At 37.9% G+C, this 1,153,433-nt stretch overlaps 4 protein-coding genes, 1 non-coding gene and 1 pseudogene across 5 annotated transcripts; 1 reads left to right on the forward strand and 5 right to left on the reverse strand.

The window, feature by feature from the left end:
* Nucleotides 1-9,488: 9,488 nt before the first annotated feature.
* On the forward strand, nucleotides 9,489-807,816 carry CNTNAP5 (contactin associated protein family member 5). The gene is made up of 24 exons (XM_055316368.1): nucleotides 9,489-9,660; nucleotides 190,726-190,830; nucleotides 208,920-209,113; nucleotides 350,874-351,021; nucleotides 373,690-373,893; nucleotides 388,170-388,354; nucleotides 404,550-404,693; nucleotides 434,919-435,183; nucleotides 452,234-452,383; nucleotides 455,188-455,359; nucleotides 485,371-485,477; nucleotides 533,270-533,389; nucleotides 559,832-560,032; nucleotides 658,655-658,811; nucleotides 674,172-674,299; nucleotides 674,469-674,639; nucleotides 684,395-684,613; nucleotides 702,063-702,302; nucleotides 710,055-710,276; nucleotides 754,742-754,872; nucleotides 762,767-762,854; nucleotides 795,972-796,190; nucleotides 797,899-797,970; nucleotides 800,539-807,816. The coding sequence occupies exons 1-24, from the start codon at nucleotides 9,579-9,581 to the stop codon at nucleotides 800,733-800,735; spliced, it is 3,921 nt and encodes a 1,306-aa protein (XP_055172343.1). The 5' UTR covers nucleotides 9,489-9,578; the 3' UTR covers nucleotides 800,736-807,816.
* LOC129503899 (elongation factor 1-alpha 1-like) lies at nucleotides 539,961-541,381 on the reverse strand. Its single transcript, XM_055316369.1, is given in 2 exon segments — nucleotides 539,961-540,586; nucleotides 540,589-541,381. Coding segments are annotated over 2 exon segments (1,386 nt in total). The 3' UTR covers nucleotides 539,961-539,993.
* LOC129504047 (U6 spliceosomal RNA) lies at nucleotides 541,553-541,657 on the reverse strand. The gene has a single exon (XR_008663284.1). It is a non-coding gene; the product is annotated as a U6 spliceosomal RNA (small nuclear RNA).
* A 38,156-nt stretch (nucleotides 807,817-845,972) lies between the features above and the next one.
* LOC129504004 (protein disulfide-isomerase A3-like) lies at nucleotides 845,973-965,437 on the reverse strand (annotated as a pseudogene).
* A 5,136-nt stretch (nucleotides 965,438-970,573) lies between these two features.
* On the reverse strand, nucleotides 970,574-972,000 carry LOC129503816 (elongation factor 1-alpha 1-like). The gene is given in 2 exon segments (XM_055316243.1): nucleotides 970,574-971,763; nucleotides 971,766-972,000. Coding segments are annotated over 2 exon segments (1,386 nt in total). The 5' UTR covers nucleotides 971,968-972,000; the 3' UTR covers nucleotides 970,574-970,579.
* Nucleotides 972,001-1,133,785: 161,785 nt separating this feature from the next.
* On the reverse strand, nucleotides 1,133,786-1,134,031 carry LOC129503876 (40S ribosomal protein S27-like). Its single transcript, XM_055316337.1, has one exon. The coding sequence runs from the start codon at nucleotides 1,134,029-1,134,031 to the stop codon at nucleotides 1,133,786-1,133,788; it is 246 nt and encodes an 81-aa protein (XP_055172312.1).
* Between the last annotated feature and the right edge of the window lie 19,402 nt (nucleotides 1,134,032-1,153,433).

Below are 1,153,433 nucleotides of genomic sequence, written 5' to 3' on the forward strand. Positions count from 1 at the left end.
ACTTTGTATTCTGCTTCAGTGTTGCACCTAGTAGACTCTACCAGGAGTCAGTAAAGAGTCATCCAGTAAATAATTTAGGCTTTGCAGGTCATATAATTTCTATGGAAACTTTTCAACTCTGCGACCATAATGCAAAGGCAGCCATAGTAACATGGAAACAAATTATTATGGCTGTATTGAGAGAGAGAGAGAGAGAGAGAGAGAGAGAGAGAGAGAGAGGGAGGGAAGGGAGGGAGGGAAGGAGGGAAAAAAGAAAGAGAAGAGAAAGAAAGAAAGAAAGAAAGAAAGAAAGGAAGGAAGGAAGGAAGAAAAGAGAAAGAAGTTATTTGTAGACACTGTTTATAGACTAAAACTTTATAGACGCTGAAATTTGCATTTCATGTAATTTGAAGGGTCATGATACATTATCCTTTGTTTGATTTTCTTCAGCCATTAAAAAATGTAAAAAAACCATTCATAGCTTGTGTAGTATTCAAACAAAAACAACAGGCCAGATCTGATCTATGGGCTAAGGTTTCCCAAACCCTTGTCTCTATCTTTTTTGTTGCTGTTGTTTGTATACCATCAATCCTCTTTCTTAAATTGTATAAAGCTTTTGAGCCATTACTATCTATGTAACCCATTGATCTAATTATGCATTGGTAGATTTATAATAGAATCTCAAATAGAGATCTTATGTGAATTAAATCAAGACATATTCCACTTAAATGAATTCACCTGACTCTTACTGCAAACATCCCTATTTTAACCATTTGAATAGAAAATGTCTTAAGTCATACTTACATATTATTTTGACCTTTAAGATAGAGTTTCTTTTATGCTAAAACAAAGGAAAAATTGTATTTACCACGTAGCAAGTTTTCCTGCAATTTGAAGGCATTTATCTTCGTAACTATGCCACAATTTTCTCGAACTCACAGATTATCCCTAATTAAGCTAAAATGTGCAGTTTCTCAAACAGGGCTAGAAGAGAGAAGACACTTAGTAGATAGTGACTGACGTGACTTGTAAAGAAAATAAAAATGGGGTTATACAAAAAAATACAGAAAAATACATCGTCAAATATCTATATCATACATAAATGAGACACGGAAAACATTTTTCTACATTGTACAACTTCAAGTGATTAAAAACTTTAAGTTTTTCATCAAAAGAGACAGGTAGCATATTTATTTTTAATACAAATAAAAATAATTAAGATAATAGATTTCATTCATTATGTTTGATCATAATCTTGGTCATGCATGATTTCTCAATGGACATAATGCCGGAGTTGTAAAGAAAAATTTAGAGTAAGTCATCAACAGATTTGGTTTTGTTCCATTACCCTCTTCAGCATCCTCTCTCCACCTTCCCCTAAATGAACAATAATTCAGCAACCTACAAAGTTTCCCACGCTGCTGCTTCAAATCTGCTCCGGTTTTTTTTTTTTTTCTTCCCAATAGTCAACACACCCCCTGCTGGCTCTAGGCTAACATTCATTCCACCTTATTAAAAATGCCAATAAAAAGCAAATTGTAGATGTTTTCACTGTGTTTCCTATGCTGATTCAAATGCAAAGAGGACAAAAGGATATAAATGCTAGGGATTAGGTTACATAATGAAATAATCCTTTGAAATAAGCTCTTTCTCCTTTCAAACAATTTATTTCTGGAAAAATATACCTTTGGAAAATGCTAAAATTTTGTAGAAGAGTTTTCATACTAGTGGTTACCACAGATCTTATGTTCAGATGTCAGCCTGACTTAAAGATCAGGTGTGTACCTGGCAATGAAGAGATTACTGCTGCTCTTCATTAATTTTCGTAAACCAAGTTAATAACAGCAAGTTGGCTTTAGAGACAGCTATTCCCTGAGAGACAGAAGCAGGGCAGCAGTAACCCAAAGAGATTTTTTATCATAGAAATCAAGTTGTTGGTAATATTGGAGATCAAATGAGCAAGTTAAATACACACAGACACAGAAGATTAATAGATGTATTTCATTTCTGAGTATTGCGGCACTAGAAATGGCATGATAAACCAAAACTCTGGAATCAGAACCTCTGCATTTCTGCTTAATAGCTTTGTGCTTTGGGCAATGTCACTTAAATTTCACGAGCCTCAGTATCCTTATCTGCCAAATGTAGCAAATGATACTTCCCTCAGAATTTTGTCATGAATTCTAACGAGAAAACAAAGTCACAATGCTTACTGCAAGTTGGTATTTAATAAACGTTCTGTTTTCCTCTAGAGAACCTAACTAGCAGTGGCTTAAACAACACAGACATTTATTTTTCCAGAGTAGAAGTAACTCAATACTCTCATTAATGCCCATGAAATGTCTCTGTTTTTGGCCATGTCATTGTCCTGTCCATCCCCTCATATTCTCAAGCTGGCTACTGGCAGTACAACCTTTATGCCCTCATGAGATATTGACTGTACTGTGGGGAAAGCTGCAGGGACAACAAGATTTTTATTTATGCTCCTATGCCTTTTCTGAGAAGAAAATTTCTCCTTCCCCTTGAGTCTTATTGGTCAGAACTGGGCCACAAGGCAAGCAGCAGATAATCACTCTCAAAGGGAAATGTAATTGTAAAGGCTTAGTCAGATCATGATTCTTTCACCAGCCTATTCTGCAATCAAGGAGGAAGTTGCAAATGGTTATTGGTCAAGAACCCAATAATGTTTGTCACTTCAATGAATTTGGAAATCTTAGATTTAGTGGTTTCTCTCCTATCAGCATTCATTACTTATGTTTGCATACACTATCTCATCTAGAAATTGAGAGCAATCTAAGAACCTTGAAGATAGGACTAGGCCAACTCTTTCTATGGCACCTATTTAACCAAAAGGAAAGGATACATGTCTGGGTACGTTAGTGTTGCTCAATCAATTAATGTTGGTTGATTGAGTTATTGTGATGTCTTTAAGTAATGAATTATGTATAATTCCCATAGAATAGGTAATGTTTTTAGATACTTTCTCCACAGATGAACTGGCAAATAAAATGCATGAGAAATCTAGTGATTAGAGAGAGACTGGATAAATTGTCTTCTTTGGACTAAGGCATAATATTTATAACCTGTGCCTCCATAGCAAAAACTCTTTTAGTATGGTTCTATTCACTATGCCAAAATACCTAAGCCAGAAATTATCACAATTTACAAATGTGGAAGCTGAATCTCAAAATTATTTACTCAAGGTCTCATTCCTGGTAAGTTGCAAAGTCAAGGCTAATGCTCAGGGTTTCTGATTCTAAACTCAGAACACTTTTCATTAAACCCCAAACAGCTTTGTCCTGAAACATGGTATATATCACAAATGACTTCTCAGTGATTGTAAGGAGGACTCCCCTCAGAAAAAGTCAGAAATACGTGAAAAAGAGAGATCCTTTTCTTGACATATGTTTCTGGACTTCATATGGCTGGGATTGTACAAATATAATTACATAAATACTTTAGAGGGTGAATTCTCCCCAAAAATAAATCCAAGTATTTGAGAAATATCTACTTAGGAAAAAATAAACTATAGAAATATTAACCTAAACTGCATTTGCATTGGTTTTCCATGTAATTGACACCTTGATTTAAAAGGTAAATAAGAGTAAACGCCCTCAAAGGAGCCTCTGAATTCTGGTGCAATGAGTGAACAGGGGTGAAAGTGGGGGGTGGGGGGTAGATGAAGCCCTGTAAAAAGTTGATAAAGTCTTTTTGTATCTAACACTATTCATTCATCACATATTTTTTGAAAGCCTACATGTATGCTGAAGACTCAGAATTGAATGTTAATTGATAAATTACTCCTGAGAAACTACTCAAGGTTAGGAAAACATATGTGAACAGAAGCACTGCACAGGAATCAGTAAAGACTTCAAGAGAGATGTGGTAGCTGACTTTGGAGTGGAATGGTGAGTGAAAATTAGTCATTCGGGAAGAAGTAGTCCACAGAAGGAAGAACGAGTAGTATGCATAAACAGCATGACATATTACCAGCTAAGAAATACGTGTTTCTGGTAAAGGTATATGAAGGGTTGTTCTATTTGCAGGAGATTGATGTTAGAAGATGACTAGTTTTGATGTCAAAGATGAGTATGGTGGTGACAGGATTGAGTTTGAGGTGAAACAAGGAGAGAAAAATAGTGGGGAAAGGCTCATGTGAAACGTTCTGTTTGGCTGAAGTCCATTTCCCTTAGTAGAAAAGCCCATTCTTCTGTAAAAGTAGAATTTTGCCTGCATAACCCTAAAATGTGACTTCTTGTTAAAGCAAAGATACCTGATCTAACTTGACTTGAAAACAATCTTCATGGCCAGGGTGACTTAAATCCCTTTACCCCCAAAGAGATAACCACTTCATTATGCCAACTGCAAGTTTTCCTTCCCAGAGGAAGCAATCTTTGTCAACTTAAAAAATCTTATAGCACTTATTATCTGAGCCATTTGGCACTTAATCACATGCTACCTTGTATTGTTACCTTAACTTTTTAATGTGTTTACATCATACTTTCCCAAATCATTTTTAGCTCCACAAGAGAAGAGAAGCATTTCCAGTGCCCTACAGGTATAGCATGTTACTGGCCACATGCTCCAAAGAGGAAAAAGAAAAAGAAAAAGAAAACATTTTTTTAAAAGAAGGATGAAAGGAAAAATATTAAATTAACTTTCTGCCACATGAATATTTTTAAAAACTGTATTTTAAAGATATGAATGGCTGCAGAACCATCCTTCCATCTTTACAACAAACCTTGAGGCACTTGGGTGACTCAGTCAGTTAAGTGTCTGCTTTTGGCTCAGATCATGATCTGTGGGTCCTGGGAGAGAGCTTGCATCAGGCTCCCTGCTCAGCAGGGAATCTGCTTCTTTCTCCCTCTCCCTCTGCCCCTCCTCCCTGCTTGTTCTCTCTCTCCCTCTCTCTCTCTCTCTCGAATAAATAAATAAAATCTTAAAAAAAAACCACATAAATATGTGAAGCTGAAATAATCCAAAAGCACTAATACAACAGAGTAGCCTATTGTGATCAATGCTGACTCTTCTTCCATACAGGCTAGGTACCCATATGTTACAGTGAATTTTATCTATTAGCTCTCTAAATATAAAGGAAAAAGATGAGGGGGGGGGTTCATTTAAAAGTGCCAAATGGGTTGAGCCATTAATTCTGTATGATACTTAACATGTCAATATCTGTCTCCTCTTAGGATCTCATCTGGAAAGACCAAATGCAGATTACCATACATACCTACTACATACCTCACAGAAGGATTACAAAATCAATGAGGCAAACCACATGTTGAATAGTCCAAGGCTAAGATTCCAGTTGATGAATGATTCTTTCCCTTCTGCTCTTTTAAAGGGAAAGAAGTAGAAGGGCCTGAGGGAAAATTAAAGGGACATGAACACTGAATCCTGTCCACTTCATTCCTTTTTTTAAGATTTCAGACATAAGTTTGTCTTGAGAAGATGTTCAGATTTATCATTCTAAATATGCAGGCATTTGAGGATTTCAATTATCCATTTTCCCCCATTTCCTGTTAGCAATCAATCTGCTCTATCTATGCATAATTTTTAAGCTTCTTGAAAGTAAGGCACTCTGCAAGGATGAGTTCTTCTAAATAAAGCAACATGGGGGGAAATGGGGAGATTATTCAGCTTCTACTTCAGCATTTGAAAGGTGGATTTATCAGACTAAAAGGTTTACAAAAGAATTTCTAAAGGTAAATATCAATCTGGCTGGGAACAGTTTTAACAGTGATTAATATTCTACAGCTAATAAAAACTTGTTGGCAAAATGCCCCCAGAAGATGGCATTGTTTACACTATTGTCTAAGAAGAACAGCTGTTTACCCCTCACTCTATTCAGAGCTGCAGTATTCTTACTGAAATGTTAACAAATCTTAGACAAATGTCTGCTGTTTAAAGCTCAAAGTTGCTCTGAGAACAGGTGTATTTGAGAGAGAGGGAAAAAAGCTACAACTGTAAATAGGACTTTAAATTAGGTGCAATTTATATAGTATACACTAGGTTTGCATATGGGCATCTAAACTCAGAATTCCAATATTTACTAATATCTAGAAGATTATTCACAGTTTGGAGGTTTTTTTTTTTTTTCTTTTTCTTTTTTCTTTTTTTTTTTTTTTAGTTTGGGGGTTTTGTGTAACAATTTCTCTGATTGTCTTTTAATATATATTTCAAGCACATTTTATTGACACAAATACATGCAATTTAAGTCATTGTGAAAGGAAATTAAGCCCACATCTTCCATAATTATATATAATATATAATAAATATTTTATTTATCTAAATATTTTTGGATTGGTGCAGAAGGTGGGATGATATTGTAGAGCATTAAACTCAGTGAACAAAAACTTGTATTCCCTGGATATCATTTTCCCATATGTAAAAGAGAGGCCTTTATTGGTAAGGCTGTGGAGCTGGGGGGAATCTCACACACTGCTAGTGGGGGACGGGGTGTGAATTGCTAACATCATTTAATAGAGCAATTGAAGAGACATACTAAAGCTGAGGATAAGCATTCCTTATGACCCAGAAATCCTACTCCTAAGTTCATATTTGAGAAATACTAAGGGACAGGTATAAGAGTTTATGTTGAGAAAAAAAACAAAAACAAAAACAAAAACCTGGAGGGATGTCTGGGTGGCTCAGTCAGTTAAGCCTCCAGCTCTTGATTTTGGCCCAGGTCATAATGTCAGGGTTGTGAGATCCAGCACTGCATAGGGCTCTGCCTGGGGCATGGAGCCTGCTTAAGGTTGTCTCTCTCCCTCTCCCTCTGTCAGCCACTCCCCTCTCCCCCCATTGCCCAGCCCCCACTTAAAAATTAAAAAAAGGCAAAGAAAAACAAATTTGGAAATAGTCTGTAGATTCATAAGCAGTAGAATTAATGAATAAATTGTGGCATATTTATAAAATGAAATATAATACAGCAGTTAAAAATGAAAGAATCAGCACTACATGTATCCAAACACATAAGTCTGAAAAATATAATATTAAGTAAATTGCAAGGTGCAAAATGAAACAATATGGTATCATTTATATATTGATTAAAGATAGTCAAAGTGATACCATATATTGTTTAGGTATGTAAATATGTGTAGATGTATAAATGTATAAAAACATGATGTATCAGAATGAAAAAAAAGTACTTCTAGATATGGTAGGAGATAAATGGGATTAGACAAGAATGCAAAAGTAACTTAAATTATACTCGTAATTTATAATCTATAAAAACGGCAGGGATGCAACGTTAAACAGCTATTTTATTTCTTCTAAAGAATGTCCAAGTGTTAAAGAACATACAAAGATGGATAATGGTGCATATTTTTCCTACACTCTCTAGTATGATTAAACTACCACATAGGTGTTTTTAAACCCGAAATGCTCAAAGGCCACAAGATGAGTGGCAGCCACTTGGGGCCCTCAGTAGGAAAAGCAGGCCTGATCAGCTTGACTTTGAACACTAGGCCCCTCCTTACTCAGACCCCTGCCACAGGGTCAGTTTTTTGAATCACCTCTGCTTTAATCCGTCGTAGTACACCATCTCCTGGGATGGCCTTTCTTCCACAGGTAAAGCCTATGCTGGAGAAGTCTTCTGGTTGCACAAGAGACTAGTAGCTAACATGATTATTTTCGGTGTGAAGCTTATAGGCAAGCACCGCTCAACCACCCCCCCCCCCAACCCCCAATCAGGTCAGGATCCCAGGGTTTTGGGATTGAGCTCCACCTCCCTGTTCACCAGGGCATCTGCCTGTCTCTCTTCCCCTCCCTTTTCCAGTATCCCCCCACCCCGCTGGTTCTCTCTCTCGAATAAAATCTTCAAAACGAAGAAGAAGAAGAAGGAGAAGAAGAAGAAGAAGCAGCTTACAGACAAGAGAGAGGGTCATTGTAAATTACAAGTGAAAGGCCCCTCAGAATTCTTTATTTTTTTTTCCCTCTAATAAAGTAATGGTCTCGCAAATCCAACAGTCACTCAACTACCTTTTAGTATTCCAATGCCCTGAGTCCAACCCTAACCAAAACCACAAGGTTCACCTCCGGATTCCTGCAGAAGCTCAACCTGCGGTCCCCGTGCAGCTGAGAGCTGAAGACCAAGGCTGTTGTCAGGAACCTACAGCGTGAAATCAGTCGGCCTGGACGCTGCTGCTGGGGGTGGTGGGGAGGGAAGAGGAGGCACCAACATCCTCTGAGGTGATTCTGAGCCTCACTTGATCGTAAGCCTCACATAGGAGAAGTCATTATGGTCCTTCATTTTGTTAAGGTTTGGCAGCTCTCCGACAGCTTCCAATAAAAACAAAATAAATTGATTTATGGTAAAGCAGGAGAGTCCCCAGATGTGAACTAGAAGCCGGAGACAGAACCAGAGTTTCCAACAGGAAGCTTCTAGGAAGAAGCCACAACTCCTCCCCCCACCCCACCCCACCCCCCTTTTTAAGCTGAAATCCCTCCGCAGGAGCGGAAAGAGGGGTGTGCGCGGTGGGGGGTGGAGGGGGCGCTCGGGTCTCCAACCTTAGAAGCCAACCAGACCCCACCCTGGTTCGCATCGTTACCTCCCCTGATTGGTGACCCCCCCCCCCGGGAACCGAAAGCCCTGCAGTGCCCGCCCCAAGCTGCGTGCGGACAGCGGGGAGGGACGCCTGGATGCGGCCGCCCCGCGAGCGCGAGCGGTGGGAGCGGGGGGCGCGGGGCGCGGGGGCGCGGGGGCGCGGCTGCAACGCTGGACCGAAACCCCGGCGCCACCGGTGCCCGTCGGCCTCGCATAGTGGGAACAAACACGGAGGGAGACCTCGCGCATCATTCAAGGATTCAAGTCTTCCCTCTCCTCTCCAAAAAAAAAAAAAAAAAACCCAAAAAAAACGGCCTCTCGTTAGCTCGCTGCCAAGCTGTCCCTGGGAAATTCGCTCCTGCTGATGCGTTGCGTCTTCCAACTCCTTCCAGCGCCCCTCGGGCGGCAGCGTTCCCGAGGCCCCGGTGCAAGCGTGGGTGCCTCTCGGCGGTCCCCCGGGCGGGGGGAGGCAGGGCAGGGGAGGGAGGGCAGGGACGGAGACGGCCCCGGCCCCGGCCCCGGGCAGCGGGGGCGCAGGGCAGCGGCGCGGGGCCTGGAGCCGGGGCGCAGGAGCGCGCGGAGGACCCGCCCAGGCCGCTCTTATAGGCGAGCGCGGGGCGGGCCTGGCCGGGGGCGGTGCCGTGCGCCCCGCTCGCCTATAAGGAGCGGCCGGCCCGGGTGCGGAGTCCAGCGCCGGCGGCCGGGGTGCAGGGGCGTCCGCCCGCTCGCCGCCGGGGTTGCCGCGGGGCTCGGATCTGCACCGGGAAGCGGGGGGCGAGGCGGGCGAGGCGGGCGAGCGCAGCGAGAGGCAGGTGCGCGCCCCAAGCCTCAGCCGCAGCTCCGAGGCAGAGCCCGCCAGGTTTCGGTGACCCGCCTGGACCCGGGATGGAGTGAAGCCGCCAGTGTCTCTCCTGGGGGGGTGGGAGGGGGTCAGGCGGTGCCGAGGACAGAGGGACACACACACACACACACACACACACACACAAGAAGCCGCGGCTGGAGCCTGCAAATTTGGGATTCGATCGGGAGGGACCGCTCACTCGGGGAAATGGATCCTGTACCACGGCTGACCAGCGTTTTCACTTTGCTGCTCTCCGGCTTGTGGCATTTGGGATCCTCGGCGACAAACTGTGAGTACCCGGGGCCGGGGGCCGGGGGCCGGGGGCGGGCGGGCGGGGTGGGGACGCGCAACTGTCCGAGCAGGTTCGACCGTGTCTGCTCCGAGCGGAGGAGAAGGGGGGATGCTGACTGGTGAGCTTCTGCCGCGCAAACCCTCCCAAAAGTTGGCAGAGCTCGGGGGAGCCGGCCCCGCTCAATTTCCTCCCCTTCTCCCGGAATCGCAAAGTTCGGGGAGAAGGGAAGGTTCTCCTCCCTCAGCCTCACGCCTGGCCTGTCTGGTTTCCGCCAGAGCCGTTCCCGAGCAGGGCCCGGCGTCCGGATCGCACGCGCCCAGGGTTGTGCTTCTAGAGCCAGGGATGCTCCCAGCCGCTGCACTCGGTGGCAGAGGCTCATCCCCGAATGCGGCTGCCGGGGGTCTGCGCTATGCCCAGTGCCTCGTAAGGCAGGGCTCTCCGCTCTCCCCTAGGCAGAAGGCTCCAGTTGGGGTATCGTGCAACCAACTGGCACCGGTTTAATAGGATTGGGAGTTTTGGCCTAAGAGTCACGGCCCAGTGTAGTCAAACCACAAGATCAATGGCTGCCCCTGTTACAGGAGGAAGAGCTCTGATGCACACTCCACCCCCAAAATCTTTGTGCCAAAGAACACATAACGAGCATGCACTAAGTGTGCACTCCGTCGTCCAAGCTCTAACCTCAGCAAGTGCAGGGCATTTAATTTAATAGGCAGGAAGGCTGGACACCTGGGGATCCGCCACCTGCACTGTGTATTTAAAGAACCGAGTTCGTCAAAGTTGAATAAATCGCTAGAGCCATCGGAGGTTCAAGCTCAATTGCTCAGCTGCCTCTCTAGGCGGAGAGAGGGAAGTTTTTCCAGCTTGGAAACTCCTAAATGAGAAAGAACGCAATTAAGCCATCTGTGTTGTTTCCAAAGATGGTTTATCAAGGTTCCTTGAGTTTCTAGGCTTAACTCCCCTGTCTGCTACCCACCCACCCACCCAGGAACCTCAGAAATGCTTATCTATATTGGAACTCATAGCATCATTCTTAGAGAAAGATAGGAAGACGACTTAGTACTTGTGGGTCCTCCTCCCTCCCTCCCCACCCTCTTAGGTTCAAGAGGACCTTGAGTGAGAGATACTCAACTCAGAGTTGCACCTCAAGGGAAGACAATTAGACAAATGTTGTTTACTGAAAATGATCCAAAGCAGAGCTAGTGTTTCTGTCTGTGATTGGAAGTTTTGGAGATTCAGAATCTGTAGTTAGTGGTAATGCCTTATCAAGATTTTATCAAAGTTAGTATTCTACTAAAGGAGTGCTGAAGAGGTCATCCTCTCAAAAAGGGAGGGGCCAGAGGGACTTGGTGTAGAAATCATTTCAGAGAATAGGTAGGAAAAGGTTACAATCTGATGTTTCTCTTCTCCTCCTCCTCCTCCTCCTTCTCCCTCCCTCCCTCCCTCCTCCCCTCCTCCTCCTTCTTCTTTTAAGTGAAATTGTTCCCATGGTGCTTTAGAAAAACATCTAAGTGGTTTAGTTAGAGGAAGTTAGGCATGGTGCTGAGCTAGCCTCTCTACCTCCTAAAACACTAGAGGTCAGTATTGTCCTAATGATGCAAAGGTACAGCAGCAAAAGAGCTGTTTTTCCTTTAGCGCATTTACCTATCTGGAAATAGTGAATATTTTGAAGATCCACAAAGGTGGGGAGAGGAGTAAGGGTAAAATAGATAGAACATACTCTATAGGAATATGGTTGGGGCTTCCTGATGTAGCACCTTTTCTTAAGAGTAAGGGAAAAAATAAATTGTAGAATGCCCATTTCTGTAAATTAATTGAATTATGGTTAATATGTTGTAATAATGCTCATAAAACCCAAATGGCGTGGATTTAAGGCTCATGCTTATCATTACTGATGCAGCAATAAAGCTAATTTTCAACATTTAAAATGGAACTTTGTGATAATGAGCTTTAGTATTTCATCAGTGACAGTTTAATTTCCCCAGTTTCCAATCAACATTTCAATTGAATGCACGCTCCTTGCTAGATATTTGGGGGTCCATGTTCTTAAAGAATAATGATAATTTTTTTATTATGCTGAACAAAATGTGTTAATACAATAGCATGACAGCAGAAAAGTACTTCTCAACTCAGTTTATCTTGGTGGTCTTTAGAACCTGTGATGCAGAACTACTAAGGAAAAAAAAAATAATATTGCGCAGTTCTTCCAGACTTCAACTGTCCACATACTTTATCCATTAAATTTAGGGATCTGGTTTACTATTTATATACAATCCATTAACATTTATATGTACGTATTGGGGAAGGTAAATCTCTTTTCAAATAGTCAATTTGTGGAAGTTTATAGATTATTTGATAATTTTTTTCAAGATTTTTATTTTTTAGAAATAACATTTTATGTCATTTGTGAAAGTAGCCCTATAAATGGGTTATTTGCCTGAGACGCTCCATGGTATCAAAGTATGCTTCTGAACTTTGTTCAAATAAAAACAACTTTTAATTGATCGTATTATTCCAATAATAATATTTTACTATTACATTGTTGCATGTGGAATGTATGTGTGTGTGTGTGTTTAGTTTTCTCATAATCTGACCAAAACTCGGGCATTTGTCTGCAAGAGAGAAATGAATGCTTACCCGATTATAGATTTTATAAGTTTCTAATTAAACAAAATTAAAGTCAGGTTAGAAGGCCAGCTACAGAATAGCTATTATGAATCTGTGCAGAGACCATAATTACCAACCAGTAATAAAAAGTCTGGAAATTCCCCCATTCCAGATTTTCAGGATATTAACTAGCTACAACATTTCCTTTGGGTTTACCCTCAGGGAATTAGTTAATTTTGAATGTAGCTCTGATAGGCCAGTGTTAAATGAAAAACCATTTTACATATGATATCAACTCCGTTGACACAAGAAGAAACAACGTGGCTTGAGAGCTGGTTCAAGTGAAACTGAGAGTTTGAAATGCTGACCGGTTTTAGCCCTAGTTATGCCACAGCTGACATGTCAAATGCCCGTACAGTTATGGAACTTTGCTGTGCTCGCAGGCTTGGGTATAAAGCAGCAATTGAGATATGTATCTTCTCCCAAACAGAATAGCAGCTCAGTATTTGACTGAGGAGATTCTTCAAATATTAAGTGTGTTGGAAGACTGTGATAATGGAAGAAATTGCATTCAGGAGATCAGAGCAATGCATGGGGTACTTACAGGGTCACTCTTTATTTTGGCCAATATTCAGATGCTATGTGGTTATGACAGCCTTAATTTTGACCCAGCAAGTCACTTTGAATGATCTCCAAGCATCTTAACTGTTTGGTGGTGCATGTCAGGTTCACAGAGATAACAGCCTTGAGAAAGAAAGAAAAAACTCTTTATTCTGTGACGATGCCTTTCAGCACAGACAGAACTTCATCTAAAATATACGAGGATGTCCATCATATTCATAAACACCGTTAAATAAAGAGATGCAGTATACCCGGAGTTATCTGAAGCTTAGGCACAAACCCAATCAATAGGTAATATTATAAATAAACAAAGATCAGGCTGATTTTTTTTTTTTTCAGCAGGAAAGTGCGGTATGCTTTTGTGGCATTTACCATCAGCAGAAGTGAAGGAAGCACTATAATGCTCATTTGAAAGAGTCCTAAAGGTTTTCCCATGGTTGAACAGGCTCATCTTTGACAATCCATGTGAACTCTCTTTCACTTCGATCCCTCATAGCCCTCATCTCCAGACCAGATTGGTATTTCCACAGTCGGAACAGGTAAATGAAAAACTAGAACAGTGTCCACACTAGGGTACAGAATTGTGAGAAAATTAGTTTCCATTAGAATAACCTCACCCCAGCCCCTATTCTCATTCAAATGAATAGCTGTATTCTAACTTGAACTTTTCTTTTTTTTCCCCCTGCTCTTCCCAGTAGCCTCTCCTTTCTTTTATTTGACCTAGTTTGCCTTACCTACATCACTTTACTTTTCTGTGCCCATTTGTTACGAAACAAAATAATGTTACATCATTTGAAATTTTCCTAAAAGCTTTAGTTGGTGATCCAGAGCTCTTTAGTTTGTATGCCAGAACTCTGCTGAAATATGGCTTGTTTGCACAAAGCTAATTATCCTTGTTAGTTAGGAAGGTGGGGAGAAAGTCTAGTTACCACAAAGATCATAATACAGTAGTCATTCACTCAACGGAATTTTGTTTGGAAGATTCAGTGTACTCATTTGGAGCCAATAATGACATTTTTAATACATAAGGGAAGCTGTCTTCATTCATCAAAACTCTGACACTTTCCGGAAAGTATCCTCGTAGAGGTTATCGACTTATCTTAATGATCATGGTGTGTTAATTGAAGGAGTTGGATCAAATAGTTATTCAAGGCCCTATCTAGTCCTAATGTAGTTTTGCCTTTCCTGATGTTGCCTACTGGTCATTCCATTTGGATACTTCTGGGATGGTCGTATTCTAAATTGTTAAGCAATTATATTTAGAATAGCAACATAATTGGTTTGAATTCCTACTAACTGCTGTGCTCTTTGTATCTCTCACTTCATATACCATGTCTGCATAATTTGGCAAGGCAGTACAGCTAGGTAGACTTTATTAAATTCAGTTTACAGATGAGTAAATTTAAGGTTAACAGGAGTTAATAATTTCCCAGGATCATAAAGCTATGCAATGGAAAAAAAAAATCAGGATCTGGGCCTCTACCTATGTCCAAAGATCAGACTTTGCAAGATATGAAATCAATTCCCATGCATGCAACTGGGGGCTTTTTGAGCCTGCAAGTTGTCTTAGGATCCCTAAAGTTAGTCTCTATACCTCTATCCATATCAAAGGGCAGGGAGGTAGCAGTTTCCACCAGAGCCAACTCCTGAGTTAACCCTTACAAAAAAAAAAAAAAAAGAAGAAGAAGAAGAAGAAGAAAAGAAAGAAAGAAAGAAAGAAAGAAAGAAAGAAAGAAAGAAAGAAAAGATAGATTTGATGTAAGATGTCTGACATCACTATGGTCAAAGATAAGGGGCCTCACATTGAGATGAGCGCCCAGACACTTTAGTTTTCTTTTACAAGTTTCAGTAAAATACTGGATTATGGAAGACCATAGCCTTGATGAGGACTTGTGACCACACACACACACACAGACACACACACACACACACTACAGAAGCTACCTCTGTTGGCATCATGTCTTCTAAGTCTCTAGATGTTAGACCAAATGTATTAATTAAATAGCAGGTATGAGCCCCATCTCCCTGTACAGGTCTATTTCTGATCTGGCCCTGCCTAATGCTCTAAATTGCATCTCCACCATTCCTGCCCTGTCCCCTAATTTCCAATATAGGGAACTCCACATTCTACAAGCAAGCCATACTATCCTGCATCCCACTTGCATTTTTTTGTATATTCTTTCTGCATGGTCTAGTTATCCTTTTCCATTTTTTACCTGCTCTCACTTTCTCCAGTTACAGAGGTATGTGCATGAGCACACGCGCGCGCATGCGCACACACACGTGTGCATTTCCCGCACTAGGCTAAGTGCCTCTGCATGACTTACGGTATTTCCATAGCACTTTCTTATAATCCTTTTCTCCCCAAGTAGATGCAAAGCTCCCTGATTATCATATTTCATTTCAGTGTCTATATTCAATACCTAAAACATTGAATGAATGAATGGATGAATCAGTGAATGGTTTCCAACTAAGAATTTCCATTTCTAAACAACAAAAAATATTTTTTATGGCCCTGTTGTAGACTTTTTAATTATATTTGATTTATTTTTTAATAGAAAATATTACTTATTATTGTCTTAGAAATGCTAAGAAGATCTGACCTCAGTACTACGTTTGATCTCATTTTATTAAATTGCTTTTGCAATTTTAACAATCACTTCCTATGTAGCTGAAAATACACAAATATATAGCTATGAAAATCTTTCTTCATAGCCCAGAGTTCAGTATAAAAAGGAAAAGTTTGAATGCTGTTTAATATGGCTTTAATAGTAAATTACTGGAAAGACTGTATTTTATTGCAAACCGATAACCTGACCCCAATGACACCATCCTGAACCTCTGGTACTCTCTCTCTAAGCTGTGGTTGGAAGTTTTATATATCAATAGTTTGTGCGTGTTATCCATTTGAAAAACTTATTGAAGAAATGTGTCCCAAATGAAGGCTCTCTTTCCTAAACTCCAGTTTTTCTAGAAACAGGAGAAATAAAGATAGATAAGAAGAGATCATGGACTATCCATGATCTCAAGAACTTTAAACACGGATAGCCAGAAAAATAAATCTTTAATCACGTCAAAGTGATAAATGCTGTAACAAAGAAAAGCGCAAGGTGTAATGTGAGGCACAAAATGAGCACCTCAAACTGGCTGGGGTGTCACTGCAGGCTCTCCAAGGGAAGCAAGATGGAAGGCAAGTCTTGAACAAAGTCACACTTCACTCACTGGAGGAATGGGGGGAGACTATCACAGGTTTTTTTGTGAAGGCTTGAGAGTGAGGAGTGTTGTAGTGACTACTTTTGGGAGGGGCTAGGAAGCAGAAGTTTAGAAAAAGAAATGAGGGAAATTGGTAAGGAGGGGGTGTCTTATTTATACTGTTCAAGCTATGAAGTTTCATTGAAGAATTTTGTGTATATAATTAGATAATACAGAATAAGATACTTGTTTTTTTTATTTTTTTTTTTTATTTATTTATGGTAGTCACAGAGAGAGAGAGAGAGAGGCGCAGAGACATAGGCAGAGGGAGAAGCAGGCTCCATGCACCGGGAGCCCGATGTGGGATTCGATCCTGGGTCTCCAGGATCGCGCCCTGGGCCAAAGGCAGGCGCCAAACTGCTGCGCCACCCAGGGATCCCAAATAAGAGCCTGAAGAAGGAAGTTTCAGAATCTGCAAAGGTCACAAAGAACCAGAAGGAAAATAATGGCCAGGAACATTGAAAACGTAGGGATATATGAACTAGTAAACTCATAGAAGGCACAGATTTGTGGTTAAAATGTATTCTATAGCTGCTACCATTGTTTTTGACAAATGAGAGCTATAGATGCTAGAAAAGGTGCTCTGTTCTCTGAAATGAAGTTCTTCTCTGGGAATACCAAACGACCATATTCTCAGAGCAGTATATTTCATATTTGCATGACACTATATAGCATACGCTGTCTGTATCCATCATTCTGATGCATCTTCTAGTCTGTAAATTATACCGATTTTTGTCAGCAGAGTGAGAACTAGTCATTAAGAAATGTGTAATTAAACCTCAGTGCTTCTGTTCTGGATCCCCTTCTGGCGGGGGGCAGGGGGGGGGTGGTAAGCCAGGGATCATTTCTACTATCAGTGGTTGGTCTTTGGAAAGAGAAACAAGGGGCAGTTGGGTGTGCCACGTTGATTTGCTATCATTGGTAATTGATTTGCTGGCATATATTCCATGTCTCTACATTTCTAATTGCTTTTGTGCATATTCTTGGGGGTTGATTAATGCCATCTGTTCACTGGATCAGCTGAATTGATTGAGTTTTAAAGGATGACAACAGTAATGTTGAAGTTAGGGGGAAAAATGAAAGGGAAATGCCAAAACACACTCATGATGTATATTATTTTTAACTATCCACCTTTGGAAGCAGAAATATCCCTTTGAAGACAGTCCAAGGCAAATAGCAGTTTAACGAAATTCGCCTAACAGACAGATGCTTGTAGGTGTTAGTCTAGGCTAGGCCACTGTTTGCTGAATATACATGTTCAATTCTCCCCCTCTCCACCCCCTGCCCTGTCCTCTCTCCCTCCCTGTGACTTTCTGTCCCTCTCTTTCCCACTTCTCTCTCTGTCACGTGGCCGTGTATTTTTGGTATTGCCATTGGCTCTTCCCTGAGCTCATGATTGTGTTCAGATGTGAGAGGAGGGGAAGAAAAAAAAAGTCTGTTGGATTCTAGTGTTTCCTTGTTATAAAGTATGTGGGCACAGTCACCAAATGTGAAACCTCCCATCGAGGCCTATTCTAAGGGTAGGCCTGACAGGGATCTGCCACCCACAGGACACTTGGGAAAGCCCACTTGATTCCAACACCCCCTATCCATCTGTCCCCAAACAGCTCTTCTGCCAACTTCATCAGTGCCATGAATCTGTAAATATGGGGGAAAGCATGGAGATAAACCTGGACACAAAGCCCCACTGGGAGAGAGAATACAGGGATGTATAGGCATGTGGAAGTATTCTTGACTGAGAAGAACAGACCTTTTCCAGAAAAAAAAAAAAAAAGTTAATGGAAGAGATAGTGCTGGGTATCTGAAGGAAAAGAAGAGAATATTTTCAATGGGGGAAGGGCAAAGAATAGGGATGTTCAAGGTGTCTAAGACAAGTGTTGCCAACTTCTTGATTTCACCCAGGACCCTCCATATTCCAAGCAGGTGGGCAATAAGTTGATGAAGAAGAGCCAAAAGGGCATCTGTCACACAGTTGTGAGATTTCATTCTCACTCAGCAAACATTCCCTATGGGTACTAACATGGACCTTGTAAACCTAGTATGAGGAGAACATGAATTACTCTGTATACATAAAATACATATGATGTAGGAATTAAGAGTTAAGCCTATTACTATAATTGCTATGAACCTCACCATGAATTCTCTCAAAATCAGTTATGATACAAGTTAGGGCAAAGACATTTCCATTCTCAAGCAAAAGGAGAACCCACTCTCCCTTCAACTGGGTGAGCAGACAGCTGAGTGATTGCCATGACAAACAGAAATTTGTTCTCATTTTAACTCCAATTTCAGGGGGACTGTGGGCAGAATCAGTCTCTACCTGACAGAAATATGATTGTCTGCATACCTCACTTGATTCCTGAGCTCTGTGAGAGTATGACCCCCGCTTCTGGGCTGTGGACCCACTCGCTGTAAAGCTCACAAAGGGAGCCTCATAAGTGGAACAGTGGTGGTAATCTAGAAGAATAAGCTCCAGAAAAGTGAGCAGACCCTTGCAGATAACATCAGCATTCTGGGGGCAGCATCCTTGGTCAGACCTTGAGAAAATCCAGAGAACCTGGGCAGGAGTATGTGTGCAGTGTTCCCTGTGTCCAAAGCCCTCCATTTGCAGGAGGCTCAGGCAAGAGTTTGGGAGAAGGTTTCTCTTTTGCACCGCTGACCCTATGTTGTGTAGATAAATAATAGACATGCTCTCATTAATGTCGAGTTAAAAATCAGGTGCTTGTACAATGATTAGTGTATTATAAGTGTCTTGTCCATTTGCAAGTGAATCATTCATTCATTCACTGCTTCAAAAATATTTGTGAAATGCCTGCTGTGCATTCATGTCTGTGTGCATTCCTGAAGACTTTTGTTCAGTGACTATCCATTGTTGGGGGATTCGGGATCCCTGTCCACATAGCCCCAGGAACAACAATAAAGCAGAACAGTATCTCTTCAAAACATTGCCAAGGCACCATGGCCCCTCCGCTCTGTTCTTGATCAATTTCTTAAGCCGCCTTTCCTGTTTCAAGATCGTTTTTCTCTGCTTCCTTGTCTTCAGTGTTTCTTTACCTTTGCGTCAACTTGCCTGCTTCCTAATGCTCCCTCCTTTTCTTTCCCCTTGTTCCATCCCTCTCTTCAAGTTCTTCTACCTTTTCCTCTTTCTCAGTTCCTTCTCTAGCTCTGTCTCTCTTCCTTCACTTGGCCTGCCTCAATCAACATTTCATAAGTGACTTGGTTTTGTGTGTTATGGCCAATGCTAATACTTTTCTTTTTTAAGAGATTTTATTTATTTGAGGGGCTGGGTGGAGAGAGCACTCCTGCTTGCACAGGAGCAGGAGAAGGGGAAGGAGCAATGGGAGAGGGAGAAGTGACTCTCCCCTGAGCAGGGAGTGCAACTCCAGGCTCATTCCCAGGACCCTGAGATCATGACCTGAGCCAAAGGCAGATCTTAACCAACTGAGCCACCCAGGCACCTCCTGAAATTAACCCTTTTCAAACATTTTTATTGAAATGCCTCTCACCAGGGGAAAAAAAAAAAGAAAGTTCAGGAAAGCCCAGAGGATTCTCAATTCTCCCTCAAGTAGCTACTGAAGCATGTAATTTCTTGAATTTTTGTCTTAAGCTCTCAGGCAAATTTACATTCTGCTCTGCATTATAGCCATGTTTATATTACGATAAGAAAAAAGCTTCCCAGGATCTCCAATTAAAAATTGATGAGCAAAGTTCATTCACTTAACCCATGGCAGAGGGCCACATAGGCCTGGAGGTGCAGGTCTGAGCTTTTTGGCTCTGTCTCCCTGCCTATGCCTTCTAGGGTTCCTGTGTGAAGGAGAACAACTTCCCTGTTCTCCTCTCACCTTGGAACAACAGCTGCTTCATTTGCCATCAACTGTGACTGCTCTGTGAGCTGCACATTACAGTTAATCAATAATGGGAGGTGAGGGTTGCTTATCAATTCGCAGGAGGGAAGGAAACCCACAAGCCTGCGAAGTGACTAGAAATGTCACTGTTTGCAGGGGCTGTGGGCAAGAAGTGCGCGCAGCCCCCTCCAGGTCCGTGCTGCACCCCACTGCAGTCCCCGGGCTATGTGTGGCCACATGTATGAGGTTTACCTTCGAGTGAATGAGCTCTGCCGGGTGACAGGATTGGGGTCAACAGGGCAGATTCTTTCTGATTGGAGACGGGCTGAGCTCACCAGGATATTGAAAGAGAGATTAATGCCTCTCATTCTACAACAATCAGGAGCCTTTTGACACAATCAAAAGAAATGAATCCAGCAGATTAGAATGTTGGAACACTGGAGATTAGAGATAAAGTTAAGTAATGTGTTTCTTCATTGTCAGGGCTTCCAAACCTCCACCTGGTGCCAGGGGTGGTACCTGATAAGGTCTCAGTCTATTCCTAACCACAACCATCCTCCTCTCCATTGGCGACTGAGGATGTACTGGCTTGGATGGTCAGGTTATTTACCCAATATCAGAGTGAGGAGGTAATCACACTGGCATTATAGTCCATGTTTTGCTGGCTGCAAAGTCTGTCCTCGCTTTCCCTCTGCTTGCTGTTTCCTTGAACCCACAGCTAAGGCCGAGCCATCCTTGAACTCAAGCTGATGTTTAACCTTGCAGGCCACCCCTTCTCTCTGATCCAGGGTGACAAAACCCTTGTCTGGCTAGACCTACCAATTCCTCCCAGTCCGGAGGTAATCTTTTCCTAACTTCTCAGTCCTTTCCCCCACATCTAGAAGTCTCTGTGGCATATAGCTCAAGCTATATGTAAAAGTTGACTGTGTTACTCCTTAAAGCTTGCACCATCAAATCCCTGTGGCCAGGCTCCACTATCACTAACAGCCTTGTGGATTCCATGATCAATGCCCACTGTCAGTGTGTCTGCTCCTATTTCAAGCTCCTTTGGGATCTTCCTCTGTAAGTGCAGTATTCTTTTTTTTCTCATCTGCATCATACTGCACTGCTTCTAGAATTTTCTAGATGTGTGTTCTTTTTTTTTTTTAAGTTTGTGGTAATAAGAAAAACCCTATTTGCAATACTTAGTCACAGGTTCAAATAAAACAAAGATTGGATGGCCTTCAGATCTGTTCTGCATCTTTGAGCTACTCTCTTTGAGAGTTCGTCCCCCACATGGCCCCAAACCTCCTTTCATCCAGTGGGTATAGATGGGAGGGCGAGTTTAACAAGTGTGTACCACATACCATTATTCTTTGCCATGAACTAGATGAGGTGATGAGCATCTGCCCTGCTGTCCTTGCGGTGTTTACCTGATAGAAGAGGACCAGCCCATGTGTGAACTTATGTTTATCACATGCTGTGTGGAAAGCCAGGCCACGCAATGTTTTGCTTTCTTCCTCAGCTCTGCTGTGCTTGTCCTTGCGATCTGGGCTATTGCTAGGCTCAGCTGTAAGCTATGTCTTCGTGTGTCTCCTTTGTCCTCTTTTTCAGATATTTTCTTGTCTCAGTGGACCTTCTTGCTAGGGTTTAGAGAGGCTAAGTAACTTGGTTGTTGGCTGGCACCCTGACAAGAGACTCTTGCCTTTCTTTCTCTAGCAATGGCTGTCCAGAAAGGAAACAGAGAATCTCAAAGGAACTCACGTGGAGGCAATTCACAGATGCTGTGTTCTAGCTCTCAGAAAGAATCAGTGTTTCAAAGAATAAGGCCTTAAATATTAAAATGTATTTCAGGAGCAGAAATTTTTTGCTTCCCAAATGAACTCTTACATTGAATTTCTGTATGCGAAAGAAATGATTGCTGTTTTGGAGAAATGGGACGCTCAATCTCCTCTTCTCTTTCTGATTCTTCGTGGAAGTACCATGTGAATGAAGCCTAAGACTTAATTGCAAGAATTTCTAAGTTTATAATTTTATGCAAAAAAGTGATTAGGCAGAGGAAAGTTTTGAGGAAGAGGGGGATGGTGCCCTCCATGGTGGCCAACATTTGGCTGTGTGCCTGCAGCAAGTCCACCTGGGTGTTTACCACCTGCACCTGCTTTGCAACACTTAATTTGTTGTTGAGGTTATGAAATATGTTAAATATTATCTCTACCCAAGTGCCTACTTTTAACCCCTTAAAATCTATTTTCTGTCCTGATGCTATTTTATATGTCTTTGGACAAGAGAATCTTACTGGCATCTACGGATTATAAAAGAGAGTAGCTTATCCAGGGTGTGTCTCTTCATTTGGGTCTCTTCAGTGAATAGTCAGTTGCTCTTCTTAAGGATATATTATGTTGTAAAGGCCTTTGAGCTATCCACCTTCATCCCTTCTATCCCAGATATTCCCTTGGGACCTTCTCAAAAGAAGGTATTTCATGTTAGCCACACAATGAATAGAAAAGTAAACTACTTGCAGGACTGAATTAAAGCACAGATACTTTACGTAAAACCCAAGTGCAGCAGTGCCTCAGTGGCTTAGGCAGTTAAGCATCTACCTTTGGCTCAGATCATGATCCCGGGGTCCTGGGTTTGAGCCTCACATGAGGCTCCCTTCTAAGCAGGAGCCTGTTTCTCTTTCTCCCTGTTCTTGCTCTCTCTATCTCTGTCTCTCTCAAATAAATAAATAAAATCTTAAAGCAAAAGGAAGTGCAGATAGCAAGCCTGCATAAGGGACAGGATGGAGGCAAACCCTTGAACGCTGGCACGCATTTCACCATGTGTTAAAGGAGGCATAAGCTCATGCCTCCACCTCTTAACTTTTGTGAGAAAAATAGACCTTCTGCCTCCATCAGTGAAGTCCTCTCCATGTGCTCCCTCATGTTAATTAATGAGGCTAGCAGTGGTAAAGGTGTACCAATTAAATAAAACTGTTGCATGTCTCCGATTCAGCCTTGGTTCCTGATGCTGATGCTGGCTAGACTGTCAGTTGTAATCACATGCTTATAGGTTTGCTTACAGTTCCATGCATTAGAAAATCATATTGCATTTAGATCTGCACTGTACTTTTATAAGAAAATAAAACCCCTAGTGAACTCCAAATGCTCTTGCTCTGCATTCTTAATAGAATTTAATATAATAAATAATGTAAGATAATATATGCATACACATATATATATTATATATTTGAGTTTTCCTTCATAGTTAATATACCAGGTAGAGTTTTACATGTGTATACACTCTTTGCAAACTGCTTATTCTGGCAAATGTCAAAATTTATTATCCCCCAAGGTCAATATTGACTTGGGTGTCACCTTTGTGAATATTTACCTCTGTAGATAATGAATTGAAATGGGCATTTGGATGGAAATTAATATCTATTTATTTTCTGAAATCGAATATGTTTTGCCAAGAAGTTGGATAAATGCTGGGGGAGGCACACAGACATGTCCCACTGTGGCTGCTCTGTTTCAGGGTAACGTTCAAGCAAGTATCTTTTGCATCCCAATTTAATGTCGTTATTTTTTTTTTATACTTCTTTCACGAATTCTTTTACCTAGTGGACAGAATGCAAATCTTCTAATATATTCAGCTTGACATTTCAGTAACATAATTGGGATATGATGATACTTGAGCATATGGATGAGTATACATGGGATTAATAAGCACCTTGGCCTTGGAATTTATTTAGGCCAAGATACTACTACGTCAAAAACACAAAGCTCCTTCAACAATGATCTAATTACATGAAGAATATAGGAAGAGACATAAAATCACAAAGTGGTTCTTTTGGTTTTGAGCCATTGAATTTTTGTCTTGAAATAACCTTATGGCATGTGTTTTGAAGCCTGTGTGTGTGTGTGTGTGTGTGTGTGTGTGTGTATGCAAAGTGCTTGCTTCTTTATTTAGAAAAGTTAGTACCACATGTTTTGGCACTTTTTAAGTATATCAAACCAGCTTAATATTTTTTCTAAAATTGTGAGTCTACAGTATAAATATTTCCTGTTGTCCTTGTCATTACTGTTTTATTAATCTGGGGTACTGAGTTATCGAATACATGCTTATACATATATTTATACACACACATGCACACACACACAAAGTAATGTTCTGCCTTAAAATGAATTGATAAGACGCTTAAATGAAAGTATAATTGTGACAGGTGCTATGTGCTGTCATATATGTATGGAATATAGATATGCTTTTCTGTACAAATATTCACACACATTGCATTCCTGATTTTGTCCTTTATAAATAAGATGGATTAGCTTAGCTGTCATGTAAGCAAATCTTTTCCTGCTGTTAACGGTCTGATAAAAGATCTGGACTTAGGAAAGAATATCATAATTAAACACAGGCCATGGCTTAGTAGTCAAGGGAATAGACCACTGTGAAAATTCATTAGTAAAGTTAATCCAAGACATTGGAGCAAGTGAAACAAAATCAATTTAAGTGGAGAATGTATAACTCTATTGATGTTCTCAACCTTGTTGATACATTGTTTGGGCTAAAGATTTCTATGTTTTCTGTATAAGTATCAACTTTATTGGAAAATTCAATTTGATTTATTGGGTTCCTATAGCTGAGCATTTTGTGGCTTCATTGGGAAAATCATGTCATTTTGTAAATGGGGAAATAAAAATACCTCACTTGGTGTCCAATGAAACTCTCATGTTACACACCTTCCAATTCTTGTTCCAGATTAGCAACCAAAGCCAAGGTGGCACTTCTGCTTTTTTGTGCTAGTAAGATTTAATTCCTAGAAGAAGCCAAAGGCATTGGGAAGTTCCTTTGTCATTGTTTACATGTGTTTGTTGTGCATACATGCCTATACAAGACACATATGTGCTCAATGTCAACTAACTTAGTTTGTGCTTCTCTTAAAAAAAAAAAATCAACCTGGTAGTATTAGATCAGTAGTTCTCAACTGGAGGTGATTTTGCCTTAGGAGACATTTGTCAATGTCTGGAGACATTTTCAGTTGTCACATCTGGAGTCTTGCTACTGTATCTAGTGGGTAGAGGAGCCAGGGATATTAGTAAGCATGCAATAAGGCACAGGAACATACACCACAATAGACAAGCAGATTAGTATCTAGCCCAAAATGTCATGGTAACCAAAGTCTGAGAAACTCTGTTTAGATCTGTCGGTTATTTATGGGACATTATGTGTTAATTGAAAAGACAACACACACACACACACACACACACACACACACACACACACACACACCAAGCCTTCCTTCTAACATCTAGTCCTTAGGAAAAGCCTTAGAATAGAAGAAGAAATATACTGGTTGTAGTGGCACCTGGGTGGCTCAGTGGTTGAGCATTTGCCTTTGGCTCAGGTCATGATTCCCGGGTCCTGGGATCGAGTCTCATATCAGGCTCCCCACAGGGAGCCTGCTTCTCCCTCTGTCTGTGTCTCTGCCTCTCTCTCTGTGTCTTTATGAATAAATACATAAAATCTTAAGAAAAAAAAGAAATATCTTGGTCCTGATTTCACTACTAACTGGCAATATGACTTTTTGCCCATCATTCCATTTTTTTCCCAAATAAGGGTGATGATAACTCCCCGTAACTACCTGCTGTTGCAAATAACAAATGAGATAAGGAGTGTCTTTGGAGAAGCTGCACACACATTTTGATACATTGATATTTATTGTATTTTTAATTAATTAATTAATTTTTAGTTTTTGGAGAAATAATGATCTGGCTATACTGTCCTGGTAGACTTTCAGCAAACAAAGAGTAACGGGGAGATGTAAACACAATGTGGAGAGGGATGAAGGAGATGTATCTTGGACTTGGAATAGCAAGATAAATTTCACACTGTTTTTCTAGTTACTTTGTGGTTCAACTTTCAGTCTTGTTTTGAAAGTCATTTGGTCATGCCACCTTAGAGTGCCATGGTGCTCACATGCAGTAGTGAAAATCTGCTCATAGGAAAGCCTTTTATCATTACCTGTCTTTTTTTTTTTTTCTTTTTATAGCACCCTCTTCTAGCATACGCATATATTTGGGACATTTGGGAAGAAATAAAAGATGCCAAAGTGGTATATGTGAGTGCTTCCTGACATTCAACAAAGGCCATGAACCAGTCTATTCAGATGGCATCTTCTACTTCATCTAGCAACTCAGAGATCAGTTAGATAAGGATTCTGGCTTTGATTGCTTATCTGATCCAATTCAATCTTTAATTTTTAGAAGCAATTAAAGCAGATATACAGTATCTAATTTGTCTTCTCAATGGAAATGGGGTGATTGGCCTTGGCCTCTACTGGAGTTCACTTTCTGAAAAAGGCAGGTTATAAAAGTCAGAAAATGCAGAATTGGCAGAGACCTTTGAAGTTAGGTAACCCAGACATAACTGTGTAACCTATGTAGATCTCCACATTACTCAAAAGCATTCCGGACAGTTGGACTCCACCATACTTCTTATAAGCACGGAAATATGATTTCACATTTCCTCTAACTAAATCATTTTCTCACTTTCCTTCTCCAGAACTATAACTAGTAGGTCATCCTTTCTTCAAGCTTGCCTCCACACACCACCAAACCACTATCCTTAGCTCTGCTCACTGGGACATCTCAAACCCAGTGCCCTCCCTCTTCATCATGATTTTTCTGCAAATCCATAAGGACAGCACCCCCATTTGTCTTGGTTTTCTAATCTAATCTCTTCTTTTCCTTTATTTTTCCTATGACATGATTCCCCCTCCTTGTACTTCCCACCATTCACACTCCCTTATTTTGTACATATTCTACTTTGTCAGTGCTTATACTTACAATATAATGTCCAGGGGAAAAATAAAATATAATGTCCAGAATAGAATGCAGTCACTCCTCCAGACTTATCTTACTGATATGTGAGAGCCATGGTATGATGGCCATTAGGAAACCTGGAGTGCAAAAATTCAGCAAGGTTTGGCAACAGCATAAGGCTTTTAGTAAAAAATGAGTCAAGATGGCAAGCACCAAGTAGCTGTGTTGTCTAAAGGACGTTGGTGTCATTTTTTTCTCTCTCTCACTGCTTTTACTTAATTAACACTTCATTGATATAAATGGCTTCATTCTGTTCAAGGGTATCTTGGAAAAGTCTTCTTGTCAGTTTCTCCTAAATTGAGTAAACTAGAAACTCATCTTAACTCCTATCTTCAGAGATCTCCATGGTTCAGTCCTTGGCCTCTCTTCTCTGTACTTCATTACTGTTGCTTTCTTCTAAACCTTTAAAACCTATATGATATATATTACATCCTTAAGCTCTTAATTATATACTGCCTTTTATTGGCCTTAGTATTTTCTATTTATTCAGAATTTGTCTGATTTCAATTCAATTTTATGTAGTCTCTGCTTATAGTGTTAGTAGCTACCATGATTGACTGCTTACTGTCTGCCAGGCCTTGTCATTAGCATGCATCACCACTAATTGGCCCTACAACTTTATGTGGTTAATGTTTGTTAAGAAACTTAAAGAGAGGGCTGAGTAATCTATCCATACAACCATTAATCAATTGACCTAAAATCCAGTGCTGGTCTGTGATTCCTTTTTTTTTTTTTTTTTAAGATTTTATTTATTTAATCATAAGAGACACACAGAGAGAGAGAGAGAGAGAGGCAGAGACAGGGAGAGGGAGAAGCAGGCTCCCTGTGGGGAGCCAGATGTGGGACTCCTTCTGAGGACCATGGTATCACAACCTAAACCAAAGCCAGCTGCTCAACCTCTGAGCCATCCAAGCATCCCTGGCCTGTGATTCCATAGCACTGTGTTTTTTCCACTGAAAAAAGAATTTTAGACACTTGGTAGGAGCTGAGGTTCTAACAGATTCTCAATATATCATTCTGGTTTACTGGAGGAAATTACATTTATTTCCCCCCAGTTTTTGGAATACAGTTCCAAACTAGAAACTGCTTTTAGCTTTTGGTGAAAAAACACATTCAACTTCTGAATATAAACCATGGCTACTTTGGCAGTGGAAGACAGAAAGTCCCACCAGCCTGGGGTTCTGCTCTCCCAAGGCCATCTTTATGAAGATGGTATCTATATCAGCCCCTAGGCAGTAGCCCCACTGTGATTTTACTCCTGCTGAAATTTTTCCTAACGCCGTATGGTTGTTCCCATCTCCTCTACTGTCATGATGATGGATGCTAGGAAATGATCACAGCATGTTTGGGGAGACATATCATTCGGGGTGACCTCATCTCTGAATCCAAGCTTTTTAACTGTAGCTTTAGCACTATTCACACCACAGAAGGAAGCAATGATAATGAAGTAATACACTGACATGGACACACATCAGTTCATTCCTGGAGAATCAATTCATGCAAAGGTTAAGAAATGTACATTATTTTAATATTAAAGAAAATACAGATATGTTCTGGAGTATGATATAAAATATCATGGAATTTTCAAATGAAACCTAAGATGGCAAACTTGTCTCTGGTTTCAAAATGTGTATCCAGTCAAGGCTTATCGATTGGTTCACTCTTCTCTGACTTCTGGACTCCTCAGGAAAAAACTTGATAGAGTTTTCCTGAGTCCATTTCTCTGGACTAACATTAAGCCTTTCAGTTTGGCCTCCAGTTGAAAATGTCTTTCTTGAAACACTTTCCTGCTTTTGAGACAGAGTTATTAGTTTGTGCTTACTTTCTGTTACCAAAAAAATGATATTTTATTGTGTGTGTCTGATTTCTCCTCACTCTGATAAAAAGGCACTGTATGGGTAATACTATTAAAACTCACTTTTTATTCTAATATCAATTTATTAATATTATTTTTTAAATTTTTTGAATATTTTATTTATTTGAGAGGAGCCGGAAGAGCGTGAGCCCAGGGTGGGGGGTGGAGCAGAGGGAGAGGGAGAAGCAGACTCTTTGTCAGCAGGGAGCCAGACTCAGGGTTCAATCCCAGGATCCTGAGGCAGATACTCAACTGAGTTATCCAGGTGCCCCTCTAATACCAATTCTTAAACATACCTCCACTACGGGCTTTTGTGCTGGGAAAGAAAGTGGAACAAAGTGATATTACTAAAAGCCCATATTTCTGCCCCAGTCCCCCACCAATCCTAACCTTCTCACAGAAAGTCTGGCCTAGACTCTGCATTAGCACTCTTCAGGATTTCCATTTTGCGTTTAAGAGGTGCTGCGAATCCCCTGAAATTGTGCAAGAATTACTGTGTTTGTATATGCATCTGTGCATTTTTCTTGGATAAAGGGTTTATATTTCACCTGATTTCAAAACACGTCCATGACCCAGAAAAGATGAAGTGAAAAAGATTTTGAGAGCCTCATTACCCTGCATGTCCTCAGGGAGGGGAGGAGGGGAAGGTCTTATTCTAGATGCCAGTGATTGTGAATTTTTTCTAAATGTGCATGAGTGACATGTTCTTTCCCAGCTTCTGACAGGATGAGTATGAGCTCTGGTGGAGGGTGACAAGTGGTCTGAGAAGAAGCCCCTCAAAGGGGAAAAGCCATACAGAAACTAAAAGACAAAGACAAGAAAGGGAAACTTTGAGATTTCACAATTTTCCCAGTGGCCCAATATACACATGGCAAACAAGCGGAATTTATACAGATGAACATTTTTATTACAAAGAAAGGAGATTTTAAAAAGAACTTATTCAGAGCCTGTCCCTTTGTCTTTTCCAACCCCTCCCCTATTATCCCTTCATAAAAGAGGAAAAGACAGACAAGAACAGCTTAATGTCTAGCATTTGCAAGTCTCTGAATATCCACCTGAAAACAGCTGCCCCCCACAGAGAAATCACTGAATCTTAATCATTTTCCATTGCTTGAGAAGAAAGATGGCTGAGGTATCCGTTTTTTCCTTCAAATGTCAGGTGCCCACAGCAATTAACTAATCACACTCCTACTAGGTCAAGTTACAGGGTGAGGTACATTTCATACAAGAAAAGAAGACATTTGGGTTGCTATGCTAAGGGAACTTTCTGGAGAGAGAGAAATGAAGAAAGATTTTTACAGTAGGCGAAGGCTCCCCGGGAATGGCTTGACATCCCCTGAGTAATCCTGTGCCTTGAGACTCAGAAGCCAGGAAATAAGGGTGAGGTTGGGTGTAGCCTTAGGCACACATTTTTATTAGGTTAATAACTGGAATGGCCTTTAAAATCTCCAATGTCAGAGACTTCTTTGATATGGAAATCTCAAAAATCCCTAAGACTAAGCATGGGAGAGCCTGCTGTTCAAGTCATCCCCTTCCACGGTATCTACTGTGGCTGAAAAATTGAGTGTTATTATTTGCCAGCAGTAATAAGAACAAAGAGGGTGAGGATGGCCTAACATTTATGAGACACTTACAAGACCAAAACAATCCTGTCCTTTTCATTTGTTAGCACATGATCTTTGTAATAACCCTGCATGCTAAGTATATGTCTAACCCGAGTTTATAAGTAGGGAAACAGAGGCACAGAGAGGTTAAATCCCTGTCACATAGCTGGAAAGTGAAAAATGTCAGCTCAGGGAGTCTGGCTCCAGGGCTCAAATCTTTTTGTCGGAGGTTGGCATTATGATCCTCATTTAAGGAAGGAGAAAATGAAGCTAGGTCAGGTGAAGAAGCTTACCCAAGGTTTATCACTGCTTCACACAGAGCTTGGCTTTGACCTAGGTCTGTCTGCCTGCCCGTGCCTTTTTCCACGTATTCCTTCATAGAACCTGCTTCTTGCATATCATTATATGGGAATTCAGCCCTACGTGAGATACTGGGCCCTAACTGCTAGCACCTGATTATGGCCAAGCAGACAGTCCGTAGCTTAACTGGACTATGTTAAGCCGATCACTGTGGAACTCCTGAGTCTCTTGTACATACAAGTGCAGTCAGGGACTCTGCTATGAAAGGTTTAAGATAGAGGCTTCTTATTCAGAAATGTGAAGTCTTCCACAAGCCAGCTACTCTTCCTTTTCAGCCGTATCTTCCCACGTACGTGGAATCTATCTACTAAGAGTCTATGGTGTGCAGTGGTGGTAAAGAACCAGCCCTTGCTGTATAACACTGTAAATAAGACAAAATAATATTTCCTCTATCTGTCTAGGTTTTTGGCTAACCCCTACACCCCATAAAAAAAGATTAACATGAGTAAAAAAATGCAGAAGTCTAATAACATAACCTCATGTACCCATGGGAGATAGTGGGGAAAACTGAGTAACTCCCCGAAATGGCCAAGTCTTCACCTTAAATATTTTCTTTAGCTAAAGATAAAAGAAAGGTATTTGGGTGGGAGAAGCCAATTATGGGGGGTGGGGGGGCACCAGGAAAAGCACAGTAAACAAGGGTTAGATGGTAGTGCGGATTTAAGTCTTTGCCATCTTCATTGATAAAAGTTCCTAGAATTTTAGTTCTCTTCTTCTTCTTGGAACAGAGAGGGAGACACCCTTACAAATGGGGATTTTCATTATGAATGTGACTATCTCTTGCAAGGGGGTAACCTCTATTGGGTTTCCAGAGCTTCTCAGACTGTGTCTGCTGTTTTCTTAAAAATAACCAGCTCAATATAATCCTTATGCCAAATGATGTATTTGGGGTAGGCATGTTCTGCTCCCTTTAAGCATGTACGAGTCAGGATCAGAGAGGCCCAATGGGGCTGTTTCTCATGCTGTCATTGCTTTCATACTACTTACTGGCCCTGCCTAAGGTGAGTGCATGCACACATATTTGTGGGCCGTCTATACTGATCTCAATCATAGCCACTCCCAAGCCTATGCTGAAACCTTCATTTCTCTGTTTCTGAGTCCCTTATGCATTTTTTTGTCTGTGTTTCTAGTTTTCCTGTCTTGCATATCTCTAATCTTCCCACCCAATAGATTGTTCCTTGAAGCTAGAGACACTTATTCATCTTTGTAGTAGTGGTCATTGGCCCCCATTAAACAGGCAGCATGGGATAGTGAAGGCATTCTTTACAGTCAGACAGAACTGGGGTCAAAACCTAGCTATTGTCACCTTGGGTAAAACCTCTTAACTACCCTTTTCCCGTCAGTAAAATAAGAATTCTCTCCCCACCCCCCTTATATTTATTGAGCACATTCTTGCCAGATATAATACTCATATGTCATTTAATGATAATTCTTTCTCTCTCTATCTAATAAGTGTTCAATAAAGAATTTTACTGATTCTTCCTAAGGTACTGATAATGAAAGTTTGCCTTTAATTTCTATTTAGGGGCTTGTTAGCTGGGTCAGCATACAGAGATCCATTGGACGTCGGGGCGGGGGGTAGATGTAAACTTCCTTACATTATGTGTGAAGTTATTTGTGTGTACTGTTGAATTCATAATACTTTCTAATGTGGAGAAGTTAAAAAATGGTGAGGCTAATAAGCCTTTTTCTGGAACCACCACAGACTTCTGGGTTTATCTGTTCACTCCCTTTGAATGTCCTGTAGTGACATAGAGGGAACACAGTAGTACATTTATTATCACCAAGAAACCCTCATCTTGTTCTTTGGAAGCAAACAATGCCAAAGATTTCAGAAGATACGTTGCTTTGTTTGCATCTCATGAAGCAAGCAGAAGTGGTGAGAGCTCATATGTAAATCTTAAGCTAATGTTCAAAGAATGACTCGGTACTTATTTTTAACCTGGTCAAAAGTTTGGTGTGTAGTGTTCACCCTTCAATGTATAGACCTGTATTTTTCAAACCAGAATAAAATAAGTCAGGCTTGCTGTCCTTTCTGCTAGAGGAAACATAATTATAAACAACAACAGAAAAATGTTTGGAGATGAGTTGAATCTGAGTTTAAATGTAGGCTGTTAGATTCTCTAGACTGGGAACTCCCTGAGCTTCATAGAACTAAGGAGAGAGTTAAAGAAACTACATTTTACATTATACTTTAAGTATGGTGCTTAACATCTGGTAGGTGTTCACATAGTGAGAGATATTATTGGCTTAAAGTTCTGTGGGCTTAACCATTAGGCTGCACTGCCTTACTTTGAGAGATATTGAAAAAAAAAACTGTGATTATCAAGAATAAATAATTAAATTTTGTTAGTAAGATCTTGGTAAAGAAGGTAGGTTAGGGGTCACAATAATAAATATGTTTGTGAGTTTGCTGGGCCTGTCCTGACAAATTCCCTAGTGCATTTGGTCACCTTCCATCTCCCCTACCTTTATGCACTGCTCTTTCTCCTGATATGAGGCCTTTGGCAAGACTGGTGAGTAAAGAGTTTTGGGTCCCAGGTTTTTCCCAGGATTTTAAGGCACAGCTCTGGGCTTTGATGAAGACTATTTTTGAATTAGTTTCGATGTTTCTGAAATATCAGTCAAAATGTCTGCACCTTTGGTTATAGTTGGCACCCTCTGCTCAGGCACTGCCAAATACTGAAATAAAATTTATAGAAGGAATCAGCTCAGAGACACAGGCTCTCTTCAGAGTGTGTTATTTCTGAATGAAATAGGCAACAGGAGAAAATCAACAGTGTTTAATCTTAGGCATGTGGGAAGTTCTCCCAAACTGTAGCATGTTAAGTATCCATGGTCAAAACCTGAAAGAGAAGTGTACACAATTTTTCAGTTAATCTAACATTACAGATAGCTAAGGTGGTATAGGAACACATATAATGGCTTGTCACAAAGTGTTTCCTGGTGACATTACAGCCTATGTACATCTACAATAGTTGGAGCCCTTAACAATTACAAAACCTCGTTTTCTTTCTCTCTTCTCTCTTCTCAAAACAAATGTGCACACAAACACAGTCCTTGTAGATATAAATGAAGGTCCCATTAGACGCAAAGACATGATTTGAAATATAATTGTTTCTTTTTTTTAATAAATTTATTTTTTATTGGTGTTCAATTTACCAACATACAGAGTAACACCCAGTGCTCATCCCGTCAAGTGCCCCCCTCAGTGCCCGTCACCCATTCACCCCCACCCCCCGCCCTCCTCCCCTTCCACCACCCCTAGTAATTGTTTCTTGATAAAGACTTGATGCAAACACTACCCTTAGTAGAAGCTTTGGACTGCTTCTGAAAAAGTCCTTCACTTTGTTCCTCCAGAGTACTTGGTACTGTCTTTCCTTTACATCTAAAGCAGGGGCAACTCTAGGGTGGTACAAGTTAGCCAGAATATATTGAAAATCATTATTGCCTCTGGTGCTGTGCTGTGGATTATGGACATTCTTTTTGGGTTCTTGGACTCAATTCCAGATTTCTCGGCTGGAAATAGCATCAGACCCTGTGGGTTAAGGGTTCAGTTTTACAAGACTGCCCTCCATTCCCTTCAGATACCAGTTGCAAGCCTCAGACTGTTACCTGTGTTTCTGGCTGATGGTTACAGGTTGGCAGTTCCAATGGCTTCCTCCTCTGGTTTGCTTGGCTTACTAGAGTGGCTCACCAAACTCAGGGAAACACATACTTAGGCTTATCAATATATTAAAAGGTATGAATCAACTTCCAGATGAAGAGATGCATGGGGTAAGGTATGGGAAGAGGTCATAGGGCTTCCATGCTTTCTCCAGGTACACTACTCTCCACTATATCCATGTGTCTACAATCTGGAAGCTCTCTGAGCCCAGTCCTCTTGAGTTTTTATAGAGATATCATTTTATAGCTATGATTGAGTGTCACTAGCCATTGGTTGATTCAACTCCAGCCCTAGTCCCTTCCCTGGAGAAGGAGAAGGAGATTAGGACCCAAAATTCCATCTCTGACCACATGGTTGACCCTCCTGGCAATCAGCCCCTGTCCTTGGGTAGGGTCTAGAATTCCCCTTCATTGGTAATAAGACACACATTTTACCTTCATAAGGCTCTGAAATGTTTTCAAGGGCTGTGGGTGAACACCAAATATAAATTAATGTGCAAATATATATTTCATATAAATCACATAGCTATTTAAAATGGTGTGTCATGTGGGCCCTGGTCTTAATGACCTTTCTATATCTTGAAGAAGCTAAGCCTAATTTTAGCAATAAATTATATACTTTGTAACAAGGGAGCAAGGGGTAATAAAAAGAATATTGATTTGGGGATTGTATAGATTTGAGGTTGAATTCCAACCCACGTAATCTGCATAAATGCTGCCAGCTATGGTGGTTTCATTTGCAAAACGATTATAATAATGTCCATCTCGGGATCCCTGGGTGGCGCAGTGGTTTGGCGCCTGCCTTTGGCCCAGGGCGCGATCCTGGAGACCCGGGATCGAATCCCACGTCGGGCTCCCGGTGCATGGAGCCTGCTTCTCCCTCTGCCTGTGTCTCTGCCTCTCTCTCTCTCTCTCTCTCTCTCTCTGACTATCATAAATTAAAAAAAAAAAAAAAAAAAAATTAAAAAAAAATTAAAAAAAAAAAAATAATGTCCATCTCACAGAGCCTTGGGAAAGGTCAAATGAGACATCCAGTTTACCTGCCTGACACATAGTCACTCAGAAATGTTAGGACTGTTTTTGCTTTATTTTATTTCCTTATGGCATTTATTTTGCAACAGAAAGTAGAACAAGGTTTCTCAGACTACCTGTGATGAAGGACAAGTTCCTCCTACATCTCTCCCTCTGGTGCCATCCATAAGAGACTGATACTTTTGTAAAACACAACAAAATGGATTACTGAAAAAGTAGAATGAAGACAATATCAAGGATATAAAAAAAATACAAGCCAAGTTTTTACCATTAGATTCCACGTGGATAAAATTATATAGCCAGGTTCCTATAGGTTTCTAAATGCTTACAGTGAAGTTCTGCACCTATCCCATCTTGGACTGGTGGCAGAGAGTCCCTGGGCCTGACATGGTCAGCAGTGTCGTCTGCAGATCACACTTGGAATCGCCCAAACTGAAAGACAAAGATGCTGTCCTTAATGTGATTAAGAGTAGAAATCACCGAGTTACTCTGATTGAAGGTTTTTTGTCCTGCCAATATCTACAGAGAGACCAATCTTCATTTGAAAGTGAAAAGAAAAAACCTGACCCAAGGAAGTAACCATGCACACACAGATATCAAGGACTGAAGCAGGAAATGCCTCAGGAGGACAGTCCTCAGGCACAGTACAAGAAATGAAGGCATTAGAGGCAACCTGGGCATTCCTCTTAGTCCCTTTCACCCAAGCTTCCCAGTATTCATAGCACAGAGGAAGTAAAAACTAATGAATGTGTTTTGATGTGTAGAACTTTTCTTGTTTTATAGATTTTTCATTCTAAAGTTTCCATTCAGTAATTACTAATGATCCTTTTGCTTTCTGGAGAGGGTGGAGATCCCTGGGCCTGTAGTGTGAGCTTCCACTTCCAGCCTCTTCCACTTGAATTCAAATGATCTAAATTCACATTGATCTGTACCACTCTCCTTTGTGCAGCTTCAAGAACCTGAGGCCTGATTTCCGGCTAACCTCAGCTTTCCTCCCTACCTCTGCACTAGCCTGGCATTCAGTGTTCTAATTGTTCTGAATTCTTGGCAGTTCCCTGTCTGTACCTCGTGCCTGCATTCCTTTGTGCCTTCTTTTTTTCATGTTTTTTCTACTGTGTATCCCAGCCTCACCCTCCTTGTCTGGCTGACTTCTAGTTATCCTTCAAGAATAACTTCAGATGTCCTCCAGAATGTCTGCCCTGACTCTCCCTCCCTCATTCTGAGTGAGATGTCCCTGCTCTGTGGGCCTCTACTTTCCTCTGTGTACCTTGACCGCTGAACCAACCACATTATTCTGCAACCATCTGTTTGTCCTCATTTCTTATTCATCGACAAATGCCCAATAAATGTTTGAGAAGTGACCATAACTGAGGTAGCTGTCATGGCCATGTTGAGAGGCACTCAAGGATAGACCTGCATACTGATAAGCCAAAAGCCGAATTTTATTGCACAAATTTGGCTGAGGCAAAGCAGAACTGAAGATCATCAGATTCACTCATCAGTTAAATATATAATCAAGGCAATCTCTGGATACAGCCCTTCGTTTCTTTGCCCTGATTCCCCTTTGATATAAACTCAAAACTTGTACATACATTTTAAGCCCAATTAACTGAGCACCATCAGCCATGAGTACAAAGGTCTCCACTTTGGGGTAGCAAAGAGCATGAGTGATGTTAAGCTCTGTCTAGAATAATGGAGAGAACCCCTGGGTTTGTTTGGAATTTTGACCTTGCTGCTTTCAAACGCAACAGATTGTTGACCTTCCTGAATCCTCTGTCATAGGATTATTTTGAGGGTTAAGTGGCATAATTTACGTAAACACCTGGTACAGTGTCAGCACAATAAATTGTAGCCATTATGATTACAGGTAACTGTTTATAATTTATTTTACAGTTTGATTTATGCTACTCTTCTATGTAATTCCTTATAGTCTAATGTTGCATTGCCAGAAACAAAGTTTAGGGGGAATAAACTCTAGAAGACCCATCACAGCATATCTTTACTCTTCTTAAAATCTTCCCTAGAAATTATAACAAACATAGAAGCCTAGGAAGTATTTCCTAGCCTTTCTCCTATAATGAAAATATTGGAGAACCTGAGTTTTACTAAACGTGGAACTCCTCTGGAGGAACAAGGATGAAATGAAATGAAGGCAAAAAAAAAAAAAAAAAAAGATGCCAAATGACTTCCTGGAGGAAAATGGCTTCATATTGGCATCAGAGAGCAGTATAAATTAGACAGGGATCATGGCTATAGATACAGATACAGATGTCTCATCTAGCTTAGAGGACACTAAAGAAGCAAGAGGACCAGTAAAACTTCTCCATTTGTACATAAAAAAGAAACATGTACCCTTCGCCATCTCCCATGAAACTATGTGCTTTTGGCTTTTTGTTCAGGTGCTTGGATTGGTTTTCTTTTTTAAGCTATGTATCCAGGGGGAGAAGGGATATGGGCATTTGGAAGTGGGAAAGTAGGGATGCCTGGGTGGCGCAGCGGGTAGCGTCTGCCTTTGGCCCAGGGCATGATCCTGGAATCCAGCTAGGATCGAGTCCCATATCAGGCTCCTTGCAGGGAGCTTTGCTTTTCCCTCTGCCTGTGTCTCTGCCTGTCTCTGCCTGTCTCTCTGTGTCTCTCATGAACAAATAAAATCTTTAAAAAAAGGAAGTGGGAAGGTACCTTTGGTTTTTCCAGTAATGTGATGGGGTAAAAATATTAAACAGGGTTAAAGATATTAAAGAACATGTTATAGCTGATGCAGTAGAGTCCTTGGGCTCCTGGGGCCCTGTTCTCCAGACACAAAAAAAGGGTGAGCCTTTATCATGCTTCAAAAGGAGCAAGGATCACAATGACCTGTCCAAGTAGAGCAGTTGGCTGGAAGAGTGCAGACAGCTCCAATAGCCTGACTGGAAGTTGCTGGAAGCAAGACTCATGAAAAAAGAAGAGGCAGACAAAAAATATAAAAATAATAATTTGTTTTTTTTTATTTTTTCATTCAATTTTTATTTTTTTATAATAAATTTATTTTTTATTGGTGTTCAATTTACCAACATACAGAATAACACCCAGTGCTCATCCCGTCAAGTGCCCGTCACCAATTCACCCCCACCCCCCCCCCCGCCCTCCTCCCCTTCTACCACCCCACTCTCGTTTCCCAGAGTTAGGAGTCTTTATGTTCTGTCTCCCTTTCCGATATTTCCCACTCATTTTTTCTCCTTTCCCCTTTATTCCCTTTCACTATTTTTATATTCCCCAAAAGAATGAGAACATATAATGTTTGTTCTTCTCCAATTGACTTACTTCACTCAGCATAATACCCTCCAGTTCCATCCACGTCGAAGCAAATGGTGGGTATTTGTCTTTTCTAATGGCTGAGGAATATTCCATTGTATACATAAACCACATCTTCTTTATCCATTCATCTTTCGATGGACACCGAGGCTCCTTCCACAGTTTGGCTATTGTGGACATTGCTGCTAGAAACATCGGGGTGCAGGTGTCCTGGCGTTTCACTGCATCTGTATCTTTGGGGTAAATCCCCAGCAATGCAATTGCTGAGTCGTAGGGCAGGTCTATGTTTAACTCTTTGAGGACCCTCCACACAGTTTTCCAGAGTGGCTGCACCAGTTTGCATTCCCACCAACAGCACAAGAGGGTTCCCCTTTCTCCGCATCCTCTCCAACATTTGTGGTTTCCTGCCTTGTTAATTTTCCCTGTTCTCACTGGTGTGAGGTGGTATCTCATTAAAACACTAATTTGAAAAGACATATGCACCCTATGTTTATTGTAGCGGTATTTAAAATAGCCAAATATGGCAACAAACCAAATGTCCATTTATATAGATAAAAGGATAAAGAAGAGTGAATATACATACAGACATCTATAATTCAGATATTAAAATGTATGAGATTTTTGTCATTCGCAACAACATGGATGAACCTAGAGAGTATAATGCTAAGTGAAGTAAGTCAGAGAAAGACAAATACCATATGATCTCATTCATATGTGGAATTTAAGAAACAAAACAAATGAAGACAAGAAGAGACAAGCCAAAAAAATGGATTCTGAAATATAGAGGACAAACTGTTGGTTGCCAGAGGGGAGGTGAGTGGGGAAAATTGATGAAATAGGTGAAGGGGATTAAGAGTACATATCAATATGAGCACTGAGTAATGTATGGAATTGTTGAATCTGTATTTTGTACACCTGAAATAATATAACATTGTATGTTAACTGTAGTGGAATTAAAATTTTTAAAAAAGGGGGCAGAGTGGATAGAAAGCCCAAGGAGAGAAGGATACACAAAAGAAACTTAAATATCTTGGGACTTTATTGTCGCTCAAATCTCAGAATTATTGCAGTCGATTCTGGCCTCAGGTGCCTTGGTAGTCTCTGACTGTTCCTTATAGCTCTCAGGGCTATGGAGACTACATAACACATTTCACCAAAGTTCTTTCTTTCCCTTGGTTCATTGGTAAAATTACCTTCCCACATCTAGGTGAAAGAAATATTTGACTTTTCTATTTTCCTCCCTACAACTGCCCCCAGGATTTATTCCTTTATTTTCAGAAATCATTTCTGGCATTAGAACAAAGAGAGTAGCTCTTCTTGTTGTATAAGGGGCTCTAATTAGAAAGTGACTATTGATGCTTTCTCACTAATTATGTAGCTAAGAGAGTTTATGGACTGGAACCAAATTGGTGGGTGGGAGTGTGGACTTGGAAGCCTCTGCTTCCTACTTGTGTGACCTTGACCAAAATGGGCATAATCACTACCTATGTGAAGACTAGATATAGTGTGTATAAAGTATCTTTCCAGCTCAGACAAGGAGTTAACCATTTTTTTCTCCTTTCCATGACATCATGGGATATGCCCGAATATGAACCTCTCTAAGCCTAAAGCAGTGAAGCCAATGGTGATTTTCTACTTTGGAAATACTTGACAAGGATGAAGTTCAACTTCTTCCGCTAGACTGGAGGTCTTTTCAGAAACTAAGAATCATCTAACTTTACTGTCCAACATCCCCCAACAGTGTCCCTCTCATCCTCAAATCTCCTTCAACACTTTCGTGCTAATCTATAGCCTTCAAGCAATGCCTTTCCACATCTTGTGTTGCCCATTCCTCTTGCAGTGTTTTTCTCCAGCGCCCCCCAACCAGTCCATATTCTATTCAACTTTTAAAGTTTCACCCCAAGCCTAACCCTTTCATGAACCCTCTCCAAAATGTCCTCATGCAGCTATTTATTTATATTTTTTAAATTTTTTTATTTTTTATTTTTTTATTTTTTTTCATGTAGCTATTCTTAACCAGTGGTATGTGATCCTTCTGCTGGAACACAGAGCTTGTCTAAAGTGGACATCAGGTTTTGCCACAATTTCTTGAGAGTTACCTGAACGTGGAAAGTGAGAGCAATCCCCGTCCTTTGGCCACTTCCAGAACTGGACCATTTAAACTCCTCGGCCTTATTTCCATATGTACTTGCTAACCCACCACTCTGTGTCCTCTAAGGGGTTATTCACATTTTTATTTCATTTTATTCCAGCTCCTATTTTTACCATCAGATCTCATTATTTTCAGCAAATGTCTCTAAGTCAGTAAGAAAATGGAAAAATAAAGGCCATCTCTTTCGGGAGAACTTGCTGAATTCTTCCTCTCCCCATCTAACAACATACTGATTTGTATCCTTTATTCCTTCTCCTTCACCACTCAAATGTCTACTGCCATAGCTCTGAATTCCACTCCCCCTGTGACTGTAAAAGTAAGACACTATGTATCTCTCCTATACCTTCATGTCCTCCTTTTCTACTGGCTCTTCCCCTTTGAATGGAAACATACTTTTATCTTTCTTTCTCAATTTCACATCCCTTCATCTCATGTTACTTTCCCTTTGTTTTCAGACACAAAGTTTTAGGAAAAATCACTGATGAGCAATGCCTCTTGTCTATCACTTGTTATTCACCCTTCTTATTTGACATGAGTCTCCTGACATTTCCTTCACTCAAACTTCTAGGAGGGTAGCATGTGATAGAAGATAAGCTTCCAGACTAAGCAGAGGTGAGGCTGAAGTGAGCCTTCTCCTCTCACAGGCCATGTGAATGTGGGCAATTTATGAAGTCTCTTTTGAGTCTCAGCATCTTCCATAAATCTGGTGCAAGTGTCCTGCCATGTAGTCGAGGTGAGAATGTGAATGATAACATCATCAAGTAGAACATAGAGGCTCTGGGCACTCTGAGTCTTTATGAATCTGCCATCCCCCAAGGATTTTCACACTTTAGAAAATCTTTCTTAGAATTCATTTTACTTTTATTTTTTTCAGTGATACCTTTCTCCTAAGTTTTTTCCTTTCTTTTCTTGGTTATTCTCTCCATCTTTTTTCCAAGTTACTATCTTCTATCAAACATTGCCTTCTCCAAAATTCTGTGGGTGCCTTTGTTTTCCTTGCTTTTTTGTGTTCTTTACTCATCCAGACTCTGACTTTAACAACTATTAATAGTTTGACAATTAATAGGTGCTCGTGTCCAATGTGTTGTGCCCAAGATTGCGAATCCGAGAAACCACCAAGGAGCCGACACCGATGCAAACACACGAGGGTTTATTACAAGCTCGAGCCTGGGTCCAAGTATACCCGACACAGTGGAGCAGGGACTTGGACCCCGAGACTAAGAGGCTTAGCAGCTTTATAGGGGCCAGTGGCCCATGGGATATGCAGATAGTTGCACCGTCATTTCGGTCCACACACAGGTTGAATTACATCTTACCCTATAGTATCCATTTGAGCTGGCCTATTACTTCGGTGGGCGCACAGTTTTGGCGGGCACAAGGCGAGGTTACATTGTTATGAGCCAATTTCTGATTAGGGTGTGCCCAGCGGCTTGACTAGGGTGGGGGAGAGCCCTAAGCAATAAGCAGGTCGTGTGGGGGTCATACAGGAGGTGGCAGGTGCAGCACAAAATGGAGTTAGTTCTGCTCTGCTTGTCCAGGGGTAGGGGATTTTTGTTAAATTTCCTGGGTCCCACACAATGCTGATTTCCTAAACTCTGTTACATGAACTGACATCACAATCCGGAAGAAGCACAGGCAAAGAATGCTGACTCTGTGCTCATCTTTCCCTAATCAAGCTCACACATTGTCCTGTCTTCTCTCACTGCAGAATAGCACCAGTTTTCAAGAGTTATCCTTGAATCTTTCCTTTTCCTTATCTCCTACATAAATGAACAAGTTCAGCCTTGCTTATGCATGTGTCACTTCTTACCTGGATTATAGCAATAACCTATTAAGGAGTCACTCTCCCTCCCATTTGCCTCATGTTTTTTTGGGTGTAGAAACCAATCTGGAATTTACTTAACCAGAATGAAACTTCAGGTGGATGAACTTGGTCAATTCTCCCAGTTAAAAACTTTTCAGTAATTCCTGCTCAATAGAGGATTATGACATTGGAAGAAATGTCATTGGAAGAAATAATATAACCTGGAGTGATTGTTTATAATGCTGACTTCTAAATTTAAACTCACAGTATTTCCTGGCTGGGTGATATTTATGCCCATTAAAATTTGGGAACAACTAACTCCAGGATAAAGATCAAATCCCATAGAAAGTTTAAAAAGGCTTTGGATAATCTAGCCTCTGACTCCCTCTCCAACCTCACTGCCAACCATCCAGCCACACCATTTGCATGCTCATCACCTGGTCTGATCCTTCATATCACTATATCTTTGCATAATGCCAGAGTCCTGACACTCCTGGTTCACCTTCCATACGTGTTTATCTTTATAAGACTAGGTTACATCAAGTATCTCCCCCTTAGGAAGACTTCCCAGAAACTCTTTACTCACCACCCATTCAATCTGAGATAACTGTCCATTTTCCATGCTTCCATATTCCAGGGCATTATTAAGTCACAATCCCTTTCCTTCTTGTGCTATCCCGTAAGTCAACAATATTTTTACACATATATCACTGTCATTAATTGTCTATTTGCCTGTTTTTCTCACCAGCCTATAAACTTCCTAGCACTTGAAAAAGATGCATGGCATGTATTAGGCCCTAAAATATTATTCATTAATGAAGAATTTTCTCTTTAAATCATTCTGTCTACCGGCTGCTCCTCCCAGTCCTGTGGGCTAAATCTTGTCTATCAGTGACCTTCTGAAATTCAAGTAGTAACCTTGCATGGAAGGTTTTCATCCTCCTGTCCAGTCCTGCTACTTCTAAGCAAGTGCTTTTGCAAGCTGCTTCCCGCTGACCCAATCTGCCAGGGATATTTAATTGGCCTTGTGCCTATTCCCCTGGTATTCTGAAAAGTAAATTATTGTCCCACCTGGTGATGGAATTACTTCTTATTTCACAGGTTTTTTTTTAAGTTATAGAACTAAATTATTATCAGCAATATTATTGCCAACACTGTTATTGAAATTTTAGTTACTAATGTATTTATTGTTCCTTGTTTATGTGGTAAGTCATGGAAATAAAATGTATTTTCAATAACACTAGTGCATTTTTTATTTATTATATTCATTCTTTACTCTTACCTTAAGCAGTAAAAGTTGCCCTTAGCAGTGTTATTAACATTTTCGAAAACTAATGGACTCATTAGGTTTGTTTGTTTGTATTTTAAAGTCATGACTATAAAATGGATTCACTGGTTATTAAAATGATGTATATACATCACATCCCTGTGAGCAATAAATAATATAATGGAAAGCTTCTAATCCTATGAATGTCCTCAGAAAATTATGCTTTTGCTTTTTTCTCCCCAAAGGAAAGCCATGCTACACTTAAATGAGCAGAGCCTTTCAAATCAGACCAAGTTTGGGTCCTGGCTCTGTAAGTTATTAACATGATCTTCAGATTTTCCTTCTATAAAATGGGGGTAATGATATGAACTTTGTAGGGATAGGCTAGTAGAGGTAAAAATAACCTGGAGTGCTTATTGTGATACCTGGCACATGTCAGGCAGTCAATACGTATATTTTGTGTCTTTTTATCTGTTTTCCATCATGGTGAGGGGCAGAGGTGTTTTTCATAGATGCATTGGGAAGGAGTTGACAAACCACTATTCTCATGGTTCTGGCACTGCTTGTCACTCTGGATTATCCTCTGACATCCCTGTAAAATTATTCAATGTCCATGTGACTCTGGTCTCTCAACAAGATACAAGTTTGTCAAGGACAAGAGCCTATGAATGCCACAACAGAGTGTGCTCAGTAATAAAAATATCAGATGAATGCAATTTTAAAAATGCAAAAATGGCATTACATAAGGGAAGCAACATTGTGCTTAAAAAAATCTTTTTTACAAATATGGTTTCCTTAAAATAATGAAGTTACAAATGAAGATGCTTCAGATATTTTCTAATTCTAATGGTCAGTTACTTGTAGGACTTTTTCTGCAGTTGACTGAAGTCCATAATGTTTAAGGCTCAACACATATGTGTAGCTGAAGGAGAGTTTTATTGTGTGTAAGGTGGCCCTTTTACCTATCCTGAACTTAAGCACAAAGTGGAATTAAAGGCTGAGAGATGCTGGCACCAGAAATCCATCCATTATGAAGACATCTGTCATGATTAATCAGGCTAAGCAATTCTCAATAAGGAAAGCATGAGTGAGTTTGTTTTGCTGCAAAGGCATGCCCTGATCACATTAATTTGGGAGGCAGCTGGAGGTGGCAACCTACCAGGGGAAAACAGATTGGGGGAACCTATGAAATTATTCAGATGCTTATGGGAAACTCCTGTAATCCTTAGGTAAGCCTATTCTTATAGCTGAGAAGCAGAGTTACAGAAAAGTCCTGTCAGAAATTGTAACCCCAGGTGGTCAAAAGCGTAAACTGTAAGGAGCCTATGTGTGAGACACCTGTGTAAGTGCCTGCTTTATGGGCTTATGTGGATAGGGAATGGCCTTCAGAGGACAGGAAAAAAATAATAATAAAATTTAGCATAGGGCAGATTTTGGTTTGAATCCTGACTCTGCCACTTCCTGGTTATGTGAGCTTCTGGAAGTCATGTGAATTTGGTATTTATATCTCTAAAATAGAAACAATAAGCCATACTTCATATTATAAGGATTAAGTGAGACCAAGTTCTTTCACATGTAGTTAATAAAAAGAAAAGTCCTCACCCTACCCACTCCTATTTCTAGATGGTTAGGAATATGATTTAATAAATATTTAAAAGTTATTTACAAAATCATCTCCTTCATAATCTTACAAATGCCAGAAATTTTCACCATGGTCATTTTACTCTTATGGTTAAAACAAGGAAGCTCCTTGTTAAAATGCAACACTCCCCTGAGGGGAGAGATGACATATTATAACATAATAATCTTTAAATTCAGATAAACATTTTGGTAGCATCTGGACCTCCACTGGTTCTTCAAAGGCTTGATTTCAATGATGAGATCATGTGATAAGGTGATGAGGGAAGAAAGGGCACCTTGGTAACATAGGGGATTCTCTGGAAGCTGCCCCAAAAGTCAAGACTCCAAAAACCATAGAGATTTGTCATCCAAGATGTGAGAGTAATGAGATTTGTCTTGCTACACTGGAGGTCTTGCTTGCTTGTATGGGTGGCCATATGCCACCCTCTATATCTCCAGATTAGGAGTTCATCAGAAGCATGAAAAATTTCCTTTTCATCTTTATTGCCAGTGTCTAGAAGAGAGCCTGATACAGAATAAGTCTTCAATCACTATTTATAAAATTAGGTCAAAGTGAGACTTCTATCTAGAAGAAGAGTCCAGCAGAGATCCAAGGACCTTTATTTACTTTAGAAAATGAAAATCACAATTGAATGTAGTATTCCTCAGAGACTACAGCAATAGACTTTCATCTGGAATCTCATGGATGACGTTTTTCCATTCTTAAAATCCTCTAGACTTTGGAAATCATGTATTTTAATATACATCAAGAAATACATCCTACAGCAGTACTTCACACAATGGGTCACATCATAGAACACAGAAAATAAAAATATGAGTATGGCCCCTTAGGTAAAGGCAAAGGCAGCTCTTAGTCATAAACAACTGGCTAGAGACATGGTTCATCCAGGCCCTGCCTTTCTACTCAAAAAAATGAAAGAATCAATGCTTTGGTCCCTCTGTGACCCAGTGGGGGCATATTGACTGCTAGAGTGCTCAATGGCTGTGAGATATACCTCCCTGAGAAAGAACACTGCTATTGGGAATGCTGGATTTTGCTTTAAGTTGAACAGTCTTCCTCTAATATCATGAATCCTTGTTTGGACTTTCGAAAATAATAATAGGAATTAAGTTTAATTTCTCTTACAAAAATAATAGGAATTAAGTTTAATTCCTCTTACAAAAATATATTTTCTAACTTAAAAATGAATGATATTCTCTCAAGATGCTCACCCCCTTATCCTACAGTTGGATGCCTACTATGACTCTATAGTCCCTCAGCTGACTCAGGAATTCCACAGTTAGTACAGAATCCCATGTTCACTCTAAGAACCCTGCATTTACTCCAGACCCCAGAGTTACTCCAGAATCCCACAGACACTACAGTTTCACAGCTGCTCCAGCCACACCTTATAAAATTCAATTTTCAGACCTCTCACCACCCTGGCCCATTTTCCTATGTTTACCATGCATACTGCTTTCTCCTTGAATAGAATATTTATTGATATAAGCAATTATTATATGGTCCAGGAGTGTATCTGGCACTACAGTAACTTCTCTGTAACTTCCTAGAACTGTGTATACAGTATACAAAAATGACCTGCCTTCAATGTGAGTCTCTATCCAAGTATCACCTCACTGATAGGTGGAACCCCATTTTAATCGATTGTTTTCACTAGAGTACTGATTATAGTCTCTAGCACACAGCGGATGCTCAACAAATGCTTTCCGAACACAACTGAAAGACTTCTTATAGCATGTGACATGGCTAAAGATGAGGTGGGGACCATGGATTTAGAGCTAGAGATGCAGAAAGTTCTACCCTGTCCATGTAGGAAATCTTAATACTGAATTGAGGCCAAGCTGAGTAAAATCCAAAAAAATATAGAGGCTTCTTTCTTCTGTGGAGATTTTTGTTTTTGTTTTGAAAAAACACACAGAAGGTTCTTCTGGCATTTTTCCATTGGAGAACTAGCATTCATATTTATATCTTCACATTGGCAGGAAGGTCTCTGGGAGGATGTATCACATTTACTTATTTGTGAATCCATCTAATGACTAAAAAGAGTTCTAATCTTAATGATGGGAGATGTAGGTTGTTTTGGGGTTTTGTTTGTTTTGTGATGCTTTTGTTTCTTTTTCTGGGTTCTGATGATTTTCTCTTGATGGTTGTGTTGTAGTAAAAAGGTCAAGAGAAGCTTGAGATCAGTCATATCTGGTTTTTTAAATTCCTCATAAAGCCTGGGAAAATGATACAGCCAAAGTATGAACTCAGAAGTATTAATTTATAAATCAATAGAAATCACAACACATAATAAAGGGTACTATGACATTGTATTTGGAGTTAGAAAATCAAGTTATATTTCCAGCTTGGTCATACCCAATTATGTCATCTTAGACTAGTTAGTGTACATCTCCAAGTGTAACTTTCCTCTGTCTTAAGTAGGAATATTGATTTAGATAATTCCTAATACTTCTTACAAATTTGGGATTCTGATTCTAAATTTTATAATTCCAGTTTAGTATTTTCAAAGTTATTTACTGAAACCTTTATGTTTAACAAAACCAGCCACAAAATAAGAAGTTCTAGTTCTTGTTCTTACTGAGTTATCATCTGGAAAGGGAAATCTAAAGTGCAAGAAACGTTAAATGAGAATTATGAAAGTACTTAGACTCAGTTTGATTTACAGTACTCAACACATGTTTCTCACATTCAGCAAACACCCTTTAAGTCCTTTTATATGCCAGGCACTACAATAAGTGACTGAAATACAAATGAAAAAAAAAAAAAAGCAAAGTCTTTGTGTATAGTAAACCAAACAGACGATTATTCAAATAATTGTTCATTTCAGGGACACCTGGGTGGCTCAGCAGTTGAGTGTCAGCCTTTGGCTCAGGGCATGATCCTAGCATCCTGGGATTGAGTCCCACATCAGGCTCTTTGCGTGGAGCCGGCTTCTCCCTCTGCCTTTCTCTCTCTCTCTATCATGAATAAGTAAATAAAATATTTAAAAAAATAACTGTTCATTTCAATATAAGCCACTCAAAAATATAGAATTCATAATAAGTATAAGATATAACAGGATTATTAAGATAAGGCTGTCAAGGTTACCCCTGTTGTACCTTGTGTGATAGGATGGCTTCTTTTCAATAAGGTGAACTAAAAATCACAACGAAAAAAATAATCAATTTATGCTTCTTTTCTTTTTCCATTGGCTGCAACTTCGTCTCATGCTCACTTCTAGCTATAATATAGACTTTAGTTGTGTAAGCCATGTGCCCAGATGAAACTAAACAAAATCTACTGGAGGTTTGGAGAGTTAATTATATCACTGACACAAAATGGTCTTAGGGAGTCTCCATGAATAAAATCTAGGGCTATGCAGGATTCATTGGTTGAATAGAATAGGGATAGAGGTGGGAGATATGTAGACAAATGAGTTTGAGGATAGCATACTAGTTAGGGAGCTATCAAAATCATCTAGCTAAGAGATAATAACCTTTGTTATATGAAAGCCATTAGGATAGAGAACAAGGTCGAGATGCAGATTCTGATCCAAGAAAGAGTGAGACATAAATGGACTCAGAGGTCTAGGTTGAGCAGAAAGTATGGGAAACCCTCATTTCCAAGGTTGTTAGACCTCACATCTCAATACGTAAGTGAAGCTATTGAAGTAGTAGGATAAATCTGGGCATAGGGCATTCTACCCTGGGTGAATAGTTTAAGGCCAGCATAGTATTTCCATACAAGTGCTAGAGATTTTGTTCAGGAATGAGTAGTACTATTGTTCATTTGGGCCAGTTAGATGTGAAGTAAAATCTGCCATGTTTTCTGGGAAAGAGAAGTCAGGAACTTTCTCTTTCTGGAAGTGACAAGAAAATATGTTGCTCCCACTGCTGCAAGAAACCATCTTACAAACACTTACAAAACCAGGTTTAGGATGAAGCTGATGCTTATAGAAAGAAGGAGAGCATGGAAAGAAACTACATCTCTGATGATATAATGGAGTGGCTAAATGAATTAGCCTTAAGACTATTCTCCCTTTGGTTTTCTGGATATCTAAGATGAATTCCTCTGCATTGTTCAAGCATTCGAATTTGGGTTTTTACTACTTAAAGTGGAAAGAATAAAACTGACACTGTGAATAGGCCCCAAATTGATATTAAAGGCCAAAAATTAAGAATACTATCTGATAAAGATCTGTAGGGTTAAATAATTTGTTTTAGTCGAAGAATCCAGGCAAGGATCCATAGGCCTTCCTTTCTTTCATTCAACATGTCCAATCAGTCACAAATACTGTCAATTCTGTGACCCTCCTGTGTCTTACATACTTTGCTCTGTATCTAATGAGGTCAACCAGTGCAAACTGCCATCTTTGCACACCAGGATCACTACTCTGCTGCAGGCTCCTTACTGGTCTTGTACATCCATTTACTTTTCACCCCTCTACTTTATTCTCTACCATACAAATCTGATATTATCATTGCCTGGCTTAAAGAACATTTTCAGGAGTAGCTCATTGCTCATTGATAAAGTCAAAACCCTTTAAAATAGCTTATGATGATGTAAATTGTCAGGTTTCTATCTACTAATCCTACATCATTATTCACCATTCTTCTATCTTCCATGACCAGATTCTGTGTTTCAGCCATCCTGAATCTCTCAAAATCCTATTAATGCATGTATGTCCTCACATGCCACTAATCCTCAGGCATGGTTTTCGCAGTGAAATTCAAGCATGTCATGCCTTTTTGGCAGTCTGACTCCTGCCATTCTTCAGGTTTTGGCTGCAATGTCAGTTTTTTGTGAAAGTTCTCTTCTAACCCTAGTTTAGATTACTTCCTTCTGCTGGACATTCTCATAGTACTTTATACATTTTGTCCCATTCTAGTATAATTGGTTGTTTGTTTCTATTCATTCTTGTAGATTCTCGTCTGTCTTGTTCACAGTTGTAATCTCTGGTGCCCACCTATAGTGAGTATTCTATATTTATTGAAGAGATGAATCATATGAGGCTGTGGATAATTAGGTGGACAGTCCTTAAGAAGGCAGTCAGGTTAGGGGAAACACAGACACTGATGATAAGTAAAATTATATTTCAGCTAAAGAGTAACAATAAATTACTCAATATTCTGTCCTAGATTGAGCAAATGACAAGCAATATATATATATATATATATATAATAGTTTCTTTCCCTGATGCAGACCCTGAGCCATGTCTTACTCGTAGCCAATTTCACTCCAGTGGTCTAACCTGGTCCCTGAAGCAGAGGTAATTATTCAACCTAATAATGTGGGTACTAAGAACAGGAGATCTGCTCAAAGTCAAAGAGGAGCCCACAGTGTCAGTATAGAAATGAATGAATTACAAAGAGCTGGGATCAGAAGCCAACATGACCAATTTCAAACTCTGTTACTTTGGTCAAGTTCTAAATCCCTCTAAGTGTCTGCTTCCACATCTTGAAAGTGAAAGAATATTAATTCTTCAAAGAACTGTACAAATGCAGACTTTGTATGCATAACAGAAACTATAATGCACTGAAAAATGAAACTTGTCATTATAATAACACAAAGGATCCAAATTTAGAACACTAGAAGAATGGCAGTAGCAACCAACAGAAAATAGGAATTCAAGTGCTGAGCAATAGCCACTTCATCTCATGCTTGGTGTTCTCAGTTTAACATGGTTGAGCTACAATCCACAAACTAGATGACTCATGATCAAAAGTAAAAAAATCCAATTTAGTTCACAGTGTTGATACTAATGTTAGTCTCCCGTCTGGAAGTTTATCAGCTTAAAGTCCATCTGCTTTATAACACTAAAAAAGGACAATGTGTTCATAGCCTGATTTCAGTTTCAAATTGAAAAATACTTTCTGAGGCTATGAACAGTAAGTGGATATGCTCTCGAGGTAGAATATCAAAGTAGCCACTGCAACAGTTAGAGGAATGTTTCTCTTTTGCTGCCTCAGAGCTTAGATTCCAAAAATCTAAACTCAGCTACCATGGGAACTGCAACAGGCAGCATGTGTGACCAGATGCTGGTAGGGGAATCCCCTGAGAGGTGGGGAGCAGCGCAAAAGACAGCCTTTCTTCTCCTCCTATTCCTTGAAGAGGGTTATGGACAATAGACACTCTTGCTAAACCTCTCGAATGCTTATGTTTAACCCCAGTGATTTCACTTTAGCTTTGAACGGAGGATGAAACCAATTTACTCTTGGAAAATTACCACATTTATTGAAATTTAAGAGAGGCTTTGTTGTAATATCTCATTGTAGTATTTCATTGACATTATGATACACATTTTTAATCTAGTGATGAGGTTTTTTTTTTTTTTTTCTCTTTGGATACTATTATTAAATTAGTGACACCCCATTTAATCAATGGCATCTGAGCATTGAATGAAAATGGCATATACTGTTCTGGGTGGCCAAATCTCCCAACATTAGGAGAAGATATAATCCTTTTATTGTGCTTGGGGCCTTCAATGAGAAAATATGTCACGTGGTCAGTGTTCCAACATCCTTCCTCTCTCTTACCTTTTCATCCCAAAAGTACCTTCTAATGCACTCAACCAAGACAATTTTTAATAAAAATTGTTTTATGATTATTAAAAAAATCTGTGCATTGGCAAGTATAAACAAAAAGCAGATGAAAATAAACACTAGAAACCCACTACCCAGAGAAAACTATGAATCATGCCTTGGATCATATACTTATTTACATTTTTTATACACTGTCAAAATTATTTAATGGTACTGGGTTTTTAGTATATCAATATATGTGAAGACATTTCTAGGTCAATACATTGGTTTACAACCTCATTTTAAATGGTCAGATAATACTATACAAATATGCTACCATTTGTAACCAAGTGCTAGAATTTGAGTGATGACACTATGTTGTGACAGTTCTATTCACCTGTTTATGTAGTTTATGAGCATCTATAAGACAGGAAACTTATTTTATTCAGATTTGTATTCCAGATGCCCAATACTTGTAGGTACTCAATAAATGTTTTTGGATTTGAATTAACTCTACAAACAAAAGGCTACTCGGGATAATATGCAAAACCTAGGAAGATAAGGAATTAGTTTCCAATGGCTGCTATAACAAATGAGCACCAACTTGATTTCTTAAAGCAACAGAAATCTGTTGTCTCACAGTCCAGAATTTGAAAGTCTGAAATTAGTATCACCTTGGCCAAAAATGAGGTGTCAGCTGGGCAAGCTCCCCACTGGGGCTCTAGGGGAGAATCTGTTTCTTGCTTCTTCCAACTTCTGGAGACTGCCAGCTTTCCTTGGCTGTGGCTGTACCTGTCTGCCTCTGAAATCACACTGCCTCTGCCTCTACTGTGTGTAAAATGTCCTTCTGCCTCCCTCTTATTAAGAATAATATGGTTGCATGTAGGTCCCAGGTCTCAGTTCCCAGATAATTCAGGATAATCTCTCCAACTCAATATCATTAACTTCATCACATCTGTGAAGAGTTTTTTGACCATAAGGAAAATTTACAAGTTCCAGAAATTAGGATATGGATATCTTTTTTGGGGGAGGAAGGAGGGTGTTTTTAAGCTCAACACTAATAGTACACAAATTCAGCAATAGCTTTTATCATAGATTATGGTTTTTAGGAAAAAAAGTTCTTAATATTTGTTATGTACTTGTTATTGTTAGTATTGTTCTAAACCTTCATTCACTGTGGGAAAAGCACTTTACATAGTTCATCTCACTTAGTCTTCAGAGCAACATAAACACTCCTTTTGTCTGTGCAAACTGACACGGTATAAAGCAAACTCAGTGGCCAATTGTTCTCTGACTTTTATGGTTTTATTTTTTATAAAGATTTTATGTATTTATTTTGAGAGAGAAAGAAGGAGCATGCGCACAAGTGGCCAGGAAAGCAGCATGTAGCCCAATTAGGGGCTAAGTCCCAGGACCCTGGGATCATGACCTGAGCTGAAGGCGAAATTTAACCGACTGAACTCCCCAGGCACTCCTGTTGTGTGACTTTTAAAAATCACTTTCAAGGGGAATCCCTGGGTGGCTCAGCGGTTTAGCGCCTGCCTTTGGCTCAGGGCATGATCCTGGAGTCCCGGGATCAAGTCCCACATCAGGCTACCTGCCTGGAGCCTGCTTCTCCCTCTGCCTGTGTCTCTGCTTCTCAATCTCTCTCTCTCTCTCTCTCTCTTTCCATCTTAAATGAATAGATAAAATAAAATTACTTTCAAACATTAAAAGATATTCTCATACTTGGTTTTAAATATATAGGGATATGAAAAAATAAACTAATAATTACTTAGTAAACTTTAATTTGAAATACTAGAGACACAAGGAATCAGTGTTTCTTATTTCTCTGCAAAAAACTTGCCAAAAATAATTGGAGCAGTGCTTGCCTTCTTCTCATTGTACTGATTACAATATGAAACAGGTATCTTTTCCATGCCTTGGTGAATTGGTAAACTCCTTTCTCAGTTTGAATCAGCTTTTACTATTTAATTGTCCTTTCAATGTCGTGAAATATCTCTGAGGGTCTCTTATTTATTTATGTATATACTGAAGTATAGTTGACACAGAATGTTACATTAGTTTCAGGTGTAGGACGTAGTGATTCAACAAGTCTATGCCTTATGCTGTGCTCACCATGAGGGTAGCTGCCATCTGTCACTATTCAAAGCTATTAGGATATCATTGACTATATTCCCTACATGGTAGGTTTTATCCCTGTGACTTATTCGTGCCATAACTAGAAGCCTGTACCTCCCACTCCCCTTCATCTATTTTAGCCATGCCCCTGCCCCCTTCCCTCTGGCAACCACCACTTTGTTCTCTGTATTTATGGGTCTGTTTCTGTATTTTGTTTATTTGTTTGTTTGTTAAAATTCCACATATAACTGAAACCATACAGTATTTGCCCTTCTTTGTCTGATACACTTCACTTAGCAACAGACTCTTATGTTCTCCTTAATGTGGCTTTTTCCATCCTTGTCACTTCCTCTGGAATATCTTTGTGTCATTTATCATGACACCTTTTTTCATTTATGTTGATAAGTTTCCCTGGAGTCTTCTGGCTTCATATCGAGTCTCTTGAAGCGCAGAATGTCGACATTCCCAAGGTCAGCTCTTGGCTTATAGTTCCATTTACATTCAGTTTGTATTTCATTTCCAGTGTCAACACTTTTCATTTCCTTATTGCACTTGCACTTTTGTTGCCCAATTCCCTCTTTCAATTACCCACATTTCTAAGATGTTGCCTTCCTTGTATCATTTGGAACAAGGAAGCAACACAATCCTGTGCTTGGCTCTCTGCGTTTAAACTAAATAACAAACACAGTGACTTTGAGAGAATTGATGGAATTGGCCACTGACCATGATGACCATCTTTTATGTGTGTGATGATGTGCGGACTCAGAAGCTAGCAGCCAAGTTTTGACCCTATGCAGCTATTTGCACTTAATATATCACAGAAACTGAAATTTGGACCATGTCATTGGAGGGCTTTGTTTTTTATACATAATTGGTGTTATGTCAAATGTGTGCATGTCAGAAACATGCAAAGTGAGTTCTGCTTCTACTCTGAAATGGGGACTATTATTTTTCCCGTTTTATGAAAGAGGAAATTGAGCCAGGCTAGATTAAATTATTTATCCAAGGTATTAGGGAGAGAAGCCAGAATTAAAATCCAAGCAAACTCTCCATACCACAGCTTCACCTTCATGCTTTTGGGCTTTAGCCTGAGTCCACAGCTCCCTAAACAACCAGATGCATTGTGATTGCTAATCTCAGTCACCTCTGCTTCTTAGGGATGTAGTTCATTCTGCAGCAGCTCTATTTCAGCAAAGACTCTATCTTCTCTTACTATCAGAGCCACCAGCTTCTTCATTTTCCAGAGCAACTATGAATGACAATGTCCATATTTGATGTTCTTTCCTGTATCCTCCACCCCTAGACTATGCCCAGTTGTTTGAGAAATTCAAGCTTGTCCTTTATTCTCCTCCTTTGGTTAGCTGTATTAGACCTAATGTCAACTCCCTTCTGCTCTTGCTTCCTTTTCCATAAACACCTTCTTGGTGCCTTTGATGTTTTCTCTCACTAATTTCTGCCAGCAGAAGAGAAATATGTGCAATCCTCTTTTCTTCCCAAGTAGTTCCTTTGCATTTTTCCATTTTCATGAGACTGTGACAACCCTCATTCTCTGACTAAGGGATGGAATAAGCCTGAGTGTTTGGGACTGGAAGGAACAGAAATAGTGTACAATTGTTGAAAAGGCTGAAAGAGATAAAGCCATCTCTTCTGTTCAAATACCTAGCATTTACTCTTTTCATGATTCTAATGTGACCACTTCTTCTCTGCTTTCATTACCACTTTCCAGAAGGAATAAAAAACTAAAAAGATTAGTGCTTGCTCCAAAGTGGTGATGCTAGAGTTAGAGCCCGCATAATCAGGTATGAGATGCACAGACCAGTTCCATCACCTACCATGTCTGTGGCTTGGGGAAAGGCTGAGCATTTCAAAACCTCGTCTATAAAAAAGAAAAGCTCAAACTTTCAGTACGAGTGTCAGTAAGAATTAAAAGATAGTTTGTGTAAATGTCTTATTATAAGGACTTAGAAGGGTGGGACATAGTGACATATATAAGTTATGTACAATTATTTTTCATTCATTCATTTAGAAATATTTTGTCATATCCCCCCAAATCTGCACTACAATATTTCTTGTGAGCAAAGTTGTAGACTGATTTATTAACTATCTCCTGGGCAGCATGCTTCAAAATGACTGAATATATCCTCTTCAATTTGACAGGTGTAGCCGGAGAACTTTAATTAGAATTATAAACTTTGTTTGGGAAGAGGCACTTGGCAGTAGATTATCCTTCTAAGCAAAACTCTTTGACAAACCACAGGTAACCTCCCAAATTCACACTCCAGCACTAGTTTCCTGACATTTATGTTGTCATGAATTATGTAAGCAATTATTGCTTTATGAGAGAATATCTTATGTATAACTGTAACCTGATAACAGTGTCTGATGAGTATACATAGGTAAGGGTATCTTGGCATAGGTTCTGGCACTGATAAAACCCTACAGGTTCTGCAGGAGCCCTCACATTTTGTCACCCAGGGTCTGACCCAAAGCCTTTGTCTGTGTTATTTCAACTTTATATCTATGTTTAGTGTTCTCTCAAATGTCATCATGCCTTTGGTTTGAACTGGTTCTTCTGACTCTGATTCAACAAATGAATAAAATGAGATTTTAGAGCTCTGATACCAGCTTTAGAGAAAGTAGATAGAGTCAAAGCAGATACTCTCTAGCTTGTAATACAACTTGACTTGAATCAAGCTTTCTGAATTAGGGTTTGACATTGCTCTAAAAGGATTCTGACTATACCATTGTGATATTTTGAGGGTATTCGGTCATGGTTTTCCATTTCCTTACAAAGCTTAATGCAAGATTGCATGGGCAAAACCCCTAGGAAAAAAAATCTGGATTAAATTCTATAATATTGAGGAGGGGCAAGATGGCTGAAGAGTAGGGTGCCCAAGTCACCTGTCCCCACCAAATTACCTAGATAACTTTCAAATCATCCTGAAAATCTACGAATTCGGTCTGAGATTTAAAGAGAGACCAGCTGGAATGCTACAGTGAGAAGAGTTCACGCTTCTATCAAGGTAGGAAGACGGGGAAAAAGAAATAAAGAAACAAAAGGCCTCCGAGGGGGAGGGGCCCCGCGAGGAGCTGGGCTGAGGCCGGGGCGAGTGTCCCCAGGACAGGAGAGCCCCGTCCCGGAGACGCAGGAGCTGCACCAACCTTCCCGGGCGGCAAGGGGCTCGCAGGGAGTTAGAGCAGGACCCAGGAGGGCGGGGATGCCCTCGGGCTCCCGGGGACACTAACAGACACCTGCGCCCCGGGGGAGTGCGCCGAGCTCCCTAAGGGCTGCAGCGCGCACGGCGGGGCCGGAGCAGCTCAGAGGGGCTCGGGAGCGGCTCCAGGGAGGGGGCTGCGGGGCGGGAGCGCGAATCCCACAGCGCAGGCCCCGGAGCACAGGGCGCCGGGACACAGCCCAGGATCCGGCCTCCCCCGGGACAGGCAGAGGCCAGGAGGGCCTAGGACAGCAAGGACGCTCCTGCCCCGAGCTGAGCAGATCAGCGGCCCCGCCCCGGAGCCTCCAGGCCCTGCAGAAGGAGAACCGAGAGCCCCGAGCCCCGTAGTTCCTGCGGAGGCTGAATCCAGGCTTCCAGAGTTGCCATAGCAACTGCGGTTGTTCCTCCTGGGGCCTCACGGGGTAAGCAACCCCCACTGAGCCCTGCACCAGGCAGGGGCAGAGCAGCTCCCCCAAGTGCTAACACCTGAAAATCAGCACAGCAGGCCCCTCCCCCAGAAGACAGCTGGACGGACCAGTTCCAGGGGAAGTCAAGGGACTTACAGTATACAGAATCAAAAGATACTCCCCCGTGTTTTTTGTTTTGTTTTGTTTTGCTTTGCTTTTTGATTTCTCTTTGCTTCCGACACCCCCCTTTTCCCCTTTCTTTCTTTTTCTTTCTCTTTTTCTTCTCTTTTTTTTTCTTTTTTTCTTCCTTTTTTCTTTTTCTCTTTTCTTTCCTTCTTTCTCTCCTTTCTTTTTCTCCTTTTCCCAATACAACTTGATTTTGTCCACTCTGCACTGAGCAAAATGACTGGAAGGAAAACCTCACTTCAAAAGAAAGAATCAGAAACAGCCCTCTCTCCCACAGAGTTACAAAATCTGGATTACAATTCAATGTCAGAAAGCCAATTCAGAAGCACCATTATACAGCTACTGGTGGCTCTAGAAAAAAGCATAAAGGACTCAAGAGACTTCATGACTGGAGAATTTAGATCCAATCAGGCAGAAATTAAAAATCAATTGAATGAGATGCAATCCAAACTAGAAGTCCTAACGATGAGGGTTAACGAGGTGTAAGAACGAGTGAGTGACATAGAAGACAAGTTGATGGCAAAGAGGGAAACTGAGGAAAAAAGAGACAGACAATTAAAAGACCATGAAGACAGATTAAGGGAAATAACACCCTGAGGAAGAAAAACCTACATTTAATTGGGGTTCCCGAGGGCACCGAAAGGGACAGAGGGCCAGAATATGTATTTGAACAAATCCTAGCTGAAAACTTTCCCAATCTGGGAAGGGAAACTGGCATTCAGATCTAGGAAATAGATCCTCCCCTAAAATCAATAAAAAATGTTCTACACCTCGACATTTAATAGTGAAGCTTGCAAATTCCAAAGATAAAGAGAAGATCCTTAAAGCAGCAAGAGACAAGAAATCCCTGACTTTTATGGGGAGGAGTATTAGGGTAACAGCAGACCTCTCCACAGAGACCTGGCAGGCCAGAAAGGACTGGCAGGATATATTCAGGGTCCTAAATGAAAAGAACATGCAACCAAGAATACTTTATCCAGCAAGGCTCTCATTCAAAATGGAAGGAGAGATAAAGAACTTCCAAGACAGGCAGGAACTGAAAGAATATGTGACCTCCAAACCAGCTCTGCAAGAAATTTTAAGGGGGACTCTTAAAATTCCCCTTTAAGAAGAAGTTCAGTGGAACAATCCACAAAAACAAGGACTGAATAGATATCGGGATGACACTAAACTCATATCTGTCAATAGTAACTCTGAACGTGAATGGGCTTAATGACCCCATCAAAAGGCGCAGGGTGTCAGACTGGATAAAAAAGCAGGACCCATCTATGTGCTGTCTACAAGAGACTCATTTTAGACAGAAGGACACCTACAACCTGAAAATGAAAGGTTGGAGAACCATTTACCATTCGAATGGTCCTCAAAAGAAAGCAGGGGTAGCCATCCTTATATCCGATAAACTGAAATTTACCTCGAAGACTGTAGTGAGGGATGAAGAGGGACACTATATCATACTTAAAGGATCTATCCAACAAGAGGACTTAACAATCCTCAGTATATATGCCCCGAATGTGGGAGCTGCCAAATATACAAATCAATTAATAACCAAAGTGAAGAAATACTTAGATAATAAAACACTTATACTTGGTGACTTCAATCTAGCTCTTTCTATACTCGATAGGTCTTCTAAGCACAACATCTCCAAAGAAACGAGAGCTTTAAATGATACACTGGGCCAGATGGATTTCAGAGATATCTACAGAACTTTACATCCAAACTCAACTGAATACACATTCTTCTCAAGTGCACATGGAACTTTCTCCAGAATAGACCACATACTGGGTCACAAATCGGGTCTGAACCGATACCAAAGATTGGGATCGTCCCCTGCATATTCTCAGACCATAATGCCTTGAAATTAGAACTAAATCACAACAAGAAGTTTGGAAGGACTTCAAACACATGGAGGTTAAGGACCATTCTGCTAAAAGATGAAAGGGTCAACCAGGAAATTAAGGAAGAACTAAAAAGATTCATGGAAACTAATGAGAATGAAGATACAACTGTTCAAAATCTTTGGGATGCAGCAAAAGCAGTCCTGAGGGGGAAATACATCACAATACAAGCATCCATTCAAAAACTGGAAAGGACTCAAATACAAAACTTAACCTTACACCTAAAGGAGCTAGAGAAAAAACAGCAAATAGATCCTACACCCAGTAGAAGAAGAGAGTTAATAAAGAGTCAAGCAGAACTCAACGAAATCGAGACCAGAAAAACTGTGGAACAGATCAACAGAACCAGGAGTTGGTTCTTTGAAAGAATTAGTAAGAGAGATAAACCATTAGCCAGCCTTATTAAAAAGAAGAGAGAGAAGACTCAAATTAATAAAATCATGAATGAGAAAGGAGAGATCACTACCAACACCAAGGAAATACAAACGATTTTAAAAACATAAAATGGGGCAGCTCTGGTGGCTCAGCGGTTTAGCACGCCTGCAGCCCAGGGTGTGATCCTGGAGACCAGGGATCGAGTCCCATGTCATGGTCCCTGCAGGAAGCCTGCTTCTCCCTCTGCCTGTGTCTCTGCCTCTCTCTCTCTCCCCCCTCTGTGTATTCTCATGAAAAAATAAATAAAATTAAAAAAAATAAATAAAAACATATTATGAACAGCTCTATGCCAATAAATTAGGCAGTCTAGAAGAAATGGACGCATTCCTGGAAAGCCATAACTACCAAAACTGGAACAGGAAGAAATAGAAAACCCGAAGAGGCCAATAACCAGGGAGGAAATTGAAGAAGTCATCAAAAACCTCACAAGACACAAAGTCCAGGGCCAGATGGCTTCCCAGGGGAATTCTATCAAACGTTTAAAGAAGAAATCATACCTATTCTACTAAAGCTGTTTGGAAAGATAGAGACTGAGTACTTCCAAATTCGTTCTATGAGGCCAGCATCACCTTAATTCCAAAACCAGACAAAGACCCCACCAAAAAGGAGAATTACAGACCAATATCCCTGATGAACATGGATGCAAAAATTCTCAACAAAATACTAGCCAATAGGATCCAACAGTACATTAAGAAAATTATTCACCATGATCAAGTAGGATTTATCCCCGGGACACAAGGCTGCTTCAACACTCGTAAAACAATCAATGTGATTCATCATATCAGCAAGAGAAAAACCAAGAACCATATGATCCTCTCCTTAGATGCAGAGAAAGCATTTGACAAAATACAGCATCCATTCCTGATCAAAACTCTTCAGAGCGTGGGGATAGAGGGATCTTTCCTCGACATCTTAAAAGCCATCTACGAAAAGCCCACAGCAAATATCATTCTCAATGGGGAAGCACTGGGAGCCTTTCCCCTAAGATCAGGAACAAGACAGGGATGTCCACTCTCACCACTGCTATTCAACATAGTATTGGAAGTCCTAGCCTCAGCAATCAGACAACAAAAAGACATTAAAGGGATTCAAATTGGCAAAAAAGAAGTCAAACTCTCCCTCTTTGCCGATGACATGATACTCTACATAGAAAACCCAAAAGCCTCCACCCCAAGATTGCTAGAACTCATGCAGCAGTTTGGTAGCGTGGCAGGATACAAAATCAATGCCCAGAAATCAGTGGCATTTCTATACACTAACAATGAGACTGAAGAAAGAGAAATTAAGGAGTCAATCCCATTTACAATTGCACCCAAAAGCATAAGATACCTAGGAATAAACCTAACCAAAGAGGTAAAGGATCTATACCCTGAAAACTATAGAACACTTCTGAAAGAAATTGAGGAAGACACAAAGAGATGGAAAAATACTCCATGCTCATGGATTGGAAGAATTAATATTGTGAAAATGTCAATGTTACCCAGGGCAATTTACACGTTTAATGCAATCCCTATCAAAATACCATGGACTTTCTTCAGCGAGTTAGAACAAATTATTTTAAGATTTGTGTGGAATCAGAAAAGACCCCGAATAGCCAGGGGATTTTTAAAAAGAAAACCATAGCTGGGGGCATCACAATGGCAGATTTCAGGTTGTACTACAAAGCTGTGGTCATCAAGACAGTGTGGTACTGGCACAAAAACAGGCACATAGATCAATGGAACAGAGTAGAGAACCCAGTAGTGGACCCTGAACTTTACGGTCAACTAATATTCGATAAAGGAGGAAAGACTATCCATTGGAAGAAAGACAGTCTCTTCAATAAATGGTGCTGGGAAAATTGGACATCCACATGCAGAAGAATGAAACTGGACCACTCTCTTGCACCATACACAAAGATAAACTCAAAATGGATGAAAGATCTAAATGTGAGACAAGATTCCATCAAAATCCTAGAGGAGAACACAGGCAACACCCTTTTTGAACTCGGCCACAGTAACTTCTTGCAAGATACCTCCATGAAGGCAAAAGAAACAAAAGCAAAAATGAACTATTTGGACTTCATCAAGATAAGAAGCTTTTGCACAGTAGAGGATACAGTCAACAAAATAAAAGACAGCCTACAGAATGGGAGAAGATATTTGCAAATGGCTTATCAGATAAAGGGCTAGTTTCCAAGATCTATAAAGAACTTATTAAACTCAAGAGCAAAGAAACAAACAATCCAATCATGAAATGGGCAAAAGACATGAAGTGAAATCTTACAGAGGAAGACATAGACATGGCCAACATGCACATGAGAAAATGCTCTGCATCACTTGCCATCAGGGAAATACAAATCAAAATCACAATGAGATACCACCTCACACCAGTGAGAATGGGGAAAATTTTTTTTAAATAAATTAATTTTTATTGGTGTTCAATTTACCAACATACAGAATAACAGCCAGTGCTCATCCCGTCAAGTGTCCCCCTCCGTGCCCGTCACCCATTCACCCCCACCCCTCGCCCTCCTCCCCTTCCACCACCCCTAGTTCATTTCCCGGAGTTAGAAGTCTTTATGTTCTATCTCCCTTTCTGATATCTCCCACACATTTCTTCTCCCTTCCCTTATATTCCCCTTCACTATTATTCATATTCCCCAAATGAGTGAGAACATACACTGTTTGTCCTTCTCCGATTGACTTACTTCACTCAGCATAATACCCTCCAGTTCCATCCACGTTGAAGCAAATGGTGGGTATTTGTCGTTTCTAATGGCTGAGTAATATTCCATTGTATACATAAACCACATCTTCTTTATCCAGAGAATGGGGAAAATTAACAAGGCAGGAAACCACAAATGTTGGAGAGGATGTAAAGAAAAGGGAACCCTCTTACACTGTTGGTGGGAATGTGAACTGGTGCAGCCACTCTGGAAAACTGTGTGGAGGTTCCTCAAAGAGTTAAAAATAGACCTGCCCTATGACCCAGCAATTGCATTGTTGGGGATTTACCCCAAGGAGACAGATGCAGTGAAACGCTGGGACACCTGCACCCCGATGTTTCTAGCAGCCATGTCCACAATAGCCAAACTGTGGAAGGAGCCTCGGTGCCCATCGAAAGATGAATGGATAAAGAAGATGTGGTTTATGTATACAATGGGATATTACTCAGCCATTAGAAACGACAAATACCCACCATTTGCTTCAATGTGGATGGAACTGGAGGGTATTATGCTGAGTGAAGTAAGTCAATCGGAGAAGGAGAAACAGTGTATGTTCTCATTCATTTGGGGAATATAAAATAATAGTGAAAGGGAATATAAGGGAAGGGAGAAGAAGTGTGCGGGAAATATCAGAAAGGGAGACAGAACATAAAGACTCCTAACTCTGGGAAATGAACTAGGGGTGGGGAAGGGGTGGAGGGCGGGGGTGGGGGTGAATGGGTGACGGGCACTGAGGGGGCACTTGACGGGATGAGCACTGCGTGTTATTCTGTATGTTGGTCAATTGAACACCAATAAAAATAAATTTATTATAAAAAATTCTATAATATTATTCTAAACTGCAGAGGGCTATGGACTGGCCTGGGTTTGAATTTCAATTTATTTATTAGCATTATGATATTTATCCTTAGTTTCAAATTATTTTTGGCTCCAACACATAAGTTTTACCCTGTACACTGTGATAGAGTCTTCAACTACTTTATATTATTTGATTGATTATCTGATATGTACTAGGTTTTCCACTAGAGGTAAAATATACTTGTCATTCAGTCCACAAAACCACTATTAAATCTGTTTTGTTTCTCTTAATTCATATTACACTGATGGTAGAACCTGAGACATGTATTTGGGTGCAGGTACTTTATTTGTGAAGTGATTTCAAGAAGAATGAGTAAGGGAATGGAAAGAGTAATACAGAAAGGAAGGGGAAGTCAATATGAAGGACAATGGCCTGGTAGCTTCTATATGCAGTGGGGATTCACTTCTGTTGGATCTCTGTCAATAGAGTCGTTTCCAATTTGTCTGTTCTGAGGACAGGAAATTGGGGGTGTATTTACCAGTCGAAGATTGCCTCTTTGGGCACTAATTCCTCTGAACATCCAAAAGCTCAGGAAAAGACACAAGGCTGGACTTAGAAATGAGACTCCGTCAGTGTAAGTCTGAGCTTAGAAAAATCTTTCCCCTGAGCTGTGGTCGAACTCGTAAGTAGAATGTGGTTTCCAGCAGCAAAACCATCCACTACATTATTCGAGAATATCAGACGAGATCCCACAGAGATTAATTATTTTCCTGAGAATACTTGGATAATAATTGGCAGATACAGTTTTCAATTCTAATTTCCTGGCTCCTAGTTCTTCCCATCATACCACATTGCCTCCAAAAATTGCAAGAACTTATGCTTGTGTGGAAGCTCTAGGAATTCTGCTCTCCTCCATAGCTTTGAGCATACAATAGTGGCTTGCCCTGAACACCATTCATCCATCTCTAAATCTCCTATAACCTCAGGACTTGGATATAGGGTCTTCATCCTTTTTTTCTTTTGCAAACCCTAATTTCCCACATAGAAAAGATAGTGCACTGTGCATTTTATTTCAAGCAGTAGTTTGCAATATATTGATGGATTGTGAAATTAGCTTAGTGGGCCTTGTCTAGAATTTAAAAACTGAAATAGATGAGAAAAATATTGCAAGTACGTGACTTCTAGTATTTCAAAAGTGTTTTCATTGTGTGTGTGTTTGTGTATGTGTGCTTGTGTGTATATGTTTTAGATATATATATATATATCATATAGCTTATCCTGGATAAGAAACTTTGAAAGTCATTACTTAGGTGCTTGATAATGTTCAAAACACCTGGGGTGAAATCCTGGTGCCACTACAAATTAGCTGGATGTGTCTTATTCTTCCTATCTATAAATATTACCAACCTGAAGGATTTTGAGAACAAATGGATTACTATATATAAAGAACTGTGAACAGTGACACTTTAAGATCAATAGATAAATGTTATTATTATTGCAAACATTCAATCAATCCATGAATTATAAGTTTTTGTGCAATCTTTGTTCAATATGGAACAAGGGAAAGGAAAATCACTAACATTTTCAAGGGTTTGGACAGACTTATTATTGGAATGGGATTAAAATAAAGATTTTCTGAGGCTCTGGGATGGCTCAGTCAGTTAAGCATCTGCTTTTGACTCAGGTCATGATCTACAGTTCCTGAAATTAAACCCCATGTCTGGCTCCCTACTTAGTGGGGGGATTGCTTATCCCTTCCCCTCTGCCTCTCCTTCCTGTTCATGCTCTCTTTCTCTCTCTCTCTCTCTTTCTCAAGTGAATAAATAAAATATTTTTTAAAAACTAAAAATAATGTCCTTCAATTTTCTATGTATTCTCTCCTAACTATTCCTCATTAGCAAATGTTATAGTCCTATATACACAGTATTTATTAAACTGTGAATACCTTAAGAAAATTAATATAAACATTTTTCATTAGTAAGCTAAACTCTATTAAAAATATGTATTTTGTCCTGTATCCTAGAGGATAATCTGTATAATATACCTATGCTATAAGTAGCCTTGCAATCTAAACAAGTAACTCTTAAATTGCCATAAACTAAAAGAGAATTATACCTTCTAGCTCAGAAGGAACACTATAAACTGGACTTCTTTACTGTGACCTCAAATCACTGAAAGAGTGTGGGTGTGTTCCGTTTTAATAACCTAGAGTAGTCGTTCCTGAATAGAGTGTCCATCAAACTCGTCTAGGGTATTATTAAAAGCACTTTCCCAATTGCACTGGACCAATTGTATAGGAAACTGTGAGAGAGCCCTCAAATCCATTGTGTAAATAGTATTCCTGGGAGGTGACATTGGATCCAAAAATAAGCAGTTTTGAGAATTGAATTCACTGATCACTCTTTCCTAGATTGAAATAATGTCATTGCAGTTATTTTTAGTACATCTTCAACAATTATACAATAAGTTGATTTCCATGGGTCCTTCAAAACCAATCTCAAAAAATCATGGATCTGAAGATACTGAAAAGTCAAGAAAGGATCTGACCTTTTCTAGAAGGTCAGCTCTAAGAACCCTTCTTCCAACATCTTTGATGCTTTTTTTTTTTTTTTTTTTTTAGGTCTGAGTGAAGACTTACAGTGACAAATAGGTATGTGTCTCTAGTGAAAACCCACAGTTTCCTTGATAAACAGCCTACAAACTAGTCAAAGTCATGAGCTATCTATATTTTTATTTACTTATAGTTTTCTTTAAAAAAGAAGTCTTTTAGGGATGCCTGGGTGGCTTAGCGGTTGAGCATCTGCCTTTGGCTCAGAGTATGATCCTGAAGTCCCAGGATTGAGTCCCACATCAGGATCCCTGCATGGAGCCTTCTTCTCCCTCTGCCTATGTCTCTGCCTCTCTCTGTCTCTCTCATGAATAAATACGTAAAATCTTAAAAAAAAAAAAAAAGGTCTTTTAAAAACTAGGTCCATTTTTAATAGAGAATGTATACAACCTTTAATAAGTGAAAGATTTGTATTACTAGATGTACTATTTTCATTTTTCTAATAATAATAATAATAGTCTGACAAATATACAAATGAGAACATAACATTATTATTATTTTTAAAATTTTATTTATTTATTCATGAGAGACACAGAGAGAAGGCAGAGACACAGGCAGAGGGAGAAGCAGACTCTATGCAGGGAGCCAGATGCGGGACTCGATCCAGGGCCTCCAGGATCATGCCCTGGGCCAAAGACAGACGTTTAACTCCTGAGCCACCCTGAGAACGTAACAATTAACATGAAATATGTTAGTTCTTACACCACCTAAAATCATCTGTGTGAACCACCCTTTGGGAAACACTCTTTATATGTAAGAGGAAATAAGCTTCCATTTGTCTTGCCTAACAGCCCTTCAAATACATGTATCTGCTAACATTTCTCCTCTCCAGGCTAAATTTCCATAACTTAACTACTCCTCATATGAAATGACTTCCTGACTACTCTCTATCCTATCCACCTTTTTTAGATGCTCTCTGGTTTATCAAAATAGCTTTTAAAATGTAGAAGTTTCTCTAAGGTGTTAATTTATGACTTGTCTCCGGAAAATATAATTATTCCACTATTCCACTATAGCTTCTTTTCAAGCACTGCAAACCTAAGGGACTCTCTTCTGGAAGGTGTAAAGGAATCAACGGAATTTCTTACAATGCAGTAAATTTCTCTCTGTGTTTCTTTATTAGGAGATTGGATAGTGAGAGTTTGCCTTTATATGAGGACATTGGGCAAAATATCAAATGTACTTTTTTCCCAAGGAGAACTAGCATAAGGCAAATGTCCCATGCATTCAACATTTTAAACATATTTTGGAGACCAGAAGTTTTTAATCTGAATGAAAATTTCTGATAGCTGGGTAGTGAGATCTCACTGTGGTTTTTTAATTGTTTCTCAAAGACTGTATGTATGTATGTATGTATGTACGTATTCATTTGAAAGAGAGAGGGCAGCCCAGGTGGCTCAGTGGCTTAGCGCCACCTTCGGCCCAGGGTGTGATCTTGGAGACCCGGGATCAAGTCCCATGTTAGGCTCCCTGCATGGAGCCTGTTTCTCCCTCTGCCTGTGTCTCTGCCTCTCTCTCTCTCTCTCTCTCTCTCTCTCTCTCTCTCTCTCTGTCTCTGTCTCCGTGTCTCTCATGAATAAATAAATAAAATCTTGAAAGAAAAAGAAAGAAAGAAAGAAAGAAAGAAAGAGAAAGAAAGAGAGAAAGAAAGAAGAAAGGAAAGAAAGAAAGAGCAAGTGACCACAAGCAGGTAGTGAGACAAAGGGAGAGAGAAATGGAGAAGCAAACTCTCTGCTGAGCAGGGAGCCCAGTTCAAGGCTCCATCCCAGGCCCTTGGGATCATGATCTGAGCTGAAGGCAGATGCTTAGCCAACTGAGCTACCCAGCTGCTCCCTCATTCTGGTTTGAATCAGCACTTCCCTACTGCATAATGATGTTGAACATCTTTCATGTCCTTTTTTTGCTATCTGACTGTTTTGTTTGGTGAAATTTCTTTGCCTTGCCCCATTGTAATTTGTTTACTCACTATTGACTTTTGAAAGTTAGTCGTATACTCTAAATACTCTTCCTTTGTTGGATAGGTGGATAGGTGGTTTGAAAATATTTTCTCTTACTCGGTAACTTGATTTGCAAAACCAAGTATGGGATATTTTGGAGACCAGAAGTTTTTAATCTGAATGAAGTCAAATCTATCTTTATGAATTATGCTTTTGATGTGAGGTCTAAGAGCCCTTAATCTTAAATTCTGATGATTTTCTGTGTTTTTCGAAAAGTTTTATACCTCTTTGCTTATATTTAAATTTACTTAGAAAAATAATAAATAAATAAATTTATGATCCATTTTGAGTTAATTTTTATATGCAATATGAGAATTTAGTCAAGCTTATTTTATTTCATTTTATTTTGTCTATGGATACTCAATTTCTTCAGCACTCTTTGCTTACAATATTATTTTCCTTCATTGAATTACTTTTGAGTCTTTGTCAAAAATCAGTTAGGCATATTTGTGTGGGTCTATTTCTGAGTTCTTTTTTTTATTCCATTGATTTATATGTTTATGCCTTTCACGAATGCTATAGGTATAACAAATCTTGAAATTGACTAGACTGATTCTTCCCACTTTATTCTTTATTTTGCATGTGTGTCCAAAATTGTTTCTACTATTCTGATTTCATTGGTGTTCTACAAAAATTTTAGAATAGTCTTGTCCATATATGTACCCTCTCCAAAAACAAACAAACAAACAAACAAAAAACTTGCTAGGCATTTAATTTAATATAAATTGCCCTAAATCTGTATATCACTCAGTTCCATATATTTTCAGTTTTCTTTGAAACTTCCTTTTTTGACCCTGTGGATTATTTAGGACAATGTTGCATAGTTTCCAAGAATTTGGAAATTCTCTTGCTTCTTTCTGTTGCTGATGAGTTCTATTCCATTGTGGTCAGAAAACAGGCACTACTTGATTTCAGTTCTTTTAAATTTGTTGAGGTCTGTCTTATGGCCCAGTTTATGGTCTATCTCGGAACCCGAGAAGAATGTATTTTTAGCTGCTGTTTTGGATGATGGTGTTGTGGAGTTCTATAACTTCACTGATACTCTGTCTCATTGTTCTATTAATTATTTAGAGAATTGTGTGAAAGTGTCCAACTATAACTGGATTTGTCTATAGTTCCTTTCAGTTGTGATGGTATTTGTTCCCATATTTTGCAGTTCTGTTGTTTGGTACATACACTTTTATGATACTGTATTTTCTTGATGCATTGACCCTTTTATCATCATATAATATTCCTCCCTGATTGTGGCAATTTTCTTTGCTCTGAAGTGTATTTTATTTTTTTTATTTTTTTTAAAGATTTTATTTATTCATGAAAGACACAGAGAGAAAAAGGCAGAGACATAGGCAGAGGAAGAAGCAGGCTCCATGCAGGGAGCCTGCTGTGGGACTCGATCCCGAGACCGAGGATCACACCCTGAGCCAGGGGCAGATGCTCAACCGCTGAGCCACCCAGGTGTCCCTGAAGTGTATTTTATTTGATATTAATATAGCCCTTCCTGTTTTTCTTTGATTCATATTTTCATGGTATATCTTTATATTTCTGTATATGTTTATATTTCTATATGTTCTTTATGTATACATTATATTTTCAACCTACCTATACTGCTATAGCTGTAATAAGATTTTGGAAACAGCATAGTTTCACAATGGTGTATAATCCACACCAATGATCTATCTTTTGATTGCTATATTAAAACTATTTATATTTGATTTTAACATTGATATATTAGGGCTTAACATTTAACATTCGTTTTGTGTTTGTGTGTGTGTTATCTCTATTTTTCACTTCTCTGTTTACATTTCTTGTCTTCCTGTGGATTACTTGTACATTTTTTTTAGAATTTCATTGTGATTTATCTATAGTGCTTTTAAGTCTATTTCTTTATATAGCTTTAATAGTGGTGCTCTAGGTATTATATTATACATAAGTAATTTATTTCAGAGTCTATTGGTATCATCCTTTTACAAGGGTAAGTGAAGCATAGAAAGTTTATTTCTTTTTAAGACCCTCCTCCATTTATAATTACTGTATTTCCTTCACATACATTTTTTAGAACCACATCAGACAGTGTTAAGATTTTTGCTTCAATTTTCAAAAATAAATTACAAAACTCAAGAGGAGGAGAGCCTGTTGAATCGACTCAGTTTTGCCATTTTTCTCAGTTTTGTTATTTTTTCTTCTCTTTGATGTTCCAAGGTTCCATTTTTTTTATCATTTTCTTTTTTTTTTTTAATTTTTATTTATTTATGATAGTCACAGAGAGAGAGAGAGAGGCAGAGACACAGGCAGAGGGAGAAGCAGGCTCCATGCACCAGGAGCCTGACGTGGGACTCGATCCTGGGTCCCCAGGATCACACCCCGGGCCAAAGGCAGGCGCTAAACCGCTGCGCCACCCAGGGATCCCTATCATTTTCTTTTTATTTAGGTAACATAGTATAGCCATTCTTTTAGGGTAAGTCTGCTGGTGACAAAACATGTAAATTTCCCTTTTTCTTTATTTCCTCTTGATTTTTTATTTCCTCCTAATTCTTGAAGAATATTTTTGCTGAGTTAAGAATTATGATTGACAGTTTTCTTAAGCATGTAAAAAAATATGTGCCACTTATTTTTTGGCCTCTGTGGTATGTGATGAATAAAATGCTGTCACTCCAATTGTTTTCTTCTTTGTTGATAAGGTGTCCGTTTCCTCTGGCTACTTTCAATGATCTTTGTCTTTAGTTTTGAAGTTTATTTTTTTTTAATTTATTTATTTATTATAGTCACACAGAGAGAGAGAGAGAGGCAGAGACATAGGCAGAGGGAGGAGCAGGCTCCATGCACCGGGAGCCCGATATAGGATTCGATCCCGGGTCTCCAGGATCGCGCCCTGAGCCAAAGGCAGGCGCCAAACCGCTGTGCCACCCAGGGATCCCATAGTTTGGAAGTTTAAATACAATGTGCATTGATATGAATTTCTTTGGGTCCACCCTAACTGAGGTTTCCTCAGCTTTTTGAATCTATAGATTTATGTCTTTGTCAAATTTGGGAAATTTTCATCTCTTATTTCTTTGAGGTTTTTCTCACTTTCTTTTCTTCTGATACTGTGATGATACAGGTGTTAAATAATATTCATAGCTCTAGGTCATTGAAGCTCTGATTTTTTTCTTTTTTCAATGTATTTTCTGTTTTTCAGATTGGGCAAATTTTATTGGTTTTTCTTCCAATTTTCTGATTCTTTGACTCTTTTCCTTTTAAGATTTTATTATTTGTTTGTTTGTTTGTTTGTTTGTTTGTTTATTTTTAAGAAAAAGAAAGAGAACAAGGGGAGGGGCAGAGGGAAAGAATCTCAAGCAGATTCCATACTGAGTGGGAAGCCTAATGCAGGGCTTAACTTCAAAACCCCAAAGATCATGATCTGAGCCAAAATCAAAAGCTAGAAGCTTAACCTAATGAGCCACCCAGAAACACCTCCTCTGTCTGCTGAGGTTATTCACTGAAATTTTAATTTTCAATAATTCAGTATTGAATTTTTTGGGCTTAATATTTTCATTTGGTTATTTTCCTATCTTCTATTTATTTGTTGATAACTTTTTTGCTAAAGCTTTCTAATTTGCATTTGTTTTAAATGTCTTCATAATTCATGATTGATCATTGAAATGTGTTTTATCACAATTGCTTTTAAATATTTACCAGATAATTCTAACATATATCATCTTGGTGTTGGCATCTACTTTTTAAAAATTCAGTTTAAGATCTTCTTAGTTCTTGGTATAATGAGCAACTTTCAATTTAAACTTAGATATTTTCATAGTCTGTTACGACACTCTTGATCATGTTTAAATTTTGTTTTAAGTGGCTTTTTGTGACACTGTTTTGTCAGTCAAAGGGAAGAGCACCATCTCATGTGAATGCAGAAACCAAGGTTTCTCTACTCAACTTCCACTGGCATCTGACTCAAGGGCTTCTCATTACTGCTAGGCAGGGGTAAGAATTCTGGCTCCCAAGGTGGTCTCCATCAAAACTGTGGGTAAAGAGCTGTTTCCTGACTGGGCTAAAAGTCTTGGCTTCCTACCTGGCCTCTTTGATCCCCCCTTGGTGCTCCATTACAGTCTGATTAGGGTAGAAGTATAGTTTTTCCACTCAGCCTTTGCATGGAAGAAATGGGACCATTGTTTTTAAGTGTGGTGTTAGACTAGAACAAAGTGGTTATTGTCATTAAGTTTTCTAACTTGCTACATTCTTCTTTTCCTGGTCCTTTGCCTAGAGAGAACAGGCTGCTGTTGGGGTTTTGTCTATCACAATAGGGATTTCCATGTTGCCGGCTTCTTTGCCTCCGTGTTTGAGGTATGTGAGGCAAAAAGAAATCTCAGGGCACTCACAACTGTGTCCTTCCTCAAGTCAAGTTCCCTAGCTGGTCTGATTTTTTTCTTTACAACTTGTTTTTATTATAATGTCCAGAATTGCTCATTTTAGTTACTGGGAAGAGTAGGGAAAAGTACGTCTACTCTACCTTGGAAGCTGAATACCCCCAGTCTTTTTAAGTAAAAAAGAAGAAAACAAACATTTTTGATGGATTACTATATCCCAGGCATTTGGCTTGCATCTCATTTCATCTTTTCCCTACTCTCCTTTTGATTTCCCAAGTGTACATATGAAGTATTCAGGTTCCAGAAAGTGTAAGGAACCTACCCTAGGTCCCACAGAGGGAATAGGAAATAGCTGGAATTCGGGACCCTCGTGTCACTAATTTACCAGTGTATGTTTTACTTGCTATGCTTTGTGCCCTTCTTCAGTGCTCTAATATTTCCAGAGTAGCATAAGCTTTGTAAAGCTTAAGTTTAACAGAAATCATTCTGAAGTGTTATAATGACTTTGTGGAATCAGAGGAAGAGTTATTAATTAAAATTATAGAATTTGAGAATAAAGAAACCTAAAAGGTAATTTAATTTCTCCAAAGAGGTAATTGTTTAGGTTCAAAATATGTTTCATAATCCAGATCTCCTTGATCCATGATGCACCTTCTGCTACAACAAAGGGACAGTGAATTAATCAATTAATCCAGTTATTGCATTGAACACAATATAGTTGAGTACAGCTCTACAGAGATAATAGAATGATTACAAAGGCATTGGCTTCCTGGAATGTTCTGGACCCACTATCCCAGCCTTTGAGTCCATTCACAGTCATCCTCCAGGCTTTGAAGCATTACTAGAGCCACCTTTGTATATATGTCATTATGATGGTCATCTCATACTGCTGTGGCTTCTCTGAATCTGCATTTCCTCCTGAGAGCAGGGTCCTTGAAAGAAAACTCAAACTTCATCTTTACAATCCTAGCACCTATACTGGCCTTCCATCACATGTTAGGACCTCAAGAAATAATATTGATTGAATATATGAAGAAGGCAAAGAAAGTATAATCAGCCCAATCATATATTTGTGAAAGGTATTTTGTGATTGTTTTAGCTAGTAAAAATATATTGCCCATGTTGAAAAATAATTGGAAGTGATTGTAAAATTACAGAAATTATTAGTCCCCTCATGCTCTAAATTTCATCTGATCCCCCCCCCCAAAAAAAAAACAAGAACCAATTACTTTTGATGAGAATAGTTGTTTTGTTTTTCTGGTAAAAATTCAAAATTCCAATAAGAATACTTGCAAAGCAAAATAAAATAAAATAAAATAAAATAAAATAAAATAAAATAAAATAAATAAAAAATAAAACTTGCAAAGCACTACCTGAGGATAAACTTTCTCATAGGATTACTTGATTACCTTACCTTGAGTTGAAGTTAAAGCTATTGATTCCCCCCTCTATTTAAGAGACTGTACTTAATCAATATCAAATATTTTATTGATTAATTCCTTTATGTTCAACAAAATCCTAAAATCTAAAGTAATGAAAGAAGAAACATGCTATATGGTTCTTTCTTTCATGTTCTTCACATTGTAGTTTTATGGTTTCTATCAGAGAAAATACATGTTTCCTATTGGAAAAAAAAGTGAGATGAAAGAAAAAAATAAGACTGGAAATGAAGCACTGAGTTATGTAGAATATGTTACATAAACACAGTGGTAGCCTAAAAAGAGAAAGAAGTAAATATGCATTAATTGCCTACTATGTAGTAGCCATGATTCACAACACTTTAAATGTTATCCCTCAGAAAAACTCTTTCAAATAGATATTTTCGGTCTCCTTTTATACATACACGAAATCTGAGACGTTGGGGAGCTGAATAACTTGCTTAATGCTGCACATTAACTGAAAAAGCCAGGATCCAATGAGGTTTGAAATAAAATCTGTTCTCTGTAGAACACATCAAGCCCATTGAAGCTGAATAAGCAGTGAGAATGTAATAAATATTACATATTTTAGAAATTAAAAGAAGAATGATCAGGAGAGGGAAGAAAAGAAGTCTGTATGGAGGACTAACTCTGTATGGAGATTAAGATGTGTAGGGTTTGGATGCATGGGGAAGAGAAGACTGAGGGAGAGCCTGGCCAGAGGCATGAAGAGATCCTTCAAACAGGGAAGAGCAGATATGGATAGAATGCATGGGAAGTGAATGAGGCCTCTCCCAGGAGAGTCAGGTGATGAACAGAGGACTATAAATTGGATTTGCTAGAAATAGAACTAGAAGGACATCAGAGACTTTCAGTTAGAAGAGTGGTATAATGATGGTATGAATCAGAGACTAATCTTGCAATTAGGGCAAAATGGATCAGAAAAATGCATACTTCCAAGGAAGAAGAACAACTAGGGATGGGGGCAGCTTCTCCAGGCCTGGATTCAGAGAGGAAGGGGGGATTGTTGCCAGGAAAGATCGTCACCCTCCCTGGACCACCTCCCCACCCCCCAGATTTGGGTAGGGACCTCATGAGAGAGGAAGACAAGAATTGGCTTGCATAGCTCATGCCTGGTTGTTAGAGCAGGAGAAGCACATGGTGGGGAGGATGCTTGCAGTGGTGACCTCGCCACATACTAGTTTGTGATCTGAGAATCTTATTTCACTATTCTAAACCTCTTTATGGGTTCTTCATCATTAGAATAAATATATATAAGACCCACTCCACAAGGCTACTAGGGAAATTAAATGAAATAAAATATATACAGGCTCCCAACAACTGCAAGTTTATATCCTAGGATGGATGGTATTGTCTTTCACAGAAGAGGGGACAGAAGAGGAGTGTGACTTGGAGCCCTGATGGGTGGTTGTGTAGAGAACCCACATGGCTTTGGAAGGAGACTCTTAATGTGGACCCTAAAGTAGACCAGGGCTCTTAATTATGAAGTCAGATTATTGCTTCTGTGCCATAAGATTCTTAGGTAAAAATAGCACAGAGCTGTCTGTGCCTGTGATACTGCCCATGGCTTCTGATGACAACCCAAAATAGGTCTCATATATACCACACCAAATCCCAGCAGAACGTGGAGCCTTCTGCTTTGCCTATGGCATGTCCATGGTTTCTGAGCCATTTCTTTGTCAATCTGGACTAGTGCCCTTTCGAACTTCGATAATAATCTTTACATCATTTTTTATTTCTTTTTAAAAAATATTTATTTTAAATAGAGAAAGTGTGTGTGGCAAGGGGGAGAGACAGAGGGAGAGGAAGAGAGAGATTTTCAAGCAGAACGGGACTTGGGGCTCCATCTTATAATTCTGAGATCATGACCTGATTTTCTACATTCTTAACAGACGTCAGTGTCAGATCTAACTTCTAGGTCTGGCAGCTACAGGGAATAGACCCCTTTGCCCTCTGACTTTTAGCCTCACTACAGCTGTAAGGTTGGAGATAATGAGGAAGTTTGGGGCAGGTGGTGGCCACAAGAGCATACTCCCACCCCTTGAACAGTGTGACATAAGCCTGTCCCATTCAGCTTCTGGTCTGAAGAGTTTATGAGCCAGACCTCATCAGAAAGACAAGCTTCAAAATAGAGAAAGAAGGATAATCAAATTTTGGCCAAGCCAAAGCCTTCCACATCAAAACTATTCTTATCGTGGGCAGAGGCTTCATGACCACTCATTATTTTCATTCAAATTACCAAATGCACTGCACACAGTGGGTACCCAATGCGATTGAATTTCTTGTCCGTTCTGCCCTGATGTCCACCCCTTCCCAATATGGCTGAGGATTTTCAGTGTTTCAAGACAATATTTATTGAAGTTTTTACCTAGTCTGGTTGACTGTCCATCGTCTTGCTGTCTGATGAGATGAAGGCCAATCTCAAGTTGATGAGGCCCAACATGCACATCTAGAAGCATCTGAGATGTTCCTCCTGAGTCTTTGCCCTGACGTACATACAGTTTCCTCCTCTTTCCCTGGCCTGCTTCCTTCTCAGGGGACATTTATGTATTCCTTCTTTGTTCTGCTTTCTAAAGCGAGGTGCATTCATAATCCCTTATCCTAGCCCAAGATACTAACCATTTGGAGCCTGTCTGTCCTCTAAGCTCTCATTTTCCAGGTACTGCTTTATCCCATCTGCTCCTTCTCTGAACCATAGTCCTTATTTTACATTCTCCATCTGGATATCTTGCAGTTTCTTGAAGACCTATACTTCAAGTTATGCTGTGCAAACAGGCTGGGAAAGGTAATTGGGGAGCACAGTCATTCCTTCACAGTGGATATTTAGTGAGCACATTTGGGGATCTGGGAATATAGTGGCAAACAAGGCAAGAACTAGTGATCTGCTTATAATTGTAGAGAGCACTATTTATTGAAGTATTTTCATGCTTGTACATTTAATTATCCCTCCTATCAAAGTAATGAACTAATGGGGATTTGACTTTCACTTACCATTCCAACAACACACTCTCACTTCTTTGGATAGTCAGTACCCTCTGTTCCCATTAAACACTGTCCTCCAACATCTTCATGACATTCCAGGATATTTGCAGTGCAACTTTATTTCCACTCATAGAATGGGCATTATCACTTGCCAACATAATCCTCGTTAGCAAGTAGGAATAGGATTAGGGAAAGTAGGCTTTTCAACACAGCACAAATCCAGCTTATACAAATAACTGGATTTTACGAGATCTTCATTTTGTTCATGTTTTTTATTTCATAATTATTATTACATTAAAAGGCTGATTTTTTTTTTTATTGGCCAGACCATGGCCTGTGGAAATAGGCAAGCTCATGTTGAAATCTTATTTTGGTGTATTCTTGCTATGTGGTTTTGACAATTACCTTGACCTTTCTCCTTCTCCATGTCCTTATCTGTGACATGAGAAATAAGAAGAGCTACCCTAAGACATGTGGAAGGAGAGGTAAATAGATGAGAAGCCTCTAGTCAAGGCTAGCATGTGATGGATATTCAATAAATGGTACCTATTATGATTACGTGCTGTAGAATTTTGCATTTTGAAGGAGTGATGATTATTTCAGCATCAGCAGCTCAGTACTGATTTGGTATCAGAAGAATGCTTGATGATTCTCTGTGAATGCCTGAATATGAATGATTAGAGAGTAGATGTTCAGGTTAGTGGAGGAGAGGATGGGATCTTTTCCTTTTAAGGAAAATGCACGCCCCTAGTCACATTAAAAATTAAAGAACACTTGACATTGTAAAAAGCAAAGTGTAACAAAGCCACAGTTGGTATTTCATCTTGCTAAATGTCTACTTTGGACTTCTTATTTTCACACTCTCTCTAATCTCTGTGCTCTGGTATAAGATAGGGGGGAAATAGCTCATGGGATATAGACCACAATGATAATCACATTGCATTTACATGTCAGTTCAGTGGGGGTGAAAATAAAGATGTTTATTTCAACTCAGCATTATCATGCATGTTTTGTATTACTGATATCACAGCTCCAGTGTTCAAAACCAAGCTTGGAAATTTGCAGATGCTACTAAATTATGAGAAACAACAAATAATGAGGTACAGTGCATTCTGATGGAGGAGAAATTTGCTCATTTTTCACACCTTTGGCTAGCAGAGAGCTAATGGATAGCAAATACTGTTTGGTGTAGATAAATGTTGAATAACGAGTTTTGAACACAGACTAAGAGAAAGAGAGAGAGAGAGAGAGAGAAGGAATGCCTAATTAATTGGAACTGCTTCCTTACAATGAATCAGAGAAGGTTGGTGAGTTACTAGAAGAGATGATCTTTTTTTTTTTTTTTTGAGGGGATGGTCTTAACTGAAAGCTCAAAGTGTACCCCCTTTGCAGAGAATGGCAGAAGTGGTCACGGGAAGGAAGGAACACTTTGGCAATTAGCATTTCAGAGAACAGAGAAAGCAGGGACTTTGAGTTAGGCCTATGTGAATTTAATGTCTGCCCTGTCATTTTCCAAACTCATATGATTTGGGACAATTCTATTTATGTAGCTGAACACTATTTCCTCCTGAAAATAGGAATAGTAATATTTACCAAAGCTGTTAGTATGGTGTTGTCAGTTGAACACTGTACAATATGCCTCAGCTGAGGAGGCATTCCCCACATAGGATGCAAGATAGGTTAATATATTTATAGAACAATATTCTTGCTCCAAAACTTTATGCTTTTTAAATTAACCTATTATAGGGATCCCTGGGTGGCTCAGCGGTTTAGTGCCTGCCTTTGGCCCAGGGCGTGATCCTGGAGTCCCAGGATCGAGTCCTGCGTCAGGCTCCCGGCATGGAGCCTGCTTCTCCCTCCTTCTGTGTCTCTGCCTCTCTCTCTCTCTCTCTCTATGTCTATCATAAATAAATAAATAAATCTTTAAAAATAAATAAATTAACCTATTATAAAGCATTTAAAATATATGGAGGCATAGTATGTTGAGAAGGGATGCTCTTTTCCTAAATTGTCAAAGATACCATAGGAAATAATGGCAGCCTCAAAAATTACATGGTTCTAGGGTGTGCAGAATTCCTTAAACAAAGAAGCACACAGTGAGGGGCCAGTTTGGAAGTAAAATGTGGGCACAATCTCTAATGGTCACTCGTTTTGGATTGACATTGCTCACCAATAACATGGTGGCCTTGCCAGGGATTGTTTGGAACTATGGAATATTACAGGGTAAATGAACTCATTGAGAGTTCATCACCACCAATCAACTGGTGGGTACTGCCCCTGTTCTTCACAATCCTACCTTTAAATGCTGTAGTGCAATTGTCAATTTAGCTGTCTGGTCTTTCCTTGAAGTGTGAAATGCTTGCAAGGATGAGGGCAAATCTCAATGTCCCTGTTTCCATAGGAAAGTGCCTGAATATATTAGATACTCAGTTCATTATTTCCAAATCAGTCATGAGTGAATCCCTCTTCTGATGTCTTCCATTGAAAATAAAATTGTATTTCTAAGGGTAGGTTTTTTTTTTTTTTTTCGTTTTCATGTGTACCTTTTTTTTTCTCTTCTTTATTTTTGGTTTTATCAGCTTTTACGGAGTGATAGTCTTTATTTTAAACACTTTTCAGTCCTTATTTTATTCAATTTAAACTTTAAAACAAACTTATAAGATAAACACATCAACCCCTTTCTCCAGTTGAAAAAATTGAGGCCTAGAGGGGAAAAGAGTAACTGCCCAAGGACGCACAATGAGCAGATATCAGAGCAGAGATTCAAAGCTGAATCCATTTGTCCCCAGACTGCTCAAACCCAACTCCTTAGGATATATAACAGTGCTCTACTCTCAACACCTTGCTCTCCAAAGTTACGCTTATATTTTCTGGTTAACATTGACCTACATGTGTTAAAGTATTTTTATCTCACTTCATTCTATTCCATTATATCACTCCCATACACACCCAGTGCCCCGTGAGTAATTCAACTTTCACTAATTGTCTTTAGTTCCCATTCATGTTTAGATGAATAACCTACCTAATTGGTCTTAATTTTGTCCCATTTTATATCTGCTCATCAAAACATTCATGTGGGCCATCTGGGGGCCCTGCTAAAAGAATTACAAGAGGTTCCCGTTGGGCAAGAGTTATGCATGAGAAAATTGAGTTTGGTTTCATCACTCCCATGCAAAAACTTCCTATCTGCTGATTTTACCAGTTCCATTGCTTGTAAGTTGGGAGTCATTCCTTTGGGGTCTAGACACCATCTCCAAGTATATTTCTTTCATAGCCCTTGACATAAATTCTTGTGTGACCCTCCCTGATTAGCTTATTTCAAGGATAAGAAGTTTGTACTATTCATTCCAATGAGCTATTTGGTGAACTTTATTCACTAGTCTGCATGAATTGTCTTCCTCTCTGTAATTCAAATAATGGATCTTCTCATTTATCCACATTATTGCTCTGGTATCCAAACATGATCCGTTCCTATGAATAACTAGAATGTGGATGTTCTTTTAGAGCAAATGAAGCATGTTCATGTATATTATCTTACCAAATTTTCACAATATCCCTCTGAGGAAAATATATATTAATTATTTTTATTTTTCAGATGAGACATGTAGAGGTTAGGTGATTGGCCCAAGGATTGCCAAACAAATGAAAACCCCATGTTGGTTTTCTGACATAGATATTCTGATTCTTAAGTCCCCCTTTTGCAGTTCTGCTCATGCTGCCTCACCCTGGTTCCATTTGTACCATGATACTTTTGTTTCTAACCACTCCTCCACTTGACTTGCGCATCCTTTGATGACAAAGACAAATGTCTTCTTCAGCCTACCTGATTGTCATGATTGTATGAACAACCAAATAAAGAGCATATATGCTTTGCAAACACAGATTAAAAACAAGTCCCTTCCTTGCTTATATTCTCCCACCCTCATGTTTTTTAATCAAGCTCTTCTTTAAAGGCATTCTGGCAAAACCAGAGCCTGTGTTGTCTTACTGTGCCAGTGGCACCTAACACACACCACCTTGCAGTGAATGACTGGGTCTGTCTCCTCCCTTTAATCTGTGCTTTACCTAAAGAACAAGGGAGACAACCTAAAGCACAAATCCCAAAGTGGGAGGAAGATCTGCATAATTTAAGCCATTAATAGCAATTAAGTTTAGTGACTACTTACCATATGCTTGAGATAGCTCTATATATCCTGTGGATTGAGTCATTTAACCCTCGCAGCAATGCCAAGAGGCAATGTACTAATTGTATTCCCATTTTGTGAATGAATAAACTAAAGCGCAAGTAAAAAATACTTGTCCAGAGGCAAAGCTAGGAACTGTGAGGGTTGGGATACATTTTAAGACTTCAGTCCCTTGGAGGTCTGTGTTCTGAGTCTGTCTGTGCCTAGGATAGGTTAGAATTGGAAAAGTAAGAAACAAAAACCAGAAAAAAACTAGCAAGATGTCAGCTTGAATAATGGCTTAGAGCTCTAGACAATCTGACTTTATTCCTTTGGGAAAAGTCAGGAAGGGGTATAAAGTGTCAGTAGCCTTATGGAAGAGATTTCACATGTGCGAGGGAATCAAGCTTGTGTCAGCAACATCAGTCTGAGGACAGTACACCAACTGCCTATTAGCAGAAGTAATAATAATACCATCTAACATTTATTGACTAATTTCTATGACTCTCGATGTCTCCCTACTATCTATGAATAAAGCCCCAGCTTCTTTGTGCAGGCTTCAAGAACCTCCACAATACAGGGCCAGCCCACTTTTTCAGACTCATTCTCCCGCTTTGTCCCTGCTCATGTTGTAAACTCTGATAAAAACACGGGATTCATTGATCCCACCGCACCCTAAACATTGAGGGTGTTACTTATGCTCTTCTTTTGCCAGGAAGGACTTTCATGCTTTCTGTACCTGAACAGTTCAGCTTCAATCAACCATAATCCAGTCCAGGAAGTCTCCTCTGGGCACACAGATTAGAGAACAGGTATCTTTCCTCTGGCCTCTAGAGCACCAAGTCCTCACATATGTGTGGACATTTACTTATTATAATGACTTCCTCAGTTTGTGTAACTGTCATTAACTAAGTAGCAGGATCCTTGAGGGTGAATCTCCTGTATTCAGTTTTGTATCCTAGCATCTAGCACAGCACCTGATACATGCTAAGTGTCCAAAAGCAACTGAATTATGCATCAGACCTGAGTATGGTTCCTGAATTCAGATCTAATCTCAACAGAGCCTCATGAATTTGACATTACCAAGCCAACTTTACACATGAAGAAACATAAGCTCAGAAAAATCAAATAGCATATGCAAAATTGCATCTAATAAGCAATATATATAATATGGAAATGATAAAAACAGGAAGGGCTCAAACTCAGCATGATTCAGAGTCTGGCATTTGTTCCCTGGTTAGCACACTGCACCACATTGACTTTCTTCCCACAAGTGAGACACTATGGGGAACTGAGCAAAAGAATCAAGAATCATGAGACTCAATAGAGCTGACACACAGAATAGCTTTTGAAATACCTTAGGCATTCCCTTCTTATCACCCATGGCTTAGCTAGAAAGGGATGAGGCAATAGAACTTGGCCAAGCCTAAATCACAGTAGTAGGGAGGTAAGAAAGCCCTGAGATGGGTCACATTAATGATGTTGCTTATGAAAATGATAATAATTGTAGCTAATATTTTCGATCACTTACACTGACATTGATGGTTTTAACTCCTTTACATGTGTGATAGTTTTCCCTTACAAAACAAGTACTGCCTTGATTTATTAAATGAGAAAACCAGGAGACTTATTAAGATTTACACATACTAAGCGAAAGAACCAGATTCTAAAACTCAAGCTCAGACTGTCTGACTTCATGTCTTAAACCCCCGACAAGAATCCTACACTGTCTGATGGGGGTTGACCTCCAAGGAGGTGCTGACTCTACGGTATGTCAGAATCCCAGACAAGGGCAAAGGATGATGCCCCAGCATGCATTGCAATTTCCTTTTTAACAAGGGACTTGACTTGGGGGTAGAGGTGCTAGGCAAAACCAGATAAGACATTACTCTGATTACAGAATAGATCTCAAAGTTTAATTTGAAAGCTTAGTTAATTCAGTGATTCACTCACTCCAGTACTTATAAATCCATGGACGGGATTGTCTAGGGACCGTGCCAATACACCCTTGATGTTTGAACCAAGAAAGAAGCAGCAAGTCAGTATTATCATGAAGTACTCAAATGGCCACCCCACATTGATCACATATTTGAGGCCTCTTTGCAAATAGAATTAGGTAAATTGTATTAGACATGTGCTTTATTTAACGTGGATCAGTAATTCTGTCTCAAACCAAACATAACTTCCTTATACCTTCACTCTCTTACAAACTAATGGGGTCCCTGGCAGCATATCCCTGTCAGACCACTGCCAGCTCCAGAAACTCTTGCTTATGTCTTCTCAGACCTAGTGCACATATTAAAGACAACCATGACCTCCCTGTAAAATGAACTCCTTCTAAACACTGAGGTTTCCAGATCACCACCACCTGAATCAGAATTAAATATCAAGGAAACAAAATGCATTGTAGTTTTTAGAAGTGACCTTGAGTTCTCTTTTACAAATTTTAAAAACAATGCCACAGGCACAGAATCACATCCCAATCTGTTGGGTCACTTTTCAATGAAATAACAAGTAATTAAGTCACATGAAACAAATGAAGAAACTACAAAACTACTGGCAAAATGGCTGAATAATAAAAAAAAGAAATTTAAATCATCCTCAGGGGATGATTATATCTTGTACTCTGGATGATTTTGTAGATGAAAAGAGTATAAGGCAACAAGTAGAGTGACCAGGGTCTTCATCCCAAGTCTGCCCATCCACTGGCTTTGTGGATGCACGTCAGGAAAGCTGGCCGACTCTTTGGGGTTCAGTTACTCTTCTGCTGCAGAGAAGTGATGACAGCAATAGCAGTCACAGAAGCAAACCTGAAAGCATGGGAAAGCTAACTAGTGTGTCCCTGTCTCTTTATCCTCATTGTGTTCATTCAAATGGAGACCTTGCCCCACTCTCCAGTGCCAAGAATCGAGTCTTCTGATGAAAGTTGATCTCGACATTGATGGTCTGGAAACTGACTCTTATCTAGCCTTGCAAAAATCTAGCCTGGGAAACTTACTGAACTTCTCTGAACTCTGTACTGACTATCTGTGAATTTGGGTTTAAAATATTACCTACCTCATAACACTGTTGTAATGATAAATGAGATAAATCAGGTAAAGGACTTGAAAAATGCCTGGCATATTCAAAGTACACAGCAAATATTAGCTTTTATTGTTTCTGGCTCTTCTTTCTCCACATATAAGAAACCCCTTCCCCCTGAAAAAGAAAGAAATTTCCAGGTGTCTGTCATCTTAAATATGTATATATGATATTAATATACTGTGTCATATATTCTTTAACTATTACATAGTATTATTAAAATATAAGCTGTGAATTTTTTTCAGATTATATATATAAGTAAGATTGTATAGTATTTGTCTTCCTCTGATTTATTTCACTTCGCATAGCTTGTGGTAATCGTTTTGCGATATATGCATGTTAAGTCATTATGCTGTAGACCTCAAATTTTACAGTGATATATATCAATTATAACTCAGTAAAACTGAATAAAGACTTTATTTAATCATAATAATAAATATGAAGGATATATACCTTTACGTCTATGGACATTTATCCTCCTCTAGCTACTAGCTACTTTATTTCTCAACTTTCTTGTATTGCAAGACTTCTTTTCCAGTGTTGAATGTTGACAATCTTTGCTTCTTTTTCTATTTTTTATGATAACATAAAAATATAATGAACCTCATGTAATTCTTACTCAGATTCATCAATTATCCACTCATGTTTCATCCACTTGATCAATTTCTATCTTCGGCATCATTTCAAGCGAATTACTAACGTCATATAATTTGTCCCCAAATGTCAGTAGATGTCATTGAGAGGATTATTGTTTCTATTTTTTGAATTTCCATTCAGTCCTTTACAAGGGTACACTTGTCCATATTTCTTGAGTCTCTAGAAAGTAGTGCATGGCCTACCTTTCTCCAATGTGTGATTTGGCCATTCTACCTCAATTGCTGCCACTTTCTTAAAAGTTCTATTTATTTTGGTTTTCGTTTCTCCAAGCAGGATACCTATGGCTTTCACATTGTCTGGTCTAATGGGAATTTTTCTGTCCGAACTATTCTTGATTTTCATTTTAATACTTTACAGTGAGATAGGGCTAAACTAGTATCAACATCTGAGATAAGTTACCTAGCCTTGTTAATATACTTTTTTAAAGCTTTAAAATGGAAGAAAGTTATATTATAAAGCATCATATAACATAATTCTTACTCTATGAGAAGTAACATTATTAATATTATTTAATTTTCCACATGGCTTCCATGGTGCCTCACCCACATTGTTTACTTCCTACCCATCATATCTTCAAATTACTTCACAGCCACAGATCTTGTCAAGGTTTTTGTATTAGCACTGGAATCTGGGCCTTATTTCTTGGCATTCTACAAAATTATCTTTGGAGAGCTCATAATCATTGCTTTAGCTTCCAAGTCTATGTATATGGCCTGATTATCCTTGGATAATGTTCCCCCTTCATTCACTGCCCATGAATACTTCCAGTTGGGTAATCTCACAAACTTCCAGTGTTTTAAAAAAAGATTTTATTTATTTAGAGCCTGACACAGGGCTCCATCCATGACCCTGAGATCATGACCTGAGCCAGAACCAAGAATCCGAGTCTTAACTGACTGAGCCACCCAGGCATCCCCACAAGCTCCCACGAAATGTTCTTAAATAAAATTTGTCACCTTTCACCCCAAAATTCTCTATGAATTATCTCAGTTATTCCAGTAACATTGCTGACACACACTTGCAGCATTTTTTTTTTTTTTTGTTAGTAGAAAAGCCAGCTACACTTGAAGATTGGGGATGAGAAACAAATATTACTTTTATTTTCTTGCTAATAAATCTCTGAGGAGGACACAAGGTATTTCCACACCATGTTATTAATCCTTCATCCTACCACAAGAGCATTGCTTGTGCTCAGTTGTCCCTGTACGTTTGTATGTTCCCTCCCACAGACTCACAGCTCCTTCTAGAAAATGAATCTTTCTTTTCTTTCTTTCTTTCTTTTTTTTTTTTTTTTTTTGAGTCTTTATTTTCTGTAATCCTAGTCTCTAGCTCAGTGACTGGCACACAGTTGAAAGTTAATGCCCATATTAGATTTTTTTTTTTTATATAATTGTCTGAAGCTGAGACCCCACGTGGGGGAAAAAGTTCAAAGTCTTGTTTTTCTTGCTCTTATAGGGGTGAAAAGCATTTGTGAATGCATGGATTAATTCCACTTTTAGGTAAAAGTCAAAAGAAGTGATAAGGCTAGATGTACTGGTTAAAGAAGGAGTAGTTACAATTTTAACATTATCATCATCAATCTTCAATGAAGAGAAAAAATATGTTTATACATATTCATTTGCTCCTTTATTCTCATAAAACTTATTAAATTGTGTAGATTCAACTCATCAAAGTACACATTAAGTATGTTATATTTTGTATATCAATTAAAGCTTCAGAAAGCTGTTAAAAATAAATAAAAGAATGGTGATAAAAACTCCACTTAGGATAGGAAAGCCCATTAATTGCAGTGACAAATGTTAACAAAATTTTCTCCTCCTCTGAAGAGATTTAGAAACTGGAAGGAGGAATGAGATATGCATATAAATGACTATATATGAAAAGCACCTCGTGCGGAATGATAGGAGTGGCAGTTTTCAGGCAGTGGGCAGAGTATCAGATGTACAAATCAGGGGAGGCTTGCAGAGTGAATATGAACTGACTTTCAGGATCAGCAGAGTTGGCAACATGCAGAAATAGGCATGGTGGGAGTAAATGTGAGACTCTGTGTGCCAGCAATAAAATGAGAAAGCAGTGGATTCAAGGATGCATATATGTTTGCCAACAAGGGGGTATTTTGGTATCACTGGAGTAGAGGAGGATCCATATGGAATGACGTGGATGATGAGTTTCAATGCGGAGATTGCCTGGGCTGTGGATGGTCTTGGGTACCACACGAGGGATGTAGATCTTGGACGACTATGGAATATGCACATAATGTTTGGGAAGAAGAGTGACAGTTGTGATATAAGAATATTGTGTACCGGGATCCCTGGGTGGCGCAGCGGTTTGGTGCCTGCCTTTGGCCCAGGGCGCGATCCTGGAGACCCGGGATCGAATCCCACGTCGGGCTCCCGGTGCATGGAGCCTGCTTCTCCCTCTGCCTGTGTCTCTGCCTCTCTCTCTCTCTCTCTGTGACTATCATAAATAAATAAAAATTAAAAAAAAAGAATATTGTGTACCATTTCCATGTATATAAATGCCCAAAATTAATAGTGGTTTTCTTAGCTTTAGGAAACAGTATTTCTCAGAATTCTCTACTCTATGGTATACAGTTATCTATGGCAATATTCAATAATTTTCTATGATTTTATTTTATCCTCTCCACTGTACCCCCCAGCACAGGGAGAGTCTGAGAGGGTCTGATACTTGGTGTAAATAAGAAAGGTTTTAGAAGTTATATTTAATTTCCCAGATCTGATATGAATTCTAGTCTATGATTTTCTCAGTAAAAAAAAAAAAGAAAAGATAGTTGCTTATCATACTAGTCCCTTTATTTTGTTGGGAGTAGGGCTATTGTCCTTATTTTTATTTATTTTTGAAAAATTAATACAATCACGTTGTACACTGTTAGAAATATATATAAAGATAGGCAAATAAAATTCTCCCAACATACCTATCTCTTAGAAAACCCGGTCCCCTCCCTGGAAGCAACCCATTTCCAGTCTACTATGTATGGTTCAGAGATATTCTACAAGTATACAAACACATATAGATATTTTTAATACACACATATTGATATAAAGATGAACTATTTTGCATCTTGCTTTTTTCACTTAACATATCTCTGTGATTCCTTCAGATCAGCACATCTGGAACTTCATTCTTTGTTAGGATTCAGAGAATTACCTTGTGTAGGAGTATGCTACTTTCTTTAACCTGCCTTTCACTAATAGCCTTTTAGATTGGGAACCTACATCCATTAAAAACAATGTTGCTATAAATAACTCTGCACATTCCACAGTTTGCAAATGTTTGAGTACATGTATAAGAAATTTCTAGAAGTGGAACTGCTGAGTCAAACATGTGAACACTTGCTATTTTTAGAGATAGTACCAAGTTGTCCTCTAGAGAATTTGTACCAATATATACATTCCTAACAGCAATTAAAAGAGTGGCTTTTTCCAAACACTCTCATCAAAATAGTTTTATTAATCTTTCTGATCTTTCAAGTCTAATTAATGAAAAATGGTATCTTGGTCTAATTAATTGTCATCTTCTGTCAGCTTTGCTCTCTCTGGATCCTTTAAATATTAATATGTTTCGTGTTCATGATTGTTATTTTCTAGATATTCAGCTTTTTTAGTATTTATCGTTCACTTTTTAACTTGGGAGTTTTTTAGCACATTGTTGTCTTTTCCTGTTTATTCTTGTTATTCGGTTTCCGAGGGGTTAGTTGATTTCCTAGCTTTTCTATTGATTATAGTTTTGCTCCACTGTGATCAGAGAGTATGGTCTGAATTATTTGTTCGAAAACATACTGATAGTTTCCTAGTGGTCATTTATTTAGAATGTTCTATGGATCATCTGAAAAATATTTACTCACAGTTATCAGGTTACAGAGGTTAACATAGATCTACTGCACCTGCTTTTAAAAGTATATCATTCCAGTCATCTATATACTTATTTTGGCCAACTTGATCTTTCATTTCATGAAAGAGGGGAGTCACATTCTACTAACAATTTATTTCTGTTTATTCTTCCACATGCCATCCTTTCTTTTTCTTCGATAAATCTTCTTGTTATGGGAATTAGGCCTACAAATGTAAGAAAAGCTGGGGAAGTGAAGGGCCGCAAGGGGCAGTGGGAGGCTTAGAAGATCAGAAGGTGCCCCCATGGACCAGCCTCATGAAACACCAGTGCAGAGGACAGTGGAGACTTTCAGACACCTCTGAGGAGCCATCATGTTCAGCAATTGAAGTTGGACCAAAATGGGAGCTCATGGAGAACAGAAACAGATGCCTTCCTATACTGAGCACCTCCATAGCCAACCTGTGGTGATGTGCTTGGGACCACTGATAGTCAATAGGGCTAGTGGTGGGGAACAAGACCCAGGGTGGAGGACAGTCAGGGCAACTGGAGTCCATACCACCTGTCTATCTTTAGACCTAACCATGAAGACCTTCCAGAAGACCCCTCCAGTCCACCTCCCAAATCTGCCTTATGTGACCTCTCTGACACTCAGAGCCATACAGGAAAGGGAAATCTGGAGAAATATTATTTCCTAGCTTAACAAGTTTGGCTTAGTACAATACAGCTCATTTTGTTCATAATCTTATTTTTAAATTCTAAATTGTTTATTATAGATGTGTCTCTCATATACAATATAAAATTGGGGTTTGCTTTTGTCCAATTTTGGCATGTCTTTTTTTTTTTTCATTTAATAGGTGAGTTTAGCTATAGACAATTTATTACATGGGAGAGATATTTTTTGTTAGTTCCTCAAATATTTTCCGTGTAATTTTATTCCTTATAGCTTTTAAAAATACTTCTCCACGTAGTCTATATGTTCTTGGCTTTGATTGATTGATTGGTTGATTATTTATTGAATTGAGAGAGAGTGAGAAAGAGCATGAGTTGAGGAGAAAGGAGGAGAGGGTGAAGCAGGCTCCTCATTGTGCAGGGAGCCAGACATGGGGCTCAATCCTGAGGAACACAACCTGAGCTGGAAGCAGATGCTTAGCAGATTGAGCCATCCAAGTGGCTCTTAGCTTTGTTTTAGTGATGTATCTGTGTGTGTGTGTGTGTGTGTGTGTGCGCACGCACACACCTCCTATGTGCTCAGGCATGGGACATAGAGTGGATATTTATTTTGAGTAATTTAGAAGACTAATATCCTTTCTGTAGTAGTTAACTTTAGAGAAGTGATTTTACATGATATCCTTCATCCTCTCTTTCATTAAAGAAAGACCTTTGCTTATGATCTGATTAAATTAAATTTACCTCTAACTTGCATTTACCTGTCACCACCTGATCTTAATGTATTACGTGGTCTTTCTCAGTATTTACAACATTAAATATACTTATTCCCCTATTACTTCAAGCTTTAGTGTCTTAACAACAAACAGCCTGTAAAGGATGACTTCCTCTCACCTCTAATACTTTTGTCCTCCTGAAGTTTCTCTTTTATACCATTTCTGTATTGTTAGTGTTTGTAACATGGTTTGCATTAATTTTTTTTAAAAAAAATAATTAATTATTTAGAGTGAGTTGAACAAGGAACAGAGGGAGAGAGAATCTCAAGCAGACTCCACATGGAACCCAGAGTCTGACGTGGGTTTCCATCTCACGACCCCAAGATGACAACCAGAGCCCAAATCCAGAGTCAGTGCCCCACCTAACCAAGCCCCAGGTGCCCCCATAATTTGCATTTCTGATACTTTGGTTCTTAATGCTTTTATGTCCTTTCTCAGGAAAGAAGAGGAACTGCCTACTTCACTCTGTCATATGCACATTAGCTGCACGTGGGTAATTTTTAATATAAAATAATCATTTTTTAATCATTAAATGATTAACAATTATTTTTTCAAAATAAATGATTCCCAATTTTGATCCTTTAGATGGTATTAAAACCAGTTTATCTGCCACAGAGCCTGCTGCTTTTAGTCACACACAAGTTTGTGGAAACCCCACAGTGGTGAACCACTATTTCAGTACAGATATAATAGCAATTTCCTTAATACATTTCAAAAACCAAAAAGTAATCAGAAAATGTGTTTTCAAGTTGAGGTCATAAAGCTTATGCCTTGCATAAGAGATTTTCTTAGTCTTTCACTTCAACTGGTGTCTTCTTTATGTGCCCACAAGTCAACAAACCAGATTATTAGCAAGCTCCCAACACATTAAAAGCACAGAATCAGAATTTTTGAGAACCATATTGAGTAAAGCATACCTCTTGGCAGAAAGCAAGGGAGATTACAGGAAATATAACAACATAAGGTCATCAGGACCAGCTTCATGAGTATGCACCAGTGTGTTCACACACAGCCCCATGCCCAGAAGAGTTTCTACTTGGGCACCCTTGAAATTATTAATAATTTTACCTTTGAATTTGTACTTTGTAAGCAATGTCCAATGGGACAAAGAAGCATGTGCAGGGGGCTTAGAAACTCACATCACAGATGGATTTTTGAGCTGCCAACTTCCCCACCCACTGATGCTCCAGGCTTTTACTCCTGGCACCCATATAGGAACAGCTGCCACATGCCACTCATGGCAGGACCTGGGCAAAAGCATGGAAGAGAGTTAGGAATACACACACATTTCATGGCATTTCAAGGTAGGGCATGACAGTGCTCTGCCTGTGCCAGGTGGGTAACACAACACCACATTAGGCAGGTGACTCAGTGGAGGCAAACCTCTTACTCTACTCACTCCCAATTCAGATACCAAGTACATCCTGGAACAGACTTCCCAATCCTTTAGAGGTTCCCTACCTTCCATAAATTGGCATGCAGGCCCTTGGGAAGAGAACATCGACTTTCCTACTAAGGCCTGGGCGTGGTGCATCTGTTGGGTAGCTGGCAGGAGGGTAAACTGACAGCTGATGAGCCCACAAGCACCTGTGAGAGTCTTCACTCACCTAGAAATCATCCCTTTGCCTGGCAGAGTGTGGCATTAAATAAAAAGACACCATAACAGGTCAAAGACACTAGGAAAAAAGGAAAATATATGTATTTTGTGTACTTTTGATGGCATTTTTTCTATTTATTTTTTACGGAATGGGCCCAGATTTTTATATTCCAATGGGCTTCTCAAAGCATGTACTCAGCCCTGCAAGTAATTTAGGTACATGACAAATTGCTGTACTAATGGTTCTTTTATTGCTTAATTCCATGAAATTATAGTAAGTGTTCAAAAACACTATCGCAGGTTATACACAAGACACTGAACACATGGAACAGTAAGAATCAGGGTTTTGTTGTTTGCTTGCTACGGTAAATCCAATCATTTGCAGAATTCCTCTCCAGGTTTTGATTTTCTTGCTGTCCACTCAGTGGAAGTGTCTAGATTCCTATCTGCATCATCTTGCAATTAAATCATCTGTACACATGCATGGACTTCCTCCATGGAGCTAATAAGCTCAGGGCTTCCTATTTAAGAGTGGGCACTATATGCAAGGGTAAGTAATGTGATATGTAGAGATTCCACTTGTGTAGCTCTCTGTGGGCTCCTACTGTCAGTGAGTCCAAACACATGTATCTGGCACTCTGTCTGGTCCCAGGAGTGGGGAAGTTAAGACAATATGGAACTTGGAATCAAACTGACAACTAAACACATATGCACATTAAAGAAAAACAAACAAAAAGCATAAATACATTCATGATGCTGCCAAATGAGCCATGCCATCAAAGAGCTATAGGAAAAAGAAAATTCCACTTTTGAACTTTTGGTCTACCTGTGGTAGACATGGCACAGTGCTAGAATTTCACATGTGTGACTTCATGTATTCCTTCCATCCATCCTGAGAGATGGCTTTTGGTATCCTCATTTTATAGACAGTGCAACTGAGTCACCTATAGCTAAACTGTTCCTCTGGGTCATGCAAGTGGTTGGCGTTCAAAGGCAGATCTATGTGACCTCAAAGCAATCTACTTTAAGAGCGGGCCTCCCAAGGACAACCATCTCTATTTATTCAGTACATTTACCATTCAAAGAACTCATCATTTATTACCTCATTTGATCTTCACAAAAGCCCTTGATAGCTCACCACCAGAAAGGGGAGCCGGGGACACAGAGGGGGTGAAGGACCCAAGTTCATTATCCATTCACACGTGTGGCTCCTCTGATCTCCCATGATCTCTACTTGTCTGGTAAATGAATGGACTGAAAAATGACTGTATAATCAAAGTGCAATTTGTCCAGGGTGGTACTGTATGAATAATTTATGTAGCATAAATACTGCTGGATGGAGCACTTAACTAAACCCTTGATCAGATGCCTGTTATTATCTGGCTGGCAGACAATCAAAAAATGAAATGAAATTTGGGCAAATTCCATACACACTTGGGAAAGGCCACAGAGAGCAAAGGAAGAACAGGAAAAATAAAAGCGAGGGAAGTATTGAGAGTTTAAAGTGAATGTAGATTTCTGGGACTGCTGAAAGCCCATTATGAAAACAGGCTAAAGCATCACAGAATATCTTAGAGTGAAATTATGTGCAGTGAATGTGATTGCAGATCAACCAGCGCCTCCTTTCTGGCTATAAGATGGGGGTTGGGTGTCTCCTACCTTTTCTGGCTGTAGCGACTGATTGTGACATTGTTCACGGGCTTCCTATCATCTGTATGCTGATATATAGGAATCTGTTACAATGTATATTTGACAATTCATGGAACATAAAATTATTGATCTCTCCTAGACCCTCCAATCATTGTACCCTCACCGCATGCTCCATGAGTGATGTGGATACCTTGGAAACAGCATCTCATGAAGAAATTACTAGGTGTCTGAAACAAAATCAGGAGGGTAGCTATAATAAGAAATACTGAGTGTGCAAAACTCTGAGGCCCTGGGAAGATGATACATTGGGGGAGTCATGAAAATTTATGTAACACCACATTGTCTTCTTTCTGGCCTTTGTCCACATTAATCATAGAGTGGGTCTCCCTTCCAAGTAACAGCTTTCGTTTCTGACTTCACAATTTCTCCAAACCCAAAGCTCTGAGTCACCAGCCTGTGTCAGTCTGGGGATTTTTCATCACCATGTAGTCCAGCATACCCATTGCTATGGGGCTGCTCAGGGCCTTCTGTCCCATCCTGAGAGATATCTCCTCTGATGGGTGACAATACCTGTAATGATTTAGCCCTCAGTGAACATCAGAGTCCCACCTACTGGAGTTTGCTGGAATCTTGTGCAGCTATGAGTATAATAGTAGTATCTGATGTGTCTTCCCAAGGAAATTTAAACTTCTTGAGGGCTCACAGAGTGCATGCTTTTCCCATTCAGGTTTTTTGTATATAAGCCTTGCTTGTGCAGTTGTCAAACTAAAAGAATGAAGTGATACCTGTCACTGGCTGGCTTCCTTAATATTCACAAGAATTATCTTCCAGGTCACTCACTGTGGTTTGTCATTGTGTGATATTATTTTTCCTAGTTCTCAAAGACACTGATTTCCCTTTCTAGCTCCTAGTACTGCCTTAGATTCTCCTTGAATTGACTGTGTACTTTGGCCTGATGTTCAGATCGGATCCAGGGCTCTGTCTCAAACATGAAACATTGTCCCCCCCCCCCTGATTAGAAGTCTCAAAATTCCATCTATGAGATGTTCTGACTACTTGCTCTGCTCTAAGGACCTATGTCAACCAAGCCAGCTTGTCACACTCCTCTTAAAGAGGACTATTAAATTAGAAATCCTCTTTCTTCACAAAATAAAAATGCTTAACTTAATGATATTACAAAGTGTTACCTGTATAGGTACCATTTCATATCAAGGAAAAAAAAATATCGCCACCACCCAAAAGCCCTTGATTGGGCCCCCGTACCAAAAAGACAACTACTTCCTACACTGTTGTAGTAACGATTTTCATGTTTGTTTGTTTTTGTAATTTTATCTCTGGAGAAAGCATCCCTAGGCACCATACATTTTTAACTCTATAAATAGAATCATTTTGTGTTTGGCTTCTTTTGTTTCATATTATTTTCTTTTGAGATTATTTCAAGTTGTATTTGTAACTATAAGTTCATTAATTTTGAATAGCAATTAGGGAAAAGTACACTAAAGAAGATTGCATATTCAAATGACAGAAGGTCTAAAATTTTTTTTAGATCCTGACAATATCAAGACTAATAACATCAGGTGTTACACTGTCAGGGGAATGATACAGACACTTTGGAAATCAGTTTGCTATTATATACTAAAATTTGAAATGTGCATACCCATGGCCTGTGACTCAGCAGTTCTATACCTAGATATACAATCCCCAGAAAGGCATGCACAATTTGATCATAGAAATACACAATAATGATCATAGCAGTGTTATTCATAGTATCAAAAACTAGAAACATTCCAAATGAATCAAGAGTAAGAGATAAATAATTACACTCATACAATGAATTATAATGTGTGAGAAATATTTGGGGTTTTTTGTATGGCGCCCCTGGGTGACTCAGTTGGTTAAGCACCTGCCTTCCATTCAGGTCATGATCACAGGGTCCTGGGATCAAGGCTGGTGCTGGGCTCCCAGTTCAGCAGGGAGTCTACTTCTCTCCCTCTCCCACCCACTCATGTTTTCTCTCTCTCTCTCTCTCTCTCTCTCTCTCTCTCTCTCTCTCTCTCATAAACAAATTATAAAATCTTTTAAGTTTTTTGTATACTTTTCTGTACTGGTGTTATATTTCTCACATTTACAAAGAGGCTTAAAAATAAAACAACTTTCATTTAACAAATTTAAATACAGGGAGCACCTTACACCCCATTCTGGATAAATGAACTGATAGATCTATTCAAGCCTTCTGCCCATTTTTCTATTGGATCACATACATTTTTTTTAATTTATGGGAATTCTATTTATATTCTAGATAGAAGCCCTTGGTCTATCCTGTGTTGCAAATATCTCCTCCCATCCTATTTTTTATTCACTCTTTTAATTAAGTTCAAACAGAAGTTCTTAATTGTAGTGATTTAGTTCAGCAATGTTTTTCTTTATAGTATCTTGTATCTTATTTAGGAAATCATAAGATAGTCTATCTTCTACAAGCTTCATGTTTTACCTATCACATTTGTATCTTCCTTCTGGACTGTATTTTTGTGGGTGATGTGGACTGAGGTCACATTTTCTATTTTTTCCAATTGTTCTAGCATTGTTGAAACCATTATGTTTCCACAGCTCTACTGTGTCACTTTTGCTATACATCATTTGTACAAACAGATCAAATGTAGGGGTGTATTTCTAGGTTTCTGATTCTATTCCACCAGTCTGTTTGTCTAACCTTGAGCCACTATCGCATAGTCCTAATTACTGTAGTTGTAATAATTCTTGGCAGATGAGTGAACAAGTCCTCCCACCTTATTCAAGAGCACCATTAGCTCTCCGTGTCTTTTGCTTTAAATTTCCATATAAATTTTTAAATCAACCTATCAAGTTCCAGAACAAAATGAGCTGGAATATTGCTCCCAAACTGAGTCAATATACTAGTTTGGGAATAACTGACATCAGTATAACATGAAGAAATGAGCCAATATATTTGGTTTGTCTGTCTCTCTCTTTTCATTTATTCAAGTCTTATTGTATATTTCTCTCACTAATAAAGTTTTCTACAAAGAAGAGACCATATCTTTTATTAGATTTATTCTTAGGTTTTATATTTTCAAGGCTGTTATAAATTGTATATAATTTTCAAATATAATGTCCCAATTATTTGCTCCCAGCACATACGAGTAAATTTATTTTAGCAAATTGACCTTGCTAACTTCATCAACCCTAATCAGTCATCTATGGATGCATATTTTCTATACATGTAATTCTAGCATACATGATTAATGGCAGTTATATGTTTTCCCCTCTGATTTTAATGTTCAAATAATTGTTTTGCTTTATTGCATTCGATAGGTCCTTTAGTACAATGTTCAGTAGAAGTGATGATAATGGACAATCTGTTCATCCTTGATCTCAAATAATAGCTTTCAAAATTTCATCAGTAAATATGTCTGTAGATTCCTTTTATCAGATAAAGAATTTCCTTTCATATATGCAATATTCTCTCTATATATATGTAATTGTCAGATGCTTTTTCTGCATCTAAGATATTTTCATTTTGTTAATATAATTAATTACATTAATTTTCAAATATTAAGCCAACCTTGCATTCTGAAATACATCCAAACTGCTTATGAGAAATATATGTAAAATGGAATGTCATGATATTCTGATAATAGTATGTGATCATTATAGTGTTATGTCATGACATAAAATCAAGTTTTCTATATATACTTTTTAGTATTGCTAATTCAGTTTTTAAATCTTAGTGTTTTATTGAGGCATGACAAATATGCAGAAACATGCAATAAACCATCACAGAATGGATCACAGAATCAACATATCCACAAAATTAAGTTTGCTAATACTTTGTGTCAGATTTTACTAGATTCATGAATCTATAGCATTCTCTTAAACCATGAGCAAATTATGAGTTGCATGATTTCAAAAATCAGTACACTTAGGAAGCTGAGACTTGAAGTCAGAGGGTTAGGAGTAAGGATCTTGGCGTAAAGCTTATTGACATTCTACCCAACTAAGAACTATCCAGGTCCCCACCTTTTGGATGAAATTGAAAAGAATAATACATTTTGAAAACAAATAGAGTGAGATTGGGGCAGAACCATAAGGAATCCTTAAGGAAGGAAAAAATCAAGGACTCAAGTCAGATGGATCTAGGCTTCCCATAGCTCTTTGATTTTTTACTAATTGTGTCACCTCGGGTTTGCTTTCTCTAAAATCCAGAGGCCTTGCTGATACAACCAAGAAATGATAGCTTTATTTACAAGCATCTCAAGGAACTAAACTGTGCTAATTTGTAAAGTACAGTGCTTACCACACAATAGACGCTCAATAATAATTAATTTCCCTCTCTCTGCATCTGTTCTCAACACATAGCCAAAATGATGAAGAAAAACGTTGACTTATTCAAAGGGCTGGGTCTTTTTAGATCTAAACTAAGAACTGACAAGAAGGAAAATGCGGGAGCAATTACTTCTGAAGGAAGGTTCAGACCAGACTGTATCTTAGATTATGGGTCCTCCCTCTGCTTTTAGAACAGGGATAAAATGGGCAGCAGGCATTCAAACTAGAAAATGATGGACAGGAGACACTGCCTATGAGGGTGTGGTCCTCCCACCTCAGCCCCCACAGCAGGAGCACATGACCTGTTACTTTCCTCAGGGTAGCAGGAGGACCAGAGGTGATTTCTTTTCTGCCTAGTGGTGACACAAAGGAATCTGAGAGAAGGGAAAGGGTGACAGGAGCTGTGCTAGTAGCTGGGCATCTTCAGTTTATTCAATTTTATCCATGTACTGGGTCCCCTGAGTGAGCTTTGCTGTATCTCCACTTTGGTGGCTTAACATGGGCTTCCTAGCTGTGCAGGGATCACCACAGATACTTGAGTTTTCTCAAGGTGTTTGTGCTCTTCTTACATGAATTTCAGTGCGTAGCCCAGAACTCCTAGACATTTTTGGCCATTTCCTATATGAATTTTGCATTTGTCTATTAATAACTTTCAAGTATCTGAGTTTCTGTTAAGACTACCTTAAATTAAAGGGGCACCTGAGTGGCTCAGTGAGCATCTGCCTTTGGCTCAGATCATGACTCCGGGGTCCTGGGATCAAGTTCCACCTCGGGATCCTGGCAGGTGACCTGCCTCTCTCTCTGCCTGTGTCTCTGCCTCTTTCTGTGTCTCTCATGAATAAATAAGTAAAAAAAAAAAAAAAAACAAAAAAAAGACTACCCTAAGGTTGGCCTTTCTTTCTTTTTCCCTCTTTCTTTCTTTCTTTCTTTCTTTCTTTCTTTCTTTCTTTTCTTTCTTTCTTTCTTTCTTTCTTTCTAAAAATTTTATTTCTTCTATCTGACAGAGTGTGTACAAGAAGGGAGAGTGGCAGGTAGAGGGAGAGGGAGAAGCAGGTTCCCCACTGAGCAGAGAGCCCGAAATGGGACTTGATCCCAGATCCTGGAATCATGACCTGAGCCAAAGGCAGGTGCCTAACTGACTGAAGCACCCAGGCACCTAAGAATCTCTATGTGACATTCTTCCTACATCATACATCATGTGTTTCAGTGTTGCGTGCATTTCCCCATCAAACTTGGTTCTAAGTCCAATACAGTTTACTGCAACTGAACTAGAATCTCAGGTGCAAGAAGGCAGGCTAGGACTTAGAAGAAAATGAAACATGGTTACAATTTTAAACCTAAGTCTTTCTGTCTTTTGCTAGTGTTTCCATTTTATTGACCTTAAAACTCTTAAGAGATTTCTTGCATTACTTTCTCCCCTACTTACTCCCCCAATGAGTGTGCCAGACTAACAATGTCAACATAATTCTCAAAGTATTGCTTCAGCTTGCCTTCTCCGTACCTCCTTTTGATTTTCTGGTTTGGCTTTCAGGGGATGCAAGCCAAATCAACAATTTCAGTCCTCTGAGGACTGAAATCTGAGGCTGACTCTGGCCACTTTATCTAAAGCCTGACCTCTTCTCAAAACTTCCTCATTCCACTCTCTCAGTTGATATTTCTCCATCAGTATTAACCTACTATATATTTTAGTTAATTAATGTGTCTCTTCTCATCTCTCTTACCAGAATATAAATTATATGAGGCAGGTATTTGACTATAGGTGTCCTGATGCCTAAAACAGTAGTACATGGCATCTATAGCATGTATCCAATAAATATTTGTCAAGATAATTATCTCAATTTCAAACAAAATTCATTGAATTCTAAATTATTTAGGCTAGTTTGGGATGAGGAGTTAGGTTGGAGGATGGGAGAGAGAAATATTCAAACATTCTGTAATGAAGCATACTGATTCAGTGAGTACTTAACAGTAATAAAATAGTACTCTCATCCCAAGAAGAATTTGTCCCAGAGAAGTGAGGTTCCTTTCGTAATACCTGTTCCTCCAGGAATTCTTACTGATCTAGTCTCCTGTTCTGCACTCAAGCGCAGATATGACTAAATTACTGAGACTCAGGATCCTCGAATACAAATTCCAAGGCTCTGCCCCAGGGTGACTAAACCAGAAACCCTGGGTGTGAGATTCTGAGCAACATGGGCTTTAGGCTCCCCAAAGGGTTCTGATATGTGCTCCAGTTTGAGAACTATCAGTCTATGTTTTCTTTAAAAAAAGAGACTACTGTTTTATCTTAAAATCATCCTGTTTCTGTTCTAAGAGAGGATTTAAAAAAAGAAGATAATGACTATGCAAGACATTCATATTCATATGTATAGGTATATGCATATTAAATACACACACAGGCATTTAAAAACCAAATGTACATCCTCCACTCTTTTGATAATTGAAGAGCATTAAAAGCCATGATACCTGCCTCAGATGGTTATTTGTGTAAGCTACATGTCTTGCATTCAACTTAGAAGAGCTGACAAGTTATTCTCAGACCTATCCCTTCTAGAGGATGCCTCTGTCATGGGACTGATTGAAGGGATAGTAAAGAGGGTGCAAAAATAATGATGCTTATTTCCCAGGAAGGAAGTGACATGACAGTAAGCCAGTTTGCTTCTTAAATCATCATGACCAGGTCTGCTTGGGGGAATTCTGTGCTTTACACAGAAGACAGAAAGAGTATTTTGGAGGGGAATAAGGGTAGTGAAGGTCAAGGAAAAATAGCTCTGTGATAGAGCTCATGCTTCTTCATCCAAGCTGCCTATTCTGTGACTTAGGGAAATCTGCTATTGCTACTTCAGGGAAATGAGTGAGGTGAGGAGAATTGACACGGCTAAGTGTTCACTATGGATCGAGTGTTTACATGTGTATCTCAATCTTTATATGACATACTGTCTAAAATTATATCTCCATTTTAGAGAAGGAAACTGAAGTTTACAGTGGCCATGTAATTTGTCCAGGATCAATAGATCTAGTCAATGGGACCATTCATCAACAATTACTGTACACTTATTGTTGAACATTCTGAAGCAGTGATTCTCTAACATGGAACTACCTCAGAGTTTTCTGATTTAATTCTTCTATAGAATAACCTGGGCATGGGGATATGAAAGGGGCCTCAGATCACTCAACTACACAGCCAGTTTGAGAACCTCTGCTCTGGGAATAGAGCACCAACTTTAGTGGATGTCAGAGTCTGAAAAAAGTAACAGATCCAGCAGTTATGGTACAAGGCCAGAAGTGGCATCTAATAAGCACAGTGACCTGAGGGTGCTTTGGAAGCACAAAGTAGTCGGTGCTCCTCAACCAGGCTGCTTGTCACTGCCTAGAATCTAAGTAGACTTATGAAGAACAGAGAGGCAAAAAAAGAGAATGGACATTTATGGCAGAAATAGAGTTCACATCAAATGGGGAGGAATAAAGATAAGCTAGAGAGAACTGGTTTGGCATCCTTGGAGCATGAGGAAATGAGAGGTGAGGGAGAGGAAAAAAAGCCATGTCTGGGCATGTATCTTTGAAAGACTTGAGGTGTAAGTGGTATCTTAAAAGATGGACAAAATATGAAGAGCCTTAGAGGAAATAAGGCTAGACTTAGGCAAAACTAGAGTTATAAAGTGTTTAGGAATTATCTGACCTGATCAGCTCATTTTACACCTGAGGAAACTGAGGTACAAAAATGTTAGTCAACTTGTCCCAAGCCAGCAACTAAAACATGTCAGGGCAGCGTCCGCATATAGACTTGGAGACTTTCAGGCAAGTTTCAACCACTAAAGTGCCATCAGAAGTTACATTAATGAAAGCAGAAAGATCCTGAGTGAGAATACTCATTTTACAGAGAAAAGAAGACACCAACTGAATGGAGACAAATATACTTCTGTTTGGTTGTATGACCTCAAAAAAGTCCCCAGGCATGTACTCACCCATACTCTGGTCTTGTTTCCAAAGATGCTCTTCATTTAAAATAGTTGTCTGAGGACGTCTGGGTGGATCAGCGGTTTGGCACCTGCCTTCAGCCCAGGGTGTGATCTCGGGCCCCAGGGATCGAGTCCCACATCAGTCTCCCTGCATGGAGCCTGCTTCTCCCTCTGCCTGTATCTCTGCCCTTCTCTCTCTGTGTGTGTCTCTCATAAATAAATGAATGAATAAATAAGTAAATAAATAAATAAATAAAATAAAATAAAATAATTAAATTAAATTAAATTAAATTAAATTAAATTAAATAGTTGTCTGTGAGTGCAGTGTACCCTCTGTGTCTTCAGTGTGGTATAAGTGAGTAGATTTTGGAGTAGCAAAGGTTTGTGGACTAGTCATGGTGCCATAGTGAATTTGGGATATTTAGACCATCCAATGTGTTCCTAAACTTGGCTACCTCCATCTTACCAGCAGTGTCTCTTCACCCTGAAAGCTGAAAGGATGGGAGCTTTTGGTATTAATGCTCCTTCCACTCCACACACACACGCACACGCACACACACACAGATGTGCACATACATCCATGGCCTTTGCTTTGAATTTGAAAGAGTTTTCATAAGCCTCCTGTGAGTATCTTAACTCAGTCTGCACTCGGTACAGACTGACCATTTCAAGCACATTTCATCAATGAAAACCATTGATGAAAAAATGCAACACTTCCTCCCCAGCTGGTTTTCTAGCACATTTTTACATTTTCCTTCCCTGCTTCCCATATTTATTTTCATCCCTGAAATATTTCAGAAGCTTTCTCCTTTCTCTGTATTTTGGTTTCATTGAAGTCTGCACAGTCAACACAATTACTGCTTATGTCTGGCTTCCAGGACTTTCATCATTATTGAAGAGAAATGCAAAACCAAAAGCACATGCCTTTGTGGTCAAATGCTGAATTGGGCTTTAAAATAGTCTACACGCAGGAAAATTCTGGCATATTTTGAGTCATACCAGAGGAAATGAGCTAAGGAACTCATTGTCTCTATGCCCCAACACAACCTGAATTATCCAGCGCACCAACTTTTACAACCCCCATCAGGACCTGAAGCTTTTCTTAGCACTGCAACCCACATGTTGATCTTTCTCTTATATGAACATCAGCTGAGTTTTATACTGTGTACCAAACAATTTAGCACTTAGCGCTAATTAAATGAGGTTAAATAAAATCACTTCTGTAGAAGTGCCTGCTGTGAACTGTAGTAGACAGATGCATGGGACTATTACCACCATTAATTAGATTAATTGCCTTTTGTATGTTCATTCTTTTTCCTCGACTCTTCTGTAAGTTTTCTACTGGAAGTTTATATCAGCTAATTCATGGTAGAAGATGCTAAATAGCTGTGGATTGATGAAAGATGGAACTTCCTGAAGGGTCTGATCCATGGCTTCTTATAGAAGGTAGTCTCATTTCTTCCTGCCACCATTTTCTCCTTGAAAATTCTCACTCATCCCTGCAAAGGGAACAATGCCAGAATGCTAGCCAGCTATATTTATACAGCCAGAAATGAAATAACTGTAACATGATTGATAACCTTAAGTCCAGGGAAATGATATTACTAATTAAATCGTGAAACATTAGGCAGGCTGTCAAGCACAGATATATTTAAAGTCGTAACAGCTCTTGCTTATTTTTAAAGTGTTTGCATATTGAATGATTCTGGTAAAATTGTTTCTATTTATCAGACCAAGTATAAAGTGCTCATTTCCATGGTATCTGCAAGCATAACAGGCAACCTAAGAGAAATCTGGGTCCAAGAAAGTAATGTAGAGATCCCATGAATCTGAGCCTTACTCAATTTTGGAACTAGAAAATCTAAAAACTATAATTTCTAGAAGCAAAGTGTGTGGGTGAGGTGAGGTGGAAGGGAAAGATAGAAGTAACCAAGCCTCAATATACTGAATGCCTATTTTGTGCTAGACTCATCCACAGATTTCTTACCTTACCAGGCCCATTTCACAGATGAGAAAACCCAAACACAGAGATGTGGGAAGAAAGAAAAAGCAGACAAAGATCATCTTCCCTGGGATGCCTGGGTGACTCAATGGTTGAGCATCTGCCTTCAGCTTAGGACATGATCCTGGTCCCGGGATCCAGTCCCACATCGGGCTCCCTGCATGGAGCCTGCTTCTCCTTCTTCCTATGTCTCTCTCTCTATGTGTATCTCACGAATAATAATAATAATAATAAAAAGATCATCTTCCCCATATGGTTCAACCAACAAGGGGCAGACTGTGCTTTGAACTGAGGGCTCTCAGAAGCCAATGTCAGAGTTCCTTCTTCTAGGTGAATTCCACTTCCTCTAAGGGATCTTCCTTTCTTCGTAAAGGTAAAACCCTTAAGTTTGATGATAAGAAAGGCTAAGAGTAGGTGAAGGTATAATTCTTCTTTAGAAATGATCACATTCGGGCAGCCCGGGTGGCTCAGTGGTTTAGCTCCTGCCTTCAGCCCATGGTGTGATCCTGGAGACCCGGGATCAAGTTCCACGTCGGGCTCCCTGCATGGAGCCCGCTTCTCCCTCCTCCTATGTCTCTGCCTCTCTTTCTCTCTGTGTCTCTCATGAATAAGTAAATAAAATCTTTTTTTAAAAAAGAAATGATCACATTCATGAGTTAAATCTTTTAAGAGATAAATCTCTAAAGCCAGGGAGGAGTGAAGAACACTTGTTGGGCTGGTCAAGCAGATCTTATGTCCCACTGGCAGGTCAGACAGAGGGTGGTGTGACCACTGACATACTACTCCTCAGGAGTAGTCAGTGAGGAGTCCTCGCCCCCTTCTCTAGAATAGGGTAATGATACCTATTTTGGGTTTAAGATTTAATGTAGATAATTGTAAGATACCTACAAGATGAGAAAGAAAGGGAAAATGGGGAGAGAGCAGGACATCCCAACATTTCCAAAATTACATTCCTGTGAATGTTTGCTTATTCTCTGTTTAAAGATGGCCTTTGATATTGCATATTGTACAAAATTTGGCAAACATAATAGGCATATCCTGCTCCAGCATAAGGTATTATATTGGGCATAAAAAAATGTGATTTAAGATTAAAATACTGAAAATCATGTTAAATAGGATAAGGAAGCCTTAATTGAAGTTCCAGCATGATTGCTTTAAAATCTCTTTATCTAGGTTTGTTATTTTCCCATCTGATTGGGAGGGAAGGATGACCCTAGCTGACCTATCATACATTCATTCTAACAGGCTTTCTGTCACTGTTGCAAATGAGTAAACAGATACTGTCCCTAATCCTGAATGCTGCAGAATCACAGTGAATTACATGCACAGACGTAAAGAAAGAGGTAAAGAAAGGTCTTTAAATCCCAGCCTGGGACCTCATCTTCATTCCATATTGATTGCCAACTTGCCAAAATCAAGGCTACAAGCTATTGTTGTAATTAGACTTTGAAAACCTTCTTCTGATTTCTCTCTTTTTTTTTTTTTTTCTGTGACAAGGATTTGCTACTTACAATTATAAATTGCAAATATATTGCCAGGGTCTGGATCTGATCATCTTTCATTTCCTCCCTAAGCTCCAAGAAATTGCTTTTATTTTAGGTGTTGAATTTAGGTGGTTTTAAAGTGCTAATTCTAATATGAGTGAGCGGGGGAAGGAATGAGAAGGAAGTACGGACCTTTTCGTCCTTGGGCAGCAAGGGTTATTCCCAAGACCAATGCTGCATCTTTGGCCCTACTGACTCTATGCCTCAATATCTACAGCACTGCTGCAGACATCCACCCAGCCACCTATTCCCTTCTTTCACCCAAGCTGATTGTTTCACATGAAATGACTGCCTTTTGGCCTATCCATGCAGTGACCATATACCTTTGAGGGTGAAAGGAACACCTAATTGTTATGCCTGAAAAAGATGCAAAAACTGAGACTCATCTCTGGGCCAGTCAGGGTATCCTGGTCACCCCACCTATGCTACCCTCCCTTTCAGTAATCTCTGAATCCCCCTAATGTTAATTGTGAGCCCAGGTTCTTTTTGATATTTAATCTTTTCATTTTGCATGATTTTGTTTTTTAAAATATTTTGAATATATACATTATCTCACCAACTAGGCTTCTAACTTCAGCATAGAAATGCTCCTCCTTTAGTGCCAAATAATGTATTATGGGATGTTCAGAGTAGACATTCAAATGCTAAATGAATAAATACACATCAATTAAAACTATTTGGATGGTTTTCTCTTTTTTTAAATAGGAAAGAAAAAGGTGGTCCTGATATAACAGTAGCAGTCCCCAAGAGGATAAAAATGCCAAGAAAAATATTCTCGTAAACATCAGTAGCAGCAGCTGCTTTGTGAGTTTGATTTCTTTAGAAAACAAGTAGGGTACTAGTTGACCTGTTTTCCATTAATATGAGTGCTTGTGTTTTAATAAAAGGAGCACTGGACATTTGTTGACTTGTATTATAGTCCTGACTCTGATGGAATGACTGAGTGACCTTATATGTGTCATTTCAAGTTGATGGAGCTCTACTTGTCTGATTTCTTTATTGGGTTAAGAGTAGATATTTTAATAGCAGACCTTTTTTCTCTAATTCACAGCCATGTTGTGATGATGCATCTGATATATGACCGTAAAGATCACATTGTAAATAGGAGATGCTTTATCGTTCAATCTGTATAGGGATATCGTAGAGTGTTTCTGATACAGGACAATTAGTTCTTCCTAATCCCACTCACAGATAAGGAGGTGGAGATGAAGGGTTAAATAAATTGACCAAGATTATAACTGCCAGAGCTGGGATTCAATCTCAGGCTCACTGGACTCTGTAATCAGGAATTGAATTGTGTCATTGCTTCAGCAAACCCAACAATTTCCTGATGGGTAAGTGATTGGGAGGTAATAGATTGGGAATTGATCTCAGGATTCATTTAACTGCAGTGGTTCCATGCAGATTCAATCCAAATGTGTTTTTGTAGGTACAGCTGCAAGACATTGCTTTTATTTCTCTATTGAGGGAAGTGGGTGGTTTCTGTGCAGAAGCTAAATGAAAGCCTTTTAAAGGGGGGGAAAAAAAAGGTCCCGTCGGTATGTTACAAGCATTCCTTTGTTTACATACTTTTCCTTCCCACTACACAAGTTTTAGAAAGCGAATCTTTCTCTCATGAACCCCCTCTTTTTTAGATAAGCAAGGGCAAGGATAAGGTTTCATTTAGCTTTCTGTTCTGACACTGTGCCTCAAACATAAGCATGTCCGAGTTGTGTGTAAAGAACGGATGAAAACCAAGGGCCTGACCCTCTCCAGGGAAGACATCAAAGAGGCATGAGCAGAAGTATATTCTTAAGTATCTATTTAGTCTATTGAATGTGTTCACTTTCTTTAAAAAAAGAAAACGGGAGGTATCCTGTTCTACCTTGGTGGGATAAAGGAGAATATTTAAATGTGCTATATAGGCAGTGCCATTAGGCTTAGAAGGAGCCTGTATTCAGAGCACATCTGAGCAGGAGAGATGTTGACACACCAACAGGTGTTGAAACCTTTCCCATGGCCATAGTCAGAAGAGATGCTGCCTTAGAGCTGAGGTCTCAGAGAACATGGAAGCAGGGAGGTAAAGCTAGAGGGACACAGGACAGCAGCAACCCTGCTGAGAGTTGGCCTAGAAGGACTGGGGCTGTGTCAGTGATCTACCCTCAGGACCTAAGGAAAGAGGCAGGCATCCAAACTGTGAAGAGACCACACACTGACCTCAAATGTGCGCTTCCTTAGGCTGTGTAACAATTATCTTGTTCCTGAGTAGATAGGCCTGGATACTTGGGTAGAGGCTATTCCTTCTCCTTTACAGATTGCTGACTGTAGGAGCCCTCAGCCTTGCAGGTACTGCTCGGTATAACGAATGGGCATGGTTACTCTCAACAAATCCTTCAGTTGGCTTCAGGAAGTGCAGAGTTTATGGCTTATGTTATTATAGTTAGATATTTGAATATAGTGAAACATGCCCGGCTATTAGACTTAAGATTTTCTTGCACAAATAGCTCTTCTCTATGGAATATGGTCTTACTGTGACTTGCATTTATCTGGCCATATTACACAATATATACTTTCAGGTGGGTTATCTGACTTTACCTCTCAAATAATTCTATGAGATAAGTAGAATCAACCTTCCTGACTCCATTTTATAGATCAGTAGCTTGGTTAATTATTATTGCTCCCAATGATACCCAAATATTCAAACCATATGAACATGAAGTAATTATGATAAGATAGTAGTAGTGCTAAAATAACAATGTTAACTAACAACTATCTAATGAGCACTCACTATGTGTCAGGCACTCAGCTAACAATTATCTTCATTTCTCATCTGTAAATGGAGGTAGAATTACTGTCCCATCAATTTCACAGGATTGCTGAAGAATTAGATGCAGTAATGCATGGCCAAGTGCGTTGGCATGTTAAATGCCACTCAGTAATAAGTGTTCACTTAACAGCCTGTCAACTGTACAAACACTCTCCTCTCTGTCCCTCACTGTATCAACTGTCAGTTCTACTTTTCTCAGGCACCTCTACTTACACGTCCCCCTTTAACTCTGACAGAGAAATAATAATAAGAAGGATAATAATAGTGCATTTCTTCCATTGTGGAAGCCTATCTGGTTTACAAAGCATTTTATATATTTGACCTACAAACCACCCCTGTGAAGAGGATAGAGCAGATATCATAATTCTAATTTTCTAGAAGAGGTAGCTGAAAGTCAGGAAGACTAATGTTTCTAATTCATGTCAGTAGCAACATGGGACTCACACCCAGAGTTTTGTCATTCTCCTCCACAGCTGTCTCTGCTTTAAGTGACTATTCTTCTCCCTTCCAAGCCCTTTTTGTCTGGAAAAAGTGCCTGGAAGAGTCCCTCAGCCTCCTTCAAAGCTTCTTACATAACAGCTTCTGCAATGTTAACTTGCCACCCCAGGTGATCTGAGCTCCCAAGCAGTCTGGAGGAGGCTCTCCTGCAATGATCATTTCTTGTGCTACTCCTCTCTGGAGGGCCTGGTCACACAGATAGAGGTCCTGGGGTCACAACGTTCTCTCTACAGGAAATGCTTTTACTGTGCCTATCTCAATGGAGTGTTAGAAGATGCAGCTCAAGTGTCTCCTCTCCTGTGAAGCCTTTGCCAGCACTCTTCATCGAGCACTGCTCTCCGTGTGTGTCCCTTTTGTACCCAGCTCCAATTTCCAGTGAAACTTGGCCATGTCTTCCTTTCTCCATGTAGTCATAGATCTGTCACAAGGGGCACACTGTGGTATGAGGTGGTACTGCACCTTGGCCTGTCGATGTGTCCATACTCTAGCACACTAGATGCCAAAGCCACAGTAGATTTTTGAATGAATGAATGAATGAATAGAAACACACATACACACACACACACACACACACACACACACACACACCAATACATAAAACCTGTTGCCCCGTGAAAGGGCAAAGTATCTGTTGCTGTGGTAAAGCCGCTGTGCTCTGACAGGAGCTGAAGTGGCTGAAGCAGCCCCCTCTTTTGTCTTGGCCCTTAATTGCTGCTCTTCCCTGCAACATTACCAGTGTAATGTGCTAATTCTTCCTATATGTCATCTAAATGCATTTTCAAGTGTATGTGGAGCCTAATTCTGATTTCACTCATTTGTAAAGACTAAAGGTGAGGTGTTGTGACAGTTTCACCTCCATGAATCAATGAGTTTCTTTGGGGTTCATTCCACGGGGCCATTAGTTACCTACTCTCACCCTCATTCTCATCCTGTAGTGAAAAGGAAAAAATTACAAGGATAATGTGACTGTCTCCTTTAAAGGGAAAGAGAAGTGAGACAATTAAAAAACACTTCCCACACTAATTAGTGCAAGGAAAAGAAAAGGGGGGGGGTAAAGTTTTCCTTGACATTTACATTAATGAACTGGGGTTTCAGACAGTAACTGTGGAGTCTATTAATAAAAATTAGTTTGGAAACAACATTGTAGTGGGTTCTTTTATATGGCAATCTCTTTTTCAGAAGCTTGCTATTAGTAAAATACCCTCAGCAAGGGGTCTGGCACAATGATATTTCTATCTTATAAAATCCATATTGTCTACCTCTAGTCAATAAAACATACTATCTAATGAAACTCAATTGTGCATGGCCCGGGGACACGAAAATCATGTGGATAATTGAAATGAAAGACACAGAAATACTCTGTCTTTCAAATAATCAGCTGTAGTCAACAGTTCTAATCATCTGCCCCACTTGGTGTTTGAGATATACCTGCATTTCTCACCACTCTTTCCTGATCTTAGCTGTCAGTATTCTTTATCAGTTCCCTTGACGTGACCCACCGTGAAACTTCATCCTCGTGGAAGACATGTTATATTGCAGAAAGAGCACTGTGCTTCACAGTCAGATCCACTAGGCTTCACATTGTGATCCTTCCTTGTCCTGGTTGAGTGAGCTGGGATTTTAGGCAAGCATTTAACTTTCTTCATTTGTATAATTGAAATAGAAGTATCTAGCATAAGATTATTGGGAGAATTGAATGAAATTGAAAGGGACGGGGTGGGGGCATGCCAGGATGACTTACTCAGCTCCATCTCAATTCCCATTTCTGTCCCTTTGAAGCAGAGAGATCCTCAATAGAAAGGCAGAAGGGACAGGAGTAAGAACCCAAAATCTTGAAAATTGTATAATTGTTCTCTGTGTAAGCTAACCAATGGCCAGGCTTCTTTTGAAGCCTCTTTTGAATTTCCCAAGAGTTTATATCTGCAGGAGAGCAGGGCATTTCCCAAGCTAGTTCTAGTGGAGGGTCAGGTTTGTATCCAGAAAGCAAGATGAATGCTGGCGGCTGATGATTCAGCTTTGCATCAAAGCTCAATCGTGGGGAGGAGGGAGAACTTGGGCAGTCTTATGCCTCTGTGGGCTTCAATCCTTCCCTATATGAAGAGACATATGCTTAATGGCCTCCTTTGCTGTGTGTTTCTACTACACATGTCTACACAGAGTTAGGGTGGGCTTGAAGAGAGATAAGAAAAGAAAACAATTAATGGACAGTTCAAAGGTTCCTAAAAAGAATTTAATGCATACTTTATAGACATTGAGGATTTGGCTTCAGAGCACCACAATTAGGTGACTATTGATATAAGGCAAGTCAAAAAAAAAAAAAGATATAAGACAAGTCAAATGAATTTTTTAGTTTCCCAGTGCAAAAGTTCTATTTATACTTTAGCCTATTGAGTGTCTAATACATTTACTAATCTATTAATTATGTGTAGAAAAACAATGTACACATATTAATTAAAAATACTTTATTGCTGAAAATGCTAAGCATCATCTGAGCTCTCAGTGAGTTACAATCATTAATCACAGATCACAATAGCAAAGATAATAATAATGAAGAAAGTTAGATATATGGCAAGAATTACCAAAATGGGACATAGAGACTCAAAGTAATCAAACACTGTTGGAAAATGGCACTCACAGATTTCCTTAATTGAAATATTGCCACAATCTTTTAATTTGTAAAAAAAAAAACAGTATCTGTAAAGTGCAGTTAAGTAAAGTACAGTAAAATGAGGTGTGCTGATATATTTGTCAAAGAGATGTCTGTTTCCCAGTGAAGATTCAAATGTGAGTCCCTCTACTGGAGACTTTCCACTCCTGAACCTTTACCCACATCCATATCCATGTCACCGTCTTTTTCAGTATCAAAAATGAGGTGTGGAGACCTTGGTTTTATTGGTTCATTTTGTTTTGTTTCTAAATTGTTAAATTGACTGTGATTCTTGTGTCTTGTGATTCATGCTGCTTTTTTCCCAATAAACTTCATTCTTATATCATCCCCTAAAGCTAGGACAAGCACAACCTCTTTCATAAAGATGTATTGATAGCCTTGATTTTTATTTATCATGCAAATCTCTGAACTCCTACATAGTGTATTATGGTGGTAACCATGAACCCTAAATCTATATGAACTAACATTACATTAGAAGTGTTGAGATTTTGTAGTAATCTGGGGCATGTGGCCTTCATACTTAGAGAATCTGATGCCCATTTTCAATTAAATACACTTTCCCATTTGTTAAGGGTATAGAGATATGTAATCTGAGGCTTCGAAGAATCGGGGCCATGGGTGTTCCATCATAGAGAGCTCCATAGCTCTAGCTAAATCAGAAAAGCCTGAAAAATGGACTCAAGCCTTCATGTTTTGAGCCTTTCCATAGCTGCAGCCATAGCGTGACTGGAATGGGAAGAGGAACCAACAATAGGGAAAGAAGGTGAAACAATGAGTGCCAACCAGAGGGCAAAGATATGCGCCTGTGCAGGCTTGTGTATGTGTCTGTGCTAGAAACATACAGAATCATGTTGGAATGTTGGAATTGCTGCCTGGGACCAGTGGAGATCTTCTATACATATCAGTTAGATTAACTATCAAGTCCTCTAGGAAGTGTCCCTTCATCAGGAAAGCTATAGCAATTGTAAACAACATGCTTTTCTTCTTACATGTTCTATGTTCTTTTGCCATTGTATATACTATACTATACCCCCCTTTGAGGATGTCCTGTCCCAACCTCTTTAGGGACGTAGGCATTGCATCCTCTATGAGGGGTGACTCATTCTAATCTAGGTTGGATAAAATGTTTTTCCCCTGGGTTATCCTATCTCTTTTTTTTCTTTAGCATGACTTACATTGCATTCTATGTGCACATCTGTCTTCTTCACCAGGTCATGAATTTCTCAAGAGTTAGATGGCGCTTTTCATCTGCACATTTCACCACCTAGAACAGGTTTCCCCCTCAACATTGACATCCCATCTGTGTTCTTTGAACGTGTGAATGAATGAATGAATGAATGAGTAGGTGAATAAATAAAGCCACCTATTACACATTCATGATGTTATTTTTTTTCAAATTTGCTCTTCATGTTAATTTTAACTAGATTTTATTTGTACATAAATGAAAAAAGAAAGGAAAGAAAGTAAAAGTTTGATTCTGGCTGAATCCCCACATGGCTTGGTATAGAGAAAAATCCCAGTGAAATCTATTCACCATGAATAGTAATCTAACACAAACTCTGAGCCCATTCACTAATTATGTAGCTTTAATAGCTCAGAACCAAATTACATGAGTAAAGTCTGATTCTAGAGAAATTTTTCTTCATCAGTACTCACATGTTGGAACACACACAAGACATTGCTCTTTTGGATGCTTTAAGGGAATAAAAGATTTAACTAAAACCAGTCTCTAAGTTCAAGAAGCTTATGCCGTAGTAAGGAGAATTTGACAGGTATGTGTATATCAATGCTGCTGCCAGGTATAGAAACATTGTCCAAAGCTGTAGAGATCAAGATCAATTTGAGATTGCCATTGACGAGATGGAAAAACACAGGGAGAAGTTGGTGGCCATTCTGGGTTAAAAGCAATCACAGGATCATGGTAAACAGACAGTTGTGAGCCTAGAGCCCAATGTTGTTTTGCTGAAGTAAACAGCATGTAGAGAAGGGTACTGGGGTAAAAAACAGAAGATAAGCCAAGGGGATACCTTTCCAAGGCCTTCTCTGTCCCACTTGATCCATACTTGGGGGCTGAATTCAGTTTTGCTGGATTTTCTGGGAAACCGCAGCAGGGATAGATTTCCTCAGTGAAAAACAAATAATTGAAAAATGTTAGCTCAAAGAGGAATGTTAGAGATTATCCACTGTAGATGAGGAAGCTGGGGGAGGGAAGGCCAAAGGCCCTGTATGCTTCTTAATATCAGTATCTCACGGGAGCTTGTGATTAGAGTTGAGTAGAACCCAGGTACTGACTAGGGATAAAATATCTCTGCATCTCTTTTCCCTTTGCCTCTTCACATGGTCTTTCCTATATAGCAGCAAGCAAGTAAGAGCAGAGGGGCAAGCGTATGCCAAGGTCTACTGGTTCCTTAAAAACATTTGTGTCATGATTCCATATGGAGCAATTATCAGTAACTTTTTTCATTCAGAGTTCTTTTTTTTTAAAGATTTTATTTGTTTATTCATGAGAGACAGAGAGAGAGAGAGAGAGAGAGAGAGAGAGAGAGAGAGAGAGAGAGGCAGAGACACAGGCAGAGGGAGAAGCAGGCTCCATGCAGGGAGCCTGACGTGGAACTTGATCCCGGGTCTCCAGGATCAGGCCCTGGGCGGAAGGCGGTGCTAAACAGCTGAGCCACCCGGGTTGCCCCACTGAGAGTTCTTAAAATCAGTCAAAAGTACTGCTCTAGAGCATCTTGCATTCTTAATGGGGCAGTATTGAAAGAAGTTTTGGTACGAAATAGCCTTTTGTATCACATACACACACAGTCACACAAACTTTTAGAGATAAAGTACGCCTTTTCATAAAGGCCTTAGTATATGCGCTGCCGAAGCAAGCACACATAAAGGCCTTAAACTTTGTTTTTTTCACTGAAGGGTTTCTTTGAGATTCACCATTTTATCCCTCAACTGCCATACATTGAGGCTTCAACATTGAGGCTTCTGGCATTCTTGGAATATGTGGGGCTGTAGAGGAAGCCGGGCTCTACTCTCAAAACCAAATTGAAGAATTAGTCCCTGAGGTTGAAAGAAAACCTATTTAATTTGATTATTGACACAAGAATAAGCGGCTCTGTTACTTCAGCCTAATCTCCTTAATATGGCATATACGAACCCACATGATTTCTCTCCAGCTGCTTTCTTCCCTCCAGTCTTTCTCTCTCAATACACGCACATATGCACACACACACAGAGAGCTGTGTGTCAGCTCTCTAGATTTACTCCTAATTCTACAAGTAGCTCTGTTCTGCCCACCACAGCAAATGTTTCCTCTCCAGAACAGTTTTTGCATAACCCCTATTAGTCCTGGGGGATGGCATTAGGGTGCTATACACTGAGATGGATTCCTCTCCACTTCACCCCTGCAGCTCTTCAGACTCCCCTTCATCCTGGAAATGAACCTGTCATGATCATTACTCATTAACTTATTTTATTCTTTTTTCTTATTAGACTATGAGCCACTCCTAGGTAAAGGCCATGAATTTATCGTGAATCAAGAAATCCTAGAATATTTCTAACACAACAAATGGTGTAGAACAAAGCATTTAATGTAAAAGTTTCCTATCACTGCACACCACAGCACACAGGCATACACACACACATACACACACACACACACACACACACGAGTCCCAAGAGTTGAAGAACTCCACAAAATGCCAGCTGATCATCTGCATGCCATTGAACAAAGAATTATTGCTGATTGAGACACACTACAGATAAGTTAAAACAATCTCCTGAAGTGCATCCAGCCCCTGAAAAAGTAGCAGGGTGGTATGCACTGTGACATTGCTTGTCTTCAGTGGAAAAAAGATGAGGTCTCAGTGTCAACGCTCAGAGATAGTACACTTGTCACATGAGGAGGGCTTCAATTTGCTCATGTTCTTGGTTCTCTTTAGAGTGGCAAAGGAGACTCTGGTCTATAATTATCTACTTCCTTCAGTTTCTCATTAGTACTTGGTGTTGCTGAATAAAGATAAGTCTATTTTAGAGAATTTTATGCCCAATCATTGTTATTAATTATAGGGAGGATTTGATGTTTTTAAGTATCTTTAATGGGATTTTGAGCGTTGGATTTCATGGGAAGAATTGAAATTTGATACATGTTGCTAGTGACTGTAAATAGTACACAGCTGACACAAATTTCCATTGCTGGTGTGTTGAATAAATAACACCTTGCAGTTGAACAGCAATTTTTACTTTAGGAGGCCTTTCATGAGAACTGCTTTATCTTCAGAAGAGCCCATTTAAGGCAGGAAGGCAGAGGTCACCATGCCTATTAACAAGGAGAAAGGAAAACACAGAGGAGGAGAGAGAAACAGGTATTTGCAGCCAGGAAGCTGGTGCCAGCTCTCTTGACACCTGGGCAGGTATACCTTCCACTGGAAGCTGCCACTTCAGTTTGCCTCCTCGTTGCTAAGTGCCCAGATCTGAACGTGCCCAAATCACTCATACTGCTAAGTTTTGTTCTGAAACATGTGCACACACATTCAGGCACACACACACCACACACACACATGAACAGACACACAAAACCCACCTTTCCTTTTATTTTTTTTAAATTAATTTTTATTGGTGTTCAATTTACCAACATACAGAATAACACCCAGTGCTCATCCCGTCAAGTGTCCCCCTCAGTGCCCGTCACCCATTCACCCCCACCCCCCGCCCTCCTCCCCTTCCACCACCCCTAGTTCGTTTCCCAGAGTTAGGAGTCTTTATGTTCTGTGTCCCTTTCTGATATTTCCCACACATTTCTTCTCCCTTCCCTTATATTCCCTTTCACTATTATTCATATTCCCCAAATGAATGAGAACATACACTGTTTGTCCTTCTCCGATTGACTTACTTCACTCAGCATAATACCCTCCAGTTCCATCCACGTTGAAGCAAATGAAAACCCACCTTTCCTGATCTTTCCTGAAGCAGGGGTAAGACTCAAGAATATTAGAAATTTTTCAAGTCAAATTCAATTTCTTTCAATGCTAACAAGCTTAACACCCTAGCCCGTTAGGTAGGAGTCCTTCTTCTAGAAATCTACTCAAATAGATAGAGACATGTGAAGAGTTTTCGATGTTCATCTCAGAATTATGAAAGCAAATATTTGAAAATGAGCTCCTACATTAGAAGAATACTTAAATAATTTATATTGTACCTGTATGCCAGAATTGTATTAAGCTGTTAAAATTCATACTTACCAAGAATATATCCCAAAGACAGGGAATGCTTTGTGATTGAACCTTAAATAAATCAAAAATAAACAAAAATAGAAAGATACATCAAACTGTTATTAGTATCTTGTATCATAGGATTATGGATGATTTTTTATTCTCTTATTTCTTTGTTTTAGTTACAATATTTTAAAAACCTATCATTTGACTAACAAATATTTTAAGTTCTATTTGTCAAAACAATAAACTAAACTAATAAATTCTTTCATTTGTTGTGTTTTATGGAGTTCCTTTTATGGCCAGATACTCTTCTAAGGAGTTGGGGTACACTAATCCCTGCCCTGTGGAGCTCACATTCGGGTGGTTGGGAAGTAAGATGTGCACAATTCAGATAATGAGCAATAAACATAGCAAATGAATACCATAGCATTTCTTTTTTTTTTAATTTTTATTTATTTATGATAGTCACACAGAATGAGAGAGAGAGGCAGAGACATAGGCAGAGGGAGAAGCAGGCTCCATGCACCGGGAGCCCGACGTGGGAGTCGATCCTGGGTCTCCAGGATCGCGCCCTGGGCCAAAGGCAGGCGCTAAACTGCTGCGCCACCCAGGGATCCCAGCATTTCTTTATTTAACAAACATTTTATACTGCTTTCTCTTTGCCAGGTGCTAGTAGTACCAAGTAATTAGGTGATATGAAAAAGATAAGATACAGAGTTTTCAGGAGAAGGGAAAGTTGCAATTTAAAAAGGTGGTGATCAGAGTCAGGCCTATCATGAAGAAGGTCGTAAAGAAATGAGGGTCTTAGCCAAAACACAACCCCATTATTTGAAACCTTGGCAACAGGCTTGTTTTCAGAATTTTTTAAAATGTGGAGAAAGATTTCAGTGTGTGCGCTGTGTACTCACTAACACTCCAGTAAGGTCTAAGGCATTACTTTTGATCAAACACATTAATATTTCTATAGGAAAATGTATGAATATCCACACAAAGTGAAATAAAGAGTTTGTTAGCCTACATTAGTTCAGGTTAGGTTTCTTCATCAAATTAGCTATGGGGGGAAAAGTGGTTTAATTTCAGATCTTTTTGGATTTCAGAAATGAAGACTGGGCTTGCAAAATTATACCACACAGAGTTCGGTTGAAGCTCTGCAATCTGAAATAACCTTTCATAATTATTGCCATAGAAGCATTCTATTTTGCTCCAGATGCCTTTCTGAAAACACTGCAGGCCTAGGGTATACTTGGCCATAGCTTAGATCTTAGGAGATGGAGTGAGCTCCTTACAACCTATGTTCCTGAGCTGCTTTTCCTCTGGAGCCCAAGTGGGCCAGACTTTGTACCAGAGAGAATTCTTGCTTTGCACAGAGGCTTGGGCTAGCTTACCTCCTTGATTGTTCTCTACTTTGAGAAGATCCCAGTCCATCAAGACATAAATATACTGCATAATCTCTTGATGCCTGTCTTCAACAGTGACTATTCCAAAGGGAGTACCTGGTGGCGCGGATGCTGGAAAGATGGTGGGTAAAACACACCATTTGCATTTGTGAACATGATCTTGATACATGTGAAGGATTCAATAATTATGAGTTGAAAGGATTTTTGAATAAATGAAGATGCCTGACTGCATGCACTTTCACCCATGCTTCTCAAGCCTTGCCTCACCCCAGAGTCTCCCAGGTTAACTGTCTCATGTCTTTTAGGATTGTGGGCTACTTCAATATATTGTTTACTCTTTAAGTCACTCTAGGCAGCATGCTTTCCAAAATTTCGAGGACATCGCCTTATTTGAATATTCTCACTTAGCTTTGGTTTACATATCCCAAGAGCTAATTCAGAAAATAATTTACCATGGAAATGCCATGAGGTGGGGACTTGTGTTGTTTTTGTTCCCTGTTATACCCTAAGCTCCTTAAACTATGCCTATAAAATAGTATACATTACATACACACTCACACACATATATACACAGAGGGAATAAATGAATCTTATTAACAGTTTTTCTTGAACATATTGAGTTCTTTTAAAATTGTGGGCAAATATAGTATTTTTAACTTTCGTTAATCTTATATATTGTTTTTGTGGAACCCTTCAAGGCTTTCCAGCCAGACCATATAACTTCCTTCAGTTTGTCTGTGCACATCTCCCTCTCTACTCCACCATTCTTCCAGTAATTACATCATTTTGAGTCCTTGTATATTACATTTAATTTTGATAAATGAGTAAAGAGAGAATGTGGCCATTTAGACATTAAATTTCGATGCTTGCCATTACAAAGAAGACTGAAATGCAGGATGGAGGGGAAATAGGAGTTTGCTACCATGTAATCCAAGGAAGTGCCTGTCACTGAGGAAGCAAACTCAGAAAAAGAACTTTATTTGGATGGTAGTGAAAATAGAGGTTGATACCACAAACAAGCCAGTTTTATGTTTGCATTATTTGGATTCAGAACTCTCTTTAAGATGTGTCACCAAGGGGGTGCCTGTGCCGTTGTCTCAGGTCATGATCCTAGGATCCTGAAATAAAGAGCCCTGTCAAGCATCTTGCTCAGCAGGGAACCTGCTTCTTCCTCTCCCTCTGCCTGCTGCTCTACTTACTTGTGTACTCTCTCTCTTTCTCTTTCTATCAGACAAATAAATAAATAAAATCTTAAAAAAAAGATGTGTTACCAAGGCAAACAGCATGATTTTCTGCATTACTTCTCCATGGCTAAGAAATTTTCTTCAAATAGAAGGAAAATATAAATGAAAAAAAAAAAGAACAATTTTTAAGGACAATTGTGAGTTCTGAGAGCTGCATGGGATGAGTAGTGAGAATCCAAGGGAAAAATCATGGCATCCAGGTGGCCTGCACTCCTTCTCTTTTTGTGACCCTGACTACAAAATAAAATCCTAGAGCTTTAGCAGAATCAACAAACATTGGACAACTTACATCTGGCCAGGCTACCTGTGCATCTTTTGTTGCTGCCAAAACAATCCCCTTGTCATTTGTGAGCAGCAGGGAGGCAGCCTCTTGGCCCTATTGCTTGTCCAGGTGTTAAGCTCTGTGCTGAAGATCCACAAGTGAGTTCCAAGTAGAGGACTTGATCTAGGAGGGGATGTCCTAGCTAATACCCTAGAGTGGGACAGAGAAGATCATATATCAAGAGCCATAGGAAAGAGAGCCTACCATTGAAAGAATTCCTGGGTGACAAATAGTTCACTGAGTACAGTGAGGAGAAGCAGTCCATGACTCAGGGTGAACTGGACTGAGAACATACCGGAAAGCTTTATGGCTAGTATCAGGAACTGGGGCTGCATCTTAAGAGCAATGCTAAGCCATGGAAAGTTTCTAAACAGAAGTGACAGAAACTTATTCAGCCTTCTTGTTCTTCAGGCTCTTCCTGCTTTGTCTGCTCACATGGTCACTGTCCCTTCTCTGACCACCCTCCTGAGCGAGTGGTCTTACTTAGTGCTGCTAACTTTGCCAGGATTTGCTCAGTGCTGCTAACCTGCCAGGAGGACTTGGAAGTATGATGAACCAGGTTTAAAAATCTGTTCTGCCACTTACTGGTTGTGTGATTTTAGACATTGCATCACTAAGATGTTCTTCCTTAATTGGACCTCCTAATGGGCTACTAATTAAGTCTATGTTTCAACACTTTAAAAATGTTCTCCTCTGTTGTCGTTGTCATATGAATTTCAATTAAATGTCTTAACTCACTGGCCTTAGGCCCTTAAGAGGATTGCCAAGATGAATTCATTTAAAACTATGTATATCTACATTTCGAGACTGCTGTGTCAGAAAGATAACCCAAGACCTAGCTTTATGAAGTTGCCTCATATAGATGATGATCCTCCCTTGTCTCCTCAGCCTAAACAATCTCTATTTATCCTCCTGCCTAGGTGGGCAAAGCCCTCAGACTCAGGGATCAAGAACATCTACTGTTAGCTTAGCATGCACATGCTCTGCATGTGGTCACACCAAAGGTATATGTATCCTTAGTCATATAACAATGCATTAATTATCTGGTGAACATCAGACACTTATTGTTATTAAGGAAATTACAACTTTGTAAAGGGAAGAAGATAAGTGAGGCAAGAGAAATAAATGCATGGGACATCTACCAAAAGCACCATAGCTGGTGCTTCCATGTAATGATTCATTGGGTTAAACTCGATCAACGTTATGTGAAGTAGGTGATGGCAGAATGTGCTCTATCTTACGCAAACCTGTGCACGTGTAGGAGAGTCATGAAACAGAATTTGTCTGACTCTCCCATTCGTGCTCCTGATGTGAGTGTTCCCTCATGAAGAGACCCAACTATGAAAGTGGATCCTGATTTAGCTATTTTTTACTGAATGTACACTACATGCCAGGCACTGTGCTAAGAAATCCTGTCCACTATCCCATGAATCCCTTACCACAGAGATGGTCAGTTCTGCTGTAATACAAATTTTGCCGATGAAGAAATTTGAGACCCTGACAAATGAAGCCAATAGCCCAAAGCCTCAGGAGTTAAGTAGCAGAGCTAGAATCACAGACCTGCCTTTTGCCAACTTCTCTGTTCTTAAGCACAACAACATAATCATTATATACATTGTATGGAATTAAAATCTATATATCCCCCAGAATTGATCCCTGTTAATAAGGCTAAGAGGAGATTTTGTTGAGGGAGAAGGTGGCAGACATGGAACTAGTAGCTGGAGAAAATACAGAAAGGCAGAGGAAAATGGAGGTCATTCCAAGAAAGACAGCATCACAAGGCAGGGTGTGGGAGAAGAACATGACAGATTTGAAGGACCTTGAAGAGAACAGACATGCTAGAATCTAAATTTCAGAACAAAATAGCTGGTAATCCTATCCTATAATAGCATATACCTCTCTGCTAGATAATCATATTTCATATTTCTCCTCTAGCTTCCTATTAAAAGAAAGTTGTAACTCAGAGACAGGCAAATCAAAATCATCCTCATTTATCAACTTTGGTTGCTATGGAAACTATTGGTGAGGCTCTGTACAAAATTCTGGAATCAAGGTCATCTAGACCATCACTGGGGTTAATTCCACTTAGAATATTCCAGGAGTGATTAGCCAACCTAAAACTACCCTTAGGCTGAGGTTGGAGGTTGAGGTCAGGATTACTGACAGATCTATAAAAATTTAACCCTTCATACCATAATGACATGATTTAAATAATTCATACCATCCATTGATTTTCTGAAGAAGGGAGAAAGGATAATGACATTGATCAAAAACTAGAAAAAATAGAAAACTAGACAAAAATATGAAGACAAAATGTGGGGAGGGTATGTACAATAAATGCTGCTTAATAAATATTTAAAATGATAGACTCTATCATTTAGAGAGGACATAAAATTCAGGCTTAGAGTATGACCCCTGGTATCAAATTATGCTTGACTCAGATCCCAATTTGGCTACCTGAGAAGAGTGTAATGCGGCAGCTAGGTAACCTCCAGAGCCTTCCATTTCATCTGAATATTTAGGATATGGTCCCTCTTAGTTACAAGATTTGCTCACTGATTGGCTTTCCTCATTGTGATGTGAGCTCCCCAAGTCTGAATGAGCCTGGTTGGGATTCCCTCAGAGCAGACTCTGTGATAGTTATTCAGCTGCAAAGAATTTGTTTGGGAGGTAAATGAAAGGAGTTTGTAGGGTGCCCAGAAGTGAGGCAGAGAAGAGAAAGAAGGTATCACAAAATGGGTGTTATTGGCAAATGGAGGTGGGGAGAGGTGGTTGGACCTTAATTCTACCCAAGAAACTGTGAGGGCCAGTGTAGAACACACGCCTCATATTTACCCATCTATGGGATGAGTGAGTTCCCATTCATCCTGAGTTGAGGTATACTTCCAAGGAGGAATGATGCTCTGGCACTTCTGTCCTGCTATGGGATGTGTAAAGAGGCCTCTTACAGGAAGACAAAATCTTCATATGATGAAAAGCAGGTGCTGCAGTGAGAAGTCTGTTGTGTTGAAGTGTTAGGGGTGAGGGGTACTAGTGTGTACCACTAGCATCTGCTACTTTCCCTTCCTCAGTGCAAAGAATCAGGCCACTGGTATTTGCTCCATCAATATCTGTCAACAGAGTGAGGAATAAAATGAATGCCTTCCCTAGCCCCATGGTTCTTTATCTGGTTGCACACTGAATCAGATGGGGAGCTTTTATTTTTTTTTTAAGATTTTATTTATTTATCCATGAGAGACACAGAGGGACACAGGCAGAGGGAGAAGCAGGCTCCATGTAGGGAGCCCGACGTGGGACTCTATCCCGGGTCTCCAGAATCACACCCTGGGCTGAAGGCGGCGCTAAACCACGGAGCCCCCTGGGCTGCCCAGATGGGGAGCTTTTAAATATCCTAATGTCTAGGCTCCACTGTGGACCATTAAACCAAAATCTGTGGGGTGAGGCCCCAGTCTCAGAATTTTTAATAGCTGCATCTGAGAACCACCACCATTGTTCAAATAATGTGTGAATTCTTTCTACAAAATCCTTGACAGGTAACCCATACAAGCCTCTTTTTGAAATTACTTCATGAGGAAAGACTTTACTATTCTCAGAAGCAAATCATTTCCTTTTTTGATAGAACTAATTGTTTCAATGTTTTTCTACTTTTGTTGCCCAAACTTGCCTCTGTACCTTCCATCAGTCATCCTGGCTCTGCACTTTGGAACAATGAAATGAGTCTATTCCATTTTCTACATGACTGCCCTGTAGATATTCAAAGGCGGTGATAATGCTGCAACTTGACCTTCGTTTTTACACTCTGAATACTCTTAGCTCTTTCAACAACTGCTATTCAACCTCCTCTAATCATATTTGAGTTTGCCAAAGCACTTTTAGCCTTTGGAATTCTCAAATGAACCTATGGTCTATGTCCGCACATGAAAAGAAAGATCATGAGGTAAATGAAGTGTGTGTATGTGCATGAGCATGTGTGTAAAATGTTATCAGTGATGGGTCAACTTAAATTATATCCACTTTAATTGGCTTATTAGGAAACAATAGGATTTTCACTCTTTCTTTCCCTTCTCCCAGAAGCTACCTTTTCTTACTATGTTTATTTTTCTCCCTTGGCTAATTTGTTTGTACACCTTAATCCTTGCATTGCTTTTCAGGATGGTGCAGATATATTTTTAACATGCATAACTAGGATAGAGGGGAGCGGAAGGGTTTATGCTGAAGTCTGTTATGAGCCCTTTTGGATTCATAAACTCAATTAATAAATAATTAATTAATGTACCTTTGAGAGAAAGAGATTAAGTGACTGTGGTACTCCAGGGTAAGCCATTGTTAGCTCAGTGACCAAGTCCACTGAAAATTTGGAGCCAAAGCAGTGAAGTGTCTTCTGGACACATGCAATGGAAAAAGCCTTTGCTGCTCTAGAGACAGTGTGCATGACTGGTCACGCCTTCCAGACACAAGACTTCAGCTGGCTTTGGAAAGTGCTTCTAAAAGAAGGTTTGAGGAAAAGGTAGATCTGTGCCAGTTGATGTAACATGATCTCAGAAAACACAGACAAATTGAACTGGCAGATGGCTGTAATCAGCAGTCTCAATCAGTAAATAGGATTAAGACTTGAAGACGCTCATGGCCAAGTCTGAACAACATAAACAGGTAGTTTGGTATATTGGCAAAGCTGAGGGGGGATCGTAGGACAGTAAAAATGCCTTGAGAGCAAGAGGAGAGACTGGAATCAGAGAGGCAGTACTGTGACCCCACATCCGCTACAGATCATCAGAATGACCTGAAGGTGATCTTGCTATCCAAGCCTCAGTTTGTGCATCTGTGAAAGGAAGGAAAATAATCATCATTAGGCTGAAGTCCAACCACAGCACAACAATTACTTCCTGTAGGAATGGCAATATCTAATGTCTGTGTCAGGCCCAGAGTAGAATTCTTTGAACGTGAGCATTTTCCCTAATCCTTAAGTGTCTATAGACCTAGAACTACTGGGTGTGGTAAACCCTAGCTCCATCATGCACTCAGCAATGTGATTGGTCCAGGGAAGTCCCTTATCGTCTCTGTGCCTCAGCTACCTCCTCTGTAGAATGAGATCAGAACAAACCCTACCTTACAGAGTTATCGGGAGGACTGAATGATCTAATATGTATGCAAAGTTTATGGAGCAGAGCCTGGTACATAATAAGCATGCAAAAGACTTAGCTAGTATTTAAAGATCTGTCCCTAAGTGTTCCCATTAGTTCAAAAACCTTTGAGGCTCAGTTTTCTTAAGTGCGAAACAGAGAAGGGCCATTACAGTCATTTTTAGTGATTCTCTATTTATTGAAGCATTTGACAAGTTGTGCTGGGAATCCTGTTGCATGTTGGGTCTTGCTCACAGCTGCCTTTTTCTAAGAACAGAGCCTGGGTGTTACCTTTCTACCTGAACAGGGCTGGCATTTGGTGTTTCTTCCTATCAATAAGGTGAACCTGAATTGACCGTTGTAGGTGGAGAGTAAGTGTTCTGGAGGTGTGTTGCATGACCAGTAGATTGTATGTTGATGACTAAGGCAGTGAGCTGCCTTCGGTACCCACAGGAATTTTCCAGTTCACCCCCACCCCAATACACACACACACACACACACACACACACACACACACAAGTCTCTTCCTTTCAGTAAGAACTCCTTAGTGGTCAGCACAGACCTGAGGGAGAAAGTTTATGTGAAGTGACTCAGAGACACGTATGTTTTATGGGTTTTACCACATGCTTTACACAGTCCTGTCCCCTAATGGGAACAGCTACCTTTAACATTGACATTTCACTAGTGACACAGTGTATCTCTTGGGATATAAAACTCACTGCAGATGAAAAAATGTTAACATTGTTGGTTTGTTGGCTTTTCCACTCAGATTAAAAAAAGAAAATATTTGGGTGATAGCTCACTTCATGAGTTGGAGTTTTGGAACTGTTCTTGATCAGGGGTTCACAAACTTTTTCTAAAGTGCCAGATAGTAAATTTCTGGTGTTACAGACCATATGGTCTCTGTCACAACGATTCACTCTGCTGTTGTAGCAGGAACATCATAGACAATATGTAAATGAGTGAATATGTCACTGTTCTAATAAAATTCTATTTACAAAAATGAGAGGCAGGTCATATTTGGCCTGTGGGTCTTAGTTTGCCAACCTTTGTACTTAGTGAAAAGATCAGTGTTCACATTTTGTTCCTGTTTTGTCACTAACCAACTGTGAGACCATAGTGAAGTCATTTAACCTTTCTGGATTCCAGTGTTCCTCATTGAAAATGAAGGTACTGGACAAGGTACCCTTACGTTTCCTTGTACACCTAATATATGATGTTATGTGACTCCAGTTGTGACACTTCAAAGGCTTAGCTTAAAACCAAGCAGGCAGGCAAGGATAAGAAGGTTATGGTCTTCTTTTGAAAGCCAACTGTCATATCTGAGCTCATTATCAAATATCAGCAAACAACATGTCTGCCTGTATGAAAGAATCAAGGATTCTAGGGAATCCACAAGGAAAAAGAGTTCATCCAGGTTTTGAAGGACTTCAGGGATTCTTATCTGGAGGGATGGATACATTTGAAAAATGAAGATAGGAGAACCTACCACTTATTTAGAGCTTCCCAAACACTAAACTGTATTCCTATTCTTCAAAGACATTGTTTACTCTTATAAAGAGCCTATGAAAGAGGTATTAGCATTCCTATTTGAAGAAGCTGAGATTATGCACAGTCAGGAAATATACACCAATCACTTTATGCCAAGTAAATGGCAGAGCTTTGAATCCACATCTACTAAATCTCATCTTTTTACCATGTCAGATTTTCCTAAACTAATGGATAAAAAAGACAGTTACTGCCACCAAGGGAATGAAAAAACCCAACGCTACAGTGGGCAGGAGCAGGCTAACATTAGGACCATCAAATTAATAGGCTGGACCCCTCTCTTCCCCAACAATCAATTTTTCGGTGGTAAATATCACATGTTTTAGTCCTCTTCTCTCCAATGGTTGCTGTCTCTCTCTCTCTCTCTCTCTCTCTCTCTCTCTCTCTCTCTTTTGAGCCCGAGAGCAATTGACCATGGTACATAAGCAACAAACTATAAAAACTGAGCATGCAGGTGAGAAGAATAGTGGCATAATCAAATAAAACTTACAACAGAGTTAATTTGACACACACCTAGTGATATACATAATGCAATTTTGAGGCATGGTAATTAGGTATAAATGGTAAGCTGTTGACATAAATGAGTGCAATTAGTATTGCTTCTGCACAGACAAGCCCTGTGTTAAATTTTACATTTCCCACTTTGTTGGTTCTTTGGGATTTATAAATTATCATCATTGTTGACAGAATTTAAAACTGGAGAATTTGAGGCTTTGGGAATTTGTGGCCAAAGGCCATATTTATTTGTTTTATTTTATATGTTTGCTTATATTGTTTGTTTATATTATCCACTGCCAGTTTCACAAAGGCTTTGTGGATTATCTGCAATAGCCATTTACAGTGCAACAGGAAAATATACTAATTCAAGATAAACAGAAAAGCAAGATCAGAGGAAATATCAATGAGAAAAAGAAGGTTAGACCATAAAAGGGGCTAAAAGTTGACTATGTTTCTTGAAGCAATAGAGAGATGATAATAACTTTTGTAAACTGAGGGCCTAGTACGTCAATTTATTTCTAATTATCTTAACAACCCTGAAAAATAGATATTCTAATTCCCGCTTTACATATAGGTCAGATAGACAAAAATATGTTTACTAAGTTCATTCAGCTAGTAAATTAATAGAGCTGAGGTGAAAACTCAGTCTGCGTGAGCTTAGACTCAGTCTACTCTGCTGGGTAGGAGAATAAGAGAGGGGAGATGATGCAGGCAATGATGGGACTGAGATTTGGAGGAAATAACCTGAATCTCAGCATCTAGAGTATTGAGGGAGACAGAGAGGCCAGAAGTCAGATGCTTTGTGAAGTCAATGTACACATACACCGTAACTGGAACCGCAGGAAGAGCACTCCTGGAGACCACCAGAACTTAGCAAGTACTCAGCGTTTATTACAGTGATTTATCAACAGAAGTGAATGTCAGTAAATTCAAAAAGGTATTAAGTATATGAGTTCAATTTACTAACATTATTATATGTTCATTTTAGTTTGGACCCCTTCCTTACTTTAAAGAGACTGCCACACTTCAAAAAAAAAAATCTTGAAAGGAGATTTCTGTGCTTATTACAAATGTACAGGGGGAAAAAAAAAAGCTAAAGCAAATGGTAACTGCCCTACATTGAAAAGAGCTAATAATATCATGGCCTATGACCACTCTCAAATTAAAAAACAAACAAAACACCCCCCCAACCACATATTTTGATAATTAAATTCCAGGATTTTAACAACTTGAGCTCCCTCTTTTTATCTTAAAATTCGAATGGTAACATTTACCTTAGAGAACACTTGATTTCAAAGTGCTCTGGGTTAGTGGTATTTAGCAATGTGAGGAGGTACAAGGAGGAGTAGAAGCCATGGTGGCATACATAGAGTGCATCCTTGAAATACACTGTGGTACATTTGTGATTATTATGATTATTGCAGTTACTAATCCATATAGTCATATAATAACCAAATAATTCTTAGCTTGGTTTTCAAAATGGGATCAGTTAGTGTTTCTGAAGAAACAGAAGCTTAGAAATGGCAGTTACCACTTGCTTTAGCTTTTTTTGTTTTCCTATTTTCTTAATTTTACATAAAATCCTAGGAGGGGGGCACTAATGATCTTATCTTTATTTTGATTTCTACTTTTCTCCCTTCACTTCAAATGATGGATGAAAGTAAGACAGTTTTTAATAAACACAGAGAATCATATTTCCTCAATTTTAACAATAGCACCAACATTCCCAACTCAATGATGAGGGTTTGTATGTGCCTAGTCTAGACAGCTTATGGGGAGAGGTGTCTAATTTTGAGGGCTGTCATAAGAGGTGGCAGCTTTTCTGTAGTACACATGAAAGGGAGGGAATCCCATTGATTTCAAAATGGGAGCTTTAAGCAAAGTCAGCGTTGCTTTTATTGACCTTTAAGAAGGTAAGGTAAATAGAGTGGGCTTGGCTAGGTTCATGTAGAATGATGGGCCCTGATAGCCAGTATATCTGTCCTGAAGAGTCTTCATGTAGATAAGATTAGACCCCTCTCCCCATTCTCTTACCTCTGTCTCTCATCTCATTTTCCAGCTTAAGAAAAGAGGCAAAGAAAACAGCATTTATTCTTCTTCCATAAAAAACAAATCTCTTTCTTTTAACTTCAAGTTATTTTCTCTGCATGAATCTTTGAAAGAATTGAAATCTCTCCTAACAACATTCACAGGTTAATTATTTTGATTCTCTGTTCTAAGGTCTATGTTCTTCACTTACTTAGTTGGAACCCATCAGACATTTCTTACATAGCATTTATTCATAGCATTTGTTTTCAGTGGATTTAAAAACATGACTCTTCTCCTCATATTTTGGCTCTGAAAACATCAACACACATGCCAAATTTTTGAGAATGTACCTGGATCCTTGAAGTCACTCGGCCATTCATGAAAAGAGATTCATGCATGTCAGACTTATTCAGACACTGTTCTAAGTGCTTAGACACCTGCGAATGCAGCAATAACCTTGCCTTCATGGAACTTACATTCCAGTAAGGGTGATAGGCAATAAGAAAATACAGATATAATTTTAGATAATTCTATGTGATAAAAGGAAAAACTCAGTACAGGGACTCATTTTATTTTTATTTTTATTTATTTATTTTTAAAGATTTTATTTATTTATTCATGAGAGACATAGGGAGAGAAAGAGAGGGAGGGAGGGAGGGAGGGAGGGAGGGAGGGAGGGAGGGAGGGAGAGAGAGAGGCAGAGACACAGGCAGATGGAGAAGCAGGCTCCATGCAGGGAGCCTAATGTGGGACTTGATCCTGGGATTCCAGGATTATGCCCTGGGCTGAAGGCAGGCACTAAACTGCTGAGCCACCTAGGGATCCCTATTTTTTAAAATTTTATTTTAGATTTATTTATTTATTTAAAGAGAGAGAGTGAATGCAAGCAGGGAGAGTAACAGAAGGAGAGGAACACAAGCAGTCTGCTGAATGGGGAGCTCAATGTAGGGCTCAATCCCAGGACCCTGAGATCATGATCTGAATCGAAATAAAGTCGGATGCTTAATTGATAGAGCCATCCAGGCACCTTCTTTTAGATAATGATTTCTAATGTTGCCTTTTTGAGGAAGTGATATTTGATCAATGATATGAGGGCACAAGATTTGGAAGAGGAAAATTCTCACTGGAAGGGGCAGTCCATGAGACTAAGATACCCTTGGTTAATTGGAGGAACTCCACAAATGCCGAGGTGACTGGAAAGACAGAAAGGATGGTGGAGAGGGAGAAGAGGGGTAGGCAAGGACAGATTATATAGGGCCACATAAATCCTATGAAAGAATTTGGATTTTATTCTGAGTGTAAGGAGAAGCTACTAGAAGCATTGGAGCAGAGATTTAAATGACAGTTTTTTTTTTTTTAAGATTTTATTTATTTATTCATGAGAGACACACACACACACAGAGAGAGAGAGAGAGAGAGAGAGGCAGAGACACAGGCACATCTGGCCGAAGGCGGCGCTAAACCGCTGGGCCACTGGGGCTGCCCTAGATGACAGTGTAATGTTCTCAAACACACCTAGGCAACCCTGTAGAGAGATTTTACTGGGGAAGAGTGAAGCAGAAGTTTTGTCTTAAGCTATCAGTGGGTAGGAGGGCTGAGGAGTGAGTTTACACAGGGGAAGTACTAGGGGACTGTGCAGCATGAAGCTCGCTGGAGCCAGACAGGATTGAGCTTACACATCAGATTGCAGTCTATGCTTGGACTGACTTAATATCTATACACACTTGGACAAGGAGCTTGACCTCGACTGTGAGCATACTCTGTAGGGATATTACAAACCATCATGTTATAATATAAACAGAGCATGTGGAAAAACAATTCTTGTTATTAGTGTAACAGGCATGTTCTTTTGAGTCAACAGACCACGATTTGAATCTCAGCTTTAACTAGTCACTTGCTCTGTGGATGACTATTTTGACATTAGCAAGACTTAACCTCTCCCTTGAAATGTGTGTAAAATGATCATCTATTTTGCATGTTCGTTTTGAGAACTAAAGCCATGTGTGGAAGCACCTAAAGTAAGGTGAATTCGGTTTAGTAGTTGCATGATTTTAGACTTATTCTCTTAATTTCTCTTTCCTACAGTTTCCTCTTCTATAGCTTGGAATTGCCTGATATGTTTGTGAAGATCAAATGAGAGAATACATCTGTAGTGTTTACCAGAATGCCTGGAATATCATTTGCATTAAAAAATACAAGATAATATAATAATTATCACCAGCACCTTTCTCTCACCCCTTCTTCCACCCCATGCATATGAAACAAATTTTCTTGTTAAAGATCTGGGATATGAATGGCTTTCCATGCACAGCCTAATGGATATCTGCAATTCTCTTCCTCTGCCTTTACATCACTAAAACCTTGAGAAGTGAAATAGCATAGGCTCAAGGACACTAGACAGAAATTGAAATGATCTCTATCTGCCCCTGTCAGTACCTACCTGCCCATGGAAGAGTCCCTTTTCATGTTAATATCATTACACCCATTGGTATCTTTCATTCACTTATTCCACACACATTCAAGGGTCTATTCCATTTCAGGGCACTAGACAATGAAAAAGATGCCAATAATAATCACAATAATAACAATGGTATGAGTAAATAATAATAATAATAATAATAATAATAATAATAATAATAAATGAAAGGATTTGTGATATCTATTCCTGAAATATACACAGTTCAGAGCAGAAGCCCCAAACTAATGGAATGGGATGGTCCCATGCATAAAGATGTTTTATTAGCATTTCCCAGACTTAAAAATCTGGGATTTTTTTAAACATTAGGAGCCCCAAACTATTGACTTTCCTTTGTAAAAATATGAATATTTTATAACAATTATATGCAGCAATATAGCAGCTGGCTCGGTCTGTGAGGCATGGCCCTTCATTAAGGCACAACCCCCTCAACCCTCAGTTACTTTTATATCCAGCTCCCTCATTCATCCATATTACCCAAAGGGTACACAGGCCTATAAGTGTGAAACCCTGGTTGACTACAAGAAAGAATATGGTCTAGACATGGAGACTCTCCAAAACTTCAGGTCATAGAATTCATTTCTATGATTGAAACATGAATGTTAATATTCCAAACAAAAGTCTCCAAACAGCCAATTATTTGGGCTGTGATTTGCCTGCTTTGCTTCATCATCTATCATTCCTATGGCTTAACATCTGTGAGTTTGTAAACAGGACATGGATTGAATTACACAGACTGTTGTTTTGTTTAAAACTGATGTGCCATAATCCTGATTAAAGCATCATGTGGGAGATTTTATAAAAATAATTATATGCAGTTCTCATTAGAGCAAGTAAGAGCCTAAATCACATTTAATGATCTAAAGCTTGGAACTAGTTACACTTACTTACCTCGGGGTTTAAGTACAGGAAGCCCATAGATGAGGGAATGGACATTGCTGCCTTGCATACTTAGGTTTTAGGCAGAACAGCTTAGGCCAGTTCATAGGAAAGTCTTGTCTGGCTTCATTAGCTATTGTTTATTTTTATTTATTTTTTTTAAGATTTTTATTTATTTATTCATGAGAGACAGATAGATAGAGAGAGAGAGAAAGAGGCAGAGACACAGGCAGTGGGAGAAGCAGGCTCCATGCAGGGAGCCCGATGTAGGACTCGATCCCTGGACTCCAGGATCACGCTCTGGGCCGAAGGCAGACGATAAACCACTGAGCCACCCAGGGATCCCCTCATTAGCTATTGTTTAGCTAGTTTTTGCCAGTTTTCCCTTTAACCTTGTTCTCTTACTGGATTCCATCCTTGCTATTCTAAATGGTGGTGTCAGTTCTACTCCTATGCCTGGAATCCAAGCTAATTAACAAAAGCCACCAAAGGAAAGAAATGTAGCCCCTGGGGTTTCTTTCCAGGCAGTGTTGGCTACTAGGAGAAATAAATGGGACACCTGGGATATATAATTAGAATATTAACATCGACAAAGACTACACCATTGAGAGCCATGGGGGATCTACAGAATCTAAGGAATTCCCAAGCTTGAGACACAGCCCCACTCTCTTTGTCTTTGGATAAAACTTCCTTAATTTCCTCTCCAAATATTCTCCCAAGATGGAATGGGCAGGTCAAGTACTGCTGAGTTCCTATTCCTGTTCCTTTGCTTTCCAAACTTGCATATGGCAATAGCCTATAACCAAGGAAGAAAGACCATGGCTCCTGGAAAGTTCAATTCTAAGACTTTAGTTCCACGTAGTAGAATTAGAATGCTGGTGATCTTTTTTTTAAACTACCTTGTCTTTTGTATTTATGAAGATAAAAACTCTTCATTATTCTTCTGCCATTATATCGTGTACCATTATCTCCTTTAAATTCTTCAAATTAACACATTCCATTTCATAAACTTTGTGTCATATCTCTCTTTCAAAATAAAATATTTTTAAATTATTACACAGTTTAATTTCTCCACCCACCCAAAGATTCACTTTTATGTGAAGCTCTATAGTTTATGGAAACCATGCACCATTCAGAAAAAAAAAAAATCTTGCTCTTCAAAAAGAGTTTGACAGGTGGTCCTTTGTTTAATACATTTCCATATGTGATTGCAGCATGATGATCATAAGAGATTTAAAAAAGTTTCTCTTACACTCTAGAGCCCATTTTTTCTTGGTCGTTTCAACTCTACTTATCACTTAGAGTTGTCGAGTTAAAAACAAAAAAAAAGCTTTTTTTTTTTTTTTTTTTTTTTTTTACGAAACAATTTTTTTAAAGTTTCTCACTTTTCTCCACACTGGATAAAAAAATCCTGAAAAAAATCCCCCCACAATTTTTTGTCACTTTTTTTTTTTTTTAATATAAACACAAGGTAGCAAGTTGCATGTGGAGAAACCGATTGCATTAAACATGTAGTCTTCACAGGATCCGAAACAATCACAGGATGGTAGAGAACAGATTATGTCTTCACATCTCCTAATTGGCTGGTGACAGAGAGCTTATCTAGCCTGGACCCTCAAGGGCAGGTGAGCTGCTTCCTTGCGGGATCAGAGCTCCTCTGCTGTGCAAGTGGACCAGCCCAGGAAGATCTCAAGAGTCCAGAAAGATCAGATACAGGACTGCTTTCCCCTTCTGTGTACTGGCTGCTCATCTGAGACTTGAAGAAAGAGAAGGAAAACCCCAAATGGTGCAAGGCCAGAGCAGGCAGTCAAAACACATCTATGGCCAAAAGAAGGAAAGGAGGGAGAAAGGAAAGAGGGAGGAAATATAGGGAGGAAGAGAGGAAAAGAGGGCCAGCAAGGAGAAGATCAGAAGCATTCTAATTCTCAGCCTTTTCTGGATGTGTGATCTGGGGAGAGGCAGTTCCTTGCTGCAAAAGAGGTAGAGGAGCTCTACATTTATGAAAAGATCATTGGTTCCCTTCTTCCCTCCTGAAAAAATATTCTCATTGTAAATTATTAATGATATGCAAGAGCAGAAAGTTGTTTTTTAAGTTATTAAATTATTATTAACTATATTCCCATGTTGCAACTTTTCATCCCTGTGACGTATTTATTTTATGACTGGGAGTTTGTACCTCTTAATCCCCTTCACCCATTTCACTGACCCCTCACCCCCTTCCTTCTGGTTCTCTGTATTTATGAGTCGGTCTCTGTTTTGTTGGCTAGGGCTCTTAGGTTTACAATACACAATACAGATCCATGGGAATCTAATAATTCCCTCAAAGTTTATACAGAAACTAGGCAAAGATTGTACACAGCATTCAGGCTCTTGGAGAACAGAAGGGAAACTCTTGACTGTTAAAACATTGTTTCAAATTTTCACGATTTTCTTAATATAGGCTCTGTTTGGTACTAGTTGTGACAAATGTAAGCCTTAGTGTCCCTACAACCCAATCGCTCAGTTTATTGGGCAGAAAGTCCTTTTCCTACTACATTTTTAGGTTAGGGTTGACAGAGCCCTTGGAGCAAATCTATCTGGATGTGGTAGAAAGAAAGAGTAAGTTAGGGGGATCCCTGGGTGGCGCAGCGGTTTGGCGCTTGCCTTTGGCCCAGGGCGCGATCCTGGAGACCCAGGATCGAATCCCACGTCGGGCTCCCGGTGCATGGAGCCTGCTTCTCCCTCTGCCTGTGTCTCTGCCTCTCTCTCTCTATCTCTCTGTGACTATCATAAATAAATAAAAATTAAAAAAAAATTAAAAAAAAAAAGAAAGAGTAAGTTAGAAAAAAAAAATATCTCGATTTTTCTCCAAAGCCTGCCAGAAGATCCCGCGTGGGAGGAGGCTTTACCTGCAGAGGGAGAAGAGCAGACAAAGGAGCAGCAACTGGAATTGCTGAGCATCATCTGTATTGTAGGAGTATCAACACTGATCACCAGCTGCCTCAAATCCTCTGTATAAAAAGATGGAGTGTAAATAAATACCAATAGCAATTATTATCATCATTACCATTTAGTGATGCACATTTCTCACCGAAAAGCAAGCTGAGCATTTATATGTTTGTAAAGACCATAAATTGGGGATATAGACTCTCTAGTGCTTTGAGGTGGATGCAAACTCTAATGGGTCCCAGAAACCTTCCCTACCACCCAAATCGCACACCTGACTACTCCACCCTCCCCAACAGGGTCCAAAGAAGCCCCTCCTCCCCAAAGGCCCAGCTATTGCTGTACTCAGTGTTGCCTCCTTCCCCTTTTCTTCCTCATTTTCTTCACTGTTTTATTTATTATTTTTATTTTTTTTTAAGATTTTATTTATTTATTCATGAGAGACACACACAGAGAGAGAGAGAGAGAGGCAGAGACACAGGCAGAGGGAGAAGCAGGCTCCACGCAGGAAGCCTGACGTGGGACTCGATCCCAGGTCCCCAGGATCACACCCTGGACTGAAGGTGGAGCTAAACCGCTGAGCCACCCAGGCTGCCCTTCACTATTTTATTTACATTCGTGTCTTCTTGCCATCAGGCTGTGAGCCTCCTTGAGGGCAGAGGCTGGACATTTTTTATCATGCCCTTCACAGCCCTTACTGTTCCACTGGTGAGGATGAAGGCAAAGCACACCTGGGGCACCTGGGTGGCTCAGTCAGTTAAGTGTCCGCCTTCAGCTCGGTCATGATCCCAGGGTCCTGGAATCAAGCCCGACATCAGCCTCCCTGCTCAGTGGGGAAAATGCTTCTCTCTCTGCCTGCCTCCTGCTTATGTGCTGTCTCTCTAAAATCAGTAAATACAATCTTAAAAAAAAAAAAAAGTCTCTCTTTGAAAGAAAGCTTTAATATGGGAGAAATTTCTATAAAAACCCTTGATTTATAAATAGAAACCACAAAGACGACATTTGTTGTGAACTTTCATGGAACACTGGACGAAATATAGTTATTGCTTTTTAGAAAAATAATAACTAGTAACGCTGTGATGCACTTTTAGCAACATCTGCAGGAAAGCTCCATTTCTAAGATCTGAGAACCTCAGCCCATTAGAATTACAGTGCCCCAACAATTTAATTATAGTGCCTAAATATTCCTATTTTGTTTTTGATTTTAGGGTGCAGACCAAGATGATGGGGTCAGGCTTAGGCTCAGCATAACTCTGCAGTTGATATGAAGAAGAGTCATGGGAAGGCCATAGTATCTAGTTCTTGAGCTGAGTGAGGGCCAACACTTGTCATAGCACAGAGATCTGGCTTGTTTTTTTCTGGTGGTGGGCAAAAAGCCTGGTCAGGAGCAGCACCAATGAAAAAATTCTATCTATAGCAAAGGCCAGACTGACACAGGGGGCATTTAAGAGAGCCAGGTGATATCTTCATGCTTTGGAAGGAGAAGAGGCAGGGCAGCAAACCAGGATGGCACACTCATGAGTGTCACAGGACCTGAGGACCAGAACGGAGAGAATATGGAAACAGTTAAGAAGGAGTCTACTTTAAGCCTTTACATGACTAGAAAAAAAAAAAATTTTTTTTTTCTAGAAAGGGTTAACTTCTGTTTCAGTCACTGACTTAACCTTTACTTTTCTCTCTGAGAGTTACCTTGGGAGAAGCCCAATAAGGATCTGACTTGTTCATTTGGCATGATTTAGTACCTGAGTTAGCTTTTCAGAAATCTTGCCAATATTAGCATTGTGTGCAGACGCTTCGCAAATGAGTGGCGCCCTGGGACACTAGTGGAGATGGCACTATTAAATCATACAGCAGTGTCCTCTGCCACTCTGAAAGGCAGACAGTGGGGCAGTGGCTTCTCAATGCCATCCTCTGGGTCAACTGCGTGGACTCGTAGCACAGTGTCCTGGGTAGACTTCCACAGCGGTGAGGTGCTGCAGGGTGAGCGCGGGGCAAAGACAGGGCATGGTCAGTCAGGGTGGCTGTTCTGGGCCACAGTGAGCTGTGTCAGCATCTCCCACCACATGGGGATGCCCCCCTCCATGGCAGAGTGCGACCGTGGGCTGAAGTAGACAAAGGATTGATGAGACAACTGTAGAAGCAGGAGCAGGGGAGGACGTCCCCCCCTAACATAAAATGGAATAGAAAAAGGGCACAGTGGAAGGGCAGAGCTCACAGACCTGGCCTGCCCCTTCCAGCTGAGTGACCTTGAGTCAGTTGCGCTGACCTTCCTGAACTTCAGCCTCAATTCTCTCAAATAGGTAACCCAGCAGATTTCTGTGGCCATGATCTGACCCATTAGCATTTGAGAAGCCCCTTCCTTCCTCTCTGCCTCCCTTACCCCACCGTCTCAGTGAACTTTTCCATTTCTAAGTTGCTGAGGACTATAGTAACAACCTCATATGGCTGTCACTCAGATGGGCAGAAAGTTACTGCTTTTTCAAACCAGGATAGAATTACAGCAGGGATATAAAATGTTGGCTTCCATCAAGTAATTTCAGATGTTGTATTGGCTCCTCTGCCTTCCACAAATGCTCTTTCCCTGCCCACTGGCCTGACGCTACCTTTTTTTGAGCAAGGTCAGATAGAGGAGCTGCATTTAATTCATGTTTTTTATTGAACACACAAATTACAGTATTCCAATTTGCTGGCTGTAAAATGTCCTTGTACAGTTTTTGATCACTGGGGGTGCTGACATAACAAGATCCCCACCACCCCTCATCACACAGCTAATTTGAGCCCTTCTTTACATGTGAAAAAGATGAAGGACTTGTGACAACAGCTCCTGGCTGGATTCTAAGAGTCACTGGAAGGCAGAGGAATGGTAGTGAAGACTGGCCTTAAACAGGCCTCACCAGAAATCTTGGGATCGAGCTAACTAGAGCTGTCCTCAGAGGCCATATGATCCATACAGTTTCTGCTTTTATCTCAGACTCTTGACCTTCTCCTATTTCTGGTTTTGGCATTTATTGTTTCCCTGGAGTCGAGGCCTGTCTACTAGAGTTAAAGACAAGGTGTCCTCACCATGGTGGTCATTCAGTAGAGTAAAGGTCAAGCTGTTCTGGTACATGTGGTAAATGCTGAAACAGGCCTCTCTGAGGAAATGGTCTAGAAAGGTTTTCTGTCAGCCAAACTTGGTGGTGGTTCATGTTCTTTATCAGCAAAGAGCAACACACTGACCTCCTCCACCTATGGGCAAGACGCAGTCTCTGTTGGCCAATTTATCAGCCCAGTAGCTAGCTATGTTCATTTGTTGTTGTGTGCAAAGCTTGGTCACAGCATCTGCCATTAAAGATACCAAAATGTGTCATGACTGAGTAATTAATGGTTAACAGTCCTATTTACTTTTCTCTGTGAGGATTTAATTGAATATAGTTTCCTTTTTTTCCCCCTAAGCAGTATCGTAAATGTTCATGTTAAAAATAAATTATCTCAAGGAAGGCTGCATTTCCCTCTCAAAACAGCAGGGGAAATGGTAGGAATTCTTAAAAGCAATGGGAAACACACACACATTAAGATGGGCATTATTTACTACTACTACTATTATTATTATTATTATTATTATTATTATTATTATTATTATTTATGTGGGATAAGTTGTTAAATAATGTTTTTATATTTTTCAGATTATAAAAGTAACACATGTTCAATTTAGAAAGTTTATAAATTACAAAAAAAAAAAATAGAAAATACAAAAAACCTGTAATGGAATTCCGGAGGGCTAATGCCTTAACATTTTAATTCTGTGGCATTTATTTTGCTATGTTTTGAAATGCTCTCTCATTCTCTCTCTCTCTCTCTCTCTTTATACACACACACACACACACACACATAAATATATAGAGTTAGCCTTGGAATATATACTTGTACATGTAGCACAGAAATGGTAACTGCATATACATATGCATATGCATACATATACATGAGAATTCATAGAATTCTACATATTTAAAATTCAGTATCCTGATTTTTTTATATTTTATATTATGATCTTTTCCCTTGACATTAAATGGTCTTCAAAACTATGCTTTTAAAATGTTTTTAATTTATCATAATGCAAACTCACAAATTTGAGACCTTGAGGCTGAAAATTCTGCATCCATAGGAGAGTTTGTTATGTCCTTCCCATTCCATTCCCCCAAATCTCTCTTTTTTCTAATCTCTTCATTGCCCACCCCCCATCACTGGTCTAAAAGTATGACTGTACCTGCCAGCATGTGCTCCGATGAACTTCAGTCCCCTAAAACACAACAAATGGTCATTAACTGAGAGATAATACCCCTGGCTTCACACCTCATTATTGAGAGACACGAATTAATTTGTGTGGCTGAATTAAGGGGAAGGAAATGCCACTTACTGAGCTTAATGATGAAATAACTCAAAGTAGAAAGCTTAGAGCTCTGAAGAGGCCTTCCTCTCAGGGGTTTTGTGGCCGCCAAGCCAGGCAACACTCGTACCTAAGAGACAGACGACAATCTAATTTCTTCAGGAAAGCTGCTGTCTTCTCTATCAGCATTGGATAAGAAAATAGAGGCGCTGAAGTCAGATAGCTTTGAATTCAGATTTTGCCCCTTCTGCTTGGAACGTGCATCTATACATGTTATTTCTTCCTTTTTTGTGTCATTTTCCTCTTATGTAAAAAAAAAAAAAAGAAAGAAAGAAAGAGAAAGAAGAAAGAAAGAAAGAAAGAAAGAAAGAAAGAAGAAAGAAAGAAAGAAAGAAAGAAAGAAAGAAAGAAAGAAAATGTGGCAAAACCTGTATTTATTTTGGAGTTTGGGGCGGGGAATAGAAACTTTGGGTGTGAATAGTGATTGGCACATGGGAGTTATCAGTGTTCATTCTGTGTGTGTACACCTGCCCAGACATACTGCTCTTAGAACCTGACAGCAAGGAGATACTTAGGGTACGTTCAATAATGCCTCTGCAGTGGTGTATTAAAAACTCTTCCTACTTATTTATCAACTATCAGACCTTTTTTAAGATTTTAATTACTTTTTCATGAGACACACTGAGAGATAGAGAGGCACAGACACAGGCAGAGGGAGAAGCAGGCTCCATGCAGGAAGCCCGACGTGGGACTTGGTCTCGGAACTCCGGCATCATGCCCTGAGCCAAAGGCAGATACTCAACCGCTGAGCCACCCAGGAGTCCCGACCTCATCCATATTCTTGATATTATCATGCAGTTGCTGAGACTGCACACTGGACTATCACTCTATTTTTTTAAGATTTTATTTATTTATTCATGAAAGACAGAGAGACAGTGAAGCAGAGACATAGGCAGAGAGAGAAGCGGGCTCTGCGCAGGGAACCTGATGTGGGACTCGATCCCAGGACCCCAGGATCATGACCTGAGTCAATGGCAGATGCTCAACCACTGAACCACTCAGATGCCCTGGACTATTACTCTAAAGTAGAGTCTGGTCACAAAATTTAGGAGTCAAATGGTGTTTTCCCCCATACTGAAATATCCTACAGGTATCCTGACATCTTATTTAATGTTATAGTTTTAGTATTCCTTGTATACCACCATGTAGCTTGTGTTCCACTAAGACTGCTGAGTCTACTTTGGTCTCAGTCCCTCCGAGGCAATATTTATTCTCCATCTTAGATTTGAAATGCTTTTGTTGTTGTGATGGTAGTGGTGGTAGTTGTTTTTGTTTGTTTTAACTCCTGAGATAAAGGCAAAGTTTTAAGGTACCTATATTTTTACATTTTAGGTTCTTGGAAGTTTGCTCCTTATCATAAGATTGATATAATTTAGAAATAGATCTCTGAATCAGTTAGTTTGAATAAGGAGGAAAAAAGTATTTTAGGGCTTTCCCAAGAAAACCCGTGTCAAAATTAGTTTCTCACCCATCCCAATGCCCTCTCGCACTTACTTGTGCTCCTGGCCTGGCACACATATGCATCTGTACTCACTGTAGCTTTAATCGGGTATTAGGGTGCTATACATCACAAGGTCAATTTGACTTAAGGGAATATGCACATTCTTTTATTTCTTTTTCTTTTCTTAATCACAAAACAATGACGTTAGCGTGTTTCTTAGAGTGATTACATTATTGTCAGAGACTGCATTCTACAAAATCAGGAGTGATCAAAATTCAAGATGAAGATGCTTCCTTTAATTATATGAAATGTCAGTCTGCAAGTCACATGGAGGGGAAGGGGGAGTTTTATTTCAATTCACTCAAAGACAGATGCACTTCCAACTTCCAACTATTAAAATCCAAACCCTGTGGCTCTAGCAGAATTAATAGGATTTTGATGCATTTCTGATAGGTTTGACTTTTAGATTTCAATGGTTGGCCCCATGCCTGTGCTTGACGCTGCTCATCTGCTCATTTCTGCTCCCCTAGGACAAGGCTATTTCAGAGTACACATTTTATATTTCCATCAAAACCAGTGAGAGTGTCTCTGAAAAATAAACCTGTGGTATTTTTTTTTTCTACCAATGTGATTTGGATGATTCCACAGTAAATAAAAGAGATGAAAAGACATGATTTGAGAAACATTAAGATTATAAATAAAGGGGGAAAATGTTTAGCTTCTGGTATCTTTTCCAACAATTAATTTCATGAAAGAGTATTCTGATAGTTTACAAACAATGCATGAAAATGCACAATGGTCTTTGACAGGACTTCAAAAAGCCTGCAGAGCTGAGATGATTTCCATCACAGAAAATCAATTTCCTGTAAATGGTGAAGAAGCAAAGATTTTAGGCCAACATCAGATAGGATTCTCGAGAGTCTATTTTCTGCTTGTTTTCTGGAAGCGCTCAATGAAAATTTGAAATAGATATATTGTACCATCATTTAATTTCTTTTTTCTTTCCATCATATTCAGTGATATCAAAGTTCATGTTTTATGTGTATTTTTAGACCTAGTTTTCTTCCATAAAGAATGTACTACAGTTAAATACATATTGGGTGTTTCCTGTTTATAATCTAAACATAAGTTCTAGTGAGAGATGGAGAAAAGATAAATGTGCAGTAATAAGTCCCAATTACCACCCCCTTCCAATCTGCTGATTGTCAGGAACTCAAAGCCTATATCTATACAAATTGAAAATAAAATGAGAGATTTATAAAATCTTACCCAAATAAGGTTAAAATTGCATTTAGGAGCACCTGAGTGGCTCAGTTGGTTAAGTGTCTGACTTTGGCTCAGGTCATGATCTCAGGGTCCTGGGATTGTGCCCCAGTCAGGCTCCTTGCTCAGTGGGGCATCTGCTTCTCCCTCTCCATCTGCCCCTCCTCCCACTTGTGCTCTCTCTCTCCCTCGCAAATAAATAAATAAAATATTTTTAAAAATTGTATATAAATTCCAGATGAGTTTTATTATCACTCATTATAACTAATCCCAATAGCTAATAGAAATCATTTTTAAAATTACAAAACTGATGGTCATATGTTACATAAAAACGTATGGATAAGAATTGTTTCAATTTTTTGGGCTCTGGATTTCAGGAAATGAAAATTTCCCCCTTGTTAATTCCAGTGTTGCTGTGTAAGTAACAGGAAATGCCCTCCTCTGCCATCTCATTTCCTCTTATTGTTCATTTTCAAAGGGCCCCCTCAGCCACATTTTTGTGCCACCCTCTCCCCTCAGATGTATCTAGCCGGGTAAAAACCAGCAGCTTCCACTGGAAAAGAGCTGGGTCAGAGATAGGCAAGAGCATGATGAATTTCCCTTCTGTAAGAAAAAGTGAAGGGTAATTGTGGAGAAGCTAGAAGTTTTCATCAAGCAAAGTCCTGACATTTAGATGGATACCTTAAAGAAAACAAAACAGATCTTTTAAAAACATTTCAATAAAATTTTATATTTGATTTCACTTTAATATTAATTTTGTATTTCTATTACTTATATTTAAAAAAAAATTTTTTTATTTATGATAGTCACACACACACAGAGAGAGAGAGAGGCAGAGACACAGGCAGAGGGAGAAGCAGGCTCCATGCACCGGGAGCCCGACATGGGATTCGATCCCGGGTCTCCAGGATTGCGCCCTGGGCCAAAGGCAGGCGCTAAACTGCTGCGCCACCCAGGGATCCCTATTACTTATATTTTTAATGTAACTATATTTTTCGGTAAAGCCCTTGATGTTTCTTTGAATAGTCATAGCAATTAGTACAGTATCTTGCTTTGGGAGCCCAATGAAAAATTGTTGAATGAATGAAGATAAAGAGTATAAGAATTTCTGTGCTCCAAAAAGTGATTTTATTATATTTCTGAGTCAAAATTTATAGTATGCAGGAATACCTTCCTTTGTACATAATCAAGGTGTGACCATATAGGATAAAATTTAGCATATTGAGCATCATGAGGATATTCTAGGAATATGTGTTACCTATATGCAAATAAACCTATATCCAGGAGTTCCTTTTCCCTTCATTCCTTTGTTGTTGGTTTTTGAGCTAGCTACCGTCTATATCTCTCAATATGTTTTCATTCTAGAAGCATTTGAACCCTTTATCCCACAAATGGTTCGATGGGATCAAGTTACTTCGTTTTATGTGTTCTATTCTTTTTTTATGTAATGAAAGTCACATATCTGCTGTCTGTATCACAAGTGTGTGGTAGGGAGCAAGTAAGATTATCAATGCATTCAGAAATGTAGAGAGTGCCTTATACTTATATGATGGTATTATTTATAAAATAGTAATAATAGTATTAGTTAAATGGTAGACCTATATTAACAAAGAGATTAGGATTCTCTCTTTCACACCTTCCATCTTAATCAAATCAGTAGCTGTTTTGGTTGTAAGATATTTTGAGTTTTGAAGTTGGCTATGGGACAGGAGGGTATGTTTCAATTCTAAAAAGAAAGTCAAACAGCCTAGTACAGTTTTGATTTGGCTGTAGTTACCTATAATCTAGGTAAAGTAGATTCAAGATTACATTTTTCTAAGTATGATTTCTTCCCTAAAGAATCAGATTTAGGAACACACTTTTGGTCATTACATTTTCTCTCACTCTTTGAGTGTGATATTTTGAAAAGTCAAAATGTGTTTGTTGCTTATCTGCCAACATAGTATTTATTTATAGAAGCACTGTTTATCTGCAGTGGAAATCACCCTCACATTCTCCTCAAAGGAAATATAAGGAGATAATATCTCAAACACAGTTATGTGTTCTTTGTTAAATGTAGTGGTTGATGACATTATAAACAGTATCCCATTTAGTTCTCAAAGCGTTTTTCACAGGGAAGATTACCCCAGTTTTACTGATGAAGAAACTGAGGCTCAGCAAGAGGAAGTAAGTTCCTGAAGCTAAAAGAAGCTGTCAGGAAACTCCAGTTGGACCCCAGGTTTCTCTGACTGCCAATGCCACACATCTTTACTTCTCTTTTCTCTGGGAAGCTTAAAGCTTGTATCACTCAAATCAAGCATGTTGACTTTGGCACAACAAAGTTCTGGAACCTATTTCATCCTACTGACAAATCCAGGAAAGAATCCTTCTATCTCATCCCTGTAGTTCTTTAACCAACCATATGTTTTTGTCTGGTTTGCCAGTTGTTTAAAATCATGTCTACCAAAATTCTCTAATGTGTTTGCACTAACCAAGAATCTGCCATTGCAGCACTACCTTCACATTCTTGCCTTCAAATCATTCTTTGTCTCTAAGTACTAACTTTTCTCTGCCCTCTTCTGTCTGTGCCTTGAGTCCCAACAAACAGACTCAGCTGTGCTGTCTTTTCTCTTTCTGTCAGAAGCTTTCTGCCATTTGTTCCCTACCAGCAAAATTATTTCGCTTTTGCACTTCCAAATTCTCTACGCTTAAATTTTGCCTTCCTTACCATGAAACCTCTGCATATTGGATGCAGAAATTTTGCTATCCATTCTCATAAGTAGCAAAAGAGTATCAAATCAATCACTTAGTATGGAAGATGTTTCACATTTTGCTTATTAATTTTTGTGGCTTGTGCTGGCCTTTCAATATTTGGCTTAGACAGGGGTGCCTGGGTGGTTCAGTGGCTTAAGCGTCTGCCTTCAGCCTAGGTCATGATCCCAGGGTCCTAGGATAGAGCCCTGCATTGGGCTCCCTGCTCAGCCGGGAGTCTGCTTCTCCCTTTCTTCCTGCCCCACTTGTACTTGCTCTCTCTAGAGCTCTCTCCCCCATAAATTAAATACAACCTTTAAAAAAATATTTGGCTTAGACATCACTTCCACCAAAAAATCTATATGATATATGACCCATAGCATCAGTCTGATTTAGTTTTTTTCTCTACAGTCATTTATTTCTGTATCCCTACCATGGATATAGTGATTGACGTTTTATAAACAGGCATTAATGAAACAAATAAGTGAACATTTGAATGAATGAATGAACTATACGTTCATAAATGAGAGAGTTATGTCACCTCCTAAAAATTGTATTGTCTGCTAATTATTTTATGGTAACCTTGAAACCCTTGAAAGATTTTCCTTCTTAACTATTTTCAATAAATAGTAAAAATGTCCATTTTTCTTTGAAATATGTTCAAATCTTCTGAAAAGTCGAAAATGAAATGTACATTCAATGTGTTGTAATCCAGTACAATCAATTGATATTGAATTTGTGTCACTGTGCTTCTTCTGGGTTGAATAGCTTCCTTTCAGAAACCATCATCCATTGCATTAATCAATCTAATCAAATAGTAAATCACAGTCAATCCTTTCTCACAAATGTAGAAAACATAGTTAATGTATTTCACTGCAACCCACACATGGTCTATTTCTAATATTTTTTTAAAGAAAGGTTATAATGAGGCTGACTTAATTTATTCATACATTCATTCAAAACAATTTTTTGGTGTAACATACAAGTATAGGAACTTTTCAAATGCTGAGGGTAAAGAGATGAAAGATAACATCCACCCCTCAGATGTTCACTATCAAGGTAGAGAGGTAGATAAGTATATAATTACAACAAATTATGTTATTGGGTTTAAGATGGATAGGTACCTAGGACTTTATGACAAAGAGCAGAAAGAAAAGCCACACAGATCAGGGAATTTGAAGGATTCCAGAGGAAGTTATATTTTTGTTAAAGATGAGAAGATGCTGGTAGGTTATGAAAGTGGAGGAGGTTGAGGAAGCATTTGAAGAAGAGAGAGCAAGCAGTTTGTGTGAAGACAAATAGACAAGAATGACAAATGTGTTCGGAATAGAAAATATATCGGACTGCTGAGAGGAACATTGAAATTGCATATCTGAGAGAAGGGAAGGCAATAAAGCTAGAAATAATATGCAGGAACTCCTTCAAAAGGACCATCTATGCCCTTCCCAGCATTTTAGAGGGGAGGGAAGGAGAGTTATACAGAGGGGCAGTGTGATTCAGAGGAACGCTTGGATACAGCGCTCTGGTGGAGAGTTGTCAGATAAAATATGATTAAATTTCAGATAAATAATGAATAACTTTTCAGCATAAACACATTCCAAGTATTGTGAGGGACATACACTAAAATGCTTTTCATTGCTGACCTGAAATTCAACTTTAACTGAGTACTCTATATTTTTACATATTCAATCTGAAGAAAAAAACAAGGTGAGGAGAACCTGGGTGGCTCAGTGGTTGAGCATCTGCCTTTGGCTCAGGTTGTGATCCCAGGGTTCTGGGATCGAGTACCACATCAAGCTCCCCACTGTAGTCTGCTTCTCCCTCTGCCTGTGTCTCTGCCTCTTTTTCTGTATCTCTCATGAATAAATAAATAAAATCTAATTTAAAAAAGGAAAGGAAAAGGAAAAAAGAAACAAGGCAGGAAGGACAATTTGGGGAATAGGTAATTAAAAATCTCAAATTACCCTCTGAGCCACAGTGGCAATGAGGATGGAGTGTGCTAACTTTCAGAATGTGGACCACCTAGTGATGGTTACTGAGACTCAGAGAGGTACAGCTTGAGGAAAAAGTTGTCCTTAGATCTTTAAACCTTATTTGGAAGTCAGTGGAATTTTTGGAATGAGTAACATTACTGGCCAAGGTTGACACATTATCCCCTGGGGGGAGGGTGGCATGTATGCATGTCTGCCCTGAAGACTGAGGTGACATAGATGTTCTGGTAAGAAAACCTAGGATACAAAATACAAAGACCCAATGTGCTTATCTTGGTCTCAGGGAAATATTCTCAAAATGTGCCATATTGATGTTTGTATGATGCTTTGAAGTTTTCAAAATCTCTCACATCCATCATCTCACATCTATACCCAATGGTCTCACAGTCAGGGGTCAGTTATTATTAACCCAAATTGGCAGATAAGGAAATGTGCACATGTAAAAGGACTCTACCTTAGCTCTCCTTTGCTGTTCAAATTCCAGCTGAAATGCCACATTTCCCATGAAAATTGTCATTGTTTGCAGTTTACTCTCCCTGCCACATACAATGTCAGCATTACTTTTTTTAAAGATTTTATGTTTTAAAATTAATCTCTACACCCAGCCTAGGGCAGAAACTTAAAGCCCTGAAATCAAGAGTCACATGATCTACCGACTGAGGCAGACAGGCACCCCAATGTCAGGATTATTACATCCAACATAATGCTGCTCTCCGTGACCTTATTTGATCTCACCTTATGCATTCATATTGCCAGCCACTAGACCGTAAGCTGCCAAAAGACAAGGGGAATGCTTGCATGTATTGGAAACTTATATAGTCTCTTAGTGAGTTTGGGCATTTAAAAGGCTCTTAGTAAATGTTTCATTATCAGACTAGCATTGGCACAGCCAGAAATAAAAGTTCCTTGATTCTCAGCCTTTTCTTGCTTATCCTCATACCCTTTTTTGTTCCATCATGTGCAGAACCAGGCAGAGATATGTTTGTGAGCAAACACAGAAACTGTAGGCCAAAGTACTATTCAGAGGATATTTCATTTGCCCCCCAGACATAATGCAGGATTGGTCTCAACTGCACTAAAGGGACAGCGTCTATATAAATTGCACGATGGTTCAGGTTAGCAGAGTGACAGAATGAGAAGTCTACACCTGTTGCACACTTACCCTCTTCAGGTGGCTTGCTCCAATTCTTGGCTCCTTTCCACAAACATTAGAGGTGTGACTTCAATCCTTCTCAGTCACAACTCAGATTCTAGAAGTTCTGAGCTGAGAAACAGATTGTGAGCAAGGTTCCTCTGCATGCCAAAGGGACCATGCAATGACTAGTTGACCCAGCTTTAACTAAAGGGCAGTTGCTTTACATTTGTGACTATATTCAAGTATTTGTTTTATTTATTTGTTAGCATAAGAGTATATGTATGCACATCTATAAATAAAATATGTGCAAAGTACATTTACTATATATTCTATAGAAAGTCATTTTCATTCTAAAGTGTAAATCAGAAATCCCAGAAGTCTTGTTAAGACAAACTTTCTGAATCTCAGCGTTTCCGATTCAGTTAGTCTGGGTGGGGTCTGAGAATCTGTAGGTGTAACAAGTTCCCAGGTGATACTGATTATACTAATACAGGACCACACTTTGAGATTGATGGGTATAGAATATATAGTCTTATATTTTTTGTGGATGTGTCTTGTACACATTGGTTTGCATATGCATGCATCTCTTTCATAGTTGTGTATTATGATTAGAGACAAATTAGTATACATATGCTTATCTAAGTACTTAAATATACACACATATGTAAATATATATAAATAATATACATATTCATAAAGTTGTTTATATGTGAATGTAAATGTATATAAATGCATATGCGAATGTATAAGCCCAAATATATAATGATATGTATTTATATACATGCACACATACATTTTATACACAAAAATATGATCAAAAATATGTTTGTAGGTGATGCTTACACTGTGCATGTGCATGTGTATGTTATCAATGTGTCTTCTCCTTTTACACAAAAACCTTAGTCAGTCAAACATACAACTCAATCTCTTATGTTAAACTCATCATGAAAAGCATTGGTTAAATGTTCCAACCTGAAGCAGAGATATCTTCATACTGGTCTTGCTAAACTTTATTAGTTAGATGATCTTCTCAATTGCTCTGGAGTCTCTTCTACATTTGCCATATTTCACATGTGCAACTACCGAATTAAACAAGTTCCATGTTCTTCTAGAACCACGAAGACTGGTCCTCCTGTGAAGTCAAATTTTGATTTTTTTTTGCCTTCCCCTTAAAAGATAGTGCAGTTTTTCTAGCATTTAACTTGCAAAATTAATGAAAATGTAATACAAACTCAATGTGCTATGTGTTCCTGGGTCATATCTCCCCCTTGCTGCTGACAGCGTCTGTTTTTTTTTCAAAGGCAAACATTGTCTCTAGAGGAGGAGGAAAGGAGAACCATCAATTTGGGACCTGATGCTTAGGAAGACAGAGGTAGAAGTGAAAGAAACAAAGGCTACCTGGTTTATCAGGTTTCATGGGACACTCAGGATAGTAATAGCTTATTTTTCTCTCTTCTCTCCACTCCTATCCTCCCTGCTCCAAAGTTCTTCCAATTCATTTTTTAAATATTTTATTTATTTATTTATTTATTTATTTATTTATTTATTTATTTATTCCTGAGAGGCACACAGAGACAGAGAGAGGCAAAGACACAGGCAGAGGGAAAAGCAGGCTCCATGCAGGGAGCATGAGGTGGGACTCGATCCCGGGTCTCCAGGATCACACCCCAGGATGAAGGGGGCGCTAAACCACTGAGCCACCGGGGCTGCCCAAGTTCTTCCCATTCAATGGAAGAGAAGAAGGAATAACTTAGAAGAAGAAAAGAAAATGCAGAGGGAAAAGATTTCTCATGTTTTATGAATGTGATCATGGTCTGCTTATATCTCATGACACTATATTGTAGTAAATATTGTCCTTGGTGTAGAACTATCTGAGCTGAGCTTCAGAGTCTTTTAGTAGCATGCTCAAGGACTCTCAACTTATAAGTGGGAGCCAGAATTTGAACGAAGATCTGTCTGATTTCAAAGCATAGAGCCAGAACTTTTGATTAAGGCTTTCCTAAAACAATATGCAAGAGAGGCCTGAATAATAATTCAACATCCCTAGGAATTTATCAAAGTACACATTTCCCCATGGGATTAAAAGGACTATCAGGAGACCTAGTGGAATTGTGCATTTTGAAGTAGGAAAATAAACCTGTGATATGCAGGATAGGAGGGCAGGTTTATGCGGTGGGCTGTCAGCAACACGGTTTGTCAAATACAGTGTGGTGAGTTGGTCAGTGGGGCTCTTCTTTGGTGTGAAGTATGAGCTTCATGTACTTTTGTGTCCCTAGCTTTTATTGGAGTGTCTGCCAGTGGTAAATTCACAACAAAAAAATCATTAAATTAATTGACAATTTGAGTTGGCCTTGCTTAAAGGTAGTCTTTCCTTACCTGTTCTCTTTTAACAAGGGATAAGATTTTATTTCATAAGATGAGATCATGTGAATGTAAATAATGCAGAAAGAGAAAACATCGACTCAGCATCTGAAAATATAATCAATGGAGAATCATCTTCTGAGATTATGGTTTATTAGAGAGATAAAAAAGGACACTGAATGTCCCATCAGAAGTTGGGAGAGTCATAAAAATGAAAGAATCTAGTGGTATTAGGTAAAATGTTCTGATCTCACTAATGTTTTGGGAAGGATCTGATATTTTGAGGTGACTTTAGACAAAAGAAAGGTGAAGGGAGGCTTTTGGAGCAGGGAAACCCCATGAACAAAGGCTTTCCTGGCAGTATGTCTATCCTGGTACATTGGTTTTGGAGTCACCACTCAGGCAAAAAGGATATCTATCATTGACCATTGTAGAAACAAGAGATCCTGAAGGTAGAGAAAACACTGAATCAGCCACATCAGTGTTTCCAATGATGTTTGGGGAAGTTTGGAAATCAAACCATCTAACCAAACCCAGAGTAAATTCTCAAAATAAAATAATTATTTGAAGGATCTATTCTCACACATATGCAAAAAGGAAAGTAAAAAAGACAAGGAAAGACATAGAATTATTTAAATACCAACCAGAATTAAAGAGTGGCATCTGCCATGCTTTGGACTTTCTGCTGTCATGAAGAATAAGATGAATCATGGCCTGAGGGATTTTACATCTGGATGGATTAAAGTCTAGTCTAGATGATTGAATTCAAGACCATGTGGAATAGGATTTCAGTATTTTGAAGATTAAGACTATTATGGGTTCTTCATATGTTTTCTTCCATCAAGTAATCAAACTGAAATGAACCAAAATGTTTATGAAATGCATATTCTAATCATGCACATCCTCTGAATGATTAGGAAGTGTCATTTTACATTTTAATTCCTGTTGTTTATACAAAAAATAGTTGTTGAGCACTTGTGTCAGGTACTCTTTTAGATGCTGAAATACAGCAGTAAACAATGCAGAAATCTCTGACCTTGTGGACCTTATATTCTAGTGCAGGAAGATAAGCAAGATAAATCAGTAAAATATGTAATAGTCTGGATATTGTTGAAAACCTTCATAAAAGTCTTCTCCAGAGCCTTGTAGATCACGATGTCTCCAGGAGCCATTGTTAATCTTGAGAGAAGTAGAAACCATGCAGGCTGGAGTGGTCCTCATACATCTGCTCTGCAATTTCCTAGTCCCTGGGCCCTGGACAGATCACTGATACACCCCAATCCTCAATTACTGCATCTCCAGTATCATGGCTATTATATTTACCTTGAAATTTATTGTGAGTTTTATAGGAGATAATATATGTGAAAAAATGTGAATGTAACTAGTGATGAGAGAGCCCTGAGTAATTGTCATTAACACACTTTTGTTAATATAAGTAATTCAGAATAACCAAGGAGAAAATTTCTTTTTGTTTTAGTTTATCGCTGTTGTTGCTCTTGTCGTTTTGTCTTGTTTGTTTGTATTTACTGGGCTGGACAAAGGTCTATATCATAAGAATTGGCAAGACGTTTATCATTAGATGGCTGATCAAGTTCAAAGCACCTTGTGAGGTCACAGGATTGTTACTCTCTCTATATAAGGGATAATGAGTTCATCTATAGGACAGAGGGTGAAGGTAAAGGAGGTTACCCTCTGCACATGCCCTATGAAAGTCAGTGCTGTAGAGTAGAACAGGTACCATTCCTCTACCTGGCTTCCATCTGCCTTTTGTGTCCTGTTGCACATATCTTTTAACCCCATCAAGGTTCTTTTGCATGTGGAAAATTAGAAAAAAAGTATGAACTGGCCTATTTCTGGGACCTTAGAAAAGAGCCTTCCAAAGAGAAAAAAAAAAAAAAAAAGATACAAAGGCTTCATGCTTGAATTAAAAAGGACAACCTTCATATCTTTGGTTAGACCACTTCTCTTAAGTGCCCTTAAGGGTGAACTTCCTTCCTCTTTGTTCCATAATATGCAGGTTATTTTAAAAATTTATTGAAAAAATTATTGCTTTGGTGATCTGAATAGGGATAGGATATGAGCCACCACCAAGCTAACAATTGGTAGCAATGATATTTATGAGCAAACTTCAAGAGTAGTTGGAGAAGTCTAACAGTACCTGTTTCATGAGTTAAACACAACAGTGATAGTAACCAAGAAAATCTCCATTAATGAGGAGGAAGAGATTAGTGTAGTTTCAAATAACACACTTTCCCCATGTGTGAGCAGAGAACCCACTCACACCACACGGGTCCCATGGGACACTTACAGGATCAAGGACCCTGAATTTTAAAGTCGGATATATCCCATACTAGCAAATAACCACTTCTTAGTGTATCAATTTAATAAAAAATGCGTGTAGTAAAAGAAAAAAAATCTCAACTAATCTTGCACTCCTTGGCAATGCAATTCATTACAGGATATCCAATTCTTTGGAGCTGCCTCTTCTTCATGAAAACAGAAATGAAGGTGTAGCAACAGATGCCCATCTCATTATTAAGATCATATGATATCTAATAATTAATATCATTGTTAATAATATTATATATAAATATTACATATCTGTGTGTATATATGTGTATAAATATATGTAAATTCCATGTCTGTGAAGGGCTTTGTTCTAAACTTTTTCTCCAGCTTTCCTCATTTGTAGAGACTGTTGACTATGTGTTATTTCCCATAGCATCATGTTTTTTAAAGTTTCATTTATATATTGAGAGAGAGGGAGAGATAATGAAAACATGAGCAGGGGGAAGGGCAGATGGAGAGGGACAGAGAGAATCCTCAAGTAGATTCCTCACTGAGCATGGAGCCCAAAGTCATATGGCTTGATCTCAGGATTCTGAGGTCATGATTTGAGCTGAAATCTAAAGTCTGATGCACACCAACTGAGCCACCCAGGCTCGCTCCATTCCCACCCTGCTGTGTACAATAGGTCAGGTTTTTTTTAATTCTCCTAATCTGGGATGATACTACTCATCAAGGTGTTTATTTTTCATCCTGCAAAAGTAGGTGCCTCTTCAACTATTGGATGACATAGTACAAGCTTAACTTTTTGGGACATATTTTAATGGAACTCATAAAGTTGAATCCATACTTTTGCGTTTTGTGAATTATGTTTTATTGGTGTTTTTGGAGAAATGTTGGTATCTCTCGAGAGCAAACACTGAAATCTATCTGGGTTTTCTAACGGCTTGAAAAGGACTCTCTGAGTCTTTTATTCTACCCATTTACTTAGGTCAACAGATATGCATGACATAGACCTGGTCTTTTATATACATACATATATAAAGTTTTTAGGTGTGTGGAAAAAAAACCTCAAAGGGTGGGGATTTTATGAACTGCCTTTGTTGTGCATTTCAGTTTGTGCTTGTCCCTTTGGGTTTTTTAACCTCCATGTTTCCACATATACTTCTTTGATTTAAGAAGTTTTACTTGTGTTCTTTTTTCTCTTTCAAGTAAATTTATAAAAAATGCTTCCAGTTCTTGAAAAAAAAAAAAAAACTGTTTTTAAGTAGGTTCCACACCCAGCATGGAGCTCAATGCAGAACTTGAATTCACAGCCCTGAGATCAAGACCTGAGCTGAGATCAAGAGTCAGACACTTAACTGACTGAGCCCCCTAGGGTCTCCCAGTTCTTAAAATTCTTGAAAATATTCTAGTTTATTTTCAGTTACAAAACTGTGGCATTAACATTAACTGGTGTATTAAGAAGGATAAAAATGTTTGTATCCCACATCAGTGATCCCAAAATCTTCTCTAACTTCCATCACCCACTTTCACTCCTCTCATGTCAGCTCAAGTCAGAGACTACATGGTCTAATGATTATTGATTATTGATAAATAAATTATTATTCTTCCATTTAGAATAATTGAGCTCACATTAAATTGACCTTTTAAGTTTAGTTGCTTTTCTAGTTTGAAAACACAAGACCACAGACTGATAGCCCAAATGTTCTGTTTTCCAAGAGAAATATAGTTAAAAGGAGGGAACTGTCACTAACATCACGTGACTTGTTATACACAAAGCAAGGGATCATTGATTTCCTCTCTCTGGCCTTAGTACCATTACTGGTTCTAAGACAATTTTCGGTCTTCAATTTTTTTTTCAAATACATTACTAATAATTTGCTCTTTATTCCCCCTTTCTTAAAAAAAGAGGCATAATCCTCCAAAATAAAGTTGTATTAGTATACTGTTTAGAGTAACTATATTTTTTGGAAAATGTTGATGTTAACTGAAATGGAAATCTCTAGGGAAATCTGGCTTAACAAGTTAGTGTAAAGGGCAAGTGTGTATATTAATTTGAATGATAATTGTATTCAGACTGAAAAACAGATGTCCTCCTTTCACCGTGGAGTGCCTTGATGTCATGAGAATCTAGAGGTTAGTCACTATTGATAAACTAGAGTTTCTGGTCTTAAAATCTGGATAATTTGAGTCAGTATTCTTAATATTAATCACTGCTCTGAAAAGGTTCTTTTGCCTATGTTGCTTTTCCAAGTTAGACATGGTAATGAACATAGACTACATGCTGATTTAAAGGCTATTAGCCAGATTTATAAAGACAAAAAAATCCCTATATTTTTTCTTTTATTTCTTCTTATAACTAACATTTTTTTCCTGAAGCAAAATAAACAAGAAGAAAGTATTAATTAGTACTTATAAATCAATAGCTTTAGCTCACACATTTTATTCAGAATAAAATTTTTTTATGTATCCAGATGTATAATGGAAGGTCATATTTAACTGTTAAATCAATATATTTTTATAGAGCCAAAACTAGACCCAAAACTTGTTCTATTTCTTAATCCTCTAACATCTGAGTGTCCCCAAAGAATAATTTTAACTCTCTATAAATAAAATTATTCAAGTCACATCCTACTTTTGAACCATTGTTGAGGTTTAAAAGACTTTATTTCTAGGTATGAATGCATGTATCTCACATGTTTTGCTATATTTGAACAAGAGTGACTCAGGTTTACAATTGAAATTAATTATTTTTAAAGAAGCAGAAGAGATAAGGCATTTTATATTTAGACAGTGAAATCTCCCTGTTAGAGTTAACCTCTCATACTTATATGTAGAATAAAAGAAAAAGAAAGGAAAAAAAATACTTTTGCAAGCATTCCATAGTTTCTTTGGAGGTCCTAATATGTGAGGAAATATTTGAAGTCACTTCAGATGATACTACTTGGAAGAAAGGTTTAGATTATTTTTGGGTCCTTCATGGGATAGAGCATAAACAGGATTATGCCCTTTGAAGGGAACTACAAGGAGAGTGGAGACAGAGCTAAAGGATGTTAACTCAACATTTATACATTCATTCAACAAGGGGGTATGGGTGCCCATGACGCATGAAATCTATATGAGAGAAAAAGATGAATATGGATTTCATCAAAAGGTAAAAAGATATAGACAAATACATTTCTAAATATGGCAGTATAATCCATTAGATGACATTGGCAATCATAGGGAAGAACCTCAGAAGAACTCCTAAACAGACTGGCCTGGCACCGGAGGGTTTAAACTCTTTTGGGTGACGTGGTGGATGGAAGAAGGCCCCCTTCAACAAGTCCACAGGAGGTGGTTTCCACAGGCTCCAATCCCTCCGCTGGCCTCCAGTGAATCTGCACTGATACCTACCCCCCTCCCTGCTCCCACCTCCTCTCCTGGAAACATGGTCTCAATGAAAAAGACTGAGCAAACAGTACCTGCTTGGGATATTGAGGAGATATTCAGGTGGAGAGGATTACTGGGATTTCCAGGAAAAAGAACAACATTCCAAGGCCAAGGAGGCAGGAAAGAACTGGCCCACTGGGATAATTGAAAGTTATTTGGTGGGGAAAAAAAAAAGGGGGAGAAAATGGAGACATCAAGCCAAAGAGCTCAAGAAGGGCCATAGTTGATGCCATAGTTGATATACTAAGGGTTTGACCTTTTTTAAAAGCTGTGAAGAGCCATTGGTGAATTTTAATGTGAATTACATGAAAAGACCCAAAAAATAAACTACTAATTTGTCACACAGGGAGATTACAAAACCCCCTTCTTTGGGGTGCTTTGATAAGCTGCAGTCACTTCATTTTCAGACCTTCTGTACTTGTGTAGGTGATCGACCTATGATGAGGAATCTGAAATTCTTCAACTGCTGGGAAAACTAGCTTAGGTGTTGAGGTAAATGCTTTTTGCTGACTCTGCATATCCACTCTCCAGCTTTCTCTGGCTCTGATCCCAGGGGCCTAACTTCATCAGTTGGTGTTCTTTTTTTCTGGCTTCTGCTGGGATCTGTTCTGGGTGGCATGAGGAGGAGATCCAAGGGCTGAGGGAAAATGTGGTCAGAATGATTATTGCGCAGTCCATTCCTGTTCCCTGCTACTACAGCTGGCTGCCTGTCCTTAGAGAAGACCCTCCCCTCTGCCCTTATTTTCACTTCCTGCTGTATTTTGCAGCCCTGTTCCTGGCCTATGCATGCACACTTTCCAAGCTGACCACTTCCACTAGGAATTATTCATGGTACTCCGTGATCATGCATGGGTTTCTCTTCACTCTTCCCACACTGCAAGGACAGTCCTTTTGTTACATCCTTCTCCATGCATATCCAAGTGCCATCTGCTTCTTGCCAGCACCCAAACTAGATAATGATGTTTAGTAACATTTGAGATGTCTAAAATATCAAGACAGAACTCCATAACACTCCACCTGTAAGCATCTGCATCATCTCACTTGTGGCAACTCCATCCTTCCAGCTGTCAAATTGAAAACCTGAGAGCCCCTCACCCCAGAACTACCTTCTTTTTTCCTATGCACCCCATACAATCTGTTAGGAAATCACATTGGCTCTATCTTAAAAACACAAGCTTGCCTCTCCTCATCAACCTCTTGGATGCCATTCAGGTTTGAGCCACCATAGTGCCTTGCCTTGATTAGTACCTAGTACCTCCCATGGTCCCCTTGTCCCCTTGTAGCTACACTGGCCTCCTGAGAGCTTATGCCCAATAGAGTAACTGTACAACTGCATTAAAGTATGAAATAGATCATGTCACTCCATAAAACCTCCAACCACTGGCTCCTCTCCCACTCAAAGTGGCCAACAAGGCCCTCATGATCTGGCCCATGACTGCATGGACAACTTGTTCTACTTCCTTCTTCCTCAGTGTTAGCCATACCACCTACAATTTGCTGGACTTTGGTCCATCAATTCCCGTACCTACTTATCCTTCACTTAGATATCCTCTGGGCTACCACCCTTAACTTTTGGTGAATGGTATGGTTCCCAAAAGTCCTACCCTGACCATACTAATTAGTACTGTACCTCATTTCTTCTTTCCCCAAAAGCCCTACTCCTCCTTATTTTGCTATCTTTTTTCTTTGTTTTGCAGCATTTATCATTTTCAAGGATTTATGTGGTATTAGTTCCCTAGGGCTGCCATAACAAATAACCAAAAACTGGGGAGCCTAAAACAATACGAATTTATTGGCTTACAGTTCTGGAGGATGAAAGTTCCAAATCCAGCTATCAGCAGTGCCATGCTTCCTCTAAGCCTCTAAGGAGAGGATCTGTCCATCCCTCTGCTAGTTTCTGGCAGCCTCAGTCCTTCCTTGGCATGTGGAAGCATAATTCCAATCTCTGCCTCTGTCTTCATGTGGCCATATTCTCTCTGTGTCTTTGTGTTTTTTGTGTTATCATATGCATTTTTCCTGTGTGTCTGTGTGTCTAAACATCCCTTTTTTTTTTCCAGAAGGACATCCATCATATTGGATTAAGTAAGGTCCATCCTCCCTAATTACCTCATGTTAACTTGATTAAATTAAATCCACAAAGACCCAATTTTGAGTAAGGTGGCATTCACAGGTACTATGGTTAAGATATTTACTAGATCTTTTCTGGGGGGAAGGAGGGGTGGAGGGACACAATTCAACATATAACACATAATTTTCTTATTTATTATGTGAATTGTTTGTCTGTCTTCACGGGCCAAGAGTTAGATTTCTCAGAGTAGTAATATTTGTTTCTTTGTTCACTAATTCTAAGTATCAAGTCCACTGATCAAGTATCTAAGGTTGTGTGGCCACAAAGTGTTGAATGAAGGAAAAATCTGAGTAACAGGCTGTTTTAGAGATAAATGTGAGTGGAACTTTATGCTGAATGGAAAAAGAAGTCTCTGAAGCTCTGGTTTGACAATCTTAATTTTTGAAAAGCAAAATACTTTGCTTAAGATTTTAAAAGATACCAAACCATGAATCTTTTCACTTGGAAAGCAATACCTCCCTGACATGGAAGATCCACATTTTATTCTCATGATTTATTTCCTGTATTTTACAACCTATTCATGCAATTTGAAGCACTTATTTTTAAGCCGATTCATGTTATATCCTTTGAATTTCAGACCTGGGATGTGAATCTTCAGCAGATGGTTGATATGTACATTGGGGAAGAAGGCGTGGTAAGAGGGTGGAGGTGGAGATGGGAGGTACGAATCTCATCTGTAAACAAGCTTTAGAGATAAAGGGGAGTGAGATGTAGCAAGACCCTGTGTGGCACTGGCCTCATCACTGTCCTCTAGCTCTGGGTCTTAAGTGGCTTAATCAAGCTTAGTCAGGCATTGCTCTGCCTACTGCTCTGTGCCTATTTGCTGCACATGGATCTACCTCTCACTCCTCCCGGGCCTGTGACTGCATTCAGATCCTTTCATGGGTTCCAGGACACAGCTGTTGGAGTATCTCTTCATCTTAAATTGCTCCTAGTCCCTCCCCCATTTTGTTCTTCTGGGGGCTACTGAGCCTTTCCAAAACTTAATATATCAGCACGCTCTTCACACTGTTCCTAGATGATTCAGTCAGCTATGGAGGAGTAGGAGCAAACAGCTGTCATATATATTAGTGAAACCTGAATTGCTCATATTGCAGATATAAACCAGGTCCCTCATATACAGGTATGTCATATCTTTACATAACCCCACGGGGCCTGGATTCTCTAGTCTTGAACATGGGGTCATTTGACAAAGACGTATCCCCTAGGCCTCCATGTGCTTCCTAAAGTAAGTAATCTCAAATATTTGAAAGTAGTTCATATCAATTACTGAACTAGGGGAAAAAAATCTATATTATTTGAAAGTAAAAGCAGACCCATGAAAAAACTTAGAATATTTATTATAAAGTTATAGCAATGACATGGTAATATATAATATATAATATATAAGTATATACTATGCAACATATATAATGTTATATATAACAGTACACACAATGTGATGGCATGTATAATGCAATTCTACATGGGTATATATAGCATATAAGATTGTCACATTATAATGACAACTCCATCAGTTCATCATTAATCCTCCAAGAAAGGATTTCTTTCCAGCATTAGATACAGTAAGATAAATTAATAAATGAATGACCAGTGGCAGTAGTTATTTGAAATGTCCCAATTGAGTAAGGGATTGTTGTCAAAATACATAAGGGTTCCTACATACCAAAAATAATGCCTGGAAGGACAACCATTTCAATAGAGATAAGCCAAATATAGACCATAGTTACTTTTAGAAGAAATAACTCAAAAAGCATAAAATGCTTCTGAAGAGGAACTCAACCTTTTTAATACTCAGTAATGTATATTTAACCAACAACAAGACATTACTTAACGTCTATTATTAACCTGGCAAGAAACAGACACTTGAGTAAGGTCAAAAGTTGGGTGGACAAGGTGGCAATGGTAGTACGGGCTAGTGTGATTGTGCTGGGGAGCCAGCTCACTCCACTGTGGTCCCACATTCTGGTCCTGAGCATGTGCTCTAGAGAAAGTCTCACTCAGGCCCATGGAGGCATGCTCCTGAAAATGTTTGTTTAGTACTTTTTAGAGTTTGGGGAGGAGGTGGCAGGCTCAGCACCCTTTGCTGCAAAAGTGGATGCGTAGAGTGGTCAACAAACAGCCTAGAGCAGATGTAAGCAAACTTGTTCTATAAAGGGTCTGGAAGTAAATATATTTGGCTTTGTGAGCCAGAGGGTCTCTCTTGCCATTGCTCAGCACTGATACTATGGCATAAAACCAGTCCCATTGACATGACCCAAAGGAATGGATAAACATGTGATCTGTGAAATAACATTTACAAAAAAAAATGTTTGGACCTGGCCTGGACTATCGTTTGTCCATTCCTATATGACTAATTCTGTTTACAAAGATTGTGTTAAATATACCTAAAAAACAATTAGCAAGACTAAATATAATAAAAGATCCACATTAATCACATAATAGTGACTTCTTGTGGTAAATGGAGAAGGGAATAAGGATGATATAGCAAAGAATAAGCAGTGAAGGAGTGATGAAAATGAACTTAGAAATCAGGATTATAATTAACTCAAGATTTTGTACTTATATTTAGTTTAATTTTTTTCTAAAGAAGGGCAAACAAACTACAGTTTTGAATAGGGGCTTTAATTTGCTCACAACTTCCAGAACTGAAGTACTATGTGAGTGCAGCTGAGTGCCTGCTGTGGGTTAACACGATGTGTGGGCCACTGGTTTGATGTTGTACCTAAATATGGCAGGGAATCACGATACTCTGTGCAAAGTCATTTTTAGTGCCCTTCTTTTGAAAATAAGTGGCACTAGGTAACAATAGCAGCTTTTTTTTTTCTTGATCAGGAAATAATGATTTGAAAAATGCCCAAGAGGAGAAGAAAATTGTCAAGCTGCATGTACAATGGCTTAAATTGTTCAAGGTATTACCTCTGATAAAGAAGAAGTGGAGCTCTGTGTTATAAGAAAATCGGTCCATATGGGAGATGTAGTAAGGGATAAGTATGCAACAATGGTTAAAAGCAAGGGATGGGAGTAAATTTTGGAATCGTATCCTGGATCTTCTATTTTCTAGCCAAGTTACTGAAACTTGGTTAGTCCCTATTTCCTCATGTTAAGATAAAGATACCTTAAAGGGCTCTTTTGAGGCTGAGAAGCTCAATTTAAAAATAGGATGGGCACATAGGAATAACAGAGTAGTACTCTTATGGGAGATGCCTTAATGGTTTGTATGAATAGCAATTCCTCATTTCTGTGTTTTTCCAGGTTTCCATACAAAGATTATAGGCTCATTAGCAGGGAGATGATCATTGCCACAAAAATATAGTGTATTCTATGGAAGAGCTACTAATGTATTGTCTTTAGACTCCCTGAAGCATCTAGAAAGCATCCCAGGTCCCATTGTAAAATACTCAAAAATATTTTTAAAAGAGATAAACTCAAAGGAAAGGCCATGTTAATAAATTAATTAGAAAATTAGTACAATGTAAAGGATCATACCATGATAGGCAAAAGTCATCCAGGTTCATCCATGATACTTCTATCTCAAAAGCCCAGTAACAAGCTGCAGAAGACCCTCTTCTCTGCTTTAGTCCTTTCCAGGTTGCAAGACTTGGAGATAATGTTGACTTTTCTTAAAGATTCAGCCCCAGCCTGATTCTCAGCATTTTTTGACATTGACACCAAGTGCCACCAAGCCTCCAGGTGAAATGATAGTGGTCTGGATAAATGGCATTTATGTAGAGTCTCATGTTTCCAAATCAGTTCTAAATAATGTATATACTCCCGTTCTCACGTTAATTTATTTCACCTCTACAAATCTTTTTTAAATTGAGAGTTTATTACAAGATTTTTAAAATGTGTGGAAGATAGGACTAATAAACAGCACATACATATCTATGTGCTCACACCTTAATTCAGGGAAAATGACAAAGTCATCATGTGAGAATCGGCCTGTGGGCCTCTCTCCAGACTTTCTCTTTCTTCCACATTTGCCAATATTCCATGTCCTGAAAAGTTTTTGTGTTTGTTGTTCCCTTGTTTTCCTTTAAGAAAGTTTTAGCACATACAGTTCTATTTTTAGTTTTTGTGATTTTAGACTTCATATGCATAGATTAAATCACTGTATCTTCTATGACTTGGCTCTTTACTCAGTATTACTTCCTTTTGAGTTTTGTAGATGTTTTTGCAGGTAGCTTTAGTTTGCTTTCTATGTAGAATGATTTTCTTTTGTAACAATACATAACAGTCTATTTATCCCTTCCATGTTAATTGGCATTTGTGTTCCTTTTGGTTTTCTGCTATACCATGATGAATAACTTTGCACATGTCCTTGTGCACTTGGGACAACATTTGTTGAGAGTATGACTCAAGCAAGGGGATTTTTGTGGTCATAAATTGTGCATGTCTTTAACTTTATTAGCAGTATCAAGTTATTGTCCAAAATGTTAGTACCAATTTATAAGCAACTTGTAGGTCTTCCAGTTGATTTTTATCCTCATCAAAACTCATTGTCAAAAATTTTGTTTTATCTCAAAATGGAGAATGTGAAATGGTATTTCATTTCCATTTTAATTTCCCTAAATACTAATGAGATTTTTTTTTTTTTTTGGTTAAACATACGAGCCATTTGAGTCTTTTTTTTTTTTTAAGATACTCTTCATGTATTTTTCATTGTACCATATGCCTTTAAAATTTATTTGTAGGCTTTATTTATATATTCCGAACTCTATTATTTTGTCAGTTAGATGGTTGCCAAAATTACCTCCCAGTCTGAGGCTTGTACTTTTATTCTGCCTCTATTTTTTTTAAAATGAACAGAAGTTATTAATCTTTATATAGGGGATTTAATCCTTCATTTCCTTTATAATTTGAATTTTCTGTGTTTTGTTAAGAAATAATGTTCTACTTCAAAGTAAAAAAAAAAAAGAGTTGTCTTACACGGTTTTCTAATTTTTTCGGTTTTGTCTTTCACATTTAAATCTTTAATCCACCTGGAATGTATTTTCTATATATGGAATGAGAAGAGGTTTGTCCAATTTCATGTATTTCCACATGAATATTTTTTCAGCATCATGAATTGCAAAGTCTATTCCTTCCCTACTGACTCATAGGACCAATTCTATAATAAATCAAGTCTCCGTATATTTCAGGGGCTGTGTCAGTTTGATTGATTGATTCTTGATTTATTTGTTTTTGAATTGGTGTTATTCTATCTCATGCCAATACTCGTACCGCTTTAATTACTACAGATTTTTAAGTAATATTTATCTATACAAAGCATTTTTACTCCTTATTTTATTTTTCTTATTTGGGAATATTTCAACTTTTTGGCTCTTCTAAATAAATGTTAGTATTGGATTATCCGAGTCACATAGGAAAGAAGGAAGGAAGGAAGAGAGACAGGAGAGAAAGAAATTCAGATATGACATTTAAGATTGATGTTTCAATAAATTTCTAGATCTCTTTAGGGAGCAATACAATTGCCAGTTTTACAATACCAAGTCTTCCTAATTTCTCTCTATTTACCTGGGTCTTTTAAAATGTCTTTCAAATATGTTTTATAATATTCTCACTGTTTTATTAGATTTATTCTAAGCTACTCAAGACTATCATAAACTTTGTTCTTAAAATCTTATTTTCAATTATTTGCAGCTGGTGTGTATAAACACAATTGATTTTTTTACATTGATTTTATGCCTAGCTACTTGAATGTTCTTATTAATTCTAATAATTTCTATGCAGATTGTTGACAGTTCTTTTCTTTTTTTTTTTTAAAGATTTTATTTATTTATTCATGATAGTTACACACAGAGAGAGAGAGAGAGAGATAGGCAGAGACACAGGCAGAGGGAGAAGCAGGCTCCATGCAAGGAACCTGACATGGGATTCGATCCCGGGTCTCCAGGATTGCACCCTGGGCCAAAGGCCGGCGCCAAACCACTGCGTCACCCAGGGATCCCCTTGACAGTTCTTTTCTAACAATTTTTACGTAGACTGTTTATGGGTTTCTAAGTATACATTCATCTTACAGGCAGATGATGAGGGCTGTGCTCCATCTTTTTTAATGATCAAAAATTCTTTTTCTCTTTCTTGCCACATTATGCTACTGGCTAGGCTCTGTGTAGAGTAAGAATTGTTCATGATGGGCATGTTGTTTTTTTTTAATGATCCTGGAGAAATGCTTTCAGCAATTGATCATGAAGGATCACATTTGTTCTAGGTTGGGCATACATACCCTTTTATTCTAATTTGCTACAAGTTTTTGTCAGGAATAGATGTTGAGATATTTTTATTTGGTAATGAATTTGGTATTTCCTATCTATGAACCAATCACATAATTTCTCTTTTTTTATACCTTAGTTTGGTAAGTCATATTAAACAATTTTCTAACATGAACAGTCTTTTTTTTTTTTTTAAGAGTTTACTTATTTGAGAGAGAGAGAGTACAAGCACGAGGAGGAGAAGAGGGGGAGGGAGAAGCAGGCTCCCCGCTGAGCAGGGAGCCCAAGACAGGGTTCAATCCCTGGACCCTGGGATCATGACCTGAGCCAAAGGCAGACACTTAACTGACTGAGTCATCCAGGTGCCCCTAACATGAACAGTCTTGTCATGTTGACTATTGCTGAATTCTCTGTAGGATTTGCTCTATTCGATCAATTTCTGTGCTCTCCTTAGGATTTACCTGATGTGGCCATGCTGGTGATCTTTAATACATTGCTGGATCTGTTCCAGATTCTTACCTCAGTGGTGATGAGACTGGCCTAGAACTTTCTTTCATGATCTTTGTTGAGTTTCAGTAGTTTCTGTCAGTGTCAGAGAATTATTGTAGAGTTACTTCTTTATTTATGCTCTGAACAGATTTATGGAAGGCTGGAATGATAGGGTTTTTTTGTTTGTTTGTTTGTTTGTTTTTTGGGTTTTTTTTTTTTTTTTTGAAAATTTGGCACAGTTCTGTTAAACTCTCTGTTACACACACGTGGTACACACACATGTGCACACACACATTTCTTCTTGAAAGACCCCGGATTATGTAATATTTTCCCAAGATATTTGCATTTCACTTAACAAGTTTACTGGCATAATGTTGTTCAAAATATCTTCTTTATAGCTTGAAAATCCTTTCTGCACCTTCAGTCACACTCTGTTTTTAATATCTAGCTTTGTTCAAGGGCTGTAGGCATTTCTGTCTGATTTTGAATTTCTCACCCTTCTACCTAGGTCCTAAACTTCTTGTCCAGAGGCACAAATTGTCTGCATGCTGGCTGCTATCAATCTGCTTGTTTAACATCTACCTGCTGACCAAAACCTAGATTCCCTGCTGCTTGGCTGTGCTCTCCATCTATCCTCTTGAGTAGAGTCCTCTTCAAACTGAATCTTCTCTGAGGCCCACAGGCCCTCTTGACCCATTCCACGCAGTATCAACACCTTTCTCAGCATCTATTTCATCCACAGGCATAGGTGGTGACCTGCTACGTTTCATTTTCTCCCTTTCCTGGACTTCTCCTTCATGAGTGCTGAGAGTAGACAAGGATGGCTTGGAAATAAAACTCAATCCAGCTATTATTCATTTTCTATGATTTACTCAAATGGTTTTTAGTACCAGTATGGAACCCTGAGGCATATAGTACTGTCCTACCTACAAGTCACTCCTGCTTCCTATCTCTGTCTGGATTGTTCTGCTTTTCCTAGTGCTGGCAGATTGTGTTTGAAGTCTGTGGACCATTGCCCAGCCTCCCTGCCCATCCTGGCCTATAAGTCTTGAGAAATGAAACACCTGGGGATGCCTTGCAGCTCCTTTCCTCATTCAGGGAGTGAGCATCCTTCCACAGATTTCAGAGCAGTAGCATGAAATTCCAAAGCTGGAACTGCCTAAACCCTACCTCTTCTGTTTTCTACTCCATTGTCTTATTCATAGTTAACAGAGAAGTAAACTGTCTTGAAGGCCATATTTTTGCCCATTCATGTTATTTTTTTCCCATTTTCTTTCAAGATGATCTATTTCCAACCCTAAATGACTGAAACCATTCCACTTGCCAGGACCCCACACCTTCAATGGAGCCATCCTCCCCTACCCAAGATCCATCCAAGTTACTATAGCTCTGTGCAGTCTGGACCATCCTTCCCCACCACACTGTCTTCTTAGAATTCTCAGAGTCCTGTCTTCCAGTCAAGAAATATATCCCAAGTCCCCCTGAATGATCTTCTGTCACTTTTCACTTGCCCCAAAGTTTATGTTGCCATTACTCAGGTATACACTTATTCAGGGCATGCTTAACAGTACCTACAATGTGACCAATCCTGCATTAAGCACTAGATGAAAAAGAATTGAAGCCTTCAGTAGATTAAGCATGTGGTTGCGCTGACAGACAAGTGTACAGTCACCTTTCATCCTTGGAGTAGAAATGTGTGTGAGGACAGTGGAAAGGGACAGGGGAGAAGAGTAGCCTCACAGGGACAAGGTGATTCACAGGGAAGACTTCTGGATCATATGAGGTCAGGATGAGGATGGAAAATGGGAAAAGCTGAACTGAGAAAGAAGATGATAGACAGCAGGAAAATCAAGTAGCATTCTTGTCAAGGTTATGGTGAGAAACTCAGGTTAAAACACAATTAGCCTGAAATCTGAGAGGAATGTAAAGTTTAGTTTAACACAAGTAAAGACTGGGTAAAGATGCTATAACTATATAATGTACAATTTAGTATCCAAAATATATGCTAGATTCCTAAAATCAGTAAGAAAGCGAGCAACACAATGAAAAAAACCCAACTCAGCTGAGTATAGACATTTCATTCAAGAGGAAATTTAAACGGTTAACAGAATATTAAAAAGACAACCCCTCCTCATAATCAGGAAAATATTGTTTACCTAGCAAATTACCAAAGCAAAAAAATCTACAGTATCAAAGTTTGAGAGATATAAAAAATAAAGTCATATTATTGGGGGTGGGTGCAAATTGATACAACTTTGAAAAATAATATGACAATTTCTTCTAAAAATGAAAATGCGCATATATTATAACCCGGAAGCTTTACTTCTGGATATATTCACACATGTACACAGTGTTGTTTATCAAAATGTTATTTGTAGAGGAGGGGCAAGAGGGCGGAAGAGTAGGGTCCCCGAGTCACCTGTCCCCACCAAATTACCTAGATAACCTTCAAATCATCCTGAAAATCTACGAATTCGGCCTGAGATGTAAAGAGAGACCAGCTGGAATGCTACAGTGAGAAGAGTTCGCGCTTCTATCAAGGTAGGAAGACGGGGAAAAAGAAATAAAGACACAAAAGGCCTCCGAGGGGGAGGGGCCCCGCGAGGAGCCGGGCTGAGGCCGGGGCGAGTGTCCCCAGGACAGGAGAGCCCCGTCCCGGAGGAGCAGGAGCTGCACCAACCTTCCCGGGCGCAAAGGGGCTCGCAGGGAGTTAGAGCAGGACCCAGGAGGGCGGGGATGCCCTCGGGCTCCCGGGGACACTAACAGACACCTGCGCCCCGGGAGAGTGCGCCGAGCTCCCTAAGGGCTGCAGCGCGCACGGCGGGACCCGGAGCAGCTCGGAGGGGCTCGGGCGGCGGCTCCGCGGAGGGGGCTGCGGGGCGGGAGCGCGAATCCAACAGCGCAGGCCCCGGAGCACAGGGCGCCGGGACACAGCCCAGGATCCGGCCTCCCCCGGGACAGGCAGAGGCCGGGAGGGCCCAGGACAGCAAGGACGCTCCTGCCCCGAGGTGAGCAGATCAGCGGCCCCGCCCCGGAGCCTCCAGGCCCTGCAGACGGAGAGCCGAGAGCCCCGAGCCCCGTAGTTCCTGCGGAGGCTGAATCCAGGCTTCCAGAGCTGGCCATAGCAACTGCGGCTGTTCCTCCTGGGGCCCCACGGGGTAAACAACCCCCGCTGTGCCCTGCAGCAGGCAGGGGCAGAGCAGCTCCCCCAAGTGCTAACACCTGAGAATCAGCACAGCAGGCCCCTCCCCCAGAAGACCAGCTGGACGGACCAGTGATACTCCCCCGTGTTCCAATACAACTTGTTTTTGGCCACTCTGCACTGAGCAAAATGACTAGAAGGAAAACCTCACCTCAAAAGAAAGAATCAGAAACAGCCCTCTCTCCCACAGAGTTACAAAATCTGGATTACACTTCAATGTCAGAAAGCCAATTCAGAAGCACTATTCTACAGCTACTGGTGGCTCTAGAAAAAAGCATTAAGGACTCACGAGACTTCATGACTGCAGAATTTAGATCCAATCAGGCAGAAATTAAAAATCAATTGAATGAGATGCAATCCAAACTAGAAGTCCTAACGACGAGGGTTAACGAGGTGGAAGAACGAGTGAGTGACATAGAAGACAAGTTAATGGCAAAGAGGGAAACTGAGGAAAAAAGAGACAATCAATTAAAGGACCACGAAGACAGATTAAGGCAAATAAATGACAGTCTGAGGAAGAAAAACCTACGTTTAATTGGGGTTCCCGAGGGCGCCGAAAGGGACAGAGGGCCAGAATATGTATTTGAACAAATCCTAGCTGAAAACTTTCCCAATCTGGGAAGGCACACAGGCATTCAGATCCAGGAAATAGAGAGATCCCCCCTAAAATAAATAAAAACCGTTCAACACCTCGACATTTAATAGTGAAGCTTGCAAATTCCAAAGATAAAGAGAAGATCCTTAAAGCAGCAAGAGACAAGAAGTCCCTGACTTTCATGGGGAGGAATATTAGGGTAACAGCAGACCTCTCCACAGAGACGTGGCAGGCCAGAAAGGGCTGGCAGGATATATTCAGGGTCCTAAATGAGAAGAACATGCAACCTAGAATACTTTATCCAGCAAGGCTCTCATTCAAAATGGAAGGAGAGATAAAGAGCTTCCAAGACAGGCAGGAACTGAAAGAATATGTGACCTCCAAACCAGCTCTGCAAGAAATTTTAAGGGGGACCCTTAAAATTCCCCTTTAAGAAGAAGTTCAGTGGAACAATCCACAAAAACAAGGACTGAATAGATATCATGATGACACTAAACTCATATCTGTCAATAGTAACTCTGAACGTGAACGGGCTTAATGAACCCATCAAAAGGCGCAGGGTTTCAGACTGGATAAAAAAGCAGGACCCATCTATGTGCTGTCTACAAGAGACTCATTTTAGACAGAAGGACACCTACAACCTGAAAATAAAAGGTTGGAGAACCATTTACCATTCAAATGGTTCTCAAAAGAAAGCAGGGTAGCCATCCTTATATCAGATAAACTAAAATTTACCCCGAAGACTGTAGTGAGAGATGAAGAGGGACACTATATCATACTTAAAGGATCTATCCAACAAGAGGACTTAACAATCCTCAATATATATGCCCGAATGTGGGAGCTGCCAAATACTTAAACCAATTATTAACCAAAGTGAAGAAATACTTAGATAATAATACACTTGTACTTGGTGACTTCAATCTAGCTCTTTCTACCCTCGAGAGGTCTTCTAAGCACAACATCTCCAAAGAAACGAGAGCTTTAAATGATACACTGGACCAGATAGATTTCACAGATATCTACAGAACTTTACATCCAAACTCAACTGAATACACATTCTTCTCAAGTGCACATGGAACTTTCTCCAGAATAGACCACATACTGGGTCACAAATCGGGTCTGAACCGATACCAAAAGATTGGGATCGTCCCCTGCATATTCTCAGACCATAATGCCTTGAAATTAGAACTAAATCACAAGAAGAAGTTTGGAAGGACATCAAACACGTGGAGGTTAAGGACCATCCTGCTAAAAGATGAAAGGGTCAACCAGGAAATTAAGGAAGAACTAAGAAGATTCATGGAAACTAATGAGAATGAAGATACAACTGTTCAAAATCTTTGGGATGCAGCAAAAGCAGTCCTGAGGGGGAAATACATCGCAATACAAGCATCCATTCAAAAACTGGAAAGAACTCAAATACAAAAGCTAACCTTACACATAAAGGAGCTAGAGAAAAAGCAGCAAATGGACCCGACACCCAGCAGAAGAAGAGAGTTAATTAAAATTCGAGCAGAACTCAACGAAATTGAGACCAGAAGAACTGTGGAACAGATCAACAGAACCAGGAGTCGGTTCTTTGAAAGAATTAATAAGATAGATAAACCATTAGCCAACCTTATTAAAAAGAAGAGAGAGAAGACTCAAATTAATAAAATCATGAATGAGAAAGGAGAGATCACTACCAACACCAAGGAAATACAAACGGTTTTAAAAACATATTATGAGCAGCTCTACGCCAATAAATTAGGCAATCTAGAAGAAATGGACGCATTCCTGGAAAGCCACAAACTACCAAAACTGGAACAGGAAGAAATAGAAAACCTGAACAGGCCAATAACCAGGGAGGAAATTGAAGAAGTCATCAAAAACCTCCCAAGACACAAGAGTCCAGGGCCAGATGGCTTCCCAGGGGAATTCTATCAAACGTTTAAAGAAGAAATCATACCTATTCTACTAAGGCTGTTTGGAAAGATAGAAAGAGATGAGTACTTCCAAATTCATTCTATGAGGCCAGCATCACCTTAATTCCAAAACCAGACAAAGACCCCACCAAAAAGGAGAATTACAGACCAATATCCCTGATGAACATGGATGCAAAAATTCTCAACAAGATACTAGCCAATAGGATCCAACAACACATTAAGAAAATTATTCACCATGACCAAGTAGGATTTTTCCCCGGGACACAAGGCTGGTTCAACACTCGTAAAACAATCAATGTGATTCATCATATCAGCAAGAGAAAAACCAAAAAACATATCCTCTCCTTAGATGCAGAGAAAGCATTTGACAAAATACAGCATCCATTCCTGATCAAAACTCTTCAGAGTGTAGGGATAGAGGGAACTTTCCTCGACATCTTAAAAGCCATCTACGAAAAGCCCACAGCAAATATCATTCTCAATGGGGAAGCACTGGGAGCCTTTCCCCTAAGATCAGGAACAAGACAGGGATGTCCACTCTCACCACTGCTATTCAACATAGTACTGGAAGTCCTAGCCTCAGCAATCAGACAACAAAAAGACATTAAAGGCATTCAAATTGGCAAAGAAGAAGTCAAACTCTCCCTCTTCGCCGATGACATGATACTCTACATAGAAAACCCAAAAGCCTCCACCCCAAGATTGCTAGAACTCATGCAGCAATTTGGTAGCGTGGCAGGATCCAAAATCAATGCCCAGAAATCAATGGCATTTCTATACACTAACAATGAGACTGAAGAAAGAGAAATTAAGGATTCAATGCCAATTACAATTGCACCCAAAAGCATAAGATACCTAGGAATAAACCTAACCAAAGAGGTAAAGGATCTATACCCTAAAAACTACAGAACACTTCTGAAATGAATTGAGGAAGACACAAAGAGATGGAAAAATATTCCATGCTCATGGATTGGCAGAATTAATATTGTGAAAATGTCAATGTTACCCAGGGCAATTTACACGTTTAATGCAATCCCTATCAAAATACCATGGACTTTCTTCAGAGACTTAGAACAAATTATTTTAAGATTTGTGTGGAATCAGAAAAGACCCCGAATAGCCAGGGGAATTTTGAAAAAGAAAACCATATCTGGGGGCATCACAATGCCAGATTTCAGGTTGTACTACAAAGCTGTGGTCATCAAGACAGTGTGGTACTGGCACAAAAACAGACACATAGATCAATGGAACAGAATAGAGAACCCAGAAGTGGACCCTGAACTTTATGGTCAACTAATATTCGATAAAGGAGGAAAGACTATCCACTGGAAGAAAGACAGCCTCTTCAATAAATGGTGCTGGGAATATTGGACATCCACATGCAGAAGAATGAAACTAGACCACTCTCTTGCACCATACACAAAGATAAACTCAAAATGGATGAAAGATCTAAATGTGAGACAAGATTCCATCAAAATCCTAGAGGAGAACACAGGCAACACCCTTTTTGAACTGGCCACAGTAACTTCTTGCAAGATACATCCACGAAAGCAAACGAAACAAAAGCAAAAATGAACTATTGGGACTTCATCAAGATAAGAAGCTTTTGCACAGCAAAGGATACAGTCAACAAAACTAAAAGACAACCTACAGAATGGGAGACGATATTTGCAAATAACATATCAGGGATCCCTGGGTGGCGCAGCGGTTTGGCGCCTGCCTTTGGCCCAGGGCGCGATTCTGGAGACCCCGGATCAAATCCCACGTCGGGCTCCCGGTGCATGGAGCCTGCTTCTCCCTCTGCCTATGTCTCTGCCTCTCTCTCTCTCTCTCTCTCTCTCTCTCTCTCTCCCTCTCTCTCTCTCTGTGACTATCATAAAATAAATAAAAATTTTAAAAAAAAGATTGCAAATAACATATCAGATAAAGGGCTATTTTCCAAAATCTATAAAGAACTTATTAAACTCAACAGCAAAGAAACAAACAATCCAATCATGAAATGGGCAAAAGGCATGAAGAGAAATCTCACAGAGGAAGACATAGACATGGCCAACATGCACATGAGAAAATGCTCTGCATCACTTGCCATCAGGGAAATACAAATCAAAACCACAATGAGATACCACCTCACACCAGTGCGAATGGGGAAAATTAACAAGGCAGGAAATAACAAATGTTGGAGAGGATGAGGAGAAAAGGGAACCCTCTTGCACTGTTGGTGGGAATGTGAACTGGTGCAGCCACTCTGGAAAACTGTGTGGAGGTTCCTCAAAGAGTTAAAAATAGACCTGCCCTACGACCCAGCAATTGCACTGTTAGGGATTTACCCCAAGGATTCAGATGCAATGAAACGCCGGGACACCTGCACCCCGATGTTTCTAGCAGCCATGTCCACAATAGCCAAACTGTGGAAGGAGCCTCGGTGTCCATCGAAAGATGAATGGATAAAGAAGATGTGGTTTATGTATACAATGGAATATTACTCAGCCATTAGAAACGACAAATACCCACCATTTGCTTCAATGTGGATGGACCTGGAGGGTATTATGCTGAGTGAAGTAAGTCAATCGGAGAAGGACAGTGTATGTTCTCATTCATTTGGGGAATATAAATAATAGCGAAAGGGAATATAAGGGAAGGGAGAAGAAATGTGTGGGAAATATCAGAAAGGGAGACAGAACATAAAGACTCCTAACTCTGGGAAACTAACTAGGGGTGGTGGAAGGGCAGGAGGGCGGGGGATGGGGGTGAATGGGTGACGGGCACTGAGGGCGACACTTGACGGGATGAGCACTGGGTGTTATTCTGTATGTTGGTAAATTGAACACCAATAAAAATTAATTTATTAAAAAAAACAAAAGAACAAAATGCTATTTGTAGTAACAGAAAACAAAAAATAAAAACAACCTTAATTCAATAGGAAAGTGAATAAAATGTAGAATATTCACATGATCAAAAACAAACACAAAGCTTTAAAAGAATGGGTAGATTTAGATATATGGGTGGGGAGAGAACCAAAACTCAAATTTTGACTGAAAAAAGAAGTTGCAGAATGATTTAACAGACTTCTGCTTCATGGAGCTATGTTTCATTCTGTGTTATGAAATTCCAAATGATCCTGGAATTGAGAAATTTCTAAGAAAATTTATGTCTGTAAAACTAGTGTTTCTTTCTTTCCTTCCCTCCCTCCCTCCTTTCCTTGCCTCCCCATCCCCTCCGTCTTCTGTCCTTCTATCCTTCTTCCTTCCTTCCTCCTTCCTTTTTTGGGGGAAGGGGGGTCACTGTGGTTGAATACAAAGTTGGAGGCTGGTGAGTGATTTGATGTAAGGCGATGATCATCAGAGATTTGAGTTAAATATAGATTCACTTTCACTTACACTTTGGAATGCTTGGCTCTTTATGGCAATCATTTCAAAATGGGTCAAAAAAGTCATTTGTATTACTACTTTTTATCCTCTTTCAAAAGCCAATGTATGAACATAAAACCATTTAATGAGAGTTGCATTTAATGATAGTTGCAGTGCCAAGAAAATCAAGAAATAGTTTTATCTTAAGTTTATGAGAATTGAAGAAAGAAAAGAAGGGGGATAAAAATTTTGATAAAATTTTGGTAAATTTTGACAAAACCAGAGATATCTGCCCAGTTCTATGTGAAATGATTTATCTTGACCAATTTTTAAGTTTCTTCCTCCAGTGAATATATAGGTCCATGTAGTTCTCAAAACATCTTTCAGCCCATTCTACCTCTAGAGGGGACCATATTGGGTCTTTTTCAATAGTCATGCGGTAAAGAGTATAGGCTTGTATCTTCCAAGTGTCGGCAGCCTACAGCAATGAAGATGTGTATCATCCTTCTACATGACATTAGAGTGTGTGGCACTGGTATAATAGTCTTTAAAGATGACTAAATTGGGATAACAGATCAAAATCTTCAGGGAGAACCTTCCAAAGCCCTCTCTTAAGTACGTGCACTACTTAGAAACCAAACCAAGAAAAACACAAACATGATTAAAGTGTCCCAATTTATAATTATGAAAATGATACTAATCAATCAAGTAATCAGGAGATATTTGACCATAATTGTCTTTTGAGAAAGAACAAGAATGAGCAATTACTAAATCCTTACAATAAATAAAATCTTTTATGTTACCACATTTAATTTTCCTCAAAACAATCACCCTAAAAAGGGGTAATTATCTCATTTTATGCCAAAGAAAACAAAGTTCGTAAAGGCCAAATAAATCATTCAAAGGTATGCATCTGAAACCGTGTTCCTTTTACATGATACTAGTCCCCCCATGGGGCTCACCATTAGGCTGGAGTATACAGGAATGCATAGGGCTCTTCCTGAGCCTCAATATCTAATTGAGGGGACAGTAACCATCATATGTCATAGTAAGTGACAGAAGCCACCCATTGCTTAGTTCCAAAGCAGGGAACAAGAATTTGATCAGGGTGTTCAGGAGTGGTGCTTGAAATTGATCCAGAAGATTAGGATTTTGCATACTTGGATTTGTTCTCAAATGTCTACAATGTAGGCTTAGAGAAGCAATATTTCAGGATACATCCCATATTCCATAGTATTATTTCATCTTAGGTACCAAAATTGGCAAAGAACTATAGACTTTGCCCATTAGTCTCATCATGAATATTGCTTTGCTTTTTCTTTCCCTTTGCCCCCAAAACAGTGTTTGCATAATTGAGATCTGATCCCTTTATGAAAAGAAACTTCTTAAAGCATGAAGATCTATGTTGTAACATAGTCTGATTCTAATTCAAATATTAATACAATTATGTGTATGCTCTAAATTTCCGGAGATAATATGAAAAATATTAATATGATCATTTAAAACTTTTTAAAATCAAGATAGAAGAATGTATTCTATCATTTAATTAATGTCCCTACAATTCTGGACAGAGGCTTCTCCCAATTTCCTATTCTCAATAGGACAGTTACAGTGACAATTCAAAATTACCGGTACAGCTCTACTGGAAATGGATTGTGGGAGTGCCACTGAGGCCTCACTAAAGTGATTCATTGGCCATTCCAAGAGCTTTCAGAGGAAGGCCTTGATTTTTACATGCTGTTTCATATTAGTATCTCTTCAGGAATATAAATCTTAAGAACAAAACTGTTATGCAGGTCTGTGAGTGGGAACCTGCTGGTCAGGTGAAGCTGGACTCTAGAGGAAAGAGAAGGGCCAGCTTGAGGAGCACAGTTTGCATATCATCTTTCTATTTAGGCCAGAAGACAGACAGAATCTGAGGGAGGGTCCATAGGCAAATTATCCAGGAAGATCCTCAAAAGCCAAGGTAAATTCTGGTGGAGGTCAGAAAGTTCAGGACAGCAGGAGGACTTGTATATCTGGGGTGTCACAGAGGACAAAAATTCTAAATTTCATAAGGGTGAAGCCAATTAGTTGCTGTCCCAGGAGCAGAGGTAGTAGAGTGGATCTCATTCTAAATCAGTAATCACTCTCCTTTTTGCCTCCTCTGAAGACTCTGGAGATACAGTCCTGGGTATAACCAGGGTAACTAAATTTCAGGTAATAAAATCTCAGAAAAGGACTTGGATGAAGTCTTCCTGAGGAAGTTTTAGTAGTGGACCTTTTACCTATGCCTGCTGATATAGTGGTTGGTTTGGGCATACTCTCATAGATGTGATAGCACTTGGCAGAGTGTATTAAAAGATCCTTTGTATATTTTTTTCTAAACATTCCAAGGTTCAAGATTGGTCAAGATATTGAGAAAAAATGAACAGAATGGACCGAAGAGTCCTGGGTCAATTCTGAACGATGGTAATAAGGTAGTTATTGCTAACAGGCATTGGACAAGATCTAGGGCCATTCCAAGTGCTGTGACCTTGGGTAAGTTACCTAAATACTCTAAAATTGTTTCCTTATCAAACCAAGACAATAATATCTAATTCATAATTAGTATCAGGAGGAATAAACGAGATAATTTATGTAAATCCCATCACAGTATGCCATTGTCTAAATTCAATAAGTGATGTGTTCTGTTATAATGCTGCCAGCTATAACACTGGAACAGGATACAGAAGATCTATGTTGCCAGACACTTTGTGATAGGAAGGGAAACTTTGTCCATATAACTTTCATGCTGATAATCTTCCCTTCTCTGCATCTGTCATTCTTTTTTCTCACACCATGGGGTGAGAGAGCTTTGTTAAGCTCTGTCTGTGTGTTAGATAAATTCCAGAGGTCCAAATTAGCAATGGAGGGAGTCACATGAACTATCAAAATGAGATCAAGCTACAAAACAGAGGCCACCAGTGTCCTAGGGTTTCTCTTGACCCAAGTGTAGCGTCAGAGATCTGGGAGCTTGATCTTGAATCAGGATCTATACCAGGGAGTGCCCCCAAGAAATTAAAAACAGACACATGGACTGTAATAGGCCACAGAAAACATGAGGATGATGGAATGGTGTGAAGTACTACAGGTAGATGACCAAAGTAGAATTCCATCAAGGTCCAACTCTTTTGAAGGCACAGGCACAGCAGGAACACCACCACCACCAAAAACTATCCAGTTCAAACATCAGTACCTATTAAACATGAACAAATGACTAATTTTTTTCAACTAGTCAGTATTCATAGAGATTCAGTCCAAGTCTGTGTGGCAAATACAGTATTTAGTATCAAATGGCATGCATTCACATTTTCCTAGTACACTAAATTTACTCCCCAATTAAAATTCCATTTAAACAAACCAGAATGCCTTCCTCACACATTATACCGACTCGAAGGAACTAGACTCTTTGGCCCAGTTCATCAAAATGCACTTGAAAAATTATGTCTGGAACTCTCAGACCGATGCTACGCATTAAAGGTTTTATTTTCTTCATTCTGTCTTTTCTCTTCCAAGGCTTGACTCATAACCACTTGAGATAGAGCTAAAGCTGACATAGAAAGTGAAAATCCTCTGCCTTCTTGCCTGCAGGAAATCCTCGGCAGGAGATTTCCAGGCTGTGCTGTCATCAAAGCTAAACTTAACCTTGTTCAGGAAAAGAACCCTTCACTTTCAGACCAACTCCTTGTCAGACCCATTCAACTTGCAGAGTACAGTGTTGGGGGGAAAAGGGAATGAAAAATAGTAATGAATGCATTTCAGTTTGAGGTTATTGAGTCTTGAAATGATGACTTCTTGTGTTTTGCAATGACATTAAAGTTAAATATCTTGGTTCACGGCCACTTACCATTCTCTTCATCTCCATTAATCTTTGCTCACAGTTTTGAAATATACCACTTTCTGTCTTGAGCAATGAAATGAAATTTTCCCAGGGTTATAATTGCTTTCCAGTGTGTCTTTTCTCATGTTATTTGATTGCTAAAGATTTCCTCCAAAATGAGAGATATTTAGTGAACACAATACAATGTATTTTCCTGCTATTTTTAATCTGTTCATGCATAATTTGAAGGGTTGGGTATGGGCAAAATGGAAATTGAACTCATCTGACCGTGACAGATTTGCAAACTCTGAATACAAGTCAAACTTTATTGATGCTTTTAAATTACAGCACCAAATACCTGGACATGTCCATATAACATTTATAGCATTTTATGTCTTCATAGCTACAGCCAACATTTGCTTAAGAGTCACAATTGTAATTCAGGATGAGCAAGAAGAGCATTTTACAAGGAAAAGTAGAACATGCTGAAGCATTTTGCCTGGAACAAGCTTTTATTTTTAGCCTGTCCCCAAAAAATCATTATCTAGAGGCTTGAAATGTCTCAAAAAATCATTATATTTGAGCGCCTGGTAGGTTATTTCATAGAGTCCTGCAGGATCAGATAATATTTGGTATCAGATGGGTAAGCTCTCTGAACCACAAAAACAATTGGTAGAATGGATTGTCTGTTGGAATCTACCCGTTTCTCTGTCTTCTGTTGAGCAAACATTCTCTAGAGAATGTTTTAACAAATTGCACACCACACTTCAATCCAGTAAATTATATCCAGGATTTTTTATTGAGTTATATAAAAGATAGCATTTCCAAAATTGAAATATGATCAGCTCAGAATAATTAATATCTGTCTGCATATAATAAATGAAGATCTTCGCTCTACTGCAGTAGCTTGGCTGTATTTTGTATGAGTGACAAAGTACAAAGGATGACAGAGACAGAAGGGCCAGATTTGAGACTTAGCTCTGAACTCTGTTTGGTTCCTTCCCTTCCAATGAGAAAATTGTTTTTAGAAGAGAATAAACAGATACGGTAGAGCTATCCATCATCAATTAAAGGGAAGCAGCTGGTAAGTTGGGACCACTAATGCCAGTTTATTGGCCACCCTTGCCCAGTTCCCGTCCTCAAATCCTAAAAGCAATATTAAGAGAGGTCTAGTGATAAATTAAGGGAGATGATCACTGAGAACTGGAAATGTTTTCACTTCAAAATTTTAGGATTCAAGTTTATGCATTCTGTAAACATCATTTCCTTACTCAAAAATCCATACAGGGGCTTTCTGGATAATTATAATGTTACAGTTACCATTAATTGAGCACTTTTATCTGCTGAACATTATTTACTCTGTGGCTTGTTCATAATAATCCCAATTTGTCACAATCTCCCTGTGGAGAACAGGTATCTCCACCACTATTTTAGGGAGGAAAACTGCAGCACAGAGAAGGGAATGGATTTGCCGAAATGTACCAAGTAAGTCAGTAGAACAATTAAATGCATAGACAGGGTGATGCAACTCAACAGTAATTTTTTTATTCTACGTGATACTTGCATACTCATTGTATTTACACAGTCAAGCTCCCCTTCATATTTACTGTTTTTCAAGCTGTGCTTTTGTTATCAGCAGAATTAGGTGGGAGAGATGTTTGAGGCTAGAACAAGTACTTTGGAGAGAAGATGTGTTTGTATTTCCAGCTAATTACTTGTGTGTTGTTCATAACTGTGCTTCTCACCTGTTAGATGGTCACCTATATAGCTGTCCTACTCACCTGAGACATCTTTTTTCCCCCCAAAGATCAACTAAAGAAGGTTTTTGGAAATCACACACATATAAAAATAGTAATGATGATCTCATCAAAATTATCTTTAAGTATTCAGTTTTGATTTCATTCCCCTATATGACTTGGGGAAAGTCTTTACTGTGTCCAGACATTTCCCATTTTAGAAAGCTGCCTTGTCCCTGCTCAGATTTCTAATCTGCATTTAAGACTCTCCTTCATTTATCTAAGATTCTACTCAACAAGTAATTATTGAACAACTGATCTGTGATCATCACTTTGAAAGGCAATGAGAATAGTAAGTAAGACATAGTCCCAGTTCTTAAAGAGCTTGATGCCTCATGTAAAACAATACCATCAAAATAAAAGCAAATCGCCATTCTAGGTCCTCCTACTGAGGCTGAGTACAAGACATAAAAGGCCCCGAAGAAGGAAGTCTGCCTGAAGAGATCTCTGCCTCAAGATATTAGACATGCTCTGGGAGCACTTGCAAGAAACAGAAGTTGATGAGTGGGCAAGAGGAAGGTGATATAGAGGTTATTTAGGACACAGTCAAATATAGAAGGCCACAGAGGTACAGGACAGCATGTACAGAAAGCTGTTGAGAAATTGGCAATTTTGAGCACAGACTGAGAAATAAGGAACACTAGAAGATAAAATAACCAACAGTCTGATTATGAATGGATATAGAGAGGCAAGGAACTAGAATTGTATTCTGAAAGCATGGGAGAGCTATCTCAGGTCAATGTGATGTTTCTTCTTTTTACTGAATATAGTACTCACTGCTCACTTCTCTCTTTGGACAATTCAGAACTTACCACTTTATAACATTATATGACTTTCCATATTATTTGTAAGCTTCCAGGTCTCTAGAATAACAAAATAGTCATTGAGACCAGAAACCTTGAAGTTATCCTTTATTCTTCCCTCCCTTTCAATGCACCACGCAATGATGATTCTTATATACCTCAATTTCCTTACCCTTTCTCCATTCCAGTTGCCATTGCTTTAGTTAAGGCACTTATTATTTCTCTTTACTATTTCCATAGGCCTTGATTGGTTCTCTCTGTCTTTTACCCTCACTACTGTACATCCTTCCTTACCCCAGACATGCACACACAGACATGCCCCATTCTCTATGTTAAAAACAGAACAAACTTCACAAGATACAAATTGGTGAGACTCTTTCACCCAGAGCAGTGTTTCTCGGCTTTTTAAGCTTCTGATCTAAAAACACAAACATATCAGGCCCATGTTTTTAATATGTCTATTTAAAAAAATATTTTTTTTTATTTATTTATGATAGTCACAGAGAGAGAGAGGCAGAGACACAGGCAGAGGGAGAAGCAGGCTCCATGCACTGGGAGCCCGACGTGGGATTCAATCCCGGGTCTCCAGGATTGCGCCCTGGGCCAAAGGCAGGCGCCAAACCGCTGCGCCACCCAGGGATCCCAATATGTTTATTTAAAAAAAATAAATCAAATATAAGGTCTAGAAAGAAAACCACGTATTTTCTACAACCTTGTTCTTTGTAATGTCATCTAAGATCTGTGCCTTGTGTTCCTCTTAAGACTCACCAGGATAATGAACCAGGCAGCATGATGCCTGGCACATTATGCTTAAGAACTATTATTGAATACAAGAAAAAAAAAGTGATAAAACTTAGAAAGTGTGCTGGGTTTAGTCTTGGAGCATGTAAGTAATGCATAAACAGAATAGCTCTTGGTACAGAATTATCTTAAGAGCCCTAAAGTGCTGATAAAGAAACAGTGTTAAAACCATCTGGATGTGAAAAGTCTAAAATATGTAATAAACTGTACAAGAAATGTCATTTTTCAAATGCAGTGACTGCAACTGGAGATGGTGAGCTTGAATCTAGTGAAGAAAGGGGACAGCAAATGAAGGGAATGAATGTGTATCCAGTCATGTGCCAACCACTGGGTTAAATATTTTACATGAATTGTCTCTTTTTGTTCTCATAACAAGCCTGTGTACACTTATTATCCCCATTATACATAGAGAAGACTGAGATTAAATGACATCCCAAAGGACATATAATTAGTAAGCTGCAGAGTCAGGATCTGAATTCAGACTGGGCTGGACTCCAATGTCTGGGTTCTTTCCAAATATACTACAGTCTCCAACCGGTCCAGAAAGAACACACACACACACACACACACACACACACACACAACACACAGCCAGATTATGATCTTGAAAGACCACTGCTTCTGTCTCTGGGCTGTCATTATTTTTTTTTTTTTAATCTACAAAGACCAATAAAGATCAATATTTGTTCACATTATCAGTACATGTTTATCCCATCTACTCATAAATGGTTGGCATTGACCTCACTGGGTTGCGCTGTCAGCCAGCTGGCCAGTTTCCAATCCAAACCTATCTTTTTAATCAGGCCTTTTCCCTCAATTCCAAAGAGTAGATTGATGACACACAGAGAGGTTAGTGTTTCCTTTAGAAATTCTGTGCCTATACCCATTAAAGATGAAGAGGGTTTTACAAATGTCTAAGGATTGATTGATCTGCACTTTAAAATCGGGGTTTCCGGAGTAACCAGAATTTTTATTGTAATTTAGAACTACTCGATGCAGGATCATGAGTAGCTATTGGAAGTTTAGCTTCACTGTATTCAAAGAAAGAATAGATATCTACTGAAAAAGACACAGCTCTAGAAAAGAAATTCTCAGCTCTGATGAGCACTAAATTGGCATAACACTGTCTTTATAATTCTTCACTTGCCTCCATTTATTCATCTTAATATTCCAAACATAATCCCTTAAAGTGCTCTTAAAAGTAAAAAGACATCATCTGTATTTTAATTTTTTTAAACCTGTGATCTTTGTGTGTGTGTGTGTTGTGTTCTGTGTAATGTTGATGGGTGTGTTCTATGTGGAGTGTTGATAGGTGGGGATGGGAAGAAAGTACCAGGAGTGTATAGAAATAAAATTGAATTTAGAATTGTTTTAATCGGTAAATTTTTACCTATTAATTTTTTTTCAAAGTTTGGATTTTCTTTATTTATTATTATTTTTTTTTATTCATGATAGTCACAGAGAGAGAGAGAGAGAGAGAGAGAGGCAGAGACACAGGCAGAGGGAGAAGCAGGCTCCATGCGCCGGAGCCCGACGTGGGACTCGATCCCGGGTCTCCAGGATCGCGCCCTGGGCCAAAGGCAGGCGCCAAACCGCTGCGCCACCCAGGGATCCCTGGATTTTCTTTATATTTGCTATTAAAATCCTCCAAATAATCTAGTCACCACTCTCAGCTTATATCCAGAAATTTCTAATACTTTTTATCTGTAAATCTTCCTTTTTTACCATTAAATATTTCATATCTTCTAGCTAAACCAGCTCACTATAAAGGAACATTCATAATCCTACAGGTTTAATAATTTTAGTATATTCGACTTTAGACACTACCAGTAATGCTTTTAGGGGTTGTGTTTTTTGGTCTCTGACCAAAGCTGATCTCAGCAACAGGCACGTTACTCCTGAATCTGATGATTGGACAGTTTCTAGTTCTCTGACCAGCCTGTGACCCTATCAGTGACACCCTGGCCTATTATGTGCTCACAACCCTCTCTTTGTTCCTTCATCTTCATGATGCCACCAATGGAAACCAAATTTAAGGCTGACATATTAGTAGGGCTTGGTGAGAACAGAGTTTTAGAAATGATGATTGAATGAGGATAGACACAAGGGTAAACTGAGAAGACAGTTGTAAAAATTATAACATGGTATTCAAAAAAATCTGATAGGAAAAAAATCTGATAGGATCAAGTAGTAGACAAGTGAGACGAAAAAAAAAACGAATGCAAATCTGAGAGGTCTTTTTTTTTTTTTTTTTCAGATTTTATTTGAGAGAGAGAGAGACAGAGAGCAAGAGAGTGAGCTCAAGTTGCGGGGAGGGCAGAGGGAGAGGGAGAAGCAGGCTCCCCACTGAACAGAAAGCCTGACTCTGACTCTGGACTAGATCCTCAGACCCTAGGATCATGACCTGAGATGAAGACAGATGCTTAACCAACTGAGCCACCCAGGCACCTCCTAAGAAATCTTTCAACTGTTTAGAGCAAATATTTATTGAACATATATATAGTCCTGGACACTAAATGCTAGAGTAAAATAATATCCTCGCTTAACAAGATGTTTTGTATGCCTTACATTGCCCCACAATTAGTATGTATAACATATGCCTCACACACAAGGGATTTAGGAAACATTTGTTCCATTAGATTAAATCATCAATAAACTATATTTAAGGTTAAAATGGAAAATTAAAACAGTTGAGAATCCAGTATTCCTAACATGAGAATTAAAAAAAAAAAATCTGTGGGTGAAAAAGAGTAATATGAAAGGAAAAGTAACTTAGAAAAGCATGTTTCAAGGTGCATTTTGAGTTTGGGCTAATTATGGAACATTCATGTAAGGATGAAAAAATCCAAGAAGGGCTTACCTCATATAAGACAGTCAAATGGAAGACTCACCAGTGCCCATCTAAGAGGCATTCCTGATGTCATTTTAGGAATTGGAAGCCACTTTTCAGATAGGTGATATGCAAGGAATCACACTGACCTGGGTTCAAAGCCCAGTATAGACATTGACTAGAGTGTGAAATGGACAAAAGCCCTTGTATCTTCCTCAGCCATACAGTACGAATGATGGTTTCCCTCTTGATAGGCCTCGGTGACTGCCAACAACCTAGACAGACACTGTGCCACCGGCTGCCACTGCTGCCTTGCTGTTATACTTATTATGCTTGGTTATGACGTAGTCCTAGCAAGCCACCTACAAGCGAAGGACAGTACCTCCAAATCAAATCTAACATAAAAAATGAGTAGAATTGTTTTTAATTTTAAATATAGGAAAATATCCTAGAGTGCTCTTGTCAATCCCTAGACAGCACTAGCCTCTCTTCTAGAAGCTCGTGCAGCCTACTGCATCCCATCCATCACCAATCACTAGTGCAGTGCAGCCAGTGGTGTGCCCATCTTCACCATGTTTGAGGAATTTGCTATCTTTGTCTTTACTATCTTTAAAGTCTTATGGACACTCGGAAGTCTAGAATGTGCCCAGTTATGGTTTGTTGATTGAACAAATGAGCAATATCCCCTGCCATTTACAATTGAGGAATCTGAAATACAGAAAGGTAAAATGAGAGCGTGTTCACAGTGAAGGTAAAAGAGCCTGGGGTTCCTGGATCCCAAGTAAAAGGTCTTTTGCATGGAATTGTTCATAAACATAAGGAGCTTCTTAAAAATATATAGAGAGATTATCTTTCAACCCAAAGTAAATACTTGGTTTCTTGAACTCAGGGTCTGTGTCTTGGACTTTAATTTTATCTTCCTATAGCAAAGAATACAACCATGGGTATTCAGCAAGCAGAGACTGCATTAAGTTGGAGATGAATGTCAGGACAGAGAAGGTTTAACCTTTTCATGACTCATTTTAGAGAGTCATGTTTTTTGATCTGTTCATTATGAGGTAATTTATATTTTAGGATTTCACGGTGGAAAAGAGGAACAGGGTCAGATTCAAGAGTAATATTAGAATATTTATTTTTGTTGTTTACTAAGTGAAATTATAGGTAACAAGGGGAAAAAAATAAAAGAAGCTTGTCACTTCTAAGCACCGTTGTAGGCACTACACAAAATGCATGCTTTATGTCTCTTAAACAAAGTAGGCCATTAAGTGTGCAATGCTAAGAGGAATTTTATCTCACCTATAAATACAAGTGAATCTTTTAAGTTCCAAATCCCCATATACAGACAATTTACTGTGGTAATCAAGACGATACTCACAATTTAACTTCAGGGCCATCTGTTACTGGAGTGGTATTTTAATAATAATGTATAAAAATATATGTTGGCAACAAAAAATGTTACTTAAAGTAGAATCATCTTAAAGAGTCAATGATAATTTCTAAAAAGCTATGTAAATATCATATTTACTCAGAACTCTCTCTTGTGCCTTTACCTTTTAATTAATGTGATAGGAGACCTTTAATATGTAACTGTTCATATACATTAAGGAACAAATTATCCCCACTTCTTCAGACTGGAAATATCAAATAAAATGCTTGACTTGAGGAGCCACACAAATATTCATAAGGAAACAAGTCACTTTTCTTTATCTCTTCTTACTTTTTTAAATCCTCCCTTTATTGTTCTCTTGCTAAGGAAGAGATAAGATGCTAAGGAAGACATAAGAAGGCAAGAAAAATAGAGAAGAAATTCAAGTTCTTTTGAAAATCATAGGCTATTCTGCACTGGTTTTCTGTTATCCGGGAGATGCAATTGCGCCCTTCTTTTTGCATAAGAAAAGTTATTTGTTAAAACAGATGTTATGAAAAATAATATAATTATGATTACTGGACTTCTGCAGAGGTGGCAGATCATGCCTGGGAAAGGGGAAATCTGAGCTTTGGTCCAGGCTAGTCCATCAGTGACTGAATAATCCTGAGCAGACTCCTCATCTCCCTAAATCCTGATGTCCTCATTTGTAAAGTAAAGGGCTTGAATTTCACTATTTCAAAAGTTCCTTGTGTTCCAGTATCCTCTTGCTTTATGAATGTAGGGCTTAGTCATTTGCAAATAAGAATGGGGTTGTTCAGCAGTTACTGATTGGAAAGAGCTGAGTTACTTTCCATCACACTCATAGGCATGGATTTTCACCAGCCTGGGAATGGGGTGGGGGTAGGAAGTGGACTTTATGTTATAAAGGAAAATTAGTAGATATGGCAATAAAGTTATCTGCTGAGGAAAAATGGAAAATTAGTAGATTATACATGAGTAAGAGTTTGCATTATTAGATAGCTTTTAAACTTTATCTTTTTTTGCAAAAAATATCTTATTTTTTTAAAGATTTGTCTACTTATTTTAAACAGAAAGACAGCATGAGCACAAGCAGGAAGGGCAGAGGTAGAGATGGAGAGAGAGAGAGAATCTCAAGCAGACTTGGTGCTGAGCCTGGAGCCCAAGTGAGGCTCAATCTGAACAACCCTGATATCACTACCTGAGCCAAAACCAAGAGTCTGACTGACACTTAACTGATTGAACCACCCAGGCATCCCCGTAAAAAATCTTTTAAAGACAAGCCCCATCTATTTAAAATGCATTCATCAAGTGTGGAAAATGATATTCTGGTAAAATCATGAAAGCCTATCTCGGGTTGTATATGTCCCCTTGAAAGCCTAGTGTTAGTCCCTTGGTATGTTTCCCCCTCCTAACATCTCTCAGCCCACCTGAGTTTCTTCATCCTTTCCTCTTTCCTCACGTAAATAGAGATAAACATCCACCACCAGTTTGGAGGAACCAACTGATGGGTTTAGTGTTGTGCAGACACACTGTCAGAAGGCAGAGATGTGAGTGGTGCCTAAAATGCGATGACAACATGGGTTTGCTTATTTAAAGCCTGCAGGAATGGTGGAGCAGATGGTGCTTTGTTTCTTTCCTTCCCAGCCATGTGTTTGGTATGATGTTGGCCCAGTCTCTGCAAGGTGGTCCACAGAGGGGGAGGACTGCCCCATGCAATATTGTCCTCACTCTCCGGTGATTCTTTACCCCTTTGTTTCCCCACCATTTCATATTCTCCCTTTCATCTGGCCCTTGGTAAACCTTTAGGGCAATAGAGCTACTGGTGACATCAATTACTGAGCAAGTATTGTGATATGTCATAAAGTTCAAGAAATGAAAATATTGAAATGGTTGGTCTCAATTACGGCAAATATTACAGACGATTCATATAGTGCTCTGTGTTTTCATTCTGTTCTTTATCCTTTAAAGGGGGTTTTCCTGCATATTTTTCCATATATTCTCATTCTTTTTAAAAATGATTCTGTGGCTGAATATGTGAGAGATGACTCTCTTGATTTTTCAGACAATGAAGATACTATTTAGTGCATTTGAATGTATTACCTGGAGTCATTGGGGCAATAGAAAAAAATAATCTAGAATGAAGAGCTCCTAGCTCTAGCCTTCCTGATACTTTCCACAGTCCCAGACTGTCCCAAATTATGAATTATAATATGTATAAGCTGTTCTAATTTATGCTAGATCATTTCTCTTCTGCCTTAAGAATAGGACACATGTCTAAAAATAATACACACTTTTGGATTTAGAATGGTTATATGGACAAATTCTTTTTTTTAAGATTTTATTTATTTATTCATGAGACACAGAGAAAGAGAAAGAGAGAGGGAGAGAGAGAGAGGGAGAGGGAGAGGCAGAGACACAGGCAGAGGGAGAAGCAGGCTCCCCACAAGGAGCCGGATGTGGGACTCGATTCCGGACTCAAGGATCATGCCCTGAGCCAAAGGCAGATGCTCAACCGCTGAGACACCCAGGCATCCCTATATGGACAAATTTTAATTCCCAATGACAAAGATTAATTTGATTAGAGGCCTGGTCTATTCTCAATTTAGATGACAGAGAGAAGACGGAGAGAGAGCCCGGAGCTATGCACTGGCTGGGGAGGAGAGGTCTTTCTTCCTTTCTGATTTGAGATTTTCCCATTATTATCACTTATAGGGAAAGAACAAAGTTCAGCCACATTCTCTAAAAGCCATTATTGCAATGCACAGGGCCCATGACGAGAGGAGTCCTGCACAATCTCCTCTCACGGATCTTCTTTTTAGCACAGATTGTTTTTGATGGGTTTACTAATTTCCAAAGTGGAAATATTGACTCCACAAATGGAGATACAAGGAAGGTACAATTCAGAAGAGAAATGGCAGTTGGTATTGAGGCCAGGAGAGTCTGGAACCTGACCTCTCCGTGAAGCCAGCACCTTCCGAAAGGGGAGACTGCATAGGGCTAGATGAGATGGACCAGATCACTTTCCTGGATGTCTGTTTAAGTGGATCCCCATTGTACTGGCTGGGATGTAACCTTGGTGAAATTCTCTTAAACTTTCTCATGAGATTGATTGATTGATTGACTCTATCCATTTTTCAATGATCTCAGTGCTCCATGAGGTCTGAGACTCAATTTACTCAACTCTACCCCTAGTGCTTGTCCAAGGTCAAACATCAAGTATGTCCTTATAAATATTTTTTGGACTGAATTAAACTGAAACACTTAGGCCACTTTTATTCTTACTTTAGAGGAAAAATAGGATTAGGGGCCCAAAGCTCAAACATGTCATTAACAGCATTTAAAAAAAAAAAAAACAAAACTTCAATTTGCTTGTGGAAGTGGATGTCAGAAGGGTTGTGAGCTATCAGGGAGTAGTGGGAGGCGTGCTTTCTGAAACTGGAGGATGATTGTAACTACAGTTGCAGACAGGTGTGGCTCATAGCATAGCTGTGAAATCTGATACTGTGTGCTGTTTGATGTGGGTATGTACAAGTACGAAGTATTTCCACTGAGTTCTGTTTTCTGTATTCACCTAATGTTTCCTAATGATAAGATGAGTATAAACAAATGGAATATTTGCATCATATAAAAATTATTTGCTAATGTATAAATAGAGTAACCAATCTGTGTTTCCAAATAAATGCACTGCAAGTATGTATGCACCTCCCCTCACCTGCATCTTATGCCTGGAATAAAGGAGCCTTGAACTCTCCTTCTTATTTGCAGAATGACCATAACTGCAGAGGTGTCCTTGCTGTGATTTTTATGTCATTCCTCCTTTAGTGAGAATCTGGCTCTGTTTTGTTTTTGTCAAGTACATCAAAATATTTTTCAAACATTTGTGTTTGGGGAAAAACTCAAAATACACTTTGCAAGTTGATTTTTTTTAACACATTTAACAAACAAAAATTTAATCCTTATGTTTCTCATTAATTTTCCTGGAGTTAGACGAAATAGTCCCCTCAGAATTTTCTGGATAAACAAACAACCTCCTATCCAATGTACATTAAAAAAACCAGACCCATTTTTCTTGAGAGCCTTTAATACATGAAGTTTACCTTCAAACTGAATGACATAGAATTATGTTTGAATGAGATATATCTAGATTTTGTGACATCATTTTGCAAAGTCCTGAAAGGTCAATTGTATACTTAATGGAAAAATAGAAAAAAAACATGCTGGTACTGTTGTGTGAACTAATTCCTCCCTCCCTCTTTCCCTCCCTACCTCTCTTCTTTAGCTTCCTTCCTTCCTTCCTTCCTTCCTTCCTTCCTTCCTTCCTTCCTTCCTTCCATCACCATCCATTTCTTTCAACAAACCTTTATTGAAGGCTTATTATGTATCAGATTATTTGCTAAAGTCCTACAAAGAGTATGCCACTTAGTGTAAGATGCAAACAAACAAATGACTAATGATCACAGAACATTTAGATGACCAGTTTGCTATGTGAAGTGCAGGGTCCTCTGCATGAGATTGCATGCTCAATCTGGAGGAACAGGTCTGTGTTGTCAAGACCACATTTCTCCCCATGACCCCATTCTGTTCCACATTTGAACAGCATCAAAGAAACCTTAGTGAGCATACCTGTTACATTAGGGAAGACTGGAAGGGCTGCTTCTAAATATCAGATTCAAAATTGTACAAGATCAGGTACTATACTCCCTTACTTGTGGAATAGACATTAATCATTAGAATTAGTTTTTCATTTTCAAAAGATTTTCATACAACTAGGAGTGAGACAATCTGAATAATTCTGTCCATCTAGATACCCTATGGCAGGAGTCCCAGGAACTGAAGATGGAAGAGCAGGTAAACAATTGTAGCCGCCCTTCAACAATCTCACTTCTTCTAAAATAGGTTCAGTAGCCATAACTTGAGACTTTGTTCAAGTAACTGATTAAAGGAACAGATGATAGTTAGACATCTGAGTTAGACAAATCAGTGAGATTTCTAGCCACACCATTTTCTAGTGTTGTGACCTTGGACAAACTTCGTAACATCTCTGAATGTCAGTGTCTCCAACTGTGAAAGACATTTTTACCTGTCATTCAGGACTGCGAGGAGTAAATGAAATAGCACATGGAAACAAGTGCTACTAGCCTTGTTCAGAGCAATAGTTAATAAATAATGGTGATTAATGCCTGATTCTTCTCTTTACAAGCTATCTCTTACTAATAATATTTACTTTCTTTCTCTCTTATCGTTACAGACAACTGTGATGACCCGTTAGCGTCCCTGCTCTCTCCGATGGCTTTTTCCAGTTCCTCAGACCTCACGGGTACTCACAGCCCAGCTCAACTCAACCGAAGAGTTGGTAAGTAAGGTGACTAAAACTCTAAAAGCAGTGCTGAATAAGCACACTGTGGGGAAATGGAAGAAAAAGAATACCTCCATTCCCTGGGCTCATGTCCAAGAGCATCGTTCAGAAGAAGAATGGGAAGAGTGGGGTTAAAATGGAATTAAACCATGTTTCCCTGTGTGTAATGGATATTCAAAGTGTGCTGGTTCTTGTCTCCCCAACCTATACTATTCTCTAATTATTATGAAAGGCCTTTGTGAAAATAAGTTTTTTTTAATTGCTTTCTTTTTATATTTCATGTATCTAACAAGAGCATGTTTAAAATAAACATGATTTAAATCTACCAAGATTTTTCCTTCAATAACTTTAATTTTTACAATCTTATTTTATTTAAGAATACATAGTACTGTTAAGTAAAAGTAAGAATATGCAAATAATATGTAAACCCACCAGCTAGTGATAGCTGTGGTTAAATATTGAGTGTATACCTTTACAACATGTGATGGAAATAAGAGCACATACTTAACTGATCTCTTTTGTGAAATGTCTTCAAAAAATATAATGTTGAGTATTTAGATAGATATATTTTTAGTCAGATTTGGTTGACTTTTATGATGTGTAGATATACACATATATGTGTAGTTGTGTAATTGAAGTTTTTAATTTTTAAAGATGGTTAAAGTTTATTTTTTAATTTTTAAAGATTATTAAATATCTAATTATCTTTGTATATGTATACATCAAGTGAACATTATAAACTATTTTTTCAAGTTGAGAAAAAAATGTGTATGCGATTTTAAGAAGTACACTGATCTGTTAGAGTTCATATTAATTATTCCTGACTATATATTCTCATTGATAATATGAGGCCCATCATATTAGGAAGTTTTCCAATACTGGCATATCTTTACATTATGGAATAAGTTTTAATTGATCATTGAGTTATGGATATAAAGTGCAGAATTATTTAACTTGTTGACATTTATTTTATAATTATGGATCTCCATTAATCATGAGAGAGATTTGCGAGTTTTATTTGTATATTTGGTATTTGTTTTGTACTATATGTCACAGGTTATATTGTATTACAATGGGATCAGTAATTTAAGTTAGCAAGTTGTATGTTTTTTTTTTTAAGAAAGGAATTTAAGAATGCTATAAGAGACTCTTAACTATAGGAAACAAACTGAAGTTTGTTGGAGGCAAGGTGGGTGATGGAAGGGGTAACGGGTGATGGACATTCAGAGGATACATGATGAAATGAGCATTGGATGTTATATGCAACTGATGAATCACTAAATTCTACTCCTAAAATCAATAATGCACCGTATGTTAATTAAATTGAATTTAAATAAAAAATACAAAATAAATTTAAAAAGAATGCTATTCCAAAGGAAAAAGAATGACCACTCAAAGACCTAGCAGGAAAATATTAATAACAATTGTGTACTAACACTATCTTTTTGCTGCATACCCTGGTCCAAGAATGTTATAGATTATTTCACCTATATTAAGGTATTTCATCTTCAGAAAGATAGATACTATGAGTATTATTACCTTTTAACTTCAGATAGGGTTCCTGAGGCTCAGAAAAATACCATAACTTGCTTAAAATCACACAGTTATGAAGGGGAAATGCTTTGACTCAAGTCACTCAAACCCCAAGTTTTGCTCCCTAATCACCACGTGAGCAAACTGATTCACTAACATAGATTTAAAAAGGCTATATTAGAAAAAGACTTGGAAACGTACCAACCAGAGCTCACATGCTGCTTATGGCATTTACTTGCAAGCTCTGTGAGGATCACAAGTCACCTATCTGCTCTTGAGCTCAGTTTCTTATCTGTCAAGTGGACCAGTAATGCCTGACTTGACACATTATGTGCAGCTGAGGAAGATTTCACATCCAAAAGATACTTCTCACTGCAGGGTAGAGAGCTGGACCACAGCAGGGAGATTCACTTGCCATTTCTGGAAGAAACACAGGTTGGAAGATTTTAATATGAGTCTTGGGTCATCCAGAGCAGAGTCCCAACCCCATCCAACTATACAGTTGCAGAAAGTCATTACTGCCTAGTAACACCTGGACAGTTTCTGGGGAAGCTGTGAATCTGAATCTGAGAATCTGATCACAGGCCAGCTCATCCCCTAGTGGACAGATATTGACAGAGCACAGATGTCTCTACTCCAATTTATTAACTATCCTGCTCACTGGAGCATCTGTATCTGAGCCCAAGGATAGTATGAGTGTATGCAGAGAGGTTGACCGCTCTGTCTTCTCCCAACTACAGTCTAAATCCGGAAGGCTATGCAGAAGATACAGTCTCAGAGAGTTGAGATATATTGGACTAGAACTCACCGTCTAGCACAATTGCCCGGGCCTGGCTGGCAGCCTACGCTTCCCTCACTGGGTCCAACAATTGCCCTCAGGGGAAATTTAACACAGTCTTTTTTTTTTTTTTTTAAGATTTTATTTATTCATAGAGACACAGGCAGAGGGAGAAGCAGGCTCCATACAGGGAGCCTGACGTGGGACTTGATCCCGGGTCTCCAGGATCACACCCTGGGCTGAAGGCAGCGCTAAACCGCTGAGCCACTGAGCCACCCGGGCTGCCCAATTTAACACAGTCTTGAGGAGAGGTTCTATCACTGGTTCTCAGCCAAGAGCTATACATTTGAATCACCTGGATAGTTTTATAAGTAACACTGCCTAAGCTCTTACCTCAGATATTCTGAATTAATCCCCTGAAATGGGATCCAAGGGTGGATATTGATAAGTAAACAAATACAAGCTTTCCAGGTGATTCTAAAATGCGATGAGTAAAAAAAATAAATAAAAAATGGAATGAGTTGCAAACTACTAGGTTGAATTAAAATTTATAAATAACAAATTCTTCTGTTAACATTTATTGGCACCTACTATGTGCTAGCGAACTCGGTTAGAACTCTGGTACATAGTTGGTAAAAATAGGGACGAATCCTATTCATAAGGAGTTTACATGGATAATGTAGATTAGCATGTAAGTAATTAATAGCTAACATTTGTTGTTAATGATAATATTGGTATTATTATTTTCACATATGCAACATAAATAATATGTATATATACATATATATACAGTAGGGTAATATGCAACATAAATAATATGCATATATACATTTATATATAGTAGGGTAGATGGAAAGCCAATATATACACATATAGTTATATATATATATATATATATATACACACAATGGAGTCATATATAAAGAGGTAAAGAGGTGGATATATACAGGTTTGGATATATATATATATATATATATATATATATATACACACACACACCCCTATATATTAGGACATACATACATATAGTTATATACATGTGTAAATATGCATGCATAGAACATATAAATATAGCATATATTATAATAAAACCTAAGTGATGTTAATGTTATTAAAGACTAGGTTTTTGCCATATGAGTTTTCCAAATATAAAAATCTAAAATTTGAGAAAACTATATTTTTTATTTGGATTGGAAATATCAGTATAGTAATGACTTATTTTTTTCATGCTAAAAGCAGACTTATATGTCATCTGTCCACTAAAACGACCTAGAAGTATTCTGTATCTCTGCCTAATGAACACTCCTTTCTACACATCTTTCGTTAAAACTTCCCTTTTATTTTAAAAGAGGAAAAACATCAAATACAACCAGAAGTGCGAACTGTTCTGCACGGTTAGAAACCTAGGCTACTTTAGATACACAAGAGATTTCAAAGAATATCTTGGCTTTAATTTAAAATCTCCATATACTGTTTTTTTAATTAATTTATTTATTAACACATTTTTTTTAAAGATTTTAATTTTTTTTTTAAGATTTTATTCATTTATTCATGAGAGAGAGAGAGAAAGAGAGAGGCAGAGAAAGAGGCAGAGGAAGAAGTACTCGATCCTGGGTCTCCAGGATCAGACCCTGGACTGAAGGTGATGCTAAACCACTGACCCACCCAGGCTGCCCATAAAGATTTTATTTATTCGAGAGTGAGAAAGAGAGATTGAATGGTGGAGAGCGCTGGAGTGAGAGGGAGAAGCAGGCTCTTCACTGAGCAGGGAGCCAGACCCAGGGCTCAATCCCAGGACCCTTAGATCATGACCTGAGCTGAAGGCATATGCTCAACCAACTGAGCCACCTAGCTAGGAACCCCTCCATATAGTGTTTTAAATAGCAAGTTCACAAATAGATACTAAATCATTGCTACTAAGCACTATCATGATCAAGTTTGGCTCCCACCAACTGGTGGGATTGTGTACCTGCCAGCATAAGACTAAAAATCATCACAGCAATATAATCACTGCTTACCATGAGCCATCACTGTTCTGAGATTTTAAGGTAAATCAATTCAATCTCCACAACCCCTCTCTATAAGAATTATCAATATCCTGGTTTCATAGATTTAAAAAAAAATGCCATGGCACAGAGCAGAGAAAAAAAAAGAATATTAGAATAAAACTTCTAGGTAGATACAAAACCAATCAATGTCCTACAGTAGAGTAAAATTTTGGGGTTATATTTTCTCTTAGACAAACACTTATACATGAATATGTAACTTCACAGTGTCTAAGATCTAATATTCAATGGATAAGAAAACCAAATGACAGGTATATTCTCCTAGAGAATTAAAAATCATTGAGTGGTCCTGTTAAAATTGCCCAGGATGATACCTAAAAGACATACTGTACTCTTCTTTTTTTTTTTTTCTCCCAAGTTCTGGATTTTTTTAAAACTGTTTTATTTATTTATTTGAGCAAGAAAGAGAGAGCTCAAGTAGAGGGGTGGACAAAGGGGGAGGAAGAAGCAGACTCCCCACTGAGTGGGGATCAATTCCAGGGCCCCATGACCATGACTGGAGCCAAAGGCAGGTGCTTAACCAACTGTATCTCATATGGAGTGTACTTAACAGCACCCTGTAGCTATTCACTGTTGAACTATTTTTCAAAATGAGCCTGCCCGCAAGTCCTGACACTGTGTAAAACTGCTGACTCCTGGCAACCATCTACACCTTTAGCAAACTTTGAACATAGGTAATGAAGGACCACTTTACCTCTGTGTGTGCTCAGAACTTAAGCATGCACATCTCTGACCTATATACAGGAAGAAAGGATGCCCCGCTGGTAAATTTGTCATGTCAGAAACAAAGATCAATTCGAAAGTTGGAAAGAAAATTATAGGAAAGGTATGCTGATGAGTTTCCTCAGACCCTGAGTAAAGAAAATGTCATGAGTTTGGTCGGTGACAAAGTAATCTTTCTGAGAAAAATACACCCTTTGCCCCAAGGTACTACTATGAGAGCCAAGGTCTGGGTAACCCACCAAACCAGGAGGGAGATTGGGCGGTTAGCGCCCACTGTAATAGTGTTCACACTGTTATCTCATCCAGGGAAGGGATTTGCCAAATGGAATTTTTGCTCTCTCCCTCTACACATCCCTCAGTCCTTTCTCATCCACACACAAAGTAATACAAAGCAAAAAAAGAGAACTAATTGCCTTTTAAAAAGGACAAAATACATTAAACTGGGGGGTCAGATCACTAATAATTTAGGTTACTAAGTCAATCTGTGTAATTGTGGCTTAAGAGGGATCTGACTTTGTCAAATGTGATTTGTTTTGTGGCCAGAAAGCTTTTGATCTGAGCTTTAAAGTCAGCTGGGCTTCGAGAAGCACTTACTGTCAGCAGGAAGTGCAGAACTGGTGGCGCAGCATGAAGCTGCTCAACAGTAGGTTAGACCTGATCCAAAGCGAGAGGAAGGTTTGAAGTTACTTGATATGATTAAAAGGCAAGTAAGAACAGACATCTCTGGCCCCATGAGAGGAGAGGTTTGTATTTTTCTTTCCCATCCCTTTGTCCCTCCCCGCCCCCACAGTTTTGCAAACAATTACATTTACCATTTGTTCCTTGAAATTGTAATCTCTCTTCCTCACTTGATATATTTTTGAGATACTTGCCTGTGTAAATTGAGATTGTATGTTTCTAGCATAACAATTTTGTTGCCATAGAGAATCTGTTTTTCTATGTCAAATTCTTCTTATCTTCCTGGGCTTATGGACCATTGAAGAGGCTCAAAACCCTTGCCCCCATTAGGCACAGCATCCATGAACACTTTTTATTTTCTCTCTGGGAAGCACTAGTTGCAAAAATTTAAGGACCCATGAAGGTCTTTGGAAGTTGGGTTTCAGTTTGGTGTCCCTGGTCCTTCTGTAAGGAGAGTTGGATCTGGACCAATTTAGGAATCAGGGTTCTCACAATTACCATGCTATCAGCTATCTGGGGACTTGTTCCAGGTAGCTTGCTAGATGACAATCCTGAAGATCCAATTTCACAGTCAGCACTAAGATGCCTGCCTACAAATGACAGCACCAATCTCCCATCTGAATTGATTGAGTCAGACAGGATATGGGTATCATCTAATCTGTTTAAAAAGACAATGAGAAATACAGAATTTTGTCACTACATCTCCACCTGAAGGATTCTTTCCTTCTTTCCAGCTCTTTTCCTCTCTTTTATCCTGTCTTCATTGCTCCCCAGCCCCAGCATGACTAGTGTCAAGTCCTATGTTTTTCTCACTATTCGAAGTGTGGACTCCATGTGGATATGCAGGCATTACCTGGGAGCTTGTTAGACATGCAAAATCTCAACGACTGCCCCCTAACTTCTGATCAGAACTTGTGTTTTAGCAACAGTTGCATTTAAACAGTCGAATTTGGGATGCCCCTATTCTGAAGCATCCCTAAATATTCTGCTTCTTTGATTCTTAACCTCTGTGGCCTTTTCAGCATCTCATAGGAGAGTGTGGGGTTGGGTGAAATGGGAGGAAATCAAAGTTATCTAAGTTATTATGAATAAGAAACCATGCTTGAAACCAAGAAGTAGAAATATAAGCTCTATTTGTGTCATTACATTGGTACTAAGAAAGTTGGTATCATTCACATTTTTAAGGATGAGGAAATAAACTCAGAGATGTCAAGTCACTGCCCTAAGGATACATAGCTAATTATTCAAAATTGAATCAAATTCTACCTACCCCAGGGTAACTAATATCTTTATTCTCATTGATACGAGATCTTGATCTAAGTAGAGGTGGGGTTGGCATAATAGTCATTTTTTTCAGGTCATTTTGGCATTTCAGGTGGTATTGCCAGTATTTTAACCACAAAGATTGGATTTTCAAGCATCAAAGGAGAAAAAGATATGGACACCTCTGTCTCCTCCATGTCCCTGATCCTACTGTGGCCTAATAGGCCTATTGGCAAAACTAGCCTTGACCTACATATTTAAACAATGCCCTAGGCCTCTTCTCTGACTAGGACAGCAATACATCATTGAGAGATACAGAATAAAAATCTTCTGCTATTTAATAGGAGCCTTGGGACCCTGCCTCAATGTAGACAAATCTATGATGATCCTCTATCCGACCAAGATAACTGCAAAACACAATGATGTTAAGAGGGAAAGGAGGAATCATGAACACTTTTGCTCACTAATAATGTTTCAGAGATTCTAAACACCAACCTTTGGCACAATGAGATGATAGATAAACCCATGTAATCGACCTTTTACTTTTTCTTCTGATGGCCAGTCACTTCCTTTGAAATGCCAAACTGAGATTATTTCTATGTAGCACTCTAAAATGCTAGTTTACATAATCACCTATGTTATGCCACTAATACTTTTCAAAGAAACAAGATCTTTAGTTTGCCAGTTCACTGCATTTAACTTAAAGCATTGTAACTTAAAAATATAGTAATGCAATTAAGGGCAGGGTACTTAATGACATATATTTAGTCTAGCAGATGACAGTTTACCACTGTATTTGCAATGAAGGTCACATCCAGGTGAAATAAGTTGTATTTGAATAGCATATTTTATGGTGGATGCTTTTACTTTGTCTAACCTGGATTAGTTAGGTAGCGCCTATTCAATTCCTTTGTTTAAAATCTATTTGAACTCTTTCACTTAAGATATTGTGGAAATGGCATTAAAAAGATGAGCTAAGGATTATTAAATCTACTGTTGGGGTGAAAATGGAAACACATAACCAACTCTAAGAAATCAGAAAACAGGAGTTAATATTAACAAGCAGTTCATCCTTCTCCAGGATTCCAGTTTGGATACTCCATGTCCTGTGGTGGTCCCTTACCTGGGGGCCCCTTTTAAGTGTCTTGAACTACACCTCTCTTAAACTTGTCTATGCAATCACTTACCTGTATCTGGACTTCATTATTCTAATCAATGTACATGTTTGATGAAAATCCAGATTTTATGAGAATCCGTGTTGTTTTGCTGAGGACTTGCTTTTAATCAATCCCTTCTACAGAAATATTCGGAACAATCAATATTATCCCTGGGATATCTCTGTTAGGGTAATTTTGTGTGGAAGTAATAGAAAATTCATTTGAAGAAAAACTCAGTAGCATGAACAAATATTAAATAATTAAAGCTAGGTGCATGGAGATTGAGAGGTGTCCATACTTCTATTTCTTGAACAGCATGGTGTTGCAAGGGTGTTCACCCTGGAATAGTGTGGTAAGCTAAGTATTGGGTTTGTGAGGTTTTTCTATACTGTGTTTTATTTTACTTTTTTTTTCAAAAAAGGGGAATAAAAATGAAATTTTTACCTTACATGAAAGGAAGACCTCAGCAAACACAGCCTTCAGAGCTGGTGGATTCAGTTCAACGAAGTCATTCTCAGAGTCCACATCCTTCTCCAGCTAAAATGCCCACCCAGCATCTCAGCCAGTCTCAATAGCATTCTGGGAAACAAAGCATGGACTCCTAATCCTTGCTTTGAAGCCATAAGTTGATTCCTCAGAATAGCAGCATGCTAAATATCACCTCAGAACTTGTTAACAAAAATGTAGATTGACTGGACTTATCCCAGACCTGCTGGACCAGAAACTCTGGCAGTGGGACCTGAGAACCTCTATTTTTCCAAGTCCCTTGACTAAACGTGCTCAGGTTTGAGAACCATGGTATAGAGCTGTAAGACTCTTCTGAGACCCAAACCCGCCTCTGCTTCACATCAGCAGCAGTTTTTCTCTGTCCAATTAGCCATAATTCGGTCATAGGTCCACTCCTACACTCAATCACAGGTAAGGATTGTAGAATTACCTTTACTGGCTTTAGACTAATAATCTTGTACAGAGTAAGAGAATAATTGATTATGTTTCTTCTCTGTCTCTCTCTCTCTCTCTGTCTCTCTCTCTCTCTTTCTCAAGCTATATCTCCTACCATTTTGATGGGTTATATTGTACATCTTCCAGTCAAAGGAGTAACTTCCTAATCGGTTGAACTGATGCCAGAGTTAATTTTTAGAACCCAAATTGAAGCTTTTGAAGTAATAGTTAAATATACTTGTATTTCACCATTTTTATAGTCAATAAATCTGTGAGTAGACAAATATCATCTTGATCCTTGATCCTTGTTAGAGTGAACACTTAACTATATTATTTTTATAGAAGTAGAGAAATTACTTGCTCAAAGTCATGGAGTCAAAAGTGACTCTTTCAATTGAAACCCAGACTTAGACTAGGCACTGTCTTTCAAATAAAACAGCCCCAGGGAACCAAGGTAAATGTAGTATGTGAGCTGTGCAAAAATTATGCTGCTCATGAGAAAAAAGTTTTAAGTGGTAATGCCAACAATATGAGATCTGCAGGTTTAAATGACTTTCAATTCCACTGCTCCATTTTCCTTTCAAAAATCTTGGGAGAATCATTTTTTTCTCTCTATGCCTAAAAATAGGAAGAGTGTCTTATCTTGCTCCTCGATCTTTTATACTGCTTTACTCATAGATGGAACTAAATAATTATATATCCATTAAATGGGGAATAAATAATCCACAAAAAGCCCCCCTCAGGCCTAAGCAGCTGATGAGGAAGGTTAAATTGTATTGATCTGACAAATTAAAAATAATTTAGCTTTCAACATTTTATATGAGAAATTCTAGAGCAATGCTATCCAATAGAAATTTCTGCAAGGATGGAATATTCTTTAGCTGTGCTGTCTAATAAGGTAGCCAGCAGCTACACATGGATATTGAAATTTGGTTAAGGCTACTTAAAAACTGAAACTTTAATTCAAGTCAAGCTAATTTAAATTTAAAGAGCTACATGTGGTTAGCGGCTACCACATTGAACAGTGTAGTTCTATGGTCTTTTCAAGTTTTATATACATGACCTTCTCACCTGGGTTTTTGTGTGTGTGTGTGTGTGTGTGTGTGTGTGTGTGTGTGTGTGTGTGTGAATCAACCCTTCGCTTGCAAGGGGCATAAATATGAGATACCTTCCTTGGGACTGACTTCCAAGTTTTCCAGGTCCCAGGTGCCTTCCTGCTGATTTCCCTCACTTCTTGTATAACTTCTGAACTGTGAAATGTGGAGCCTGATATACTTTTGTGTTCCATCAGGGCTTTAATGTTTCTACTCTTTACAAGGGAAGTATTCACTGAAGGACATCACAGCTGAGCTATCTGAGTAGTGAGCATTAGAATTCTTCAAAGTAATAATACAGCTTTCTCCCATAAATGCAGACACACAGGTGTGTGAACAAGTACACCCACTATAGCTAAGGCTGTCAGAGCCCATATCTCCTAGGCTTCACTACTTTCAGTACAGGGACAACATCTGAGGATCTGAGCTGAGGTGGGACTTCCTATTCAAATTATTTGTGGAAGAGTGATTTCTGGAGACTGGTTATGAGGGAAGGCAAAGGGATAGGCTAGTGAAGTCTCAGCTGAGGCCTAGCTTCCTTCTGATGCCAGGAGGAAGATCTAAACCACAGATTGCACCATAAATATCAACCATGTCTTGATATAATGGGATTGACTTTTGGAACTTCGTATCAGTCCATCACTGGCTGAGGTAGAAGTGGGAAGTGGCAGCTTTCTGAGCAAGTATGCTTCTGCTTGGCCACAGGCAAATCTCTGGAGAAGGGGACAGTTCTAGTTGTCAGCCTGCACCCACAGTTGAGAGATGAATCCATTCCCTAAGAAAGACCGGAGTGGAACCCTGAGGAATCTCCCAATGTAACCACTTTCAACCCCAATAACTACACCTTCCCTACTCTGCCTGAGGGCTCTATCACTGCCTTCCAGGAGTTTCAAGCAATGCCTGACTGAGTTGCTGTATATCAAAAAGAAAACAAAAATAAACCCAGTCATGATAATGCTCTGGTAACAGAACCCTTAGGTGCATCCTGCACTGATGGGATTAAGCTCATTCTACAGGAAGGTTGGCTTGCTGATGTGCTATAGATTGGCAGCTCCATCTGCCTAACCCAACTTCCTGGGGTCAATTCCCAAATAAACTACTTACATTCAGACCCATGTCTCATAATTGACTTCTGGGAATCCAAGCCAAGTCACACAGAGAGAGCCATTGCCCCCCATCATTACTCTTGAGGCAGCCTCAGTTATGACTGGGTCTGAGTCAGACCCAGACTCTCCCCTCCCTTTTATGAGTCTCCTCTTATAATCCGCTTTGGTCTTCTCTGCAAATCGGCCTCAGTAGGGCCACTTCAAATTTTCCTATGAGTTTTTATCTGTTTTGAAAACCACAGGGTATTTGGTCAGGTTCCCACTTTTCTTTTTCCCCAGGAGGCTCCTTAGTGCCTAAATAAATGTGCAGGTAAAAGTGTAGGATCCTTGGCCAAGGTTGGCCTACAACCCCTAGAATCTACCACACCTGCCCAGTAGCAGAAAGATGATGCCTTGGCTTCCGGCCCACATCCCCACCAGTCTCAGAAATCCCTGCCCAGTCACAGATCCTACTACAAATGGAAAATAACAACTCCGTGCATGGAGGTGCAAGAAGCCCTCCTGAGTGCTGTGTGCAAACTTATGAATATTGTTATCACTCTTATCCATACTGTATAATGTTAAATATTTATGGGACAGTGTGTCTCTCTGCCTTTCTCATTACCATCACTAGGTAGTTTTGTCCCTGAAAAAAATCTTGAACTGTTGCTTACACAGGCACCAAATATTTAATAATTAATGATGCCACTAGTAATTCAAGCTAACCTCCCAGGCATTTGTGACAATGTGCTTATAGCTTTTTAGGGCCTTGAGTAAATCTGGGGGAAGGCACGTGCCTAAGAAATCTATTCCCCATAGAGTTTATTGTAGGGTTTTTAAAAATGACTGTGTGCTTCAAACAGATTAGGGGTAAAATGTTGTGTGTATATATATGACTATTCTAGCTCCTGTTGGTCTTGTACTAAATGGACTCTCTTTTTGAACGATAGTTATAAAATTTCACTGAACAGAGGGTTATATGTAATCTGTTTTGTGTCCATTTCCAGTGTGTGACATCAGTCAAGTCTCATTTTCTTTTCTGAGTTAGAAGTGGAAATAACTGTAGAAACTGAGGAATTTCTGTATTTTCTACCAGTTATTCTATTTCATGCTTAGAGTCTCCCCTAGTATGTGAAGTGGAAAATAAATATTATGGTATAAAAGGCTGAAAAGGGAGTCTGCTGGAACTCAGAAGACCCGTGTCTCTTGCCTTACTTTAAACTTTGTTTAGAATTTCCCATGAGGGTCATTTCTAAGGTGGAAGACATTGGTCCCTGTTAGAACCTCAGGCAGGGAGGAGATATCAGAAGGACTGGTTTGGAGAATAGTTTCTCACCACCATAAGCTGGTTGGCCCTTTGAGGATGCTTTATTCTCTCGTAAATAGAAATTAAAAATACATTGCTGATTGCTATGAGAATAAGGTGAGATATTCAAAACAAAATATGAAATGCAAATTATGTGTCTCATGAGAATTGCTATTTTGGAAAAGCAAAAGGAGCAGGAAAAGGGTTTTCTGTTCATCCTTTTCAGAGGCAATGTTGCTGAGTGGTTAAGAGTTTGGGCTCTGGGTCCTGGTTTTGTGGGTTTGAATCCCCAGTTCTGCCACTCACTAGTCATATGATCTTGGAAATGCTGTCCAACCTTTCTGGCCTCAGTGTCACCACCTGTAAAATGGGCATAATAATAATGTCTATTATATAGAGCTACAGTGATAATGAATGAGGCCATGTGTGCTAAATGCACAAGGTGGTGCTAAGTAAGCACTTAGCAAAGACCATCCATCAGCTAATAGTGTGTATGAATGAACCTTCCAAGGGCACGTGAGATGAGGGTGATGAGAAGGGGCAATAGGATTAATCGCAAGTACAAATAACTATTCAAGCAAGAGCCCAGGTGGATATTTCTCAATTCACAATTTTTCAGATTTCCTTGGCAATTGTTAAGTCTGAATTTAACTACACATCTATGTTTGGTGCGGAGAATTGGGGGACAAATGAGAGAAGGATGTTCATATTTAGATTCAGAGGCAATTTCATATTATGTTGTTACTGTTGTTTTTGATAATCAAAAATAGCATGTTGGATTTAAGCTGTTTTGGACCACTACATAGATAAATAAAGCAATCCTTATTTGTAAAATATTAGAACTGAAATTGTAGAAGCTAAGTCATCCACTTTTTCCCAAAACACTTAGCATATCAGGAACAATTTCAAAAAATCAGATTCCCAGGTTAGGCTCTTGAATAAATTATTGAGGAGCAGGCCCAGAATGTGTATTACCATCTTCATAAGCCCTCAAGGTATTTCTGATGATTGAACTTCTTTGAGAATTTCTCATCCAGACTGACCTCAGGAGTAGAACTGTGTCTTCAACCAGGTCTCTAACGGCTTGCAGTCCATGATCTCCTTTTGCCATCTTCTTCCCAAAAGTCATATAAAGCGAATATAATGTTTGGGGTGTGGGCTGTGCTAAAATAGAGCACGGAAATCATTCAAGATCCCATGTTTGAAAACTATTGGAAAATTCTAGATGATATTAAAATATAAAGTGTAGTTATTTTTCCTTTAAAATTGAAATCTTCCCTTAACTTTTTGTTAAATTCTCTTAAATTTAAACTGCAGTGATTATGCAAATAGTGATCATTGATACCTTAGCCACAATTACAGGCAGCATTGCCTTAATTAACACGTTTGACTTGCCAAACATAGGTATCTGTGTGTATGTTCCACCCCCAATTTAGATAATAATTCAGAAACAGAAAGCTAGTGTGGGCGCATTGTGTCTTAGAGTAGCTGCAAATAGTATCTTTAGGCTTCTCTCATCGTTTTGAAAACACATTTATTGTTTGGTGCAAGGAACAAAATGTTTGCCATAGCAACCATGGTGACCCTGGATGCTTGGCCTATTAGCTGTAATGCAGGGAACATCTTCAACAGCGGGAAAGAGTTCTTGGCAATTATCACCCAGATAGTGTCCCTCTGTTTTAAGACCTTAGGCTGAAGCTTCTAGATTAGGAGCATTTTTAATTTGATGTGTTAATGAAGGTGAACAGCAACAATTCCATTTTGGTTAATTTCAGGGTGATTTTACTGTGGGCAAAAGGGAGATGTGATTTTCTTGAGACAAATTTGAAGAAATCATCTAGCATTAGCACTCCCTCTTTTGTTTTGTCTTGTCTTGGTTTGGTTTGGTTTGGTTTTTGGTCAGTCTTCTGTGATTTTATGCTTTGCAAGGTGACAGGAAGAGTTCTTTGTCATTTTGTTTTCTCTCTTCCATTCTTAACATAAGGTCCTATCATATATGAGTATGATAAGGATAATTACAATAAATGAAGAAAATAAAAAATCCTACAGCATGACTAGGAAGTCTGGCTGTGGATTATTGAGGATAAAAGATAAATAGTTAATTAAGGTTTGAAGATTTTGATTTCAAAAATAGTGATGATCACACAAAAAGTCACGAGTTGTCCCCAGCTGTCCAATTGCTGTACATATTCTTTATGCAATAAACCATATAAATATGAATAATGTGAGTCTCCATTTATATAAGAAAGGCATGCTGATAATAGAAAATATGTTACAGGCAAAAAGCATAAAAGAATGAAATCACTCATATTTTCATCACTCAGAAGAAATCACCATACAAATTTCTCTTCTATCATGTTTTAATACTGTTGAGATCATATAGTTTATACAACTTTGCTTTTTCTTTCCACTTAAGAAGAAAGAGGCTTCACGAAATGGGCAGGAGGTGAAATTGAATGGAAATAAAGAGTAGGCTCAGAATCACTTTGGAATTTTTTTTTCTTGAAATGTAAAAGCTCTTCTTACGCCTCCCTGTTAGTTGTGAGAAGTTGAGAGAAGGCAGTCCAGACAGGGAATTTTGGACAGGTTAGTGAAGACAGAGCTGGTTGATAAAAATGTACTTCCAGATCTGGCATGTCAGACTGTCTGCTCAAATGCCTCCTCCAAGTGCCTTTCCTCTTCATTGATTTTTCTGGATTTTTAAAAACATTTTTTTTCTGCTACAAAATAGTCTCAAAGAGCTATGCTTGAATCCTGAATGTCAAATGTTCTAAACTTGCTGGATCTCAGTCTCCTTAACCAAATAACGGGAACTGTGCATTTATTTCACAGAATATCATGTATGTTTTAAAGTAGAATGAACTACAATATCAAATAAGTTCCAATGTGCAATGTCTTAAAAAACATAGATGTTTAGATCTTGTTCACATTATTATTTGGGGCAGGCATTCAAGTAGGCAGATGCTTTCCTTCATGTGATGATACTGGAATCCAGGATCTTTCTCTGTTGTTCTACCACTTAGTGGGCCTTGGTGCCAACTGCGTCCATCAGTAGTAGAAGGGGAATGACCCAGCAACTGCCCTACTGGGTATTTACCCCACAGGTACAAATGTAGTGATTGAAAGGGGCATCTGCGCCCCAATGATCATAGCAGTAATGTCTGTAATAGCCAAACTGTGAAAAGAGCTGAGATGTCCATTGGCAGATGAATGGATAAAGAAGATATAGTATAAAGATACAGTGGAATACTACTCAGCCACTAGAAAGGGTGTATACCTACCATTTACATCTACATGGATGGAACTGGAGGGTATTATGCTGAGTAAAATAAGTCAACCAGAGAATGATAATTATCATATGGTTTCACACATATGGAATAGCTCAGAGGATCATAGGGGAGGGAGGAAAAACTGAATGAGCAGTCATCAGAGAGGGAGAAAAAACATGAGAGACTTAATTATACAAAACAAACTGAGGGTTGCTGGAGAGGAGGTGGATGGAGGGATGTGGTGCTTCAGTGACGGACATTAAGGAGGGGATGTGATGTGATGAGCACTGGGTGTTATATGCAGCTGATAAATTATTGAACACTACGTTCAAAAGTAATGGTGTACTATATGTTGGCTAATTGAATTTAAATAAACACACACACACACACATACACAGAGAGAGAGAGAAAGAGAAAGCAAATGGGGACGAGACCAGTAGGCTTAGAAGTAGCACATCTTCTTCCTAGTCATGTTTTGATTGGAGAGAACTTATCTCTGTGGCTATAACTGTAATAGTATGGAGAGATGAAAATGAAATTAAGCCTTACACCCACCACAGAAGAAGAAAGAATGTATATTAGGGAAATCAGTCATATCTACAACTGTATGCATGTCTTGTGGATCACTTAATAAAATGCATTCCATAATAGATGCTGAATATATTCCTTCTCTTCCTTTCTCTACATTTCAATCTTCTAGGAGATGTTTTAAAAATATCAAATAAAAGCCCAACAGCAGTAGCTATTTATTAGAAAAAAATCAAACCACAACTTGTACGAAGTGCCTATGACCAAAGTACAGTCCACCTCGCATCCTCCATCTCCCATGTCTACATGTCGGCTTCCATCAATGACAGCCTGTCTGCACTGGGGAGTCAGGGCTCAGAATAGTTCTCAGTTTCCAAGGAGAAGTCCCATTGTCTCCTTCCGAGATAGTGACAAAGCAGACCAGGACATTACTAAAATGATCTTCAATGACATAGTTTGAAATACAAAGGAATTTGTTGATTAAGCCCTCGAAGTTGAAAATTTAATTAACTCACCATTTTGACCCGGAGCAAGGTACTTCACAGAGGTGTTGTTTCCCTCTCACCCCCTCCAGCCCCCATCCTGCCACCCCCGTGGCATACACATTCTGCCTTTCCAGGATTCCCCTTCGGGATTTGGAAGATTTGTGAACTCTTGGGTCTAGTAAAAATGATTATTGACTTCTTCATTCCTATGTGAAATTAATATAGAAGATGGAGACCACAAGTCTTCCAACTAAACGAGAGCTAATATTGATCTTCTGCAAAGTTCCACTGTGTCAAATAATGAAATTGTAGGGCCTAAAGGCTTTTGTCACACGTGAGAATGTTTCTGTGTGGCAAGTATACTGAATCTCATGTAGATCCAGAAAGGCAGCACGCTCTTTCATGTCCCTCTGAGATTTTATGTATGCTGTTCCCTTGGCCCTGTCTGATCTCACCAACATTTTCTTTATTTAACCTTGTTTGCCTGCAAAATGGTCATACTTGCTTTGGATTTCAGCTCTACTGTCTCAGGAACTTTCCAATCATCCCTGAGACATCCTGTCCACTGTGCTCCTATTATACTTGTGTTTGCCTTTCATGAGGCTTCCTGTCACATCACATTGCACATTTTTGTTTGTATGTCCCTCTTTGGTACCCAAAATGCTCTAGGTGCTCTGTGTACATGAGTCGAATGGATGAGACAGAATCAAAGACACAGTCAATGATCTTTCACCTTTGTATCCACAGTTAAAAGTCTGGGCTGTGGTAGAGGGAGGGATGAAACAGTGGAGAAAAGAAGAAAAGAAGGAGATCCCCGTCAGGTGGGGGTTAGAAAACATCTTACAAGATTAGGATTGTAAGAAAATAAAAATATTTAAGTAATACTGATTTTACTAAGAATCCAGAAAATGCAAACTAATGCCTGAGGAAAGACAGGAAGAGTTATGGAAGGAACCAAGTTATGGAAGGAACAACAGGAAGAGTTATGGATTCATCCTGAACCATGAAAGGGAATAGGATGGAAAATGAGAATGGAAGTCAGGCCAAGCAGGGATAAGCAGGGCACATTGGGGGGTAAAGACATCTTAGTGGCACACCATTTCGTTTCTTTTTGAGAGCTGAAAGTTGCAGCCATGTGGGATGTTACTACAACTCTCTTTCTCTCTGATCTTCTTCCAGGAACTGGCGGTTGGTCCCCAGCAGATTCCAATGCTCAACAGTGGCTCCAGATGGACCTGGGAAACAGAGTGGAGATTACAGCAGTGGCCACGCAGGGAAGATACGGAAGCTCTGACTGGGTGACGAGTTACAGCCTGATGTTCAGTGACACAGGACGCAACTGGAAACAGTACAAGCAAGAAGACAGCATCTGGGTAGGACATCTTTTTTCTTCCGATGAATGAATCTGAGATGTAATAATCGTAACCAGTGAGCATTTCTATCATTTTCCTATACCCAGATTGTTGGTAGCTTAATTACTGTGGAGTGCCCATTCAGAAATAATTAGACAGTATATGCGTCCTATCTCCAGCATGGCTACAGTTCCAAGGGAAATTAGGATGTCCGCTGCAAAAAAGTTTCATGTTTCCTCCTCTTCTGGTAACTTGAGTAATTCACTGACTGGGTCTCCATTCTTCATCTATGAAAACAGAAGGATACTACAAGAGTCTGATTGTTAATGAGAACATATTGATTTATTGAATATGTATTTATTTACTCACTTATTCATCATGTATCAGGCATCTTTCATATCTTGTAGTGACCCAGCTAGCTCAGTTATGTAATCTGACCAACACTTAACAATTGGCAAATCTCAGTATGAGAATCTGTAGTCTGGTCTGACTTTAAAGGCACTATGCTCAACGGCCTCTATTCAAGATTTGAAAATGAATAAAAGGTTTAGAAAGACAAATACAAAATGCAAACTCATTTTGTCATTATAAACAATATTCACCTAGAAGCAAAGGATAACGTGCTCCAAGTTGTGAAAATGCACTTTACTCCCCCGCCCAAGACCCAAGCTCTTGACCTTCCTTGTATAGTGAAAGGCTGTCCCCAGACTGAAGTTAGAAAGGAAGACAGCGGCACAGCAAGAGGCACCTGGAGGGGGCTTCAGAAACTCATGCACTAATAATGTGTTATTGTATGTTGCTAACAATTTAGGGAAAAACATCTCCCAATATTTATTTATTTTTTCTAAATGTACATAATTCGTGAGGATTTGGCGGTTGATAGAGTAATCTGTCCTCAGTCTCCATCATTGTCTCCACTGTTAAACTAATGCCACATATGTTTTGAATGGCTGTTGTCCATATTTTTCTGTGTTGGCCCCACCTAGTTGGAAACAAATTTCTATTTTATGTTCATTGTTATTTGATAATAGCCTACTCATCAATATTGCTAATTGAAAATAATAGTAAATTGAGGATTGAGATTAGTTATGGCAGATTGGATCTTGATAATACTATTGTTGTCATCTTTATTCTGGATTGCCTGTGACATTAAGTTGTAATATTTATAGGGAGCGTGGGTTTTCTTCTTAAAAATTGGATTTTAAGGTGTGACTGGCTGGCTCAGTTGGAAGATCATGTGATCCTTGATCTTGGGGTCATGAGTTCAAGCCCACATTGGGGGTAGGAATTACTTAAATAAATAAGACTTCAAAATGTTTTTTTTAAATAGGGCTTTGGGGGACTATTCTATTTTATTCACTCAGTTTTGAAGCCTCCATAAATTTTTACAGGTGTTTGCTTTCTTTTGTTTTGCTTTTAGTTTGAAATGAGAAATAAGCACACCTTCTATTTTGAGGAACAATTTTATGGTTTTATGTTGACTTGAGAGGGACAAATAGATGTTGGATTATTTATTTTCTTTGGCATTTTCAATCAGAACTGGTCATTTTTCAGAATGAATTGTATTTTTGAGTCATTTTGTCTAAATGTTTTTATTGAGGTATAACCGATATGCAAGATTATATTCGTTTCAGGTATACAATGTATGATTCAACATTTGTCTATATTGCAAAAAGGTTACCACAATAAGTTTAGTTACCATCTGTGGTCATATAATACTATTGTCCATATAATATTATTGTCTGTATCTTCCATGATGTACATTGTATTCCCATGACTTCTTACTTTATAACTGCAGGATTGTATTTCTTGATCTTCTTCACCCACTTTGTCCAAACCCCAACTCCTCCCTCCTGGCAACAGGAATCTGTTCTCCATACTTAAGAGTCTAGATTTTGTTTGTTTACTTTGTTAGTTTCAACATGTAAATGAAATTACATGGCATTTGTCTTTTTCTAATTGACTTATACTAAGCATAATACCCTTGTGGATCATCCATATTGTTGTAAATGGCAAGATTTCATTCTTTCTTATGGTTAAGTATAAAATGTGTGTATATGTGTACACAACATCTTTATTCATTCACCCACTGATGGAAACTTAGGTTGTTAGCATACATTGACTATTATAAATAATTCTGCATTGAACATAGGGTTGCATATCTCTTTGAATTAGCATTTTCATTTTTTTGGATAGATAATCAGTATGGAAATTGCAGGATCATATGGTTATTCTTTTTTTTTTTAATTTTTTGAGGCACCTCCATGCTGTTTTCTATAGTGGCTGCACCAGTTTGCATTCCCAACAACAGTGCATGAGGGTTGCTTATTCTCCACATCCTTGCCAAAACTTGTTATTTCTTGTCTTTTCTAATAATAACCACTCTGACAAGCATAACACGATATCTTATTGTGGTTTTGATTTATAGTCCCTTGATGATTAGTGATGATGAACATCTTTTCATGTACCTGTTGACCATCTGGATGTCTTCTTTGGAAAAATGTCCATTCAGATTTCCTTCCCACATTCAGTCTTTAATCCATTTCAAGTTAGTTTATGTTGATGTTGTCACATAGTGGTCTAGTTTCACTTTTTTGCATGTAGCTCTCCAGTGTTGCCAGCACCATTTGTTGAAGACACAGTCTTTTCTCCACTATATATTTTGCCTCCTTTGTCATAAATTAATTAACCATGTATGCATGGGTTTATTTCTGGGCTCTCCATGTTGTCCCATCGATCTATATGTCTGTTTTTATGCCAATGCCATACCATATTTTGACTACTATGGCTTTGTAGTTTGGTTTGAAATCGGGAAGCATGATACCTTCAGCTTTGCTCTTTCTCAAGATTGTGTTGGCTATTTGGGGCCTTTTGTGGTTCCATATAAATTTTAGAATTCTTTTTTCTACTTCTATGAAAAATGCCATTGTAATTTTCATAGGGATTGCACTGAATCTATACAATGCTTTGGGTAGTGTGGACATTTTAACAATAGTGAGTCTTCCAATCCATAAGCATGAAATATATTTCCAATTATTTGTGTTCTCAGTTTCTTTCATCAGGAGTTATAGTTTTACGTGTACAAGTGTTTCACCTCTTAGGTTAAAATTATTTTTAGGTATTTTGTTTTTTTGTTATGCAATTGTAAATGGGATATCTTTATTTCTCTTTCTGATACTTTGTTATTAGTGTGTAGAGACACAACAGATTTTTGCACAAGATTGTTATGCCTATGATTTGCAATACTATATTGAATGAAAGTGGCGAGAGTGGGCATACTTAGGAGGAAAAGCTTTCAGCTTTATACTGTTGAATATGATATTAGCTGTGGTTCAGTCATATATGACATTTATCATGTTGAGCTACATTCCCACTATACCACTTTGTTGAGAGTTTTTATCACAAATGGATGTTGAGTTTTGTCAAATGTTTTTTCCCTATATATTGAGGTGATCATATGATTTCTATCTTTCACTTTTGTTAATGTGATATATCACATTGATTGATGTGTAGATGTTGAATCTTGTATCCATGTGATAAATCCTAGTTGATAATGGTGTATAACCCTTTTAACGTATTGTTACATTCAATTTACTAATATTTAGTTGAGGATTTTTGCATCTATGTTCATTAGGGATATTGGCTTTGATTTTCTTCTTTATGTTGTCCTTGTCTAGTTTTAGTATCAGGGTAATACTGGCCCCATAAAATGAGTTTGGAAGCATTCCCTCCTCTTTATTTTTTTGGATGTTTGAAAATAGGTATTAAATCTTTGAATATTTGGTAGAATTTTTTTTAATTTTTTTTTTTATTTATTTACGATAGTCATACAGAGAGAGAGAGAGGCAGAGACACAGGCAGAGGGAGAAGCAGGCTCCATGCACCGGGAGCCCGACGTGGGATTCGATCCCGTGTCTTCAGGATTGCACCCTGGGCCAAAGGCAGGCGCCAAACCGCTGCGCCACTCAGGGATCCCGAATATTTGGTAGAATTAACCAATGAAGCCATCTAGTCCTAGACTTTTGTTTCTTGGAAAAAAATTTTATTGCTGACTCAATCTCCTTATAGCAATTGGTCTACTGAAATTTTCTATTTGTTCATGATTCAGTCTTAGATAAATCTAGGTTTCTAGGACTTTAACCATTTCTACTAGGTTGTCCAACTTATTGGCATGTAATCATTCATAATAGTCTTTTCCAATCCCTCTTATTTCTGTGGTTTGAATTATAACTTCTCCTTCATTTCTAATTTTATTTGAGTCCTCTCCCTTTTGTGGTAAGTCTAGCAAAAAGTTTGTCAGTTTTATTTGTCTTTTTAAAGAGCCAGTTGTTAGTTTCATTGATGTTATCTATTATGTTGTGTTTGGTGGTGGTGGTGGTAGTCTTTTGTTTTTATTTTGTTTTGTTTTTAGTTTTATTTCATTTATTTCCACTCTGATCTTTCTTATTTCCCTCTTTCTACTAATTTTGAACTTTGTTTTTATTTTTCTAGTTCCTTTAGGTGTCAAGTTAAATTACTTATTTGAGATTTTTTTTATTTCTTGAGGTAGGCCTGTAGTAATTACTATGAACTTCCTTCTTAGAATTGCTGTTGCTGCACCCCATAGATTTTAGTATGCCATATTTCCATTTTCATTTGTCTCTAGGTTTTTCTTTCTCTTTTGACTTCCTCTCTGATCCAGTAGTAGTTACTAACATGTTGTTTAATACCCATGCATTTGTAGTTTTTCTAGCTTTCTTCTTATAATTGATTTCTTTTTTTTAAATATTTTATTTATTTTTATTTATTTGAGAGAGATAACTTGTGAACAGGGGAGAGGAGGGGTGCAGAGGGAGAGGGACAAGCAGATTTCATGCTGATCATGGACCATGGTGCAGGGTTCAATCCTATGACCCTGAGATTATGACCTGAGCCAAAATCAAGAGTCAGATACTTAGCCAGCTGAGACCACCCAAGCACCCATTGTAATTTCTAGTTTCATAACATTGTTATCAGAAAAGATGTTTGATATGATTTCAATTTTTCTTGAATTTAGTGAGATTTGTTTTGAGGCCTAACATGTGATATATCCTAAAGAATGTTCCATGTGTATTTGAGAAGAATGTGTATCCTGCTGCTTTTGAATGGAATGTTCTATCTATACCTGTTAAATCCTTCTGGCAAAATGTGCCATTTAAGGCTGATGTTTCCTTATTGATTTTTCTGTCTGGATAATCTTTTCATTGATGTAAGTGAAGAGTTAAAGTCTCCTACTATTATTATAGTCCCCCCAATTTTTACCCTTACGTCTATTAATATTTCCTCTATATACTTGATGCTCCTATGCATAGTGCATAGATATTTATGTTATATCTTCTTCTTTTGATTCTTTTACCATGTACCACTCTCTTTTCCTTTTATCACAGTCTTTGTTTTAAAGTCTATTTTGTCTGATTGAATATAGCTACCCCAGCTTTCATTTGCTTTCTATTCACATGGAATGTCCTTTTTCATCCCTTACCTTTCAGTCACCATTGCTTTATCTCTGAAGTGTCTCATAGACAGCACATAGAGGCATGAAGCTCACAGAGACTGACACAAGCTCCTACTGGTGGTGCCAGAATACAAAACTAAGATTTATTTCTAAAAGTACATGATTGCAAAACTGTACTTTCTATTTCTCCTTTATTGAACTTATTTTTTTCAGTTTCACAATATTGATTTACCTTTCTCACTTTAAATACAAACTTTATTGGACCCACTCTGTAAAAATAATGTTAAGCTCTATTGTTTTATTCACGTTGCTAAAATATGAGTGAGAACACAGCAATAATATCACACTGTGTTTCTATATCATATAGAGGGCTCAAACTCTGAAACTCTATGTCCATCAAACATAGACTCAGTATTTAACCAGATACTTCATGGACATAAGTAAAATCTGACTTGTGGTTAATATTCATTATTATTTCCACAAGATTAGGCTGCTGGATGAATAGATTACCTCGAGAAGTTTTATGTATTCATTTTACTTTTTATTTTAAATTTAAAATTAGAGTAAGATTATAGATTTACCAGAGTTAAGCCTGATAAGCAAGATGAGAGCAACAGCCAAACAAGAGACTTTTTATAAAAATCTCTAAATTATTCTATTTAACTTTTCATAAAAAGTCAATACCTAAAAGCATCAATATCAAGTACTGAATTAATTAAGGAATGATATATCTTGTGGAAGTAGAGAATCTCTAGAATGAGACTTTCACACAGTCTTTCGAAGATTGTCAATTTTCAGATGATGTGAAGTTTGTAATGCTTTTTAAAATTGAGTTAGCAAACAATACAACTTAGGACATGTCGCGGATGGGATATCAATTTACCAGTACTCAAGGGATTTATTGTATTTTACAAAGTTCTCATCCTGAAAATATATCTATCTGTACAATGTACAATATCAAATATTCATGCCCTAAAAATTCAATTTGAAGAATTTCTGATCTGGCACTGAATGGAATGTTCATGAATGAGGCCACCAAGCATCTGCTTAGAGATGAATCATGATTTATGAACAAGCCAGAGTTTCCCACTTCACTAAATAATCAGGTGTGAAGGTCTCAGGGACAAACTCAGTGACAATTTTAGAATCTTAGCTGATTTAAAATCTTTTCCTGGTTGGCTTGTAGACATGCCAAAAAAATTACAAATATTAAGATTCTAACTCTGAGGAGCAACATTAACCTATGTTTGGTAAAATGGATAAATATATTTGGAACAAAGGGACCTCTAATTAAATCCATGCAGACCAGAGTCCTGTTACCAGTCATTTGGAAAGATAGGCCCAAATGCATGAAATACTGCTTCAATTCTGAGTCCCTCCTATGTATGTTCAAACCCTTAATGAATCCATCTCTGTTTCCCACAAAAGCATGTAAGTATTCTATAAACTCATTCTCCTTTATGTGCATTGACACTTTCCTTTATTTTCTGATATTTATCACTCTGAAATTTCAAAGACAACCACTCATGCCTGTGTTTTAAAATATGGTGTTCTCTATTTTTAAGTCAGTTTATCGGGCAGCCCGGGTGGCTCAGCGGTTTAGCGCCACCTTCAGCTCAGGGCATAATCCTGGAGTCCCAGGATCGAGTCCCACATCAAGGCTTCCTGCATGGAACCTGCTTATCCCTCTGCCTGTGTCTCTGCCTCTCTCTCTTTCTCTCTGTCTCATGAATAAATAAATAAAATCTTTAGTAAATAAATACATAAAATCACTTTATCCACATTGCTTATGATTGTGTGCAAGTCAGTTAGGATCCTTTCCTCTTCGCACCTAAGATAGACTTCTCCATCTTTAGATCTATTAAAAAATTTTAGGGAAATTTTCACTAGTCTTTTTCTTGAGCTTTTCCTCTTTTCTCTGCATGTTTCTGCATAAATCAGCTACGCCAAGTACATTAGCTATGGATACAAAAGCCTCATATGAGGATTGAATGATATATATTTCATTTTCAATATACTTTCTGATGGCAAATTTCATACCCATTCTGGCTACAGCAGCATCTCAGGGTAATCTTTCCAGTCAATGGACTCACAAGTATTTAATAAATTCTTATTGGGACAGGGCAAGAAGCTAATAGAAGGATCTTCAACTCATAAGGTAGGTTCCGTCAGTACATGTTAAAGGTGCATTCACTCCATTGTCAGAGCTCCCAGATTCTATTACCTTTCACCACACTTCTTGGATATAAAAGATAATATATATCACAATTCTGTTACCCTTTTGTATCCAAGAATTTCACCACTAGAAAACCACCATGCACAAAAGACAAAGAAAAGTCTACCTGAAGTCCCTAAAGTCATTTTATACCTAATCTCCAGGCCCCATCTCAACCACATTTAGTTTATAAAGAAAATACTTTTTATTGAGGCATATAGGATAATATGTTTGCCTTTTCTGGCCACTTTTACACACATACATACATACATACATTCATACAAACTCTATACTTCGACTCTAAGTGCCTTCTACTTAGAGACTTTAATGTCACCTATAAACTTCAGTAAGTTTTATGCTTCTCCTACTGCATTTTATTATGATGATGACAGATAATAAGAATTAGAAGCAATTTTAAGAATCCCGGATTTTACTAATTTCTCTTTCTTTTAGTCATTTGCCTTTTTTTTTTTCTAGGTTTAATCCTATTACCAATGTTAAAGTTCTGTTGATCCTTTGTAGGAAAACTTACTCTACTCACCTTTTCCAGAGATAATCTAAGGAGCCCCTCTCAGGTACTGATTTTAAACAAGTATCTGTTGTTAGTGGATTCCTCAGTATTGACCATGAAGATATTAGTGGTCTGTTTTACCTACATGATCACTTACTTCTTTCTAGTCTCCATTAAACAAGGCATTCACAATCAGTCTCTGCTTGATGCAGGTCATATATTTTGAGATGGTACCACTCTGATCATTCCTCATGCCATAATATAAGAAGGTTCTTTCATAAAGGATGCAAGGACCACAGTGATATAGACCACTGGAGGAGACAAGAAGCTTAAAGAGTTGAGGTCATGACTAAAGCAAGGAATTTCACAGGTCTGGCACCTACAAAAGAAATAATAGCAGTTCAGAATACATCCAAAGGGTTGTAGTGAATTGGATTGATTCTTCTGGGATCTATATTCCAGGAAGCCCAATGCTGTGAAGGAGCTACTTTATCTGACACCCAAATGAATAAGCACTCAGCTAAGATTACCAAAGATATAACCTAATACCTTCTAAATAAGCCTAATGAATTGTTTCTATTTTGAGGGAGAAAATTTAGGTTCAGAAGAGCCAAGAAACCTAGCCCATATCACATGAGTAGTAAAATGATAGACCAAGATGCACATTAATTCTGTCTGTCCATAAAACTCAAGCACCTAAATGACCAGATAACACCTTAGGTAGTGGTTGATGGCATAAGAATTAAGACCTAATATTCTCAAAGGGCTGGTGCCAAATGGGTAGGAATCAGGACACATTCTGGTCCAGGGGAAAAGTAGCCTGCTAAGTAAAACCAAAGTGGAAATTCGAGTACCATCTGGTCTGAACCAACATGGTGAGGTTTGGGGGGGGGGGGCGGGGGAAGCTTACAGGACATGACAATGCCCAGAAGGGATCCATAACACATTATAGCTTTGCTAACTGATTTCATATCCTTCCTGCTGGTGGCTCTGCAATCAAGTGCTATGCTGAGAAGGAGGTTTAGAACTAGCTTTCTGGCCTTAGTCTTCTGTTGATTCTGTAAAAGAGATCATCACATCTAGAGTTGGGAGAGACTAATGTATACAAAGCCAAAGTCTGCCTCAAGTGTTTACTCACTGAACCAGTTGTTTGCTAATGCAACGTAGACATGAAAATGTCTTCTCCTCCACTACAGAATAGTTTTTCAAATCCTTTCATAACTAGGGGCTTTGATACCTTTCCTTCAGTGCAATTTCCATGCCAGTAGGCCTCACTGATGACCAATAATACATGACAGATTCCAGCCTCCTCACAATCTCCCCACTCCTTTCTGAATATACTGTATACTAGTAATATTTAGATTACAGCTTTCTTTTCTGAAAATCATGTTGCCTCTTCCTAAATACATCAGGAATCTAGTCCTTTATTGTATAGTCTTTTGGCCTATATGATAAGGTGGTCTATGATTTCCTGTAGCTTTATGGAATCTTTCTTAATATAAAGGGCTTGCATATGTTACCTAGCACTTTTATCACATAGAGATCAACTGAAACAATGGATTATACATTTAGCTCATCAGTTCTCTGATTTCATCCTTGAGTGACTTCTGAATTATCTGGGAGATGCTCTCTTTTTTTAAAAGATTTTATTTATTTATTCATGAGACACACAGAAAGAGAGGGGCAGAGACAAAGGCAGAAGGAGAGGGAGAAGCAGGATCTATGCAGGAGCTTGATGTAGAAGTCGATCCCAGCACTCCAGGATCATGCCCTAAGTCAAAGGCAGATGTGCTTAACCGCTGAGCCAGACATCCCAGGGAGACGTTCTTTGATCTTCATGATTCATACCCATTTATTAAGTCTACCAATTTCAGAAAACAATTTGAGAGCAAGAATCTCATGACCATCAACATATATCTTTTAAACTCTCATTACACACCACATAGTGTACTAGGTGTTTGACAAAAAAAAAAAAAAAAAAAAAAAAAAAGAGGGGGTGTTCTGGTGTGGTTAATGCCTTCTCTGGATGTGCAGAGCCATCAAGGAGAAGGTAAATGACACTGCAACAGAGCATATGTATACAAGCAGCACTGATGACCATCCAGGAGCAGGAAGCTTTGAGAAAGTGTCCTGGTGAGTAGAGTGCAAGGGACACAGATGATTCCACAGGGCAAGGAACATGTTCAAGTTACTTTGGATTCCCAGCAACTACAGAAGGCTGAGTGACTAATACAAACATAGCATAGGAAGGGAGGAAGAGAAAGTTATAGGAAGGGAGGAACATTCACAGAAAGATAAGTGCTGTAAACAAAATCAGAAGGGAAGATGTATAAGATATAAACAGATTCTTACAGGAACATGTATAAGATGTATCAGAGATATACAGAATTAATAATAATCTAAAATAATCTAAATACTCTAATAATAATCTAAATTGATACAAGATTTCTCTGATGAATTCTATAAGATAAACCTGAAGACCAAGGGTGGCTAGATATTGCAGACTACCTGCTCATACATATCTTCTTTTGCTACATACGAAGAAATTAAGTCATTATGTGTTTATTTCTTCGTTTTGATGGGTTTTTGGTTGTTATTGTTGTCAAATAACAAGGACTACATATCAGAAAATGGTATCAAATATATTTTTTGAGATTTTGTTTATAGTACTCTCCTTGGTTCTCTCTCTTATACAGCTTTTAATACAGATATTTATTTCATAGTTGATCATAACTAAAAGCTCAATTAAGAAGTTAGTCCCTGGTTAGAATTTTGCCTCTGACTTAATGGAGACCACCTGTTCAAAAGTGAGATAGTACCACATACCAGACCAACAGAAACAAGGAGTGGAGGGGAATGCAGAGGCTTTTGAGTAGAGTCGAATTCCATTTGCACCACCAGTTGCTTGTATGATCTTGATAATATCACTTAACCTTATTATAATGATTCTCCCCATCCATGGCAGGCATATATCTAGAAAATTCCAGGCCCTTTGCATCAATTCCTCTTCCCTGCTTGGACTCTGTTTTATGGGCTGTGCTGTGGGTTCAATAATACCTGGCAAGAAAGCCTGAGCTTCACTAGGGATCCAGCTTAGAACAGACCCTCAAAGCTTGATATTTCCCATGTATCATCCCCTTGATTTTGTCCTTAGCACTTTTTATTGATCAGATTCTCTTATCGCTGGATGAGGCTCTGCAGAAAAGGGAAGAAGGAACAACTGGCCAATCAGCATTGTGAAAGCAACAGCATGGTCTTTTACCCCAGAATCAGCAGGCTTCCTTCCAGCCCTCTGGCTCCACATGAGCCCTTGAAAGTTCCACAATGAAGTCCATCTGTTTTCCCTTCTTAATGTTAGAATTTGTTGAGATGTTTCAGAAAACTTCCCAACATGGGGTCTAGCCTCTTTAAGGAGTAAATACTTTCACACATTAACACATGTGGCATTTAAACACATCACATGGACAGAGACTCAACATGCAGTCTTCAGGATTAATATTCATGTGGACACTTTCTAGGGGTGAGCAGATGTTTGCATTCTCCTACAAACCGGTTGCATTTGTAATGGGATGAGATCCAGCAGCTGGTAATCATGGGAAGGAGGATAATCTGGTTAAAATTAATTCTTCTAAATCCACTGCTATTAAATTAATCTTATTGTTAAAGCCCCTCAGCAGTTCACAGGAAACTTGACTTATAAGTGCATTTCCAATATATATAAACCAGTTAGGTTTGGGAGACACCCACTTTAGATTTAGAAAACAGAGTTAATACCTCAACTTTAACACGGAGCAAAGCATTAGATTTTTTTATGTGAATATATTGAATTATTTTAGCAATGCATAGTGACTGAGAGGAAGAAATCTAATTAACTACCTTTGATTCATTTAGTCTTTATCATGATTTTTTTTCTTTTTTTTCTCCCTTAGATTATATCAGTCTTTGAAGTCCAGCAGCTAGAAATTCTATGACTTTGATAAATGATTTAATCCATAGAAGGCTCGGTTTCCTCCTCTACAAAGTGGGTATATGAATGTGTTTACTTAATGTGGTCCATGAAGGAGAGATTCTCAAAAATAAATGTGCTTCAGAATGTCATACACAGCTTAAGACACAAATTGCTGGGCCCCACCTGCAGAGCTTCTAATCCAGTAAATTTAGAATGGGGCTGAGAATTTAGATTTATAAGAAAATCCCTAGTAATTCTGGTGCTGCTGGTCAGGGACCTTATGTTGAGAACCATTGCAGAAACTGCAAATGGGTTAATGTGTGTCAACTTTACACAGTGCTAAATAAATGAAGAATAGATATTACTATCAGTATTGAAGGTAGGTGTATGTGATGCACCTAGTGAAGACACCCAGAGGAAATTGGCTTGCAATTTTCTTTCTTTTGAGCTTTGTATACAAAATGGAAAGCAATTTCAATAAGTCAGATTTTTTTTCGATAAACTAAATAGTGGAGAAGGTAAAATCTTGTGGTTACAGGTGAAGATAGTTACCCACTCAGGCTCATTAAAAACAATTCACTGAGAATCCTGGTAGCAGACAGAAGAGCTAGAGGAAGAGCCTGGGGGAGTTACTGACACCTAAATAAAAAGGCTCTGGGCCAAAGTCTGAAGCCCCGGGTGCCTACTTGGCTCTAGTCAGATGGAAGGATTCCAGGCCTGGCAAGGACCTCAAGGAGGCAATGAGTCTCTCTAGTATTCTTTAAAAAGTCCAAAAGAAAGCAAGCTTCATTAAGTTTGCGATTAAAATGATAGCAGTTGATAGTAAAGAGAAAAGCATAATCTAGTCAGCATAGGTATCGATTCCTGTTAAGTATGGTTTCCAGTTCTGTTTCCCTTCATGTTAATAAGAAAAAGAAGAGAGAACCCACAAAATATGAGCATGAGCAGGAGTCAATCTTGTGTTTCAATTCCCTGGCCAATTGTGACTGTTCATGTGGGAGAGCATCCTTCCCCATCATGTTACCAAACGCACCATTCCTCTTGCAGCGGCTGTCTGAACTAGAGAAGCAACTGCATGGTGTCACTAAATTTGTTTAGGCTCTAGCCTACAAATAATTCTCCAGTTTCATGATTTAATAATTATTTGGACTTTAATTCTCAAGTCTATATAAAAGAGCAATGAATGCCTTTTGTGGTGTTTTTTGTTGGGGGGAGGGTGATCTTAATTTGTTTTTAGTTATTGTAAGTAGGGAGAAGGAGTCATAAAAACCAGGCTGGAATTATTTTGGTCTGAACACCACAGGTGCTTTGTCGTGTGGGAAAGATGTACTTGCAGAAAAAATCTGTACCAGAGAATCATGGAACCCTAACATCCTGTCTTATCTGATTGTAATTTAGGATATTAAGCATCTGTTAGGCACATTCTGCATGCAATAAATTAAGGGAACTTCAAGAGTAGAATGTAGAAATCCCTCGTCAAAAGTAAGATAAATGTTTGTTAAGGTACACAATGAAAGGATATGCACAGATGGGCATGTAGATGAGAGCATGGAGTTTCTGACTTGTCAGTAGGGTTAGTGCTATGATTTTTTTCCCCCAGCTATTTTGATAGATTTTTTAGATTTTTTTGATCTTGAAATGGTTCTTCTACAATTTTGTCCTATCTGTCCTCATTATGACACCCTGCAATAATCGGCAGCCAAAGTCCCATTAATGGACTACAAAACAAAGTGGAAAAAACCAATAAGGACTGAGTAGATAAGCATGAACAAGTTGGTGCTATGTTCTAAACACACGGGCTGCCTGTGTGTGGTAGCTTCTGTGAATAGGAAGGAGTCTGAGCCAAACTGGAGAAAGGGGAGGTCTGTGTAGCACAGAGATCCTGGACACAAGGCTGCATTTACTCTGAGAAGGCGGGTCCTTTCTGTCTTAAGTTTCTATGACAATACCCCTCACCTTTCCCCACCTAGTGCATATCTTTGTGCCATGTCATGTAGTGTTTCAGACATTGTGTTTACATGAGTGTTTTAAGCATGTGAGAATTTTAGAGTAAATGCAGCCTTGTAATTTTTTTTTTTTAAACTTGAAACCTTACAGATGACCTTATTTAAATGTAGATATATGAATGAAACTGCTGTGGTAAAAGTATGATCCTGTTATTTAAGCTAGAGTTGAAAAATTGCATTGTAATTTTTTTTAAATTTTTTTTAAATTTTTATTTATTTATGATAGTCACAGAGAGAGAGAGAGAGAGGTGCAGAGACATAGGCAGAGGGAGAAGCAGGCTCCATGCACCGGGAGCCCGATGTGGGATTCGATCCTGGGTCTCCAGGATCGCGCCCTGGACCAAAGGCAGGCGCCAAACCGCTGTGCCACCCAGGGATCCCTGTAATTTTTTTCAATGTACAAATATGTACATACACATGCATAGTAGTATTTAAAGACATATTGTAAATATAAATTTATAGATTTAAATATTACATGAATATATTTCTAGATTTATGTACATGTATGTACATTTTTCTTTAAATAAATCTATGTGTTGAATATATGTGCATATATATCATATATCTTTAAATCTTAGCATGTTTTATCTTGATTTCTCCATAATTATAAATTCTGATCTTTCAAATATTGTACCTGAATGCCAGATGCTAGAGGATTTAGAAGATTTTTGCCCCATTTACTTTGTGTTAAAATGCTCATGTTGAAAATAGATGTCACAACAGTTGTAGTATATAAATTATGCCAAATAATTGTACAGTTTTGTTGCAATTGCCAAAGTCATACTGAACTGCAACAAATGAGCATAGTACTTTAATGGCATAATGGCCAAGCTGGACTCTACCTTTTGTAATAGACGTTACTTTTAAATGAGAGTCATTATTAGATGGGATTGCAGGTACAGATAGAGATATAGATACAGAATATATATATATATATATATATATATATATATATATATATATATGTATGTATGTATATATATTTGCCTGAAACCATCTTTCAAGCATATTAGAAATAGTGGCACTAGCAACACATATTGAGTGCCTACCATGAGTGACATTTGTGCTGATAATTTTCTAAAAACACCGCAAAGCAGAGGTCATCCTTATTTAGAGATCAGAACATAGGGCTCATGAAGTTATTCATCAACCCAGCCTGATGTGAGTAGCAGGACTGAGACTTGACAAGGGGCCATCTGAACCCAAGGCTCATGTCCTTCCCATTGCACCATTCATTCATAATCAACAAAAGTACTACCTGCTTGCTAACACAAACATGCCAGCTGCCTTATTTTAAAATGTGGCAATCAAAATAAAATAATAAAATAAAATAAAATAAAATAAAATAAAATAAAATAAAATAAAATAAATGTGGCAATCACAATAATTCTTTGAAATAATCGTAATTCTCAGTTTTCTCTACTCAAGATGACCCCTGATGAAGGAACATACTAAGGATTTGTTGAGTGGGTTGCTCTGTTGTTCAATGACTTATGTGATTTCCTTATTTAAACATGAAAAAGAAGCCAAAGACAATAAATTAATGTGCTTTGGATATAACTGGGCACTACTTATCAGAGTTCCTGAAGATTGGATATTAATGAAGAGAGTGGACTCTGAATTAGTCATCTTCTACTTAGAACTACCTTGCTTGTCCAATATTAGATACTGGCAACTAGTGCTGACAGTAATTGAGACTGTACTCCATGGATTCAGGTAAGACAGTGATGGTGAAGGTAGAATTTTATTTTATTTTACTTAGTTTTAAAGCTTCAGTACAGTTGACATGCAATGTTAAATTGGTCTCAGGTGTCCAAAAGAGTGATTCAAACTTTTCTACATGTTATGCTATGCTCACCACAAGTGTGGCCACCATCTGTCAGGGAAAGAGGATTTTTAATTCAAATTGGATCTGGATTACTATTTCATTTGAGTCTCTTTTAATTTAAGAGTACTTTTAAAAATCCTCCTTTATGAACAGATTTGGAACATGAACTTTGGATTGAGGCAAATCTGAGTGTGAATCCCTGCTGCTTCCTAACATTGTCAACTCTGAGCAGCATTTTATGTCTCTGAGCCTTAAAGTTCACATCTCTAAAAGTATATAAAACCTACCTCTGAGCAATACAAGAATTCACATAAATATCGATATGCATAGACACCCCAGTGTCCCTAAAATATAAGAAGCAGTCAAATTATTAATCTCTGAATCTTTATTGGAAGCAACTTGGATTAGTAACCAAGACTGTGCCAAAAGGCACCTTTTTTTCCTTCAAACATAAGATGATAAGTGAGGCCAACATACCCCTGTTTGTGTTCCCAGTATATTTTCTAGGCCAGTGGCATTTGACAATTCTTGAGGCTGTAACATACTAGGAGCCTGCTGGTAAGAGATGAGTGGTGCCTTTGAGGCTCTGAAGAGTCGAGCATTCCCCCAGTGGGGGACTGTGCTGCCCAACATAGTCCCAGGATGAATGAAGCATCTGCCATTCTTGTGCATAGACACAGGTTACTAAGTAATGACAGAAAATGTAAGTGACTCTGGAGAAAAGGTGAACCACCTGGACGGCTAGGGATTTAACACCGAGCAAATTTTTAGTCACTGATGTTTTGTTGAAATTAGTTCCCAGGAAAATCATTTCAGCACAGCTTCAAAGTAAAAGCTGGGGCCTTGATTGAGGATATCTTATGTCGGACACCTTGCTGAAGGCCCAGAGCCTCAGAAACCATTCATCAACATCCATTTTTGCAATGCTAGGTAATACCAGAGCATTTGTTCATTTCAGAATGGGTTAGCTAGTCAATCAAAACACTGACTTTTGCCTGATTTCCAGAAGCACAAGCTAGTTTTGTAATTTGTTTTGCTACTGACATAGATTCTTTAACCTCCTTCTACTAAATAAATATATTGCCTAACAAAGACTTTCATGTGCACAAACATATTGTTACCCAAAGTCTCAAGTAACAGGAGGTTCTTGACAGAGATGTAGGAGATAAGATGTAGAGAAAGGAGGTAGGGAGACATTGGGGAACATGCTGGACAGGGTACAGGAATAAGGACCAAGATAGATCTGGATGGTGTTTGAGGTACCAGATTCAGAACCATCTCTATCTAGTGAGACTTAAAGAACCTTTCAAAAGAGGTACCAGGTAGAATGAACAGTAGGATTTGGAATTAAGGAATCTATGTCCCCATCCTGACCCTTTCCTTAATTGTTGTGCACAACTTCAAGGCCACTTAACCTTTCAGAACCCCAAGAGTATATCATATTCCAATGTAAGTACCTTGTCCAGGCACATAGTAGGTATTTAATAAATTCTGGCTGTAATTGCTATATCATTTTCAACAAATATTAACTAAATATGTATTGTGACATGTCACAGGATTGAATTTTGGAAAGGATACATATAATATCTTTTATCTGCCCAGAAAATAAAGAAATGCCATCTGTTTGGCCAAAATGCAGGACTTGTGTTGGACACAAAAGAGATAAGCCTGGACGGGTACATTGGCTGATGCAGCTTCTGGGTTTGTTCTGGTAAATTTCTTGTTTACACTGGCTTACACCTGCAAGTTTTAATTGTGTCACCTTTTGCTCTCAAAAATGTTTTGGTTTGGATGATAAATTATTATGGTCAATATGCTTCTAGGGTCCATTAACTTAGTGGAAGCAAATTATAATTAACTAGAGAGAAAAGAAGACTAAGGAAATGTAGTACCTTTTAAATGTGTGTGACCAGAGAATAAGTAGTGATATTAATTGATGTTGGATGATCTTTACCCTCATGTTAATTCAGGAGATGGCCAGCAATGATTTTTTTAAGAGTTTCAACTTAAAGCATGATGAAAGAAAGACCATAGAAAAAATTTTGGATTTAAGCCCCCAGTGGTCTTAAAGTTTAAGATCTTTAGGAAATCTATGACATTAGTGTGAGCAATAATTCAGCATGTATAGAAACCCTAATTTCTTTTTTTTAAAAAAATAGTTTATTTATTTATTCATGAGATACACAGAGAAAGAGAGAGAGAGAGAGGCAGAGACACAAGCAGAGGGAGAAGCAGTCTCCATGCAGGGAGCCTGATGTGGGACTCGATCCCAGGATTCCAGGATCACGCCCTGGGCCAAAGACTGGCACTAAACTGCTGAACCACCCAGCAATCCCCCAGAAACCCTAATTTCTAAGGAGTTCCTGCAGGACACTTTTGAGGATAATCAAGGAGGGGGCCTACCTGCCTTAATTTTTACTAAAGATAAAATTACTTTACTTGAGAAAAAGATGTTCATAGAATGTGGAACAGCCTGTAACAGATATACACTTGGTTTTAAAGCTTAGAGGAGGCACCCCTGGGTGGCTCAGTCAGTTAAGTATCTGACTTGATTTATGCTCAGGTCATGATCTCAGAGTCCTGAGATGGAGACCCTGCATGGAGCCCTGCATTAGTCTCCACACTCAGAGCAGAGTCTGCTTGAGACTCTCTCTCCCTCCACCTTTGCTGCCTCCCTACTCATGAGCTCTCTCTCTCTCTCTCTCTCTCTCTAAATACATACGTTAATAAAATCTTTAAAAATAAATACAGAAAGAGATAAAAATAAAGCTTCAGAGGAATCAAGTCACCCTTCCACTTAGTGGAAGAGTATGTAGGGACCACAAGATTACCTTCTTTTGGTCACTTTTTAACATGTGCACAGACTTGTAATGGGCTGAATAGTGCCCTGCCTCCCACCAATGCAAGTCCACCTGGAAACTCAAAATGTGGTCTTCTTTGTTAATAAGGTCTTTGTGAATTAAGTAGTTAAGGATCTTGAGGTGAGATCATCCTGGAATTCGAGAGAGCTGTAAATCCAGTGACTGCTGTACTAATACAAAGAGGAGAGGACACCAAGAAACACAGAGAAGGTCATACAAACATGAGACTGGAGTGATGCAGCTATGAGCCAAGGGACACCAAGGATTTCCAGGAACTACCAGTAGCGAGGAAGAGGGAAGGAAGGAGTCTTTACTAGAGCTTTCAGGAAGAGCCCCACCTTGCCAACACTTTGATGTTGGACTTTGGGCTTCCCGGGCTCTAAGAGAATAATTTTATTTTGTTTTAAGCTTCTCCGTTTGTGAAAATTTGTGTGGCTCCCCTAAGAAACGATTACACCTCATCTAGGAGTTTGTGAAATGTTCTATGATTCCACATATATAACCTTGAGCTTCTCTACTGGAGCATGGGCACTGTGCATAGTAGCCTTGTATAACAAACCTCCTCAACCTGGGCACGGGTGGCTCAGTTGGTTAAGCATCTGCCTTCCCTTTGGCTCAGATCATGATCCCTGGGTCCTGAGATCAAGCCCCGCATCAGATTCCCAACTCTTCTCCCTCTCTCCCACCCCTCCTTCTCACTTGTTCTCTCTCTCTCTCTCTTTCTTTCTTTCTCTCTCTCTCTCAAATGAATAGATAAAATCTTTTTTAAAAAGTCAAAAACAAACAAACAAACAAAAAAAAAGAAACAACCTCCCTTACTTACCCATAGCACTGAGCACAATGCTGCCACTGGCCCCATACAGCCACGCTGGCTGTGTGTCTTAAACCTTTTCCATTTTAAGTTTTTACTCATAATAACACCATCATCTGCAATTCTTCTTCATTCCTCCCCCATCAGTTGTCCCATGTCCCCTCAACACATACACCTCCACCTCTGGACATTCTCTCTCAGCTTTTGAAATCCAGTGCAAGTACAATCCCAGACCCACAGTGACACTTCTCCTCTTTCAGTTACTTCAGGTAGAAGTGATTTATTGCATGTCCATATTCCCTTCCCACTTCGTTGGTTCATCTTTTAGGATTATCGCAGTTCTTCTTTATATTTTGTTATAATCCCTTCAAATGTTGTTCCATGTGAGCTAGTCTTGTCTAAGAAACTAGCCAGGGTATGTTTGGAAGACAGAGCCTAGTCTAATTTGTATCCCCATCTTTGTACTTTGCCTTGCACAAAGTAAATGTTCAATAGTAACATGCTGACTGTTTGCCCTGACTGCCTCATTCCACAGTGATAAAACTGAAATAGTCTCTAAAATTACTTTTTCCTTCATTATAAATTTGATTTGAAAGCCATGCAATTGATGCATTTGCAAGGGATTATCTTTTGCCCATAGCTCATTAAGGCTGTCCTCATAAAGCACACACATTCACAGAAACAGTCATATGTAAGACCCCAAGTGAAAAAGAGACCGGTGCAAATGGCCTGGCATGAGGAAAATACCCACAACAATGCAGCTTCATATCACAACTCTGCTGGGTGGCTATAGATCTGAGATGTGGGCGATGGATGAGCTAACTTGGAGAAAGCAGCCTGAGTTGTCAGGGGAAAGAAGAGGGTGCAATGCCTCATTAATTTGTTCCCAGCAAACAATTTTCAAGGATTAGCCACATACTGATGCTTCTAGAATATGCTCTTTGTAAATGAACAAAGATGATATGACAGGCATTTCAAAACAGTAATTGTTGGATTAATGACACTGCTGAGAAAGGAGGGCTCATTATATCTAATTTAGAAGATTGTGAATATGTTGCATTGATGAGTTACAAGGTGGCATTTGGGCAAAATGGCTGGACAAATGGGAGATGACATTAGAGTGCCCCCTTGGATGTCTTAGATATACAGTATTTTCTCTCATCCTTCATTATTTCAAGAATATAGAGTAATATTGCATATTTAATTATATGAGTTCAAACTGAGTCCAGCTGTATGCTGTGCTACAGGAAGGAATTGGCTGTCTGGTTGACACACAACGTTCAAGGGAAATGTGAAACTGTAGCTGTGCTATCACAGTGCTACACTTAAAGGAACTTCATTTGAAAAAAGGTAATATTGTGGCAAAGAATTTCATGGCAGTTACCTACTGAGACTCATATGTCTTCCTACAATAATGCAAGTATTCATCACTGGTCATTTGACATTGGACATGTAAAGTGATTTTATTTTTTTAAGTTTGTATTTACATTCCCGTTAGCATGCAACGTAATATTAATTTCAGGTGTACAATTTAGTGACTTCTATACAACACCCGGTGCTCATAGCAGCTGCCATCCTTAATCCTCACCTATTTCTCCCATCTCCCACCCACCTCCCCCCTGGTAACCACCAGTTTGTTCTCTATAGTTTAGAGCCTGCTTCTTGGTTTTCCTCTCTCTCTTTTCCCCCTAGGCTTATTTGTTTTGTTTTTTTAAATTCCACATTATGAGTAAATCATTCGGTGTTTGTCTTTCTCTGACTAACTTATTTTGCTTAGCATAAATACACTCTATCTAGCTCCATCTATTTCATGCAAATGACAAAATTTTATTTTTTATGGCTGAGTAATATTCCATTTTATGTATATACCACAGATTCTTTATCCATTCATCAGTCAATGGATGCTTGGGTTATTTCCATAATAATGTAGATAATGCTACTACAGCATTGGGGTGCATGTATCTCTATGAATTAATATTTTCATATTCTTTGGGTAGCTATCCAGTAGTGTAATTGCTAGATTATAGGGTAGTTTTATTTTTAACGTTTTGAGGAACCTCCGTACTGTTTTTCAGAGTGGCTACAATGTAAAGTGATTTTAAGTGCATATATCCATAACCAGTAATACATCCAAAGCTTAGCTTAATATGCTCCATAATACAAAACACTTTGGATGACACAGGTAGATTCTTAGAGTTTAAAAGGAAATGTTCATTCATCCATGAATACAGAAAAGGCTACATGGTGAAATTAAAATACCATGCAATGAAAAATAGAATCCCTTGCCTGCAGATCTGATGCTAGGTAAATGCAATAGACATCATACATGCATGCACACATACACACAGAAAAATGAATACAATTTTCACATTTCAAATAAATTTGACAAATTACTAGGTTTACTAAAGAATTATTCCCTTTCAGAATGTCATTTTAAAATAGCTTAAGAAAGTTAGTCTTATTTTTTATTTACCTTTTATATGGGAATGCATCCTTAATTTTGTATAATTTATATAAAAACACATTTTCAAATAAAACTAGAGGGATGCCTGGGTGGCTCAGCGGTTGAGTGTCTGCCTTTGGCTTGGGCCGTGATCCCAGAGTCCCGGGATCGAATCCCACATCGGGCTCCTACTTCTCCCTCTGCCTGTGTCTCTGCCTCTCTGTCTCTCACGAATAAATAAAATCTTAAAAAAATAAAACAAATGAAACTAGAGAGGGCAAAGGGTTCAATGTATCAGAAATTCCATGACAGTAATGTAAAAACTGAAATGCCATCCCGAAGAGTGATGCACATGGATACAAAGATTCATGGCAGTGATCTTTATTGGATAATTCAGTTAATCTAGGAACTGGAGAAGTAGTGAGCTTCCTGTGTTGGGACTTATTTAAATATAGAGATCTCTAAAATAGATATTCCCCCAGCAGAATTAATGACCTCCATATTTCCCTGCTACTGCCGCTTAAAGAGGATATATCGCATGCTATTCTAATAAGCTTTTTGTTTGTCTCTCTCCCCAAAAGAGAGTAGCTTTGAGAGGTGGCAAAACTGAGATTTAGGAAAGAAGAGCAGTAAAGAGTGATGATAATGATAAGGGCAACAAGCAACAGCAGCAGTAGTTGTAGCATTTCCTCATTTCCCTTCCCCTGCCCCATGCACACATCTGCCCCTTTGCTTCCTGAGCTCCCTGTGTCCAGATCTGTGGCAAAAAGAGCTCTCCATCCAGGTCACGTTCTACCTGCCTGCTGCCTGTCACAATGTTTGCCTTGTAACCAGGCCATTCTGTACTTGGGAGCTGCAGGCAAGATACTATTTCTGCAGTGACATTTCCTTCCTTCTTGGCTGTCAAAAGCAGAGGCTGTTCAGGTACCGATCTCAGACTCTTGGAATAAGAGAAAAACTGCTCTATAGGTAGTTGGAAGGATGAAGTTGGGACCCAAGCAGGATTTTCTAACTGCAAGAGTCAGGGAAGCATGGGAAGATAGGACAGGTACAGCTCTCAGTTTCATTGTGACTGCTTTAGCTATTGATTAGATATTTACAACCTACCCATTCCAAGCAGAAGTAAAATGGCTCGTGAAAATGTATGTAATAGACAAGTCTGAAATGAAGCAATGAGGGAGTCACACAAAGGAAGGAGTCATTGTACAGAAATAAAATAAACTCAACAAATTAGATTGAATACAGAGCAGGTTTCCCTATGATGAGTATCATCTTTGCTAACACTGCTATTGCAGTGAAATGCAAACATCATTCTGCAAATTTAAGAAATTAGGTTAGAAATATTTGCAATCTGTCCCTAATCCCCTTACTTCTATCAAACCAGGTAGATGCTATGTAGGTCACAGAAAAGAGAGGTGTTTTTGTTGTTGTTGTCTGTTTTGTTTCATTTTGTTTTGTGGAACATAGTATGGAACTTACCCAAAGGCCTTCTGGGAAGCAGCAAGTGAAGAGGCTTCACCAGTCAGTGAGTGGCCCAGAATGCCATGCCAGTATTGAGAAGGAGATGGAGGCAGCAGGTGGACGGCAGTAGGACATGTGAAATAATGTCTTCCCTTGAGGAATCCCACCTGGATCTATGCCCTTGTTTTTAAAATACACAGAAAATGAACCATTTGCATTTATCTCATTCACTAGTAGTGGATACATGCTCCAGGGTCTCTATGGTAAAATTCAAGGACTGTCTCTGCCCGTGCCAAAACTTTAATTGGGCTTCGTGACCAACCCGTTTTAGTCACCTGACCAATTTTTCAAAGGTCATACATGATTTGGAGGCTCTTTGCTCTCCGCTGACACTCTTTTGTATATGACAAGTGCTCCCAAAATCCTACTGAAGGAGACATGAGGACAGCACCAGAAAGAGCATGGAGTGTAAGTCCGCAGTGCCTTGGCTTTGAATCTCTGCTCTCCCGCCACAACTCTCCTGTGCCCTTGGACCAGTTATTTACATTGCTGCCCTGCACAATTTCCTTTTCTATGAAATGAAAATTATCGTGTCTCCTATGTCAGATTATTGGGGGATTAGTGGTCATGTATGTGACATATCTGTCACACAATAGGTGGTCAACTGATTGATACCTATTGTGTGACAATAGGTATCAATAAGTTGACACATTAGCCACTTTTGCTTTATGCTAGCCCATTTTGCCATATATAGGAAGAGAATATTTTCAACCTCTAGATGCCAGAGTAGTGGAAACCAGCCTGCCCTTGGGAGCTATGTGAATACTCAAACTATGGGCCTTGATAAGAGACTTCTGAGTTGATTAACAAAATGAATTCACTAAAACCATGTAAATATTTTAATCTATTCTTGTAAATAACTGCCTAAACTAGACTCTTCTTTAAAACAACACAGAAATGGTCCTCTGGTTGACAGTCTTTGAGTAAACTAAATGATGCTCGAATACACTCACACAAGCACACACACACACACACACATACACACACACACTGATCTCCATGCCCGGTGATCAATATCAGAACTAGATTCTAAGGGATCCCTGGGTGGTGCAGCAGTTTGGCACCTGCCTTTGGCCCAGGGCGCGATCCTGGAGACCCGGAATCGAGTCCCACGTCGGGCTCCCGATGCTTGGAGCCTGCTTCTCCCTCTGCCTAAGTCTCTGCCTCTCTCTCTCTCTCTCTCTCTCTCTCTCTCTCGACTATCATAAATAAATTTAAAAATTAGAAAAAAAAAGAACTAGATTCTAAGACACCAGAACTAGAAATATTGATCCTTCCTGAGCCAACATGAATGTCAGCAGCCAAAGGGTTAGTTCCATCAAGGTTCCTTGGGGAAATCTAGAAGCGGGTATCTGAAAGATACATTATCAATACTAAGACCTAAAACCCAGAACCAAGACTGAATTTAGGCTGTCAAATGGAGATTTCAGGCTCATGGAGGGTAGTATGGAGTGAAACTAGATCTGATCCAAGGTAGAAGGGTCCTAGATGATCATCTCCTGCTATCTCTTGTGGCTTTATGAATTTACTCAAAGCCCAGAAGCAGGTCAGATAAGCAAACTTGTTTTTGTTATTTTACTTGCAGGTGTCACTGTACCAGAATCTCTGTATAGTACTGTTGTGTGAGTGTGTGCATAGGTAAGTGTGCTTGTGTGTTTCTTTTTGTGTCTGTATTTTTGAGTATGCAACAATTCCTTTCAATGACAGAGTTTACCCTGTGGTGAAGGCCACGTGGGGTGTCAGTAACACTGACCCCATGAGAGATCCTAGAGTCACAGTTGTCACCCTGAGCGGTGCTTGCTAGGGTGGTGTTAGAGGATCCAAGAGGCCTTCTGGCTCAAAGTATTTGGGCTGGAAACGTGTATATTCATTGTTTGGGGATGTAAGTTTTCAGACAGAGACAATGATGAATACTTCCAGCCTCTCTCACAGTTTGTGGAGTGGTGCAGTCATCCTATCTCCACTTTGGCATGCAAAAGGCTATGAAGAAAGCTCCCACTGTGCACACTTTGCCATCTGGGGTCCCTAAAGTGAGACCAGTGTCATTCCAGTACCACTTGCCAATTTCTGTTTGCCTCATCCCTTAGTGTCAGTTTCACTTTCTGTGTCCAAAAAGGTCCAAATGGATGGCAAGGCACCTCCACACACTCTGGTTTTACTAATAATGGTTTGATGACTACGCTAATGTGGTCATTATCCCCTCTCATGTTCACAGGGTGCAAATTACCACTTTAACATCCGTCACTTCTGTCTTAATCCACCACTCTCCTTCCTTACCAACTGCTCTTAGAACCCAGGAAATTCTTTCTAAAAAGACCTCATTGTGCCTATGCTTCCCACAAGCATTTGGAGATGAAAGAAAGGGTACTGAGGGCAACATGCCTGAGAGAGATTATAGCGAGTTAGGGAAGAGAGGAGCCCCTCTGGCAAGGTTTTTAGACGCAGCAAATGAAACTAATTCATGAGTAAAGGATCCTGACATGAAACTGGAAATGGTGCAGTGTGTATGTACAGTCTGGCTTATCTAGGTGACAGAGGGCTGGTTTGGGAGCCTGGGATCTGTCTTCTGCTCCAGCAGCTCTGGCTGGACTGCACAAAATTAATGGGCCTTCACATTTCCATTTGTGGCATGAGAATGGTAAAAAAGAACTGAGTCGGTCAGTCAGGATCTGGGTCAGTGCAAAGTCAAACAACCAAGCAGATGATCCAACCGCCACAAACAGACAGACCGCACAGTCTCAACTGTGGTCTGTGTTGACAATTCTCTCTGGGCCCAGTACACTGATGAGTTCAGCCTCTGGGGTCCCACCTTCGGGAAGCCCTTATTAACTGTGTGACTTTGAACTGCTGCTTAATCTCTCCAAACCTTAGTTTCTTCATCTGTAGAAAGAAACAAAATTCCTGACTCCATGAGACTGATATAATTATTAAGTCTTTTCTCCTGAGCTTCTTATGCAGTAAATGCTCATCCAGTGGCTACTGATAGTACTTTCCTTTTTTTTTTTAAACATGTATTGTTTTTTTTTTTAAGATTTTATTTATTTATTCATAGAGACACACACAGAGAGAGAGGCAGAGACACAGGCAGAGGGAGAAGCAGGCTCCACGCAAGAAGCCTGATGTGGGACTCGATCCAGGGTCTCCAGGATCACGCCCTGGGCTGCAGGCGGGGCTAAACCGCTGCACCACCGGGGCTGCCCTGATAGTACTTTTCTTTATGGAATCGGATGGAAGTTTGAGAGTTTGAGGTATCTTAGCTGTGGTAGCCCAGCATCACCGTGCCTACTTAACCAGGTAGAATTTTCAGTCTACATGACGAGAAATGACCATTTTTAAGAACTGAATTGACATGTTATTAAACTAGATGAAATCAACCACTTGGCATTTACGGGTACAATACCAATTTCTTTGCAGACTTCAGAAACTGATTTTGCTCCACTTGACTCTAAGAGAGAGTTAAATTTCACCTTCTAAAAAAAAAAGTTGGGCAACCCTAAGAATGATTTATGAATAGGTCTCTGATGCATAAAATCTCATTTTCTTCAGTGCATTTGTCAAAAGATTTTCTGATGTGTGTCTTGTGTAGGACTTGGCTAGTGTAATCCCCTCAGCCGCCCATGCAGGAGGTGTATTTTTGCTGAAACTTTCTCTTGACAGGTCTTGGGGTGATCATATTTGACTGATGTATTGGTGCTCTTCCTTTAACTCCTGCACTATGAACTTTATATCAAGTTTTACTTCCCTGCATATTAATCCTCGGGTCTTCATGTCAGATGAAGCGAAGCCATAAAACTCAGTCCCATCAGCCAATTAGGATTCATCTGACAAGTGACACTTTGTCTTTTGTGTGCTAACCCAGGAATGGTGAAAAGACCGAGGCTTGTTTGCCTTTCCAAAAATACACCCCCATGGAATAGAAATTACATACACTTTTTGCTGGCTTAAGCATAATATGGATTTATTGTATGGGGAAGATGGATGAGAGATTTTTTTTTTTAACGTGCAGCACAGGCTTTAAAATTATTTACTGTCCTCATTATCATTAGGAAGCAGGCGTTATCTGATCTACCTCTCCAGTTTTTTATGGTGAAACTCTATTTTAAGACTCATAATTTTTAAGCATCGCCTGTTCCTGCACAGAATACGCATGCTGCACGGGAAAGAGTGACGTCTGATGGATGTCCAATGGCTTTCACAAAAGCATATTTGAAAAGTTGAGAACATGTTTTCTAACAGAATGCAACAATTGGGTCCTAAACAAAGTGGATGGTGCTCAGAAGAATGTTTGGAAAGGAATGGCTGCTGAATTTATGTAGTGAGAATGTTTAAAGTAAAAATTCAAATCCTCACCTTTGGGGTCATGGTGATTAATTTCCATTCCAAACGTAACTCTTCTTATAGGCAAGAATTCCAGTAAATATTCCCCTGTGACCAACAACCCATGAGCTGTTGACAGAATTAATAAAGCTGTCAGGATTTCTTTGGAATGTTGCACGTCTCTCTGTATGTCATTTAATTGTGAAGTGTAAATATGCATATGGCACATCCAAGAAGACTAAATATATTAGTCTTTAGGGCTTCAGCTCCTGTTTCTGTACTCATTTATCAATTTTGATTAAATTAGGGGAGAGCATTTTGATACAAAAATATATAAAATTTATGTAGTTTTCCAGGAGAATGACTTGCATTGTTTATACAACCTAAATGTCTAGGGAGAAACATATATTTTTCTAATATGCAGCTTTGGATAATATAAAATGTTCTGTATATAAGATTATGTTCACAGCTTGGGAGAATTTGGGGGAAATGCTCCTGGCAAGCAAACAGTTTTTAAGAAGAAAAAGTAGAATACCCAGGAGCAGAGGGAAAACGTAATGAAACTTAGTTTCTGGCGCTTTAAAATATGCAGCTTCTAACGCATACTCTCAATCCAAGGGAGACTTCTCTCAGGAGGATTCTGGGTATGCCGAGGGAGGGGATATCTAGATTGAGGGAGAAAGCTTCTGGTTATGTCAAGATCAAGCTTGATTCTTCAAAGCAATGCTTTTAGTACAAATGGATCTTATTAAAAGGAGATTGTCATGTCCTTTACTGAGTGAACTAACTTGGGGCCTTCCGTCCACTTGAGTGCTCCTCCCACTAGTTGAACTACCCTGTCTTTGGAATGATGATATTGGCACAGACAGGACTAAGTCAGTTTTGTGACTATCAATACTGCTTTCCCATTGAAACAAAGAAGAAGACTATCTTTTAAAAAGAGTAATAAGAAAAAAAAAGAGTAATAAGGCACGTGTAAGTATAAATGAATTGTATTAAAATCCAGGTATTGAAGTTTTTTATTTGTTTTGATTAGTTTGTTTTTTTGTTTTGTTTTTACTTTCCTTTCCAGATGGAGCATTAGTTTGGAGGAAAAGATTAATGCATTTTATTAACTGGCCAGTTAACCTATGGTCTATGTTGTTACAAATATTATAAAATTAACTACAGCATATTGGAGGTGTTATTGTCCCATTTTATAGATTAAACAATTGTAGTCCATAGACATTAATCCACTTACTTCAAGTCATATAGTGAGACAGTACTTTCCCTGACAATGATGAGAGTTGGGATAAAATTATAAATGCTATCATTTTGCACCATATGTTTACATATGTGAAGGCTATAAATCATGTCAACAAACTGTGAAATAACTTGTGCTTTCTTTGTTAACAAATATACTTTCATAACAACATGGAGGTCCAGGTTCAAATAAGAACATGTTGCACACCCTACTCTCTTCCCTTCTGACTGGGCATAGCTCATATTTCCAGGCTCTGCTCACATTTCTCCCAACACCCAGCTGACCCTTGCTCATGCCCACACTGGTCTTGGAGCCTGACCCATCTCCTTTGAAGGGGATGAGCCTGGGAGAGGCCTGCAGAGGCCCAGGAAGTGAGCTCGGGGAGGTTGGGCATGGAATTCTCAGGTCTGTATACCTGAAAGAATGATGGTCTAGACTAGCATGAAGGAGGGTTATGGGGTGCCCAGACTCCTGGTGAGCTCACCACCTGCCCGGTTCCACAGAGTCTTCATCTTCAGGGAGGAACTCCTGAAAAGGAAAGCCCAAGTAGGGTCCCTGTAAAGCATGGAGCCTGGAACAGGGGAACCCCTACTTGGTCTAAGGGAGATATGACAGCCTGAGAGTAGTGATTGAAATACATTGATTCAAACTCAGATCATGTGACTTGAAAGCTAATATCTTATTCTTTATACCTTGCTGACTTACTAGTGTATTTTTAAATTAAAAAAAAACTAAAAATAAAAACGTGAATTTGGCTTTCTGACAATTTGATGACTCCGTTTCACATGAACAAAATGAAAAGATTTCAAGAGTTGGGCCTCAGTGTAAAACGTTCATGTCCCTGTGTGCCCTTGAGAAGTGGCCAGGGGCCCCAAATCAGGGTCTTCATTAAACTATGCTAGATTTCTTTCTTTGGGGTCTTCTTGAATTGGGCCTTAGGAGCACCTCAGGACCACTTATCTGCTAGTAGTGCCTCAGATAAGATATTCTGGGCTCTGCAGATTTCTCAGCTGTGCTTCCAGTGAACGATAGGAGCTTTGGGATGCTTTCTGTCTGCAATCACTAGGAATGAGAGGCCATGATAAGCACCAGGGAGAGGGATTTTTCTTGCCTATAGTCTAAGCACAGAAAGTGATAAGAGAGGAAGGCCTCAGCAGACTGACCCCAAAAGCAAATGCAAGCTGAACAAAAGGAAGCCCTGAATGCAAGAAGATAAGGAAGTTACACAATTGGTAACTAGCTGTAGAATATCCATCCATTCAAGTCACAACTGTATCCTATGGAATACATTGGAGCAAAAAATATATATATTTATAATATGAAAAAGTCTCAAGGTCTCCACTATTAAAGTAGGTCAGTGCATCCAATCAGATTTAAATAAAATAAGGCTGAAACCTAAGTCAATTGGAAAATGGAAGGCATTGTTGGATCAGATCGATAGCCTGCTTCCTCAAACTGTGTCCATGAGTGTGAATGAAGACATAGCAGTGATGGACGAGAGGAAGCACAATGGGTCTTACATTAAAAAATTTACAAGTATAAATGAGATGTCACTAAGTAATTTGTAAAAATGAGATTTTGGATCATGCAGGAAGGAGTATGATGGTAATACCCCGCAACAACCATGAGCTATATGTCACATCACAGCTCCCTTCTTTGCAAGATTCTCTTAAGTGTGATCCTATACATGTAGAGCTTTTAGGTGAGCCACTGGCCATGGCCAGTGTGTAGGATGCCCTGGTTTACCCGTTGTGTGCTCTGTGACCACCTAGAACCATTTCTATCAACAAGCACAATATTCAAGCTCTGTGAGTTTTGAAAGAGGGGAATGAAAATTTCTTTTTCTTTTCATTTTTTTTTTAAGATTTTCATTTATTTATTCATGAGAGACAGAGAGAAAGAGAGAGAGAGAGAGGGAGGGAGATGCAGAGACACAGGCAGAGGAAGAAGCAGGCTCCAGCCAGGGAGCCCGATGTGGGACTCGATCCCAGGACTCCAGGATCATGCCCTGGGCCGAAGGCAGGTGCTAAACTTCTGAGCCATCGAGGGATCCCAAAAATTTCTGTTCCATGCATGGCTTGACAACTTTTAAGCTTGTAAATCAAATGAGTTTGTGTTTTTAGATGGAGGCAAAATGTCACTGCATCAAAAGTCCTATTAAACACTGTGTCAAATATTCCTGTTCCAAACAGTATTGAAGGGGCCATATCAAAGTGACTGAATCAAAACATCAGACCTCCATTTCCTCTACCCCATTTCTCTCCCTGTTATTTTAACAGGCATGCTTATCACACTAAATACCTGGTTTTGCATTCCCCACTTACGGCCATCAGAAGCAGAGCTTCTTGGCTGCTAAATTATGGGAAGGAGAGTAGGTTGTTTTTTACAAAGCCACTCATTCTTAGTTCTTGGAGCTGATGGGCAGGGCCTGGGGAGAGCTCCAGTTCCCAATGACCAAGCAACCTCATACTGCACTGTGCAAGCATAATTGTTGTGTGTTGTATTCTGAAAAGGGTTGGGAGACAGTGGCAGACAAGTCTAGAGAAAAGAAAGGTGAAATTGGGTTGAATAAATCAGAGAAAATATACAAAAGAGGTAGATTTTTACATATGTATAATTGGGAGAGGCACTGAATTTAAAATAAAGAGGGAAGGAAGTAGATTGCACAAGAGGAGAATAACAAGAGAGAGAGTTGGAGGGTACATCTGAAGGTGAGAAGAAATGAATGGGGTGACATTATGAAGGAAGGGGTCCTTTCAGGCTACAGGACTAGACCTGAGCCCAGCCCTCTGGTTCAAAGGGTCTAATACTGATTTCTGCAAAGATAGCTGGAAGAGGAGGAGGTCCCGGGCAAAGATGTGACATGATGAAAATGAGGTTCAGGAAAATGCACCCTTGAACTGCAGGCATAGAGGACAGATGGGAAGAGAAGAAAAAGCAGGCTGAGAAATCAGATAAGTGTCCCTGAATCTATACTTCAATATTCATCTAAAATTTGCCATCAAAAAGATACAGCTTTAGTTTTCTCCTTCTTTTCAAATTGACTTTATATATATTTTTTAAAAACGGTTTTCCATGTGAGAATTTCATCTTCTTTTTGTTTTTAGGTTTTATATTGTGGTGTCTGTGACCAAAACTTACTTTTCTTGTCCCTCCACATTTGAGACTTCGCTATAGATAGCTATCATCAAAAATTAAGTAGAGAGGGAGCTTATTTCTAAGATATTTTTAGTTTTCCCAATCCCTGATCTGGACTTCCGGTTTTCGTTTATTTTCTTTAGTTCAGATAAGATGGATTGCTTTGGCTTATGAAGTGAGTACTTTTTCCAGCAATAAACTTTACTTTTAAATATGTTATGAAAGTGGACTGAAATGGACTTTAATAGGAACTAGCTGTAGTGTATATGCACCAGACGTTTTTATACAGAATGTGCTTACGGAAAGGGAGTCTGAAACCTGAAAACTTTCCAGAAGCCATCTGCTTTGTCCCCAACCTCTTTAGGGGAGGAAAGAAAAAAAAAAAAAAAAGAGGGGGGGGGGAGAGAGAGAGAACGCTTAATCATAATATTTTAGGGTAAAATAACGTAACTCAGTTTTATCATTGCACAGAAGTCGAAGAAGGGGTGGGTGAATAAAATAAATTTCAGTACAGCTTCCTTGCCATTTATTAGCTGTGGGTTGATAGTCAAATGGCTTAAGGTCTCTGAGTCTATTTCCTCATCTGTGAAATTAGATAATAGTGTCTACCTTACAAGACTGTTAGAATGATTAAATAGCATAGTGTATGTAAAATACCACTCATGAAGTAAGTGTTCAATAAATTATACCTATACATGATTAATTTATTAATATTATTTTCATAAAAATGAATTGGAAACATGACAGCAAGATTCTCATGTTTTATTTGGAGAAGTAAATAATTCAATGCATGAATCTGACTACTCAAAATGCATGAAAGACTATCTCTAAACGTTGGATGAAAAAAATGCATGAGCTTTTAGGTCATTTCCTCATGATCCTTGCTCTTGACCTTCTTTCCAAAGGAGATGTTTAAATGTAGAAGGAGTAGTGATAGTCTACATTCGGATACTTACTAGCTATATATCCTTAAGAAAGTCATTTAAATTTTCTAGCTAAGAGTTCTATAAAAATTAAATACAATAGTGTACAACAAGCCCAGAGTAATGGCTTTCACATATCGTGTTCTATAATTAGTTCCCTATCCTAGCACCTCACCTCTAACATAACAAAGTCTGCTACCAGACTTTCCTACTCTCCAGGGTTATTTGAGGTTCACAAGATATAGTGAACAATAAGATAGTAGCTATATATGTGGATGACTATACATATGTGAACTTAAAATTAAAAACAGTTGTCAGAGATTGGTGTCCTGCCATGGAACAAAATAGATGAGCAATGGATACCTTGATAAGTTGAAGAGAAATTTAGACTTCCAGGTTTCCCCATATTGAATATATGTTCTGCTTCCTCATTTAATCTATCACTGTGTAGACTTGAGACATAAACACTTTTCTCAGCCCGACCATTGAAAGTGTTGTCCAGAACAACTCAAATGTCTTTCCTATGCATGAAACAATTATAAAATACGTTTCCATATTGGATGCCATATTGGCCTGTGGGCTCCAAAAGACAAAAGTGATACCTCACTCTTCTGCTTGCCAGGCTGGGAACCCTGCTTCATCTTCCTGTGACTGGAGTTCAGTTCAGTGGTCTCATCAAAGACCCCAGAGGAAGATAGATGGGGGTGCCACTGATAAAATCTCCTTCATAATAAAAATATGTGCCTTTTCTAATCTGCTGCTTATCTTTACATTAATGCTGAATCAGACATTATTGATACCAGTATTTTATATATTGACACTGAAGCTCTAAAAGGGTAACTTGTCTAAAGTACATATGGCTGAAGAAATGGCATAGGTGCACAGTTCTGTGTGATTACAAAGTACATAGACCTGCACTGCCAAAAAAGAAATAGAATGCAAACTATGTATGAATTTTATGTATTCCAGTAGCTCATGAAAAAGGGCCCCAAAAGCAGTTGACATTATTTTTAACTGCATATTTTATTTAACCCAATATGCCCAAAATATTATTTCAACATATGATGTAAAATTATTAATCAGATATTTTTAAGTCGTTAAATCTCATTGTATACGTTAAACCGCTACGTTCACATCTTTTTTTGACTTCTTTTTTAGATACGTTGACATACATAAAGCTGTACATATTTAATGTATGCAACTCGATGAGTTTGGAGTTAGGTATACTCTCATAAAACTATCACCACAGTCTATGCCATAAGCATATCCATCACCCTCAAAAATGTCTTCCCACGTTCTATTTATTATTATTTTGTAGTGGCAAATGACACTCAATATAAAACCTACTCTCCACAAATTTTAAGTATACAAAACAGAATTATTAACTAAGGCTCCCTTGCTATATCATAGGTCTCTAGGATTTATTCGTCTTGCATAACTGAAACTTTGTTCCCTTTGACTAAGACTTTCCTCAGCTCCTGGCAACCACAATTCTACTTTCTGCTTCTATGAGTTTGAATATTTTAAATGCCTCCCGTGAGTAGTATCACATAGTATTTGTCATTCTGTATCTGGCTTATTTCACTTAGCATAATGTTCTCCAGGTTCCTCCATGTTGTCACAAATAACAGGATTTCCTTCTTTTTTAAAGCTCAGTAATATTACCTTATATGTATGTACGTATATGTCACATTTCTTTTACCAACCCATCTGCCATTGACATTTAGGTTGCTTCTTTGTCTTGGTCATTGTGAATAATGCTGAAATGAATATGAGAGTACACATATCTCGTCAAGATCCTGATTTCAATTCTTTTGGATTTATACTCAGAAATAGGAACACTGGATCACATGGAAGTTCTATTTTTTAATTTTTTGACTAACCCCTACTATTTTCTTTTCCATAATGGCTGCACCAATTTACATTTCCACCAACAGTGCCCAAGGGTTCCACTTCTTCCACATTCTTGCAACCCTTTTATATTTTGTGTTTGTTTTTTCTATACCCTGTAACTTCCTCCTTTTTCAAAGTTTGTCCTCAAGGCACAAGATATACACCAAATTTATCCAAATTTGGTGAAATATTGAACCCTTTCAGTGAATCAAAATTAGCCAGATTGTTTGCCTGAATGGATTAATTGGCCAATCCAATAACAGCTTATAGAAGTAATTAGAGAATCAAACATCACAAGTTAGGCCCTTCACTGCTTGAACAGAAAGTACCGTCTCTCAGAGATAGGAGATGCTCATATGCTGTCCTTTGGAACTCCTCACTCTTTCTGAGCATCTGTATCTTCTTTTCCAACTCCAGATTGGTCCAAGGGGCCAATATTTATAAGTGAGGTAAACTTATTTTCCTTTTACCGCCTCTTCTTTCATATTAGATGTTGGCGACTGAAAACAAGGTTATGCATCATTTTATTTTTGACTATTACACCAACTGGACACCCTACAGACTGTGTGGGGACAGGATATGAGTATGTGGTCTTGTCCTTTGTGTACTTTCCCAGCAAGAAACTTAAAGGGACCATCTAGATTCCCACTAAAGCTGATGAATTATTCTGGGCTATCCATGCATCTGAACTTGGGAGAAGCAAATGTGAACAGCAGAAACAGGAACTCTTAAGAAAGACCATTCAAACGGCTTATTACCCATATTTTGTGTTTTTGGTAATAGCTATCCTGGCATGAGGTGATAGCTCATTATGGCCTTTGTTTGTATTTCTGCAGTGGTTAATAATGTCAAGTATCTTTGCATATACTTGTTGGCCATTTGTATGTCTTCTCTGGAAAAATCTCTATTTAGCGTGTTTGCCTATTTTTTAAAATTATTTTTTGCAATTGAGCTGTAGGAGTTCCTTATATATTTTGAATATTAATCCTTTATTGGATATATGGTTTGCAAATATTTTCTCCCATTCTGTAGGTTGCCTTTTCATATTGTTGATTTTTTCCTTTGTTGTTCAGAAGATTTTTGATGCAGTTCCATGTGTCTATTTTTTTCTTTTGTTGCCTGTGCTTTTTGATGTTATATCCAAGAAGTCATTAACAAGACTACTTTCAAGAAACTTTTCCTTTATGTGTTCTTCTAGGATCTTTATGATGTCAGGTCTTTCATTTAAATCTTCAATCCTTTTTGAATCAAAGTGATTAATAGATTCAATGCAATTCCTATAAAAAAAAAAACCCTCAATGTCATTTTTTTTTTACAGAATTAGAAAGAAAAATCCTAAAATTCATATGGAACCATACAAGACCCTGATATCCAAAGCAATTTTGAATAAGAACAAAATTGGAAAAAAACATACCTTCTGATTGCAAAATATATTACAAAGCTTCAGTGATCAAAATAGTATGATAATAGCATAAAAATAGAGATATAAACAAACAGAACAGAGAGCCCAGAAATAAACCCATATAGTCAACTGATTTTCCACAAGAGTGCCAAGAATACACATTGGGGAAAAGATAGTCTTTTCAACAGATGGTGTTGGAAAAACTGGATATCCACATACAAAAGAATAAAATTGGACTGTTATGTCATATCCCAAAAGTGTATCTTAATTGAAACTAACAATATAGCAATTGCTCAACAGCCACATATGAGAAGACCAGGTAGATAATGTCAGTATATTGTGCTACCGCTCTATTAATCCTCCCTCTTTTGACAATTTCTGCATAGATCATTTAAATTTTACTACACTTCAATTTTCTGATGCTTGTGGAGGTTTGAAAGGAACCAAAAGTGAAAGAAAAACCATTTTCCTTCCCTGTATTTTCCTGCAGTTTCTAAATATCATTTCAGAATATGTATCCTACTACCATTATCTTATGTGCCCCATCCAATCAGTCCGAACGACACATCTGCTTATGACCTACACACCCCCAACATCCTCACCTTGACCTGAGTTTCTACTTTCAAATATAGCACATAAAGATCTCCAACAGGAGCCCAGATCCCATCTCATTGTCTTCATGGCTTCACCATCCCCTGGCTGTTGATGCTTTGTATTGAGACATTTTTGTTTATTTGAATTTCTGACCTACTGTTGGATCTTAATCCCTGGTCATTTTGTAACCCATACTCCCACCTCTTGTGGCTTCCTTGACCCACAGCTTCCTGTTTCCCTTACCTTCTGAGAGAAATACTTCTTCACCATGATTTCTCCAGTGTGGTATCTGATAACTTGCTTGACTCATGGGACTATTCTTCAGCCTTGCCCCTCATCTCTAGTGTTCTTGGCAATTGTTGCCTCCTCACTCGGCATCAGACCTCCTCACTCTACATGAGCTGTCATTTGAAGCCTTCCCCAATGGCCTTTCAGGGACTCTTGCTTTGCACCTGGTTGTCAGGCTTTCTCCTCACTTGAATCCCCCTCTGACTCTTAGTTGCCTGCCAAGCTTTGCTGCCAGTGGAGCTATGTAATGTCTGCCAAGTGGAAAGGGGTTTTTTTTTTGGTTTTGGTTTCTTTTTTGTTTGTTTGTTTTTTGTTTGTATTTTTCCCCCTTAATTTCAAGTGAGTTTTCTCAGAAATAAGCCTGGCATCCTTATTCAGCAAACATCACACAGAAATATTCTGTACTCCTGGGAAATCTTTTCAGAGCCAAAAAGCCAAAGGTATATGAAAACAACTTCTTAAACAAGAGATCCCCATGAATTTACATTTACTGTGTGTGATAGAATGCAGTTCTGAAGTTAGTAAGTACAGGAAACCAGGAAGTAAAAAAAGGAAAACTAATATTGCATGCCTTCAGGCAAGCTAAACATGCTTCTGATTGAAATGGATTAAAAACAAAAGACCTATAAAACAGTATGGAGGTTCCTGAAAAAAGTCAAAAATAGAGCTACCCAATGACTCAGCAATTGCACTAAGTATTTATCCAGAGGATACAAATATAGTGATCTGAAGGGACACATGAATCCCAATATTAACAACAACAATGTCCACAATAGCCAAAATATGGAAAGAGCCCAGGTATCCGTTGATAGATGAAAGGATAAAGAAGATGTGTGATACACACATACACACACAATGGAATATTACTCAGCCATAAAAAACAATGAAATGCAGTGATGTGGATGGAACTAGAACATATTTTGCTAAGTGAAAAGTCAGTCAGAAAAAGCCAATACCATATGATTTCACTCATATGTGGAATTTTTTTAAGCTTTTATTTATTTATTCATGAGAGACACAGAGAGAGAAGCAGTGACATAAGCAGAGGGAGAAGCAGGCTTCCTGCAGAGAGGCTGATGCAGGACTCGATCCCAGGACCCCAGAATCATGCCCTAAGCCAAAGGCAGACACTCAAACACTGAGCCACTCAGGTACTCCTCATATGTGGAATTTAAGAAACAAAACAGATGAACATAGGGAAAGGGAAGATAAAACAAACAAACAAAAAAAAGCAGAGAGGAAGATAACTCATAATAGACTCAACTCTAGGAAACAAGCTGAAGGTTGCTGGAAGAGAGGTAGGGGTAGGATGCTTCAATTGAGTGATGCGCATTAAGGAGGTCACTTGAAGTAATGAGCACTTGGTGTTATATGTAACTGATGAATTGCTAAGTTCTACCTCTAGAGCTAATAATACAGTATATGTTAATTAAATTGAACTTAAATAAAAATTTAAAAAATAAATTAATTTATAAAAATTAAAAAATAAAATAAATAAAAACCAAAGACTTTAACAGGCAAGATTTTCTCTCTGATTTTAACTTAAAGAAAAGTTTGTTGACTGATCCAGTTAAAAACCTAATCAAGAAAAAAAAAGGATAAACCTCTCAGTTGTAATTTATGAAAATATGCCCCTTAATTTGTTTAAATTATACCTACATCTAGTAAATATCATTTACATGCTTGGAACCATAATGGGCCCAATCAATTATTTGGGTCCAAACTTCTAATATTCCAAGGTCACTCTTGGTGAAAACTACTTTCCCATTTAGGGAATTTAGCAATTTTAACTAATTCTATTGTAAGTAATACTCAAACATGTGGCATGCTCTTTTCCCCCAAATTCACTCATGAGAAGGGCTTTAGGACATTTCTTCTCTGGCTTGGTAAAGAAAAAATTTAACTGGGGAATTATGTCAGGTGTTACACATGTAAAGAGTAATGCAGAAAGAAGAATGTACACCCAAGAGGAAAACAACAAGACAGTAAGCACATTAGAGCCAAGTCACATGGAAAAGTTTGAAAAACGCTGCACATGTCCAGTCTAGTAGGACTACTATTTTGCCAGGATTGGTAATAGATGACATGTGGCCCCCATGACAAAAACAAGAAGTCGAAAAAAAAGGGCTCTCAGGACACATCTGCCAGTCTGAACTGGTGATGGTGCAGACTCAAGTTGGGGGAGTTAATATTAATGACCTTGAAGGGGCTCCTCCTGGCTTGGGACTCTATCATAAAATATTCCTCTCCTACAACCACATGTGAAATATAAATGCTGTTTTATGAAACACAACCAAAAGCAGACGGCTTTTAACCATGCTAGAAAAGGGTTTTCCTGCTAGTGAAGACTTTGTGCTCTGACCTGGGGCCTTGTTTTTCTTTTTCTTTTTTTTTTTTTTTAATAAATTAATTTTTATTGGTGTTCAATTTACCAACATAGAGAATAACACCCAGTGCTCATCCTGTCAAGTGTCCCCCTCAGTGCCCATCACCCATTCACCCCCACCCCCCGCCCTCCTCCCCCTCCACCACCCCTAGTTCGTTTCCCAGAGTTATGAGTCTTTATGTTCTGTGTCCCTTTCTGATATTTCCCACACATTTCTTCTCCCTTCCCTTATATTCCCTTTCACTATTATTCATATTCCCCAAATGAATGAGAACATACATTGTTTGTCCTTCTCCGATTGACTTACTTCACTCAGCATAATACCCTCCAGTTCCATCCACGTTGAAGCAAATGGTGGGTATTTGTCGTTTCTAATGGCTGAGTAATATTCCATTGTATACATAAACCACATCTTCTTTATCCATTCATCTTTGTGATTCATCATATCAGCAAGAGAAAAACCAAGAACCATATGATCCTCTCATTAGATGCAGAGAAAGCATTTGACAAAATACAGCACCCATTCCTGATCAAAACTCTTCAGAGTGTAGGGATAGAGGGAACATTCCTCGACATCTTAAAAGCCATCTACGAAAAGCCCACAGCAAATATCATTCTCAATGGGGAAGCACTGGGAGCCTTTCCCCTAAGATCAGGAACAAGACAGGGATCTCCACTCTCACCACTGCTATTCAACATAGTATTGGAAGTCCTAGCCTCAGCAATCAGACAACAAAAAGACATTAAAGGCATTCAAATTGTTTTTCTATAAATAAATAATCAGCAGTGCACATGGCCATGTGAGGCAGGGTCAGTCCCAGTCCCATCTCATTAGATGAAGGGTGGAAAACCAGGCCCTTTCTGGCCTTGGGCAAGGAAGCTTTTATTGATTACAGTTGTCATGAGTCATCTGCAGCCAAAGAAGGGAAACCATAGGAACCCTATAAACTGTAACTCCTGGTCTTGCATTTGCCATATTTTCAAAGTATATACAATATACAGGAGCTATGCAGAAACCTATATTGTCCATATCCTTATTCCTGTTTCCAGGAAACCCCAATATTTATTTCCTTTATAAGTGATTGGCTAAAACCAATCCTCATTAACTCTTAGTTCCAAAAGGTTTACTACATGCTACTGTGTTACATCAAAATAAATATTGAGCCCACCATCACACATCAATTAGGATTAGTATGTTTATAAAAAAAAAAAGGAATAGGTTTATCTACTAGCAAGAACAGGTTTAATGGAATGGGGGAAGAGTGTGTATATGTATGTGTAATTATTTACTTGTATTTTGCAATCAGAAATCCCATGGCAGGCAATTTAGGGCTGGCAGAGCAAATGTCAAGTAACTAGTAAGTGACGAAGCTACAATTTGAATCCTGATTCAGGTCAGGTCAGTGTCCATGCATTTGTAATCATCACCATGTTGACATGCAGAAGAGACCAGCCTAAGGAAGTGGGTCATCCCATGACTGACTTTGTGACCTTCCTGCCAAGCATTCCTATGTTCCCAGCAGATGAAACAGCAATGTTCTCATTGTGTTGAACTGTCAGTGTCAATTCATCCTCCAGTGAATATTTGTAGTCTTCGCTAGATGTGATTAAAGCTAAGAAAGCTGAAGGAAGTTTTAGGGCTGAGATGGTACATTTCATAAATACATATGAAAGCAATGCTTATGTTAGATGGGATAATAAAATATTGGATTTGTGAAGAATATCCAAGATCATCAAGTTTAATAGACCCAATGCTATATTTAAGGGGAGACATTGAAAATAACACGTTTATAATAAGGTATAAGCAGATTCTACTCATTTAATTAATTCCCACCAAAGGGATGAAATTATTTTCAAAAGAAAAATACTGAAAAAAGTGTGGTAATTCAAAAAAAATAACAAATTTAATTCTACTAAGAAGTAATCCAAACAGACTTTAGAAAACATTTACCTTTGCCTAATTATTCTTTATAGTCAACTTTATATGAAAATGATCAAATCTTAATGCCCTCAGATGGCCAATCATGCATTTGCTTATCTGTCCACAATCAAAACAAAGCCCCAAACAGACAATGACTTCAACATTTTCTACAAATTAGAAGAGATTTTTTAACAAACAGGCCTCAAGTGGCTGATACAGTACCTTTCCTGAGAGATCAAACTTAAAAATTAAGATAATGTAGATTCATGTCATTCAAAGCTGCGACTTCTCACTGAAGAATGGTGACCTTTGACAAGCAGCTCAAATTAAATGAGAGAGATATACCATACTGATCTATAGCTGGTTCTATCTCTTGATTTTACTAATGTTTTGAATGAATCTTTCTTCCCTACTTCATGTAATCTTCTTATTCTTTTCTCTTTAAATTATCCTGAATTCTGTATGAGGAAGCATATATATCCTTAAAGAATGTTTCTACTGTAAGTCATCATAGGTCTTATTTATGCCTCAGGTTATTCCTATTCCCTCCTTCACTTTTATATTCAATATTTACTGAACATTCACTAGGTGTCAATAGTTTGGCATTGTTCTTTCTAGGAAATAAAAAAGACAGGTTGTAGAAGTGCTATTGTTTGCTGCTCCAAAGCCCAGATAAAGATAATCCTCCATTGACCATTTACAAATGTTTCCAGAGATTGTCTTGGTTTATGCCTATTGTCTGAGCTTAACTATGCCTGTTTTTTTGTTTTTGTTTTTTCATCTTCAAGTATTCCAGTTTAGAGGATAAATTATGCTTATCCTAGTTAAAACCATAGGAAATGTGGTTACTTATGTTGATGACCATGTTAGCATGCCTTCCTATGTGTAGTCTCTAATAGGTAATAAAAAACTTCAGATCATGTGATTTGACAAGGCAGTGCTATTGTTCACATATGGAAAAGAATAAAATGAGAGGTATCACACTCCTTGATTTTAAACTCTATTACAAAGCTACAGTAATAAAAACAGTATGATATTGGCATAAAAACAGACACATAGACCAATGGAACAGAATAGAGAATCCAGAAATGGACCCTGAACTTTATGGTCAACTAATATTCGACAAAGGAGGAAAGACGATCCACTGGAAGAAAGACAGTCTCTTCAATAAATGGTGCTGGGAAAATTGGTCATCCACATGCAGAAGAATGAAACTAGACCACTCTCTTGCACCATACACAAAGATAAACTCAAAATGGATGAAAGATTTAAATGTGAGACAAGACTCCATCAAAATCCTAGAGGAGAACACAGGCAACACCCTTTTTGAACTTGGCCACAGTAACTTCTTGCAAGATACATCCACGAAAACAAAAGAAACAAAAGCAAAAATGAACTATTGGGACTTCATCAAGATAAGAAGCTTTTGCACAGCAAAGGATACAGTCAACAAAACTCAAAGACAACCTACAGAATGGGAGAAGATATTTGCAAATAACATATCAGATAAAGGGCTAGTTTCCAAAATCTATAAAGAACTTATTAAACTCAACACCAAAGAAACAAACAATCCAATCATGAAATGGGCAAAAGACATGAAGAGAAATCTCACAGAGGAAGACATAGACATGGCCAACATGCACATGAGAAAATGCTCTGCATCACTTGCCATCAGGGAAATACAAATCAAAACCACAATGAGATACCACCTCACACCAGTGAGAATGGGGAAAATTAATAAGGCAGGAAACAACAAATGTTGGAGAGGATGTGGAGAAAAGGGAACCCTCTTACACTGTTGGTGGGAATGTGAACTGGTGCAGCCACTCTGGAAAACTGTGTGGAGGTTCCTCAAAGAATTAAAAATAGACCTGCCCTACGACCCAGCAATTGCACTGTTAGGGATTTACCCCGAAGATTCAGATGCAATGAAACGCCGGGGCACCTGCACCCCGATGTTTCTAGCAGCCATGTCCACAATAGCCAAACTGTGGAAGGAGCCTCGGTGCCCATCGAAAGATGAATGGATAAAGAAGATGTGGTTTATGTATACAATGGAATATTACTCAGCCATTAGAAACAACAAATACCCACCATTTGCTTCAACGTGGATGGAACTGGAGGGTATTATGCTGAGTGAAGTAAGTCAATCGGAGAAGGACAAACAGTGTATGTCTCACTCATTTGGGGAATATGAATAATAGTGAAGGGGAATATAAAGGAAGGGAGAAGAAATGTGTGGGAGATATCAGAAAGGGACACAGAACATAAAGACTTCTAACTCTGGGAAATGAACTAGGGGTGGTGGAAGGGGAGGAGGGCGGGGGGTGGGGGTGAATGGGTGACGGGCACGGAGGGGGACACTTGACGGGATGAGCACTGGGTGTTATTCTGTATGTTGGTAAATTGAACACCAATAAAAATTAATTTATAAAAAAAAAAAAAACAGACACATAGATCAATGAACCAGTATAGATAGCCCAGAAAAATATGGTAAATCAATTTAAGACAAAGGAGCTGAGAGTATGTAATAGGGAAAGGATAATATCTTCATAGACAAATACTATGGTGCTGGGAAAACTGGAGACCCACATGCAGAAGAGTGAAATTGGACCACTCTCTTACAACATACACAAAAATAAACTCAAAATGGATTAAAAATTTGAATACAAGATCTGAGCCCATAAAACTCCTAAAAGAAAACATAGGTGATGAGCTCCTTGACATAGGTCTTGGCAATGATTTTGTGAATCTGACACCAAAAGCAAAAGTAAACAAGTGGGAACGAATTAAACTAAAACAGTTTTGCACAGCGAAGGAAACCATCAACAAAATAAAAGGGCAAAACTATCAAAAGGAAGAAATATCTGATAAAGAGTTAATATCCAAAATATATAAAATCTCATACACCTGAAAAAAATAACTCCTACAACTGAGTGGAAAAAAACAGTCCTTTTAAAAAATGGGCAGAGGATCTGAAAAGACATTTTTCCAAAGAAGAGACACAAACGGTCAAGAGTAAGTGAAAAGATGCTCAACATTACTAATCATCAGGAAATGCAAATCAAAACCACAATGAGATGTGGCCTCACACCTGTCAGAATGGCTTGTATCAAATAGACTAGAAATAACAGTATTGGTGCAGATATGGAACCCTTGTGCACTGTTGATGGGAATATGAATTGGTGCAGCCGCTGTGGAAAATAGTATGGAGGTTCCTCAGAAAATTAAAAATAGAACTTATCATAGGATCCAGCAATTCGGCTTCTTGGTATTTATCCAGAGAAAATGAAAACACCAATTCAAAAGGATATATGACCCTCCATTTTCATTGCAGCATTGTTTACAATAGTCAAAATATGGAAACAGCCTAAGCATCCATCGATGAATGGGTAAAGAAGGTGTGATATATATATATACGTAATGGACTTTTTAAATTTAAATTCAATTAGCCAACATATAGTACATCATTAGTTTCAGATACAGAGTTCAGTAATGAGTTCATAATTCATCAGTTGCATATAACACCCACTGCTCATCACATCATGTGCCCTTCTTATTGCTTGTCACCCAGTACATAAAAAATAATGAAATTTTGCCATTTACCAAAACATGGATGGATTTTGAGGGAATTATGCTAAATGAAATAAGTCAGACAAAGACAAATACTATATGATCTCTTATCTATGGAATATAAAAAGAAGAAAAAAAAGATCCTACCTGTACAAAACAAACTGGTAGTTGTGAAACATGGGGGGGGGGGCGGGCAACAAAAAACCCTCAGATCATGTTTTGACAAGCTAGTGCATTGTTCATATACGGATTCAAGTTCCAGTGCCTACCGAAAAGCAAAGTAACCATCTAGAATGCTCTGTGTAGTATTAGCTTATAGTAGAGAAGTAAAAATAGATAACATTTGTTGACTGTATACTATACAGCAGACTGTGCAAAGGGCCCTTGAACACCATCTAACCCTCAGGAAAAATCCTATAGGGTGGGATTGTTTATTTCCAATTTCTTTTTGAGGATTTTAAGGTTCTGATAGGTGGGGGGAAGTGCCAATTATAACCTCCCTGGAACTGACCTATGGGATGATGTATATGGATTCACTGTATTGAAACAGTTGTACTCACGAATGACAAAGAACCTGTTCCCACTTGGCTGTAATGGGAACAATGAGCTGGGGCAGAACATAGTCACAGACATTGTTTTTTGGTGAGTTGGTGTGGTTTTCCACTCTCTGCTGATATCTGTTGGATTCCTGGACTCATTCCATCATTCACTCTTACTACACATACCCTAACCTCCCTGCCTTCAAGTTCCCCAGCCCCTGTATATGCGCATTACTTATTTGTCACCAAAAAGTAATGCATATTTAAATTTTGTTGCATGCCTCTCTGCCTTCTAGCATTATTCTCAATATCCAAATACATAACATTTATCTAGCTTTTGCTTGTAGGAAATGTAACATTCCCCACTTTCATCAGACACTTTCTATTGCATGTGTTTCAAGACCTGATTGATATCCTTAACCTCCAAGTATCTTTTGAAAACTTTTTTCCCCAGTTTTATTGAGATGTAATTGACATGCAACAGTGTGTGAATTTAAGGTACAGGAAGTGTTGACTTGATACATTTACATATTGCAAAATAATTAGCTACCACCTCCATCAAATCACATAATTACCATTTATTTTTTGTGGTGAGAACATTTAAGACCTACTCTTTTAATAACTTGCACATTTTTTTAAATGGCTCAGCCGCCTCCTCTGTGATCACTGCTTGCTATGAATTCCACACAACACCATATAAACAAGACTGTTTATTGCATAGCATCGACTTACACTAAAGCTTTGGTGACCGTCTACAGTGATCATAGCATCAGAAAGACACAATGAAGATTGAAGCCTCATGTCCCTCTCCCATAATCATCAGCTGTTCTACAGCTTTGGGTCCCTCCCTTCGGAAGCTCCAGTGTACCCTGAGAACACCACATCTTCAAATCAAGCTCTTCCCCTTATCTGATGTTTTTTTACATGGCCCTGGGTCCCCGGGGTGGGGGGGCGGCGGCGAAAGGAACAGATTTTGGTCTTACTTGCAGTTATTAAATAACTCTAAAAACAGCAAACAAAATCTCTCTACCAGAGAACAACCATTTCACCAAAAGAAGGAAGATGCCTATTCCTGTTATTGTACCCTGCAGATTAACTTTACCTAGACCTTCCCATAACCAAAACATTCACTAAGCTATTTTCCTAAACAGATAAATAAGCTCTCTTTCTTCTGCTACTGTTCTAGAACAAGGAAATGCAGAAATCAGCTTTTAAACTAGCAATTTTCTTCTAATGATAGAAATGAAATATATTTAATCACTAAAAATGTATTTATTGAGCACTTGTAATTCTCCAGCAATGTGGGGAAGATTATGGGGCTATAAAACAGCATAATATATGGATCCTGAAGGGGCTTTCAAGTCAGCTGAAGAGAACAAATCCTTGTTACATAGAATAGATAGAAAGTAGAAAGAGGGTAAAAAGGCTAGGTGTTTCTCTCACACTCCCTTCTCCTACCTAGCTAGACAAAACTGGTTTGAAGATGAAAAGGAAAGCACCTATGGAAGGAAATATGTCCTTTGAACTTTATTAAATAAATTAATTGAAATTAACTGAATGCTTATTTATTTCCCAACCCCCATCCCTTAAGTAAGTGATGGCTTCCAGATATTTTGCAAAAGATAAAATTGCTAATTCAAGATGTACTTTATTGAGCAAAATCAGAGTAGAAAAGATAGACCTATAAAAAATAATTTACCATGCAAAGATTAAGGTGAATGATTTCTTCTCAGAAAAGAGATATTGTTTTGTTTTGATTGCACATGGAGGTATTTAAAAGACTGTCATCCCTATGAAGCTAGCGTCATCCCATAGGTCAACCCCAAGGAAAAGCCAGCTAATTGAAGAAACTTGGCAAATGTGGATTCTCCTGGGACCAATTAGATAAGAATAGGAGAAATGAGCTTTTGCTTTCTTTTGTGGCAGTTTTACAAACTGGCTGCAGGATTGTTGCTGACCAAATATGGAAGCCAGATGGGACCTTTTAAGCAAGAAAGCAAAAAGCATCTTTTAGAGATCTACCTCCCTAAGCTCAGGTTAAAGACCTAGGTCCTTCCATCCCTGACCCAGGCTAGCATGTAACTCCTCCCAGGCATCCTGATGGCATTTGTCTGCAGGCAGGTTACACCTTCACTCTCACATAAAAACAATATCCTTATCCCTTCCTCTTTTTTGAGGCTGAATCCTCAGTCCTCCATGTTCGAGATGCAAAGATTCAAACTAGTGTGGTTTCCAGGCTTTTAAGACAGAGACGTTTCAAAGCTTAAATGAATCGCATTAAGTAGAGATTCCAAGTGTAGACATTCAATAAAGACAAAACAAACTATTGGTGGCCAAAGGGCTTTGGAGTCAGATACACTTGTGTTTGGATCCCAGCTTTTCAGTAAATTAGCTCAGCTCAATGATATGGGGCTAATGTCTAGCTCAGTACTATAAGCCTCAGTATACTTACTTCTAAAATGGAAATAATAGTAGGTTCTGAGGTTTGGAATTGATGGGTATAGAGAATCAGATGTTTAATAAGCTATGGCCATGTGGTTGAAATAAAAGTGATATAGCAACCCTGTGTTATTCTCCCTTCATTCATCATTGAAATTGTCTGTGATGGCTGGAATATGGCATGCATGCAAAAGAGCGAGCGCAGCCAGCCGTCTCTGAGTGGTTCACATCTCTCCAGCATATATATTCATAGCATCAAGCATTTCTCCTTAATGTATCACAGTTAGAGTTTTCTATTTATTCCCAAGTGTAGTGAAAATGTTTCTCCTTCCAGATTGTATGTAAGCTCCTTAAGGGCAAGTACCATTTTGGTTTAGCTTTTTGCAATGGCACAAGCAGCCCCAGAGCACACAGAAATGCCTTGTCCATGATCAGCACACGCAGATTTTGATCAAATAAAATTTTAAAACCTTGCCTTCCAATTTCGCAGGTGAGAAAGCTGAGGCTCTGAAGGAATAATTTTCTTGAAGTAACTTAGATCTTAGGTGGAGAGCCTACGATTTAGACCTAACAGTGATACTTGAGAGTCAGTATGGGTCCTGATAAGATAGACAGTATCACATTACCATTATATTTATTTGTTTGTTTGTTTTTATAGACAAGTAAACATAAGATTAAAGGACGTTAAATAATTTTCCCAGGCAGATACGTGCAGTGCTGAGGCTCAAACCCAGGCTTCCAATTAGATGCCTACAGCTCCTTCGCTATAACCTACATTCTGTTCACCATGAGAACTGTTCTTAGGATATTGCTAGAACATTCCTTAACAGTCCTTTCTGCTGGCTGTACAGGATTTGTTTGGTCGAGGCAGGAATGATTTCTTTTTTTAACTTTCTCCCAGTGATCTAGAGGAGTCAGTCCTACCAGAGTCTTGGATTGGCACTGGTTGGGGAGGTAGGACTCAGCTTCTACCTGCTTACTTATTGTAGTTTTTGCTGGAGGGCATTTTCTCAGAATATTTTTGACGGGCAGTCAGGCCTTTTCATTAGGTGAAAGTGAGCCTAGGAATCCATCACAGTGGAGTGTGGGAGTGTGATGCTGCCAGGAAATTAAGTAAAAGAGGTTTGCAAGATTTACCAGCTCAGGAGCAGACGGTCTAGCAATCTGCCCATAGGATCTGCCGGCCCAACCACATGAGTGCCAAGCTAGGATGATCCTAGCATGTGTTTGGAGTCCAGGGTAGGCTCTGTGAATCTTGGGCTCTTGACAGCCAAGCAGGGATGCAGGCTCAAATACTTCAAATGTCACTTTTTCACCCTGCCAAGGGAAATAAGCTCAGGAAACTATAGGAAACCTACTTTGTCTTGGCAATATTAATTTTTGCCATGAAGCTTTGGGTAGTCCACAACCAATCTTGGGAATTCCTGTGGGCTAGCCCAGTACCTGTACTGAATTTCTACTTAAATCTAGGATGAACCAGTATTGCTGAAGTGGTAGAAATATCAAAATATTTCCTTTTCAATTAGCAAAACACCAGAGCTATCCAAATAGCCCCATAATTCTGTGTCTATCCTGTCACCTCCCCAGGAACCCCCAATCTTCTCTGATCCAGCCATGACCCATCTGGAAACCGGTTCCTGTACTGTGTTACTAGAACCCTAATGGGCATATATTTATTAAATATTTGAAATACTACTGTGCTTTTGAAATTGCTTTGACTTACCTGGTTCTCTGCTCTACTATAAACTTCCTGAGGGCAAGAATTATGCTTAACTCACTTGCTTAGCCCTAACACCTAGCACAAGAGTTGGCAATGCCTTGTTTTCAAGAAATTGGAAGACGTAGTCAGGGCTACGTTTTTAGTACAGTTTGTTATTTTAAAACCAGTTACTGGGATCCCTGGGTGGCGCAGCGGTTTAGCGCCTGCCTTTGGCCCGGGGTGCGATCCTGGAGACCCAGGATCGAATCCCACGTCGGGCTCCCGGTGCATGGAGCCTGCTTCTCCCTCTGCCTGTGTCTCTGCCTCTCTCTCTCATTCTGTGTGACTATCATAAATAAAAAAAAAATTAAAAAAATTAAAAAAAAAATAAAACCAGTTACTGGTTGAAGTATCAATACACATTCGATGGCGTGGATGTGTTTTCTCTTCCTCCAGGCCAGTGACTAGTTTCAGTTTCTAAGATCACAGGTTGCATTCCCTTTGTTTTTCGTTACTACCTCAATACTTCTATCATACTGGAGTCCTGCAGTTCTACGAGAAGAGTTGCCCCAGATAACTAGTTTCACGAACCGTGGCCACTTTGGCAGCTTTCCCCTCTCCTGGCACTCCTGGGAATATCCGGGACATAGGATATGCTTTCTTTTCATAGAGTTATCTTAAATGAAAGTAACTATACACTATGTAATATATACATTAAACTGTAGGAAACTAGATTATATAGAGTCATTAAAAATTGCTGGCCAACTTTTATATGGCTTTCTCCTCATCCACAGCGTTGGACTCTGTGTCATCCCTTGTGCTCATAAATGGAATCCTGGATGTGTAACACTTGTTAAAATAATTTCATAAATTCAGAGGTCCCAGAACACCATTAAATGTAAGGAATTTGGTCATTTGGATACCTTTTCATCTGGTATAGCAAAATATGTTGTTATTGATAATTCTTATTTAGTGACTATTATTTTTATTTAGTGAATGCTTTTTGTTTATTGATCCCCCACCATACAGCAAGCCAATACATTGCCTTTTATTTTGATCATGACACTCCAAACTAGATGTTCTTATCCTCATTTTACCTATGAGAAAACCAAAAGCCAAAGAGAGATTAAATAATTTCCCCAAGGCCCTCCAGACACTAATTGGTGGTTCTGGGATTCATCGTGAGTCTGCTTGGCTCCAGGCTATCAACGCCTTTCCCCTGGTACTGCCATGCTGTTCATTCCCCACTGACCCATGCCTTCCCAAGGACAGCCTGCTTCTCCTGACAAACACAAGATGAACCCTGACAGGAGGCAAGCCATCTTCATAGTTACCATATGCACAACAGGTGTCAAATTCTGGGAAACTTAGAAATTACCAAGGGAATTGCAGAAGTTATAGATGCCTAGATTGCAGCTTCCAGATATTCTGTGAAGTGGTCTAGAGTTGGCCTGAGCATCGGGGGTTTTCGTTTTGTTTTGTTTTGTTTTCAGTCAATTCAAGTGTACAGCAAAGTCAGAACCATTGTTCCAGTGCAGTGGCACCCCAAGTTTTGTGTGCATATGAATCCCTTGAGAATTTGTGAAGGATGCTCCTGAATCTGTAGAACTGGCATTGGGCCTGAGTTTCTAGGTTTCAAGAAAGCCCCTGTGACCCCAAGGCCTAAGACCTTCCACTGCTTCTCTTGACAGCAGGTCTCATCTTTTCTTCTCCAGTTTGCTCTCCTTCTGGGAGAAATTCCCCTGACAGTGGTTTGCACTGAGCTCTAGGCCACTCCCTCCCAGCAGCCTTGCTAAGTCATGTGAAAGCTCTGCCTTCCACTAAAGCAGCCTGTTAGCAAAGTAGATAAAGGGTGATTGAGTAATGAAGTCTGGGTCACAAGTTCAGTGCCCACATTCAGAGCCTACAGGGATCAGTTAGCTGTTCTCTGCTCCTAGCCACAGTCCCCAGGCCAGACATTGTACACACGTGTGTGATTGGCCCTCAGGGATGGATGCACAAAAAACTCGTCAGAAGAGCAGTCAGTATCTGTTCCTTCCCCACAAAGAGGCCAATGGCATCATCTTGATAGGAAGAAGCATTCAACAATATTGACTATCACTGAGTGCTTCCATGTTCTAGGCACCGTGCTAAACACTGTAGAATCTTTACAACATTCTATGAGATGTGAGGTCTCATTACCCCCACTTCAAAGAAGAGGAGATTGGGCTCATGGTTCTAATCTTCTGATTAAACACACACACACACACACACACACACACACACAAAGCAACCTGTAAGCATCTGGAATTGTGAGGATTCAGATTGTGAGGATTCAGAGGCTAGTGTGCTACATGCTATAGAGTGGAAATTAGGGTAATACATTCTTTGTAATTTTTTAGGGCTAGAAACTTAAAAAATGATTCTTCTAGGCATATCTTGCTTCTCGATCCCCCTCAATTTATAATGATGATGACTGCTTCAGTATTTTCAGAGAAACATGAATCAGACTGTCCCTATGTTAAAAACAAAAACAAACAAACAAACAAACAAACAGCTGATTCACTCTGTAATATTGGAGTGTTTTACTTACATCCAAGATGAAAAGCAAATGTATCCACAGATTTAATTACCATAATAAAAGCCCTGTTTTTTCTGACACATCTGCTTAGACATCTCGTTTGTCCTAAGTTTATAAGAAATACATCTAGGTTTAGGAGCCCAGGAATTTCTCCATTCAAATTTAGGTTTGATTCCTATGTGTCTGAATAGTATGGTCAGCTTTATTTTCACTTGTTAAGGAGTCACTCATTTGGACATAGGTGTTTTCTTTTTAAGCATCAAAATCAAGTGGAAGTTGTATCTGTTTTGCTTCAGGGTTCAGAAATATACATTTTTGAAACTTATAGTGAATATTGAATGCTAACAATGGAAAAAACCGTGATTCCGGTAAGGTCAAAAGACTGTATGATTTAGCACTAAAGCCAAATTGCTAAAAATTAAGTAGCATATCGCACAACTTTTTGGAGGTATTAATTACCTTATTACCTTTTCCTATTAAGTGTGTCAGTTGCTCTGAATCAAGCCAATCAATTCGTCAATGCATTTTTATTGACAACTCATATGTCCCATTATACTGGGACTGTCTGAAGCCCTAGAATTGAAGCAGTCAGGCATATGGCCTGTCCACATAGAGATTTTGTCCTTTCTTATAAATGGAAAATTTTATTTTTTTATTGAATGCTTGCTTGCTATCCCTAAGGAGTCTTTTATCTTTTTTTAATGGAAGACTTATAAATTCTGATAAATATTTTGCTCTTGAGTGAGTATTCCTCAAGATATTTCAGGTGGTAATAAAAAATAAAACCCATACATCCCTACTATTTTAACTGAAATACCTCCTTCTCTCAAACAGAAATACCTTTGGTGATTTTCAACCCCTCCACCTGCTTTATTTCTTTATTGGTATTTTATCACTTTCTGAGATTCTTTATTAGTGCCCTTATACACACTACCTATCTTTCTCACACTGAATGTAAGCTCTCGGGCCACAGAACTTTTTATCTAGTTTGGTGGTATGTCATTGTAACCAAGAATAGGAGTTAGAAAATAGGAGGCACTCAACAAATATTCCTTGGAAGGATGGGTAGACAAATGAATGAACAAATATTGGTCATGGATTCAGTACAAGAAATTTATCACTACAAAATGGATCAGTATAAGAAATCCATCTTACATTGAATGAGAAGTTAGTAAAGATAGCTTTTTAGCCTTCTCTATCTAACCATAAGATTTGAGGATTTTAGAATTCAGTTCCCTGATGACCATTAAATACAGTCACATTGATTCCACAGTATGTGATTAGGGTGGCTTTGTGGTTAATAATCCAAGGACACTGTAGACCTATCAAAACAGCATTCAGTATTGACATTTGACTATAGCATTAGGCTATGTTTCAGCATTTGAAGACTTTTGGTATACAACAACTTTTATTTTCTTTTGTAACAACTGAGGACCACTTCACTTATTACCAACACTTCCATTTTTGTGAGGAACCCAAAATTATTATGCCCTGAATTGCTTTAATAAAGATTGTTTTTAATCAAGTTGGCAAGTAGACTATTGCTAACAATAAACTAGAAGAATGAACGTATGACAAATTGTCAAATGTCTTGAGAGTAAATGACAATATGTATAAAATTGATTGCACATGTTTTAAGTGTATGGCCATTTAAAGGAGTATATTTAAAGAGTATGAAAATGTATGAATTTATGTATACAAATTTGTCATCAGTTCCCATAATATTAAAACAAGATCTAATTAGTTTGGTTTTTGAAGTAAAAGAAAGCAAAACCTATGCATTTTTTAGCAATTACCATTACAAATGCCAACTATGTAGCTAGACGGTGGGCCAAGTGGACCGGGCACTAAATATATTTATTTTCTACAGACTTAACTACAGTCTAAGAGGTAGATATATCAACTATATCACAGATGAAACTGAGGGCTAGAGAGATAAAAGAAATAATGAGAAACTGAATCTGGATTTTGAACCAGATTTACTCTTTGCATGCTGCAACACTGCCTCCTGTGGCCTAGGCTGAAATTACACACATTGATTTATAACAAGCACACATATATATAAAGGATTATTATACATAATATATATATATTATATAAATAATAAAACTGTGGTAAGATTATGAGTGATATTTTATATTCTAATTTATGTTGTCTAAATTTCTTCAAAGAATATAAATTAATGTTTACATTTGTGTTTTTAAAACCTTCATTGCCGGGACACCTGGGTGGCTCAGTCAGTTAAGCATGTGCCTTTGGCTCAGGTTGTGATCCCAGGTTCCTGGGTTTGAACACCACATCAAGCTCCATGCCTCTCCCTCTCCTCCCTGGCTTGTGCTTTCTGTTACTATCTCTGTCTCTCAAATAAATAAAATAAAATCTTTTAAAAATTCAATTGGGCTTTTGGAGGGTAATTATAGGTCTTTGGAGACTGATTTCAAAGGATGCTAACCATGCTTACCCCAACTGTGTCTTGGAACTGCAGCAAGAAGCAGGATGTTAGCCTAACAGATTGCTGGTCAGCCTCAGTGTCACATACCTGAAGATAAACTACTCATCAAGTTAAATCCAATGTGACTTCCACTTTTGTAGCACTTCCTGCAACTCAGTGCCTAATAGAATGCCATATTCAGATAGCATTGCACTATTTAATGTGTCTTTCCCAGTGAGTTGAGTTTGGAAATCACTATATAACTTATTACTACAATTATTTTCCACCTTCATCTGCCAAAGAAAGAAATCAATTCAGTCCACATCTTGACTGCAAGGCTGTTATAAAAGATCCATTGTCTGCACCTATTCTATACATGGATTTTTGAAATTGAACCCAGTGATGCAACATAAATTTTAGAAAAATGATCTTCAACTGCCAGACAGGCCACAGGACTATTTGAAACATGATTTGGGGACTTCCGTTTTAATTTCCATTACTCATAGGTCTTCACCTTTGCTTAGGCAGGTTCTAGACCTAATGTTCTCACTAAATAGTTCTGCCATTTTCCATAGGTCACTTGGTCTCCCATCATAGCTTCTAATTTTGTAAAGTGGGACTATCACATCTCCAGGTGATTCATCGCATCTGCATTTTGTGATTGCCCTTGGTTGTGGTGGTGTGAGAACCTGTGGGTCTCTCACATGGTCCTGAATGGCAAGGTTATCTAAGTCAGAGTGGCACCACCTCCTGCTACATAACTTACTTGCGTTAGGCATTGATGTGCCCCTGGACCTCCCTGAGCCTCAGTTTTCCCATTCTTAAAGTATGGATGATTATATATATGCCTCACAGTCATTGTGGCTAGAAAGTGAAATACCATGGGCAAAGAAATGGGTCAATGACAGTCACAGAATGAGTTCTCCATGGGTGGATGGCAGACACCAACTATCCAAAGACATATATGCAAATCATTTTTAATATTGGTTCTTTTTTTTTTAAGAGTTTATTTATTCATGAGAGATAGAGAGGCAGAGACATAAGCAGAGGGAGAAACAGGCTCAGCGCAGGGAGCCTGATGTGGGATTCGATCCCAGGACTCCAGGATCACAACCCAAAACCAAAGGCAGACGCTCAACCACTGAGCCAGTCAAGGTGCCCCTTAATGTTGGTTCTTGTGTTTAGTTTTCGTTATTATTTGTTTTTTGTTGATGGATATGCTAAAAATGTATGCATATATGTATATTAGATATTTATTATTGAAAATGGACAAAGAAAAAATCAGGCTGGGATCCATAATCCTATCACTGCCATTGACTATCTTTTTTTTTTTTTAATTTTTATTTTTTTTTTTATTTACGATAGTCATACAGAGAGAGAGAGAGGCAGAGACACAGGCAGAGGGAGAAGCAGGCTCCATGCACCGGGAGCCCGATGTGGGATTCGATCCCGGGTCTCCAGGATCCCGCCCTGGGCCAAAGGCAGGCGCCAAACCGCTGCGCCACCCAGGGATCCTGCCATTGACTATCATTTAAAATTTACTGTTAACATTTTGGTGTTTCTCTGTTTTGTTTATATTAATTCTATAAGTATTTTCATAAATAGAGTCATATATAATTATATATGTTTTATTATATCTTCTTCATCAGCTAAGTACTTTATCTCGTTTTTAAAATACTGGCCTTTTTAAATTACTATTTTCATTATATAAATAATTATGCATATATATTATTTATTTAGAAACCACAAATAGGGATCCCTGGGTGGCGCAGCGGTTTGGCGCCTGCCTTTGGCCCAGGGCACGATCCTGGAGACCCGGGATCGGATCCCACATCGGGCTCCCGGTGCATGGAGCCTGCTTCTCCCTCTGCCTGTGTCTCTGCCTCTCTCTCTGTCTCTCTGTCTCTCTGTGACTATCGTAAATAAATAAAAATTAAAAAAAAAAAAGAAACTACAAATAGCAAATTTAGAAAATTATGATTATTTGTAATTCCATAGGCCAGAGATGGCCTACTAATATTTTAAGATATTTTCTTCTGGTCTTTTTTTATATACATATATTTATATTAATACAAAATGCCAATAATTATAACATCTACCACTATTTCCTTTTTTTTTTTTTTTTTTTTTTTAAGATTTTATTTACTTATGCACAAGAGACATAGAGGCAGAGACACAGGCAGAGGCAGAAGCAAGCTCCATGCGGGAAGCCTGACGTGGGACTCGATCCCTGTCTCCAGGATCACTCCCTGGGCTGAAGGCAGCGCTAAACCTCTGAGCCACCCGGGTTGCCCTCTACCACTATTTCCTAAGAAAGGAAAGAAATGCTACCTAATGGACATTAACACAGTGCCTTTTTATTGCTGAGAACTTCTATTTTGCATGTCTTTACATGATCCTCTTTTTTTCTTTCTTTTTTTTTTTTTTTGAGATTTATTTATTTATTTGATAGAGCGTGCAGGGGAAGGGGCAGAGGGAAAAGGAAAGAGACAGCCTCCAGCAGACTCCTCACTGTGTGCGAAGCCCAACATGGGACTGAATCCTAGGAATCTGAGATCAGGACCTGAGCCAAAATCAAGAGTTGGATGCTTAACCGACTGAGCCACCCAGGCATCCTTTAAGTGGCCCTCTTAAGTTATATGAGCAGAGGTTGTTATCATGGTATCATTTTTGTGCATACATAAAAAGAAAATAGATGGAAAATAAAATTGATAAAATATTCATAAAACTCCTGCACCTTCAGAGTCTGTCCTGAGTCATCTTTGGCACATCCATGTTTGTGTCCAACACAATGTCCTCTTCTGTGCTGTTGCTCTTTCACATAAGCAACATGCTTTCAAAGCTGAATAATAGTATATAATATTTTAACACAATTTTAAATAGCAGTTAAACTAAACCTTGTAGTACCTTGTAGTACCAACCTTGTAGTACCAACACAATTTTAAATAGCAGTTAAACTAAACCTTGTAGTACCATACCGGCTATGCTCATATAGTGACAAAATATGTACCTGCACTTTTCAAATCTACACAGTTTTTATGAGGTCATCACAATTCCATGGTGGCCAACCATGAACCATTGAAGGAGAGATAAACCCCAATTTCAAGCACATTGCAGATGAAAAAGACATACAGCTTAGAGCTAATGAAAAAGGAATATTTATATAATTTTTCTGGTATGGCATTTTATTTAGCTTTATCTTTTTTTTTAATTTCCATTCAATATTAAATTGGGAACATTTCCCAGTATCTTTAAAACTCTTTAGACTATCATTTCTTTCAAAGTATTCAACAAATGTAGAGCCAAAAACCTTAGCTTTTGAAGCTTTTGGAAAATTACCATTATTGAAAACAAAACTTTCAAACAGGAATATATTGAAAATTATTTCTACAAAAGGAAGGGAGGAACTGGACAAATTAAATGATGAATGTTCAAATATGTATAAAATTTAATATTAAAACTCCATAATTGCATGTTGGAATATCTTGACTTCTGCGAAGAATATTTTGATGAAGTGCCTATTTTCAATTAGATAAATACATATTCTATATAAGAAGGGTATGAAATTGAGAAAGCCTATGATTTCACATAAATCTAAATCTTATAAAACATTAAAGAGAATCATAGAGGCAATTTGACAAGTTTTGTTGTGTAAAAATATCTATCAGAGGAAGATATTGTGAAAAGAGGCAAAAACATTGCAAATATAAATTATTTAGGCTCAAATATATAAACATTTTTATACAGAGAAATATTGGGAGTTAGGATATCTTCCCAACTTAGCAAGTTTGCATTGAATATGTCAACAATTTCTGATATGTAAACTATAATTATGAAAAAAACTATAATATTTTATTTTAAAATACTGTGATTAACCATATTGAAAAAAGTAAGTTTTTCCAAAATGTAATAATGAGGTGTTATATACAGATTGAGCTAAGGAACTGACTAAAGCTTATGAATAAATGATAATTATTTTGTTTATTTTCCTTTTAACATTCAAGTCATTCATAGTAAGCTTTAAAAATATATATATAAATATACTGGATAATTGTTATTTTTATTTTTTAGAAATAATTTAATTAGCAAAAATAGTTTATTTTCTTAGTTTTAAAAAGCTTACCAGTTATTGTATATTAAATTTATACAATGTAACTGTATAATTTACATGTTTTACATATATTACATATTATTATGTAATAATTGTACACATTACATACTAAATTCTATTACACACTAATCTGTTAATTAGCAAATAAATATTTAATAATTTATTTTAAATAATAATATATTAAATAAGACTTAATACATATTAAATAATAATATTTTCAAATATTTAAAAATCTTCTTTACACCAGAAATTAATCCCTCTTATGATCTGTAATAAAATATTTAATCCTTCTCATTGTAAAGCATTTAAGATGTTGCTATTTCCCCTATTATACTGATTATTACACATATTAAACAGATATCTTTTCATGTGAAATCCTGATCATTTCATTAGGATATATTTCAAGTAGTAGAACTTCTGATAATTACATTCTATATCCTATAATATGAACATTTTAAAATTAAATTGCATTAAAGTCTTTTGAAAGATTTAATATGTTCTCTGAATATCAGGAAATAATAGTAATAAAAATCCAATGCATAATTTAAACAAATTATTTAAAATAGGTTTTAAATAACTAAAAGAAAATCAATAGCACTTTGCAAAAAGATAATGTTAAGCAAATAAGGTGAATGATACTTGTAAAAATTATTTAAAATAATTATATTTTTGTTCAATCCATTATATTTTTAAGTCTCAGGGAGTAATGTACCTGGCATTATGCATAATGTTCTAAATATCAAGGTAAATAAGACACAGACTTTGTCCTTAAAGGATTCACTGATGGTGACTAACAAACACAGAGGGTGGCCTGCCCTTCTGCCTAAGAACGGATAGGGTGATGGAGCACATACCTGGCAGATTTCATAAGCAACATGACATGAACTAAGGCTGGAAGGCTGAATAGTTTGATAGTAGAGTGGAGGGAAAGTATAAATATAGAAGAACAATATGGACAGAGTCTTCAGATTTGGAAAAGCATAGCATATTTGAGAATCAGAGAGATAATTGTGAAGTTGGACTTAGCACAGCATGGAGCTGGACAGAAAGAGGGGGCAGGGCAGGGGCTAGGTGTCCAGGATTAAACTGAAATAAGTCTTCTTGTCTTACTATGGATACCCTCATTGTGTTAACTCACACTTTTGTGGCTAAGACTGCCACTTCTACCACTATGCACATTGTATATTCATTCAAGATTTACTTATTGATACCTTATTTTCTGTGTGCTGGACATGGTTCAAATCCCCAGAAACAGCACTGGGCACAACAGATAAGCACAATGGCAATAAATGATAAGAATGATAATAAGAATGATAATTTAAAATAATGGCAAGTGTTTAAAAAAAGGGTAGAATTTTATTTTTAAATTATTTTTTTAAAGGGTAGAATTTTAAAGAATGCCTGGCTGACTTGCAACAATGTGGACAGAACTAAGGGTACTCTACTAAAAGAAATAAGTCTATTGGAGAAAGACAAATGCCATATGATTTCACTCATATGTGGAATTTAAGAAACAAACAGATGGATATAGAGGAAAGGAAGGAAAACTAAAATAAGATGAAAATTAAGAGTGAAGCAAACCACAAGAGATGTTGAACTCTAGGAAACAAACTGAGGGTTGCTGGAGATGAGGTGGATGGGGGGACAGGATAATTGGGTGATGAATGGGATGCCTGGCTGGCTCAGCGGTTGAGCACCTGCCTTCTGCCCAGGGCCTGATCCTGGAGACCCGGATCAAGTCTCACATCGGGTTCCCTGCATGGAGCCTGCTTCCTCTCTCTGCCTATGTCTCTGCCTCTCTCTCTCTCTCTCTCTCTCTCTCTCTCTCTGTGTGTGTGTGTGTGTGTGTGTGTCCCTCATGAATAAATAAATAAAATCTTTTTAAAAATTGGGTGATGGGCATTAAGGAGGGCATTTGATGTAATGAGCACTGGCTATTCTAGGCAACTGATAAATCACTAAATTCTACCTCTAAAACTAATTAAAAAAAAAAAAAAGAATGGTTGGTTGGAGTTAGATGTGGAAATATTCTGGATCAAGAGGTCAAGGAAGGCCTCTCTGAAAAGGTGATATGTGGAATATAGCATAGTAAGGGTTTAGCCTTCTTTAGTAGTGCCAGAGGAAAACTAGTCCAGACAGAATGGCAAAATAGCAAGTGCAAATATCCTGGGGCAAGGACAGGCCTGGCATGTTTGAAGAACTGGAAGAAAGCCAGTGATTGAATTTCAGGAGGTACATAAGAATGAGAGAAGTAGAAGAGGATGCAGAGATAAAGGGTAGGATGACTTTAGAGCTGGACATCTAAGTGGCTCAGTGGTTGAGTGCCTGTCTTTGGCTCAGGTCATGATCCTGGGGTCCTGGGATCGAGTTCCACATCAGGCTCACTACAGGGAGCCTGTTTGCCCCTCTGCCTATGTCTGCCTCTCTCTCTCTCTCTCTCTCTCTCTCTCTCTGTTTCTCATGAATAAATAAATAAAATCTTTAAGAAAAAAAAGGATGACTTTAGACCTTATAGGTCTTGATGAGGGGTTTAAATGTTATGCTAAATGTTATGGGGCTACTGCATTTTTCTAGAGTGAAATAATGTGATTTTAAGAGCCTATTTTTTCTTGAATTACTGTTATTACTCTAATGTGGAAGAGAGTATGTGCTACATGTATGTGTCTTAGAATAATGCATCTCCTTTTTATATTTAATATTTGAAGATGTAGCTTTGCATAAAACTAAAGTAGAGCTTGAATATTGTTCTGAAATCTATTTTTTGTTATTAACTATGAAGGCCATTCTGGATTGCTTTTTTAATTGAGGAAAAATGCTATTCTCTCTAAAGTTTGGACTCATCCTGGGCAGAGATGGGATGAGTCTTCCAAGTGGGACCAGTGGTATGTTGTAGACAACACAGGTCTACCCTGCGAGGCCTCAGTTTTAGTCTTATAAACTTGAGTGTAGAATGGAGCCTTTCCGATAATTTTTCTTTGAATATATTATTGCTTCAGAAATGAGTTAATTTCCCCTCTGATCGTCCTTATGTCAGTGGTTACTACCATTTTGACTTTGATTGATTTTGCCTCAGTCTCTTTCAAGGAGGTAATCATCTGCACAAAATGAGCAATTAAAAATATCCTGTAGGCGATTAGAAAGTAACTAAAATATGTGGGTAAGTAGTATATTATGTTTGTATGTTCAAAAAAGAAAGTATACATATTTATATCACATCTTCCCTTCTATTAATATTTTGGCCGATTTGCTTTTTCTCTTTTATTGATGAATGTTTTATATAGTTTTGTTCATATCATGTAGGCTGCTATTCACTTGATTATAAGGGTAATGCACATTTTAAGCGATTTGTCAAAGTAATTAATGCTAGCTGCCCAGAACAGAAAAAACACCTTTGAAATCTTGGTGGCTTAATGCCACAAAGATTTATTTCTGGAGTCATCCACCATCTTGTACACCTCCATTTAAAACAAGCACCCTGGTGAAACACCTGGATGGCTCAGCAGTTGAGCATCTGCTCAGGGTGTGATCCCGGAATGCTGGGTTCGAGTCCCACATCAGGCTCCCTGCATGGAGCCTGCTTTTCCCTCCACCTGTGTCTCTGCCTTTCTCTCTCTCTCTGTGCTCTTATGAATAAATAAATAAAATCTTAAAAAAAATAAACATAAAACAAGCACCTTGCAAAGTTGCAATGGTGAGGGAAAAACGGGAGTGTATAAGCACACTAATTCTTAAATGACCAGAAATGGCCAAAAAATAAATAAAAATAAAAAGACTAAAAAAAGGCTACAGTCCACTGGGCTGATACAGTTTCGTGTCTAAGTACAATGGAGGACATGGATGTTTGGTGAGCACTGTCTGTGTCACTGGTGCCCTCACACAAATATCTGCCCCCCTCACACACACATACACTCTGACCTCCTATCTCACCACATGCTGGATTTTCCATACCCTTCCTGAACGAAGACATTTCATGGTCTCCTTCATTCACTGCATCTTCTATGAAGTCTAGGTGTTTGTTGCTATCTCCGAAGTCTGTATGTGTGTGACTTCTTTTGGTACAAAGATTTTCAACTTAAGAAAAAAGGAGAAAGCGAGTATCTTTTCCTCATCATCTTTTTCCTCATCATCACTATTCATATATCATAATTTATACACATATACATCCAATGGGCAAAGGTGGAGCAGAGATAAAACAGTCAAAATAGACACCACCACCCAGAGAGAGGAAGACTGGGGAAGATGACACAGGACACACCACAGTCACTGGCTTGTGGCCTTTCTGCAATCCTATTCACAAATGCTATAAAGTCCTCCTACCCTGGAAGATGGAGCCTTGATTTACTCTCTCAAACAGCTCCTTCATTGATCATCGTCTGGACTCTTCAACTCCTCTCTAGAAGGTTCTTCCTTTCTTATTATCTTCCCTGAAATCAGCAAAAATGAGCATCAGGAGATACGCCCACTTTGGGGGCTATGAAGCTTTCTCATCTCACTTGCTATTCTCAGAAAGTTGGAGCTACCAGGAATATTTCAAGGATCAAATATTAAAAGGCTTTTTTTTTGTTCCAAATCCATGATATGTTTATATATTTATATTTATATTTGCCTCAAAAACTAGAAAATTTCTGACCAACATACTCCCCCCTTAGTTCTATGTCCCTAAAGTTCTTTCTGAAGTGTATCTTGTGTCTCAGAAGCCCTATTCTTAAAGTCTTTCTCTCTCAATTCAATGGCAAATACTTACCTGGAAAAATACATAGAAATGGCACATACTTAATCTGATCTTTGCCTTGATTTGCTTTATCTTACCAAGAGCTTTTATTGAACTTTTTTCACTCAAGGTCTTTGTAAAGATCCATTATTTTCCTTGGGTAACTATAAGCACTCAAGTTTTTCCCAATCAGGAGGACCTCAAATTTCTGTAATCCTCCAAGTCCTTTATCTCCTCATATAAACTGGCAGATTCTTTCCCGAGTCTTTCTCTTCTAAACTTTGGCAAACATGGCCAATACACACTTCTCATATTCTAATTCCCACCTTAAGCCATAAGTCCACTGTGCATATGGTTGGTCCTCCAGGTTAATGATTTCACTTAATGTTTCACCACTACCAAACATAGATCTCTATCTTTCCCACTTCCAGTATCAAACCCTGTACTACCCATCAAAGAATCACAAAGCCTGGCCACCAACATACAATTAGTGACATGTTCTTCTTTCTTTTTCTTCCAATTAATTATTTCTTTTGCAGTAGCTCTTCACTTCAAGGTACTGATTTATGTATGAATCTAAATTATAACTAATTCCTCATAAAAGACGAACTTCTGAAACCCCAATGTGAAATGCAACACTTTGTTCCTCACATCTTTTGTAAGATTGTATGTATTTATTTGAAAGAGCAAGAGAGTGCACATGTGTGCACTTGCACACATGCACGCAACTGCGTGCAAGGGAGAATGGGAGAGGGGCAGAAGGAGCAGAGAGAATCCCAAAGAGACTCCCCGCTAACCCTGGAGCACAATCTCACCACCCTCAGATCACAACCTGAGCCAAATCAAGCATCCAACACTCTACTAAATGAGCTACCCAGGGGCCCCTGTTCCTCATACTTGCATTGGATTGGATGAGGCAGGCTTTTTTTTTCATCCTCCAGCTATGCCACTTGTCAGGATGGCTGACATCTTGCTCCACACATGATCTACACAACCTTCCCTTATGTCTATTTGCAGGAACTAGTTTGATGGCCCCAATGTAAATTTAAGTCTGGCTGGTGAATTTAAAGAAACACAGAACATGTGGTTAAGTCTCCACCACATTATTGTAAACCAGTTTATCTTTTAAAAACCGCTTTCTCATCTGTGATTTAATGTGAGTTTCAAGGTTCTCTTAGAATTGAGGCAGGAAACTCATGACTCGGTCCATCTTAGTGTATAATAAAAGCTTCGGGGCTCTATACCTGTCTTTGCACTAGCTTTTGTAGCATGTTCTCTTAGGTCTAGCACACCTAGAAATCTGTTTTCTTAATTCCCCAAAAAGTACCACTGGGCCTAAACATTGCTACAATGATGAATAAGAGAGATAAATTATTCCATTAAACTATGGCAAGTACTAAGGGAATCCATAGCAGAAGCCCCTTAGTCTGTGGGCTAGGAAGGGTCTCCTGGAGGAAGGGGTATTTAAGTGGCTGTGCCAGGGATGGGTAGAAATGAGCCATCTGAAGCTAGGAGAGGAGGACAGTGATCCAGGGACAGAGCAGGCAAAGAGGAAGAGAGAGCATGAATCCTTGGTGTAGTGAAAGAAGGTCAGCAGGACTGCAAGCTGAATGCAGAGGAGGCATCAGTGAGAGGGAAAATGGGCAGAGAGCCCAAATAAGAGGTCTGGTAGGCTCTGTTAAGGACTTGAGAGTTTATCCTGAGGACAGCAGATTTAAGCAAACCACTGCCAGGAGCTGTTCACCTCCTCTGCCTTCCGCCATCGCACTGCTGGCTCTGTTAACTTAGAAACATGTTTGGCCTGAGGGCTGACAGCAGTTTTTCAGGACACGGGTTTTCCAGCTGGTTCTACAAAGGTAATCAGAGGGCCAAAGGACCTGACTCTCCTACAATTTTAATCTTGAAAACCTGGGCAGAAATCTACTTATCTATCAGATTGAGTTACAAGACCTATAGAACCCAGGCAGTCTATTCGGGATATATTTTTGCTGTGGAGACAATTGCACTTTCAGATACCTTTGTACAGGGTACAAAAGTAAAAAGTAAAAAACCAAACAAACAAAAACAGCATTTTTTCTTTAAATGAGCTCTTCTGAAGGAGTTGCAGGAGCTAAGGGCACACTTGTTTCTTCTCCAACCTGTGATTTAGCAATTATATGATTAAGCATTACAAGTTTTACAAGGGCATCATTCTGTTATTCCTACAACCACTAAAGCTTCTGCTTTGATGATGGACTATGTAACACTTGCAACTGACAGTCTCTGAGTCTTTATTTTCTTTGCAGGGGCAGTGTGCAAGCTCCAAAAACTGGACAGCTGTACTTGCTATATAAAAGTAGAATATTGATCACCCTCAAACTATTGTGCCTTTTGCAATTTGTGAATTAAACATTAGACTATTCATTTTGCCTGTATCCATCACATGTGATTCTTGCCTTCATACTCTTCCCTCTTTCCACCCCCGATATATGAAGGGAAATCATTAATGAAAAATTTAAGCATAGTGTGGTTATTATTGGCTTTCCTACTACAGCTCAATTTATGCATATTATTTTGAAAAGATGATTTTTCATTTATTACACATATTGTCTTATTAAACTATACTGCTCAGCTTGGATTGCTGTCTTTAGTTCTTTCTGACACCCACACACTATTTGGTGAAAGCAAGAATGATACCCACTCATATCCCACCCATTGCAGGCATTCTATAGGCTCATTCTCCAGAGCCTCTATTTGGATACCATTTTGCATTCCATCCTTGCTCTTGGTATGTTATCAGGCCAATTGCGATAGGCCTGATGCTCTGCTCTTGCCATTTTGTCTCTGGTATCTCTGGGTACTATTCTGTGGGTCTACCTTAAGCGCTCAATTTCAGATAATTTGGGGGAGGATACCCACCAGAGGTGACTCCTCTGGAAAGGAAAAACTTACTGAAATAAGACTATTTACCCTTATGGATAATGATGATGGTGATAAAAAGCACACTTTCTCTAGCCTTTTGATCTGTTTTACATTTATGTGACCATTTCTCCATCTGTAGATTTGACCTTTCCCCTCCATCAAAGCAGTTCTTGGTCTGAGTAAACTAAGTATGGTGTGAGGAATACTTAGTTTAGAAAGCAGTTAATTCAGGGAGGCCTAGGTGGCTCAGTCAGTTGAGTGTCTGAATGATTGATTTCAGCTCAAATCATGATCTCTGGGTGGTGAGATGGAGCCCCACATAGGGCTCCATGCTGAATGCAGGGTCTGCTCAGATATTTTCTCCCCTTTTGCCTCTATCCTTCCCCTAGGCCACATGCTCTCTCTCTCTCCCTCTCTCTCTTAAAAAAAAAAAAAAAAGAAAAAGAAAAAGAAAAAAAGAAAGAATTTCACTTAATATCAAATTCATTTTTTTCCCTCTTTATAATGTCCCTCATGTACACATTTCTGACCAGGATCACGTCCTCCAATGCTAAGGACTTCTACCTAAGAATTGAATTTTTCGTTGTTCTTTGTTTTCTGCATTCTCATTACATATGTTTGATCTTTGCCCACAGAAAAGTACAAATATCCTCCTACTTGTTTCTTCCACGACAAATCTATTCTTTTATATTTGACTGCAGTTCACCATGAATTATATTTTCCACCAGTTTTCGGTGAGTTGTGACAACACCTTCTCTCCCTCTCATGAACATTTGGGAGGTCTATTTAGTCATGTCACTTAAGGCCTGCTTTATCATTTACCTGCGTGTGGGGTAGAGGGAAGCACGAGCCTAACATCACTTCCCAGAATTGACTCAAAACGGGCAGTGCCTGTTTGGACACACAACTAGGTGGTCTGGGTGATACACATGTAAACTTATATATTCAATCATGGCACACATTTTCTAAACTAGATTTTTGAAACTAGATGGTTCCACCTTGCAAACTCTTGTGCAGATGTTTATAGCAGACAGATAAAGCAGCTGCTCACCCATGACACAGTCACAGAAGTGTCTGACCCTTCCTCTATGGATAAAAGCAGCTGTAAGTGTAGGCCCCAACAATCAGGATAGGTGTTCAACTTAGAAATAAACAATTGCTAAATATATTACCTCTGCCTCTTTCTACATAACAGCAACATATTAGAGTGAATTGTAGTTTCCAGCTATTCATGGCACTGAAAATATGAATTATCTGAAAGAAATGAAAACTATTGCCAGGGCATCCCTTTTGGGCTTAATTGTTTTGACTTGGTGAGGCATGACCTAATTCACTTCTCCAGAACATTGTCATCATCATTATTGCCATCATCATCATCCCCTTAATTCTTATCATAAGTTCTATTTGTGCTGAAAACTCTTAGTTAAGGGCTGGGGATAAATGATGGACAAGACAGACAAAAGCCTAGTTTTATAAATTATATTTTCTAGCAACAGGGATAATTAAGGCAATAATAAAGCAAATAAGTAGAAACATAAATAATTTAAATTACCATGCTAAGAAGGAGAAGTTCTTTATGCAGAGAGAATTCAATACTTGACCTCAGCTGAAGGACCAACAAAGACTTCCCTGAGGCAATGGCATTTAAGCCAAGATCCAACACATAAGGAGAAATAATGTTGGGAAGAAAAATGAAATAGTAAGTCCAGAGAGGGAACAGACTGAAAACCCTGAACCAAGTGGAACTCATTAAAATTGCAGAAGTTACAGGAGTTAGGCGGGCGAGGGACCAAGTCCTTCAGGTTCCTGATGGCAAAAATAAGAACTGGAGAACTGGACAGCTATCAAAGGATATTAAGTGGGGAGTAGTATGATTAGTGATTAGACCTCCCCTCATTTTAAAATAACATTCTGGCTATAGTGTGGAGAGTAAGGTCTTTCAGACCATACCTCTAAGCATGTCCAATAGCTTTTAATTTGATTTCTGCGTTTCCAAAAATATTCATGAATCCTAGGTGTTTTCATGAAGATGACTTCAGTCCTTCAGCGACTCATTCAACCTCACTTTATTATGCACTTTATTATGTGAGGCACTGGGGTTCAGGAAAGAAATGCACAACGCCAGCCACCAAGGAGCACTCCAGGAGAGTCAGGCATGTGACTTATAGTATGAGAGGTGCCATCACAGAAGTAGGCAAAAAAACAAGGGTCACACTGGAAAAGGTACCTAATGAGGTATTGATCCAGAGAGGTAATGCTGTAGATGCATAGAACTGAAGCAAGAAACAAAATTAGCCAGATATCTCTGGTAGGTATTGACTGTTTTCTCTAAGTTGTTAGTTTGGGACTTTGAAGAGTTGAAAACAAAAGTCCCAAATGCTACTTTTAATTATATCCTCTTTTGGGGCTTCAAAAAAAAAAAATCATGTTTTCATCTGCATTCTTTATTGCTCACAATAGTAATTGCCTATATATGCCCTTGCAGAGGTTCTCAAATCTTGTTTTAATCAGGCCTCATTTTTCTTGCCCAAACTCATTTTTCACTCTTTTTCAGCCCTGCCTCTTTCTTATGATTGACTCTGTCTCTTTAATACCTTTTACTAGTCAGAGAATATAAGGTTGCATTTGACAGAACCTTACTGGAATGGTTAATAAAAGAAGGAACACGATTGGTTTAAATAGCTGATAACTGAAGACTATACCAGTTCCAGGCAACCTTGGATATGGAAATCAAATAATGCCCTGAAGGCTTGGTCTCTCTCCCAAATCCACTTTCATTTGCTCCCACTGTCTTACACATGGTCACTTTCTCTAGCTTCCATGTCTGCTGCACTCACAGGCAGATCTTTCTACCAGGACACAAGCTAGCTACCCACTGTCCCAATATTCCAGCCTAGCAGTATGTCCAACACAGTAGAAAGTCATCTTTTCTTTCCAAGTGGTTCTACCAAAAATCTAGAAGTGAGCCCCATATGGTCACATCCAGGTTGGAGAACTAATGACTCTAGCTAGAAGTATGACCTATGTTGTCTGGCCAAATTTGAGCCACACATTCTGCAGGCATGCATCCCATGAAAGAGGAAGAGTATGGGTGACATCTGCTCCACACAGATGGAGTGGATTAGCAGTGGATATGGTGCAGATTCTCCAGGAGACTGGTGAAGTGTCAACATCAGAATGGGGAGAAATATAGGACAGTGTCTGCTACACTTCTCACATAACACACCTGTTCATTCTGACCTCCCATTTTTGCTGACTTAATTTCTCATCAAAGTCTTTTCCTCCAATGGAAGCAGAGATGAAGAAGCTTTGTCCTTTGTTGACAAATTGAACACCAACAAAAAATAAATTTATTAAAAAAAAAAGAAGCTTCATCCTTGAAATCACCCATATTTGTTACATCTACAATTCTTGCTAGGCATTGATTCCACCTTTGATTTTTGGTACCAGCATTTTATCTTGGACCTGAAATCTGTAGAATTAAGGACTTTGTCTTTAACTCCAGCTGTTATTTTTCCTTTTGGTTTCATCCTGAATATACTATGGGATATTCTGTTCATCCCTGGAGAGAGTGATCATTGTCCTTTGGGATTATTCTGGAAAGAATAATACTAGAAATCAGAGCCTTGGAAGGAAGGAAAGCAAGGACTTTCATTTTGGGCCCAAATGACAAAAGTTGAAGATGGTTAGGTATCTGCTAAAGGACAGTGAATGCTCCATTGGTATTTCTAGGTCTCCAGCAAGGAAGGGGAAACACTAATAGGGGAAATAAAATGATGCTTTAATAGCCAGATCTCATGGTTTCTTGATACATATTGCTTTATTTCCGCATTATTCCTTCACAGCTTCAGCAGAGTCTTCATTAAAATCTTTCTGGTAGCTAGTTAAAAATGCAGAATTTTGAATACCATTCCAGGCCTATGATTGGAATCTGTAATATACAGCAAAGCTTATAGGTGATTTGTAAGCACTTAGTAGTTAGATAAACGTTGCTCTGAAAGTTTTAGTCTCAAGCACACTATGCCTCAGGTTATAGGGAGAGATTCAAGGTTCTGCATTTGACCATAATATTAACAGGACATAAGTATTTAGAAAGCTCTCCCCACGGTGATGTGATTTCAAGGGAGAAATGTTGAACCTACATGAAAGTCCTTTCCCTGCATGAAAACGCTCCCTTCTTTGCCAATATTGGGAGACCTTTTTTTTTTTTTTTTAAAGAAAGTTATATTTTGTTACATATAAATGAAGGTTCATTGTGACCTTACAAGTCTGAGTGCCAGTCTTGGCACTTACCCATGGTTTTGGCTCTGCTTCCAAACACTTTCTCCAGGATCTGCAATGGTTTCTAACATGATTCTTTATTACCTGCCTAGCTAATGAACTGAACTTAACTCATTTTCCATTTTCTTCAAAAGAGTAGCCAATACCAGAGTTGCTAACTAAAATCAAACCAGATATACTAAGAATTTCATTGATGATTTTATGTAACTACTTGAAAGTAATAACTACAAAAAGCTCAAACCAAATTCATGGCAAATTAAAGCATAGGAATCTTAAGACGGAGACTATTTAAATAGGCTTAAAAGGTTACCACAGCAAAAGAACAGGATCAGTTTGTTTGAGCGATAAATAAGAACTTAAGTTGAATCAGGGAGAGAAAAACCTGCCTGTTGGTCTATAGATTTATCTCCTTCATGACATATCAGCTGTTTTACTGTTTGGGGAATTAAGTATGAACTAATATATAAATTTAAAAGCACCAAATTGGGGCACCTGGGTGGTTCAGTTGGTTAAGCAACTGCAAGTCCTGGGATCAAGCCCTGGGTCTGGCTCCCTGCTCGAGGGGAGCCTGCTTTTCCCTCTCTACTCCCCTCTCTGTGTGCTCTCTGTCAAATAAATAAATAGAATATTTTAAAAAATAAATAAAAGCACTGAATTGGCAAACATCCCACATATTGTACTGAAAAATCATTTTGTAGATTTGCAGGATTTGAAAACGGAGACTATGCAGTAGGGAAAAAGCATGTGTCTGTGAATGAGGCTGAGTTGGTCTCCAATCTACATGAACCATGCATTTGGGCAAGTAACTTCAATTCTCAGACTTGCACTCCTTATTTACCAAATGGAAATAATAATAAAATCGATAAAGAGCTGTTGTACAAATTAAATGAGATTATTTCTTTATAGAGCCTGCCATATGCTACAGATATTCAGTAAAGGGGAGCTAGGAATATTAGGAGAAAAAGCTGGTTAGAGAAGTGATGGCAGGAGGAGACACTACATTTGTCAATCTATTTAAAGTTTTTGAAAAAGAAGGTCATCTCTATTTTCATTTTTGAGACTCACAGACAGCCTTTGGAGTAGCAAAGATAGATATTCTTCCGACGTAATAGATGCAGATGGAACACAAGGAGCAATGAGATAAAGTGACTGCCTTAAGGCTCCCAGCCCTTCCATAGAAGAGTCAGGGCTGCACTGCAGCTTCTAGACTTGGACATTCTGGGTTTTTTAACCAGAGTGATGCTTCCTGGACTTTAGCTACTTTGCATCAGGCATCCTTTAGTGCTTTGACCCATGCCCCTGCTCCTTGCCAACCGAGTTTCCCACGAAGACAGTTGAGTGATGGAATGGAAATGGAGTTCTGCATAGAATTAAAAGAGTGTTGGCTCCACAGGCAGATGTTCTTTTCTGTTAGACGGATTTATTCCAGGTACCTGCAAAAGTGTCTCCCACATAGGAGACATCAGAAATATTTGTTGGGGTACTCCCTAAGTATGTGTTTTAATACTACAAGGGAAAGGTGGGTAGCCTACAGAATAAGTCTATGTGTGTGTGTGCATGTGTGAGCATGCACTCACACAGGCACATGCAAGGGCATCTGTGATTGTGTATCTGTGTTTTGATGGGTGAGGAAGGAGGGGCCAAGTGTTAAAGAAAACATGCAAATGTGTGGCACTTCTTACTTAGCGAGTTGGTAAACTCTTTACCCTCCATTAATAATAACCTTTATCTCTACATCCTTTCAGAAGGAAAGATCAAGATTGGCTAGAACCATAACTTACCATTATAATTTAATTCCATTCCTTCCTCTGCTGCCCCCTTTACTGTACTCAACCCCTCCCTTAATGAACTCTTGGAGAGAGTGAGAAAAGAAAACAGGCCTCATCAATTTCCCTAATGACCCTTTCACAATGTCTTTTTCTTAAACTTTTTATTTTTAGATCTTTTCAAACAATGTTCCTATTAGAAGGTTGTCAACGGCCCCATGGGATTTACGGAAACTTTCATTAAGAAAAATAGGCAATGATTTCAAGGACAGTGTCAAATGTCATAAAAAGAGCTATTTTTAAAGTTATGGAAAAGTAGACAAAGTTTCATTAAGTAGTTAGCCAGATTCACAGTGGGAGCTTGAGGTTGGCAGGAGCATGGTACACTGCAGCAGGCTTGGGTTTGAAGCCTCATACTTACTGGCCCCAACGCCCTCCTGCAGGTGCCTAAGTACTTTGAGGACAAAGTCCTCTCCTTGAAAGTTCCTTTATTATTATTTTTTAAAATTTGGATTAAGATGAGGCAGTTTTTATAGACAAAAATCAGTACATGTCCCTAGTGGTAGTTAGAAAGGCATCCAACAACCATTGAATTCCTTCATTCTGATCATGTTTGAGAAGTTTAAGTCTTATTTGAATTTTCCTCAAAATCTCTTCAAACTTCTTTTATTTTTTTTTCCTCTTACATAATATCTAATTGACTTTTTTTTCTCACCTATAGGAATCTGCTCAAACTGCTGTAACAAAATACCATAGACTAAACAAATAACAAAAAAATAACAAAAAACAAAATACCATAGACTAGATTATTTAAATTTATTTCTTACTGTTCTGGAGCCAGAGAGGGCCAAGATTAAGGTGTCAGCCCATTCAGTTCCTGGTGAGGAACCTCTTCTTGGCTGGTAGATAGCTGCCTTCTGATGTACACTCACACAACCTTTCTTTGGGGCATGCTGGTGAAGAGAGAAGGAGATCTCTACTCTTTCTACTTCTTATGAGGCCATCTATCTTATCAGATCAGGACCCCACCCTCATGACATCCAACTTTAGTTACATCCTAAAAGCTGTATCTCTAAATATAGTCACATCAGGGATTATGGCTTCTATATGAATTTGGGGCTGGGGGGCACAGCTAAACCACAGTACTACCCACATCCCAAACAGCAGTCCTCAGGTTTTCCAATTTTCTAATGTTCACACAGGAAGTAAATCTGCACAAATCACCTAATGGTAAAGTGTACTCATTCAATAAAACTTTGTTAATAAACTACTGTCTGGTGGACTCTATAATAAGATCTGGATTATCTTCATTAATAAGACATGATCTCCATCTTATGAAATCTAATAGGAGAGAGATAGATACTTAAAAACAGAAGCAATAGAATATTGCTGATGTGATCACAGAAATAGGTCTATAGTAAAGGAAGATTCCACAGAGTCTTGAATTATTAGTAGGAAGGGATGTGGAGAGAAAATGGAAGGCAAGAAGGAGCCTAGTGCTAGGAAGGCAATAAACAATCTGCAGACAATTTGGAGAATCTAGCAGTTGGATTGGAAGTGGGTGACTCAGTGAACCATAAAACCAGCATTTCAGATGGGAACTGGTTTGTAGAAGACCCTTATATGTCTTGCTGAAGAACAACTTCTTTGTCCTTCAAGGCATTAAATATATTTTAAGAATAACATACTCTGCTTGAAATAAGAATTGGGTTGGAGATATGTGGAACTAGGACGAGAGTGGGCTTTGCAATTGAATAAGAATGTAGTGTTATAATTGCTAGTGATCAGTCCTTTCACCAGGGGACTACTGAATGCAAAAGACCCAGGCCTCTGAATAGGTTGGAAATTATAGTGTATCATTTGTACCATTGTATCAAGAAACCATTTGTCATTGTTTCTCAATTAACCTTGTACCATCATTGATATTTAAGAGTCACTTCAGGCTTATGCAGTCAATTCATACCAAAAATAGTCTACGAGGTAATTACTTTCAATTATTATATGATTAATCACCAGTCAGGTGGCTGGAAAATACTTTTAAGTTACTTTTATGAATCATATCATTAAATATATTTATAACCTAAGAGGCAAAAGTTCTAGATTCTTCCTTACCACAATAAAAAATGTACTCCAGATGTTGTCACAGATTTTAATACTATTGGAGTTCATTAGACATAGCCAACCCCTAACACCGGTTAGTATATCAGGCCAGAAGCCCACTCAAGAAAGATATGAACAGGGCAGCCCGGGTGGCGCAGTGGTTTAGCGCTGCCTTCAGCCCAGGGGCTGATCCTGGGGACCCCTTATTGAGTCCTGCTTGGGGATCTGCATAGAGCCTGCTTCTCCCTCTGCCTGTGTCTCTGCCTCTCTCTCTGTGTCTCTTATGAATAAATAAAATCTTTAAGAAAAAAGAAAGATCTGAACATACCTAATAGATAATCAAGCTCTAAGGACTCTATTTCTATTTTCAGTATTACCTAAAGACCCAAAATTCGGGTTTTGCTCCTTATACCTCCTTCTCTATCTTAGTATATTAACTTTTATCTCTTGACTTGAAAACATAAAAAGTTTTGGTTTTGTTCTCACATTCCTTTGACACTTGTCAAGATATGAGTTTATGGTACTGTCTGGATCATCCCAGTCATGTCCATGTGACTAACTGGGGATACTGAATACACCGCAGGTGAGCTATCCCCAAGAGAATAATTTAGAATTGAACAAAGTCATGAGATTGGCAGGGGAGTTGGTGGGGGACACCTGAGATCAAATCCAGATCAATCCTGTTCTCCATTTAATTGTTAATGAATGGTTTGCCTGAGACATCAAAATTTGTACTTACAGAGAAACTTAGTATTTCCTTCATTTTGTCATCTGTAGTGATAGAGCTAAATCCCAGACTTCAATTGCTTTTCTTAATAACCAAAAACTTACTGTATTATATTCCTTTCCCTTCAAAGTAGCCTTTGATTTGTTGCCCCAATGGATCCTTTCAGAAATACTGTGGATGGATGATTTGTAGGAAAGCCAAGATGCTGTATTATTTTCCAAGTACTGGATTCACAAAGAATAATATGATTGTGTAGCCTTGTTTTCTCAAGCTTTCAGATGTTCAGGCCTGGAGCTGGCAACATGCAATCTTTTGCTACTTCATCTGGATTACTTAAATGGGGACTTTCTGTCTGCATTCTATTACTGACTTTTGTGTTTCACAACCAGCAGTTTCCAAATCTTCAGGGGTAAAGAAAGCATGGCTCAAATTAGAAAGTGCCTTGCCCAAGCCTGTAAGAACAGCCATTTCTCCATGATTTGCAGTGACTTGTTTGAATCTCCGTAGTGGGCCCTGAGAGACCTATATTTTGTCTTTGGGAGCAAGCACAACACAGAGTTGATTCATGATTTTAGCTGAGGAAACACATTGAGGCATCAATTGGCTGAATTATTTTCATGTGGATAATGTACTTAGGGGTTCCAGCTTCTCCCAGTCTGAGCTCAGGATTCCCACTTTGATGTTTTAAATTAATAATATTCATTGGATTAGTTTTCCATTTATAAAAATAATACATGCTAATTTAAAAAAATATATATGTATATATAGTGGAAAATAAAAATCTCTCATAATCTCACTGTTATTTTAGTTTTTTAATGACCACCCATATATGTATTTATCCAACCATCCATTTATTCATCCATTTATCCATCCATCCATCCATCCACCCACTCTTGCACATCCATCTTTAAGAATGTATTTAAGACAGTTTACTTTATATTATGAGCCTTTCCTCATCAAATTATTGAAATATACATCAAAAATAATTTTTCTTTTCTGTAACAATTTTACTTTAAAGAAAATGTAGAGAAAAAGTTTAAGAGGAATGTATCTGAATATGTATATACTATATGTGCACGTGTGCAAATGATGTTCATAATTCATACAATAGGCAGATAAGCATTTCTGTTTTGTTGGTTGAGTTTAAGCTCTGCTTTGCCAGTGCTATTCTTCCTCCAATTAGAGAGAAACTTGATAATGTGGAGTATATAATTTTAAGGTTGAAAGTAAGCTCAGAGACCATCTGGCCCTGTGGTTTTCAAATCTCAAGGGTTCCAAGAAGTTGCCTCAGGGGTTGCCTTGGGCAACAGGGCTTCACCTCCTATTGCCAGAACTCCTCCATTTCTGTTTCATAAATAGTGTTGTTTCCCAGAATAATTTATTTGAATTTGTGTGTGTGTGTGTGTGTGTGTGTGTGTGTGTGTGTGTAAAGCTTCTTTTAAAACAAGAAAATCTTTGAAAGCTGCTGATCTTGTCCAACTCCTTTACTCAAAGTGGTTGTCTCTCCTGCCACAGACCTGTCAGGTAGCCATTTAGATGCTACTAAATTGCCCCCCATCCTCAGTAATTTCAGCTAAGCATATAAATATAGAAGCTCTCTCCTGAAGGCAGGGGCCTGAATGATTCAAGCAAAATCCACCTTCTTTTACCAGTGATTTGTAGTTTAGGAATTCAGGTGTATGTTTCCTCATGGGTTAATTGTATGAACAGTAGGAGAAGACTTTTGCTAAGAGCTTTTGAGAAAAAAGCTTCCTCAGTTCTGACAAAACAAACAAATAACACAGAAGAGACAAGACCTCTTCCTACCTTGCTGAAGTATGGCCGGGAACAATTGCTGTAACTCCCAAAGCAGTCTATAGAAGGGTTAGACGTGGACAAAGGCAGGGATCACACGACTACATAGATGTGGAAATAGACTAGCCCATTTAATTGCCCTACTTCTCATCCTTACCCACCCCACTCTCAACCCCCAACTATTACGTTTTATTGCCATAACGAGCCAGGCCAGTGGAGTTGGGTGTTCTGCTGCACATCTGCTGACGTACAATGTGGTCCCCACTATGCCTGCAGTCTGAAGCTTTGCAGACAAGCTTAGAAACCTGCTGGGTTATGCACAAGTGAGCTGGTCTGAAGCCAGAGGACTTCACTGTGATTCCAAGTAGAATTGCCTACCTTTTTCTTCATGTGAAAGTTGCCTAATTAGTAACCAGGATAGTAAATTGGTGATAAATACCTACACAATACCTAAATGATAAAATTGCTGAAGGGCTCACATTCAAATGTGTGAACTATGACTCAAAACGTGAGATGGCTCTCTCATGGCCACAGTGACTGGATTGTTCTCATAATAGCTATCATTTCCGGGGGCTTTTTTGTGTGCCGGGGTCTCCATGGAATACTTGCCATTTATGCTCACACAAAACTCATGACTTAGATATAAGCCCTCATTTTTGTATCTGAAATTCTTAGGAATTTTAAGTGGAGAAGCTCCACTTTGAAGTGGAGAAGCTAAGACTGAATCCAAGTCATTGGTCCCAGAAGCCCAGCACTCAGCACCCTGCAAGCCCTTTTTCACTGGATAGGCTCCTCTGTCTCCAGCCTCACAGTTTATTAATATAATAATCTACGTTACCTTCTTAAGAGGAGTTTTAGAACATCACAAGTATGTTTTAAAAAAATCTCAGCGATTAGCCTTTGGAGTAGAAGAATAAACAAATACATTTTTCTACTTTTGCTGCTTCCATATTTTCTGTACACATGTTTGGTCAAAAGAGAAGTTAGACACTTGTTAAAGTATCAGAGACAAAAAACATCAAAGAGAACAAGCACAGATACAAGCATAGGTGCCAGTTTGGTGGTCATGGAAGTCACAGATTTAAAATACAAATATTGCACATACATATTTAAATTTATATGCACATATTATATATATACCTTCTGATGTATAGGACATGTGTGTGCCTGTTTGTATATATGTGTGCAAATTACCTCTTAATATACCAGAACCTCTGTGTGTATGTGTGTGTGTATGTTACCTATTATGTCCCAGAACCCGGGTCCTATAGTAAGATAGAGGCAGATAAGCAGATAACATTCACATTTTTTAAAATTTCAATATGTCTAATAAATTCTAGAGTGGAATGTGTGCAAGTCTTTAAAGGAAAAATGAAAATGAAGACTTCTCCAGTAAGTGTTTCTCAGAAGACTCAGCATTGAAGCAAGACAGGAAGATGACCTGATACTTCTCTGGAAAAGTGAAGCAGAGGAAAGCATTTGCAGTCCAGGGGAACAGCCGGGTATATCTGCTTCGGTGTTGCTCCACCACAAAGTTGAAGGGTGGGAGGTGGACACCGAGAAGCAAACAGGGGCCAAATTACAAAGACCTCTTTTGCTTTGAAGCAGTGACACTAACCTCAGTTAAAGTTAATCTAATCCTTAAGTAACTTAAGCTAGAGATCACTATTAAAATATGCCTTCAGTTCAAAGGACGCAAATATTTATACCACCTGTTTTTATAAAGCCCTGAGCTAAACATACATATGACTTAAATAATCAGCAATTCCTCAAAATATGGATGAATCTGTCTTAACATTCCAGGTGCAATGCATAGACTTGTGATCGGAAATAATGAGATAATTATATTACTTTATGCTCCACAGTTAGGCTTTATCATTTTTAAAGAATGTCTAAAATTCTATTAAGCTTAATTGTTGCAGCTATTAATAACCCAAGGGAAGAGTTTGGAAAACAGCACTTAGAGTTTTGCTTTAGTGATTCAGATCATGTCTGAGAATAGGGATCTTTATAAAGTCCCAGGACGGGATATTTTTGTAGTATTTCAACTTATTCCCAATGTGAATAGCTGGCCACAAAACCACCCTGTTCCCCAAACTAGGGGCCTAAGAGCCTCCTTCACCTTTTTTAACCTTCACTTCCAATCAATTTACTTCTCTCTTAAGTATGTTTCCTTCCCTTTCTTTCAAATCTGTTGCCACTCTTATGATTACAGAATCCACTTACTCTCAATGTCCATCATGACTCAGCTTCACTGTGAGGCTTTCCTGCACCTTCTCCTCTACCTAAGAAGAGCTGATCACTCATATCTGAAACTCCCACAATAGCTTGAGACCTATTTTTCACTATGTCTGAATCCCCTCCTGGACTATGTATAACCTGCCTTTTGAATACACAACATGGGTTGTGTATTCACTTTTTTATCCTTGCTCTTGGCACTTGGAATGCTCCCAACACAGAAGATGATCAGCCAGCATTTGCTGAGTGAGTGACAAAACATCTATAAACGTTTTCCTGCCTCGTAGTTCTATTCTTTGATTTCTGTAAATGGTTTTTCCCATTAATTAACATGCTCATTAATACAGAAGGCCAAAGCAGATGGCAATTATTTGCTCTTGGGATTTTTAGAATGTTGATATGGTAAATGGCAAGAAGGCATAGAAACAACTAATTTTCAACGTGACACCAAGAAAATGAAGAGGTCTCCTAGGTTCCTGAAGAATGTATCAGACACTCTCTCCTATTAGGCTTCTCCTCCTGGTGAAGAAAAGGTAGATTCTAAACTGAGAAGGTCAAGATAGGTACATGACCTCACATTTCAATGTAGTCTTGCATATGCCTGACTTTTGCCATTATTTTAGTAATGTTGTGTCTATTTATTTGTTTGGTGCATGGTGTATGTGTGTGTGTATGTGTGTGTGTGTGTGTGTGTGTGTGTGTGTTGGTGTAAACTGCTTTAAAAATATATATAGCCATTTTTCTTTTTTAACTTCATCATCTCCTATATTCTCTTTCATTTTTCCACCTTCAGTCCTAGATTAGTATTTCTCAGCCTGAGCACCATTGATTTTTTTGAGTCAGATCATCCATTGGCATGGGCTGCCTTCCTGTGCATTGTAGAATGTTTAGTAGCATTCTAACCTCCACCCACCAGATGTTCCCATACTATGATCCCCTACAGTCTGTGTCAACCTAAATTGTCTTCAGATGTTATCAAATGTGCCTGGGGTGCTGAGAGGTTGACCTGAAGTGAAAACCACTCTCCTGGATAGCTGGTACTGAGGCCCTGATGGATATCCTTTTGCAACTGATTGAATAAACTTATGACCATAAATTAAAGGAAATGCATAGGATTTCTAGTTATTCCTTGTTTTATAAATCAAGACCCTGTTATATCCCCCTCTCAGCTTCCTGTAAACCAGTAGGTAAGGCACCAACCTCTTTTTTTTTTTTTTTTTTAAGAAAGGGAGAGTGGGGTGAGGGGCTGAGGGAGAGGGAGAGGGAGAGGGAGAGAGAATCTTAACCAGGCTCCACACCCAGTGCAGGGCTCAGCCTCACAGCCCTACGATCATAACCTGAGCTGAAATCAAGAGTCAGGGGCTCAACCCATTGACCCACCCAAGTGCCCTCCACCTGCTCTTTTTGAATGTTCATACAAGCTTCCTCAGTAGATATGTTACAGTACTTTTAGCCATCATCTCTTTGTAAATATTCGCTTAGTTTCTATTTAGGTGCAAACACACAAAGCTGCAATAAGTACCTTAGTGGTGACAGTCATGCATGCTGCTGCTTCTATTTCTATAGCTTACCTTCCCTGGAGTAAGCTTTCTGCACTGCTAAGTATGTATATGTTTAATGGAAATGGATGTTGATAGATTGATTTCCTAAAAGACTGAAACAATACTCATTTTCTCCAGCAAAGCCTAAGTGGACACACCCTTCTCCCTGCCTGCTTACCAATCAGCACTGGTTGTCAAGACTACTTTTTTCTATTATAATAGATCTAAAGAGCTGTCCCACTGTCACCATAATTTGCATTTCCCTGACTAGCTGTGATGTTGAAGAGCCAGCTCAATGGAGTATCTAACTGGAGTAGCGTGACATCAGACACCTGCGGGGCCCCACATCACTACTCCACTGCCCACCTCTAATTTCTGGAGCAGCTGCCTTGTACACTTTAGTACCAGCACCGACTCACCTCATCTCACATGCATTAAGACAATGTTCTAGGCTATAAGTCTTTAGTCATTTCATCAAATAAGCTTTCCCTGTACCCCAAATCATCATCATCATCATCATCGTCATCATCATCATCATCGTCATCATAAAATACAGGAGGATTTGGATATTTTGTTCACTGTCATTCAGAGATTAAAAAAAAAACTATACTCATAATTGAATTGTTTTTTGAAAATGATCGAATTGTTTTCCTCACATTTTAAATTTGTGGGCATTTGTGTATTGAGTGTGTGTGTGCGTCCTCCAAACAGAAAACTGAATATGTGTTCACTGATGGACTATGCATTTCTAATGTCACATTAAGTATTCTCGGATTTTAGGAATGTGTCACAATGGGCAACAAGATTTGGTATTAAAAAGATGACTGCAGATTTTAGTTTAAGGGAAATGCAATGCTTTGTAAGAGAGATTGGAGTCACTACGTTCCAGGACCCAGACAAGTAGTCATTCTCAAGCTCTTGTGAAATCTTTTTTTTTTTTTTGTTTTTGTGAAATCTTTAAAAGCAGCTACTACAGTACAGCTCCACAGAGGATGAGCTAGAGAAAATAAGTCTATGAAGCAAGAAAGATGTGGGGGCAATTTTTTTTTTTTAAGATTTTATTTACTTATTTGAGAGAGAGAGACAGAGAAAGCTTGGGGGCAGGGGAGTGGTGGGCAGGGAGAGAGGGGGACAAGCAAACTCCCCAATGAACATGGAGTCCCACTCAGGACTCTATCCCAGGACCCTGAGATCATGATCTGAGCTAGAGACAGGTACTTAACCAACCAACAGCCACGCCAATGTAGAAACAATTCTGTTTGGGGGCTAAAAATCAAAGATAGAATTAGAACTTTTTTTTCCACCTTGTCGTTTTAGCATTAAGCAAGCAGGAAAAATATTAACTCCTTTTTGTCTTTTTTGAAAATATTTTTTCCATCATAAGGGAACCATGCTCATTAAAGGAAATCTGAAAAATATTTTTTTAATGGACTATCTAGTAGTGGTGGCCTGGAAATTGTGTTTTTACAAGCGAATTTGATTGGAAGTTAGTAGAAATGCCTCCCAGATTCTGGTATTGGGTTGTATGTCAGTTCCAATTTTCAGTATGAGTTTTAATGTATTCTGGACTTTAAAAATATGAACAAAGTTGGGGCAGATTCTGTTGGGGCCTCTTGAATTTGAGGCTCTAAATTTAAAGTCTAACATTCTTGTATTGCTGTTGTAAGGCATTTTTCTGTTGATTTCTTTTTCTTTTTTTTTTTTTAATTTTTATTTATTTATGATAGTCACACACAGAGAGAGAGAGGCAAAGACACAGGCAGAGGGAGAAGCAGGCTCCATGCACCGGGAGCCCGACGTGGGATTCGATCCTGGGTCTCCAGAATTGCACCCTGGGCCAAAGGCAGGCGCTAAACCGCTGCGCCACCCAGGGATCCCTGATTTATTTTTCAAAACAAATCTGCAAAGACAACAAATTATTCTTATTTGATAGATGATACATTTAGAATGTGCCCAGACCAGTTACATATGATAAAGGTTAGTGATGTCCATCATTTCTAGTTCCATCAGAAGTCAGGGAAGTCATTCACTAGCCTGTATTAGTCTGTTATGAGCTTTAGAGTTTACCATCTGTAGGTACTTAGGTTAATCTAAGAAACTTCAAGATAGCCAAATACCAAATAAGACAGTAAGGTGATGTAAAGGGGCTAAGGGGCAAAACAGTGAAGGAATAAAAGGATAATAAAATGATTTTGACAATCTGAATTAAGACAAAATGAATAACAACAACAATAATAATAATAGAAATCAGGACGATAAGTATATATGTAAAATGGCTATTTAATAGAGCTGGCTTGATCTTGTTTGGGGACTCTTGGCTGAAAATAGAGTGATTTGCACTTTATTAGCTGTTTTGTTTTGTAATGACCTCCTTGTGCAGTTGGAATTTTCTGTGTAAAAGTGTCCATGAAGTAGGTGCTCAGATGACAAAAGCATCACTTCCTCCTCGATTACAAAACCTTGCCTGGTAGAAATGCAGTCCACTAGCATCCTTGTGCTGCCTGCTCAAAATTTCAGGCACTTAAAATTATGCTTTCAGTAAACATTAACTTAACATCTAACACGTGGCTAGCACTGCATAGGTGCTTCAATACATAAAGTTGCCACATGTGCCCAGCTGGGTCTTAGACACCTTCCAAGGGGAAGCACTTGATCTGGGTACTGAAGTGCCCATGGAAGTCAAGAACTTACCAAAACCGGTACCTTACACCCTTAATTCTTAGTGCTCTCACCGCCTGGTTTGATCTTAAGGCTATAGAGAAATCCTAAAACAGAATTTCACAGACTCAAGTCTATGCCTAATTTTACATGCAAATGTGGGTAAGGTCTTGATATAAGTGTGAGAATCCTTAGTGTCCTATGAGTCATAAAATTCAACAACACATCTCTTGCATCAACTAAGCTATCCAAGGGAATCAAGAATAGCAAATCAGGTAGGGGCAGGGGTTCTATCTAGGAGGAGTCGGCTCATAGGGGCCTAGTCCTTGGGGGGACAGAGGCACCAGCCCTGGGTAGAGATGGGAACATCATGTGTGTATAGACGTAAAACAAGCAAAGGGCCAGCTAAATCAGGTCTGCCAACCCCAGCCTCCTGGGGAGGCTTTGAGAATTAAGATAGTGCTTATCCAGATAGTGGCTATAGCTTAGGTGGGAAAGCATTACCTCATCCTTGCATTGTCTCATAGACCTTTAGTTACTCTTTCAATTATTCAAATTGGAAGTCAAAATAAAGAGGAAAACATCACAGACTTTGTGTATGCATCTAGATGTGTATGTGTGCCCATGTGTATGTGAAAGAGGGAGATGGAGAACAGAGAGAAAGATTTGAGGTGAATTATAGGGGTAGAAAGAGATGGAGAAGATATTTGTGTTGAGATCTGGAGGTCCAACTTGGGAAAAGCACTAGATAGAATCTGAACAACAACAACAACAACAAAAAAACAGTCGGAGCCAGAAATGGATGCATTAATTGACATTCATTAACCTGTTTGCTTTTTAATTTGTCTTTTAATTGATCATCTAATACGTATCAAGCACTGTGACAGACAGTGAAAATGGCAGATAAACAAAACAGATAGGACCCATTTCCAGAGTTCCCAGAGCCAGAGTGGATGTGAGGCTGCCTTGACAATGGTTATGAAGGACAGGGCCTAGCAACTGAATTTCCATATGATGAAGTTTTGTAATATAGGTGAGGTCCAGAGCCAAAGACCAAGAACGAATTCTTGAAACGTCTTTGGTGCAAAATAGGGATTTTATTAAAGCACAGGGACAGGACTGGTGGGCAGGAAGAGCTGCTACCCAGGGCCTGTGAGGAGTGGCTGATTATATACCCAGGAGTTGGGGGAGGTAAGCAAAAGGGAGATTCCAAAAGGATTTCCATATCCTACAGAGGACCTCCAGGATACTGGGGGCCTTACCATTGTCAAGTTAAAGATTGCTTTTCCCTCTAACAAGGCATTAACATTAAGGCAATTGGAAACTTCCTGAAGAATGTCACACATATCCCACCTTGGGTGGGGAGTTGTTTGTGGGATATCAGCTGTGCTTTGTCCTCAGCTAGCCCTGCTCCTTCATCACATAGGTGTATATGTCAGATCCAGACGGGGATATGGAAAATTAAAACAAAGAGAAAATAGGACTGAAATGAAGATGACAAAAGGGAATGAGCAGATCTGTGGCAAATGGAAGGCAGGACCCAGAGAGAGTGTGTGGAGTGCTTGTGTGTACAGATAATTCATTGGATTCCCCAAAACTTGAGTATGGGTAAAAAGTGGTGAGTCAGTTTAGATATTTAAGGAGAGATCTTGCCAAAGGACAATGCTCATATGCATTTAAAAGGAGTGATAAAAAGAAGGAAACTCCTGGAGGGTGAGGAGGGAGAAAGCTTTTGGGGGTTTAAGAGTGAAATGAATTACTTCCTTTAATTAAGGAGCCTGTGGCCCAAGAAGCCAGGCAGTCCTGACAACCTCAAAACAACATGGTGTGTAATGGAAGCAAGACCCTGAAAGTAGGATGGCTGGCCAGATAGAGGGGGCAAGAAAGAAAGCATCCGAAGACCTCAAGGGAGAGAAAGGGGAAATTAGTTTCTCATAATGGAAAGTTCCCATTTGTAAAATAAGTTCCCGTTAACCTCAAGGATTTTGTAGTTCTATGACTTTGAAGGCAGTTAACTAGGTCTTCTAGAAATGCTTTGAGGGAGAATGACATAAGCATACCGCTTATGAAATATTGTTTAATTACAGTTATAAGCAGGATAGTTTGAAAATGAATGGAAAATGAAATAGAATCATTCGTTTGATAACAGGGTTTCCAAGCATGGGTGGTGAGAGATTGAACCAGCATCGTGACTCGTCATATGGAAGGGAAAAAGCAATTCACCATCCCGTGATAGAATCCTGTAAAAGCTTTCTCATCAATGATATGTGTCTCCGAGAAGTTTTTTTTTTTTTTTTTTCCTTCTTTTTTTTTTTTTTTTTCCTTTTGGCCAGTAGTGCCACTGGTTAGAAAGTATTTATCTTGGAGTCAAAAACTTTTTTCCAACCTCCAAGTCTGGCTCTTATTAACATAATTGAAGTCATTGATCAAGTCTCTTCTCCCGCTGGCTTTCTGTTTCTCCATGTGTAAGATGAGAAAGGGAAATGAGCATATTTCCAAGCTTCCTTCCCAATTGAATATTTTATATTCTAACTATTCACTTGTTGAAAATAAGGAAGAGGATGCAGAAGTAGGAAACTGACTGCCTTAACTCAATTTTATTTACAATCAGAGAAGAAACCTTAATGTAAACCTTCCCTGGGCTGGGCCCCATTCCCCTCAGGCACCTCTAAGGTGGGTGGGGCAGTGTCAGGGCTTTGTGCAGAGAGAATAAGCATGAGCCACACCAGCCAGAGGCTTAAGATTTCAGCAAGGCCACTCTGGCTCCAACAATGAGAACACGAAATGAGTATAAGGAGGATAAATGCAGATAACAAACCAGTAATAAATAGGATTGAATGTTTGCAGAATGTATCAGGGTGGAGTGCAGTCTTGGGAGAGAGCCAAGAGAACTTTAAGTTTAGACATAGGAGGGTAGGCAAGGAGGCCGGTAGGGGGAATGACATTTCTCTATAGACGGCTCTTGATGAAGAATTCATCCCTTCTGAGCCTATGCATGGGGCTTAAAATTTCTGATGAGGTTTGCACACGGCTTTAACAAAATACACTTCCTCCTTGAACCTGTCTACAATTAGGAAATTTTCAGTTTGATTTTTAAAGCAGTGAACTTGCCCTTTCGGCTAAGGATTAGTGATGTGTGTCTGTATGCGCAAGTGTACACATGTGATGATTATGGGAAGAAACCCCTGAAGGAAAGCATCAAGCTTTTTCAGACATGACCCCAAATCTGAGTATGAAGCATTTGCTTGACAGAGCCAGTGAATCAATTAGAATTTTACTATATTGGAAATGAAGTTTATTAAAGCAATTAAATACATAGACTCTGGAGGCAGATTCCTTGGTTGAAATCCTGCTCTGAAATTTATTATTAGCTGTGTGACCCAAGCACACAGCACTTAGCTTTTCTCTGCTTCACCTTCCTCATGCATAAAATGAGTATTGTAAAAATGCTTTACTCACAAGATCGTCGTGAGAATTAAATGAGTATTCAAAAAAAAAAAAAAAGCCACCACTTAGAGCAGGGCCTAAGTTTGTACTCAAAATTACTGAAAGCTTTAATAGAAGGAGAGTTTTCAAACCATAGAGGATGCAGAGAGTTAAGGGGAAACAAAGTGGGATTTTTTTTTCAGTTAACTTAATATCAGGTTCTATAATATATATACTATATTTTATAAGTATTTTTTTTAATTTTTATTTATTTATGATAGTCACAGAGAGAGAGAGAGGCAGAGACACAGGCAGAGGGAGAAGCAGGCTCCATACACCGGGAGCCCGACGTGGGATTTGATCCCGGTCTCCAGGATCGCGCCCTGGGCCAAAGGCAGGCGCTAAACCGCTGCGCCACCCAGGGATCCCTATATATACTATATTTTAAAAGACAAATGCTCTCCTTTTTCTTATATCATGTGTAAGACAGAGAACGTCTAGGAATTGTTCTTAGGAAATTTCATAGGGACATAATAGTTTCTAAATTGCAGGTCTTTTATCGTTCTCTGTTCTTCAAACCAGGAGTTTCGTCTTCATTTGCCTTCCCCACGTGAGGCTGTGAGCTACTAGCTCACCTTGCTCATATCATGGATACTGCTTATAATATCTTGCTTCTTACTCAGAATTCTGTGAACTCATTCAAATCTCAGTCTTATCCCAGAGCTCTATCAAAAAAAAAAAAATCTTCCCTTTTGTTCTCTAAATTAGTGACATCCCCCTCCTCACCCTCCAAGAGTTTCCTTCTTTTTATCACTCCTTTTAAATGCATATAAGTACTGTCCTTTGCAAGAGCTCTCTTCAAAGAAATGCAAATGGTGCAACTATTTTCTTGCTGCAGAGGGTAAAGAGAAGACTGAAATATGCAATATCACCAGACAATAAGATTTTTGCTGAGAAGTTCTAATAGAACTGGCTGAAGCAAGAATTTCTATAACAGAAATATAAAAAAGGAAAGCTAGGGAGATCCAAGGATGAAATGTTTAATCTAGGTAATGTGAAAATAAAAGTTCTCATGGAAAAAGCGCTGTTAAAATTGAACCCCGTGGATGGGCATGAATGACTTGGTATTATGGATATGGTGGAGGGGGAGGAACCTCCCAATGGGTGGAATCTCAAGAGCAGAAAAGGGATGGGTGGTCATAGAGGGTCCTACTCCTAGAATTACCAGTAACCCTTTCTGTCTGAGACTTGGGATGCATGTAGGGAGTGGTCAGAGTTAGGTGAGGCTACAGAGAAGAGAAGAGCTCCATCCTCTTGCTGGATTCTTTGTAATTTATTCTGTATCATCTGATCATATCCCAGCTCTGAGAGGTAAATTTCACATCCATTTTACTTGAAGGAAAATATTGGAGTGTTGAAAACCATGCCAAAAATTGCTCAGTTTGTTGGACCCTGGCTCACGGGTGCCAGCGTGTCCCGGTGGACGCCCCAGAGACCCAGACCCCAGACAGGCAGATGCAATCAACAAGAGGGTTTATTGAACGTTTGCGCAAACGGGCTCTCCGCCTCCGAGGAGGAAAAGAGCCCCGATTAGCAATCACAGGGATCTTTTAAAGGCAAAAGGAAAGAAACCGCCTAAAGACAAAGAACCGCGGGAGTCGCATAGCATCCAGGTTGATTTCACGGAGGGTCAACATGAACCTATTCAGGGACATTCCAATCAGGGTGTGGGGGGAAATGGTTTTCTTATTGTGAACAGAATGCTTTTAGTTGCTAAAATTTCAGGAAGGCGCCTGGTTGGGCTGCCTCTGGATTAGGGCTGGCCCTACTTACAAGGGGGGAGGTTTCTTCAAGTTAAAATGTAGTAGACCTCTTTGGCAACTTCCTTCCTACGAAAATGGCCAGAAATGTTTCAGTAATCAGTTATATAAGGTCGACCTTTTTAAAAGCAAGAGTGCAATGTGATTAAAGCTGTAGATGAAGATAAATCCTGTAGAAGTCTGTTGACTAGGTTGGAGAAGAGGTGGGTGACCAGTTGTGAAGAGGAATATAGTCATACAAGGAAAAGTCAACTTGGGCCAGAAATACCTGAATACCTGTAAGAAAGGAAAGTAGAGGATAACTGTGTGTGATATTGCAGAGTTAACAAAAGCCTTCGGATCTAAGGCAACACAGTCCTTTGACTTTAAACCATTGAAGGTTTTGTTGTAACTACTAGAGTTTGAATGCACTTACCTCCTACAAAATTTTAACTATGTCAGGATATGTATTTTAGTCACCTCCATCATGGGGTAGTCAGGCAGGTTTCTAAGAAACAATTTCCTCCTGCTCATATTTTGCTCTATTACTGTGACCCAAATAAAAACTCAGTGGAAACCAGGACAACATTATAGCAAGCTCATTATCAGTTCTGTGGAGGTGGAAACCTGCTGTCATTAGCATGGGGGAGGACAGATGCTAAAATCTGACTTTCCCAAAGAGGAATTATACAGCAAATTGAATTGGGTCTTAAATTGAACAGAGTGGAAAGAAGTGCTTATGAAAATGTCAGCATTCACAAATAAAATAATGTAGTGGATGTATTCGGAATACAGATCTAACTCTCTTCATATGTCCTTACATGACAACAATTATTTTTCAAAGTGTTTTTCATATTTACCATCTCATTTACTCATCACAATAAATGGAATAGAGCAGAGGAGAAAGTGAGGATCTAAATGCCAAATGACTTTGCCAAGATTCAAACAACTTTCTTCTTGCTTCAGTATGGCTTGTTTCCTTACTGAATTCAGTAAAATGATCCTTTGCCCTTCTAGTTCTAGGTTTTTTTCCCTCCCACTCACATACATTTACCCAATCATCTTGAAGTAGTTAACTAAGATTGAAAAATAACAATAAGGAAAAAACCAAGTTGCTTGACCTTGCTGTACTCTGAAGATTACAGAACATAAGGCACTAAGTTCCAAACACATGTATCTGTTGGTTTTAAATCAACAGCTTGCCACACCAGTAAGTTGAGATCAATTCTAAATCATACTGCAAATATTTTTCTATCATAATAATGTGTTAAAGTTTGTGAATGATTTACTTTTTAAAATAAACTAAGGTGCATTCAAGGTTATCTCAATAGTATCTGTAGAATAAATATTACTCTCACTTACTTGCTTACTTGAATTCAAATGTATTTTCTTCACTGAGCAGAAAGAACCATGGCATTACAATGAGCAAAATAAGAAATTTTACAGCTGTGGGACATCTGGGCGGCTCAGCGGTTAAGCATCTGCCTTCGGCTCAGGGCGTGATCCTGGAGTCCAGTGGAGTCCCACTTCGGGCTACCTGCATGGAGCCTGCTTCTCCCTCTGCCTGTGTCTCTGCCTCTGTCTCTGTGTCTCACATGCATAAATAAATACAATCTTAAAAAAAAAAATTTACAACTCTAGTACTGGATATATGATTGCAAGTATTTTCTCCCATCCTATGAGGCTGTTTTTTCACTTTCTTATTTTTGATTTAGTCCACAATTTAAAAAAAAATTAATAAAGTCCAGTTTCTCTATCTTTTTTTTTTTCTTTTTTCACTTTTCTTTTGATGTCTTGGTAAGAAATTATTGTCTAATCCATGGTCATGAAGATTTACCCCATATCTTTTTCTGAGAGTTTTATATTTTCAGCTCCTACATTTAGGTCTCAGATCCATCTCATGTAAATTTTTATGGATGATATAATAGAGGGATCTAAATATTGTCTCCTGCATGTGGAATCGTTTTCCTGGCACCATTTCTTGCAACCACTGTTCTTTCTCCAGTGAATTGTCTTGGCATCTTTGTTAAAAATCAGCATAAGGGTTTATTACAGGGCTCTCTCTCTCTCTCTCTCTCTTTTTTTTTTTTTTTTGGTAACGATTTCATTTATATATTTATTTGAAAGAGAGAGAATAAGAGAGAGAGTGCATGTGCAAGTAGGTGTGGAAGAGGGATGGGGGTGGAGTGTGTGGGGGAGTGGGGAGGGCCAGAGGAAGAAAAAGAGAATATCCAGCCAATTTACAAATGAGCACAGAGCCTCATATGGGGCTCAATCTTACCTTTCTGAGATTATGACTCTGAGATCATGACTGAGCCAAAACCAAGAGTCAGACAATTAACTGACTGACCCACCCTGGCACCCTTATTATAAGACTGTTAACACTATTCCATTTATCTATAGTTTTGTTTTGTTTTGTTTTGTTTAATTTTTTTTAAATTTTTATTTACTTATGATAGTCACAGAGAGAGAGAGAGAAAGAGAGCCAGAGACACAGGCAGAGGGAGAAGCAGGCTCCATGCACCGGGAGCCCAACGTGGGATTCGATCCCGGGTCTCCAGGATCGCGCCCTGGGCCAAAGGCAGGCGCCAAACCGCTGCGCCACCCAGGGATCCCTATAGTTTTGTTTTTATTCGAGGACCACACTGCTATGTTCACTATAGCTTTGTAGTAGTTTTGAAATTGAAAGTATGAATTGTCCAATTTTATTTTTCTTTCTCAGTGCTCTTTTGGCTATTCAGGGTTCTGGGCCTCTAATCTTTTCATATGAATTTTAGTATTGGCTTATATATATTATATATATATTATATATTTTTTTTTTTTTTTTTTTCCCAAAAAAGGCCTATCTTCAGTAGGTTTTGCATTGAATCTGTTGATCAACTCAGAAAGTATTGCCATCCTAACAATATTAATTAAGTATTTTAATCCATGAAAACGGTAGGGTCTTTCTACTTGTTTATATTTTTTATTTCCTTCAATAGTGTTTTGTAACTTTTAGTGTATATATTTCACATTTCTTTTGTTAACTGTTTTTTACTATATTGTAAATTGTTTTCTCAATTTCACTTCCTAATTGTTCATTGCTAATGTATGGAAATGAGATTGAATTTTTTTTGTATTTTGATCTTGGATACTACTCCTGCTGAACTCAATATCTACTGTGTGTATATAGGTGTTCTTCAGGGTTTTCTACATATAAGTTCTTATGAGCTGTAAACAAAGATAGTTTTACTTCTTTCTTTCCAACCTGAAAATATTTAATTTCATTTTCCTACCAAATTGCTGGAGCTAGAAACTATAGTAAAACACTGAATCAATGTGAGGAGAGTGTCATCATTGTCTTATTTCTAACTGTAGGAGAAAAGCTTTCAATCTGTCACTATTAAATATAGTGTTGATTATATTTTTAGTAGATGACCTTTAACAACTTGTTGAAATAGGAGACATTTTTAAAGGGATTTTCTAATAATAAATCTTCATTTTTAATTATTAAAAATTTATGATTATGATATTAAATTTAGAAAATGCAGACATGCAGAAAGAAGATTTTGAATCAGTCATCCACTACATAAGCAAAACCATAACTAATCTTCAATCTGGCACACACTGAAAAGAAAATATTAGACTTCAAACTTTCTCCTCTAGTTTTCACCTTCATAGATGTTGTAATTAGTATATTTTTGTACACTACTTTTTCCCCATTGTGATGGATGACTTTCTGAAAGATTTCTAGAAGTTGTGCTTTAAGATCAAAGAATGTATATATTGTGCATTTCAATCTCTTATCCATCTACCTCTCTTATCTATTCTCAATCATTTGTCTTTCATCTATCCATCTGTCATTTATATATTAAGTATCTACATGCAGATACAGTTTCCCCTATATATTTATTTATTTATTAAATATTTATTTATTTATTCATGATAGTCACAGAGAGAGAGAGAGAGAGAGAGAGAGAGAGAGAGAGGCAGAGACACAGGCAGAGGGAGAAGCAGGCTCCATGCCGGGAGCCCGACATGGGACTCAATTCAGGGACTCCAGGATCGCGCCCTGGGCCACCCAGGGATCCCCTCCCCTATATATTTATATATATAAACACATATATATATATACATACACACATATAAAATTAAAATTTATTTTCAGGAATTCTTATTTCAATCTATACTCCTCTCAGAAATGTACATTTTCATTCTTTGGTATCCCATAAACATTTGATATTGTCTTTTCTTTCCTTATTTTAATATTTGCTAATTTAAGTAGAGATTGTATAGCATTGTTGCTTTTTTTTTTTAATTTTATTTTTATTTTATGATAGTCACAGAGAGAGAGAGAGAGGCAGAGACACAGGCAGAGTGAGAAGCAGACTCCATGCACCGGGAGCCCGATATGGGATTCGATCCCGGGTCTCCAGGATCGTGCCCTGGGCCAAAGGCAGGCGCCAAACCGCTGCGCCACCCAGGGATCCCAGCATTGTTGCTTTGATCTGGCATTTCCAGTTTATTTATTTATTTTTTAAGACTTTATTTATTTATTCATGAGAGACACAGAGAGAGAGGCAAAGACATAGGCAGAGAAGGAAGTAGGCTCTGTGTGGGAGCCTTATGTAGGACTCAATTCCAGGACCCCAGGATCATGACCTGAGCCAAAGGCAGACACACTCTACTGCTGAACCATCCAGGTGCTCCTGGCATTTCCAGTTTGAAATGTTGCTTTGAACTACATAGTTCCTAGATTGTGTGAATTCAGTTCTCTCCCTTTGTGAATTGTTGTTCATGTCCTTTACACATCTATTTATTACGTTATTAATGCTATCTCTTAAATTGTTTGTGCCCTCTATGTAGTAAAAGCGCCAGTCCTTTGTTTATCATACCTATAAGAAAACTGACTTTTTCAGATAGTAGAGATTATACTTCCAAGTAAGTAGCATTTCCTTCAAAATAGTCACTAGAAATTACACTTATTTCAACAATGTTTCCATTTATTATAACACTGTGACATATTTTCACTGTAGAATGACCTTAAGATCTCTAATGCAAACCACAGAATTAACCCAGCCTTTTTCATCATTGTGAACCCAATTAGTGTAACCAGGTTGCTCATTCACCTATTCCCCAGACTTGATGTTGAAATAATTTCTGGCTATTTCTAAACTAACATTCACCTTGAAAGAATGAATATTTGCTGCTATTGATAGCATCAAAAGAATGAGATCTTAGTTCCAAAGTAAATTTGTTAGAAAGACAAAGAGTTATAAACTCTTAAGTAAGCTTAGCATTATAAGGAAAATTTAATCGCCTCCCACCCATGACTACTTGGAATGCTAAAATATGCTTTATGTTGTCTGATACTTTTAAATATCTATGTATATTTATGCATTTTATAGAAATACAAATGACTTGTTCCCTGTTCCTTGTTTTAATCCCTCATTTCTTCCTGTCAGTTTTTACACCTCTACACTTATAAAATGCTGTTTTTTTAACATTTATTCAACAAATATACACAAAGCTATCAACCTTTTTCACATCTCTTAAAAAATAAATCTCAATATCTAGAATTTGTGAAAGATACATGACTTTAGTAACTTTAAGAAAGAATAAGATGCTGTGATTTTTCTTTTTTGCTAGCTTATCTACAAATTTTGATTCAAATTAATGGAAATCTACTGAGTTTATATTACATGTAAGATTTTGTACAGCCTACCTAGATGCAAATGGTTGAGAGTAAAATTCCTGGACCCTCAAAATACACATAATGAAGTCTTTGTGAATTCTAAGAAAGTAGCTAGGACTGGTTACCTTATGGCCCTGTCTTTCAAGGACTTCTCTTTTAGTACTTTACCTGATATTCTAAAAATACAGGAAAGCTAGGCTTTTGTGTGTCTCCCCAAAGAGCCTACTGCCCTGAACATCATTAGAAATGTTTCCCTTTAAACGTTCTATTTTCCAAAGACTTCGACTTACACCGGCTTATACTCTTCTATATTGTCCCCAGACTTCACCTTATCTGTACACCACGGATAGTGCTTTTGATAGTTACATTTCTCTAGAGAAGAGAACGAGTTTTGAACATCAAACTGAGAACTTATTCCTTTTGGGGGCTGGGGGAAGTGTTTGCAGAAATGTCATAGAAAAGATGTTTCTTAAAACCAAAGATATTCTTTACATTCTTTTCTTAACACTTTGCAGATCCTTGAGAGTGTCCTGCTTTCAGGGATGACCCCTTTCAAGGCAATCTCTTTCTTTCACTTTAATGCCAAGGGTTAAAGTCAAGACATAGGCTAGGTATTGAGATAATTCTTTCTGTTCTGTGACTATATACCCTATCTTTACTGGCTGTCCACCATTTGTCAAGCCCACTTTCTATGGCAGGCAGGCCAGTACCCCCGGCAGTGCTCTCATTGGTGTGATAAAAACATCATCTCAGTTTTAACCTCAGCCACAGGCAGGAAGACCAATGGAAGGTTCAAATAGTGGGTTCAAATGAGTATATTGAAAAATCTCATTTGAATGAGTTTTCAAAGCAAGAAGTACATGTTATGTTGATGGTTGGGGATTGGAGGAAGATAATAGAACAAAAAAGACTGAGGAAACAGAAAAAATAAGAGAAACAGAAGGAGGAGCAGCCTTAAAGAATAAAAAAGAAGTGTTTTCCCATATCTGTTGAGTAATTTGGCCAAGTGTAGTTAATTGATATGGGCAAATTGTATATAACAATTGGTAGTGCCAAAGAATATTTTGCTTTAATATTAAAGGAGATTGGCAGTCACTCATTCATCAAATGTCTATTGTATTACTTATAATTAATTTCTGTAATTATATTACAGAAATAAAATAAACAGTTCTAAGATCTGATGTTTATGTGGAAGAGTAAACATGTACACAATTTAATATGGTAACTACAAGGATAGAGTTAGGGAAGGAACAGAGGAAAAACACTGAGCATAATCTGGGGAGTAGGGGAAGGATTCCAAGAATAGGAAACATTGACCTGTAGTATTAGGGTGAAGCTATAATTCTAGAGAAAATTTTTGGAGACTGCCAGTGCGCTTTTGACATACAAGTAAGAGAGTCACACAAGACAATTGTCTGCTACAATGGCCTTTTCCTCATATCACCAGATCCATCTGAAATAAACATTGTTGTGAAGGTCCATTTTCCTATTACATATGATGTTTTCTATTGGTTGCTCTATTGAGAAGAAACTTATAAAGGGAGAAAGAAGGATATTAGTATCAAGCATGTATTGTATGTGCAACACTGTCGTACCCATGGGGAGTCCTTATATCATAAGACTATTCTCTATGTGAATATTTCACACGTGAGGAACTGAGCCTCACTTTGGTAAGCAGCTTACAGAGGGTACATATAGAAGGCAAGGGCTGGAGCTCTTTGTGCTTCTAGTGCCTTGGAAACAGTCTGGAGGAAAGACTGTCGTCCTACAAACTGATTGGGAAATCTGTCACTGACCAGTTGTGCAAGTTCAGGAAGTCACCTGATTTCTTTGAACTTTTGCAGCTGCTTTGTAAAGCAAGGATATCAACCCAAAGGTATGGTAAATAAGAAGTATAGAGAAAATTTTGTGGATTTGTTTGTTTGGCAACTCTGGTGAAAACTACAATTTTTTTTTTAATATTTTATTTATTTATTTATTCATGAGAGACACACAGAGAGAGAGGCAGAGAGACACAGGCAGAGGGAGAAGCAGGCTCCATGCAAGGAGCCTGACATGGGACTTGATACCGGGTCTCCAGGATCACACCCTAGGCTGAAGGCAGCCTAAACCACTGAGCCACCCGGGCTGCCTGAAAACTACAATTTATAAGCACATTTCTGGATAAATTTAGGTTCCAGGGCCTAAATATAGGTTAAATTTCTCTGTTTATGAGACAAAAGAAAAATGTTTAGTGTTGCTTCAGAGTGTGAGTAGAGCTAGCAGGATAATTGAAAGCTGGAAATCCATGAATTGACACTTCCTTCAAAACCCACAAATATTTGGTAAAGTTATTAAACTCATAAAATACTTGGGTAAAGGTGTTTTGTTTTGTTTTTGATAGGAAGACCAATAAAGTCCCTTTCAGGCCCGATCAAGATGGGGCATGACTGAAGCGGGATGTGCAGGCATGGAAAATAGACAAAGAGAAAAACCAAGAGAGAAAGAAATGTGCTGAACCTTCAGACAGCCGCAGAGCTGAGTTTGGGCCACATCAAGCTAAGTCTTTAGGGAAAAGAGGGACTTAACTAACATCTTGCAAAATGTTATCAAGATCACAATAGATGACAAAGAAAACATATTTTCAATGTACAGTAACACCACTATGATCAATACAATGAGTTTGATGTACTCTACTTTACTCTCAGGGGCTGAGGGTGTTGTAATGAATCTAAGATCAATCTTTGACTCTTAGACTCTTTCCCTACTTCTCACAAAAAGAAAAACAAAGAGAGAGAAAGAAGGTGAAAGCCAGGATAGTATCCTAAGAAGATAATGTAATGTTAAACAAATGCTGTGAATCTTGAGCTGTTTGCAGATTAGAAGTCTGGTGGAATCACCATTGAAGGTAAATCACAGAACCATGCATGTTCTGCAGACAGCCACCTGTCCTCCTAAAAGTGGTGTGTGTCCTAAGTAAGAAACAAAAATATGTTTAAAGCAGGAATCTAGGTAACTGCTTTATTGCAGATATGCTTTGAAGCAATTGCGACAAGTACCATCCTCCTTCACTACATCTTCATAACTGACTGCCTCAGCTTCCTACATAAAATTCTCCATTCCCACAGAATGCAGAACAGAAGTAGTGATATCTGTGCAAGCTTAGATAGAGAAAGAATCCAGAGGCAGAAACTGATTATCAGGGAGTGGTAATCTGCGAAAGTTAAATTTATGGAGAAGATTGGAGACAAGAATACTCAGAGCAGGTATTTCAGGGGATTTCAATTTTCCTTGAGTTTCTTCTTGACTCTGTATCTGAGCCATAGGTGTGAGGACAGAGTAGATCACATTTCAGTTGAAGAGGGATACATTTGATAAAATCTGTTACAGACAGCAAGTTTATCTAAGAGGCACAAATGACAATATGACACCCATCAGACAGATGGAAGTAATTTATTATTTGAACATGAAAAATGATTCATAAGAATTCTACAGTATTCAGGAAGACATGTCTACAATGAAACAAGGACATAATAAGTATAAATAAGAGGCATCAAAGTGAAATGAAATAAACATGATTAAATAACAAAGGATTGAAAAGAAATTTAAAAATGGCCACATAGGATTTATTGTCTTCTTCCCTGGAGACAGTAAAGAACATAAATAGCCCTGCAGATATTTAAAACATAGATGAAGAGAAAAAATACACCAAAAAAAAAAAAAAACTTTAAAAATTAGTCCAGAGCCTCAGAGAATGATTTTGTCTTTTTTTTAATAGTTTATAATGACAACTCCTCAAAAACAATCATAAAAACACAACGCCTGAGCAAAAAGCAATGGGTATATGTAATAGGGGAGAACCTCCTTTGTCAGAGTCTCAGTAGTATCTCTGAAGAGGAAAGGCACAGGAGAATTATTATTTTTTTATTTTTATTTTTTTATTTTTTAGAATATTTTTAGGGGTGAAGGACCTGGGCTGAGTTACTTCAAGATTAATCTGCTAAGACTCCCATGATGGGGAATTGGTTGCCACTGGGTAGTTTATACCTGATCTCTTGGACGGATGAGGAGGGAATCAAGAACCCTGAAGTAAATCTTGATGAATAGCTGTTAGTCTTGATAAGATAACCAACCATCTTAGTTGGTTTACAGTTTTATGTTAGGAGACAAGAGTCTTCCAGGGCAAATGGTATTGGCTTATTCTCTGTATTATTCAATATAGAGGCAGAAAATTAAGTTGGTTATATTCCTCAATAGTTAATCTTTTTTTTCTGTTTTTTTCCCCTTTATTCTTCTATCTTGAAAAAAGTGACCAGATTTTTGTCACATGCGGAGTTTTTGTCATTACTTTTGCTTGAGTATGTTCCTGCTTTTTGATAACCATGATGAGATTGATTATCAATTTAAGAAGGTCTGTGTGCATTGTGTCTCAGAGATAATTCGTGTCCTATGCATGAGTTCTTTATTCTGTAAGAACAGTTCTTCCTAAATCAGTCCATGTTCTGTACACTCCATATATATCATCTTTCTCTTCATCGTTTTTTCTCTTTTCTATATAATTTGTTTTCTAAAAGAAGTGAGTGATAACTTCAAAACTTAAAAATAGACATTTAAATATATGTGTACAAAAAAGGATCAGAGGATAAATGTTCTAAAATCTTTACAAAGTCTGTTTTATTTTGGAAAATGGGCCAACTAGGTAAATTTTTAAAGTCTACTATTCTTATTTTCCACATTCCTTTGAGGAATACATATAATTGTGGCCATTGGTGGAAACCTCATTTTAATTTATATATATATAAAATAACAAAAGAGATGCACAAGCTTTCAAGCTCTCTTTTTCTACTCTTAGCTTTTGTAAGAGTATGATTTGTGTATGAGAGAACGTCCTGGTGGAAGGGAGCAGAGCAGGTCAGTGTGATAGCAGACAGCCCCTCAGCAGCAGCACCACTTCTGTTCCATTGAACCAAATTTCACATCACTTCTTTGTGTTACATGAGCCATCTTCAGTAGAACACCTATGAAAATTTAGTGACTTTTCTGTAGTCCATCTCATTACCCTCTTGGGAAGTGAGACACTCTTGCTTCCACTTTCAGGAGTGAGCTCAATGTCACAGCAAGGAAAATACCTGCATAAGTTTATGGCTTTTATAGCTAGGGTCCATTTTCATTTGTCCAACTTTTGAGATCTAAACATAGAGGTCGGGGGAGATGGGCAGGGGGATGGGGTGACTGGGTGATGGGCACTGAGGGGGATACTTGACAGGATGAGCACTGGATGTTATATGTTGGCAAATTGAACTCCAATAAAAATATTTAGGGATCCCTGGGTGGCGCAGCGGTTTGGCGCCTGCCTTTGGCCCAGGGCACGATCCTGGAGACCCAGAATCGAATCCCACGTCGGGCTCCCGGTGCATGGAGCCTGCTTCTCCCTCTGCCTGTGTCTCTGCCTCTCTCTCTCATTCTGTGTGACTATCATTAAAAAAAAAAAAAAAAATTAAAAGTATAAAATAAAATAATCATAGAGGTGAAGCTTGGATATTTCTAATTTGTATTTACTAGACATGATAAAAAGTCACAGATATTGAAGAGGAAGGAGGGTATTTCTCTGGTTGGAGAGAGACCGTAGCTGTGAGCTTCATTTTGCATTTGGCATATCCAGTGTCAACAAAGATAGATGTAATGCCAGGATAACATATCTGCCAATGAACTGGAAGTAACTCTAGCTTTCCCTCACGAATTTTATAATTCTGTGGGTGTTAAGAATAGGTGATAAACAATGCTTGTAGATGAAATATAAACACAATTTCCTCTCTCTAAGCCTTGGTAGTGTAGATAAATATATTATGACCAAATGACAGAATCAAGATTGTTACATGATTTGAAAACTATCTTTAGTAAAACCGTTATAAAAATGTGATAAAATCATAACAAATTCTTTGAAGGTATAAAAATTAAAGTAATATCTTGTTTCCATTAAAATATATACACACTTCATGATTTTAGCACTTCTCTTTAGAAATATCCTGACAGATGCTGATGCATAGAAATCCAACACACCTTAAATTTCATAAAGAAGAAATAGCTGAGTCTGAAAGCAATAAGTATCATGCACCTAGGAAATTCCAGAATCTTATCTCTCTGTTTAGTATCTTATCATAAATTTAACAAGTAGTTCAGCTTACTTCTATATCACTTGCTTCCATTCTGATTTCTTTTTCTTTCTTTCTTTCTTTCTTTCTTTCTTTCTTTCTTTCTTTCTTCTTTCTTTCTTTCTTTTTTTTTTTTTTTTGATTTTATTTATTTTTTTTGAGAGAGCACACAAGAGAGAGCTAGCAGGAGCAGGGGGGAAGGGCATAAGGAGAGGAGAAGCAGACTCCCTGTTGAGTAGGGAGCTGGACTCTGGGATCACAACCTGAGCCTAAGGCAAACACTTAACCCACTGAGCCACCCATGCATTCCCATTCTGATTTCTTTAGCCATTGTTTACCTCAGTAACTTTGGGCATGTCTTTGAGCTTCTCTACCAAAAATGATTGCAGTGCATAAAGTCAGAAAAAGAAAGCTATTGTCCACTGGGCACTGGGCTGTGAGGGAATAAACATGACAGCACATTAGCTGGATACCTCTGCCTTCACCTGGTTGTCAGTTTTAATTGTTTCAGCCCTCCAGGTCCAAGCTGAGGTTTGACCTTATTGGAAGTACATCTGTATTTCCTTAGTCCAGCTCCATTAACTCACTTTACACCCGACCATGTAGCAATGGATTTTGTGTTGGGCAAGCCCCCATCGAATTGTCAATAAATAACTGACTACATTTGATTTGTCAATACATATTCAGTCACTGTTCAATACGTTTTTATGACCACACCTACTGTGTGTCAGTCAGTCTTTTTCTAGGAATTCAAGATACAGCAGAAAACAATCAAAGGATGTGGCTTATGGTAGACTAAAAAGGACAGACACTAAATAAACAAATAGGCAAATAAGTTTTACTCATTTCAGTTTTATGAAAGGATTATGATTGTTTGTAATGTCTCATATTGATTTTTCCTGCTGCTGACTATCAGCTGGGATGTACAGATGTAATTCCACTATAAATTATGTTTTGTTACTTTCTTCATTGGCTCCCTGGACACCTCACCCTTTGGGTTTTCCTCCTGTATCAATGGTAGGTCCTTATCAGATTTGATTGCAAAATTGATTCTTTTCTCTGACTTGATTCAACTATTGTCATATTACCAAATGTATATGTCCAGAAAGACCCCCTGCTGACCTCTAGACCCATGAATCCTGTCTTCTCAACATCTCCCTTGTACCAACTCAGCAAGACTGAAACAAAATGACTTCCTCTCCAAACTTGCTCACCCTCAGCCTTTGAAATCCTAGTGGATGACAACTCAATCCTTCTAGCAGCCCCCAAACCTTAGCTATATCCCTGCAACTTTTCTCTTTCACACAACTCGTAATCCATCAACTCTGCCTTCAAAAATATCCCCCTAACTTATACCACCCCATCACTACCTCTGGCTCCAAGTCACTGTCATCCTTCCCTCAGAGTGTCATTGCCTCCCTCTTTATCTCTCTGTAATCTATTCTCCACTCAGAAATCTGAGGCATCCCTTTTATAGTTTACATCAGATTATGTCTCTCCTCACTCAATCCCAGGCAGAGGCTTCTGATTGAACTCAGAATATTAAAGGATGAAGTCCTTATAGTGGTCTATAAAGGCATACATAATGCATATAACTTCCTGAGACCTCTCTCATCCTTCTGTTCTTTTACTCCAGCAGCATTGGCTGCCTTCTTCCTGCTGGAAAACACCAGGGTCTTTGCTCTAGTTGCTTCTCATTTCTGGATCACTTCTCTGGTAGCATATAGCTCACTCACTACTCCTTTAATTTTTTGCTCAGATCTCAGTCTTTCAATAAATACTTCCATGATGAACGTCTTTCAAGTTGCAAACTATCCCCCTTCACCTATGACCTCTGGCTTTCCTTACCCTACACTCATTTTTCTTTTGTCCAGAGCACCCGTATCTTTCTATCATACTATTTCATTTATTTATATTTCTGTCTGGCTAGAATGTGAGGTCCATGAAGGAATAATTTTTTTTTTTCTGATTTGTATGTTGCAGTATTCCAAGTGTGGTGAAGAATATCTGGTTTAGAGTAGGTACTCAGGGAACATTCAGTGAACAAATGAATGAAATAATCCATACACTTAAGAGATTTTTTTTTTTTTAATTTCTAAAGGAAGAAACTAATGTCATAATGCTGGTTAATTTCCCAAAATAGAATCCTTAGAATATTCTGAATTCAGACAGTGACTGCACTAGATAGAATACCAGAAAGAAGAAAAAAAAAATCTACAAGACATACATAAAATCTACAAGCTGCATTGGCTGCCTTCTTCCTGCTGGAAAACACCATAAAATCTACAAGAGGAGAGAAAGGAAATTAATGACAGATAATACAATAGAACTTTGGTTTCAATAGTTGTGAGACAAAGCACTTACCTTCCTAATGTATTCATCACCCTCTTTCCTCCTTACATGGTGCATGGCACATGGTAGACACACAATAAATGTTAGCTGAACTAAACTGAAATTCTAGAAGAGATATGAATTAACCACCAACAATGACCATAAAGTTGATATAGCACTAGTTAGTGGTTCTTGAATGGATTTGTCCAAGAAATATTAGAAATCCTAATAGATATTCCATTCAATTGGAAGAATGTTAAGGGGGAATCTGCGGGGAAGCTATTTTGGGGAATCCTTGTATACTTTGCCACTTTTCAAAAATGCATGATTCACATGAATTAAGTTAGGTTTAGGGGACATATTGCAATAAGGAAACTAAATTAGTAAAGTTTTAATGATTATTTTCTAAATATCTCACTCAAAATTGGTTCATGGTGTTGGAAATATTGAAAAGGATAATCTTGAATTTCCTCTTTCAATACTAACACTGAGGGGAGGAAAATAAAAGCTAGACTTTAAATCTGGAGACCTGATTTTAAGCTCTAGTTTTACAACTTAGAAAAATTTTCTTAGGAAAGTTCTTTCTATTTTGTGAGGTCAATTTTATTAATCTGAAACATGAAGTTATTAATGAACTTCTTCACCAGGTGTTTGTGGGGATTATATAGGCCAATTAATGGTCCTTCCCTTCTTTCTCCCTTTCCTCTTCATTATGCAGTTATTTCCTTTAGTCAAATGTATTCAATTTAAAAACATAGTAAGACACAATCACAGTCAATTCCAATCTACATTGAAATTTTTGGAGCAAGACTGGCAGTGGCCATCTTGGGGCATTCATAGGAAAAAATAAATCAGGTAAGTATCCTTTATATTGCAAAGTATACAGCCTCAAGAGAAGGAAATCAACTTTGGGCTGAAGCCCTGGTTCCAGAGGAAATTTCTCCAAAGAGAAGTGGCAGCCTGAGCTTTGAACAATCTTACCTCTCAAGGTGTTATTCTAAAGACAAGTCACAGAGCATAATTTACCAGCAGAAAAATAAGGACATACTCCAATTAGAAGCCTAGTAGAATATATATCTATTTTCACCAATAAAATATTTTACTTAGGGTTATTGATTTAAAGCTATTCACTTTCTGGACAATCTGGGATACTCTCTCTTCTTCTGTATTTGGAAACTTTGTAAGGTAGAGAACATTGCCCCATTATCAAAATGCAGAAATTGAGGCTTAAAGAGGACTAATGAATTAGTCTTAGGTCACCCAGGTCATCAGTGGCTAAGCCAGGATTCAATCCTTCATCTATCTGCCTCCAAAGATCATAGTCTTTAGATTTTTAATTATAGTTAATAGCAAACTTAAAATTTGTTAGCACCCCATGACCAGCAGGAGGCCCAGAGCAAACTGAGGAGGAGCTAAGAGAAAACAAAATGTGATGTTGCAATCTCTATGCCTGAAGAGAACAGAAGACTCTTGGTGATATCACTAGACTGAAAGTCAGGCATTCTATATTCACAATGTATCCTGCATCACCAGAAAGCTGCACACATCTCCTTTTCTTGTAGCAATAATAAGGGGATGGGATGTCTCTGGTGTTTGATTCTCACCATGATAGTGTCACTAATTCTGAAATTAGCAAAATGCTGGCAGAAGGGATCAATGTCATATGCAGAATAATAATTGCTGTACCTGGTACACATACATGAAAAAGAACCAGCATAGACCTTGTCCAGAATTGCAGAAAACAAGGCAGAGTGACATATTTAAAGGCTCTGACTCTGTGCTCATTAGGTTTCTTTTTTACCAGATATATGTCCAGTATTGAGGTACAGGAGTCTTTACTTGTGACTTGGCTTTTGTTAATGTCTTTACTCTCGGCATCTAGTTAGTCTGTGCCACATGATAGGTTCTGGATAAATAAATATACAATGCTGAATGTGTCAATTAATATTGACTAGCATGCATGTGTACATACCCGGGAACTAGTGCTCCAAATGAGACTGTGGGTGTTGGTCATGTTGCCTGGGAAACAGACTTTGGAACAGGGATTAGTGTGTAGGATGATAATTGGAAGGTGTTTTAGAAGTCAGTAGCAGTTAAAGGAGGAAAAGGCAGCATGGCTAGGCAGAGGGAGAGGCTGGGCTGTGATATAATCCTAGCCAAAGCCATAGCCAATCTCATGGAAACTCTAGAGCTGAGACAGCCCAGCAGGTTGTCCAAATTGAGATAAGAGGGCTGAGACTTATTCTAGTCTCCCACAGATGTGGACCAGTCTTAAGTTACAGGCCCTAGGGAGGAGACATGACTTTGGACAAGGAGGCTCTATTCCACTAGGGCAATTCCCAGTCGTGGACTCAGGCAAAGATTGTCTAGTGCCAACATCCACATCAGCTAAGAGGATGAGAGCCTCACTCCTGAGTGGGGATTGGGCCCTTGTGTCCTAGCACCCATGATAGGTGCATGTGGTCACTAGGTCAACATCATGAATGAGTAAAGGTATCTATCATTCAATACATGGTTAGAAGAAAGAAGAAAGTATGGTTGACTTCTGAGCAAGGTGGGGGTCAGGGCCACTAACGCCCAGGCAGTCAATAATCTGCCTGTAAACTTTCGACACCCCAAAGCTTTCCTAATAGCATACCATTGACTGGAAGCTTTACCCATAAGTAAACAGTTTACTAACATATTTTTTTTTTTTATGTTGTAGGTAGGTATCTTATTCTGTACTCTTACTGTAAATTAATCTAGAAAAAAAGGAAAAATTAAGAAAATCATAAGGAAATGTGAATACATTCACAGTCTTGTATGTATATTATTGAAAAAGAATTCAGGTGCAGGTAGGTGAGGCCAGGGGCTGGGGCAGTGGAGAGACAGGGCTGCAGGGCAGGGCGTGGCCATTGGCTGGCTCTGGACCACAACCGCAGGGCCTTCCCTCACCAACCCCCTGAGGCCTGCCTGCGTCTGCAGCCTGGAGCATAGTACAGTAGCCCCATCTGCCTTGAGGTGCACCACTAGCCCCAGGCTCTGGCAGCTGAGGTCACATGTGAGTGCTGTGGCCCCTTGGAGGTGGCAGGATGGAGTTGGGAAGTTGCTCTGGGGAGGAACCTCAGCCTGAGGCTGCCCCAGTGCAACCCAGCAGCAGGCCTGCAGAGAACTGAGGGCAGGGGTGCTGGGGAACAGGCAGCAAGCGCTGTGCCTTCCCAGCCATCTAGGAACATTCTTCTGCATCAGCCTAGCCCCCTGCCTGCTGGCCTGGATGTTAGATCTGACCACCCCCTTGGCACTCCTGGACAGCCTCAGGCCTGCATGGGCCTGGGCCTGGGCCAGGGTTGCTGATGGCTGGGGCACACCTCCTGGGCACTAAGCAAGCAGCCAGTGCCACACCTGCACCAGTTGCCTGTATTAGATCCTTTGGAGGCTGGGCTGAACAGTTGCAAATAAATGCCTTAGGGCTCTTGTTGTCAATTCTTAAAAAAAAAAAAAAAAAAAGGAAATAGAATCCCATGTTTAAGTGGACCAGCGCAATTCAAACCTGTGTTGTTTCAGGGTCAATTGTAGTTAGAAGTTCAGAATGATCCTTTAGGATAATTATTAGAGTTTGGGACTTTTGCTTCCTGAACAGAGACACAGGTGGGTTTGAACTGATGAAGGCAGAGAGGGGTAAGGAGAAACCTTTGTGCTCTGGGCTGGAGGCCAGGTTCTGATTCCTGCCCCATCAACCTGCAGCATGATTCTATGCCTGCTACTAGCCCCCTGGCCTCCATTTCACATCTGAAAGCTCTATGTTGGCATAAATTGATTTCTGAGGGCCTTGGGTTTTAAACTGTGCTCTATCTGAATCACAGAAAGGATTGGGCTCCCTGATGTGATGGAAAATTATAAAATTCACAAAACCTTCTAAAATGCTAACTCTTTTATTATGGCCATTTAATGACTTTCATTCAAAGAGCAATTACTCATGGAAAGAAATCAATTCTTGGAAGGGGACTAGCAGATAATTTCTGAATGTACTTGCTTTTCAGCGCTGTGTATCTGAGCAGATATTTTATTCCAGTCAAATATGTAGCACATGAGTGGTGTGAGGCCCAGGGACCGCCCTCCTCTACACTGTGTAATTTTCAAGTGTGTATTTATAAATAAGTTATATAGAACAAGTTGATTTGTTTACACATTTAAAAAATGTTGTAAATACTGGCAAAATTCCCTGACTAGTCCATGTATTAGCCTCTTAAGCTTATATTGAAACAAACACTTGCAGTAATAAATAGCAAGTTCGATTGGTGAAACATTAAGAATTAATATGAGAAACACAAAAATATAGCTTTAAAATTTAGCTTCTAAAACTTTATCATAATAAGAGATATGCAAAATAAAACTATGGTGAAAAACCATTTTCCCCTGTCTGATTGACATATCGATCAAAATGCTTTATAACACAGTGTGTTGGTGGGGGTGTAAGGAAACCCACTTTCTCAGATACGCTAGTCAGAGTGAAAATTGGTGCAGCCTCCAAAGAAATCAGTTTGGTAATATCTATCAAAGTTACAAATGTACATACTCTGACCCAGCAATTTCATTTCTAGAAATTTGTCTTAGAAATATACATCACATGGGCAAACTAATGGAATAAGTTAGTTTAGAACCTTTCCTGTAATAACAAAAGGTTAGGAGCAAATGTCTATCATCTGTAGGAGAGTCAGATATAATTGAAAACAAAAAGACATTAAAAAGAATAAGAAAGTAACTTATATACTGATAGGGAAAGATATCCAAAATGTATTATTCATGGAAAAAAGGAAGATGTGAAACAGTTTATGTAGGGTAATATCATCTGTGTAAAAAATGAAAAAAAAAAAACATATCTTTTTGGTATAGGCATAGGATGTCTCTGGAAAGATACAGAAGAGATTAGCCATTGTCACTTCTGGACAAAGAAGCTGAGGAGCCAGCAGTGCATGTAAGGAGACAGAGAAATCTTTAGTGAAAGCCCATTCAATTTTTAACCATGTTTTAAAAAAATGGTTAGCCCTGTGAAATTGTTATCTGTATAAACCAAAACAATTTTTTTTTTTTTTTTTTTTTTTTTTTTTTTTTTTTAGAGCTAAGAAAGCTGGTAGTTTGAAGAAAAGCTTATTTAATTAGAAAGGGATAAGAGGGAGAAGAAAAAGGGTTGTGGCAACTTGGTAGCTCCTGCTTGAGTGAGCCTGATTGTTCCATGGGGTCCCAGGGTTTTCCCAGAGCACTGGGGATAGTGAGGAGAGAGCATGATTCTTGGGGAAAGGGAAGAAATGAGTTACACCTGTCTTAGCTCATTCTTCTAGTTGTTGAGGAAAAGTCAGGGACTCATAATCTCAGTGTCTTTAAAGGATTTTGTATATTTGCATAGGAAAAAAAAATTTTGGATACCACTGAGCCCAGAAGAAAGATAACATGCATAAAAATCAGGAGATTCTAGTTTTAATTACAGTCAGTTATGGGATTTTAGTTGTATCATTTAATGTCATGATTCTTAACTCTTGCTAAGATTGGATATAACTGGAGAGCTTTTAAAAAATAAACCCACGTTGGAGGCCTCACCTCAAACCAATTAAAACAGAATCTCTAAAGGGATGTAGGCATGTAGGCATTGATATTTTTAAAAAGAGTCCCAGATGATTTCAAATTGGAGCCAGGGTTAAAAACCTTTTATTTTTATTTTTTTTTTTTGCATTCAGTTGTGGAACTTGTCAAATTGTGATTTCTAAGCATCAATTGAAATAACAAATAGGTAGTGACGCATTTTTACTTTGTATTCTAAGAATAAGTACACACTTTTAAAGAGTTTGTAGTTATTTTAGCACATACAAAGTGTCCAGCAAATGGCATATATATATATATATATATATATATATATATATTTTAAGTGTCCATGGAACAGATGTAAGAAGATCTTAATTTACACCTGTAGTGATTATACTATATGCACATCAAAAATAAAGGCAGTTTCCTGGGGCTTATTAGGAAAAGCACCAAATTAAAATCAGAGCCATTTGGGGTCAATTGCACTACTAACTCATTCTCATTCTATTTTTAGTGGTTGAGTAATAATATTCCCTTGTCCATATACCACATCTTCTTTATTCATCCATCAGTGGACACTTGTTTTGCTTCGATATCTTGGCTATAATGTTTCAATAAACATAACAGTGCATAAATCTTTTTGAATTAGTGTCTTGTTGTTTTTTTTTTTTTTTAAGATTTTATTTATTTATTCATGACAGACACAGAGAGAGAGAGGCAGAGACACAGGCAGAGGGAGAAGTAGGCTCCATGCAGGGAGCCCGACGTGGGACTCGACCCTGGGTCTCCAGGATCACACCCCAGGCTGAAGGCAGCACTAAACCACTGGGCCACTGGGGATGCCCTTGTTTTTGTTTTTGGTAAATACATGATAGTGGAATTAGAGGCTCATATAGACAATTCTTTTGTTTTTATTTTTTTTTCCAGTTTTATTGAGAAATAATTGGAATATATCACTGTATAAGTTTAAGTTGTACAGAATGATGATTTGACTTATATTATGAAATGGTTATCACAATAGGTTCAGCTAATATCCATCTTCTCATAAAGATACAATAAAAATAAAAGAAGAATAAAGAAAAAAATTCTCCTTATGATGAGAACTCTTAGGATTTACTCTCTTGACAATTTTTCTTCTGTATATCATATAGCAGTATTAACTGTAGTCATCATGTTGTACATCACATCCCTGGTACTTATTTCTCTTATAACTGGAAATTTGTACCTTTTACCCATCTTCCTCCAGTGTTCCTGCCCCCTAACTCCTTCTCTTGAAGCACAAATCTGTTTTATTTTACTATGAGTTTCGTATTTTGTTTTCTGTTTTCTTAGATTCTACATATAAGTGATATCTTACTTTTTCTGAATTATGTGATATATATATATATATATATATATATATATATATATATATAATCACAACTGTATCCATTCATCCAATAATGAACTCTAGGTGTCCCATGCCTTGGCTATTATAAATAATACTGCTATGAACATGGAAGTGCAGATATCTTTTAGAGTTAATATTTTCATTCCCATTGGATATATTCCCCAAAGTGGAATTGCTGGATTATTTGGTACCTCTAGTTTTAATTTTTTGAGGATTCTCCATAGTGTTTTCCTAGTGGCTTCATCAAATTACAACCCCACCAAAAGTGCAAGAGTTTCCTTTTCTCTACATTCACAACAGCACTTATTATCTCTTGTTTTTTTATTTTCATTCTACCAGATATAAGATAATATCTCATGGTTTTAATTTGCATTTCCCTAGTAACCTTAAGCATCTTTTATGTACCTGTTGGCCTAGCATATATCTTTTTTTGGAGAAATTTATGTTCAGTAGACAAATCTTGAGACTCTGAAGTCCTTGAGAGAAGCATGAACTCTTGGATATCTGATCATTTTAATTTCCTACTTCCCGCTCTACATCAAGGGAGAGGAAACTAGGGAAATAAAGTTGGATATAAAATACAAACTGTTGGTTATGGATTTGATATTTGACATCACAATTTGATTTTTTTAGAATCATGCTTTAGAGACTGATTGTACCTCATGGAGTATGGGGAGAATATGTTTGTTCTGACATTTGAGATGTTATCAGAATTGTCTTAGTCTACCAAAGTATGGAATGAGAGATAAAATATCTAATTAAAGTAACTATTATATAAAATAGAGAAGCTTTTCCCAAAGTGTCCTTTTGGGGAACATTACCATAAGATCAAAGAAAGTATATGCAACGTGAGAGTTCTATGATAGAGCTGGTTTGGAAAGTGCTGGGTTAAATATGCCAAAGGGGCTTTTGCTTTTAATCACAGAGCTTCTCATAGACTTAGCATGTTAATATGAACTGTGAATCCCCTCTGACAGATACAGCACATGAGATTTTTTTTTTTTTTAAGATTTATTTATTTATTCATGGGAGACAGAGAGAGAGAGAGGCAGAGACACGGGCAGAGGAAGAAGCAGGCTCCATGCAGGGAGCCTGATGCGGACTTGATACAGGACTCGATCCTGGGACTCATCCCAGAACTCAATCCCGGGACTTGATCCCAGAACTCAATCCCGGGGCTCCAGGACCACGCCCTGGGCCAAAGGCAGGCGCTAAACCACTGAGCCACCAAGGGATCCCCCAGAACATGAGTTTCATAAAGCTGTGGTATTCACAACTGAAGTACTCTGAGAAACTTTGTAGTCATTGGTAAGAAGAAAGTTGAGTAACAGTAAATGTGGGGGAAGATGTGGAAGGATATAGGGAATCATAGATCTGATCTTAACTTACTATATATAAATACTAAATCTGTGGGTAATTAAGACATAGATAGAATGTGTCTACATCATCCCCAGTTTCAGGGATGCATTTAAAAGTACAGAGATTGTGCTGCACTGGGGATGGCCATATGTCCTAAGTTTTCAAAAAGGACTACAAAGGAGGATTTATATTTTATTGTTAATTTTTCCCTACTTAAGAGACCTGGGAAACAAGTTGCCTGGTACTGATCAGCAGCCAATTTCTGACAATGAAGTGAATCAACTTTAGGATAAAGGTGCATCTAGGGACAGTAGCAAGGGCAGTTGTAAAGAACTAAAGTTTCTGAAGATATTACAGCACCATTCAATCAAACAACCCCAAAGTTTCCCCCACTTCTGGACTTACTAATGTGTAAAGTATGAAATTCTGTTTTATTTAAACCAATTTGACTGTTTACGCTAACTAGAGCATCCACAAAGAATTAATAATATGGCACTCATTAACACAGAATGGAAGAGTAACTGTGTTCAAAAGAATGAGAATTTTTTGGAGGAAGCAAGATGGAATCTAATATGCATGTGAGAAAAAATATGCTACTGTCTAGAATTCCTTAAACCTGATGGTTTGAGCCCATTTGATGAACTTTGCATACATGCAAATAAAGAAGGCAGCATTATATCCCTGAAGAGATATGGCAATCCAAAGATAGATAAAAGAATAGTCACATATGGAAGGTACCACTGTGTCAGAGCAACATCACTATTCTTGACATTAGCTTGGAGTTTCAGCATAAGAGGAACATTTGATAAATTTTTTATTTGCTTTTCAGACAACCTTAAACTCTTGAAATGTATGTAAAGGATAAAGAGTACTATTATTTCTATTCACAAGAGGATGTTTCTTTATAAAAATTAGAAACAGAAGGCTTATGAAAGCATTAAATCTCAAAGATTCAAATCAAAGATTTATATACTCATTCAATGGTGACCACAATTACAATTCCCAGAAAGGAGAATTATAAAGGGAATATATCAAGAAAGGTGGAACACAGTATGACATGAAATTGTGATTTTAAAAAATCAGCAATGACCTTGAGAAATGAATTGACAAGGAGGAACTAAAATATTTGAAGTGGTTGCGTGAAGTGTTCACTATTAAACTGAGATTTTAGCAAGATGTCTATAAGTCATCTGAAGAAAGACATGTTATTAAGGATGAATACAAAAGCACGGCATAAGATTATAAAAATACTACCTAGAAGCCTAAAGCCCAGAATAATTGAGACTTTCAGAAAATTGTAAAGCAAAACAAAATAAAACTCTTTCAATTATGTTAAATGAATTTTCAGTTAAATTAGGACTTATGTGATTTTACTTCTAAAGACCTCTTTTGAATAGGTGATTATAAATGTGGACAAAGATTTATATGCAAAGATGTTTATTATACTGCTACTCATGATGATACAATATTGAAATAAAACAAACAATCTAATAATGGAGATTTAGTTAATTCTAATGAATATATAAAGTGATATACTATCCATTATTAAAATTATAATCATGAATAATCTTACATGTGAATTTACTCCCATGATAATTGTGTTAGATGAAAATAGCAGAATATAGAAATGTATATTCAGTGTAATCTCATATATATATATATATATATATATTTGTATATATGTGTGTATGTGTGCACAATAGGTAAAATATATATCTCTGATGATGACATTATGGAATTTTTAATTCTACAGTGACCTTATATTACAACAGCTTGATATTAAAGACAAATTCTTAAAAAGATAAGATAAAGACAGATTCTTAAACTTTATTTTAATTTATTTTAGAGAGAGAGTTCAAGTGGTGCATAGGAGAGGGACAAGGAGACTTCACTCTGAGCTTGGAGCCCAATGTGGGGCTCAATCCCATGACCCTGAAATAATATCCTGAGCTGAAATCAAGAGTCAGACATTCAACCAACTGAGTCACTCAAGCATGTCTGTAGAATTTCATCATATCTAATTTTCTTCAGATCTGTCTGTAAAAATTGAAACAAAATGATCAGTAGGGAATTGAACTTCAACTAGTAGAGAGATCATAAGAGAGATTCTAGTTGCTCTTAATGAATACTAATCTCCTGGATCCTATCCTCCAGACATGCTAAATCTCTGGGTACTGAGTGTACTTCCAGAAAGAGTCAACAGTTTTCCTTTCAGAAATAATGAAGAACAGATATGTAGGAATACTAGGCATCGTACCAAATAACCCTCATTTACAGTAAAGTAAAATAAAAGCAAGAAAGCCCATAAAACAAGTGTTAGTGAACAAAATACTTATATTAGGCCAAATTATAGTATGTCTTAGTTAATAGTGTGTGTGTCCAGTATGTGAAATGCTAATTACTACGAGCTGATAAGTGGTCATCAGGAGTAAGTCAAACCTGCTCCAATAGGAATGAGCACACTTTGTGGCAAGATCTTGGCCTCTAAATACCATTCTCCAATAAACAAAGCCACGGATTCTTGAAGAGTGTTTGATACCAGAGTTGGGGCAGGAAGAACATAAGGTGGGCCTGGATCATCTTGTGATGCCAAAAAAGTAAGGAAGTACTGAAAATAAAAGATGAGGATGTGCCAAGTGACACAAGAGTCAACCTAAAAGAGCTCCTAAAGCTGGAACAATTTGAGAAACATAATAAATCATGGCCATAATAGATTATAAACCATAATCTAAACTAAATACCCATGAGTCCCTCTAATATAGGTAAATAATTGAATAAGTAAATAAAATGTGAGAGAAGGGACTGCTCTTTCTTATAGAAGAATTCTAATTAACAAAGAAGATTGAGTGAACAAATTAGAAAATCACCATGGGAGAACCACAGTAATAAGCAGACTAGAATCATCTATGGATGCTAAAATTAGTGGATAAATGTTTGGGGAGAGACAAGATATCTACAGAGTCTCAATGTATCTCTCCAAAAATATTAATTACAAAAGGGAAAATCATAACTTTACAATAAAGACACCTGCAGACTCCTCCATAACAGTGATCGAGGTGGGTTTCATCAGTAATAAAGCATAGCAATATTACCATCCCCCAACATGATGCACTGTCACGGGTACAATGTCACTCTTATGAGTTCTTTTCCCAAATATATAACCTCAATATCATCATTAAAACACAGAGGCCCAAGTTGAGGAACATTCTACAAGATAACTGACAAGCCTTCTTTAAGTCTGAGGGTCATGGAAGATGAAGGAAGACTATGGGACTGCCATCGGTTACAGGGACATAAGAGGACATGGCAGTGCAATGGTTTGGATCCTGGACCAGAAAGGAGACAGCCATGGAGCCCCTGGTGAAATGCAATGGAAGACTATATTAGAGATACTAGAATGACCCCAATGTACTTTTCTCATCTTGGTAATTGTACTGTGGTTTTGCAAGTTATTAACAGCAGGGGGATCTGGCTGAACAGTTTTTAGGTACTTTCTGTGTAGCTTTGCAATTTTCTTGTAAGTCTAAAATTATTTCAAAACAAGAAGTTTAGAAAAAATAGAGCAATCCAGTTTAACATGTTCTTGTATATTTATATAGATGCAATTTTAAAATGTACTAAATGTTAACTCTGGTGAATTCAAAACTGTTGACCACGTAATACTCAAAACGCTTTGTGAGAGCATTATTACCCTGAAGAGTGGCTTCAAAAAGGAATCACCAAGTCTTTACAGACCTTGGCCTGCTGCTCCATATTGTAATCGGGTTGGGACAGGTATGAAGCTTGCAAATTTTCCATTAAATATAAAACTAGGAAGGAGGAAAAATGTAATAGATAATAGAACTTGGGTCCTAAATTTAATGAACTGGAAGAGAAAATATTGCCCTTAGTTTCAAAATAATCATCCACACATGGAAAGATGCTGGTCATCATGAGTTCGGGAGAAGAAGAATGATTGACAGCTGCCATTCATTTAACAAAAATGAGGTTTCTTTGTTGAAAATCCATAATAAAGAATATACAGTTTTCTTTTTAATAAAAATCTCAAAGACAAAAGTAAGAACAATATTGAAAGTTACTGGAAAGTACATGGTGCCTCAGAAAACCCTAGCAGTGGTTACTTATGAGTAGTATGTCACACATCCATGGTTATGTTCAGGAAGAGGGGGATGGTCACTTTATGGTTGATTGGCCGAGATTCTCTGTGTTGAGGATGAATTTTTCACGATCCCTAAGAGTCTGTCTAAACTAAAATGCTGTGACATTAAAGTATATGCTTTGTGTATGTATGTGTAATGCAAAGTTGAAAGAACAAGCATTATTATTATTATTATTATTATAAAGTTTGGCATTTGTGGGGTGGCAGTTTGTGGTTGCATAAATGCTTTTTTGTGAGCATGCCATTCCATGTTAATATCTAATTTCTCCTATTTTTTAAGAAGATATTTACTTTGGTGTGAGCTTCCACGAAGGATCCAGATGGCCCAACCTTTTTTCTCTTAAGCTTAAGAAAGTAATGAGAAATGAATTAGAGTTCTTTGATGAGTCAGGTTTCATGCCTCCAGAGAAGTGCTGGGGAAGGCACTATTGATTTATTTTCTTCAACTCATTTCCTGTATTTAAATGGATATATTGATACCTGTAAACAGGTTTCTCCTGAGGTTCTGGGGATGTGAAGCTGTATTTTGTATTTGAATCAAAGTGAGATTTAGATTTTATAGCATTAAAGTAAGAAATGTGAGGGATTAAAATAAAAGTTTCTAGGGAGAAAGAAGCACGAAAAATCTTTGCTAATAGCCTTAAAGCAGCCCCAGAGGCAGTTACTAATTTCAAGGATAATGTGCTAGGCAAAACTCAAACTTACCAAGTAGCTAACGAAGGAGGTGGTTAGATACATTATGAACACTTTCTTCCACTTTAGAAATCATTCCTTCTTTTAGTAGAAGGATAGTAGATTTATTCTTCAAAAAGGGTCTCTTTCTAGGTTTCTGAATGTTAGCATATGGGTCACTCTTTATATGAGAAAAAGAATGAAGAGGCTATTGGGTGTAGAAATGAAAGAATTATGGAAAAAAATCATAGTAGGGGCCACCAAAAATTTCTGCAAACAAAAACAGGAAAAAAAAACAAAAACAGGAGTAGGGTTCTTAAGAATAATAATCAACATCACTGGAACAAAGGAAATTGGTTTTGGAAAATTTTATGGTTAAAGAGAATGCAGTACCTACAAATTAAACTTTCTTTTTAGTTCTAGGAAATACAGGAATTTCTGAGCTAAATGTGTAAATGATATTGAAAGGAAAACTTTCATATGTACCTTATGTGCCAACCTTAGTACTGTCTCAATTCAAATGGTGCTCTTGGCTGAGCCAGGAGACAACTAGCCTTTGGATTCACTCTCTTTGCCACTGGCAATTCTAGGAGCCAATGTTAATTCCTGGGAATGTTGTTTTTACTCTTTTGGTATCCCCTTTTGGCACCATCACATGCCATATGCTCACAAGATTTTGTACGTGGGGACTGATGCTTCTCTAGCATTTTTATGAGATAGTTTAAGAGGACTGAACTGGTTACACACATGCATCAAAAAAAATCTTAATCTTTTAAATAGGGACTTCATGAAGATGACAAAAAGACTGATTAAAGACTCACTGCAAGGAATAAATTCTATATCATATATTTAAATAATTATATATATAAAACAGAGGTGGCTATTTTTAGTATTTTTGCTTGTGTTTTTTCCAAATATTTCTCAAAATATGCAAGTATAACCATATACATATAAATGTCAAAGGGTACATATTTTTAAATGTTTTTCTGTCATCACGTGAACATTTGCTTCATTTTTTTTTTCAATAACTGCTTACAATTCCATTACATAGTCTCACCACTATTTCCTTGATTTTTGGACAATCAGGTTGATTTCAACTACGTTTTCATGTTTCAACAGTAGTGCAGACCTTGTAAATTTTTGTAAATTTTTCTTGGCATACTTAAGGGAGAAATAGTAGAGGGTCATTTCCTAGGAGTGGAACTGTTAAGGCACAAGGTATATGTATTTATAGATCTATTATTATCGTATGTTGCTTTGTGCTGAGATGTTGTTGACCTCAGTTATTATTGACATTTGGGAATATTTGTTAGTCTCTGTTTACGTCTTGATAGAGGGAAACAGTATTCCATTTCAGAATGCCAGGGAACAAGCTCATTTTGCATATGAATCACCCTGCATAAGAGGCTTGTTTTCTCTAATACCCTATGAAAAATAGATACTGTTAATTTTTTTATTATTTTTATGAGGCCTGGTAACATGCTGGTGCTGACCTCCCTGAGAATTCTACACTCAAGGCAATGTTCTGCATCCACTCTTGACATTCTACTCCTATATATGGTAAATGCAGCTTCCTGAGTAGTAGAGTCTATCCTGAATGTGGATCAGTGGCTGGGCAGAAATTTAGGTGGCATAATGCGTCCTTAGGAATAGCATAATGATACTCAGGGACAGCAGATGGTCAAAGGTGTTACAATTTAAGTTTGCTGTTTCTTATACTTTGGTTTTAGCAACTTCTTCCTATACAATTTAGGACATAAATCAATATTGGAATTAGGATCTGTGTTAACATATTTGTCTTATGTTTGTTTTATTATTTTTCCTTAAACTGGTTTTCTGTCATTCTGAGTACAGTCTATTTGTTTTGGATATCCAGAAATTTTATCCTATTTATTGAATTATTATTGAATTGATGAAGATTTTGTACACATATTAAGACTTAAAGATGCTATTCCAGATATTATTAGCTTTAGTTTATTAAGACTAACCATACATCAAGAATTGTGTTTTGTACATCATCTCATTTAATCTTAAAAATGATCTTGTGGGATCCCTGGGTGGCGCAGTGGTTTAGCGCCGGTCTTTGGCCCAGGGCGCAATCCTGGAGACCCGGGATGGAATCCCACGTCAGGCTCCCGGTGCATGGAGCCTGCCTCTCCCTCTGCCTGTATCTCTGCCTCTCTCTCTCTCTCTCTCTGTGACTGTCATAAATTAAAAAAAAAATAATAAATAAATAAATAAATAAATAAATAAATAAATAAATAAATAAAAATGATCTTGTAAGATAAGAAAACCTAGGATTTAAGAAAAAAGGAAAATTGCCAGAGCTGGTAAGTGGCTGAGTTTTAAGGTTCAAGGTCAGATTTTTCTTCCTGCAATGTTCATACTTTTTCACTTCATTGACCAATTTATATTGAACTTGAGCTTGGGCAGATTGGGTAGTATGATGTCTCCATACTGTGGTAGAGAAGAAGACAGATAAATGCATAGACTTCAGTTTATTTCCATCTTCATCAAATAAGCATATGCTTTATAGGACTTGCCTTAATATCATGTATTTTAACATTTAATTGCATATCTTGTGCTGTTCACTCTTCTCTCTTCCACATTTTTAATAAAAACTATCAAATATTTTTTATTCCCTTCTCCCTTCTTTAAAGCAGTTTTGGAACAGACAGCCAAGCATAACACAAATATTCCTTGGGAATCTTACTAAATGTATGGCACCATTGTGGACTCTGACGATAAAACAACAATCAAAACAGAGTCCATGCTTTCACAAAATTCATATTCCTCTTGGAAAAAAAAAAAACGAAAACAAACACACCAAAAATAAAGAAATAATTTTAGATAATGATATGTATCTTGCAAAAAGTAAAATACTGATCTATTGAATAGAAAATTATTTAGAAACCACAGAAAGGGGTTATTCCACTGGAGAAGGGAGAGCTAGGATGTCTGGCACTTGAGCTGGTACTTAACTGTTCAAAACAGGCAGCTATGGGGAGGGAGAGTGTATCTGGGGGAACTGAATTCTATCCAGAAGGAAAGTGAAGTGCAGAGAACCTGATATGGAAGCTAGCTGGGTGTGTCTGGGGATCAACACAGGTCTGATGTAGCTGGGTGGTTGGAGACAAGTACATGTGGCATCAAGAATGGTAGAGAGCAAGGTAGACAGCTATCATGTAGGGATCTTACAGAACTTGGTAAAAAGTATGGAGTTTGAACTTCACTTAAATTGGAATAGACTGCCAACATAATGTTCTAGATGGAAGGAATAGTGTGATTTGTTTTACCTGTGAGAACAAGTACACCAACTGGGAAAATGGACAGCAGGCAGAACAAGAGTGGAAGAAGTAACACCAGTTACAAAGTCATTGCAGCAGCTCAAGAAAGACATGATTATGGCTTGGACCAGAATGCAATGGTGAGGAAATTTAAAAGTGATCATATTTGATTGAGCCAATGAGAAGGACTGATGAATTATTTCTAGTATATGAAGAAAAGATAGGAATAGGAGTGTCCCCAAGACTGAGCCTCTTGAGGGCATCTTCTTATGGCGGTGCCATTAACCGACAGGAGTAAGTGTCCAGCAAAAGATCATCTGTTGGCAGATGTGGAAAGGGTGGAAGGTTTTATTTTAGCTCTAAAACTTTGAGTTGCCTATTAGCCAGCCTGCGAGATGTGGAGAATGACCTGCAAGCCAATGGGCTAGAGGATTACATCTATAGACACAGAGTCACTGAGCATTATCAGTGGTAGTTATAGCTATGGGCTTGAATGGGATTGCCTAGGAAAAGATCTTCCTCTTGGTGATGAAGATGATAGGTCACAGGACAACAGAACCCCAGGGCCTCCAGCAGTAGGAAGCAGGAATAGTAGGACCAGGGAGCAGACTGAGAATGAGAGATAGTGAAAGTTTAGGGAAGCAAGGAGGACATGATATCAAGGAAGCAATGTGGGGAAGCAGGGAAAAAGAAGCACGTGGTAGCCACAAGGGGTAGTACAATCTAGGTCAGCTTTATTATTTGCTTTATTTTTGTTACTTGTGGGATCCCTGGTGGTGCAGTGGTTTGGCGCCTGCCTTTGGCCCAGGGCATGATCCTGGAGACCCGGGATCAAATCCCATGTCGGGCTCCTGGTGCATGGAGCCTGCTTCTCCCTCTGCCTATATCTCTGCCTCTCTCTCTCTCTCTCTCTGTGACTATCATAAAAAAATAAAAAAAAAAATAAAATAAAGATTTTATTTTTGTTACTTGCTTTCGAAGATGAGGGTCATTGAGGCATACTTACATGCCCAGGTGAGTGATGCAGTAGAAAAAGAAAGCTGATGACAAGGAGTAACTGAAGAAGGGAAGGGCAGGCTGGAGGATAAAGGTAAGACTGGTTAGCTGGTGCCATGTGCCAAGGGGGGAACCCCCTGCTCAGCTGGCTGCTCTGGATGGCGGGTGGCCTATGTGAGCAGATGTAGGCAGGGTATGGCTTTTAGGATGGGTAGATGAGCAAGTTCTAGTCTGTTTCTGTTATGTTCTAAAAATATGAAGGAGTCATCAGCCAAGTGTGGGAGTGAGGAGGGAATTTTGGAGGTTTGAGAAGAGAGAAGATTGCATGAAATTATCTGCTTATAGAGTGGGAGAGTGAATTTACCCAGCGGTGGTTTTAAAACTCTGAACCACAGATTTGAGTTTCAATTTATTCCCCTCCTCAGCTTCACGATCTTACAAAAACTGTTTAAATACTTTAACCTAGTCTCTTCCATCAATACAATTAAAATAATTATTGAGAATCTTTGCATAAAAACCTTGTGATGTCAGGCGCTTTCATATATAACCTTCGATTTAATCTGTACAATGAGGATAATGACGGTTACTAGGAGATTTTTTGGATGCTATATATATATATATATATATATATATATATATATATATATGAAAGGGCAATATAAACTATTCAAAAAAGCAAGCAATTAAAATACTTTGCTGCGATTTTTCTTACCCACAAATCTTAGGTCAAACTATTTGATGGTTGATTGATTTCAAGGACTCTTTCTGGTTTAATCCCTATGTCAGAAGTTTAGAAATTGAATCTCTGTGTCTTTTAAAGCAAAACAAGTTATTTAACATAGAAAAGGCTATCGTTTCTTTCTTTTTTTTTTAAATGTTCTTAACATTCCTCAGAGTCCAGCATTTTCTTGAAATGAAATTAGGTGTGTATTTTGAAATGCGGAGTTTTCAAATGCTCCCCTGCAGACCAGCTGCAAAGTCCTCCCTTTGTTTCAGTAAATTCTGCAAACATACCTTCCATTAGGTTCCAAGCCCCCAGCCCCAGCTCACAATGGCTCTGTGCATTTCCCTGTCACCTTCCTTTCAAGGAGTTTAAAGCACTTGGCAGACATTAACTCTGGAGTAATGATAACAGTTCTTTAGGGTTGCATAGCTGCAGCCTTCCCTGGAGCCTACTATCTGCATTCATATTGCCTGATTTACTCTTCCATTACCATCTTGAAGCAAATGTTAGCTTTGGACATGTGGACAGGGAAACCAAGGTCTTGAAAGTTTACAGACATAGCTGTATCGTTTCCCAGTAATGTCCTTCTTCCTAACTTGCCAGCTTCTAGCAGCCTTCTGAGGCCCATCGCGGCCCCTCTGCACCATGAAGGCTTCCCTAATCACTGCAGCAATGATCCACACTGCTCCTGAACTACCTCTGTTGCTGTATTGACGGCCCCAGGCAGGGTGCTGCAGTGGTAGGCAATGTGGTCTAGTAGAATGAAAACAACACACAGCAGAACCAAACTGGAATTTCAAGCAAAGCCCATCATTTACTACCTGTTACAGAAAATCTCTGAGCCTCCCTTTACCTTTTTTGTAGAAATTGCAGGGCTTGTTATGAGGGTCAAGACTAATTCATGCAAAGTGCTTCACTAACTTCTTTCTTACCATAAGTGGGCTCAATGAATTATAACTCATGAGCTATAATCAACATGTATTTTATCATTTGCTAATTGTTTCACATAAATATGCTTTTATCTCTTTGATAATAATAAGGTCTTGTAGGATATGATAGATATCACATTGTAAGATGTGAATTCTTAGGTTTGACTTTGCTCACTTGCCTTTATGCTTCCATATTTTCTAACCAGTGTAGTCAAGCTACACATTTCCCCCTAGATAATGCTTTAACCTGGATATGGAGCCCATTACTTGTTTAGCTTTAAAAGCATTACGATTTCTCCTATTATTTCCCCTTTCATTCATGATTTACTATTAGTGGGTTTTGATTTTCCAGGTATATAATTTTTAAAATGTATTCTGTAGTTATGTATTTTTATTGTATTTCTTTGTGATCTGTGAACATAGGTCTAGATGTGTTTAAGTCTTAGAATTTTTTAAAGTCCCTTATCTGACATCATGTAAGGTAGATTTTTTTCTTTTTTTTTTTTCATCATGTAATGTAGATATTTATAAATATTCCAAGCATGCCAGAGAAGAATGGGCATTCTCTGCTATACTGACTTTACATGGCCACGTTGTATTGAATTTTAACTGCATATAGAACTTAGCACTTCATGCCCCTTCTCTTTCTCACATGGAGACATCTATGTGTGTATGTAGTTGTAGTGGGGAATTTGGAAGTTTGCTTGGATTGATTTGGAGAGGTTTGTTTTACTGTCCAGTGTAGGACAGAGGATAGAGAGGGGCAATAAGAAAGAGGGGAGATATTTATTAAGTAACTATTATGTATAAGGTCCTTTATATGTATCCCCATTTAGGATAAAGGCATATTATCTTCACTTTAAAGATGAGGAAGCCAAAACTTAGTAAAGATAAATTCAGTCTGAGTTCTTCTGAATCCCAAGATTATCCTTCCTCCTGTTGAATAGAAAAAATAAATAGCCATGTTGAATGAGCTATGGATTTGTTTTGTTCTTCCTCTGCTATTTAATTTCCTCAGTCTTATAACCTACAGGGAAAGAACAGGTACTCTTTCTGTGCTAAATGTGCCCCTACCCATTCTCTTTTGTTCGCCTTACTGTCTGCCTTTCCCATCCATGGCTATACCTTGACAAGTGAGATTGTAGAAACATGGATGCCATATGGACTCAAATATGAGACCCGTGCCTCACTGGTTTGATTATTCCACAGAAGCAGCTGGTATGTAACAAATGATTAGAGGTCACTTTGCAAATGGCAGACAACCAGCCTTGGAGCAAGAAGTCCCCACCACACCTCACTTTTTGGATATAAAAGACATTTTGTTTTAACACAGATTGAAGATATAAATTAGTTTTGTAGATGTACCAGGGACATTCAGCTTCAAAATCAGGACAAGAAGGCCTGTTGGTAAATGAGGTTGGTTGTTATGTCTGTTCTCATCACAGAAGCATCAATGGGAAAGGCATATATATCATCATCACTGACATTATGTAAATATTGAATGTTTCCATCATGTTCTGTGCTAGTTACCATGCTAAGCAGTTTTTTTGCATGTATTGTTTCACTTTAGCCTTATATCAATCCTGAGAAATAAGTGTGTTTATTATCCCTGGTACCCATGGCCAAACTAGGCCCCTGTTCCTCTTATTACAATGATGCTCTACAAGAATTTAAATAAATTGATATGCGATTAATGACTACCTCCCCCCTTAAGACTTTATCCTCTGCAGCGACAGGGTCTGGTCTGTCTTTTCATAACTCTTTTTAGTGCTTTGTACAATGCTGGCCACATGATTAAGCACTCAAAAATATTTTGGGGGGGGCAGGTAAATGAATCTGCTTTTACAGATGCTTAAGTAGCAAGTAAGTGGCAGAATTAGGATACAGTTCCAGGCCCATCTGAACATCTTTAAGTACTACATTAAACAAATCTGTGCTTCCTTCTTGACCAAGAAGGATCATACGTATCCCTTCAAGACAAGTAAAATGTCCTTTCTTGAGCAGTGAGAAGAGTCCTCTAAGTGTTCAAGCCCTACATAGGAGCACAATACCTTCTCTAATCTCCACTCCCTTCTTTGGCATTCTGGACAAAGTGTGTTTGTTCTCTTTTTCCTACTTTCTTCCTTTCAGCTATAGATTCCTACAGAATGCATCATTCAGTTTGTATCTCTGTAGTGTCCAGCATGCAGACAGCATTCATATTTGTTGAGCGAATGAATGAGTGAGTGAATAAGTAAACTTCCGGAGGCTGAATGCAGCTAATAAATGGTGGGCATGCTATACTTAGTAGTAACCAGGATTGAGAGACAGGATCAGTCCTTTCACATTGTAGGTGACCTTGGCAATCCTCCAACCTGGTCTACCTCCTTCAGGAATTCCCCCTGCGCCATCCCTGGAGAGCCTGGACAGCCAGCAGGTGATGCTACTACCTCATCATGCAGACTTTCCCATTCTTAAACAGTATTACTCCCAATAATTCCTTCCAGTTTGTTCTATATCTGTAATTTAAAACTACATAAAAGAAGGCTCACTTTTCTTCAATAGTGATCTGATGGTAATTTTCATCTACTTTTTTCACCATCTTCCTTCGCACACTTTGTGTTTTTATCTCTATCTATCTATCTATCTATCTATCTATCTATCATCTATCTATCATGCCTCAGTGGCTTCAGTGTTCCTCATGTGATCGTTCTCAAATATCCTTCCAATCTTGTAGCCTCTTCTGATCATACTCTGTAGATGTTTTTCTAAAAATACACCAGTCCTCTCAACCCCCACCCCAACACACACTTCAGATTTGGCCTGATAAGTAGAGCCTAACTGGAATGTCATCCCTCCACTGGGGACAGACATTGGCTATTTTGCCTACTATGTTGCATTGCTAATTTTCTTACAATCCATTATTTTCAAGGAAGAGGCTTGGTGTGTGTTTTTCTGTTGTTGTTTTGAGTTTTGTTTTTGTTTTAAATTAAATCTCTGGATTTGTACTCTGAGATCAGAATGAATAGAAATGGAGGCTAACTTTGAGTTCAGTCCATTGCCATTGAATCTTAGCCAGTATTTTCTGAGAAAACCAAGCCTAAGGCCAAAGCTGTTTTTTTTAATGATTCTTTTTTTAAGGTTTTTATTTATTTTTCATGAAAGACACAGAGAAAGAGAGAGAGAGAGAGAGAGAGAGAGGCAGAGACACAGGCAGAGGGAGAAGCAGGCTCCTGATGTGGGTCTCGATCCTGGGACTACAGGATCATGTCCTTGGCTAAAGGCAGGTGCTAAACCTCTGAGCCAACCAGGGATCCCCGCCAAAATGTTTTGACAAATGAAATTCCAAGGAGGCAAAAGTAAGGATAAAGGGGATGGAGGAGGAAAAAGAGGGAAAGCCACTATAAAGAAGTGACATTCTAGGCTGGCCACATCTCCTTAAGACTTCCTAGTGGCCTCATGGAGCTACTACACATCCTAACAGCATGCCCAAGTACCAAGGGGAGGAATTTATCCATCAACTCTGTGTCATTGATCAATTACCTCTCTATGTGCTACCTCCTCACACATTCAGTTGACCATCTGTGAACACAGACTGCCGGAGCAGGAGCATAGAGGGCAGGAGCATAGAGATGCCTGGCTTGGGCTCAACCCAATGTGCTGTTAGGCTGTCATTGGGAGGGCTGGAGCTGGAAGAGCATTTGCTGCTGGAGTGATCCTGCCCTACAGCAGGAGCAGCCACCATAGCCCCCAGAACGCGGGATCCATGCAGAGCACCTGGGGAGCCACTCCCGCATTGCAAGTGTGGGGCTCTTCAGGGACCTCTGGATGCGACTCATCATACTTGAGTGGGTTATATCCTTCCTTCTTCCTGTGTTTATCAAAACTCTTGGCTTTTAAGAAGCTTAGGGAGCAAGCCTCATTCAGCTCAAGCATCAGTTTTCTGGGAGGGTATTTTGTGAGCCTTCATTCTAGGCCAGGTACCAGGATTACGCACTCTTAAGGAATAGATAGGCACCTTTCCTCCCCCTTCATCATCACGAGTCCATCTGTGTAAGTATTACATTATGTCCATCCTGGGCCTGACTTCCGACCTAGCACAGGGCTTTTTTTTTTTTTTTCCTTTCACCATCACCCCAGTGCTTTACAGAATGTCAGGCACACAAAAGGGCTTAGTGTTCATTCATTCAGGAGCCAAAGTGAATAAGCTGTGTTGATGGGACCTGAGAGAGTAAAGGAACCCATTTCCCCACACACATCTTCTTTCCAAAATCTCAATTCAGTAGAGCCAAACTCAGTGGGGGCAAATGAAAGGAAACAGAACTAAAACAAAACAAAACAGACAGACAAAACACCTTTTCTGTGGGGTAATGTTTAGGTACAGATAGTAAATGCAAACAAAAAGTTTGAAAATCTAATAAAATGCATTGCTTAAAAATACATATATATGTCCCTACAATATGGGAGAAAAGATTATCTACTGGAAATACTAACATTTCACCTTTCTCCTTTCCAATCCCACTCAAAATAAAATTCTACAAGTTTTTTTTGTTTTGTTTTGTTTTTATATGTCGATTTTCTACCAGTAATAAGAACATAACATTTAGTGTCTTTCTTACTCATTCGATGCTTTTCACAGCCCCTGGTATGGTTAATTAACCCATAGGTTATGTCTCTTGCCTTCTAAAATAGGCTTTTGCTTCTATGTTTTTCACACCAGAACTAGTTTTTGAAGGCAAAAGGAATACATATACTTAACAAATAATTTAATTATTCACATAATAAGATTCTGGTATTAGTTTTGTTGAGACAAAAAAAACAAAACAAAGGCATTTCTGCTTTTCACAGAGAATACAGATGCAAACAGATGCAAAAAATTGGTAGACCTTTATTAAAAAAAAAACTAAACTAAACAACAACAACAACAACAACAGTAAGAACAACAAAGCAAGCTTTGGTCACCAATGTGAAGGTGAGCCCCAAAGTCCTGTCCAGGAAAAGAATCAGGGGTGTAAGTGCCCCAAAAGCATGCCTAAGCATAGCAAAAATTTCATAGGAAGTGAATTTGGTCTGGTCTCCTAGTTAACAAACCATGGGCTAGTCCCTCTCCTTGGCTTCAGATAACCCAACTGCTTGACCAAATCAACTGCTAGATGCTTTTCATTTATTTATTGTATGTTTTAATGTGTGATTTTAGTTCCTCATCTGCATCCTCTGGTTCACCCCTCACCTGTCTACATATCAGCTTGGCAGCCAGCCCTGATGAGTGACTTCTGACTTCCTAAATTTCGCAACATTTGTTCCCGGTAGGGAGGAGAGTTGACTTTCCAGCAGAATTTCTCTATTGGAAAACTAGAGCAGCCCACCAGTCCCTGCTTTTCTCCTGGGCTACACTTGCTGATCGCAATCAGCTTATAAGAAAGGAGACAATGGTAGACAAAGACAACCAGAGGTGAACATACTGAAGAGAAACGCAATGGCATATAATTGGAGGCACCTAATTGACTAAACTATACAACCTGGGAAAGATTCATTTGTGTAGCAGCTGAGGCAAAAATGGTAACATGTTGAGTTGCATACTCTTCATCTATATTAATAGAAAATATACATTTAGCTTTGAAATAAGTTATTTTTTCTATGATTAGCTCAAGAAGGAATTATTTAATCACACCTCTATATAAAGTCATTGAATGTCATCATGGGCAGTGCATTAAAAAGTAGTTTTACACGCCATGCATAAAAGATGTGACAAAAATGCAGTTCAGCGATATTTTTGCACAAGATCAGGAAAGCATATCCACTCTCCATAAAGACAGAGAACTAGGATCGAGACAGTGTTGTAAAGGCATTTCTGCAACGAAGATATAATGAGAAGATATAACTGCGAAATCAGTTTTAAGAGCTGTGGGTTCACTTATTATTCTGCATTGTCCTGTAGAAATGTTAAATTTTGAAGCCAAACCAGTATGGGTTTAGATCTCGATTCTATGAATTACCAGAAGTGTGCCATGGAGATGTTATTTGAATTCTGTGTGTCTGAGTCTTCATCAAAAGATGGGTATAAATAAATCTATCTCACAGAGACTGTTTAGGGAATTAGCTAAAATAACAGATTCCTAATGTGGTGTGTGGTGTTGTGTGTGTGTGTGGAAGCTATTACATAACAGATGCATAATATTTGCTAAGAACGATGTATAAGGAGTAAGATGTTTTGCACACTGAAGATATTTTAAATGTTAAACTATTAACATATTTGTGTTAACAAGAACAGAAAATATAGAACTTTTAAACTGAAAGTAGACACAACTTGATCATAAAAATGGATGGAATTGATAAAGTCATCTTGTTGAGTTCAATTTATTGACCTACTCACATCACTTTGTACCTGGCATAACTCAGGTAATAAAAATAGAAGAAAGTGGCCCCCTTCACTCATTGACCTCAGGAAATTGCCATTTGCGCTGGGGGAGTGGTAATGTGGCAGTCTGCCTCAGAGCTTTTCTTGGTAATCTTTGAGCCTTTTGTTTTAGTACTGGTGTAGAAACCCTAAACAGGACTAGTGACAGTATCATTAATCCAGAGCACTTGCTGTTCTCGCCAAAAAAGGCAAGGTGAGACCAGGCATCAGGAGTGACAGCTGAAAAAGGCAAGGAGCAAGTAATCAAACGTTGCTGAGAGTGAGAAAGGTGACAGAGGATGTGGATCTGGATGAAAGACACAGAGCAAAGTGACCTCTACCATCTCTGCTTTATGCCCAGAAACCTTAAATTGAAGCATAAAGATATTTATCATGGGAACCTTTTAAAGGGCCAATTAGCATTTACCATATACCAGGACTGCTTACTGTGAAGAAATGTTAGCAGGAATGAAGAACTATAAAAGCTGACAAGGAAAAGGTCAAATAATCTAAACAGGATAAAATGGTGTATACTCAACAATTACCCCTGATGATGGAAAGAAATGGCTTTGATTGCCTTTAAAAGGAAAACAGTTAAAAGGATGCTAATCCTTTAAGCCAGTTGTCTTTATAAGTCTCTAGGAATGGGTTAGTTAAATGAAATCTCTAAATAGCTCAGTAAGTCAGTTCACAAAACCGAAATCTCTTTAATGGAGACAGAGCTCTCATGCATTTTGACAGCCACATTGGAAATTAAGACTGAGATTATATCATAACAAAGTAAAGCCATAATGAAATTTATTCATTCGATCCTGCCGTCTCTGTCAAAATCCCTAGTTCCTGCTCTGAATAATTTGCTCAGATATGTTTCCTATGTAATATTTGGTTAACTCTAACTTTTGGTTTATATTGTGTTTTTTACCAAAAGAAAATACGGAAGGAAGGAAGGAAGGAAGGAAGGAAGGAAGGAAGGAAGGAAGGAAAAAAGGAAAATAAAATTCTTTGATCAATTTGTTTTGGCAATTTGGATATCAGATTAACTGAGGAATTATGAAAAAAGCACTTTTAAAAATAGCACTTTTCAGAACTTTTCCTTAAATATATTCTGGGATGTGCAAGACAATTGAGATAATCTACATTGACCTCAGAACACTCCTTAACATTGTTTGGCTTTTTAGTTTGCTTTATAACCAATTTCCAAATATTAGCTTATGTTATCTTGTGTTTTTTTCTTTCCTCCTGGTCATTGAATCTAAACATGGGAATGAGAGAATATAGTTAGTGTCATAGGTTTTTTTTTTTTTTTTTTTGGTCAGCTCTGAGCCTACCTATGCCTGTTTACTGTCACATGCTGTAAAGTGTGGAGACTGTTATGTGGCATCCCTGAGCTCCTGGCCTGCAAGGATCCCTTTTCTCCTTAATTCTCACAGTGTTAGCCAAACCTCCATTTTTCATGACTTCTCTAACCTCTAAATATTTCTGAGATGCTGAAAAATATGTATATGTCCTTCAAATCCATCCTGGCGGTTACTCTTCATTTCAGCCAGGACTTGAGGCCTTTTTGCTATATCAGGATTTATGTCTCCAAGTTCCCCTAAGTGAAGACACAGTTCCCTCAAAGAATTCTCTAAATACCAGTTAAAACTCAACTGTAGAGTTTGGATATAAGAAAGCAGCTTGGAAATAAGTAAAAGAAAATTACAATCTAGTGAGACTTCAAACCGATTATCACATGTTAGAGATCCTAGACCAGCTCGCTCAGCACCTCCTAGCAGGCTATCCTGAGGTGCATCTCTCTTCTGTTGGCATTTCACTCTGTTGCAGACACTCAGGTAACTGTCTAGCCTCTACAGGGTGCCTTTGCCTGGATTGCCTATGTTCCAAAACCATTGGTGCCCCTCCTCCTGGCTTACTCCAAGGGGGCAGGACAGTTTCCCTCACTTCAAGTGCAGGCTTGCTCTGAGCACAGTCAATACGCAGAGGAGCTACACATGTCATTATTCCAGGTGTCACTCCACCCAAACCAGATTTTGGCTTTACTTTGGGAAGACCAAGGACTAACTGAAGCATTGTATTTTATTTCTACAAAACAATTTGCGATTTCTTTCCATACATGAATGAATCAGTGCAAGCCAGCTTTAAACTAGCTGTTCATCCTGGATTCCAACAACCAAGGTTTTAAAATATTTGGAGTAAATTAGAGAATTCTGTAGGTGATATCCCTCATATTTTTAGGCATTTCTAATATTTAATTGATACAGCCATTGTGTCCTTTTCTAGCCGTTAATAAAAGAGAATAAGAAGATGGAAACAGGAGAGACAGAAATGATACATCCCTAGGCCAGCACCAGCACCATAGTCCCTAGCAGAACATGGCTTAGACCCCCAGGGACAGTTTGAGCCCAACCTGACCCTATATGACAAATGATATATTATTCAAGAGAAGGAGAAGATGGATCATAAACATGTGATGAGCATTTGCTACATGGAAGATTACTATGTATTTTGTATGTACCATTGTCTTCTATCCTTACAACAGCCCTGCAATGCACACACTGCCATGATCCCCATTTTACAAATACAAAGGCACAAAGAGCTAAGGTAACTTATGGAAGCCGCATTGTGATGGAGACAAGAGTGGTCTCCATTGGGTTGAATTTTACCCTTCTTTTTGAATGCACTCCTGCTCCTGAATCATGCTTTCTGCCTGCACTCCATAGGAATCTAGTTGAGCTCAGATTTAGCCAAAAATCCCATGAAAATGTCAAGACCACTTGTCACAGCAGTTATCTATTTACTTTTTTTTTTCTTACGTGCATATTAAAATACTTTGGATGTTACCCATGATAAATCCTCAGGTGAGTCTTCTGAAAACTAAGTTCACTCAAGGAATGTAGACTCTAACAGAGGAGCATTTATCCTTTGCAGTTGATAAAGCAAGGGAAAGAACCAAGATAGAAAGAGGTGGGGCTGTGTGTCCACCTTATAAGGTCAAGCTTTAAGCTCATGTTTAATACATGATAGTAGGCAAGTGAGAAGGTTATGAGATGCAATTATATATAAAATCCTGCACTACAAAATGTTTATTCTTTCATTATAAAAGTCCTGGGTGCACAGGCATTGCTATAAAACAAAATAGAAAGTATTAAGTGCCCAGACAGAGTTAGAAATAACATACAGTTGCAGTTCAGAGGACAAGAAGACCATGGTTCCTAAAAAGCAAACTGCGTGGGTCGAGGAGAACTAAGGCTTGAACAGATGGGCAGCCCTGTGCTCGCATCCCTGCTCCACTGCCGGGGATTCACTGGACCTCTAAGTCTCAGTCTCCAAAAGGCCCAGGAAAAATGTAGAGTGGGACAAAGACTGATGGCAGAATGCTTGCCTGGATCATAATTGACATTCGATAAATATGAGCCCCCTCCCTCTTCTGCCTGGAGAATTAAGATTTGTTTAATAAACAAATTGACATTCGATGTGGGCTTGATAAATAATTATGACCTAACTAAACATGTAGAACTAACAATAATAATAGTATTTATAGGGGTGATACTTTATGCCAGAACTTCATGCTTCTTGCAAGAACTATTCTAAGCAATACCCAAGCCATCTATATAAATGTATATATTACTTAGGATAATTCTGGCATGATAGATGAAACATGTATGTGTTAACAAATATACACATAGGGGCACCTGAGTGGCTCAGTGGTTGAGTGTCTGCCTTTGGCTCAGGACATGATCCCAGGGTCCTGGGATTGAGTCCCACATCAGGCTCCCTGCATGGAGCTTGCTTCTCCCTCTGCCTATGTCTTTGCCTCTCTCTGTGTGTGTCTCTCATAAGTAAATAAATTAAATTAAAAAAAAAAAACAAATATACACACAGACATGCCTGCGCACACACACACACACACACACACACACACACACACTCATTTCAATAATCCTGAGGAATATACTCTCATCCTCATTTTAAATTTGGGCAGATATTAGTACAGAAACATTAGGTACTCATCCAAGTTCTTCCACCCACTAAAGATTTGAACTTAGGCACACGCTCTAAAATCTGTTCTCCTAAATCTACACTGACATGCTACAAAAGCATAGCATGAAGGTACTGAACAAAATTCCATGTAATACCCAGGGCCACTGACAGCGAAAAGCCTAGTTTTTGGACTTCACAGGGCATGCAGGGATTGTGAGAAATAAGACTTATAAAACAGAATAGGATCAGCTGACAGGGCCTCGAATGCTATGCTAAGGAACTCAAAATGCCTGTTTGGCTGGGTTCAGACATGGTCAAGAAAGAAGTCAGACCAAGTGTAGAGTTATCTAGCTGGATAGTCTGAAAGCAACGATTATAATTTGGGGATGAAGCAGAGTTATGAACAGGGCCTGAGTGTTCCTCGACACAATAAGGTACAGATGCATTATCCAAGTTGAATCCTCTCTATTCTATCTGGAGCATGCAGACCTCCCTGTTACTAATGTGCAGGGGCAGCAAGAAGGACAGTTAATGTGAGCAGCAGCAGCCACTGTGCAAACTATTGGAGAAGAGCTCATCAATTTATAGTTCTAGGGAATCTTTTCTTGGAAGAAGGAAGTTTTAATATTTAATTCCTTTCATAAGTATTACTATTCCCATTTAATACAGAAAGAGAACCAAGATTCTGAAAGACAGAATAAATGGCCTTTGGCTATCTGTGAAATAATAGTAGGAGGTTGTTTTCAAGGGTACCTTCACTCAAAGCCCAGCAGCTTCATACCACGTCAGGCAGCTGAGGAACCAGTAACACAGTTCAAGAAGGGTCAGCGATAATAATTGACATGAAGAATGAAAGTGTCATGCATTTCCCCCCTGCCATGTGTCAGGTGCTAGAGACACAAAATGACCAGGGAGGAAGTCTTCAAGGTCATTGTTATCTGCAGGAGAGGACCAGTATAATGCACACATTTCAGCCCTGTTGGTGTGATGCCATGGCCGAAGAGATAGCAAGTATCAATAAGGGGAGTGTCACCAGCTTAAACAAAGAGGTGGGGAAGAGCACAACAGAAAAGGACCTTAAAGTAGGAGTCTGTTGATGTGTTTGAGAGAAACTCTAGCAGTGTGGTACCATAGAAGAAGGGCATGGTAAGGAGAGAAGCAGAAGGAGATGGTTTGGAAAACAGAGGCTTTATAGGGCATACTAGAAATTTCCCCTTGATTTTAAAAGTAATAAACTCTCTTGTAAGAAAGAAGGCCTCACCTCAGCAATCAGACAACAAAAAGATATAAAAAGCATTCAAATTGGCAAAGAAGAAGTCAAACTCTCCATCTTTGCAGATGACATGTTACTGTACATAGAAAACCCAAAAGACTCCACCCCAAGGTTGCCAGAACTCATACAGCAATTTGGCAATGTGGCCAGATACAAAATCAATGCCCCAAATTATTGTCATTCCTATACACTCACAATGAGACTGAAGAAAGATGAATTAATGAGTCAATTCCATTTACAATTGCACCCAAAAGCATAAGATACCTAGAAATAAACCTAACCAAAGAGGTAAATTATCTATAACCTAAAAACTTCAGAACACTTCTGAAAGAAATTGAGGAAGACACAAGGAGATGGAAAAAATATCCCATGCTCATGGATTGGAAGAAGTAATATTGTGAAAATGTCAATGCTACCCAGGGAAATTTACACATTTAATCCAATCCCTATCAAAATACCATGGATTTTCTTCAGAGAGTTGGAACAAATCATCTTAAGATTTGTGTGGAGTCAGAAAAGACCCCAAATAACCAGGGGAATATTGAAAAAGAAAACCAGAGCCAAGAGCATCACAATGCTGGATTTCAAATTGTACTACAAAGCTGTGATCATCAAGACAGTGTGGTACTGGCACAAAAACAGACACATAGATCAGTGAAACAGAATAGAGAACCCAGAAATGCTCTCTCACCTCTGTGGTCAACTAATATTCAACAAAGGAGGAAAGACTATCCACTGGAAGAATAGACAGTCTCTTCAATAAATGGTACTGGGAAAATTGGACATCCACATGCAGAAGAATGAAACTAGACCACTCTCTTACACCATACACAAAGATAAACTCAAAATGGATGAAAGATCTAAATGTGAGACAAGAATCCATCAAAATCGTAGAGGAGAACACAGGCAACACCCTTTTTGAACTTGGCCACAGCAACTTCTTGCAAGATACATCCATGTAGGCAAGGGATGTCTTATCTGATAAGATAAAGGGCTAGTATCCAAGATCTACAAAGAACTTATTAAACTCAACAGCAAACAAACATACAATCCAATCCTGAAATGGGCAGAAGACATGAACAGAGATCTCATATAGGAAGACATACACATGGCCAACAAGCACATGAGAAAATTCTCCGCATCACTGGCCATCAGGGAAATACAAATCAAAACCACAATGAGATCCCACCTCACACCAATGAGAATGGGGAAAATTAACAAGAGAGGAAACCACAAATGTTGGAGAGGATGTGGAGAATAGGGAACCCTCTTGCACTGTTGGTGGGAATGTGAACTGGTGCAGCTACTCTGGAAAACAGTGTGGAGATTCCTCAGAGAGTTAAGAATAGAGCTACCCTACAACCCAGCAATTGCATTGCTGGGATTTACCCTAAAGATACAGATTCAGTGAAACACCAGACACCTGCACCCCAATGTTTATAGCAGCAATGTCCATAATAGCCAAACTGTGGAAGGAGCCTCGATGTCCATCAAAAGATGAATGGATAAAGATGTGGTTTATATATACAATGGAATATTACTCAGCCATTAGAAACGACAAATACCCACCATTTGCTTTGATGGAACAGGATGCTATTATGCTGAGTGAAGTAAGTCAGTCGAAGGACAATTATTTTATGGTTTCACTCATACGGGAAATATGAAAAATAGTGGAAGGGATTATAGGGGAAAGGAGAGAAAGTGAATGGGAAAAATCAGAGAGGGTGACAGAACATGAGAGACTCCTAACTCTGGGAAACGAACAAGGGGTAGTAGAAGGGGAGCTGGGCAGGGGGACAGGGCGACTGGGTGACAGGCACTGAGGGGGGGCACTTGACAGGATGAGCACTGGGTGTTATTCTATATGTTGGCAAATTGAACTCCAATAAAAAATATACAAAAAAAAAAAAGATTGTTTAAATGGAGTAACACTAGAGGGAGAAAAATTATCTGGTGCTTCTCGCGGTCAGTCAGGGAAGAACTGATGAAGGTGGTGCAGAGGAAAAAAGAAGTGAACCATTCACCAGATGTTTTCTACGTTCCCATGTACTCAGGGTCACACCTGAGTACAAATATCCAGGTATTTGATTTCAAGTAATTAGCCACACTATCAGCAGAAATGAAACATTTTTGCATGCATTTTTTTCTTCCTTTCTTTCCTCCTTCCTTCTTTCCTCCTTCATTTCTTTCTACTTCATGTGTTCCTGAAAACATCAACCACAGTGTGATATCACCTCACACTTGTTAGAATGGCCGTCATTAAAAAAACAAGAGATAAATGCTGGTGAGGATGTGGAGAAAAGGGAACCCCAGTGCCCTGTTGGTGGGGTTGTAAATTGGAACAGCCACTATGGAAAACAGTTTGGAGGATCCTCAAATAATTAGAAATAGAACCACCATATAGTCCAGCACTTCCACTTCTGCGAAAATATCCAAAGGAAATGAAAACACTAATAAAAAAGGATATCTGTACCTTCATGTTAACAGCCACATTATTTACAATTGGCCAAGCCACAGAAACAAGCTAAGGATCCATTGGCAAATGAATGGATAAAGAAGGTGTTGGGGGAGGGGGACTGGATGGAGGTGGTCAGAACCTAGAAACTACCAGTTATCAGATAAATACTAGGGATGTAACACACAGCATGATGACGGCTGTAGCTTGCACTGCCATGTGATATCATAGGGGAGTCATTGAGAGTAAACCCTAAGAATTTTCATCACAAGGAGAATTTTGTTTTCCTTTTCTTTTTATTGTATTTCAATGAGATGATGGATATTACCTAAAACTGTTGTGGGAATCATTTCACAATATAGGTAAGTCAATCCACCATTCTGTATACCTTATACACTGATGTGTGTCAATTATTTCTCAATAAAATTAGAAAAAAATGGAAGTTCTAATTTTCTCTAGGAAGAGTCCTTGCTTAAGCTACTCACAAGTTAACAACAACAAAGCTGAAAGCTAAGAGCAGAAATGGAACAAAGTAGGAAAGGAGAAGAGAAATAGATCATGATAAACTTGGCCTATAATATGGTTTTGCCAAAGGCTGACAATGAGCTAACATCTTCTCTTCTGAGTGCTAGTTTGAGATCCAAATCTCAGGAAAACAAATGGGGGAAAAAAGACACATGTTGTCTGCTTTCATGCTCTTATTTCTAGAGAAATCTGCTCTCTCCTCAAAGATTTCTATTCAGCAAGGTTAAATTATCTTAAGAGAAAATCAGCTACATGACAGGTGAATTGGAACTTATCAGCTGGTGTACACATTGCTATTTGGAAGTGAACCCATAAAGCACTATGAAGGAAATAATGGTAACAGCATCCTAGAACCTTTTAGTCTTCTCTTGGTCCTCATGGGACTAGCATCAGGCTTAGTCTCTTCTTTGGCCAATTGAATGTAAAGGACTGTGGGAACAAGACTCATAATCTGCAAATAGCTTTTGAGGCCAACAATTGGACCCTCACAGTCAGAATAACATTAAGGAGGAATTATGCACAGTGTGTGTTACCCACTCTCTCTTTGTGACACTTGTCCCTCAGGTAGTTTCTGATAGGCTGGATAGCACAGGCTTTCTTAACTATATAGATTGAAACTTCACTGTCCCTTTGCCTCTCTGAAGTGCTCTAGTCTAGGATTAAGAGCATTAAAGTCAGCTATGGTAGTAGAAGTTACTCTCATATGTGATCTTGTTTCAGTGTCCCCTTCAACTAATGATCTTTCCTTGAAAAAATGTCTTAAAAACTCCATCTTTGGTTTTCCCTCCAAATTGTGAATATGAGATTCTCTCAAGATATTATGTACACATTCCTATGGAGCACAGTTCCTTTAAGATATTCTATGCAAATATAGTAGGGTTCCATAATGAAACAAGTTAAGGGAACAAATGTGGAATCTTCCTTCATTCAACTTTACCTGTGATTCCAGGTAAGATCCTGGTCTCTTGAAGCTTGCAGTGACAGAGACAAATAAGTAAAGCAAGATGCATTTAGAAAGGAAAATAAAGAAAGACAGGAGGGCAGGCTGTGCTGGAGAGGGAAAAGGAGTTGGCAAGATCCCTTACTAAGGCCACTGAAGAGCACATGAAGGGATCAAAGAGTTCAACAGTCTTTCCATCTTGGTATTTACCAATGACTTTACTCTGGACACATCAATTAGTCTCTTTCCAACTCTGGGCTTGGCCTTTACTATAATGTCCTTTCACTCCAGGTCCTGTAGTACAAGACCAGGCCCTCTTGGTAACCCCCAAGATCAGTTCTCCATTTTATTGAGGAGGAAGTTCATAAAGTTTCCTATTCCTTTTTCAGAAATCAGAAGAAGGCAAAGGCATTGCCTCTTTTTGTTTTCATGAAGTGTGAAAAACATGATTTTGCTAAGTGAGTATTACAGTTTTCTCCAGTTGTGCACCATATGGTCAAGCTCCCATACATTTTGGTGTTCTAGCTCTCAACACAGAGATGGAAATGTAAATAGATGACATTGTTGTCAACACTCCCTTTATTACCCCTTATACTTATTGCAGCAAAAGTCAAATAAAAATCAGAACATCTGAATAAATATAGCAATGACAGTGGAAGAATTTGATGCCTCAAATATATACTCATATTTAAATAGATACTTATCAGTACATGCATAGTGTCTTCAAGAATAATTAGGGGTCTGGATGATCCAAGTCCAAGAACAAAATTCCATGTTTCTATTTAGCTGTGGGGTGATATACCTGATTTTCACATTATTAGTCAACTATATTTTATTATCTATAAAATGTGACCCAGATCAATATTTGTCACAAGGAAGCTGATAGCCTAATTGTATGCATAAGGTTCCTCTTGGTCTAGGAAGAGTTTTAAGTAACTTAACCCAGGAACTTCTTTTAAATCAATGATGATTTGTTAAAGCTATAAATGGGCAGAGGCCAATGGTGATATGAGAGCCCTTCAACTTTTACTTTAACAAACTTTAGCAATGCCTTTTCCTGGTGCTTGTAACTCTTGACATTCAATGAACTCTTTTTGTACTTGAGTTATTGATGGAATTGTTTTCATGCAAGTAGTTACAGAGGAACACACTGGATCATCACACTAGGAGAACAATGAGGAAATGGGATATAGAATTAATCACTTTTGATGGAAGAAGTGGAGGTAGAGATCCAGATGTCATGGCCATGTTGTGCTGCTTCTATGAGAAACCAGTTGTCTTGCCAGGGACTGGGTACTGGGTTCTAAAGGCACTGGTGCCTCCAATGAGAGAGGTAGTTGATGGAGGACGTTACTTTTAATCTTTGTAAGTTACTCAGTAACTTCGGCTGGCAAGTCTCACTATCTCCATTTACTAGGATTAAACAAGAATGAGTGTGATGGGTTAATGCCTCTGGGGACTTTATTTTATACCTGATGAGATTTCATGCAAAAACTTTTATATGTGTAAATTAATAATAAAGTCACCGCTATTAGGACTGATATTAGGATTCCATTTTCTAAAGTGGCCACACAGTAACCATATTTCAAGAGGATGATTGACAGGTAAGGGGAGAGTGGAGCAAAATGATAATTAACTGTTGACTGCATAAGACTGTGTGTGATAGAGGTTGTGTCAGATTTTGTGTGTGTGTGTGTGTGTGTGTGTGTCAAGGTTTAGATGGGAATGAGGGAGTACTCATGCCTCATGCTGGAAGGCATTTCCACTGCTAGAAACAGAGGAGAAAATATCCCTTCAGTGATACAGTCACATAATCTGGAAAGAGCAAGAACACATCATTCTTAAGAGAAGGAACAGAACATGAGTGTGTGATTATAACTCGCAGGGTTCCACCTGAATGCCCCACTTAACTTGCGGTCAAGGTCAAGTGGAAGTGAGAGTTTTTCTCTACTGTTGCCCTGAATCCTTGAATTGTTGTACTCTGGAGGCCACACTGACAATGGAGGCAAAGTGGATGGTGGCATGGATTAGTTTTCCTCTTTGCCAACTATCAGGATTAAGCAACAGAAGTGGAGCCATTCTTATATAACAATCAAGTTCAGGGTGGTCTTCTAGCCCAATTAAATCACTGTCTATGAAATTCAAATAGATACATGACATCTGTGCTTATAATAATATAATAATGTCATGTACTACCAACAAGAGTAGAATAAAAAATAATTCAGCAGTTTGTCTTCTTTTTACACCCCTAAAATCTATCACTTAGGGAATATAGTCAGTGATATTGTAATAGTGATGTATGGTGACAGATGGTAGCTACACTTGTGGCGAAAATGGCATAACACATGAACTTGTCAAATCACCATGTTGTACACCTGAAACTAATGTGACACTGTGTGTCAATTATACTCAAATTTTAAAAATGATAAAAAAATAAATAAGTGCTTAAAAAAAGAAAGAATTCCTGTCAGCCACCAATAGTGTTCAGTGCCTAACACCTATCTCTTTCATTTCCTTTTCTCTAAGTGTCTGTCTGAAATATCCATTTCAACACATACCCCTACAGAGCAGTTTGGAACATCGAAGTCTGAGTGGGTTTATCAGTTTAAGTTTTAACTCTGTGGTTTGCATGTTAATTACCCTCTGCCTTATTAAATATATCTTATTAAATTTAAAAAAAATGCTTTTCTAATTAGCTCTGAGCTGCTAGTCCTTCCTTAGCTTTCATTTGTACTGTTTTTCTGGGAGAACCCTTTGAATGTCATTCAGAAAATTTAAGTATGATTGACAAATGCCTTGCATGGGGCTTGAGAGTATTAATAAGTCACTGTTTCAGAATATACTCTCACAAAAAATATTTTTACACAAGAATTGGCGATCCCAACTCCTTTCACTCTCTGTGAGTATTGTGTGTATCTGTGAGAATCTATTAGGTGCCATGTCATTTGCATATAGCATTCAATGTAAGGTTCACAACTGCCTTGGAGATTTTATTTTCACTCTTCTCCTGATGAGAAAACCAAGAGTCAGAAAAGTTGTCTTCCTTTGCGTATCCATTCATTCAATGAATTCAGCAACTTACTAATAACTGTGTGAGCCAAGTCAGGGTGCTGTTGGTAATTCACTGATTTTGAAATAACTACAGTGCACAGATTTGCTTTGGGTTACTGAAGGCCATTTCAGCCATACCTTTAAGACATACTGTTTCCTGCACTAAGCATTTCAGTTTAAAATAAGATACAGTCTATATCCCCAAAGGAATTACAGCCCTAGTTCCTTGCTGAGGATGACAGAGCAAATCAGCAGGGTGGTTAGGATTAGCACTCAAAGCTTATCTCCTTTCTCTCCCACTCTCCTGCTTCTTTTAAAACAGACCCTTAGGCAGCATGATGTTTGGCAGAGCACCAGACTTGAAATAGGTCTCCCTGAGAATTCCTGATATTCCCTGTCAAGGTTACAGAGGCGGAGTTTGGTTGTTGCACCTGTTAGTTATTGCTCAAACTGCAGTTAGGCAAATTAATGACATCTTCCCCGTGGCACCTGGATGCTTGCAATCTCACTGCCAAAGTCATCAGTGGGGTTGGCTCAATGGGATGTATTTGTTGAAGCCATTTGAGTTGCTCTGGTGGCAGCTAACACACACCCATCCATTCTCCACCAATAATTGCCAGTGACCGTCCCATCTTAGCCTCATAGTTTGTGCCTACTCGGTTAGCTACCTAGTAAAGAGTAAGAAGAACATCAGCGTCTTCATTATGACCAACGTTCTTCCATTCATAAGCCAAAATGTTGTTTACTGTTAAGGAATGAACGTCTTGGGATCTCTGGGTGGCTCAGCGGTTTAGGCCTGCCTTCAGCCCAGGGTGTCATCCTGGAGTCCTGGGATTGAGTCCCACATAGGGCTCCCTGCGTGGAGCCTGCTTCTCTCAATGTTCTTTGAGCTCAGGCATGAGAACAAGATGCAATGATATCATAGACCTCACTGAGCCTCCTTTTCTGTCTGCAGACCTTTGCAGGAAACATGAATGCTGACAGTGTGATGCACCACAAGTTACTGCACTCAGTGAGAGCCCGCTTCGTTCGCTTTGTGCCCCTAGAATGGAATCCAAGTGGAAAGATTGGCATGAGAGTGGAGGTCTATGGATGCTCCTATAGTAAGTATATGCATGTGCCCTCAACTTGTGTATTATGAGCAGCCCTCCCCACTCATACTAGTTTATCTACATTGAGATGGCAATCTCAGTTGTTTTAACATTCTTTCAAGTCTCTAATAACTTCTGCACATTAGAAAACGTAAAATTCAATCCAGAGGTAGAAACACTCTACTTCTGTCTAGGAATGAAGGAGCTTTGGGGTAATAACACAATAAAAGCTTGAGAACAACAACACAAAGTTCAAAGTTAAGAGCTCTTGGATTCTGAGCATCATTTGTCCTTGAAGTAGAAGAGTAATTTGAGCTCCATTCTTTCTCAGAAGAGGGGTGAAGTATTACAAATTCACTCTTCCTTCAGAACCGTCGGGGAAAAAGGTTCTCCCTCTTCACCTGTTCTAGAAGAGGAAGAAATGGAACATTTCAATCCAGTGTAGCCCAGGGAATGCTTCTTTCCTGGAATTATGCTAGCTATGCACTAGTCTGTTAGTTGTTGTGTATTGAATGTAAAAGCAGTGCTCCATCTAGCAAATAAGAAAGGTTGTAATGGTGGGTAGAACTGGCAATCACTCTAGAATAAAGTAAACATTATGCAAAAAATGTAATTTTCCCTGCAAGTTTTATATTCAAATCTAAAATTTCATCATTATAAATTATTTTTCTACCTTAGCAGTGACATCTCTTGCTTATATGCCAAAACCCAGTGACCTCCAATGAATGAACACACGCATGATTTGCTACCACTAAAATTTGTTCAACAGATCCTGTTGAAGTGTCTATTTGGGTTACCTCCTTGTACAATTTTCTATAATGTAGTCAACCGAATGCCTGTATCAGGATCATCTGCTGTGGTCCTTAAAAATGCATTTGCCTAGCCATGTCTTATATATCCCGGATTATGATTCTGGGCATAGGGACCTAGAAAGCTGAATATTAACAAGCTCCCTAGGGAAGCTATGGACATAGAGTATCTAGTAAAAATAAATCTCTGCACAGGGGATTTACTTGTGAAATGATTGTCTTTATCTTGAACAAGCACTTGCAGAAAGAATGTATTATACAACAGATACATCAACAAACCATTAGATTAGGGAGACACTTCCTTCCACTCTAGCCCTTCCATAACGAAGCATACAACGTCTATAAGTGTTTACGCTTCCTATCCCAGGATCTCTGGCACACCCAGATTCTCTTGTTACCTCTTCTCTTGATAATAATTGTCACTACTCAGAGGTTTACTTTTAGGTACAACAGGAAACCTTCATGCTGAGGTAAAAGGGTTATTTATATTATAACTTCAGCCACCTATTTTGGTGTAACAATCCTATGGCTATTTAACGTGTCCTCATTGTTTTCCGCCAGTTCAGTCCATTGCCCTTGTTCTTTATGCACATTGTTTGATGTGCCTGCACAGAAAGACTCATGGCACCAAGTTAAATAGCTGACTGTAGGGTTGAAAGAGACCTTTGAGCAGCATGTTAAGCTTTTTCTGGTGCCAGAACCCTTTGAGAACCTGATGGCAGCAAGGAACCCTCTCTTAAGAAAAGTGCCCACAGCATTCTTTTTATAAGTAGATTTTTCAACAAAGGAAGTCCACAGATCCACTAAAAGCCAATCCTTGACCTAGCTAACAGCCCCCAATTTGGAATAGCGCAGTCCTATGTGGATTCCTCTCCAGGTAGGCACTGTGTCTATTGAGTGCCTCCACTCAGGGTACCTTACCTTCGGGTACCTAGTGTGAGTGGTGGGATGTTAGGCACCTGGGGAGCTGCTGGACACACACACATCTCTACAACCATCCTCAAGCCTTCCTCTGGTCCTTTTCAGTCACTAGTCTTTTTTTTTTTTTTTAATTTTATTTATTTATTTATTTATGAGAGACACACAGAGAGAGACAGAGACACAGGCAGAGGGAGAAGCAGGGAGCCTGATGTGGAACTTGATCCCAAGACCCCAGGATCATGACCTGAGCCCAAGGTGGACCTCAACCCCTGAGCCACCCAAGTGCCCCATCAGTCTCTAGTCTTATAGTTTTGCTGCTCTTTCCCTTGGGGAAAAAAGAATACATTTCTCATTTATTTTCCTTTTCCTTTTCCTTTTCCTTTTCCTTTTTCCTTTCCTTTCTTTCTTTCTTTCTTTCTTTTCTTTCTTTCTTCTTTCTTTCTTTCTTTCTTTCTTTCTTTCTTTCTTTCTTTCTTTCTTTTCTTCCTTTCTTTCCTTTCTTTCTTTCTTCTTCTTCTTCTTCTTCTTCTTCTTCTTCTTCTTCTTCTTCTTCTTCTTCTTCTTCTTTCTTCTTCTTTCTTCTTTTAATGTCTCTTATTTCTATCTAGAAACATGCTTTAGCTTGTCCTCTGGATCCCAACTCTCTTTCCCAATGTCATCTCATCCCCCTTTTGACTGGATCATTCTTATAAATATAAAAATTTGCATCTAAACTATCAAACAAAGCAGCAACAACAAAACCCCTAAGGTCCTATTTAGCACCCACTTCTCCTTCTCTCCCTACCTTTGCCCAGAATAGCTTCTCTCTAAAACTTGTCTGTAGTTACTGACTCCACCTTCTTACCTCCAGGTACCCTGAAGCTGATTCTCTTCAGTATGTACACATCTGGTGTTTAAAGTGTTAGCTTGGCCAAGTCTTGTTCATTCAACCAAACACGAAGCTAGGTATTGCTGTGATGTGGTGAACATCCGCAATCACTGGACTTTATGTAAAGGAGATTATCCTTGATGTCTGGGTGGGCCAGATGCAATCAGTTGAAAGGTTTTAAGATCAGAACTAAGGTTTCCCTGAAGAAGAAGAAATTCTACCTGTGACATGCAGCTTCAGCTCTTGCCAGAGTATCTGGCCTGCCCCTCCTGACCTGACCTCCTGTTTGAAGATGGATTTCAAACTTGCCTAGCCAGCCCCAACAATCATGTAAGCCATTCCTTGTAATATAGCTATATCTGCATCTGTACATCTATCTATCTGTCTCTTTATCTATCTATCTTCATCCTGTTTCTCTGGGGGAATCATGACTAATGCAGAATGCCCCACAGAAGCTACTTCATTCAAGATCACCAGTGACCTCCACATTGCCAAATCCAATGGTCACTTCATTTTTCTCACTTCACTCAATCTCTCAGTGGCATTTGGTTCAATTAGCCATTTCTACTTTTTAAAAACCTGGTTTTCCCTTCTAGCTCCCTTGTTACCTATGCTAAATCTCAGGGTTGAGCCTCAGGACCTCTTCCCCTTTCCACCTACACCCCAGGCCTACCTGAATTTACAGAGTTCCATATGTTTAAATACGGTGGATATGCTGATCATTGGCACATCTGCAGCTGGCCTGTCCTCTGGAATTACATAGGCAATATACTAGATCTCTCCAGATGAATGTCTACTAGTATATGTGCTGCCGAAGTGAGCACTCCATATGAATGTCTCTACTAAATTTAACAGAGCAGAAACACAACTCTTGACTACCATTCCCTCAGACACCTGCTTGTTAACATCTCCCTCCCATCTCAGTAAATGGCACCACTCTTCATTCACTTGCTAGAGCAAAAAACCCAGAAAACAGTCTTGATTCCTCCTTTCCTATAACCTATACTCTCATGCAACTTATTTACAGTTCACAGCAGCTCCATCAGCTCTGTCCTCCAAAACATATCCTAAATCCACACATCCTTCTTCTGCCTTCCAGAGCTGTAGCCTCTGTTAGTAGTCACTTTGTGTATTTAAATAGCCTTCAAGCTGGACTTCCTGCTCCATGCCACAGTCTCTCCAAACCTATTTAATACAATCAGCCACCAAAGTGATCTTTGTAAATAAGGGACAAAACTGCATCACTCCCCTGCCTGCTTCACTTAAAATAGACTCCTTTCAGGCAAGTACACTTTCTTATTGGATGTTCCATGTCAGCCTCTTCAAATTTCTTCTATTTCTTTCTGTCCTTAGAGGCCTTCTAGCTATTCCTAAAACAGCCCAAGCTGTTCTACCTCAGGGCCTTTGCACTTTCTGTTCCCTGGGCACAGAACAGCTTTTCCAAGAATTTATGTAGTTAGTTCTTTCCACCAATGCAATTTTTAATTCCGATTCAGCCACTTTAGAGAAGTCCACTCTGATCACCTTTCTAAGGTCTCCTGCTCTACTTCCCATGCATCAACCAACATCCCCTGACTATCTGATGTGCTTTTATTTTCCTTTTGGTGCCTGTCACAAACCTAATCTTGTTTGCTTGTTTTGGCTTACTTGTTTGTTGTTTGCCCTGCTAAATCCCTGCAGCAGAATGTAAGTTCCATGAGAACAGGCAACTTGTCTATTAACTCTCAGGACCTAATAGGCACAAGTAGATATTAAATAATACTTGTGGAATGAATGGACACATATATCAGTCCAATCTCAGCATGGGCAACCATGTAATGCATCTGAAATTACTTTCTGTCAAACCCCCAATGTAGTTTATAGGAAACTGTTTTTTTTTTTTCTTATGGGCTTATAAATTCTTTTCTCAAAATTCCATTTAAGTAAGTTGCCAAGACTATAGAAAACTCACAGGTCTATGATTTTCTAAGACGTCAAGTCTTGCCATTTTTGCAATACTGCATAGTCATGCATTCATTCATCCATTCACTCATTTATTCCTTCAGCTAACAACTTTATTTAACACTTAGGATACACCAAGCATCACGCAGAGCCCTAAGGGGTATAAGAAATAAAAAATGAACTTTTCCTGGACTTTTGTAAGACCTGTACTTTTTTCTTTGAAGAAATTTTTTTATGATTGCATATCATTAATTAATTATGTAACTGTTTCTTTGACATATGCCTCCCTCGACTAGATTCTAAGCTTTGAAAAGGCAGTCACGGGATCCCTGAGTGGCGCAGCGGTTTAGTGCCTGCCTTTGGCCCAGGGCGCGATCCTGGAGACCCGGGATCGAATCCCACGTCGGGCTCCCGGTGCATGGAGCCTGCTTCTCCCTCTGCCTATGTCTCTGCCTCTCTCTCTCTCTCTCTCTCTCTCTCTCTGTGTGACTATCATAAATAAATTTTTAAAAAAATTAAAAAAAAAAAAAAGAAAAGGCAGTCACTGTGCCTGTCAGGCATGTCGGGTATACGGTATATTTTTAGTGAGCATTTGTTGAGTGATTGATACTGCTGAGAGTCAAAGATGGGGTAACAAGTATGTAAATAAAAACATGCCATAAAGAATTGAATGTGCCTGTTAGGAATCTGTAAAGGGAGTTCAGGGGATGAAGAGGACAAAGGAAGCAGGTGTCGCTGCTGGCATCAGAAAGATTCTGGAGATATGATCCACCTCAGCTGGGTCTCAAAAGTTAGTAGTGACTTCCCCAGCACAGAAGGCATCTCCAGGCAGCAGGAGGTGCAGGCACATAGGGAAGCAGGGACAAAGCCTTGGGGTTTTGTTGTTTTAGTGCACAAGCAGCAATGGCAGGAAAGTGGGAAATGAAGCCACTTGCCTCTCTTTGCTTCAGCAGTTTCTTTCAGTAACATAAAAAAAAAAAAAAAAAAAAATTCCTCTGATGATCCTATGGGTCCTAGAGCCTCTGTGCCTTAGCCTGCATATGACTTGCCAACCTTGTCCCTCCTTGTTCCTCAGCCAGTGCTTCTGCAGCTGTTCAGGTAGTCTCTCTGTTTCCCGAAGGAGCAGTGACTCACCCTTTAGGGGCTCCTCATAGTGTTTGGAAGAGTTCACAGGTCTCTGCCCCTCTCATTTGCTCCATTCCCCATATCCAAATTCCACTGAGTGTACATGTACAGTTAGTTCCCTGCAAAGACATGAGCTTCTCTCCTGATTCCATATTTTCATATTTGCAGCTTCCTTTTTTTCAGAAAAATCCTCCTTGTCCTTTGCCAGGTCGCCCTTCACCAGCCAGATCAAATATCACCTACTTTTGAAATCTTTTTGCCTCCTAGACCTTGTCATGTGATCCCCTTTTAGGTTTAATGTTTCAGGTCTACGTTTTATCATATTAAATTAAAGTTACCTGGTGCTTCCCCACCTAACCACCAGTCTGTTCTATAAGGTGGGATCATGTCCTCCCTTTCTGCTACCCAGGACGTAGATCAGTGTCTGACAACTGCTATATACTCCATGAATATTTAAGGTGTTTTTAATTTTTAGATCTAGAGGCTAGCCATACTTTTTCATTTTTGAAAGTTTTTATTGTATTTTTAAATTGTATTGTATTGTATTTTGTAAAATCATGATACTTTTTAAAAATAATTTATTTATTTATTCACGAGACACACAGAAAAAGAGGCTGAGACACAGGCAAAGGGAGAAACAGGATCCCTGCAGGAAGCCTGATACAGGACTCAATCCCAAGACCCCAGGATCATGACCTGAGCCAAAGGCAGATGCTCAACCACTGAGCGACCCAGGTGCCCTTACAATACTGTGTTTTATAATAATCTTTCTAATGAAGGCCTCTTTTCTCTTGTATGTGTATATATGTACACATGCATATATATATACACACATTTTATAAGTAATAAAAATTACGAGCTTATTAGAATCTTCCTTATATACAGGTTTAATATCTCACACTTTTACTCCTTGAACAACTGAGATTATCAGTGGCTGTAGTTCCCAAATTAAATGTATTTAGAGTTTCCTTAGGCTATTCTGGTATTATGCTGCCTTAAAATCTCTAGAAGTAAGAATGTATCTAATCTCCATTTTCCTTAACTATTGACTTTTTAAAAGATTTTATATATTTATTCATGAGAGACACACAGATAGAGGCAGAGACAGAAGGAGAAGCAGGTCCCTCATAGGGAGTCTGATGCGGAACTCAATCCTTAGACTGGGATCATGCCCTGACCCAAAGACAGACGCTCAACTGCTAAGCTACCCAAGCATCCCAAGTATTGATGTTTTTAAAATCTTTTCTTTTTGATTGCCTTCATTTCCTTTTATTTATTTATTTTAAAAGATTTTTACATATTGGGGTGCCTGGATGGCTCAGTCGGTTAAGTGTCTGCCTTTAGCTCAGGTCATGATTCCGGGGTCCTGGGATCAATCCCCGGAGTAAGGCTCTCTGCTCAGCGGGGAGTCTTCCTCTCCCTCTCCTTCTCCCTCTCCCTCTCCCTCTCCCTCTCTCTCCTCTCCTGCAGCTCATTCTCTCTCTCTCTCTCTCTCTCTCTCTCTCTCTCATATCTTATTTATTTGAGAGGGAGCAGGAGTAAGAGAGTGTGCATGAGTGAGGGGAGGGGCAGAGGCAGAAGGACAGACTACCCTCTGAGCGCAGACACAGGGCTTCATCCCCCGACCTTGAGATCACAACCTGAGCTGAAACCAAGAGTCAGATGCTTTAACCAACTGCTCCACCCGGGTGCACCCTGCCTTCATTCCCTTTTACATATTCCAGGGTGACTGTCTCATTTTATGGAAGTTCCCATTGCTTTCATGTCATCAGTGCCATCTTTTTGCCATGGTCACAATGAAGTTCAAAGCAACAGATTCCTTTTGTGGGCTCAGATATGAACAATTGAACAAATGGTCTGTTCTTAAAAACATGAACCTTCCAGCAAACCCTGTTAACGTCTTTGAGCCTCTGTTTCCTCATCTGCAAATCACAGTGGTAATTACTTTAAAGACTACAATGTCACTTCAGAGTTATTAAGTATCAAGCATAGAACAGAATATGTAGCCAATAGTCCATGTTTAGTAACTGACATTCTGACTTAGGTGTGTATCCATAGAGGAAATCCCTGTACTGCCATTATGTGTTGACTTTTTGGGAAACATTAACCTTATCCTCTATTAGACTAGGGGCCCGTCTTAGATTCAGATATGTCCTGTTCTTGTTTCTACTTCTGCTGTCATAGGCGCTGGGATCTCAGTTCTCTGCCACCTTCAGGTTCTCTCTCTGTGCTCAAGAATAGGATCAAATGTGGTCTCCCATGGCATTCTACAAAGACTAAAAACAAGATTTTCTCCTATTTTGATTGCTACTGATAAATAATTCCATGGAGTAAATAATTCCATGGCGAACCAAGAAAATAATTTTTTAACATCCTTCCAGATAGTTATTTCAAACACATTATATCCACTTTCTGCTATATGTTGACTTCATTATGGCTGTGACACGTTTTGCATGTAGGGATGTTTGGCAACCAAACTTGCTACATTGCATTCTCATAAGAACTCAAGAATACCTCTTCCGTTACCATTTTTCCTCCTGTGTCACCTCTATTATAAAATGAGGTATGTGGTTTTTGAATTTTGCATGGGTGTTTTCTCTCTCTGATCAGTTTTCAGGTTGATTGGTTTTTGGCCAAACATGTGTGAGTAAACCAAGTAAGTAAAAGACATGGATTCTGCTACATCACTGAGTTGCTGATGTTAAGATGAACACTTGAAGTAGAGATGTCAATAGAGAATTGCGCAAAATAATTCATCTCCTGTAGAGACTACAAAAGAGGAAGAGGTGGGGGAATGAAGAGCACCATTCTGAATGAATGGTGATTCTTTCTTGGAGACAGAGCCAGTATGTTCCCTATTGGTGGCAACTTTTCCATTGTTAAATTACAATTTCTGGAGGGCACCTGAATGGCTCAGTGTTTGAGCATCTGCTCAGGTTGTGATCCCAGGGTTCTGGGATCGAGTCCCACATCAGGCTCCCCACAGGGAGCCTGCTTCTCCCTCTGCCTATGTCTCTGCCTCTCCTCTCTCTGTGTGTCTCTCATGAATAAAAATAAAATCTTAAAAAGTTACAATTTCCATTAGAAATGTCACCATCATCATCAATATCCCCCTTCCCCCACTCTCATTTAATATGCTCATTATGGTGGAACACACTCCAAACCTCAATAGTCTTTCAAATAGAAATTGCTATTCCTATGTACTATACAAAGAGAGACTGAAATTTATAAAGTTGAAGTGTCTTTTAGATAAGTAATTTGCATCCTAAGCCAAATATTTCTTCTGAGCTCTAAAAATATATATTCATTTGCCTGATTGATATCTCAATTTGGTTATGTCATAAATAGCTCAAATTTAACATATCCCAAAGGGAACTCTTTTTTTTTTTTTCCAAAGGGAACTCTTAAAATCAACTTGTACCCTCCAACCATGCTCAGTTTCTTCTTCTTGTGGACTTCCCTATATCCAGAGATAACACCAGTTGCCACCACCAGCCGTGGGGAGCTTTCTTTAAGTCTCTCCTCTCACTTCTTTCCTGTGGTAGATCCATCAGCACGTTCTATCAGTATTACTTCCAAAATTCATTGCAAATATATCCATTTCTTTTCCTCTAGCCTGGTTCAGTTATATCTCTGATCACCTGGATTTTTAACTCAGTAACCCACTTTCAATCCTTTTTTCTTTCTTTCTTTCTTTCTTTCTTTCTTTCTTTCTTTCTTTCTTTCTTTCTTTCAGTCCATTATCTCTGCTATAGTCAGCAGGATTGTCATAAAATGCAGAGTTGACCCACTTCCTGCTGAAAACCTTTTACTGGCTTCTGCCTGCATTTAACAAAACCAAAGTCATGTGTGTGAAGAAGAGGCCTTGGACGATCAGGCCTTTGCCTGCTTCCCTGACTTCACTGCCCCATTATATCCTTCCCTATCTGGGCTCAAGCCCCATGGGTTGATTACTCCATCTGCAGGGCTCCCCACCTCCTCTGCCTTCTTGAGCCCACCTTTTAAATCATCTTAGCTTTATTATCATTTTCTCAGAAAGGTACCAATTGATTCCCAATTTAAATAAACTTACTCTTGCTTTTTTTTTTTTTTATCTTAAAACATGCTGTTCTTTTCTTTCAAAGCACGGATCTCTGTCTTAGTCTGTTCAAGCTGGAATATGATAGACTGAGTGGCTTATAAACAGTGGACAGTTATTTCTCACAGTTTTGGAGGTTGGAAAGTCCAAGATTAAGGCAGAGTGAATTTGGTGTCTGGCAAGGGCCCACTTCCTGGTTCATAATTGGCCTTCTCACAGTGTTCTTACCTGGCAGAAGGGATAAGAGAACTCTGTGCTTCTCTTTTTTAAGAGCACTAATCCCACTGATATAACCACCTCTCCAAAAACCCATCTCCAAATAACATCATATTGGGGATCAGATTTCAACATATGAATTTTGGGGAGATATAAACATTCAGCATATAGGATGAATAACATACATACACACAGAGACAGAAAAAGAAATAGATAGAAACAGATAGATCGATATAGTTATCTACTAGCTATTTACATGTGTATTTCATTGTGAGTTACCTGTCTCACCTACTGGTTTTCAATCCCCATAAGATCAAGGACCATATCTACTTAAATACCCTGTTCATAGCACAGAATGAGGCCCATTTCAATTAATAGCAAGTGAATTTGTTGAATGAGCAACTTCCCCAAAATGGCACAACCAGTTGGCATTGCAGAGACATAGGCAGAGGGAGAAGCAGGCTCCATGCACCGGGAGCCCGACGTGGGATTCGATCCCGGGTCTCCAGGATCGCGCCCTGGGCCAAAGGCAGGCGCTAAACTGCTGCACCACCCAGGGATCCCTGAAGACAGGTTTTGAACCTGGTTTTGTATTATTTCTATAACCTTGGGCTTTACCCTGTGTATCTGAAAGACTTAGCCATATGACATGGGAAAATCTTATTAGAAAGAAAGCATCATATTCAGTCTCCTAATACCCATATTATTGCTTTACTCACAAGGCCCAAAATGAGCAACCCTCAGTTCCCAAGCATATGTAACTAAGATGTCCAGGGACAGAGTTTAGCTACTGTCCAGTCCAGGAGCTCCTTACTTCTTTATCCCTTACCTTCATCTCAGACCTAATGCTACTTAAGAATCATCTGGGGAATAGAGGTCCCAGTATAAGTAATTTCTTGCTGTTCCTAGGTGATTGTTATATGGAGCCAGAATTTAAAACTCTACTTTCAAATTCCTTCTCTAACTATGAGAGTCACTCCATTCTTCTTCTACATTGTCATTTTCATGTCTGTGATTGCTAAACTTAAGGGTTTAAAATGAAATGTGGATACTATTAAAGATAGTATACAATAATATTAGACACATGGGCATACTTGCCACCAGCGATGCAAACATAGCTTTATCACCTGCTGGTTGTATAATCCTGAACAATCTTGAGTCTTCTGTAGACACAGTTTCCTTTTTAGTGAAGACAGAGGTAAAAATAATGCTCATTTCATATATGCAAATTGCTTGAAAGAGTGCTTGGCATATGATAAGCATTCAAAAAGTGTTAGCTGTGATCTTCATTATCTTCAACTGTATTTAAGCTGGTCACCACACTTCTCCCTATTTTTCCTTTACCCTCTTTTTCAGGACCATATTCCACCTGTACCTCAAAAGAAGGAAGTAAACTTTTTTATATACCCTCAGCAGGCCATCTGGTGACTTTAGGCTATGTGGACTTCTGTCTGGGGGCTTCTACTTGAATTCCTTTCCATATGGGAAGCTAATTAATTTTAAAAAGCATTATAAATTCTGATAAGGTTTAATGATCTGTCAGGCTTCCCAATCTCATTAAAAATTACAACCATCATTTCATATCTCAAGTTGCCTCCTTTTCATACACAAAAAAGACTTTGCCCCTATTTGGTTAATTATGGCCAAGTGGTGTCATCCAAAATTCATCAGCCTCAGAGCTGAAGTCATATTCTCTTTCCCCAAATAAATCTCTTTGTAATTCCAGCTTCAGCTGCTCGCGCTGTTGTTCTCATCATCTGGAGGCATTTGTTAGACATGTTAGAGGCCACAAAGTTGTGAATTTCATCTTTGGCATGTTAAGGCCCAGATCACAGGGAGGACCTCAAAAGGCTAGGTTTATAGCTATGCAAATCCTGGAGGGGGCAGGATGACAGCAGTGAGGTCTGTGGGCTTGGAGACTCCAGTCTTTGGGATCTTTGAGCCCCACTTTGGAAATCATAGCATTGTACGACTTGAAATACCTTCATGATTGCTTGTTGCAATTCCTTCATTCTATAGTGGAGGAAATTGAGCCCCGGAAAGGTCTTAAAATTTGAGTTAGTCAACTTCTTTTCTCTTTTTTTGCTTTCCATTCATAGAGTAATAACTAGTATACATATATATGTACAGTAAGAACACATAACCTCAAAAGCTCTATGATATTCTTCTACCTTAAGTCAAGTTTTCTGATAAGCCTGGAATAACTTTTCTTATTGATTGAGGATCTTAAAAGTCCTTCAACAGATAGTGAACATTACTTAGTAGTCCCTCTCTGCTAGGTTTTGGAATATCGAAATAAATAAGACAATCTTTGCCCTATAGGAACTCAGGATTTTTAGTAGCTACAAAAGGGATATAAGAAATGCTTCTAAACTTGAAGGTTGAGGACGCAAAGTGTTTTATAAGGTTAGCAATGTAGGAGAAATCCACAGCTAACAATTTTTCCTGATTAATTCAAGTCCTACTGCTTGCTGTGTGCTCAGAGCATATGGCTCTGATTCCTGGGACCGGTATGCTAATGGTTGTGATTTTAAAGGAACCTTAAGAGGCAAAATGAACTAGTAGTTAGATCAACTGCTTTGTGCAGCAGTGGATTTCCTCACAAATGTCAAGGTCTTGTCCCCTACAGTTTATTTTACATTTACTCTCTGTCCAGGGACACCTGAGTGGCTCAGTGCTTGAGCGTCTGCCTTCTGCCTGAGATCCTCGGATCAAGTCTCACACTGGGGCTCCCTGAAAGGAGCCTGCTTCTTCCTCTGCCTCCATCTCTGCCTCTCTCTCTCTCTGTGTGTCTTTCATGAATAAATAAATAGTATTTTTAAAAATCCAAACATTTATTCTCTGTCCAAATGATCACTGGAGTGGCTTGTTTCCTGCAGTGACCTTCTCTTGCTCACTTTCACAGTTTGCAGCCAGGTAGAATCATTAGGAAGGGGTATTCAAAATGAAACCATAGTAAATCTTACTTTAGAAAAAAAAAATACCAACTGGTTTTAGGGTGGGAAATAGCAGCTCTATTTCTCCAGTTTTGACACTCCTATGTAAACATTACCTCATTGCACAAACAGCGTTTCACAAGAAACATTTGTATATTGTGGCTCTGAAGATTATTGATGATCTATAAGGTGAAGGGGCATAATTGTGTTATGCCATTTGCACAACAAGGGCTGGCTGTTCAGGATCAGCCTTTGCCTTGACCATTCCTTCTGGGAACTTATGAATAAGATTTGTGAAACAGTACTCCTTTAAAACCTCCTATTAACCTGTGGTGCCTCACTGGCTGTGACTGTCTACTTCTCATGGCCCGCCCTGTACTTTTTACTTGGGAAACCCCATGTCTCAGCTAGTTTCCTGGTCCATGCTGTTGTCCCAGTTGAGTTATCTAATGTTCCCTTTAGTCCCACAAGCCCCTACTTGGGCAACAAGATATAGAGACCATAATTATGCTTTCCTTTATCACCTCCTTCTCTACCAAAGCAATTCATTTGCTGGGTTTTCAATGTTACTATGTCGGAGTCCCTGGATGGAACAACCCATATCTCAATCATCTGCATCTCATAGCTCAATATAGTAACCAAGAAGAGTACAAAATATGCCCAATATCTGCCAATGAATTTAAGAATAGGCAAATCAAAGAAAGCATCTCTACTATTTATTATTATATTATTATTATTATTATTATTATTATTATTATTACTGACTCTCTACTATTTAAAAAGTTCTTTAAAATCATTGCATTATTTGGGCATTATCTTTGGAGTTAGCAAACAGTCCAGTTGAACAACAAATTTTAAGTGTGCTCAGAGATGTCTATATGTCTAAGATATCCAAAAAAGCCTAGGCATTTTAAGAAGGCGCATCTGACTGTCAGAGCTAAAAATTCTATCTGCTAAAGTTAGGATTGGAATTCAAAGTTTTGCCTCTTTTTTTTTTTGTACTATGACTGTTTTTCATGTTGTCTTCTGTATATTCCTTGCTATATAGTACATAGAAATGTCAGAAGTTCCGCAAGGAAAGCGATTCTTGGGGGTTGTCAGTGCTAACTTTAGAAACTGACATTGCTTTCATAGTTCATCTGAGGTTATCATGAGCTTCTGATAAGGCCTGGAAAAGTCAGGATTGGTGGAGGATCTGTGTAAATTTGAGCTGACTGTGGAAACCTTTGTGGTTTGTGGATTGCAAGCCAAAGCCCTGGAGTCCTCAGCACAAGTGCATAGTCTGAATAATAATCATTTTTCTTATATAATGCATCATCAGCTAAGCTTCAAATTGTAACTGTATTGAAAATCATGTTTACTGTGAGCAACCAAAGAGTCTGAGTGGGACTAATTGTCTCAGGGTATATCGATGGTTTCTCCTGTCAACTTTGAGGTTGGGCTTTCATGTCTGTGAGAAAACAGTGTGTCACAGGCCTATGCCAGAATCCTTTTCAGCTCACTTGGGGATTCAAGCTTGGAATCTTTTATTCAGTGGAGCCCTTGTTTTAGCTGGTTTGTTGACAAGCTACCAACATCCATCAAATATGCCAGAGTATGCCTCCAGAACTCTGTCTTTCTCAGAAAACAAGCTATGACAGCAGGGTCAGCAATTATGGGACCAGTGGGAAGTTGGCCAGCACTGGTGTTGCTCAGCACCGCAGGGATGGAGGGGAATGTGTGCCGGTTTTATCTTGACCTAAAAGGAGAGCTGTGTGAGCTGTAGGACCTGTACTTACCCTGAAGACTTTTTGGGTCCCCCAACGGGCTCTTCTTCATATTCTAGAGAAATCTGCCAATGTATAACCACCTTAACAAACCACAAATTGAGTTGAATTGAATTCACAATAATGAGATACTAAAAATTGATTTTGAGAAAGAGGAAGAAATTGTCCTCTTCCCGACTCTGGGAAGTAAATATCTAACATCTGTGTTCTAGCCAGCATTGTTGATAAAATAAGAAACTCTGAAAGAAGAAATTGGGTAACTCCACTGGGGAGGGGCAGGATGGGTAGCCAGGACTGGAATACAGGCTGACTGAACAATACAGAAGAACTTTATAAAAACCAGAACTAGACATGCACTTTCCCTAGTGAAAATACTTGGACAATTATTTCTCCATTGACCTCAGGGTCACATTGAAACCCATTTTATTTTTAGCAGGATGCTCCCTCATAGAAGCCTTGACTCCGGGACGACTGAGTGGCTCAGGGGTTGAGCGCCTGCCTTAGCCTCAGGGAGTGATCCTGGAGCCCCGGGATCGAGTCCCACATTGGGCTCCCTGCATGGAGCCTGCTTCTCCCTCTGACTCTCCTCTCTCTCTCTCTCTCTCTCTCTCTCTGTCTCTCATGGATAAATAAATAAAATCTTAAAAAAAAAAAAAAAAAAAAAGCCCTGACTCCATCCCCAGGCCCTGGATTCTCTACTGCCTCATCATTCTATGCTTTCGCACAGAGTTCTCAGACCTAGGCTAGTATTAGAATCACCTAGAGAGCTCAATACAACTTGTATTTCTGTGCCTTATGCTCAGAGTTTCTGATTCCATAGGACTGTGGTAAGGTCTGAAAATGTGAAAGTCGTAACAAATTTCTGGTGATACTAAAGTTGCTAATGCAGAGAGCACACTTCTAGAGTCAGTTCACCAACAAATCTGAATCCTTGCAAATCCTAGATCTGACCCCATGTCCTCTCCATGCCTCAAACAGGCAGCTCCTTCTCTCTGCTGGCAGTCCCCTGTCTCCACACCTCACCTGCCTGATTTTCTTTTATCCCTCATGACCTAGGAGAAGCATTATCTCCTTCTAAAGAGGGTTAGGCACCCCTCCTTTGGGAACCCCCCAGGACACAGTGCTCACCTTCCCACCCAGGGATGTGTGATTATGTGTTTGCTATCTCTAGCTTAGCCCTGGAGAGTAAGGACTTCTCTGGAGTTTATCGCTGTCTACCTGTGCTGAACATAGACACTGCCGTGTTGAGGGGGTTCAATGAAGTTTTCAATACAAGAAGGCCTTACTGAAATAAGACCACAGAAATAGACTAGGATAGAGGGTTTGAGCTTAGTGGAGATAGTGAGAGTGGGGAGGGCAATGCATGTCTACCCTAAAAAAGTCTCTCAGATATTTGTGTGGTTTCCTTGGTCCTCTTAGGAAGAGCACTGCTCTGACTATACGTGGATTCTGAGTGTAACAGGTAGTGAAGAAAAGCAGGGACCATGGGGAAATTCATACCAGCTTTTTAAGGAAAACCAAATTTCCTACTTAACATTATCTTCCTTTTAAGTTGGCATCTCCTTTCTTATATACACATTCCCCGTACATACATCCTCCCCAGTGCATGCTTGATGCTCATTGTGCAAAGTCATGTGCATTCTCATTGGGTATGAGATGTAAATTTGATGCAGCCTTCACACCAACCCCCCACTTTTAAGAGGAAACATTGGTGGTTTCTGTGTCACACAACTCATTCCCATGTGTATGCCTTTGGGCAAGGTACATAATCTTTCTGGGCTTTGGCTTCCCCATGTTACAAATGGGAAAAAATATGGACCTTGCAGGACTGTTGAGAGCATTAAATCAGGCAATGTGTGCTAATTTGTTCCTTTTTCTCCCTAGAGAATGGATTACTTCATTCAGAATAAGAAATCGCTATGGGTGGCAAAGAGAGGCAGCAATAAAGAACAAGAAAGATATATTTAGTTTTGTCAGTTACTTTCTTGGTGCCCTTAAAACCACATTCTGAGGTGATTACACACTTTCAGTGCCAGTAGGGGCCTATCTCTACTCAATACACACCTTCCGACACACTTCATTTTACTTCTTTTCCTTCCATTTCTTTTTTTCTTTTCTTTTTTCATCTTTTCTTTCCTTCATCTTCTTTCCTTTCCTTTCTTGTCTTTTCTTTTCTTGATATTTTGAAAGAGGATCTTTTTTCATGTTGCTTGTAAGACATGAAGGAAGGTGTTCACATCCATACCCAGACCTCAAGCCACAAACTAAGTGCTAAAAGTGCTGAGTAAGAGAATCAGAACAAAGCAGTTACAAAAAGATCTAAAGGGGAAAAAACAGCATATAATAGAATTGTTTCTCTCAACAACCACAACTTAAAAATATGGGCCTTTTTTTATTTTCGTTTGAAATCTACTTATCTAAGTGAAGTTGAGAATGCTGAGCACTTCACCTAGCTCCATGCCAGGAGGAAGTATTAAATATTTGACTGGGGAAGGTTTTAATTCTTCTATAAAGTTTTTTTTTTTTTTTTTCTTAACTCCCCGTTTCTCCTTCTGAAAAATGGTTGATGCATTTTGTGTGTGGCTTCATATTGTAAAGGTTCGGGTGTTTGCATTCCCTTAGATTGTGACGTGATTCTCTACTTAGTTGTTGGTGTTCTTAGGAAGAAAGCTTCCAATCTGCCAGGCCAATTTTGTGCTTTCTAAAGGGGGCTTCTCACCTCTGCACTAGTAAGGGTCATCCCTGAACATGTGTCTCCACGGAAATGGATGCTCTGTGTGTGACTCAGCAGCTAGACTCTTAAAAGGTAGGGGCAGGTGATATGACAGGAAGTTAGGGGACAATCGACAGTATTATTATATTTGTCACAGGTTCCTTACTGGATCACTAAATCATTTCACAGGTGTCTCTGAACAGCATCATGTTCTGGGACCAGTGCTGGGCTCTGAATTAATGAGGTGGTTAATACATATCTGGCCCCTGCCCTCATGGGATGCACTCTCATGCTGGAGAGCTGGACTATAAGCACATTGGGAAATAACCAAGTACTAAATTCCAATTGGAAGGTGAATTCTGAAAGAAGTAGCAGGGTGTTTAGGGGAGATTAGCTACGGGAGGAACCTGTTAGGGAAGGTCAACCACTTGCCTGACAGATGAACATCAGAGCCTGGTGTGAGAGAAGGGCGGCATTTGTGAAAATGCTCAGCCTACTCAGAATAGGTTAAGTCATTTGGAACAGATCGGAATCCAGGTTCTGCCACTTGCTAACTTCGTATTTTACCTTTTTAAAACATAGTTGTTTTATTTTTTTTTCATTCGTAAAATTGGAATAATAATAGTTTATTTCTCATAGGTTAATTGAAATTAAGTGAGTTCACATGTAAAAAACAAAAACAAAAACAAAAAACCCTGTACCAATACAGGGCTCATATGTGCTCTGCGTATATTATCCAGACTAATCCCCACATTGCACATGCGCACACATTGAAAGTACATCATATAAGACATGGAGTCAGGGTTGGGGAAAGAAGTAAAAGACAAGGTGGGAAAGCAGGAAAGCCAGATCACGGGAGGTCTCAGGGAGATAATTTAATTCTTAGTGTAAAGGGAATTCACTGACAGGCTTTAGCAAAGGTGATGTGTAATGTTACTTATGTTTTATGAGGATGAGAGAATGGGTCAGAGGGAGGTAGCAAGTGTTGAATCAGGGAGAGCAGTTATGAGACTATTTTAAGAATATGGCAGGTGATGATGTAGGCTTGAGTGAATATCTGCTCAGTGTGATATGAGAGATACCGAATCAAACCATGTTCTTTGTATCATCTCCACACTGTAATGTGCAAATCTTTACTACTGTAGTAATGCCTTTGGATTAATGATGGATGAAGGAGGGGATAAAAAAACTGAGTGATTCTTTATTTCCAGGTATGGTTTATGTAATTATCACCACGGCTTTGTCGGGTGAGCTTCTCTTAGCTTTACTGCACGGATAGAAAGGCTGAAGCCCAAAGAGGTCAAGATAACTTTCAAATAAGCAAAACCATAATTGATGCCCGTGACAGTTAAAATTCAACAATGTTCTCTTGTTCCTGTCTGCCGATTGCTTCCATTAGTTTTAGGTTTCATGGCAATACAGAGATGTGTTTTCTTAGAGGTAACCTAGGTCATCAACACTTGCATCACTAAGTAAGTTACTAGATTAGCTAGACATTTGAGGGAACGGAATGTAGAACATAAGTTCCGTGATGGATCAAGAGAGAAGAAAATAGGGTCCTGAAGTGGAGAGAGGAAGAACCTGGGCACTTCAGGCTGAGACACAGGGCATGAGGTGTGTCTTTGAAGCAATAACACACCCCATGTTTACTCATGAAAGCATTTGTCCCACAATCATAGACAATATAGTGTTTCAGCTTTCTGTTCCCATAGCAGTGGGTGCACCCTCTGTATTAGCTATAAGTCATATTAGCTTGGCTATCCATAGATAGTATATGTCATGTCTACTCACTCAACACCAAAGCTCCTAAGCACCCAGAGTCTGGTGCAGTAACAGAGGGGAACAATTGGAAGAGAACGTGGACTCATAATTTACACACCCTGCACATAAAAAGAATTTCAACTAGAATGTGAGAACTAAAATATGGCAAAAAAAAGGAAAGTTGGGGTACACTTGGCATCCCATGTGCAGTAATCCATTGAATCAAAAAGTGGAATCACACCATTTTGGGTGAGAAGGTGAAGTGTCAGCCACCAGATTAGACTGGTTAGGAAATCTCAATCACTGTGAAAACCCTACTATCTATTATTGTTTTAACACAAACAATGTGCCAGACATGATGGCATCACTTTGTATGTATTATCACTTTATATGTGTTAGCAGATTCAACTCTTACCACAGTCTTCTCTGGAGGATGCTAATTACTCCATTTTATGGATGAGGACATCAAGTCTCAGAGAGGTAGAGCTGTCCAAAGTGCATCAGTTAACAAGCTATTACTACTGTAGTTTAAAGCTATGACCTCTCTTATTCCACGATTGATCACAGATTGTTGTCTGCAGCTTCAATTTGGTGGGGTAGGATTCAATTCAGGCAGCAGGTGTAGTGGTGGTAGCAGGCAGTAGGTGGTGTGGGAAGGGTCTAAGGGATGTTGGAATTGGTGAAAACTTCTCTGTATCTGGACTATTTCTTTTTAGGGTCTAGGGAGTTATCAGCAACCTTTTGGTTAGAATCACTTTGTTCCATAGGAATAAATTGTGAGGGATCCCTGGGTGACGCAGCGGTTTGGCGCCTGCCTTTGGCCCAGGGCGCGATCCTGGAGACCCGGAGTCGAGTCCCATGTCGGGCTCCCGGTGCATGGAGCCTGCTTCTCCCTCTGCCTATGTCTCTGCCTCTCTCTCTCTCTCTGTGTGACTATCATGAATAAATAAATAAAATCTTAAAAAAAAAAAAGGAATAAATTGTGAAATTGCATTTTAAAACTAATTACAGTGAAAGTGTGATTTCATTTTTACTTTCATTTCAGAATTTGGGCGTTACAAATAATGTTCCAATTTGGGCAGCTTGAACTTGGCCAAAATAATATACTTAATTTATCATTGTGTATGCTCAAGCTGAGCATTTTAACTGCTTGGAAATACTGAAAAATTGAGGTTTTCTGAGTACTTGACTTCAAATAAGTCTAATCCCACCACCTCCATACACCCATTCACCACTGTCCCACCCGCATAAAATGGTATATAATGAATCTTTTTCAAGTCATATTAAATAGCCTTAATTTTTTCTATTGTAAAAGTAATAAAAGCTCTTTGTAAAAGTTTTCATAATTAAAAAATGGGAGAAATAATGTGAAAATAACATAGAACACCTCCCAAATAGAGTGTCTATTAAATGGTTTATAAAGGCTTACTTTTTTTTTTAAAGATTTTATTTATTTATTCATAGAAACACAAAGAGAGAGAGAGAGAGAGAGAGAGAGAGAGAGAGAGGCAGAGGCACATGCAGAGGGAGAAGCAGGCTCCATGCAGGGAGCCTGATGTGGGAATCGATCCAGGGTCCCCAGGATCAAACCCCAGGCTGCAGGCGGTGCTAAACCGCTGCGGGACTGCCCAAGGCTTACTTTTTTTAGAGCAGTTTTAGATTCACATAAAAATTAGGTATGCAGATTTCTCACATACCCTCTCCTTCCACATATGCAGAGCCTTCCCTATTATCAGCATCCTCCACCAGAGCAGTAAATTTCCTGAAATTGATGAACCTACATTGACATATCATAATCACATAAAGTTCATAATTCACATTATGTTTCACTGTTAGTGTTTTATATTATATGGATTTGGACAAATGTATAATGACATAGTACCTCCATCATTATAGTATCATACAGAATCTTTCCAATGCCCTAGAAATCCTCCTTGCCCATCAGTTCATCCTTCCCTCCTCCAACCCCAGGCAACCACTAATCTTTTTTTCTGTCCCTATAATTTTGCTCTTTCTAGACCATTGTATAGTTAGAATCATACAAGAGCCTCTTCAGATTGGTTTCTTTCACTTGGTAATATATATTTAAGTTTCATTCATGTCTTGCTAGCTCATTTCTTTTTAGTGCTGAATAATATTCCACTGTCTCAGTGTACCAGTTTATTTATACATCCACCTACTAAAGAACATCTTGGTTGCTTCCAAGATTTGGCAATTATAAATAAAGCTGCTATAAAGCTGCTATAAAGAGGTTTTTGTGTGAACATAAGTTTCAACTCCTTTGTGTAAATACCAAGCAGTGAGGTTGGTGGATACTGTGATAAGAGTTTGTTTAGTTTTGTGAGAAACCACCAAATTGTTTTCCAAAATTACTGCACCATTGTGCATCCCCACCATGAATGAATGAGTTTCTTTTTTTTTTTTTTAAGATTTATTTATTTATTTATGATAGACATAGAGAGAGAGAGAGAGGCAGAGACAAAGGAGGAGGGAGAAGCAGGCTCCATGCCGGGAGCCTGACGTGGGACTCGATCCCGGGACTCCAGGATCACGCCCTGGGCCAAAGGCAGGTGCCAAACCGCTGAGCCACCCAGGGATCCCCTGAATGAGAGTTTCTATTACTCCACATCCTCGCCAGCATTTCTTGTTGTCAGTGTTCCATATTTTGGTCATTTTATTAGGTATACACGGTATATAATTATTGTTTTAATTTGCATTTTCTTAATAACATCTGACGTGGAGGATTTTTTTCATATACTTATATGCCATTTGTCTGTATTATTTGGTGAGGTGAGAATCTCTGTTAATATTTTGGCATAACGTTTCCAGACATGTTTATACATATCCATTAAGTGAGTTGATTTAGATAATCATTACTTGACTTTCTCTTTTTTGCTTTAATAATAATAACTGAACATTTTTGTACGTAAACAATAAAATGATATATATCACCAACACAGGATAAGGGAGGGATGGTAAGGATGCCATACATTTGCCCTCCCTGTACAAACTACAATTCTTCCTTCACTGCACATTATTTTGCACTGAACTCAGAGAGACCTCAGAATCTTTCTCAACACAAGTTCTAGGAAGACAGTACTATTCAGTTAGATGTGGAATAATAGACTATGTTTTTATCTCTAACCTTGAACCTGAAATGAGAGGATCAAGTGGCTCCAGGTATCAGAAACAAACTAATAATTAAGATAAATCATGAAAGAATATTACTACCAGGCATTTGACACCATAAAGCCTGACATAGGTACGTGTGGTTTTCTTATCCTATCCCCTCAAGCAAAATATGACATATCACTAATAAGGGGTTTTACTTCCAAGCTAATGATCAGTTCACTTTGACTCAGTATGTGATGCTTGGTTGTGTAATGATTTCCCTGAGTCTAATTAGGTTAGGTCTACTCCATATGTTAAGATGGGACCTTCCAGATACCAAGAACATTCCTATAAATTAGACAACAACCAAGATGGGAAGCGGGAAGAGCAATTATGAGGATGTGCACTGATCTCTCTCTCTTTCTCTCTGTCTAGAATCAGATGTCGCTGACTTTGATGGCCGAAGCTCCCTTCTGTATAGGTTCAATCAGAAGCTGATGAGCACTCTTAAAGATGTGATCTCTCTGAAGTTCAAGAGCATGCAAGGAGATGGGGTTCTGTTTCATGGAGAAGGTCAACGTGGAGACCACATCACCCTGGAGCTCCAGAAGGGGAGGCTCGCCCTGCACCTCAATTTGGGTAGAGTCAGGCTTTTTTCCTTTCCATGTTGAGCTATTACGAACTTTATTTTATAGTGGATCCTTGTTGTCCTGGTGTGTCAGGTGGAAGTCGCTGGAACACAATCTAAATTATATTTCCCCCTTTTACATATTGGAGAAGAAAAAAATAACTATTTTGTGAAATATTTAAGTCATAGATAATATTCTTTGAAGCAAGGTAATATTGGTAGATAGGAAGCAGTACAAGCTTATTGCTATATTATTTATTTATCTATTCTACCTATTTATCTGTTTATCTCTTTGACTACAATTTAACTTGAGCAAGTTTAACACGCATGCACACATATTTTAATCAAACTTGCTCACAATCTATTCTGATTGGTACATTTTTGAAAGTTCAGCCCTAAGGCAAAATAGAGAAGAGATATTTTAATTAATTTTTTTTTTCCTTTGGTTTGTTTTGAGTTGCTTTTTTGTTTGTCTTTTGGTAAGAAGAGAGGGTCATATGTATAGTAGAAAAGTCTAAGTCTATGTTTCTGGGCATTTCTACGTCTTGTTAAGGGAAACACTGTTTCACTTAAGTGCCCTGGCTGTGCCAGTGTGAGCCCTAGACTTGCCAAATGCCAGCTAAATGAGTACAATGTCCTGCGTTCTGTGTATTTGGGACACCACCTTCCACCTGTAGATTGGCATCTAGCATGGCCTGCCTCACCATAGGTAGGCCATCATTGTAATTACATGGTAATCAACTTCCTATCCCCGAGAAAGAGAAGGGCTAAACCTCCTTTGTCTGCTCAAAGGTACTATTGAAGGAAGAGTGAACCAAATGCTGAGGGAGAGCAGGGGGCAAAATTCCCAAAGGTGAAAAGGCAAACCAAAATGCTCTTCCACAGAAAAAGAAGAAAAAAAGGGGGGGGTGGAGAGGCCAAGCTGAAGAAAAAGGAAGTGCCATTCCTTATCAGAATGATTCCCTGCCTCACACTAATGTTTGTTAGTATCAAGGGTGAATATTGTATTTATGGAAGAGAATTGTCACTAAGTATTTGCTATCAAAGCAAAGGACAGTCATAGCAGAACTGAGTTTGTAAGTTTAAGTTGCATGGAAAACTGGAAAAAAATAATATCAGATAAATACATTTTCACAATTAGGAGGAGAGACATAAAAAAGATTAGCATGGGTTCACTTCAAAAGCCAGACAATGTCTTTATTTTGAGGCATTTCTGAGTACCTTCTTAGCTGCCATGGTGAATATTGACAGGGAGAACATCTGAAATTGACATCTAATGCATTAGATTTAATATACACCAAAAGCATCTTTAGAAGGAGAATTTTACCCAAAAAAGAACAGTAAGAGGATTTGTTAGTAACCTGATTAATTGTATTAACATACCTAAAGAAGCAACTTATCAATGAATTATCTGAAGTGTGAGCACACAAATATTCAACAAAAATGCATCAGTTCATTAACTAGCCTTAAATTTTCAGGAAGAGGATGTGGATGAATGAAGTGGAGCTCTGCAACTTCCCATGGCTTAAAGAGCATTGTGAGTTGTGAGTGAAGTTATTGTTACTTGTCAATAGCAGAGCAGGTGTCTTCTACTGGTAACAATCAATCTGCCAGTTACTGCCATTTAGATTCCCAATTAGATATACCATCCCTCTTCCAAAGCTTTGCTCCACTATGCATGATCCAATGCTGTGAACCAGTTTCACTCAGTGAAACTCATGCACACAGTGTTGCATGATGGAAAAGAGGAAGTGTGATCATGCAATAGATCTATTTTAATTGCACACATGTGCTAGCTATTTGTTATAGGGAAAGTTCCATAATCCAGAAGCCTCTTTTTACTTATGCTAAGGAATAACTGTATTGCAGAGCATGGACATGAAAACCAAAGATAATATAAATGAATATGACAGTAAGTAAATATAATGAAGTATCAAAAAGAGAAGCTCTTAATATTCCTCATTTATTCAACAAACATATCTGAATGTTCTGTACTCTGTGCTATCCCAGTATTCCTGAAAAGAAATGGTATATGAAATGAATAGGACCTGCTCCTTGCTGTGCAACATAGAAAATAAAGTAAGTCTCTCCCCCCCACCAGATTCCACAGTCCCTATATTTCTAATCATGGTGGTGACAAAGTAAAACTTCATTTAGTGAATGATTCAGTAGTAAGAACGTGTTCTTTCAATATTCTGCATAGTTTGAAAATTTCTTCATCTTTTTCATCTGCTTAGAAAGTGAAATGCTGGGATGCCTGGGTGGCTCAATGGTTGAGTGCCTGCCTTCGGCTCAGGGCATGATCCTGGAGTCCCAGGATTGAGTCCCACATCAGGCTCCCTGCATGGAGCCTGCTTCTCCCTCTGCCTATGTCTCTGCCTCTCTCTCTCTCTGTCTCTCATGGATAAATAAATAATATATTTAAATTTTTTAAAAAAGAAAGTAAAAATGCTGTGGATTTTAATGTTCCTTGTACTTACCTGTTTGAAGCAGCCACCTAAGTTTCTTGTAAATTAGTACCAACCTTCATGTTTCTTCTCTAGTGAGACACTGCCACATACCAGTTCTTTAGCATTTCATACCTCAGAAGTAGTCAGCAGATCTCTGAAAGCACCAGGTTAAGGGGAAAGGAGGATAGTTGCTTTGATTTGCTCATAATAGAAAATTTGTAGTGTAGGTTGCACAAGGACCAAGACAATATCTGTTCATTGCTGTAGCTACAGAAATTAGGAAAGCACCTGCCTAAGGAAAGTACTCAAGGTAAAATGAGTACAATGGGAACAGGGGTTTCCATCTCAAATATCAGGGCCTGACACAATACACATTATTACCATTGGGCATGCTTTCCCCCAATATTGTGCTTCTGGCTTTCCCATGTGCCTCTCTCTCTCCTCTGATGTGGTCTTGATATTTACAGAACACCCACCCATTGGATATGTTAATATCCTATCCAATCCTCAGAGCAGCCCTATTAGGTAAATAAATAATAGCTCCAAATTACCCATAAGGAATATTAAGCTCAGGGGATCCCTGGGTGGCGCAGCGGTTTGGCGCCTGCCTTTGGCCCAGGGCGCGATCCTGGAGACCCGGATCGAATCCCACGTCAGGCTCCCGGTGCATGGAGCCTGCTTCTCCCTCTGCCTATGTCTCTGCCTCTCTCTCTCTCTCTATCATAAATAAATAATAAAAAAAGGAATATTAAGCTCAAAAAGGATAAGTCACTTCTTTAATTTACACAACTAGCTATTAGGTGTGGCCACTATTAAAATATAGTTATAGCTAATAATATTTTTCACTATTATCTTCAGATTATAAAATATATGTCAGTTTTAGAAAACCTGAAGAAAAAACAAAAGCAATTATATTTAAGGAAAAGAAAAAAAAAGTCACTTGAAATCCTACAATTCAGTCATCTCTCCTATAAACATTTTGGTATATTTTTAAAATGCTTTTCTTAATTATTTATAAGAAATTTTATATATTATATAAAATTCATTGTTCTTTCCATGTTGCCATACAGCCTCCAGAATGGAAAGAATCCATATTATCCATGATCATGCTTACCTTTTAAAAGATTATTTAAAATCGATTAATTAACATATAGCATATTATTAGTTTCAGTGACTCATCAGTTGTATATAACACTGAGTGCTCATTACATCAAGTACCCTCCTTAATGCCCATTATCCAGTTACCCCATCCCCCAACCGCCCCCCTCCAGCAACCCTCAGTTTGTTTCCTAGAATTAAGTCTCTTTTTGCCTCCTTTTGATTTCATCTTTTTTTTTTAAGATTTTATTTATTTATGCATGAGGGACAGAGAGAGAAAGAGGCAGAGACACAGGCAGAGGGAGAAGCAGGCTCCATGCAGGGAGCCTGACGTGGGATTCGATCCCGGGGCTCCAGGATCATGCCCTGGGCCCAAGGCAGGCGCCAAACCGCTGAGCCACCCAGGGATCCCCTCCTTTTGATTTCATCTTATTTTATTTTTCCCTCCCTTCCCCTATGTCCATCTGTTTTGTTTCTGAAATTCCATGTATGAGTGAAATCATAATAAACGCCTTTCTCTGATTAGCTTATGCTTATATATTTTTATTACTATTATTTTTTACTTTTCAAAAAAATGAATCAAGAATGAGAGGAAAGAAGGAAGAAAGAGAGACATGTGAAGAGGAGGGGAGGGATGGATGGGGAGAAAGAGGCAGGGGGAGGGAGGGACAGAAAGAGGAGGGAAGGAGAGAGAGACAGAGAGAGGGGGGAAGTAGAGAGGGACAGAAGAAAGGGAGGCAGAGGGAGAAGAACAGAGAGAGGAGAGGCAGAGAGAAAGAGGGAGGAAGGCAGGAAGGGAAGGAGGAGGGAGAGGGAAGGAGGGAGGAAGAATCCAAGAATCCAAGTTAGTGGGCTAAAGGGTGGTGCTAGGCCAAGGTAGGAGGTAGTTTTCCCCTTCGCAGATCCCATGGACACTCCAGTAGTGCTTCTTTTAGTGACAGTTCTCCAGTGTGTGTCCCTTATTTAATCTGACTTTACAATTCAGCAATTCAGGATAGGAGGGGTTCAGCACCATGGCCAGCTGCCGAGGCTAGCCTTGGGAGCCGCCTGGACTGTGGTTGTTTTCAAGTAATGCTCATTGCTGACTGTCTGATTCACATTGCCTAGTTACCCCTACTGTAGCTCACTTGGACATGCCCGTTCTGTGGTGAAATTGACCTAGGTCATTCCCATTTAATTAATTTCTTAGGGTAGAGTAAATTTTTTTTTTTTTTTTTCTGAAAGTACTAATGGGAAAGAGATTTCTTCTCTTACTCTGTAAGGAGAGATTCCTCTTCTCACTTTGTACCTATATCATTCACACCACCTGTGGTAGTTTGCCCTCTGCAGAGCTCCAACGGCACTAACCCATACATGCAGGTGGGAGAATCAAAGAGCAGGTATTACATGACTGGGAAAGTGTTGTAAGAACTAAGCAAGACATCAATAGTACATGTAGGTCATTCATCCTTACAAGAGTTCAGTGCCTTTTAACTGAGGCAGAATGTGCAATTGCGATGAGCACAGCTATAGTAAAGTGAGAATCCTGGAATAGCATAAACACATGCACAGCAAAGTCCTTGGGGAGGCAAGCATAGGTCTCAGAGGCCAAAGCAATTGAGTGAATAATCAACTCGTTGTGAAATCTTGAGATATTGGTGAAAGATCTGCACATTCTCCAAAAAGCCAAATGGACATTTACATTAGCTTTTTTGAAATCTAAACATTTGAATAGGGACACTGGGGTGACTCAGCAATTGAGCACCTGCCTCAGGCCCAGGGTGTGATCCTGGAGACCTGGGATCGAGTCCCACATCAGGTTTCCTGCATGGAGCCTGCTTCTTCCTCTGTCTGTGTCTCTGCTTCTCTCTCTCTCTCTCTCTCTCTCTGTGTGTGTGTCTCTCATGAATAAATAAATAAAATAAAATAATAAACATTTGAATAAACCAACCCACATGTATTTATAAAATGTTTATCATGCTTCTCAGTTTGTACTGAATACTATGGAAGATATTTTAAGTGTTGCTCTTTTCTGAAAGCCTGCACTTAAGCACTATACTAGATATTTTAAATATGTATCTCATTTAAAATCCCATTTAAAATCACATAATAGCCCTACAAACTATATCCAAACCCATTTTACAGATGACCAAACTGAGGGTCAGTGATGTGTAGTCACTTGTCCAAGATCACATAGTTCCATTATTATATACCTGGGATCAGAATCCCCTCCAGCTCTACCCCATTGTTCTTACATTAATAATTAAAATGTTACAAATCTTCACAAAAGAATTACATATTAAAGATAATTAAGTCCATGTTCACGATTAGACTGTGACAATGGAGGGATCATGGTTAAATACAGGGGCCCAGGAAGGCTTTATGGATGAACTCTGATTTATCTGGACATTTTATTATAAAAAGTAGAGGAAGACAGGTGTTTCTAAGTGTCAAGTGGATAAGATGCACCCCGTTTTTCATAAATTCTGTCATTAATGTAGTAAAAATTTATTGAACAAGCACATTAAGTCAGGTACTGAGCTAGCCACTAGGGGTTAAAAGTTGTATTTACCCATCCCTGATTTCAAGAAGCTCTCAACCTGGTAAAATAATTATTTCTATTTACATTTAACTTTGTGATATTAATTTAAAGTATAAGAGTACGTATTATCGAAACCATATAACACCACTGTATTAAGATAGCATTTTTTTTACAGTAGCAAAATCACAGAAGATGGATATGAATTAGAGGCTGGACTTGAGCAACCACCCCTAAATCTAGAGAGTGTTTTATTGAATGAAATGTAGAAATATCCTAACAACTAAAGATCTATGTTTCTTTGTTTTAGTAATATATATAAAGATTTACTCTTGTTTGAATGTTGGCCCCACTGGAATCATGTCTCTTATTGTTAGTTTTCTTTCTTTTTCTTCTTTCTTTCTTTCTTTCTTTCTTTCTTTCTTTCTTTCTTTCTTTCTTTCTTTCTCTTTCTTTCTTTCTTTCTTTCTTTCTTTCTTTCTTTCTTTCTTTCTTTCTTTCTTTCTTTCTTTTTTTTCCAGAAAGCCTCCCCTGGGCACATAGGAGAACATTTATTAGCCCTGCATTTTTCTACCAAGAGCCTTTACAATACTGGATAGCTTATGGAGTTGAACTTTGCTTTTTCCCTCTAAAGACTGTTTCCCCCTTAGCGCTACCCCATTTTTCTTTTCCACAACTCTCTGCTTTCCATTCATCAAATTCTTTCCTGCTAAGTTACACAGCTTACATGTGTGTATGGTGGTATGAAGATGGTCAGAAAGGGTCAGGATGTAAGAAATGAGGGTGAATGGGAGTATTACTTTTTCTCCCAATGAGGTGGTAGTGAGAATATTAATGTTAGAGTCAGAGAGAGTTTGATCATAACCCTAATTCTTTGTGTTCTTGAGTAAGTCATATGGCTTCTTTGACACAGAGCTTTTTGCAGGTTTTGTTCAGGGATGATTGAAACAGCACATACAAAGTGCTTGCTTTATGTGAGAAGCTTAATAGTATAAATGAATACCAATATTGATAATCTGAAAAGTTAAAAGTAGAAAGGTCAGTTATGAAGGTCGGATGGAGGCAGGCATTGAGGACTTCCATTTGAGCGGCCACCTATATCATTAAGCATAAATGGAGCCCTTTCCATAACTGACTTTTTGTTGAAATACAGTCTTGAGCAAGAGTTCCCATTCCCTTTTGTTCAGACTATCTGAAGTTCACAGATTGTGAAAGTTAAAGTGACATCCATGTTTGAACTGTTAAGGTAAGACCATGCAAGATGATCTAATCAAAGAAGACTTTTGGGTGGAAACACTGCAATATGTATGCCCTTAGATGGAAAATGTTAGTTCTAAGGGTGGAGAAATTGACATGTTTATCCACAATATGTTGACAGAGAAGAAAGATGAAAAATTAAGTTAGAAATATTTTAGAAATATTTTAAGCTTCCTGTAAAATTGTTATGTGCTCTAGGGCCTTGAGAGGTATTTACATTGTTTCATTTTAACTATATCTCAAACCATATGAAAACAAGTTTTTATTTAATTAGTAAATGGTTATTATTTTCCCTAACATGTTTCTAGTCATAAAGGTAGCTTCTGCATATTTTTGTCTTTGACCTCTACAGTTGCCCATTAGAATTTTTGTCTTAAGAAACTGGAAATTAGTAAAGGTAGTAGTTGAACCTCAATTGCCACTGAGGTAAACTGGAGATACATATTTCAGTATAAGGAGTCTGATAATCTCTTGAGAATGAAGTTTTTTTTAATTCCTAATAATGAACATTTCTAAGCAAGATAGAACATTTCCTAGGGCTGACATTCTTCTTTCTTCATAGCAACATCTAGTGTAAATAGAATTCAAAACATCTTTCTTGATGAATTTCAGAAATTCCCTGTTTCTCCAATTGTTTAAACAAACTCATTTTCACTCAATTTGTCTTAATACAAGATTTCTAGTGTTAGCATGGGCTAATGGATGGAGGAGTGGGTGAAATTCATTTGCAACTACCATTTTCTTTGTTAATTAAAAAGGAACTTGTACTGGAGGGGATAGTCAATAATTTACACATCACTCATATACAGTGAACCAGCTATGCAGGATAAGGAATTTGTTTTTAATGAAGCTTATTTATTTTTCCCATTATCAAAGATAGTTATGTCCACTACAAATACAGAGAAAACATAAAAGAAAAAAGAAAATCAAAGCTTCTGTTAATAATTTAGTAAATGCATTCTTTGGTTTGTTCTCTCATTGTGCTTATCTGTTTCTTTCCCAAATTTGTGATTTAGTCTTTATATGTTCTTTTCTATCCTGATTTTATATATTTTAAATCAGGCAGGTGTAAACCCTGATTTTATTAAATGTTACTTTTTAATTTTATCAAAAAATGACAGTCAGTACTGAGTATAATTTTGAAATGATGTAAGTACTTTATAAGTATCATTTAGATGCTTATAAAATATTCCATCTGGTGATTTTAAGTTTATTCAAAGCCTTATTTTTTCTCTCTTTCCAAGTGTTTAGACATCAGCTTCCATTTTTAAATTATTAGATACTTTGAAAAAAATCACCATATTTCAGTTTGTTTTCTTAGAAGAGACTTCCAGAATGTAGATTACAAGATAAAAAGTTATGAACATTTTTTAGTTCCTCAATACTTACTGATTTTTTTCAAAAATAATGGTGAGATTTTGTTTTGCATAATTTTTAGGCAATAAAAAGATTTGGCTAAGTAAGTAAACAGTGTAAAGAAGGAATAATATTAATTCACTTTTGAGGGAAGGTCATCAAATTGCTATAAATATTCATGAAAATTCCATAACCTATTTTGCATGAGAAGATAAGTGTGTTAATTAAGGCTCAAGTTTTCATTAGATGCGGTAGAGGGAAGTAGCTGCCTTTTATTTAAGAAGATATACACTTTTATTCCTCTAAAGTCTTAGACTTATGAGTAGGATTATTGCATGGAACAAAAAACTTGCTAAAACAAGGTTAGGATGTGGGAGAGGAAGGCCAATTTTAACCTTGATGAGAATGTGGATGGGGCTATAGATGCTGACTCTTGTTTCTTCCTGTCCAGATGTTCTGAGGCATGAAGATTGTGATGATTATGGTGGCAGTAGATGGAAGTAGAATATGGGGGCATCAGCCAACTTGGAAACGTACCATTTGAAGTTTTAGGATTTATTTATTTTTTTTTTGAAGTTTTAGGATTTAAAGATATCAATATACATGTCCAGAGAACTTTGATCCGATCAATGTAACAAATCAAATCATCCAATTTAGTAGTGTTTCTTATTACCTTTGACAGTTATATACCTGGTTAACTTAGGAAAATCACACAAGGATTTAAAAACAATGGATTTGGGACATGTAGTTAGCCATTTAAAAAGATAAAATAAGAACATTATCTTATATCACATACCAGATTAAATCCAAATGAGGTTTACTGTGGCACTATTTACAATAGCCACGATATGGAAGCAACCCAAATGTCCATCAATAGATAAATGGGTAAAGACGCGGTGTATATATACAAAGAATTATTATTCAGCCATAAAAAGAATGCGATCTCACCATTTGTGACAACATGGATAGACCCAGACAGTATCATGCTAAGTGAAATAAGTCAGAGAAAGACAAATACCATATGATTTCACTTATATGTGAAATCTAAAAAACAAATGAATAAAAAACAAACAAAAAGCAGAATCAGACTCGTAAATACAGAGAACACTGATGGTTGCCAGAGGAAGTGGAAGAAAATAGGATAATTCTTTAACAATCTCAGAAAGGAAGGACATGTTAAACTATAACACAAGTCCATAAAACAAGCCATAAATGAAAAAAGAAAACGATTTTCTTGTGCTTTTTTCACCACATGAATGTCTGAATAATAAAAAATTAGAAAAAAAATTAAAAAAACAAAAGCAAAAGACAACAGCAAAAAGATATTGGCATAATCCATGTTACAGAAAGTGGACTAAATACAAATTGACAAGAAAATGAAAGAAAAACTAGGCAAAAAATATGGGTAGTTAGATCATAAAAAAGGAAATACAAATGAAAAGGTTTTCAAACTGATCCCTTTCAAGAGGAATGTATATTAAAAATATACTGTTTTTGCCTATCACACAGAATTCCAAAGGCTTGAACATATTTTTTTGACAAGCCTGTAGAGAAAAACCACTCTCATAAATTGTTGGAGTTTGAATAGCCACAACTTTTACAGAGGACAATTTGGCAGTGCCATCAAAATTGCAAATGTGAAAACTTTTGACCACTCATTCCTTACCTACAGAAAGGCTTGAACACATCCAAAATGATGGCTACATGCAAGGTATGTCAGCAGTATTAGGTATCAAGAATAGATTGAAACCTAAATATTTATCAGTAATAAACTGGCTAAAAAATATAAATCACATATATCATCCAATAAATACTCTGAAGCTGTAAAAAAAAAAAAAAACTATACAATTTTTAAATACGGATATAAGAAAATTTCCTGGATAGGTTAAGTGAAAGTGAAAAGGTACGTAAAAATGTGCATTGTATTTCATCATTAGGGTAAAAAATTAAAAGAGGAGAAATAAAGAATACATATATTTATATATATAAAGTCTTGCATATATTGCCATATATTTGCATATGATGCATATATAAGCATTTATAAATTGCATGTGTAAAGTATATGTGGATTGCATACTAGTAAAAAGTATACATAAAAGTATGTATATAAAGTATAGATATAACATATATGTGGATTGCATATGAATCAATTTTTTTTCTGGAAGGGGAAATGGGGCATTGGTAACAGTGATTACCTATGGAAGTTTAGCATATGGGGGCAGGGATGTGAGGAAGATTCATCACTATATCCAAAAAGTTAAATAAAAAATATAGTCACTTTGACCCTTTTATAATTAAATTCATCTTTTGAAGCTGGAATAATAGTATAGAAAAATATTTGAATATTTGACTTTAGCTCTCTGAAAGTACTCAGGATGTCACTAAAATCCACCAAAAGCAACACCTTGAATAAATACGTAGGGAGAAAGGATGTGAGTCCTTTTCTTTTTTTCTTCCTTCTGTGACCTATAGTGGATTTGCATTTTCAAATGCTTAATGCTTTTGGCTTATTGTTAAGAAATAATTGTTGGGACACCTGCATTTGGCTCAGGTCATAATCCCAGGATCCAATATGGAGTCCCACATTAGGTTCCCAGCAAGGAGTCTGTTTCTCTCTCTGCCTATGTCTCTGCCTCTCTCTCAGTCTGTGTCTCTCATGAATAAATAAATAAATATTAAAAAAAAAGAAAAAATAAATAATTGTTAAATGTCTTTTTCACTTTTAAGAAGAAAATTGAAGCACATACCAAAGTGAAATCTCTAATATTAATTTCTCTTGCCTTATTACCCAGAACTGACATAAGGCAAACCAAGTTTCTTTCAATAGTTCATTAGCTCTTGGACAAATTTATTTTATAGATTAAGGGTGTGTGTGTGTGTGTGTGTGTGTGTGTGTGTGTGTGTGTGTGAGATGTGGAGTGAAAGAGAGAGGGAGAGGTGTTCTTGTTTCTATGTTGTGTGTATCTCATGATTGGTACCATTTGCACCCTCCTACTCAATGAAAGAAAACCTAGAGATCATCCTTAGGGGAGTCTCCCTTTATCACTTCTCCCTCCAATATCCAAGTGACAATATCCAAGTAAGGCTACCACCTTATTATCACTTGGAAATCCGTCCCTCTTGCCCTTTCTTTACTGAAGTCCTGGGTCCCTCATCTAGATTACTGCCAGTGTTACTGTCAGCCTTGCCGCCTTTTTTTTTTTTTAAGATTTTATTTATTTATTCATGAGAGATATAGAGAGAGAAGAAGAGACATAGGCAGAGGGAGAAGCAGACTCCATGCAGGAAGCCAGATATGGGACTTGATCCTGGGACTCTGGGATCACGCCTTGAACCAAAGGGAGATGCTCAACCACTGAGCCACCCAGGTGCCCCAGCCTTGCCTTCTCATACAGCTGACAGAATCATCTTTTTTTATATAAGAGTAAGCACACAATAAAAAAAATGTTAAAGACTCTGTCCTCTTATCCTCAGTGTGATTGGAGTTCTTAATAAACTTTTTAAAATGTTAATTTGAGTTAGTAATCTCTGATTTATTAATTCACCAATGCCCATTCCTTAAAGGTAAATATAATACACGGTTACCTTGCACATACTAGCATACTAGTCCTAGATGATATAAGCCAGACTGGCATGATTATGGCACTGCTGCATGGACTCCCCTACCATGTTTCCCTGCACCTCCAAGCCTTGTCAATGCTTCTTCTGGCTTTGTGATTGTGCTCCATCTTCCAGCCAAGTCTCAGACCTGTCACTGCTCTATTGGAGCTTCACAGTTCCCTGTCCTGCATTTGCTTAGCTCCTGGTACTAAACATTGTATGCCACCAATATACCTTTTATCAATTTACTTATTGAGACTCCACATTATGACTTTCAGAGAGGAGAGTATGCCTTTTAACTCTGTATCTCCTTTATCTCCTTTATACATCACCTGCCACTATGGCCAGCACAGGTAGGTATCGGTACCTTTTTGTGGAAGGAAATAAAGAAGAAAGAGAAGGAGGAAGGGAGGGGAGAAAGAAGGAAGGAAGGAAGGAAAGAAGAGGGAAGAGAATAAAAGAAGAGATGGAGAGAGGGAAGGGAGGAGGGAGAAAGAAAAAGAAGTATCTTTTAATTATTGGCATAATTTGCCCAATTGAGAGAATGTAAAAGTTGTGGAAGAAATAATGAAAAAAATATGAAATAAAGTCAGCAATGAATGCACCATCTATTATTTTTCAATTACAATAAGTTTGATGCTCACCTCCCCCCATCTGAAACAACCAAGTGTTATTCAGTACAGGAAGCAGTGCCATGGGGCCATAATGGAGGTGGGAGTGAACAGCCTACAGGGGAAATGGTGGCTCCTGCCCCCTTAATGCCACACTGTTCAAGCAGACTGTTGCAGCTGTCCTGGTAAATGTGTCTTAGGAGACGGGAGGGAGACATTTAGCTTTCAGTTTCTAAGGGGACTGAATAATAAAACATTTAAAAACCTGTAAATTTATACATAAGTCTTAATTAATTGCATTTAACTGTTCATTTAGCTAAGTCTGAGCTATTCTGCTGTAGGAACAATGCAGTAATCTTTTCGACAAAAGGGTATTGGCAGGAACTTCCATAATATTGGAGGAGGGACAGAGGGGAGGGGGAACCAGCTCAATTTGATAGAAAAAAATGTACGTCCTAAGGTACATTTGAATCTCTCACAGCCTCCTAAGGAGTGTCTCCCAAGCTCAGTTTATTTATTTATTCATGAAAGACACACACAGAGAGAGGCAGAGACAAAGACAGAGGGAGAAGCAGGCTTCTAGTACGGAGCCCGAAGCAGGACTCAATCCCCGGACCAGCATCACACTCTGAGCCGAAGGCAGATACTCAACCGCTAAACTACCCAGGTGTCCCCCAAGTTCAGTTTAGATGGAATCAATGCATATGGTCCATGCCACACAGAGTAAAAAGAGTTAAATGGACCTGGGTTTGAATGCCGGCTACACCTCTGGGTCATAGGTGCTGATTCTCACTGGTTCTCAGGTTCCTTATTTATGAAATGTAGATAATAATCTTCCCTTAGAGGATTAAAGATATAGTGTATAAACTTCTTACTTAAGTGCTATTCATATGGTAGGCACTTGAAAATCACGGCTAAAATGATTATTTCCTCACCTTTGCCTTTGCCAGGTAACAATGTAACTTGATGCCCACTGTCTTCCTTTACTTATCCAGAATTCACTCTTCCTCCAAAGCATAACTCAAGATTTGTTTCCTCTATTCAAGAGCCATTCAAACACAAAACTGTGTATTATTTCTAAATGTGATACTCCTTGTTTTCAATATTATTGATGGCCATTAGGATATAGTATATTTTATTACTTAATTGTTCACATTCTGAAAACATGCCCTTTCACATCCATTAGGGGATGTGTACATCATCCGATCTAGAATTTGGTCCTGGAATCTGTGGGCAAAGCTTGTTATTGCTTTACAAGCCCAACACAGCCCTGGTCCTGGAGAGAGAGAATTATTTACCTTTAGTATAGAGAGAGTTGTCCTTGCTTGCAAAATGTGCTAGTTCTCAAGGCTGTCCTTGGGCACGGATGCCATCCTGTCTTCCTTTTGCTTTCACAGATGACAGCAAACCTCGCCTCAGCAGCAGCCCACCCTCGGTCACCCTAGGCAGTCTCTTGGACGACCAGCACTGGCACTCAGTCCTAATCGAGCGGGTTGGCAAGCAGGTGAACTTCTCTGTGGACAAGCACACACAGCACTTTCGCACCAAGGGTGAAGCAGATGCCTTAGACATCGACTATGAGGTGAGTTGACTCTCCCTGTGGGTCCCCAGGCCCCTTGCTCAGTGTCAGTAAAAATATCAGGAAACAAAAGAGCTATTGAGAGAAGATGGGTGAGCCCAACAAGTCTTAACCTGTGTTCATCTCTGTTTAAGTCCAGGCACACTTCTGGAATAGTCCAAGGAGGGCATCTGAGCAGTGTGTGTGGAGGGGAAATGTCTTATCAATAATAGGATGTAAGCAAATTGTGTGCATTTTAAAATCAGGACATCTCCTTTTTTCACTTTTAAAAATGTTTTCTGTTTATAGCCTTTCTGTATCACTGTGTAATCTAGTAGTGACACTCAGGGGTTCTTTTTTTTTTTTTTTTTAGTTGTTCTTTTTCAAAAATAAATTTCAATTAGCTGGAAAATACAGAAATTATACTAATATTATATGTCAAATATTTCTGAGTATAAAAAGAGAGATAAATAAAATCCAAAGAAATCTAAAATCCATACTATAGGCACTTGTGTTTAACCTTCATTCCTATGCAAAATTTGACAATATGAATGGTTAGTTCTTTCTTGCTTTCTTGCACAAGAAGCACAGTGAAATGCACTGAGGCTGCAACACAAAGAAGATTGCACAGGTTCTGCAAACTGGCAGCCAAAAGTCATCCATCTTTGCTAGTAGTTCAGTTCAACAAGTGTGCCCCTGCTGCATATCAGACTTTGTTCTAGGCAATAGATATACAGAGATGGTAGACCCAGGGTCCATGATTTGGGGAAGCTTACAGGACTTTTTGCAGGATTGTGGTAAGGCCAGTTTTATGTTTTAGGCCAGTAATTCTGAATGTCTGTTTCAGGAGTCAGCCCAATTAGCATCCCTTGTGGATTTGTTAAAAATGAAAATGCTCAGGTCCCACCCAGACCTACTGAATCAGAACTCTCAAAAATTTGTTTTAGAAATTCTCCGGGTGACACCCTACTTTTGAAGAGAACTATTTTAGAGCAGTTACTATGATGTGGTTGAGACCTGTGGGGAGGTAGAGGCAGGGGATTGCTGGACAGATAATGGGAAACTGTTAGGCAACAAATTCATTCACCAGTGGAGTGCATAATAGAACAGAGGAGGTGGAGATGAAAAATTGAAAAATTGGGGTTTGACTTACCTTTTTTTAATCACCATTATGAGCTATAAGAAAGATTTCCTCTTTTGATCCTAACTTCAGCTTGGTGTACTGTTGATAAGAAACACCATTCATTAACTTCAGAAAAGAATTTGTTACTCTGACTCAGAAGGATATTGGGTAGATTTTTTTTGAGTTGCTGATAACTGGAAATTTATAAATATCAATCATCTTCTTTCGTCAACTTTAAGTGATTGAAAAAATAAAAAATAAGGAATACACAGATATTGAAAGAGATATCTTTTATGAACTTGAGGACAATAGAAAACATAAAATCATCTGTACATCTTACCATTTCCCCAAATACTTTAACTCTACCCACCTAAAAGATGGTTCTAAAATTCTCCCAGTTGCCTGATTTAACATTTATTTTATGTGGAGAATGTTTATAAGATCACAGCTGAGTGGCATTAAAGTGAATGTCAGCATTTGAGGGAAATGAAATCCAGTGATGTCACTCAATTTATGAAATTGGAAAGATTTTTTTCAGGAAATGCCTGAATTTCATGTTGTCTTATAAAAAGTATCTCCTGGGAAAGAAACATCTTAGAGTATTCCTTTGAAGTAAACTCTGCTTCAGAGAATTCAAGCCCCTGCCAGACTGCCTAGTCATGTTGCTCCAATGACCATATAAGAAGACAGACTGACTCTAATGGTGACATTAGATGTCGACTGTACTAGAATATGAGGGTTGTGTGTTGGGAGAAGTCTCTGGAACAACTGGAGCTCTCCAATCTTTGCAGATTCATCTTAAAGACTATGTGGAAAAGAAAGAGCAGTAGAATAGGAGTCTTATGTTCTAACTGCCACTTTACTACTAACGAGTTATATAAACCTGGAAAATGAAAACTCTTAACTTCAGTTACTCAGAAGCAATATTAGCACCTTATTGGCAGGATAAATAAAATATCTAATTCTAAAGTTTATTTTGTAACAATGTTGTCTGTTAATGAGAATCTAAATTCTTGATTTGATTTCTGCCATGGGACCATATGTGCCCATATGAGCCCCAGATACCATCAACTAGCAGGATAACCAAAAACAGGTTCTTGGGTTCTTATGACCCATTGTCAGAGCACACCCTGCTGCTCCAAAGCTATGATCTTTCAAATTTAATACCAAGGTTAATTATATTATGAAAATCTATGTCCCTCTTAAAATTTTAGCATTAGGAGCCAATAATTGGCAAGAAAATATGATAATCTTCATCCTCCCATCTTAGACTACCTTAAGGATATCCATCAATGACCTCATGCTTTTCTATGGAGCCCCCTGAGGACTTTTGTCACAGTAAGATATATTAAGTTGTTTGTTTCTCCTCCCACCTAGGGCTAGGAAATTTCTGTCAAAAAAAAAAAAAATACAGAAAGAATGTAGATCCTTTGCTTCTCTTTGGAATGTAATCCTAGCTCACATCACTCAGCCAATATGATTTTCTCCAAAAGTATGTGACTATAGCAATCCACTTCACTTCCAGTCTTGAGCAGAAGGATTTAGAAAAGAGATATTTTTAGGTTCTTATAAAGGGCCTATTTCTCTGAGATTCTTATAATCCAATAATTATTTCCCTATCAAAAGTGCTCCATGATCCTGTTCACATAGCCATTTTATAAGCACCAAAACTATTAAAACATTTCTAAAAATATTGATTTGCATAATACCATGTCATAAATACTGAAAAAGCATTTTACAAAATAAAAAATATTTTAATAAGAATACTTAGTTAAATAAAACTATATTAGATTTATCCTTGTAAGCACTTAAAAACATATATGTATACATATATCTTCAAATGAAAATTTTATCAGAATTTTAAAGAAAATATGAGATAGTATTTTTTTAACCAAGGATTGTGGATGGTTCTTCTACGTCTGACATAAATTTCAGAAACCTGGAAATAATATGTATGACAAATATCCACATAAAATTTTTTCCACATAATTTTTTTAAAGATTTTATTTATTTATTATTTATTATTTATTCATGATAGACCTAGAGAGAGAGAGAGAGAGGCAGAGACACAGGCAGAGGGAGAAGCAGGTTCCATGCAGGGAGCCTGACGTGGGACTCATCCTGGGACTCCAGGATCGCACCCTGGGCCAAAGGTAGGTGCTAAACCACTGAGCCACCCAGGGATCCCCTCACATAAAATTTTTTTAAAAATTCTATGTGACTTTCCTAAAAAGACGTATATAATGACATTACTCCCCCAATAATTTAGAAAAGTACTTCAAAATTTAATTAATATTTAAAAACTCCTACAAAGAATTCTTAATAGTTAAAGGAGAATTAAAGAACATGAATATGTAAAAAGTACAAACTGCTCTCAAATATATGAAAAGATGTTCAACTGCACTCATTAAGAAAAGGAATGCAAATTCATGCTACAATGATATTTTTCAATTAGATTACAAAGACTAAAAACATTATAATGTTGACATGGGTATGGAGAAACCGGAGCTATTTCATCTATTGTTAGTGGGATGGTAATTAATATTATATCAAAGAAAGGTCACTGTCGTCAAAATTGTAAGCACATGGTCTTCAACCCCACAATCTGTTTCTAGCAGTTTATCCTATAGTTATAAGCAAATATGTGTATTTTAGGAATAATAAAAGATCGGGAATTCCCCAAAAGTCTTTCAAAAGGGGATTAATTAAGAATTATGCTAAACTCCATAGGGAAACAGCTCTGCCAGGGTGTCCTAGGGACCTCACACTATCTACTTGGTCCACACAACCAGAGCTTTGCACACTAGCTTATCTGAGTCTTGGCAGGATGCCTTATGATCTTCCTGGAACACCAGAAGATGGAGGCCTGTGATCAGCCACTTCAAAGCTGTTTCCCCCTCACTTCACCTCCCCGGGGGAAGTGGTCATGACACAGTTTCTTGTTGCTTCCTAGGTTCTGATAAGGCATGAGACATTCTGCCCTGCACTCTCCGAATAGAGTTGTGTCATCAAGAATTGCTTAGCTAAAGGATGCTTCTCTTAGAACTCTGACTTGATTAAAGGACTGGACAGACATTATACAAGTGCTTATTTAGTGGTTGAAATAACTAGATAAGGCCTATAGCAACAGGGAACTCACTATATTGTGGTCATCTGACCCCTTTTTATTTGGATCATTTTTTTGGTGCATGGGACAGGGACAATGGTGGGCAGCAATGTTTGGCTACTCTTGCCCTTTTTGACTCTGTAAGTCATGAACAATCAATCTGTAAGTGACTCCTTTATCCTTATAAGTGGTTCAGTCAGATCTTGGCCTTGGGCTCACCTTGTTTGTTGTGTGTGCTTGACAAAACCACACAGAAGTATTATGCAGCTATTAGAAAGAAGGAGGCAGCCCTATATATTCTGATATTTATTAAAAATTTATGTGTAAATTTTTAAAAGGAAAGAAAAACAACGTGCACTGCAGTATAAAGAGTATCTGTGTTTAAGATTAGAAAGAAAACATGGACTTGATAGCAGACAGTATGTAGATAGAAATCTCTGGAAGTGACTAAAGGGACAGAGAAGGCAGATAATAAAATACTGGATTCAATGAAGAAGGAATCCTTACTTTTTACTGACCACTTTTAAAAAAACTTTGAATTTTGAACCACATATAGAAGTATTTTAGGAGAAACTGAGGCAATAGAATATATGACTTAAAAGATATTTCATATATTGCCTGCTAAAATTACATCTGATTTATGTTTATTGATAGTGTTTTTCAAAAACACCACTTTAGAATGTTGTTGAATTTACTTATTTTTAATTGTCTATCTCTTCATCTTCACCCTAGACATAGAATTCAAGCTCATCATAAGGATTGACATTTTCTTTTTTACTTTTATTTATTTTTATAGAAATCTGTTGCTACATATATAAAAAAATAAATCTGTCTGGTACATAATGCACAGTCCATAAATATATGTTAAGTAAATGAAGGAAGTTTCTTTCTGTAATTATGAAAGGTAACAATTGGCCAACTTTGGTTCCCATAAGAAGTTCCTTATAGGTCCATCATGCTTGAAGGCCACCTCTTGCCATCACCCTTACTTGACGTTGCCTAAAGGATGCTTCTCTTAGAATTCAGACATGATTAAAGGACTGGCCAGACAATATAACTACTTATTTAGTGATCAAAATAACCACAAATCACTAAGGAAACCGTTTTCCAGATCATGTGGCAGTATAATTGTTATTGATCCTTTTTTCTTTGGAAACTCAGCTGCAAGGATAAAGTAGAAGGCCTACATGGAGAAAAATAAATGAAAGAAAATAAAAAAGAAAAGGAAAGTGAGTAGATGCAAAGCAATCAGGTCAAAACAAGTTAGAAGAATGAGTTGAACCAACTGGACTGTGTCAGCTGCTGATGTCCATGAGTCTGTAAAAAGATACCCATTTAGGGGTACCTGAGTGTTCCAGTCAGCTGAGCATCTGACTCTTGGTTTCCACTTATGTCATGATCTCAGGGTCATGAGATCAAGCCCCATGTTGGGCTCCACACTCAGCGTGGAATCTGCTTGAGATTCTCTCTCTTCATCTCCCTCTGCCCCTCCACCTGCTTTCTCTCTAAAAATAAATAAATAAAATCTTTTTTTTTTTTTTTAAAGACACCTATTTAGAGACAGGAACTATAGGCTAGCATTTGACAAGATTTGGGCCATGAGAATGCTAACAATACCACCACAACAACAAAAAGTGGTAGAATCCAGCCCCTGGTGCAAAACCTACTTGTAGATTGAGAGCATTAGTGTTGCTCAGCAGAGAAAATATGAGGAACTGATTTATATTTTTGAGAAAACATTGGTTGTTTCTGCTGCTAAGTAATAGTACATCACCTCTTCTTTTCTTCCCATCAAAGAGACTACAGAAATCCCACCAAATAGTGTATAACACGGTTTGCCCAAAATTAAGGGGGTTCTGGATATATGAGACTTTCAGTTTTAAAAATGGGAAAGTTTCAGGCAAATCAGGACAAGCTGTTGATCCTAGCCTAAAACCTGATTCACTGAGAGACCAACTCCATGGAACCAGTAATAGAAAAAGCAAGAGTGGGAGCAGTGTATGTAGTGGATAAAAGAGGGAGTTCTCGATTGAAGGACTTGAAATTTCAACAGCTCCACCTCTTGACTGAGGCCTTAGTCAAGCTGCTAAATTTCTGTGTGCCATCATTTTCTTTTCTTCTCTTAAAATATTTTTATATTTATTGTTTTAGAGAGAAAGAGATAAAGAGAGCAGTGGGGAAGGGGCAGAGGGAGAAGAACAGAGAGAATCTCAAGCAGGCTCCACACTGAGTGTGGAGCCCAACATGGGGCTTGATCTCATGACCCTGAGATGTGACCCTAAAGTAGGAACAAAAATAAGACATTATATGTACCATATGCCTTTTAAAGTTAAAAAGAGATCAGACATTCCAATGAATTTAAAAACTGAGTCATTGATCAAGTCAAATAGTAGAGCAGAAGCCATAAATGGTGGCCCTAGGAAAGATTTGGACTGCTGTTATCCCACATGGCCTATCTGGTATTTTTCAGTTTTAACTATTTGCATTTGAGCTAATATTTAAAAATCAAGAGATTTTATGGGAAAATTGGGATTTATGGTGTCATTTGAAATGGGAGAAACTCATCAACCTTTGAGAATATTCCAAAGGTCAGTGATGTGCTTCTCTTCCATAAAGAACATGAACTCTACACATGGCTCAACAAACACAAAGCCAGAGCAAGTTTTAAAGACTGAAAAAGAAGACATCTGTTTGAATCTATTTTCATACACCCTCTATTATAAAGTGGATTATCAGAGCAAAAGTGAGATAAATATTTACAAATGAGAAACTTCAAAAGTATCTGAAATCCAAATCTGACAGAAAATGGAATCTTCTAAACAGGAAGACTCCCAAATTTAAACAAGACCAGAGAAAAAGCCAATGAGGAGTGAACTCATTGCCATGGAAGTAACATCAAAGATTGAAAAAGATAGAAGAAAATGGCAGACAAAGAAGCGAATGAGATCAAAGGAAGAGAGAGTAGCAGATTCTGGGACCTCATACATTTAACATCAAAGCAGACTTTCTTCTGGGAGTCATCTAGTTGGAGCCCACCTGTGACACCAGCAAGTCCATCAGGTTACCAGATGGACTATGTACCTAAGACACTGAGACTGTGAGTGAAACTTTACAATGTAACACCTGGTTTTGTTGACTACTAAGATCAGTGAAAGGCACACTATGCGATTTGCCAAAAACAAACAAGAAAAGTAAGCAAAGAAAGCAGCTGAATTGACCAAAACAAAAGGACAATAAGGCAAAAGCAACTTTAGAAGTAAATTGCTAGTGTTCTTTTTTTAAGCAATTCAACAAATATTTGTTGGATTTATTATGTTTGAATCATACCTCTTGCATTAAATATTAAAAAGTGAATAAGATATTGCCTTTGTCCTTGAGAAACATTTTTAGAGAGATATTTCAAAACATTTAACAAATATTTATTCTGCATCTATTATATATCAGGCATTGTTTTAAGTTCTTGAATAATTGGAATGTGTCAGGGAAAAGAACAAAGATGCCTACCCTCATAGCGCTTGCATTTTAATAGGAGAGACAAACCATAAGCAGTAAATATAACAAGTAAATTACACATGTAATGGAAAGAAGAAAACAAATACATATATAGGTAATGGATTGGATGTTCAAAGATGAAGGAAGAGGGACGTGTGTGGTTCAGTCAGTTAGGCATCTGACTCTTGATTTAGGCTCAGGTCATGATCTTGTGGTTGTGAGACTGAACCCCAAGTTGGGCTCTATGCTGAGAGGGGAGCCTGCTTGAGACACTGTCTCTCCCTCCCTCTCTGTCCCCCACTGTGGCCTACACACATGCTCTCTCTCTTTCTATTAAAAATAAAAATAAAAATAAAAATATAATGTTGAAAAAGATGAAGGGAAACAGGTTGCAATATTGGATGTGCTGATCAGGGTAGACATAATTGAGATAGTGTCAACTGAACAAAGACTTAAGAAAAAAAGTGAGTTTATTAAAGACTATTTGGAAACAACTGGTTCAGAGCATCTGGCTCCCTTATACTGCAATAACTATGCAATGTTATATGAGCCCATGAGCTAATAGAAGCTGGGTTTCCAGCTCTGTGACACATCCTGAAGGCCCTTGAGCAACATCATACAGATGATGTACTCTGAAATATAATCTCTATTCAATATCATCAATATTTGCCCCATGGTGAAATATGCTGGAGTCTGAATGGATGGGCAGTGTTATATAATTAGAATCCTAGACAATGAAATTAATGAATGAAGAGGTTCAAGGATTGCAGCCATGTTTGTCTTGAAAGCAAAGATTAATTCAACAAGACTCATTAAAGTTTGAAGGAAATACATGGGTGATTGTCAACAAAAAAAATGATATGGCAGGCAATAAAAATAATAGTTTATGCAACACAGACAATTGAAGTTACTGAAAAAAATAGGATAGAAATTCAGGAAATCAAACAAACAAAGCAAACAAATCAAAAACAATATTTTTTAGAATGATGACAATGCAATGCAATGATGACAAACGCAGAACGTGAACCTGAGAAGCTATTCCCCTACGTGTGGAACAAGTGATACAGAATTTCACACACAGCTGTATAACTACATGTTCTGACAATCTGAAAACCAGAAGAAGTCTTCTACAGGACCTTGGGAGAAAGTCTGTCTGCTTATTAATTCAAAACAAAGAAAAGGCACTCAATAGAATGGCTATTGAATAAAATATCAATATGTAATATCACAACCTTCAGTTGGAAAATATTAGAAGAATTATTATCCATATAGCTTTTATTCAGAAATTGTTGGATTTAATGCCGCAAAATAAGATTTTGAAAGAACTTCTTAACTGAGAAGTTGCTACAGTGTGGACAACCTTACTAACAGCAAGTACTGTGTGCCATGGTCCATTCTCAATTCTTTGGGTGTAGGAAAGTATTTTGTTCTCACATTACCCAGTCAAGCTCAATTTATAAACAACTGTCATATAAACTGACATAAGTATTGTCATTATCCTCATCTTGTATATGAGGAACATGAATCCCATCGAAGTTAGGTATTTTTCCCAAGGTCCCACAGAAAGTGCAAAGCAGATCTGGATTTGAATCCAGTCAGGGAAGTTCCAGAAACATTGCTTTTAAACACATAGCTGTGGAAAGGGAGAAGGTGAATGCTAATATAATTTATAAATTTATGCAATTTTGTAACAAATTGCTACATAATACAATATCTTAAAAGGGAATTACAAAGTGGAAAAAATGTGGGGGGCTGATTAATAATAACAATAATAGCTTAAGTAAACAAAATTCAGAATAAATTGGGGTTGAAGGAAAAATATAGCAATCTGTGCTTCATAGAAAGTAATCCATAGTTTGACAAGCTAGAGAATCACAGCAACTGTCTTCCAGGTGAGCTTCAAAAACAGTAAACATTACACAATAAACTTAAAAATTATCTAAATTTCCTCAGGTGGTAAGTAGTGTCATACTGCTTTAATAAACGAACACCAGACACATGCGTGATTTACAAGAAACACACTTTTGCAGAAACAATAAAAAATTAAATTTTTAATAAAAATTTGGATTGAGGGCAAAGATACACCAACTAAATTTATAGAATAAAACAGAATTGGAAAAAAATAATATCACTGAAAGTAAAAATTAAGATCAGAAGATAAAGGCCATCATAAAATAATAATCATTGTGCTCTCTAATTAAAAACATCTATATTGGGCAGAAGTATATATCAAGTAAAAGATCAATCAAATACAAAAAAATAACAAATAAAACTGTCCATTCCTACCAGTTAGATATTGGTTAACACTACCATACATGAGTTGCCTGTGTGACATTTCAGGATGTGGAGACCCAGGAGCCAAGCTCAAGGAATTGGTCACTGGTTTCCAGTTAGGCTGCCAAAGAATGAGCTAATAGTCAGAATTAAAGGAGAAAAGCTACTGTTGCAAACCTGGGAGACAGTCAGTCAGATGCCAGCTGAACTAAGCAGAATGGCTTGGGAATAATCAATATTCAATTTTTGCAAATAATAGCTAAAATAAGTTGGCTATCCCAGGTCATGCAGAAGAATGAATTTAGTGTGAATGGCTTGATGGACAGAAACATAGATTGGAATAATATTTTAATTTTTATTCTCACAATTTTGATGGAATGCAAATGATCTGAGGAATATAATTTTTAATGTAAAATTAATAAATATATACCAAGTACAACCTACAAGTGTTTATGAAGTATTGAGAAAAAGTCAGTACTACATGTGTAGGAAAGAAATCAATATATGAGGCAAATCTTTCCATTCTAATGTATCTGATAAACTATCTATAATTCAAGAATATAATTATAACTTCAAATCCTTGGCTTCTTAAAAATTTTGAAAATATAAACTATGTCAAAAATGTACACTTTCACTCAAATGTGCAGAGAAATAATTATGTTCCTTCTTCCCAACTGAATCTGACTTCCCTGATGGCAGAAAAATCTAACCTTGATAATGAACGGTAACTAGTTAATGCCTGTTTAAAACTTAGTGCACTGTGTAAATATTGGGATTGTACCGATGTTTCTTCTTTCCCCTTCTTTCCTTTTCCCTGGACAGATCACTGGCTGGGGGGCTTGTGTATTATCCTGCATTACAGGAGGCTTGGGGATAAAGTGTTAGCTTTGGTGGCTGCTGTCCATGGTACTTGTTTGGGCTCATGCTTTGAGGTCTGGTCACTTGGACTCTCTCAGACCTGCAGATCCAGCTACCATCTCAGTCCTTCCATGTGCCTGCTGTCACAGGCTAGAAGACCCTCAGCAGTCTACCTTCCACTATACTAGAGTGACCACGTTATTGTGAAGAGCACTCAGGCCTTTCTGCATTGTCATTTCCCTCAGCTATTGATACTCTGTCTCCCTTCTGGCCAAGTTTTGTTCTGGGATCCTGCTGAACTTGTGACATCTCTAGTAAACTGTAGCCATCACTATTTGGGGAATGAGGGGAAGAATAATTATGCTTTCCAAAATCTGTCTTGTAATCGATATGAACATCCCCCCAAACCTCAGCAGGTTTCAGTTTTCCCAAAAATCAAAGAACAGGGCCTACACTACTAACTATATTTTTGTCTCCAAATTTCTCCAAACTTCCACCACTCGGACTAGAAATAGCTTTTGCTGTCCTTAATGTGACAGAAAATTACAATTTTGCAGTACCTAGTATTCTCTATACTACTTGGCTTCTAAGACAAACAAACAAACAACCTACCCCAAATCTCTCAAACACTAATTTTTGCCATATAAAAGACAGTGTTCTTTGTTCTTTCTCTCTTTTTCATGTATTTATCTGTGACTTCTATTTTCCTAAATCACAAGTGAGTGAAGTAGAGCATTAAAAACATTTTTACAAATTGAGGAATGTATCATTATATATTTAAAATTACAAAAATTATTAAGAACTTATGTCCACACAAAAACCTGCACATGGATATTTACAGTAACTTTATTCCTAGTTGCCAAAACTTGGAGGTAACCATGATGTCCTTTAGTAAATGAATGAACAAATAAGCTATGGTATATCCAGATGGAATATATTCAACACTAAAGAGAAATGAGCCATCAAGCCATGAAAAGGCATGGGAAAACTTTAAAATCATATTACTAAGTGGAAGAAGCCAATCTGGAAAGGCTACATACTATATGATTCCAACAGTATGACATTCTGGAAACGGAAAATCTACCCAGAGAGGAAAAAGATTAATGGTTGCCAGGGCTTACAACTGGGGAGCATGGGGCAGGAGGATGAATTGACAGAGCTCAGAGATTTTTTGTGCAGTGAAACCATTCTATACGATACCATAATTATAGATACATGGCATTATACATTTGTCCAAACCCCAAAAATGCATAACACCAAGGTGAACTGTAATGTAAACTATGGGTTTTGGGTGATTATAATGTGTCTGTGTAGGTTCACCAATTGAAACAAATGTACTATTCTGGTGAAGGATGTTGATAATGCATGTGTGAGGACAGAGGGTGTATGGGAAATCTCTGTACCTTCCCCTCAATTTTGCTGTGAACACAAAAGTCTCCAAAAAATGTATTTACAAAAAGAATTAGTAAAAATAACAAATATTATATTTAGTCTTACATTATAAATTTGATTTATGGAAACAATTTAGAAAACAGAAATGGATCTCTTTTTTTTCAATATAGCTGAATCAAATTGAAAATATTTGAATCTTGCAACTGATCAACAAGGAAAATTTTATACAAGTTATCAAAGAAAAATTTTACAAAATATTTCTCAGCTAAATAAATTTGTTGGTGTTTTTAAAATTTTCTTGAGTATTTCCCAAGATTTTTGAGTCATCCTTAGATAGAATCAAAGATAAGGGGCACCTAGTTGGCTCAGTTGGTTAAGCATCTGCTTTCAACTCAGGTCATGATCTTGGAGTCCTGGGATCAAGCCCCACTTTGGACTCAATGCTCAGTGGGGAGTCTGCTTCTCCCTCTTCCTCCGTATCAAGTAAATAAATAAAATCTTAAAAAAAATCAAAGATAAAACTCCCATAGTTTTTCTCAGAGATAAATCTAGACTTGATCTAAATACTTGACAAAAGAAGAAAATAAGAGCTCAAATTCATTTACTATTTAAAATATGAGCACATGTATTTTAGGACAAAAGGAGCACATGTATGGTTTAATCAAAGAGAATCTATTAATTTATGACCCATTAATATAACTAAACCTATCAGGAGTTTTTTTTTTTTTTTTTTTTAGATTTTATTTACTTATTCATGAGAGACACAGAGACACAGGAAGAGGGAGAAGAAGCAGGCTCCATGCAGAGAGCCCCATGTGGGACTCGATTCCGGGACTCCAGGATCACGCCCTGAGCCAAAGGCAGATGCTCAACCACTGAGCCATCCAAGCCTCCCACTCATTAGGAGTTTAAACAAAATACCCTGTATTCTTATTTCATAAGGATTTCTGAAAAACCAGTGTATAATAAAACAGCATTCATTTCTCAGTTTAAATAAATAAACAAGCAAATAAATAATTTATGTGTTAAACAGTAGAAGGATATCTCTTTAATGTGATATGGAGTCAGAATCAGTATTATAGGTACTCAGGAAATATATAAAAACACAATTTTTTTGCAAAATTTTATTTTGTTTAAAATGTTTTGGACAGGCGCACCTGGGTGGCACAGTCTATTGAGTGTCTGACTCTTGGTTTCAGCTCAGATTGTGATCTCAGTACCCTGATTTCAGGGTCATAAGATTGAGTCCTGACTTGAGTTTGGTGCTGCGTGAGAAGTTGGCTTAAGTTTCTCTCCCCTCTCCCTCTGCCCTTCTGTGCCTTTGTGCATACACACTCTCTCTTTTACTCTTGCTCTCTCTCAAATAAATAAATAAATCTTTAAAGAATTTTGGACAGATTTTAGAAAGTTTTTACAAAGACAATGGAATAAGAAAAAAATATATAAACATTGGCTTGGAAGAGGGTAAAGTGTTTTAATTATGTTTTATGATTATTTCCTTTAAATAAAATCAGCTAAAACACATATTATTCAATATAAAATTTAATGTAAATATATATTATTTAATATAAATAAATATTGTTCTATCTATCTAGAGAAAATAGTTATATAGTCATGTAATTTATATGACAATGCTTAGTTAATAAAAACAATTCATTTACAATGGAAGTTTTTGAACTGTATTTGACATATACTACTATCAGGTGTACAACATGCTGATTCAATATGTGTATATATTGTGACATGATCACCACAATAAGTCTTGTTAACATCCATCACCACACGTCGTTACAAATTTATTTTTTTATGATGAGAACTTTTAAGAGCTACTCTCTTAGCAACTTTGAAACATATAATACAGTATTATTAACTCTTGTCACCATGCTACCTTACATTGTACAATTTATTTATTTCATGACTGGAAGTTTGTACCTTTTGAGTTCTTCCACCCCCACCCCTGCCTCTGGGAGCCACCAATCTGTTGCCTATATTTATGAGTTCATTTTTTTCTTTTCTTTTCTTTTCTTTTTTTTTTTTTTAACATTCCATACGGTGGCAAACTTTGAAAGCATGGAATTCACAGGACTTAATTTAATGATGAGTATGTAAACTAGAGTAAAAAAAAATGATAACCTTAAGTGATGTGCCTTACCAAAAACATTTGAAAATGATAAAGACACTATGTTATTATATAGAAAGATGAAATACTTCAAAAATATTCATTCTTCTTCAAGTAAATGTGTTTAGGGAAATGACAAATTCTCAATCAAAACTCCAACAGGCTATTTGAAGTAAAACAATTGTGAAATTTAACTTTAAGATAAAATAGGCAAAAATATAAAATGATTCTAATAGAATAAAGCAATGATAAGTAAAAATTAGACAGCAGGATTAATAATCCTAATCACATATTACAATTTTTCTAAGATAATATGGGACTTTTGAAGAAAAAAATAAACATCTAGAAGTAGCACTGGGTATATGAGAAGCTATTCATATAGAACAAAGGCATTCTGGTTGGGAGAACACATCTTCCTGAAACACCTAGCATCAATACGGCTTAACTTGTTTCTGGAGGTAATATTTCAAAGCAGTGAAGAAACCTGGCTTACACATTGAATCATGTGATAAACGTGTTTATAAAAACTATCGTTTCTCTCTTTTTTTTTAAAAGACTTTATTCATTTATTCATGAGAGAGACACAGAGAGAGAGGCAGAGACACAGGCAGAGAGAGAAGCAGACTCCACGCAGGAAGCCTGATGCGGGACTCCATCCCAAGACTCCAGGATCACGCCCTGGGCTGAAGGCAGGCGCTAAACCGCTGAGCCATCCAGAGATCCCCCCGCTTTTTTCTGAATTTTGTTTATTTTATTTTATTTTTTTACTATCGTCTCTCTTGTATAATGGGAAGAATATTCACAACCAATCAAGTTTGTTCTTTAAATAGTATTAACATTAAAAAAGTAATTTGTAATATTTTACTACAGTAAAAGAACAGTAGTAAAAAAAAAATACAAAAATGAGTATCTCATGTTCTTCCCAAAGACAACCATGATGAACAGTTCAGTGTATTTCCTCCAAGTCTATACTGTATAAATAAATTCTTGTTGTCAACATCATATCCAATTATAACTTGATTTTTCAATCAACATTATGCTTATTTGCCATTTTATCACATTTAATAAACACCATTATTGACAACTAAGTAAGTTTCCATCACATTAACTATTGATTATTTACTTTTAAGAAATTGATGGGATATTTGGATTATTTACTATCTTTCACCTTTATAGAAAATAATTTGGAAATAATCATGTACATAGGCTTTTTCAGCACAATGCAGACCTTTATTTTTATTTATTTTTTATTTTTTTAAGATTTTATTTATTCATGAGAGACAGAGAGAGAGCGAGAGAGAGAGAGAGAGAGAGACAGGCAGAAGGAGAAGCAGGTTCCATGCAGGGAGCCCGACATGGGACTCGATCCTGGGAATCCAGGATCACGCCCTGGGCCGAAGGCAGGCGCCAAATCGCTGAGCCACCCAGGGATCCCCAATGCAGACCTTTAAACTAGGTTTTCCTGTAGGTGAACAGAGGTCTATTTTGTTTGTCCCTTGGTTTTCATTTGGCCATACTCTCTCAGATGTTTAAACAAGAGATAAATATAAAGTTGTTGATTTTCTTTTATTTTTCCCTCCTTCTATAAATTATTGTTTTATTTAGTATTAAAAAGGTTCAGAAAGGAAGTGAAATAGTTTTGTAAAATAAGCCCTTAAAAAGCGAGCAATTATAGTTATTTTTATGTGGGCTAATCAGTATCCTTTTAAATGTGCAATCAAGTGGCATCTATAATTATTTGAGCCACTTGGCTCGCACATACAATTGGAACTACTAAAATTCACTCACTTTCCTTTCCTACTGCTTCAGGGCTTATAACTAAGAGTTGATTTTTTTTTTTTTTCTCTTCATAAAGCTTAGTTTTGGAGGAATTCCAGTACCAGGCAAACCTGGGACCTTTTTAAAGAAAAACTTTCATGGATGTATTGAAAACCTTTACTACAATGGAGTAAACATAATTGACCTGGCTAAGAGACGAAAGCATCAGATCTACACTGTGGTAAGTTAACATCTTTCTCAGCATGTTGGTTTCTAAAACATTGGAGTAAGTCTTTTTTCCATCCCATCTCCTGAACCTCTTTATAATGTGTTTATATTATACTCTTTGAGGTCCTATCAATCTCCCAGGTGAAACTGGAGTATAAGAGAAAAGGCAGGAACTGAATGAGTGTGAACTGCGTTATCAGGACTAACAATACATTAGAGGCTCCTAAAGAATTCCAATTTCCTGGCTATCAGTTGTGTGCCAGCTGTGGGGAATGTTTGCAGCTAACCCTGTGTTAACATCAATCTCTTTATTATCTCTGGGAAATGCAAAAGTAGAGCCACAGATCCTATTAAATTCTGTAGCTTGGGAATTATGAATTTGTTTACCTATTATTTATATTGAAATATGGAATTTTGAATGAGAGGTTAAACTTTTTGTGTTTTTGAGATTTCCTTTGAAGCATTTATCATGCTGGCAAGTCATATAGTTTTCTAATTGATTAACATTTATCATCCCCAATAGACTGAGGATGAGAGCTATCTTTCTTTCTTACCACTGCATTCTAATACCTAGCAGAATGCCTTATACATAGTAGGTACTCAATAATGGTGTTAATATTTCCAACTTTAATTGTGAATTTGTTCATTTCTCCTTCCAGTTCTTTCTGTTTTGCTTCATGTATTTTATATCTTTGTTGTTTAGTACATACACAGTTAGGACTGCTGTCTTCTTGGTGGATTGGCCTTTTTATCATTATATAATGTTCTTCTCTATGATAATTTTTGTTGCTCCGAAGTCTACTTTATCTAATATTAATATAAACACTTCTGGTATTTTTCAATTGATGTTTAATGACATGTCATTTTTTCATTTTTATACATTTAACTGGCATATATTGAATATTTGTAGTAAGTTTCTTATAGACACTAAATAGTATAGTCATTTTTAAATCCACTTTGTCAATCTCTTTTTTTTTTAAGATTTTACCTTCAAGTAATCTCTACACCCAATTTGGGGCTCTACCTCACAACCCCGAGATCAAGAATCCCATGCTCTTGCAACTGAGCCAGACAGGCCCCCCATCAGTCTCTTAATTTTATATTTAAATCATTTACATTTAATTGTAGTTATTGATATTAGTGCTCAAATACCTGTTTATTTTTTTGTTTTCTGTGTATCTATTTTTTTTATTTTTTTCTCTAACTTCCAGTGTGTTTCTTGAATGATTTTTAGAATTTTGCTTTGATTTATCTAGTATTTGAATATATTTCAGTGTACAGTTTTGTTGTGGTTTCTTAAGATATTAGGTACACATATTAACAAATTTTACTAGTATTTCACCAATTCAATTGAAGTTTAGAAACTTTACCTCCTTTTATATTCCTTTATCTAGTCCTGTTTATTATATAATTCTCTTATTATTTCCTCTATATATTTAGAATCATTAGTATCAACATCTAGATAATTTTCTTATTATATCCTCTTTACATATTTCAAATCATACTATTTTTTTAAGATTTTATTTATTTATTCATGAGAGACATAGAGAGAGAGAGGCAGAGAGAGGCAGAGACACATGCAGGGAGCCTGACATGGGGACTAGATCCCAAGTCTCCAGGTTCAGGCCCTGGGCTGAAGGCGGCGCTAAACCGCTGAGCCACCGGGGATGCCTATCAAATCATACTATTTTTGCTTTTTTTTTTTTTTTTTAATTTATTCATGATAGTCACAGAGAGAGGGAGAGAGAGATAGAGACACAGGCAGAGGGAGAAGCAGGTTCCATGCACCGGGAGCCCGACGTGGGACTCGATCCCGGGTCTCCAGGATCACGCCCTGGGCCAAAGGCAGGCGCCAAACCGCTGCGCCACCCAGGGATCCCCTATTTTTGCTTTTTGTTATTCTTTCTTCCCTCCTGAGTTTCCAGTTTCCTTCTTTCATCCTCTCATTTCTGTTTTAAACAACTTTCTTTTGCCATTTTTCAAGGTATGTGCTTGTGACAAATTCTTGGTTGTCCTTCAATCTATAATGTCTTGGTAGCTATTCCATTCTTGAAAGATATGTTCTCTGTATAGAAAACTCCAGTTTTGGGATCCCTGGGTGGCGCAGCGGTTTGGCGCCTGCCTTAGGCCCAGGGCACGATCCTGGAGACCCGGGATCGAATCCCACATCGGGCTCCCGGTGCATGGAGCCTGCTTCTCCCTCTGCCTGTGTCTCTGCCTCTCTCTCTCTCTCTCTGTGACTATCATAAATAAATAAAAATTAAAAAAAAAAAAAAAAGAATACTCCGGTTTGGTTTTTGTTTTCCTTCAGTCTTTGAAAAATATTAGGCCATTTTCTTCTGGCTTCAATGGTTTCTGGCAACAAATCCATTATTGTTAAAAGATTTTGCCCCAGAGATAAGCTTTCATTTCTCTCTCAGTGCTTTCAAGATATTCCTTTGTGTTTAGTTTTCAGAAATTTGACCATTAGGAATTATGTGATTTCTTTTGGTTCATCCTGTTTGGGTTTCATTCAGTTCCTTGAATCTGTGGCCTGTTGTCTTTCACCAAATTTGAGAATTGTTCTGCCACTTATCTGAGTTATTTTTAGTCCTCCTCTCTTTCTCTTTTCTGAATTCCGTGACTATGAATGTAGATCTTTCATTTTAATCCCACAAGTCTTTGATCCTCTGTCCATATTTTTTCTTGGTTTCTTTTGCCTTTTGTTCATTTGGGTAATTTCTATTGCTAGATCCTCAAGTTCACTAATTCTTTCCTTATTCTCTTCATTCTGTTACTGCACATATCTGTTAAATATTTTTATGTCTGTTATTATATTTTTCAGTTTTAAAATTTTTATTTGGTTCTTTTTTACCTTTTCTGTTTCCATGCTAAGACTTTCTATTTTTTGCTGGATCTTCCTATTTTCTTATTTGTCTCAAATATATTATTGTTCCTTGAAGGAATTTTATTATAATGGCTGCTTAAAAATATTTGTCACATAATTTGAACATTTTTTTTTTGTCATCTACGAATTAGCATCTATTGATTGTATTTCTTCATGCAATTTGAGGTCTTCGTGTTTCTTGGTATGACCAGAGGATTTTTATTTATTTTTTATTTTTTATTTTTTGAGGATTTCTCTTTTAACCTGGACATTTTAGGGATTATGCTATGTTCAATCATATTAGCTGTCTGTTATCTATTCTCTATTAGATAGATATCTTTCTCTGACACTATTCCAATAGGGGAGGGGAGGATTTTACCTCAATTCTCCTAGGTGGGGGTAGCCTCCAGGGTTTCTACTCAGCCCCCATTGACATGTAAGGGCAAAGTAGAAAGGAATGAGAGTTCCAGCTCCCCATTAACTCTTCAGTAATAACTCCCACTGGCTGGGATGTGTATAAAAGCCTCATTACTGTTCTCCACATGACCTCCATTTCCATCTAGTGTGTATGTGTGGGGGAATATTCTTGTTATCACTAGACTGGCATAAAAGTCATGACTCTGCATTAATACCTCCAACATAACAGCTGAGCGGAGGTACACAGTCCAAGCTCTATCAGACAGGCGGTTTGAACGTACTACAGGGAGAGGCTTGCTACTCTTTGGGAAGGCTTAAAGTCTGCTCTCTACTCAGTCTTCTCTGATACAATCTTGACTAGAGGTTTTGACACCTTGTTATAGAATGAATGGAAATAGGGTCAGAATTTTTTGTATGGTGTTTGTCTGACATAGAGCCGTTATTATTTAAAGATTTTCTCTCTTACTATACTGTCCCTCTCCTGGGCTTATGATTATAAAGAATAGGCTTCTTTTTTTAAGATCTCATTTATTTATTTATTTATTTATTTATTTATTTATTTATTTATTATTTTTTATTTTTTTAAAGCTTCCATCTTTTTTTTTTTAATTTTTATTTATTTATGATAGTCACACACACACACAGAGAGAGAGGCAGAGACACAGGCAGAGGGAGAAGCAGGCTCCATGCACTGGGAGCCCAACGTGGGATTTGATCCCGGGTCTCCAGGATCGCGCCCTGGGCCAAAGGCAGGCACTAAACCACTGTGCCACCATTTATTCATGAGAGACAGAGAGAGAGAGAGAGAGAGAGAGAGAGAGAGAGACATAGGCAGAGAGAGAAGCAGGCCCCCTGCAGGAAACCTACTTTGGGACTCAATCCCAGGACCGTGGGATCATGACCTGAGTCCAAGGCAAACATTCAACCACTGAGTCACCCAAGTGCCCAAAGAACAGGCATCTAGTTGGGATATACTTTTGATCTGCACCAGTTGGTCTTTCCAGGTTGTTGACTTCTTCAGCAATACATCTAAGATGTATTAGACTAAAAAAAAAAAAAAAAAAAAAAAAAAAAAAAAGAGGAATTCTTCACTGTTGTTTATTGGCTCTCAAGATCCTTATGAATGCTTTCTTCTCTCCACCATTCAGAGTCATCTTAAGTTTGTTTCATAATTTCCAGCAGTTTTTAGTTTTACTTAGTGGGAGAAATAAGGAAAATTGTACTACTCCATCTTCCCAGAAGTGGAAGTCCTTTAAACTGACACTCTTTCAAAAGCCATGACAAGAGTAGGCCATTGCATCATTTGACACACAAAATCTGATTCTCTTTGTAATCTGGCCAGTAGACTCTCTGGAAAACCTATGAGACTTAAATGACCTTAATGTTTATGTTTCCCCATGGAAAGTATACCTTATAATGAATATTTTATTTCTTTTAGGTATTTGAATTTTATATAAGTAAAGCATTTTCTAAAGTGGCCATTGGATTCCAGGGTGTGAGCTAGAATTGCTTGAGGGGAATCATATGTGGTTTAAAGATTGCCAATATTTTTAAAAGTTTGTATCAAATTTTTGACTCCTGTAGTTTTGAAGAGTAAGGATGATGCTAAGAAGGGGTTAATCCTCTGACTCTGGTTCTAAGAGATCTAGTGACATTACTTACCCAACCTTGGCTCATGCTCAGCAGTCTTGACAATAATCTAACCCATGTGTATTCAGGTTGTCCATCTCTAGGTTGACCTAAGCACTAGATTGCTAGTGATATTTTTCTTTCTTTCTTTTTTTTTTTTTAGATTTTATTTATTTATTCATGAGAGACACACACACACACACACACAGAGAGAGAGAGAGAGAGAGAGAGAGGCAGAGACACAGGCAGAAGGAGAAGCAGGCTCCATGCAGGCAGCCTGACATGGGACTCGATCCCGGGTCTCCAGGATCAGGCCCTGGGCTGAAGGCAGGTGCTAAACGACTAGTGATATTTTTCTTGAGTCTCATTCAGGAGACTTGAGCCATGTAAAATACACTCGTGCCCACCCATCGCCAATATTACTAACAAATATATCATAATATACCAGTGTCATTGAGTTCAGTCTGCCTGTTGGCAGTAAGACTCCCATGCTACTGAGAGTTTAGAGTAATGACATGAACATCAACACATCTGAAAGGCAGGACACTACTTGCCGTTGTGCAAGGAGTTGGCAGATCATGTTGAAACACAAGGAGCTTGTGACATTATTCACTTCCATTGTTTATAGACAGGTCCAAAAGTATGCGAGCCTGAGCCTTACATATAAATAACTAAAATCCTTATGTCAGGATTCAAATAGGAAATATCCATACATATTATGTGTTCTATGTATCTTTAATGATGATATATGTTTAAAAATGTGCTGGTTACACAGAGCAAGAAGGAGAAATAAAGGAAAACATGGAGAAAAAATGAATTTCTGAATTTTGGAAGATTTCATGATCTCTTTTTTTCTGAGAGAATGGTTAACCAAAACTTTAATAAATGTTTTGTTGATTTTATACTACTTTAGCACTCATCAAGTTGCCCAAAACTTTACTAGCATACTTCATTCCTCAGAGTTTAATCGGCAATATTGTTAATATGAAGCACAAGAAATCCATTTAGCACTAATGTACTTGGAAAAAAAATCCCAAGAAAACGGTTTTAGTTTGTAGGTAGACAACCTTTAGTTTTAACCTTCAAAATTTAAAGGAAAAAAAAAAAAGAGAAGCATTATTTTTATTCCAAATTGCTTCCATCACCTTGCTTAAGTGAGAATTTTTTTTTATATTTTTATTTATGATAGGCACACAGTGAGAGAGAGAGAGGCAGAGACACAGGCAGAGGGAGAAGCAGGCTCCATGCACCGGGAGCCCGATGTGGGATTCGATCCCGGGTCTCCAGGATCGCGCCCTGGGCCAAAGGCAGGCGCCAAACCGCTGCGCCACCCAGGGATCCCTTAAATGAGAATTTATATCACTACACAGACACAGACACACCTTTATATACCTAGTCTTTTTCCTTTAGGAATTCTGTGAGGGAAGGGATAGTTTGCACTGTTAATTACAAGTATAAACTCTTTTATTCCCCTACTCAGGCTTAATGTGTTCCCCCAAAGACATAATATCAGCTACAAAATCCGCTTTGCTCGAGTGACTAAGTCACTGCCATGCTAAGTAAGGGCTTTTGAAAGGGATGGTGCTTTTGTCCTTTGCCAGTGTTTACAGACTCTCACACAGTTATTGAGTCTTGGAAAGTTCAGAGTTTAGCAGGAGAGTTGAGGAATCAAAAAATCAGGAGCACGGTATGATAACACCCATAAATTACAAAATGTGATTCAAGGCTCAAGGAAGCACCTGTGTTGGCCTCATCCAGCACAAACCTCTCTAGCAGGCAGCACTCAGGGAGCATCCCCATTGCAATTTGTCATTCCCTTCTGTGGGACCTGCCCATTCCCTGGAGATTTAACAGCTGTTCCATGGGGATAATTCAATTTAGTCTTTATGGCTCGATTTGACTACGAGACGATCCTCCACATCCCGAAATGCCGTAAAACTAACAGCTTAAAGTAGACATAAAAAATACCTCACTATTCTTCCTCAAATCTTTCATCCTATGCTAATACAGTACCATATAATAAACAATCAGAAAGTAAATGGCCCATTGAAGTGTGTGTACAGTACCTGTAATGTGGATTATTATATACATAATATAAGAAATATATTGCCCTGCTAGTTTCCTGAAAATGATTAATTTCACACCTTCCACTTCACAAGAAATGCTGCTTCCTTGAGCTCTGCTTTCTGAATGTTACATACCCTATTCTAGAGGTAAGGAGAATAACGTGATTGGTTGTTGGCTGAGGTCTAACTTACTTCACTATAGGTCTTAAAATGATTTTTTTTTCCATTATAAAGAAGAGCATAGTAGAAATGGTCTTGTTGCTTTACTTTGTCTTCAGTACAGGAGGGAAAAAAGCAAATGGCTAGTTGCAGGACTATGAATATACACTTGGCTTTGGAGTTAATTAACCACGTCAATTCACTTCCGTGCCTTTGTCTCCAAATAATTGAAATTAGAGAATGGAATGAATGATAGCCAATACTAAATACATAGAATGATACTCCCAGCCTCATGGCTGTAATTACTTAATGCAATCCCAAAACGTGTTTCCACTCAGCTGATAGGGAAGCCCCAAGGTCTTCTCAAACCTGCACCTGGAGTAGCATAGTAACTAGGCTGATAGACTAGTTACATTCCTAAACACATAGGCTTTATATTCGATGATCCCAACAAGTACTAAAAGTAGATTGGTGACATCTTAGGTCCTACTTTCTGAATCTAAAGTTTAATTTATTTCCAAACCGTATGAACCATGAAGTGGGTTTGAGTAGATATATTACAAGCTTGCTTACCTCATTCATTTGAGGAAATTGGGCATCTCTAGTTCAGATTTTACCAAATGATGGGCTCCAATGAAATAAGGAATATAAAAAAGATGTTGCCCAGTGGGCTTGAGTGTAAGAGACATACAGATAGGTAAAACAGCAAGCTTCTGTGAGGTTTATTGTCTTGTTTGCATCTGCTGACACGACAATCATTGCAGTGTGGTTATTTCCTGCAGCTCTGAAGCCAAGAAAACACAGAGATAAATATGTTTGCACAAGAGATCGTATGCACGCTTACATTGTATATCCACACATCCACACATGCACACATACGCACACACACACACACTTGGTGACAGCAACCTCTGTCCTACCTTCTTGTGACCCAGAAAGTTCATGAAAATTGCTCAAAGTCCCTAGTGTCTAGTGAAGCCTATAATCTCTTCAGTTTGTCCCCAGGATCATGTTTCATCTCTGTGAGTATGCTCTGTGATAAATGATACTTCCCCTCGATGGAAGAAATCACTTGAAAAAGCAACTAACATATCATGTCTTCTCTCTCCACATTCTCTGGGTCTTTCACTGTCATTTGACCAGTCTGGCATTCACATCACCAGCTTCTCAGTTGTATGCTCCTCATATCCTGGAAAAAATATTTCTAAATTATTAACTTCTGGAGAAGTTGTTTCCTTTCTTTTGGTGAGAACATTAAAATTAGTTTCAAGGTCATATGAGGAATAAAATGACATAAAGTTAAAAAAATAGTGGAATGATCATCCTCTCTGAAAATCATTCTACCTAAATCCGTACTATGACTTGTTTTTCTAAGATGGCTGATTTCATTAGCTCATCAAGTAAAATAATTACTTGAAGCTATTAAACAAAATTTCTTTAAAATGTTAAAAATATTCATTTCTCTATATTTTTAATGAATATTTGGAATACACAGAATAAAACACAAAACCAACCAGAGAGGGAAACACTGTTCTCATCTATATGTATTTTGTTTCCATATTTTAAATGTATATTTTAAATAGCATAGACCATATTTTACTGACACTTTTTTAGCTTGCTTCTTATAGTTAATATTTTTCTTAAAATATATTTTATATCTTAATTTTTTTTTAAGATTTTATTTATTTATTTGAGATAGAGAGGGAATGGGCATGAGCAGGGGGAAGGGCAGAGGGAGAGTGAGAAGCAGACTTGCTACTGAGCAGGGAGCCCTACTCAGGGCTCAATCCCAGGACTCTGGATTCATGATCTGAGCTGAAGGCAGATGCTTAACTGACTGAGTCACCCAGGTGCCTCATCTTTAAAAGTTTTATTAAAAACTTTTAATCTTTTTATGTATGTACATAATTTAAACATTAACTCAATTCACTAAATGCCTTTAAATTCTACTGTGCTTAGGGAATCCTGGATGATTCAGTCAGTTTCATGTCCAACTCTTGATTTTGGCTCAGGTCATGATCTCAGGGTCCTGAGATCGAGCCCCTCATTGGGCTCCACACTCAGTGCAGAGTCTGCTTGTCCATTTCCCTCCGCTCCTCCCCCTGCTCTCTCTCTCTCTCTACCAAATGTTTTAAAACTTTTAAAAAAGAGTTTACTGCACTTAAATTTTCAGTGGCTTGAATTTTTACTGCCAAAAATAATGTGGTGATTGTAAACATAATAAAAAAGTAATTTTCTAAGATTTAGAATAGGTAACCAGGAGTGAAGATTAGTGGGTGAACAATTATGGATTTTTGACTCAATTGTTTAAAGTCTGTACCAGTTTCCCTACATAAACACAGTGTGCAGAAGCACCTGCTTCTCCTGCCAGTTCCACCTCATACTTTCCCCTCATTTGAATATTTAAATACCTTTCAAAAGAGTGAGGTTAATTCACAACAAGGTGGATAGACATAGAGGGTATATGCTAAGTCAAGTAAGTCATTCAGAGAAAAATAAATATATGATTTCACTCATGTACAATATAAGAAACAGACAAACAAACAAAAAAAAACGAACAGGAATAAAAGAAACAAAGAACAGACTCTTAATACAGAGGAAAAACTGGTGAGTGTCAGAGGGAGAGTAGGGTATAGATGAAATACGTAAAGGGGAGTACACTTAAATTGATGAGCACTGGGGGATCCCTGGGTGGGTCAGCGGTTTGGTGCCTGCCTTTGGCTCAGGCCGTGATCCTGGAGACCAGGGATCGAGTCCCACATCGGGCTCCCTGCATGGAACCTGCTTCTCCCTCTGCCTCTCTCTCTGTGTCTTTCATATGAATAAATAAATAAAATCTTTTAAAAAAAATGATGAGCACTGAGAAATATATTGAATTGTAGAATCATTATATCATACACCTGAAACTAATATAACATGGTGTGATAGTTATACCTCAATAGGAAATTAAAAAAAAAAAAAAAAAGAATGGGTCTAAATGAAACTTGAAATCAACTCAGGGGGCAGCCCAGGTGGCTCAGTAGTTTAGTGCCTGCCTTCAGCCCAGGGCGTGATCCTGGAGACCCGGGGTCAAGCCTCATGTTGGGCTCCCTGCATAGAGCCTGCTTCTCCACCTGCCTGTGTCTCTGCCTCTCTCTGTCTTTGTCTCTCGTGAATAAATAAATTTAAAAAATCTTAAAAGAAAAGAAATAAACTCAGGTTCCTTTTTTCAACAAAACTTCCAGCTAATGAGCTGAGCATGTCTTTTTAGGCTCTTCTGCCCCTCAATAATGCCAGCAATGATAATCCCTTCATTTGAAGACATCTTGTTTCAGAGAGCTGTCTTATAGATAACCATGATGCCACAAATCATGATGCTAATGCCAGGGGACAGTAAGGGGGGTGACAGATGGACCTGTGGCTGTGTTTGCTCCTTTATCCCTGAAACCTCTGCGGGATGCAGACAGGGGCAGACATCATTGTCCACACTTTATACTGAAAGATGCTTTATGCCCAAGACCAGGGAAAGTCAATGATATATAGTCAGCGTCTGTGTCATTCACAGTCCTCTTCCTCTTCTGGAAAGCGCTACACCATCAGCTTTTATTCATTTTTATTATACATCTATTTTTTCCTAGGGCCTTGAATGACTTTCACACCAAAGTGAAAAAAAATACAAGGCTGGGCAGATTCGTGAATAGCACTGCCTACTTGGGAATTGAAGACCAATGAGGTGTTTCAGAAATGGCCCCTATGTAGTTTGCTAATTGCCAAATAAATCTCTCTGGGGTATCTCTTGCTGTGTCTGAGCTATGGGGCAGAATCCCTGCCTTCAGCCAGAGGATGAAAGATGGCAGCAGGGGCAGAGTCTAACTCCTTGACACTTGCATGGCTGTGCTTCTTGGCAGGATCTCCTCACTGGCCTTGTGGCTCTCACCTCAGTATGTCCAGTTGCCAGCATCTGCTTCTCCAATATATAGAATTTTACTTCCCAATTTCTTGTCAATGATGCTTCTTTTCTAGCCACGCCTAGATGCTTCACTGTTTCTGGAATTGACTATATGCATACTCCTCTCTAAGCCTTTTCATTCCATGTTGCTTCTGTACCAGTTGAGCTGCTTTTCTCCTTGGGCTCTTCCCTGACCTAGTCCCAAACCAGCCATCATTCTCTAAACTCACAAGTAGGGTTAACATTCTGAATCAGGATGAGACTCAAAATATTTAATGGTTTCTTGAGGTGGAGCAGAGTACTGAAGTCCCCAGGCTGTGCCAACCATGGACTCTTGAATTGTTGCCTTGTGGGAGGCCCAGAGAGAACTGGCAATCAATCAGACAAGCCTAGGTTTCAGGGAGACACTGAAGATCTTTGGGGCCATGGCTACCTAGCAAATAATTAGGAAGTTTCAAAATTTTAAAAATGAAACCACCCATAGTGTATATAGTGTGAACCTGCTCTACACCTGCCATGCCTATGTCAACTCCAGTGGATTGTTTGTGGCCCTCTGCAGCATAGTGCTAGGGAAAATCATGGCGCTCGGTCCAGCCTGCAAAGAAGAAGCTGCTATGATCCATAGGCAGAATCCACTATGGGTTTGCAGAAGGTGTAGCGTCAAATATACTGTGTCTGCCAGCCTTGTGTGGCCATTCCAGATCCCAACTTCTCCTCAGAGCACCTTCACTATTCAGCTCCATTATATTTTCTTTGCTGTGACATTCACACTTACACTACATAACATAATTCAGCATTTAATTTATCATCATCATTAAACATAGTTTATTGAGTATCTACTATGCTCATAGCAAATGATCCTTGCCTTCAATGGATGGGAAACCTCAAACCTCTCTCTGCAGCAATTTCCACATACCGGGCATTGGGTCAGCATTTCAGAACTGAGAATTAAAAGCTGATGCACTTACTTTGCCTGTCTCCTTGTAACATGTTTTCTACTCTCCTGGATACCGTTTTGATGAACTCCTCTCCTCCTTTCCTCTCATTTGCCTTAACAGTTTGACATATACTTTCTATTCATTTTGCCACCTTGATTACTCTTTATGATTATCAGTGATTCTTGCAATGATTCCACTTGGTTTTATAGCTTCTTGCTTTCTTACTTTGACTACAGCCCTGCTGTCCCAACAGTGCTCCTGACTGTCAAATCCCCAGCCACTGAAAACTAATGACAGGATGCAAAATACCTTATGAAAATTAAGTAGGAGAAATCACAGGGCTAGTGGGTTCAGGAAAGACTTCATGAATGCATAGGAACTTGGTGTAGGTTTTGAAGAAAGGTATCTCTTAGGACAATTCCAAGGTAATAGGAGGGCACTCCGGGTAGGGATGTGGAGACTCAAAGTGGGAACATAGTGTTTCTGGGAAGCAATGTCTAGTCTAGTCTAGTGTAGTCTAGTTCCTTGTAAGAGTTTCTCCCTTCACCTAACACTTTAGGTATTTTGTAAGTTGCACCAAAAAAACCATACCTTTCTGTATCATTCATTCATCATGTTGAAATGTACTTAATGAAGGTACTGCATGCTGAGGAAGAATATAACCTTTGAAGGAAGTAAGATTAAATCCCACCATCACCATGCAATAGCTACAGAATCCGGACAAAGTTACTCAACCTCATCATATTTTAGTGTCATCAATTCCAAGATAGAACTAATAAATACCTACTTTGTGATTGATGGATCTTGGGATATTATAGGCATTGAATCCCTAGTAGCTAATAATAGTGTTATAATTATTTTTATTGTCCCCCTTTGCTCACCATTTCTCCATGTATGTTCCCCATGAAAACCACAGTCCTATGGTTGTCTATCTTGTTCTGTAAATCGCCTACAAGAACAACTGTAAAGATTTTAGGTCAATGATTATTAATATTTTAGGAGGCATATATCTCTTGAAGAATAGAATGAAAATTATAAACATATTTTATTTTGTGTAACGTTTTTGGAGCATATAGATTCCCCTGAAGTTCATCCATGGACAGTAAATTAAGAGTTCCAGAATGCATTTTAGATTAGGAAAATAGTACATAAAATCAAACCTTTTCTGTGTCTTTATAAATTCCTAAAAATCTTATATAAATTCTTATTGTTGAATCACCAGGACCTCAATAAGTAGAGACCTGACACTAACTCTGTTCCTTGTGGGACAGTTGAACTGGCTTCCAAGAAGCTTTTCCACTTTGTGTCACAAGATTTAGAAGACACCTCTATCTGTCGAGGTCCTGGTTGTTTGAAAAGGAAAATTTTAGTATATATATAAGAAAAAATGTTAGCTAGTAGGAGGTGGTTAACTGCTAAAATGGGTAAAAGAGGACTTAATGGTCCAGAAAGAGCAAGTGCAAAAAAATCAAGTACTTTCTCCAGGCTGAAGGAAAACAGACAGTGAAGGAAGTAGGGAGTAGGGGAGCTCCCCCTGCCTGCCTCTCAGGCTGAGATTCATACCTCTTCAAAGAAGGTGGCTACCAGGGGACCCTGCAGTCTGCAAATAGCACAGGTATTGCCAGACAGCACAGATCTAAGCTGCCTGTGGGAGCTGCTACCAGGGGGCAAAGTGTCAGCTGAGGGCCCAGCTGGAGCTCAACCGTACAGAATTACTAGGTTCCCCACTGACTATCTATAATGGAGGTCAGGACCCCAGAAAAGGCCTCCAAAACTCTCTCTTGCAGTGGCTCTCTCGCGCCCTCTACTGGTAAATCCTGACATTGGGGCGGGAAATGTTGACAGCCCAACCCCAAGTTGTCAAGAAGCAAGGCAAGGAAGGGTGGCTTTGGAGCTGAAACTCAGAAATGGATAACTGCTACACCCTCTAATCTCTTTTCTTCCTTTTAAATCGTAGGTTAAAAACCAGAGGCAATGGACATATGCAATAGGGGGTAGGGAAGACGAAGGGAAGCACATTCATGTTCATGTTTTAACATCGCCTGAGAATAACCTTTGGCTATCAAACATGTCTCACAGGGGTATGAGCACAAATTCTTAAATACAGGTGCAGGCTCTTGTGAGTAGAGAGTTAATAATTCATTTCATTTTGTCATCACCTATTTCCTCAGTAGAAAATAGTGAAACTACATTCATTCTCTTCTATGAGTCCATGTAATTTATTAAATTAAAAGGAATTTCTCATATTCAAAAAGTTTGGGGTATGCTGTAGGTAGACCTTCACTAGTTTTTTTGTTTGTTTGTTTGTTTGTTTGTTTTGTTTCATTTTTGAGATTTTATTTATTTATTTGACATGCTGAGAGAGAGCAAGCAAGCACAAGCAGGGGGAGTGGCAGGCAGAGGGAGAGAGAGAGAAGCCAGCTCCTGGCTCAGCAGGGAGCCAGAAGTGAGGCTCAATCCCAGAACCCTGGGATCATGACTTAAGTCAAAGGCAGATGCTAACCTACTGAGCCACCCAGGTGCCCCCTTAGACCTACATTTGGATTACCTACACAATTCACCCCTCCAATGAGGATTTCTTATGCCTCAATTCTCATAAGACTTCTTCCCATGTTTCACTTAAAGGTTTTCTCTTGCAACTCACTGCCCTCCTCTGAAATAGTTTTATTTCTGTGCCATTTCTTTCCATCTTTTTTTCTAATATCCTAAGTCAGCTCATCCTTCTATTCCTAAGTTAGCCCATGGGGTTATCCATTCTCACCCATAGTGGTCAATTATTTCATCAATTTCTTCCCTGACAACAAGGTCCAGAATTTACCTTGCTTCTGCCAAGGAAACAAGCCCTTTGATGGACATTCATATTTGTCTTCATTGCATCAATGCAATCCAGTAGCTAAATAATCATTTTTCCCTTTAAAAATAATAAGGATAATTTAAAAATGAAAACTGGATTGACTAGGCCTTTTAAAAAGGTACCCTGAGATCAAGAATGTGGCTATATGGACACCTTCAGCCTCCACAAGCCACACTTGATGTGTCTGCTAGAAATCTTATATCTGAATAGATTTGGGGCTAAGGGCATGCCCTAAAACTGCCATTTACTTCAGTTATAGATGACACATGGTGGAAGCTTATAAGCACAGTATGATTTTACAGAGCACTGCAAGAACACAGCTGAGAATCAGACCCTGAGGACGGAACATCCAATGTTAGCTTCTCAAGGTGATTGAAAGACCAAGTTCCAGAAGATACTCTTAGTTTTATGGGCCGAAGCTTTGGTGAATGCTTGTCATTCTGTATGCATGAGCAGATGCAATATTCTATATTGAAACAATTGCAAGAGCCCGTTCTCTAGTCTTCGAGGCAACTAGAAAACACATGAATTTTACCAGATTGTTAACTCTTAAGAATGTGATGACTGGCAAAAACCATTAAGTTAAGATAAGCATCTTGTTTTTTTTTTATGTTTTTGTTCATAAAATTAAGTGTTTATAAGCAGGTTATGTGTCAAATTTTAGTACTTTGTGATTGATATGCCTACAACTTCATTCTCTTTATAAGAAGCAGTGGGTCCCCATGATACTGCTCTGGGAAAGCACAAGAATCACAGTCCTCCACCAATGTAATTAAATAACCAGAAATATCCTAAAAGTGAAATGCAATTCCCATTTTTTCATAAGAGAATTCATGTTTACAGATTATAGGAAATTTGGAAAACGCAGAAAAGTTGAATGAAAGAAAAAAATCACCTGCATTCCCATCAGAGTCAACCATAAATGGTTATAGAGCGCCAATGTAGATTTTGTAGTCTTCTTTTAAAAAAGGACTGTTCTTCCATGTAACTTCTTTTCTTTTTTTTTCTTATTATTCACACAGTATGTAATGAAAATAGTAACTTACTGAGCATTTAGTATGTGCCAGATACTCTGCCAACTGATTTTCATATTTATTGCAATCCGTGAATTCACCTTATGAAACGGACAACTATTTGTGGTTTTGTTTTGAAGTTGAGAAACACGAGTCTTTTTTTTTTATAAATTTATTTTTTATTGGTGTTCAATTTGCCAGCATATAGAATAACACCCAGTGCTTATCCCGTCAAGTGCCCACCTCAGTGCCTGTCCCCCAGTCACCCCCACCCCCCACCTGCCTCCCCTTCCACCACCCCTAGTTTGGAGAAGCAGGAGTCTTAATGCTATTAAAACCCTTGCCCAAGATACATAGTTAGGAAGTCTCTATCGCTGGCCTTTCTGATGCCAAATCCATGTTCATCTGCTGCGATATGCGTGTTATGCACATGTTATATCTGCTATAATCACTGACTTTCTGAATTTTAGCAAAGTAACATTACATCAGAAAAATGATCAACAAATGTTGAGTAAGTAAATTATATTTTTTTTAATAGGGGGAGAAAGGACTAATTTGGGTTCCCAGTGAGGAAGCTAGCATACTACAGATAGTATGTGCTTAAGAAATATTTATTTAAGGGTCACCTAGATGGCTCTGTAGTTGAGCATCTGCCTTTGGCCCAGGTCACGATCTGGGGTCCTAAGGTCGAGTCCTACATCGGGCTTCCCACGAGCCTACTTCTCCCTCTGCCTATGTCTCTGCATCTCTCTGTGTGTCTCTCGTGAATAAATACAATCTTTAAAAAAAGAAATATTTATTTAAGCTTGTGCTGAGATGATTATTCCAAGACAAACTTGCAGATCTGATTAGCAGTGAGAATGTCTCCTTATTTAACACTGGAGAGTAGAAACATCTTCTGAAGGGAGGCTGTTCCTCTATATTTAGTGATCTTCACATGTAAGTAAGAGATCCTTGGCACCGCCTAACTCTTAGCCTGCTTAGCCACCTGAGATAGAGAATTAGAAGATGATCTTCAGGGGGCACCTGCGTGGATCAGTCAGTTAAGCATCTGCCTTCGGCTTAGGACTTGATCTCAGGGTCCTGGGATAGAGCCCTGCATCTGGCCCTCTGCTCAGTGGGGAGTCTGCTTCTTTCTCTCCCTCTGTGGTCTTTCCCTCTCTCTCTCAAGTAAATAAATAAATAAATAATAAATAAATAAATCTTTAAAGAGAGAGGGGGGAGAGAGAGAGAGAGAGAGAGAGAGAGAGAGAGAGAGAGAGAGAGAGACGATCTTCAGGTTAATGATTTCCTTCAACTAATGATTTCTATGTCCCTGATGTGGAAGTGGTGTGGCCTGCAGAAACACCACTGTATGAGTTAGGAGTTGTGGCTTCTCTATCCAATTGGGTTACTAGGTAGTTGGATAAACTTCATGATTAACTTATTCTTTCTGGGGCTGTGACTGAGAAACATTCTTTAGAACATCTAAAATACTTTTCAACACAATGACTTCATTAAGGGGAATTATTTAAAAGCCCTCTAACACTGTATTAGCTAACAAGGACTTCCATAACAAAATACCACAGGTATTTGGTTTAAACAGTAGAAATGTATGTTCTAGGGATCCCTGGGTGGCGCAGTGGTTTGGCGCCTGCCTTTGGCCCAGGGCGTGATCCTGGAGACCCAGGATCGAATCCCACATCGGGCTCCCGGTGCATGGAGTCTGCTTCTCCCTCTGCCTGTGTCTCTGCCTCTCCATCTATCACTGTGTGCCTATTATAAATAAATAAAAATTTAAAAAAAAAGTATGTTCTCATAGTCTGGAGAGTAGAAGTCTGAGCTCAAGGTGTCAACAGGTTTAATTTCTCCTGAGGCCTTTCTCCTTGGCTTGCACAAGGGTACCTTCTGTCCAGCTCCTTAAGTGACCTCTCCCCTGTATCTCCAGATAGTTGATTTTTCTTTGTTTGTTCAATTTTCCTCTTCCTGTGCAGATGCCAGTTAGATGTCTCATCTTCAAATTACATTCTTCAAATTACATTCTGAAGTACTAGGGGTTAGAGTTTCGACATATGGATTCTGGGGAAACACAATTCAGCTCATAATAATCACTTAGAATTTTATTGTCCAGGGGTGCCTGGGTGGCTCAGATGGTTAAGCATCTGCATTTGTCTCAAGTCAATGATCTCCGGGTCTTGGGATCAAGCCCCACATCAGACCCCTGGCTCAGTAGGAAGTCTGCTTCTCCTTCTGCCCCTCCCCCTGCTCATGCTCTCTCTCTGTCTCAAATGAATACATAAAATCATTAAGAATTTTTAAATAAAATAATAAAATATTAAATTTTATTATCTGAAGACCACTGGAAGTACTGTGTCATTTATCTATAACCTCCTCCTCTGTTACCTCGACAAACAATAACATAGAAAGTAGAATCCCCAAGAAGTAGTTAGGGATCCAGACTATTCTATCCTTCAGAGAAACCACTTACTCTGTGGTTTCTATCCTGAGTGCCCCAGTAGGCTTCTGGAACTTGAGGTATCATATTTATATGCAAAGCTTTCAGAGGAAGGGAAAAAAAGAGGCAAAAGTAGTATCCCTGTCAGCTAACTTGGCTCTTTTTAAGGTTTCCAGGAAGTCCTAACCAATGCTTCTGCCCTGCCATGCCTCACAGGCCAGACTAAGTCACCTGGCCATGCAGATTTGTAGGGGGATTGGGGACATATAGCCACCCACTTGAAAATATTGTTGCCTCAAAAGAGTTCCACTATAAGAAAGGCAAGGAGAATGGATTTTGAGAGGGATCTCTGCCTAAGTCTCTTTGAGCAATAAAGGTCAATATATGAGAATTCTCATGTAAAAAGTGATAGAGTTTCTGCCTTGGCATCAAGGTCTACCATCACCATTTTAACAACACTTGAGACTTGAGCTGTTCAATATGGTAGCCACTAGTCATGTGTTGCTATTGAGCATTTGAAATGTGGCTAGATCAAATTGAGATGTGCTGGAAAGATTAAAAAAAAATTCAATAATTTTAATATCAACTACATATTTAAATAATATTTGCATGCATTGAGATAAATCACTCAATATTCAAATTAGAATTAATCTCTTTCATTTTTAATATAGCTACAGAAAATTTTAAATTACATGTGTAGCTCACATTATATTTCTATTAGACAGTGTTGATCTAGCATATTCACCACCTCAAATATAAGTATTCCAGTTTCAGCTTCTATTTTTGAAAGTTCTTTTTTTAAAGAAAGTTGTTTTTATTAGGAAAACTTAAAATGTTTATTTAGAGATAACAGCAATAATTGGAATTAGATGTTTCTTCTCATTTCTAAGTCATTATTGATAAAATTGAGAAGCTGACTTTTATAATGTATTCATTTTGAGCTATAAATTTGCTTAATTTTCCAGGCCAGGTAAGGATATTTGCCCTGCACACAAACTTGTTACTTTTCAGTCTCTTCTTAGGACACAAAAAGCCCATAGTATGTTTTCAGAGCCAGGAACAGAGTTCCTCACTAATGTGAATTTAGTCTAAAGAGGCATCAGTCTATGCATGTAGAGAAAAGTTGCTTTGTTTGTGGGCCAAGTACTCTGTATAAGAAAGTTTACTTAAAAGGAAAAAAGTAAACACATGTTCACCCAAGTACTCTGTATAAGAAAGTTTACTTAAAAGGAAAAAGTAAACACATGTTCACAGACATACACATGCTTTCACATGACATCTTCTTTTGACTTTTCTACCATAATGACTTGTCACCTTTGCCTACTTCAGTGGAATAGACATGTAACTAAAGAGGGGACAAACATTCTGAAATTACTCAGGTGTGGGAAACATTTGAAAACTAGTAGCCATTGGGTTTAATATCCAGTTGCTTCTATCCGTACTTGGATTAACTGCTATTATTTCTTTTTTTCAATAATCTGCACTAATGCCCTTGATAGTAGTTACTAATCCTCAATACTCTTGTCATGAAAACTTTCAAATAATACTTGAAAACCTATTTAACTTAAACTTCCACTATAAAAGTTTTAATTTTTCATTTTAAATACGTTTAAAATGGAGAAAAAATTAATTATGTGAATAAAAGTCACCATAATTCCACAAGCCAGATAGAGAGCTACTATTTAGAAAGGAGTTTCTGTTCTATACCTACATATTTATATAGATATATTTGATCTGATTTGTTTCTACAATTTGTATTCCGTTCATTTCATTTGATGTTCTATTAAAAGCAAATTTCATACTTAAAAATTATTATTAGTGGTGGCAAAATAGTATGTCATATGAATACACTGTAGTTTACATAACTATTCTTCTAGTTTTAGAGCCAGGTTTGTATTATTATAAATAATCGTGGCTTAGTATGTAAATCTTGGCTTAATTTCAGATTATTTCCTGAATATAGATTTCTAGAAGTGAACACAAAGTGTCAAAAAGGATTATTAATATTCTTAAGCTTCTTGATTCTTATTTCCAAATATCTTTGCATAATATTTGGAAATAGAAATTAAGGAGTTTTCAAGGTAGTTACAGCCTTATCTTCTACCTTAAAACTGAGAGGTTATCAATGTAATCTTGGGTCTATTTGCATTCCCTTCCACTCCTCAACTCCCAAGGACCTCATCTGGGGCTTGTTTCTAGGTGAAAGACACCACTATTTGCAAAAACTGAAATTCAGGTGGGGATATTCATCTTTAATGCATAGGGAATAAGCATGAAATATGGGGCCAGAAACAGGGGCACACATAGGCAGGAAACTAACAGAGTCCATAGCCAAGGAGTTGAATTTGGGAACTTGGGTGAGGGGGGCTGGTGGGCAAAATTGAGGCAAAGTCAAGAGAGACCCTCTGAGGCCAAAGGCAGCATACGGCTTTCAGTGGGTCCCTGTTTACTGATATGTGCATGTAGCCAGCTCGTGGAAAGCCAGAGAAGTGGACCATGTGAGGAACCACCTGCCAATGAACCCAAACTCTTTGGCCAAAAGTGGGACATTCCCTTCAATATTAAAGATGCTTCCCCTAGAATCCTTCAAATTAAACCCAAGAGACATGATTTCTATCCTCGAAGGCCTTCTTTGGCAGAAACAATATGTTGCCTGCGTAGACTAATGCTAGGCATCTAGTTTCCCTTAAATTCCAAAACTTTGGAATGACTTTGTTTCTAGTGATTGTCCTCCTCTGCTTTCTCACCCTCCACCCCAATCCTGTTCCCACTCCCACTTCTTCCTAATTATCCAAATCAAAAGGTACATCAGGAATCCCTGTTACATACTTTCCTATCAACATTGACTTCTCCCTCCTAGCACCTAATCATAGTTGTGATGACATGTTTCATGTCCCTCTTCTAGTGTACTGCAAGCTGTAGGTGGCTGTCTCCTGGACTTGCCACCAAGCTGCAAGTCCCAGGTGGCCTTTGCCACCAAGCCTGACCCATATGAGCTGCTTAATAAATATCTGTTAAATAAATAAATAAAAGATTGAAGGAGTGTATCTTTGTCTAAACATGAAAAATTACCCTATTTTGGCTCGCTGCTCTTCCTAAGTTTGTGAATCAGAAAGATAGCTTTAGCTTATAAAGCAGCCTTTTCTCTACATTTGCCGATAGCATGCCAGTCAGTCCTGGGAGTTTTCAGACAAATCAAATTAGAAATGGTTGTACTCATTTGGAAAATCAAGAACTGGCTTGAAATCTTTCCCCACAAATTAGATTGAATCAAGATCATTTTCCCCCAGCTTATAAATGCTTGATTGGCTTTGTTTGATGCCTCCTGATTGAAACTCAGCCTTGCACTGCTAGCTTTATTTTTTACTCACCAGGGTGTTGTGATGTCTGGATGATGATTAAAAACAAAGCAAACACCCACAATGAAAATGCTTTGTAAATAACAGCTCAGCATTGTAATATAACCCTTAGAAGTACGCATTTAAGAAACTTTAAAGCCAGTCAAGGTAAGCAGAACCTCAAGATGGGTCTGCTATTAATCCCTTCGGATCTTAAAAATTGGTTTTCTGATATTGCAAGACAGTCATCTCTAACATAGCATCTTTACTCAGGACCCAAGGAAGGGATGTACCGGGACTTGGTTGTGACGATATTTGAGGAGTCCCAATGGGAGTAGAGTGGCCACCAATCCTCCATCTCCCCTAGCCACTCACATAGCCCACCTTTCTAGCCCCTACCTTGTTCCCCAGACTAGATTCAAATTCATCCTAACTTTAGTCAAGTTCCTTTCCCAGCCTACCTCAATCAATCACCTCAAGTTTCTTTTCAACAGATAAATACTGGCCTATTCTTTGAATTCTTGTTTTCCCTTCTCTTTTTCTGCTGGGGTGGACAGAGGTATTCTTAGATGAGTGACAACTACAGTCAGGTGTCCTTAGGGCCAGAGGCCTTGAGTCCCAGATCTGATAGATGGATTTCTGGATCATGTCAACCTTCCAGCTAAAGCCAATACCTACAGCCACCCCATCCCCACATCAGAGGCTGGTGGAGGTGTGGGCTAGCCTCTTTGTGGGAGAGTGAACTGTGACTGCACATGTGTGTGCTTTGGGGCACTTCCCTCCCCCACCACTGGGGAATTATCTGCCAAGGTCAAAGGCCACAGCATCCCAACTGCATCAGTTCCATTGCACATCCTGGTGTGCCAGTAGGTGGCCAGTAGGTCCCAGACCAGGACCTGACAACTGTCTTACTTCTGTCCTACTTTCTCCAGTTAACTCTAAGCCAGGCCGGGGTCTTATTGTTAGGTGGTGAGTAGCATTTGGTGGATGAAATGAAGCCCTAGAAAAGAGTCAGGAAGTAGTAGCAAACAGCCTGATTGAGAATGAGTTAGAGACATTGACCTTGCAGGCTCCTATCATATGCCTTTCATCTATGACTTCTTTAAGACTATCATTTAAAGCAGAGGATAATATTCTGGTGCCTTCCACAAAACAGTTAAATGGCCTGAATCACTCTTATAGGCAGGAATAAATATCTTTGAGTAGTGAAATGAGTTGGGAAGGAATGCACTTGCTAAACCAAGATAACTAGGAAAAGGTGGTGTCTATCATAACTGATCAAATTTTGATTGGAGAAAAATGCCCATGAGTAACAAATGTCCATGAACAATTCATCACTCATGGCTCCTTTAGCCATAACCTGTAGTCTATGCAGCCAACACAAGTAAGGAATAATCTTGAAACAAAGTAGATCCCTTAGTGGATAGATAAGGTAAAGATAGCACCCAGCTAAAAATTCAGTAGAGTAAGCTTTAGCTGCTGTGTTCTAAAGTGCCTCAGGTACATCCATGACCTCATCTAAAATAAACAAAGGATTATGTTCGATCCTGCAGCTGTGAAGTAGGCACAAATTAAGCCATTCATGAATTTCTTTCTTCTGAAATTTGTTAGCTCCTTGTTCTAGTGTGGTAAATTATGGCATTTTCACCCTGTGCTGTCTGAGGCCTGGCTAACATATCTGGTGACCAATGAAACGATGATGATGATTTACATGTTTAGCAACGTTTGACAAACTGGAGACCATGAATTCACCATCCATTGCATTTCAGGCTGTTTCCCCTATTACACATTCCCATTCAGACCATGATAGCATTTCCTCTACTGTGTCCATAAGCAGAACAGCAGCTTCTAAAGTTTGTCCCTTTGTATGAACAAGTCTTGCTTGTGACAGTTCATCTGATTCATTCTGTGCTCACATGACAAAGACTTAAATGTACAGGCTATCTCTGTCAGATACTCTTCACTCTCAAGTCGTCAGGAGACCATGGTAATTATGCTATTACTGCGAGATCTTTTTGACGAGCCTCTCTTTTTACGAGTTAAAAGAAAGCTTTCAGTTGGATGGATTTTGTTTGGAATACAGTCAGCATTTGACAGACTTCTGATTTTGTGGCAGAATGACTTGGATTTATTTGGAAGGAAGCTGCTACTCAGAATCTGTGTTCTCTCTCATTGTTTTCTTCTGATTTTAATTGCACCGTCCTTGGACCAGCACCAAGCTAAGCAGGTTATAATTTCATATAATTTTACCTATTTTATTAACTCCAGGAAATTGTTAAACATTGTAAAATCCTGCTGCAATTCAATGTAAACGTAGCATTCTCGTTGTAAAGTGTTTACAGATGCTTTTTTGCAAAGGGGGGGCAGGGAGAGGAATGGTCACTCAATTGGTTGTTATTCTTTGCTAATGATATTTATAGAATGTGGGCCTCTTTTTAAAAATATGAAACAATGTCATTTTCTGTTTATTGCTTTTCAAATATATATCATCATCTACAGAGACTCTTGCTTTGTTCCCTGCAGTTAGAAGAGAATTGGCAGGAGAAAGGCCTAAGTGCCCTTTCTTATGCTCTGAATTATTATAAAGAAAAATATTTTAAAATATAAATACTTGGTTACACTTCTCATGCCAACAATAGGAATGGTTCAAATGATGCCTGTGCAGCACTCCAAAAAGGAGACAGATGATAAGGATGTGGATGTTTAGTCCCAGGTACCCTAAGAATGGGGAAGCAGTGAGGACCTGACCCAGTCTAATGGTTTCAGGTTACAAAACAGGAAACTAAGACATAGAAGTGACTTGCCTCAGATCACACAAAAAATTAGTAGACCTGGGAAAGCAGAAAAACAACCATCACGAACAATGCTGGGCATGTTGCTCGTGTTCTCATTTGATTTTAAGTCAACTCTCTACCATTGTCCTCCAAATTATAGTAGCCAAAAATAAGGATTAGATAGCATATATGGGTTTCCAGTAAATATTGATAATAAGAATCCATTTCTGCCTAAATTGAAGAATTTTACTTCCTTCTCAAAATTCAAAGCAAGATGCTCTATACCCAAGTACAAATGTATTATTGCATAAAGTCTATATAAGTATTCAAGAGTAGCTAATTATGACAAGGCAGCATTAAGAGATATGATAAGTGTGTGGTAATATATGTGTAGTGATGTGAATATGTTATGCTGCTAATACAACGAAAACTGGTGGAGAAGGTGGCCACCTTGTGGATGGAGGGATCTGGAACAGGCTTGGGCATGTGGCCCATGGGAGAGGGAATGGGAAGTTGGGTGCAGATGCCTTAAGAAGCCACTCCTGGCCTAGGGAAAAAGGCAGGAAGTGTGTTTAGGGAGCAAGCTCCCATAGCAACTATACAATTTGGTTGGATGAGTGAGCTTAAGGACTTCTGTTTGCTGTCAGTGTCTTCACACTCTCCTGGGGGTGGGTGCCAGCCATGGCAGGTTGCAGTCAGTCAGTGGTCAAGGACTATCTCTGCTCTTTCCTACATGAATTCCCCTGTTCAAGAAGAGTTCAAGAGAGCGGGAGCTATGTTTGATTTTCCTGTCCCTCCACCTTGCACAGCACCTCCTATCCATTTTACCTGCAAAATATCTGTTTGCTTTTCTCCCTTTCCCCTTTTGCCATTCTAGATAGAGCTCTCTATGAGCCCTTAACTGTTCTGGTCTACTAATTGCAACAGCTGCCTGAGTTGCAACACTTGGCCACTCAGCTCTACACACAATACAGTCCATTCCCTAAAGACAGTTCCCTGAAACACCTTATGACTGCATCCTAGCCTTGACGTCAACCCCCTCTTCCCCACTTTCCATTCTCTTTTTTTCCATAGCATCCATTTCTAGTGCCTCAATATGCTCTACAAGCTTACATGATTGCCCCTCTCCCTGTCCTTTCAACTTCAGTTGCTGCCTGGCTTTAGAACTGTAGTCAGCTGACCTGCTCAGGCCCCTGACTATGCCTGCCATACACCTTCCAGCCTCTGCCTTTCCCACTGTGCTTCACTTTCTTTATTCTCCACATTGCCACTCCTGTGCCTCTGGGAAATCAAAGGTCTAGTGTCACCTCCCTAGGAAGCCTTTTGTAACTATCCATATTAGGATAGGCTCCTTTGCATTAGACCATGTACTGCTCCTTCATGACTATGAGTGTGGTAGGGGTTTTTATCTGCCCTCTGGAGGGAGGGCCTCCTTGTGGAGGATGAATCAATGAAAAGGGTTTACTTCCTTCATTGAAACATACTTGGTTCTTGGGTTCCAGGTCCTGAACACCTGTAGAAGGCCATCAGGCTTCTCATTACAGGAAACAGCATCAGCTCTTGCTGTTTACGGTCCAGAATAGCATTTTTACACAGATATGCACAATCTCTCAAGGATGGTCTATGAACAGGTCTTCAGGGTTTCAAAGTTCTGTGCTCCATCTGGAGAGATCACTCTTTTGTCTGAGAAAGGTAGGATAGGAACTTCTGTGTTATAAGGGTTGTAAAGAAAAGACCTTGGTGGATCCTTGAGAAGGAATGTGGCTATTGCTTGAGGGTCTCTAATGGACAGATGGCTGCTCTATCTTGGGGTCAGCACTTTTGGAGGATGGGCATGTATGAAATGAAAACCGAGGGTGCTAAAAACTGCCGTCCTGGGGACCTCACTTTGTGATACCTTTTTTGTCAGTTGTTTCTTTGGGGACGCAAACACACTGTCTTGACTGGCATCCTCAGTCACGTAGTAGAAGGTCGCTATCCAACCAGGACATGGTGGAGTTGTCACAAGAAATACATCAGGTACCAAGGATTTAGCCTCCTTGATGTAGAGTGACCTCCTTTTTGAACAGTAAAAGACCCTGTGAGTCTTATAGTGAAAAAGGGACCCATGGCAGTGATAAAGACTTCCTCTTCATCTCATCAATAAGGCCAGGGGTGGCTGATTTACCTTGAAGATTTGTCCACAGTGTGCTTCTGTGTTATGGCACACTTTGTGCCTATTACAATCAAAACATACATTTAAGGACTAATTCAAAAGATTTCAATCACACTTATAACTTATGTATAACTCCTGTACTTAGCACATTGTTTTATAATGCTTGAGAAATCTTGAATAAATGTGAAGTCTTTAATGAATTAAATATGCAGGGGGAGAGGGGATCTGAGAAATGGAGCTTTCTTCTTGGCAGGCAGGACAGTGGGGATGGGGGCGATAGAATTAAAGTTGAATTAATAGATTGAAGGAATATATATGGTTGAATATAGTCTGTAAACTTTTGCCACTTTCTGCTTTGACACTGTTCTAAAGTATATTGCCTTCTCACATATTGTTTCTAAATCATGGCAGGGACTCCCTCAAATGTCGCCTGGAGAAGGATTCCAAAGTCACAAATGGTATTATTGAAAAAGATTAAATAATCTGTGCTGATTTCAAAAGTAGCACTTTTGCATTAGCTATTTTTTTTTCTTCTTTCTGTCTACTGGGAATTTGGGGGTGGAGTGGATATTGATGTTTCTCAACACTGTGACATTTCTGCCAACAGTAAGTGTAGCTGAGACGGGATTAGAAGCAGAAATGGCAGCACAACAGCTGTGTGATGGGGAGCTGAGCTGGAAACATTCACTTGCCAGGAGAACTGGGTCAGATTAGGTATGGAGGGCATTTCGCATCTATTCCCATCTCTTCTCTCCTACTCTTTTGTCCTTGGACTTGCCCATCAGAGAACAAAGCAAGGATGTGCTCGAATAACGGGGAAGTTTGGACAGCTCAGGCAACTGCTCTAGAGCAAGGACCACAGAAGACAGTGTGAAGGCATAGGAAGAATGGACTGGAAGAGCATGAGCTGCAGTGAACCAGGGACACTCCAATGCATTTCAACGCTGTCCTACTCCCCCAGGAGGAAAAGTATTGGTTGCCACACATGGCTTTCCTCTAAGTGGGGAGAAAGCCTGAAGCGTTTATCTGAATTTCTTGCTACCAAAATCTAGCAAGGACATTTGAGTGTCCTTCAAGGGATATTGAGGCCCCTTGCCTATTTCACAAGTACCTGAGGTCCATCAGACATCCTGTGGATGGAGCAAATCTAAGGAAGGGGGCTCCCAGACCTGTCAGATGTCCCAGACCTGTCAGATGTGAGTGAACTGCTCAGATAAGGGGAGAATCTCAGTTTCTGTAGACCCTCACTTCCCGTGGCTATCTATTCAGAGAACACTCAGAGAATGGCTTGGGTTGCGCTAAACATTGGGATTTATTTATTTATTTATTTATTTATTTATTTATTTATAAAAGATTTTATTTATTTGACACAGAGAGAGAGAGAGAGAGATCACAAGAAGCAGGGGAAGCTGCAGGCTGAGGGAGAAGAAGCAGGCTTACCACAGAGCAGAGAACCCAATGTGGGGCTGGATCCCAAGACTCTGGGATCATGACCTGAGCCTAAGGCAGACACTTAACCGACTAAGTCACCCAGGTGCCCCTAAATAATGGATTTTAAATCAACAGGGAAATGGGTCATGCTTATGACCTCCTATTCTTCTACCTGCAGCCTCATCACAGCCTCCCAACCGTTCCCCCTTCTGCACAGGCTCAGAATTTGGGTACAGCTTTACTCTGGCAAATTTGTTACCAGAGGAGGTAACACTGACCTCAGAAAAAGAGAAAGAATAGTTACTCTTATCTCTGGACTTTGCTGTAGGAATATTTGTGATTTTGCCTCTTGCAAATTACAGCTCTGCCTCAATCAATCTGTCATCAGTGGAATATTTTCATTCTTGAAAAGAAGCCCATCGAGATTTTTAAAACAATTTTATTTATTTATTTGAGAGAGAGAGAAAGAGAGGGAGAACACTAGTGTGAGCCGGGTGAGAAACAGAGGGAGAGGGAGAAGCAGACACCCTACTGAGCTGGGAGCCTGATAACGCAGGCCTAGATCCCAGGACACTGAGATCATGACCTGAGCAGAAGTCAGACAATTAACCAACTGAGCCACCAAAGTGCCCTAGAATTTTTTTTTAATGCAAATTAGAACAACAAGGGGTATCATGAGCAAATGGGTAGAATTTTTAGAATGTTGCTACCTGGTGCAGAGGAGAGAGGTGTCAGAAATGGTGGCTAAAAGAAAGTCTTCCATGTCAGACAAACAGATATTTGTATCCTGTTGTCACTGCTAAGGAGGCACAGGGCTTCTGTTGCACCACTTGCCTTCTTTAAGCCTCATTGGTGAACTATTTAAATGGATACCGTGTTACTGTACAGAAAATGGGAGGTATGTATGTGAGCACTTGGCCTACTGCCAGGCACAGTGGGGCAATATGAACTGTAGGCAATTTCTTAATGCATATCAAGGGCCTTGCCCTTTGACACATTAATTAACTTCTGGGGATCTAACCCAAAGAAGAGGAAACATCTAAACAACTACAACAAATGGTTAATATAAGCATAGACTCATGGAGGCATGATTGATGAGTGAACCATCAGAAATGTGCTCCTGGTATCAGTTTGGAGATTGCTGTTTGCTTTCAGAAATGCAGGGCTATCATAAACAGACATGGTTGGGACCTATGGATGTTTTTCCAGACTATGAGGATTTTGGAGTTGAACAATTAACCTGCTCCAGTACTGGGGGCTGCACCCTGTGTGGCCACCGTAGTGGAAAGTTGAACTCAGGCAGCCAGGGTGGTCACCCCTGGAAAACTTGAACCAGTTTTCCCTCACTTTTGCAAAGAATAATCTTCCTCTTTCTCTTCCTGGTCCTGGTGGATGCACACTTAATATTCCCCACCTCTAGTCTTCCCATATGCTCCTCATACTACTAAAAATCCTCTTTATACCTTAAAATCTGACCAGTGTCATTTTATTGTTTGTAAGCTTAGATGATAACTTGAGCAAACATTAAAGGGCTTTTAAATCCTGCCTCTACTCCTCTTTCTCATCTTATCTCCTTCATGGCCTCCCTGCCTCACTTAATGTTCAGCACTGACAAGTTCCCTGTAATTCCCAGGAATGCCATTTTGCTAATTTCTCCAAATCTTGGTACACAACATGCCATTTGCTGAAAAGGCTAGCCAGGCACATTCACTCCTCTCCTTCCCCACCTCCTTCCAGAAAAGCATCACCTCCCTTGTGAAACCTCTGCTTGCTAGTTATTTTTTTTCCACCAGGCTCCCCTGGGAGCTTGTGTCTGTCTCTCCTGTAGCACATTCTATGCTGTAACAAAGTTTTTCATGTGTATCTCTTCAAACTGTATCCCCTCTTAGCCTATGATTGATTTGCAGTATGTATTTATTCAATGGATGAACGTGCTTGTTCTTGTATCTCTTTCCTTAGGAAATGTTGACTCTTTCCATCCCATCGCCTACCCAACTGGGGTCTTCTATGGCCTTTCTCACAGATAACAGAGAAATCTATGTTATACATAAAAGAGGAATGGAAACAGTCTCATAGGTGTATCTGAACAAAGCTGACATTTTTTCCTTTAAGATCTTGCAGCTGAATGTGGAATAATCTTGAAATTAAGGTCAGCTCCAGGTGGTTGTTTATATCAGCTGTCAGATTGCAGAATAAAAAAATGGCTTTTATATGTTTGATTTTTATTGTTTTCCAGGGCAATGTCACTTTTTCCTGCTCTGAACCACAAATTGTTCCCATCACATTTGTCAACGCCAGCAGCAGTTACTTGCTGCTGCCCGGCACCCCCCAAATTGATGGGCTCTCAGTGAGTTTCCAGTTTCGAACATGGAACAAGGATGGTCTGCTTCTGTCCACAGAGCTGTCTGAGGGCTCGGGGACCCTGCTGCTGAGCCTGGAGGGTGGAACCGTGAGACTTGTGATTCAGAAAATGACTGAACGCACAGCTGAAATCCTCACAGGTACTTTGTGCTGACAACTGCTAGGTCACTTTTTTTGTTCAGCCAAGTATTTTATAGGTACTTTGTAGATAAGGAAATGGAGAGTCATGGAAGCTCAGTAACTTCTAAAGTCACATGTTATTAAGTGATGGAGCTACAAACTCACCCTGAATTTTCTGGCTTCAGAGTCTGTAGTTTCCCTGTATATCTTACACACTACCATGGACCTTTTACAGCCACCAAATTTTATTTTGAGTGAAAATCAGTCAGTTTTTTTTTTTTTTTTTTTTTTTTTTTTTTAATTAGCCAGTTTTAAGAAATATTTTTTAGGCACACCTGGGTGGCTCTGTCAGTTAAGCATCTTCCCTTAGGCTCAAGTCATGATCTCAGGGTCCTGGAACTAAGCCACTCCCTGCTCAGTGGGAAGTCTGCTTTTCCTTCTCCCTCTTGCCCTTCCCCCTCCTCCCTTTCCCTCTCACCCTTCCCTAGCTCTTAAATAAATAAAAATCTTTAAATAAAATGTTTTTAAAGTATATTTTTAAGATATTAAGTAAATACTGATACATATGGCATCTAAGTATGGCAAACCTTTTTCATTTTTTTATTTTTATTTTTTAAAGATTTTATTTATTCATTCATGAGAGACATAGAGAGAGAGGGGCAGAGACACAGGCAGAGGGAGAAGCAGGCCCCATGCAGGGAGCCCAATGTAAGACTTGATCCTGGGACTCCAGGATCACACTCTGGGCCAAAGACAAGCGCTAAACCGCTGAGCCACCCAGGGATCCCTGGCAAAACTTTTTAAATTAGTCCTTGGATAGCTGAATTTTGGAAAGACTTTTGGGATCCCTGGGTGGCACAGCGGTTTGGCACCTGCCTTTGGCCCAGGGCGCGATCCTGGAGACCCGGGATCGAATCCCACGTCGGGCTCCCGGTGCATGGAGCCTGCTTCTCCCTCTGCCTGTGTCTCTGCCTCTCTCTCTCTCATTCTATGTGACTATCATAAATAAATAAAAATTAAAAAAAAATTAAAAAAAAGACTTTTATGGTGCTATAACATAGATTCTAATATGTAGCAATACAGAAGAGATTTAGGACTAAGTCATGTTTTTTCAAAACCCTCACTCTTCTGTGTGATGTTTATGCAATTTCAGACAGCAGAACTTTTTCCCTCCTTCTCTTTTTATTATCTTACTAATGTTGCCTGTTCTTCCAGAGGCAGTATTGACTTAGTCCACAAGTACTTACTGAGGTTAGACCACATGCCAGGCATTATATTAGGGGATGAGGCATGTTCCCAGGTCAAAGAATCATTTGAAAAGCCTCCCTGGTTCTACAGTCTGAATCAAATACTCTTCTCTGTGTGTCTTGGGCCAATAGCCATCCTTAACTATATATACTACATTGTATTCTTCTTTAAGTGTCTTCCTTCTCCCACTGGACTATGAGTTTTGTTATCTAAATAAATGAGAGAAAATTGATGTAAATATACAGGGCATGGCTTAATACCCAATGTCAGGTCAGACTGTGGGAGAACTTCATATGCCAATAAGTGAACAAAAAGTCCATTAAACCCCCAGAATAGCAGGAGAGTTTGGGTCTGGAACTTAGTTAGGTTCAAAATATACCTACTTTTCTTACTGTTCTATGACCCTGAATAAACTTCTTAACCTTTCTCATATGTAAGTGAGAGTGTATTAGTTTTCTATGGTTGTGTAACAAACTATACCAAAATATAGTGGTTGAAAATGTTTATTGTGTCCTAGTTCAGGAATGCAGGGGCATCTTGGCTGGATAATTCTGGCTGTAATCAAGTTGTTGGCAGGGGCTACTGTCATCTCAAAGTTCAACTATGGGTAAATCTGCTCCCAAGCTAATTTATATGACTGTTGGCAGTCCTCAGAAAATGTACTTCCAAGTTTATCTCATGGCCTCTCCAGAAGGCTGCCTCATGAAATGGTAGCACTTTTACCCCAAAATGAGTGATTCAAGGAAGAGAAAGAACACTCAAGACAAAAGCCATAGTCTTTTTATAACCTAACACCAGGAGTGACATTCCATCACTTTTACCATGCTCTGTTCAGTAAAGAAACAAGTGCCTTAGCCCTTGCTCAAGGCACAGGGGTTATACAAAGCTGTGGATATTAGGAGTCATGGATCACTGGGGACCATCTCAGAATTTGCCTATAACATGAATGAAAAAAACAAAAAACAAAAAACAAAAACTCTTACATCAAGTGATTGCCATGATGATGATTCAATGAGATAATGTGTCTAAAATCCTAAGCACAGTGTTGAGAAGCTATTCAACAAAGTCCTTTTCCTTCCATGCTGACTCAAGACCTATAGCTAGAAGGGGCCTTACTCCATAGAGTCATAAAAGCTGAGTCAGTTTGGGCAGTCATAGGACTTTTATAAAATTTATGAAATTTCTAGTAATGGAGGTGAGTTAATCACTTAGAAGCATAATATTCATGTTCAGAGTTATAAAAGTTAAACCTCAGTCCTCCCTATTTGAAGAAGAAAAATGTGAACTGACACTAGGTTGTTTCTCTCTCTAATCGGCAAGATGTTTGAGTATAGAGACTTGTAGGCCTCAGGTCAATAATGCAGTTTTAATACAGGATAGGCCCTGGCGGCACTTTGCTCTAAAACATCCAGGTGCTGCCTGTATTATTAAGCACATGCCAGTCCATTAAAACACGTTTATGACTGAGAGAGGCTGGTAAAAGCTGCCACGTTACCAAGCTGCAGAAGGAGAGAAAATCATCTGTTATTTCAGACCTGTCTTTCAAGAAATGAAACAAGTGAAAGGAAGTTTTTAAAATGTGCTGACTGAGTTCTTGAAGTCTGTCTCAAAAACTCTTGGTTTATTCTTTCCCCAAAAAGAATCTCTGAATTTTGGAAAATTTGAACTTCCCTCATTTTTTCTTTGAATTGAAGCTATGCCATATGTCTGCTGGAATTTTTCTATCTTGGTGGTGGCGTGGGGAGAGACAAGCAAAACAAAACAAAACAAAACAAAACAAAAAAACAAAAAGTCAAACAAAAATAGCTTTCTTGTTCCTCAAGTTTCTGAGGAAACTTGTTTTCGAAGTACTTGAGATCATAATGGCTTTCTAAGGGATGACAGCCTCGTATGAAAAAGTAGAAGGTAATGGCAACTGTCCCTATGATGTTTGAAGCCAAGTGGAGCTACCGTGACATATGGTAGGTGCATCAGGGAAAACAGACAGTAGCACACTGCATTTTGTTAGTGGGGCAGGGAATCCAGATATTTAAAGATTAATTGGAGACTAGTTCAGGTGTTTCTAACATGTTGGGTCTAAAAGAGAAGGCAACCCCCATGGAAGCGAGGGTAGAGAGATGGCCTGGCTCATTCATTCTTGTTTTCAGAGCTTCATACAGTGTACATAGCTCTTTGATTTGGAGATTGGGACAGAAGTGCAAACTAAGTGCATCCTCAAAGTAGAAAGCATATAAATTAGGTTGTTCTAGGTGATGAAGTTTCCAGAAGATGAAAGAAAATGGTGTAATCCTTTCTTTATGTTTTTCTTTATTTTTTGTTTTTGTTGTCTTTCTTGAAAGCCTTGTTCATGTGGAGATGAGGAAAAGTTGAGGACATCCTTTCACTATAAGTGATGCAAGAGTAGAATCGCCAATCATTGTAGATCTCTTGCAGGTCAGGCATTGTGTAATACTGCAGGTAAAAAATAAACATGAAACTTATGAGGTGGTTATTATTTTCCCAACATGCATACGATGAAACTGGGAACCAAAAAATTTGAGTTAAGCTGACCAAGACGGTGTTCAACCTCAGGTTTTTCCTTTGGATTCCTAAGTTTGTGGTCTTTTTACTAGAACTTGCTGCCGGCCATATTCATGTTTTATATTGTAATTCAAATGTAAGAGAACTTTGGAGGAAAGATCTATAGACATATGTTCAACAAACTATTCAGGTAAATAGCTATCTAGTGTCTAAATTTAGTTCTTCCTAGAACATTTTATTTGGTGGCCCCATTGATGGATTCTTGGGTTAGGTGGGATTAACACAAGATGGTGAGTCCATTTGTCTTTAAGACTTCTTATATAATTTAGCTAAAGTTTGCCTGTATAATATTATAAAATAAATAAACCATATCTATATTTCAATACACAAACATACACACACTCACACACACATTCTGGTATTCATTAAGTATATATGGCATAAATGCTTAGTGCCACTTCCTTAGTAAGATTATCATCTAAAGACTAAGGGTACTAGCAGCATGAGGTACTGCTTACAGTCTATCTGCTTCCAAAGACTTTGCCCTGTATCTTAGAGTCTTTCCCATCCTGATAACCCCATGCTCCAAGCCCCACCAGGATCTTGGGGCTGCCCTGGAACAGAAAAAATACCTTCAAAGTGTCCTGCTGCATGGTGAAATTTTCCAATTTCTCCTTTCATGAACCAGAAAAGATATATATAGGCAAATCTTAAATAAATGAACAAACACCTGGATTTTCTACTTTATGCATTTCAAACTCTCAGTCTTTGACTACATTTCATGAGGTGCCATGTGTCACAGGGACTACTCCATCCCTCAAATCCACACCTGTTCATTGGGCAATAGATACTCTGTTCTATTTTTTAAGGTAGGAAATAGGTGCCATTTTAGACTCTTAGAGATACTGAAAATGGAGGTTGCTATCATCCAAATTCATCTAAGTGACTAAGAGAACAGGGAATCGTATGCAGGTAAATAATACCACCAACCCTGTTTCCTTAAAGAATCAGGGATGAGTGTTTTGAATTTTGTGTGCAACATTAAATGTTCTAGAGCAAAAGCTAGCATCACTATAATTATTTTAAATTTTATCTGGACTTTCAATATTATTTTTATTTTTCTGATGGGAGGATGCTGGAGAATGAGAATAGGAAGTAGAGGTCTGGGGGCTTCAGTCATTAAGGTTTGGAATCTGCATTTTCTACCTAATGTTTCTTAAAATGTCAACTCCCCACTGAAAAGTGAGCCTGGGCAAAAAGCTTGAACTCAGGCTTCAGCGTTCAGGCCTCTGGCTTACCTGGGCTCTGCATGGATGTAGAATGTGAATAACTCTTGTTCTGTTAGATCTCATTGTTCTGTTCTGCTAAAGGGGAGATTTGGTTTAAAATTAGTAAAAACCCTTCTAGTCTTTTATGAGTTCCTGAAGAACAGCAGAGGTCAGCCCTTTTCCTTATTATCTTCAAGGAAATCATCAACCCAAGAGTCTTCTTTTGAAAATATGGTAAATGGCCTTCACTGTCTGAGATCATGTTTCTCACATCCCAAATTGTGGTACATTTTGTGCAGTAAGAAAGGTGAACTTGGCCTTTGTCATACAATGATTTTTGTGAATGAAGCTTGGATGTCCTAGAAGGGTTATGCATGTGACTGACTCTCAGTGACATGTTAGGAGCCAAAAATCCCAATATGAGGGATCCCTGGGTGGCGCAGCGGTTTGGCGCCTGCCTTTGGCCCAGGGCGCGGTCCTGGAGACCCGGGATCAAATCCCACGTCGGGCTCCCGGTGCATGGAGCCTGCTTCTCCCTCTGCCTGTGTCTCTGCCTCTCTCTCTCTCTCTCTCTCTCTCTCTCTGTGACTATCATAAATTAAAAAAAAAAAATCCCAATATGAGAAGTTGGTTTTTGGGAACCTTCTTTAAACTGAACTAGGAGAGAGAGAGAGAGAGAGAGAGTAAGGGACTGATCAGAATGTATAAGATCTTCAAACCGTGTTAATAGAGGAACAGTTGTAGGTACTGGAGCTATTACAGGTGGAGAGACAAGGACAGAAACATGACAAGAATCTTTGAATATGGAACAAGCTTTCTCATAGTTAAAGGTTTTTATATGTTTATGTCACTGCAGAAAGTAGAACAAGCACCAGTAAGGTCAAATGACATAAAGACCAGTTTTGGTTTTCCAATAGAAAAATAATATATCCAAAGCTTTCCTCAGTATCACTAGAGGCATCAAACTCAGAGTGGAGTTTTCAGGATTAAGAGATGAGTGAAACTTGAGAGAAGGAAGAGGAAGTCTCCAAAATTAGAGATGTCAACCTAATAGCTAGGCACCACTGAATGATTATAAGCTGGAAGAAGGAAAGTAAAAACCAGTCCACAGGTACAGAACAGAATTCTTGGGTAAGAGGAGACACAACAAGCAAAGGTCCAGAAATCAACCAGATGCCATGGAAAAATTTTCAGTTAAGGCCAAGAGCTTATTAAAGAGACCCTCCCAGCTTACTCCATTTAATTTCTAGGTACAAGCAATTGTGTTCACTGTATTTCCTAAACCACCTTGCAACTCTCAGTATGACTATATAATAGCTTGAATAGGAAGAATTCTAGAAATGGCATTCCAAAAATACCAGTTAAGCTATATGTTCTGATTAGCTATCCATGTTCTATACTTACGTGACTGAAGATAGGATGAAATTCTAATGGCATAACCTTAGATAACAGCCATGATGAATGTTTATCTGAACATTATTTAACATTGACTATGTTTAAATGAATTAAGTTCTAGAACTATGGTCAACATCATCCCACTTATCTTTGAGAATGCATCTCAAGTGATATTTTTTCAAGAAACCTTTCCAAAGCTAGCCAGATGCTCCATCACTCAGCCATCTAGCTCTTTTCCTATGTAGCATTTGCCCTGAAGATATGTGTATGTGTGTGAATTAGTTTGCTGTGACAACTATAACCAAACACCATAGACTAGGTGACCTGGGAATTTATTTTCATAGTTCATGAGACCTAATATCATCTTCTTGTAAAGATATCAGTCATACTGGATAGGGGCCCACTCATATAACCCCATCTTATCTCAACTATCTATTTAAAGGTCCTTGTCTCCAAATAGACTTATTCTCAGGTATTGGAAGTAAGAATCTCAGCCTATGAATTTTGGAGAGCACCATTCAGTCCATAACAATGTATATCAATCATGTGTCTATTAATTGGTTACTCATTGCTCCTCTGCCCATTACAATGTAAAGATTCATGGGAATAATAATACTGACTTGCTCATCACTGTTTGCCCAAGGCCTATTATAGCACCTTGCTGATAACAGGTTTTCAATAACTATTTGCCCAATGTATAAGCAACTGCCTAAATGAATAAACCAGTAGAGTTGACCTCCAAAATAATTCAGAAGGATGTAATTTTAATAGTGAAAGAAGTGTTAATAGTGATTTTTTTTTAACAAATGTTCATGTTACCACAGTTATATGCTGCATAATGTGTCAAAACTAGGGATGAGCTACATTCAGGGGAAGTACTAATTAGATAAAGGCCAGTGGAACTCCCAGAGGTGAAGATATGGCTTGAAGAACCGTATCATTCAGGATAGAAGTGCTCACCCTGATTAATACTTGTGGCCAGATGGTTTTAGACTACCGCCCTGCAATTAACAGAGCTGCTCCCCAAATATTGTCCTTTTTCATATAAGCCATTTGTATCTAGTCACCATCTGCGCATCAAGTAAACATGATAACTTTGTGAACTTCGTCCACTGCTTCAATTAAGTTGTCATTAATGCCTCTGTATTTCAGCTAAGATAATGTTGATGAGAAAATTCCATTAGCGAGGGCAAATACATAAATAGCCACAAGGCTATGATTGTCACAACAAGCTGTCTGCTGAGAACAGAGTTCAAGTTTCAAAAGTCAGAAATATGATGAGGCATTCCGTTTTATGGGAAACTGAGAAATGCAATTGCTTGAGTTTCAAGATATCCTGCAAAGGTTGGAAATGTTTACCAAAACAGTGATCTCTTGGGCATCTGCAGCTTTGTCAAGTCTGAGTAATGACAGTGATGTTATTTTATTTCATAGCTTACTCTTCTTTTTTTCCACTTACTCAAAAAAGGAACTGAGGGAGCTGGATTTTTATTACTACATCAGAATACTCTAATACAAACCTGATTTCACTTCCTTTGCTTGTTCCTATTTTTTGCTTTGATAATTCTCTTATATAATTGACTTTGCCTCTATTAATTCAGGAAGGTTTTGAAGTGTCTACTCTCGGCTGGCGCTATACTCAGGCCTGAGGATGGAGGCATTGCCCACAGGAGCTCATAGGCATAGCTGGAAGGGATGGTCTTAAGGCATTTGTAGTGCAAGAGGACACATGCTTAGGATAGTGGGGGAGCATTGAGGATAGGATGAGTGAGAAAGAAGAGTTTTTCCAGGGGCAGGGTGAACACAGCTTGGTTTCGAAGAAAGGATAGAATTTGGCCAAACAAAGAGGGAATGAAAGAATGTTCCAATCAGAGGAGAGAAGTAGGAGAACTAGAAGTATAAGAATCTACAGGTAACCCAGGATGACTGGGTCACAGAAGGCAAAGGAGGACAGACAAAATATAAAGCAACATTCTGGCAGGGACATCTGAGTTTGGACTGTATTGTGAAGGTGATTGAGAAATATCTGTCTCTGAAATTGAGCTTGATTTTTACCATGTAGATTTTGGGGCTGAGCATTCAAGTCTATATCTAGGAAACAAGGGCATAAACATCAGCCACAAATATGTCACATTTCCTGTCTGACTCTAATGGATCACAAACCCAGATGTTTTCCTTGCATACCCTGACCAAGAGTTTCTAGGATCCAAGTTACCCCGACATATGGACCAGGCTCTAATAACTAGGAAAGGTTTAACCTGTGATTTATGGCCCGAGAACCAGGGAGATCCTGCTGCTAACACTTGGCAGTGGAACTTCAGCTGGTGAGATGCAAAATCAATCAATGAGCATTTGGAGAGGACAGGATGCTGCCCTGTTGATCCTGAGGGGGATACCAAAACAGGACTCAGAACCTGACCCCCAGGAACTTGTAATCTCATTGAGGAGATGAGACTTGCAGTGATGCATTGTTAATTAATGGTAAAAAGCAGTAAATGATATTAACTAAATGCATAAATCAGACAGCAGATATTGTAGGAATTTGGAAGGAGAAATAATTATATTGGTCTGGTCAAGATAAACCTGCTTTGTTCATTTCTTGGTGTATTAACTGACTCATTCATTCATTTGGCACTTGTTACAGGCCCTGAACTATGCTAGGTGATTAGGATAGAAAGTCAAAAAAATGTATGCTTCCTAATGCCTTTGGATAGCTCAGTCAGTTAAAGGTTTGACTCTTTTGATCAGGTTATGATCTCAGGGTCCTGAGATCGAGCCCGAGTTGGGCTGTGCACTCAGTGGGGAGTCTGCTTGGGATTTTCTCCCTCCCATCACCCTCTGCTCCTTCCCTTACTCTCTTTCTCTTAAATAAATAAACTTTTAAAAATCGTATGCTTTCTGTCCCTACAGTGGAGGAGAAGAAGCTCTAGAACAAATATGGGGATTGGAGGACAGGGAGATGGGCTTGGATATTGAAGAGCTAGGAGTAGAGGCACTGATTAGGTAAATGTATTCACTTGGAGCATAATAAATGTATTAGCCTAGCTACAGTAGGGAATTTAGGTAGGAATACTAGGAAATGGGATTGAGAGGATAGATGGAGTCTTGATTATAGAAGGCATAGATTGTCAAGCTAAGCAGTTTGAGATTTGTTCTCTGGGCTTCATGACCCACTAGAATGACATTTGCTGAGAGGTGTTCCTTAGGCAGTTCAATCTAGTAGGCTGTCCTGTACCAGAAAGAAGTCAGAGGCTGGGAAAAGAGGGAGGGCATCACAAAAATTCCCAGCTCTAGTGATAAAGGATAAAATAAAGGCTAGAGAGGGAATTTGAGGAAAAATGTGAATTCAGTCTACTATATAAGGAAGAGTTAATAAAATTAGATAATTTATGAATAAACAGCATCCAAAAAAATAGAACTCAGGATCTAAATGGTAGCATAATGGTACTAATAATTTTAATATGCTCTTTTACGATGTGATTGGCATTTTAAGATTGCTATATTCAATTATTTATGTATTCCCCACTTTGTTCCCACAAAAATTGAAACTACCTTTGAACTATAAAGTAAAGGTAGACATGACAGGATGTGGAAAAAACACCTGAACTGGGTTTTCTAGACAAGATAAACCCTAGAAACTTCCAAGCCAAGCCAGGTAATTCTGCCTCTATTTTACAGATGAAGAAGCAGGTTTAGAGAGATTAAGAAATCTGTCTAAATTTCTAGAAATTATAAGTGGCAGGGCCTTGAGCAAGGGGTAACAGGTGAATAAAGGCATTGAGGAAATCTGTGACAAGTTATTTCCAGGGTTGGAAATAGAGTCTTTGAGAACTTTGCTCTGGCCTGGGCTGAATCTCTGCATGTTGGCATGTGGCTCTAACAGCTCTTGCTTAGAGGTCCTGGGACAGCCACTCTGTTTCAAAGGTTCTGTATTCAAACCATCAAGAGAGATACTGAAATAAGATGAAATCTAAAATGCAAATACCTGTTAGGTATTTAAGGACAAGAAAAATTCAGAAAGTAGGAGTGAGAGAGAAAGAGAGAGAGCACCCAGGCTCTGCAGCCCCCAAAATTATTTAACATGTCATTCCCAACCAACATTCCCCACCCACTCACCCCAGGCTCCCATTCCCCCAAACCCACCCAAAGGACTTTTGTCAGTATTTGGAGACATTTTTGCTCCTGGGAGTAGGGGACTGTTACTGGCTCGAATGAGTCAGGGATGCTGCTAAACATGCCTACGAGAAGCACAGTGCATAACAGCCTACCCTCTATAAGAATCATACTGTCTGAATGATCCAATGCCAGTGGATCATCGAAGGACACTGCTTCAAGAAAAACCTTACTTCTAAAAAAAAAAAAAAAAAAAAAAGAATTTAGGTCTTTCAGATAGATTATTACTTAACTTCTCTTGAGTCTCAGTTCCATTAAATGTGAACTGTATGTTGCTATGAAGATCTCATCACAAAGTGTACTAAAAAAGGCATATTAAAGGGTGCCTGGGTGGCGAACTTGGTTAAGCGTCTGACTCTTGTTTTTGGCTCAGGTCATGATCACAGGGTCATGATATTAAGCCCTACAACTGGCTCTGCACTCAGTGAGGAGTCTGCTTGAGATTCTCCCCCTCTCTCTGCCCCTCCTTCTCTCTCTGTCTCTCAAATAAATAAATCTTTAAAAATAAAAAAAATAAAAAGTCATATTAAATCTTCAATAATAGGGTAGCCCCGGTGGCGCAGTGGTTTAGCGCCGCCTGCGGCCCGGAGTGTGGTCCTGGAGACCCGGGATCGAGTCCCGCTTCGGGCTCCGTGCATGGAGCCTGCTTCTCCCTCTGCCTGTGTCTATGCATCTCTCTCTCTCTCTCTGTGTCTCTCATGAATAAATGGATAAAATCTTAAAAAAAATAAATCTTCAATAATATTACTTATCTGGAAAAATAAAATCAAAGTAATTAGCTAGATGCCAAGTCAGATCTAAGTAGAATTCTAAGAAGAAACAGTAGTTGGATTGTATTTTAATTCTTAGAAGCTAGAAGATCCACAAAAGGCCCGGATCAAAGTTTGAACTCTGTATTGTCAAAATGGAAGTTTCCTTGTGAGAAGATGAACTGGGGTAGACACTTTGAAAATAGCATTTCCTCCTAAGATGAACTATGGAGTTACATATGACCGAGCACTTGTACTCCAAGATGCACATCTAAGAAAACCGAAAGCTCAGTTCTACACAGAAATGTGCACAGATGCTCACAGAAACATTATTTATAATATTTTCCAAAATGGAAACAACCCAGATGTCCATCAACCAGTGAAATGGATAAATAAAATGTGATATAGCCATACAATGGAGTATCATTCAGCTATAAAAATATGCTGATATAAGCTATAGCACAGGATGAACCTTGAAAAGGTGCTAAGTGAAAGAATCCAGTCACAGAAGGGAATCTAGGGTATGATTTCATGTATAGCAAATGCCCAGGAGACAGAAATCCATACAGACAGAAGCAGACTCATGGTTGACTAGGGTGGGAGGTAAAGGGGTGAGAAGATTAGGGAAGTGATAACAGCACGTTACAGCATTTCTTTGAGGGGTTATAACATGCTTTAGAATTAATTGTGATGATGGTTGCCTAACTCCGTGAATATATTAAAAACCATTAAATTGTGCATTTTAGATAAATGAATTGTATGGTATGTGAATTTTATCTCAAACTGTTTCAAAAATATAAATAATGAAACACAAAGTTGAATTCAATGGCAGAAAATAAACCTTTGCAGAAGTAATTGGCCATCAGTTCCTGAAGCAGGGCAGGGCTGGCTCTGGTGATGTGGAGAGCAGGAGCTCAGTCTGGGTCCCCGGCACCACCCCTTCAATTCTGGTTCCAACCCAGTAGCCACGTGAACCTGAGCAGCTTCTCTGGCTTTTCATTTTAGCATCTATAGCATGAGAACAATAAAACTTGGCCTTCTGGACCATTGTAAGAGTTAGGAATTCTACATTTAAAGTGCTTGACACATTGCAGTTATTAGATACTGTTAGCATGCATTATTAACTATTTTTACAATCGTCCTGTGTTTCAAAATTTCATTTTCAAGTTCAGTTAAAAAGATGGATTTTTTTTTTTTTTTTTTTTTTTTTCCCACGGAGAAAAACTTTTCAGTCTTGGCTTGGATCCTGAGCAAAACACAGAACATCTTTTTTAACCCTTTTTGTAAAGGATCTTTATCTGAATGCCTTAGGCTGGATTCAGGAAACTGGGAGCAGCTGCTTTAAACCATGAGGGCAAGAAATGAGAAAGAATCAAAACATTTCCTATCCTTTATCTCAACTTAAACTGTTTGTTACTCTTAAAAAAAATCATAAAGCTTGTACATTTTGTTTTTAGAAATTTGAAATTTCCAGTACTCTGTATGAGAGGGAAAAAACAAGAATTAATCATTCCAGGTCATTCTGCATTTTCTCTTTCTAGTAATTTTTAACAAAATGGAAACCATAACTACACATACTATTTAGCCTGAGTTTTTCACTTGTCAGGATTTCACATGCATTCTTGGACATTATAATTTTTAAAGACTACATTATATTTTGTATTATTAAATACACCATATTTGATTTAGCTAACCTGGAAACATTGGTAATTGTGAATTTTTGATGTGTGGAAATAATAGCGTTATGAAGTCTTTTCACGATAAATCTTGGCTGCAGCTCTTGTATTATTTTAGGATTACTTCTTTGCAATATAATTTATGGAGAATGAGGTATCATATTTTAGGACTTTTTTTATGTTGTTTGATATTTTGCCTTCCATTTAATGCACAAACTTACGTTGCCACAAACACTATATGAAATTGCTTGTTTCCCACTAACTTAGTTGTTTTCCACTAACTTTGCATATTGGTTTTTATGTTTTGTCTGGGAGATGGCAAATATTATTTGACATCACTCTGACATTCTTTCCAGAATCCAAATCCCACATTTGAATACTTTGAACTCCAAAGTGACCCTAATTACACCTCCAGGGGCTTTTACCCCTCAGGTGTTCCTGACCTCAAAGCTAGTGCTTCCCCATTCTCTCCACTGAAAACTTCTATTCTTTCAGAACTTTTTGTCTCAGGGGAGGTTTTGGGGAGGAAAGCAACCCAATAGAATTGATTTTCCCTAATTTATGTATAATTAATAGCACTTAAACCTGTACCTTTTAAAAAAGAATTCTTAGAAACTAAACCTTGAAGGACCCCTAGCAGTGTTATATATATTATAGTTATTAACAGGATGAAGTAGGACCAAGGCAGAAAGCAGATTTTTAGAAGGAAACATATCACTTTGCTTGCCTTGGAATTTGTTCCCAGCTCAGCCCCTCTCTAAAACCAGCTTTTTCTTTCCCAGCTTCTTTTCTCCCTCTCTGGAATCCTCAAATGGTGTAGTTCTTAGCCCAGGCTGCACAACTGACTCTGGGGATCTTTGAAACTTCCAAGGCCTGGGGGCCACCCCTGAAGCCTGCCTTAATTAACCTGGTGTGGGGCCCAGGGACCTGTCTTTTCAGAAGCTCCCCAGGTGCCCTTTGTGTGGTCAGCATGGGGAACTACTGCCCCAATAATTTTCTTCAGAAGAGTGAAGACTTCACACAGGCTCCCCTGCAGGGACTCAGGACCCTGGAGGAAAAGATCAAAAAGATCAAACCAAAAAGAAAAGCAGAGTAAAAAGGGAAGAAAAAAAAAAAAAAAAGGAAGGAAAAATGAAAAAAGGAAAAAGAAAACAACCAACTAAGCAATTGATGTTAAAGGGAGTGACAAGGATAGTGATCTGAGAACTGGGGTGGGCGGGGGGGGGGGGGGAGACCCAGACTCAGATTTCAAAGGCCAGTGCTCTTGCCCTACCACTCAGGGGGGTCAGACTTATTCTTTTAGGCCATCTTCGTTTGTAAAATGACTAGAGGATGTATCTCTGATTAGGTAGGACACTCCCCTTGATCTCTGTCTGTGGCTTCTTTCTTATTGTATCCTGATGCTTAGCAGGGCACTGGGCCCTTGGGGGCTATTTACATCCTCTAAACTGAATTAGTTACTGACTCCTTTCCAGTTTAAACAGTCTATAGATTGTCTGCAGATGCAGTCTCCTATGTTATGCAAATGCATTTCAATCAGTATGCAAATAAGGGTAAAAAGAAGTAAAGAAATACAGCTGGGTATGACCCCCAAATGCCCCTGCCAGAAGTCAAATGTTCATCACCAGGAAACATCTGACAGAGCCTCTACCTCATTAGCAGAGACCCTGTGGTTAGGACCCAGACTCTGGCTTTTGGGAGGAAGTAAGGCCGCCAGGTTGAGCCGCCCCTGGGTTCACCCCTAGCAGATGTTCAGGGCTGCAGTGAAGACTGCTAGGGAGCTAGCTGGAAATGCAGGAGGGTCCCTTACATCTGGCTTATTGTGAGCAGATGGGGCACAGCTGCCCTGGTGCAATGCAGCTGGGCCCCTGCCTGGTGCTGTGCTTCTCCTTGGGCAGCTTCTCCAACCATCTGAGAGCTCAGGGGCACAAGCTCTTCAGTAGCTGTTCTGAAGAGCCCTGCAGACCTCTGCTCTGATTTTCAGGGCTTGCTTCCCAGCTGGTTTCTTAGGGACTGCTCCTGTAGGCTCTACTAAGTCTTATCCCTTCTACCTCCAGAAATAGCTCTTAATCCATCCCTTGCTCTCCATTTTCACTGCTGCTACTTTGGCTGAGATTCTCATCATTCTGTCCCCTGGGGCCAGCACAAAAAGTAGACTCCATCAGTTCTGCTTCCAGCCCTGATTCCTCCCAGCTGTCCTCTGCCACCAGAGTCTTTGGATGAGTATCTCCAGCCAGGTCTTCCCCAGGCTAAGGACTCCTCATGGGTTCCCTTTGTTCCAAAGCAATGATTTTCATTCTTGACTATACATTAGAATCACCCAAGGAGCTTTTAAAAAATTCAGATGCCTAGGGTGTCATCCTCAAAGATTCTGATGGAATGGCTTGAACAAAGAACTCTTCAGAATCATTTATCCGAGAAAATTGTGGAAACCCATTCCTTAGTTTGGCATGCCAAGCCCCTGGATGATTGATTCCTTTCTCATTTGCCTTCCTGTTGTTTTCCCCTGCTTCTCATTCCAGACCTTCGCTTTTTTTTTTTTTTTTTTTTTGTATAGGCTGTCTCTTGGACTCTTGCTTTATGAATAGAGAGCTCTTGTGCATTTTTCAGAACTTCCCTGAACTGTCACTATCTCAGTTGTGAAGCCTTTTTGGCACCCTCACATGCCATTACTTAGGCTTGCCTTCTTCTCTGCACCCAAAATTGCAAGTGTTGCTCTTTGCTTGCTTGTTTGTGTATCCCACTACCCTGAACTCAAAGGACAGTATTTGAATCCTTCTTACATATTTCTCTTCTATTTAGTGATGGACTATAGACACCATGTGCTGTTTCTCTCCACACTTCCAGATATGAGGGACCATTTTGCAGTTGCTATTCTGACCATTTGTTTTAGCTAACATCATTGTCTACTTATGATGTGACATGAACTGTGCTAGATGTGCTCCTGTAGTAACTACTGTATAATTCTCACAATGGTGTATAAGTACAATCATTTCCCTCATTTTGCAGGGGAAAAACTGAGCAATAAGAGTAAGAAGGCCACTCAACACCTAGCAAGGCACAATAAATGTCTGTTGAGGGAAGACATGCATGGTGGTGTGCTTTTGTCACAGACACATCTTTGGGACCAGATTGGTGAATAAGATTATGTTTCCTTCAGCAAGTACTTGGCACCAACAACCTTAATAGATGATATATTTTGTAGAAGGAAATAGTTCCAATATTCATGACTAATTCCCAAATCAGATTCTCAGTCAGATAGGCCAGCACGGTCGTGTGCACAAAAGACATTTGGGGCATGAGAACAAGAGAGGAATTAACTTGTAATCAACACCTACCATGCCTGCAACTGTCCTTGAAACTTCCCTACCACATCTCAATTGATCCTTTGAATGATAACACAAACTACGAATTATGATCTTTGCAGATGATAAAGCCAGAGTTCAGGGAAATTCTCACTGGATAACTCAGCCAGTGTCGCCTAATTAGTTAAGGACAAATGTTGGGATTGAAATAGTCTGTTACTTCTCTGACAGGACACTGCCTCTGCCTGGCACATCATTAGAATTTACCATGCTTCAGATCTATTTTTGACTTTTTACTGAAAAAGGCAGATAAGGCCTTTGTGGAAAACTGTGAGAAAACTAAAATCTCCTATAACCCCACCACCCAGGGATGAAATCTCTATGGGCATTTTGAGATTTTCTCTTTCAACCTTTTACTCTGCATTTCTATCAAAAGGTCAATTCATTTAGCCATGCCTTTGGTTGTAGTATACAAATTTGTGTTTTGCCCTTTTGTTTTGAAACCAAACATATTAGATGTGGTTCAGCCACTTTGAAAATAATAGAATTAAAGTGGTAAACAGAGAAAGAAAGGTGAAATTTGTGGAGACACTGGGGGTTTGGTTTAAGCACAAGGAGACATGGGGAGCATACTGAGGATGCACAGGAACGCAGTAAGTGAAGAGGATGAGCCCCACTTGCTCCAGACCTCCCCAATCAATCATCCCTATGCTTGCCTTTCCTGTTTCTTTTGCAGGCAGCAGCTTGAATGATGGCTTGTGGCATTCAGTTAGCATCAATGCCAGAAGGGACCGCATCACTCTCTCTCTGGATAATGATGCAGCATCCCCGGCCCAGGATACTACCCGTGTACAGATCTATTCTGGAAATAGCTACTACTTTGGAGGTAAATTCCTTAGATTTTGAAAATAAAAGAGGGAGGGAGAATGCAGTGAACAATTATTTCTCCCTGATGATTCTTTTTTGTCAATTTGACTATACTGTCTGTCTCACACACACTCATAGGTACCCACTCCCAAAAACAAAATAATGAGAAGCCAACTCTCTAACATCTGTGCAAATATAAACTATCTAGGTCAGTTAAGAAGAAGAAAAAAAAAAAAACTAGCTATAAGAGCCAGTGTTACATAACATGTCCAAAGGAGATTTTTGTAGTCATGCCAAGCTCTGTGATCACATTGGGAAGGAGAAAGTCAGCTGAAAACTTAGAGAATGTGTACTAACAGTCAGCAGTATGTGCAAAAGGAAAAATCCAGGTGGGAAGGCACAACCAGCATGTTCAACTTTCTAGGCTATTCCTTTGCTCCTTTGCTGCCTGAATCCCTATCTGTTCATTCCTTCCTGGCATCCCTGCAGGCCATGCTCATGGAATGGGGCTCTAAAAATGGTGAAGGTCCATGAACTTGTACCTCCACATGGAGCAGACAGTACAGAACTAGCTCTCTCCATCGCTAGGTGAATCCCAGGGAACTTCCCTATGATGAAAACACAGGGCAAACTAGAACAGATGAAAAATATGTGATTAGGAATTCACTACCTTTTTATGGATGTATGTGCATTTATATTTACTTCTTTCAAGGCATTTATTTCATTAAAAAATATAGTATCTAATTTCCTAGTCATCTGTTTGCATTAGAGAAACAGTCTCTGGAGAGTAATCTCAATTACTGTGTACCTTGAGCAAGACACTGAACTTCCTTAATTTAAGCAAGTCCTTGAACTTCCTTATCTAGGACATGGGGAAGCAAAGCCAAATTGTTGGAAAACTTGAGTAAGGTCAGCGTTTAAGTGTATAGCCCAGGGCTTCCAACAGGGCACAGAATGGACAAACTGGCTTTGACTTTTGCAAATATGGGCATGGGCTGCCCCTGTCCTCTGGTTGCTATTTCTTTTTCCATTAGGAAACTGAAAGGAAGTATTGTGTAAAATTACGAAGTACAGTCTCTCAAATGGAATTTACAAATCACCTCTCTCATGTCATGACATGTGGTTAAGCTTTGAAATACAAAATGAGCTTTGTATAGGTGCAGCATATGTATTGGGGCATCCTGGAAGAGAATCAGCATAGAGCAATATTTTTGTGGTGTGATTTTTAAGGCCCCAGGAAGGGTCTCTGTCCTTCATTCTAAGTCTTCTCCATGTCTGCAAGGACAATGATTCCTCCAAGAAGGGAGCACTTCCATTCACTGCAAATGGTCTTACCTCATTTAGTTCATGTAGCAACTTTGGGAGATAGGCAAATTTAGCTCATTTCACAGATAAAATAAGACTGGTGTTTACTAAGGTAATATAATTTATTTAAATATTAGAACTGGGATTCACCCCCAAGTCTGTGTTCTCTACAACCCACTAGGTTGGGACATCTAGCAAATGTATCATAAAGGATGCAGAAGAAGAGTTTCGGGGGTCCCAGAGATCCATGTCACAGAGTGCATAATTTTTGGCATCATATGCAATGTTCACCAACAAAGAGAGAGAAACATTCTTATACTTGTTTCTGGGGAAAACAGTGTTCAATAATGAAGGCATCTGCAATGCTTCAAAGGGAAAATGTCTGCCTTCCCCAAGTTAAGGGGGCACTGGGTTTAGAAGGTGAAGATTTATCTGTGATTTAAACAGTATTTAAAGAAGCGACCCACATGTAGACTATAAACTTAAGGAAGGTGAAAAATGAGTTTGAGTAATAATAGTCAACTTACATAAATTCTCTCTACAGCTTCAATTAGAACTTGTAGCATCTCTCTTCATTTTATAGTGTGCCTGTGAGCTGTTAACCAGCTGCCGGGCTTCAGCCCAGCAGTGACTGTCTATTAGGAATGGCTGAAATAATTCCCAATTATTTATGGGTTATTGCCATGTCTTCAAGCTTGCATTCCCATATGCTCCGAACCTATTAAAACCATTGGGATGGAGTTTATAAAGAGCACAAGCACTCATATACCTATGTTGCTCTGTACCTGTCTTAATGAGAAGTAGATATGCCCTGGATGCAAGCTATGCTAAATTAGTGTAATGTAGTTTTCTTTAAAGAACACTCTTTAAAAAGGCATGGTGTTAACCTTTCACGTGTGCTATTATAGCCCTATAACTATGTGCATTTAAACACCTAGTTCCTTTGGCGTCGGCGTCCTTTGGTGCCGTTTGCTTTGCGCAACTCTTCAAAATTCCAGTTACATTCCTATGTGTACCTTTTTCAGGAACTAAGCCTGTTAATGCTAACAATTAGCCAGACAATTACTCTGCCACCATTCTTACCCAAAGCATAATTTCCTTTGAAAGTGTAATTCAGAATTGAATTGTGCATCTAGAATGTGTTTCAAGACAGAAGGAAAATTCCCAAGTAGTTATAATATGTTGCCTCCTTGGGATGAGTGAAGTATACCACGCGGTGGAATGGTGGATAGCTTACCAACAGGCAAAAAGAAATAGGAATGAGATAAATGCTGTAGTATTGGTATTCCCTTTAACACATTTTGTTTTTTGTTCTGTACAGCGATTGAGGACACCCCGTTTTGTACCAATTCTGTCCCTTCTGTGAGAATGCTAGGATTTACAACAAAAATGCATGCACTGCTGTGAATGAAAATGCCCCAGAATAATTAGACCTCCAGGTCCTCCATCAATAGGTTGCCAAAGCAATGACTGATCATTTCAGTATTCTTCTTCATTTTTTTTTTCTCTGTCCCACAGGGTGCCCCGACAATCTCACCGATTCCCAATGTTTAAATCCCATTAAGGCTTTCCAAGGCTGCATGAGGCTCATCTTTATTGATAACCAGCCCAAGGACCTCATTTCAGTTCAGCAAGGTTCCCTGGGGAATTTTAGTGATTTACACATTGATCTGTGTAGCATCAAAGACAGGTAATTATTGTCTCTTCTCTGTTCTCCCACCCCCTTCCCATTCTCACTGTTCTAAATATGAGTTTCTTTAAGCAAAATTCTAATCCACTGACATTAGCCACATTAGACATAATTGAGTCGCCTAATGGAAAATATTTCTGAAAGGATTTCAGGCCCAGAGAAAAATGGTTTAAATTAGTTGAGTCTCTCTTCATGTTGACTTGCAGTAAATGGGATATGCAAATTAAATCAAAATACAAATTTGTGACAGGATTAAAATTTTATGCGTAAACAACATTTGATTACTTTGAAGTTAAGAGTAAAGCATAAAGGAGGGAGGGATTACTTCTCTCTTAAACCATTTTGTTCTTTACTGTAGTGAGCCTTTCTAATGGGGGCAGATGAGCATTAGGCTCTCAAGGTCTAGAAGAGAGGTTCAGGTGCTGCCAGTGGTGCAGTAACTCCTGGGGCAGCTGGCCTTTGCTTTTGCTATCCCTAACCTATTGCTTCTTTGGCCCAGAAGAGACCAGGCTGCAGACAGAGAGAATCAGCACTTACACTCTGCAGCCCACAAATCTAGCAGAAACTCAGTTTCTCTATTTCTTCTGGGCTCTGACTCCTTTTATATTTAAAGTTTCTAGGATCAAAGACATGCTGCAGAAAATTAAAGAGGATCAATTCTGATTTTTCAGCCAGGTTTATCATGATCTTCATGTTTTATCTCTAGCACTTACTTCCTTTATTCTCACAATTATACTCATCCCCATCAAAATATCATCTATCAAGTGGGTGAATATTATATGTTACATGTTTGCCTGTGTGTTGGTGATACAGGGTCTCTGCTCATGTCTCATCAGGGAATAAATTAACCATTACAATAAAGTACAATAAACACCCAAGAAGTTCACCCTTATCTGTGGGACTTATGGTAGCCACAACTCCATCTGGCCTTAGGGAGAATGAGGTCGAGAAGGTTTTTAAGAAGTGGTGCTGAGCTGGATTTTAAAGGACAAGCAAGACTTAGCTGAGGAATGGTGAGGGGTGCTCAGGTAGGATGGATTTTCAGGGTGCAGCATGGGAAATGGCATAGAAATAGAAGAAATCATGGCTGGCAAGTATTTTGTCGATTTGAGGTGCATATTTTTCATTTTAAAATCTCTAATATTCGGACACATTTTGCAATCAACGGTGCATCATTTTTCGATTGGCAACATTTCTTTCTCAGTGGCATATAAAATAATGGTATGTCTTGCAGTGAATAGTGTCTTAGAGTCAATAAAATATAACTTGATAGAGTTGGGTACATCACTCCACCACAGTGACCTACATGGTGTGAATGTGGCTAGAGATGGGGGCCAAAAGTAACTATGAAGAAATTTGTTTGTTTGTGGAATGCTGACTCCTGTGCTAGGTGAGAATCAGGAAGGAAGGTATGAGACTTGCTTCTTAGATGGAATACTCAGGAAAAATTGAAAAGGATGAATCAAAGAGAACCAGCCCAGAGATGGGAAGGTAACTGCCTCTGTCCCAGGGAGCAATGATGAGAAGTAGCAGGTGCCTCTTCTGAGCAGCACAGAAATCAGCTATGCAGGTTGTGTCCTCTGATGCTCAGAATGACCAATATAATTTGATGGAGCTTTATGTGCATGTTTCTTTGTTAATACCACTACACATGGGATCCTCAACAAATCACACAGACTTCCTGCCTCTTCTGCCTTTTTTTTCTATTTGACCAGCTGGAAAAGTGGGTAATAAAATGTGTGCTTCATTAAGATGTGTTAGTTTAGAGACCTCAGAATAAAAGATACTACACAGAATGGTTGCCACCCCTATAGTCTTTATTAACAACGAGAGGGAAGCATCCAGCTTCATCAGCCAGCAGAGCCTTTTGCAAAGTGGAGATCAATAGAGGGAACATTTATCAGCAGGGATCTCTTATGATACCTTAATTTCTAATCAAGGACGCTCTCATTATTTTCGATTACATGAAAGTCATTGCCATCTATACTGCATCATTACTTTTGTGTAATTGTAGTCTGTATAATTGTATTACATACAATTGTGTTTTGGTTAATTATATAATAAGGGATTGTGTTTAGTTTAGTGAGTAAATGGTACGTTTTTCTTGATTTACCAGACAGTGCCTCTAACAGAAGGGGATACTGTGGTAAAAGGCTTTGCTTGATTAGTTGTTTCTTGAACTTATATTTAACATTTGTTGGAGAGGGGCAGGAGTTAGAAAAGCTAAGTTGTGTGCTTTATTTTTAATGTGTTGGTCAACTGAAACTGATTTAAGGGCAAATGCGAAGTCTTTGTCTACCTCTAGACATTGTCTACCTGCTTGCCATTTAGGGGTGGGGTGTGGTGTGGTGGAAGAGGTTGGGGTAGAGAAATCTGGCTGTGTGTGTATTTTCTTGGCTCTGTTTTTGTTTTGTTTTGTTTTGTTTTGTTTTGTTCTGTTTTGTTTTTAACTGTGTTCCATTCTGGAAAGTCCAAGAAGAACAGCCTTTGATCCGGCCTAAGTGTCTCTTTTCTCCCAGACTCAATTCTCTGTCCCTTCCTCTTGGGCTGTAGAGACCCAGGCCTCCTTCCCGGCTTCTCTGTGATTGCCTGCCCCAACCTCCCTCTCCTCCCTCAGAGTGAGCCCACCTGGCTTCTAGAGATACTCTGCCCTCTCATTGTCCCTTGGGTTCTCAGTTCCAGTAACTGTGGAAGAGCCAAGGTAGCATTCACAGAAGAGGCCAAAATTTGAAAAGCTTCCTCTAGTGGGGGTCCCTTTAGCAGTTTGCCTTTGGGATGTCACCTTTGCTGCCCAGCCTGAGCAAATTCACAAGCTGGCCATGAGACAATGCTGGCAACAGCAGGGAGGGTCCCTTCTCAAGGATTAAGGAACCTAAACAGTTTGAATTTTGATGAGGGCAAATTAGTAAGTCTTCTAGTCTCAGGGAAGAAAAGAGGTAGAGTAATTGGCCTGGCCCCAGTCTGGCAGCCAAGAGTGCTGGCTTTAGGAGGCTTGATCTATAGAACTGCCGGGTGCCTGGCAGTCCAGTGATGAGTTAGGAGGAAGAGGTAGAGCATCCTTGTAGGAATCACATTTGGGATCAGAATGGAGCACTCCCAGCAGACCTCACACATTTACAATAGCCTTTCATCTACTATCCCTCCTCTGTGAGCTGAATCTTCAACCTCACATTTTCCACATCCCACACCTCCTGTTCTTTGAGATCTACACTTACCTCTTGCAACCCTCTTGGACTTAAAGTAGGCAAGACATGATATTCTAAACTACATAGAGCAAAGTCCCCCTCAATAAATGCTGCATTCCATGAACAACTCTATCGTACCCGCAGGGACTCAACCTCATAGACATTGAATGAAGGAGTCAGGCAACCCTATATAGATATACTTGGGTAGCATTAAGAAGTGGTAAGAACTGCAGAAGCCCTGGCAGTGCAAGGGCATCATTATCCCCATTTTTAAAGAGGTAAACTAAGACCTGAAGACATATGTCAATTTTTCCATGGTCACAGGATTGAAGTTGTGGTTCAGAGTTGAACCCTGCCAGTGTTCTCTCCCTGTACTTCCACTCGGCAGGCACTGGCCTGGACGTGGCAGTCACTGTGTGTCTGTGGCTCCTAAACAAGCCACCCCATCTTTTGCGTAATTAGGTTTTTCAGTGATAATAAGCATGTTAAATTATTTGTAAACATTAGGTGCCGAATGAAATTTCATTTAGAAAGGGGACAGTCAGAGTGATGCGCATTGTCAGGCAGGGTCTGAGTGAAGTAAGTCCTGGTGGTCCAGGTCAAGAAGTACCTTTCCCTGGGATTTTTGTTGAAAGATCTACCAAGTCCATTGGAGGAGCCATGCCCAGTCCCGCTGAGTCCAATGTCCAGAGCAGAAGAAACAAATCACCAAATGTGTCTACAAGTTTGATTGGGAGGCAGGATCCAAGGCGTGAAGCCAAACTTGGAAGAGCAAACAGAGACACTGTCTGAGATGGGGGCAAGTGGAAGTTACACCGAGGAGAATTCATTAATCTCCGTGCAGGTGGCAGCAAGTTTGAGAGGTGATAGAATGTGTTTAATTCCCAGGCTACAGTTTATCAGCACATATTATTCAACATTTTTGCTTCTGTTTCTTCTTTTGCAAAATCAAGATCATAAAAATGATAAAACCTACCTTTCAATGAGAGTCAAATGAGACAGTATGAGAAATCAGGTGCTCAGCTCCATGTCTAGTAAACAGTATATACTCAGTAAATAGTCTCCATGTTAATTCCCATGGCCAAAGGTTTGCTAGCTCTCTAGATGCATGGGAAGAGGAGAGAACTCAGGTCATCCTCTGAAGTTCTTCCAGCCCACCATGGCCAAGTGATCCCTATAGCTTCTGGGGTGAATCCCCATAAATATACCTCACATGTGCCCTCAAATCAGTCTTCTCACTGACTTGGACTTGGTGCTTTGATTCCCACTTGTTCAGAGGAGCTGCTCCTCTGGGCCACCGTCAACCATGCATTAGGAAAGTACCCATCAATTTGGGTGCCAAGGTTGCAGTCTTTGGATTCCCCCTCAGGGCCTGGATAGGATAAGGAAAACATGTGGTCAATATGCTAAGGACACAAAATTTAAGGCAGCCTTTATTTCCTGGTTCATGCACCTGCAGACACTGAATTTACATAAACCCGGAAGTGCATGCATCAATACATTTTGCAGGTGAATTCCAGCATGTTTATGTCAGAATCAATGGGAGGTTCTTCTTAAAACCCAAATTACTGGACCCTACCCCTAGAGTTTCTGATTTTACTTTGATGGGCCAAGGAATTTGCATTTCTAACAAATCCCTAGAGTACTGGTAGGCTGGTCCAGGGAGCAGTCTTTGAGAATTACTGGCCTAAAGCCTCTGATCCTGGAGGTGGTGGGATTGTGTAGATTCTCTACAAACGTGGTATAGATGTGGGAGAGAGGGATGGCTGCCTGCACCTACTGGGCCCCCAAGCAGCTGTCCTTCTGAGAAAAATCTCATGGGGTCTCTGATGAGTCCCGGCAGGTCTGTCTCAATGTTCATCTCCAAAGGGATGTTGAAATCAGTCCATGGGACACTACGGGGGGAGGGGCACAATTGAATTCCATCTCCCTCTAGACTTCTCTGTTTTATCACTCAGCTTCTCCCTGGCTTCCCATTATAAATAAAACTTTTGGGAATATAAATGAAAACAGTTGGATCCTTAGTAGCCCCTGAACAAAGGGATATTTTGGTGTGGTGAGAGTGTGGGTCTTAGAGTGGCTGCAGTTACTAACAAACGTAACTTGTCTTTGTATTCTCTGGGGGACAGTGGGCTTGCTGGCCCTGCTGACAGTCCTTGTCCCATTTTTCTTCCTCTCCCTAAGCCTTGGGTGGTGGTAGTGACATTCTAATGAGAGTGACTCCACCCACCAAAACATATTGCTCCAAACCTTTATGAAGATTCATAGAGACTGACTTCATCTAGTCTTCTGATACCTAGCAAAGTGTCTCTGTGGTCACATGTCCCATTTCCTGCCTCCCTTCCTCCCAGAATTGTGGTATTGAGGAACATCCTTGGAGATCATCCAGCTCTGATTTTGCGTAGAAGTTAATGGAAGTCTAGCCGAGTGTAGCAAAGCCACATAGAGAAGTCTAGGTCTTTGCTATTGCATCCTGTGGGGACTTTTTTGCATTGACCCTTTTAAAAATGAAACAATTTGCTTGTTCCAATGAGTGAATCACACGTGAAACACTGTTTTAAATGTCTTGCAGCCAAATAAGTATGAAATGTAGCTTCTCACTCTATAACCACTTCCTTTTTCCCCAGCACACATTGGTTTAAGAAAAGCATCTGCTAAACTCTCCGGTCAAGATTCTTACCTTTTTGGTTCAGAGTTTGGAGTGTTGTAAACACTGAGAGTGGAGAAGCATTATTTTGGATGACCTCCCATAAACAGACTTATGCTAAAGCCCCACTCTGTGTGTGGGAGTCTGTTAAAAACAGTAGGCTATATAAAAAGATTACATTGCCTGGTAATGCATATGTTTTAGTTCTTCTCTAAAATTGAAAGCCTTTCCGCTGGGTGCCAGAAAAGCCATTGTAAGGCCAATGCCTACACAATCTGAGCTTCTAACTCTAAAGTGAGAAATGCTACAATATGGTGTTCTCCTTTAACTCATGGGATGGAGCCAACATCAAAACAAGAGCACTTCTGCTGTTTTTATTTATCATTTTAGTCGATTTCATGAAGGAAAAGAAAAGGTCAGAGTTTATGTAATAGTCACTGTGCAAACATTCTCTAAATATGATTTCATTTAATTCTCTTTGCCATCTTGCAAGCCACAGAGTGGTTGTCAAAGTGAGACTCCTAGACCAGCAGCACCAGCAGCACTTGGCAACTTGTTAGAATGCATAGTCTCAGGCCTCAACCCATACCTTCTAGATCAGAAACTGAGGGGAGTGAGCAACCTGAGTTTGAACAAGTGCCCCCACTCCCCAGGTGATTCTGATGCACATTCAGATTTGAGAACAATGGGGTTGCTCCATTAAAGTGATTTTAGGGATAAAATCGCCCCTAATTAGGAAGGTTCAGTAAGCTGCCTGAGGTCACGTTTTTAGTATTTGGTGGAACCTGGACTCAAATCCAGATTTTGCTGATTCTTCAATCCATAGAGAGGCAGAGGGCCTATTGCCCAAAGGGCAGAGAAAGAGGAATGATGTGTTCTGGTATCCAGAGCAAGTCAAGGGGATATCACGGAGGAAATAAGATTTCCAGAACTTGATGCATGGGCTGGGTTGAGGGAGGTCAGGTAGGGCTGTTTCAGGTGGGGTGGAGTGCATGATGCTGGATCTGAGAATAGGTGAGATGCTGGATGTTTGTTTACCTGCGTGGGAAAAGCTGCAGTGACATCAAGGGGTAAAAAGAGAACTTAAAGTCAAGGCCATAGGGAACTTGAAGCAAACAAAACAGTTTAAAATCTAAATAACAGGCCATATTAATAGCTAATCCTAAAAAATGCTGACTGTGCGTCAGGACATTTTATAAGTGTTTTGTATATATGATATATATCCTCACACTACCCCTACGGAGTGGGTCATCTTATTAACTCTGTTGTACAGAAGAGGATTGAGACACATTGGCATTAAGTAACTAGTCCACGGTCACACAGCCAGCACATGGCAGAGGCTGACTGCTCACCAAGGAGTCTGGTTGAAGAGATCTGGCCTGTCCTTGCACTCAGCCACTGGTACCTTCATAGCTAGGAGGCATCCTACATTCTTCAGCAGGACTGCAAAGTACAAAATGATGTACTTTCACCTTATGTCCTAATCATGAAGGGGGTTGTATTACTACAGGAAGAGAAGGGACATGGTCTGCAATGGCTGGCCCACCTCAGATGTCTGAGGGGTCCTCCTTCTAGCAGCTCACTGTCACCACCTTGTGACAAGTGCAGTGGCACGTGCACGAAAGCCTCCGCCTCTATTTCTTTGGGCTGGTAAGGCAATGGAGAAGCCTCAGAACTCAGAATGACTGTCTTGAGGAGGTAGATATGAGTGGATTTGTTAAGTGCCTTCCATCTAAAAAATAACTGATTTACTCACCCGCTTATTAAAGGAGGGTTACTCTCCCCACCACCTTTCTTATACTTCTTTGAAAGTCAGAGGGTAGAGGGATACTGGAGGAATATGGAACCTGGCTTTGATTTGAATATGTGACCTTGAACGAGTGCATCTGTGTTCTGTTACCAACCTCATCTCTCTCAGTCCTTGTTTTTACAAGAAAAGTGGATCATTATCTTGATGAAATGGCACTTCTCTACCTGTGCGTATGGAAAGGCACCAGGATGCCTTTGATTAGTGGAAAACACAGAGTGCCAACAAACCCAGCAGTGGTACTTCCTCCTGTCCCATCAGAACATGGTGAGACTGACTTTTTCCTCACCAGCTCAGTACTCTGAAATATTGATGTAGAAAACAAAGCCAGAGCAACGAGCTGGGTGTATGATCCCAAGTGCTTCTGGGGAGGAAGGATTCATTCTAGGAGCTATTAGTTATGAGGTTGAGGTGAGGTGTGCACCTTCAGTAGCAGTAAGAAGATGTCTTTCCAAGTTAGGAGGGGCTTGGGGCATCTTTCCTGAGACATACTGGCTAAGAAACTCAGATGTTTTAGATGACATAGAAACCAAGGAAAACTTTTGATCTGTATCAAAACATGGAAAAAAAGAGGCTATTTTAAATTCTTAAGTCACTTCTGGCAGGCAGTGCTTATATTTAACTGTGCAGAAAACATTTCTAAATTAATAAGAACGCAGAGATTTTTCTTGCTCCCTCCACACATTCATTACCTCACTAAGCCTCACCCGGCACCCTGATAAAGGCCTTCCATCTGTTTCTCTCATTCTCCGAAGAGTGTGCCTTTCTATGTGGCCAATGTCACATTCAGTCTTTTTCCTCATTTACACTGATGTCCACTCACTGGGCTGCTGCGGCAAAGCCTCTGTCACCTTTAACACTCTTTTCCCCTAGTCTAAAAGCTTGCATTGGGGCTCATTGTAAGCACTGTTTAGGGGCACAGTTGGAAGAGAAAAGGAGCTTAATATGTTTTTAGTTGGGGAAAAAGCAGATCTGACCTGCGATAAAATGTCCTCACCTGTTTCTAAATTTAAAATCAGTTGTCTGCTATTTTTATCTTGCATTAAGATATCTCACAGGAAGTTCTGGGAACTCGAATCTGGTCTCCTGGGTTTTACTGTGACCCGGAATTCTGAGTGCTGCGTTTCACCACCCCCCCTCCACTCCCACTGCCTACCTAACATGCATGGTCGGCATGATGATACACTATTGCTGTAACCTCTCCACAAAGGGAACATTGGCTTCTCTGGGCAGCAGATAAGGAAACCCACTTTCACCTAAATTCAAGAATTTACCTCAGGACACAATCAAACTCAGGCTTTCAAGGGGATAAAGCCTCTGCTGTTTACATTAAACCTACCTTTGGACACAACCAGTCACTGAATCTCTGCATATCCCAGCTCCCTCTATGGTCAAACGGGGACAACGGGTGAATTTTGTCACTCCAGGGGGTTGATGAGAGCCATGCGATATTATTACTGCCTACCTCTTGGACTTGTGGTAAGGATTGACTGAGAGGAGGAAAATAAAAGTTCTTAAAGTTAAAAGCAAGGGAGACAGAAATGGATGGGTCTGTATGTATCTCAGCGGGCCAGATTTTAGAAAACCCATATACAGGCAGAAAAAGATGACACTCTTCTGAATAATCTACCTACATACATAACCCATTTTATTTTTTTGGACAAGTGATTAATGGTTTCTCTTGGTTCAAGTTACAGATTTGAAATCTTCCCTCCAGGTTTAGCTTCATCGTCAACAGATTGCTTCAACATGATTTACTAGGGTCTTTCTCTCCTAACATTGGGATATACTGGGGACGGAGCGGGAGATTATCTCAACACCTGGAAAATGCAAAGGGAAGCATTACAAATGTAAAGCAGATAGTTATGCAAGACAATATGGACATATAAAACTTTATAGTCTCTAGACTCGTGCAATACCTCATGTGTCCAGAACACCATTAGCTTTATTATGACAAAAATGTCATTGTCGTCTTGCTACCTGCTTTTATCCATGCTGAATAACATAATTTCCACTATAATAATTGGATAAGAGCCTATCCTTGCTTTCAATATTAAAATAATCCCAGATGGCATTAATCAGCTTCAGGTTTATAGATCTGACCAAATAATTTTGTTGAGAATTACAGAACCTCCCACTCTGAAGTGAGATTCATATGCATCAGCTTCACCATTTGCACAGATATTTACATACACAGTACACAAAATATGACCCTGTCCAGTGAGTCCTGGTGTATTCTTGTTCCTGCTTGCTGAGAGACTGTCCATGCTCTGCTAATATTTCTCTGGTACCCACAGATTCAGCAAATCTTTTCATAGGGTATATGTGCCAGGCACCTTTTCCCCCCGCCCTCCCCCGGAGATCCAAGGGTGTACAAGACAGACAGTTGCTGTGGTCTTCCTGGTGTTCTTAGATCAGGAGTCTGTTTATTACAATTGTGGGTCATTCATGCCTATTTCGTTCATTCATTCATGCATGCATGCATATTTCATTCATTCATTCATTCATTTAAATCTTGTATTTGGAACGTCTCTGCTGGGCCAGGTGCTGGGTAGGAACTGAGATTGTATTTATGTCACAAACAGAGTAGATTACCCCTGACTACAGAAGCTCCACAGAGAGACACAGATCTTGACCAAATAATCGTGGACGTAATCATATGTGCTTCCAAATATGATGATTGGCATGAAGTGAATACACAGGTGCTAGAAGAGCCTGAGAGGAAAGCTAGTTTTTAAGGAGGTGGGGGCCGTGTGTCAGGAAGAGGAGATGTAGGTGTCCTTGTCTTTAGACTCTGCCAAAAGAACTGTTCTGAGGTCATTGACAGTCTGGATCAGTGACTTTTCTCAGAGGTTTACACTTTCTAATGCCTCCTGCAAACCTCTGACTGGTGATTCTGTCCTCAATGCCCTGCCTGTGGGTCCTCTGCTGAAATCACTATTTTCTGTGAGGGTAAGGTTATAAGGAATGGAAAGGTTCTGCTTTCTTTCTAACTGGGTTTTTAACAGAAAGCAAATTCCTTAAATTTTCCTCAAACATGAATGTGCTGGGAATTCCTCTGCCTGCCAGGCATAGTAACATCTCCTTAATCCTCCCTGGCCCCCACATACGCTGTCCTGCCTGCTATGGCTAAAGGATTCACCTTTACCTTTCTAGTAGCTCATTTTTAGTATTATATAGGTTGTCCCTATGCTTAGCAAAATAGAAAGAAAAAAACACAAGCCACAAGTCCACATCTTCCCATCCAAAATGAACCCCAGTATAAAGGTGGGGATGATATTTCAGCTGGCAGTTTGGTAAAGCCCAAGAATCTGAAAGTGACAGGAACATATGCATTTTAAAGGTCATTCCAATTACCATGCTTACTCATGCTAAGCTGCAACTCTGGGGTTCTTGTGAGAAGATCCACACATGGCAGGGGGTGGTGGCAGGGGATGAGAACATGTGGTTGGCAGGTACTTGAACAAATAGTAAGGAGGATAATACAAATTACTATTGTTCCCAGTGATGTTAAATAATTCTTCAACATCTGAGACATCTGAGAAGAGTGGGAGCAAGCGTTGATAAAAAGCAGGGCAAATCCTCACAGTTCTAAAAGCTGTGATGCCATGATGTCTTTTCCTGGAATCCACATTTTTTACATGGTCGTATGGGGACCCATGAGAAGAAACCCTATGGAAGAGCTCTTGGCTGCATTAAATTTCCCATTTGCAACCACTTCATTCTCCACATCATAGTGAATTTGTAACACAACTTTTCTTGATAGAATTATCCTAAATGTAGAGGTGCTTTTTTAGATAGGGAAATAAAATAGCAGAGAACTATTCTCTTAGTGGCAATTTAAAATCTATCTTCTGCTTCTTGAAATATATATTTTATTACAAGTCTCACTGTGGTGAAATTCAGATTCTGTGTATGTGTGTCACATGTTCTCTGACACTTGATGGAGCAAGGCATTAAATACAAAGATCCACGTCCCCCTGCTTACCTTTTGAGCTTTCCCCTTGACCTCTCCTCCCCTTTCCTCCCTTTTCCTGTTCACCTTTATCTCCTATATTAATGCATCATTCTATCTATATGCATTTACTGAGCATCTGCTGTGTTCCAATGTACTTATAATAATATAATCTCTGCCTGCAGGAAACTCAAGAGCAAGAGAGCCAGGCAAAAAAGCAGACATTGTTCACAGGGACACTCATGGTGCTGAGGGCCATGAAGTCACATCTGAGCTACATTTTGACAGACAAGCAGAAGTGAAAATAGCAGTGGAAGGGTATTCCCCAAATGGACATACTCCCTGCCCCATAGCAGCTTATCTCATTCCAGCTTCCAGGCACCAGGCATTTGGCTGGAGTTCCCTTCCTTTTGCCCAAATTCTGCCCTCTCTCAGCAACTCCTCCGGATCCCACTTATTCTGTCAAGTGTCCCTGACAGTGCCTGATGTTCACCAAGACCTTTCCTTCTGTGACTGTCTCTAGCACTTTAGTTTCTCTTTGATTTAGCTCCCAATCATGAGGGTTACCTGTTTTGTATCTATATTTTGCCTTCCCAGAGAAAGTTCTTGATTCCTACTGATGCCTTCTGTTGAGAGCACATGCTTTGCAATTATTGTTGAATCTATTGAACCTTAACAGCATCTGCCATCAGTAGCTGGACATGAACTGGAGGTGCAACTGCCAGAAGTCAACACTCCTCTTGGAGTTAGATGTAACACTTCCTCGAGAGGTGGAATGAACTCAGTAATCTTTAATATCTGTGCACATCCCAAACTCTGGAGACAGTTGTCCAAGATTTGGGAATTAAAGCCCTTCACCTCTTTCTCATATTGAAGACTTCCCAATGTGGTTCACATGAAGTATCAGTCTATTTGAATAGATAGAGTGCCTAATAAAAGCAGCTGGTGCCAGCTGTCATCGTTCACGTGGTGTTAAGTGCTCCTTCTGTAAGCACTAGCAAGCAAGAGTATTTTTGTTTAGCAAGGCCATCATAAAATTAGACAAGCAAACCAGAGCAATGTATTTGAGCAATGTAGCCTATAAATATTACAGTGGAAGGAAGCATGTGAGCACATTATCCTTATTACAATCTTATACTTTAAGAAAAAAAGTGGGGGCAGCTCTGCAAGAGAAGGCGAGTCTGAATAGAATCCAGCTCTAGAGAAACATACAAAATGTCTGTTGTGATTGTCAAAGAATGTCACTAGTTTTCTGGTAATAGGATCTAGGGAGCGCACCCCCTGGATGCAGTGAGCTCTCAACAGCCTCCTGGAGGCTGAATTGGGAAGGCTTGAGAAATTGGCACTGTTTACCTATTAGGAGTGGGATAAAAAAAAAATGATACTGAGGGGTGCCAGTGTGTCTGTAACTCTGTCAGCTGTTTATCTGCAAGTGAAGTCATTGAAGAAGAGTAAAGGTTTCCTGCGAGCCCAGAGAGCAGCTTCAGAATCATATACAATCCATACTCTGTCACGGCTTTATTTTTTCTCTTTCTTTTTCTGAAGTGCCTGGCAGAGACTTAAACAACATTGTTATTATTCAGTGGGCTATGTCAAATTCTCTAGTGTTTTCTAGTAACATAGAAAGCTACTTCCAACTTTTGCTAAATGCCATATAAAGTCTCTCCGTAAAATATTTAAGATGTATTTTTTTCTTTTCCTATGAAGTTTTTCTCTTGGTTGTTTTTATACTATACCTGGAATCACCTAAATTTAGTAGAATTCAACCATGGGCAGGGTGTCATGCTAGGTTTTATCCTCTACTAATTATCTTGCTCAAATCTATGAAGACTTATATTAAAGTGTTTAAAATAAACCATTCTCATTTTATAAAGGAGAGAACTGAGGTTTATAGGTGTTATGTGACTTTTTTAAGATTATATAGTTAGCAAGTATTTTCATTAGAAGCTAATGGGCTAAAAAAAAATAAAATAAAATAAAAAAGAAGCTAATGGGCTCCCAAACAACTCAGAAATAAAAGGAATAGTTTTGCCCTGTCAAAATTAAGCCAAACATCTCATAGTTCTTAATGGATTATCTTGAAGATACAGAGCAACTATGCCAGGCCAAATCATACCTGAATTAATGGCATCAAATGCAACACCTGCATTCTTGTACTCCTGAAGTCAGAGTGAAGGACCATCATGAATCTCACTCTCCCTCCCTAGAATGGATGAAGCCTATGGGGATGTAATATAAATGATTGTTTCAAGGAATTGAATACTAATTAGACTAGAACTTTACTGCCCAATGCAACATTGGGCAGTGATGGAAATGATCTCTTTTATGTTGTCTACACCTAATCACTAGTAATTATTGAGAACTTGAAGTGTGGATGTTATGGCTGAGGGAGTGAATTTTTAATTTAATTTAATTTTAATAAAATTACATTTAGATGGGCATGTGTGACTAGTGTCTACCCTATTGGATAATACAGGACTAGACTCTCTGCTAGTGCGAGTCCTCATGGAGCTATAGTTTTTCCCCTAAGTTAGCAACCTAGGGCTGCACCTGTACAGATTAGGCATGGGCCTCAGAATCAAGACCCAGTGAGTGGATATAATGTCAACTGTAGCCACCCAAGCTGTATATGACCATGGTATACCTTTCTATACATTTCCTCACAGACATTTGTATCAGAAGAGACAAGCATATCACTCTTTGCCTTAATATCTCCCAAGATCCTGGGCAGACAAGTGCTTTAACTGATATTAGTTCAAATGTCAAAACCCGTACATTATGTAAGAGATAACTCTACTACACCAAGTATTCTTTTGCTGTGTCTGTTTACCAGTTCAGAATTACCTTCAAAATAAGGATATATTTTGAGCAAATATGTACTTATAATCTAATTATATATCACCAATAAGGTTTTAGTTTCTAATTTTTTAAGGAAAAGAATCTTCACTTTTTAAAAATCTCAAGTATCATAGAATATGCTAAAGTTAGTTATTGTTAGATCTCTAAAAGCTGCATGCCCGAATCCAAGCAATTTGGAGTAAGAAGTGGACTTGAGGCCAACAAAATCTGTGTGAGTTCACTCACTAACATAGGTTTGGATCTGTCTGTCTGTCAGAGAGTACTGACATTAAACCCAGAAATTCTGGCACCATCCTTATTCTGATTTCAAGTTTAACTGACTGACCTACTATTTTGCAATCCATGAAGATTCCTTACCTACACGAAAAGGACATATTGGACAATCCGGTGGAACTATCAAGCCCTTTGTAAATTATACTCTTCAATGTAAATCCACAAATTGGAATTCTGGTACACACTTGTGTCTTGCTCGATTCACTTGCATGAGTCACAATACTGGTGATTAACGGTCCTGGTAATTCGTGAGGATTGGATTATAGTGCTTGCAGGTTGATACCCATCCTTGGATGGGATGTTTTCCAAGGTAAAGGCCATTTAGTGTGGTCTCTTTAGGCAAATAGTTGACTTCACCTGATTATTTGTACCAGCACAAACTGCCTCACATAAAGATTCATACCAGACTGCAGATGTAAACTTAGCACAATTTCCAATGCTATCAATGGAAAGTAATCTTAAGATTTGATCCCAGCCTATTGGAGAGTAGCTTAAATTTTAGAATGCATAAAAATCACTTGAAATGCACTTTTAAAATGCAGATTTCTGGGCTCTACAACTCCAGAAATTCTCATTAGTCCAAATGAGATGGAGACATGGAATCTGTATTTTATCCAACACCCCAGGATGTCTGTTGATCAGTCATTCAGAAATATTGTGTCAGCAGATTAAACAAATTTCCTTATTTTGCTCATCATAATACAGTTGCATCAAATTTTCTCTACACAGTGGGAAACAACACTCCTAGTTCTGCCTGATGTTAATGATATTCTCAGAAAACCAATTGCTTTGTTCAAATAAGTTTGAGAAATGCTGGAGTAAGTAAAATTAAATGGGTTTCTTTACTGCAGGATTTCTCAATGTGTCATGTGGTGGTGGTTGTGTCGTATGTGTGTGTGTGTGTGTGTGTGTGTATGAATATGTACCATGCACTTAAAGGCTGTACAAGAGGTGAATTAATTAGAAGTTCAGAATTTCACAAGTATATTTGACCAGGAAACCCTTTTTTCCACAAACTACTCATCCACATAATAAACTTTTGGACATGATGCCCTTGTGTATATAGTAAGTACATCAGAGTAAACACTGGGAGGTGGTTAGTAGTGTAGACAAAGTGACCTCAAAAGTTAGCATTAAAAAGAACAAGAGTGTCATAAGCAGACATTAGACTTCCTTTTTCATTTTTCTCAATAAAACAAATTGAGGTGATTCCTCTGCCTCTTTTCTCCTTCTAATTTTGTTGCATAGAACTTCTGCATTTGGTTTGTACACGCCCAGATTTACAGCCTGCCTTTTACACGTCTATAATCTTAAATAAGCTATTTAATATGTGATCTTCACTTTCCTAGAGATAGTGATAACTGTCTTACAGGGTTGTTTTAGCTGAAGTAATTACTGTGATAGCCTAACACTAAGTCTAGCATGCCAAATATAACATTTAATATATGGTAGAGAAGTTAATATTTTTTTTCACATATATAATTATTTGGGGAAATTCAGACATTAAAGGGAAGAGCACAGTGTATAAGTTATTTCCTAAAGCCCTAGAGCTCAGCAGTTTAGTGCTTGCCTTCAGTCCGGGTCATGATCATGATCCTGGAGACCCGGGATTGAGTCCCACGTCGGGCTCCAAGCATGGAGCCTGCTTCTCCTTCTGCCTGTGTCTCTGCCTCTCTCTCTCTCTCTCTCTCTCTCTCTCTCTCTCTTTCTCTCAATAATACATAAATAAAGTCTTTAAAAATAAAAAAAAAATAAAAATAAGTCAGAGAGAACTGTCTGTCAGCATGCCATTCAATTGCAATGGAAGAAAAATACAATTAATGAACAGTTACAATCTGAACTTTGCCATATGGATTACTAATTTTGAGAAGAGACAGATTACTGTAGGCTTGGAACACGTGTTCAGTTTTAGGATGTCACTTAAACTCAGCCTAAAATGACAGAGATTAGATTTCTTTAAAATATTTTATTTATTGGGATCCCTGGGTGGCGCAGCGGTTTGGCGCCTGCCTTTGGCCCAGGGTGCGATCCTGGAGACCCGGGATCGAATCCCACATCGGGCTCCCAGTGCATGGAGCCTGCTTCTCCCTCTGCCTATGTCTCTGCCTCTCTCTCTCTCTCTGTGTGACTATCATAAATAAATAAAAAATAAAAAAATAAAAAAAATTAAAAAAAATATTTTATTTATTTATTTGAGAGAGAGTGAGAGAAAAAACAAGAAGCAGGGAGGGGCAGAGGGAGAAGCAGACTCCTTCTGAGCAGGGAGCTGGATGCAGGTTTGATCCCAGAACCCTGAGATCAAGCGCTGAGCCAAAGGCAGTGGCTTAACCCACTGAGCCACCAAGGTACCTGACAGGGAAGGTTCTTATGCAAAATTGAAAACCAGTGAATGCAGGCAGTGTGCAGATTCCTGTGTTAAAATGGGGACTGTGGGCAGTCCTTTAGAGGCCATCTATAATTTTCTGTGTCTAGGACCTCTCATCCTTTATTATCTGGAACTGCTCTTTCTCCTTCCCTTCTCATCACATACTTTTGTAGAACTGTACTCTTACATGGTTCCTGGCCCTTGGCCAGAGTGGATTGACCCATTGAGCTGGGCTAAACTGGTCTCCCCTAAGGAGTCCCAAACTTGACATTAGAGAGAAAAATCCCTTCCTAATAGAGGACACCTTAGGTTCAAAACTTGCCCATTCACAGTCATACTTCATGCCTCATCGGGGAAGATAAGATACAGGCAGACTGAAGGAAGTCAACCCACAGAGCAAAGCAAAGGCCAGGGAGCAGAGAATCCCCTAGCTGTGTTTACCTGCACAGGTTTGCCTGTTCTGATGTCCAGCTGCATCCCTGTTCTCCTTGATGCTTGGGGTTCCACTCTTAACTGTATTCTGTGAGCCTGTGCCTCCACCTTGACCTAGGATGGCTTATGTTTTGAGGACTTTCAACTAAGGTTCTCCTGAAGAGAAGGCTTTTCATATCATATTTTCCATACTTGTAAGTTAGATAATGAAGAATCTAAACAAGCTGAAAGAGGAAAAAATGTATATATATGATGGTCATAGGAAGGATTCCGTAGTTTGTTTCTTGTTTGTGTTCTTCATGTGCAAGGGTCATAGCGTTTTAGCTTAGATTTGGGGCCTCTGCCCAGAACAGACACAAAGTCAGAGACCAAGGAAACTATTCACTGGCTGTGAGTGGAATCATTAGCAACTGTCTGTGGCCAGTGGTTTGGCCACTAAGCAGGGCATGGCGCCTGAGTGGTTCTGGTCTCTGCTATCTTACCTCTCAAGTCCCAGACACAGATCTTAACTCAAACAGAGCAGGAAGCCAGGTTTGCTGCTCAAGTGGACAGGACACTGATGAAACTTAAATGAGCAAAGATGAAGTGTGACCTTTCTTAGCAACTCCTGAGGTTAGCAACAGAGAATGGAAATGTCAGATCTGCATAGACAGGCCAAGTAGCAAACCCAGCTTAGCAGACCAAACGTCTCTCTTCATGTACTGGGCAAAACATATCTACTACAAAAAGAAAGAAAATAAAATACACAGTCTGGGTCTGTGTCATAAACCACCTATAAGTATCCATGAAAAAAAATAATGAGTTTATTGACACTTATTCATGTTCTGTCAGGCCTTATTTAATTTTCAAAATGATTTAGAGATTATTTTTGCCTTGGTTTTACTAATGAAGAAATTAAAGCTCAGGAAAGCATAAATAATTTTGAATGTCATACAAGCTAGAAAATGACAGACAAGGATTTGAACTTGGATCCTCCTAATCTGAAGTCTGGGTTGTTGGAGGGCACCCAGTCCCCTCCCCAGTGAGGAAGGCCACACTGTCCTTCTGCAAGGATGCAAGGGGACAGTCCCAGACCAGCCCTGAGTCATAGTAGAGTCCCCACGCTCAAAAATGAGAGCCTCTGGTAGAGCCATGAATTCTCCAGTCCTTAAACAACAGCTCAAATTCAATATGAAATGGCCTTTAAAGTGAAAAATTAAATAACCTTATAAACATGCCCAAATTGATCAGCATCCCATATAATCCAGGCCCTGCTGGTGTCTTGTCTATCCCCACTCTTTGTAGATTCTGGGGGCCATGACAGTGACTGTAGCAGCCAGGGCCAGCCTGGCCAGCACTAGCATCCACAGGAAAATAAGACATTGGAGGAGTCTGGATAATAAAACCTGAAAGAAGATTGATGAACCCAATCATTACTGTGTCCTTCTTGTCTTGTATCTGAGAGGTTTTCCTTCTTTCTTGTTTCATCAATGAATTTTTTTTTATTCTGCCAAATAAAATTATAGGACTATTTATAAAAGAAAAAAGCAGTATTTGAACATCAAATTAAATATTTCTAAACTTTGTCTATGAAAACAATGAGGCATTTTGACCGAGTGGTCACTCATTGTAGTTGTGCCTTAGCCTCAGGACTCATTTTATGTGGCTCTTCTAAATATTTCAAAGATCCTGATTCACATAGGTAAGTAGCTGCCAACTGATACAGGTTCCGAATGCCTTTCCCTGAAATAGCTGATATATTTCATGAAGATTTATCCAGAATGTTCAAGTGTAGGTACAATTTTTTTTATTTCAAATTTGAGACCTGTATTCATTTCTTATAAATACAAAAGCCAGATAAATGCATAGTCAGTGCTATCATTTTCTATAATATGACAATTTTTTGGTGTCATGTTCATCCATTCACTTGTTCTTGCTCTGTTATTATACAGTGGAAAGAGCATGTGGCTAGCAGATGTTCTTGAGCTTGGCTGGGTTTAAATGGATTTAAGTGGGTTTAAGTGTAGCAGGGCCTTCCCTTCAGCTGCTCTACCTTCTGCGGCCTGAGCAGACCGGATGGCACCCAGCTGGTGCAGTGCAGCATCCTTTCTCATAGATAATACTTGTACATTCTTATTCACATAAATACACAGGGAAGGCAGAAAAAGACTGACATCAGGGTCTCCAGGGTTAGCCTGGGCACAAAACAGGCAAATTGTGAGTGCAGTATATTAAAAACTGATATAGGGGCACATGGGTAGCTCAATCATTGAGCATCTGAGTTCAGCTCAGGTCGTGATCTCAGACTCCTGGGATCAAGCCCTGTGTCAGGCTCCAGCTCAGCAAAGAGTCTGCTTGAGATTCTCTCTCTCCCTCTCCCTCTGTCCCTCCCTGCACCCTCTCTCTTAAATAAATAAATAAAACCTTTAAAAAATTAAATCTCATACAAAGTACATTGGAAAACTCTATTTTAATTTAAAGCTAAAAGAATTAAAAACATTTGCAAAAAGAGCACGAGAACTAGAAAAGGGAAAAGAGAAATCTCCATAATTTGCAATCCTTCTGACCCATCTCTACAGGATGGTTCTTGAACTTGACCTCAATTAGATCCTTGGTATTCACTGCACTTTGAGGACCAGCAGCTCTGGCATCTTTAAGGAGCTTATTATAAATGCAGAATATCAGTTTCTACCCCAGACCCACTGTATCACATTTAAGAAAAAAAAAAAAAATGGAAGCAATGAGCCAGACAACAGAATTATTCCCATTTGTAGTGGGATATGAATGATGGTCTAAATTTTAAGAATAAGACCATTCTGGTAATCTGGAAAGTTCTATTGTTTGCATTTCCTGATTGACTTTAACAATTGAGATGTCATCTCAATTATATATGCTAAACAAAATCATTACACTGTGAGGCGCAGAAAATCATTTACCTTATTGATATGTAGTAGATAAACCCAGACCAAATTTCTTTCCCATAGTCCAGAACCTGTCTGTAAACGATGTGGTATGTTTCCATTCCAATGAAGCACTTCTAGGCCATTGAGACAAATTAATTGATTAGGGAAATTCAATTCTGCCTTATTTGGTCAAAACGATCCATATCAAGCTAGTAGGGAATTCTCTTCCCTTGTGATTTTTAAAAAACATTATTTTGTTATTTGGAGAAAGAGACATGTATCTTTGTAATCAAATAGCAATGATTTGGTATTAGTTTCATGGTCTCAGCTTACTTCTCATATTAACAGCATGGGAATAGCGAATGTTGATTTATTCTTCTTGAATCACAACATCTTCTGCTTTGAAGACATGGCCTTTGAAGAGCCCTGAGCAGCTCTTGGTCATAAACTTTAGGTTTGCTGATGTGTGGAGAGGACTGTTCCATTTCACCATCCAAAGCCAGGACAGGGAGGAGGAGTGCCTGCTGTGGGTGCTGGGCTCTGTCTGGAAGCCGGGCAGTGATTCTGGGATCCCTGATGTGCTCAGCACACTCCTTTGACCACCATTACTTTGTCCATTATCTGGGGATCTACTCGGCAACAATTGACAATTGGCTTCCTGCTGTGAACTAGCCCCTTGGAAATTTAGGAAACTGACTTCTGACACTTTTCTTTTTATTCACTTAATTCCTTAATGTCTGCATCTGCTGTAATTACAACAAATTTCAATTATAATGAAGATCCAACCGTGGGGGTAAAATGAGATTATGGTAATTGTTAGAATGGAGAGGCATAGAAATAGGTTTCAAAAGCTTTCAGAGAAGCTATCTGATCAAAATAAGATCAATGCAGTTGGCTGCTAATTAAAGCAAACAGACAAAGGAACACAACCTAGCTGATTTTTAATGTATGAGCTTCATTAAAAAGCTTACATTAGTCAGCTTGCATTTTGAGGACTATTGAAATGTTTTGTTCTTTTTGTCTCTAAGGAAAGCATATAGAAATTGAAATTGACCTTCAACTGTATAAAGGAGGGATGAGAATTCTTAAGAAGGGAAGTAACTCAATGGAGCATAAATACATTCAGACTCATTTATAGGTAACCATTTATCTGAACATTTGGGAATTTCAGAGGCCTGCCAGTAGATGTCCTATTCATTTCAATCTGTTATGGGGAATGAGGGAAATTTCATACTGAGGAAAAAAAACATTTCTGTAGGTGTTTATAGAAATACAATGTTTTTTTTTTAGGCTGATCTAAACAAATGACTTCCTCTAGCTGTGTTCAGGTTGGGGATTTTTTTGGGATATGTGTGTTCATGTGCCTAACAGTGCACATGTTTAAATAACTGTAATAGAAGGATGGGTACTCAGGGACACACAGTTAACCATTGTGCTGATTTTCTCAGACAAAAGACCCTTTTCTTTTAATTTTTCAAGAGACTTTAAAAATGTACATGTATCAATAGAGAGCCATAATCAATGTGATATTTGGAGCATATTACCAGGTGGGCTTTGTTCCAAGGAACAGAGAGGTCTCACTCACTGAATTTTATTTTCAGAGTTTACTGAAGGAGGTAGAAGATGTTCATTTAGACCTGGATTTGAGTGCCTGCTCTGCTCTAGAGGGTGACCTGGGAGCTCACTGAGCCTCAGTGGCTTTATGCAGAAAATAAGATCCATTCACCTGAACCTCTTCTCTTGTTCAGCTGGTCTCTACCTGTATTGAAAATATGTCTTGGGACACCCTGACTCACTCTTCTTAGAGACCATTTCTTAAGTGAATGAGGTCTCTTTGCTATTGTCTACTATCAAAATAAAGTGTGAAATGTAAGCACCTGTATAAGTTTATTTCCAGTTTCATTGTAAAAGTCATGATGAACCCAGAAATAAACAAAGAATGGGATGGTAACTTTTATTCCCACACTTAACCACTATTAGCAGATTACTAATTTGGACTATGTCCTTCTATACTTTATTTTCTCCTTATAACAATGAGGGCAGTAACAGTAGAAGCTACATGTGATATTCTGCAATATGCTTTCTGTACTTAAAAGTATATTATACATGTAGAACTTTCCAGTATCCTTAGGTATACATGTATGGATTCATTTTAATTGCCTTATAATGCCATAGTATGGAGATGCCATCATTTCTTTACCATTCCCCAAATGGTGGATTATGGCTTCATTTTTTTTAAGTCGTTAATAATTATAATTTTACATATGTCTTTTTAAAAAGATTTTATTTATTTATTTATCTATCTATCTATTTATTTATTTATTTATTTGAGAGAGAGAGCGAGAGAGCACATGCATTTGCATGTTTGTATGTGAGTAGGGAAGTGGCAGAGGGAGAAAGAGAATTCTAAGCCGACTCCACACTGAGCAAGAAGCCTTGGCACAGGACTCAATCCCAGGACCCTGAGCCAAAATCAAGAGTTGGATGCTTAACCAACTGAGCCACCTAGGCACCTCAATAATTATACGTATATTTTTGTGCACATAAAAAAGTATTTTGGGGGCATTATCTCAAGTGGAATTGCTAAGTCAAAGTACATACATAAGCTAAATTTTGGAAATGCGTTAGTGGTAAATAGCTTCCCAAGTTACATGAACAGCAAGGAGCGTAACAGGGCAATACTAACAAAGGCCATAGAGGAGCAATGTGTAAAATAAGAGAAAATACTCATAAAACATAAAGAAAATAAAAAGAACAACTATCCAATATTTTAAAAAATAATACAAATTAAAGGAGGTAATGCTTTTTTCCCTGACACTTGAAAATTAAGACAAATAAAATAAAATCCAAGGCTGTCTAGTTTTGAAGAGACAGATTCACTTCATTATTGTTTAGGGGAGATTAGGGCATCTGGGAGGAAAATTTGGTTAATAGATTGAACCTAAAATCTGTTGTTTTCAACCAAAAAGTACTCCCTAAGGTGACAGAGACACAGAGAAGCAGGGGAACTAGAGACAGAATTCAGAGGTGAGCAAAAAGAAGTTGTTCTCAGGGTGAAGCTCAGGGGTGCTGTGCAGAGCCTGTGGACGGGCATGCTGCTCTCCAATAAAGTGGGTTAGGGAGGTAAGATTTAATACCTAAATAATCAACCAGCACAGGTGTGATGAATGTGGTATGCACAAAGGAGGATTTTGTAAGGTTATTTTTGTTTCAGAGTGATACTGAAATTCTTAAAGTTACAAATTCAAAATTTTGTTTTTTAAAGTTTTCTTTTTTACTTTTTAAAAATTCAGCTTATAAAATTATATTCTACTTAGAAGTCTAGCAAGTATTAGCACGCAGGTCTAAAAACTCTTTGAAAAATCCCATTTATGGATTTAGTTACTTAAATACCTTCCAATATATTAACTACATTTATAATATGATTTATTGCCTTTCTAAGTTGTGCAATTTACTGCATTAAAAGATAGAATGCCACGGATATTTCTAAAAGTTAACTATCTAGAAAATGAACATTTAATTTTGGTGAATTTAATTTATATTAGATGTTCTACTAAGGAAGATTTTTAAGGTCTAAATCAGTTATTCTATACTTTTTAAATTGGAGTTTACAAGGCTTATATTAAATAAGCCAAATTCCCTTAAAAAATACAAATACTAAAGAACTATTAATTTTTTTCAGTTTTATTAAAATCTTCCTACAAGAGAAAAGACCCATCTCAGGTCAATTCAAAGACTCATTCTTGGAAGGAGCCATTTTGAGGACAAGTTTTTAGGGGCCTTTTAAAGATATCCCTTCTTAGACTGAATTTTTAAAAAATGAAGTAATTGGGATCCCTGGGTGGCGCAGCGGTTTGGCGCCTGCCTTTGGCCCAGGGCGCGATCCTGGAGACCCGGGATCGAATCCCACGTCGGGCTCCCGGTGCATGGAGCCTGCTTCTCCCTCTGCCTGTGTCTCTGCCTCTCTCTCTCTCGCTCTCTGTGTGACTATCATAAATAAATAAAAATTAAAAAAAAATTAAAAAAAAAAAAGAAGTAATTATAATTAGACTCCTTGACTTGTTGCAAGACTGTTTAAGTTAGGTTCATTTTAAGGTTGACCATCGACCGACATTGGTCTTAATCCTATTAAACTCCATTATAAATATGCTTAGGCATTTTATCAAAGTCAAGAACACTAGTTCCTTCCCAGGAAGACACAGATCACATCATACAGACATTTCTGGCTGAGATCAGCGTTGGGACCATTTTTTCTCTTTCAGTACCTTACTCCTTCTTAACTCCCAAATATTAATACTAAGGTTTTGATTATCATAAACTTTTGCTACTGAATTCAGAAATTTGTAAATTAAAAATGTCATGTCTAAAGAAGATACTTATTATGCTGAGTGATGGAGATATGAGCATAATCCTTGTTGTTGTCAGCGGAGCATCCTGAGTGCTGTGTATGTATGGGTGCTCAGTCAAGCCCATAGCCCTGCATTCAAGGCTAAATTTGGATCCTAAATTTACTTTCCATTTTGCTTAATAGACCTTGCTGGGCTTTTGCATTTTTCTCTATTTGTAAGATTATACAATTAAGAAGTTTATTTTAATATTATGCCATAGCTTTGTCTTACTTGTGATAACTTAAATGTCCTTTCTACAGAAAACATACAGAGACTAGAAGCAATCACATTAACCCATGAAATGTAGAGGAAGTCTCTGTCATCTGAAAAAAAAAAAAATCAAAGTAAGAGCAGAACAGGGACAGGGGCTAGCTTAGTAGTAGCTGTATTTTAAGAATTTCTTATTATTTTAAGAATTCAACACTGGTTATGAAAAGGATTGAAAATAGAATCAAAACCTCTTTTCCCTATTCTTCATCACCGAATTTATAGAATTTGTAGAATTGATTACATATCGTTAAGCTAATTATATGATAAATATATCCTTTATTCTCTAGTTCAGGTTTGTTTATTGCCAATTAACCCTTTTGTCACTATCATCAAGACCTCTCTACCTACCAAAAGTATCTTTAAAAACTCCAACCTCACAGGTCCTAGTTTGCTAATGAGTTTCTCGAATCAGTGGGCAACTATGTGAGGCTCCCCTCCCTCCCATTCTTTGCCGAAATGGTGCTTTAATGCATGCTGGGAGTTTATTTTTAAGGAGGTGGATCATCTGGCATTTGGTAGATAGAGGATGCATAGTCATTGAGAATACAGGCTTCAGTGACAAGTAGCATAGCTCATGTGTCTGGATCTGTCACTTCACACTTGGGCAAGTTATTTATCCTCATCTTGTCTTACTTTCTTCATTTATTAAACGGGGGAAATAATACCATTAAAGCAACAACTCAGATATGGTTGTGAGCACATGTTAAAGTTTCATTTCAAGATTATTTCTAAGAGGAAAGTTTCCGAGTAGGCAAACCTAGCTTGACTCTTGGTGGATATATTTTATAGATTAGCCATGAAAACAATGTTTGGTTAAATGTCATTAGGATAGTTAAAAGGCTGGTTAAAGGTAATTGCATTTTATGATATATGGCAAAAAGGTGACAATAACCAATGTGAATAAGTGTCTTGATCTTGCAGAAGGCTGTCTTTGTTAGACAGTGTGCACCTAGAGAAAGCACATCCATCCAGATTCAGTCTGATATGAAATATCATTAAAGGGCACCCGGGTGGTTTGGATGGTTGGGCATCTGCCTTCAGCTCAGGTCATGATCCTGGGGTCCTGGGATTGAGTCCCATATCAGGTTCCCAGCTTAGCAGGGACTCTTTTTCTCTGCCCCTCTCCCCTGCTTGTGCGCTCTCTCTCTCTCTCTCTCTCTCTCTCTCTCTCTCTCTCTCTCGCTAGCTCTCTTTTTCAAATTAAAAAAGTAAATAAATAAAAATCTTAAAAAAATAAAATAAAAAAGAACTATCATTAGAATTTTAGGAGATAGGAATTCAGAGTACTTATCTCCTAACAATTTGAAGTGAGGGCCTTATCCCTAAGATTGTGACAGCGCTCACCTTTAATGGGCCTTTCTTACTTCTGTACCTCTGTTCTCTTTCTGGGTCATGCCTTCAGTGCGCAATTTATGGCAGGTAGGGAGAAAAAGAAACAAAACACCAGTTTAATAAACTGATTAAAGAATATGGAAATTATACTCATAAAACCGTCCTTGTTAAATAAGCAAATTGGGGTTATGCATCTTTTATTTTGAGTGTCAGCTTTACAGATGAGGTTTTCTAATCATAGTCTGTGTTGAACCAAAATGAACCAAGCTAGAAGCATCCATTCATTTTTTTCTTCTCGTTCTAGACATATTAGATTTTCTTTTAGCAAAGTACTCTTTCTTTCAGAAGTATATTATATTTTTTAAAGTGACCATAAGCAATGTATTTCTCTCCTACACTTTCTTGGTAAATTGAGTTTATTAACCCTGCAAAACAAAGTCTATGTGAGGCTTATAAAAGATGTGTTCAAAATGTCCAGATATTTCTTATTGTTTTCCCCAAGGCCCCTCCTACTACATGCCCAAATGAATTTGTCAATCTTGAGTTTTAAAATATTTGAAAGTGTTGAATAGAGGGGAAAACGTGTGCTTTCACTTCTTTTTGTATTTACAGGATGCTGTTTTATAAAAAGTTAAGATTCCTGCCTTGAACTAGCCTGAATGGAATGTTTTTTTTTCTAGATCTTGGGTTATCTCACAACATGTGATACAGATGAAAACAGGCAGTCCTCAGAAAGTTCAGGGGTGCAACCAAATCTTGGAACAATAGGAACCAGCCACACAAGTACTGTCAGCACTCTCCACCTGTCTTTTCTGCTGCATTCTGTACTCCAGTATTCATATTCTCTCTCTCTCTCTCCCTTTCTCTCTCTCTCTCTTTCTGTACACACAAACTTTCTTCTTGTGGCTGAAAACATGGCCCCTGAGAACTTCTGAATTTTCTATTTTATAGCTTCAGCCATTAAAAAGAGGTGGCCTGAACCTTCTTGGTACTGAAATCAAGAGAACCATAGAATTAAATGCCTACAGACCTGGCTTTGCTCAAATTTCCATCTTTATTTTCTTTTAAAATTTATTTATTAATTTACTTGAGAGAGGGAGTGAGGCGGGGAGTGTTGGGGAGAGGAAGAGAGAGTCTACAGCAGACTTCCCTCTGAGTGCAGATCCTGACACGGGGTTTGATCTCACAACCCTGAAATCATGACCTGATCTAAAACCAAGAGCCAGATGCTTAACTAACTGAACCACTCAGGTGTTCCTCAGGCTTTCATCTTTAAAGCAATTAGTTTTATGTTGGAAGAGGAAGGGGAGCAAATAATAGTATAATTTACCAACTATGTGTGTGTGAGTGTGTGCATGAGTGTATGTGTGGGGGTGTATTTGGCATTGGAGGAAGGGGAGTAGAATGGAGTTGGATGGGGGGATGGGGGTAAAGACAGGCCTTGAAAGTTCCAGAGGGGAAAACTATGGAGAAAATGCACTGCAGGATCAGCATAATTCAGAAGCAGGAAGATGCCGGGATGTAAGGGTAGAAAGATGTAGGGCGAATGGGTTTTCATGAGCTTGCCCCTCAGGCTCTCAGTCAGGGCACACCTTGAGGCAGAGGTCCTCACTTGGACAGGACACTGTCCTGTCCATCAGAGGACACTGATGCTTCAAGTTTCTATAACTCCTCACAGCACAAGGTTAGTCGGGGCAGGGAGGTCTATCTCAGTGATGAACCTGTTTCTTTCCCTTTCTGCCAAGATCAGGAGCTGGGAATGGGAATCAAGAGGAAGGATAAAATCTGGAGTAAGGAAGAGGACCCCTTGTTTTTGTTTATGTGTTGATCAATTGGTTTCTGTGAACATGTTCTGTAGAAAATTTACTAGTTCCTTTCTTTCCCCTTCTATTCCTTAAGCCATAGTTGGATACCATGGAGTTACCAATATGCTTTTCCCAAACATAAGCCCTGTCAGCACAATTGCATGTTTGCTGTGCTGAGTGGAAAATTTCTAATAATATGTCTGAACATATGCAGGAATATTAGTTTCTGGGCTTTGAAACAATCATTGCTGGAGGGTTTCCTACCTATATAGGGCATTCACGATAAATCATCTTACTTTTGCTTGGCTCACATTCTCAGAGGCTACACAATGAACCCTTTTATTGTATTAGACTACTTCTATAGCTTCATTGCTCACACCTTCTCCCCTTTTAAATCTGTGGGGTTTTTTTCCCTTTAAATATTTTTTTTTCAAGAATTCCAGGATTTATCTCTGCTTTTGGTCTTAATTTTATCCATTACAAGTATTGAGCACTCACCAGTTTATTTCTTGGTAACAATAGAGCCTGCTGTGTAGATTTTTAAAAATATTTTATTTATTTATCCATGAGAGACATGGAAAGAGAGGCAGAAACATAGGCAGAGGGAGAATTAGGCTCCCTGCAAGGAGCCTGATGCGGGACTCGATCCCCCCCCGGATCACAACTGAGCCAAAGGCAGACGCTCAACCACAGAGCCACCAGGTGCTCCTGGGATTTTAATCACATATGTAGGGAGTGAAGAGAATTGTCCAAAGCCAATGGCTGAGCTGGGATTTGAATTCAGATATAAGTGACTCTGATGCCCATGAACTTTGACCAGAAGATAGGAACATTGCCTCTAATCCCATTACCTCAAGTAACGCGTGACATCTGTCCTTCCCATCAGTGTTTGGTTTGCTTTGTCGTGGCCATGCCTCATATCTTGAATTTTCATTTAATCCAGTCTCAGTCTGTTATAATCCTTTTTGCTAACCGTTTGTGGTAGCTGTATGATAACCCATTAATTTTATGTATTACGACGTCCTCAAGAAATTTTCCAGTGTTGGACATTTATATTGATTCATCATGACTTCCTTGTAAATGATGATAATTAGCACACATAGTTTTTATATTTTGAAATGTATGCTTAAGATGGAGCCATTTGAGTGTGATTGTGAGGTCAAATTCTATGAATGCTTGAGAGCATTCTTAACACGTGTAGTGAAAATATTTTTCAGAATAGTCATACTGTTTTCATTGTAAGTAGTAGAGGCCTCATTTTAAGGGTGGGCTGGCATTTTGTGAAATGACAGAATTTCCCTGCAGGTTAAATGATTAGGTACCATGTTTCCAGATTTTGTGTGTAGTTTAAAATAGATTCCTGGCCATCACCCAAAAGAGAGTCGTGAGGACAGTGACCTCCATTATCTGCTCCTTTCCCCATCTCTTTAAAAGTGCAGAACCTTTCAAAAATGTAAAAATCATGATCTTTGTACAGTTTATTCTATAGTAAATGAAAAAATCTTATGAATTATGACCACTTCGAATTAACTTTAAGTCAATGGCAATTTGCCCCAATGTTGAAATGCCCAATGTCATCACCTAAATCAGTTCTGAGCCTTCATGACACATAGTGTTGGATGTACCTTCTGTGGTGAAGCCCGGAATTATTTTGCTGTTGCTCAAGTCTGACTTATATACATACAGACATACAGCAGACCAATTTCTACTATCAATTCATGCAGTTGGATATTAATTTTTTTTTTATTTTTTTCCCGTCATTTCAACTGAGTTGGTTTATTTTGTTTGCTTTTGGTTTAATCTTCTGTTAGGTGTTTGCCGAACTACTGTGAACACGGAGGATTCTGCTCACAGTCCTGGACTACCTTCTACTGTAACTGCAGTAACACGGGCTATACTGGTGCCACCTGCCACAACTGTGAGTAGTCACGATTTACCCACAGACTGGGCAAACATCCAGGAATATCAGTGTTAACTTCAGGATGCATTCAACTCTGGGTGGACATTTTTTGTTCATTCATTCACCATGTGTTTCTCAAAAGGCAGCTATATATGCCCACACTGTGGTGGCCCTTTGGGATAGATAAACGGATACAATCTATAGCCTCATGGAGTTTATGGCCTGTCAGGAACACAGATAAGAAATAGAATAAGTATTGGAGGCAGAAGTGAAACAACGTCCTTAGGTCGACAAAAGAGAGCTATTGAGTCAAATACATGGTCTAGATGGGCTCAGTTGTGCTGCTGTAATAAATAACATCTCAGGGGCCTTAAATAACCAGTGGTTGTGTCATGCCTGTGTTACATGCTCATCTCACATTGGCAGAGACTCCCCTTCCATTGTGTCCTCATTCTGTGATGCTGACAGAGGCTCCATCATCCAGGTTGCCATGGCAGAGACAAGCACAAGGAAGCGTGTATTCACTGTTGAAAGTTTCTGCCTGGAAGTGGCAAACATTATCTCCATTCACATTCTGTTATCCAAATAGTGTCACAAGGACATGCCTGAATTCAAGAGGAGAGGAAGAACACTCTTGCCATGGGATCAAAGAGAATGGAACCAGCATATAGTGATTAAGTGCAGATGACTACATGCCAATGTTAAGGAGGCTTTATGTAGAAGCCCTGGGTTGGTCTTTGTAGGAATGTGGCAGAAAAAGAAAAGCAAAAGAAAATTGAATTTCTAAGTGGTTTCATATGGATGGAGGGTACTGAAAATGAGAAGCAGGAAGAGAGGAAGCCAGGAATGAGGCAGGCTGGAGCACACAAGGAGTAAGAGGTGATGAGTAAAAAATAAATGAATATTATGAGCCCTGATTATTATAGTTTTATAGTCTCTATGGGGTCACCAAACAAAAACACATGACAAAATAGAGGTTTTCCATTTAGGGAATTGTGTGTCAAACTGCGTGAAATGAACTCTAAGTATGATTTAGAAAGACATAATCTGACGGTGCTGGCTCTAGTTGTAAGAGATTTCATTGAAAATGTGAGCTAAGAAATTGACTTAAAAGGTAGACAGGTAGGAGAAGGACCTGCTAGAAAAAATGTAAGAACCAAACCAATGAGTTGTTGAGGACTACAGTGAGGTCCACCTGGGGCTGACCTCACCAGTGTTTCTTAAATTCCTTTTATTGCTTGGGATGACATGTAGGTATTTGGAAAATGAATGGGAGATGCCAGCAGGGCTAAGATCAGACTGTGATCCAGGGTGGACATTGTCTACACTCTCATCTCTGAAGAGCTCTCAGTCCTTCTACGGGCCTTTCTGTGCCTTGCAAGGTAGTATTCGCCAGTGATACCAACAGAGGTGTCTAATCCAGAGAAGACATAGCCCAAAGGTCATTACTGTTGTTGGTTGCCTGTGGAAAAGAGAAACACCACCTGGCTATCTAATCTAATCCAATCTAATCTAATCTAATCTAATCTAATCATCTAACTATATCATTCAAATTTTTCTATTCAGAAATTTGGAACAGTGAAGCGAATGCCAGACTAAAAGAGATTAGATTTAGATTTTACCTTGCTATTATACTTGAATAAATTTATGATTGTATCACTCCAGAGATCAATTCCATTACAGAACCTATAAGGAAATCTAATGAAATCTTGTGGGCCCTTTTAAGGCTAAAATTACATGTTTTGTTTAAGATTCCCAGTAAATACCAATCTATATGTTGAGCCTTGTTCCAGAAATATCATCCTTAAATAGACCTGAACAATGTATACCTGCACAGAAACATTGCATGATACATACAGTACTGTCCAGATTGTCATGTCAGTGTTCTTATAAGAAGCAAACAGAATAGCCACTAATGTAATAGTGAGGACCTTGAAGGAGATTATGGCCAAATCACATGACAACATGCCTATGATTTTTCAAACTGAATCTGTTCAATTTCACCTAAAGTAATTTAACACTCTTTTGAGGAGTTCATCTCTATGGATACTCTTCTCCTTTAATTTTCTCCATCCATCAGGATAAAAATAGAATATTTCCAGCTTTTAAAAAAAAGTGTGAAGTTGGAAATCAATGGAGGTGAGGTGCTGATTTTTAAAGGAACGCTGTCAAAGCTGATGAGCAGGAGACCCAACACGTGAGGTCTTAAAAAAATACCATTCTGTTTTATAACACCTTCTGATTCCCCTTGCTGTGAAATTTCTCAGTGCCTATACTGTAGGTCACAACATTATTAAACTCTTTTTTTCCCTTCTGCGCACCTAGCCAGGAGAAATCAGAGGTACTTGGGGGACTCTGAGGTCCGCCAAACACACCTGGTATACTTAGGTAATACAGGAATTTGTCTCCCTCTAACTCATTTCTCCCCGTCCCCAGTTAGATGAGGACCATTTTTTTTTTATTCAGATTTGTAAATTGAGTGAATCCAAGGCATGCCTTCCTGCCTGCAAAATGTATATGCCCTTGATGTGGGGCATCAGAGATGAGAGCTGCCAAAATACAGAATACAACACATAGGATACCCTTGGGTAGAACAAAACATACAAGTTCACAGCCTTAAAAAAAAAAAAAAAAAAAAAAAGTTCACAGCCTTACTCTTGTGAAGTGGCAGTGTCCTTGATGTGTTGCAGCATACTTCCTTGAAGCAATCATCCACAATCAGAACAGTAAATAACATCTTCAGATTAATAAGGCATTTATCATACTATTTAAGACTGATAATTTCTTGATAGTCTTAGTCTTTTGTCTCTTCAAGCTCTTCAGGTTTTATTTATTTATTTATATTTTTTTCATAATGGGTGCTTCCAAGTGAATGTGAATCAACAGTGTTCAGGATACATAGGATTAACTTTTTTCTGTCCAGCATTTGTGGGTAAGAGATGAGTCTGGGTGAGGGGGAGAGTGTGTTGGACTCTAAGAAATAGCAAAATAGGAATTCCCAAAGTCTCAAGGCATAGTGGGTTGCTGTTAAAAGTAGATATGTCATCATTCCATTTCAATTTTCTTTCCTCCCTGCCTGATGACCCATGAAGAACTTGGGTGGACAAGTTACATTACTTTTCAAACACACTTCACTCAAAACCACCTGTTCAAGAAGGAGGTGGTAAGCATGTGGACAATTCCTACCCAGTCTGGCAGCCTTCTCACATAAAGAGAAAATGTGAGACTCTCACTTATCCCGTAAACTGTCACTGAACACCATTATGTCATGTCTGTAAGTTTTTTTTGGTTAGGAATTTTCTTCTCTATGTTGTATCCTATTCTCCAGAGTAATAGCTGAAGGTATATCAATGTTTGCTGTCTACATAAGTCCTTTCAACCCAACCAATGATCAGAGCCTTCAGATGATCAGAGATGGTTCTTGGTTTTATACAATGAGCAACGTTAGAAGGTTGTGCAGCAAAAGTCAGAATTCTAAGTATTTACTCTATATCTTGGTCATGATATACCATAAGTCCAAGTTAATATTAAAAAAGGTTTTGATAATAGAATCTTAATGCATAGTCTATAATGTAAGGATGAAGTGAGATGGATATTATTATTTCCATTTTATAGATGAACACATTGAAGCCCAGAGAAGTTACACACCTTCCTCAAGTTCACATAACTAGTGGAGCTGGGACTTGAATGAGTGGAATCTGGCTACAGATAACTGTCTTATCTGCCAGACAGTTAAGCCCTGTATCTTTTTTTTTTTTTTTTTTGTAAGATTTATTGATTTAGGGATGCCTGGGTGGCTCAGCGGTTGGGCACCTGCCTTCGGCTCAGGTTGTAATCCTGGGGTCCGAGATCAAGTCCCACATCAGGCTCCCTGCGAGGAGCTTGCTTCTCTCTCTGCCTGTGTCTCTGCCTCTCTCTCTCAGTCTGTGTCTCTCATGAATAAATAAATATTAAGAAAAGATTTATTGATTTACTTTAAAGTGAGAACACCCGTGGGTGTGTGACTAGAGAGAGAGAGAGAGCTCACACACATGTGCACAAGCATGGGTGGGGGGACGGGTAGAGGGAGAGAATCTTCAAGTAGATTCTGTGCTCTGCCTGGAGCCCAATGTGGGGCTTGATCTCATACCCATGAGATCATGACCTGAGCCGAAACCAGGAGTCTGCCACCCAACCAAATGAGCTCCCCACACATCCGAACCCCTGTATCTTATTTCCTTTCTCAAACAAATAAGATATTTGCAAACCTCTCTATGGGAACTTAGTGATGAGACATCCATGACTTACTTCTTATTGCTTGAGGTACACTAAGCTATCATGATACTATAATTGAAAATGCAGTTCTAGAAGACCAAAAGATGAGGAAGTTTTTGTGTTCTTGAATAATCATGCAATCATCATGGAAGAAAGTAGGATGAATTAGCACTTGAAAGATAGCTATATAAAAGAAAGAAAGAAAGATAGCTACAATAAAAATAAATATAAGAAATAGAGAGGCCTATTGAAAACAGCAGGTAGCCAAGACCCAAGACATGATGGTAAGAATATCTATGCTACATTTTGGAGCACTGTATATGTATCCCTGGCTCAAGAAAGGAAAAATAAATAGCTCTATGCATTCATTCCTGAAGCCCAAGTGATATTCCCATGAAGCACTTTTCCCTAGGGGAAATCTGAGCTCACTTCTCATTATAGCCAAAGCTTTTTATGTGCTATTGCAACATCTATAAATACTACTTTAATGACTACATAATAAATAGTTTACTTAATGACTTTATTCAAACGTTTTCTTTCATTTTTTAAAGATTTTATTTATTTATTTGAGAGAAAGAATGAGCAAGAGTGAGAGAGAGAGAGAGCACAGTGAGGGGAGGGGCAGAGGCAGAGGGAGAAGCAGACTCTTCCACTGAGCCAGGAAGCCTGACGCAGGGCTGTATCCCAGGACCCTGAGATAATGACCTGAGCCAAAGGCAGACTCTTTAACCAACTGAGTCACAAAGGCGCTTCTTTCTTTCTTTCTTTCTTTCTTTCTTTCTTTCTTTCTTTCTTTCTTTCTTTTCTTTCGTCTTTCTTTCTCTTTCTTTCTTTCTCTCTCTTTTCCTTTCTTCCTTTCTTTCAGATTTTATTCATTTATTTGAGAGAGAGCATAAGCAAGGGGGGAGGCAGAGGGAGAAGCAGACTCTCTGCTGAGCAGGGAGCCCGATACAGATTCTACCCTGAACCAAATGCAGATGCTCAATCGACTGAGCCACCCAGGTGTCCTATTCAAACATTGTCATCTACTTTTTTTTTTTTCTTTTTGGTGGGGAGGCGACATGTGTTGTTTCCAAATATTTATTATTGTAACCAACACTGTAGTGGTCACCTTTGCACTTAAATAATCTTTAAATCCTTCATGTTCTATTGTTTTCTTAGAATGCCTTAGTAATGACATTACTGAGTCAAAGATGATGAATAGTGTTAAGGATCTTGGTTCATATTTTCAGCTTTCTTTTCTAAAAGTCTTGCCAATTTGTTTTCTGGTCACTGTTTTCTGGTATCTTCTTTTATCTTCTCTGCCACAAGTGTTTAGTATAATTTATAAAACTGTTAGACATGCATTTTTACCAAAACATTTGTTTATTGAGATGGAAATTATTATTGACCCTCATGATGAGTTCCAGATGAAGAAAAGGTGGGTTTGTTGTTGTTGTTGTTGTTATTTTTAGGTGACTCATACAGTAAGATTGTCTCTGCAGAATTTTATTTCATCAAACAAGTACCTTGTGAAAGCACATCTGATGTCAGTAACTATGCATTTGATGATTCCTTCCACATTGAGTGGACTCAATAATTTACTTATCATCTTCTCAATGTCTCCTATTGACTGGAATTGTCCTTGATCTTCTCACTATGTCTGATGACATTCACATGAGCCCTTCTCAGGATCTCTTCACCATTTCCCAGCCTGTGCTAATCTCTTTTTGCAGCATGGCATCTCTGACATCCTAACAATGCCTTTTAGCTCACTTTGCAGTTGGGCAAGAGGATGTCAGTTTTCCTCCTCTCCCAGGCCTGATATAGTGTTTCTCTCATTGAGCAGTCAATAGTCAGGTATTGATTAGGAGCATGTCAAGTTGTCTGGCTATCAGACTCTACACTAGTCATCACAGAGGGATAACAGTTTTGATGTTTTAGCAGTAGGTAAATGGTCCTCTAACTGTATGGTATTTCATTGTTGGAGTGACAGGTTGGAGAGGGTAGGGGATTTTGGTAATAAAAGGTTTATTTAAAAACATTGCTTACAGGGACACCTGGGTGGCTCAGCAGTTGAGCGTTTGCCTTCAGCCCAGGGTGTGATCCTGGAGACCCGAATCAAGTCCCACATCGGGCTCCCTGCATGGAGCCTGCTTCTCCTTCTGCCTGTGCCTCTGCCTTTCTCTCTCTGTGTCTCTCATGAATAAATAAATAAAATCTTAAAAACAAAACAAAACAAAACAAAAAACCATTGCTTACAGCTCTTAACTAAGAGCAGCTCATATCTTAATATTATCCTGTGGGTTGCTTATCAAGATCTAAAGAAAATTCATCTTCCTCCTTAACCCCCAATGCCTTCTGCAGATGTTCCTAGCTATAACTAGACACCTAAAGGAGAAGAAAAGAAAAATAACAGTAATGAATTGTTGAATCCACACCCTGCTTCATTTTATGACACTAACCACAGTCTTTTGTGTCATCATTATTTTTATTTATGCTAACTCTCCTACTGAGACTATAAACTTCTTTAGAGAAGGAACTGTGTCTTATTTATATTTGTAGTAAACATATCCAAGGAATTAGTAACATAAAAAGTGTACCATGTAATTGGTGAGACAGACAATGAAGTGGGAAAGGGTCATTCAACATGCCATTAGATGAAGACTCCATAAGGACGGAGTGGTGTTTGAATCTTTTCTGTGTCTCCATCCCCTTGTCTAATCCTGTACACATGGTGGAAATCAGCTGCTTGCTGTATACACCAATAGATAAATGAGCTACATGCACACAGTAATGGTTAGTTACCTGGGTAAGGGTACTGTCACTTTCCAGGGAGGTGAGAAAGTTTTCTCAGCAATTGACCTTGGAGTAGAGCCTTAGAGGATGAGAAAGAACAAGAGCAAGAAGGAAGAGTGAGCCACGTGTATAAAGGCAGAGAGGCATGGTCATGCAGCAAAGAGAGGACTATCCAATGCCTAGCATTGCTAGAATCTAAGGTGCAATGGGAAAAGATGGAAAAGGAGGAAATGCAGCTAGATAGAAGATGGGTGATCATTTCAGAAGGGGTTGCTTCTCTGTTGAGCATTTAGGAAGGAGTCAGCCACCTTTTGTTGGTTTTGCTTTCTATCCAGGGAATGACTTACTAATTTTACTTTGTTGTTGTCTGTGTTCTTTTTTATTAGGTTTTTAAAAGGGAATTATAACTGTGATGGTTTTGTAAAGTACACACTGAAGTTGGAAGATGGAGATGTGGGTGCAAGGAAGAGATACTGAATGCTCTTTGCAGTTGTGTGGACAGCAAAAGATGAGAGTCAGAGCAAGCTAGAAAGAAGGGACCTGACTTGAAAGGCATATCTAAAATTGGATCAAACAGACTTGAAGACAAATTGAATACAGCAGAAAGAAGGATGACTTTTAGCTTTTTAGCTAGGAAGCCTTCGTGAATGAAGAATATAGTGACTAAGTCCCCAGGTCTTCCTGGGCTTGACAGTCTCTTGTCAAATCCAGACCCTACAATTTACAAGCTGTATAACCTAGGGCAAGTTATATGAGTTCTGTGTGCTTTTAATTCCTTATTTGTGATATGGGACTAATAATGGCAGCCACCTAATGGAAATATCATGAGGATTAAATAAAATAATCCCTCCGGAGTATTTAACCAGGTGCCTGTTCCATGTTCTCTGCTATTCGAACAGAGAGAGGAAAATATTCAGTGGATGCTGTTATCAGTTCAGCTTGGAGAACAGTGCCAGTCTGGAGAGGTGCTCACTGTGCTGAAGTAGCTGGAAATCCCTGAATGATGAGGAAGATCAGAACCATGAGGTGTGTAGTGGCTGAAGCTTTTGAAGTAGCTGAAGTCATTTGGTGTGACAGGCCAAGGGTGGAACCTACAAAGTAAATCATTTTAAAGGACTCAAGAAGAGATACAAGTGAGACACAACTGAAGGAATGGTGGAGAAAGAGAAAGGAAGCCTAAGGAAAGTGGTACCTTGAAAGGCAGAAGAGAAATCTTCCAAGAATAGGTTATAAACAAAAGTGTCTGAGTGAGAACCCCCAGATTACTTCATCATGGTGTTTGGTGATTGTTGAATGACTTGATGGGTGTTTAGAAAGAAACCATTTATCTAGAGGCGATCTGTGACTGCAGAAGTATTGGAATGCACTGGGATTCGCTGTTCCAAGAAATTTGTGAATTGATGACTATCACAGGTGTTGTCAGGATCCAAGGGATTCAGAGCCACTACCTGCCATTGAGAGGGTTTTAGTTTTCTTCAGGAGAAAAGACCATTATCTTTGCACTCATTAATAAATGAGTGACAGAAGCAGTATGTAAGGATGTAGGGTGATTGCTTCTCTGTGAAAAAAAGAATCTGAGCAAACTGAGCTGGTGTGTGTGTGTGTGTAGTTCTCAAAGGATTAATCAGACCTGTACAGAAGGGCCAAATGTTAATAGAGAAGTCTTAGGAATGTGTTTCCAAAGTGAGAACTAAAGGAAGGATTTGCTCTAAGGATTATCACTGAGGATGTTTGGGTTTGTCTCAAAGTACAAACACATGGGGCATGGGAATGATTATTTATTTAACTTCTTTTAAGTGCCATGAATTGTACTCTGTGGCTTACCCATGTCATCTCACTTTCTGAGGTCCCTTCAATTCTTAGCTCTGATCTTGTTAGACTATGCCAATTCTTAAAAAACCTGGGTCTTTACATGTGCAGATCTCTTGACCAAATCTCTTTTTGGCCCAAGTGACCTTGTCAACTCCTGCTGGAAGCCTACCAAGAACTTTCCTGGTTGTTGTTCCATTTTGCTCCTTTAGTAGCCTTTCATACAGAATTTATTCCACCATATTAACATAGAAGTCTTGATTCTTATTTTCCTTACCAAATTGCCAATATTCTATGCATACTACTTTGTATAATATATGGCACATATGGGTGCCCAGTAGAGGATCAATGGATATAAACATATTTTATGGCCAAATGCTTAAAGCCACAGAGCTAGAGGAAGTGGGATTTGAACCCAGTTCTAGATGGCTTGAAAGTACTTCCTCTTCACATTACAACATCTCTAAGTGGAAGAAAGAGCACTCTTAAATATTTTATCGAACATGGCAGGATTTAAAAACAAAATTGATACAAAGACTTCTTATCATAAAGGATTAGAAATCAAGGTTGCATGCTCACCTTGGATCGATTTTCTTCCTTTCAAACACATCTCAGTGATTTAAGAGTTTCCCACAGTCATTTCCTACGTGTTAATTTGTTCTGTTTGTTCTTTCCTTCCTCTTTTCTCCATCCCCCCCTTCGCCTCCCCTTCCCGTCATTAATTGAGGTTAAGTAAAACCAACTTCAAATACTTACGTTGGATTGACAATGTGCAAGAAATGTAATCACAAGTTGTGGCTTTATTCCAAATCCTTAGAAGCAACAAAAGATCCGAAATATGAAAGAATATAATTAACTGGAGATAATTTAATTGTTGATGTTGCCTTCATTTGGAGAACCATTGATATTTACTTTGAAGACTGAGCAGGAACAACAACCATTTATTTTTAATGTATTTCAATCAACAGAAGACTAATTGCCATAGAAATGTAAAGCACTGGTATGTCCCATGAGTTGGAAGTAATCTGGACTGGATACATACATATTAAACTCAATATATGATGACACATTTTCCATCTGTGCTTCAGCTTTGTATCCAGACAGATACAGATCGCATTTACAACTCTCTGGTCTTGGACATATTACTTAACTTTTTTCAGCCTTGGTTGCTTGATCTCTAAAATTTTACTAACTCATTCAAACAGCTATTGTGTGCGCCACAGCTAAGGAATGAGCAACATCTAGCACCATATTTGCAATTTGGCATTTCCACATTACATGGTATCTATTATATATTTAAAATCATGTTTATGAAAGTTTTGGTATATTTTTCACATAAGAGACATTCAATAGTTTATCTGCCTAGGCTAATAAGTCATATGGCTATACGAACACCTTTTAGATTATAGGTTGCTAAACAGGTTCTGGCATAGACAGTTCATTAGCAGAACTGAGAAATCCCATGTCACTGAAAAAAAGCCCAAGCTGGGGCTCAAGGGACCAGAAGTTAGCTCTGTCTCTGCTACAAATGACCTTAGGCAAGTCACATACTTCATATAGCCCATATTCCTCAAGGGTAAGGTGTGGATTATATATGGATTATATGTAGTCACTAAGAAGGATTATTTTGATCTGCTCTGACAGCATGACTAAGGATGAGTGTGCTGGCTCTCTGTAGTGCATTGTTATCATTCTGTGCAGTTGCTATTTCTCATCTTGGCCATTTCCCATGTTCTAGCTCAGGATATTATTTATGTAGGTCATATAGCCCATCTCTTAAGTGTGGTTTAGAAAACACTAAGAACTCTTTTACAGTGTTAGCTCAAAAAAATCTTTCAAAGTAAAACAAGTTAAAATGTGAAAGTATAAGTGTCACACATATTGATACTCTTGCATCCTGCCTTTGAAGCATGTGCTTGAATTGAACTGCTGTGTTTTTTATCAGGAGAGGATCAACTCAAAGAATAATAGTAAGAGTAAGGAATAAGAGAATGAGAGAGACAGCATGATCACTTAATATAGTTTACCAATTTTACTTTAAATGGTAGAGTGAAACTGGACTATCTAAGGTGTCATGAAACAAAGGACTTTTTAGTGTGCTCAGCTTGAACCTTGCAAAAATATTTTGACTATGTAGAGATAAAATTTGGAAAATATTTCTTTATCCATTGAAATTCCATGACACAGGGGGGCCTGGGTGGCTCAATCAGTTAAACAAGCAACTGCCTTCGGCTTGGGTCATGATTTCCAGATCCTGGGATCTAGCCCCAAGTTGGGGGGGGGGGGTCCCTGATCAGCAGAGTCTGCTTCTGCCCCTCCCCCCACTTGTGTTTTCTCTCTCTCTCTCTCTCTGCTCTCTATTTCTCTCTCTCTTTCAAATTAAATAAATAAATAAAACCTTTAAAAATAAAATTCCATGGCACAATAACACGATGACCTATGGCGAGTTATTTCACCAATTTGAGCCTCACTTGCACCATATACCAAGGGAATATAATAGAATCTGTTCCTTATTGCTCCTAGGATAAATTCATGAATCAATGTGCATGAAATCCCTTTGACAAGTATGATTCTAGCCTTTTCTTATAGGTTCTTTCTTCTTATATATTTGCATCATTTTGTTTCCACCGCAACTTTGGTGAATGGTGACAAGGCAAGTATCCAGAGGAAGGACCCAAAATTCAGAGCAGTTTAGAATGCAGAGTCCAACAACATTCAATTAAAGACCCAAACAGGACTCAAACCTGGATATTCTTATTGTCTCTGACTTTATCAGTGTGTGTATCCCACAAAAAGTTCCTTGTCTACATTATGCTCTAGCCAAGGTAGGTTGTTGGTGGTGAAATTCTAGGGTTATTTCAAAATTTGTTACCTGTTTTCTAAAAGGAACTCTGAATGTATCACTTCTCAGCTTCAGATTCTTCAGTGGCTCTCCATTATCTTAATTATAAAATCCCTGCTTCTCAGCTCAGTAAGTATGTCTCTTCATCAACTGGAACCCTCATAAATCACAGTTTTCAGTCATGGCCCCATATATATCCATGTTATTATATCTCTAATTGACTTTCACTCCTAAGAGCATCAAATTCTTTTTATCTTCATTCTTCTGATCCTGAATGTTTGTTTGTTTGTTTGTTTGTTCTTAAGTAATCTCTACACATAACATGGGACTTGAACCTATAACCCCAAGATCAAGAGTCACATACCCTATCGCTAAGCCAACCATGTGTCCCTGACTCTGAATGTTTTTCCCGATTTTCCCTTCCAGGTAATTCTCTACTCTACTTCAACTCTCTGCTTGGGTATCACCTTTTGATCTTTCTTTAGCATTAGTTTAAGCTCCTTGAGTACAGGTACTTGGGCTTTTCATGTCTATGTCCTCAATACTTAGCACTAGCTCTGGAATACCGCATACACAAAATAAATGTTGAGATAATGGAGCTTTAATTTTCAAAATGTTGTCTTCACTCCACACTTCACTGTGTATTTGTATGTCTTTTCCATTGAGAGGAGAAAGACAAGAAACCATATGATATCCCATGACATCTGTTAGGCTTTCTCTTCGGCTACTATGAAGAGAAACTCCCTGTTCTTAACTTGATGAGAGACCTGAGGCTCCTGCTTTGAATTCAGAGCACACTTCTGGAAGACCCCCCCCCCCCCGTCTAGTCCTCCATTAGCTCTCAAACTGGCTTGTAAACCACCTTTCATGTGGTATAGTTGTAGTCATAATTTTAAGATACTAGCACAAAGACATTTGTCTATATGTAGAAAACATAAAAAGGAAATAAAGCTGCCCATTGTCAGAGCGGGACATGTAACTGAGTTTATTAGTCTGTCAACGGAGGAGTTGTCAAAATCAGTTTTTGGCAACACAGATATCTCACTTGCAGCTAACGTGATGATGAAGACCTTGGCAATCATTCCCTTGCTCTTGTCTCCCTGATTCTGCTGTTGTGATGGCTGAAAGAGAAAATGAGCGAATCTGTCTGCTAACATTTGATTTCACTGCTGTGTATTGTCTAAATGGGCAGTCAGTGGAATAACTGTGATATAACCTGCAGCCTGCAGTCTGAGGATGCCTAGAGCTCACAGGCCATCAGATTAGGGACCTATGCTCCCTATTACCTAAGAGGACTCTCAGTCCAATGATGTTCCTAGGGGATTAGAAAAAGATGTAGAGGGCAGCCCCGGTGGCCCAGCGGTTTAGCGCCACCTTCAGCCCAGGGTGTGATCCTGGAGTCCCAGGATCGAGTCCCACATCAAGGCTTCCTGCATGGAGCCTGCTTCTCCCTCTGCTTGTGTCTCTGCCTCTCTCTCTCTCTCTCTCTCTCTCTCTCTCTCTCTCTCTCATAAATAAATAAATAAATAAATAAATAAATAAATAAAATCTTAAAAAAAGAAAAAGATGTAGACAATACATGGGTTTTTTTTAAGGTTTTATTTATTTATTTATTTATTTATTTATTTATTTATTTATTCATGAGAGACACAGAAAGAGAGAGGCAGAGATATAGGCAGAGGAAGAAACAGGCTCCATGCGGGGAGCCCGCTGTGAGACTCAATCCTAGAACTCCAAAATCACGTCCTGAGCCGAAGGCAGATGCTCAACTGCTGAGCCACCCAGGCATCCCACAGTACATGTTTTTAAGTTTTGTTTTGTTTTATAGAGATGAAACATGAAAAGGAAATACTTTTGAAAATTAATCTGCCTAGGGTTCAGTTCCAGGCTCTGGCAGTTACTAAATGAGTAAGCTGGGAAGGAAAACTTACTCAGATTCCTTGAAACTTGGTTTCCTCATCTCTAAAATGTAGGAATAATCATGTGTATGTCTTAGATTTTTTTGTTAATTTTTTGATGATAAATAGATCACCTTGGAGCATCAGATGTAGTGCCTATATAGGAGGCTCTTCATTTACTTACTTTTTTTCATAAATCCTCTTCAGTTTTACCTTTTCTGGTGGTCTGTAGAGAGCTTTTAGATTAGTAACAGATGCTTATTTCTATGTTTGGAAGGGACCTTTCAGTACAAATATGTTATTTACATCCTTCCTCAAGTGATGCTGTAGAACCAGGGTAATCAATACCTCCTGCTATTATTGTGTCTCTCTGGTGGGCAGAAGATTTGTTTCTCTTAGAAGCTAGAATGTAGCCTCTTTTACCTTTCTCTGGTTAGTCTTTCTTGGGTGTCCAATGAGCCTGCCCTGGATAACCTTCCATGTAAGCCCTCTTTGCCGAGTGTTGAAAAGGCCCCCAAAAAACAGAACTTGACATCATTTTCCTCTGTTTGCATCACACCCCTGTTGCCTTTAATTAATTATGATGTTGGTGATCTCCACAGTCCTTATTATCACTGGATTCAGAAAGGACTTAGGTAATATTAATCAGGGAAGGAAATTGCTTTTATTTACATTAAGCAATGTACAGTATACTTATTATCATCATATTATAATAATCACAGTTGATCCCCAAATCTGTGAACATAGATGATTCCCACATTCTATTTTTACTGTTATGTTAGAATTTAATTAATATGTTTATTTTAATTTAGCTTTAATTTGTGAAAATCTCTTCTCTTTTCAGATCGCTCTTTTATGCAACATAATATTCTATCAGGCATGTGTAAATAAGTACCCACTCTGGGTCCAACAGTATGACTATGGGTGATAATTGAGCAATTGAAGATCTTATTCCTGTTCTCAAGGACTTTAAAATTAGCAAGAATGGTTTGGACCTATATTATATACTCAGAAATTAGTTCAAGATCATACATGGTCAAATAATTAATTGAATATAGGTAAAGATAAAAATATAGGCACAGAGCAGGAGAGACCAGATGAGACATGAAGGAGGTGAGGGGAATGCTCAGTAATTCTAGACCTGAGCTATACCTGATATGTAAGTGTGATCTGCACAGTCAGAGAAAGTGGGGGAGGGTCAAGAATACAGGGGGAAAATAATTTGGCTGGAGTTGGGATAAATAAGGAGACTGACTTGTATAGATTGAGGTTCTTACTAACAAGGAGTGATAATGATGATAAACACAATTGACATCAATCAATAGGGTTTAAGCAGAGAAACAAAATCAGGTGGAGATATGTATTAAGAGATTTATTCCAAAACATTGGCTTCTGCGAGTGTGAGAGCTGGCCAGGCACAACTAAAGTCCATAGGGTGGGCAGTCAGGAGGTGCAGGCTGGAATCCTAAGGCAGCAGACCACAGGTTCAACTTCTTTTTTCTTCAGAAAAGCCAAAGCTCTGTTCTTAGGCCTCTCTACTGATTGAAACAGGCCCATCCAGATATTTTAGAATGATCTCTGTTACTTAGTCATTTGATAATGGACTTTAATCATATTTCCAAAATACCCTCAAAGTTAGTGTTTGATTGAATAACTAGGGACTATAGTCTATTCAAGTTGGCATATAAAATTGACCATTACTGTCTGCCCAACTGTCACCTTGGTACTTGCATTCATTTTATTATATTTGGTTATACTTCTACCTAAGATGTCATACTTCTGCTCTATATGGTACAACTATCTTGTTATAGGTGATATCATATAGGATTGTTTAGCGCTTTAATGATAATAGTAGTCACAATGTTATCCCCATCAGCCATGGTGTGACTAAAGTGCTGCCTAGGTGATATTTTATGCAATATAAACACAGCTCTATATTTGTTTCCTACACTTGCTTTACACTTTATTTAATGAAGATAATTTCTTCTGCCTTTTGATACAATCTTGGTCAAGAGTCAGATTTTCTTCTTACGTATAGGTGATAAACATTCTTATGAATCCTTTAGATCACAAGACATAAACCTAAATGCAAGATTTAAAAAGATCCCATTTACAATAGGCATTAATACTTTGATCTTCAACCAGAGATGGGATTTTAAAAAGGCTAGTGGCAGGAGAGGACCTACCTATAAGAGGGGAAGGGTTGTGTGGGTTAAATTAACTGTTTTTACTCAGTGTAATTCCCTAAAGATTCATCCAGGTTGTTGCCCTTTTCTTTGTTCAGTAGTATTCCATTGAAGCACCACACTTTGTGTTTCTGGATAGTGCAGCTCATCCTTCTGCTTCCCATCTGACTGCTTTCTTCCATGGTGAGATCTGTCCTGTAGGTGCTGCCTGGCTTACCTGGTGCCTTTTGGTGAGAAGGACAAGTGCTAGCCCCAGTGATGAAGGACACTATTTCTCCTGGCCACTTATTGGTAGTGGGGATCCCAAGGCCAGGTTCTGCCCGATACTGCCACATTCACCTGGTGTTGTCAGAGGTAGTGTCTTTCGATTCAGTAGACTAGTGGACTGGGAGTAAGGGGAGGATGATCCTATCTGGGCTGCCTTATGTGCTACATTAAGGTCTGAAAATGCTGGCTTTGGGCCACCTTCTTGGATTAAAGGCAGGTATAGAATCACTATTGTGTTATCCCTTCAGTTCTGAGGTCTCCAACCATGTTACCTTCCTCTTTTCACATCTCAGAGTCCTCCTTGGCGACTTCTTGCTACTTCTAGGGTGATAGTTGTAGCTAGCAAGGAAGATCAGAGGGGAGTGAATCTAAGTTATCTTCTCTGAACTGGAAGTCCCTCCCCAGATTTTAAAAATGTAATTTTTAAACATTTTTTATAATAAATTTATGTTTTGTTGGTGTTCAATTTGCCAACTTACAGAATAACACCCAGTGCTCATCCCATCAAGTGCCCCCCTCAGTGCCCGTCACCCATTCACCCCCACCCCCCGCCCCCCTTCCCTTTCCACCACCCCTAGTTTGTTTCCCAGAGTTAGGAGTCTTTATGTTCTGTCTCCCTTTCTGATATTTCCCACACACCTCTTCTCCCTTCCCTTATATTCCCTTTCACTATTATTTATATTCCCCAAATGAATGAGAACATATAATGTTTGTCCTTCTCCGGCTGACTTACTTCACTCAGCATAATACCCTCCAGGTCCATCCACGCTGAAGCAAATGGTGGGTATTTGTCGTTTCTAATGGCTGAGTAATATTCCATTGTATACATAAACCACATCTTCTTTATCCATTCATCTTTCGATGGAATTTTTAAACATTTTTTTAAAAAGATTTTATTGGTTTATTTTAGAGAGAGAGAGAGATGGGAGGGACAGAGGGAGAGACAGAATCTCAAGCAGACTCCCTGCTGAGTGTGGAGCCTGATGCTGGGCTCAATCTAATGACCCTGAGACCATGACGTGAGCTGAAATCAAGAGCCAATGCTCAACTAACTGAGCCACCCAGGTGCCCCAAGAATGTAATTTTAAGTATATAAAAATGATGCTTGAATTTTTGTATTTAAATTTTGAATGGGTACTATGTTCACAAATCAATTCATATAAAAGATATTTAGTGACATCCTGATTTTCAATCCTGTCTTCTAGTTGCCTAGACCTACTTTGAGGCTGTTATAGGTAACTTCTGTCTTCTACTTGAGTTTTTTTTTTAATACAGAAATACAAATGAACATGAATGCATGTTATACACACTATTTTTTGAATAGTGATCTATCTTAGAGCTCATCTTTCCATATCAGCACCTAGAGTTCCATTGTTCTTGTTTCACCTCTTTGGGATTCAGTTGTAGAGCTGTGCCATAATTCATTGAATAAAGCCCAGATTGATAGGCTTTTGTAGATTTTCTTTTTCTAATCCCATACAAATAAAACCACAATAAGTAAACTTAAACGTATGCCATTTCACACACTTGCATGTATTATCTGTAAGTTACATTCCCAGAAGAGAGATTGCTGGGTCAAAGGACAGGTATGATTTTGCTACATACCACTAAATTGACTTCCACAGGCGTTCAGCCAGTTTTTACTCCCACAAGCAACACATGAGAGTGCCAGCTTCTCCACATACTCACTAACAAAGAGTGTTGTCAAAAGTTTGGAATTTTGCCAGCCTGATAATTATTTCTTAAGAAGATAGAAATAACATTTTTAAAGCTCTGGTGGTGTTTAGCAAATGATAGGAGAGCCTTAGGAATGTTTGGCCTCCTCCTCACAGCCTTCAATATGCTTCATCGTTTCCTTTGATCATGATGCTGGAAAGCATACAATCCATGTCTGTGTCTGTGTCTATATCTACATCTATCTTTGCAACTATATATCTCTTTATATTTATATCTATATATCTATATATCTATATCTACATCTATAATCTGTATCTATATCTAGTTTCTGTCTTTGCAAAGTGTTTTGGGGACAAAATCTATGCATATGGAGTGATTATGAAGGTTAATACTTTGTTAAATAAGTGGAATAGATAAGATTTTAGAAATCAGAACAATATGGGACACCTAAATTTGGGACACCAGTGTGAAGCTCAAGTCCTTACAAGATGCAGGTGTTTGCACAAGTAGGAAGACTTAAGAAAAGGCATCATGGTGGCAGAAGAGATGCCTGACTTCTCAAAGGCTCTCACTAAAGGATCATGGCATGTTGATAGAGATGATAAAGGGGAGCATGAATAGCTGCCTTGGGAGGCATAAAGAGAGCAGGTTGACTGGGCAGGCTGCATAGGGAGGCAATGAACAACCAGTCTGGGCACCATCAGCAATTTGGGGTGGGAATAGCCTCTCTGCACTTTCCAATTCTTCAAAAGTTGTCTCTGAACAATATGGATATTTTTATTTCTTGATTAGTAGAGATCATTTCAGGTTTCATAATTGTAAGTTAAAATCATGTTAAAGCAGGAATAAAAGTGAAAGGGGTAAGAAGCGAAGGTTGAAATAACGTCTGTGATAACCTTCTCTTAGTCTCTTCATTCTTCTACTAAAAACAACAACAACAACAAACTACTCTCCAATCTTCTAATTAGAAGATAAAGAATAAAAGGGAGTGCACAGACTCCCTCTAAGAAATCAAAGCTCTTTCATTTTCAATTTTCTAGTGTGACAACATAAAACAATCTCATTAAGGACTTTGTGGAATATTGGTAAAGGTTAGGTAGAGTTCAGGCAGCGGTGACTGAGAAAATGTTTGAGAGTTTGTACAGAAATTGGGTAACTTCAGGTAAGTTTTCCAGAAGCTGGGATTGTACATGAAGAGAAAACTTACAGGTAATGATCAGTCACCCCCTCAGACCCTCAGACCTGGCAGGCACAGGAGGCAAACAGATACCCCAAATGCAAGCTTACTGGGGAAAAATAAATAGGAGGAAAAGAAAATGGTTATATATGCACATAATGGGTATCCAAGAAAGATGAAGATTATCTCTGTGGTAGCCAAGCCATCTTCCCCAAAGGTGAATGTCATGTTGCAGTATAAATAGTGCCACAGGGAATCTACTCCAGAGTCCAAGAATGAGGCACATTCTCAAGCTGTGGCTCTTTTACAGACAAGGAGGCAACTTTTTAAGTTACATATTAAAACAGATGGTGAAATTTCTCTACTTTAAATCTGCCTTAAAATGAATCTTGAAAGATTGACATGCCAACGATCTGGGAAGACTATAAATTGAAGTTGCTGTATAAATCTGATGCAGTTTCCAGCACTAAGGAGTTACACACTGTCCTGAATGAGCTGCTTTTCTCTGGGTCAGAAGGTCTCAGTGGCTGTGTTGTCTACCAGGTTGTAGACATGCAGTTAGGGAACAGGAGCCCATGCAGATAGCGAGCAGCCTCATTGGGACAACTGTGAAGTGGTGGTAACTGCTGCTTCTGAGCTTTGTTCATTCTGGGAACCAGCATTTAACTCTTAAGAGGTGGGTAGAATTCCCCAATCAAGCCATCCACTTAAAAGTTTCCCCTCAGGGGCTTTATCTCAAGGTGTCTGACAAGGACAAAAGGATAACTGAAGAGTCTAGAATGGGAATTAAATTCAGCTTAATATGTACACTTATAAAAAGTGGTAGTAGAATCAATGAATGGTGAGATTAGGCTCCACGATCCCCTTGCTGGGAAGCTGTATACCACCTAACCAGCAAAATGACTATTTCTCCTGGCCTCTTTCTCTCTTAGGTCCCAACCCTATCCCTCTGCACTATATCTCATCTGTCCCTCACTGTCTGACCAGGGGTGGTGTCTTCTTTCTCTAGAAACCTTTGCACAGAGTTCTTACTTGGGTTTATGCAAGTGCTCAACAAAGATTCTTTATATAGCAAGATGATATGGCTTGTCTTGGTGGAAGGCCCTGGTTATGACCCCTGCTCCTTCACTGAATGCCTTTGTCTTCCCTCCTCTCCAGGCAAATGAATGCCTCCTTCACAAACCATCATCTCAGAATGTGTTTGGGAATCCTGAAGAGTTCTCCCACAGTATTTCCAATATCCCACACTATAGCTTCTGCTTTCTTCCTCTCACTTTGCCCCTCTTCAGTTTCTTAGGCACCAACAATATATTAGACAGTTTGAAAGCACATTCCAATGGTCTCATTTACTCTTCAAAACAGGCCCAGGAGGTAAATAAACAGTATTATTATATTTTACAGAAGAGGAAATTGGATGCAATGATAATTGCATAGCTTCTCTCTCTTTGCCTGGCTCTAGTACTCTATCCACTTTTCAATTTTCTAAGACACTGCTACACACATGATTTTACTTAAGAATAAAGTCAAAGACAGGCTGAAGGTCCTTGGATACCAAGTGAAGCCTATGTCAAGGGTCCCAGGGGCTCTTGCTGACTTGAGAGAAGTGCTCAGTCACATTCCTGGGAAAGGCAGGCTGGTGGCTTTGTTCCTTGACTTTGGAAATGATCCACTACCAGTGCTGCTCTCACTCTCTGTACTCTGAGCTGGGGCAGATCAAAGTTTCAAAAGCCCCAAAACTTATATAATTCTGAAAATCCAATTTAATAAAATTTTTCTACATTATTTTTAGAATGAGAAAATAAATGACTATAAATGCCAAATTTAAAAGAAAGGCACCTATCACAAACATTTCCCAATTTAAAACAAATAATGTTTCTATGAACCTCCTAATATAATTTTATATTATATATATATATATATATATATATATATATATATATATATATAATATCTTTGGGCTGTTTTCTCTTTCTCTTAAAAAAATATTTAATTTTAGAGAGTGAGAGTCTGTGAGTGTGAGTAGGGCAGGGGCAGAGGGAGAGAGACTCTCAAGAAGACTCCTTGTTGAGCAAGGAGCCCAATGTGGGGCTCAATCCCAGGACCCTGAGATTATGACCTGAGCTGAAATCAAGAGTCAGCCATTTAACTGACTGATCCACCCAAGTACCCCTTTCCTTTGTCTCTTTACAAGATGCTTTTATTTATTTATTTTTTCACAAAGAATAAAGTGGTAATTCAGCTTTTCCTCTAGTATGGTTGTTTGAAATAATGTAAAAAATATGCCGATCACTTAGAATATTATCTCTTAGAGATTTACATTTTGTTATTGGTAATGCCACATACACATTCAAAATATCCATTGCTTGTTTACCTTAATGTAAACATGCTAATAGAATTGAAGGTTTCGAAATACTCATTTTCTCATCTGGTTATATGATGAATGAAACTTCACATAATGATGTTAAATGTCAATACTTTTTAGGCACGCCTAGTACTAAAGATATCTATTTTTGTGAATATCTTCAGATGTTTAATGCAAATATTCAAACTTGTTTTCCCCCCTTTTTTTGTTATGGTAAGATACACATTATTTAAAATTTACCATTTTAGCCATTTTTAAGTGTACAGTTCAGTGGTATTAAATACATTCATAATGTTCAACCATGCTGACCACCCATTTCCAGAGCTCTTCTCATCTTATAAAATTGAAACTATGCAAATTTACCAAAAACTCCCATCTTTGCCTCCTATGCCATATAAACATTTATGGATGCGGTTGAAATTGGGAGAATTCCTGTCAAGTTTCACAAATTAGAAGATTTACAAGTATTTCCTACATATGTGATTCTGGCTGTGTGCACTTGAAACTTGGCTTCTCCATGAGGACACAGACATTTCTGGTGCTAGATGCTACCAGAGACATTTCTATTGATATATGACCTCTGGCTCTGGCAGCTTTGGGGAATAGTATTGCATGAATTTGTGGAGGGGACAGCAGAAGTGTTTGTGGAATCTCCAACCAAATAACAATGGCTAGCAATAATGATTGATATGTATGAAAGCCTGCAAACCATGTGATTATAACCCAGTGATCTGCCCTTAAATATAGTATCCACAGCATACCTTCCCCTTAACTGGATCTTAAATTTTTCTGTGGTTTCTCCAATGCTACCTGGCATGAGTAGTGTGACCATAGGGAGGGTAAGGGAAAGAGACAATGGTATTAACCAGTTGCAGTTAATACTTTGGTTTGGGTCACCTAGGAGGCTTAGTGGGTTGTGTCTGCCTTCAACTCAGGTCATGATCCCAGGGTTCTGTGTTCAAGCCCAGCATTGGGTTCCCTGCTCAGTGGGAAGCCTGCTTCTCCCTCTCCCTCTGCCTACCACTCCTCTGCTTGTGCTCCCTTTCTCTCTCTCTCTCTCTCCCTCTCCCTCTCCCTCTCTCTCTGTCAAATGGATAAATAAAAATCTTTAAAATGATAAAAAAATTTTACTTTAACTGATTATAATTAAAATGTACCACTTTTACAAATTTGGTAGCTTTATAGGTGTCACTTGGTTTGGCTGAACTCTATTTCCCAGAATTTTCTTTCCTACATGTTTCTACTTAGGGATGACCAAAAGAGAGATACTTTTAAGAGGTTTGGATGGTGACAGGGAGCAGCAACATTGTACAGTTCACACTCACTGTTGCTGATTCAGTGCCTCACCTTGGTTGCTTGGGGCAGTGTCTATGCCTCCTACTGCTCCAACTTCCTCTGGATCTTACCTCAGCTTTTTTGACTCCTGGGCCAGGTGAGTGTGTTTAGCTCCGTGACAAAGGGCCAAGGTTTTGCAGGATACTCATCTGCTAAAGTGAGAAACAAAAAGTAATCTCCCAGGTTTCAGTCTATCCTGGGCTCCGGCACAGGGTTCGGAGGGAACTCAAGGGTTCCAGCATGCCCTTGCTCCCCTCACTTACATCCATCTTCCCTGCTAGACTGTGCCTTCAAGTTCTGGTATCCAACAGAAGAACCACAACCTTTCAGAGACTGCTTTGCCAGCTCCCTCAAATCCCATAACAGATGTCCCCTAACAGATCCATGTGATTTCCCAATGGTCTACTTCTATGACTGAACCCCGACTGACACACAATGTTTACAAAAATGCATAACCAGTCAACACATTGCTGGGACACTGGTTAGGGCTTTGCAAGGGGGTCCTAGAGCTTCAGCCTTTTTACCTTTATAATATATACACCTCTAGCCCAGAGATTTGTCTCTCGGTTTTCTCTTCAGTGGTCATGCTGTTTCAGGATGATTAGTATTCTGTGAACAGGGTGATGAGAAGGATTTGTAAACATAATCTGGTAGGAAGAATTACAGTGCACTTGACTTTAACCTGGTGGGAAATGGACATCCTACACTGCACCAACACAAGATGCCTTGAGTGACAAAATTAAGTGTCCTCAGTAAGGGGAGCTCCAGGCATTTTTGCTAATCTCTTTATGTCAAATATATAGCCTGCAAATACTAAAAAAAAAGACATTTTTCATTTTAAAATGTCTGTCTCATATCTTAAAAAAATAGACATCTGCCAATTTGTACAGGAAGACACATTCTACATGGTGTGCAAAAGCAAAGTATTAATTTCTTTTACACTGTGGCCTTTACACAGGGAATTCTGGACCTATTAACAATGATGGTAAAATATAGACAGATAAATATTGTGTAATTATTTCCAAGATGCCTTCAAGGAACTTTTACTAGGATTGCCCTTATTACTCTGTCTATTTGAGACCAGTTTCAGGGACTTACAACCACAATATAACTCTTTTATTAGTTTTTGTTTGTTGGTAGCATTTAGAGGAGAGAGCAAGGAGTTTAGAGTCAGGGAACTGCTATCAGATTTCTTGACCCAGCCCTCACCAGTTGGGATGGCTTGGGGCCAAGCTCTTGAATCCTATGAGCTCATTTGCATTATCCAAAAATAAAAAATGCTTGTTACCAAGCTTGGCACTCAAGAATCTCCCGAAGTTTTAAGGAGCGTGGGAAAAGTAGGCTAACTAGGGTGATAGGCAACTCCCAAATCTCAGTGCATTACCAAAATAAAAGTTTATTTTTGTCTTCTATCACACTGTAGTGGGGCTGATCTATGCAGCCACATGAGGACTCAGTCCACTTCTCTCATAATGTTCTACTTCATTTTAAGTCCTTGGGAATGAACCTTCATTCAGCTGGTGAAGGAGAAAGAAGATGAGAATCACACATGGTAAATTTCTTAGGGCCACATCTGGAAGTGAGGCATGTGTCCCTATGCCATTTCTGCTGGAGCAACACTAAACTAGTCTTAGTGGCCCACACATATCATGCTGTTCTACTTCTGACTTTTAAAATACACGTCACTTCTGCTGGAAAGGCTGAAGATTGCTTGCCAGCTTAGAAAACTTCTATTCAGCTTTTCACACCCAGATCAAGTGCCATCGAACTAATGCCTTTAGTAGGTTTGGATATTCTTTTGGTCAGATGTATACTTGGCTTTGTATATTTCCTCATCGTAGAACATATCATATTATAAATGGTGATATGTCTATTTCTTTGTTATTCTGTTGGAGAATATAAATTGCTTTTTCTTCTTAAGTTCCTGAAAATTAGTATAGGCATATAGATATCCGTGTAGTAATTGCAGGGCAGAACTGATAAGGTAGAACAACAAATGGTGTGGGAAGCACACTTGCTGATTAGAAAGATGCTCACCCAATCAGTACACTTGCTGGATATAAACCTTTGATGCAGCTAGAACGTGAGCCCTGGCTGCTTCCACTCTGGGCTGGAATGTTCTCAATCAACACTTGATGAATGTAATTCTGTGGAAGAGAATTAAGAAGAGCAGTAGGAACTGACTGATTTTGAGCACCAACTATGCGTTTGCTTGAAAATTCATTATAACCTTCTGAAGTAGACCTATTAACACCCTTTTAGGTTTAGGAAAATGTAAACCTAGCATGGTAATCAGGCTAGGTTTACAAGATTTATAAGCAGGAAGGTTAGGGTTTTAATATAAAACTCCTTGGCTAAATCAACAAAACCTCTCTTTTTCACTGTACCCCTGAACTCTTCTCTCAAGAGAATCACCATTTGGTTGTGAAGTCAAGGCTTACTCCCATGGACCAAGTATGGATCATTCCAAATATGGTATGAGTCTACTTTCCAAAGCTTGATCCCACCCAGAATGCAGACAGATTAGAGACTGTGTTCCTCGAGTCAGGCCTCCAGGAGGTAGATGTGGAAGGGCTTAGTTTATTTTTTCTCCTCTGCCTGGGGTAAAGAGGTTGGAGATCCTCACTTGGAGGAGGGCTCCCTCACCAGATGGCAATTTCAGTACCAAAGCCAAAGTCACTGAACAACTTATGTTATCTTATCTTTCAAGATTATTTTCCAGCTGTATAAATCAACCAGCAATTTGTACTCCTTATCTAATCTGTTGACAACATGCCAGCCTGCTACATTAGTGAGGTTTTGTTCTGTGTAAGATGATAAGAATGCCATGAATCAGGGGTTCTTGAACACTGTGAGCCTTAGGAGAAGCCAGCTTAACCCCAATGAAACCAAGTCTAGATTTGACACTAGCTTGTCTATAGGGTTTATGAGTTTTTGTTTGGATTGGATTTTTGTTTTATTTTGTTATGCTTTTATGTGTAAAATGGAGAATAAAATATCCTCATAATATCATATCAGATATCATCTTAAAATCTTCACTTTTTTGTTTTTGTAGCTTGGGAAGAGGTAAAATGATGTGATCAAGTTAGAAGCCCCAGGCAAATGCAAAGACAACTTATCATCTATGGATGCTTTTCTAAATTTAAGTACTACAACAATCTAAAAGCTTTCTTTGTTATGAGTAAAGCTAGAAAGTCACAATTAGGTGGATAGGTCCTTCTGGGGACCTTGGGGGAACTCCCCGAGCTATAAGGGCAGCTGTGTTTACATAACTCACTCTGAGGGATAAGAAAGTTTGCAAACGTTTGTTGGAGACTCTGAAATTGAAATAAATTTGTGAATATCACATTTGATTTTTCATATTAAGTGTATCTAAATGAGATGCAAGAACATCTATATGAAGGAGAGAATATGCAGAGCACGGCCATGCCTGGGGTCAGATATCAGTTGCTGTGCTGCTGAGTGGGGACTCAGATAAAATGAAGGTGATCCTCTGAGCTTTTGTTATACATCCATAAAATTGAAGCTCAATATTGCTGTCTGAGGCTTTAGCTATCCTGCATGTAATGTGTCCATGGCACATAGTAGGCATCGCATCAGCATCAAATAGTAACTATTATCATTATGTGATCCAATGATCTGTCTCTTTGCCATTTCCTTATGCTGGATGCATTTGTACCCAACATTTTTATGTTTTACTATTGCAGGGTAGCCTAGACTTATACAGAATCTTTGTATAATTTGAAATGGGTTTTTGGATTACAGCAATAGATACATTTAAGGCTTAAATCTTACCATTGTATTAAATCAACTTGTAAACATTTTATTTTCCTCCAGAAGAAAATAATACTTCTTCCTATTTATCTTTAATTGATTTCTGATTAATTCTTTCCAAATGAGATGCCAGATATATGGAGTCCTAGATAAACTGTAGAATAGTTGTCTTCAAATTCAAATATTCATAGAAATGCCCCCGTGGCATACTCACACCTCTTTAGAAAGACCTACAATGGCCTTTTTCTTGCTTAGATGTTCATTCTTACTCAGGGGAACTATGCAATGTTCTTCTCACTTGTCTACCCATATTCAGTCTAACTCATTTCAGTCTGGCTTCCAGAGATGCTTCTCAGAAGAGCATGTCTGCTAAAGACATGTGTGGTCCTCACTGGTCCCCACAGGGGCTCTTTTAGTCTGTTCATTTATATGTTTCTAAACTCACCAACAGTCATTTCCTGAACACCTACTAGGAACAAGGCTAGCCCCTGAAAATACAGGACATTTAACATCCAATTCCACCTAAATTTATCATATAAATGGAGAATATAACTCAACCTTCTCCCTCACTTACCTTAAAATCTGATACCAGGGCAATATCTTATTCATTTTTGTATCCCTAGCACCTAACTCTACACCTAATACAGGGCTGGTGTGCCATATATATTTCAATAGATTTCCTGATAAATATCCTAAATTTACTGTGTACATGTACTCAATCCTTTTTTGGTTAATTGTTTTAAATTATTTATAAATGGTAACAATTGGATCGCTCTCATTGTCTGAATCCCTACTGTGGTGAAAGTATCTTGACAGCCAGATTACATATATTACCTCATCTAATTTTTATAAAAATCTTGAAAGAAAAGTAAGAGTCAAGAGATTAACCAATTTAACAAAGTCTTTTAAATTATTGGTTGTGTTTGAACCCAGAGTTTTTGGCTTCTGAAGGTTTTCTAGGAAGATGTCAAATGGTACAATGATAAAATTTTTAATAAAGAGTAGGGTCATATACTGAGTGAGCTGATAATCACTCTTAATTAACCCAGATACATGATGAACATTACTCCCCATAAGAAGTGCAATATCATGAAGAAACACAAAAGGGAGGAGAAAAATATATGGAGAAAGCATTCTGGGCAAAAGTCGAAATTATTTTGTCTATAGGCATGCCGATGCCAATACTTAAAAACTTGAATTTTCAGCTAATGGAACAGAATTGTAAAAAAAAAGTACCACTAGCTGCCACTATCTAATAAGTATGGCTTTTAAAGTTTCTTTCTTTTCTTTCTTCTTTCTTTCTTTCTTTCTTTCTTTCTTTCTTTCTTTCTTTCTTCTTCTCCTTCCTTCTTCTTCCTTCTTCCTTCTTCTTCTTCTTTCTTTCTTTCTTTCTTTCTTTCTTTCTTTCTTCCTTCCTTCCTTTCTTTTATTTCTCTCTTTTTCTTTTAGAGCAAGGCTTCCCAAGTTTTAACTTGCAAAAGAATCACCTGGAGATCTTGTTAAAACACAGTTTCTACACTGTTGCCCAGAGATTCTGATTCAAGGTAGAGTCCGTGAATTTGCAAGGCCAGTGAGCTCAGAGTGTTGCCAGTTGCTGCTGGTTTAAGGACCACAGTCAGAACTACTGCTTTAGAAGCTGTGTTTCCCCCCTGAGGTTCATGCCAGTAGCTGCCTACAGTCCCACTGCTTTGCTTCCATGCACCTGATAAGCTATATTTAATTCAGATGTGGATTATTAAAAAGGTTTATATTAAGCATGTTTACACATTCATCATTTACATATAACACATTATTAAGGATAATTACTATAAGTTTTATAGATTAATTTACTGGATCACAGAGGATCAGGATGGCAACATAGCAGGAATATTAAACACAAGATCTTCTATTTAGCAACTGTTGTTTCATCTTATCTTCATTTTAATGAAATGTGTTGTGGCTTTCAAGGAGAAAAAATATTGGTGTGGTCTCAGGTGGAGGTAAAGTAGGAATCAGGCATGCTCCTTTGCCTCTGGAACTCATGAGTGGTCATTTGATGGATGTGTGCTGTATTCAGACATGTGGTTCAAATGTAATAGACACCATGGCTCTGATGCAATGTGTTCTCAAGGTTTGAGGTAAAACAACTTTTGGATGGGATCCCTGGGTGGCGCAGCGGTTTGGCGCCTGCCTTTGGCCCAGGGCGCGATCCTGGAGACCCGGGATCGAATCCCACGTCGGGCTCCCGGTGCATGGAGCTTGCTTCTCCCTCTGCCTGCTCTGCTCTCTCTCTCTCTCTCTCTCTCTCTCTCTGTGACTATCATAAATAAATAAAAAATTAAAAAAAAAAACAACTTTTGGGGTCTTTCCTGTGACCTAACATCCTGCACCTGGCTTTTTTCTTTTCAGGTTTATTGAGGTCTATTTTTACATCATAAATTTCACCTGAAGTGTACATTCAGTGGTTTTTAGTATATTTACACGGTTGTACAACCACCATCACTACATAATTATAAAATATTTCCACACCCCCCCAAAAACCCTGTACACTTTAGCAGTCATTTCTCATTCTACCTTTTAAATAACCTACCCTCAGCTGCTAGCTGCCACCAATACACTCTCTGTATATATAGACTTGCCTCATGTAGACATTTTTAGGTATATGAAAGTATACAGTATGTGACCTTTCTTGACTGGCAAATTTCACTTAATATAATGGTTTGAAGGTTCAAGGTTCATCCATTTGTAGCATGTGTTGATACTTAACTCTTTCCTATTGCCTAGCATTCCACTCTATGGATGCACTTTGTTTCCTCATTCATCATTTGATTGGTGTTGAGATGTTCCATTGTTTGGCTGTTAAGAATAGTGCTACCATGAACATTCATGTACAGATTTTTATGTGGACATGTGTTTTCATTTCTGTAGAGTATATACCTAGGATTAGAATTGTTTGGTCATATCTCCCCTTTTAAAGCTTTTTATTTTGAAATAACTCACAATAAATTGGAAAAAAAAAGTACTAGGAGATCGTGCATACCCTCCAATGATAGCATCTTGGATAACTGTGGTACAATACCAAAAACAGGAAAAATGGCATTGATAATATACACAGAGTTTTTTCAGATTATTCCACTTGGCATGCACGTCTGCGTGTATGTGTGTGTGTGTGTGTCTGTCTGTCTGGTTCTGTGCAATTCTATCACCCATGTATGGATTTGTGTAATTGCTGCCATAACCAGAATGAAGATACTTTCATCACAAAGACCCTTCATGATGTTCCTTTGTAGTCATACATCTCTTATTCTCCCCATTCCTAACCTTTAACCGCCACTAATCTGTTTATGTCTCTACTAGCTTACTTTCCAGTAATGCAAATACAACAGAATCTATGCCTGTTTTCAACCTACACCATATATTTATATATATATATATATAAACTGTGACATTGAAAGATCTGTTTTCTAATTTAATTTCTTGACACATTTTTTGAACTAATGTCAGCAATCCCATCAGTCTTAACATAGTATTTTTTTTTCTTTCTTGTACTAAAAACAGGCAAGGCAAAGTCCCATAGACCTACTTGCACAAGGGGTTTGCTAAATGTAATTAAATAAATGGTTGTTAAGTGCAAAATGCTTCACAAGCATTTACTTAATTACTAGGATTAATTTGATCTTATTTATGTCTGTAGGCCGTGTATGTAGATCTGTAACTAAATATTCAATCATGTGGTAAATATTAGATTGCCAGGGACATGGAAGGAAAGGAAGGAAATAGGACTGAACCATTTTAAGGACTCAAAAAACATGTATTTGTCTTGTAAGCAAGTTTCTTGTCTATTCCTATAGTTTTACAAAAGAAATATACTACAGCTCTGACCTTGGTACTCGAAAAGGTGAGATCTAAATAAAACTATTTTGCTGTCTGAATACTATCATTATCTTTAATGAGAGTGGGCATCACAAGGACATTTCAAATTGTACCATAGGCAATAAATTAGCTGCCAGAACTAGATTCAGACTATTTTCCTTAAATATGAAAACACTGATCCATCTGCTCTGTCTAGCTACATTATACATCAGTTTATATTAATATAAAAATCTATTCTAACGAGTCTTAATATGTCCATCATTGTCCTTTTCATTGACGAGCACATATCTTTGTCTGCATCCATAAATATTAGACCTTTAAATGTAGCACATTTACTATTTGCTGTTCTGACTGCTTTGAGTGGAGGTAACTCTTGCTCTACTGATAGAATTTCTTTTGTTTTTCCTTTGTGGTCTCTCTTCTTCCTGACAGGAAATGTGGTGTTTTTCCTGTAGAGGACCTCCAATAGCAACTTAGAGACCATATAAGACATAGCAAGTCTTTTTTTTAAAAAAGATTTTATTTCTTTATTTGAGAGAGAGAGCACGGGCATGGGGGAGGGGCAGAGGTAGAAGGAGACAGCCGGCTGAGCAGGGAACCCAATGCAGAGCTGGTTCCAAGGACCCAGAGATCATGACCCGAGTAGACGGTTAACTGACTGAGCCACTCAGGCATCCTCATATCAAGTCTTTTTACATGAGTGGAAATGATCATAATTTTTCTTTTTGGCTCTACTATTGGATTAAGCCCACATTTGGCTATGATATTCTTTCAAAATATGCTTTTGGGTTCTAATTGCTGATATTTTAAGTAAAATTTTGTTATTGATATTCACGACTCTGTAGGTCTTTTTTTTTTGGGGGGGTGATCTCTGTTAGATTTGGACATCATCTTTATACTATATATCATATTTGGAAAATTTATTTTTTTTCTGTACCTTGGAGAAATATAAATAGCATTAGGCTTATCTACTCCTTAAAATATTCCCTTGAGAAATTATATGATCCTATGCCTCTCCCCACCAGGGGAGCTCTTTTTAAATGTTTTCTTTAAATTCAATTAGCCAACATATAGTACATCATTAGTCTCAGATGTTTTGTTCAACAATTTACCAGTTGTGTATAACACCTAATTCTCATCACATCATGCTTCCTCCTTAATGCCCATCACTCAATCACCCCAACTCCCACCAACCTCCCCTCCAGCAACCTTCAGTTTGTTATCTGTAATTAGGTTCAATTTGCTTCCTCTGGTAGTTTTTCTCCCTCTCTGATGACTTCCCATTCAGCTTTCCCTCTTTGGAGGAGGGAAAATACTTGTTTTTACTTTTTATATTTTAGGAAGTAGGTCTTTAAAAAATTTTCATCTATATTGGGGTTAATTTTGTTAAGTTGAAGATCTGAATTATGTGATATCTAGAACCATGCCATGAGGCTTGCACTCAGCAGGGAGTCTGTTTCAGATTCCTCCCTCTGGCCCTTGCCCCTGCTCATGCTCTCTGTGTCTCTTTCTAAAATAAATAAATACGGCACCTGTGTGGCTCAATCAGTGGAGCATCTGCCTTTGGCTGAAGTCATGATCCTGGGGTCCTAGAATTGAGCCCCTGAATCAGGCTCCCTGCTCAGTGGAGAGTCTGCTTCCCCTCTCCCTCTCCCCTTGCTCATGCTCTCTCTCTCTCTCTCATGTTCTCTTTCTCTCTCAAATAAATATTAAAAATATATATTTAAAAAAAATAAAATAATAAATAAATAAATAAATAAATAAATAAATAAATAAATAAATCTTAAAAAAAAAAAAAAAAGAATGGCTGGCATGATGGTGTTATAAGACCAGGGAGACAGCTGTGTACCAGATAGAAACCATACCATCTATATGGATCAGATCAGAAAGATCCAGAAGGTAAGTTTTTTAAGAAGTTGAAATTCATAGAGTACCTGAAATGCCTGAATATTAAGACAAAATATTTATTATGAGAGACATTTTCAAACATACATAATGATAGAATAGTACAGTTGTTCTCTTTGTATTCTTCCCTCAGGTTCAACATTTATCAATATGCTGTGATTTTTGTTGTAACTATTTTCATTTCTCTTTTTTTAGATGGAGCAATGTATTCCTTTTTTTATTTTAATTCAAGTAGATTATACAAATAGTGTTGTATTAGTTTTTAGTTTCAGGTATTCAAGATAGTGATTCAATAATTTAATACATTACTCAGTGTTCATCACAATAAGTGTACTCAATCCCCTTCATCTGTTTTCTCCATCTCTCCACCCACTTCCCCTCTGGTAACCAGCAGTTCGTCCTCTATATTTTTAAAGACTCTGATTTTAGAGTCCTCTCTTTTTTCTTTATGCATTTGTTGTTGTTTTTTTCTTAAATTCCTCATTTGAGTGAAATAATATGGTATTTATCTTTCTCTGACTGACTTATTTCACTTTTAGTGCCTTATCTCTAGATCCATCCATATTGTTGCAAGTGGCAAGATTTCATTCTTTTTCATGGTGGAATAATATTGCACTGTGTATATATACCACATCTTCTTTATCCATTCATCTACTAATGGACACTTGGACTGCTTCTATAATTTGGCTGTTTTAAGTAATGCTGCAATAAACATAGGGCTGCATTTATCTTTTCAAATTAGTGTTTTCATATTCTTTGGGTAAATATCCAATAGTGGGATTATTGGATTATATGATAGCTCTATTTTTAATTTTCTGAGAAAATGCCATACTTTCACAGTGGCTGCATCAGCTTGCATTCCCACCAACAGTGCATGAGAGTTCCTTTCTCTCCACATTCTCGCCAGTACTTTGTTTTACGTATTTTTTATTTTAGCCATTCTGACAGGTGTGTAGTAATATCTCATTGTAATTTTGATTTGCATTTCCCTAGTGATGAGTGATGTTGAGCATCTTTTCATGTGTCTATTGGCCATCCGGATGTCTTCTTTGGTGAAATGTCTCTTTATGTCTTCTGCTCACTCTTAATTGGATCATTTGGTTTTATCTAATATGTCATTTGCAAATATCTTCTCCCATTCAATAGGCCATCTTTTAGTTTTGTTGACTATTTCCTTTGCTGTGCAGATGCTTTTTATTTTGATATGGCCCCAATAGTTTATTTTTACTTTTGTTTCCTTTGCCTCAGGAGGCATATCTAGAAAAAGGTTTCTACAGCGCATGTCAGAGAAATCATTGCTTGTGTTCCCTTCTAGGATTTTTATGGTTTCAGGTCTCATATTCTTAATCCATTTTGAGTTTATTTTTGTGGACAGTGTAAGAAGTGATCCAGTGTCATTATTTTGTGTGTAGCTGTCCAGTTTTCCCAATACCATTTCTTGTAGAGACTTTTCTCATTGCATATTCTTGCCTCATTTGTCAAGGATTAACTAATTATATAATCATAGGTTTATTTCTGGTCTCTCTGTTCTATTCCATTGATTTTATGTTTGTTTTTGTGCCAATACCATACTATTTTGATTACTATACCTTTGTAGTATATCTAGAAATCTGGGATCGTGATACCTCCAGCTTTGTTCTTTTTCAAGACTGTGCTGGCCATTTCAGGATCTTTTGTGGTTTTATACAAATTTAAGGATTCTTTGATCTAGGTCTGTGAAGACTGCTGTTGGTATTTTGACAGAGGTTGCACTAAATCTGTAGGTTGCTTTGGGTAGTATGGATATTTTAGCAATATATGTTCTTCCAATTTATGAGCATAGAATATCTTTGTATTTGTGTAATCTTCAATTTTTTTTTTCATCAGCATTTTATAGTTTTCATAGTACAGGCCTTTTACTTCCTTGGTTAAGTTTATTCCTAGGTATTTTATTATTTTTGATGGAATTGTAAATGGGATTGCTATTTAATTTCTCTTTCTGTGTTTCATTATTGGTGTATAGGAATGCACCAGATTTCTGTGTATTGATTTTGTAGCCTGTGACTAAATTTATTTATCAGTTCTGGTAGTGTTTTGGGACTCTTTATGGTTTTCTATATATACTATCATGTCCTCTGCAAATAGGGAAAGTTTTTCTTCTTCCTTGCCAATTTAGGTGTTTTTAAATTTCTTTTTCTTGTCTGATTGCTGGGACTCTGTTGAATAAAGTGGTAATGTGGACATTATTTCCTTGTTCTTGATCTTAGGGGAAAACTCTCAGGTTTCCCCCATTGAATGATATTAGCTGTGGATTTTTCACATATGGCCTTTAGTATTTTGAAGTATGTTCCTTCTAAACTTACTTTGTTAGGGTTTGTTGTTTTGCCTTTTAAAATTAATTATTATTATTATTTTTTAAGAGATAGAGTATGTGTGAGCAGGCAAGGAGGGGCAAAGAGAGAAAGAGAAAGAGAATCTCAAACAGGCTCCATGCTCAGAGCAAAGCCAGGCATGGTGCTCAATCTCACAACCCTAAGATCATGACCTGACCCAGAATTAAGAGTTGAAGGCTCAGCCAACTGAGCCACTCAAGTACCCCAAGGGTTTTTTTTTTTTAATTCTTATTATTGTGAATGAATACTGTACTATCTCATGTTTCTTCTGCATTTATTGAAAATGTCATATGGTTATTACCCTTTCTCTTGTTGATATGATGTATCATGCTGATGGAGTCACAAATTTTGAACCACTCTAGCATCACAGAAATAAATTCCACCTGGTCATGGTGAATGATTTTGTTAATGTGTTGTTGGATTCAGTTTGCTAATATTTTTCTGAGGATTTTTGCATCTTTGTTCATCAGTGACATTGGCCTGAGTTTGATTGATTGATTTATCATGTCTTTATTGTTTTGGTATCAGGGTAATGGTGCCTTCATAGAATGCATTTGGAAGCCTTCCTTTCTCTTCTGTTTCTAGCATACTTTTAGAAGAATAGGTATTAATACTTCTTTAAATGTTCAATTGAATTTGCCTTAGAAGGAGGAGGGGCAAGGTGGCGGAAGAGTAGGGTCCCCAAATCACCTGTCCCCACCAAATTACCTAGATAACCTTCAAATCATCCTGAAAATCTACGAATTCGGCCTGAGATTTAAAGAGAGACCAGCTGGAATGCTACAGCGAGAAGAGTTCGTGCTTCTATCAAGGTAGGAAGACGGGGAAAAAGAAATAAAGAAACAAAAGGCCTCCGAGGGGGAGGGGCCCCGCGAGGAGCCGGGCTGAGGCCGGGGCGAGTGTCCCCAGGACAGGAGAGCCCCGTCCCGGAGGAGCAGGAGCTGCACCAACCTTCCCGGGCGCAAAGGGGCTCGCAGGGAGTTGGAGCAGGACCCAGGAGAGCGGGGATGCCCTCGGGCTCCCGGGGACACTAACAGACACCTGCGCCCCGGGAGAGTGCGCCGAGCTCCCTAAGGGCTGCAGCACGCACGGCGGGACCCGGAGCAGCTCGGAGGGGCTCGGGCGGCGGCTCCGCGGAGGGGGCTGCGGGGCGGGAGCGCGAATCCAACAGCGCAGGCCCCGGAGCACAGGGCGCCGGGACACAGCCCAGGATCCGGCCTCCCCCAGGACAGGCAGAGGCCGGGAGGGCCCAGGACAGCGAGGACGCTCCTGCCCCGAGCTGAGCGGATCAGCGGCCCCGCCCCGGAGCCTCCAGGCCCTGCGGACAGAGAGCCCCGTAGTTCCTGCGGGGGCTGAATCCAGGCTTCCAGAGTTGCCATAGCAACTGCGGCTGTTCCTCCTGGGGCCTCACGGGGTGAACAACCCCCCCTGAGCCCTGCACCAGGCAGGGGCAGAGCAGCTCCCCCAAGTGCTAACACCTGAAAATCAGCACAGCAGGCCCCTCCCCCAGAAGACCAGCTGGACGGACCAGTTCCAGGGGAAGTCAAGGGACTTGAAGTCTACAGAATCAGAAGATACTCCCCCGTTTTATTTTTCTCTCTTTTTTTTTCTTTTTCATTTCTGATTGCTTCCCCCACCCCCCTTTTTTTTCACCTTCCTTTCTTTTTCTTTCTCTTTTTCTTCTGTTTTTTCCTTTTTTTCTCTTCTTTTTCTTTTTTCTTTTTCTCTTTTCTTTCCTTCTCTCCCTTTTTCTCCTTTTCCCAATACAACTTGTTTTTGGTCACTCTGCACTGAGCAAAATGACTACAAGGAAAACCTCACCTCAAAAGAAAGAATCAGAAACAGCCCTCTCTCCCACAGAGTTACAAAATCTGGATTACAATTCAATGTCAGAAAGCCAATTCAGAAGCACTATTATACAGCTACTGGTGGCTCCAGAAAAAAGCATAAAGGACTCACGAGACTTCATGACTGCAGAATTTAGATCCAATCAGGCAGAAATTAAAAATCAATTGAATGAGATGCAATCCAAACTAGAAGTCCTAACGACGAGGGTTAACGAGGTGGAAGAACGAGTGAGTGACATAGAAGACAAGTTAATGGCAAAGAGGGAAACTGAGGAAAAAAGAGACAGACAATTAAAAGACCATGAAGACAGATTAAGGGAAATAAATAACAGCCTAAGGAAGAAAAACCTACGTTTAATTGGGGTTCCCGAGGGCGCCGAAAGGGACAGAGGGCCAGAATATGTATTTGAACAAATCCTAGCTGAAAACTTTCCCAATCTGGGAAGGGAAACAGGCATTCAGATCCAGGAAATACAGAGATCCCCCCCTATAATCAATAAAAACCGTTCAACACCTCGACATTTAATAATGAAGCTTGCAAATTCCAAAGATAAAGAGAAGATCCTTAAAGCAGCAAGAGACAAGAAGTCCCTGACTTTCATGGGGAGGAATATTAGGGTAACAGCAGACCTCTCCACAGAGACGTGGCAGGCCAGAAAGGGCTGGCAGGATATATTCAGGGTCCTAAATGAGAAGAACATGCAACCAAGAATACTTTATCCAGCAAGGCTCTCATTCAAAATGGAAGGAGAGATAAAGAGCTTCCAAGACAGGCAGGAACTGAAAGAATATGTGACCTCCAAACCAGCTCTGCAAGAAATTTTAAGGGGGACTCTTAAAATTCCCCTTTAAGAAGAAGTTCAGTGGAACAATCCACAAAAACAAGGACTAAATAGATATCGTGATGACACTAAACTCATATCTGTCAATAGTAACTCTGAACGTGAACGGGCTTAATGACCCCATCAAAAGGCGCAGGGTTTCAGACTGGATAAAAAAGCAGGACCCATCTATGTGCTGTCTACAAGAGACTCATTTTAGACAGAAGGACACCTACAACTTGAAAATAAAAGGTTGGAGAGCCATTTACCATTCAAATGGTCCTCAAAAGAAAGCAAGGGTAGCCATCCTTATATCAGATAAACTAAAATTTACCCGAAGACTGTAGTGAGAGATGAAGAGGGACACTATATCATACTTAAAGGATCTATCCAACAAGAGGACTTAACAATCCTCAATATATATGCCCCGAATGTGGGAGCTGCCAAATACTTAAACGAATTATTAACCAAAGTGAAGAAATACTTATATAATAATACACTTATACTTGGTGACTTCAATCTAGCTCTTTCTACCCTTGATAGGTCTTCTAAGCACAACATCTCCAAAGAAACGAGAGCTTTAAATGATACACTGGACCAGATAGATTTCACAGATATCTACAGAACGTTACATCCAAACTCAACTGAATACACATTCTTCTCAAGTGCACATGGAACTTTCTCCAGAATAGACCACATACTGGGTCACAAATCGGGTCTGAACCGATACCAAAAGATTGGGATCGTCCCCTGCATATTCTCAGACCATAACGCCTTGAAATTAGAACTAAATCACAACAAGAAGTTTGGAAGGACCTCAAACACGTGGAGGTTAAGGACCATCCTGCTAAAAGATGAAAGTGTCAACCAGGAAATTAAGGAAGAATTAAAAAGCTTCATGGAAACTAAGGAGAATGAAGATACAACTGTTCAAAATCTTTGGGATGCAGCAAAAGCAGTCCTGAAGGGGAAATACATTGCAATACAAGCATCCATTCAAAAACTGGAAAGAACTCAAATACAAAAGCTAACCTTACACATAAAGGAGCTAGAGAAAAAACAGCAAATTGACCCGACACCCAGCAGAAGAAGAGAGTTAATTAAAATTCGAGCAGAACTCAACGAAATTGAGACCAGAAGAACTGTGGAACAGATCAATAGAACCAGGAGTCGGTTCTTTGAAAGAATTAATAATATAGATAAACCATTAGCCAACCTTATTAAAAAGAAGAGAGAGAAGACTCAAATTAATAAAATCATGACTGAGAAAGGAGAGATCACTACCAACACCAAGGAAATACAAACGATTTTAAAAACATATTATGGACAGCTCTACGCCAATAAATTAGGCAATCTAGAAGAAATGCATGCATTCCTGGAAAGCCACAAACTACCAAAACTGGAACAGGAAGAAATAGAAAACCTGAACAGGCCAATAACCAGGGAGGAAATTGAAGCAGTCATCAAAAACCTCCCAAGACACAAGAGTCCAGGGCCAGATGGCTTCCCAGGGGAATTCTATCAAACGTTTAAAGAAGAAATCATACCTATTCTCCTAAAGCTGTCTGGAAAGATAGAAAGAGATGGAGTACTTCCAAATTCATTCTATGAGGCCAGCATCACCTTAATTCCAAAACCAGACAAAGACCCCACCAAAAAGGAGAATTACAGACCAATATCCCTGATGAACATGGATGCAAAAATTCTCAACAAGATACTAGCCAATAGGATCCAACAACACATTAAGAAAATTATTCACCATGACCAAGTAGGATTTATCCCCGGGACACAAGGCTGCTTCAACACTCGTAAAACAATCAATGTGATTCACCATATCAGCAAGAGAAAAACTAAGAACCATATGATCCTCTCATTAGATGCAGAGAAAGCATTTGACAAAATACAGCATCCATTCCTGATCAAAACTCTTCAGAGTGTAGGGATAGAGGGAACTTTCCTCGACATCTTAAAAGCCATCTACAAAAAGCCCACAGCAAATATCATTCTCCATGGGGAAGCACTGGGAGCCTTTCCCCTAAGATCAGGAACAAGACAGGGATGGCCACTCTCACCACTGCTATTCAACATAGTACTGGAAGTCCTAGCCTCAGCAATCAGACAACAAAAAGACATTAAAGGCATTCAAATTGGCAAAGAAGAAGTCAAACTCTCCCTCTTCGCTGATGACATGATACTCTACATAGAAAACCCAAAAGCCTCCACCCCAAGATTGCTAGAACTCATACAGCGATTTGGCAGTGTGGCAGGATACAAAATCAATGCCTAGAAAACAATGGCATATCTATACACTAACTGAAGGAAGAGAAATTAAGGAGTCAATCCCATTTACAATTGCACCCAAAAGCATAAGATACCTAGGAATAAACCGAACCAAAGAGGTAAAGGATCTATACCCTAAAAACTATAGAGCACTTCTGAAAGAAATTGAGGAAGACACAAAGAGATGGAAAAATATTCCATGCTCATGGATTGGCAGAAATAATATTGTGAAAATGTCAATGTTACCCAGGGCAATTTACATGTTTAATGCAATCCCTATCAAAATACCATGGACTTTCTTCAGAGACTTAGAACAAATTATTTTAAGATTTGTGTGGAATCAGAAAAGACCCCGAATAGCCAGGGGAATTTTAAAACAGAAAAGCATGTATGGGGACATCACAATGCCAGATTTCAGGTTTTATTACAAAGCTGTGGTCATCAAGACAGTGTGGTACTGGCACAAAAACAGACACATAGATCAATGGAACAGAATAGAGAACCCAGAAGTGGACCCTGAACTTTATGGTCAACTAATATTCGATAAAGGAGGAAAGACGATCCACTGGAAGAAAGACAGTCTCTTCAATAAATGGTGCTGGGAAAATTGGACATCCACATGCAGAAGAAAGAAACTAGACCACTCCCTTGCACCATACACAAAGATAAACTCAAAATGGATGAAAGATCTAAATGTGAGACAAGATTCCATCAAAATCCTAGAGGAGAACACAGGCAACACCCTTTTTGAACTTGGCCACGGTAACTTCTTGCAAGATACATCCACGAAAGCAAAAGAAACAAAAGCAAAAATGAACTATTGGGACTTCATCAAGATAAGAAGCTTTTGCACAGCAAAGGATACAGTCAACAGAACTCAAAGACAACCTACAGAATGGGAGAAGATATTTGCAAATAACATATCAGATAAAGGGCTAGTTTCCAAAATCTATAAAGAACTTATTAAACTCAACACCAAAGAAACAAACAATCCAATCATGAAATGGGCAAAAGACATGAAGAGAAATCTCACAGAGGAAGACATAGACATGGCCAACATGCACATGAGAAAATGCTCTGCATCACTTGCCATCAGGGAAATACAAATCAAAACCACAATGAGATACCACCTCACACCAGTGAGAATGGGGAAAATTAACAAGACAGGAAACCACAAATGTTGGAGAGGATGCGGAGAAAAGGGAACCCTCTTACACTGTTGGTGGGAATGTGAACTGGTGCAGCCACTCTGGAAAACTGTGTGGAGGTTCCTCAAAGAGTTAAAAATAGACCTGCCCTACGACCCAGCAATTGCACTGTTAGGGATTTACCCCAAAGATTCAGATGCAATGAAATGCCGGGGCACCTGCACCCCGATGTTTCTAGCAGCCATGTCCACAATAGCCAAACTGTGGAAGGAGCCTCGGTGCCCATCGAAAGATGAATGGATAAAGAAGATGTGGTCTATGTATATAATGGAATATTCCTCAGCCATTAGAAACGACAAATACCACCATTTGCTTCAAGGTGGATGGACCTGGAGGGTATTATGCTGAGTGAAGTAAGTCAATCGGAGAAAGACAAACAGTGTATGTTCTCATTTATTTGGGGAATATGAATAATAGTGAAAGGGAATATAAGGGAAGGGAGAAGAAATGTGTGGGAAATATCAGAAAGGGAGACAGAACATAGAGACTCCTAACTCTGGGAAACGAACTGGGGGGTGGGTGGGGGGTGGGGGTGAATGGGTGACGGGCACTGAGGTGGACACTTGACGGGATGAGCACTGGGTGTTATTCTGTATGTTGGTAAATTGAACACCAATAAAAATTAATTTATTAAAAAAATACTTTCTTGATATCATCTGATGCCAAATTGTATTTGCTTATGTTTTGCTTGTCTTTGTGTGTGTGTGTGTGTGTGTGTGTGTGTGTGTGTAAGTCTACACATAGTGTTTGGTGTGTCTCTTGCATCCCTATCTTCTTTTTACTATCTTTTTTTTTAAGGAAACTGAGTCATATGTTCCCACATTCTGGATTTAGCTAATTGCATCCTTGGAGTGTTGGTGAGCATGTTTCTTTACCTCTTTTTGTAAATTAATGTTTAATTTTTGGAACTTGATTAGATCGCCTTCAGATTTTTGGCAAGTCTGATGTAGTGCTATGAATTTCTGATTATATTACATTAGAGACACCTTAGTAATTACTTTGGGGAATGTTGAGATTGATCTGTGAGTTTGGGTATTGTTAATTTAATCCATCCATTACAAAGTCCTCTGTCAACTTATTTTTTTAACGGAATATTAAGTTACCATCAAATATATTCCATACAAGAAAGGAAGGATATGATTTGTACTTTTTCCAATTTTTAGAATAGGACTTTGTTCTCTAGCATCTTCCAGGGGTGACCAAGGGACTTAGAGAGATAGATCAATGATAAATAAGTAGATGATAGATAGATAGATATTTAGATAGATAATAGATAAAAAACTAGCAGATTGTATATCTTCAAATATATAAATACAGTCATTAATTTTTTGATACTCAAATTCTTACATCAAATTGACTCCAGTACCATTTTTTACATACTCTAATTTTTATAGCTTTCTTATTTTCAAACAAAAAAGGCATTCTAATCTCATTCTGTCCAAACATAAACTCAGTAAAACCCTTCTTCCTTTTAGTGGGAAAATGTGTTTAGAAACCATAGTCTGTGCATTAGAGTGCTTCCAGTACTTGCAGTGGTCCAAATGTGAAAATACATCATTAAAAATATTAAATAATGAGTTCATACTGATACTACCAACTTAAATTAAAATTTCAGTTATATTTTTTTACATTTTACATTTTTATTTTTATGGTAAAATTTTAGCTTCTGTTGTCATTGACAACATAATTAGCTATTAGTTGTTCTTGATATGTATAATAGTTTAATAAATCAATACCAATATTATTTAACATGAAGGCAGTTTAATATATTTTAATATTTTTGCTAATTTTTTCTGATAAATATATCCTATTTTCTACTAATCAAGTTACTGTTTTCAACGTGTTTAAGTTTGTGAATTTATAATAAAACTAAAAATATTTTCATTAGTCGCTTGTGAAAGGTAGTAGGGGACAACTCGTGTTTTGAAGCTGATAAAGAGGAAGCATCAGCTATCACTCTGTTTTTTCATATAATCTTGTTTATTGTAAACTAATAATTAATTGATAAATAATATTTCATTTTTATAAAATGCTCCCAGTAATAAATCAAGAAAGAATGATAGATCAGCAACATACAAATGTGTGTTTTTGGGCAAAGTCCTTATGTTTTATGAGCTTATTTATAGTATTTATAAGAGGGGATGCTTATTACAGTCTTCCCTCAGCTATCTCCCTGTAACTGAGCCAAAATTTCAGGATAAAGTGTATTAGGAATGGTAGGCTAACTAAGGTAGTAATTAGTCCCCAAATATCAATGCCTTAGTAAAATAAAAGGGCTTTTTAATACCTCCTCCTCCCATTACATGCCATGTGACCCTGTTCCATGAATTCAAAGATGATACAATCTACCTCTATAACTCCATTTCCTTTTAGGTCCTTGTGATGGTCTATTTGGAGTTTGGTTAGCTAAGTGATTTCCTTTGATCAAAATTGCATTGAGCAAACATTGCAGTCAGAGGCCTGACAATTGCTTGCCATTTTGTTGATTTTGGAGCCTTTATTTATGGGAATTTGCATCTGAAAGACCACAGAGGGAGAACCACAGAACCCCAACAAGCTCTGCTGACCCAGGAGCTAGGAGCAGACAAACATGCAGGCCTCATATGACATTCTGAACCTGACCAGGAACTTCCCAGATTAGCCCAGACCTGTAGAATCCTGGAATGATTGTTGTTTTAAGTTAGTTTTTTCAATGGTTTATTATATGGCAATAGATAACTGATACACTGAGAATATTAAATAAAACAAGATTAGCCAATATTATAATAGTGTGATAATACCAGGTTCATTTTATTACTTTGCACTCTTTACATGAATTCCAAACATTCTGTAAAGAAAAGTTACAAAGAAATGACTGAATGTCAGTATCACCTGAAACAATTGTTAATTAATTTGTTTTCATTTCTCTTCACAGTGTTTAAAGATTTCTTTTTTTCTATACCTGATTTTTAAAAAAAATACTTAAAATATTTGTTTTGTTTCAAAACTTAAAATATAAATATCCACAACGTTCTAGCTTTCATCTCTGTACCCTCTCCTCATCCTTTCTTTCTCTCCCCTTAGGTATCCATTTATATTAGTTGTTACATTAATATTTTGGGAGGCATTTTAGAGATTTGTTAGTGAATTTGTAACTGATACAAATACAGTTAAATTTGTAATTGATACATATACAACTAGGCAAATGAGAGAATAAGGCAGTTATTAATTTAAAGAAAAACATTTGTTTCAGAAAAAGAAAATTAATCACTTTATAAGATTAGCTACTTGTGAATAGCATGTAAATTGTCACATCAATGTAAACAGTATCCACTGATATAACTAAAACTATAATACAACTATATTGGAAGTTTGGGAATGGGGGAAAGTTCTTTGAATATGGGGAGTGAGTGAGAAGCCAGTCTTATCTCTTATGCTGTGAATATTTATGTGAATAAATAACCTGTATAAGTGAAAAAAAAAAAACCCAAGAAATAGCAATTTGGACGTGTTATACAGAGAAAGAAACAGTCAATATCAAAAGAATGAACTAAGAACTAAAAGTCATCATCTCTGCAGAAGGGAGGTAGAACCTGTTTGTTGGTTTTTCACAACGAGCCTTGTGATTATCTTCTGAGTGTCTCTTTGAAGTCTTACTAGTTGTATGAAGTACTCTCTTTCTTATACTTATGGCCCCTTGAGAAATTAATGCATTGAGAGTTTATCAGCTATCTATTGCTGTGTAATGACTTATAGCAAAACTTGGCATCTGGAAACAACAGATATTAATATCTCATAGTTTCCCTGGGTTCTTGAAAAATTTAGCTGGATGGATCTGGCTCAATCTCTCATATGTCTGCAATTAAGATGTCAGTCAGAAATGCAATCATTTTGGTGTTTGACTCTGGAAATCTGCTTCAGGGCTCAGTCACATGGCATGCCCAGAAGACTTCAAGCTCACTCACGTGGGCCTTTTCCCAGGACAGCCTCGGGACAGAACACTTGGCTTTTCTGACAGCAAATGATCCAGGAGCATCCAAGATGGAGGCCACAGCCTTTTTAAAATCTAGTCTTGGAAATGACATCTATCACCTTTGTCATATTCTGTTAGAGGCATCTCCGTAAGTTCAGCCCACACACAAGAGGAGAGCATTAATTCAGGAACAAAATATGAATGCTAAGGATGTGGATAAGATGAATTATCTTAGAGGTTGCTTACCGCAGGAGAAGTGGCTTCTCCCAGTTCCCATAAGTAAGTGTAAGTGGTAGCCCTATGATGCAAAATCACCCAATATGATTCCAGGGCTCATGTTCTTTTTTTTTTTATTTTTTTATTATTTTTTTAAAAAATTAATTTTTATTGGTGTTCAATTTACCAACATACAGAATAACACCCAGTGCTCATCCCGTCAAGTGTCCCCCTCAGTGCCCGTCACCCATTCACCCCCACCGCCCGCCCTCCTCCCCCTCCACCACCCCTAATTCGTTTCCCAGAGTTAGGAGTCTTTATGTTCTGTCTCCCTTTCTGATATTTCCCACACATTTCTTCTCCCTTCCCTTATATTCCCTTTCACTATTATTCATATTCCCCAAATGAATGAGAACATACACTGTTTGTCTTTCTCCGATTGACTTATTTCACTCAGCATAATACCCTCCAGTTCCATCCACGTGGAAGCAAATGGTGGGTATTTGTCGTTTCTAATGGCTGAGTAATATTCCATTGTATACATAGACCACATCTTCTTCATTCGTCTTTCGATGGACACCGAGGCTCCTTCCACAGTTTGGCTATTGTGGACATGGCTGCTAGAAACATCGGGGTGCAGGTGTCCCGGCATTTCATTGCATCTGAATCTTTGGGGTAAATCCCTAACAGTGCAATTGCTGGGTCGTAGGGCAGGTCTATTTTTAACTCTTTGAGGAACCTCCACACAGTTTTCCAGAGTGGCTGCACCAGTTCACATTCCCACCAACAGTGTAAGAGGGTTCCCTTTTCTCCGCATCCTCTCCAACATTTGTGGTTTCCTGTCTTGTTAATTTTCCCCATTCTCACTGGTGTGAGGTGGTATCTCATTGTGGTTTTGATTTGTATTTCCCTGATGGCAAGTGATGCAGAGCATTTTCTCATGTGCATGTTGGCCATGTCTATGTCTTCCTCTGTGAGATTTCTCTTCATGTCTTTTGCCCATTTCATGATTGGATTGTTTGTTTCTTTGGTGTTGAGTTTAATAAGTTCTTTATAGATTTTGGAAACTAGCCCTTTATCTGATATGTTATTTGCAAATATCTTCTCCCATTCTGTAGGTTGTCTTTGAGTTCTGTTGACTGTATCCTTTGCTGTGCAAAAGCTTCTTATCTTGATGAAGTCCCAATAGTTCATTTTTGCTTTTGTTTCTTTTGCTTTCGTGGATGTATCTTGCAAGAAGTTACCGTGGCCAAGTTCAAAAAGGGTGTTGCCTGTGTTCTCCTCTAGGATTTTGATGGAATCTTGTCTCACATTTAGATCTTTCATCCATTTTGAGTTTATCTTTGTGTATGGTGCAAGGGAGTGGTCTAGTTTCTTTCTTCTGCATGTGGATGTCCAATTTTCCCAGCACCATTTATTGAAGAGACTGTCTTTCTTCCAGTGGATCATCTTTCCTCCTTTATCGAATATTAGTTGACCATAAAGTTCAGGGTCCACTTCTGGGTTCTCTATTCTGTTCCATTGATCTATGTGTCTGTTTTTGTGCAGGGCTCATGTTCTTAACCACTACGTAACTCCCACATGTTGCCTGCATGGTCTTTACCCTGCAGGGGAAAGCAGTACCACCTTTCACGCCATCTTGGAAGTGTAGGGGTGGTGGGTGGGATAACAACACATAAGAGCTGACTTTCATATGTGTGGCACACAGCCAGGTATGTTAGATTTGGGCAAACAGAAGTAAACTATATGTTATACTCAATATATAGGATGAAAACTATGACTCACCCATTTACCTCTGGTTCCGAAAGTGTGCATGACTGTAAGAAAGAATTATAGGAGTACAAGGATAACCTTGAATTCACTCTAATTTATAAAAAGTCAAACCCTCTCAAGCTTTAGCACTTTATTGGTAATGAATTATCTGAGGCACCCCTCACACTTGATCATGACAAAGTACAGCTTCATATTTCTGGGATGGGGCATTAGTCACAGGGGCATGTTGGCTAAGGTGAAGAGTTGGTGCTATATCTTTAAAGCTGTTGGGAGCCACTGAACTGTTTTAAGCAGGGGGGATGACATAATTGGATATGTACTTGCTGCTCTGAGCTATACCATTTTGTCTAAAACATCAGATGACATTCTACATTCTCATGCATGAGACAGCAGATGCCTCCTTTACACACCACCAAATTCGTTCATGTTACTCTAATGAGATTTATAAATTTCTCATATCTATATATTGGTCAAAGTACCCTATCTCAAGGCACCCGTGTCTGCCTCTCTCTGTGCACATAAACAACTTTGTGGCTATAGTCAGGCTGTGAGTTTTCTACGGCACAGACTGATTGCCTCATTCATGGTCTGTTGTCAGGTGGCAACCCCGTTGTTGACACATATTAGGAACTCAGGCTGTTAAGTAAAAATGGACTCTACTTGATGTGGCACCTGCTCTATGTTTTAGGGACTATACTGAGTTCTGGATGTGCAGAAATAAGATAATGTCATTTTATTTTATTAATTAAAAAGTCATGACCATATATATTCATTCAGTTTTTCATTCACTAATCAAACACTTTTGAACTCCTATGAATGTGGCACTGTGTCAGGTGCTGGGACACAGCATCATACGGTACAGGGCCACAGCTCTTACAGCTTCTGGGATCCTTGGGGAGACAGAACAGTGTATGATGATCCTACCTCAGTACAGGCTCCTACATGAGTGCAGAAAAGGACCACAGTCGAAGGAAGGGGAGACTTTTTGGAGGAGGAACCTCTGAGCTGTTCAGAAGAATGGATGCTAGGCAGAATGGAGAGGCAATTCCATTAAGTATTGGGACAGTGGGTTGCTAAGAATTGAGTGGGGGGAGTGGGAAATCAAGGTTATTTAAGGGGAAAGAATCAACAATGAAAGTAAATATTAGTAGGAATTACTGATCCCTCCAAAATGATACACAGAGCCTCCCAAAGCTTCATCTCTGCTGTCTTTGTGTCTTTTCAGCTCTGTATGAGCAATCCTGCGAGGGATACAGGCATCAAGGGAACACAGCTGGCTTCTTCTACATCGATTCTGATGGCAGCGGGCCATTGGGACCCCTCCAAGTGTACTGCAACATCACAGGTAAGGATCAGAGTCTCCACTCATGCTTAACCTAGCTGTGTGATGGTACACAGCAGAGGGAGGGCCACTGGAAGGGGACGTGTGTAAATAAAAATGTAAAGAACCAACTTCAGGGAGGGTGTATTTAAGTAAATAATAGAAATTAGGAGCTCAATTATCTTCATGAGAGAGGAAGACTTAAAGGTCTTGATCACATTCTGCAGAACCACAAATTTACTATAACGCATTTTCTGTAGAGCTTGCCAAGGACATTTTCTCTCTTAAAACTCAAAAGCAGAAAGAAAAGAAAAACAACTAAATAAACAAAAAACAAAACTCAAAATCAATAAGGGAACTTTGAGTCAGGAAGTGAGAAAGTGTGATTCATGTCTGGCCTTGGGGATAGTGTGAATCCTTTATGCCCTCTGGGCTTCAGTTGATCATCAGTGAAATGGGAAAAGTAGCTCCTTCTTCCCAGAGTTGAGGATTAGACACAATCATGAGTATTGGAGAAAGTAGCCAGGCTAGTCATCCAGTAGAAGCCTAATTAAAAAAAAAAAAAAAAAGAAAAGAAAAAAAAAAGTGAGCTATTTGCATTTTCCTGGCCACTCCTTTCTTTCTAAAGTGCAGAAAGATATAGTGAGAATCAATTGTTCATTGGATTTAGAAACAATATATGATCACTAAGTTATTCTGAACAGTAATTCCATGAAGCCAAAACCTGATGCAATAGTTGTTGAAAATACAGCAGTGCAGGTACACTCTCTATTGTGAGTGTCCTTAATTGGCATATACACATTTTTGTGTGTTTGTCTCAGGCACTTACCTTTGGAAATGACAGCAGAATCGGGTAATAAAGTAGGAAAGTAGGGGATATTAAGGCTCACTGAGTCCTCAGGCCTCAGGCTTTCCTGCAACAAGGCACACACATTCAAAGAGCTCTTTCTGTAGTCACAGGCTGGAGTGGGCACTGAGGGCACGCAGAGAAATAAGACATGGACACTCTCACTTAGGAAGCAATAATATTGGGAAAAATGCCATGCACTTTCACAGATACAAATGCAAGCAAACCATTGCAAAAATGGTGATTATGGGCACTTAGCAATTTGGTCATCTGGATACAAACAGCCGCACTTTTTCTGCAGTAGATGCTAGTTACACAGAATTAGATGCATTTCATCACGTTTCCCTAATACTTCATTTCTCCAAACTGCATATATGCTGGCTGCTTCTCAACTGTCCCATAACATAATTAGAATTTGTGACACTGTTTGCTTTTCTTTGTTACGGTAACCTATAGTGTTAAACCATAGGTGAAGAACTAATTTTCTCTGTGGATCTTGAGTATTTTCAAAATGTAATTAACAAATGGAACTTCAGGATTCTTGTTAAAAATTCAGACTTTCTAGCTTGAGAAATTCGAATTCAGTAAATGCCCTTTTACTAAGTCACCTAAATGATTCTGATGCAAACAGTCCCTGGCCTACAAGTTACCAAAAAATGGAGAAAGTGATTTGTCTACAGAATAAGAGCAAGGGCACCAGTGCCTGCTAAAGAGAGATTAGGTGTGATTGCTCAGCGCCTGCCCACTTTGGGAGCTGAACTGAGTTTACCAATACCATATCTTGCACTCCTCATGATAAAAACCTGAGTTAGATATTTTTATCTCTATCTTACATAGAAGGAAAGAGAATATGAGAATTTCACGACTTGCTCGAGGTAATAAATACTGGGACTAATAGTCAAGACTCAGGAAGCAAACAAAACCTTCTGGTGCAGTAATAATTTATATCATTCAAACAGTAATTGGATACTTTGTATTGCTTATGTTTTGCTTTATACAGTGATTTTATTTTTGTTATAAAATAAATCAATATTAATTATAGAAAATTTAAGGAAAAAACAAGGTCTGAAGAAATTGTTAAACTTACCTGTAAACCACAATCCACAGATTGCTGTTGTTATTTTGTTAGGATTTCCTTGGGATTTTTTTTTCTGTGAATATTTGTGTGTGTTTCTTCTATGAATGTATATATTTTTAAATATATATTTTAAAATCATGAATTTGATAGAACAAGCATAGACTTGCCTTTATATCATGAAAATATACTTTGAGACTAAAATATATGCATTAAATATAGCTGAAATTTTTTAAACTCTTCAAAATAGTATGTCATGGGGAGTATAATTCATTCATAGGTCTTATTAACATGGTGCTCCCTGATTCTTTGTAAAGGTTTCTCTTGGGATGTATGTATGGTATTTTGTCCAGGAGTGGCTAAAGAGGAATTCTTACTTGTACTTTAAAGGTTGCTGTTTTGCTGATGTGATACTAAAGGAATCAGGACCTCAGGGTTGTGTCCTGGAGTTCATACGCTTGATTAGGCATTAGTGGGCATTTCTTTCACTGTGCTTTTCTGGTTACATGGAGTTGCAAAACAGTTTTGCTTTCATTTTTGTTTTCTAAAAGAACTATAGAAATAAAAGCAAACCTTGGTACAGGCGAAATTCCGTAATTCTCATATTTAACCGACACACATTTTAATACATAAATATATAATGCTAATCAGATACATATTTTTCTGAGTGTTAAATGTTAAGTATGAGTGACTTGTGACGCCAATACAGGTGTGACAAAGTGGCTGAGGGAAGAGAGAGGAGGAGGGACAGAAGGAATGGACAAAGAGAAGAGAGGACACAGAACAGTGTGGGGTGGGGTGGGAGGGAGACTCTGTGCCTAACTCCACTCTGAAAACACAAAACTCGCTGTTCTCTGCACTTTCCAGCAGCATTATTGGGGTAATCGCACAGAGTATAAATGACACCAGAAGGCGGGGGACCTGGATTCTCTCTCTGCACCTTGCGCCAGTCAGCTGAGTGCCCCTGGCCTAGTTACACATAAATAAGATCTGGGAATCCTAAAATAAGGATCTGGGGCCAGGTGGTCTCACAGGCCTACCTCATTTAGAATTCCTGAGAGATCATTTGAGGCTTGACAGAAAAGGAGATGTTTCTCCTAAGAAGTCTACAGATACTTACAAATAGATGTCAGGAGGGTGAAGGACAGGTTTTAGTTTGGAAAACAGTAAATTCAATCTCAGCTGCATCTCTCTTCACAATGTGCCCTGGGGGAACATTGGCTTCCTATTCCTATAGGTGAGGTGGCACCTTACCCCACCCAGGAGATTTATGTCTGTGCATGTCACCTAGCACAGGGTGGTCTTGGGGAGAAGAGCTCCTCAAAAGTTCACAAAGCAAAGGTCCCATTCACTGGAAGGCAGCATGATCTCTGCATGGAGACAGTATGCCAATTTATGGGAGTAACCCAAGGGGGTGACTAGGCTTATTTATAAAGTGGACTGAATCTAAACCTCTACACATTTTGACAGTGTGCCTGCCATATCCCACGCTGTGTTTTAAGTTGGTTCACCGTGGCCCTAGTGGATAGGAGAGAGGGAAGGCCTACCGTTTGGATGGAGTGTCGAGTGAAATTATGGTAAAGAAGATAAAAAGTTTCAGTAGGAATAAACATTTGGCCTACTTCTAACATCTCTATATATGATTTACAATTCAGTTCAGCTCAATATAAGTTTGCACATTTCAGGCACTGTGCATACTGTTAAGGGTATACAAAATAGTGCCTGTTTAAGTTTCTCTAGGCTGCTGTAACAAATTGAGTGGCTTAAAAATATCTAGAAATGTATGTGTCACAGTTCTGGAGGCTGCAAGTCCAAAATCAAGGTTCTTTAGGGGCACACTACCTCTGAAACCTGTAGGGGAGAATCCTTCCTTGCCTCTTCTGCCTTCTGCTGGATTGCCTACCTCTGGGCATTCCTAGGCCTTAACAGCAACATTTTGGTGACTGCCTCCCCATATTGTCACCCTGCTTCCATGTGAGAGTCACATATAATTTTCTCCTCTCATGTGTCTGTTTCTTCTTTTCTTATACATATATTAGTCATATTGGGTTAGGATCTACTCTAATGGAGTATCACATCCTAGGTTGATTACATTGCAAAGAACCTATTTTCAACTAAGGTCACACACACACAGATGTCAAGGGTTAGTACTTCCACGTATCTTTTTGCACAGAATTCAACCTATAATGGTATCATTTCAGTCTCCTTAATCATAGAAAAGACACAGAAGCAATTATGATATAAGGATCATGACAGGGTATGTATAGTGTTCTGGGATCCCACTGGAGGGACATCTAACCCAGTCTCCTATAGAGTCCAAGGGCTTTTGGGCAGGCAGGCAACATGTCTCTAGAACCTGGAAGGGGGTTAGGAACTGGACAGAAGAAGGGGAAAAGGAGAGGGACATCTGGGTGGCTCAGTGGTTGAGCATCTTCCTTTGGCTCAGGGTGTGATCCTGGGGTCCTGGGATTGAGTCCCACATTAGACTCCCCACAGGGAACCTGCTTCTCCCTCTGCCTAGGTCTCTGCCCTCTGCCTCTCTCTCTGTGTGTCTCATGAATAAATAAATAAAATCTAAAAAAAAAAAAAAAAAGAAGAAGAAGAAGAAGAAGAAGAGGCAAAAGAGGGCATTTCCAGGAAGAGTAAATGAATGTCAGGAACAAAGTTCAAGGGTCCCCTGAGCCTGCATATTTGTGGGGCCCACCAAACTCACCAAGATGAGCTGCCAGTTTAGAACACTAAGGAAGTATCAGGCTGAAAGAATAGGAAAGGATCACATTTATTGGAGTAGGGGCAAGCAAAAGCTGTTGAAGGTCCATAATCTGAACATAGTTTCCCAGTAAGGAAATCTACTAAGTCAATTTCAGGGAAGAGAAGGAATATTTTATCATAGGCAGCTATTGAGTATACAGACTGGTTTACTGACCCTGAATGAAAGATGAACCATTCTCTGAGCACTAGCCAGAAGAGGCCATTCTCATATAATGCATGGACTGTAGCACTGTTCCCTTATCTTGAGGAGAGTGGATCACTCAGAGGACTTGCTCAAATTAGTGACTGTTTACAAAGGTGTGAGCCTACAAAAAGAAATTACTGGAAGGGGAACACTCAGCAGAGCTAGTAGCAGCGGGGCTGTTCTCACCATCAGGCCCATGGAGGTGAAGGCAGGGGGTGTTGCCAGAGTGGGAAGGAAGGCAGCATGCAGAGAAGGGGTTCTTGAGAGAACTGTAAACTCCTGTGAGGGAATAGCCAACTAGGAGCTTGGAGAATGCTCTATCTATTCTTGTACTGTCCAGTCTCTTCCCTGTGTCTCCGCTGAGAGAACCCAGCTAGAATTCAGAAGGCAAGAGCAATTGTTGATGCAGTGTTTTTCATCAGCCTTTCTGGGCTCAGAGAAGGCAGCAGACAGATGGAGAGTGCATTGCTGGGGGGCAAATGGAAAATATCGAGGTTAGCCTGTTTAAAGAACTGTGCAAAGAAGTCTGGGGAAGCAAATGATTAGAATTCATTGAGGATCAAGGATGGTGGTGAGGTAGGAGCTATCAGCAAAATCCACAAAGCATGCAAATATTGGAAGCATGGATTTGTTTAACAGATTTCAACTTGAAGCAGAAAGGACCTCCCGTTGCACGTTAAATGGGAGTGAGATTAAGATGAATGCAAGAGGGGTGCCTGAGTGGCTCAATCATATGGACATCAACTCTTGATTTCGGCTCAGGTCATGATCTCAGAGTGGTGGGATTGAACCCCAGGTCAGGCTTTGTGCTCAGCACAGCTTGAGATTCTCTTTCCTTTTGCCTCTGCCCTCCCCTTTAAATAAATAAAAACAATCTTAAAAAAAGATAAATGCAAGAAACATGCACTGAACAAGAGACCAAGAGAGCTAATGAACTAAAAGTTGGTAAGTCACTCAGTTGGTGATTAACTGAGGGACACATAGACCATTAAGAGAAACCATGGCATACAAAAATGTAATGTTTTGTTAAAAGGGGCACCGGGCCCCTTTTACCACTACCTGGTGGTAAAAACTCCTGGCCTTCATGTGGATAATTAAGCCAATGATGTGAAGTTTGTGGTCATCCTTGGCTGTATCAATCCAGTTGGGCAAGAAGGGGGGAGTGCATTTAAGACAACAAGGGGTCCAGCTGGACTCAGAGTTAGGTTGCTGGGAGAAAATTCATATAAGGTGGGCCTGTAGAGTAGGTTGGATGCCATCAGGAAATGAGGGAGTTCTGGGCACTGGGATCAATACAAAGGAGAAGATGGGAATGGAGAAAGACCAGGGCACAGAATGTAGTTGAAATTAGTGAACATCTGAGGAATCTGTGCAGGAAGCTGGGGTTGAAAGATAGGAGAATGAGACTTCTTGGGTGTTTCCTGCTTCCCTCAGTACAATGATTTTTTTTTTCTCATTAAACTTTTGTTTTAATGGGTTTCAAAATTCTATGACAGATTTTTGGTCAAGTTGTTTCCATTAAAAAATACTGATTTTAAAAACTAATAACTTAAAACTGCCACACATGCACACACACAAAAAACAAATGGTCCATAACATATTCTCCTTTCCTTCTGAAGGTTTTACGATGCATTGTTATCATTAACCAGTCTTTTACTATTAAACTTAAATGGTCAGTTGACACAAACAGTTCTGAGACCGTTCTTCCACCACTGATTAAGACTGGGGTGGCAGGTATTGGGGATAAAACTCATTTAGCCTTCTGAGCTTTCTGGGCAGACTTGGTGACTTTGCCAGCTCCAGCTGCCTTCTTGTCCACTGCTTTGATGACACCCACAGCAACTGTCTGTCTCATGTCACGAACAGCAAAATGGCCCAGAGGAGGATAGTCAGAGAAGCTCTCAACACAAATAGGTTTGCCAGGAACCATATCAACAATGGCAGCAGCCCCAGATTTCAAGAACTTGGGACCATCTTCCAGCTTTTTTCCAGAACGACAATCTATCTTCTCCATCAGCTCAGCAAACTTGCAAGCAAGGTGAGCTGTGTGACAATCCAGCACAGGTGCATATCCAGCACTGATCTGGCCTGGATAGTTCAGGATAATCACCTGAGCCGTAAAGCCAGCTGCTTCCACTGGTGGGTCAATTTTGCTGTCACCAGCTGTGTTGCCACAACGAACATCTTTGACAGATACGTTCTTGACATTGAAGCCCACATTGTTCCCAGGAAGAGCCTCACTCAAAGCTTCATGGTGCATTTCAACAGACTTTACTTCAGTTGTAACATTGATTGGAGCAAAGGTGACCACCATGCCAGGCTTAAGAACACCAGTCTCCCTCAACCCACTGGGACAGTACCAATACCACCAATTTTGTAGACGTCCTGGAGAGGCAGACGCAAGGGCTTATCAGTTGGAGGAGTTGGTGGCAGAATGCGATCCAGAGCTTCAAGCAGTGTGGTTCCACTGGCATTCCCATCTTTACGGGTGACTTTCCATCCCTTGAACCAAGGCATGTTAGCGCTTGGCTCCAGCATGTTGTCACCATTCCAACCAGAAATTGGCACAAATGCTACTGTGTCAGGGTTGTAGCCAATTTTCTTAATGTAGGTGCTGACTTCCTTAACGATGCCCTCGTATCTCTTCTGGCTGTAGGGTGGTTCAGTGGAATCCATTTTGTTAACACCAACAATTAGTTGTTTTACACCCAGTGTGTAAGCCAGAAGGGCATGCTCACGGGTCTGCCCATTCTTGGAGATACCTGCTTCAAATTCACCAACACCAGTGGCAACAATCAGGACAGCACAGTCAGCCTGAGATGTGCCTGTAATCATGTTTTTGATAAAGTCTCTGTGTCCTGGGGCATCAATGATGGTCACATAATACTTGCTGGTCTTGAATTTCCACAGGGAGATATCAATGGTGATACCACATTCATGTTCAGCTTTCAGTTTATCCAAGACCCAGGCATACTTGAAGGAGCCTTTTCCCACCTCAGCAGCCTCCTTCTCAAATGTTTCAATAGTTCTTTTGTCGATCCCACCACATTTGTAGATCAGATGGCCAGTAGTGGTAGACTTGCCCGAATCTACGTGTCCAATGACGACGATGTTGATGTGAGTCTTTTCCTTTCCCATTTTGTTTAGGTTTAGCGGTGTTTTTCACGACACCTGTGTTCTGGTGGCAAACCTGTTGTGAAAAAGCCAGTGCAATGATCAATTTGAGTTTCAACTTGGCTGGACCATGGTACCTAGATATTGGGTCAAAATTACATTAATATTTCTGTGAGGGTGTTTTTTTTTTTTTTTTTTTTTTTGGAACGCTTCACGAATTTGCGTGTCATCCTTGCGCAGGGGCCATGCTAATCTTCTCTGTATCGTTCCAATTTTAGTATATGTGCTGCCGAGGTGTTTTTAAATGAGAGTAACATTTAAATCTGTGAACTGTGAGTAAAGCAGATTACCCTCCAAAATGTGAATGGGCCTCCTCCGATAAGTTCAAGCCCTTGGTAGAACAGACTGACCTCTACCAAGCAAAAAGAAATTCTGCCAGCAGACAGCCTTCAGACTCCAACTGCAATTCTTTGCTGGGTCTCCATGATCTTGTGACTCAATTCTTTAAAATTGATTGATTGATTGATAGATATATAATAGACTTACACATATATAGATATGGGTAGATATTTATACTCACATCCGGTTGGCTCTGTTTTTCTGGACAACTGGGTCTAATAGACTTGGAGTGCCTATAGTCTAGGTGCTCCGACTCTGTGATCTCCTCTCATTTCTATTTCTACCATGACATCACATTACATTATAGCTGCTAGTGTCTACTTGTGTGTACCCATGGATCTTCCAACTCCTTGATGGAAAATGAGGGACAGGAGGTGATGAATCCTGAATCTACTTTATGCAAATTCCAATGAGTTCAGTGTAAATGAAACTCTGAAAAATCTCAACCAAATTAAATATTAATTTCTACCTTCCCCCCCTTTTTTTCTACTCTTACTAATTTATCTTAAAGTCCTGTCCCCTTAAATCAATAGCAGTTTTTAGAACTGTGGATGCTGCCTCAGTGTCCGATTTAACTGGGTTTGAGTCATTTCTACTATGTGCAACATCTTCTACAAATCCAAGAGTGCAAATGCTCATTGTTCCCATTGCCTCCAAGACCTCCCACTGATGGCCTTCCCCAAATCCCTTCTTTTCTTCAAACACAGGGATGACCAATGGGAATAGCACATGTTTGGCATTCACACTGGAATTCAGATTCTAGTGCTGACACGTTCCAGCTGTGTGTGACCTTGGACAAGTCATTTAGTATTTCTGGATCTTGTATTACTTATCAGTGAAATGAAGATGTTAAAAATGGCTGCCTTCAAGATTAATGTGGAGATTAGAACACATATGCAAACTTCCCAGGCCCAAGAAGCACATGATCATGAAACTGGTTAACCAAATATCCTGGTTTAATGATTAATCATGCCCTCATTCTCTCTCACTGCTGCCCCAGTATATATAATATCTGTATAATCATCCTAGCTGTAAAAGATACCTGTCTCCTCTTGCCAGTGATAAAGTCTGTGATCCTTCTGTAGATGCCATGAGGTTTCTGAGGCTCTAGGAGCCTGAAGGGAGCTTCTAGTACTCCTGAGGGGGAGTTTCTAGTACTGATAAAGCAGAATTAGAGAGGTGGGGCATTCTGACAAGATTTTCCTTAGAACTTGACATTTAAACTCATTCTATGCAGTTTCCATTTTGCCATTTTTAATGTTAACAGGACACCTTGTCAACATGTTAAAAGATGTTTGCCAGACACGCACTGTTTCTCCTCTGTATACAGTACAATTGCATATTGATATGCAAAATTGTTTGTTCAGAACCACTAACAAAAACACATTTATTTTCTCCCTTGATGGATACAATGCCAATTTCGTGTATCTAGGCTTATACAGCAATCATCAGGCATTGCAAGGAGTTTACAAGGACCGTTTAGTCAAATCTCTAAAGCAAAACTTGTTTTTCATTCTCAAACAGCTCATAATCCATTTGCAAACCACCTTACAAGTCTCCATATCTTATCACTCGTTATTATGATGCTCTGTTTCTCCTTTCTTTGGCAGCAGGCTCTGTTTTCATTAAAACTCATCAAAGCATGCATAATGGAGTAGGTACAGAAGCTGCAATTGAAGTCTCTCTAATATTTCTGCACATAATTGTGCAGTGTGATTGCAGGTAATAGATTATCATCCAGACTATTGACAGAAAGAAAGAAAGAAAGAAAGAAAGAAAGAAAGAAAGAAAGAAAGAAAGAAAGATGTCCACTCAGGTCTAACAGCCTTGCTTTAAAAGTTAGAGCGATGTCTGCAAATTTACAGTTTGTATATGGGCTGCACAAGGGTCTAGGGTCTATCAGTGTAAAGAAACAAGAGTTACCCATGACCATTACATGGAACCAAATTATATTACATTTATCTTTCTCTGAGTTTCTTAGTATGTTGTTAATTTTCAGAAGCTGTATTGTACACCAAGAAGAAGTAGAATTCAGTTGTTGCCATCTTGTGCATCTGTAATGAAGTTCTGTCCTAGCACCTCCTATCGGCATTGCCCTGCTGGCTTCTAGCCCAAACATTGCACTTTACGCACACATGTACATATATAGGGCACAAAAAGGAAATGTTAACTTCCTTGACAATGTCTTCTGTAAGAACAATTGAGGCTCAAATTCTCAAGCTTGCCTTTCATTATAAATTAGACAGCCATCATTGCAGAAGTATGGTTGCCAAAAAAATTGTCATTTGATTATAGACTGCATACAATTGTGCCAGATATCTACAGGGTACTGGGTTAGTTCAAGATGCATCTCTATGAAATACCTGGAATTGTTTTTACTTCACAAATATGTTAATGAGGCTAGTAAGTTATATAAACAAGGTTCCAATTATAGCCACCAGACTTAAAGCAGTTCCTTTGTCTGGTGTGTTCAAAGGCCTAGGAAGCACTTTCCTCTCTTACTTTAAATCAGTATCCATTGCTTGTCTGCTTGGGCCAGGCACTGACAAGGCATTGAGAATATAGAAATGATTAAGATATGGTCCCCTAAGTCCACAGAGTTTATAATCCCCTGTCCTTGTGGTAAAAAAAAGGAAACAAACCCTAGTTCTCAGCCTTCCCCACTCTAATTCATATTTCGTACAACAGCTGGAGGGATCTTTTGAAAACCCAGGTCTAACTGTGCCTCCCATGTCCTTCTACCTGTGCAAATCCCAAGCTCCTTCTTCATGGCTTACAGTCTTGAAGGGCATGGTTGTGAGAGTAAGTGAGTTCATACGCATTAATTAAAAGTCTTAGAGCAAGCCCTGGTGCTTATTACATCCTTCAAATTATTATAATTAATATCTATTATAATTATTGTCTTGGGACCATGGGCAAGGCCCTCAATCTTTGGATCTTGGTTTCTCTCTCTGTACATGATTTTGTGATTGGTATATACACAATTAAATGAGCTAACATTTAAAGAATGTCAGAGAATGGCTGACGCAGATCAGGTAGTAAAGGAAAGATAGGTCTTTTTCCTTCTCTTCTTTCCCCTTCCCTTCCCACTGTCTCTCTGGGAAGCAGGCTCAGCTCATCCTGGGGAGGAGCCCGCAAGCTGTGTCCCTGTCCCCAGGTGGCACAAGCACCATTTCCCGCTTGAGACTCACTCATGGATGACATATGTGCCGTGGCTCACTAGCAGTTTAATCAGTTGGAATAATACTTGTATTGTTGCTTATATTTCAGAGGGACAATTTGCTTTCTGTAAATTAAGTGTTTTCTAGAGGACTGTTTTAGGCTGAAGAAGAATGGCAATTCAACAATTTAGAGGAAGGAAACTTTTTTGAAGTGTCTCTCTCCCTGTTTGATATGCTGTCAGCCAAGGTGTGGTGACCTCATAGGGCTTCCAGAAGGCTGGTCTCTTAGGTGAAGCTAGGGAGCAGATCTGCTAGTGTCGAATGTGTGAGTGTTAAAGTGTTCTCTCAGGGCTAGTGGCAGGCGGCATAATCTCCTGCTAAATTGGGCCATTAAATAAAACTACTAAGTCATAAAGCTGTAGCATTACCCTGAAATTAAAGCATTGTCACCTTTGAATTGCCAAGAATTTTAACAAGCACTTAGAGAAATTCCTTTCACACACTCATTTAGCACGGCCAGTTGACTCCAACCACGTGGATGAGAACAGAAGGCTCAGGACAAAAGATAGGAGGATGATTGCAATGTGATTTTCATTCATCTATTTGCTTATCACTCATTCACACATACATACTTTACTAACACATTTACTGATTTCTTGAATTTCTTTATTCATCTCTCATTTATTTACTCATTAATTCTCACATGTATTTACTTCTGCATTTATTTTTCATGTGTGCAATTACTTATACATTATTCATTCATTCTTTGAGTCAGGCACTCACTCAGTTATTCAGGTGGTCATTCAGAAATTAAGCCATTCACATAAACTTTTGGGAAGTGACTGAGTTAAGTGTCAAGGTTACAAAATGAATGTCTGTCCTTGTCCTTAAGGAACTCACAGTTGGGAGACAGAGACAAATATTGTAATCAGATTATTTATACATGGTGCAGAAAATAAAATATAAGTCAATAGATGGTACATGATAGTACAGGGAAGGCAGGGTTGAATCAAGGAGTCAAGAAGACTGGGGATGGTGGTCAGAGAAGGTGTCCCTGAAGAGTCCCTGAAGAGCTGTCGTCTCAGCAGGGTTTTGTAGTAGAAACAGCCAACATTTAACTGAGCCAGTAGATACTGGTATGAGGCACCATGCTAGGTACTTTATATTCATGATGTCATTCAGTTTTTCTGGCAATCATGTGACAAGGGAATCATTCTTTCCATTTTGTAGAGTAGGACACTGAAATTGAGAGGCCGAATTACTTGTCCCGGGTCTCACAAGTTGACATGTTAGCCATAAGTTGGAACTGGGTGTGCACTTCCTATCTCTGGGTCCCTAGGACAGGTGACACAGGGGTCCTGAGGCAAAGGAAGACCCATGTGTCCAAACAGACGCTTCCTCTGGCTCCCCCTGGTTTGTCCTGCTGTCATTCATTGGTCAGTAACACAGTGGAAAACTTCTCAAGGAAATGACCCTGAAGGAATGAGGTCTCTCTAATATCCACTTTACCTCCCTTATTATCAGCTTCCTCATCTATAAAATGGAGACCTTTCAAAGTTTTCTGAATATTGCATGAGAATTATATAAAGCAAAGATTCTTAAATTTTATTTCCCCAAAGGATGACCTGGGATAAATGTTTAAAATGCTATTTTGTAGGATATGCCCAGAAATGGTTATTCAGTAGGTTTAGGACAGTGATCAGAAATAGTATTTTTAATAAGTACCTAAAGATATCAAACTTTGGAAAAATATCTCCATCAGGTGATCAGCACAGTGTTTAACCATTAACAAGTTGGGTCCTTATTCATCTCCCACTTCTAAGAGGGGCCTGGTCAGTGACTAAAAGAGCTGTTCTTCTTAACACCTGAACACAGGACCTATCCTGGCACCTTCCTGGTAGATCTTTTGTGGCACATTTGTATTACAAATATCTGGTGATCCCTTCCTTTTAGTGCTGTGGGGATCGGGGCACAGTCCAATCAATGTGTTTTTTTGATACTGTGCTCTATAAGCTATTGTAAACCACTAGCCTCTATGCCCAAGGATCTCATATTTAACTTCTAGCTCTTAAAGCACTTTTATCTAGGTCATTCTATTTAAGTCATGCAATTATCTTGTAGATTTGACAGCCATGGAATCCCAGGAACATTAACTTCTAAGAGACTCAATTGCCTCATCTGTATAATAGGGATGATCAGTTACAGTTACCTCAATGTGCTGGTGTGTAGATTAAATAAAATTAAGTGAGTGATATGCTTAATGCACTCAATCCAATATGTGGCATTCTCTAAGAGCTTCTGAAATAGAAGCCATCATCAACAAGTACCATTATCATAGGAAGATCTAGATGTTGAAGGAATTCAGAGATAGGAGCAATCAAGAAAGACTTTGTGGGAGACCTAGGGCTTACATCTTGATCTTGACCTTGAAAGATAATTATCCCAGGGCTGGACAGAGAGGGAAAAAGAGGAATAAATAAATCCTGTTGAGCTCAGTAGAATCGCAGATGTGGAGATGCAATGAGCAGGTGCCTAAGGGCCCTTGATCTTCTTTGAGGGCTCCTGGCTCACCCATGTATTTTGAAACTGCTACGATTGGTGTGAATGCTTTCCTTGTCTGGAAGAGTGAAATAACAGGTGGGAGTCAAAAGCACCTCCCAGAAGGCTCACTTGCTCTTGTTCACTTTTCCTCTGGGCCCAGGATTCCAGAGATGGATGATGAATTGAAGTCAGTCTAGACATTTCAAAGAATAAAAGAAAGATGTGCTAGCAGCTAGTGATTCCATTCTCTCTCTGCAAAGTAGGGGAAGCAGAGGAGAAATTCTCTAGGAGCAATTTTCCTATTATTCAAGTCAAGAGAGCACCCATCAGCCTTGTGCTTGCAGGATGCAAGGGTTTGAATATGTTAAACATATTTGCAAGGAGAAATTGGTAAGAGCATTTGACTGGTTAGCCTGTCCATTGAGACAATTGCCACACAGATGTAATAGTGCCACCTCTGCCACCATTCTGTCCAGCCCTCAATGCCCTGTTCCCAGTTCTGTTCTTCCGGAATCTCATTCCTTCACCAACTTCTTTAGACCTAGCTCTCATCCCTCTCTATTATGAAATTTCTTTGCCTGTCACAGTCTCATGGTTCCTCCTTTAAATCACACAACAAACAAACAAACATGTACCAAATCTAGCATTGTCATTAAAAACTTGGGCTTGGGGCATCCCTGGGTGGCTCAGTGGTTTAGAGCCTGCCTTTATAAATAAAATCTTAAAAAAAAAAAAAAAAAAAAAAAAAAAAAAAAAACCTTGGGCTTGGTTTGAATCCAAGCACTAGTACTTCTTAATTTTCTCAAATTAGGTGATGTAATTGAGCTACTCAACTTCCCTGTTACTTAGATTCCACTTCTATAATTAAAAATAGAACCTATTTTTAAGGTGGTTATGAGACTTATATGAGATAATTGATGTAATCCATAAGGAAAAATGCCTGGCATTATATACTTAATGCATGATAGTTATTATTACTTATTTTTACCACCCTAGCCCCAGAAACCTTGACTCTGGTTTCTGAAGATGCAATAATGCAAATAATTAATAATTTTTATGAACGCACAACACCTGATACTGAATGCACTCCTGAGAATTAATTCAACATTATTAATAAATATGCACTTGAAAATGGATATGCTATCATGTGTGAATGATTGAATATGAAACTAATTTTTTTTCTATTTGATAATTATTAGGCCAATTAGTCCTAGTTATGTGTGTGGTGGCAATAGGGCAAATGCACATGAATTTATCAGAACATAGTAGGATAGCTTTGAGCACTTACTACAGGTGAAGTACTGTGCAAAGCATTATCTTTTTCTCCCTAAAGTTTTTATTCTAAAATGTTCAAACTTACAGAAAAGTTGAAAGGACACCAACATGAGCACTCATGCATCTTTCCCCTAGCATCTTCAAATGTCAAACTTTTGCTGTATTTGCACATTTGTGCCATCCTCGTTTCCCTCTCCCTCTTTTGTCCCCCTCTCCCACTTCCCTTACTTCTGGTATAAAATATTTCTTTTTTTTTTTCCTGAGCATTTTGAAAGTAAGTTGTAGACATACTGATAAATTTAAACCTAAACACTTCTGCTCATATCTTTAAGAACAAAAATACCACCCTACATAACCATAGTACCAAAACCACACATAAGAACATAACCATTAATTCAATCAAAACTATCCAATATATATAGTCTATCTTGTTCCTACAGTATCTTTTTTGGCAGCATTTGTTTTGTATGTCTATTAAGGATTCAAGGAGTGTCCACGTGTTGGGTTTGATTGTCATACCCTTCCCCAACCCATCTCTTTTGTATGGTTTTCATCCCAGCAACTTTTTTGGAGGATATCAGCCAGTTATTAAGCAAAATGTTCCATACTTTTTTGGAATGTTTTCTGATAATTTCTTTATTGTTGGAATACTTTGGCAAGAAAACCTCATGGGTGATGTCTGTCTCTCCAGAGCATGCCACCAGGGAGCACATGGTGTTACTGGGGGGCTTCAGTCCCATCACTGGCTAAAGCACTTCTGCATCTCTATGTTATAAAGATGTTTATAATCCGTGAATCATCTGTGGGGTTATATTTAGACTCTGTGTGACTGTCCAGTTCCTAAACATTTCCTCCCAGTCCAGGAATGACCCTGACCCATATGCTATTTCACTGGAATTTGTAAAATGCCGTTTTACTAATCCTATAATTCCTTCTGCATTTTCAGCTGTCATTCTGCATTCTTCTCTACATAAGAGTCTTTTTTTTTCCAGAAAAGCTTTTTATCCCTTGCCTTGCCTCCACCTCTCGTGTTGCTCTAGACTCATAAATTATCTCATTTTGAAATGTCACTATTATTGTTATATATTTTGATGTTCAAATTGCCCCAAATACAGCTAGTTATTATCCCACTAATTCTGTTCCTGTGTCTTTCTTACCTGCCTCCATTAATCTTGGAGTACTTCCTTGTTTTCTACCAGATGTTACCTTGGACTTGCCTTGCTTAGACTAAGACTCAGGGGATTTCCCAAAGAAGCAAAAGACACATTTTCATAGCAAATGGTATTTGGAAATTAGAATCTAGGTATTAGGTTTGCTTATTACATCTAATCCATTTCAGTGGACAGAACTTGGAAATGTGTGTGTGTGTGTGTGTGTGTGTGTGTGTGCGCGCATGGGTGCATAGTTATGTATACTTAAATTATCATTTCTTACGGTTATCTGTAATGCATATGGAGCACTGTTAGATTTTTCCTCATCATTCTCTTTTCCATCTCTCTCTTCTCTCTCAGTAAAACCTGTCTCAACAATACCGATATATTTATTCATTTGTTCTACCTGACAAAATATACAAAATAGCTTCAGAGTCATATGAGCAATATAAGTACCAACAACAAAGTGAAGCATAACATTTACTGAATTTTAATTTTAGTTCTTAGAAGGTATTCTATCAAAGGTGTATAGCTAGACAGACTATTTCTTTATTATGAGTGCATAGAATTTCACTGTGCCAATTGACTATGTTTTATTAATTCAGAAACCCCTTGGTGGATATTTGATTTTTCCCTTTATATTTATTCATTTATGAGAGAGAGAGAGAGAGAGAGAGAGAGAGAGAGAATTCCAGCTAGACTCCCCATTGAGCACTGAGACTAGTCAGGGTTTGATCTCATGACCCCAGCCAAAACCAAGAGTTGGACACTCAATGACTGAGCCAACCAGGATCCCTGAACTTTTTCTTCAATATGCTGTTCTTGCAATAGATATCCTGGGCTGCAGAGCAGAATTTCAAGTACATATCTGAACATACTTTCCCATCCTATATCACTTTTTGCTAATTTCAGGAAATGTCACTGAAGTCAGTGAAATCCTGGCAATCTGTTGGATGTTTAGTCACATGGTAAGTAAATGCCATGGTGTTTGGTATACAAAGACGTACCAGATCGTCTTTTGCCTTGTAGAGCTTACAGTTTAGCAAGGATTTGAGTAAACAAGTTTTTATAATGGTTCTTGAGCAAGACCAGACTGGGATGCTGGTGGAGTTAGAAGAGGCTTCCCACTGGAGACGACACTGGCACTTTGGGAATATCATTAATACTGTGATGAGCTCCAGAGCAGAGATGTTTGCTGAAAGAAATATGAACCATTCCAGGCTCCTCTTTAATTTTCTTTTTTGTCAGTCACCTCTAGGATCAGAGTATAAGATCCTTGAAACTGAGTATTAGACAATCTGTGCCTTGTCTTTCTTTGTTAGCTTGTAAAAGGAGATGTAAATGCTGCCCTTGGATATCCCTACTCAGGACTATGGTAAGAAGTCAATTCTCTCCTTTCCAGACTCCTAAATTCAATCTTGGCTACTTTAGCTCTTCTTAACCAAAGGAATGGAAAATACTACTTGTTGTCTACTTATGTTCCAAATACTGGGCTATATCGTCTTAATGTTTATTTCATTGAATCCACATGATGAAGTATGAGGTAGAGATCACTTTTAACTTGTATTTTAGAAAACAGAGGCTCAGATACATTGAAGAACACGTCCAGCATCACTCAGTAAGTACCATATGTAGGAACTGGATTTAGATCTGTGTGCATGCCAGCTTTTTCCTCAGAATGCACCAAAACAAAGGTACTCCTAAAGATTTCATAAATACCTCTAATAGCAACCAGAACCTACTCACCAGCTACACAGCCCATTTTCCATCAGGTGATTTTGATATGGAGGCTTCTTTCTACTTTCCCTTGCCCAGAAGCCAGGCACACCTGGCTTGTCCACATCTGCCCCTCCTGCCCCACACTGCCAGACTCTCGGCTTCCATGTGAACTTCTCTCCCAGAACTGGCTGTGAAGGCCTTGAGCTGGTGTCCAGAGTGTCACTTAACCTCATAACCCTCACCCTACATTCCCAGTCCCTAACTTAGTGTTCTGCACACTCCAGACATTTAATACATTTTCCTTGAGTAAGCCAGCGAGTAACAATCAAGTATGATACAATGTGCATGGAGTCTGGTCACCCTCACCACGCCCCCCCCCCCCCCCCACCAAGCCTAAAACAGCTTTCCCAGGCCTCTGTGATCATACCACCTGTTTTAAAGCAAGGCAAGAGAAAAGTAACCCCCCCCCAAAAAAAAGGTATATAAAAAGTAAAGGCTCCAGCGAAGTAGGAGAATCAATCAGAGTCAAGTGTGTTGTCTGGAAGGCATAAAGCGTGGCCTGCGCAGGCAGGTGGGGCCCCAGGGCGCTGCGGTGTCTGCAGGGCGCGGGCCAAGCAGGGGGCCCCAGTGTGCTGCGCTGCGCTCCGGGAGCAGAAGGCCAGACCCTGAGAGCTGCCTCTGCGGTGGTTTTAGCGCAGCGCGGGGGGATTCTCGCGCAGGCAGCCAGGGGATCCATCTGGGAGGGAAATCAGCTCCTGTGACACCTTGAGGCCTTTTAAAGGAGTTGGAAATTGTCTCACACCAATCGCCCCTCTTCGCTTTACGGGCAGGTTCCCAGAACTGCGTCTGATAATGAAGTTGTCCTTTCCAGTGCTCCCTGAGCGGTTTCATCGGGAGGCGTGATGGCCCTGGCCCCTGATTTTCTGTCTGGTACCCAGGTTCTGGGCTCAGCATCCCCCCTCCCGCCCCGCCCCGTGTTTTATTCTGCTCTGCCGTCGTCACTGCACAGTGGGTTGTACCCAGTTCACAGATGAGAAGACTGAGGCTTGGGAAGGTGAAGTTCTCTGCGCTGTTCAGGGATCCGAGCTGGTAGTGTCCGGCCAGCCTGCGGTCGGTCCCCCGCCCTCGCTTTTCTCCCTGGCATCTGCTTCCATTAACCAGAGAAGCCCTTGCCAAGCTGATATTTACTCAGCAGTCATTGCCCGTGATTTAAATGGAGAGAGAAGGTACAAGCATATGAAAAATTAAATAACTATCAATGCAAAACGACAAGAGATGTCACTAGGCTGTACATGGGTAGATGGCAAATGAGTGGTACAGGCAGTGGTTTGAGGATTATTTAAACTGTCTTTACCCTTGGCACAGAAAATTCACTTTGTCAACATAGATAACTGTACCAAAAGTGACCCCAGGGACCTTAATATAGACTTGCTTTATTACAATGGGGGCATAAGTGAATTGGCACACTTTTCAAAGGACTATAAGCAGCTCCCCACGGTGATTTAAGTTCAATTAAGCTGGGTATTGACAATCTGTAGACTTCCCTTCCTCCCATGCATTGCGATAGAAAAATTGCACATTTTTTTTGGCCCTGCAAATAGACAGATATGTGCGTAGAATGAGGTCTTATTAATCAGAGTTATTTCTTCTCTCTCTGTCTCTCTCCTTTTTTTTTACTTTCCTTTAGTTTGTTCTTTCTTCTCAGTGGTGATATCCATGGTAACAGAACAGCTTACATCATCTGCAATTACTGCTATTGTTAATAATAATAATGATCATCATCATCATAATAGCAATCAGATAGAATGAGAGAAGAAATATGAAAGAAAATTAAATTGTGGCTCTGTATGTAAACAGTTTACGGTTTCTGAAATGAGAGCAAGTGAAACTAGCAGGTCACAGAGAGACCCAGGATGAGGGTTCATAGAGGGCTTTCTTGGAGGACAACTGGAAAGATTTTACAACAGAGATGAAGATACAGAATGTTCAAAAATATCTCATCATTACTGTGCTAGCACTTTGTGTAACTTCTTTTTCTTTTCTCTGGTTGTTGATATTGCTGGTGGTCATATGGAATGTGTATACATGTTTATGTATGTTGATCTTATAACTTGAAACCTCTTTTACATTTGGATCACTACATATGCATAGAGGAGTGGCTTTGAAAACGCTAGAAGAAAAAACCTGTTAGAGACAAAAGAGAGTGCTTAACTAATCTCCTTGTTTGACAATGATTTCCTGAAATCCTACAAGTGCTCAGTGGCCCCCTTGGCGGTCTGAGGATGAAAGATTTCAATGATCTGTCCATTCTCAAGGCAAACATTGCAGTCTCTGTTGGGCAATGTCCTCTGACATCCACTCCCAACCCTGCCCCCACCAGGTCTCTGGGCAGACTCACTTACTTGTAGTAATTTCAAGAGTACTTATAATAGCCTGAGACATTTGTCATTCTTCTGTACACAATTTTACCCCATAACAACGATAAGCTTTTAGAGAGTTAGGCAGTATATTATCCGTCTGAGCAGGTACTCTTGCGGCTGGCACAGCATTAACTGGGTACATATTTGAACATAAGTATGAATAATATACTTCATATTTTGGAGATCTCATAGCTTTATGGGAAGATAGCCTTCAAAACTTAATTCACAATGTAGTTTGAGAAATGGCTTGCTAGCCTCCATAACAATACATTGTTATGTCTATGAAATGATGTTTTAGAATTTTATCACATATGCTCTTTGTTGCCCCATGGCCTATAATTCCTTTATGCATAAAGGTGGCAAATAACTGGTGGGGGTCTGGGTTATGAGATCATTTACACTCATCCAGTACATTGGGCATCCTTAAACAATATCCTCCGATTTCTTCAAAGCTCTAGTAATTAAAACAGTATGGTACTGTCATAAAAAAATAGGCACATAGATCAACAGAACAAAATGGAGAGCCCAGAATTATATCCCCACAGATGTTTTCAATTAATATTTGACAAGGGAGTTAAGAACACTCAACGGAGAAAGGATAGTCTCTTAACAAATGGTGGTAGGGAAACTAGATAGCCACATGCAAAAAAGAGAGAGAGAGAAATTGGGCCCCTATTTATACCATTCACAAAAATTAACTCGAAATAAAGTAAAGGCTTAAACATAAGACCTGATACTGTAAAAATCCTAGAAACACAAAGAAGTCACTCCTTGACCTTGGTCTTTGCAATAATTTTTTGGCTGGGACACCAAAATTACAGGTAACAAAACCAAAACTCAACAAGTGGGATTACATCAAACCAAAAATGTTTCTGCCCAGTAAAGGAAACCATCAACAAAATAAAAAATGGAGTCTATAAAACGGTAGAAAATATCTGCAAACTATGTATTCACATAAAAAAGCAAATATATAATTATTGTTACTTTAAACTAACTAAGATCCTTAGTGAACTGAATAAATTCCTGCTGCCAGTTCAAAAGTCTCCAAATACAGTGTTCCCTTAAGCAGGGAATTTGTCTTGGGTAGTTGAATACATGTATTCTTTTGAACAAGTTAGAAAGAAAGGGCTATGCTTCTCATTAGGGGACTGAATGGTAGTATACACTAAGAAATAATGGAGAATGAACTGAGTAGCAAAAAAGTAGTAGCAAAAGCAGTGCTTTTCCCAGGTTTCTGGGACCATGAGGACTAACCAGCAAATTCCACTGACAAAATTTCAGGAAATGAAAGGGACACAAATATATAAAGAGACACAGGAGACTCTTTTAAAGTGTAAAGATAATTGAACAAGATAGTAATAAGTAATTATACACCACAATAGCTATATTACAAGAAATTGAAGTTAAGCCCACTTGTTAACCTCATTTCCTGGATGAGCTTCCCACCCTCAATTCCCTAAGGAACAAAGTCCAGGTCCTCAGTCTCATGTTGTAAAAAAGCTTCAAAACATAGATTCTTTACTCCTTTGCATGCCGGACAGACTGTTACATGTCCATGTGAAATGTGATGTCAAATCACTATGATATTATCATGGATAAAAAGATTGATATTAATATCCCATTTTCCAAAGCAGAAACTTCAGAGGTTAATAACTTGCCCAAAGCTTCACTACTGAGATGTAGCAGAACACATTTTCCAATCAGACAGGCAGACTTCTAAAGCCAGGCAGTCTCATGGGATCTTGAAGTCCTAGATTCATCTCTAGAGATGAGAATATATGCCCTGTGGTAGATGGTCTGGTTTGGAGGCAGACCAGCAGAGGATGGAGCTTGGAGCTTGGAGAATTTTATAATTCTCCCAATCATAGAATTTATTTTTTTTAATTTTTATTTATTTACGATAGTCACAGAGAGAGAAAGAGAGACAGGCAAAGACACAGGCAGAGGGAGAAGCAGCCTCCATGCACCAGGAGCCCGATGTGGGATTCGATCCGGGTCTCCAGGATCGTGCCCTGGGCCAAAGGCAGGCGCCAAACCGCTGCGCCACCCAGGGATCCCCCAATCATAGAATTTAGATAATTTACTCCTCCGACCCTGAGTGTAACTGGACTTTCTTAAGTTATAGGTAAACCTCTAAAAGTTTGTATAAGAGTTCAAGTTCACAGAACTGTGGAAAGGATGAATTTCCTGTTCCAGGTCTCTTGAAACTGGTGTGTTTTCCTCATGGATCTGTAGAGAGAGAGAGAGGACCAGTCTCAGTTTGCCCCCACCCCCTCCAAGTGCCTCATATGTCTAACTTTATGTTCTGGGAAAGAACCCCGTTAGTAAGAACTATTGTGAGAACCACCAGAAGCCATCTCCTCCTTGATGCTATTGTCAATAATAGTACCAAGTGATATCTGTGGGATCCTTAGGAAAGAGATGATACATCTATTATATAATAGACACATACAGATTTTTGTGGAATGCTTAATAATTTAGTTAATAATGGACCTTCTCACACAAACCCCCTCAATCCTTACAACCACCCTAAATGGTTGACATGATTTCTGCTTTCCAAATACTACTGATGAGGAAACTGAACTCTAGAGAAGTAATGATTTGACCAAGGCTAGTGTTAACCAGTAAGTGTTGAGTTGGCATACAAATCCAGGTCTTATAACAGCAGAGCCCCTTCTGTGTCCATAAATATCCACATGCCCATTGACTAAATTGACCATCTTTAACATTTAGCTTCATGCCTTCAATATTCAGTTAAGCTATGTGCATGCTGTTCCATGAATGGGTTCCCACCTCTATCCACCTAAAAGACGGTTCAAAATGAATCTTACTTGTTTGAAAATCCTTAGAGGTAAACTTCACATAGACATTCCCTAGCTAAAACTACCTGTCCCCATCTTAGAAGAGACACTGGGAGCATCAAGCACAAAAGCCAACTTTCATGAGTGGCATTGACCCCTAGCCTTTAATATTTTGTCAGAGTGCAGGGCTTAATCTGCACCTGCTACCAATGAAATAGAGAGGAAAAAAAGAAAAAAAAAAAGCAGAAAGTGAAAAGAAATAGCATCCAATTACCTCCTTCTTTTCAATCTGTCTTCTGCTATCTCCCAGGAGGAAAAAATAATCAAAGGACAAAGGGCATCTCTGAAAGGAAAGCCAGCTAAGAGGCTCTAGGTTTCCCATCATCACCTCTCCTTGTGTCTCTCATACTGTGTATGCAGGGTTTGTGATGTCTTTGTGAGTCATGGGGAGCACTTTGGAGCTCTTAATTGTTCCTTTGTATCTTGTGTATATTTGCATATGTCAAAAGGTGCCAATAGTTGAGCTATTAGGACTTCCATTCATCCTTAGGTTCCAGAAGGCAGAGTTGGCAACATTAATGGCTTTGAGATGAGAGGTTGTCTCTCCCACACATTTTCCTTTTCCATCTTGCTAAAGATGGAATATGATTCTGGCAATATGAGTCTGTGAGTAAATGAATAAGCAAATCAATGAGTAAATGTATGAATAATCAGATGAATGGATATATGGGTATAAGAATCTGTGTATATTTGGAGGGAAATCTAAATTCGTGTGATTTAACGATACTGTGCGGACCATTTCTGGCATCAGATTGGACACAGTGAGACTGGGAACAAGTTTATTTTTCTCTCTCTAAGCCTTCGTATATCTATACCTCTATGTATATGCCTGTGTCTATACATATGGCTGTGTCAATATCTATGTCTTTCTGTCTATATTTATCTATCTATGTTGACATCTCCCATGGTGGATTGTTATGTACACCAGAAATAAGGTACGTAAAATGCCCTCACATGAAACAGTAACACAACACCTAGTATTATACATTAAATTGGTGGTTCTTTTCTTCTTCTACATACCATGGACATTTCGGAACTGTCAGTCTTTATTTCTCTCTGTGATATTGTGTTATTAAACAATTACCTTTCTTTGTTCATTTAACAGAGTTTATCTCATCAGTACTGACATTTTGGTGTTATAGGTTAACTACTTGTGTAATATTATTTTTACCAATTAGAAATAATGTCCTATTATTACTTTAAAGTCTGAATTAATAACCTTCTTTCTGATTTGTTTTTTAGACTTTATAGAAAATGTTTTATACCTCCATTAAACATTGGAGACATGGTTATCATTGGACTGGTTTTAGGAAATAGTCTGAAGCTTAATCAGAATACTTGAATAGGGTTTAATAATTTTGCTTCAAGAAATAGTTCCTTCTCTGTGGTTGGAAATACTTTAGGGATAATGGAAACCAAATTTTCTTTCTCTCCCCTCTCCTAATATAGGGAAATAGAAGTGCAAGCAGTGACATTACTTCTTCCAAGTCATGTACAGAGTTAGGGTAGAGAAAGTATTAAAACTGGGGATCTTGGTTGCCTGTGCTTTTCCTTTTTTGATAAATATGCTTACAGTTGTGATCCTACTTATTAGTAGTACAAATTAATAATAGTTACTTTTAATGTGGGCACTGATCACTATTGTTTAATAGATATGACTTGGGTCATTTCTTTACTTCCTAGCCGTTGGTTTCCTCCTTTATAAAAATTAGGAGGGTGAAGTAGGAGGGAAACCACATGATAGCTATGTTAAGTTATTTTTCAGCTCTGAGAATCTATGAAGAGTAATGATGTTATTATGTGGGTAAGATTCTCGGATGACAAAAGCTTTTTGAGTCTTCCTATTTCCTCCTTTGCTTTATTTGTGAGCATGTTTGGAATGAGATTCTATGTCCAATTGCAGTAAATGTTTTAGTCTAGGTTATTAGTACAGACTGTCTGATAGATCTCAGATAGTGCCTTACAACTTCATATGTTTGGTTGCTGTTCCATAGTAACAGCCCTGCTACTGGGATTGCTGTCTTTTTTTTTTTTTTCTGATAATAAAACTGAGCCCTAGAAAACTGAAGTGATTTTTTCCAAGCTTGTTGTTGGCAGAGATAGGTGCCAAATACACATGTCTCAAGCTGTAAAACTCAAATTTCTCTCCTCTCTCCTCACCTCCCATTCTTACCTGTAATGGGTAAAATGTGTCCTCCAATCCTGATGTGAAGGTCCTCATCTCTGCATGTTATTTTATTATAAAACTCTTAAAATATTTCTTTGGCAAATAGAGGTAGCAGAGAGAATTTTTTTTTAAAGGAACTTCAGTTAAGTGTCCTGTATGTATAGTGTGGATCACGCAATCTCATCCTTGTTAATTAGGTGTATTTGATAGTTAACTTTCTACATGGAGGTCTTTCTGTGTATAGTAAACATTCAGTGTGATACCTGTGTATCTGCGAGATGGTTATCTGTTCTAGTGTTTGTCTTGTGGGGAAGTGTGTGTGAGTAGCTGGAAGTATGGGCTTTGCAGTCAGACATCCTTGGTTCCTATTCTTGCTTGGTCACTTGCACATGGGTAAGCTGCTCAGTTTCGGTCATTCACTTTTCCTTCATTTCTAGCACGGCATTTCTAACTTCCTTCCAGTTTAGGTGATGCCAGTTTAAAATTATGGGCATTAAATGCTTAGCATAATGGGCCCCACAAACTTAGTTCCTATGATTATTAACCCCTGTACTAACTCTGGGTGGAGCTCTATGAGAAACAGAAATTCTCTGGTCATTTGAATTTGCATAAGTGGAGCACTCCTGTAGATTATTTGTCCCATGTTGAGTCAAGCATCGCATTACTTGTATGATCCTCTTCCCCACCTGCCCACCCCCAGCTTTATTGAATTATATAAGTATGATCCTCTTTTGACCTTCTTTTTAATGTTTCCTGCCTTGGATTGTGTTTTCTGGATAGAGGACAAGATTTGGACATCAGTGCAGCACAACAATACAGAGCTGACCCATGTGCGGGGCGCCAACCCGGAGAAGCCCTACACCATGGCTTTGGATTATGGTGGCAGCATGGAGCAGCTGGAAGCCATGATTGACAGTTCAGAGCACTGTGAACAGGAAGTGGCCTACCATTGTAGAAGGTCCCGCTTGCTCAACACGCCAGGTAAGGCTCACCCCCAGCCCTCTGTGTGAGCTGCACAGGGTAACCACAGATAGTCCTGGAAAACATGGAATGTCAAGGAGAAGGGTATTTGCCCACAAGGTGGGGTTCAGTGATGGTTGTTCATTGTGTGGTGGAAAGAAATGAAGCCAAGACAGGACTGGGGATGTACTCATCCTGGCTCTGATTTCCAGGTATGACCAAAAGGAAGTCTCTCAAGGTAACCTCTCAAGGTTGCATCCTAATCTTCAAAGAGAAAGTGGTGACAACATACATCCTTCAACAATTGAGAGAATGAGGAGTTGCTTGAAATCAATAGCACTTGAAGAGAGCATTGAACTAGATATAGATGGTTTGGAGGTGGGAAGGAATGTTTCTGGGAAAGGGAACAGCATCTTAGAAAGCATGAAGGATCTCTGCACATTCACCAAAGAACAGTGAGCCATGTCCAAGGCAAGAGGTGCAGAGGGAAGAGGGCAGCCCTGTGTGTGTACAGTAACTAATGTTGCTTGGAAAATGTGGGTCTTGATGGAAATGACTGTTTTTAAACATAAAGTTTGCTTTTAGGAAAAACAAAACAAATCCACAAACAAAAAAACTTCTAGGACCACTTCCCAAAACCCAAAAGGGTTTTCACAGAATGTCAAGAGGGCTTTGTCAAAGTTCATGAGTGCCCTGGGAATTGGCCATTTTTGTGAATATCTTCACCCTGTGTTCCATGGTGCATGTGCGCGCGTGCATGCAGACAGACAGACCCCCCGCCGCACACACACACACACATACAAGCTGAGGATCATAGGGGTGTGGAATATCCAAGAATGGTGTCACAATCTGTAACCTCAAGACATTTATAACCCCATGCTTGGAGGTTAGGAATTTTGAAAGGCTTGAGAAGATTAAACAGTGGAATGTCAACAAAGGAGAAGCGATAGAAGCCTAACTAAATATAACACGCCGCCTCACTGATCTAGAATCTTTAGGAAAGACGTTGTTCCACATAAGTGAATTTTCCAGATAACTGTCACTTATCCCTTTAAGCACCAAAAATGTTTTCAAAGAATTTTTAACTATTTGAAATGAAAATCTTTCTCAAATGGATTACATGCTTCCCTGCCTTCTTAAACAGAGAGTTCTGAACATAAAATGTAACCTTTTCTTGATGACTCAGAATCATCGTTGTGAAAATCAATTATTGTACTCTCCTCAGATTCAGCCATGCTCGCAGGGCTGATTAGATCTGAGGCAGCAGTGGTTGCCCCTCTTCCCCGTGTTCTTAGGTGGTGCTGCTTGAGAGGCTCCGTGTGTATATTGTTTGCATTTCTCTCCGTCCTGGCTCTCAAGCCTGCACCTGTCACTATTGTCACTATTCAGAGTACCCGTGTCTGGAAAACTAACCTATCCTCTTTTCATTGTGTGGCTTCTAGTTTTCTAAGAATTGAGTTTGATGGAATTTTAGGAAAAATGGGATTCTGTTCACTCAGACCATGGATTTCCTTTAGTGTATGTATTAAGTGATACCAATTTCATGATACTATTGCCTTTGTTGATGTTTTTGTTGTTATAGTTGCTGTTGTTATAATTCAACTGTCATGAATTCCCTGAGTGTATTCAAGTATGAGAGCATGGATTTGGGGGCAGGCCATATTGAGAGTGACTCTGTTTTTCCTACCTATAGAAACTTGTACAAGTTGCTAAATTTCCACTAGCAATTTCAGCACCTGAGCAATTTACACAAAAATCCTGAACGAATAAGACTGATATGAGGACTGCAGGAAAAAATGTAGTCTGCACTCCTTGTACTGTGCCTGGTACTCATCCTGTGCTCAACAAACACTGGGGTCTTATTTCTTTCCTCTTTCATAGCTTCCATCCCAGCAGGGAAGGTCCAAATTTGTACTGTAATGAGACACAAACTCAAAGAATCACTTTATTTCTATTTGTGTAATATTTGTGCTGTAAATAGAATAATAATTATAACTCATGCATATAGATAATCTCACTACCCAGAGACACAAATGTTGCATTTAGGTGTGCATCCTTCCAGACATTTTCCCATTTTTAAAAAAGATTTTATTTATTCATGAGAGACACAGAGAGAGACAGAGACACAGGCAGAGGGAGAATCAGGCTCCCTCCGGGGAGCCTGATGAGGACTCAGTCCCAAGAGCCAGGATCATGACCTGAGCCAAAAGCAGATGCTCAACCTCTGAGCCACCCAGATGCCCTGACATTTTTCCATTTTTTGCACATTCACAAAAACACAGCGAATGTTGGGGTTGAGAAACTCATTAATCCTCCTTTCTTCCATGGGTTATGAAACAAATGAGGGAGATGGAGGACAATAAGCATGTATACAGAGTGTCCACTCTTTTCTGGTGAGCTGGATTGTAGAATGGTATATACCAGGCACTGCTTGTTTGGAGGATGGGACTGAGAAGAGAGCCCCATAGAAATATGGCTCCAACTCCACACCCCTCAGTATGGGGATGAGCACTGACTCAGTTGTACTTACTTCACAGAAATAGGGGCAGAGACAACAATGTGCACCATTGTAGGCACATGAATCCCAGAGCCAGGGCCTAGCATACTGCCTTTGTTGAGTTGCTATAACAAAATATGACAGATTGATGGGCTTATAGAAAACAGAAATTTGGGATCCCCGGGTGGTGCAGCGGTTTGGCGCCTGCCTTTGGCCCAGGGCGCGATCCTGGAGACCCGGGATCGAATCCCACGTCGGGCTCCCGGTGCATGGAGCCTGCTTCTCCCTCCACCTGTGTCTCTGCCTCTCTGTATGACTATCGTAAATAAATAAATAAATAAATAAATAAATAAATAAATAAATAAATAAAAAAGAAAACAGAAATTTATGTTTCATGGTTCCAGAGGCTGGAATTCCATGATCAGTGTGCCAACATAGTTGGATTCTGGTGAAGACCCTCTTCAAGTCCCAGACACCTCACTTGTTCTTATATCCTAACGTGCCAGAAAGAGAATGAGAGATCTTTTTGGAGCCCCTTTTAGAAAGGCACTAATCCCATTCACGGGGACTCTGCCCTCATGACCTAATTACCCTCCAGAGGCCCTATCTCCTAATATCATCATATTGAAGGTTAAGATTGTCACATATGAATTTTGAAGAGGCATAAACATTCAGTCTTTAATAGGCACACACTTGCAGAGTTGTTTTTCTCATTTCTCTAATTATTTAGGCAACCCCTTTCCTATGGAAAAGACCACAGAAAGGGGAGATGAGTAGAGGCCATCTCCTACTTACCTACCTGCTGTATGGAAGAGATGAACAAGTCTCTCCCTTACCTGCTGAAGCCAGAGCCCCCCCAGTGATACTGTTTTATTACTTTGTCACACACATGCACATATACACACATGTACATGGTAAACATATCTTTCCATATCAATAAATATGACTCTATATCATTAATGTCTATTAACAACAGATAATATGAGAATGTGGAGGATTCTTTATTTGCTATAGATTCTCCTTCATTGTATGGACATACCACAATGGATATACAAAATTCACAAATCTATTTTGGACATTTAGTTCTCTCTTTTTTTGTAATAAAGATGCTGCCAGAATATTTTTTGCACATAGATCTTTATGAGCAAAGCTGATTATATCCTTAGGATAAATTCCTTGAGGTGCCATTATCAGAGCAAAGAGTGCACATATTTTTAAGGTTTTTGACATATTGACTTCTGCAACATATCAAGTTTGTGCCAATTTATACTCCCAAGAATACAGTAGGATTAAGTACCTACTTGTCAGCAACATATATCTTATTTTCCCTTTGGCAATTTGAAAGATGCAGAAGAAGGTCAAAGACAATTATAATTTTGTTTAATTAAAACAATGTATAGTATGATTCCTTTAGGTTATTGGAGGGAGTTTCTACTGGTAGTCAGGGTTAGGAGAAGCTATAAAGTGTTATAAATTATAGTGACTGTGGACTTAAATCAATATGAAGAGAATGTGGAGGATGCTTTATTTGTTATAGATTCTCCTCTGTATTACACACAAAGATAATATAGAGAGGAAATAAAAGAAGGCAAGATGAGGGAAAAATAAATAACTTTTCAAATGGCCACCAATGACTAAGCATTTCTCATGTTTGCAGCTATGTCTGGGGAGCCATATAAGCATTATTTCTAATCCAGACAAGGGCTCTGCACAGTAAGGGTTGTTATCCCCATCTGGCACTTGAGGAAACAGAAGTTCAGAAACAAGAAGATGCTTGATTAATGCCACATAGCTGTGGAGGGGCAGATCAGGTTCTTGGACCAGGCCTATGGTCAAAGCAAGGATACTATTTCTGATATACCCTGCAAATCTCAAAGACCCAGAAGTTAGAGGGAAATCAAGCAGTCAGGGTAAACATGAGTTTCTGTGAATTTCCTTATTCTGTAAGAAAATGGAGATAAAAAGATAAAAGAGATGACACATCCCCCACCTGTCAAGGCCCTGGGATTGTCACAGCAGCTTGAATTAGGGCAAATTCCTGGGTAGCTACAAAAGTTTTGTAGCATCCTTGATGAGTTGCTTCCCAGGGTGGCCTGGAGGACCCCCACAACAGCATTCCTAGAGCCTGTTCCTGCTGGCTCTCAGCTCTGGCTTTGGTTCCATTCATCCAGGAGCAGCAAAGGGAGAAGGTAAAGAAGGTCAGGCAGGCTAAGTTCAGGCCTGGTTGGTTCACCACTATGTATTTTTCATTCAGTCAGTGATTGAACCATGACACTGTCATTTTCTGACAGTTTCCTCTGATATTCTTGCCCAGAGCTGCTGATAAGTGCCAGCCAATGGAATGTGTCATCTGTCTCTTTAACTGAAAGTTTATGCTAGGAACTCTCTGAAGAACCAGAATTCCAAGCCACAGAGGTCCATGGGAGAGGTATCTTTGCTATCCCTGTGCATCTTTCAAGTTGTCTTCCCTATGCTTCTACTTACTATCCTGAGCATTGTGCAGGGCCTACAATCCTGTGCTACAGAGAAGTTTCCAAGACAGGAATCATCAGCCTACCTGTGCTCTTTGTCACCAGGAGTGGAGGTGGCCACTTGACCCTAGGAATAAAGGGTTACCCTGCTTGAGCTCAGACCTTTGTCATGGTCAACATCTTCACAGGAATTTTGCCCAAGGCCAGGGTCCTGAAGGTAACATGTGATGAACTTATGAAATAAAATAGAACCCAGCTCATGAAACATTCACACAGAAGATGCAGAAAGAAATATGGAATCCACAGTCTGGAGGATGCTTTAATTATGTGGCCAATTAGCTCTATAATCCACAACTTACCTCTGCAAGGGAGACAAGATTGAAGGGTATAGGAAGGTAATTACCTGGGGAAGCCCAGTGCCCTGGTCCCTGCTAGGAATGACAGTGGAAAGTCCTGCCTATCCAAAAACTGTCTTCCATAGTCTCCAAGAGTTCCCTCATTAGATTTTCTCATTGGAGTGTATCTGGTGTATGTACCTTTTGTACTTACCCGTCTGTATAATGGAAGTCTATTTGGGAATACTCTTCCCAATAAAGCTGTGAGCTCTCTAAGGCAGAGGTAAGAAGTCATAATTGAAACATGAAACCACTGAAATGGTTTGAAAATACGTATGAAAATTGAGAGTCCATTACTTTGAAATCTAATAGCCACAGGACAGCTTGAGCTGGAGTTTACTTTGGTTCTGAAGAGAAAGCATTTGCCAAGCAAATCAGTCATGCAAACAAGTTTGCCATGAAGATTAGTTTCCTCAGTAGAACTAATTATTCAGTGTGGTAAAGTGCTTCAAAGTCCTTGTTTCCCTACTCGTATGGGCAAACATAATTCATTCATTCATCCATTCATTCATTATTCATTCATTCATTATTCATTCAGATAGGCAGGCACTTGAGTGGTTTCCACCTGGGGTCAATTGCTTTGTTGCTTTACCTACTTGTTTTCCCAAGGATTTGAAAGCACTGAAATCCTATTTTTCCTCCCTCCCTCTCTCTCTTCTCTTTTTCTTTCTTCTTTCTTTCTTTCTTTCTTTCTTTCTTTCTTTCTTTCTTTCTTTCTTTCTTTCTTTCTTTCTTCTTTCTTTCTTTCTTTCTTTCTTTCTTTTTCTTTCTTTCTTCTTTCTTCTTTCTTTCTTTCTTTTTCTTTCTCTTCTTTCTTTCTTTCTTTCTCTCTTTCTTTCTTTCTTTTTCTTTGTTTTTTTTTTCTTTTTTAGAGAGGGAGAGGGAGGGGCTGACACACAGAGAGAGAATTTTAAGCAGATTCCACACCCAGCACAGAGCCTGACATGGGCTTCATCTATAATAACCCTGAGATCATGATCTGAGCCAAAATCAAGAGTTAGGTGCATAACCAACTGAGCCACCCAGATGCCCCTGAAGTCCAATTTCTTTTAAAGACTTCCAAAACTTTCTATTTTCTTCTTTTCCCTTAATTGATGATATTTTAGTGAGTATATGGCTAACTGGGCTATATATATAATATGTGATATGTAGTTTAGATCATATATAAATATATAGCATATCATGAATGGATATATTATATATACATACTATGCACTATACATACTATATACTATACATACTATGTATATATATATTATATATACACTATGCAGTATGGAGCATATACTATATAATATGTATTATATAACTATATATACTTTTTATATGTCCAAATATAAAATGTAATGTAAATGTACTTGTGTGTATAAACCCTCCTGCCCATTTGTAATATTTGGCTTCAGATGTGTATAAAATGAATGATCAGCCTTAGAAATCTAGGTAAGGAATTATGATGGAGAAAAGTCAAATTATGGATAGAAAAAAAAGGAGCTTTTCAGGATACTTTAAAGAGTTTAAACTCTTTGTCCCCAGTATTTGTACCAATCATGACCAATTAGCAGATGATTACATTTTCTTTCAAACAGTAAGTATTTATTGATTTTCCATTATGTGACACATACGTTTCTATCCAGTGGGAATGAAACATTGAAAAAATGGAGTTCCTGCCCACATGATTGTAGCAGGAGTATGAGAGAGACAGATCAAACACACACACACACACGCTCCCACCCCCAAACATATTCAGTTCATGATGAACATAAGGAAGAAAAATCAAGAAGCAAAAGAAGCCTGAGAGTGACCAGGCATGGGGAGTTCTATTTCATGAAAGGGTAGCAAAGCCTCCTAGTTTAGGAGGGGAGGGGTGTGCCATAGAGTCCTGTTTGAAGAGAAGGTGGGGCCATATGATATCTGGGGCAGAAGATTCCAGGCACAGGAATTTTTTTTAAATTTTTATTTATTTATGATAGTCACACACACAGAGAGAGAGAGAGAGAGAGAGAGAGAGGCAGAGACACAGGCAGAGGGAGAAGCAGGCTCCATGCACCGGGAGCCCGATGTGGGATTTGATCCCGGGTCTCCAGGATCGCGCCCTGGGCCAAAGGCAGGCGCCAAACCGCTGTGCCACCCAGGGATCCCTGGGCAGCGGAATTGAAAGAGGGCCAGTATGGCTAGTGGAGAGAGAAGAGTAAATGAGAGTGACAGGAGAATGAGGCTGGGATGTCCGGAAACCAGATCATGACAGCCCTAGTGCTATCAATTTTATTCTAAGTGTACAGGGGAAAGTCACTGGAACATAGAAGCAAAGGATTACTCTTTCTCTTCCTATTTCAAATCCAAAGAATTTGTTAGTTTATTTAAGTCAGGCTAAACAAGGTATCCATAATTTGCTACAACCATAGAAATTTTAGGTCACTTCCTAAGCCTGGTGAACTAAAAATAGCTATGAGCTCCCTGAGGACAGAAGCCTTGTCTCATACAGTCCTGATCCACACAGTCTAGCTCAGCACTCTAAGCAGAAGGCTCAGAGGCCCCTCTGGTTACTTCTGATTCATGGTAGTATTTTTGTACTTGTTCCCCCAGTTACACTGAGTTGAGGTTGCATTGGCTCCTTCACCCATTATTTCACTACTTGCCACTTACCTCCACCACACTTACAAATTCTAGAGGTCACCTTTGGAGCTGGAATCTTTGTCCTCTGCAGCATACCCACTTCTTCCCTCCCTTCTTTCTTTCCTTGATCCCTTCCTTCCTTCCTTCTTTCCTTCCTTCCTTCCTTCCTTCCTTCCTTCCTTCCTTCCTTCCTCCCTTCCTTCCTTCCCTCTTTCCTTCCTTTCTTTCTTTCTTTCTTTCTTTCTTTCTTTCTTTCTTTCTTTCTTCCATCCTTCCCTCCTTTCCTGCAACACACACACACACACACACGCATGCACACACGCACGTACACATGTGATAGAGTGATAGATAGATAGATGATAGATAGATAGATAGATAGATAGATAGATAGATAGATGACAGACAGAACTGATCCCAAAGTCCATCATGGTCCTTTCATTATGCCATATTTTAATCATATTACTTAAAACAAGAAGAAAAGGTCTTACAGAGGGAAGGAATATAATAAAAGGAGCATTCAGGTACCGAAGAAAAGTTTTTTTTTTAAATTTATTTTATTTAATTTTATTTATTTATGATAGGCACACAGTGAGAGAGAGAGAGAGAGAGAGAGGCAGAGACACAGGCAGAGGGAGAAGCAGGCTCTATGCACCGGGAGCCTGATATGGGATTCGATCCCGGGTCTCCAGGATCTCGCCCTGGGCCAAAGGCAGGCGCTAAATCGCTGCGCCACCCAGGGATCCCCCGAAGAAAAGGTTTATCTTTTGTTCTGACTATCAATTTTTAGGTAACAAACCACCGTAAACCTTAATGTTTTAAAACAACAACAATAACATCCATCTTGCCCACCCGTCTGCAGTGTGGTTAGGTACCAGTAGGACTTACCCATCTCGGCTCCAGCTCCAGTAGGACTTACCCATCTCGGTCATCAGGGCTGTGGCTGGGGCTGGGGCTGCTGTCCTCCAGGGCTCTCACTCACTCACTCACTCAGTTGGTGCTGTCTGGGTCCTCATTTGGGCACATGGTCTTTCCATGTGGCTGCTTCATTTTCTCATAACACAGTGGCCGAGTCTCAGGTATAAACATCCCAATAGAGGGAGAGGGGCAGGTGGGACCTATACTGCATTTTATTACCTAGTATTGAAAGTTATACATTATTATTTCTGTCACTTTCTAATTATTAGAAGACAGTCATTCAGGCTGGCCCATATTGAATGGGAGGAGAATTTCATTCCATTTTTTTCATGGGGTGAGTGTATGAACATGCTTTAAAACTACCATGTTTTCTTCAAAATTTTTCATGGATAGTCAACTACTCTAATAAAATAGAGCAAATGGCAGGCAGAACTAGGAGTCAAACCCACATCTCTCCAACTCTGGACTGGAGCTTACACTTTGATATCCTGCTGGCCATTGATGAGTCAGTTTTAGTTCAGCCAGGAAATGTGTCTGACTCTCCATTTTTTCCCTCTTATGGACTTTTTGTTGCCCTTAAAGTAGTATGGCTAAAATGTGTTTATAAGAGTTTACCATAGGTCTTAAAAAATATAAAGAGACTATCACATGAATCAAGTCAGTGCATTTTACTGTGCATGAAAGCCACCTCTCCGAAGGTCCTAATAATTCATTCTTGATGTTTTGCTGGGGACATAAAGTCAAAATTAGAAGTGGGTGGATTTTACAAAGAAAACATACACCTTAGTTGAGCTAGAGATGTGGGTATGTGTCTAAGGAAAATAAAAAATATCCCACATAAATTCGAGAGATAATATGTGCCTGATTGCAAATGAATTGCTTTCTAGACCATTAATTACTTTGGTAGTTAACATGGATCGCTCAAGAATCAACAACTGAACCCCGTATGAGATAAAGATTTTATTTTTCTCATTGCTCTATGAAAGACTGTGTTAGCTTAATTTATTTTGAATGTACTTAGAGGTAAAAGTGTTCTATTTTCTAATCTTAAGATGTAGTACAGGGGCACCTACATGAAAGTAGCATGAATTTTGGAATCACAGAAAATGGCATGAAATTTACTTTTTCTACTTCTTAACTCTGAGAGTATGAGTATGTTACATAGACTTTCTGAGCCTCAGTTTCCTTATCTGTAAATGTAGTAAGATAGATGCTGTGTCTTGCTTATAGTAGACATTCAAGATACTATGGTTATTTTAGTCAATATTTTATTATATTTTCAAAAGAGCAAGGGAACATTCATTCTCCTAGCTGCCAGGAGAGGGTCTCAGAATCCCACTGTATGTCTGGTGAAGTTGAATTTTGGGATCTGCCTTTTGTTTTATGGGCTTACTTACTTTTAGACTGCATTTTAAGTATTTATAAATATGATATTTGCCTACCTAATAGCACTGTTGAAAGTGTTAATATTAAGTCTATGTCCATTCCCCTCCTCTGGCAACGGCTCAATTCCATTTATTTTTCTATTTTTCTCATTTCAATAAATGACACTATTCAGTTTCTCAAAGCCAAAATCTATGGCTCATGCCCTCCTTATCATTTCCATTCCCATCCAGTATATTAACAAATACTCAGACTCATCAGTCACAGCTAACTTTGACCCATGCTCTTCCCTTCACTTCCACTGTTACCACTTAAGTTTAGACTTCACCATCTCCAGACTGGACAAGTGCATCATCCTTGCTTCTCTTCTATCCCACTGTTACCCCATCTCCCTATGGTTTCTATCTCACACAGCAGGCAATGTGATTATTTTTTCCAAAATGAGATTATATAAACCTGGCTATAAACCCTTTCCAATGTCCTTGAGACAGAACTCAGACTCCTTACCATGGCCTACAGAGCTCTGTAGGCTGAGCCCATTCCCTACTTCCCATTCTCCCACCTGCTCTCTAAACAGAGCCCTATATCCTTTTATTCTGCTCCATGCCAAGCTAGCTTTCTATGTTTTAAACTAATGTATTAGCTGCTCTCTCTACTCAAAACTTTCATTCCTCCTCCCATGCTTAGCTCTCAACTTAAATTTTACACACCTCTAAAGTATATGGTTTTTCATTCTTTATCACTATATCCCATTTTAGTATTCTCCATAGAAGTTATTACTACCCAATATTTTCTATTTGTCTGCTTACTGTCTACCTCTGCCAGTAGAATGCAAGCTCCATGGGGGAGAGACTTTCTTTTTTTACTCATTCACCATTTTATGTCCCAAATGCCTAGAATAGTAGTACCTGACACCTAGCAAACTTTTAGTAAGTCGTTGTTGAAGGAATAGAATAATCCACCTCAATCAATAGTAAAATGTCACCAGTGTCCATATTTTATCAGAGGACCCATGATAAAACAAGTGCATTTCACTAAGCCTGCTGCAGAAACCCTTGTAAGCAGAGAGCAGTTTGGGAGTGGAAAGGGCAGGACTGGAAGTGGGGAGGCACTGTCCCACTTCTGGCCCCAACACAGTCTCTGCAATTTTGAGTAACTTACTTCTATTTTAATAGGCCTCAAATTTCCCTTATTTAATCCTAGTGGGTTATTTTTTGTTTTTGTTTTTGTTTTTTAATCCTAGTGGGTTATATTTAATTTTCTCCAGGTGTCCTTCCCACTGTGACACTTCATGACTAGGCTAACCACTACAAAGTGAGTTAAAATGTATGTTACAGTTTATTACTTTCTTGTTACCATAAGGAACTATAGGAGTTGGTAAAACAAACATCTAAAAAAGGAGACTTTTCTGGCTCTTAAGACAATGAAATATGGTAATTTATTTATATAGTAGGTGCTGGTTTTGATACCTTCATGTACCTGATCTTTGCCTCAGAATGTATTTTCCATATGGTAATACTGATTTGTGTAGTGAAGATGTGAAGCTTCCCCAAGGTCATAACAAGTCAATACAGCAGGGATAACAGATTTTTACCTTAGAGTATGTATGCATGTATTAGAGTAGTTACTTTATAAACACTTCGGTGGTTGATAGAAATCTTAGGATGCCAACTGCACTGATGAGGCCTGTTAGTCTACACAGACTTTGTGCATAATGGCATCTCAACTTGTTATGGAGAGTCAGGGCTGACACTGGATTTCCTTCTCACCTGGCCCCTCACTATAACTGTGTCAAAGGGAAGGCAGCAGTGTGCTGATGAAGAGCCCAGGCTTGGTTTGCCTTGGCTCAAGCACTTGGTCTACTGTGTGTTAGCCTTGTGACCTCCGAATAGGTACTCAACATCTGCCAGCCTCAGTTTCCCTATCTCCATGCATGAAAACAACAAAAATAAATTAATTGTACCCACATAATTTCTAAGGATGAAAATGGTTGGAAACTTTCACTCTATAATTTAAGTTCCCAATTTAGCTAAGTTCATTTGAAGGTATCTTTCTATATCTAATTCCCACTGTCCTTTCACTTTTGCTGAGAGACAGGGATGAGTGTATTATGGTATTTTTATTTCTCCATGCTTTCCTGTGTGTGCGCGTGTGTACCTGCATGCAAGCATGTGTGTATAGGATTTGATGAGGAATACCAAGCAGTGTACTGGGTAGTGTACAGATGTCAAACCATAATCTTAGTGTTGTACAGTGGAAATATTTTAGGCTCCAAAGCCATAGAAAGAAAGAAAGAAAGAAAGAAAGAAAGAAAGAAAGAAAGAAAGAAAGAAAGAAAAATAACTGAACTCCCCTGCTCTGCCACTTCCTTGCTGAGAGGCCGTTGTCAGGCTATATGACCAAAATCTCTGAGCCATGTTTCTCAACTGCAAAATACGTAATATATTATCCCAGCTTGACAACTTTTTCAGATATTGCAATGCATATGTAAAGGGGTTGGCCACGGTGGCTATTACCGTTTAAGGATGCTATGCCCTTGTTGGTAGAATTAGAGACAATATTTATATGCCAGAAAGATGGAAAGTACTCTGGAAAGGAAAAATCAATTCTACTTATATGAATCTCAGAGATCTTCTATGGAAAAGAATCACTTCTTTTTAGATGCAGCATGGATAGGAGTCATTGGGAAGATGGGGAAGAGCATGGAGGGAGACCATTCTTAAGGAATGGGGGAGAATCCTATTTAGGAATGTAGCAGTTGAGGCTTATTTCAATGAGAAGGCAGAGAGGATGAGAACAAGGGTAGGAATGGTAGGAAGGGCCATCTATGAGGGTAGAAAGAAAGGAGGGCCTTCTATGTTGTAGATACTTTGCAACATGCTTTTATAGATGAACTCCGTTACCTCCACTGAATGAAGATTGGAAAGGGATATAATAGGAAGATTAGCCACATGACTGTAGAGATAACTGACTGGGTCAGGTGAAGACTACAGACAAGGGGACCATTAGGTATATCTCTCCAGTCAAGGAAAGAGGGAAGAAGCATGGGGTCATACAAAAAGGAAGAGAAAGCAAAGAATGATTGCTGATGAACAAAATAGACCCAAGCAATACTGTTCAATGGAAATGTTATAATTTTCTAGTAGTTTCTTTGTAAACATAAAAAGAAATCCATGAAATGATTTTTAATACATGTTTTATTTGTGGCAATTTATCCAAAATAGTATCCATTCAATGTGTAATTAGCAGAAGAAATTATTGATTTATTTTACATTATTTTTTATTCCAGATATTCAAAATCTGGTGGGCATTTTGCATTTACAACACATTTTAATTCATATTGACCACATTTCAAGAGATGAATAGTTATATGTGGCTAGTGGCTACCATATTGGATAGTACAGGTCAAAAACGTTTTCATTCTGGATAAGGCTTCCAATGCAAGACAGAAAAAATGGAGATAAGAGGCTGGAGGGAATTGATTCTAGTAGGGAATGAATTCGATTTTGTACTAAATAAGTTGATTTCGAGATATAGGGTGGGCAACAAGTGGTGCTGAAGCCTGAAGTCAGAGGTCAGAGTGATAGGGTGGCAAGCAACCAGAGTAGAAGGCATAAGGTCCATTAAATAGCACTAGGGACAGGGTGCTGAGGGGAAGCAGGGGTGGGGAGTGGTGGAAGAAACCTATAAACAGTGAGAATAGGGGTCTGGGGGCCTGTGATAAAGGAAGCACTGTGGGAAGCAAACAGTGCCTGAGCCCTGGAGCTCACATAAGTGCAGAGAGCAAATGTTCTAAGAAACAGGCATAGAAATGTTCCGGGGGTGAGGGGAATCTCTGCAGCTCTAAGGATGGCTTACTATAAGGAATACTATATTCTTACACCTTGAAAGTTTGGTGTAAAGGCATAGAGGGGATCCAAAGCCCCTGCAACCAGGTGTGGAAGACCAGCCAACAAGAGAATCAAGAGATATCACTAATTGTACAATAACAACCCCAACAGTGATGGCAGCACGTGCCATCTGCTAACATACGTATATGTACATATACATGCCTATGTGTGTATGTATATTTACACACAATTTTATATTCTCATATCAACCACTGAATATGGTGTTATTATTCCACACATTTAAGTGAGGGAATGGAGACTTCAAGACTAAGTAACTTGCCATAGGTCTTACAGGGAGGATCCAAATTCAAGTAGCTCTAACTTCAAAGCTAATGCTTCTGAAAGTCAAGGAGAAATGTCAAGAGAAGATGAAGGAGAAGCAGGATCATGACCCTGAGTTCAGATACCCTATTCTGTGTGCTGGTTCTGCCAAATGAGGAGAGATGTGTTTATTGAATAGTACATATTGATAGAGGCCACATGTATCTGGTTACAATATATGTCTATATACATATGTAAAACAAACTCATTTATAAATACTTGTATATGATATGTATAGAAACCTTTATTTATATATACCTATATATGATATGTATACATACATGTTAAGTATATATGCATTTTATTCATTTTTTTTTCTTTTTGGATTCCTAATAATTCCCATGTAGGAGACACTTAAAATATAGAAAAATGGGGGATCCCTGGGTGGCGCAGCGGTTTGGCGCCTGCCTTTGACCCAGGGCGCGATCCTGGAGACCCGGGATCGAATCCCACGTCGGGCTCCCTGCATGAAGCCTGCTTCTCCCTCTGCCTGTGTCTCTGCCTCTCTCTCTCTCTCTCTGTGTGTGACTATCATAAATAAATAAAAATTAAAATATATATATTTATTAAAAAATATAGAAAAAAGGAAAAAGAACAATATTAGTATTAAGCCTAGCCTTTGAATCTAATAGCTTTAATGTGCCAAAATTTTTAAAACGTATTTTTAGTTCCCAGTATAGGTGGATTATAAAACCATCTAATTTAATCTTTATGATACCATAAATCAAAGGTTTCTACTGATAAATAAACTGAGTGTCAAAGAGTTTAAGTAAGGAACACATGACCCTATCCATATCTGAAAAAATACAAATGAGTCTAATAAAACCTGTTGTGATTAAATCCAGTTTGATGGATAAATGTAAGCAATCCTGTTTTAGTCTGGCAGGTCACCAGTTACTCAGGTGCCAGTTATACGACATTCCCTTGAACTGAATCAAGCCAACGCTGGATTTTGCCTAGTAAACCAGTATTATATGTACAGTCAAGTCACCGTAAAAACTATCTGGACAATCATTTCATAAGATGTCCCTAAGAATAGAAAACTAATTCTCTCCATGAACACGTCACTGACAGGGAAAAGAAGTCAGATAAGGAGAAAGTCGGAAATGAAGTTGCTGACACTCTAACAATGCATCTGTGTATTCAGCAGAGTTTTTGATTAAGTTTAGAGAGGATAAGATGTCTCAATATTAGAGTAGTTGCAGAAACCACCTTGGGAAGACTAAGACAGAGGAAGGGAGGAAGGAAGGAAGGAAGGAAGGAAGGAAGGAAGGAAGGAAGGAAGGAAGGAAATAGAAAGGAGAGGAAATAGAAAAGGGGCAAAGGAAAGAGAGTGAATGGCAGGGAAAGAGCGTGGGGGAAGAAAGAAAAACAACCTTCTGGAGAATTGTCTCTGAGTTAGAATCCTGTATTTTGTCTCATTGTGTATCTTGAATAAAGTTGAATAGATTCTCAACTTGGAGGCATGATCCTAGGCAAAAAGCACTATGTGATCTTCCCAAGGGCCTCAAGTTATGATGTTGGAAACAAAAGTCCATGACAACAGACGTGAACATAACAACTATTCTAAACAGCTCGTCCTACAAAGAACTTCTTAAAGGGAGAAATGAATATGATGGCAGTAGGATCCAAGGATGGCAACTTGTTGGCAACTGAGTGGAACAGAAGACGTTCATTTCCTCAGTGGCATAATTAAATAAAAATTCTTTTTCAAGGGAGACTTTCCACCTCTGAGTTTTTAAGCATAGCTTCTCTGTCTTACTCATTTCTGAACATTTCTAGAGCCTGGCCTGATGCCTGGCACAAAGTAGGTGCTCAAAATTATTTCTTATATCTGAAAATCATGTAAGAATGTGATTTTAAAAAAGAACTTTGAAAACAACAATTGGCATTCCTATATCAGTCAGGATAGTCTAAATATCTGATGACCAGATACTCTTAGGGATGGCTGGGGGCTCTGCTCTGGGTCTTCTCCCTCCATGACCCAGAATGATAGAGTAGCTCCCACTCAGGTGTCACTGGTCACCTTGGAAGAGGAAAAGAGATTGAGTCCTGCTACAGCCTGGAGTGATAGATGTCATTTCTACTTACAATTCATCCCCCAGAATGAAATACATAGGGGAGGAAAAATAATTTTCCCATGAAACTTTTGAGTTTCTTGGCTAAGATCCTTTTAAGAAAACACAGGTGAACAAGAAAAAACAAACAGAGGTTTATCAACATGTATTATCTCATGTATACATAGGAGATGCCCGGGGAAAAATGAATAATTTAAAGAAATGGCTTAGAACACCAACTTATATGGTACCTTCAATGAAGAACAGTAAATCTGTAAAGAAATGATATGACAAAGGAAAACAGTTTTAGGTTTCCAAGAATAGAGATAAAGGCTAGTTAGTAATATTTGTTATGTAGAATCTTCTGGTGCCATTGCTAGGCTGAGAGGGTCTAAAGTTGTTTCCAAATGGTTAACTTTTGTCCTCTGACAAAAAGGGGAGGAGGGATACCTTTGTAAATTTGTGTCCTGCTTTTAGGTAAATATAGGGAGAACAGAGAGCTTTGTTTGTCTCTACTTCTCAGGTACCTTCCACTCAAAATAACCTATAGGGGAAGTGGCATATTTTGAAGTGGCATATTGTACTAGCGTTCAAATACCTATAAGCCCAAATACCTATAAGCCCACCAAGCATAATGCTACCATTTGCCTGGAAGGTGAAGAAGCAGAAATAATTGGTGCATAGCCTCAATCCCTATCACACAGTGGGGAAATGGGAGAGGAAAGAACAGGGACAAAAAGAAGCAAAAACAAAGTCATACCCATATTGGGATTGAAACAAAAGGGTATGCTTACAGTATCACTTTTCTCATCTACTATAAAATATATTACTTTTTTTAATGCAGGACACACCAGAAAGAAAAGTGTATTAGATATCTAAAATACTATAAGCTATTTTGAAACCTGCAAGTCTACTTTTGGATCTTTATGTATGAATATATATACATCTATATATTCATATATATGTATATATAGCATGAATTTTAGTTTTAGCTAAGATCAAATATTTTATTAATTTCAAAATTAGCCTTATTATTTAGTTAATATTACAGTTTCTGTGTTAGTTCATGCTAGTGTCAACATAAATTGTAGGGCTAATATTTAGAAAGTATTATAATACTCCTTTTTTTTTCCTAAACCAAAGCAAAATTTCAAATTTAATTATGTAATTAGTCAAGAAGCCCTAACATATGTGTGGATAAAAATGTCTCTATATACATGAATTATATATTTTTTGATTCACACAAATGTGTTGATTCACACAAATGTCACACAAAAATGTTACTTTTATGAATCTGTTTGCCTCTGAAATATTCTTATATGTGTGTACTTGTGCAAATGTATAAAATAGTACATCACAGTGCCCTGTTTATATGTTTTCCCTCATGCTCTGAATGCTAGCATACTCAATCTGGTATCTGGAGAGCTGGCAAAGCAGATGGTGCTGGGCAGTCTTGGCCAACAGGGCTGGTGTGCCATACTGCAAATGCCCCAGGGCGACAAGCACAACACTGGGCCATCTTGCACTGAGTGCATCCCAGTAACCTGGGTTACTTTCCCACAGTGGCTTCTTCTACTGCCCCATATCGTATGTTTAGGGGAGTTGCTTTGATATTTTAAAACTTTCACATATGTTCAAGTGATTGAGCATGAACTGCAGCAAGGAACCAAAGGGACATTATTACTCCGGATGTTATGAGATTAACAGTTTATGGCAGCTAGAAGTGCTTTCTGAAAAAGATGTGGGGAACATTAAAATGACTGGGCAGTTAGAGATTGGTAGAAATCATTTGATACCATGAGGATTAACCAATACATGAATGAAGAGAGCTAAAAGAAAATATGTCCTGGGGTGGTTTATGCTGCAAGCGATTCGAATGTGTCTCTATAGGGTCTGCTGAGAACATTTTAGTACTGACTGAATAGCGACAGAAAAACCATCCTACCACCTGCTAAATGAAGGACTGAAGGGAGAAGTCTGTGCTGTCTCCAAGTAGTCTATTCTACATGACTGTGCCTTGGGTGCCATGGAATTATGTGTACTTGATTTGATAATTTAGATCTCCAGTGTCTTAGTGATAATTTAGGTCTCCAGTGTCTTAGCGATAGCATGTTTCTCCCATTTTCTGTATCAGGATATCGTTGTACTTAAGCCTGCTCCATGCCACCTGCTCTGTGGTACTATTTTGATCAAAGTATGTATAACTCCTCCTCCAGTTATTCATCAGTGCCCTTGGGTCTTTGGGAGATATGTTCTTCCCTGCCTCAGGGCTACGCTGATTTCATTCCTCATCTTCCATCGTGCCTGAATACACAGTTTACCTAAAGGTTAAGAATTATGAGTCTAATTAAGAGGATAGAGCAATTCCACTACATTAACATTAATAGCGCATGGAAAGCACTCCCCATGGCTTCATTTTTTAAGCAGTAGCCATTTCTATGTCTCTTCTCTCTTTCCTATTTTTCCTTCCTGCACCACTTAATGGTAATTTTATGGTAGTGATGGCACCTATGTTGATGAAAGAGAAAAGGTGAGAACTGTCCCTGCCTGTCTCTTTCTCATTCTCCCACTGCTAAGGGCAGTGTCCTTGAGACAGGTTTGCTTTACTGATCAAAGGCAGTCCACGGGAGAAGAGGCCCAAATGATGGGGAGTTGCCAAGAAAGCTTCACTGCAGACAAATATGATGGAACTCATTTATCACATGATAAAATGTGAACTTCTCTTTAATCCTGGAATCGAAAGGTCATTATAGTAGAGGCAGTTTTATAAAGGTTAAATAAAAGTAAGTCACCAATGGTGATGTATCATGGAATTCCCGGGCCTTGTTGCGCTGCCTGCATCAGGCTCTCCTGCCCTGCTTGAAGTTTTAAAACACCAATAAGGCCTCTGAACCAACATAGAAGGCATGGTTCAGTCACTGTCTGTCCAGAAAATCCTATGGCATTAGGAGCTTCCAGAGGGAGCAATCCCGGAAGTCCCATTCTGCTCTAGATTTCCTTCAGACTTTCCTCAGGGCTCCCCTGAGGAAGGGGCCAGGGTCTGAGATCTGTAGCTACTAATTGAAAGATTAAGAAGCAACTATTCAGCGTGACATGTGTTCCAGAGGCATTGAAGGGAAAGTAACAAATTGAACATATGTCGAATCATTACTAGAAGGAAAAAATTGCCCAGGAAACTAGATGATGTGGAGTGAGCCTTCAAAAATATTTTATTTACCAAGACTTGGCAGGGTGCAGCTTATTTTCCCTCCATAAGTCCCTTCTTGTCCTTATTTCTTTATGTATTATTCTTATGCATTATTTATCAAATAATCTATCATTATTTAAATATTATTTATTTATAATCTTATTTCCCTCCATGGGTCCTTCCTGATACTGTACACTTGAGCTCAGGGATTCACAAAGCATGAAATGCAAGAAGGCTTTATGTGGTCTCTGGATGAACTTTTCAAAAACATTATTTGTATTTTTATTTTAATATATGTTAGAAGAAATATATACAATTAACATATTGACCACATGATTTCAAATCTCTTGTTACTTAGAGAATAGTGTAAACTGAAAAGTCAGTAAATTTAAGGTCAATTAATTTTTTAAGAAAGATGTGATACTATAGAGATAAACTCAAAGTCGGTTCTGCTCTGACAGAAGGTTAGGAAGTGTTAGGATGCTTTTCCTTCCCCCACGAGGTTGGCTGTGTTACATACCATGTCTTATTCACTCCTGGTTCCACTTCCAGAGGTCCCTGCCCCATGCAGCAGGGATGGTGATATTTCTTCTTTCCCAGGTCTGCTCCCCTGTGAAGCCCACTCTGGTCCATGTGGGCCAAGTTGGTGTCTGCTCTTGCTCTCTTTACCTGGTTCATATTGTCACTGTATTTTTTTAAATATTTTATTTATTTATTCATGAGAGGCACAGAGAGAGAGAGAGGCAGAAACACAGGCAGAGGGAGAAGCAGGCTCCATGCAGGGACTCGATCCCGGGTCTCCAGGATAACACCCTGGTCTGAAGGCGGCGCTAAACCGCTGAGCCACCGAGCTGCCCATATTGTCACTGTATTAAGTACCCACTTTTGTTGTAATGGGTTGCATACCAACAGCCAATGGCATCCATTTATATTTTCTCAATGCATAGGCCTGCATTTAGAAGATACTACATAATTTGTTTTGAAATACACCGTTAATTTCCCCAGAACTTCTCTTAGGAAGTTCACCAATGAGCTTCGCAGTTGCTTAATTCCATGGGGATCCTGGGAGATCTTTTCTTGATGTGGCAACATTTGGCACTCCCACTTTGAAACACATGCTTCACTTGACATTGAAGATGCTATGCTCACCTTCCTACCTGACTGTGCTTTCATCTTCACTGGTTCTTTCTTTTCTCCTCACAACTAAAATGAGGAGTTATCCTTGGGACTCAGTCCCTGGCTCTCTTCTTCATTCTCCTTTGGGGTTACAATCTATTCACATGCTGGAAACTCTCAAATTTAGATCTCCAACCAAGATTCATTTTCTGAATGTGAGATTAACATACCCACCTGCTGACTGGTGTTACAGTATCCAGAAAGAATTTTCTAATTTTCCTCCTCCACATCTGCTCTCCAGCATTCTTGCCTAGCTCTATAAATGGCAACCTATTTTGTCAGATGCTCACACCAAGAAACCCTGGAATTATACCTTGATTCCTCTTTTTCCCATTATTTAATTCTGTTGACTGCAATCAAAATGTATTGCAAATTTAACCATCACCACCGTGCTGATCACTCCCTGAGATCCGAGATGCATTGTCTATCATTGGGATTGTTATGATTGCCTCCTAAACGGGTTTACTTGCTCCTTCCCATCACAGCCTTCAGTTTGTTCTCAACATACAAGTCAGTGTGTATTTCTTCCTGACACAATGATCCAATGTCTCCCTATCTCACTTAAAGTGAGACCAGTGACTTCTCAGGCCTTCCATATTTTGGACCCACTTGATTCCTTCAGCAACTTGTTACTTTCTCTTTTTTTCATTTGTAGCCATCCTAGCAGGAGTGGAGTGATGATCTCATTATGGTTTTTGGTTTGCATGTCTTTAACAATGAATGATGCCAATCATCTTTTCATGTGCTTATTGGTCATTTGTATATCTTCTCCGGAGAAATGTTTGCTCAAATCCTTTGCCCATTTTTTAGTGGGGCTGTCTTCTTTTGTTGAGTTGTAGGAGTTACATACATATTCTGGACACTAGACTCTTGGCAGATATATGAGTGCAAATATCTTCTCCCATTCCCTAGTTCACTTTCTTCATAGTGTACTTTAAATGTAAGTTTCTAATGAAGTTCAATTTCTCTTTCTTCTTTTGTTGTTTGTACGTTTGGTTTCCAATCACTTACTCCTCCATCTGCAAAGGTATTTTCCAATTTGCCACATGCCTTAGTACTTTATCTCTTTCAGAACTTGGCATAAATACAACTTCTTAACAGGGCCTTCACTATTAATCGTATTTAAAACGGTAATCCTTCCTGACCCCAGCACTCCCTACCCCATTTTACTGTTCTATTTTTTTCCGTTATTTGCATGTGATAGGATTTACTTACTTATGTGTACATGCTTTCGGAGTTAATCTAGATAAGGCAGAGGTCAGTGGCTGATAATGTTCTGCTGCAGTCCTCATGCTTGAAGCAGAGCCTGCTATGGGGAAGGTGCGCAATATACTAACTGGCAAGGGACTTCAGCCGATCACCAAGAAGCTGACTCTTCTTGTGTGAAGCCAATTTTATGTCTCTACTCACCTGCCTTTGACTTCCAAGTGTTACTTCATCATTGGTGTAATTATCAGCATAATCCTCACTATCAAGCAATATTTAGAAAGGTTCAACCTCTTCATGGGGCTAAGTATAGCACTGGAAACATGCATCTGGGATATTCCAGGACAGCCTTGATTTAAAAATAAATTTATTAGACAATGTAACCTAGTTTTCTCTAAAAAAAAAAAAGGCCTAAGAAATAGCAATTTTGCATCACTGCTTATGAGCTGAGCTTCTGACCGTAAATCAATGTCATGGCTTTTCTGAGCTAGTTTCCTCATCTGTACAATGAGGTTGTTGTGAAGATTAAGGAAAATCATTTCTCACAATGGGAACTGTGTACTCAATTTTATTCACTGGTAAGCCAGGCATAAGAATACTTAAAATGGTAGCTATTATAAGAAGTATTAAGCTTATTAGTAATAACCGTGATGTCTTTAAGTTTAAGAATCAGAGTACTCAGGCCTAAAGCACTACATCATCTTAAAGAAATTAACTTGTGCTCAGAATGTGCTTTCTTAATGTATTTAATTTAGTGATTACAGTAGTGGTGATGGTACTGATGATGATCATTAAAATGATAAATACTGAATTAAGAATCCATAGTTCCTGATCAGGGAGTAGTAATACAGTGTCATAAACAATGTCAAGGTATTTGTGAGATACATTTTTTTTTCTCCCCACTTGCCTGAGTTCCTAAATATTTTAGCTAACTTCTGTTTCTTTAAGGCCTCAAATGTGAGGGTACAAGTCATATTCCAAATAGTCTCTATTTGTTGGGATATGTTCATATACAAAATGAAGTATCTGCTAAGATAATGGAAATAGAATCCACTTATTGGATACCTACTCTGTGCTAGAAAACCAGGCTAATTATTTTGTGTTTTAGATAATTTAATCACCCATACTTTTCTGATTTTATAGAGAAGCATCTGAGTCACAGAAAAAAAACAAGGAATTACTGCAGTTACACAGCTATAAAGGGGGAAATGGAAATTTCAAGTCAGTTTTTTTCTGAATTCAAAGCTCTAAGATATTTTCACGACGATGAGGTGCTATTTTTTTTTACAGTTTTATTAAAATAAATTTAACATGCCATAAAAGTTTCCCAAAGTCTGTGATTTGTGGTTTAGGTATATTTAGAATTGTAAACATCACCATAGTCTGATTTTAGAACATTTTTTTAACATCTCCAAAATAACACCCCCTACATATCTACAGTCATTCCCCAATGTTTCATTGTCCACAATGCCCCAACCGCAGGCAAATACTAATCTACTTTCTGTACTCATGCACTTACCTGTTCCAGACATTTCATGTAAATGTACTCATGCAATGTGTTTTTTTTTGTAATTGGATATGTTTTACCTAGCATAATGTTTTTAAAATTAGTTCACATTATAGGATGTGTCAGTATTTAAGTATTTTCTATTGTCAATTAATATTCCAAATATTAATCATTAATATTTTGTTAATATATGGATATACTACATTTTGTTTATCCATTCATCAGTTTATGAGCATTTTAAATTGTTCCCAATTTTTTCGCTATTATGAATACTGTCACTATAAACATTAAGGCCAAAATAAAGCTTTCCTTTCTCTTGAATTATGTACATGGGAGTAGAAGTGGATCATGTAGAAATTTCATGTTTAGGACTTTGAGGAACCACCAAACCATTTTCCAAAGCCATTGAACAGTTTTATGTATCCATCAGCTATGTAGGAGGGTTCCAATTTCAATACACCTCTTCCAACATTTGTTATTCTCTATCTTGTTTATTTTAGTTGAGTAGGTGTGAAGTGACATCTCATTGTAGCTTTGATTGTCATATTTCCTAATCACTAATGTTATTGACCAACTTCTCATGTGCTTACTGGGGTCTTTTAGATCTTCTTTAAAGATATATTTAAATTATTTACCTATCTTTAACCCAGATTATTTGTGTTTTCATTGTTGACTTACAAGGTTTCTTTATATATTCTGGAACCTACTCTGTTATCAGATATATGATTTGAAAATATTTCTCCCATCTGTAGGATGCAGGTTCACTTCTTGATGGTTACCTTTGATATTCAGTTTATTTTTTTATTATGAAGTCCAATTTACCTATATGTCTTTTGTCACTTGTATTTTTGATATCATATGTAGGAAATCATTATTTAGACCAAGGTCACAAAGATTAATTTCTGTTTTATATTCTGTTTTCTATTTCTCTAGGATTTTTAGAGTTCTAGCTCTTAAATTTAGAAATATGACCCATTTTCAGTTAATTTTTATTTATAGCATGAGGTAGGGGTACTATACCAATTGAACTGGCACCATTTGTTTAAAAGGCCAATATTTCCCATTGCATGGTCTTTATGCCCCTGTCAAAAATTATTTGATCATAAATGTGAATGTTTATTTCTTCACTCTCAAGTATATACCATTGGTCCATTTGTCTGTCCAATATCACAATCTCAATTACTAAAGTGCTGAATAAGGTTGTGAAAAGGATAAACCATTAAATCCTCTAACCATTAAATCCTTTTCAAAATTGGTTTGGCTATTTTATGTCTCTTGCATTCCCATGTGAATTTTCAAATTCATATATTGTGTCAGTTTCTGTAAAGAAAAAGCAATGTTCTTGATAAGGATGACGTTGATCTGTAGATTAATTTGAGAATTATTGTTAAGATGTTAACTCTTCTAATCCATAAATGTATGTCTTTCCCTTTGTTTAGATCTTCTTTAAATTATTTCAACAGTATTTTCTAGTGTACAAATCTTGCAATTCTTTTGTTAAATTTATTCCTAGTTATTTCTTTCTTTATTAATGCTATTATAAACATTTCTTTATTTTCTTTTTCTTTTTACATGTCTATTTTATTATATATCATTTTCTTTATTTTTATATTATTCATTGCCAGTATATAAAAATATATTTAATTCCATATATTGAACTTGTATCCTGCCACAATCTTAAATTATTTATTGTATAACTTTTTATTTAATTCTTTAGCATTTTTATACACAAGATGGTGTCATCTGAAAATAGTGAGTTTTACTTCTTTCTTTCTAATGTAGTTGACTATCTCTTCTGCTTGCCTGATTACCCTACCTAGAACCTCCAGTACAATATTGAGTAGAAGTAGCAAAAGTAGAGAGACATCTTTGACTTGTTCCTGATCTTAGAAGGAAAATATTCAATCTTTCTTCATTATGTATAATGGTAGCTATAGGTATTTCATAGGTATCCTTTATCAGATGCAGAAGTTTCCTTCTAAACCTGATGTCTGGCTTTTTTTTTTTTTTTGGTCTTTTTAAAAAATTATTATTATAAAATATGTTGGGTTTTGCAAAATGATTTGTGTGAGTTTACTGAGATGATTATATAGTTTTTATTTTTTTAAGATTGTATGTTATACTATGGATTTTCATATACCAATGATTTGTCCTATTGTTTAATCTTTTTATATGTTTTTGAATTTGCTTTGCTGGTATTTCATTGGATATTTTTATATCAATATTCATCAATGGTATTGGTCTATAGATACCTTTTCTCTTGATGTCTTTATCTGGGTTCAGTATCAGAGTAATGCTGGTTTCATAGAATGGATTAGAAATTGTTCCCTTTTCTGTATTTTTTGGAAAAGTTTGGGAAGGGAGAATGTTAATGGTAGAACTGGATAAAGCTATCAGGACCCAGGATTCTGTGTATATGTGTGGCTGAAGGGGGAGGGAGGGACAGATTTTTTTTTTTTTTTGGTTTGTTTTTCAGTGATTCAATCTCTTTGTTACAAGTCTATTCAAATTTTATGTTTCTTCTTGAATCAGATTCAATATCTTTTTTGTTTCTAAGATTTTTTCCACTTCATCTACATTATCTAGTCTCTTTCTATACAATTGTTCATCATATTTCATTATTGTCCTATATATTTATGTAAGGTCTGTAGTGTTGTATCTTCTTATATTCTAAATGATAAATGATAGTAATTTTCATCTTCTGTTTTTTTTTGTGCTCCGTATAGCTAAACTTTTATAAAATTTGTTAATCTTTTTTTTAAAAGATTTTATTTATTTATTCATGAGAGACACAGAGAGAGAGAAAGAGAGAGAGAGAGAAGCAGTCTCCATGCAGGGAGCCTGATCCCGGGACTACAGGATCATGCCCTGAGCCGAAGTCAGGCACTGAACTGCTGAGCCACCCAGGGATCCCCAATGTTAATCTTTTTAAAGAATCTTTTGGTTTCATGGATTTTTCTCTATCATTTTGCTATTATATATTTCACTTATTTATTCTAATCTTTATTATTTCCTTTTTTCTACTTAATTTTGGATTAGTTTGTTTTTTTCCTAGTATCCTAAGGTAAAAAAAAATGAGGTTGTTCATTTGAGATCCTTTCTTCTTTTTCTTTTCTTTTTTCAATTTAGGCATTTATTGTTGCATCCTGTAGATATTTTAGCTGCATCCTGTAAATTGTCTTTTGTGTTTTTGTTTTAATTTGTCTGAAAGTTTTTCTTGTATCTCTTGTGAGTTCTTGTTTGACTCATAGGTTATTTAGGAGAATGATGTTTAATTTTCAATTATTTGTGACTTTCCCTATTTTATTTACTTTTTATTTTAACATAATTGCAACATCTTTGTATAACATGTTTTGTATGATATCAGTAATTTTAAATTTACTGAGTCTTGTTTATCTCCTAACATATCATCTATCTTGGGAATGTTTGTTATGTACTTGATATTATATATTCTGCTATAATTGTTGAGTATTTAAATGATATCTCTTAGATCTAGATGGCGTATGGTGTTAAGTCTTTTGTTTTCTTTTTGTTGTTCTACCTAGTTCTAACCTTTATTAACACTGGGGTATTGAATTTTCCAATTATTATTGAATTATCTATCACTCCAACTGTTTATGTTTTTGATTCAATATTTTGGGGATCTTTTGTTAGTTGTATATATGTTTATAATTATTGTATCTTCATGACGATTTGATCACTTGTCATTATAAAATGTTCCTTTTTGTCTCTCGTAACAATTTCTTTTTTCTTTGTAACAATTTCTTAATATTTGTTTTCTCTAATATTAGTATAGCTATTATACTTCTCTTAGTTATGCTTGCATAGTATATATTTTCTCATCCATTTATGTTCAGTATGTTTGTATTTTAAAATATACCATATTATTATAGAGAGTATATATTTGGATCTTGGATTTTTTTGTATATGCCTATTCTCTCTCTTTATCTATCTCTACCTTTGATTGGAGTTATTTAATCTATTTCTTATATAATGTAATTACTGATACGATAAGATATACATTTATTGTTTTCTATTTGTTTCTATGTGTTTTATGACCTTTGTCCCCAATTTTTTATTTCTGTCTTACAGTTTTTTAATAGTTATTTTCAAAGATATCTCTTAAATTTTTTTTTGATGTTTTTCTTACTGTATTGTTTGGGTCATTTTCTTACTAGTTACAGTTAGTATCTTAATTTAAAACAGTATAGTTTGGACTAATGCTAACTTAATTTTAATAATGTACAAAAACTTTTCTATGACATGCTTTTATTCACTTTCCCACCTTGGTATTATCATTAAAACACTAATGAAATCTTTATACCTTATAAATCCATCATTGTAGTTTTTTATTTATCACTTTAGTCCAATATTTGGGCTTCCACAGGAACAGTTTTTATCACTCCTTGTTTGTTTTGTTTGGGCCATAATTTCCTGTTTATATTTCATATTTTTCTTAAAAAGTGGACATTTTAGATAATACAGTGTAGCAACCTTGAGAATTAGCTCTCCCCTCCCCAGGATTTTTTGTTGTTGTTGTTGCTGTTTTATTGTTGTTGCTTCATTGTTCATGCTGCTGTTGTTTGTTTAGTGAATTTAAAGTTTATACTACTTTTACTTTTTACACACAGTCACTAAAGTTTCTGCTCAGTTAGCATTTTTTTACAGCTAATGATTAGGCAACTTTCCCTAAGTGCTCCACACCAATCAGTCTTCTAGTCTTCACTAAGGGTCTCTAAGTATGTATTGGGGCATTATTTCAATATAGGCATCTTACAACTCTGCCTTTGTCTTCACATTCTGCTTCTGCATATCCTTAAAATCAGCCATATGTGAGAAATTAGGACCTTTTTAGGTCTTTTCTGAGTATATGCACAGCCCTGCACATGTGCATAGACTTCTAGATTCCCAGAAATCTACATAAGTTTTCTAAAGCCATCTGTAGTCATCTCTTTTTTTTTTAAGATTTATTTATTTATTTATTTATTTATTTATTTATTTATTTATTTATTTATTTATGATAGAAAGAGAGAAAGAGGCAGAGACACGGGAGGAGGGAGAAGCAGGCTCCATGCCGGGAGCCCGACGCGGTACTGGATCCCGGGACTCCAGGATCACGCCCTGGGCCAAAGGCAGGCGCCAAACTGCTGAGCCACCCAGGGATCCCTGTAGACATCTCCTTTCCTAGTTTTTCCTTTTATGTTTTTAGTTATCCTCTTGGTAGTCCCACTTGACATCACTGATATTAAACAATTTTCTTTTTTTTTTAATTTTTTTTTTTTAATTTATGATAGTCATACAGAGAGAGAGAGAGAGAGAGTGGCAGAGACACAGGCAGAGGGAGAAGCAGGCTCCATGCACCGGGAGCCTGACGTGGGATTCGATCCCGGGTCTCCAGGATCGCGCCCCGGGCCAAAGGCAGGCGCCAAACCGCTGCGCCACCCAGGGATCCCCGATATTAAACAATTTTCATTGATTGTTTTCAACACGCATCCTCAGGACAGGGATACTCACACAGAGTGAGCAGTGAGTCAGGTCATAAGAGATAAGCTCTGAGACTGGATTATTTCAGAGAGTTTTCAGACAGATCAAATAGTGACAATTCTTGGTGGTGTGGCTTTTGGGAAATATCAGGCTCATTCTACTCCTTTGATTGGCTGTTAGACTATGGTAGTTGTGAAGCTGTTAGTTTTCAAGGCTGCCATGTTTCTGAGGATGAGATGAGAATAGGCAGGCTACACATCCATATAACTTATCCTTTATCAAAATTCAGTTATAGTTCTTAAATAAATGCTCCTCAGTTTGTTGCAAACTTAATTTACAGATCTCTAGAAAAGTTGTTTTTTTGACGATGTTCTCATTGCTTTCATGGAAAAGCAGGTTTTCAAAGGCCCTTACTCCACCATTCTGGACATGGGTTTTGGTTTGTTTTATTTTTGCAGTTGGGGCCTTTATGTGAGACCTGATGCTTACATTTGCTTAAGGTCATTTCCTGTGTTGGGAGCTGCCTGATCCAACAAGCACTCCCAAACCTAGGGTAGAAAAGTATATATTATAGCAAAATTAAATCTCTGCTAAGCAAAGAAGAAGCTAAGAAGGAAGTTTGCTTTCTTTCTTCTGACTGCTCTTTCCTTGATATTTGGCTTCTCTTGGCTCCTTTCATTCTCATACTTACCTTTATTATATAGCTCTGACCACTTAGTACCTCAACTGTATCCTTTTGCTAGAAAAGGAGTTTCCTCAAGGACAGAAACAATGATAGTTGCTTTGCCTCTCTATTGCTTAAATAAGACCTGCTATACAATAGGCACTCAGTAAATGTTTATTAAGTAAAGTGAACTGTCTACACTTTTTTTTTTTTTACTGTCTACACTTTTCATTTCAGAATCCCAAATACATGTTAGGCAAGACATGTTGAACCCTCAGCTACAAACTCATTTCCAGCAGAAAAGTAAAAAAAAAAAAAAAAAAAAAGGAGAAATGTCTGCAACACCCACATTCTCCTTATTAGAGAGATGACTGTCTTGAGGCAAAGCCAAGTCTTGAGGCACGGTAGGATGTGACTCCTTATCCTTTGAGAGGTACCTCTGTGGTAAGCAAGACAAAAACCTGTTCAATGACAAGTCTCCTCGGGACACCTGGGTGGCTCAGTGGTTGAGCATCTGCCTTTGGCTCAGGGCGTGATCCTGAGATCCAGGATGTAGTCCCATATCGGGCTTCCTGCGAGGAGCCTGCTGCTCTGTCTGCCTATGTCTCTGTCTCTCTCTGTCTGTGTCTCTCATGAATAAATAAGTAAAATATTTTTTAAAAATGACAAGTCTCCTCAAAGAGGTGAGCTGAGCTAAGAGCTAGACCTCCCGGCTGGTGCACACCTGGAAGAGGCATAGTTTAGGACCCAGGAGTCTTATCCTTTCCCAATAAGGCAAGCCTGCCATACCAGTTTTCTGTGGCTAATGAAAACAATCTTTATCACCATTGTTACTTCATCCCTTGTGATTCTAAAGCACTTCAAGGTTTGCAAAACTCTTACCTACCATGATCCTCATGGTGGTCAGGTAATTTTCAGTCTCTACAGGTGAGAAAACTGAAGCTAAGGATCATTCCCCAAATCATTAGTCAAAATAAGTGAAAGAGCTGAGCCTAGAACCCAGGTTTCTGGCTAATTATCCCATTTCTTTTATTGTCTGTCTAGAATTCAATGCAAAATACATTTCCTTGCTAATTCCTTGGGATATATGACTAATTACATTCTTATTTGGCTCAGCATCGTCTCTGTGACTGGCTCTCCCTCTCTCCATCCTCTGTTTAGTCAATGGACACACTAGTTACTAGTCTTTCACTTTGAAGTTTTAAGGAGTGGAAATTTTATCTGATGCTCAGATGGGCATCTAGATAAAGGTATATCATTTCTAGTCAGATGCCCTCAAGGTTCTTTGTCAAATTTCTCATTTGTATGAGGGTCACTCCAACTCCTCTCTGTCCTTCAAGATTCAGTTTAGATGGCATATCGTCTGGGAACTTGTTTTGCACTCTCCAGTGTAGGATAGATTCCTCTTTCCTCAGTTTCCACAGCATCCCATACTTTTCTCTACAGAAACAAGAACAATATGACTCTGTGCTGTCACTTCTTGTAATATTTTTTTTTTTACCTTCCCTTTACTGATCTGAGTCAGCAGCAAGGGTGGATGCCTAGAAAAGCTAGTAATGACTTACTATTCCCAACCATATCCTTGTGCCTCACACAAAGCCTGACACATAATAGGCTCCCATAAGCATTTTCCAAATGACTAACATCGATCTTTCCCCCGGCCATCCTAGCTCTGACATCAATAGTCACCCCACTGCGGCAGCAGAGATTTCCAGAGGAAATGCATTTTGAACAAAATATTGACCATGATCTGATGATGATGATGATGGTGCTTTTAATGGAACTGCAGATCACTCCATTATCTGCAAGTTTGCAGGTTATTAGCTACCAAGCCACTGAACTGGGGCAAGAGAGAAAACAGAACATCAAATCCATCTCTACTGTCTTCCTGAGGTTCAGTAGTTTCACTTGGATTCTGTGGCTTAGGTTAATTACCAGAGTTCTGAAATGGTTGATTTTAGTTGTTCTGCCTAGAGTTTTGTTGTTTTAGAGGGAGAATAAGTTCAGCAAGGTCTTCACTTTGCCATTTTGGAAGAGATGCTGACTTTATCATTTTGAAATTGTGAGAGTATAGGCTGGGTTTGGAGTGAATTGCACCTTGTTACCAGCTACATAAAAATAAGTTGGTTAATTAGTGATACAAAAATAAGAGACAAGCCATTTCAGTGCTTAAAGAAACAAATTGTTTCAATCACTCTGTAAATATTTACTTATCTTCAAACAACTATAGCGATCATAATAAACTTCTTCATCTATCTCAACTGATTTTATAGATTTTTGTTGCTGCCATTAGTGGTAAGGGTAGTGGTGGCAGGTGCGTGGGCATATTGTGTATGTTTGAGATGTTCATTTTAACTTAAGAAAATTTTATTGAGGATAAAATCAACTATTTTCAGAACCTAAAAGCAATAATCTGGATGTTTCCTCCAGTTAATATAAATTATTCAGAAGTCTCTGTAAGCACAGTGTGGCTGAATATGAATATCTGCTATTGGGGGATCAACATGCCTCACTTTTTCCCAAACACTGTGTACACGAGACTGCTTGGTTAGTCCATTATAAGGTCTACAAATAGGGAAGCCTATGAAGTATCTTCCAATAATTGCACTGATTTTGTTGTAGTTTCAGTAATCACTGGAAGGGAATATTTGTGATTTTGCTTTGTCTTAAATTCTGTGATACTAAGTCATATATGTACTACATTAGTTTTTCTGTCATTTTCCTCATAAAAAAAAAAAAGAAAAGAAGAGCCCTCTAGTCAATCCTGCAAAATGTTAGGCAACTGACATTTATTGACTGACTGATCACCTTACTTTATTGAGTGAGTAATCATCTTATCTACATGGTGCCATGGGGTTGGGGGATAGTAAATTGTGAAATGCCACCTTGGACAACACATTTTCTTTCTCTGCACAAGGCTTGGGATCTTTCTAGCCAGATTGTACTGAAGAATGTCATGTTTCCAAAGGATAAGCTTTATCTTCCGTGAAACAGACCATTTGCAAAATTAATAGGTAAATTAGCAAAGTGTAACAGCCCATTAAACCCACTGTCATAGTTTAGAATCTGGGCTGGGGAAAGGAAGCAAAAGCTAAGTGTGTAAACACAAGTTCCCTGAGATGACAGGAACTATCTGTCTGTGTGGAGAGTTGTGGCCACTCAAATGGAGCCCACAAACTGCTATTAACATGCGGTCCCCACAGAATGTCAGTGCATGTGCACCAGGGGAAAGCTCTTGAGCTCTAACACTGGAGCTAGCAACCTTACTTTGTGCATGCTGGAAGCATTATATTGCAGCAAAAGTGCTACAGCCTACTCTACTAACCATTTATTCTTCTTTTTTTCCCCAAAAAAAGTATCTATTGAATACTTAAGTGTTGAAATTTTAATAGCCCTTACTATATACCAAGGACTGCATATGGCCACAGTTTTCTACTTGGAGAGCTAACTCTTACTTTAGACTGGAAACTACTACCCTCCTGACCAAAACACTATGGGCCATATCAGATAAAATCAGGAACTTTACAATCAAAGACTAATGTGTGATCTTGGGAACTTCTCCAGTCTCTTATTAAAGCCTACATTCATTAGATATAAAGCGAGGATAATATCATTTTGTGGGGTGGTTTTAATTGTAGTAATTAAATTTAAAAAGCCTATGTCAATAATAACCACAGGTAACTCTTCTTGAATTCTTAGTATATGCCAGATAGTATGTTAAGAGATTTACAGTGCACTGTGTCACTTAAGTCTCACAATTAACCTGTAAGCTGAGAGCTACTATTGTGTACATCTTACATTTGAAGAAACTGAGGTTGGAAACATCAAACAGCTTGTCCAGCATCACTGAGCCAGTGACTGATGGAGGTGGACTTCAGCTCTACGATGTCTGGCCCCAGAGCCCTAATCAGCCTTAGCTGTTCATCATCCAAAATTATTGCATTTGTAAATGGTAGCTCTCAACCAATGCCAGGTTCCTTCCTTTGCTCTTATTACCACTTCCACCTCTCATATCTTCCATGGGGATTAAAACTCTATTTGAGTACTTTTCTAGCTAACCTCTGAGGTACACAATCTTCAAATTGGTTAATAAAGGCTCTTGATCTTCAAAATGTAAATTACTTGAGTGCTGAGATGCACCTGGATGAAAATCCCCTTGGATGCTTCTTTTAATTCCAGCTGCCAAAGTGCAAGGGGTTCATTTCCCTTTTGCCTTTCATATAAATTAAAGAAGACACACTATTTCCATTTTCCTGTCTCAGATCTCGTCTTCTTCACTATTTTGGAGGCTGTGCAGAATAAATACAGTAAAATGGCTCATTTCTGCTTACACTTTATTTCTTAGTACCCACATAGATCATCTCAATCACCTATAGAAATATTTGTGTCAAAGGCTAAGGCAGCTGATAAAATTTTTTCCTTGTAGGTTATGAGTCTGAGTATCCCAGCATCCCTGCATTGAAAGAAAAATAGTTACATTTGGTGTTTGTGATGACTTGCGGTAGTGAAAATATTTTTACTGCCAACAAAAGCAGTTTTATGGTGTTCAATCCTGAATCACTAAAACCTGGATTTTCAGTAGAGCAAATTGCACTGCTTACAACTGAGGTTTTTTAAAATGAGTGCAATTTATTATTTAAGCAGTCTTCATTGGCAAGTTTGTCCATATGGTTAATGTCTTTAAAGAGTCAAGGGACACACAACACCTAAAATGTGTGTGTGTGTGTGTGTGCATATGTCATTGACTATTCCTATGAGAAAGAGGGAATGGCATGTAAGTGAAAACGCTGACCTTGTAAGCAATGTAAGGTCCAGAAACCTCAGGTTGTAGTTTCTTTAAGAGTTGTCATTTTTGCTATTGTTTCCTTGTACTTTTTAAAATTCTTATTCCAGAGTTAAATTTTCTCAGATTTATTATTATTACTTTAAATATTTTATTTATTTATTCGTGAGAGACGCAGAAAGAAAGAGAGAGAGAGGCAGAGGGAGAAGCAGGCTCCATGCAGGGAGCCCAACGTGGGACTTGATCCCGGGTCACCAGGATCAGGCCCTGGCTGAAGGCGGTGCTAAACCACTGAGCCACCCGGGCTGCTCACATTTTCTCAGATTTAAATCATCTCTACAATTACATTATAAAGCCCCTACAATTGTTTTTGAAGCAATATGATGTAGTGGGCCATTAGATCTGAGATTTAGACCCCGTCCTTCTAACTCCAAAGTTTATTGTCATACTACCCTAGACAGAAATCGATGGACACTCTCCTGCTTTTGAACAGAGACAATGGGGTCTGGGTTGGATGGCTGTGAAGGCATATTCAATTGATTCTTTTATTTATTAATGGATTAATTTGTCCACAGTGTTCATCTAAGTACTGGAAGGCTGTGAGAGGTACATAGATACTAGACATTTTGGACTTGATTCCTTTAAGAAATTAAACGTATATTTTGGTAGAGTGGGGTGGAGAAAGAGACATGAACTCAAGGAAGATTAAAGGACAACATGACGTTTATATGAACTTTAAGTTCATATATGAAGGCTAGAAGCAAAGTCATTTTATTCAAGTTTATAGAACTATGAACTAAAGTGGTAGATCACTTCATGAAAGACTGTAATTTATGGATATACTAAAAGTTCTTCAAAAAGAGATCACTTGGAGAGGAAGAGAATCTGGGACAACATGGTGGGAGGTGGAGGAATGGGGGGAAAGAGAGAGAGAGAGAGACAGACAGACAGACAGACCCAGCTTAGTACTCCAGACAAGCTCAGCCTTTCCAACATGCCAATATGCCATGGAGGTAAAGTCCACACTCATGGAGGTAAAGTCATGTTGACATTCCAACTTCAGCTGACATCTCATCACAAGTATGAGAAACTCAGTGAGATGAGAAAAAGAATTGTCTGGCTGAGATCTAGTCAACTCACAGAATTGTGAGAAATAATAAAATAACTATTTAAAGCCACGAGGTGTTGGGGTAGCTGGTTATGCAGCACTGGATAAGTGCAACAGTGGAGCTTTGAAGCTTGGATAATTTGAGTAAATAGATAGGAACTATAAGCACCAGAAGTTGTGACAAATAATTTGGAATTTATTCATTTTTTTATTTATTTATTGAATTTGTTAGGATTCTAAATAATCTAATTCATAATTTTCCAATAGAACTTACTGCAATGGCAGAAATACTCTTTAGTTAACTTCTCCAATGTAGTGGTTACATGTGGCTGTGGAGAACTTGGAGTGTAGTCATTAAGAATAAGAAATTGAAAATTTAATTTTAATTAATTTAATTTTAAACTTAAATGACTGCATGCAACTACAATATTGGGCAATACAGCTGTAAAGCTTTGGAAGTGGATACATTTGAGTGGTAGATGATATTAATTCTTGGCTTTTCCAATCAGAAGTTGAGTTGTTGAGATAGGAATTAGGTGACTTGGTGGCTGTATTCCTTCTAGGTTTGGCATGTGACTAACTGGATGACAAGGGCCAGAGTCATATAGGGAAGAAGTGGTATATTTACTACTAAAAGACTTGAAATCAGTGTTTCTCAAATTGTTGTATAAAAGATTAGGTTGTCTATTAACAATGGCCCACCCCAGTTGTTCCGTGTGAAGGGCCCAAGAACTATTTTATAAGGAGGCCCCTGGCTGACATGGGTACAGGTGCAGTTCCTTCTTTTAATAATCAATTTACCATGTCTGTGGGTGACAAAAAAGGCTCCTCAAATAGTTATTAAGCATTTCATTAGATATGTTTGACATTCTTCAGGACCCTCTAGCTTAGTTTCTCTTTTCTTTTTTTCTTTTCTTTATTTTCTTTCTTTTCTTTCTTTTCTTTTCTTTTCTTTTCTTTTCTTTTCTTTTTTTCTTATCTTCCTTTTCTTTCTTTTTTCTCTTCTCTTCTCTTCTCTTCTCTTCTCTTCTCTCTTTCTCTCTCTCTCTCTGAAATGCATTACTTTGGAAGTTTCATAGGTTCATGAGTTTCCTTTTCAAGCAGAATTACATTTTTCTTAAGTTCCTCCCTTGAGTGCTTAGGGAATATTGATGTGAAAAGTAGTTGGTAATCATAGGAAGCAATTTCTGTATTCAGAAAAGACACTACTTCCTGTGCATGGAAACTACAGAGAAACCTATAAGTGGCAGACAGGAAGCTCCAACTGAATTACAAAATGTCTGTCATGAAAAACATTATGACCTTCAATTTTTCTTTAGAGCATATATTCTATTCTGTAAATCTACTCTTGGTTTTAGTGAAAACAGAATATTATTTGTAGTTATTAGTAACCAGGTACATTCAATTAGAGTATTGAAATGTTAGGAAATACTATGACATCTTAGTAAGTTAATTTTGCCCTATTTACACTGAGTTAGATATTTAAGTATTAGAATATTTATTCAAAAATTGAGAAATTTGTTCAAGTACATTTTACTAGCACGACTTCTGAATTAACGGGGCCCAAATACATGAAACTGCTTTATTCATGAAAGGTGTGCTGGGTTCCCAGTGTCGCATGCTCTCTAGACCTTAGGTTCTTTCGCATGTATGTTGAAGGAAACACTGCTGTCTAAAAGACACTTATTGCCTAGATCTAGCTGTGAATATCTTTTCCAAATCCCATTCTTTAAGCAATAAGCTTTATAGTGTTTACTAACAACAATGACGACAACAACAACATCTCAAATTTGTTTTGTTGAAACGAAATCATGATTAAGCCTTTGGCAATGATATTTTTGGAACTGGTGGTTTATTTATATATTTATTTTTTAGGAAGCAGAATCCTGAGTACACTTGGGGGTTTGGGGTAGGGAGATATCTAGATCAGGTTAAGCAATCATGTGACATGGTCTGGTTTGTGGCTTGGAATTCTCAGCAAAGTGAATTTGAGGGGAGAGACTGAGGAGAGAAGACTGATTGGGAGCCTGAGATCTAACTAGGGACACTGTCAGTAGCTGGGCTAGAGAATGGGGCCAATTTCAGGGAAAGTTTGTCAGCTTCCATGACTGTGTAAGAAGATGAAAGAGCAAGAAAGTGAGGCAGACAAAATGGTCTGGGGTTCAAGAATGACTTCTAGAAGTTTGGCTTCATGAAAGAGGTAAATGTTAATTGAGTTCATTCAGAGGGGAGGGAGACTCCTTGGTGTGACTGGAAATAAACTGAGTTCATCTGGGGACATGTAGTTAGAGTGAGTGTTACATCTTGGGGCATGGGAAGGAATTAAAAAACAAAGATGTGAAATACAGCATCAGATGGGCCTGTTAAGCAATAATGTATTTCCAAACTGATGAAAAGTCATTACCCTTAAATAATGGCCTGCATCTGAAAGTTAATTATTATAGGGTGAGATTATGGGTGCCTCATGCAGACAAGGTCAATTATCTTATACCCACTTAAAATGTATTATGAATAATTCACAGGTAAAAGTTGACTGTAAAATATGTTAAAAAATAAAAGGTAGGGAAAACATTGAATTCAGTGGTAATATATTTTGATGATAGCAGGTAGATAATTTTACGTGGCCAATGTTTATACTTAGGATATAAAGAATTACTCATTAGAATGAAGGCTTGCCACTATCCTGCGTCTGGGAGCTGTGACATTATTGTTCTTAGTACCATCACTATTTTCATTTTGCATTTGACCACACCCAGCACAGTAACCATTTATCAAGCATTTACTCTTTTCCCGGCTTTATGTTAACTCCCAGGGATATAATGTAAGTAACACAAGAGCACTGCTCTTCAGGAGTTCAGTCTAATGGAGGAGATAAATCAGTATACAAATAATTTTAAATAAAATAATCATTGTTAGGATGGAAGTAGAGAGGCTGGGTCCTGGGAATTGATTCTTGAGTAAGATTAGATTCAAAGCAAGTCCTAAAGGATCCATGGGAATTAAGCAAATTAGGATGCTGTAGCCTGGGGGCGGGAGGGTGAAGCTGAGTCAATGTCATAGGCTCTACAATATGAAACAGCATTTTTCATCGACATACATACGTGCATGCATGTGTGTGTATACCCATATGTATTTATGTGTGCCATGTGTATGTGTATATCTCTGCATGTGTATAAATGTGTGTTTGTGTGACTGGGGGAGGGTGGTGGGACCAGAGGTAGCTGGTTTATCTCTAGATTATAGGTCAAAAGGCATTCAGTCTCCATTTACAATCTCCATGGTGTTTTCTTTTCTCATTTCAATTGGTTTTGCTCCGAGCCCTAAACCAAAGATTTCTATATGAAGTAAAATTAGCATTACTATTTCTTTATATTTCCATTCTGTCTGCTTGTCCCCAGGTTAGGATAATGACTCCTCACACTTGTGGAGAGTGAAGTAGGGACACGCAAGAGAGACTAGAAGGGAAAGTTGTCCGGTCCTGCATTCTCTCTCCCTCTTTTTATTACTCTTCCCTCTTTGGAAAAATTATCTATAATGAATGAACACATATTACTTCTATAACTTGAGAAGGAAGAGATGCTTTTAAAATATATTTAAAAACTTTGACACTAATATGAATTCTTGCTTGGAGTTTAAAATACACACACACAAAAACAAATAAAAAAATAAAATACACACACAGTAGTCTCTACCCGTTTAAAATGTATTAAGTGTCCATACAAGGCTCCTTACTGAATTTAAAAATGTTTTAATTATTGAAGGTCAAATTAATTCTTTGGATTTTTTTCAGAATGAAGCTTTATTCCAGGATTCTTTCTACAAGACAACATGCTTTGTATTTGTTATTTCTTTGTGTACGCTTCCTCGTATATTGTTCTTCCTCTATACCAAAGTCTCCCGAAGCAGATTTCCCCCTCACTGAGCAGCATGAATAAACAAAAATGTTGAAATGTGTTTTTTTCCCAAGTGGTCATCAATTCATGCCTGCAGTATTTTAATTCCCTTCAAACAGATATCTCTGTTTCTTGTTTCTTGTTTCACCAGTTTCTATTCTACACTGTTGCTTAAAATGCTTAGGATTTTGAAATCCCGCCTCAGATCACTTGTCCCCAGGGGGAATGCAGGAATCTTTGCTTGTCACTCAAGGCCTCTGTGGCTGTTCCCAGCTAGGCCCCCTCAGACCCTTCCCTATCATTTGTGGGCAGTCCCTCTGGGCAGTCAAGCCCTTCCTGTCTCCTCCCATTTCCACGCTGTTCCTTCTGACTAAGACACCCTACACCTGAGACATTGTGTTAACCTCTCCTTAGTCATTAGATTTTGTTCTCATATTATCTATCCAAAGCCTCCTCTGCATCTCCAGGCAGAATTTCCCCACAGTGCTCCCATCACTCACTTTTCTGGTCTCTAATGTACTATATTGCTGAAATTGTTCTTTCGGCCCCTTCTTTCTCATATCATGTGAACTTGAAGAGAGAGAAGTGTCTGTCTTTATCTGTGTCTCTGGCATTCTAGTACAGTAACTAGGACTTACTGAAAACCAAGTCAATATTTGAGAAATGGATTATTCCCTTCCATACCTTCAGTGGTCCTAGTTTTCTTCAGTTAAACCCTGAACTTCTGTGACCTGGTACCTCTGCACACACCATTATTTTATGATTAATTATGTGATAAAAAATGTGATAAGTCCTATGATAGGATGTTTGTAAAGGAGGCTACTGACAATCCCTTTCATTCCTGTATGTGTTCTTCTCATAAGGAGACAGAATCTCTTTCCCTTCCCCATGAGTCTAAGCTATCTTCTTGTTAGGACTTGCTTTGACCACATAATTAGTTCTGTGCCAGTTCTCTGTCCAGGCACCAGGAAGCCTAAGAGTTTTACTTTTGTACTTTTGGAAATCTATCCAACTTCCATATAAAGAAGTGAGAACTGGACTATTGTCTTTCTCATATGAAAGACACCATATGAGAAAAGAAAGGAACAGAAAGTCCCCAACTGTTCCAACCACTCCAGCTGAGGCACCAGACATGTAAGTGAAGCTTTTTGGCATATTCCAACCCAAGCAAAGCTCCCTGAATAATATGGTCATAATCTATGTCACATGTAGAGAATAATAGCCAAGAAAATTGTGAGGAATAATAAATTATTGCTTTCCACAAAGGGTGAACAAACTGTAGCCCATGTGGTCCATTGATTGTTTATTAATAAAGATTTATTGGAACAGAGGTATGTATATTTATTTCTCTCTTTTTAAAAAGATTTTATTTATTTATTCATGACAGACACACAAAGAGAGTCAGAGACACAGGCAGAGTGAGAGCAGGCTACCTGCAGGGAGCCTGATGTGGGACTCTATCCAAGGACCCCAGGAACATGCCCTGAGCCAAAGGCAGATGCTCAACCATTGAGCCACCCAAGCATCCCTATTTATTTCTATGTTGACTATTGCCACTTACCAGAACAGAACTGAGTAGTTGTGACTGAGACCAACATTATGGTTTTCAGTCTAAAATGTATATTATCTGGTCCCTTACAAGAAGATATGTGGATGATAATCAGTTTCTGAGAGTTATGAATCAGGAGGGGCTCAGTTAGATGGTTCTGGTTCAACTTTTCTCATCAGGTTGTAAACAAGTATCAGCTAGGGATGCATGATCTGAAGGCTTGACTGAGGCTGGAGGGGATTCATCTTTTAAGGCACTAATAGTGGAAATATAATAAATAATAAATATGCATAATAAATACATTTTTGATCTTAAAATGAAAAAATTAACTGTTCAAATATGATCTCATTCAGTGTTCATTTTTTTATTGGGGTTCGATTTGCCAACATATAGCATGACACCCAGTGCTCATCCCGTCAAGTGTCCCCCTCCGTGCCCGTCACCCATTCACCCCACCCCCCGCCCTCCTCCCCTTCCACCACCCCTAGTTCATTTCCCAGAGTTAGAGTCTTTATGTTCTGTCTCCCTCTCTGATATCTCCCACACATTTCTTCTCCCTTCCCTCTATTCCCCTTCACTATTTTTTATATTCCCCAAATGAATGAGAACATACACTGTTTGTCCTTCTCGATTGACTTACTTCACTCAGCATAATACCCTCCAGTTCCATCCACGTTGAAGCAAATGGTGGGTATTTGTCGTTTCTAATGGCTGAGTAATATTCCATTGTATACATAGACCACATCTTCTTTATCCATTCATCTTTTGATGGACACCGAGGCTCCTTCCACAGTTTGGCTACTGTGGACATTGCTGTAATAAATATTGGGGTGCCTGTGTCCCGGCGTTTCATTGCATCTGTATCTTTGGGGTAAATCCCCAGCAGTGCAATTGCTGGGTCCTAGGGCAGTTCTATTTTTAACTCTTTGAGGAACCTCTACACAGCTTCCCAGAGTGGCTGTACCAGTTCACAATGCAACAAACAGTGGAGGAGGGTTCCCCTTTCTCCACATCCTCTCCAACATTTGTTGTTTCTTTGTTAATTTTCCTCATTCTCACTGGCGTGAGGTGGTATCTCATCATGGTTTTGATTTGTATTTCCCTGATGGCAAGTGACGCAGAGCATTTTCTCATGTGCTTGTTGGCCATGTCTATGTCTTCCTCTGTGAGATTTCTCTTCATGTCTTTTGCCCATTTCATGATTGGATTGTTTGTTTCTTGCTGTTGAGTTTAATATGTTCCTTATAGATCTTTAATTCTAGCCCTTTATCTGATATGTCATTTGCAAATATCTTCTCCCTTTCTGTAGGTTGTCTTTTAGTTTTGTTGACTGTTTCTTCTACTGTGCAGAAGCTTTTTCTCTTGATTATGTCCCAATAGTTCATTTTTGCTATTGTTTCCCTTGTATTCATAGATGTATCTTGCAAGAAGTTGCTGTGGCCAAGTTCAAAAAGGTTGTTGCCTGTGTTCTTCTCTAGGATTTTGAGGGATTCTTGTCTCGCATTTAGATCTTTCATCCATTTTGAGTTTATATTTGTGTATAGTGTAAGAGAATGGTCTAGTTTCATTCAAATGCACGTGGATGTCCAATTTTCCCAGCACCATTTATTGAAGAGACCGTCCTTTTTCCAGTGGATCGTCTTTCCTGCTTTGTCAAATATTAGATGACCATAGAGTTGAGGGCCCATTTCTGGGTCCTCTATTCTGTTCCATCGATCTATGTGTCTGTTTTTGTGTCAGTACCACACTGTCTTGATGATCACAGCTTTGTAGTACAGCTTGAAATCTGGCATTGTGATGCCCCTGGCTCTGGTTTTCTTTTTCAATATTCCCCTGGCTATTATGGGTCTTTTGTGATTCCACACAAATCTTAAGATTATTTGTTCCAACTCTCTGAAGAAAGTCCATGGTATTTTGATAGGGATTGCATTGAATGTGTATGAATGTGTAAATTGCCCTGAGTAACATTGACATTTTCACAATATTAATTCTTCCAATCCATGAGCATGGAATATTTTTTTCATCTTTTTGTGTCTTCCTCAATTTCTTTCAGAAGTGTTCTGTAGTTTTTAGGGTATAGGTCCTTTACCTCTTTGGTTAGGTTTATTCCTAGCTATCTTATGCTTTTGGGTGCAATTGTAAATGGGATTGAATCCTTAATTTCTCTTTCTTCAGTCTCATTGCTAGTGCATAGAAATGCCACTGATTTGGGGGCATAGATTTTGAATCCTGCCACATGCCGAATTGCTGTATGAGTTCTAGCAATCTTGGGGTGGAGTGTTTTGGGTTTTTATGTACAGTATCATGTCATGTGCAAAGAGGGAGAGTTTGACTTCTTTTTTGCCAATTTGAATGCCTTTTACTTCTTTCTGTTGTCTGATTGCTGAGGCTAGGACTTCTAGTCCTATATTGAATAGCAGTGGTGAGAGTGGACATCCTTGTCTTGTTCCTGATCTTAGGGGAAAGGCTCCCAGTGTTTCCCCATTGAGAATGATATTTGCTGTGGTCTTTTCGTAGGTGACTTTTAAGATGCTGAGGAATGTTCCCTCTATCCCTAGACTCTGAAGAGTTTTAGTCAGGAATGGATGCTGTATTTTGTCAAATGCTTTCTCTGCATCTATTGAGAGGATCATATGGTTCTTGTTGTTTCTCTTGCTGATATGATCTATCACATTGATTACTTTACAAGTGTTGAACCAGCCTTGCATCCCTGGGATAAATCCCACTTGGTCATGGTGAATAATCTTCTTAATGTACTGTTGGATCCTATTGGCTAGTATCGTGTTAACAATTTTTGCATCTGTGTTCATCAGGGATATTGGTCTATGATTCTTCTTTTTGGTGGGGTCTTTATCTGGTTTTGGAATAAAGGTGATGCTGGTCTCATAGAATGAGTTTGGAAGTAGTCCATCCTTTTCTACCTTTCAGAACAGCTTTAGTAGAATAGGTATTGTTTCTTCTTTAAATGTTTGCTAGAATTCCCCTGTAACACCATGTGGCCCTGGACTTTTGTGTCTTGGGAGGTTTTTGATGACTGCCTCAATTTCCTCCCTGGTTATCAGCCTGTTCAGGTTTTCTATTTCTTCTTGTTCCAGCTTTGGTAGTTTATGGTTTTCAAGAAATGCGTCCATTTCTTCTAGATTGCTTAATTTATTGGTGTATACCTGCTCATGTTTTTAAAATCGTCTGTATTTCCTTGGTATTGGTTATTATCTCTCCTTTTTTCATTCGTGATTTTATTAATGAGTCTTTTCTCTTTTGTTTTTAATAAGACTGGCTAACGGTTTATCTATCTTATTAATTCTTTCAAAGAACCAACTCCTGGTTTTGTTGATCTGTTCCACAGTTCTTCTGGTCTCTATTTCATTGAGTTCTGTTCGAATATTTATTAATTCTCTTCTTCTGCTTGTTGTGGGTTTTATTTGCTGTTCTTTCTTCAGTTCCTTTAGATACAAGTTTAGCTTGTGTATTTGAGTTTTTTCCAATTTTTTGAGGGAGGCTTGTATTGCCATTTATTTCCCTCTTAGAAATGCTTATGCCAAATCCCAAAGATTTTGAATAGTTGTACTTTCATTTTCATTATTTCATTAGTTTCCATGAATCTTTTTAATTCTTCTTTAATTTCCTGGTTGACCCATTCATTTTTTAGCAGGATGCTCTTTAACCTCCATGTGTTTGAGTTTCTTCCAAATTTCTTCTTGTTATTGAGTTCAAGTTTCAAAGTATTATGGTCTGAAAATATGCAGGGGACAATCCCAGTCTTTTGGTATTGTTAAGACCTGATTTGTGACCCAGTATTTGGTCTATTCTGGACAATTTCCATGTGCACTCGAGAAGAATGTGTATTCAGTTGCGTTTGGATGTAAACTTCTGTAAATATCTGTGAAATCTATCTGGTCCAGTGTATCATTTAAAGCTCTTGTTTCTTTGGTCATGTTCTACTTAGAAGATCTGTCTTTTGCAGAAAGCACAGTTTTGAAGTCTCCCAGTATTAGTGTATTATTATCTACATATATCTTTTCTTTCATTATTAATTGATGATTTACATGGCAGCTCCCACATTAGGGGCATAAATGTTCATGATTGTTAGGTGTTCTTGTTGGATAGATCCTTTAAGTATTATATAGTGTCCCTCTTCATCTCTTACTACAGTCTTTGGGATAAACTTTATATCATATGAGGATTGCTACCCCAGCTTTCTTTTGAGGACCATTTGAATGGTAAATGGTTCTCCGGTCTTTCACTTTCTGGCTGTAGGTGTCCTTAGGTCTAAAATGAGTCTCTTGTAGACAGCAAATATGTGGGTCTTGCTTTTTTCATCCAGTCTGAAACCCTGTCTTTCGATGGGATCATTTAGCCCATTCACGTTCAGAGTTACTATTGAAAGATATGAATTTAGTGTCATCGTAATACCTTTTCAATCCCTGTTTTAGTGGATTATTTCTTTGGGCTTCCTTTATTTTACAGAGTCCCTCTTAGTATTTCTTGCAGAGGAGGTTGAGTGGTCACATATTCTTTCAGTTTCTGCCAATCTTGGAAACTCTTTATCTCTCCTTCTATTCTGAATGAGAGCCTTGCTGGATAAAGTATTCTTGGCTGCAGGTTCTTCTCATTTAGGACCCTGAATATATCCTGCCAGCCCTTTCTGGCCTGCCAGGTTTCTGTGGAGAGGTCTGCTGTTAATCTCATATTTCTTCCCATATAAGTTAGGGATCTCTTGTTTCTTGCTGCCTTAAGGATTTTCTCTTTATCTTTGGAACTTGCAAGTTTCACTATTAAATGTTGAGGTGTTGAACGGTTTTTATTGATTTTTAGGGGAGGACCTTTCTACCTCCTGGATCTGAATGCCTGTTTCCCTCCCCAAATTAGGGAAGTTCTCAGCTATGATTTGTTCAAATATGCTTTCTGGCCCTCTATCCCTCTCAGCACCATCTGGAACCCCAATTATATGTAGATTTTTCTTTCTGAGGCATTTATTTCCCTTAACCTTTCCTCATGGTCTTTTAATTGTTTTTTTCTTTTTTCTTCAGCTTCCTTCCTTGGCATCAATGTGTCTTCTATGTCACTCTCTCTTCTACCTCATTAACCCTCGTTGCTAGGACCTCCAGTTTGTATTATATTTAATTTAATTGATTTTTATTTTTTATTTTATTATTTTTTTAATAAATTTATTTTTTATTGGTGTTCAATTTGTCAACATACATATTAACACCAAGTGCTCATCCCATCAAGTGCCCACCTCAGTGCCTGCCACCCAGTCACCCCCACCCCCTGCCCACCTCCCCTTCCACCACCCCTAGTTCATTTCCCAGAGTTAGGAGTCTTTCATGTTCTGTCTCCCTTTCTGATATTTCCCACTTATTTTTTTCCTTTCCCCTTTATTCCCTTTCACTATTTTTTATATTCCTCAAATAAATGAGACCATATAATGTTTGTCCTTCTCCGATTGACTTATTTAATTGATTTTTAATTTTGGCCTGATTAGGTCTAAATTCTACAGTCATGAAGTCTCTTGAATCCTTTATGCTTTTTTCCAGAGCCACCAGTAGCTTTATAATTGTGCTTCTGAATTGGCTTTCTGACATCGTATTGTAATCCAAATTCTATAACTCTGTGGCAGAGAGTACTGTTTCTGATTCTCTCTTTTGTGGTGAGTTCTTCTTTCTAGTCATTTTGCTCAATGCAGAGTGGTTGTATGAGCGGGCTGATTCAAGAATATCAACCATGACCTAAGTACATTTCACCCTACATGATTCTGCTGAGGTCAGAGACCAGAAATTGAAAACAAAGATCAGAATGAAATAAAACAAAAGGACTACTAAAGTGAAAAACAAATTTTAAAACAAAGTAGTAAAAAATAAATGTCCAGGAATCCTAAAGAAGAAGATAGAAAAAGAAAAAAAAGAAAAGAAAAGAAAAGAAAGAAAAGAAAAGAAAGAAAAGAAAAGAAAAAAAAAAGAAAGAAAAGAAAAGAAAGAAAAGAAAAGGAAAGAAAAATAGAAAAAAAAGGGGGTACTGGGAGATGGTGTTGGTGAAGAAGTTGTAATGAAGGGGAGAATGTAGTCTATCTGAAGGGTTCTAGAAAGTGATCCTCTTGTTTTTGAGTATATGAAGCTCTGTATGTTGGAAGATGCTCAGTCCCCAATTTATATAAACCAGAAATACTTGTAGGGGTCCCCAATATTGACCACCAAAACATAAATAAAGTTAAAGAGGGGGGCAGAATGGCAATGAGGAATCTCACAGAATGAAGCAGCATGGTATGTATACCACTTGGTTCTGAGTGCTTGCGGGTCATGTTTTTAGAAGTTATTCACTTTTGCCTTTGTAGAACAAAATGAGGCAGAGAAAATGAAAAATACAAAACAAAACAACAAAAAAAGGTATCTTGTATATCTCCCAAAATTAAGTTGAGCATGTTGAGGGGAATCTAGAAATGGAAAATATATCTAGGATCTGAAATTGTAGAAATATGAAAGTCAAAAAGGAAGAAGCTTAAAAATGAAGAGGTGGTAAAATATTGTAGTTAAGGTGGGAAAAGGGAAAAAAATTGGAAATTTGTAGTCTCATATAAAAACGAGTTGTACTGGAGAAAGGAAGATAAAAACAGGAGGGCTACCCTCTGGTCTTACATACTGAAAACCCCTCGACTTCCCATGGAGCTTTACAACGCTGCCTGGTCAAGAACTTGCTCTTCCCCTGTCCTTCCAGCTGGTCTTCTGGGGAGGGGCCTGCTGTGCTCTCAGGTGTGTGCACCTGCGGGAGCTGCCTCACCCCCCACTGCTGGGCTCAGTGGCAGCTGTTTATCCTGTGAGGCCCCTGTTCCCTGGTGGCCCTGCTCTATCCTAGGCACAGGGTGACAACAACAGTGGCGGTGGCCAGCTCCCCAGCTGGAGTCAGCTCCTGCAGTAACTACCGCAGCTCCCAGTCTGCAGGGGCCTGGATGCTCCGGGAGTGGGGGCCGCGGATCTGCACAGCTTGGGGCCCCCGGAGGCAGGAGCGTCCTCGCGGTCCTGTGCCCTCCCCGCCTCTGTCCGGGGGGAGCTCAGGATCGGGGGCTGTGTCCCCCTGCACCCTGGGCTCCTCCATGCGGAGCCGCCGCCCGAGATACTCCCGGGTCCCCTCCCGGCACTCCAGCCCTTTACCTGCTGGGCCCGCGGGGTGCGGGGCGCCCTCCTCCGGGCGCACCTCCTCTGGTAGTGACCCTGGGAGACTGGAGGCTCCACTGCCCCTCCTGGGATCCTGCCCGAGTTCCCTGCTAAGAGCCTTTCCCTCCGGGGAGAATCTGGTGCAGATTTTTTAAAGTTCCTGCTTCTCCGCGGCTGGGCCCTCCTGACCAGGAGGCTTTCGCTGCCACCCCCCTTAGCCCGGCTCCTCGTAGGCACCTCCCTGTGTTGATTCTTTTTTTTTTTTTTTTTTTCCACCTTCCTACCTTGTTAGAAGCAAAAACTCTTCTCTCTGTAGCATCCTCAGGTCGAATTTCTAGGTTTTCTGGATGATTTGCAAGTTACCTAGGTAAGTTGGTGGGGCCAGGTGAGGTGAGGGCCCTACTCCTCCGCCGTCTTGCCCGCCCTCCTCACTCAGTGTTCAAAATAAAGATCCCAGGACTATATCTGCTTCCCCAGAACAGTTCAACAGTGATCACAACTTGGCATAGTTTACTAAGCAGTAATGGATCACCAGAATGAATGCTGTCAGTTATCAGCTGATCCCTGGAGGAGAGAGTAAAGAAAGATGTCATAGGTGATATGAATTAGAGGAGAGACTTTGATATTCAATTATTGATGAGAGTCCAGTACATGGAGAGTTGTTACAAATAAAAATCAATACCGCTTTTGTTCCAGTTCTTATTCTTTTTCCATCTTTTGCTGTTGTCGGAAAATAAGAATGCAGAGAAAGAGAAATTCAGTAAATATATTTCCCAATTATGTGCAGGTGATGGGATTTAAGTACTGTTTTCTGATATTACCAAATGGAATCCAAGAATGAACTGTTCAGAAGCTGGAATAATGAGCTGTAATGGTTCTCTGGGGAATATCCCCACAGATGAATAGACCCTTTCTTCATTTAGCTTCTTTTGCTAGCTCTTGGCCTTTCCTATGATTCCTTAAAGGGGTAATCCATCTGTTCTGTTGAAATGAGGTATTTTTTTTTTCTATGAGACATGAATCTTTTCTGGTGAATTCTGAAATTCTTCACAGACAGATCTAGAGTATGGAAAGAAGGCAGTATGTGATAGTGACAAGAACATGGGTTTTGGAATCCATGGTTCCAGGTTCAAATCCTGGCATCACCAATTAATTGCAACAAATTAAACCTTTACTGGGCGACAAATTTAAACCTTTCTGTGCACTACTTTTCTATATAGAATGGACAAAAGTGGGAATATAGTTGGCACATGACATGCATTTGGGTACTTTTCATAATGTAGATATATTATTTTAATATATTCAGAAATGATTTTATTCCTGATTCAAAATAAAATCCCAGGAATATCACTGTTTCTGTAGAACAGTTTAACAGTGATAACCATTTGTTGAGAACATAATGCATCCAAGACATTGTGTCAAGCTCTGAAAATACAAAGATGGATATCATAAGTGATAAAAGTCTCTTTAATATGAGGGATCAGAGATCTGAACTCTTACATCGACTAGGATTTAGGGTTAGACTACATTTTATTCAATATTTTCAGAAATAAGAATGCAAACTGATATCCATCAAATGTTGTCTTAGTGTCTAATTCTAAGCACTTTACACAGTTTTCTTCTGAGGTTCCTGTGAAATCCATGGTTATGACATAAATATGCCATAGTGGGCTGTACTTTTGCTACTGCGAATCATGTCCCTACTGCCATATAAATGGCCTATGCCAATCTATTTTCAATATAATGGAACCACTTTTTCTTTCTAGACATTTTTAAATATTTGAATCTAACATTTCATTTTAAATGAAGTTACATGGCAAACAAAACAAATACAAGAAAACAAACCCAAGAAACCTAACTCTTGTGTTTCATTACAGCTGAGTCTAATCAGCTGCAGCTAATAAAGGACTATGAATTTTGACCATTACTGAACCTAGCTAAAGATATTTGCCTAACCCGTGACCAAATATGAGATTTTTATAATCATATGAGTACAGGCATATTTGCTCTTTCTGTTCTTTCTCGGCAATGATTTCATTGCAAAGTTGGTACATTCTATTGTTTCTCCTTTGAACATTCAAAAAGCCCTGATTTACCCCTCTTCAGTGAACTTTTCGGTGAATTTGTTTCCAAAAGAGTATTCCCTGGCTGAGCAAATAGAGTTAGCATTATAATTTTTTTTAAGATTTTTATTTATTTATTTATTTGTTTGCACAAGCCAGTGGGGGGAGGGTGCACAGAGGAAGAGGGAGAAGCAGACTTCTCCCCGCAAGCAGGTAGCCTGACTCGTGGCTTGATTCTAGCACCTCTAGATCATGACCTGAGCCAAAGGTAGCCGCTTAACAAACTGAGCCACCCAGGTGTCCGAGGAGTGTAATTTTTAAAAACTTTTGTGTATCTTTACACTCCAGTATTTTTTGTTTTATTATTTTATGAGATATTAAGTGAATAAATAATTTGTTTGCAGACATTAGCTTGTACGTGGCAGGGCTGGGATTTGAACCCAAACAGTCTGGCTCTAGAATATACACACCTGGTATCCTTACTATGCTTGCCTGCATATCGTTGAACATTAAACACTAAGTTCTTTTTTCACAGGAAAATGCCAAATACTTCACCACAGCTTGGAATGAACTCATAGTGGTATGGTTTGCAGAAACGTTGGTAAAGACCTTAATATATGAAAAGATATGAATTATTCACCATAATGCATGTAAACAACACATAGATGCAATTTTTGGTGTTCATGGTAAATGTTTAACAACAAGCTCTCCAATAAAATGTTTATGTGTATGTGTATATATTTTTATTATAAATTTACTTATATAAAGGATGCCTACCATACAATTTATAAATAAAAATAAAATACATACTACTCTTAGTATAAATTCCATGTGGACATCTGATTCTCACAGAATGATTTTTATGTTTTTTGCCAAATTGCAGTATTTATGGCCAGCCTATGGTGGGAGTTGATCAAAGAATATAGCTCCAACATGAATTTTGTTAATATTTTCATATATATTAATGAGTAGGACAAAAGTGAAACAATGAAGACAGATGTTGAAATTTCACTTGTTTCTTTATGATATGAACAGCTTCTTTGGTGAATCAGATAATACTTTTTAAATATTAGTAGAATATTTCCTCGAATTTTTGTGTCATTTAAATGTAATGGATACAACATTAATCTGTATTATTGTTTTTTTCCAACACTTTCTGAAGTCTGAGCAATTAATCAATCAAGCCCTAATTTATAGTGTTGTCAGTTTCTATGATGTGAACATGCTCACCATGGCTGATTTCATGACTACCAACATGGCATCACTGAAAGTGGAGCTGGAAAGACATGCACAGCAGTGAGGTGCTATGGTATATTCAGTTACAGTGAACAAAGATAGCCATAAGAACATAAGTAGTTGTAAGGTGCAATGAAATGATTGAAAAATAAAAATCCTTGAGTAGTCCCTTTGTTTTTAATTTAATTATTAATTATCAGGTTATATACTGATTCTCTAATAATGAGTAAGCTTCACAGCCAGCTCATGAAATTTCTGAATATTTACCAGTGCACTCTCTTGAACCAACATAAACTGAACACAGAACACCTCTGGGTATCCCTGACAAATTTGGCACAGGAAAAATGTAATCTCAGTTGTGACTTAGACTTTAAAATATGCACCTAAACTATCAGACATTTTCAAATAATCTAAAAAAGACCAAGCATCTCCTAAACCAAGTAGGGTATAAAGAATATTTAAAGAAATAATGTTCTCATCAAAGGGGATCTCATCAGCCTAGAAATCCACATTAGGTCCAGATATATGGGAGAGCAAAACCCCAGTGGGTAAAAGAAACAGTAAGAACAGGGGTCTGCATAAATGACAACAGCTTTACGCATGTGGCAAAAGCCAATTATTCTTGCCATTGGTCTGATAACAGCAATGATGGGGGATAGATGGCCAGGCCAGCTGAGGTCTGTTCTCCTGTCCCCCACAGCCCCCTAGTTAATGCTCCTCTGAGACCTGTGCAGATAGTCACAGATGCAGTTCCCTGCTGTCCCTCTAGTGATTGGTTTCTTGAGCTGTTTTTCCTCCCTTGTTTCCACATATTTTACATTCAACGAGAATAAAGCCAGGAGCCAAACCAGACTCGGGGCTTCACCTTGGCACCTGCACTTCTTGGCGGTGCCTGATGGTATAACCCCTCTGGGCTCTGGCCTCGTAACCCCTCCAAGACTCTGAGTAATTATTTCATCTCTTGTGGGAACACACCATGGGGCACAGATAGAGGGAGCCTGGCCAAACCTGCTAATGCTAATGCTCCTACACCAGGGCTGTCCTTAGAAGATAGATGGAAGCTCACACTCTCAGCTGTTTTCTGGATGAGCATTGCAGTGGAGTGGAGAATATCATTGGAAAGGAATAGAGAATGCCTAGTACTGTCATAGGTTCCTTAGATAACTTTTTGCTTGTGTTAAAGCAAATCTCCTAGGTAAAAGTATTGTTCCTATTCTTAAAATAATGAAACTGAAGTTGAAGAAAAGTGAAATAATGTGTTCAAAATCACTTATCAATTAAGAGGTAAAGAGATAGAGCCATAATGTCAACCCAGAAAAGACCCCAAAGCCTTCATTCTTTTATCCTGAAAGTTATTTATCTATCTATCTATCTATCTATCTATCTATCTATCTATCTATCATCTATCTATCTATCTATTTATTTACTGATTGATTGATTAACTGATTTGAGAGAGAGAAAGCAGGCAAGCAGGAGGAGGGGCAGAGGGAGAGAGAGAATCCTGAATCAGACTCTTGGCTGAGTGTGGAACCTGACATGGGGTTCGATCCCAGGACACGGAGATTATGACATGAGCTGAAATCAAGAGTCAACCACTTAACTAACTGGGCCACCCAGGCATCCCTTCTGAAGATTTAGCTACAGAAAACAAAACAAAAACTTGGTTACCTCAGAAGGGAAATATATATCTTGGTACCACTAAGACCTGCCTTTCAGGAAAATGTGATCTTTAAATAACCAGCATGATTCCTAGTAAAAGTGAAAAAATGTTATCAGTAGAAAGTTTGGTATATTTGGGAGTATTTGCTTTCGAGTTTTTGGTTGAGGAAGAAAGCTTTTCCAAGTTTTCTTGTGCCTTTGTTCAAAAACAGTGGTTCCTTTGCAGAATAAATCAGAGAAGCAGGAAATTATGGTTTAATACCTCTGATCTCATCTCTTCCTCTTGCACTTTTATCCTAGAGTTGCAATTCAAATTAAAAAAGGCTTGAAATTTTTTCTTTCCTAGAGAAATAATTCCTTTGATTTCCCATCTCATCTTAAATGCACTTATTTCATTTTTTTTTCCTTCTGCCTCTCAGTAAAAAGTAGTCTTTAAAGGACCAGCAAAAAGCTGACTCTTTCCTCATAGCCATACACAGTCAGTGCTGCCTAACCTCTCTCAAGGTACTCTGTCCTGGTCTAAATCATTGATTTGTATGTTCCTAAAGGGGAGCAGGATGTTCAGTTCATTTAAAAATTTCCTAAAATATTTCATTCATCTATAAATCAGTGAATTCATGAAGACAACCATAGCTCAGGCTGACTTGCTGACTTCTGAAGCATCATAAGGGAGTGATATTCTTCAATTCTTTAAGTTTTTTTTTTAAGTTCCAGTTAGTTAGCATACAATGTAGTATTAGTTTCAGTTGTATAATATAGTGATTCAACACGTCCACACAACACAAGCACCCTCCTTAATCCACATGACCTATTTCACACGTCCCTCACCCATGTCTTCTCTGGTAACCATCAGTTTATTCTTTCTTTAGTTAAGAATCTGTTTCTTGGTTTTCCTCCCTCTTTATTCCCCCTGTGATCATATGTTTTATTTCATAAATTCCAGATATGAGTGAAATCATATGATATTTGTCTATGATTTGTTTTGCTTAGCCTGATACTCTCTAGCTGCATCCACATTGCAGTGCATGGCAAGCTTTCATTCGTTTTTATGGCTGAGTAATATATACTATATATTATATATTATATATTATATATTATATATTATATATATATATCACTTTTTATATATACTATATATTATATATAGTATATATATAGTATAGTAATATATACTATATATATATATATATATATATATCACTTTTTTATCATTCATCAGTTGGTGGGCAGTAGGGCTGTTTCCATAATTTGGCTATTGTTGATAATGCTGCTATAAACATTCTTCAGTTCGTAAATCTACCCGTCTCTGACAGCCTCACATCATTAAGTCACACACATACATACACACGCACAAGTGCATTTTTCTTTTAATTTCCAGATTAAGATTTGCTTCAACAAAATGTCACTTGATATTGCTAGTTCATTATTTACAAACTGAGTCTTTTCTCTCAGAAATTCATGACATTTTAGAACTTTGTGAGAAAGTAAATTTTGTTCCTTTTAACCAACTCTTTGCACGAGAAAATCTCTCAGAAAGGCTAATTAATCTAAACCACAGTCATACATCTACTCAATGGTGGGTTTGTTTATATATCTCAGATATCTTGATTTTTTTTAAAGACTATTTTTTGAATAGCTTTAGATTTACAGCAAAATTGAGAAGGTACAAAAATTTCAGTTAGCATATACCTCTTGCCTCAACACATGCATAGCCTTTTTTATTATCAGCATCCTCCACCAGAGTGGTACATTTGTTATAATTGATGAGCCTACATTGACCATGACAATCATCCAAATTTCAAATCATAAATTAGATTTTACTTTTAGTTTTGCACATTCTATGAATTTGGACAAATGCATAATAATGACGTGTATCCCTCATTATAGTATCATACAGAATATTTTCACTGCTCTAAAAATCCTCTGTGCTCTACCCATTTATCCCTCTCCAGTCCCCAACCCCTGGCAAATACTGGTCTTCTTAAGATCACTATAATTTTGCATATTCCAGCATGTCATATACTTAGAATCATATAATGGTAGCCTTTCCAGATTGGCTTCTTTCGTTTAGTAATATGCACTTGAGGTTGCTCCATGTCTTGTCATGGCTTGATAACATACTTTCTTTTAGTGTTGAATAATATTCCATTGCCTGGATGTTCATTCACCAATGGAAGGACATCTTGATTGCTTCCAAGTTTTGGCAATGAATACCTGTTTTTTTAAAAACAGTCTTACTTTTTAGAATAGTTTTAGATTTTTAGAAAAATTGAGAAGATTAAAACAGACTCTCCATATGCCCTGTACCTAATGGTATGGTAATTTGTTTTTTTTTTAAGATTTAATAAATTAATTAATTAAAGGAGCACATGTGCACACAAGTGGTAGGGAGAGGAAGAAGGAGAAGCAGAGACTCCCTGCTGAGCATGGAGCCTTACTCCAGGCTCCATCCTAGGACCCTGAGATCATTACCTAAGTGGAAGGCAGACAATTAACAGACTGAGACACCAGGTGTCCCAGTATGATAATTTGTTTTAATTGACAAGCCCATATTAATGCATTATTATTAGCAAAAGTCCATAGTTTATTTGGATTCTCTTAGTTTTACCTAATGTCTTTTTCTATTTCAGGATTCCATCCAGTGTACCACATTACATTTACTTATCATGTCTCCTTAGGCACCTCTTGTCTGTGACAATTTTTCAGAATCTCCTTAGTTTTGATGACCTTGACAGTTTTGAGGAGTTCTGGTTAGGTGCTTTTGCAGGATGATGCCCTGATTTTGAATCCAATGTCATCTCTCCATTTATTCAATACTGACTTTTTTTTTTAAATGACAGCTTCAACAAAGCTTAAGTGAGCAATATTAATGAATGATTTAATGGAAAAGCCCATTCTTAATTAAAAAGAAGGAAGAAGATGAGATAAAGGAGGAAAAGAAGAAGGGAGAATAAGAAAAAGTCATCTCCTTCCAGAAGCCTGGCATTAGGCCTGCACATACTCCAACAGAGATTCCTTCATCTGGAGTGTGGCACCACCCAAGCTGAGGCAGCACATTAGCCCTCTGTTGTCTATTAACCACCCAGCACAACTGATTTTTTTTTTAATTCTCCCTACTACACACCTGATACTGTTCTATGCACTTGTGTTAAGCATTGCAACAATCCAAAGTCGAAGTTCCAATTCACATCTTCCTTTTATACAAGGCAACCAAAGTATATAGCGTGCACCAAAACTAAGAAGAGAGACAGAGGTGGACTCTTGGAAAAGTAGAAAACATTTCAGTGCACATGAAGCCTGGAAGGGAGTGAGTAACAAATGATGGGACTAGCAGGATGAGCAGGGACTGCATCCTAGAGACCCTTTATGACCATGCTAATGCTATCGAATTTCCCTTGGCCTAGGACATAGGTAACAATGAAAGGGTTATAACAAGGAGCATGGCATGGTCAAATTTATTTTTTCAGGTAATCACTTTTCCTGCAGTGTTCAGAATGGACTTGACATAAACCAGACTAGAACCAGAGGCTGTTATCTAATATAGGTGAGAGAGATGGTGGTCTGCATGAAGGCAGGAGCAATGGGGACATCACCATTCTTAGAAATTTTGCTTTAGGCAGGCCTCACTCATCATCATTTTCTACAGATACTCCTGGAGTTGCAACTAGAAAACTCATAGATTTAATATTCCTAAAAATATTATACATGCAGATATGTGGATGTGTGTGTGTGTGTGTGTGTGTGTATCTATCATGGGATATTTGATTGATAGCAAATATGAATCTCTTGTTCATAAACTTTGGCAAATATAAATAGAATCTTTTTGTATTTTCTTCATTTCAAATTAAATCTGAATCTGAGCTGGTCTGAAAAGAAATGTGGTCTTGGTGATTTTAGGGGAATCTTCCCTAGCAAGAGGAATTAGGAAAGCTGACACAGTATACCATAATGGGGGAAGGGCTTCTAAGCTTCTGTTATCATGATCGCCACCAATATTGCCACTGTACAAGTGAGTACTTCCATTACCAACTCCTTGGTGATGTAGTCCAGAATCTTTGTTTTTGCTAGAAGTGCTGAGGTCCAGAGTCCAGCCATCCTTGATAAACCAGGAGCTTTTCTCTCTGAGGATTTTCTGCTCCCAGCCCATCATTTAGCCTGCCTGAGAGACCCATTTTGTCTTTTTTCCATGGACAAACATCTTCTGTCTTTCTCCCACTGTTTCTGTCTGTATCCCTCCCAAGGAGCTGCAATGTGTGTCCCATGGAACATTCTGTGATGGTGGAAATGTTCAATTCTGCACTATCCAACATTGTAGCCACTGGCCACATGTGACTATTGATCACTTAAAATATGGCTAGTGCCAAGGAGGGACTGAATATTTAATTTTAATTAATTTAAATTGAAGTTTAAATAGTCTCCCATGGCTATTAGCTATAACATCAGACAATGTAAGACAGAGAAAAGCCAATAAGGCAGTTGTTTTAAGCAGGTTGGGCTTTCTGCCGTGAGCTACAAACCACACTCAACGCTGGGAGCAAGAGGCATAGTCACCTGCTTAGAATGGGGAGGAAAAGATACTGTTTGCTATCTCAATAAAGCATCCTGACACAGATATATTCTCTTCCATTCTTACATAGTTTGGATGCAGCACCCACCTACAAGTTGGGGGAGGAGCTCAGAGTAATATTTGAAACAAATGTGTTTTCCACATTTGGAATGTGTTTTCCAGACTCTATGCTGTGCCCTCAACACACCAACTAAATGCCTGGCTGGAATGACCCAGAGCTTCGGGATATTCAAAGGTGGGCCAGGTCAGCTTCAGCATCACTCTAGTCCACAGGGTCAAGTGAGCAGGCTGTTCTATGAAATGAGATTCCTCAAAGTCCCACAACCAATGCCAAGTGTGCCCACCACCCATTCTCCCTTGCTCACTTACCCGCCCCTCTCTGTGGCATCTTTCACTGCTCCTGGAAACACACCATTCTTTGCAAGCCCATAAGATCAGCTGGTTGAGATGGCCAAGGCACAGTTGCCATCACTTTGGTTGTATGATAAAGTCACTTCCAGGCTTTTTATATACGCTCTCAGTTTTAGATTCTTGTGTTTGATTTGTTTTCTTTTTCATTCATTCTTTCTTTTTACTATTGGTATATAACTTCATACCATAAAACTCACTATTTTAAAGTACACAATCTTAGAATTTTCACAAGGTGGCAGAACTGTCACCACTCTCATCCCAAAGCAACCTAAACTGAAACCCTGTACTCATTAGTCACTCTAATGAGTAGTGTCCCAGCCCCTTTTAAGCATTAATCTACTGTCTTTATGAATTCGTCTATTGGATATTTCATATAATTAATACCATGAGATATGCTGCCTTTTTGTTTCTGGCTTCTTTCTCTTTTTGTAATTATTTTTTCATGGTTCATCCCTGTTGGAACATATATCAATACTTCATTCTTTTGTATGGCAATTATCTATTTTCTTATAGTCATCCTATTCAGTGCACAGGTATTTCATTGTGGTTTTGATTTGCATTTTCCAAATGACTAGTGATATTTAGTATCTTTTCATGGCAAAGGATTTGGGGTGTGTGTGTGTGTGTATGTGTGTGTGTGTTTATATCAGATTATTTTTCTCTGTATTTTTCTTTGTTGAGTTCATTGTAAGAGCTTTTTATTCTCACTAGACTCTTGTCAGTTACATGATTTGAAAATATTTTTTCCATTTTCATGAGTTGTCTTTTGACATAATTGTATGATCAATTCAAGAAGAATTTCTATCTTACTTTTTCCCAGCATCTTAATGGTAAATTTTTCAAATATACATACATAAAAACACTTAGAAATTGTACAGTGGACTCTCATAGCTATTACGCTTATTCTACAATTAATATTTTGCTCTTTTTTGCTTTATCTCATATCTTTATCTGCTGATCTTATTTTCATTTTGCCCTTGAGCTTTTCTGGACATCTCTTCTGGACCCTTTCCTCCTTCCTAAACCTTACTACCTCTTTTTTTCAACGTCTACCAAGGCATTAAATCATTCATGACCTGGGACAGAAGAACAATAACAACAACAACAAAACCAAATTGTTCTGATCAAAAATAAGGGCATTTACTTTGAAGATTTAAATTTAAAGGGTCCTATCAGTTTTTTTAAGGATTCCATTGAGTGGACACCAAGGCTCCTTCCACAGTTTAGCTATTGTATTGTGGACATTGCTGCTATAAACATTGGGGTGCAGGTGTCCCGGCATTTCATTGCATCTTCGAGGTGGGTGGAACTGGAGGGTGTTATGCTGAGTGAAATAAGTAAATTGGAGAAGAACAAACATTATATGGTCTCATTCATTTGGGGAATATAAAAAATAGTGACAGGGAATAAAGGGGAAAGGAGAAAAAATGAGTGGGGAATATCCAAAAGGGAGACAGAACATGAGAGACTCCTAACTCTGAGAAACGAACTAGGGGTGGGGGAAGAGGAGGTGGGTGGGCGGTGGGGGTGACTGGGTGACAGGCACTGAGGGGGGCGCTTGATGGGATGAGCACTGGATGTTATGCTATATGTTGGCAAATTGAACTATAAATAAATAAATAAATAAATAAATAAATAAATAAATAAATAAATAAACTTCCTCTTAAAATGTCAAAAAAAAAAAAAAAAAGGATTCCATTGAGTGGGAGCACTGGATCCTTCAGATTATTTGGGATTCAGACTTAGGATGCCCTTCTGCATTGTAATGCATAATGATGAGGGTCTATTAGCTATACCTTCTCCTTTGTTAGTGAAGGACTTCCCAGGGAGAAAGGACTGATAACACCACTCTCAACTTTGTGTGTTCCAACAACTAAGGTGACCGCTTAGGGATATAGACTTTTTTTTTTTTTAAAGGTCTTTGTGCGTGGGAAGTTATCTCCTCTAGTGCCTTATTTTATGTCCCTAAATTTAATAGTGCCAATTCCATGGCTGTTGAGTTTACCTGCTTTATTTGCTCTAAAGAGAAAGTTCAGCAGAATTTCAGAGGGGCTGGAGAATTGCATGTCAAGCAATGCCTGCTCTATATCAATTTTGCACAGCACCTGGGAAAGAGAACTGAGATGAAATTTTCCATTATGTAAAATCAGCTATTAAGAAGATGCGAGTGAAGTTAGGATGATTGGCAAAGGAATGGGATGCAGCATTAAGGAGAGTTGGGGGCACAGTTAAAAGATTTATTTGCTCCCTTCCCTGTTCTCTCTTTCTGATCCTGTCATTTACTTCAGAGGCTATCAAAAAACACTATTTTAAAACCGATCTGATTTTTTGAGCATTACCATCTGATGTGCTTATTTCGACATATGAACATGAGCAGATGTTTACATTATAATGTTAAATGTGCCAGCTGTTCTTATGTCAGAATAAGCATCTATGCATTTTATTTAAAAGTAAAACAAAGTTTTTAAACCTCTGCTCTCAAACATCTGAATAAATGACACTTTACTTCCTTTCTTCTTTTCTCATCTCTCTTGAGAAAAAGCAAGGTTTCTTGGAATAATATGTGCCATTTCTGGATGTATCACAGATCAATGCCTGCGGTATCAGCCAGTCAATGGCATTCTTTCATAATTCACAGGACAAAATCAAGTTTAAGAAATTTGTCCCAGATATTTAGGCTTGAGTTTTTAGGATTTCATCCACAGCTGCGAAAGGCTGGTTATATTGCTGTAGGCAAATGTCCATGAATTGTGATCGCTGTCACCATTTGAATGACTGCCCATCAGACTTCCTTTTTTTTTCTTCCCTGTTTGTGGTGCACAAACAAAAAGAGCAAAAATTATCTCTATTATATTACTGTAATTCTGTATTCTTTATTAAGATATAAAATGAGGGATTTCAGTTTCCATTCTAAGAAATGCACTAAAGATAACTTGATTCACAGGGACAGAAGGACAGAATAGGTAGCCCTGATCTAACTTGGTGGTTACAAGTACAGGCATTGCCCCAGGGGGCTAAGTAAGGGGCTTCTCTATCTGGAAAAGCAGAAGATCTCCACTGAAAAGATCATTAATGCCTAAGTGAAGTATTTTATTTTTAATATTTTCCTGATTTTCTCAAAGTATTAAAAAAACATAACAAGGAAATGTTGGGGCATCAAGTGTGAAACTTATTATACCATTATTCCAGGAAGATGACAGAGGCTATATCTGTTTTAAGCCTGTCCATTTGAAAGATAACTAGACTACATACAGTCCTTGGATGCTTTCATACAGAGTGCTTTTTTTAATGTTATAGGGAAGTAATTTTAAAATATCCTTAATTGGTAGGAGAGTACCTCATACAAGATTTAATGTTTAATGTTTTTTCAAGCATTTTAAATGTTTGCCTGAGTGTAAACAGGAAAAAAAAGTCGGGAGGAAAAATAGCAGATTGTTTATGATTGTCTTCTGATAATAGTGTTCTTTGCGGTGGCTACAAATACCTACGTCATCTGGCTGCCTCTCTCTCTCTGTCCCTACCCCAACACCTAGAATCTCCTCCACACTTGCCCTCATTCCCCAGTTAAACCCGCATGCTTGTTATTGCCCAAGCTCTTAGCTTAACATCTCGGTGCCAGGTGGTACTACCGCCTGGGACTTTCTCCCTGTGTGCAATGCTTAGTGGTTCTCTGACATTCTTCAAATTTTCATCAAATACTGTTTGGCTCTGGAATGAATATTTATGTTCCCCAAACTCTCTCTGATGTCATGGTACTTGGAGGTGGGGCCGTCTAGAGGTGACTAGTCATGAGGGTGGAGCCCTCATGAATAAAGGATTAGTGCCGTTATAGGAAGAGACAGGACAGAGACCATATCTTTCTTGGCCATGTGAGAACACAGCTAGACATCTGTCTCCAGCTTCTTGATCGTGGATTCCAGCCTCCATATCTGTGCAAACGTGTGTGTATTTAAGCAACTCACTCCGTGGTATTTTATTATAGCAGCAAGAACTTCGTAAAACATACTTTTTTTTCCCCCTAAAAGGTCTATCCTCTTGGAGATCCTTCTATTTAGTATGGCTCCTGCTTTTTCTTCTCTTCATATCCAATTCCCATGTCTTGTACTTTCAATTTTTTTAAGGATTTTATTTATTTATTTATTCATAGAGATGCAAAGAGAGAGAGAGAGAGGCAGAGACACAGGCAGAGGGAGAAGCAGGCTCCACACACACACACAGAGGCAGAGACACAGGCAGAGGGAGAAACAGGCTTCCTGAAGGGAACCTGATGCAAGACTCAATCCCAGGATCCTGACCTGAGCCAAAGGGAGACGTTCAACCACTGAGGTACTCAGGGGCCCCGGCTTTCAATTGTTTTAGTACTTTCCACTTAGTTGTATACCGTGTAACTATATTATGAAACACATGGGTATACATTGCACACATTCATACATACGTACATATATTTTATAGAGTGGTGTGTATATGTATGTGTGTGTTGTGGGGTAACTCCGCTTTTCAGAATCTAAATTTCGTAGGAACAGGTTATATTTGTTCTTTTTAAATCTAATGATATATGTCTGGCATATAGTAGGTGCTTTCTAAATATTTGGTAAATGAGTTGGGGTTGGCATTATATATGATTTGTAGTAAGAATAGAATAATATGATTTGATAGAATGATGACTCTTTAAAAATGAAGCAGATATACTTCATAATAAAATGAATAGCATAAAAATCAAAGTAAAGCTTCAAGGTATTCAAATGCCTAGAAACAGACTTTGTAATTAATAAGGTAACTATTAATAAAACATGGATTCCTGCCTTGTCACTTTTCATAATATCTTTAGTTTGAAATAGACTTTCAGTTTGATTCTTCCCTTGCTTGTTGATTGCTTTCCCAGGTGAAAGGGAAATCTGACGGGTCATTCTGCCCAGGTGTCATCTCTCCCACCTTCATAACAGGTGCTGGGCCCAGAAGACATATAACCTGTTCCTGCGAAATTTAGAAGAGAGTAGTGACTCCTTGTGGGTTTGGTCTTGAAACTTGAGAATTGTGAAGTGTGGAAGATCCACTCCTAGATTACTTCTCCACACCATATGAGATTTCATCACTGGCATGAACAGACTTGGCAAAACATCGAGTATTGCTTTTCAAATGTTCGAAATAATTGGTCTTGTGTGAGTTGGGGCCAATGTCCATCAGTTTAGGAAGAAAGGAAAAGATTAAAGTTCCATGTGGTTTCAACTCTTTCATTCCTCTTAGCCACAACTGAAATCCAATGCTAATTGCTAATTTCTTGATGACTTTATTTTGGGAGAATCACATCTACATGAAAATATGATAATATGTGTGTTTCCTCCCAAAGTACTGTTTGTTATTCCATTGCTCTTTTGCCATGATTGTTATGGCCTTTAAGGTATCCTAAGATAGAAGAAGAAACTTACAACCATTTAGTGACTTTGAGAAGAGAATTTGGTAGTCTCTGCCAAGTGAAGATCCCATGAGATGACCTGATGATGGGGAGAAAAAGATCTCCAAAAATCTCCATCAAAATCTAAAATAGGGGATCCCTGGGTGGCACAGCGGTTTGGTGCATGCCTTTGGCCCAGGGCACGATCCTGGAGACCCGGGATCGAATCCCACATCGGGCTCCTGGTGCATGGAGCCTGCTTCTCCCTCTGCCTGTGTCTCTGCCTCTCTCTCTCTCTGTGTGACTATCATAAATAAAAAAAAATAAAAATAAATAAATAAATATATTTTTTTTAAAAAATCTAAAATAAAGTTTCATTTTTGATGGGGAAAAATGCCATCTTTTCAAGTAAGTGGAAATATAAATACTCCTAGAAAGAATTGCTTGTTTATTGAGCTGCATCACATATTGCATATTATCTAAGTAAATCCAGGTTACAATAAGTGTAAATAAAGTTTGAAGAAGAAAATCACTATCCCATGATTGCTATCTCTCAGCCACTTAGGATACAGATAATCCAAATAAATAATCACCTTTAGATCATGGCCAGGAATGGCTAGCACATTCAGGGTTGGAGGAAGGGAAGAGAGAAGCACCAGATTTTATCTCAGTTCTGGAGTGGTTCAGCCCATGACCCTGAAGATGCCTAACACCTCCCTGTCCCATTTTCTATTTGTATAAAATGAGCATCTCTTCCTTTTTGGAAAAATAAAGGTTTAGATAAAAGATTACTTTAAAAATTAATTATAAAGAAAAGTCTTTCTCATCAGCATCCAGTATTGTAAGTTTCCTTTCCATGCAAGCAAAAATACATAAAACAATGATTCTAATTTAGATATTTTAAAGTGTAAGTGAGGATGAATAGCTTTTCATATACTAGTGAATGTTGGCAGGATAAAATTCAAAATAAAAATTATATCCAGAATGATGTAAATAGAAACTACTCTTTTGTGTAAAGGAAATTTACATGTCAAATAACTAGTTGGACCCATATGGTTTTCTGGTGATTTTTGTTATTGTTTGGTAAATCATCCGAGTATTTACAATTGAGCTTGTATTGTTCTTTGAGTTTATAATAAATAAATTGAAAATCCAACAGACTTTCTTTTTCACATCTGTTAATGTATGATCTATACTTCAACTCAATCAGAATGAAGAGGGTTTTTGTGGGTTTTTTGTTTCTTTTTATTTCTTTTAATTTTTCTTCCCGTATAATTAATATATAGTGTTATATTAGTTTCACTTGTACAGTATAGTGATTTAGCAATTCTATACATTTATCCCATGCTAATCAGCTAAGTGTACTTTTAATCCCCAGCATCTATTTCACCCGTCCACCCATCAATTACCTCTCTGATAATATCAGTTTGTTCTCTATATTGTTTTTTTTACTTGTTCCATTTTTTTCCTTTGTCCATTTTTGTTTCTTAAATTTCACATATGTGCAAAATCATATATTTGTTTTTCTCTGAGTGACTTATTTCACTTAGATCCCTCTATATCCAAACATGTTGTTGCAAATGGCAAGATTTCATTCTTTTTTTCTTTATGTGTGAGTAATATTCCATTGTGTGTGTGTGTACATGTGTGTACCACATCTTCTTTATCCATGTATCTGTTGATGAATACTTAGTTTGCTTTCATAATTGGCTCTTCTAAATAATGCTGCAGTAAACATATGGGTGCATATATCTTTTTGAATTAGTTTTTTCGTATGCTTTGGATAAATACTCAGTAGTGGAATTACTGGATTATATGGTAGTTCTATTTTTATTTCAAAGTGATCAGGCTTTAATGAAGTCATTGCCTACTGAGGTGACAGCAGGAATGGAGATACGGTCAAAAAGTGAAGGCCCCTGGACACTAGCAAAAGCAGTGGCCATCACTACCCCTGGGACTGAAGAGGATAGTAGTGGAAGAGGGCTACCATAGAAAAGCTGAGTTCAGTTAAGAAGCTCAAGCATTGCTAGTTCTAACACTGCAGAGAGGAAGCCAGAAACAAATATCCTGACTTCCCACTCCTCTGAACCTCCTGCTGGTGTTTTCATTGCCAGCAGACATGGGAACTTGAGTGGGGAAGTCTGCAGAGGCAGTTCCCAAGGCCACTAAGAAGGGCAAACAAAGATAGAGAATGTATCTTGGGTGATAGAGGTACCTAGGGAATAGCCAGCATGAGAAGGTTATAAATTAAATTGCTGTATATTATCATGTCAGATACTGGCATTTAGGTGTCTTTCTTGGAACTGCAGTTGCAAAATAGCTTCCTGAGATTTCATAGATTAAGGATGCTTCAAATAGTTTCCTTGCTACTACCTAATTTCTAAGAATGAGTGTGATTCCATGTTTATGGTGGCAGTGAATTCCCACACCATTGCTTAGTGATCATTAACCATTGGTGTTAATTGTTGAGTTCTCTGAGCCAGAATTGCTCAGCGGTTGACAATTGTGGTGAATCAGCAATTACTTATGTACAGTTTTTCTTTAATGTGGTCTTACCTGACTATACAGAAGCTTCAGAAATGGGTTTTTTCTGTTCTGCACCCTGGGCAGAGAGCCCAGCCTGTGACTTCTCTGAACATCAAATTGTAATAACTTTCTCAGTTCAACGGAGTGTGGAACACAGTCTCTCTTGGGCAGAACTGTGAAGTGGACAATCTCAGACATCACTTTTATTTGATATTTCTTCTGACCCCAGGCTTTGTAAAAGTACCGTTTCCTTGGGAAATTCCTATTGCAAATTATTCACATCGAGATCCAAGTAGAATTAATAGCTTAAGGAAATACTGCCAGCTTCATGGGGGGTGTGTGTGTGTGTGTTCATTTTAATAGAGATCACCAATGGAAGTATCTACATAGGCCAAGCAGCTTACATAAATAAAGGCATTATTTCTACAAAGACTCATTTTGTATTAACAAAAATATTAAGGAAAAGTTCTATCTTTCTCAAAATATAAAATTATAATTGTCATGAAGTTAAAAACATAGCTTGCATACAAATATGGAACAATGCATGTGGAAGATTTTTATAAATCATTAATAAGAGAACCAGTAGGATGGTAAAGTCAGTTCAAAAATCACTTGAGAAGACAGATTTACATAGTTAGGAAAACATGCTAAAACAAGTTAGTTTGTTAGAGACAAAACTGGTCAAACTTTATAGGTCAATAAAACTATAACTTTTGGAGTTAGAAATCATTTTTATCTCTACTGGACAAAAATCCACAAGTTAATGTGTATTGTGGTCCTAATCAATAATAAAGAACAAGTCAAACAAAGATAAATCCCTTAAAGAAACAATTAATCCCCTAGATAATTAAATAATCTTTTAGAGAATTAAATTAAGCATTGGATGGGCCTGTTAAACATATCATGCTTTAATATGACCTTGAAGGAATGCCAGCCATCCTTCTCCTTATTTTCAAGTTTCAAATGACTTTTCTTAACAAAGGAACATGCTGTCTTCTATTTTTCTTAAACCACAAAATCACCATGGTATCCTTTGGTTTCCCATTTTTGATAGATGTAAAAGCAAAATAAATACTTTCCTTTTAATTATTCTATAAAATTACAACAACAACAAAAGTAAGTCCAAGATCCCATTGTTTTGCTGTTCATGGTGAATGAATAGATGGTAGCTGAAACCCTCCCTCCATTCCTGAAGAGGGTGTGTTGTGCTGGAGATGATGAGAACATGAATTGGAAGCCCAACTCTATCCTCAATGGAGAAACTGTTTTGTGGGAATGTGGGCCCAGTGATACTGGGTCTTCTGGTTTTCCAAGCAGGATCAGAAATCTAAACTTTTTAGGTTAACTCTCTTGATTTTTAAATGTTGGCAAATTGGTTTGAAAAGCTAAAAACATGCTTTGGTAAAAAATTACAGGCTACCCCTGCTTAGGGATTTTTCTATCTCAGAATTTCTTAAGTAGAACAAGCTAGGGTAGGGAAATTTTAGTTTATTTGATATCTCTGTGCATGAGTTGTGATAGAAAACCAGTGGATAAGCCTATATAAATTTGGATCTTTCAACCTAGAATCCTTAAGTCTTCTCAGTTTAACAAGAAGACTTAACATTCACTATCTGCTCATTCATTGATTCATTGATTCATTCATCCATCTCCATCTATCCATCCATCCATCCATCTATTCATCTACCCCTTCATCTATCTGCCCATCCATCTATCTGTCCATCCTTCCGTTAATCCATTCACCCATCCATTTACCTATCCTTCCATTCATCCATCCAGCAAATGTCTACTGTATATAGATGATAGGCCAACTGTTCTGCTGAAAACATAAAGACAGATACAATTCCATTTCTGTTTGAACCATTGCAGCCAGATTTCCCACTTGTCAACTTTTAGTCCTCAGATACTTCCTTCAACTATTTCAGAATACCTCATCTTTTAAGCACTATTCTGAAACTATTCTTTTCAGGGAAATCTGAGGCCAAGTCCTTGTTAAATAGAGCAAACTTTTATTAGTCTCTATCTAACCTCAGTTTTCTGTGGCATCTGAGACTGTTCTAATTTCTTTGAAAACTTTTCTTTTGGTATCCAGAAAAGTGTTCTCTACTGTTTTTCTTCTCGATACTGCAGCTAGTCTCCTAGATGGTATCTCTTTCTTTCCTTCCCAAGTCCTTTGAGTTATTGTCCCTTCCCTTTGCCACTGGAGTGGTACCAACAGAACTAGCCCTGTCTTCTTGCCCTTGATATTCAAATAGTCACTGGTTCTTTTATATACTACATCCTTAATATTTTCAAAATCAACTTCTTTATCTGCTTTACTTCAGTTTCTTCTCATTTTTTATCAATTATAATAGTCAAAGGATGCCTGTGTGGCTCAGTGGCTGCCTTTGGCTCAGGGTGTGATCCTGGAGCTCCAGGGTCGAGTCCTGCAACAGGCTTCCCATGGGGAGCCTGCTTCTCCCCTGCCTGTGTCTCTGCCCCTCTCTCTGAGTCTCTCATGAATAAATAAATAAAATCTCAAGAAAAGATTATTTCTAAAAAAATTATAATAGTCAAGATGCCTGAGTACAAAAGTAACAGAAAACTCAGTACAAAAAGATTTACATAAAAATTTTCTTATTTTATTTGCCAAAAGTTGTACATTTTGACACTTTCAGGATTGTGTAATTCAGCATCTCATCGCACACAAGTTTCTTACCATTTTTTCAATGTTTTTCTCATGCTTCACTCTCATGGTCCCCTACTGTATTTCGGAGTTCCAGCCTCCCAGCAGAAAGAATAGCATCCATTAGCAGAGTAAGGCCCTCCTTAGGACCCATTTTAAGCCCCTGGCCTGATATACTTTTACATTTTATTGGCCAGAATTATATAATACTTCCCTGTCTAAAACAATTACTGAAAAGAAATTGAATTGCATCTATCAGTTTAGGCCAGTTACAGTTTACTTTTCATCTGGGACCCACCTCCTTAGAGGCTCCCGTATTATGGATACATGAACAAATAACAACAAGGACAATAATGATAGCTAAACTTGAGCATGCCAGATGCTTTTGTAAGCATTTGCCTGTATTACTTCATTCAATCCTCACAATAACTGTATTTGGTGGGTAGAATTATCTTCATTTTTCAGAAGTGAAAACTAAAGCTTAGAAAGTTTAAGGGTTTGAACACGATTACATAGCCTTCAGGATTTATACCCAAGCTGACTTATCCAGAGTTTTGTTCTTTATCCCCGTATATCCTACCTAACATAGGTTTTATTAGCAGTGAAAGGAGGATCTGTGGGAGGAAGTGTTGCTGGATTGGGTGCCAATGGTACGTGCTATATTTCTACCTCAATGACATTCTAATAATGTTTCTTACTTTCAGTATTGTCTCTCTTCTCACCTCCCTCTCAAACCAGCTTCCATACTGCTACCAGAGTAAAACACAAATTTGGTCATATTATTCTACTTTGATGTATAAATCTCTTGGTGTCTCACTATTGCCTTTAGGAAAAACTTCAACTTCTTTATGAAAGCGCATATGGCCCATTACCATCCGATTCCCTATCTCTTCCCTTTGGTTCAGAATATGTTTGGACTCTTCTTTTCCAGGGTTAATAGGTCACCTCCTTAGGTTTTCTTTCCTGACATCATTTCCATTCTCAGTTTGATGAGCCTCATTTTTGTTCCCATAGGACTCCACGTATAATGAAACATTTTGTCTGCCCATATGTCCCCCTCTAAGTTCCTTGAGAGTAGTCACCATGCCTTATGAATCTTTATATCCACAGCACATCTTGGTGTAAACCTTTAATACATTTTCTTTTTTTTTTTTTTTTTACAAATTTGTATTTAAATTGTAGCTAGTTAACACATGGTGTAATATTAGTTCAGGTGTAGAATTTAGTGATTCAACAATTCCATACAATACCCGGTGTTCACCACAAGTGCCCTCCTTAATACCCATCGTCTATTTACCTATCTCTCATCCATCTCCCCTCCAGTAACCATCAATCTGTTCTCTGTAGTTAAGCATTTATTTCTTGGTTTTCCCTCTCCCCCCTCCATGTTCATTTGTTTCTTAAATTCCACATATGAGGGAAATCGTATGGTTTTTGTCTTTCTCTGACTTATTTCACTTAGCATAATACTCTCTCGCTCCATTCATATCATTGCAAATGGCAAGATTTGATTGTTTTTTATGGCTGAGTAATATTCTGGTATATATATATGTATATACATATATATATACACACACACACATATACCCTCAAAGAGCTCAGAATTTAGTGAGTTAAGGTATAAATTTAAATTAGGCATTTATATAGTAAGGGAAATATTAAAATAGACCATTGGGCTTAAAAACAGAACCCCATCACAGCTGAATACAATTACTTAATTCAATTCATTTCTTATAATTCATGTCCATTTCCTTGATGAATTATTACACACACTTGGTGAAATATAAGGGCTCCACATGGAATGGAAGAACAGATTGAAAGATTTATTCATTATTTTATACAGTGAACTCAATTGACCATAAATCACGGGCTAGGTGCTTGAGACATGGAAATTAAAGAAGTAATACAATGGGATGCCTGGGTTGTTCAGTGCTTGAGCTTCCATCTCTTAATATCAGATCTTTATCTCAGGGTAGTGAATTCAAACCTCATGTTGGGCTTCATGCTGGGCATGGAGCCTACTTTAAAAATAATAAAAATAAAATAATTTTACTAATAGAAGTAAAACAAAACAAAGAACCATGAGCACTGATATTGTTCTTGTGATTCACTGTCTAGGAGGAAAAAAAGAAACAAGCACATAAGTAGTAGAAGTAGGATGTGATCCACTCTGTCAGCAACACAAATCCTGGGTGATACAGGAACCTGAGAAAGGTTTCTAACCACCTGTGGCATGAGGAAAGGCTGTGATACTTATGGGAGGAGTCAAGCTCATGATCAGGTGTGCCTGTGAGTTAACTGTCAAGAAGGGCATTCTAGTTGGAGGATGAGGGTGTGTATCAGCATGCCTCCCTGTATATCACCATTCATATCTCTTGTGTTCCCATAGTTGACCTTAGCCCTCTGCTAATAAACCATTCAGCTCTAGTTTTTAACTATTGTCACCTCAAGAGGTTCATACCCTTTGGCTACTGACAGATGCTGCATTAAATAAACAATCCACATAGATTTCACATTGAGTGGTTTTCTGATTATGGCCCCTAGTGTTTCACTGTCTGAGGATATTTCAGAAAATGTTGTGAGATCCTTGAACCTTGATCCTTGCAATGAGGATATACTTAGTTCCATGACATTTGAGGTCCAAAACATACTGGAGTGATCATTCTTATCACTGACAACACAGAATTTACACTCATGAACTACACCAAGCAAACAGTGGGCTACTCCAATTAATGTATGTTGGGATTTGGTTGCGAAGAAAATGCTTGGGCCAAATGAGTAGTTTGGTAAAGTTCACCTATTGCCTTTTAACACCTGGGTTTGAGGCCTCATAGAGCTTACAGCATTATTTATTCTGCATTAAGGGCAACGTGGGTGTCCACCTTTCATTGCCTCTCAATTGCCTGCAATTTTAACATGAAAATGATGGTGATGATGTGACACCTTTTAAATATTTTAGAACATTGTTTTTGTACCTAAAAATAACTATTCAAATTTATTTTTGATTTAAACAATTGATATTCAGTATCTTACAGTTATATAGCCTTTTTTAAAAAGATTTATTTATTTATTCATGAGAGACATAGGGAAAGAGGCAGAGACATAGGCAGAGGGAGAGGCAGGTTTCTCCCCGGGAGCCTGATGTATTACTCGCTCCCAGCACCCTGGAATCAGGACCTGAGCCAAAGGCAAATGCTTATCTACTGAGCCACCCAGGTGCTCCAAACTTTAAAAACATAATTTTTAATGCTTTTAAATTTATATTAAAAGCTTATTCCATTTCTATGCCTAAAAGATTTTAATAATCACATTTAAAGGAACTTTAAATAAAAATTGGCTCCATTTACAAAGCTTATTAAACACCTTTAAAGGTTTCAGTATGCATTTACGAATCTACTCAATCCAATGTCCTTTTAAACTTGAGTGAAGCCTGGTAATAACACAAATTTTGATGTAAAACCATTGGTAATTGACATGTTTTCTTAGTCTGGCCCCTGGTTCTCAAATGCTGAGGAGGAATGGCTATCACAAAAAAAGTCATCAGTTTTATTGTCTCCTTCTGCTTGCTACTCCTGCCCTCTAAGGCAACACAAATGTTTTATGTTTTAATTTTTGTTTTCTGTGCTTGGAAATCACTCCTGATTTTTTTCTTCACTTCGCACCAACCTGACCACATATAACAAGGACTGACTAGATTTTGAGTAGAAACCAAATCTTTTGGAAAACATCTAAAGAAAACTCAGACCATGATAGTCGTGAAAACCAGAACTTTTGTTTTGAGGGTTGTAAGCTTTAGGTGTGGTCAAGTTTCAGACATCGTGTTATTTCAAAGATAAAGGTGTTACCTTCAAGTTGGTATCTAGAATTTACTATTACTGTCTGTTTATAAAAAGCTATTTTTTCTTCAAAGTAAGCCCAAAGTATTTATTCACTTAGGGAATTCTGGGAACAATATTGCTTGTGGATTTAAAATATATGGGTATAGATATAGCGTGATGTGTACTATGTACATCATATATTATGCTGTATATTATACATTATACAATATTAAGATGTGTAGATGTAGATGCATAATGTGATAAGTGAATTATGAGTGAATTATATAGTTTTATTTATTTATGTATTTGTGTATTTATTTATTTATTTATTTACGAGAGACAGAGAGAGAGAGAGAGAGAGGCCGAGACACAGGCAGAGGGAGAAGCAGGCTCCATGCAGGGAGCCTGACATGGGACTTGATCCTGACACTCCAGGATCATGCCCTAGGCTGAAGGCACTAAACCACTGAGCCATGCGGGTTGCCCTGAATTATTTGTTACATATATACTATATATATGTCTATTATATATTATAGATTTACTTTTGCAATAGTTAAATATGTGGTTATATTTTTACAGGGTCACTTATATATTAAATATAAATTATATTTTACTAGACCACATATACATAGATTTTTGACTCTTGAAACACATCTGAAAATCCAGAATTCGATCCAAAAACAGACAATCTGGATAAACCTCAATGTGAAGATTCACAAAGGCATGTTCATGACTTACAGAAAATACCTCATTGACACTTCAGGCATAACTCCAACACAATTTATTTACTGACTTTTAGGACAAATTGGAAAATACAAGTTCACAGAAGAAATGAAAAAAGATAGGCCTACTAGAACAAGACTAGACAGTAAGAAATTGTAATAAGAGATAAAATGTGTTCCTGTTATTGGCCACAGAAATTCAGAGTTATGCTCAATATTTAGTCAGATATGCATGGCAGCTGAACTTAGTGGGTATTTCTACTTCAACTGTTCAAGCAACTACTGTGTCAGGCATTGGGCTAGCACACAAAAGTAAGACATTCCACACGCTCTCCTTATATTGGGATCCTGTTACTTAGAAAACACATTTGACTGTTGAAATAATCAAAATAGCAATGCCTTGAACACAAGACACATTTGTGTCTCTCACATAATGATCCTTGGTTATTTTAGTTCTGGCTTCTTCTTTCTCATTGCTTTGCCATTACCAAGAGATTGAACTTCTCTGTGTTTTCTTGGCCTTTTCACCACCATGTTCCCAAGGATGTTGCAGTACAGAGCAAGGGCATTGTCTCTTCATTTAAAGGACACAAATCAGGGCACCTGGGTGGCTCAGTCAGTTAGGCATCTGCCTTTAGCTCAGGGGCCTGAGATCAAGCCTTACGTTGGTCTCCCTACTTAGTGGGAAGTCTGCTTCTCTCTCTGTCCCATCCCCTGCTTGTACTTGCTCACGCACACACTCTCTCTCTCTCGCTCTCTTTCCCAAATAAATAAATAAATAATCTTTAAACCTCACAGCAAAGAAGCATTGGAAACACAACCTTTTATCTAGGGAACATACTTCCCTAAAAATTCCATTGTTATAGGAAAAGGAAGAATGTCATATGGAAGAATAACTACCATTCTCCATCACCTTATCTAATACAGGAAGATGGATATGTGAATAAATAGACAGACACAGACCATGACTTCCAAGTCCCCTTCTCGGTGTAAAAATTGTATAAACTTAATACTACCCAAGATGACCTCCCATTGAAATATACTAGAACCAATAAAAAATACAGGTTTGCAATTTATCTAAAGTCAACCCTAATGTGAATTACATTTTCAAACTCAGATGTATTTTGATTTAATTCTTCTTTTATTTCTTAACTTTAAGGTTGCATTAAAAAAAAGGTCATCTGCATTCTTCCATTTATTCTCTACATCTTTCTCTTTCCAATGGACAGTTCTTTATTTTTAAATTCTTATATTCCTGCCAAGCTCCCTACACAACCACCACCAAAAATAAAATGATAAAAAATTGAAAAAAATTAAAGTAGCTCTAACTATATAAACAAACCCTGGTACATACAGTTCTTGCTCATGATAAAAACTCTGAATGTTTTAAACTATATTCTAGTTTTAAAAGCTTGGGAAGAAAAAAAAAAAGCTTGGGAAGATTAAAACATTGGTAGAAAAACATTATTATAATTATTTTTCTTAAAATTGCATGATAAAAAAATCTACATCTATCACTTGGGAAATGCACTTATGGACTATCTCCCTTTCTGAAACTGCTGGACAAATCATGTGTAGCAATAGCAGTATTGGTAGTAGTAGAAGTTATTACCTATATAATACCTGGAAACTCTAAACATCTTTAATAGAGTACCATCTTACCAATGCACATTTGTTTCTTTAATTATGTAGACTGTAAACAACTTAAGAAAAATGAAAAAAATTTGATTTCTCTATATTCTATCCATACTTAAACAGTGATCGAACACCTGCTATGTGTAAAAACCCATGGTAGATATTGGGGCTGCCTAGGTGGTTGGAAAATGCAAACATACACACATTTTTTAGAATAGGCAACTTTTAGATGAAGAGTAAATAGGTATTGATTAGCTGATAGATTTTTCTGGCATGGTACCTAGTTAGGATGAGAAGAAATAAAATTAGGCGGTTAGTCTCTTTGCAAATTCCAACAACCTGTGGATAAATATTCATCTCTTGGGAAATCATTCTGCTCTAAAATAGGGCTGGTCTGGCAAAACTTCTGTGGTATTCAGTGAAGTGTTCTTTTGCCTAATTTCTTCCTGTTACTCATAATCACCCCCTGCTTAAATACTCTGGGTGCTTATCCTCTTCAACATGATTCTACATATCTAGATATCATCCCCCACACTTTATTTTCATTTGGCCAAGCTCCCACTATGTAATTATTTTAATCAAGAGCACCATCTCCTTTAACCATGATAGCAAATGATGCCATTTCCAGAGTACAGTGGAAATTAAAATGGTTAGATTCAATTTGATTTGCTCTGTGATGGTGATTCAAAGGGGATGGAGGAGAGGAGAGGAGTGTATACTGTGTTTGCCACCATGAAGTTCAGAGGCTGCATGCTGCAAGATTAGCATAATTTCTACCTATGCAAGGTTTTAATTTCAGAATAGAATTGTAGAATTTGTATTATTGAAACATTTAGGGAATACTTGAGTAGTGTTGACTATTGCATGTTAGTGTGTAGAATAAAAGCTCTTACCTAGAGACACTCAATAATTGGTTTAAATAGGTGATAATACAAACAATTGTAAAATAAATCACTGACTCGACACAGTGTCTCCCAAACCACGGTGTGCCTAAGAATCATCTAGGGAGTTACAGAAATTCTGATTTCTAGGCCTTATCCCCAGAAATTCTGATTAAGTCAAAGCAACGGAAGGCCCTGAATCTGCAATTTAAATAATTAAAGATACTATGCGTGAGTCTGTTGCAGCTGGGATGTAGATTCCAAACCTTTACAAAATACTGGGAGATCTGAAATCAATAATATAAGCCACGCTGGTTTAAGTGGACTGTGAAATGTAAGGGAATGAGGATAGAATTCTCATAGGTCACTCTTACCTTCAAGAGGAATTTGACTTGCTCCTCTTTAAATTCATATTTGACTGCTGGATACAAATACAAATATATTCACACAGGGTTTTATAGAAGTAAATACGGATGGATTGTTCCATGGTAAACGTTAGACACTCCTTATGGCTGGGGATACGCAAGTTTCCAAATTGCTTAGCTACTCTCAAAGCTAGTCTTGAAGTGTGAATGCAGGTTTATACACCTAGACGTGACAGTACTGATTATGTGCTGACATTGCTGTCTGTCCACAGCAGTTGTTCCAAACCTTTGTAACAAATAAATTAGAAGATTAACAGATGCAGAGAGGACAATAGCTTGATCTAAATGCCCAAATTTCCAGCCTCACCTCATTCTGACTAAATGAGATCAGAACATGAAAACTTTACATTAGAAAAATATAAAAAGATGAAGACAAATGATTATTATTTATTAAGCTCCCCCTTCTTGGCCCAAGAAAGTGATCTGATTTGGGTTTGGTAATAAGGAATGGTGACTTTTTCTATTTTCGCTTTATAAACCCACCCTTCCATCTAGAGAAAAAAGTATAAAACTCAGTCCAACAAACTATTTTTCAGTAGAAGCTAATATCAGTGAACTTCCCTGACCTTTGTTCTTCCTGTATCTTTTTTCTTTTGCATTTTCCAACTGTGCTATACGTGTCAGGGTATAAGCTACGGAAGGGGAAAAAAAGAGCCCAAATGGTCCATTTATTGAAACGCAAACAAACAAAAACCCAACCATTGCTTTCATATATGCTGCCTGTCCTGTTGCCAAGATAGTGTTGGTGAGTATATGTGCTGAACATAATCCCATTGGGTGTTCTGGGTTTTCATATTCTGTTTCCTTTGGAACCATGTGCATTTGCTGATCCTGGAAACATTACAGAAGTGATATGAGGTCAGTGACTTTGAAGAATGGCATGGACTCATTAAAGGGCAAACCAATTACTTTACTGAACAGTGACTAAGTGCCCCTTAAGAGAATAGACAGAGCCCTGCCATGGATAAGAGAATAGATGGACTCTGACAAGCCCCACTTCTTGTTATACATTGGGTACATTGTTTAACCTCCCTGAGCCTCAGTCTCTCCAGCTATAAAATGGGTCTAATAAAACTTTCCTTATAAAATATTAAAAGAATTAAATAGACTCTTATCATCATTAATGAATAATAGATACGTAAGAAATATTTAATCCCTTTATTTAATTGCCTCCTGTGATGTACATGCGCCTTAGGAGATAATAAAATTTTTAATACTATGCTTTACACAAAGAAATGTTTTATGAATGAATGAAATCAAAGTCCTGTCTTTGAGAGCTTATAATCCATAAATAAATATGAGGGACAGATATAAAGAATGGTCTGACCCAGTTGTAAGCTTATGATGGGGTTAGAAATGGAGGAGATATCATTTGTTCTGATATCTGGTTATTAGAAGGGATTTTATTTTATTTTATTTTTTATTATTTTTAAAGATTTTATTTATGTATTCATGAGAGACACAAAGAGAGAGAGAGAGAGAGGCAGAGACACAGGCAGAGGGAGGAGCAGGCTCCATGCAGGGAGCCCGATGTGGGACTTGATCCCAGGTCTCCAGGATCAGGCCCTGGGCTGAAGGCAGATGCTCAACTGGTGAACCACCCAGGTGTCCCTGGAAGGGATTTTAAAATGACATTTAGTTTTAATTTACTTTCCAATTTCCAATTTCACAATAGAAATTTGGAAAACTTCTTGTATAAGGTGATTTTCAATGGCTGCATAAATAGTTCCTTATGTGATTGTGTGGCAATTTATTTAACCATTCCTCTATTGAAGGAATTTAGATTGTATCCGATTTTTAAAATTATGAATAATGTGATGAACGTTCTTATCAAAAAAATTTTAAAAAGGTCTTTAGAATTGGAGTTGTTAAGATTAAAAAAAAAAAAGATTACCAGTGTTCCTTTAGAAAGTTTGTCTAATGTTTAAGACAGTGAATGGCTAAGATTTAGGGGTGGACTGCTTGCAGTTTTCTTTGCCTGAAATCTGATTTCTTTGGGACTAGTCCCAGAGAAAGTAGAGAATGGTGAATTCTTAGGTGAGTGAGATTCTCTCGGAGATGAATTCAGGATTATGTGTAGCCCAGTCAATGGACATGAGATGGGAGTGATGCTCCTAGCTCAAAGATAGTTCTGCATTATTTGTGAATCCAGTGTTGTCTATGTCCCCTGATTCCAAGGTGTTTGGATTCTCTTGGTGACCCCACATGGGGAGACCAGTCCTCAAGGCTGGTTTTCCATTCCTTCATCTGTGCGAGAAAAGTGTGGACTGCTGGATGTCTTGTGTTGACTAATTTATTGGTTGTTTTCAGAGTTTGTATCTGAAGCATTTTAACTGCTAAATATTGTCACTAAAGCTGTTGAAAAACCCAGTGGTTTCCTCCTTTGAATATTTTCTGAAAACATGTGTTCCCATTTCCCCTGTCGAAGCTGAATTCAGTAACATCTGGTTGTTTCTTCCAATCTCTGTTCCGTGGTGATGAGTTTTGAGTGTACAACTGATGAAACCAGAAATAACTTAGCAGCTGATGGTATTTCAGGAAACAAGTTTTTTTTTTTTTTGTTTTCAATCCCCAATTTTTAAATGACTCAGAAAATGAAAAAAAAATAATTTGAATTTTTCAGGTGACTCTACTACTTTTAGAACTAGTTTTAGCAGAAACTAGTTCATGGCACAGGGAGAAAACGTAGAGCCAAGAATTTCATTGTCCCTGAACAAGCCTTACTGGGAGTCTTATGGGTACAAAACACAACTAGGTTCAGAAATTAAAATGTAAAGTTTAAATCAATTTGCTGTAGCAAAATATTCATTGTATTTTCCCCCCAAATGACAAAATATATCATTTTTGTGCCTATACCCATTTAGGTATAAAAAAAGAATGCTAAATTTCTTTGAAGGCTAATGATAAGTTTATAGTTTACTAGATCATACTGAGAATGCAACTTTTGAGCTTTTATTATTATTTTTCTTTTTTGATATATTTTAAAGTGGCAAATAATGTTTTCTTTACTAATAACCTAAATAATATTGTTTCACCAACTGTGGAACATTTGTCTGTCTAGCTTCCATCTTTTTACAAAACTCACTTACTTCCTGGGGTAGGAAGCTGACAAGTCCTGTTAAACACATAGAAGAAAAGAGTATATCCCAACAGTCACCTTTGCCTCTGCCCAGCTCCCTCTTTGCACTAGGTGGTAGACAGATGTCAGTACTCAGAATTGCCAGATAGATTTCCACTTTGTTTATCTATAAGAATCAAATGAAGGGCGGGGGTTGGGGGTGATTGGGTGATGGGCACTGAGGTGGGCACTTGACGGGATGAGCACTGGGTGTTATTCTATATGTTGGCAAATTGAACACCAATAAAAAATAAATTTATAAAAAAAAAGAATCAAATGAAGGGTGCTGGAAACAGACTAACCAAACAAAACAAAACAAAAAGGAATCACAGAAGAAATCAAAGTTAGTAGCTGTTAAAAACATACTGGAGAACTAAATTTGTCTTTCCCTATTTCCTTTCATGAATACCACTACCTCTCTTAATACTTAAGAACCATTAGACTTACCTTCAAGGTGTTAGAGTTTTTAAAATTCAAAACTTTCAAAAATCGGGGGAAATCCCAAATGGTACTGATTTCACTTACTAGGGCTGTTATGATGAAATACCACTATTTGGGTGGTTTAAAAACAGAAATCTACTCTCTTATAGTTCTTAAAACTAGAAGCCCAAGATTAAGGTGTAGGCAGGCTTGGTTTCTTATTCTGAGGCCTTTCCTCTTGACTTCCCAGTTGTTTACCTTTTCGCTGTGTCCTCACATGGTCTTTGCACTGTGCATGTGCATCCACTTGTATCTTTTTGGAAGAAGAGACTTTATAAGGGTACCAGTCATATTAGATTAGGGCCTCAAACTAACAACTTCATTTTAACTTAATCACCTCTTGAGATACTTGGAGTTGGCAGCTCAACATATGAATTAGTGCGTGGAGGAGAACTCTTCAGTCCACAACCGGTATAAAGACCTAAAAATAATTACACATGTCATTAATCAATTACCAATCTTTTCTGAGAGCCTCAGAAATCACCTCAAATCACCTGGATGGTAATGTGTATGAGGATATAGGCAGAGGTTCTAATGTTCCCCTTCTTTCCCTTGCCCAGCTTGAGTACACAGTGTGGATGGTGGCTTCTTTGTGTCATCTGTTCTCTAAAGCAGTTGGTCCTGATTCAAAGCAGCATCACATATCACAGACCCTAGTCAGAGAGTCTGTTTTCAAAATGTCTTCTATCAATCATTTACTCTGAGCCCAGTTCAGAAAAGTAGTACTGGAAGAGGAGAGGGTCATGGGGAGGCCATGTATTCAATCTATTTCTTAATTTCACTCTTTAGATCAAGCCTGTAATTTGAAGGTTAATTCTTAACTGCAATGCACTGCCTTATCAACAATAGTCCCTTTACTTTTTCCCTTTTCCCAAAGGACTGCCAAGTAAAATTCAGGGTATAGCTTTTGTGGTAGGCATGCTATTGAAGACATTTTTCTGGTAGATTTATTTGTGCCTTCCTATAGAGGAGCTCATATGAAAACTTACTTTCTAAACTCAATGTCAAAAAAAAAAAAAATCCTGTACCTCCCTTGAGAATTGGTACGCTTTCTTCTTTGTGTAAGAAATGTGTAACTGATGGTATCTTTCTCGTCTCTTTTACTGACAAAATAGAATTTTACCAAATAATTTACCTCTATAATTTTATTTTCTATTCTTACTAGGACAACCCTAATCTATATTTTATCATACATTTATTGGTCATTTTCTTTCCTAAAGCCATCTGAAGTCAAAGGATTGAATAGAGACAAATAATATTGTTGATTTAAAGAACTTAAAATATCTTTAAAATACAGAAGTTTTTACAAATACTTTTTCAAATAAAAGTTTCTAATGAGTACTAGCCATCTGTAGCTGGAGTTGATCAAAGAAAGCCTCATGGAAGAGGTAAAATTTGTAGTAAAAGTAAGGCATGGAGGAGAGCCTGGGTGGCTCAGTTGGTTAAGCATCTGCCTATGATCTCAGGGCCCTGAGATCAAGCCCATGTTGGGCTCCATGCTCAATGGGGAGTCTGTTTCTCCCTCTCCCTCTGCCCCTCCCCCGACTCATGGACTCTCTCTCTCTCTCTCTCAAATACATAAATAAAATCTTGTTTTAAAAAAGTAAGTCATGAGGATATTGGCTTAAAATTTTTAAGACAATTCTAAGTCTTTCTTGAATCTTCTGAATGATCTTTTTTTGAAATCTGGTAACTCCATGAAAAGAATGCTGACTGGTTCTTTATAATCCAATATTTAAGCCAAACTGAATGGTAATTCATAATTTAACTTGTAAACTAAGATATTTTCTATTATCCTCTGTCAAATTCCAAATATATAGGGTCTCTTAGACTGTCGGATAGGCCTTCTCACCTCTTTGGTGCACAAGAGGGATTGTTTCAGGCAACTGGACATAATTAACAATGCTCTCCCATGAAATCACAGTCCAGAAATTACCAGACATGGTGTGCAAGGACCTCACTTGCCAAGTCACCTAGCACCTCTTCTGCCCTGCTTTCTTGGTTGATATTCACAAGTCTACACAGATTTAAAGGAAAAGGAGTGTTTCAGACCCTCTTTCGAAATCACCATGTGTATACTCATTTCTTATCTGAAAACCCTTGTCTTCAAATATTTTTTGAAAATACTTATATTGAGTATAATTTAAGCTAGACAGTAGAAATTGTTCATAAGAAAAGTATTAAAATCTTGATGGATTTTCTGTGACTGTTTTTTGTTTTAGACGTTATTTTTCATCCTTGTTATCTCTCTTTTTTAAAAGATTTTTATTCATTCATTATTCATTCATTCATTCATTCATTCATTCATGCGAGACACAGAGAGAGGAGGCAGAGACATAGGCAGAGAGAGAAGGAGGCTCCATGCAGGAAGCCTGATGTGGGACTCGATCCTGGGACTCCAGGATCACACCCTGGGCTGAAGTCAGACACTCAACTGCTGAGCGACCCATACATCCCTCCTTGTTATCTCTACAATAAACAAACAAATAAATACTAATCAATTTTCCTAACTAGATAAAAAAAGAACATTAATTGCAGATTGAATGAGTTATGGGAAACTTAACTATATACGTAAATGTAATTGAAACCAAGTTTCTTTTTGCACTTTTAATATCTCTGAAATTGGAATAAATCTTATAATCAATGAGGTATTTTAGTTGAACCAGTAGTTTTTCTTTCTTAGTGGTATATTAAATAATGGCACAACCTATTATCTATGGCAACTAACCTTTAATGAAATATGATAGCTGTTATTCACAATTCAAAAATAACCAAAGAAAATTATCATACAATAATACCCTCCATTTTGAGAGATTTTTCCATATCACCAGAACAAGTCCTAGATCTTAGATCTTTCTTGAATTGCACTATCCTAGACACCTGTTAACCCTCAGAGGTATTTTTTCCCTGTTGTTAATGTGCTCATTTTCCTAATTTGATTCTAGACTTCTAAGAGCAGCCAACAATGCATTAGCTATCTCTGTCAACTGAAAGGCCCCTAATTGACTCGTTCCTATTGACTGAGATCTAGAAGACAGTCTCTGTTAATGGTGAATCCTGATGGATACAAGAACTGGGTTTAGCCAGCATTGGGGCTGAATGTTAGATGTAGTGTATCATGTTATATTCTCATCACTTAGTTTTTCTTTATGATAGCAACAAAATGACTTCTTGGAAAATGAAACCTTGCATCATGTTATTTGATAAAATATATACCGCCTGTGAGCAATATAGCTACACATTCTTGGTAATGATCCTGTCTCAAATCTTAGGCAAATTAGTCATCTTTTGGAAAATTGTAGTGAAGTTATTTAAAGTGGTTGTGCTGCTATACTTTTCAAATAGGATTGTGTTTTGTGTTGTGTACTAGACATTGTGCGCGTGTGCACATGGACATATATCTACAAATATATGTGCTTGTAGTCATTTAAAGAATTACTGAAAATCTAATATACAGTGAGTGTCTAATGATTACTAATCATCTCTGCCCTTAATTGGATTATTGTCAACTTCTACAACCTCATTTCTTCCTCTGCAGCTTTTGTGATGTACACACATAGCAAGTAGTACACTGTAAATCCTGAGTGATCACTAGCCAATGTTCTCACTTTTTTATTTCAAAGATTACTTTATATCAACATACATAGTTAATCAGTTTTTTCAACTGGTCATTTTATCTATTTTTTTCAAATATAGAGTACTCCTTTAAATGGCCTATTCCTGTTCAGAAGCCAAAATTACCACTTTCATGTATTTTCTGTTTGTAGAATATCTTTCAGAATAATTAAATGACCTTTGTGGTCTATCAGGGAACAGAAAATCCTTGAAGACAGGAAACTCATAGCATTGTTTTATTTTTTGTTATGTACCCTGCAAATAACCATAAACAGGAGAGTGGTTAATAAATATTATTCAGATTTGGGGATGTGAAATAGGAGATACAGGCATGAAATCCTATTTTTATTACTATCATTATGCTGATGATCCTCTGGCCACTTCTCTCTGGTCTGTGTAATTGCAGAGCTCTTCATATTTTATTCATTAGAAGAGCTGCTCTGTGTCCATTCTTCTTATGTTGCTGCCTTGGACTGTTTCGAGGACTGCCTGGTGGGTGTGTTCTGTGGGTTCCATCAACTTTCTGTTTGTGCCTTGTTCAGGTTTCTAATGAATATTAGACTTACACCCATTAGTTATGTTTCAAGTACAGAAATGAATGAAGAGGGAGTTTTTGTTTGTTCATTAACACTATGAAAAGCAAACTCACTTTATCTCCTTCACACTCTCTTTCATGAATTTGCTCACCTATTATAATTGGAAGGGAAACCTGATTCTTATAAGGATTTACACAGAGGGTTCCAACTAGCTCTTTCTTTTTTTCTTGTTTGTATTTATTTTTTTAAATCATAATCAGATAATGTCTATTAAATATCAGTCAGAGAACATTATAGACAGAATTGTGAACAACTCTTGTATTTATGTTTGTGTTTATGTATTTAAGAAAGAAGAAGTTGAGAATTACTTTGGGTAGTAGTTTAAGAAAGAGGATGGAGAAGAGAAGGAATAAAAGCAGCAAAAATGATTCTGGAGGGAGAGATATGAGGGAGAAGAGAGAGAGAGAAAGAGAAGCGATGGAGGGAGGAAGGGAGAGAGACAGAAATGAAGGGAGAAGGGAGAAGAGAGAAAGAATGAAAAAGAAAAGGGAAAAAAATAAAAAAAAATAGAAAATTAAAGAAAAAGAAAAGGATGATCAGGGAAGAGGAAAGAAGAAATTAAACTGACCACTCAGGCAAGAAAGGATCTGGATGTGTGGGGATGTTCCTAATATTCTGCAATTTACAGTTGAGTCTGTAGTAGTTGTTAAAGGACAGGAAATATTGATGGCCTTACATAAATATCCTCACCTTCTGTTACATGGTTTTCAACACAAAAAAGCCCCACAAAATGTTCCATTAGCAAAAGGAATTTACAATGTGGATGGGAAAAATCATGCTATACACCACAGCGAGGGTTAGGTACTATCTTGATCAATGTTAGCAGTCATTTAGTGCTGATCTATTAACATGAATGATCACAATGGCATTTTGATTAGCAATGCGACATTTACTCCTTTCCCACTTCAACACACAATTACTGGTTTATTGAGTGCCTTATTTAATAAAAGACTAGGAGCTTTTTGGGGAATATGTATGTTTGAATACCTCCATGTGTATATTTCGTATTCATTCATGTAGGATAATTAGTAATAAATATTTTTCAAAATCTGTAAAGAAGTATTGGAAAATACTGATGGGGCAGTCATGTCCCTCAAACAACTCAGGAAAGAATGCAGGGCTAGGAATCTAGGCTTTTTAGACATCTGCGATAAGTAATAGATGAAATATTTAGGAAGAAGAACAAAGAAACTACTCCACATCTCCAAGGGCTAGGCCCAATGAAGGGCTGTGGGTGAGAAAAAGCTCAGTTAAAACATCTAAGTGGATGGATGAGTGGATGGGCTGAGGAGTAGACAGATGGAGTAAGAGAATGGAGAGATGAGTACCTTCATCATCTTCCCATCAAAACAAATTAAAACTGAACATGGAAGAGCCATTTGACCCAGGAAGGGGAAGATAGTAACTTTCTATTATGTTCTGTTCTGTTTTGTTTTGTTTTGTTTTGTGAATCATAGTAGAAGAAAACTAAGAGAATGTGAACTGGTGCTTTCTAATCTTTCCAAATTATGGAACAGAGTTTGCTAAAGGAGATCAACTGAAGTAGAATGGGGATGGGAGTTAGAGAAGGATAGATAACTGTGGGAGATACTTCTCTGGTGAATCTTCTAGGGAATTCGTGAGAAGATTAGCAGCATCAAATATACCTTAACTGAATTTATATTAAACCAAAACAAAAGAGAAGAAATAGTTAATATATATTCTGGTGACCTTTTCTTAGTTACAAGTTAAACTAATTTTTAGTATGTATTTTATTCATCTCCTATCATTATATCTTTCCTTAGCTGGAACTAATAAAAAACTTAATGTCTGTGTTTTAATAATAGAATTAAATCTAAAACTAAGGAGCTCATTAGTATTTAGTAATCCATTGTGTCATTCAACAAGAATTCTTCAAAAATAAAAGGAGGATGGTATTTGAATCTTTTGAATGAAGTTCAAACCATCTAGCCAATGATTCTAAAATTTCTTTGCATAAAATTTTGGTGTCATTGCTTGGTGAGTATGATAGAATTGGAGAATTTTGAACTCTACTCCCTGGGGAAAGATAGAGAGCACTTGTTCTTACAAGCATGCCAAGTCATTGTGATTAAAATCAGACTGAGGGATCCCTGGGTGGCGCAGTGGTTTGGCGCCTGCCTTTGGCCCAGGGCACGATCCTGGAGACCCGGGATTGAATCCCACGTCGGGCTCCTGGTGCATGGAGCCTGCTTCTCCCTCTGCCTGTGTCTCTGCCTCTCTCTCTCTCTCTCTCTCTCTCTCTCTCTCTCTTTCTCTCTCTCTGTGACTATCATAAATAAATAAAAATTAAAAAAATGTAGACTGACACATCTAAAGAAATATTGGGATTTTAATTTTTTTATTTTTTATTTTATTTACTCATGATAGTCACAGAGAGAGAGAGGCAAAGACACAGGCAGAGGGAGAAGCAGGCTCCATGCACCGGGAGCCCGATGTGGGATTTGATCCCGGGTCTCCAGGATCGCGCCCTGGGCCAAAGACAGGCGCCAAACCGCTGCGCCACCCAGGGATCCCAATATTGGGATTTTAAAGAAGGTATCTGGACATACTTGTGAACTTTCAATCACATTACATTAATATGAACCACAGTCATCTCTCAAGACCTGGCTCAATTCCCATAATAGTTTAAAAAAATAATAATAATAAAAAAATAAAATCAGACTGAAACTGCACTTTGAAAAATACTGATCTAAGATTTCTGAAGAGAAACTCCAGTTAGTTCCTGTTTATAGTATTAGCCTGTCTCCTTAGGTAGCTATTGAGCAGTTATAGAAATTCAGGCAAACTGGCTTTCTGAGAAACAATTATAATTAATAGAACATTTATTTTTGCAGGGTTTTTTTTTTGTTTGATTGAGTGTTAGGTAAATCAAAGATATACCAATATAGTTGGGAAGACAATGCAGTTTGGAATATCTCCAAGAGAGCCGGGGATACAAACTCAATAAAGCCCTTCAGTTTTACAAATAAAATATTTATTTGATGTATCTCTTATAATTGTGACTAAAGACCAATTGCTGTGAAGACCTATGATACCCTTTCACTTCTATTTATTATTAAGCCTGGGTTTCATTTGATATTGTAAAAATAGTATTGGAATTTGGAGCCTTAAGATGTAATGTCACATCTTCCTAATTGTGTAATCTTGGGGAATTTACTAATATTTTATTACCTTGAATTTATTTGTGAAATGAGAATAAACATCTTCACAGAATTGGAGGGGTCATTGAATGACCTAAGTTACGTGAACCTTGTTTTGAAGGCTAATATACAGAAATACAATTTTATTTCACTGGTTGGAAAACTGAAATGGCAGGTATATTAAAAAAAAAAGTGACTTCAGAGTTTTCCCCTGTAACCGTACTTTCCACTAAACATTAATCTTGTTTTTTTCCCCTTGACTCTCCACATGTTGCTTAAAATTCTACTTCAAATCTATTTCATTCCAACTGTGTACTTAAAGATAATGTTTGCCTTTCCCTTCACCCCATTGTCTACTACATTGTGAGGTCCCAATGGCAGGGCTTATATCTATTTCCTGTTCTGTACTCCATCCAGATAAGTGTCTTGTCCACTATAGGTATTTTATGCTGTTATGTTAAATGCACAAATGAACTGATGTATGAACACTCTTGTGTGTGGTTATCTCATTCTAAGCCACATTTATAATAAGTTCTTACTCAAAGCATGATAGACTCTATCCCTAAAATGACAAAAAAAAAAAAATTGATGTCTGCAATGATGGCCCAGAATGCCAAAGATGAATATACCTATAGAGAGACTAAAGGTATCCTAATCATATGATATTCTATAACAATATATTTTTGTAAAATTATTTTTAATATAATCTATGCAAAACCTCTCTGGGCTGATGTTCCTTTTTCTTGGTATTTAGCCATTTGTTTATTCAGCAAGTATGTATTTTATTCTTGGCTCAAATCAGGAACATTCTATATTCTGAGGATACGGTCCATAGAAGGAGTTAAAAGCCCTTGCTTTAATTCACATGACGGTTGACATATGAGGGACATGTTAAACAAACAAACAAAACAAATAGAAGTGTAGTTTAAGGAAGTGGTAAGTACTACTAAGAAAATAAATGAGTGGTTTTGGAGCACTTTAAATAGGGTCAGCGGGGGGATGCCTGGGTGGCTCAGGGTGTGGCCTGGAGTCCTGGGATCCTCACATCAGGTTTCCTGCATGGAGCCTGCTTCTCTCTCTGCCTATGTCTCTGCCACTCTCTCTCATGAATAAATAAATAAAATCTTTTAAATAAATAAATAAATAAATAGGGTCATTGGGGAAGAGGTAAGATTTAATTTCAGGTCCAGTGATACAACACAAACAGCCACTATAAAAACTCATGATAAGACAGATTTGGGGAGGGAAGAGCAAAGATAAAAGAGCATGTGTGAGGGTCCATGGTAAGGTCAGTGCAGTTGGAGTAGGCTGGAGTACCAATAAAAATCAGGCTGAGAAGTTTGCAGGAACCAGATATGTGTGGTCTTGGGGTCTATGGTAGAGAGGAGTTTGGATTTTATTCTTGTAGTGGGATAATACAGAAAGATTTTAAATGAGAGAGCAATCATCTAATATAAACTTTTAAAAATATCATTTTCTGTTATTAGAATAACTTTTAGGGTGTGGAATAACAGTGCAGGGAAGCATTTTACTTTTGAATCAGTTGCAGTCACCTACAAGAGCTCTCAGTGGCTTTGGCCAGACATAGATGAGGGACCTCAGGCGAGTAATATAGCCTTAGGCTAATACCTCATCTGTAAAATGGGATAAAAACATTTTACCTCATAGGGAGATTGGATAAGCTAGAATATAAAAAGTACATACAACTGACTGAAATATTTTAAATGCTCAATAAATGCCGGTTGTTGTTTTTTTAAGCTTTTATTTATTTATTCATGAGAGACAGAGAGAGAGGCAGAGAGACAAGCAGTCTCCATGCAGGGAGCCTGACATGGAACTGGATCCCGGGTCTCCAGGATCTGGCCCTTGGGCTGAAGGCGGTGCTAAACCGCTAAGCCACCCGGGGTGCCCAATGCTGGTTGTTTTAAATTTGGATTAGTAGTATTAAATAGGCACATTCGCTTTAATCCCCAGATTTTTGCGATTATTTCTATGACTGTGTGTAGATATTAGGTGTTTTACTTTTCTAACTCTTTTTCTCATTCATTTTTTTAACATATTAATCAGTATAGGTTAGCTATGCCATGGTAATAATTACATCCCACCCCAAGTCTCTGGGGCTTCCCACAATGATGGTTTCTTTCTTCTCCCATTACAGTTTGATGTGAAAGGGAAATCCTCCTCCATCCTTGTCACCCAGCATCTGAAACTACTACTTTCAATTTTGTCCTGTCAGAGAAATGGTGTGTCAAACCAAATATCTTATTTTATTAGCAGTTCACACACATTTATCATAACTGATCATTTTCTGCTACCAGGCTCATATATCCGTAGGTTTTTTGACACAATAAAAAGTAAAAAAGTCTGTGCATCTGTGTGAAGGTAAGTGTTCCAAACACGAGCCATGGAGTGGTGGGCCTTCCGGGACCCAGAGCCGTGAATCCAGGTTTTCTCTCTGTTACTGTGTGACTTAGGACAAGTCATTGAACCTTGCGAGGGTTCTTCATTATAGCTCTTAGGATAAAATATACAGCCAAATGCAAAGTATTATTATATTCTCTCACAAAACTGAAACAGTGTAAATAGAATTAAGTTATTCACTTTGTTTATCTCTTTGCCTGATCAGGGGGGATTCCTGTGGCCCCTTCTAGAGACGTTTGTCTAGTTCTGCTTTAAATAACCCCATCACAGTGATTTTTATCATTTGTTTTGAGAGGGCAGTATCATTAATCTTTTCTGTCCCCCCTCCCTCTTTTGTGCTCACTTCAATTAAATAGGTAGGGAGAAGAGACCATTGAACAACATTATAAAAATGTTAATTCCTAATGTCACTGAGTAGCTCTTAATCACACTATTAGACATATGTTCTGATTTAATGATCCTGACCAACAAGCAGTAAGACCAAGATTGACTTTGATAAATGTCTACCATTATTTTCTGATATGGATGAGGTTGTTTTTCTTTCTTACTAAATGTTTCCTCAGAAATGATACTCTACTCAGATTATATAAAATGCCTTCTTTGGTGTTTGAAATTTTCTTTCCTAAACCACTGCTTTGATGATTTGTATTTCGATCGTACATGGAAACATTTTGGTGCAATTACCTGTAATTATTTGCCCTTTTACCTTGGGTGCCATCATTTTTCCCTCTTATTTTTCAAGCCCACATGCTCAAGTACAATCAGTGAAGTAGCTTATCTTTAGTATGTGCAGAAATATTATTTCAAACAGTTGCTTCCTAAGGATGCTACAGTAAATTTTGGGTCACCTTTTGTGTCTCATGTCTGCACAGACTCTTCCCAGTGGCACTATCCCCCTCAACACCAAGCAACTAGTTAAATGTCATGATTTCCATGAAATTAAACCATTTCCAAGAAACTTTTCTCAAGATTCCTAGACAAAATTTATAGTTTCTTATTCTGGGCTCCCCTAGCATTTTATTAACTGCTCTATTTTGACCCTAATCTCATTCTGACTTTCATTTCTCTCAGCAGTGTACATGTCCTTCCCCTAAATGTTATGAGCTCCTTTGGGGCAGTGATAGTCTATTAAAATTATATCACTGGATACACACCATGACCTTCATGCAGCATAGAATTAAGAAATAATTGAATGGAATGATATATATAAATATATATACACACAATACACATATATACAGTGCATATATATGCATAGATACATATATATCATTATATATACACACACTAATTTATATTCTATTTAATTACATTGTTTTAGAGATCATAGTTATATGCAATATATACATATATATGTATATATATTTATTTAAATCTTATATTACTCTATTAGTGGAAGCTGTGACAGGCAACAGTCTTGTGATCATACATTTGGAATAATTCCTCCAAAGTCCTATGCATGATTTCTAACCAAATGTATGGGTGGGTGGCATTGAGCCTAGAAAAGGTGAACCAGGACTATTACCATTGGGAAAACTGTTATCTGGATTGGAGGAATATCTAAGCACCATCTTTGAAGGGGACAGAATTAGGTGTGAGAGTCAAAGTTCTACTGGCAATAACTGGCACTGTGTTGGGACAAGCTCAGAGTGAGCCAAGATTGGGCTCAAGTAAGGAATATGTGGGAGGGGAAGAAAGGCAACTATAGAAGAGACTCCCAGAGCAACCACTCAAGTGTCTGCTACAACTGCTTGCATATATGGGCTAGAAGAGAGATGATTAATTGGGTCAAAACAGAATTGATATTGCTCTTTATTCTCCTCACCCACCTATATTTCTCTTTATTTATAATTCTAACCAAACTGCAAATCCTTTGAAAGCAGAGCCATCAACCTTTCTGTTTACTACCTCATAATCCCTACAGAATATTTTTCTGTGGCTGATATCTAATTTTTATTATCAGCGATTGTCACAATAGTTTTATCTAGCTGAGTGACAAAGCTCAGTGGCGTACAGCATTCAATACTTATTCTCAGCTCACACATCTGTGCCTCAGAGGTGACAAATGTGCTTCAGGTATCTTATTCTGGGGCCCAAGCTGGACAGGTTGTAACTCCCTGAAACATGTTCTTATTTTCATGTCAGAAGAAATCCCCAGGATAAAGTAGAAATATGCTTAATTCTTTAGGTCTAACCTCTGAATGGATACACTGCCATTTCTGTCCACATTCGATGGGTCAAAGTATGTAGCAAGAGCAAGTCTAACATCAAGGGGACAGTGATGCTTACTACTCCCATGAAACCACTATAACGTATATTTACTGATTAGACATTTTTGAAACTGTAAAAGAAATGAGAGCTAAAACTCTTTCTGTTGGAACATTGAATTTACCAGAATTTAATTCTATGAGCATACTACTTGTAAATGCAGAAATAAAATAAGGAAAAACCGTGACAACAGCTCAATATTGTAGCCTGTCTCTATATATTTACAGAACTTTCCAGCTGCATGCTGGATTTGTTTGGAATTATGTTTGGACTGTTCACAGTAATGGCAACAGCCAAATTCTCTTGGCTCTGGCTACAGTTATCACTGAGAAACTATTGTGCTTATTGTTTTCTCGGTTGTCAAGACTTTAATTTAAACAATTGCAAGATTAAGGAGGGATCTCCAATTTGAATTCTGTTCAACAACTCAGTGATTAAGCCATAAAAGTGCAGCTAATCTGCCTCATGATATCTTTTAAATTTCTGACATTAGGAAAATCATAATTTGAATTAAGAATGTATAGGTTGGGTTTCTGCTTAGGTGTTCTATAAAACTTATTTTGATTTTTCTCTCCTTAAACTCAGTCTCTGTGTATATCATATAAATGCCTCACTGGAGGAAACCCGTGCTTATGTACTCATTAGCAAAACTCATAGTTTGACTTTCTATAATTTTTTTTTAATTTTTATTTATGACAGGCACACAGTGAGAGAGAGAGAGGCAGAGACACAGGCAGAGGGAGAGGCAGGCTCCATGCACCGGGAGCCCGATGTGGGATTCGATCCCGGGTCTCCAGGATCGCGCCCTGGGCCAAAGGCAGGCGCCAAACCGCTGCGCCACCCAGGGATCCCTCTATAATGTTTTACATTCAGATATAGTATTTTCTGATGTTTTCATAAAGGAATTAATATAGGCCTAAATTTCTGAGGTCAAATGTCAGAATAAAGATTGCCCCTCATCTGCATCCTCTTATAGGTCTCTGTTTTTTCTCTCTCTTTCTCTGTCCCTATCAGTCACACACACACACACACACACACACACACACACACACACACACAACTGCTTCTCAAAACTCAAGTTCCCTTTATAAGATATTCTACAATATGCAGTTCATTTCTAGCTTTCTTTAGCTCCATTGTAAGAATTATTTTCCAAGTTTATGTTGCATTACTTTCTTGAGGATAATTAGAATAATAGGAACTTAGGGGCTGTCAATCTAAATGGGAAATGAAGTACATACAAAAATTTCTACCTGAGCCCAGGGATGGAGAAAAGTTGTAGATTCTTGGACTTCATTCCTTTCCTGATTAAGAAAGAGTCTCCTCATGTTGAAATGACCTGAGAGGAATTCTGTGGCAAGGAATTATTGTGGACAAACCTAAGTCTACATACCTTGAGTGGTTTACTATGTCAAGTGGGTTACATGGTTGTCTGCACAATTTTCTTGTTTAACTTGTTTGTCAAATACTCTAGCCACTTTAAAACTTGAGAAGCAACTCAGGTTCTAAGAAATGGATGTTTAAAAAAAAGGAAAAGAAAAAAGAAAACTGTGCAAAAGCTCAGAAAGGTACAGAGATTTTGAAAGGAAGTCTAGCTACAAGGGGATAAACTGTGCCTCTTAGTGTATGTGCTGTCTTTAGCAAAACCAAGGACACTTCTGACTCTCTTCTGGAAATTCCTGGTGAGAAAGTCCTAAGAAGTTTCTAGCAAGCAATACTAAAGTTAAATTCTGCTGTGGCATTATTAGTGTGTAGAAATATATAGTAGATATATTTATTTATTCTGTTGTCTTTATTTTAGTGAACGTAAGAGATTATTCATCACTTGCAATTTTCTTAGTTATCACTTAAATCCACCTGTATGTATTTTGCTGAAAGGCACTAAGTTTTGTTTTGTTTTGTTTTTGTTTTGTTTTGTCTTTTTGGGTTTTTATTGGCCCTAAGTATTTTAAGCATGAATTATTTCTCCACATGTCAGAGCACAGTGTCATAACATGGGATTAAACCCATAAACTCTTGGGCAAGAATGCTTGGATTCAAGTCCTGACTCTGAACTTTATATGGCCCCAAGACAGTCATTTAAATTTTCTCTGCCTTAGTCCCTTTGCCTATGAAGTGAAGGATAATAATACCTATCTCCTAGGATAGCAGTGTTGATGAATTGGTTTAATTTATTTACAGCATGTTAGAATAGTGCCTGTAACCTAGCACATGCTCAGTTATGTTTCCTATTGTTATTTTTATAAGCCTCATGACAAATGATTGACGTTGGTTTGGTGATATTCTTTTTGGTATTAACAGAAGGTGAGTGATCACCTTCTGTGCTCACTTACTGCCATGCATTGAGGTCATTCACTCTAAGCCATAAACTTTCTTAGGAGGGTTTTTGCTTAATATATATGTAAGATGAATTTTCCCAGACCTTTTTTCGTACAAGAGATTACATAACAATAATAATCCCCAATGCATAGAAATAATGCAAATGAAAGCAATTCCTTAGTAATTTTTCCTATATTCTGTATACAGAAGACCTTACCACCTCTCTGAGGCCTCTGCGCCTACTGCCAAGTTTCTGGTGCTACCATACTCTGGGAGGATCTAGTCCTCCCACATTCTTCTCCCTAGTTCTCTTGTGGAAGTCTCCCATAGGGTTGCTGGACCTGTGCATGGAAACATTGCTTCTTTGACAAGAGTCTTATCCCTAAAAACATGTAGCACTGGGCCCCAGAAGCACAAAGCAGTGTGTGGACCTTCCGTTGTGGAGTGCATAAACGCTGTCCCTTTAAGTTCAGAGTTCTGATCCAGTAAGTGATACCAAATGTATGTTTAGGTCCAGAAGAGCTATTTGTTTTATTCATACCTGTCCCATATCTTTGAGTAACATTTTTTGTATTAAGTGAAAGTTCTAATTGTGAGTCCTGCCTCTACAGAACTCAGAATTCACATCCCCAGTCTCCCTTCCAGCTGGGATGCAGGCATATCATCTTGCTTTCTTCATCAGACTCCTATGTGTAGCTCTGACTGGAGGTGAGCCCTGGGAAGCAGGCTCTCCATGGAGCTTCTATTCTGAGGGTTGAGATCAGGGGCCACAAAAACATCTCTCTTTGAGGGCATGGAGCCTGTTTACCTGAGATCCTCAGAACGGAATGGTTGTGTCACTGGCAAGGTAACATCTTCAGCTGGATAGGTCTCCAACATTTGCCTTTCAGGGGCCGTGAGACAGGCAGAGTCCCTTCTGCAGGCCGGTGAGCAATATGGTGAGCCACTTAGCCAAAAACACATTTCTTCCCTGGTCATGGTTGTTATCTTCTTAATAAATACCCTGTGGCTTGGAACTATCGGAATGAATTCTTAGCTTATAGCCAAGAATCTAATTAATACATTTTCTATTTTACCTTTTCCCTGTTACTTTTTTTTTTCAATTAAACCTTCTAATTAGAATTTCCCCAAAACTTTGAAAATTGTAGTTTGAAAACCTGGTAATGGATTTTAGGAAATTCCCTTATTTTACATTGATCCTACACATCCTAAATGATTAAATCATTACATTTAATCGTTTACACTGAATGTTTCATTTGTTTGCTTTGTTATCCTCCAGATAGCCAGCCATGTGCCACTTACTCCTGCCTTGAAGTTTTGCTCAGTATTTATTTTTTTGTATCAATTTCTATCCTGACCACTCTAAAATTGTAGCCCACCTTTCTTTGCAGCCTACCTTATCTTGCTTGATTGTATTGTTTCCATACCTCTTGTTCTTTTCTAGTAAAAAAATATTATTGGGGTGCCTGGGTGCTTCAATTGGTTATGTGTCCAACTCTTGATTTCGCCTCAGGTCATGATCCAAGGGTTGTGAAAACAAGCCCTGTGTTGGACTCCATGCTGGGCATAGATCCTGTTAAAGATTCTTTCTCTCCCTCTCCCTCTGCCTCTCTTCCCCTCAAATAAATAAATAAATAAATAAATAAATAAATAAATAAATAAGAAATTATTATTATTGTCTGTTTCTTACAATTACAATGCAAGCTTTTGGGGCATGTTTTCTTTGCTTGGTTGGTTTGGTTTGTCTTAAACTGATTTATCCCAAGTACCCAGTATAGTTCCTAGAACGTTATAGATCTTCAGTAAATATTTGTTTAATGAATACATATTTAAATATATCTATATATTTATAATTGTGCTTTGTTCCTTCACCTTTTTTATTCATCTGGTCAAGAGAAAATAAATTCAATTTCTCCAGTGGTCGAAATGTAGCTAGGATGCAGATTCCTTTCCTGACTATATCATTAGAGTCATGAATCAGGGCAAGTCTCATCCTGTTTGATCTTCAATTTCCCTTTTTGTTATACTCTACAGGAAAACAAACACAAAGCTGGGACATCCACAAGGAAAATTTAGCAACAATTCTCCTGCTTTCAAATATCTGTGTGTGTATTTTCCCCCTCTTTTTCCTTCCTTTCTTCTTACACATTGACATGCATTCTGTGAACACGATTTAAAACCATTATACTAATTTCTAGACATGAGAAGGGGAACCCAAGCCTCAGTTCTACAAGACACTGACGGATTTGAAACAGAACAAAGCCTGGGCTGCTGTGGAACGTCTAGAGGTTTAAGACACAAAGTGAGAATTAGTAAAAACTTCTAGAAAGCAATACCATTAGTAATGATGTTATTAATATGATTACAACCTTGGTTTTGCTCTTAAACAAAAATAATCCATGATGATATTGAACATTGTTATGTGATCTGGATTCGAGATAATGGTGGGTGGCAGGGAGGCCTGAATAGTGCCAGAAGGAGGGAGAGGTGAAGAGATTTCTTCCCATTTTTTGGACCCAAAACCAACATTGGGAACCATACATACACAATGTTTTAGCCTTGTGTTGCCTGGACTCACACACTGGGAAAATCTATCTGAGCTTACTCCAGTGCTGAGAATAGTATTCTGTGCCCTAAATCAATCCACCAGGTCTCAGGGCCACTTGAGCATGGCATACCTAAGCTAGATTTTAGAAATAAAGCAATTCGTTCGAACTATTGTTCCATGATTTATAGCTGTTTGAAACTAGAGAAAATGGATTTATACCATTGAGAATTAGTATTTAAAATGAAGATACTGGTTTACAGACATTGCTAACTGGAATTCTAGCTTAAAAGATAAAAAAAGGGGATGTGGGAAATTTTAGGCAGAATCAGGGTGTTATTTTGGGGTGAGTATGGTCCCTCAGGCTGTTCTCCCTCTAACTCAGTAACCCTAAGATATTTCCGCTTTCACAGTATCTTCCTTATCTTTTCCTTATGACCTACTGATTCTTGGAAACTCCAGATTGTCATTCCTCTTCCTATTTGCCTCAGTGACGTTCATAAGGTTATTAGCACTGAGAGCAATTCAGAGAAAGTTGTTGCTCTCTGTGCATACACAAATAATTTGTAAATTATGTGTTTGTAAATCAGGAGTCATATGCACAATTAAATCTTGGCTTGGCTAAATTCCAACCTAGAACATCATTGGAAAAGTATTATTCTACTTTGAAACGGTACATCATTAAAAACTGGCCTCTAATAAGCATTTCTTTCATTTTTAAATAATCACATATTTAGTGCCTGTTGTGTGCCAAACAGAAACAAAACAGCAATTTCTGAAAGGAACTTAGACCTGACTCCATGCAGCCTAATGATGATACCTCCACCTCTTTCTACAACCTGTTTCTTGGATACACTGTCATCTTCCAAGTAATCTTTAATCTACTGAAATATTTCAATCATAAAAGAAAACTCCAACAGATTTATTAAATTAAGCTCTGAAAAAAAGGAGAAAAGAAATGGAAAAAAGAAATTGACAAAGACAAGATTTTAAAGTAATTTTCTGTCAACTACATACACCAGAAATTGGAGTTTATATACCAACTTCGTGTGAGTCAAATATGACATTCAGAGGAATTATTTGGGCCAGACAGTATTGACCTTCGACAGGTTTTATTTTTCTCTTTCAAATCTTTGAATCTGAAATATATGACCTCTCTTTAAACAAATTAGAAGCTATGGTAATCCAGGGTACCACATTCTTTCTTCAGTTTAGTATCTACCTGTCCTCAGAGTCCATCAGAAACTGAGAACTAAGTTCAGACCAATCTTGGCCTCATGTTGTTGTTTTCCTTTTGGTAGTTTTATAGGGGAATTAATTTCTGTATCTGTATCTTAAATATTTTTGGTCTGTAATCTGGCCCAATTTACTTAACTGTGATACCTGTCTGATTTGAGTTGTGACACTGCCCTTGAACATTGTGATGGATCCATGTCCTACTACATAAATGCTTTTCATGAAAGTGTTGTTTATGTCTGTATCTGTATATATCTATGTATATATGTATAATAGAGATATATAGATATAGATGTGTGTATGGATATATTTTACATATATATGGATTTATTTTAAAATATATATATTTTATATATATTTTATTTATATATATATATTATATATATATATGAGAGGGAGAGAGATATGTATATATGTATAGCTAGAGATCCATATACAGGAAGAGAGAAAGAAAGAAAGGAAGTACAGAAGAAAGAAAAGAAGAGAGGAAATGAGAGAGGGAGGATATATATGTAGATATATATATGCATATTGCATATGTATAGGTATATATGTACATGTATAAATACATATTTATCCTTCAAGAATGTTTTCATGTAAGCTTCTGACACCCTCTACAAACTATTTTATCTTCCAGATGGAACACCGTTTACCTGGTGGATTGGGCGGTCCAATGAAAAGCACCCTTATTGGGGAGGTGCCCCACCTGGGGTTCAGCAGTGTGAATGTGGCCTAGATGAGAGTTGCCTGGATGTTCGACATTTCTGCAATTGTGATGCTGACAAAGATGAATGGTAATGGGGATGATGGTCTTTCTGCAGTTGTGGGGGAAACCCATTAATTAATGCATAAAATTTCCCCCCAAGAGAAAAAAACATGGATGAGAAATTCAATATAAACTAGGTCTCCCTAATGATTGTGATTGTTTTTATTTTTTTTTTAATTTTTATTTATTTATGATAGTCACAGAGAGAGAGAGAGAGAGAGAGAGAGGCAGAGACACAGGCAGAGGGAGAAGCAGGCCCCATGCACTGGGAGCCCGACGTGGGATTCGATCCCGGGTCTCCAGGATCGCGCCCTGGGTCAAAGGCAGGCGCCAAACCGCTGCGCCACCCAGGGATCCCTGTGATTGTTTTTAACTTTGAAAATTGCCAGTTCTAGTACTTTTAGGGCTATTGCTGAGATCTGTAACATAAAACATGTTGTCACATCATCACCTCCTTATAGTCCGAACATTCCATTTTACACAACAGAATGAATACTAAGCTTTGTGATTTAGTCAGTATTTCTGCAATGTGTGGAATATAGCTTCTGGGAGACAGTGTGGGAGATAGGAACGTCAATTATATAGACCATGTCTTCATTCTTGCATTTTCTCTCTGATGTTTCAGTCACCAGCCTCCTTATCATGGAATAAAAATATAGCAAAGAAAATTTATATTTATTGAGTATCCATTTAATCTTCCACAAAAAAACTTATTAAATCCTTATAATTTCCCCACTTTTGCATCTTTAATATTGAGGAATACGGTTTACAGAGAAGTTAGATAATTTTCCCAAGGTTATACACAAGTATTGAGTGACAGATCCAGACCTTGAGCTTAGTTATGACTGGGTCCAGGGTCATTTTTGCTCTTCCACAACATGTTGCTTTTGTAACGTAAATCTCAGTTTGTAGTTCTCATATCCATAACTTTGCCTGTGTCCTCCAGGTGAACTGCCTGTTTTTTAACTGTATTATGAAAATATGTACAGAACATTTCCAAACCCACTTTCATTTTCACAAAATTTAAGGCATTCTTCAGTTTTGGCTTTGTAATTTTGCTTGCTTCATGAAATTCTGCTCAATTGTAATTAAGAATTCCTATATCAAGCTGCTCTTAACCCACTTGAAATTTATTTTAAGTACTTTTTCTTCACTGTTTAAATTGATAACAGCAGGGACTCTTTGAATGAAATTTAAGATGCAGTCAAAATTTCAGTTCAGTGAGGAAAGGAGCAAACATTTGCCTGCACTGGGTTCTCCTACATGGGCTACCTCTTCAGACTGCTGAAGGGCTGCTTGGGCCTTGGGGCAAGTTACCCAGATGCCTGCTTCTAACCTCAAATCTTCATGTAGGTAAAATCAGACAAAGTTTCTATATTTTATAAAATAAAAAACTGCAGACCAGAGGTAGTCGGGTCCTCTCTATTCTTTGGGCCCCCACTTTGCCCTGCAGTGTATTCTCTCATAACATCAGGGAGACATGCAATCAAATATAATTCATAGATGGAGATTGTGTCTCTTTTAATATTATATCCTTCAAGATCTATTCCTTGTACAGCAGAAATTCAGTGGTAGTTAGCTAAATAAATGAATCTAGAAGACCTTTGAGGGAGAGAGATGACTGCAAAATAATTCCTACAAGCTTGAGAGATATGTATAGAAAAGTTAACTGGTTTTGTTGCCAGGAAAACATATTCAAAATGGTCTGCAACCAGTAGCCTAGATTCACTCATTTTTCTATGATTCATTAATTTCCCTTCTTTATTCTTGATATCAGAAATGTATAGACGTGCATGGAAACACCTTTATTTAATTACGTATAATCAGGGAAGTTGATGTGGAGTGGTGGAATATAAAGGGAAGGGGAAGTGGTTCTCCTCATTATCTTTAATTCACTCCCTTTCAGCTGAATTCTTGATCTTTGTTCACGTTTTATTTCCTGTGGTGTTGCCCTTTCCATACTGAACACCACTTTAGTGTCTTTCCTTCCTAGGGAACAACCAACCAGGGCTGGACTTAATTTACTGAGCAATGAGAAGCAGTGGGGGAGAATGACATCACATTACATAAAAGTGGAAAATAGGCCACCATGTTGATGAGCTCTCACACTGTCTTCTCTGAGACTTTCCACTGACCATCTCTTTTACTCAGATTCCAGCCTCTTCCTCCTTTGACCTACTCACTAGTTCACTAAGCTTTGAACCCTTTACATATTTACTTAACCTAATCATCTAGGCTGTATTCAGGAGTGTTTCAAAATGTGCTTCCTGTCAACCCTGGTGCCATCATACTTCTGTCAACATAGAGGTTATTGCATATTTCATAACCCTTTCTAGTTCCTTTACAGCCAGGGAAAAGGCTCCATTATCTTCCACTTTCTGTGGAAAGTGACCTCTATTAGGGGCAGCAATATTTAATTTTAGGTATAAATTTTGTTCAACAACCCACATAACAAGGATCAAAAGAAATGATCTGAACTTCCTTTTATAAAGATGCCTACTTCATTGTGACTAGAATAACATGTTCAGCATCTCAGGGCAAAATTTAGGTGAAATCAGGGAGTTCCTTCTGTTATTCTTACGAAGGAGTAGAGGCTGAGATTCCAATTTAACTCTTTTGGATTGCACTCATTTGGCTCAGGATGGTCACAGCCTGTTATACATGAATCTGGAAAATACTTTGTTACAGGAAAAGCTGTACTTACTATTCTATCTGACATTTACTCATGTATCGCCTGTTTATTACACGCCTGGTCTTTGCCAGTCATGCAGTCTGCTGTGCGGAGAACGTCAAGGGCATTATAGTCTCTGCCCTTGAGGAACTCACAGGAGAATGAGAAAGACAGAGCTAGTTAGTTAGCAATAAATGTATCAGTGTGACAAATTTGGTAATATACATGTGCCCAGAGCCATGGTGGATATGGGCTGGGAAAAGTGGCAGTTAGGTTTTGAAGGACCAGAAGTTAGCTAAAGTTAGTATAGTACGGGTAGGTGGAACCTCCATATGCTCAGACAGGGGAATGGGAAATAATATAGAGATCATTACTTCCCCAAGACACAAATATTTTGGTGTGATCATTGCCCCATTTTCATGTGGAGAATTTAAAATAGAAAAGGCAGGAAAGAAGACCAAATCCACATCAAGAAGCTCCTTGTAAGTGAACTAATCATGAGATATCCCTTTGTAACAAAATTATAGACACAAAATACCCATTCTGCCATGAAAACTGGTAGAGCCTTGTGGAAATGCATTCGTTACTTACCTATTCAAGTCTATTATTTACTGTAGAAGGAAAAGTACAGAAGCTCACACAATGTGAAATAGTCTTTTTTTTTTAACATTCTTCTAAGCACATTCCTAGCTTCCACGTGGTCAAACTGTCATCCACACATGTGGAATTTTTGTTTCATCTGAGCATGTCCCTGTTAGTATCGCTGGTATTTGTATGTGCTCCTAAGAAACCTCAAATATATTTATCTTATACAACTCCCTCAAGTTTCTACTCTTGGTAAAATTGATCAGAAAACTGATTTGGGGCTGGTAAAACATCTAGCAGATAGCAGGTTGATGTATTACAACTGCTAGGTAATATTGTTGCTTAAAAGTATTACATATCATAGACTTCAGTGTTCTTCGCATTTAATATACTGAATCCCAGAGCATCATCCCACCAGCCCTTGAAGTAAGTTTTATCATCTCTTTTCCCCCAGAAAAGGAGACTGAGGTGCTGTTGTGGTAAGTGGCTCAGTGAAGTTCACATGACTAAGAGAGCAGAGTAGGATCCTCCTGAATCTGAGGATGCTCTGAGTGACTATATGAAAGAACCACCAAGTTGAGATTCTGATTTTAGACATGGGGTGAGAATTCCAGAGAAACCTCTCCCAAGGGCATCTCCAATCTCATCACGACAGCCCATGAGTTTCTTTTTGCTAAATCAGGCTGTTTGGGAGGCTCAGCCAACCTCATGGCCTCTGGTAATTTGACAATAGTTTATTCTGCTTTTAATCAACCTGTGTAACTGAATAAATTGCTGCCATATATTTCAATGAGACCAAGTAAACGAGGAAAATGATTGCAGGGTAGATGTGAGAGGAAATGAGTCAGCTCAGAAGATGGAGGTGGATGGAGGGGAAAAAACTTGATGAACACCCAAAGCATGACTTCTTAGAATAAATGGAAGTGTCAGGTAGGCATCTGAATCAGGTAAACAGGAAGAAAAAGAAAAGAAGAAATGAGAAAACTTGAAATGAGTAATAGTTTTACAGTCAATGATTGTTTGCAAAAGAACTTCTCTTCAACCTAATGGTTCAATGTATAGAAATCCTGCCAATCAGGTGTCTTCTCATCCCCTTACTTCAGACTGATAGACTGTAGAGAATAGCAAAGAACAGAGGATAGCTGCAGGCTGGAGACAGCACAGGGGCAGTGAGGCTATGTAGGATGGGAAACCATCATCCAGGTAAAGGGATCCAAAGGATGGTTCTGGCAGCAAGTTAGAGGAGGTAAGATTTTTCAAAGTGTGCCTCTTGGTAGTGGCCTGCAGCCCTAATGAGGATTTCTTTCAATCCAACAACCAGGTAGAACTGAGGTGAAGCTCTATTGTTTAACAATAGAGCATCTTTTAAAATTTATTCATAAGAAAGTGCAGACATTTGTATTTGATTTTTGGTAACTTTGTTCTTTGCCTCCTATCCTTAATGCACTCTTATATAAAGCGATGTGGTACAAGATAGGAAGAGAAAATGATGTAAGGTTTAAATTCTGGTCATCTGGTCATCCAAAAAAAGAGAACCTATTATTCTGTTTCTTAAAAAAAAATACAGGATATTTTTAGGTTTCTTTCTTTCTTTTTTTTTTTTTTAGGTATATGGAATCCTAAAGCTTCAAACTACTCTTTAGTCATTGATTCCACTTCTCTACCACAGAGAAATTATTTAATAAATGGTGTCAAATCTGTGAATGAACAATTGAATGACTTCTATTGGACATATTTTTACTTTTCGTAGGTCAGGCCATGGTCATTCTAGGATTAACTGATCTTTATTTCATTGTTAGTTATCCATCTTTTATAACCTCACAAGAAACATTTACCCAAAGTTTAGCCTCAACTTTCTGCTGCACATTCATTTTTCTTTTGGCTATCAAAGAGTAGTTAGAAGTGGCCACTCTGTTCCAAAAGTTATTTTTAAAAATTTATTTATTTCTAGAGAAAGAGAGAGTGCACAAGCAAAGGGAAGGGCAGAGGATGAGAATATCAAGTAGACTCCCTGTTGAGTGTAGCCCCTGATGGGATGCAGTGCTTGGATCAGATAGCAGGACCCTGAGATCATGACCTAAGCCAAATCCAGAGTCAGACACTTAACCAACTGAGTCACCTAGGTGCCCTAAAATGTATCATTTTATACATTTACTTTCAACTTTTCTCTTTGGTAAATACATGTCTTACCCAGTCCCAGGATCTTGACCTTCACGAAAACCCTTTATGCCTTTCCAATGAGGTTTGATGAGGCAGATGCCTATAGGAAGAGGATGCTGGGTACATCCGAGTAGTTTAGGGTTTCTTCACATAGGCTGTTCTTTGATCTCTCAGACCTTTCTTCAACCTTCCATACCTGAAGATCTCAGACTTGGTGCAGTGAGGGTGCTTCATCCTTGGTGGTTTTCTAAGATGGGGCAGGAGTCCTGAATCCTGAGAGAAAGGAAAGGATCACCTCAGAACACACTAATGCTCTACCTCACATATATATAGATACACGCACATATATGCACACGTATGTATATTTCTATTATTATTTCTGCTGGTTGAATTTTATTATTCATGAATCTATTTATGAGCTATTCCAATGCCTATTGAGCTTTGCAAGTGCTTTTGTCCTTTGCAAGCAGAAATTCTGAAAGTTTTATCTGGATTTTTGCTCTCACTAAATTTCCACATGTCTAGTGGTACAATCAGGACTTACACCTTGTGCTATAGAGAAGTGTGCATGGCACATGGCAGGACCCTTGTGTACAAACTGCTGAAAGAATGAATGAGATAATGGCTACATGGGGTGGCCGTCCTCCAGATCCTCTCTCCTTGGCCAAATATGACCTTCACTTACTAGTTATAGTCTGCTGTTTCATTCGTGACATTTTCACTTAAAATTTATGTCTTGGGACAACTTGATTTTGGCTTGTTCACACTAAGTGTCCCATGACTAGATTCCAGATTGTTTTTAGACAGAATGTTTTCTGGTGTATCTGATTGGAGAGAATAGAAGGCATAACATACTCAAGAAGGGACAATACAAAAGTGGAGGAAAAGAACTTATATCAGAGGTTGATAACTCAAAACCAATCTATCACATCATTATTTCATAAAATTCTAGATAGAGTAAAATAGCTGATATTTACCAAAGACAACACTTAGGATTTTTAAAAAGATTTTATTTATTTATTCGAGAGAGAGAGAGAGAGAGAGAGAGAGAGAGAGAGAGAGGAAGAGACATGGACAGAGAGAGAAGCAGGTTCCCTGCAGGGAGCCCAATGTGGGACTTGACCTCTGGGACTCCAGGATCATACCCTGAGCTGAAGGCAGATGCTTCACCGCTCAGCCACCCAGGCATCCCTAGGATTGTTTTTTGATTGTTTGTTTCAATTCAATGATGCTGCCATCCTATCTATTGGAAAAATATTCAACATGAGGCATTTAAGACCTGTTGGTTCTAGTAAACAAAACACAGCTATATAATACTCCTTCTAATGCTTCTAGGAAACAAAGATGTAGACTGAAACTTCTATTGCATCAGTTCTCTGTCAAGCTTTACAAATATACTATCTCAAAATTGTCTGTGGAGTCACATTACTTAGCTAATTGCAAAATTGTATCAGAAATAGAATTCAAAGTCAATATCAAGATTAAGAGTTGGTATTTAAATAGTATATTTTATATAACATTTTGATTTGTACTGTTATTGTATAAAACATAATTATACTTAGAAATACAGTGAGACTTTAGGTTCTATTTTAATTTGCCTACTTATCACTAAGTGTATGGCATTACTCACCTAACAGTAGCTCTTAGTCAGATCCAAATTACATGAGCTGCTTACTTCTTTCATATACTCTGCAAGTTTGCTCACAATTGTCAGTTCTGATTCACCCAATTTAGGTTTCTATATTTAACAAAGGATAAAGGGAATGTTTTCTTATTTTTTTTTAATTTTAGGAGCTCATTTTCATAAAAATAAACATATTCTGTCCTATCCTTACTACAAAAATTCAAATATTTAAGAAAAAATGTAAAATCTGCTTCCTCACCACCATTTGGAATTCTTACTTGTACCCCATGTGTAAAATAAATCTGACACCTAGAGATAATAGTTGGGCATATTGGGCATTTCCACATAGAAATATCTTCCTATACATATGACACATTTACTAAGTGTGAGATCATATTAAATATGTTATTCCATAACTCACTTTTTTCCACATAAAATATGTCTTGGAGAGCTTTTATGTGGCATCATTAAATAAGCATAAATGAGTGCATCCTGTCCATTTTAATGGCTTCAAAGTATCCAGTGTGGTTGTATCGTAACTTATTTTATCATTTCTTTATGATAAATATTTTCCTAGTAAATGATTTTTCACTCTTAGAAAAAAAAAGCTGCAACGAACATTTTTGAGTTTTGATTTATATGTTTTTCCACTCGGAAAATTATTTCTATTGCATAGATCCCTAGCTTAAAATTGTTAAATTATCCACTTTTCTATTTTGATAGATGTGGCCAAATTGCTGAAGGGACTTAGGGTGTTACATAGACAACAAAGGGATCAGTTCAGAACTGGATACCTTGACTCTGTGGGGGAAATGATTCTCTGCCCCAGGAGGAAGATGCAGAACTCACCAGAGTCAAAACAGGTCCACACAAGGAGATCTCAATTACAACCACTTTTTGCACAGAACTTGCTGGAACCTTTAGCCAAGAGCAGAGGGCTGGGATGGACCCCTATAATGCTAAGTTCCTCTGCAGTTCCTTCTCCCTGCCTTTACCATTTCTGCTGTGCCTGGTGCCACTTCTAAGGTCCAAGGGAACGCTCTTGGCTAAACAGAGAAATCCTAGCATCTCCGCACTTTTTTTTTTTCAAAGTGTAGAAACTTCATCATCTTAATGATGGAGGAGAAGAAGGAGGAAGAGAAGAGCATCTCCAAGAAGGAGGAAGAGAAGAGCAAGTGGAGAGGGAAGGAGGAAGAGAGGAAATGATTCCATCTCCTTTGCAAATCTGCTTTTTAGATTTTTGGTGAAAATATCACAAACAAATATGTATGATAGAGTTAGAATGCACTAAATTGTAGCTACTTTTGCTGGCAACACTCATTTTCTGGATGTGAAATGTAATTTATCTCTAAGTAACATTTTATTATGTAATGAGATGATGAAATCCTGGATTTGTCAATTATTAACTATACAGCCTAAATCATTTAGCCTCTCTGGGCTTCAGGTTCCTATTTTATTTAAAAGAAAGAAAAAAAGAAGGAAGGAAGGGAGGGAGGGAGGGAGGGAGGAAGGAAGGAAGGAAGAAAGAAAGAAAGAAAGAAAGAAAGAAAGAAAGAAAGCAAGCCTTTGTGGAGTTGGGGAGTACTGGCTGAGTTAGTAGTAATTTATGCATTGAGCAGATGTGCCGTGAATTTGATTCTCAAAAATTTGTTAGTCATCATTTTTATTATTTCCCTACTTTTTACAGTATCTTAAATAAAAGGTAAGAGGTAACATTGATCTATAGAAGTTAAACTAATTTCTAAGAAAAAAAATACATACATCTATGTCATAAAATACATAGCAGATAGAACAATCAAAGATATCGTTCAGCCATTTAACTCTAGGTGAAGTGAGGAAAGAACAAGGAAAGACCCTTCCCCCAAAACAGAGCTGCCCTCTGAAAGTCACTAGTGAAAATCACCATGTAATGGATACGTCTGCCCCCAGTAGAAATAAACTAAGAGATTGCTTGTAAATGTGTAACTGAAGAATTTGTGAGCTCCCGGAACTCCTGCCAAGGTGACCCACGTGTAATCTCAGGGATGCAGGGTTGGAAAATGATTGCAAATTAGTAAACTGAAACCTAGTCAATTGAATTGTATCTTGTGTGGAGAAAGCCTGTGTGAATGGAATGGGGATGGTCAGCCAGAGGCCCAGGAGGGCAGCTCAAGGACTCAGGGCCGGTGCCATTATCCCAGCACTACCTGGAAAAGATGTAGGGACTGCCTGTGAGAAGGAGCTGTGTCCCCATGTGAGAGAGCCTCTCTCTGGAGGACTGAGGCCAGGAGACTAGAGGAACACCATGGTTGCTACAGCAAAGATATGCCGTTCAAATCCTGGTCCCCTACTGGCAAATAATGGACCCTGGGAAGTTTGGTCATCTCTATAAGGTTCAATTTCCTCTTCTGCACAAGGCAGGTGCTGGTTACAACATTGTCACAGGGATGTTCTGTGGATTAAATGAGATCATGTGTAAAAATCTATTTTTATCTATTTCACGTGGCCAGGGAAAGGCAAGAGGCAGCTTCCACGTGCACGTTCAGTGATAGAAAGCATTCAGCTGAGCCACAGAGCCAGCAATAGGTTCTAAGAATAGCAGTCCTAGACTCAAGCCATACCTCTAACCCCTGGATCATTTTTTTTTTTAGAAAGAACTCTCTGTAAAAGGCAATCATGATTTAAATGAGCAATTTATTGTCCACTTTATGTTAAATATTTCAGAATTTGGGCCATACCTGTAAGAGACTGAGACCTCTTATCATAAGGAGTTTTTAAGCAATGAAGTATGAATCACCACATTGGTAAATGTGTTACTGGGAGTGTTATGGAGGAAAACGAGTGTAGGAAGACAGTAGTGAGATTGGCAGCAGGCAGCCAGTGTAGGTAACCATCACCAAGGCCCAGGCAGAGAACCTGGAACTCCCTCAAAATACAACTGAGGCCGGGAGGGTGAGGATAAGGCAGCTGGACAGAGCCACATAAGACAGGTGAGCTTGGTGGAAGTGGTCAATCAAGAATGCGGGAGGAGAGAGGAAAAGAGGAAAGGACGATATGTGTATGTACAGCCTCAGCCAGTGGAGCAAGGGGTCTCATCCTTCACATAACATAACAAGCAGGAGGGCAGATCCCTGAAGCAGCAACAATGGGAGGGGGCTGGGGCATATTCCTTAGAGGTGACTGCTGACATCCAAGGGAAGTGTTCAGTAGGCACCTGTATTCATCGTGTGTGTCACAGGGAAGAAGGCAACACGGTGAAATGCTGCTACAGAGTAGAATGAGTTAGGGGCCAATGTGTCCATGGAAGTTAGCCATTCAGTAAGAGGGCTTGCCCTGTCTTGAAAGAAGAGAAGGCGGATTGTGGGAGTTGAGGAGGCAAGGGAGGAGCAGGAGAAGAGGGAGAGTGCAGACAGTTGTGGTAAGAACTTTTCTGGCACTGCTAAAGACTGCCTTTGTTCATATCCAGAGCAGGTTAATCAAATCATGCCTCCAGAAATCTTCATCTGTGGTAGTATTTTTTAAATTGATTTTATGCTCATAAAATCTTGAGGGCCATGGTAATATCTTAATAATAAGATAATATTGGGTAGACTTTGTCTGTCTTCATACACCAAGACCTGATTTTGTTTTCCCACATCTATTTGAGGAAAGCCCTATGGTTTCAAGTTTCTAGAATATTTATAGAAGAACTGTAGTTTCCAAAATGTTTAAACATTTGAAAAATTGTGTTGTTTTGCCCTTCATGTTCCTTATCCTGGGAACAGAAAACAAGACTCCAGACATTGTCTGGTTGGGGTAGGGTAGAGAGAAATGGATATGACCTCCTGGTTTGCACTTGTCTGTGTGACCGCTGTCAATGCTTGCACTTGCTTTTTTTTTTTTTTTTTGCAATCAAGTGACAACCAACCTTTAATCTAATCCCCTAAGTCTTTTTTTTTTTTTTAATCAGGAAGTCTTAAGAAGGAAGACAAAAGGGAAATAATTGCCTTAACCAAAGTTAGGGTAGAATCACTGGCAAGCATCACTACAGTACTTCAGACTTGCAGATTTGCCTATGGGAATCTTACTGTCATTCCTCCCTTGCAGTCACAGGAAGTGGAGGACATCATGTCACCCACTCAAGAGAAGGCTGTGCAGACTGATTCACTTCGATTTACACAGGGGCTTCAAAGAGTACTAGGGTTTTCAGTTTTTGAATAATTTGCTAGGTTTTTACTACCTTGTTTTGTTTTTTACTTACAAGTGACTAAAAGAAATAAGGATAGAATGAGGAAACAAAAATCTTTCTTAACAGGCTCAGTGACCCAAGTTCTTCTACTAAAAGAAGCTTACAGAACAGCAGTTAACCAAAATTTGTTGGTTCATGGAAAACAAATGGCAGCATGTGACTTTTCGCCACATTTTACTCCAATGAATCACTAAAGAAATCAGCAGCCCCTGTTTTGCTCAGCAATCCTGAATCTGGTAATAATGCAAGATGCAGATAGTTAAAGGAAAAGGAGAACACATTGCTTCTGCCATGTTTTTCCATTAACTCATGTGTGTCTCCTGAGGACCACATATGTCTATGCTTTGTATGCTTGGAGCCGCCATAACCTGGTGTCGACAGGTGTCTGTGGCTGGCCTCTGCTCATTCACACCAGCAGCTAGTTTCCCTTTCTTACTTTTCCTTTAAAAATTCTTTTCATTTCACATTTTTATTTCAAGTTTTACAGGGAATTCCAACAACTATTTATTGAATTCCCACTTTGTGTTAGTATGTTAATAGTTTTATCATTGTTGTCTTCTTTAATTTATACAATATCAGAGTGATATTATTATCCCCATTTTAGAGATAAGAAAACTTAGGCCAAGAGTGACTTCACTGACACTCTATAACAAGTATGGTGAGGCACATGGATTCAACTTGTAACAGTCTTGTCCAAATGGCAATGTTTTTCCACTACCTATTAATCATTTCTGTACTTAATCAAGTACATGAGTACCTAGTACCCTTAGGAAGAATCTTGTATATTGTTTCAAAAGAGGACAAAATCTATAAAGTGTTTGCCCTTGGAAAGCAAATTTAAACAAAAGAGAAAGGAAAACAAGTTAGTGTGTAGAAATGTACAGCTGTTGATTTCTTGCTTATTAATAGGTACTACCCTGATTTGTATCACTGTGTATCATCATCTTATACACTAAAATCCACCATCACCATCCACTCCCCCAAATATTCCACCTATTGATGCTTTGAAATGTTTGAATCATACCTGTCACTCATAAGTTGAATTAAATCCAATTTTACTCTTACTGTGACCTTAAGAGCATGAATAAAATATGCAAAGAATCTTTGACGCCGTCTATGAGCCGAACACAACCCTCACCTGCATCTTATTGCCCAGTGCAGTGTTGGCTCCCACTATGTATATGGTTTTTGGTTTGTTTGTTTTTTTTTTTTTTTTAGAATTTAAAATCCATTGTCAAGATTTTAAAACTTGAGAAGTTTTACATTAATATTCCAGTCTGAGTCACTTGTTTGACATTCTTGAATGGCATAATTACTTGTTACTAATGGATATCATCATTTCCCTTTAGCCAGAACAAGTATTTTCTAACAGTTTTCTTCCCTCTATCTCTCTTTTTCTCTTCTTCTCTTTTTCTCTCTCTCTTTACCTCTGACAATGAAGGTATATGTCAGGTTCCATTTATTACCTAACACAAAGCTGGCTCACTCATTTTTATTACTCATCTGGCCCCTGTAGGAATTTAAGTTTGTATTGAAAAAAAAGTATTTTTGGTATTGTGCCTTGCAACATCAAACTAAATATGATTTTTTTCACAGTTACATGGAGAAGATTTTTATTCTTAGAATGCTATTTGTATATCCCAACACTTTGACATAGGACATCAAATTGATTCAGACAAGGTGTGTGTAAGGGAGGCAGTAGTTAGCATTGATGGACAGACTTCAGAATCTCCCATTTTCACCTTGAAAATAAAAATGGAGAGAAAAAAAATCCTAGAGCAGTGTAGTTTCTTCAGGATTACATATGGGTTTTCTTTACTTTGACTACTTGGAATTTACTGTAAATTCTCTGCTTAAAGGATATTGAAATATGAAGACTAAAATGTTATTGTATGTCTTTGTAACAGTCAGAGTTGTTCTTTCAAACAGAAACAAAAGTCTTATTTCCTGATCCTTCGAATGGCCTCTAAATATAGGTACTCAAATAATAGAAAATGGATAATGCATTTCTTTACCATTTTGGTTACTTGACCTGAAGGGTACATGTGCAGGTGAATATTTCATTTATTTATAGCCAAGATGAACTGATATGTTTTTCTCCAAATCTCATGAGCTGGATGCCAAATCTTAACATTTAATTTTCTACAATGTTCTGTGTAGTATGAGATCTCTAATACAGAGTAATAGCTTGATGCATAAAAAGATGGATTGAATTGCCTAAGGCTACAGAGGGACAAAGATAAGAACTAAAATGAGTGTTGCCACTACCATTTTCAAGCATTTTCCATAGATCAGGCACTATTCTAAGTGACTATGTGATCTCATTTAATTCTCTCAAGAACTCTGTTATATAGACTTTATCACCATTTTAAGATTGAGGATGCTGGAGAATCTCAGAAATAAAATGATTTGCCAACCTAACATAGCTAGGAGCTGGGGGCTTCTGAAGCTATGTCCCAAGCATCACATCACAGTACTCCTGCAATGCTTCTCCTGTTAAGAATTTGAGATATTATTTTCTTGGGCTCTAAACTCAGAGTTGTAAGGGATATGTAAATCACAATGAAATATTACACTGATTTCGAGTGTGTGTTGTTTTGTTTATTTCTTTGTGACTACAGAGAGAGAATCAATATGAATTTGCTCCTTTATGTTCTTGTTATCAAATTGCTACATTATATGCTTTGCCCTGAATATTGGTTCGTGGTGCTGTGTCTCCCAATTCCCATGTACTGGCAAGATGAACCATCCTGTGCTTAACTAGGGCTGTGTGGGTGGGGGGTCCAGCCCACTCTGTGCAGGTTTCAGGCCACCTCATATGATTCAGTTCAACTTGTCATTTAAATTGGTAGCATGCCTAATGGATAGAGCATGGAAATGAAAATGTCCCATCATCTTTTCTAACAGACCATCTGATGTTTGGATGAGTAAAATGGAGCAAGACAGAAATGCAAAGTTCACCTTGCCCAGTTAAAAAAGCTTTTGGAGAATTTTGGTTACCATTTCAAGACTTGCTGTTATATAATACATTTTGTGTTCTTCCCCTTCTTTTAGAAATTTCAGTCTTTTATTAGTCATAAGTTTCAAATTATTATGTCAGAATGATATGTTAGCTCATAACCTATAGGCATCTTCATATATATATATATATATATATATATATATATATATATACTTAGCCATGGCTATTTTTCTATGTTTGTTAAATTTAGACATGAGGTAGGTACCACGTATGTGACCAAGCCCCTGACCCTTGTGCCCTGTGAACTTAGGCATTGTCTGATATATCTTAGACTCAGTTTTCTCATCTGTGAATGAAAATAATGGTACCCACTGCACAAAGGTATTGTGTGGGAAAATTTACTTATCCCCTAGTATATTTCTGGCTCAGAATAGTTATTCATTCAATGCAGGTTTCTTATCTATATTTTTATTCTCTCAGTTAAATGGTATGTCTTTACCATGAGTCCAAAAACATAGCTTTAAAAAAGGGAAAAACAATAGCTTCACCCATTTATTTCTAACATTTTTTTTGCCAAAAGGTGACTAGTTAGTTATCTATTTGCATAATTAACAAGGACAAATCACCCCCCAAATCTTTAAAACATAGAGCAAAATATAGAGCAACAAATCGATAACTCTAAAGACTTGTTTTTACCTAGAGTTAAAAGGTGGTAAGAAGCATACCCAGCTGATTAAAACCTGTAGGCAGGTGGCTGAAACAAGTCCTGGGAGTGATTTCAAGTGGGATTTGTGGCGCCCATTTCAAGTTAGTTACTGAGATAGCCAATCTCTGTGGAAAGAGAGCTGCTATTTCATGTTAACATCAGCGCTGCATGGGGGCAGGTATGGTGCTGTCAGCCTCAACAAGCAACAGCAAGCTCTGTAAATTACCTGTGTTTCTGGAAAGATGTAGGGAAAATGTGAATTCCACTGGATTTTGGAAGCTGGCCAAGGGTTTTGTGATTGGCATTCCAGTCTTGCATATGCTTATGAGATGAAAAGCTTTCTGGTTCCCCCTCCCTGGCCTCACCCTGCTGCTGCAAGCACCCAAATCACCTTTGAAAAAAGGAGTCTTGGTAAAAGAGTCCCTACATTATCCACATTTTTCCCTCTCTTTTCTTAAATTTATGTTTTTCAGGACAAACGATACTGGCTTTCTTTCCTTCAAAGACCACTTGCCTGTCACTCAGATAGTTATCACCGATACCAACAGATCAAACTCAGAAGCTGCTTGGAGAATTGGTCCCTTGCGTTGCTATGGAGACCGTGAGTACTAAATCTAAAGAAGCTTTCTCTCTTCATTACATAAGCACAAGATGTTTTTATTCTCTTATCTCTTTTCCTGCAGTGCCCCTCAGTCTTGAAAATTATTCACATGTCCAATGCTTTTCTATATCCCATTCTAAAACAATGAACCATTTTTTTTTTAATCCAGGGCACTTCTGGAATGCGGTATCATTTTATACAGAAGCTTCTTACCTCCACTTTCCTACCTTCCATGCGGAGTTCAGTGCCGATATTTCTTTCTTCTTTAAAACTACGGCTTTATCGGGAGTTTTCCTAGAAAACCTTGGCATTAAAGACTTCATCCGACTTGAAATAAGCTGTAAGTGCCCTCATTTATTAATTTAATGTAATGTCAACAGAAGAAGTTCAAGTCTTATCTTTGCCACCAACAACTAGTACATGTTGATACTATCAAATTAATGTCTCTGGAAATCTGTGAAATTAGCCATGATAACTTCTAGTTCTTTCTAATGCTTTTTGTTTTATTATTACCTATTAGCATTTAATCTTTCTCTCTTCAAAATAGTGCATTCCTCAAATTTCCATAGATACCTACAATGTCTTTTCCACACCTCAAAGATTTTTCACTGCAGTTTCTATGGAAAGCTTAATGTATTATTATTATTATTATTATTATTATTATGCATTCTGTTATGCATATTTGGGGTCTACTTTTTGTTGTATTTTTGCTCTGAAAGTAATTTCCTGATTTATTTCCCACCTTAGGAGGGTGTGACTACCCAATCAGAATTCCCATTGTTTCTCTACCACTTCACCATAAGCAGTGGTGTATCTAAAGAATTTGACACCAGGATATGGATCATTTTCTAATATCCCATCTCCTATCCACAAGGTTCTATTCAGTAATGATCATAAAGTTAGATGAGGAATAATAGAAATGCAGATAGCAAACTTGTCCTTTGAGCTCCCATATGTAATCATGCCAATAAAAAAATTCCAGTACAAGAAAGAAGACATGAATATTTTCTTGTCTGAATATTATTTTAGTCTTTTTTTAATAAAAAGGGCAAAAAAATACCTGTGCATTGGTTTGTTGCATTAATAATTACATTAAAATTTTTCTTCCTTCAAGTTTACTTCTGCAAATTTGTAGTTGACTTCATCAAAATTAATTGTCTTCCCCTGTGTGTGTTCAAAATATAGCATAATCAGATTTGCCCGTCTATCTTATATCGATCAAAAGATACTTCTACAGGGCAGCCTGGGTGGCTCAACGGTTTAGCCCCACCTTCAGCCCAGGGTGTGATCCTGGAGACCTGGGATTGAGTCCCATGTCAGGCTTCCTGCATGGAGCCTGCTTCTCCCGCTGCCTGTGTCTGTGCCTCCCTCTCTCTGTGTCTTTCATGAATAAATAAATAAAATCTTTAAAAAAAGATACTTTTACAATTTACATTTAAAATATTTTTTCACATTAAGCAACATACATGTACATTTTAAGAAATGTTTTAAAGATAAAGATAAATTTGGTAGATATTCATAAAAATATTTTATTTTACAATAAATTCCAGGAACTGCAATTCTTTCCATGTGTTTTCTTCAAGATCAATTCTAGCAACTTTTATTTATTTTTATTTTATTTTTTTTAAAATTTTTTTAAATTTATTTATTTATGATAGAGAGAGAGAGAGGCAGAGACACAGGCAGAGGGAGAAGCAGGCTCCATGCACCGGGAGCCTGATGTGGGACTCGATCCCGGGTCTCCAGGATCGCGCCCTGGGCCAAAGGCAGGCGCCAAACCGCTGTGCCACCCAGGGATCCCCTCTAGCAACTTTTAAATTTGTCTGTAATCAATAAAAAATTCAATAAGATATTTTCACCAGAAATTTCATCACAGATTATTATCCCATTTGGTAAAATATTATGGAGTTCCTAAAGGTTTGCAGTGTGTGAGCTCCCTTTGGGTGCAATCTGTGTCCACAAGCCCTGTGATAATGTGTGTTCATATGTGTCAACAGATTTGAGTTAAACAATGATAGCACAGTAATTACAAAAATGAGAAATCAAAAATTGAATTCTTACTCTTAAAGCTAAGTCTATATATTTGAATCTGCATGTTTAGGAGCCAAAGGTATATCTGGAGTTTTTTGTATTAACTTCCCTCTTGAATATATTTATTAAGTGGTAAGTAATAAAATGTACTATTTGAAGCTTACATATACATTATTAAAGATTCATACTGACATCAGCATTTGTTAGAACTTAGACCAACAAAAGGCTTTTTTTGGTAGAGGAATGTTTTTTTTTTTTTTTTTTTCACTGATACTGTTTAGAATTCCTGGTGCATGACAATAATAAAAGCATCTACCTTTAATTGCTTTTGCTGGTTTTCAGTTTTCTGCACTCATTATCCCCCACCCCCTTATTTCTTTTACACAGACAAATTGCTCCCACCATCTTGCCCTCGTTATGCCCATGGCCATGATCACTTATGCTTGTCATTAGATGTCTCATTTATCTGTGTCTAAACGGAGTTTTTGATAGTTTGATGGAGGCAGTTGACCCATACTATGATAATGATATGACTTCATGAAATATCCTTAAAAGCATAAGTAATGTCTTGGCAACAGGAGCTTGGAAATTTGAGAGTTCCAGAGAAAGACACAAAAGCATTGCTGGAGGAGATGGTGGAGGTGTTTACACCAGACCCCTGCAAATCACCAAGCAGCAAGTGTTTCTTTTGCAGTTGCAGCACAATATATACAGGGAAAGAGATCTCTTTAATTCATAGTTTTAATCTCCTTTTACTCCAACTATGTAGACTATTAATGGGAGGAAGATTCTGTGGCTTTAGTGTGAAATAAGATCTCTCTTATCTAAGTTAACCAGGCTCTGAAAATGTGGGGTTGAGTGCCAACCATTGCATAATATGGATATAATAACCTCAATGTAAATTTAATAAAAATCAGGCCCTAAGGCCTTTTGATTCATTAAAGCAGCACAAATGTCATGGCATATTATCACAAGGTAATGAGCAATGATTTAGTGTTAATTACATTTCAATGTCCAATTTGTTTGTACTTTCTGGTACTATATTTTGTCCTTTGGGTTATAAAAAATGATTTAAATGAACGCGGTATTAAATTTGATGAAAATTTAAAAATACATTGATGTAATTGTTTATTGTACCCTTTTTCACCAGGTTCGAGAACATAGTTTTTTGAAATTTTATGTAAAAGTTTTAAAGCAAGACATCATACTTTTCAAAATATTTTATTATTTAAAAGGAAAAAAAAAACAAATTAGAAGGGATCCTGCATTTCTTATTGAAAGCTACACTCATCCCATGCTTTTTCTGCAGATAAAATTTTCACCTTAAGGGATTCATAACAAGATACTTCTGTAGATCAGTTACTTACGAAGGAAATGGCCTTTAAAAACATGAAGTGGCTCAGAATAGATTCCTCTTCCATCCTCAAGGAGTGTTCCTCTCTAACTATCTGAACAGAAGCTTCCAAAGTTGATATATCCATATTGTTCGACAGGGAATAAGAAGTTTCCATGAAATTTTCAGTCCATTTTCTTCTGGGTCACTTCCAGCTAAGATGTGTGAATTCTGTAGCCTTGAGATTAGTCCATATTCTAAGAGAAACAAGACATTTCACAGTGTCAAGTCTTAGTGGGTCTGTTTCAAATGAGACTGAGGGAAAAAAAAGAGCTATTTTGACAATTATCTAACAATTGCTGTGCAGATGGAAATGGGTATTTTGGAGTGGGTGAGGAGAAGCAGAGGGAGTGGCTGTTGAGAGTGTGGTGTAGTGGAAAGAGCCTATTGCTTACAATCCCAGGTGGATTCAATTTCCATTCCTCTAAATTTGTCAGCATATTCTTCATCTGTTTAGTGCTTACTTATGCAAAAATGGGATTTATGAATCCATATGCCAATCATATGTATTTGGCTGCAATTAAAAGAAAACATGATCTGAACTACTGGACACAAGGACAGAAATTCACCAGGATTGTGACATGTGACTAAGTCCAGAATTGACAAGACACTTTATTTCTGGTTGGATTCATCAGTTTTATAATGTTATCTGTGATTTATTTCCCTCCTTACACCGACTCCTGAATATCTGCTTCAGTCTGAAACTAGCTCTCCTCCAAGGGAGAGCTGCATTTCAGTTGAGAGATGAAATTCCTGATGTGCAGCTCACCTGGCCACCTCTGACCAATGCCTCTGGCTGTGGAAATAAGATTGCAGACTAGTTTTGCCAGGGCCCACCTTTATATCTGGCAAGGGACCTAATATGTCCTAAAATATATAAAGAGGGAAAAATAATTTCCCTTTTAACTTCTCTATTCTTGGCTGCAACCCCTGCAATAAGAGTAATGAGAGAAAAACAAAAGGAAGTTTACTAATATGCACACATTGTGTGAACATGAGAAATGGACAGAGAAAAATGAGTAACTCGAAGAAGTGACTTAGAACTACAGCTTATCTGTTCAACAGAGAATAATAGATTTGTGGAGAAATTATAGACAAAAAAAGGAAGTTTTAGGTTTCTAAGAGTAGAGATAAAGGCTAGTTAGTAAAGTTTGTTATGCAGATTCCTCTGGTGCCAATGGGGTCCACAGTTGCCTAGACCCTATCTCTGGACTGATAGGGTCTACAGTTGTCTCCAGGCAATTAATTTTTGTCCTTCTGGTAGACAGGGGAGGAGAGACATCTCTGTAACTTTATATACAGATTTTATTTTAAGATTTTTTTAAGATTTTTTTTTAAGATTTTATTTATTTATTCATGAGAGACAGAGAGAGAGGCAGAGACACAGGCAGAGAAAGAAGCAGGCTCCATGTAGGGAGCCCGATGTGGGACTCAATCCTGGGACCCCAGAATCATGCCCTGGACCGAAGGTAGGCACTAAGCAGCTGAGCCACCCAGGGATCCCCTATGTCCTGCTCTAAATAACAGGGGGAGCACAGGGAGCTTTCCTTGCTTCTGCTTCTTCTCAATTGCCTTCAGCTCAAAATCATCCTGAGATTAAAGCAGCATATTTTGGAGGGGTATATTCTGCTAGCCTTCAAGCCCATGGAAGAAGCGAATGAGATAGACATATATATAAGTATATATGTTTATTATATGTCATATATATCATTTTTGTGGATATATATGTATATATGACCTGTATCCATACATGTCATATATATATGATATCTATCTACGATATACATATATATATGGAAGGGGGATGGGAGAAAGAGAGATTTGAGTTGTGATATTCAGCAGTATCATATCAAGAATAATACCAGGGCAGCCCTGGTGGCTCAGTGGTTTAGTGCTGCCTTCAGCTCAGGGTGTGATACTGGAGACCCGGGATCGAGTCGCACGTCAGGCTCCCTGCATGGTGCCTGCTTCTCCCTCTGCCTGTGTCTTGGCCTCTCTCTCTCTCTCTGTGTCTCTCTCCCATGAATAAATAAATAAAATCTTTTAAAAAAATAAAGATTAAAAAAAAGAATAATACCAAAAAACCCCAATATTACCAGATATGATGAGAACTTGAAGATAGACTCTCAGATCCTCCGAGAAGGTAAAATTAATACTAATAATAATTAAATTTATATATTTGTATAATATAAATAGTATAATGTATTATACTTAAAATAAATTGTTGAGTGTCCACATTGATTAGACACTGTATTAAATAATTTACATTTATTATTCATTAGTTTTCAAAGATTTTATTTATTCATGAGAGACACAGAAAGAGAGAGGCAGAGACACAGACAGAGGGAGAAGCAGGCTCTATGCAGCGATCCCGATGTAGGACTAGATCCCGGTACTCCAGGATCATGCCCGAGCCGGAAAGTAGACATTTAACCGCTGAGCCACCCAGGCATCCCTATTCATTAGTTTTCAAAGAATCCTATTGACAATATTCAAGACACTGCACTATAAATTTCATTGTTCAATTCCAAGTCAGATATGCAGATGAAGAAAGTGACCCTAGAGAGAGTTAATAACACACCCAGAGTCACACAGCTAGTAAGAGTCAGAATCCAGGATCAAGCAACCACTCTGTTCCTTTTTTTTTAATAATTTATTTATATTCATGAGAGACACAGAGAGAGAAGCAGAGACACAGAGAGGGAGAAGCAGGCTCCTCGTAGGGAGCCTGATGTGGGACTCGATCCAGGTATCAGGATTGTGCCCTGAGCCAAAGGCAGACGCTCAACCACTGAGTCACCCAGGTGTCCCTACCACTCTGTTCCTTAATGCAACTTCCTATTCTGCTTTGCCAGACTGCTTCAACACACAAGAATGTTAGGACTCAAGAGAAAATAGAATTGTTTTTCTCCATGATTTGGGACATAAGACATTCAGGAAGTCCTCAAAATTTTACGCAAAGTGTATGTGATTTTTTCCTAGAGGTATCTTGTCTCCAAAAATGTTTAACAATATATCATGTAGTTCATATTTCCCATTTTGTAAATGTATGCTTGGAAGATCAGAGAGGGTAAGTGACTTCTTTGTCCATAAATTGTCCCTGGGATTTATCTCACACCTGACATGGGGTCAGGGCTGAGGACACAGACATGGGATTCAAGGAAGAGAGAACATTATACAGGAGCCTTAACTCAGCTTCTCATCCTCTAGAAGTACCTGGTAGACATTCTCTTTAACTTATGGCATTTTCTTCCACATAGTATGTCCCTTTGTCTGCCTTCTCAATAGCACACTGTGAGATCATTGGGTTTCTTTTATCTGTGCATTCTCAGGGCCTTGCATAGACCTGGATTAGTAAAAACCCACTGAAGGGCCAAGTTACTCTTCAGCTTTGTCTTGAGCCACAAGGGAGTAAATAATGAGGAAAAATATTTGTCAGACAGGTGAGAGAAGGAAAAGCCAGGGGGTAAATTCATACTGGAACTACGGTTGACACAGGACTTCTGGGTTTCCCCTCCAGGGCCATCGGGTGATAACCATCCCTCTAGCAAATGAGAGCGGGCTTATGTTTGCCTCAGGTTCCCATCCTCAGAGGCATTAGGCAATGTTGGATGAATCGCTATTTACTTACATTATTCTTCTCAGTTGTTTCCAGGCATATAAATTATATAATTGCACTTTGACACACCCCCCACAGGACACTGCATAGGTTTGGGGGAATATTTTTTTTCATAAGAAGAGTGGGTTTAAAAAATGAGTTCCAGAGACACATTGCCTGGATTTAAATCTTGACTCTGCCCCATCTGGGTTGAAGCAACTTGTCAGCTCAGCTCCCTCAGCTGCATTATGTTACCTGTCTCATAAGATGATAGTGAATTTCTTAAAATATTAAGGAATTCATTCATGAAAAATGCTTAGCCAAGTAAGTGTCTGGCTTGTGGTAAGCACTCAGTAGACATTAGCTGTGATTATTACATTTTACTGATTGTCCCCCAGTTCTAGGAGGAATGGATTAAACAAAATAGGTCTTTAATAGTGACCTAAATAAAATTAAATAATGATAATTTAAAAAAAAAATTCAAGGAAGTTAAGTCCAGGGTATAAAATTAAAACAAAACAAAGCAAAAACAAACAAAAATCACCTAAAGAAAATTATAAATTATATTTAGTATGTATAATGTTTTAATGAATGAGTCTTTTGTTGGATGAGAGCTTCCTATATACCAGCCCTGGTGCTAGGTGTCCAATTAGTGAGGTGTTCATCTAGAGTTTGCAGACTAGTTGGGGAGACAGACCATAAACAGATCATTATACAACAGGGGGATAAATCTTGGAGCAGGGATGAGCCTGGACAGGAAACCTAACAAGCAGAGGGGTGGCAGGGGGTGGTGGGCAGATGCAGCAGTAGAGGAAGAGCTCCATAAAGATATGCTGTCCATGTAGAACTTAATATCCACAAAACCAGCTTTGCAGGAAGGCTTTTAGCAAAATCTTTAATGTTTTTCCTTTCCAATTCTCACCAATCTTTACCTTTGTTCTGTAGAGAGAAATAAATTGAGATCCCAGTTATCTCACAGTTAGTGTTTATTTGATCTCAAAATGTGCAGGGCTTCAAGGTGTCATCTGTGGCCTGAATAAGAAACAGAAAATGGCTCAAAGGGCCAAATTCACTCTTATTTAATCATTTAATTGTTGAACCCAATTTGTTTGCCTCGGTTCTGTCTTCTTTAATGCATGGGTTTATGAGCCAAAGCCATGTGGCTGAATTGGTCAGCCATATCACGATAATAATAGCAATAGCTAATAGGTGTGACAAGATTGAAAACATGCTTTAGGTCCTGGTGGCTCCAGAGACCTTGCTTTCAAATCCCATTTCCGGGCCTCTACCTCCTTGCCTCTCTTTTAGGTCAGGGCTCACTTTGACCAGAATGCAAAACAATTCAAGCTCTCCAGTTACTTTAAATGCCACCTACTGGGGGCTTCTTATGCTAAGGCTGGTTCTTTGTTTGGGTTTAAAGCTGAGAAGAAAAAAAAAAAATGAGTGGGAAATATCAGAAAGGGAGACAGAACATGAAAGACCTAACCCTGAGAAACGAACTAGGGGTGGTGGAAGGGGAGGTGGGGGTGGTGGTGGTGGTGACTGGGTGATGGGCACTGAGGTGGGCACTTGACAGGATGAACACTGGGTGTTATTCTATACGTTGGCAAATTGAACACCAATAAAAAATAAATTTATAAAAAAATAAATAAATAAAGGCTGAGAAGAGAGTGGTCCAGAGTGCTATTTGACTTTTGGTATCACTGATAATTCAGATGTGGCAGTGGATGACTTTATCAAATAAATATCCATGTCCTGTTTCAAGTGGAAAGGAGGAGGGCTCCTCCTCCTAAAGGAGAGGGGGCTGCCTAAGGTGCTTAGAAGGAAGAGAAGATCTGTCATAGGAAGTCTTCTGTGACTGAAAGGGGACTGTATTCTCATCAATATCAATTTATAATTTACCCCTACATATCCTTCAGATTTAGAAAATTCTTATGTAATAATGTACAATATGAAAAGACATACTCTAAGTAGAGAAAAATGGAGAATTCTACTTTTTGAGTCAGATTCTTTGTACTATCTAAGAAACAGAAAATTATAACTTTAGTTTTCTCATCCATAAGATGGGCTTAAAAATGATGCCTTTCTCATGCATTGTTTTGAGAGTTAAAATGACAGGATCTATGGTCAGTACTTAGTATATAGCACTCAGTAGAATTTATTGTACTTATTGTGTTCCTGCTATTTCTCTCTTTCTCTGTCCCTCAATGGCTATATGTCGCCACCACCACCATCATTACCACCATCACCACCACCAATACCACCATTACCATCACCAGCGCCATCATAACCACCATCACCACCATCACCACCACCATCACTATCATCACCATCGGCAGCACCACTACTATCATCACCACCAACACTATACCACTGCCAACACCACTACCATGACCATCGTCATTGTCATCATCATCATTGGTATTATTACTCCTGATTGATCCCTGGCATGTGTGTTATGCAGATTTTTATAGAAAGGGAGAAAGAGTCATGAAAGGTGGATGCAGGCTTCTGTTTTATCCCAGGCATCACTACTTGCAGTGAAATGTCCTTGAGAAAAGCACTTAAACTTTCTGAGTCTCCTTGAAAAAGAGGAAAAAGTCCTAAGAATAGCATAAATGATTACAATCATATATAGTAATGAAATAACATAGAGGAGAACACTGGACTTTCAAGAATGTGAATCCTCTCCCTGCGGGAATATAGTGGTTTTGTTAATCTAGTATCTACTGATAACCATGAGAATACCATTGAAGCCCAGATAGGCCCATAAAACTCCAAGCCTTGGCATCTATGCATGTTTATCAGATAGGCATCTGTGGCCTTGTCCCTTATCCTATTTCTTGAATTCTCATGATAAGTATCAAGTAGGCCAAACAAAGAGTTTAGGATTTAGTATTTGGTAATTTTCACAATCAATTGGTAATTTAAATACTGCAGAGATTTCAACTGAAGACCTCTTTACCTCATATTGACTTGCAGTCATTCGTACCATTTATTCAGGGCATGCCTATGACCTCAATGCACTGACATCTCCCCTCATCTTCCTACCTGTTTCCTTTGTTGGTTTCAGCTCCATCTGAGATCACTTTTGCCATCGATGTTGGAAATGGCCCTGTAGAGCTCATAGTTCACTCTCCTTCTCTTCTGAATGACAACCAATGGCATTACGTCCGGGCTGAGAGGAATCTCAAGGAGACTTCACTCCAGGTGGACAGCCTCCCGAGGATGACCAGGGAGACTTCGGAGGAGGGTCATTTCCGATTGCAGCTGAACAGCCAGCTGTTTGTAGGTAAGGAATATCTTGATGCCCATCTGTGCTAAAACCCTATAAGACTTCTGTGTGAGTAGGCCCGGGGAAAACTATGATTTTGTTTCAGAACTGAAGGATGATTAAAATATGGCATAAAGCATTTATAAACATAAATATGATTTTACAAATTCTTCCTTTCTAGCTTCATCATCCTCAGCAATAGGAAGTTATACCACCCCTCAGCAAATTTAAAGGTGATCTCAGACTCTTCATATCTTTTCTCCTTGTACATATTATCTTCAGATGTCCGAGGACCCCTATTATTTTTCATTCTTACAGTCAAAATCTACTTGTAGAAAAAGAATATATCAGCTATTTACACCTTAGTAGGTGTTGCCTCTAAGTCAGTGAGCCCACCCTTCACCCTTCCTAGTGATACCTGACTCTTGATAATTATTGATAATTGTGCAATAAAATATATTACAGTATCTCACAGGGATGTGTCACCAGTCATATGGTGGGGAAGGAACTACTGTTTTCCATGGTATTCTTTGATGCCCCCTGAAATCACACCATTGAGGTAGCTGCCTTGCTTTTGCACAGAAAATTAGGCCTGGTTCCTGAGCTGATGTCCCTCCATTAGGCAGTTTCTCCTGAGACTCAGAATCAGCCTCTAGACAAGTTGTTCATCTCAACTGCTTAGAGTGGGACCAGAAAAGTTCAAACATCACTTACTGAGTCCATTCATTCGTTCATTCATTCCATAAGTAGTCACTGAGCACCAAAAACAAGCCAGGCACCTTGTTGGATGATGGGAACTGAAAGATAAATTGTGCAGTGACACTACTTTTCAAAGAGCTGTGTGTTTGTGTGTGTGTGTGTGTGTGTGTGTGTGTACACAAAAGAGAGAGAATGAGAGAGAGAGAGAGGAAGAGAATTTAGCCACACAAGTCCAGGTAGGAAAGGTCAGCCTCGTAGCTATAATTTAGTAAAGATTTTTTGAAAGTAGGTTAAACAGGACTTGTAGATCTTTAAAGTACAAAACATAGCTGTAAATATTAGGGCAATTGTAATATTATCAAAGCTAAGAAGTTGTTCTTATATAAAACTTAAGGTTTATACTTATAAGTATATAAGTAAGGTCCAAAATTTTCCAGTCAACCCAGATTTGATTTTCTTTCCTTATTTATTTATTTAGCCAATTCTCACACTACATAACTTTACTACTAGTAATGAAATGTCATCAGCAATCAATGGGTATTTCTTACATGTTTCCTTTAAATTGTGTTTGTGCCACTTTTAATTCTGACAAAAGCATTCACTAAAAGCACACCAGCTAAAAGGAAAAAAAGTAACAGAATATGTCATATTTTCTCTTCTCAAGAGGAATCATATTTCTTTCTTCATCTGTCATGTTTTATCTATGTAGCAGAACCAATGATTTAAGTGATTAAGAGCATTTTTATGATTATAAGGCATTTACTTAATTAATAACCTACATGAGTGATATGATTTAATCTTAAAATATTTTTAGAAATTTATATTGCTGTTTTAATTCTATTTAAACATCAGATTTTATTTCTCTGAAGAAGTTTGCTAGTCATCAAGATTTAATGTCTTTTTTGTTGAAATCAATTCAAGTAGTTTGCAATTTTCATAAATTATATTCCATGCCAAAGTTTAATTTATTTCAGGCAGTATTTATGAACCTTTCTGGCAGAAAGGTGTATATAAAGACAGAATAATATTTTTTATCCTTTCATGCAAATTTCATGTCCTCATGAAATTATCATGTCCTCATGAAATTATCATATGTCCTGAATATGTGATAAACTTTGTGCAAGTCAAAAGGGAAAAGTCGCAGCTGTGTTTCATGGCAGGTTTTTATCTCCAGACATTTCAGTTAAATTGATCACAAATGCAGTGAGTTGTAGGAGCATGTCAATGGGACTAGAGGACATATCTTGCTTGAGCTGAAGCCAAGGTCAGCTGTGGTGAGAGCACCTGCTTCTGTTATGTTTCTCTCCAATAAGTTCCATCTCAGATGTTACTCTGCTTTATTGAATTTGTCTTAATGTATTTGAAGAAGAAAAAAACAACATGCTTTTAGAGGTCATTTTAGTCTGTTGGTTTGAATTCTGTTGTTTAGTGTTCAGTAATACACTCATTTAGAAATGTCAGGTGGCCAAAAATGCTGAAGTCCCAATATTTCCATTTTGTATAATTCAGTGGTCCAAAAACAAAAAACAAAACCCTCTACTTAGCTCTAACGGAGAAAATGAAGAATCGCATTCCCTATCATTCAAAACTTTAGAGACACTGGATATTTATATTTGCTAGGCAGAAAAAAGATATCATTGATGTATACTTCTTCCCAGGGATATATTGAAGGTAGCAGTATTTAAATATTCATTTGGATATGCCTGTCTGGATACCTCTAGCCACTAAAGGATCTTTTGATCAAAACAGAGCATTGTTCAGCATTGTAATCACTGCTGTTGATGTGTGCTTGTGAGTGCTTCCTGAGTACTAGAAACAGGTTGAATTTTATAGAACAGCATGTACCTCTTCACACTGTCCTTGTCATTGGAATGTGACAAGTTGAAGTGCTCATATATGAGTCAATGCATGCTGGATTCCCAGAATTGATATTTTTATCTTCAGACTTTTATTACCATGATAGTTAGGGATATTTGCAACCATGCCATCCTACTGGTCACATTTTTTTTAATGGAATAGGAGAAACTTCATAACACATAGATTCTGAAATATATGCTGCAAGTATGTAATTAGCTCATCCTTGAAACTCTTGGAGGTACTACCCCTCTGGTTTGCTGTTCCCTATGAATGTGCCAGTCGGTGAGCAGATGAGGCAAGAGGAATCCAAGAACTAGCACCCATTGCTGAAAGTGAAATGGAGAGATATGGGTGTGTATACCAGGTCAACTGGCAACAGGTTACAGGAAATTGGTTAAAAAACCAAACCAAAACCAAACCAAAACAAAACAGCTAGCCTTGGTTTACCCATTGTCTTTATCTGCAAAATGGAAGAGAAGAGTCTGGTAGCTGATCTCTCAGTACCCAATGGTCTGCAATCTCCATGTTTATGCTAGGAATGACAATCATCTTTATCCTCATTCTCCCCAAATCTGAATCTCATTTTTCCAAATTTGCTGACTTATAGACATTTTGTAAAGATGTGGGCCTGTGAGTTTCATTTTCATGTGATTTTACTGCCTTCTTAATTTTTTTCTTTCATGGACTCATGTTTTGTTTTGTTTTTTGTTGTTTATTGTTGTTGTTGGCTTAGCTGTTTACTTGTGTCAAAGTAAACTGAAATTGTTCCCACTTGATAGCTCCTTAGGGAAAATAGTAGACTATGAAAGATAAAAACATGATTCTTGATAAATAATAAAGTTTAAAGAGATGTCTAAAAATGCTGCTCCGGCCTCCATGCTCATAGGGAACTATTATTCCTGTTTTCAGGTGAAGCATGCAAAACTTACTAGGGTCTATGGTGAAGCCAGTTAGGGAGCAACTTTGAGCTTTGGCACTGCATAAACAGGTGCTCTGTGGCAAAAATGCAGCCATATTCATTAGCTGCCACAGAGTCTGTATGGGAATAGTTGCTCAGATTCATCCTTATGAGGGCAGCCTGGGTGGCTCAGAGGTTTGACGCCTGCCGTTGGCCTGGGGCATGATCCTGGAGATCTGGGATCGAGTCCCATGTCGGGCTCCCTCTGTGGAGCCTGCTTCTCCCTCTGCCTGTGTCTTGGCCTCTCTCTTTCTCTCTCTCTGTGTCTCTCATGAATAAATAAATAAGGTCTTTTAAAAAAAATGTTTATCCTTATAAGTGCCTCAGGAAGATGGATTTCTTGATGAAGACCAGTAGAGTTTTCTATTTGAGAGGATATAATGTGTCTCAAAGCACAGGAGAAGGTATGTATCCTTTTCACATTAAAAAGCAACTGAAAAATCACCTTTTAGCATATTTATTATATAAACCATAGTGCATAGAAGATGTTACTTAACATGACATCAGTGGTAAAACAAAAAGTAAAGGAATCACTGTCTTTTCAACATCATATAACTTTCCAATGATAACACCCAATATACCAAAATTATTTTTTCAAAGGTAAGTCATTTGTTAAATATTCTTAAATTGCTTTTAGTAAAAAATTTAATATGTGATTTCTGATGTTCCTCATTAATAGTTACATGTAAAAAATTGCTGTGATGAGTTTAAGAAGTTGGCAAGAGACCTCAGATCGCCAGCAGGGCAAGTCCCAGAAATGCTGTGCTTTGTTGCTATGCACCCAGTACTTAGAGGAGCATGCAGTGTCCACTCAATACAAAATTTTATGATGGACAAAAGACAGAAAACAAAAAACCCCAATGATATAGAACTACCTGCCCCTCCATGCATTTTCCCTCCCCAACACCACTGTTTCAACAAATCACACTCTTATAGCTTGAAAATATTTTGAAGGAACATTGGTTTTATTTTCATATTTGGACAAGTAAGTGATTAAATCACCCCCTTCTGCAAAATATCTCTTCTTTAAGATGCTCAGAGTTGAAGGCATTTAACCCATTCCCATAGTCCACTTTAGTATTTTCTGTCCACCAATAGTCCAGAAACTTTCTTGAAATGTTAATCTACAACATCTTCTGCTTTAACTAAAGCTCATTTCATCATATGCTGGTCTGCATTGGGTTGATAATGGGCAATTGAAGGGGACTGTAAAGTTTTCTTCTTTGGTTTGATTGACTACCATTGGTAAAACATATCGCAAGTCATACTGTCTTTTTTAAAGGAGGGTACAGTATGGCATATGGCATCATTTTCTCATACAAACCAGGAAAAGAAGCCCTGAGATTTAGACTACACAAAAACACAATGTTAGAAGCAGTTATTCTGATTCCTCTGGCACTGCCATCATCAGAATTTGTAACACGGTAAAAAGAAAAAAAAATTAGGGCAGTGTCGTTTATGTGGAGCTGGAGTGATAATTGTAAAAATGAAAGTAAGTCCAGGTCTTTCTGGAAAATAAAATCAGTACTCCCTGGACATTCAAGGACCTGATCTGAGGGAAAAAGGAAGGTGAGAAGTTGTTTATGCATTTTTCCAAAGCCAAGGTGCCATTGAGTGTTAACTATCAGGGAGACTCTAGGTTGGAAAAAAGCAGACCCAGCAAGACACGCGGATGCTGGAACCCTACCTGCAGCCTAGGGAGCCTGTTTTGATTTCTCCAAGGCTTTGTCAACATAGCTGAGGATTCAGAGAGGGCGGTAGAGGGATGCCTAGGTGGCTCAGTGGTTCAGGGTCTGCCTTTGCCTCAGGGCATGATCTCAGGGTCCTGGGATTAAGTTCCACATCAGGCTCCCTGAAGGGAGCCTGCTTCTCCTTCTGCCTGTGTATCTACCTCTCTCTGTGTGTCTCCCATGAATAAATAATATCCTTAAAAAAAAGGAGAAGAAGGTGAGAAAGCCCTTGAGTAGAGTGATGGAGGGGAAGAAAATGTAATGGAAATCCTCTGCAAAGTGTTACTGGCAGATTTACACTGAGTTCACATGTTATTACCAAGTTCCTTCTGATTCAAAAAGGAAAAGATTTGACTTCAAAGCCACTTGTGTAGGGGAAGGCAATTTTATAGAAGAGGTGACAAGTGCCACATTTGGATTCAGCTTTCTTCATCATCCAGGTGCCAGGCTAAATGGTGAGGGTCGTCTCAGGACCTATTTATGGTGTAGAGAAAGGCTTAGGAACCCAGAGTAGACATAGAAATGTGCTGTTCAGGTTCCCCTTTAAGAAGGACCTGTTGCCCTGCCATGGGAAGGCCGTTGACAGATGGTCTTCATGTGTCTGCTTCTTCAGGAGCTGCCTCAGCTGCAGAGAAACCCCTGGTCACAGTCACATCCATTCTAAGGGTGTCACATACAATGACCATTTGAGTCCATGGCAGAAAGCTTTGGCCATTTGGGCCCAAAGAGGTACAACTCTCATGGGTTTTTCTAATTCTAGTGTTCTCTGTGGGTTTTTCTAGATTGTTGTCAGGTCTGCACTGCAGTTCTCACCTCCCCTGTCCCCTTCCTGCTTTCTTCCCCTCCCATCTACAGGTGTGGTCCCCAAGGGCACCCCTAACATACCTCTTGCCCCTTTAACTTCATCCACAGCATGCTTGCTGAAGAATCCAGCCTAAGCCAGAATCATGTAGATTTCTTGTACCACACACACATTAAAAAAAAAAGGTAAAAAAAAAAAAGGTAAAAAAAAAAAGGTAGTAATCTTCTTAAGCAAAGTTTATTCTTCATTTCTCCACAGGACTAGCTACAATGTAACTCCTCCTCCCTCTTTCTTTTCTAAAACACTCTTTAAAGCTGATGGGTTCCTTAGAGTCCAGTTTGCATTGTTTTCATTTCTACCTTTTTAATGGTCCTATTCTTCAAAGTAGGATGCGCACCTTTACCCCTGATCTACTTGGCAGATTCCTCTTCATTAATGGCACAGGTTTTTGATGATTCAGATCAACCGTCTTCTCATAGGGGAAGGTACTTCCACTCCACCCTCTACCTGTGATCATACCCATCACACCAGCTTATAATGATCTGGTTATTACCACTCTCCCCCTAGTGGTTTCCTTGTGGTCATAGTGTCTAATTTGCCTTTACATCTTTGTGCATGGTGCAGGTTCTCTGATACATTTTGAATTCAGTACATGTATAATGAAAGTGACTGAATGCAAAGTCCCAGAAATGCTGGCCCTTTTACTACTGGCTTTATGTTAAGACATTTACCTTTTCTGAGCCTCAGTTATCCCATCTGTCCACTGGGCTTAATAACCAACACTTCAGAAATCAGTTGCAAAGCTTAAATGAACATTTTTTCTCCTACTTGGAATTCCCTATCAAGCAAGGGCTATTAAAAAGGAGTTGCAAGCAAAGTGTCAATTTCAATGGGAATCATTTGTGCCCACACCCCAGGGGGATAATGAGACACTGCTTTGTCTGAAAATTTATGAGATTTGACATTTAAAGGACACATTTAATTAATGCAATAGCTCCCAGGGGAGGGATCCTGCCCCACACTGGGTTTTATCCCTTCTTTGCACAAATCAGCAAAAGTGTCCCCACGTGGTAGTGTATCTGATGCCTCAAAAGCTGAGGTAGGGCCTTTATAAAACGGAAAGTTACAATCGCTGTTGTCTTAGCAACTGGCTTTCAAAGGGAAAGGAATTTTCAAAACCCCATTTTCAAATTCTTACCTGGTACCCACAAGCTTGCTCCGAGGTGATGTCACCTTTGTGATTGCTGTCGTTTTCCCTCTGCTCCGGTGGGTGTACAGGGCCTTATTTCTGGAGAATCCTATCGGATCAGAGGAGGTGCTCAGGCCAGTCCCTCCGTTCGTGATTGAACGATACTGTACGTTTTAGGAAATAGACTGAGAGCCGTCCACTTCCAACACCCATTTGTGGAGACATCTGAGCAATCATGACCTTCTGGGACAGCCCTTCTCTCAGCCTATGCTGCCAGTGAGGCAGCTGCAAAAAGCCAAACCAGTTCTTTTTTTCTTTATTGGAATAATTTTCAGTTTTTAATTGAAGTAATTTTTTAAACAAAGTTTATTTTTTTGTTCATTCAAGTAGCAGCCTTATCCTTTCCTTCCTTTCTGTCCAAATGGCTCTATGAACCAAAAGTTCTTCATAACAGATTATGCACCATTTTGCCAGATTGGGGAGGAAACACTGCAAAGTATCTGATCCTGTCCCTCCATTTGCCACTGTGTCCTTCCTCTTTTCTCTATTTTTTTGGAAACCATTCATTTAACAAATATTTTCTGAGCATATTCTCCGTTATCAGCCCAAGAGTAGGCAACAGGACCATAAAAATGAATAAGATCCATTTGCTATTTAAGAAGTACAGGCTTTGGGGCAGCCCTGGTGACTCAGCAGTTTAGCACCGCCTTCAGCCCAGGGCCTGATCCTTGAGACCCGGGATCGAGTCCCACATCAGGCTCCCTGTATGGAGCCTGGTTCTCCTTCTGCCTGTGTCTCTGCCTGTCTCTCTCTCTCTGTATCTCTCATGAATAAATAAATAAAATCTTTTAAAAAAGGTTTAAGAAGTTCAAGCTTTGAATGGGGAGGAGGGGTTTCAAGCAAGGTGCCTTAGGGTGTGTTATGGGGGTGCATATCCAAGGAGGGCTGAGCAGGGCTTAGGGGGCATGGCTCTCAGGTCTATTCAGGCTATCCTTCATAAAAGTGCTGTTCACCAGGCCATCTTTGGAGTTATGTCCTCTACTCAGAGAAATTATTTTCATCTCTACTGGATAAATATCACCTATGATTTTTGCTTTATTTCCAAATTTCAGCTATTTTTTTTTCTAACAAGAGAGCTGCTTCTTACATATAACGGTGTGTCCGTAGTCACACTGCAGCCATCACTTCCCCAAAGGAAGCTTGGAGTACGAAAGTGCCCCAAAGTGATTGCTGCAGAAACGCTTTAATGTGTCATGACAATATTAATAAATTGGATGGTAAAAAGTGGCTGCCCCCGACTTGCTGATGCTACTATCCTATTTGGTGAAATGCAGCCTTTTAAAAATATATATTTTAGTGTGTCCTGGTGTCACCCATAAAATCACTCTGGGCCAGGTGAAATATTAGAGAAAATTCTGAAAGCTTAAAATTATGGAATTTTTCCTTTATCTGCTTATTCCTTTGAATGAGTCTGTCCTTTAGCTTCTGGGACAATATCTATTCTCAGTAGGGCCATGATGGAAAAGACTAACCAGCGATTGCCAGGGGCCGAAGCAGGTGGGAAATCCAGATATTGATGTTAATAGGACAATGACTTGGCCAGGTAGCCAGCTGGGAAGAATGTAGGTGCTCCAGCTGATTCTAGTAATGACCTGAAGCTCATATGGTATTTCGTATCCAGTTGCTCTTGCAAGAAGGGCAATAATCCCTCCTCTTTCACAGGAGCCTTTGTAACTTTTCTTTGAAGCTCTTTTTGATAGTGATTTTTCATCTTCAAAAACTTTGGCAGAAGGGAGTACAGTGAGGCATGACTTGGCACTCAGCTTTGCAAGATGGGAGAGGATCATTTTGTCAAAATGGCACTCGTGGCTACTCTAGACCAATAATTACAATTATGGGAACTTTTCTGCCCCATCATCATGATACTCTTTTGGGGGTGCCTCCAAACAATATGCAAAGCAATAATCAGCCACCTTGGACTGCACTGGGCTTTGTTCTCTATGGCTTCACATTAGCAACAAAAACAGAAATACAATTCAAGTGTGTGCTTCTTTCTTTCCCCTCCTCCTGAATTGTAAATAATAACCGAATGGAGATTTCCACAGAGGGTTTATTTAGCACTCCGGGCAAAATATTGTGCCCTGCCACCATTCTGTTAAAAAGAAAGCAAATGTTTGTTTGGGGCCAGTAGTCTTGAAAAAAAAAAAAAAAAAACAATAAAAAAGGAAGGCTTTTTGCAGAAAATCCAAATAGCAAGATAAATACATCCTACACACCCATACCCCATACCCCTACACAAACATGCTAAAGCTGTCAAAAGTATCCTTTAATATCCAAATACCACATGGTACTAAAACACTTTTAGAGATACACACAATTCTATAGCAAGAAGTTTCATTTGAAACTTGATATAATAAATTATTTCTAAAATGACTTTTAGAAGGAGACCAACAGTGTTATACACAATATACATAATAAATGAAAATATTGATTTTAAATTACACAATCAATTATGCAAATGCATGCCTCCTGAAAATTAGTCAATAATACCTCCAAGTACTCTTATCAGACGCAGCCAATATTAGCACTGTATGAGATTTTCCAGGCATTGTTCACGGTTCTTACATACATTTAAATACCCTTAGGAAACACTGTACAATATTACTATTTGTGGATATATTTACATAAATGATATATTTATAAGTATTATACCACAGCTTTCTCACTGTTTTTTGTTTTTGTTTTCTTTTTTACCTCAAATGTTCTGTAGAAACCATAGCATGTCAATATAAATAGCATATTAACAGCTATATAGTGTTTTACCTAATATTTTCAGTTTTTGCTTATTTAGTTGCTATGTTTGTTTTATGTCTTTAATGCATCTAGAATTTGTTTAAGATTCTGAGGTAGGATTGTAATTTTATTTATTTTCCAAAATAATATTTTCCCATCTCCATTTATTTCATGGTTCCTCTTTTTCATAGTTACTTAGAACTCCAATGTACATTATAATGTAAAAAAAAATCTTTCTATATAAAGAGTCTATCTCTGTATTTCTTAGAAATGTCTGGTTTTACGGGGTGCTTGGCTGGCTTAGTTGGTAGAGCATGCAACTCTTGATCCTGGGGTTGTGAGTTCCAGCCCCATGTTGGGTGTAGAGCTTACTAAAAAACAGAAACAGAACCAAAAAAACAAAACCCAGGAATTTCTGATTTCTGTTTTATTTATTTATTTATTTATTTATTTATTTATTTATTTATTTATTCACGAGAGACAGAGAGAGAGAGAGGCAGAGGCACAGGCAGAAGGAGAAGCAGGCTCCATGCAGGGAGCCTAACGTGGGCCTTGATCCCAAGTCTGCAGGATCAGGCCCTGGGCTGAAGGGAGTGCTAAACTACTGAGCCACCCAGGCTGCCCTATCTACATTCTTATACTTTCATTTTAATTGTAATAGTTTGTCATTATTGTTTTGGGATTATTTTCTAGGTAGATAATTATACTATTTGTGTACATAATGAAGTATTTGTAATGACTATGTATGAAATAAAATTAATTATATTTGGGTGTAATCATCACCCTTTCTTCATTTTGGGGTGTTTCCTTAAAAAGGTAGAACAAGGCCAATGATAATAATATTTTCATGGGTCTTGATACATGTTGCTGAATTGTTCTTGAAAAGATTTTCATAGCATTTATTTCCACCAAACATAAATAGGAAATACTTTCAATTTGCTGTTAGTGATACTAAGTTATTAATCTCTTTCCCAAATTTTTGAGGAGGATTAGTGTTTTATTTGAGGTTCCACAATTTGTAGTGAGGATTACATCAGAAAATGTCTCTAAAGCACAATCCTCAGAAGGTGCTTTATAAGAAGTAACTTCTTAGGGGCACCCTGGCAGCTCAGTCCATTAAACGTCTGCCTTCAGCTTAGGTCATGATCCCAGGGTCCTGATATACTCCTACATCTGCTCTTCTGTTCATCGGCAGCCTACTCCCTTCCCTCCAACTTGTGATCTTTCTTTCTTTCTTTCTTTCTTTCTTTCTTTCTTTCTTTCTTTCTTTCTTCTTTCTCTCTCTCTCTCTCCCTCTCTCCCTCTCTCCCTCCTTTACTCTCATAAATAAGTAAGTAAATAAATAAATAAAATCTTAAAAGAAGTAAGCTCTTAGTTCAAATTGACTACTGCCTCATTATTTTACCTTTTCAACATCCAGTTAATGCCACACCTATATTATGAAATGGTATGTGTTGATTGACTTATGAACAAGCAATCACTATATCTGGCCAAACTCAACCAGATGCCTGCCTTGTTCTTACATAAATGATATTTTAGAATTAAAGTTTCTACTAGGATTTCCTTCTGGAGCCAAGACTCTGTCAGTTGGAGGAGCAGGATAAGAGCATATGATAGCTGATGGCTAGTATATTTGTTTTTATTCTTCATGTATATTCTAAATCTGCTGCCAGTTTAGAATTTGGAATCTAGGTGGTAAATATACCAATGGTTGAGTTGGCTGTTGTAATTTCTATAAAAAAACAGCTACTCCAAGTTCAAAGTCAAAAATCCAAGCAAGAAAAGAAGGCAGGGAAAAAAAAGAAAAGAAAGAGTTATTATCTTTATGAATCAGGAGCCCAACCTGGCACATTCAGTGTTTTATCAGAAGAGTTCTCAACAAAGGAGTTTTTCTTGAGCATAGGGAGGAAAGATAGCAGGCACCCAGAAGAGAAATAGAGACTTTTGCACTTGGTACCAAAGATCACAAAAAATTAAGATGTTCCTCTGGAAGTGATGAGCATTTACGGAGCTGATGGAGCATTTATGGAGCTTATGGAGGTTTTCTAAGGCAGGCTTAGAATGGTGATAGTGACATTTTTAAGAGTTGATTCATTCTCAGTTGATGGAAATGACATCATAATGAACAGGCTTGATACCAAGGGCCAACTATGGAGAATGTAGATTGCTTCTAGCTAGGCCAGTCAACTAATGGTGATAGTTATCCAGAAGAGTGAGGTAGAAGTTCAGAGAATAAATTCATGCATGTATATTACTTGCTGGAAGAAACCATGTTAGGGATAAGGATAAGAAGTTAGAAGAACCATTTAGTAATAGTACTGGCTCAAGTTGTCTAGTCAAATCAATCATTTTAGGATTTTAGAGCTCTCAGGTATGCAGGCTTTGAAGATCAAGAGATCTCAGTGAGATGCTGGGCTCTGCCACATAAAATCTGATTCTTGACTCTGGCCAAAGCAATGTCTCTGACACTAAGTTTCAACTAGATAAGTTTCAACTAGGTGAGGTGAATAATATGAAAAATATCTCCTTTTCATTTGGGTATTCAGTGAGTTAGTGATAAAGTTCCTAACAAATAAATATGTTTGAAATGTATTTTTTTAATTAGAAGCATTGTTCTGATTCTCTGTCAGCTTGCAGATTAAATGCAAGCCTCAAAAACATGGCTTTCAGCTGCTTTAAGGATGATGCTACAGTTTTATTGTTGTTCTTCCTCTTCCAACCTTTTAGTGAACTCTAGACAAGAGATACGCAAGTAAAAAGCAAAGTATCGAAGAATAGCAGTTGAAGAGCACCTAGATGGTTCAGTGATTGAGCTGAATGATTGAGTGATTGAGTGAATGATTGAGTGATTGAGTGATTGAGAACAATGCTTCTAATTAAAAAAATACATTTCAAACATATTTATTTGTTAGGAACTTTATCACTAACTCACTGAATACCCAAATGAAAAGGAGATATTTTTCATATTATTCACCTCACCTAGTTGAAACCTTTGGCTTTGAACCTTTGGCTCAGGTTGTGATCCCAGGCTCCTTAGATTGAGTCCCACATGAGGCTTCTCTGCCTATGTCTCTGCCTCTCTCTGTGTCTCTTATGAATAAATAAATAAATAAATCTTAAAGAAAAGAAAAGAACAGCATTTGAAAAATCAAAAACCTACAAGGGCCTGGAAGGCCATATGAATGAATGAAGTGATCCTGATGGAGATGTGGCTAAGTGGAGATTAAATTCCCCATCTTAAGGGAACTGACCACAGTGCAGCTGTGGCTGAACTTTGCTGTGCAGGAAAGCAGGGTTACTGATAACAGATCTTCTGATTTTTTCTCAAAGATGTATTAGAGTTTTTAAAAATATTTCTCATTTACAAAAAAAAATAGCAACTAATTAAAATAATTAAATACTGGATGGCAGAAGATATGTGAGGAAAGAACATGTGTATATGAGTGCAGGTATGTATGTTTGTAATAGTAGGGATAGAGTACTATGAGCCCTTGAATGCATGGGGAAGATACCATACCACATAAATGTAAAGTACATGAATAGATCCAAAGTCAATATAGACCACACGGCACTGGGAATCCACTATTAGTTCAGCAGGCCTGGTGCAGTGAAGTCAGAGAAGGAATGTGGGAGGACGAAGCTGCAACAGTAAGTGGAGGCCAGATCTTTCATTCTGTATCATCTGTACAATAGAATTTGAACTTGATTGTGAGGACAATTAATTGTCTCTGAAGAGCATTAAATAGGAATGGTAAAATCAAGTTTTCAAATTTGGTTGATCTTTTTTTTTTTAAGATTTTATTTATTTATTCATGAGAGAAACAGAGAGAGAGAGAGGGAGAGAGAGAAAGGTGGAGACACAGGAAGAGGGAGAAGCTGGCTCCACACAGGGAGCCTGACATGGGACTCGATCCCCGGACTCCAGGATCATGCCTGGGCCAAAGGCAGGTGCTAAACTGCTGAGCCACCCGGGCTGAGCCACCAGCCGTTGGTTGATCTTTCTGATTCCAAAGTGATGAATGGAGAAGAAGAGTCAGGACTGAGGGTAGAAAGATTAGTTAGAAGGTTGTTAAAGTGGGCAGCCTGGGTGGCTCAGTGGTTTAGCACCGCCTTTGGCCCAGGGCATGATCCTGGAGACCCAGGATCCAGTCCCATGTCGGGCTCCCTGTGTGGAGACTGCTTCTCCCTCTGCCTGTGTCTCTGCCTCTCTCTCTCTCTCTCTCTCTCTCTCTCTCTCTCTCTTTCTCTCTCTCTCTCATGAATAAATAAATCTTAAAAAAAAAAAAAAGAAGGTTGTTAAAGGGAGTCCAGTTGAGGTGAGGAAGATTGTACTAGGACCATGGCTCTAGGTATATAAAGAAGCAGATGGCACTCTATGTTAACTATATTGGCATTAAAAGAAGAAGGGAAGAAGCAGCAGCCAGAGATACCTGGGAGGGCAAATCCATAGGTGCTTGGTTTGGGGGTTGGGAAAGATTGTGAGTGAGAAGGGAGAGGAAGATTATGGCTGCATCTCTGTTGAGTATTCAAGGTTCACAAAAGATTTACACCTGTAACAAAACCCTGCACATAGCAAGTAAAGTCAGAAAAAGGAGAGCACCAACAACCTGATTGGGTGTGAGTGTGTGGGCAAGAAGCATATTTCTGGAATTATTCTATTCTTAGTCTACCTATTACCTCTCCATAAAGAAAGAGGAGACTGACCTCCAGTTTTTATCCTTTGTAAAGAATGAAAAGCAGTCAGGTGAAAACTGAACTTTAGTTCATTGCACAATTTACTTCATAGTTCTTTGCATCATGTGTTTTGTCAGCATCTCAGAGTGAAATGATCCACTTGTTTTGGGTCATTCTCTCCATACTTCTGTATGTCTCAAACCTCAAGGAGTGTATTTCTGCCAGAGAAAAGGCCCCAGCCGCTTTCATCTCCATTTATAAACTTGTTGACTAAGTCACACATAAGAAAATGTGCAGTAGATCTTGCATTCTCCACCTCTGCTAGGAAAAAAAAAAAGTGCCACTAACAAGATATATGAAGAGTTATTCAAATCTACCACAGAGAGTGACTGCAAAATAAGGGGGAAAAAAACCAAGACAAAACATTTGACTACATAAATCCTCTCCTCTTTATTCTGCACAATCTCTGGGAAAGAAATAATGAACCTTCCTTTATGATCTGCTTGTATTTATAATTGATTTATCTTGTGGTTAAAAGTAGATTTACTCACTAAAACTGAGACAGACAGGAACATGCAATTTGGGTTTGACCTCCTGGCCTTTTTGGCTATCACTTATCAGATCTGAAAATACAGTAGAATTTCAGCATTATTTCAGAATAAAAGAGTAGGTTAATTCTTTTGAAGCATTATGTCTGTCAGTAGATGCAGCCAGTGACTGCCATACACATAGTTATATGTTTATAGATCTCTTGTGATTCAGGGAGGGCACAGTACTCCCTCAACCCCACCTGATACTCCCATCAACCCCATTTCCAATTATTTCTTTGTCCACCCTGCCAGGCGGACTGATGCGAAGAATGTCTAGGTTACCTAACTCATTTATTTAACTTACCGCTTTGTTTCCTGTTTAACATTTATATTCCTGGTCTGAAATGACACATTTGGAATTCTCATATGTATCCACCTTTGTGGGACTATATTTTTATCTGGTCATTTGCTAGTTCAAGATTTAATAGAGTTGTAAGGCCAGAAATTAATGAGGCTCAGAAAAGAGAATTGATGGATACAGAAAATAAATGATAAACCTATCCTGCCTGTTGTTTTTGTCTCTGTTAGTACACTTTGTAGACCTTGAAGACTTGAGGGTGCCCTCCAGTTATCCGTCTGTGTGGACTTGAGCTCACAGTGTTGAATTTAAAGCCTGTATCTTTAAAGGCAGGCTGGACCCGTGTCTTCTCAGGGATCTCCCAGAACTCCAAACACCAAATAAATACTTGCTAATGGGGGCAGCCCAGGTGGCTCAGTGGTTTAGCACCGCCTTTGGCCCAGGGCATGATCCTGAAGACCTGGGATCGAGTCCCACATCGGGCTCCCTGCATGGAGCCTGCTTCTTTTTGCCTCTGCCTGTGTTTTTGCCTCTCTCTCTCTCTCTCTCTCTGTGTCTCATGAATAAATAAATAAAATCTTAAAAATATATTTTAAAAAAAGTACTTGCTGATGGGATTTAGCTTAATTTCTTGGCTTGTGTTTCTCAATGTACATTTTTCTGATATCAGAGGTTTAGGCTAGTAGAATCTTGGATTTTCAGTGGTAACAAAATCCTCTGTCACTTTGAATCCACTCCATTCTTGAATAATTTACAAGTATTGTGACTCTCTCTGAAAACTTCATAATATGCCTGCAACAGAAAGTCGGGTTAGTATCCTGTCCTGTGTTCCAGGAGAACACATTTGCCTTCCAAACAACACGACATGTATATATGTCTGTGTGTATGTAAACAACCTTGTTCCAGTCATTGTAAGGGCTCAGAAGTCATAGCAAAAAGTAATGATTGAGCACGTGCTATATTCCATTATCTTCATTAAGCTTTACTGTAAACACACTAAACAGACATATTTTATAGATTTAGTAGATAAAACTGAGGTGAACAGTGGTCAACATGGCTAATCATCTAATGACATGGAGTATGACTCCATTATCTATCTGTCCTAAAGCCTAATGCAAGCACTGCATGAGCAACATAAAGCTTATTGCAGTTTTCTAAGTTGATGTTGATAGCTTGCTTCTAACTCTGTCAGAAGGGACAATCTGCTTGAGCATTCTACTTCAGACAGAAGTCCACTATAGACTATGTCATGACACATTTTATTTCATTTACAAGGAACATGGTGATCTGAAATTTCTGTCTGAAACATGTAAAGTATAGGATTACACATGAAATATAATCTTTCCTTGTTTCTTTCCTCCCTCTTCCTTCCTTTTTTCCTCCCTCCTTCTCTCTTACTTTTTCTTTTTGCTTCCTTTCTTTCCCTTCTTTCTTTCTTCTTAAAGATTTATTTATTTGAGAGAAAGAGAGAGAGAGAGAGAAGGGGGAGGAGCAGAGGGAGAGAATTCTCAAGAAGACTTCCCGCTGAGAATGGAGTCTGACATGGGGCTTAATCCCATGACCCTATGATCATAACTTGAGCAGAAACCAAGAGTCAAACGCTCAACCAACTGAGACATCCAGGCACCCCATTTTTTTTGTTTTGCTTTGTTTCGATTTTTGGAGTTAGGGGTGAGGAGATTCCCAACATGGAAAGAAGTGCATTTTGCACATGCTATTTGAATTCCTAGTTCTCATTGGAACCTGTAATGGAAAAGTTCAACACAGTATGACAACAGAACAATGCTTAACTGTTACAAGTGTCAATATTAAACCTAGAAGAATTGAACTGTATGGCATCTTACTTTTTTTTGTTCCTTTTATTTCTCATTTCTTAGGGGGAACGTCATCAAGGCAGAAAGGCTTCCTAGGATGCATACGCTCCTTACACTTGAATGGGCAGAAACTGGACCTGGAAGAGAGGGCAAAGGTGACATCTGGAGTCCGGCCAGGATGCCCGGGCCATTGCAGCACTTATGGTAGCATTTGTCACAATGGGGGCAAATGTGTGGAAAAGTACAGTGGATACTTCTGTGATTGCACCAATTCACCATATGAAGGGCCCTTTTGCAAAAAAGGTACAGTTGGCACCTCTGTTTTTCTCCTGTGCTGTATTGCAGTACCTACAAGCCATGGCCAAGTCATGCCCTTAGTCCTCAAGTGATCATTCATCTTCGTCAGTTTTGCTCTGTTTAAAGACTCTGTGTAGCCCCTCAAAATAATTACATATATACATTTTCACTGTGTGCGGACATTGGCAGTGCAACTAATCTGGGTTGATAGTAATAGTGCAACACCATCTTCTTGCTGAACACTGGGAGAGGTGAACTTCATTTCTGTTGTATGAACCCTATAGTTTTTTTTGTTTGTTTTGTTTTTGGTTTTAATGAGCCCTGTTGTGAGGGGCACACTAATCATTCCAGTTCCAATTCCTTAGCCCACATGTATAATCAGAATTGTAGAATCTACTCCTAGAAGAGCCTTAGGGATCCTTGAGTCACTTTAAAGCATTTTTACAATAGGGAACTTATAGGTAAATTAGTGGGAACAATATCACATATTTAATAAAATCTCCCTATTCTGCAGGTGATGTGAGTGGGGCCTGAAGCTTTAAAAGCCCTGCCTGAAGATTCACATTTAGTTCATTAAAGTGCTGTGAATGGAACACAGTGATCAAAATCCCTGTCTCAGTATTTCTACATCCTTTCCTAATCTTATGAATTCATTGCATGGACAAAACTAACAATTATAGATATGTATCTTGAACGAGTAGTGATGGTCATGGTGTAAATTCTCTAGAAAATTCAAGATAACTCTACCAACTATAAAACTGCATTATTCAGTATAAACAGTATTTTTTTCAAATACAAGGGCAAAAGATTAGGTCTTCCATCTTTGCAGGATTTAAAGTTTATTTTATCCATGGGGGAAAATGTTTGTTAAGCAAATAATGTAAACAGTATTTTGAAAGCAGCATTTAAACTATTAAAATAAAATGTTTTAATTACTTTGAAACACCATTTACATACAAACAATGATGGCAATTATACATAATTCTTGTTAATTCATTAGAATGTATTTCCCAAACACCTCTACCAAACAATGCTTTATTTAGTCCAATTTACTGTTGGAACTTAAAAACAATAGACAAAAGAAGAGCACCCAGTGTTCTTCTCATTGAAGGACTCTGTAATTTGAGCTCTTCATCATTTACTGACCTTCTCTGCAGTTATGTTGAATTACTTGCTTGTTATTGTTTGAGAAGCATTGAACTTCTTGGGAGAAAATTAATGGTACAAATTTTAGGGCCAACAGCATGTTGGGACCTGCATGGAGCTTGACATAAAGTGGCCCCATCACAGTACGTGTTGAACGTGAGCTAAGACAAGCAAAGCACCACTGGATTTTCATACTGAGGAAGGTATCTGAATAAATGCCCCTAAAAAAATTTAAATGCCACGTTAGTTTGGACCCACATGGCCAGAAGGAGTAAACACAGAATAAACACTACCAGGACTGCTTACAAAGGTATACTAGAATTATTTTACAGGCTCTATACCCAAGTTCTGTTTGGGAAAACGAAGCAAAACAAAAGCAAACAAACAAAAAAACAGTAGGATTCTACATTTCTCCAGGGACATTGTTCAACCATCTCATAGATCATATTGTTCTAAATTTAGCCTAATTTTTCATTGGGTTTTATTTTTTCCCTGAAACAACTCCAATTACCTTCTGTCCATACCACCATATCTTTTGGCTGCATATGTTAAAGCAGCCTCTGTGCTCTCTCCCCACTTTTTACTTTGATCTATAACAAAAATAGATCAATATGTGCTTAGCCTTCTCAGCTTGCTTCATTTTTCACAGTTCCAAACTTTCTCCCCTTTCTCATAAACCTAAGGCAATGATTCCCTGTATGTTCAGTAGCTGCAGATATGTAGGATGAACCTTTTAACCAAGTCTTCTAGCCATACGAGTTGCCTGGGGGAAATGTCGCTTGGAATGGAAGAAAGAGCCATTAGCTAGGAGGTAGTCCTGAACAAGGGTGCTGTCTATTGGGTTATCTTCTATGTTAACTTACCAGGGCATGTAAATTTTAGGGGGTGCAAATACTGGAAATAAATGAGGTGGAATTGCCAATACCTGAGGCAGAACCATGATCCATTGACCTATTTTTTGTTTCTGATTATAGTACAAAGTAATAATAATCATGCAATTAGCAGTGATTATTGACTGCAACATACATTCCTCATAATGAACCTAATGGGGAAGATATCAACATATTGAGAACATTGAAGTTCACAGAAGTTTAATAACTTGCTAATAAATGTCAGGGCTGGAGACACATCCAGCATCTTTGTATTTTCTTTTTTCTCTTTAAAACTCTAATTTCATTCTGTAGAGGAATATGGCCATAGGATTCAAATATGTTTTTTTTTCCTTTTACTGAGGTGTAATTTTCGTACATTAAAATCCATCCTTTTAAATTGTATAATGCAATGATTTTTAGCATATTCACAAAGTTGCACAACCAAACTATTATCTAATTTCAGACTACTTTTCATCACTCCAAGAAGGAATCCTATACTCATTAGTAGCTCCCCCTCCTTCACCTCTCCTCTCTGTCCTTGGAAACAACTGATTTATTTTCTGTCACTAAGGATTTACTTATTCTGGTTATTTCATATAAATGGAATCATACACTATGTTTCTTTTTTATGCTAGTTTCTTTCACTTAGCATGTTTCCAAGGTTCATCCATGTTGTAGCATTTTTCTTTTGTTCCTTTTTTTATTTTCAGAGTATTTTATTCCATTATGTGGCTACAACACATTTTGTTGACCTGTTCTTTATTTAGTTGATGGACATCAGGATGTTTTCATTTCTTTGGTTAATATAAATAATGTTGCTCTTAACATTCAGGTACATGTTTTTGTGTGGATTTATGTTTTCTGTTTTCTTGAGTGTATACCTAGAAGCAGGATTACTTCGGTCATATGGTAACTATATGTTTAAATTTTTGAGGATATTGGCACAGTGTTTTCAAAGTGGCTGCTCCATTTTACATTCTTACCAGCACAGTATAAGGATTCCACTTTATCCAAATCCTCACCATTTGCTATTATCCTCCTTTTGATAAAAGACATATTATTGTGAATGTGTAAAATAGTACCTCATTGTGGTTTTGACTTGTCTTTCCCTAATGACTAAAAACAATGGAAATCTTTTCATGTTCTTATTGGCTGTTTGTATACCTTCTGTGATGAAATGTTTTTTTTTTTTCAAAGTTTTGCCCATTTTTTGAGGGTTATTTTTCTTTTTATTGTTTAGTTGTAGGGATTTGCGTATTCTAAATACGATTTGCACATTAGATATATACTTTGCAAATATTTTCTCTCTTTTTCGTATTCTTGATAGTATCTTGGGAAGCAAAATGTTTTTAATTCTCCTAACATCCAGTTCTTAATGTTTTCTTTTTGTTGCTTGTGCTTTTGGTTTTAGGGCTAACAAATTATTGCCTCACTGAAGGTCCTGAAGATTTATGTCCATGGTTTCTTCTAAGAGTTCTATAGTTTTAGCTTTTATATTTCGTCTTTTATCCAGTTTGAGTTCATTTTTGTAGATGGTATGAGGTAAGGGTTCAGCTTCATTCTTTTGCCTGTGGATATCCAGGTAGTCTGACACCATTTATTAAAGTATATGTTACTTTAGCCCCCTTCCACCGCCACCATTATAGGAAGAATCTAGGTATGACAGTCTTAGTGGTATCATTTTTTTTCTAATTAAAAAGTTAGACAATGTATTTGGAATTCTACTTGGAAATATATATAGGAATTTAGGGAAAAAATCTAATTACTCAAAGACAAACATTAAAAAGAAAATCTGATTTCCTTCTCTTTTCTTTGCATTTAATCTAGTGGCAATAATTCTGTATTCATATCTACATTTTATATCTTAAATTTTATTTACTTCATTTAATAGACATTTCTATATAATTCATCAGTTTTAATGATCTCAATGTATTTCATGCCATGGGGTTGCCTCTGCTTACTTAGTCCCCAGAACAGTTTAGCTTAACAATAGTGGCACAATTCTGTACTTGATCTGCCTAAATTCAGAACCTGGCTCATCTACAATCTATATTGTGTGATGCCATTTGTGTAACTCACCTCCCAATCTCTCATTTTATCACCTATAAAATAAGAAAATTAAAAAACTCTTCACAGAGGGTTGTGATGAACATTTAATGATCATTTCACAAAGCACTCAGGATAATGCCTGACAAATAAAGTCTCACTAAGTGCTAGCTCTTATTATTGTTTTGGAATTTTAGATTACCCCAACTTTTGCACATAAATAATGCTGTGATAAATGCATACATTAATTAGTTTCTTGGTAATGGAATTTCAGTGAAAAAATAGTATCTATATTTAGGTACACTTAGCCAGTTGCCAAAAACCTGTTGAAAAATTCTTTCATATTTACCTCCCTGCCAATATATATCACTTTTTTTTTTACTTTTCATTACCAAAAAACATAATTCTCTGTAATAATAAGGAGAGTTTCAGAACCCTCATTCACCCATGAATGAGCTTCAAAAATGATCAACTCATGACCATTTTGATTTCATCTATACACTCACATCGTCTTCTCTTCCTTTATTATTTTGAAGCAAACTTCAAATATCACATCATTTCATCTATAAATATTACAACATGTATTGCTAAAAGATAAAAGCTTATTAAAAACACAGATCCACAGGATCATTATTGTAAGAAAAATGAGTAATGTCTAGTATTATGAAATATCCACTCAGCATTCAAATTGCCAACTGTTTCATTTATTTTTAGTTTGATGTCTTGCTAAATTAATTATAGTTTGACTGCTTTCTAAGTAATCACTAGCTTCCTCACTACCTTTATGCTTATTCTAATTCTAAATTCTATCATTATTATTAAGACCAGCTATTATCTATTGAGTTCCTACTATGTGTCATGCTTCTACGTGATGTTTTCAGTGCTTCTTCCCACTGCAAGAATGAATCCATCCCTACTTGTATCTGAGGTTATGAGCTGAGATTTTTTTTTTAATTTTTTTTTTTATTTATTTACGATAGTCACACAGAGAGAGAGAAAGGCAGAGACACAGGCAGAGGGAGAAGCAGGCTCCATGCATTGGGAGCCCGACGTGGGATTCGATCCCGGGTCTCCAGGATCACGCCCTGAGCCAAAGGCAGGCGCCAAGCTGCTGCGCCACCCAGGGATCCCTATGAGCTGAGATTGAGTGGGATCCTGTGAGAGTGTTAGAGAAGGGATACAGTCAGGTGCCAGTTCTCATCTGTCAGACTTCACAGCTGGCTCAGATACATGCTCTTTTCAGTGCCACACTGTTTCCTAGCTGTTTCCCTTAGTTCACTGCACACTTTACTCCTGGTCAGTGTTGGTCAAGCTACTGTGGCCACAGAGACCTCCAGATCCAGGAATCATTGGCTCTGTCACACACATCACACTCTAGGCTATCTTCCATTGTATTTTGTTTTGTTTTGTTTTTTGTTTGTTTTGTTTTGTTTGATAAGTATCCTTTCTTGTCAGAAGCCTATCAGCATAATTATTTCTACTGGGTTGGTGCTCAGTAGATATTGCTAATATTGGTTCTGTGGCCTTGGAGTAACATGACGGTCATTGATGATCACATCCAATTTAGGAGTTTTCTTCTAATGAGCCCAGTAATTTTGTGTGTTCAGACAAATCACTCAGAGAGCTTAAATATGGTCAGGGAACTTAAACTCTTAGATTATAAAATGTAAGAAACTTAGAGAATAATAGAATCCAGGTGTTTTGCTGAAGGAAGCTTTATGTTGAAATTGACAGTATCTAAACATTAGACATCAAAATTAAACATTAAGAATAATTAGAACTGGGACTAGGGGAGAAAGGAAGATAGAAACTTGGTAGGACATTTCTAGTTTAAAAGCGGTTCACATTTTAATTTCCTGTCCTAAGTATTAAGACAAAATGTAATATATGTGCCCATATCGAATATGCTATTCATAACAGAATGCTCTGAATTATAGTTACATTTGAATACACTCACAACATCAAATAAAAGCCATTATTCAGTTAAGTAAGGAGATAGTAGCTCAAAATACAGGCCAAATGTCCCTGAGGAAATTTACTCAAGGAAAGTGCTTGAATCAAGCTGATGATTAACCGGGATCCTCACTGTCACAAGTCTCTGCTGCATATCTTTGTAATCAGGCATACTGATGTCGTAACTCGAATGATAAATGCAGAGCATATTCTAGGAACCTTTAGTCAAAATGAACTGGTATTCCCAATCTGCTAAGCAATATGCATAAAATGCAACTTTATTTTTTTGGCACTCTTACAGGCTGTTATAGAATTTTCACAAAGGCTGAACAAATTTGCAATAGAATTAGTAAGAGAAATCCAGATTTGATTATGTTCTAGGTGTCACCAACTCAATCAGGGAATTTCACGGGGAATTAGAAAAACTCCACATATCATTCAAGAAAAAGAGAAATCAATCATGCCTATATGGGTTCATGTTTACTGTGCTATCTTTATGATAGGAGGTTGCCTCCAGAATCAAGTATGTTATTCTATGAAGGAAACTTTCCTCCATGACCTGGTACTATATTACCATATAGAGATAAACGTGAAAGAGAACTTAAGAGCAACCTGGATTGAAAAAAAAAAAAGAATATGTCAGTGTTTGGATGGATACTGTAAAGGAAATTGGGATGGTTTCAGGTTAAAGTCTCTTCTCATGTGGAGAGCCTGAAGGTTCCAACTGTAGTGTCTATCTCTTGTAAGTACTATACACATATTATCTCATTTATCCCCCATAAATGCTGTTGAAGTGGGTGTGATACTTCCCATTCACCAGGTGACAAAACAGTCTCCACAGGGGTTCACTAACTGGCTTGGGACCACACAGCCAGGATGGTATTGAGGTTTCAGATCCAAAACCGAAGCCATACTTCCACCAGACTAAAACAATAATCTGATGTTTTAATGAGTGCATGATACAGGGAAGGTGGGTGATTTGCACATTCCTGCTAATTGAATGTCATTGGTTTGTAGATGCTGCCTTTCTCCACAGTGGTGACAAACTCCATCCAACATGTTATGCTACAGGAATTGACTCCCATAGGAAGGCCTGCTTGCTTAAGTTTTTGCTGTCTTTGGAATTAAATACCAATTCTTAGACATACACACACACACATACACATATAAGAGTCTGGGGGTTAGCTACTCATGCCTTTTCTATTAGTTCCACAGATTCCCTGTCTTCTGTTTCTGGGGAATTACTGCTGCCTCCCCCAGTGTCCTATTTTCAGTAACTTAGAACTCACTCACAATCTTCCTAACACACCAGAAAAGCACAAGCTGGAACCGTTAGAATCTCAGTTTTGAAACTAAGAAAGTCTCAGTAAAATTGATCTCTACTATGCTGGAGGCAGGGACAGTTCATCTTTGCTTCTTGAGAAATCAGCCTGGCACATGGTGGTTACCCCACAGATGTATGTTAAACTTGAACTAAACTTCAGAATTCAAATCTCAGCTCTCTTTTCTTAGCTATGCAACCTTGTTCAAGGTGCTTAACCTCTGCAAGCCTCATGTTTCTCATTTGTAAATGAGAGTAATGACTTCTGACACTTCAAACTTATTGTGGAAAGCATATTATATAATTCAGGTGAAAACCCTTACATGGTACTTGATGCATAGCAAACAATAAACAGTTATTGCTGTCTTTAATAATCGACTAAATGTTGCAATGTGTGCATTCCTCTCTTCTATTTTTCAGAGGTTTCTGCTGTTTTTGAGGCTGGCACTTCAGTTACTTATATGTTTCAGGAACCCTACCCAGTGACCAAAAATATAAGCCTCTCATCCTCAGCGATTTACGCAGATGCGGCTCCATCCAAGGAAAATATTGCATTTAGCTTTGTGACAGCCCAGGCACCCAGCCTCTTGCTCTACATCAATTCTTCTCAGGATTACCTGGCTGTCCTGCTCTGCAAGAATGGTGAGTACTGACAAGCATGAAGCCTGATGGAGTGTCACAGTGGGCTAGAGGGACAGTGCATGCCCTCCAGAACCCTGCATAATTTCTACCTAAATTTGGTCCCACCTGGGCAGCTTAATTCCAGACCTCCAGCCAAAGTCTTGATTGTACTTTACCTTTATGACTTGCAATTGGTATTCAGGGCCAGTGTCAATTCATTGCTGAAGTCTCAAATGCATTGACTTTAATTTGCCTCATCTGTGTAGCAGTAATTTTTTATTATTTATTCTGTGCTGGAATCCATTAAGTGTAGAGGAGACAATCATAAGCATATCTGAATTTCAGAAGGACACTCGTCACATATATCGTGTCATCTTTGCTGCAGTCTCCTTTATTAAAGGCTGTTAAAACAACTAGCATAAATGCAGCTGTATTAAAAGAAGTTGATTGCCTAGGTCTTGGAAAGAAATGGTATATGTGAATCATAACCTGGTGCAATGTGGGGCATGGTGCTGAGAACCAGACTTTGAAGACAACGTGCACAAAATGGAATATGCAAAGGTTAGATGGGTACAGAGCCTGGGACCCACTTCATGCAAGGGATGTTGAAGGACACCAGTTCTGACAGCTGTAAGGAGAAATGAGATTTTCTTCCCTCACTGTGTATTTCCACCTCACAATGAGGAGGGTTGTTTATATAGTCATGGTCAAGGGCATTGTGAGATCAAAATCCTAGGGGATGGAACAACAGAACAAAGAGGGCAAAGACATGGACATCCCTATAGTCTGGTCTCAAATAACACGTTCCCATGATCAAGAGCATGTTCTTCCTCCTTCTGTAATTTGCTGATATAATGAGAGTAGCCCAGGTTTTAGAACCATCCCCTGGGATGGACTGTGATGGGGCAGAGAAAGGAGGCTTGAATTTTGCATCACACCCTCTGCCTTCTCTAGACCTTAGGACAGAGAAGAGACTCCACAGAGACTCCAGCTATTTCTCTTGCTCTTCTTTTTTTATGTGGGGTTGGGGTGGGGGTGGGTATTATTCTTTTTTGCTTCATCTTGCTTTCTGACTAGGGCACTGAAAATAAAGACTGATGTGTGGACCTAATGCAAGGATCAAAACTGGTGGGCATAGGAGTTGAATCATGCCTGAAGTACATTAATAATAACAGTGGCTCACTAACGATAACAGGACTCATTCATTCTAAGAGCAAATGTAAGGGAAGGAATAAAGAGAGAGAGAGGACCTGGGGTACTGACTGACCACTCCAAGACTATCTGATCTTGAAGAGCCTGTAAGACAAAAAAGAACCATTATGGGTTATTAGACCTCTTATTTATCAGCAGACCTTTGTATGATTAGAACCATTATATTAACTTGTCACATCTTAAACTTTGCCCCCATAATGTCTCTGTGAGGTGGATAAGTCTGGCTGAGGATGCTGAGGCATAGATTAACTAATTAACATAGGCCAGCCAAATAATTCATGACACAGTTGGGGCCAGAAGCTAGATCTCCTGATAATCAGCTCCTCTGTCTTTCCTCTAAGCTAGACCATTCTGCTGTGACGTAGCTGAACTATAGTAAGATAGTTACAGAACACTGAGATGCACGATCTTCCCCAAACCTTCTTTTAGGTGTGATTTCATGGCACATTGGTACCTGCCAGGCTGTGCCTATTGATACAGACATTGCGTAACAGGAATAACTATATCCAATTACATATACATACTACTCCATATGCTCTCTCTCTCTCTCTTTACACACACACACACACACACATGCACATTCTGGGCACTATTCTCTTTTTTTTAATAATAAATTTATTTTTTATTGGTGTTCAATTTGCCAACTTACAGAATAACACCCAGTACTCATCCCGTCAAGTGCCCCCTCAGTGCCCGCCACCCAGTCACCCCCACCCCATGCCCTCCTCCCCTTCCACCACCACTAGTTCGTTTCCCAGAGTTAGGAGTCTTCCATGTTCTGTCTCCCTTTCTGATATTTCCTACCCATTTCATCTCTCTTCCTCTCTATTCCCTTTCACTATTATTTATATTCCCCAAATGAATGAGACCATATAATGTTTGTCCTTCTCCGATTGACTTATTTCACTCAGCATAATACCCTCCAGTTCCATCCACGTCGAAGTAAATGGTGGGTATTTGTCATTTCTAATGGCTGAGTAATATTCCATTGTATACATAAATCTGGGCACTATTCTAATTAATGTGGACATCTCTTAATTCTCACAACAATCTTATGTGGTTGATGGTATTAATCTCATAGCTCCAGAAACTAAGGCATGCAGACACTACATAACTTGCTTAAATTCTCACAGCAAGTAAGTGAAAGAGTTAGAATTCAATCCTCCCTCCCTGACTTTGGTAGCATATTTTGTGTTGTTGTTGTTGTTGTTTTTAAGATTTTATTTATTTATTAATGAGAGACACAGAAAGAGAGAGAGGCAGAGACACAGGCAGAGGGAGAAGTAGGCTCCCTGCAAGGAGCCCATGCAGGACTCAGTCCTCAATCCCGGGATCAGGACTTGAGCCAAAGGCCGACGCTAACCACTGAGAAATCCAGGTGTCCAGTGTATTTTGTGTTCTTAAACCACAGCTCTAAATGAAGGGTGTTATTTATTTTCTGAAACACAGTGTGTTTTAAATAACCTGAATTTATTTAATTGGGAAGAAGTCTTGAATTTGACCTGATCGCCTATTTTCTTATACTCTAAAGCCTCACTTCCCTGAAAATTCTACTTGACCCCATAGAAATTTGCATTTTCTAAGCACTGGCTAAGTACAGGAAGCAAGGAGATATTTGTGCCATCTTTGTTTGCTTTTTTGTTTTAAGCTCAGTCTCCCAGGGCAAGTGTGAAAGTTCAGGCTTCATATCTGACTCTGCATCAAGGAAGACAGGTGTCCAGGCGGTGGCTAGTCATGGAGTGCTGTGCCCTCCTTCCCCTCACTCTGCCTCAGAGAACCTCCTCCCCCAATGCTCTGAGGAACTCTTGTCACACTGGGCAGTGGTAGATGCATTCATGATTTAGGATCCTGGGCATTTCCTGCCATCTTATCCTATAGAGATGCAGTAGAAGTATTCATTCATTCATTCATTCATTCATTCCCTCACCAACTCACAGCACAGTATCAGGAACTGTGGAGAGCAAGAAAAATAAACAGGATACTATGCTGTCTAAATATGATAAGGAAAAAGAGAGACTCAAAGAGAGACTTATGGTTTTTGATGGACAATCTAGATACATGAAGGAATCAGATTGTCCAGATTTTGCAAGCAATCTAACCAGAAGTTAGATTTTTGAGAATGAATCTCCTAGGGATTCAGGGGTTAAAACAATAGGGCAAATGCCTTGAGCAAGAGTGGATTTCTTGTCATCAGAGGTCTTCAAAAAGTAATTAAATGACAATTTGTTGGAGAAACTATAATAAGAATTCTGGCAGTGGATGAGAGAGAAAAATAATCTGAGTTTCTTTCCAAGTCTAAGATTTTGTGATTCTCTATTCCCTTCTTATGTAGTCTTACATTTATATTTCTTTCTGCTGGAGCTGCATTTGCAGCCTTTGAAATGTTTCTACAAGGAATTCATAATTGCTCATGGTATTAGGCCACTGACCTAATTGCCAGTAAATAATATGGGAACCCTGCTTCATGAAAAGCTAGGAATACATTTAATAACACGTTGATAGACTTCAGTGAGAAATATACCCCTGGAAATACTAATGGAAGTTAAGAATACCTGTACCTTGGGAAAACAAAACAAAATAAAACAAAACAAAAAGATAGCAAACATGGTAAAGGGTTAACTAGGGAAGGTCTTTCTCTGGAAGGGTTTTATAAGATTGATTCACACCTCTCTGAGATGAAGTTAAGAGTTTTCTATTAGTGCAGGTTTCTTAACCTTTCTTTGGGTTAAGACACCTCTGGGAATCTTATGGAAATTATGATGAGAGGATCACACTTAAAAAGAGTGCTTTTTGTTCTCCCCAGGAGGAAGGAAATGCCCATGGCCATGTCATACAAAATGGCTCCAATTTCAGCACTGTGGGTTAAGAAGCCAGGAGGTGGAGACAAGTGTATGAACTGCATAAATACTGAACAAAATCCTTGGCTTGCAAATCTATTTAATATGGGTATACAGGCTAGAGGAGAGAAGAGAGAGCAGTGGGACTCAAAGTCATACTTCCAAGTCTCTCCCTGGCAGGGGTTTGGTTTGGCACGTCTGGAATTTTTCTTTGCCCTTTATCATTTTTCTTGAAATTTCTCCAACTAGAGACTTATTCAGGTTAAATTGTAGCTGTCTTTTCGAATGAAAACAGGTCCTTTTTCCTAGAAGATGAAAAGGATTTTCATTTCTGGGATGGAAGATTAGAGAATGAAAAGGAGGCATTTGGGGTTAGAGAGTCCTCAGGAGAGCAAAGATAGTTGTGTTCTCATAGGTTGGAGCTTTGGACAGCAGGCAACTTCTTGGAGGTGTGGCAGTTGGAGAAGAAGTGGCATATGAGGAGGAAAGTGTCCAGAGAAGGCAATGAGAGTATTCTAAAGAATAAAGAATATTTTAAAGAATACACATAAATTTCACAGCATTTTATTGAGCAATGGCTCTGCCTTCTGCACGGTACCAGGGAGTTCACCTTCAGATTTGTCGTTTAACAAATATTCAGAGTATCTACCATGTGGCAGGCACTATTTCATGCAGGGAAGAGATGGATTCAGACAGGCTTCTGCCTTTAAGGATCTAGTTTTGGGACAGAGATAGAACAAAGAAGGACAACAATGTGTCATAGATGTGAGATAGAGTCTGTTCCAGGTAGATTGAGGCAAAGAAAGGAAGACTGACCGATTCATTCTGGGAGGGAGGGTCAAAGGGGCTTCAGGGAGATACTGCTTCAGTTGAGACATGAAAGATAAGACAGTGTTTTTCAGGCAGACGTTAGATATTTGTTTAATAAAATGAGAGATTTCTTTGACTGTTCTTCATTTTCTCCATTTCATTTCCACTGCATGTGAAATATACATATTTTTTTCCTATCAATTCCCCTTTTTACTCTTTCATCATATGTCCTTCTTGACTCCTTGATAGTAAAAATGTTTCAAAAAATCAAATTTAGAATATATGCTAAGTCTAAGGCCATCAACCTATGGTGAAATCATTTGGATACCCAATTCAAACAGGACCCCCAGGTCACCTTCCCAAGGTGGCTCTTCAGCTGCCCTCCAGCACTGAATCGTTTGTCTGGCTTTGCTTCAGCATTTCCTTTTTATCAATCATTTTTTTTAACATATACATTCACAAGGATGTGCTGTCTGCATTTGTGATTGTACACACCTTGGAGGGAATAATGATGAACCCAGACACTTTACATTTTGAATAGAATGACTCAAGGGAGACAAGGGTAAGGAGGAATCCAGTGAGGGAGTGTCTTCAAAGTACAAACTTCAACAGCTGCTAACCAGGGCTAGTTTGACCCTAGACTACTCTCTGCCTTTGCTGCTTTCTTGCAGAGACTTCCAACATTTAGTGCTGCCTCCTATCACTCCCTCTCTGACACCAGCATATATTTGAGTTCCTCAGAGCAGCAGAAATGTTGATAAACAGGCAGAGAAAAGCACATCTCTCAAGGCATCACCATGACCATCTCAGTCACTGGTCTCCTGTCAAGCAACTTTTTGCTGCTATTGAACTTAAAATTCTCCACTGTCTTTTGATATCTGCAGGACTATTTTCGTTGATGCATTTTCTCCATTTCTGGGCTTTCCAATAATCTCTTGTTGTGGGGAGATACAGGTCTTGCTGTGCTTCTCTCCTTCATTTCAGAGTAATGTGTTTATGATACATCATGACTTTGAGAGGCTATCAGTAGTCTCTCCTCATCACCTCCTCTTATAGGAAGGACAAAAATGTGGGCATGCACAAAAGGCGCCTCCAGAATAGACAGTTAATCCACTGTTCCAACGGGAGGGCCTGAGTACAGAAATGAAGGTATGATGAATAAAACTGGATCTAGGTTGGGGCACCGGGATAGCTCAGTCAGTTAAGCATCTGACCCTTGGTTTTGGCTCACATCATGATCTCAGGGTTGTGAGACTGAGTCCTTTGTTAAGCCCTATATTGGACTCCATGCTCAGTGCAGTCTGCTCAAGCTTCTCTCTTTGTCTACTCTTCCTCTGACTCATGCTCTCGCTCTTTCTCGCATATATATATATATGTGTGTGTGTGTGTGTGTGTGTGTGTGTGTGTGTGTGTGTATGTGTGTGTGTGTGTGTGTGAAATGAAGTCAGACGCTTAACCTACTGAGCCATTTGCGTGCCTGTCCTTGTATTTAGAGTAAGAAGGAAGTTAAGGCTAATTTAGATAATAAGGAGAAAGCACTGATCTGCTAGGGTTAGTGTTCTTAAAAGAGGCAATACCAGATTTTCTCCTGTCTCTCTCTTTTCCACATAAGGACATAGTGAGAAGGTGGCCATCTACAATCAGGCAGAGAGTCCTCACTGGTGACTGAATTGACTGTCACCTTGATCTTGCTGGCATCCAGAGTTGTGGGAAAATAGATTTCTGTTGGTTGGTCTACGTAGTCTGCAGTTTTTTGTTATAGCAGTTTGATCAGACTAATACAAAGATCAAATGAGATGATGCAAGAAGATGTGCTTCATAGACTGTAAAGAACAAAACACATTGCATTTTCCCATTGATAATAATAAAAATAATAATATGAATTATCTGAATGCTTGGGTCTACAGAGCATGAATGTGAAAGTCAAGATTCAGGATGACTGAGATTAAAATTTAATCAAAGAGGGCAAAGAGAACATGAAAATCACCCATTGTCTAGAGGCTGAGCATCTAGTTGGGAGGAGGGCATTACCTTGAAGAAGGAGAAAGAGAAGGCACAGGGTTATCAACCTCCATGTTAGCTGTTGTCATTAGGTACCAGCAGCAGCTTTTGATATATATAGGTATGAAAACAAAAACGCTTTAAGAACAGCTTTCTCAAATACCCTTTTGAACTAGACTTTTGGAGAACTTGCCTGATGTTTCTGAAATAAAGACAGAGACTGAAGAACTGAATAACTGAAGAACAGATTCTATGCACAGGACTAAGTAAGCTCTCCTCACTACTGGGCCAGGCCCAGCAACATATGACTGAAGGGATATAGTTCAATGCTCAGAAACTCCAACCTTAAGCCCAGGCCCTCTGGCTGTGGAGCTGGCTGGACAGTAAGCACCAGGATCAAGGAAACCAAAATAGGAAGAGCAGAGTTAGTGAGTCAGTGTTCTAAGTCCCTGGGTAAAAAGCAATAATCAAAGGCCAGTATGTAATTAAGGGTAACAGAAATGACAAGGGGCACCTCAGTGGCTCAGTTGATTGAGCATTTGACATTTGGTTTCATTTCAGGTCATGATTTCAGGGTCCCTGACAGGCGTGGAACCTGCTTTAGAGTCTCTCTCTCTTCTTCCTCTATCCCTCCACTGCCTTTCCCAACTCATACTCTCTCTCTCAAAAACAAAACAAAAATAAACAGAAACACACCCCCCCCCAAAAAAATACAAAATACAATTATCTCTACAAACATTTATTTACTACCTACTGTTTTTATCTGCCAGCACTGCCATAACAAATTACTAGACTAGTAGTACTAGTTTCACAGTACTTTCTCACAGTTCTGAAGACTGGAAGTCTAATATAAACGTGCCAGTTGGGTCAGTTGGGTTAGCTCTCCCATCAGGTTATAGATGACTCCTTTCTTACTGTGGGTTCACATGGCCTTTTCTTAGTATGCATGTGCCTGAGAGAGAAAGAGAGCATGCTCTGGTTTCTCTTCTGAAAAGGACATTCATCCTATTGATTAGAGCCCCACCCTTATTTAATTAGCCACAACTACTTCCCTAGAGTCTCTATTTCCAAATATGGCCACAATGGGATTAGGGCTTCAACATAAGAATTGGGGGGAGGGGCATAAACATTCAGTCTACGACACCTACTATGTGCTAGATGCTGTCCTATGTGCTCACATTAGAAGAACAAATAGGGTATATATAGTTGGCTCCAGGGAGAAACTTAAAGTTGGACTCCACATACAATTTTCATCTTTGTAAGGTCAGCATCTAGCAGAAAATTTAGCACAGAGTTGGCCTCTGGTATTCTTGGATTGAATTATGCCTAACAAGTGTCAGAACTCCCCAGAGTCCATGAGAGGTCTTTCTAGAATGCCAGTGGGGCTGTATTGGGGGGAAATAGGGCAGTTCTCAGTCTATCAAAAAAGGTTTTCAAGTAAATTTGGGCATGAACATACATTATATTAATTATTAATATTCTTAATTCTGGCCTTCCTGAGATTCCATTTTGTCACCTGTGATGTACTTTTGAGAGGCAGGGTTGTTTGGGTAGTGGAGCTCTGTGGAGCTGGCATTCTTTGATTTTATTTTCTGAGGGCCTTTGGGATCTTTGTACTTTCTCAGTTTAAAAAAAAAAAAACTTTAGAAATTTTCTAAGAATTGAGCAACTGTTTTTATTTTTATTTTTTTCAGCAACGCTGGCTGCTTACAACTGTACTGTGAGAACTAAGAGAATTATTATCTGCTTTTATGCTTCATTGTAAAAAGAGATAAGGCGTGCCCTTGGTTTCTTCATCTGTAAATTTGGGATAATTGCAATGGTCAAGGATCGTGCAGCAATGTTGTTGAGGATTAATAAGATCCTGTCTGTAAAGGGTTTGAAGGAACTCAGATGAAAGATGTGGGATAAATACAAAGAAGAGTTATTATAAAACAGAGCAAAGCGCTGGCTGGTGATTGAGCCACCTTGATATTTTTTAAAGCCAGGGTTGGAGAGAACAGGGAACTGAATGGTTAGCTTTTGGACTAGAACTCTAATTAGGAGTTTAAAGATTAAGAAAGTAGTTGAAGTCTGTGTGAAGAAAGCTTTTCTCAGAGAAAAGACATGTTTTTATTCTTCTTAGAACACTGGATCTGTAAATACTTCCATCTCAAGATGTGAAACAGTCAGCAGATAGTCCGAGCTCGGGGTTTATTCAGTTCTCTGTGCAGTTAATTACCTTTTGTGCAGCAAGTAGGCCTTGGGTTATCATTATTTCTCTTCATTCAAAGTTATTGGAGATGTGTTTCCACTTTAATAGGTAGCTTATTCTCTCAAAGTTTAGAAATGAGAGCTCTGGAAATCAAATCCCCTATTATAAAGCTGCCGTGGAGACATGGTAAGCAGGCTTTCAATCTTACGAGTCCAGTCTGAATTTCTAACACCGCCCACCAGAAACCTTCCCTAACCTTCTAGCTCAAAAACAGTTGATAACAGCTAATATTTGAGAAGTGCTTTATGTGTACCAAAATGTAGTTTTAGCAGTTTTAGTTTTGTGTTAGTTCATCTCATTCCCTTACATTGACTGTGAAGTTAGTACCAACATTTCCAATTTTATAGATGAAGAAACTTAGGCACAGAAAAGGTTTAAGTGACTTGTCCAAGAAGACACAGCACTGAACCAGTGAGACTGAAAAGTAAACACTGCTGGTCTCTTTTTAGCCTATGAACTATTCTCCTCTGTTCTCTGACCTCTCATGGTTCTGTGTGCTACTCTCATGGAACCTGCTATTTTCTCTCTGGTGTTTGCTTCAGCTTTTATGTAGGGTGTGTGCTGTTGTCAGGAAGGACATATTCACTCCCTGTAGTCCTTCATAGTGCCTTGCTTCCAGAACTCTGTTTAAAAGGTGGGCCAGACAGAAAGGATGGGGCAAATCTATAATGAGGACTAAAACCCTGTGGGATATTTAGAAATGCATTGCCAGTGGAAGAGGTGCCAGATATCTCCTTCTATTTGGTAAATTGTACTTTGGTGCACACTGAAGCACACGGGACTATCCAGTGGAAACAAAACAAAACAAAAACAGACAAACTAGCATTCCTTATTGATGCGAAATTCTGTGATGCAAGTTGCAGTGTACAGCTAGAGCCCCTGCACAGAGACTAGCCAGCTAAATTTGACAGTCACTGTTGAGTGAAAGTTTGAAGTGAAATAGCACATGGGGGAGTGCTACTTTCTCAGAACAAGTGATTTTAATATTATTAATAGGGCTCAACAGAACTTTTCTGGTTCAGAAAAATCTTGTGTAATAAATACATGTTCTTATTTAAACATGAGGGCTAAATATATAAATTTATTGCTGTTCTCTTCATACACTCCTCCACAATGACATAAAGAAATTTAAAAAAAAAATTAAAAAGGTAAGAACCCCAAAAGACAAAGAATCAGAACAGAGCTTATGATGGGTAAGAAATATGAAAATATTTTAAAAAACTGAACAGCAGATGAAGGAGGAAAGCTGGCCTCAGTCCAAGTCACTAGGAAGGGATGCTAATGGGATGGTTTCATGAGAAAGGATCAAGCCTGGGCATTCTGTACACCATGGAGTCCAGGATGAGGCATGAAGTCAGAGAAGGGAAAATGAGAGACTCTTAGAGAGAACTGTTGACCCTAAATCTGTTTTTCCTTGTCTAGGAAGACAAACAAGTTCCTTTTCACCTCCATCCCAGATCAGACATATTTAGTAGCATATAGAAATTGAACCAGAGTTTCCAAAGCTGATGGCAAGATCTAGATACAGGGCTAAAGGGAGAAATGACATAACAATCTATACACTGGGGTATGGAATACCTGGCCTTAACTTTCCCTTCTGCCAAGAGCTCTTACAGAGATGCGTTTCTTTCTTCGTGTAGGAGATGAGTTTTTCACAGAAGAACTGAACAACTCCATGAAAAATATATGTGATAACTGGAATTTTAGGAATGCCTCCATTGAAAAGAATAGTTTACCCATGTATTCACCTATTGGAAAACTCAGTCCCTGCACAAAATCTTCAATCCAATTTATAGTGCCTCAGTCACAGATGTGAACAGATGACCAGAACCATCACATATTTCCATAAAACCTCCAAGATGAAAGAAAAAGATCAAAGCAGGTAAATAAACAGAGATAAGTGGAGAAAACAGGGATAATGTGAAAGGTAGAAGAAACTAAAAATATAGCATTTCAGGGAAGTAGGAGAATATATAAATCTATGAAGCAAGAACGTGATTCTTTAAACTAAAACTAGAAAACAATAAGTAAGAACTCTTGGAAATGAACTAGAGAAGATTGTTAGAAATCTAGAAAGTTGGAAGATAGATAACACATTTGAAATCTCTCTGAAGGTCAAACAAAAAAATACCAAAATGTGGGCAATATGAAGACAAAAGAAAATTGGAGGGCAAAACATGATGTTCACTATCTAATTGCATTTATAAAAAGGAGAATAGGTGGGGAAAGTACATTAGCAGAAGTGTACTAAAAAATACTTTGTAGGATAAAAGAAATTGGATGTAAAACTGCTTCTCTACCCAGCAGTGAACAGAATCACACATAAAGGCAAATGGAGAACCCTAACTCTGCTAAAGACAGGATTAGGACTCAAACTAGCAAACAACTTAACAGAATCACTAGAAATTTGAAGATTTTGGACAAGTATCTTCACAATCCTAATGATAAATGGTTTTCCAACTGGAATGCCATGCTTAGTCCAATTATTAGTCATATGTGAAGATATGAACAATTTCATACGTAAAAGGGTGGAGGTAGCTTGGGTGATTAAGACTCCCTAAACACCTTTTTAAAGATACTACTTAATATGCATATATTAGTCATCAAACTCTGTGTAAAAAATCACCCCCAAATTTAGCACCTTTAAACAACAAAAATGTATTCCTTTATACAGTTCTGTGAGAGGTTGGAAACCTGGGATTGGCTTAATTGGATGTTTCAGGCTCATGGTCTCTAGTGAGATCACACCTCTTGACCTGGGCTGCAGTAGTCTGAAGGGACTGGATAATCTGCTTTCCAGCTCCATCATGTGGCTACTGACAGGAGCTTTCAGTAATTAATTCTTCGACTTTTTCACAGGGCTTCACAGCATGTCAGTCAGCCTCCCCAAGAAAAAAATGGTGGAGAATGGTGGGAAGAAGAGAGAGAGACAGAAACAGAGAGAGGGAGAAAGAAATACACAAAAAACAGAGTACCTATGACAGAAATTGGGGTATTTTTAGAACCTAAACTCAGCAGTGACATCTAGTACAATGTGATGTTGAAGGAGGTGACATAAAGTTATGACTACTGGAAGATAGGGATCCATGGTGCCATGGTAGAGGCTGCCTGCTACAATGTGCTTCATCCAAAAAAAAGAAGTATATCCAAAAGAATGATATGAGATCCAGGAACAGGTCACCCCCGCCCCTCCCCAGAACAGGCAAGGTAATTTTGGGATAATAGCTACAGTGAAATCCTAGTAAGGAACAAGTCCAGACCAGTGGTTCTCAACTGGGCGTGATTTTTCCGCCCAGGGGATACTTGGTAATATTTGGAGACATTCTTAGTTATAAAGATGACAAGCACAACTAGTGTGTAGTGGATAGAAGCTAGGGGTGATGCTAAATATCTTAAGGACCCCAGCCTCCCTTCTCCCTAACCCCCCATGCCTCACCCCACAAAGAATTTTCTGACTCAGAATGTCAATACCTTAGAAGTTGAGAAAACCTGGTCTTGAATAAGGCATATTGACAGAGGACTTTTGAAGAGAAGCTCTTACAGAAAACATACAAGCGATAGATACCATCAAAGGGTGATACTTACATCAGACACAACAACATGGACTTTGAAAACCAACCTAACCAAAATTGTAACTTGCCTGTATTGGAAATATGGGGAGAATCGACCCATATGTGACTGGGTCCAAAGAAGGTAATTCCTCCTCTGCCATTGTGGGAAGGCAAAATATAATATTTAAAATTAATGCATCAGGAAAGAACAACATATTTAAGAAAATAAAGTTGAAGGAGAATAACAAGAAAACTTACAGAACTAAAAGTCAAAGCATAGAAGGAGGAGGGCCCATAGTAGGACGGTGTGGGGAAGAAGTTGCTTTGTCTTGTTAAATCTTTCTATATTAATGACAAACACCCACCATTTGCTTCAACGAGGATGGAACTGGAAGGTATTATGTACGCTGAGTGAAATAAGTCAATAGGAGAAGGACAAACATATGTTCTCATTCATTTGGGGAATATAGATAATAGTGAAAGGGAATGAATAGAAGGGAAGGGAGAAGAAATGTGTGGAAATATCAGAAAGGGAGACAGAACATAAAGACTCCTAACTCTGGGAAACGAACTAGGGGTGGTGGAAGGGGAGGAGGGCGAGGGATGGGGGTGAATGGGTGACGGTCACTGAGGGGGGCACTTGACAGGATGAGCACTGGGTGTTATTCTGTTTGTTGGCAAATTGAACACCAATAAAAAATAAATCTATTATTAAAAAATAAATAAATCTTTCTATATTATTTGACTTTTTGGACTATACTATTGCCTATTAAACAGTATTATTTTCATAAACAGTTAAATGCATAAATAAACTCATTACTTGGATATAAAGAAATAGGTGTACAGTTTTGTTAATAGAAACCAGTTCCCCTCACCAGTAAACACATAATTACATAGATATACTAAGTACATATAAATATAAAGGTATTGGTTGGTTGAAGGCACATTAGAGGATTGTCTCTGCACAGTTGTATACATACCCCATTTCCCTGTTTTCAGTTAGTGAAGTAAGTCTTGTAATGAATGAATGGAAGAATAAATGAGTGAAATAATTTAATTGGGAATCATATAACAAACTGTTTTACTTCTATAACTGTTAAGCACACTTTATTGAAGTGGCGCATGCCAAGACCACTAAGAAGTCATCTTACTGCCAGAGCTCTTTCAGGCCTTAACTTCCATGGGTTTGCTACAACACATGATGCTGTTGACTGCTTCTTCAGCCTTCTCTGTGGATACCTCATCCTCAGGCTGCCTTTTACATACTGGCTTCCTTGGGGCAGTTCTGGGGTTTTTTTGGAGCAAAAATACACCTTTACTGAAATATCATCTATTCTCGTGACTTCATTTAGTGATTATGCAGATCTTCGTGGCTTTGGGAAAATTGTCCCAACTGCTTGAGGGGGCAATGTTAATTGGCTGTCATACAGACTCCTCAAGCTCCACGTGTCCCAAACTAACCTCAACCTTACCACACCTCCAGCACACACAGGTGCATACACATACATGCATGCACACACATGTAATACACACATACACATACATATGCACACAGGTACACTCATGTAGACATATGTTCATGAACACATACACGTAAGCACACGCACACATACACATGCACATAGCTACATCTTCCCTTGCTTGAGTCTTTCCTTTCTCAAAGGAGTGCTCTATGTTCATGCAATCAGAGACATGCTTCACCCATATCTTCCTTTTCCTTACCCCTCCAGAGACCATCAATCACCAAGTTTTATTCAACCCTCTTGCATCACATTGTATTTACTTCTTCAGTCTTTTACATCTGTCAGTTTTGAACACCCTCACTGGGTTCTCTTTGTTCTAACCATTTAACCCCAGGATCAGATTACCACAACAGTGTCCAACAACAGTGTCTCAGCCTCCAGGCTGTGCCCTTTTAATTCATTCTCTATTCTGACCAGGGTGATCCTTTTAAAATTCAAACATATTCATGTCACTCATTTCTGATAGCTCCTACTGCCCTTGGGCTAATTTCCCAACTTGGCTCAGCTCTAGGTCCTTGCTTTCCTGTGAAGTTTCAATTCATATTATTCTCATACCCAACTGTACCCTCTCCTCATATTGAATTATGTTTCCAGGATTGAATACATCTTGCTGTTTCACCTCTGTGTCTTTGAACAATTTGTTACCTTTGCTTGAATCATTCTTTCCTTTCCTACCTTCATCTCTTCTTTGTTGGCAAATTATTTCTTCCAGTCTAAATTTAATGTCACTTCTGGGAAGCATTTGAGTTCCCTCCCAAATACTGTGTTAAGTGCCCTTTTACCAGGTTTCTGTAGCAGCCTGTTGCCAAAATTGTCTCAGTCCTGTTAACTTGTTGGATCCATCACTATAACACTAATTCAAGGACTCAGCACGGGTCCAGGACCATTGGAGGCCTGATATGTACACATGATACATACATTGCCACTATAGACAACATTTTCATGTGAAATTGCTTGAGAGCTTTTAATGAAAATGGGGCATTTCTTTTCTTTTCTTTTTTTTTTTTTTTTTTTGCCAAGCAAAAGAGCCTTTTTAGAAGCATATTCTAATGGTTCATTTTCAAAAGAGTTCACTGTCATATCTTTATGGTGTACTAAAGTGCAGCTATGAATCAAGCAGAATAAATTAAATTGGATAACAACTTTACTTAAAAGCATGAAGTGAAAATGAGAGAAAAACCTTAAGAAATAGCAAATCACAAAACTGGATTACCATTATCCTCTTATTTCTAATTTTGATAGGTATTTTTCCTCTCAACATACATGAAGGGTCTGGGGAAAGGTATCTTAAAAGAGAGGCAGTGTGAAACAGATAAAATACTGCATTTAAAAATGGTAGAGGAAAAGCTGTGAACAGGTCATGAGCTCCATAATGGTACTGCTGTTGGGTTTTAGTTGTTTGTGATGCCATCCTTAGGTGGGGCCTCTAAAAGACAAATGAGATTAAAGATGAAATTCCTGATGGTTCAAATGAAAGCACAACAATAAAAATCAAAGAAACAGCACACATAAATCCTCTTTGAAGGTCCTGATTTCCAGCTCTCTGTAGCAATAACTAAGAAAGCCTGGGTGTCCTGTACCATAGGCCACCAACATTTGTCAGGCTTTCCAATAAATTGGCAATGAAAGACTAAATCCATGCAAGGTGGGAGATAAATTAGCACACAGCCAAAGTACTGGAGAAATAAGCACTGGTTTCGTAGCTGAAATATTTTTTGATAAAGTAATAATCCCCGGTAATCTCTCTCTAGCTTTAAATAACAGCCGGTCTTTGTGCCGGCAGTTTAATTTTGTTGGCTGCCCTTGTCTTACAAATATATTTAGTGGAGTCTGGAATATCATTTTGTACTGAAAGCTGAAGTTTGTCGTGCTGAAGCTGGGCAAAGGCAATAAATCAAGGACAAAGTGAAAAGGAGTAGAAACGGGGTATCGGAAACTTATTTCCCCAGAGCGGGCAAGCGTTCTTCTCATGCGAGCAGGTGTATTGCATCAGTCATGTCTTCCTGTTAAGCGCCTGTGTTGTAATGATATTGACTTATATCTACGTTGCACCCTGGTGGGCCTTGCTCCAAAGTGCTTAAGATGCATCTATGGGAAATACATGCTGAAAATAGCATCATGAAAATATACAGCCCCCATTTTCTTTTTTCTTCTTTTCCTCCTCTAAGATCATTCTTCCCAGGAAGTGTTCTGAGATGCCCAACCTTAGCTGTTTCTGTTTTTTTCATCTGTGTCTGACCAACTAATAAATGGCTTTCTAAAGTTAAAGGACAGGCTGCTGTAGATTTAAAATGATTAAACTGTGACTAATATACTTCATGATTTGCATTTACCACATTGGTTATCGTTGAAGATGGATTACGGAGAAAGAATATGGAGTTGTTTATAGGGTGTTTGTTTTTCCTGTAGCAACACAAAGGGATAAAAATCACTATGCTAGAAAGCCAGAGATCTGGGTTCTTGTATTAGTTTTCCATTTCATTTCCAATTAGTGGCTCAAAAGAGCACACATTTCTTATCTCACAGTTTCCTTGAGTCAGGAATACAAGCAGTGTATTTGGTCTCCTGCTCAGGATTTCACAGGTGGGTTGTGGTCTGATCAGGGACTCAGGGACTTCCTCGGGCTGTTGGCAAAACTCAGGTCTTTGAGGTTTTAGAATGGAGGTCTCAGTTTCTAACTGGCTGACCACCAGTCCTTGCTCTCAGTTCCTAAGAGCGCTGGCAGTTCCTGGCCACATGGAACTTTCCATACGTCCTCATAGCTTAACTCTGCAAACCAGCAAGGGAGCACCAGCAGATATATACATGGATAGATCTTGATATAGAATCCCAGGAGTGATATCCCATCACCTTTGCCATTTTCTGTTTGTTAAAAGCAAGCCACAGGTCCCCACCTACACTCAAGGGTTGGGCTTACCTATAGAGTGTGAACATGAGACCCACCCTAGAGTCTGCCGACCACATTTTTAGTGTTTCTTGGGCATTAAAACATGGTACTTTTATATATTCACTCAACGCAGTAAGAATGAATGACCTAAAAATGCATCAAACACAATCGATAAATCACAAATTTAATGTTGAAAGAAACCAGATTTTAAAAAAGATTTCTGTGATTTCAATTTTTATAAATTTTAAAAACATGAAAAATTAATCTATGTCATTAGAAATTGTAATAATGGCTAACCTTGGCAGGGGAATAGTGACAATAAGGGATCTGAGTGTACTTCTGTGTTGTTAGAATACCGTCTCCTGGATTGGATGATTCCATTTGCAAATGGCTGTTTCATTTAGGTCCCATGAATGGCATCTTATCTGAGAATCCATCCTGGGCCACAGGCTGCAGTATTAGGACCCCAAGGAGTGGGGTTTATAAGGACCACACTGTCTCTAAGTCAGGCTGTACTTTTCTTTCTCTGCCTTCTACATTGCCTGGTGCTCCTTAATCATCTTATTACCCGGCATTATATTATACATTTATTTGCTTGTTGCCTGTCATCAAAACCAGAATGTAAATTTTGGCTATCACAAACTTTGTCTTTTGTATCTCTAGAATGAAGTTCAGCACATGGTAGACATTCACTGAAGTATTAGTTGATTGAATGATTGGAAGTTCAGTTTATCTTTTATACTAGTCATAACGAGATCACCAGCATCACGGCTGTGGGGCTCCTCTTTTCTACTGGTAGAATATTCCTAATTAATAAATGGCAGTATGAATCTGTTAGTATCCAATGACCTGAGACTTGTTGGAGATTTTCATCATCTGTCACCAGAGTTTCATCATAACTGTCTTTAAAAAAAATCAGTACATAGTTGGTGATCCTGTTACCTAACAATTATATTAAATCAGCATTCCACCCAAGAAAGAGTTAAAGTTGACTTCAAAGTAACAGTTGGTCAGTAGGATCTGATGAATTGAGATTTGTTTTTAAGATTTAATCCTTCAGCTTCAAAGCTAAATTTAAAAACCAGACTAAATAATATAAAGTTAAGGGAAAGAAATAAAAACAGAAATGAAAAGAAGCAAGCACAGGAAGCCATAACAGCAAAACAGGTTTTTTTTTTAAAAAAGGAAAAAAAAAAAAAAGCAATTGCCAAAGCAGAATGAGAGACAAAAGAAAAATAAGAATAGTAGGAAAATTCCATGCCACCAGGCTACATGTTCTATGAGCTTCTCTACCAGTGGTAACTCACCCCATAAGGCTGCATACTTACCATGTGTCCTTTTCTTGAAGTGTCTATTCCTGTTCCCCATGCTTTTCCTTTATTGGCCATATATTACTTTTTAGGCCTCTGCTTCTAGAGATGTTAGTTTGGGAAGTGTAATTGCATATTGTCTTAGGGCCTTAGAGCAACACAACTGTTTGATTTGTAAACTGATAGAACTATCTGGAAGGGATAAGTTTCTCTCCCTTATAGAAATGGGTCAGGTCTGGAGAAAGTCACTGAATCTCCATTAGTATGCATTGTACATTCTTCACACACTTCTGTTCTGTTACACACTCAGAGTCAAGCTGTTGTCTACTGTGACAACTAAGAACTTAGTCCATTTGTTTCCTTCAAATCATATTTGAAGGTAAATGTGATTTCAAGCTATCGAGGCATTTTTAAAGATTCAGATTTAGAGGTCTCTTCATGCTGATAGTCAGATGATTATATCCATCTAGAATACACATTCCAGTACTTTTGGCCCATTTTATCATCCCTTGGAGAATGATGATTTTCTGCTCTGGAATCAAGACCTGATTAGTAACCAGAATGGGAGCATCTTCCCTCTCTTTCCATTTCATCCCCAGCCCTACTCTTCACATCAGCTGGAGAAGTAAGGGGAAAAACAGAAGTAAAACTGCACAGAAGGTAGGAGAGAGAAGGAGGAAAGGAGGAATGAATGAAAGACAAAGGAAAGAGAGAAAACGAAAGGGAGGCAATCTCATTAAAGAGGCACAGTTAGGAAAATCCCAGCAGTTGTGCCTCTAAGTTATTGTTTTCAATCTTTGCCCTAAATTATAGTGGCCCCTCTTTCAACAAGTTTTTATGTATATTATGTCTCTCGTCTGCATACGATGCCTGTGTTAGCCTTACTATCACAACTAACACAACCCAAATCTCAGTGTCTCACAACAAATATCCACATTATTTCCCTCTGGCTGTGGGTCAGGTTCTATGATTTTGCTCCGTGTGTCATCTCATTTTGAAGGCCTAGGCTGAAGCAATAGATCTATGTGGGATTCTCTCTTCTCTGGTAGAGGAAAAAAAGCAAGCTTGCCTGTGGAAACATGCAGTGCTTCTTAAAGCTTCTGCTTGTAGACCCTTGGGCAAGGCAAGTCAGGTAGTTGAGCCCAACAGCAACCAGGGCACAACCAGTCTCATGACCATGGACAATGGTGTGTAATCCCTTTACAGGAAATATAAATATGTATTTGGAGACAATAATACAACCTACCTTAATACCTGAGTAATTAGGGAAGAACCCTCCACTTACAGGTAAGAAAATTGAATGACAGAAAGCTTAAGTGGTATGTGTAAGAGTCATAAAACTGAGAAACAGAGCTTGGCATCAATCTCAGGTTATCTGATTTCTAGCCCATTGATTTGTACATCCATCTACATCTCTCTCCCATCAGCATTTTCTTTCATCTTTAGGTAGTGCTTCTCAAACTTAGTGGGCATCAGAACCACCCACAGGCCTCCTTGAAGCACAGATTGATGGGCCCTACAGTGGGAATGCCTACAAGGGGGCCTAAAAAATTAGATTTTTATCAAAATCTCAGGTGATGCTGAGGGACACACTTTAAAACTACTGCTTTGGTGCAATGTACAGCTCCTACATTAGATTTTGTGTGTATGTATTTATTTTGAAAAAGTGAACAGGGATGCCTGGGTGGCTCAGCACTTGAGCGTCTGCCTTTGGCTCAGGGCATGATCCTGGAGTCCTGGGATAGAGTCCCACATCAGGCTCACTGCATGGAGCACACTTCTCCCTCTGCCTGCGTCTCTGCCTCTCTCTCTTTCTGTGTCTCTCATGAATAAATAAAAAAAAAAAATCTAAAAAGAAAAAAAAAAAGAAAAAGTGAACAATGAATTGGATGATTCAGTCATATATCTTTAACAGTGCCTCTCTAAAACTTAGGAGAGGCTGGCACACCTGGGTGGCTCAGTTGGCTAAGTGTTTGCCTTTGGCTCAGGTCATGATCCTGGAGTCCTGGGACCTGGCCCCACATCAGGCACCCTGCTTAGTGAGGTATCCACTTTCCCCTCTCCCTCTGACCCTCCCCCCTGCTCTCTCTCAAACAAATAAATAGAACATCTTAAAAAACAAAACAAAATGAAAACTTAGGAGTGACTGAAGAGTCCTTACAGCAGTAGTTCTCAAAGTGTGGTTCCCAGCTCAGTAGCATCAGCATCGCCTGAAAACTTATTGGAAATGCAGATTATTGGCTCTGCCTTAGACCTCCTGACTCCTAATATCTGAAGATGGGGCTGAGGCTTCTGCATTTTTATCAGTGACCCCGGTGATTTTTGATGTACACTAACCTTTGAGAATCATGGTTTGGTCCTACAGAAACCTCTATGAAGACACTGCCACACTTTGCAGAAGGTCTTCAGGCTCCTGCTATTCAGCGTGTGGCCCACAGATCAGCAGTCTCTTTATCACCAGGAACCTTGTGAGAGATGTAGGTTTTCAGGCCTCATTCTAGACCTACTGATTTCTCCTCATGTTCTGGGGTTTCTTCTCCTTGCAGAGTATCTGCCTTCTGTCTTATCATCCAGCCTTTTTTTTTTTTTTTTTTTTTCTGTCACAGCTGACTTTTTACTTGACTGTTGATTATGATTTTATCCTGCCTTGGTTTTGTAGTCTGTAGCCTTGGGATTTGATAAGGCCTCCCATCTTCCTGGCTAAGATGGGTTCTCAGAACTTTACTGGGTAATAGCTTCTGTCCCTCTTCTCTACTAGGTTGAGGTGGGGGGTTTAGGTAAAGGAGTCTTAGAGTGAGAACCTCTGATTCTTCCAATTTGCATTTTTCCATTAAGACCCTTCACCTTCCTTCATTATCTATTTAACTCTTCTCTTCATCCTTTGAGACTAGCATTAGAGCAATTTTAACCAGTCTATTAAATAAATTACTATAGCCATGCTATTGTGTATTTATGGAACACAAATTATCTAAAGAACCACTGTGACTGCCTTTGCATGAATTGTTCATAGAAAAACATTATGTGATTAGTAACCCCTTGAACTAGATGCATTATTACCATTTTTTGAGAAGTATTTCTGTATCTAAAAGTTATTTAGTCTTTGCTTCAAGTTAAAAAAAAAGCAGGTTTCAGACAATGAAATCAGAAAAACAAATCAACATCTCAAATGATTTCTAGGCAAACTCTGAGTCATTTCACTCTAAATCTGTGGTGTTTATATAGCAAATGCAGATGTTATGTTTACTCACTTCTAGAGCATTTGCTAAAAAGGCTTGGCTTGTATGGGAAACTTTTCTGGGATATTCTGTTAGACTGTGCATGTTTTGCCTACTGAGAGAGATTTTAAATTAAAACAAAAACAAAAATAAAATAGCAACTATATCTCTGGCAGAAATTGAGGTAAGTGTATCTTAAGCAAAAACTTCAGGAAGTAAATATTGAATAATATGTCTACATATAGGGAACCTCAATTATACCTGTGTGTGCCCAGCATTGTGCTGAAATGTGGAGAGATGGAGGTTTAAGTGCCTAAAACATTCTTTTTGTGCTCAAGGAGCGCATGGCTTGCAGAATAAAAATAACTCAGAAAAATAAATGTGGTATGTATCATAAATGCTGTAATTAGTGCAACCAATAATTTATCACCAATGCAAGGAAACTTGATACTAAAAAGGGATGTTAATAATAATTTTACCCTCATAACTTGGGTAATTTGGGGTTGTTCCTGGCATGCTGATTATGGGGTCATCCTATCTACAATTGATGAGCAAAAGTATGCTGTAGGCTTACAACCAACCTCTTCTTGGGGCATGATTCTGGAAAAGTTACCTGGGACACCACATCAAGTGCTAAAACAAAACAAACAAACAAACAAACAAAAACCCAAACAACAACAAAAGAAAACCTAGCATGCTCCATTGTCATATAGGGGCCACTTCTTATATATACTAACGAGCTATTGCATTTGGTGTGGGGGCCACATTCTAAACCTGACCCCTCATCAAGTGCCTATTGTCCCCTACTCACCAGCAACCCCCATCCCTGTGATTATCCTTGCCACCACCACATATTCCACCTTGGCAAAGACCTTCACCACACTAACCTGGGCCCTAAAGATTAAATGCAGAAGGAATTATGGAGTAAGATTTACAAGAATCGGGGCTTAACCCTGACTTTATTGCAAACTAGGTATGCCCCTTTTTGCAAATCAGTGAAGTCTTCCAAACTCAGGAAGGAAAAGCAGTGTTCCTGTTCACATTGTTCTCTGGTGCCCCCATCAGACTAAAGAGTGGTATAGTAGATGAAAGCAGGTAGACTTCGAGATGAATCTCAGCTCTGACATTCCCTAGCTAGATGATCTTGGATGAGTCCCTGAATACATCTGAATCAGAGTATCTCCATTTGTAATAACAACAGAACCACAGAGGGCAGGCCTGTGGACTGACAACAATGATGAGTATGATACGTGAAATGCCTAACAGAGTGGCCACTACAAAGTAAGTATTCAGTAACATGGTGATGAGTTGCTATCATCACTATTACTGATGGAGTTGGGTTATTTTAGAGATTTTATTTATTTATTTGATAGAGAGAGAGAGAGAGAGAAACATAAAGAGGGGTGCAGCAGAGGAAGAAGGAGAAACAGGCTGTCTGCTAAGCAGGGAGCCCAATGTGGGGCTCCATCCCAGGACCCTGAGATCATGACCTGAGCTGAAGACAGATGCTTAACCGCTGAGCCACCGAAGCACCTCAACTGATGTAGTTAATGACTGTACCATGGGGTTGGCAAAGAGCAACAGTACTGATGTTCTTTCAGACAAGTGACTGTATCCTTTCCCAGAACCACCTGGGAATAATCATTCCATTTTTTTTCCATCCTTGTATGATGTTTTCAATTTTCTTGCTAAAATTCCAGAAACAGTTTGCTGCTCATTTCCCTGCTGCATTCCCAAGCAGCAAGTAGCATGCTTGCTTGCAGGTGTTGGCTGTTTGACTGAAAGGAATAAACAAAACACTGTGATGATACAGTTTGCTAGAATGTTTTATACATTGTGTGCAGTGGAAGGGGGTTCATTAGTGAGAAACTCACTCTGAAGGGTGCCCAAGTCAGAACAGTCAAAAGAGGCATCAGTCAGTACTGGCATCTGGTTAATTTTGGCATGAGAAAACCTGTGTCATGTCAGTTATTTAAAAGATCACCTTTTCCAAAGATGGCGATCCTCGTGGCAATTCCTACTGATTAGTAGTGGTGCCCTGGGAATAACTGGAAAGCTCCTTGGCCCTAGCTGGAAGAAGGGCATGATGAGTGGTGTCTGCTTGTGATGGAAAAGGAAACTACATGTACATTCTCTTATGGCCCTACCTGTCCTAATACATGAATTAATTGCTTGGGCATGGGTCTGTCATGTAACCAGAAGATGTTATAATTCATTCACTAATTTCTCCATTTTTAATAGTTCTTGTTTTCCTGGATTTAACATGCTTTTTATAAGATCTTAGAGATCAAAGAATTGTTTAATTCATGTTGTTCTTCTCTACCCACTCCCTCCCCCCCGACCTGAAAACAATAGACTTCTATTCATGCAACTATTTTACAACTACTCATATATTCATAACAATTGTAAAAATGGGAGAATGGCCAATATAGAAGACAATAGAAAAAAGCTGGGAAATATTAGATAAATGAAGCTAATGATTATTTAAACCATCTGTATATAGAGTTCCTGATAAAAATACCATTTTCTTCTAAGGTCTACCTAACTTCTATTTTCTCTTATACAGAGCATAGGATATGTGTGATTTCATAAAGCATAGCAGAGATAACAAATTTATATTCTTTAAGTAATTGGAAAATGGTGATTTATTTGCCTTTAAGAGGAGTTGTTTATGTTTTTCTCATCTCCAACAAATACTTGTTTGTATTCAGAGATGGGTATGTCAGCATTGGGAATGTTGCCATGTAATTGTTAATCTAAAGTCCCACTTATGCCAATTCTCCCTCGGGAAGGATTCTTACAGGTCATAAGGCAAAGCTATGAGAAGCCACTGCAGAAATTGGATATTGACTGTAGATCGTCCCTCCCTCCGAGAGTTTACACCATAATGAGGGAGATGGAGAACTAACTCACCATAGATCAGAAAGGAATGAACAGTAAGGACATAAGAAAACCTCGCCATTTGGTAATGGTGATCTGGTTCCCTGAAATAATTCAGATTAATCACATTTTCTGTTGTACTTCTAAAATCAGCCAACCATGTATCATTTGTTGAACTGTGCAAAAGGTGAGATGTAGAATAAGTACATAATAAGGCAAAATGTAGCTTTCTGATTTCCGCCTTTGTGAAACATGCATACTTTATGAAGAGAAACTTTCTAGAACATCAACACTGGGAGAGGGAGGGGCACGATGGCAGAGGAGTAGGGTCCTCAACCCACCTGGCCCCACCAACTTACCTAGATGACTCCCAAAACATCCTCAACACCTACGAATTCGACCTGAGATTTAAGGGGAGAACAGCTGGAAGACTACAGAGAGAAAAGTTTTTGCTTCTAACAAGGTAGGAAGGCAGAAAAATCTAAATAAAATAAAATAATAAAATAAAATATAAAATAAAATAAAATAAAATAAATAAATAAAATAAAATAAAATAAATAGAAAAGAATAAAGCAAGTAGCCGAGCTAAGTGGAGCAGGGAGAGCCTCTGGGGCAGGAAAGCCCAGCCCTGGAGAAGTGGGAACTTTAAAAATCCGCCCCCAGAGTTCTCCTGGAAGAAAAAGTGCTGATTCCCTTCCCAATCAGAACAGCCTTTGAGATGGAAATACTTGGGGGATTTATACTTTAGGGCCTGCGGGTAGCTGCCCATCTGAAGTCTCCTTTTATTCTGGAATCTGGAGAAAAGGAAAGACAATATGCTTTCTGCAGAAGATCTGCTGTGCTCTCTACAGACCTTGGAACGGCACCATGAGGAGACCCTCTTCAGCAGGTCCAGGAACATCTAGAGTTAGATCCATGTGCTTTGTATGTGAGATGTTTCTGTGGACAGGATGCCCAGCTTTTATTAGAACCTCAGAAGTGTCTTTAATTGTAGAAAAGTAAGAAGGCTCAGGAAGGAGGCCTCACAAATCGCATTGGCTTATTTTAATAAAAGTCATTTCAGTCTCTCTTCTGGCTATTGTATTTTAGCATACTTAGCTTATTTTTATATAACCAAAAATACTTGTCTATTAATTTAGTTAACATAATATTTTCAAATGGTATTTTTTTAAATCTGATCTGGATTTGAGACCTTACCAGAGATTTATGACTGCACTAAATATTAAAAACTGGAAGAGATACCTTAGTTTAAGAAAACTTTATGGTCAGGGTACACCTGGGTATTTTGGTAAATTAAGCATACACACTCCTGATTTTGGCTTAGGTCAAGATCTCAGGGTTGTGAGATTGAGCCACATCTGAGATCCCAGCATGGAGCCTGCTTAGGATTCTCTCTCCTCTGTCCCTCTAACCAAACATGAGCTTCCTCTTTCTCTTCCTCTCTCAAAAAAATAAATAAGGAGTAAGTAGCCTGTTAGAAAGAAAGAAAGAAAGAGGAAAGAAAAAAGAAAAGAAAAGAAAAGAAAAGAAGAAAGAAAAGAAAGAAAAGAAAAGAGAAGAGAAGAAAAGAAAAGAAAAGAAAAGAAAAGAAAAGAAAAGAAAAGAAAAAAGAAAGAAGAAAGAAAAGAAAGAAACTTTGTGGTCATATCCCTATCCTGTTAAAGACTTTCCAAGGTAATTAATCTTGTCTAATCTTGTTTCCCAGAGTTACTAGTGAAATACAAAATTTTAAGTTAGTTGCATGGCTTTTTCACACACACTCACAAAGGCCCCAGAGATGTTCAGATTTTTTTAAATATTCTTTTTTAAAATTTTATCCCTTTTTTTAGATTTTATTTATTCATAAGAGACAGAGAGAGAGAGAGAGAGAGGCAAAGACACAGACAGAGGGAGAAGCAGGCTTCATGTAGGTCCCCTGACGTGGGACTCGATCCCAGGTCTCCGGGACACACCCTGGGCTGAAGGCAGCGCTAAACCCCTGAGCCACCCGGGCTGCCCAGATGTTTAGATTCATTGATGGAGCAAACTTAGAATTGGGACCTCCCCCTTCCAAAGGAATATGTACAAAAGGAGGTAAAGAAAGAAAGGAGGGAGGTCAGATAGTGAGCGAGCTTCCAGACCCAATTGCCAGCCCCTTCAAAAACCCTGCCTGCTTGACTCTGGAACACAGCCCAGAATTCCTCCTCCTCCCTCACCCTGTTTGCTCCAGGGCCAGATATGTTATCGTAATCCAGAGGATCGCAAAATATGGTCTTTGGACCATCAGTATCAATCTTACATGGAATTGGCTGGAAATGTGAATTCGGATGCTCTCCCTAGACCTACTAAATTGGAAATTTGAGGGGGACCCAGTAATTGTGCTTTTAGCAAGGCTGCAGGCAATTCTGTCTTGGGGTCCAGGTTAAGAAACACTACCTTAACCAGATAATATTTCCAAAACTTCCTGTGATAGGATTCACTGAAGCAGTTGATTAAACATATACCTTCCCAGGTCTCTTCTGAGATTTTGATTAAGTGGGTGTGATGAGGCCCCTGAAATGTTGATTGTTAATGAGTTCCTACAGGGATTCTCATCATCAGGAAGCTTTGGCACCACCAGGCAGGCTTCCCTCCCATATCCCATGGCACATTGCCTGCTGCCCAGGGGCCATGACAGTTTTCAGCAGTGCATCCCCTCAGGGTCCAGGCATACCTGGGGCAGATGACATTCCTGGACCAGCCATCTCTGAACAGTCAAGTCAGTGCAGTGCATCATCTCTACAGATACTAAATGAGAATGTCATGACGCCTCCCAGGCCTGACGCCTCACCCCCGCCTGGAATAGCCCACAGGGACCAAGCCCTTCTTCTCCCATCTTGGTCCTGTGAGAGACTCAGGCCACCCAGACAGCAGCCTTTCAGACCGGCACCCTGGGCCTCTCACAGATGGAGAGTAACTGAAGACAAAGGGAGGAAATCAAGGGAGACCATTGCCCACTTATATCCTTATTTGATTTTTAAATAAAACACCACGCTTTCAGCGTTTGTTGTGTGTAATACATTGTGTTTCTTTATTGCAAATTATCAGCTAAATGTGATGTATCCTTTTGTAAGTAGTTCCATGTCAGGATAATAAACACTAATGCTTATTGCCTGCTGTAATAGAGTAGTTCTAAGGCAGCTGTGTTCTCTAGCCTGTGTCTATAGCTTTTCTCCTGGCTCCTTGCTGGCAGCTGTCTCAGATGGAGGCTTTCGGGGCCCAGGGAGCCCATTAGCTTCTGTCAGCAACTGGTTCTGGTCTAGGTGAACTGTACACCACGTGTCAGGGGTGGATGAAAAGTCAGAAGAAAAGGGTCTCCAAGTCAGCTCCACGGTGCTCTTCCTCTGAGATGTGCTCTCAGTGGGGTCACGGCTGAGCGGGCTGACCGGATGCCATGAGGAGTGTTGCACTTGACACATCCTACCTGGAGTCCTGATACCCTACAACCATGACCTTAGAGGAGCCATTTCATTTCTCAGAGACCATGTCAATGCCATAGTTTTTGATAATGTTGCCTACTGTTCTCTCTCTCTCTTTTTGTAATTCTGTGTTATGAAAAAGGAAGAATTTGTAGGACACCTAAAACCATACCTGCTACATTTTCAAAAAATGCAGGTTTCCTTCTTCTCTTAGTTATTCCTTGGCCATTTGTACCATTGATTTGCTTGAGAAGTGGCTTCTCTAGAACTATAATGTAAGTATCTGCTTGATAGAGACCAACTGTGTGCACACAAAACCCAAGAAATAAGAGAAGATTGAAAGGTGACGAACTTATGTAACATTCACTCTATTTCAGACACTGCACCAAGTGCCCTCCTATGCAGAAAATACCATTAGTATCATCCCAAATCACAGATGATGGAGCTGAGACAGAGCAGGTTTACATAAATTGCTGACAAAGTCACAGCCAAGATTTGCATCAGATAATTCCACTCAAAAGTCTCTATTCTTCACTATTGATATCTAGACGTTAGCTTTGAGAGGTTCTCAGTCTAGAGCCTGAAGTCTAGTGTCTTAATTCAAACACACACACACAAGTGATGTTTCCCTTAAAAATGAATTTTTAGACAATTGACTTTGTTGTTTCATTTCGCCAGCTGTACTTTCTCTGAAGAGTTGAATTTACTGAGCACGAATCCCCAGGGAGAAATGGCTAATTAAGGCACAGGCTTCCTAGCCAGCTGTTGCATGCAGAGAGAGGTAGTTTGTGTTTAAATATCCAGGCTGTAAAGGGGAGGTGAGGCAGCAGAAGGCCTCTGCAAGCTGCCAGGAGATATTTCCTGTCGAACAGCACTGGAAGCAGGACTGACACAGCGCAATCTGTAAGTAACAGGACAGTGGACTCCTCTAAATCATGTCAAGGAAGCTCTGGGCAGCACTGTAACCATGGATTCAAGTACACTATGGCATTGAAGGTGCCACTTAGATATCCAGCAGGTATCTCCTCCATACCTTCCTTTGTTGTGCTTGCTTTCAAGATATATTTAAAATGACTCACAATTAATACCTACTCTGAAGAGTTATTGCGGGGATTAAATAGCAGTGCATCCAACAGAGCATAATTAATGTGACTTTTATGTATTCCTATATAAATACAAATATAATCGGACTGTGCGTACTGTTTTAGAAATATTCTTTAATATTGTATTATGGAATCTTTCCATATAGTTATATACTAGCAGATAAATTGTATTAGATGATAACTTGTTCGCATTTTTCCTATGTTTGAATATTAACATTGATTTTAATGTTTTACTGGGGTTTTTTTTTGAAGGCTATGATGAATTACTTACTACTGAATCTTGGGACCTCAACTATTGCCTTGGGTAATTGCTCATTCTACGTGTATGCATATTTTTTAAGGCTTCACATATACACTGCCAGATTGTCAAAGGTGCTGCAGAACTTGGTACACATGACACCCCTGGCCAAACGCCTAGAATGCAGAGGGACTTGCCTACGGTTGAGCATCCTCTGGGATGGCAACATCCAGATCCACACATAGTATTAGGGAGTCTAAAAATCATAAAATCAAACCCTGGTATGGCATTTAGCACCACTTTGTCCCCAGTCATGGAACTAGATGTCTGGCTTCTGAAAATTGGTATTTGCTGAATGCCTGTTATATGGTGTGTAAGGCTAGAGCCTACAATACTGGGTTGTTTGTTTTTCTTTCTCAAAAAACTAATGAGATATCTGCAGAATAGATACTGATATTGTTATTCTGCTTTGGGGAACAGAGAGATTAGGTGACTTGCTCAAGCTCACATGGTAAAGAATGGTTGCCTAATTCTTTCTATGTGATTTACCTAACACAGCTGTACCAAGAAGCTTCATCTCTTGCCCCAGATCACAAATGCTGGTATTAATAAGGAGGACACTAATATCATGGCAAGCACATTGACTTTGCACTCTCCCAGTTAGAAAAGTAACACCTCCGTCCTTCTTTCCAATTGAAAGCATATCAGAGAGAGGAAAGGGAGTTGGAACAGAGGTGGGTAGCCCATGGTAGGTGACTTCAGCTTTGTTCTCTGGTAAGCCAAAGATTTAAGATGGGGAGGGTAGAAAGGAGAATGAAGAGACAGTGGAAAAAATATAGCATTTTCCAAGGGATGAGTATAGGGGAAAAATGGCTATAAGCAGATTTAAGAAACTTATTCACCTCAGAACTGCAAGCAAGGTTCTGGAGTCATTGGGTGGTTAGCCAAGTGCCCTGTAAAGCTCAGAACTGCACACCATATAGCTCTATGTTAGGAGCTGAAGCAAATAAGTAGTGAGAAGCAAATAAGTTAGAGCAGATATTTAAATCGTAATATCGTCTAAAAATAAAAGTGGCCTCTAAATTGAAATTGTTTCTGCCACAAACAGCTCACTCCCTTGCAGGTTTTTATTGTATCCATATGTTCAGGTCAAACACCTGTGTGTGCTTTGTGGCCTGTTTATAGAGGGAATAATTGGGAACAGGGGTTGGTTTTCTGTTTCGGTTTATGATTCTTCAGAGAATCCTTGGCACGTCTAGTCATGACTATCACTGTCCTTTCTACCAGTCCTCAAGTGAGACTAGTGGGGTCATTTCTCAAGTCCTGTCATCTTCTGATATGGGAGCTTAATGAAACATGCTGTATCCGTGGTAGCTTCTATCCAGGCTCTTGAGTGCTCTGCAAATGAGTTCTCCCTACATGCATGGGGAGTACACCTTGTGTTTTGTTTTTTTGTTTTGTTTTGTTTTGTTTTGTTTTCTGAAATTGTTTAACTATCTTCCATGAGTGTCAATGTACAAATACTCTCTTACCCTAAGAGGCCATAATCCTTACTGAAGAGTTATTAATTATACACATACCTAGTGTTTGTATTCCAGCTTTCCCCAGGGAGCTCAAAGCACTTTGCAAATATGAATTGCAAACAATAAATAATGACTTTGACTTCTAAGAAACCTATTTCTGAGGGTTTAAGTCAATGCCTCTCTGAGCATTCTCATAAGAGTGAAGCCCTCCCTTCCCTAGGGCAAGAAATCACTTCCTGTCTTCTGTAAGAAAGAACAGTGGATTAATTTTACCAAAGTGGAACTGGGATATGTGAGGGGACACTTTGTAATGATGTTTTAAAAACCAGATACATGACAGTAAGTGGCTTTTGGAAAGAAAACATGGGTTTACGCTAATATTGGGCCATCAGAAATTTTCATTAATCGACAATAATGATAAGGGGAGGGGGCATGTAGGCGTGTACAAAGCATGGACTACAATTTGACAATCCCAAGTTAAGTATTGGCTCTGAAACACCCGAGTGACTAAATCTCCTCGTTGGCTAAAAGAACTCATTTCTTGCCCAACTGATGGGAGTTATCCAAAATGAAATATGTGCAGTTAGGATGGGCCTATTTAGTTCACAGCATGCTCTATTTTGAGTCCCTCACCCAGGGAAAGCAGCAGAAAAATTATTTGGGCCATGTTTGGGTTTAGCACAGAATCCAACTGCAATTGAATTAGTATGTAGCAAATGTGGTATTTTAGGAACAGTTTTGTTTGCAAAATAGTAAATAAGTAAGAACCACTGGTTGCTTTCTATATAAACCTGCTTCTCCTAGGAAATAATCTGTTCTGAAATTTCCCTTTCACAAAGCAGAAATTTGAACTTGAGATGAGGATCAAGTCTTTCAGAATTCTTTGAGGCTGCTGCCTACCCAGCAATTTGTACACATTCAACTGATATCAATTGGTAATGAGACCAGCTCTCCAGGTGGCTGTTTCAGAGCTCACTACCACTCTTGCTTCTTCCCAATTCCCTGTTGTGTAAATGGAGCTCTTAAATATGGTGCTGCATTAATAGAGCTCTTTGAAGAATCATTTTGCAGCAACAAAAATGATGACACAGTATCAAGCCAAGCCAACTAAAATGATGATGATGATGATGATGATGATTCACCCTTTATCCATAAGGAATTCTTGCAAAACAGCTTCAGGAATTACATAATAATCAAAATAATAATTATGACACAAGCTCACACTTATGAATGTCATGTTGCAGATACTTTAAAAGTACTAAATATGGCTTGAATTCACAGGATTTCATGAAGTAAATGTTATAATTGTACTCATTTTGCACCACAAGGAGCGAGGTACTGGGAGTCCATTTGATTTACCCAGGGCCTCACCGATAATATAGAGAGATATTGGGATCTGATCCTGGAAGACTAGCTAATAATAACTATTACTCTGCCCTGCCTCTCAGAAAACATGTTGACAGGCACACAGGCTCAGGATTTGAACTGGGCCACCATGTCATGGAATTCTACAATGATTCTGTCATTGGAAAGGGTAGAGTGTCTTGTGAAAGAATACATCTTTTGTTCCCAGCATTATAACCAGACTTTGAACTGGACAGCAATATTCCCAACTTAGGATAAGGCAATATCTTATCACACATGGCTGACTGAATCTAATTGGGTTATAGTCAACACAACCTCCCTGTCAATGGCTCTTAGCTGTTTATTTCCAGCCAATGTTTTTCTCCAATATTCCAGTTCCCATATTTCTTGCTGTTTGTTGCCATTTTTTTCCTTTATATTTATATATTTAATACATCACATAAATTTTAGTAGTTAAAACCTACTTTTTGTTCCATTTTAAGACTTGTCTTTTTTCTTTCCATATTGCCAGTATTATTAAAGCTATCAATTAATTCCTTAATTCATTAGATGACTATTAATGAACTACCATATACCAGATGCCTTTGATAAGTACTGAAGATCCAGAGGTTGAGTGAAATAGAGAGGACCTCTGTCCTCTTGGATCTTGCATTCCTTTGGAAGAGTCACATATTAATACACTAAGAGAAATAGAATTACAAACTGTGAAGTTTCCTATGAGAAAATGCAGCGTATTATGAGAGCTCCTATCACAACTGGGGGAGGGGTGAAAAGAGGGCATTCCTGGGGGGAGAGATGGTTCTCCTCCAGTAGGAAGGGTGGGTGGGGCCCCCTGATGGATGGGGTGGACTCCTGTAGAGAAGATACTGGCAGAAGGCACTTTCTTAAGAGGGCAGACAATGTGTGGAGTTGCTGACAGATGGTTCATCTGCTCACAGAGAATGGAGAGTGATATGAGAGGGGTCAGCTGGACACAGCACAGTCAGGCCCAGAACCTTATGGTCATGCTTCTTCTCTTTGTCTTCCAGTAAATCCTGCTGATTTCAGTGTCACCTTCTGAAAATTATCTTTTCTCTTATCCAGTCTTGCCTTGGCTCTGACTATAGGCCTTTAACTTGCTTTCAGGGCTCCCATCTCTAGCCACCCTAAGGCCTGGAATTTTTCTCTGCAATTTTTCCAAGATATATCCTACAATATTCTTTCCATTAGAAACTTCACTGACTCCTCAACCATTGCAGTATAGGCCCTGACTTATGAGACAGTGTATACAGACCCTTAGTATCTGGCATAGCCTGCTTTTACATGAGGAACTGAACTTCTTGTCAGAAAGTTTCTTGCTTTAACACTCTTCTCTAAACTAGAATGTATTGTCAACCATTGTAGAAGTGTTTGGGGAGCTCTGGAGCTCTTTACTAAATATTGGAAAACACAAATGTGATTATTTTATTTTTCATTCAAGAAAAGCACACTGGTCTCTTTTTCAGTGTTTCCATAAGTGAACAAATATACTGATGTCTTGAAAAAATAACCTTAGCTTTCTTTGTATGTACAGGTTTTCTGAAGTGCATTCATTCTTTCATTTGGTAGGTATTTCAGCAGCTTTTACTGTGACATAAGAATGGTGGAGGAAAAACTTTAAAGGATGTGAACCTCTTTTGCATGGAATATAAGACTACAGGAGGGCTTTGGGGAGATATAGCTAAAAGGTTGAGATAAGATTAGGTGATATAAGTATCTGGACCTGATTATGTTGACAGGTATGGAGGGTTCTTCACAGTGAGGTAAAGCTGTCAGGCATGATGAAGGAAGGTAAATTTGATATTGATACAGGGGAAAGTGCTAGAGAAAAGGTGGTCAGTAGGTCATGTATGGCTCAGGCACTGTAGAATATTGGAGGAATGTCCTTGAATAAAGGGCCACCTGTCCACCCATTACATGCTCCCATCAAGGCTGGGACATTTTCTTTAGGAACCGTTTTATTCATAAATTTAGGTTTACTTTCCATCCTCACTGGGAGGCATAAACTCCATGAGAGGAGAATCCTTGGCTGTCCAGTCCTAATGCCCAGCAAAAAATAGTTAAATGAATGAATGAATGAATACATACATACATACATACATACATAATAAAAAAATTTGCAAAGTAGCAGAGTAGGCAGTCAATAGGCAAAAATGTGGAGGCTTAACTACACAGCCTCAGATTTTTTTTTTTCCTCCAAGGACTATTATTAATATTTTTTAAACTATTTTTTTAAATTTTTATTTATTTATGATAGTCACAGAGCGAGAGAGAGAGAGAGGCAGAGACACGGGCAGAGGGAGAAGCAGGCTCCATGCACCAGGAGCCCGACGTGGGATTCGATCCCGGGTCTCCAGGATCGCGCCCTGGGCCAAAGGCAGGCACCAAACCACTTCACCACCCAGGGATCCCTATTATTAATATTTACTCCTATTTTTTTTTCTCTCGTAGGACTACGATATAACCTTCATTATCTCAGTAGAGGGCAAAGACTCGTATCTTTTCTCTTCAGTGCATATATAATGTGTATATATTTTTTTTGATAGATTAACCTGAGTAGTTGAGCAAGGGTATGCCATGTGTGTAAGCATATGTGAGTGAGAGGGTTTGCGTATGTTAGTATGGGGAGAGATGTCTTTATCATTATTTCATTTCTGTTATACTTCATATTTAGAAAAAAAAGGGGTTGAGGAGAAAAAAGTATTCTGGGCTGCTATTCTAGTCTCTTCTCTCCATTCTGTCTCGGATCAGGAGGTGAGAAACTTCTCCAGCTTACCTACCTCAAATCCATGGTGGCAAGGAAACACAGTAGAATAGGCCTTGGCTTCAAAGCCTTGTATTGCAACTGAGACTTAAGGTACATTTTTAACTTCCCTGAGATTTCTCATTTGTAACAAAAATAATGACTATTCCAAACTGTCATGTCATAGGCTCTGACCCAGGGAAGTGGCCGGTTCCTCTTAGGGATGGGGCAGGAATCTTGGGAAAGGGTTTTGGGGAGGAGCCAGAACCAAGATCTTCAAGCCTGGATCATGGGACATCCCCAAATGCAAGTGAAGTGCCCCACATAAATGCACAAGAGCTTTCACAAGGAGTGGCCCAGGATAGGCACTTGGTTAACTTCTTATTTATCCTCTTCTTTGAGCTCATTTCTCAGACACAAATGACCATCTCCATGGCTAGGGCCCCATGTTTGAATAAGAAAGACTAAGGGATCCCTAAGGGAGAACATCCTGGATGTGGCCTTCACTTCTGAACCGTTGGGAGTCCCAGTTGGAGGAACCCTACCAGGCAGGAAAGGCCTCCATGTGATTGTCTCTGTGCCATTAAACAGGATCCTGTGGTTATATCTTGATGACTTTGCATTGTGAAAAGTGCCTGAAGTTATTCAGAGCTAGTTACACTATTTGTTAATGATTTTAGAAAATGGTTTAGGAAATCATCTCTAATTGACCATCATTTATATTTTCATTTATGGAAGTGCCTGAAGCCAGCACTGACTGCTCTGCAATTTCTGTACTTGGCATGCTGCATGGCACTGACAGGCATCAGGAAAACACAAAAGCCCAGGCATGTGGGTGCTGTTCAGACCATGCTACACCTTTCATTTCTTTAAGTTTTAACGAGTCATCATCCTATGCTCAACATTTTTCTTAACATTCCTTCTTCATCATTTCCAAGTGGTGTGCACAGTATTAGATGCCCAGGATACTTTCAGACTTGATTATTCAATGCAGGTTGGCTCAGCTCCCCATCATATGGATGTATCTGTGCTGTGGTCAATCATGCTAGCCCCAGTCCCTGGAATGACATCATTAGAAAACGTATCAGAGCTGTCATCTGGAACAGTGCTTTTGAACTTAGCTTAATAAATAACATTTAGAAAAGGCAAAATTATGATTTGAAGAAATAATGGCTTCATGGAGGTAATGGTTTCCTTAAGGAACAAAAGGTTTACATCTTAAATTCATTATCTTCTGCTTATTCTCCATGGGTACACCTGCATTCCATCTAACCACAGACACGCACACCCTCTTCTTTTGCTTCTCCCTGCTATTTCCTCTTTTTTCATCTTTTCTTCCCCTTGTCTGTGTGACTAAGTTTTCTGTGTTCTTTATGACTCCAATTTGGGGATCATCACCACTAGCAAACATTCTCTGATTTTCCAGTTTTCTTACATGGACAGATGCATTTCCAGAATTTGTCTTCACTATACCCTGTGCTATACTAGTCTTTGCATGGTCCTGGGTCACTTAGTAGGCTGTTCATGCTTTGTCTTTCTTCTCTGAGCCAGTGTTCATAACACCATTCCTGGAACATCATGGTGTGGCCCTACTGTCTGCTGCACATTGACGGAAGGCCTGCTTATGTGGAGCTCCATACTGGGCACTATGAGAGATGGAAAGAAATATTTATAGCTCCTAGTTAGAGAGAAGTACAAACTCTCAGTGGCATTTTAGCCAATCTGATAACAAGTCACAAATGGTGACCCAAGATTTCTGTGGATTTGATCCTTTTTACTGTCAGTACCTGTCGTTATCAAAAATTTTTTTAATATTCAAAAATACATGCACAGCTAACATTAGTTCCAAATAGTGTAAAGTTTTAAGCACCATGATCAAAAGCATCTATATTCAAAAGCAATTGGATCATAAAAAGTGAACATAAAATTTACAAAGCCGCCTCATCCTGAATACTTTAAAGACTAATTACTATGTTGAGTTCTAATGACTATTGCCTTCAAACCCCATAAATCATATACAAATAAGAGGAAAGAGTTTTTTAAATGTAAGTGAACTCTAATTGGGTCTCAGCAGAAAGGAAAATAGATCTTTAGTAGCTCAATGAAACCTCTAAGCACATAAAGCACCAGCCAGTGTTTCCCATGGAGTTTTGTGGTCTGTGCCTTGTACACATGTTGTAAAGACTGAATTTAGAGAGGAACCCATTTGGTTTCATTCTTTTATATCATTTGAAAAATAAAAATTAAAAAAATAAGTTACTAATTTTGTCATTCAGTGTATTTTTCTTTTGTTGGAAAGAGGCTGACATTCCATAATGTAGGCCAGAAGGGAAAAAGGGGTTTGGGCAGAGGGCCATGTAAGAGGGCAGTTGGTCTGCCTTTATTCCCAGTAATGGGACTCTTTTGCTATGCAAATGACTTTTGAATTAAAGGTAAGGCAGGTTGTGGAATATTTTGTGCAAACGTAAACAGAAGCATTGAAATAGAAGAAGATAATTGTTACTTATTAAGGTGCTTACAATAGGGCTGAAAGAAGCATACCAGAACCCATCGCCGAATAAGCTGGAGGATTTGGTACCTGTTTATGACTTCCTCTGAGAGTTTTCAAGGTTGTTTTTGAATAAGAAATGAATTGAGCCCTAGAAAACCATCATAGCTGAGTGGATCTGGGAATGCTCAACGCATTGCAGTTACTGACTCATGAGAAATTCTCAAATAGCTGAGAATTTTTTTTTAAGGATAGCTGATTCTTTTCACTTCTAATCTCTCTTCACCTTGCCCAAGATAGTATTAGGAAGAACAACCTTAATGTTTAACTTTGCCATGAAAATCGACTTTATCTTCCATGGGGCTTGCAATTCTTTTAGTATTAATGTCTCCTTTTTCCGAAAAGCTTAAAAATTTAAGATATTTTTTGTTTTAATTTAGGGACATTTCATTAAATTTAGCATTCAGTTGTGCATGCAGTGATTTGAGAACAAGCTCTGGACAATTGAGTTTGGCTTCAGAGTGGCCACAAATTGGTTTTTAGTGTTTTATCTGTGAAATATGGCAAGTAGGATTATCATGCAAATATATGCCTTTATCCAAAGGGCTTTATTTTTATATGGTGCGCCCTAAGGAAGAGATGCAAAGTATGGCTGCTACCCTACAGAGAAATTCAGATTACGATTAGATTAAAGGGAAGATCTGTATGAAATGACTGATATCTAAATGTCCAACCAGGTTAGACAAACTACATTCTCTTTACATGTAAAATTAGTGTAAAATATTAATGTATATGTCATAATTTTTGAGGTATAAAGGTGAAATATGAAAAAAAAGTTTAGACAATCCCTAGAACAAAATAGGCAGGTGATGATATTTTAATACTACTGATTATATGCATAACAATAATTAACATTTCTAGCTGTAACAGTGACTATTGAAATTATCATGATTGACTCTTAAAAATTGATTTCATTAGAAATGTTTAAGCATGAGTGAGATAAAAGAAATATTTTTCATATATCACCAAACCTACCTATCCACTCATTCAGCCTATTAAAAAAAATCAATGAATATTTAATGCCTTCCCTCCTCCTTATTATATGCTAGACATTTTTTTCTCAACACTGAGAATACCTTGGGAGAAATACAGATAAATTTCTGTTATCATGGAGCTTATAATTAAATGAATGATGAAAATTACTAAATGAGTTTAAAAATGTATGACTTAAGAAAAGAACAGAATGGTGATAAGTACTCTAAAAACTAGTTATTTGAAAAACCAGACATTTCTACAATGTCTGACTAAAATATCTGTAAGGAATATTTTTACCTAGTGACTCAGAATGAGTTTATGAGTTTGTGTGACTGAAACTATATTTCCCGTAAGTATACTGAATCATATTCATATCTTCTGTTCTAGACTCTTCCATTTTATTAACTCTGCCTTTATGCAACTTACATTCTAGTACAGGGAGATAGACAATAAATAATAAATGTAACAATAAGGAAAATGTTACAAGGTTATATATAAGCTCTGTTGGGGGGGGGAGAGCAGAGTAAAGAGGTCAGGAATATGTATAAGTAAGGTGAAGTTCTCACAGTTTTCAACATGACTATCAGAGAACTCTTTAAGCAGGTGGTATTTGAGCAGAAATTTGGAGGATTTGTGGGATGGGGGATTGTTTGTTGGGGATCCATGTGTATATCCAGAGAAGAGCATTCCAGGCAAAGAAAACAGGGAATACAAAGTCTGAGACAGTTGTATGATTGTTGTTTAAGAACTATTAAGAGAAGCATTGTGACTGGACCCCAGTGAGAAGGCAAAATGGAGTAGATGATGAGGAAAAAGAAGTAATGAAAGCCTTAGGACCCTATAATCACAACAAAGGTATCTCCTTCTACTCTGGGTAAGATGGGGAGTTATTAAAGAGCTTTGAGCAGGGGAGTAGTAGATCTGATTGATACTGATTTATAGCAACTGCCCTGATTATTATTGATTTATATGATTTACACATCTGATTTGTTTATAACAGGATTGTTCTACATGCTCTGGTAAGAATCCTTTCTAAGGGGCTAAGGCTAGAAAAGGCATAATTAGGAGGCTATTGAAATAATCTGGGTGAGAAATGCTGGCTGTTTGGATGAGGGTGGCAGTAATAGAACTGGTGGGAGGTAAAGAAATAATTGGAGTAAGGACATATTTTGGAGTAAGGGTGTATAAAAGTATGTCATACCCCACTGGAAATAGGGTATGAAACAAAGGGACATCAGGGGTGATTCTAAGATTTTTGGTCAATCATCTGGAAGTATAGGCTTACTAGTACTTAAGGTGAGAAGTTATGGAAGGAATGATTTAGAAAAGAGGATCATAAATTCAGGCATATTAATGTTTGAGGTTGTTAGGCATTCAGGTAGAGATGTTGAGAAGATAATTGTATAGAGGAGACTGCAGGTATGGGGAGAAGATCAATATGGAGATATAAATTTGGAATTGATCTACATTTAGGTAATGTACTGCTTTCAGTAGTGTCCCTCCAAATTCACCTAAGAACTTCAGAATGTGATTTTATGTAGAAACAGTGTCTTACCACAACTAATTGGTTAAGATAGTCATGCTGGATTATAGTGGATCCTAAATCAAATTACTGGTGTCTTTATAAGGAGAAGAGATATTGATACACAGACTTAGAGACACATGGATACATGCAGAGAGCAGGACATGTGACATGACAGTAGAGGCAGAGATTGAAATGATGCAACTATAAACCAAGGAAAACCAAAGATTGTCAGATCCCAGCAGAAACTAGGAAGAGGCAGGAAAGATTTTCCCCTGTGGAAATGCTGACACTTTGATTTCAAACTTCTAACTTCCAGAATTATGTGTAACAGCAATTCTAGGAAACCAAAAAGATAATAGTGAAAGCATAATACTGGATGAGATGGTCAAGAGAGTAAGTGTTGATAGAGATAAGTCCATAGACTGAGCCCTCGGACTTCAGCATCAAGAGGGCAAGGAGAAATAGAGGAACTGGTCATGCAGAAGGATGGGCCAATGAAGAAGGAAGGAAAGTAGGAGAGAGAATGTTCTAGAAGCTAAATGAAGAATTTTACAGAAAAGAGAGTGTATAGAATGTTAAAGAGACTTAAGATGGGGATTTTGAGTGGGAATTTGGTTTAGCAACTTGAAGGTCATTGATATGACTTTACCAATAGAAGTTTTTGGTAGAGACCTAGGGCTAAAATCCTACTGGAAGGATTTTAAAAGTAGATGAAAGAGAGGAATTGGACATAGGAAATATAGATAAAACCTCAGGAGTTTTATCATAGACCAGAAGAGAACAGAGAAATATAGTAATAGCTACAGTTAAGAAGGTTGAAGAGTTTTCTTTTCATTTTTCCCCCTTTAAGATAGGAAAAATGCTAAAAAAAAAAAAAAAGATAGGAAAAATGCTAATGGAAATGTAATACAGAGGATGAAACAAAAAAATTGTAAAGGAAGGGGGATGTTTCCTGACTGATGTCTTCAAGTACATGAGAAGGATGAAAAGGAATGCATAAAATGATATTAGGTGAGATCGTGGACAGTTTATCAAAGTAAAGAAAAAAAGTAGTGTTCTACGGGTTTAGAAATTGATAGTTTAGTAAATATGGTAGCAGGAGGTTGTGGGAGTTCTTTTCTGGTTGTTCAGTTTTGTTGGAGGATGGGAGGCATCAGCTGAAAGTTGGGAAGAAGGCAGAGTTGGGGGCCAGAGGACAAGAGAAGACATTAAAGAACTGTCTAACCCATCAAGTGCACTGAGACAGAGATGATGCAAGAAAGACCCACTTGAAGTTGTGGACAAATCTGAAGTGGCCTACCAGCAGTATACATGGTTTGTATTGTCTTCTGCCAGCTAAACCTGGCAGGAGTAGAGACTGTGTAGGTTGCATTTTAGTAGTTACAGTTCTGGGAAACAAATATGTCCACTCAGTAAAGAGTGGCCAAGGGAATTAAGACCCTGTAAGAGAGGATGATTTGCAGGCAGTTTGAGCTAGGTCAGGAGAAAAAAGAGGATATGAAGGGGTTGAGAAACATCAAGTAGTTGGTGAGATTACTTCTTACACTAGGGATTTGGGGAATCCAGGCGTTAAAAGAAGGGAGCCAGAAAGGGAGGAGGTTGTATTCAGGAAGTGAGACACTTTCCTTGCAGTTATGGAGGGGTTGTAATTATTAGTAATAGCAAATACCAAATTCTGATATTGATTCCATGATGCACTGATCATTCATGACCAGCAGTTTCGGAAAACATTGTTACATGGAGGTGCCGAGGTAGGTTTGTATGGATATAAAAAGCATGACTGCATGGATCACATCATCCATGAATGAGGAGAGACTTTCTGGCAATGATCTGTATGAGGAGCATTCCAGATGGTGAGAAAACCAAGTGTAAGACTCTAATGTAGGAGTGAACTTGTCACATTGGGGATTATGAAGTAGGTCAATAGTGGTCGGAGCTTAGTGAGCAGGAGCAAATGTGGAATGCAGTAAGATCAAAGAGGTGTAGAAGAAGATCAAAAACATCTTGAAGGCCATGGCAAATAATCTGGATTTTTTTTAAGATTTTATTTGTTTATTCATAGAGATGCAGAGAGAGGGGGGGGGCAGAGACACAGGCAGAGGGACAAGCAGGCTCCATGCAGGGAGCCTCACATGGGACTCGATCCCAGGTCTCCAGGATCACGCCCCGGGCTGCAGGCAGTGCTAAACCGCTGCACCACCGGGGCTGCCCAATAATTTGGATTTTATTCTAAGTGCACTTAGGAGTTATTAAAATCTTTTAATCAGTGGAACCAAAATTTCAAGTGTATTTCAACTGCTACGTAGAGAATGGATGGGTATGGGATAAGAGGAGTTAAGACTAGAATCTGGGAGATGACTTCAGATGTGTTGCAACAGTCCACATGAGAGTTGGTGATGGATTGAATGAGGTTGTGGTGGTTGATCTAGAAAGAATCTTGGAATGCAGAATTTACTTGGAATGCAGAGACCAGATGACTGCTGATGACTTGGGTATGCATTATGTGTGTAGGGGTACTAGCAAAGGAAACCAACAAAACAAGGAGTTTTGACATAAGCAACCAGTGGATGGGTATTGCTACTGAGGGGGGCAGTGAAGACAGAAGAGAAGTCTAATTGAAAAAAAGAAGGAAAAAAAAGAAAAAAGAAAAGAAAAGGAAAGAAAGAAAGAAAGAAAGAGAAAGAAAGAAAGAAAGAAAGAAAGAAAGAAAGAAAGAAAGAAAGAAAGAGAAAGAAGAAAGAATATATCTTTAGTACAGGGTCAAATGTCTAAAAGTAGGCATGTATGGTTTTGTCTTTGCTTTCAACTAGGTTATAAAACTCTTAAAAATAGAACTATAATATTGTAACTGTTTATTTAGTATCTGACACACAGTGAGTAATTTTTAGCTTATAATTTTGGTGGAGTGGTAATAAAATTCTCCAGAGTAGATATTTTATTCAACAAATGTCTTCTGGAGACTTACAATAGCAAACCACATGTTATACTTTGTAGACACAAAGATGAATAAGCAGCTATCCCTCCTAGGGGACCTTAAATTCAAGAAAAAAAGACAAGATAAACATGATAAATTGAGTCTGTTACTAAAAGTGAGCACAGTGGTAATATAATACAATAAAAGATTATGTCAGACTTAAGGGTTAGTGAAGACCTGGTTCATGTGAGATGGGTTTTAAAGAATGAGGAGGAGGATGCCAGGCAGATGAGGAGGCAGAGGAAAAGAAAAGCACACAGTGGTAAAGAGGAACATTATTTGGGGAGATGCTGAGTGTTCAGGTGTGATTCAGATATGAGTAAGATGTACATGATAAAGTTGGAAAGGTAAAAAAATAAATAAAGGGCTTTGTACATCAGGCTAAGAAGTTGGAATATATCATATAGTATTAAGCAGGCTTGGAATTTTTTAAGTGCGAGAGTCACATGTCCAAATATGTGTTACAATACACTAATGGCAGTGTAGAAGAAAGTAGAGTAAGAGGACTGGAAAAGTGGGAACTGGTTAAATAAAATAAAACAAAATGATGTTTTTGAATAACTGAGACGCAAGAATCTTTAAGGCCCAACTTAAGGATTTTAACTGGATATTACTTAGACTTTTTAATTTTCAGTTTCTACTTCTTATTTTCCCACTCTTATGAGTAGACAATTGTTAAGAAGGACATGAATAATAAAATTAATGAAATGAAAATCAAAACACCAAGATTCTTAGAATTAGAAGGAATCTGGAAGAGCATGTTACCCAACAGCCCACCAGTGCGCATGATGGGTGTTCCCTTAAAATAGACTGGCTTTGGCCGCCAGGTCCCCTTGCCCTACACCTACATATTTCCACCACTACCATGGTTCAACTCCTCTCAGTACTAAATACCATACTGCTACAGAACTATTATTTATATTTAGGTGGTAAAAACCCAAATAATAATAATTGGGCAACAATATTTGGGAATATGAAACAGTGAGAGCCAGAAAGAGAGAGCAAACCAGGAAGACCAGCATTAGCTGTTCTTATATCAGCTGACTCTATTGTGTATTGGTCTCATAGACCAAGCATGTTTCTTCTATTCTGGCTTAGATTATTTTATAATCTTATTTCACACTATGTATTCTGAAATGCCATAAAGGCAATAGGAAGAAAGAATTCTAGGAAGTAGAAAGAATTAAAGAGAGAATGGAAAGGACTCTATTTTATCAAAGTTTTCACAATTCAATTACAAAATAGACCTGTGGCTGTTTTATTTTCCAGTCTGGCATTGTGGTTTCTGATCTCTCTCTCTCTCTCTCTCTCTCTCTCTCTCACACACACACACACACACACACTCACACACACATACACGCACACACAGGATTTTGCACCTATACTTAGTCCATATGGACCCAGATGCTATAGTAATAGCATATGTGAATACCTTTTTAAAACTTGAATAATAAACCCTAGAAAACAGTAAGGATCAACTAAAAGACAATTTTATCAAATTTTTGCATTTTATGAATCCTATGTTTAATTCTAATTTCTAATATATATTTTTTCAAGGAAGCTTACAGGTTCGCTATCAGCTAAGCAAGGAAGAAACCCAAGTTTTCAATATTGATGCAGAGAACTTTGCCAACAGAAGGATGCACCATTTGAAGATTAACCGGGAAGGAAGAGAGCTTGCTATTCAGGTACCTTACTTCTCTTCTCATTCAGCCAAATGTGCTTTGACTGTTCAGCAAAATTTTCTGAGCTTCTACTCTGATCCATGTATGCATCCAAGTTCCGGGGATATATATTAAGTACACTTGACTCCAGCCTTTGAAGAACTAGACAAAGTGAACTACAGTGTGTTCCCTACTTTCTACCAGCATCAACATCACCTGAGACCTTGCTAGAAATGCAGATTTGTGGGCATTACATCAGATTACTTAATCAAGACATTTTTGCAAGGGAGGTACCAGGTGATCAGAAGCCTAATCAAGTTTGATAATCTTGAAATGGAGTCTAAAAGGAAGACACACAGCTGAAGGGGAAATTATAAGAGACTGGCGAGGGCTAGGGTAGAAATGTGCACAGGTGATATGGGAGCACAGGGGAGGGCACTCAATATTTGTTTCTTGGAGAAAGTTAAGAATAAACTGAGTCTTTAAGGTGAGTAGGAATTGGCTAAGTGAAGAAGAGAGAAAGAAATACTCTGATGATTAGTCCATGTGAGAAGCAAAGATGTTCAGAAGAGCAGAGCAGGTGGCAGGTACTCCGGAATTCCAGGTGTCTTGGTATAGACAGCAGGGAGCAGGTGAGGGCACATCACAACAGAGAATTGGCAGAGTCTAGATCATCCTATTCAGAATCATGACTTCAAGTGAGCTCTTCATCTGACCAACAATCAGTTCTTATGTGCTTAATCTATTACTCTCTTGATCACCTGGATGATAATTTTAAACCTCCTTCTTTCTCCTTATAGCCCAACAATTACAACCCCATCTTCACTTGTACAAGATGACTTTGTTTTCTTCCTTCTTGTGATAAATGTAGCATTCAGAAGAGAATACCTGCACACTCTCACCACCATATTAACCCACTCACCTGCATCGGTGTCTGGGCAGTCTGTCTCCCTCATGTTGATGAATATGAGCAGGCAGGGCTTCTAGCTAAGGCTGAACACACCAGTTGTAGGCCTGGTCTCATACCCCACTCAAGAACATCACTCCAGCATCTAGATCTTCCCCTCCCTTGTCAACATTCCCCAGTTCTGTTGAATGACTTCCTAAAACATAAACACACAAGGATTTCATGCATTAGAAACATAATTACAATACAACAGAACACAATACAATACGATAGAAAACATTCTTTAGGTCAGAGAAGGAGACCTCTCTCTTATGACTTCATATACTGCCCCATTTTCTCTTTCAGTTTATTGCCCACATACTTGGGAATGTTTATATATTTGGTTTTCCAAATTCCCCTTACTTTTTCTTAAACCTGCACCAATGAAGGATTTGTCACTATGCTGGGGTAAAATTATACTTCTCAAGACACCAATGATCTTCAAGAATCTAGCAATCCTTTCCTTAGTTGTCTTCTCACTGGCATTTGACACAGTGATACCTCTGCTTTTGAGACACATTCTTATTTGACTTGTAGAATACCACTCTCACCTGTTTCTTCTGCATCTCTTTTGTTACCTTCTTGTCATTATCTGAACTAGAGCATCCCAGGACTCATCTTCACATTCCTTTTATTTTGAGTTTATACTCATTCCATGTCTAATGTGATTCAGACTCACATCTTTAAATGCCGTGGAATGCTAATTAGTTAATTCCAAAGGTACATCTAACTCCAGTACATTCTCTGAATTCCAGACCTATCTCTCATTGCCTACATGGTATATCTCTTTGAATGTCTATTGGGCATCTTAAACATTACATATTTTACACTGAGCTACTGAGAATCTTTCCCCAAACACACCTTATATCCATAATCTTCCACATCTCAGTTAAAGACACCTCCATTCTTGCAAATTCTCAGTCTAAACACTATGGTGTTATCTCTGATATCACTCTTCTCTCATGTGCAACATCCTGTTGAACTTCTACCCTGCCCCAGCCACCTTCATCTCATCCTTGGATTGTTACAGTTTGAAATTGCATCTTAATCGACAGATCTCTGCTTCACTTTTTGTTTCCCTACAGCCTCTTCTCTACAGATCAGCCATAGAGATCCTATTAAAACATAAATCAGGGATGCCTGGGTGGCTCAGCGGTTGAGCATCTGCCTTTGGCTCAGGGCGTGATCCTGGAGTCCCAGAATCGAGTCCCACATTGGGCTCCCTGCATGGAGCCTGCTTCTCCCTCTGCCTCTCTCTCTCTCTCTCTCTCTCTCTCTCTCTCTCTCTCTGTCTCTCATGAATAAATAAATAAAATCTTAAAAAAAACAAACCATAAATCAGATGGTTTAGCTCTTCCATCTGAACACCTTGATGAATTTTCTTTCTCATGTAGAATAAAAGCTAAAGACCTTGCAGAGACTTAGGAGATCTCTATGACCCAGCATCTGCTGCTCCATTCCCATATTACTTCTCATATATCAGTACTTTCTTTGACTCCATTCATGTCACTCTGGCCTTCTTGTTTTCGAGGCTTTTGAATGTACTTGAATATGCTTTGCCTAGAATGCTATTGTCCATATATCTACATTCCTAGTTGAACTTGCACTTAAATTTTTTATTTATTTATTTGAGAAAGAGCATAAGCAGAGGGAGAGGCAGAGGGAAAAGCAGACTCCCCACTGAGCAGGGAGGCCTATGCTGGAATTGATCCCAGGACCCTGGGATCATGATCTGAGCCCAGGACTTAACTGATTAGCCACCTAGGTGCCCTGTACTTGCACTTCTTCCCAGGGTTTACTCAAAATGCTATTCTCAATGAGACAATTTTTGATCATCTTGTTTAGTACAGCGACCTAGCCCTTTGACTTCCACCCTACAATGCTTATGCACAATCTAACTTTCAATATAATTTATTTATTTATCTATTTTTTTTTTGTCCTCTCTCTTTCCTCTAGAGGACAGGGATTTTTCTCTATTTTCATTACCATAGAATCCCCACCTTATCAAGCAGTGCCTAGCATACAGCAAGTATTCAATTAATATTTATGAAGGAAATTAATGAATTCTAGAGGATTTATTGTACTATGTGGAGAAGATCAAATTCGCCCTGTGAAGAAGTGAAGGGAAACCATTGGATTTTAGGCAGGGGAAGTAGTAGCATGGTTAGATTTTCATTTTCAGGGATTTACTGTGATTACTGCATAGAAATACACATTTGGGAGTGATAAGACATAAGACAGAGGATGGTCAGAAAGAAATCATGGGGACTTCAATTAGTACAGTGGGGGAACCATGGAGATGAAGATGTTAAATGTCATAGAAGCAACATCCACCTTTTGGATATGGGCTATGGGAGAAGTCACGGTTGTCTACTAGTTTTTTTTCTTGACTGAGTGGGAGTTCAGGAATAATTGTCAAGTGTATGGTACAAAATCAATCCCTGAGTGATTATAATTTAATGAGCTCACCTCTAGAATTTACTCTTGAAATAAGGGCACACATCTTTGGAGAAAGTTTAGGTTGGGGAAAGATTGAGGGAGGAAAGGTATGGGAATGATGACTTCTCAAAATCTCAATGACTTTTGACTGAGGTGCTGATGGGACATGGAGGATGCATTCTAGTAGGCATGCATATGTATGATTCAGTTTTCCTTCTTAATATTTCCTGTATTCTTTTCCATAAATGAAAGACACAAACAGGTCATGGAGAGAATAATAAGTATTTCCTTCTCTTTTCTATCAAAAGATTTCCAATCAATTTAATACTCAATGATAAGCACATATTGGTTGAAAAGATATTTCCAAAACACTGAGGGAGCAGAAAAACCTAGAGCCAGAGACTTTTTTTTTTTTTTTATGACAGTCATACAGAGAGAGAGAGATAGAGAGGCAGAGGGAGAAACAGGCTCCATGCACCGGGACCCCGACGTGGGATTCGATCCCGAGTCTCCAGGATCGCGCCCTGGGCCAAAGGCAGGCGCCAAACTGCTGTGCCACCCAGGGATCCCTAGACTTTTTTTTTTTATATGTAATTTTAAATCAGTTTATTGACACAGTAACACAACACACCTGCCTCCCAGACACCCCCACCCCTCTTATCCTATCTAGATCTCTTCTTCCTCCTGCTTAGAACAAAGTTCAGTAAAAACAGAAAAGGGTAAGCAACTACTACATCTCCAGTCCTACCCTTAGGCTGAAGCAGAGTGTAGGCCTTACTCAGAAGTGGTTAGAGAGAGGCCAGGTGGGCATCACTCTACTCAACCAACTAGAGGCATGTAGTACTTAAAAACAAATTCCCTTCTAACCCCTAGACCTTGAGCTGCTTTTCCTCCTTCTTTATTTGAGATGCTCTGAAGATCATGGGGACTGAGCCTGCAACCAGCAGCAAGTACTCCTAGCGATGATTTAAGAATTGTAATTTGGCTAGTGTTTCAAGGTACAGGTGCCCCCTAAAATGCTTCAGTGGTGGAGGTGAATTTCATTGTTCCTATTTAAAATGCATTCATGACATTAAACAGATTAAGCCAATTTACCAAAATGCCAGCTCAACAAGCTGTAAAGAAGGAGGTGCTAAGCACTTTTGAAACAAAGTAATTACTTTTTTCCTTTGAGAGATGAAGATCCTGAGGTCAAGAGAGGCATCCCTATACGACTTGAGTGTGAATCCCTGTTCAACCACTTACATTATGTGATCTTAGACCATTACTTACTGTTCTAAGCTTCAGTCTACTGCTTTATTAAAGAAGAGGGGGGTGCAAATGCAAACTGAGCTCAATCAATTTTTATAAAGATTATATGAAAGAACATAGCTAAAAGACCAAGCATGAGGCCTAGCATGTAGGACTTACCGAAAAAAAGGTTTGTCCCATTTTCTTCCTTTTATATCCCATTTAACAAATTGACAAGAAAAATGGGCATCCTAGATTCTGAGATCAACAAAGCTTCTTTAGGCCAAATTACAAACTAGATATCCAGCAATTACAAAGGACTACAGATAGTACTTCACCCCTTACCACCCCACCAATTATAATTAAAGCAATACTAAATCATAAAATAAGTAAAACAAAAGCAATACTAAACATAAAATAATAAAAGGAAATCTGGCAAAATAGTGTATTTCCTGTTGAAAATCTCAATGATTGCAATAGCCCATATTATAAATGTTTAAAGCCTAAAAATAAAGACCTCTGGTACAGCCCTCTTTTGTGTATATATGCTTTTGTTCTATGAATTTGCTAAGTTTTTTTTTTTTTCTCAAATTGGTAATCCAGCGCCTGAACCAGCACTAGCACTCAGGTACCCATGTTCCATGTTGGGGCTCAATCCCATTCCCCAATTTCCATGGTCCAGCCTTAGGTATCCTTTGAGTCATCTTTCTTTCCTCTCCAAACCTTTACAAATACTCATCTTTTTCTAAAAACTCCCCAATTGAGTGTCATTTACTTACTTCTGTATTTCACTGGTCATCTAATTTAAGTACTAAAGACCAGGTAAGTTCCCACAAAATAGAACAGCAGGATAGGGATAACTCATGTATTTGAACAGTAAGTTCTCCCACATGTAACATGTAAGCATGGACCAATCAAGGTTCAGGAGCAACTTGTATAGGAAGCTGATCCAGTGGACCCTGGGTAGCAGATGACCAGCAGAAGGTAGGGGAATCTCAGCTCAACCTTCAGTTCTAAGAATTCTTTTTTTTTTTTTAAGATTTATTTATTTATTCATTCATTCATGAGAAACACAGAGAGACAGAGAGAGGCAGAGACACAGGCAGAGGGAGAAGCAGGCTCCATGCAGGGAGCCTGACGTAGGACTCGATCCTGGGTCTCCAGGATCAGGCCCTGGGCTGAAGGTGGTGCTAAACTGCTGAGCCACCCGGGCTGCCTGAGTTCTAAGAATTCTTCTACTGTTCTCCACTCTGCAGGAAATTCCCACTCATTTCAGCCTCCTCTCCAATCTGGACAAGAGCGCATGAGAGGAGGCCCCTGCTCCTGCTGGAAGGGGCAGTTTTAGAGAGTAGAAGAGGCAAGAGAGAGCTTTGAAGTAGGGTAGGAAGAAAACTCCTTCAGGGAAAGGATTGAATCTGATCTCTTGAGTTTGGTAAATGGAGACCATGGGGACCAAAAACCCTAAAGATGTAAGGGTTACCGGGCAGTGAGAGGCATCCTGGTAGTGTGACCATCTCTGTCCCCATAGCCCCAAGATAGAAAGTGAATCAATACACTCAACAAGCTTGTGTTAGGAGTTATTCTGCCAGTTTCTGTAGTAGGTCCTATGGAAAACATATATTGAAAGATGTCTGAATTCTCAAAGAGGCCATAGTTTAGTAAGCGTGAGAGGGAGAGAGGAGGAAGGAAAAAGAGAGAGGGAAGTAGATCATTATAATGCAACACTTTAAATTCAAACTTACGGGCAGAGAAAAAGCCACCATGGGAATACAAAAGAGTGTCAACTGACCTAACCAAGACATCATAGAAAGCTTCCTGGAGGACGTGGATTCCTAGAGCACTTAGAACAGTGTTTGGCGCATAGTAGATTCTTAGATGTTTGCTGATGAGTTTTGTTGAAATCTAGAAGTGAAAATATATAATGATTGTCTACAAGTTGCTCAGATACCTGGAGAGGTGTGGACAAGTAAAGCAAACGCCATAAGGAGTGATGAGTGGGCCACATGACAATGGGACACTGCTTTGTGGCACTGTCTGGCCCTGGCCAAGTTGTCAATCTCTAGGATATCAGTTCCTCAGTTGTAAAACAGGGTCAATAATACCTATTTCACAGTATTTTAGAGAGGCATATGTTTTGAAAGATGCTTCAATGTGATGTCTCACACATACCAAGTGTTCAATAAATAGCAAATATTATTCCACTCTAATTTAATAAATGAAATAGTAGTAAAGCTTCTGATCATGTACCACAAGTCATAGCTGGTGACTTCTCTCACAGCAGAGACCACTACAAAATGAGGATTCTAGAGGATGGTTAATGTGAGCAGAACTGGGTGTGGAGGGACCGGAGATCTGGGAGAGTTAGGTATCAGTCCTGGATTAGTTGCTTCTCGGGGGGGGGGGGGGGGGGGTTGGGCACACAGTTCTAAGAGGTTTTTTTTTTTTTTTTTTTTTAGTTTTAAGAGATCTTAAACTCCTTTTCTTCCAAGTGAAACTGTGAGATAACAGGGATCCTATCTAGGGATATATCACATAAATGTTCAGTATAGAGTCTAGAAGAAATTGCAGATTTGACTAGACCAAAAGGCTAGGAATGGATGGGTAACACTGCCTTGGAATGAGGAGGGGTTGAAGAAGGGGATAGAGAGGGGATTAGGTACCCTGAAAGGAGGGTCCCTAAAGGATTATTCTGGAAATAAAGTTCTAAAGAATCCCAGTGGGGGCTTTTGCTCACCCCTGTGAGGGGGGCTTATCAGGTGTTTATGTTAGTGGCAACTGTTCAGCTAGCCTCTCCTCCCAAGGGTCCAACTTTTTGCCAAACTGAAATATTTGCTCAGCAAAATTCCCTAGTCCACACCCGAATGAGGCCAGATCAGAATTATTGCAGCAAAGAAGGTATCGAAGGCCAAATGGGAAAAGGGGGCAATGGGGAATGAATGTGTGTTTTCCATTCAATGTCAATCCTGCACAGTGTGGTCCCAAGAAGGCTTCATTTGTTTGCTTGTTTGCAGCAAAGAACTTGGGGAGAAAGTCTCAGTGGGGAGATAAGTACCTGTCAAAAGCTGTACAGAATTTCCCAGGGAGAAGCCTTGTATGAAAGCCTTTATTTAACCAAGGGGAAGAAAGGGGTATTTTATGTGCATTGTGGGAGAATTAGCAAGACATTTCTCATCTCTCCAGATAGAAAGTCTCAAAGAGGGGTCTGCTCTGTGTGTGTTTCCAAGCTCTTTCTTTATGGGAGGGTTTTATGCCCTTTACTGACAGATCTCTGCTGATGCACCTTTGTTTTCTGTTCTTCTGCAGGTAGATCATCAACTGAGACTCAGTTATAACTTCTCCTCAGAAGTTGAATTCAGGGCCATACGGTCACTCACCTTGGGCAAAGTCAGAGGTTTGTTGTTCTTGTCCGTTCTTTTCCAGTGGGCTTTATTGAAATAAATGAAGAAATAATTTCATTATTATGAGTTTTGTTGAAATCTAGAAGTGAAAACATATGATTGTCTACAAGTTGCTCAATTATTAGATTAATCATAATTATAAATTATTATAATAATCATATATTATATATTATATATAATATAATAATATGTTGATATATTAATATAATAATTAATAATTAATATAATAATATAATATATTATTATAAATTATAAATTATTATAAATCTAGAAGTGAAAACATATAATGATTGTCTACAAGTTGCTCAATCAAATAATGGCTGGTTAGTGATTCAGATCTGGAGGTTCTTGTTCCTAATAACATGCAAGATCTAAAACTAGGGTTTCTGGTGTAGGACTTGCTGAGACACATGTGGCATTGTTGGGAGCTGGCATTTATATCTACTGTATAGAAGCCTCAATGAGGCACAAAGAAATTAAGTAAAATCATTAATGTTTACTTACTTTCTAATTAATTAATTTTAAATGTTTCTTGAATTTGTTGCTGAAATTTTCTAAATTTTTAGTCAAAGAAATGAAGGATTTGAGCTACCCAATTATTGGATAGTTCAGATGCTTAATCTCTTTATTAATTCATCACCAACTGAAAGAGGATTGAAATCTCCTATAATAGTGGATTTTGTTTTTTTCTACTGGAAGTTCTGTGAATTTTCATCTTGTATACAATAAACGTCTTTATTAGGTGCACACAGGATTGAAATTTGTGTATCTTGATAAACTGAACATTTTTTTCATACTGAAGTGGTCTTTTTAAAACTTAATTTCTTCTTGGGGTTAAGTCTCTTTTGTCTATTATTAATAAGTCTGATTTCTTTTTGCTTTAGTTAGTATTTTCCCATATATTTCCTTTCAATTTTTCTTCCCTTTTTTCTTTCTTATTTTTTTAAAATTCAAGTACAATGAACATATAGTATTATATCCCTTTCAAGTGTACGATATAATCATTCAGCAATTCTATGCATTGTTCAGTGCTCATCACAATAAGTGTACTTAAAAAAATACATTTATTTATTTATTTATTTATTTATTTATTTATTTGAGAGAGAAAGAGAGAACATGAGCAGGGGGAGGGGCAGAGGGAAAGAGAGAGAATCTCAAGCAGACTCCCCACTGAGGGCAGAGCTCTATGCAAGGCTTGATCTCAGGACCCTGAGATCATGACTTGAGCCTAAATCAAGAATCTGATGTTTAACTGACTGAGCCACCCAGGCACCCTATGGTAAGCATATTCTTAATTTTTCTTTTTCTTTAAGCCTGTGTGTGGTCTTGTGAAGAACATATGGCTGAGTTTTGCACGTTATCCTATCTGGCTATCTTTGTGTTATAAATTGGCTACTGTAAGCCTCTCTACATTGTTGGGTTGCTTGTATGGTTGGATTTGTTTCTGCTTCCTTATTTTCTATTCGTTCAACTTTTTAGGCATTTAGCAAGAATGCATATAACACTGGAAATGAGTTGCTTGCAAAATTGTGGCACCTCTTCCAATACTGGTAGATTCTTGTTGCAGTCTTTTGGAATGCTCTTCAGTAGTTCTGAGGGGATTTATGGGGATCTATTAGCTCTGAGGCCATCACTGATGAGAAGCTAGAGTCCAGAAGTCACTGAGGCCCCAATACATAGTGTTCCTCCCCAGGAGGCAGAAAAAGATCTCTGAAAAGTGATGGCAGAAGACATTTCATGTTACCATGATTTCCCTTGCCAGAAACAGCTCAAAAGGCATAAAAATGACTCATATCTCACCACAGCCTTCCAGATGCAAAAATCTATTTAATTTCTAGAACATAATGCATGTCCAGAAACCCAGCTGCCATCAGGTCTGGCTTCCAAAATGGCAATTGAATGATCCAGTCATCATTGACCAACCTCTAGATTGAATTTTGTGGGTTTTTTTTTCTTATTTCCATCCCCTCCTATTAATAATAATTATTTTATGTAGACACTATTATTATTATTATTATTATTATTATTATTTTATTTTATTTTTTAAAAAGGAAGAGTGCAAGCAGGGTTAGGGAGGGGCAGAGGGAGAAGGAGGGAGAGAATCCCAGGCAGACATCAAGCTGAGCATGAAGCCCAACATGGGCTGCATCTCATACTCCCAATATCATGACCTAGGCAGATAACAAGGGCCCAACACTTAAGTACAGAGCCACTTAGGTGCCTGGGAGCTATTATTTTTTACTTACCAACGGAGTCACTAATCCATTTGTTCCTCATTCCTTCATATACATCACAACTTTCTACTTACTAAAAAGTTAGATTTCCTTCTTTCTGACATAAATCCTTATGAGTTTCTATTGTTTAAGTGTCTCTTCATCTGATAAAAGACTTCATTTCACCTTTATTATTGGAAGATAATTTTGCTAGACATACAATTCAATAATAAAGGGTATTTTCCCTCTAATATTGAGAGAATTGTTCAGGTATGTGATGGAGCCAGCTCACACTAGCTCATAAGGACCTGTTATCCACATCTGTACCCAATTCTGCATCCACTGATGTTACAATTCAGTTTGAAACTGGCTAAACTCAGTGCTTAATGAGAATCACAAATGCTACAGGACTTTTGCACTGCTGGGGGGCCATTTTTAAACTCTCCCCAATTACTGTAGTCTTCTGTCTTTTGCTCTTACTGTTGAAAAGTTGGCTGGCTGTCCTGACTTTGAAAGTGCTCTGGCTGCTCCCACCCTCAACACCCACAAGCTACTTTTAAGGTCTTATTTTTTATTTTGGTGCTTTGCAGTTTTATCATTTTGTGTCAGTGTATTTCTTTTATTTTTTTAATTATTATTTTTTCTTTTTTTATAAATTTATTTTTTATTGGTGTTCAATTTTCCAACATATAGAATAACACCCAGTGCTCATCCCGTCAAGTGCCCACCTCAGTGCCCGTCACCCAGTCACCCCCACCCCCCGCCCACCTCCCCCTCCACCCACCCCCAGTTCGTTTCCCAGAGTTAGGAGTCTTCATGTTCTGTCTCCCTTTTCGATATTTCCCACTCATCTTTTCTCCTTTCACCTTTATTTCATTTCACTATTTTTTATATTCCCCAAATGAATGAGACCATATAATGTTTGTCCTTCTCCGATTGACTTATTTCACTCAGCATAATACCCTCCAGTTCCATCCAAGTCAAAGCAAATGGTGGGTATTTGTCCTTTCTAATGGCTGAGGAATATATGTATACAATGGAATATTACTCAGTATATTTCTTTTAAAGTTTCTTATTTGATGTGTTTCTTGTTCGTATGTAATTTATTAGTTCTTATGTGTGAATGTATCTAGATCATATGTACAATTCACATGTATCCATGTGTTAATTCTCAGAAATTCTCAGCATGTCAAATCACTCTTCTTCTTTATGCTCTAAATCAAGGATGTACAAACATTTTTTTTATAGTAGATACCCAGGCCAGGACAAACAAGTGTAATAAATATATTCCCTCAGTTTTCTTCAGCATCATTAAAAGCATTTCACTGTGATATGAGAAAAAGTTGTTTTTCTGTTTGTTTTTCATTTTCTTTCTGTATGAGGAAGGGCCAGTTCACCTTTATAGAGGACAGTGACTTAGTACGTAGTCTGTACCAGCCATAATGTTCCATGATACATGATATATTATATACATATATAATATGTCATGATGAATATAACACTTTCTTTCCTAAAAAAAAAAAAAAAAAAAAAAAAAACCAGCAACAAAAACACTTTCTTTCCTGAGAATTCCCTTGATGCAGGGACTAGTCTATGAAAGTAACATATAATCGTTGTCATTAAAAACTGGATTGTGGGTGTTCACTCTGGTATCATGGGACATTGATAGGCTTTTTCTTTCATTTATTTATTTGAGAGAGAGAGAGAGAGAAGCCAGGTGATGGGCAGAGGGAGAAGCTGACTCCCCGCTGAACAGGGAGCAGGATGCAGGCAGGGCTCAATGCCGGGATTCTGGGATTATGGCCTGAGCTGAAGGCAGATGTTTAACTGACTGAGCCATCCAAGATGCCTTGATGCTGACTTTTAAGGGAGATTTTTCAGCTTTGTTCTATTGTATCAATGGTTTTTCAGAGAAATTAACATTAAAAGGAAAAAAGAGAGAGTGTGTGTTTAGGCAAGTCACTCTTTTGGACAATATCATCTGTAAAATAACTTTATTCTTAGGGTGCTTGGGTAGCTCAGTCAGCTAAGTGTCTACCTTTAGCTCAGATCCTGCCTCCAGGGTCCTGGATCAAGTCGCAGGTTAGGCAGAGGAGGGAGGGGGAAGGGGCCTGCTTCTCCCTCTCCCTCTGCTGCTCTCTGGCTTTCTCCCTGTCAAATAAATAAATAAAACCTTTAAAAAAGAAAATAACTTCCTAATTATTTAGAAAACATAGAAGTGCATTCTTTAGATTCAAATAGTGTGACTTTACCGGGTGTTTCTAAGTCTCTGACTTGGCCTGGGTGGGCAAGAGAGCATGGACATTTAGACAAATTTAGGAATTCAAAACCTTTTAAACTTCTAAGAGAAAATGCCTGCTTTGGTTTTGGTTTAATTTTTTTTCTGGTCCTGGTTTTCCCTAATTTACTGTGCCAGAATATATCATTAAATTTGATTATAACATTAAAAAAAAAAGAACAACTATTTTTGGTAAAACTAACAATTAAAGGTGATGATGATGATGATGATGATGATGATGATGATTTTCCTGAGAAGACCTTCTTAACTGTACTACAGATTCAGAAAGTAGCTACTTTTTAAAATATGGAAACATGGGATCCCTGGGTGGTGCAGCGGTTTGGCGCCTGCCTTTGGCCCAGGGCGCGATCCTGGAGACACAGGATCGAATCCCATGTCGGGCTTCAGGTGCATGGAGCCTGCTTCTCCCTCTGCTTGTGTCTCTACCTCTCTCTCTCTCTCTCTCTCTCTCTCTCTCTATCATAAATAAATAAAAATAAAATAAAATAAAATAAATAAAATAAAATAAAATATGGAAACATGTTAAAGTTTAAGTGGAAAGAAATCATAGCACTGCCCTATACCATAGCTACCAGTTACTGAATAGATATTAGCATGAGACTTGCACTCAGGGCGTGCTTACAGGGTTGTCTATATACGCAGCCAGCATGAACTAGTTCCTGTCTACTTGCCAGTTTGCAAGGCCATAGCTCACACCTAGCAGAGACATTATTTTTGTGCTCTGATGGCTGTTTGCTGACATAACTTCAAAGTTCAGTTGGTCTTAAGAAGCAATATAGAAATTGAAAGAATACCTTCTCAACCTGCATAAAACCCAGCTAATCTAGAAATTGCAAGGCTAGACATGGGCACTAGTAGATGCTTTTTTGGTCTATTAAAATGAAGTGAGTTTTGTGTCTATAAAGCAGGGTTCTTGAATTCTTCCAAATCCCTCAGTTTTGAACTTCAAGCCTACTGTACAGGTGTCTTCAGTAACATCAGAGCCTTGTTGAATGAATGCCCTGATTGTTGTTATGTTAAACTATTTCTTGAGCATCTTGTAGAAGATGAGTTATGGCTGCCATTTTTAGAAAGCACAGCAGGATCTATGTATAAAAATGAAAGGTGGGTACTTCAAAGTACTCATTTTAGAAGACTGAATACACCCTAATTTTTTTTATTTTGTACAGAGTTGGGCATCCCTTATGATTCAAATCTGGTAAAGTTGATATTAAACTTAGAAGCAAAATTAAAAAGTGAAAGATGCTCAGCTTTTTAGGGACAAAGTGACATATGTTTGGTTCTGTGTTGCAATTGCTGTCATGTGACTATGGGGAAGTCGTCCAATCTGTCTGTAGTTCCTCCTCAGTAAAATGAGGATCATTTAACTTACTTAATTCATTTAACTCATAGAGCTGTGTAAGGATTACATGAGACTCTATAAAAAGCATTTATTATTTAAAACACACTCAATAAATGTTAGTTTAAGCAGCTTAAGATTGTGGGAACATAAAGAACTAATGTTTTGTTTTGTTTGAAGACTCCGGAAAGGCAACTGTAAAAGTAACTTCCAAGGAGACACACAAGTGTGTTCTAAATGAGCAGTTTTGAACCGGATGGGTCTCGAAGACATGAGTGTAATTCACCATCAAAGCTGTTTCTAGGGCATATCAAGCTCATAACAACTTAAACAATGGTGATAGTAAAGAATATAACAGTTGGTGAAAGTGGAACATTCAGAGCGTAGGCTTTGCTTCAGGCACAGCTGGATTCAGAAGCTCAAATGTGACCATGATTTAGTGTTTGTCAATCTCTCTGCCTCTTGCTGTACTTATCACTCTGCTACCTTTCTGGGGGCTTCATTCCCAGGCAGAATTTTAAGAGTAACAAAGATGGAATCAGCAACTCCAAGCTTAAATACTAGAATTTCAGCCTCTCTGATAGAAAGAAAGCCTTTGATTTCTTAAAATTTCCATGTACTGAGAATAAGGAAACTGAGGTACTCCTCCTAGAAAGTTAGATGGATTGTGAGAAGGGAAAACAACAATAATCCAATAATGGCACTGCATTTTCTCAGTGGCATTTCTCCTCCTCCTCTTCTTCTCCTCCCCTCCTCCTCCTCCTTCTTCTTCCATTATTAATTATTATTATTATTATTATTATTATTATTATTATTTATTATCATTAAGAGAGAGAAGGGGGTAAGGGCAGAAGGAGAGGCAGAAAAAAAGTCTCAAGCATGGTCCATGAGCCTGATACAGGGCTGGATCTCACGATCCCTGAGATCGTGACCTGAGCTGAAATCAAGAGTCAGATGCCTAACTGACAAAGCGACCCAGGCACCCCCATACTCTGCTTCTTTGAGCAGGAGAGCGAGCTGGATGCAGTTACAGAGGACAGGCTAGAAGTTGCTCATAATTTTGGGACTGCATTGTGCTTGTGAGCATCAACAGTCCATATGTATCACAAAAGATAGAAGTTGAGAGATGCTCTTTTAAGAAATTCATGTTACCTTCCTTGGGACAAGTTTATAGCTTCCCAAGGGACTCCTTTGAGGAAGTTTTCACTTTGAAGAAAGTATTCATCCATCCATCCATCCATTCATTCATTCTGAAAGCATAGGTTTCTTAAAAAATGTTTACTTAGTCTCTGTTCATTCCTAATTCTTCAGTAAATAAAAAGATTGCCAAACCATAACCTTTTCTGACTTCTGATAATGTGTGATTGTCTCCTACTATGCCCAGAAATTTCTTCAATGATATGTTTTTCGAGTAATAAGATATTTCAGATTCATTAATCTAATCTGATCTTCTCATGAAGTGAATGATTTGTTTTCAAGCATTCTGAAATACCAGCTTGCAGTAACCATGCCAATTTCTTAAATACACATACCTTGTCCTTCATATTTTGAAGATAGCCAACATTGAATTGCAATTGGGTTATAAAGGATTTGCTCCTGTTCTTTTAAAAACAACAAACTGCCTTTGTTCCCCATAGAGAATTTCAATAGATGATTTAGTTTCATCTCATGCAGACGGAATGTGTGTTATCTTCTGATTTAAAATGCAATTTTATTTTGTATTTGAAATGAATCACTTCATAATAGGAGCCTAGACCTACTCTTTGCTCTGTGCAGCTCTGCAAAAGTCATCTTCTTTGTTAAAGCGAAAGCACACTTTTGAACAGCATGCCCCTTAGTTAACCATTCAATATAATCACTTACTTGCTCTGTCTAAACTAGTAGGTAATACATGAATGAAGACAATGCATCTAAGATGTTGTTTCCAAATGTGGATTATCCTCAGCTGAGAAGAGCTATTTCTAATCTACTTGAAAGAGGGATGACAGGGCACCTGAGTGGCTCAATTTGTTAAGCATTTGCCTCCAGCTCAGGTCATGAAACCTAGGGTCCTGGAATCAAGTCCCATATCAGGCTCAGCAGAGAGCCTGCTTCTCCCTCTCCCTCTGCCCTCCCCACCTCTCTCTCTCTCTCTCTCTCTTTCTCTTTCCCCCTCTCTGTCAAATAAATAAATAAAATCTTTCTAAAAAATGAAAGAGGGTGGCCCTTCCAAGGAAGTGTCAAACTTTGTACATCTTTGCCTGCCTCTGATAGCAAAGGATGTTTCCTGTGGTCTACCAGAAGCATCATGACATGACTGTTATTGATACAAGTTCAATCAATTTTTATCATACAAAATGTATTTAACAAATGGTCCCTATTCTAAAGATGCTTCTTAAAGTAATTAAAAGTATTTTTCAAAGGAAAGTCATCAGGGTAAGTTTGGGAATATTAAAGTTTTTCAAAATTTTGAAGTATCTCTTTTAGGCTATGGTAAGTACTAGGTTATCTTCACTAATCAAATAATAATAATACTTGTATAATATTTATAGCCTATTGATATTAAAAGTATAAGAATAAGTGGAAATTATTTGTGGTATTAGTATTTAATAATATATTGCTCTGTGTTAGACCTAAGTTCCTATGTTAACTCATTTTTTAAAATTTTTCTCCCAACATCTCAGGAAGGTCAGTGCTGTTATATTGCTATTTCATAGGTGAGGAAACTAAGTCACAGAGGTTAAGTGACTTGCCCAATACCACTGACTTAACAAATGGTAGACTTGGTATTTAAAGTAAGACCCTGGGATGCCTGGGGGGCTCAGCGATTAAGCCCGTCTGCCTTTGGCTTAGGATGCAATCCTGGAATCCCAGGATCCAGTCCCACATTGGGCTCCCTGCCTGGAGCCTGTTTCTCTCCCTCTGCCTGTGTCTCTGCCTCTCTCTCTCCCTGTCCCTCATGAATAAATAACTAAAATCTTAAAAAAAATAATAAAGTCAGACCCTATGAGTCTGGGTTCCACACTCCTGATCAGTCCTGTCATAATTTGTTTTTTAAGGAATGACAGATATTCCAGACCATGTACACTTCCTTTTTTTCTGATGAGGACTCATGAATTAAAGCCTTGTGTCTTTAGCTGTAGTGGGCTTAAAGGTAGAATGTAGGACCAGGTTTTAATTATGGGAACAGAGCAGCATATTTATTATAAGTCAGGCTTTGGAATCAGCCCTGAGTTCTGATCATAATGCCAGCACTAACTAGCTGACCTGTGCAAATTAGTTAATTTTCTGAGCTTCACTATTTTCCATTAGAGATAGGCATACATTATTATACTTCCTGTTACTCTTTGAAAGATTAAGTTATAATGAAGATAAAGTGACTAGCATTATGACTGACCTATAAGAAAAGCTCAATAAATGTTTGCAATAATAGTAATGATGATGATGATGATGATGATGATGATGTAAGAAGCCACTTGATCTGAACCAACACCTTTTCTTTTGAAAATTGCACTAGACTCTAATATCTTCCAGATATAAAGGACGTCTTCCAGGGAAGGAAAAGGTGGCTATCCACTCCTTATATAATAAAACTTGCATTTCACTCTTCTTTCCTGCTCAGGGGGATCAATGAATAAGGTATTATATAACCTTGACTCTAACGGATGCTCAATAGTTAATTCTTAGTTTCTCATGAATACATCATAAAAGAGTTAAACCAGTACAAGCCTACCTGATATTATATACATGTATATTTTAAAGAGTAAAGCTGCCTCTGATGGATTTTTAACCATGTGATATGAATCAACTATCTTAAAAGCATGGGATCCAGTGTGATTTTTAAAAATGTCAGTCACAGTGTCTACCCTTCTCCCACTCACAGAATAGGGGAATCATAGGGTTCCAAAGACTAGACCTGCATCTTATTTATGGCTTTACCTCCTTGCTATATCAGGAAGTACATACTGAATGCTCCATAACATTTAGTTAAGGAAGAACAGTGGATAATTATAAATATTAGTGTTCTAAGAAATGAAAGATCATTCTACTACAGATTAATGGGCTCAATGCCATATAGCTCAATGCTGTAGTTTGATCTTAGATGAGGATCTCCAGGCTTTGTATACACTGTGTTTTTCCTTATAATGGTGCTTGGCAGTGGGGTGGACAATTAATGGGTTTGGAATCAGACAGTATCGGGGCTTAAATCCAACAACGGTCACTTACTAGCTGTGTCACCACTAACTTCACCACTTTGGGCCCAGTTTCCTCATCTGTAAAGTAATGGTAATACTTGCTATATTGACTGGTGATGAAGATAAGAGGTAATGCATGTAAAGTGTCTGGCACACAGTGGTATTTCAAAACAGCAGCTATTGTTAATAAGATCATACAGCCATCCTACCTATTGATTTTCTTCAGCTGGTATCCCTTTTCCTTGCCAATGGCACTGCTATTGATTTGTTTACCGTTGGCCTGAGGGACCTGGGACAATGTTATAAATGTCAGTGTTGACAGGGTAATGAAGTGAATGGGATCCTAGCTGAGTAATGAACTCTCCAGCAGCCCTTCGGTTACCCCTCCCCAGCTTAGTGGGCATGGAAGCACCGACCTGCTTAGAAGCTGGGACAGTAGAACAAACACACATTAGAATTCTAGATGTTTCCCCATGAAATGGAGAGAAAAATCAAGGTACAAAGAATGTCATGTGGCCACTGGTTACTCAGTCTACTGGGGCTTTATTTTCAGAAGATGCTATTAACAATAATTAAGTATTAAAACAGGTTAATACGGCATGAAGTTCATTTCCACTTATGCATGGTATTCTAGGAGGGATTTGATCTGAATCCCTGCATTTTCTTTCCATTTCACTTCCACAAGGATTATTCCCAAGTGATCAGTGGCAGGACTTGACATCTGTAGCTAATATACTAATGCTCTCTACCTTTGGCTTAAGAAAGAGTCACATTGCCTGCTTTCCAGAGGGAAGGATAAATACATAAATCTTTCTACCTAGAAAATTTCTGGCTTAAGTTGATCCCTTAAGATGAATCATTGCCTTTTCTAATCTACCAAGACTTGGCTATGTGATTTAGCTTCCCATCTATTTCCTTGCTTTTTCCAAAATACTTCTATAGATAATAAGCTTTGCATAGGCCATTCCATTCTTAAAAGGTCAACATTATATAAATGTTTGGAATTGGGAAGATTACTCTCGAGTATTCTTTGTGGGTAATTAATTCAATGAACAGCTTTTGAGCACCCAATATGTATAAGGCAAGATTTTAAATCAAACAGACTACTTTAACAAGGTATAGCTTAGGGATCATTGTTACCCAAATGATAAAACACAAATTATGCAGATAGGATATCTGCATTTAATCATTATTTAATGATTAAAATATGTGTTATTTTGATACATGTTTCTAGGATTCTTGAGGGAGAGACCATTTCCAGCCAGGATGATTCAGAGTAGTGTCAAGGAAGAGATCGCCCTGACACTAGTGTTGAAGCACAGAGGTGGTCTCAATAGATGGAGAGCATTCTTGGAAGGACTGGTGTAAACCAAATAAGAGAGGGTGCTAGCAACAATAAATAGGCCATCTTCAGATGTTCTCCTTCATGATGAGGAGTAGGGAGCAATAAGGTGAATAAGAAGGTTCAGAAGACCTATGTTCTGCTGAGATGTTCAGACTTCATTATATAAATGGCAGAAGCCACTTAGGGGAACTCCCATTGTCAGAGCTACTGGTGTAACTCTCTTTTAAGGGTAACACGTAGGATGGAGAAGAGAGAGGGGGTGTGCAAGTTATGCTAATACTGTCCTTTGAGTAGGAAAGGACAAGAGCCTGGACCAAAGGATCACAATTAGACTTGGGAGCATGTGCCAGGGAAGTTTATGAAGTAGAAACTGGGACATTTGGGTAATTCCCTGGGTAGTTGGTTAGAAAGGTATAAGGTGGAATAAAAGGGATGTAAGAGAATAGGAATGAAGTTGCAGCTTTGGTCAGTCATTTGCAGAGGGAAATCTGTCAGTTATGGGCAGGCCTGAGCTCATGTTTACTAACCTAAGGCAGGCCTTACAGTGGATTATAAAGCTGATACGTTACAGGCTTCCTTTAACCAGCACTCCAGACCTGCTCAACTGCTTCTGTATTTGTGAAATCCCTCTTATCAAGGACAGGGCAAAGAGCCACAGAACAGATTGTATTGGGAAGTCTAGTTTGGACCCTTCACAGTGTGGTGATTTCTGTATTAGTCCGCTTCTATTGGGACATCTCTCCCCATCCTGAGTAGCTCACCATTCCCCTGGCTTGTATTTCTTATATGTGTGTGTATCTGTTTTCCTGGGGGAAGACTGTGGTCTTTCAATGTGAGAACTTTTTGTTATCTGTATTTCTACCACTCCCATGTCACAGTACATGCCTTTGTGCTGTGTCTGTTCTCCATATGCATTTTACAATACACTTCTCTTGGCTAGTGTATTACAGATAGAAAGTCTGTTCTCAGGGCAGGAGGAAAACTCCTGCGTCAGTATTCCTGATTTTATAATCCATGCTAGGGTGAACAACCATTCCAATCTGTGGGAGACTGGGGGATTTCCAAGGACAAGGAATTATCAGTGCTAGAACTGAAACAATCCTGGACAACACTGAGCAATTAGTCTCTCTGCACCATGCTTAGTTGAGAGGTTTTGAATAGTTTGGAGGAACTAGGCTCAGAGCTTTGGATGCCAGCTGAACAATCAGGTCTCCTGTTATTCATAGTCACAGCAAAGCCCAGCAGTCACTAACCCAGCAGGCTGACCCAGGTGAGGTTACAAAAGGAGTGAGAAAGAACCAATCAGCATATTGACTAGCACTTCCCAGGCCCCTGCTGCGGTGCAGATCTTGGCAACTTTGTGTGCAGAGATGACTGGAGAAAGGTGTGAGGTTGCTTCTGCCCTTGCAAATCCAGTGGGCTCAGTGGAGACATGAAAGTGCATGCAAGCAGTAATCACACAACAATTAATCTCTAACTCTCAGAAATTGGATTGTTAGGGTATTAAAGGCCCAGGGAAAGGAATCAGAAGTAGAGCATCGGTAGCCAGGATACTGTCCCCCTACTGATTCTGGGTGGGGGTGAGGGGGTCAGGCCCTTGTTTTTGAACATATCATTTCTAGCTATGCCGAGCAGTGGGGTCTTTCCATTAGAGGTACTTTGTAAACCGATGAGTGTCAAATGCACATAGCATGAGTTGCTCTCCATCTCTGAACAGGAAAACTCATCTGCATCTTCCATTCCAGCAAGGGGTCACATTATCTTGGGGCCAGTGGGGGTTACTTTGGCATGTTATGGAAGTTGGGGGCCTTGGTTATTGGTAGAGTGATTCTCTTGAGGTCTGAGTGGATTTTTTTATACATGGGAAGCTTAGCTCTTGCAGATTAATATTAGGTTTCAAAATAGAGTTATCTTTCCTTATCCCTCTGAGTATATTGGTCTCCTGGTTTATGTGTGAATGTAGGGGTGTCCCTGTGTTCTGCTTATTTCTGCATACTTTGTCCCAAGTTATTTTCTGTTATGTCATTTGATCTCCCTCACTTTGATTAAAGGGTTTCCTTAGAGTTCTAGTGATCCCAGTCTTTTTGCCTATAATTAATAATGAGTTGGTGAGCATGTGTTGATTGGGAGCTACACTGAAAGGTATGGCTGGGCCTTTAATTAGAGAAAATCAAATTGCATATCAGGTCATTCTTCTTGGGATAACATTATTTCTCAGGAAAGATTTTTCCAGTCTCCTTTTGAACAGAGGGTGGTCCTGAAAGTCATGATGGCAAAGAACACTGGTGGGGCTCATTATCTGCTGGGGAAAAGACCTTGTATTTCCTTTGTTTTCCACTGAGCATCTGTGGCCTGATTGGTGGGCATTTCCCTGACCTGTCATAATCCTGCAATAACACTTACTTATTCATTTCTCTAAGAAGTGTGGGCAGTTGAGGTTCTAAAGAGCACTGTTTGGAGCTATTTTCTCCTCCTCTAGGATTTCTGTCTTTGTGAGGGGATCACTGCAGAGCTGGCTATGACAGAACAAAAGGCTTTAGGATGCCAAATATTCCAAATTTAGAACACACTCGTATCAGTCAGAGTGCAGCCAGTGAAGATACTATACTGAGACTTATTGCAAAGAGTGGATTTATGTGATCATGGAGCCTGGGCAGGAGCTCTGAAGTCCTACAGTGAGCCCTTGGGAAGTGTGGGCTGGAACTCTCAGGCATTGGTTGTGCACAGTGGGATTTCTTCTTCAGCAAAGCTGAAAAAGCCACTTTGCTCTTACATCCTTGCAACGGATTGAATCAGACCCACATAGATTATCTAAGATAACCAGTCAACTGATTATGGATTTCATTCACAGCTACAAAATACCTTCGTGGCAACAGCTGGATTGGCCAAGGTAATCCAGAGTCAGGCCAATCAAGAGTCAGGCCAAGGTAATGGATCAATAGACTATTGTAGCAACTTCTCTTTATTTGTATTGTTTTTTTATCAAAGTAAAATTCTCACAACATAAAATTATCAATGTAAAGTGTACAATTCAATAATATTTACCACATTAACAGTGTTGACCAAGCATTACTTATACACAGTTCCCAAACATCACCATAAAGGGGACCCTGAACCAGTTCGCCATCATTCCCCATTGTCCCTTCCTCCTTGCTCTAGGCAAGCACAAATCTGCTTTCTGAATCTATTGATTTACCTATTCAGGATATGTTGTATAATAGAATCATACAGTTTATGACTTTTGGTGTCTTGTTTTTTGTTTTTTCACTTAGCACAATTTTTGAGGTTCAGCAACATGGTAGCATGCATCAGTACTTTATTCCTTATTATGATTAAATAGTATTCTATTGTATGGATATACCAGATTTTGTTGTCCATTTAGTTACTGATGGATATTGGGTACATTTTTACCTTTTGGCTTCTGCAAATATTGCTGTTGTGAACATTCATGTATATGTATTTATTTGAATGACTGTTTTCAGTTTTCTTAGATTTCTAGGAGTGGAATTGCTGTCTTTGGAAAGCCATCATACCCAAAGTTTTGACAAACAGTGCAATTTAGGAAATCCTATGTTGTTGCCTATTTGCCCATGCCTCCAGTCACCCCCTCTCTGTCAATATAAATATGTCTTTAAAGAGGACTCCTAAAAAAAAAAAAAAAGGTCTCCTTTGAAGACTCTACCTGTGTACATTCTGGAGAAGGCAAACATACTACCACATCTTATCTTCCTACGCCTCAAATGTCAAAGAATGCATATCTTTCCTTGGACTCTGCCCCTGGAGCCTCTAGAATTCTATGAGTCATATCTAAGTAGTTAGAAATTGCAATTTGCTTATCAACATGTTGGTAACATTGAAAAGCTCTGAATTGAAATTTCCATCTCTTTTCCTTGGGTGACTCATGTACAGATACTTTAAGTGATCATAAGAACTATTTCTATCCAGTGCTTCCATAGACATTGAGGATTGATTGATTGATTGATTGATTTTTACTTACTTATTTACTTATTATTATTATTATTATTATTATTATTATTATTATTATTTTTAGAGAGAGAGAAAGTAGGGGGAGCTCCAAGTAGGCTCCATGCTCAGGACAGGGCTCAATTCCATGATTCTGAGATCATGACCTTAGCTGAACTCAAGAGTCAGACACTCAAGAAACTGAGCCACCCACATGCCCCCTATCTTTTTTTTTTTAACTTAGTGGTCCCACCTCCCCAAATAGTGTTGCTAGGTCTGTATCTCTCATTCAGGAGTGAGCTACTTATTAATCATCAGCTGGGACTCATCTGAGTACCTGAGTGCATGCAGTGCAGACAGGTAGTAAAGGAAGGAAAGTATAAGGAGAGAGCATAAGCTCTGATATCAGGCAAACCAATCCTGAAACTTGGCTCAAGCCTGGCTCAAACACTGGTTTCTTGAGACGTTGGTGATTTCCTCATTTTACCTAGGCCTCAGTTTTCCTGTTTGTAAAGCAAGACTAATCATTCCTTACCTATCAGAATTGTTTTGATATCTAAATAATTGTGTGTGTGTGTGTGTAAGAATATGTATGCACTATATACAGTACTTAATACACAGTGACTACCTGATATTTCAATATTAAATGGAGGCACAGTTACAAAAGGAGAATATGGAAATGGAAATAATAGAAGGATTTCTTGCGAAATTCATGTCTGAAAGAAAACTTGGCAGATGAGAAACTCCATGCTTCCTAACTCTTTCTTTTATAATATTTTTATTCTCAGGATACCTAGGTGGCTCAGTCAGTTGAGCCTCTGACTCTTTGGTTCAGTTCAGGTCATGATCTCAGGGTCTTGAGATCAAGCCCTCCATCAGGGTCTGCACTCAGCTGTGAGTCTACTTGAAGTTTTTTTCTCAAGTGTGTTTATACGAAGAGTCAGGTCCAGATCCTCAAAAGTCAGGACTATTTGTTTGATGTCCTGTAATTTGATAGAAAACCATAAATGGTTTTAATCAGGAAGGAGATAAAATTCTTAAATACACCATTTTGTCTTCTTTAGCTAGAGAGCTCTTTTCTAACCTGTGGTATTATTTTTGTTATCATAGTGTGAGGTGTTTTTGCAGTCATATACTCAAGTGCCCCTATATGATGGGTGGTATTTACTGATCAAATTAAAATGCAAACACTTTTATCTGTTACTGCTAATGCCAATAATTGATAGGATAAAAATGGCAGCACATGTTTTCCCATTATCATTATGTCACACAAGTTTTTTTTTTCCATTTGCTTGGTATATTCATTTTGCTTTTATTAAAGTATTTGAATGTTTTTTAAAGATTTTATATATTCATGAGGGACACAGAGAGAGAGGCAGAGACATAGGCAGAGGGAGAAGCAGACTCTTCGCGGAGAGCCCAATGTGAGACTCGATCCCAGGACTCCAGGATTATGCCCTGAGCCGAAGGCTGATGCTCAACCGCTGAGCCACCCAGGCGTCCCAGTATTTGAATGTTTTAAACTAAGTAGCATCTCTACTGTTATCTCTGCTATTTGTAGGATGACTGGAATAGATATTTTAAAGAGGGTAATGGATTGTTATTTTTAATAGAATGAGTTCCTATCAAATATCATCTACTGATTTCAGCTATTTCCCCAACTTTACTCGATGATATCTGTGAATTCCATAAGAACAGGACTCTGAGAATAGTAGGAATAATACTCTAAAAGAATAATGATTTTTTGATTAGTTATTTTTATCCTAATTTGAGAGATGGGGAAATGAAAGTTCAGTAACTTGCCTTTTCCATTTTAATGCCAGCTCATTTCCACTTTCCAGCACCTAAAGTCATTTTACAGAGGGCTTTCTTTGGCTACTAGAGCATGCTTTGCCTGTTTACTTGGCAGGCCAGACATGTCAGTGTTTTAATGCCTGCTGGGAAAAACCCACCATCAGTGTATAAATACCCCAGCTCCTTTCCACCAGTCAGGATAAATCTGATGTGTGTTCCTCGTTTTCTTCTAGTGTTTTCCCAGGAGGATTGAGTTATAGTTGGGCTCTGGTTGGTATGATAATGGACACATCACTAGTTTCTTTCCCACTTTTATCTTCTCCCCTACCCCGCCAGTGTTTTACTTCACTTCCCAAGTAAAGTACTGCAACTTTAGTGCTTGCCTTATAGTCTGATTTTGGGAAAATTCAAACTATAATGCCCAATCACCCATTCATTAATTGGAAGAAGTGGTAAGCAAGCCAGATTTACCTGGTTCCAGAGATCATATTTATTCTACTATGCCGTACAGTGTTTAATAAGAAGTATATGAAATATAAATCCCATTTCACAGAACTTGAGATCTTATACAAAAAATTAGCACATGAGGAGGAATGACATAGCTAAATCAAAGTTAACATGTTAGCTTAAAGGCTAATTAGGAAACTTAGTTCTGAAGTGGTGAGTGCATGATAGAGATCTGCATTGGACAGACAGGCATCTCCTTCCACAGGCAGCAGTGTGGAATCTTAGAGAATAATATATTAGATATATTAGATAAGCATTGTTAAGTATTTACTATGTGCAAGGCCATAAGTGAGGAGCTTTACCTTCATTTTATATGTAATCTTCACATCAAATATGAGGCAGAATCTTAAGTATTTTTTTTCCTGGATGTCAAACGATCCCATAATTTAGTAGTTTAATCCAACATCTATTTAAAAATATTTAATGATTGTGTGGGACAGGAATGTGGGCAGATCTTGCCTCATTGGTCCTTTAGCTCCTTGAAGAATTAACTAGAGTATCTTGGTGATATCTGGCTAATAGCCAGGCCAGTCTGGAGAATCTAAGACATATTTGTTCATGAGTGTGCTGCCTTGGAAGGTGCATCTAGAAGGCTCAGCTCAAGCAAGCCCTTCTCTTTCTCTGTTTAGTCTCAAGATCTGTCCACATGATCTATCAGGGCAGTAGGGCTTCTCACATGGTAGCTTGGGGCAGAAGGTGCCAGCCCACTTGACAGTTAGTTCTGGAATTGGCAGAGTATCATTTGCAATGTGTTCCATTGATCAAAGCAGTCACAAGTCAACTCATGTTCAAAGGGAGGGAATACAGAGCTATGTCTCAATGGAAGGAATATAAATTATTGTGGCCCCTTGTGCTCATGCATGCACTCTACTCATTCCCATTTTATAAACGAGTAAACAGCTCAAAAAATATCATGGAATATACTAAGGACACAATGTTAATCAGTGGGATAGTCAAATGTTGAACCCAGGGAGCAGTCTGATTCATTGATAACAAAAATCTGTGTCTGGAGGGGAAGTTGCACAATTGTTTAATTGAATGAAAATGTAAAGAAGAAAGTTTAGCTGAAGAATGTTGAGTCAGAGAGTGTAAATATGATACATGATACTCAATACATGGTATTCAATATTTATTCTCCTCTTCTTAATAGAACATAGTAGTGTTTTCTGGTTTTGTTTTTGTTCCCAATTGTTCAGTACATTCCTAGCCTTCTTCTTGGGTTAAAACTGGTCGTGCAACATTGTCCTGGACAATGAGCTTGAAGCAAAAGTCACTAGATTTTTCCAAAAGGCCTGACTTAGCAAGTGTGCCCTTCACCCTCCCTTCTTTCTTCTGCCTGGAACATAGACCTAGTAGCTGAAGCTCCTCAACTTAGATTATGAAGAGGAAGAAAAAGGATCTAGTCTATGGAGCTGAAAGTGTAAATCTAGAAAAAAATCTAGTGATATCTGGAACTAAGATACTAACTCTATACTGGTTCACATCCAACCTACTAGCTGAGAATAAAATAGTTTTGAGCCATTATTATTTCTTCATTTCTCTTTTTCCTGATATATGCAGTCAAATGCAAATAACTATGGATAATTTGTGGGTTTGTACTCTCTGAGTCAGATGGAGAAAGAGGAAAGGAAATGCCACTACTTTAGCCAAACCCAAAAACTCTGATAGAAGAACAATGATTTATATTACCAAGAACTGATGACTGAGGGTTGCAACATTCCGTTTTGTGTCCCTTGCCTTACAGAGAAGTCAGTGGATGAAATCTTTGTTCACATCTGGGTCATGAAACCAGTTTGATCTCTATTATTCTGGAAGTCATCTTGTTGTAAATTCTGTAGGTTTTGAGGAGAGAACACACTCTGTAAACTTGCATGGAAAGGAGACTACCTGGAGGAGGAGGTTTCTGGGCTGGGGCAATTGCCCTGCTGGTGGATACTGCACTATAATTGTGGCGTACTTGCTTGTCTTCAATTACTATTTACTGAATTACCTATGTGGTATGATTTGAAGCATTCTATAAAACACACCAATTCCAGGCTCAGAAATCTCAGAAATATGCTGCTTCTTTTTATGAAATCTTTGAAGATTCATTTTTAAAATATAAATATAAATGTGCTCTGGAAGAAGAGCATAGTAACTAATCACTGAACATTATTACTTCATTAGATTGTCAGTCACTTACCATCTCCTTTCATCAGGAAGAGTTTGGTTCTCTCGGATGAGCACACTTTGTCAAAGAAGGTTAAGTTCATGGAAAAAATTCTAACCTTGTTCTGAGGGAAAAACAAAACAAAACATATAGAATAGAATTTAAAGGTCTAATCACGGAACACATTTATTGAGTTTCTACATCTCCACACCTAGGCTCTGTCTGGAATCAAGGTTTACCACTAACTATAGGAATTTGGACAAGTGGCTTATTTCTCTAAGCCTTAATTTCTTTATTTTGTAGCATGGAGATTAACATAGTTCCTATTCTACAAGATTGTTGTGATGTAATCATCACACAGACATGCTCATTTAGCTTGAGCAACACAAAGCCTCATTCAAGACTGAAGCTCTATGAGTGTTAGCAGTGTGAGAGAGGAAGACAGTGTCATGTCCTGCAGTCTGGGGCTGAGCTACACAAGCTAAGTCCAAATCTTAGCTCTGTCACTTTGGGTATATTGTTTAACTATATTTTATCTTTGTTTCCTAACTTTTAAAATGAAGGTAATAATACAAATGGTGTTTTATTATCACAAGGCACTTAAAATAAGCATTTGGTATAGACTTAGTCATCTTTTCATTGTGAATATGATACAGGCAATTCTTGCTTAACATGGCACTGCAGAACAGTTAGAAGTGATCACACATGCTACTTGGGACAAAAGTTCTTAATAATGCATGAGAAAAATTTTGATAGTTCTATTACCTTTAACTTTTTCTCCCACAGCATTAAAAACTCTCTTAGGGAAATGAAAAAAAAACCTGATATTTGTTTAGTAATATTAGTTACATACTGTAACCCAAAATATTAGAAACATTGAGAATTACTGTGTTTGGAAAAAAAAACAACCTTATAAAGTGTAGTTTTAACAGTGCTTGCCTTCTCATTGTATGACAAATAGGGAGGTAATATCTTTTCTATGCTATGGTGAATTGTCATATGCCTAAGTTTGGATCAGTTTCTAACATGTTATCCTTTGTGCTTTCAATGTCATGAAATGTCTTGGCTATTTCTTTTAATGTGAGGATTACTGCCATATCACTTCCTCTGAGACATTATCATTCTCTTGTCACAAATCCACTTCATTTGTATCAATTTATATTTCCTCTGATAATTTCCTGTGGCTGAGGATCTAGAGTCTGTCAAATAGTGTGTGTCAGCATTGCCATGGTCAGCTATTTTTTTTTTTTATAAATCCCTTTACATTTGAATTTAACTTTCAGTGTAATTTTTAATCTCTTTTCTGTATTTTCATCCTTGTTGACCAATTCCCCTTTTGATTATCTATTTTTGTAAAATGTCACATGGGCTTATGATTGAGAGACGAAGAAGCAACACAACTCTGTGCTTTGCTCTCTGTGTGGGACCTTAATAACAGATGGCCCAGTGACCAATCACCTGTAGACTTTGAAAGAAATGGTGTGATTGGTCCCTAATTATGGTGAACATCTTTAATTTACATATTTGTGGACTGAAGAACAAGCAGGAGAATTTGTACTTTATAAATTATTCCTAGTTAGTATACTATGATCAGTAAAATTTAAACTATGTTGCTTGGGGACTGGAGTTATTTAAATTGTGGTAATTGAAATTGGAGCCTTACAAAGTGGAGACTTTGCAAGCACCAACTTTATTGAATAGAAATATTTAAATGAAAAAATTACTATTGTTATATAGCCACTAAAATATTAATATCTAAGCATGTTTTAAAAGTGGAAATAGAACCACTTTAACATTCATAAAGAATGTTCCTATGTATACCGTTTTCTTATTGTTGCTGTAACAAATTATCACAAACTTGGTGGCTAATAACAACATAAATTTGTCATATAGTTCTGGAGGTTAGAAGTGTTAAATAATCTTTATGAGGGTGAAATGAGGCAGAGCTGTGTTCCTTTTGGGAGCTTCAGGGGCAAATCTCTTTCCTTTTCCTTGCAGTAGTCATTTGCATTCTTTGGCTTATAGCACTTGCCTCATATTGTTAGAACTTCTTGCTTCTCTTACCACATCTCCTGCTACTGCCTCTGACCTTCTTGTCTTATTCTTATACGGACCCTTCTGATTACACTGGACTTACCTGGATAACCCAGGATAATCTTTGCATCTCATAACCCTTAACTTAATCATACTATAAAGTCCCTTTTCCCAGATAAAGTGACATATTCAATGTTCTGAGGATTAGGATATGGGCATCTTCAGGGGACTATTATTCTCTACCACATCATATGTCTTGCAAATCAAAATATCAAAATATATATTATGATCAGCTCAATATCACCTACTGGGGAACTGAGAAATGAAGTATGTTCTTCATGGTTAACCTGTCACAGATGTTATTTTAATGAATCCTACCTATTTAATATAAAAATCATCAATTGCTTATTGGGTGATAGTCTAGAAATACAAAGACAAATTATGTCTTCCTTCCATCCCCAAGGTACTAAGAGCAGCACAGATAGTGTTATGTTCATCAGAAAGTTCAGGTGCCAGGCCCTTGGACTATACTGATCCAGTCACTTCTACAGACACACAGCCAGAGGACACAGAGTTCAAGCCTGCACTGGCTTCTGGCCCTAATGTGCTCCTCTCTCCAGGCCCAAACCTAGGCTTTGCCCTAGTAGACTGAAAATGGCTCCTCCATATAGAGGTTTTCTGTAGCCTCACCATAACACAATATCTGTGGTGTACTAATTGTCTAAAATTATCAGGTAAACCATTATGTAAACTAAGCAAGCTATTAAGCTCTTGTTTGTAGGTTCAGAGGGGTTGTATGATACATAAGGGGAAAATTATAATAGAAGAGCCAAGCATTCTAGCTACAGTGATTTTGAATCCTTGTGAATTTATTTTCTTCATCACAGAGACAGTATAATTCCACACTACTCTGTCTTTTCCAACTCTTAAAGCTAAAAAATGTGTGCTATTTATCTATATGATGGTTTCCCACTTAATCTGATAGATGCTCAATAATTAGTACTCCTAGTATTATTATGGAGCAGTATTTCAAAGGTTTATCTGAATGACATAAACATATAATAGTGTCTAGTGTTATGAGGTATGTGATACAGGTTAGAATAGAAGATAATTGGCACAAAAAGAAAGAAAGAAAGAAAGAAAAAAGAAAGAAAGAAAGAGAAAAGAAAAGAAAAGAAAAGAGGCAGCATCAAATATAATCATCACCAGCGGGATAATTTTGCTGTGGCTGTTCTCCATTCTGTCCCTAAAGAGTAGCTCTATTTTCCCTTATTTGGAGCAGCCAAATTTATGTCATTCAACCTAGACATTAAGATCTTCATAAAAGGTCAATGTATAGCTTATCAAAACTAACTGCCGTTTAAACTGAATATGTGGGGAAAGGTAGGGTTTTTAAAAGGTAGAACTTTTGTTTACTGAAATGACTTTGTTATTTAATGTTATTTAGATGGCTTCCTATGTATGTATATATGTATCTTGCTTGGCTTCCAGAGATTGGTGTGTGTGTGTGTGTGCAGCTAACAGTATTAGTTGCCTACCCATCATCCTTTTTGACTTCTTTCCCCCTTCCTAACAAAATTCCAGTTTTATTTAAGCATTCATGCTCCTCCATGAAGCCATGTGCTCCTTGAAAGTTTTCCTCCATCTGAAATCCTGGAGGATACCTCCTAATTGTCTGAAACAGTGGTTTTCAAAGTTTGGTCCATGGTTATTGGGGTGGGTTTGGAGGGGGTCCTGGGACCCTTTCAGAGAATCCACAACATTAAAACCATCTTCATTTTCACACTAGACATGTGTTTTTGTTATGTCCTCTCACACATGTAGAATGGTGTTTTTTTCAGAGGCTACAGATGTGTTATGGTGTCTCCACTCAGACAGCTAATGGAATGTGTACTGTGAGTTCTTGTTTTCAAATTTCCTGAGCTTTGATTTCCAATACAGGGGATATTGATAGATACAAAAGAGATACAGATATTCAAAAATTTCTTCAGAATTTTTTTTCAGAATTTTTAAGAGTAGAAATGGGTCTTAAGATCAAAAGCAGGTCTTAAGCACTTCTGGTCTAAGCAAAAACTATGGTCCATTTTCACTGCCAGAGATTTGAATAACCATGAACATGTGACACAATATGGCCAATTAGAGGAAGTCTGCAGGTAGCGGAGGTTGCTGAGTAAATATTTTCTGAGAAAGTATCCTTCATTCTTTTAAAAAAAAATAGATTTATTTATTTATTTATTTATTTATTTATTTATTTATTTATTTATTTATTTTAGAGAGGGCATGTGTATGGTGTCAAGGAGCAAGAGGAAGAGAGAAACTTAAGCAGACTTTGCACTGAGCATGGAGCCTGATGTGGGGCTTGATTTTATGACATGAGATCCCACCTTCAAGGGTTGGACACTTAACTAATTGTGTGCCTGCCACAGGTACTCCAAGATTCTTCATTCTTAAAAAAATCACAGGATGAGGAATGAGGTAGCTTTTTTCTTTTCTTTTCTCCTGGATTTTGCTTGGTCTGGATGTGGTCATGGTGTGATACCTGGAACTGCACAACCACCTTGCTACAGCTTGAAGTTGAGACAGCCACAGAAGAGGAACCCTTACCTTCCATGCTCAGAGCATTCCTTGTCTCATTTAAATCTGTTACAACAAACAAACAAAAAAGAAAGAAATAACATCAAAAATCTGAAAGGCGCTCAGGATGGCTTTTACTCTTCTCGATGCTTTAACTCCACAATTAGCAATTCCATATCAGAGTAGAATATATTTCTATTTTTTTAGAATGTATTTCTATAGATTATTTTTGGACTCTGTTAAAAGGCTATCTGTTAGGAATTGTAGGACCTCAGTTTTCCTCATTTCGTCTAACAGAATAAACAACATAAGTATAAATTAATACACCTGAGTTTGATTCTGACCCCACATCAAATAATCAGTAACCTAGAAGGAACTATTTTTGTTTCTTTGAATCTCAGCTTCTGAATCCCAGTTTTAAAGTCAGAAAAATGATTTTTCTATGGAAAACAAGCAGAATTGCGATTGGGGGTATGATAGCTAAAGTTTTTTATTTTGGAAATTGTTGCTAAGGTTTAAGTGGTTCAGTAGTCACTGTCCTACATCCATAGAGGTGCCTGTGCATAATGCACATAACCAAGCAACCCAATTTAAAAATGAAAAATATAGTTCAGGTACTGAGTTGTTCAGTTCAAATAATCTTTAAATGGCAGAACTTTTGTTTACTGAATTGGCCTGGTTATTTTTTAGTCTTCTTGCATCATTAGCATTTATATGTATGCATGTATGTATATATTTTTACTTTAAAGAGTTATGGAAGACCTATTATGGGCCAGACCCTGTTCCATGCAGACTCATTCAATCATACAACAGATTTATTTAGCAACCTCTATGTCTGAAATACTATGTTAGAAATTAAGTAGTTAGTGGTAGGCAAATAAGCACACTTTCTTCATAAAACTTGTCGTTTGGAGTGGTGCCTAAAAGCTAAACCAATAATCATATCACACATGCACACACACACGCACATATATACACAATTACAAACTTCGAGGAAATGACTTAAAAAGGAAATCATCTTGTTTCAGTGCTAGAGACTAAGAGGAGAAATGTGGTCCTTGGTAAGGTATCGAAAGAAGTGCTCACTGACAAAGGGACTTTTAGGCTGATACTGAAGAAAAGGAGGCCGTCATGCAGTGTTTGGGAAATGCTTCCTTGGCCAATGTGTAGGCCCTGACTCTTGAAGCCTATGGGGTCATAATGAACAGGACAGACACTGGGATGTATAGCAACAAATGTCCTTGGCTACTCAGACTCCATATGAACAGTGCATTTAGCTCTAGGTAACAGGTGCTGAAATAATGAGGAATCTATTCCATGTGCACTCTTGGCAGAGCTGTACGAAATATTAATGAACTTGGCCAGCCTCATCAAGAGAGTTCCACATAGTGTGTCCTGAGTGTGAATGTGAAAGTAAAGAAACTAATGCTGATCAATGGCCAGAATGAAGAAGTTTGAAATGTATGTAAATATTCCTGATTAGGCTACGTTACTGCTCAGATTACGAAACATTTATTTTTTCATTCATTAATTCCTTTTAGTGTTTACTAAACACACAGTCTGTGTGTTGGACACAGTGTCCTAGTTATTGAAGGTGGAAATCTGAAAAGGACAGTTCCCCTGAAAACATGAAGCTTCCAATCTTGTCAGGGGACAGATTCATAAACACTATTGTGAAATAAATAAGTATCATAGAAGTGGGCAAAATAGCTTTCTTGTTTCCTGCCTATCTTTTGAAAATCATATTTTGCTTTGCTCTAAGGCAGAGTTAACTTGATTTTTCAGTGTTTTGAATGTGCTGGACTTTCTCATTTGAGGCCTTATACGATCTTTACTGGAACATTCTGCCCATCCACTCATCCATGATTATTGTCTATTCGTCACTTAAGCATTTATTTAAATATGTTTATTCCAAGCCATCTATTTTTTAAGAGTCTATTTATTTATCTGAGAGAGAGAAAGAGAGAGAGAACCATCAGGGGGAGCAGTAGAGGGAGAGCAGGGAGCCTGATGTGGGGTTTGATCCAGGACCTTGGATCATGACAGAAGCCAAAGGCAGACGCCCCATGGACTGAGCCATCCAGTAGCTCCTGGTAGTTAAATTTCAGACTACTTCAGGTTTTTCTTTGTATGATAACCTGTGTTTTTTCCAGATGTTGATAAATAGTATGAGGAGAAATCCTGTTATTCTCCTTGATTGGAAAGGAAAATCTTGGGGAGAGTAAGAGAGAGAACAGCATTGTCCCCTGGTGGGGACATTGTTTGCATTCTCATTCTACCATTTCTAGGTGATAGCATTCATTCATTCATTCATTCATTCTGTAGTCATTCCATAACCCACACATAAATTAGTCCCTCCCTTGCTCCTGATGAATGCAATTGCAACCTAAAAACAAACAAACACACAAACAAAAAAATGAATTAGGGAATGCAGGGCAGCCCTGGCGGCTCAACGGTTTAGCGCCGCCTGCAGCCTGGGGTATGATCCTGGAGACCTGGGATCAAGTCCCATGTCAGGCTTCCTGCATGGAGCCTGCTTCTCCCTCTGCCTCTCTCTGGAAAATAATAATAATAATAATAATAATAATAATAAATCTTTAAAAAAAGAATTAGGGAATGCATATGTCTTTACTATAATACAGAATTCAGTATAAAACAAAGTTTGTGCTTTCCTTTGTTTTTGCAACTTATTTCTTCTTAGTTATATAAAAATATTTTCTCTGGGATCCCTGGGTGGTGCAGCGGTTTGGCGCCTGCCTTTGGTCCAGGGCGCGATCCTGGAGACCCGGGATCGAGTCCCACATCGGGCTCCCGGTGCATGGAGCCTGCTTCTCCCTCTGCCTGTGTCTCTGCCTCTCTCTCTCTCTCTCTCTCTCTCTCTCTGTGACTATCGTGAATAAATAAAAAATTAAAAAATATATCTTTTCTACCTAGGATATGTACAAAATATCTTTTCTACCTACGATTTGTTGGTGGAACTTTTTAGGCTGGCAGCATAGCTTAGATTAAGAGTTTGGAATTTCACTTGCAAATCCAAAGCATAATATCACCTCATAACATTCAGAATGGCTAGAATAAAAAAAAAAAAAAGATAAGTAACAAGTGTTGTCAAGGATGTGGAGGAAAGAGAGCCCTCATGCACTATTTGTGGGAATATAAATTGATGCAAACAATATGGAGGTTCCTCAAAAATTTTTAAAAAGTAGAGCTACCATATGATCCAGTAATTGCCCTGCTGGGTATTTCCCCAAAGAAAACTAAAACATTGACTTACAAAGATCTATGCACACGAGTGTTTATTGCAGCAGTATTTACCATAGCCAACATACAGAAGCAACCACATAATCATGGACAGATGAATGGATAAGGAAAATACACACACAATAGAATATTACTCAGCCATAGAAGATTGTGTCATGTGCAGCAAGATGGATGGGCCAAGAGGGTATTATACTAAGCAAAATAAGTCAGAGAAAGACAAATAACATATGACTTTATTTATATATGGAATCTAAGAAACAAAACAAATGAACAAACAACCATAAAACCTGAATCAGACCCAAAGACACAGAAAGCAAACTGATGGCTGCCAGAGGGAAATGAGGTGGGGGGATGGGTAAAATAGTGAAGGAGGTTAAGAGGTACAACATTCCCATTATAAAATAAAGAAGTCATGGGGCTGAAAAGTGCAGCATAGACAATGTAGTCAATAATATTTTACAATCATGTGACAGATGATAACTACACTTGTGGTATTTTGTAATGTACAGAATTGTCAATTCACTATATTATATACTTGAAATTACTATACTATTATATATCAACTCAATTTCAGTTACAAATAAAAGGCATTTACGGGTGTCTGTGTGGCTCAGTTGATTAAGCATTGACTCTTGGTTTCAGTTCAGGTCATGATCTCAGGGTAATGAGATGGAGCCCCACCTAGGGCTCTGCGCTCGTAGGTGAGTCTACTTCTCTCTCTCTTTCCTTCTCACTCTGCCTCTCTACCCACTTAAGCTCTAAATATATAAATCAATCAATCAATCTAAAAAAAGATTAAAAAGGAATTGACATCAACAATTTAACTTTGTTATCTCTACCTTCTGGTAATAGAAAATAAATCCCAGAAAGGTTAATTTACCCAATAATCCACAGAAAATGGTGGAGATGGAATCAAACCAGATGTTTCCAGCAGAGGGGTTAACTGAACAGGAAGAGTTAAAAAAAAAAAGTTTGGCATTTCAAGTTATAACCTCAACTTTAATTGAGCTTCAACTTCGCCATATGATCTTTTTATATTCATTTAATTTTTCTGAGTACCAGTGTCTCCATCCATAAGTTTTGGGTGATAATAACAGATATCTGGAAGAACCTTTGAGGGGAAAAGAAATAATACTTTGACACAATTGTAGCATAGTTATATGAGAGGTATTTAATAAATGGGGATTATTATTTGCAGCTTTTAAATTATTTTTAGCAAATGAGTACTCCCTACCACATATTAGTTAACAAGGTTATAAGAAGGATAATAATTTGGAGTAATTCTAACATTTTTATTTTTTATTTTGCTTCTCCATATGTGCAAAGATTTGAGAAATGATTCTATCAGACCTCATAGTGGGAGTATTTTCTCCTATCAGGGATTCTTTCCCTCTTCATTTCTTTTCAGAAACATTTCCAAGTTCCCATCTTTATTATATATCTAGAATAAATACACTTTCCTAAACATAAGACTTTATTCAAAACATCTCTTCCTTTAAGGAGAGAATGTCATTTTCTGTCATTTTCCCCTTTATCCATGTACTTTTTCTTGTATCTGGAGCTTGTATTCCTAGCAGTCACTATAGTGATGTCTTCCAAGGACCTTGGCCCTGATAGAGGCTTCTTTCTACCTGGGTTCTGGGAATGAGATGGGGCATTTTTGACTTAGACCCTTAAGGTATGGTGACAGTGACATCTTACTTTCCACTGCTTTGAAATCCTACAATGCAAAAACTTCATGCTAGTTTCTGCTCTTCTTTTCCTATCTTCTGCTCTTCTAAATGCTCTGATCTCTAACTTTACTTCTTGAGAACTACCAATCAGTAGTGAATGTGCATTTGGAATTATAGCTGGGTACATTGAATTCTAGTGCCATTTAGCAAAAGTACACAGTCTTCATTAAAGAAAGCTTTTTGGCATGGGAAATAGTTGCATGACAGTGTTCAAAAAGTCTCTAATGCGACAGTCTTTTGAAGCCCATATTAAGAAATAAATACACAGGGATGTCTGGGTGGCTCAGCAGTTGAGCATCTGCCTTTGGCTCAGGGCGTGATCTGGGAGTTCTGGGATCAAGTCTCACACTGGGCTCCCTGCAGGGAGCCTGCTTCTCCCTCTGCCTGTGTATCTGCCTCTCTCTGTGTCTCTCATGAATAAACAAATAAAATCTTAAAAAAAGAGAAAGAAATATACATGCAATCCTTTAACGAGTAACAAATATGTACCACTACTGTGGCATATATATTGGAATATTTGGAAATCAGCAGTTTCCTCTCCATTCCAATGTTCTTTTACATTTAAAGAAGTGTCACCTTACATATCTGTTGAATTCTCATTATCTTTACCTGAAAAATTCTCATGGAATCTCAGATATGCAGTAGTAGGAAGAATAATGATCCACAGAAATACCCAAGTCCTAATCCTCAGAACCTGTGAATATATTCCGTTAAGTGGCAAGAAGGAAATAAGATTGCAAATGAAATCAATGTTACTAATCAGCTAGCTTTAAAATAAAGAGATTATCCTAGAGCATTTGGGTGAGCCCACTGTATTCACAAGGTTCCTTAGAGTGAAAAAGGGAGTCAACAAAAGAGAATTAGAAGCAGGTGTAACTGTGGAGGAAAGACACAAAGACATGCAACAGAGCTAGCTTTGAAGATATGGGAAGCCATAGGAATGTGGGTGGCTCATGCAGAAGAATGAAGCTAGATCATTCTCTTACACCATACACAAAGATAAACTTAAAATGGATGAAAGGTCTAAATGTGAGACAAGATTCCACCAAAATCCTAGAGGGAGGGGATTCCTGGGTGGCTCAGTGGTTTAGTGCCTGCCTTTGGCCCAGGGCGTAATCCTGGAGTTTCGGGATTGAGTCCCACATAGGGCTCCCTGCATGACTGTGTCTCTGCCTCTGTCTGTCTGTGTCTCTCATGAATAAATAAATAAAATCTTAAAAAAAATCCTAGAGGAAAACACAGGCAACACCCTTTTTGAACTTGGCCACAGCAACTTCTTGCAAGATACATCTATGAAGGCAAGGGAAACAAAAGCAAAAATGAACTATTGGGACTTCATCAAAAAAAAAAAAAAAGATAAGAAGCTTCTGCACAGCAAAAGAAACAGTCAGTAAAACCAAAAGACAACCTACAGAATGGGAGAAGATATTGGCAAATGACATATCAGATAACGGGCTAGTATCCAAGATCTATAAAGAATTTCTTAAACTCAACAGCAAAGAAACAAACAATCCAATCATGAAATGGCAGAAGACATGAACAGAAATTTCACCAAAGAAGACATACACATGGCCAACAAGCACATGAGAAAATGCTCTGCATCACTTGCCATCAGGGAAATACAAATCAAAACCACAATGAGAGACCACCTCACGCCAGTGAGAATGGGGAAAATTAACAAGACAGGAAACAACAAATATTGGAGAGGACGTGGAGAAAGGGGAACCCTTTTGCACTGCTGGTGGGAATGTGAACTGGTGCAGCCACTCTGGACAACTGTGTGGTAGTTCCGCAAAGAGTTAAAAATAGAGCTGCCTACGACCCAGCAATTGCACTGCTGGGGATTTACCCCAAAGATACAGATGCAGTGAAAAGCCAAGACACCTGCACCCCAATGTTTATAGCAGCAATGTCCACAATAGCCAAACTGTGGAAGGAGCCTTGGTGTCCATCGGAAGATGAATGGGTAAAGAAGATGTGGTTCATGTATACAATGGAATCTTACTCAGCCATTAGAAAGGACAAATACCCACCATTTGCTTCGACATGGATGGAACTGGAGGGTATTATGCTGAATGAAGTAAGTCGATAGAAGAAAGACAAACATTATATGGTCTCATTCATTTGGGGAATATAAAAAATAGTGAAAGGGATTATGGGGGATAGGAGAGAAAATGAATGGGAAGTATCAGTGAGGGTGACAGAACATGAGAGACTCCTAACTCTGGGAAACGAACAAGGGGTAGTGGAAAGGGAGGTGGGCTTGGGGTTGGGGTGCCTGGGTGACGGGCACTGAGGGGGGCACTTGATGGGATGAGCACTGGGTGTTATACTATATGTTGGCAAATCGAACTCCAATAAAAAAATATACAAAAAAAAAAAAAGGATGTGGGTGGCTCATGGGAGCTAGAAAAGGCAAAGAAATGGATTATCCCCTAAGACTTTTAGAAGAAATGCAGCCTTGTCAGCACCTTGATTTTAGTGCAGGGAAACCCACATCAGACTTCTATAGAATTATAACACAATAAAGTTGTGTTGCATTGTTTAAATTGTTTGCATTTGTGGTAATTTGTTACAATGGCCTCATAAAATGAATACACATGGTTTCTTTACTTTTCCAGTAAGAAGAGAGGGATGATAAACTAGTGAGGTTTATATGGGTATTGAAGGTGGAGAACATAAGGGCAAAACTAGAAAAGGCATTAACAAGATATATTAATTTTTCCTTTTCTTCCATATTCTCATCACATCTTTTCCTACATACTGCCAAAATAATTCTTCCTTGGAGATACATAGAGGCAATCTGATCTTTGTGGATTTGAAATAAATCATAATCTCTGCTGGGTGGAGAGGGAAGTCCTTGCCCTCTTCCAGAAAATAAACAGATTATCACAATTAGATAACCTTTTGAACCATTTAGGTAGGTTGAAACCGTTATACCTTAAGAAAAAAGGAAGCAGTTCATGTGTATTGCAATTTTATGTAATTGTATCTTAGCAATTTGTTCAAATGATCTTTACTAAAAGAGAAAGGGGCTACTGAATAATCTGACTACAAAACTTGAAGAAAATAAGACATTAGATTTTGCTGTGAATCATAAATGATTGCCTGTTCACCTTTTACAAAGACTCAAAGATACTTTGGAAAATCAGAAAATCAGTGCTCTCCAACCAGTACCATGAACATAACTAAGCAGGTGAAAATCTTGAATAGATGGTCAGTTTATACAGGCCACTTAAAACACTGAACATGAGACACTTATGGAAGGGCTACTTTGACTTCTATTCTCTTTAATCCATTTTTTTTCTTTGTGACATTTTTGAGTTCAATGTTGTAATGAACACTGTAATGTCCTTGTACTAATTCCAAGCATCCATAGATAAATGGTGATGGGGATAATGAAATACATTTTATAAAACATCTAGACTGTAGAACAGATTTATTAAGTCTTTGTTACAGTTCATAAAATACATGAATGAGAATTTAGAAGTTTGAAATGTTATCTCAAGGCAAAGATGCCCTAACGGTTTTCTATGATATGTTGTTGATAAATTGATGTTTATAGTGTGGAGGTAAGGTATGGGAAGAGAGACAGGAGATGATTTCCCTTACTCAATGGACTGTAAGGTAAATTCCGTGATTTTAAACATTATTTAAAGAGGATATGGAACATAATTTGGAAAACAAAAAACTGTAAAACACATGAGTGTCTTTCATGTTGCAGAGCATCTTGGATTGGATTCTGAAATTGCCAAAGCCAACACCCTGGGTTTTGTTGGATGCCTGTCTTCAGTCCAGTATAACCAGGTAGCACCCTTGAAGGCAGCCCTGCGTCATGCCACCATTGCACCTGTGACTGTCCAAGGGACCCTGATGGAATCCAGCTGTGGCTCCATGGTGGATGTGGATGTGAATACAGTGACCACGGTGCACTCTTCATCAGGTACACAGAATACCCAGGGGAAACTGCCTTCTTTTGATAGCACTGCTTTTGATATCTTCAAGAAGTTTCTAGGTTAAAGGCTAGTATTACGCAAGTCCTTACTTTATATGATTACAGATAGTTAAGAATTATGACTGGTTTCTCATGGTTTTGAATATTATATGTGTTGAATATAATCCCACTTTTAATATGATGAGTAGTTAGAACTCAATGCATGTGTGTGTGTGTGTAAATACACACATACATATATATATATATGTATATATATCACTACAGTTTGAATGACTACTTCTCTGAGGATTGAAGAGTTTAGGATGAGAGATGGGCAGGCTAGTTGTTGAACTAATATAATTCATGTGATTAAAATCAGCCTTTCATAATAATAAAAAGGCCCCACAGCATTATCATTCATATATCTTCTCTTATTTTATCACTCCCTAAAACACCTTTTCTGTCTTTCCTTAGTCACCACCATCATGAGTGTCTTAAACTGTACCTGGGATTTGTCTTAATCAAGCATGGTAATCAACTGCCAAATAAGTTATTAATCATGAACAAAGAAAGGGGACTGATTTTTGCTGTTGCCTACTCATCACCAAGCTTGGTGTTTTCCTGGAAGCAGTGAGGTGTAATAGAAGGAAACAGAATGTGACAGTTGACTAGCCTTGATTTGAATTCTAACTCTTATAGAACTCCAGACATGTTACTAAATAACTTCAATGTAGGGATTCCTGGGTGTCTTAATGGTTGGGCTTCTGACTTCGACTTGTCCCAGAGTCCCAGGATTGAGTCCTACATCAGGTTCCCTGCAGGGAGCTTGCCTCTCCCTCTGCCTGTGTCTCTGCCTCTCTCTCTCTCTCTCTCTCTCTGTGTGTGTGTGTGTGTGTCTCATGAAAAAAAGTAGAAAACATTTTTAAAAACAAACAAACAAACAAATAACTTCGACCTAATCTCCTATCCATGAAGTGGGAAAAATAATACTTATGTTGTAGGCATTTTCTGAGGATGAAGGGATGTTGATGTCATCCAATATTGTATTGAACATTCCACGTGTGCTTTATGCATACATATGGATATCATTACCCCCTTGTAATACATTTGCAGATTTGTTATTTAAAAATGTCTCTAGTTCAACAAGTGGCAGAGCAAGATTCAAATCCAGGTCTATGTGCCTTCAAATTTAATGATCTTTTTTCTTTGACCATTTATGTTAATGTACCTAGTGAAATCCCTCTCCCTGTCATTGAGGTTTTCTTGGGGGTGTTAATCCTCCAGCACTTTTGTCTTTCCCTGTCAATGGATTCAGAATCCTTGAGCAGCTAAAGAAACCTCTGAAGCAGAGAGCATATGCATGCTTGAGGTAAGAGGCTATTGTAATGAAGAGGGAGAGTCCAACCAAGCAGAGAGGGTACCCTAGGTTAGGCTGGGAGGTAAAATGTAGGTGAAAGCAGATATGGGTGGGTTCTACCGTCATTTGTTTCAGCCAATTATCTTATAGCCGACATAGAAGCTACTAGTCATGGAACTATGGGGTGGAAGTTTTGTACTTTTGTGTGTATGTTTGTCTGGGTTTCTAAAAAGCAATCTCACAACTGTTTGAGAGCACTTGGTCTAATCCACAGATATGTCATCATCTCAAGTCCATATTGTAGACCTCCTTCCTGTACTTTGAGTCAGGAGTGAGTGTCATGTCTTTTACTCTTTGCAGATCCCTTTGGGAAGACAGATGAGCGAGAACCACTCACCAATGCAGTTCGAAGTGACTCAGCTGTCATTGGAGGTAAATCATTCCTGTTGCTGAAAACAGAGGGGACATCAGTGATTCTGTGCTTGGGAGAGATTTGATTCCTTCCTTAATTATGGCCACCTAGCATACAGAATCCTGCATGATCTGCAAGACTGTGAGCCTTTTCATGAATAGCCATGGGTGCTGTATGATTCAAGGCACCCCCTCCCCCTAAGCATCCGTAGCTCCATGGACGCATCCTGCCCTTGATCCATCAGGCAGCTGACTACCGAGTCAACAGCTGGAACATTTACTTAGCGACAGACAGTGCACTGTGTTCATCTCATCCGGTTGTCAGTTTTCCTAAAGCACAAACAAAGCGCACCAATAAAACATATGGGAAGAAGCCATGTTGGGGCAGACAGATGGGTGAAGCTCCAGTCCTGTTGGTTTTCTCCACCAAGTGATTTGGGTTGAATCTAATGAGCAGGGTGAAGCCCACAGGAATGGAGTTTCAAATCCAGCAGCACATATGGTTACAGATACAGATCTTGTCTGCTCTGCTGTGAGCTCAGCTCTCCCTCCCACCTCCCCTGTCTTTCCATTTTCTCACTGACTGTCGGTCTCACCTCTTTTTATCTTGCCTCGGCCTGGCCACTGCCTCCAGTAACTTTTTTTTCCCCCTTCTGGGCTTTGCAACACAGAATGATTCCCAAACCTTGTTTAATGTAAGATGCCTCTGAAAGACTGAATTCATTGCCATCCAAGAACCATAGCTCCAGCAGGTGCCCCCATCACTGCCTTCTGGCAGGCAAGATTAACTGATCCACACCAGATGGAGTTCTTTTAAAAGTCAGCAGTATCCATTCATTTAGCTTCTATTTAATGAGTCTTAGCTATGGGTCAGGCCCTGTGCTAAGTATAGGAATACATGGTGAAAGACGTGGATGCTGCCCGCAATGAGCCCACAGCCTGGTACAGGAGGGCACTGGTAAACAGAAAACGTTGGAATTGGTGAGTGGTGTTTTGAGAGGGAAGTACAAACGGCTGTGGGTGCACCATTACAATGCAATTGTGAGGAATAAAAACCATAACCTTTCCTTAAGAAGTTCTTAAAATGACTGACCTGAATTTCTGCTTCAGGGGAGAGAGTCCAACTTGATTTTTATTTGGCATTAAGAAACATAGAAAAGAATGTGCCTGTTTCTCTTCCTACAGTTTCACATTTGACAAGAAGAGAAAAGACTTTTGTGACTGCTGACATTTTCTCACCCAGTAACGTGCTTCTGTGAGTCTCTAAGAGCAGGAAAGGCATCCCAATCCCTTGGGAAAACTCCTCCAATTCTGAACAGTCTGTGTACTAAAGGAGTAGAAACTGGTTCTGTACTGTATCTCATAAAGCTGCGGCCCGATCATAGGAGTCCCTCACTACGATCCAGTTTACTCATGTTGTTAACTTGGGTGGTTTTCCTCTGCCTTGTTCTAAAATAGTCAGGGAGGATGATGTATAATGGTTTTGGAATATTAAAAAAAAAAAAGTAAACCATCTTAATCATGGCCCCAGCTCTGATACAAATCATAAAAAATGTACAGTCAACATATCTAACTCTCAAGTGCCCATACATGTAAATCAAAATGCAAGATGTCCAAAACTATCTTTCTAAAATAAGCATATTTCGTCACCATCCGTTCTACTTAGAAAAACAGAAACAGCGGCATGTATGCTTTCTTGGGAATACATTTATATTTGAATATCATAAACACATCTCAAAATTTAATGATGAAAAACCTATATCCACATATAGATGCATTCTCTCTTTAAGAGTCACTAGTTTCTACATTGTCACCTTCTTTTTGCTGACTTTGTTTTTCTCATCCCCAGAGGCTGCTGGCAAAGGTAGGGACAAGACCTTTGAGTCAGCAAGGGCAACTTGCCGAGTAGAAGCAGTAAAATCACATGCAATCAAAGCAGGCAGAAATCCGACCTAACTGGAAAAAGTTTGCCATTTCAGTTGACTCTGAGTTTCTGGATGATAGAGGCATACTGTTTCTGAACTGTCCCATGTCTAGCAGAGTGCACAGCCGTGAAGAATGTCCTACATGTTTGGGAAGCATTCCATTATTAACAAAAAAAATGTTTAGCAAAGCAAACATATACCAGAAACAAATTTAGATCAGGAGAATATGTACTGAGGCCTGGGATACTTCACTATGGTTTTCTAGGGTGCTAAAGTCGTTCTAAAATACTCAGTTGTAAGAAGTGACAAATGATTAAACATCACAAATATGCTAATTAAATGATTCTGTCACATTCTTTAAATCAGGTCTTGAGGAAATAACTAAGAAATCCTTTGCCAGTCTGAGTCCATATTTAAATAATGACACTCTCTGATTTAGACTGACTTTATTCCTGGCCAGTCTGGAAGAGGAGATTTTTCGGTAACTGAAGACTGAATGCAGTTTAGCTGGTCTTCAGTTCTAAGCATGCAGCAGGGTTTGTTGCTGTTTGTTTTGTCTTGTTTCTTTCTCCTAAGTGCCTTCCCTGTCTAGACTGAATCACCTCTTTTGAGTGGATGATCTGTGATGATTTCCATCTCTCTTTCTTTACCTCTTTATCAACAGGAGTAATAGCGGTGGTGATATTCATCATCTTCTCTATCATCGGCATCATGACCCGGTTCCTTTACCAGCATAAGCAGTCACACCGTACTAACCAGATGAAGGAGAAGGAATACCCAGAAAATTTGGACAGTTCCTTTAGAAATGACATTGACTTACAAAACACAGTGAGCGAATGTAAGCGGGAATATTTCATTTGAAAAACTGCAGGGTCACCTAATATTCTCTTTTGGGTTGTTGTTATTTTTTTCACCTTTTTCCCCTCTTTTAATTTTGGTCATTCTCCTTTTCTTATTAGTTTGCCAATTATTTTTGGCACATACCCGTATCAGCCACAGCTTCTATATACCCTTAACCCAGCCCAGAAGACCAGGCAGCTATGGCCACTGCCTTCCTTTCTGATAAACTTATTGTGATGATAATGATCACTCAAGAGACTGACTTTGCTCCTCTAGATAAAGAAGAGACACATGTGTGCACATGTGCATATTTAGTTCTGTATTTCCAGTTTCTAAGTAAGATGCACTCTTTAGTTCCACAGCTGTTCTGTCTTGCATTAAACCTCAGGCTTGCTTTGAACCTGAGCTCTGTGACTTAGGCTTATGACACTCATCCTTGACATCCTCCCCCATCTCAAGTTCATTCCTACCAGGGAACTCAGGGTAGAGAAAGAAGATGCTAAAGGTCTGGTTCGCTTCAGTGGCACTTTCAAAGGAATAAGAGAGGTTTGTTATGTGTTGATTTTCCTTAGCAAGGGACGCCCATTGCCCTAACTCATCACCTTTTTTCACTTTGACTCTTATCCCCTGAGTATTTCAAATATAGGATTCCTGACAGTAGTGAGCTATTCCTTTGCTCCTTTCTTACCAGTCTCTCCTGGGGCCGACACTTTAGAACAGCACACAATAGCATAAACCTAGGGGAAGCATGGAAAATAGTAGCTCGAAACTAGGAGGTAAAAAAGGAAGCTGCTAGGAAGTAGATGTTCTATAACTTCAAAAATGCCTCTTCCAATTTTGTAAGAAATGTTAGCTAGGTTATTCCTGGGATTATTATCCTGAGGTATATATATACATATATAAGTTGCTGCAGCATAAAGAAATTTAAATAAAAGTCTAAAATAGCACCTGTCCATGAAAGAGTTTAAACCATCTTAACTGAGCTTTAAAAACAAAAACAAAATTTAAGAAAAAAATCAAAACTGCGTGAAAGAAGAGAAATACCAAGCAGGGTTCTTCCCTTCCATCTACTCACCAAAGATCTGGTGAATAAAGCAAATGCAGATTTCATGTTTTAGGGCAGACACATGATCCACCTCTGTCCATAGAGCCATTCTCTGGAAGGTTCGAGGTGTACTGACTGATGGAGCATATGATTTGTGTAGTGAATCCTCACTGCTTAGTTTCAGAGGAGCCCATAAGTTCTACAGTAGATCACATTTTCAAGTCATCTACACCCTATGTATATAAAGCCCCCTCCCCCATCTTTGTGTAGGCATAGACTCCTAGATGAGATGATGGTAAGTTTCAGCACCTTTTCCCCTCTGGATAACAAAGCTTCAAAGAAATACAGTCATTCCTTCAAGAAGGCATCTCCAGTTCATTCATGAAGTGGTGGTAAGAATCCTGATGATTTTTTGCTGTGGCAACAGGTCTAGATCTTTGCTTCTGGGCCATCTTGGAGAAAAAGAGAAGGGGAAAACAATATCAATCCTTCAGAATGCTGGGAATGCCAATATAATGATCCACAGATGTGGAAAGTACTTGCCGATTCTCTTTACAAGACAGATTTGGTTTGGGAAACAATTACCACATCGAAGTTTGCCAGCCTTGATAGTTAGCAGACATTCCATCTTGTTCTTAGAGTGTCTCTCTCCTCTGATTATTTAACACTCCCCTGCGTGGCCAGATTCCCAATGAACAACTCATTAGCTCCATCTCATTTCAAATCCATTTCAGGCTTTTCTTTCAGTGTCTGAGCACATGGGTAAGGATTCATCTTATAATCACATTTCTCAAATTTAGGGTGTTGTTCTAAATATACATTCTCTTCTAAAAACTTTCTGTGGATTCTTAATCACTTCATCATTATATCGTTTTGCTAGTAAACTTATTTTAAGTGATTCCAACATGAGCATCTTTTTTTTTCCTTCTAGCTTTTTAATAAGATGAATGATCCATCAATAAGAGGAAAGATTTTTAATATTGTTTTCTCCTGCCCTGTCCACCTCTATTTCCCATTTTCATTTTTGAATTTTCTACTTCCATAAAGGCTGTATAAATCAGCCTTTTGCTGGGATACATAGTCCTTTGTCCCCTGAAATAAAAGTCACCATGAAGTGCAATGGGTTTAGCCTGAAGCATCTCCAATAATGAAGTGGAAAGGCAAAGGAAGGTGTGAGTAATAAAACTGGAACCCCTCATTATTCAAGTCTCTGAGAAACGAGGACTATATTTTGCTGACATGGTGCTAATAGAAGAAATGGAGAACTAGCAAAGGCCAACTCAGAGTACTTGCTTTCCTCATCTACTTATATATGCTCATAGGTAGTTCTATAGTGTGAAGAATATATGAAGCTCTATCCTTGCCGCATCTGCACTGCAGAATCCACCAGCACGCCTCTCCGTGCACGTAGACGATGTACACAGACGCACGACGTATCCAGACCTATGAACCAACAATGCCAAGACCGTGCAATCAGCACATCACTCTTACAAGTAGAGTCTCAGGGCTAAACCAGAATTACTTTTACAGGGTTGGATTATTTCGTAACCCCAGAGAACACTAACTTTCACTAGGTGTATATGGAAATAAGCAAGCTGCTCCCTCCAAAGCAAAACACTATTTCCCCTCAGAATTAAGTGCTAACTCTGCCTGTCTTTCCTCAGTGGTACCAAATCCATGTAGTTTTGTGCAATTGTTTAATTGTGTGAGTGTTTGGATATCTGAGTGATTATAATCTAAAACAAATAGTCTTTGAAAGCATTCTGACCCTCCTTAATCACTGTTTTCTGCTTGGATAATCAAGGTCCCTGACATGCCAGCTGGACCACCATAATCCTCCACTGTAACACTTGGTCCTTGGTAACTGCTGATTACAGAAAGATTTTATGGAGTGTGGTCACTTTATAGCAAAACCAAAAACACCTGTGCAATTTCACATTCTAAGGGGCATATTTTATCGATATAATTACCACCAAACAAGCTTATTTATGTAGCAACAGTATATTTGCTTACCCTAAAATATATTAAACACCCACTGCATCACTCATTGTACATATAGGTTAGACTGCCATGGTCTCTATGAGAATTAATCCAGAGAATTAGACATTTGTCACTTCTCTAGATATATGTTTATGAATAGCTTAGCCTCTTCTATTCACTCTCAACTGCATATGGGAGATTTATTTTAAAGGTCCTGAGACTGAATTTTTAAAACAGTTTCTGTTCTCTTTAGTAATAACAGAGGTGGTATAACCTGACTTCTATGCCACCCCAGGGTAGCAGGAGCAGGATCAGAACAAAAGAAATAAACTTTTTTCTTTCTTTGTTCATCATGAAGTATTTACTGAATGCCCAGTGCTCCAAGGGTTATGCTAGATATGGGCTGTACAATAATAAAGTATACCTTGTTCTTGCCCTTGGAAGAGCTCAAAGTCTATCAGGGTGGGTACATATTGTTGTAACAGGGGTATGCAGAAGGTGCTATAGAATGGAAAGCAAGATCCAGCACAATCATTTTTGCAAAGCCTTGGCTAGAGACTTAAGCAGATGAATTTCTGGAAATACTCATAATTTTTTTCTTGCATAGCCCACCTTAACAAGCTGCTTTGTTTCTCTTCCTCAAAGCAAATATCTACCTATGCAGATATTTTTCTCTAGAGGGAAATAGACTAACTCTTTAGGAACAGCAAGAAAAGATGATCCTTGTCTCTAAAGAACTTTGGAGGAGGGCGAATTCTCTCCATCTTTACTTCATTTCAGGTTGGGGGATTCTGAAAATCCTTCCCATCAATCAGACCTGATAGTGACGGCTTGGGGACCCTCCCTGGGGTAGAGACAAAAATCTCCATTTTCACCTCTCTCCTCTTTTATCTGTTCTTTCAGTGCCATGTGTTTATGAGCTTTTGCATCTCATTTGCTCTTCCGGATGACACTTAAGATGTCTGCTGTCCTTCCGTCCCTCCTAAAACTCCTCTTTGTCCCCATGAACCATTTGACTCTATTTAGAATGATCTCTGAGAACTAAATGAAGTATCTTTGAGTAAGTAACTGACTAAAAGTTGTTGGCCATCTACGTGAGGTCTCACCTCTGTACTCTGGGTGAGTTTTTTCCAAATCCTGAAAGTCACACCTGTCTCTTCTCTGCAGGAAGCTTATTCACTTACAGGAGCCTCACTGGGAGGCTACAGAGTGTCTTTTCCAAGATATTCAAGGAAATAGAAATCGGGCTGTTGAAATCTTTCTTATAAAAGCCTTGACAGTTTGTCTACCAACATCCTAGATTCCTTTGAATTCCCTCATAGCTGCAATCCATCAAATCCACATTGTAATACCACCTCGCCAGGGGGAATTTGAGACAGTGTGTAGCTCTGCTACTCATTTTTCTTTAACCTAAATGCTTTGACATACTTAGGCTTCAATTGTCCTACAGATCACAAGTGGACCAAATAAATAGAGGTTTCCTTGTTCCTGTAGATGTGAAAGTGGTTAATGGAAGAAGGTGTAAGCAAACCCCAAACTTTCAGAATACCTGGAGGATAACTGAGTGCTATTTCATGTCTCTCTTGCAGTTTGAAAATGTTTTCTTTATTTTCATTTTTTGAAAATGTTTCCTTTAAAAGACACATAGTGTACTTGAATCACTTCCACATACTGTTCTTGGTTCTTTGTCAACCTGTACTCTTATACCTGCACCCTTACTTGGTGGGCATTGCAGATTTGGGTGTCCCCAGTTTTCATCTCTGCTTCCACAAATCCTAAATAGTTGAACCTTTTAAAGTTAAAAACAGTGTAAACAGACACATACACAAAGACTTTGTAAAATAGGGCTGTTAGTCAAGCTTTCTTCAGGATGTTCTACATACACATCTGTTTAGTAGGGATAGACAAATTTCTTCTTGAGTTGGCAATTATTTGAAACCTTCATATAAGGTTTTAATATTGAACTCTTGCTATGTTTGAGTGAGTTTTCTCTTATTTTGCACTAAGGTACTCTGAGGAAGAACAGAAAAGCACATTTTTTTAGTGAAATATTGTACTTTGTAAGCTAGTTGTCTGTCTTTTGTAATATTTATAGACTACAAAGTGGCTGAGCAGAGATGAGCAAGGATAAAGGCAAAAGTTGGTGTTGGTGTTTTGACCACACCTGCCAAGAACATGTTGAGGAGGAAGAGGGAATCTGTGGCAACAATTGGTGGCCTCTCAGATGTAGAGGGTCATTGTTCCCATCATGGATCAGTGGCAGCAGCTCTTCCCATGCTCTTGGCTCCTAAATCAGGAGTTCCTTCAGTGCATTTGGACCATTGTCTTACACATTAGGGAAAGAGGCAATATCATGGGGTTTACATAAATAATTCATTACCTACCTTTGCATGACACATTTTTTACCCTTCCCAGCCTATTCCAACCACATATTTTTTCTTTTAAATTATGTTTATTTCCTCAAGATTTTCCCAGGATGCTTTAGTGCTATCACCACAATGATCTATCCTGCCCAGGTTGAACACCTAGATGCAATTTTAAGGAAAAGAAGCTGTCAAAAAACTCTTTAGGTTCACTATCCCAAATCAAAACTCCCATGTGTGGAAGGCTTGAGGTCCTTAAATCAGTCTACTGGTCCTTCTTTCCCCTTCATTGGTCCTGCCATAGGCATGACACATTATAAAAAAGATACGATACTCTCCATTCCTGATAGTGAATACTCCCAGGGACCCACCATCTAACACTATTTGTAAACACTGCCTTTCTTAATCATTCCCAGTGACACAGGGAAAATTTTACAAAACACCAGTATAAAATTTAGAGAGTAGTACTAGACCATGACCAAAGATGAATCTAATTGTTTCAGTAATTAAATACTGGTCTTATTTTCATTTGCTTCATGTTCTCCCATGCCTCAGATGCCAGAAGTAGCCTCAGAGGGCATGAACAAGGTGCTGGGCATGAAAAAGGAGCATTGTATTACCCTGCAGACTCTTTGGAAGGCACATAAGTAGAAACTTTCAGTGAAACTTTAAGGAAACCTAAAGTGAAACTTTAATATTCACAGGCATCTGCCTAGTCATATTTTTCCATTATAGTCTACCCCATCCCAAAGGCTTTACATGAAATATTAACATAGTCTCTTCTATTTGAATGGCAGTGTCAAACTGTGTAACCTTGTCCTGCCTTAAATACTCAGGCAAAAAATACCAAACCCTGCTTTAGAGCAACATAGTTATAGTATGAGGAGGACTTTCCATTTAGTGAGATCTAATGCCAAGACTTTTCTCCTTCTGAAGCCAGTAGTTGACAGGCCTTCTGATATTCTGGGCCGTCTTGGGTTGTCACTTCCCTTAGTCAACTGGTAGAGGCAAAAAGGGTGCAGGGTTGTTACTGGGAATACACATGCCCGCTGAGGGGGAACCTCCAGGATTTGACAGGTAAGGAGTCAGTAAACATTTTCAGTTAAAAGGCTGGATGGTCAATACTTTAGGCTCTGAAACCAGACAGTCTTGGTTGCACATATTCACTTCTGCTTTTGTAGCAGGAAGTAGGACATATGTGCCATGGCTACATTCCAATAAAACTTTATTTACAAAAACAGGCAACTGGTCATATTTGGCCCATGGACTGCAGTTTGCTGATCTCTGTGACAGAGCATTATTACCATGTCCATTTCAAATGGGATATCAGTCTCTCTGGCATGCAGTGGCCCTCATTTTTTGAGGAATTAGAAAGAGCGGGAAGATTATTTTTAACAAATAAACAATAAAATGCAAAATAACCTCTCCCCTCAAAAACTATATGTTGGACTTTTTGTTATGGCAAAAGCACAAAACAGGTCACCTCTCTTTGTAGATCTGCCACAGTCTAGCTTTTCCTTTGGAGCTTCTCATTTTTGTTCTTAAAACAGAATCCCAAGTGATGTTGCCTCGTTCCAAGTCAGTTTTGTAGACCACGTAACATGTCTTAATACACTGTATGGGGAAAAATAAAAGTTAGCCTTAGATTTCTTTGTTTTCTATGGTTACTGTTGTACAGAAGAAAGACTTAAACTGTAAATAATGTATATTTAATAAAGAGAGATTTTGTATGATTTTGTGTGGAAGCTAAATGTGTCTTGCCGTGTTTTCTTGGGTTAATGAAATGTCAAACAATTAATCCCTTAGCTCCCATTCTCATCCCTTAGACCATTAACTCCCAGAAAACATGACCTGTTCTGTTGCTGGAGAAACATGAAACTCCCACTCCCTGGGTTTATTGATCTCAGCAGGCCTGAAAGTGCTGTCTTGGGCTGTCTCATCACTCAGCTGAATTATACTTGCCTGTGTGTCTGGCTCAAATGTGTACAAGAGCAAGCTCATTGACTTGGTCAAAAGTCACTTCAGGGCTCTGGAGCCATCCAGGTTTCAGCTTCCCACATGAGATCCTGGGCCTCTGTTAAGCCTTTATCAGAGCCCATTTCCAGCAGCCACATTTCTTACCTCACTTTGCCTTCTCTATCTTTTCAGAGTCCTAAGCCCAACCATACTCTATGTGTTTAAGGTATTAAACATCCATTGTCATGAAATAGAGCTCACTTCATATGTTGCTTATTGACATTTCTGTGTATGGGGTAGTTAGTCAACAAATAGGCATGAAAAATTGGCAAAGTTTTTAGACAGGAGAGTGACACTGTCAGATTTACCTTTTATAAAAATCACATCTAACTTTTCAATGAATAATGGGCCATAAGCAAATATGAAAAGAGAAAAGAATGATTAGGGTCCACCACTCCAATGGTGGTTTGGACTAGGGCTGTAGTAGGAAAGACTACCATAGTAGCTGGTCCAGACAAAACCCAGAGGGCTTGCTGAAGGACTCAAAGGAGATTGTGAGCAGAAAGAAAGGAATCAAGAATGATTAGAATTTTAAGCTTAAGCAACTGAATGGACAGGAGCAAATAGCTTTGTTTTGGAGAATAGAAGCTGGGAAGTAGGAAGGGTGAATCATGAGTTCAATTTGGGATTTTTAAAAGTTTGAGATTCTCTAGGCAATAAGTGGAGGTGTCAAGCAGGTATCAATGTATGTGTCTGCCGTTTAGGAGTGTGGTCTAGTCTGGAGAGACATGTGGGAGATATATATATATATATGCAAGAGAGAAAGAAAGTCTGGTTGAGAATAACCAGGGCATAACTAGAAAACAGAGCCTGGTATGTTAGAGGAAAAGAAGGCAGACACTGAGGAAGGAACAAGACCAGGTGAGTAAGTTGGAGCCCAGAGAAACAAGTACTTAACCAAGAGGAAATGAATAGTCCTTAAATGCTACTGAAAACTAAGTCAGATGAGAATACACAAACACTACAGGCTTTAGCAAGATTAAAGTACTGAAGACCTTTCTTAAATCCACTTAATGAAGAAGTAAGGAGTAAATACAATTTTTAAGTCAACTGAAGGGATGGAGAAGCTAGAGGACAGCATGGGATAAGGCTCAATGCCATAATCATATGGTAGAAATGCATGGACTTTGTAGCCAGGCAAACCACCAGGGCTCAAATCCCATAAAGTACCATTATTTAGTTTTGTGACTTGAAATAAATTAACCCCCATAATTCTTAGGTTTTGAAGATGTAAATTGGAAAATTAAAAACAAAACCTTTAGTGAGTATCAAATGAAGTAATACATGCAAACCACTTAGCTGCATACGTGGACAGTAGAGCCCTCCATAAATGCTGTCATTAATTATCTCTTTATCCTTTCCTAGTGTTTTGAAAACAAATGATACATATCATACATAATAAAGCCAGGTACAGAAAAGGCAGTCATGCTTTGTTCTGTAAGGAGGCTCAGTAGTAGTTTGCAAGCAGATCGGACTATAAAGAGGTCTTAAGTTCTAGCTCTGGCTCTGCCGTAAATGAACTTTTGAGATGCCCTTTCCCCACAAAAGCAGATACATGATTGTAAATAATGAAACAAATCAATTACCTTAAATGTCAATAATAATCTTTCATATTAGAGAACTGGACCTCATGGGCTTTTGGCCAGAAAGTGCTTCAAATTCCAACTCTATTAATTAGTAGCTGAAGGACAGTAATAAATATGTCCTTTCTTATCTTTGAGTTTCAGTGCCTGATCATTCAATGGATTTTAAAACAACATTCATGTTAAAAATATATTAGTTTCCCTACTCTCTTTATCATGAGCTGCTTTCTAGTCATATAATCAGAGAGTAACATGCAAAGTTAATAAAGAACTATAATAACTTTATCCACCTTGCCATATCCATATTTGATTTAAGCCTGTAAAACAAAAAAGAAAAAAAATGGCTGAGTCCAAATGGACATATGGGGGAGAGGGCAGGGAAGGAATAACTCCATGGTGTTTTTAATAATACAATTTTTAAACTGTGTGAATTGATTTCATTGTTCATGATGGTTCAAAAAGAACAAATTTCCAAGGGCCAACATTTGATCATGTAGATGGGTTCACATTGTCTGCACATCTGAGACAGGTTATACAGGCTCTGACACTGTGTGCCAGCTGCTGAAAGCCCAGTCTGAAATGTGAAATCCATCCGTGGGGAGGAAACACCAGCTAGCTAATGACAGTGCTGACTAGCCGAAAAGGCAAATCTGCTTCAGCTGCACCCTCCAAGGAGCTCCAACTGTTCAAACAGGCCTTACTTAGAGCATATCTTTCACTGAATGGAGGAGAAAAGCCATCAAGGGAGAGCACAGGAGGACTCTCCCCATAAAAGGGCAGGTGGTCTCTCTCAAGTCCCTGTCACATTGGTTTGGAGAATGTGACAACTTGTTCTTGTCTCCAACGGCCTTTTGTTGTGTGCAAAGCTCTCATTTAAGAGAAAATTCATGAAGAGAACTAGTATGAGTCAAATATTCTCATACAATAGTAATGTAATAATAAAATAATTACCAATTGCTGTGGACCTAGTGTATGTCAAATATTTATACAAGCTACTTTTTTTGTCACAATGAAGCTACAGACAGATATTGTTTTTCTCATTTTGCAAATAAATATATCTAGCATGAGAAAATTGATTTGCTAAAAGAACTGCATAGTCTTTGATAATACAGATGCTTGGATTCAGTGCCCACTCTGTTATTTGTGTAGTTTTAGGCAAGGGTCTTACCCTATGTGTGACTCTGCTTCTCATCTGGAAAATAAGAATGTTAACTCCAATTTCATAGATTGATATAGGTAGTTAGTGGAAGTGTAAAGATTTAGCTAATTTCAGCCTTAAACTACATATAGCTATACCCTGCTACAGCTAAAAAAGTCAAATAATGTATTTTGACCCTGGTATAACTGCTCTGTTCCTGGCTTTTACTGCTCTATGAAACTAGAGGAAAGTCTCCAATAAAGGGATAAACAAAAATGCCATAAACACCAAATTGAGGTGTTCTCAGACTATAACCACTTACACTGAACCAACACTGAATCTGTGATACCAACAGAATATGTAGGAATCATTCTGTGTCTGTAGGAAACCCTCTGTGAAATACCTACTCACTGGGCCAATCTCCTGTGAATCAGGAGTGTAGCTGATCTTTACTTGCCAGATGTCTTAAGAGGCAGAGCCTCTTCTGGAAGACAATGACAGTATTCAATGTTCACTTAAAACCAGGGCCCATAGAAAACATTTTTGAGCACAGAATTTTTTTTAAGATTTTATTTATTTATTCATGAGAGGCAGAGAGAGAGAGAGAAGCAGAGACACAGGTAGAGGGAGAAGCAGACTCCCCATGGGGAGCCTGATGTGGGACTCGATCTCAGGACCTTGGGATCAGGCCCTGAGCCAAAGGCAGACGCTCAACCCCTGAACCACCCAGGTGTCCCCAGCACAGAAATTTATAACAAGTAAAACCAAATGCTCCTTTCTAATAAACAGGCAGAGATCTTCCACCAGTCATGGCTCCGTTTTTGGAATTTTGGTGGGATATTCATGCTGTAGCATATTCTAATTCTTGCGGATCTTCTCTTTAGGTGTCTGTGAAGAAGCTGGTGAGCTTATTAAAGAAACTTTATGATACGACGTTAATTGAGAGCCTGCAGTGTGCTAGATGCTGCACTTCCTACGTATGCTTCTGTTTGTTTGTTTGTTTTTTAAATTTATTTATTTATTCATTCAGAGAGAGCGAGAGAGAGGCAAAGATACAGGCAGAGGGAGAAGCAGGCTCCATGCAGGAAGCCGGATGTGGGACTTGATCCCGGGTCTCCAGGATCACGCCCTGGGCTGCAGGCGGCGCTAAACCGCTGCCACCAGGGCTTCCCCATGCTTCTGTTTTTAAATTATAAGGAAAGGCAAAGTTAAAAATAAAACTGTCAGAAACCAAATAAAAAGAGATCAATGTCATGTGATGTGTATATATGTTCTTTAACATTTTATCTCATAAAAAAGACATCTAATTTTGTCATCCTTTAGATTTTGCAAGATAATTTTATAGTATTAATATTAGAGTGTATAATGTGAACTCTACTATATATTCTGAGAGTAACCATTAATTTTCTCTCTCATTCACTCAGCAAATATTGCTAAGCAATTTTGATGTGGATTTTGAGTGAGATGATGGGAATAATCACATAATATTTGGGAAGTCCAACAGATAAACAACAAATCTGTAGAGCAGGTGCTATAGAGAATGCTCAGGTTCCAATTAGCACACATGAGCAGAGAGCAAGCATTTGACTAAAGAAGATGTGATTTCAGTTGTGTCTTGTAGGTCTAGAGGATGATCAGAAGTTAAGTCGAAAATGACATGTAAGAGAAAGGAAATAGCATTTGAAAAAAGGCACTAAGGCAAGAATGAGTGTACCCATTCAAGAAATTTTACATAGCTCAATGTAGCTTAGAATAAAGTTAGAAAGTTCTTATTCAAAAATGACAGGCAACTCAGCAAAGATGTGAGAATGACCTTTTATTTTAAAGTTTCCTCACTGGGATAAGGAAAGCAAAGATAAGAAATAAGGAAAGTGCAAAAGTGAAATGGAATCATATTTCAGTTGCATCATATTTAAGCAAATATTAGATGAGATTTGATATCAGAAGATTTCCATTTGGTACCACTCCTCCCTTTTCCAGCTAAGTAGACCAGAGGAAGTTGAGCCACTATTTTGAGCTTTAGGTGTCTAATTTATAATATGAATTGTTATGAGTAATTAATGAAAGAAATACAAAAGTATTTTAAAAACTACCGAGAGCAATACAAATATTAGTTATTTTTATTGCACCTTCAAGCTCAGAGTGGGAGAAAATATACATAAATTTTAGCAGGGAAAGATAGTAAATATTTTGGGCTTTAAGGATCAATGTCTATTTAAAGCATTCAACTCTACTATTTTAGTATGAAAGCAGACATGGACAGTGTGTGAGTGAATGAGTATGGCTGAGTTCCAATAGAACTTTATATATGGAAGCTGAAATTTAAATTTCTTATAATTTCCATGAAATTTTATTCTTCTTTTGGTTTTGTTCAACCATTTACAAATGCAAAAAAAAAAAATGCTTAGCTCACAAGCTATGCAATAACAGACAATTGGCCAGATTTGACCCATGGAATCCTTTAAGTAGACAAATATTCATTGAATTTGAAACCTATCTTGTCTTAGTGTTAAAAGTGGATATATAAAATATATACTTGTTTTCTTTTGGAGACCAATACCATGAAAATGTACATGCAATGTAGAAAATAAGGCTGAGAATGCAGAGAGGTCTCTAAGTGGTGTGGGATGCAAGAGATTAAGACTGCTCTTGAGTTGGTTGAATGGAGAAGAGTGTAAAGCAGCTCCTTGGGCTACAGCTTCTACAGGCATGAGCTGGATGACCTTAGTTTCCTGCTTACCTCAAAAAGCTGCATGGAGATAAGAAACAAACAGGTTATGAATATGAAAACACTTCTTATCTATAAAACATATGAATGTGAGTTATAATAGAGACACTCTGTTGTAATCTTGTTTGTTCAGATTGAAAGACCCAAAGGAAATTAGCAACTTTTGCAGAAATCATGGGATATGACCAGATTACATATTTAATTTTGTGATCAAGTTAATTAGGTTTAGCCACTTTAAAGGGAAATAAACATGCTTGTGGAGAAAGGCAGTTTCGTTTGCTCAGTAGAGAGGATATTAATGTATGGGATCAATTGGATAATTTTAAGCTTCTAAACCTATGCATAATTCATGGGCAATGGGTATATGGTAAGATATTGAATCCTTAATCCCTTGGTGAGGAATCCCTGCCAGACTTCAGGTGGCTGGGACACTCCAGCTAGTGAACTTGTCCAAAGCTCCTGAAATGATGGCCTTTTAAGACGGCATTGTAGGGATGGTGGATCAAATTCAGTAATTCCAGATCTCCATTGTTGTGTTGGGATAGACAGTACAGACAAAATAGCTAAGCAGAAAGCATAAAGAAAGGCAATTTAAGGATTAAATTTAGGAAGACTATAGCTAGCAAGACAATGCCAAGCAAAGGAAAATGGAGGGGGAAAAAGCTGAAAATTTACATAAGACAATTGGTCAAAAAGTTTTGTGCTCTTCTAGAAAGAAAGAGCTCTTAACAGAAAGCCATAAAAATCCTGAGGATTTGTATAGCCTTTTCACTTCTCACTTTTAACGCAACTGGATGTGAATTCTTGAGTTGAATAACTGTCAGTTTTGTTGCAAGGTCAAATCTAAATGTTGAAAGATAAAGAACCAGGAACAGTGTCATATTTAAATCAGAAGAATTGAATGCCATGCTCTTCAGGCTTTCAATGAGCTTGGCCATGATCCCTGGCATTGACCCTAACTACCTGTTCTAAAGAAGGAAACATTCAGAAAAGTCAGGAAAAAAGAGAAAGAGGAGAGAGAGAGAGAGAGAGAGAGAGAGAGAGAGAGAGAGAGAGAGAGAGAAAAGAAGAGAAGAAGAAGAGGAAGAAGAAGAAGAAGAAGAAGAAGAAAGAAAGAAAAAGAAAGAGAAAGAAAGAAAGAAAGAAAGAAAGAAGAAAGAAAGAAAAGAAAGAAAGAAAGAAAGAAAGAAAGAAAGAAAGAAAGAAAGAAAGAAAGATCCTAGCAAACCCATTAAATAACCCATCTGGGGTAATCTAAAATAGCATGAAATGTTATTGTATTAGAACACAATATTCTGGAAGAAAGCAAAGCTTTTTAGATCAATTTAATTTATTTCAGCAAAAGGGTATAAGAACACAAGAATAAGGTAGAAAGAATAAAAGTCATTTATCTTCTTTTCAAGAAGGCTTCGATCAATCTCAAAAGACTCTTTCTCCTCTGTGTATTATTCATACATGCCATAGATATTGGCTCCACAGCTTTTCTCCTATTGCAACATAGGTATCCCTCTGTTATTAAGACTTTGCTTACCTTTTACCTGTTTCCAGTCTTGCCTGTCAGTCTCTGAGAATTTTGAGGGCAGTGGCCAAGCCTTACTATTCTCCTTTATACACATAAGAGAAAACAGAAAAAATACAAAAGGTGTTTGGCCTCTCCATTCATATTGTTGGATGGATCAATGGTTAAATGTCAGGCTAAAATACCATGATAACTTTATGGAGAAATGTGGGACAAAGAGGTTTGTGATGAGTGCTCAGAAAATAATATAAAGTATTTTTAAATATCTCCCACAAAATATTTCGGGCATGATGAAATTAAAAAATGAAGTAGAGCATAAATCCCTGAAAACCTTGAAGAGAATATTTTTTTATCCCAGAAAATTTAACTACTGTCTTTACTTTCTTGTCATCAAACATTTATTGAGTTTCCTTACACTGAGTTTCATAATTGTCCTTTAAATGTAACCTCATGTTAAGGAAATCATTTAAAAAGTTTTAGTTGATTATTAATAACTGATGAGGAGACAAGTCTTACATTCAATTTATTAAAATACATTCCAGTAGTAACATGGTAGGCTACCACAGAAACGTCAGTTATTGGGCTAACTGCTCATTGATATTGTTTTTGTTTAATGGTGAAAAAATAAGCACTAATATTAAAAACTCACACACCTGTCATGTCTTCAATAGTCTTAGAGATATGGGATGACTGATGCTAGTTCTGGGTTTGAAGGCATTAAGGTCAGGCTGGAGTAAGATTTTGAGTAATTAATGAGGCACCATCTGAACTGTGGTTTGCAAAGACTTCTAATAGCTGTGCATATTGGGACGCCTGGGTGGCTGAGTGTTTAAGCATCTGCCTTTGGCTCAGGGTGTGATCCTGGAGTCCCAGGATCAAGTCACACATCGGGCTCCCTGCATGGAGCCTGCTTCTCCCTCTGCCTGTGTCTCTGCCTCTCTCTCTCTGTGTCTCTCATGATAAATAAGTAAAATCTTTAAAAAAATACTTGTGCATATTAATTTCTATGAAATACTAAAATATTATAGAAATAAAAAGGATTGCATGAGTAATTAATCTTTGAGGAGCAAAATATATTTTCTAAATCTGGCACTTCAATGTATGTGGACAAATTGTAAGAGTCTCTGCAGTAAAGAAATACAATGAATTTTGTTTATCCCATGTATGTCAATGTTTTTGAACATGGAACATCCTCTCCCAAGCCCCATTAATTAGCTTCTATTTATGGAAGTGAACAGTACACTGATCCAGGAGTCAAAAGGTCAGTGAGATCCTACCATCAAATCTATTCCTGACACATTATTTGACCTTGGACAAAACAATTCTACTTTCAACAACACAGTTTCCTCTCATGTAAAGTGAGAGAGCGGATCCACAGGTATCTCAGTGCCGTCACTCCCCTCCAGCTCGATGACAGAAAGGCCTTGACAGAGAGGACACCACTTCCTCCATATTGATCTTCCACTGAGTCTAAGTCAACCCTAAGGACATGTAACAATAATATTAATGAAGAATGAGATTAAGGACTGGCAAAATCAGTTACCTTTTAAAAAATAGCATAGATGAGAAACATTAAGAATTTTAAAAATTGTTCTGAATGTGATATAGAATTTGAACCTCGTTGAGTCTGAAGGAACGAACAGGAAAACTGAAGAGTGATATACAGAGGAAAATGCAAGGCTCTGACACATCAGCCTCAGGATTGTAACATTTTGGCAGAAGACACCAAGGAATGTTTTGTATTAAGACATGACGTCATCAGCCACAAGGTGAAATATGCCTTCTATCCCGGTCTATAGGTGTCACTATTGAGAAGCTCCCAGGAATCCGTTATCTGTGGATTAGTCAACTCTTCTTCAATTTGCGTGTGAAAGAGGACTTCAACTCCCTCCAATTTGACCTCAAACTTTCTTATTGATTAAATTCTTCTTTCCAGTTTCCCTTAACTGAGGCAAAAGACCCTGTGGACAAAGAAACCCCTGATGGAATGGAAACTACTCCCTCAAGCCATAAAGACTGCTCTGAGCCAGCAAGACCCTGTCCATGATTGACTCCAAGACAGTAATCAATTTAACCTTCACTGCCCACCTGCAGGTACTCACCAGCCTTTGCCTCACATTTTCCTTTTATAAACCTGGAAATATTTTTGGTGCCTTGGAGACAGTCTTTGAAATGCTAGTATGCTACCTTCTTGGTGTTAGCCTCACTGAAATTAATTCCTTTCCTGTTTCACCATCACTAAGTTCTCTGCCTTTGTATTTTGACAGCAGCAAGTGGCCAAATCTGGTCTGTTTGGGAGCCTCAGAACCAGGTGCTCTCATACCCCTGCACCCAGACCACACATCTTTATTTAGTTACTAAAACTTATTTCATTAGTTAACTCCATGTTTGAGTTCCATGGCAATACAAACTAATTTTGTTTGTTTGTTTGTTTGTTTTTTAACCTAACTAGTAGCCTGAAGAATTAAGGAGACATCATTTTCCCCAATATTTTGGGATAAATACTGTTTTCCCCAACTTCCCGTAGAAAGAAGCAGCAGTTCTTGCCCTGCCATATATTGAGTGACTCTTTCAGATTTTTACAGAATGAAATGGAAACATTCTATCCCCCTTTTTCCACATCTAGAAACAGAAGAAAAGAAAGATGAAGGCAAAAGTCTAAGGTCACACTGAAAGGGCCAGAATTTGAGCCCAGGTGAGTCTGAGGGAATGAAAGGGAGAGATCCAAGAGACAGTAATGTGTGGAGAAGCTGAGGCATGGGCACATCACCAAGCTCTATCATCCTTCCCCAAACTCCATCTTCCTTCTTTGTTATACCTCCAGACAAGGAATTATCTTAGTTAAAAAATGTCCCTATGAGCCGTGGAATGATGTTGCCTCCTTTTTTTTTTTTTGTCTTTATTTTTTCTGTCCCTTTCCATTGTCACAAATGTAGGCTAAAGACACCTAAGTTGTCAAAGTCTGTCCTCACATTCTTTTGTCAGGAAGAATTTCCCCACTGAGTCCATTCAAATGAATAAAATGCCCTTACACCCTGGGAACCTCCCTATGGCAGAAGAAAAGACAAGACACTGAGGAGATAATGGATAAAAGGAGAAATTAGCAGAATTAGCAGCATTCAGATGAAAATTGAGAAGGGCTTAGTCAACATGGTGCTCTTTCCCAGTGTCAGAAATTTGAATATTCAGAAATTTGTCAATCTGAGCAGACTGTTAATTTTAAGGGATGCTTTTCTGAATAGCTCTGTGGAAACCAGAACAAGCTGCCAGATAAGATCACTGCCCCTGTAGCTAGGAGTGAAACAGATCAAAGACATTAACTGGGAAGATGAGATTGCATTTCTGCACAGAGAAGATGCTTTCTTGAGATTGGAGAGTGCAACACGAAGTAAAAGGATAACAGGGCTGTGACTTAATTGTCAGAGTTTACTTTGCACATAGCAATAATCTCAAATGCTCAGGAGATGTCAAGAAAGCAGAATATAGTATTAAACCTCATCAAAGAACAGACAGTGAAAGACAGGAAGCCCTGGGAATGGGCAGAATTTTCTTTAGGAGCTTTGTGTGTGTGCAGGATAGGCTTCTGCCATTCTGGGCCTCAGTTTCTATCCCCTTCAAATGAAGGGAATAGACAAGATGGGCTCTGGGGCTTTTCCTCCTCAATTTATGAGTCTGTCCTGAGAAAAGTGAAGTCCATTGAGAATTCAGAAGTGTTTTCAGAAGATTTGGGGAAGAATCACAGGATTCAAATAGAATCACCTCCCCATAAAACAAAAACAAACACAAAAACAAACACAAAAACATGAAAATAAATCTTAGTTTCTCTCATGATCAAATTCTGAAGTGAAAATAATGATCAGTCAATATATTCTTCTAGCTAACAGCCATAACAGTGACAACTTCTGCCATTATCGCTAATCCTCACAGTATCTCTGCAGAGTAAATCCCTGCATTCCCAATTTACCGATGAGAGAATCTTGTCTTCAAAAGATCACATAACTTCTCCAATTTCTGCTCTTTTAACCATTTGGAAGAGGGAGAAATCCAATGTGAGGTGATATGATTCCAAATGTTTTTCAGAGTAATCACCCCTATATTCACCTCCTTATCCAATCTTAACTGGGCTGTCCCAAGAGCAGAAAAAGACAAAATCCCGAGACTTAAAATCAGAAGTTGGTACAAAGTGACTGGTTAACATGAACTTGGTGGTTAATTCTGAAGTTAGCATACTTGGGAGTGACCCTCACATAACCAGTGAGTTGATTGGGATTAAGCTGGAACACACAGTAATAAATTCTTTGAGAAAGTTTTGAAAAATTAAAAGCAAACCGAATAAAAAACAATATTTGACATTAATTGAAATCTTAAAATGTTAAGTGTTGTGCTAAAATCTTTATGATTATTTTCCCTTTAATCCATCAGCTCCATGGAATAGGCATTATCTTTTCCTTTCCTGTTTTTTGGCTAAAGAAGCAGAGTTTTAGAGAATTTAAGTACTAAGGTCTTAGAGCAAGATTCCAAGACAGATCTTGAATCCAAATCCCATGATCTCAACCATTGTTTTACTCCATTCAGCAGCCAGTAGCCAGGTAACATTAGGCTTAGCTCTTAATACTGGGTAAGTACATGCAGACTCAAGTACCTTGGGTGTATGAGGTGCATGCATGTGAAACTGGAAATGAAGAAAGTAAATGCTTTACTCTGGGTCAAGCATCTAGCCAAAATACCCAGCTTAGAGTCCAAGTTAAAAACCCTTGAACCCATAAACTGGGCTGTTTTCCAAACATAGAAGCCAATCACTAACCTAGAAGCCAAGCAATAGCCACTTTTCAACAGTGATGGAGAGGACCTGTGGTCACAAGAGCAAACTAGCTAATGCATGATTGACTTTTTGAACATTGGGGTCTTAACCATCGTCCACTCTTCTCTTTCTTTCTTTCTTTCTTTCTTTCTTTCTTTCTTTCTTTCTTTCTCTCTTTCTTTTCTTTCTTTCTTTCTTTCTTTCTTTCTTCTTTCTTTCTTTCTCTGTCTTCATCTTCATCTTCTTCTTTTAAACTTGGAGTGAAATGGGTACTATTACTCAAATTGTAAAAACAAGACATAACTATGCTGAGTGCTTGCTGCTTTGCCTACCCTAACCCTAGTCAAGCCCCAAGACAAGTCAAAATTAGGTATCATAAGATTGAAGAATCTGGGATTCACATGGTTTAATATATTTATTTTTCAGATGAAAAAACAGAACTATCACACAGCTTGCTCATTAACCCCAAAATTGTTATTTACAATTTATATGGGTTTGGGGAAGACATTCAATTTGTCCAGATCCTCAGGTGTTTTGTGTGTAAAATGGGGATAATATTAACCAAGCCTCCTGCACAGGATTAAATCAGGAATTAAATGAACTAAGAAAATTATCAAGGACAATATCTGGGACAGAGTTCAGTAAATGCTGACAAATTTTAGCTCACGTCAAATATCTCTTACCAAGGTCTTTTGAAATTGCAACTCCTCTGTGACATTCCCATGACTACTTAAATCCACATGGAATTGCTTTCTCTGACTAAATTATTACTCTAGAAAATTTACCACTTAATTTTACATTTGTAAGTAGTTTATTTATATACAAGCCTTTGGCTCTTAATTCCAGATTCTCTGCAGAATATATATTGAAATGTCTCATTGGAGACATTGGTGAACATTGGTTCACCATGGCCCCCATGCTGCCAACTTCAATGCCGAGGTCATAGTAGATACCCATAGCTAACTTTTAATTGAATAATTAACTTTTACAATCATCTAATCAACTTAAAGCCACAGCTATTCTAAAAAGTAAAATTGTTTGATAAGTCTTATAATTAAACTAATCATTCTCTGTCCCACCCACCTCCTCGCCTGATTTTAAAAGCCCCAAAGAGAATCTATTTCAATTGTTTTTTCTGGTACCGTCCCATATTTTTCTAAATAACATGTTTCTGCTGGAAATTTTGACTTTTTTAAATAATAAATTTATTTTTTATTGGTGTTCAATTTGCCAACATACAGAATAACACCCAGTGCTCATCCCATCAAGTGCCCACCTCAGTGCCCGCCACCCAGTCACCCCCACCCCTCACCCTCCTCCCCTTCCACCACCCCTAGTTCGTTTCCCAGAGTTAGGAGTCTTCCATGTTCTGTCTCCCTTTCTGAAATTTCCCACTTATTTTTTCTCCTTTCCCCTTTATTCCCTTTCACTATTATTTATATTCCCCAAATGAATGAGAACATATAATGTTTGTCCTTCTCCAATTGACTTATTTCACTCAGCATAATACCCTCCAGTTCCATCCACCTCGAAGCAAATGGTGGGTATTTGTCCTTTCTAATGGCTGAGTAATATTCCATTGTACACATAGACCACATCTTCTTTATCCATTCGTCTTTCGATGGACACCGAGGCTCCTTCCACAGTTTGGCTATTGTGGACATTGCTGCTAGAAACATTGGGGTGCAGGTGTCCCGGTGTTTCATTGCATCTGAATCTTTGGGGTAAATCCCTAACAGTGCAATTGCTGGGTCGTAGGGCAGGTCTATTTTTAACTCTTTGAGGAACCTCCACACAGTTTTCCAGAGTGGCTGCACCAGTTCACATTCCCACCAACAGTGTAAGAGGGTTCCCCTTTCTCCACATCCTCTCCAACATTTGTTGTTTCCTGCCTTGTTAATTTTCCCCATTCTCACTGGTGTGAGGTGGTATCTCATTGTGGTTTTGATTTGTATTTCCCTGATGGGCAGTGATGCGGAGAATTTTCTCATGTGCGTCTTGGCCATGTGTATGTCTTCCTCTGTGAGATTCCTCTTCATGTCTTTTGCCCATTTCATGATTGGATTGTTTGTTTCTTTGCTGTTGAGTTTAATAAGTTCTTTATAGATCTTGGAAACTAGCCCTTTATCTGATACATCATTTGCAAATATCTTCTCCCATTCTGTAGATTGTCTTCTCGTTTTGTTGACTGTATCCTTTGCTGTGCAAAGCTTATCTTGATGAAGTCCCAATAGTTCATTTTTGCTTTTGTTTCTTTTGCCTTCGTGGATGTATCTTGCAAGAAGTTACTGTGGCCGAGTTCAAAAAGGGTGTTGCTTGTGTTCTCCTCCAGGATTTTGATGGAATCTTGTCTCACATTTAGATCTTTCATCCATTTTGAGTTTATCTTTGTGTATGGTGCAAGAGAGTGGTCTAGTTTCATTCTTCTGCATGTGGATGTCCAATTTTCCCAGCACCATTTATTGAAGAGACTGTCTTTCTTCCAGTGGATAGTCTTTCCTCCTTTGTCGAATATTAGTTGACCATAAAGTTGAGGGTTCACTTCTGGGTTCTCTATTCTGTTCCATTGATCTATGTGTCTGTTTTTGTACCAGTACCACACTGTCTTGATGATCACAGCTTTGTAGTACAACCTGAAATCTGGCATTGTGATGCCCCCAGATATGGTTTTCTTTTTTAAAATTCCCCTGGCTATTTGGGGTCTTTTCTGATACCACACAAATCTTAAAATAATTTGTTCTAACTCTCTGAAGAAAGTCCATGGTATTTTGATAGGGATTGCATTAAACGTGTAAAGTGCCCTGGGTAACATTGACATTTTCACAATATTAATTCTGCCAATCCATGAGCATAAAATATTTTTCCATCTCTTTGTGTCTTCCTCAATTTCTTTCAGAAATTCTATAGTTTTTAGGGTAAGATCCTTTACCTCTCTGGTTAGGTTTATTCCTAGGTATCTTATGCTTTTGGGTGCAATTGTAAATTGACTTTTTAGTTGGAGATACCACTATGATTTTCCTACTATAGAAAATAAGGATTTAGCTTTTCTTTAGTAACGCTCTACCATCCACCCAGAATAATTAATGCACAGTTGTTGGCCACATCAATATTCAGTGCTTATATCATCGTGACTATATAAATATTAGCCAACCTAAGGCAATTACCATGTAATAATTTCGTATATTATCATATAAATCTCTATTTCTTTATGTTTTCACTTGCTTGATTAGCCTTTCAAAAGTTTATCATTAAACTTCCTGAAGAGTGAATCTCCTCTCAATACGCTAAAGCACATCAGGTATGCGGTTTCATCCTTCCCTTCTGAAGCCTTTGATCCATCTGCTCTAGTCAAGAGTTCTGCTCTCAGGTCTGTTGCTGAGCTATTCTCCTGGGGTTTCCCTTCACCATCATGTAGGAAATACAATATACAATGCTTTATTTTGCATTATATTCCCTTTGCCTGAATATCATGACTTCCCTGCTTTTTTTTCTTTCTCCCTCATTTGGGGAGACTGTACTGAGGAAAAATATGACAAGAATGAAAAAAAATTACATCTTGCTTATATATAAAGCCCTAATGCTTTTCTCATACTTGATAACTAGCTAGGTGAGGGGCAGAGTTTTTAGTTTAAGAATATTTTCCCTTAGAATTTTGAAGATTGTTCCACTGCCATTTTGGCCTCTGATATAGGAACTAAAGTCTTGGACTATAATACATTCCTCATTCATTATAGAATGGTGCTTATTTACATTTTCTAAAATCATTTAGGATTTTCCCTTTGTTGCTCTTCTGAAATTCCATGACGTTATTACTTGTTTTAAGTGCTTTTCCTTTCATTGCGCTTTGCCCATAACAAGCCCCTTTAAGCTGTGGCTTGAAAAGCTCAAGCATTCTTTAATAAAATTCCTCCTTTCTGATTTCTCTGTCTTTGTGGAACAAAATGATTTGGAGCATCTGGGTCTGATTATCAGTCTCTTTCTTTTCTTTTTTTCTTCCTTCCTTTCTCTCTCTCTTTTTTTGTCTGTTTTTCCATCATCTTACTTTTCAATCTGAATATTTCCCTTAGTTATCAATCCTGCTTTTGAGCTTTGAATTTGTTCTATCCTAACTTTGCTTTCCAAGAGTCCTTTTATATTATCTTAATGTTGACTTATTATAGCACCTTGTTCTTTTTAAGTTCATTTTCTATCTCCACTCATCAGAATTAGCTACATTACAAATACGAATTTGAGTAATAAATCTACAAGTTTGAGTAAATATAAAAATCTTGCTCAATTTGGCATTGCAATATAGTTTTGAGAAAAACTCATGAGTGACACTTGCTTTCAGATAGACTGCTCTGTTTAAACTAGATTTGCTCAAACAAGCATTTGCAATGCAAGTAAGAAGAAATGTTCCTCCCCAAGGGATTACTGAGAAAACAGTAGAGCTGTGGAGACAGCGAGTTATCCAGCCCCTTCTCTTCCTCCGCCTGTCTCATTGCCTTATTCTCCCAAAAAGCTGTTAACCAAAAGTCACTCTATCTCATCAGCTGACATGTTGCTTTTACATACTGTTGAAATAAATGTAGCACTCAAGAGTACTTGCCAATTGTTTTTACCAGAATTGTTTTCTGTCACCCCCTCCACAAATGTTTTATGTTAAAGCATCATCCTTCAGTGTGAATGTATCAGGAGTTAGGGCCTTCCCAGAGGTAATTAAGGTTAAATTAGGTGATAAGAATAGGTCCCTAATCCATTAGGATTGGTGTTCTTATAAGAAAAAGAAGAGTCACCAGGAAGCTCTCTCTCACTCTTCCTGTGAACACTAGGAGAGAAATGATTGATCACCTGGCCATATGCAAACCAAGAAGAGTTCTCTCCAGATTCCTCCCTGACTGCACCTCTATCTTGGACTTGCAGCATCTAGAAAAATATCTGTCCTTTAAGTTACTCAGCATGTGTTATCATTATTTTTCATTTATTTATTCATGAGAGACACATACAGAAAGACAGAGAGACAGACAGACAGACAGACAGAAGCAGGCTCCATGCAGGGAGCCGGACGCGGGACTTGATCCCAGGTCTCCAGGATCATGCCCTGCGCTGAAGGTGGCGCTAAACCACTAAGCCACCCGGGCTGCTCCCCATGTGTTATTTTTATGGCAACTCTAGTGCATTAACAGTTCCTTAATAATCGAATCAAACTTTCACAATCTACTTTATGACTGTTCTATACTGGGTCTGGAAGTGGGAGTGAACCCAACCACAAATTTCTAGGAATTACCAGTTTAGAAAGAAAGTGAGAACATCCATTCCCGACTGCTGGTGCAAAACTCTACTGTAATACTTTCTGATGATCTTAGATAACTGAAATGCTGGAGTTACTTTAGATCCCAAATAAAGTCTCATTTCAGCAATTTAAAATATCCAGAATTAATTATTAATTAAAACTTTACTAGATTTTAACTTAAAATTCCTCTCCTTTCCAAGAAAGTGCTGCTTACTTTGATGGGGTGATGGTGATGATTTTTTTTTTTTTTGGCCAAACACCTCAGGCTTTGAAGCACCCACAAGCTGATGTTCCTCACTTTAATAGGGGAAAGCAGAAGAGGTTAAGTAGCCAGATGGATCCCAAATGGACCCACTACACATGTTCACTTGAAGAGTAAGTTAGGAATACATTGGAAGTATTCATGCTTCTTCCTGGTGCTTTGTCTCCAGTGCCTGTGGTACCACACAGGTTCCTATAGAAAATAAACACTGATCACATAGTGATGAACACATTAAGAAATAGAACCTCCGTTATTTTCATGTGATCAACTGGAATTCTTTTTGGATTAAACTATTTTCAGCTTTATTAAGATAAAATTAACAAAGATTCTATATATTTAGGTTGTACAGCATGATAATTTACATATATTGTGAAATGATTACCATAATATGATTAACTAACATATCCATCAAAATATGGTAACTATGTCTCAAATGTACAATACTTAATTCATACGTGAAGTTATTTATATACCAGTAATATCTTTAAAACAGAAATTCATCCCTATAATTGATTGGCCTTTCTTTTGTACTTCAATATTCATTTTTTTAAATTTTTATTTATTTATGATAGTCACACAGAAAGAAAGAGAGAGAGAGAGAGAGAGAGGGAGAGGCAGAGACACAGGCAGAGGGAGAAGCAGGCTCCATGCACCGGGAGCCCGACGTGGGATTCGATTCCGGGTCTCCAGGATCACGCCCTGGGCCAAAGGCAGGCGCCAAACCACTGCGCCACCCAGGGATCCCTCAATATTCATTTTATTTTGCCTTTATTTTTTGTTTCTTATTGGCATGATTGCAAAGACAAGGTTTGTTAAAAGAACATTTTTGGGGTACCCAGTTGGTGGTGCAATTGGGTAGGCATGGGACTCTTGGTGTCAGCTGGGGTCCTGATCACAAGGTTGTGGGGCTCCATGCTTAGCAGAGTCTGCTTGGGACTCTCACTCCTCTTCTGCTCCTCCCCCACCCTTCCTCCCTTCTCTCTCTCTCTCAAAAAAATGAATAAATCTTAAAAAAAAAGAAATTTTCATTGTCCATATTTCCTTTTATGTCTTGATGTTTTTATTGAATTATTAATACTGAAAATAATTATGTCTAATAAAAGAGAGGATTGATTTTTAAAAAGAGACTTGCAACTATAAATTAAGTTGGTTTTACCACTGAAGGAAAACATATCATTGTCCTTTACTTAGCAGAAGACCCCAAGATGTCTATAGCAAAGGTGCATTCTGTCCTCTGTTTGCTTCAAGTACCAGCCTTGCCCCTCCTCTGCTGAACCCTTCACTAGCAGCTTATTCTAGCCATGGCATTTCCAGAGCAGCTCCTCTACATCAACATACCATTGCTCATGCAATATCTTCTAACTGGAATTTCTGTTCCCTCTGTGCATCCCTTTTGAGTCCCTACAAGGCATTAAAGATTAGAGGTAGTTTTATCTTCTTCATGAAATCTTTCTTGTCACTGTTCTAAGAATATTTTTTAGTCCCCTATCTGAGCCCCACTGCACTCCATAAATAATTCTCTACTGACTCCTATATAATTTGCTCCTTTTTTTTTTGTGAAATGACTCAAATATATTCTGAGACCACATTAATTATCCTTTTGTGAAATATTTCAAGTATAGGTAAAAGCACAGAAAAAAAATCAAATTCTCATGTACCAACCAGATTTAACAAATGGTAACACTTTGTCATTTGGGGATCAGATCTTTTGTTATTATTATTTAATATTATTATTATTATTAAAGTAATAAAATATAAATCTTGAAGACCATTCCTCTCATTTCCATTTCTGTCCATCCATTGATAAAGGTAAACAATAGTCTAAAACTGATACATATTTTTCTGAATGATATTCTCTACTTACTATACATGTGTTGCCATAAAATATATCACTTTCACACCCATATTAATGTGTATATATTAAACAAAAGTATAATATTTATATACATTGTTAATTTCTTTCTTTTTTATTTTTTAAATTTTAATTCAAATAAGTGGTATCACAGTGCTCATATTTTTCTACAATTTTTTAATTTCCACCCACCTTTAAGTTTTTAAGTTTAATCCATTTGGATCAGATTTATTAGTGAGAGCTGTTGTAAAAATATCATGTTATATATACCCACAACTTACCTATTTGTGTAGTGATGGAAATCTCCAAAACTAATCTATTCTCACATCTTCAAAGAATGAGAGGGCCTGCTTCTCTACACATACCAACTTTTAGAAATTGTGTTCTTTTAAACACCTGTGACTTGATGAGTATGAAATGAAGTCTTGATATTTTAATTTAATTTGATATTATACTTCTTGGTAAAGTTAATTTAGTGCATTGAACATCTGTTATGTGCCGATCACTGTTCATACTTCCTGGGATACCTCAGTGAACAAATTAAAGAAGGATGCTTGCTCCAGTGAGGCTGATATCTGGTGGGGGAAGGGGAGACAAAGGATAAGATATCAATAATATATAAGTAAATTAGTGAGTACATAAGACCTTTTTTTTAAGATTTTATTTATTTATTCATGAGAGATACACAGAGAGAGGCAGAGACACAGGCAGAGGGAGAAGCAGGCTCCATGCAGGGAGCCTGACATGGGGACTAGATCCCAAGTCTCCAGGTTCAGGCCCTGGGCTGAAGGTGGCGCTAAATGGCTGAGCCACCCAGGCTGCACTACATAAGACCTTAGAAGTACATTATACCTTTATTATATTCACAAAATGTGAAATATACTAATCAAAAATTAGCAAAAGAAAGACTTAATCAGATATACTACTTGTTATCTTCTACCTGGAATGATTGAATTTTCCCCACCTAATCAATTGCTTCCATATCAGGCAAAACCACCTTCATAGATGTGAAAAAAATATTATATCATAACTTCAGTTGATCTTGATACTTTGAGATTATAGTCTTAGGTTAACTGTGAAGAGCATTGTTTTTACTAGTGAACATATAATTGTTCCAGCCACTTATTGTTGCATAACAAACCATTCCAAAAGGGTAGCTTAAACATTAGCAACAATCTATTTTGCTTACTAATTTGGAGGTTGACTGGACTCAACTAAGCAGTTCTTACTTGTGGTTTCCCTATATATTGTAATGAGATAGCAGTTGAGGCTGTAGACTCCTTGGAAGCTCTCACATGCCTGGTTTCTGGGCTAGAGAGACTCAAACAGCTGGACGCTGGATGAGCTGGGTCTTCCTGGACTTTTCCATCTATACAAGGGCTTTCTACCATTTTTCCAGGTGTCAGTCTCAAAGTAGCTGGACGTCTTACATGTTGGCTCTGGGTCCCCAAAAATCCCTTTATAAACTAGCTACCGAAGTCACTCCATGCCATTTTTTGGCACTATCTGTTCACTGAAGCAGTATTTTTTTTTTATTTCCTTTTTCATGAGAGACACACAGAGAGAAGCAGGCTCCCTGTAGGTGCCCTGTGTAGGGAGACCAACGTGGGACTCGATCCTGGGTCTCCAGGGTCACGCTCTGGGCTGAAGGCGGCGCTAAACCGCTGAGCCACCTGGGCTACCCCTGAAGCAGTCTTAAAGATCCGTCACTGTACTATTGGTGGGAATGTGAACTGGTGCAGCCACTCTGGAAAACTGTGTGGAGGTTCCTCAAAGAGTTAACAATAGACCTGCCCTACGACCCAGCAATTGCACTGCTGAGGATTTGCCCCAGTGATTCAGATGCACTGAAACGCAGGGACATCTGCACCCCAATGTTTCTAGCAGCAATGTCCACAATAGCCAAACTGTGGAAGGAGCCTCCGTGTCTATCGAAAGATGAATGGATAAAGAAGATGTGGTCTATGTATACAATGGAATATTCCTCAGCCATTAGAAACGACAAATACCCACCATTTGCTTCGACATGGATGGAACTGGAGGGTATTATGCTGAGTGAAGTCAGTCAATCAGAGAAGGACAAACATTATATGGTCTCATTCATTTGGGGAATATAAGAAATAGTGAAAGGGAATAAAGGCAAAGGAGAGAAAATGAGTGGGAAATATCAGAAAGGGAGACAGAATATGAGAGACTCCTAACTCTGGGAAAGGAACAAGGGGTGGTGGAAAGGGAGGTGGGCGGGGGGTGAGGGTGACTGGGTGATGGGCACTGAGGGGGGCACTTGACAGGATGAGCACTGGGTGTTATGCTATATGTTGGCAAATTGAACTCCAATAAAAAAAATTTAAAAAAAAAAGAAAAAAAAGATCCATCCAGGCTCTTGGAGACAGAATGTAGATTCTTTCTTTTGACAGCAAGTGTGTCAAATAATTTGCAAAATATAACAAACAAAAAAACTCACTATAGTAACAAATCATGATCAGATGTCAAAACAAACATATTTCTGCTTAAGCTACTCATTTTAGAAGATACCTTAAAAAAAAAAAGAAAACTCAATCTACCAGCTATATATATATACAATGAAGGCAAATAATTTTGTTGAGACTCTATTTCTAAGAATGTTCTTAACAAAGAGAATGTGTCCATCCTAACATAATCACCTATGAAGAGCAATTTTTCCCCTGCAGAATCATTTCACCATCAGAGCTTTATCTCAACAGGATAAAAAGGAAAGAAATAGACTAGTATTACACAGACAGCTACAGACTGCATGGACAGATGTCTATGGGCAAAAGCCCTTGAAAAAATGTGGTGGGAACAAAATAACTTCAGAAAAGACAAGAAATGTATCAAAAAAGTGACAAATATTTTACTAAAAGGATACTTCTCTTCCAGAATATAGTATCTTCCTTTTTTTTTTCAGAATATAGTATCTTCTGCTTGAAAGTTTTTACTACACAAATCTCCTAGAGCAAATGATAGCAACTGGGAATATAAATCAAAATTTACTGAATGTCTTTAATCTTTAAGGCATTGTGGTAGATGCTAAGTATACAAAACCAAAACAAAAAATAAAAAACAAAAACAGAAACAAACCCAAAACTTTAGTACAGGATAGTTGTCCTCAAAATTGTACACATTTCTGAAGTGGCAGTATATACTTTAAAAAAAATGATAATGAGGCTCCTGGGCGACTCAGTCAAAGTGCCGGATTTAGGTGCAGGTCATGGTCTTAGGGTCCTGGGATTGAGCCCTGCATCTGGCTCTGTGCTCAGCAGGGAGCCTGCTTCTCTTTCTCCCACTGCCCCTCCCTGTGCTTATGCTCTCTCTTTCTCTCCAAATAAATAAAATCTTTAAAAAATAATAAATAAAATAAAAATTTTAAAAAGCAATGATAGTAATTAAGTAGTGACAATTGGAGTTACAACTTCTGGGATGTTGACAGTATGCCAGGCAAGTTCTGAATACACTGATTATATCTCTTTATTCCTGATTAGATTTATGATATGTGTATTTTCTATTACTGTCTCACTTAAGAAAAATTAAGGATGAGAGTTGTTATCACAAACCAAATGAATACAAAATGCTTTTAGCCATTGTAATAAACTCACAATCACACTCACTACCAGTATGTATATTGAGGGAGGTGCACAATGACTGGCAAGGACCCTAAATACCATCTCAGTTCAGAGGTGGGAAGTATGGCCTTGCACTTGTGGTAGATAATATTAGATATTATTAGTATATTTCAATAAATGAACTTTACCAATCATTTGCTATAGGATAGTGTTTGAATGGATCCTTCCAAGATGACCAGATGTGATTCAGATAAGCAGGAGGGTAAAAAAAAATAATGGCTTTTGCAATAGGAGCAATAGAGAAAAACATTAGGGAAGTGATTTCCTAAATAATATATTATCTGGCTGAAAGATAATTGGAGAAAGAAGTAATAAAAACAATTTGTTTACTGTTGCATATGAAGAATGCTTTAGAAAAGAGTGATCCATTACATGTCATTCAAATAGGAATGTCTAGATTCTTTATGGATTCTTTATGGATTTTTGAGTTTATGCATTATGTATTGAATGGAAATTGATAGTTTATGTGAAACAAAAACTTGGACATGCAGGTAGGGAAACATCCAACCTACAAGAATCAGTGTAACTCTGAACTATGGCTGTGGAGACAGAAAAGAAACTTGTTCCTCCTCCACTTGATCAGAACCTGGAAATGTGTTCCCTGAAGCCTACAGGCAGCCACCTGGGGACCTCAGGAGAGTCTGACAGTGACTCAGATAAAAATGTGGAGAATAGCACGATAGAGGGAGAGGAAAGATGGAGAGAAAGTAGATTAGTGTTAGGCTCAGAATAGACACATTTCAGGCAGGCTTATGACTGAACTTCTCATTAGAGGAGTCTTTTTTGTGAAAACAACTTGAGTATTTTTTTCTTGTTTATTTATAACTACAAGATTCCTAAGTGACATACCATTTTGCAATGTGTTATCAGGTAATATCTAGAGTCAAACTCTAAACATAATCAAATTAACCAATAATATCCATTTTTTCCATTCATCAGTTATTTGCCAAATAGTTAATTTTATTTTACCTTATAAATGTATCTAGCACCTAGCTGAATATAGAGATGAAAATATTATTCCCCTTGCTTCAAAGGGTTCATAATCTAGTAAGAGGAAGTTCTTTATGCAATGGTTATAATACAGCGTGATCAATGTTATAAAGAACAAAAATATTAAGACAAATGTTACTTATACTTACCACATCTAGATCTGTTTTAAAAAGTGAAGAAAGCTTCAGATTAAAAAAGTTACTTAAAATGAAATTTAAAGGGCAGCCCAGGTGGCTTAGCAGTTTAGCACCGCCTTCAGCCCAGGGTGTAATCCTGGGGTCCCGGGATCAAGTCCCACGTCGGGCTCCCTGTATGGAGCCTGCTTCTTCCTCTGCCTGTGTCTCTGCCTCTCTCTCTTTCTCTCTCTCTTTCTCTCTCTCTCTCTTTCTGTATCTCTCATGAATAAATAAATAAAATCTTAAAAAAAAGAAACTTAAAGATTACTATTACACAATCTTCACTCTCTACTTTGCAATATTTGCATCAGGGAGAATTAATTGTTGAGGAGACATATAGTTATACTTTTCTTCCTAAATTCTCTTCAGAACAATAGTATTTGAACTAACGTCAGTGAAACAGCATGCTTGGAAATCCTTGGTAGTAATAAAACACCAAAACTCCAGGTATCAAGTTCAAGGTATTGACTTAACGGCAGGGAGCACAACTGTTGCTGAACATTTCCATAAGGCAGGACTGGGCTAGCTTCAGTGGAGGTCACCAGCTGGTGCTCTGTGGTCTTGGAATGAGATTCACTACGTTGACATTTAAATGGAAATTTCTTGGATAACATATTTATTTGTATCTCAAAGACAAGGGAAAGAGTAATGTGCCTGTTTCTTGGTCAGATTATCTCTGAGCTCAAGTGATATTTTGAGAGCAGGGTAGGTCTATGGAAAGTCATCCTCAGACTGTGGCATGACCAGGAGCCATTTAAATCCAGGCAATGAGAACTCTGTAACTCTACTACACACTTGTTCTTTTAACTTAGCTTCTAAAGAACTCAAAGTTTAGAAGTTCAACTAGAACAATAATCACACGTCAGACTGAAAGACTGAAAATGTGCAGTCTTTGGTTCTTTTATTTCTTTTCTTCTCATTTTATTTGTTCCAACATATTATTATGAAAATTCCTAAACATGCAGAAAAATGGAATTTTACAGTGAACACCTCTCCATTCTGCCTTTATAATTTTACTTTATAATTTTGTTTTATCACACCTTTCAATCCATTTATATCTCCATCTATTAATCCTTTTTGATGTAAAAGTAAATTAAATAAATTTGCATGAGTACTCTACCCTGTATATCATTAACTAGAGTACAGTTTTGTTCATAGTGTTTCCCTCCTTTGAGGTGACATTTACAATGATGAATTACATATATCATATTTCCTTTCCCTAAGTTTTGACAAAAGCATACATTGGAGTAACCAAACTTCTACTAATATACTAAATTTTCCACCCCCTCAATACATTTCTCTGTGACCTCCTCAGTCATTTGCTACTACCACCACCTCAAGCAATCACAGCATTGATTCTTTTTATTCCCCAATAGGTTAGATTTATGTATTTTAGGAATTCATATAAAGAGAATCCTATGGTGTGGTGTTTCATGTAAGGTTTCATTTACTTAGCATAATATTTTGAGATTCACTCATGTTGTATAGACTCCTTTTCTTTTTATTGCTTAATAATGCATATTTTTGTCTAAATATACCACAACTTATCTATTCCTGTACATTAGGGTGTTTCCATATTTTGCTTCATCATGCATAAAATTTTATGAACGTGTTCTTTAATAAGTACTTCTATGGATATGTATTTTAATTTCTCTTGGGTAAGTATGTAATATTAGAATTGCTGGGAAGGTGTGTTTTTAGTGCCATTTTATATTCATACCAACAGGGTAATAGAATTAGTGTTCCATATACCTGTTAACATTTGTTTTTATTCATCTTTAATTTTGTCCTCCTAGTGGGGGACAGTTGGTATTTCACTGTGTTTTCCATAGTTTTATCTCTATTGTTTCATAATTTTGAGCAATTTTCATGTACTTATGGGCCATTTTTATATCTTCCTTTATGAAATGTCTGTTAAAATATTTTGCTCATTTTTAATAGAATTAATTGACTTTTTATTATTGAAATGTGGCATTTCTTTATAAATCCTGAATACTAGTCTTTTAACAAATATAGGTTTTCTTTTAAAAAAAATACATTCACTGTGTGTTTTATCCATTTATTTTCTTAATGAGTGAGAGTTTCTAGTTTGACAAAAGTCTAACTTTTTTCATTTTTTCCATTATTCTGCTTTTTATTATTAACAGATGCTTATGTTGTGCTTAGTCTTGAAAGTGCCTTAATCCCTTTTGAAGAACAGACAAATTAACAGAAGGAGTTACAGTGGTGGGAGTAGATATCTGCTATGATATTGATAATCTAGTTATTCACTTTTTTTTCAAAAGTGAAATTCCTTTACAGTTACTTTGCAGGAATATAGTGGCAAATGAAACAAGATCTCTACACTCCTAGATAAGTGGGAAGGGGGCCAGTATAGCAAAGAAGGAGGTTAATGAGTGATGAGGAATGCTATTTTAGGTAATATGGTCAGGAAATACTTCTCTGATGAATTAATAAAGACTATAGTAATAACAAAAGTGCTACATAACATTATGGAATTTTTACTACGAACCAGATAGTTTTGCTTCACATGCTTTACCGATTTGTTCTTCATACTACTTTATAAAACAGTCACTGTCTTTGGAAGTGTGCAAATGTCATCCTCTTTATAATAATAAAATGAAGAAAGAAGAAGGAGAAAGAAGAAGAGAGGAAAGAGGAGGAAGGGAAGTAAGCAAGACGAAGGCGAAATAAATTACACTTTGGTCTACCGGAGTCTAAGGTCTGAGCTCTAAATCACTATTTCATGGAAAAATAATAAATAATAATAAATATATGTGTGTGCAAGCATGTGTATGCCTGAGTGTGTGTGTTGGTTAATTTTTTCTGGATCTCAATGCCCAAATATTTATTTGGTCAAAACAAATGCTTCTGTGGCTATTTCTGTGAGGGACTTTCTTAAATGAGATTAACATTTAAAATTGATGGACTGAGTAAAGTACACTATCCTGTGTAATGTGGGGAGTTCTCACCCAATTATTTGAAAGCTTCAATAGAACAAAAACTGACCTCCCTGAGCACGAAAGTATTCTGAGAGTAGGCAGCCTTGGGACTTGAACTACAATACTGGCCCTGGATCTCTAGTCTGCAAGCTCACCCTTCAGATTTGGACTTATCATCCTTCATAATTGCCTAAGTTAATTCCTTAAAATAAATCCTTTTCTTTCTATAGAACACATATAGATAAAGGTATGCACACATGGATTCTGACTAGCCATGATTAACACAACATGTATATGTATTATGTGTGTGTGCCGAACTCTTTTATGTATATTAGGAAACTTGATCACATGCATGTCTGAAAATGGACAAATCAAATTTGCCTGGGTGACCCATTTAGATTATTAACTGTATCTTGAACTAAGTGGAATTTAAAATAAATGCTCAAACATAAGCTGTGGCTTATGGATAAATATGGCTGATTGACCACACACATCTAACATATCCCTCTTGAAAACTCATTCAACAGTAGTACAAGACTCTTTGTTGTTGATGTTAATAAACCTACATAAATGAAAGAATCATAGATTAATACAGTGACAGTATATTGAGACCTGCAAAGCTCCAGCAACAAGGGGTTATTTACTTAGTCCTGAGGAAGCTCAGTTGTGAGTCATATGGGTGGATAAGTTTGTGGGTGGATGTGAGGGGTGTGACAGAAGAGCAGTTTGATTTATATTGCAGTTTTTCCAACAGGCTGGTGTCCCTTGAAATAGATGTAATGGGTCAGGAGATTAATAAAATAGAAGATGACTATTTAGAAGCTGTTGGGAATTAGTTAGATCCCCAGATCTTTTCACCCACTTTGTTTCCCTAAGCTGATGTCCCTCACCCCTCAATTCCAGAACACTCAAAATTTTTCACTGAGGAAGATAAAATAAAAAAAATAAAATAATAAAATAAAATAAAATAAAATAAAACAAAACATCTCTACACCAGGGGAAGCCAAGGTATTTGAGGACAGAGATGCTATGCTGGAACCACAGCCATTAAGTGAATGCATGCTTATTGTAAGAAAGAAAATTGAACTCCAACTGCCCCCAGCTTCCAGAATTCTGACAGTCAAGGCTTTGTCCTCTCGTCTGGAGAAGAGAAATGATTTCTTGGAGACTCTGAACACCCCAACCAAATAGATTAATCCAGTTGCCATCAGGGCAGTCCATAGTACATATACCCTAAGTTTACAAATGTTTTAATCCACCCACTCAAATAAGAATAGATAGTCTAAAATCATTAGGTATCTGAAGAAAGCCTCTAGCATAAGAGATAGAGATCAGATACAAAAAAAAAGCACATTTTGAACAGCCTTTTCAAGAAGAGCAAGACTTCAAATAAATATCACTAGATATCCTTAGAGAAATAAGAAAAGACTTTGCAATTAAGACAGAAAAAGAAATTAGAAGGAAAAGAAATATTCGTGGGACAAAAAACATTTAGAGATTACTCATAAAAAAACTTCAATGGAAATTTGGAAGATATAATTGAATGACCTTCCTTGCAGAAGGGAAGGCAGAATTAAAAATGAAATGGGTAACATGAAATGAAGACCAAAAATAATAGAGAAAAATTCAGAATTTATAATTTATGCTTAAGATGTATTTTGCAATAGTTGCAAAAAGCACCATCAGCAAAATTACTGAAATATTCAGACATGCAAGATATAAGTGTCCAGAATAAGAGAGATCAGTTAAACAGTGTGCTATTAGCTCAATGGATGAAAACAGATCCATGGAAAGGTGTATCATTAGAAAATATATGAATAATGAGAACAAAGAACAATGAGAAAAAATCATAAAACACAGAGGTTACTTAAAAAAAAACAAACAAACCTGGGAGTTAATCAGAATGGTTTGCAACTTCTCTATACGAAGAGAGAAAAAGATTTTCAATTTTTAAGGAAACACATATTTTTTTTATTTAGAATTCCCTTCCAAGCTAAATTACCAAATAGCAGCATATAGTGAAGATTTTTATAAGATATGATGTCTCCAAAAATGCATTTTACTATGGTCTGTTTTCATCTAGTAACTATCAGAGTATGTGCCACCCCAAAAGAGAGACTAGTCTGAGAAGCAAAAATCCAGGGCCTCACAATCAGGAGATCCAAAGGAAATCACCACTGTAGTGGTGAAAGAAGCCCGATGACAGCTTTGTATCAGAATAAGAGATATTCAGTCCAGGTTTAAACCAGCCAGAAGTTTCAGGAAAGATTTCTCTAAGAAGATGACATAGATACAATACCTGATATGTTAACGTCCTAAGATATTTTGGAGTAAAATTAGTAATAAGCCTACTAAAAAGCTAACAAATAAAACAAAAACAACCATAGCATAATAATTTTGCATTCCAGAGCAAGATGTGATGGAAAGTAAAAATAATCAGTTTACTACATGGTGACCTGTGCGTAGCATTTCAATTGTTAGAACGATGTAGATACTGACTACTCACTAACCCTAATTATAGCACCGTTTTGTTGGAAAAGTGACAAGAGAGAAGAAAGAGATGTCGAAGGGAGGAAATGGTGTGAGTTGGAGAGGATCATGAATCAATGATGGATTGCCCTAGAGAATCACAAACTAATCTTTAAAAGTGAAAACCAAAGGTAACAATTATAGCATGTTGTTTGGAGATATTGAGGTCAAGAGAAGTCCGATTAAGAAGTTTGGTGGGTTGACATAAGTGGAAGACAGAGGCTGAAGGAGAGTGGAATACCACTTTTCAGGAAAAATAGTATAAAGAACAACTTTAGTCCTTACATTCAGATATTGAGTAAAATTAAAATTTTAAATAAACAAATAAAGACAAAAATTAACCTGGTGCCAGTCTGCTTTTCCAAGCAATCTCTCAAAGTTTTTAACTCTTAATTTTAAGAACAGTCTCCAGTTCAGTTACTATAGTGTCAAGGTTTTCTAATCGCTGGTTTTTTAATATATCTACCAAAGGAACACTGGGATTTAAATACTTTTTTCTTAAAGTTTTTTAAATTTATTTTTAGTAATCTGTATGCCCAATGTAAGGCTCAAACTCACCACCCTGAGATCAACAGCTGCATGCTGCCCTAACTGAGCCAGCCAGATGTCCCCACTTTGTTCATTTTTTAAAATTTTCCATATATATATATATGGAATATATAAGGAATATATATATTCCTTCTTTCACTTGCATTTTATTTCCTCATGTGTCCTTTTTATTTGGGGACTTCATAAAAGCACCCATTTGAGTACAGATGGACATTGCAATTTCCTTTTTCCACCTGGCAGCTGCAGCCCTTATGGGTCTTCAGAAGAAAGAGATTGCTACAGAATATTGAACATAAAGAGAAACAAATGATCAAGCTCCAAGAGATTCTATACAGGAACCCAGCAAAGCATCCATTTTACTTCATTCCAGTTGAAAATATTTGGGCTTTATTTATTTATTTAAGATTTCTTTATTTGAAAGAGAGATCGAGAGAGCAAGAGGAGGGATAGGGGTGTAGGGAGACAGAAAAAGAGAATCTCCAGCAAACTCTTACTTAGCCTGGAGGCAGAAGAGAGGCTCCATTCCATGACCTTGAGATTGTGACCTGAACCAAAAACCTAGAGTCCGAAACTGAACTGACTGAGCCACCCAGGCACCCTGGGCACTATTGAATGATCTAGTCTGAGATGCTGAAGGATAGATTTGACCTTGACACCTCTTTCCCAGAGTAGAGTGCATTAGAACCCTTTGTAGAAGGCCCTCTTTCACTTTCTAGTCACAGTCAGTATTTTCTGGTCCTATGGGGGAACACAACAGCATCCACATCTTGATTGGAATGTAATAATAATCTCCTTAAAAGTTTCTTGTTTCCCCCAAGTCTTCCAATATTAAATCCAACTTCCACATTGCCATCAGAAAGACTTCTGAAACATTAATATAATTATGTTCCTCCCTAGTGTTTAAATTCTTCCTTCAAAAAAAAATAAATAAATTCTTCCTTCAGTGTCTACCCATCAGTCTCACAACAAACTCCAAAGTCTTTAACAAGTATATCCCACATTTTCTGATTTCTTGGTACATCTCAGCCTCACATCTTCTACCCCTCCCACACTTTCTATTCTCAAATCACACCTAATCACTTGCTTTCTCCAGGCTGCTGAGTTTCTATTCTTCTGTGTCATGGTGTACAAGTTACACCTCTCAGAATTCCAGTGCATTTATGATCAAATGTTAATCAAGCATTTATTTGTGCACAAAGGAGAGGAAATATTATGGGCAGGAATTACATTGTATATGCACACATAGCTCAGGAGACAAAAGCATCTGTTTAGGAGGTCAGGAAGTATTATATCTGATCTGGATATGGCTTTTACTAGGTGCATAGGTTTATTTGTCCCTCCTTTTCAGGCCACATGGTCCTCTAGTGTCTGAAATAATAAAAAAGCAAAAATTAAGATGACTTTGAAGCAGGAACTTGGGTGAAGAAGATGATTTCTTCCTAGCCCCAGGAAAGATAGTGGAGAGTCCAAAAGTCCCCATTATTCTCATTAATGGCCCCACTTTTGAAGAAAAGTAGATGAAGGAATATCCACTCTCTTTGGACTGCAGTGAGAATGGGCCTGGTATGGAGAGTAGAAAGAAAAGCTACAGTTAGCAGCAATGGAGGAAGTGAACACAAAGCCTGATTTTTCTTACCTAGGAGCATGGGCTCCAAACTGACTACAGAACAAGGAAACCACATGATAGTCTTTCCAAGAAAATAAACACCCACCCTACTAGTAGAATAAATGTAGTACAGAGTCTGGTTGTTTCAACAAAGTTCTAAACACAACTACAGCTGAATTTTTGCTTTCTCTTTCTTCCATTATAACACAGTACATCAAGCGCAATGTGTTCTCAACCATTTTTGAAAGGGGAACACAGACAAGTGTGAGATAAAGAAAAGGGAACTTAGAAAAATTCCCCTAGAATCTCTCAAAGTAAATAGAATCAGAACAAGGTTGCTCATAGTAAATTTGGCTACAAAGAGAGGAAGAGAATCACAACACATGTTGACTAGACAAATACAGAAGACATTATAATAAAAAAAGAAAGAGGGAAATTATAGCATGTAAAAGCCAAAAGACTCCATTTATAACAAAATAAAATGCAAGAGATAGAATAAAATATTCATTTGTGTTTTATATCCAAAATAATTTATTACTATTACATTCACAACATTTAGCCTGAAGATCAATAAGGAAGATGAGGACTTCAACAATACTATTAAGAAACAAAATAAAACTCAACCTAACACACATAGAATACTCTACCCACTAACAGCAGAAAGCACATTCATCTTAAGTGCACATAAAACATTTCCCAGACCATATGTTAGACCACAAAAGCATTCTCAATTAATTTTTAAAACATTGACATTGGACAACAGCATATTTTCTCACCACAATGGAATGAAGTCTAGAAATCAAAACAGAAGAAAAACTGGAAAATTCACAAATATGTGAAAATTAAATAAAATGCTCTTAAACAACCAATGGTCAAAGAAGAAATCATAAGGAAAATGATTACAAATGAATGAAAACAAAAGTACAATATTCTAGACTTATGACATGCAGTAATGGGAGGCTCAAGTGAAATTTATAGCTGTAACTGCTTACATTAAGAAGGAAGAGATAGCTCAGATAAATAACCTAAGTTTACATATTGAGAAACTGGAAAAATATGAGAAAACTAAGCCCATAGGCAACAAGAAATAAATAGATTAGAGCAGAGCAGAGATAAATAAAATAGAGAATAGAAAACCAGTAAAACCAATGAACCCTAAAGTTAATTTTTTAAAAAGATCAACAAAGTTGACATACTTTTAGCTAGATTTATAAATAAAAGTAGCCAGAAGACACAAATAACTGAAATTTTAAATAAAAGGACAGCTCTACTAACTTTACAAAATAAGGAAGATTATAAAAGAATACTATGAACAATTGTACACCAACAAATTAGACAGCTTATATATCCTTGAAAAAGGCAAATTGCCCAAATTGACTCAAAGTGAAATAGAAATTCTCAACAGACCTATAATAACTAAAGAGATTGAATCAGTAATTAAAACTCCCTACTTAAAGAAAAGCTTAGGGCCAGATGGCTTCACTATAAAATTCTATCAAACATTAAAAAAAAAAAAAGAATTAACATCCACTTTTGGTAAAGTCTTCCTAAAAATAAAGGAAGGAACAATACCTGATACATTCTATTAGGCCAGTACTACCCTGCTATCAAACCTAGATAAACACGTTATAAGATAATTACAAATGAATATACCTTATGAATATAGATACAAAAATTCTCAACACAGTACTAGCAAACTAAATTCAACAGCATTTTAAAAGGATTACACACACACACACACACACACACGTACAGAGGATATACACAATCTGTCACAATTCACACAAGAAGAAATCAATAATCTGAAAAGACCTACAACTACTAAAGAAAATGAGTCACTAATAATAACCTTCCAAGTCAGAAAACACGAGGCCCAAACACCTTGTGTCACAACAGCAAGCTAGAGAAGAAAAATCACATGGTCACATAAACAGATGTGGAAAAATCATTTGACAAAATCCAACACCTACTTATGATAAAAACTCAGAGCAATCTGGAAATAGAAGGAAACTTTTTCAACTCAGTTAAGAGCATCAATGGGACACCTATTGGCAACACACATACTAATGAGAAAGTAGAAGTTTCTCCCCTAAGTTCAGGAACAAGACAAGGATATGACCCTCTTACTGTTCATTTAACATCATATTGGAAGTCTTCACTAATGCAACAAGATGAAAAAAGGAAATGATAGCTATACAGATCAGAAAGAACAAAATAAAACTGTCTATGCAGATGACACAATTGTCTATGTAGAAATTTAGAAAGAATCAACACTACCAACAAAATATCCTGAAACTAATATGTGATTATAGCAAAGATGCAGAGCACAAGGTATATATACAAAGGTCAATCTTTTCTACAGGCAAAACTGAACAATGGGAGTTATTTTTTTTTAAAGGTAATAGTTAAATCAGCATTTCCCCAAAATTAAATACTTAGGTATAAATCTAACAAAACAGGTGAAGGATCTATATGAGGAAAACTTACAAACCTCTAATGAAATAAGTTTTTAAAAATTAAATAAATGGGTAGATATTCCACATTCACAAACTGGAGGATGCAATATGGTCAAAATGTTGGTTGTTCCCAGTATGGTCTCTAGATTCAATGCAATCCCAACCAAAATCTTAGCAAGTTATTTTATTGACAAATCAATTTATTTTTTTTATTGGAGCTCAATTTGCCAACATATAGCATAACACCCAGTGCTCATCCCATCAAGTGCCCCCTCAGTGCCCGTCACCCAGTCACCCTCACCCCCCGCCCACCTCCCTTTCCACCACCCCTTGTTCGTTTCCCAGAGTTAGGAGTCTCTCATGTTCTGTCTCCCTTTCTTATATTTTCCACTCATTTTCTCTCCTTTCCCCTTTATTCCCTTTCACTATTTTTTATATTCCCCAAATGAATGAGACCATATAATGTTTGTCCTTCTCCAGACAAATCAATTTTAAAATTTATATGGAGATGCAAAAAAACCCAAAACAACCAACATGATATTGAAGGAGAAGAATGAAGGTGGAGGAGTGACGATTCCTGACCTCAAGATTATAAAGTCATAGTGATGGAGACAGTGTGGTATTAGAGAAAGAGCAACCACGACAACAAAATAATAGGTCAATGGTATCCAGTAAAAAGCACAGAAGGACAGAAATATAGCCAATTGATCTTTGAGAAACAAAGTCAATACAATGGAGAAAAGATAGTCTTTTCAGCAAATGGTGCTGGGAAAACTGAGTATTCACATGCAAAAAAAAAAAAACTGACTTTAGACACATACCTTATAGCCTTAAAAAATTAAATCAAAATGGGTCATACATGGGTCATAGATCTAAATGTAAAACATAAAGCTTAAGATTCCTAGAAGATAACATTGCAGAAAATCTAGATGACCTTTAGTTTGACGATGACTTTTTGGATACAACATCAAAGGCATGATTTATGGAAAAAAAAATATACTAGTAACTTGGGCCTCATTTTAAATTAAAAACTTCTGCCCCACAAAAACCACTTTCAGGGAAAACAAACAAACAATAAACAAAACAACATCCCACTGGCTGGGAGAAAATGTTTTCAAAAGACATCCCTGATAAATAACTTATATCCAAAATATTTTTTAAAAGGACTTTAAAACTCAACAATAAGAAAAGTAACAACTAGATTTTAAAAACAGGTTAAGGATCTGAACACACATCTCACAAAAGAAGATAGATGGCAAATAAACATATGGAAAGATGCTTAGCATATGTCATCAGGGAATTAAAAAAAATAAAAATTAAAATAAGAAAGCTATCTGTACCACTACACACCTATTAGAATGACAAAAATCCCAAATATTGATAACACTTAATGCTGGTGAGTATGTGGAGCCATAGATAAGTTTCATTAATTGCCAGTGGAAATACACAAATGATAGATTTTGGATACTAGCCCTTTATCTGATAAGATATTTGCAAGTATCTTCTTCCATTCTGTTGATTGTCTTGGTTTTGTCGACTATTTCTTTTGCTATGCAAAAAGCTTTTTATCTTGATGAAGTCCCAAGAGTTCGTTTTTTCCTTTTCTCCTCTTGCCTTTGGAGATGCGTGGAGCAAGAACTTCCTGTGGTCAGCAGTAACATCCTCAATATTTACCCAAATGAGTTGAAAGTTTATGTCTCTACAAAAACCTATACCTGGTTAATTATAGTAGCTTTATTCTTAATTGGCTACACTTGGAAGCAACCAAGATAACCTTCCCTAGGGAACGGACAAATTAACTATGGTACATTCATACAACGAATATTCCAGTAACCATAGAAAGTGGAACATAAAATACCTGTCCTTTTTTTTTAAAAAAAAATATTTATTTATTTGAGAAAGAGAGAGGCAGAGACACAGGCAGAGGGAGAAGCAGGCTCTATGCCTGGAGCCCGATGCGGGACTCGATCCCTGGACTCCAGGATCATGCCCTGGGCCAAAGGCAGGCGCTGAACCGCCCAGGGATTCCCATGCCTCTCCTTTTTTAACTGGCTTATTTCACTTTACATAATCTCTCCAAGGTTCATCCACGTTGTAGTCTATGACAAATTTCTTGCCTTTTAAACCTTTGTGCATTGTTGGTGGGAATGTCAATTGATGTAGCCACTATGGAAAACAGTATGGAGGTTCCTCAAAAAATTAAAACAAGAACTATCATAATATCCAGCAATGCCATTTTTGGTTATTTACCCAAATAAAATGAAAACACTAATTTGAAAAGATATATGCACTCCCATGTTTATTGCAGCATCTTTTACAATAACCAAAATATGGAAAGAACATGAATGTCCACCAACAGATGAATGAAGAAAACATAATATATACATGCTAATGTATATAATATATATAATAGTATATATATATATTATTATAAAAACTTCTTTCTCATTAGTATGTGTGTTACCAATAGGTATTCCATTGATGCTCTTATATTATATATATTATATATATAATATATATTATTCAGTAATAAAAGTATATTAAATCTTGGCATTTATGATAAAACAAAGAAGCTTGAGAGCATTATTCTATCTGAAATATGTCGGACAGAACAAGATAAATACCATATGACTTCATTAATATATGGTATCTAAAATAATGACAACAAAGACTACAATAAAAACTGAGCTCATGGGGGCACCTGGGTGGCTCAGTGGTTGAGCATCTGCCTTTGGCTCAGGGCGTGATCCCGGGGTCCTGGGATCCAGTCCTGCATTGGGGTCCCCATAAGGAGCCTGCTTCTCCCTCTGCCTATATCTCTGCCTCTCTCTCTCTCTCTCTCTCATAAATAAATAAATAAAATCACTGAAAAAAAAAATGAGCTCAGGGAAGTATAGAAGAGCCTGATGATTGCCTGAGGCAGAGGATGAGAGTGAATAAAATGGGTGAAAGGAGTGAAAGATACAAATTTCCAGTTATAAAATAGTCACAGGGATGTAATGTATAGCATGGTGACTACAGTTACTAATACTGTATTGCATATCTAAAAGTAGCTGTGAAAGTGGATCCAGAAAGCTCTCATCATATGAAAAACAATTTGTAACTATTTAAGATGATGGATGTTAACTAGACCTACTGTGATGTTCATTCTGTAATATATACAAATATCCTTATGTTGTATACCTGAAACTAATATAATATTATGTCAATCATACCTCAATAAAATAAATATATTATTTATCCTTATAAGGCTTAATAATTTTCATTTTATGTATATGCCACATTTTGTTTATTCGTCAATGGACCCTTGAGTATCTTCCAACTTTTGACTATTGTGAATAATGCAGTTATGAACATGGTTGCACCAATAAATTTTTTAGTCCCTGCTTTCAATTCTTGAAGTATATACTCAGAAGTGGGTTTGTTTGATCATAATGGTAATTCTGTCTTCAATTTTTTAAAAATAACCCTGAGCCTGTTTTTTTTTAAAGGGGGCTCATTTATTGTCACTGTCCCAAATGTACAAAAAAATTAGAAAATAACCCCTCAACTCAGTCTCCCCACCCCCCCAACACCCCCCCCAACACAAATAATTTTTCCCAAAACCACAAACATCAACAGGTCCTGATATTTCCATAAACAGTGCAGCTAAGAAACAGTTTAGAGAAAATTAAACGGGATTCAGATTATATCTATTGTGGCCTCTCTGCCCTGAGAGTAGTAATCCCACATGGGTCTCAATCCTCCCCAATGGTCTTCCCATCTTTGATGGAAGAATCCTTTTACAAAGTGGCATGTTTGGCTGCTGCTTTAGAGATCCTTCTGTGCCTTCTTCTTCTTGGCTTTTTCTTCTTGAATTACAGGGGGTTTTGTTGCCTCTCATTGTAGCTAGCTAATAAAGTCACTTAATTCACGGCCACCTTCATATTTCTTTGGATTTAGCTTCTTGTTGGCTGGAGAGAGGTAGATTGTAGGAAAACCACTGACTTCATATGCAGAAGGCACATCATTGGCTGTCGCATCCATCTTGGCTATGATAATATCTGGGTCTTTTCTGAGCTTCTCTCCCAGTTCTTTATGCTCAGGCTCCAGATTCTTACAGTGACCACACCAAGGAGGATAAAATTCAATCGGCACATCTTTATTTTCGTTATTCACTATTTCATCAAAATTCTCTGCTACCACTACCTTTACTGGCCCATCATTGCTTTCTGGGATGGGCTCAGACTTCAGATATCTCTTCAGGCTGCCATCAAAGTAATCCTGCAGGAATCTTTCAAGAGCCTTGCCATCATGCGAGAACTCCTCTTGCATGACAAACTTCTCTCCTTTTGCAGTTCTGATAGCAACAACAGGAATCTCTCCAGCAGTGCTTTCCAAGACAAAATCAGAAAGTTCGTGGTTAAAAGTTTTGCCACCATCATCACTGTTTCTCCAGTAGTTGGAACCTTTAGCATTCTTTGCACAGTCCACATCATAGTAAGCCACGAGTAAGTCCTTGCCCTGTATCAAATCTTTATGGTCTTCTGTCATGTGAGGGAAGATCCCAAAAATGTTTTCTTGGATATTTTTTTTTAATCTTGCCACTGGTCATCTTCTGTTCTATATATGCCACAGTCTTGTCCTCAAACTTGCTCATCAGATGTGAAGGAGGAAACAAGGTGACACCCTCTCCCTCATCATCATCATATTTGTTCACCAGAGACTCCACATTAGTGTGTGCAAATAGGTAGTTATCTCGAAAGTTACTGGCTGCTTTTAGAAACTTAGAATGAGCTTCACTAAATAAATCTTGGAAAAAACCCACCACAGAAGCATCTTTATCACTAATGAACTTCTCAAATTCTTCCTCGGTCCTGGGAGGAACTGAGGCTGGTCCTGCCTGCTTCTTCAGATAGCTGACAAGTCCATGGAGAGTCCTGGGCCCATCATAAGCACCAGCTTCTTCACCATCTCTAAACATCCTCAGGGTTGGATATCCACTGACTCCATACCTATTACAGGTGTTTGTGTTGGCAGTACAACCAACCTTTGCTAACGGGACTATTCCTTTTAATCTGGTTGCTGCGGCTGCGTACTCAGGGGCAAGCCTCTTGCAGTGTCTGCAGGCCCGACCACTGCCCTGGGCCTGCGAGTAGCTGCGCGGTTAGATATTCCCACAACGGCTCACCACTGCTCCCCAACTGTGGTGTTTGTTTCTTTGTTTACTTTTGGCTACTTGATCTTTGCCAAATTCACCAAATACATCCCACGGAGAAAAGAACCATCTCTTCAACAAATGGTGCTGGGACAACTGGATTTCCACATGGAAAGAAAGTAACACCTATCTCACACCATATACAAAAATTAACTCAAAATAGATTAACAATCTTTATAGGAGAGCTAAAATCATAAAGCTCCTGGAAGAAAACATACAGAAAATAATTATGATTTTGGTATTGATAATGGATTCTTAGATATGACACCGTAAACATGAGCAATAACAGAAGAAATAATAGATAAATTGGACTTCAACTTAAAATCAAAGGACATCAAAACACTTAAACGGCTCTATAGAATGAAAGTATTTGCAAATTATTTATGTCCTAAAGGCTTACTATCCATAATATAGAAACAAACTCTTACAACTAATTCTACAATAATGCATGCAACCTAATTAAAATTGGGCATAGGGGTTGTATAGACATTTCTCCAAAGAAGACATACACATAAGAGCAAATAAATACATGATAAGATGTTCAGCATTAGCCATTAGGGAACTGCAAATGATAACCACAATGAGCTATCACTGCACATCTCTCATAGTGGTGGAAGTGAAAAGTTGGGACAAGAATACAGTACTGTATGAGGAGAAACTGGTCTCAGACTCTGTGGGGGAATGTGAAATGGTGCAGCCAGTATGGAAAACAAATGGGAAGTCTCTTACCAACAAACCAAAACAACTTCCTCCTCAAAACAAACACACATGCAGCTTCCATATGACCCAGTGTAATAGTTCGAGGCTTTGATCCCAGAAAAGCAGATTTATGTTCACTCAAAAACCTGTACACAAATGTTTCTAGCAGCTTTATTTGTAATGCCCAACAAGTGGAAAAATCTAGATGCCTTTCAATGTTTGCAGGACATCTGTGCCATGGAATACTACTCAGCAATAAGAAGAAACAGATTATTGATACAAGGAGCAACCTGGGTGAATTTCCAGAGAATTATGCTGAATGAAAAAACCAATCCAAAAGATTGCATGCTTTATGAGTTCAACCGTATCACATCTTTTCAATATCAAAATTTTAGGAATGGAGAATAGATTAGTAGTCATCAGAACTTATGTAAGTGGTGAATGGGACAGGGAAGTGAGCATAGCCTTTAAAGGGCAACATGAGAAATCTGCCTGCTGATGAACCATTCAGTGTGGTAACTGTATCAGTATCAACATCCTGCCTTTGATATTGTGCTATATTTTTCATGTTACTATGGGGGGAAACTGGTAAAGCATGTACAGGATCTCTCTGTCTTACAAGTGTGTGTAGATCTGTAGCTACCTTAAAAATTAATCAAAAGTAAAGATTAGCATATTTATGAATGCTTGATAACAAAGCACAGGTCATAAAGATAAAATAAATATGTGAAATGAGGACCTCAGAACTGTGGAAATTATACTATATGGAGTGAATGAGAGTATTAATTACATCTGACTTTATGGGCCATTATGTTTCAGATGTTTATTTGGTAGGCAACTAACGAACTTAGTAACTAGATTAAAGAAAATAGTATGTTTTACATAGACTGTGGATTTTTGTCACTTAAAGGGTGAATATGACCTATTTATCACTTATTATAAATACTGATAAATGACATTTGTTCCTCATATAACTGTTTTTTATTATACTGTGAATTTTATTTTTTAATTATGTTTTCAATCTTTCCATTAAACTTATCAGATTTGTTTTATTCCTTCATTCTCTCTTTTCCCTTGGCTCTGGAAACCATTCTGGTATTTGCATTATTTGTATAGTTTTCCCTAAAATATAACATATACCCACAGAAAGTTTAGAGTTAATATCACCTCCTTACCAACCACAGAGACAATACACAGTATTTTATTTGTTCAATGTGTCCTCAAATTTCAATTCCACCTCCTTTAAAATCCAAAATTAGTCATTATTTTTGTTTTTCAGTAGAAGCCTAATTAGTTTTCCACTTAGGTTCATTCATCCATTTGTTCATGATTACATCTTCTATGCCTTTCTCTTTGTTCTAACATCCCTTTTTCTTGAACTTGTTTCCATGAGGATCTGTGAACTGTACTCCTTTTGACTGAAAATATCTTGAATTCATCATTCTGGAATGACAGTTTGCTGTGCAGGGAATTCTAGATTGACATTTATTTTCCATCAGCACAGTGAGAATAAAATTATTCCATTTTTATGTTGTTGGTGGTTTTTTTTTAACTCTTATTCCAACAATATTGTATTATTTTACTAAGAACCTCTGAGTATGCCTTTAATTTTATTAATCCTGCCCAGCACTTGGCATGCTTCTACAATCCAAGGCTTCATGTAGTTCATTGAAACTCTTAATTTTCTTAATTTGCTTCTCTATCTCCTTCTGGGTATTTGATGGATCCTAGTATTTTATTAACCTGATATCCTTACTGGTCATTTATTTATTTACTTTTTTCATCTCCATCCCTCAGCACTCCATTTCAAAGACTTTTCTCATACAGATCAGCTGAGGCTACTGTGAAACTTACTAAGTTTTTAATGGAAATGATTATATATTTTTTCTTAACAGTTCCTGTTAGCACGTTAGAAGTTGCTCTATTTTATTTTTATAGTACCTTTTTATTTTATTTTTCTATTGATTTGCATTCCTACTTTCAGCCCTTAATAATTTCAAAGATATTTATAGTGTCTTTTCAATTGTCTTATCTCAGATTCTTGGAACTATTAATCCTTCTGACTCTTTTGTTTTACTTTCTACCATGACCTGTGTCATTTGCAGGTTTTCTTTGCTGACCCAATAAACTTGAGGATTACTTTTTCTGAAATATAACTTTATTCTGGGTTTATGTAAGGTGTCCTTAGAGAATTAGGTACAGTGCTTATAGACCAGTTTTGTGCTAAATTCTTAGTTTGGAGATTCATATTCCATATGTGGTGTGTAAATGCTGCCTCTCTATTCATGGGTGTGTAGACTTGTGTCTCTCTATCTCACATGAGGTGTGAATTTTTACTTGGCATTTCCTCAGGCCTGTGGATGATGTGTTTCAGTCCCTCTTTCAGCAAAAGGCAGCTATTCCAGAGTTTCTTTTAATTAGGGTCCTAGTCCCAAAGTTCTTTTCATACAGGCCATGAATCTTGCCCCAAAATGATATTAGAGCCCTGTCCCCTGACTCTTAGAACTCCTGTCTTCACTAAATATAATTCTGGCTACAGCAGATGCCTAATCAGTATAGTGTCCTGGAAACCTGGATTACCTCAAAACAGTATCAGGACTACACTAAAAGAATGGTTAGCCTTGACTCTCATCCAAGGATGTTAATAAAATGTGAGAGACTTCTGAATAATATCTTCTCATCTGTCAATGAAGCTTTTTGCCTCAACATTAACACAAATGTTACAGGGAATAAGCCATTGCAAAATATTTAATGGCAATTTTTGGCTGATGGATGCTGCTTTATGACTAGTTATCTTGGAAATTCACATTTGCTGCTCAGGATTCTCAAAAAATTATATGCACACAGGTTTCCAACAACAAACTTTTTCTCATTTCCGTGCAATTTTGTTGTTGTTGTTGTCGTTGTTCTGTTTGCATGTTCACCTGAGGACAATTAGGATTCATCTAGAGTAGCCTGTTTTTTTAAGATTTTATTTATTTATTCATGAGAGACAGAGAGAAAGAGAGAAAGAAGCAGAGACACAGGCAGAGGGAGAAACAAGCTCCATGCAGGGAGCCCAATGCGGGACTCGATTCCGGGTACCCAGGATCACGCCCTGGGTGGAAGGCAGGCGCTAAACTGCTGAGACACCCAGAGATCCCCCTAGCCTGTTTTTTTAAATAAAGAAAACTAGTCAATCAAAGTGATATACTCTTTTATAACTTGGAGGTAAATAGAATAATGTCAACATAAGGTGATGGCATCAAACTTTTGACCTTTATTTCAACAACGTTGGAATAGGTAATAATGTATGCAGGATACTGTGCAGATTATATTAGATAAGGCATTGACTCTTCTTATATATTACTTAAAATTATTTTAAATACATATTGTAACAAAGAATTACAATATGATAATTAGCTGTGATTATCAATAGCCATACTAGGGTGAAAAATTGGAACTATTTTCAATTCACACTAGAATAAGAGGATATTTTTTCATCTTTCATTGGGTAAAAAGTAAACACATTACAGTTTTGATGAATAACATTAATCTGCATAGTACATTTCCCTCCAATCCTGCAAGTCATTTTATAATGCTCTGTGCTCAATTCTTAGAAAGAAATGTGGACTCTAAAATCTCTTTCTGGTATTTGTTGTGATGAGCACTGGGTGTTGTCTGTAGGCGATGAATCACTGAATTCTACTCCAGAAACTAATATTACACTAAAACATTAACAAAATTTAAGTTAAAATAAAACAAAAAGTGAAAAAAAAGAAGAAAAGAAAAACAAAATCTCCTTCTATGGCATGTGAGGAGACTGCATCCAGAGAAGACATGAGGTCCCCCAGATCTCACACTGACCATCAGTGTGGTCAAGGTACTGCAAGAGGGCTGTCTAGGCAAGGGTTATACTTTAAATACTGTCATTGGAGGAAGAACCAACAACCAACAGGTAAATCATTTTGTGTGATAGATCAGATTTCCAGATAATAGGTAAGACTTACAAAATCAGAAATAGAAGAGAAATTTCAAACTCAAGGTACTGGTGTTTTCAGCATTTGAGTTTCCTTTCTGTTTCAGAGGTCATCTGCCTCACGAAGAATGGTCACAAGACAAAATTAACAGTGAGGTAAGATAGTATTGTGATTCCTTTAATCCTTCCAGCAACTTCCCCAGGTCTGTAATAATGCTTCTTTATATGCAGAGAAGCAGAGGCTTACAGTTTAAATAGCTTTCTCAAGATCACAAAGTGAAAAGAAAAGTGAACACGAATCTATCACTACACTTCTAGAGCACTTTGGTCAATTATCTATCTTGGTCTAAGGACATCAACTTGGTAGGAGATGGTTTTGTCTGAGGTTTTGTTTTTGTTTTTGTTTGTTATTATTATTGTTTTCAAGTAGGTATAACATAGACATTAGACAATTCATTATAGAGAAGCATGGAAATATTTCATATACCATGATAGGAATAATTCTTGCTAAAGTAGAAGTGAGTAATTGATACTGATTACTTGTTTTATCCACTCTGGGGAGTAGAACATTTACTCTGGTAATCAATCAGAAGTGACCTACCAAGTCCAAGTAACTCTAACTGTGTTGGAAAACTCAGTACATTAAAAAAGATAGATTTTATTGGTAATCTCTGAATTCATATTTTAGAATCAATAATGCATGGATGTCATCAATAAACAGCTTATTAGGCATCAATAAACATAGGAACATCAATAAGCATAGTTTATTACTAAACACCAATAAACGTAGGGACATAGTTCTGATATGAACTTTTAGTGCCTCCTCCTTAAGAAACAGCAGCAAGTAATCCCATTTAAGTGTTCTGTGTTAGGGTCTTTTAATCCTCTTTTCTAATTTTTCATGTATTTACCTGGTTTCACTGTAGATTCAGAATTGATGGCAACAAACGTCTTCACTCTTGTATTAAGCATCTTATGATTGCTTGATCAATCATTCTTGATTTTTCTGGTAACTTCTATGGTAAGTGGTTTCTGCCAATAAGATTCCACCGAACTTTGGTTTAGCCCAACCTGAGCATCCCTTTTATGTGATTATGTCTTTTCTGGCTGAATACAGCAAAGCAAGGGGATTTTTATAGTCTTTATGTGCAAGCATTTCCTACCCTGGTCAAGTCTGAAAACAAAACTCCATGTAGGGCTTGTGGAGACCACAGCAATTCCACAGTTCTTGCATGTTATCATCTCATGTCCCTGTAGCCTCATGATTTTGACAGCAACTCTGTGACCAAAAGTCCCATTTCAAGATAAGAATCAGTTGCAGTTAAATGATGACTACAAGTAAAGATCATCAGTCACCAAAGTTTTCTTATAGCTTGAAATCAAATACATTAAATGATTAAGGTGGGGGAGGGGTGTCAACAAATATTCAGAAGCAGTGCATAAAGGTTTTACTCTTATTTGTGTAATGACTTACGGTCTGAAACAGGATAGAATCTCTGGTTCATATACACAGGGCTTGTATAATCATGTACGCATGCATGTGTGTGTGTGTATGACTGAAGCCACTCTAAAGGAAGAGGGGTTTGATAACGACTCTCAGTCAATTAGTAGAGGATCGTTGGGTGGCAAACTTGTGCTCTCCATCATGGTGCCAAGATTTTTATAGGATGTAGTATTGAAGTCTTTATCTTTCAACTTTGCCTCTCTTTATTGTACTGTCCCTGAATCAGACTTATAATTTCTCTGGAATTAGGGAGAAATGATCCTTTAAAAACTAGCAATTTATCCCCCATCCATGGAATAATTTAAGATGGCTCTTTTGTGTCATCCTAAGTGTAAAATATTGCAGTTTACATTTTATTTATGGAAATATAAGTGTGCTGGCAATTTTCTTTGCATAAAACAGATGTGTTTTGAGGAAAATATATATTTCCCATGTACCCATTTATAGATATATGGCTTCTCTTGGGAACTGAAAATATTTCCATTTTTTTCCTCTCAAATCCCCTTAGTGTTAATTATCTGCTTACAGCCCTTATTTTCTTTTATAACAAACGTGATATAGGCTACTAAATCAATTAAGGCACTGGCTTCCAATTTGAATCTCTTGTTAGCAATAAGTAGGGTTTTCAGATTTAACTTTTTATCTTCTTATGAACTAGTGTCTCAGTAAATTTCAGCTTCTCTCATATTTCAGGACTGAAACTCTATGTGTCTATTTTTTATGTGTCTATTTTTAATCCCAAATATATGCAATCATTTATACATGTGTAATAAGATGAACTATATGTATGTGTAAAAATAGATGGAAACGTCTTCCTTTCTCCTAAAAGTGTCCTATCCATGGTTTTAATTTCAAATATGTACACCTTATGTGGACCTTTGTAAGCAATTTTAGAGTCCTCAAATTCTTTGAGGACATGATGAGATATGAGTATATAAATCATATATGATATATTCCATTTTGGCTTGGTATTCATATTGAGGAGCCTGAAGAAGTTTGGTTTTCAATCCAATTAGAACTGGTTATGGCAGTGAACACAGAAGGGGAGTGTGTCAACTCAGTGCATTGATGTTTCCCCCCTTTGGAATGTTATACTCTTATCAGATACAGAAGGTTGTGGGATTTCCATTAGGAGATGCACAAGGTAGTGTCCCTTCTTACTCAGCACTCAACACAGGGGGCCCTCACTTACTTCTGGCAGCTTGTTTTAAGAAAAAGTTATGCTTGAGATAGGTATCTATGAGAAAATGAAGTACCTGGGGGCCTCTGAGATGTGATAGAAAGCTGTCCTTCAGTTATTCCAACCTAGCACTAATTGTCTTAACTTTTGACTGGGTTTGAACTCCGATTTCCCTTGTATAGTATCAGGTTGCTGAAATTCTTTGCTGTTTTTCCTTCCTCTCACTTTCTTTTGCTTTCTCCCTTCTCTTTCTTCTTCCTTTCTTCTTCCTTTCTTCTCTACTCCTTCCCAAAACGCATGCATCGAGTCCTTCATGAATAACATGTGAGACATACTACCCATTCCCAGACTCTTTCCCTCTCCCCTCTAAACACCCGAAATAAATGTAATCAGCCAGTCACTTCATATGTGCAAAGATTAAGAACAAAGTCTTAATTGTAGAAGAACAACATACTTTCTTTCATGATTTTAGAATGCAGTATCCAGTAACCCTTCTCAGAGAAAAGGGCTGCTATTATTCTCAGGATCCCTGTGGAAAGTAAAGTTAGATCATGTAAGAGCAAAAGAATGTAAAGACTAAGACCCTGTAGGGAAAATGGAATTGCAGTGCTTTTGTTTTTCTGTTCTTTATTTTAAGAAATCTTTATTTTATTCTACAGAAATCTTTAGAAATGTCAGTTCTCCCCAGACTTGAATTACCAAAAAGCTGGCATTTTATGAAGACAGATCCTAAATAATGTGCTTCAGGAAATCACTACCCAACCCTAACTCCTTTACGGAACACTCTGCCCTCCTGTCTATATTCATTGTAGGAGGAAGATAAAAAGCTTCATTTCTTTTTAGTGGTTGGTCTGTGGTAAATGGTATCTTATTGTTTTAAGGAGTGATCTACCAGCAATGAATGTATCATTTAAGTCAGTCCTGGGGAGCTGGATTAGTCTTGCTTTCTGTGCAGTACATAAAGCAAGCTTAACATGGCCTGCAGAATTCCAGACACCCAGAGGGGGATTACAAATGTTGCCATTACCCTCTGATTCCAGAAGTATGGGACTGTCTCTACTAAATGAGATTGGACAAGAATAAAGCCAGTCTATTCTCAGCTTGCCAGCTGCAGCTCAGCTCAGCTTTTGGGTGAAATGAGGTGCTTATCTGCTCTCTTCTCTCTCTGCAGAAACTCCTTTCATACGAATCACGTGTGTGCATTTCCTTGTACCATTTTATATTCTTTCTCTCAGCTCCACTCTGTCTCCATCCAAGGAATCTTCAGACTGAAAGATGAAGGATTGAATGGAAAGTAGAAGGTTCTAGAATTATACATGGACTCAGTACTGGATTTTGGGACAGGCTGTCTCAACTGATAACAACAAACTTGACTGAAAGGTAAACCCTCTCTTGTTCAGTCATTCATCCATTCAAGAACCCACATTTCAGTTCAAATAATATTTCTGCATGGGCAGATGAAGGGCCTACTTCTGGTAAAATTCCATAGTTATAGCAGTTTGTCTGCCCCCCCCCCCCCGGAAGCCCCATGCATTGGAGCTTTTAAAAACACCAGTGCCCAGCAATTATATCAGAGTCTCTAAGAATAAAATCTGGGCATAAATATTTTTAAAGCTCCCTCAGTAAGTCTATTGAACAGGCAAATTTGAGAAATACTGAGTTAAAAAATTTCAGGCATTTGTAGTTACATGTGGATGTATTGTGAGGGACATGAGAAATTTGCTGAAAGAGTTGAACTCAATATTTCAATAAGTTTTTAGTTCATTTAGAATGAAACCAATATACCTGCCTTGACAGGAGCTAGCACCTTGTTAAATTATTTATAACTTAGAATCTTGCCCTTGTTCTTATTGACTGGAAACTTGGCTTCTTTTGTGTCTACTGAAAATAGGACGGAAGTGTCAAGTTATTAATATATCATCAGTGTGTCAATGTTTCTATTTATTGATGAAGGTGTATTTGGCTCCTGTGGAGGGCTCAGTGAATATGAAATTATACCATAGAGAGGGAGATAGTTTTCTAAGAACTTTCTTCTAAGAAATGTTGGAGCTCAATATTCCAGTGCTGTCCTCTCTAAAACAAAATCCCTTATCAGGTCTAAGTTGCTTATGACAGCTCGTTTATCTCTTGCTCTTGAGATGTCAGAAACAATATTGCCAGTTTTGCCTATAGCAGGCATATCGGTTATCATCTCCTCACTTCCATAACTTCTCAGGGCCTCTTCCTTACAATTTCCCTAAAGACATACACCCATGATCCATCACCACAACTTAATGGGTTTAGATGGTGAGCTGACTGGAGAGGAACTAATCAGATCACAATTTAAGAATCTGGAACTGGTACAATGACTTATGCATAACTGGTAAGGTAATGATGATCAAACAGTATGTGTGTGTGTGTGTGTTTTGCAAGAGTCAGTGGCCATGGAAGGCAAGAGGCAGACCATACTGAAGTCACTGGCAGTAGACACATCTGTAAGCAAAGAAAGCTGGTCTACAGAGAAAAGTGATGGAGTAAAGTCACTATACAGAGAAAAACAGATACACAATGCAATGTACTCCCATGAATGATGGGGGGTGTATATCTAAGTCCCTGAGTTTCCATTATATGACATTTAATTTATGTTGTTAGTATTCATGACTGTGTACTATTAAATTTTAGCCATCTTCTATGTTTCTTTTTTTAAGATTTTATTTCTTTATACATGAGAGACATGGAGAGAGGCAGAGACACAGGCAGAGGGAGAAGCAGGCTCCAAGCAGAAAGCCTGATATGGTACTTGATCTCAGTACACTGGGATCATGCCCTGAGCCAAAGGCAGACGCTCAACCACTGAGCCACCCAATGTCCCTTCTTCTATATTTCTATGTCATTTTGTCCCCTGAAATAAAAAGTTTTAACAAAAGTGGAGCATGGGTGGCTCAGTTGGTTAAGCATCGACTCTTGATTTCAGCTCAGGTCATGATCTCAGAGTTGTGAGGTTGAGCTCCATGCTCAGTGGGGAGTCTGCTTGAGATTATCTCTCTCCCTCTGCCCCTACCTCTCCTCCCAGTTGCATGTTCCTCTCTCTCCTTTTCTCAAAATAAATAAAATCCTTTAAAAATGTATTAGCAAAAGCATCACCACCCTTCAAAGCCTAGTTGTCTATATATTACTCCCTCTCATCCTACAGATAACTGTTAGTTTTCTGTACCATACACTTTATGGCTTAGAGGCGCAGTAATTAATTCTTTCACAATTCTGGAGCCTCAAAGTCCAAAATCATAATATTGACAGAGCTGTGCTTCTTCTGTAGGCTTTTGGAAAGAATCCTTCATTGTTTTTGCTATCTTCTCTGGTTGTTTCTGCAATCTTTGCTTTTATTTAACTTGTAAACACATTAATCCAATCTCTATCTCCAACTTCACATGGTATACTCCTCTAAGTTTATATGCCTCTGCTTTTCCTTCTTGTAAGTCATTGTATTAGGGCCCACTCTAATCCAGTATGACCTCACTTTAACTTAACTACATCTGCAAAGATTCCAAATAAGTTTACATTCTGAGATTCACAGTGGAAGTGATGTTTGGGAAACATTATCCAATCCAGCATAAAGTCTATGAAATGTATTTTCCTTGAATCTGGGCAACATATTGCTTTGAAGGTCCTTCACAGAGGTTCCCAAGTTGAAGAATCAAGTGCCTCCTAGACATGTTCATTCACATCACTGTACTAACATAGAGAGAAAGGAATTTGAGAATGAAAAAAAAATTGTAGCTTTTTCTTGAGGCCAAGAATATAAATTAGAACTACTAGATCCTGGATATTAAAGATCACAAAAATAAGATAAGATTGGGAAGATCTCCTCAGAGGTTATGAAACAGTGAATCTATAGTCTAAAAGCATCTAGGAAACTGCAATAAATTTTCTTTGGCAGAATAGAATTTAATCAGATGATGGTAAACTGAGCAGAAATAGCCTGTATTTCTCACTGTTTTCTCTTTCAGTATTTAAAATTCTTCACTTGAAGGTGCCACTATTCATAGATTGTCCTGACTTTAGAAAACAAGGGTAAACCTTTACCCTCAATATTAGACAAGGTATTCTTACTGTTATAAGCATGATGGCATATCCAATCCTAGGTGGACTCCAAACATGTTGGTGTGAATTATCTGTTATACCCAATTTCCTATATTTGAAGAATCACACAGACAGTTACAGGAAAATCTAAACAGACTTAACTTTGCTTCTGGGGCACATTCCTCTGTTTGACACCTGTATTCTTAATCTGTATTGGTATTTGGTTACATTTTGATGACGATTTGTTATTTTGCGATCTTACAGATCCTTACAGATCCTTACAGATCTTACAGATCCTTATTGCAAAATAACAAATCATCATCAATGCCCCACTTATTCAAGGATCTTACAGATCATTATTGCAAAATAGACTAGTCTATTTATCTAACAACTAGACTATTTATATTTTCATTATCTTTCATTGTCTTGTCAAATCCTGAGAACTTAATAAACTTTCATTGACTTTCTGACTGACAGACAAGGAAAAGAAGGGAGACCTTGTGCTACATGTATTTTCCCAAAATATCTCATTTAATCTTGACATTAATCCTTAGGTTAGGTGTTATTATCAATAATTTGAAGATGATAAAACTGGGATTCAGATAAGTTGAGTAGCTAGTCCAAAGAGATCAAGGCAGTAAGTAGCACATCAAGGATTCAGCTGTAGTCTGTGACTAAATTCTATTTTTCTTTAGCTTCAATGCTGTCTTTATAGAGCTTGGGCTAGATGATCTCATGAAGTTCTTTCTAATCATAACATATATAATTTTCCAGTGTGATATTGGTACAGTGAAAATGGTGGAGTTGGCATATGCTGGGTTACAGTTTGCGATGGACACAGTTTATTTTTATTACCATTGTTTTCTCCAAGAAATCTGACTGCACAGCTTCTCTCCCTTGTCCATTGTCTTCCTGCCACTCCTTATAATATCAGGGTTTATTTTCCACCTTTTTCATCTGGATTCCCTTTACGCTTTACCATGTCCTCCAAAGTATAAACACAGCAGTTCTTATTTAGCTGTTGGTTGGTTGTCTGTGTTGTCTAGAACAAGTCAGGAAAATGGTACATTTTATGTAATAAAGAAAATAATAACCATTAAGTGCCAACTCATCAGGTATTCTGTTAGAATGATTTTGTATATAATCATCTAATTTGCAACACCAAGGCACCAGCTGGTTTTGTGATAATACATCTTCTGAATTCAGTAGCAATCTATAAGCTTGTAGATACACAGAAGCCAGAAGAGAAGATTAGTCACAAACATTGCTCTGGTGATTCTATTCCCTTCTACAGGAGTTCCAGACCCCAGAAGCAAGTGATCTTTTCCCAGATGGAAGCCCTGAAGTCCAGAGAATTTAAATATTCTACTCAAGATCAAATAGCTATCATGTGAATTTGGATTCAAACTGAGGTTTTTCCACCCCCCAACTAATCACACTGTCTCTACTCTTCCCAACTACCTACTCTGGTTTACTCTTGGAAGGTAATTACTCTGTGTCAGGCCCTGTTCTAGGTGCTGGAAATAGAACTGCGAAGATGTCCCTGTCTCTACTCTCAGTAACCTGGTATTTGAGTGGAAAGTAAATGACAATCAACAAGGAAACTAATATACAATGAAAGGTAACTTTGTTTAGTGCTGTTAGGACGAGTATAACTTTAGGGTGTGTATTAGAGAATATTGGGTCTTGGAGTAAGAAATTTAGATTAGGTGGAAGAGAAGGCATTTACAAGGAGGCCTCTGTGCTAGAACGCAGCAACAGAATACAGCCTGGAGGGCAGTATTCTGGGGAGAGGAAGAGCTGGCACAGAGACCCTGGGTCACAAGAGTGAGCTGGTATATTCAAAGCACGTTCTCAGAGCGTGGTGAGCCTTCTTCTCTTGTCCATTTGTCACTATGAGAGCTGCTGTAGCTTAGCCAAGAAGGAAGCCAGTTCCCTGAAGTATGGAAGCAGAAGTATGGAAATCCCATCTGGGAGCCACCGTGGTATTCATCACTCCTGAAAGGGGGCTGCCTTCTCTTTGCTGGGCAAAGTTCAGTCCTGCAGGTCCACACCAGTTCAGGCTCTCTGTTCCAGAGGGATCTCTGTGACCCACAAAGCAATTTGGTTTTGTTTTTAAATTACAGAAGTGGCCTTTCATTGCATAGATTCTAAGCAAAAGTCATGAAACTGCACAAGGAATTGCCACAGCGACTTACGGAAAGTTCCAAAGGGGAAAGGAAATAAACAAAAGGGCTGGAGGAAAGGAACAAGACATTTCAGTTGGCGTTAAGCTGACTTTTCTTCATTTCCCATAAGGTCACATTCAAAACTCTCTTTGCATTTGGATAGCTTGGAGTGGTTGAGTGTTTGCTGTAGGAAAATGATCACCTTTTCTGCTACTCCTCCAGTCAAGTCTGTATAGTAGATAACAAGAAGGAAGACTAATGCAAAACCATTTGAGACCTTGCTCCCTAGTAAAGCACAAGACCTGGTAAATCACTTTAAACAGAAAGCATAGAGGATGTTTTTAAATTCTGATGAAATGATCTGCTCTTTCCTTATCCCCTAATCTCTACTATCTCTGCCTTTACAGGAGGGTGATGGCTAAAAAGAAAAAAAAAATGTGATGATGTTCAGGGCAACAGAATCCAAAGTATTTCAGGTAACACTTATCCCCGGGGGAGTCATACTTTTCCTGGTCTGAAAAAGTTGATCGGTCCTGAGGGAGAGTTTATGGTGTTGCAGTTGACAGTGGTGTTTTGTTTTTGCTTCTACTTCAACACACTTTCCCTCTTCAGAAGGTCATGCACACAAGATCTGGCTTACACAATAATATTAGGAATGCCAAAAAAAAAAGAAGAAAGAAAGAAAGAGAAGAAGAAGAAGAAGAAAAGAAGAAATGCCCCACCATCCATCCATCCAAGTGATTGGGTAGCTCAGTAACCAGTAGCAGTGATATGTTTACTGAGCACTCAGTATATAAAAAACACTATGTTTCTTGAAGGTGCTTTCACTCTTCACCCTAATATTATGGACTGCTAGGGTCTGGAGCAATATATACATACAAGAAAGTGAAAATAGTATCTTAACTCATTTTTGCTGAATAATTGCTCCTCCAAGGTAAAGTTGAATCCAGCCAAGATGGTAGGGATTAGAGGAAGAAATCACAATTAACTGTTCAATGCACACGGTCATCATATTTACCATAAAAAATTCCATGGTTTTGTCATTTGAGTGTACTCAGTCAATCAAATATTTTCCAATTTAACTTTCCAAATTATCTTGTGTCCCCACATGCCTTGAGACTGTTCCTACTGCCTTAATTCAGGGCTGGGACTAAAAAAGTAATGAGAACCCCATTTGTGACTTTTAGGGTCTTAGAGTATCCATTAATGAACAGAACAGGTCTGCATGGGTATAGAGTATGAGGTCTGCTCCTACTCGATGATCACTGAGATGCCCAGAGCAGATAGAGACCAGGAGTCAAAGCAAATATGACCACATAAGTACCTAAGCTGGGACAGTCACTTTCTATTACAAACTAGAAAGGATGATACGAGAGAAGTGGACTAAAAGGTCTGATACCATGGAGAGCCCAGGAATAAGTACAAGACTGGAAGAAAAGTGGGCACGTTCAGTGTGATTTCAGAACAGATACCCTGAGTGGTTGAGAAGGACGAGGCAGACATGCTCATCTGATACCTAAGCAGATGCTTAGTTGAATCACCATCAGCAGTTTCAACAGCTCCTGACGCTCAGGCTGACCTGAGCATTTAATTACATGAAGACCAATTAAAACACAGAATCTCATGGCTGAGGCCCCAGCATGCTGAACATTCTCAGTGACTACAGTGATGAATAGCCAAGGCTGAGAACCTGAAAAATAAGAGGTTGGAAGTGGTGGGCAAGCCCACACAGGGTAGTACCCAGCATCCAGCCAGCCTATTTTCTTCTGTTCTGGTCCCCAAACCCAGGGATTTGGCCACATTTCTGAGGAAGTGCTTCTGCCCACTGTAATTTGGGAATTCCTAATCTCTTCCAAACTGGAATTCCTCTTTGGTTCTCCTAAATACAAGTCCATCAAAACTTCTTGATATAGACATAGATTACAGTAACTCCTGATAGCAAGTTAACAAGTGTGTGTATGCTACAAGGCTTTAGTATCTGGAAACTTGGTTCCAGGTGCTGGACAAAATGTTTTCCATGCATGATTTCACTGGCTCCTCACAACCATTACATAAAAAAGAAAACTGTCGGTTCCTTTTTACAGATGGGAAAACAGTTGTTTAGAGAAGTTTAGTAACTTGGCAAAGTTCCTTTGGCATGTCTGTTTATCAAGACTGGGCATGAGCCCAGGTCTGTGTGATTGAAATCCTTGATCTTAACTGAAAGATGACACAGTTGTATGGCAAAATCACAGAATATGATAGTGGCCACTGCTGTTCACTATTCTCACTATGTTGAGATGCAAGCCCCAACTTGCCACGAACTTCTGACACCAACTCTAGGAAGGCCCGTGGTCTTCTCCTTCATGGTGGCACATCCCACCTGGGTCTTGTCTCTGGGGTTAGGGATTGAATCTAGGCAGCACAGGGCTAGTATAATCCAGTGTGGGCTTGGGACTCAGAGTCATCTAATTTAAAACTGTTTGACCTTGCAAGTTACTTCTTCATCTCTTTGAGATTTGGTGTTCATCTGTACACTTAGAATATTTTTAAAAGAAAAGCATTGATAATGAGGACCAAAGGAGAAAGCATATAAAATGCCTATTAAAATGCAAATGTGTAACATATTCCTAATAGATGATGGTGGATGCGGGAATGGTTTGTATTTCTTAGATGCCATGAACCCAAGACCCTTCAGACACAGAACTCTATTCTGCTTGCCTTATACTTTGGGCATTTCTTTCCATAGGGCCAGTATAAACCTCAGTCCTGGTCCAAGGAAGGGACTAGTGTCCCACAGCCCTTGCTTCAGTTGGAAAGGCCAGCCTAGCCTTGTGCCATTTCTCATACTTGCCACTATGGTTGCTCTGGCCTGGCTTCTTCCTGCTTCCTCTACCTTCACTACTTCCTAGTTCGCTCTTAAAACTGTGTTACTAGGTCTGTAAGAATTGCTGTTAAAGAATAATCAATCCTGAGTAAACACTCTGGATTCACACCCAGGGTCAAAAGCAGAGCTTCAGTGCTGAGTCTCTGTAGCTGTCATTTTGATACTTCAAAGTCTTGTATGCTATGGAAGGGTGGAAAATGCTACCATGCTTCATCAACCAAGGACAGCTTATACCGGGCACCTCTCTGTCCATATGCCTTGGAAAGTATAAAGTAACAGGCGAATATGGCCTGCCTTCATATACTCAAAATTTAACAGGAAATTAATAATGTGATTCTTACCTAAAATAAACTTACACACACACACACACACACACCTATATCCCCCTACCACTTACACAGATAACAGAATTTCATCAATATCTAAGACAAAATGAGACTTCAAATATATTTCCCATTTGGAGTGGGCTGTGATTAGGGCCCATGGTCAACCTGAGTTTATTTTCAATTGCCTCAGACTTTCAGGGTGCTTAGGTGGGAAAGCCTGAGGAGCTTTGGGAGAGGTATATAGAGGTGGAGGCCTGGTGGGCACAGAAAGTCAATGTGTCATATTAGTTCAAAACCCAGCTCTGCCACCAGAGAGCTACATGATTTGCAAAAATCACTTTGAACTTGAGTTTCCTATATGTTACAAGGATTGCTATGCTGGTGGTTCTATATGCCCTGTCTCCCCACCTCCATCCATGTTCACACCTTCTCTGCTCCGCTTCAGGTACTGGAAGGCTGACCCTGTGGACTACATGCTGGGGAGGCCATGGCAGGGCAGCTCAGAGAAGGAAAAGAGGGACATTGTAGAATGTCACCCACTCCCTTTCCTGCCTGTGGAGTCTTAGCAGTGACTGCATTTCTTTATGGCTTTAGTTCCTGCCTGAGAGTCCCCTTAACAGTGGTAAGCCCTTGCTCAGTCACAACAATGATCCTTTCCCCTTTGCCCCTTCATGTCAGGGATGAGGGCTTTTCCCCCACAGCCAGTCCCAGAGCCTGCATGCTTCACCCTCACTCATGGGTTCCTTTAGCCTCACCCACACCATCTGTACATCACTGTTCACAAAGCTCTAGTAGGTTCCACAGGTCCTAGGCCATTACTTTCCTGCCCCACCTTGATGAATACAATATCAATATCTATAAGTGCCCGATTGCTGAGAGTATAGGCATATACGCATTGTGTGCACTTGATAAGCACTGAATAGGTGGTAGCTATTGTTATACTTTTGTTTACTTCTGGGTAGGGGAAAGGCTACAAGGACAGCCCGTGCTAGAAGTCATGGGTATTACAATACCCACACTGTTCCCAGAGGTTTGGTGACCCAGGCTGCTACCCCTGCCCACACTCCTGCACAAGAAAACCATATGTGTGACATCATATATGTTTTCTTTGGGTTTTCCCTTACTTGAACTTCTTCACCTCAGGATTTGTGAGTCATCATTATAGAACCAGGCATATCCCCTTCCTGAGCCCTCTATCCCTACAGTCCCAATTATTGAGTCAGTGTCTGGCAGGCATCAGTCTGGGTCGTGAACATATGTCAGAAGAAGGAAAGCCATGTGAAAGAGGTTTCTGGGAACCCAGGACTAAGAGCCAAAGAATTGCATACCACAAAGGCATTTGTAGAGAGAACTGACCAACTGACTGACCTATGCCTCCCTGAAACTCTGTTAATGATGGATGCTAATTAGGCTCCCATGATCTTTTTTTCTTGCTAGTTAAAGATGTATATGTGTCATGAATTTCATGTTTGAATTAATGATTTAATGTTCTATATATTACCTCGGCTTATAAATTCAAATGGCTCTTGGAGTTTCTTCAAGTAGGAAATGCATTCCATAAATGTAAGATTGTTATTAATCTTGATTATTAATATTTAATTTTAAAATGAATAATTAACCTCATCTTAATTCCACTTTTTTATGGTGTTTCTGGAATTCTTTCTTTCATGTCCAACCTCACTATTCTGGGGCTGTAATTGGCTTTGAAATGTCAAGATCTATATCATCTTTGCATTCAGGCTTTGTCTTAGGGAGAGCTCCTATTTGTAAGACACACATTAGGACTGGTATAAGCAAAAGCAGAAATTAGTGAATGGATGTCAGACAGAATAGTAAAGGTGAAAAACCTGACTTGTAAATAAGTGAGAATCGAGATGCACCAACAGGTCAGACCACTACCCACAACCCAACTCACTGTGTGAGTGAGGGACATGACTGCCCTCATCACTGAAAGTAGATCATCATCAAAGGCACTGCTGAGCCTGCACTGGACGTGGGCACAGTCCTCACTCATGACCTTGACACCATCCTTAGTCACCAGAGAGGCTCCTCTATGGTAGCTGCTCCTCTATGTCACCAGCTCCTTGTCTGATGCAGTGGCACATGCATCTGTCTCATTGAACCTTGATCGCCTGCCTCCCTGTGCTCTCATGCAAGAGAGGCTGGAAGAAAAACTTCTGGAACACTCACATCTCCAGCAGAACTGCATTTCAGATAGACAGGAATTTCAGCTTTTGGGAATGCAAAAGAGAAAAAAATGCACAGTGCAGTCAGTCTCCATTCTTGCTATCATCACCAAGTGATGAAATAGTACAGCTCCACTGCCCACATGCCTATGTCTTCAAAATAGCACCATTATTCCTTGTGAAGGGAAAACTCTTTTTATTTGTTAAAGAGATTTTTCCCCCTTTTTCTTCCTCCACTTTGGCAACACTGTATATTTAGTAATTCCCCAAACTTCCCTTATTTTGCATGTGGTTAAGAATCTGGGCTTTAAAGCCAGACTGCCTGGTTTCAGATCTACCTACGTATCTACTTACCCGCTGTATTTATCTCAACCACCTTGTGCCTCACATTCTGCTCCTAAAAATGAAGATAATAATAGTAACTATCTCATAGATGTTTGTGAGAATCCAATGTGCTCATACAGTTCTATTCAAAGTGTGTGTGGACAGAACCAGCTACATAGTTTGCTCAGTGCAAATGACAATGAGAGGCCCCTTATTCAACAATTATTAAGAATTTCAAGTTAGGGATGACGGAACACTTAAATAAGTTTGTGGCCCTCAGAAACATGTGTCCTGTGCAACTGCACAGGTCACACATCCGTGAAGGGGCTTTGTGCGGTTTTGTAAGTTACTGCTCTAGAAAAGGTGAAGAAATTAAGAAGAAGCATTTACAACTTTTTGTAGTAATTTGATATCATCCTGACATCTCAGTGTGTGTTCAATTGAAATGTGTTGTTGAATAGGGCAGATACTGGTTTGGGTACTGTCAAACTTCAGCGTTGAGGGGTATGAACCTTGCATTAGTCATATCCAGTGTGATTATTATCCAATTGCAGTTGATAAAAAATTAGAAAAAAATGTTGTTTTTCTACACATACAATTATGTGTTCAATAACTGTATGTTCAGTAAAGGTTAGTTAGGTGTTCTTATCTGTGATTATTTTTAACAAACACTATTTCGTTTATGGGATTGTGCATGTGTAGACATGCAATGTGCTCTTTCAGAATTTTTTTTTTGTTTCAAGCTCTATTTATGTATCTATCTATCTACCTATCTAATCCTGACTAATTCTTTATGACTGTCCACTTTCTAGGTGAAGTCTTCTGGTCCCCTTACCTGTTAACTGCGCTAGTCACCCCTCATCTGTACCTCTTACTTCTCATGAGCATCTTTAGTGCTAATAATACCTCTTACTGTATTTATCTCTTTTCTCTGAGATGTTTTCCTTCTCAAAAACTTTCTTCTGTTTCTAGGAGGTCCTTGAAGATGAAGACAACATATTCTAATTATTTTGAGCATATGCAAAGCAGCCTATTTGACTCTTCTGGTAACCAAATTAACATTGATTTATTTCTGTTGGTCAGAGTCACACACTAATTCCAGACTCTGTTCCATGTAAGTCTTTCTTTGTCTAATTTTGATTTGTATCCTTTTACTTTACTAAACAGAAACTGTGAGGGTTATAGCTTTCAGTAAGTTCTGTGGGATTTTTTTAGTGAATTATCAAGCATGAGGTTGTTTTGGTCTTCAGAGCTGCCAAATATCAAGCTTAGAGTATGCACAGTAGCCTCCTCCCACCGCCCAAAGATTGCCCACACTTCTGACAAAAACTGCCTTTCCAGGCAACATGATGCTAAGCAGTTATCTGAATATTACCCACTATGGGGGACTCATAATTAACCAAACCTGATTGCTTTCCAAGGATCCTTTACATGGGAACATGCATTTGTATCAAAGGGAAACCCATGAAAATCATTTATATACCCTTAACATAGAGGCATTTTGTTTCCATTTTCTTTTTATTTTTGTTTTATGTTCCATGGAAATAAGTATGCAATACCTCAAAATGTAATATAAAATAACAAATATGTATTTTAAAAATTATTATAAAAATTGTTTATAACAGAGAATATCTTGAGGCAACTTAAATTCTCAACAATAAAAGGATTATTAAATACATTATGGTATAAATTTCTAACAGAATAATATGTAGCTATTAGAAATATTGTTTACTGAGAATTTTTAGATGCATGTGAAAATACAATATTAATTAGAAAAAGCAGAGAGCTCAATTTTATCAGCAACATGACCTTGACTCTGATTTTTACTTACTGCGCTTGCTAAACTGGAAGTAACTAGAATGTCGATTTTTGTAACAAAAACAAGTCAACTTTATTATCATAGGAAATTTGGAATTGGAAAGCTATACTGAGCTGGGGGAACTAGGGATGGATCACTTCTGTGCCTCTCCAACTTCTCTATGCATTACAATGGAAGGAGTCTCTGGATATAACTTAAAGAGGTCTGAGAAACATTTGAAACACTATATTAAGACTTTTTATTCTAGTATATGTGTAAAATATTCCTTTTATTAAATAATATATCAATAATATATTTATGCCTGTTTTAATTAAAAAATAAAATTACTTACCTTCAGGAAAATAGTTACAACAGAAAAGACCACAACCTAAATTTTCCAATCATTTATTGCACATACAAGTTTTCTGCTCACCCAGCTTTCATAAAATCCATATTCACCAACATGAAATTTTTATCCAATTAGGTGATGCATGCATAGCACCAACTTTTTAAAATTAAAAATTAAAAAAAAAAGTCTTCATCCAGCATCTCATTCAATGAAAGCATTGCATTGGGAAGATTACTCATGTGGCTTTGGGTGCCCTATGCCATCTTGGGATGTGCCCCTGGTGCAGAGATATGTACCCGCTTTTGAGGAACCTGATTACTTTCAAGTCCGCATTTTGAAGATGACATATAGAAGAGTGAATATATTCCTTATTTTAATTTCTGGCCTTTTATATTTTTCCCTAAAGTAGATAACAGAACTTGTCAGCTGGCTTGCAATAACTATATGAATATTTTGGGTTAGGGTTAGGAGATAAAATAACCAAACTCTCTAAAAGTTCTCCTTAAAAATTAAAGAACCGGACTTCCTATGCCCTGGGGTGTTTAAACAGAAGGTGGGTTACATCTCTGAGACAGGTGGTCAGCATGGGATAGAGGGGCTAAGATGACTTCTAAGTCTCCTTCTGAACTTGAAATTGTGTAGAGGATGCACCCATAGCCATTGAATGATGCCTGACCTTACCAGGATGTGTATGCACCACCTCATTCATCCTCACATCTACAGCTTCTTCCTTACTTTTGTCTCCTTCAAATAGTTCCTCTTCCTCTGATGATGCAGCTTTTAATGCTGTGTTCAATTTCCCAATATACCCCGCATACACTCCCCCATACTACTTTCACTGACAATTAATTCAGGCACTACCTGGTAGGACCGCTGTTTGTTCTGCTCCAGATATTCACACACAGTGGCTCTCTCTGATACCACAGTTAGGCAGTACTTGTCTGGTTTCCATCATCCACAGCACCTTGACATGCCCTTTCCAATGCCTTTCTTCCCCCTACCTGAAACTCATTAAGATAATTGACTATTTTAATTTTTATTTCAGCTATAGCATAAATTGCACTCGTTTAAAGAATACGATGGCCTGACTGGTTTTTAATGCTATTAAGGTGATTGTAATGACAAGTGCTCTCACTAGAAGATGACATGGGGTGAATGGTGGGGAGTACCAATTTATACTTCAGTGAGCAATATAAAATAGCCTTGCCTTGAAGGAATGACTTAGGAGAGGCACTCCGAGGTGTCTTCTTCAAGTAAAAGGTTGAGACACAGAAGAGAGAGGCAAAGAGAAGCCCCTGGAAAACAATCCCTGGGGAATGAGGCAACCCTAATAGCAAAATTCCCAGTAATTCGCAAACAAGTGAAGGAAGCAATAAGGAGTCCTGGAGTCATCAGAACCAAGTTTGTGTCCAAGCTCTACACCTCATTTGCCATGTAACATTGAACAAGGTTGTAGACTGGAACTCAGAGTTTGGTGGAGATAAATGGCCAGGGAGGCAGGGAGACAAGTGTGGAGGAGATGAGTCTGTAGACTTCATATACTCTTAGATTATAAGAACTCTGTGAGTTAAAATACAATTTTGATTTCATTGATGCCAAAAATCACTTTGTTGGAGGTTCCAGAGAATGTGCACAACAGCAATAACAACAAAAACAGAGAGGGACAAATTAAAAGTTTACCACAACAACATAGAGGCTTGATAAGATAAGGGAGGTGGTAGTAGAAGGAAACAGATGCAACAATTAGTAAGAGAGATCAACTAGATTCATTGCTTTGGACAAAGGTTACTCCTTGTTTTCTGGGTTAGCGACTGGAATTACCATAACATTGGAAGAAGATGAGACTATGAACAAAAATAAATAAGCAATTCTTTTGAGGTCATTTTGACTCAAAGAGCTATGTACATCATGCAGATGGAAATTATCTGCAGGTGTTATTATTAAACTAATAGATTCCATGTCTTTCTGCTACCCTGAGCCCAGCTGCCTAACTATAAAAGGCAGCAGAAGACTAGATTTAACCATCAGAACATCTGAACATCTGGGAAGTGAGAACATTCTTCAATGCTGTGAATTATGGTTCCATTCCTCTGTTCCTATTCATACTTGAGGTCATATAGTTATTGGCTTTCTTGATTTTGAGTTCCCCTTCCATTAAGAATATAATTTTATTGACCTTATTATCTTACAAATATTGAGTTTCTTACATCTGGCAAAAATTATTGCCATGACTTGGGGTTTAGGAAGAACTCATATCATCAGATTTCACCTAGATTCCTAAGCAAAGGATGGAAGAATCTAGTGTTCTTTCCCCTCAAAAAAAAAAAAATTCCACTTTATTTGAAATGTTCTATATCAAACTCAAAAGAAATTCTAGTTACAACAGTGATTGGATCCTTCACCTAGGAGAGCCAATATATCTTGTGGACAAGAGGTGCAGAAGAAGGTTTCCTGACCAAGATTTGATTGAACCAACCTGTCAGATGTGGACTCATTGACCAGGGATCTGTGACTAGAATGGGCAGGATGACATTGAACAAGCATGATGACCAGGTTCTCTATCAATCTAACCAAAAGATGGGAGAGAAGGAAAAGAAGATAAGCATGTTTTGTTATCCAGTTCTGAAAGTTAACCCTGATAATATATTGCTTCTATGGGCAAATGTGTTCAGAATGCCAAATGTAGACTCCATCTCCTTTGGGGAAAACATTGGAAAACTTCTGCAACTGGAAATCTGTCCATGTCTGGAAATCATGGAGAATGATTACTAGTCCTCAGTGGCAGAGGTACCAATTTTTTCTCATTTATTTCAAGTTTTGTTCATGTACTACAAACTATCTTTCCAAATGCTCATATGTGAATATATGCTCAAAGGACAAAATAAAAGATTAAAACTAATGTTGCCCAGCTATATTGTTTTTTATTATTTTTTTTATTTTAAAGATTTTATTTATTTCTTTGAGAGAGAGAGAGAGAGAGAGAGAGAGAATGAGACAGAGAGAGTACAAGCAAGAAGAGGGGCAGAGGGAGAAGCAGACTCCCTAATAAGCAAGGAGCCCAATGTGGGGCTTGATCCCAGGACCCAGGATTATGACCTGCCCATATATATTCTAAGAAAATAAAAGGAACCCCCAATCCATGAGGAATTAATGCTGGAGTATGTACTATGGGGACAAATGGAAAGTGTTTAAAGCTGGTTGACCAGTCCCCGATTCATAAAGTCATTAATTTCTGGGCACAGAGGGTGCAGGTGATATAATTTCTTTTTTCAATTCACAGTTTATTAAACTTTCTCACATTTAAACCCCTGCAGTATTTACTGCTTGGACTTTGAATCTGTCACTTCTAGAACTGCAGGAATCTGTACACAAGTCTTTTTTCAATTGGCTGTAACCTTCTGGAAGGCAGAGCTCAACCTTAGACTGTATTTCCTCACCCATGGAGCCCAGTTCAGAGTCTAGCACATGTGTTCAGGAAATGAATGCAGCATGAATGAATACAGTTGCCAGAAGCTACTACATTTCTGGGATATTTCATTTGGTCTTTCAGCTATTTCAGGAGTAATTTCCAAATTCCACAACTTTTACTAAAATTGCATGCCTGATACAACTATCCAGTTGGTGAAATTTGCTATTACTGTGAATCAACCAACAGATGGGAAGCTTTTGTAGTTGGAAAAGCACAAATAAACTAGCTTCATATTAGAAAATACTCCACCTTGTTTTTGTTTGGTTTTGTTTTTTAATGGCCAAGAACTGCACCATAAAGAAATGAGTCTGAAAGACCAATAGGAAAATAGATTTCCAAAGAAGAGTGGGGGAGATGTACAAAAGAGACTTATGAAGCTGAGGAGGAATTGATTTGTCTTTTTATTCTTTAAGAACAAAATGAAGCTGAGATAAAGCTAAAGGCATCACCATTGGCTTTAGCTTCTTGATAAGCACTGTGATTATAGTGGAGGCTTTCAGAAATGGAGAGTAGAGGTAGCATCCTTATTTTCAAGTGGAGTCACTCCCTTATGATGACAAAAATCAGAGCAGCAAAAAGAGGGAGAGGGACTTGCCAGCTTTGTGCAAGCCTCTGCAATATCATGAAATTGTATGTTGTATTGATTAAACATGTTAATTAAATCTGTGACAATACAATTGGAGAAGGACAAACATATGGTTTCATTCAGACGGGGAATATAAAAAGTAGTGAAAGGGAATAAAGGCAAAGGAGAGAAAATGAGTGGGAAATATCAGAGAGGGAGACAGAACATAAGAGACTCCTAACTCAGGGAAACCAACAAGGGGTGGTGGAAAGGGAGGTGGGGGGGATGGGATGACTGGATAATGGGCACTGAGGGGGACACTTGATGGGATGAGCACTGGGTGTTACACTATATGTTGGCAAATCAAACTTCAATAAAAAATACACAAAAAAATCTGTGACAATAATGCATAAAAGACATTTGCTTCATATATGACCATTAATTGGATCATAAAACTTGCATAACCTTGTATAGCACACACTAAACAATGCAGAATCAGTTTTTACCAATGGTTTGAAACAACTAGGCATAAATGTTATAAGGATTATGATTTTAGGGACACCTGTGTGGCTCAGTGGTTGAGCATCGGCTCAGGTCATGATCCCAGGGTCCTGGGGTCAAGTCTTGCATCATGTTTCCTGCTTCTCCCTCTGCCTGTGTCTCTGCCTCTCTCTGTGTGAGAGAGATTACTCCCATGATTATTCAAAAAAAAAAGAGTTTTTGAAGATTTTTAAAAGATTTTTTTATTTATTCACTCAGTACCAGTTGTTCTCAATCAGTGAAGAAACACCCCTCCTCAAGGGAAATCAATATTACAGAGGTGATATGGCACTTCTGTAAGTGGTGTCTAATAAGAGAGTCGATATTTTGCTATAGCTTCATATGTAGAAAATATTTATTGTTTCATAGTAGAAATTTCTACATAATTGTAGAAATTATGTCAATTAAAATCTTGGTTAGAGAAAAAGGGATAAGAGTAGTTGAGAATCACCCGGGGTCCTCGTGGCTCAGTTTAAGTGACCAACTTGTGATTTCAGCTCAGGTCATGATCTCAGGGCCATGAGATCGAACCCTTTGTTGGGCTTCATGATCATCCAGGAGTCTGTGAGTCTCTCTCTCTGCACCCCACCCCCAATAAAGAAAATCTTAAAAAAAAAAAAAGAATAGTTGAGAAGCACTGAAATAGGCTGTGAGTTTCTTGCAAGCAGAAGGCCTGTCTCCTAGTTATTTTTATCACTCTTCCTTATTCTCCTTCTCTTGGTCCCTGCACAGTAAACTCTCTGTAGTTGTGATTTATTAAATGTGGGCTCCCCCTTGCTGCATTCCCAGGCTCTAGGCAAGACACTGAGGACACAAAGGTAACTAACTAATGCAAAGCCTCTGGCCTCATGATATTCACACTCTAGTGAAGAAGATAGTTAAACACGGACAGTTGAAACAAAGTAGCAAGATTTTATCACGGGGTGTGGAGGGGGATAAGAAAACTCAACCCATGTTTGAGTTTGACAGAAACATAAAAAGCTGATAAAATGCCTTTATAGTATTCAGTGGGACAATTACTGCAGCAAACATATATCGATAAAGACTACCTTTCCTCAGAGATTATCTCACAAGGAAATTATGTTTATGTGGTTTGTCTCTTTCTCACTGGAAACAAGCACTTTGCTCCCAATCCACATATTTGGCTTCTGTGGAATTTATTGCTGGAAATTCAGCAAAATAATGTATGAGTAAGATGTTTTCAAGTGTCTAATTGGAAATATCTCCCTTTCTACTTTTATTACATAGAATATAGGGGTATTATATAGAAAGCTTTCAAAGAAAAATATTTCTAAATCAAATTACTTCTAATATAGTGTGTGTGTGTTCCTGATGGTTTTTGTTTTCCACTTCAATAAATATCTCAGTTGAGATGTAGAAAACTAATTAGGTGTCTATCTCTGCTTTGCAACTGGGTACAAGCATGAGGCTAAGTACCACAGTGTGTGTGTGTGTGTGTGTGTGTGTGTGTGTGTGTGTGTGTGTGTGATGGGGTTCCTTCTCACAATAAGGGAGACAAAGGCATCAGTTTCATTTCCTGTCCCCAGCAGAATGGCCAAAAGTCCCAGGAGTCAGTGAATTGCTTTATGATGAAAAACAATAGTGTTTCATCTAAAAGTGATTTCTAAGAATGAGTCATTTTCTTTTGCTTCCTTTTGTTTATTTAAGCTCACTGATCAAACAGGACAGCAGGGAATGGTGGCTGTCTGTCCCAGACTCAGGCTGCTTCACTATTATGAACTGAGGGGCTGTGTATAAATTACTCGGCTTCTCTGAAATGTCATCCCCATCTCTGTGAGATATTGGTTAGCCATAATATACCTCCCGCCTAAGGTACATGACCTGTGGTCTTTGAGCAAGTTGTCAGCTCTCCATACATACCAATAGCTGTAAGATGAAGATAATGATGGTACTTTGAAAGTGTGGGACCCAGGAAATTTAACAAAATCCCCTACCCCTGGACAAGCAGAGCAGGACTAACTCCATTTTGTGCTGCACCTGCCACCTCCTGTATGACCCCCACATGACCTGCTTATTGCTTAGGGCGCTCCCCTCCCCAGTCAAGTCGCTGGGCACACCCTAATTGGAAATGGGCTTATAACAATGTAACCCCACCTTGTGCCCCCAAAACTGCGCGCCAATTATGACCAAATTTCTCGAATTACTAGTATGAGTCAAATAGTACACACTGGTTATCTTCCTTTAATTTTATTTTCACAATGGCCTTATGAAGTATTAACATTCATTTTACAGATGACAAAACTGAGGCTGAAGCTCAGTGGAATCATAGCATCATTCTGCAAGTGGCTGAGACAGAATTTACCTGCGGTTGACTGACATCTGACTGAGGTTGTGTTTTATTTTGAACACCAACTGGAATAATTGCAGGAAATTTCATTTTCAGTAGTAAAAAATAAATAAAACTTTTAACCATTGCAAAGAAATCCTTCCTTTGCATTAAACAAGTCCAATCAAGTACTTCTTTCACTTGAAGATGATATAGCCAATGGAGGCCATATGCATGAGTCAGCACTTTGACCAGGTCCTAAGACTATCAACGTGGGTGTCTCATAGCCAACAGGAGCATTCCTTATCCAAGAGAGTTGGCTTGAGTGTTTTCCCAGAATAATTAACATTCTTTGAAGATTTGGGTCCGCCTCTTACATTTAAAAATGATCTTTATTTGTGCAGAAATGCTTATGTGTACATGTGAGAAAATGTGTGTGGTTTTCATGTGCCATTTATAAACAGGACCTTGAAGCTAAGCCATGGTGGATGCGTTTAGTGAGTAATGAATAATAAACGAGGAAGGTAACGTTGAAAGGAAAAAAAATCTGTGAATTCATACAGCCCCAATTACATTAAATAGAATAAGTTTCTCTCAATGTAAGTAAACTCATCATACAGAATTTAATACTTATCAAATAGATAAAAAAGTAGATAAAATACTTATCAAATAGCAAAAAAGATAAAAGTTACTTTTATAACTTTTATAGTTATATTGATATAACTATAATCAATATATATTGATAGTATATATACTATATATATACTGTATATATATACTATATACTATATATATATACATTACTAGTATATACACACACACATATATATATACTATTAGTCACCTCCACATACTATCTCACAGACCCCCTACAACAATCATATGGGACAGATAATTCATTAGGCAGACATCAAATTAGAAAATCACACAGAGTGATTAAACAAAGCCATAGAGCAAGTAATAGTAACAAAGACTACAATTTTTTGAGCTCTGAGCACATGTCAGATACTGCTTTAAGTGGGTTTTAGGTATTATTCATCATCAATTTATTAAATATTTATGGAATGTCTACTATGTACCAGAAACTTTCCTAAGCCCAAAGGCTATAGCAGGGTGCAAAACATGAAGATCTTGTCGAGCTCATGTTCTAGTGGTGGGCATGGGGGCCGTAAACAAATGACTACATTTTATGACATAACATTATAGTATATAAAAGCTATAGAGAGTTGTATATCAGGAGAGTTGAAGAGGAAGGGCTAGGAAGTTGGGAATCAAAATAGGATGGAAGAGTTCCCTAGGAAAGTGAGGAGAAAGTTCATTCATTTTAGTAGTTCATTCATTTATGCATAGAGGAAACACAGGTTGATGTGTTTTGAATTACTGAAATATACAGAGAGGTAAAGTGACAATGAGAATGTCTTATCCCTGGGATCCGTGGTGATGGCCAATAGATTATGGCATGCAATGAGACACTAGGTCAATACCCCCATTGAAAGGAAGCTACTTCCTAGAAGGCACATGATAGCTCTCATGGAAAACTGTGGCCCTCAGTGGAAGACAGACCCTGAGCTATCCACTGAAGTGGTGATCAGATAAAGGATTTGACAATGCCACCAAAAGTGTTGTACTAAATACTACCCAAATTCTTTCTGAAAGAAACCTGTGATAATATATCTGACTAAAGTTGTACTAGAGAAAAAAGAATGTCAATACTTTTTTTTTTTTTAAGAATTTTTGCTATAGGTTCCGGTATATCATTGGTACCAGAGAAAGAAATTGCCATCAGACTCCTCCAGCTAGTAAGAGCCCTACTGAGGCCACTTATAAGTAGAATTATAGGCCAAGTCAATTCCCAAGGGATTTGGGCTTTCTTCAGACCCTTCCTGTTATCATTTCCCTGTTCTCCATGTGTATAATTGGGGAAATATATTTAGTAGCTGGCAGAACTTCATTTTAGTTCCATGATAATATGGAATAAGAGCCATGATGATAGTAAGGATCAAGTCCGTGAAATGGCCCTTTGTGACACCCTCCTCCCTCAGCAATGGTAGTAAATCAGAAATCATAATGTATGCTATAAGAATTGGGGATATTAAAGCCACTACTAAAGATTTAAAACTTTAAGGGATGCTACAATAGTATTCTCCAATATAATCACATTCAATTAGTTTGTATGGCTTCTGCAAACAAAGATCACTTTTGGAAAATGACAGTGGTCTACCATAAACTTAGTCAAATGATAGCCACAATTGTACCTGTATGTATGATGTGATGTTTCTACCAAGCATATTAACACAGCCTCCAGTATATAGTATGTAGCTATTAATCTAGTGAACAGACTCACCTCAAAACACATCAGTAAGAAGGAGCTGAAGAAGCTTCCCAGACGGCTTTATTGAGATATAATTGAGGAATGACACTGTGTAAGTTTTAGATGTACAATGTGAAGATTTGATACATGTATATATTGCTGAAAGTTTGCCACATTAAGGATAATTAACACATACTTCTGCTCACATGATTACCATCTCCTTGTTGTTATGGTGAAAATATTAAAACCTTACTACCATAGCAACTTTTGAGTATAAAATATAGCATTGTTAACTATAGTGGCCACGATGTACCTTAAATTACTGGAATTTAAATTCATCTTTGAAAGTTTCTCTTCTTTGACCAATGTCTTACCATTTTCCCACCCCTCTCAGCTTTTGATAATCACCATACTACACTTTGTTTCTGTGAGTTCAGTGTCTTTATATCCCACATGTAAGTGAGAATATACAGTATTTGTCTTTGTCTGACTTACTTCATTTAGCATAATGCCTTCAAGGTTCAGTCATTTGTCCCAAATGATAGGATTCCTTTCTTTTTATGGCTGAATAATATTCCATTGTGTATATAGAGCAGATTTTCATTATCCATTCATCCGTAGATAGAAATAGTTTCCATGGTCTTGTTTATTGTGAATAACGGGGCAATAAACATGGAAGAGTAGATATTTCTTTGAGATCATGATTTTATATTCTTTTATATATCTACAAGTAAAGTGGCCAGATTGTGTGATATCTCTAATGAGATGAGCATGAGGTGTTATACTATATTGTCAAATTGAATTTTAATTAATTAATTGATTTGATTTATTCATAAGAGATACAGAAAGAGACAGAGACATGGGCAGAGGGAGAGGCAGGCTTCCCACAGGGAGCCCAATGTGAGACTCAATTAGGACCCTGAGATCACATCCTGAGCTGAGGGAAGATGCTCAACCACTGAGCCACCCAGGTATCCTGGCAAATTGAATTTAAATAAAATATTTAAAAAACACATAGTGGCTGTACTAATTCTCAAAGAGTGCACCAGTTTACCCTTTGCTTCCTATCTTCACCAATATTTGTTGTATCTTGTCTTTGATGATACTTATTCTAACAGTATGAGGTGATATCTTACTGTGGTTTTGATTTGTGTTTACCTGATGTTGAGCACTTTTTCCACAAATAGAGTGGCCATTTGTATGTCTTCTATGAGAAAATATCTATTGAGAACATCCAGAGATGAGGTGGGGTGGGATACCTTGCCTATCAAGGAAAGCACCTGCCAGAAAGGAGCAGAGGAAGACACAGCCATCTTGCTCTGGGCAAAATGGCTAGGAGAAAGAATCCACTACAAAAGAAGGACCCGGAAGTAATACTCTCTGCTGCAGATCTACTTGATATGGATTTAAGTAGCATGTCAGAGATATAATTCAGAAGTACAATTATAAAATTACTGGTGGCTCTGGAGAAAAGCATAAGGACACTAGAGATTCTCTTACTGCAGAACTGAGATCTAATCAAGCCAAAATGAAAATACTTTAACTTAGATGCAGTCTAAACTGCATGTTCCAAAAGCTAGGGTTAATGAGGTGGAAAAGAGAGTGAGTGACATAGAAGACAAGTTGATGAAAAGGAAGGAAGCTGAGGAAAAAAGAGAAAAACAAGAACCCATGAGGAAAGGCTTAGGAAAATAAGTGATAGCTTGAGAAGGAATAATATTCATATTATGGGGTTCTCAGAAGAGAGAGAGAGAGAACCACAAGGTATATTTAAATAAATCATAACTGAGACCTTCTCTAATTTGGGGAAGGAACCAGGCATTCAGATCCAAGAGTTAGAGAGGATCCCCTCCAAAAATCAACAAATATCGATCAACACCCCAACTTATAATAGTGAAGCTCGCAAATTTCAAAAATAAAGAGAAAATTTTTTAACTAGCTCAAGACAAGAAATTCTTAACTTATATGGGGAGAAATATCAGATTAACAGCCAACCTATCCACAGAGATCTGGAAATCCAGTAAGGGCTGCATAATATATTCAGGATACTAAACAAGAAAAATATGCAGCCAAGAATACTTTATCCAACAAGGCTATCATTCAGAATAGAAGGAGAGATAAAGAGCTTCCAGGATAGACAGAAACTGAAAGAATATGTAACCACCAAACAGGGTCTGCAAGAAACATTAAGGGAGACCCTGTAGGACAAGGCAGGAGCCTAAAGAAACAATCCACAGAAACAGGAACTGAATAGGTACTACAATGGTACTAAATTAATATCTTTCAATAGTTACTCTGAACGTAAATGGGCTAAATGATCTCATCAAAAGACGCAGGGGTATTGGACTGGATAAAAAAGGCTGTATATAAAAGTCTGTATATATATATATATATATATATATATGTCTCTTGATAAAAAGGCTGTGTGTATATATATATATATCTGTAGACTGTATATATACTATATAAAAAGGCTGTGTGTATATATATATATATCTTGTAGACTGTATATATATACTCATATATAAAAAGGCTGTGTGTATATATATATATATATCTTGTAGACTGTATATATATACTCATATATACTGTATATATAGACTCATTTTAGACCTAAGGACATCTCCAATCTGAAAATGAGAAATGAGGGAGTGGGGAACATTTACCATTCAAATGTTCTTCAAATGAAAGCTGGGGTAGCAATCCTAATATCAGATAAATTCAAGTTTATACCAATGACTGCAGTAAGAAATGAAGAGGGACACAGTATCATACTTAAAGGGTTTATCCAACAACAAGAACTAACAATCATGAATATTTATGCCTCTGATGTGGGAGCTGCCAAGTTTATCAATCAGTTAATAACCAAAATAAAGAGATACATAGATAATAGTACATTAATAGTAGGAGACTTCAACACAGCACTCTCAGAAAAAAAAAAAAAATCTTCTAAGCAGAACATGACCAAAGAAACAAGGGCATTGAATGATACACGAGACCAGATGGATTTCACAGATATTTACAGAACTTTACACCTGAATGCAACTGAATACACATACTTCTTAAGTGCACATGGAACTTTCTCCAGAATAGACCACATACTGGGTCACAAATCAGGTCTCAGCCAATACCAAAAGATCGGGATTGTCACCTGCATATTTTCAGACCACGATGCTTTGAAACTAGAATTCAATCACAAGAAGAAATTTGGAAGATACTCAAATATTTGGAGGATAAAGAGCATCTACTAAAAGATGAATGGGTCAACCAGGAAATTAGAGAAGAATTAAAAAAGATTCATAGAAACTAATGAAAATGACAGTACAACCATTAAAATTCTTTGGGATACAGCAAAAGCAGTCCTAAGAGGGAAATATATTGCAATACAATTCTACCTCAAAAAAATTGGAAAAAAAACTAAAATACACAAGCCGCCCTTTCACCTAAAGGAACTGGATATAGAACAGCAAATAAAGCCTAAACCAGCAGAGGAAGAGAAAGAATAAAGATTAGAGAAGAACTCAATGAAATAGAGACCAGAAGAACTACTGAACAGATCAACAAAACCAGGAGTTGGTTCTTCGAAAGAATTAAGAAAATAGATAAACCTCAAGCCAGGTTATTAATTAGAAAAGAAAAAAGACTCAATAAAATCAGAAACTACAGAGGAGAGATCACACCAATATCAAGGAAATACAAACGATTTTAAAAACGTATTATGAGCAACTATATGCCAAAAATATTAGGCAATCTGGAAGAAATGGATGTATTTCTGGAAACCTACAAATTATCAAAACTGGAACAGGAAGAAATAGAAAACATGAACAGGGACACCTGAGTGACTCAGCAGTTGAACATCGGACTTCAGCTCAGGGAGTTATCCTGTGGTCTGGGGATCGAGTCCCACTTTGGGCTCCCTGCATGGAGCCTGATTCTCCCTCTGCCATTGTCTCTGTGTCTCTCATAAATAAATAAATACAATCTTAGAAAGAAGAAAACCTAAAAAGGCCAATAACCAGTGAGGAAATTGAAGCTATCATCAATAACCTCCCAAGACACAAACTACAGCACCAGGCTTCCCAAGGGAATTCTACCAAACATTTAAAAAGAAATAATACCTATTCCATTAAAGTTATTTGAAAGGCTAGAAATGGAGGGAATACTTCCAAACTCATTCTATGAGGCCAGCATTACCTCAATCCCAAAGCCAGACAAAGACCCCGTCAAAAAGGAGAATTACAAACCAATACCCCTGATGAACATGAATGCAAAAATTCTCACCAAGACACTAGCCCAATAGGATCCAAGAGGATTACTCACCATGACCAAGTGAGATTTATTCCCAGAATACCAGGGTGGTTCAACATTTGTAAAACAATCAACGTGATAGATCACATCAGTAAGAGAAAAAGCAAGAACCATATGATCCTCTCAATAGATGCAGGGAAAGCTTTTGACAAAATACAGCATATTTTCCAATTAAAAGACTTCAATGTGTAGGGATAGAAGGAACATTCCTCAATATCATAAAATCCATTTATGAAAAGCCCACAGCAAATATCATTCTCAATGGGGAAAACCTAAGAGTCTTTCCCCTAAGATCAGGAACATGATAGGGATGTCCACTCTCACCTCTATTATTCAACATAGTAATAGAACCTAGCCTCAGCAATCAGAGAACAAAAAGGAACAAAAGGCATTCAAATTGGCAAAGAAGAAGTCAAGGTCTCCATCTTTGCAAATGATATGATACTATATATAGAAAACTCAAAAAGCTCCACCCCAATATTGCTAGAACCCATACAGCAATTCAGCAGTGTGGCAGGATACAAAATCAATGCCCAGAAATCAGGGACATTTCTATACACTCACAATGAGACTGAAGAAAGAGAAATTAAGGATTCAATCCCATTTACAATTGCGTCCAAAAGCATAAGATTCCTAGGAATAAACCTAACCAAAGAGGTAAAGGATCTGTACCCTAAAAACTACAGAACACTTCTGAAAGAAATTGAGGAAGACAAAAAGAGATGGAAAAACATTCCATGCTCATGGATTGGAAGAACAAATATTGTGAAAATGTCAATGCTACTCAGAGCAATTTACACGTTCAATGCAATCTCTATCAAAATACCATGGACTTTCTTCCCAGAGTTCAAACATATAGCCTAAGATTTGTATGGAATCAGAAAAGAGTCCAAATATTCCAGAGGAATATTGAAAAAAGAAAACCAAAGCTGGGGGCATCCAGCAGGATTTCAAACTGTACTACAGAGCTGTGATCATTAAGACAGTGTGGTACTGACACAAAAACAGACACATAGATAAATGGAACAGAATAGAGAACCCAGAAATGGACCCTCAACTCTATGGTCAACTGATCTTTGACAAAGCAAGAAAGACTATCCACTGGAAAAGGGACAGTCTCTTCAGTAAATGGTGCTGGGAAAATTGGACAGCCACGTGCAGAAGAATGAAATTAGACCATTCTCTTACACCATTTACAAAGATAAACTCAAAATAGATGAAAGATCTAAATGTGAGACAAGAATCCATCAAAACCCTAAAGGAGAACACAGGCAAACACCCTTTTGTATTTGGCCACAGCAACTTCTTGCAAGAGCCATCTATAAAGGCAAGGGAAACAAAAGCAAAAATGAACTATTGGGACTTAATCAAGATAAAAAGCCTCTGTACAGTGAAGGAAACAATCAACAAAACTAAAAAACCTACAGAAGGTTGGGAGAAGATATTGGGAAATGACATATCAGGTAAAGGGTTAGTATCCAAGATCTATAAAGAACTTATTAAACTCAACACCAGAAACAAACAATCCAGTTATGAAATGGGCAGAAGACATGAACAGAAATTTCACCAAAGAAGACATAGACGTGGCCAACAAGCACATGAGAAAATGCTCCGCATCACTCGCCATCAGGGAAATAGAAATCAAAACCACAATGAGATAACACCTCACACCAGTGAGAATGGTGAAAAATAACAAGACAGGAAACAACAAATGTTGGAGAGGATGTGGATAAGGGGGAACCCTCTTGCACTGTTGGTGGGAATGTGAACTGTTACAGCCACTCTGGAAAACTGTGTGGAGGTTCCTCAAGAAGTTAAAAATAGAGGTACCCTATAACCCAGCAATTGCACTACTGGGGATTTACCCAAAAGATACAGATGCAGTGAAACGCAAGGACACTGCGCACGAATGTTTCTAGCAGCAATGTCCACAATAGCTAAACTGTGGGAGGAGCCTTGACGTCCGACAGATGAATGGATAAAGAAGATGTGGTATATATATTACTCAGCCATCAGAAAGGATGAATACCTATCATTTGCTTCTGTGTTGATGGAACTGGAGGGTACTATGCTGAGTGAAATAAATTAATCAGAGGACAATCATCACATGATTTCACTTATATGCAGAATATAAGGAACAGTGAAAGGGACTATAAGGGACAGGAGGGAAACTGAGTGGGGAAAAATTAGAGAGGAAGCCAAACCATGTGAGACTCCTAATTCTGGGAGACAAACAAAGGGTTACAGAAGGGGAGGAGAGTGGGGGAATGGAGTGACTGGGCGATGGGCACTAAAGAGGGCACTTCACCTGATGAGCACTGAATGTTGTGCTATATGTTGATGAATTGAATTTAAATTAAAAAATTAATTAAAAAATATAATGGCTATTGGACCTAAAAAAAAGAAAATGTCTTTTTAAATTCCTCTGCCTATGTTTAAATAAGATTGTATATTTTGCTATTAATAAGTTCCTTATATATTTTGAATACTAGACCTTCATCAGATATATAGCTTGCAAGTATTTTCTCCATTCAACGGGTAACCTTTTCATTTTGTTGATTATTTATTCTATTTTACAGAAACTTTTTAGTTTGATCAAGTCCTATATATTTACTCTTGCTTTCATTAGTATGTTTTGATGTCATATCAAAAAAATCATTGACAAGACCAATGTCAAGGAGCATTTTTTTTCTCTGTTTTTCATCTAGAATTTTTGTGATTTCATGCCTTATATTTAGGTCCATTTCAATTTAATTCTTGTGAGTGGTCAAGATAAGAAAGAAGTTCCTTATGATTTTTCAGATTTTTTTCCTACTTCTGTAAAAAATGTCATTGGAATTTTGATAGGGATTACATTTGAATCTGTAGATAATTTTAGATAGTAAGGACATTTTAACAAATGTATATCAACTATATTAACTATACCAATTCATGACAACTTAATATTTCCCATTGGTTTTTGTTTCCATTAATTTCTTTCATTGGTGTCTTACAGTTTTCAATATATATAACTTTCACTTCCTTGGTTAAATTTACTCTTAAGCATTTTGTTGTTTCGATGCCATTGTAAAGGTAATTGTTTTATTTCTTTTTCAAATATTTTTCTATCATATAGAAATGCAACTAATTTTTGCATATTGACTTTTGTACCCAACAACTTTATGAAATTTGTTTATTAGCTCATGTTTTGAGGGAGTCTTTAGTAAGATGTTAATACATAAATTCATGTCAACACCAACAAGAGATAATTTTATTACTTCCTCTTAGATTTGTATGTTTTTTCTTTCTTTTTCTTGCATAATTGCTCTGGCTAGGAATTCCAGTGTTATGGTAAATAGGAGTAGTAAGAGTTAGTACATTTGTCTTGTTTCCAAACTTAGAGCGAAAGCTTTCCAGCTTTCACCATGGAGTATGTTAACTGTAGGTTTGTCATATATGACCTTCATTATGTTGAGGTATATTCCTTCTACCCTCAATTTGTTGTGAGTTTTTATCATAAAAAGATGTTGAATTTTGTGAAATGCTATTTCTATCTATGGAGATGATTATTAGATTTTGCCTTCCATTCTATTACTGTGATGTATGAGATTTATTGACCTGCTTATGTTGAAGCATCCTTGAATTCCAAGGATAAAGTCCACTTGATCATGGTGTATGATCCTTTTAAAGCGCTATTGAATTCTGTTTGCTAGTCTTTTGTTGAGAATTTTTGCATCTATGTTCATCTATGATATTGGGTTTTAGTTTTCTTTTTTTGTTGTATCCTTACCTGGCTTTGGAATCAGGATAATGCTGCCTCATAAAATGGGTTTAGGAGTGTCCCTTCCTCTTCAATTTTTTGAAAAGTTTTGAAAAGAATCAACATTAATTCTAACCCTGGATGTTTGTAAGATTCACCTATAAAATCATCTGGTCCTAGGTTTTCTTTGTTGGGGGTTTTCTGATTAATGATTCAATCTTACTCGTTTTTGGCTTGTTTGGATTTCTATTTCTTCATGATTCAGACATGGTAAGTTGTGTGTTTTAAATAATTTATCCATTTTTTATGGATTATTAAATTCGTTGGCCATTCAATAGAATGAATTCAATAGAATGAATTCAATAGAATGATTCACATTTGTCTCTTAAGATCCTTTGTATTTGTGTAGTATCAGATATAATATCTTTTCTTTAAAATTTTATTTATTTGAGTTATCTGTCTCTATCTCTGTCTCTCTGTTTCTCTGTCTCTTTGCAGGGGTGTTAAGTAAATACTAATAGGTCTAGACAAGTAACAGACAACACAACAATAATAGAAGACTTCAAGACCTCACTTGCAACAGTGAATAGAGCCATCTCCCTGCATGGCTTATACTGCATTCTGTAAGTTTTGGAATGCTGTGCTTCCAGTTTTGTTTGTTTTGAGATACTTTTTTATTGCTCTTTTGATTTCATCTTTGACCCATTGGTTATTCAGAAGTTTATTGTTTAATGTCCATGTATTTGTGAAATTTTCAGTTTTTCTCTTGTTATTAATATGTAGTTTCATGCCACTGGGGTCAAAACAGATACCTGATATTATTTCAATATTTAAAAATAATTAAGCTGTTGTTTGTGATCTAAATCATGGATAACATTCTATATGCAGTTGAGAATGTGTATTCTACTGTTGAATGAATATTCTGGAGCTGTCTATTAGACACGCTGGTCTAAAGTATAGTTCAAGTAAAATATTTCTTTATTGATTTCCTGTCTAGTAAAAGATGAACAAGTCCAAAGTGAGTAGAAGGAAGGAGATAACAAATATCAGAGCAGAAATCAATGAAATAAAGAAGGGAAAAACAGTAGAAAAAAAGCAAACATTGAAGAGTTACTTTTTTGATATTATAAATACAATTGACAAAAAGAAGCTTCAATTTATGTAGAAAGGACATGGATGTTAACTTCCCCTGACATGGTTAATTTCTTTCACAATACAGGGCAGCCCGGGTGGCTCAGTGGTTTAGCGCCGCCTTCCGCCCGTGTTGTGATCCTGGAGACCCAAGATCGAGTCCCATGTCGGGCTCCCTGCATGGAGGCTGCTTCTCCCTCTGCCTGTGTCTCTGCCTCTCTCTCTCTCTCTCTCTCTCTCTCTCTCATTAATAAATAAATAAAATCTTAAAAAAAGAAGAAGAAGAAAAAGCTTAAGAACTCAAAAGCAAATTATCATGTTAAATAGTTTAGGGAATGGTTTGAAGAAGTCTTAACACTTGACAGTAAATCAGATGGCAGGAAATAAAGAATAGAAAGGAACACTGGGGGCTGAAGTATTCTTGCTAAGCCAGGTTGGGAGCCTGCTGAGCTCTGCATCAGTGACTTCCTCCTTAATGGGAAAGGGCCAGAGCTTCACTAGTGAAAGAATGGAGGAGTTAGTGTCTGGAAGCATCAAACATCATCTTTAGCAACCAAGTCCTTCTCTATTTTGTGACTTCCTGATGAATGATGATATTCAGGGATAAGCAGTTCCCAGTATAGATGATGCTTATCTCTCTTCCTCCTGCCAAAGTTGTCTTCAATAATCAGCTGTGACACCCTTTCTAAGAGTTTAGATTTGGCTTCCAAATCATTCTTCCCACTATGATCTGGGAAGTCACAGCAAATGAAGAAAGATAAAATCCTGCATGAGCTTGGAAAATCATCACAATGTTGTGTTTAAGAAGGTAACATATACTTTGGCAGTATTTCTGGTTTGTACTGAAGCACCTAAAGAAAAATACAATACCTAGTCTAGCTCTATTGTTTTTAATTTATAGACTATTAAAAATTGGATGAAAAGAGACTCAAGTAAATAAAGTTTTAAAGGCTACCTATATATCACAAGTTTGGGTTTGTAAGTAGATGCCATTAGAATTTTAGGGGAAAAAATGATGAGGAGGATGTTATTAGAAAATCTGTGCCAGACATTGTGCTAAATGGCTTAATATGTCAATCATCAAACAACTCTGAATGGAAATAATTTTCCTACGAATTGTAAATCACTATGTCTAATTAAAAAGTAAGAAAAATGAAATATAGAAGGTTTAAATAACTTTTTAAAGTTGCACATTCAGATTAAGGAAAACCATGAACTCAGTCACAATGCAGGATACTTTACCTATAAGGAGAAGTTAAAACGAAGATGTGGAAATGTGTAACAGGGGATTTATTATATATTTCTTCAATTATGTTTGTGATTCAATTTTCTTTCACAATGTGAATACAATTTATTTATTAAACAACTATTAATAATCCTATCTAACCATGGAGATATGGACATGAGTACCTTGACTTTTCCCTCTAGGAAATATGGGAGAACAGACAGGTATAACAACTATTATAATACAATAATTAATATGGTTTGAACAATTTTATAATATTAGATACTTTAGATATCAAGAGATATTGAGGGGCCATTCTTCAATGGAGTGAGGTTATGGAAGGTTGCTTTAATGGAATGGCAAAGGAAACAAAACGGAAAAGGAACTGGAAGTGCTGTATAGAAAAAAATATGGTGTTCTGGAAACAGGAGGACTTTGGAATTGGACCATGTGGGTTTTAATCCCTTTCTCCACTTACTAGCTATGTAACTACTGACACATTACTGAATGTCTCTGAGCCTCACATTTCTAATTATAAAATGGATATAGTAATTACTAAGAGAATCTTTTTAATTTTTTTTAGTTGAGTTTTTTAAAAATTTTACTTATTTATTTATTTATGAGAGACACACACACACAGAGAGAGAGGCAGAGACACAGGCAGAGGGAGAGGCAGGCTCCATGCAGGGAGCCTGATGTGGGACTCGATCCCGGGTATCCAGGATCATGCCCTGGGCTGAAGGCGGTGCTAAACCGCTGAGCCACCTGGGCTGCCCTTAAGAGAATCTTTTTTAAAGGCTTTTTATATTCTGGAAATATTGTTAAAGTATTCAAATATATCATCTTATATAATCTCAATTCTTTCACAGTTAAGGAAATAGGCTCAAAAGGTTTAACAAGTTGCCCAGATCAAAGAAACATTAATTAGTAGAATCAAGATTTGAACCCACAATCATCTGATCTCCAAGTTCATTTTTCCTTCTATACCACTCCCTGCTTCTAACTGCGAAGTTTTCTTTGGAGATGCCAATACATAATACATAAAAGAGAATGAACAAACCAGTTGTCAACTTAGCTGAGTAACTGACATAAAACAGGTACCAAATGCTGACCATCAAACCGACATTATTCCTAGTCTCCTCAGACCAACTCAAGAATTTCCATGAGTATACTGGGGTGAGAATTACTATTTAGCATGGCAACAACATAGGAACAGGAGTATGTATGTTCTTTATGGGCAAGGATTGTATATAATCCATTTTGTGTCCCCACCCCACAAAGAGTGCCTTTCAAATGACAAAGAAAATAACTGGAGAAAAAATAATCACATTCACACACACTACCTTAGGTTAATATGCACCATGATGGTATAAAGAAAGATTATTTCCAGTTTTGTTTCAAAAGTTCTTTCCTGATGACAAATGACTTTCAATTGTTGAGTGTCAGGTACACTGGATATGTCTTCAGGGAGCCAAGGCTGGCACTCGATGATGGTTTCTAGGGTTAGAAACCAATACCTATAACTAATAAGCCTGGGTTTCTTTCTGACAGGAAAACTAAATAGACTAAATTGATTCATGTTTGACCAAATTCTTTGCTGTGACCTGATTGACTGAAAAGCTTAACAGCAACGAATATTGGAGGGTAAGCCAAGTAAATTTCACAAGAAACATGTGACTTTAAGTCATGCCTTTTCAGTGATATTTTAAATCTCTGAATTTGTGCTTTTGTAAACCATTATGTTTTAAAGACACCTTTAATTTCAGAGTTGGAATCTGGCAAAGACAGCTAAAACTTTGTTGTCCCATACCATAATTAACCAATATAGTTCAAAATGCCAATCTCATTACTTTCATTGAACAGACTTTGGCCTTTCTAGATCATTTGGAATTTGGATCAGAGTCCTCTTTATCCAGAGAAATTATAGTGTTTACCTCTTGCCGCAATGGTAGCCTGAAATGACAGGGATTTCTTAAGAGGATAGGAAAATATGTACCGCACTGACTCTGGAAAGAGGAGCCCTGAGTTTCACCCATGGCATTATGAATAATGAGAGAAAATCTTTGGTTTCTGGGACTACTTAGGAAAGAATTTGTGGGGAAGGAATTCTGAATGAACTCAGGTCTTTCCAAAAATCAGGAGTGTATCCAAAATGGAAAACAAAATGTTTTCATAGTGATCTCATATTTTATACCCTTTCTGGGGAGGAAGAGAAAAAGCTTATGGCATGTCTCAAGCACCAGGTCTTTAGGATGTCACAGCAGATCCCATGAGCAAGATTTATGACTTTGGATTCCAAGCACTGTTGAGGAATCACCTAGACCCTGAGAGATGTTTATGATTCTGAAATTATTCACTGCCCCTGTCATTTTTATCAAATTCTCCATATTTGGGCCAACTCACAGCTTAAACATCAAAAGCTACTGGCAACTATTTATATTCTCTAAATCTTTCCAATTAAACTATTACTGTTTCCAATAAAAAATTGTGTAATTACATTTTTTTTTTCTTTTTGGGTACACTGAAAAAGTACTGTGAGTTAGAAGATCCAGATCCAGATGTGAGCACTACTCAGTTACTAGTTGTCTGATTTTAGGCAAGCCAACTTGTAAACATCAATTGATTGCTCCCCCTTTCTCTTCTCTTCTCCCCTCCTCACCTCCTTTTCTTCTTCACTTTCCCCTCTTACTCCTTTTCCATCTCTTCCTTTTCCTTCTTTTTCCCCATGTGTCCAAAATCAAGTGTGAGGATCACTATACCTATCTTATCTAACTAGAAAACAAAGATCAAATTAAATATTATAAATAAAATGGAATAGGGAACTTTCTCACTGTTTGGGCTGCTATAACAAGATCTCATGGACTGGTTGGCTTAAACAGCAGACATTTATTTCTCACTGTTCTGGAGTCTGAGAAGTCTGAGATCAAGGTGATGCTGGATTTGTTTCCCAGTGAGAACCCTCTCCCTGGCTTGCAGATGGTCATCTTCTCATTGTGTCTTCACATGGCAGAGAAAGAGAGGGATGGAGAGATCTTTGGTTTCTTCTTCTAAGGACATAAATCTCATTATGATGGCTCCACTTTCATGACCTACTTATATCCCAAAGACTCCACCTCCAAATATCATCACATTAGGGATTAAGGTTTGACATATGACTTTTTTGGGGGAACAAATATTCAGTCCATAAGAGGCAATGGGAATGTTCTCCACGAAAACAGCACAAACACTAGCAAAAAAAAAAAATCAAAATCTAGTCATTGAGGATATTAATTAATTAATTAATTAATAGCTTGCAATAATATGAGGAGTATTTATTTACAATAAGGCTGAATCTTGGTGAGAATAGGAAGCTGTGTGCCTTTTGACTTGTTCCAGTCCGATGTTCCTCTTAGCTTTGCAACCTCTTTGAAAACCAGCAGCCTGGCAGACACTGGAGGAATAGGAGTTTAGGAGACTGGATTCAGTTCTGTTCTGTTCATTTATGAAACACTTCCTATGTGCATTTACCTTCTAAGACATGGAAAAGAGCCAATGTTTTTAGTAGTTAAAATCATATATAAGTAAAATGCCCCAGCAAGAGGTAGGCTGAGCAGGGGACTATTTTTATGTAAAAAAATACCTATTAAGAATGCCTCTTTGCTCTAAGGAATTTAAAAATGTTCTCAGACAATTCAGAAGTGGTATGTGCACATTTTGAAAATAGGAGTCTTGAAAAGACTTCTCAAGAAGTGAAGGTCCTAGGTAGTGATGGCATCTTGGCTGTGTAGATATATAAGCCAAGGCATAGAAGAGAGAAATGAGGAGATAATGTTTAGTGACTAATAAATAGTCCAGTTGGGTTCATGATCTCCTTGTGGATTTTTCTTTTTAAATTATATTCTTTTTAGTTTTCATCACATTTTGGTGCTAAAAGCCAATTCCATTAACTGTATCACATTTATCACCTTTCTACACACTTTTGAGCAATTTTCTCAGTCAGTATGGATATTTGCCGCAGTTCTGGAGATGTAAGTTTAATTAGTCTTATATTTATTCTCTTTACTATGCCATGGAAAATTTTACATCTCATGCAATGTAGCACAATCTATTGTCTGCTCATTTAACTTCGTTTTCTTTGAGGACTGTGTCTGGCATAAGAATCTAACTCAATCCTTCCTCACAAATTCTGATCCATCCAATAGGGAACAGGCTCTGCAGGAAACTCAGTTGTTAATCCCCATATTACTCCCAGGGCCACTCAATCTGCTACTCAATGCCAGCCTCACTTGAACCTCCCTGTATGTAATCTTTTATGTCATACTCTTCCATTCACCTTCGACTCTTCATTTTTTTCTTAGTGTGAATTCTGGATACAACTCTGGACTCATGCCCACTCCCACATTTTCTTCTCCTGCTCTTATGTACACAAAAGTAGATTCAACTATGAGTGCAGGGGGTGGGGGTGGGGTGTCACCTTTCACCCAGTGCTATTCTTGTCCTTCACCTTCATGGATGTTTACATAGGGGTTAGTATCTACTTCTCTAAACCAATAAAAAGCATAGTCAAAAGCACTGTTTACCTAATTTGTGTCTTTTATCTAAGTTTACAGGAAGAAAGACACAAAAATACTCTTGAAGAAGACATACTATTTTTTCCCCAATAGCTCTCTCATTCCAAAGTACCCTTTACATTCTCACCTTTTATTAATAAAGAGCCAATATGCCTGCATATTTCCCAACATTAATGATATGACCAGTTTTCTCCTCACTCATTGATTTGCTGATGGTACTTGATGCGATTGACTTTACCATGGTCATGGTCATCACTGGCGTTGTTAATCACATTGTGTATTTTTGTTATTGTTGGTAGTAATATTCTCCTAATTGGGCCCGGAGGTCATATTTCGCAGAGGTAGAAACTCTTGCCAATAGTGTTGCCTCTCTCCAGAAAAACTTGACTAGCAAGTATTATATCTCATTTATGAGGATCACAGTTTAAATGGAACTGGCTGAAAACCTGTTTAAAGCACAGAGGGAGCAGTGTGACAAAAGTATGTCTTGGGAATTCCCACTGATTTCCGCGCCCCCCCCCCCCCACTACCTTGGTTCAGATTTCTTTGCCAAAGAGCATTGCCAAAGTCAACCACTTGGTTTACCTATGTCTTATCTAATCCACTCTGATCTATCTTCCCAATTATGGCAAAATAGATTAGTTATTAAAGTATTTTTTCTGATGGTATTTTCTTACAGAATAAGTAACTGATGAATTTTCTAATTATATTCCATGTGAGAGAGCATAATTTGTATTATACTCATAATTTTTAGAGTGCTGTTTTATGGCCTAGAACACAACTTACCCTTGAAAATGTTCCAGGTGCACTTCAGAAATACATGTTTTTTGTTGTTTTGAGTGGAATATTCTATAGATGTCTGTTAGGACAAGGGGTTTATAGTCTTGTTCAAGTTTTCTACCCTCAATAATTTTCTTTCTAGTTGTTCTAGCCATTTTTAAAAATAGGGTATCAAATGCTTCAATTATTATTGTCAAATTGTCTATTTCTGCCTTTATTTATATTAGTTTTATTTTGTGTAAAATTTTGGTGCTCTGTTTTAGGTGCATATATGTTTATAAATAGTATTTATTCCTAATGTATATGGCTTCTCTTTGTCATTATAAGAGTGTTGTGCCCAAGATTGCGAATTCAAGAAACCACCAAACCGATGCAAGTACACGAGGTTTATAAAACGAGCTTGAGTCCAAGTATACTCCACATAGTAGAGCAGAGACTCGAACCCCAAAGTGGGTTACAGCTGGGTTTTTTATGGGCTGGTCTAGGGGATTTTCAGAAGGGGTGGGGGAATTTTTTCCCTTCCAATATGGGGGACAGGGTGGGGGAGTTTCTTAAGATCTGATATGGGATTCTCTGCTGAGGGCATTCTGAGCTCTGTTGTCTTTCTGATATGGGATTCCCTGCCGAGGACATTCTACAGTTTTTCCTGTAAAGTTCGGCTCTTATTCACAGGGGCCTAAGATGGCTGTACTTGCGCTAATGCTAAACTTAAGGTGGAATGGCCTTAATTTTCTCGGCCTCCACAAAGAGGTATCTTTTTATAATATTTTAAAACAAAATCTGTTTTAAATTCTATTTTTTTTATTTTTAAACTCCATTGCATTCCATATCAGTGTAGCTACTCCAGCTTCCCAGTTGTTGCTGTTTGCATGTCATAGGATTTTTCATTCTGTTATTCTCAAGCTATGTATTTGAGTCTGATCCTGCCTTCCATAGACACCATATAGCTGGATCTTGTTTTTTGTCTGCTTTAGGCTCTCTTATTCTCTGGTTCTCTCTCTCCTACAAACCAGTTAACTTACAACCTAGGCCATAGCCTCATTGATCCACAGATCTCTTCCCAAATGCCCTCATCACAACCTCCTCATTCTTGAGAGTGTTCTCAGAGTTAAACTTCTCTACACTTTATTATAAATAAAGTTAGTTATTTTAGCAAGACATTAGGAACTATGTGATTTATGGCTCTCCTCTCCTTCAAGGTAAAATCTGTGAGCCAAGGCCTTGAGCTGGAAGTGTAGACAATGGAAGTCTTCTCTGACACTCCTGTTTCTAGGAGCTGAGTGCTCTGGGGGAGGGGAGAAGGCAGCTTCTTGCTTGGTTTCCTGAGAAGCACAGCCTCACAAGCTAGAGGAAGTCCTCTCAGGGACTCAGTATTCTCAGTATACTATGCCTCAGGCAAAACTTCTTTGCATCAGTGTAGGCTGGCAGAAAAGTTGGCTTAAGTCACTTCTAAGCTGTACTCACCCAAACTGACCTCAACAGTCAACTGGCAGTGGGATAAGAAATGTTGAAGTCCTGTTGTTTCCAGGAAGAAATCCCTCTGGCCAGGTCTTGAGTAGGGAGGGAGGCTTATGTTCTTGGCTGCAGCATCTTTGGGTAGAGTCTCATCTCCCTGAGCTTAAAGCCTGGAGGCACGAAGCAGTCCTGCTTCAAGTATCACAGACTCTTGCCTATCTTAACAAACTTCCATAGATTTGCTTGAAAGGATCTTTCTTAATTTTCTGTTGCCTTTAAGACCATTTCTAGAAGCTCTAAATGTTTTTTATTTCTTTTTGTTTGATTTTTGTTTCTGTTTTTCAATAATTTTAACCAATTTCACTTGGACTGAGTCACCAGAGTTCCTCATGTTCTCATGCCTGAAGTTGATATCCTGATGAATTTTGACACCTTTACTATTTGTGTAATCTTCTTTATCCCCAATCTATCTACATGCATACACATGCAGGTATACAAACTTATATACAGAGTACCTGTTTTTCTATATCTGAACTAGATTTCCATCTGAATCCTTTATTCTATTAGAGATCAGAAAACCCAATCTAGTCAGTTCTAATGAACTCGATTAAGAGTTTCACAGTTATTTTAACTTAAATGGTCCATTCAAAATACTAGTTTATTTTCCTTCTTTCCTTCACTCTGGGGATTACTTTGACTCCCAGGTGGGGAAGACAAGGAGGGAAAGGGCATAGCCCATGGACATCTTGTGGAATACTCTGAGATGTTTAGTCTTGTCTGATCTCAGGTATAGCAAATCTCCCCATCTCGACTTTTTCTGATACTATTCTGTCCACTGTTTATCCCTCCAGTATGAGTGCTCTGATGCTGTTATATAGGAATGTTCAACATTCTCCTCCAGAAGTAATCAGAATTTACTAAGAGAGTAGGAAAACCAACCCTTCCCCTATCCTTTTCTGGGACAATAAGAGACATGGAACACTATTTTGGGCCCTTTATTCCCCAGCAGGGATCTTAATTTTTCTGTTAAGAGAAATCTCTTAAATGTTGATATGTTCTTTTTCTCAGAGATCCCACCAATTGTTCTGTTTTGCCTTCTCTTTATCTTTTCTTCAATCCCGTAGCCTAATGATTTCATATCCTTTCTGAGGTTTCAGACAATTCAGACAATTCGACAATAATAATTGAAGCATTTGGTACCTGTTGGGCTGGTGAGACTGGGGACCTCAAAATGGCAGACCCCAGGCCAGCAAACTCCCAATAAGGCCGCCTTGCCGCCCTACCCTAACTTAGTACACAAAGACCCATAACCCTTGCCCTAACTGGAATGCTGCCCTACCCCCATCTTCCCACCAACACCACTTTGCTGCCCTACCTTAGCACACAAAGACCTGTAACCCTTGCCCTAACTATAATGCCGCCCTGCCCCCATCTTCCCACAGAAAACTTTTTATAGACCCCCCTGCAGTTTGCTTGGGCTGGACTTCCCGGCTCTCTCCCTCCCCTGTGGCCCCATAACCTTGCCAGAGAGCGCGTCCCATTAGAAGCCTGTTTCGACCAACTTTTGCCTGGCCTCTCAATTCCATTTCACTACCGATCGGATTAAACCCGACAACACCCTACTTTTATTTATTTATTTTTATTATTTTTTATTTTTATTTATGATAGTCACAGAGAGAGAGAGAGAGAGAGGCAGAGACACAGGCAGAGGGAGAAGCAGGCTCCATGCACCGGGAGCCCGATGTGGGATTCGATCCTGGGTCTCCAGGACCGCGCTCTGGGCCAAAGGCAGGCGCCAAACCACTGCGCCACCCAGGGATCCCAACACCCTACTTTTAAAAATGGCTTGAACAACTAGAAAGAAAATTATTGAGGGTAGAAAACTTGAACAAGACTATAAACCCCGTGTCCTAACAGACATCTATAGAATATTCACTCAAAACGACCAAAAATTACATCTGGAGGTTTTTTTGTTTTTTTTTTTTCCAAAATCTTTCAAGTGTTAGGTATGTATGTATGTGTGTCTGTATGTATGCATGCATTTTTAATGTAAAAGCAAAGTGTTTGAGTTTACTGTTCACTGATTCCTTAGTGATGATACTACTTGGTTTTAGCAGCCTGGGTTGCAAGACAAAAAGGTAAAAAGGTAGTATTATTTTAGAAATGTGTATGCCCATTGGCTAAACTTTTGAAAAACCATTTGGATATGTGTACATGTTATTTCTTCTTCCTGGATTATATTCCCTAATCTATTGGTAAACTCCTAATGATCCTATAGGATTCCAAATCTTGTAAAAATGTTATTGCCTACCACACGCAGAAAATAAGATTACTTCCTTCATGTCCCTCATGTTTGTTTATATCCATTATATAGTTTTTTTTTTATGTTGTGTGATATCACTATTGTTTTATTTTGACCTGCCTTTCGTTTTAAGCTATGCATACTCTGAGTGCTAGTTTTGAGGTTTCGTATAATACATGTTTTATGAGTGAGTCACAGAGTGGAAACATGAAGGAAAACGAAGGACACACCAAGAGAGTAGAATTCATGAGGGAGGTGTTGGAGATACCATAGTGAAGATTCCCATAGTGAAAACATTCCAGAATACCTGATTTCTAGGAGATGAAAATGATTTTAGAGAAGCTTAGTACTATTCTTGGTAACAAAATTTTATTCAAGTCAGAGAGGAGTAGATTTAAGTATTTTGAAAATCAGGAAACAAGATTCTAATTCTCATCTTACCAATATGCTTTGTACAGAGACTTATGGTTCTCATCCTTTAAGTAGAGGAATAAGGCTTTGTTTTGTGATAAAAGTTGTGATTAGCCTAAGATATTCAGCGACACAATTTATACAGATTCAGTAATCTAAAGTATACATTGAGGCATGGTTCTCCAGCATGTTACCTAATTCCTGAAGAGAGGGAGGCAATTTTGTCCTTGCCACCTATTTAATAAGGACATCAGAAGCAAGTAATTCACATTGAAGGATTGGATTACTACAGATCCTTTGCAGTAGCCAAACTTTGTTATTTGTATCCTTAGAATGCTTTTTTTGTGCATACAAAGAAATCTGAGAAGTCAAGAGTGGTTATAAATGAGTGTCACAGACCATGTTAAATAGTTTGGATGATTTTTCATTACAGCTGTTTATGCACATCTCTTGTTAACATAGTGTCTAGTGATATCGTTTTGGTAGTTTAATATTATTCATGGTGAACACATTTATGAATACTTTCATCAGGAATTCAACAAAACTATAAATCTGTTGTTTCCCCCACCCTTAGTTTATCATACCTCTGAATTATTTTATACCACTCTTTGGGACAAAGAGAATTTTGATATCTATGATAAAGAAATGGAAGTATTTCTTAGTTGCAATCATATGGTACTTTCTATCTTGGGATATTAATAAGTGTGCTGGCCTAAGATTTAGGACCCAAGTTTTTATTTTGGTTCTGCCATATCTGTCACCTAATATAAACAATTTTATTTCCTTTGGACTTAATATCATCAGTTTTTAAATGAAGCGCTTGGACTAAATGGTATCCTGGAAGCTTCCAGTTCTATGGATCATGACTTTAGGCTTAGAAGAAATATACTCTGGGTCTAGTTGCCTGATAACACCTATAAAATTAATAGAAAAAAGGGTGGTTAATATCTCTTAAGAAAAAGCATTGGCTTATATTGATACAAGCATACTCCTTTTAAGCAGACCTAGTTATCTGTTAGCTATACAGGCAAGAATTGCTATTAGACCCCCCATGGCTTTTTAATCCCTTGAATATTTATTTCACATTCAATATTTCACTAGCCTTTTATCTGTTTATCGTGATGCCTTTGGAAGCATTTTGATATTCACACCCCTGTTTTCCTTTTCTTTGCATTCCCCCTCTCCAGATGGCTTGAATCAATTCTGATCTGTACTGCAATTAAAAGAATAAATCATCACTTATTCTCAAATGTTCATTATTTCAAGTTTTATTATCATTATTAATTTATTTTTCTTACTTCCCCATGTTTGCATTTGTGTAAAGACTTTACAGAAAATTACAATTTATTAGCTTATTTTTGTTTAACTACTAATGCTAAGCTATTTCTTCCTTGGTTTGTATGGGCAGGAAGATTGGCCCTAGGTGGAGTTACAGAGCACAGGAAACTGGTCTTCACTTTCTCCCTCTCAATCTTCTATTTCTATAATAATGTTAATGAAAATAATAGAAAAAAATTGACCTCATTTTTTGAATTCTTGCTATGTGCAAGACATTGTCTCATGGCATTGATATTATCTGCTTTCTCACCTCATCAGGCAGCATAGTCTATTCCCACATTGATCTCCCCGATTCTAACCCCTTGCACTTACTCCACTCAGGGAATGACCAGATTCCTGCTCTTGCTTCTGACTTCAGGCCTTTTCTGTTTTACAACTTCCTAGACCCTCAAACAAGTCTCCTTCTGCCTCAGCCCTTCTATGCCAGAATCACAGCTGCCTTTCAGTTAAAAAATCATCTGATACACTAGTGGAAAAAAAAATGCTGTGAAAGGGACACCTGGGTCGCTCGGTGGTTGAGCGTCTGCTTTCATTCAGCTCAGGGCATGATCCAGGGGTCCTGGGATTGAGTCCTGCATCGGGTTTCCCACAGGGAGCCTGCTTCTCCCTCTGCCTATGTCTCTGCCTTTCTCTCCGTGTCTCTCATGAATAAATAAATAAAATATTTTTTTAAAATGTTGTGAAAGACAGTTTAAATTATTATAAGAGGAGTTTCTATCCACTAAGTGAGACTGAATAAAACTAAACAGAAAAACAATGCAATAAAACAATAGATATTTTCCAATGGGGCATCACATAGCTAAAAGGTAGCCCACCACCCAAGCCCTTGCTACAGTTTGGGTTTTCCAGAAGCATACACTGATGGAATTTGAAGTGTAAAGTATTCATAGGGTTCAATACCTGTGAAAAGAAAAGTCAAATTGTAATGCAGGCTCACAAAGCTTTAGCCAAACTGGCGGGAGCCTGGAGAGAATATTGGAGTGTTTCACATTGGGTCAAAGGGTGAGGCTTTGTTATCCCTACCTTGCTTAATCACCACATGTGGGCTACGTAGGAAAAGCATGTCCTCAGGTGAGGCTACTATCTGCAGTTGGAGCCTACCCCAGAATGGCAGACAACTGGCTGTCCCTTGATGGCACCTGTGCCACTGGGCAGAAACCCTTCCTTGAACAGGGATAAAACAGCATATCTCCATGTTGATCACACTTCATTCACATCTTTTATTGGCAATTTCCTTGGTTATATGACAGAAAAATGAGAAACGAGTACTGTATGATCCAACCCATCTTTAGAAGAGTGATAAATCTAAAAGTCTACAAATCTCCAAAATATGCCATTTTACATCTTTGAGGTTTTAGAATGCCTGTTCTCTCCTGGATTTTCTGAAACGCCCCCTCCTCATCTCTTTCAAAATCAATGGAGAAGTGGTGGTCCCAGGACCCCTGCTTGAGGTTGACATGGTTGCTGATTCCTTCCACTGTGCAACTCTGAAAGTGAGCCTCCTCCTAATTTGGCTTTTCTGAGGCAGTCAGTTGTTTATCAATGTTGTCACTAGCCTGTGAGCACCCCAGGGTTGGAGCCATGCCTGAAATGTACAGATTCCACAGCTATCTGCAGGGTGGAATGGATAGCAATGGGAACTACAATACAAATCTGAAGTCACTCTAAAGAGAGGAATCTCACATACTTTATCAATTCCCAGTAAGATTTTCAGATTTTCCAATTTTCTGCAAACACATGATATTGACATTGCCTCCTGAGTCCTAGGGCTCCATGGATTTCTACAAAGCACAACAGTTGGTGGCTTCAGGGGGTGCCAGGTGGTGCTGGGCAGCCATCACACCCTGAAGAAAATCACACCAGGAGATCTAGGGCACCAACTGTTCCAAATTGTCCTGATATATGAGCTACTGGCATCCAGCAAGCCATGTGGTGTGAAGCACACTTTTTTTTTTAACTATTGCCAGTAAGATAAATTAGGGTGCTGGTGGGGGTAGTGTACAGAGATACACTGGCATGGGAATAAGAAAATATTGCATACAGCAGTCTGATGGAAAGCAATCATCGCACACCTTGCATTTGGTAGAGCAATTTGAACTGTTCAAACAAAACTATTCTTGGGTCCCTGTAGTATCATGAGCTTATATAAATTCACGTAGGGTAGTATGCATTTGACAGAGGAGGGAGTTGGAAGCTTGGAATACTTTAGCATTTAGTCCATGTCATTGTCCTTTATATTACTTTGCCTGCCCTTAGTACAGGCAGACGATTTCCCATCTACTCATGGTGAAAAATTTCTGTGATGTATAAGTAGGTGTTATTCTGGAAAATAAAGTATTTTTTTCTTTACTTTTAAGGTCTGCTTCTTCTTAAGGCCTGTTTCTTTCTAAGGTCAAATCTATAATATGAAACTCATCTTCTCTTGTCTACTTAATGACTTTGTTCCCATAATTACCCTTTTCTTTAAATATTATAATTTTCTTTTTCTTTGGGACATTTTAATCAGATTCTAAACAGGCTGTAAGATCTTCCACTTTAAAACAAAATTTCTGGGGGCTCAACGATTGAGCGGCTGCCTTTGGCTCAGGGTGTGATCCTGGAGTGCCGGGATCGAGTCCCACATTGGGCTCCCTGCTTGGAGCCTACTTCTCCCTCTGCCCGTGTCTCTGCCTCTCTCTGTGTGTCTCTTATGAATGAATAAATAAAATATTTAAAAATAAATAAAATTTCTTTCTCGACCTACCCCTTATCTATGTTTTTTAAATTATTTTTTTATTGTAAAACTCAAAGTCACAAAAGATAACCCCTACTTCCTCATCTGTTACCTGCTCTAAGTCATTTCAATTAGACTATGTCTCTGCCTCTCCAACAGAATTGCTTCTGCTTTTGTTAGGATCACTGAAGGCTTACAGTTTGCCAAGTTCAGTGGTCAGTCCTCAGTTCTTATGTTATTTGAGCTTTCAGCAACAGTTAACACAGTTGATTATTTTCATCCTTCTGTGAATACATTCTGTCGTGTCTAAAATACCACTTTTTTTACATTTTCCTTTTAATCCCATCGATGACTCTTTTTTTGATTGTTTCCTTTGCTGAGTCTTTTCCTGTATTTATGACTTCTAAATGTTGACATGTTATGAAGCTAAGGTTTAATTATACTGTTTTCTTCTCATTTATATTGATGCTGTTGTGCATCACCTCCAGTCGTATTGCTTAAAGTGTTACTTGCATGCTGAAGAGGCTCAATTATTTCTGATAACAACCAGAAAGGCATATATATAACAAAGGACTAAAATTCCATAGAACCTAATTGAAATCCTAACAATATGAATAGCTGTAGCTAAGTTTGCTCATGATCAGACAATGACAACCACATCACAACCACCACCTGACTATCAATGACTAAAGAGAACATCAATTGTGTGAGACATTTCTATTTTACAAGGATATTCAAGTGTGAAAGAGAATGAACACTGGAATCAATGAAATGTGGCATATTCCTTTGCCTATTCTACACCTTCACTTGCATGGCTGAAAGACAATTCGGATCTACCATGCCCAAAACAGGATTCTTAGTCTACTAACCGTATACATCTACTTTCTGCCATTTCCTCCAGATCATTTATTAGACTCATGCACTCAGTTACTCAAGTGAAACAAATAAATAAAAAAAACTAAGGTAGAAACAATCTATTTTTGGTTTCCCCAAATCTTCCATACCACGAATTAAACTAATCAATGAGTGTGGTAAGTTCTTCCTTTATTAAATATCTGAATGTGCTACTTCCTACCCCCTTCCTTGCTGCCCTGTTTTTGACAGCATAATCTCTTATCAGAGACCTCCCCTCATGGTTTTCTCTGTCTCTCCTCCTGCATGATAACTTTTCATCTCAAATAAGATCATATTCCTTCACAGTTTACAACCACCCAGTGGTTTACCCCACACTGCCATAAGGTTTCTGCTGAGGAATTCAGTGATAGCCTTATGGGGGTTCCCTTGTATGTGAGGAACTCTTTTTTCTCTTTACTTTTAATATTTTTAACAGCTTTATTATAATATATGTTGGGGGGTATCATGTTTTTTGAATAATTTTTGAATTTATGAGCTTCATGAGCTTGGATCTTCAAATCTCTCCAGAATTGGGAAGTTTTAGCCATTATTCTTACTAAGAAAAAATTAAATAAACTCTAAACCTAACCTGGAACTGGAACTCACAACCTGTGAGATCAAGAGTTGCATCCTCTACCAAATGAGCCATCCAGGCCCCTCTTAGCCATTTTCTTTAAATGAGCTTTCTATGCCGTTTCTTGCTACCGTCTCTTTCTGAGTCTCCATTATAGAGGTTGCTTTTTATGGTATCTCATAATCTACATAGGGTTTCCTCACCCTTTTACATTCTTTTACTCCCTTTTTTTCTCTTCCACCTGGATAATTTCATATGAGCCGTCTTTGACTTCGTCTTTTTCTTCTGCTTGATCAAGTCTGTTGTGAATGTTTTATTGTACTTTTATTTATTGTATTCTTAAGATTCAGAATTTCTGTTTGGTTCTTTGTTATTATTTCTATCTCTCTGTTAAACTTCTAGTTTTATTCATGTATTGTTTTCCTGATTTCATTGAATTGTCTTTCTGTGTTGACTTGTACTTCACCAATCTTCCTTAAAACAACTATTTTGAATTCTTTATGGGGAAAATTACAGATTTCCATCCCATTAGGTTTATTAAAAAATTTGTATTCCTTTGGTGGAATTATGTTTCTTTATTTTTTCATGTTTCCTGAAGTCTTGCATTGCTTTATTTGCATTTAAAGAAGCAGTTACATCCTGTACCCTTCGTGGGCTGGTATTGGGAGAGCAGTACTTTTCTGTCAGCCTTAGTGACGAATCTGATGTTTTCTCAGACCTTTTCTATGGTATATCTACTCCACACCTGTCCCTTAATAGGAGAAATAATATATTAAGATTGTATGCCTTCCCTCCACCTTGCAAAGTCAATCTGGATGCTGATAGCCTTCTGTAGGCTTTACCAAGGGCAGTGCTAAATTTTCAGGTTTGTGTACTTTCTCTGAATTCCCCAGAAACCTCCTGTGCATGCTCACTTATTGTCTGCAAATGATTTCACTCTCTGCCCTTTGGACACAGCACACAGAGTCAGCCATAGGGTGTGTGTATGTGTGAGTGAGGCATGTGGAGCATTTGGGGTGTCTATGGGCCACTAAGGGGCCTAAGCCAAGGCATCCCCAGAAGCTCATGAGTGTACTTCCTGATGGAATCTGCAGAGTGGTTAGTAGAATTCCCATTCCTTTGATGACCTTGGAGAATTTTTTCTCCAGACTTTGTATTTTTCCTTCAGACTTTGTACACTGCTCCCCACTTCCCCATCCAAGTCATGCAGTACACCTCATATCCTGGACAGGACAAGAAAGAAATGGGCCTGTTTGGCAACACAGTGGGGAAGCCACATGCTCACTCACACACTATGGTGCAATCACCATAGTGCAGCCACTATGGTGGCTCTAAGCTCTGCTATCTTGGAGGAGGAATGCCAATGGTGGAGTGAAATGGTTCTTACACTCTTGTTTTTTTTTTTAAGACATTTATTTATTTTGGTTGGGGAGGGGCATAGGGAGAAAGAGGTTTTTTTGGGGTGGGGGGAGAAAGAGTCTTAAGCAGCCTCCATGTTCAGTGCAGATCCTGACAGGGGAGCTTGATCTCACAACCATGAGTTCATGACTCTTGAAACCAAGAGTCTGATACTTGCATCACAACTGCATCACCCAGGCGCCCCCATTTTTACACTCTTGAATGTATCTAGTTTGGATTCTTCTTCTCCAGTGATGTTCTGGAATTTCTCTATTGGGATCAATGACTTCCAGAAAGACACTATTCTCCATGGGTGACTGTGAAAATTGGTGGTACTTCTGAACACAGCAGAAACTCCCCTTCTACCATGTTTCTGATGTTGCTTTCCCCACATGTCCATATCTCTCACTTTTAAATTAGTGCCTGGCACTGAGTAGATACTTATTTAATGAATAAATAAACACTGCTCTAGTATAAAAAGAACTTGGATCTAAATGATGGCATGTTGCTTTCCATTTTATTACCTTGTCAATTTTGTTTCCCAATCTGTAAAATGGAGAAAAATACCTAATTCACACAGTTTGAGTAAGAATTATAAAAGATTGTTGATGTGATGTTAAATACACATTTATAGAGCAGAATAACTAACACAAATTAATTTTTATTTATTTAACCATAAGTGAGCCTTCTTGTTATTGCTTTAATAGGCAAGATGAAGAACATGATGCAAAATTAGCTGAGCTTCTCTGACTCATTTTACATGATGTTCGGTTTGGCTTCCTCCTGCAGCTGTTTGACCTAGGCCTCCACACTGTCTGTGGTGTCCTCCCTAGTGTCCCCATCACTGCCATTCTTTATCTGCAATAGCATGAACAAGCTCCTCTGTCATAGCATAGTGACACAGGCGTGAGCTCCACTGTGTTTTGCTATTAGGGATGATGACACCTCCACCTGGAGTACTCTGCCTCCTGTGGCTTGGTGAGCAGGATAGGGTAGGGCTCAGTATCCAGTGTGTGCTACTGCCTGTATCTATGTATGTATGTATTTGAAACATTTATTGTGCCCTGTAAGTACACCTCTGCCTCCAGTTTTTATTTATCTTTAATCTCTTTATTCATAATATGGAAGTTGTAAACTCATTCTTTTTACTGTAATATAAGTTGAAAATATGACCAAATAAAATAATGAGAGACTTTTGGATATTGGTTTATGAAATGTGAGGCCTTCCCCCCCCACACACACATGAAATGTAAATGAAGACTGAAGAGAATTGTCTTCTAGTCTTTTAGCAAGCTGTCTTTTCTTCAATCAGGAAAAAACAGAACATTACTTTGTTGTTGTTGTTGTTTTTTAACTAGGTAATCATAAAGGACAAATTTCAAGTAGCACAATGATACAAATAATTTTCTACTCAAACCAGGAAAACAGGCAGTCAAGGCATATAATAAAGGACACTTTTTTGTTTCCCCATTGTTTGGCCCTTAAAGATGAAGAAAGAGACTAACAAAATAGCAATATTAAGGCATGTGGATTCTGATTAAAAAATGTGTGGCTTTTGCTGAAAGTGTGCCAGAAAAACTTCCAGTCCTCAAATCTTTCTCCATTAACATTTCAGGTTGAATAACCTCTATTATTAAAAATGGATCCCCTTTGGAATTTGATACATTTTTTGGGTTTAATATTGCAATTAAAATATACCTTTTTATTTTTCATAACAAATAATTCCATATTCATTTAGTCACAACCAAATATCACAGGAGTAATCTTTATTGCTTGGAATGGGAGAAGTGACTATTAGGACATCTGTTTATATTTATTTTTACCTTTTAATTTTTTTGTAGTTTTGCTTATATTTTATGTGTTTTAAATCATTTTAAAATATTGTAAAATGCATAAATGTGTTGCTAAACCAGTAACTTAATATAAATTATATTTTATAATTAGTAACTATATAAGTATATCTATAGATGGTACATTGTCAAAATATTTTCACCAGGTAGCAAAATAAAATCTGAACTCTTTTCTATTGGATAGGATTCTCAACAGACTCTTTCCTCCTTCTGCACCACCAGCACCAATATTTTATTCTACTTTATAGTTAAATGATACAAAATTTTTGAGTTCCTTGAACACTTGAAGGGTTTCATATCACTCTGCATTTGTGCCCTTAAATCCTTTTCCTGGAATCCCATTTTCATCTCCACCTGTCAAATTCTTATATCAGAACTGTATCGGATCTCAGCTTCCTTGTGCAATGTTTCCTGTCTTTTTAAACATCTTTACTGAAATGTAATTTAGGGGCACCTGGGTGGCTCAGTTTGTTAAGTGTCTACCTTCAGCTCAGGTCATGATCTCATGGTCCTGGGATTGAGCCCTACATCAGGCTCCCTGCTCAGTGGGGAGTCTGCTTCTCCCTCTTGCTCTGCCTGCTGCTCTCCCTCCTTGTGCTCTCTCTCTCTCTATCAAATAAATAAATAAAATCTTAAAAAATAAATATAAACATCATAAAATCTACACATATAAAGTACATAATTCAATGGTTTTAGTACATTCACAGAGTTGTGCCCTCATTACTGCTGTATAATTCAAGAACATTTTCATCACTCTGAAAAGAAATCCTGTACTTATTAGTCACTCCTCACTCTTTTGATTTAAAATATATACAGCTGCAATAATCAAAGCAATGTATTACTGAGGTTAATGAAAGTATATGTAATTCAATGAAATACAATTGAAGTTCAGAAATAAACCCTTATGATATAGTCACTGATTTTCAAAAAGGGTGCCAAGAAAATTAAATGGGGAAAGAATAGTCCTTTCAAAAAATAATGCTGGTTTAAACAGAATATCCACATACAAAATAATGAAGTTGGATCCCAAAATATAGGGATATTCATAAAGGTAAGAACTAAAATTGTATAACTCTTAGGAGACCACATGAATAAATAGTCCTCCAGGGCACCTGTGGAACAGCCAGAAGGGGGGTCAGAACCGAGTCTACCTACTACTCTTGCTCTTGCTCCTCAGCTGGGAATTGTTACTCCCATCACACAGATGGCAGACTGGAGAAGTTGGCAAGACTTGCCCTGGGCTGCACAGTAGCCTATAATGGCAGAGCTGGAACTGACATCCCTTTTACCTTTCACTATTGAATACACCAAAACACGAAGGATGCTGGGACAATTTTGCATGGTCACTATGTTCATGAATCTGGCAGTTTATTCCACTCATATGCTATTAAACATCCACCCTGCACCAAGTGACTGACTGAATCTCAGAGTCTGCAAAAACAACAATGCACTAATAACCATTTCTTATAAATACAATAAAATTCATTTCTCTTTCTTTTCCTTTTTGAAGGCCTTTCTCTTCTCTTTTTCATTTATGCTTTAAACTTGTCCTCCCTGCTGACTGCATTTCCTCATTCTTTATCTCCATGATCTTTGTTATTCTTTATCTATTTTCATTAAAGGATATCTTGGAAGCCAAAGCTGGCACCAGATATTTTCATGTTTATCCTTCTCATAAAATACATGGATTAAGAAGCATTAGAACTCTGAACTCAACCTCAGGCAGCCAGCTGGTACTCTAGGTTCCAGCTGCAATTTTTCTGGGTTCTGCCTCAGCTAACTCATGCTCTCTAGTCTAAAGGGATGTCAGGATGCTTGAGGAGTTCCAGCATCATCCTACAGAGAGGCCCATCCCATTTCTATCATTTTTCTGTAAAAAAAAAAAAAAAAGAGTGAGGAGGACTGTTTTCCAGGTGAACGTAGGTGATCTTGGATTGGGTAATAATTTCTTAGATATAATACTAAAAGTACAAACAGCACAACAAAAAATAGATCATTTGGACTTAAAATTAAACCTTTGTTTTGTAAATGATATGATCAAGAAATTGAAAAGATAACCACCAGAATAGAAGAAAATATTTGAAACTCCTGTATGTGATAAGAAGCCAGTGTCTAAGATATGAAAAGATCTCTTCAATGCAAAAATAAAGATAACTTAATTAAAGTGTGCAAAGGATTTAAGTAGATATTTTGCAAAGATGTAGAAATGGTCAATAAGCACATGAAAAGATACTTAACATCATTAACCATTAAGGAAATGCAAGTCATAACTGAGATACCACTTTATATCCATTAATTCCATTAATATGCCTATAATCAAGAACACAAATAACAAGTATCAAAGAGTATGTGGAGAACCTAGGTCCCTTACACATTATTGGTGGGAAGATAAATGGAAGAGTTGTTTGGGAAACTGGCTGCTCCTCCGAGGATTAAGTAACATAGTTAGCATATGATCAAATGACTCCATTTCTAGGTATACACCCAAAATAAATTAAAACATGCCCTTCTCTATATTTTAAGCACATATTTTTTAAAAAATCAACTAATTTAATATGTTCATCATTTTAACCTATGTCTATCATGGTAGATTATAAACTTCTTGTGGGTAAAGACTATTTCTTTTTATTTTTTAAAAATAGTTTATTTAAATTCAGTTTGCCAACATATAGTATAACACCCAGTGCTCATCTCATCACATGCTCTCCTTAGTGGCCAACTCCCAGTTACCCCATTCCCCATCCACCTTCCCTTCTGCAACTCTTTGTTTCCCAGAGTTAGAAGTCTCTCACGGTGTGTAAAGACTATTTCCTATGCATTTCTGATTCCCTAGAAATAGAAAGTAGTATTAAGTAGGCAAACTTAAACTTTAAAATATAAAGTTACATGGTAGGTAACTGGTATAAAAGAAGCATCAAAAATACCTTCGACTGGGAAAGTACCATAAAGTCCTGCACATTGAGACTTTAATGAGTTGATGGTCATTGGAGACTTCCATGGGTGAACATTGAGTTGAACAGGCAGATTTAGAAAGATTAGCAAAGAGAGAAGTCAGGAAACCTAAAGGTTTTTAGTGTCTCAATTTTCCTGGAAACCAGTTAAAATTTCCATAGTAAATTTTATATCAAAGTGTCTTCAGGCACTTGTTCCATTTGCCATGTAAGATTGTTTGAAATTTATGGATATTTTTTTGAAATTAGTATCTTCAAATGTCTCCTGGTCTATGAAAAAATATCAAATTTCTAATTTTCTCTTCACAACTTTGACACCTAGGGCACCGATATATACACTTTTACAAAAAGCCATAGGTATATAATCTAATAGAATTGGTTGAATTAGAAGAAGCTAGGAGGATGAAAGATTATAGAAGAAAAAAAATTGGGAAAAGAAGAGAACAAGTGGAGAGATGCTATAAATGGTACTTTCAACACCTTGCATTTTGAGCTGAGTTTCTCATATGATGATGAACCATAAAAGGAATGTTAGTCCAGAAGTCAGGCTCCACGCACAACCAACAAGTGATGTGAAGAGGCTTGATGATTCCCGAAGGTCATAGAAGGGCCATGCAAAAAAGTAATCTAATTTTTTGTAATTTTCATATATTCAACAATCAGGTGATGACCCAACACTTGATTATCTTCTCATCCAAATATTTGACTTTGAATTGGGGTGACAAATTCTCCTTGTCTTTTGGGTTTAGTGGTGCCAGAAAGATGGTGCTTGAGGCCTGATTTTGATACCTCTGATACCACAAATACTAATACAATTAAACAACTAAGCTTTTGCTTTACAATACTGTTGGCCAGTCACTCTTCTATTGCAAATATCAACTGCATCTGAGCAGAAGAAGCAAGGTAACAACCTTTGTCACTATGATACTGTGATGCAGTTACCAAATATATCTTTAGCCCTATTCAGGCTTGGTTGAATCTCAGTGATTTACTGAATATCAATTATCAGTACTCTCTCATATCTCTACAAAATGTCTTACTCTGTGAGTTAAAAGTGTGTTCTACCAAAGAATAGCTTGTGACCACTGACATATATAAAGAGTATTGCATTTACTTAAAATATAAAATCATGGTAAGGATTTTATCTTCAGGCTCCTACTTTGATCAGGTCTAGGAATATTCTATTTGGGGATGCCTGGGTGGCTCATCTAGTGATCCTGGAGTCCTGGGATTGAGTCCCATGTCAGGCTCCCTGCATGGAGCCTGCTTCTCCCTCTGCCTATGTCTCTGTCTCTCTCTCTCTCTCTGTGTGTGTGTGTGTCTCTCATGAATAAATAAATAAAATCTTAAAAAAAGGAATACTCTTTAATTTATCTTTTAAAAAATGATTTTATTTATTTATTTGAGAGAAAGCAGAGCTAAAGAAAGAGCACAGTGGTAGGGGGTGGGGGACAGAGGGAGAGGGAGAAGCAGACTCCCTGTTGAGTAGGGACCCCCTGTAATGTGGGGCTTGATCTCAGGACTCTGGGATCGTGACCTGAGCTAAAGGTAGACACCTGACTGAGCCACCCAGGTGCCCCTACTTAATTTATCTTTAAAAACTTCTAATTGTGTTCCTCCGTATTGTTGGGCAATTTCAAGATCTTCCTGGACACCTAGAGGAAATTCTCAAGTGTTTTTCAATGTAGCTTTTAAGGATAAGGACAGAAGCAAGCTCTGTTTTCATGACCATTCAGTCTCCAGTACCAAGCATAGTTCCTGAATTAGCTAGTTTTTGGCTTCTCTTTTCCATAGAACCATACATTGCATACTCTGAAGTCCAGCAGCACCATCAGAGAAAACTATATGTAAAGATCAAACAAAAATTTAATAAAAACAACATGCCTCATGTGATTCTGTTTTTCCACGTTTTGAGTCTGATTTGCCTTTTATAATTCAAGACCCTATAGTCAAAAAATATAAACTTTTTTTAGAGTGCCACCATCTTAATGAAATCAGCTTGGATTTTTTTTTAACTAATAAATTGGAACTAGATCTTCACGCATGAATGTACAAAGCTATGCTTACATTTCTTAGTATTTCTGCATACATATTGGCTCTTAAGATTTTCTTAGGGACCATTTCTTGCTGTGAAACAATAGTGAAGTATTCCTTCAATTATTCTCATAACTTTGACTCTCTCAATGGCATTCCTTCTTTTTCTGCCATCATTTTGTTCTCTCTTCTCCTTTTTCTTTGACTTGAATCCATTATCAGGACACTTGGTTAATAGTCACTTATAGTCATTAACTTAGGTCATTGTGCTCATTCCCCAGGGGGACTTGAGTTTGTAGTTGTCTCTTAAAAACAGAGTTACAGATTTTATCAAAATCATGGTGGTAAAATTAGAGGGCCAATGCCTCTGAATGTCTATCTTGAGGACCATGATTTCTCTGCTTAATCATAGTGGTGGCCTACATCCATTCTCACAAGATTTCTCACAAGGATATCTTCAAATACCAAACATATTAGAGCTCTCTTGCATATAGCTGACAAACTTAAATCAACAAAATATTCAGGAAAGGAATGTAGAAGCAGTTGGTTTATTTGAGATATTATGCTTGAGTCCTATAACTTGAGGACTTCTAAGTCTGTGGTACATGGAATACAATTTATTCTCAAGCTTGTGTCAAATAGTACTTGAAAATTTCTATTTGTTCTTCTGTTTGGAGTGTATATGTGTTTTCAGACTGAATCTTGGATGAATTTGCTCCACCGTCAGAATCCTAATCTTATGCTAGGGTTAGGCAGGCATGAACATTGGTCAATTACAAAACCAAATAAGCAAAACCATAACAAAACACTTTAAACTCACTTGCTTCCCTCTCTTTTGGCTCTTACAATCCTTTTTCTCAGAAGTATGATATCGAAATCTGGTTAAGGCAAATTCACCTTCTTAGGTTGAAGGCAGTGTAGTCCTAGTTCTTGGAATTGTGCTCACGGGGGAAATTCCTTAAGAGAAACATCCCCTTCACATTTATCTCCAGGTGTCTGAACTTGGCAGTGAGCTTGCTTGGTGATTGTCAGCTCCAAAACGCCTCACGCTGACAGAATGGTGTATGGACTTTCCGTGTCAGCACGGTAGCATCTGCTGTGAACACTGGATCTGCTCACATTTACCATCGCTCTGACACAGACATCTCTTTCCTTTCACTTGACTCTTCCCTTTGTACAGACTCATGTTGTTTGCTTTAGATAAGCCTTGTATCAATAAGGGCCCAAACACTTTGAAAAAGGAAAACAAAACAAAATAGCAGGGGCTTATTGAAAATGAAAGCTGGCCTCTTAAAATAAAGGTAATCCACTTAAGAAGCATAAACATTCAGTATTGATATGAGAATCAGTTGAAGCAATAAATAGAGTAATTAGGTCTGATACTGCTTATGAAGAACATAATACTAGCTACCATTTATTAGGCCACTATTGTGGGTTTAACTTGGTACTCGTAGCTTTACATGTAAAGAAATCACTGCTGTTACTGGTACTGTTTATGAAAAGCCTCCTATGCATGTGCTACTCACCTCCTCTATTTGTGGAAGAATAGTCTTTAGTTTAGTTGCATCGTGCTGTGCATGCTATCACTTTATCTCTCTTATATTTGTGGCATTCTATGTGATGGACTGCACTGAATACAAAGAATATTCTGCACCCTTTGTTAAATAGTATCTACGTACAGGCATTATGTTAAATTTTTATGCATATTGATGATGATGAGAATATCAGCCACTATATGACAAATGCCTTCTGTTTGCTAAACAAGCTACCAGTTTTCATTCAAACAGGCACAATGAATGTGTAAAAAGTTCTGCAGGTAAGGAAACAGATTGCAAGACATTAAATGCATCATCTAAGGTCCCACAGCTGATAAGTTCAGGGGCTTTGAACTGAATCTGGGTTAGTCTGATCCTGCAGAATGGTCTTGTTCCACCTGCCACAGTGTGTGTGTGTGTGTGTGTGTGTGTGTGTGTGTGTGTGTGTTCATGAACACAAAGAAGTTACACATTTTATGCTGACATACACTCCTGAAATAAAGGCTCTTCACAAAAGACTCATAACTCATAGCTGACCTTTTGGAGACAGCCTTTTAAGAACTAACTAAAATTACACATTATTTATAGCAAAAAGTGTCCTTAAAAACTAATTCTCATTTATCAATCTATGATTAAGGTGATAGATTTGGTTTGCAGTTAAGAAATATATTTTAAAATTCTCATTCAAGGAAATAATATTTTTCTTACCTATTTCATGTATGGGAAACATGAACCAGAATTCAGCAGCCAAGAGGATAGTAATCTTGCCTACTTGTAAGTTAAAAAAAAAATCTCACAATGGAACAGAGAAGCTGAACTGAATTTATTTAAAGCAAGGTGAGTAAACAGGAACCACCATTATCTACAGTCAGAAATAAAGCAAAAGACCACACACAGTTGTGGCTGCTTTAAGCACTGATGCACTAATCACTACCCTTCTGTTTTATGGGCTTAGCTCTAACCAATAACTTCATTATTTATGGTTAACATGCCTGCAATAATTATGGTGGAGGCATTTAGCTCAGCCATGCATATTATTACATTCCCAGTATTTCTAGGTCATGAAAAATAAAAGCATCTTAATAAAAAGAAATAAGAAATTGAACTACCACATTGCTGTGACCATGGCCTGCATGGGACACAGTTAAAAAAGTACTTGTTTTCTTGTTTTCTGTCTGTCTGGACCCTTGGAGAATCCCACTTCCCATATCCAGAGATCACTGACCATTGGCAATGCAAATCTAACACCACTACTTTCAGTCCTTCATTTCATATTAACTCCTGCTTCCTGGTTCATTCCTTGATCCCCATGATTCTTATCTGATTGCCTTATTCTAGCAAATGGTTTGCCATGAATCCTGTGCGGTGACTCTTGTTCTTTTTCTGCTAAAATGATAAAAGTCTTTCTCTAAAAAGAGCCTTTCTAACTCATTATTCCAGCTTTCTTCTGTTTTGGAATATGTAGCCCATGTCAATTGTTAGGTATGGGTGTGGTCTGGACTATCAGATAAATATTTCATATTTTTACAGGGACTTTCCGCACAGAACCAAATAGTCTATTTCCCCCATTATTCTCCATCTCATTTGCTCTATAACTTCCATTTATCAGGTATGCAGAAGCATCTTTCCTGAACTGACCTCCTCTGGATGATCAGTGAGTCATACCCTCATCTCAGCCCTCTCTAACTTCTTACACTTTCCCCTACCTTTCCTAGTGATTCAGCTCTCACAAAGAAAATAGATTTGAGAAATTACTCACAAAGGATCAATACAAAATGGAAGTGAGGTGAAAATGATGCTTTCAGGTAAAACTACTTTAATATCTCCTCCAATCATAATTCATGGGCATTTACCTACTCCCAGGGTAAAGCTTGAATTAAGGGCAATCAGAATTATTATAGATATATCTGTAGATTTAAAATTTTTCATGAATCATATTTTAGATATTAGGAGGAAGAGGAAGTTACAGTGCCTAAATGTAGAGCTCCATACTCATAAATTGTGCTCATCAACTTATTACATTTTTTTATTTAATTCTCTTTTTAATAATTTAAAGTAAATGTTAGAATTATCTTGATTTTATAAAGGTGGAAATTAGTTTTAGAAAAACTTTGTGATTGCTTTAAGTTCACATAACAAGTAAGTGCATGACCATGGATTCATGACCAGGTTTACTTATCTTCAAAGATGACATTTCTGTCTCATCACATATTTCTTAAGAAAATGATTTTAGGAAAAAAATGTGTAAATTAACAAATTATTTTGTTGTTGTTGTTGTTGTTGTTACAGATGTACATTCTCCTAGATCCCTTTCCTTCTCTATACAGAATTACCCTTTATTAGGTTCCTCATTTACCCATCAATAATTAAATAATAGCTATCTGTATCTTCATTGATTTTAAATCATCCTAAGATAATTTGAAAGAGATTTAAAGAGACTGTGGGATGATAAATTAGTTTTGGCTTTGGGTTTTTGTTGTTGTTTGCTTAAATATTATTGAGGCACCAGTGATCTCCCAATTAGGAAAAAGAGATTTGAGAGGGAAAAGGAACAAATGTCATCCCATGTAGGCAACTATATTAGACAGTACAGGTTCTAGAAGAGCTGTTGTTTTATTTGGCAGTAGAACTAATTCAGAGTTCAGCACCTGATGGTAATAGTACCATTCTACTTCATGATAATTGAGGAACAGTTTAGAGTAGTGACAGATTAAATCCTGGATAAAACTTTTTAAAATGACCAAGATAAACTGGATGTGAGGAGATAGGCAAAGGTCAAGAATATGATGGGTATGCAATTGAAGACATATCAAGAGAAGAGGTGAGAAAAAAAAAAGATGACAATTAGCTTGTGACACAAACTCAGGTCAATTGGCCTGTGTTAAGGAGAAATTGTTGGGCTTTTTTCTATTTTGTAGCCACAAGATGAAAAACTAAGATCTACAAGTATAAATTATTAGGAGCTAGATTTGGGCTTAATGGAAGAAAGGACTTTCAAATAATTTAAGTTATCCTGAAATGGAATGAACTGCCTGGTGAGGCCATGAATTCCCTAGCACTGGAAGTGTGCAATAAGAGGATACATGACCACTTATTTGGAATTTATGCATCTAATTAGAGGGTTAATACGGGATGACCTAATCTCATTTTCCATTCTGAGAGCCTGTGACTCGATACTTGGCTGTGTCTGTTCCAAGAATGTTTTAATGTGATTGCTATAGCCTGAGCCAACACAATTTGGTGGATCTATGACCAACTCGGCAGTCTCTTGACTTTTTTTTTTTTTAGTATTTTGTTATTTGTTATATACCTTTTTGAAACCTATTATAGTTGGAGTCAATAAACTGGCTCTCTTATGTTGATCAGTGGCTCTAGTCCCAGCTTAGCTCCTTCTTTCTGCAGAGAGAGAGTGAGCAATCAGCCATAATGTGTATTGAGGTGAGGTCCAATCACTATTCTCAAGAATTTTTTTTTCTTTTGCTGTACACATTCCTGACATTTTTTCTGTTTCCTCATTTACTATTCAAAATGTATTAAATCATAAAAATTATTGCATAGACCAAGCAGGTGAAAGATAATTAGAATCACATAGAAGGCAATTCTGAAATGGGTTATAGCATTGTAAGGTTTTGAGCTTGTGGGAAGTGATGAAACACACATACAATAATCTTTATTTACTCAAGAATACAGAACTGAAAATGAAAATACAGAAATACAGAAATGAAACTCTACAGAGCAAGAGAAGTTAGCATATTTCAGTAATATTTTACTCACCCCTCATGTCCACAAGAGGCACAACACTACCACACTTTCCATACTTGTAGGATCCTGAAAAAAAAAGGCAAAAAGAAGCTGAATTTTTGCTAAGTCACTGTACTTTTACTTAGTTCATATCATATTTCCAAAAAAATGTACCCTACTATCTATATATTTCCATTTATGTAAACATCTACCATAAACATTAATACATTAACTTGACATTACAACTATGATTAATTAAAACAATGGAGAAATAAATATATCCCTCAGTGCTTGAAAATATTAAAACCACATATATGATTTACTCTAGGTCAGTCAAGGCTTAACTATTATAACTGGATTCTCTTTAAAATTTATTTATTTTTATTTTTCCAGAATTTAAGTATTTTATTTGCCTTGTGTGTATTTTGTTATTTTTCTGGCTTAAATATTGTTTTTTTTTTTAATCTCTTGGGGACATTATGGATTTCCAACTTGCTTTGGGCCTCATCACTGTATTGCATTGACATGCAACTTTGTCCAATCTTCTCTTGCCTGCTCATTTAATTTATCTGCTGTTTATCCTCTGTTCCACATCATTAATAATAATGACAAATAAAATTCAACGAAATCTCATCCCTATGGCACCTCACAGGGAAGCCTTCTGTGAGGCTTAAACAGAATAAGCAATAAACAGAATAAGCTTCTATTTATCATTTAACCTTAAATCTAGACTGTTGGCCATTCTTCAATCCATTAGACAGTGCTTCAAATATAAACCAGGCTGAATTCATGATTTCCAATTATTTAATAGAACCCAGACATTTTGGATCTTTTTGTTCATTGTTAATGTTAGTCATAAGAAATCAAGGTTGAAGCAGTTTGATCAGCAGCAATTTGCATTTTCTTCATCATAACTGCATTATATACTTGGAGCAAATAAATTTGATTTCATGCATGGCACACTCAATAGACTACTTGGGAAAATACTTTTATTTTATATGCTAGTGAAAAATGAAGTCAGATAAATTAATCAACTTTCCTTATTAGATAGTATTAATAGTAAGGCTGAGTTGTGGAGATTACTATACTAAGAAATAGGGAAACCTGGATAATTTTTTATGAGAGACCCGGAAAAAGGAGTTTAGAGTAATAAATCAGCTTGGAAGAAATTAGATGTGTGTATGTATGAGTAGCCATAGAGATGTTTTTATAACATTTTTAAATTTTTGATTTTTGGGGTAAAAGTTGATAATTCCCACTGAGCCTTCAGTGAAATACACATAAATTAGGACTTTATCAAATATATAAAAGCCAGAACACCAGACAAAAAGAGAGAAAGCTAATACAAAAAATTACCACATTTGGATGAAAGAAGACAGTAGTTCAGAGATTAAATTTGTGCCTAAATGGGTTAAATAATGTTAGGACCATCATCAGGAGCAGAGTGACTCAGAGAAAGTGTTACTTTAGGTTTTTGCCAAAAGTTCAATCTTACATGTGTGGAAATTATTATAACGAGGAGGCACATATGATATGAAAGCAATTATAATAGAAAATAATTATAACCAACATTAACTATTTCTATTCCAGCTACTATTTCAACATCTTTATTTCCATTAATTCTTTCAATCTCTCATTAGTCCTATGAGATGCAAAATACCATTATCCCCATTAATAGATGACAATACTAAAATACTCAGAGTTAAAATAATTTCCATGACACAGCTTGTTAATGGCAAACTTGAGATTCAAACTGGAAAGTCCAATTTGTGAGCCTATTCATTTTATCACTGAATTACAGATGCAAGGCTAGGATTTTAATAGGAAAATATATCCAGAGAGAGATTAGGGGCCAGGGCTTAGGGCAAGTGAGGGTCTTATGACTCAAATTTAGGGAGATATGTGCATAATCCTTTAAGAGAGTTTTCTTAAAATTTAATACTTAGGGGGCACCTGGGTGGCTCAGTAAGTTGGGTATCTGCCTTAGGCTCAGGTCATGATTTCAGTGTCCTGGGATCAAGCCCCACATTGCATCAGGCTCCCTGTTCAGCAGGGAATCTGCATCTCTCTCTCCCTCTGCCCCTTCCCCCATTCATGCTCTCTCATGTGGATGCTCTCTCTCAAATAAATAAATAAAATCTTAAAAAAAAAATCCTTAGGAGACTTGCTCTCAAAGAATTGTGGTCCTGAGACAAAGACTTCGAGATACTTAGCATGGACATCTTTTCAAGATGAATAGTGTACAGGGAAGAGGAAGGATCTAGAAGAAAATCTTGGAGTTTAACTTAGGGCTGGAAAAAGACCCGGAGCAGGAGAAAGTAGGAACCCTAAAAGGGTTAGGGGTGAAAGTGAGACAGTTTTCAGAAGAAAAGTTTTGTTAAAGAGTATATTCCAGTTATCAGTTCTATGTTACAAATTCCCTCAACATTTACTGACACAAAGCATGTATTGAGTGTATAGAATTCATGGGTCAGAAATTGATATAAGGCATAGCAGGTTAAATCATCTGCTCCATAATGTTTGCAGTCTCCACTGAGAAGAAGCAAAAGCTGGAATCACCTGAAGTCTGTTCACTCACATCTGGCAGCAGAACCTACCTGTCAGCTGGGACATTAGCTGGGCTTCTAGTCTGGATCACCATACACAGCCTTCAACTGTCACCTGGCCTCTGTATTGTATGGTGGCAGGGCTCAAAGGAAAGTATGCCAACACAGACAGCCAGGAAGAAGCTATATTCCTTTTGGAGTCCACATAGCATCATTTTTGTTACATTCAATAGGTCAGAGTAGTCATAGTCCTGCCCAAAGTGAGGGAAATAGACTGTCTCTTGGTAGGGAGTGAGACATTCCCAAAGAGCATGGAGGAATAGAATGTGGAGATTTTTGGAAAATACATCATCTGTATAATTATCCACAAAAGATGGCATGAAACATGTTCAAAAGAATGGCCAAGATGGGTGATTTGGGATTGGATTTGAATTAATTTATTTCACAATACTGGTTGATAGAGGGCTTATGTTTAAGAAAATTCCTTGACAAGTAATGTACATTGGTCACTCATTTGGGAATTCTGGTGGCTAGAAGAATAAAGAAATGGAGTAACAGTTGGAAAGAAGAGCAAGATTGGGTGTTTCTCAAAAGGGATCAGGATATTCTTAGATATTTAGTAAAAAAAAATAAACTTTGTGATACAACTGTTAGAAAAAAGAGGTAGTTTTCTGGAGGAAGGAAAATAAACGTTTTTTTGTATAGCTAAAATAGACTGTGATGGGCGATTGGTGTAATCTCATTGAATCCCTTCAACAGGGAAGATACAATTTTTCCCCTTTTTTTCAGGTTTTGATTTAAATTCCAATTAGTTAACAGTGTAATACTAGTTTCAGGTATAGAATATAGTGATTCAATACTTCTATATATCACCTGGTGCTTATCACAATAAGTGCCCTCCTTAATCCCTGTCACCTATTTAACCCCTCTGATACCTATTTTAACACTTATTTTATATTTTCAAAACTGAAACCATCCAGGTCTGATAACTTTATTAATTTATAGACTAAGCAATAGAATTAGATTTAAGATGAGCATGACTCTGAAGTTTGTGTTCTCCACCCAATGTGTGAGATATTTGAAGAGGACTACAGTCAGTTTGGATCACTGTGACAATGACTTTCCTAAAATTATTTTGCAATAAGTTTTTCATATCTGCTTTTTTATGCTTCTGGTTCAGACTATATCTCCTTTTATTTTTCTGCTGTGATTAGTTAGGTAGAGAATAAATTGAAAATAAATAGCAGGCCAGTGAGCTCTTCTCATGATTATTTAGAATTGAGTAAGAAGCTGGTGTACTTTCATTTATAGGAGTAAATACTTAGAGTAAAGGAAGGGAGGAAGACCATTGAGAGACAAAATACCTAGTGATTTCCCTTCAATTTCCAAGCATTGTGCTGGGAGATTGTTTCTGCCGAAATGCTACTATGCCCTCCTTAGGTTTTGGATGTCTGAGGTGTAACAGGTAGGGTGTATTGTCCAGAGTTATTCATATGGTGTAGCTGAGCCACAGTTAAATTCACAGCATTCAAAATCCAAAACTCTTCTCATGCTACCTTCTTTGAGAAATAAAATGATGACTTTTCATTAGGACATATTCTCAAATAAATTTTTAAAATAATCTTTAATATTGGTCAATTTGGTACTAATGTCTTACATATTAAATTACTGAAATCAGTTTATAAATATTCAGAGACAATTGGCCAGGGGTCTCACATTTTTACACCTCTTTCAAGCAATAGCACTGATCGCTTTTCTGTGCAGCTGTCCCTTGTCAAGGATGTTTGTATGGTGATCAGCCTAGGAACGTGGAGACTTGCCTCCCTCTGGAGAAAAGGGAAGGTTTGTTTTACTGTCCAATATAATAACAAGGATCATATCTCCCACCAGGGTAAAGATGGGCAACGTTGCCTGCAGCCCATTATAAAAGATTCAGATTCCCTAAACTCAAGGTTCCTTAGTTGTAACGTAAATTTACTGCATGGACAACATCTGAGTTTCTCCTCTTAGCCCCTGTTGAGTTAAGGTAGGAGCAACAAGGGAAACCAAAAGAAATATGAAGTTTACGTTATATACTTATGCCAAGAGCAAATGTTCTTTGTTTCTGAATCAGGAGTCTTGTATCTTCCTCAGGACAGTGAGACTGTGGCAAGCAAGTTTTATGGCTTCGAAGCACAGTAAAATCTTTGACCTTTCACAGATTTTTGATAGATCTAAAATATATTTTCCACTTGAAAGAAATATTTCACTATTTTTCTTCCTTTTATAGGTACCTAATTTTTTAGAGAAATTTTAAGGGTATATTGAGTAAGTGAATTTCCCAGAGAAGGCAGGAAATGGGTCAGAAGATAAAAAATAATAAATGTGAGGTAGAAAAACAATAAAAATCACAGGTGATTATGAGAAAATATTTTACAACTAAATCAAACTTCTACACATCATTAGCCTTTTTAAAGAAATTGCTTATTTATTTATTTATTTATTTAGATTTTATTTATTTTTTTCATGAGAGACATAGAGAGACAGAGAGGCAGAGGGAGAAGTAGGCTCCCTGCAAGGTGCCTGATGTGGGACTCAATCCCAAATCCTGGGATCACACCCTGAGCCGAAGGTAGATGCTCAACCACTAAACCACCCAGGCATCCCAAGAAATTGTTTATTTAAATTCAATTTAGTTAACATACAGTATATTAGTTTCAGGGGTAGAATTTAGCAATGCATCTAACATCCAGTGCTCACTACATCAAGTGCTTTCCTCAATGCCTATCACTCAATTACCCCATCCTCCAACTACCTCCCCTTCAACACCCTTCAGTTTGTTCCGCTTTTTTTGTTTTCTTTTCAAATTTTTATTTATTTATTCATGAGTGACACAGAGAGAGAGGCAGAGACATAAGCAGAGAGAGAAACAGGCTCCCCATGGGGAGCCGGTTGAGGGACTCTATCCCAGGACCCCAGGATCACAACCTGAGACAAAGGCAGACACTCAACCACTGAGCCTCCCAGGTGTTGTTGTCCGCTGTTGTTAAAAGTCTCTTATGGTTTGCCTCCCTCTCTGATTTTTATCTTATTTGATTTTTCCTTCCCTTCCTCTATGTTCATCTGTTTTGTTTCTTAAAGTCCACATATGAGTGAAATCATATGGTATTTGACTTTCTCTGACTGACTTATTTCACTTAGTATAGTGCCCTCTCACTTTATCCACATCTATGCAAATAGCAAGATTTCATTCTTTTTGATGGTTGAGTAAAATTCCATTGTGTATATGCACCATATCTTATTTATCCATTCATCTATCAATGGGCATCTCAGGTCTTTCCACATTTTGGCTATTGTGGACATTGCTGTTATCAACATGGGGTGCAGGTGCCTTTCAGCCCACTGTGTTTATATCCCTTGGATGAATACCTTCTAGCATAATTGCTGGGTCATAGGGTGGCTCTATTTTTAACTTTCTGATGAACCTCCATACTGTTTTCAAGAGTGGCTCCATTGTTGGCATTCCCACTAATGGTATAAGAGATTTATCATTTCTCTGCATCCTAGCCAACACCTGTTATTTCCTGACTTGTTAATGTTAGCCATTCTAATATTGTGTGAGGTTGTATCTCATTGTGGTTTTGGTTTGTGTTTCCCTGTTGCCAAGTGATGTTGAGCATTTTTTCATGTGTCTATTAGCCATTTGTATGTCTTCTTTGCAGTAATGTCTGTTCATGCCTTCTGCCCATTTCTTGACTGGAGTTTTGTTTTTTTGAGTGTTGAGTCTATACATCCATTATTCTTGCAAATAATATACAGAGTTTATATCAGATAATGCAGGAAATAGTGACTTTCGGGAATATGCTGACCCAATTGACAAAAAAATAATAATAATCCAGAGGTTTTCTTTTCTCTTTTGTTCTTGTGTTTAGAAAATGAATATCCAGTAACTCTTTAACCTAAAACTAATTACTGAATTCCATGATATGCACAAGTCCCTGGAAGAGGATAGACATTTAAGAAAACCATTGTCACTGACAAATATGGATTCTCAAATTAGTTTGGGCAAGAGAGGAAACAGAAACCTCCTCATATCATTGTTTAAGTATAACCATTTCCAATAGTCAAACAGGTTGGAAAGGAACATGTTTAATTTACACAATCTTTTCAGGTCAGAGTAAAAACAGTCCTGTGAGTACTGGAAAAAATGCATTGTGATTTCATGATTTGTTTTTATATTTCTATCAGAGAAAATCAGCTGGAGGTACAATTTCATGAAATGGGTATTTATATGAAAAAAGAGGCATGTCAGTAGAACATATCCTAATTGATACAGAAGAGAAAACCTAGAGTGTTCTGGCTTGTGTGAACATTCTTAAATGGTCACAGCAGTTAATAATTGAAATTCATGTATGCTACACATCAGGAATATGACTAATCAGAAAATCACCTAGTGGGACACTAAATAAATGGAGAGCAACATCTACTCTCTATAGGTCAGGCTCTAGTTTTTTCACCAGGGCCATAAAAATGGACTTTTCACCATCCATCTATTCAAAATGCTGCCCATGGGTCAGCAACCTATTATCTCCTGACGACTAGAAATATTACAAATGTAGATTCTCAGGCTGCACTCAAACTCACTGAATCAGAATCTTAACAAGATCCTCAGGTAATTACACACAAGACACATTTTGAGAAGCCACTAGGATAAATAGGATGGCTTGGATCTGTATCCTCCCCTTCCCAGTTATCCACTGTAAGGAGAGATCTCTCAAAATTGCAAATCTTATCACAGATCTTCTAATGACACCACTTTATCAGGTAATGCCTAGACTCTGTGGTATTCTGTATAAGGTCATCTATATTTGGCTCCTGCCTTTCTCTAACTCCATGCTGCCTGTACCTGAAAACTCTCCCAACACCTGAGTGATATCATCTTCTCAGCATCCCCAGCCCAAACATACACATGTGGGTGTGCCTGTGCACAGACATGCCCCATCATTCCAACACACCCAATTACTTAGAGTACTGTAAATATGACTCGCCATTGTGTGCCTGCATGTCTTCACACAAGAAAACCGCACTGTGAAAAATGGCCTTTTCTGTTTTGTCTCTCTGTTGGACCTCAGCTTAACTATCAAAATATATCCCTTCCATCTGCCCTGCTCTTAGAAACCCTTACGATCCTTCTAAGTCCTGAGTCCTATTTCCTTCCAGCCACTCACAGCCTCCCTCCTCTCAGGCGCAGCTGGTCCAGTTATTGACTTTAACCCCATTCTGCCTTCCCTCAATTCCTCTCACTAGTCCCACTCACAAACCCAAACAAGAAATTCTTCAAGAGGGCACAGATTATTATTATTATTTTTTACCTCTTTTGCATTCTACAGATGTTCCCTGTTTGTGTGCTTTGTTTATTTAGTTGATACCATCTTCTCTTTATTCCCTAGTCCAAACCAGATTTATTCCAACCCCATTACACTGATCAGCTTGTTCTCCATAGCTGAAAGCCCACCTTTCTTCTTTCTGGGAAGCTAAATATTACTTGTTCTTAAAGATGCAATAAAAATTCCACTTTTCCATAAAACAAGTGTTTTTTGAATATATTAACCTTTTAAAAATGGTAATACTTATAAAATATGGCAGAGTATTGATCACAAAACAACTCTGATGTAATATACTCTCTTAGATTTTTTAATATTTGTGTGTACATGTACTGTATAGGTACACACACACACACACACACACACACTTTTTCTTTTTCCTGCTTTTAGATTGAAAGTCATTTGAGGTTAGAGTCTGAGGAAACCACATTCAGGATTATGGTTTCCTGCATCCTCTTAACTGATCTTCCATATTTTCTCTTGAATACATCAGTTCATTTCATTCATCTCAGTCCCTTTGCCTTGGATCTATCATTGCTTTTTTCCTGTATTGTTAAAATCAACTTCTTCTTTCTTTATTTATTAATTTAATTTTTTCTACCAAGATTTTTTTTTAAAAGATCTTATTTATTTATTCATGAGAGACACAGAGAAAGAGGCAGAGTCATAGGCAGAGGGAGAAGCAAGCTCCATGCAGGGAGCCCGATGCGGGACTCCATCCCAGGACTTCAGGATCACGACCTGAGCCGAAGGCAGACACTTAACTGCTGAGCCACCCAGGCATCCCTTCTTCCAAGATTTTATTTAAATTCAACTTTTTTGGGGCACCTGGGTGACTCAATGATTGAGCATCTGCCTTTGGCTCAGGTCATGATCCAAGGGTCTGGGGATAGAGTCCCACATCAGGCTCCCTGGAGGGAGTCTGCTTCTCACTCTGCCTATGTCTCTGTCTCTCTGTGTCTCCTATGAATAAATAAATAAAATCTTAACTAACTAACTAAATAACTAAATAACTAAATAACTTCAAGTTAGTTAACATACAGTGTAGCTGTTGTTTCAGGAGGAGAATTTCATGATTCACCACTTACATATAACAACCAGTGCTCATCACATCACATGCCCTCCTTAATGTCCATCACTCAATTACCCTAGCTACCCTCCTTTGGCAACCCTCTGTTCTCTAGCTGAGAGTCTCTTATGGTTTGACTTCCTGTTTTTATCTTATAAAATCAGCTTCTAATTTGTCATGTGGCTTCCAACCTCAAATCTTTTTGTGTCACTTGTTATTTCCAGAATTTAGCACCAACTACTTAGCAAGAAACATAAAGCCCAGTGTGATATGGCTCATGTCCTAGGTCTTTTTTCTTTTCTGTGTGTATAAGGACTATCTCAACTGCAATGACCTTGAATTTTCAAATTAAGTCAAACAATTTTTTCCAGTTTTCTTTGTTTTCCTGAGATCATATGTTCTTTTGCTTTGTTTTTGGTTGTTTTGAAACAACCATCCTCTCTCCATGCTCCTCCTGAGCTGCTCCTAATCTTCTTCCTTCAAGATGTAGTTTAATCTTTTGGAAATAGTTTTTATGCCCTGCTGGCTGTCACGTACCTTTTCTCCATTCTCTGATGTCATGATGTATCATTGAATTTTTTTACACTTGCCACACTGTTGCAACCATTAATTTCTAGGCTGAGTCTTTGACAGCTGGAAACATGTTCATTCTTTTTTCTTTTTTTTAAAGATTTACTTATTTATGAGAGAGAGAGAGAGAGAGAGAGAGCAGGAGAGAGCAGAAGGAGATGGAGAGGGAGAATCTTAAGCAGACTTCACACTGAGCATGGGGTTGTAGGGTTCCATCTCACAACCCTGAGATCACCACCTGATCTGAAACCAAGAGTTCCCCACTCAAATGACTCTGCCACCCAGGTACCCCTGTTTAATTCTTAATACGACAGAAGGTGGGACAAAATGTTTGCTAAATGAATAAGTGAATAAACGATATTCCTTTCTTACATTTTTAGAACATCCTTCCTAAGGTAAAACATTGAGCACTATAAGTTTTGTCTGATGGGTTCCACTATGAACATGACGGTAGGGGATATTTATAGTTATCCTCTTTGTATCAGTCAGCTCAGCTGATTAAGTTTCCAAGCAGGGTTTAACTGCTTCATAAATGCATGAGTTAGCTTCTCTGAATACTATTTTTTTTCCTCAATCTCTCTCTCTCTCCCTCTCTCCTACCCCTCTTTCTCATCTACCTTCTGTTGTCATTCTGCAATGACAAGACTGTTCTGAATTTCTTGTTTGACTCAGCAAATTCTTTTCTCACTTTGCTTCATCTGTCTACTTTCTGAACATCACATCTGAACTGTTCTCATCTTGTCATTTCTCCGAATCAGTGAATCTTAAAATGTAAAAGATAAAAGTAATGTCAGCAATAATTGAGTCCTAATCTTTCATTTTGGAGATGAAGAAACAAAACACATTGAGGGCAGAAAGAAAAAAAAAGGAAATATGCCCTAGAATTGAAGCCTGATCCATTGTGGTGGTTGGGTTTCTTTTGTTTTGGTGGCTACCATCTGAAACCCTTGCCCATGTTTCAGAAATCTCCCATTTCAAAGTCAGAGTTTGGAGTTTGCCTCATACTCCAGAACTGAAAATGCCACATACTTTTAAAGCCTTTCTGGATGCTAGGAAAGTCAATGTTCCAGGATCAGATGCACCCTCCTTAGACTTTAAGTTGGAAGCTAGCAATATTATTATTAAAGTAGGGCTCCCTAGTTTATCTGAGAGAAGAGGTAATTCCACAGACCCTTCCAAAGCCACATTTGCAGTCATTTCCAGGCTAAGTATTTCTGGCTGGTAAGCATTTATTTTTTTAGTAATAAAACAATAAGTAAAGACAAAACTTATTCTCCTAGATGTTTTTTTTTAATGTTCTCTTCTTTTCCCTCAAATATTCCCCCCGTTTTGATATATGCACGTTGCTTTTTTATTTTTTCACTTACTTGTTGCTTTTGTTACATTTGTTTTTCTCAAATATGTGTAGAATCTCTGAATTTTCATTTGTGGTTATGGATTAAAAGTAATGTTCAGTTAAGAAAATGCCATGAACTTCCTTGATTCCTGAGAACATAGCTGGAGGCATCATGCTTCCTGATATCAAACGTTATTACAAAGTTACCATAATCAAAACAATATGGTATTGACATAAACACACACACATATATCAATGGAACAGAATCGAGAGCCCAGAAATAAACTCACTCATATAAAATTTAGTTTATTTATTACAATGGAGTCAAGAATATAGAGTGAGGAGAAAATAATCTTTTCCATAAGTGATTATTGGAAAACTGGATTTTTACATGTATAGTAAGAAAACTAGACCCTTATTTCATGCCATACAGAAAAATAAATTCAATGTAGATCAAAGACTTCAACATAAGACCTGAAACCACAAAACTCTTAGAAGAAAACACAGGGGGTCAACTACTTGATATCAGTATTGAGAGTGAATTTTTGCATATGATACCAAAAGCAAATTCTACAAAAGTAAAAATCAGCGAGTGGGACTACATTAAACTAACAAGCTTTTCTAGAACAAAAGAAATCTTTAACAAAGTGAAAAGGCAACCAATGGAATGAGAAAATATTTGGAATCCATATATCTGATAAGGGGTTAATATCCAGAGTATATAATGAATTCCTACAACTCATCAGCAGAAAAAAAACCCCACACCATCTAATAAATGGGCAAAGGAACTGAATACAATTTTTTCCAAGGAAGACTTAGTAATAGCCTCCTAGTACATGAAAAGGTGCTCACATCATTAATCACATGGAGAGTGCAGATTAAAAACCATAATTAGGTATCACTTCATATCTATTAGGATGTCTATCATCAAAAAGACAAAATATAACAAATATTGGCAAGGATGTGGAGTAAATGGAACCCTTGTACATTCTTGATGGGAATGTTAAGTGGTACAACAACTATGGGAACTGTATTAAAATTCCTTAGGAAGTTAAATACAGAACTATCATATGACCCAGTAAACTCACATCTAGGTGTATATCCAAAGGAAATGAAAGCAGGATATTGAAAAGATATTAGCACTCCCATGTTTATCTCTCTGCCCATCAATAGCTGAATGGATAAGGACAAAGTGGTATAAACATACATCGGAATATTATTCAACCATGAGACAAAAGGAAATCTTGCCTTTTGCAACAACATGGTTGGAACTTGAAGGCATTATAATAAGTGAAATAAACCAAATGGAGGAAGAAATACGGTATGAGGTCTTATTTGTAGAATAAAAGAGAAGAAAGAAAGAAAGAAAGAAAGAAGAAAGAAAGAAAAAGAAAGAGAAAGAAAATAAATTCAAACTCACAGAAACAAAGTAGAAAAACAGATGACAAGGTGACAAGGGCTGGAAGGTGGGGAAAATAAGGCGAGTTTGGTAAAGGAGCACAAATTTTTAGCTCTAAGGTGAATATGTTCTGGGGACCCAATGTAAAACATGGTGACTCGAGTTGATGACACTGTATTGTATAATTAAAATTTGCTAAGAAAATAGAACTTAAATGTTCTTACGTACACACAAAAAATAAATATGTGAGGTGATTGATGTAATTAATTAACTAGATGTGGGACAAACCTATCACATGTATACATATATCAAATCACCATGATTTACACTTTAAATATCTTGCCATTTTACATGTCAATTATACCTCAATAATGTTGAAATTCTAAGCCCCTCCTCTCAAAAAGTAAATAAAAAAAATTGTTTTCCTAAATTGGAAATCTTTTGAAACTCATGACACTTGTACCTGTTAATTCAAAGAGTAATTGTCCCTGCCAAGATGAATTGTAATAATTTCACCTTGAATATCAAAATCGAACAGGAAGCATTTAAATGTCTTAGAATCAAAAGACCCAAAGACATGCAGTGTCATTGCAGCAAACATCAAATGCAACCCCAGGAAAATATTTGATCATGAGTCATAAAGATCTGTTCTGAGCCATGAATTATATTTAGAGGGAGATGGTAAACACAATTTGCTTTCAAGTTTTATATCTTCAGCACACTCATTTTCTCAGGTGTTGATATGAAGAGATGTAAATAGCCCACGAACTACTTCTTGAAACACAAGCTATAAAATTAATGATCTCTGCCAAAGATTTTCACATTTCTCATCACGATAAACAAATTGGACATAAAACAGCCTGGCTGGATGTGCCTTTGTTGGTAGAGGAGGATGAGGGGATGTTATTGGGTAGTAGGTAGTGATATACCCTTTTAAGAAAAGGGGAGAGGAGAGGAAAATAAACAGGGCTTTAAATTATATTGTTCTAAAAATGGCAAGTGCTCATTCAAATATCTGAAAGGCACTAGCCAAGACAATCAAACTCATGGCTTCATGAGTGTATTTGTAAAGGTTTAGTTTGAAAAACATACCATTTGTGAGATAATAGGAAGCCAAATATAAGAGATATGAGGCATGGACCTGACAGCTTAGAGTTGGTTGCTCACTGAGGTGGGAGCCTCTGCCAGGGTAGACCCATTTATAATTTATTTCTCTCATTTGCAATCTGTCAATTGTTCAGAATGACAGAAAGTGGTAGGACTGCATAGAGTTTACTAGAGGCAAAAGTTAGGGACCAAAGCTTTTTATAAGAAGAGACATGCCAAGAGGTAGAGCCAAGATTTGAACCAAGCAATTTGTTCTCCAGTTCTGAGTTCTGGAAGAATGTGCACAGTGAATAATGCTCAAGGAACGGCGATTATATAAAGAAGAGTACAGAACAAATTGGAGCTAAACCATGTAAATGAAGTCTCCTCCCCTACTGTTGACCCTCCAAATCCTTCATGTTTAAAATACTGAATAACTATCATGTGACCACTAAGGAATGAGCATGGTAAAAAAGAGACATATGAATAAAATCTCTTTAACAGAGATTTAATCTTGGAAGAGACTTTAGGTGGGTTTTATCCAATACATGAGCTTCAGAATAATTCAATAAATTTAATTATGGAAAGAAAACAATAGCTATTAAGCATCAACCTGGTGTCAAGTGGGAGCATTAACTTTGTGAAAGCCTAAATGATTGTTATTGCTTCTCCGATTTAACAGACAAGGTCATTTCATTCCTGAAACGTTAAATAACTTGAATAAGGTTGTGAATATTGAAGAAACAGCCAGATTTGCATTAGAATACACATAACTCCAAATTTCATCATCTTCCATCAGGAAAAATACTATTACCACCTATGAGCTGTCTAGGGAATAGAACCAACCTGTGTGCACAGAGTCTGCACTTGGTGTAGTTTGAGCCATGTTCAGGAGGTGGGAGCACACTTGGACCATTCTTGCCAGACTATTTAATATTATACAGAGGAGCCTCCCTCTATTTAGGCTGGGGCAATTTGTGTGGGGAGTGGGGTTGAGAGTGAGAGGGACGAGGGTGAGAGTAGCTGGTTTCTCTTGTACCCTACCTTGTGCTTCTCTCTGCCTTCTGTATTGCATGCCACAGGGGAGATGAGAACACAGAAAATCTCATCTGACTACTGTGGTCCTTTGGGGTACCTCTGCCCCAGTACATTCTTCAACCTTTTTCTTTGCTCTGAAATTCAGTGCAGCTGGAGCCTGTTGACTGTATATCCAGTGAGGGTTGACTTCTGGCAGGGCTTGACCAATGGAAGGCTTTGGAAGATTGAAATCAAGGAAAAAATCATGGTGATCCTTTCCCTTCTTTTTGGCTCAGGTGACATTTCTTCTGTGGCCCCATCTCCTGTTTAACAATCCCACTGAGGTTGCAGTCTCTACCAAGTGACCTAGGACCTGGGCTGAGAATCCAGACCTCCTTCCACTGCCTCTTACAGTATCAATGGCTTTCAGCTACGGTTAACCTCTGAGCTCTTTTACTAGGGCCTTCTCAGATCTCCAATTCTCTTTTGATCTCTGTTTGCTCTTTGGCTCCTGGCAATACAATTGGAACAGATATCTGCTGTGCAGACTGGATTCTGAATGAAGATGCTTTGCTTCGTGGCTGTTGGAGCTCCCTGAAGGCTGTGGCTTCTCTACCTCTTCTCTGATGGCTATCATTGTACCCACTAAACTCCCACACCTAAAACGCTTACTCCCTTCAGACAGTTTCTGCTTAGGTTAACTCTTAAGAAACCATCTTTTCAAAATGGAAATTCTTTTCAAAATTATCCAAACTTCCATCTGTGGGATCCAAAACCAGCCATTGTCAAGCATTTATCCAAAATAGAAGTGCTGCTTGCTCCCTGTCAACCCTTTGAGCCATCCTCTCAAAAATAAACTTCCTCAGGGATCAAAGTGGTATTACTTCACAATCCACACTTCAAGGAGTGAAGGTAAAGCTTTTGTGAGATTTTTCTTGAAACTTTCCATGTGTGTATTGAGATGAAGGGAAACCACTTCTCCTGTTCCTCAGGAGGGGTGAGATGAGAAGCTACAGTATACCAACAATTCTTGGGAAAAAACCTAACACGGAAAGAAAGCTAACACCTTATATCTGCCAGTCTTCTGGTAAACAAATAAACAAACAAACAAAAACCAAGATAACAACAAAATAAAACAACAAAGGCAAAGACAAATGAAAAATTGGGACAAACTTCACAATAAAGTACAGTTAAATAGCAACATCTTTAATAAAGAACTATATAAATATCACTTCATCAGTGGTCTAGCATGTTGCTTTGCCATGTGCACATATTTAGCAACTCTTGTTTTCCTCTTAGCCTTTTAATTATCATCAAAAACAAGGGACTAAGAGTCCTATTCTATCATATATCCCTCGTATTTTTATTTTTATTTTTATTTTTATTTTTATTTTTTCCTCATATTTTTAAATCATACATGAACATATTATAAAATTGATACATTTGAATTAGATACAGAGTGAAAATTATCCTTCCATGTAGCACCTCCACCTTCCCTCCCACCAAGATAATGTTTCCTATTGGTTTCTTGTGTCATCCAGGATCCCAGGGGGCAGTCTATGCTTTGAATATTAATTTATTTTTGTATTTTTTAACTCATGCAAATTATACAAATTGTTCAATCCTTTATTTTTAGTTCACATTATATATTTTAGAGATTCTCTCTCCTTTTTTATTTTATTTTATTTTTTTTAAGAGAGAGAGAGAGAGCAAGAGAGAGACCCCATGCGAAAGAGGCGGGGAGAGGCAGAGGGAGAGAGAGAGACAGAATCTTAAGCAGGCTCCATGCTCAGCACAGAGCCCGATGCAGGCTTGATCTCAGGACTCTGAGATCGCGACCTGAGCTGAAATTAAAAGTAGGACACTTAACACTGAGCTACCCAGACACTCCTACCTTAGAGATCCTTCCACATCAGTACAGAGATATCTCATTCTTTTCCACAGCAGGATGAACTTTAGTTTCATGTATTTACCATACAATCTTCAACCAATACTCTACTGATGAACACTTAAATTGTTTTCATTTTTGGTAATGCAGACACATACTCAACATGCAACCTGTGCTTTTGCCAATTTGCGTATATTTGTGGAAAACACTCAAAGAAATAGAAGTGCTGGCCAAAGTTTATGTGCATTTTAAAGGTTGGCTGGGGATCCCTGGGTGGCTCAGTGGTTAGCGCCTGCCTTTGGCCCGGGGTGTGATCCTGGAGACCCAGGATCAAGTCTCACATAAGGCTCCCTGCATGGAGCCTGCTTCTCCCTCTGCCTGTGTCTCTGCTGCCTCTCTCTCTCTCTCTCTCTCTCTCTCTCTCTGTCTCTCATGAATAAATAAAAACTTAAAAAAATAAAAAATAAAAAATAAAGGTTGGTAAAGTTTGCTAAATTGTCCTAAGAATTTCACTCAGGAAACTTAAGAGAATTTTTCTGTATCAAACCGTGAGGTGTATTTTGAACTTGTTTGAAATTTACTACTCCAAGTGATACTGAATCCCATTATAATTTTAATATGAACATTTCTTATTTTCAGTAAAATTCTGCCTCTTTTCAACTATGTAAAGCCATTTGTATTTCATTCTCTGAGCTGTTGGTTCATATCCTTTGTCATTTTCCTAAGGGATTCATTAAATTGCTCTTATAACTCTTATGGCTGTTTACTTATTAAAAATGTTATCTACTTATCTGCACTATGAATTAGAAAGGTGCTCCTCAACTTTTAATTTTTCTTTTGACTTTGTGTTTTTTAAATATGTGGAATCCTTTTTAAATATCAAATTTATAGGGGAGCCTGGGTGGATCAGTTGATTAAGCATCTGCCTTTGGCTCAAGTCATGATTTTGGTGTCCTGGGATCAAGCCCCACATAATGCTCCCTGCTCAACTGGGAGTCTCTTTCTCCTTCTCCCTCTGCCCCCTGCTGCTGCTCACTCACTCTCTCTCTCAGATAAATAAAATCTTTAAACTTAAAATTTATAAAACTTCAATAACTGTGTATTTTCTGTCATATTTTGAAAGGAGCTCTTCTTGCTAAGTTGTAAAAAAAATTTACCTAAAATATTTTATGATTTTATTTTTTTATATTTAAATGTTTATTCCATCAATTTTGATATATAAATTTATTTTCTGGATGTCTACTCAATGTCTCAAAATAATTTATTTAATAAAGTATTTTTAGGCCACTAACATCTCATTATCATTTTCTTTCTTTTTTTTTAAGATTTTATTTATTTATTCATGAGAGAGAGAGGCAGAGACACAGGAGAGGGAAGAGAAGCAGGCTCCATGCAAAGAGCCCAATGCGGGTCTCGATCCTGGGAATCCGGAATCACATTTTGAGCCAAAGGCAGATGCCCAACCACTGAGCTACCCAGGCGACCCTCATTACCATTTTCATACACTAAATTTCTGTATATATTTGTCTATATTTCTGGATTTTCCATTTTCTTACTCTGTTGTTTTATTTATTTCTACATTAGCATCCTACTTTTAAATTTTAACTATGTAATTGGTTTTGGTATCAGCTAAGGCTAATTTCTGCTCTAAATGCTTCTATTCAGAATGTTTCTGGCTATTAATGAGCTGGTCTTTTATTTATTTGCAGTATCGAAAATCTTATAGTTCTTTAAAAATCCACTTGTAAATTAAGCTAGGAATTCATTACATTTATAGATGAATTTAGGGAAAATTTTAGGCTATGATATTAATTTCCTATGTAAGGAAACAATATTTCTTATTGGTTTTCTTTTTTGTTTGTTCTTCAAATTAGAAATTTAAGGTTTCATTCATAAAACTCATATATTTTTTCATGAAGTTTACTTGTTTTCAAAATTGTGTTATTTAAAAATGCTGTAAAATACTTAAAAACAAAATAATGTATTGAAAAATGCAATGAATGATGATGCACCCCCTCCACCCATATAAGAAATAATGCCATATCAGTTAAAGCTTCCTGTCAATTCTTTTGTGCCTAGATTTTTGCATTTATAATTATTTTTGGATGTTATTTGTGTAAGGCATATATCAGTACTTGATTGATTTTTAACACTGAGTTATATCCATTGTATGAATATACCATATTTGTTTATCCATTTACAAGCTGGCAACTCCTGTGATGTTTTCCAGTTTTTGATTACAGTGAATAATGCTGCTCTGGAATCTCTGTATGTGCTTTTTTTTGTGACATAAGTATTCCCTCTCCTATTCAAGTAAATGAAATTGATGGACCATTTAGAAAATTTACATTTGGGCTTTTGAAAAACTGTCAAATGTTTTCCAATGTCACTGTACCATTTTATATTCTTACTAGTAATGAATGAGGGTTCCAACTTCTCCACACCCTTATCAACACTTTGTCTTCTCGATCATAGTCATTATCATTGATAGATAGTGACAACATTGCAGTTTTAATTAACATTTCTCTAATTAATATTGATTTGGAACATCATTTCATGTGCTCATTAGCCGTCTATATATCAACAGTGATGAAATGTCTATTCACATTTTTTGTTCATTGTTTAACTGGACTATTTTCTTGTTATTGAATTATTAAGTTCTTATATACTCTGGATATGAGTTAGATACATAATTTGAAAAAAAAAAGTTTCCTCCAGTCCTAAGAGACGGTGGTTTGCTTTTTCATTTTCTTAATGTCTTTTGAAATACAATTTTTTCATATGATATACTCTGATTTTCTTCTATCTATAAATCATACTCTTAGTGTTTTATTTAAGAAAGCTTTGTTGAAGGATCCCTGGGTGGCGCAGCGGTTTGGCGCCTGCCTTTGGCCCAGGGCGCGATCCTGGAGACCCGGGATCGAATCCCATATCAGTCTCCTGATACATGGAGCCTGCTTCTCCCTCTGCCTGTGTCTCTGCCCCCCTCTCTCTCTCTCCTCTCTGTGACTATCATAAATAAATAAATTCAAAAAAAAATTAAAAAAAAAAGAAAGCTTTGTTGAATCCATGATCAGAATATTATTTCATATATTTTCTTCTAGAAATTTTATATTTGGTAGTCTATGATCTGTGCTGAATTAATTGATAGCATCAAGATCTACAGGGATATTTTTTATATGGGTATGTAATTATCCCAACATCATTTGTTACAAATACTGTTCTTTCCCATTGAATTTTCTTGCCACCTGTGTCAAAAATTAACTAACAATAAATGTAAGAGTTTAATTCCTGACTTTCAATTCTGTCTATCTGGCAGATCTATCTGCCTAACCCTATTAACCAAGTCCATGTTGTCCTGAATAAAATGCTTTTTAAAAAATTATTTAAAATAATTTAATGTAGTCCCAAATTTGTTTTACTTTTCTAAATTATTTGGCTCTTTTTAGTGACTTTTTACATTATTTCACATATTTTAGGATCAATTTGTCAAAGCTTGCAAAATATTTTTTTATAATTCTGATGTGGAATACATTGAATTTGTAGATCACTTTGTGCAGAATTGCTGATATGGAATTATTAGTTTTCCAACCCACGAATGTAAAGTATTTTTCATTCATTCAGAAATTATATTAAATTTCTCCTAACTACGTTTTGTAGTTTTCAATTTACAAGTCTTACTACACTTCTTTTGTTAAATTTTTTGGTTAAATTTATTTTGTTCTCATGTATTTGATTCTTCTTGGAAGATATTGTGAATTGTTTTATTAAATTTATTTTTATATTGTTCATTGATAGGGTATAGAAATAAATTTATTTTATTTTTTGTATATTGATCCTATATCCTGCCACTATAACAAAGTTTTTTCTGGCATTTTTTGTTTTGTATTTTTTAGTATTTTCTAAATACAGAATTATGTCATATGTGAATACAGTATTCTTTATACTGATGAATTTCCTTTTTTTCCCCTCCTCACTCCCTCCCCTCCCTTCTCTTCTCTTCCCCCCCTTTCTTCTATGTTGTTTCAGAACCCAGAACCTTCAGCACAGTATTAATTAAAAGCAAAAAGAACAGGAGTCTTTAGTTTCTTGCTGATCTTACAGGAAAAAATTCAATCTTTCACCAGTAAATATGATGTTAACTATGGGATATCTATAGATACACTTCATAAAGTAGAAAAAATTTCCTTTGTTAAGACATTTATCATAAATTTCTATGAATTACTGTCAATTTTTTCTGCATCAGTTAAAACATTTGTGTGTGTATGTGTGTGTTTCTGGTCCTTTATTATATTAACTTTACATGTTACCTTAATTGATTTTCATTTGTTAAGCCAGCTTTACATCCCTTGGTTAAATCTTACTTAATCATGGTATAAAATCCTTTTATATGGTTGCCAGTTTACTACTGTTTTATTAAGGATTTTTACACGTGTGTTCATGAGGGATGTTAGTCTGTGATCACTTTGTCTGGCTTTGGTATCCAGATAATACTGGGACTACAAAATAAGCTAGGAAACGTTCTCTCATTCTCCATTTCATTCTCCGTTAATTGAATATATTTGTCGGTGGTGGCTATTCATTCTTTAAATAATTAGCAGAATTTATCATTGAAGCAATCTAGGTTCAGGCTTCCCTTTGAAGGATTGTTTAAAAATTTTATTTATTTATATGAGAGAGAGAGAGAGGAGAGAGATTGAGAGAGACAACAAGATAGGAGAGGGGGAGGAGGAGAAGCAGACATCCTGCTGGACAGGGAGCCCAATGTGGAGATCAATCCCAGGACCCTGGGTTCATGACTTGAGATGAAGGCAGATGCCCAACTAAATGAGCCTCCCAGGCGCCGTTGGGGGAATGTTTCTTACCAATCAGTCAATTTTGTTTCTTTTTGGGTTTTAGTTTGTTTGGTTGTTTTCTGTCTTGGTCAGTCTGTTTCAGGGGTTGGCACAGTTTTTCTGTAAAGAAATACATAAAAATGTTTTAGGACGTAAAGATCACGTAGACTCTATTGCAACTAGTTAACCATGTTACATTAGTGTTAACGCAGCAAAAGATACATAAATAGGAACTGGTATTTCCAATACTAGCTGTAGAAAACATTCTACAAGCCAGATGGGCCTGAGTTTGCAGACCTCTCAACTAGCTATAGATTTCTAATTTTGTTTATATTTGCAAAAACACAACTTCTCTATTATTTTTAAATTTCATTTATTTCTGTTCTGATTTTTATTATTTGCTTTCTTTTTGCTTGCTTTTTCAGTATTCTTCTGTTTCTCTACTTTCTTCCAGTGACACAGTTTAGCTAACTGCTTACAACCCTTTCTTACAACCCTTTTTTTCTTCTTATATAGATATTTGGAATATAAATTTTCCTATAAGTACTGCTTGGCCCATAGTGTGTGTATGTAGATATTTCTATTTTGGTTTCCATTAGGTTCATAAAATTTAGGGGCACCATTGGTTAAGCATCCAATTCTTGGTTTCAGGTTGTGATCTTAGGATCATAAGACTGAGCCCCATGCTGGGCTTTGCACTCAGTATGGAGTCTGCTTAGGACTTTTCCCCACTTCCTCTGCCCCTTTCTCCCTCTTCTCTAATAAATAGAGTGAGAGAGAATCTAAAGGAGGCTCCAAGCCCAACATGGAGTCCGACATGGGGCTTGGCCTCGCAACCTTGAGATCATGACCTGAACCAAAAACAAGAGTCAGTCGCTTAACTGACTGAGCCACGCAGGTGCCTCAGTGTTGATTTTTTTTGAAGCCTCTCTCCTTGACTTATAGATGGTCACCCTCTTGTTGCTCCTTACATGATGGTCCCTCTGTGAGTGGGCATCCTTTTAAGTAATTATATCCAAATATAATCACAATCTGAGTTACTGGGACTTAAGTTTCCAAAAGTCAGTAATTTTAAATAGCCATTGATTATTCAAAAATATATTATGTTAATGATTATTTTCAATATTTATATTTTTAGGAAAGTAATATTTCCTTCAATCCCTAGGTTTAAATGTTTTATTTATTTATTTATTTATTTATTTATTTATTTATTTATTGGAGTTCAATTAGCCAATGTATAGCATACCACCCAGTGCTCATCCCCTCAAGTGCCCCCCTCAGTACCCTCACCCAGCCACCCCAACCCCCACCCACTCCCTTTCCACCACCCCTTGTTCGTTTCTCAGACTTAGGAGTATCTCATGTTCTGTCTCTCTTTCTGATATTTCCCACTCATTTTTTCTCCTTTCCCCTTTATTCCCTTTCACTATATTTTTATATTCCCCAAATGAATGAGACCATATAATGTTTGTCCCTCTCTGATGGACTTATTTCTCAGTATAATACCCTCCAGTTCCATCCACGTTGAAGCAAATGGTAGGTATTTGTCGTTTCTAATGGCTGAGTTATATTCCATTGTATACATAGTCCACAGCTTCTTTATCCATTCATCTTTCAATGGACACCGAGGCTCCTTCCACAGTTTGGCTATTGTGGACATTGCTGCTATAAACACCGGGCTTCAGGTTTCCTGGCATTTCATTGCATCTGTATCTTTGGGGTAAATCCCCAGCAGTGCAATTGCTGGGTCCTAGGGCAGCTCTATTTTTAACACTGTCTTGATGATCACAGCTTTGTAGTACAACCTGAAATCTGGCATTGTGATGCCCCCAGGTATGGTTTTCTTTTTTAAAATTCCCCTGGCTATTCAGGGTCTTTTCTGATTCCACACAAATCTTTAGATAATTTGTTCCAACTCTCTGAAAAAGTCCATGGTATTTTGATAGGGATTGCATTGAATGTGTAAATTGCCCTGGGTAACATTGACATTTTCACAATATTAATTCTGCCAATCCATGAGCATGGAATATTTTTCAATTTCTTTGTGTCTTCCTCAATTTCTTTCAGAAGTGTTCTGTAGTTTTCAGGGTATAGATCCTTTACCTCTTTGGTTAGGTTTATTCCTAGGTATCTTATGCTTTTGGGTGCAATTGTAAATGGGATTGACTCCTTAATTTCTCTTTCTTCAGTCTCGTTGTTAGTGTATAGAAATGCCACTGATTTCTGGGCATTGATTTTGTATCCTGCCACACTGCCAAATTGCTATATGAGTTCTAGCAATCTTGGGGTGGAATCTTTTGGGTTTTCTATTTACAGTATCATGTCATCTGCAAAGATGGAGAGTTTGACTTCTTCTTTGCCAATTTGAATGTCTTTTAATTCTTTTTGTTGTCTGATTGCTGAGGCTAGGACTTCTAGTACTCTGTTGAACAGCAGTGGTGAGAGTGGACATCGCTATCTTGTTCCTGATCTTAGCGGAAAGACTCCCAGGGCTTCCTCGTTGAGAATTATATTTGCTGTGGGCTTTTTCATAGATGACTTTTAAGATGCTGAGGAATGTTCCCTCTATCCCTACACTCTGAAGAGTTTTGATCAGGAATGGATGCTGTATTTTGTCAAATGCTTTCTCTGCATCTATTGAGAGGATCATATGGTTCTTGGTTTTTCTCTTGCTGATATGATGAATCACATTGATTGCTTTACTAGTGTTGAACCAGCTTTGCATCCCAGGGATAATTCCCACTTGGTCATGGTGAATAATCTTCTTAATGTATTGTTGGATCCTATTGGCTAGTATCTTCTTGAGAATTTTTGCATCCATGTTCATCAGGGATATTGGTCTGTAATTCTTTTTGGTGGGGTCTTTGTCTGGTTTGGAATTAAGGTGATGCTGGCCTCATAGAACGAGTTTGGAAGTACTCCATCTCTATCTTTCTGAACAGATTTAGTAGAATAGGTATGGTTTCTTCTTTAAAAGTTTGATAGAATTCCCCAGGGAAGTCATCTGGCCCTGGACTTTTGTGTCTTGGGAGGTTTTTGATGACTGCTTCAATTTCCTCCCTGGTTATTGGCCTGTTCAGGTTTTCTATTTCTTCCTGTTCCAGTTTTGGTAGTTTGTGGTTTTCCAGAAATGGTCCATTTCTTCTAGATTGCCTAATTTATTGGCAATAGCTGCTCATAAAATGTTTTTAAAATCTTTTATTTCCTTGGTGTTGGTGGTGATCTCTCCTTTCTCATTCACGATTTTATTAATTTGAGTCTTTTCTCAATGGCTAATGGTTTATCTATCTTATTAATTCTTTCAAAGAACCAACACCTGGTATTGTTGATCTGTTCCACAGTTCTTCTGGTCTCGATTTCATTGAGTTCTGCTCGAATATTTATTAACTCTCTTCTTCTGCTGGGTGTAGGATCTATTTGCTGTTTTTTCTCCAGCTCCTTTGGGTGCAAGGTTAGCTTTTGTATTTGAGTTCTTTCCAGTTTTTGGATGGATGCCTGTATTGTGATGTATTTCCCCCTCAGGACTGCTTTTGCTGTATCCCAAAGATTTTGAATGGTTGTATCTTCCTTCTCATTCATTTCCGTGAAATCTTTTTAATTCTTCTCTAATTTCCTGGTTGACCCTTTCATCTTTTAACAGGATGGTCCTTAACCTCCACGTGTTTGAAATCCTTCCAAACTTCTTTGGTTTAGTTCTAATTTCAAAGCATTATGGTCTGAAAATATGCAGGGGACGATCCCAATCTTTTGCTATCGGTTCAGACCTGATTTGTCACCCAGTATGTGGTCTTCTGGAGAATGTTCCATGTGCACTTGAGAAGAATGTGTGTTCAGTTGTGTTTGGATGTAAAGTTCTGTAAATATCTGTGAAATCCATCTGGTCCAGTGTATCATTTAAAGCTCTTGTTTCTTTGGAGATGTTGTGCTTAGAAACCTGTTGATTATAGAAAGTGCTACATTCAAGTCACCAAGTATAAGTGTTTTATTATCTAAGTATGTCTTAACTTTGGTTATTAATTGATTGATATACTTGGCAGCTCTCACATTCGGGGCATAAATATTGATGATTGTTAAGTCCTCTTGTTGGATAGATCCTTTAAGTATGATATAGTGTCCCTCTTCATCTCTTACTACAGTCTTCGGGATAAACTTTAGTTTATCTGATGTAAAAATGGCCACCCCTGCTTTTCCTTGAGGACTATTTGAATGGTAAATGATTCTCCAACCTTTTATTTTCAGGCTGGAGGTGTCCTTATGTCTAAAATGAGTCTCTTGTAGACAACAAATAGATGGGTCCTGCTTTTTTATCCAGTCTGACACCCTGTGCCTTTTGATGGGGTCATTAAGCCCATTCACGTTCAGAGTTACTATTGAAAGATATGAATTTACTGTCATCATGATACCTATTCAGTCCCTGTTTTTGTGGATTGTTCCCTTGGACTTTCTCTTTCTTTTACAGAGTCCCCCTTAATATTTATTGGAGAACTGGTTTGGTGGTCACATATTCTTTCAGTTTCTGCCTATCTTGGAAGCTCTTTCTCTCTTCTTCTATTCTGAATGAGAGCCTTGCTGGATAAAGCATTCTTGGCTGCATGTTCTCATTTAGGACCCTAAATATATCCTGCCAGCCCTTTCTGGCCTGCCACGTCTCTGTGGAGAGGTCTGCTGTTAATCTAATATTTCTCCCCATAAAAGTTAGAGATTTCTTGTCTTTTGCTGCTTTAAGGATCTTCTCTTTATCTTTGGAATTTGCAAGCTTCACTATTAAATGTCGAGGTATTGAGCAGTTTTTATTGATTTTGGGGGGGGGGAATCTTTCTATTTCCTGGATCTGAATGCCTGTTTCCCTTCCCAGATTAGGAAAGTTTTCAGCTATGATTTGTTTAAATACATATTCTGGACCTCTGTCCCTTTCAGCGCCCTCGGGAACCCCAATTAAATGTAGATTTTTCTTTCTGAGCCTGTCATTTAATTCCCTTAATCTATCCTCATGACCTTTTAATTTTTTTCTCTTTTTTCCTCAGTTTCCCTCTTTGCCATCAACTTGTCTTCTATGCCACTTACTCGTTCTTCTACCTCATTAACCCTCATCATTAGGACCTCTAGCTTGGATTGCATGTCATTTAATTTATTTTTAACTTCTGCCTCATTAGATCTAAATTCTGCAGTCATGAAGTCTCTTGAGTCCTTTATGCTTTTTTCTAGGGCCACCAGTAGCTTTATAATAGTGTTTCTGAATTGGCTTTCTGACATTGAATTGTAATCTGAATTTTGTAACTCTGTGGGAGAGAGGACTGTTTCTGATTCTTTCTTTTGAGGTGAGGTTTTCTTTCTAGTCATTTTGCTCAGTGCAGAGTGGCCAAAAACAAGTTGTATTGGGAAAATGAGAAAATGAGAGAAGAGAAAAAAGAAAAGAAAAAAAAAAGAAGAAAAAAAAAAGAGAAGAAAAGGGGGGGGCAGAAGCCAACGGAAAACTAAAAACAAGGGGGAGTATCCTCTGATTCTATATACTGTAAATCCCTGGACTTCCCCTGGAACTTTCCAGTGCTATTTGGTCAATAACTTGTTTTTCAACTGTCTGTCTAGCTGGTCTTCTGGGGGAGGGTCCCGCTGTGCTGATTCTCAGGTGTAAGCACCTGGGGGGCTGCTCAGTCCCCTGCATGGTGCAGGGCTCAGTGGGAGCTGTTTATCCTGTTTATCTGTTGAGGCAACTGTGAAGCTCAGTGGGGGTTGTTTATCCTGTGAGGCCCCAGCAGGAAGAACAACTGTGGAGGCGGCCAGCTCTCCAGCCCTAGAGTCAGCTCCTGCAGTAACCACCGCAGCTCCCAGTCTGCAGGGGCCTGGATGCTCCGGGGGTGGGGTTGCCGATCTGCACAGCTCCGGCAGCCCAGAGGCAGGAGAGTCCTTGCTGTCCTGGGCCCTCCCAGCCTCTGCCTGCCTCGGGGGAGCGCCAGATCCTGGGCTGTGTCCCCTGGCGGCCTGTGCTCCCAGGCCTGAACTGTTGGATTCGTGCTCCCGCCACGCAGCCCCCTCCGCAGAGCCGCCGCCCGAGCCCCTCTGAGCTGCTCCGGGCCCCGCCGTGCGCGCTGCAGCCCTTAGGGAGCTCGGCGCACTCTCCCGGGGCGCAGGTGCCTGTTAGTGTCCCAGGGAGCCCGAGGGCCTCCCCGCCCTCCTGGGTCCTGCTCCAACTCCCTGCGAGCCCCTTTCCGCCCGGGAAGGTTGGTGCAGCTCCTGCTTCTCCGGGACGGGGCTCTCCTGTCCTGGGGACACTCGCCCCGGCCTCAGCCCGGCTCCTCGCGGGGCCCCTCCCCCTCGGAGGCCTTTTGTTCCTTTATTTCTTTTTCCCCGTCTTCCTACCTTGATAGAAGCGCGAACTCTTCTCACTGTAGCATTCCAGGTGGTCTCTCTTTAAATCTCAGGCCAAATTCGTAGATTTTCAGGATGACTTGAAGGTTATCTAGGTAATTTGGTGGGGACAGGTGACTTGGGGACCCTGCTCTTCCGCCATCTTGCCCTCCCTCTCCTATTTATTTTTTTAATTCTGTAAAGTTTTCTTAAATTTTATCTTGGAATTTTTCAAATTTGATTTCTTTATTTCAAAAAAGCAAATAATTATGCAAGTGTAGCCTATCCTAATAAATATTTACTTCTGATTTTTATTATTTGCTTCTCCTTAATTTTCCTTGTTTTTCTATATTCTGTTCTATGTGCCTAATGCTTTTAGAAGTGTTGCTCTTTTTTTATGTTATTTCTTATACAGAATTTGTTTCTGTCATAGTTTTATTTTTCTCTCCCACTTTTTAAAAACTGAGGTATTAGGTCTTGAATCATCTCCTGCTGTTATTTTGCACTATTTTACCAAACTTTGAATACCCCTAATTTTTTCTCACTGTCCTGTTAATTTTTCGAATATATATGTGATTATCATTTTCTTCTACTTGCCGCTGATTTTTTTTTTTCTGGTGAGGTTTCTTCTCTGCTATTTTTTATGCTGTCCCTAACCTCTCATTTCCTTTTATTATTACCAGTAGTATCTTTGAACATTGTGTTGTTGACTATTTTAATGTTACTCTTTTTTGAATAAAGTTTATTTTTCCTGTATTTACTATTTGCAGCAGATTCACAGAAACAAAACAAAACAAAACAAGGAAGTATCCAACACTGGAAGAAATTCTCTGTAGATCACAGTGAATTTTTATGAAACAAAAAATTGTCTTGCTTTGGCTTCAACTTCTATGCAGTTAATAGTGATCAGTGACTATATAGTAGTAACTTAAAATGAAAATCTCTCTTTTATAGCCTGCTCTAGAGACTGACTGCTTCATGATAAATGGCTTATCGGTGTGCTTCCTCAAACAAGTCTGTCTTCTCTACTTCCTCATTATGTGAAATGTGTTGAAGAAAGATTTTATTATTGCAACAAACATCTCATTGTCATTGTTCTAAAAAATTATATTAATGTGACTCTTCCAGACAAGCTACTTACTCTAGGAAACTGCTCAGGCTCCATGTGTGTCTGAGCTCCTCTATTGTATTGTCATGTCATATGATCTTCACTCTTTTTTTCTTTTTTAATTGTAGTTGACACACAGTGCTACATTAGTTTCAAGTCTACAAAACGATAATGCAACAGCTTTATACATTATGTTGTGTTTATCACAAAGGTAGCTATCCTCTGCCACCATATAATGCCACTGCAATACCATTGGCTATATACTCTATGCTTGCTCTTTATTCTCACGACTTATTCACCCCTGCACCTCCCACTTCTCTTCACCCTGTTTCTGTCCATTTCCCTCACCCCACTCCCCTCTTTTATGTAATTGTGGGTGCATTTGGCAGGTCCTTCTTGAAAATTATGAAGACTTTATGTGTAATTTCTAGTTTCATTGAAGCTTTGACCTGAATTTATTATTTTAATTATTTGGGGGCTTTATTTTTTAATGAGCAGAATATAGCAGAAATGCCTTTACTCCCTGTCTTAAACATGAAATGGTTATTAATATATAGTGCTTAATGCACTAAGTTCCAGACAGTGTTTCAAATGCTACCTCTCTATTAACTCATTTAAGTAGAAGTCCCAGAGTACCTAAATTTGTAAATATTCATGTTCCTGCATTTTCATAGTGAGGAGAGCAGTAGAGGATTTTATCAGACTGCCAAAAGGATACATAATTCTAAAATGATTTTAAAATAGTGATTCTAAATGTTTCTGATCAGCGAATTAAAAAGTTGTGGGAGCACCTGGGTGGCTCAGGGGTTGAGCATCTGCCTTTGGCTCAGGTCATGAGGTTGGAGTCCTGGGATTGAGTCCTGCATTGTGCTCCCCACAGGAAACATGCTTCTCCCTCTGCTTATGTCTCTACCTCTCTCTCTCTGTGTGTGTGTGTCTCTCATAAATAAATATATAAAATCTTTAAAAAAGTAAAAAATAAATGAATGAATGAATGAATGAATGAATGAATAAATAAATAAATATATAAATGGTTGTGAATGTAATCATTTAAGGTACATAGATTCTGTAGCCCAAGGGACTAACTATTGAAATCAATTTGCAAATCCATGGGCAGCCCGTGTGGTTTAGCAGTTTAGCGCCACCTTCAGCCCAGGGCATGATCCTGGAGACCCAGGTCCCAAGTCAGGCTCCCTGCATGAAGCCTGCTTCTCCCTCTGCCTGTGTCTCTGCCTCTCTCTCTTTCTTTCTCTCTCTCTGTGTCTCTCATGAATAAATAAATAAAATCTTAAAAAAATCTGTAAATCCAGATGTGCACAAAACATGATTTATAGACTGTTTAAATATCTCATATGCTCATTAACTGTTGTTTGCTTTTTTTAATTTTATGCAGATTCACCTATGGTAAACAAAATGCAAATGTATACTGTCTTTATGCTATAACATGTTTTCTCAGTCAATAGTAGTAGTTAATATATTAATATATATATGTTAAAATGAGTTAGCATCATTTAGATGTTATTTTTATATTTAATTAATTAATTATTTTTAGGGAGATAGAGAGAGGCGGGGGAGAAAGGTAGGGGGAAGAGCAGAACATGAGGGAGAGAGAGAATCTTAACCAGGCTCCATGCCTGGCACAGAACCTGACACAGGATTTGTTCTCACAGCCCTGAGGTTATGATCATAGCCAAAATCAAGAGTCAAGTGCTTACCCTATTGAGCCACTGCTTACATTTCATTTAAATCCTTAAAACAATCTTAAGAAATAAGTTCTATTTTGATTAATGTGTTTTAGAGATTAAGAGATTGAAGTATAGCAGAGTTAAGTAAGTTTTCAACGGTTATATAGCTAGTGAATGGTGGGATGGGATCTGAACCCAGGACATCATGTTTATCTGTTTAAAATATTGAAACTGGTTCTTCATTATCTAAAACTACTGAGAATCTCTATAAGAGATTGAGTTTAAACTTTTTCTGAAAGTCATCTCTGGGAGTTTATTTGCTATATGTTATATATAGTAAAGTGATGTTTACAAAATTAACCTGATAGTTTGTAATGAAGAAAAGCCAGTCAGAAAGACTTAGTAGCATCACTGCTAAAATGGAACTGATCTAAACAGGTAGAACTGGGAATCAAATTTTAAGAATTTTTGACAAGATGGGGCACCTATGTGGTTCTGTCAGTTAAGCACACAACTCTTGATTTTGGTTCAGGTCATGATCTTAGGGTTCTACGATAAGCCCCACATCAGGCTCCCTGCTGGATGTGGAGCCTGCTTGGGATTCTTTCTTTCACTCTGCCCCTCCCCACTCACTTCTCTCCTTCTCTCTAAAAATAAGAAAATAATTTCTGATAAGATTCTTAACAGAAGAATCAATGCAATATCTTTTAGATTTTGTTCCGTGAACGTTGGGGAAATGTGAGGGTAAATTGTGGCTCTGCTTTGAATTAGAAAATCAGGACAATCCATGGCAGGCTCTGGGGGTATGTGACACTTTTCTGGAGTCAAGCTGCTAGTTATCAAGGTCTTTATTCTGTTTTTGCCAGCTTTGTTTCAACTTCTACTTCTCTTTGGTACTTGTCTGCTCAGCACTGCCTTTTGGCCTTTCCAAAGGATCAACAGTTTCTTCATCTTTCTAGTGCATTTTTCAATCATACTACATGTTCTGTTTTTTTTTTTGTTTTGTTTTGGACTGTCTGTCCACTGCAGAACGGCCTCAACAGGCTGGCATAGCTGTGCATCTCTGCTCTGTCTCTCTCCCCATTCTGGTACCTGAGATAAAGAACTAGAAATGAGTGAACTAGAAATGAGTGAATATACTTGATATTAAACATGCTGATAAGGAGTCAACATTGAAATTTTATGCAAACAGGATTATAGGCTGATTTAAAGATTCCATAATTATTTAAAAACTCCTAGCCTCACCAAAGTTTTTACTTTTCTTTCATAATTGGCTGTAAGTTCTGTCTGTACCTCATAGTATAAGCTATTAATAGCAGAGAAAAAACAATTTTATACAAGGAAATACAATTGAACCTGAAGTTCAGTTGTGAAAGAGAAGATTTTACAATCTCTAATACTTTTGTTTTGACATTTTCTGGTTCTGTTTCTACTGTGTCTTATGTTTAAGAAATTGAACACAGTTGTTCAATTTATTTTTATGAAATTTGTACATGACAGGTATTGTTCTAGGAAAATATCATCTCTAATCCTCCTAACAACTGTGCAAGGTAGATATTATTACCTCTACTTTAAAGATGAGAAAATTAGGATTCAGAAAACAATTGGAGGATTTCTTGGTTAAATTGGTGGATTAAACATGCACCTTCTACCCCCAAATCTCATAAAGATTATATTAAAAGGGCATAAGGGAGGGAGGAGGGGAGGGAGGAAGGAAGAAAAGATAGAAGGAAGGACAAAGAAAAGAAATCTAAAATATCTATAATGTAGTGCTAACAGGTACTCATAATATTAAGGATGAAGGAGGCAGGATTAAGAACAATATAATTTCTTACAACTTAAGACATTATTCCCCCTGCTACTTTTCCAAGCCAGACAACTGCTTCATAGGAAAAAGGAAATATTTATCCCCTAGAGAAGACAAAAGAGGGTTTCTAGCCCTGGAAACACCAGTCATAGGTAAAGGTAGTGATGCTAAAGGAGAAATTTAAATGAATACTTACAAATAGAAAATCAAACTAAGCATTACAAAAATCTCTGAATACAAGCTTACACACACACACACACACACACACACACAAAATCTCATACAAAAAAATCAGCAAATAGAAAGGGATTTCAGATTTTCAATAGCAATTCTTAAGGCTAAAAGATAAAAAGTTAAATTTTAAGCTTAGGACAAAAGCCACCCAATCTGGAATTCCTGACTAACCAGTTTATTGATTTATTTTGAAGGCACAATAAGTATGTGAAAGTCTATAAGATTTCACTTTCCATACCTTTTCTCAGAAATATATTAGAAGATATTCTCTAGTTTCCAAAATATGGAAGAGAAAAACATCGGGGTGCAGGTGTCCCGGCGTTTCACTGCATCTGTATCTTTGGGGTAAATCCCCAACAGTGCAATTGCTGGGTCGTAGGGCAGGTCTATTTTTAACTCTTTGAGGAACCTCCACACAGTTTTCCAGAGTGGCTGCACCAGTTCACATTCCCACCAACAGTGTAAGAGGGTTCCCCTTTCTCCACATCCTCTCCAACATTTGTGGTTTCCTGCCTTGTTAATTTTCCCCATTCTCACTGGTGTGAGGTGGTATCTCATTGTGGTTTTGATTTGTATTTCCCTGATGGCAAGTGATGCAGAGCATTTTCTCATGTGCTTGTTGGCCATGTCTATGTCTTCCTCTGAGATTTCTGTTCATGTCTTTTGCCCATTTCATGATTGGATTCTTTGTTTCTTTGGTGTTGAGTTTAATAAGTTCTTTATAGATCTTGGAAACTAGCCCTTTTTCTGATAGGTCATTTGCAAATATCTTCTTCCATTCTGTAGGTTGTCTTTTAGTTTTGTTGACTGTATCCTTTGCTGTGCAAAAGCTTCTTATCTTGATGAAGTCAATACCCACCATTTGCTTCAACGTGGATGGAACTGGAGGGTATTATGCTGAGTGAAGTAAGTAAATTGGAGAAGGACAAACAGTGTATGTTCTCATTAATTTGGGGAATATAAGGGAAGGGAGAAGAAATGTGTGGGAAATATCAGAAAGGGAGACAGAACATAAAGACTCCCAACTTGGGATCCCTGGGTGGCGCAGCGGTTTGGCGCCTGCCTTTGGCCCAGGGCGTGATCCTGGAGACCCGGGATCGAATCCCACATCGGGCTCCCGGTGCATGGAGCCTGCTTCTCCCTCTGCCTGTGTCTCTGCCTCTCTCTCTCTCATTCTATGTGACTATCATAAATAAATAAAAATTTAAAAAATTAAAAAAAAAGACTCCCAACTCTGAGAAATGAACTAGGGGTGGTGGAAGGGGAGGAGGGCGGGGGGTGGGGGTAAATGGGTGACGGGCACTGAGGGGGGCACTTGATGGAATGAGCACTGGGTGTTATTCTGTATGTTGGTAAATTGAACACCAATAAACATAAATTTATTATTAAAAAATCCCCCCCAAAAAAGAAGAGAAAAAATAAAAGTTGGGGGAAGAAAGAACAGAGGACTATAAGGTTAGAGAGAGAAAAGTGAAATCTCCACATTTATGTTGAAAAGATTTTTAACATGCCACATATGGGTATTGAGTGCTTGAAATGTTGTCATGCCAAAATGAGATGTACCCTAACACAGGGGTTAGCAAACTTTTTCTATAAAGATCCAGATAGTAAATATTTTAGGCTTTTCGGGCCAGACAATTCTGCTGTAGTAACAGGAAAGAGCCACTGATGATATGTAACAAATGGTGGAGGTTTTTTTCTAATAAAATTCTATTTGCAAAATCAAGTGGTAGACAGAATATCACTAACAAGTTTGCTGACCCCTTCTCTTAGTATAAAATATGCCGTGAATTTCAAGATTAAGTACAAATTAAAATGAAATATATAATTTCTTAAATTTATATACTGATTATATACTGAAATGATAGTTTTGAATATATTAGGTTACATAGGATATATCATTAAAATTAAATTTGCCTGTTTTATGCTTATTTTTTATATGTGGCTATTAGAACTCTAAATTTAGTTGTATAGCTCCCATCCCATTTCTGTTGGACAGTGTTATTTAGAATTATGGCTCTGTCTTTTGCATAGAGTTTCCAGTGTAGATTGAAGTACATTGGAGGATTCAGGAGTCATTCATTCAAAATGTTAAAAGCAGTATAACATCAAACACAATCAAACAAATTGACAGGAAAATTACATGAGAGAGATGGCTTAAGTTGAACTAATTATAAGTTTAAAAAACTAGCAAAAGGAAACTAGAAAGCAACAACAGTAATTCTCAAATCCAGGAAACTGAAAGACTGTATAGGAAAGGACAAGTAAACATGCTATAATGTGTGCCTCAACTGTAAATATGTGCCTTGACTTATGCCATATTGTCATAAAAATGCAAACACTGAATATTTCTTATTAGTTTCAGAGCTAGAATTTAGTGATTCATCGGTTGCATATAATACCCAGTGCTCATTACATCAAGTGTCCTCCTTAATGCCCACCACCCAATTACCCCATCCCCCCATCCACCTTCCTTCCAGGAACCTTTGTTTTGTCTCCTATGGTTTGCCTCCCTCTCAATTTTCATTTTATTTTATTTTTCCTTCCCTTTTCCTATGTTCATTGGTTTGTTTCTGAAATTCCACATATGAGTGAAATCATATATTTGTCTTTCTTTGATAGACTTATTTCACTTAGCATACCCTCTAGTTCCATTCACATTATTGCAAATGGCAAGATTTCATTCTTTTTGATAGTTGAGTAATATTTCATTATATTTAATATATTTTATATAACATATAAATATGTAGATTAACATATAACTATACACTGTATATTATATATCATATATATTTTATATATGTAATTTTTATATCTTTACATTCATCTGTTGGTGGACATCTAGGCTCTTTACATATTTTGGCTATTGTGGACATTGCTGCTATAAACATTGGTGTGCAGGTACCCCTTCAGATTACTGCATTTGTATCTTTTGGGTAAATACCTAGAAGCACAATTGTTGGGTCGTTAGGTATATGATGGCCAAAAATGCCTGGAGATCCGCCCTGAGAGTTTGATCATAAAGTTATGTAGCATAAGGAGGAGGTGGACAAGGATGACAAAGCTATTGAGAATCTGGTGGTGCTGCTGTTTGAAACTACACTGCTCTCTTCTGGCTTCTCATTTGAAGATTCTTAGACCTGCTCCAACCATTTCCATCACATGATTGTGCGAGGCCTGGGCACTGATGAAGATGAGGCGACAGCAGAGGAACCCAACACCAACATAGCTGTCCTCTGAGTGTGATGAGGATATCTCTCACATGGAAGAACTAGATAAAGTGTTTCTACCTGCAGATATTGTGCCCTAATGTCCCCAAAGCTCCTCCAGCAGCTGTGAGTGGCCCTGGCCTAGCTGGTTCCTTCTGCTGATGTCTAGTGGTTGTTCTCTCCTGTATTTCTGCCTAAGGCAGGATACAGGAGCATCAAGCCCTATTCCTTCCTTCATCTGACATCAAGTTTGGGTGTGTATTGTGGGGTTTTTGTTTGTTTTTGTTATTTATTTTGTTCTGAGATTAAGGTATGCAAAATAAAGAAAAAATAATTATTAGTAGTGTATTTGTCAGGCAAACTCAGTTTCTAGAACATTTTTGTCATTATGTTTTTCCCATGTTGCTACTCCTAAGTCATTGTTTGTTTGTTTGTTTTTCTTTCCTTGTTTTAATCATGGAGCTGTGTTCTCTAAGCTTTGGATATTCTGAAAGGCTTTCAGCCTCCCAAACACATCATGGCTTGTCAGAGTCTAGACTTTTTATGCTTCCTGTTGTAATTTCCTGGATGTACAATCACCTTAATCTGACTGATGAGCTAGTATTTTTCAAAGTACCATTCATGGGTTTCCTTCTCTGTTGAAGGTTTCCCTGATTCCTGTCCATCTCCCGCAGTATGCGTCTTCTATAGAGACTGTCCTTGTCCTGAGTCATCAATACAAGCCTTGCACAAAGAAGGCATTCAAGTCTTTTTCCAAAGTAATATGGAATACAACTAGCTGGGACTGGTAAATGAGTTCACAATTAGATACCATCTTCTCTGGTTTGTTTTTAATTTGCAGGAAGTGGGAGCAGAGATGAAATTCATCAAAACCCATAGTAAGAAATGTAGATGACATACAGCCTTATTTTTTAAAACCTATGGAACATGTGTTAAATAATCAAGTATGTAATTTTAAATTTAATAACAAAAAGATCTGTGACTCTACATGCAAAAATAGCACTGTATTATTTCTCATTATCAAGTAACTGCATTAGGCTTGCACCCTAGCCATGAAGCAGAACTTTAGATGCATAGCATGCACAGTATCCACAATTCACCTTAAGAATGGGGCACCTGGGTGGCTCAGCGTTTGAGTGTCTGCCTTTGGCTCAGGGTGTGATTCCAGGGTCCTGGGATCAAGTCCCACATTGGGCTCCCTGCATGGAGCCTGCTTCTCCCTTTGCCTGTGTCTCTGCTTCTCTCTCTGTATCTCTCATGAATAAATAAGATCTTTAAAAAAAATTCACCTCAAGAGCAAATTTTTTTAAAAGATTTTATTTATTTATGAGAGAGAGAGAGAGAGGCAGAGACACAGGCAGAGGGAGAAGCAGGCTCCATGCAGGGAGCCCGATGTAGGACTCCATCCCTGGGACTCCAGGATCATGCCCTGGGCTGAGGGCAGGCGCTAAACGGCTGAGCCACCAGGCGTCCCACCTCAAGAGCAAATTTAGTATTTATTTGAATATTATACCTTCCCCAGCTAAAATCAACAGTGGGAATTTTGGCCAGACAGGACGCAATTCGGTAAAATAGAGACAGTCAGGGTCTTCAGATTCTTAATACTAGTTCTCATTTTTATGTTTAAAACAAAATGAAAATAAAGTTGAAGTGACTAAAGCATTTTGTTTTAGAGACAGTAAATAGGTTCATTATATTATCTTGCTTTGCTGAAACAAATTGAGTAGACATGGCTCACACAAATTTGATGTCTTAGCCTCTATGTTTAATAATCTTGGCTGAGACAATTTGGGGCTTCTTAGAAAAATATAGCAAAAGTCTGATGAGTAACAAGTGGCTAGAACGAAGTTCACCATAAACCTGCCACAGGTTCTTGTTCTTATACAAGAACACTGGCTATAAATACAACAGTATTACTATTCTTATGGATATGCTTCTGCTCATGATTTTGACTTTTAGAGAACATGGTTTATTTCTTTTCCCTTTTGTAAGTAAATATTTTTTATTTTTATTTTTATTTTTTATTTTTTTAAAGAAGTTTTTTTTTTAATTTTTATTTATTTATTTATGATAGTCACAGAGAGAGAGAGAGAGAGAGAGAGAGAGAGAGAGAGAGAGAGAGAGGCAAAGACACAGGCAGAGGGAGAAGCAGGCTCCATGCACCGGGAGCCCGATGTGGGACTCGATCCCGGGTCTCCAGGATCACGCCCTGGGCCAAAGGCAGGCGCCAAACCGCTGCGCCACCCAGTGATCCCTTTTTTTAAAATTTTTATTTATTTAAGTAAATATTTTTTAATTCCTGAAAAATAGCAGGCTTTATAGAATTTCAGCTTTTTTTTTTCTATTTAGATGCAATACCCAGTTATGTCAATTTTTGTTTAATTCCTTTAAGGAGTATAACACAGCTTGAAGATGCTGACATAGAAACCAGTTCATTTACAAATATCTATAGAAATACAGGGACAAGTCAGTATTCCAACCAACATCTGAAATATTTAGAGTTCATCTTTTAAATTTTCAATTTTTTTCTTCCCTTTACTCATTCCTCTTATAGACATAGATATCTTTTACCTTTAGAACTTGTTTATCTTATCTTCATGTCTTTTCACGATAGCATTCTTTTTCTTTGTTCTACTTATTCTAGCAAAATGTTGGCAAGTACTCATTCCATGACTGACTGTCTATAGTCACCCAACATTCTGTAACTTGCATCCATCTAATTCCTGCTCTGACCACTATTCAGTGAATGACCTATACCTTTTATTCACACAAATCTTTTGGTCTCCTGCTGATCCAATCTTTAACTCACCAAAGCATTTACATTGATTTTACCCTTCTTGAAAGGGTTTTATTTTTCTTTTACTTTTGACCTCAAGTCTATTTACCCTCCTGACATTTTCTGCCCACTCTTCCCTGCCTTCTACCTCGTTTCCACATGGAGATGTTTACCTATTGCATTTTATGATCTTCCTTAATTTTTCTATCTGACGTTCTCTCCATGGAAGATCACATCATTTCATTAAGAGCTTCTGTACTTGTAATTGTACCAAAGTGGTTTTCCATCTTTCACCTATGACTGCTTCCAAATCACCATCAGCTTATTGCCCATTTCTTCTCTCCATCATATCAAGAACAAACTTTCAACTTGTCTTTGCATAGAGATGGAAGGGAAGAAATCACAACAAAATCTGGCTCCAAGAGTGAAAGAAATGAGAATAACATAATATTCACTCTACCACTGAAGCCACTGAAACAATCGACATTCATCTTTCTTGTTCCTCCAGCTTAGTCATCATTCTGCTGGTCCTGGTTTTCTTAACTCCTTTCTTCTCACTAACAGCTTTTTGTGTTTTTCCCGCTGCCACCATTAATTCTGGTTCTTTGCATTATTACAGCTCAGTACCCAAATGTCAGTACCCAAACTGGTCCTTCTCACTTGCAATATATTTTGCGTAATGTCCTCAGAATAACTTCCATAAAACACAGTTTTCCCTAATCAAAAGCTTTCATTAGCCCAGTGGTCTCAGCCCACTGAGCCCAGGGAGATGTTATCCCTCATCATCCACCCAGAGACTTTTGACAATGTCCAAAAGCATTTTCAGTTATTATAGCTGAGAACAGACGTGCTACTGACATCTAGTGGGTGGAAGCCAAGGATGCTGTTAACCACTCCACAATGCACAGGACAACCCCGAAGCAAATACTTACCTGAGGCAAAATGTCACAAAAATGAATGTTGAGAAAACTTCCTTTAACCTAATATACATGTCCTCTGAATTTGGTTTGATGGTACCTTTGCAATTGTATCACCCATTATTCCTTAATACCAGCACTCAGTATTCTCAATCTGTCCATCACATTTTGGTCTCTGTGCTAGATAGACACTTTTTTTTTTCTGCCTTTAGACATCTAAAAAAAGTTTTTTTTTTTTTAATTTTCTTCTTCATGAAACTTTAATATGGTCACCATGTTAAGTAGTGATCTACTTTCTCCTATACTGTCAGGAATGTAAGCTCTTGCTGGAGGACCTGATTCTTGGGAGCAAATCATCAGTCTCAAAAGCTCTGTCATGCTCCCAGAAAGTAACCAGCATATTGAGACAGAAATCACCCAGGATACTTCAAATACTAGGTATATTTAAGTGGATGTTCAAATAGAATAAGTGAACTGAACTAAATTCTTAGATGGAGGAAGGACTATAAAGGTACCTGAACTTTTTTTTTTTTTTTAATTCTGAAAAACACTCTATAAAGCCTAAAGGTCCATTCTTAGCTCCCTTGGTTTTCTAATGAAGATCTTTAAGGTAGAGGCTGTCTTACCCTTTTACAGCAGAGATAGCTGCCTGGAGGCAATCACTTTACAACTCGGATAATACGTACAGATGTTAAAAGATCAGAACACAGAGAGGAAGCTTTCTTGTGCCTACCTTACACTTATGGTGTTTATAATTTAGAATTTTGAATGCCAGACATCAGGTTAAGGCATCTGATAGAACACTCAGACCTAAAGACTGGCAACCATGATTCTGAATGAATTGGGAAAGCATTTTATAATCAGGTTTTTATTCAGTGTCCCAACAATTTCTCTCTCTCTCTCTCTCTCTCTTTCTCTCTCCTCTCTCTTTCCTTCTTCTTTCTTCTTCTTCTTCTTCTTCTTCTTCTTCTTCTTCTTCTTCTTCTTCTTTCTTCTTCTTCTCTCTTTAATTCTCAAAATTAAAAAGAGAAAAACTAATGGTAAGTTAGAAAAATTGAACAGATAAATTGATTTTAAAAGTGCTCAATACCATGTTTCACATTTGATAATTTATAAAAACCCATTTGAGTATAATGGACTTTGTGATGTCCTGGGTTAAAAAAACAAGACCGGATGAGGCAAATGCAAAAAAATTTAAACTATTTGATGGTTTCCAACTCCAGATAGCAGTGAATTCATATGAGTATTTCCCTCATATGATGTAGACTTGTCAAGAAGGAACAAGGATTTTTCGGGGTCTTGAAAAGGAGAGACCAGGAGACAAAGAGAATAGAGAAGCCCTAGGGAAATCAGAAATGGAACAGTAATAGAGAAGAAATGAAATGCAGAAGTAAGGGCCTAAATGTGGTTGGAGAATCTTATGGTCAAAAGAAAAAAAGCCAAGGGGTTAGTTAAGATTATTGACCAAAGATGGTAAAGAGATGGACCTATGCTGAATTGAATGCTTCTAATCAACTAAGAAAGAGATTACTTGAGAGAATGTTGATAGTGGGGTTTAACAGTGACTGCACATTAGAAACTTAGTAAGAGACTTTTAAAGCATATGGATACTCAAAACTCTTATCAGTTCAACTGAATCAGAATTCCTGAAGATTGAGCCAAGGCAAAAACATTTTGAAAAAGGTTTTACTGATAGCTGTCAGGGTAGATGATTTGGGTCAGGGTAGAAAGTCATTGCCATATAAAGCTCATGAAACTTGAGACTTTAATAAGGCTTAGGGAAGAGTGGAGGTGATAAAAAAAAAAAAGTACCTGGTATGATATGAGATAGTAGGAGAAAGTGAGATGTTTGAATATGATACAATTAGTGGAAAAGTTAAGGTCACTGTAATTGAAAAGTTACAAAAATGAGAAATTGGTGCCATATAAAGCTCATGAAACTTGAGACTTTAATAAGGCTTAGGGAAGAGTGGAGGTGATAAAAAAAAAAAGTACCTGGTATGATATGAGATAGTAGGAGAAAGTGAGATGTTTGAATATGATACAATTAGTGGAAAAGTTAAGGTCACTGTAATTGAAAAGTTACAAAAATGAGAAATTGGTGCATTATGTGGTAAACACACTAGTTTCATTAACAGACAGTGACTTTGCAAAATATTCAGTGCAAGATGGGCCATAACCTGTGGAATGAAATGGTTATTTAAAAAATCCAATATTTTTCAAAGTCCCTGGGACATAGGAGAACAACTAGCAACCATTTTAATATGGTTTCCTAGAGTTATAGAGTGTTTTGTAAAAAGAAGGAAAGAGTGTTCTTTACCAGAGAAATAGGTTTTGAGGACTTTGTAGAAAAGGCTCTTGCCACTCACTTGGTTATTTATTTGGCATGGGACATCTAAATTTGGAAACGTCAATAATACTAAGACCAACTTAAGGATGCTTAGGAAACTATTAATGATGGCCTAGCATTCTTTGTCACACCATGTAACTTTAAGCAAATCCTTCAACCTCTATGCTTCAGTGATCTCATCCATAAGATGAAAATCATTTTAATAACCCTCATCTAGAGTTGCTGCGAGGTTATGGGTTAAAACCTTAATGCCTGGGGGCTCCTGGATGGCTCAGTCAGTTGAGTGTCCCATTGTTGATCTGAGCTGAGGTTTTGATCTCAGGGTCATGAATTCAAGCCCTGTGTTGGGCTCCGTGCTGGGCATGGAGTCTACTTAAAGACAAGCAAATAAGTAAACAGAGAAAACCTCCAAAAACATTAATAATGCCTGCAGAATAGTAAGTGATGAGTCCATATTTTGTATTAGTATTGAATATACATTATATCGTGGTATCAGTACCCTATTTTGAGCATTATGTATTAAGCTTTGTGCTAAGAATGTTTACATACTACTTATGTCATCCTCAATGACCCTATAAGGTTGATTTCATGACTATATTCCATAAAGAAGAAATAAATGCTAAGATCATATAGCCAGTAGATGATTATCCCAGCAAAAGACCCCTAGGAAGACCTGATTCGAAACCCATGACCTTCCCATATTCTACGTTATTTCTGCATACAATTCCCCAGTAGATAAGAGAAGCTAAAGGGAAGCTGTGTGTGTGTGCCTGTGTGTGTGTAGGAAACTGAGTCTATATGCCTCTATAAACATTATAAAATTGCTACCCAGTGTTCTACATTCAAAGAATGATTTTCATGCCCAGCAACGCTTCTGCCAAACAGTTCATATATTATAATTATAATGAGCAAATGCATTCATCAGTTCAGCATTGACTTCGTAGAATGATAGTGGAAATACCTGTAAAACAAAATTCAATTAAGCCTAAGTAATATAACCATTTTTAAAAAATAAATAACTAGTGAGGAAAATAATTTAGTCAACTATGGATAGTGTTCTTGCAAAGGGAAGTCGGAAGGGCTTCAGTGTTAATATTCCAAACATTCTGTTATAATTTGAGCAAACAGAGCGATTCTAACAAGCTTTGAACATGGCACATTACTATAAAAATGTAAGAACACTTTGAGCATTTAGATCACCCAAGGGGAATTAGTAATTTGTTCATACATGCTTTGTAAATGGACACAAAAATGGCAAAAATACTGGATAGATCTCTCTCTCTCTTTTTCTTTCTTCACATAAAAGCAAACACACACAGTATTCTAGATTTTTAAAATATCCTAATCTACATATTTAGCATGTTATTTTCTTTCTGGTATACCTGAGTTCTCTTAGTTAGAAATCTGTTCTTAAGCCATGTTCTTCAGCATAGTTGAGGTCTAAATCCTGCAGCAATGTGAGATGGCAAGCTATGTTTTGTGAATTTATTGTAGATGCCAAGATGTTGACCTCCTCATCCTGGAAGCTACCCAGGCAGGGATGGGAGAAGGTGGAACAATTCTTGCTTAACCCAGTGTGCCTTACGTTAATTATTTTCCAAAGAAATCATGATATGGAAAATTTGGTCAAGCACTGAAATGCACCTCATTGACCCACCCCCTCAAAGTCATTGCTTCTCCAACTATTCTTTCCTATAATCTCACTTGCTGATTGAACACTACTTTTCTTAATTTCATCATCAGAATTCAAAAATTTGTGTGTCATTTGATTACAGTGGATCATGAAAACAGAATCGTGGTTAACCCACCTAAGGCTGGGATCATAGAAGCAGACAGCCCATATGTCCAACAAAATTTATCAGATTACAACCCACTCCTTGTCTCTCCTTGAGAATCTCCACCTTCAATTCCTGTTGTCTTTTTATGGAGAATGTGATTGTGATACTCTGATTTCTTGTATGCATACATATTTTGTTGTCTAATACATTTATTTTTTATTTTAATGCTAGTATTTCTGGGTATGAGATTCTAATCCACACAGTAATTTCCATATAAACTTTGAAGTTATTGTTCAATTGTCTTTTTACAGTAGATAACATCTTTTTATCCTTTCAGAAACTTGTTTTGTTTATCCTCAATCTTTCAAAATTTCACCACAGTGTATCTAGAGGTTGATCTTTTTTTATATTAATGCTGTTCTGTACTATCAAGTGATAACTTGATAATCTATGATGAAAGTATATTTTTCTTTTTAAACAATATTTATTTATTTATTCATGAGAGAGAGGGAGAGAGAGAGGGAGAGAGAGAGAGAGAGAGAGAGAGAGGCAGAGACACAGAAGGAGAAGCAGGCTCCATGCAGAGAGCCCAATGTGGGACTCAGGATCACACCCTAAGCCAAAGGCAGATGCTTAACTGCTGAGCCACCCACGCATCCCAGAAAGTGTATTTTTTTATTTAAATATTTTTAAGTTACTATTTTTTATTCTATCCTCATTTCTCGAGTTTTCTTTTCCATATTATATCATTTTACCTTTTCTGCCATGTTTTGGGACAATCTAAAATTAGTCATCTCTCAACTCTCCCTTTTATTCACTTGTTTTGAGTGTGTGTGTGTATGTGATTATGTTTCAAGTATCAAAATGTCTAAATGATGTTTTTGCAAAACTCTCTTGATGACACAATATTCTATTTAATATTTGATGATAGGCATTATATTTATTTTTAAGTTTCCTTATTTGGACTGCTGATTTATTTTCTCACTTGTTAGTCCTTTTACTAATTTTCCTTTTGTTTTGGTTTTAATTCCCTTGAATGTTCCCTGTTTTGGCTACATTTGCTGCCTTTTGTGTTATAGAATTCCTATTTTATCACCACTGTAGGGATAAGCTTTGATTATAGATGACTGCCACTGGTGATGGTAAGGATTGGAGTATGAGTTATACTAAAATCAGGGGCGTGCCAGAGGCTCATCAGCTCAGCATGATCACTACATCCCTCCTCATGATTCATGGTCTCCATGGAGATATGTCTCTGTCTCTGGGAAGAATAAGTGCATGCCCTACATGCCCCACATTACCAATGTGACTATTGCTCTTGGGGTCTTTTCTGCTCTCACATCCAGTGACTATGACCTCCACCTCCACAGAAACAAAGACATCTCTTCTAGAAGTCTTATTTTTCTGTTTCACTTCCAAAAGTTTTTATCTTTCAGAAATACCTCAACATTTTGGTTTGCTAATGGCATCCATCATCATCTTCCAGAATATCATTTGTCATGTTTTCATGTATTGAAAAGATTTTTATGTATTTGTTTGAGAGGCAGAGTGAGTAAGAATGAGAAGAGGGGCAGAAGGAAAAAGGGGAGGAAGAGGGAGAGAGAATCTCAAGCAGACTCCCTGCTGAGCGTGGAGTCTGATTTGAGCCTTCATCTCATGACCCTAAGATCATGACCTGAGCTGAAATCAAGAGTCAGATGCTTAACTGACTGAGTCACCCAAGCACTCAAAAGGATTTTTCTTACAGAAAACCAATTATCGACTTAGACATTCAATTTACATTCTTTGCTCAATTATAAATGTTTCTTTAAGTCACTTATGTGCTTATAAAGGCATTTATTTATTTATTCTCCTAGCAATGGCTTCAATTTGAGCTCTTTTATAATCTTTGTTAATTCCAAAAGTTATTTCACTTTTGAAATTTTCACTTCCACACTTACAAAGTGGGGACAATATCCCAAACTTCAGAAGTTTGGGAGGAACTTCATATTATGAATGTCTTGTGAAAATATCTAGTGACCTGGTCTAACTTCAGCATATAACAGATGTCATTTTCCCATCATGACTTCTCCCAGTTTTGTACATGTGTAATATCCACTACAGATTAGTCAGCATTTCTGAGAGGCAGGGATCACTGCTGTACACTGTATGCCCTATAGCGCTAGAAGTAAGACATATCCTTAAAAAGGGCTAGTTGATCATTATATGGAAAGGTAGTGTTCTAGAAAGTGGCTGTAAGTGCTGAATTCCTAGCACTCAAGAGACAACAGGACCAGATGAGAGAAGCTGCATTTTTCCTTGCTTCTTGACATGTCGTGAAGCTGTGTGGCAAGTGCAGCTTCTCGACAGGCTCCTCTGTGAATGCCTATCTTTGCCTTTTCCATTTTGCTCTCTAGTTCATTATCTCTTTTCACTAAGTAATTAAAAAGAAGATATGACCAGACTTCTAATTCCTATATCCTTTCACTCCTGGGAAGTGATAAAAGTACATGGGAATATTTAGGTATTTGTGGGAAAACAGACAAAAGCACATGTAAACATGGCAATTTGATTTTTATCACTTGCCCTTATGAAAGGTTGTCCTGTGAGTGGACCTTCTAATAGCAAGCTTGCACGTTGGATGTCAGAAAGCAGCTTTAATGGTGGTTATTTCTAGAACTCTCTGTAGTGGTGAAAGTGTTTGGTTTTAAATACAGGACAGCCTTCTTCAAAATGCTTGAGACAATTATAAAAATGAAATATTTTCCCTAAAAATCAGAAACAAAATGAATATGACTGACCACTTTGCCTTTCTATTCAATGTAGCTTTGAATGTTCTAGCAAGAACAGTTAACCAAGCTAAAGAAATAAAAGGTTGCAGTTTTTAAGGTTACTTTTTTTAATTCAATAATATGAGCCAGATTATCTTGTAGCAAATATGTAAAAAGTAACAATAGTAATACTAATGAGAGTAATAGTAATGAGAAAAGATAGACATACATATGCATTAATTTTTAAAATGTTACACATATTGAAAGTAGTTTAGCAATATATAACAAGGAATTTCAAAAATAATTACTTTTTTAAATTAATTGGAGATGCTAAAGCAGTAATCTAAGATATGAATACTTGTAAATTGCTTTAAACCAAGGGTCAGTAACCTTCTGATTTGGACTCCACAAGCCAATTCTGACATTGCTCTTTTATTTTCAAGTAATTTTTTATGGGAAGATAGTCAAACCATCAATCATGTGTTGTCCATGGCAATTCTTGTGGTACAATGTCAGAGTTTAAGTGTTGGATCAGAGACAACATGAACAACAACAGTTAAAATGTTTACTCTTGGGCAGCCTTGGTGGATCAACGATTTAGCACCGCCTTCAACCCAGGGCCTGATCCTGGAGACCGGGGATCGAGTCCCACTTCGGGCTCCCTGCATGGAGCCTGTTTCTCCTTTTGCCTGTGTGTGTGTGTCTCTCTCTCTGTCTCTCTCTCTATGTGTGTGTCTGTCATGAATAAATTAATAAAATCTTAAAAAAAATAAAGAATTCAGAATAAGAGAAGGGGCAGGGAAATCCAGAAATTAATACACTGTGGCAGTGGCTGACATGACAGCCTAGACATGGTGAAAGTAATTTTACTGAAATAAATTTTAGTTATTATCAATTTTCAGTGTGCTGACTCAAGTGACTTTTTTTAATCTTTTTTGTACTTTTATTTTAAAAAAATTTTAATTTAAATTCCAGTTATAGTTAAGATATAGTGTAATATTAGTTTCAGGTGTACAATTTAGTAATTCAACACTGCCATACATCAGCACCCAGTTCTCATCCTCACAAGTGGCTTCCCTCTCTCCTTTTCTCTGGCAACCGCCAGTTAATAGTCCTAAATGATCTTTGTGCTTGGACAAGACTGCTTTTGACCTTTTCTCTTTGACCCACCTCAGTGATATTGGTCAGTGTTAACATAAAGGCTGTGACATGATTCTGCTTGCCCTCTGGCATCATCAAATGACAATCTATCCTTGTGGTGTAGGGGAAGAGAAATGAAAACCTCTAAGAAAAAGTACTCCAAACTTGGCTCTGAGGGGAATGGTTGTGTTTTGTATTCTAGACTCGGCATGAGTGGAGTGTCCTTTATTGCCCGCACACACAATGGGTCTATTAACATTAACCCCAATCCAGTTGGATGGTCGGATGGCAGAACCAGAGAGCCAACATCAGTGGTGGGGAGGTTTTCATCTTAGTGACTAAATTAATTTTGTCTTTACCTTCTGCACTTGTGTACATGTATGAATGTGAGCAGGAAATAGAATAGGAAAAAAATTCTCAAGAGTAAATAAAGCCATTAAAAGTAATTTCAAGCTCTGTGAGATAATATCCTTTGAGTGAGTTACTAACTGCAGACATTATATTTGTTTGATCAGAGGAATATTGTAAAGCCTGATGCCTTAGCAAGCTTGTGATAAGGGTTTTTATACAGGATTATTCTCTCTAGACCACCAGGAATCTTAAAAATTCCTGCCTCCACCCTGCTCACCCTTAGCTATTAGTTTCTTTTCTCCCTACCCTATGGCTTATCTGCTCTGCACAGTCTCCAGCCACAAGCAAATATGCAAAGCTCCTCTCTCTTGGAATCTTTGTACTTCCAGAACCTTCTGCATATGGTGGCCCTTCCCAGATAATTTTCTTCAGTATTCCTTTTCATCAGTTAAGCTCTCAGCTCCAATGCTCCCTCTTCAGGGAGGGAATCCTAAAACCTGTATTGGAACTACTCGACTTTACATGTGTCTGCTGCCACCATTTCCTGTCCCACCACCTTTATTTTTAGTGATTCTTGATGCATAAAATTATCCTCTATGTCTATATACAAATTTATGTCTTCACTAACTTTTCATTCTCCTCGCTTTACTCTTTGATCCTTTATAGCAAGACCCTTGATAATGCCTACCTGAAGCAGTGCCTGGCATTGAATAAATACCTAGCATCAATTTGGTCTTGGAAGATTTTTTAGGCTGTCTATGACAATTTCCTTTTCTCTTTAATGATGACAAAACTGTATCTCTGGAACATTTTACCCTTTCTCAGTTTTTTCATGGTCTTACACAGAGGACTTGCCATCCTCAAATTCAAGTCATCTTCTTGCAGATCACGCTCAGCATACTGACCTCATGATCTACTGCCAACTTCACTGTAGTCTCAGCTTTGATCACTGAATCCTTGTGATTTATTTGCATTTGTAGAAACGCCATAGAGTTTGCCATCTTACCCTGTCCTTTTACTTCCTATGCCATTGCTTTCATTATGTATTATTTTGTCTTCTGGATAGAAGTGCTCTTCAAGCATTGCCTGCCACAAAGCTGCCTTTTTCATTTCAGTACTCACACTACAATAAGAGTTTCTTTTCTACAACATACAAATAAGTATGTAACTGCAGTGCTTATGTTATCAAAGAGCCAACCCACAGCCTCTCTAGATAATACAAGTGTAGCACCTTTGCAGCATATAAACTCATCTTCACAAGTTCCCCAACCTCATTCCTGGTTCATCTACTGCTCTGTCTCCACACACTATGTGCCCATTGACTACACACAGCCCTTATTTCCAGTATCACTGTCTAGTCCGTTTATACTCTCTGCTTCGATGACACACTTCCCTCTACTAGAGGCCAACTCAGTTCAAACATAATAAGCTTTATGAAACTTTTCCTGAGTTTTCAATTTATTAATAGCTTCCTGTACCAATCAGAGGAAACTATTTTATAGAGTTAAAGGAAGACCCCTCTCTATAGACTGGAGACTCCCAAAACCAGGGCATCCTAATAATTCATGATTCCCCACCAATGGAGAGAACCACTCCCTATTATGAAACCCCAGATCATTTTAGATACCTCTTTTATGGCTTTCCCTGTGGTGTCTTACCTGACTTATGATTCCCTTCTAGAAGATTTAAAGTTAATTTGGGCATATAATAGTATTTCGAATTTTATTTCCTTTTGTTAAGTTGTATAAATATATTTATTTATTATATATTATATATTTATTATATATATTTATGTATATATTTATGTATATATATTTCCTCTTACATGTGTGTATACATAAATATATATATATACACATACATATAAAATCACCGAACACACACTAATCAGTCATGAAATATAAACAGGAAAAATGATAAATACATGTTCAACATGAAAAATATAAAACAATAGAAATGAACATTTATTTATAGCTTATAAGTTGTGTTTCATAGATTATCACTAAATTTTCCTTATCCTGTCTTTAATCTTTGAATTCTTGTACATTCCTTAGATTGTCTGTCTCCCTTTAATCAGGGCTAGTATATGAATATTTTGAATAATAGGTGCAGCAGAAGTGATGCTCAGATACTTCTGGGCTTAATCATAATAAACCTACTGCTTCTTCATTGATCTCTGAGTCCTGAGCACCAAGTAAGAAGGATGATTGCCATGCTAGTGAGACAATACATAGATGAAGAGTTTGGCCTTTAGCTCCAACCACACAGGCAATAGGTGTTAGAGAAAACTTTTTTTCTTTTATATATATTTTTAAATTGGAGTTCAATTTGCCAACATATAGCATAACACCTAGTGCTCATCCCATGATTTTCTAAACTCTAGATGGGCTTGGCTACCAGCTGACAACTGCGAAATTTGTTCTGTTGGTACCATGTGTAAAAGAATCTCCTATCTGAGCCCTTCTACTATTACTGAGCCATAGAATCATGAAATATAAACATGCAAATAAATTATTTTTTAAGTCACTTAGTTTTTAGGTAGTTTATTTTTGGTCAGTTACTCAAACATTGTCAATTCATAGCAAACAAATTAGGTATTAAAGCACTGAGCTATTTCCTAAGGCTATTCAGCCAGCTAGTAGTGAAATAGGCTTGTTGCTTCTTCCATGTCTAAGTTCTATGCACTCTCTAAACTTTGCAGCATCTGTACTAAATATCTGTTTCTATTTGTCTAAATTATATAGTACATAGTGGAAATACAGGGGCATTCCAGTGTAAAGTTCTAGGTATAATTATAAGTAGGGTTGCCAGATATAGCAAATGCAAATACAGGTACACAGCTACATCTGACTTTCAGATAAACAAATAATATTTTTTCTTCAAATATAAGTATATCCTTTGTAATATTTGGCATTTCCTATAATAAAATAAAAATAGGGGATCCCTGGGTGGCTCAGCGGTTTTACACCTGTCTTCGGCCCAGGGCGTGATCCTGGGGTCCCGGGACCGAGTCCCACGTCGGGCCTCCGGCATGGAGCCTGCTTCTCCCTCTGCCTGTGTCGTCTCTGCCTCTCTCTCTCTCTCTCTCTTTCTCTCTCTCTCTCTTCCTCCTCTGTCTATCATGAATAAATAAATAAAATCTTTAAAAAATAAAAATAATGGTTGTTTATCTGATATAAGCTTAAATGGATGCCTTACATTTTATCTAGCAGATCTAAATATTGAGAAAATATTTAGTAAGACTTTGGAAAGAATCCTTGAGCTCCAAAACTCAATATTCTAACTTATAAAAGAACAGTATTCACCACATAAGAGGATTAAGAAGGTAAAGTGAGACACTGCTTGGAGGAATTCTTACCTTCATGTCTGCCTTCACTTCGATGCTCGGGAAAAGTTAGTTCAAATTTAAATAGTCTCACTCTGATTCTGAATCTTAACCACTTTTCTGTATATTAGAGCATCAAAAATATACTTTATCATCTTTTTTTCTTCAATGACTGCTTCATTCAGAAATAACAGATTGATTAAGGGCTTGCTAAAAATCCTGCATAGTTTGGTAAAATTGTATTGAATAATAAATTCATACATATATGCATTCAGTTTCATGTAATACTATTTAATACCAAATAATTTGAACCTTTGAACTAGTTCTTGACATTATCAACATTTTGACATGAGAAAACAGAGATTTATTGATCTGAAGGTACTTGATAAGACCCTATAGGTAGTAAACACACTTTGAGGAATAAATGAAAGAACAAGAGGGTCTTTTGAAATCTCTGCAATACAAAATGGATAACAAATGCTCATCCTCATATTGCTACCTCCTTTTTGGAAAAATCACCTCCCCCCCCCTTTCAAATGTCTGTTAGCAAAAGAAGTATTTTTCAATTGTATTCTAGTCTCTGAGACATAATAGGTGAAAAGTCATACATTCATAAAAGTAGCCTCAAAGAATTTGTGTCGAATAGATAAAACAGGATGAAACATTTAGTGCTATTTTTCAATAAGAAAACCAACCACTTAAACCAAATATGTTTCCTGGCCACACAGACTTTTGGACAATAAAAATATTTTTAGGGCATAAATCAGGCCCTTTTTGTTCATCCAGAATGACAACTAGAATGTCTCACTTAATCATGGGCTTTTGAAGATCCACCTATAAGCATTTAATAAACAGCCAACAAGAGATACATAGTACAATTCAACAATATATAAAATTAGTGCTTTGGACTTGACAGAAACTGGAAACTGTGTCCAGTTCAGACCCCCGTTTTATAGAAAATAAAATTGAACCCCGTAGATGGTGAATGAAATAAGGTCACACAAATTATCAGTGTCAAAGCAAATTAACATAATGAATATTCATGGATAATTGCTACATGATTGGTCCAGTGTTAGTGAGCAGTGTTGGTAGTCTGGTTTCCTCAGACCTTTTCTTAAGTTTATAATCTACTCAAATCACCTATGCAATAAACTATTAGGCAGGGTGAATATGGTATTATTTGATTTTAAGCCAGTGGAGTAGTCTTGTATATCACCTACATACTAGTGTATCCAGAATCCATAACTCCAGAGCACCTTTATGAGTTCCAGACCCATAAACATTACTCCAGAGTTGACAGCCATGTCAGTGTGCCACAGTGTGCCAAACTAAGCATACATACAATTCGTGCATTTAGCTTTTCCCCTACAACAGACACTCATGAGTTTTCTTTGCCTTTCTCTCCAAGGGGATTTAGGCACAAAACATAATAAATTGGATTTAAAGAACATAACATTTCCAACCTGGGGCAGAGGCTATTTTTGCCCTTCTATTTTGAAGCATTAGCTTATCTAATAACTGTATTTTCAGAGGGAACAGCTCTCTTTCCTTCTATCCTATTCATGTATTTTTCTTCTGATTTTTAGTGAATCCTAATGCTTCCCAGCCTGATCCTCATAAGAACAATTAGAAGCAGGTTCATGGCCCCAGAGAAGAGAGAAAAAACAGAGAAGAAAGGTCTAAAAAGACCAAAAGTTTATAGGACAATTCCTAATCAATCAGGTGCTTTTTCCCCCCTTCTTTTTGCAGATTTGCTGAGCTACACTTGCTTAGTTTAATATTTACCTCATTTCAATGTCTTCTTCCCAGGTACTATGAGGAAAACAGCTCCTCATTGGGAAAAATGAACAAACAAACCTTCAATATAATACTGGACTGAGGTGCTAATGTATTTGCAGTTGCTATAGATAAACATCATCACACTCATTTGCTCAATGATTATAAACCAGTAATAACAATAACAAGCTTCTTGAATATTATTTTTCTCTTTTTTTTAGATTAACAAGTTTACTTCATAATGATAGAATACAAATATTATATGCAACACACTGACTTTGGTATTACAGAATTTAACCTGTTTTTATAAACTATCTTATGGTGTTACTCTGCTTATCTAAGAGAAAGTGTGTTGCACCAACAGACCCCCTTTTCCCGTAGCATTGTTTTTACTATGTATTTAAACTTTCTTTCCCTTAAACAAGATGAAAAAACTTCAAGTTCCCATCAAGGAAAACAAATTTCAACTTAAACACTAGCAATAGGTTCTGTGCAACTCCACAATCTTTTACCTGAATACTATACAAGGTTACAGTGTTGACCAAAAGAAGACACAGGTTTCTCATTAAACTTTTATTTTATTGGTCTCAAAATTCTGTGACAGATTTTTGGTCAAGTTGTTTCCATTAAAAAGTACTGATTTTAGAAACTAATAACTTAAAACTGCCACACATGCACACACACAAAAAATGGTCCACAAAACATTCTCCTTTCCTTCTGAAGGTTTTACGATGTATTGTTATCATTAACCAGTCTTTTACTATTAAACTTAAATGGCCAATTGACACCAACAGTTCTGAGACTGTTCTTCCACCACTGATTAAGACTGGGGTGGCAGGGCAGCCCAGGCGGCTCAGTGGTTTAGTGCCTTACTTCGGCCCAGGGCATGTTCCTGGGGACCTGGGGTCGAGTCCCACGTCGGGCTCCCCGCTTGGGGCCTGCTTCTCCCTCTGTCTCTCTCTCCGTGTGTGTGTGTCCCTCATGAATAAATAAATAAAATCTTAAAAAAAAAGACTGGGGTGGCAGGTATTGGGGATAATACTCATTTAGCCTTCTGAGCTTTCTGGGCAGACTTGGTGACTTTGCCAGCTCCAGCTGCCTTCTTGTCCACTGCTTTGATGACACCCACAGCAACTGTCTGTCTCATGTCACGAACAGCAAAATGGCCCAGAGGAGGATAGTCAGAGAAGCTCTCAACACAAATAGGTTTGCCAGGAACCATATCAACAATGGCAGCAGCCCCAGATTTCAAGAACTTGGGACCATCTTCCAGCTTTTTTCCAGAACGACAATCTATCTTCTCCATCAGCTCAGCAAACTTGCAAGCAATGTGAGCTGTGTGACAATCCAGCACAGGTGCATATCCAGCACTGATCTGGCCTGGATAGTTCAGGATAATCACCTGAGCCGTAAAGCCAGCTGCTTCCACTGGTGGGTCAATTTTGCTGTCACCAGCTGTGTTGCCACAACGAACATCTTTGACAGATACGTTCTTGACATTGAAGCCCACATTGTTCCCAGGGAGAGCCCCACTCAAAGCTTCATGGTGCATTTCAACAGACTTTACTTCAGTTGTAACATTGATTGGGGCAAAGGTGACCACCATGCCAGGCTTAAGAACACCAGTCTCCCCTCAACCCACTGGGACAGTACCAATACCACCAATTTTGTAGACGTCCGAGAGAGGCAGACACAAGGGCTTATCAGTTGTAGGAGTTGGTGGCAGAATGCGATCCAGAGCTTCAAGCAGTGTGGTTCCACTGGCATTCCCATCTTTACGGGTGACTTTCCATCCCTTGAACCAAGGCATGTTAGCGCTTGGCTCCAGCATGTTGTCACCATTCCAACCAGAAATTGGCACAAATGCTACTGTGTCAGGGTTGTAGCCAATTTTCTTAATGTAGGTGCTGACTTCCTTAACGATGTCCTCGTATCTCTTCTGGCTGTAGGGTGGTTCAGTGGAATCCATTTTGTTAACGCCAACAATTAGTTGTTTTACACCCAGTGTGTAAGCCAGAAGGGCATGCTCACGGGTCTGCCCATTCTTGGAGATACCTGCTTCAAGTTCACCAACACCAGTGGCAACAATCAGGACAGCACAGTCAGCCTGAGATGTGCCTGTAATCATGTTTTTGATAAAGTCTCTGTGTCCTGGGGCATCAATGATGGTCACATAATACTTGCTGGTCTCAAATTTCCACAGGGAGATATCAATGGTGATACCACTTCACGTTCAGCTTTCAGTTTATCCAAGACCCAGGCATACTTGAAGGAGCCTTTTTCCACCTCAGCAGCCTCCTTCTCAAATGTTTCAATAGTTCTTTTGTCGATCCCACCACATTTGTAGATCAGATGGCCAGTAGTGGTAGACTTGCCCGAATCTACGTGTCCAATGACGACGATGTTGATGTGAGTCTTTTCCTTTCCCATTTTGGTTTAGGTTTAGCGGTGGTTTTCACAACACCTGTGTTCCGGCAGCAAACCCGTTGCAAAAAAAGTGAATATTATTTTTCTAGCAAAGTATTTGAGTTATTTAAAAATTCTGGAGGAAAATAGGTTTGGGTTTCAGATGCTTTTTCCAGGAAATTTGGTATTTCAGTCTGGTGGAGTACCAAAACAAAATATACATAATTTATTGAGTTCCTAATGTTTTCTTGTTACTTTACACAAGTTGTACCATTTAATTCACCCTCATAATGTCTCTTGCATGAGAGGAAAATATTATCCCCTTAGAAGAGGAGGTAGAGACGGAGTCAATAAACAAATCCAGGTTTGTCTCATTGAAAGGCTACTGTTTGACAGTGGCCTCACTTACCAGGTAGAAATATTATTAGTCTAATTTTCCAAACATGTAGAAGAAGTTTTACCAGCTTCAAGTGATTTCAATGACTTTTCAAAATCTATATTTGGTAACATTGCAAATCTGTTAGAGTTAGGGTGACCAGTAGAAACAAGCAAGTCGTGGTTTGAAGACAGTTCAAGCAAGACACTTAGTCAAAGAGGCAATTTAAAGATATGATCATGCAAACAAAGAAGCCATGATCTGTACAAGGGAGAATATACCTGGAGAGTTCATGGATTTGAGAAAGTCTTAAAGAAAAAGACTCCTGGTTTTACTCTCTGGAAATTCCATGGGCCAATAGCATCTAATCTTAAAGCCATTCCTCTTGGGTTTAAAAATCTGTCAGAGGAAACATTATCTGCTGTAAGAAAAGTGCTTGTTATCAACATAAGAACATAAAAAATATATTTGGTGATAACATTATTTCTTCTGGCTAGATACAAACTAATCTGAGAGACTTAAATCTACTATGAGATAATCTGACAATCAGGAAATGAATTACATGTTACTTGCAAACCCTGACCCACTATAAGGATGTTCACTACAGTATCTGTCATAAATTGACATCTATTCTAAGCCAAACACGTTTGGCACTGGGTATATTCAATAGCTAAAAAATAACTCTTTTTATTATGAGATATTGAATTTCCAGATTATGTTTCTATAATAAGTTACATTTATGTATTCATTACCTTTTACTATACTTCCAAGTGTTTTCCTTTTGAAGCTACAGAAATACCCACAGCTTTTAAATTTAGTACTTCAAAAATGGTTTTTATACATATATATCCATTTTACAACAGTTTTCTTTTTTGAGACATACTAAACAAAGAGGATCAAAGCAAAACCAAGGAATGTGCATTTCAAAAAAAAAAATCACAGATTCTGAGGCCAACTGGTGAGGAATTAGTTATGGCTCTCCTGTTCTACCCACCTCATTCTTTATGGAAAACTTCACTTCTTCGTTTGATCTTCTCATGACACAGAACCCAAAGGAGTTATTCTGTTGGCTGGGATGCTGATACATACTATCAACTGAAATTTGGTTTGCTGCTACAAATAAAGGAAGGTTAAATTGCAAGAAAGTTCAAAGAAAATTAATAAATGCAGGACAACTAAAGACATAGATCCATTAAAAAATAAGTTTGATTAATTCTACTAGTTTAAACACCCTATCCAGTGAATATAATAGTTGAGGATAAGAATAGCATAAAATTAATAGTGGAGAAAGGAGTAATAAATAAAACTACATCCTCATGTAAGTTTATAGATATATATCTATATTAACTGTTAGATTATATATGTATATGTATACACATATATATTAAATTATATGCATTTCTATTTATAGACAGATGTAATTTTTTACTCTATTTTTACAAATTTTTCTATAAGGACCATTGATGATATTTAAACATGCAATTCAGTTTGTATTCAGACCACAAGGAGTCTTGGGCCTTCCAAGAGTAGACAATTGATCAACCATCATTTGCTTTGGGCTATGACTCAAAAAAATGCATTGGAATTAAATCAGCCTGTAGACTATAGCGGGGCTAGGTTTTGCATTTTATGTTTTGTTCAGGGACTCTCAAGACTTGAGCAGGGCTTAAGATGATGTTTGACATGAGGCTTCAATTTTTCAAATACAATGTTCAACATGCACACACACACACACACACAGGTGTGAATACACATACGTAAACATTAGTACCTAGGACTTTATGAGTAGGAGCCAGAAAGAATAATGGGCAACAGAAATAGATCCACTGGAACTCCAGATATTAGAACTATTGCTATCAAACAACATTTTAACTCCTGTTAAAAAACCAGACAAGTATAAAATGGAGTCATTTATGCAAAACTCTATATCAACAAACTGATACTTAAGATAATTACATCTTCAACTCTTCCAAAAATAGAATCCTAAACCAATCAATTAGAAATCACTTCATCAGGGCAGCCTGGGTGGCTCAGCCGTTTAGCACCATCTTCAGGCATGATCCTGAAGATGTGGGATCAAGTACCACATCAGGCTCCTTGCATGGAGCCTGCTCTCTCTCTGCCTATATCTTTGTCTCTCTCTCTTTCTATCTCTCTGTGTCTCTCATGAATAAATACATAAAATCTTAAAAAAAAGTCACTTCATCAGCACCAGGTAGATAATCTGCCAGAAAGACCCCCTAATTTCCCCTAAAGGAAAGTAATCTTGCAATAATCAACCTGACTTTCATTGACTATGACTTCTTTGTTGCCACTTCTTTTTGTCTATAAAGGTATTTAATTTTCTACTCTTTTCTATCTGCTAGACTGATACTGTCTGATTCAAATCAATTTCTACTCAAATAAACTCTTAAAAAATTTTAATACGCCTCAGTTTATCTTTTAACATTCCATCCAATATGATAAAGTAATGCTTGAAAGTTTTCAGAAGGAATAAAAACAAAGAAAATTTGACATTTATTTTTTTAAATATAGGAACATATCTTTTAAGTTCTTAATATCTTATAACAGTAGAAATAACAAACTGAAGAAAAAATTGTGACCTGGAAGATAGGTCAGGAGATTCTATCTAGAGTGAACCATATAAACAAAATGATGAAAAGTGTAAAAATAAATGTAAACAACACAGAGAAGAGAGTGATGAGGTCTAACAGTTAATTGAAGTTTCAGAGGAGACAAAAAGAGATGCACAAAGGAAATATTTTAAGAAAAAATAGCTGAGATATTTAAAGAGTTCATTGCAGACATTAATTTACATACTCAAGATGGCAAGAAAATCTCAAGGCTAGATAGATAGTTTATAGATAAATAGGTAGATGATAGACATTTTATTTGTTTTAGAGAGAGGGTGTGCATTTGCACACACACAAACAGGGTGAGGGGCAGAGAGAGGAGAGAATCTCGAGCAGACTATGCACTGAGTGCAGAGTGCAATGTGGGGCTTGATCTCAGAACCTCAAGGATATATTTTTTAAAATCCATGCTTCAACATGTAATTGTGAAAGTGAAAAACAAGAGAAACAAAATTAAAGGCACAGAAAAATAACTAAATCATTTTCAATTTTAACAAAAGTGAGATTAATAAAGGAAAGACAGACTTATACTACCTTCTCAACAGCAGTAATGGAAATCATAAGACAATAAATTGATGCCATTAGTATGAGGAGAGCAAACTGTTCCAAAATTAGAACTGTATCATAAATGAAAGAAAAGAATTTCAAAAATGAAAGCCTACTAAAGACTCTATCAAGCAATTGAAACTGAGAAAGTTTGCCACCAGCAGAATAACATAGAAGTCCAATGATTATTCTATAGGCAAAAGGATAATGAATTCCAGAATGAAGGTCAGAGTTGTAACAGGGAATGAAGATAAAACAAATTTGTGGTTATATTTAAATGAACTTTGTATAAAGCAATAGCAATACAATACTGGCTTTAAAAATTCATTGAGGGCAGCCCGGGTGGCTCAGCGGTTTAGCACTGCCTTCAGCCCAGGGTGTGACCCTGGAGACCCGGGATCGAGTCCCATGTTGGGCTCCCTGTGTGGAGCCTACTTCTCCCTCTGCCTGTGTCTCTTCCTCTCTCTCTGTGTCTCTCATAAATAAAATCTTTTAAAAAAATTCATTGAAATGGAATTCAACTACACTACGAGAATACATCCTAAGAAAGTAAACTGAGTTATAGTACTCTAAAGACCTACATTTTCAGTTAGAATAATAGATATCTCCATTAAAAAACTTTCTTAAGTATCATTTTGAAAATTTCAAGATATCCACTCAAATATATAAGTACATATGTTATAAAATAATTACATTGCATTCATATTAAGAGACAGAGGATGGCTCAGTTACCTGAGCCTCTGGCTCTTGGTTTTGGTTCAGGTTATGTCTTGAGATTGTGGGATTGAGCCCTGTAATGGGCTCCATGTGAAGCCTGGAGTTTGTTTGAGATTGTCTCCCTCTCCTTCTGTCCCTACTCCAACTCATGTTCTCACTCTATATATATTTTTTTTCACTCTCTAAAATTAATGAAGAACATCTTTTTTAAAAAAGAGATAGGGGACACCTGGGTGGCTCAGTGGTTGAGCATCTGCCTTTGGCTCAGCAAGTGATCCTGGAGTCCCAGGAGCAAGTCCCACATTGGGCTCTCCCAGGGGAACCTGCTTCTCTCTCTGCCTATGTCTCTGCCTCTCTCTCTCTCTGTATCTTATGAATAAATAAAATCTTTTTAAAGAGAGAGAGAGAGAGATAAAAAATAAAACAAGTACAAAATAAGTTAAAATCAAAAATGAAAAGAAAGAGGTGAGAGAGGTCCAAAGAATAAGCAAGACAAAGAAAACATAAGTAATTAAAGAAAGTATAAATGGATAAACTTCTCTGGCAACAAAATAAATCTTGGCAGAGTAGGTGAAAATCAAACCATAATATCCTATTGATAAAAGATGACTATATGATATAATATTGCAAAAAGTAATACTAGGTACATTCTAGACAAAAGCATATGAGTGTACCTATATTAATATTAGACAAAGTAGACTTTCAGAAAAAGTAATACTACAAATGATTATCACTTTGTAATGGTATCAGGATGGTAATTTTAAATGTGTATATACAGAATTATATGGCCTCAAAAGCATAAAGAATAAAACTGACAATCAATGACAGATTTATCTACATCAGCTCACATTAACTCTCTAAAGGATCAGTAGGATAAACAGGGAATATTCTCAAGAGTAAAGAGTTAACACAAATAGAAAATATGAATTAACATGGAATTTAGAACTCAAAAGCTGGATTAAAATTATGTCAGTTTTTCTGACAATAATGCAAAAAATCCTGGAAATCAATAACAAAGGTGTAAAGGTTAACCCAGTTCATATTCAGACATTAAAACATAAATAATGTGCCAAATAAAATTCTATAGAAAATGAAAAATAATGCTTAATAAACAGAATGATTAATACTGAAAAACTGAATATCAAAAGTATAATGAATGAGAAGTGCTTGCATTTCTCAGTTGGTTAAGTGACTGACTTTTGATGATCTCAGGGTCATGAGAAAGAACCTCATGTCAGGCTCCACGCTGATTGTGGAGCTTGCTTGAGATTCTCTCTGTCCCTCCTCCTCTGCTCTTCCCCACTTGGTCTGTCTCTCTATACTTCTCTAAAAAAAAAAAAAAAAAAAAAAATCATCTTTTAGAAAAAGCAAAAAAACACACAAAAATATAGCTGATGATATATTTAGAGGAAAATATATATCCTTAAGGGCATATATTAGAAACAATGAATACCAATGACAATACTTATAAAAAATATATACCAATAAATTGCAAAAAATTAGCTAAATAAATCAAAATAACATAAAAGGAAGATATTAAGATAACATCAAACATGATATATAGAGGGAATCTATATAAAAGTTGATTTTTCAAGAGATTAACATAACTAATACATCTAAAATCTGATCAAAATAAAGAGGAGAAACAGAAAGAAGAACAGAGAGAGAGAGAGAGAAGGAGAGTGAGAAGGAAACCAGAGAAGATTGTACTACTACTCTAGTTCTGCAGAATTAAAGTCATAGGAGGATATTATAAATAAATCTATAACAAAATATGCAAATGCTTATGAAATGCACAAGTTGCTAGAATAATATCATTTACCAAAATTGACACAAAAAGAGAAATTCTGAATGGTCATATAATAATGGAAATGCTGATTTATGAATGAAAATCATTCTATAAAGATTTTTCAGGCTTAGCTGAATTTGCTAGTAAAACCATCAAATTGTAAAGTGAAATATTAATTTTAAACTAATTCTTGTAAGAAAAAAAGGAAAATGTAAACTTCAGATCATATATGAGGCTAATAACTCTCAAAATAAATGTGAGGAAATCAGCATGAAAAAGAGAAAATATTGGCCCATCTCATTATCGAAAAAGTATTTTAAAATCCTAAAAAAATTAGCTAACTAAATGGTTTAATATATAAAAATAAGAGTGAACACAAGTGCCATTATAAAACACACTGATATAATTGACTATATTTGTGTTCCTAATTGGAGAAGATGATATAAAGCACCTGGCACTGGAACAAGTAACCAAACCACTATTCCATCCACTCATGTGACAGAAAGCAGCATAGACAGTGAAGCATCGTCTTTCCCTTAAATATTTGCGGTATGTAAACCTACAGGATTCATCTCTTGGGCAGTTGCTTCAGGTCTACAGAACCACTGGAAAAACATTTCAGTCAATTGAAACCATTAATCACTTAATATGAATGCATTTATAAAAAAAATCACTTGTAGAAATAGGGTACAAGGGATCCCTGGGTGGCGCAGCAGTTTGGCGCCTGCCTTTGGCCCAGGGCGCAATCCTGGAGATCCGGGATCGAGTCCCACGTCGGGGTCCCAGTGCATGGGGCCTGCTTCTCCCTCTGCCTGTGTCTCTGCCTCTCTCTCCCTCTCTCTCTCTGTGACTATCATAAAAAAAAAAAAAGAAAAAGAAATAGGGTACAAAATGAAGAACAAGTTGTGGACAAAGTAGAAAGAAAATTCAGAAAGGTGCAGACTTAGGAGTAGGAAAGTGTAGGAGCCTCTTATATACCTATGGAGGGACATTGGAAGACTTGGAGTCTCAGTGTGCTGCAGACTAAGGGGTCAGTGAGTCATTCAAGGCTCTGTTGAAGGAATAGGATGCAGGATAGCACCTTTAATTCAACATAATGCTTTTTATAAATAATGGTTCTGACCTTGGTATTGGATGTGGTCTTTGAGAGTTAATATTATGCAGTTAAAGGGAATAACTGGTTAATTCTGTAAGTTGCAGTGCCTGGTGCTTTATATGCATTATTTATTTAAATCTTCACAGTAACACTGGATGTTTTAATTTTACAGGTGAGGAAATCAAGTTTAAAAAAGATCTTCCAGCATGTCCAATATCACACAATTTAATAGCTAGAAGAACAGTGATTTCAAACTAGGTCTCTCTTTCTAAGGCTTACGTTCATACATCTCCCTGACAAAGTGATACATCTACCTGACACCTGGCATAAAAAAAAAAAAAAAAAAAAAAAAAAAAAAACCTTTAATGATGATGAGGATGTAGCCATGACTACTGCTTTGCTAAGTGATGCCTGTTAGAATTTCATATCTGCATTTTTTCACTTGTGATATGGAGTCATTGACCCCAGTCCTTTTTACATAGAACTGTTAAGACTAATTAGATATGTTCATAAGACTCCTTTAGCTCCTTGGAGAAGGTTTTTATATAAATCCCAGACATTATTATTCAAACAATATTGCAACTCGATGCAGATTAATTTTGAAAAATCACTCAGACAACGGTTTATCAGCTCAATGGACAATAACAAAAGTAATATGTTTATCTTTTATTCTTATCTTAACTCCAATCTTAATTATGTAACGCTGCAGGAAAGGCAAAACATAGCCTCCTTACTGAATATTAAATGTCTTTGCTTGCTTGACTTTGAGTACCTGCTTGGATAGCATAACTTCTTGAAAATTAAGTAGCTAAATTACTTGAGGTGAGTTAAGATCAACAGCTTCTACCTAGAGGGGAAAAAAATTGTTAATCAGAAAAATGCCTTCTGCCATCTTTCCCATTCTATTCCTCTGCAAAAATCTTGCCCACCTCCAAAATCTTCTTCATCAAAGTCTTTTGTGTCTACCTTAGGCACTCTGAGTTTTCTTTCTTCTGAACTCAAGCACAGTGAGTGAGTTCCTTCAGATACTCCAGGGACAGTAATTTCTGTACAATGATGAAGAATTGGGCTAAAATACAATGGAAAGAACACTTTCTGTTCATTTCCTTTTGTGAAGACACATAGACTGCCACCATGCTGTCTCTATTCAGTGTTAAAGAATGAAGGTAAGTGGACCCTGAAGCCTAGAGTCTTTTTTTTCAAATGAATCTTTGCCATTATAAATTATAAGAAACAATAATACTCAATCTCTTTGTAGATCCTTGAAAACTATCAGAGCTTTTACTATTTTAAGAATTATTTGTTTGTTTTTTTTTTGAAGATTTTATTCGCTTATTCATGAGAGACACACAGAGAGAGGCAGAGACATAGGCAGAAAGAGAGCAGGCTCCTTGCCAAGAGCCTGATGTGGGACTCCATCCTGAACCCCGGGATCAAGCCCTGAGCCAAAGGCAAATGCTCAACCTCTGAGCCAACCAGGCATCCCAAGAATTATTTATTCTGAATATCACTTTCTAAAGCCACTAACTGCCACACATAAGCACATTTCTAGACTAGATATTGTTTATTTTGACCTCCATAGTCTGTGTGTGTTTTAACATTTGTCTATATAACCTGCCGGATTTCAAGGCTCATAAGGAACAATTATTTTCTACACTAACCCATAGAAAGTGAACACGAATGAATGAGTAAATAAGATGTCTAAATGCCTTATTGTCTTACAGAATTACCTCCCAGTCTTAAAGACGCAGGTACAGTCTCAAAACTCACTTCTTCATGGATAACTTTTGTAATACTGACAGAAAAGAATTAAAAAATAATACTTAATGATTAGGGGAATACAAGGAATTTTGTAATTAGTTGTTTAGTTTTTTTATCTCATAGCAGATTTTATTTAACTATGTATGAAATTAAGAATCCCTATATTTTAGGGCTTGAAAAGTTAAATTTTATAAATAGTTGGGCTTTGATTTCCTTTTATATTTTTCCAGTGTTAATATTCTTTACTTTTTGAGTAGGCAATACATTTACCAGGTTCAGTGAAAAATTTCCCTCCCATATCTCTGGCTCCTAGCTGGGTTCTCTTCCCACAGATTAAAACAAAACAAAACAAAACAAAACAAAACAAAACAAAACAAACAAACAAACAAAAACAGCAAAAAACCCTTGTGTTTCTTTATCTATTCATCTGATGATGGATACTTAGGTCGTTTCCATATTTGTTTACTTTGAATAATGTGCAATAAGATGGAATGCTGATATTTTTTGATATTCTGTTTTCATTTCCTTTCAATACACAGAAGTGGGATTGGATTGGTGAATCATATGGTAGTTCTATTTTTAATTTTTTGAGGAAACTCCATACTGTTTCCCACAGAGGCTGAACCAATTTATATTCCCACCAACAGTGCATAAGAATTCACTTTCCTTCACATTCTTGCCAACACTGTTATTTCTTGTCTTTTTTATAATAACCATTCTAATAAGTGTGAGGTGATATCTCAGTGTAGTTTTGATTTTGGTTTCCCTGATGGTTAGTGATGTTGTTGAACATTTTTCCATGTGCATGTTGGCCATTTGTATGTCTTCTTTAGAAAAAAATGTCTATTCAGAACTTCTCATATTTAAATCAGATTTTATAAAAAAATATTTTATTTTTAACGAGAGAGGGAAAGCATGCCTGCAAGCAATGAAGAGGCAGAGAGAGGGAGGGAGAAGAGAATCTCAAGTAGACTCCCCACTGAGTGCAAAGCTGGACACAGGGCTTGATCATTAATTAATTAATGTAGTGCATCATACTGACTGATACATGAATGTTGAACAACCCTTGCATCCTAGGGATAAATCTGGCTTGATCATGGTGTATGATCATTTTAATGCACTGCTGAAATCAGTTTGCCAATACTTATTGATAATTTTGCATACATTTTCATTAAGGATATTATTTTATTGTTTTCTTGTAAAAATCTTGTCCGGTTTTGATATCAAGATAGCCCTGGTCTTGTAAAATTATATTAGGGGAGTTATCTTCTCTTCAGGTTTTTTAGGAGACTTTGAAAAGGATTGACATATCCTTTAAAAAATGTTTGGTGGAATTCATAATTAAAACCATTTATTCCTGGGCTTTGCTGTGTTAAAAGTTTTTTGATTACTGATTCAATCCCCTTACTTGTTATTAGTGTGTTCAGATTATTCATTATTTATTCTTGGTAGATTGTATATATCTAGGAATGTATCAATTTCTTCTAGTTTATCCTATTTGTTGACATATAATGGTTCATGGTTGTCTCTTATAATCCTATTCACTTATATATCAATTGTAATTTCTCCTTTTCCATTCATGATTTTACTCATTTGAGTTCTCTCCCCCCCCCCTTTTTTCTTGAGGTAATCTAGCTAAAGTTTTGTCAATTTTGCATTCTTTTCAGTAAATAAGATTTTGATTTTGTTGTTGATCTATTGGTTTTCTGGTCTCTCTTTTTCTTTTTTTAAAAAGATTTTATTTATTTATTCATGAGAGACACAAATAGAAAGAGAGGGGCAGAGATAGAGACAGAGGAGAAGCAGGCTTCATGCAGCAAGCCTGATGTGGAACTCCATCCTGGGACTCCAGGATCATGCCCTGGGTGGAAGGCAGGCACCAAACCGCTGAGCCACCCAGGGATCCCTGGTCTCTATTTTAATTCTGATCTTACTTGACTCCTTCCTTCTGCTATTTTAGGGCTTAATTTGCCCTTTTTCTTTTCTAATTCTTTGAGTGTAAAATGTAGTTTATATTTTAGACCTTTCATTTTTCTTAATATATGCCTCAATCATTACAAACCTCTTTCTAAGAACTACTTTCGCAGCATCCTATAGGTTTTAGTGTGTTGTGTTTTAATTCTCATTTGTTTCTCTCTCTCTCTCTCTCTCTCTCTCTATATATATATATATATATATATACATATTTAATTTCCCTTTTGATTTATTCTTTGACCCATTTGTCATTTGGATGTAATGTTTATTTTCCCATTGGGACTTTATCCAGTGTTCTTTTTTTCATTTGCTATGAATTTAATCTTCTTAAATTTGTTGACTTGTTTTGTGGCCTGTATGACCTATATGGAAAATGTTCCGGATGCACTTGAGAAAAGTATGTGTTATGTTCCTGTTGAATCTGTTATGTTCCTAATATGTTTATTGGATCCATTTGGTTCAAGTCCAAGGTTTCCTTGTTGATTTTCTGTCTGGATGATCTATACATTTCTGAAAGTGGACTATTGGATCCCCTATTATTATTGTATTTTTGTCCATTTCTCCCTTCAGATTTATTGGTATTTGCTTAATATATGCAAATGCTCCAATGTTAGGTGCACGCACATTTATCCCTGATATATCTTCTTGATGAGTTAACACAATTTTCATTATAATGATAATATAATTGTCTCTTTTGCTATTTGGGGCTTGAAGTATATTTTTTTTCAGATACAAATATAGTGATTTTCACTTTTATTCCCCACTTGCATGGAATATTTTTGTAATCTCTTCACTTTGGCCTATGTTACCTTTTAAGCTGGACTGAGTCTCTTGCAGACAGACTAGACTTGAATTTTTTTATTTTTTTTTAATCATCCAGCTACACTGTGGTTTTTTTTTTATTATAGAAGTCAATCCATTATATTTAGAGTAACTATTCCTAGGTAAGGATTACTAATGCCCTTTTAATAATTGCTTTCTGGCCATTTTGCAGTTCTAGTATTCCTTTTCTCCTCTCTTTCTACCTACATTGGTGAATTGGTGATTTTTTGTTGTATTGTACTCTGATTCCCTTCTCTTTACCTTTTTGAATCTACTACAGATATTTTCCTTGTGGTTACCATGAGGCTTACTTATAAACATCTTATAAATATATTATGCTGATAGCAGCTTAAATTTGATTACATAGAAATGATATATCTTTATACTATCCTATTTTATGTTTTTTTCTTAAAGATTTTATGTATTTATTCATGAGTGACACCAAGAGAGAGGCAGAGACATAAGCAGAGGGAGAAAAAGTTTCCCTGAGGGGGAGCCCAAAGTGGGACTTTATCCCAGGAACCTGGGAACATGCCCTGAGCCAAAGCCAGATGCTCAACTTCTGAGCCACTGAGGTGTCCCTCCTGTTTTACATTTTCAATGTCATAATTTACTTCTTTTGATATTTTGTATTCATTACCAACATATAGTAGATACAGTTATTTTTAATTCTCATTTCCTTGAACTTGAACTTTATACAATGGTTAAGTATTCATTACAATATTCTATTATAGAACTGGAGTTTTCTAAATTTTATTACATATTTTCACTTTTACCAATATGTTGCATTTTTTTATGTTTTCATGTTACTAATTAACATCTTTTCAACTCAGCTTGAAGAATTTCTTTCTTCAGCTCTTGTAAGGCAGATATAGTTGTGATGAACTCCCCAGCTTTTTGATTGGACAAGCCTTTATTTCTTCTTCATACCTAATGAATAATTTTGCCAGATAAAATATTCCTAGCTAGAATTTATTTTTCCTTTCAGAGCTTTGAAAATAAATCACTCTGTTTTCTCCTTTGCCTGTAAGGTTTCTGCTGAGAAATCTCCTGATAGCTTAATGGGGGCCTTTTGTGGGTTACAATTTTATTTCTCTTGCTGCTTTCGGGATTTTTTAAATCTTTGATTTTGACTTTTTTTATTTTGACATTTTTATTATAATGTGCCTTGGAGAACATTATTTTGGATTCAAATAATGAAATGATCTATTAATTGGATAAATTTGGTTGTCCAAGTCTTTCCCCAGGATTGGTAAGTACGTAACCATTATTTCTTTAAACAAACCTTTTGGCTCCTCTCCTTGTCTTTTCCTTTTAGAGCACTAACCATTCTGACATTTTTCTTTTAATTGTGTTCCATGATTATGTAGACTTCCTCCACTCTTTTTCTTTGTTCTCCTTTATTGAGTCATTTCTAAGTGCCAGCCCTCTAATTCACTGATTCTATCTTCTGTTTGATCTATTTTGATTGTAATTCTCTATATTGAATTTTTCATTTTCGCTATTACATTCCTCAGCTCTTCAGAATTTCTGTTTGGTTCCTTTATATGATTTCTAAGTCTTTGTAAAATTTCTTATTTTGTTCATGCATTTTTCCCTTGATTGTGTTGAATTGTGTTTCTGTTTGGTTTTTGTAGCTCACTGAGTTTCTTCAATACAACGATTTTGAATTATTGCTTAAATACGTTGCAGATTTCTTTGTATTGGGTTCTTTACTGGAAAATCATGGTTAAATCCCTTTCACAAAGATGGTGCCAAAGGTGAAGAAGGTAGCCCCTGCCCCTCCCAAAGCTGAAGCCAAAGCAAAGGCTTTGAAAGCTAAGAAAGCAGTGCTGAAAGGTGTGCACAGTCACAAAAAAAAAAGAAGATACGTATGTCACCTACATTCTGACGACCCAAGACTCTGCGTTTCTGAAGGCAGCCCAAATATCCTTGAAAGAGCACCCCCAGGAGAAACAAGCTTGATCACTATGCCATCATCAAGTTCCTCCTACTACTGAATCAGCCATGAAGAAAATAGAAGATAACAACACACTTGTGTTCATTGTGGATGTCAAGGCCAATAAGCACCAGATCAAACAGGCTGTGAAGAAGCTCTTTGACATTGATGTGGCTAAGGTCAACACCTTGATCAGATTGGGATCATCTAAACTGAGTCCACCAGCTATAAATCTAAATATAAATTTTTTCACCAAAAAAGAAGAAGAAGAAAAGAAGAAAGAAGAAGAAGAAGAAGAAGAAGAAGAAGAAGAAGAAGAAGAAGAAGAAGAAGAAGAAGAAGAAGAAGAAGAAGAAGAAAATCATGGTTATCTTTTGGTGGTGCCATGCTTCCTTCATTCAGCATGTTCCTTGGAGTTTTGTATAGATATTGTTACACTTGAAGTAGCTGTTCCTTCTCTAATCTTTACTAGTTGCTGTCAGGTGGGAGATATGTTTTGTTGGTTCTGCATTTATCTGAGGCTTTCTCTGGTTTTTTTATTGATACACCTGATTCCATGCTTTTTTGCTCCCTCTTGTGGCAGAATTCCTTTTTTTTTTTTTTTTTTTTTTTGTGGCCAACACGCCCATGAGAAAATGCTCTGCATCAGAGAAATGCAAATCAAAACCACAATGAGATACCACCTCACACCAGTGAGAATGGGGAAAATTAACAAGGCAGGAAACAACTAATGTTGGAGAGGTTGCGGAGAAAAGGGAACTCTCTTGCACTGTTGGTGAGAATGTGAACTGGTGCAGCCACTCTGGAAAACTGTGTGGAGGTTCCTCAAAGAGTTAAAAATAGGCCTGCCCTGCGACCCAGCAATTGCACTGTTGGGGATTTACCCCAAAGATACAGATGCAATGAAACTCCCGGACACCTGCACCCCAATGTTTCTAGCAGCAATGTCCACAATAGCCAAACTGTGGAAGGAGCCTCGGTGTCCATCGAAAGATGAATGGATAAAGAAGATGTGGTTTATGTATACAATGGAATATTACTCAGCCGTTAGAAATGACAAATACCCACCATTTGCTTCGACGTGGATGGAACTGGAGGGTATTATGTGGAGTGAAATAAGTCAATCAGAGAAGGACAAACTTTATATGGTCTCACTCATTTGGGGAATATAAATAATTTTGTGCCAGAAGTCTTAAGCTTGGATATCTGGAAACCTCTGTTTTCCTAACAGTGGTGCTACAGTTGAAGTTTTAAGTTTGCTCACTTGCCTCATCCACTTCCTCTTTACTGAAGCTCGTTCTTTCTCACTAGTGTCCTTGAAACATCATGAAAGGAGCTGGCCACATATACGTAGGTGTGGGTTTGGCACATATGGGCCAGGGGTGAATCCTGTAATATTTTTCCAACAGCTCATGGCCAGGCTTCCTGTTGGGGTCCTGAACATGGTCAGTGGGAACTGAATCCGTTTAATGCCCTTTCACATTCTTATCTGCCTTTTCTCTCATACTCTTCCTCCTCCCAGTCATGGAGATCTCAACTTAATACTCTGATAGAGAAATCGTTTTCTCTAGTAGTATCCTGAATAGCTGGGGAAGTAGAGCACTTGCTCACCGTCTCCCTTCCCCCAATAGGAGATGTTACCACAGGTTAGTTCAGCTCACACTGTGCCACCTTAGGGTATGGGAACTGCTGAAAAATTCCTCTTACCTTCTCCAGTACATCCAAACTTTTTTGTGTGTGTTTTTAGGTTTTTGTTGTTGTGGTGGTTTTGGTTTGGTCTTAGTTTCCAACAGAGTACTGGAATCTCTCTTCTTGAAACTTGGACTTTGTGAAGGATATCTCCTCTGGGGCACCAGCTTAAGTCTGCTCTCCAGGAGCTTCCAATTGACAGCTGATGAAGCCTGGTCATAAGCTCCTGTTATTCCCCTGACTGTACTGATGTCTGTCTGCCAATCATCTGATGCATAGGTGGGTAAGATTCTTCTTGAATTCCTTTGTATATGGTGCCACAGTTTCCACAGAGACACTTTTGTTCGTGGATGAATGATGAATATAAATTGTGAAAAAGAGGGAAAAAGAGGGACATCTTATTTTGCCATGATGCTGACATTGACATATATATATATATATATATATATATATATATTTTTTTTTAATTAAGAAGGCTCCACTCCCAGTGTGGCCAAGTGTGGCCCAGTGTGGGGCTTGAACTCATGACATGAGATCAAGAACTGAGATGAGATCAAAAGTTGGACTCTTAACCAACTGAAACACCCAGGCACTCCCTCACATTGGCTTTCAACTTGACTATTTCTCTATTTGTTATACTTATCTCTATGTAACATTTATTTGATAATTTGATCTGTATGCTTCCTCTAAAATTTATTTCCAAATATCACTTATGATTTCTTACTAAAATTAAATTTGTAAAGATTTTATTTATTTATTTATGAGAGACAGAGAGAGAGGCAGAGACATAGGCAGAGGGAGAAGCAGGCTCCATGCACCGGGAGCCCGACGTGGGATTCGATCCCGGGTCTCCAGGATCACGCCCTGGGCCAAAGGCAGGCGCCAAACCGCTGCGCCACCCAGGGATCCCTACATAGATCTTATTAGATTTATTCCTAGGAGTTTTATTTTTTGACTGCTATACATGTAAGACTCTTAAAAGTATATGTTCTATGAGTTGATAAAAAGATATTTAATTAATTTTTATATATTGATCTTATATCCAGCAAACTTGCTGAAGTTTATACTATAAATCTGCCTTCAGGATGCCTGGGTTGCTCAGTAGTTGAGCGTCTGCCTTTGGCTCAGGGAGTGATCTTGGAGTTCCAGGATGGAATCCCACATTGGTCTTCTCCCTCTGCCTATGTCTCTGACTCTCTGTGTCCCTTGTGAATAAATAAATAAAATCTCTAAAAAAATAAATAAATCTGCCTTTACAGAACCTGTTTTTATATATGGGAAATCATATTGTATTCAATTAATGACAGATTTATTTTTTCTTTGAAATTTCTTCCTGTTATTTAGTTGTTAGTCCTCTGATCTAGTCAGAGCTTCCATTCCTATACTGATGAAAGATATAAGAAATAACGTATTTTTCTTTTTTCTGATTTTAAATAACAATCTTTAATGTACCTTTAGGCATGATATGTGAAATGCAAACAATCTATCATGTAAAAGAAGTCTTCTACTATTCCTAATATTTTTCAGGGTTTTAAAACAAATGTGTGTTGAAATAGATCATATAACATTTTCTACATCTATTCAGAGTAATTTCCCACTTTAGTTAATAATGTGGTAAAGAACATCAACAGATTTTATGTTACATAATTATTGCATTTCTAGAAACTTGACTTTGTCATAGGTTATTATTATTTTACACATTACCGGATTTTGTTTGCTTAACAGTTTAGGTATGTTAGCATCTATATTCATGAATGAAAATAGCATGCATATGTAGTTCTTGGCTGGTTTGTTATAAAGATTGCAGTGACTCCAGAAGATTTGGAGAGGATTCTTTCTTTTTAAGCTATCTTATAGCACTAAGGGTTTAATAATGCTGCCATTATCTGATATTTGAAGCTCAGTAATAAAATACCATGGACTTATGGGGGGATTTTATCATCTTTAATATTTATCTGTCTTTTCATATCATTTATTTCCTACTGAGCATATATCAATAACTACATATTTTTTTAGGAGATTGTTCCTTTTAGGAGTTTTCAAATGTATTGCTATATTTTTGAGATTAGATATGCCTTGTTATTATTATTTTAATACTTAGTAGAGTTAAATATATGTATCCTTTTAATATCTATCATTATTTGTGTGTGTTTGTGTGTGTGAATTCTTTGTCTCTCATTCTCAATTACTTTTTAGCCATAATGTCAGAAGTTTGTTATTTTATTAGTCTTTTCAAAGAAATGTAGAAACTTTGGGCTTTGTTTGTCATTTCAATTTTGTGATTACTTTGAAAAAGTTAAGAGTTATTAAATGAGGAAGTATCAAGTGGATGTCTCTGAAAATGCCCCCACTGAACTACTGTAATAAAGCAAAACAATTTTTCGTTCCATGAGAAATTTCATAAATTAGCACCACCATCAGTGATTTAAATTACGAGTATGGACTCCATTAAAAAGATAGTCAGTTTGCCTTTATTGCCTTCAAAAACCTATCATTAGGAAACTAAAGTTGTTACTACAACTTACAAGTTGTTACATCAGTACCATGAGATATGCCTGAACCAGGAACCTATCAAGTAGTAGATCATCTGGCCTTTGGTATCTAACTACTGATATGGTATATTTTTTTTTTCTTTCTTTCTTTCTTTCTTTCTTTCTTTCTTTCTTTCTTTCTTTCTTTCTTTCTTTCTTTTTTTTTTTTATTTTCAAATAGGCATGGGGCTCCTGGGTGGCTCAGTCTGTTAAGTCTCAGCCTTTGGCTCAGGTCATGATCCTGAGGTCCTGGTAGTACCACATTGGGCTCCCTGCTCAGCAGGAAGTCTGATTCTCCCTCTCCCTCTGTCTCTACCCCCACTCCTGTGAGCTCATCTGCATGCACACACTCTCTCTCTCAAATAAATAAATAAATAAATAAATAAATAAATAAATAAATAAAATCTTAAAAAAATTTTTAATGTAAATAGCCACTTTAGCTAGTAGCTACAATAACGAACTACACAGAAAACAACATTTTCATCATTGCAGGAAGTTGTATTGGTTAGCACTAATCCAAAGGCTATAGCAGAAATACTATTCTCTTCTGGCAAAATGTATCCCTTCTGCACAGGGATATATATATATATATATATATATATATATATATATATATATATATATTTCTGATCTTCACCACTGAAGAGTATCAATAGCAGTTTGCATTTAGGTGTGAAAGATGACAGCACACACTTATCTTGCCCCATGGTTCTGTCTACTGTCTTCCCCTCAGTCACAAATGTAGAACAGGCAATTGATTATCAAGGATATAAAAACACCAATAAAGATATTGAATCTCAATACTAGTCATTAAAATTCAATTAATTTAATATCATTTTCAGTCTATCAAATTGATAAAAGTTTAGGTAGGTTATGGGACTGTGGATAATATTGTTACTCTTGTCTATTACTTGTGGAAATAACAATTCTCACAATATTTTGGGATTATCTCACAATACCTGAAGTAAATGTAATAGTAATAATCATGATAATAATAAACCTTGACATGAGAATCCTAAATGTGTGAATCAATTTTAAATAAGTAAAAGGCCATGTGAAATATATGAGAGTATACATAGTTATTTTTATTGCAGAATTGCTTGAGTGGCAAAAATAAACAACAACCCTCCCCCAAATCTTCTGACTATCTAGTATATTTTGCATAATAAAATTGGGATATATTTGTAGCTATTACCTTGTAAAACTTCCCCCTAGTGTATCATTAAGTAAAACAATAAGGCAATGGGAGTATTTATTTTTTTTATTTTATTTTATTTTTTATTTATTTATGACAGTCACAGAGAGAGAGAGAGAGAGAGAGAGAGAGAGAGGCAGAGACAGGCAGAAGGAGAAGCAGGCTCCATGCACCGGGAGCCCGATGTGGGATTCGATCCCGTGGCTCCAGGATCACGCCCTCGGCCAAGGGCAGGCGCCAAACCGCTCTGCCACCCAGGGATCCCGCAATGGGAGTATTTAGTAATACAACCCTGTATTAGAAAATAAAAACAGCATGAGGTTAGACGAAGACGTCAGTAGATACACTCCGAATTGTTCATTGTTAGTTTGAAAAAGGGTAGGATTACTGAAAAAATTTTTCTTTGACTCCATGTTTAGAATTTCTATAAAAGCTTGATTTATTTTATTTAAAAATAATTTATAAAGCAATGGATTTGCAAACTTATACTCAATGTGCATTCAAATTATATGCAAACTAAATCCAGATCTCTTAACTCCTAGTTCACTTTGTTTTCCTAGATATTCATTTTTCCATCCTATTGTTATATATAATTAAATACTAAGAAATTTCCACTTCAAAGAGAATGTTTCATGACTACTTCTTTCAATTTTTTTTTACAATAACTCTTATAAAGTCTGGGGATAGTGTTTTTTTGGCAGGCAATAATTTATGCATCCATCAAGGAAACGATTCATTTATCTGTAAACTTTGCAGAACAAAATTTGGAAAATATGAATAAGCAAGAATAAGTTCTGAGGATGCAGAAAAAAATCTCTTACAGCCCAGATTCTCAACATTGTGTATTTTATTCCTAAGAAAATCCTTCAACTGCTTCATAGAACTTGAGTATTTATGATTGTCTCATAGCATTAATAAATAATATTAGATTTATGAAGAATGATGGCTATTAAGGTAGAACAGTAATGTCTATTTACAAAGCAAAACTTATCTTGATTGATGCGGGGAAGAAAGAAAAAGAAACTGACAAAACAGGAGCTAGAAGAGTCAACTAAATAAACAATAAGCCCCTACAGGTTCAGATGGTATGTATATACGTGCACATATATACACATATGGGCAAAGGTTAAGTGGAAATTTAAGATGCATCTCTAGTGTCTGCTATCAATTCCAGGTTATAGTCCTTTCTCTAGTTAACATGGAAAATCGTGGGGTAGTTGAATGAATGAGTTTATTACCATACACAACCTATGCAAACCAGAATAACCAAATAGCAAATAAAATGGAATGTACACATATTTAGAGTATTTTCTTGGTGCTCTCTAGAAACTAATGGCTTATGTGAATAGAGCTGCAACAAAATGAGAGCAACATAATAAATGAATTCATGGCTACTGAGTGAAGACATATGAATCCATGCAAGGGACAATAAAATACTTTTAAAAAGCAAAATAGCAAACCACAAAAGTGCCATGCATAGAGGTATTTAGTGAAGTAACCCTAAAAGTGAGTTAAAATGTATTCATAGAAATTTATGAAAAATACAAATATACACAAATATAAAAAGATGATTAAGCATAAGGAATGTTTAAAAATCAGAAATCAGTGTCATATACCACATTAATAGACTGAAAAGATAAGACTGCCACCATCTCAACAGATGCAAAAAATTATTTTGATAAAATAATCATTCAACATGAAAAATTTTAGGAGATAATAAATACCTTCTTAACTTGATCAAATATATCTCTCAGAAATTTGTGGCAATCATCAGTTAGCAATGAGACTTTATTTATTTATTTATCTATCTTTATTTATTTATTTATTTATTTATTTATAAAGATTTTATCCATCCATTCACAAGAGACACAGAGAGAAAGAGAGAGAAAGAGAGAGGCAGAGACACAGGCCGAGGAAGAAGCAGGCTCCATGAAGAGATCCCCAATGTGGGACTTGATCCTGGGATTCCAGGATCATGCCCTGGGCCAAAGGCAGGTGCTAAACCACTGAGCCACCCAGGGATCCCCAGCAATGAGACTTTAAAATAATTTCTTATATAGTCAGGAACATGACTAGAACTATGACTATCATGGCTTCTATTAAACATTTTTCAAAGGGAACTGAGCGTTGGAATGAAGAGGAAAGGAATAAACAAACAAAGAGAAAGAGAGGGGGAGAGAGAAAAAGAGAAAGAAAGGGAGGGAAGAGAAAGATGTAAAAATTACTGGCGGAAATCCAGCAAACAGAGATCACTACCATTCCTTTGAAAGTGGTCCAGGGCTCAGTTATTTTTAGGGGTAGAATTCTAAATTTTAAACTGGTTTTCCATATTATTATGAAAGTATGTTATTCAAAGCTGGGAGATAGAATATATTTTTCTTTAACAGTTTATTTTATAACTCTTAAGTATTTAGACATAGGGTGTGTCACCTTTCATTTGCACAAATGCCATAGGTCTCCCTGTTGTTAGCATTGGGTGCTTAAACACAATTATTTTTACACAACTAATTTAAAAAGAATAGGAAGAAAAAGACAAACAGTATGTTTGGAACAAATTATTTGCATCCTATAGGACAGGCAAAATGGTGTATGTGAAAGTATATATATTCATTACACAAGTAGTTTCTAAAATTATGAGAAAATGACAGATTATACATAGAAAAATTGGCAGAGTTTGGGAGCAGGCAATGTATAAAAGAGAAAACTCCAAATTAACAGTACCCAATTAGCCCTGGCAAGGAGTCAGAGAGACGGTGTTTTTATATATGTTGCATAGAATAGGATGGTAGATTTCTATATTTTTTGGAAAGAAATCTGTCAATATCTATTAAAATTTAAGTACACATAACCCTTGACCCAGTAATCTTACTTCTGTGGATTTCTTTTTGGAGAGTTTAAAAGTGAAAGCATTGGTAAGTACAACTTTATGTACAAAAATGTTCAATACAGCATTGTTTGTACTGACAAAAAAAAAAAAACCCGCCAAGAAACAAACCTTGGAAAAAATCTTGAATAACTGTTACTAGAAGAATAAATTTGGTGAATCCATATTATGAAATATAAAATACCAGTTATTTCAAAGGCTATATCAAATCTTTCTTAATTAACATGGGGAAAAGTTCAGTGAGAAAATCAAGTAATGAAGAAAGGCACCAATGCATATTTCCTATCAAGTATGCTCATGTTGACATGTTTCTACAAACAGAAAAATAAGTGAAGATATACGGGCAAGGTTGTTAATTATCTTAGAGTTGGCATGAGAAATGGAGATCCCATATCATTAGTAAAAATCTAGACTGATACATTTCTTTCAGAGTATCTTAAGAAGACATTCTTTTTTTTTTTTTTTTTTTTTTTTTTTTTTTGTTTTTTTTTTTTTTTTTTTTATTTTATAAATTAATTTTTATTGGTGTTCAATTTACCAACATACAGAATAACACCCAGTGCTCATCCCGTCAAGTGTCCCCCTCCGTGCCCGTCACCCATTCACCCCCACCCCCCGCCCTCCTCCCCTTCCACCACCCCTAGTTCGTTTCCCAGAGTTAGGAGTCTTTCTGTTCTGTGTCCCTTTCTGATATCTCCCACACATTTCTTCTCCCTTCCCTTATATTCCCCTTCACTATTATTCATATTCCCCAAATGAGTGAGAACATACACTGTTTGTCCTTCTCCGATTGACTTACTTCACTCAGCATAATACCCTCCAGTTCCATCCACGTTGAAGCAAATGGTGGGTATTTGTTGTTTCTAATGGCTGAGTAATATTCCATTGTATACATAAACCACATCTTCTTTATCCATTCATCTTTCGATGGACACCGAGGCTCCTTCCACAGTTTGGCTATTGTGGACATGGCTGCTAGAAACATCGGGGTGCAGGTGCCCCGGCGTTTCATTGCATCTGAATCTTCCGGGTAAATCCCTAACAGTGCAATTGCTGGGTCGTAGGGCAGGTCTATTTTTAATTCTTTGAGGAACCTCCACACAGTTTTCCAGAGTGGCTGCACCAGTTCACATTCCCACCAACAGTGTAAGAGGGTTCCCTTTTCTCCACATCCTCTCCAACATTTGTTGTTTCCTGCCTTATTAATTTTCCCCATTCTCACTGGTGTGAGGTGGTATCTCATTGTGGTTTTGATTTGTATTTCCCTGATGGCAAGTGATGCAGAGCATTTTCTCATGTGCATGTTGGCCATGTCTATGTCTTCCTCTGTGAGATTTCTCTTCATGTCTTTTGCCCATTTCATGATTGGATTGTTTGTTTCTTTGGTGTTGAGTTTAATAAGTTCTTTATAGATTTTGGAAACTAGCCCTTTATCTGATATTGGGACTTCATCAAGATAAGAAGCTTTTGCACAGCAAAGGATACAGTCATCAAAACTCAAAGACAACCTACAGAATGGGAGAAGATATTTGCAAATAACATATCAGATAAAGGGCTAGTTTCCAAAATCTATTAAGAAGACATTCTTAAAGCAGTAAATATGTACATACATCTTGACCTCTACTTCTGGCAATTTATCATAAATAAACAAACAAACAAACAGTTTATGCACATAAAATTTGTTTATTGCAAGATAATATACAATAACAAATTAAAAATACTAGGAGGAGGATTGATGAATATCCAGTCATGGAGGAAGGATAAGTACCTAAAGTGGTGTCATTACCCTATGATCTTATAAAACCATTGCATGTAATGATATAAGACTATGAAGTGATGTGAAAAAATAGCCAAGTTAAAATAAGGCCTCAAATCAAGCAGACTATGGAATCATATTTATATATGATTAAAATAAAGATCAACTTGTAAAAGAAGAAATTTGTAAAAAATAGAATTTGCAAAAGAAGAAAATATTTCCTTCCATTTTGACTTTGACTAAATAAATATTTTAGAATAACAATCTAATTAAAATGCTCAACAGACTTTTTTTATTGCCTGCTTGGTATCACACATTGTACCAAAAATACAGTGGTGAAAGTGTTACATATAGGTTTTGTCTTTGTAGAGCTTATATAGATAGAAAGCATGATGTCAAACAAATAATTATACCTATACTATAATCTTAAAATTGGGATAAATATTATTGAAGGAAAGCATAGTATCTCTGAAAGTGATGCTACAGGTTAGGAGCACCTCCCAGAGGCAGTGACAAAAAATGAAGGACCAACGAGATTGTCCAGGTGTTGGGCCATACACAAATGCAATGAACACATTACAGGCAGATTGTGCAAGACCCTGGAAACAGAGATGGAGAGACAGAGGAAGAGGGAGATAGGAGAGAGGGAGAAATACAGAAAATGATGGTAACATTGTAGCTGTGTCACCCAGAAAGCCCTCAATATGTTGTATCTTTTTATTTAAGAGACTAAGGAATATTACATTATATTTTGGAGACATTTTTCTCTAGTCTGGTAGCAGTCTCTACCCAAATCAGGAAGATATGGTAAAATTCATTGGTTGTAGTTTAGATCCTGTTTTGCTCTATGATATTGACTAGGTTACTTCTATGACATCATATATATATCATATCATAACAGATATAGTTTATGGGAATAGACATACAGAATTCATTCAGTTTGGAAGTGAATATGGGAACCAGGAACATACATGTGACCACAATGTAAATTCTTCATTTTGAAAAAGAAAACCCAAATAGTCCAGCTGCCTATTTCTTCCTTAGGAGAATTCTTCCCAAGGTGGAGGCAACTACCTTCCTGTACTAATAATCAGACATCCAGGAGGAGAAATCTAGGGTCAAAAGTACATTGAATCACCCTCAGCTCCTACTCTGGAATGTCTCTTCCCATGGTAGTGCAGAAGCTCACAGAAGATAAGAAATGCAAATAGCCAACTCAACGCTACATTATTTAAATAATTATTTCATTCCAGTAATCACTGCTAGCTGCATCTTGGGAATGGATCAGATGGAGTGTGAACTGCTTTGGAATGCAAGGAAGACTGAATTGCATCACTGTGCTAATGAAGGCAGGTGCTTGGAGGCTTAAATGAGTTTAAAAGCAGGGATCCCTCACAGTCTTCATGAAGTGTCAAAATTCTGGAAAAATAGGAAAGTTTTCCAATAACAGGATTTGTTTGTTTGTTTAATTCTCATGTAGAGGAGTAAAATGCAGGATATAGAAAAGATGAGGAACCTTACAGTTTCCCTTACCAGGCAATTTTCAAAATCACTAAGAGCCTCTATATCCTTTGGAAATGGAGGTAATATTACCTTATAGGCTTATAGAGGTTACTGGCAATGCCCCACACATATTTCCTCCGCCTGCTTTCAGGTGGCCTGCAGTTCCTGTGCATGCCCATGGCTTCCTCAGTGTCTCTGGGTAATATTCTTTGGCCTGGGGAATATGATGGACCCATGCACATAGTAGGGCTGTAGCATAGAAGAGTTAACTCCCCAGGAGCAAACCCCAACCAGTGAGGAATAGAAGTTGGTAAACAAGGTGAATAATTACATGACCTTCCTTGTTCTTTATTGGAGAAATTGGAGGTGAAGGGCACAGTTTCTCAGAGGGTTGGTTCCCTGATTGACCACACTGGCTTTTTGTCTCCCCCCAGTCTCATTTTCCCATATCCTCATAATGGATTCTGGGATCATTTCTCAAATGAAGTACTTGTACCCAAAACCCTACACAGAGTTGTTTCGGGAGGCAACTTAAACTAAGACAATCTTTTGGGATTAAATATTATATAATACACATGGGACATGAAATGCTCCTCCGTTTGCACAGAGGCTATGTGACTGTTAGCATCTGAGGATCTTGAAACTCAGAGAATTTAGCAATAAACAAAGAAAAGAAACCACCATATAAACCTCAAATATCCTATCCTACTTCTCCAGTAATAGATCCCCCAAGTGTTGCTGGAAACATAACTGCCAAGAATAGGTACTACATTTCCCAGCTTTATCTCAGTGACATGTGTCATATGATTAACAAGATATGTAGGCCCTTGGCAAGTGGAAGAAAAACAGTCTCTTTAACAAATTGTGTTGGGAAAATTGGACAGCTACATGCAAAAGAATGGGACTGGACCACTTCCTTACACCCCACACAAAAATAAACTCAAAATGGATGTAGCTTCTTGTATTAAATGGAAGGTTGTGCCTTCCCTTTTTCTCTTTCCTTCTCTCCTAGAGGAATGTGGAAGCAATGGTGATTTGTTCTTGACCATGCAGATAAGAGAATGGTTATAAAGATGTTGAAGTGACCTGACAGTAGGAGCCTGGCTCATCAACACAGTGAAGCTGGTACTCCAGCCTATTCTTTAAGTTCTGCCATTCTGAGTCTGAGTCACACTGCTTAACTCATAACCTAGCTAACATTCATCAAAATCTAAGACTGCAGACATTTAGGATGCCCAAAATCTATGAGAACCCCTTGAATAGAGGGGAGAAATGCACATAAAACCCCAAAACTATAGCAATGCATGCCTTTATGGATTTCTTTCATAAAGTATGACGTATTTTGTGGGCATTTGCTTTTGTTTTCCTATAAAACAATGGCTCACCATGAGATTGAAGATTTTCAAACTAAATTGTGATTGCAGGCCCAGTTTTGATTGGTTTTCCTTAATGCTTATATTATAGATTATCTTTTTGCAAAGTTAAAATATTTAGTATTTAAACTCCATTTTTGACATATAGACAATATTGTGGGCCTTCCAACTTAAAAACATAAAACAAAACAAAACAGAAACAAAATCCTAGGTTTTATGTAAAATAATTTTTAAATGATTTGAGGTATGGGAAATCTCTATAGACCATCAGAACAAACAGATCAGAACAATTATGAAAACATGACATTAGAACTGGCCTTGATGCAAACTGCAAGACTCAGAGAAACTCCAAAGCCAAATGTTTATGTCAGCACTGTGATCTGGTAAGTAAGCACTGGGCCAGAGATAAAGGGATTAGGGCTAGAATCCTGGGGCCCAAGGAAAGACAACACAGTGGTCTCAGGTCAGTTTCATTAACTCATTTCTCAGGGCCCACAGAGTCTAGAATCACTGATTTAGCTGCCCAGGATTCCTACAGCTTAATATTAAGCAAATATGAACTGGAAAATAGCATAATCAGATCTAAAGGAAATAAATCACCATGAATAGGAGTCAGCAGTAAAAAATAAAATCAGTGTCATAGAATCCAAAAGTCTTCAGATATTGGCATTATTAGATACATGTTTAAAACCGGTTTATGAAATTAACATAGTGGTAAGCCATAGTTGCTTCAAATAGTAATGCTGATTTAACAAAATTAAAAAAAAATATATATATATATAATCCAAAATACAGTAAATGGGTAAGTAGAAAATTAGACATGGCTTAGTAACAAGCAAAATACCTAAAACTTTTGAGCTTTGGTAGCTGATAGACTTATTAACCTGGAAAAGTTGAAATAATTTACAAATTATTAAAACTTCAGCAAGATGACTATATATATATAAAGATAAACATAATAATAACCTGTATTTCTATTTACCAGTAATTAAGATCTGGGAAAGATGGTTTTTAAGACATTATTTACCATAACAACAAAACTATGCAATAATGAGGAATAAACTGAACAAGATATGCGCCAAAGAAACAGATAACCACATTACTTTATTGAATAACAAACAATATTAAAGAAACCATAAATAACAGAAAGCACACTGGGTTCTTGGATGAAATGATCCATATCATCAATATGTCCACTCCCTTCAAATTTATCCATAAATTTTTATACTTTTAATTAACACTGCAAGTATCATTTTTGCAAGTGAATTGACAAACAGATTCTAAAATTTGTGTAGAGCAAAGTCAAGAATATTGTATTAGATCCCATCTACCATATATTAAGACATATAAGGTTGCATTATGATAATATAGACACAGAGATTAATAAATGTACCAGAAAGAGAAATCAGATTTAGACCTTTAAGTGATAAGGAAACATCAAATGATAGCCATGGCTGGGTAAATCAGTAAGGAAAAGAATGGCTAATCAATAAATGGTCTAGTTATCCACAGGAAAATTGATTGGATCATAATCTTCTACTATACATATGATTAATTCTGGTGGATTAATATTTAAATTTTAAAGACTAGACTTCAACATTTTTAAAGTCAATGTAGGAAATTATCTTCTTTTTAATTTTTTTATTTATTTAAGAGACAGAGATCATAAGAGAGCACAAGCAGGGGAGAGAGGGAGAAGGAGACTCCCCACTAAGCAGGGACCCCAAGACCAGGGATCATAACCTTTACCAAAGGCAGATGCTTAACTGACTGAACTTCCCAGGCACCCCAGAAACTATCTTTGCAGAGTAGAGAAATGTATTTTAAACAAGATAGAAACTCTGGTCACAAAAGGGAAGGTTGAGATTTAGGATATCAGTTAGATAAATAACCATAAGGTAATTAAAAATGCAAGCACTGAATTCACAAAAGACATGTACAATGATGTGTTTTTGTCTCTGACATTTGAATAACTCAATACAAAATATGCAAATAATCCAATTTAAAAATAAGCAAAGCATAAGCAAGTATTTCACAGAAGAGGAAATGTGAAGGGCTCACAGACATAAGAAAATATGCTTATCCTGATAATAATCATAGAAATTGAATTAAGATCATAATTAGATATAATTTGATATCCACCAGATTGCTAACAGTTATAAAATCTAGTAACACCAAATATTGAAAAGGATGCCTGTCAAAACGAATTTACATAAACTACTAGAAGTTGTGTGTTGGTACAACCATTTTGGAAAAGGTTTGACATTTTCTTGCAGCATTGCATAATCACATATGTGTTGTCCTAACATTTTCACTCCTAAGTAAATATGTTGGAGCACTCTTATGCATGGGCACAAGAACAAGAATGTCCACAGCAATCTTTATCTGTGAGAGTGCTTGTGTGCTGTTTATATAAAAATAAAAAGAAAAAAATATTAACAACCATGTATGATCATTGCCAAAACAGTATATGAAGTATGGTATATTCATTCAGTGGAATACTATATAAAATAAAATAAATAAACTTCAGGTATGTATGGAATGTGCCGAAAGGCTGTTTTTGTAAGCACACGCTGAGCATCCCTTTTTAATCACTATCTTGAGAATGTAGAGATCCTATCTTTCTTCTATATGCCATCAAACAGGATATGTAGAAAAAATATGTACAGTGTTCAAGGTCATGGGCTCCAGGGGTGCACAACATGGAACATCTCCTTTGTAAGGAAGAGTGTAAAGATGGAATGCTGGTTGTGCAAGTAGGGAGAAGTTACAGAGTTGCTAGGCTAGTTGCTACACCATAAGAGCTTACTGCATGTAGATTCCAGCAGTGATGCTTTGTCCAGAGGGCTGTAGGCACAGCCCCTGTCCAGAGGACTGTAGGCACAGGCACTTAAGTTCCCCCAGTAAAGCTGTCTTGATCACTGTCTCTGAGGCATTTCTTCATTCTTACCAGGTTATCACTCACCCTCTGCTTGGAGACTGCTGGGGTGGGGTGGGGTGTGGCTACACAAGGCACAAGCGATGGTTTGTAATAGGACTCTTAGAAACATAGGTCAAATCATGACATTATTATAAAACAAACAAACAATACTGAACAATATGTTCTTTAGGCTACCATACATTCAAAAGAGGGCACCAGGGCTTCTGCAAAGATGGAAACGGGGAGATGGGCCAGAGGTAGATCATATGCTTAAAAAGTTTCTGAAACCATTCTAGATCTTAATGTTTGTGGTGGATTCATTTTATCTTTATACTTCCTATCTTAGATATGCACTACATATATCCTTCAGCATATATTAAATATAAGCAGCATTTACAACCCATTTCAATGAGATTCTGTAGTATCAACCTTTTGTGGCATGCAGTATGACTTGGGAAAGAACATAATTTCTCTTTACTACAGTCTCATTAATTGCAAAATGAAGATAATAACACATACTGTGTGGAAGGACAAAATGTGTGTATGTATGCCTTTGTACATACACTGAAAAAAGGTGAGGATCATTATTGTATTTAAAATGCCCTTTTACCAGCTACTTTGCATCTGTTGGTATATTATGTTTCCCTGGGCCAACACAATGAAGGATTGGTTAGAAGGGATAGCTAAAAATGGCATAGAAAATGGCATAAAGATGGAGTTTCTTTCCTTGTTAAGATTTTATTTACTTATTTGAAGAGGGGCATAGAGAGTACAAGTAGGGGCAGAGGCAGAGGGAGAAAAAGCAGACTCCTCACTGAGCAGGGAGCCGGACTTCGGATTCCATCCCAAGACCCAAGATCATGACCTCATCCAAAGGCAGATGCTTAGCTGACTGAGACACCCAGGGGTCCCCTTTCTTCTATTTTCTTTTTTCTTAAAGAGATGTGTTGTTTAGGTGTTTCCGAAATTAATGGTACCTGGATTTGTAATACCTTGAGCTTCAAATATATATACATAGAGAGAGAGAGAGAGAGAGAGAGAGAGAGAGAGAGAGAGAGACTTATACTAAATAGAAATAGGGGATTACTTTGGTCATCTCAATAATCTCATTCCCTAGTAAAATGTCTGGCATCCTGTTATTTTTTTCCTTTATATAATAAACATCTGTTAAGTATCTACTGTATGCCCAGCTACATGTTAGGCAGTTGGCAGGCAGCCACACATCTTACTGAATAAATAAATGAATGAACAGACCTTCGGTATACCATGTAGCCAATGTTTGTCACTGAAACTTCTTAACTTAGTTTTCAACTGAGGAGGTTTCTTTAATTTTACATACAAATATAGAAATTTTATCATACAAAGTGATAAAGACTAAACTATGTTTTACAGTGTACAGCTTTTTTAAAATCCTTTTTTAAAGATTTTGTTTATTTATTGAGACATAGAGAGAGAGAGAAAGAGAGGCGCAGAGACACAGGCAGAGGGAGAAGCAGGCTCCATGCAGGGAACCTGACATGGGACTCAGTCCTGGGTCTCCAGGATAACACCCCGGCTGCAGGCAGCGATAAACCGCTGCACCACCAGGGTTGCCCCTACAGTGTACAGCTTTTATAGTACATTCTTCTGTTTTACAAAATTTAGTTATTTAAAATACAGCAAGTGAATTAAAATTGAAAGCAGGAAAGAAAATACATTCCAATACATGGAAACAATTACTGTTACTATTTAAAGTATTTTTCTTGTCTTCTTATATACATACTATGATTTCATGATTATCAACATAATATATAAGCATTATTTTATTCTTCAGTTTGAATATCTCCATGCCTTCATAGAAGGCATATTTTCTGTTAAATGAAGGAGAATACTTCCAGACATAGTAAAATGTACCCTGGTCTTTAAGAAATTGGTATAAAATGATATAGTGCACTTTTGATATACCTAATAAGTTTTGAACATTTGTAATAGAATGGATTTCCATCTATTTTACCTGCCTTAGTTTCATACCTTTTTTGGATGAGGGAAATGGACTGATTAACTCATAAGATCCCCTAACAGACTGCAGATTTTACAATGTCCAGGGCAGCTAGAGTTTGTCACAGAACACAGATAAACATAAATCCTCAACGTCCAATGGTTATGTGATCTTAGACGCATTCGGGAAATTCAAGCTGGCAGTAAGTTTTTAGAGGATTCCTAACCTTGGGTTTTAGGGCTTGGCTATCTTCTTTGAATACTCTATTATGCCTAATATAAATGGATTAACATTAATGAAGATGAACAATGAAAAGACATGTCCAACACCATTTTATTGTTTTCTGGGGGCAGGAATGGGGGCACAATGAAAGCAAGGAGGATAAAATGTGAGACCTAATTTGAAAATGTGACAGTTTATAAATGAAGAGGAAAAATGCAGTGTAACACTTGTCCCTAAAAGATAGGCTAAGGTTTTCTTTTAACAGTACTTTTTTCATTCTCCAAATAAAAATCTATTGCTTTGGGGTCTATTTCCGTCCCCCAAAATATTCTCTTAGTCTCTGTTGTTATATTCAAAATGCTGAATATGAAAAGAAGAAGAAGAAAAAACACAATTCACATAATACACTAAACTAATTTCATTTTGAGGGTGAACTGAATTGGAAAAATCTCATTTTCTTAAGAAAACTTTGTGTCTCATAAAGTCTTTATGTGCTTTGGAGGAACATGCCTTGCCCTAAGGGGATGCCTGTGCCTGGTTGTGGAGGCAGCAAGAGGGAAAGGAAAAAGAATAAAGGAAACAGTCTTTCTACAAAGTGCAAAGGCCTAGACATTTTAATTCTATCATTTCTCCATTATTTCTTGGTTGATCAACCACTTTTCCCTAAGCAAATTCTCACTTATCTGCTTTTTTTGTGTCTCTACTTATGCAAATTAGAACTTGCTTTTAATTATACAGGGGCCCACTCTCAACACCTGATGATGTTACAGTGAAAATAGAAAGTGCATTAAGCAGCTTCAGTGGGATTTTATATGCACTGTAATGACCTTTCAATACGAATTCCTAGCAAGGAAAGGATTTATATTTTTCATATTCTATAGGAAGTTGTTCTTTGTTATAAGATGTCACTTGCAATCTGTAGTGACATTTGACTAGAGGTGTAAAAATGTCATATTTTACCATTGACAGATCCAGTCTGTTCTCTCTTGTCATGGGATAAGGGGCTTTTTCATGCATATATATGACAACTTGAGATGTTCTTTCAGTTGGGTTTTCTTTCTTTCAGTTATTAAATATTCAGGATGTTCATTATGCACCAGAGCCTGAATAATATAAGATTAGTGGGAAACCTTTGTAGGAGCTTTTATTATCATTATTAATATTAATCATGTATGCTGCACTCACTTCTCTACTTTGCCAACTCAAATGTCAATAGAATAAGCAAACCTCTCCCCCTCCCCCAACCACCCTGTTCTGGTAGGTAAGGAGAAAAAAACTTCTGAGCAAAAACAAGAAAAAAATTTATCTTAGTTTTTAAAACAATAAGAGAAGGAACAAGATCCCAACTTTATAATTTTTCCTGCCGAAGAGAACAATTTGGGAGATAAAAGCAAATTTCAAGACTTAAAAAAAAAAATCCCGAAGTAACACAGATTGGAAGTGGATGAAGTAAAACTGAAACTCAAGACCTTTATCCCTGGCTTTTATTGAGATATAATTGAATTGCAACCCAACACCTTAAGCTGCAGTCAAGGTGCTTCTCTTTCACACTGACTTGATAGAGATGAATAAATACCATTGCTGTGTCAGTTACTCAATTGCTACTGAGTTCTGGAATACCAGAAATCACATCCAATCTTTACTCAAACCATGGATATATCATACAATTGAGAATACCAACTATTTCCATTACATAGAATTAAATAATATCTAACAGAAATAGTATACTCTTCAGCTTGTCAATGTTCTCACATATATTTTTACTACAGCATCTGCTACATACATGGATGAATAAATGAATGAAGGTTTTATCATTTTATCCCAAACATCTAGTAGATTCTCTAGTGCCTATAGCTATTCAATAAAGAGTTTTGGAATAAATAAAAGATTACCTGCCGAAATATAAGTAATGATAAGGATAATAAAACTAGTAAATGTTTTAACTGTACGCCTCCCCATTTTGCAGAGTGTAGTGTGGTGTAAAAGGTTGTGTTTTTGGAACAACACAGAGTCATTGACATTCGGTAGAATTGTGGGTTAACCATGTTATGTAACTAAGAGTCTGTTTCCTAATCAGCCAAATGGAGATTATAAAATCTGTAAAATGGAGTTGATGAAAAGATGAAATGGAATAATGCATGTAAGTTTCTTGGCACAGAGAGTGCTCCATACATATTAACTATTATGAATGTATTTTTTTAAAACTTGATAAACATTGATACTCTTCAGCTACATGCCACAAGTCCTTTTTCTCTTTCCACATGCACACTGATCTTGGATAATTTCATCCATCACATGCCTACAGTGACCATCTTTCTGGTCATGGCTCCTGGTTTCACTTCTGAATTTTATTAATGTGTATTTCACTTCTCTTTGGATAACTTTCCTTGAATGTTCTAAAAGAACTTTAAACCTTCTGGTTTAGTATAACCTAGAGGCTAAGAGTCTGTTTATCACACTTAGTGTAAATATGCATATGTGTTTCTGCAAAAATTTTCGTGAATGGGGTGCCATCCCCAATGTAGATGGGGATGTGCTGTGATAAATGGCATTTGCCATACGCACAATTGTGACAAGAATTTGGAAAAGACATTGTGATCTAAACATCTTTTTATTAGGTTGCTAGGGGGATTAAATTGAGTTAATACATGTAAAGTAATGAGAACTATGGCACATTTTGAGGAGTGAATGCATTCTAACTTATATTATGATATCCAGAATTGAATTTATCCTGAGTTCTCAAACTATTCCTTTTAAAAAAAAGATTTTATTTATTTATTCATGAGAGACACAGAGAGAAAGGCAGAGACATAGGCAGAGACAGAAGCAGGCTCCATGTGGGGAGCCCCATGCGGCACTCAATTCATGAACTCCAGGATCCCGCCCTGAGCCAAAGGCAGACACTTAACAACGGAGACGCACAGGCATCCCTCAAACTATTTTTCAACTGTTCTGTAATTCAGATTTTGATATTTGCCATCTTCTTGATTTCCTAGAGCATGCAATTGAAGGTCCTCATCAATGGACCATTAGACCCCACTCCTGGGCAACCAGCCACCAGGCCAGGCCAAATATACTTGATAAGTGTTTTCACTTAATTTTTTCATATGTTTACTGTCCACAGCTATCCTTTCTCCATCATGACTCCCATCTCTAAATTCAGGTCACATTGCAGTCATGGTTTTTAAACATATATTGAAATTAAAAAAAAATTAGATTCAATTAGCCAACATATAGTACATCATTAGTTTAATATGTAGAGCTCAACAATTTATCAGTTGCATCTAACACCCAGTGCCAGTTAGAATGGCTACACTAAAAATTTAATGTACATATGTGTTAAAAAATCTGACAGAAAATTGAGAAAATGGGCAGCCCCGGTGGCCCAGTGGTTTTGTGCCACCTTCGGCCTGGGATGTGATCCTGGAGACCCAGGATCCAGTCCCACATCGGGCTCCCTGCAGGGAGTCTGCTTCTTCCTCTGCCTGTGTCTCTGCCTCTCTCTCTCTCTGTGTGAGTGTCTGTCATGAACTAACTAACTAACTAACTAATCTAAAAAAAGAAAAAAAGAAAATTGAGAAAATGTGTTTCTCCAATCTCAGATCTCGAGTCTCATTTTCCAGAGTCTTACTCCAGCATTTTTGTAAGTATTGTTCTACAAGTTGTGTCAGACACACACACACACACACACACACACACACACACAGTATCTCCCTTTTATTTTTTACACAAAGCAAGACATATTTACTTTTAAACTGATGATAATGACTTTGGTTCCTCTTATTACATGCAATCTCTCCACTCTGCCTGTGGAGTCCTTCCTTGTATTGAATCCCACATTTTGTTAGCCCATTCCTACTCTGGACAATTAGATTGTTTCATTCTTTTGCTTTTTCAAATAACAGGTAAGATTGAATACCTTTTCATAAAGTATTTATATACAAGTGAAAGGATACTTATGTTTCTAAAATTAGAACTCTGGTATGCAGTTAAAATTTTGATAAACATTGCTAAACTATATAAATATATTGCAACAATTTATTTTACTACTGTACATGAAGTACTTATTTTCCCAACATGTCCACATTTGTATTTAAAAGTATTTTTCAACAAAATACTAAAAGACAACCTACAGAATGGGAGAAGATATTTGCAAATGACGTATCAGATAAAGGGCTAGTTTCCAAGATCTATAAAGAACTTATTAAACTCAACACCAAAGAAACAAACAATCCAATCATGAAATGGGTAAAAGACATGAAGAGAAATCTCACAGAGGAAGTCATAGACATGGCCAACATGCACATGAGAAAATGCTCTGCATCACTCTCCATCAGGGAAATACAAATCAAAACCACAATGAGATACCACCTCACACCAGTGAGAAGGGGAAAAATTAACAAGGCAGGAAACCACAAATGTTGGAGAGGATGTGGATTCCCCTACACTGTTGGTGGGAATGTGAACTGGTGCAGCCACTCTGGAAAACTGTGTGGAGGTTCCTCAAAGAGTTAAAAATAGACCTGCCCCTACGACCCAGCAATTGCACTGCTGGGTATTTACCCCAAAGATACAGATGCAATGAAACGCTGGGACACCTGCACCCCGATGTTTCTAGCAGCCATGTCCACAATAGCCAAACTGTGGAAGGAGCCTCGGTGTCCATCTAAAGATGAATGGATAAAGAAGATGTGGTCTATGTATACAATGGAATATTCCTCAGCCATTAGAAACGACAAATACCCACCGTTTGCTTCCACGTGGATGGAACTGGAGGGTATTATGCTGAGTGAAGTAAGTCAGTCGGAGAAGGACGAACATTATATGTTCTCATTCATTTGGGGAATATAAATAATAGTGAAAGGGAATAGAAGGGAAGGGAGAAGAAATGGGTAGGAAATATCAGAAAGGGAGACAGAACATGAAGACTCCTAACTCTGGGAAATGAACTAGGGGTGGTGGAAGAGGAGGAGGGCGGGGGTGGGGGTGAATGGGTGATGGGCACTGAGAGGGGCACTTGATAGGATGAGCACTGGGTGTTATTCTGTATGTTGGCAAATTGAACACCAATAAAAAGTAAATTTATTATTAAAAAATAAATATCATTCTTCTAAAAAATAAAATAAAAATAAAAATATTTTTCACCATTTAAGTGGGTAAGAAATAGTACATCTTTTTGTGTTTTTTAAGATTTTATTTATTTATTCATGAGAGACACAGGGAGAGAGCAGAGACACAGGCAGAGGGAGAAGCAGGCTCTCTGCAGGGAGCCTGATATGGGACTCCATCCCAGGACCCTGGAATCATGATCCGAGCTGTAGACAGACACTCAAACACTGAGTCACCCAGATGCCATATCATCTTTTTGTTTTCAAAAATTATTTTGCATTTTTGTTATAGGCTTATGGTTGTGTATCCACTCATAGATTATGATCTTTTTAAATGAGTAATTGATTTCTTATTAATCAAAGTTCTTTCCATCTCAAATTAATTTGCATCTCAAATTAATTTGAAATTATTAATTTATATCTCAAATTAATTTCACATGTACTTCAATTTTCCAATAGTTTGTAAGATGCCTGTCAGCTTTGGGTAAGTTTTTCATGTGAAAATTGTACATTTTTATATAATCAAATGTATCCACCTTTCCCTTTTTGCTTCTATATTTTCCATGGGGGTGCCTGGATGGCTCAGTGGTTGAGCATCTGCTTTCAGCTCAGGTCATGATCCAGGGTCCTGGGATCCAGTCCCATATTGGGGGACTTGTCTACTCAAATTAATTTTAACATGAAATCTCTCCATGTTTTATAGTAACATCTTATAGTAATTGTTCAAAATTTAAACCATTGAACCATCTACAATTTATTTTGTTGTGACACTGGAGTATATAATCCAATTTTTTTCACAATTTTATCTAATATGTTGAGTTCTCTATTTTTTTTCCAGAAAAAAGTCTTGTCTCTTGTCACACTTTATTTTTCATATAGACTTGTGAATGAGTTTAATCCATACTTCTCTCCCTTTTCCTGAGAATCTTATGTTTATTCAAAACCCATGGAATCCCACAAATTTTTTTTTTAATAATTGTGATCTCTGTAAGATTGAGTCTTTCTAGCCAAGACTCTAAATCATTTTTATAGTCAATACTTATTTTCAATAGTTTTCATATTTATTTCATTGTTTTGAAATGAAATTTTTACTATAATTTATGGTTGCTTTTATTTGTATATAAGTGTGTTATCAGATAATATATTTTGTAACTGGATGGATGGTGAATTATCTTATAGCTCAATCCTAATAGCCTGCAGTAAAAGGGCAAGGGACAAATCTAAACAACAGACTTTCACTATAGGTGAAGTTACTACACAGTTAAGAGATAGAGTCACTGTTTTCAGTTAAAATTGTTCTTCAAGTAGCAATGCAAATTGGTAGAACAAGTATTGTGATATGAATCTATAGATGAAGATTTATTTTCATTTGTTGCACCTAAACCCATGATAAATAACATATATATGTTGTACTTGCTATGAACTCAATCTTTTTATATGATTCAGCTTTTTCCCTTTATGATCTAATCCATTGCAAGTGTCACAAATCCTTCTCAAATTCCTCCTCCAAATTTCCCTCCAGTATTCCACTAGCTAGATCACATCTTTCTCTCTTTCAAGTCAATATCTAGTTAATTTTCAGGTTTATTTTCATATTACAAAATGACTAACATAAGGTAAGAGCACTATTGCTACTTCAATGAGGAGGAAAGCCTGAACAATTTAGCTTTAATTTAAGTATAAAATTGATTTTTTAAAGATAATTCTTTAAGATGGATTATCTTGGGGGTAGCCCGGGTGGCTCAGCGGTTTAGCGCTGCCTTCAGCCCAGGGCGTGATCCTGGAGTCCTAGGATCGAGTCCCACGTCGGGCTCCCTGCATGGAGCCTGCTTCTCCCTCTGCCTGCGTCTCTGCTTCTCTCTCTCTGTCTCTCATGAATAAATACATAAAATCTTAAAAAAATAAGATAGATTATCTCATTTCTGTAGCTGAAAGAATGTCCTATAATTCCCTATTACGCCCATCTTGATGAATCTTCATCCTGTATACTCTTTCCTAATTTGTTAACACTTTCCCATTTATGTATTTTAATTATCATTGCTGGCAAATAGTCCAACACAATATACATTTCCTCTGATCATTTTTTTACCAATCAAGACTTTAACAGATTTATAATTTCTTGGAATATTATTATATCACCTTCACCGCTTTTTTAATATTATAATTTCTAGGAATATTATTATATCACCTTCACTGTTCTTTTAATAAGGGCATATTTTTCTTTTATGTAATTTTTTAAGATATATAAATTCAAGTTCATTACAAATCATTGCACCCATTCTTTCTGTTAGGATTTATCCAATATATATTTTCTCATAACTTTCCTTCAATGATCCTGGCAATGTCACCAAGATATATCTAAACTTTTGTTGAACTTCAACCATTTTTCCCCTCTGCACCTTCTTTCTAATTCTTGACATATATTTTCATTTATTTAAATATGTTTTCATTAAAAATTTGACTATCTGTTCTTGCATCTATATTATCTTTTCTTCTGGAGGTACTTATTTAGAGATTTTACATATATCTTCTTGCCTTCTTTTTTGCTACCATTTAAGCCATTCTTCACACAGAATTATGAATGATCTTTTCAACATATAAATACATTGATTTGGTAAGGAGCAGCTTGAATGAACTAAAACAGGTGTATTGCAAACTAGGAGAGAAAAAGGAATAAATAGAATCCAACACATTCTTCTCAAGTGCACATGGAACATTCTCCAGGATAGATCATATGTTAGATTACAGAATAAGTCTTCTTAATAAGTTTAAGAAGATTGAAATAATACCAAGCATATTTTTTTACCACAATGGTGTATAACTAAAAATCAATTACAAGAAGAAAATTAGAAAATTCACAAGTACGTAGAGATTAAATAGCATGCTACTAAACAACCAATAGGGGGGTCAAAGAAAAAAAATAAAAATAAATAAAAAAAAATCCTGAGACAAATAAAATGGAAATACAATATACTAAGTCTTATGGAATGCAACAAAAGTAGTTCTTAGAGGGAAGTTCATAAGTGATAAAGGCCCACATTAAAAAAAAAAGACTCAAATTTACACCTCAAGAGAAAAGAAAAAAAGAACAAAAAAAAGAAAAGAACAAAGAACAAAGGAAGCCCAACATTTGTAGAAGGAAAAAAAATATCAGAAATCTGAGTAGAAATGTATGAAATAGACACTAAAAAGGCAATAGAACTGATCGATTAAACTAAAAGTTGGTTGTGGGTTTTTTTTTTGATAAAATAAAAAAAATCTTTGATTTACTAAGAAAAAAGAGAATACTCAATTAACTAAAATTAGAAATTAAGGAGCAGATGTAACAACTGATACTGTAAGAATACAAAGGATCCTAAGAGTACTATGAACAATTATTTGTCAATTTATTTGAAAACTTTACTGGAAGAGATAAATTCCTAGAAATACGATCTATCATGACTGAATTATGAAGATAAAATCTGAACAGACTGAATACTAATAATAGATTTAATTAGCAATCAAAAAACTTCCAACAAACAGAAGTCCAGGACCAGATGGATTCACTGGTTAATTGTACAAAATATTCAAAGAAGAATCAATAATATATTCCTTTTTAAACTCTTCCAAGAAATAGAAGGGGATAGAACACTTCCAACCTCATCTTATGAGATCATCATCACCATGATACTAAAACCAAAGATGCTACAAGAAAAGGAAAGCAAAGGCTAATATCCCTGATGAATACAGATATAAAAAAAATCTCAAATATTAGAAAATCAAATTCAATAACACATTAAGATGGTCAAACACCATGATCAAGTTGAACTTATTCTAGGAATGCAAGTTGAAAAAAAGTGATATACCACATTAACAAATTGAAGGATAGAAACCATATAATCATCTCAATAAATCCAGAAAAAAACATTGGACAAAATCACATCCATTTACTATAAAAACTCTTAACAAGTTGTATATAGAAAGAATATGCCTCAACCTAACAAAAATCTTATATGAAAAGGCTAGAGCTAACATTATACTCAGGTGAAAAGCTGAAACCTTTTCCTGTAAAACCAGTAAAAAGACAAGTATGCACACTCTTGCTATTCAACATAGTATTGGAATTCTTAGCAAAAACATTTAGGCAAGTAAATGAAATAAAATATATTCAAATCAAAAAGGAAAGAGTAAAATTAACACTATTTGCAGATGACATGATATTTTATATAGAAAACCCAAAAGACTCTACCTAGAAATGTTAGAACTAATTAATTAATTCGATAAAGTTGCAGGATACAAAATCAATATACAAAAATATGTTGCATTTCCATATAATAATAAAAACTATAAAAAATAAGAAAATAATACCATTTGCTACTGCATCAAAAATATATATATATCCAGGAATAAACTTAACCAGGAAAGTGAAAGACCTATACACAAAAAGTACAAGACATTGACTTAAGAAAAATGAAGAAGAGGCAAATAAATGGAAAGATATTCCTTGTCCATGGATTAGAAGAGTTAATATTGTTTTAAAAGTCCATACTGCCCAAAGAAATCTATATATTCAAAAATCAGTGCAAAAGAATGAAACTGAACTAGAGTATTACACCACACAAACGTTAATTCAAAATAGATAAATACTTAAACTTAAGCTCTGAAAATATTAAGTTCCTAAAAGAAAACATAGGTCATAAGCTCCTTGACACCAGTCTTGGCAATGACTTTTTTTTTTTTTTGGTTTTGACACCAAAAACCAAGGAAACAAAAGCAAATATAAACAAGTGAGTCTACATCAAAGTAAAAAGTTTCTGCACAACCAACTATCAATAAAAATGCAAAATCAACCTACAGAATGGAAGGTAATACTTGAGAATCATATATCTGATTAGTGATTAATATCCAAAATATACAAAAAATTTATATAAGGTAATATAAAAAATATAACTAATCTGATTTTAAAAAGAACAGATGATTGGCATAGATATTTTTCCAAAGAAGACATACAAATGGACACAAAAGGTAACACAAAAAGGTTCTCAACATCACTGATCATAATCAGAACCACAATAATATCTCATTTAACATGTTATAATGGCTATTAAAAGAGATAAGAAATTATAAGGCAAAAATATGGAGAAAGGGAACCCTTGTGCACTATTGGTAGGAAGGTAAATTGGTGAAGCCTAGTTGAAAAATGGTATAAATTTCCTCAGAAAAATTGAAAATAGAAATATCATAGCATCCAGAAATTTCACTTTTTGATATTTCGTTTTCTGAGGAAATGAAATCATTATCACAAAAGGATACATGCACCCCAATGTTCGTTACAGTATTATACACAATGACCTAGACGTGAAAGGAGGCTAACTGTCCATGAATGGATGAATGAATTTTAAAAATATGATAGGTAGATCACATTTATAATATGTAATATGAAATATCAATATAATAAATTTTAACATATTATATGTTATATAATTATAAATGTATTAATATTAATATATGTTTACTATATATTATTCAACCACAAAAAAGAGGGAAATCTTGCCATTTATGACAATACTATGCTAATTAAGCCAGACAAAGACAAATATCATAAAATTTAAATGATTGTGTAATATATAAAACAGAGTAAAATGAAACTGAACAAATTGGTGGTTTCCAGGGGTGGTACTGGAGCAAAATGGGTGAAGATAGTCAAAAAGTACAATCTTCCAATTATAGATAAGTTTTAGAGATGTCCTACATAGCATGGTGACTATGGTTAATAATACTCTACACTTGAAAGTCACTAAGAAAAAAAAAAGTTAAAAAAAAAAAAGCAAAGAAAGTCACTAAAACAGTGGGTCTTAAAAGTTCTCATCAAAAGAATAAAATCTTTACATACAGTGATGAATGTTAACTAGACTTATTGTGGCAATCATTTCACAATTTATAACAAATATTGAATAATTACATTATATACCTGAAACTAATACCGTATTTTATGCCAATTATATCTCAATTAAAAAAATACGGAGGAAAAAACCCTAAAAACCTTTGGATTCTGAACCAAAATGTTCTAGGTTTATCTAGTGGTCATAGAAAGCACTGAAAGTTTTTAATCAGGGAGCATGATTACAGGAAACCTGTAGAAAGTACAATCTGGTGGTAGTATGGAGGAGCAAAGAGCCAGAGGCACACGGAATGAATGAAAGAAAAATAAAAAGGTCAGATTTTGCAAAGATGGAGAGAAATAAATAGTATTTTTGAAGATCCAAATCATTATGAAAGCATAGTTTTGCAAATTTTTGTTTAAAAAATTAGGAAAAAAGTTCCCATGGAACAACAAAACTCTAACCCAAGTTTAACACATGTTCTATACTTATTTATTCACTGAATTCCTATAATAAGAAGGTTCCATTTTCTTTTCTTTTTTTAATATATTTATTTATTCATGAGAAACACGGAGAGAGAGGCAGAGACAAAGCAAAAGCATAGGCAGAGGCAGAAGTGGCTCCCTGTGGGGAGCTCGTTGTGGGACTGGATCCCAGGACCCCAGGATCACACTTTGAGCTGAAGGCAGACCTCAGTTGCTGAGCCAACCAGGCGTCCTAGAAAGTTCCGCTGCTATGGAAATGCACACAAACAAACACACACACTGAATTTTACTACTTTTTAGATGAATACATTATTTTGGAAATGGTAATCAAAAGAAACACACTTACTTATTATGCATTTTTTGCAACCCCACACATTGGCAGAAAAACCAAATTGAGACTGATCAAGAAGATGTGCTTAAGTTAAAGAACACATTCATTTTCATTTTAATGGGTCCTAAACATACACTCGGAATGGTTTGAATTTTATTTTCCAAAATATTTATTCCATCTCTTCTTAACTGAACTATATTTTTTTAAATGTCTTGCTGAACTGAATAACATTTAAATGATAACTTAATAGGGGTCCCTCAGTGGTTCAGCTGGTTAGATGTCTGGCTCTTGGTTTCAGCTCAGGTCATAATTTCATGGTTCTCAGGTCAAGCTTACATCAGCAGGAAGCAGCATGCTCCATGCTCAGCAGGAAGTCTGCTTGAGATTCTCTCTCCTTCTCTCACTCTGCCGCTCCTCCTCTCACTTCTGTGTTTACTTGCTTGGTCTCTCTCACACTTTGTCAAATAAATAAATAAATCTTTAAAAATAAATAAATGAAGCCTTAGTAGTGATTTTGGAATTAAGAAACCTAAACTTGCTTCAGTCCTGGCTTTGTCTACTCTTAACTCTATGACCTAGTATAATTCATTTAGAACCTTTATGAAACAATAATTTTTAACATTTTTTATTGGAGTTTGATTTGCCAACATATAGCATATCACCCAGTGCTCATCCTGTCAAGTGCCCCCCTCAGTGCCCATCATCCAGCCACCCCAACCCCCCCACCCACCTCCCCTTCCACCACCCCTTGTTGTTTTCCCAGAGTTAGGAGTCTCTCATATTTTGTCACCCTCACTGATATTTTCACTCATTTTCTCTCCTTTCCCCTTTATTCCCCTTCACTATTTTTTATATTCCCCAAATGAATGAAACCATATAATGCTTCTCCTTCCCCAATTGTCTTACTTCACTCAGCATAATACCCTCCAGTTCCATCCACGTTGAAGCAAATGGTTGGTCTTCGTCATTTCTACTGACTAATATTTCATTGTATATATAGACCACAGCTTCTTTATCCATTCATCTTTTGATGGACACTGAGGCTCCTTCCACATTTTGGCTATTGTGGAAATGGCTGCTATAAACATTGGGGTGCAGGTGCCTCGGCTTTTCACTGCATCTGTATTTTTGGGGTAAATCCCCAGCAGTGCAGTTGCTGGGTCCTAGGGCAGTTCTATTTTTAACTCTTTGAGGAACCTCTACACAGCTTCCCAGAGTGGCTGTACCAGTTCACAATCCAACAAACAGTGCAGGAGGGCTCCCCCTTATCCACATCCTCTCCAACATTTGTTGTTTCCTGTCTTGTTCATTTTCACCATTCTCACTGGTGCAAGGTGGTTTCTCATTGTGGTTTTGTTTGTATTTCGCTGATGGCAAGTGATGCGGAGCATTTTCTCATGGGCTTGTTGGCCATGTCTATGTCTTTGGTGAAATTTCTGCTCATGTCTTTGCCCATTTCATGATTGGATTGTTTGTTTCTTGGTCATTGAGTTTAATAAGTTCTTTATAGATCTTGGATACTAGCACTTTATCTGATACGTCATTTGCAAATATCTTCTCCCATCCTGTAGTTGTCTTTTAGTTTTGTTGGCTGTTTCTGTTGCTGTGCGAAGCTTTTTATCCTGATTAAGTCCCAATAATTCATTTTTGCTTTTGTTTCCTTCATAGATGGATGTATCTTGCAAGAAGTTACTGTGGACAAGTTCTAAAGGGTGTTGCCCGTGTTCTCCTCTAGGATTTTGATGGGTTCTTGTCTCACATTTAGATCTTTCATCCATTTTGAGTTTATCTTTGTGTATGGTGTAAGAGAATGGTCTAGTTTCATTCTTCTGCATGTGACTGTCCAGTTTTCCCAGCACCATTTATTGAAGAGACTCCTTTTACCAGTAGATAGTCTTTCTTGCTTTGTCAAATATGAGTTGACCATAGAGTTGAGGGCCCATTTCTGGATCTCTGTTCTGTTCCATTGATCTATATGTTTGGTTTTGTTCCAGTGCCACGCTGTCTTGATGATCACAGCTTTGTAGTACAACTTGAAATCCGGCATTGTGATGCCCCCAGCTCTGGTTTTCTTTTTCAATATTAACCTGGCTATTTTTTTTCTGATTCCACACAAATCTTAAAGTTATTTGTTTTAACTCTGTGAAGAAAGTTCATGGTATTTTTTTTAATATTTATTTATTTATTTATTTATTTATTTATTTAATTATTTATTTATGATAGTCACACAGAAAGAGAGAGAGAGGCAGAGACATAGGCAGAGGGAGAAGCAGGCTCCATGCACCAGGAGCCTGACGTGGGATTTGATCCCGGGTCTCCAGGATCGCGCCCTGGGCCAAAGGCAGGCGCTAAACCGCTGCGCCACCCAGGGATCCCAAGTCCATGGTATTTTGATAGGTATTGCATTGAATGTGTAAATTGCCCTGGGTAGCATTGACATTTTCACAATATTAATTCTTCCAATCCATGAGCATGGGACATTTTTCCATCTCTTTTTATCTTCCTCAATTTCTTTCAGAAGTGTTCTGTAGTTTTTAGGGTATAGATCCTTTACCTCTTTGCTTAGGTTTATCCCTAGGTATCTTATGCTTTTGGGTGCAATTGTAAATGGGATTGATTCCTTAATTTCTCTTTCTTCAGTCTCATTGTTAGTGTATAGAAATGCCACTGATTTCTGGGCATTGATTTTATATCCTGCCACACTGCCGAATTGCTGTATGAGTTCTAGCAATTTTGGGGTGGAGTCTTTTCGTTTTTCTATGTACAGTACCATGTCATCTGAGAAGAGGGAGAGTTTGACTTCTTCTTTGCCAATTTGAACGCCTTTTACTTCTTTTTGTTGTCTGATTGCTGAGGCTAGGACTTCTAGTACTATGTTGAATAACAGTGTGAGAGTGGACATCCTTGTCTGCTCCTGATCTCAGGGGAAAGGCTCCCAGTGTTCTCCCATTGAGAATATTTGCTGTGGGCTTTTTGTAGATGGCTTTTAAGATGTTGAGGAATGTTCCCTGTATCCCTATGCTCTGAATAATTTTGATCAGGAGTGGATGCTGTATTTTGTCAAATGCTTTCTCTGCATCTATTGAGAGCATCATATGGTTCTTGTTTTTTCTCTTGTTGATATGATCTATCACGTTGATTGTTTTACGAGTGTTGATCAAGCTTTGCATCCTGGGGATAAATCCCACTTGGTCATGGGGAATAATCTTCTTAATGTATTGTTGAATCCTATTGGCTAGTATCTTGTTGACAATTTTTGCATCCATGTTCATTGGGGATATTGGTCTATAATTCTCCTTTTTGATGGGGTCTTTGTCTGGTTTTGGAATTAAGGGGATGCTGGCCTCAAAAAACGAATTTGGAAGTATTCTGTCCCTTTCTATCTTTCAAAACAGCTTTAGTAAAATAGGTATTGTTTCTTCTTTAAATGTTTGATAGAATTCCCCTGGGAAGCCATCTGGCCCTGGACTTTTGTGTATTGGGAGGTTTTTGATGACTGCTTCAATTTCCTCCCTGGTTATTGGCCTGTTCAGGTTTTCTATTTCTATTTCTTCCTGTTCCAGTTTTGGTAGTTGTGGTTTTCCAGAAATGTGTCCATTTCTGCTAGATTGCCTAATTTATTGGTGTATAGCTGCTTATAATATGTTTTTAAAATCTTTTGTCTTTCCTTGGTATTGGTTGTGATCTCTCCTTTATCATTTGTGATTTTATTAATTTGAGTCTTTTCTCTTTTGTTTTTAATAAGACTGGCTAACTATTTATCTATCTTATTAATTCTTTCAAAGAACCAACTTCTGGTTTAGTTGATCTGTTCTACAGTTCTTCTGATCTCTATTTCGTTGAGTTCTGCTCAAATCTTTATTAACTCTCTTCTGCTTGGTGCAGGTTTTATTTGCTGTTCTTTCTCCAGTTCATTTAGGTGCCAGATTAGCTTGTGTACTTGAATTTTTTTCCAATTTTTTGAGGGGGCTTTGTATTGTGATATATTTCCCTCTTAGGAGTGATTTTGCTGTTTCCCAAATATTTTGAACAGTTGTATCTTCATTTTCATAGTTTTCATGAACCTTTTTAATTCTTCTCTAATTTCCTGGTTGACCCACTCATCTTTTAGCAGGATGCTCTTTAACTTTCAGGTGTTTGATTTTCTTCAAATTTCTTTTTGTGATTAAGTTTCAAAATATTGTGGTCTGAAAATATGCAGGGGACAATCCCAATCTTTTGATATCCTATCGGTTGAGACCTGATTTGTGACCCAGTATGTAGTCTATTCTGGAGAAAGTTCCATGTGCACTCAAGAAGAATGTGTATTCAGTTGCATTCAGATGCAAAGTTCTGTAAATATCTGTGAAATCCATCTAGTCCAGTGTATCATTTAGAGCTCTTGTTTCCTTGGAGATGTTGTGTTTAGAATAACACAACACTTGCAGAAAGTGCCATGTTGAAGTCTCTTACTATTAGTGTATTATTATCTAAGTATCTCTTTACTTTGGTTATTAATTGATATACTTGGCAGCTGCCACATTAGGGGAATAAATGTTCATGATTGTTAGGTCCTCTTGTTGGATAGATCCTTTAAGTATGATATAGTGTCCCTCTTCACCTCTACAGTCATTGGTATAAACGTTAATTTACCTGATATGAGGATTGCTACCCCAGCTTTCTTTTGAGGACCATTTGAATGGTAAATGTTTCTCCATCCCTTCATTTTCATGCTGGAGGTGTCCTTGGGTCCAAAATGAGTCTCTTGTAGACAGCATATAGAGGGGTTTTACTTTTTTTTCCAGTCCAATCCCCTGTGTCTACTGATGGGGTCATTTAGACCATTCATGTTCAGAGTAAGTATGGAGAGATAAGAATTTAGTGTCATCATAGTACCTATTCAGTCCCTGTTTTTGTGGATTGTTTCTTTGGGCCCCCTCTTTCTTTTACAGGGCCCCCTTTAATATTTCTTGCAGCGCTGGTTTTGCTCTTTCAGTTTCTGCCTATCTTGGAAGTTCTTTCTCTCTCCTTCTATTCTGAATGAGAGCCTTGCTGGATAAAGTATTCTTGGCTGCCTGTTCTTCTCATTTAGGACCCTGAACATATCCTGCCAGCCCTTTCTGGTCTGCCAGGTCTCTGTGGAGAGGTCTGCTATTAATCCGATATTTCCCGCCATATATATTAGGGATCTCTTGCCCCTTGCTGCTTTAAGATCTTCTCTTTATCTTTGGAATTTGCAAGTTTCACTATTAAATCTTGAGGTATCGAAGGGTTTTTTTTTTTTTTATTTTGGGAAGGACCTCTCAATCTTCTGGATCTGAATGCCTGTTTCCCTCCCCAAATTAGGGTAGCTCTCAGCTATGATTGTTCAAATATGTTTTCTGGCCCTCTGGACCTCTCGGCGCTCTCTGGGACCCTGATTATATGTAGATTTTTCCTTCTGAGACTATCATTTATTTCCCTTAACCTTTCCTCATGGTTTTTAAATTGTTTTCCTCTTTTTTTCTCAGCTTCCTTCCTTGCCATCAATATGTCATCTATGTCACTCACTCTTTCTTCTACCTCATTAACCTTTTTCGTTAGGACCTCCAGTTTGGATTGCACCTCATTTAATTGATTTTTTAATTCAGCCTGATTAGATCTAAATTCTGCAGTCATGAAGTCTCTGAATCATTTATGCTTCTTTCCAGAGCCAAGTAGCTTTTATAATTGTACTTTTGATTTGGCTTCCTGACATCAAATTGTAATCCAAATTCTGTAATTCTGTGGGAGAGAGTACTGTTTATGATTCTTTCTTTTGTGGTGAGTTCTTTCTAGTTATTTTGCTCAGTGCAAAATGGCTGTATGAGCAGGCTGCATCAAGAATATCAGCCACTACCTAAGTAAATTTCACCCTAGATGATTCCACTGAGGTCAGAGACCAGAAATTGAAAACAAAGATCAGAACGAAATAAAACAAAAGGACCACTAAGGTGAAAAAAAAAATTAAAACCAAGTAGTAAAAATAAAAGTCCATGAATACCAACGAAGAAGAGGGGGAAAAAAAAGGAGAAGAAAAAAAGGGGGGGGGGACTGGGAGATGGTGGTGGTGATGAAGTTGTAGTGGAGGGAGAATGTATTCTACCATAGGGGTTCTAGAGGGTGATCCTCTTGGTTCTCAGTATATTAAGTTTTGTATGTCAGAAGATGTTCAGTCTCAAATTTATATAAATCAGAAATACTTGTAGAAGTCTCCAACATTGACCACCAAAATATAAATGAGATAAAAGTGGGAGGTAGAATGGGAATGAGGAATCTCACAGAATGAACCGCAACGGTATACCACTTGGTTCTGGGTGCATGCAGGTCATGTTTTAGAAGGTAATAACTTGTGCCATTGTAGAACAAAATGAGGCAGAGAAAACAAAAAACACAAAACAAAACAAAACAAAAACATATCTTGTATATCTCCCAAAATTAAGTTGAGTATGTTGAAAGGAATCTAAAAGTGGAAAATATATTTAGGACCTATAATCGTAGAAATATGAAAGTCAAAAAGGAAGAATCTTAAAAATTAAGAGGTGGTAAAATATTGTAGTAAAGGTGGGAAAAGCGAAAAAAAAAAAGGAAATTTACAGTCTGATATATAAATGAGTTGTACTGGAAAAAGGAAGAAAAACAAATAGGAGGGTTACCTTCTGGTTTTATATACTGTAATCCCTCGACTTCCAGCGCTGGTGGGTCAAGAACGCGCTCTTCCCCTGTCCTTCCAGCTGGTCTTCTGGGGGAGGGGCCTGCTGTGCTGATTCTCAGGTGTGTGCACTTGGGGGAGCTGCCCCACCCCCTACCAGGTGCACGGCTCAGTGGGAGCTGTTTACTCCGTGAGGCCTCTGTTCCCTGGTGGCCCTGCTCTATCCCAGGCACAGGGTGACACCAGGAGGAACAACTCCACTGGCGGTGGCCAGCTCCCCAGCGGAGTCAGCTCCCGCAGTAACTACCGCAGCTCGCAGTCCGCACTGGCCTGGATGCCCCTGGGGGCAGGGGCGCTGATCTGCACAGCTTGGGGGTGCCCGGTGGCAGGAGCATCCTCGCTGTCCTGTGTCCTCCCCGCCTCCGCCTGTCCCAGGGGGAGCGCAGGATCCTGGGCTGTGTCCCCCGGTGCCCTGGGATCCGGGGCCTGCGCTGCTGGTATCATGCTTCCGGGCCACGGCTCCAAAGGCAGCAGGTGCAGCCCCCTCCACCCAGAGCCACCGCCTGAGCTTCTCCCCGAGGCCCTGCCAGGCCGCCTTCCAGCCCTTTACTGAGCTTGGCCCACAGTGTGGCAAGCTCTCTCTCTCCCAGGGCGCACCTCCTCTGTTAGTGACCCCGGGAACCTGGAGGCTCCACTGCCCCTCCTGCAGTTCTGCCCAGTTTCCCTGCTAAGAGCCTTTCTGTCCGGGAAGAATTGGTGTGGATTTTTAAAGTTCCTGCTTCCGGGGCTGGGCTTTCCTGTCCCAGAGGCTGCCACCACCTGGCCTTGGCCTGGCTCCTTGCGGGGCCCCTCCCCTACTTGATTCTTTTTTGTTTATTTTATTTTATTTTTCACCTTCCTTCCTTGTTAGAAGCGAAAACCCTTCTCTCTTTTGCATTCCAGCTATTCTCTCTTTAAACCTCAGGTCGAATTCGTAGGTTTTCAGGATGGTTTGAAAGTTATCTAGGTGAGTTGGGGACTCTACTCCTCCACCATCTTGCCCTCAAGTCTCTGAAACAAAAATTTTAAAATACATTATTTGTACATAAACACAATGAAGATTTATTATATGGGTCAATTAAATTAAACTCAACTTACCATAATTTAATTCAATGTAATTAAATGCAGTAAACAAACATTAATGACAGCCTGACAACTAACAGGAATAGTAGGTCAAATAAAAGGTATCATTCACTATCACCATGGCCACTGCGACTCACACCTTCTGATGCAGTTGAAACAAGGTCAGACCTAGCCAACTGGCTTTCAGGATCAGCTCAATATTTTATTATGAAGTTGGATCTCTTAAAACTACCTTTACATTATAAGTTATGCTTATAAAACACACTAGGAGAACTCACAAGTGAATGAACTATGAACGCACATGTCAATAACTTCATTTACTGTGAATAACATAACTGTAGAGACAGTATGTTGTCAACCTTATCAGAAATTTTTGTTCCTTTATAAAAACTACTTAGAAAACTAAATAGTGTAAAGAATTAGGCAGAATAAAATTAGACTATTACTAAATTATCTCATGTTTTTAAAGGAATTTTAATGCCTTTAATTTTGCCAGGAATCTTAGAATACAAAAAATAATTGGTCATCTGATAATTCCTGCAGAGTCTTGATTATAGACAATGTATCCCAAAAATCCACAATATATATTAATTTGGCATTTTTCTGAACCTGGTATTTTCATCTTTAATACTGACAAATACACATGTTTTGACTATAATTTTAATAGCAAATCATAGTCATATAATGATTAAGCACATTTGCTTTGATCAAACATTGCTTTCTTACATCTAAAATTTGTTAACTGGATATTTTTAGACAGATTTCTTAATCTCTCTGAGCTTCTGTTTCTTCATTTATAAACAGAAAAATTAGAAAACTGTATCCTAGCTTCTTGTCAGTTTTCAACAATGTAGTTTTACATTTTTTAGCATGTGTGGCACAAAGTAAGAGCTTAAACATGGTAACGGACTCTATTTATCTTGTAAAGCCAGAACAAGAGTGAATGTGCTTACAAGTAGGACATGTGACCTGAGAGAAGATGGACAGCTCTACACAGAGTGAGTAAGACCCGGCTTCCACTCATAAAATGGTAGATCTCTGAGTTGAACATGACTTGTAACTTAACTGAGGACAACTAATCAACATAGCTATGGGTTGCAAGATATTTGTCTTGTAATTACACCTATTTTGTATGTATTAAATATATAAATATAACATTTCCCTTATTATTTAAGAAGGAATTAAAAATAAGTCATTTTAATTCACTAAGCATCAGAAATCTGCTGTCCACCATGTCCATTCAAAGGTGAACAAGACAACACCCTGCATTAGATGAAGAACTCTCAGAAAAATTATACCAATAGACTATAATATTGGAATAACAAGAGCAAGCACAAGAGTTGTTGTAGATAAAAGAAACACTGGAAAGATCATATAAGAGGAAATAATGCAAACTTAGTATTTCTTCAATTAGTTTAACTTAGTATTCAGTATTCTAGTTAATGTGGTATATTGGCACATAAAGAAAAACCCAAGGAGGAAAAACTAGGAGGCAGCATAATGTAAGAAATCAAGGAGAGCTGAAATCTCATGCTGCATAGATTCATGTTGGACATACAGTCTGTTGGGCAGAATGTACTGTAAAAAGGTCAAGTCCTGAGAAGCTCTGATACCAAATTAAGGAGTTCTATAATTGTAATAAAGACAAGGAAGGGCATCTGAAAAATAATTGTGCTGTGCTATCAATGAAAGTTGCAGTGTATAACAAATAAGCAGGCTTATTTTGAAAAACGTCACAGAAAGGAATTACACTAAAGATTAGATGAACATTTGGGAAGGTGCCTGGGTGGCTCAGTTGGTTGAGTAGCTGACTCTTGATTTTGGCTTAGATCGTGATCTCACGGTTGTGAGATTGAGCCCTGCATCAGGCCACATGCTGGGCATGGAGCCTGATTAAGATTCTTTCTCTCCCTTTGCCCCTCTTCCTCATTCTCTCTCTCTCTCTCTTTAAACAAACAAACAAACACACAAACAAAAAATACATTTGGACAGGAGAGAATGATGAGTATGGGAACTGTACTGTATAGAGCATACCAACAAATTATGGAAAATCCTACAATGGGTCATTTTATGAAATGTTTTCCTCATTGTGACCACAGGACATTTTTCTTTCTATGGGACCCATAATATAGTGCTTATATTTAATGAAAAGAAACAGGGAATAAGAATTAGTCTTATATACCTCTTTATAGTCTTGGGGAAATTACTATGATATTCAAAGATGAATGATAATCATATTCTATCTACTTGTACGAAAGAAAATACCCATCCTTATATAAAAGAGATAAAAGATATGAAAATAATTCTAAACATTTAAAATGGCAGTGAATAAATGCAAGGGGTTATTACTGTCATACACACACACACACACACACACACACACACACATACATACATGTGAATCACCTAAAAGTTTGCCTTTGCCTTCTTGGAGCAAAATATCAAGGTATTTGAATGCATTTTGTGGTGCATTGGCACATAAAAATCAAGATAGCTAAAAAAGAACAGTATAGTCCAATGGCATATTATGAAAAAAATACATTGCCAAGATGAGGATGAAAAAGCAAAAAGAAAAAAATCTTCAAGTGCATTATTTCTTTTTCTTAAAGATTTTATTTATTCATGAGAGACCCAGAGAGAGAGAGAGATTGAGAGAGGCAGAGGGAGAAACAGGCTCCATGCAGGGAGCCTGACATGGGACTCGATTCCGGGACCCCAGGATCATGCCCTGGGCTGAAGGCAGGTACTAAACTGCTGAACCACCCAGGGATCCCCTATTTCTAATTTTAAAGTAATAATCTGTATGTGTTTAATCATTTTCAAGCATCTTTACATATGTGTATGGATTGATTGACATGACAGATTCTGGAATTAGGCAATAGCTAGACCCTAGCAGCCACTACAATGGTGTCTGATCCTCAATGGACCTGATTGGTCCTCTAAGCCCAGGGAAATAGTTTTCTCATCTGTAAAATAAATATAATGATTGTTTTCCCTTGTAGACTTATGAGGACTAAATTAGATAGTACGTACATGATGTATAGATCAGGATTCAGGGTGTACCTGATAAGCAATAAATATAGACAATATTGTTATCATAATTAGTTTCATGTTATTGAATTATCAAATATCAATTTTGACTGATAATTCAAACACATGTTTGAAATGAGTGAATTAAAGCTTAGAAAGGCCAAATCATTTATTCAACATTGCATGGCAGTGCTAAGACCAGAAATCATTGTTCTGATTCTACATCTAGAGCTGCCTTTGCTAGATGGGGTCATTTGCTTCCAATAGAATGCTTACTTCATACAGCAAATGTGCTACTACAAGGGAACATGCAGATTTTCATGAAAAATGACAAGACATATCCCATAGACCCACCAATTGGTCAGTATTTCTTATTTTGCTACATCAAAACAACTTGAGGCTTCTTATTCCATTTCACGTGGCTCTAAAACTCAAATGAATGTTTCAAAATAAATTTTCTTTAGTCTGAAAGAGAGAAGATACCACATTAATCTAAGAAACAAAACACAAACATAAATGCAAGGTAAAAAAAAATGCTATGTCCTAACTTACAGAAGTAGGTTTTGTGTGGCAAAAATTAAAATCTAAAATTAATGAAGTAAAAATGAAATCAATCCTATTTATAAATATAGCTGAAAATCTTCTTTTATTTCTTGAGTAGAAATAAAATATGCGGGCAATTCTTCTTTTGCTTTCCCCATATAATCTGGGTGTTGTTTGGGTATCTGAACTGCAAATGATATAGACAGTAAGATAACAAGAAACCTCATTCATCACTCTGATGGTGGTTTCACTTTATCTGTGTGTAAATTTCCAGTGATAGAGTAGCCTGTCTCTCTCTCTTCTCAGCCTTATAACCAATGCTTCAACTGAACTAAAGTTCTTGTTTTTTTGTAATCAAGTTTCAGGGAGCAGCATTGTTATTCATGTATTCTAGAAGAGGTGAGGTTTCCAATTCCGTAATACAATTCTTTTGTAGCCAAAAGTAAGTGAGCATAGCACCACAGTGGACTAGATATTTAAACATTTCATTGTTAGAATCAAGCAACTATTTATTAGCAAACTATGCTGATGCATAGATGCATGTGAATACATACATATGCATATTTGCACAGCATCTAATATTTGATAGTCTAAGGCAGTGTTATCCAATAGCACTGTCTGCTGTAGTAAAAATGTTCTTTATCTACCCTGTTCAATATGGTAGTCACTAGCCATATGTGACTTTAGAGGATTGAAATGTGTCTAGTGTAACTAGAGAACTGCAGTTTTAATTTCATCTAATTTAATTAATTTTAATTTAAACAGCCATGTATGGCAATTGGCTTCCATATCGCTCAGTGTTTTTCTAGAAAAATCACTAATTCACTTGACCTGAAATTAAATTCTTTTCCTAAAAGAACATGTCCTCTGTTATTCTTATAAATATATTCTGTATACCTAATATTCTTATGAATAATTGATGTTTTCCAACAAAGGCCAAAATACATATTGTATATCTTACCAGTGGATATATTCATGTTTAGGAAGGATCATATCAAATGGGGGTTATATCTGAGGTATTAATTGTTCTATTTCATTTCCGATCCTCAACTTTTCAATGAAGGAATAGTCAAATTAGAGAGAGAGAAAAAACAAACAAAGAAAACAAAAACGCCACAAGCAACCTATTAAAGTATTTGACTCCTTGTGGAAAACTCATAAAACTTTTGGAAAATATATTTTTTAATGAGGATCTGAACAGTGGTTATTTAAAAAGGGATTATATTTTCATACCATTAAGTGACATGCAGAATCTGTAATTCAATTAGACAATGTAATCCATATGCCTATCAGCACTCTGAGGTTTCACAGGTGAATATTTACTACTCAGCTTTTCTTTTGACTTCAAACCTTTGGAAAGACAAATAAATTGCCAAGTTCTCACTAGGGGTGTCATTTCAATTATGTAAGTTGCCAATATATCTAATCAGTCTAAACAGTATCAGTAATACTCTCAAGGTTCATCATTCACACACAATTCTTAATACCTAAATATCCACTTCCAAATACTGGGAAGTATTCTCAATAGAACTCAAAATTTTCAATTTCTCTTTTACTCATTGGCAATATATATAGTTCATTGAATTATCATATATAATTTTCATTTTTTTGGAAAAATATATATAATTTCAAGAGTAAAATCCAACGTAATAATTTATTGTGAAAGCTGCTAATTTCATACTCAGAAATTTAACACATTTCATATAGTGTAGTAACTTGAACAGTGATCCACCAAAATTCATAGTCACCCAGACTCTCCAAATGTGACATTATTTGGAAATCAGGTCTTTGCAGATATAACTAAGTTAAAAATAAAATTAAGATTACACCAAGTTAGAATAAGTCCTAAACTTAATGAGTGTCCTTATAAAACAACAACAGCAAATAAACCAAAAAGAAAACAAAAACCAAAACAAACAAACAAAAACACACAGAAAAGAACACACAGCAATACACAGAATAAAATGGTGTAAACATGGAGGCAGGGATTGGAGTGGTCTGTAAGCCAAGGAATGCCAAGGATTGCTGACAACAAATAAGAAGTGGGAGAGAGGCTGTGTGCAATTTCTCCTCTAGAAACTCCAAAGAGAGTCAGCACTACCAATGCTTGGTTTTGGACTTCTAGTCTCCAGAAGAGTGAAAAAATACATTGTTGTTGTTTTGAGCCATTTATTTGTAATAACGTGTTGTAACAACTATGTGAATCAATTTTACCTGTTAACTTGGCTAAATGATGCCTAGATAATGGGTAAAAAAATACTTGTAAGTGTGTGTAAGACTATCTCTAAGAAAGATTAGCATTTAAAACAGTGGACTAAGTAGAACACTTCTGCCAACGTTGCTAGGTATTATCCAATCCTCTGATGGCTTGAGTAGAAAAAAAGAGAAGAAGAAGAAGAAAGAAGAAGAAGAAGAAAGAAGAAGAAGAAAGGAGAAGGAGAAGAGAAAGAAAGAAAGAAAGAAAGAAGAAAGAAAGAAAAAGAAAGAAGAAGAAGAAGAAAAGAAGAAGAAGAAGAAGAAGAAAGAAGAAGAAGAAGAAGAAGAAGAAGAAGAAGAAGAAGAAGAAGAAGAAGAAGAAGAAGAAGAAGAAGAAGAAGAAGAAATTTGGCCTCTGTGCTTGAGGTGAGAACTCTATTTTCTCTTGCTCTCAAACACTAGCGCTTCTGGTTCTCAGGATTTCAAAGTCAGACCTGGACTTATATATAGCATTGCGCCACCCCCAAACCCAAATGCTCCCTGATTCTCAGAACTTCAAACACACACTTAATTGCACCACTAGCTTTCCTAGTTCTGTTGGTTTTATGTCTGTGGAGAATCCTAACCAGTGCAGAGTTTGATATTGAAAAGTGGGGTGTTACTATAATAAATGCCTAAAAGTGAGGTGATGGCTTTGGAATTGGGTAGTAGAAGGAGGCTGGAAGAATTTCAAGAAGAATGATAAAGCCTAGATTGTCTTGGAGGGAATTCTGGTAGAAAAATGGTGCTCTAGTTTATTCTAGAAAGATCTCAGAAAGAAGTGTAAAGGATAGTAGAAAAAAGTTTTATTATCTTAGAGAATACATATATTATCATGAAAGGATTGTTGGTAGAACTATGAACATTAAAAATACTACAGAGGTGTCAGAAGGAAATAAGGAACATGCTTATTGATTACTAGAAGAAAAGTGATTTTTGTCATAAATTTAAAAATGTAGCTGAAATGTCTCCTATTTTTGGGTGGAACGTGGAACTGGTCAGTGATGAACTTGGATATTTAGCCATAAAGCAGAGCTGCAGAGGTAGTTGCAGAATCCAAAGAATAAATCTGACAGGAAGAGTCCTATGACTCTCAAAGCATTAAGTCACAGATTATTTTCCTAAGGCCTTGAGACATGGTGGAGTTTGCCATGCTAAGTTTCAAACTTGCTTGGAAATGTCAACTCTTTTATTTCTTTTGGTTTTCACCTATGGAAATGGGGATGTCTATCCAATACCTGTCCTACTATTGTATTTTGGAGAGGGAGAACATGTTTTGTAGTTTCATAGGGCCACGGGTGGAGAGGAATTTTGATGCAGGATGCACCAGTCACATAGTTCCATTTATACTTAGATTAAAAGAGTTGGGGCTTTTAGAATTGATTATATTTAGATAAAATTTGGGATTTAGAATTGATGGTAGGGAGAGTGAACACTTTTAGGGATGTTCAGATAGGATGAATATATTTTGTAAATGTATATGTGAATTTGTGGGGTAGGACAACTGTAGTGTGTTGAATCACTATTCATCCCTCAGAATTCATGCCTATTCAAAAAGTTAGAATGGGTTATACTTGAAAATAAGGTATTTGCAGATGCAATTAAGGATGAAGATAGGATACTGCTAGATTTGATATGGTCTAAGTCCAGTAAGAATGTCTTTATAAGTGAAAGCAGGAGACATAAAAGTAAAAAGAATAAGGCAATGTGAGGATGGAAGCATAAATTGAATAATGCCTCTATAAGTTAAGTTACGACAAGAATTAAAAAAAAAAACACAAGAATCTAGGAGAAAGACATTAGATAGTTTTCCCCACCAGTCTTTAGAAAAAACCAACTTTATTGATAGCTTGATTTCAAACTTCTGGCCTCCAGAACTGTGAAAGAGTAAATTTCTTTTATTTTTAGCCACCACATTTGTGATAATTTATTGTGGCAGTCTCAGGAAATATATATATATATATATATTTAGCATTTAATACATTTAATACATATATATATTATAAAAGAAGAAAAAATTTGATGATAGATTTAAATATTATAAAAGTGTACGTTATTTAATTGACAATTGCATTGTATACAATATGTAAGAAAAACATTTACAATTTAAATAACATTCAAGGCAGAAAATGGATGATTTAATTATATTACACTTACATTTCTCGTAGAATTGAAATGTGTGTTACCTAACGTTAGTGACATTAAAGAAATAATGTTAACAATATGTTTGGGGCACCTGGGTGGCTCAGTGGTTGACCATCTGCCTTTGGCTCAGGTCATGGTCCTGGGGACCTGGGATTGAGTCCTTCATTGGATTCCCCACACGGAGCCTACTTTTCCCTCTGCCTATGTGTCTGCCTCTCTGTTTCTCTCATAAATAAATAAATAAATAAATAAATCTTTAAAAATGTTCAATTGGTAGTTAATTTTGTGTAGGCATTACATCTTTCAAGAAAATATTCCTGTATGAAAATTCCTCATATATCATATAGATATTAGGCTATCTACATATTATATATAAGAAAAATAAATCTGTCAACTTATACATCTAAAATTTTCATGTGAATAAAAAATTTAGGTCAAACAATATCCATGATTAAACACCATAAATTTAAATATACATATATACACAAATAAAAAATAAATATAAAGAGATTAATGTACTTTCTGCAAAATGTCTTTTCCATGAACTTTGGATGAAACTTTGTAGTTACTGATAACAGAAGCTATGGAGGGTGCTGAGAAAATAGTTTTCCTGGACACAAATGAAAACTTTCTGAGAGATAATAGTAATTACTGTCTACTGTATTTATTCTTATAACCCGTTCATTAATTTCATAAAATTAATACTTTGTTGCCACCTTGGAATTGGTCAAAAAATAATTGGAAGTCTTTCATATTTGTGTAAAATAAATATTTACTAAATTCTAATATATGTGAAATTTCAAGAGAACTTGAGTTTAACTCTTTCACAAGTTAAGTTTTTCTCTTAAAAAGTGTATGGTTTGGGCAACCCGGGTGGCTCAGCGGTTTAGCACTGCCTTCAGCCCAGGCGTGGTCCTGGAGACCCGGGATGGGGTCCCACATGGGGCTCCCTGCATGGAGCCTGCTTCTCCCTCTGCCTGTGTCTCTGCCCCCTCTCTGTGTCTCTCATGAATAAATAAATAAAATCTTAAAAAAATAAAATACTAAAAAAAAGTGTATGGTTTTCTAACATCATAAACCTAACATTTGATACAAATCTCTCTTTAAATATTATGCACTGTCCAGCAATTGATTTTCATTGTTTTAGATTTATTTATTTATTTTAGATATAGAGAGAGAGAGCAGGAGGGGAGAGGCAGAGTGAGACAGAGAGAATCTTAAGCAGACTGGGCACTGAGTGTGGAAAGCCCAATGCAGGGCTCAATCTCATGACTCTGAGATCATGACCTGAGCTGAAACCATGTCCAGCCATTCTTAAAAAAGAATATTCAATATAAAGAAGGCATATTACATAGTATTATTTAATTTTCATTTGATGGTTTTTTAAATTTTCCTTTATTTTTATTATAAAGTGCAGTAATTGAATATAGCAGTAAATGAATATGTATCCTAGGAATAGTTAGAATTTGCCTTAAAAAATAAAGAAACAAATCTCTTGTTGTTTGCTAGGTTTTACTCAGCTGATTCTTTACACTAAAGACAAAGTTAAGGGCACAGAATCTGGTATCACATATAAATATAAATGTAATATAATAAAAGAATAATATAGTTATAATATAATACAAATATATAAATATATTTGTATAATAAGTATAGTATATAGTATATACTAAGTATAGTATCTATATATATCATATAGTATAAATATAACCATATAGCATTTATAGTACATATACATACAGTGTATAAATTTATATGTATAGTTTATAAATTTATATGTAGTATATAAGTTTATATTCATGTACATATTTATAGTATTACAATTATATGATACATAAATATATAGTGTTTAAATATAGAACAAATATGATTATGAATTAGATGTAATATAAATATAATAAAATATATGAATATAAATATGTATGTACATATCTGTAAATATAGTATCTTGGTCTGCATTTCTATATTCATATTTAGGCTGACTCTAAATTTTTCCCCAAGAACATTGATGGGAAGTCCTGGTCAATATGTATAAAATAAAATCCATTTTAGTGATATTCCTACCAGGAAAGCAAAATAGCAAACAATGCTTATAATAAATAATAATAATAATAATAATAATAATAATAATATATTCTAAGGTGAAATAGATGTTTCCGTGTTGGGAATCAGAAAACGAATGGCAACTTTTAAACTATTAGTATCTCTTTTAGAAATATTAAAAAGGTCTAACTTCCAAGGGTAACCAGTTTCAAAAGTTAGAAAGAAATTAAAAAACAGGTAGACAATTGTACAGTAAGACAGTAAATATATTTTTAAAAAACTTTAGAGGATATCTATAGATAGCCCATTCAATGACCAATAACATGCTAAGCCTTTTTTCAGCTTACATGTGTTGGATTTAAAGAAATAAAACAGTATTGCCTAGAGGCATTGCTTCAGGAGGGCTGTTTGATGGAGTTTCTCAGAAACTTTCAGGTTATCTGTGTTTTGCTCAATGGGGAAGTTATTTTCAATTTAAGCTGTGAGAAGGCAGAGATTCTTCCTTTCAAAGCATTCCTTTAGAAATCCCTGTGATTGCCACAGCAGGCAGAGAATCTGACTTGTGGGGAAGAGAGGTATAAGGTTTCCACGTTAAATGGAGAGAGAGTCTTAGAGCCACAGATAGCATTGATAATGTGCAAAGGAAAGACAAGCCTTTGTAGAAATCATGTGATAGTTTTAGATTTCACATCAGTATGTTGAGTAAATAAACAAATTTAGTGGAACACAAGAGGGATCAGTGGTTAAAATTACATAGATAGAAACTATATGTGCCTTAAGTATTACACTTTTATAAAAAAACAGACATGATAATTAACATGCTAATCTTTGATAATAAGGCCAGCCTTTTTCTCTAATACAAGTTCTTGATTGACGTCACATATTTCTTTTTTTCATAAAATGCACCCACGATTTCTAGTTTTATGTTATTAAAGTAAAAACATACACCAAGAGCAAAAAATGCTAAGTTGTTTTTATTTTAAAATAATTTCCCTTCTTAATCTTATGTCTTGGTATATTATACCTCAACTGACTGATTTATATTTCTGTGTACTCATGTTTATTAATTGCTTTCTAAAACATATTGCTTATATTGTACGGAATAGATATCATTTATACACTTATCTTAATTGGTTTACATGAGAATTAAATTACATTATTGAATTAATCTATACAATTGGAATAGTTTTGGGAACAAAGTAAATCAACTCTTGATAAACATACAGCAGGAATGGGGAAAGCCTAAATTTAAGAGTACTCAATATTGAAAGTCATGAGCATATATTAGTGTATTTTGCAGAAATAATAGAAGCAATCAGATCTTTGGGCCAATGGATAAATTAGATATCTTTTAAGGTACTTAAATCACACCAATAATTGGAAATAAAGGATTTAAAGGCTGGGAGTTGCATAGGCATACATTCTCGTCCTGGATAATTGTATGTATGCCTGCAGCTCTAGGAAACTCCAAGCCTCTTTGTTTTTCAGCTAACAAGGGTCTTCTTCCCAACTTAGGTTTTCTTTTAAAAAAATGGTAGGACCATTTACATTATGAATCCTCAAGATTGCTGATGCTCCTTGATCCCTAAAATATTGCTTAGATACTAGCTTAAAATAGAAACTTTTTAGGAGAATAACAGAACAGATAACCCCCGACGCTGAGAGTTCAACTCTCAAGTTTTTGACTTTACAATGGTGCAAAAACTATACGCCTTTAGTAGAAACCTTACTTTGCAATTTGAATTTTGCTTTTTTGTTTCTCAGGCTATTGATACGAGGTGTGATATTCTCTTGTGATACTGGGCAGCCGCAGTATCCAGTCAGTCATGCAATCACACACTTAGTCAGTCACACACCCACAACCATTCTGTACCCAGACAACCATCCTATTTTTCACATTCAGTATAATTCAGTATAACCATCCCGTTTTTCACAATTCAGTATAATGCCATAATTGACATGAGATATTCAACACTTTACTATTAAACAGTCTTTGTGTTAGATGATTTTACCCAACTGTATGCTAATGTAAGTTTTCTGAGCACAGTGCTGACAACACTGACTCCACCTTTGGTCCTCCATCTTATTCACACCCGGGCAATGACTTTCCTCAGGGCTACATGTTCCAGACCTTTTGGAGGTTAATGGATACCCAGACCAGAATATGGCAAGGTTTGCTCTGATCTTTCCAAAAGTGGTACACAAAGAGCACCACTTTAGATAACTAGTAGAGATCCTCTGGCACACAGCACTGATGGCATCACTTTAGATAACTGCCCTGTGACCTCATCACAATGCTCTTCACTTTATAAAAGCTGTGGATTAAGGTCCAAACTGAATTGGAGAATAGCTACATAGTGCCTTGGTTACCAGTCCACCTACCTCATTCTGCCCTGTCAGTAAGTTACCTTCAATAAAACGTTGTAAATAGTATCGAGTGTCTTGCTTCATTTTTTTTTTTTTTTGGCTCTAAGGGCTGTTGCAATCTGGAGGATATTTTACTGTCCCTCCTCCACCTTCTAACGACAATTTAAGATGGGCGAGGCTAGGTTATGATGTTTGGAAGGTTAAATGTATTAAATGCATTTTTGATTTATTGTATGCTCAAATTATGTCAGTTTTTGAGGATGTAAATGCCATCATAAGTGGAGGAAGATCTGTGTAATGTTAAACCATTTCAAAGAAAATGTAATAAAATTTGCCTTCTTCTCGATAACATAAAAATACCCATTCTAACCAAATTAATGCATAAATGTAACAAATTCCCAATGAAAACCTAAGAGAATGTTTTAGCTTTGGAATTAACAAGCTGATTTTAAAATTCATGTGAAAGAACTAAAGCTGTAAGTTACTAAAGTGAATTTAAAGAACTTGAAAGATGCCCTACCGCACCTCACAATTTATATGGTTCTCTAAATTAAAACAGCATGATATTAGAATAATAGCTATGGATGAATAGTCCAGCAAAACAGTATAAACCAGAAGAAGAACTTTTATATGGAATCTTTATATATGAATGAAGTGTTAACACTAATTGGGACAAACATAATCCGGTAACTTATTGCTAAAAAAGAGGTAATACACCAAGATTTTTCAAAATAAAATTCAAATAGTTCTACCCCCCTTGCACTATATGCTCCAGCCTGTGCATGTGAATACACACACACGCCACAATTCCAAGTGAATTAAAAAAAAAACTAAATAAAGAAAAAAATAATATTTAAAGAATATATAGACGCACATTCTTATGATCTGGTGTAGGGAATATTTCTCTAAAAAGCAAAAACAACCTGATGTTTAACTGCATTAGAACTTAAAACTTTGGATCAGTAACAGTCACTATAAGGAGAATTTAAATGACAAGCCACAGTCTGAGAGGATATTTGCAAGCATATTATTTTTAAAAGTACAGTATTCAAAATATATGAAAAACAGGAGATATAAGCAGTCTAATGGACAAAAGTGGCAATGACTTTAAATATGCAATTCAGAAAGGAAGAAGCCAAAATAGTCAATAAGCATCTTAAAAGATGCTCAGTCTCAGGTAATCGGATAAAAACCTAATAAAACAATAATGAGATGCCATTCCATATCCATAATATTGGCAAGTTTTAAGAAATCTGACACCAGGCCGCCGCCGCCGCCGCCGCCTCCCTGGTGGGCGCCCTTCACCGCGGACGCCGGCGGCCCGGGACCAGATAACCTTCAAACCATCCTGAAAATCTACGAATTCGGCCTGAGATTTAAAGAGAGACCAGCTGGAATGCTACAGTGAGAGGAGTTCACGCTTCTATCAAGGTAGGAAGACGGGGAAAAGAAATAAAGAAACAAAAGGCCTCCGAGGGGGAGGGGCCCCGGAGGAGCCGGGCTGAGGCCGGGGCGAGTGTCCCCAGGACAGGAGAGCCCCGTCCCGGAGGAGCAGGAGCTGCACCAACCTTCCCGGGCGGGCGGAAAGGGGCTCGCAGGGAGTTGGAGCAGGACCCAGGAGGGCGGGGATGCCCTCGGGCTTCCGGGGACACTAACAGGCACCTGCAAGCGCAGGAGAGTGCTCCGAGCTCCCTAAGGGCTGCAGCACGCACCGGAGCAGTTCGGAGGGGCTCGGGAGCGGCTCCAGGGAGGGAGCTGCGGGGCGGGAGCGCAAATCCAACAACACAGGCCCGGGAGCACAGGGCGCCGGGACACAGCCCAGGATCCGGCCTCCCCCTGGGACAGGCAGAGGCCGGGAGGGCCCAGGACAGCAAGGACGCTCCTGCCCCGAGCTGAGCAGATCAGCGGCCCCGCCCCGGAGCCTCCAGGCCCTGCGGACGGAGAGCCGAGAGCCCCGAGCCCCGTAGTTCCTGCGGAGACTGAATCCAGGCTTCCAGAGTTGCCATAGCAACTGCCGCTGAGCAGGCAGGGGCAGAGCAGCTCCCCCAAGTGCTAACACCTGAAAATCAGCGCAACAGGCCCCTCCCCCAGAAGACCAGCTGGACGGACCAGCTCCAGGGGAAGTCAAGGGACTTAAAGTCTACAGAAATACTCCCCCGTGTTTTTTTTTTTTCTTTTCTTTTTTCTTTTCTTTTTGATTTCTGATTGCTTCCCCCACCCCCTTTTTTTTTCACCTTTCTTTCTTTTTCTTTCCCTTTTTCTTCTCTTCTTTCCTTTTTCTTTTCTTTTTCTTTTTTCTTTTTCTCTTTTCTTTCCTTCTCTCTCTTTCTCTCATTCTCCCAATACAACTTGTTTTTGGCCACTCCGCACTGAGCAAAATGACTAGAAGGAAAACCTCACCTCAAAAGAAAGAATCAGAAACAGCCCTCTCTCCCACAGAGCTACAAAATCTGGATTACAATTCAATGTCAGAAAGCCAATTCAGAAGCACTATTATACAGCTACTGGTGGCTCTAGAAAAAAGCATTAAGGACTCACGAGACTTCATGACTGCAGAATTTAGATCCAATCAGGCAGAAATTAAAAATCAACTGAATGAGATGCAATCCAAACTAGAAGTCCTAACGACGAGGGTTAACGAGGTGGAAGAACGAGTGAGTGACATAGAAGACAAGTTAATGGCAAAGAGGGAAACTGAGGAAAAAAGAGATAAACAATTAAAGAGCCATGAAGACAGATTAAGGGAAATAAATGACACTCTAAGGAAGAAAAATCTACGTTTAATTGGGGTTCCCGAGGGCGCCGAAAGGGACAGAGGGCCAGAATATGTATTTGAACAAATCCTAGCTGAAAACTTTCCCAATCTGGGAAGGGAAACAGGCATTCAGATCCTGGAAATAGAGAGATCCCCCCCTAAAATCAATAAAAACCGTTCAACACCTCGACATCTAATAGTGAAGCTTGCAAATTCCAAAGATAAAGAGAAGATCCTTAAAGCAGCAAGAGACAAGAAGTCCCTGACTTTCATGGGGAGGAATATTAGGGTAACAGCAGACCTCTCCACAGAGACCTGGCAGGCCAGAAAGGGCTGGCAGGATATATTCAGGGTCCTAAATGAGAAGAACATGCAACCAAGAATACTTTATCCAGCAAGGCTCTCATTCAAAATGGAAGGAGAGATAAAGAGCTTCCAAGACAGGCAGGAACTGAAAGAATATGTGACCTCCAAACCAGCTCTGCAAGAAATTTTAAGGGGGACTCTTAAAATTCCCCTTTAAGAAGAAGTTCAGTGGAACAATCCACAAAAACAAGGACTAAATAGATATCATGATGACACTAAACTCATATCTGTCAATAGTAACTCTGAACGTGAACGGGCTTAATGACCCCATCAAAAGGCGCAGGGTTTCAGACTGGATAAAAAAGCAGGACCCATCTATTTGCTGTCTACAAGAGACTCATTTTAGACAGAAGGACACCTACAACCTGAAAATAAAAGGTTGGAGAACCATTTACCATTCAAATGGTTCTCAAAAGAAAGCAGGGGTAGCCATCCTTATATCAGATAAACTAAAATTCACTCCGAAGACAGTAGTGAGAGACGAAGAGGGACACTATATCATACTTAAAGGATCTATCCAACAAGAGGACTTAACAATCCTCAATATATATGCCCCGAATGTGGGAGCTGCCAAATACTTAAACGAATTATTAACCAAAGTAAAGAAATACTTAGATAATAATACACTTATACTTGGTGACTTCAATCTAGCTCTCTCTACCCTTGATAGGTCTTCTAAACACAACATCTCCAAAGAAACGAGAGCTTTAAATGATACACTGGACCAGATAGATTTCACAGATATCTACAGAACTTTACATCCAAACTCAACTGAATACACATTCTTCTCAAGTGCACATGGAACTTTTTCCAGAATAGACCACATACTGGGTCACAAATCGGGTCTGAACCGATACCAAAAGATTGGGATCGTCCCCTGCATATTCTCAGACCATAACGCCTTGAAATTAGAACTCAATCACAAGAAGAAGTTTGGAAGGACCTCAAACACGTGGAGGTTAAGGACCATCCTGCTAAAAGATAAAAGGGTCAACCAGGAAATTAAGGAAGAATTAAAAAGATTCATGGAAACTAATGAGAATGAAGATACAACTGTTCAAAATCTTTGGGATGCAGCAAAAGCAGTCCTGAGGGGGAAATACATCGCAATACAAGCATCCATTCAAAAACTGGAAAGAACTCAAATACAAAAGCTAACCTTACACATAAAGGAGCTAGAGAAGAAGCAGCAAATCGACCCGACGCCCAGCAGAAGAAGAGAGTTAATTAAAATTCGAGCAGAACTCAACGAAATTGAGACCAGAAGAACTGTGGAACAGATCAATAGAACCAGGAGTTGGTTCTTTGAAAGAATTAATAAGATAGATAAACCATTAGCCAACCTTATTAAAAAGAAGAGAGAGAAGACTCAAATTAATAAAATCATGAATGAGAAAGGAGAGATCACTACCAACACCAAGGAAATACAAACGATTTTAAAAACATACTATGAACAGCTCTACGCCAATAAATTAGGCAATCTAGAAGAAATGGACGCATTCCTGGAAAGCCACAAACTACCAAAACTGGAGCAGGAAGAAATAGAAAACCTGAACAGGCCAATAACCAGGGAGGAAATTGAAGAAGTCATCAAAAACCTCCCAAGACACAAGAGTCCAGGGCCAGATGGCTTCCCAGGGGAATTCTATCAAACGTTTAAAGAAGAAATCATACCTATTCTACTAAAGCTATTTGGAAAGATAGAAAGAGATGGAGTACTTCCAAACTCATTCTATGAGGCCAGCATCACCTTAATTCCAAAACCAGACAAAGACCCCACCAAAAAGGAGAATTACAGACCAATATCCCTGATGAACATGGATGCAAAAATTCTCAACAAGATACTAGCCAATAGGATCCAACAACACATTAAGAAAATTATTCACCATGACCAAGTAGGATTTATCCCCGGGATGCAAGGCTGGTTCAACACTCGTAAAACAATCAATGTGATTCATCATATCAGCAAGAGAAAAACCAAGAACCATATGATCCTCTCATTAGATGCAGAGAAAGCATTTGACAAAATACAGCATCCATTCCTGATTAAAACTCTTCAGAGTGTAGGGATAGAGGGAACTTTCCTCGATATCTTAAAAGCCATCTACGAAAAGCCCACAGCAAATATCATTCTCAATGGGGAAGCACTGGGAGCCTTTCCCCTAAGATCAGGAACCAGACAGGGATGTCCACTCTCACCACTGCTATTCAACATAGTATTGGAAGTCCTAGCCTCAGCAATCAGACAACAAAAAGACATTAAAGGCATTCAAATTGGCAAAGAAGAAGTCAAACTCTCCCTCTTCGCCGATGACATGATACTCTACATAGAAAACCCAAAAGCCTCCACCCCAAGATTGCTAGAACTCATACAGCAATTTGGTAGCGTGGCAGGATACAAAATCAATGCCCAGAAATCAATGGCATTCCTATACACTAACAATGAGACTGAAGAAAGAGAAATTAAGGAGTCAATCCCATTTACAATTGCACCCAAAAGCATAAGATACCTAGGAATAAACCTAACCAAAGAGGTAAAGGATCTATACCCTAAAAACTATAGAACACTTCTGAAAGAAATTGAGGAAGACACAAAGAGATGGAAAAATATTCCATGCTCATGGATTGGCAGAATTAATATTGTGAAAATGTCAATGCTACCCAGGGCAATTTACACGTTCAATGCAATCCCTATCAAAATACCATGGACTTTTTTCAGAGACTTAGAACAAATTATTTTAAGATTTGTGTGGAATCAGAAAAGACCCCGAATAGCCAGGGGAATTTTAAAAAAGAAAACCATAGCTGGGGGCATCACAATGCCAGATTTCAGGTTGTACTACAAAGCTGTGGTCATCAAGACAGTGTGGTACTGGCACAAAAACAGACACATAGACCAATGGAACAGAATAGAGAATCCAGAAATGGACCCTGAACTTTATGGTCAACTAATATTCGACAAAGGAGGAAAGACGATCCACTGGAAGAAAGACAGTCTCTTCAATAAATGGTGCTGGGAAAATTGGTCATCCACATGCAGAAGAATGAAACTAGACCACTCTCTTGCACCATACACAAAGATAAACTCAAAATGGATGAAAGATTTAAATGTGAGACAAGACTCCATCAAAATCCTAGAGGAGAACACAGGCAACACCCTTTTTGAACTTGGCCACAGTAACTTCTTGCAAGATACATCCACGAAAACAAAAGAAACAAAAGCAAAAATGAACTATTGGGACTTCATCAAGATAAGAAGCTTTTGCACAGCAAAGGATACAGTCAACAAAACTCAAAGACAACCTACAGAATGGGAGAAGATATTTGCAAATAACATATCAGATAAAGGGCTAGTTTCCAAAATCTATAAAGAACTTATTAAACTCAACACCAAAGAAACAAACAATCCAATCATGAAATGGGCAAAAGACATGAAGAGAAATCTCACAGAGGAAGACATAGACATGGCCAACATGCACATGAGAAAATGCTCTGCATCACTTGCCATCAGGGAAATACAAATCAAAACCACAATGAGATACCACCTCACACCAGTGAGAATGGGGAAAATTAACAAGGCAGGAAACAACAAATGTTGGAGAGGATGCGGAGAAAAGGGAACCCTCTTACACTGTTGGTGGGAATGTGAACTGGTGCAGCCACTCTGGAAAACTGTGTGGAGGTTCCTCAAAGAATTAAAAATAGACCTGCCCTACGACCCAGCAATTGCACTGTTAGGGATTTACCCCGAAGATTCAGATGCAATGAAACGCCGGGGCACCTGCACCCCGATGTTTCTAGCAGCCATGTCCACAATAGCCAAACTGTGGAAGGAGCCTCGGTGCCCATCGAAAGATGAATGGATAAAGAAGATGTGGTTTATGTATACAATGGAATATTACTCAGCCATTAGAAACAACAAATACCCACCATTTGCTTCAACGTGGATGGAACTGGAGGGTATTATGCTGAGTGAAGTAAGTCAATCGGAGAAGGACAAACAGTGTATGTTCTCACTTATTTGGGGAATATGAATAATAGTGAAGGGGAATATAAGGGAAGGGAGAAGAAATGTGTGGGAGATATCAGAAAGGGACACAGAACATAAAGACTTCTAACTCTGGGAAATGAACTAGGGGTGGTGGAAGGGGAGGAGGGCGGGGGGTGGGGGTGAATGGGTGACGGGCACGGAGGGGGACACTTGACGGGAGGAGCACTGGGTGTTATTCTGTATGTTGGTAAATTGAACACCAATAAAAATTAATTTATAAAAAATAAAAATAAAAAAAAAAAAAAAAAAAAAAAAAAAAAAAAAAGAAATCTGACACCAGCAAAGAGAAGGTACAGCAGCAGGCACAACTGTGGTAATATACATGTATGCGATCACTTTGTAGAGCAATTAGGTAATATACAGTCAGATTGAAAAAATATATCCCCTTTGAATGAGCAATTTTTGTTCTTTAGTTATAAACCACAGAGACTTTCCTGCTCATGTGCCCAGGGAAATATATAGAGAATATTCCTAGTAACTTGGGTGTCAGAAACAAAAGCCGAGAAAACTTCTGTGCTTATAAAAACAATAATAAATAATAATAAATACTAGTAAAAAATACAGTATGGTATGTTCCCGAATGTGCGATACTACAGAGTAATTATTACCGACGAAGCGCTGTACGTCCCAATATGGATATCTTTCAAAATATAGTTTCAAATAAATGAAAGTAAGTTCATTGATAATAGAAGATGATGCAATTTTTATCTTAATTTTTCTCTTGAAATGATTTTTTTAAGATTTTTTTTAATTTATGTATTCATAGAGAGAGAGAGAGAGGTACAGGCAGAGGGAGAAGCAGGCTCCACACAGGGGGCCCGACGCGGGACTCGATCCCGGGTCTCCAGGATCACAGCCCGGGCTGCAGGCAGTGCTAAACCGCTGCCACCGGGGCTGCCCTCTTGAAGTGATTTTTACAAATGTGCAATGATACTCATGACATGTGACACATGGCTACATAACCATGGTTAAGGCAACCAATGATAATTTTTCATATATTTTTAAAAGATTTTATTTATTAATTTCTGAGAGAGAGAGTGAGAGAATGGCAGCAGGGTCAGAGGGAGAGGAAGGAGCAGATTCCCTGCTGTGCACAGGGCTGAGGCTGGGCTCCACTCCAGGACCCTGAAATCCTAACCTGAAAGAGATCAGACACTTAATCAACTAAGCCACCCAGATGCCCCCTTTGGTATCCTTTCTGATTTATGTATACATACACATTTATGTAATAGACACTGAAATGGAAGCCTTATCAGTGTATTGGGCACCTCCTGAGTTCTCTTGGTCTCATTTGTCTTTTTTTCATCAATTACAGTGTGGGCATAAACAATCTCATACAGAGTTGAACCTTTAGCTCCTTTCTTAAGCCATCACTGCATCCTCTTACTTCCTGCCCTTTACCTTTTACGTGGATAACTTGCTTGGAAAATCCAATTGGTGCCCCTGAGTTAATTGAAAGTTTTGAAAATTTTGACCAACCAGGCACTAAAGGTCCTGAAAAGCATACCACATGATTTATCATCTATTGCCATGGGACAGAGTGACTAGGAGCATGTAGTGGTGGCAAACTCCATTATGCTTCCTTTTGCTGATTCTCCTATCCTCCTTCCTTTTCTCTTCCTGTCTCTCAAGTCAGCTCCTTTGAATACTTGCATGGAAGCCTATGTTTCAGGTTTACCTTCTTGGAGAACTAAGGTAAGATAGAAAAATACTAAGATAAAATATTTGTGAAATATTTCACAGCCAAACAGTGAAAGCAGAACTTACAGAACAATTATCTCCTAGAAATACATCTTCAACTCTTGCCTCATGAACCAGATGAGGAATATAAAATTTACTCACAGTGTGGGGAAGATTAGCGAAGAGATTTATTTGGCGAAAGGTGCTGTCTTGGTCTCCCAGGAAGAGAGCATCTAACCTTAGACCTAAAGACTTAGAACTTCAACAAGACTCTGGAGAAGCTCTTATGTGCTTCTTTGCAGTTTTTTGACATGTTAGCCTTGGGCTCACTCTTTTCTAGAGAAATCTACAAGATGAGAAACCCACAGAGTACTCTCAGCATAGGTGATGGATCCAGGAGAGACCCTTAGAATTCAAATCCAGCTGGATTCCAAGGATTTCTGTTAGACTAAAAGATCAGGAGTCTTTCTAGTTACCCAGATCTGTGCCATGAGAAACAGATCTATCACAGAGACATAGAGAATGAAGAAGCAATCATGTGGAGTCCTGTCAAATATGGCCCTGTCAAAACATGGCTACCTAGAGAGGCAGAAGAATGGGAACAGTTGAAAGTTCTAAGTGATTAACAGAAGCAGAAAGCAAATGCAGCTACCTGCAAGAGAAATACATGCACCAGGGCAGAGGAGAGAATCTCAGCTGTGAAACTTTTCACAGAAACTCCTTGCAGGAAAGTTGTTTCAAAATTTTTCTCATGTCCAAAGAGCATTAAGCTGGGTTATTATGTGACCAGTTTAAGGAGGACCTTCTTATTTTTTTCATTTTCCCCCTTTCCTCACAGCCAACCTGGAGAAAATGGCCAGAGAGCTGGTAAACTAAGAATGGTGATGGTGGTCAGTCAGGTTTTGCTGACATCTAATGCAGAGTTCCTTTTAGAGTTGTATACTAGATAGTCTAGACTCTGCAGTGAGGTTTGAGTTGCATGTCAACTTCCCAGAGAATGAGAAAAAAAAGAAATATCATGGACCCTGAGGAATTTTATCCAAGGGCAATTTACATGGTAAATTGTGATGAACAAAGTGGGAAAGTTATGGGGAGCCTGGGTGGCTCTGCGGTTTAGCGCGCCCTTCAGCTCAAGTGGTGATCCTGGAGTCTTGGGATCGAGTCCCATGTCGGACTCCCTGCATGGAGCCTGCTTCTCCCTCTGCCTGTATCTCTGCCTCTCTCTCTTTCTGTGTCTCTCATGAATAAATAAATAAAATAAAAAATCTTTAAAAAGAAAAAAAGCAAAGTAGGAAAATTAGAACTATAGGTATCATAACATACATGCGTGTGTGTGTGAATGAGAATACATTAAGCAAGCTGTTTCCTTACTGCCTTAATACAGAAAATATACATTCATAGTTGATATATGCATGATATATATATGATTGTGATTATTTTGTGATTATATATATATGATTGTGATTATTTTCCCAATATTAGCACATTTAGGTTTATTTCATTTTTAAATTTCCTATAATTCTTACAAAACAAATATACACAGCCACTGTTCCAAAGAGAACAAATTAAAAATAAAAACACCTTTAACTGACCATAGTCTCTTGTTCCTATCCTTAGAGGAACTGTATTGGTTTGAGTATATATCTTTCTAGAAAAGAGAGGTTTTTCTTTTTTTTCCAAAATGTTATCTTATTTCATTTATTCATAGAAACTTCCATTATTTTCAAATAAAATATGTGTTGGGGAACATTATAAGCTGGCAATTGCATAATTATAGAGCTGACTCGTTGTTCTTATGCATATTTTATTCCGTAGTATACATGACACATGGTTAATTTATACAGTTTATTTTATAATAAAGTTCTAACCTTTGAGCTGGGTACTACACCAACTAGAACTCTGGTCAAATGTTCAAAAATATTTATTGCTTTGATTGACACTTTAGGTCAAGGATGGTATTGACATTAAGTTACTTTTCAGCTTTCAGTTTAAGTAATATTTCAGTGCCACCAACTACTCTTTGATTTGCACCCCAAATTCAAACCCACATACGGAAATTTTGAAAGCTCCTTTTTCCTTGTCATCAAAGATTTAATATAAGATGGCTTTAGTAAGAGCTCATGTTCCTAAGAATTCATTACACGAAAATATATTGAGCGATATGATCACAAATAATGAAAATCAAAAGATGATCAGATTAGGTGAGCAAGGTACTCTCTGGGGGATAGAATATTTTTGCATTTAATTAACCTAAACAATTTGCTTACTTGTCCTTTATCTATTGTGTGTTCTTCTTGCTGTATTATTGACAAAACAGACTGTGTCATTTTCCTGTTTTTATATCTATAAGTACATTATGTGTGCTCTTTCTTCTACTCAACTATCACCTAGAGCATTTAAACATCACAAGAGTTCAAGTTTTACTTTGCCAGTCTGTGCCTTAGGTCACCCCAGAAAACTCAGGGGGAAAATGTTAATCTTTGAAGTCAAAAAATTGGAAAGTTTAGAACTAGTAGAAACTGTGGCAAGGAAACTTCTCATTTCATCATAATAATAAGGTAACTGAGACTTAGAGAACTGAATGTAGCAAATTTGAGTCCCAATGTGGACATATATGCCTACATCAGAAATTTGTGCAGATGGATACTCTTCCACCGTTATTGCCCATCCTGAACAGCTTGCCCTGCAGTCTACTCAAATGGGAAGTATTCATTTTCTTAAGGCTTATATGCCCCAAAGCTGGGAGCTGGAGCCCAACTCCATGATCTCCCCATTTCAATTTTAAAACCCTTATTCTCCTTCTCTCTTCTAAAATCTTCCCCTTTTTAAAATTGTCCACCATGAGACTTCATCACTTTCCAATCTTCCTCTTGCCATATATTGATTGATTTTCAGGTGACTATTTCACTTTCATTAATAAGAGAAGTAGAGGGCCCTGTTTTTTTTTTCTCCACTGAAATACCTACCATTGAAAATGTCCATGTCCTGCCTAAAACAGTGCACTTCTAACTTTCATCTCTGTACCAATTTATTCACTCCCCCATAGAGCACATGGTGGATCTAGCCATCTTCAAGAATGATCACATCTCAAGAATTTTAAACACCAATTCATCTCTTTCAGGCATTCATGACCAACTTATTTCTCATAAAAGCATGGATATGAGGAAACTTTGATCATTGCCTGGTTTTTATAACTATTCTACATTCACTTATTTTGCTGTCCAATCTGAACCTTATGATTGATCCACCACTGGAATCACCCTCTTACCAAAATTATTAACATCCTTGTTGTTTGGCTTTTTGCCATTTGGCCTACAACATATAATCCCGTGTCACTCTTAAAAATCTCACTTCTCTAATTCTGTTTTAGTTCACTGGAAATTTTTGAATAGAATCTCCAGAGTATTTACTGTCTCGTGATCAACACAAGTGGTATAAAACATGGCCCAGCAATCTTTCTACATGTCCTGATTTAGCTCTCTCTCTGATGTGAGCCACTGCAAATTGAAAAGTTTGATCATATATAATACTCATATATGCTTATTTTTCATGTACCTCTAGCAGGCAGAGGTTTCACTTTTTGCACTTTATGAGTTTGATTTGGAGCAGCTTATATGTTGTAATAAGCAAATAGTTTTAAGAAAATAAAATACTGTTGTAGTTGAGATAGACAGTAGAGATCATCCAATCCAACATTTTGAGGGTGATAGAAATAATACCCACAGCATTAAAATGGCATGCTAAAATCTCATTGCTTTCTACAGTCAGACACAGGAATATAACTTTGTTGTGCCTATGAGTCAATATCTATCATATATTGAGTACCATACTATACTCTCTATGAGCATTTTCTCTTAACTAGTCCTTGAAGACTAACAGCTGAAATTAATATAACCGCAGTAACTTAAAGCAATCAAAGTTATTTCTCCCTCAAGATTTCGAATATAGGTATCTGTTGCCATGGTCATTTATCTTACAGATGAGAAATAGAAGAATGTAGAGAATCCCAAGCCTGAATTATATACATTTCCATCTCTATGTTATATCCACTTGCAATCTATTGGTAAGAGCTTGTTGTGTAGTCCCACTCGAATATATGTGAGCTGGTGTGTACACACCCCTTGATGGGGCATATGCTTCCAGCAACAAATCTACACTAGAAGGAGAGCATGGATCTGTTTTAGTCTGTTCTTTGCCATACTCTAATTTAGTCTTATCATACTAATCTCGTGTGATAGTATCATTATTATCCTTATCCTTAAAAAGAGGAACTCCAGGTTCATAGATTAGGCACTGTGTGGAGATAGAGGAAGACATCAAACCAGGGGCTTTATGAATTCAAACCCAGAGTTTTTTCTACTACATCATATCACCTTGCAAACTGCATACCACTGTTGACTCTCTTGAAAGATAGGTATATGGGTTTCTTCATGTGATTGTTTGTCTTTTTATCAGTAATAGAAACCTAGATAAGTCACTATCCATTCAGCAATGTTTTCTCTCTCCTTAAAGATAGGCCCCCTGAAAGCCTAACCCTTCAACTTGAAAACCTAACTTGTATTATTTACACCTCTCAATTGTTTCAACTATTGGAACAGTCAGAAAGATAAACCCACATAATTAAACAGAATTCTCTTTAGCTTCTGATTACATTTATGATTTTTAAAAAGATTTTATTTGTTTATTTGACACACAGAGAGAGAGAGAGAGTACAAGCAAGGGGAACAGCAGGCAGAGGGAGAAATAGGATCCCCTCTGAGCAGAGATCCCTTTGTGAGGCTTGATCCCAGGACCCTGGGGTCATGAATGACCTGAGCTGAAGGCAGGTACTTAACTGACTGAACCACCCAGATGCCCCTATGCTTATGATTTTATTTGTAAATTTCTTCTGCGGTGCATTCTGTAGATCATTATTAAGATCAGTTTGCTCATCTTAAAGAAAGCCTCAAGCAGTCAGTTTATTTCTGCAAACATAGATTGTGCCTGCCATGTGCTAAGCCTTGTGTTTGATGCCAAGAACAAAAAGATAAAATACACAAAATACACAGCCCTCATCCTAAATTGTCACATGCTAAGGGCAAAGAGGGCCATAGCAATAAAACAAACAAACAAACAAAAAAACACGTAATATACTTTTCATGTGTAAATGAAAGAAGTTATCATAGGGCAATATATGTTCACACAGAATATTTTAGTCTGGTTAGGGGAGATGATATCTGAGTTGAGTCATAAAGTATAAGGGTGCCAGGTAAAGAAAAATTGTGTTGCCATAGGGAGACAGATGCCATATGTTTTGTTTTAACCATTAAAGTCTCTTAAATCTACTTTTCCCATAAAGAAAGAGCATAGTATTTCACAGTATATGCCCTTAAAATTTTAATTCTCTGTTCTCTTAAACTTTCTGTGTTGATGCAAACCATGCTCTGTCTGGCATTTAGTCTCCCTCATTTGTAAAATGCAGCTGATAATGACATGTAATGAGAAATGTGTGATGACTAAACATGTAGAAAATTTTTCATTATCAATTGTGGTGAACTAAAGCAACAGAGGTTGGATTTACACTCCCAGATGAAACAACCAAAAATGGAGTATCTAACTGTATAACTATAACTATATAACTATAACTAAATATGTCTATAAAGACACTGGATATAGACAACAAAGGGCATTGGTATTGGAGATATGAGAAATATAGGGGGTGATTTGTTTGATTAATTTATTTGTTACAACTAATGAACTTACACTGACACAGCATTATTACCCAAGTCCATAACTTACATTATGGTTTATGATTGGTAATGTACATCCCATGGGATTGCATGAATTTGCAATAAAGTGTATTTACCATTTATAGAATCTATACAAACTAGTTTTACTTCCATAAGAATTTTCAGCACTCTGCCTATGCATCTCTCTTTCTCTTAAATCCTGGCAACCACTGATCTTTTTTCACTTTCTTTGTAGTTTTGTCTTCCAAAGAATGTCCAACATTTGGTTTTATACAATATGTAGCCTTTCCAGATTGACTTTTTTTTTTTTTACTTAATATCTTTTTAAGATTCCTGTATTTCTTTTCATGGCTTGATAGCTTATTTCTAACACTGAGTAACATTCCATTGCCTGGATATACCATGCTTAATTTATCCATCACCTACTAGAGAAAAACTTAATTGCTTCTGAATTGTAGCAATTATGAATAAAACTGCTCAAAAACCTCTGTGTGCAGATTTTCCTGTAGATATGTTTTCAGCTCTTTGGGGTAAATAGCAATGTGTACCATTGCTGAATCTGTGCAGAGTCATGGTAAGAGTATATTTAGTTTTGTGAGAAACTATCAAATTGTCTTCTAAAGTGCCTGCATCATTTTCCATTTCCACAAGCAATGGATGAGAGTCTCAACAGCATTTGGTATTGTCATGTCAGTGTTCTGGATTTGGCCATTTTAATCCATGTGTGATGGTAACTCAAAGTTATTTTGATTTGCATCTTTCTAATGACTTATTATATGGAGCATCTTTTTCTATTCAATTTACCACTTATATATTTCCTTTGCTCGGGTGACTAAGTTTTTGGCTCATTTTTTTTTAATTGAGTTGCTTGTATTCATATTGAGTTTTAAGAATTGTTTATATATTTTGAATAATAGTTATTTAATATATATGTATTTTGCAAATTTTTTCTCCCATTCTGTGGCTTGTCTTCTCATTCTTTGACATTATCTTTTGCACTGCATAAATTTTTAATTTTAATGAACTCCAGCTTATCAATTCTTTAGTTCATGGATTGTGCTGCTTATAGTTTTGTATCTAAAAAGTCACTGCCAACCACAAGATCATCCAAGTTTTCTCCTATTTTATCTTCCAAGAGTTTTATATTTTTTTCATTTTATATCTTTAAATATAATATGTTTTTCACTAATTTTTGTGAGAGAGGTAAGATCTGGAGGCACAATTTTTGGCATGTGAATGCCCAATGGCTCCAGGACTCTTGTCAAAAAGACCCTCTTTGTTTTACTGTATTTCCTTTAGTCCTTTGTCAAAGATCAGTTGACAATGTATGGAGATCTATTTTTGTGTCCTATGTTCTCTTTCACTGGTTTGCCTATTTTGCTAATACTACACTCTCTTGATTAATGTATTTCTATAGTAAGTCTTGGAGTCAGGTAGTTTCAGTGCTCCAATTTTGTTCTCCTCTAATATTGTGTTGGCTGTTTTGGGTCTTTTGCTTCTCTATATAAAATTTAAAATCAGTTTGTCATTTTATAGAAAGTAAGTTTGTTGGATTTTTATTGGGATTTTATCGACTATATAGATCAATTTAGAAAGAACTGACATCCTTACAAAATGTCTTTCTATCTATGAACATGGAATATCTCTCCATGAACATGGAATATGTCTCCATTTACTTAATTCTTTTTTTTTTACTTTTTTTTTTACTTAATTCTTTTTTATATCTTTCAGCAGCCTTTTATAGTTTTGATTATATAGACCTTGTACATAATTTGGTAGATTTATACTATGTGTTTTATTTTTGTGGTGTATAAAAATGCAATACCACTTACATAATTTTATATTGTTCATTGCTGATATATATATATAAAGATTAAATTTTACACATGAAAATTGAATCCTGTGACATTGCTGTAATTTCTTATTAGACCTAGTAATTCAGTTCTTTCATATTTTCTACGCAGATGACCATATCATCTATAAACAGACTTTATTTTTTAATTCAATCTTCATGCTTTATTTCATTTTTTGTTTGTTTTATTGTATTACCTAGAAATTCCGATACAATGTTGAAAATGAATAGTGAGAGTGACATTTTGGCTTTATATCTAATCTTAGTGGAAAATCTTTGAATTTCCCAACATTATGTAATATGGTTTTCTTAGATTTTGTATATATTCTTTTAAAATATATTTTATTTATTGAGATAAAGACAGCACAAGTGAGGGGGGTGGGGCAGAGGAAGAGGGAGAAGCAGACTCCCCACTGAGCAGGGGCCTGACACAGGGCTTGATCACACAACCCTGGGATCATGACCTGAGCCTACTTAAATGCTTAATCAATTAAGTCACCCAGGTGCCCCAATCTTGTAGATATGCTTTATTAAGTTGAGAAAATTCTCTATTTCTAGTTTATGGAAAGCTTTTATCATAATGGGTATTGAATTTCATCAAAATGGGTATTGAATTTCATCAAATGTTGTTTTAATTGACTGATATAATTATGTGATTTTTCTTTTTTAAACTGTTGATGTTATGTGTTACATTGATTTTAGAATGTTTTTACTAAGCTTCCATACTTTAGATAAATCTAAATTGGTCATGATATATAACTCTTTTTGTACATTGTTGGATTCTAGTTGAAAATATTTCATTGAGAATTTGTATACCATTGTTCAAAAGAGAACTTAGTCTCTAGTGTCTTGTACTATCTTTCTCTGGTTTAGGTATTAAGGTAATTCTGGCCTGAGTTAGGAAATATTCCCTCTGCTTCTGTTCTCTGAAAGGAACTGTAGAAAATTGGTACAATGTATTCCTTTTGTCTATGGTTGAATTCAACAGTGAACCCATCTGGGCTGAGTTTTTGGAAAGCATAATAAGCATGCTTTGTTTTTGGAGGTTTATTATTATTTCTATTAATATTGTTTATCATTCTTATGTGAGTTCTGGTATATTTTGTTTTTAAAGAAATTGGTCCATTTCATTTAGTTTATCAAATCTGTGGATATAACAGTTGTTCATAGTATCCCTTGATTATTCTTTTCATGTTTATAGAATCTACAGTGATATTCCCTCCTTAATTTCTTTTTTTATTGAGATATTAGGTGTAAAATGTAATAATTCAAAACTTGTATATATTCTAAAATTATCATCATAAGTCTAGTTAAATTTATTTATGATATTAGTAGTTTGTATCCCTCTCTTTTTCTTAGCCAGGCTAAAGATTAATCAGTTTTATTAATCTATCTTAAAAAACTAGCTTTTTGTTTTTAATTTTTCTATTGAGTTCTTGTTTTATTTTTACTTCTTTCTGCTATTATTTGTATTATCTCTCCTTTTTTTAAAATTATGTTTTCCTTTTTTTGTTTGTTTGTTTTTGTTTTTGTTTCCTTAGTTGGAAGCTTTGATGACTGTTTCTAGGTCTTTTTTCATTTCTTTCTTTCTTTCTTTTTTTTTTTTGGAAGAATCTTTTCTTTTTTTAATATTCCATTTATTCATGAGAGACACAGAGACAGAGAGGCAGAGACACAGGCAGAGGGAGAAGCAGACTCCATGGGGGGAGCCCAATGTGGGACTCGGTCCTGGGTCTCCAGGATCAGGCCCTGGGCTGAAGGCGGCGCTAAACTGCTGAGGCACCTGGGCTGCCCTCTTTTCCATTTCTATATATGTATTCAGCACTCTACATGCTGCTTTCTCTGCATCCCGCATTTTGATAAGTTGTGCTCTAATTTTCATTTAGTTGAAAATATTTTAAATTTTTTCTTGAGATATCTTCTCTGACCCATTTTTTATTTAGAATTTTATTGTTGAATTTCCGTGTATTATGGAATGTTCTGGTTGTCTTTCTGATATTAATTTCTAGTACAATTTCATTGTGATCTGATAGCAAACATTGCATGACTTCTGTTATTTAAATCTGTTTATGTCTGTGTTTATCCCACAATGTGTTGTAGCTTTGTAAATGTTCCATTTGAGTTTGAGAAGAATGTATATTGCTATCGTTGGATGAAGTAGTCTATAGATGTCAGTTATATCCAGTTGATGGATGGTATCGTTGAACCCAACTGTTTCCTTACTAATTTTCTGCCTATGGGATCCATCCATTTCTGGTGGAAGAGTATTGACATCTCTGAGTATACCATGGTGAATTCATCTATTTCTTTTTGCAGTTCTATTAGTTTTTCCCATATAGTTTGACACTCTGTTGTTAGGAGCATGCATATTAAGGATTTTTTTGACTTTTTTTTTTGAGAATTGACAACTTTATTAGTATGTAATGTCTTTTTTTAGTACCTGAGAATTTTTCTTGCTTTAATTCTGCTCTTCTGAAATTAACATAGCTAATCTTGATTTCTTTTGATTAGAGGTAGCAAGATATAATTTAGTCTAATCAATTACTTTTAATCTATATGTTTTTATATTTAAAGTAGGTTTCTTATAAACAACATATAGCTAGTTGTTGTTGTTTTTTAATCTACTCTGATAATCTCTATCTTTTAACTTGTGTATTTAGAACATGGACATTCAAAGTGATACTGATATAGTTGGATTGACATATATCATATTTTTCACCATTGTTTAATTGTGTCCCTTGTTCTTTGTTTCAATTATGTCTTCCATATTTTCTCTCATTTTTTTGGCTTAATTGAACATATTATATAATTTCATTTTTCCTCTTTTTTAGTATATGAGTTATATCCCCCCCTTTTATTTAGTGGTTGCCCTAGAATTTTTGATATACATTTACAGCTAATACAGAACCCCTTGAATAAAACTATACTCTTTCTAGGTAGTATGGGTATCATGTAATAACAAAGTAATTCCCTGCCTCCCATCCCTGGTATGATTGCTGTCATGTATTTTATTTTTATGCAATCATACTTCCTGTATAATATATATGTACAATGTATCATATATCTGATTATATAAGTATATATAATCAAATTAAATATTGATATTATTAGTTTGAACAAATTGTTATCCATTACATAAGTTAAGAATAAGAAAAAATGAAAGTTTTTATTTTACTTTTATTTATTTCTTTTTTGATGTTTTTTCTTACTTCGTGTAGATTCTAGCTTTTAATCTATATTGTTATTTTTCTCTTAGAATCACTTTTAACATTTTTTGCATGGCAGACATACTGGCAACAAATTCCTTCAATTTTTCTTTGTTTAAGAATGATCTTATTTTCTTTTACTTTTAAAGGATGATGCCAACTATTTAAATATTTCTCTCCATTCCCTTCTTGCCTGTATGATTTCTTAGGGGAAGTTCCATTTAATTTTTATCTCTTTTCCTTTATATGTGAGTTATCCTTTCTCAACTTAGCTTCTATCAGGTTTTTTACTTTATCTTTGATTTTCTGTAAATCTGGGATGATATGCTTAGGTGTGATTTTATTTTACTTGGTGTACTCTTAGCTTCCTTTACCTTTGGTTTGGTGTCTGATATTAATTTAGCAGAAATTTTCAGTCCATATCATTCCAAATAGTCCTTCTGTTTCTATCTTCTTTTCTTCTCCTTCTAATATTCTCAATTTACATGTGTTACACATTTTGTAATTGAAACACAGTCCTTGGATATTCTGCTTTGTTTTCAGGCTTTATTCTCTTTGCTTTTTGGTTTTTGAGGATTCTATTGATCTCTCACAGATTCTATCTGTAGCCATGTGTAGTGCGCTAATGAACACATCAAAGGCATTCTTCAGTTCTGTGACACAGTTTTTGTTGTTTAATTTCTAGTATTTCTTTTTGGTTCTTTCTTATGATTTTTACCTTTCTGCTTATGCTGCCCATATTTCTTCCATGGTCTCTATACTGTCTATTAGAGTACTGAACAAATTAATCACAATTGTTTTAAATTCTCAGTTTGATAATTCTAACAACCCTGCCATCTCTGGTTCTGATACTTGCTTTGTTGTTTTCAGATTGTATTTCCTTTGCCTTTCGGTATGGCTTGCTATTTTCTCTTTTCTTTCTTTCTTTTTTTTTTTTAGGTATTCTATTCATTTTTTTAAATAATAAATTTATTTTTTATTGGTGTTCAATTTTCTTCTTCTTGATAGAGGAACATGATGTACTGGCTAAAAGGAACTGCTATGAATAGACTTAAGTAATGTGGTGGTAAGGTGTAGGGAGAGGGAAAGTTTTCAATAGTTTAATGCTTATGTCTCAGCCATTTAGTGAGCTAAATGGACTGAATTTTACAAGACTTTATCAGTTTTTTCTTCCCTTATTAGCTAGGACAGGATGGGCAGAGTTCTTTAGGTGGGTATTTCTCTTCTCTCATGTAGAAGGATAGAGTCTGTTAGAATTGGACATTCTTCTTCCAGGTCAATTAGGCTCTGATACTATCTCAGCAAGTTCAGGTCTGGTTAACTAGTTTCCCCTGAGGGCAGGCCTTATGAAAAACAGAAGGCTATGGCAAATTTCAGGATAGTTTCATTTATTTTCCCCTCCCTCTAAGGTAAGCATGTGGCTATTCTCTTTAATAGTAATTATTGGAATCTTGTCAAGCAAATCTCACAATAATGCCCCTCCCCACACTGGAAGAGTGGTTAACTTTTAGAGTGGTTCACACTGAGCTTCCAGAAAAAAAGTCAGTGTTCCTACCCTAGGACTAGTTCCTGAGGTGGGTTTCTACTCCAGTAAACTGTGACTTCCTGTATTCGCCCTGTCTGTTTCTCCTATCTTGAGCTTAGTGGTTTACCCTTTGTCCTCTCCTTTCTCATGGATCCATAAAGAGTTGTTGATTTTTCAGTGTGTTTATCTTTTCTCTAGTTGTTAGGACATATTAGCAATTTCTATGATACTTACGTATAGAATTGGGAACTGAAAGTCCTCTTCAGCTTTGTATTCATGTGTGTGTGTGTGTGTGTGTGTACGTGTGTGTGTGTGTGTGTGTGTGTGAATTTCCTTTGCACTGCATTCTTCAATGGAGCAGAAATCAAAGTGGAAGTGTGCAGGGGCACCTGGGTGACTCAGTCAGTGGTGTCTTCTTGACTTCAGCTCAGGGCATGATCTCAGTGTCCTGAGATCAAGCCCCATGTCAGGATGCATGCTGTGTGTAAAGCTTATTTAAGAATCTTTCCCTCACTCCCCCTTCCCAAAGAAAAAGAAAGAAGAAAAAGAAAGAAGAAAGAAAGAAAGAGAGAAAGAGAGAAAGAAGAAAGAAGAAAGAAAGGAAAGAAAGAGAAAGAAAGAAAGAAAGAAAGAAAGAAAGAAAGAAAGAAAGAAAGAAAAAATGGAAGAATGTATGCATGTCTAACATATGTCAAATTCTCTCTTGAAATCTATTGAACATATGTCTAACATATGTCTAATCTCTCTTGAAATCACATCTATTTCTACATCTGTACCACCTACATCTAGATATGAAATCTCAATTCTACTTCATCACCCTGCCCAGGGTCTTGAAACTTTTATGTTTCAATGCTAAAAGCAATGCAATCTTGCCCAAACTGTCCTTACTTGTAAAATGAAAAGTTTTAATTGATTGTTTCTAAGATTAGTTAATTGCTAAAATTGTCTTTATAATATTTTAGGATAATTTCTAGGCTCAATGGCAACCCTGTCTAATCAGAAAATCTAGAAGATGGAATTTTTAATTTTATTCTTTAAAAATTTCTTCTTTGTGCTTCTGACAATCACTCAGATATATAGGAGTGAGAACTGAAGATTTCTCTGGTTTTATATATATATATATATATATATATATATATATATATATATATATTTCAATGATTTTATGAAACATTTATTGTTGAGCAATCTCTGGGGTGAAAATGGAGATAAAAATCCCAATGCAGAAAAAAAAAAAAGTCAAACTTCAAGGCCATTCCAAATCATGGAAAACTATCATAATAAAGAAGCAATCAGAAAGTTAAATAAATTGAACTCTTTAGCATTGTGCTAAGCAAGATAAGGTGGCCAGGATCTCATTCCACATCTCACAGCTGTTCCCTTATTACACTTGCTGTTCAATTACATTTTTTATTGCTGTCCACAGCCAGCCATTGGCAGAATGATCTGTTTTATTTTCTACATTGTCTACTCTTGGTATTCTGTACACCCTCCTGCTCCCACCATGAAGTGGATAGATTCCCTTTACACTTTTTTTCAGAAACTTACAAAATATATTCCATAGGGATCTGAAATAGCTTTAAGTAAACATAAAATTATGTACGAAAAAATAATAGTAAACAGAGTACAGAAATGTCAACCAATGTCATAAGCAAATATCTAAGTGAATGTCTTACTATCTTCTAGGTGGAGAACAGGTTTTTTAAATCAAAATATAAAAAGTTCTAGGCATCCAAAATTTTCAATAAATTTAAATATCCCAAAATATACAATTTCCATTTATTCTAAAGTACAAGTGGAAAGATAAACTAAAAATCTCCAGAAGACATTTACACTCTAGATAACCAATAAATGATTAAAATTAAGAATATATGAGATACTGTGAAAATTAATAAGATAAAAGCAAATAAAAAGACAAAATAAACATTTTACAGAGCAGAAAATTTAATTTTCAGTACTTTTATAACAAGACAAATCTCACTACTAATTTGGGGAAAAAATAAGAACATGATAATTCACCATTTTGCTAGCCATACAACTGAAAATAAGAAGTGGATGAAATCTCAAATACTGTGAAGGATGTGAATTAGATTAGATCTTTCAATAATTGTTATTAGCAGCATTCTCATTTGGGAAATTTGGCATTATTAAATGAAGTTGAATATCCAATATTCTAAGAGATGGTAGTACCAATCAAAGTTATGTAACCAAGACTTTTCAATACTTACAAGTAAGTGTATGCAAGAATGTTTATAATAGCAATAATTGGGCATAACGTGAATGCCTATGGTCAGAGCAGATAAACTTTCTATGGTATATTCACAGAGTAGGTTATATTACATAGATTAAACTGCATAAAGTGCAGTGAAAATAAACAGAAAATGTATACTGTATGTACAGTGGCCAATAATTCAGAGTGAGAAAAGTATCAAAAAACTATGTATAATATAGTGCTTTTTACAAAGATGAATTGTGAAAACAAGCAGCACTAAACCATGTACCTTTTTTCATTGTCTGGTGACCAAAGAACAAAAGACAATTTATTCCTTCCCACAAAAATGTATGTCATATGCACTAGTGGAACTGGACCTATGTATCCATAATAAAAGTCCACATTTGAAACAGAGGGAACAAAAGACACTTAGCTCTTACTGGTCCATGAAAATGATAAAATTCTCCTAGGCAAGTATTGGGAGAACTCCCTGACCTGACATTAAAGAAGGCCTCTAATCTGACCTGTTCTTTTCTTTGGAATATTTGTTCTCTATATATTTTTCTTCACGGCTCTTTGCACCATTCTGAGACATTTTCTCATCTGTTTACACACATGGCAACCTCTGAAATGGATGTTGAAGAATGGGCCTTCATTGTGTGCTTACAGCCTTGATTACCTCCTTCATTTCTGTGTGAGGGTTTCTTGCTATTATTATTATTTTTCTTTGTTTTAGTTTCCAACTCATGGATTTCTTGGGAATGAAATATCTACTTAATAATGAGCTGCTAATTTAGTTTTTTCAGTCAGACCATGTGCCATTATGTATATTCAAATTTATTTCCCAAGCATAACTTTATGCTTATCTATCTATCTATCTATATCTATCTATCTATCTATCTATCTATCTATCTATCTATCATCTATCTATATCTATCTATCATCTATCTATCTATCTATCATCTATCTATCTATCTATCTATCATCTATCTATCTATCTATCTATCTATCTATCTATCTATCTATCATCTATCTATCTCATCTATGTAATTTGTCTCATTCTTAGCCTCTATAACCCAAATTAGCAAAGTCTGCCTGGAGTCTATCTGGCTTGAGTGATAATACCAAAATGTTGTATTTTGCCACATGGCTAGGCATTTCAAGGGGAGTTTGTTGTTCAAAGCTTTTTTTAAATGTTTTTTTTTTCTGTTTTATATCTAGAACCAGTTGGCTTTTCCAACTAGTTGTGGACCTGCACTTAATGACTTTCTCTGTTAACTTTCATTTCTGCTTTTGAGCCAATCGACTTTTAAAACTCATCCCTTATTTCTAGTATCTTACTAATGGAAACAGTTAAATCCAAATATCCAACTAAAAGTCTGTTTTCCAAACTCTTTTGTGAGAGCCATAGACTCAGTAAGCACTTGCTTTCTTAGATATTGATGACAGAAGCTACTAACTTTTCTGTGACTCCATGACATGGGACTCCATCCTTCCAGCCTCTAATATTGATTTTCTTGCTGCTCTACCACAGGGTTACATAGTTGAGGCTTTGTTTTTTAATGATAAGACCCCACTTACTTTGCTGATTTATGAATTATAAATAGTCCTAGCTGCTATAACATATAAACCCTAGATGTCTATGGTTTAGCAAATTAATAGTATGTTGCATACTAAAATGAAATGAGTTTTTTAAAAATATTTTTATTTATTTATTCATGAGAGATACAGCAAGAGAGAGAGGCAGAGACATAGGCTGAGGGAGAAGCAGGCTCCCTGAAAGGAGCCTGATGTGGGACTCAATCCTGGATCCCGGGATCATGTCCTGGGCCAAAGGCAGATGCTCAACCACTGAGCTACCCAGGCGTCCCTGCATACTAAAATAAAACCCAAAATGAGTGTTCCTAATAAGCATGTGGCTGTGCCCCAAGTTGTGATTCAGGGAACTGTCCCTTCTTGCAACTTATAACTTCTCTCTATGCAACAGGTGGCTTTCACACTTACAGGACAAGGAGAAGGGACGTAAGGGTTGCATGTGGAGGTTCTTTTGGTCTGATTATGGAAATGGACAATTAATTCAGTTCATATTCAATAGCATAAAACCCAAGCAAGTAGCCACACGAATTGAGGGGACGTACTCAGTACTCGTGTAACCAGGAAATATATTTGATGAACACCAGCTAGTATTTGACACACATTTTCAATGTAAATTTATTTTTGTTATTCTCCCTCATTAAATAATGAGTTCTTTGGATCAGATACTTATCTTTTTCATCTTTTTATCCCAACAATCTATCACTCTTTTGGGACGTGAAAAGTGTTAAATACATGCTAAATCAATGGCCTTTGTTCTTTGTAAACATAATTCCAATAGTGATAGAAACCACAATTGTAGTAATGACTTTAAAATGCAAGTATGTGAGACACTTCTACAGACTAAGACTTTTGTCACTGATACACTCTGTATGATCTTTCTGATAAACACAGTGGAACAATTAGATGAAAAACACACATAGGGCAGCCCGGGTGGCTCAGCTGTTTAGCGCTGCCGTGGGCTCAGGGGTGATCCTGGAGACGTGGGATAGAGTCCCACATCAGGCTCCCTGCATGGAGCCTGCTTCTCCCTCTGCTTGTGTCTCTTCCTCTCTCTTTCTCTGTTCTGTCATCAATAAATAAATAAAATCTTTAAAAAAAGATTCTTTTTTGCTATAATAATAATAATATAAAATAAACACAAATACAGAAAAGCACAGAAATTGTATAAACAAGTGAGCTAAAGCAAATGCCCTTGTAACTTCCACCCAGATCAAGGAATAGAAATTAGACTGCCACCTCCTTCACCAATCCATGAGTTCCATCCAGATTTTCAACTCAAAATATAAATAACCACTATCTGATTTCTATAGTAACAACTTCCTTGTGTTTCTTTAGTTTTAGTACTCGACTCTTTGCCTTTAGACATAATAGTTTAGTCTTGTCCATTTTTACCTAGTATGTTTGTGTTTATTTCATGAATTATCTCTTCATCTAAAAGGATGGGAAAAGATGAGGAAAAGATTTTCCTCATTGCTTATTTATTGAAGAACCCTGATCGTTTAAACTACAGAGTTTCTCATCATCTAGACTCTATTTCATTGAGTTCACTTGAATTTTTATTATCTCTTTTCCTCTGCTTGATGTAGATTTTACTTGCTGTTCTTTCTCCAATTCCTTTGGGTGCAAGGTTAGCTTGTGTAATTGAATTTTTTTCCAATTATTTGAAGGGGGCTTGTATTTGGAAGTATTTCCCTCTTAGGACCAATTTTGCAGTGTCCCAAAGATTTTGAATAGTTGTACTTTCATTTTCATTAGTTTCCATGAATCTTGTTAATTCTTCTCTAATTTCTTGGTTGACCCATTCATCTTTTAGTAGGATGCTCTTTAACCTCCATGTGTTTGAGTTTCTTCCAAATTTCTTCTCATGATTGAGTTCTAGTTTCAAAGCACTGTGGTCTGAAAATATGCAGGGAAAAATCCCAATCTATCAGTTGAGACCTGATTTGTGACCCAGTATGTGGTCTATTATGGAGAAAGTTCCATGTCCACTTGAGAAGAATGCGTATTCAGTTGTGTTCAGACGGAACATCTGTATATATCTGGGAAATCTATTTTGTCCAGTGTATCATTTAAAGCCCTTCTTTCTTTTTGATGTTGTGCTTAGAAGGTATGTCATTTGCGGAAAGTGCCATGTTGAAGTCTCCTACTGTTAGTGTATTATTATTTAAGTATCTCTTTACTTTGGTTATTAATTGATTGATATGCTTTGCAGCTCCCACATTAGGGTCATAAATATTCATAATTGTTAGGTCTTCTTGTTGCATAGACCCTTTAATATGATATAGTGTCCATCTTCATCTCTTACTACAGTCATTGGTATAAACTCTAATTTACCTGATATGAGGATTGCTACCCCAGCTTTCTTTTGAGGACCATTTGAATGGTAAATGTTTCTCCATCCCTTCATTTTCATGCTGGAGGTGTCCTTAGGTCCAAAACGAGTCTCTTGTAGACAGCATATAGAGGGATTTTACTTTTTTTTCCAGTCCAATCCCCTGTGTCTACTGATAGGATCATTTAGCCCATTCATGTTCAGAGTAAGTATGGAAAGATAAGAATTTAGTGTCATCATAGTACCTATTCAGTCCCTGTTTTTGTGGACTGTTTCTTTGGGCTCCCTCTTTCTTTTACAGGGTCCCCTTTAAAATTTCTTGCAGAGCCCATTTGGTGGTCACATATTCTTTCAGTTTCTGCCTATCCTGGAAGCTTGTTATCTCTCTATTCTGGATAACAGCCTTTCTGGATAAAGTAGTCTTGGCTGCATGTTCTCCTCATTGAGTGCCTGGTATATATCTGCCAACCCTGTCTGGCCTGTAGGTCTCTGTGGAGAGGTCTGCTGTCAAAATGATATTTCTCCCCATATATAAGTTAAGAATCTCCTGTCTTGCACTGCTTTAAGAATTTTCTGTTTATTATTGAAATTTGCAAGTTTCACTATTAAGTCTGGAAGGTGTTGAATGGTTTTTATTGATTTTTGGGGGGGTCCTCTGTATCTCTTGGATCTGAATGCCTGTTTCCTTCCACAGATTTAGGGAGTTCTCAGCTATGATTTGTTCAAATGTACTTTGTGGTCTTCTCTCTCTCTCTCTCAGTCTCTTCTTGAACCTCAATTATATGTATATTCTCTTTTTTTTCCTCAGCTTCCTTCCTTACCATCAACTTGTCTTCTATGTCTCTGACTCTCTCTTCCACCTCATTAACCCTAGCATTTAGAACATACAGTTTGGTTGTATATCATTTAATCTATTTTTAATTTTGGCCTGATTAGATCTCAATTCTGCAGTAACAAAATCTCTAGAGTCCTTTACACTTTTTTCCAGAGCCACCAGTAGCTTTATAATTGTACTTCCGAATTGACTTTCTGACATCGTATTGAAATCCAAATTCTGTAACTCTGTGCCAGAGAGTATTGTTTCTGGTTCTTTCTTTTTTGGTGAATTATTCCTTCTAGTCATTTTGTCCAGTGCGGAGTGGCTGTATGAGGGGGCTGAGTCAACAATATCAATCACACGCTAAGTAAAATACACCCTAGATGATTCTGAAGAGGTCAGGGATGAGAGAATAAAAGAAAAAGAACAGAACAAAATAAAACACAAGGACCACTAAAATGAAAAACAAATTTTAAAACAGCGTAGTAAAAATAAAAAGCCAGAATCCAAAAACAAAGAAGTTAAAAGAAAAAGAAAAAAAAATAAGTAAAGAAAAGAGGAAAAAGAGAACAAAAAGGGCGGGGGTTGATGATGAGAAGGAAGTGGTAGTGGAGATACACAAGATGAAAGAGGTGGGCAGTATGGGAAGGAAGAGAGAATATAATCTCTCAGAATGAACCAGCACAGTATTCCACTTGGTTCTGGGTGTGTATTGGTGTGTTTTAGAAGGTACTAACTCCACCATTGTAAAACAGAATGAGGCAGAAAAAACAAAACAAAACAAAAAAAAAATCAACAATCCATATCTTGTATATCTACCAAAATTAAACTGAATACGTTGAAGGGAATCCAGATATATTTTCATATATCTAAGAAATGTAATTGTAGAAATATGAAATTCAAAAAGGAAAAATACTTAAAAATGGGGAGATGCCCTGCCTCCTGCCCCCTGCCGGGTGCCGGGCTCAGTGGGGGCTGTTGACCCCGTGGGGCCTCTGTCCCCGGGTGCCCCCCACCCCGAGGCTCAGGGTGGCACAAGGACCAACAACACACTGACGACGGCCAGGTCTGCAGCGCTGCAGTCAGCCCCGGGGAGTGACTAACGGCAGCTCCGAGTCCTCCCTGGCCGAGGTGCTCCGGGGCTGGCGCGGGGTGCGCTGCTCTGCACAGCTTGGGGGCGCCCAGGGCAGGACCGTTCTTCCTTTCCTGTTCCCTCCCTGCTCCAGCCTGTCCCGGGGGGGGGGGGAGCGCAGGATCATCGGCTTCGGCTGCTCGGGCGCCCTGGGATCCCGGGCCTGGGCCGCTGCACCCACAGTCCGGGCCGCCTCTCCCGAAGGGAACGGGGCGCAGCCACCCCCATCCGGAGCCGCCCGCGGACCCCACTGGCTTCTCCGGGATGCCCCGAGGGCTGCGGCGCTCCAGCCCTTTACCCACGTCGGACTGCGGTTGGCGGGGAGCCCTCCCCGGGCCCTCCTCCTGCAGTGACTCCGGGGACCTGGAGGCCCCGCTGCCCTCCTGCCCTCCTGCCCGAGCTCCCTGCTCAGCACTTTTTCCTCCAGGAAAACTCCGGGGGGGGGGGGGCGGATTTTTAAAGTTCCCGCTTCTCCAGGGCTGGGCTTTCCTGCCCCAGAGCCTCTCCCTGCTCCACTTAGCTCGGCTACTTGCTTTATTCTTTTCTATTTTTATTTTATTTTATTTTTTTTAGATTTTTCTGCCTTCCTACCTTGTTAGAAGCAAGAACTTTTCTCTCTGTAGCCTTCCAGCTGTTCTCTCCTTAAATCTCAGGTCGATTTGTAGATGTTCAGGATGTTTTGAAAGTTATCTGGGGAAGGTGGTGGGGCCAGACGAGTTGAGGACCCTACTCCTTTGCCATCTTGCCCCTCCCCGGTGGCTTGTTTTCTGAGATTTCCTGGCTTTTAATCCTGTAAGTTTATCCAAATCTCTCCCTTTCTTTCTTGTGCATTGTACCATTTTTATTCCATTCCAAGCATTTTCTCAGTTAAGAGCCTTTTGTAAGGAAGAGCTTGACTGACACTTTCAAGGAACTAGACTCTCCTGGTGCCTTCAAATGTTAGGAGCATCCTTTGCCCTTGCTCCTGGTGGAGGGTGTGTGCCCCTCCTGTTTCAAGGGATATTCTTAGATTGTTTGCCTTCTTTTGAAGGACAATATATTGGCTCTTCTGGTGTTTCCTTTTCTCAGATCTACCATAGACCTTCTTGCTTTCCTCTGCTTCCTCCTCAGAGATGTTAAGGCAATTGATACAGTCATTGTAGACATTGGTAGTTTATCCCCAGCTGCTTACATATTATTCTTGTGGAAATACTTTTTACTTAGTTTTGTTGTAAATGTTGGCCATTGGCCATTGGTTTAGGTCTTTCTTATTTTCTTTGTTTTTGTTGGGGATTTGGAAAAATTCAAAACCTATGCCTGCCACCATTATCTTTCCAGAATTTGTGTTAGTATATATTTCACACTGAATATGTTTCTGTATATTCCAGTATTTGTCTCAATATTATGTTTTCATATATATATTTGGTGTATATATATATGTATATATATATAAAATTGCAGCTAAAATAAATAATATATATATCCTTTACTATGTATAATATATAGTTATATATTATATACTATATATTTTGGTTTATTTCTGTTATCTATAATATATTGTTTTATTGTATTGCTATAACATTATATATACATATATATGTATACACGTATGTATATATTTATTCAATGAGCCATATGGTTTTTTATAATAGATAAGATGTGCCCTCTCCATCTCTTTGCATACTGCCTACTTTTTGAGGGAAATAGTCACATGATAAATTGCATTGAGGCACACAATGGCCAAGTTAGAAGAATTATTAGAACATATGCTTCCCTATCATCTAATTGTACAAGCAAGGGAATGGAGATCCAATTGTTATGATTACTAAACATCACATGACTGGCTTTTTAATTAAGAAACTAAAGCTGGGGATCCCTGGGTGGCGCAGCGGTTTAGCGCCTGGCTTTGGCCCAGGGCGCGATCCTGGAGACCCGGGATCGAATCCCACGTCGGGCTCCCGGTGCATGGAGCCTGCTTCTCCCTCTGCCTGTGTCTCTGCCTCTCTCTCTCTTTCTCTCTCTCTCTCTCTCTCTCTCTGTGACTATCATAAATAAATAAAAATTAAAAAAAAGAAACTAAAGTTGTAAGTTGAAGTTCCTGTAAGTTTAGCAGAGATCACATTGGTTTTCCATTAATAAGAAAGGGAATATTTGTTAAATCACAAACTTTGATCATCAATTTCCTTACCACTATATTTGTGTCTTAATTTCATTCTAGTTCTACTATTTTTAATAATTGGTATTTGGCAAGTAGTATAACATCTGAGTTCATGCTCTGTATAATGGGGATAATAATGAGTAATCCTAACTTCTGAAGGTGAAGGATAAAATACATGTCTCTAGTACGTAGCAGGGTCCCAGTTAATGTAAATCTGAATATCACTTCCTGCTCTCAACAGCTGGGCAAGATCACTGATGCAATCCTACGTGATCCAACGATAGGACCATAAATTCCTTTCATTCTAACTAATGTCTTCTTCAAATTAATGTTTGATGTCCAAATCACCCTGAATTAAAGAAAATGTTAGGATTATTAGAAAATTGGTGGCCTTATGGCAGCATGATGAAAAACAAATGAAATCATTTAGGCAAGATAATATAATGTGCCTTAAAGTGCCCTCAGTTGATGTGCAGCTGATGGCCAATGTCATTTTGCACATTCAGTTATATGGCATTTGGGGACGACTGATTGTGGTCAACACAGATTCTTGCAGTGAAGAAAATTGAGCATCAGTAATACAGAGAAGTCTTTTTCATTGTCTGGTCATGATTGTTAGATCAGCATCACTAGGATGCCATGGTGTAGGAAATATTTTAATTTGCAGAATTTAGTAGTTGGAAAATTTGATTTCTAGGATCCAAACCAGTGTTCATTTTTCTCTGAATACTTTCATTTGATCAGTGTCCTTTGAGACATTTTTCTGTGTGTATGTGTGTGTACATGTACTTATATAAACATGTAGCTTTTTAGTTTTTTATATATAAGTAGATAGCATACTGCACATGTTGTCATGTAATTTTTTAAGTTTAGCATCATATAATTATAATCTTATCATGTCACTGAACCCCCCCCCAAATCTGCTATAAATATTAAAAGACATATAGTGGTTTACAGAAGTGAACATTTCAATAGAGGATGGAGGTTCATGTGTGGGTCATGGCTCCACTTCACTCAGGTTCTTTTAGATTTTCTCTTTTTTGTTGTGAGTATGTATCAGGGAGGCTTTTTTTATTCACAAACTTTTCCCAAGTACCTACTATGGGTTGGTGATGCTCCCAGGTGCTAAGAATATGGAGGTATGAAACAGTTACAGTCATTATTATCAATATATTTACATGTTAGTGACAGATGCAGAAAATAAACAATCAAATAAATACATATATAATATTAGATTATCAAAATAGAAAAGTGGCTACAATAATCCTAAGCTTTATAGTTGAATTGTACGATGTCTAGAAGAATTGAAAAAAAATGGTTTTCCTTATTTATTTTAGAAAAATGAAATACTGTCATTTCAGAAGATTCTAACAAACTGTGCTGACACAGATAATTAATTTGAAATAAGTCACAAATCCATGTGCTTTGGTAGGAGAGTGCCATTAGTTAATTGATGTAGGCCTGCATCGCTTGAACCAATTAGTATGTCAAAAAAAGATAATATTAGTCTGAGCTTTTTTTTTAAGATTTTATTTATTTATGAGAGACACAGAAAGAGAGGCAGAGACGCAGGTAGAGGAAGGAGAAGCAGGCTCCATGAAAGGAGCTGGATGTGGGACTCCATCCTGGGAACCCAGTATCACACTCTGAGCCAAAGGCAGATGCTGAACTGCTGAGCTACCCAGGTGTCCCAATATTAATCTGATCTAAAGTAATTAGAGCTAAATATGTCTTTCAGGGCTGCAAGTAAATACAAATAGAACAAGTTTATTCTTTTTAACTGTTGAATAATATTTCAGTTTGGAATCATGACAGCTTATTTTATTTTTCACTTCTTTATTACTATTTAGATTACTTCCCAATACAGTGTTACTATAAGCAATGTTACAAAATAAATCCTTTTATGTATCTTCTTATATTAATATTGGAAGAGTTTTTTCAGGGATATAAAAGACTAAAATTGGTGAGTCATATAGTATGCACATTTTAAATGTAAACTTATCATGCCAAATTGCCCTATAAAATTGCTCTACAGATTTAAACTCCTGTCACTAATGTGTTGTCTGTACCTACCTCAATATTTGATATTATCATTGGATAATTTTCAACATTCTCAGTAAAAGAATGTTACAACATTGTGTTTTCATATGCATTTTATGGGTGACTGGTGAGATTTAGAATCTTTTCATGAGTTATTGGGTTTCTGTATTTCCTGTATAAATTGCCTATTTATAATTTGTCTTTTTTTGTTTATTCTTATCCTTTCCCTATAGATATTTTACATTTTTATGCTTCATCTAGAGAATAAACTGCTATTATTTTATCATGTATCATTTAAACTTTCCACTGCTACATTTCCCTTTTTTGTTACACATAAATTGGACATTTTAATTTTAGTACATTTATGCATTTTTCTTTAATATTTTGGGTTTTATTTTAAAAATCTTCTCTATCCCAATATTAAAAACATACTATCATATATTTTATTAAATAGCTTGCAGTTTATTTTTATATGTTTAATCTTTGTGGATTGTGTGTGCATGTGTGTGTGTGTGTTTGTGAAAGAGAGAGAAAGAGAGAGAGAGAGAGAGAGAGAGAGAGAGAAAATGTATGAAGTACCAGACTTTCTCTCCCAAATAATCAATAGCTTATTTTATCGAATAGTCCATCCTGTTCCCACTGATTTGAAATGTAAAACTTAATGAAACTAAATATCATATCTATGGATTGCATTCTGGATTCTATTTAAATATTTTTGTTTGTTTTTTTAAAAAGTCCCACACTGGCCGATCATTATGGCTTTGTCATATGCTTTTGCAAACTAGTTGTACTTGTGTCTCTGTTTTATTCTTTTTTTCAAACTCTCTCTTCTTTCTGTGCGTTTTTTTCTTCCACTTGCATTTTCTAAGAAAACTTCTCCAATTTTTTTTTTCAATTTTTTTAAAAAGATTTTATTTATTTGTTCATGAGAGACACACAGAGAGAGAGACAGGCACAGACAGAAGCCGGCTCCATGCAGGGAGCCTGACGTGGATCTCCATCCCTGGTCTCCAGGATCACACCCTAGGCTGAAGGCGGCGCTAAACCACTGAGCCACCCGGGCTGCCCAACTTCTCCAATTTTAAGTATTGTTTGGGGTTTTGAATAGGATCACAGTGTTTAGACATAATTTTCAATGCTGTATTATTGAGTCTTCTCATCCAGAAATATATTATGTTCCTATATTTACTAAGATTTTCTCTGAGGCTTTTTATTAATATATTATATTTTTCACCTATTAAAATAATAAAGTTATCCTGGTGTGTGGGCAGTTATGGGACATTTTGGCTTAAACTATGGAATATGTATGTTCTTCTTTGATTAGTTAAATATGGAAAATCCTTCCCAACTACATTGAATAATATGAGGAAAGAAAGAACTATGACATATAAATCTCTTACAACAAATTGAACATTGTGTTAGAAACTGAGGAAAAGAGAGATCATGAATCTTTGAGCTAAATACCTGCAAATTTAGTAGCAGAGGCACACAGGCAAATGGCAAACTGCAGCATCATTTGATCGTTGCACAAGGGGATACACTTAAAAGGTCTCCAAATCTGGAATGGAAACTGAGGGCAGGGTTTCTTGGGGAAGTTGATACCTGGATTGTGAAGGACATAAAAAATTCTGTGGTTGCTGGAGAGGAGATGGGCAGGTGGATGGGTAAAGATAAAAGGGATTAAGGGTATACATCTTGATGAGCACTAGGAAAGGTATAGGATTGTTGAATAATTATATTGTATAACTGAAATTAATATAACACTATATGTTAATTATACTTGAATTTTTAAAATGAAGATTTTTAAGATTAATTAAATGAGATTGAGAGATTATGTAGCTAGTTCCAAGTCACACACCTGGTAAAAGGCAGAGCCAGGATATATACCCAGACAATATGGCTTAAAAATCTATGCATTTTCTGGTACTTTCATATTTTTATTTTAAGTCATTGTGGTTTTTTATTTAAGTGACTTAAATAGCCAATAGAATATATGATGTTTTATTTCTACTGCTCTATTATTGTTGAATTAGTCAAAGTGAAATTCTATGTCCTTAAATATTTGGAAGCTTTTAAAGATGTTGCTTACCTTTAAATATTGTGAGATCCTAAAAAAGAATGAGATATTGTTACATTTTGGGTTTAATAAGGTTAATTTAGTCTATGAGGAAAACATTTAAAGAAACAGGTTGAAAAATCCCACTTGCCACCACACCCAGCACGTACTTAATTAAGGAGCACTCAGGAAGCAGAATCAGACATTATAACAATATAACATTTTTAACAGTAGTGACAATTAGGATTTTAAGGGGAAGAAACCTCCAAATCCCCAATACTGGCATGTGATAAGATACTGTCAGAAAGCATTAGTTAGCAATGCTTAGAAAAGGTCTATCCCTTTTTCATGTTTAACACCAAAGCACTGAAAACTCCAAATGTCAGCCACGTGATTCCATATCCAAATATGGCTGAGGCTGAGGCTGTCCTGGGGGCTTAGTTCAAAGCTTAACCAAAGAAGACTGGTCCATTCAGATGTGAGGCCTGTTACTTAGCAAGAATATTGATTATAGCACATGAAGGAAAATCAAAAGTGTACTGTCTATATTTCTGTTTACTGACTCCTCCCAGGGCTATTGTCTTGAGGCATTTATAGCTAACACATCTCTATTCATCTTGCCTCTGTCCTGGCCAAAAGGATTCTTCTGCTATATGGAAGAAAATAAGTATCCATTTAAACAGAAATTGGCTCATTCATAGCAGAACATTTGGAAAACTAGCTATAGTCAATAAACCTAGGATTTGTTTTCCCCAAATCTATGTTTCTCTGTGTTAATCAAAGTCTTTCAATGGGTTGAGCTCATGCAAGTAATATTGACTTAGTATGTGAAGATCTGTTTCATATGAAATATTAAAAATACATGGAGAAGATGGAAAAGTTAATAGGTTAATTTTCCTCTCTTGGTTACTTAATACATATTCATTCAGAGTGATTGCTTATTAAGAACTTTTTTTTCCCCTGACTTTTACAAGTCTATTGAAATTGTTAAGATATGGTGAGTCAAACAATTGTTCAGACTTCATAGTTATAACTCTCAAAAAGTTGTTGAGTCCTAAGTGCTTTGTGGGTATACAAGAATGAATCAGGAAAAAGTTCTCATTACAGAGTAAAGGCATCATAATATAACATAATAGCATCAAGACACTAAGACTTTTAAGATAAAAGTAACGTTTCTTCCTTTGGGATCTAATCTTAAAGTGAATCCAGAGAAAAATTCCCAGGACTTTGAAACTCAGTATTAGATTTGAGTTCCATAAAAATGGATGAAATATAGAAAAACAGACCTGAGAGCTATAGTAAATGAAAATAGTTCCTGGGCCTAAGAAGACAATAAGGATTTCCAGATTTTCACTCTAGGAAATGTCATTTTCTAGTTTTGTTGTTCATGTGATTTTAAGGTGTGATCCATTGTAAGACTCCCAGTGTCTGTCAGGCAAATCATGATCATTGACACCATTTACTCTAAATGGAATAGTTGCCTAAATAGAAAGCAGCCCCATTCCCAAATTATGGCTACCATCTGTATCTGTCTTTATGGCTTAAATTTGGACCTCCAATGGAATATCATTCTGTGTTCTTGACTCACAGCGTCATCTTGAGCACAACCTGCTTTCTCCTTCATCACGTGGTAGTTTATTCTCAGTTTCTGCTTCTGTGCGACTGGCTACCTGTCACAATTCCCCAAAGTAAAGTTTATAAATACCAAATGGCCTGGACTTTAAGTTACACATCTCTAAATATCCCCCAATGTAGAGAAATTAAAAAAGAAATTTTAAAAGATGTGGTAACATAAAGAGAAAAATGTATTTTTATGTAAATTGCATCTTTTATAATATACTATGTGTATACTTTGCACTACTCTATTAATATTTTAAAATACAAATGTTTTAATATACTGTTTTATAATAGACTGTGTGTAGAATCTGTCCTTTTCTATCCATACTCTCATAAGGGGCCAAATTTAAGAACTCTTCCAAACATTAACATACATAGGTGACTCCAAATGGATTGATCTAACTAGTATTTGTGGGCAAATTTTAGTCTCTTGAGTGAGCAGACCAGCTAACTAGGGATCTTTAATTAACAATCCTATCTATATCCTACACTTTCAAATATAATTTGTTAATGGAAACTTTTTCATAAATATGTGAAATATATTTTTACAAAATTATGATAACCAAGTAGGCAATCGAGGAGAACTTGGCTAAGATGTTTACTGCTAACAGTATTAAATATTATATGCTTTCAAGGTATACATACCAAACTGAGCAAATTTCCATTGCACTCCTATTCATACAGTTTCAATTACTAGGTTTTTTAATATAACTATTAATTGCCACTTCTCACAGACATAAAGTCAACTTTTAAAAGGAATTTGAAAACAGAATCTCTGTCCCTGGTGTTTTAATCAGATTCATGGTAAAACATTGCTAACTTGATTTCTAGTTTGGGAAGATATCACTCTAATATATGATATCAAATTTAACAATTAAATTTACCTTCAAATTATTCTATCATTATTAAATGTATTCAAAATCTTTTGAATCCATGAAGTCATAACTTCTCCAAAAAGTTCTTTAATATAATTTTCCACAGAAAATACTATCCACAGTAAGTAGGAACAAAAGGTAACTTGGTGAAGTTTGCCAATGACTAAGCACATACTGTAGATCAAAGGGAAAAGTTGAAATAGAGTTCTGGAAAATTTCTGAGTAACACAGATTTGCAGTAATAATGCATGATACGTTGAAGTCAAAATTAGGAAAATACTGAAATTTTAGTTGCTTTGTAACTCTAAAAAAATAATCTAACATTTTTAAACTAGCAAATATCCAAACTGCTTTATGTGGTTTTGTAGGCAGGTTTCTTCATATGCTATCATTTATGTCAGTAGAGATTATAATAGAAAAGTTAGTTATACTCAATCTATTAATGTCAAATGGTGCATAAATGCATTTCTGAATGGTAATGAAATAAATGAGTGGAGGCGGTCTAGTCAAAGAATGGCTGTATCAGTTTGTTTTGCTAGATAAAAAGTTATTAAGCAAAGTTAATTAAGCAGTTGATTCAGATGTTGTCCATGGTTCAATATTATTTTGGTATTCGAGTAGAAATAAGCTTATGATTTTTATTTATGAATCTTTTATAACAGGAATAACAACAGCAATAATGAAATATTGTTCATCAATTAATCAAATTGTCAATACTTCTTGAGTCTTTACTAGGTACTGAACACTGTGCTGAGTATTGTGGCAGCTAAAACAGCAGTTAATCCATTCTTATGAAGATTAAATTCTAGCGGAGAAAGCAGAAGATAAAGCTAAAAATTCAAATACTGATGATATGCTAAGGAACACCAACAGGGAAGAGAGATACAAGCCTGGGGAAAGATATGAAAATGTTGCTGAGAGTGATCATGGAATGCCTCACTTCTAAGGTGAGGTTTGAGAAATAATTTGAGGGAAGTGAGGAAGTAAGCCATGGTACGGCCTGGGGTGAGATGGGCAAGCCCAAGCAGAAGGACTAATGTATGAACGGATCCCCATTTAAGAGTAAGCCTAACTTTTTGGAAGAAGAACCCAAGGCAGGTGTGACAGGAAGGAAGAAATTGATGGGAAGAATAGTGAATGATTAACCCAGAGAGTAATGGAGGGTGAAAGACACCTTCCTTCCAGTAAGGAGGTTAGTGTAGGTTCCAAGAAGGAGGAGGAATCAAGTAGTGAATCAAAAGTAGTGAAGTGACATAGACAATATATCTTTTAACAAACTGGATCCAGATGTTGTGTTGAAAATAGATGAAAGATTGAAGTGGATGGCAAGGCACCAACAAATAGTTGTACAGGTAATGATATTTGGGACCATGGTGATAGAAGTGGGAGTGGTGAGAAGTCATTGCAGTCTGTCCATAGTTTGCAGGCAATCTTGACAGAATTTATTGATGTTTTAGAAGTGAAGTATGAGAGAAATTGGAATCCAAATGGACAATAAGATCTGTTTTAAGCATAAAGATTGAGTTGCATTTAAATACTTGCAAGGCGCACCTGGGTGGCTCAGTTGGTTAAGCATCTGCCTTTGGCTCAAGTCATGATCTCAGGGTCCTGGGATAAGGCCCTGCATCCAGCTCCCTGCTGCTTCTCCCTCTCCATTTGCCCCTTCCCCTGCTCATGTGTACTCTCTCTCTCTCTCTTTCAAATAAAAAAATAAAAATCTTTAAAAAATTAATAAATGACTTGCCAAAGACTGTAGAAAGGGCATATCTGGGGGAAGGAGTGATAGCATGACCTCAGTTTTAGACATGTTATATAGACATATTGAATGAGGATTTGCATATAGGGTCTGGAGGTCAAAGGACAAGCCTGGATTGGAGACATACATGTGGAAGCTATGAGCATACATTATATTTAAAGCCATAAAATCAAGAAGTAATCGTACACAGAAGAGGGGAAAGATACAAGGATTATGTACTGAGTCTTGAATTCCAACATTTAATGATCAGGAATGAAGAAAAAACTGAAAAGATGGGACTAGGTACTGGCAGGTGCATGGGGCAACAAACATATTATAGTATCCTGGAAATCAAGTGAAGAAAGTGAAGTGAGGAGAGGATGGCGGACAGTGTCAAATATTGCGGACAGAAGCAAACACTGAATTTAGTGATGTGGAGTCATAGGCATCTCAACAAGAAAAGATTGGGGAGAGTGCTGAGATTACCTCCTGATTGAGGAGGGTTCAACAGAAAATTCAGTAGTAAGACTGGAGACAGGACCTGAGGACATGTCCTTGAGGAAATCATGAATAGGATGGAGAAGATGGGGTGGTAGCCAGAAAGTTTGAGATGAAGAGAAGGCTATTTTTAAAAAATAGGAACAATAAAAACATTTCTATGCTTATCAACATTGCTATTATTTTGATCCATGTAAATAAAATGTCCTTGATTTTATTACTCATTTAACAATCCCGATGATTAATTGTGACAGTGATAAATTATGTCTGACCTCTTGTTCTATTTTCACATTTACATCAAATCATTTACGTTTCATCAGGCTTCTTGAATTTCAGATTCCCAAGATATATGCTACTGAAATTTTAATTAACAATTAAACTTTAGCATACTAAAAATAAGAAAGGTTTTTTATGATGAATAGGCGTTAAACATTAATATGAATCTGTCACTTGAATATGAGTACAAAGCTCTCCCTTTCAAGTGTTATAATCAGATATTCTTCTTCTAAAATAAAAACGGTGAGATTATTTTTAAAGACTGGTGCACATATATTCACATAAAATTGGGCATGACTGGGCATAATGGAAGAAATTAATGAAAGGAAAAATTTAAGATGGGAATCAGGAGAAAAAAATTAATAAGAACTAGTAAATGGTGCAGTGATCCCCCTTGAGAAGGATAGGAGATATATTTTATGCACATTATGTAGACTGTGCATGAAGAAGAATTTTTTTTTTTTGAGGGTCAAACCTTGTTTCTGGCCCCAGGAAGCAGAGCATACTAATCTAATAAGTGAATTTAGATGTCTCCTTTGAAATGCTCATGTGTTGCAACTTAAAACAGGATGATAAAGTGTTTTATGTATGTACCAGCTACACTCTAAGGGAAAAAAAAAGTACTTTCTGGAATCCATTTCATCATCTGTTTATGCTATAGGTTAAAACGTAAGGAATTATCAACGTCAAAATTTTAAAAAATGGTTGAATCTGAATGCCTTATCATTTAACCTCATACAATGGTCTCTCCCTCTCTCTTTTTGTACAATGGTCTCTTTAAGAACGTCTTCACCTCCTTACCTTTCTCCAAGATATCTGCTACATGACAGAGATCAAAAACAGATCCATAGACTGAAGAGGTATGAGTCTTGCGGCAGGTGCCTTTCTAACCCTTTGGTTTTCGGTTTTTCTCATGACATTTCTGACTTGATTTTGTTAAGCTCTCTGCCCCTCTTATAAGGGAGGTTGCTGGCATTTTTCCCTTTCTGAACAGAGGCCATAAGTTCTGTATAGGAAAAACAAACACAGAACAAACAGACAAAAATACTAATTTACGGAAGTTATTTCATTTTTTAATTTTATTTATGCATGAGAGACAGAGAGAAAGAGGCACAGACACAGGCAGAGGGAGAAGCAGGCTCCATGCAAGGAGTCCGACGTGGGACTCGATCCTGGGTCTCCAGGATCACACCCTGGACTGAAGGCGGAGCTAAACCTCTGAGCCACACGGGCTGCCCTACGGAAGTTATTTTAAATTCCATGATGTCAAATGAAAAACTCCAAAATATCTTTGGCTTCCCCTAGTAATACTTAATGTAGTCATCAATTATTAACTTATGTTATCCTTCTTAAATATATTCAAACATGTAAGTATATCAGCCTACTTTAGAAGTAGCATGTTCCAAATGTAAATATTTATTTAAATAGCTTTTTAAAAATTATTCATGGTGAGTCAAATCATTTCCACTCTAGAAATTAAAAATTCAATAAACCTTGGAAAATAGAAATAGAACGAACTTTCACAACTTTGCAAAATTCCCTTTACATCTCCTGGTCTTCTTTTTTTCTCTCCTCTCTTTTTGAAGGATATATGGAATTTCAGGATAATTAAAATGAACAGTCAATTTCTTCCGTTTTTCTCCCTTAGACATTTATTTGGATATATTTTGCTGTTTCAATAGGCTGCCATCCTAATTCTTCGTCACAGTTTTGACTAAAGGCAATCCTAAAGTCTTATGTACTCGAGGAGTGGTGTTTGGGTCAAGATTCATTGCACATCATTAGGCGGCCACTATGTATTGGCCAGACAGGTTCCTGTCATTAGTTGATACTACCAAGGAAGACAGAATTGATCTCTGGCCTGCAGAAACTTGTATTCTTGGGGGAAAATACGTGAAAAGCATAGTGGAGATCATGTGAGAAGACTCTACTTGAAAATTCTTCTATCAATGAATCTGAATATTGTAGAATTCCTAATAAAAATGTAAGTTAGAACCAGTTAGTGTTCAGGAACCTTAGGAAGACCTTTTTTAAAATCAATAAGTAATAAATACAAAGGTTATTTTGAGCTACTTTGACATTTTTATGAATAAATGTGATATTCTAATGTCAGGTCAAACTATTTTCACCTAAGCCCTACTGCATAAGCTATTCATCAGAGACCAATGAACTTCCCATAAAATGTCTTGTTTTTCCTCATCTCTATTCCGGGGAAAGGAAGAGGCAAAATCTTCTATAGTTGCCAAGGCTGTGGAATTCTAAGAAGGTACAAATGCCCAATTCCCCTACATTATCTTTAGTTTTTCTCTGTCGCAGCAGCAATTTGTCAAAAGAAAGCTCACCAGCACATTGGCCTGGGTTCAGCCTCACTTTTCTGAGGTTCAGATGCCTTTTCTACAATCTGAAAATATTAGTAACAACATCTGGTCATTGGTAGGAGCACTCAACACACCTCAAGCACCTCAATGTATTTGGTCAAGTAAAGGGTTCCTGCAAAGGGGATCAACCTGTTGTTGAACCACACAACTCTGAGGTGGGGTTGTCTTTGGGATTCATTTTAGCTCAGAAATTTACTGGAGGATGAATATGTTTACACTGTAATGGAATATTTCACTTACTTCTCTCTCTGTCTTTCTTTTTAACTCTTGAAATAATTACAGATTCATAGGAGGTTGTAAAAATAAAATACATAGGGGGAGGGGCAAGATGGCGGAAGAGCAGGGTCCCCAAATCACCTGTCCCCACCAAATTACCTAGATAACCTTCAAACCATCCTGAAAATCTACGAATTCGGCCTGAGATGTAAAGAGAGACCAGCTGGAATGCTACAGTGAGAAGAGTCCGCGCTTCTATCAAGGTAGGAAGACGGGGAAAAAGAGATAAAGGAACAAAAGGCCTCCGAGGGGGAGGGGCCCGGCGAGGAGCCGGGCTGAGGCCGGGGCGAGTGTCCCCAGGACAGGAGAGCCCCGTCCCGTAGGAGCAGGAGCTGCACCAACCTTCCCGGGCGGGCGGAAAGGGGCTCGCAGGGAGTTGGAGCAGGACCCAAGAGGGCGGGGATGCCCTCGGGCTCCCGGGGACACTAACAGACACCTGCGAGTGCAGGAGAGTGCTCTGAGCTCCCTAAGGGCTGCAGCGCGCACGGCGGGACCGACCGGGAGCAGCTCGGAGGGGCTCGGGAGCGGCTCCAGGGAGGGAGCTGCAGGGCGGGAGCGCGAATCCCACAGCGCAGGCCCCGGAGCACAGGGCGCCGGGACACAGCCCAGGATCCGGCCTCCCCCGGGACAGGCAGAGGCCGGGAGGGCCCAGGACAGCAAGGACGCTCCTGCCCCGAGCTGAGCAGATCAGCGGCCCCGCCCCGGAGCCTCCAGGCCCTGTAGACGGAGAACCGAGAGCCCCGAGCCCCGTAGTTCCTGCGGAGGCTAAATCCAGGCTTCCAGAGTTGCCATAGCAACTGCGGCTGATCCTCCTGGGGCCCCACGGGGTAAACAACCCCGCTGAGCCCTGCAGCAGGCAGGGGCAGAGCAGCTCCCCCAAGTGCTAACACCTGAAAATCAGCACAGCAGGCCCCTCCCCCAGAAGACCAGCTGGACGGACCAGTGATACTCCCCCGTGTTCCAATACAACTTGTTTTTGGCCACTCTGCACTGAGCAAAATGACTAGAAGGAAAACCTCACCTCAAAAGAAAGAATCAGAAACAGCCCTCTCTCCCACAGAGTTACAAAATCTGGATTACACTTCAATGTCAGAAAGCCAATTCAGAAGCACTATTCTACAGCTACTGGTGGCTCTAGAAAAAAGCATTAAGGACTCACGAGACTTCATGACTGCAGAATTTAGATCCAATCAGGCAGAAATTAAAAATCAACTGAATGAGATGCAATCCAAACTAGAAGTCCTAACGACGAGGGTTAACGAGGTGGAAGAACGAGTGAGTGACATAGAAGACAAGTTAATGGCAAAGAGGGAAACTGAGGAAAAAAGAGACAATCAATTAAGGGACCATGAAAACAGATTAAGGCAAATAAATGACAGTCTGAGGAAGAAAAACCTACGTTTAATTGGGGTTCCCGAGGGCGCCGAAAGGGACAGAGGGCCAGAATATGTATTTGAACAAATCCTAGCTGAAAACTTTCCCAATCTGGGAAGGGAAACAGGCATTCAGATCCAGGAAATAGAGAGATCCCCCCCTAAAATCAATAAAAACCGTTCAACACCTCGACATCTAATAGTGAAGCTTGCAAATTCCAAAGATAAAGAGAAGATCCTTAAAGCAGCAAGAGACAAGAAGTCCCTGACTTTCATGGGGAGGAATATTAGGGTAACAGCAGACCTCTCCACAGAGACCTGGCAGGCCAGAAAGGGCTGGCAGGATATATTCAGGGTCCTAAATGAGAAGAACATGCAACCAAGAATACTTTATCCAGCAAGGCTCTCATTCAAAATGGAAGGAGAGATAAAGAGCTTCCAAGACAGGCAGGAACTGAAAGAATATGTGACCTCCAAACCAGCTCTGCAAGAAATTTTAAGGGGGACTCTTAAAACTCCCCTTTAAGAAGAAGTTCAGTGGAACAATCCACAAAAACAAGGACTAAATAGATATCATGATGACACTAAACTCATATCTGTCAATAGTAACTCTGAACGTGAATGGGCTTAATGACCCCATCAAAAGGCGCAGGGTTTCAGACTGGATAAAAAAACAGGACCCATCTATTTGCTGTCTACAAGAGACTCATTTTAGACAGAAGGACACCTACAACCTGAAAATAAAAGGTTGGAGAACCATTTACCATTCAAATGGTTCTCAAAATATACCCTAAAAACTATAGAACACTTCTGAAAGAAATTGAGGAAGACACAAAGAGATGGAAAAATATTCCATGCTCATGGATTGGCAGAATTAATATTGTGAAAATGTCAATGTTACCCAGGGCAATTTACACGTATAATGCAATCCCTATCAAAATACCATGGACTTTCTTCAGAGACTTAGAACAAATTATTTTAAGATTTGTGTGGAATCAGAAAAGACCCCAAACAGCCAGGGGAATTTTAAAAAAGAAAACCATATCTGGGGGCATCACAATGCCAGATTTCAGGTTGTACTACAAAGCTGTGTTCATCAAGACAGTGTGGTACTGGCACAAAAACAGACACATAGATCAATGGAACAGAACAGAGAACCCAGAAGTGGACCCTGAACTTTATGGTCAACTAATATTCGACAAAGGAGGAAAGACGATCCACTGGAAGAAAGACACTCTCTTCAATAAATGGTGCTGGGAAAATTGGACATCCACATGCAGAAGAATGAAACTGGACCACTCTCTTGCACCATACACAAAGATAAACTCAAAATAGATGAAAGATCTAAATGTGAGACAAGATTCCATCAAAATCCCAGAGAAGAACTCAGGCAACACCCTTTTTGAACTTGGCCACAGTAACCGGAGAAGGACAAACAGTGTATGTTCTCATTCATTTGGGGAATATGAATAATAGTGAAAGGGAATATAAGGGAAGGGAGAAGAAATGTGTGAGAAATATCAGAAAGGGAGACAGAACATAAAGACTTCTAACTCTGGGAAATGAACTAGGGGTGGTGGAGGGGGAGGAGGGCGGGGGGTGGGGGTGAATGGGTGACGGGCACTGGGGTACACTTGACGGGATGAGCACTGGGTGTTATTCTGTATGTTGGTAAATTGAACACCAATAAAAATTAATTTATAAAAAAAAAAATAAAATAAAATACATAGAGCCCAGTACATAACTATAGTTAATATGGAAACCAGGCAACTGATATTGGTGCCATATTGTTAGCTAGACTACAGACTTTATTCAGTTTTCACCAGTATTTATATGAACACATTCTTAAATTGTGTGTGTACATGTCAGTATGCTTAGTTTTATGCAATTTTCCCCATGGTTTGTGTGACTACAAGGAAAGTCAGGATTCAGAACTCTTCTGTCACCATAAAGGAACTCTTCATGTTACTTTTTTATATATGCATTATCTCTCCTCCTTCACCCTCCAATCCTGTCATGGTCCCCTGGTAACAGCTAACATATTCTCTGTTTCAATAGTTTTGTGATTTGGAAACCACTATAGAAACAGACTTATATTCCATATTTCTTTCTCTGCTTTGCTTTTCACTCTTTCATTAATTCTGTACTTCCCTCACCATCAAAAGTCACTTTCCATTAGACTCTAATACGTATGAAAAAAGCCCATGTGTTCATTTTACTTAAAAATTTGTAAATAATTTTTCGGTAGTGGGAAGCTGCTGACCAGTTTAAATAGTGGTGATATTCCTCAGTTTCACTCTGAAGACAAGATGCCCTTCTATGTATTAGGTACCCCTTGTCCATATTATTTCTCTATTACTGTATAGCAAATTAGCACAAACATGTGGCCTAAAACAACAAATGTGTATTGTTTCACAATCGCCGTGGTCAGAAGTCCAGGCATCATATGTCTCAGTTGGGTCCTCACAGAACCCAACTTCTCACAGGATGAAATCAAGATGTGGAGGATTCCAGGCTCCTATCCGTAGGCTCTGAAGGAAATTCCACTTCCAGCCTCATTCATGTTGAACTTAGTCCTGTGAAGTTGTAGGACAGAGAGTCCATTTCTTTGCTGGCTATTGACCTAGTTTTGCTCTTACCTAATAAATTCTGCCTACATGCCATGGCTATGGTACCATTCATCTTCAAAGTGAGTAACAATGAATGAAGTTCTTGACTTTTGGATTTCTCAAATTTTCTCTTTTGCCTCTCTTTTTAAGGACTCATTACTTTGGATTGGGCCCAGCTAGATATTTTTTCCCCATATAACATAATACAATCTGGGAAATAAACACAGGGGACAGGGATGAAAGGAAACAATATTTTGCCTACCATATCTCCATTTTTTGTTTGTTTTTTTGTTGTTGTTGATGGCATTTTGTGTAAATATATAATTGGCTTTCTAAGATCATTTGGTTCAAGAAGTTTTAAATCTCAAACTGCAAATCATTAAACTTGTTTCAGACTGAAAACAAAAAAGTCTAATAGAAGAGTTTTTAAAGATATTTTATGTTCTTTCCATATCGTATCATGGGATTGTTTTATTTTATTATTTTAAATTATTTTTAAACACATTGTGATTTGTTGCTAGCCTTGTGTGAGATATAGTTTAGGGAGAAATATGTTCTTCTACTGATAATGTTTTCTTTTTTTAAAAAAAGATTTTATTTTATTTATTCATGAGAGATACAGAGAGAGGCAGAGATGTAGGCAGAGGGAGAAGCAGGCTCCATTCAGGGAACCCGATGTGGAACTCGATCCCAGTACTCCAAGACCATGCTCTGAGCTGAAGGCAAATGGACTTAACCGCTGAGCCACCCAGGTGTCCCTGATAATGTTTTCAATATCAGAATTCTCTCCTGCTCTTTTTAAATAGCATTAACCTTACTCTCCATGATGTTTTATTGGTCAAAATGATAATGTGCATAAAATTGGATTGGATGTCCTTTGAGATTTGAAAAGAAGGTCTGCTTGAAAAAAAAATGAGATTAAGTAGGTTAGACTATGTTGTTGCAATAGAACTAAATACCAAACCTTAGCCAAATCCTCTCTCCCAAATACAAGTAAACAAGGAAGTTGTGCCTTTATTGTGCCTCTAGTCCTATATAGTAGGGGAGCCTAAATATTTAATGAACAAGAATGATTAGTTGGGAAAGACATTTCTTAACTGGTGAAGGGTCATATACTAAACACAGCTGCTATTTAATGTAACTAAATATTTAGGGACATCTACAAGAAGTGACATGCAAACAGATATTATAAATGGACTATAATTTAACCCAAGTAGGTAGTTTTTCTAAGTAAGTAAGTTTGAAGAATATATTGTGTTGTTCCTCATGGCTGTACTTTTGGAATAGCACTTCACAAGGAAATATAATTCATACTAGTGCTCTCCACAACTATGAACAACACTGGAAAACTTCTCTCTGTGGATGAAAGCCAAAATTACATTTTCTGGAGTTAAATAGAAACATTCTTCTCTCTGATCAAATTTTAATGAAACAATTCAGAGGAAAACCATCATTTTACTTCAAAAATTGTTTTTACGGAAAATATAATAAATTCCAGCCTTCAGGCACAATCATAGCTTCTCCATTTGGCTCTTCACTGCTTGCTGAATCAAATTGATGAAGACCGGAACTCCAATAGTGGCCATGGATCCAAGGTCAATTTAATGTGCACCAGGCACTGATTAAAGTGCAATTCATATGTTCTCTCAATCAATATAATAATATAAATTTTGGAATGTGCCCACAAAATTTTATTTAAGCTTCACTTCTTGTCTTTTATAATTTCCAAAGTACATTTTCTATTTATTATTTCAACCAGGATTTAATTCTCGAAGTCACTGGGAATCTAGTTAAAACTACAGAGCACAGAGTCCTAAATAGCTCAGAAATCACCTTGCCTGGGTCTTACTGTACATGTGAAAAATGTGGGGTCCCAAGGTGGCCTGGAACAAAGCACTGCTAATTGGGGGCCACCCAGGACAAAAAGCATGGGCAGCACACGGTCATAAGATGTGGCAGAGCATCTTGTTGCTTCACTTCCTACAGAACAGTCAATTCATTTCAAAACTAGAATTTAATTTTTAAAGAATACAAAGTCATTATAGAAGAAAAAAAAGTCAAATGCCTTGTAATACAGAAAAGTAAATCGGCAAAATGAAAATCATACAAATTACTACCTCGGAAATAACCATTTTTTACATTTCATGAGAATTTTATTCCAGTATCTCGTATATATACAAATAGAAGCAAGAGAGAAAAAGTGTGTGAAAAGAGAGAGAGAGAGAAGGGGAGAGAGGGAGTGAAGAACAGAGATTGAGAGAAGAAGAGAGGGAGAGAGAGAACTTTTAATTTAAAAAAGATTAAATATTTAAAAACAGTATTATATGTTATTCAAATAAAGCATATATTTAATATTATTTGAATTTAGCTCAAGAAAAAATTGAAGGAAAAGGAAATACTGAGCTTTACATAGGTATTTTATTATTTCAAGACACAGCTGGGTAAAAATAGTCTTTTAAAATTAAAAAAAAAAGAAATAAATATTTTTAAAGTTAATGCTAATTTTAAAGAACATATTTTATCCACATAAAATAGCCAGACTTTTTGTTATTAAGCAGAGACATTAATGCACATGTAATTCCTCCTTCCTCTTTCACCTGATAGCCAGATATTGTCATATAAAATATTACTTTATATTGTTAAAAATCTATCCATTTGTACATTCTGATCTAAAATTTTAGATTTCATTTATTTTTAATTTTTTTTTTATTTTACAGAGAGAGAGAGAGAGAGAGAGAGCACAATCAGGGGGTGGGAGGAGGAAGGAGAAGGAGAAGTAGGCTCCCCCCTGAGCAGGGAGCCTGACATGGGGCTCCATCCCAAGAGCACCCAGAATCATGACCTGAGAGGAAGCCGATCCTTAGCCATCTGAGCCACACAGGTGCCCCTAGAATTTTACATTTTATAATCCAAGTCATAGGAGTATTAGGTATTCATTTAATGGCAGTAAAAACTCTCTACCAAACATTTTCAATAGTAGTCTTCAATTTCAAGTTATTAATTTTGACTCAATTCACAGATAGATTCAGTTTTAACTTTATTTTTTTCCCAAGCGGGGATCTTCTTGGTATATACTTCCTCGAAATTTTCAATTATTATACAAATTTATTTGTTATCTTTATATTAAGTGACAACTTGTTCAGATGTAATATTGGGGAATCACTTGTCTTACTTTTCCTCAGAATCTTGTAGAAATTGTTCCGCTGTGTTTTTCTTAACCAAAGTATTAAGAAATGGTGAATGTACAAAAAAACTATACATGTTTACTCTGTACAGATTGATGAATTTTAAGATAGGTACTCATTTATAAAATCATCACCACAATTTATGCCATAAACAGGGTTTTGGTATGTGGATATGCAATTATAGCATGATTTTCCCTCTGACTTGCTTTCACTGCTGGAATGCCCACATAAGGGTATCCATATGCTTTGAGTTCAGCGACTTCACCAGGATATGGTGCTCAATCTTCTGAATCAATTTTTCCCTTGATACACAGAATGTCCCTTGGACCAGCAAATAGAATGCAGCAGAGCCAGCTGATTGAAGTAGGAGTGATTTAATTCGATACACATTTTTTTCTTCAATTATCTCTCTTCTGTTTAGCAAAAATACTAATTATATTTTAATTTTCCTGTCTCTGTCTTCTGTATCTTCAATTTCTCTAATATTAATTTTATATGTTTGCTATTTCTCATTTCCACTTTGCACCTCCATATACTGTCACTGTATTAATTCTGTTATAACTTTGTTGTTCCCTGTAATATTAAATTCCAGATTCTCTGCACTGCACTCTGACCATCAGTATCTCTCTCTTCCATCAAGTCTTTCCTCTTACATTCTGCCTCAACTAAGAAGCTAGGGCACAGTCAATCAATTTGTGACATTATTCTATGATTTCTGCTCTGGTTCCAATGTCTCCCAATATATGCCACCATATCCAGTGAGGCTGTTCCCATTTCTCCTGGCCTGTGAACCTAGTCAGAACTTGTCTATCAGTTAAATGGTCAGTGAGCTGACTTCAGAGAAGTGGTACTTGTAGAATGGTACACAGTTTGGGTTTGTAGCCATGTGATTATTTGGTTAAGCTTTCTTTTTAAAATCTTATACTCTTTGTTTTTCAGAATACTTCAAAAGAGAGAAAGGAAATAAAGATACCTTATTTTACTTATTTTTTTGTAAAAATCACAAAACTGTTTTCCTAATGATTTATTTTTTCCTGGGACGGATTAAATGAATTTAGATCTATGGTGGGTTTGTGTCATGATTAGATTTCACATCATTGTGCTCTGCTACCAATAACCCTCAAATTGCATGAACTTTCAAAAAGATTTTTATTTATTTCTGACATCAAAACTCCATCATATTTTTTCTTCCTCTTGAAAGCCAGTCTAATGAAACAACCTTTCTGGAACTTCCTATTATGATGGCACAGGATACCACAGAATGGCTCTTAAAGCATCTGTTTGCAAGTAGACTGTATCTTCTTCAATCATAATCCATGGGCCCACAGGAAAAGGCACATGACTAAGACTAATGTTAACACATAATAGTTAACAGCTAAAATACACTTTTAGAGAGGACTAAAGGGTATTTGGGTTTTGTAACAAAATTTAAAACTGTTCATCTTCTTGAACATCTTCCACAAGAAAATGTTACTCATCCCCTTTTTCCAAGTGTAAACATCCAACAGTGTCATAACAATCATAGCCTGGTTCAAAGTTGAGGATCTTATGGTCTTGGGCAAATGTGGCTTCTAGTTTCTTTTTTCTTGCCCTTGTCTTTTTATTTTATTTTAATTCCAGTGCAGTTAAAATGCAGTGTTATATTAGTTTCAGAAGTGCAATATAATGATTCAACGCTTCCATACAACACTTAGTGTTTATCACAAGTGCTCTCCTTAATCCCCATTCTCAATTTCAACCATTCCCCCGTGTCCCACCTCTCCTCCAGTAATCAACAGTTTGTTCTCTATAGCTAAGAGTCTGTCTCCTGGATGCCTCCCTTTTTTCCTCTATAATCATTTGTTTTGTTTCTTAAATTTCACATGTGACTGAAATCATATTAGTATTGTTCTTTCTCTGACTGACTTATTCCACTTAGCATTATACCCTCTAGATCCATCTATGTTGTGGCAAACGGCAAGATTTCGTTCTCTTTATGCTGAATAATATTCTGTGATTTCTAGTTTTATGTCCTCATCCTCCAACATAGAATGGTTAAATACAGGTAGCATAATTATATTTACTACTCTCGTTATAAAAATAAAGAAAGTGAACCACATGGAAATCACTGGCCCATAGAATTTATAGAATCTTGATGAGATGTTAGGGGTGACTAGAGATGGTCATGTTTCTTAACTAAGCCTTGTTCTTCTCTCCATCTCATTTTACTTCATGACTTTCTCTGCTTTGAGGACCTTCCTTTTCTGTTATTCTTCTGGCCCATCTAAAGAGAGCATTAAAGAATAGGTGGTGAGAAGCTTTCTCATACTGCATCTTCTCCCTAAGAAAATCAGTGACTGAATCATCAATTGATGTCTTAAATGTTATGTATCTTTTGATTCAAACTTGTTCACTGAGCAGAGCAAGACTCAAAAGCTTAGTTCATCTTTTGTCTACTTTATTCCTTCTAGTCTATTCCATCTAACAATTGTTTTACTGCTACTTCTTTTCTAGACCTGTCTCTCACTCCAGGTTTAGGTACAGGAACATCAAATGTATTAAGATGCTATAAGAAAGGCACATATTAGTTGCTTGTTTGTTTTTTCCCCTCTGTGAGGATTTTTTTAATATTAATAGATTCAGACATTTTAACAATGGTTGTCATTCCAACACATTTGATTTGGTCCTTTACATAAAGTTTTTAAAAAAGATTTTATTTATTTATTTGACAAAGAGAGAGAGACAGCACAATCAGGGGAGAGGCAGAGGGAGAAGGAGAAGCAGGCTCCCCACTGAGTAGGGAGCCAGATCCAGGGCTCGATCCCAGGACCCTGGGATCATGACCTGAGCTAAAGGCAGATGCTTAACCATCTGAATCACCTAGGCACTCCATAAAGCTTGATTTTAATATTACTTTGTTGCTTAAGGACATTCCTAGTTTTATCTTTTACCTATTATAGATGAAAATCAGTTCCATCTTCCAAGTCTACAAGTCTAAAGTCTGTGTTCCTTTTAATTTCTGTCTAATTATGTACCAATATTTTTCCTGAGTTTTTCTATTTCTTGAAAAAAAATAATGTCAATACAACCAATAGCATTCAAGTCATGCCCATAACTTCCCCAGCTCTTCACCAAAAGCCACATGTTTATTCAGTACATTAAATGGTCTCCACAGTATTGTTAGTGATACTCAAATATTTTGCCACTTCATATTATGAATTGTCTTTTTGCCAGTTTGCAATAATTGATTTTTCAGCATGCCTTTTTCTGGCCTTGAAGCAAGAGTTACATATTTTACTTTGTAGTTGTTACAGCAAAATCCACTTTATGGTATTGATTTCTGTATTGGCTTCAGTCATTGGTGCTAAAGTTACATAACAAAACCAAACCCAACCAAACTAATTCTCGGTGGCATATAACAATGCATTTCTTTCTTTTTTAAAGATTTTATTTATTTATTCATGAGAGACACAGAGAGAGGCAGAGACATAGGCAGAGAAAGAAGCAGACTCACTGGAGGGAGCCTGGTGCAGGACTCAATCCCAGGACCCCGGGATCATGACCTGAGCCAAAGGTAGACATTCAACCACTGAGCCAGCCAGGGCCCCTTTCTTTTTTCTCATGTTACATGTCTATCAAGGTTTGATTGTATATTTTTTTTTCATTCTGGTATGTAACCTAATAGAATTGTCCTAAACTGGGGTAGATTAATATGGTAAGAGAAGAAATATGCAATGATACAATAGAACTTAAAGGTTCTGCTTAGAAATGGTATGTGTTAGTTCCATTATTTTTTATTGACCAAAGCAAAGTTCATGTCCATGTATGATTCAATCAAGGTGAAGAAATATAATTCTCACATGGGGAATTATAGTATTACATGTACCAAGGATATCAAGACAATTAAAACAAAGTAGCCATTGGCTGTAATCAGAGTCCAAGTGAACTCAGCATATCTGAAAAACAAAGAAGGACACAAGTCATGTGGTGGACAGAATGCAATTCCTCTAGCAAATATGCCAATTATATTACTTTCTTGAGATACTCTCCCAAGCTAAGCCATAACATCAAATCCATTTAAAGATGGAATTTCTATTTATTTATTTATTTATTTATTTATTTATTTATTTATTTAATGAGAGACACAGAGAGAGGCAGAGACAGGCAGAGGAGAAGGAGGCTCCCTGCGGGGAGCCTAATGTGGGACTTGATCCCAGGACCCCACAATCATGTCTTGAGTCAAAGGCAGATGCTCAACCACTGAGCCATCCAGGTGCCCTTGGGAACAAAATTTAAAGATTTCCTCATTTGTGGGATATTGTAACAATATAAACATTACAGTCACTTTCTGAGGGTTTTTGTTTGTTTTTGCTTTTTTTTCAATAAATGAAGGTTTTAAATTTATTTTTCACACTGTTTTTTCTAAATTTTAACAGATATTTTGTATTCGTCATGATAGCCCACTTGTTGCAAAGTAGAGTTCCTATAGTAAAGTTTTTTTTTTTTACAGTCCAGATACTCATGGTCATGGGTGTTAAATATTTCCATAACTCATGTTTTGCAGGAAAGAAGCACATCTAGGGACATTTGAAACAAGATAATCTATGTACTTCTTGCTAGTGATATACCTAAAATTAAAAAAATCATTTAAAAAAGGATGGGAAAATATATCAAATGAAGTTGAGCAGCAAAATCATTTAAATGGATATGAAAATGTTCATAGTGGATAGTAGAAATTTTTTAAGCATTGAAAAGTTTATTTTATATTCATAAAAGTAGGAAAGCACAAAGAAAACCTATCTCATAAATATTTTTATGTCAAGTAACACAGCACCAAGATTTGAACAGCAAAACTTGGGGATCCCTGGGTGGCTCAGCGGTTTAGCACCTGCCTTTGGTCCAGAGCACGATCCTGGAGTCCCGAGATCGAGTCCCGCGTCAAGTTCTTGGCATGGAGCCTGCTTCTCCCTCCTCCTGTCTCTCTCTCTCTCTCTCTCTCTCTCTCTCTCTCTCTATGTCTATCATAAATAAATAAATAAATAAATAAATAAATAAATAATAAATAAATAAATAAATCTTAAAAAAAAAGATGCTGAACAGCAAAACTTGGTTGAAATGCAAGGAAAAATCAACAAGATTGCCACACAGTGGATTGTTTAATATATAAACTTTAGTTTATGGCAAACCAAATAGACAAGATTTAAATATGGTCACAGAGTACATGTATAATTAAAATAATATTAAAATAATGAGCATTAAAATATTCTATCCTAACAAATAGTCACATTTTTAAAATGTTTATAGAACTTTTACTGCATGCTTTCCTTCAAGCAACTGCTCATTAATTTCAAAGAGTCAGAACAATACAAGCCATGTTTCATGGCAATTTTTACCTTTAAACTAGACCTGGAATCCAAACACTCCTTTCTATCTTCATCTCTGATGTGTTGGTCTATCATTAGTCCCTACCAGGATTATTGCACATGTTTATTAACACATCCAATTTCCACTCTTTCCTTCTGAGAGTATATTCCCAACAGAGCAGGTGGACAATCGTTTGAAACAGAAGTCCAGTCATTTTACCTTCATGCACAAACCCCTGATAATCTTTCTCATTCGACAGAGTGAAAGCAAGTGGTATAACAATGGATTCAAGTTCTTACAGGAGCTAGGCACCCTTCCTCTCTGATACCCTCACCTACAATCCTCCCTCTTGCTCTGCCTCATGTACTTTCATTGCTGGCTACTTGTTGAACACACCACACGCTTCTCTGCCTGAAACACCCTTCAACCATAGAACAATTTGGATAACTCCCTTGCCTCCTTTAATTGTTTTACTTAAATTTCAACTTCTTAGTGAGGCTTACCAAAACTATTCTGTTACTACAAGCAGTGCCCCATACATTTGTAATGTCTCTATTTTGTTTATTTATTTTGGTTCAGTACTTATCACTGTCTAATTTGCTCCACTACTTACTTATTATTGTATTATGTACTTCTTTCTGCCAGAACGCATGCTTTATGCATGTATAGATATTTATCATTTTGTCAACAGAACAAAATTGAATATTCAATAATATACTACTTAGAAAGAAGACTGATACATTATAATTCAATAATATATATACATATACAAAATATATATACTACACTGCTTGGAGCTAGGGGTGATACATTACATATTCAATACATAACATTGTATATATACTGCTTGAAGCTAACCTCAGAGGCAGATTTATAAGCTTAAATGCTTTCATTATTTTTTTTAAAAGAGGAAAACTCTCCAAATGAAAGAGACCATAAAATGTTTGTCCTTCTCCGATTGACTTATGTCACTCAGCCTAATACCCTCCAGTTCCATCCACGTCGAAGCAAATGGTGGGTATTTGTCGTTTCTAATGGCTGAGTAATATTCCATTGTATACATAAACCACATCTTCTTTGTCCATTCATATAAAAAATAGTGAAAGGGAATAAAGGGGAAAGGAGAAAAAATGAGTGGGAAATATCAGAAAAGGAGACAGAACATGAAAGACACCTAACTCTGGGAAACGAACTAGGTATGGTGGAAGGGGAGGAGGGCGGGGGTGGGGGTGACTGGGTGACGGGCACTGAGGTGGGCACTTGACATGATGAGAACGGGGTGTTATTCTATATGTTGACAAATTGAACACCAAAACCAAATAAATTTATAAAAAAATAAAAAATAAAACAGCAAAACTCAAACAATATTCACTCTACATTTAGATAATAAAGAAAAAATGTTTAACTGGGAAAAAAATAAGTAGAAGCAGTAAAAATATTTTAGAGCCCACTCCTGTACATTTCACCTGAAAAACGACCCAGCACAACAAAAAAATCAAGGGTAATTTAACAGTATATACTAATAATATAATTTATTTATTTATTTAGTGCCATTATTTTATTTTATTTTTTAATAATAAATTTATTTTTTATTGGTGTTCAATTTGCCAACATACAGAACAACACCCAGTGCTCATCCCATCGAGTGCCCCCCTCAGTGCCCGTCACCCATTCACCCCCACCCCTCACCCTCCTCCCCTTCCACCACCCCTAGTTCGTTTCCCAGAGTTAGGAGTCTTCCATGTTCTGTCTCCCTTTCTGATATTTCCCACACACTTCTTCTCCTTCCCTTCTATTCCCTTTCACTATTATTTATATTCCCCAAATGCATGAGACCGTATAATGTTTGTCCTTCTCTGACTGACTTATTTCACTGAGCATAATACCCTCCAATTCCATCCACGTCGAAGCAAATGGTGGTATTTGTCGTTTCTAATGGCTGAGGAATATTCCATTGTATACATAGACCACATCTTCTTTATCCATCATCTTTCGATGGACACTGAGGCTCCTTCCACAGTTTGGCTATTGTGGACATTGCTGCTAGAAACATCGGGGTGCAGGTGTCCTGGCGTTTCACTGCATCTGTATCTTTGGGGTAAATCCCTAACAGTGCAATTGCTGGGTCGTAGGGCAGGTCTATTTTTAACTGTTTGAGGAACCTCCACACAGTTTTCCAGAGTGGCTGCACCAGTTCACATTCCCACCAACAGTGTAAGAGGGTTCCCTTTTCTCGGCATCCTCTCCAACATTTGTGGTTTCCTGCCTTGTTAATTTTCCCCATTCTCACTGGTGTGAGGTGGGATCTCATTGTGGTTTTGATTTGTATTTTCCTGATGGCAAATGATGCAGAGCATTTTCTCATGTGCATGTTGGCCATGTCTATGTCTTCCTCTGTGAGATTTCTCTTCATGTCTTTTGCCCATTTCATGATTGGATTGTTTGTTTCTTTGGTGTTGAGTTTAATAAGTTCTTTATAGATTTTGGAAACTAGCCCTTTACCTGATACGTCATTTGCCAATATCTTCTCCCATTCTGTAGCTTGTCTTTGAGTTTTGTTGATTGTATCCTTTGCTGTGCAAAAGCTTCTTATCTTGAGGAAGTCTCAATAGTTCATTTTTGCTTTTGTTTCCTTTGCTTTCGCGGATGTATCTTGCAAGAAGTTACTGTGGCCAAGTTCCAAAAGGGTGTTGCCTGAGTTCTCCTCTAGAATTTTGATGGAATCTTGTCTCACATTTAGATCTTTCATCCATTTTGAGTTTATCTTTGTGTATGGTGCAAGAGAGTGGTCTAGTTTCATTCTTCTGCATGTGGATGTAAAATTTTCCCAGCACCATTTATTGAAGAGACTGTCTTTCTTCCAATGGATAGTCGTTCCTCCTTTATTGAATATTAGTTGACCATAAAGTTCAGGGTCCACTTCTGGGTTCTCTATTCTGTTCCATTGATCTATGTGCCTGTGTTTGTGCCAGTACCACACTGCCTTGATGACCACAGCTTTGTAGTACAACCTGAAATCTGGCATTGTGATGCCCCCAGATATGGTTTTCTTTTTTAAAATTCCCCTGCCTATTCAGAGTTTTTTCTGATTCCACACAAATCTTACAATAATTTGTTGGAAGTCTCTGAAGAAAGTCTATGGTATTTTGATAGGGATTGCATTAAACGTGTAAATCGCCCTGGGTAACATTGACATTTTCACAATATTAATTCTGCCAATCCATGAGCATGGAGTATTTTTCCATCTCTTTGTGTCTTCCTCAATTTCTTTTAGAAGTGTTCTATAGTTTTTAGGGTATAGATCCTTTACCTCTTTGGTTAGGTTTATTCCTAGGTATCTTATGCTTTTGGGTGCAATTGTAAATGGGATTGAATCCTCAATTTCTCTTTCTCAGTCTCATTGTGAGTGTATAGAAATGCCACTGATTTCTGGGCATTAATTTTGTATTCTGCCACATTACCAAATTGCTATATGAGTTCTAGCAATCTTGGGGTGGAGGCTTTTGGGTTTTCTATGTACAGTATCATGTCATCGGCGAAGAGGGAGAGTTTGACTTCTTCTTTGCCAATTTCAATGCCTTTAATGTCTTTTTGTTGTCTGATTGCTGAGGCTAGGACTTCCAGTACTATGTTGAATAGCAGTGGTGAGAGAGGACATCCCTGTCTTGTTCCTGATCTTAGGGGAAAGGCTCCCAGTGCTTCCCCATTGACAATGATATTTGCTGTGGGCTTCTCATAGATGGCTTTTAAGATGTTGAGGAATGTACCCTTTATCCCCACACTCTGAAGAGTTTTGATCAGGAATGGATGCTGTATTTTGTCAAATGCTTTCTCTGCATCTAATGAGAGGATCATATGGTTCTTGTTTTTTCTCTTGCTGATATGATGAATCACATTGATTGTTTTACTAGTGTTGAACCAGTCTTGTGTCCCGGGGCAAATCCTACTTGGTCATGGTGAATAATCTTCTTAATGTACTGTTGGATCCTATTGGCTAGTATCTTGTTGAGAATTTTTGCATCCATGTTCATCAGGGATATTGGTCTGTAATTCTCCTTTTTGGTGGGGTCTTTGTCTGGTTTTGGAATTAAGGTGATGCTGGCCTCATAGAACGAATTTGGAAGTACTCCATCTCTTTCTATCTTTCCAAACAGCTTTGTAGAATAGGTATGATTTCTTCTTTAAACGTTGATAGAATTCCCCTGGGAAGCCATTTGGCCCTGGACTTTTGTGTCTTGGGAGGTTTTTGATGACTGCTTCAATTTCCTCCCTGGTTATTGGCCTGTTCAGGTTTTCTATTTCTTCCTGTTCCAGTTTTGGTAGTTTGTGGCCTTCCAGGAATGCATCCATTTCTTCTAGATTGCCTAATTTATTGGCATATAGCTGCTCATAATATGTTTTTAAAATCGTTTGTATTTCCTTGGTGTTGGTAGTGATCTCTCCGTTCTCAGTCATGATTTTTATTGAGTCTTCTCTCTCTTCTTTTTAATAAGGCTGGCTAATGGTTTATCTATCTTATTAATTCTTTCAAAGAACCAACTCCTGGTTTTGTTGATCTGTTTCACCGTTCTTCTGGTCTCAATTTCGTTGAGTTCTTATCGAATCTTTATTAACTCTCTTCTTCTGCTGTGTGTAGGGTCTATTTGCTGCTTTTTCTCTAGCTCCTTTGGGTGCAAGGTTAGCTTTTGTATTTGAGTTCTTTCCAGTGTTTGAATGGATGCTTGTATTGCAATGTATTTCCCCCTCAGTACTGCTTTTGCTGCATCCCAAAGATTTTGAACAGTTGTATCTTCATTCTCATTAGTTTCCATGAATCTTTTTAATTCTTCCTTAATTTCCTGGTTGAACCTTTCATCTTTTAACAGGATGGTCCTTAACCTCCGCGTGTTTGAAGCCCTTCCAAACTTCTTGTTGTGATTTAGTTCTAATTTCAAGGCATTATGGTTTGAGAATATGCAGGGGACGATCCCAATCTTTTGGTATCAGTTCAGACCCGATTTGTGACCCAGTATGTGGTCTATTCTGGAGAAAGTTCCATGTGCACTTGAGAAGAATGTGTATTTAGTTGAGTTTGGATGCAAAGTTCTGTAGATATCTGTGAAATCTATCTGGTCCAGTGTATCATTTAAAGCTCTCGTTTCTTTGGAGATGTTGTGTTTAGAAGACCTATCGAGTATAGAAAGTGCTAGATTGAAGTCACCAAGTATAAGTGTATTATTATCTAAGCATGTCTTAACTTTGGTTATTGGTTGATATATTTGGCAGCTCCCACATTCGGGGCATACATATTGAGGATTGTTAAGTCCCCTTGTTGGATAGATCCTTTAAGTATGATATAGTGTCCCTCTTCATCTCTCACTACAGTCTTTGGCGTAAATTTTAGTTTATCTGATATTAGGATGGCTACCCCTGCTTTCTTTTGAAAGAAAAAGAAAGAAAGGAGAAAAAAAGGGTGGGGGAAGCAAACAGAAATCAAAAAGCAAAAAAAAAAAAAAAAAAAAAGAAAGAAAAAAAAAGAAAAAAGAAAAAAACAAAAACCACAGGGGAGTATCTTCTGATTCTGTATATTTCAAGTCCCTTGACATCCCCTAGAACTGGTCCATCTTGCTGGTCTTCTGGGGGAGGGGCCTGTTGTGCTGATTTTCAGGTGTCAGCACTTGGGGGAGCTGCTCTGCCCCTGCCTGGTGCAGGGCTCAGTGGGGCTTTTTTAGGCCCCAGGAGGCCCCGTGAGGCCCCAGGAGGAACAACCGCAGTGGCGGGGCCAGCTCTGCAGCCCTGGAGTCAGCTCCCGCAGTAGCTCCAGAGCTCTCCGTCTGCAGGGCTTGGAGGCTCCGGGGCGGGGCCGCTGATCTGCTCAGCTCAGGGCTGGAGCGTCCTTGCTGTCCTGGGCCCTCCCGGCCTCTGCCTGTCCCGGGGGAGGCCGGATCCTGGGCTGTGTCCCGGCGCCCTGTGCTCCGGGGCCTGCGCTGTTGGATTCGCGCTCCCGCCCCGCAGCCCCCTCCGCGGAGCCGCCGCCCGAGCCCCTCCGAGCTGCTCCGGGTCCCGCCGTGCGCGCTGCAGCCCTTAGGGAGCTCGGCGCACTCTCCCGGGGCGCAGGTGTCTGTTAGTGTCCCCGGGAGCCCGAGGGCATCCCCGCCCTCCTGGGTCCTGCTCCAACTCCCTGTGAGGCCTTTCCACCCGGGAAAGTTGGTGCAGCTCCTGCTTCTCCGGGACGGGGCTCTCCTGTCCTGGGGACACTCGCCCCGGCCTCAGCCTGGCTCCTCGCGGGGCCCCTCCCCCTAATAATATAATTTAATAGTTGAAATATAAAAAAATAAATAAATCTGAAAACTAACATGTATTATTAAAAAATCTTACTAATTAAGATATAAGTACTGTCAAACATGTATTATGTGAATATAAATTTGCAGACCCATGAAAGTTTGCCTTTGAATGCAGTTCAGGTTTTACCATAAATAGAAAGCACTAATCTCATGGAGCAAATTTGTATCAGTTACTTGTAATATTATTTCCATAGGAAGGAAGGAATGAAGGAGGAAAGAAGGAAGAAAGGAAGAAAGGAAGGAAGGAAGGAAGTCAAAATGGAAAGATGGAAAATAGAGAGAAAGAAGGAAATGCATATTCAGTTTTTCTCTGTTCGTGTAAAATAATATGCTAAAAGGATATTTAAAAACATAAAAAAAAATCAGTCTCCACTACGGTTTGGTATCCATTTATTGTTTTCTTTTTTCATCCTTTCTTCAGAATATCTCCCCTGTTGTCAAAGTCTTAAACTACCTACCTCTCAAAAGGTAATCTGTTACATGTCCATAACAATAAACTCTGAATGTACCAAATTCTCCTATAAGTTATTTTAATTTTATCACTTTGTGTGATTTAAAAAAAAAAAACATAAGCTTATTATTAACCTTCCGGTACATATGGAGTGTTTTTTTATATTTTTCATTGAGCTAAAATCGGCATAACATAAAATTAGTCACTTTCCACAATTCAAGCGGTATTTAGTAAAATGACGATTCTATGCAAGTACCATTTTTCTAGTTCCAGAAAGTTTTCATTAATCAAACCAGGAAACCCATGCCCATGAAGCAGTTGCAGCCCATCCCTGTCTTTCTCCAGGCCCTGGCAACTATCAATCTATGAATTTTCTATGCATTTACCTGTTTTGAATATTTTATTTAAGTGGAATTGCATGATGGGTAAACTTTTTTTTTCTACTTCTATAACTTAGCTTGTCTTGTTTGAGGTTCATTGTTGCATGAATGGATACTTTGCTTTTTATGCCTGTATAATACTTCATTCCATGTACATACATAATTTTGTCTATTCATTTTTTTTATTAATGGACATTTGGATTGTTTCCACCATTTAGTTATTACAAACAATGCTGCTATGAATATGTGTACATTGGTATTTGTTTTAGTATCTGCTTTCAATTCTTTTAGGTATACACCAAGAGGATATATATTGGGTTATATGATAATTCTATATTTAACTTCAAGGAATCGCCAAACTGTTTTCCACAGTAGTTAAACCATTTTACACACCCAACAGCAATGTATGAGGATTGTAATTTCTCTACATCTTCACCAAGACTTATTTTCCCTTTTGTTTGTTTTAATTACAGCTTTCTTACTGATGTAAAGTGGCACTTCCTTGTGGTCTTGATTTTCATTTCATTTTCCTAATGACTAAAGATGTTAAGTTTCTTTTCATATGTTTGTTGGCCATTCAAATATGTTTTTTGAAGAAATTTCAAGTCATTTGGCCATCAAAAAAATTTGTCACCTGTCTTTTTGTTGTTAACTTATAAGGATTCTTTATATATTCTGAATACTAGACCCTTATATGATTTGGTAATTTGAGAATATTTTCTCCCTTTTTGTAGAAGGCTTTTTCAATTTCTTGACCATGCACTTTGATGCAACAGAAGTGTTAAATTTTGATGCTATCCAATTTATCCATTTTTTTTCTTTAGTTATTTGTGCTTTTCATGTCAGCTGTAAGTGATGTAATTTTGAAGGTAGGTGAAGTTTGGTGGTGTCAGGCCAGAGCTGATGACCAAGAAAGAATTCTTGAAATGTCTTTGGTAAAAAAAATGGTGGTTTTATTAAAGCATGGAGACAGAACCTGTGGGTGAAAAGAGCTGTGCTGGAGCATCTCTTCAGTGCCTAGGCAAATTGTTTTGTTTTGTTTTTTAAAGATTTTATTTATTCATTCCTGAAAGACACAGAGAGAAGAGGAGACACAGGCAGAGGGAGAAGCAGGTTCCCTGTAGCCCAATATGGGATGCAATCCTAGAATCTCGGGATCCCACCCTGAGCAGAAGGCAGATACTCAACCACTGAGCCACCCAGGTGTCCAGCCTAGCCAAATTGTTTATAACTCTACCTTAGTCTTTATTTCCTGCTTGCACTTTGCTTAAAAATCACTCAGGGGTGATTTCTTGTGTCTTTTCTAAACAAGCATCTTGCCATTGGGCATGCATGGTTTTTTGTTTTGTTTTGTTTTAATTATCAGTATTCATGGGTGCTTTTAAATGTTCAGAATTTCTCAAAAACTCTCTCTCTAGCTTTTTCTTCCAGGCTTTTGGCACTCTTGTACACCTCAACACTGATCTTTTGCTCTAGGAAGGTATAAGCTTCTTGCTTACCTTACAACACTTTCAAGAAATACCTGCTGTTTTTCTGTTGTGGGTGAGTTCTGAGTTATGTAAAATGAAGATGCGCACTTTGTATCAGTATTTCTAGTACTTGTCAGACAGGTTACAATAGAAAAACAAAAATAAAAACAGAGTCTTAGTTCCTTGCAAATGAGGCCTACTTTGCTCCTGGAAGAACTAGGGGCCAGGGTTCCTCACCAGTACTGTGGTCTACCCTCTCCAAGGTCACTGTGAGCCTGAATGTGGGTAGGGCAAAGTTAAGTAAAAATGTCAAAAGTTTCCTACCATTTTAAAGATTCAGATTTCACTTGGATGTGGTAGTCTTTTGTTAGAACACACCCAGTTAATTCTATAGTTCATTCTGTTTCTTTGATGGAGAGATCAATACTTGGAATTGGCTACTTTGCCTCTTTTTTTGATGTCCAGTGTAAAAGTTTTAAAATCTCTCTTACCTCCCAGATTATATCTCGAATCTCTTCGTCCTACACATATAATGCTCCAGTTCCCTGGAATGCACTTCTCTAACTTTGTACCTGGTAGGAAATCAAGAGTTTTCTCCCAGTAACTATTCTCTACTAGGTCCCCAAAGTTCTTAGTGTTCCTTCTAAATACAAACTTCAAATTTCTAACTTTTGGTGTAACCATTTATTTTATTTTCCCTTACCCTAGTAAGAATGTAAGAATGTAAGAATGTTGATTGAACAAGCTGCATACTATTCATCCATGTATTAATTAAACGAGTGCTAAATGAAAACCTACTTTTGTGAAATACAGCATGGGCTGTATCCTAGAACTCAGCATGGGCAAGGAAGACAGATCTTTACTCATGACATGTATTCTTGTTTTTTTACCAGCTCTATCCTAATGCCCAACATACTGCAGGTTTTCAGTAATGGATTTTAGATGAATGAATACCGTGTATTTAGCTCTAATTGCCATAAACTAAGCCATGAGGGATCAGTCAATAAGTAATGGCTATTATTATATCTCAGGTGCATGTTACAGATTATTTCATCTGTTATCAAAATTACTAATGAGAAAGGCATTAAAATACCTGTGTTAAATGAGAAAATTGAGACTCAGATTAAATGATTACTAAGTAGCCAAGGCATGATTCTAACCAAGGTATGTCTCTCCACTCAAAATCATTGTTTGACATGAAACAACAACACCATTTGTTCAAAATAGCAACTTCCTGGTAACCCCAATATTTTGGAATAGAAACTTTACTTACATCATGTTTATTATAATCATCTCTTGTAGGGGAAAATGAACAAAAAAAATTACACTAAATCTTTTGAAGTAATGTGTAAGTTTTCTGTTCATAAGTTGAACATAGACAGGAAATGAAAGGCTCATTTGCATAATACAGTCAAATCACATTATCTAGTCCTTTCTCCTACAAATCCTTTGCGAATTGTAGAGCTGCATGACAAACTAAAATTGAAAATGAATTTCCACATTAGTTATTACAATTGCTAGGGAAGCACAGTGGAGGTACATAAATTCCATATTTTGTGTATCAAAAATGGCATGTCTACAAAGATCTTCTTAAAATAGATTTCATTAAGAATAGGCCCTCTACATTAAGTGTATACTTAGGCTTTAGTGATACATTTTGTGTTTTCCCATTTTCAGGATTCCCTTCTATCTTTTAACTCCTTTATCTCCTGGGACTCTTTTCTTCTATTCCTCAATCAGCTGCATTCACCTCTGTAGTTGGAACCATGGACCCACAAAGATGTCCACATCCAATCCCCAGAAAGAGACATGGAAAGAGACTTGGAAGATGTGATTAAGTTGAAGAGCTTGATATAGGGAGATTAGCCTGGATAACTCAAGTTAACTCTGTATAATCACATGAGTCCTGATAAAGGAGAGACAGTAAAGAGCAAAGTCAAAAGAGGCAATGCAATAATGGAAACTTAGGTTGGAGTGATGTAATCAAAGATGGAGAAAGCTCTAAGCCAAGGACGTAAGTTCCCTTCAAAAGCTAGAAAAACCATGGCAACAGATTCTCCCCTGAAGCCTGTAGAAGAAACGAAGCCCTGCAAATGCCCTGATGTTACCACTGTACTAAGACTCACTTTGAACACTTGATCTTCAGAATTTTAAGATAATGCATTTGTGTTGTTTTAAATCATTTAGTTTATAATAATTCATTATGACAGAAAAACAAAACTAATGTTTCCTCCTCTCTACTGTTTATTAGCTATAACATACCACTTTTCAAGAAAAGGCATAGCAAAGTCCCTGGAAAAGCAATCTGTAATAGAAATCCCTCACTAAGGTATGGACTATTCCTTTTATTTTAGGACTCAAAGGAAAGATGGATTTTTAAAACATCATAGTATGAAACAATGCCTCGGGACACCTGGGTGACTCAGTGGTTGAGCGCCTCCCTTTGGCCCACGGCATGATCCTGGAGTCTCTGGACTGAGTCCCACATCAAGCTCCCTGCATGGAGCCTGCTTCTCCCTCTGCTTGTGTCTCTGCCTCTCTCTGTGTCTCTCATGAATAAATAAATAAAATCTTTTTTAAAAAAATTTAAAAAAGAATGCCTCAACACAATAAATCACTATCTACTTATGTAAATTTAAACAACACTCAAATGGGCAGTGATTATATATATATATATATATTTAAAAATCTAGTATGAGTTATTAATAATATTTTTTGCATTTTTAAATTTGAGTATAGTTCATTTATTTTTCTAGATTGAGAGACTAAAAAAAAATCTCAGAAGTATTATGTAAGATTGTTATTAAAATAAAAAAAGGCCACACATTCCGACAGCATCCCTTTCCCAAATAAAACACAATATATAGCTTGGTTTTTGACCTAAGACAGCAACTCATGGAACAAACAAAATGATCAGTTAAGTACAGGATTTAAGCCTCCCTGGTATCCATACTGCATATTTTTTGCATGTGCTAGTTTAACTATCCTCTTCCTAAGGTCTCTGTGAGTGTTTGCGTGGCTATGGTTGTGAATGTGAAGGTCTTTTCAAAGAAAGATATATCTTCTTGTTCAATAGTCATTTCCCCAAATGGATCTTCCTCCACATAAAGATCCATTTACAAATGGTTATTTGATATCTAGATACAGAACAATCACCTGCCAGTGATCTCCAACGAAATGTGGACAGGCAAGCCATGACCATGGTGTGGTCATTTACATATGCCATTTGATCTCCCTTTGATAAAAACTCGCTCTGAGGACAGTATGGATTGGGAGGAGGATCAGATGGGATGGAGGGACTGAGAGTAGAGATTAAAAGGGTTGGCATTTACGGAATAACTATTGTGAGCCATTCCTCTGTGCTCCTACATTTTATTTACTGCTCAGAACAACTCAACCAGATTTATTGTCTCCTTTTACAACAGTGGCTCCACAGAGTATATTATTTTTCCCAAGTCACTAGACAAACAGGCTTCACACTTTTGTCTATCCTAATCCAAAGTTTACATTCTTCCCCTCTGCTCCATGTTAAACACTATAGTAGTTGAGTAAGAAGAGAAATGCCATTTAATACACCCAAAGTCTGGCAGCTATAAAGTGGTGCAATCTGGATTGAAAACTAATTTAATGTGACCAAAGTCCATGTTGCTCTTACAAGGGGTTAAATTAGAGGTTTTCTTTTCCACTCAGTAAAGTGTCTTTAAAGTTAATGAAAGCACACCCTCTTATTTCCCTACTGAGTTACAGTCCTATGAAGGAAGAAAATTAAAAACTAAAACACAGAAACAAAACAATACAAGAATTGGGCTCTCAGTGCCAGTGATCATTAGTGGATAATTTCATGAGCATGTTTAAGAGCCTGAGCATGTTGTTTCTCTTGTTTGCTTTAATAACCTGAGAAAATCATGGATGTCTCATCCCTCACCTGCTTCACTTAGATTTTAAATCTAAATAGAGAAATTTGATGCTTGTATATTCTATTTTTGTTGCTGTAATCTCATATCTTTTGAACTAATATTAACCAGTTTCTTTAATTTGTCTTAATCCTAGTGCAAAAAAGGATCATTTGTGTACCACTCTCTTAAGCAAACTAGTGCCATCTGCTTATTCAGTAAAGAGGCTATTATGAGCTTTGGATTGACAATAGAGCTCAGAACTTAACAGATGTTTCACATATATTCGACTTCACTATGCACAGAACAGGTCCAGTTATGAGAATCATTTATGTTACATCATAAGCTGGAATTAGCATGTCAGTTCCTCATGTATCATGTCCCAAATAATCACTTAGGGGAGTTATTTTCCTTTTCTTCCTCGGATATCAGTGGATTAATAACTGTTTTTTTCCAATAAATATTATGTTTCTATAGGATATCTGACTATGTGGTGTCACTGCATTAACTGCTATGGATTTTGTGCAGAATATATCAAATTGTAGCTGAGGATGCAAAATATCTAACCAGCATTTGAACATGAGTTGAAGAGTGCTGTCATGGAGCTGGGCAGAATTCATTTTAAGGTATTAAGTAAGCTTAATGTTTGTCACTTCATTCGTCCAGACCTGGATTACTACAAGGAAAAGCACAGAATATTTATAGAACTAGAGAAAGGGTGGCAGGAAGAGGGAGAAAGGAAAGAGACAGTGAATGAGGATTGTGGAAAGCTCTCTCAGAACCACTTGGGCTTTACAATGAGACCTTAGACTGAAGCTGATTAAGGAAAATGTGATGTTCAATAGGCCTTTACAGTTTGTCCTCAACTCTCATCATTTAAGACAAATAGGTTAATTTAATTTCATTACTATTGTTTTTCATGGAGCAAGGCAGATCTTGTCTGCCTTTTTAACCCCAGGAGCAGTAGAACAACTATCCTGATGTAACAGAGTTGGTAAATGGAAGATTTGGGATTTGTATTTAAGCTTGTCCTCAAAGTTCTCCACTCTGCTATATCTCAAGGTGTCATAAAAGAAAATACAGCAGCTGGGTGGTCCACAGCTTACTAATAGCTCTCATTTTCATTAACACATTATTGTATACAGTTACTGGAACTATTTAGAAGAATTCTAAGACATCATATAAGCTTGAATGTGGTAATCAGCCATCCTAAAACTAAGAAACAAATAGCAAAATAAAAGCACTCAACAATAATAATACCCAACACTTATTTTTTTTAAGCTTTTATTTTTTCTTGAGAGACACAGAAAGAGAGGCAGAGACACAGGCAGAGGGAGAAGCAGGCACCCCTCAGAAAGCCTGATATGGGACTCGACCTGATATGGGATCACGCCCTGAGCCGAAGGCAGATGCTCAACCACTGAGCCACCCAAGTGCCCCATGTCTAACATTTATTGAATACATACAATTTTCCAAGCAAAATGCAACTATAAAATAGGTATTTTTAAAATATTTATTTATTTATTTTAGAGAATGAAAGGAAGAGAGAGAAAGGGAGAGAGAGAGAGTGGGGTGGGGGGCGGGGAGGGGGAGAGCATCGGAGAGAAAGAATCCCAAGCAGACGTCTCAAGATCAAGCTTGTTCTCATGAGCCTAAGATCATGACCTGAGCAAAAACCAAGAGTCAGATGCTTAACTGACTGTGCCACCAGGTGCCCCTAAAATAGATACCCTTTCTTTATACATGACACAACCAGCACAGAAAAATTAACCAACTTGGAGTGAAGTTGTGATTTGAAACTAGCAGTTCTGGTACCCAAACTCACATTGTTAACCAGTATGAAATGTTCTACAAACATTTTCATGGGTGCCTACCATGTAGGCATTTTTATTATGCATAAGACCCCTGTCTTTTAAAAATGCTCACTTAAAAAAATAAAGATGCTCATCTACATATAAAAAACCCCATTCCTTTCCCAAAACGTTTATTTCTGTCTATAGGGTCATATTAGATTCTTTTTTTGTTTTTTTATTTTTTTCTTTTCTCATTTTCTTTGCAGGTCTGCATGTGATTTGGTTAACAAATCAATCTCCTAACAAAAATCTGAGAACACAGAAAATTAGGATTTAGCCTGTGGCCTCTTGCATCATCTTGAAACGTTCCAGTCACATGTCTATAAAGAGACAAGAACAGTCCATGGTAAATGTTTACACAGTAAAAAATATCACACTTTCCATAGGTGCTCACATCAAGACAATTCAAGTTTTGAAACATAATCCAAGCTCTTGAAGCAAGTCCTGTCCCAACAGAGAAAGTTTAGTAAGAATAATGAAAAGACTTCAGTGACAAGAGGAAACTATAGTGTGACTTGGCCTGGGGACAGAGCTGCATGACAACATGGTTCAGGGCTGTTAGAGTTTATTGTTTGACTCCTTTGTCTCCCTAATGTATTATTAATGTCTTGTAAATAAGGGTTCACAGTGTACAGGCTTACATGAATTTTCACCAGCCAGCCCTGCCCCAGGGAGCTGTACTTGTAATAAAAGCAATGAAATCGACATATTTCTCATGTCATTTGGTATAAGTCAGGCCTTACTCACCAGACAGAGGAAGAATTTTGAATTACAATTGTGAATGGATATGTTTATTTTATTCTGTTTCAAGCTATTTAAATTTCAGCTAAACTAATCATTATGCTTCAATTTGGTCTACATGGAAAATTCAGCAAATACTATCTCCTGATCTTATGTTGGGCTTCAGTATGCTCACATTACACATTTTATTTCAGAATCTCAGACTTGCCCATTTGCCAAGATAATTCACTTTTGTTAGTTGTCTTTTAGTTCCCTGTTGATTTCCAGTTTACTCTCTGTCTGTTTCTGCATGTTAATTTGCCATTCCTGCCATGCCCTTGGGTTACTTTTGCTTCAATTGAACCATAATAAATGCAAGTTCAATGATTTTATCACATAAAGGAGGGCTTGAACTTTTTCATGACTTAGTCCAAAGCACAACTAGTATTGCATAATATCCAGAAGGTTCTTGATTTATATTGAATGATGGGACTATTGAAATTGAGTTTTCATTTTTAGGAAAATGTTAAATCAATATTGGCAAAGGGTGTTTGTGTGTGTGTGTGTGTGTGTGTGTGTGTGTGCGCGCGCGTGTGTGTTTAGTTGAAGATGTACATATGAAATCTAAATCTTTGGGGAGGAAGCCATAGTTGAAAGAGATTGAGTAATGTTTTCATCAAACACCTTGCTTAGAAGCCACAGATATTAATCTTTCCAAGTCAACACATTGTATCCTGTTTAATATATCCTTTTTAATTTTGATACGTTCACCTGGAGCAGAGTTACTGAACCCTATCTATGTCATAGGTGGAAATCATCTTGCCAAAACACAGGAAGCACTGAAAATATTAAAATACAGTTAGATAATCTCCCTCCCAGAAGCATATTTGATTTAAGTGAGGCAAGTGCCTGTCTTGTGAAACTGTGTGGCATTAGTCTCTAGAGCCCAGAGATTAATGGACCTGAAAGCTCTGGCTATCAGAGATGTCCTTAAGAGCTTGTGTGACACGTGGTATCTATAGAATACATTGATTAAGATATTTTTCTGAGACAGATTTGAAAGAGTATTCCTTATTCATTCTGGACATCAAAATTATTGATTATAACAATAGCTCAATTTTTTTGTGCTTTGTCTATGCCAGCCATTGTTTCAAGGATTTTATATGTGTTGACTTATAGAATGTTCTAAAAGATAGGTACTGTTGTCCTTTATTATAGATGAGGAAATTGAGACACAAAGAATTTAAGTAATTTACCTAAAATCAAACAGTTAATATCTGGGTTATTTATTTCCAGAGCCCTCACTCTTTTTAATTTCTGTGCTATGCTATCTCTTGAATAGTGTGGTCACATTCACGTAGATCATGAATTGATGTGCAACACCTCCTAAAATTTCCCACCCTCCACTTAGTGTAAGGGGGTTCCTCCTACATTAGAATAAGAAAGAAAGAGTTTTGTTTTCCACACTCTGGAATGAAAACTTAATGTGTTTTCTACATAATCATATATAAGTCTCATTAGGATATTGAGTATCTCCTTATGTCATTGTCCAGTCCTGGTACCTGAGATTCCCAGGATAAATACGGTGATGCCCATTTCTTACTTCACCTAGATAGTCCTCTATCCTGTTTTGTGCTCACATCTAAGTGCCAAGAAATTCAGATTTCTGAATTTCTGCCAGAAATTCTACTGGGTCTTGAAGAGCCATTTGTTTGCTTTACTCGGTAACTCAAAATGTGGCTGCAAAAACATTGTGGTGTTCCTGTTCTTGGCCAAGTTGCCTATTAATTTACTTAACGCTTTTAAAGCTTTGGTTTGCTTACCTGTCCAGTGGCAAGAATAATGATGATCCCTCCCTGTATGGTTTTGGGACCATTAAAAGAATGATAACATGTAAATCATTTATCATATGCAATAACAGATGTTAGTCATTAAAGTGGGTACAGATATATTTCTGTCATCCCATCCAGAAGTAATAGGGAGGTGTTCAGATTAGAAAGCTCATATTCTGATGAGAATCTGAGCTAAAACTCAATCCATCTTCAGGGCTCTATAGGTTCCCTCTACTGCGTGGTGGCACTGCTTACCACCAGCAGACAATGAGGAATAAGCCAGAGTGGTTCCTGTGCTGTTTGAACTGGAGTGGTAATGAACACTATGTTATAAATAGCATTAGCCATGTACTCTTAATAGTAAGTCCCTATAAAACCAGGCTCTATCTCCTCTTGAGTTTAGAAATGTTGCTATAACACCCCCAAAATCCAATTTTCCCACAGGGAAATTAGAAAACAAAATATGCAGCTACTATTTCTGAGTAACCAATTTAGGAAATATTTTTATGGAACATTCATAAGTCATAGTTTTTGCTCATTTGAAGTCCTCTAATGTGAAATACTTATACTACCATTTCCAATTAATTTATTTCATATCCTCCCTCTCAAAAATTTGTCAACTTACTCTTTCATTTGGCAGTGACATATGTCCAAGGGTTATTTTCACAGTGGGAGGAGGTTCTTTTTGTATGCAGTTTGAGTCTCAATCCTGAGTTTGTTGTATCTGTTCTTTTAAACACCCGAGGTGGGACTGGGAACATGGAAATGTCTAGATCCAGTCTAGATGCCAGTTGTTAATATAAGCAGCTTTACCTATGGACCCATCCTTATTCCACATAAGCATCACTAAACAGGAAGCCCTCACAGGTCTAAAGTTTCTTGCCACCATGGGTTAGGAGGACCATATCATGCCATTCCAAAGTGACTTTATATCCCATGATCTCCTTCATTCCTTAGAAGCTATCCCAAATTAAAATATTATGTAAAATACTGTGTTTGCAATGTAATACAGTTTTAAGAGAAATTGGAAAATAAGACTTTATGAGTCAAGCTTGATAAGTCAAACCTCAATGGGTATATTGAATAACCAAAGCAATCTTGAAAAAGAAAAACAAAACTGGAAGTATCACAATTCCAGACTTCAGATTATATTACAAAGCTGTAGTAAACAAAACAGTATGACACTGGCACAAAAATAGATCCATAGATCAATGGAACAGAACAGAAAACCCCAAATAAACCCATAACTATATGGTCAATTAATCCTTGACAAAAGAGGAAATAACATGCTTTGATAAAGACAAATGATGCTGGAAAAAACAAAAAGTTACATATAAAAATGAAATTGGACCACTTTCATGTAATCATACCAAAAATAAGCTGAAAAGATATTAAATAACTAAATATGAAACCTGAATTAATAACAATCCTGGAATAGAACACAGACAGTAATTTCTCTGACATCAGTCATAAATTTCTACATTTGTCTCAAGAGGCAAGAGAAATAAAGCTAAACGAAATTATTGGGCCTATATCAAAATAAAAATCTTCTGCACAGAGAAGGAATGATTAGCAAAACCAAAGGCAACGTAAGGCATGGAATGGGAGATGATGTTTCCAAATGACATATCTGATAGAGGGTTAGTATCCAAAATAGATAAAGAATTTGTGCAATTCCATGAGAAAATGCTCTGCATCACTTGCCATCAGGGAAATACAAATCAAAACCACAATGAGATACCACCTCACACCAGTGAGAATGGGGAAAATTAACAAGGCAGGAAACCACAAATGTTGGAGAGGATGTGGAGAAAGGGGAACCCTCCTGCACTGTTGGTGGGAATGTGAACTGGTGCAGCCGCTCTGGACAACTGTGTGGAGGTTCCTCAAAGAGTTAAAAATAGACCTGCCCTGCGACCCAGCAATTGCACTGTTGGGGATTTACTCCACAGATTCAGATGCAATGAAACGCCGGGACACCTGCACCCGATGTTTCTAGCAGCAATGTCCACAGTAGCCAAACTGTGGAAGGAGCCTCGGTGTCCATCGAAAGATGAATGGATAAAGAAGATGTGGTTTATGTATACAATGGAATATTCCTCAGCCATTAGAAACGATGAATACCCACCATTTGCTTCGATGTGGATGGAACTGGAGGGTATTATGCTGAGTGAAGTAAGTCAATCGGAGAAGGACAAACAGTGTATGTTCTCATTCATTTGGGGAATATGAATAATAGTGAAAGGGAATATAATGGAAGGGAGAAGAAATGTGTGGGAAATATCAGAAAGGGAGACAGAACATGAAGACTCCTAACTCTGGGAAACGAACTAGGGGTGGTGGAAGGGGAGGAGGGCGGGGGGGGGGGTGGAGCTGGGTGACGGGCACTGAGGGGGACACTTGACGGGATGAGCACTGGGTGTTATTCTGTATGTTGGTAAATTGAGCACCAATAAAAAATTAATTTATTAAAAAAAAGAATTTGTGCAATTCAACACCGCAAACAAATCCAGTTTAAAAATGGGCAGAAGACATGAATAGACATTTCTCCAAAGAAGACATACAGATGGCTGATAGACACATGAAAAGATGCTCATCCTCACTTATCATCAGGAAACACAAACAAAAACTACCATTATATATAACCTCACACCTGTCAGAATGGCTAAAATAAAAAACGCAGGAAATAACATGTGTTGGTAAGGATGTGGAGAAGGAGAGCACTTTTATATTATTGGTGAGAATGCAAATTGGTGCAGCCACTATGAAAAACAGGATGAAGTTTCCTCAAAAAGTTAAAAATGTAAATACCCTGCAATCCAGCAATCATACTGCTAGGTATTTACTCAAGGGGATACATGCACCCCTATGTTTATAGCAGCATTTTCACCAGAACCAAATTATAGAAGCAGTCCAAGTGTCCAATAACCAATGAATGGATAAAGATTTGGTGTCTATATACAGTGGAATATTACTCAGCCCTAAAAATGAGTGATATCTTGCCATTTGCAATGATGTGGATGGACCTAGAGCTATTATACTAAGCAAAATAAGTCAGTCAAAGAAAGACAAATACCATATGATTTCATTCAGATTTGGAATTTAAAAAACAGAACAATTGAAGAAAAGAAGAAAGAGACAAATCAGAAAACAGACTCTTATGTTAGACAACAAACTGATGGTTACCAGAGTGAAGATGTGTGAAATAGGTGATGAAGATTAAAGAGTACACTTATTATCATAAGCATTGAATAATGTACATAATTGTTAAGTCACTATGTTGTACACCTGAAACTAATGTAACAATGTATGTTAACTACACTGGAATTAAAACAAAAATCACTTAAATCTTAAATAAAAAAAAAGTTACTTAAATCTACTGATGACATTGACACCTTCAGGAATATATCATCAGAGTAGACGATGGGCTCTAATAGAACATAGACTAAGAGAATCCTTAGAAGCAAAAATTAAGTTTGAGACACCAGTTACTACAATGAAGGTTTAAAGAATTAAAACCTGGGATCCATGTGCATTTTGAGGAGCTTGAGATACAGTCCTAAAAAAGGTTCACTTGATCTCTCCCTAGCAGGAAAGAAATATTCCTTGAAAGTATTCATCTTTTGCCAAATTTCCCAAGAAGGTCAAGCAGCTTTTGTATTACTAAATAGCCTTTATTTTTTTTTCTTTTTTCTTTTTTTTATAAATTAATTTTTATTGGTGTTCAATTTACCAACATACAGAATAACACCCAGTGCTCATCCCGTCAAGTGTCCCCCTCCGTGCCCGTCACCCATTCACCCCCACCCCCCGCCCTCCTCCCCTTCCACCACCCCTAGTTCATTTCCGAGAGTTAGAAGTCTTTATGTTCTGTGTCCCTTTCTGATATCTCCCACACATTTCTTCTCCCTTCCCTTATATTCCCCTTCACTATTATTCATATTCCCCAAATGAGTGAGAACATACACTGTTTGTCCTTCTCCGATTGACTTACTTCACTCAGCATAATACCCTCCAGTTCCATCCACGTTGAAGCAAATGGTGGGTATTTGTTGTTTCTAATGGCTGAGTAATATTCCATTGTATACATAAACCACATCTTCTTTATCCATTCATCTTTCGATGGGCACCGAGGCTCCTTCCACAGTTTGGCTATTGTGGACATGGCTGCTAGAAACATCGGGGTGCAGGTGCCCCGGCGTTTCATTGCATCTGAATCTTCGGGGTAAATCCCTAACAGTGCAATTGCTGGGTCGTAGGGCAGGTCTATTTTTAATTCTTTGAGGAACCTCCACACAGTTGTCCAGAGTGGCTGCACCAGTTCACATTCCCACCAACAGTGTAAGAGGGTTCCCTTTTCTCCGCATCCTCTCCAACATTTGTTGTTTCCTGCCTTATTAATTTTCCCCATTCTCACTGGTGTGAGGTGGTATTCACCATGACCAAGTAGGATTTATCCCCGGGATGCAAGGCTGGTTCAACACTCGTAAAACAATCAATGTGATTCATCATATCAGCAAGAGAAAAACCAAGAACCATATGATCCTCTCATTAGATGCAGAGAAAGCATTTGACAAAATACAGCATCCATTCCTGATCAAAACTCTTCAGAGTGTAGGGATAGAGGGAACTTTCCTCGATATCTTAAAAGCCATCTACGAAAAGCCCACAGCAAATATCATTCTCAATGGGGAAGCACTGGGAGCCTTTCCCCTAAGATCAGGAACCAGACAGGGATGTCCACTCTCACCACTGCTATTCAACATAGTATTGGAAGTCCTAGCTTCAGCAATCAGACAACAAAAAGACATTAAAGGCATTCAAATTGGCAAAGAAGAAGTCAAACTCTCCCTCTTCGCCGATGACATGATACTCTACATAGAAAACCCAAAAGCCTCCACCCCAAGATTGCTAGAACTCATACAGCAATTTGGTAGCGTGGCAGGATACAAAATCAATGCCCAGAAATCAATGGCATTCCTATACACTAACAATGAGACTGAAGAAAGAGAAATTAAGGAGTCAATCCCATTTACAATTGCACCCAAAAGCATAAGATACCTAGGAATAAACCTAACCAAAGAGGTAAAGGATCTATACCCTAAAAACTATAGAACACTTCTGAAAGAAATTGAGGAAGACACAAAGAGATGGAAAAATATTCCATGCTCATGGATTGGCAGAACTAAATAGCCTTTAGTGGTAACCTGAGTTTATGAGGGAAAAGGTTCCTCAGAGAGGGTGCACAATGGAGCATTTGTTGGAAATAATACATCTCTCCAGTAATTCTGAAGGAGTCTTTTGGTTTAAATAACACTCTCATCTAAAGCCAGTTGGGGATTTGTCGGCAAATCTGATCTTTTCTAAATATGTCATGGGTTATAGACCTCAAACAAGGGATGTCCATCTACGAAGTGCTGGCCTGGGATACCTAGAGCAAGTCAGCTTCATCTCTCAGGTTGTTTCTGTAACATATACAGGGTGTGATTTCTGAGCCACCATGAAAATTCCTGCTGCTCAAAAAGTATTTCACCACTGCCTGTCACAATGACTGAAATTTTACCATTATAAGTTACAATTTGGCACAATCAACTCCTGTCAACATTATTGACAGGGTAAATGTGACATGCCTTGTTCAAGTCAGGCTGAAAACTAGCTGGTAATAAGTGTTCAGTGTGCACTTTGTCTCAATTCGGTGAAGTTCAATGGTGATTACCATTTTGGTGAAGCACAGCTGGTCTCTTATATAAAATGATTTATGGCTCTAAACAGACCAGAATGACAGCACTCACCACTGCAGGACCTAAAGATAAACTTGAAATAGGTTGAAATTATAATTTGAGCTCAAGCCCTTGATGATCATAATTTGAAGAACAAGACATGGCAAGTATTAAAACACTATATCCGTTGGGTACCTTACTGACCATGCCACACTCTTTGTGGAAGGACTAACATTAATGAAAATGTTTACACTCCATTCCAAGGACTGTGCTAACCTCTCTGCTTGTGCATCTCATTTAAATAGTTACCATAACCTTATGGTGTAAATTCTATCTCCATTTTAGAAATGGGAAGATCTGGAGCTTAAATGCTTCAGGGATTGATCATAAATTCACACTAGGGCCTGCATGACATCCAAGCCGCCATGGTAACCTATCTTATTGAGGACAAGATACACATTCTTGGTATGGCATGTACTGTTGGGGAGGGAATCAAAGTTCTATTGATTTTTGTACGATGTACATAAGATATAATTTTTGAATCTTTGTGCCACAAGGAAGGTGTAAAGAAAACTATTTCATTTGTCTATGGCCATAGATAAAGAACTTGATGTTTAAGTACCAACTGTAATGTTTTTGACCCGATACAATTTTACAAAATAACGGCATGTCACTAGGGAGATAACAGTATAAGGAAGAAAATGATCTGATAAAGAATGAAAATTTCTACGATTGTCCTTCATTTTCTTAGTAAGTTGTTTTGCTTTCCATTAAATCATCATAAGATAGAAATGAATCAGATCAAATTGTACTTAGTGATGCTTTTCCAAAGTGAGGGCTAGTTTGTGCTGCATCCTCCCCATTTGAATATGACCTCTTCTGCAAGCAAAGATAGGTGTTAGAGCAGAAGGGGGCAACTAGAAAGCTTGGGATAGGAACAGACTGCTGAGGTGTCAAATTCCTCTTTTTATTTAAAATATATACATTTTGGGAATGACCAGGTGGCTCAGTCAGTTAAATGTCAAACTCTTGGTTTCCACTCAGGTCATGATCTCAGGCTCATGAGATCCAGCTCCGCTTAGGGCTTTGCACTAGAGGGAGCGTCTGATTGAGATTCTCTCTCTCCTTCGCACTCTGGCCCTCCCACACATCTCTCTAAAATAAATATATCTTTAAAACATTTTAAAAAATAAAATATGTACATTCATATAAAAGTAAATTAAAATAGAATCTTATTTTATAATTCATGTAGTTAGCTCCATGCACTTTTACCTTTCAGATTACAGCACTTCTATGTCCTCCACTTGGAAAATTGATGAAGAATGTTAAGTTGTACACCTTGATTATTGTTTCATATCCACAGTTTATCTCCAGATCCCCCAAATAAGATTTCATATAGCAGGGATGCCTGGGTGGCTCAGTGGTTGAGCATCTGCCTTTGGTTGTGATCCCAGGGTTCTGGGATTGAGTCCCACTTCAGGCTCCCTGCAGAGAATCTGCTTCTCCCTCTTCCTTTGTCTCTGCCTCTCTGTGTCTTTCATGAATGAATGAATGAATAAATATTTATTTTTTTAAAAATATATATATTTCACATAGAAGAGGAGCTACCAATGTTAGAAGGACTATGATCTATAATTATGAAAACATTGCACTGTTAATTTTTTTAAATATTTTATTTATTCATGAGACACAGAGAGAGAGGCAGAGACACAGATTATTATTTTTAATAATTTAAAAATATTTAAGAAATAGGCCTAAATACACTAATAGAATATAGAGTAGGAAGACCTCCAGAGACAAACTGTATTTTTGATTGGACACCAATTGCTTGCTGCCAGCAGCAAATAGACAATAGTTGTTTTATCTACGTAATATTTACATCTATCTATCTATCCATCTACTCATCTACCTATCTAGAAATTGTAAAATAACATTTGGTCCATGTTCTTGTAGTTAATGGCTGCTTTTTCTACGTGACACTTTTAAAATTAGTGACATTTATGATAAAACCATGCAAGGAAACCTCAAAATTGATATTCTTTCTGAAAACAACCTTATCGTCTCTTCCTGTTATTCAATGTCGTTCCTAACCCAGAACTACTCCCCCTACTCAGTTACATCCTGCAGTAGGAAACACTGACGGGTGGAGAATATCCTTTCTTCCATTTCTCCTGCTTCACAGTTACTCCTACTTTTATGGTTTGCTTTTATTCTCTTGTGGAGCAAAAATAACTTCTCCCTGCCCATCCAGAATTTATCCATTCATGATCACTGATCACTGAACCTATTCCTTCCAGAAGATGATGTGGGTACATTTTCAACTTTTGCTTTTGAAATCCCTGTAGCTTTCCAGTTCAGATATGGGTATTTGAGTGCCACCTCAAGAAAAGCCATGTTAACGTCACTGTTCAGGCTGGCTGTAGATGGTAATGATCACAGTAATGTATGAATATGCCCTATGAAGTGTAGCATTCAGTCTGAGAGGAAACCTTTCCTAAATAGCTGAATACAAGTTCTTGGGTATTTATCTCTAACACGTGACCTTAATAATTCTATGATACTTTCATGTTTCATGTATATAAATTTAATGTCCAGACTGCAAGCTGCTTTAGGAAAAGGGTGGGTAATTTTTTAAAATATGCCCTCGATGTCTGAATTATAGTGTAATGCACCAACTAGTTGCAGAATAATTAAATAAGTGAGATTATACCTCTTTCAATGGTAAAAAACATGACATCATCATGCTTTTATTTAGTGTAAAGAATAGATAAAATAAGCATTGAATAAATATTGAATCAAATATTTTTTAGGATTTATTAGAAAGAGAGAGCAGAAGAGACAGACACTCAAGCCAACTGAAGCACCCAGGTGCCCCAAGTAAAATGTAATTTATATGTATGTATTTATATATCAACATTTAATTTTAATTTATATGATGAATGGCACAAATATGGATCAATACAGCGCTAAGCTCATGCAGATTTACCTTCTACGTTTGACCGCCAAAATTGTCTTTAATCTGCATCTGCCCTTTATTTGGGGATTTATTAGAAATAGAACTGTAACTACAGAAAAACACCTGGAAATCTTCTAAGTCAGATTAGCAGAAATTTTCATTAAGCTATGGTTCTCCTATTAGTGGGTCAGTCATCCTTGTGTCTCAGCCTCTGAATTCTTACAGCCATTGTAAACAATATTCTATTTTTTCATGTACGAACATCATTCACTAAAACCAGAAAACTAGCTGGGCAAATAAAAATAAAAGTACTATGAAATCTCTAGAAGAGATATGCCATATAAATTTAACACCCTTTATCCCATCTATTCTAACATGCTGCCTTCATCCTATTAGCATCTCCAATCAGGATGGCTGGAGCAGCTGTTGGACACCATTATTAATCTCATCACTCCTCTTCTTGGAGGTGAGACGTGTGGGCAGCACTGTCCAACATATTCTGTTAAATTAGGCTTTGAAACAGGTTGAGTGGTAACAATAGCAATAATAACACATCAATCAGAGTCCAAGATTGGCACTTCAAGAAACATTTGACACTTTTCTCCTGGAATGCAGAAATACATGTGACAAAGCACACCAGAGCACAAGCTGATGCCCCCAGATACTTATATAAAACCTTAACTCATATTCCAACGCCTACTCTTTTGCTGCCCTCAGAGTTCCACTTAGCAATGTATTATTTACTGCCAGGATACCTGCTGGTTGTTTTGCTTTGCTGCAGTAGAGCTTATCCCTCTTGATCATTCACTCTCTTCTCCCACTGATATGTGTCATATTTTCTTCCTGACCACCCTCATGCTCTGAGTTGACGTTCACAGCACCTTTGCCTCAAGCTGCCAGTGAAGTGAAAGCAATAGCTAGGATCAGCAATGCTTAGAACAGGCAACCCACAAGCCCTGCTATGATGGATTTACTATAGTGGAGTGTGTTTGTGTATTGGAGACAAGCAGGAGGACCAAATGGAGTTGAGAGACTGAAAGGTGGACCATATTTCTTCATCCTAACAAAAACAAAACAAAACAAAACAAAACAAAAAACGCTTCTATAAATCTCCTGTGTCATTGTGATTCTTTTATTTAGATACCTTTGGACTCAATGACGGAATACACTGAAATCTGGTTGTGATGCTATATTGGGCAACAATCCCTATAACTTTGCCACTTCGTAAATGAGTATATTTACTGCACATTATTTCAAGAATCTAATTTTTCAGTCTTTAAGAATTAAAACAAAAACAAAAACAAACCTTCCCTAGACTTATATAATTTAACTCTGCTCTCTTTATCCAATCTTTCTGTTTGTTTGTTTTTTTTTCCTTTCTTGCCATGGCAATTCTTTCTTTTACTTATCTTGCTTAAGTCTCAGTTAAGTCTCTCTCTATTGTCTTACACTGCGCTAAGCACCTTCATATAGCATTGTTGATAAAATTCTGTTTTCTTTGTCAACTAGTTTCCCTACTCTTTATCCTCCTACAGACCAGTGTATTCTAAGAATTGATCAGAGTGATTGTCAAATGCTTTATGTCATTCGGTAAATATTTGTTGAACAATTAAATAAAAAATAACTTCATAAATTCTTTACACTATTATAAATGACAACCTATTTTAATTTTTTAATCTTCAGGTCCTTTTTTTATCTTTCTTTAATGAGGCTGATGTCAGAAATATTTCTTCTAAAAGCCACCTCCCACGTGAAAACTTAGCTCTCTCTATTTTCCTCTATTCCCTTTGTCCTTTAAACCTAAACTCCATTATTTTCCACTGGAAGAAGAGCAAAGGAGCAATGGTTGAACTAATGGAATATTAAGGATTAAACTCAAGAATCATTTCTGGATGAGCAGATGGCAAACTGATATTTGAAAAGGAAATAAAAAATGGATTCAGATGCAAATCTCATATTGTGCAACTTTAGTTCACTTAATGAAAGGTGGTATTGACTTAATTTGGTTAATAATTTTGGATTAGTAGAATTCTCAATTAAAATAGTACAGCACAAGGGGAAAAGTCACAATCGGAATAGACAAATTATCAAGGTTGAAGCCTTTTCCTGACTGGAATCTCACGCTACCCACCCAGGCATTAATCTCTTTTTCCAACTAGCAAAATAGTTATGGCAATAATTTAAATTTTCTGTAAGCATGTGATCCAATCCAAACATTTATCTTCATTATTCAATGCCTATTCAGAAAATATTTATCCAAAAATATGCCTAAAATTCATAGAATATTGAAATAGAAGGGAACAGGAAGTTTATTTTGTTCATAACTATTATCCAAAACTTATGCAATCTCTTCCTCAACACTGTGCAAATTAATGTTACCTTGATTCAAACCCATCCACACATGGGAATTTACTTAGGACACAGTATTGATGATTGGACAAATGAAAATGATGTGAAATTGCTTATATGGAACTCAACCCTGCTATCTTTTTATTTTTTTTTAAATTAAATTAAATTTAATTATTTATTTTTTTAAATTTTTTTTTAAATTTTTATTTATTTATGACAGTCACACAGAGAGAGAGAGAGAGAGAGAGAGGCAGAGACACAGGCAGAGGGAGAAGCAGGCTCCATGCAGGAAGCCCGATGCAGGACTCCATTCTGGGTCTCCAGGATCGCGCCCTGGGCCAAAGGCAGGCGCCAAACCACTGCGCCACCCAGGGATCCCCTTTAATTTTATTTTAAATGTTATTTATTCATTCATGAGAAACACAGAGAAGCAGAGACGTAAGCAGAGGGAGAAGCAGGCTCCTCACAAGGAACCAGATAGGGGACTTGATCCTGGGACCCAGGATCATGCCCCGAGTTCAAAGGACCCGGGGTCACGTCCCGATCCGAAGGCAGACCCTCAACCACTGAGCTACCCAGGTGTCCCTCAATCCTGCTATCTTTTCAACAGTGCTATTCTATCCCCTAGAGTCTAGAACAGCTTGTTATACACATTATTAACACCCAATAATCCTTCTAATGTGTAGATATCATTATCAGGTGCCCCGTGAGGTCTCTGTTTCATACTCTAGCCATAAACAGGCAAAATTTTCAAAACATAGTTTCCTTAAACAATCTATATTTTCTGTGTCTCCTGTGTGCTTCTTTAAAAGGTCAAGTTCAGAAGTGATTAGAATCTTCCAGATAGGTCTAGTTAATTCACATTCAATGGAAATGTTATAGAAAAATACACATAAAAACACAATTTATTTCCTCTTGCATAATCAAATTATTTCTCTATTAATTTTTAAAATGTTTTTATCTTTTCTATAGCTAAGTGCTCTCCATGTGTTTCTTATATATATAAAAAGAAGACATATTACAGAGGACCAGTTTTTTTGTTTGGTTAGTTTTGGTTTCGGTTTTTATTTTTTTTTTATAAATTTATTTTTTATTGGTGTTCAATGTGTCAACATATAGAATAACACCCTGTGCTCATCCCGTCAAGTGCCCACCTCAGTGCCCATCACCCATTCACCCCACCCCCTGCCCACCTCCCCTTCCACCACCCCTAGTTCCTTTCCCAGAGTTAGGAGTCTTTCATATTCTGTCTCCCTTTCCGATATTTCCCACTCATTTTTTCTCCTTTCCCCTTTATTCCCTTTCACTATTTTTTATATTCCCCAAATGAATGAGACCATATAATGTTTGTCCTTCTCCGATTGACTTACTTCACTCAGCCTAATACCCTCCAGGTCCATCCACGTCGAAGCAAATGGTGGGTATTTGTCGTTTCTAATGGCTGAGTAATATTCCATTGTATACATAAACCACATCTTCTTTATCCATTCGTCTTTCGATGGACACTGAGGCTCCTTCCACAGTTTGGCTATTGTGGACATTGCTGCTAGAAACATCGGGGTGCAGGTGTCCCGGCGTTTCATTGCATCTGAATCTTTGGGGTAAATTTCCAGTAGTGCAATTGCTGGGTGTAGGGCAGGTCTATTTTTAACTCTTTGAGGAACCTCCACACAGTTTTCCAGAGTGGCTGCACCAGTTCACATTCCCACCAACAGTGTAAGAGTGTTCCCTTTTCTCCGCATCCTCTCCAACATTTGTGGTTTCCTGCCTTGTTAATTTTCCCCATTCTCACTGGGGTGAGGTGGTATCTCATTGTGGTTTTGATTTGTATTTCCCTGATGGCAAGGGATGCGGAGCATTTTCTCGTGTGCTTGTTGGCCATGTCTATGTCTTCCTCTGTGAGATTTCTGTTCATGTCTTTTGCCCATTTCATGATTGGATTGTTTCTTTGCTGTTTAGTTTAATAAGTTCTTTATAGATTTTGGAAACTAGCCCTTTATCTGATAGGTCATTTGCAAATATCTTCTCCCATTCTGTAGGTTGTCTTTGAGTTCTGTTGACTGTATCCTTTGCTGTGCAAAAGCTTCTTATCTTGATGAAGTCCCAATAGTTCATTTTTCCTTTTGTTTCTCTTGCCTTCGTGGATGAATCTTGCAAGAAGTTGCTGTGGCCAAGTTCAAAAAGATTGTTGCCTGTGTTCTCCTCTAGGATTTTGATGGAATCTTGTCTCACACTTAGATCTTTCATCCATTTTGAGTTTATCTTTGTGTATCGTGCAAGTGAGTGGTCTAGTTTCATTCTTCTGCACCTGGCTGTCTAATTTTCCCAGCCCCATTTATTGAAGAGACTGACTTTTTTCCAGTGGATAGTCTTTCCTCCTTTGTTGAATATTAGTTGACCATAAAGTTGAGGGTCCACTTCTGGATTCTATTCTGTTCCATTGATCTATGTGTCTGTTTTTGTGCCAGTGCCACACTGTCCTGATGACCAGAGTTTTGGTTTTTAAATCCAGTGATTTCCAAGTGCAATTCCCAAGCCATCACAGATTTGGACTGTTGCTATCATCATCAGGGAAAGTGGAAAAAAAATTAATCTGATTTCCTTAAATTGGAAGGATCTCTCTAAAATTCCTTTAAAATAAGACTTTTTGATACTATTTTATTTAAATGTCTTGCTCAATTAAAGACATTCATTTTAAATAGATTTCTTTTTGGTAAGTTGACCAGTGGTTTTGAAGAATTTACCAGGTGTTTTTATTGTTGTTTTTCATTTATTTTATCATTGTATTCTGAGAAAATACAGAAAGATTCAAAAGAGGGAATCTGTGAGAATTTCAACACCACAAATTGATAGCTCTGTGACTTGACAAGAAAAAAATTTCTCTGAGTTTCAGTTTTTTCATGTGGAAAGTAGGCTGGTATGTTACTATGTTGCAAGAATGTCTGTGTGTATGAAGAGAAGAATGCATGTAGAGGTGCCTGGGTGGCTCAGTTGGTTAAGACATATTGATGCAGTCATTTGGGCACTTACATATATAATGTGACTGTTTTAAAAACTACATGAAATTTGGAGAATTTTGTGACACCTGAGCTGTTCAGTTGGTTAAGCAATGGACTCTTGACTTTGTCTCAGGTCATGATCTCAGGGTCCTGAGATTGAGCCCCACATCCAGCTCCACACTCAGTGGGGAGTCTGCTTAAGGATTCTCTTCCTCTCTATCCCTCTGACCCCACCCCTAACATGCTCAAGTACTTGCATGCTTTCTCTCTCAAGTAAATGAAAGGATCTTTTAAAAAAGGGAAAAAAAAAGTTGTAGAATTTTAGTGCCACATGGTATGAACAATAGGCACTCTCACCACACCTTTTGCCAGAACTATGAACTCTAATATAGTGAAGAGTAGCAGAATATGCCATCCTAAAACATGTCACTTGAGAATAAGGATTATTTTGAGCAAAAGGAACTTGAAAAAAAAAAAAAGAAAAAGGTATCATAATCTCTTCTTTCTTCCCAAAATAAGGAAACAAAATTCCTATGTGAAATATGCCTTCCCTTACAAGGAGAAAGGAAATATTCTTTGAAAGGGAGTCAAAGCCAAGAAAATTTTGTACAAATGAAAATTATTGAATATGTATGGTTTTAAATTTCCCTTTAGCCTCTCCATATATTTTTGTTACTTACCTTTAATTTCCTCTCTTTGTTCAACTTAATATAAAAAAGCATTTAGCTTTTGCCATTCCTTTGGGTTTTCATTTTTTTTTATGAGGGCTCTCATGTCATGTAAAACTTATATTAAATACATGTGTATATCTTTCTCCTGTAATCTGTCTTATATCAATTTAATTTTCATACCCCATAAAAAGCCTGAAGAGGATAAAGGTCAAGTTTTTGCTTCTCCAGTAATAGTACTACATAATTAAAACCATGTTTCTGCTTCTACCACTATACTACTCTTGTTCTCCAGCTAAGGGTACTGAATTTCCTTATTTATTTTCAGTATGTTGGAAAATATTAATTATGGGTGCTGGATGGGCAACACACTTTTTTGTTGAGATAAGAGAGAATGAAACAAAACATAGAGTAAATGATATTTACCTCACATCTTCTATGTTCCAATGACCACATCAAGTCCCCTATCGTTACAACCTTACTAATATTAAAAACACTGTTAAAAATAATCATTATCCTTTTAACAGATAAGGAAATCAAGATCTTGTAGATGTTGAACAACTTCCAAATACATATAACTGGTAAGTAAAAAAATTGGAATCAATATTCACATGTAATTAACCCTAAATCCTTTCACTTTTTATAATCATTTGCCACCTTCCTAGAAAAAAACAATCAACAACATCACCAAAACCCCCCAAAAAACTGCTTATTAAAGCAGAGAAACAGGAAATGCATTTGTGAAGATTCTTATCAAAACTAATGAAAGTATCAAAAGCTCTGTTGCCTAAAATATGAAGCTTCAGTTATCTAAAAAATAATTTTTATGGAACATGTCATCTGGTGATATCCATCAGTGATAAATGAGACATTGCTATGACTGAGAAAGAGAAAAAGTGAGTCACCAAATGCCACATGTGAACTTGTTTTTAAGACTTATGTCTAATCTGTATTTGGTAAAGATTCATATCAACTGGATTTTACATCTGGAAACAGTCACTTCAGGTGGTTCTAGTTTAGAAAGATGAATTCAACATTGACAGCATTGAGGGAATGTTTGTATTCATATATTTCTACACTGAATTCAATACTTACTTAGATTCAATTAAAAGTAATTGAAACAAAGCCCGTCACATTACTGGCTGAAATGTTACTTTTCAAAATTAACACAGAAGTGTCCCTGAAAGATAAATATGGATTCCTTGAGAGGCAATGTAATAACAAACACTCATCTGAAGTACAAATTGTCACATAATGAAGATGCTTGGAAATAGGTTCCCAAAATACAAAGGAAAAAGGGCAAAGTGAAGAAAAGTTGGAAAAGAAAGTGAAAACCTAACAATCATATATCAATCTTAATGAACTTGCCATCTCTCTCTTGAGATCTGTTTCCTAATCTTTCTACAATTTTTAAGATATTGGAGATATATATAAGATGATATATTTTTTTTCACATATGGAATACACTTAAAAAATTCAAATTTGTTTACTGCAAATGTAATATTCTCACATGCTGCTGGTGGTAGTACAAATTGGTGCAAATATATCTCAGATATAATTTTGATAAATAGATGATAAACAGGTAAATGAGAATATAAATATTTGAGATTTTTGTTTCCCAAAATTACGCTGAGCAAGGATCCCAATGTGAGGCTCAATTTCAGGACCCTGGGATCATGGCCTGAGCCAAGGTAGATGTTTAACTGACTGAGCCACCCAGGTGCCCCACATATATACTTTAAGAGCAAAAACATTCATGATCAAATTTTCTTAATTCATATAAAGTGTAATAAAATTGCTTTCGTTGGGTAAGATTTTTTAAATTAGAGATTTATACTTAGCACGAAACCCAGAGAATGATTTAAAAGACTCAAAAAAAAAATAAAAGACTCATTTTTTTCTATCACTTTATTTTGATTAAATGACAAAAATTTTGTTTCCTATGAAAATAATAACCAGATTGGAAACAATACACTCCATTCTACTTCCTACAATTTGGTGTTTTCTGAGCCAGTTGTTTTGAGGGCACTTATTTCTAAGTCTAAACACTTTTTCCCCTGATTGTTGAAGTCAAAATAGTTTATTCATAATGAGATTCTATAAAACCCTTTTCACATTCAGGCAGTGCTCTTCAACAGTTGGGAACCACATATGTAAGTGTTGTCACTATTATTATCTGTTATCAGTGTGCCATCTTTATCATCATCACCCTCATCACCACCACAATCATCATTATCATTATTATATGTATTGATTTTACTTTACAGGTCATACATTATGCTAAAGTTATTTATAAGGATTTGTTTTCCAATTAATGTTCACTCTAAGCTTATGTGAGTTCTATATACTATTTGTCACCACTCACAGATGAGTAATAGAGGCTTAGCAGAATTATCTAAGATCACATAGCAAATAAATGTCGGAGAGTTCCAGAAGCTTGACCCTGGATTCTGTTTTATTACTTGTGCTCCAGGGCAAGTGGAGCAACATCTGTCTGAATACATTTTCTAACTTACCTATCTCATCTATGTGTTCTGACATTAAAGCAAACTATTTTCCATGAAGCAGTCCAATATAGATTAATATGAAACATAAAGACAGCTAAACATATTCTCATTAGTTATATTACCTTAAGAATAAATTGCTGTGAACTTCAGCAACTTGTTTGTAAAAGATGTGTGTGTATATATATATATATATATATATATAGAGAGAGAGAGAGAGAGAGAGAGAGAGAAACAGTTTTACATACAACAGACTAAAAGAAGCTATACACTTTTCTATTGAATTAAATATATGAATTGTAATAATATATCATTGTCATGGTTTGGATCCATTTTGTCATATTCTTCATAAATTTTCCTGAAGAAGAAACTCTCTACAACTCTTAAAAACCAAAGAACAAAAAGCTAGCTTAGTCAACAAGGTATCAAGGTATATTAGAACTTTTCTCTTTGAACATAGATATTTTAAGAGGCAATATACTAATTACAATAATACTTCCTTCCATCTTGAGTTATAAAGTATTCTCATTCCCATGATCTTTCCAGTTTGGGGAATTTGCCTGGGACACTGAGAAAAGAAGAAAGCCTGTCTGGAACATTCCTCCTGAAGCAAGTCAGAAGTCCAGGAAGATATTTCTATAGGTCATATCATATTTTATAATATAGATCTTATGTGAATATAGTCTTATGCAAGTAAAATAAAATAATCACAATAGCTATGATAAAATGAGGTATTAGCACTATTATAATTGAGGGTTATTAACTTTAGTTTAGTTTTAATTAGAAAATGTACATCTTACTGTGATGTGATTTTTATATACGAAAAGTGTAAAAAGCACCTCTTGTATTTTTTGTTTGGCTCTATGAGTGTAAGGATGTTACTTACTCTTTGATAAGCATGCACCTACTTTTGAATGCTGCCTACAACTTTCTCCCTTTCTTATAAAAGTTTGTTGTGGTGGTTGTTCTTTATCATTCTGTACAAATATTTCCCTATCAGAAATAACCACTTGCCCCTTGGGTAAGTAAAGTTTTGAAATTTATGTGAGGGCAGCCTGGGTGGCTCAGCGGTTCAGCACCACCTTCAGCCCAGGGCGTGATCCTGGAGACCTGCGATCCAGTCCCACGTCAGGCTCCCTGCATGGAGCCTGCTTTTCCCTCTGCCTGTGTCTCTGCCTCTCCATTTCTGTGTCTCTTATGAATAAATAAATAAAATCTTTTAAAAAAAGAAATTTATCTGATACATGACAACAGTGTTTTCATTACAAGCATGAGCTTTCTGATAATAGAACTCATTCCTTTACATGGATCTGAAGGTTAGAAAGCTTTCCATGGTGTTTTGAAGATGTTTGGCAAATTATTACTCTATTAAAATGGCCCCACATTTTCAATCAGTTGTTTTGCTGTGGTAGAGAAACAGTTTTACATACAACAGACTAATTCTGTTACAGACTAATTTACAGAATACAGACTAATTCTGTATTCTAATAGAAATACTAATTTCTATTGAATTAAATATATGAGTTGTAATAATATATCATTGTCTTGGTTTGGATCCATTTTGTCATATTCTTCATAAATTTTCCTGTAGACGAAACTCTCTACAACTCTTAAAAACCAAAGAACAAGGTGGGCAAACAGCTAGCCCCTTTTAGAGTCCCTTGGCAAAACATATTCATGCTCTACTACCTGATGTCTAATATCTTCATAACAACTTCCATTAATGGAAAAACACATTTTGTCTGATAATCTTCACATAACCTCTCATTTGATCTTCATAACAAAGCCAGACAAAAGCAGATAAGGTTCTATCCCCTCCTTGAGTGTTGAGAAAACATATAGGCAAGGGATTTATTCACCCAAAGTCACAGAGATAAGTTTTAATGCAAAATTCCAGTTTCCTTTACCTTGTTTCTCTGTGTTTATTGACTAAAAATTCATATAGCCTCCGGGTCCTATATAGGTACATGTGCTACTAATAGTCAAATCTTGACCACAATTACTAGGCATTTGTTTGGTGACTGCTTAATTATAGACTGTATATGCATGTCCTAATTTAAATATCACAGTCATAGAGTTGATAGTATGATCTGTGAAGTACATATCAGAAGAAATCATAAGATACATTAGTAGATTCACCTCTATTACCTCTATCATTAGCAATCACTTACAGTCAGAGAACTGATTCTGTTGTGATTTTGTGCATAACAACTGATATAGTATATGTTTACAGAATGCAGATGAATATTCTAGCTGTGGAAACCTTAGTAGTAAAACCAATATATAGAGTTTGTTAACTGCTTCATATAATCCCTAATTATAGAGAGGATTCCAATGAAGACTGGCAATGTATTCTATAGAAAGCAATAATCTGATGGGGCCCACATGAATTAGCCTCTGGTATTTCCCACTGGCTAAATGTGTTTCATTTAAGAATGTGAAACCCTCAATGAGTTTATTTTTCTCCTTGGATTAGGGAAATTCACTGGGGAAGTAAGTGCTGGTTAGTATTTTTTATTGTGCCATTCACTTCCATTTCTGTAAGGATTCCCAGTGTTCTTGTGGTGGGTATTATGCTGGAGATGCAACTGGCCAAATGTGCAGGAAAGAAGATGAACTTTTTGAATACTGCTATTATTTATTTCAAGTAGACAGGCAAGCTATTCTTTCAGACGTAGACCTGTGGGTAACCTTACACTGTGTATTTTCTTGTAAAGAGATGAAATGATTCCAAGGAATGGCTAGGAGGGAGCTTCCAGCAATTCTAACACTTGAATCTTTCAGTTGAAAAGTTGTTGAGGGGTATTATACATCTGTTAAATCAAGCATGTTTTGTAAAATTTAGAAAAAGAACAAAGAGTTTGCATCACTTATAATGTGGGAAATTTTTCTTTCAATTTGTTTCTTCTCTTAACTTTCTTATCTTTTAGTTAATTTTCCTCTTACAGCAGGATTGTAGGACTGAGCTACTCTATCTATCCAATCTCCCAAGAAAGGATTTCTGTTTCTGTTCTCAATAACAAATTATTTCCCTACATATCTTCTCTTTGGAGCATTATATAGTGAAATGGTTCTCAAACTTCAGTGTATGCAAAAGTCATTTGAAGCCTATAATCACATTGCAACTTCCTGGACTTCACCCTCATATTCTAAATCAGGTAAGATATTTATGTAATATTTTGAGGAAGCACACTGAATTAATAGTCTAGAGCTTGGATTGAGAAATCATGGCCAACAAGCCAAATCGAGGCTGATGCTTGTTTTATTAAGTAAACTTGTATTGAAACACAGCCAAGTTTCTTTATTGACATGCTGTCTATGATTCATTTTTGTTACAAAGCAGAGTTGAGTAGTTATAACATAGACCTTCTGGGCTGTAAAGACTAAAATATTTGCCTCTTGTTGACCCCTGACCTAAAGTCCTGAAATATATTTGTGTTATGTGTTCAGCATCTTCTACTAAATATCATCAAATACTACCATGATCAAAAATGAAATATTACCGTCTCAGAGATACTATCATCTATTTGAACATTTGAATTCCTCCAACAAAACCTCCCCTGCCATGAACCCTTATCTAAATGAAGTGAGCCTAAAGGCAGTGTCCCTTCATTTTACAGTTCTAAGGTAACCAACGAGGTGAGCCTCTGTACATATTGTCTACTCCCTCTCCAACCTTCTAATTAGAAAGGGCAGTTCATCTCTGATGGTAGTTAATTGTTCCTGGACCTAATCTGAAAACAAAGGAAAATAATTTTAGAACACGTAGTCAATTGATTCTGTGCTCATCTCCTGGAGCCGTCTTGATATTTAGAGATAGTAAACCTTGGGCAGTGCAGATATTTTAACCTGCAACTATGAACTGGATATATGTTATAAAATTATCTATTTGTGATACCTACATATTGTTGATTATTCTAATGATTATCCCAATTTTTGAACTTTCTTTTGAATATTTTATTTATTTATTCATGAGAGATACAGAGACATAGGCAGAGGGAGAAGCAGGCTCCTTACAGGGAGCCTGATGTGGGACTCCATCCCGGGACTGGAATCATACCCTGAGCCAAAGGCAGATGCTCAACCACTGAGCGACCCAGGCATCCCAATTTATGAACATTTTTAATCATTTAATTTAAATGCCCTCTCTGACCATCAGATGTATCAACCTTTAATTTAAAATTTCAAACCATTGCTTACCTTACAACCATCCTAAATGTCAAAAGATTATTTGAAGAATAATAGACAAAACCTACAAAACTTTGATAAAATATTTATTCATTTAAGATTTATTTATTTATTTATGATAGAGAAAGAGAGGGAGAGAGAGGCAGAGACACAGGCAGAGAGAGAAGCAGGCTCCATGCCGGAAGCCCGAAGCGGGACTCGGTCCCGGGACTCGATCCCGGGACTCCAGGATTGCGCCCTGGGCCAAAGGCAGGTGCCAAACCGCTGAGCCACCCAGGGATCCCTGATAAAATATTTTTTATTTATTTATTTATTTATTTATTTATTTATTTATTCCTGATAAAATATTTAAATCTACAAATGCAAGACACGCAGTTAGCTCTAAGTATGAAAAAAAAAAACACAGAGATCATAAAAAAAGACATATTGTAATGAAATGGCAAAAGACAAAGAAATGTTTTGAAAGTCACAAAAGAGGCACTTGTTATATATAAGAGAATCTTAATAGGATTATTAGCTGATTTCTCATGAGAATTTGAGAAAGAAGTGGGATGCTAAGAAGGCAGTGGAATAATCTATTTAAAGTAGTAAAGAAAAAATTTCCAGAAAACAAAAAATTCTATCATCAAAAGGCCATCAAAGCTGCCCTTCAAAGTTGAGGAAAAATCAAAAGATTCCAGGATAAACAACAAACTGAGAGAGCTTATTATCAATAGATCTGTCTTAGGAGAAATACAAAATAAAATCTTTAGTTTGAAATGAAAGAGTGCTAGACAGTAACTCCAAGACATATGAAGCTGTAAACTCTCCAGTGAAGGTAAATGCATGGGCAAATATAAAACTCAGTGCTATTGGGCAGCCCCGGTGGCACAGTGGTTTAGCGCCACCTGCAGCCCGGGGTGTGATCCTGGAGACCCGGGATTGAGTCCCACGTCGGGCTTCCTGCATGGAGCCTGCTTCTCTCTCTCTCTCTCTCTCTCTCTCTCTCTCTCTCTCTCCTCTGAATTTTTTTAAAAAATTAAAAACTCAGTGTTATTGTTATTATATTAATATTATATAAAGGTATATTAATATAATTAATATTTTATTGATACTTTGCAATTTTTTCTACAGGATTTAAAAGACAACTGCATAAAAATATTTATGTGTCCATGACATTAAGCACATGATATATGAAGATATAATTGTGGCATCAGTAATGAAAAAGACCAAAGAAGTTCAGAAATGGAGCTGTACAGTAGTGTTTTTGTATGAGCTTACACTTAAGTCAGTGTCAATTCAAATTGGATACTATATGTAATCCCCATGGTAACTGGAAAGAAAATACCCATAGAATATTCATGAAAGGAGATGAGAAGAGAATCTAAATATATCACTATAGGACATTAGTAAAATGATGGACTAGGAAGCTCCAGACCCTCATTTCTCCATGAAAATACCAAACACACAACATAAAGACCAAAGTAACTTTGTGGGAACACTAGATATCAATCAAGAAACTGCAACACCTAAATGATTACCTAAGCATGAGAAAGGCACATTCCACATGGTTGGAAACTGTCATATTTTTGCTCTTTAGTCCCACCACACAGCCAGAAAAACGTCACATGGTCACTGTCCCTGGTTCTTCCCTCAGGATGGAAATACAGAAATGAAAATTGCTTGTACATTCTGGCTTATTTTTTTTTTTTGAGATCATATTTATTTATTTGAGAGAGAGAGAGGAAGAGTGCATGAGCAGGGAGAGGGCTAGAGGGCAAGGGAGAAGCAGATCTCCCACTGAGGAGGGAGCCCAACTTGGGGCTGGGTCCCACCCAGGACCTCCAGGGATTGTGACCTAAGCCAAATGCAGACACTTGCCTGACTGAGCCACCCAGGCATCCCCATTCTGGCATATTTAAGAACTGGTCCAGCGACTGGTTTTTCTCTCTCTTCTAAAGTGGAGCACTGATGGGAAAGATGGCAGTTTGAATATCAGAATGGAGGCAACTAAAAGCAATGAAAAGCACTGAAGTAGAAGACTGATGCAGGTGATTGCATATTCATGCCTGCCTGGGGCAAGAGATTATAAGAAGAGGAATACAACAAAACACCTGAGGCTCTGAGAAGAAGCAAAAATAATACTATTAGGAAAATTAAGATACTTAAAAATAGTAATGTATACCAGAGAACTTGGAAAAAAACAAACATAACCCCCCAAAAAACCCAAAAACATAACAAAAACAAACAACAACAAAAAACATCCACAGATTTGGGGAAGATATATCCCGCACAATACTTTGAAAGGACCTCAGCACCTGGGCACCAGGGGCACCTGGTGGTTCAGTGACTGAGCATCTGCCTTTGGCTCAGGTGGTGAACTCAGTGTTCTTGGATGGAGTCCTGCATGGGGCTCCACACAGAGAACCTGCTTCTCCCTCTGCCTATGTCTCTGCCTCTCTCTGTGTGTCTCTCATAAATAAATATAATCAAGAAAGAAGGAAAGGAGAGGAAAGGAAAGGAAAGGAAAGGAAAGGAAAGGAAAGGAAAGGAAAGGAAAGGAAAGGAAAGGAAAGGAATGGAAAGAAAGGAAAGATAAGATAGAAAAAAAAGAAAGAAAAGAAAAAAAGAAAAGAAAATCAGTGAACTGAATTCAAATCATTTGAAATCATTGAGTATGAAGAGCAAAAATAAAAAAAAATAAAGAAAAGTGAAGAGAGCTAAGGGATGTATGGGGCACCATGAAGTAGATCTGTATCTGTGAATGTAAGTCCTGGAAGAAGAGAGAATGAAAGGGGAAGAGTATTTACTTGAAGAAATAATGTCAAAAAAAAAAGAAATAATGTCTGAAAAGTCCCAAATTTGAGGAGACAGATAACAAAAATACTAATACAAGAAGTTAACACATTGTGAGTAGAAAAAAATCTAAAGAGACTCACATTGCGACACATTGTGATAAAACTGTCCAAAGTTGTAATAGAGAGAGAATCTTGAAAGCAATGAGAGAAAAGTGGCTTGTAACATACAAAGAAACCTCCATAAGATAATAAGCTGACTTCTCAGCAGAAATCTTGCAAGTAGAATTAAGTGGGATGAAATATTTAAATTGTTGACAGAAAAAAAGTAACATAAAACCAATAATTCTATTTCTAGCAAAAATGTGCTTCAAAATAATGAAAACTTAAGATTTCTCCAGATAAATAAAATCTGAGGAAGTTAATTACTGGTTTTCATCAAGGGAATCCTTCAAGTTTGGAAAAAACAAAATAATAGACAATACCTAATAGAAGTAAATATATGAACCAATATAAAAACGGTATTGTTATGAATTTCTTTTTGATTAACTTTTTACTCTTTCATAGAATTTAAAAGTCAAAAGTATACAAAATATTTTAGATCTATGTTAATTGGTATATAGTATATAAAGGTCTAACATGACATGTTATAGTGGGAAAGAAGCATGGCTGCAAAAGGTAAAGATTTTCTTAATGTGATTGAAATAGGTTGTTATCCATTAAAATAGATTTCTATGACTTTAGGATGTTTTATGTTATTCTTTGGCATACACAAAGGAAAAATAATTATATAGAATATACCACAGAAAATAATCTGAATACAGAGAAGGTAAAGCTAGAAGAAAGAAGGGATTTTAAAAAAAGCTATAAGAAAAAAAAGGCAAATCTTTCTCTATCATTAGTTACTTTAAATTTAAGCAGATTAAATTCTCCAAATAGTAGATATAGGTTAGTAGGATGGATAAGAAAAAACACAGTACCCAATTACTATAATATCTCATAAGATATTATAATATCTGTAAGAAACTCACTTTTGGTCTAAGGAAAAACCTAGGTTGCAAATGAAACAATGGAAAAAGATATTACATGCCACTTGTAACCAACAAAAATAGGAGTGGCTATTTTAATGTTTAAAAATAAAATTTAAGTAAAATCTTTTTTAAATCACAAATTTAGACATTACATAATAATTGAAGTGTCATTTCTTCAAAATATACAACAATTACATATGCACCAAATATCAGAGCCCCTTCATATCTGAAGCCAACATTGGCACAACTGAAGTTAGATATAGGAAGTTCTACAGTAATAGTGGAAGACTACTACATCATACTTTAAATAATGGATAGAACAACCATAGAAGGTCAATAAAGAAATAGAGAATATCAACGACACTATTAATAAGCTGGCCTAAGAGACCTTTTTATCCAAAATCTGTTTATCGGGATAGTTACCCACTTATCTTGATTTAGCACTAAAAGTTCTGCTTTCAGCTGAAGGAACATCCTTCTGTGAGTCTAGTGTTTCCTCCTGTAGGCTGGCAAAGGACAGTGGAGCAGCCAACACACAAAACTACTATGTGTGCATAGATAAACATGGTGGTGATTTTATAGCATCCTGGGTACTTCACATCCATGATGAAGTAGGAGTTGGGGCTCTGCACTAGGCACTTCTTCTTATGCTTCTTTTTCTCCTCTTCTGTGGACAGATGGAAGATGTCCTTCACAATAGGCATGTACTCATGGGAAGGTCACCATTGCCAGAAAGTCTGGACCTAAGAGACATTTATGGCACAGTGCACTCGACAACAGTAGATTGCAACAGTAGGTTCTCAAATATACATGGAATATTTTCTATAATAGACCATATGTATAGTCACAAAATAATTGTGACTTAAAAATAATTTTTAAAAAAGACTTTATTTATTTATTCATGACAGAGAGAGAGAGAGAGAGAGAGAGAGAGAGAGAGAGAGAGTTAAGCAGAGGGAGAAGCAGGTTCCATGCAGGAAGCCCGAGGTGGAACTCGATCTCAGGACTTGATCCTGGAACCCCAGGATCATGCCCTGAGCCAAAGGCAGATGCTCAACCACTGAGCCACCCAGTCACAAAACAATTCTTAATACATTTAAATATATTGAAATAAAATGTCTTTTCAATTACAATGGAATTAAATTAGAAATTGATGGCAGAAAGAAACCTGAAGATCTGAAAAATGTCTGTATCCTTAAACAACGGTTCAAAGACATCACAAGGAATTTTAGAAATAGCTTGAGACAAATGAATATGTAAACACAGCATGATTAAACTTATGGGATGCAGTGAAAGCAGTTCTGATAAGGGACATTATGCCTATAAATGGTTACATTAAAAGAGAACAAAGATCTTAAGCCAACAGTCTAAATGTTTACCTTAAGAAACTAGAAAATTAGAATTCACTGTATCTGAGACTAGCTGAAGGAAGAAACAATACTGAGAGCAGAGATAAACAAAATAGAGAATAGAAAGTATAAATAAAACTAAAGATTAATTCTTCAAAAATATTGAGAAAATTAATAATTAGCCGGACTAAAAAAGAAACAAAGACACAAATAAGTAAAAAGAAAAAAGGTGTTGTCAGTGTACTATAAACTACATACTGAAAAACTAGATAATCTAGATGAAATTGGGAAATTCTGGGAGATATGTAACCCACCAAACTAAATCATGAAGAAATAGGAAGCTTGACAGACCTAAAACTAGTAAGGAGAATGAAGCAGTAATCAAAACCTCCCAAATAAAACAAACAAACAAACAAACAAACAGCTAAAAACCAGCAGTCATTACTAGCAAATTGTACCAAATATTTAAAGAGAAATAAATACCAATACTCTGCAAATTCTTACAAAACATTGAAGAAGAGGGAACACTTCTTTTTTTAAGATTATTTATTTATTTGTTTGTTTATTTATTTATATATTTATTTATGAGAGACAGAGAGAGAGAAAGAGGCAAAGACATAGCAGAGGGAGGAGAAGCAGGCTCCATGCAGGGAGCCTGATGAGGGACTCCATCCTGGGACTCCTGGATCATGTCCTGAGCTGAAGGCAGATGCTCAACCACTGCGTCACCCAAGTGTCCCAACTAACTCCAGGATGCCAGTATTTACCTGATCCTAAACCAAGACAAATGCAATACAAGAAAATAGAACTACTGGGCAGTCCGGGTGGCTCAGCGGTTTAGCGCCGCCTTCAGCCGAGGGTGTGATCCTGGAGACCTGGGATTGAGTCCCACATCAGTCTTCCCTCAGGGACCTGGCTTCTGAGTATGTCTCTGTCTTTCCTTGTGTCTCTCATGAATAAATGAATAAATAAGAAAATCTTGAAAAGAGAGAGAGAGAAGTGAAGCTTCCTCTCTTTTTTTTTTACTTCAAAACTTATTACAAAGTTCCAGTAATCAAAAAATATGGTATTGACTTAGAAATAAACATAGACCAATGAAGTAGAATGGAATCCAGAAACAAATCCTCACATAATCAAATGATTTTTCAACAGAGGAGCCAAAAACATTGGGAGAGAAAGGAAAACAAGCTGTCCTGGAAAATCTTGATATCCACATACAAAATAAATGAAATTGGAACTTTTCCTTACACCATATACAAATATCAATCCATAATGGATCAAAGACTTAAATGTAACACTTAAAACTATACACTCGAAAGAAATCAGAGGGGAAAAGCTTCATGACATTGGATATGAGAATTATTTTTTGGATATAACAAAAAGTACAAGAAAAATGAAGAAAGTAGATAAATTGCATTACATAAACTTTACATTTCTATGCATCACAATCAACATAATAAAAAACAAGCCATGGAATTTGAGAAATATTTGCAAATCATATATATGCTGAGGGATTCATATCTAGAGTATGCAAAGAACTCCTTTGCAGGGGACCCAAATGGCTCAGAGAGTTGAGTGACTAAATCCTGGTTTTGGCTTCGCTCATGATCTCAGGGTCCTGGGATCAAGTCCCATGTCAGGCTCTGTGCTCAATATGAAGTCTGCTAGAGATTTTTTTCCTCTTCCTCTGCCCCTCCCCTGCTCATGCTCCTCCCCTACTTTTTAATATATTTTTAAAAAGAACTGCTTTGCTTTATTAACAAAAGCCAAACAACCTAATTTTTGAAAAGGGGCATTTTTATTGGAGGTGGTAGGATAAGTATTTGGGTAGAATTTTCACCAAAGAGGCATGCAAATGATCAAAAACCATGTGGAAAGATGTTCAACATCACTATTTATTAGGAAAATATAAACCAAAACTACAGTGAGAAACCATCTCACATACATTAGAATGGTATTGTCAAGAAAGAAAAGAAAGAACATAAATGTTAGTAGGGATGTGGAAAAATTGGAACTCTTGTATACTATTGCTTTGGAATAATAAAAAAAAGTACAGCCATTATGGAAAACAATACTGTGGTTCTTCAAAATATTAGAAATAGAATTCCCACATGATTTGGCAATTCTACTTCTAAAAGATTTGAGAGCAAATCACAAAGAGCTATTTATACATTTATATCAGTTGCAGCACTACTCACAATAGCCAAAATGTGGAAACACTCAAGTGCCATCATCAGATGACTAGAAAAGCAAAATATGGTACATATATGTATATATGTATAATGGAATATTATTCAGCCTTAAAATGATGGGAATTCTAACACATGCTACAATATAGATGAAGCTTAAAGACATTAGGCTAAGTAAAATAATCCAGTCACAGACACACACACACACACACACACACACACACACAAATACTGTATGATTCATGAGATCTTTAGAGTGGTCAGATTCATAGAGACAAAATGTAAAAGGGCTGCTTCCAGAGACAAAAGAAACGGAGGTGGTTGTTTAATGAGTACAGTGTTTCTACTTGCAACAATTAAACGTTTCTGAAAATAGATAAAGGGTAATAATTATATAGCATTGCAAATGCACTTAATGCCAGGGACTTCTATTTTTTCTCTTCTATTTTCTTTTTTTTTTAGAGAGGGAGTAGGGTGAGGAAGAGAGATAATCCCAAACAGGCATCATACCCAGCACAAATCGGGTGACACTGAGATCCCATGACTGAAGCCAAAATCAAGAGTCTGATGCTTAACCAAGAGCCACCTGAGCCCCCTGGTGCCAGTGAATTCTTAAAATGATACAATGCTAAATTTTATTTTATGTATATTTTATCACAGTAAAAGAAATAAATGGAGGAAGGTAAAGAAGGAAGTGAGGGAGGGAGAGAAGATAGAGATAACTAGTTTGTATCCTAGGTAAACAATACATTATGTAAGTTCTTTAGAAAGTCATTTGAACTTCTACAACTTCATTTTCTACTTTTTAAAAATATATAGTTTTTAAGTATTTAAATCCTATACCAAATATCTGATTTATCTCTCTTCATTATAACAAACAAAATCAATTGTTTCAAGGACACTCTGTATTAACATACAAACATAAAGTGCCATAATATGAAATATAAATTCAAATGTTTTTAGGATTATACAAAAATTGATACAGGTAACATATTTCATACTCTCTTCCATCACTCAACATAATGGTACAGTTGATAGAGCTACCATTATTTAGTTGTTTTGGATTTCATTTGATCCAGATTAGTTTACTGAAATTTACTAATTGGAACACAAAGGGATTTAGGGATAACCTAGAGAATTTAATCTATTGTGACTTTATCTGTTTCTAGTTTTAGTTTATTAAAGGATTTTACTTAAATAAATCTTCAAGCAGAGTCTAGAGTTAAGTGATCATTAAAAATTGAATGTTTCCAAGGATGAAAAGAAAAAGCACTTGAATATTCCTAGGACTAGTACCATGATACTGTGACTGTAATTGAAAATAAACAGAGTATATAAAATTGTATCTTTCAAAACTCAAAAGCAGTGAACCAATTGGGAACCTAAAAGAAGTGGGATAATATTGTCAGTAGCCTCCAAAACATAGGATTCACCAAAGTTAACAGGAATCTTTACAGAGTAACTGTGGTGAATAGTTTGCCAATAACACCCAGAGCCAAAAACATATCAAATATGTCAATGGTGTCTTAAAGTTATTATTCATTTTAATTAAGGCACAACTGCCCAAGTTCTTATTGAAGCAAACTCATTTGCAATATTTGCATCTTATTCCTAGAACATTTTATTGTCACTATTTACATGAAATGCACTGTAATATAAATGGCTTTCATAAAAGTTGCCAACTTCCAACCACCTGCTGTCTGTTGACAGCCTTAGCAGCAATTCTACTGCTGCAAAGTGATATTCGATTGAATACCTACTGTCGGATCCACACACCATTCTTCTAGGTTATGCAGTTTGTTGAAATGAGATCATATTTACTAATCCTTTTTTTGCCACCTCTCAGTCTTCCTGGTATTACTTGCTCTGATTGACTCCACCAAGGCATCAGGCAAGTAGAAATGTGATCCTATTTGGAAACTTCATTTTCCTGCAGTTCACATGGGAACAGCAACTGAGAAGTGTGTGGTTTGGAGAGGTTGCCGATGGAAATAGACTGATAGAAAGTTCAGTGTGTGAAATGGAAATGTCCTGCTGCCAGTTCAGCCATGTCTATGCCATTTTGGCAACAATGTCTCATTGAAGCACTTGGAATTGTACCAGTGTTGATAGACAAGGGTGTCAGATAGAGGGGGTACCCCAGTCTATGTCACAATTTTGACTGAAGTGACTGCTCTTTCTTTTAAAATTTGTGTTCTTTTTAACTTAATCCATTGATTTATTTCAGCTGTCTTCTTAGAGCGTTAACTTCATTTGGATCTTAGGATGTTACCCTCTTCTGGTTTCTTCTACTCCTATTGCCTGTCCTTCTTAGTCTCCTGTGTTGGATCCCCTCCTTCAAAGATCAGTCTCATCTGACATGTTCTTTCTTTCAAGTCCCACATATCATCTATATGTCCATAGTTCCGAATTTATACCTTCTTTCACCAATCATACCCCAAATGCTAAGCTGTTAATCACTTACCCACTCATTCTATCAGTTATCTCCAATTATAATTACAGACTTCACATTTCAAAATGAAACTTTTAAATTTTACTCTGAGTTGCTCTACTCTAGCCTTCAGCATTTTACTAAATGGTACCACTACACACACACATGAATGTGTGTGTGCAAACAGACACTCAGACACTTGTTTTCTTTGTTCTTCCACTAGGAGATAAACTACATAAACACAGGTAGCCGTATTAAGCCATATCCCTCAACAGCATTTCACACCAACTTTCTTCCACTTCTTACTGACATATAAATACTTCCATTCAGAGATACATTACTATTTATTTGTTTACATTAAATATATTTTTATTATTGAATGCCAAGTTTCCTTGCATTTCTCTGTGTTTCTATCCCCTCCAACATGGCATGCTGGCACAGGGCCTCGCCCATGTCGGTCAATCATTATTTTTTTATTGAAAAAATAATTTTACTTATATGTAGCTACAGTATCTGCTGATAACACAAGCAAACCAGATAGGGAGATTATCCTGAATTATTAAGTGGACCCAATGGAATCATGAGTCCTTAGAAGAAGCAGGAAACCATGTCAGAAACAGAGCCGGCAATATGATGACAGAAACAATGGTCAGAGAGAGAGAGAGAGAGAGTTGAAGATGCTATGATGCTGGGCTTGAAGGTGGAGGGACCATGAGCCAAGGAGTCATAGGCTAGAGAGGCTGTAAGAGTCAAGAACATGAACTGTCCCCTAGAGCCCCCAGCAGGAACATGGTTCTGCCAACATCTCAACTTTAGCCTCCTGAAATCCATTTCATATTCCTGATATCTAAAGTTATAACATAATCCATTTGTGTTGCCTAATTCACTAAGTTTGCATGAATTTACCATGGCAGGAATAAGCAACTAATGTAGATGTATATGGGGCTCTTCAGTGAATTTGATTTTTTAAGACATTAAAATAGTAAAAGTAATTAGAAGCATGCTAATGGGTAACACAGTGGGGAGACCCCCAGCCCCAATATATCACCAGATGGGAATCAGAGTTGTCTAAACTATGAGAGTAATTCAAAGTCAATCCACTAAATAGTTAAGAAAATCAATTATTAAATAGAAGTTGTTTCCCAAAATTTCTCTCACAACCAAGCATTACCATGTAACATGGGAAAAAAATCTAAGTATAACAAAAAATAAATCAGGACACTTGATTCCCAAGGAAGCAGAGGCACATGAATGAGAATAAACAAATAAACACACACACAAATTATTATTTCAGAGAGCTTTGGAAAATGTTTGCTTCTATTAAATGACATCAGTCAGAAAATTTAAGGAAAAGAATCTGGAAGGCTATAAATATGTGAGAAAATCAATTACTCATAGGCAAATTTGGGAAAAAAACCCTCTAAAATTAGCCCTTCTTCCCCCTGGCCCCCAAAGAAAAGGTAAAGAGGAAAGGAATTTGGGGACAATGAAAATACAGGTAATAAATCTAAGAATCCTAATATCCTTCTACAAAAAGTTCCATAAAAAGTTAGAAAAGAAAAGAAGAAAAAATAACCAACAAATAATATAAGAACATTTCCCAGGGCAGCCTGGATGGCTCAGTGGTTTAGTGCTGCCTTCAGCCCAGGGTGTGATCCTGGACCTGGGATCGAGTCCCATGTCAGGCTCCCTGCATGGAGCCTGCTTCTCTCTCTGGCTGTGTTTCTGTCTCTCTCTCTCTGTCTTTCATGAATAAATAAATAAAATCTTTTAAAAAAAGAACATTTCCCAGAGATGAAAAAAAAAACATAAAACATGTGGCTTCTTGAGATTTCGCAGTAAATGCCAAATGGGATAGATGATAGATAGATAGATAGATAGATAGATAGATAGATAGATAGATGATAGATAAATGTTTTATTTATTTATGTCAAATTTCTTAAGGGAAAATATTTTGATTGTACTGTCCAATACCATGATAAGATATTAGTTAACTTTGGTAGGGCAGAGATAAAGTCATGTTCAGATTTGTGAGGATTAACCAAGTATATTTTCTGTGCACACTTTCTAAATGTCTATAATCTGGTCAAAAACAAAACAAAATGAAAATCAACAAAAACAGTGTCAAACCAAAGAAAAAGAGAGATTTCCATGGAAAATGAAGAGTGCAACTTCCATGGAAAATGAAGAGTGCAACTTAGCTAAAAATCCATCTGGAGAGAGGGCAGAATGAAAACTAATCAGTAGGCTCAGAAAACAGTCTAAGTTGGATCAGGAGTCAGTTCACTGATAAGAAACTCTCCAGCAAGAAAGAAATAGAGGGAATTCAAATATATAAGCAGCTAGGTCATCTATAATGCTACAGTAACAGTGACACAGTTTTTCTCTAACAAAATTTGGGTAAAAAAATAGAAACTCCAGAAAAAATCCTAAACTGTACAAGAAATGGATACTCTGACCATAAAGCTGGTCATAGCAACCTGTAGAGGGAAAAGACAGGAGTCAATTATCATCACCAGAGAAACTAAAAGTTTTACTCTAAAGACATGGTTGCCAGAATCTGAAAAGAGAACAGGCAAGAGAATTATTATAAAGGATTTAGATCAACAAGTAGTGATCAAAAGAGATACACCTTAAAAAAAAAAAGATCTAAAATACCTGAGAGAAAATGTTTCAGTATATACTTTCAATTCATTATATTTATGGAAATTTAAAATGATACTAAAACTTAACATCATGGAAAAGCGAGGTGGAAAGGCAACATAAACGAACTAAAATATCCATTATTTTATTGTGTATCAATATATAGTATATGTTTGATGAATTAAAAATAATTGTATATGCTTATGTAGAATTATATCAATGATCTTAAGTTTAAAAGAACAGAAATGGCAAAGTGTGGTGCCATCTGAGGAGTGACAGGGTTGAGGTGGGGAGGGAGTCTATTAATTTCTCCCCTTCCTGTAAATTGATAAGAATTATTCTCACTATGATTTCAAATAATGATTTTTCAAATCATTGATGTAATGGGCTTATTTTCCTGGTGTCCTATCCAATAGTCATTCATTCTCACTTTACTTCATTACAAAAAATACCTGTACCTCACTCATTTCTACACCCAATTAAAAGACAAATAAATTGCATTAGCTGGTGCTGGGTGAGGAGACATGAGTAAGTCTTATGGGGCACATTTGCACATCATCATTTCTTTTTTCCTGCTGGGAGATACATATGGGAAAGTAGAAATAAAAGACTCTTCTTGTGGACACAATACAATTCATAGTAGAAATCCACATGCAAAAAAAAAAAATCACTGAGCATTAAAAGGAAAGAAACCAGAATACCCACAGTGTAATGTACTCTCTCTAGTCTCTGTATTAGTTGTATTGAGTTTCTTATTATGTTAGAAAATACTTTACTCTTTAATGCAGATGAACTAACATTCTTATCTGATAAATTTATTGATGACAAAGGAAGTTTGCAAAGATATATGTGTAAAACCAGAGTGAACCAGTTTATGCTTACAATAATGCCACCCTCACCTGCTTTCTTATAAATATTCTTAGGTGAAAGTACAGTCTGAAATTTGAGGAACCACAAGGAAATCGCCCATGGCATAGGAGCGCATTGCGCATTCTGTTATCATTATCAGTGGTATCACAGCAAAAAACAACAAAAAAGATGAAGTTTATATTTTGTCAGAAAGAAATTCTCAAAGAAATTTTACGTGGAATAACGTATTCCAATACTCCAAAAACATCTTTAGAAGGGACCATGCCAACACCATGTATTAGTTTTGGATCAAAAGGAATTGCAGAAATAGAGAGTAGTTGGGGAGATAAGCCTCTTGTAGAACGAAATAAATGAGACAAAGATATGGCTGAAAAAAGTCAAGTAGGGAAACAGAACAGGTTTTGTTTGCCCTCAGCATAGACTAATGAAAGTCTGTAGTTAATTTTCATGGCATTCTACTAAGAGAATATGATCCTCCACTTCATTTAGTTCCTGGAATTTAATCACTCATCTGGAGTATGGGATATAGCAGAGATAGTGAATGCTAATACCTGTAAACTCCACCTAAACTAGCCAGGAAGACTAATTGGCTCCAAAATCATCTTCCTAACAGTCTAATCTCCCAGTATTTACAACATATGTGAATTCTAATAAAAAGATGCAAGCCGCCTCCTACAGGAGGCTGGAAATTCTTGTTTCACTGTATATAATCCAAACTTTTACTATCATTAGTGGTGTTAAACTGGTTCTCACTTTGCCTTTTATTATTAACAAATGCTTTTTCAATGTAGTAAGATTGTCTCATTAACATAAATCACCATATATTTGTACCCTAGGGTCTTTGCTATTGTATTACCCCGGCTTAAAGTCTTCTCCCCGTACTTCAATCAGTCAAGGGCTATTTTTTCTCTTATGAACTGAATTAAACTCTACAGACTTCATAACACCCCAAGATCAGTCATTATTTTTAATACACAATTTATCAAACATCAGCAAGATATCAGGCATTGCTACTAAAAGAGAAGTAAGTATATTTTCAATTATGACAAATTATAGCACATCAGCTTTCTCAGTGAAAACAACTAGAAAATCTATTAAATATACATATATATAATGTATAATTTATAATTATATACATAATTTTGTAAAGTATCACAGAGCTGTAAATCCAATATGGGTTTACATTTCATGTCTGTAGTCTCATTTCAACAATGTATGGGATTCTTAATTAATAATAATGGAATCCTACACAAAATTGAATCTTATGAGGGGATCTACTTTACAGGAAAAGAGATGTGGGAGCAAACCCATGATCATGGCACCCACTGGTCATATCATATGGTATACCACTCAGAATATGCCACCTTGATGGAGTTTTGAAGTGTCATCTAAAAATATGGTTGAAACACCAGGTTGGACGCAACATCCCATGTTCCTCCAGAACATAATAAAAGCATTGAATAAAACAACTGAAACAACTTCAAAAACTATCAATATAGCAGCCATATGTTTTATAACAGTTCAATTAAGAAATATTTTACATACCATAAAATTCAGCAAAGTATCCAATTCAGTGCCTTTTAGTATAGTCATCAAGTTGTGCGCCAATCACCACACTGAATTTTATATTTTCATTACACCAAAAAGAAACCTTACCCTTCTGAGCCATTATCTCAATCCCTCCATTTCATCCAGATCTAAACAATCACTAATTTTCTTCTAGTCTTTTTAAATTTGCCTATTCTGAACATTTCCTATAAACTGAATCAAATGGTTCTCAAAATATACCCCAAAAACTATAGAACACTTCTGAAAGAAATTGAGGAAGACACAAAGAGATGGAAAAATATTCCATGCTCATGGATTGGCAGAATTAATATTGTGAAAATGTCAATGTTACCCAGGGCAATTTACACGTTCAATGCAATCCCTATCAAAATACCATGGACTTTCTTCAGAGACTTAGAACAAATTATTTTAAGATTTGTGTGGAATCAGAAAAGACCCCAAACAGCCAGGGGAATTTTAAAAAAGAAAACCATATCTGGGGGCATCACAATGCCAGATTTCAGGTTGTACTACAAAGCTGTGGTCATCAAGACAGTGTGGTACTGGCACAAAAACAGACATATAGATCAATGGAACAGAACAGAGAACCCAGAAGTGGACCCTGAACTTTATGGTCAACTAATATACGATAAAGGAGGAAAGACGATCCACTGGAAGAAAGACAGTCTCTTCAATAAATGGTGCTGGGAAAATTAGACATCCACATGCAGAAGAATGAAACTGGACCACTCTCTTGCACCATACACAAAGATAAACTCAAAATAGATGAAAGATCTAAATGTGAGACAAGATTCCATCAAAATCCCAGAGGAGAACTCAGGCAACACCCTTTTTGAACTTGGCCACAGTAACCGGAGAAGGACAAACAGTGTATGTTCTCATTCATTTGGGGAATATGAATAATAGTGAAAGGGAATATAAGGGAAGGGAGAAGAAATGTGTGAGAAATATCAGAAAGGGAGACAGAACATAAAGACTTCTAACTCTGGGAAATGAACTAGGGGTGGTGGAGGGGGAGGAGGGCGGGGGGTGGGGGTGAATGGGTGACGGGCACTGAGGGGAACACTTGACGGGATGAGCACTGGGTGTTATTCTGTATGTTGGTAAATTGAACACCAATAAAATTAATTTATAAAATTAAAAAATATATATAAACTGAATCATTTAATATTTGAAACTTTGTGACTAGTTCCTTGAATATAGCATAATGTCTTCCAGGTTTATCTGTGTTATATAGTATTTAGAGAATATCAATTTTCTATTATCAAATAATATCACATAGTATAAATATGTGAGGTTTTATTTATCAATTTATCAGATAATGAATATTTGTGTTTTTCCAGTTTTTGGCTATGATGCCAAATGTTTCTATGAACATTTGTGTACATGGTTTTTGTGAAGACACATGTTTTCAATTCCCTTGAGTGTATATTAGGAGTGGAATTGTTGTACCACTCCGTACCTCTCTGCTGAGCATCTGAAGAATTGAGAGACTGTTTTCCAAAGAGGTTGCACCATTCTACAATTCTAACAGAGGTATCTGAGATACCAATTGTTCTACATCCTTGCAAGCACTTGTTTTCTCTCATTTTGATTATACCCATGCTAACAGGTATATCTAGTAGGTATCTCATAGTTTTGACTTGTAATTCCCCAATGACTAATGATGTTGAGCATTATTTCACATCCTTATGGCCATTTGCATATCTTTTCACTTTGTCCGTTTATAAATTGAATTGCCTTTTTATTATTGAGTTGTGATAACTCTTTATATATTCTAGAAATAAGACTCTATTCAGATATATACTTTCTAAAAATCTCCCATTTAAAAGCCCCATTCTGTGTTTGTTTTGATGGTGTCTTTTGAGAGCACAAAACATTTTTAATTTGACAATGCCCAGCTGATCTATTTTATTTTATTTTATTTTTTTAATTTTTTTTTATTTATTTATGATAGTCACACACACAGAGAGAGAGAAAGGCAGAGACACAGGCAGAGGGAGAAACAGGCTCCATGCACCGGGAGCCCGACATGGGATTTGATCCCGGGTCTCCAGGATCGCGCCCTGGGCCAAAGGCAGGCGCCAAACCGCTGCGCCACCCAGGGATCCCTCTATTTTATTTTTTATCTTATTTTGTCTCTTGTATTTTTTGTGTCATATCTAAAAAGCATTGTCTAAATCAAAGTAACAAGAGGTTACAACTATGTTTTCTTGTAACAGTTTTATAGTTGTAAGAGTTTTGTTCTTGTAAGAGTTTTATAGTTTTAGCTCACACATTTATGTTTTTATTCTAAGTTAATTTTCTATATGATGTAAAATGAGACTCTAGCTATTTGTTTACTTGTCCTAAGCACAAATTGTCCAGTTGTTCCAGCACAAATTGTTTAAAGGTCTATTATTTCCTGCTTAATTGTCGTGGCACCCTTGTCAAAACAATTGACAATAAATGAGATGATTTATTTCTGGACTCTATTTTATTCCATTGGTCTAGATGTCTCCTCTAATGACAGTGCTATGTTGTTTGATTAGTGTGGTTTTGCAGTGAGTTTTGAATTTGGAAAGTATCAGTCTTTCTAATGTTCTTTTTCCAGATTGTCTTAATAATTCTGAATTTCCATATGAACTTTAGGATCACCCTATAAATTTCTGTAAGGAATTTAGTGTGTACTTTGACAGGAATTATGCTGAAAATGTAGATCAATGAAGCAGTATCTCCTTAACAATATAGAGTCTTCTAACGCATTAATATGAGATACTTTAATTTGCTCCTATCTTTAATTTCTTTCAACAATATTTTGTAGTGTTCAGAATACAATTTTTATATTTCTTTTGTTAAGTATTGTCTTAAATATTTTATTAGCTTTGGTATTATTTTAAATGGAATTGTTTCCTTAATTTCAATTTTGGTTTGCTTAATTCTATTGTTTGGAGATACAACTGATGTTCATACACTAATGTTTGATCCTGCATGCAGCATTGAAAAAGTCATTTACTAGTTCTAATAGTTTCTTAGTGGATTCCTACTACTTGCAAAAGGGTAGTTTTACTTTGTTCTTTTTAATCTGGGTGGTTTGTATTTCATTTTATTGATTAATTTCTTTGACTAGAACCTTTGCTACTGTTTTTGTTAGAAATAGCAGACATACTTGTCTTTTTCCTGATCTTAGGGAGAAAATATTCAGTTTTTCATCATTAAATAAGATGTTAAATGTATTTTTTAAAAGATATTCTTTATTAAGTTGAAGAACTCCCTACCTATTCCTGATTTCCTAAGTGTGTTTATTATGAAATGGTGGTATATTTTGTCACATACTTTTTCTGTGCTCCTTAAGATAATAATTATGTGATTTTTGCTTTGATTCTATACTTATAAGTATTGTGTTAATTGATTTTCAGATAGTGGCCAACTTACATTCCTGAAATAAATCCAACTTGGTCATTGTGTATGACATGTCTTTGATGCATTTCTTATTATTTTGTTGGGAATTTCTTCATTCACATTTATAAGATATGTCGGCTAGTAATCTTCTTACCTATAATGTCTTGTCTGGCTTTGGTATCAGAATAATAATTACCTCACAGAATGAAAGTGGTTCCTTCTCTTCAATTTTTGGGAAAATTTGTGAAGATTTTTTTTTCCTTTTTAAGATATTCAATAAAGTTCACCAATGAGGCCATCTGGTCCTGGGTTTTTCTCTATGGAAAGTTATTTGATTACAAATTTAATCTCTTTATTATTTGAAAATTTTCTATTTTTTATTGAATCAGTTGGATAATTTACATATTTCTAAGAATTTGCCAATTTTATCTAAGTTATTCTGATATAACATGCAAACATCATTCTATAAGGTTAGTGGTAGTATCTCTCTTCTATTTCTGATTTAATAATTTGATTTTTCTTTATTTTTTTCTCAGTTCAGGTAAATATTTGTCAATTCTGTTAATATTTTTGAAAAATCATATTTTCATTTTGTCATATTTTGTTATATTTTTCATTATTTTCTATTTTCTGTTTCAATAATTTCTGTGATAATTCATATTTTTATCTTCCTTGCACTTATTTTAAGTTTATTTTGCCCTTCCTTTTCAAGGGTTAGAATATAGAAAATATGGTGGTTGATTTGAAATCTTCTGTCTTATTTAATTTTGAGCATTTTATTTCTATAAATTTACCTCCAGTCACTGTTTTGGCTGCATGTCATACATTCTGAAATTAAATGTTCACTTTCATTTCTTTCAAATTGACTTTGTTGTTGTTCCATTGATTATTTAGTATTGTTTCTCAATTTCCACATATCTGTGAATTTCCAAATTTTCTTTTGTGATAAAGTCACACTATTTCAATCAAAAAATACTTTGTATCATGTTGATACTTTTAAATTTATTGAGTCTTGCTTTATGGCCTCATGTATGATCTCAGCTTGAGAATGCTCCATTTGAGCTCAAGTGTAGTCTGCTGTGTTGGGTAGTGTGTTCTTTATATATCTGTTAGTACAGTTTTGTTGTAACTTACAGGTTTGATTGCCATCTATGGAATTAAAAGATCTGTCTTTATAATTAGTGACATTTTGTTTTATTTCAGAGTCTGTTTCATCTGATATTTGTACAGTTCGAGTTTTCTTCTGGTTTCTATTTGCAAGATATATCTCTTTCCAATCTTCTACTTTCAACCTACTGGTATCTTTGCATATGAAATGTGTATTCTATTGATAACATATTTCTTTTACATCCATTCTGTCAATCTCTGCCTTTTCATTGGATTATTGAGTACAGTTACATTTAATGTTAATATTGATATAGTTGGACTTAGCCTTTCCATTTTTATTCTAGTTTTCTCTATATCTCATATCCTTTCTGTTCCTTCATATCTCTTTAACTGACTTCTTCTATGTTAAGTAAATTTCTCTAGTGTAGTATTTTCATTTCTAATTATTTTAGTGACTTCATTTATAATAACTCATTTAAATGAAATTTTTATGTATAATTATTATATGATTATATTTGAATATACTATCATCTATTATATACACATATTATATTATGAATATTGTGCATTACATAAATATGTATTATATGTGTATAAAATTACATGTTGCTCTAGCTTTTACCATGCCTTAGCTTGCCAGCATCAAGTTCACATTTAAATTAAATTAATTATAGTGATATAGAGAAATGTATCTCTACCCCCCATTTTTGTGTTAATACTGGTATGCATGTCACACATATATATATCTTACAAATCTTGGAAACATTGTTTCAATTATTATACAATGTAATTTTATATCTGTTAAGAAGATGAGGAAAGGAATGTAAGTGTGTATTTATATATTTTATTATATTTATTTCTTGTTTATAATTTCTAGTTTTCTCCATGTTTCTGTAGATTGAAATTATGAAATACTTTGATCTTATTCCAATGCAACTGTGCTCCATCTATCTCCTTTGTGCTGTTATTGTCAAATATACATGGCATAAACTTGATACAATTATCTGCATCTTGTTTTAAAAATTGCTTTAATTTTTAAGTATAATGAAACATTCATAACATAAAATGTATCATTTTAACCATTTTTAAATGTACTGTTCAATAGTGTTAACTACATTCACACATTTGTGCAACCAGTTTCCAGAACTCTTATCATCTTTTGAAACTGAAAGTCTGTATCATTAAATACTTCTTCATTCCAGTCTCCCTCAAGCTCCTGGCAGCCACTATTCTATTTTCTGTCTTCATAAATTTGAATAGTCTTGGTAGCTCATATTGGAATCACATACAGTATTTTATTTTACTAATTGGATTATTTTATATAGTATAATTTTCTCAAGTTAATCTATGTTGTAGCACGTGTCAGAAGTTTTTTTTTTCTTTTTTTAAAGTTAAAAAATATTCCATGGTATGTATATAATGATTTTTGTTTATCTGTTAACCTTTGATGAGTGCTTCTACTTTTTGGCTATTGTGAATAATGCTGCTGTGAATATTTCTTTGAGAGCTTATATTCAAATCATTTGAGTATGTACCCAGAAGTAGAACTACTGGTCATATAATAATTCTAGTATTAATTTTTTGAGCAAACTTTATACCGTTTTCCATAGTGGCTGTACCAATTTACTTTCCCACTAGGAATGCCCAAAGATTTGACTTTCTTTACATCTTCATTAACACTTGTTATATTCTGAATTTTGCTGTTTGTTTGTTCTGAGCAATAGCCACCCTAATGAAGTGGTATCTCATGGGTTTGATTTGCATTATCCTAGCGGTTAGTGATTTTAAGAATCTTTTTATTTGCTTTTTGACCCTTTGTATATCTTTTTGGGAGAATTGTTTATTCCAGTCCTTTGTTCATTTTGTACTGCATTGTTGGTTATACTGTTGTTGAGTTTTAGGAGTTTTAAAAATATTCTGGACATTAACCCCTTAGAAGATAGCTTATTTGAAAATATTTCTTCCTTTCTATAGATTGACCTTTATTGATTGTATCATTTTATGCACAGTTTTTTATCTTAATGTTGTCCAATTTATCTATTGGTTTTTATGTGTGCTTTTGGTATTATACTAATAAATCATTTCCAAATCCAATGTCATAAGGTATTTCCCATTTCTTCTTCAAAACTTTTATAGTTTTAAGTGTTACATTTAGGTCTTTGATCAATTTTGAGTTAATTTTTATGTATGGTATAAAAAAAGTACCCAAATTCATTTTTATATCTAAATATTCATTTTTTGCCAACACCGTTTGTTGAAAACACTCTCCTTAGGGTGCTTAGGTGGCTTTCAACTCTTGGTTTCAGCGCAGGTTGTGATCACAGAATTGTGAGATCCAGTCCTGTATTAGGCTCCTCACTCAGTGCAGAGTCTGCTTAAGATTCACTCTCTTTCTCTCCCTCTACCTCTCCTGCTCATTCTCTCTTTCTAACATAAATCTTAAAAAAGAAAAGAAAATACTCTCCTTTCCCTGTGGGTCTGGACACTTTTGTTGAAAATTATTTGGCCATATTAGAGAGAATTACACAGTTGTTATTTAAATCAACAAAGGAGAAAAATATGCATTTATACTGTATGATTACAAAATTATTTTTATTGATGCTATATATATAAAAATAAATATATATACAGTATTATTTATTATTATTTATTAGATCACAGCAAGGAAATTCCTCTGCTATTGGTGAACCCCAGCTCAGAAGTGGGTCATCTATGAAAGGGTTTCCCAGTGACAGTACATATGTGTGGGTTTGCTGAGCTGTGTGTCGAGACCTCATGTCACCGTGTTGTCATTCAGCCTGGGTGGGATTCCGACATAAAGGCTTGCAGTCATAATCCCACAGATGCTAGTGTGGCTCTGTTGGCTCCTCAGCCAGGAACATAAAGAGTTCACATGCATTCCATCAGCAAACAAAGGGACTCTGGAGACTATTACCTGACTGCATTCTTTATTCAAGACTGTTTTAAGTAGCTTTACTGAGGAGATAGCTAGTTGGCAGCATTCTGACATTTATTTTTAAATTGAAGTATAGCAGACATACAAGATTATTTTGATTTCAGGGGTACAACATCATGATTTGATGATTATATGTCATGATATGCTCACCTTGATAAGTGTCACCAAAGTTAGCATGATATTACTGTGTTCTCTGTGTAGTACTTTTTATCCCTGTGGCTTATTTATTTTATACCTGGAAGTCTGTACTTCTTAAACTCCTTCACCTGTTTTACCCAACATCCCTTTACCCACCCACCCTCTCTATAAATCTATATTCAGATTTCTCCCTGGATTTATTAACTTTTAGTCTATAGAATTTTCTTTAGTGTTTCTTAAAAGGTGGACTGCTAAATGTGAGTTCTTCTAGTTTTTGTTGATCCTGGAAAACCTTTGTTTGAAACACTCTTTTAGTCACTAATTTAAGCATGTCAGAAGACTGAATTTGGCTTGCCTTTTAAATGTGGAACTTTTGACTGAGTGATCTGGGAGGAGACAGAGTTAATGACCCAATATTCACATCCTATTCCACTGGAAGTAACACCTCCGTGCTATGAATTCAGGTTGGATGGATGGAGACCATTCCCAAACTTTTGGCCACGTTCAGAAATTTAGTCCTTTCAAGCTTAGAATTAGAGAGGATAAGAAATACTGGTGTCCTGCACTGACTCTCCCAGTTCCCAGTGAGATTTAGTTAACCTTTATTAGGGATTGAACATAAATGGAATCCTGTCTTCTTGGCCATACTTAACAGGGCTAAGGTTTCTGTTAAGTTGGACAGGTGGGGAAAAGAGAGAAAACACACTGTGGTTCAAATACCACAGATTCTTGCTCTTCTTATCAGATTTTAATAGATTTCTTGGATAAATATTTATTTCAGTGCTGTATACATGCATACACTTAAGACAATTTCCAGATACTCTAAATCATGTTTTTATTTAATAGTTCTCACCAGCTGGGCTTGTTTTGATGTAGAATTGGTCTGTGGAGCTCCTTATGCTGTCATCCCAAAAGTTGAACTCAGCTAGGTTTTCATTTTGTTTTGTTTTTAAGGCTTTTCTTTAGAAATTTGTGAAATGCTGAGGATGATACAGATACTTCTTCCTAAAGAAAAATACAGATATATATAACCAGTGCTCCATATATGCATAAACTCATGCATTATCAACATTTCCCACTGAAGTGATCAATTTACTACAATTATTGAACTTATACTGACACATAATCACCCAAAGTTCATATTTTACATTAACGTTCACCCCTTGTCTTCTAATTCTAAATGTGTAACTCCAGGGATCCATCATTATAATATCATACACAATATTTTCAGTGTCCTAAAAATCCTCTGTGCTCTGCCTTTTCACTTTTCAACCTCTAGCAATCACTGATCTTATTACTGTATGCACAGTTTTGTTTTTTCCAGAAATTGCATAGTATGTACCCTTTTCAGATTGATTTCTTTCACTAGAAATATTTTTTAATAACTTCCATATCTTTACATCTCTTAATAGCTTACTTCTTTTTAGTGCTGAATGAATATTTCATTGTCAGTATGGATCACAGTTTATACAT

The sequence above is a fragment of the Nyctereutes procyonoides genome, unplaced genomic scaffold (assembly GCF_905146905.1).
Source record: "Nyctereutes procyonoides isolate TBG_1078 unplaced genomic scaffold, NYPRO_anot_genome, whole genome shotgun sequence".
In the NCBI taxonomy this organism is placed as follows: domain Eukaryota; kingdom Metazoa; phylum Chordata; class Mammalia; order Carnivora; family Canidae; genus Nyctereutes; species Nyctereutes procyonoides.

Excerpts from the sequence above, each read along its gene's own strand:
- CNTNAP5 (XM_055316368.1), top strand. The coding sequence starts at position 9,579 with ATGGATCCTGTACCACGGCTGACCAGCGTTTTCACTTTGCTGCTCTCC. Across the intron at positions 351,022-373,689 it reads GGTCTATGGATGCTCCTATA|AATCAGATGTCGCTGACTTT; the intron begins GTAAGTATATGC and ends CTCTCTGTCTAG. Across the intron at positions 710,277-754,741 it reads TGTCCTGCTCTGCAAGAATG|GAAGCTTACAGGTTCGCTAT; the intron begins GTGAGTACTGAC and ends TATTTTTTCAAG.
- LOC129503876 (XM_055316337.1), bottom strand. The coding sequence starts at position 1,134,031 with ATGCCTATTGTGAAGGACATCTTCCATCTGTCCACAGAAGAGGAGAAA.